This window comes from Triturus cristatus, chromosome 2_2 (assembly GCF_964204655.1).
Source record: "Triturus cristatus chromosome 2_2, aTriCri1.1, whole genome shotgun sequence".
Taxonomy (NCBI): Eukaryota; Metazoa; Chordata; class Amphibia; order Caudata; family Salamandridae; genus Triturus; species Triturus cristatus.
In genome coordinates, this window is record NC_140582.1 from 1,057,570,447 (window position 1) to 1,058,723,879 (window position 1,153,433).

The window sequence follows — 1,153,433 nt, forward strand, 5'->3', positions numbered from 1 at the left end:
CTCTGGGGTGCTTGGTACATTAAATCCCACACTGGCATCAGTGTGGGTTTAATGTGCTGAGAAGTTTGATACCAAACTTCTCAGTCTTTAGTGATGCCATTATGGTGCTGTGGAGTTCGTGTTTGACGAGCTCTCAGCACCATGTACTCTTAAATAGCAGCACTGCACTTACAGTGCTCACGAATGGACCTGGGTACTGTAGGGGCACAGAGCTCCTGCTCCTGTGCCCACACCATTGGCATAAGGCACCCAGCTAGAGGGGTGGCTGATGTATGCCATGGCAGTGTAGGTGATGCGCATGGCACACAGGGATGTGTGTCATGTCGACTTTGTTTTGTCTTGCATCCAGACACCCAGCCTGCAAAGGCAGTGTGTGTGTGTAAGGGTACAGGGCCTCTAAGGGTGGCACAATGAGTGCTGCAGCCCTTAGAGGCCTTTCCTGGTCACAAGGCCCTGGGTACCTAGGGTACCATTTACCAGGGGCTGACATGTGGCCAGGGTTTGCCAATTTGGGTTGTGTGTGTTTTAGGGAAGGAACATAGGCCCTGGGCACCTGATTGGCAGGCGTCCAGGGCACACTCAGTCAAAGTACATTCAGCAAAAAGTGGGAGCATACCATGCAAGAAAGATGGCACTTTCTCACAGTGTTTAAGCATCAGACTGTGTGAAGTCCTTTTGGCCTTCTGGAACATCTTGGTTTTTGTGCCAAGCAAATTTATCCAGCTTTGTTTAGTTGACATTTGTGCCCCTTTCCTGCCTGTCATTGTTGGTTGAGTGAGGCTACAGGATTATAGACAAACGCCCCACTGGGAGACTCACCGCTGCCTGCCTGTGGTAAACTAGTCTTCCACGCGCCCTCTAAGCCTATTCCCCTTTTGTGCAGCGGTTAGTTACTTGCCTTCCAGGAGGATTGTACCCTCTTCACTTATACCCTTGGAGATGAGCTGTTAGGGGGCCCTGGGTGTGGTTGAGGCACCTAGCTCCAATGTGTGTCCAACGATCAAACCACTCCAAACAAGAACATGCACAGTCTTTTTATGGACACCGTAATTTCACCTGGGGCAGATAACGGTGCTGGTGAATCTTTGCATACTTTGTGCTGTGCTCTAAGGCCTCTCGCACTCCTGCTGGTCACCCATGCATAGAGAGGGCAGCAGTGGTGTCAATCTGGACTTCTCTGCCGGTGGACGTCAAGTCGACTCTCCAGGCTTCTGCGTTTGAGCCCGACAGGCCTCACCTATATCTGGCTTTTGTTTCCCCTTCTGTCTGGCGAGCAATACTATGGCGGGCCGAAATAGGCTGTTCCAAATATTCCGGGGGTGTTGTTTGGCGCTGCTTTGCTGTCTTCCCCGGTGTCACAGCAGCATATCGCTGTCTTTGCCCTCCATTGCGGCTGCTCAGACCTACTCAGGGCTCAGCCAGTTCCCACTTAGGTGCCGGGTCCGCAGTCTGGGGTCCTGTCCACCGTCTACCACTTGCCAATGCGTTTTGTAGTGCCCTCACCTCTCGAGCGGGAACATATGACTTCTTGCTACACCCTCTCCGGTGCACTCAGGGTCAGGTCTCCCTTTCCTCCAGCTCCCAGCTTCTTCGCAGATTTAGGCCCCATGCTTTCTGGATCCTTCGGTGCTTCCAGGTGCTTGTTGCTAGTGTATAATGCTGGTGACACAGATGGATAAATGGACGGATTTACTGGGATGTGGGTCGGGAAGACCGGGAGCTTTTCTAGATGTCTACCATGCCCCTCCATCCCAAAGGTCATGCCATTTTTAAATAATTATTCTAAAATAAATGTTGAAATACATATTCACTTTTTAGTAATCTTGTATGTGTAAATCATCAATGAACAATCTATTGGACTACCACTGCTCCCAGTTAGTACCCTAAAAGCATTGACACCACCTCACTTATAAATTGGGTGGGGTTCTGTGAGGCTACAATAACCTAACTTTCACATTATGCCATGATTCATTAAACATTCACTTATGCGACCCAATGGTGTGAAAGCAAACCGCATAGAGCTCAGCCAGAGACTGTTTATACAACAATAGTACTTTTTGAGCGTACACACCGACATGCACGTAGACATGTGACAAAAGGACAGGCACTCTGCATGCTAATGCCATTGTAGCAGCTATGGCCCTGGTGGAGTGAGCCCACAAGCATTCTAGAGGCTGTTTCTTCACCAGTATGCAGCAGATCTTTATGTACAGACTAACCCATTGGGAGGTGGTCTGTTTTTGCCCTCCTTTGTTCCAGAAAAAGCTACAAAGAGCTCATTGTCCACTCGATGTTCCATGGTATGACTGATATAAAAGCTTAGTGCCCTCCTAGGGTCCAAACAATTGAGTCTCTCTTCCTCAGAAGGATGAGGTGGAGCGAAGATTGCCGGAAGAGCTGTAGCCTTCCAGGCATGAAAGAGTGACTACGCTCGGAAAAAGGAAGATCAGGTCTGCAAAATCAACTTATCTGGGAAGGTGGTATAAGATGAGTTGACAGAGTCAGCAGCTTGCTCACATGTACAGCCGATGCAATGGTGATGAGAAAGACTTCAGCATAGGAAGTCTTAAAGGGCAACTGTACAGCAGCTCAAAGGGCTGCACATCAAAAAAGTAAGGACCAAGTTCAGGTCCCACTGATACATCACAAAACCTGGAAACAAACAAATGTTGTAAACCTTTCAAAAATTGAACCTCCATAGATGATGTAAATAACAAAGGCTGATCCAACAACATCAAAAATGTCAATATGTAGCCCTTAGGAGTATTCAAAGCACATCCTTGCTGGACTAGGGAGAGAACAAACAAAATTTGCGACAACTTATGCTTGTAATGTGTCAATTTGTCAGTGCTGCACCAGTCCACAAATCTTTCAACACCTTCCGTACACAGGTTTTGAGGAGGGATGCCTTGCTGCCAAGATGACATCAATGACCTCAGAGGATAGGTTGAAGAAGGTCAACAACAGCCACTCAATCACAAAGCATGGAGATGCAAATTGTGTAAGTCCAGGTGCAGTAACCTGCCCTGCTGCTGAGACAGAAGCAGTAGCTTGATTGGAAGACTAATGTTTATGCCAAAGTGTTCTGGAAACCACATTCACCTATGTGATTTTAGTGCCACTAGGATGACTTGGGCCCGGTTATTCCTGATCTTCAGAACTCTGAGCAGAAGAAGTGGTAGGAAGGCATACAGGAGTATCAAACTGCAATGTGCTCAAACTGAGCTGCTTTGGAAGCTCAAAAGTGCTGACATTTGGGATTCTCTTCGGTTGCGAAGAGATCAAAACACGGTTCTATTCATTGCTGAAAAAAGACGCTCTGCACCACCACTGGCTGCAACCGACATTTGTGGTATGCTAAGCGCTTGCGGCACAGTTTACCCTGGTGTTAAAAAATCGTGCCTAGTGATTTACCACTGGAGAAATTCTTCGGGTGGTCCAGCCTCATCCATCTGCACAAAGACCAAAACCCCATCCACCCCAGTTTGTTGAAGTACCACAAGGCAATGGTGTTCTCCGTGAGCACTTGCCTCCCTCTGATGGGTTTCAACATTAAGCAAATCACTCACAACTCCAGCAGACTGATGTGAAGTTGAGACCAGCGGCCTCTGATCTCCACCTCTCTCAGATGACCTCCCAAACACAGTAGTGATGCATCACTGACCACAGTTCTAGGTATGGTAAGTAGAGGGGCCTGCCACTGACTCAACAGCAGTCCAGTAGCTGCAGTCTCCTCCAAATTCTGGATACAATCTGCCATATATTCCTGATGTTGAGCTCACCAAGATTTGAAATCCCACTTTAGGGTCCTCATGTGTCAACTGGTATGTTTGGCAATTCCAGGACCCTCTGAGTCATCCGCATTGCGATTCAGAACTTAAGCTGAAACATCATAATCATACCCCAAATGTCTTGGACTCCAGAGAGCAAAAAAACTCCACCATATGCAGGAAGGGCCCCAATTAATAGCAGTGTTTGTGAAGGAGTGAGGTGTGACTTTGGCACACTGACATTGAACCCCAATGATATTAGGAGGTGCACCATCCTGGCTGACGACTGTCTGGGGTAAGCCTACCTTCGTCTAGGTAGGGGGAAGACTGACGCATGCCAAGACTGTGACCACTGCCATCACTCTTGTGAATACAGAGGTGCACTAGTGAGGCCAAGAGAAAACCCTGAACTGAAAATGCTTGTCTCACTGTGAACTGCAGTTACCACCTGTGGTCCTGCAGGAGGGGGATATGGAAATACGTGTCCTGCAGATACAATGCCACCATCATGTCAGCAGGGTCTAGGGCAGACAAGCCTGGGCTGGTGTGCGCATATAGAATTTGTTGTTCTGCAGAAAGATAGGGAAGAAGACATCTGGCTGTTTTAGACACAAGGAAGTAGCAGGAATAACACCCAGTTGCTACTTCCGGGACCAGAACCTACTGTATATCCCATTTGGTCAAAAGAGCCTGCTTTTCTTGCTGCAAGATGAACAGGTAGTCCTCCGTTGCAACCCTAATGGAAGCTGCAAAAACAGAAGACGGAAATGGAAGGGAGAGCCTAACAGTGATGGTCAATTTGGAGCACCCAGTTGTTTGAAGTGATTGCCTCTTGGAGGACACATTGGATCCTGCCTCTGACAGAATAGCGGTGTGCCTGCAAGCAGGCACTAAAGCGGTTGTGCATTGGTGGTTGCTAGAGGGGCATGGGACAGAGTCACACGTTATCCCTGCTGTCCGAGAATTGTCTCTGAGAACCACAGCCTCAGCAATGAAAAGGCTGAAATTCCTGTTGGGATGGTGGATCAGTCTGTCACGGACGAAATAGAAAGCATCCACAGTAGCCACAGAGAGGGTGAAATTGACTTGTGGCAGTGCTGCTTACCTTAATCCGATCCACTTTCTCACCGGGAAGGCAAGAGCTGTCAAACGGAATAGGTCATTAATGAAACCTGGACATCCTTGGAGAAAACCATAGACCTCATCCAGGCAAGGTGTAAAAAGGGCCACAATAATCCCCTCTGCTCAACCAATTTTGCTGCATTGTGACCATCTTGAATAGTTAAGGTAAGGAACATCTGAAAATTATCCGGAACAGCTAGGAAAACCTGTGCCACGTGTCCCAAAGGGTTTGAAAGGCACAGCCGAGAAGACAGCTGGCATTCACTGATGATCTAGCCAAACTTACAGAGAAGAAATCCCCATCCCAAATGTCTTTAATTTTTTTTGATTCACTAACAGGCTGGATTAACTTTGCTGTCAGTACAACTAGAATCTGATGTCCAGTGCTGAGTAAAAAGAGGCTTGGTGGCCTGATGGCAACGAGCAACCTGCCTGCCCAAACAGACCAGAACATAGTTCTGACCAAGTGCTCTCTATGGGCCTCCTCAAATGTTACCAGGGGTTCTGTGGGAACCTGTCCAAGTAGTTCAGTAAATACATTATTCTTCACTTCCATGATGGAGATCTTTAAATCGAAATCTGCTGCTTTTCACAGAACGACGACGAAATATGCATTTCTCTGTAGCAGGGCTGTGGGTGTTGGTTCAGTGTGGGAATGGGACACAAGACCAGTAACTGGGGACGTATCTGACCCACTACCATCTTAAATTCATTCATACCCGTTTTCCTTGTCATATTGTGGCATATAGGGCCATATTAGCAACAAATTGCGATAAATATCGCAGAGCGCGCCTAGCGCGAAGTTTTTTATCGCCAGCTATCGCTGGAATATATCGCCATGCTAACACTATATTAGCAACAATTAGTGCTATGGCGATAAATATTCCAGCGATAGCGGGAGGGAAGGGCCAACATCGCGACAAAACCAGCAATGTTGCATGGGGTAGGGGGAAAACCTTGCTGATACGACCCTGTGGTCGTATCAGCATAATCCACCCCCCATGTTGGATATGGTTAAGTCAGGAAAATAGGTGTTAAAAAACCTGCGATGACACTGGTTAGCGCAACTTTTCACGTCACTAACCTAGGCCAGGGCCTCCTTGCTAATAGGCGATAGGCCTGTTAGCAGCTGTTTACCAGGTCTGTTGGTCGGGAACGCCTACTTTGCATGTCATTAGCGATAAATATCACTGACATGCAAAGTGGCACCCAAACCAGTCGCTTTTGTCAGAAAGCTGTCGCTAATTGCTGTTAGCGACAGCTAGCTGATAGGGCAAAATAATTATCGCCACTTTAGCAGGAAAAGCGGCGATATTGCCTTTGCTAATATGCCCCATAGTTGTTACCCTCATCATAGTTAGTCACACTCGGAGCTGACAACTGTGTAAAGTTAGCAGGTATTGAAAAATCACCTCGCCCTCTCGCTATGGCGAGTAATTTGATCATAGTAAGCTATTTTTAGGGCCAACTGGCCCGTTGTAGCTAGAGATGGCAAACAACAGATGAACAAGTTACTAACCTTCGGTAACGATGTATCTGTAAGAAACATTAGTTAGTTAGATTCCTCACCTTAGAATATCCCCAGGCGTCAGACTGGATCCGGAAGATTCTTCGTCAGCAATACCCCTTGCGTGTCGCTAGGCGTCGTCTGCGGGCTTTTGTGTATAAAAATCTGCTATTCCTTGGCTAAAAAGGACCCTCCTGTTGGGCTGCGCGCCCATTCTACTCGGGCCACGGCGGCTACTACTGCCTTGGGACGGGGAGTCCCTTTGCAGGACATCTGTCAGGCGGCGACGTGGGCTTCTCTACACACGTTTGCCAGGCATTATTGCCTTGACAGCCAAGTCCGGAGGGATGGCTTCTTTGGCCGTTCTGTCCTCCAGGACTTTCTGGTGTGATCTTGGTTCGCAGACCCACCACCGGGGATGGTATTGCTTGGGTATCTATTCTAAGGTGAGGAATCTAACTAACGTGTTTCTTTCAGATGAACAAGTTACTTACCTTCGGTAACGATGTATCTGTAAGAAACATTAGTTAGTTAGATTCCTCACCGACCCACCCATCCTCCCCGTTCTGCGAACTGACATCTAGGGTTAAGGTTATCCTTTTCAGGCCCCTAGATTTTATTTTTGGCACCAGTGTCGGTCTTTGCATGGCTCTGCGTTCCTGGCGCGGAAGGCTATGTACAAGAACTGACGTCAGCGCGCGAGGGCGGCGTCTAAGTACTCCGACGACGTCATCCCGGCGCACGACGACGTACGCGGAGCCGCAGACGACGCCTAGCGACGCGCAAGGGGTATTGCTGACGAAGAATCTTCCGGATCCAGTCTGACGCCTGGGGATATTCTAAGGTGAGGAATCTAACTAACGTGTTTCTTTCAGATGCTCCGTTTATTCAGAACGTGAACGAGCAATAAAGATGCCTTTGAATCTTGTTTTCATCTTGGCCACATTTGATGTGGTTCAAAGACAGGTCAAATGTCAGCTTATGTCTTCAAAAAACTGCTGCTTATTTCATCCTCAAGACTGGTGTTTACTTTTTTTTTCTCGGACTGCAAAGTTGGATGATTTTGCAAAAAGAACTGAAAACAGTCCTGGCATACAGGGAGTGTAACACATTTTAAACAAACTAAACAAATAATTGAAAATATGTTCGCAGTTAGAAAAGCATACTTTTTTGTAATTCTGAAGTATGATGAAAAAGATTTTGACAGAATCAAAACAAATTACAACACTATACTGTGTGATTTGCAATGATAAATATTTGCTGAAACCTCATTGTCACACATTATCGTTTGTACATTATATGGTTTTTATCAGTAAAACTGCATGTCAGAAGGAAAGTTTGCAGCCATTTCAATGGAAAATGTATGGTCTGTAAGTGACAATATGCAACTAAATCATACTTTAGTAAGATATTTATTAAAAGTGAGCTTTTAAACACAAGCTGAGAAATAATTCTGCTTCCACCCTGATGACAATGCTGTTAGTAAACTAGGAGGCAAGTCTGGGGTCTTCTGTATCCTACATGTGGGCTAGATTTTTATTTTACATGGAACAAACAATACATCAAACAAGTTGTACAGCAGACCCGCCGAGTTCACATATTTGAAGGTACTCCTAGATGATAATGAAGAAAAAGCAGGTGTAAAATAAAATATTTGCCTAGGATCACACAATTTGTGACCAGTTTATGGGTCAAGTACATTAAAGTTAGGTTGAGTGGATTATTCAAGTCACAAGACTGGCAGGTCTAGTAAAATGTTTATGATGTTTCAAAGCCTGGTTTGGGCCCTACCATGTGGTAAGGCAAGGTCTCTAAATCGGAAGGGTGGTTGTGTACCAGCTGGTGCCAAGTGCAACCTTGGTGGAGGTAGATTCTGCTTGGAGTCACACAGCATGATGGAATGTACATCCTCTTGCGCAATCAATAAGAAAGGAACCACTGAGGGGATGGCGTCGGAACCAAAGTTAGCAGCGGAACGGACCCTGATGTCGGTTCAGCGAAACACTGAAAAGACCCACAAGGTGAAAGTCCTACTGGAGGCCAATGCAGATCCATGGGACCTGAAGGCATGCCAAAATATGCGTAATATGGCCCCTAATGGCTATAAAACATCACTGACGGATCAGGGAATTCAGGCAGTGCCAGGCTCAAACTCTGAATGGGCTTCGACTGAGATTTGGGGCAAGACTGGGAGGCACGCTCATGCCCCTCCTGCCCTCTCTGGAGTCCAAGATAGGGCTCGAAAAATCCACTCGCCTACTCAAATTGTCAAGCAACATTTATTCAGGACGAGCTATTTTTCCGACTTCTTGCTCTTTCTAGCGAGTTAAAAATCCTCTAACTTCAGCAAAGACTTTTGACCTCTGTCTCCGAAAGCAGAACAAGATTTAAAGGCATCTTTATTGCTCACAAAGTGAAAGAGCAATAAAAATGCCATTACATCTTATCTTGTCACATTTGCTGGCTTTCAGAGACAGATGTAAAAAATCAGCTTATCTTATTGCATTTATTTTTCTTTCTGTGACTTAAGTTAGAGGATTTTGAAAAGTGAATTGTGTGACAATTGAACTGTGCAAAGCATGTTAAATGAAAGGCTGTAAGATATCAGGATTTTTTCTAACACAACACAGAAATACTTAAGTGAACTGTTCAAACATTTCAAATATATTTTTCACTAGTTATGAAGACCCATTTTTGCAATTCTGTGGTGAAAAAGGATAATTCTGCTTACCCAGTAAGCATCTGTTCTTGGCATGTAGAGCTGTAGATTCACATGCTCCTGCCATCACTTGTTGGGTCCACATGTTTGCAAGTTGTTTTTGTCTTCGAAAAACTCTTTCCAGTCACGAGGTACGGTGACTCTTCCTTTTGGTGATAGTGTGCATGGTCATCGACTCCATTGTTAGATTGTTTTTCCACAAGAGGGTGAGAATGGAGTACGCAAGTGTGTAGAATATAGATGCCATGCATAAAAATGTAAGAAGAACTGCAAGCAACAACTACAGGTGTCCGGGGAGTTGGGTCTACAGCTCTACATGCCAAGAACAGATGCTTACTTGTTAAGTAACATTTTCCATTTGAGCATGTGTGCTGTAGATACACATGCTTTGCATAGACTATAAAGCAGTATGCTCCCAAGCGGTGGCTAACCTGTAGGGGTTGCAGTTGTTTGAAATAGTGTCTTAAGCACTGCCTGGCCTACATTAGCTTGTTGCCTTGCGAACACATCTACACAGTAGTGTTTAGTAAAAATGTGTGTGGTGTAGACCATGTAGCTGCTTTACATATGCTGGCTAGAAGAATGTTGCCTAAAAAGGCCATAGTAGCCCCTATCTAGCATGCAGAGTGCGCTCTAGGGGGTATGGATAAAGTTCTTTTGGCCAAAGCATATTTGAATGCATTTAACAATCCATCTTGAAATGCCTAATTTAGAGATGGGGTTGACTTTGTGAGTGGACGCAAATAGTTGTTTGGTTTTGCGAAAGTCTTTGGTACTTTCCATGTAATATAGTAAAGCCCTTCCAACGTCTAGCGTGTGGAGAGCTCTTTCTGCCATTGAATAAGGTTGAGGAAAAAGCACAGACAACGTGTTAGACCTGGCACCTTGGCGTGGGTCTCCATTCCATTTATGCTGTTGCCTCATGTGTTTTTGCTGGTGTTAGATGCTTTGGGCACTGTGCCACTTCTGTCCAGTGCCACAGTGCAAGTACTGCCTATTGTAAATTGATGTATGGATTAGTGATTCCATGATTGGCTGATTTGGTTTACTTGTCAGACCCTCGAACAGTGCACCAGGAGTGCCCAGGGCTTGTAAATCCAAATGCTGCTGGTGGGCTTGCAGCACTGGTTGTGCCACCCACAAAAGCAGCCTGTAAAAGTGTGTCTAAGGCCTGCCATTGCAGAGCCTGCGTGCAGTCTGGTACTGTTATGCTGACTGGGCAAGTGCACCCACTTGCCAGTCCCTAAACCTTGCCTTTTCTTCATATCAGACACCCCTAGGGTAGGCCCAAGGGCAGGGTGCATTGTAAGTATAAGGTAGGACATGCCCTGGTGTGTGTGGGATGTCCTAATAGTGAATTACAGTCATTTTCGTTTTTCACTATTGCAAGGCTACCTGTTCTCCATAGACCAGGATGGGCAGTTTGATTATTACATCTTATAATCCTAACTGACTCAGGGAAAATGGTAGAAATTAGAATTTAGTATGCCTGAACTCAGAATGATAAAATACATCTTTTAGTAAAGTTGGTTTTAATATTCTGTGTTTGAAAATACCACTTTTAGAAAGTAGGTATTTTCTGGTCTAACCATCCAAACCGGCCTCTGCTAGGCTGTGTATTCCTTGTCTGGAGTTTGAGTGACAGGGTTGGGTGATTCCAGGAGACCGGGTGAGTCAGCACAGGGCTGAATAGAGAGATCTGCATCTAGATGGGTGGGAGGAGTTGCGCCTGGGACCTGAATAGGGCTGTGCCTTCCCTCCACAATGCTGGCTCCACCTCCTGTGGGTTGTCTGATGTCTCTGCCCTGCACTCTGAAAGGAAAGAAGGAGTCATGTAAACAAAGTGCTCCTGGACTGACCAGAACTGGTTTGGACTAGTCAAAGGCCTGTCTGCCTTCAGAGAACAAAGAGAAACTTGGTATACATATTGGGACCCAAACCCAGGAACTTTAGACCACTTTGGGAAACCAGAAGAAACCTTTGCTGAGGAGTGGCACCACAAGAAACTGAGGAGAGACTATCCCTAAGCAGAAGTGCTGCCTGGGGGAATTGGCCTGCAGTGGTTGCCTGACTGCAGGAGAAAGGACTTTGTGCGCACTTTATTCAACTTGTGAAGGATCTCCAAGGGCTTGGAAAAGAGCTTGACTCCTGCTGAAGTCTCAGGGCCAACAGACTTCACCCACCAGCTCCCCAAGAGTTCTTTTGAAGTGCTGGACTTTTTGAGGACTTGCTTGTCGCAAGGAGCTGGAAGCGCAACTCAAGAACAAGAAGCGTGTCACCGAACTGCCACTGCACAACACGAAGCACCTTGCATCGCCGAAGAGGATCGACATCGCCTCAGATGCCGCCGCATCACCTGGAAGCGCGTCGCAGGGCCTGTCGCAGCTCATCGCCAGAGAAGAGGATTGACGTCGCATCAGACGCCGCCGCATCACCGCGAAGAGTATCGCATGGCCTGTCGCGGCTCGGATCGTTGTGGAAGCAACTCGCATTGCCAGGGGATAGGATCGACGTCGCAGCCTGTTGCGGCTCGCATCGTGTAAAGCATCTCGCATCGCCATTTTAAAGTATCAGTATTGTGGATTTTTGTCGTTTGTGGTCTTGTGTTAAATCTATATAAAGAATACTTATTTTTGATATAAAACTTGCGGGGTGTCCATCTGTAGTGTTGTCCCTTGATTACTGTATGTGTTCACAAATGCTTTACACACTGCTTCTGAGATAAGCCTGTCTGCTCGTGCCACGCTACCAAGGGGGTGAGCAGGAGTTATTTTAGGAGTGTACCCTTTACCCTGACTAGACGCAAGGGTCCCTATTTGTCAAAGGCACCTACCTATGCCAACTAGAGACCCCCAAATCTAACACAACTCAACTGATCGGTTAATATATAAAGCAGAAACCACTTTGGGAAGGCATTTAGGATTGGTGCGAAGAAAAACTCTAGCTTTATGGAATTGAAAGAAAGGTTTTTCCAGGGTTAAAGCCCGTAGCTCACCAACTCTTCTCAATGAAGTGATAGCAATGAGGAAAGCAACTTTCCATGAGAGGAACTGTAGAGGACATTTATGTAAGGGTTCAAAGGCTTCGTAAGTTTTGTCAGGACAAAATTAAAATTCCACACTAGTGCAGGTGGCACTCTTGGTGGTATTGCTCTTTTCAAACCTTCCATGAAAGCTTTGACTACTGGAATCTTGAAAAGAGATAAATGTTGTCTGTTTTGCAAATAGGCAGCCACTGCTCCAAGGTGTAAACGAATAAATGTGTAAGCTAACCCTTTTTGCTGTGAATGCAATACGTAACAGATACTCTTTTTGTATAGAAGCATCTAGAGAATTGATTTTGTTATTACAACAGATAACAAAACTTTTCCATTTTGCATTCTTTCTTCTTTTAAAATAGTCATACATTGTGGAGGTAGATTTACCAAACTCTATGACTTCAGGAGCCAAATCGCTAGGTTGAGCTGCTTGGGATTTGGATGTTTGATTTCTCCAAGGCTCCGAGACTGTTGGTGAGATGTAGTTATTGATGTGGAACCACTGACTATTCTAACAGGGTGGTGTACCAAGGTTGACAAACCAAAGTGTGGGTTACTAGGATCAGTATAAGGGATGTTTGTCAGAGTTTCCGAACTAGCAATGGAAGTAGTGGGACTGGCAGATAAGCATAGGCAAATATCCCTGACCAATTCATCCATATGACATTGCCCTTGGATAGAGGGTGTGGGAACCTGGATGCAAAGTTTGGGCATTTTGCGTTGTCTACTGTGGCAAACAGATCTATTTGTGGAAATGCTCAGTGTTGGAAGTAAGGAAGAAGAACTAGTGGATGAAGTTCCCACTTGTGAACTTGCTGCCTCTGTCTGCTGAAGAGGCCGGCAATCTGTCCGTTTACTCCTGCAAGGTGTTCTGCTAGGAGACAGATGTTGTGATGAATTGCCCAGTTCCAAATATTCTGTGAGAGGCGTGACAGTTGGAGTGTGTGAGGCGTGACGGTTGGAGAGTGTGTGTCCCTCCTTGTTCTGGTACATAGTACATTGCTGTCATGTAGTCTGTGTGGACTAGGACAGATTTGACGATTAGGTGAGTCTGAAAGGCTTTGAGTGCTAGGAACACTGCCAGAAGTTCTAAGTAGTTGATGTGGAAACTTTTGTGATTGTTGTCCCACAGACCCTGGATTGTGTAATGTTGGAGATGGGTACCCCAACGGATGAGAGATGTATCTGTTAGCACAGTATGTGAAATAGGATCTACGAAGGGCCGCCCTTTTGCTAAGTTTTGTGGGTTCTACCACTGCAGAGAGCAATGGGTGCAGCCATTTACCAAAACTAGTTTGGTTAATTGACCCTGTGATTGAGTCCCCCAACTTGCTAGACATTCTTGTAGAGGACGCATGTGAAGCCTTGCATGAGGCACGATTGCAACGCAAGATGCCATCATTCCCAGCAGTTGCATGAAAACTCTGGCTGGTAATGTTTGATTGGGCTGTAACTGTGGTACCAAATACTGAATATTGAGAATTCTGGCTGCATTGGTGAGCTTGAGCTTTTCGAGTGTTGATAGTAGCTACTAGATAAGACTGCATCTGTGAGGGACACAGGTAAGGCTTTTCTGTATTGATATTGAAGCCCAATTGAAGTAAGTGTATTGTCTGGAAAGTGTTGCAGACAGGTTTGGTAAGTGTTAGCTTTGATGAGCTAGTCGTCTAGGTAGGGGAAGACATTAATACATGGTCTTCTGAGATGAGCGGCTACTATAGCTAGACATTTGGTAAATACTCTGGGAGCAGTGGTGACTCCAACTTGAAGTAGTTTGAACTGGTAATGCCTGCCTGCTATCACAAATATGAGGCATTTGCGATGAGCTGGATGAATTGGAATGTGAAAATATGCATCTTTCAAGTCTAGAGTAGACATAAAATCGCCTTGCTGTAGAAGAGGAAGTCCCTGTTGAAGGGTCACCATGTGAAAGTGCTCTAACATAATGTATCAGTTCAACTCTCTCAGATCTTGAGTAGGTGTTAGAGAGCCGTCATATTTAGGGATTAGAGAGCAGACTCCTGATCCTTGGTACTGAAGAGGAACTGGTTCTATAGCTCCTTCCAGTAAGGAGCTATAGAACTTCTTCGAGCAATAGCAGATGGTCTGGTGACAATCTGAAAATGAGGTGGAATGTTTGGAGGATTGGTGGTAAGCTCCAGGAAATAACCATGTTGGATAATTCTAAGCACCCATTTGTCGGTTGTTATAGATTCCAAAATTGGGAGAAAGAGTTGAAGTCTTCCTCCAACAGGTGTGGAATTATTGGAGGTAAGCATGGGAAGTCACTGCTTTTTAGGGGAAGGGGAGTTACGGGGTGTGGTATTTTTACCCCCGTCTTTGGAAGTGTTTCCACCTACAACCTCCTCTGGAAAGTCCTCTTGGAGAAGAGGATTGGTTGTTGCCCTTGTAGGAGGAAGTGTTTTGATCGGAGGTTGTTGACTTGGTAAAAGGAGAAAGGAACCTGTTGGAAGAAGAATTAATTTTTTCCAACACTTCATCAACTTCAGGGACAAAAAGAGGTTTCTTATCAAATGGAGTAATTAGAATGAATTGTTGGACTTCAGGTTTAATCCCAGAAATCTGTAACCAGGCATGCCCCCTGAGTAAAACCTCCCTAGCCGCGGTGTCAGCAGCATCTAGAGCACACCTTATGGAAGGGTTGAAAATTAATTTTTCATTCCTGGACTAAATCACAAGCTTTATGCTCCTCTGGGAGATCCATAGAAGTCAGTTTGCAGAACAGGAAGGAAGAGTGGGGAGGTAAGGAATCTATAACTACTAATCTCTCTTACAGATACATCGTTACCAAATGTAAGTAACTTGTTCATCTGGAAGAGACCGTAGTTATAGATTCCTTACCTTAGAATAGATACCCCAGCAATGCCAACCCCAGAAGTGGGTCTGCGAACTAAGTTCTCACCGGGAAGTCCTGGAGAACAGAACAGCCAAAAAAGCTGTCTCTCCGGACTTGGCTGTCCAGGCAGTAATGTTTCATGAAAGTGTGCTAGGATGCCTATGTGGCTGCCTGACAGATGTCAACCAACGGAACTCCACGTCCCAAAGCAGTAGTGGCAGCCGTCACCCTGGTCGAGTGGGCGTACAGTCCTACTAGATGTTCCTTTTTCGCCAAAGAATAACAGATCTTAATGCATAAGACAACCCATCGAGAGATGGTACGTTTGTGCACTGCCCGACCTTTCTTGGCACCCACGAAGAATTGATCGTCCACCCCGAAGTCTGTTGTGCGGTCAAGGAAGAAAGACAGCGCATGTTTTGGGTCCAGACGGCGGAGTCTCTCCTCCTCTTTGGAAGGGTGCAGAGGCAGGAAGAAGATGGGCAATGTGATGGTCTGACTTATGTGGAAAGAGGTAACCACTTTGGGCAGAAAAGAGGACCTAGTACAGAGCACTACTTTGTCCGGATGGACAGCAAGAAAGGGAGGTCTGGAAGATAAGGCTTGAAGCTCACTCACCCTGCGAGCAGAGGTGATGGCAAGCAAGAAAGCAGTAAGGAGACGAAGAGGTCAATTATGTAGTGGTTCAAAGGGAGCACACATAAGATAAGTGAGGACAAGATTCAAGTCCCACTGGGGCATGATGAAAGGAGAAGGAGGAAAGAGACGAGTAATGCCCTTCAGAAATCTGTTAACAAGATGGGACTTGAAAAGAGAAGGCTGATTAGGAAGGCGAAGAAAGGCCGAAATATAGCCCTTAAGAGTTTCCAGAGCAGAGCCCTGCTGGGCCAAAGAAAGAATGAAGAGGAGAACCTACGAAAGAGGGGCAGAAAGATGATCCACAGCCTTTGCTGTGCACTATGCCACAAATTTGTTCCATCTACAAGCGTATTTTAGTGGCAGGACGCCTGGCTGCCAAGATGACATTACAGACCTCGGGAGGAAGGTCAAAAGCTGTCAACTGTCGCAGCTCAATCTCCATGCCAGGAGGTGGAGGCTGGACAGGTTCAGGTGTAGGACCGTCCCCTGCTGCTGCGACAGAAGATCCTCCTGAAGAGGCAGTCTGATCAGAGGATCTATGACCATTCTCAAGAGCTCAGGGTACCAGACTCTTTGTGCCCAGTCAGGAGCCACAAGAATGACTTGGGCCCGGTCGCACTTGATCTTCTTCAGCACTCTGTGTAGAAGTGGTACAGGTGGAAAGGTGTACAGAAGGCCGCAATTTCACTCGCAACGATAGGCGTCGCCGAGCAAGTGCCGCCTTGGAAACTCCCAACACGCAGAACTGCTGACATTGCGCTTTCTCTTCGGTGGTGAATAGATCAAACTAAGGCTCCCCCCCACTGCTGAAAGAGACCTTGCACCACCTCCGAGTGAAGAGGTCATTCATTATTCATCATGCACCCACCGGCGGCTGCGTTAGTCTGCCCTGGCGTTCAGGGAACCTGCCAGGTGTTGAACCACCAGGGATATGCCCTGATGTTCCAGCCATGTCCAAAGGCAAAGAGCCTCTTGACAGAGGGCCCACGACCCCACCCGCCCTGTTTGTTGCAGTACCACATGGCGTTGGTGTTGTCCTTTAACACCTGCTACTCTTCCTTTGACAGAGAAGGAATACCTTCAGTGCAAGACTAATAGTCCGGAGCTCCAGAAGGTTGATGTGGAGCCCGGACTCTGCCGGAGATCAGAGGCCTCTGATCTCCGCCTCCCCCATTTGGCCGCCTCATTCCAGAAGTGACACATCTGTCACCACTGTGAACTCCAGTTGGGGAAGGGAGAGGGATCTTAAGCTGACCCAATCCTGGTTCGTGAGCCACCACTGCAACTGACTTGCAGTTGCCTCACATCTGGACAACATTGGAGAGATTCCCCTGATGCTGCGTCCATTGGTCCCACTGCAGAGCCTGCATGTGACACTGGCATGATCCACCAGCAGGATGCAGGAGGCCATGAGGCCCAGTAGTCTTCTGGTCATTCTCACCGAAATCCAGTACAGAGGCTGAAACATCGGTATCATAGCCTGAAGACAGACCCGAAACTGCATTGTATCCAGAACCGCTCCATTGAAAAGGAGCTTCTGAGAGGGAATCAGGTGCGACTTTGGCACGTTAATAGTAAACCCCAGCGAATGCCGTAGTCTGGAGGTGGGAGACGACAGCCTGTGGCGAGCCCACCTTCAGGTGCCAGTCGTCGAGATAGGAGAACACTTTTGTAAATACCTGAGGGGCGCTGGTAAGGCCAAAGGGGAGCACGGTAAACTGGAAATGTTCATGACCTACCGTGAACCGTTGGTAATGCCGGTGGGCAGGCAAGACTGGGATGTGAAAATAAGCATCCTGCAAGTCCAACGCTACCATCCAGTCTCCCAGGTCGAGGGCAGACAAGACCTGAGCCAAGGTTAACATCTTGAACTTCTTCCGGAGGAAGCGGTTGATGTCTGAGGTTCAAGATAGGACGCAGGCCTTTGGCCTTCTTGGGTACCAGAAAGTAGTGGGAGTAGCAACCACGACCCAATTCTGGCACAAGGACGCGTTCAATAGCTCATTTGGCCAAGAGAGCCGTAACTTCCTGGCGGAGAAGGCCCAGCTAATCCTCTGACATACGATGGAGTGTAGGTGGCATGGAGGGAGGGGTAGTCTCAAAGGGGAGAGAGTAGCCCCTTCGGACTATTTGCAAAACCCATCTGTCCAACGTGATGGTGCACAAGTGGGGGAGATGATAGCGGATCCTGCCACCCACTGGTCCTGAAAGGTCAGGCTAGGAAGGGTTGGAGGCTGCTGCAAGGGGGGGGAGGGGGAGAGCATTTGTGGACTGGCCTGCCCACTAACCACCAGACCCATGGTGCTGGGTCCCACGTCCCCGGCTACGCAGAGGCTGGGTAGCTTGCACAGGACTGTGGCTCTGGGCGGAACGTGGTGGGGTACCCCTTCCGTAGCCATAAAAGGGGAGAAATGCAGACTGCATGGAGCAAGAGGTGCCAGCGAGGCCCAAGAATCTGGCCATCGCCCTAGATATGCTTGAGCCCATTGTTCGCCTTGTCGCCAAACAGACAACTGCGATCAAAAGGCATGTCCAAAAGGGTCGACTGGACATTCCCAAAGAAGCCAGTGGACCTCAGCCAGGCTACGGCTAGGGTTACGGACGTTGAAATCATTCTACCCAGCGAGTCAATGGTATCCAGCACACACCGAATGGTGAACTTTGCTGTGTCTCGACCCTCTGCAACAGCAAGGGCAAGCACGGCCCAGGCCTCTCCCAGGCACTGTGGCAGCATTTGCACAACTGTCATCCCAGAAGGATGTCAGTGAGGGCCTCATTAAAAGGCAGCAGGGGCTCTGAAGAGGCTGCTGCCGGCTGAAGCACCTCAATAAGGAGGTTAGTCCGGACTGCCACCGTAGGACGCTTGAGGCCCAGGGCCTCATCCGCGCCATGCAACACCACAGCGTAGGAGGCTCCCTCCTATGTAGCCACGGTAGGGAGAGAAAGCATACCAAGGACTGGGGAATTATCCAGACCACTGGCATCACCCAATCCCTCTCTCCAGTCTGGCTCTTCAAGTTGGTCTGCAAGAGGGTCAACAGACCCCTGCCAGTCCGCCTCAGCCTCCATTGGCTGCCACTCAGGGAGGCAGGGAACACCAGGGATAAACAGTGGGACAAAAGTACCCTCCAACGCAGTGTTCAAGTCGGGGTAAGGCTGGGGTCGACGCCAGCTGGGGGTGCAGCCGGCATCGGCACTGGAATCTGCATCAGGGATGGTACCGTGAGGTCGACTGGCATCGATTCGGATCCAGGCCTGGATCCATGGGGGCCCTACGGCGCCGAGGCCAGATCCACCAGCATCGAAGACCTAAAGCCCCCAGCCGAGTCTGCGGTGCCCGAAGGCGTGCCAGCGGAGTCAGGTTGACCAAAGATGGCGTTGAGGGCTTCGCAAGATGCACGAGGCTGGGCAGGGGACGCCCTGGCTCCTGGAAAGGGAAGGAAGCTCAGAGTCGTCCCAGCGGGCTGAGAGGACGGAGCCGGGGAGCGGCGATGCTCCGGGTCCCACGTCGTGTCAGTAGACGGACAGGCAGAAGGCAAAGAGCTACGATGCCTCTTCATCTTCTTCTTGTGCTTCGACTTACCCGATGAGTGTGAAGACCTCGATGACGAATGGTGATGGCTCCCTGACTGGTACCGCAACCTTCCCCTCGACCGGGACCTCGAAAGGCCCAGAGCATACTGCCGGGCCTCCAAAAGCTTTCGGGACCGCTCCCGCAAACACTTTGGGTTAAGGGCCCGGCAGTCGGAGCACGACTTCTGGTAGTGGTCACGCTCCAGGCACCAAAGGCACACAAGGTGCGGATCAGTGACCAACATCAACTAGTGTCAGGAGTCACAGGGCTTGAAACTGGGCCGACAGGACATCCCTCATGCACCAGGAGTCGCAAGACTCAAAAAAGATGTCAACAAAAGTCGAAAAAGAGTTAGTCAAAAAGTGACTAGGGGCACATTCTCCAGGTCTGCGCAGGCTGGCGCGGAAAAGGAAGAACTGACATAAGTGTGCAGGGGCGGCGTCTAAGACAACTCATCATCATCCCGGCGACCTCGACAGTGATGACAAACGCGGAGTCAACTAACGCCACCTACCGACACGCAGGGGTCCTGCTACGAAAAAATTTCTCCGGATCCAGTCTGACGCCTGGGGGTAATTCTAACGTAATGAATCTATAACTACGGTCTCTTTCAGATGTCTCAAATAGAAAGTCCTTCTCTAAGGATTCTTTGTGGACCTCCACCCCATGGTATTGTGCAGCCCTGGCAATGAGATCTTGATAAGAGAAATTGTCATCTGGTGGAGATGGCTTGGCAGGGTAAAGGTCAAGATTATTATCCATTGGAGGATCAATTGTATAATCCGTCCATGGATCCACTGGTAAATGTGTCTCCCCCTCATCAGTATCATCTGCTCATGGTGAGATAATGGAGAGTGAGGAGGTGTAATATGTAAAGGATGTAAAGTTGGGGAGGAGGAGAGGTGATGGTACTGGGTGAAAAGGGCGAGTACCAACATTTTTCTTTTACAAAGGAGTTTTATGACTTGTCATCAGGAAGCTTGTGCTTGGATGGTGTCTTGGCATGAATATGTCCTGTGTCAGGATTAATTTAGAGTTTCTTTTGCTTGGGATCCAGGTTGGACAGTACAATGTCTATTTTTGGATCCAAAGGTGTTGCTTTGGCTTTCGGTACCGGAGGTTTCGAAGCGGAGATGGAGTGACCTTTCGGCACGGACGATTTCCACTCCGAAGGTTGTTTGGTGCTTTTTGGTGTAGAAGGTTTCGACTCCGTGCTTTGAACCGGAAGGTTTCGGCTCCGAAGTGGCTTTGGGCCTACTCGGTCCCGAGCCGGAAGGCTGGACAGTATGTTTCAGTGCCGAGCCGTGAGGCGGAGCGTCAGAAACATTGTCTCAGTGCAGACCTTGGCCAGAAGGCGGAGGTGGTACCAAAGACTTAAATTTGTGAGGGATGGGCGGACGGGGCAAGAGGTCTTCTGTACTCACGTCATCGTGTCCCTGCGGCACATTATCGACGTCTAGGTCTATCGCCAACTCTGAATCGGAGTCCGACACTTCGAAGGCCTGTTCTTCCTCAGCTGCTGTGGGCTCGGGGTAATCTTGCTTGGAGTCTTCGCCGAAGACATGCGGCGTGTCGTCGATATTCTGGCGCTGCATCTACTGACGTCGAGTTTGATGATCTCGGAGAGTTTTCTTTGAACATAAAGAACTGCACGCTCGCAGTCTTGTTCTTTGTGCTCTAGAGACAAGCACAAGTTAGACACGTGGTGCAAGTTGGTACGCGGGTACTTGGCGTGGCACCGAGGGCAGAATTTAAATGGAGTCCGGTCCATCGTCTAACTGCCTGACCGACGCATTTTGGCCGAAGGCCGCCCACAAACTTTCCGTTCCGAAATGGAGAGTTCGTTGACCACATCGAAACGCGAAGAAGTGGGAAGCGCTTTCTAAAAAATACAGTTGCGGGTGGTGTGAATTGCAAAAGAGAGGGGAACCCGAGAAACTATTCCGAACCAGAGCGCAGCAATACACGTCCAAACCCGATGGCAGAAAAAACACAATATAACAATGGAGTTGATGACCATGCCCACTATCACCGAAAGGAGGAGTAACGGTACCTTGTGACCGGAAAGACTAAGGACAAAACCAACTTTCAAACATCTGGACCCAATACTAGATGGAAGGAGTATGCAAAGCATGTGTATCTTCAGCACACATGACTAACAATATTTTTATAGGATCAAAACAAATTATAACACTTTATTTGGTGATGTGCAAATTTTAAATATTGCTGAAACCCAATTTCCAAAAATTGTTTGTGTTAACATTAAAACTACATGTTACTGGGAAAGTTTGTAGCCATTTCAATGGAAAATATGCAGTCGATAAATGACAATGCACTACCACATTATGCTTTGGTAATATATTTATGAAAAGTGAGTTTTAAATATGAACGGAGAATTATTACTACTCCTGCCCAGATGACAATGCTATTAGTGAACTAAGAGGCAAGCCAGGAGTCATGTGTACCCTACATATAGGCTTGATTCTTGCTATACACGGACAAACATTTAGTCTAGTAAATAAAAAGTTTTTTTGTTTAGCAGAAATAGGGAATGTGCATATTTGAAGGTGCTCTCCTATGTGATAATACAGAAAAAGGCGGCTCCATAAAACAAAATATTTGCCTAAGATCACACAATTTGATACCAGTTCACGGGTCAAGTACATTACAGTTAGGTCGAGTAGATTATTAAAGTTACTAGACCTGCAGGTCTAGTAAAGTTTTTATGATTTTTCGAGCCCTGTAAGGGTGGTGAAAATGGGCAGATTTCTGCTTTGACTTCTTATGCTTTTTCTTAGATATACTCAAAGACTTTGCTGGTGATAATGATTGCAATGGGAATAACTTCGGGAGCAGGAGTGGTACCGTCCTTAAGATTTCGAGCAATCGCAGCATGGAGTCTTATTGTGTTTGGTAACAAAGTTTGGCATCACAGCCCCATATGGACTTCACAGTTATCTGAGCTCTGTCTTCGCACGCAGTAGTGCTTCGACACAAGGCACCATAGACCGACTTCATGAGGGTTTGTCACAAACATGTTTACAACAGCCCCATCACATTTAAATCCTGTCTTTGGGGGAGGGGATGTTTGACATTCTAATGCACCCTGGCATAACTTTAAGAAGAAACTGTTAAAAGACCAAGGAGAAGCCCTGGAGCCATGCCTGAAAGCACAGAAAGGCACCGACAGTGTGCATGGGTGGCGCTTATATGCGGCTATGCTCGTCACTTCAAGAACAGAAACGCTGTCGGCGAGGAGCTACACAACTCCACCTGTAGGTACTTGAGAACTCCTTTTATAGTTTCCGGATCCAATCTGACGAATATTCACAAGATGAGGAATCTGGGGTTGGAAGAATCATCCAGAATCAGCTAATCCATTATTTAAATAAAAAACAGGCACTTTGACGTTGCAGTTGCTGGCTATACCAATATACATGCCTGCTGGGTGGGAATTTTGAACCGTACGCCATTTCTTATGCCGATTTTGTTTTCTTTGAATGATACAACAAGTTTCCTCTGGGGGAAAACTGCCCAGGAACAAATAAAACCAACTTTTATCCTTTCCTCTGCTATGAAGGGTCAATAATAACTTGGCGTCCCTCTGTGTGTAGAAATGTGCTCCCTTCATTTAGGCCAAGGGCTGAATGTGAAACATTCAGGGGGCCATCAGGAAAAAAGGCACACATTTTTAGGCGGGTTGGAGGAGGCGGGGGAGAGTCAGATATAACTGACATGGTCACAACTTTGCATCCACTGCATTTTTGGGGAGAGTAGCTCTTGTGGATACATGGCTCGAAATGCTCATATGATCGCTGGGTGAATTATTTGCAAAACGTACATGAAGAATCCACAGGAGAATAATGAGCACTTCTCCATTTGGCTAAAGTACCCTTCATGCTGGCTGCAGTCTAACACAACCGATGGTCAGTTAAATAAACCAGTCATTTTTTGCGGCTGTTAATGCCTTCTTCTTGGCCAGCTGGTAATGTGTATCCTTTTTGGTAGGCAAGTCCTCCATCATCTTTGCTAGGCGATTTAGAAACTACATATTTAGCAGATTTTTCATCAAACTCCCCTTTCAAAACCAGTTTCCAATATTGCCAAAGAAGAAGATGATGTTGAAGATAGAAGTACATCAACTTCAGGCTGCAGTCCAGACACTCCTGCAGACTCTGCATCTAGCTTTCGTAGATTAATCTCTTGTCTTTAGCTTTGGTACAGTCAACTCTCAATCAAGGCAGTGTTTACTTGTAAACTTTAAACAGTTTAACATGAAATATACTCTTTCAGCATTTAAACAATTACAAACCTCATAACAATAATGATGATTGAAAAATTAACAAGGATAAGGCTGCCAATGTGTCCTATTCAAATCAAGTAATTACCATGAGTGAGGAAGTATCCTAGATCAATAAAGAGGTGTACAAGTACTTCCTAGAATGACAGTTAACATTTAGATTTACAAATAATGGTCTTGACCACATTATTCTAGACTTCCATATCAATTTCTAATATTTATTTGTGAAATGTCACTTAAACTGTGGCACCTTTCAAAGTGAACGTCATGTTTGTAGTAAAAGTTGCTGTCTTCTCAATAAATAAAACATTCCATAGACATAGTAATGTTAGCTGTGCAACATCAAAAAAGCAGCACTATGTTGATTTGTTTGCAATTAACCTCCCATATAGACTGATTAAAATAGAAAATACTTTTAAAGATGTGCCTCTTAATTGAACTACAAAGATTATACACACGCACACAACAAATGGCGCTTTTCTTTGCAGAGTTGACAATTTCCTGGATTTGCTATATATCGGAACAAATGTTTAAAAGAGTCATTCACTAAGTGCAACTCATCTAGTGATTTAGGCGTGTGTGTACATATCTACACATATATATAGAGAGAGAGTGAGAGCACAAAAGATTTTCACGCAAACTAAACAATGAAATGAACCAATGAATTAGTCTATACAGGCTTTTTAAATATACATTTGCAAAACATTTTGTTTAGTAGTTGACAAGTAACCCTAACGAACAGCTATTATGGGTAGTATTTTTAAAACACTGAATATAAACATGTTATCAGAAATGCATCAGTGTTCTTGGGTCTCTATCCAACTGATATTTTAAACAACATTTATGTTAAAAAGCAGACCAGGTGCAAATAAATATAACGGAAAGGTTTAAAACTAGCATTATATGTATTGCCAGCAAAAAGGCAAATTGGAACATACATGAACTGTTAGATGTTCATTTCTCTAACAAACTGGAGCACTGAAAGATCTTGCTAACAGGTTATTTGCTTGACAAAAAACATGACCTTGTTGTACACCTAATACTACTTCTAGCAGTCTGATGTAGCTTTAACTACCTTAGACGCGAGTAACACTAAATATAAGACTCAGAACTGATTTCATGCAATTTTCTTTACATTCTCCATACAGTTTATCCCAAAGAAAACGTTTAAAGCAGAATGTGTGTGGAAGGTCAAATATACTTCTAAAGCCAAAAACGAAGAGAAAAATTATATTTTCTTCGTAGATTGCCAATAGATCACTGCTACCAGGAAGATAAAAAAAAACACAAGTAATTTTTAAACATCATGTAGGATTGTATTAAAAGTTTGTAGATGCTTACATTAGACTCTTGTCTGTCTACTCCAATGTTCCATCTAAATTTGGCTTAAAGAATACATCTTGATGATACGCTAATACTTCATAAGTACCCAAATTAATTTCCCCCTTTGTTCTGTGGTGCACAACCTTTTAATTTGTTCTAATACAAAGGATAAGTATGCCTTTCAGAGATAAATATTGAACTTTGCTTGCAGAATTTAAAACAATCACTTTAGGCGACTATATTTTCTGCCTCAATTTAGCTACATGAGGTAGGAATTGAGCCCTGCAAATATATATGTGCTACTTTTAAAACTGCAAGGAGTAGAAACAAGAACATGGCATTTTATACTGTATTGCCCACAATCCAAAGCACTCTTTCAGATGAAAACTGGAAAAATTAAACAGAGCAAAAATATTTTTTAAATTTTAGGCTTATTTAAAAATGTTTAAAAACATTTGGTCCCCATAAAAGACTATATCCATGAGGTCCAACATTTGTTTTAAAAAAAACAAACAACCTTCATACAAAAGGACTACACAAGATATTTGCTCTATTAATAGAAAACTAGTCATATAAAATATTGATTAGAACAACTTGAGAGCTAATAGTGTCTTCCTTCTGATATTTTAATTACATTGTACAGTATATAAAACCACATTTCTGCGTCAAAAATGTAAATCTCTCCAATCTGGAAAAATAAGTGAATCTTTACATTCAAAAATATTCAGTTAACTGCAAAGTTGAGAAATGATGTCCTGAATAATTGTGTGCATTCTTCATCAGTGCGGATGCAGCAGGTGCTGCAGATGGCTCAACAGGTAAAAATACTTTTTTCCTGAAAATATAACCTGTACAGAATATAATGTAAACTTGTATTTTTTAATCTGACCTATTCACAAGTCAATACGTATCTACAAGATAGTGTTGGTGGAAGAGAATGCAGTCAAGTTATTCTGGTGGTCCTGTTTGAGTCCATTTTCGTTTTCGGTTTTTTTTGGGTGTCCCCTTTATGCTTTCTTCTGGAGGTCTAAGAGCTGCCTGATATTCCACTGAGTCCAAATCATGTTCACAGCAACATACATGTCCATTTTCTGTTGAAATGAACTTGGTTTCGTCTTGGTGTTCTTTACATAATGAATTTGGGCATAGGTGGCAGAACATAACAGAAGGCTTGCCACAAACATCACAGTGATGCCAAGGACATTCCCATTTACCTGTAAATGGGGATATAAAATGTTTGTTTTTTTTTAAAAAAAAAAGGATTCTTCATATAAACAAAATACACTAGCTATAAGAAAAACATGTAATGCAACCAGCAATTCAAATGTGTATCAAGCATTGGAATGAAAAAGAAAACCAAACCCAAGATATCAAAGGCAGTTTTTATTTGCAAGTTGCTCATTAGAGAACTTCAAACCAACATGCAAAGATTGTATTCTGACTAGTCATGTTATGTTGTGTACATTGACATAGTTCACCCCATTGTCCATACACCTGACCAGTCATATAACTAAACATACGAGTTACTTACCTTTGGTAACAATGTATCTGGTAGAGACGTTGTCTAGCCGCAGATTCCTTAACTTAAAATATCCCCAGGCGTCAGACTGGATCCGGAAAATTCTTTGCAGCAGCACCTTTGCGCGCCGGGGGATGGCGCCACATGACCCCGCCCTGACGTCATCCACGTACATGATGTCAGCGAGGTCATACAAGTCCCTCCCGGCGCGCTGATGTCAATATGTACACAACGCGTTGTGCGCGAAACCCCAGAAATGATCCACCCCTCTCAACTCCCCACCTCTCCATAAATACGCTGTTAGAAATCACTAAATACAAGGTGAGCCACTGATTTTCTGTTATGCAGAAATAAAACTGCTTCTGGGATTTTTTTCCTCCAAAACAAAAATTAAATCATTTTCATTCTGTGGTCTAAGACATGAGAACTTTGAAAAAGGTGTAGGGACAGTATAACAAAATTGTACTTAGACCCTTATGATGTGTAGGAATCCACTCCAGAGACCGGGGTGGTGGAGGGCAATGAGGAATCTGCATTTGGAGATTCCACCAGAAACAAAGTCACAGAATGTAAGTAACTGTTTTTCTAGTGGAAATTTATAACTGCAGAATAATCTCCCTAAGAATAGTTAGCACAGCTGTCAGTGGCGTAAAGAAACTTGAGGGGGCTCCCCTGCAAGGTACGAGGTGGGGCACCCTCAAGACTCAGTCAGGAGCTCTTTGGCCAGGGTACAGTGCTGGGACTGACCCTGGGGTTTGGAGGATCTCCCTACCACGCACTGCGAGGGCTGTGGGGCCTATGTTACGCCACTGACAACTTTACCCCTTAAAGGTGGAAGAAGTGGACTCAAATTAGGAAGTCTTGCAGGAGAAAACGGGAAAAATAGCCAGTCTCCATGCTGTGGTGTTTTAGGATTGTGTGTACCAACGTCTACGTCGCAGTCTGGCAGGTATCCGACCAAATAACCTCTTACTAATGCCGTCGCAGCAGCCCTGGTCCAGGTGAAATGTGCCTGCAAGTCTTCTGGAGGTTCCTTCTTAGTTAGCGTGTAGCAGATTAGAATGCAGAGGACTACCCATCTTGACAAAGGGCTCCTTTGCACTGCCTTGCCTTTCTTGGTCCCAGTGAGTCCTAAAAAGATGATCATCCACATTATTGTCTCCTGTGTAGTAAAAGCTTCGCTCTCTCTTAAGGTCAAGCCAGTGGAGTCTCTCTAGGTGTGGCGGAGCAAAAAACGTCAGCAAGGTGATTGAGAGACATGGAAGAGTGATACCACCATTGGCAGAAAGACAGACTGACATAGAACAATACATCAGAAAGTTTGGTGTGCAGAGGATCTAGATGATGCATCCAAACCATAAAACGTTTTATTTGGCGTTCATGGACAGGCGTCTGCCTGTAAGAATGACTTCGATAACCGCTGCCGCTCAGTTTCTACACATGGAGGTGTAAGATGCAGATTTTGGTGCAAGGCTCTCCCCTGTTGCTGAGACAGGTGGTACTCCAGAAGAGGTAGGCGAGTCAGAATGAAAATGCTCAGGCACTCCGGGTACCATACTATCCTGACCCAGTCAGGAGCTATTAAATGTAGATGGGTCCGGTTAACCCTGACTTTGAGAATCAATGACAGGAATATGCAGATGGGATCAGTTTATCATTACAAAAAAATAAATAAAAAAAAGCGTCTCCCAATGACCTTTTTTGACAAAACACAGATGCAGAGACACCGCACGTTTGTCAATTGTGAATAGATCTTGCCAGGGCACGCCCCTCTAATCGAAGACATGCCACCTTGGGATGGAGAACCCACTTGAGGGCCACCAGCCGATACTTGCTCAATTTGTCACTACAGGCCTTCAGAGACCCCTGCAGGTGGATAGATACCACAAATATCTTTTGCTGGTCCAAACATCTCTATAGAAGTATGACCTCCTGACAAAAGACCCAAGACCCCACCCCACCACGCTTGTTGCAGTACCATACGGTGTTTGAATTGTTTATTAGTACCTGTGCACGCCTTCCACTGACATTAAGACTAGGTGCAGGACCAAGCAAAATAGTGAAAGCTCCAAAATGTTGATGTGAAGCTAGCTTTTTGCTGGAGGACAGAGGCCTTTGATCTTCACCTCCCTCAGATGAGGTCTCAATGCTAGCAGTAATATGTCTCTGTCAACTACAAAGTCTGGGTGGGGAAGAGAGTGAGCAGTAGGTCAGGTGGGCGGCACTAGAAGGCCCGAGCTTCTCAAGAGGTCCTAAGTCTTTTATAGAATCTGAACAGCATTGGAGAGGCAATTCCTGTGATCCCATTAAAACCTTATATTCCAGTCCAAGGTCTTCATGTGCAAACTGTCGTATAGGACGATGAACAAGCCTAGGAGGCCAAGAAGTCTCAGAGCCATCCACACCAGGACCCAGGATTGAGTTCTGAAATGCAAAGGCTTTGCGTGCTAGAGTGCCCAGGAGAGCCCCTAGGAAGAGAATCCTCTATGCAGTGCTCTAATCAAACTTCTGTTCATAGTTGGGAGAACCTTAAGGAGAGCAAGAGCCTACTGCCCTCCAGAGTTGGGCTGTGAGCAGTGAGAATACATGTATCCCAGACACTTGGAACCATGAAAAACATTGACTATTGGTGCATCAAACTAGGGTGCTTGAAAGGGAAAAACCCTTTACACTGAATCTGTTCACAGAGCAGGGAGGATGGGTGGGTCGGTAAGGAATCTGCGGCTCAATAGAATTTCTACCGGATAAGGTGTTACCGAAGGTAAGTGATATAAAAAGGAAGGTCTGTTCAGAAACGGACCATCTTGCAATGTGTTATGTTCTCTTGGATACAGTGCATAGAATCGTCCCAGCAGGACTATATCAATGCTTCTGCTGAAGTATAGGACTATTGTAAACTGACTAAAACAGCCAGGTTTTTAGAGGTTTTTTAAAGTTTCCCCGCTCTCTGCATAAGGGAGGAAGTTTATTCCAATAGAAATGGGCCAAGTAGGAAAAAGACCTCCCTCCAAATCTGGAGGTACACATTTGTGGAATTTGCAGAAGGGCTTTGTCTGTAGATCTCAGCACTCTAGTCGGGTAATAACTTTGTAAGTAAGCTGGAGCCTTACAGTTCAGGGATTTATGGGTAAGACAGTACATCTTTAAGAGGAGTGTTTTCCTTATAGGTAACCAGTGTAGAGAGTGAAGCATGGGTGCAGAGTGACAGCCAAAAGTAAGATTACAAACCAGTCTGGCTGCAGTATTCTGCACCACCTGAAATTTAGATACTAAAGTCTCATTTGCACAGGCAAGTAAAACATTTCCATAGTTGAGACGACTCGTAATTAAGGCGTGAACTAGGATTTTCCTAGAGGTAGCAGGAAGCCATGGATATGCTTTCTTCAATAGTCGCATGGTGGCAAAGCAGAATCTGCATAGGGTTGAAACATGTTATTTCATACACAAAGTGTTGAGCTTTACGCCAAGATTCTTAACTACTTGTTTTAGGGATGGGGAGGTCCTAATTCAGATGGCCATCAATCTGACTACCATAGATGTGGGGCTTTCCTGAATAAGAGTATTTCAGTCTTTCTCCATTCAATTGCAGGCAGTTACTAGACATCTTTAGCTCTGACGTAGCACATAGAGTTGATTGTCCACGGGGAACCCTTTTGTGTGGTCAAGTTAGAACGCCGCTCTTTTTGGGTCCAGCTGATTTAGTCTCTCCTCTTCTTTATAGAGTTGAGGCAGTTCGTAAAAGGTAGGCAGGGTGATGAACTAGACTACATGAAAGGGAGTGACCACCTTCGGTAGGAAGGAGGCTCTCTTTCGAAGAACCAGCTTTACTGGATAGATGTAAGGTACTTACGCTGAAACGATAAAGCCTGTAGCTCACAGACCCTTCAGGCAAAGGTTATTGTCATAGAAAGGCCTTTTTAATAGTAAGTAGCCTGATAGGGCAGTTATGTAGCTGCTTGAAAGAAGCATACATCAGGAACGTTTAGAATAAATGGAGGTCCACTGAGGCATGATGAAGGTGAGAACATGTGTTGGGAGACCTTTCAAAAACCTATGTACAACGGGATTATTGAACAGGGATGGCTGATCAGACAACTGTAGAAATACCGAGATGGTAGAAAGATAGCCTTTTAAAGTGCCCAAAGCAGAACCCTGCTAGGCCAGATTGAGAATGAACAGAAGAACTTGGGAAAAGGGTGCAGGGGGGGGGGGAAATCATCCTGCTCATCTGTACAACATGCCACAAACTTTCTTTCCTAAGAAGGTAACATTACAGACTTCGGACAGAAGGTCGAAAGCTGTCGACTTTTGCAGCTCAATGTCCAGGCATGAAGGCGAAGCGTTGCCGATTTGGGTGCAGAACCCTGCGCTGTTGCTGCGACAGAAGATCCTTCTGAAGAGGCAGCTTGATCGCGGGGACCCATAAACATTCTCTAAAGCTCTCCATGCCCAATCCAGATCCACAAGAATGACTTAGACCCACTTCTTCCACCTTTTCTTGAGAACTCACGGAGGAGTGGCCTGCCAACTGTTGAACCACCAGTAAAATCCCCCGATGTTCCAGCCATGTCCAGACGTACAAAGCCTCTTGACAAAGGGTCCACAACCCCACCCATAAGGCAGCGAACACCTGAACCAACCTTCCCCCGATTGAAGGAAGGCCTTAAATGCCAGTCAAATCACTTGGAGCTCCAACAGGTTGATGTGGAGTCTGGATTTTGAGGGAAACCAGGGACATCTGATCACCACCTGTCCCAGATGGCTGGCCCAACCATGAAGTGATGAATCTGTCACCATGGTCAGCTCTGGATGGGTAAGGGATGTAAGACTGACTGGGGATGGTGTGGGGCCATAGAAAGACCAGAGTACATGGCAGTAGCACTGCTGTCCTTAAAGCACTCAAACACAGAGTCCGCTTTTTCACCAAATGAATGAGAGCCATCAAATGGAATGTCCATGAGTGAGGCCTCCTGGACATCCCCCGAAAAGGCAGAGGTTCTCAAACAGGAGCAACGCCTAAGGGCTAGTGACGATAAAATCGCTCTGCACAGCAAGTTGTCACATCCAGTGATTTTGTATGGTGAACCTGGCTGTGTCCCTACCATCAGCAATGCTTGGGAGAATACATCTTGGGCCTCCTTCCGAGACCATGGACAGAACTTGTGCAACCAAGTCCCAGATGGTATGAGAGAGTATGCCTCGGACCTCCTCAGAGATCAAGGACAGCATTTGTGCAACAGACTCCCAAATGGTATGAGAGTATTGGCCCAAGAGGCATGCTGTGTTTAACGACCACAATACCAGGCTGGCTGAATAGAACATCCTCTTCCCAAAGGTATACAGCCTTTTGGATTCCCTGTCCGGTGGAGTGAAAGGGTGAACTTTGGAGGTGGTGGCCTGGACCACCAAGCTCTCCGGGTTGGAGAGCAGGGTAAGGAAACTGGACTCCTCTTGGGTGGGGTGATGGCTAGCAATTGTCCCATGTACAGGAGCATGTGTTCAGGGTTTAGACCAGGCCCCATGTAGGACATCTGTAAGGGATTTCTTAAATGGGAGTAATGGTTCTTTGGGGGAAAGCATCCAGTTGAAGCAACTTGATCAAGAAATTTGTCTTGACTGCTACTGAGCGCAGCATAAGGTACAGGACCTCAGCCATCTTTCACAGCAACATTGTGAGGCACCCTCCTCCATAACCACAGTAGGAGGAGACGCCAGGCCAGTGTCTGGGGAGGTGTCCAGTCCACTGGCATCCGCCAGATCCTCGAACCAGTTGTCCTCTGTCTCCTCTAACTGGTATGCATAAGGGTCCGCAGACCCCTCACATTCGTCCCCCAATCCAGGTCGATCATATGAAAAAGGCACTGGCTTAATCATGATGAATGCCCCACGGTCAATTTGCGCTGTGCGACACCTGTCTGGCTTAGTGTCAGAGTCGGGGATGATGATGGGGATGGCGCCACCATAAGCGCTTTAGGACTTGAGCAGTCGCCAGGGAAGGTTGAGGTGGCTCGACGGATGTGGCTTTGGATTAATCAATGAACCCAAGGGGACCGACTGGCACCAAAGGCGCACAGGTCAGCAGAAGACCAGTAGGGACAACACTGAGACCGCAGGGCTCATTGGTATTCCAGCAGTGATGGGATGCCCAAATATGAGGTACATGATAGCTGGGCGGGGGTCGCTTTGGCTCCTGGAAACTCTTGAAAGCACCGAGACTGTCCAGGCACAGGCTCCACCACAGAACAAATCCTCAAATGCAGACACACCCTAGTCTTGTTGCATGACTTCGACAGACGTGGAGGAGATCTCAACTTCTTGTGTCGATGGAGCTTACCAGATTATCCCGATAACCTTGACTGACGAGGGGGCCCTAACAACATGGCCGGCTAGACGTGTCTTCGCGCTGCTCCTGCCCCAACGGAAGAAATCCTAAGTTTATCCTGGCGCGATAGTGACCTTCAATGCCCTGGAGTGATACTGGAACCCCCTTTGAGTTTCTGGATCCCGGTGGGGGCGGAAAATAGTGGCCTGCAACGACGCGTCGGGCGGCCGGATTCCTGCTGAAATCCTATCCCCCAGTGCACAGCGGCTGCTGGAGTTGGGCTCAGAGCGGAGGATGGCGGCGGCGGACGGCCCCCAAGCCTGCTGGCGGGAGGTGGAGGTGCCTGTGACCCCAAGTAAGGCCCATCAACAGTAGCTTACGGAGGTGAGGCCCCAAGCGGAGGTGCTGTTGCGGAGGGACGGCCCCAGACGGCTGCTGCAAGGGGAGCGTGCTGCTGGTACCAAGTGCTGGGCGAGACCGGGGCGGAGAGGCCTGCTTGCCTCGGCCCCAAGGTGGCTGAGATTCTGGTAAGGCGGCCCTGAAGACTGCGGGGGGAGGGACCGCCGTGAACTGCTTCGGGCCCCCTGGTGAGCTGAACGGGGGCCCGTGATCCTGGGAGTGCCCTGCCACATGGTGGACGCAGACTGCGGCCTAAATGGCGGCGCAACAGTAAGGCGAGACCGGGGCGGTGAGGCCTGCATGCCTCTGCCCAACAGCGACTGAAAATTCTGGTGCGGCGGCCCTGGAAGCCTGAGAGGGGACCGCCGTGAACTGGCTCGGGCCTCCTGGTGATCTGGGAGGAGGCCCGTGATCCTGAGGGTGTCCTGCCGCATGGTGACCAGGGACTGCGGCCTAAGTGGCGGCCTACAACAGTAGGACGAGCAGGGGCAGTGCGGCCTGCTTTCCTCTGCCCAATGCTTGCTGCAATCCTGGTGCGGAGGCCCTGGAACCCGGAGGGGGGACCGTCGTGAACTGGCTCGATCCTCCTGGTGAGCTGGGAGGAGGCCTGTGATCCTGGGGGTGTCCTGCCGTATGGTGACCAGAGACTGCGGCCTAAGCGGTGGCCTGCAACAGTAGGTGGCAGAGGTGCCCGCAGTGAACCGGGAGGCGACACGGGGCCTGCAAGACCGGGCATAGAGCTGCTGGCCTGCGACGGAGACTCCAACACAGGAGGTGAGGGCCTGGAACGCTCGCTCACGCCGCAGACTTTAGCTGGGGTGGTGAGGAGACACACACACCCCCATAACGTGTGGGATCTCATAGTGCTGGAGGGGCCATGGGGCACAAAGACAGGGCCTGAGGTGCCAGCTCCGCCGATCTGGGACAAAGGCTCCAGCTAAGGTGGTGAGGGGCCCTCTCACACACACTACACAGGCTCCCCCAGTGTCGAAGGGGCTGGGACGCAAAAGTGAAGACCCGTCGCACGCGCTCCGTGAAGTGGCAAATCCTTGAGTTCAACGGAGTGGCGGTCCGCGTGGAGAGGTCCGGTGAGGCCACATAGCTATACTAACCAACGGAAGGCGTGACTGGAGAAATAGCCAACACCAAGGACCAGGATTCTGGTTTGACAAAGGGAGAGCACGCCTGAGGGGGGGGGACCCCGGTGGAATTACACAAGACATAACTGTTGTTGGCCTGACGGGACTCCAAAAAACAATATAGCAAGGCCGCGCTGGACATGGGGAAAGACAGGCCCCTTAGAGGCGCCCAAACAAATAAAATAATGCAATATACGGTTCCGGGCCCGGCAGTGGCAGACCGCCACAGAACAGTCCCAGACCAAGAAACTCACCAACACGCAGCAGCCCGAGACAAGGCTGACATACTGGCAGCAATTTGTGACTCCAGAATGGCGCTGGAATCCAAAATAGACGGAATGGCCATGGACATCAACCACCTGCGCCTAGACCTCAGAAAGGTGGAGGATAGGGTTACCACAACCGAAGGTGACCTGAATGCTTTGCAGACAGAGGTCCGACAGCTAAGAGAAACGGTGACGACCCTTTGGGACCACACGGCTCGGCTGGAAGATAGGGTGGACGATGCGGAAGGTCGGTCGCGGAGAAGAAACCTCCGTTTTTGGGATTGCCGGAAAAGGCGGAGGGGGCCGGCGGCGGACCTATTCCTGGACGACTGGATTTGCACAACATTTCCAAACCTCCGACTCTCCAAAATGTTGGGCAGTAGAGAGGGCCCATAGATCTCTTAGGCCACCGCCGCAACCCAGAGCCCCGCCCAGAGCCATGATCGCTCGAATGTTCAACTTTAGAGACAGGGACGCGATCCTGCAACATATCCGCACTAATATTCCACCCAGATTTGAAAACCAGGATATCCACATCTTCCCGGACTACACGAAAAAGGTGCAGGACATGGGTAATGGCTTCCTGGGTGTCAAACGTCGGATGCGAAACCTCAACATTAAATATAGCCTAATGTTTCCGGCCAGGCTTCGAGTACAGTATGACGGCAAGGTGCGTTTCTTTGATAACCCGGCAGAGGGAACAGACTGGATGGACTCGCTGGGCTTGGCCGGTCAAGACCAAAACCACGGCTGGCAGGAACAGAGGAGGTGGAGTGGACGGCAGCAGAACCGACAAAGACGTGAGGAGGAACAACGGTCGAGAACCCAGGATCCAGCGGATGGAGGACGTATCATGGTGGGACCAGATGGCGCACTCCTCAGGGAGCGGAAGGCGGTTACCACGCAAAACCAGTTTTCTCCGCTATGCTTGGTACAAGATACACAATCGGACCTGGGGGGTGCCACCGGCCGGGTGGGGTATCTGGAGATGGCTGACTGGTGGACTAGGAGCTGGGATCGAGGGGGTCTGGGTCATAGACACAGTGAGTACATGCTCTGCACCAAGGGGCACTGGACTTAATTGAGGGGCTTGAGTGGGGGGTGTCAGGGGCCCGGGGACACGCTGGGGGGGGGGGATTGGGAGAATAGTTTTTGAGAGGGTCACGCTATCTCGCTAATGTACAATTTTGGAATGGCCGGCTGTAGTGTGCTGAGGTGACCTGGCGAGACCATTGGTCGGGCGGGGCCACGCGGTGCCAGTCAGTCGGTTACATTTTGGTGGTTGAGAAGGGGTGGTTTTTTTTTACCTTCTGAAAGTAAGTTCTTTGATAATAGTTACTTCAAGTTGGGTGGGGTGAATTGGGGGTGGGTGGTGCTTTGGGGCAGGGTTCGGAGTCCTCAGACCAGGGTTGGGTTATGAGAATGAAGTACTACTGCCTGTGGGTGGGGGAGGGGGCAGAGGTTTACATTTTGGTTCTGTTGGGGATGTTGCCGGGTCTGGGCTTTGTTGTACGGGTAGAGGTCTGAGACGATCAGGCTATGGGAGGTCATGCTACAAAATGACAGAGGGTCCCCTACAAGACCTTGGGGCGCGACGCCACACACAGCTGCGGACTTATGCAAGGTGACACACAGAGGTATAAACTAATGATGTGGAATGTGCGGGGGCTTAATAATAGGGTCAAACGGATCCGGGTGGCACCCTATCTTAGGCGCTATGGGATAAGTATTGCTCTGCTTCAGGAGACACACTTATGGGGAGACTGTCTTAAATATGTTCAACGTAGATGGCGGGGCCTGATTTTCGCTACCTCCTATTCGGGGTTTGCCAGGGGCGCGCTTATATGGGTGGCACCGGGGGTTCACTTTAAGGCTTTGCAAACAAAACAAGACCCTGATGGGAAGTTTGTGATGGTGGAAGGGACGCTGGATGGGCGTAGTGTATATATAGTGAATATATATGCCCCGAATAGTGATGACGGGGGTTTTTTAAGTCGAGTCTTGGGGCAGTTGGATCTGGATCCAGACACGGAATTGATTATGGCGGAAGATTTTAATTGTGCCCTTGATGGGGAATTAGACAGACACCCCCCAAAATTGGACGCCAAACCCAAAACCAGAGAAGCGATGGACCAGATGCTCCAGAACTATGGCTTATTGGATATATGGCGACATCGCAATCCAGATCGTCGGGTGTACTCGTGTCACACACCCGCAGCCAATACCTATAGTAGACTAGATTACTTTTTTATCCAAAGAGCGGCGGCGCATAGGATGGCGGAAACGCAATATCTGGCCCGCTACTTGTCCGACCACTCCCCACTACTAATAGCGTATTTGCTAGGCCGACCGAGGTCCAAGATACCGCTATGGAGGCTCAACACGGAAGCTTTGGGGGACCCGACCTATAAGGACGCCATATCGAACGGGCTGGAAACCTATTTTGGGACGAACTGGGGCTCTGCTGGTACCAGGGCGATCAAATGGGACGCAAAGAAAGTGGTGATACGGGGGGTCTGCATGTCTACAGAGGTGGGGGTTAAAAAAGTGCTAGAACAAGACCTACGCCGACATGAGGAACACTTGGTGGCTCTGGAGAACGAGCTTCCCACGAATAAGGAGGGGGTTGGCTCAATGGGAAGACACGCGACGGAAGATTAGGGACCTATGGGACTCACTGGGCAAATTCAATAAAAATATGAGCAGGCGTCGCTGGTATACAGAAGGGGATAAGGCAGGCCGGTTGTTAGCGCGCCTGATTAGGGCGGAGACGCAACCCCTCTCGATTTTGGCACTAAAAAATGACCTTAGCCGGGTGGTCAATACGCAACACGAGATCAATAAAACATTCTGGACCCACTTATGTAGAATATACTCTGAGCCCGACGTCCCTGTGGCCCCCGAGGTGGTGGAGACTTTTCTGGCGGGAGTGGAACTGCCCTGTGTGGAACCCGGAGAGTCAAGAGGCTTTAGGACCCCCCTTTAGAGGGTAGGAGATACGGGTGGCGATCGCCCATCTGAAAACGGCTACATCCCCTGGGATGGATGGCATGGCGGCGGAATTGTATAAGGAATATGGGGGGGGGGGGGGGGGGGGGGGGTCCTGATCCCTGAATTGTTGGAAATCACAGAGGAGGCCGGCGAGTGTGGACAACTCCCAAACTCCATTAGGGAAGCATTGATAGTCATGATCCCCAAACCAGGGAAGGACCCCCTGCTCCCCAGTTCTCATAGGCCAATTTCAATGTTGAATGTGGACCTCAAAATTATCAGCCAGGTATTGGCCAATAGGCTCCTCCCATATCTACAACGACTGGTCCATGAAGACCAGTCCGGTTTTATACCGGGCAGGAACACACTGCGGAATATTCGTCGCCTCGCCCATGTTATGCAATCATTGGAGGGACGGGCCGAACAGAGCACCTTGGTGTTCCTAGATATCGAACAAGCGTTCGACTCGATCAGGTGGGACCATCTGTGGCAGGAACTTCTAAAAATGGGCCTAGGTGAGGGTTTTGTCAGCTGGGTGAAATTGCTCTATACCCATCCGGTGAGGAGGGTTCACACCGGACGGTATGTGTCGGAAATGATACCCATAGCAAGGGGGACCCGGCAAGGGTGCCCGCTCTCCCCCATGCGGTTTGTCCTGGCAATGGAGTCATTGGCCTGCCACCTCCGGGGGGTACTTGAGGGTCTGGGCATATGAATTGGGGGTTCGGAGCATGTCGTATCCCTGTATGCAGATGACGCGCTCATATGACAAGACAAGGTATTCCGTCAGTCGCGTTTGCGCTGCTGTCTGTTTTAATTTTCCTGTTCTTGTATTTGTTTTAATTTAATTTTTCATTACCCCTGATTTTAGCTTGGGTCTAGGTAGCGGTTTCCCTTCCCTCTCACCGCACTTAAAATACTTAAAGCACCGCCGTTTGGCGGGTCCGGGTCACGGGTGGGTCCCTAGTTGTATTTCGGGCGCCATCTTTGATTGGGTTGGTGTTGGTGTTGCTCTATCCCGGCGGGCGCCATTGCGAGCGGTCACGCGGCAGGACAAACCTCGCGGGACACCTACTTAAGGCGGTCCTTCCTTTCTGGCCTCTAGACAAGGTATTCCGTCAGTCGCGTTTGCGCTGCTGTCTGTTTTAATTTTCCTGTTCTTGTATTTGTTTTAATTTAATTTTTCATTACCCCTGATTTTAGCTTGGGTCTAGGTAGCGGTTTCCCTTCCCTCTCACCGCACTTAAAATACTTCAAGCACCGCCGTTTGGCGGGTCCGGGTCACGGGTGGGTCCCTAGTTGTATTTCGGGCGCCATCTTTGATTGGGTTGGTGTTGGTGTTGCTCTATCCCGGCGGGCGCCATTGCGAGCGGTCACGCGGCAGGACAAACCTCGCGGGACACCTACTTAAGGCGGTCCTTCCTTTCTGGCCTCTAGACAAGGTATTCCGTCAGTCGCGTTTGCGCTGCTGTCTGTTTTAATTTTCCTGTTCTTGAATTTGTTTTAATTTAATTTTTCATTACCCCTGATTTTAGCTTGGGTCTAGGTAGCGGTTTCCCTTCCCTCTCACCGCACTTAAAATACTTCAAGCACCGCCGTTTGGCGGGTCCGGGTCACGGGTGGGTCCCTAGTTGTATTTCGGGCGCCATCTTTGATTGGGTTGGTGTTGGTGTTGCTCTATCCCGGCGGGCGCCATTGCGAGCGGGCACGCGGCAGGACAAACCTCGCGGGACACCTACTTAAAGTCGCTCTTCCCGCGCAGCGGGATCGCGCAGTGGGACGCCGTCGCTTAGCCGGAGTCGTGCCTGAGTCCTGCCCGTCTGCGCCCGTCCGCGCTGAGGACGCCTAGGGCGCTAGGGGCGGGTCTCGGGCACTCGGGTGATGAGCGTCGGAATGATTACCTATTCGAGTATCGCCTTACGAGCTATCGGATATTCTCTTCCGATGTGCGATCAGGCACGGATACATCCGCTTAGCGGCCCATGTCAGTGTACCTGTATGAGATGGGCTCTTGGTTCACCTGTTCGCAGCTGCAAGGGGACACCCCCCTCAGCCTCACGAGGCTTTGGTTCAACGTCGTGTCTTCGTTTATTGAACCTAAATGTCAGGTCTTTGGTCCAACATCACCTAGCCTTTTTTGACCTAATTCAGGAGGAGTCTCCTGATATAGCTGTGATCACGGAAACGTGGCTGCAGGAACACGATACTGCCATCATTAACTTGGCTTTCCCCCCTGAATATTCTGTTTTCAACCTTAATCGGTCATCCAGAGAAGGAGGTATTGCCCTTGCGGTTAAATCAAGTCTACCTTGCAGTTGGAAGGTCTTAAACATCGTTGGATGTGAGAGTGCCTTTTTTAATATCTCGATTAGTCCCCAGTTTTCTATCTCGGGGATGGTGGTCTACCGGCCCCCAGGCAGTGATGTGGCATTCAGGGAAGCTTTCCCCGATGCCGTCAGTTCATTATCTATGGGTTGTGCGAATTTTTCCATCCTGGGAGACCTTAATCTCCACTTTGAGAACAGGAGTTTGCCGGCTGTCAATAATTTCTTAGCCGACCTCGAGGCCCTCCAACTGACTCAAAAGGTAGCTCAACCCACTCATGTGGGAGGGCATACACTCGACCCGTTTTTTACTAACCTCCTGGAAGCTACCATCTCTTCCATAACACCTGTGGGGTGGTCGGATCATTTTTTGGTGGATATTCGAGTTCCGTTGCCTGCTACTCCCCTTATCCCCCCTTCGAGACCTATTCTCAAAAGACATTGGAATAAACTGAGACTAGAGGACCTCCATGAGGTCTTGGCGTCACATCCACTGGGACCCTTTGAGGGTTTGGAACTGGGCTATGACCGGTTCTGTAAGTGGATTTCGGGGGCGCACGATCTCTTGATCCCTATTAGGGCAAGTAGGTCTCGTCTGAGAGAATCGAGCCCTTGGTATGATAACGCCCTGCGGGTGTTAAAGGGCACTTGTAGGCGGGCTGAGAGAGAGTGGCGGAGACACTATGATGCGGCCAAGAAATCGCTGTATCTGTCCTCCGTCAAGGCGTACCATCGAGTCATCTGTAGAACTCGTGCTGTGTTCTACTCAGAAGAATTCCGTAACAGCCCCAATCCATCGAAATCAATTTTCAAGGCCCTTAAGAATCTTTTGGCCAAAAGAACTTCTTCCCCGGTATTGGCCTCCACTTCACACTGCAAGGTTTTGGCATCCTTCTTTTTGGAGAAGGTGCAAGCCATTTACCGGTCGTTTTCTGATGTGAGTCCACCTTTGGGGCCTCCGGTGACGATACTGGGTCGTCCTATAATGGAGTCGCTTCCTTTGCTTTCTTCTGAGGAATTTGACAGGGTGACCCTAAAAATTAAGTCGGGCTCACCTCTGGACCCATTAAAACCTGTCGTCTTTAGAGATCAATGCTTTGTAGGACGCCCTCTTTTGCGATCCTTCATTAACACTTCACTGATGTCGGGTATGGTTCCAGTCAAATGGAAGCAGGCGGTGGTTTCTCCTATTTTGAAGAAGCCTTCATTGGATCCTTCGAGGCCGGAGAATTACCGGCCTATTTCCTTACTTCCCTGGCCGGCAAAAGTTATGGAAGCCCATGTCAACCAGGCTCTCTCTGATTATATTACCCGTGCTAACATCTTGGATGACACCCAGCAGGGATTTTGTGCTGGGCATAGTACGGAGACAGCTCTTCTGGTAATGGTTGACCATCTTCGTGGGCTGGTGGATTTGGGACAGACGGCGGCGCTAATATTATTAGACCTAAGCGCCGCCTTTGATACTGTCTCACATCCTATCCTTTTGCGTCGCCTGGAGGAGTTGGGCATTGGTGGTGTTGCCTTACAGTGGTTCCGCTCCTTCCTTGAGGACCGTTCCTTCTGCGTTGCCATACCTCCTCATCAGTCCAATTTCTATCCCCTGGGCCTGGGGGTGCCTCAGGGATCCTCGCTGAGTCCCACGTTGTTCAATCTTTACGTGAGGCCGCTGGCTGATGTCGTCAGACAGTGGGGCATGACGATGGTCTCGTATGCTGACGACACTCAGCTAGCGGTCACTATCAGCGGGGACGCTGAGTGCGATGCCCCTAGGTTCCAGAGTGGACTGAGAGCGGTGGCGAGCTGGATGAATGCCAACTGCCTCCAGCTCAAAGCGAAGAAAACTGAGGTTATGGTTGTCGGGAAGGGACGTGACCTGTGGGGAGATAGATGGTGGCCACCGGAGCTTGGGCCAGTCCCAACTCCGGTCACGGAGCTGAGAAACCTGGGAGTATGGCTGGAACCTGCTCTCAGTTTCGTGGGCCACTCCAAGAAAACTGCGGCCTGTTGTTTTGGAGTTCTTCGAGGCTTAAGATCTATCTTGAAGTTTTTTGACTCCTCTACGAGGCAGTTGGTTGTTCAGGCAACCATAATCTCTCGATTAGATTACGCCAGTTCACTCTTGGTAGGGGCTAACTTGGCGGAAATTTAACGCCTCCAACGGGTCCAAAATGCAGCAGCTAGGGCCATAGTGGGCCTGCCTAGATCCTGCTCTGTGTCCAGCACTCTCCGATCTCTTCACTGGCTTCCGGTGAAAGCCAGAATTCACTTCAAAGTGCTCTGTCTGGCATTCAAGATCTTGAAGGGTCTAGCCCCTCGAATCCTTTCTAACCTCTTGTCGTTCTATGTACCGTCTCGCCCTCTGAGATCGTTGGGCCAAGCGTTGGCAGTGGTCCCGAGATTCAAGTTGAGTCGTATGGGAGGTCGATCTTTTCGGGTGAAAGCAGCTATCTTGTGGAATTCTCTCCCATTGGAGATCCGCCTTTTGGACGATCTCTTTTTATTCCGAAAAGCTGTAAAGACTGTGCTTTTTTAACCATCTTACTTTCTGGTCCGTTTGTGTGTTATTCCCTCTGTTCTGTTAGGTGCGGCTAAGTTTATCTTGTCATGCGCCAGGACGCCCCTTAGCTGGGTCAGCTGTGCGCAATACAAATGCCCCTAACATAACATATACCTGTCTCGGCCGACCCAATCCTTACCAACCATGATCGCTGCACTAGCACGGTTTTGCGGCTGCCTCTGGGTTCTGTCAACAAGACGAAATCGCAGCTTTACGCGATTGGATCGGAGAGTGAGTGGGAAGTAACCCAGCGTCCGGTGATGGAACTTCCTAGGCAGCGGACACGATCCGTTATCTGGGGATATGGATCGCCAGGACTGAGATCATTTTTTATCAACATAATATGGGGAGGATTATCCATGGACTAAGAGGTAGTATTGCCTTTTGGAACACAGTTAACCTCTCCCTGATGGGGAAGATCGCCTTAATAATGATGGTGGTCCTGCCCCGATGCCTCTATACAATGCAACGGTTCTTTTTTGAACTCCTGCACAGAGTATTCAAGGAACTCGATGCACTCCTGATCCTCTTATTGTGGAATGGGAAGAGATGCCGGGTTAGTCTTGAGATCATGAAGCATAGGTGGGGAAAAGGGGGTCTAGAGGTCCCGGATTTAGAACTTTACTACTTTGCAGCACAATTGCAACATGCCATAGCATGGCTGGACACGGACCACTCATGGGAGAGATCACTACTAGAGGGTACTTATGGGGATCGACAGCTAGGAGCGCTTCTCTGGCGGGCGGGGGATCAGCGTCCTCCATTTGTGAGACTCGTAGCGGCACTGTGGAACCGGGTGATACGCCGCCTGATTCGGAGGTCGACCGTTTGCCCTAGGGGCGGACTTCTGGCTCATGCCACCCTTTGCTCACATAGACCAGGTGATGTCCACGGATAAATGGAAAGATGGGGGCTGCCTTATGCTATCTGACCTTTACCCAGATAATAAATTCATTACTTATCAAGAGGCGGTGAGTAATTTTGAGCTGGGAGCGGGGCAGTTTCTGCAGTATGCTAAGATAGCGGCAACGGCGTGGCACCTGTGGCCCTCGTTCCCAGAAGCCCCAGAGCACACTCACACCCTGGTCACGATGCTTGCTATGGCTGGGGGGGGGGGGGGCAGGGGGAGTTTGTTACTCACCTCTATAGGGCGTTACGAGAAGATAAGAAAAAAAGCTCCCTATCAACAGAAGGTACTTGGCAGCGGTGTGTCGGCAGGAGATTACGCCTCGCGACTGGGAAAAGATACACGAAGGGGTCCGGAAGGTATCGGTAAGCAATCGCTTTAAACAGATTCAATATACTATAATACATATGACCTAATCTCTCACCCAAACGGCTTCAGGTGATTGATAATTCCAGAGACCCACACTGCCCCAGATGTCTTCGTACTCCGGCGGATTTCCCACACATGCTGTGGTCATGCCGAATGATACAGGACTACTGGCGGATGGTCCTAGAGGACCTGACCAGGATAACGGGGTGGGTAATTGACCTGGACCCGCGCGCTTGCCTATTAGGCTTGATCCCGAGAGATCCTAGGCGCAAGACAAGTAGGCGGTTCCTGGTTCTGGGCCTCATTATAGCCAAAAGGCGTATCGCGATCCATTGGCTAACCCAACAGGGGTCACTAGTGGCGAAGTGGAGAACAGATTTGAGGGAGTGGGCACTAGCGGAAGAAGAAGGGGTGGGAGGGTGAGTCAGGGTGGGGGGAGTTAAGTTGCAGTTAAGTTTGATAACGTTCATAAAAATGAAAAGGAACATTGAAAGGGAGGACTCCTCTGCGGACGAGACCTGTGATCGAATTCCTGATTTGTATTGTTACAAAACCGTGCTCCACCTCGGCTGAGATGGAAGTGATTGATGTGGATTATTGTATGTTGTCTGCTGATATAGAGGAACACCTAATAAAGAAATACATTTTTTTTAAAAAAACTTGACTGACTAGTGCTTGCAGTAGCTTTGTGACCAATTTCGGGCCATTCCTCTTGTCCGAGATCATGACCAATGCAGCGTCACACATCGAGGAGCTTGAGGGACTGCTCCCTCAAAGCCTTGGGGTAAATGGTGCAGCAATCAAGGCAGAACTTGCGTTGTGGATGCAGTTCAAGCACCAGAGGCACACCAAATGTGGGTTTGTCACTGACATCTGTTGGTGATAGGAACTACAGGGCTTGAAACCAGCCTTCGTAGTAGACATTCGACCCACCAGGAGACAAAGTCTCCCAAAAAATAAAAATAAAAAGTCAATCATAAAAGAGGGGGGATTAGGGGTGGGGTGACGACTTCTCCAGATCTGCGATGACTGGGTGGAAAGAAAAGAACATCCGTCAGCATGCTGAGGTGGCGCCTATATAGGAGCAGTTCATGTCACTTCTGGCACGACTCTGCCACGCAAAGCCAAACAACGCCATCTACCAGTGCGAAGGGGAACTGCTCACAAACAAAGTCTGCATCCAATCTGATGCCTGGGAAATATTCTAAGGTAAGGAAACTGCGGCTAGAAGTCTATCAGATTGGATATGTTCAACCCCGCTGTGAATCGCTGATAACGTTTGTGGGAATGCAGGAACGGTATATAAAAATATGCATCTTGAAAGTCCAGGGATACCATCCAGTCCCTTTGAACCAGAGCAGAGGAGATCTGTGAGCCTTTTGAATTTGTTGCTCGGAATGGTATTCAATGGCTGGTCTGGAGGCCTCCACCCATATTCGGAGTCTGAATACTAACCCTCACAGGGCCCGTCACGCGTTTGATGGTGCATTTGGCAATTAGGGGAATGACAGCTTTCATCGAGACAGTAGTATGGTATGCCAAAAATTAATCTAGTGTGGGGATGAAATTAAAGGCAGGACGTTGCCCCTTTGAACAACATTGAAGACTTTTTTGGTCTGGAGTGATCTCCAGCCGGGGAGGAAATATACTTACTAGCTTGTTCTGTGCCCAAAGGACAAATCAAAGCAGTCTGTGAGCCACTGAAGCCAGAAAGGAAGGGTTGGAGGGCAGCTATCCCTGCTGGCGTGAACAGCTGTGGATGCCACCATCACATCCTCTGCCCCAAAAAGGGCTGCACTTGCTGAGAAGGTCAGCACTGCCAGTAAGCTAGACCTCTGGAATAACCCCATAACTTTCTAACCTGCTGATGAAATTGTCAGACTGGTGATAATAATTCCAAAGATCAAGCTGTGGTAGGAGTATCTGGAACAAACAATTCGAAATGGTTACTTACCAGTAGGAGTCGTTTTGCAGCTTGAAGAATTTTCTGGATTCACGTGCTGTGCATTATTCCGCCATCTAGTGGTTGGGTCCAGAATTGTCTGTTTTTTTCCCTCTTGTTTTGGTCGCTGTCAACCACCATTGGGTGTCAGGTACGTCCCCTGTGTGATGCCAGACGGTATCCTGGAGGTCGACGTGCGTGGAGGCCATCTTCTGATTCTGTTTTCTGTTCCATTTCGCTTTTTTGTAATCCTTGAGATGGTTATTGAATAACTGATGTAGTCCTTTGCTTCCCCACCTGTTTGTTTTCCTTATAGGGGAGGCAGGTTGTCACGCATGTGAATCCAGAAAATTCTTCAAGCTGCAACACTACTCCTACTGGTAAGTAACCATTACGTTTTGCGGGGTGAATCCTTTTCTGGATTCACATGCTGTGCATTAGATTATGTAGTAGTTTCTCCAGTGTCTGGGAGGCTGTGGTGAAAGGAAGACCTTGCAAACTGGTGTTGAAGCACCCTTTGTCCAATTTAAGCTTTCTTATTCATTTGTATATCCACACAATAATGTTTTGTAAAAGTGTGTGGTGATGCCCATGTTGCTGCTGCGCAAATGTAGTCAATGGGTACATTGGCCATAAAGGCTAGCGTTGATCCTTGGTTGAATTGTTAGTTCTTTCTTGGCATTGGTATAACAATTGGATGGCTTGTACTATCCATCTTGCAATAGTTGTCTTTGTGACAGGTGAACCTGTGACGGTATGTGCGTAGGCAACACTCAATTGTTTTGTTTTCCTGATCTATTCTGTTTTTGCAAATATTACAATAAAGTCCTCCTTAAATCCAGAGTAAGGCGGCTTCTCTCTCCTTTAGTCTTTGGGTTTTTAAAGAAAATCGGCAGGAGAATGTTTTGATTTAAGTGATACTTAGATACCACTTTTGGCAAGAACTGTGGTTTAGTTTTTAAGATTACTTTATCCTTGAGGATTTGTAAGTAGGGTTCTTGTATTGTTAACGCTTGCAGCTCACTTACTCTTCGTAGTGATGTTATCGCAATGAGAAAGGCTGTCTTTAGAGTAATGTGTTTGAGGTCCGCTGTATGCATGGGCTCGAAGGGCTTTGCAATTAGTTGAGAAAGTACTGTATTTAGGCTCCATGTGGGTACAGGAGCTGCTCTTGGTGGTGCAATTCTTTTTTGCTCTTTCTAAAAACCTTTTGATTACTGGTCTTGTAAAAAAGCTTTTGCATGATTTTCCTCTTGTGTATGCAACTATGGCAGAAAGGTGCACCTTTAAGCTTGAGTAGCTGATGTTGCTGTATAAGATGCAAGTAAGGTATGTAATAACCGTTTCTTGCGTCTTGATTGAACTGGTTTTCTTGTTAGCAGTGCACCACGTGGTATATCGTTTCCATTTTGCTGTATAGCACTTTCTTGTTGACTGTTACCTTGCCTCTTTTAGAATTTCCATGGTTCGCAGATGCAGATTGAGGAGACCAAATTCTATGTATTCATGCGCCAAGCTGCTAGATGTAGCGTTGCTGGCTCTGGGTGAAAAATCTGTCTCTGTTGCATTGTTAGCAGGTCCTTTTCTGCTTTGGTATTGATCATTTGTCCCCTGGATAGTTCTAGGAGGGTTGAGTACCAGGCTTGCCTTGGACATTGAGGGGCAATGAGAATCATATTTGTTACTGGAGTTTTTGCTTTTTGTAAAACTCTTTGAATCAGGGGTATTGGTGAAAAGGCGTAAGCAAATGTCTGTGACCAGTTGAGTGAAAGTGCATTTCCCTTTGATAGGTGGTGTGGAAACCTTGAGGCAAAGAACTGGCATTTTTCGTTCTGCAATGTTGCAAACAGGTCTATCACTGGTGTTTCCCAGATGCTGAACAGATAATGTACTGTTTTCTGCTTCAATTCCCATTCGTGTGAGCAGTTGTTCTGTCGAACAAGTTACTTAGCTTCGGTAACGATATATCTGTAAGAAACATTAGTTAGTGATAGATTCCTTACCTTAGAATTACCCTCCAGGCGGCAGACTGGATCCAGAAAGTTTCCGTCAGCAGTACCCCTGTGCGTCGGAAGGTGGCGTCGTGGTCGCCGAGATGACGTCGCGGCAGCTACTTAGACGCCGCCCTCGTGCGCTGACGTCAGTTCAGTACACGACTTTCCATGCCAGGAACGCAGAGCCATGCAAGATACTCACCACTGGTGCATTGAAACTAGGGCCCTGAAAGGGATGACCTTAACCCTAGAAATCAGTTCGCAGAACGGGGAGGATGGGTGGGGTGGTAAGGAATCTATCACTAACTAATGTTTCTTACAGATATATCGTTACAGAAGGAAAGTAACTTGTTCATCTGAAACAAACACGCAGTGATAGATTCCTTACCTTAGAACAGATGAACAAGTTACTTACCTTCGGTAACGATGTATCTGTAAGAAACATTAGTTAGTTAGATTCCTCACCTTAGAATATCCCCAGGCGTCAGACTGGATCCGGAAGATTTTTCGTCAGCAATACCCCTTACGCGTCGCTAGGCGTTGTCTGCGGCTCCGCGTCCGTCGTCGGCGTCAGAATGTCGGAGTACTTAGACGCCGCCCTCGCGCGCTGACGTCAGTTCTTGTACATAGCGTTCCGCGCCAGGAACGCAGAGCCATGCAAGATACTGACACTGGTGCCAAAAAATTCTAGGGCCCTGAAAGGGATAGCCTTAACCCTAGATGTCAGTTCGCAGAACGGGGAGGATGGGTGGGTCGGTGAGGAATCTAACTAATGTTTCTTACAGATACATCGTTACAGAAGGTAAGTAACTTGTTCATCTGAAAGAAACACGTTAGTTAGATTCCTCACCTTAGAATAGATACCCAAGCAATACCATCCCCGGTGGTGGGTCTGCGAACCAAGATCACACCAGAAAGTCCTGGAGGACAGAACGGCCAAAGAAGCCATCCCTCCGGACTTGGCTGTCTAGGCAATAATGCCTGGCAAACGTGTGTAGCGAAGCCCACGTAGCCGCCTGACAGATGTCCTGCAACGGGGCTCCCCGTCCCAAAGCAGTAGTAGCCGCTGTAGCCCGAGTGGAATGGGCGCGCAGCCCAACAGGAGGGTCCTTTTTCGCCAAGGAGTAACAGATTTTGATGCACAAAACGACCCACCGGGAGATGGTCAGTTTGTGCACAGCTTTTCCCTTCTTAGCACCCACGTATCCAACGAAAAGTTGGTCGTCCACCCGGAACGGTTTTGTGCGGTCCAAATAAAAAGAGAGCGCACGCTTTGGGTCCAGACGGTGGAGCCTCTCTTCCTCTTTGGAAGTATGCGGAGGCGGAAAGAAGGTGGGCAAGGTGACAGACTGCCCAAGATGAAAGGGAGTCACCACTTTCGGTAGAAAAGGACGAGGCCGAAGGACAACCTTGTCCGGATGAACAGAGAGAAAAGGAGGCCTGGACGATAGAGCCTGGAGCTCACTCACCCGTCTAGCCGAGGTGATGGCTACCAGGAAAGCAGTCTTAAGCGTCAGAAGACGAAGAGGACAATTGTGAAGAGGCTCAAAGGGAGCGCACATCAGAAATGTGAGAACAAGATTCAAGTCCCATTGAGGCATTACGAAAGGAACAGGAGGGAACGTATGAGTAATGCCTTTAAGAAAGCGTTGAACCACAGGGGACTTGAAAAGAGAAGGCTGATCAGGAAGCCGTAAGAAGGCAGAGAGGGCAGCAAGATAACCTTTCAAGGTGCCCAGGGCAGAGCCCTGCCGGGCCAAAGAAAAAGAAAGAGGAGAACCTCAGAAAGAGGGGCGTAAAGGGGATCCACAGCCTTTGCTGTGCACCATGCCACAAATCTGTTCCACCGGCAGGCGTATACCGTCTTTGTGGAGGGACGCCTGGCTGCCAGAATGATATCACAGACTTCAGGAGGCAAGTCAAATGGCATCAACTGCCGCCGCTCAATCTCCACGCATGGATGTGGAGGCTAGACAGGTTCGGGTGTAGGACCGTCCCCTGCTGCTGCGACAGAAGATCCTCCCGAAGGGGCAGACGTATCGGAGGATCGGTCAACATACTGAGTAGCTCGGGATACCAGTACCTTCGTGCCCAATCCGGGGCCACCAAGATGACTTGGGCCCGGTCGTGCCTGATCTTCTTCAGCACTCTGGGCAGAAGTGGTATAGGCGGAAAGGCGTACAACAGACCGCAACTCCACTCGTGACGAAAAGCGTGGCCAAGCGAGTGCCGCCTTGGAAATTCCAAAGCGCAGAACTGCTGACATTGCGCGTTCTCTTCGGTGGCGAATAGATCTAACCAAGGCTCTCCCCACTGCTGAAAGAGACCTTGCGCCACTTCGGAGTTCAGACGCCATTCGTGATCCATCATGCACCGGCGGCTGAGTTTGTCTGCTCTGGCGTTCAGAGAGCCCGCCAGATGTTGAACCACTAGGGCGACGCCCTGGTGTTCCAGCCACGTCCAGAGGCGCAGAGCCTCCTGACAAAGAGTCCACGACCCCACCCCGCCCTGTTTGTTGCAATACCACATGGCGGTGGTGTTGTCCGTGAACACCTGCACGACACTTCCCCGGACAGAGGGAAGGAAGGCTTTCAGTGCAAGTCGGATCGCTCTCAACTCCAACAGGCTGATGTGGAGGCGAGACTCCGCCGGAGACCAGAGGCCTCTGATCTCCGCCTCCCCCATACGGCCACCCCATCCCAGGAGGGACGCATTCGTCACTACGACATGCTCCGGTTGGGGAAGGGAGAGGCTCTTGCCCGTGACCCAATCGCGGTCCGTGAGCCACCACTGCAATTGCTGTGCAGTGCCCTCCGAGATCAAGACATGGCCGGACAGGTTGCTGTGATGCTGGACCCACTGAAACTTCAGGTCCCACTGCAGAGCCCGCATGCGCCGCCTGGCGTGATGCACTAGTAGGATGCAGGAGGCCATCAGCCCCAGAAGCCGCAACACTAGCCTGACCGAAACCCAGGATAGAGGCCGAAAGATGGGAATCAGGGCCTGAATATCCCGGACCCGCTGTTCCGGCGGATAGACATGGAACTGCGCCGAATCGAGAACCGCTCCGATGAAGAGGAGCTTCTGAGAGGGACTCAGGTGTGACTTCGGCACGTTGATGGAAAACCCCAGCAAATGCAGGAGATCCGCCGTAGTCTGGAGGTGGGAGACGACTGCCTGGGGCGAGCCCGCCTTCAACAACCAGTCGTCGAGATAGGGGAAGACTGGAACCCCTGATCTGCGCAGATGAGCTGCGACCACCGCCATCACTTTCGTGAACACCCGAGGGGCACTGGTGAGGCCGAAGGGGAGCACGGTGAACTGAAAATGCTCCTGGCCCACCGTGAACCGCAGGTAACGCCGGTGGGCCGGCAGGACGGGGATGTGGAAATATGCGTCCTGCAAGTCCAACGCTACCATCCAGTCTCCAGGGTCGAGGGCAGCTAGAACCTGAGCCAAAGTCAACATTTTGAACCGTTCCTTCCGGAGGAAGGCATTGACGTTCCTGAGGTCCAAGATAGGGCGTAGGCCCCCTTTGCCCTTCTTGGGAACCAGAAAGTAGTGGGAATAACCACCACGACCTACTTCTGGGCTCGGAACGCGCTCGACGGCCTCTTTGGCCAAGAGGGCCGAAACTTCCTCTCGCAGAAGATTCAAATGATCCTCCGAGATACGGTGGTGCTGCGGTGGCATGGCTGGAGGGGTCGTCTCGAAGGGGAGGGAGTAGCCCCTTCGGACAATTTGCAGCACCCACCTGTCCGAAGTGATGGTACGCCAGTGGAGCAGGTGATGGCGAACTCTGCCGCCCACTGGCGAGCAATGGGCCGGAAAGCTCGGACTAGGAAGGCTTGGAGGCGGATGCTGCCGGGGTGGATGTGGGCTGACCGCGTCGTCCTCCAGAACCGCCTCGGCGGAAACCACGGCCGCGACCGCGCGCAGGTTGGTTCTGCAGCTGGTGGCTAGGCGGACGTGAGGAGGCACCCCTTCCTTGGCCACGAAAGGGGCGAAAGGCGGAAGTTTGCGACCGCGGGGCCGAGAGGACCAAGGACTTGGCCGTAGCCCGGGAGTCCTTAAAGCGATTCAGCGCACTGTCCGCTTTCTCACCAAAAAGGCGAGTGCCATCAAAGGGCATGTCCATGAGAGTGCTCTGGACATCCCCCGAAAAGGACGTGGACCGCAGCCAGGCGTGACGTCTAAGCGCCACCGTGGTAGAAATCACCCTACCCAGCGAGTCCGTAGTGTCAAGCCCACATCTGATAGCATGTCATGCTGCATCCCTCCCATCGGCCAGAGCCTGGGTAAGTCGTGTCTGGGCCTCCTCCGGGCACAGGGGCAGCACGTCCTCCACCGTATCCCACAGAGAGTGGGAATAACGGTCCAAAAGACAGGCGGTGTTCAAGGACCGCAGACCCAAACTAAGGGAGAACAGCTTTTTGCCAAACTGTTCCAGTCTCTTGGAATTCCGGTCCGGCGGAGCGGTCGGGAAGGAGGATTGGGAGGTAGAAGCCTGGATAACCAGGCTCTCGGGGGTGGGGTGTTGGGACAGAAAACTGGGGTCGCCCGTAGCAGGGCGATGGCGCCTGGCGACGTTCCTGTCCACAGGAGGAACTGTGGAGGGCTTGGACCAGGTGCCCTGCAGAACGTCAATGAGGGCCTCATTGAATTGCAGCAGAGGCTCAGTGGAGCTTGCTGCAGACTGAAGCACCTCAGTGAGGACGTTAGTCCTCACAGCCACGGCAGGCAGCTCGAGCCCAAGGGCTGCGGCCGCCTTGCGCAGCACCACAGAGAGAGCAGCACCCTCCTCCGAAGCCACAGTCGGAGGAGAGATGAATCCAGTGTCTGGTGAGGTATCCAGACCACTGGCCTCCCCCAGTTCATCTGCCCAGTCCTGAGACAGCTGAGCCTGAACGGCCATAGGATCCTCGGACCCCTCCCATTCGCCCCCGTCATCCGATTCCTGGTAAACAGGAGGAAGGAGCGGAGCCGGACGATAGACATAATGTGTCTCTAACGGCGCCGTACGCGGCGTCCATCGACGCCGCAACGGCGCCGGATCCGGAGCGGGGCTGAACTGGGGCTCGACGCCGAGCGGAGCCGGCGTCGGAGGTGGAACCGGTGTCGACGCCGGCAGAGGAGGCGTGACGAGGTCGACCGGCGTCGGCGGGGACGAGTCCCTCGGGAACCTGCGGCGTCGTGGCCGGAGACGGCGCCGGGGCTGCTGGCATGCAAGGTTGCCCAGTCGGGTCCGCGGGGCCTGAAGGCGCGCCAGCGGGCGTCGACGGCGGAGCCAGGCTCCTCATGGCCGAGAGGAAGGCACTGACTTCCGCCGGCGTCGCGTCAGTCCCAGGGACCGGCGGGTATGGGGACTTGCGCGGCGCCTGCGGCTCCACTGGAGCCGCGGGGTGGTACCACCCTGACCCTCGGCCGAGTCGCGCGACCGGCGAGGGGAGTCCGAAGAGCGGTGTCGCCTCTTGGACTTCTTGGAGTGCTTCGACTTACCCGAAGACTTGGAGCCAGACGAGCGATGATGACATCGGCTGCGGCTCCGCGACCGATCCTTGGACCTCCTCCTGGACCGGGATCGAGAGGGGCGCGGAGCCGAGTGGCGAATCTCGAGGAGCTTACGGGACTGCTCCCGTCTAGCCTTCGAGGTCAGGGCCTTGCAGTCCGAACACGACTCCGCGTCGTGGTCGAGGCCCAAACAGTAAAGGCACCGGCGGGGATGATCCGTAACAGACATCAAGCGGTTACAGTCAGCACAGGCTTTGAAACCAGGCATCCTACCGGCACCGGAGTCAAGACAAGATCAAAAAGGATCAAAAAAACTTAGTCAAAAAAGACTAAAAGGGGTAGCTCGCCCGGATCTGCGCTTACTGGCGCGGAAAAAAGAAGAACTGACGTCAGCGCGCGAGGGCGGCGTCTAAGTACTCCGACGACGTCATTCCGGCGCACGACACCGACGACGGACGCGGAGCCGTAGACGACGCCTAGCGACGCGCAAGGGGTATTGCTGACGAAAAATCTTCCGGACCCAGTCTGACGCCTGGGGATATTCTAAGGTGAGGAATCTTACTAACGTGTTTCTTTCAGATACCCCAGTAATACCAACCCCGGTGGTGGGTCTGCGAACCAATATCACACCAGAAAGTCCCGGAGAACAGAACGGCCAAAGAAGCAGTCTCGCCGGAATTAGCTGTACAGGCAATAGTGATTAGTAAAACTGTGCAGCGAGGCCCACAAGCTGCCTGACAGATGTCTTGTAAGGGGACACCACATCTCAATGCCGTAGTGGCAGCAGTCGCCCTGGTGGAATGAGCGCACAGCCCCACCGGAGGCTCCTTTTTAGCCAGAGAATAACAGGCTTTAATACACAAGACAACCCATCTGGAGATAGTCCGCTTGTGTACGGCCCTACCTATCTTGGCGTCAACGTAGCCAACAAAGAGCTAGTCATCCACCCGGAACTGTTGTGTGCGATTTAGTTAAAATGAGAGCGCATGTTTTGATTCCAGATGGTGGAGCCTCTCTTTCCCTCTGGAAGGATGCGGAAGCGGAAAGAAGGTGGGCAAAGTGATGGTCTGCCCGATGTGAAAGGCAGTGACAACCTTTAGAAGAAAGGAAGGACGTGTCCTGAGTACAACCTTGTCCAGATGGACAGATAGAAAAGGAGGCTTGCAAGAAAGAGCCTGGAGCTCACTCACTCTCCTAGCAGAGGTGATGGCAACCAGGAAAGCAGTCTTCAGAGTTAACAGACGAAGAGGACAGTTGTGAAGAGGTTCAAAGGGAGCACACATTAAATATGTAAGAACCAGTTTCAAGTCCCACTGTGGCATTACTAAGGGAATAGGAGGGAAAAGATGAGTAATGCCTTTAAGGAATCTATTTACAACAGGGGACTTGAAAAGAGAGAGCTGATCAGGGAGGCTGAGAAAGGCCGATATAGCAGAAAGGTAGCCCTTGATAGTGCCCAGAGCAGAGCCCTGCTGGGCCAAAGAAAGAAGGAACCGTAGGACTTCAGAAAGGGGATCCACAGCCTTTGCTGTGCACCATACCACAAATTTGTTCCACCTGCAGGCGTATACCAACTTAGTAGAGGGACGCCTGGCTGCCAGAATTACATCACAGACTTCAGGAGGCAAGTCAAAAGGAATCAACTGCCGCAGCTCAATCTCCACGCAAAGAGGTGGAGGCTGGACAGGGTCGGGTGGAGGACCGTTCCCTGCTGCTGTGACAGAAGATCCTCCCGAAGAGGCAGTCGGATCGGGGGATCGATGGTCATACTGAGTAGTTCGGGATACCAAAATCTTCAAGCCCAGTCCGGAGCCACAAGAATGACTAAGGCCCGGTCGCGCCTGTTCTTCAGCACTCTGGGCAGAAGTGGTATAGGCGGAAAGGCGTACAACCGACCACAACTCCACTTGCGATGAAAAGCGTCACCTAGCAAGTGCCGCCTTGGAAATTCGAACGCACAGAACTGCTGACATTGCGCGCTCTCTTCGGTGGCGAACAGATCTAAGCAAGGCTCTCCCCACTGTGGAAAGAGACCTTGCGCCACGTCCGAGTGAAGACTCCATTCATGATCCATCAAGCACCTGCGGCTGAGTTAGTCTGCCCTGGCGTTCAATGAACCTACCAGGTATTGAAAATGCCCTGATGTTCCAGCCATGTCCAGAGGCGCAGAGCGGTGGTGTTGTCTGTGAACACCTGCACTACTCTACCCTTGACAGAGGGAAGGAATGCCTTCAGTGCAAGTCGGATCGCCTGAAGCTCCAGAAGGTTGATATGGAGCCTAGACTCCGTCGTAGACCAGAGGCCTCTGATCTCTGCCTCTCCCATGTGCCCCCCGCCCCCCTATCCCAGAAGGGACACATCCGTCACCACTGTGTGCTCTGGTTAGGGAAGGGAGAGGGATCTGCCATTGACCCAATGCCGGTTCGTGAGCCATCATTGCACCTGTTATGCAGTGCCCTCCGAGATCTGGACGTAACCGGACAGGTCCCCCTTATGCTGCGCCGACTGGAACTTCAGGTCCCACTGCAGAGCCCGCATATGCCATCTGGTATGAGTGACCTGCAGGAGGCCATGAGGCCCAGAAGCATCAGGGTCAACCTGACCGAAACCCAGGATAGAGGCTGAAAGATCAGAATAGCAGCCTGAATATCCTAGGCTCGCCGTTCGGGAGGATAGGCCCGAAACTGCGTCGTATCCAGAACCCCTCCGATGAAGAGTAACTTCTGAGAGGGAATCAGGTGCGACTACGGCACATTGATTGAGAAACCCAGCAAATGCAGGAGGTCGGCCGTAGTCAGGAGGTGGAAGACGACTGTCTGGAGCGAGCCCGCCTTCAACAGCTAGTCGTCGAGATAGGGAAAGAATAGAACCCATGATCTGCGCACAAGAGCTGCGACCACCGCCATCACTTTCGTGAACACCCGAGAGGCACTGGTAAGGCCAAAGGGGAGCACGGTAAACTGAAAGTGCTTGTGGCCTACCATGAATCGCAGGTAACGCCTGTGGGCCGGCAGGACTGGAATATGGAAATATGGGTCCTGCAGGTCCAACTCCAGGGCAGACAAGACCTGAGCCAGAGTTTGCATCTTGAACTTCTCCTTCCGGAGTAAGCGAGTGACGTCCCTGAGGTCCAAGATAGAACGCAGGCCCTTGTCCTTCTTGGGGATCAGAAAGTAGTGGGAATAACAACCACATCCTACGTCTGGCGCAGGAACGCGCTCAATGGCCCCCTTGGCCAAGAGGGCTGCGAATTCCTGTTGAAAAAGTGCCAAGTGCTTCCCCGACATGGTGGTGCTGAGGTGGCATGGCTGGAGGGGTTGTCTTGAAGTGGAGGGAGTAGCCCCTGTCCTTAGTGATGGTGCCCCAGTGGGGGAGGTGATGGCGAATCCTGCTGCCCACTGGCGTTTGATGGGCCTCAAAAACCGGACTAGGAAGGTTTTGCGGCAGTGGTGGCCGGGGTGTAAGTGGACAGACCTGCCCGCTGGCCCCCTGACCTGCCTCGGAGGTTCCCACGTCCGCAGCGAGACTGCTGCTGTGTCGGCCTGCGGCTCTAAAACGAACGTGTCGGGCGCCCCTTCCGTGGCCGTGAAAGGAGCGAAAAACAGAAGGTAGAGGAGGGTGCGTGGCGGAAAGGCCCAAAGACTTGGCCGTAGCCCACAAGTCCTTAAAACGCTTCAACGCACTGCACTATCTGCCTTGTTGCCAAAAAGGCAAATGCCATTAAAGGGCATGTCCATCCGAGTGTTCTGCACATCCCCAGAGAAAACAGTAGTCCTCAGCCAGACGTGGCGATGAAGACCACTGTCGTGGAAATCGCACTGCCCATCGAGTCGGCGGTGTAAAGGCCACATCGAATTGTGAACTTTGCTGCACGTCTCCCTTCATCAATAGCTTGAGAGAGCCCTGTCTGCGCCTCCTCCGGACACTGAGGCAGCACTTACGTCACCGTATCCCACACAGAGTGGGAATAACGGCCCAAGAGGCATGCGATGTTCACAGACCGCAGCCCTGAAATGGCGGAAGAAAAAAAGTCTTCTCACTGAACTGTTCCAGTCTCTTGGATTCCCTGTCCGGGGGTGTGGTAGGGAATGCGCTCTGGGGTGTGGAGGCTTGGACAACTAAGATCTCAAGGGTGGGGTGTTGGGAGAGGAAAAGTGGGTCACCTGAGGCCAGGCGATGGCGTCGGGCCACGTTCCTATCCACAGGAGCCCTTGTGTTGGGCCTGGACCAGGTGCCCAAAAGAACATCTGAAAGTGCAACATTAACAGGTAGCAGTGGCTCTGCAGAGGTAGCCGCCGGCTGAAGCACTTCTGCCAGGAGGTTAGTCCTGATGGCCACTGTAGGGAGCTCGAGGTGGAGGGCCTCGGCCGCCCAACGCAACACCACTGCGTAACTTGCACACTCCTCCGTAGCAACGGTAGGAGGAGTTAGCATGCAAAGGTCAGGAGAGGTACCAAGACCATTGGCATCCCCAGCTCCTCTGCCCAGTCTGGGTCATACTCACATTGAGCTGTGAGAGGGTCCTCAGACCCCTCCCAGTCCTCCCCTTCCTCCGAAGGCTGATGTACAGGCCGAAAATAAGGAGGCTGGACATAGGGGTAGAAAGGCCCCATTGGCATCGGGCTGAAACCGGGGACATCGTCGTCTGGAGGCACGCGCAAAGTCGTAGGTGGTGCCGGTAGGGTCACCATCTGTGGAGGTGTCACAAGGTCAACCGGCGTCGACCGGGATCCAGGCCTGTTTCCTTGGGGACCCTGCGGCGCCGGGGCCGCCGACAGTAAAGGGTGAGTATCCCCAGTTGGGCCTGTGGGGCCCGAAGGCGTGCCGGCGGGGCTCGACAGCCCAAAGAGGCAAGCCATGGCTGACAGACATTCCTGCAGCTGGGCCGAAGTCGCCGACGGATCCGGGAAGAGCGGGTAGGCCGACGGCGACTGCGTAGGCTCCGCCGGAGGCACCACCTGCACCCTATGCAGCATTGTGCGACGGGTGAGGGAAAGCTGGAGAGCGATGGCGCTTCTTCTACTTCTTGTGATGCTTTGCCTTACCTGAACCCCGAGTGCGAAGACTTCGATTCCAGATGAACGATGGTGATGGCTCCGCGACCGGTCCCTCAACCTCCCATGGGACCGGGACCTTGAGCGACGTGGAGCTGACTGCTGGACCTCAAGCAACCTTCGGGACCGCTCCCTCAAAGTCTACGGCGTCATGGCACGACTTTGGGTCGTGGTTGCGCCCCAGGCAGTAGAGACACACGAGGTGCGGGTCCTTCACCGATATCATGCGATAACAGTCCCCGCAAGACTTGCCGGGCATCCTACGGCACCAGGAGTGAATCGATTCGAAAAAGAGAGACAAAAAGACCTAAAAAAAAAAACTCAGTCAAAAAGTGACTGGGGGTACCGCTCTCTCCGGATCTGCGCTTGCTGGCGCCGAAAAAGAAAGAACTGACAACAGTGTGCGAGGGCGGCGTCTAAGTAGCTGCTGCAACGTAATCTCAGCGGCCATGACGCCAACGGAGCTGCACAACGCCACCTTCCGACGCGCAGGGGGACTGCTGACGAAAACTTTCCGGATCCAGTCTGACGCCTGTAGGTAATTCTAAGGTAAGGAATCTATCACTACGTGTTTCTTTGAGATTGCTCAGCTGGTCCGCTGTACTGTTGTCTACTCCTGGTAGATGTACTGTTTGTAGGTTGATTTAGTGAATTATTGCCCATTGCCAGATTTCCTGTGCAAGTTTGCTCAGGAGAAAGGACCTTGTCCCTCCGTGTTTGTTCAGATAGCACTTTGTCGTTGTATTGTCTGTTTGGATTACAATGGTTTTCCCCTGAATGTGTTTCTGGAATGCTTTGAGTGCCAGGAGGACAGTTTTCATTTAAAAAAAAGTTGATGTGCTTTGTGGAATCCTGTTCGTTCCATTGACCATGAACTTTCAGCTGGTTAAAATGCGCTCCCCAATCGTTGAGGGATGCATCCGTGGTGACTGTCACAGATGGAGTTGGGTTCCTGAAAGGTCTCCCCTGTGCTAGGTTGTTGGATGCCCACCTTTGTATCTCAGCTAGGACCCTTTGTGTAACAACCAATAGATCCTCCCAACTTCCTGTGCTTGAGACCAGCTGTTGGTAAGCCATTCTTGGACTGGACGCATGTGTAGGCGGCGTGAGGGATACGTGGGATACATGATGTCATCATGCCCATTAGTTTCATGACCTTCCTCACTGTCAGAGACTGACCCCTCTGGTAGAGGGTTGTTTCCTGATGGACTGCTTGTATCCTGGTCTCTGTGGGGTATGCCCTTGCTTTCGCTGTATTTAACCTTGCTCCCAGGAAGGTTTTTTTCTCTTTCAGGTGTTGTTGAAGATTTTTGTGGTTTATCGAGAAACCCAGTGTTTGTAGCGTTTTTTGAACATGCTTGTGACATGTTTGTTTTGAATGTCCCCTTATTAGCCAGTCGTCTAGATAGGGGTAGATGTGGTTTCTCTCTCTTCTCAGGTGTGCCGCAACTGCGGCTAGACTCTCTGTGAACACATGTGGAGCCGATTTTATTACAAAAGGAAGTACCTTGAATAGGTAGTGTGCTCCGTTGTGCAGGAATCCTAGGTACTATCTGGGTATTTTGTTCATGGGGATATGTAAGTAGGCGTCTTTGAGGTCTATTATTGCCAAGTAACCCCACTTTTGAATTTGTGAGAATATTTCTTGGAGGGTACACATTTTGAAGCGTTGTGTTAGTATCAACTGGTTTATGAATCTAAAGTCCACGATTGGTCTTGGAGTTTGATCCTGTTTGGGTATTAGGAAATCTGGGGAGTAGTTTCCTCTGAACCATTCTTGTCTAGGTACTTTTTCTATTGCCTGTTTTAGGCTTAGTTCCTTGATCTATGCGTGTAGCAGTGTCTGTTCTGATCTCCTTAATTTCCTGGCTTTTGGTGGGTTTGCAGATGGTATTTTTGTATGGTCTATGCAATACCCGTATTTTACCAAATTTAATATCCCATTGTCTGTGGAAAAAGGACACCCGCCACCCCCCCACTGGTGTCTTGTGTGGGTCCTTCCTTGTGATTGAGTCATTTTGACCCTTTTCCTCTTGAGGATTGGCCTCTTCCTCTGCCATTGCCTCTTCCTTGAAAGGTCTGCTTCTGTTGGTTAACCGTGATAGCTTGACTGCTGAGCCATTTGTTGACTTGGGTTCTGCCCTTGAGTTTGCTGTGACATCTTTTGTCCTTGACCAAAGGTGCCTCTGGGCTGTTACAGAATCCCCCTCTTCTAAGGGAACCGCTTTTCTGAAGGGTCCCCCATTGCCCTTGCTGTTTCATTGTCCTCCTTTATTTGTTGAAAGGATTCATCTACCTCTTTGCCAAACAGTGCTTCTCCATTGAATGGCCTATTAATGATGGAGGTTTGAACTTCCTGCTTAAAACCGGAGATTCTGAGCCAGGCATGTCTTCTCAGGATGGTTCCTGTACACATCTGCCTACTAATAGCTTCTGCTGCATCCAAAACCTTCTTCAGACAGGCGTTTGCCACGGTTTCCACCTCCTGGACAATAGATCTTGCCCTCTTTTTGTCCTCCTCAGGGAGTTTGTTCAAAATCTCCTCCATCTCATCCCACGGTTGGTGGCCGTATCTATTTAGTAGGGCATTTGAGTTAGCAATACGCCACTGTGTTGCTGCTTCCTTTTCCATCATTCTCCCCAACATATTCATCCTCTTACTTTCTTTATCTGGTGGAGGACTGGTGTTGGAGACTGCGTTTGCTCTCATCCTGGCTGTGGTGACAGTAATTAAGTCAGGTACTGTACTTCCCTGAATATATTTAGGGGCCTTTGAGAAGGGTTTATACTTTTTCTCCACTCTGAGGGTTACCCCCTTGCTTGAAGCTGGTTCCTTGAAGGCTTCTTACTGGGCAGCATAGGAAGGTATTGGGTTCCTTTTGTAGCTAGTGCCACGCTTTCTAGCAAGAAACATGCGTCCCCTTTTTCTTCCTCTAAGGGTACACCAAATTGAGTTGCTGCCCTTTTTACAATGTCATTATAGAAAGCTATGTCATCTGGAGGTGAAACTTTCAAAGAGTAACTGCAAAATTCTTCTTCTAGGCTCTCCGTGTCGAGGTCGTTCCACGTATCCTCGAAAGTTTCAGAGTTTTCCTCTTCTTCAGGTATGTCTCCGAATTCCTCTGGTTCTTCGCCTCGAGATTCAGGGGTTGGAGGAGTCTCCGGCCTCTTTGGCGTCGACGTTCTCTAGGTGGGCAGCCAGTGTCTTTGGGATTCGAAAATCCTTCAGTGAGGCGTCCGATTCCTTTTTCTTTTGTAGTAGTGTTGCCATTTCCTCCTCGAGTCTTTTCCTTTGGACTTTGAGGATCCTCTCGGCATCGGAGGCCGGAGATTTTGGTTTATTCCCGACTTCGACGTTCGTCTTCGACGGTGTTGTGCCTTTTTTTTGCAGGTTCAGTGTCGACACCTGGCTTTCACGTTTTCGGCGATTTACCCTCCTCGGTAACCTTTGGTTGGGTTCCTTTAATCGCGGCCGACCCTGGATGCCTTCTTGCTCAGCGTCGGGGCTGCTGTGTGCACCTTATGTTTGTGGCCCTTCGGTTCCGACGGATATTTATGGTGTTTAACCTTCTCAGTTTTCTTATCGGAGTCCTCGCCTTTTTATCACCATGAATTTTTTGGAGTCTTCTTGTAAGATCTCGACGTCCGATCCCTCGTGCGACAAATCCGCTGGTGCTCCATGTTCTTCCTCGTTGCTAGAGAAACCCAGATCTCTCAGGGAAGTTTTCTTTGTTGTCTGTGACATTGTGGCGTAGTGGGCCTGTCTTTAATTTTGGCGTGTCCTTAGCGTCTTTGGTAGTAACGCTGCGTATGCCTCACAGTCCTTGTCGGGATGATCTTCTGGCAGGCAAAGGTTGCAGATGTTGTGTGCGTCGCACTGAGCGTACTTGTGGTGGCACTTGGGGCAGAACTTGAAGGGGGTATTCTCCATGACCCCTACCTCACCATTTGTGGACCAGAGTGGTCCTCTGGTGTTAAACCAAAGCACTTCTCCTGCCTCCGGTTACGGCATTGATGATATTTCTCAGCAATCTTCTTTTCCGAAGTTTTTTGGGAAAAATCTTAACTTTCTTTGGAGCTTCTCGTCCCAACGGCGGAAAAGAATCTTTAGATGGCCACCACGCACGTCTACCTCGAGGATACCGTCTGACATCACACAAGGACGTACCCGACACCAAATGGTGATCGACTGCGACCAAAACAAGAGAAAAAAAAACACTAAGACAATTCTGGACTCAACCACTAGATGGCAGAATAATGCAAAGCATGTGAATCCAGGAAAGGATTCACGCTGCAAAAGCAGTCAGCCATCTTTCTGAAAACTCTAGATGCATCGAAGGGCATGTTCATGAGTGTTTAAACATTCCCTTAAACTCTGGTTGATTGCATCCAGGCATAGAACAGTCAGCAAGATCTAGCTGGCCATGTCCCATGAGGCTTGGGCAAACCTGTCTATGCAGGCACATCACATTCAAAGAGTGCACAGCGAGGCTAGCTGAAGAAAACCTTGCAAATGGCACGGATACGTTTTGACTCCATATTTGTGGGGTTAAAGGAAAATCATTCAAATTGAGTTTACATGAGGATACCTGCACCACAGGGATTTTAGGCCCTGTGTGTCTGTTCAAAAATTCCATAGGGATTTTATTGCCCTCGACATTGAGTATGTCCTGGACGGCATCGGAGTCTGAGACAAAGGCTGCCACTACGCTCTGATACCGCTGGTGTTGAGAGAGGCTGAAAATTTGGTTGCATAATCTAAGGTTGTGTATTCATAGTGAGAGACAGGCCTGGCGCAGGCTGTCAGAAACCAGCCTTGTGACTGGATCCAGAATTGGCAAGGAAGGAATTAACATGGACCCAGGAAAGAGTGCCAACGAGGCAGTCGGCAGACAGCCCATCGGGGATCCAACTAGGGCCCCGTGCAGCTCCATGGGATCTGAAAGCATGCCAAAGGAAGTAATTTGGCATTCAAAACATTTGCAGCATGGTCTCTTTGAAACCCTCTACTTGCTGAGGGAATGACAGCCTGGGAAATTCAGCAAGTGCAGGGACCAGCTTGGAGTAAGAATAGGCTGGACACTTTGAGTAACACCATTGCGACTTACCGCTCAGGATGGGGATTAGTTCTGCTTGGGGGGAATCAGCCTGTATGCCTTCTGGGGGCTGTTTCTTCACCAGTGCATAGCAGATCTTTATGCAGAAAACAATCCATCAAGAGATGGTCTATTTTAAGACTGCCTTGCCCTTCTTTGCTCTGGAACCCCTACAAAGAGTGGATCAACCACTTGATGTTCTCTGGTATGATGGATATAAAAGCTTAGTGTCCTGTTTGAGTCTAAAGAATCGAGTCAGTCTGCCACCTTAGAGGGATGAGGTTGAGAAAAGACTGACAAAAGGCTAACAGCCTGTCTGAACTAAAAAGGAGTGCCCAATTTCGGTAGGAAAGGAAGCTTGGGTTTTCACCACCAACTTACCTGAAAAAAACTTTGTATAAGGAGAATTGAGAGAAAGAGCCTGAAGTTCGCTCACATGCCTAGTAGAAGTTAGTCAGAAAGACAGTCCTTAAAACATAAAAAGTTGATAACTAGCCCTTAACAGTGCCCAAAGGAAGTCCTTGAGGGACAGAACAAACAACAAAACTTCTGACAACTTTGCTTGTAATGAGTTAATTTGTCTGGTGCTGCACCAATCCACAAATTATTCAAGACGACTAGCATGCACTTATTTTTATTGAAAGACGCTTCACTGACAGGATAGTCTCAATGACCTCTGAAGGAAGGTCAAAGGAGGTCAACTGCCGCCACTCAATCTCTAAGCATGAAGATGCAAATTGTGCTGGTCCAAGTGCAATACCCTACACTGCAACAGAAGATCTTCCCATAGTGGCAGCTTAATTGGAGGACAGATGTTCTTGCCCACAAGCTCCAAGTATCACAATCTACGGGCCCAATCCAGTGCCACTAGGACCATTCCTGATCTTCAGAACTCTAATCTGGAGTGGCAGTGGTGGGAAGGGATACAGCAGAAAGGTATACAGGAGTCCCGAGCTCCACTCTAGATATAAAGCGTTTTCACAGAGAGCCACATAGGAAACTCAAACGCGCAAAAGTGCTGGCATTACATATGCTCGGCAGTGGTTACAATTTTGAGCCAGGGTTCTTCCATTGCTGGAAGACGCCCTGCACCCCATCTGGGTGTAACTATCATTTGTGATGTGCTAAGCGGAGGTGGCTGAGCTAATTCACTCTGTCATTTAAAGATCCTGCCAGGTAGTTTACCACCAGAGAAACCCAGTGGTGGTCCAGCCAATTCCAGAGTCGCAGAGCCTCATGATACAGGGCCCACGGCTCCATCCCGCTTCTTGCCGTTCATAATGGTAGTGTTGTCCGTGAGCATGGCCATCTCAGTAGTGATACATCAGTCCCCATCAGAAGTGGAGAAGTGTGGCTCAATGATTAGAGCGGCAGACCCTGATGCAGAGGTCTAGCCCGGGACCAGGGTTCAATTCCCCGCCTCGGCGGGTCTTGGGCTCAAAAAAATTCCACGGACCTGTTAATTCTCACCTCGGTGCCTATTCCAATCATAGAGTCCCACTCTGCAACTCTGGGCAATAGCTTGCTTAATCTCCACAACGGCCCCCACAACGCTAAGGATGCCTGGCCTCCACCTTGGGGGTGCCCAGGAGTGGACGCCTCACAGGGAAAGCCAGGATGGGTTCCACAGCGGTATTCGTACAAGCGCCTTGAGACCCTTGCGGGTGAGTAGTGCGCTATACAAGTATCAAATTTACATTTACATTTTACATCATCAGCTCTGGGTAAGGAAAGGGGTGTGCCACTGACAACTGCGGTCAAGTAGCCACCACTATCACTGCAACTTAACTTCAACTTAAACTTCAATACAAAACTTCACTGCTGATCTTTTAAATGCCTCTCTAAAATCTGGACAGAATCTGACAGGTTCCATTGATGATGTGCCAATTTAGAATTGAGGTCCCACTGAAGAACACACATGTGCCAACTGTATAGCTGGCCAGCAGGATGCAGAGGCCAACAGCCCCAGTAGCCTCAAAACATGCAAACAGACCTGGGACCGAGGTTGAAACACTAGAATCATAGCCCGAATGTCCTGGACTATCCACTCTGGGGGAAATGCATTAACCTGTACAATATCCAGAATAGCTCAGAAGAACAGGAGCATCTGCAAAGGAGTCGGGTATGAGTGGATAGTAATCCACAAGTGTCAGGAGGTTCACAGTAGCCTGGATGTGGTTAACGACTGCCTGAAGTAAGCCCACCAACGCGGTATGGGAAGACTTGTATCCTCAACCTACCAAGGTGTGCTCTTTCTACCGCCATCACTTTCCTGAACACACTTGGGGCACTTCTGAAGCCAAAAGAGAGCACTGTGAACTGAATGCTCCAGGCCCACAGTGAACCACATGTAGCGCCTGTGTGCCTGCAGGACAGGGATATGGAAAGAAACATCCTGCAGGCCCAACACTCCATCATCCAATATCCGGGGTCTAGGGCAAACAACTTCTGGGCTAGCGTGAGCATCCCAAATTTGCCTTTCCACAGAAAGACATTGAGAGGGCAACGATTCAAAATGGATGAAGGACTCTGTCTTTCTTCAGCACAGGGAAGGAGTAACACTCAGTTACTACTTTCAATGCAGGAACCCTCTCTATGACCCCTTTAGCCAGAAGGGCGGCACTTCCTCCTGTAAGACAGTGAGGTGATCCTCAGTCAGCTGCTCCGACAGTGGGAAGGTGGGGTGGAGGGGAAAGAAATGAGAGGGTGTTGCCCGATGTAAAATATGGAGGACACATTTGCTTGAGGAGTGGACTTGCCACCCTGGGAGGAAATGTTGGATCCTGTCTCCAACAGAGTGGCTATATGTCGGCAAAGACGTACTTAAGTGGGTGGTGGACTGATCTGAACATTGTCTTTGTGACCTGTGGCCTCAGCCACGAAAAGAATGAAAGGCCTGTTGGCGTCGCCGGACGCTGGGGAAAATGATAACCCCTGCCGTAGCCATGGAGGGGGCAATATTGTTGGAATTTCCTGGTGGGAGCAGAAAGACCAAAGCAATGTGCTGTGACCCTGCTTTCCTTAAACCGTTCCAGGACCAAATCTACATTGTTGCCAAAAAGATGAGAGCCATCGAATGGCATCGAAGATGCCTGGACCTCCCCAAAGAAGTCTGTAGACCTCAATCAGGTGTGATACTGAAGTGGCATACTCGTACACACTGCCCGGTCTAAACAGTCAGTCGTGTCCAAGCAATTACAAAATTTGTGGCATCGCAGCTTTCCTGGATAGCATTGGTGAGGTACGTCCTGAGGTCATCCGGAACCGCAGGTAATAATTGGGTCACCATGTCCCCAAGGACATGGGAGTAGTGGCCTAACAGCGGGTATTTACTGGGGCAAAAAATGTTTGTCAAATGTCTATTCTCTTAGACTCAAGATCAGCTGGGGAAGGTGTTGGGATTTAGCTTACTGGTGGACGTCTGCACCACCAAACTCTGGCTTAGGTTGTTGTGTAAGAAAAGCACAGTTACCTGGTGCTGGATGATGATGTCAAGCAGCCAGTCTTTTAAATTGTGGTCTTTAACATGGTTTCAAGCGTGAGAGGCCATGGAGTAGGGCATTACCGCCAGATGCAAGAGTATGAGGGCTTGAACAGCATTTCTTAAATTGCTTTGTGGAAGAAATGGTTTGGCTTTCTTTAGAACAGGCTGTCTTTGTTTTTTGGCAATATGTTCCTTGAGAATGATGTTGGTGTCCAGGGAGAGTTGGTTGTCTATGTCAAAGGCAGGTGAGGGGTCCAGCAAAATAGGAGGACAGGGGTCATCTTGATCAGTGGTCAAGAGGGCATCCTCTACGATGTCTACCAGTGTGCTCTGAAGCCAGACTCTTAGGCGTGGAGAGGATGGAAAGCATTTATTTGGTCTTGGAGTTGAACAGGGACTGCTTATCAATGATCTACCAGATAAACGGTAGGTGAGTGATGTGTTGGTGGGGTATAGTGCAGATTTGTTTTAGGAGTGGATTCGTATTAAGAGTTCCTAGGAAGATGCTTTGAGAGACTGAGGTATTGACAATGGTAAGTAGGGGTAAGAGCATCTCCAGAGATCGCTTTGATGAAAGATGGCGGTAAGACATCTTCATAAGAAGTGGCTATGAGGGAGTTGTCAACATATAAAAGGAAAAAGTATGGAGGGATCAATCACTCGTTTATTTTTGCTCAAGGAACCAGAAATTACCTTGGCATTTTAGTATTTTTATGAAAGTAATTATTCATAGTTTTGTAAGATACAAATATCAATCGGCGGGACTTTAATACATAAGTTTACACATTAACTAAACACAAAACATAATATAAATATATACATACTAATCAAACAAATCTTGATTGCAACAAAAGTACATATACACAATATATACAACATATACACTCCCCATACTATTTCATATAGTCATGTACACTTCTAAATCCGAGTGTTACATTCAGAGGTAGTCCTCTTTGCGCCAGAGGTATCACACCTCTCTCTCATTCACTTGTGTGCGCATATTAACTAACATCTAATTCAAAGAAATGGTTGGACTCCTCCTATATCTGTCGACGCGGTCGCGTTTCAGCCCCCAATTTCTTTTCGGCTTCCTCAAGACAAGGGTACACACTATCTACAATAATAATTAAGGTTTGTAATTACATAACTATACATTTGTTCTACCAATCTAGTTCTATCCCATATTTGCTCACACAGTGCTCAGAAGAAAAGTTCAGAAGTGAAAATCTCCACCCCCTTCAGTGACAGATGTGCGTTTACTCAAACCACCACTTTCATAGTGCGAATGCTCATGCGTGTCTAAGATCACCCAGTGACAACGCTAAATACCTAGGTCTAATAAAAAGTAAATACCTGTAGTCGTATCCAGACTATCAGGATAAACACAACTCATTTTCAACGGGGGTCTACAATCCTCCCATAATTCTGGTCCATGCTTCCTCTGGATTTCTACGGTAGTAGCGTATAGGTCAGCATAGTCTACTACAGTACCATCTTTAATATTCCTGCGCAGCAGCGCGTAACACAAGATCTTTAACCTTCAATTATGTCTGTCTCGTTCACTGCGGAAGACACCGGCTCTCCTCTAGTCCCTCGCCGTGCCTGCACCTCACTCCCTAGGTCAAAGATGTATATAAATAAATAAAGATACGTCATATCGAATATATGCAAATATGCTCAGCATATTGCGCAAAAGCGGATCCCTACTCTAATTACCTGTCGTGCGGTTCCGCCGTGATTTAATCCGGTCCTTCCTTCTCCCGCCTCATTACAATCGTACACCCACTCTCCGGAACAAATTAAAACGTAAGCGCGTAATACATTACCGGTTGGCGATATAGACAAGAGACTTATTTTAGATATAGAAGGAACTGCAGGGTGCTCTCTTGGGTGAAGAAAGACTCTAATAAAGAGTCTATCATACCTCCACAACGAGAGCAAACGTCGCTCTAGTTTCCAAATATAAATTTATAAATTAATAACCTCTTTGGGAATAGGGAGTCACTACTCAAGGTCTATTATTATGTGAGTACCTTCCTCCCATAGTATCCTGATGTAAAAGTTGGTGTCAACCCACAACTACGCAAGTGCGCCCGCCTTCACATACAGGAGGGAATGTTTTCAATTCCTTTGCAACACTCGTGTGCAGACCTTTCTCTCCCAGAGTGTGTTAGATGGCATCCCCACTAACACTACTTAGTTAAAGACACCACCACGTGGATACCAACACTCCCTGCTCTGTCCAAAACGCCACTACATGGGTCACACGACTCCTACAGGTCAGTGCATGTAAACATACCTGCATCTCTATGCTGTGAATATAGCTTCCCTTATTCTCTCTCATATCAAGGCTTCTTGTGCACTGTATGTACAAAAGGCAGGGCTTACACTCTAGTCATCACTATATATACTTCTATTCTCTCCATTCTGTGGTTCTGCTTTTAAATAGAGAACATCACTACCCCATTTGTAAAGTCTGTCCTCGTAGAATATAAAATATACAAGATTGAACAGTATGGTACATAACAATTTCTTCAGCTTCATCCATATTTTCAAATTTCAAATTGATGACCATGCCACATACATCTCTGTGGAGATACATTTCATCTAGATCAAGGCCTATAATTAATCACTGTCATTAAGACCCTATGTAGCCGTACGGTATCTTTCTATGAGGCGTGCTTCTATACGGTTCAACCTAATTTCCAATTCTCCTTTGTTACATACCTTAATTACCACCAGAACTGACCATACCATATCATTCTCACTATGGCCACACTCAATGTAGTGCTGTACAAGGGGCGCTCCCTGGGTTTTACATCTTATGTGGGATTTATGTTGCAAAATCCGCATTTTAACCATCTGCGTTGTCTGTCCAATGTAGGACTTCCCACATGGGCACGTCACTACATACACCACATTTTTGGTGTTACAATTTGAAAAAGTTTGCATCACATGCTTCTTGTTGTTAATCATCAAGAATTTTGAATCACTCGTGCATGCACATGCGACAGTTCTTACAACGATAGTGCCTCATCACTGCAGGTAGGCCAAGTAGGATTCTTGTGTCTTTTTAGCCACTGGTTCCCTCATAGCTCTTACTAGATGTCTCAAATTTTTGCCTTTTCTGAAAGCAAAAAGCGGTTTCGGCATATTCAAATGGTCAATTAACCTCCAATTTCTCAAAATAATCTGTTTGACCTGGTTAGCTTTCGGGTTGAACGCAAGGACGCATGTCATTTGTTCTGTCTCCTCTTTTATTTTGGGGGTTAGCAAACTTCCCCTCGGTGTATACCAAGCTCTTTTAAGGGCTGTTCTCACCAATTTGTTTGGGTATCGTCTAGCACAAAGCTTATTCTGTAATTTTTCAGCATTTTCAAAATAGTCTTCCTTGTTCGAACTGTTGCGACGTATTCTTAAAAATTGCCCGTAAGGCAAATTTTCCTTTAAACTTCTCGGGTGCCCTGATGTGAACTCTAAGAGGGTATTACCGTCTGTGGGTTTGGAGTATAAATTTACCTCCAACTTCGCCTCATTATCAAAAATCCAAACGTCTAGAAAATTAATACGAACTTTACTTGCACACTTCGTGAACTTCAAATCTGGGGTGCATGCATTCAACCATACATGGAATCTTTCTAGTTCTTCTTTACTTCCGTTCCATATAAGGAATATGTCGTCAATGAAGCGCACCCATTTATTCGTATGACATCGAAAAGGTGCTGCTTCATTGAAGATGTATTGTCTCTCAAATTGGTCCATTACTAGGTTCGCTATTTCCGGGGCGAAGCAACAGCCCATTGCCACGCCCTTTATTTGAAAAATAACTTCTTTTCGTTTAAGAATGAGTTGTTTTTACAAACAGATTTTTGCCAACTCTAGTATAAACTCTGTCGGTACCTGGTGAGGTCTTACTCTTTGTTCCAGGACCAGTTCCATTACCATTAACTCCTCATCTTGAGGGATGTTAGTATATAAACTCTCTATGTCAAAGGAGACCAACAATTGTCGGTCTCCATCGAACACCCAAGTTTTAAAAATCAGATCCATGGTATCTCTTACATACGTCTGTGTGGCAGTCACAAATGGTTTAAAAATGTGTCTATATACTTAGCCAGAGGTTCTAGTATCAATCCGCATGAAGAAATAATGGGACGTCCTGGGGGATTTTTATGTACTTTAGGCAGTACATATATCATTGCTACTTTTTGTGTTGTAAAAATTAAGTAATCATATTCTTTTTTACATAGCCACAGTCTAAGGCTTCAGTCGTTAAATACAAGATTTTTGCTTTCAGGAGCGATGTAGGGATATCATGGATAATGCGATAGTGTGTTGGGTTATTAAGTTGTTTAAGAACCTCTTTGTCATAGTCTTCACTATCCCATACAACAATTCCCCCTCCCTTATCGGCAGGTTTATTACCGTTAAGGGGTTACTTGCTAAGCTTTTCAAGGCAGAATGTTCTTGTTTAGTAAAATGAGACTTAAAGGATAGATGTTTCCCATTTAGTTTGTCTATTTCCCTCAAGATTTGATTTTCAAAAAATATGATCTCATCTGGGATAGCCTCACTGTCTGGGCAGAAAGATTTTTTCTTGAGACCACTCACATTACACTCTCGTGTCTCGCTTTGGTGCACAAAAAAAGCTTTCAATCTGATCTTACGTAAAAACTGTAGTACTTCAGTTTTAGTGTCAACTGGATCCTTTACCACCAGTGGAACAAAAGATAAACCCTTTTGTAAAACTTTCATTTCGCAAGGAGTAAGGGGATGCTTTGACAAATTGTATATTGGCATTAGTACATCATTAGGGTGACTAGTAGTGGGTACATCGTAAACTACCGCCTGTACACTCGCTGGCGTGTTCGAAAAAAATTCTGTTCTTGCGCCGGTTGGTGGATCGGAGTCCTCCATCCCCCTCTGAATCCTCTGCCCCTGCGGGTACCTCTGTCTGAAAAAGGCGGGGGTGCGTTTCGATATTGATAGAACGGATGGTATGGTTGAGAGTAAGGTCCCTACTCAATTTGGATGTTTTCAGATTCACCGTATGGGTTTTAAAAATCGGAAAGAGTTTTATTAATACTTTCCAATAATGCCTTTGCATCCACAATTGCTGAATCACTCAATTTCTTCCTCCAACCTCTATTTCTTTTAGTTGTTCTTCACTGATTCGAAGTGCAGTCTTGATGGAAAGCACAATCCAATCTCGTGAGCATTTTGTCCCAACTCCACTAAAATCTATTAAATAAGGTTTATCATTTATAAAGATCACCGGGATATTTTTAACCTGGAGCCCTACCGGTATGGTGTTAGTCTTAAAATATTCCAGTAGCACTTGTGCATGCAATTGTGTCCTTGTGTTTTTCTTCCTTAATTGGATCAGTCTTTCCCCTTTATCAGAGTTGACAATCGTATCTCCTGCGGTATCTCCCCCTAGCAATGAGGGGATCTGTTTCAATCTATTTATTTCTTCTTCAGAATAACTCACCATGTGTGGTTCCGACATACTACCTTATCGTATGGTCATGTGTGTTTCTAATTGCTATCCTAAGGGGACTGTAGGTATGGTAGAACAAAATAAAACACTAATTATCACAAACAAATAATACATTCAGAGACTCACCAATTATAATACCTGTGCCTATCACAATCAACTTTTCTATCTCAAGATCACCTAATTTAATTAGGACCTAAGATTTCTTATACAACCCTCACACTTCACAAAGTGCAAAGAACAAACTACAGAAAAAGGGGTATGCCCAAATGACCCTCCTATACCCGGGCATAGAACATCTGACCACTGCGCCTTTCAGTAGGCCTGGTCACCCCCCTGACTCCTGCCGCTACCTGTCCCTGCTCCTGCCGCCGCCGCTGACACCCCTGATCCCGAGCGACCCAGCCACAGCTGAGCCGCCCGCCCGCCAGTTTTCCCGCCGCTGACCACTGCGGACACGCCCACCACCAGCCCATTGGCCGCCCCGCTCCCGCCAACCCAGCGGACCCGCCCTCCCGTCCCCCTACCTATGACGCCCCCGGAGCGACCGCGCAGCGGACGCGCGCAGCGGGAGCGCCGAAGGTGCGCCAAAGGTAAGCCCGTCTGCGCCTGGACCGCGCCCAGCGCCAGGACCCCTGGCCCCCGCAGTCACCAGCCCACCCGCCGGACCTACAACGCCACCGACCTCAACGCACTCAACGCCGGCCGTCTCCCGGGATGCTACCGAGCCACCCCTAGACGCACCCACGGACCCTTCTGCTGCCGCTCCTGCGAGTTCACCTGCATCCGGACCTGCACAACACCCGCACCCACCAAGACCAAGACGAGCAACAACAGCAGCCGCCTCAAGTGCATCCTACTCAACACCCGCTCCGTCCACAGACACGCCATCGAGCTCTGGAGCCTGCTCGACATCACCTCACCAGACGTCGCCTTCCTCACGGAAACCTGGATGAACGCCTCTTCAGCGCCCGACATCGCCATCGCCATCCCAGACGGCTACAAGATCATCCGAAGGGACCGCATCAACCAGACCGGAGGAGGCATCGCCATCATCCACAGGAACACCATCCGCATCACGACCAACACCGACGACATCCTGACTACCGCCGAACACCTTCACTACCAGGTCCACATCAACCCCAAGACCACCCTCCGAGGCACCCTCATCTACAGACCCCCGGGACAACGCACACAATTCAGCGAAGACATCGCCGACTTCATCAGCCCGCACGCCCTCCTCTCCACTGACTACATCCTCCTCGGGGACCTCAACTTCCACCTGGAGAACAACAACGACCGCAACACCACCACCCTGCTGGACAACCTCGATAACCTCGGACTCAAGCAACTGGTAAACACCCCCACCCACTACGTCGGACACACACTCGACCCAGTCTTCTCTTCCTTGAAAAGGTGACTACCACGCTGCGCTAGGGTCACGCGTTCAGCGCTTTGTCGTGGCTTGCACATGCAATTTTTAAACTTCCCGTTTTCTTATCTGATTTGGCTTTACTTTTGTATCCCTGCTTTTATGACGGCTGCGCCCCCCCCTTGGCCCTTTCACGCACTATAAAATCTTACCTGCACCGCATTTTGCGGGTCCGGGCTCACGGGGTCACGTGACGCGCCGCCGCCATCTTGGATAGGTCTATTGACCCTTCCTGGGTTCGGGGGTTAGCGCTCCAGCGCCGCCGCACCGCCATACTGCCTATTTAAGGTGAGTTGGAACGTGGGTCAGCCTTGAAAAGGTGACTACCACGCTGCGCTAGGGTCACGCGTTCAGCGCTTTGTCGTGGCTTGCACATGCAATTTTTAAACTTCCCGTTTTCTTATCTGATTTGGCTTTACTTTTGTATCCCTGCTTTTATGACAGCTGCGCCCCCCCCCCCTGGCCCTTTCACGCACTATAAAATCTTACCTGCACCGCATTTTGCGGGTCCGGGCTCACGTGACGCGCCGCCGCCATCTTGGATAGGTCTATTGACCCTTCCTGGGTTCGGGGGTTAGCGCTCCAGCGCCGCCGCACCGCCATACTGCCTATTTAAAGCTCGCTTTGGCGCGCAGCGGTCGCGCCCTCGCGACGCCTGAGTCAAGCCAGAGCCCTGCCCGTCTGCGCCCGTCAGCGTCCCGGAGGCGCTCGGGGCGGCGGGACAGGCTCGGCCACCCAGCATGTGTCATACAGGCCCACTCGTGCTGCGTTATACTGCTGGGGAGCTTCGCGCTCTCCTCACTGCTTCCAGTGGCTGCTGTACTGTCTTTCCTGGGCGTCACCGTGGTAAGTCCATCTGCCCCGGTTGCGGATGGCGTCCCTCCCGTGCTTTGTCTTGTTCCCCTGGCAATAACATCGCCAGTGTGGGATATCTCTGCATGCTACTAAACACCAGATCGGCGTGCAGACATGCACAAGACGTCTTTGAGCTTCTTGACACGGCTAAGCCACTGTGTCTTATGCTTACCGAGACATGGTGGGGAGAACTTTCGAATCCAGACGTCGCCATGGCAATTCCGCCTGACTATAACGTCTTCAGGAAGGACAGAGCGAAGGGTAGGGGCGGTGGAGTGGCACTGGTGGTGAAGAAAGGCACGGCTTGTACTATCTTGCCAGTGGAGGATATTCGTGGCTCGGAGTCCCTTGCTTTTTCTATCGCTCTGGCTCCGCATCAATCAGTCAAGGGATTATTGGTCTACAGACCGCCTGGCCCACACGGAACTTTCTTTGAAGATCTTGACTCCGTTTTACTGGGACTGGCCCTGAAAGCAGAACATTGCATCGTGGCCTGAGATTTCAACTTCCGGATGGATGATCCATCCGATGCGGCCGCTATTAAAATCTCTGAGGCTATGGCACCGCTGGGTTTGCTCCCCTATTTGCAGGGGCCGACGCACGACAAGGGGCACACTCTTGACCAGGTTTTCTCGACTTCCCCTTTGGAGGTCTTAGAGATTATCCCGGTACTATGGTCAGACCATCTGCTGGCTAAATTTTCGATCAAAGGCACAGGTAAATTGGCTGTTGCCGCCCCACAGCAGTATGGTCGCACCCATAGGGCGTACCATCGAGTGACCCCTGAGATGCTGGCTCAGGCTGTCCTGGATCACCCCTGCCCCCTTTCTGGCAACCTGTCGAAGGATCTGGAGTCCTTGCAGGCATGGCTTTCTGACAGGCTTAACGATCTTGCCCCGGAATTGGCCCCCCGTCTTACTCCCAAACGAGTTTCCGCCCCTTGGTTTACCGCAGCACTGTCGGCTAGGCGGCAGCAATGCAAGGTAGCTGAAAGAGCTTGGCGGGTAAAATATGACTCGGATGCTAAGTTGACCTATAAGAGCGTGGTTAAGGAGTATCACCGGGACATTCGCCTGGGTAAGAAAGCCTACTTGGCAGGGAGGATAGAGGCTGCCTCCAACTCCTGTAAGGAGATCTTCTCTATAGTTAGAGAATTTATTTCTCCACGGACTAACATCTCTGAGGAGAGACCCTCTGATTCTTGGGCCTCTGATCTTGCTAGTTTTTTTACTAGCAAGATCCAACTTATACAGGACTCTTTTCCATCGGTTGTATCCGCGGAGCAAATTAATTCTGAGGCCAATCGATCGCCCCATGCTTCGCCAGGTTTGACGCTGGGCGTATTTCCACCTTTATCTGCGCCCGCCTCTTTAGCACTTCTGGGCAATTTGAAATCGGGCTCGCCCTTGGACCCATGCCCTGCTAAAATTTTGGCAAAACTGGCCGAGGTGGTTAATCCATTGGCTAACCCGCTACTGAATCTCTCGCTGAGTCAGGGAGTGGTTCCGCAGGCTTGGAAGCAGGCAATGGTCATCCCGCTGCTCAAAAAGCCTGGTCTGGATCCAAAGGCCCCAGTCAACTACCGGCCTATCTCTCTGCTGCCGGCTCTTACGAAAGTTGTTGAAAAGCTCGTGCAGACGGTGCTGTCCAACTTTCTAGAGTCGAATGAGATTTTGCATGCCACTCAGTCGGGTTTTCGCCCAAATCTCAGTACGGAGACTGCGCTCCTCGAGGTCTCAGAAACCATTAAAGGGGTTCTGGATACTGGGGGCAAAGCCATGCTGGTGATGCTGGACTTGTCGGCGGCTTTTGACACCGTCCCCCATGATGGTCTTCTCATAAGACTCTGAGATTGGACTACGCGGAACGGTGTTCAGCTGGTTTTCCTCCTTTTTAACGGGCCGCCGGCAAACGGTCTGGGCCTCGCCTGATTCTGCCGTGATGCCGCCTCTGGGAGTCGGGGTCCCTCAGGGCTCTATTTTGAGCCCGACCCTCTTTAATATCTTCATGACCCCTTTGGCGGCGTTGGCGGAGTCGTTTGGGGCCCGGATCGTATCCTATGCAGATGACACCCAGCTCCTCTTCTCGTGTAAGAGAGGAGGAGACTTTGATGGGGAGAGTATCCGGGATTGCCTTGGGGCTGTGTTTCAATGGTTTCAACTGAACAGCCTCAAGTGCAATTCCGATAAGTCCGAGGTACTTTTCTTTGGGTGCGACACGGAGCCAGACTGGCAGGCTTGGTGGCCTACCAATATGTTCCCCCCAACTTGTTCATCCCAAATGGCTAAGAACTTGGGGGTCAAGATGGACAAGGGGTTGACTATGAAGTCTCAGATCCTGGGGGTGTCGGGCACTTGCTTCGGCCTCCTTAGGATGCTACGGAGGTTTCTTCCCCTCTTATCGGAGGAGCACAGGAGGCTGACTGTGCAGGCTCTGATAGGCTCCAGGCTAGATTATTCTAACGTTCTGTACCTGGGCCTGCCAGAGTACCTGCTACAGCGGCTCCAAATTGTGCAGAATGCTGCGGCGAGAGCGATTTTTGGCTTGAACAGACGCGTCAGTGCTGCGGGCTTGCTCCAGACCCTGCACTGGCTTCCAATCCGCAAGCGGATCGCCTTTAAGGCTTTGACCCTGACATATAAGGCCCTCCATGCGACGGGAGCAAAGTACCTCCAAAGGAGACTTGCCTTCTACCGACCGGCTCGTTCTCGGAGATCAGAATCCCTGTTTTTGGCGTCCGTCCCGCGAGTAAAGAGAGCGCGCTTGGGAGGTCGCTCTTTTGGACTACTGGCGCCACTGCTGTGGAACTCTCTGCCTCTTACACTTCGGGGAGCCACTAGCTTACTAGCTTTTAGAAAGGATCTTAAATCCTGGTTGTTTACTCAGTAGGTCTTGTCTCGTTCGTTGTTTTTCTTTCTGTCTGTGTCACTTTCTCTTTTAATGTGTTATGTTAACATACTGTAGCCTATCTTAAATAAAAGCGCCGGGACACTCTTTTTGAGTAGCCGTGCGCTCTATAAAAGCCATTTTAACATAACATAACATAACATAACAAGGACATCGCCTTCAGCCACGCCACCGGACTCCACTGGACGGACCACAGCTGCGTCCACTTCAGCTTCGGAAGGACCACGATCCACCAGCAACAGGTTGCACGCAGGAGCTGGAACAAGATCACAGCCGACCAGCTCGCGACCTCCCTGAACATGAACCCTCCCACCAGCACAACGAACCCTAGCCAGGCGGCCACCAACCTCACGAAGTGGATCAGCGTTTGAGCAGACGAGCTCGCCCCCCTGAGGACCCCACCCAACAGACCCGGTAGCAAGAAAGCCCCATGGTTCACCGACGAACTCAAGAGCTCCAAGAAGAACTGCCGAGCCCTCGAGAGAACCTGGCGCAGAGACCCAACACCGAACAACATGACTGCCCTCAAGCGTGCCACCCGAAAACACCACCAACTCATCCACGCCACCAAGAAAACTGCATTCAAGGAACGACTGGACAACAACGCACACAACAGCAAGGAACTCTTCAACATCGTCAAAGAGCTCTCCAACCCCAACGCTGGAAACAACGACATCACCCCTTCGCAAGACCTCTGCAACTCCCTCGCCTCCTACTTCCACAACAAGATCGCGGACATACACAACAGCTTCAGCACTCAACCGACGAACGCCACGACCGAACCACCGCCCCCCACCACCACCCTCCGCGCCTGGACTCCGATCAGCACCGAGGACACCGTCCGCATGATGAACTCCATCCACTCCGGGTCTCCGACCGACCCCTGCCCACACCACGTCTTCAACAAGGCCGACACTGTCATCGCACCCCACCTGCGGGACATCATCAACACCTCCTTCGACACCGCCACCTTCCCAGAGAGCTGGAAGCACGCCGAACTCCGCGCCCTACTCAAGAAACCATCGGCCGACCCCACCGACCTCAAGAACTACCGCCCCATCTCGCTGCTCCCTTTTCCTGCAAAAGTCATCGAGAAGACCGTCAACAAGCAGCTGGCCGCCTTCCTCGAGACGAACGGATCCCTCGACCCCTCGCAGTCTGGCTTCCGGGCCAACCACAGCACCGAGACCGCCCTGATCGCAGCCACCGATGACATCCGAGCGCTGCTCGACAACGGAGAAACAGCGGCCCTCATCCTCCTCGACCTCTCCGCGGCCTTCGACACTGTCTGTCACCGTACACTAGTGCAGCGACTCAGCAACGTCGGAATCCAGGAGAAGGCACTGGAGTGGATCATCTCCTTTCTCGCCGGAAGGACACAGAGTGTTCGCCTCCCTCCGTTCAGATCTGAAGCCACCGAAGTCATCTGCGGCGTCCCTCAAGGCTCCTCGCTCAGCCCTACCCTCTTCAACGCCTACATGAGCCCCCTCGCAGACATCGCACGCCAGCACAACCTCAACATCATCTCCTACGCCGACGACACCCAGCTGATCCTCTCCCTTACCAACGACCCCGCCACCGCCAGAGCCAACCTTCACGAAGGGATGAAAGAGGTAGCCGAATGGATGAAGAACAGCCGCCTGAAACTGAACTCAGACAAGACGGAAGTCCTCATCCTGGGATCCTCACCCACCGCCTGGGACGACTCCTGGTGGCCCCCCGCCCTAGGCAGCGCACCCATACCAACAGACCACGCACGCAACCTGGGCTTCGTCCTGGACTCCTCCCTCTCCATGACCAGACAAGTCAACACCGTCTCCTCGTCGTGCTTCAACATCCTTCGCATGCTACGTAAGATCTTCCGGTGGATCACCACCGAGACCAGGAAGACGGTCACCCAGGCCCTCGTCACCAGCCGTCTGGACTACGGCAACGCCCTCTACGCCGGAACCACTGCCAAACTCCAGAAGAGACTCCAGCGGATCCAGAACGCCTCAGCACGACTCATCCTGGACATCCCCCGCCGCAGCCACATCACCGGTCACCTGAGAGACCTGCACTGGCTCCCAGTCAACAAGAGAATCACCTTCCGTCTCCTCACCCACGCACACAAAGCACTACACAACCAAGGCCCAGGATACCTCAACAGCCGCCTCAACTTCTACGCTCCCAAACGCCAGCTTCGATCTACCAGCCACGCCCTCGCCGCCGTCCCCCGCATCCGAAGAGCCACCACAGGGGGACGGTCCTTCTCCTACCTCGCCGCCAAGACATGGAACACTCTCCCCACCCACCTCGGACTGACCCAGGACCACCTCGCCTTCAGGAAGCAACTCAAGACCTGGCTGTTCGAGCAGTTGCGGACCCCCCTCCCCCAGCGCCTTGAGACCCTCTGGGTGAGTAGCGCGCTATATAAATGCGATGATTGATTGATTGATTGATCTAAAACATATAAAAGGATAAAGTATGGAGGGATCAATCACTTGTTTATTTTTGCTCAAGGAACCAGAAATTACCTTGGCAATTTAGTATTTTTTTTTTATACACATTTTTATTGATTTTAACATTAACAAACAGTTCAGCATAATCACGGACAGCGGATATATATGCACATCCATCAGGGAAGAACCCCCCCCCACCCCACCAGCGGAACCCCACAGGTAATGCGACCACTGGAAACTAGAAGCTTCATTAATTCCCCCAACTGCGCCCAGCCATTTGCCCCACACCCTTCTGTATTTCTTGGGGCATCCGCGTGCCGTGTATAAAACCTTCTCCTGTGCCGCACACCAGTCCACACCTTTACGCCACTTTCCCAGAGCTGGTGGATCGGGACAAAGCCATGCTGCCGCTATTTCACGCTTGGCAACTATCATTGCGGTGTTAAAAAAAGGACTTGTCGCTCCCGGACCCGTCCAGCCCATCAGTTATCCCCAGTAAAGTGTCGCGGATCGTGGGGCACTGTCCACCCCAAAACCTCCGTAAGTTCCCCCTCAATGGCCCCCCAGAAAGCTGCCAGCTGGGGACAGGTCCAAACCACGTGAAAAAAATTAGCTGGGGCCTGGCCACACCTAGCGCAGGACGCATCAGAGCGAAGGTACGCTCGATGAAGGCGTACCGGAGTCATATAAGCAATGTGCAAGTAGTATAAATGGATAAGTAAGTTTGGCGGAGGCGGTAATGGTCTTAGGCGCCATGAGCGCGTCTCGCCAATCCACCTCGTCCAACGGCCCCACCCAGTCTACCCGCTGTTCTTTCAGTCTGTCCAACGGGGTGGGAGTGTTGTTAATTAAGGTGCGGTATATCCGGAAGATACCCCCCCCCTTCCCAAGTAGCGTCTGGGACTCCGTGGGACTGTACTCCGGGAGTAGAGTACCGTCCACGATGTGCACTCGAAAGGCGTGTCTTAACTGCAAGTACTTATAAAACTGGGAGGAGTGCAGAGAATATCGATTGCGCATCTCTTGGAAGGAAAGCACGTGGCCCCTCACCCATACGTCCCCGAGCTGTGTTATACCTATAAAGTCCCAGGCTTTGAACCCCCGCAGACCACTCACCTCTCGTAGCCAAGCCCCCTGCCAGAGGGGGGTGCATTGGGTGAGTTTGTCGGTCCAGCCGGTGTGGCACAGCGAAGCCCGCCAAGCCAGGATCATCGAACGTGTCACCTCAGGCAGCTGAAGCGGGACAGGTCCCCCGTACAACAGGGCCTGCACCTTAGAAAACCCCAGTTAGCACAGCTCCAGCCGGTAGGCCGGGTCTGACCATCCCCCGTAGAACCAATCGTGGACCACCAGCAAACGTGCGGCTAAAAAGTAGAGGTACAAATGCGTCATGGCCATGCCCCCATCAAAGGAAGGGATCCGACACGTGGAAAGAGCCAGGCGCGACCTCCCACCGCCCCATAAGAATTTGGTAACAAGCCTATCCAACTCCTTAAACCAGGGTCTGGGAAAACAGAACGGGGTGTTCTGGAGGACATAGAGGAACCTGGGGAGAATCAGCATAAAAGGCCACCCGGCCCAGATGGTTCAGGGGCAGCGCCCACCATTTATAAAGGCCTGCTTTAGCCTTTTGGACCAGAGGGGCTACATTGAGGGACCAGCCCAGCTCCGGGAGCATGGTAACCCATATTCCCAGGTACTTAAATGAGTTGCTTCGGATCGGAATATTAGACTGCCAATCATAACAGTCCCTTGATAGGTGCAACGGGACCAATACCCATTTCCCGGGGTTCAGCCGAAGACCCGACGCCTGCCCAAACGCTCGCAACAACTGGAGGCAACGCGGCCCAGAGGAGGCGGGTCCGCCAGGAAAAGCAGAACATCGTCTGCGTAGAGCGCGATCTTGTCCGTTGCGGTGCCGGGCCACTCCCACCCCCTAACACAGGTGTCAGCCCGCACCAGGACCCCTAAGGGTTCCATGGCCAGGGCGAACAACAGGGGCGAAAGGGGGCAGCCCTGCAGCGTGCCCCTCGCTATGCAAAAGTTCTCAGACAGGACGCCATTCACCAGCACCCGTGCCTGCGGCTGTGCATACAGCACACAGACCAGTTCTCGGAACCGGGGCCCAAAGCCCATCTCAGCCAACACATCGTGGAGTCCACCGAGTCAAAGGTTTTTTCGAAATCAATAAGGAGGGCCAAGTAGGGAGTCAGGAGGTGTCGGTGGGCCAAGGCCAGTTGCACCCTCCAAAGGCAGTGCCTGGTCGCGCGAGCGGGCATGAAGCCACACTGATCTGGGTGTACCGACTTAGGCAGGTATGGCTTCAGCCGTTGGGCCAAGACGGAGAGTTTGATTTCGGTGTTGAGGAGGGATATGGGGAGGGGGGTTGGGACTTAGCAAGGACCACGATTGTGGCTATGTCCGTCTCTGGCGGGAAGGAACCTCGCTCAATGGCTTCATGAAAAAGGCCAGCCAAGTGGGGTACCAGTATATCCTGATAGGCTGCATAATATTCTTGGGGAAGACCGTCCGGTCCTGGAGTCTTGCCCAGGGACATAAGAGAAATGGCTTCTTCTATTTCTTTCGTGGAGATGGGGCGGTCAAGATCCTCCAGAGCTGCTGTCTCTAACTGGGGAAGACGGACGTGGCCCCGCCGAAGGAGATCACGGAGCGACGAGTCGGGTGGTTATGCGGCATACAACCGCCGATAGTAGATAACAAACATGCTTCCCATCGCTGAGGGGGCGCTGAAGACCGAACCTTGATCATCGACCACTTCCGGAATTATCCGGCTCGCCCTGGGGAAGGTAGCCAGCCTGTGCAAAATTGAGCCGTTTTTATCCCCCCAACCATAGACTCGCGCCACCGATGACCTCCAGTGCAACTTGGCAGCATCCAGAGATAGTTGCCTAATCTCGGCCCGAAGAAGGGCTAGTTGTCGGCTTTGGGCCACGTCATCAAGCCGGGAAAGAGACTGCTCCAAGCGAAGCGCCTGCGCTTCCTTTGCGGTGATTTCCCGGTGTTGCTCCAGCCTCTGCTTTTTAAGATGCCCTTTCGCGAACCCCCGAATTGTGGCTTTCCCAGCCTCCCATAGGGTCCCGGGAGAGGATACGGAGCCCTCGTTGGTGAGGAAGTATTGCTCGAGCTCCTTCCCTACCGCCTTCCGGAAGTCTTTATACTGGAGGAACCACGCATTCATCCTCCACGTTTGACGGGCCGAGGGAGGGGGTGGGGGATCCGGTACTGAGGAGTACCGGCGAGTGGTTCGAAATACCCCTGGGTAGGATACGAGCATCCACAACCTCCAAGCAGTCGGTCGCAGGGAGAAAGATCATATCTATGCGTGCCTGCGTGTGGTGGGCTGCGGAGGTGTGAGTAAAATGAGCGGCACGGGGGTGCCACACACGGCAGGCATCGCATAGGCCAAGGGACTCGGACCAAGACCTCAATTGTTTGGCTTGTGCAGTGTGGACCGCAGAGGGAGGGCCCGATGAGTCTATGGCCGGATTGGAGACTTCATTGAAATCTCCCCCCACCACCAGAACGCCCAGGGGGAGCGAGGATAGGAGGGTGGAGGTCTGTGTCAGGGTAGAGGTAAGCAGCGAGGGGGGCGAGTATAGGGACATAAGGTTGAGCGGAGAGCCGGCCAGAGAGCCGCATACCATCACATATGTACCCTGAGGGTCGTGGATCTGTTGACGCGGTCGCGTTTCAGCCCCCAATTTCTTTTCGGCTTCCTCAGGACAAGGGTACACACTATCTACAATAATAATTATGCTGACCTATACGCTACTACCGTAGGTATCCGGAGGAAGCATGGACCAGAATTATGGGAGGATTGTAGACCTCCGTTGAAAAGGAGTTGTCTTTATCCTGATAGTCTGGATAAGACTACAGGTATTTACTTTTTATTAGACCTAGGTATTTAGCATTGTCACTGGGTGATCTTAGACAAGCATGAGCATTCGCACTATGAAAGTGGTGGTTTGAGTAAACGCACATCTACCAATTAAGGGAGTTGAGATTTTCACTTCTGACCTTTTCTTCTGAGCACTGTATGGGCAAATACGGGATAGAAGTAGATTGGTAGAACAAATGTATAGTTATGTAATTACAAACCTTAATTATTGTAGATAGTGTGTACCCTTGTCCTGAGGAAGCCGAAAAGAAATTGGGGGCTGAAACGAGACCGCGTCGACAGATATAGGAGGCGTCCAACCATATTTTAGTTAGATGCAAGTTAATATGCGCACACAAGTGAATGAGAGAGAGGTGCGATACCTCTGGCGCAAGGAGGACTACCTCTGAATGTAACACTCGGATTTAGAAGTGTACATGACGATATGAAATAGTTAGGGGAGTGTATATGTTGTGTATATGTACTTTTGTTGCGATCATGATTTATGTTTGATTAGTATGTATATATTTATATTATGTTTCGTGTTTAGTTCATGTGTAAACGTATGTATTAGAGTCCCGCCGATTGATATTTGTGTATTACAAAACTATGAATAATTACTTTCATAAAAATACTAAAATGCCAAGGTAATTTCTGGTTCCTTGAGCAAAAGTAAACGAGTGATTGATCCCTCCATACTTTTTCCTTTTATATGTTGTAGATGTTCTATGCCAGGGTATAGGAGGGTCATTTTGGCATGCCCCTTTTTCTGTAGTAGGAGGGAGTTGTCAGCAACATCTGGGAGAAATAGGGCTTTAAAAGGCTGAACATTGGGGGCAGGCTTAAGAACTGAAGTTGCATTAGTATTGATCCGCTATCGGATCTTCTGTATTTTTTCATGAATGAAGAGGCTGATGGTTTTGCACATCTCTATGGAATGAGGAATAGGTGGCTCAACAGGGGATTGATGCAGAATGTGAATGTCTTGCACACAGTTTTGCTTCTGTTGGTGGCTTTAATGATGTTGTACTTTGCTTTGGCTGATGTGGTGTGTGTTGAACAGAGGGACTTCAGTATCAAGAGTTCCTGGAGAGTTCAGTTTTTCTGCCATTTTGCAACCGGTTGGCGGATGGATCATTTAATGTCAGCAAGGTCTTTCAAATACCACGATGCTGAAGGCGTTTGATTGGCACTTCCATAGCTTTAAAAATTGTTGTTAAGAAGGGTGTTGGCCGATTAGTTAATTGGGTGAGGGAGGAGTTCAAGCATTAGTTTGTCTATGGCAAAGCCTTAAAAGGATCTGAAAGTTTGGTTCTCTTATGTTGACCTTGGTTTGTTGGTAGGTCACAAAGCATAGAGACTGGGCTAGCAATGTTGCCATTGCAGTCCAGGGGTATGAGTGATTTTCATTGGATTTGTGGTGATGTTGAGTAGACAAGGTTGAGGAGAACGGACCAGAGTAGATAAAAAGCAGGCACTTTACCCTTGATGAATGTGGGCCTGCAAGTAAGTGTATCTCCCCGCCGAGGAATGATAAAACCAAAATGAGGGTAACTTTGTTCTCTTTGAATACAGATATGAGCCCCGTATGCCTTTATCCAGTGAACATTTTATATCAAACTCCTGACAGTGGTTGAGTCGGAGCGTTATTTATCTACCAGATGGGAAGAAAACACCAATGAAGCAGCAAGTCACAAAACATTGTGAGTGAGGCGTCTTTTCCCAGGACGTGCGTAGGTATAATCTCTCTCTCCCCCTTTGTGTGCAAGGACAATTATGAGATCCTCTACAGTGGTAGCCTGATCGGCGGACAGATGCTTAAGTTCTGAAGTCCCAGGTACCACACACTCCTGGTCCAATCCGAAACCACTAATATGACTCGGGCCCAGTCATTCTTAATCTTTTTCAGAACCCGAAGCAGGGGTGGCAAAGGCGTACAGAAATCCCTTGCACCATTGTAGACGGAATTCTCCTAATGAGCGTTCTTGCACATACCCCAACGAGCAGAACATTTGACAGTGCACATTCTTAACAGTAGGAAGATCTAGTCAGGGTTCTGTTCGCCAACAACTTTTTGAAGATGCCCTGCACCACGTTGGGATGCAGTTAGCACTCATGACTGCCAGGTGCTTTTGGCTCAACTCGTCGGTCTCGGATGTTCAGGTACCCTGCTAGGTGGTCTACAACTAGGGAAATGCCCTGGTGCGCCAATCAACTCCAGAAGCACAAATCCTTCTGCTATGGTTATGTGACGTTACAACGCATGCCATTACCCCCATGTCATTGCAACACCCAACTTCACCCCAACTTGCTGTCGGGGGAGTGCTGGAAGTTGGAATAGATTAATTTTCTATTCCAACTCCAGTGTGTGCAACAGTAGGGAAGGTGTTGGAGCTAAATCCAACACCTTCTACTTACTGCTACACACCTTTTTCGTTGCAACGGCATGCGGGGTAAATGCATATGTTATAACGGTTGCGGTGTAAAGGCGGTTTCCCTTCTGCTATAGGACCTAGGACCCAACCCACCCTGCTTCTTGCATTACAACATGGTGGTGGTGTTGTCCACGAGAACCTGCACCAGCCTCTCCTTGATGAACAGCAGGAAGGCCGTCAGAGCCAAAGTGACCTGCAACTCCAAAAGATTGTTGTGGAGCCAGGGATGCCCCACTAAGGACAAACTAAAGCAGTTTTGTCGCTGTTGCAAACAAGGGAGTGAGTAATGGGAGTCCTGATTCATTGCTGGCCTGAGTGCTTTTAGCCAGATCCACACCCAGTGCCCCAAAAGGAGTGGGATGACAGCTATACTGGTTGAAGAGTTGGTGAGAAATTTTTTGGATCCTATCTGATGCCTGGAGAATATTTCAAAGTAAGGAATCTAAGCTGAGGAATCTACAGCCAGAAATACATCTCTAAAGGGGTTGTCACTCAACCTTAAGAGCCTAGCAGAGTTATCTTACAGATAGTTACATTACCTTCTGATGGATACCTCTATCTGCAAATTCCTCACTTGTTAAGTTGAATCCAAAAGCAGTACCCCCTCCCAGGCAGTGCGTTTGAAGAATAGGTGAGGCAATCCTGGAGCACGGAGGGCACGAAGCAGTCATTGCTTCTCAACTCTGAATGCAAACAATGCTTGGCAAAGATGGAAGATTTTGTTCTGGTGGCTGGACCCGGATTCATACTGGTGGTTCCTTTTTGGCAAATGTGTAGCACATCTTGATATACATTATTATTTAATGGAATGACCTGGTTGTCGGACCTGATCTCCTTAGTGAAGGGAAGCCCATGTTACTGCACGACAGATCTCAGGTGGTCGACAATACGGACAGCTCGTCATCTCTGCACCTAGATGTCTACTCTGAAAGGTGGAATTGACTTAATGCTTGGTTGCAGAGCAAAGGTAAGATCCCCTGAAAGCTCGCTTGTCATAGGTTCTTCACTTTGCTCTCTTGCTGGCACAGCAGCACTGTGCGGTGGGTGCACCATCAAGGAATACATTGAAGCTTTACTGGCATTTCACTGCTTCCAGAACAGCTGTCCCTGTTTACATCTTCAATCATGATGAGGTTTTTGGAAGGACAAACCTTGTGCTTACTTCATTTGTTTAGACCCAATGTGGCTTAAACCTAGTTTTGACAATTCCCAGTTGAGGTTGTTACTTTAAAAAAACTTTATTATTGTGGCCATTACCTCGGCAAGGCGTATTGGTGATCTGCAAGCAAGGAGCATACATCCGCCCTAGAGATACCTCATCCTGGGCAAATTGGTCCTCGGAACTAAAACTGCTTCACTTCCCAATGTGGTGACTTCGTTTTAATCTCCATCAATCCATTACCCTTGCTTCCTTCTACCGTTCACCTCATCCCACCGAAGAGGAGAGATTACACCGGTTGGACTCCAGACGGTTTTGTTGTTTTGTGAATGGTTATGCCTGTACCACCAGACTTTCAGGGGAAGGAGGCATAGACAGAAATTGTAAGTTACCCTGTGCTGGTCTATATCTTCGTGCTACCATGTGGTATACTGCAGCAGCTGATGCCAGTTCCACAGTGTCTCACTGAAGGAAAAAGGTGGCTCCATGAGGACTCAGCAGCTGCAGGAATTCAATAAGAATAGTTGACCTGGGTTCCACCCTTAGCTCTAGTATGTCTGCCATCTTCTTAAATAAGGCATGAAAAGAGGCAATGGTGCTAGCGGAGTAGGTTCTGTGCACTGCAAGAAGAGCACCAAAATTTGATTCCCCCTAACGGCACGGATACACACCTGAACATCTCCAGAGTGTGAAGGAAAAGAGCTGGGTCATGCTCTGGCTTTAGAAACTCCATCTAAGCCAGATTCAGCACAAACCGAATAGGTTTGGGTGCCTGGGGTACTGGTGCGCAAGAGGTGGGCCTTCAGACAGAGTGATATCAACTAACTATGGCTCTGAGGAAGACACAGTTGAAGGCGGAGTATGAAGATGAGGCATCCCCTTTGGACCTCGACCAGTGTTAAGGACAATCTTCCCTGCTTAGGTTTCCTCAGTTTTTCAGTGGAAGACCTGGAGAAACGAGATTGGAAGGGAGAGCTCAATCTCAAAATGACATTGAGCTAGATGTTTGTTGCAGGCCATAAAAAGTTTGGCCTCTGTCTCCTTTATGGCTTTGAAGTACATAAGACTGCACTGCTTGCACAACCCCAAGTTATTCCCCAATCCTATGCACCATAGACAGATATCATGGGGGTCAGAGAAGGATAAGTTACTTACCTGTAATCCTAGTTCTCTTCCAGGGGTATCCTCATCAAAGTGATAAGCACTGAATATTCCCGCCCATGTGCGGGGACCCCGGAAATAATAAAATTATATATGAACAACATATATATACAGCTCTGTATATGTATACACCTATATTATTTTTTCCAAGCAAATGCAGCCCCCATAGAAGGCTAAACAATGTAGATACAATTATCCAATAATGCACCATAGGTATAAAAATACACCTAAATCTCTTTTTTTTTTTTTTTTTTTAATGAGGAAACAAACTCATAATAAAGGAAAAAAGAACACTGTGCAAAACACAGATCCACCAAACATTGTTAGCCTGCAGGCTGCATTGCAATACAATGCCAGAGACTGAAAAGCCTTGTACAGGTAAAAACTGGCACCGTGCCTTTAAGGCGGCCCTGACTCCAATATCCCATCATGCCTCAGTGGTGACAGTTGGGTCAGTTGTTCTTTGTGTGGGACTGTAGTCCTACATACAAAGATATATTTCCTCCATGTTAAATAATACAAACCTCATAATTGCCTGGGGAGGCGGGTGGGTTGCTTATGACTTTGATGAGGATACCCCTGGAAGAGAAGAACAAGTTACTTACCTTCGGTAACGATGTATCTGTAAGAAACATTAGTTAGTTAGATTCCTCACCTTAGAATATCCCCAGGCGTCAGACTGGATCCGGAAGATTTTTCGTCAGCAATACCCCTTGCGCGTCGCTAGGCGTCGTCTGCGGCTCCGCGTCCGTCGTCGGCGTCTTGCACCGGAATGACGTCGTCGGAGTACTTAGACGCCGCCCTCGCGCGCTGACGTCAGTTCTTGTACACAGCCTTCCGCGCCAGGAACGCAGAGCCATGCAAGATACAGACACTGGTGCCAAAAAATTCTAGGGCCCTGAAAGGGATAGCCTTAACCCTAGATGTCAGTTCGCAGAACGGGGAGGATGGGTGGGTCGGTGGGGAATCTAACTAACTAATGTTTTACAGATACATCGTTACCGAAGGTAAGTAACTTGTTCATCTGAAAGAAACACGTTAGTTAGATTCCTCACCTTAGAATAGATACCCAAGCAATACCATCTCCGGAGGTGGGTCTGCGAACCAAGATCACACCAGAAAGTCCTGGAGGACAGAACGGCCAAAGAAGCCATCCCTCCGGACTTGGCTGTCAAGGCAGTAATGCCTGGCAAACGTGTGTAGCGAAGCCCACGTTGCCGCCTGACAGATGTCCTGCAAAGGGACACCCCGTCCCAAAGCAGTAGTAGCCGCTGAGGCCCGAGTAGAATGGGCGCGCAGCCCAACAGGAGGGTCCTTTTTTGCCAATGAATAACAAATTTTGATGCACAAAACGACCCACCGAGAGATGGTCCGTTTGTGCACAGCTTTCCCCTTCTTAGCACCCACGTATCCAACGAAAAGTTGGTCGTCCATCCGGAACTGCTTTGTGCGGTCCAGATAAAAGGAGAGCGCACGTTTCAGGTCCAGACGGTGGAGCCTCTCTTCCTCTTTGGAAGGATGCGGAGGCGGAAAGAAGGTAGGCAAGGTGACAGACTGCCCAAGATGAAAGGGGGTCACCACTTTCGGTAGGAAGGAAGGACGAGGCCGAAGGACAACCTTGTGAGTACAAGATTCAAGTCCCACTGAGGCATTACAAAAGGGACAGGAGGGAACGTGTGAGTAATGCCTTTTAGAAAGCGTGTAACTACAGGGGACTTGAAAAGAGAAGGCTGATCAGGAAGCCGCAAGAAGGCAGAGATGGCAGCAAGATAACCTTCCAAGGTGCCCAGGGCAGAGCCCTGCCGAGCCAAAGAAAGAAGAAAGAGGAGAACCTCAGTAAGAGGGGCAGAAAGGGGATCCACAGCCTTTGCTGTGCACCATGCCACAAATTTGTTTCACCGGCAGGCGTATACCGTCTTTGTGGAGGGACGCCTGGCTGCCAGAATGATATCACAGACTTCAGGAGCCAAGTCAAATGGCATCAACTGCCGCCGCTCAATCTCCACGCATGGAGGTGGAGGCTGGACAGGTTCGGGTGTAGGACCGTCCCTTGCTGCTGCGACAGAAGATCCTCCCGAAGGGGCAGACGTATCGGAGGATCGGTCAACATACTGAGTAGCTCGGGATACCAGTACCTTCGTGCCCAATCCGGGGCCACCAAGATGACTTGGGCCCGGTCGTGCCTGATCTTCTTCAGCACTCTGGGCAGAAGTGGTATAGGCGGAAAGGCGTACAACAGACCGCAACTCGTCTCGTGACGAAAAGCGTCGCAGAGCGAGTGCCGCCTTGGAAATTCCAACGCGCAGAACTGCTGACATTGCGCGTTCTCTTCGGTGGCGAATAGATCTAACCAAGGCTCTCCCCACTGCTGAAAGAGACCTTGCGCCACTTCGGAGTTCAGACGCCATTCGTGATCCATCATGCACCGGCGGCTGAGTTCGTCTGCTCTGGCGTTCAGAGAGCCCGCCAGATGTTGAACCACTAGGGTGACGCCCTGGTGTTCCAGCCACGTCCAGAGGCGCAGAGCCTCCTGACAAAGGGTCCATGACCCCACCCCGCCCTGTTTGTTGCAATACCACATGGCGGTGGTGTTGTCCGTGAACACCTGCACGACACTTCCCCGGACAGAGGGAAGGAAGGCTTTCAGTGCAAGTCGGATCGCTCTCAACTCCAACAGGTTGATGTGGAGGCGAGACTCCGCCGGAGACCAGAGGCCTCTGATCTCTGCCTCTCCCAAATGGCCACCCCATCCCAGGAGGGACGCATCCGTCACTACGACATGCTCCGGTTGGGGAAGGGAGAGGCTCTTGCCCGTGACCCAATCGCGGTCCGTGAGCCACCACTGCAACTGCTGTGCAGTGCCCTCCGAGATCAAGACATGGTCGGACAGGTTGCCATGATGCTGGGCCCACTGAAACTTCAGGTCCCACTGCAGAGCCCGCATGCGCCGCCTGGCGTGATGCACTAGTAGGATGCAGGAGGCCATCAGCCCCAGAAGCCGCAACACTAGCCTGACCGAAACCCAAGATAGAGGCCGAAAGATGGGAATCAGGGCCTGTGTATCCCGGACCCACTGTTCCGGTGGATGGACCCGGGACTGCACCGAATCGAGAACCGCTCCGATTAAGAGGAGCTTCTGAGAGGGACTCAGGTGTGACTTCGGCACGTTGATGGAAAACCCCAGCAAATGCAGGAGATCCGCCGTAGTCTGGAGGTGGGAGACGACTGCCTGGGGCGAGCCCGCCTTCAACAACCAGTCATGGAGATGGGGGAAGACTGGAACCCCTGATCTGCGCAGATGAGCTGCGACCACCGCCATCACTTTCGTGAACACCCGAGGGGCACTGGTAAGGCCGAAGGGGAGCACGGTAAACTGAAAGTGCTCTGGGCCCACCGTGAACTGCAGGCAACGCCGGTGGGCCGGCAGGACGGGGATGTGGAAATATGCGTCCTGCAAGTCCAACGCTACCATCCAGTCTCCAGGGTCTAGGGCAGCTAGAACCTGAGCCAAAGTTAACATCTTGAACCTTTCCTTCCGGAGGAAGGTATTGACGTTCCGGAGGTCCAAGATAGGGCGTAGGCCCCCTTTGCCCTTCTTGGGAACCATAAAGTAGTGGGAATAACAACCACGACCTACTTTTGGGCTCGGAACGCGCTCGACGGCCCCCTTGGCCAAGAGGGCCGAAACTTCCTCGTGGAGAAGATTCAAATGATCCCCCGAGATACGGTGGTGCTGCGGTGGCATGGCTGGAGGGGTCGTCTCGAAGGGGAGGGAGTAGCCCCTTCGGACGATTTGCAGCACCCACCTGTCCGATGTGATGGACCGCCAGTGGAGCAGGTGATGGCGAACTCTGCCGCCCACTGGCGTGGAATGGGCCTGAAAGCTCGGACTAGGAAGGCTTTGAGGCGGATGCTGCCGGGGTGGATGTGGGCTGACCGCGTCGTCCTCCAGAACCGCCTCGGCGGAAACCGCGACCGCGCGCAGGTTGGGTCTGCGGCTGGTGGCTAGGCGGACGTGAGGAGGCACCCCTTCCTTGGCCACGAAAGGGGCGAAAGGCGGAAGTTTGCGACCGCGGGGCCGAGAGGCCCAAGGACTTGGCCGTAGCCCGGGAGTCCTTAAAGCGATTCAGCGCACGGTCCGCTTTCTCACCAAAAAGGCGAGTGCCATCAAAGGGCATGTCCATGAGAGTGCTCTGGACATCTCCCGAAAAGGACGTGGACCGCAGCCAGGCGTGACGTCTAAGCGCCACCGTGGTAGAAATCGCCCTACCCAGCGAGTCCGTAGTGTCAAGCCCACATCTGATAGCATGTCGCGCTGCATCCCTCCCATCGGCCAGAGCCTGGGTAAGTCGTGTCTGGACCTCCTCCGGACACAGGGGCAGCACGTCCTCCACCGTATCCCACAGAGAGTGGGAATAACGGTCCAAAAGACAGGCGGTGTTCAAGGACCGCAGGCCCAAACTAAGGGAGGAGAACAGCTTTTTGCCAAACTGTTCCAGTCTCTTTGAATCCCGGTCCGGCGGAGCGGTCGGGAAGGAGGATTGGCAGGTAGAAGCCTGGATAACCAGGCTCTCGGGGGTGGGGTGTTGGGACAGAAAACTGGGGTCGCCCGGAGCAGGGCGGTGGCGCCTGGCGACGTTCCGGTCCACAGGAGGAACTGTGGAGGGCTTGGACCAGGTGCCCTGCAGAACGTCAATGAGGGCCTCATTGAATTGCAGCAGAGGCTCAGTGGAGCTTGCTGCAGACTGAAGCACCTCAGTGAGGACGTTAGTTCTCACAGCCACGGCAGGTAGCTCGAGCCCAAGCACCACAGAGAAAGAAGCACCCTCCTCCGAAGCCACAGTCGGAGGAGAGATGAATCCAGTGTCTGGTGAGGTATCCAGACCACTGGCCTCCCCCAGTTCATCTGCCCAGTCCTGTGACAGCTGAGCCTGAACGGCCATAGGATCCTCGGACCCCTCCCATTCGCCCCCGTCATCCGATTCCTGGTAAACAGGAGGAAGGATCGGAGCCGGACGATAGACATAATGTGTCTCCAGCGGCGCCGTATGCGGCGTCCATCGACGCCGTAACGGCGCCGGGTCCGGAGCGGGGCTGAACTGGGGCACGACGGCGAGCGGAGCCGGCGTCGGAGGAACCGGTGTCGACGACGGCGGAGGAGGCGTGACGAGGTCGACCGGCGTCGGCGGGGACGAGTCCCTCGGGCACTTGCGGCGTCGAGGCCGGAGCCGGGGCCACCGGCATGCAAGGTTGCCCAGTCGGGTCCGCGGGGCCCGAAGGCGCGCCAGCGGGCATCGACGGCGGAGCCAGGTTCCTCATGGCCGAGAGGAAGGCACTGACTTCCGCCGGCGTCGCGTCAGTCCCTGGGACCGGCGGGTATGGGGACTTGCGCGGCATCTGCGGCTCCGCTGGAGCCGCGGGGGTGGAACCACCCTGACCCTCGGCCGAGTCGCGCAACCGGCGAGGGGAATCCGAAGAGCGGTGTCGCCTCTTGGACTTCTTGGAGTGCTTCGACTTACCCGAAGACTTGGAGCCAGATGATCGATGATGACGTCGGCTGCGGCTCCGCGACCGATCCTTGGACCTCCTCCTGGACCGGAATCGAGAGGGGCGCGGAGCCGAGTGGCGAAGCTCGAGAAGCTTACGGGACCGCTCCAGTCTAGCCTTCGAGGTCAGGGGCTTGCAGTCCTAACACGACTCCGCGTCGTGGTCGAGGCCCAAACAGTAAAGGCACCGGCGGTGATGATCCGTAACCGACATCAAGCGGTTGCAGTCAGCACAGGCTTTAAAACCAGGCATCCTACCGGCACCGGAGTCGAGACAAGATCAAAAAACTTAGTCAAAAAAAACTAAAAGGGGTAGCTCTCCCGGATCTGCGCTTACTGGCGCGGAAAAAAGAAGAACTGACGTCAGCGCGCGAGGGCGGCGTCTAAGTACTCCGACGACGTCATTCCGGCGCACGACACCGACGACAGACGCGGAGCCGCAGACGACACCTAGCGACGCGCAAGGGGTATTGCTGACGAAAAATCTTCCGGATCCAGTCTGACGCCTAGGGATATTCTAAGGTGAGGAATCTAACTAACGTGTTTCTTTCAGATCTAGGATTACAGGTAAGTAACTTATCCTTCTCTTCCAGGGGTTCCTCATCAATAGTCATAATCACTGAATAGAATAGCAAGCCCACCTTCCACCTGCAGGCAACTGAGAACTGCACTATACATGGAGTAAAAAACCATTGACAAATTCAGTTATTGAACGGATTCCTCAAGGAGGCTTGTCCTACTTGAGTGTCTGCTCTGGTGTCCGAATCCAGACATTAATGCCTCGTAAATGTGTGGACAGATGTCCAAGTGGCTGCCTTGCAGATCTCGGAGAGTGGGACATTATTGAGAAAAGCAGCAGTAGCCGCCTTCCCTCTTGTGGAGTGCGCTTTAGGTCGAGCGACCAGTGGCTTCTGCGCCAGCTGATAAGCCAATTTAATGGCTGACACAATCCACCTAGCAATGGAACGCTTAGATGCAGCAAAACCTGTGCGGACAGCACCATAGTTAACAAATAAGTGGTCAGCCTTCCTGACAGCCTTAGTCCTATCTAGGTAGAACTTTAGAACGCGCTTGACATCTAACGAGTGCAACACCCTTTCAGCTGGCGAAGAGGGGTTGGGAAAAAAGGTAGGCAAGGAGATAGTCTGGTTAACATGGAAATCTGACATCACCTTTGGTAAAAAAGATGGACGAGCTCTCATCACTACCCTATTCAGATGAAAAATAGAGTAGGGCTCTTTAGAACAGAGGGCCTGTATTTCACTCACCCTACGTGCTGAAGTGATAGCTATTAAAAAAGCTGTTTTCCACGTAAGGTGCTGCAAAGTAGCTTTATGTATGGGCTCGAAAGGTGAACTCATAAGTTTTGATAGAACCAAGTTCAGCTCCCAAGAAGGCGAGGGAGGCCTTACTGGGGGGTAAACCTTTTTGAGCCCCTGCAAAAAAATCCTTAACCACCTGCAGCTTGAAGAATGACTGCTGCGAAGGGGAGCGCCTATATGCTGTAATGGCCGCTAGGTGAACATTAATGGATGAAAATTTCAACCCCAGCCTAAGTGAAGGAGATAAGGCAAAATCACTTCCTCCTGACATTTTGTAGGGTTATACTGATGTTGCATACACCATACATAAAACCTTTTCCACTAACAGAAATAAGAGTGTCTTGTAGAAGGCCTCCTAGCCTCCTTCAGTATGGTCATACACTCCTGAGGAAGGTTTAAATGGCCATACTGGAGGACTTCAGGAGCCATGCTGTTAAGCTAAGCGAGGGAAGACTGGGATGGTAAATCTTCCCCTGCATCTTGGTTAACAAGTCCGGTCTGCACGGTAGGCGCTTGTGAGGTCGGATCGACATGTGGAGGAGATCCGTGTACCATCACTGCCTCGGCTAATCCGGTGCTATGAGGATCATCTTGGCAGAAAAATGTTTCAGCTTGGTCACCACCTTGGGGATCAGCGGGAGCGGCGGAAAGGCGTACACAAATGTCATTGACCAATCGATCAAAAGGGCATTCCCTATGGATCCCGGTCGATAGTATCTTGAGGCGAAGCCTCGGCATTTCGCGTTGTGTTCGTCCGCGAAGAGATCTATTTGCGTACGTCCCCACTCCTTGAAGATGCCCTCTAGTACCTAGTCGTTGAGTACCCAGTCGTCTGGATCTTGAAAATGACGATTGAGCAAGTCCGCTTTTACGTTGAGCTCTCCTGGCAGGTGCACCGCCTTTATTGAAATGTTCCTTGCTAGGCTCCAGTGCCACAGGGACTGAGCCTCCAGCGAGAGCGTCCTGGATCGAGTACCCCCCTGTTTGTTAAGGTAGTACATTGTGGTGGTATTGTCCGTTTGTACTAGCTTGGGACTCGCCCTGATAGCGGGCAGGAATGCTTTGAGGGCTAGGTGGACTGCCCTGAGTTCTAGCATGTTGATGTGGTACAACCTTTCGCTGCTTGACCACCGTCCTGGAGTCTGTAGGGATCCCAGATGCGCACCCCAACCCTGCAGGGATGCGTCGGTGATGAGCGTCTGAGATGGGGGTTCTTGATGAAACGGAAGCCCCACCTGTAGATTGAGTGGCTTCAACCACCACTTGATTGACTGCCTGGCCGCTGAGGAAAGACAGACTGGTTCCTCCCACAGCGAATTCCTTTGGTCCCATTTGTCCTCCAGATCTTGTTGGAGAGGACGCATCCGCAACCTGGCATTGGGCACCAGGAATATGCAGGATGCCATGGCCCCTAGCAGAGACGAAATCTGTTGCGCTGTAGAGAGCTTGTTGGTCATAATCTGCTTGCCTTTGTGGATCAGGGATGACCATCTCTCCTCCGAAGGAAACACTTTTCCTACTGCGGAGTCTATAGTTGCACCGAGGTAGTGTATCCTTTGGGTTGGTGTGAAGTTGGATTTCTTGCAGTTCACCCTGAGCCCCAATCTGTGACACAGGTTCAGGCAGCGTTCCAGCTGTGAGTGTACACTCTGAGGCGATGGTCCTTTTATCAACCAATCGTCTAGATAGGGATAGACGAAGACTCCTGCGCGCCTCAGTGCAGCTGCTACTACTGCCATGCATTTTGTAAATACTCGAGGGGCCGATTTTAGGCCAAATGGTAGGACATGGAATTGATAGTGAGAGGTCCCCACCTTAGGAATTTCTGATGACTCTGTATGATGGGAACATGAAAGTACGCGTCTTGCAGATCCAGCGAGCACATCCAATCGCCTTGCCGGAGATGCGGATATATCTGGTGAAGCGCAAGCATACAAAACTTTTCCCTTTTGATATGCTTGTTTAGTGTCCGTAAGTCCAAGATGGGTCTGAACTCTGCATTTCTTTTTTGGACTAGAAAATATCGGGAGTAGACTCCTCTTCCTCTCTGCGCCCTGGGGACTTTTACTATTGCTGATTTGAGCAGAAGGGTCGCTACTTCTTCTCTTAACATCTTGAGGTGTTGAGATGATTGTACAGGGTGGATCGAGGGAGGAGGGCTCCGGAAACGAAGCGAGTATCCATGTCTCAGTATATTCAGAACCCATTTGTCCTTTGTGATGGATTGCCACTCTGGGAGATGGTGTGCAATACTTCCTCCCACCGGAGTGGTGGACGGCATCGGAGGAAGCAGGCTTGTAGAAAGGTGGATATCGGACTATGGTTACCCCCAACTTTTTGCCTAGTGTCTAGCTGGTTTTTCGACTTAATTGGCCTGAGATCCTGCCATTCAGGGTCTCAGGCTGTCTGCTCTCTCTTTAAAATGGACTCCATGTACCCTAGGTACATTCCCAATTGGTAAGGATCACCTTATTGGACCCTGTACAGTGTACCCTAGGTACCCAGGGCATAGGTGTACCCTAGGCCTCCCAGGGGCTGCAGCATGTATTATGCCACCCCTGGTCTGGCCTTCCAATCAGACACAACTGGCTGATCACTCAGCTGGGGCAAGGTCGTGTAATCACCCCTTGCTTAGATATAGTATGCCTATATCTACCCTTATATATAGACACATGTGTACCTATCAGTCACTCCTATGGCAGGCCTTAACAATCCTGGAGGCAGAGTGCTTGGTAACATGTGAGATGGTGCTCTAGCATGAGCTGAGCCTGTCTGCAGCTTTCGGAACCATGTCCTTATAGCTGTTCTATGATATAGCCTACCATATACTCTTAAAGTGCCTTATAATCTTAAACGGTATGGTAACTATGGTTTGGCTGTATCAAAACATGTCGTGTAAGGTGTCTAACACTTTGGAATAATACCCCCATACCATTTCTGGTGATGAGGATATTATTCCTCCCTTCTAGAGGGAGAGACATGTTAAAATCCTACTTTGCTGTTTAACTCTAACCAAAGCCTCAGCATCACAAAATGGATGCTGCTGCCACGACACAAGTCTGACCTCCTGCTGCTGGGAGTGATCCCGGCAAGGGAGGCGTGGACAATAGGTTTCCTGCTTGGGGAGGTGCTAGCACCTCCCCAGACAGACTTTAGTGTATTGGGGCAGGGAGGGCTGAAAGGAATGAGACATGCCTGGGGCACACAAGGTGTCCCATGCATAGTCCAGTTCAAACCGGTGCTGGGGCACACCAGCCCCAGTCCTGGTGCGAAACTGGACAAAGGGAAGGGGGTGTAACCACCCCCCTCCCAGGTCCCACCCATAAGGCGTGACCTAGCAGGTAACCCAGCCCCCCAGATTAGTATAAGAGTGGTAGCTGGGCCCCAGGAGATTAGATTATCCTGAACCTGCAACTTGAACAGAAACTCTGGACCTTCGACGAAAGAAGAAGACTGAAGAATCTCCCTTGTGGCCAAGGAGTGGCTACCCTGTGCAAACAGGCACCATCAAGAGACTACCCTTTGCTTTGCTGAAGTTCTACGAGGGACCGACTGCAGAGCCCGACCAGAGCCTTGACTTCCAGACTTCTCCGACCCTGATCCACATCCACAGCCGAGCTGAGATCCGTGGAGGCGACGAGAGACGTGGGACTGGCTACCTGGGAAATGTGGCTAGTATCTTCCAGCGCAGCTTCTGAGGCACCCTCGAAGTTGTGCACCGGGGATTGAGAAGCCCCAACCCCAAGCACCATTTGCACCGAAGATCAGCCCCCCACACTCCACGAGTCCTGCGTGGGGCCCTTCTGCATTTTCCTGCTTGCCGCGTCTGTCCAGTTGCTTGCCCATTGGCTAGTGGCCTTTGTGACGACGCATCCAGAAATCTTCACTGCTGGTTTGGCTCCTCCAGACTGGCTCCCGCTTCCTTGCAAAAGAGAAGCACCCCAGACCTTCCTGGTCTGCACCAGAAGCAAGTCCTCCGTTCTTCGTGGGTTCCGCTTGCCAAGGCTTGGTGAGTCCTAGTTCAACTTCGACGACGCCGACAGCAAGAGCCTTCGTGGGACAGCTCGCTTCCTGGTCCTGGTCGTCCTCGACGTTTCCTGGTCCTCGTGGCTGCAGCGACAAGCTTCACCTTCACCTGCAATCTTCACGACATCGCCTGGTTCCACGTGGTCACTGGCTAGTGACCTTGACTCTGTCCCTTCTGCTTGCAGGTCTCCTCTCTTCTTGATCCCAGCCTTGGGATCCACCGGACACTCTTCACTGACTGCCTGTCAGCAACTTTCCTTCAGGCATCCATAGAAGTCCACGACGAAACCCGACGCAAGTTCACACCTATGCACCCGCAGCCTGTGGGCTAGGTAACTTGGGTACTCCGGTGCTCACAAGGGTAGTGACTATCCTAGGGTCTAGTTTCCGAGTCTCGACTCTCTAGCTGCTTCAGAAGTGTCCTTAAACTGTTAATTTCTAACAACTACTATTTCTATCGACATTTACGCATTACGCGTGAGTGTTTCCACTCTGCACCTGAATCCCGTGGGCCTCCCACTTCCTAACTGTTGCTAGTGTAGTGTAGCCCCAGCGATTCCCTAGGCCTAGGCCTATCCTATTTCCGTGACAGTGGTCCTTATACCACTTACTTAGTATATGGTTTGCGTGGCCCCTAGGGCCTAACTGTATTACTTACCTGTGTGACTTAATGTATGCTTAAATAAGACTGTGTTGTACTTGCCTCTAATCTCATAAAGAGTGCTGAGGGTTTGACTAGAATAAATACACTTTATTTTATATATATATCTGTTGTGGTGTCCTTTCATTTGGTATTCAAGGGATTATATATGGTATCACAGCTGGCTTCACATGCCATTCAGAGTTTAGCCTAAGACTGCTCTTGTCCATGCTACCACTAGGATAGCTGGTCTTTAAGGTTGACTTTACAACCAATCACCATAAGGGTTGTTTGGACTGATATAAGGTGTACACTAGAACTAGTGACATCATACATCAGGCCAACTTCCCACATTGGTGAGCAGCGGTTGGGATCTGAGCTTGCTGTTGTACTACCATTGTAATCTTGAGATACTAAATTGAAAGATCACACAGATATTGTTTAGGTACATATAACATAGATTATAATACTTAAGTCCTACTGGACTTAGTGGTTGTAGGTTGAAGGGAGTAACACACCCTGACTACAACTACCAGAGAGGTTTAGTAGAAACAACTAGTGTAGGTAGGTGCACACACCACACCCTCACTAGATCATGTCTCTGGGAGGAGATCAAGTAGATGCTCTCTCAGGAGGGGCAGGTCTGAAGAAGACCCCCTCTAGATAGGATACCCTAACTTTTCAGGAGATGAGACAATTGTGTACCTCCAGAAAGTTAAAACAGGGTGCAAACCCTACCCTCCTTCAGTAGTTTGCATGGGGTCCCCCCATACAGACCCCCAAGTGGGCTTACACAGAGAAGCAGGATCTCTAATGCTTCCTCTCACAGGGGAATGACTTCCCCTGAGAGAAAGGAGCATGAAGCCAGAATGAGGGAAGCTAATCTGAGGATTCAGAGGGAAGAACTTGCCCTTGCCAAGGAGAAGCTTGCTCTGGCTAGAGAGCAAAAGTTAAGTGGGTCAGAACCCACTGGTGGCAGCAATATCCCTAAGGACAGAGATAGGTCTTATGACCATAGAAACCTAAGCAAGATAGTCCCCCCATATCAGAATGGGGATGACATCCACAAGTGGATGACTGCTTTGGAGAGGGCCTGCAAAGTACAGCAGGTACCCCAGAGTCAGTGAGAAGCTATCTTGGGGCTCTCCTTTTCTGACAAAGGTAGAGACAAGCTCCTCACAGTCAGTGATGAGGATGCTAACAATTACAAAGTCCTGAAGAGTGCTCTGATAGATGAGTTTGGCTTAACCACTGAACAATATAGGTTGTTGTTCAGAGACACCCAGAAGACAGACACAGGACTGGTCTGATTTTGTGGATTGTGCCACTAAGGCTTTGGAAGGTTGGTTAACTGGCAGCAAGGTGCAGGACTATACAGGATTGTACAACTTGATTATGAGGGAGCAGATCCTTAGTAATTGTCAGAACCAGCTTCTCCATCAACACCTGGTAGACTCAGATTTGACCTCTCCCCAAGAATTGGGAAAGAGGGCAGATAAATGGGTCAGGACCAGGATTAGGCCTAAAAATCCGGGTGGTGACCAAAAGAAAGATACCACCAAGCCTCAAGAGAAGGGTGGGGATAAAGCAAAAGAGAAATCTTCCTCAGGGCCCCAAAACTCCACACAGGGTGGTGGGTCCCAAGCTCCCTCCTCTATCACAGTTAAAAAGCCTTACTGCCATGAGTGTAAAACTCCTGGGCATTGGAAAACTGACAGCAGTTGCCCAAAGGCTAAAAACAAAACTGTTCCTCCAACTACTCCTGTCACACCACCTATTACTGTCAGCAGTAATCCCCCAGGTGGTGGGAGTGCCCCCAAAAATTTGGTTGGGTTTTCTTGGGGAACACAGGGGGACCCTGGCTTAGCCAATTCCCCTACAGCAGCCACTCTTGTCTGTGATGGTGGCATGGGGTTTGCCAACTTCACTGCCTGTCCCAACACTTTGGGTAGGTACAGACAGGAGCCCTACATCAATGGTAGAAAAGCTGAGGCCTACAGAGACACTGGAGCTAGCATCACTATTGTGGCCCATAGGCTAGTTCCCTCTGAGCAGCTTTTGCCTGGTTTCTCATACCAGGTAACTAACATTGATGGCAAACAGAACAGTCATCCCATGGCAGAGGTATGTCTCAGCTGGGGAGGGGTCACTGGCCCTAAAAGGGTGGCAGTGTCTCCAACCTTGCCTGTGGACTGCTTACTGGGGAATGACTTAGAACTCTCAGCTTGGGCTGGAGTTGAACAAGACACCCATTCTAAAATGGTAGGCCTTTCACAAAAGGGTAGTGGGGTTGTGCCAGCCACAACCCCTGTCCAAGTAGATTTCCTCCCTGAAAAGGTTGGAAGGGCAGTGGTAGCCACAGCCCAGGCAAAGACAGACTTCCCTGTAGAGACTGGCAGAGCTGTGACAGTCACAGCTCAAACCCAAACTGAGTGCCTCCCTGAAAAGGTTGGCAAGGCTGTAATGGTCTCAGCCCATACTCAGACTGACATAGGTGTAGTGAAGCCTGAAACTATGGATCACTCCACACAAACAGAGTAGTGGGGAGGAAGAAAAGTCTCCCTCTCCCCAGACATTAGGAAAAGGTCAGCCTCCTCAGGGATCTGACCTCACCCCTTGTGAAGGAACTGCCCCAGAGGTAGCCAGGCCTGGCCTGGCAGAGCCTCTGATGTCAGTGGCCCCTTCCAAGGTGGGACCCAGTCTGGTGCAGGTAGCCTGCCTCTCTCTACCCTGCCTCAGTCAGCCCAGGGCTGCAGAGGTCAGGGAGGCCAGTGGACCCCAGAAGGGCCCCTGTCCACAAGAACCCCCCATCAAAAGAATGAGGATTGCCTGGCTAGTAGCCCTAGCCAGGTGATGGGTAAAAACATTCCTGAGGGATCCCCTTTACAGGTAGTTAGGGACCTCCCCCAGAGGGATTCTGTTGGGCACAGGCAAACGTGGGACCTTAGGGCCCCAAACCTGACCTGTCCCTCCAGTAAGCCCACAAAAGGGACCCAGCCTCCAGCTTTAGGTAGCCAGAGGCTGACCCTGAGAGCACAGTGCAACTCAGTTAAAGAAAGAAAGGCATCCATGGTGGAGGATGATTGGAGGAAGCTGAGGCCTCACTTTGAGGACACTCACTTCAGTACTCCATCTCAACACCAGCCTTTTACTTTGCAAAGACACCCCAAAGGCAGAGATTCCCTATGGTGGAGACCCTACGATACCTTTAGGATGAGGGATTGCTTAGTGGACCATGAGACAGGGGGTAACCATGCCAGTGCTGGTTCTTCCTTATATGGCCACTTAGGCAATAGAGGCTTACCTTGTCAAGGCCAGCCTCATCTCCTTTCGTTTGGAGGGGGGAGGGGGGGTTGTGTAGGAAGGTGGATATCTGACTATGGTTACCCCCAACTTTTTGCCTAGTGTCTAGCTGGTTTTTCGACTTAGTTGGCCTGAGATCCTGCCATTCAGGGTCTCAGGCCGTCTGCTCTCTCTTTAAAATGGACTCCATGTACCCTAGGTACATTCCCAATTGGTAAGGATCACCGTATTGGACCCTGTACAGTGTACCCTAGGTACCCAGGGCATAGGTGTACCCTAGGCCTCCCAGGGGCTGCAGCATGTATTATGCCACGCCTGGTCTGGCCTTCCAATCAGACACAACTGGCTGATCACTCAGCTGGGGCAAGGTCGTGTAATCACCCCTTGCTTAGATATAGTATGCCTATATCTACCCTTATATATAGACACATGTGTACCTATCAGTCACTCCTATGGCAGGCCTTAACAATCCTGGAGGCAGAGTGCTTGGTAACATGTGAGATGGTGCTCTAGCATGAGCTGAGCCTGTCTGCAGCTTTCGGAACCATGTCCTTATAGCTGTTCTATGATATAGCCTACCATATACTCTTAAAGTGCCTTATAATCTTAAACGGTTATGGTAACTATGGTTTGGCTGTATCAAAACATGTCGTGTAAGGTGTCTAACACTTTGGAATAATACCCCCATACCATTTCTGGTGATGAGGATATAATTCCTCCCTTCTAGAGGGAGAGACATGTTAAAATCCTACTTTGCTGTTTAACTCTAACCAAAGCCTCAGCATCACAAAATGGATGCTGCTGCCACAGACACAAGTCTGACCTCCTGCTGCTGGGAGTGATCCCGGCAAGGGAGGCGTGGACAATAGGCTTCCTGCTTGGGGAGGTGCTAGCACCTCCCCAGACAGACTTTAGTGTACTGGGGCAGGGAGGGCTGAAAGGAATGAGACATGCCTGCGGCACACAAGGTGTCCCATGCATAGTCCAGTTCAAACCGGAGCTGGGGCACACCAGCCCCAGTCCTGGCGCGAAACTGGACAGAGGGAAGGGGGTGTAACCACCCCCCTCCCAGGTCCCACCCATAAGGCGTGACCTAGCAGGTAACCCAGCCCCCCAGATTAGTATAAGAGTGGTAGCTGGGCCCCAGGAGATTAGATTATGCTGAACCTGCAACTTGAACAGAAACTCTGGACCTTCGACGAAAGAAGAAGACTGAAGAATCTCCCTTGTGGCCAAGGAGTGGCTACCCTGTGCAAACAGGCACCATCAAGAGACTACCCTTTGCTTTGCTGAAGTTCTACGAGGGACCGACTGCAGAGCCCGACCAGAGCCTTGACTTCCAGACTTCTCCGACCCTGATCCACATCCACAGCCGAGCTGAGATCCGTGGAGGCGACGAGAGACGTGGGACCGGCTACCTGGGAAAAGTGGCTAGTATCTTCCAGCGCAGCTTCTGAGGCACCCTCGAAGTTGTGCACCGGGGATTGAGAAGCCCCAACCCCAAGCACCATCTGCACCGAAGATCAGCCCTCCACACTCCACGAGTCCTGCGTGGGGCCCTTCTGCATTTTCCTGCTTGCCGCGTCTGTCCGGTTGCTTGCCCGTTGGCTAGTGGCCTTTATGACGACGCATCCAGAAATCTTCACTGCTGGTTTGGCTCCTCCAGACTGGCTCCCGCTTCCTTGCAAAAGAGAAGCACCCCAGACCTTCCTGGTCTGCACCAGAAGCAAGTCCTCCGTTCTTCGTGGGTTCCGCTTGCCAAGGCTTGGTGAGTCCTAGTTCAACTTCGACGCCGCCGACAGCAAGAGCCTTCGTGGGACAGCTCGCTTCCTGGTCCTGGTCGTCCTCGACGTTTCCTGGTCCTCGTGGCTGCAGCGACAAGCTTCACCTTCACCTGCAATCTTCACGACATTGCCTGGTTCCACGTGGTCACTGGCTAGTGACCTGGACTCTGTCCCTTCTGCTTGCAGGTCTCCTCTCTTCTTGATCCCAGCCTTGGGATCCACCGGACACTCTTCACTGACTGCCTGTCAGCAACTTTCCTTCAGGCATCCATAGAAGTCCACGACGAAACCCGACGCAAGTTCACACCTAAGCACCCGCAGCCTGTGGGCTAGGTAACTTGGGTACTTCGGTGCTCACAAGGGTAGTGACTATCCTAGGGTCTAGTTTCCGAGTCTCGACTCTCTAGCTGCTTCAGAAGTGTCCTTAAACTGTTAATTTCTAACAACTACTATTTCTATCGACTTTTACCCATTACGCGTGAGTGTTTCCACTTTGCACCTGAATCCCGTGGGCCTCCCACTTCCTAACTGTTGCTAGTGTAGTGTAGCCCCAGCGATTCCCTAGGCCTAGGCCTATCCTATTTCCGTGACAGTGGTCCTTATACCACTTCTTTAGTATATGGTTTGCGTGGCCCCTAGGGCCTAACTGTATTACTTACCTGTGTGACTTAATGTATGCTTAAATAAGACTGTGTTGTACTTACCTCTAATCTCAAAGAGTGCTGAGGGTTTGACTAGAATAAATACACTTTATTTTATATATATATCTGTTGTGGTGTCCTTTCATTTGGTATTCAAGGGATTATATATGGTATCACAGCTGGCTTCACATGCCATTCAGAGTTTAGCCCAAGACTGCTCTTGTCCATGCTACCACTAGGATAGCTAGTCTACAAGGTTGACTTTACAACCAATCACCATAAGGGTTGTTTGGACTGATATAAGGTGTACACTAGAACTAGTGACATCATACATCAGGCCAACTTCCCACATGGCTCTCATTGTTTTCCTTGAGCCGTGTTTCCACCGCCAGCTTGGCGGTTATTTCCACGTCCCCTGGTAGATCTACGGGACTGAAATTGCTGTTTCTTTTGCCCTTGTTGATCTTGGTTTTTCTGCCAGTGAGGGGTTTGAACCCTCTGCTGGTAGCTACGCCTGTCGGTTCCCCTACGGCGACAGAATTCTTTCCGTTTCTCTAGGCCCACGGCTTTCATGGTCTCGAGTTCTGACTTCATCCGAGCCATCTCGTCGTCCGCATGAGAACCGAAACGCGAACTACCCGAGAAAGGCAGATTCAGAATTCTTGCCTGTGCTTCCGGTTACAAAGCTGTCAGCCTCAGCCAAGAGGATCTTCTAGCGGAAATCCTGTGAGCATATGAGTGCGCTGCCAACGTTGCTCCATCCGCTGCTGCGCTGATCACTTGGTTTGAACTAGACTGCCCTTGTGCAGGATCTCTTCGAAGTCTTTTCTGTCTTCGGAAGGCAGTTTTTCTATAAATCGCTGCAGGGAATCAAATAGTGATCGGTCGTAGCGCCCCAGAAGCGCTGAGGCACTAGCTACTTTCAGACTCGAGGTCGCCGAGCCACATACTCTTCTGCCCCAAGAGTCTTGCGATTTACGGTCTTTATCCAGCGGCACAGTGGATGATGACACCACTGAATGCGTTTTTCTGGCAGCAGCTGTAATCACCGAGTCTGGTGGAGGGTCCGCCTTGAGAAACAGAGGATCCTCGGGGGCTGGACGGTATTTTTTTAAGAATCCGCGCCGGCGTGGATTTGATAGTCGCTGGAGTTAGGAAGATGTCCATTACTGGTTTAAGCAACCCAGGGACTAAAGGCAACAATGGACGAGACACCGCTCTCTCATGAAGTGTCTCGAAGATGACCGAAGAGGTGGTTTCTTGAACAGGCATGGGAATGTTCAACTTAGTCGCCCCTCTGCACAGCACATCTTGAAAAGTGGTGATATCGTCCACTGGCGACACTCTAGATGGTGGAGTATCTGTGAGTGTGTGAGAGTAATCCCTTCTGGACGAACGGCTTGGAGAGGAAGATGAAGGAGACCTCTGTCGCCTTCTCCCCGATCTGATTGATTCTCTCCTCTGAGAGGTAGACCTGGATCGCCTTCTGGGCGAGCGTGAGCGCCCTCGCAATTCTCTTGCTCGAGAATGGGATCTTGCTGGTCGTAATGTTTGATCCAGAGTCCTTAGTCTTGTTAAGGACTCCTTAACTGCCTGATTCATGGAAGAGTTCTGAGGCATTTCCCTGACAGGGCTCTGAGGTAGAGCATGGCCCTCGTCTTGCGATGTATGCTCCACCGGAGGAACTGGAGAGACGCCCAACACTTCCGGTGATCTGGATCTGAACCTCGAGAGGCTGAAGGTGAAATGGAGATCGGACGCGATGAATCGTGCTCCGATGTGGTATAGATCACCCTATGAGGAGATTTGCGTCTTGATACTTTCTTAAGCGTCAGACGAATGTGTGACGTCTCCTGGTATCCCACCTCGGGGAACCGTCTCGACGTTGATAGGCCTATCACCGGAGACCTGGACTTTGACGGCGAATGAATCACCGGCGATGTGTTCTGTCTCGACGTCGAGAGTCTTGTCGTCGACGGAGGACTTGTCCTGGACTGAGGTCTAGAACCCAACGGGGAATCTCGCCTCGACGTCACTACCTTCTCCGAAGATCTGGAGAACTTAGACGACGGAGGCTCCTGCCTCGACGTCGACCTCAACGGAGGCTCCTGCCTCGACATCGCCCTGTACTCCGACGGAGGCTCCTGCCTCGACGCCAACCTCGACGGAGGCACCCGCCTCGACGTCAACTCCGACGGAGGCACCCGCCTCGACGTCGAATGTTGCGACGACGATCTTTGTCTCGGCGTCGACAGCACTTTCGAAGAGGATCGTCTTTCTCTTGACAGCGAATCATGTCTCGATGTCGAAGATCTAGCAGGATATTTTGACACCGATCTTTGCCTCGGCACCAATGTTGCTTTCGACGTCGAACGCCTGCGCTCTTCCTGCGACGTCGCTCTTGGTGTCGATTTTGACGTTGAGCGATGTCTTGACGTCGAACGGTGTTTTCTCGACGTTGATCGGCGATGAACCTCCTTCGACGTCGAAGGATGTTTTCTTGACGTCGAAGTAGCAGACGACGAACAAATACGCTTCGCCGCCGGATCGAGCGTCGACGTGGACTTTCGTTTGGAAGCATGACTCCCCCTGGACTCCTCACCTCTCAGCGACGATCCCGCCGTTGGAGTCTTCGACGCCGAGCCCGACGGAGAACAGACAGAGACCAGCTGCTTCGACGTCGACCGCTCCGAAAGGCCATAAAGCCTAATTCTCTCTCTCTCTTTCAAAGTCCTCTTTGAAAGGTCCTTGCAGTGACGGCAGGATGCAGGAGAGTGAGAATCTGGTAGGCAGACTGTAGGAGAGTAGGGTCTGCTATCCTATGGTCACCCCAAATTTTTGCTTTTTGCTTCACTGGTTTTTGACATATTGAGGCTGTGGGCCTGCCAATCAGACCCCCAGCCTGCTGTTCTCTCTACTAAATTTACACTAGGCACCCTAGGTGCATAACCAATTGGAAGTGGATCACCCTGTGAGCCCCTGTACCAGTGTACACTAGGTACCCAGGGCATTGGTGTATCTAAGGCCTACCAGGGGCTGAAGCATGTATTATGCCACCCCTGGCCTGGCCTAACAAATTTGACACAACTGGCTGATCACTCAGCTGGGGTAAGTTGGTGTAACCACCTCTTACTTAGGTGTAGTATACCTATACCTAACCTTAAATGGGACACATGTTAACCTATAAGTCACTCCTATGGCAGGCCTTAACAATCCTGAAGGCAGAGTGCTTGGTTCCATGTGAGATGGTGCTCTGGCATGAGCTGAGCCTGTCTGCAGTGGTCGGAACCACTTCCTTCTACTGTTTCCAGGTATCGTCATACCATATACTCTTAAGTGCATTATGAACCTCGCGGTTAAATGCTATCTTTGGTTTGGCTTTATCAAAACATGTCGAGTAAGGTGTCATACGAATTGGAATACTAACCCCTCGCCAATTCTGGCGACGGGGTTAGCATTCGACCCTTCTAGAGGGACACGACATGTACAGTACCTGAAACCCGGGTAAAATCAGACATAGCCTCAGCTCCACAAAATGGATGCTGCCACCACAGACACAAGTCTGCCCTCCTGCTGCTGGGAGTCCTTCCAGCTTGGGAGGTGTGGACAAAGGATTTCCTGCCAGGGGAGGTGCGTGCACCACCCCAGACAGGATTTTGTGTATTGGTCAGGTAGGGCTTGAAAGAAACCAGACATGCCTGAAGCTCACAAGGAGCCTCGGTGCATATGCCAGTTCAATCCGGTCCTGGGGCACACCAGTCCCGGGCCTGGGGCGAGCTGGACAAAGGATTGGGGATGGGACCTAGCAGGTAGTCCGGCCCCTAGAATCCGCTTAAAGGTAGGAGCTGTGTCCTAAGACTTCAGACATCCTGGAATCAACTTAACTACAAGAAGAAGACGGGAACTTCGACGCTCTGCCGCACAGAGGACTGAAGCCAATCTCCCCTGTGGTCAGGGAGTGACCACCTTGCTAACGCAAGCACCATCCAGCGAATCAACGTCTGCTTTGCCGCCGCCTCCCGCCGGAGCCCGAGCCCAGAGACTGACAAGACCTGGACCTCCAGACCTCTCACCGCCCGATCCACAGTCCCTGAAAAGAAGGAACCCGTGGAGGCACCGAGACACGTGGAGCCAGCCATGTTGAAAAGACCACGACAAGCTGCAAGCGCAACAACCGAGGCTCCCTCCAAGTTGTGCTTTGGGATCTGAGAAGCCCAACACCCGAGCAGCATGTGCACCAAAGGTGAGCCCTCCAGCATCTCCACGATCTGCGTGGGGCCCTTCTGCATTTTGCCACTCGACGCGCCTAAGCGGTCGCTGGCCCGCTGGCTAGTGGCCATCTTGGCGACGAACTTCAAGAACTACACCGCTGGTCTGGTTGCTCCAGACTGGCCCTTGCTCCTCTCCAAAGGAGCAGTCCCTCTGACCTTGCTGGTCAGAACCATCAGCTTATTTCGTTTTCCACAACAATTGCTTTTGCCAAGGCTTGTTTGCTTCGATCAAGTCGCGGACACCGCCGACAGCGAGAGCCTGCGTGGGACAGCTCGTGAACCGACTCCTGGACGTCGTCGACCTTCATTGACCACGTGGCTGCAGAGACAAGCTACACCTTTTCCTCCTGTTTGCACCCGACATCGCCTGGTACCCACCTGGTGCCACGCTGGTCACTGGCTAGTGACTGTGAACACTGTCCCCTCTGCTTACAGGTCTTCTACAACTCCGATCCACTCTGGGATCCACCGCATCTCTTCCGGACCGACCGCTTGCAGCATCTTTGTCTTCAGGCTCCATTGAACATATAGAAGAAACCCGACGCACTACGATGGCCTATGCACCCGCTTCCTGTGGGTGAGGTAAAGCTGGCACTCCGGTGCCCAAGTGTAGAGTATCATCTCTAGTGTCTGTGTTTCCAATCTTGAGTTCATAGTCCATCCGGAAGATCCTCTTTGCAGTAACTTTGTAACTTTTACGCACCCATTGAAAACCTATGGCAGCCCGCATGTGACTATTTGCTCTGCACACGCAACCCGTGGACCTCCTGGTCACTAACTAAAGTTAGCTCCTTGTAGGCCCAGCGATTCTAGAGGCCCTAGGCCTTTTCCCTTTTCTGTTCGTGGTACTTATACCACTATTTTAGTATATGGTTCGAGTGGCCACCAGGGCCTATCCATATAAAGTGCAACTTCTGTGTATTCTAACATATTCTTGTTTAACGATTTGTGCTCCTGTGCTCATAAAGAGTCTAGGGGTTACTTTGAGAAATAAATACATATATATTTTGAATATATATCTGTGTGGTGTCCTTTCATTGGTATAAAAGGGGGTTACATTTGGTAAAACAGCTTGCTTAACACGTTTCACGAGTTTAGCCTCAAAGACTGCTTAGCCTACGCTACCACTAGGGCAGCTAGTCCGAAAAGGTTGACTTACAACCACACCATAAGGGTTGCTTGGCATGGTACAAGGTGGTCACTTTAACTAGTGAACATCATATACCAGGCCAACTTCTCACACAGACGATACACACCTCGTGTGTGTCTGAAGAGGCCTTCTTTTTGCCACAGGATGGACACGGCATGAATAAAGAAGGCATTTTTCTGACAGAAAAAGTTGCTAAATTAGTCAGAAAACACAGATGTACGCTTCCCTGACAGAGTCTAAGCAGAGGAAGCCCAAATTACTACAAAAGTAACAATTCTTGACTAAAAAGTCAAAAAAGAAGAGAGCGGAGTTCCAGGGTCCTGACAGAAGGAGCCGGAAAGAACAACTGACACAACTGTCACCCCTGAGGCATGATGGGATATTGGAGTCAGGGCTGCCTTAAAGGCACGGTGCCAGTTTTTACCTGTACAAGGCTTTTCAGTCTCTATGGTATTGTATTGCAATGCAGCCTGCAGGCTAACAATGTTTGGTGGATCTGTGTTTTGCACAGTGTTCTTTTTTCCTTTATTATGAGTTTGTTTCCTCATTAAAAAAAACAAATATAGAGATTTAGGTGTATTTTTATACCTATGGTGCATTATTGAATAATTGTATCTACATTGTTTAGCCTTCTATGGGGGCTGCATTTGCTTGGAAAAAATAATATAGGTGTATACATATACAGAGCTGTATCTATATGTTCTTCATATATAATTTTATTATTTCCGGGGTCCCCGCACATGGGCGGGAATATTCAGTGCTTATGACTATTGATGAGGATCCCCTGGAAGAGAAGGACACTTGCCTGATGTAGCTGAGGCAGGGTTTAAACCCTGACTTCATGGGAACTGGCATTCCCTAAGCACTGCACTGGTAAGAGATTCAATTTTTGGGGAAAAGTCAACTGAAAGAAAAAATAATGGAGTAACAACTCCCAATCGACCTTATAGAGTGACCACTGCGCCTTTCAGTAGGCCTGGTCACCCCCCTGACTCCTGCCGCTACCTGTCCCTGCTCCTGCCGCCGCCGCTGACACCCCTGATCCCGAGCGACCCAGCCACAGCTGAGCCGCCCGGCCGCCAGTTTTCCCGCCGCTGACCACTGCGGACACGCCCACCACCAGCCCATTGGCCGCCCCGCTCCCGCCAACCCAGCGGACCCGCCCTCCCGTCCCCCTACCTATGACGCCCCCGGAGCGACCGCGCAGCGGACGCGCGCAGCGGGAGCGCCGAAAGTGCGCCAAAGGTAAGCCCGTCTGCGCCCGTCCGCGCCTGGACCGCACCCAGCGCCAGGACCCCTGGCCCCCGCAGTCACCAGCCCACCCGCCGGACCTACAACGCCACCGACCTCAACGCCGGCCGACTCCCGGGATGCTACCGAGCCACCCCTAGACGCACCCACGGACCCTTCTGCTGCCGCTCCTGCGAGTTCACCTGCATCCGGACCTGCACGACACCCGCACCCACCAAGACCAAGACGAGCAACAACAGCAGCCGCCTCAAGTGCATCCTACTCAACACCCACTCCGTCCACAGACACGCCATCGAGCTCTGGAGCCTGCTCAACACCACCTCACCAGACGTCGCCTTCCTCACGGAAACCTGGATGAACGCCTCTTCAGCGCCCGACATCGCCATCGCCATCCCAGACGGCTACAAGATCATCCGAAGGGACCGCATCAACCAGACCGGAGGAGGCATCGCCATCATCCACAGGAACACCATCCGCATCACGACCAACACCGACGACATCCTGACTACCGCCGAACACCTTCACTTCCAGGTCCACATCAACCCCAAGACCACCCTCCGAGGCACCCTCATCTACAGACCCCCGGGACAACGCACACAATTCAGCGAAGACATCGCCGACTTCATCAGCCCGCACGCCCTCCTCTCCACTGACTACATCCTCCTCGGGGACCTCAACTTCCACCTGGAGAACAACAACGACCGCAACACCACCACCCTGCTGGACAACCTCGATAACCTCGGACTCAAGCAACTGGTAAACACTCCCACCCACTACGCCGGACACACACTCGACCCAGTCTTCTCTTCCAGCAAGGACATCGCCTTCAGCCACGCCACCGGACTCCAATGGACGGACCACAGCTGCGTCCACTTCAGCTTCGGAAGGACCACGATCCACCACCACCAGCAACAGGTTGCACGCAGGAGCTGGAACAAGATCACAGCCGACCAGCTCGCGACCTCCCTGAACATGAACCCTTCCACCAGCACAACGAACCCTAGCCAGGCGGCCACCAACCTCACGAAGTGGATCAGCGTTTGCGCAGACAAGCTCGCCCCCCTGAGGACCCCACCCAGCAGACCCGGTAGCAAGAAAGCCCCATGGTTCACCGACGAACTCAAGAGCTCCAAGAAGAACTGCCGAGCCCTCGAGAGAACCTGGCGCAGAGACCCAACACCGAACAACATGACTGCCCTCAAGCGTGCCACCCGAAAACACCACCAACTCATCCACGCCACCAAGAAAACTGCATTCAAGGAACGACTGGACAACAACGCACACAACAGCAAGGAACTCTTCAACATCGTCAAAGAGCTCTCCAACCCCAACGCCGGAAACAACGACATCACCCCTTCGCAAGACCTCTGCAACTCCCTCGCCTCCTACTTCCACAACAAGATCGCGGACATACACAACAGCTTCAGCACTCAACCGACGAACGCCACGACCGAACCACCGCCCCCCACCACCACCCTCCGCGCCTGGACTCCGATCAGCACCGAGGACACCGTCCGCACGATGAACTCCATCCACTCCGGGTCTCTGACCGACCCCTGCCCACACCACGTCTTCAACAAGGCCGACACTGTCATCGCACCCCACCTGCGGGACATCATCAACGCCTCCTTCGACACCGCCACCTTCCCAGAGAGCTGGAAGCACGCCGAACTCAGCGCCCTACTCAAGAAACCATCGGCCGACCCCACCGACCTCAAGAACTACCGCCCCATCTCGCTGCTCCCTTTTCCTGCAAAAGTCATCGAGAAGACCGTCAACAAGCAGCTGGCCGCCTTCCTCGAGACGAACGGATCCCTCGACCCCTCGCAGTCTGGCTTCCGGGCCAACCACAGCACCGAGACCGCCCTGATCGCAGCCACCGATGACATCCGAGCGCTGCTCGACAACGGAGAAACAGCGGCCCTCATCCTCCTCGACCTCTCCGCGGCCTTCGACACTGTCTGTCACCGTACACTAGTGCAGCGACTCAGCAACGTCGGAATCCAGGAGAAGGCACTGGAGTGGTTCATCTCCTTCCTCGCCGGAAGGACACAGAGTGTCCGCCTCCCTTCGTTCAGATCTGAAGCCACCGAAGTCATCTGCGGCGTCCCTCAGGGCTCCTCGCTCAGCCCTACCCTCTTCAACGCCTACATGAGCCCCCTCGCAGACATCGCACGCCAGCACAACCTCAACATCATCTCCTACGCCGACGACACCCAGCTGATCCTCTCCCTTACCAACGACCCCGCCACCGCCAGAGCCAACCTTCACGAAGGGATGAAAGAGGTAGCCGAATGGATGAAGAACAGCCGCCTGAAACTGAACTCAGACAAGACGGAAGTCCTCATCCTGGGATCCTCACCCACTGCCTGGGACGACTCCTGGTGGCCCCCTGCCCTAGGCAGCGCACCCATACCAACAGACCACGCACGCAACCTGGGCTTCGTTCTGGACTCCTCCCTCTCCATGACCAGACAAGTCAACACCGTCTCCTCGTCGAGCTTCAACATCCTTCGCATGCTACGTAAGATCTTCCGGTGGATCCCCACCGAGACCAGGAAGACGGTCACCCAGGCCCTCGTCACCAGCCGTCTGGACTACGGCAACGCCCTCTACGCCGGAACCACTGCCAAACTCCAGAAGAGACTCCAGCGGATCCAGAACGCCTCAGCAAGACTCATCCTGGACATCCCCCGCCGCAGCCACATCTCCGGTCACCTGAGAGACCTGCACTGGCTCCCAGTCAACAAGAGAATCACCTTCCGTCTCCTCACCCACGCACACAAAGCACTACACAACCAAGGCCCAGGATACCTCAACAGCCGCCTCAACTTCTACGCTCCCAAACGCCAGCTTCGATCGACCAGCCACGCCCTCGCCGCCGTCCCCCGCATCCGAAGAGCCACCACAGGGGGACGGTCCTTCTCCTACCTCGCCGCCAAGACATGGAACACTCTCCCCACCCACCTCCGCCTGACCCAGGACCACCTCGCCTTCAGGAAGCAACTCAAGACCTGGCTGTTCGAGCAGTAGCGTACCCCCCTCCCCCAGCGCCTTGAGACCCTCTGGGTGAGTAGCGCGCTATATAAATGCGATGATTGCTTGATTGAGTGGAAAAAAAGCCAGAACTGTCGTCTGTGCACATGGGTGGGAACTTATGGCTCCAGTTCGGTCACCATGGCATAATTTTTGAAGCAGGCATTCCCTACTGGTGCTGGAAAGTTAAGGAAATGTTTGCCGAGCACCAAAAGATATTCATATGGGAGGTATCAAACCATGAAGCTGAGTAGTTTGTAAAAGTCACCTGTTCCCCGAGATGGCACGATTGGACCATACTATATAAAACTCTCACAAAAATAAATACTATACATGGTACCGGTTATGCATTTTTTACATTACATGTTTCTTTTGGGGTGAGTAGCTTGAAAAATCTGTTTTCTTCGACATACAGCCACAGCGGGCACTGATTGGGATTAGAATGTTTAGGTTTAGTTTATCTTTTACCATACATACATTTTTGATAAAATAATAGAATTATAGAGTCCTGTGGCATATTACTTATGCCACAATTTTCAAAATTCACCAGAAGTTGTGTTTCTAGCAGCAATGGATAAAAACAACCCCATCAAACACATGTGATATATAGCCATTTTCAAAGACGAACACAGTTTAAAGATAGACACACACATGGAAGCATAACATTAAGAAATTGCAATACAGTGCAAAACATGCTATACCCCAATACAATTTGGCATCACACCTTGATGTGTGTGTGTATGTGTGTGTGTGTGTGTAGATCTATCTATCTACACACACAAAAGTTTACTCCATAGATTACGTGGGTTTTTTCGGCTGGGAGCCACATAATCTATGGAATAAACTTTTTCCTGCAACACATATGGACTGAATTTCCCCCTTTTTGGTAGAAGGAGTGTGCGTATGCGGCTTTGCTGATAATTTATGCCCTGACACGCACCGAAGCTGTGGTGTCCAGACTTTACGAGGTTGGTGGAAAATATATATGTATATTACCTACTGGCGGTCGCCAGTAGGTAGTTATAGTTAGGACCACGTTTCCATAGGAAATCCGCAACATTCTATTTTGAATAACTTTGGCGCCGGTTGACAAATCCTCGTGAATTTTTCAAAATAGGTGGGGCGCTACGCTCCGCTCCTACCCTGAAAGTCTCGGGGGGATTCGTCAAGCGGGGGCTGAGATAAAAGGGGGGTCCCAAAACGCGTTTTTCCCATGCATTTTTCCATAGGACCTTTAGACACAGCTACAGCCCGAACGGCTGAACAGAATTACTAGAAATTTGGCAGAGAGGTAGTCCTCAGGTCAAGGAAGTGCCTTTTGTAGGTTTGGTGTAAATCTGTTCAGTAGATTCTGAGAAAATAGCCTTTAAATCAATATATATATCTGAGCCAGCTTACGGTGCGCTTACGGTGCGCTTACCGTACGCGTACGGTGGCGTGCGCGAGCGCGATTCTGATTGGCTGTTAGATCTTAGTAAACATTCGAATCGGTCGAAACCAGGAAGCGGCGGCCGCCATTTTCTCTCTCGCACTCAGAGTGTGGATTAAAAAACAAAGGACAAAAACATGTCAAGGAGCTGTTTAGCCAGCTCCAAAGCACCTAGACATGTTGAGGGAGTCCTCAAAGATCCCCCAAGGCCAAAAACGGAATTTTAATTTTTTCTCTAATTTCGCCGATTACGCTTACCGTACGCGTACGGTAATAAATTATTGAAAAAAAAAAATGTATCCACACCCTCCCCACCCCGTGTGCAAATGGTTCCCGAAGGGCACCATTTGTGCATGGCTTATCATATTTTAAAAAAAATAAAATATAACCTTTCACAACGAAGCGCATCATATGTCCTCCATGTGCGCACGGTGCGCGAAGCGCATCGTGCGTACATGGCCCATCTAGCGTAACGTGGGCACGCGGTGCGCGTAGCGCACCGCGTGCCCACCGTGCGTGCACGGCACTAACTGCGTAAAGTGGGCGCGCGAAGCGCACCGCGTGCTCACAGTGCGCGCACGGTGCGCGAACGAACGCACGGAACGAACTGCGTTAAGTGGGCGCGCACGCCACGAATGGCGTAAAGTAACTTAGCATTTAAAAAACCGTACAAATTCACTGAAAAAACCATAGGTTTCACACACGTTATAGTTAGGAATTAGCATTTAAAAAACCTTGCAAATTCACTGAAAAAACCATAGGTTTCACACATGTTATAGTTAGCGGAAATTTTACTGATAAAAAACCAATGAAATTCCCCCGTTATAGTTAGTGCAGGAAACTAGAACTCACGCGACCGCAATCTTCTGCTGATGACATATGTGTCTTTATGAAAAAAAAATATTTGTAATATATGTATAGCTAAAAATTTATGGAAGAAGACATGGGCAAATAAGTGTCTAAATACAGTATTAGCATCAGCAGAAGATTGCGGTCGCGTGAGTTATAGTTTCCTGCACTAACTATAACAGGGGAATTTCATTGGTTTTTTATCAGTAAAATTTCCGCTAACTATAACATGTGTGAAACCTATGGTTTTTTCAGTGAATTTGCAAGGTTTTTTAAATGCTAATTCCTAACTATAACGTGTGTGAAACCTATGGTTTTTTCAGTGAATATATATATATATATATATACATACACAGATACATATATGCAAAACAAAAAAAAAAGATATAAAGTGATTTATAGTTCTGGCTCAAACATACAAAACCAGTGAAATTGGCTTGTTATCGTTACCAAAGCTGCCCGCCATGATGTTCAATTCAAATTACGATTCACAGGAGTTGTGAATCATGATTCGAAATTTTCAGCAGCACAGATATCCTCAAGTGTTAACCTGTTAAAACCCATTTAAACTTATATTAAACAAATCTCAAAATCTCTTGCGAACGGATTTACACCCCCCCCCCCCCCCAAGCGCTATTTTTAAGTTCTACTTTTATGCTAAGTTTGGTGCAAATTAGTTCAGTAGTTCATTGTAGGATTGAGGAAAATTTCCTTTGGGCAGTAAAATAGATAAACATCTTTTTCACCACCCCAGTATTATCCCCCTGTACGGATCTGCACAATAACTGCAATACCAGACATCAGGTGACTATGCAAAGAGATTTCCAAATCTGGGGCAAGTTTGTCAACTGGGCCAAAAGTTAAAGGCAAATCAAACAAATTCCATGTCATCTAAAAGTGTGGCTGAACCATGACTACACTGTGGGCTACCACCAATGTGTAAAATATATGCACTCATACATACACAAAGAATGCAACAATGGATAGTTGCTGTAAATCACATTACAAATGAGGTTGTCAGTAAATATGACTAAGCCCCCCTATCGGACATAATGTATGTAAATGTATTTATATAGTGGATATTTAAAAATGCTAAGTGCCCAATTGTAATTAGCGCATAAGGATAGTCAGTGAATGACCTTGTTTTTAACTGTTCATATCCATTGATATCTCTCTAAAACATCAATACAACATCTGTACAAATGAAATTCGAACTCTCAAGAGAAAAAAGCAGGTCAAAACCAAACTCAACTTTCACATTGATGTCTACATTTTCTCTTACCAAAGGGTCGTTTCACTAGATCCAAACAAGAGATGTGGTAAGCTTTGGTGCAAAGTTTCCTGTCACAAATCACAAGCTGACCTCCATCATTGCAACGGAAACAAAAATCTTCAGAATTTTTCTTCACCTCACTCTTTGTTTTGCGTTTTTTAGTTTTCTTCTTGGCCTTTTTTACTTTTTCATCTGATGCATTCGTTGATGAGTTCTAGAATTAGTTTAAAAAAAGTTAGAACAGGTATAATGTAGTAGAATATAGGCAATATCTAATGATGTAGGAAACGGGCGATCAAATAATCATTTTAGACACCATATTTTTTTGAATAGATTGTACGCATTTTTGTGCAGAATTATTTATTCCCAATGAGATAGATGCAATTGTATTAAAGCAGTACAGATTTTCTGATTAACTTAAGGTTATTTACTCACATCCTCATTGGGTTGAGCTCAGACGGGGTGCATCTAACATGAAAGAAACAATTATAGCTACCGAATATGTGAACTATGTAGCTAAGGGAAGATGGCTAAATTAACAGGTGCAAGCAATATTGCAGACTGGCTTTATGAAAGAGAGACCATATTCTGAAATCAAACAAGCATATGTAAAGGCAACAGATCTTAGCAGTATCAATAGGTCCAAAAGCTGAGGCTGTGGGACAAAAAAAAAAAAAAAAAGAAAAAAAAAAGAAGATTCATGACGTGTATGCACACATGATTTGTGACAAAAGCAACTCAGCATCTAGACGCCTGTGTGCACATGCAGCACCACACATGGGTGCACATATGAATTGCTGTGGCCCACATTTTTGTTGCTTTTATTTACTATTCTATGTTTGTGGGCACGATTTGAGCAGTAAGTTATAAAAAAACTAATTAAATATAAGAATTTAACATTCACCAAAGCACATTATCAAAATAGAGTAATATAGCAGCAAATAAAGGCTACCCAGCCATCCAAAAATCAATTTAAAAAATAATTTTTGGGGAAAGGACAGCGAAGAGGTTGAGGAGTAACGGTGGAGAAGGTGGTAATAAGTCAATACAGGGGAGCAATGGAAGAGCTAGCGCTTGAGGCAGTAGAGTAGTTACTTAACTTCTGTAGCTCCTTTTGTGGTAGCCTAACCTCATATTTCTGACCATGTGAATTTCCCTAGGCGCTAGACTGGATACTGAGATTTTTATTATAGCAATTACCCAGTGTGTGGCTAGGTGGGGTTGTGCAGTTGGCCTGTGAGCAATTTACGGTTAGAGTCCCTACAAGAAAAGTTGTTACCTGAGAGGAAAATTCTTCACTTTGTTAATAGTCGTGGTGGGTGGATCTGTGGAATGGCTCATGCTTGGATATCCCACAAGACCGATCGGGCAAAATGCCCATTCCGTCGGACCAGGTTGTACAAAGAATAGTGTTTCATGAACGTGTGAAGGGATGCCCACGTAGCAGCCTAGCATATGTCAATAACTGGCACACTGCATGCCAGTGCAGTGGAAGCAGCCTTCACTGTTGGAAAGAGCACGCAAGCCTTCTGGGGCTGTTTTTTTGGCCAGTCAATAGCAGTTTAATCCAATCCATCTGGAAAAGGTTGTTTTCACTGTTCTAGCCTTTTCTTTGCACTAGAAAAGCCCTCAAAGAGTTGATCGCCCAAACAATGGTCTCTGGTCTGATTGATGTAAAAACCGTTGGTCCTCCTAGGGTCAAGACAGTGGAGAGGTGAGGTGAAGCACAGAAAGCCGGTAAGGTGATCGATCGTCCAATGTGGAAAGATGTGACTAAATTTGGCAGGCATGCCACTTTCACCAATTTGTCTGGGAAGAACATTGTGTATAGCTGCTGGGTGGACAGGGCCTGGAGTATATTCACTTGTTTTGCCGAGGAGATGGCAATGAAGAATACAGTTTTAATTGTCAACAGGAGTAGAGGACAGCTGTGCATCGATTATTTGCGAGTTGCTGCAGTAGCTTCAATATTCAAAGTCCTCCAGCTTTATTTGTAAATCAACATTTTGTTCTTCCAGCACTAGAACTCTGTCCCAGAAATGTTTTTGACTTTCAGTGCATTCATCTGCCAGCTTACGCTTGTTTCTATTCTGTGCATTGCTTTTGACAATATGTCACACCACTGGATGTTATTTTTCTGGGAACGTGCACAGACTATCTTGTAATGAGCATCCGCTTTTAGGGCACTAAGCAATCTCAGTGCCAATACAAATGGATCCCTCAAAAGAAGAACCCCACTTTGCAGCTTTCTGGTCAACTATGGGCTGTCTGATGTCGTCTTACACATACTAAGACATTTATCTTAGTTCTGTAAATGAAGTGTGGCCACTTTCAGGTTTTGGAGGGGATACTCTGAATTACCACACCACTGGCTATCACAACTTAGTTTGTTTGCAGTCTTTAAATAAGGGTGTGAACTAGGTATGCTGAATCCATTAGCGCCCTACACTTCTGAACAGGTTCGGTATCATTGGCTGAAGTTGAGAGCTAATTATCACAGTGTGCCGGGTCGGTGGAGTTGGGGCACCCAGCGTACTACTTCATGCCTGTGTTGCCATGCCCTTGGCTGCACTTCTTTAAACACTGTGGAGAAGGAAAGCAGCATTTAAAGAAGTAGATGGGCAAGAACATCTGTCAGACTTTGTCTGCATTATCAGAGCTGCAAGTGCATCTGCTCTGTCAAGCCTGTATAATAGATCCCTCATGGAATCCATGATTCAGAGTCTGGAAACAAGAAAGAAGATCTAAAAACTGGAAAGAAAGGAATGTCACCTCAGATATCTTTATCGAGGTGCAGGACTCGAAAAATCATAGAAATTTCACTAGACCTGCAGGTCTAGTAACATGAAACATCTCCTCGACCTAACTAAAATGCACTTGACCTCGGTCTCTGAAAGCTAAGTGTGACAAGTTAACAATATTTAAAAGCATTTTTATCTTAAAATGTGGTTATTAATTTTCAGCATAATCATCCAACGTAACAATAATTCAATAAAGCCGCATTTAAGTACTGCTATAAGTCTCATCTAAGTGGGATGGCATAAATAAGAAAGGAGAGAAAAAAAAAAAAAAAAGAAAGGAACATTTCCCTTCCCCCAAACATGGAAATTTGTGTTATGTGCCCACTGTCTCTCCCCCCTGGTCTTGACGGCGATGTCCCAAGAATCATGTCCGCTAAGGTTTCACCTCTTCTCGTGGTAATGCCTGTGGTGGGTCTGCTAGTCGCAACAATCTCAGGTATCTATGGCATGTGAGTTCCTTAAACTCCGAAGTCAGCAGTTACAGAAAGGACCTCCAGAGGTCCTGGAACTAGGCTCCCGGAGTGGACAGTGAGAGAAAAATCCTCTCCATCCAGAGTATGCCCCATAACCTATGGAGCCATCTCAGGTAAGTAGGGGAGGTGGTCGTCCCCCAGTGAGATAGAATGTTTTGGATGGCCGCCCCTAGTGCTAATGCAATATGCAGATCCCTTTGCGATCAGAGCGGGAAGGTGAGCGGATTGGGAAGGCCTAAAAGGATGTATGCAGGAAAGCGGGGGATTTGGGTATCAAAATGGGTGTTAATGTCATCTAATACCTGTGTCCAATAGCCCAGGTTTCTGGGGCATTACCACAGAAGGTGAGTCAAGGTACCCAGTGAACCGCATGCTCTCAAGCATTGGGGGCTTCGGGCTGGGTTACCTCTGTGAGGTGAGATACCAATAGGTTACAATTTCAGTTGCAGTCTTTTAGCTATGCTGCGTGCCCTGTGGCGGGCTCTGTAATAGATATCTGTCCACTCCTTCTGCGAAAACGTCCTGCCCAACTCCCCCTCCCATCTCAGCTGTCCGGAGGATTTATCTGCCCTAGGGGTGCGTCAAGAAATCTATAGAGTTCTGTTATCAGGCGCGAGTCCGTGTGTTTTGTCACCAACCATTTCTCAAATGGCGTGAGGGCCCTTTGAGCCCCGTCCCGAACCTATTTCTGCATAACCCAGTGCTGAATTTGGTGGTAGCGAAAACGTTCCGTCTCGCGTGAGGCTCGGTTGTGTGAGGAAATCTTCAAATGATAAGCGTCCTTTGAAGTCGAAGAAGTGTCCAACGGACCGGCAGCCCTCTTTTGTCAACTGGGCATATGCTCCCATATCAAGACCGGGAGTGAATGTAGGATTGTGCACTATAGGAGTAAGTGGAGACGGGAAATTTTAAGCCAACGGGATGTGGCCACTCTGTCCCAAGCTGTTAAGGTAGAGTGTGTGACTTTCGACAGGTATAAGTTGTGAGGCATTGCCTCCTTTGTAAGAAAGGTGATTTCCCCCTAGGGGTTGACTAGCCAGGGCTCTGTCAATAAACAACCAGTGCTTCTTGGACTCTGGTCTTGACCACTCTAACAGGGGTCTCAAATGCACCGCCCAATAATAGACCTGTACATTTGGGATGGCTAATCCACCTTCTGTTGGGGGCCTGTGGCATAGTTCTCTGTGCAATCTGGGTCTTTGGTCACACCAGATAAAACTCTCCAAATCACGCTGACTAGAATGCAACACCCCTGACGGGGGTGGTGGGGTGTCAACGGCAGGATCTGGAAAAGAAATAACAATTGTTAAACTTGTCATTTTTATCGCCGCTATGAGGCCCAACCAAGACAGGGAATGCGGTATTCATCTACGGAGGCAATCCCTTATGTGCCACAGTAGCGTCATATAATTCAATGAGGTGGTGCGCTGTGTGTTTGCTGAGAGTTGAAGGCCTAAGTTGGGGATTGTCTTCTGGGCCCATTGAATATGGTGTGTGCGTTTGAGTACCTCTATTGTGTCTGAGGAGAGGGACAGACTAAGAGCTTGTGACTTGTGGACGTTGACCTTGAATCCCGATACTTGCGCTAACTGTTCCAATAAACTGAGCTTGATTTCCTCTCCCCCAAAAACCACCCCAGATATTGAAGGATCGTTATGCACCCTTTGGACCATAGGCTCCATGTAGTTTGCGAATAAGAGTGGTGAGAGCGGGCAGCCCTGTCTTGTACCCTGCTGTATAGGAAAGGGGTCAGATGTGAGGCCGTTCACTTGGACAGAGGCAGTGGTGTTGGCATATCTGCTCAGGACCGAGCCTATAAATCTTTCTGGCAGGCCGAAGTGGCGCATGGTCGCTGTTAGGGCTAGTGCACCCTATCAAACGCCATCTTGGCGTCTATAGAGAGAATCATGCGATCCGTACCGAACCGCTCAGCTTTGTCGATGATGTGTAAAAGGCGTTTGGTGTTATCGAAGCACTGACGACTAGGGACGAAGCCTGATTGGTCCGGGTCTTTCAAACCCGGTAGATGGGGGAGAGGCGCTGCGCCAGGATCCCTGTGAACAGTTTAAGGTTGGCGTAGAGGAGGGTAATGGGCCAAGAGGACGCGCATTGCCGCTTATCTTTCCCTGGTTTGGGTATGACTGTGACTAAGGCCTCTAGCACCGTGGATGGGATTGAAGAGGAGAGCCTAATCGAATTATACACCCTTGTAAATATTGGGGACAGCGTGGAGCAGAAGGTTTTATAAACAAGCATTGGCATAGCCAATGGGTCTCGCCTTTGGGACCATATAAGTGGTTAGCCATGCAGCATAGAAGCTGCGAGTTTACTAACAAAGAGAGGGGGGAGAACACCGAGCAGTGCCTGTAGTTGCGGCTGAGTGCTTTATCCCAGGGTATTTCAGGGTCATTCTCATTCTCCCTCGATATGCCTCGCTTTTATTTCACGGTATGTGTGTGTTCCCAGCATAAAGCACCGCACTAAAATACTAAACGCTCCAACACAGTGATCAATAACAGAACAATTTGATGTCACTTAAATTACCAATGACCAATTGGCAACAATTGCCTGAAAGCGTTTGGACCTCAATAGCTGACAGGCCGCTATTCCAGAGCCTTTTGTTTCCACACCGCAATTTGCTCAACTGATCAAAGCTCAGCAAAGCCACATAAGCGGCCGGACAGTGACTGCCAACCCATCAACTCTTGTATGAACAAGGCCCTGGACAAGGTGCACATTTGTCCATACTCATGCACACTTTGGATTGAAGGTGTGATGAGGCACACTGAGCGAAGAGTAGGGGGGAGTGTAACAGTTGGGAGCTCTCTGAAGGGGAGGCAGAAGTTTGGTGCATGAGAAATGGATAGATCTTATGAAATCTTTAACATTCAGAGGTGGTGCTGAGAGTTCGGTGTCGGATGGAGTACTTGTTACACATTGGAAATGTGTGGGCACATCCCTGCTATTAAATTAACTGTCTCTAGAGATGGAACTAAGATTGATACGATGAGTGGGTGAAATTGACGATTTTCTCTTTGGAAATTGCATGAAAGTTTTGATAAAATTAGCTTTTGTTCGAGAAATGTGGTTTGCGATATCTCACTTCGCTTGTTTTACCCAAGCTCGCGCTTTCCTATAAATATGTCTTATGAGATACTATTAGGAGACTGATTTCGGCAGAAAACATATCCCGGTTTGACATTTTCTGTTTGGAACAGTCACCTGCTGTTCACACGCAAGACGTTTTTACATTGCTTGGGGAACAAGCACGCGAGTGGTGCGCTTGTGCCACAGCGAGACATCTGTTTTGCATTATCGCGCACGCATCTGTGCACGATAATTGAAAACAGATGTGGCCCGTTCGGGTAACCGCAAGCAATAGTCAGTGGGCGGAGCAAAGGCGGGACATGCACCTGCCTTTGCCCAATTGCGTGCTGTCTTTCTTAGAAAGACGCACGCAAAGCCCAATAGCCTGCAAGAAAAACAAAAACACACGCACAAGCGTGTGGTGAGCTTTCTGAAGCCCCTTACTAAAGTCTCGCAAGCAGCGCATGCGCGCTGCTCTAGGCTCGACTTAAAAAGAGATGGAAAGTCATACGGGCCCGGGAATTTAAGCAGTGTTTGGTTGGAGATGGCTGAGATCACCTCCTCCAGTTTGATCGGGGATTCGAACTCTTCGGCCTGGTCAGGTGTTAGTTTGGCGGCATTCAGGTATTGGGCAGGGCTATCGTCAGGAAGTTGGCATGCTCCATTTAATAACGCGTAGTACTGCCGAAATGATTCTGCAATGGCCTGGTCAGAGCCCTGCTCCTGACCGGACTGATCTATAACTGTGGGAACATTGGAGGCCTGCCATTGTGCCCTTAATTTATTAGCTAGGAGCCGCCCACTTCTGTCTCCCCCAGTGTAGGAGTGCCTACGCCGCACCATGAGCTGCATACTCTGCCCTGTCAATGTCCAGGCCTGCTAATTGGATTTGCGTAGCCTTTAGCTGCCTCCAGACCCTTGGGGCACCCGTTCTCTGGTGAATACGTTCGAACTCCTGCACCTCACGGGAAAGTTGCTACCTTTTATCCCTCCCTCCTTCCTGTTATCAAAAGCGGTGATAGCGATAAACTTCCCCCTAGCCACTGCTTTCAGGGCATCCCAGAGTGTTGCTATGAGGGTGTCGGGAGTGTCATTCACTTCTAGATAGTCTACTATCGCTTTTGTGATTCGTGGCACTACTGCAGGGCGTTGTAGCATTGTATCTTTGAGCCGCCAACCCACCCCCCTCAGCGCCTGAGACCCTCACCGGTGATTAGTGTGCTTTACAAATGCTTGATTGATGTGTGGGTTGAGGACCAGTGAGGGTCAGATTCATGCTCACTGACGAGCGATCAGATAATGAGCGAGGGAGTATCTCTACCTGTTGTACCTGCTGGGCAATTATATTAGCGGCTAAAAATAAGTCAATCCTAGCATTGGTCTTATGGGGGTGTGAATAGGAAGCGTACTCTCCGTCTGTCGGGTGGTGAGTCCTCTATACATCAGTCAGGAGCGTTTTTCAAGATACTCAGCATGCGCTTGGAGATCCAGGTGCTGATCCCTCAGGCGAAGGACCTCCTGTTGAAGCTGGTCTATTTCCTCATCCCTGGCAGAGGCCTGTGTCTCTAGCGTGTCTACTCTTTCTCCCACCGAGTCTAGGTCCCTCCGAACCTCCCTAATCTCTTGGACTAGTTCCTTTTTCATAGTGTGCAAATAATCCTTCAGGGAGGCAAACAAGGTTTCAAGGAAGAAGCATGTCATTGGGGCCTCAGCGTCTCCTGCTTCTCGGCCCATGAAGCTCCCCGGCGCGGAGGGGGTCGCTTCTGTGTTAGTAGTGCTAGACGTGAGGAGGAGATCTTTAACAGAACGTTCCCTCTTGTTTTTATTTGATGCCATTTCCAAACCACTCAGTGCCTTCCACTCCGTCTTCTAAGCACGTTCGTGTCTTGCTGATTTCTATGGCGCAGTCCCCTGGCTAGCACTATATCCTATAACACTCCTCATACCCCCGCGCTTCCTCCCTCCGTCTTCTAGGCCTGGTTCCTTTTGCTCAGTCCTGGATGCCTGGCGGGTCTCTTGTTCTTCGTACCGGGAGAACTCGGCAGCAGCCAAGAAGTTTCATCCACCCTCTCCCCCAGCAGCACTGACCTTTTCTACCAGGTGTCGGTCAAGAAATGGGGGAAATTTAGCCTGCCCCTCGCGGCCTTGTGTCACTCGCAAACTATACTCAAGCCGGCCGCACTGCCTTGGGCCAGCCTCCTTTGCATCATGGGCCCAAGAGCCCAGGGGAGCCAATCTCTGGCTCAGCCGGGTCCAGGGCACTGAGCCAAAGGGCCACGCACCAGCCGTCCAACGAGGATGTTAACACAGCTCCGGCCGGAGCCTCTCACAGCAACCGAGCAGCGACCGCATCTATATTTTCAGCAGCCGATCTCTTCTCAACCCGGCTCCACTGGTCTCTGTGCCACTGTCAGTATAGCTGGGAACTTCAGCGCAGTTATGTGTAGAAGAGCTGCCACAAGGGGAGTGAACAAGAGTGGATAGGTTGTTCAACAATTATTTAGCAATACCTAGACAATAAATCCTAAGTATACATAATTTATTTCACATTAATTTTCAGTTTCAAAACATTGTACATGAAAAACTTTCCTCACGTCCTCCACAGAGACACAAATATAACACATTTGCCACCAAAGTGCATGTGAATCATAACACAAAATAATTAATAAACACATATACCAAACATGAACACCATACAAAATCTCAATTGCCTACAAAAATCATTAGCAGGCACCAGTCCTTATATAACAGATGAAGGAACAGGCGGAGATAACCCAATTCAAAAAGTCCTGCCTGTTTACTGAGCTGAAGACAGCTTGATGTTAGATGGTGTCGTTCCACCAAATAGGAATACATTTCTTTAATGAATCCCAACAGTGCCCCACAAATGTTCTAGCTTTAACTCAGTCAACGTGTTTCATCATCGCTTGAGCGCGGTTGTACAAAGAGCTGCAGATCCGTGATGGCGTGCAGATGAATGTGATTTCAGGCTATTGAAGGGATATGTATCTGCTACAAATCTCTACGCAGAGCTGCACCACGAAGGAAGTACAAGCCTTGCTACTAGAACACACGATCATGAGGGTTTCTTCGAACAAGTAACCCTTGACAGTCCCATCACGTTGATTTACTATAATTGAACTTCAAACTCAGAGAGACTATACTGTCTTGAGAGAATCGGATTCTAACGGCTTTACAATGGAATTTCAATACTACATGGGAGCATCTGACAAATGCAGTTAAGGCTATTTTCAGTCCACGTCCTGAGGAGAACCCTATAACAAGGCAGGGTTTGAAACGCGTTGACTGAAGCTAGAACATTTGTGGGGCACTGTTGGGATTAATTAAAAAAACCCTTTCCCCGTGGCCGTCTCGAGCCAGGTTTGGCTTTGCTGGCCCCCAGAGGTGTTGTTGGGTGAGGAGGGGGGGGGGGGGGGGGGGGGGGGGGGGGGGGAAGGGGGGGGGGGAGTAAGGCCTCGGGGCTCCACCGGGTCTGCTACTCAATGCTGTGCCAGTGGGGCACAGTCGGCAGGACGGAGCGACGTGCAGGCATGTCCTACGCGGTCCCCATCTTGGCCACGCCCCCTTAAAAGCATTTTATATTGCTCATTCACTTTGTGAGCAATAAAGATGCCTTTAAATCTGGTCACATTTGCTCTGCTTTCTAGCTCCCCCCTCAACCCCCTCAAATTTACATGCTATAATTGATACTGTAAACCCAATCATAAACAAAATAATTAATGCTTCCCTGTCATCAGCAAAAATCCCTATAGAATGGAAGTGCACCACAGTCAAGCCACTACAAAAGAAACAACTTGTTGACCCTACCACCCTCACTAACCTCCGACCTAGCTCCCTACTCCGATGTCTAAGCAAGATCACCGAAAAATGTATTAACTTCCAACTCAACCTACCTGGAAGAAGCAAACATCTTACACCCAAACCAATTTGGTTTCAGACCCCAGCACTCGACAGAATCAGCTCTATTGTACACGGCTGAATCTCTCAAAACCGCCCTTAATCAAGGAAAGAATGCGGTTCTGGTCTTATTAGATCTATCGGCCGCATTCAACATGGTCTCACATGTCATTCTCCTAGACCATCTCAAATCGAATGGCATCTCCCACATAGCCCTGGCTTGGCTTAAAGGGTCCTTGCAGAACCTCAGACAAGTTATCACCCTTGGTCAATACAAGTCAACAGAAAAACCCCTGCTTTCCAGTGTCCCTCAGGGGTCCATTCTCAGCCCGGTGCTCTTTAATGCCTACATGGCTCTATTGATCAGTTTGATATCGTCCTTTAACATTGAGACTATCTCATATGCGGACGATACGCAGTTAATTCTGGTCTTAGATAAAAACACCACACAGGCGGAAGAAAATTTCCGATTATGTCTCACTACAACTTTCCAATGGATGAAAACCAACCATCTAAAGTGCAACTTGGAAAAGATGGAAATATTACCACTGGGACAAGGGTACGCCTTCTCTCCCAATACATGGTGGCCAGCTGAACCCCTCCCAAAATACAGTAAAAGTAACCAGAAATCTGGGGGATTAAATTTGATGCTGCACTATTCTTCAACCAAAAATCTTTAGCAGTAGCTGGGACCTGCTTTCATATTATAAAATCACTCAAAAAGTTTTTCAATTTTCTCCCCATTACAGCCAGACAGGCAGTTGTTGTGGCCCTAATCTCGTCTAGATTGGACTAATGCAACAGCCTTTTTGCAGGGGCCAACAAGTCAGTCTGACAAACTCCAAATGGTTCAACACGCAGCAGCCCGTTTAGCGCTAAACTAGCCCAGGAGATTATCTGCATCGGCTGCCATAAAAACACTATACTGGCTACTTATCCATAAAAGAGTTCTGTTTAAGATTCTGATAATCACCTTCAGAATATTTCACTCCTCAGGGCCACACTATCTTTGGTCCAGATTTGCACGTTATATACCTCCTCGGAGCCTTCGATCTTCTAACGGCAATCTGTTTAAACCACCAGCATTTAGATATGTCTCAAAAGGAGGAAAATCGCTTGCAGTGATAGGCTCCAAAGTGTGGAACCAACTCTCTAACCACCTTTGTCAATCTAAAACGCTCTTCAGGAAGGCCCTAAAACTTGGATCTTTTCAGCCTCACACGCCCTATGCAGAGCACTTATCTAACTCTTCTTTTCACCCTCAGCTACCCAGTTTTTGTTCCAACTCAGCGATCCGCCTAGCGCCAAGATGTTCCCCAGAGTGACAGTTGCGCTTTACAACTGTCCGATTACATTACGGGGTGCCCCTCTAAAGGGCCCCCTGTACCATACGTGGATCATATCTCCAACACCAGAATCGGTGTTGGGGTATGATTCCAACATGTTTAATACCAAACATGACCAGTTTCGGTGCAGCTATTATACATCTCGAAATGACTGATGTTCACTATAGGTCTTAAAATGGCTGACCGCACTTACAATGCCTGGAGAATTGAATTCGGGGTTTCTAGGGGTGTCCTGCTCATGCAGGGACACCCTCACACTTAACCAAGCACCCTGCCCTCAGGGGTGAAGAGCCTACCATATGAGTGACATGGGTTTTAAGCGCAGTGATATCAGAAAACATATCTGTTGCGAGAGGTGCAAGCACCATCTCCCACAAGCTGCAATGGCAGGCCTGTAATCAGAGTTTATGTGAACTTCCATGGGTGGCACAGTACATACTTTAGCCCATGGGAGACCCCTGGTGTATCTATGCCCTGGGTTCCTTAGTCCCATATGCTAGGTACTTATAAGGGCACACCAGTAGCCAGTTGAGAGGTACCAAAGCCATTTTGGGAGAGAGAGCACAGATGCTGGGGGTTCTGGTTAGGAAGGATCCCAGCAAAACATACTGACATCAGGGAAAATGTGGGGGATATCCATAAAAGAAAGATCCTACTTTTCTACATACGGTAGAACTGTTGGTGATCCACCTGGCTCTAATGTCTTTTCAGCCAGGGATCATGGTCTGTACTTTCCTCTTACAGACAGACATGTCCACCATGAACTACCTTGAAGTAGCAAGGAGAGACGAGGTAAACAGTACTTTTCCTAAAATCTTTAGCAATTTGGCACTGGATGCTGTTGTGAGGCATTCAGCTTACTGTGATTTACCTTCCAAGACTGAAGGTAAATGGCTGAGCAGTCATCTGTTAAAACAACAGGAATTAAATTTAAATGAAGTGCTGGAAGATGTTTTTATTGCTGGGACTGTGCAGAAGAAAACGTTAATTACAGGAAGTAACAAGTTACTTACCTTTGGTAACACATTATCTGGTAGAGACTATCTAGCTGCAGATTCCCTACCTTTGAATTTCCCAGGCGTCAAGCTGCATTCGGAAACATTTGGTGAGCAATACCCCTTGGGCGCGGTGGGTCCATTTCGTCCTGCGTGATGTCGTCGGTAATGCTACCAGGCGGGCGTCAGTAGTTTTCATTTTTTCCACGCCAGAAGTGCAGAGCCACGAAGTAACGGAAGAGAACATATGCAAAACAAGCGCCCTGAAAAGTGAAGTAACCCTAGTCCTAACAAAATCAGTCAGCAAAGCATAGAGGCATGGGTGGGCCTGTAAGGAATCTGCAGCTAGATAGTCTATACCAGATAATGCTTTACCAAAGGCAATTAACTTGTTCATCTGATAGAGACTTCGAGCTGCAGATTCCTTTCCTTTGAATTAGATACCCAAGCATTATTATCCGGGCAGTGGGTTGCACACCAATACCGTACACTAGGAAGTCCTGCAGGACCGAATGGGTAAAATGCCCGTTTCTGTGGACCTGACTGTCCAGGCAGTAGTTATTGGCAAATGTGTGCAAAGATTCTCACATTGCTGCCTGACGGATGTCCAAGACTGGGACACCCCGAGCCAAAGCCGAAGTTGCAGCCTTTCCCTTGGTGGAATGGGCCCTTAATCCCTCAGGGAGGCTGCTTCTTAGAAGAGCCGTTTCTGCACTGCCCCCACCCCTTAGTTTCCACATACCCCACAAAGAATTGATAGTCCACCAGGAACTCTCTTGTGTGGTCAAGGTAGAACGACCGCGCTCTTATTGGGTCCAGACAGCGGAGACACTCCTCTTCCTTAGAGGGATGTGGTGGAGCAAAGAAGGTGGGCAGCATGATAGACTGACCCAGATGAAATGGGGTCACTACCTATGGCAAGGATGAAGCACAACTTTATCTGGAAAGGACATCATGTAGGGAGGCGTGCAAGATAGCGCCTGCAACTCACTCACCCTCCGGGTAGATGTTATCGCCACTACAAATGCTATTTTGATGGTAAGCAGCCAGAGGGGACAGCTGTGTTCAGGTTTGAAGGGAGCACACATCAGATAAGTGAAGACCAAATTAAGGTCCAACTGCGGCATAACAAAGGGCATGGGCAGAATTAAGTGAGCCAGCCCCTTCAAAATAACAAGTTACTATGAAACATTAGTTAGTTATAGATTACTTACCTTAGAATTACCCCCAGGTGTCAGACTGGATCCGGAAAGTTTTTTCATCAGCAGTACCTCTGCGCATCGGAAGGTGGCGTCGGTCGGCTCCGCATCCGTCGTTGGCGTCGTGGTCACCGGGATGACATCGAGGCAACTACTTACATGCCACCCGCGCGGAAGTCAGTTCTGAACACTACTTTCCTCGCCAGAAACGCAGAGCCATGCAAGAGACTGACCACTGGTGCACAAAACTAGGGCCCTGAAGGGATGTCCTTAACCCTAGAAATCAGTTTGCAGAATGGGGAGGATGGGTGGGTCGGTAAGGAATCTATAACTAACTAATGTTTCTTACAGATATATAGTTAACGAAGGCAAGTAACTTGTTCATCTGAAAGAAACACGTTAGTTATAGATTCCTTACCTTAGAATAGATACCCCAGCAATACCAACCCCGGAGGGGAGTCTGCGAACCATGATCACACCAGAAAATCCTGGTGAACAGAACGGCCAAAGAAGCCATCCCTCTGGACTCGGCTGTCAAGGCAATAGTGTTTGGTAAATGTGTGCAGCGAAGCCCACGTATCTGCCTGACAGATGTTGTTGAGAGGCATTCCTCGCCCCAAAGCAGTAGATGCTGCTGTCGCCCTGGTGGAATGGGCACACAGCTCACTGGAGGCTCCTTCTTTGCCAGAGAATAGCAGGCTTCGATACACAGAACGACCCATCAGGAGATAGTCCGCTTGTGTACGGCCCGACCTTTCTTGGTGCCCATGTACTCGACAAAGAGCTGGTCATCTACCCGCAACTGTTTGGTGCGATCCAAACAGAAGGAAAGCACATGTTTTGGGTCCAGACGGTCGAGCCTCTCTTCCTCCTTCGAAGGATGCGGAGGCGGAAAGAAGGTGGGCAAAGTGATGGTCTGCCTAATGTGGAAGGCAGAGACTACCTTGGGCAGGAAGGATGGACGAGTCCAGAGGACAACTTTGTCCGGATGCACAGAAAGAAAAGGAGGCTTAGAAGAAAGCACCTGGAGCTCACTCAACCGTCTGGCAAAGGTGATGGCTACCAGGAATGCAGTTTTGAGAATTAAGAGCTTCAGAGGACAGTTGTGAAGCGGCTCAAAGGGAGTGCCCATTAAATAAGTTAAAACAATGTTCAAGTCCCACTGAAGAATAACGAAAGGAATAGGAGGAAAGAGATGAGTTATGCCTTTCAAGAAACTAATTACCACCGGTGACTTGATCTGGGAGCCGAAGGAAGGCAGAGATGGCCAAGAGAGAGCCCTTTATAGTGCCCAAAGCAGAGCCCTGCTGGGCCAAAGAAAGAAGGAACAAAAGACCCTCAGAAAGAGGGGCAGAGAGGGGATCCACAGCCTTTGCTGTGCACCATGCTACAAATTTGTTCCACGGGCACCCGTACACCGTCTTAGTGGCGGGACGTCTGGCTGGCAAGATTACATCACAGACTTCAGGAGGCAGGTCAAAAGATATCAACTGCCACTGCTCAATCTCCACGCAAGAAGGTGGAGGCTGGACAGGTTTGCGTGGAGGACCGCCCCCTGTTTCTGCGACAGAAGATCCTCCCAAAGAGGCAGACGGGTCAGAGGATCGATGGCCATGTTGAGCAGCTCGGGATACCAGACTCTCCGAGCACAATCCGGAGCCACCAAGATGACTTGGGCCCGGTCGTGCCTGATCTTCTTCAGCACTCTGGGCAGAAGTGGTATAGGCGGAAAGGCGTACAACAGACCGCAACTCCACTCGCGACGAAAAGCATCGCATAGCGAGTGCCGCCTTGGAAATTCCAACGTGCAGAATTGCTGACATTGCGCGTTCTCTTCTGTGGCGAATAGATCTAACCAAGGCTCTCCCCACTGTTAAAAGAGACCTTGCACCACCTCCGAGTAAAGACACCATTCGTGATCCATCATGCACCTGCGGCTGAGTTCGTTGGCCCTGGCGTTTAGTGAACCTGCCAGGTGTTGAACCACCAGGGATATGCTCTGATGTTCCAGCCATGTCCAGAGGCAGAGGGCCTCCTGACATAGGGTCCACGACCCCACCCTGCCCTGTTTGTTGCAGTACCACATGGCGGTTGTGGTGTCCGTGAACACCTGCACTACTCTTCCCCGGACAGAGGGAAGGAATGCTTTGAGTGCAAGACGAATCGCATAATGCTCCAGAGGTTAATGTGGAGCCCGGACTCCGCTGGAGACCAAAGGCCTCTGATCTCCGCCTCCCCCATGTGGCCGCCCCATCCCAGAAGGGACGCGTCCTTCACCACTGTGTGTTCTGGATGGGGAAGGGAGAGGCATCTACCATTGAACCAATCCTGGTTCGTGAGCCACCACTGCAATTGTCGTGCAGTGCCTTCCAAGATCTGGACCCAATCGTACAGAATCCCCTGATGCTGTGCCCACAGGAACTTCAGGTCCCACTGCAGAGCCCGGATATGCCACCTGGCATGCCTGACCAGCAGGATGCAGGAGGCCATGAGGCCCAGCAGCCTCAGGGTCATTCTGACAAACCTGGGATAAGGCTGAAAGATTGGAATCATAGCCTGAATATCCCAGACTTGCTGTTTGGGAGGATAGGCTGAAACTGTGTCCTGTCCAGAACTGCTCCGATGAAGAGGAGCTTCTGAGAGGGAAGCAGGTGAGACTTAGGCACATAGATGGAGAACCCCAGCGAATGCAGGAGGTCGGCCGTAGTCTGGAGGTGGGAGGGGACTGCCTGGGGCGGGCCCGCCTTCAACAGCCAGTCGTATAGAAAGGGGAAGACAGAAACCCCTGATCTGCGCTGCGACCACCACCATTACGATCGCGACACTCCTGAGGCACAGCCGGGAGCTTGTTTGTTTGTTACCGAAAGCTGCTTTTAATTATCTTGTGCAACTTGATCTTTTTAAAAAACATTTATTCTTACCTTGCATTGTGCTCCCCTGGGCATCTCTTCACACTCTCTGACCCCCGCGCAGCCGAGGTAAACGCTGCCGCGGGCGAGCGAAATTTGCATCTGCCGCCATTAACCAGCCTGACCTCAGGCCACGCCCATTCGCACTAGGCCACGCCCCCTCGGCCTACTTAAACGGACTGAATACGAGCCCGCCGGTAGATCGCGACACTCCTGAGGCACAGCCGGGAGCTTGTTTGTTTGTTACCGAAAGCTGCTTTTAATTATCTTGTGCAACTTGATCTTTTTTAAAAACATTTATTCTTACCTTGCATTGTGCTCCCCTGGGCATCTCTTCACACCCTCTGACCCCCGCGCAGCCGAGGTAAACGCTGCCGTGGGCGAGCGAAATTTGCATCTGCCGCCATTACCCAGCCTGACCTCAGGCCACGTCCATTCGCACTAGGCCACGCCCCTAACACCGCCTATAAGTAATGTGCTTTCCACATACGCGCAGCGGACGAGCGCAGCGGGCGCGCCGTCTGCGCGCCTAAGGCAAGCCGGTCTGGGCCCAGCCGGCCATAGGCCCGGTCACTACGCCCAATTCTCTCTCAGGCCGACGTATCTACACCAGAGACAGGCTCCTTGCACTAAACCCCTCGAAAAACATTAAGTGTAACTACACCTATTCAGGAGAAAAACACTTTACTAATTGTGACCTCTGCAATCCGGCCCTTACCACCGTAGAATGCCACGGCCTACAGCTCGGTCTTCTTAACTGTAGGTCCCTTCCTAAACATTCCCACGAGATCAACCTCCTTGTCCATGATCATGCCATCGACATTCTGTTCCTCACGGAAACTTGGCTCACCCCCGGCTCTGATTCTGACATTGTCAATGCTCTTCCACCTGGCTACCAAATCCATTCTCAGAACAGACCCCTCGGCAGAGGAGGTGGCCTGGCAATAATTTACAGAGAGCACCTCTCCTGCAGAACCAACGACGGTAATATCGACGACTGCGAAAGTTGCCACTTTGCTCTACAGATATCTTCCGTAACTTCCCTTTCTGGTCTACTGATATACCGCCCGCCGGGAGCCCCAGCCAAATTCTCAAGCGCCCTTGTTGATACAGTCACCCAGATGGCAACCACTACTCCCAATTTTCTAATCCTGGGAGACTTGAACCTCCATCTACTAGATCCCAAGGACGTGACTGCATCCGAACTTCTCCTTGACCTCACGTCCTTCGGCATCCGACTAGTGAACTCAGAGCCCACCCATGACAAAGGACATCTTCTGGACCCCATTTTCACCAATATCTCCGACCTCAAAACCCACACTCCTTTCCCCCTGCCATGGACAGACCACTTCTTGATCCCCATTTACTGGCATCTTTCTGTCCCATCTACCCAACCGTCTAAAACCCGGGTAACTGACCGACGCTGGCACAAACTCTTGCCGGAAGAATGGGCCGCCACACTCAGGATTACTCTCCCCCCCCCCCGGCCTCCGACCCAGTCACTGCAGACATCCAGTTCAACTCCTGGCTCACCCACTCATTGGAGGATCTCCTCCCTAAAACCACCACCTTGAAACGAGTCAAAAGAGTGAACCCGGCTCCCTGGTACACTCCTGAGCTTAACCTCTTACATAAGGAGTGTAAAAGAACAGGAGCGCTCATGGAGGAAGGATAAAACCATAGCCAAAAAAGTCGCATTCCGCACCTCCTTAAAAAATTATAAACTCGCCCTACGCAACACCAAAAGCATATTCTTTGCTGAAAGAATAAAAAACTCCTCCTGCTCCGCCAGGGAAACCTTCATCTTAAAAGAATTACTCAAAGTCCCAGATCCGCGGCCAGAGAATCTTCCAGACTCCAATACCTCTGAAGAGAAATGCCACAAATTGGCTAAATTCTTTGAAGAGAAAATTCATAAAATTCTCGCCTCCCTACCTTCAGTCGACCTCAGTCTCAATGATGAGGGCTGCACTAAATCGGACCCAATCACCACCCATCTAAACTCTCTAGCTAGCCACAATCAAAAGCGGCTCCCCTAGCGACCCGGTGCCCCTACGCATTCTAAAAAAAGTGGCTCCCACGATCGCCCCTCCTCTAACTGACCTCATCAACTCATCATTGCTCCAGGGAAAAGTCCCCCCCAGCTGGAAAGCGGCCGTTGTCAAGGCGCTCTTAAAAAAACATTCACTTGACCCCCTGGACCTGGCCAATTACAGGCCAATCTCCCTCCTCCCCGGAATCAGTAAAATTACTGAAAAGTTAGTTAATAAAAAGCTCTTGCAGTTTCTGGAGTCTAACAACCTGCTCAGAAGCTCTCAAACCGGATTCCGCCCAGGTCAGGGCACGGACATCGCCCTGCTTTTGGCAGTGGAGGAGACCAGAGGCATTTTGGACGCAGGAGGATCAGTGGCATTGATCCTCCTGGACCTCAGTGCAGCCTTCGACACTGTTAACCACGAGTCCTAATCCAGCGACTCAGAGACATCGGTGTGGAGGGCACTGCCTTGGCCTGGTTTGCATCATTTCTAGACCATCGCTCCTTCCAGGTCTGGGAGAACGACACCCGCTCCCCTGCTACCCCCCTCCAATGTGGAGTGCCCCAGGGCTCCTCATTAAGCCCGACATTATTTAATGTCTACATGTCCCCATTGGAGGAGGTGGTTATCCCGTTCGGAGTGAAAATCATCAGCTACGCCGATGACACTCAGTTAGTGGTGTCTCTATCTCATCCCAACTACGAACCATCTAACCTCCATAGCTGCCTTTCCGAAATTCAGGGATGGATGAATAGTTCGTCGCTGAAACTCAACGGATCCAAGACAGATATCCTACTCCTGGGTCAAAAGGGGCTCTCCCTTCCTCCTAACATCTGGCCCTCTTGTCTGGGTGAACCCCCGGTCCCCAAGACCGAGATCAAGAGCCTGGGAATCTGGCTAGAAAAAGACCTGTCCTTCAAGACCCAAGCCAAAAAAAAAAAAAAAAAAAAAAAAAAAAAAAAAAAAAAAATCGCTGGGACTTGCTTCGGGCTCCTTAAATCTATCAGGAAAATCCTGCTCCCTCTCGTCTGCCAGAAATTGCTCATCCAAGGTCTCATCCTTTCGAGGCTGGACTATAGCAACGCCATCTATCTGGGTGCCCCCGAAGCAACCTTCAACAAACTGCAAAGGATACAGAACGCCGCAGCCCGGCTTCTCACTAACACTCCGGCTAGATCCTCGGCCAAACCAGCTCTGAAGCACCTTCACTGGCTCCCAGTGAGAGAGAGCGAGTCAAATTTAAGGCTCTCTGTCTGTCCCATAAACTCCTGCAGCACAAAGGCCCCCCCATTCTCAAAAAATTCATCAGGCCCTACAAAGCCACAAGATCCCTTCGCTCTGACCATGAACACCTTATCACTATTCCCAGAGTGAAGAAGGTACGCACTGGCGGACGGCGTTTTTCTGTGAACGCAGCCCGATTGTGGAACGCCCTCCCCTGTAATCTTAGGATGGAACCAGACTACCTCCGGTTCAGAAAACTTCTGAAAACACACCTATTCCCCTGATCCCCGTTTTTTTTTCTCTCTTCTCTCCCTCACACTTCACCCTCTCAACTGTCCTGGTCTTAGCGCTGGGATACTTACGGGTTACTATGCGCTTTACAAAACCCTATTAATAATAATAATAATTACTTTCGTGAACACTCGAGGGGCGCTGGTAAGGCCAAAGGGGAGTACGGTAAACAGAAAATGCTCGTGGCCTACTGTAAACCGAAGGTAACTACTGTGGGCCGGCAGGATGGAGATGTGAAAATAAGGGTCCTGCAAGTCCAACGCTACCACCCAGTCTTCCGGGTCGAGGGCAGACAAGACCTGAGCAAGCGTCAACATCTTGAAATTCTCCTTCTGAGGGAGCGGTTGACGTTCCTGAGATCCAAGATGGGATGCAGGCCTTTGTCCTTCTTGGGGACCAGAAAGTAGTGGGAATAACAACCACGACCTACTTCTGGGACAGGAACGCCCTCGATGCCTCCCTTGGCCAAAAGAGCTGTAACTTTCTGTTGGAGAAGGGACAGGTGATCCTCCGTCATGTGGTGGTATTGCGCTAGCATGGCAGGAGGGATAGTCAGAAGGGGCTACTCCCTCCTCTTCGAGGCTATCTGCAAAACCCACCTGTCCGACGTGATGGTGCGCCAGTGGGGGAGGTGATGGTGAATCCTGCCGCCCACTGGCATTTGATTTGTCCGAGTTGTAGGACTAGGAAGGTTTGGAGGCTGTTGCAGAGGGGGTTGGTGGACCCCGTAACCACGACTGTTGTTCCTACGTCCCCGGCCACGCAAAGATTGGGTAACTTGCTGCGGCCTGGGGCCCTGGGCAGGACGTAGCGGGCACCCCGTCCGTAGCCACGAAAGGGCCGAAAAGCAGACTGCGCAGGGCGGGTGGAGAGGCCCAAAGACTTGGCCGTAGCCCATGAGTCCTTGAAACGCTCTAGAGTGTTTGCTTTGTCGCCAAAAAGGTGGCGGCCATCAAGGGCATGTCCATCAAGGTGTTCTGGACATCCCCTGAAAAGCCAGTCAATCTCATCCAGGCGTAGCGACGAAGTGCCACTGATGTTGAAATGGTCCTGCCCAGAGAGTCGGCGGTGTCCAGCCCACAACGGATGGTAAACTTTGCTGCATCCCTCCCGCGGTGACAGCCTGGAAGAGCACTGCCCAGGCCTCCTCCGGACACTGAGGCAGCACCTGCGAAACCGTATCCCACACCGAGAGAACATTTCTCCTCACTGCTGAAAGAGACTTTGTGGCACCTCCAACTTGAGCGGCCATTAGTGATTCGCTAGGCATCGGCGCCGGAGTTTGTCGGCCCTGACGTTCAGAGAACCTGCCAGGCATTGAACCACCACGGTTATGCCCTGTTGTTCCAGCAATGTCCAGAGACGCAGGGCCTCTCGACAAGGAGTCCAAGAACCCACTCTGCTCTGCTTATTGCAGTACTATATGGCAGTGGTGTGGTCCGTGAAAACTTGCACTACCTTCCCCTTGACAGAAGAAAGAAATGCCTTTAATGCCAATCAAATCGCCCGAAGCTCCAAACAATTGATATGGAGCCTCGACTCCGCCGGAGTCCTGTGTCCCCCGATTTTCACCTCTCCCAGATGGCCACCTCATCCCAGAAGGGACACATCTGTCACAACTGAGATTCGGTGGGCAAGGGAGAGGGGTATGCCGCTGACCCAATCGTGGTTCGTCAACCACCACTACAGATATCTCGCAGTTCCTTCCGAGATCTAGACCAAGTCGTGAGATTTCCATGATGGTGTGCCCACTTGAACTTCTGGTCCCACTGCTGAGCCTCATACGCCACCTGGCATGCTTTCCCAACAGGATGTAGGAGGCCATGAGGCCCAACAGGCCCACCAAAATCCAGGATAGAGGCTGAAACATCGCAATCATAACCTGAATATCATGGACTCGCTGCTCGGGAGGAACGGCCCGAAACTGCACTGTGTCCAAAACAGCTCAGATGAAAGGGAGCGGCTGAGAAGGAGTCAGTGACTTAGGGACATTTACAGAGTACCCCCAGCAATTGCAGTAGGTCTGCCGTAGACTGAAGTTGGGAGATGACAGCCTGGAGCGATGACACCTTCAACAGCCAATCGTTGGGGAAGACCGAAACCCCTAACCTGTGCAGATGAGCAGAGACCACCGCCATCACCTTGGTGAACACCCAAGGGGCACTGGTATGGCCAAATTGAAGCACGGTAAACAAAGTGCTTGCAGCCTACCTTGAGCCACAGGTAACACCTGTGGCCTGGCAGGATGGGGATGTGAAAGTACACATCCTGCAGGTCCAACGCCACCATCCAGCCTTTTTGGTCTAGGGCAGACAAGACCCGAGCTAGAGTGAGCATCTTGAATTTCTGTAACTTGAGGAAGAGATTGACGGTCTGAAGATCTAAAATGGGCTGCAACCCTTAGTTCTTCGGAATCAAAAAGTAGCAAGAATAACAGCCACTGCCTTCTTCTGAATCCGGGAGCCTTTCCATTGCTCCCTTGGCCAAGAGCTGCAACTTCCTCTTGGAGCAACTTTAAATAATTCTCTGCCAGCTGGTCTTGATCTGGCAGATTGGGAGATGGAAAAGAAAGGAGAGGCAGAGAATATCCCTCCTGAATGATGTGCAAGACCCACTTGTCCGATGTTATGGACCTCCATCAGGGAAGATGTTGATCGATTCGCCCACCAACTGGAGTGGTGTGTTCTTGCAGAGTCAGACTAGGAGTGCTTGGAGGCTGCTGCTGCCGAGGGCAGGGTGGCTGAGAACTTCTGGCTTCCATTCCTTGGTCGGAACGAACCGCGTCCACGTCCTCATACAACCTGGGAAGTCTGCGCAGGACGGTGGCTGGGAAAGGCCCGACATGGCTGGAAACCCTTTCTGTTGCCTCGAAAGGGGCTAAAGCTAGACTGGCCACGAGGTGTAGTAGAGAGGCCCAAGGATCTGGCCGTAGCTCGAGAGTTCCTGAACCTCACTAGGGCAGTCTGCCTTGTCCCCAAAAAGACTGGCTCCATCAAAGGGCATGTCCATCAAATTTGCCTGCATATCACCAGAGGAGCCAGTTGTCCTGAGCCAGGCGTGGCGCCTCAAGGCCACTGTTGAAGAAATCGATCTGCCCATCGAATCAATTGGCTCAAGGCCACACCTTATTGTTCATTTTATTGCATCTCTCCCATCCTCCACCACCTGAGAGAGCACAGTGCGAGCCTCCTCTGGGACTTGTGGCAGCACTCGAGCAACCGTCTCCCAAAAGGAGTGAGAGAAACGGCAGCTGGTCAGGTCGGACCTACTTTTCTAGAAGATTTCCAGGTAGTTGGGCAGAATTTTATATCCATAAACTTGACTGCCTGGCTCCTTCAGTCTTGCAGTATAGACACTTGAAGCTTCCGACACAAAGCAGTCAGGGAAATTCCAAATTTCCAGCATTATCCTAGATGCCATCCACCTATTGGGCAGCCAGGATAACATTAATAGCCTTGTTGCCAGTTTTGCAAACTCAGTGCTAGAACGTCAACCAAATCAATCTTGATGCATGGAGTGCCATCTTCTTCAGTGCTGTCCTATCTGCCTCAGCTGGTGGAGCAGTGTGGTGTTTCCACTTGCAATAAGTGTATGCTTCTGTTTCCGATGTATGGTCTCGAGTGTGGTTACTGCCAACTCCCTCTACTTGTCGCTGCAATTAAAGTAGGCATTTACAATCTGAATCATAGCTTTCTCAGCAACCAAGAATATTCAGACAATGGACAATCTATATTTAGTCTGAAGTAGGTATCAATTTACGAGTGTCTGAAATTGACCAGACATTTTCTGTGCTCCCCCTTCCTCTTGTGACTCAATCTCAATTTAAACAGTGAGTGGTTTGCCAACGCTTTGGGAAGAATACAAGACCCCTTAGCCTGTAGAGAGCTCTGTAGCCAGCAAAAATAAATTATTAAACTTTAAGTGCGGGAAATACATATATGCCCTCTTGCTAGAATGCAAAGTGAACCTACATCACACAACCCCGGTGACATCAGCCCATTTGAAAGCAAAGTATTTCATTGGAACTGCCATTAGATGTGATGAATGCTTGTTAGTGTAATGATCATGTGATGAAGTGAAGTTAGACTTTGACCCAAGATCGGGTTGGAACAATATTAGTATGGAATATAATTAATAATGTTAAAAAAAATAAAGATTGTGTAAAAAGTTATTAATTAATAAGAAGCTCAATGCTCACAATGATAGTAGGCAGATTCCCACTAACCACATCAAAAAAATTATACAGCATGTCTAGTAACATCAGTCTACACTTTTTGTGACCCATCTTTTCAGACTAGCCATTTCTTGTTTTGATGTCCTTCCTTTAAATGCGCTGTTATTCTCTGTCTAGTTATAAAGTCTTCTTTAGACCTCAACGATTTCTCCAATTTCAGGACTACTTCTTTGATCCCATTTCTCTCCAAGATACTTGAACCATCTTTCCATAGTTCAATAAGGCTTCCACCTGACCATTATGCAGAGACCAAATTTCAAGACCCCCAACACTGTACTTGATGTTCGACAAGCATTCTTCATTCTTAATCTTTCCCGATTATAGTTGCTTGTGAAATAATAATCCTTGTGTTCTATTTTGTTAGCTAGTACCATTTCATCCTTTGTCTTAATCTCTTGCTTTTATTCTGACTCAGATCTATTTCTTGCTTTATGCTCTTCGACTCCCACAATTGTATCTTGGTCGCCTTCTTTGTTATTAAAGACTAAAAGACACTGCACTTTTTAAAACTCAATTGCTGAAAATGGAAATCCTATTTTTCCCTTTGCTTTCTGTCTGGTAATAGACTGGGACATATGCAGTACTATAAATTAATAAATAACGATTGGAAAGCCTTGTTTGACCCACAACATCCCAAGTGAATGAGCAAACATGGTAATAAACTTCTACCAAACTTGTATTGAAATTCCGAAAGAAAGACGTCCAGTCCAGCATGTAGAGTATCTTCAAAACATGCTTATATACATACCTTTGGTCGGTCCCCAAGAAATCCACTGCAGTTTGGGGCACCACACCTGCAGACAGTTTTTTCATTGCCCAGACAGTCCAAATTGTAATTAAATGTAAGCTCCACTCCTAACAGGGGTAAAACACATGCAGGTCTATTAGATAAATGTGCCTTTAAGAGTAACACATGTACACAAGTGTTTTCTCCCCCATCTACAGTATTAACTAACAACCACTACACTGTAATTAATAATTATCAAATTATTATTAATACAATAAAAAAAATACAGTGAACTAATCACATTACTCAATATCTTTTTATGGACTGGCTACAGACCGTTACCACCACACAAAACATACTGTACAATATACTATGCAATGTAGCGGTAAGGAGCTTTACGCATTTCCATTTTAGGTCTTGCTACAGGTAGTTTTAGCTGTCTAGAAGTTATTACCAATATTTCCAATACATAAATTAAAAAAAAGAAACAATACAAACAGATTGAGCTTTGAGTCAGCCTCCTTCACCTACTGGCTTTCCTGTGCTTGTCCTGCTTTGCTGTTGCTTGAATGACATTTCAGTCAAAGCTTATCGTGGATGTACAATTTACGGCACTGCCTTTACAGTGGTTTAGAGGAAAAGTAATTCCCTACTTTGACTGCAGTGGTTCCGGTCTGTGCTGGCACTGTTAGAGACCTCACCTACCATTCGGAGTGCACAGTGGATCTTTGTTTTTATGATTCATTGCTCATATAGCATGTACATAGAGCCGAGCAGCTTTTCTGGTACTCAGTTTCAAATTCATGCCAATGACAGCCCAGCCCTCCTCTGGGGAAGATCATGGAAGATGACAGCTGGCCCTCTTGTTGAGAGTTGCTGATGTCAGTAACAAGGCAGGTGAGAGTTCAATTTTGTTTATGCTAATAATAAACAGTCGGCTAGGACAGCACATTCCAATGCTCTGTAAGGGCAATCTCCTCAAGTAAGATGGGCGGCATATTAATGTGATAATTTTTTTTTACCTCCGAAGTTCCTAGTCAGCTATTGGCCGTTAAAACAATAGAAGACAAACACGGATCATGAATGTTGAGGCAAGGATGGATGGGGGACCAGATGTTGGGAGGAGAGCTATATGAGGTAAGTAACAGCTTCATTTTGATTGCTATCATGAATCTAACTGTTAGAGGTCTTTCTGTTGTGGTCAGTGTAATACCCATTCATCTTATGGTATGTGCGCTCCCAGAATGTCCATGCAAGTGGCTAGGTTATTTGCATGAGGTTGTCATCAGCGTCCTGCCAGATTAGGCACAGAAATTGGATGGCTGAGTAATTTGGGCTCTGAAATAGTTACCCTAGTGGAAGCATTGTATACCTCAAAACAGGGCAGAATTGAGCACCAGAATTTAAGTGGGATTAGTTCCAAATTCCCTTTCAAGTACTTAAAGGGTGTTACTGTTATGTCACTTTTGCTAGTATATTCTTCCCTGGATTAGGGTAAGAGGGCACAAAATCTAGCTAGAACTGGGGGTCTCAAGAGCAAACTTGCCTAAAAACGCGTGTGCAGGGATTGGGCAGGTTAGATGGGGTGCCAATTCACCACCACCCTGGTTATGCTATTCCCTAATATACTGTCTAAGTAGTTAGCCTTTAAAAGTCAGACGGCGTACACTGGGTTTCCAGTTGAACTGTGCAATTCTGGCTTATGTACTGTGAAAGTTCAAAAGGTGAATTGCAAAAAATGCTTTTGATGAATGTCAAAACAAACATGTTTTACTTGAAAACACAGAATGAGGGCAAATTTCTTGACACCTAGTTGTTCTATGCAGCATTAGGCCTGGGCAGTGAAATTCGCTCCGTTTATGGAGGTTTCAGCACTCCATGGATTATGCAGAGTTCAAAGAAAACCTCTGCTCCGCGTAGTCTTTTCCTCGCTCCCCAACTTCAAATTAGCGAGCGAGGAAAATCCACCACCCAGCAACATTACTTAACGCGGGCGGTCAGATTTCTCAACGAGGTCAGTCAAGGATGGTTGCGACCAATTGCGCTGAGAAACCTTCCGTAGGCCTTGAGAAAGCTGCCTCTCCGATACAAAAACGACGTGAGAAGCAAAAAAAGCAGCACCCTCTTGCACTGTGCATGGTACTGTTTGCGCAGGACAAACAACTGGTGCTGAAAATTAACATGAACGGCATGACCAAACACACTCCGCCGCTTGCGGAACTTCACGTAGCGCGGCTGAGTTTTTTGGTCAGTTCGCAGAGTTCTGCTTAGTGGAACTCTGCCAGGTCTATGCAGCATATCGATGGCAATTAAATATTCAATTGGGACAATGGACATTATGTCAGTTGGGATGAGTGAGGCCATTGTACCTCATTGAATTTTGTCAATGCATTAAAGAACGTAAACGCTAAAAGGGAAACACTGGCAAACTAGTGAATACACAATATTAATATCTTTTCTGCAAATTTTAACTTTATTGTAATTAATTTATTTGAAAGTTTTATATAGCGCGAACAAGACCCTTACGGGTATCAAAACGCTTTACAGGGTCGATGTAAGTAAACCAATACACACATAGAAGCAAATGTAGGTACGACTGATGCAAAAATATTACTAAACCATACTAGCAGGTAAATTATAGGTAACATGTACATGTAAATAGATCAGGTAAATTTAGCCATGAGAATAGCTTTCACTTCTTTTTTGAAGAATGCAGTGGAGGGATTCAGTCTCGTTTCTGGGGGCAACGCATTGCAAATCCTGGGAGCCATTCCTGAAAAGGACCGGTTGTATGTTTTCTTCTTGAGAAATCGTTGTGGTTTCAGTAGAAGATTGCTGGAGCTCCTGGTGGATCTATCACCACATGATAGAACTAATTTCTGAGCTAGATAACCTGGAGTTTTGTGATGTAGTGCCTAGTGTGTCATACAGGTAATTTTCAAGTGAATTCTAGCCTCGAACGGTAGCCAGTTGAGGGCTCGAAGGTCGGGAGAGATGTGACTGTTTCTTTTGGAGCCAGTGATGAGCCTAGCAGCAGCGTTGATTGAAGCTCTTAAAGGGGCTGTTGTCGCTCTGGGAAGTCAGCAGAGAGTTACACTCCCATATTCCACTCTGGGGATTACTAGAGCTTGAACTGCATGTTTGAAGTCATTTGGGGGCAGGAAGGGTTTCATTTTTCTCTAGGTGTTGATCTGAAAATGTGCTCTTTTTGTTGAGGCGCAGATGTGTTTCCGCATGTTTAGGTTTCTATCTAGGGTCACTCCCAGTGATTTCGCTGAATCGATAATGCGAGGTTGATCTTTGAGTGCTGTTAGGTGGTTCATTCGATGAACTGAGAAGTTCGGTGAGTGGTCCCATGTATAGGTTGAAAAGTTTAGGTGAAAGATGATCCCTGTGGTACTCCTAGAGTGACTGACGGTCTTGGATAATGATTGATTGACCTTGAATCTTTGTGATCTATTTTGGAGGTCGGCGGTGAACCAATTTAGAACAGCTCCTGATAGACCCATTCTGAGTTTTAGGAGATCTATCAATGTGTCGTGTTTGGCGGTGTCAAAGGCAGAGGATAGGTCCAACGAGATTAGCAGACAGGCATCATTCTGATCAAGAATTTTTAATGCATCATCTATTATGTGGGTCATGGCTGATTCGGTACTGTGTCCAGCACGGATGCCGGATTGGAATTGGTTGAGCAGGTTGAATTGGTCTGTGTTTGCCAAACTGCATGTGGACACATTTTTCTAAGAGTTTAGACAAGGTGGGGATGTTGGATATTGGGCGATAGTTATTCACGTCCGATGGGTCTGCCAATGGTTTCTTTATGATAGGGGTTACCTGCCCAGCTTTAAGGAGTTCTGGGATGGTTCCTTGAAGGAGAGAAGTGTTTATAATCTTGGTCCAGAGAGGCAGTAACAGTGGAATGAAGTCTTATGTGGTTTGCAGGAAGAGGATCAGTGAAGTGACTGGAAGGGTTCAAGGCTGTGAGCGTTTTAAAAATAGATTCTTGACTGTAGGTGTGGAAGGAAGACCAGGATGCGCTGTTTTTGAGGTCGATCTTTGCGGAACCTGTGAATGGGGAACTAGGCGAGGGCGGAGAAGTGTCCCAGTGGAGGTCGGTAAGAGAAATTAGGTCATTGAGCAGGCCCGTCTTTATGTTATCTGTCATTTTTGTAAAGAAGGAGGCAAATTCCGTACAACTGGGTAGTGTGTCTGGCTTAGCTTGGTGGCGGTGGGGTACTTCCTTAGATTGCGATTTGATTAGTTTAAAAAGCTTTTTGGGACTGTTTTTGGCTTGGTCTAATTGCTTAGTAAACAAGTCTGCTTTTGATTGTCTGATCTTTCTGCAGTAGGAATTTCTCGTGCTCCTTAAGAGCTTGAGGTGGTCAGAGGATGGAGCCGCCCTCCATCTTCGTTCGATTAGTCTTAGGGAACGTCTGTCTTCATTTAGCCTACCATCATACCACGGTTTAGAGTCTTTAATGGCTACTCTTTTCAGTTGTAAGGGGGCTAGATTGTCTAGTACCGTGTTCATTGAGTGGAAGTAATGGTTGGTTAGATCATGTGCATTGGATAGGTCATCCGGGGGAAGCAGGATGTTAGGACTGTGGGTTGTGAGTGGGTCTGAAATGTTGTTTATATTTCTCTTCCAGATTTTAGTTTTGTTGGGTAGAAAGTAATTTCACTGGTTCGTTGATGTGGAATGTTATGATGTGGTGGTCACACCAGTCACAGGGGAGGATCAAATCAAGCTGAGTGTAGTCGGTTTTTTAAATTAATAGATCCAGGGTTGAGCCTTTATCATGTGTGGGGCTGGCACAGATTTGGGAAATGTTAAGGTCTGATAGGAAGTCTTTTAAGCTGTTGACTCGTGGGTCGACAAAGGTCCTCCCAGTGGAGATTGAAATCCCCAAGGAATATTTGAGTAATTTGTTGTCCGTCCTTTGTAGCTAGAATGTCCATAGGATGTTCGATGAAGGTGACGTTATCACCTGGTGGGTGGTAGAATGTGTTTAACGAGCATATTGGTTTATTATTGCTAGTGATGTCTAAACACATGAGTTCACATGAGGATATTATCGGGGAGTGGGAGCGGTTCACTGAGAGATTTCTCCGATGTATACAAGCAATACCCCTACCAGGCCTATCAGTTCTGTCAAGTCTTGTTATGAAATGGTTTGGGGGTACTAGTATGTCTAGGATGGGTGTAGATGATTCATTTAGCCATGTTTCAGTCAAAATTAGTAGGTCCTGTTCATTCGAAAGTATGAGGTCATCTAGATCAGTGGCATGTCTTGAGGCAGACCTACAGTTTATAAGTATACATTTTAGCCGGTTTTTAATGGGTGTTGTGGTGGGTTTGTGTGATATGGAAACTTGTATGAGGTTGTTTTCCACTATACCTTTATGTATGTTTCTTGTAGCTCTACGAGTATTGGCGGGAATGGATTGGATAAGGGCAAGTATAGGCAAGCTGTCTGAGTGCGCCGTGTTAAGGGGGAGGGCCGGTGGCTCATAAGAACGGAGTAGGGAGGTTAAGTCATTGTCTGAAAGAGAGATATTCATCCTGCTCGGACAGGATGAGGCATTAGGGTAGGGTATAGTTCTCCAATTGGGTGGCACCAGTTTCGGGGAGCTTGTGTGCCGCTGTTGGGGGTGTTTCGAGTTGTTGGAGTGTTGGTAATTTCTGGATTCAGGTTTGGAGCGCATGCATTTGAGTTGTTGTAGAATCAGGTCATGGAGAGTTTGCAGGTCCTCTGACTTGTAGAGATAGTAGTATCTCGTCAAGTCTGGGGTCTGGTGTCGAAGGTAACAGATTAGCTGTCTGTACCAATTAATGTTCAGCTATGTAAGATTTTTGTAGGATTCTCATTATCTGACAGTGACTAAGTCTAAAATTGATGGTTCATTGAAGTCAGTAGAACATCACTGCATCTTTATCTAGGGTGTGCGCCACAGTGTTGTGTTTTAGTATCCAATAACTTTCCAGCTGGTACAGTCTTCCGTCATTGTCCCTGTAAGAAATTCGATTATTTGGGATGACTACCCACCTCAAGGAATATTCACAACTCCTGTCAGGGTGAAAGCTCAAAGTCATATTAGCTCTATCCCCCTGGTAGCTATAGAACATGGCCACCAGGATTAACTGAAGACAATGTATAAAAGTATTTCTGCAGAACCAAAATAAAATAACGTTCACTTGAAAAACAATGAAAATCCCACATCAACTTAGAAATAGTGAGTCAAATTTAACAAACAAAATGACATCAAAATAACAAAAATTCAAAGAGGGGAACTGGGGATATGAATTTTAAAAGTTTTAAGTAGGAATAACGCCATGAAGCACCAAGTGCCAATGACAGTCAATGGTCACAGTAGCCCAGGGATACAGGCACAACTTGACGCTAACCATGATGGAGCACTGGTCTGATATTGCAACCAGGTTTGTCCTGGTCAAAGATTTTACATTCGGAATAAGTCCTATAAGTCCCAATCCACCACAGGAGGACATTTCTGCAGCAACCTAGGGCCTCTTGTGAGTCACTTGGAAACTCCCAGGCTGTTAAGTTGAGGCCAACAGAAGTGTCTAGTCCAAACGCAGTTGCCACTGGTCAGCTGAGTACTACCAGGGCCTGTTGTAGCTTCTTGTATTCATGTAACTTGAACAGGGGAACAGCGTTATGCCCCTCAGACTCTACTTCATTGTCCTGGATACTGGAGGGAGCAGGTCCAGTCCCTTCAGGCCTCCTCTCAGGTCACAAACAGAAAATCCAGTTCTTTAGTTCTTCCTCAGGTCCATAAAGTGTTCTGAAGAGATAGACAAGAGGTGCCACATTTATGCCTGCATAAGCTAGTTGATGGAAATGACCCCATTGCGCACCCCAACCAATGCTGTAAAATTCCCATGCCCAACACCACCGGCTTATGGCAATTTAATGATTGCAAAAGTCTTTGGCCACATTAAACCTGGGCCGTGAAGGCTGGGGGTGTGAGTGGGGAGTCTACTATGGTAATCCTTCATCTAACACTAAAATTCAAGTTGAAGCAGCCACTGTATTCCCAATAAATCAAGAGACAGAAGTCTGGTAGGACAAAAGCAGGGTTTTCCAGCAAGTAGACAGCAGCTGAACAAGAACGGTCTTTGCATCCTGTGCTCTACCTTTCAAGTGCACCCCAACTGTTATATATAACCCAACATACCTCCCAAGTAGGATTCAACACTTCAAAAAAGATGCCTACAGCCCCCACTTCTATAAATCGGTTAGAGTCCGGGGAGTCATCTCTAGCCATTTAGGTCAGACTGTTTGCTCTTGGTAGACATTTTCTACCTTTTCCCACAGTTATTTAAATGCTAATCACAGTCTGGGAAGTTGGCGAGCAAATGCAAATTAGCCTTCGGGAACCTCAGGCAGGGGAAAGGTAAAGTTCTAAAAGTTATGTTCCCTTAATATTTATTAAAAATCCAACTTCAACATTGAATTGTTTTTTGCTTTTAACTATTAAAAATAATTGTTGATTTTTCTAGTTAGTCCCATACCCGAGATACAGTTGTACGATTTTAATCTGGTTTTTACACAGGACAGCCACAGTAAAAAATAGCTTTTGGGTGCTAGTCACTGTAAGGACATTATCAATAGATTTCTACATATCCTACTTTTAAATACTATGCACCTTCACATGTGGGCTACCAGGCCTACATAGGGGTGACTTGAAAGAAACTCTTTTAACTCAATTTTTAATGACAGTTCAAATTGCAGTTTTGACACTACTACTGTCAGGCTTCACAGAGTAGGCCTGAAGCAATGTTTTGCAGTAAGACTGTAGTTGATAGCACATTAGGTGCTGGAGTCCACTAGTGACATTTAACCTCCTGGCCCGCGGTACATTTTGTACTGCATACTAGGGACCTATAGGCAAATTAAATATACCAATTGGGAAGTTGCGAATTCTACCATGTTTAAAGGGAGAGCCCAGACACTATTATTGGTTATTAAGGTAAAATGCACAGAGTTCAAAAGTCAGCACAAATATAGGGTCCAGAAAAAGGTGAAGAAATCTGGGATGACCACGCAAAAAAGAAGGATTTCCTACAGTCCCGTCCTATTGCAGCTGTCAGGTCAGCCTTTGGGTGATTGTTGGCTTGCTTGATAGATTTTCAATATGTTCTTGCTTTCTGTCTTCAATTGTTTGACAGTACTTCTGACATATGATAGCAGAAAGTGGCAGAAAAGGAGGTATAACAAGTGTTTCCGCAGCTAATTGCTTTAATTTGATAGTTTTAAGATCCTACCTAAAAGATTTTGTGGAACTTCTCGACCCATAATAATACCAAGAAGGTGCTTAAGCACACACTTTAGAAACTGCCTTATGCAACCCTCATTTGCAATACCAATTCTACAATAATTTATAACACCTGCTCAGTAAATCGTTCTTAATGACCCTAAAGCACCCAACAATTGCAAAAGGATTTCATTTAACATGACTATCACTTAAGAGACACGTCCACGAGATTCATTTCCTAGAATTCAAGGCCCATCTATCTACCCATACGTATGACCAAATGCTCTGCTGTCTCTTCAGAGAGCCTCATTCTTCCAAGGTGTGCCCATTCAGCTCCTTGATTCTCACTGGCAGAGTAAAAAAATCACATCCATTACACAACATCCTATCAAAAGCACAATCCTAGCCAAAATCAACAGGGACTTAGGATATCAACCTAGTAATCCCCACAAAAGTTGCTATGCTAATGAAATCACATTTATTGCACACACAGTTTGAAGTATTATTAGATTTTCTCTTCCTCACTGAAATGTTTAAGCTCTCATTCACATCATCCTAAACAATCTCATCCAAATGCAATCTCAATTCATGCATATGCTGCTATATAAAATTACACACACAAACGGGGCTAATTCGGTCAGTCTCAGACTTACCAACTTTGTCACTGAATGAAAATTACTAGAAGGCAAAAATGACAATCACTTTATTAATTGGAGCCATCCCTTAGGTATATTTGGGCCCTAAAAGCCTCTTTCTTTATAACATTCCACAAGTCTTCAAAATCTCCGCTTTCTCCTAAGGGGAGATTATTTACCTCTTGATTAACAAATTGCATAAAGTGGAATGTGTAAGTCTTAGTGGGTTGGCCCAGTCATTAGTTACACTACTCCTGCACCTTTGTTCCCCTCCATCCAGAGTATACTTCCCTTCTGTAATAACATTTAAGATACGGAACATATGTCTGAATCGAGTAGTCGTTGGAACTAAATAACATCACATCAAATACTTTAAATCAAAGTCAATATATATTGTACCACCTACAAGAAAACAATTCCAAATTCAACATATTACTGCACCTGCCAAAAAAAATAAAAAAATAAAAAACTGCAACAAGACTGAATCCCTACTTTTGGGATGACCTTTTTTAACTTTCATGAAAATGAAGATTGGTAAACTAGAAAATAAGTGGAGGGTATAAAGCCAGAACCAATTTCTACTCTAAAATGTTCAAAATACCAAAATCACAAGCAGAAAGTGATCTCCTTGATGGGAGATCCCTCAAGAATACACAAGCCCTTAAATTGACCAAAAGACCATTCCAAACTGGTATAACTCTAATAATTCTGTTTAACAAGCTCTCCTTCACCAATTGCAACCCAAATGTGATGCATTTGTGGAAGTTTTCAAGAACAAGATACATTTTATGACGAAATTCATCTTGGAGGCTTAAAACCCCAGTAGTCTTGGGACACACAAATACCTAGTCCAGCTTCAACCCAATTTCTTGAGAATAGTCTTCCAAACATTATACACAAACAGCAGGCAGGCTACCCAAGGCTTTGGTAGTTTTACAGCTCACAGGACGAGCCAGTCTGTTGCGACTGTCGAGAGAGGGGCTGAGGACACGCAGGGTATCATGTCAAAATCCACAGGTCTGCCGCAGTTCTCGCAAGGCTGTAACTTTTCTTCATCCTTCTCTTTATCCATCGAATCTTGGTTCTTGGGTTTTAGGTGTGCCACCTTAATACTGAAATAAGGACGTTATGGCGAGTGACAGGTAGTAGCAAATGGATTACCTACCTTTAGGGTGTCTACACCCTTTATAGGACCACTTCCTGTGGGAAGTGGGCATAACCCTGACGCTAGAATGCTAATCCCGTCCAAAAGAAGATGGAGGAATCTGAAAAGTGGGGTCCACATAGGCTGGCCTGCCTAGGGGTGGTGCTGGCTAAATGTAGGAACACCTCCTAATCTTACAAATTTTCCTGGCCGTCTTGCCACTAAAAAGTGGGGTCAGGATAGGGGGATGGGCAACTCCAATATCTAGAGGCCTGGGTCGCATGACAAAGGTGGCAGGGCCTTTGAAGCTTCCTGCTCTGAAATGCACATCCTGAATGGAGGAAGTGTGAACACCTCTGCCTCCGGGAGCACAGGCACTCAACTCAGGAGGTCAGAAACCAGTCTATGGGGTGGCTGGCTGGTCGAGACTGGCCGTCAATACACTACTAGTCGGTAGGTTTCAAGGGGGCACCTCTAAGGCGCTCTCTTGGTGCGTTTATTAGTAAATCCAGCTCTGGCATCAGGGCAGGTTTATCAAGACGAGGTATTTGGTACCAAACACCTTGACGCACAGTGAAGCCATCATGTAGCTGGGAAACCCTTAAGGACGAGAAACCAGCCCACGTACTCCGTATGGCTTTCCTGTGCACTGGTGGTATCCAAGTGGGAATTTAGATATCACAGGGACACAACCACTCATGCAGATATGCCCACACATGGGTATAGTGCACCCTGCCTTATGGCTGTTAGGCCTGTTGTACCTATACCACATGAAGTGCTGGGTAGGCATGGCACACAGGGATATGTCCGATGTCGACTCTTTGTTTTTCTCTGCATCGAGACACACATGCTGCAATGGAAATTTGCAAGAAGTTGGTGAGGGGTCCCTTAGGGTGGCACAATTCTTGACGCAGTCCTAAGGGACCCTCTTTAGATCCAGGGCCCTAGGTACCAGGGGTACCACCTACTAAGGACTTACAAGGATCCTAAAGGGGTGCCAATTGTGGAACAAAGGTACTGTTTAGGGAAAGAACATTAGTACTGGGGACCTAGTTAGCGCAGGAAACCAGTACACTTTCAGTCAAAGTGGCACCAAATACCAGTCAAAATGTAGGGGTAACCATGTCAAAAGATGCCCTTTCCTATTCTTCTCTACTGAAGAAGCCCCTTGATGACTAATTATATGGTCAACTAGTCTCCTGCAGCACATTTGCTACGGTTGGGCAAGGCCCTAAAAGGTTTGCAGCCATTCAATTTCCAGGTTTTATTAAACTAAACAATCTGCTAGCCCCATATCAATCAGTGTTTCACAGTGGCTGTACACTGTAGCAGCCATTTTCAAGTCCATATAAATTAATTTCCTTGGAAGTACATTTTTTTCCAAATCAGTCTGTGGATTTCAATATGCTGAGCATTGGAGGCTACTCGAAGTTCTTGAGTAAAGTATAAGCAGTGGGATGCTGGCTGGTTTTTCTCTTTTCTTCCCAAATGTAAACTGTTGGAATAGTTGGCCAGTTTCACCTTGACAACTAGCCATTACATGTGTTGTGCCCCACGGCTTGATACTCCTGTATTGTTCAACCTGAATACGAAGCTGCTCAGAGTCTTGATCGAATGTACAGATGTATGAAGTTCTTGTTATGTTCAGGACATGGTTACTCTGAAAACGTGTTCATCGGTGCACCAGAACTTAACGTTGCCTAATCTCCAAAAGCATATTTGAGGGGAAAACCTGAATTAATTTCCTCAAATCTCTGACACTATGGTTAGATTTGTATTTATTCATGTAAAAATAGATTGAGCATGTAGCATTCAAAGTAGTGCATTGCACAACATAGGACCTGCATATCTCAACTACTGCCTTCAATTCCACCAACCCACCAGACACCTACACTCAGTCTCACTCGCACGGATGCACACACCCGGCTTCTGGGCAGCCTAGCCTTATCCTACATTGCACCCAAAACATGGGATGACCTGTATTCACACATCAGGTCCACCTCTCCGCTTCTTGAATTCCTCTGAAGGCTGAAGACCAGGCTCCTAAACTAAGCCCCAGCAGTTCACCAACACACTTGCTCCAGCACCTGGATACCCTTTGGGTGATAAGTTGCACTCTACAAATCCAAACAACAAAGAAATTCAGTCCTTTTTTCTTTCTAATGAGTTTTGCTATATCTTCCCTGTTGCTCAGGTTCTCGCTACTTGACTATGGAAATGTTATTGTTTCGGTTAGTTCAGCTTCCTCCCTCACCCCCACAAAAACTGTTCTACTCCATTGCTAGGGTTGTTTCTGTTATGAAAAAGGACTATTATTCCTGTAATGAGAGAACTGTGTGGGCTACTTCTTGAAGCTGGGATCAACGCAAGGTATTGTGCGATATATCGGAAGACATACAATTGCAGTGACCTGGATACCTTCTCAACTCGCTGAAACTATGCGGGTAAGGATACATCTTACATAAGGGCAAATCCTAGCTTTGAAAAGCTGCAAATATAGATCTCAACCAAGTGGTGCAGCAGCACACTGGAATTCATTTTCAGTAAACTGGAGTCCTGCAGAATCATTATTGCAGTTTCCGGTACAAATGAAAACGTTCTTGTTAGCTGTTCCTCCCTCGGTTCTATACTTTTTTTGGCAGTCTGTTTCCCTTCCTTCATACCAATTTCTGGATTTGCTCAAGAATGGCTTGATGTCTGGTTAAATGACAGTATGTAATAGTTACAGTCTGCAGTCATGCATCGCTGGCTGTGCAGAAGTATTGCAGTCAGGTAACTTGTGGGCGATTCCACTTTAGAAAAAATGCAAAATAAACAATGATGTGGTTTTGTTTAGTTCCAATTTGTAAATCGAACAATTGCGGCATGCCAAGCCTCGTGGTTCTCTTGCAGTGTTCTTAAACTCAAACGGCAAGGAATAACGATGACATTCACCCAGTGGCTGTTGATTTTGACAATGACATTCTAAACATCGAAAGGTGGAGGAAGTGTCTTTAGCCAGACATACTAAAAAGTTATTCATACTACACACAAAATGCAATGCCTAAACGTCAGGTATAATTAGCTGGAGTAATGTGGCGAAAGCAAAGTCACATTTTATAATAAACATTCAGCTTAGCCATCAGTTTCTGGCACAGTTATCCAGCGAGGGCAAGGCATTTCAATTGCACCTGTGCCCAAGGACGTCTCAATTCCAATGCAGCGTAAATAATTCACAACCTACATTATGAATTTTTTTAATATGAATTACATTAGAAACGTTTCTTCATGTAAATTTAAGAAAGCAGTTTATTTTAATTTCAGCTCAGAAAACACAACAGCTGTAGTAATAAAGTGAGATATAACGAAGTGACATGTCTGCATGTACAAATACAAGGTGCAGCACCCTGCCTTACCAGCTGGAATATCACACAAAGCGAACAGTCCCACGCGAGTGTTTCCATTAACTGTCCATTTCTGGGTTTCGCAATTAGGCTGGCAGCTGTGATTCATGAAACGAGAGTAATTCCCTTTGGGACCAGCATCAATTATACGATCCTGAAACAGCCAACATTGAGTCAGTGATTAAAAGGCACTCATGTAAGATCAACTGGAAATTTAGAGCCAGCTGCAATGCAGCTAACCAAGTAGTATAACAGGAAGATGTCACCAGCTCATATGGAAGAATTAGTCAGGAGTGCGATAGGTCAAGGACATGCTTTGGTTATTTATATTTTTTACATTTTATTGCAAGCTTATGCTATAAAAACGTTTACATTTTAAACCAAACAAGGAACCCAAAAGGTAAATAAGGACCTTGGGAGTTAATATTATAAGGAAACAGTGGTCCTTAATGAAGAAAAAAATAGGGCTATAATTAATATAGACTAGAATCCGTGCTATATCGGTGATGACCAGCCGGGCAGTCAATTTAATGAATGATCTATGCAACGAACAAAATAAGAACACAACAATAAAGCTGGACACAATCCTGCGTCCTATAGAAATACAAAACAAATACATTAGGACAAAACAATTTCAGGCAAGACAAAGTTGGCTTGTAAAAAATGAAAGGAGTTGGAACAAGCGTAAAGACGACAGCTATTGCACATGCTTTATCACATTAGATTAAAGTGCAATCAGTTTCAACAAGTCAAAGACTTACAGAACACATGAAAATCTCTTTATAAAAGAGCGATGGGCATACTTTATGTATTATGATAATGTACGTTTAGTTCACAAAATGGACTGAAGCCAAGCAGTATCCCACATAGACTAATATAGGTAATAAATCCCATGAGGGTATTCTGCCACTAGATCACGGATCACCACGTTGCTTTTGCGTGGCATCCTGTGGAACAATATCGTGTTTGAGGCGCTCCTCTTCATTCCGGGAGTCTGGCTGTGTCTCCAATGGTAGGTCAATGACTTGAAACAAGCTCGGGTCGTAGAGAAAAATTATCTGGCTTGGCAGGCCTTTGGCAGCCTGCCCACATCACATCAAACAGATATGCAGATGATCACACTCCTCAAAGGCAGGCCTTTTAGCGTCAATTCCTCTTAGCAAAGACTTTGTAGAGAAAGAATTATAAAATATGTTGCCTATTTTTTATATATAGATTTTTTTTTACTTTCTGCTCACTTTTATTGGGCAATTTTCGTAAAATTTGCTCAATTATTTACATTTATTCTGTTCTAGGCTGGCTGCAAAATAAAGTCTTAAAAAATACTATTCAGATTTCTTAAGTTGTCTCGTTTGAGGGAAGGAGTGAGGAGAACCTACTAAAAAGTCTATCTCTGTAGCAGGTAATGTTTCATATTTCTTAAGTGGATTTCGTCAGGATATGTTTTAGAGAGATTCCTGGGACTGTTTCTTCCCTCCAAATTTTAAGTTGGTGTAACTGTCTCGTTTACAGGTTAAGGAAAATCTACCAAGAGTAGCCCGGGTATAGGCCAGGACTTGCATCGACATTTGAAAGCTTAAGAACTTACATGCCAAGTACAGCAGGCAGATAGTATCTGGCACTCGAAATACAAAGAGAAAAACTAAAACAATATCCGGCCAAAATATTTTCTGAGGCGAGCAATGCAAATAAAGAATTGATTAATATACTTGCCGACCTTAACACTTATCAATCACTCAATCAGAACCTCTCCTCCCCACTTTTCTAGTATTTTGTAGGGAGGTGTTGCAGTGTTTTCCAAGACACAATGGGACAGAACAGCCGCTCCCTAACCATAATCAACACAACAGTTCTCCTGCACAAGCCAAATGAACAAGTTACTTACCTTCGGTAACGATGTAGCTGTAAGAAACATTAGTTAGTTAGATTCCTCACCTTAGAATATCCCCAGGCGTCAGACTGGATCCGGAAGATTTTTCGTCAGCAATACCCCTTGCGCGTCGCTAGGCGTCGCCTGCGGCTCCGCGTCCGTCGTCGCCTGCGGCTCCGCGTCCGTCGTCGGCATGACGTCGGATTACTTAGACGCCGCCCTCGCGCGCTGACGTCAGTTCTTGTACATAGCTTTCCGCGCCAGGAACGCAGAGCCATGCAAGAGACCGACACTGGTGCCAAAAAATTCTAGGGCCCTGAAAGGGATAGCCTTAACCCTAGATGTCAGTTCGCAGAACGGGGAGGATGGGTGGGTCGGTCGGTGAGGAATCTAACTAACTAATGTTTCTTACAGATACATCGTTACCGAAGGTAAGTAACTTGTTCATCTGAAAGAAACACGCTAGTTAGATTCCTCACCTTAGAATAGATACCCAAGCAATACCAACCCCGGTGGTGGGTCTGCGAACCAAGATCACACCAGAAAGTCCTGGAGGACAGAACGGCCAAAGAAGCCATCCCTCCGGACTTGGCAATAATGCCTGGCAAACGTGTGCAGCGAAGCCCACGTTGCCGCCTGACAGATGTCCTGCAAAGGGACCACCCGTCCCAAAGCAGTAGTAGCCGCTGTGGCCCGAGTAGAATGGGCGCGCAGCCCAACATGCGGTTCCTTTTTTGCCAAGGAATAACAGATTTTTATACACAAAACGACCCACCGGGAGATGGTCCGTTTGTGTACAGCTTTTCCCTTCTTTGCACCCACGTAGCCAACGAAAAGCTGGTCGTCCACTCGGAACTGTTTAGTGCGGTCCAAATAAAAGGAGAGTGCACATTTTGGGTCCAGACGGTGGAGCCGCTCTTCCTCTTTGGAAGGATGCGGAGGCGGAAAGAAGGTGGGCAAGATGACAGATTGCCCAAGATGAAAGGGGGTCACCACTTTCGGTAGAAAGGAAGGACGAGGCCGAAGGACAACCTTGCCCGGATGAACAGATAGAAAAGGAGGCTTGGACGATAGAGCCTGGAGCTCACTCACCCGTCTAGCCGAGGTGATGGCTACCAGGAAAGCAGTCTTAAGAGTTAGAAGACGAAGAGGACAATTGTGAAGAGGCTCACTGAGGCATTACGAAAGGGACAGGAGGGAACGTGTGAGTAATGCCTTTAAGAAAGCGTGACACTACAGGGGACTTGAAAAGAGAGGGCTGATCTGGAAGCCGTAAGAAGGCAGAGATAGCAGCAAGATAACCTTTCAAGGTGCCCAGGGCAGAGCCCTGCCGGGCCAAAGAAAGAAGAAAGAGGAGAACCTCAGAAAGAGGGGCGGAAAGGGGATCCACAGCCTTTGCTGTGCACCATGCCACAAATTTGTTCCACCGGCAGGCGTATACCGTCTTTGTGGAGGGACGCCTGGCTGCCAGATTGATATCACAGGCTTCAGGAGGCAAGTCAAATGGCATCAATGCCGCCGCTCAATCTCCACGCATGGAGGTGGAGGCTGGACAGGTTCGGGTGGAGGACCGTCCCCTGCTGCTGCGACAGAAGATCCTCCCGAAGGGGCAGACGTATCGGAGGACCGGTCAACATACTGAGTAGCTAGAGATACCAGTACCTTCGTACCCAATCCGGAGCCACCAAGATGACTTGGGCCCGGTCGCGCTTGATCTTCTTCAGCACTCTGGGCAGAAGTGGTATAGGCGGAAAGGCGTACAACAGACCGCAACTCCACTCGTGCCGAAAAGCGTCGCCGAGCGAGTGCCGCCTTGGAAATTCCAACGCGCAGAACTGCTGACATTGCGCGTTCTCGTCGGTGGCGAATAGATCTAACCAAGGCTCTCCCCACTGCTGAAAGAGACCTTGAGCCACCTCGGAGTTCAGACGCCATTCGTGATCCATCATGCACCGGCAGCTGAGTTCGTCCGCTCTGGCGTTCAGAGAGCCCGCCAGATGTTGAACCACCAGGGTGATGCCCTGGTGTTCCAGCCATGTCCAGAGGCGCAGAGCCTCCTGACAAAGGGTCCACGACCCCACCCCGCCCTGTTTGTTGCAGTACCACATGGCGGTGGTGTTGTCCGTGAACACCTGCACGACACTTCCCCGGACAGAGGGAAGGAAGGCTTTCAGTGCAAGACGGATCGCTCTCCGCTCCAACAGGTTGATGTGGAGGCGAGACTCCGCCGGAGACCAGAGGCCTCTGATCTCCGCCTCTCCCATATGGCCACCCCATCCCAGGAGGGACGCATCCGTCACTACGACATGCTCCGGTAGGGGTAGGGAGAGGCTCTTGCCCGTGACCCAATCGCGGACCGTGAGCCACCACTGCAACTGCTGTACAGTGCCCTCCGAGATCAAGACATGGTCGGACAGGTTGCCGTGATGCTGGGCCCACTGAAACTTCAGGTCCCACTGCAGAGCCCGCATGCGCCGCCTGGCGTGATGCACTAGTAGGATGCAGGAGGCCATCTGCCCCAGAAGCCGCAACACTAGCCTGACCGAAACCCAGGATAGAGGTCGAAAGATGGGAATCAGGGCCTGTATATCCCAGACCCGCTGCTCCGGGGGATGGACCCGGAACTGCGAAGAGGAGCTTCTGAGAGGGGCTCAGGTGTGACTTCGGCACGTTGATGGAAAACCCCAGCAAATGCAGGAGATCCGCCGTAGTCTGGAGGTGGGAGACGATTGCCTGGGGCGAGCCCGCCTTCAACAACCAGTCGTCGAGATAGGGGAAGACTGGAACCCCTGATCTGCGCAGATGAGCTGCGACCACCGCCATCACTTTCGTGAACACCCCAGGGGCACTGGTAAGGCCGAAGGGGAGCACGGTGAACTGAAAGTGGTCCTGACCCACCGTGAACCGCAGGTAACGCCGGTGGGCCGGCAGGACGGGAATGTGGAAATATGCGTCCTGCAAGTCCAACACTACCATCCAGTCTCCAGGGTCTAGGGCAGCTAGAACCTGAGCCAAAGTTAACATCTTGAACTTTTCCTTCCGGAGGAAGGCATTGACGTTCCGGAGGTCCAAGATAGGGCGTAGGCCCCCTTTGCCCTTCTTGGGAACCAGAAAGTAGTGGGAATAACAACCACGACCTACTTCTGGGCTCGGAACGCGCTCGACGGCCCCCTTGGCCAAGAGGGCCGAAACTTCCTCGTGGAGAAGATTCAAATGATCCCCCGAGATACGGTGGTGCTGCGGTGGCATGGCTGGAGGGGTCGTCTTGAAGGGGAGGGAGTAGCCCCTTCGGACGATTTGCAGCACCCACCTGTCCGATGTGATGGACCGCCAGTGGAGCAGGTGAAGGCGAACTCTGCCGCCCACTGGCGTGGAATGGGCCTGAAAGCTCGGACTAGGAAGGCTTTGAGGCGAATGCTGCCGGGGTGGATGTGGGCTGACCGCGTCGTCCTCCAGAACCGCCTCGGCGGAAACCACGTCCGCGACCGCGCGCAGGTTGGTTCTGCGGCTGGTGGCTAGGCGTACGTGAGGAGGCACCCCTTCCTTGGCCGCGAAAGGCGGAAGTTTGCGACCGCGGGGCCGAGAGGCCCAAGGACTTGGCCGTAGCCCGGGAGTCCTTAAAGCGATTCAGCGCACTGTCCGCTTTCTCGCCGAAAAGGCGAGTGCCATCAAAGGGCATGTCCATGAGGGTGCTCTGGACATCCCCCGAAAAGGACGTGGACCGCAGCCAGGCGTGACGTCTAAGCGCCACTGAGGTAGAAATCGCCCTACCCAGCGAGTCCGTATTGTCAAGCCCACATCGGATAGCATGTCGCGCTGCATCACTCCCATCGGCCAGAGCCTGGGTAAGTCGTGTCTGGACCTCCTCCGGACACAGGGGCAGCACGTCCTCCACCGTATCCCACAGAGAGTGGGAATAACGGTCCAAGAGACAGGCGGTGTTCAAAGACCGCAGGCCCAAACTAAGGGAGGAGAACAGCTTTTTGCCGAACTGTTCCAGTCTCTTGGAATCCCGGTCCGGCGGAGCGGTCGGGAAGGAGGATTGGGAGGTAGAGGCCTGGATAACCAGGCTCTCGGGGGTAGGGTGTTGGGACAGAAAACTGGGGTCGCCCGGAGCAGGGCGGTGGCGCCTGGCGACGTTCCTGTCCACAGGAGGAACTGTGGAGGGCTTGGACCAGGTGCCCTGCAGAACGTCAGTGAGGGCCTCATTAAATGGCAGCAGAGGCTCAGTGGAGCTTGCTGCAGACTGAAGCACCTCAGTGAGGACGTTAGTCCTCACAGCCACGGCAGGTAGCTCGAGCCCAAGGGCTGCGGCCGCCTTGCGCAGCACCACAGAGAAAGCAGCCTCCGAAGCCACAGTCGGAGGAGAGATGAATCCAGTGTCTGGAGAGGTATCCAGACCACTGGCCTCGCCCAGTTCATCTGCCCAGTCCTGTGACAGTTGAATCTGAACGGCCATAGGATCCTCGGATCCCTCCCATTCGCCCCCATCATCCGATTCCTGGTATGCAGGAGGAAGGATCGGAGCCGGGCGATAGACAAAATGTGTCTCCAGCGGCGCCGGGCCCGGAGCGGGGCTGAACTGGGGCTCGACGCCGAGCGGAGTCGGCGTCGGAGGTGGTACCGGTGTCGACGCCGGCGGAGGAGGCATGACGAGGTCGACCGGCGTCGGCGGGGACTCGGGAACGGGTCCCTCGGGCACTTGCGGCGTCGAGGCCGAAGGCGCGCCAGCGGGCGTCGACGGCGGAGCCAGGTTCCCCATGGCCGAGAGGAAGGCACTGACTTCCGCCGGCGTCGCGTCAGTCCCAGGGACCGGCGGGTATGGGGACTTGCGCGGCGCCTGCGGCTCCGCTGGAGCCGCGGGGGTGGAACCACCCTGACCCTCTGCCGAGTCGCGCGACCGGCGAGGGGAGGCCGAAGAGAGGTGTCGCCTCTTGGACTTCTTGGAGTGCTTCGACTTACCCGAAGACTTGGAGCCAGACGACCGATGATGACGTCGGCTGCGGCTCCGCGACCGATCCTTGGACCTCCTCCTGGACCGGGATCGAGAGGGGCGCGGAGCCGAGTGGCGAAGCTCGAGAAGCTTACGGGACCGCTCCCGTCTAGCCTTCGAGGTCAGGGCCTTGCAGTCCGAACACGACGCCGCGTCGTGGTCGAAGCCCAAGCAGTAAAGGCACCGGCGGTGATGGTCCGTAACCGACATCAAGCGGTTGCAGTCAGCACAGGCTTTAAAACCAGGCATCCTACCGGCACCGGAGTCGAGACAAGATCAAAAAGGATCGAAAAAAGTTGGTCAAAAAGTGACTAAAGGGGTAGGTCTCCCGGATCTGCGCTTACTGGCGCGGAAAAAAGAAGAACTGACGTCAGAGCGCGAGGGCGGCGTCTAAGCACTCCGACGACGTCATTCCGGCGCACGACGCCGACGGCGGACGCGGAGCCGCAGACGACGCCTAGTGACGCGCAAGGGGTATTGCTGACGAAAAATCTTCCGGATCCAGTCTGACGCCTGGGGATATTCTAAGGTGAGGAATCTAACTAACGTGTTTCTTTCAGATCTTTTTCATAATGTGAACCAAATATTTGGAATGACATCACTATGTGTTTGCACCATTCATCTACTGTAAAAAAAATACCAGAGCTCGCAATTATAATAACTATTTTGTGACAGTTGTATAGAGACAATATGTAATATTAAAAAGGGAAAAAGTATGCACATCACAGAACTTATTCCATTATATTATATATAACAAATGAAAAGTCACGACATTTTAACTTATTGTTAATGGTTCACAGATAAATTGTTGGCTACCTCCAGTTTGTAAATGATGGCACACCTTTTATAAAAAAAACAGAAGTATATTTGAGATAGTTAAAACTACTAGAAATTAACAAGAAAGCAACAACCACATACCTTATCAACAGTGAGCATGTAGAAGTGACTAATGTCATTCTCTTGTGCACGCTTAATTCTTGCCATGCACTCCTCTTCATCTATTAGTTCACCAACATATTCATTTACAAACTCTCCCTGTATGGAAAAGCAGCATACAATAAGAGCAATCTGTAACTAGAAAATACTGGACAGCAAAAATCTGCTTCCTTTTTGTAATGCTACTTTCATTGATACTTTACACATTTTGTTCATCCTTTTAAAGAGTTATAATTGTTAGGCTGGGACAATAAATTCTTTACACAAATTTGCAACAGAAAGAGTGAAAAACGTTGTGCCAATGATGCATAACGGATAAAATTAGATCATATTTGCCTATGGGACAGCTATTTCCTTACTTCTTTAAAGACATCTCTGCACAAAAGGCAATAGAACAATTTGCGAAAACTGACACGGCTAAGCAAGGAACCTGCAGAATGAAATTAGTATGCATCGGAACAAATAAGGCAGGCAACATTTGTTTAATAAATGCTATTTTCTTTGCAGAATACTCTTCTTGTGAAACCTTCCCCTGCAATTTATAAGATTAGAGTGAGACTTCACCAACTTATTAGAAGAATGCAGCACAAAAAAACATGCATAAGGAACGATATTCCCAAGAAAGTCTCTGATTAAGTGTGAGGAAACAGACTTATTGCAGGTTTCACCCCCACTTTTAGTATATGGTACCAGGAGTATCTAGGGTCTATAAGTTGAAGTCTCTCTCATGGACAGCAGCACTAGTTGTGCCACCACAATGAGGCCGAGGTGAGTCATGCCTTCCAGGCTGCCACTGCAACCTGCTAGTATAGTTTTAACTGATAACAACTTTGCCACTTGAGGTAATGGCAATAATCAGCCCTCCCTTCTTTATATATGTCACCCCGAATGTAGACCTGTTGAGCTTTAAGGCAGGGTGCTGTATATTAAAAGGCTGAATATGTATTGTTACATGTTTCAGCAGTAAAAATCCTAAATTGTTGTTTTTACTGTGGAAATGCTCATAGCCGCATTGGCAAGTAAAGATACAGGCTAGCTTCTATAGTCTGCCAACTTCTGAATTGGACTACTAAAGTTGGTACAGGAATATATCAAAGGGTTCAGTACATTAGGCCTGATTAAATGGGTACATCAAATTTTATTTCATTGGTGGGCAAAGTTCAACTTTGGAAGATAGACATGTTTTGACCCCCTGTAGGTGAGAGCCTGCGCTCTGAGGCCAGAAACAATGCCTGTTCCCAAGGAATTTGGTAACACCTCATCCAGCAGGATAGCTAGTGATTTAGCATCTTAAGGCCAGAGGCTTAAAAAACACAACTGCCTTTGATATGCGACAATGGCTTCCCCCCAGACCTGGGGAATGCCACCTCCGTCCTGGCGCCTATTTGGCACTAGAACAGGCAGGAAATGAGATACTCAGTAGGCGTGTCACACTTTAAGGCTAGACATAAGAATCTAATAGGAAAACCTACTAGGTACCGTGCACTATTCACAAGTTTGTATATGACAAACACTGTTGAGACATCAATAATCAGAACTGAATGAATGAGTGTTCTAACACTTTGGGTAATTTATGCTTAAATGCAACATGACATACACAATGATCATATTCAAAAGATAACAGAATTTTTTTTTTTTACAATTCTTATGATGCATTACATTAATCATTCTTAATGTGGCAAACAAAAACTTGAAGATAATGCAGTTTAGACAATATTGAGCCATGCATTTCTTTTTCCACTTTTTAGCGAGCGGCCCAATGCATTTCGGGACGGAGAAGTCCCTTCGTCAGGGGCAATAACCTAAAACAGATATACTGAAATTACTCATATTGTAAGTGAATTACTAGTGGGAGATATTCACAAAACAGCAGTTGTTTAAAAGCTGGTGTTTTGGTGTAAAAAAGTTGTTGGTGCAAAAAGTTCACCATTTTGTGGGGTATTATGAATTTGAGAGCACCCAGTGTAATTGTAAATAAAGTGAATGTTAGTTAAAAATACGAACCAAAATAAACGAAAACTGAGAAGTTGAGTGACTCTAGGCGATAATCCAGGATGTGAGACTATCGGAGTAAAGAAACACGCATAGTAAGTCGACTTACGAATCACGGTCTCAAAGCAGAATACTAGCTCTTCATAAAAAGGTTGACCAGTAATGCTGTAAACAAGCTCAATTGTAGATGCATCACTTCTGGCAGAAAATGTAACGATAAAGTAAGTGTACATAGATTACCAAAGAGCATCGTGACTCACCAAAAGGATGTGAGTGATAAAAATTAGCTTGTCATGCTATAGTATAGAGAAGCGATGTCATATGTTCAATGTTTAAAAAAACGAAGAAGCAAACCGTCAGCTTACTGGATGTGACATTAAGAAACCTTACTAGTAGCGAGCGGAGGATAAACAAAACTTACCGGTATTAGACAGTAAACATGTCTGGACGATTCATGTTATGTTAACCATTCTTCTATAGCGCACAGCTGCCCCAGCAAAGAGGCGTCCCGGCGCTCTGACTAGCAGAAGAAGAAACATAGACAGAAAAGGAGAAAACCAAAGAAAAGAAGCAGCGGGGCAAGAAAAAAGGTCCTATACAGTACAATTAAAATCCAGGGGGGAAAAGATACGTTTTAATAGCCCTCCTGAACGTAAACAAATCATCCAGGGCGCGCATATGGGCAGGTAATGAGTTCCAAAGCCTGGCCGCCAGATAGCGGAAGGAGCGCCCTCCCGCTCTGCAGCGCTTAAACCGTGGAACTGCTGCTAGATTTTGACCCAATGACCTCAGAGAACGAGAGGGGACATAGGGAGTGAGAAGATGCTCTAAAATCAGAGGAGAAGACAACTTAATCTTGAAGGAGAGACAAAGTGTCTTAAACTCAATCCTTTGGGCCATAGGCAGCCAATGGAGTTTCCGGATAGTTTCCTTAGCAGAGCAAAACCTAGGTAAGCCCACCAAGGCTCTGGCCGCCGCATTCTGTATGCGCTGCATCCGGATAACTTCCGCCTGATTAGCCCCCAACAGGAGCGAACTCGCATAGTCAAGCCGGGAGAGTATGGTGGCCTGGATTATCAGCTGTCTGGTGGGGGCATCAAAAAATTACAGGGCTGGCCTAAGCCCACGCAGGATACCAAAGCAAGTAGCAGCAACTTTTTTCGTGTGTTCACGAAAAGTCAGGGCGGGATCCAGCCAGACACCCAAGTTTCTAACCTCGAGTACCGGGATGGGGGCTGGACCCAACTCTGGGGGCCACTAATGAGCACCCCAGAGGTTGCTCAGCTTACCAACAATAAGGACCTCCGTTTTCTTGGCATCAAGTTGTAAACAGTTAGCCGTCATCCAACCGGCCACTGCCCTCAAACCCTCCCTGAACCTAAGTGCCTCGGAGTCTGAGTCCCCATTAAGTGCAACCGCCAGCTGCGTGTCGTCCATGTAGGAAACCATAGTCAGACCCCAGTTCTTGGCGACCGCAGCCAGCGGCTGCACATAAAGATTGAACAACGTGGGGCTAAGTGCCGACCCCTGAGGCACTCCCTGCTCAATGAGATGAGGTTTAGACTCAAAAGGAGGTGTAGCGACCCGGAATGAGCGACCTGCTAAAAATGACCGAAACCAGTCAAGTGCCAAGCCAGAGACACCTGCTTCCCCCAGACGCTGCAATAGTATCACGTGTGAGACCGTGTCAAACGCGGCACTAAGGTCAAGTAGCACCAGTGCCGCAGTTTGGCCGGAATCAAGTATGGAGCGCAGATGTTCCGTCATCGCAAGGAGAGCAGTCTCCGTGTTATGGCCTGCCCGAAAACCATTCTGGGAGGAATCCAGGATATTAGCAATCTGGAGATGTTGAGTCAAGATTCCATTAACATGGGCCTCCGCAACCTTGGCGGCCCATGGGAGAAGAGAGATCGGGCGATAGTTCTCCAGTTTGAGAGGGTCCAAGGCAGGTTTCTTCAGGACAGGAGTGACATAGGCTTGTTTCCACTTAATAGGTACCATCCCTGAAGACAGCGAAAGATTGAGAAGTTGGCGCACAGGAGGGAAACATAAAGCAGCCGATTCTCTGAGTTGTGCGGGTCTAAGCGGGTCGGCAGGGGACCCGGATTTAACTTTAGCCGACAGCCTATCAAACTCTACCTCAGAGATTTCAGAAAGTGTGGCCAAAGCCACATTAGCAGTAGAGTTCAACCTCAGGTCCTCACACTGAGGGATGATAGTAGGAAAAGAGCAATAGATGGTATGTATCTTTTCCAAAAAGAAGGTGGCAAGCTCATCACAATGGGACACTGAGCATATCTCATCTGCTGAAGCTCTTTTAGCGGTTAGGTCTTTAAGAACTTTAAAAATCAACTTCGCAGGATTAGGGCTGCGTTTGAACTCCTGGGAATAGTAGGCTGCACGAGCTCTACATATGGCTCTATGGTAGATTTTTGTTTTAGCGAGGTACAGTATTTTCTTCTCGATATCATAGGTTTTACGCCAGTCTCTTTCCGCATGTTTACATGATTTTTTTAAGAGCAATAGTGCACTATCATACCATGGACTGGGATCAGAGGACCGACTTTTACTCCACTTAGCAGGGATCAGGGAGTCAAGTGCCCGGGTAACCAAATCACAGAAGAGATCATAGCCAGATTCGACGACGTTGAGGGCCCAGCGGGTATTCGCGTAGTACCCGAAGAAAATCCTCAAGCTTAAGTTTCTTCCAAGGACGTTTGAAAATAGGTCTATCAAGGTTCTTAAGAGGAGGATTTCTGATCACAAGGTTTAATTCCACTAAAAAATGGTCTGACCAAGCTACCGGCAGCAAAACATTAGCCATTGGCAGGTTGGTAAAAATGGGGTCCAGAATATGTCCACCCACATGCGTGGGGTGGGCGGCCACCTGACTTAATTGCAGCGCCTCTAAATCTGCAAGAGTACTACTGATAGTAGGGGTGTGGCAGAGGTCAAAGTGAAGGTTGAGATCGCCAATGACAGTAAAATTGGCCGATCCAACCGCAAGAGAGCTCACTATTTCAGGAAGAGCTTTTCTGAAGGTGAGGTCATTGCCAGGGGGCCTGTAAATCAGAAGCCCAGAGAGGGTAAGATGATGATTTACCGTAATACAAAAATGAGCACACTCACACCCATAACTAATTTTTTCCAGATACAGGGGTAGCATGATTTAACTATCACTGCAATACCCACACCCCTGGAATTACGATTATGAGTAAAGATAGAATATTCTGGGGGGATCGCTAAGTTCAGTTCCACAACAGCCTCGTCATGAAGCCAGGTTTCGGTCATGAAAAAGATATCGGGAGCCTCCTCTAAGATGAGGTCGTGGATTGCGGAATGATGTTTAATCAGAGACCTAACTTTGAGATTCCAGATTTTAAGATCCCGAGGAACCGAAGGTTTGCTAGGCGGGAATACCTTAAGAGGGGGCTCACATAATGCTCTAATAGGGGTAGGGGAGCTAAAGACGAAATTGCCACAGGGGCATCGGAAAGGGCCCCACAACGGATCATGAAAGGAGTACTCGCAAGCTGAGGACAACTGCCGAATACCAAGTAACTCATCTCTCGTGTATTGTCCGGCGGCAAATTTATGAGGCACACTGACCCTGGCGCCAGGCGCCTCCTTAGCGCTGACGGGCGCAGACGGGCAGGACTCTGGCACGACTCCGGTGCAGATAAGGCGCGACCGCTGATCGCGTCCGCTGCGCGGAGACATGACCGTCCTTTTGTATGCGCAGCTAGAGCGCGTCCCAGCAAGAGCCCACACCCAATATGGCCGCCCTCAAAGACTCGCCCACCCGCACCTGGTCTCTCAGCGTCGGAACTCGGCTGAGAGTGGCCAGGCAGCGAGGGGGGGGGGAAGAGATCTCTTAGCGGATGTCACCACAAAATAAAGGTAAGAGCTGATGGTATCACGCAGTAGAACACGCAATAATGACAATGACACAAACAATTTTAAAATCAACACTAAAGAGATAGAGAGATCTCCCGGCATCCGCTCAGGAGGGTAAAAATACCGAACTGCCTCGTCGAAGGCAGGGCGTCCAAATGCCCCTTTTATGCGTTGCGCGTAGAGAGCAGACAATGTAGCTTGCAACGAAAGACACCGAGTTTAAAAACCGGAAAGTGACCGGAGCCGGAAATGCGTGTATGATCGTAAACGTGAACGAAGGACTGGCAGTAGTTTGGAAAAAAGTAAATAAACTACCCAATGAAAAGGGAGTACTGAATAAAGATAATGGTGAACAGGATAAGAGACCCGGAAAAAATGAAAGAATAATTTAATGTGGCAATGGAACCAGAAATACATAAAAACAAGGTTAAGTATGTAGGCGAGGTCAAGTACATAAGGAACTAGCGGAATGTGTAGTTCCGAAGAGAGTGAACCAGCACTCCGTGTGACTGGAGCACCGATGATGAATAAAATCAAGTGGTTAATTAAAAACGAGATGCAACAGAGGGAAAAACGGTTAGACAAAACGAGTGATGTGTTACGAATCACTGAGATACTAAAATAGCGAAGACCAAATAGAAACTAACTAAAAATTAAGATTTGTTAAGATAAAGATCAACCGACGGTATATAGACGCGGTGACTGGTAGAAGCCATCTACAGAACATGCGGGGTTCATGATCATGTTGAATTAAGAAAAAAACAAAAAATAGGGTGTAAGTGAAAAAGTATAAAACGACCCATCACCTGTCTTGCAAATCTTTAGTATCAAGCATACAAACATTGTGCTCATTTCTGTGGACCATTATAGAGCTCCATGGACCAACAGAATATTTGTGTGTGTGGCCGATAACATAATGGTACTCATAAGAGTAAACTATTGCACAAATCATTGACAAATAAACTAGACAGATATTCATTGAAAACAATTCATGTCTAAACGGTCATTAAGCCCATGGGGCATCATGGTCTTGAGGTATTAGATCCAATAAACCTCTCTTTGCAGTAATGTTTTTAGATAAGTCTATACCAGGATGAGATTTTACTTGTTCAACTATTTGAAACCACAGTTGTGAGATTATGTGTCTAGACTCATCCCAGTGTGTGGCTAATGGGGATGTGGAACTGTGATTTCTGATTTTGATCGTGTTCCGTGATTCTCACTTTTTTTTTTCTCAGTTTTACCAACGTAAGCCTTACCACAAGGGCATTTGATGCAGTATATGACGTTCTTGGTATTGCAATCACTCGTGTGTTTCAGGTAAATGTTTTTCCCAGTCAAGGGGTGAGTGAGAACATTGCCAGTAATTATATTGTTGCAATGAATAGTTATTGCATTTAATGGTACCTTTGAATTCAATGCAGGGTTTGACTTGTGATGCAGACGACAATAATGACCGAACATTATTACCTCGGGTGTATGCGTACAGGGGTTTATTATTGAATATTCCATTAAAGTTAGTTTCATGTGTTAAAAAAATTATCAATTCCAGATGGGAGATGTTAACAGCTTGGGATGCTGTTGAGTATTTAGAAACAAAAACCAGTTTAACCTCCTGATGGCGTTTTTGTGGTTGTAGTAAATCTGACCGATTTTTTTTGTTGTGCTCGTGTAAGACAGTCTTCAAGAACATGATCGGGATAACTATGAGATTTGAACCGTTGTAAGTATTCTTGTTCCTTCTCTGCTGTGGTTACAAGATCAGTACATATACGTCGAACTCTGATGAACTGTGAGTAGGGAAGATTCTTAAGTAAACTCTTAGGATGGAAACTTGTATAGGCTAAAGTACTGTTGCGATCTGTGGGGTTTTGATAGACTGAGGTTTCAATTTTCCAGTAGATTTAGTAATTAGCACATCAAGAAATTGGATACTAAAATCCTGTATGTTGTAGGTAAATTGAATCCTTGGATCAATGTTGTTGAGCTCGTTGATCATCATCCTAAGTTTGATGTCAATGTCTGTCCATAAAAGAAAATGTCATCAATGTACCTGCAGTACATTTTAATGTGTTGCCACTAATCTTGATTGGACATGATGTTTTCAAATTCAGTAACAGCCATGAATGTGTTAGCATATGATGGAGCTCCGGAAAAGCCCATGGAAGTACCAGTAAGTTGGGCGTAAAAATAGCCCTGCCATTCAAAATAACTATTGTGTAAACAAAATTTCAGTAGTTTCATTATGAATAATCTATCCATGTCAATATTATCAGTGCGGCGTAATGCCCATTCAATTGCTTCAAGACCAGCCTGATGTGGTATAGACGTGTAAAGAGCGGTGACATCTACTGTACATAACAGAATTTCAGAGATATCCGTTCCAACAAATATTTCCAATTTTTGGAGGAAGTGTGTTGTGCCCTTTACATATGATGACCATGGTTGTACAAATTGTTGCATATAATGATCCAAGAATTTTCCCAGGGGATAAAAAAATTGATCCACATCCCGATACAATGGGACGAAATGGTGAATCCAAAGCATTTTTATGTATTTTAGGTATCATATATAATTTTGGTCTTCTTGGATTTTTTGTAGTAAGATAAACTTGAGTTTGCTCAGTAATCCAATATTGACTAATGGCTTCATTCAGTAAGTCCTGAAGGGTATTTTGTAGTTGTATTGTTGGGTCATTGGGAAGTTGCATATACGTATTATCGTCAGATACGAGGGCATCAACTTTCGCGTGGTAATACGTCATAACAACAATGGCTCCACCTTTGTCCGCTGGTTGTGTGATAATGTCCGGATTGTTAGCTAAGGATGTGATAAGTGTTTTGTCGTGTTTGGTGAGGTTGTTGAATTTTTTAGATTGGTAGTTTAGACATGACAAGTCCTTTAGAACCAACATCTCAAATGAATCCAAGATTTTATGAGAGACTGGAGGGAAAAAGTTACTCCGTGGTTTAAATGGATTGATGGTGGTAGTACTAGAGATATCTGATGGAGGAACAATGCTCGTAAAAAAAATGACGTAATCTTAATGTCCTCATAAATCTGAAGAATTCAGCTTCGACCTGAAAAAGCGTGGTGGTGTTTGTTGGAACAAAAGACATTCCTCTTGCAAGGATGTTTTTTTGTTGGGTGTTCAGACTGTAGGATGAGATGTTTATTACTAAATCACCGTTTCCCACTGCGAAGAGATTTGCCTGCTTTTTCCTTTTCCTCTCCTTGTTTTTCTTGTGTTGTTAATACACTGTTGTCCACCGTTGGTGGTGGACGGCCTTGGTCTGGGGCCAGAGATAAAAAAGAGGTTTGTGAGGTAGATTGGTCAGTTTGACTAGTATCTGATGATGGACCAGCTATTGAAACTGTGGATGCAGTTATTCTTGCAGGTGTTCTTTTAGTTGTCATCTCCTGGTCAGAAACCGTACTCTCATCTGAAAATATAGTTCCTTTCTTATGGTCAAACCGCCTCTTGGAGTAAATCTCTGCCCAGGTGTAAACTTTGTTTAGTTTATAATCAATAGTGTCCCTCTTATATTTGCGTAGTTTTCCTTCCTGAAGTTCTTTTTCATATTTATCAAGCTTTTGATTTAAAACCTCTTTTTGTAATCTCCAAACATTAATATCCATGAGTAGTTGTAATTCACTTTTTAAATTAAAAATTTCCTCTTCAAGATCCCGTATGGTTTTGGAAAGTTCTTCAATTATAAGAAAGATTAATTCGAGTGAGCACTTATTAAGGATCGAATACCACCTGTCCATGAATATTGGATTGGGGTGAAACCGGAATAACATGGGTTTGATTGCCAGTCGAAGTCCCCTGGGTATGCGTTTTGATTTATGGTACTGGACTAGTATAGACGCGTGGAGTTTTTGATTGAGTTGTCTTCTTGTAATTAATTTGAGTTGCCTGAGCTGTTGAGTGATAGACCCACCGTGTGCATCAGAGATTTTAACTTCCTTCTTGTTCAAAAGCTTTGCATCCTCCTAAGTCTTGGGAGGACTGTTGGGTGCTTCATCAACCCAGAGCATCTTTCGTGGGTTGGAGGAGCCATCCCCCTGCATCTGTGGACACCAACCGCACTTGCCTGGTTCTTGGTTTTGCTGGCCATCAGGCCCACCAAGGAAGAATCTCACCAGGAAGTGGTCACTGTGGTTCCAAGAGATAAGCCCAGTCTCTCCAGCTCGTTTCAATACGCTAGAAACTCCGGGAGCCTCCCTACACCAAAACCCTGGGTAGCGGAGTATTTGCTGCAACCAAGGCTTGTTCAGTGTCCAGCCCAGACATCACCACCACTGCACCAAAGCTGACCTGCCGTTGAGGGACTTAAGGACTGACCAGGCCTACACAGAGTGGCCCTGCTGTCTTGCTTTCTTCCCCACTCCAGGTCCATCCAAAAACCATGGGAGCCTCAAACGCAAGTGGCAAGTCGGCTTAACACCTCTGCACCCGAGCCACACAGCGCGGGATCATGGAAACCAGAGACCTTCACGAACTGGGCTCCCCTTTTGGTTCTGACAGACGTGCCCTCAAGACCCCCTTTACAGCCTCTGTTGTTTTGACAGGTCCCTTTACATTTTAACCACGCTCGAGGCACCAATAGCGACCAGCACATCTGCACAAGGACACATCAGGGCAAGTAAACCGGAACTGCTGGTGGTACTTTGGACATTGGGCCCAAAGCACCTTACATCCTAAAGGGCGCCCTCTACAACCGCTTGCAAGTATATATTCGCAGAACCGATCTTTTTCTCCCATAGGATAACATTACCGCGTCTAAGGCTCATTCCTCAAATCCGACAGCTCTATTATTATTTTACTCGTTTCTCTGTAAAAATGGTAACACCTAAAGTACTTACATGATCCTGAAGATCTTGGCGTCTAAAGTATGTAAATATGTATGCTATTTTTCTAAATTGGTCTTGGATTTCTTTTTGAGTGTGTCTCATTTATTGACTATGTGTGTAACAAATGCTCAACTCTGATAAGCTTAACCTACTCGACCACACTACCACTAATAGAGCACTTAAGATTATTAAAGTAAGCCCCTGTAAACCAATAAGGGTCGTCTGGACCTTTTGCATGGTGCACCCCTCCATTGTTATGTTATATAAAAAGCCTGCTTCCTACATTCTGTGACTTGCTCATGGAGAAGTAGATTACTGAGTCCAGTAGACGCAAGAGACTGCCTGACAATGGACAGCCTCTCTCCCAAGTGTTAGCCATTTGCCCTTCAAAGGCGGCTTGTCCATTGAGGCTGGCCCTTTTGGGCCAACACCCGTGTGGCTTCCTGCAGGAGGGAGGTGACACCTCCTTCCAGAGCAGCCCCCTATTGTATCCTAGCCTAGGAGTTATTAGCATGTCTCTCCAGGATGGCAGAAAGCTGTCTCGTCGACAGAATCCCATGTGCAACCAGTATGGGCAAAATGGCAACTTTGCTAAACTTGCACACAGCAACTTGTAACTCTGCACTTGCCAATTGGGCGACCAAGCTTGTCAACAGTAAAAACAGTTTCAGGCTTTTACTATCTAAACATGTAAAGCTACATGTTCTGCCTGTGGAATATGTTGCACCCTGCCTTAGGACTTTAAAAGCCCTGCCATATGGGCGACTTACACATATACCGGGGTAAGTCTGGCTTTGCCATTGCTTTACTGGCAAAGTTGGCCAAGCAGTTAAAACTGCTCTTCCAGACTGCAAATGGCGGGCTTCGAGTCTCGTTTTACTCATGTCCCACCCAGGGTAGCACAACTAGTGTTGCAACACCTTGGAGGGGGACCCTCTAACTTACATGCCCTGGGTACAATTTACTAGGGACTTACAGGTAAGTTAGCTCAGCCAATTGGGTTAAAGCCAATTCAACATATCAGTTTAAGAGTAAGGGTATAGTCACGGTAGCAAGCCTCGATACACTCCCGAGTCTAAAGCATACTATCAAAACACTGGACAAATGCATTGCATGCGATGCATATTGTTGTACAATTATGAACACAAATGCATCCGCAATTGCAATGAATGACTTGCATTGCCGAAGCAAATGCACAGTATAATGGGATCCTTAAATGACAAAGAAGGCAAAATAACACTTAATTAGGTTTCTCTGTGAATTCTCTGGTAGCCTATAAGGAAATGCCTCCTTTTGTATGGTCACCCTGAAGTTTTTGGACTAATACTGCTGGTTTCTAGTTAATATATTAATTTGAATAATTTTACTTATAAGAAAGCAGATTAGCTTTAGATTTTGACGAGTGTGCAAGGGAATTCTAACATTATTTCTCTCACCTCTTATCACAAAGTTTATTTTTTCAAAATAAACACCTATAATGGTATAAATTAGATGTACACAACCCTCTCTGTGGGAGAGTGAGACTTCAACAGCTCAGCCTGCAGAACATAGTGGCACTGAGACAAACCATCCAAATTCATCGGAGGGAGTTTGTATGTAGAAAGCTGACTCTTTACATGATATATCAAAATAAGATATCGTGCAAAGGGTTCAGGGATCCTTTATAAGTGGACAGGGACTTGCAACCCAAAGGTGCTTTTCCAAGGGGGTGGTGGGGTCGAGCAGCCTTAGGCTTATCAGAGAAGAGTGTTAGACATTCACAAATACACACAATAGTCAATATGTGGGATGCGACTCATTAAGGTGATCCACACCAATTTATAAAAATAACACATGCAGGTTCGGATGCAGGACACTGCCGTGCTGTGGGACACAAGAGCCTCCTGAAGGAGCAGCCTGATCAGAGAATAGATGCTCATGCTTTCTGGATACCATATTTTGCTTATCTAGTCTGATTTCCCTAGGATGACTTGGGCATGGTCATTCTTGATCTTCATAACTCTAGGCAGGAGAGGTATTGGCAGATTAGTGTACAGGTGTCCAGAGTTCCACTTTAGGAATGAGTCTGCAAGCTGCACACACACTGGAAATTCCAACAAGTAAAAGCACTGACATTGCACATCTTGCGGTGCCAAAATGATTGAGCCAAGGTCCTCCCCATTCGAGGAAGAAACCCTACACCACCTATCGATGACTCAGTTTGTCTGCCCTGATGTTTATAGATCCTTTTAGGAAGTGCACTACTAGGAATATCCCTAGGTGTACCAGTCACTTCCAGAGGCGCAGAGCCTCTTGACACATAGTCCACGACCCGAACCCACTTTTTCAGTATCAGATGGCCGTGGTGTTATCTGTAAGCATCTGTACAGCCTCCCTATGGTAGATAGTAGGGAGCTTTTTTTTTTACACCAAGTGAATGGTGCAACCCCAAAAAGTTGCTGTGGAGCCAAGCCACTGCTGGAGACCAGATGCCTCTGATCTCCAACTTTCCCAAGAGGCCAACCCAACCCAGATGCGATGCATCAGCCAGCATTAAAAGTGATAGGGAGAAGAGCCTGCTGCTGACCAAGAGTCCCGCAGCCACCACTGCAGAATGTGTGTAGTCTCCTTTAAAATGTGGACATGACCAGAGAGATCCACCTGATGCTGTGCCCATGACGACTCCAGATTCCACTTTGGAGCCCAGATATGCTTCCTGGCATTCTTCACCGGCAGGATGCAGAAGGCCATCAGTTCCAGCAGTCTCAGTCATTCAAATTGAAATCTAAGAGGCCAGATCAAAGACCTATGGACAAGTTACTTACCTTTGCTAACGCCTTATCTGGTAGAGACATGATCTAGCCGCAGATTTTTTACCTTTGAATTTTCCAGGCGTCAGACTGGATCGGCAAGATTTTTCTTCGAGCAATACCCTTGTGCGTCGGTAGGTGGCGTCAATCGGCTCTGCGTGAAGTCATCATCTCGGTCGGTGTAACGTCTGTGTCACCTATTTAGGCGCCACCTTAGCGCGCTGACGTCAGTTACTTGTCACAACTTTCCATGCACAGAGCCATTAAGTAAGTGCACAGACATTGGTGTGTATCTGAACAACTAGGGCCCTGAAAAGGAACAGCCCTGACTTTAAAAACCTATCTGCAGTGCAGGGAGGATGGGTGGGTAAGGAATCTGCTGCTAGATCATGTCTCTACCAGATAAGGAGCTACTGAAGGTAAGTAACTTGTCTGTCCGATAGAGACATCTGATCACAGATTCCTTATCTTTGAATAGATACCCAAGAAATACCATCCACGGAGGAGGGACTGCGGACAAGTTGAGACCATTAAGTCCTGCAGGACAGAACAGTTAAAAAAGTTGCCCCTTTGGACTTGACTGTCCAGGCAGTAGTGTTTGGTAAACGTGTGCAGGGATGCCCAAGTTGCTGCCTGACAAATGTCTAGGACTGGAACACCACATTGCAACGTTGTAGTAGCAGCCTTATCTCTGGTGGAATGAGTCCTTAAACCTTCAGGAGGCTGCTTCTTGGCCAGAGCATAGCAAATTGTGATGCAGAGGACGACCCATCATGAGATAGTCCTTTTACTGCACCGCACAACTTTTCTTTCATCCAACGTACCCCACGAAGAGTTGATCTTCCACCTGGAAATCTTTAGTGTGGTCAAGGTAGACCGACAACGGTTTTAAGTACAGACAATGGAGTTGCTGCGCTTCTTTAGAGGGGTGCAGAGGAGCATAGAATGTGGGCAAGATGGAAAGGTGTTACCACTTTCTGTAAGAAAGAGGCCCTAGTGCAAAGCACCAACTAATCAAGGGAGATGGTCAGGTAAGGAAGCTTGGACGATAGCAAGGAGAGGTGGTCCTCCATTAGCCGGCCATAAGCTGGTGGCCTGAGTGGAGGGGTGGTCACAAAGGGGAGGGAGTACCCCCTTCGGACAATTTGAAGAACCCATCGGTCTGGTATAGACCTCCAGTGCGGCAGGTGATAGCATTACCTAACTCCCACTGGCTGCCCATGGTGGTAAGAGGGTAGACTAAAGGAGTGTGGCGGCTGCCACAGGGGTGGTGGACAGGCCCGACCTCTGGCTATCTGACCCACGAGGTCTGCTGGGTACTGCGTCCTCGGCCACGCAGAGGTGGATAAGCTTGCGCGCCTTGGTAGGTGGGTGTGTAAAGATGTGGCTGGAAGCACCTTCCGGTGACCCGAAAGTAGTGAAAGGCGAACTGGGGTTGGCGAGGGGCCATGGAAAGGCCCAAGCACCTGGCTGTAGCTCTGCTGTCCTTAAAGCGCTCCAGAGCTTAGTCCACCTTGTCACCAAAGAGATGATCACCATCAAAGGGCATGTTCATAAGCGATGCTTGGAAATCCCCTGAAAAGCCAGTTCTCAGCAAGGGGTGAAACGGCTCTGCCTAGCCAGTTGGTGTTATCCAATCCATATCAGATTGTGCACCGGCGCAACTGAATCCCATAGAGCATGGAAGTTAACTGCCCAAAAGGCACGCGGTGTTCACAGATCGCAATGCCAGGCTGGGGGAAGAAAACATTTTCTTGCTTACGTTGTCCATCCGTTTGGATTCTCTATCCGGTGAGGCCGTAGGGAATGCACCAGAGTTTACACAAGAAATCGAGGCTTGCACTAACAAGCTCTCCGGGGTAGGGTGTTGGGTGAGAAAGATAAGGTCCCTTGGAGCAGGGCAGTGGGACGTCATCCTGTTCACAGGTGCCCCTGTGCTGGGCTTGGACGTCAGTAAGGGCTTCATTAAATGGGAAAAGCAGTTCTGAGGGAGTCAATCCCAGCTAAAGTACCTTTGTCAAGATGTTCGTCTTGACTGCTACTAAGGGCAGGCTAAGGTCCAGGAACTCAGCTGCCCTTCCCAACACCATAACAAACGACGCTCCCTCCTCCACTGCCACAGTAGGGGGAGAAAGCAAGCAAGCATCTGGTAAGTGTCCAGTCCTCTGGCCTCCACCAAGTCCTCACACCAGTCCATGTTAGGATCTAAAGGCTGGGATTCTTCAAGGTCCAGCGACCTCTCCCAATCCTCCCAGAGACTTAGCCCATACGAATAGGGCTCAGGGTTATAGCCTGGAAGGCATGGCTTCAGTCGGACCCCACTCCGTCTCTGTGCCGGGTGCCGGGATCAGATTGGGGACGGAGCCATCAGGAATGGCAGCTTCGGGACCAGCACCAGAGAAGGTTGTGAAAGTACGACTTACGCCAACCTGGATCCATCTGAAGATCAAAGGTGCTGACTGCCACCGCGAGCAGACCCACCAGTGTGAAACCAGTAGTGACCCTTCCCGACCCTGCGGGCCAGAAGGCGCACCAGCTCGGGCTGCTCAAATTTGAGGTGCACTGCCTTTTAAAACGCTCAAAGTTGAACGGGGGTTGGTTCAGCTCCCAGAAACTCAGGGAGACATGGAGCCCGTCTAGACGCAGGCTTACTTGCCGAGCCCGGCCTCAAATTACAACGCTTTCTTGTGTCATCTGTACACCATGACAGACAGGGTGAAGTCAATCTTGTTGCTCTTCTTTTTTGTGTGTGGGATTTACCCGAATGGCCGGACTACTTCGAGTTGAACAAGGATCTTGGGCTCCAAAACGGATCCCGGTAACTTCCTCTCAACCGGGATTGAGACCGTCGTGGCGTCGCATGTCGAGCAGCAAGGAGCTTGAGGGACCTCTCCCTCAAGGCCTTGAGGTGCATGGCAATCAGCGAAGATCTCCGCGCCATGTTCGTGCTCCAGGCACCAGAGGCAAACAGGTGTGGGTCTGTCACGGACATCTGTCGATGACAGGCGCCGCAGGGCTTGAAACCGGCCTTCCTAGTTGATATCCCTGCCACACCAGAAGATCTCTAAAAAACAAGTTGACAAAAGTCTAAAAAACTCAAATATTGAGAGGGTAGCTCTCTCTGGATCTGCGCTGACTGGTGCGGAAAGAAAAGAACAGACGTCAGTGCGCTGGGGAGGCGCCTATATAGGCACCGTGCACTTCATTTCCGTCACGGACTATGCCACACACAGCCGAACTACGCCTCCTTAAGGCGCGCATGGTGTCGCTATCAGATTAAGCAGTAAGAAGCAGCCATCAGAAAAAAATGAAATACTGGACTAAACGGTTCGATTGTCTCTGAAGAAAAGACAAGAAAAAAAAAGCAATGAAGTCTAAAAATGAGATGGTCAAAATGTTGCTCTGTAAGGCACAGTAAGCAATTCAAATTAGAATGTTCATGTTTTGTTTACCTTTCATAAACAACATGTACTAAACATGTAATAAACTGTAAAGCAATGGGGAGTCGTTTGAGGCAGTTAACATGCAGAAATGTGTACTGCAGAAGGACTAGTGAAGTATGTGTATGCTTTTAAAGGTAACAATTTCTATACATGCCTGCCCTTATGCAATATGAGTTTTATACCACTGTATTTTGTACATTGAAAGCTCCCAAAGTGATGAATTATGTTATGGCGAAGGTGATACTATATTATGGTTTTTGTATGTCCACGATAACACTTCAGTACGCCACCAGTTACTTTGGGGGATCAAAAGTGTTATATTAAACTGTAAAGTATTTAATATGAAGGTTTATGATGGATTGCATGGCAATTCAAGCTTATGTTTTAACTTTTTTCTACGAATTGAACATTAGCAAAAACATTATGGAGTATGCTTATATAAAAAAATCTTTATGCATCATGACATTATCTCATGTTCACAGATGGAATGCAGAGACATTAATGTATTTATTTGATGTCCATACAAGTGATTAATTGTTTTTAAGTGGTTCCACATTCCACATAATTTTATATTTATAAACACACAAATAAAAGGGTAGAAAGACAATCATCTTTGCATTTGAAGCGAGCAAGCCTGTGTGGTAAACATGACAATCATGGCGATGACTGAATAAGACATGAAGGTATTTGTTTTGGGATATATTTTTCAATTGCTCCCCAGCACTTCAAGTCCACCGAAACAAAGACCAAAATACAAGTCTTGCAGCTTGCAAAGCAAACTAGCATACATTTCAGAATTATATAGTGTCATGGATCATAGATGACAAAGTATTATGACTTCTATTGAACAGGTACCAAAACTACATCTGTTTGAATACACAAAACCAGAAAGGTGACATTAGTACAATTAATATTAGCAAATAACTCTGTACACACATGTTGCCAGGAGTGGCCTTCTCCAGTCTAGCTGCCAGCAGTAGATTAGCTGCCTGAACTTGTATTCTGGAATACACTCACAATTGCACAACCCCTGAAGCGATAGCTCAGACTATGCCCCTATACCTATATTTATTATTAGGCAGGTCCTGTAATTAAGAATCAAGTTTCATACTACATACACTAAACTCCGGATTAAACCAGAGTCAGATCTATCGGCAGTAGAGAGAAGTGTTTCTTAGCAAAGCAGCTAATAATTATTATGTTTCAATGGCATGTTATCTGTCATACAGAATTGAGATGTCCTTGTTTCTGGTGACCACATAGGACCCACATATTACCCAAGACCTCTATTGTGTGTACTGCTGGTTAGACGTTATGTAAACACATACAATAATGTATGAAAATCCACCTATCCCACAAATCCATTTGCTCAAATACAATTCCCAGTCAACCCTACTTGCCGCACTCCTAACTAGACTAGCACACACTTGCAATGTTATACTTGATTACAGGCAGGGGGTTTAGAGGCAGCTGATGTATTCTATTTAAACACTATTTGTGCTGTTTTTCATCTATTTCGAAGTTCAATGGAAAGCTGAAAGACTATGTGGGATTTATGTAAAATTCTTACCTTTTTTATATTTCTTTTCGAAACCAAGCCCCAGCCTTTGCCCTCCGTTTTGATAATTTTGGTTTCAGGGTACTGGCGTTTGGAAAAGTCCTGGTTCTGGCACCTCTCACCGGCTGGACAAACTTGTGGGTGGCATTCACACATCAACATACGGTTTAGGCACTCAGAGTCCAAAGCACAAGGATTTTCCGCTGTGGGTTTGCAAGTGCACTTGGGAGTCTCAGCAACATCTGCTGTATGAAGCTGAACTTTACCGTAAGGTTTATTGACCTGCGGATTAAACAATTTTTCAATAGTTACTTAAAAACACATAACAGATTAAGACAGGATTAAGGTAAAATGGAACAGGGATTTGAGTTTACATATGTATTATATCAAGGAAAAAAACTCTTGAAACGTATTTATTTAAAGCATTTGACTCACAGGAAAGGAAATCGTGTAAATCAGGTAATAATCCTGAAAAAGTAGAATGGCCCATTTTAGTGTAAAGTGCTAAACGATCCCTGCACTCCTACAAACTAAAATATCATTAAGTGAAAATTAAATGATTAAGTAACTTCCCATTTCTTAAACAGTCGATACACAAAAGCCAGCAGCGTCTACAGAAAGAGTTACTTACTCTTGGTAATTTTAACACTGAAGTTCATATTCCTACAGACTCATCTTACACATACCCACCAGACTGGATCCAGAAAACTCTCCAGCATCGCCAAATTATAAAACGCAGCCTCGACTAGAACTGTGCCTGCCCCAGATGTGCTGACTTTCACCTACGTAGGCCGCAAATCGGCAAAGAGTTACTTCATGGTAATTTTTGCACCCCCCAATGGAGAATACAGAGAGAAACAGAACATCTACAACAATGACAAACAGCATACAATATATGCTTGCATACTTCGGGATCTTACTAATGGCACTAACTTATAGGGGAGGAGGAAAGTCACTGAGGTATCTGCGTGAAGATGCATTATCCACCAGAAACATTGTTAACTGAAGGTAAGTAACTTTTTTCCCTGGTGAATACTTATTTCTCGAATTTTGAGTCACAAGGAAATACCCTCCAATGGAGGTGGGACTGAGTGGTGCCGGGTAACCAAGGAAATCATATAGCACAGCTCTGACAAGGTACCAGTCATTGCATGCTAGGGCTTCAAGAGATTAACTTAGGTGAAGTATGCAAGGATGCCTGCTTGGCCTCCTTGTAGATGACAGCTACCGTAAAGTCCATAAAGAGAGCCACTGGAAGAAGAAATTGTCCTGGTAGGGTGAGGGGGGGTTGGGGAGAGGGAGTGAAGTGGCTGGCAACCAAGGAAAAGTAGTGCGTTTGGTCACTGTTATGCCCTTCATGTCACTGGCTAAATCCACAAAGAACTCTAAGACCTGTCAAGTGTGGTTGATGTAGACAGATACTGCAAGCCTAGGGTCCAGTCTGTGCAGCTGCTTATCCTCCCTAATGGCAGGAAAGCTAGAGGGACACATAATGGACAGGCTCATGAGAAAAACAGTTACCAGTTTTGGTAGAACAAAGACGCAAGGGGAAAGGAATCAAACAGTCTAGGTAGAATATAGCTTGAAGTTCTCAGACCCCCAAGGGCTGAAGTGATTGCCACCAAGAAAGAAGTCTTTTGATTGAGAAGTCAAACTGGGCAACAGTGCATCACGTTCAAATGAGAATGCTATGAGTAAAGTCAGAAGATGACAAATAATAAACAGTAGGAAGAAACAAGTACACCTTTAAAAAACGTGCACCACTGATGACAAATAGAAGGCAGGACTGGGAGACACTACTAGACAGTGCAGAACCAGAAAGACATGACTGACATGGTTTCAGATCTTATGACTTGCACCACTGAACCACCTGTTAGAGGGGACTACATGAACTGATTTTATTGAAGGTTTCCTGGAATCCAAAACTATGTTTGCAACTTCAAATGGTCAGCAAAAGGAATTTAGGAAGCACCGCTTAACCTTCATGTGGGCAACTGCCGCGTTTGGAAAATGGGATGGAGGACATGTCCATTGTGCCCTAAATGGGAAGGGTAAGCCCAGACGTGGGTCCCATGCTTGCTATGCAAATGGATTCAAGCTAGCCGGGCTGATGAGGGGTGGTATCTGAAACAGGTACCAGGATGTCTGTTTTTTGGTCCAGGGAGGATCTGGCCAGGCAGTTCGGGCTGGGCTGTTCCCATGGGGAGCAGGGCCAAGACTCATTTGCATATGGCAGGGTCCAACTGGGGTGGCATGGTCAGCAAAATCTGTGACTGGGGTGAAATTTTTGAGAATGTTCACCCTTTGGTCCATCTTCTTTTTGGGTTGTTATTTTGCAGAAAGAGCAGGCCTTCCCTGTGCGGGAAGGGTGAGTGCTAATTGATCAGTGTACCAAATCCTCGTCACCCAGTATAGGGGGATCATAAATCGTCTGTGCTTAATCATCCAAAACCTTCAACTTATGTGAAATTAGTAGAAATACATATAGTAGGCCAACTGAACCTGAAGGAATCCCTCAAAGAACCATTCTGAGAATTTTGAGGCAAAACACTGAGGGCACTTCCTGTTCTGCATAATGTCAAAGAGATCCAATTATGGACACCCTAATCTGGGGGCAGTTTATGCCTGTCACTTTGGAATGAATTTCTTATTCCACATTCTCTGCAGCGAGGCTATTCAAATCATCTGCTTTCACGCTAACGAGGAAAAAGCACAAACATACGGCAGCAAAAACACACATTGTGGGTCAGCACACCACCACAATTGAAGGGCCTTCCAACAAAGAGTCCATGACCTCACACTGTCCCGTAGCTTGATAAAAAAGGATGATGGTGTATAAGGAAATACTTCTTTCTGCACAATTAACCCCCAAAGTTTTGAGCTGATGTTGCTTGTTTTTCAACTCCGAGAGCCCTTATGCCTACTAACCAGACCTCAGTGCCAGTGCATTGACCCTTAAAAGTGTAATGGAAAGTTGGCTATCTCCAATTTGCATAATTTACTTACTTATAAGTCCGTACTATATGGTACCCCAGGTACTCTTGGTCTGTAGGTTGAAGTATTTATCCAGGGCAACAGCACTGATTGGGTCACCCTGGATATGACAACGTGAAGCATTTCTCCCAGCCTGCCATTGCAGCATGGTAGGGCAGTTTTAACTGCTAACTCAACTTTCATATTTTAACTAATGGCAAAGGCCAAATCTCCCATTTTATAATATTTAAGTTACCCCATACAGCAGACCTATCTCGTCTCAAGGCAGGGTCCAGCATATTAAAAAGTAGACCATATGTTTTACATAATCGAACAGTAAAAACTTGTAATTGTCGTTTTTACTGTGTGAGAGGCTAGTAGCTCCATTGGAGTACAGGTACACTGACAACTCCGCTGTGGCAGCTTCTGAATGGGACTACTAAAGTTGGTACTTCAAAGTATTAAAACAACTCTGTACATTAAGCCTGACATCATGCCCAAGTGGAATCTAATGTAACTTTTTGATACAACAAGATGGTGGAACTTTTGTTTTATGCACTATGTTGACACATAATTTTGGCATGCTTCTGTCTATTCAAAAATCACTATGGTTCAATAAATATTGAAAACTCTCCTTTGTGTATTCTTTGTATATTTCTCTGAGCAGAAAGAAGCACAAGTGACTGAGCGAAAGTTTGAAGTCCGTCACGAGGGTTCCTGATGGAACAGATTTCTCATGTTCAGTAGTTGCCAGAACTGTTCGCCCCCTGTTCAGGTTTCAAGGGAGGGGGGCAGGGGGAAGGGCAACAGTGGCACTGCAGGCTTGTTGGCCCAAGGGAGAACAAATCATACTGAGGTACATGGAATCAGTCTGGCACCATCCTAAGTTTATGTTGTCAACAAACACGCAGTTCTTACTGATTAGTGGCAACTACATGACAGCTGCCTTTGAAGGGCAAATGGTGAACACACTAGAAGGGCTACTCCTGATTGGATGGACAGGAGGGTGTCAGGGTAGAGCGGGGTAAACACAGGCCAAACCCTTTTTTCCATGGGAATATAACCCGTAGGTGGCCCCAACTCCAGGGTTGGTTATCGAGCTCCAAACACCAAGCGAGGGGTAGTAACATCTTGGGAGTGGGTGGAGTAGAGCACTATGGGATAGCTAGATGCCAAACTTCACAGGAAATAGTCCTCAAGCGGTAGAGAATTAAGTAGCCCATTTTCTAGTGACCACAACCTCCACCAAGGGCACTCTCTGGGCATAAAAGGGGCATCTCTGGCAATCATAAATCAAATCCCGCCTGGATTGGAGAAGGGGACTGAAGGGCTGCCCTGCTGACTGAGGACTTGGCAGAGAGAGGCCGCACTAAAGTTGGATTGCACCTGCTGCTCACTGGGCTAGCAGGGAAAGGACGGTGCCTGCTGTGTCCAGCTTGTGGGGAAGTTGTTCCCAGAGCCTCCAAGAGTCAGTTTTCTGACAGCTTGTTCACAGCACAGGGTCACTAAAGCTGAAGAAGCCAGCTGGGCCGCGCTAGTAGCCCCTCTTCACCCACTATGAGCCCAAGACGCCAGGACCGCTGAAGTTCAAAAGTTGCACTGAATCTGCTGGAACCAGGAAAGTCGTAGGAGTGCAGTCGGGTCATCCAGAAGGAGAGATACTACCAAAAGAAGGAAAACGCTGTGCTGGGCGACTGGTAGCCCACTGGCAACTGGATTTCTGCTGAGGCCAAGAGGATTTTATAGAGATGTCGACCCCTGTGGTCCGTATCACCTCACCAAGACCATAGACTAGCCCAAAGAAGACCTCACCCCATCGACTGTACAGCATCAACATCATATATCCCATGCATCAGGACAATTTCATAGAAGTCAATGGCAAGGAGCAAGAGAATGAAGGTCTAAATACTGCTTTTCTTGAGGAGGTAACTTTCTTTGGACCTTGCTGGTACCCTTGACTGGCTCCCTGCTGTAGTTGCTCACCAACAGTAACTCCAAGTAACTCCAAAAAGTTTCTCTTGAACTAGTTTCTAAGTGTGAAATTCCTTGAATTTAACAATGGTTGTTCAGTTAAGTAAAAACTCCTGATTTATTGTTTGTTGTAAAATCTATAACTCCGGAAGTCTCCAGTGGATCTTTTTAGTTTTGGCGTCTATAAATTAATAAAAATGGACTATTTTTATAAATTGGCGCTGGATTTCTTCAGTGACTGGTTATTCCTTCCATCATTTTGCTGCTGTTTAAATGCTTTATGCTGGTTCCTGCACACACAGTCTCAGCTATATTCACACAATGTCACTGAGCATACCAACTCCTTACTAATGTCAAATGATTCCACGGCCATAAATTCCTCCGATTTGTGCTGATCATTATTAATTTGCTGACCTGAGACCATTGCGAGAGACGAGTCAGCATTCAGTCCTAAACTGCAACCTTCTTCCTTGTGATCAGCCAACAAACTGTATGAACCTTGTTCAGGTGTCTTGGGTTCCACTCCAGCAGCTTCAAATGCTGCAACCATCTCCCATTTATCAATGATGCACTGGCACCAATTGCAGACCTGTAGACTCGGACGTCCACAACACTCCGCATTCAGGTTACCTCTTGACATTGGGGGCTCAGTGTTGTATTTGTACACACAAATCCAACTGCTGATAACCACGGTATTCCTGAACGAGGAGTGTCTCGGTCTCAGACATCAGCCAACTCGATCCAACATTCCTCCCATTCCTGCTCTAGAAATTGAAGAACAGGACCGACAGCACGGACTCACGTGCACTTATTTATTCACACAAACAGCTGGTCATGCAACTAGTTTCGGCCGCAAAACCGGCCTTTTTCATACTTGGCAGGCGCCATTTAAAACACCATTTATACACTGAGGCAATGCACGTGACAGAGGTATAAAAGAAATACTGCCAGTTTCACTGCCCGCTACACAAAGTGTAAAAAAGTGCAAATATAGCTTTAAAACTCCAGTATTATTATATTACAAGCACATCATGCAAATGTAATGAAACCTATTACTTGTATGTCGACATTTAAAAGTAGTGAGGACCGCCGGTATAATACCTGAAACCAATGTCGGATCCTCGCTGCTAAATCCCAACTATTGTGGCACACGGCTATCACCCATGCATGATGTTGAAATGCAAAGAAACATGAAAGGAGTACAGGGTAATTTAAAGCATTTTGTAATAAAAAGAAGGCATCATATCTCCCAGCGGTGCTGAAAGATACTGTCATTTAAATAACATTGACATTCGGTCTTTGGGGCGCTGAGCCACTACAGGGCAATCAGAAGGAAAGAGAATGTCTGTAGATGGAGTACTGATGTTCGTCTCAATAGATTTACAACTTTGATTTTCATTTAGATTTTAAATGTACCTACTTTGTTTCAAGCTGGGGACCTTGTTCCTTTGTGTAAGCCTGACTGCTCAGAGCCACAGCTGCCCAGGGTTGTGCTAAGCTTTTACAAATGAAACCTGCCTGGTTCTAAAGGGGTTGGCAGTGCATTACACGACAAGGTCACACAACCATACCGTATAATACACCCCATTTCCTCACAAGTGCTTTTTATGTTTTAGTGGGAAGCTTAGTCCTTGTCTGGGGACTTACCTCAACGTGAACACTTTAGCCTTGCATTGTTGCTGGTGTTGTAGAGCGCTCTGTACAGGAGCTGCTCTCCAACAAAACTTGGAAACTACCCAGAGTTCTCCATGTTTTTTGCACATTTTATGCGGTACTCTATGCCTGAAATGGTATTGTGTGTATGTATATATATATAGATATGCATGTATATAAATCTCTCTCTCTCGAAGTCCAACAATGATCAGAAGTACCAGGGTGTGGGTTTTTGGGAGGGATCAGACTAAAAAGTCCTGCAGGACCAAACTGGCAAAATGCCCTCCCTGTCAGACCTGGCCGTTAAGGCAATAGTTCTCTGTGAGCATGTGTACTGATGCACACGTCGCAGCATCACAGATGTTAAGGACAGGTACTCCGCGTGCCAGTAGCATTGGACCTAGGAGAATGGGCTCTCAACATCTCTAGAGGCTGCGTCTTGGCCAATGTGTAGCAGACCTTAATGCTGAGGACTATCCACTGTGAAAAAGTTATTTTCTGCAAAGACGTGCGCCAGAGAACCACGCAAAGTGCTGATTGTTCATCCAATAGTCCTTGGTTTCGATCGATCTAAAAACTTAAAGCACTTCTGGGGTTCAGCCAATGGAGTCTCTCCTCTTTCGAGGGGATGAGGCAGAGCAAGCAACTTTGGGAGAGGATGGGTTGGCCAATGTAAATAGAAAATATGACTTTTGGCAAAAAAGCTTCCCAGATCCTCACCACCACTGTGGGGACAAAAGGTAGAGTTCATACAAGTGACAAACTGAAGATAATGCAAGCAGAAACACTGCCTTCTGCCAGGAGGCTTAGCGGGCAGCTGTGCATTGGATCAGACAGCGTGGACATGAGGAAAACAAGGACCAAATAAAGTTGCCACTGTGACACCAACCACAGTTTCAGAGGAAACTATGAATCAAAACTTTCTGAAACCTAATCACAACAGGTGATTTGAACATGCAAAAAGTTAAAAAGCGCAGCTAAATAACCCTCAACTGAGCCCACAGCAAGTTCCTGCTGGGCTAAAGATAAACCAAACAAGACAAACAATTTACTTACCTCCGGTAACACCTTTTCTGATAGAGACCAGATTCCTCACCTTAAGAGTATCCCCCAGGTGTCAGACTGGATCTGACAATTCTTGAACAGTACCTCTGGATGCTCGTAGGTGGCGTCCATAGGCAGTGCGCCAAATACATAAGCGTCAGGAATTACGTGTGTGGTGCCTATATAGGCGCCACCTCAAAACTGACATCTGTTTCTTTCGTGACCATTTCAGCACAAGAAACGCAGAACCATGTTCGACTAGACACTAGAAGGATAAAAAGAGCCCATCTCGCAGAATAGGGAGGTTTGATGAGAAATCTAAGATTAGAGTCTCTACCAGAAAAAGCATTACCAAAAGGTAAATGCCTTGCTTTTCAGGCAGAAACTAGTACAGATTCCTCGACCTGGAATAGATATGCAAGCAATACCCTCTTTATTTATTTGCTCATTTGTAGGGCGCAACAAATCATCCCCAGGGGGATTGCTCGGCGCCTGAGAGAGGAGCACACTATTGCAGAGGAATCATTTGAATAGCCAGGTCTTAAGAAGCTTTTTAAAATGGCGGAAATTGGTACAAGCGCGGATCTCATCCGGCAAGGTATTCCAATGAGTGGGGGCTAGGTACGAAAATGCCTGTCCACCCATCCTAGCCTTCCTGATTCTCCGTACACAGAGCAGATTACGGCAGCTGGATCTCAGCAGTCGTGTGGGTTGATACAGTTCGATCTTCATCAGGTAGGCTGGCCCCATCCTATGAAGGGATTTAAAAACCAGACATAGCAGTTTAAAAATGGACCTCTTTTTGATGGGAAGCCTATGCAATTGGCGCAGAAGGGGTAAAGAGGGACCGTGCTGGCTTGTTAAGGACAAGACAGGCTGCCGTGTTTTGGACCACTTGTAATTTAGAGGCCAAATCCTCCCTCATCCCGACCAGCAGTGAGTTGCCATAATCCAGTTGACTGACCAAGAGTGACTGGATAAGAGTCTTTCTGGCCATGAGCCGAATCCACGGAAAGATCCTTCTGAGCATTTGCATGGTTCCAAAGCAGGTGCCTGCCCCCGACTTTACCTGCTCTTCCATTGATAAGTTGTTATACATTTTTATGCCCAGGTTCTTGGCCCATCCTCCAGGGGTGGGTGCGTCTCCTAGCTCTGGTGGCCACCAATCTGGGGTCCACATCTCCTCCGCTTTACCTAATAGCACTATCTCAGTCTTAGAGGAGTTGAGCTGGAGAAAGTTCTTCTTCATCCACCTCGGAGGATCCTTGGGGGTGAGTCTCCAAACGGCGTAAATCAGGAAGTCTTGGAGGACTGAACAAGCAAATTGCCTGTCCTGATGGTCCAACTAATAATGCTTTGTGAACAAGCGGATGGAAGCCCATGTGGCAACTTAGCAGATATCCAATACAGGTTACCCGTGGGCTAACGCAATAGTAGTAGTCCTGGTGGAATGGGCCGGCAAGCCCTCAGAAGGAAGTAACAGGTAGCTGATTTTTATACAGAGTACAAGCCATCGAGAGTTGGGCTATTTCTGCTCCGCCTTGCCCATTTTGCTCCAACAAATCCATAGAACAGCTGAGCGTACACCTGATGTTCTTTGGTGCGACTGATGTAGAAAGAGATCTCTTGTTGGGTCCAGGCGGTGGTCTCTCCATCTCTTTAGAAGGATGAGGTTGAGTGAAAAATGTTGGGAGCGTGATGTTCTGGATGACAATAAAGGAAGTGACCACATTCGGCAGAAAAGAGGCATGTGACAGAAGAACCAGTTAGTCTGGGTAAAAGCTGGTATACGGAGGGTTAACTTTAAGAGCTTTAAGTTTGCTGACCTTCGTGCCCAAGGTATTGGCTACCAAAAATGTAGCCTCGAAAGACAGAGGTCTGAGTGGACGAGTATGGAGGGGCTCGAATGGTGTGTCCATGAGGAACGTCAGGACCAAATTAAGGTCCCATCAAGGGCATGATGAAAAGGGAAGAAATGTTGCAAGCCCCATAAAAATTTGTCACGATGGGCGCTTAAAGGGCAAGTTACTTACCTAGCCTATTTGGTAGAGACTATCTAGCTGCAGATACCTTACCTTAAAAGTATCCCCAGGAGTCACACTGGATCCAGAAAATGTTTGGGGGCAGCATTGCCTACATGCTGGTAGATGGCATCGATCAGCTCCGCGTGGCGTTGTCCACGCCAGAAGTAACATGTGCAGTGCCTATATAGTTACTTTTTCGCAAATGTTCACGCCAGGAGCACAGACCCACAAAGAACACTACCACTGATGTGGAAAACTAGAGCCTTGCAGGGGCAAGCCCTGTCCCTAGAAACCAGTTCCCAAAGCGGGGAGGATCGGTAAGGAATCTGCCACTAGATAGTCTCTACCAGATAAGGCGTTACCAAAGGAAAGTAACTTGCCCATCAGATGAGAATTCTAGCAGGAGATTCCTCACCTTACAATATGTACCCAAGCAATACCTCCCTGGAGGTGGGTCTGCTAAACAATTTCATAACAGAAGTCCTACAGGACCAAATGGGCAAAGTGCCCATCCCGATGGACCTGAATGTGCAGGCAGTAGTGTTTCATGAAAGTGTGCAAGGAAGACCACATTGGCTGCAGCCTTGGCTCTTTTTAAACTAGCACGAAAACCCTTAGGGGGTTTCTTCTTGGCCAATTAGTAGCAGATTTTAATGTAGAGCATGACCCACCAGCAGATGGTCTGTTTCTGCACAGCCTCTCTTCTTCCCTCCGACATACCCCACGAAGAGTTAGTCGCCCACCCGGAACTCTTTCGTGCGGTCCAGGTAGAAAAACAACACTCTTTTTGGGTCCAGTCAGTGAAGTTGTTTCTCTTCCTCAGAGGGATGCGACAGAGGGTAAAAAGTAGATAAGAGTGTTGACTGGCCTACATGAAAGGAAGTGAAACAACTTTTGGCAGAAAAGAAGCTCTAGTTTGGAGAACCAGCTTGTCTGGGTAGATGTTCAGGTACGGAAGACTGAAGCTCATTGACCCTCTGAGCAGATATTACACCAGTGAGGATGTTTGAATGTTAAGGAGCCTGAGAGGACAGTTGTGAAAAAGGTTCAAAAGAAGCACAAATCAGGAACGTCAGGACAAGATTAAGGTCCCACAGAGGCATGATAAAGGGAGAAGGAGAAAAGGTGTTGCAAACTTTTCAAGAACCTATACACAATAGGGGATTGGAAGAGGAATGGCTGATCAGGCAACCGCAGAAAGGTTGAGATAGCAGAAAGATAACCCTTTCAGGTGCCCAGAGCAGAGCCCTGCTGGGAAAGAGAAAGAATAAAGAGAAGCAGCTGAGAAAAGGGAGAAGTAAGGGAGTCAACCTGCTCTTCTGCACACCATGAAACAAACTTGCTCCAACTGCAGAAGTATACTGTTTTGGAGGAGGGACACCTAGCTGCCAGAATAACATTGAACACTTCGGGCAGTAGTTCGAAGGCTATCAACTGTCAACACTCAATCTCCATGCAAGAAGGCAGTGTTGACAGGTTCGGGTGGAGAACACTCAACTGCTGTTGTGACAAAAGATCCTCTTGAAGGGGCAGCTTGATCGGCCATGCTCAACAGCTAGGAATACCAAACTCTCCAAACCCAGTCCGGAGCCATAAGGATGACCTGGTCGTTCCAGATCTTCTTGAGAACTGTGGGCAGGAGGGGCATGGACAGAAAGGCATTCAGGAGGCCTAAACTCAACTCGAGAGGAACACCGTCTCCAAGTTAGAGTCGCCTTGGAAACTCGAGCGCGCGGACATGGCACTTTCTCGGCGGTGGCAAACAGATCTAACCAAGACGCTCCCCACTACTATAAAAGACCTTGCAATACCTCAGGATGGACATGCCACTGATGGACATGCCACTGATCTTCTAGACAACACCGGCTGAGTTGGTCTGCCCTGTCGTTGAGAGAGCCTGCCTGATGCTGATCCACCAGAGAAATGCCCTGACGTTCCAGCCATGTCCAGAGACGCAGGACCTCTTGACAAAGAATCCACGACCCCACCCTGCCCTGTTTTTTGCAGTACCGCATGGCAGTGGTGTTGTCCGTGAACACCTGCACTAGCCTTCCCTTAATGGAGGGTACAAAGGCTTTCAATTCCATCTGGACTGCCTGGAGCTCCGACAGGTTGATGTGGAGTCCGGAGGCAAGCCTTGAAAAATCATAAAAATGTTACTTGACCTGCAGGTCTAGTGACAAATAATCTACTCGACCTATTTGTAATGTTCTTGACACAAATTGGTTTCAAGTGCTATGATCGCGGGCAAATAATTTATTGAGCCACCATTTTTTCATTATCACAGATGAGAGCACCTTCAAATGTGCGAGTTCAGCATGTCTGCCGCCCAAAAAGCTCTTGTTTGATTTAATTTATTAGACTTTATTCCCCCATATATAATTGAAAGTTAGCCATATATAGGATACACATGACCTCTGACTTGCCTATTACCTCACAAACAGCATTTTCATCAGGGCGGGGGCAGGAATGTTTCTTAAATCCTGTTTAAAAATGATCACTTTGAATTAATACATAACTAAAGAATGAAGTGGTAGCTCACTGTCATTTGTATTCAGCAGATTTTACATTGAAATACTCATAATCTTTCCCACTGACGTGTTTACTGATAAAACTATATAGTGTACAAACAATGTTTGGAAATAGAGTTTCGGCAAATATGTGCCATTTGTAAACACCAAGTAAAGTGTTCTGATTTGTTTTGCTCTTATTTAACTCTTTGTTTGCATCACTTTTTAATTACAAAGCAATGTGCTTTTGTAATTCCTGATATATTTTGAAATATTTGTAATATTAATTTGCAGGCTATTTATTCAAATGTTGTGTTTGATAAAAATAACTGACATCTTCAGACAGCTCACTTGACAAAATCCTCTAACTCCGGTAAGAGAGAAAAATACACCTAATTTTCCAAGCAGCAATTAGTTAAAAGACAAACTGACATTTGACCTCTTTCCTTGAACAGACAGCAAATCTGTCAAGATAAAACAAGATTTAATGGCATCTTTATTGCTCATTCACTTTTTGAATGAACAGAACACCTGTTCCTTTCCAGCCTAAGTTTACTTGCCAGATGGGACTAGTAGGTGCTAAAAATGGCTCACACTGATAAAGTTTCACTCAGAATTGTGAGGGTGCGAGTAGATTTTTCAAGGCCTGCGGAGACCTCTTATCTCCAGCTCTTCCAGATTGCTGTCTCATCCCAGGGATGACGCATCTTGGACCACTGTCAGATCTAGTTGGGGAAGGGAGAGGGGTCTGCCGCTGATCTAATTGCAGTTTGTTAACCACCACTGCAGATCGTTTGCAGTTCCCTCTTAGATATGAACCATGTCTGAAAGATTTCCCTGATACTGTGCCCACCGGAACTTCAAGTCCCACTGCAGAGCCTGCATATGCCAGCGGGCATGTGTCACCTGCAGGAGGCCATGAGACTAAGCAGCCTCCAAGTTAGTCTCACCGAAATCCAGGATAGAAGCTGAAACATCGTTATAGCCTGACTTTCCTGGACTCGCCGTTTGGGATTATAGGTGCGAAATTGCACCGTGTCCAGAACAACTCTGATGAAAGGGAGCATCTATGAGGGAGTCAGGTTTGATTTTGGTACGTTGATAGTGAACCCCAGCAAATGCAGGAGGTCCGCTGTAGTCTGGAGGTGGGAGACGACAGCCTGGGGAGAGTCTGACTTCAACAGCCAGTCGTCGAGATAGGGGAAGACTGGCACCCTCTGATCTCTGCTGATGAGCTGCAACCACCGCCATCACACTGGTGAACACGGAGGGGTGTTGGTAAGGCCAAAAGGGAGCAAATCAAACTGAAAGTGCTCATGTCCCACCGTGAACCACAGGTGACGTCTAAGGGCACGCAGGACAGAAATGTGGAAGTATGCGTCATGCAAGTCCAACGCTACAATCCGCTCTTCTGGGTCGAGGGCAGACCAGGCCTGAGCGAGCATGAGCATTTTGAACTTCTCCTCGAGGAAGAAATTCAGAGGTCGCAGGTCTAGGATAAGACAAAGGTATCTGTCCTACTTGGGCACCAGAAAGTAGGGGGAATAGCAACACAACCTATTTCTGGCGTCAGCACCCTCTCCATGGCTCCCTTGACCAAGAGAGCCACCACTTTCTGGTGGAGCAAAGAAAGATGGTCCTCAGGCAGCCTGTTTCAAGCAGGTGGTATGGGTAGAGTAGTCTCGAGGGGGAAGGAGTAGCCCCTCCAGACAATCTGCAGAACCCATTGGTCCGACGTTCTGGACCGTCAGTGGTGCAAGTGATGACAGATACTGCCACCCACTGGATGTACATGATGGTAAAGGGGTAGACTAAGCGTTTGGAGGCCTGCAAGCTGCTAGGGGTGTCGTGGACTGACCTGACCTCTGTCTGCCTGACTCACGAGGCCTGTGGGTACAGCGTACTAGGCCACGAAGAGGCTGGGAGGCTTGTGCACCGCAGTGACTGGGTGTGTACAGACGCGGCTGGAAACCCCTTTCGTGGCCGCAAACAGCTGATTGGGAGTGGTAGGAGGCTATAAAAAGGCCTAAAGACCTGGTTGTAGCCCTACTGTCCTAAAAACTGCCTCGTCAGGAGCCCGCATAAGTCATATCCTTAAGCAAGGTTTGGACATTCCCAGAAAAGCCTGTTGTCCTTTGACCTGCGTGGTGCCGTAAAGCCTCTGTCAATGAAACTGCTCTGCCCAGCGAGTCGGTGTTATCCAGTCCACAACAGTCTGTGAACTTGGCTGTATCTCTTCTGTCAGCAACAGCCCGTGGTGACAGCCCAGGCCTCCAACAGGACTGTTGACAGTACCTCCGTAACCATATCACCAAGAGCATGGGAATAGCGTCCCAAAAGGCACGTAGTGTTCACTGACCACAGTGCCAGGCTGGTGGAAGAAAACATCTTCCCTCTTGTGTTACCTTTCCAGGGAGGAGGAGGAAGAGGGGGAGGGGGGAGAAATAGAAGGATAAGTTACTTACCTGTAATCCTAGTTCTCTTCCAGGGGAATCCTCATCAAAGTCATAAGCACTGAATATTCCCGCCCACGTGCGGGTACCCCGGAAATAATATAAAATTATATATGGAAATCATATATATACATATATATACACACATTTTTTCTCCTACCAATGCAGCTCCCAATAGGAGGCTAAACAATGTAATTACACACCACGACTGTATTTGCCAATAAACACAAGAGGGCAAGCAGCACTTGAACTCTGTTTTTTAATGAGCAAAGTACTCATAAATAGCAAACTGCAAATAAAGTAGACATTGTTAGCCTACAGGCTGCATTGCAAACCAATAGCATAGAAAATGAAAGCATTTTCAACAAAAACTGGCACCGTGCCTTTAAGGCAGCCATGACCCCTAGCTTCCCGTCATGCCTCAGGGGTGACCGTTAGGTCAGTTGTTCTTTGCATAACCCTGAAGGTCAGGGCATAAAGATATCCTTTAACAATTCAGAAAATAATCTCATTTGTCTGGGGAGGCGGGTGGGTTGCTTAGGACTATTAATGAGGATACCCCTGGAAGAGAACTAGGATTACAGGTAAGGAACTTATCCTGCTCTTCCAGGGGATCCTCATCCATAGTCATAAGCACTGAATAGAATAGCAAGCCCATCAACCACCTGCAGGCAAATGAGTAAAAATGACCCCACATATAATAACAGCCGAAATCAGCTGTTGAACACATTCCTCAAGGAGGCCTGGCCTACTTGCGTGTCTGTTCTGGTGTCTGAATCCAGACAGTAGTGCCTCGTAAATGTATGAACGGACCTCCAAGTTGCCGCCTTACAAATTTCAGACATGGGCACGTTATGAAGAAAAGCAGTAGTAGCCGCTTTTCCTCTGGTAGAGTGCACTTTGGGAGTAAACTTAAGGGGCTTCTGCGCTAATTGATAACCAAGTTTGATACATAAAACTATCCATCTGGAGATGGACCGCTTTGAAGCTGCAAAACCAGTTCTGATCGACCCATAGTTAACAAATAGTTGATCAGTATTACTCATAGATCTGGACCTATCCAGATAGAATTTTAAAACCCTTCAGGTCCAGAGAGTGCAAGGCCCTCTCAGTTTGAGTGGAGGGATTGGGAAAAAAGGTGAGTAGAGAGATGGTCGGATTTACATGAAAATCAGACACCACCTTATTAAGATGGAAAACTGTATAAGGCTCTTTAGAGCAGTCTATATTTCGCTCACTCTGCGAGCTGACGTGATCGCTACCAAGAAAGCCGCCTTCCAAGAAAGAAGTTGTAAGGTTGCTTTGTGTATGGGTTCGAAAGGCGGACCCATCAATTTTGATAGTACCAGGTTTAGCTCCCAGGGTGGTGAAGGAGGCCGGACAGGAGGGTAGACCTTCTTTAAACCCTGTAAGAAATCCTCAACAGCCTGTAACAAATAAAGAAGATTGAGAAGGTGAGCTTCTATATGCAGTTATCGCTGCTAAGAGCACCTTAATGGAAGAAAACTTCAACCCTGCTTTCGCCAGATAAAGTAGGTAAGGAAGGATGATCTCTTCCTGACCCTTGGTTGGATTATAATTGTTCTGAATACACCACATATAAAACCGCTTCCACTTGCATGCATACGAATGCCTCGTGGATGGTCTTCTTGCTTCCTTCAAAATGGACATGCAGTCCTGTGGTAGTCCTAGGTGGCCATACTGGAGGACCTCAGGAGCCATGCGGTCAAGTTCAGTGAGGGAAGGTTGGGGTGATGAATCCTCCCGTTCATCTTGGACAGCAGGTCCGGTCTGCACGGCAGCTTCCTGTGAGGGCATTCTGAAAGGTGCAGAAGGTCCGGGTACCACCACTGTCTTGGCCAGTCTGGGGCAATTAGTATCATCCTCGTGCACGAATTAGACCGCTTGGTCACCACCTTCGGGATTAGCGGAAGCGGGGGAAAGGCGTACACAAATGCCCCTGACCAGTCTATCAAAAGGGCATTCCCTTTTGATCCTGGTCGGTAGAACCTTAAGGCGAAGTCTCGGCATTTCGTATTTTCGTCGTCCGCGAAGAGGTCGATGGTGAGACGACCCCATGACTGGAAGATGTCTTCGACGACCTCGTCGTTGAGAACCCAGTCTTCTCTGTCTTCGCTCTCACGTTCTGCTTTCCCGGCAGGTGGACTGCTGTGACTGACAGATTCCGCGCCAGGAACCAATGCCAGAGTGTTTGACCCTCCAGTGAAAGTATGCGTGAGCGAGTTTCCTCCCCCATTTGCTCAGGTAGTACATTGTGGTTGTAATGTCCGTCTGTACTAATACTGAGCTTGCCTGAATCGAGGGAAGGAAAGCTTTGAGGGCCAGGTGAACTGCTCTCAGCTCAAGCATGTTGATGTGGTAGTATCGCTATTTAGAGATCATAGTCCTTGAGTCTGGAGAGGACCTATGTGGCCCCCCCCCCCCCCCCAACCCTGCAGTGAGGTGTCAGTCATCAGTGTCTGAGCAGGCGGAGATTGATGAAAAGGAATTCCAACTTGCATATTTACTTTTCTCATCCACCAAGGCATGGACGCTCGTGCCGCGTTCAATAGACTTATCTTTTCGTCCCAGCAAGCTGTCTGTTGGTCCCACTTGTCCTCCAGGATCCTGCTCAAGAGGACGCATTCGAAATCTGGCATTGGGAACCAGGAAGATGCAGGATGCCATCGAGCCTAGCAGGGAGGCAATCCGACGTACAGGCAGTTTTCTGTTGTGTAGAACCAGTCTGCATACCTGTATGAGGGAACACCGTCTCTCCTCCGAAGGAAAGACTATTCCTACCTCGGAGTCTAGCAGAGCTCCTAAGAAATTTATTTTCTGTGTTGGCTGTGAAGTTGACTTGTCTAAATTCACATGCAGGCCCAGCCGGTGACACCACTCGAAACAGTCCAAGAAATGACTCCTCACGCTGTCTAGAGAAGGACCTTTGAACAGCCAGTCGTCCAAGTACACGAAGATGCCCCTGTGACGCAGTGCGGCTGCCACCGCCGCCATGCACTTCGTGAACACTCTGGGGGCTGACTTCAACCCAAAGGGCAGAACTTTGAAATGGTAATGACAGGATCCCACCAGGAATCGTAGGTATTGTCCGTGATGATGCTTGATCGGGACGTGAAAGTATGCATCTTGCAGATCCAGCTAACACATCCAATCCCCCTGCCCGAGATGTGGATATAATTGATGGAGGGCCAACATGCGAAACTTCTTTTTGATTGAGTGTCCGCAAGTCCAGAATGGGTCTGTATTCTGCCTTTTGGCCCTTTTCTTTACCAAAAAGTATCTTGAGTAAACCCCTTTCCCTCTTTGAGATACTGGCACCCTCTCAATGGCTGACTTTCTGAGATGGGTGGCAACTTCTCTCTGCAAGAGCTTGAATTGGTGACCCGATGGTGGAACTGGAGGGATTGAGGGGGGACGGTGTCGAAAACGTAGAGAGTACCCATTCTGCAGCGTAGCTATCACCCACTGATCCTTTGTGATAGCTCGCCACTCTTCGAGATGATTTGCGATACTTCCCCCCCACTAGAGTGGTGAACGGCGATGGGGGAAGTGAGTACGCATTGCTTTGTCTGCATCTTGGCGGAGTTGTTGCCTTGACGCTGATTTCCTCTTCCTCTGGAGGAAAGTCTGCCCCGATATTGCGATCTTTGCTGGCCTTGCTGATCCTGATTTTTCTGCCAATGAGGGGTTTGAACCCTCTGTTGGGAGGATCGCCGATTGTAAGGTCGGAATCTCTTGCGGAATTCCTTCTTCTTTTCAAGGCCCACTGCCTTCAACGTGTCCAGCTCTGTTTTTAACCGGGCCATCTCTTCATCCGTGTGAGATCCGCACCGAGAGGAACCGGAGAAAGGAAGATTGAGGATGCGTGACTGCGCTTCTGGCTTGAGCGCTGTAAGTCGGAGCCAAGACGTTCTTCTTGCAAATACCCCATGAGCATAAGCATGAGCCGAAAGGGTAGCTTCATCCGCCGCAGCACTGATGACCTGGTTAGACACCAGACTGCCCTCTGCTAGGAATTCCTCAAAATCTTTGCGATCTTCCTGTGGCAACTTTTCAGTGAATCTCTGTGGTGAGTCCCACAGAGATCGGTCATAGTGACCCAGGAGCTCCGATGCGTTGGGAGACCTTCAACATGGAGGCCGAAGTGCCACAAACCTTCCTTCCCCAGGAATCCTGCGTTTCACTCTCTTCATCTGGTGGAACAGTAGAGGAGGATGCTACCGCATGGGACTTCTTTACCGCAGCAATTATGACTGAATCCGGGGGAGGATCGGCTCTAAGGAAGAGCGGGTCGTCCTCTTGTGAACAGTACTTTAAGATTCTCGCTTGAGCGGTCTTTACACTCGCCGGTGAGAAAGATGGCCATCACTGGCTCTATGAGGCCCGGTACCAAGGGAAGCAGAGGCTTAGATGCTGCTCTTTGGTGTAGAGTCTCAAAAATCAGAGGACTTACTTTGACGAGTAGGCATAGGAATACCCAGCTTTACCGCCCCTCTGCCAAGAATGTCCTTAAAAGTGTAGATGTCGTCCACTGGAGAGACCTTCGACAGCGGACTGTCTGTCAAAGTAGGCAAGTAGTCTATGTGGGACATACGAGTGGAAGAAGGGGACGGAGTTGGGGATCTGTTCGCTCTCGTCCTGCTTCTTGATCTAGACCTCCTGTGCGAGTGCACAGGGGTCCGGCTGCGAGCTCTAGCTCTTGAAGGAGAACGTTCTTTATCCACTGCTTGTATTAGACGAGCCAACTGAGATCTGTGCCGAGGGCTCGAGCAATGCTGCTCCGCCGTGACCTTGTCAGTGGCCCAGTGATGCAACGGGCTGTACCATCACGGTGACAAATGGATGGAAGGCGATCTGTGCCTCTCTCTTCCCCTTAAATGACTGCGCAGAAGGGGGGGGGGGGGGGGGGTTTCACCTCTTCATGTGCAGTCCTGTTTGGGGAATCTTGGTGCCCCCCGACACTGGGCTGCTGGAAGTCGAAATCACCACCTCGTTGACGTTGACCCTTGTCGAACGTCTCCCTGACGCCGATGGAGTGGAATGTTTCGACGTTCCCTGCCCCCTCTCAGAGGACTGCTGCCTCGACGTCGACCGGCGTTGGGCTGCCAGCATCGGAGACTTCTGCCTCGACGCCATAGATCCTTGTACCAATCTCGGCGGTGTTTTCTGTTTTGACGTCGATGATGGAGTAGGGTGGGTAGACATGAAAGTGCTTTGACTAGACTTCGGCGGAGACTTCGGCGGAGACTTCTGCTTCGACACCGAAGGAGATGTCCTGTGCCTCGACGTCGAAGATCGTTGGACTGATCTCGACGGAGACCTGTGCCTCGATGCCGATGAGGCGACGACGGAGCGATGTGCCTCGACGTCGAACGCCCAGCCGACCTGTCTCTCGACATCGAGCGTCGCCTGGTTGACGTCGACGGAGGACCTGTTACCTTCGCGACGATTATTTCGTTTGATGATGCGCCGGCATCATCGAAGTCTTCGACGCCGATTTCTTCGTCATTGGCAGCTTAGACGTCGATCCCGACGGACAACAGGTCAGGACTTTTCCTCTCGACGTCGACCGAGTTCTCTTCTTCTGCTGCCTCACAGGAGACCTACCTCTTTCAGAGGCCATAAAGTCGAATCCTCTCCCTGTCCTTGATGGTCCTTCTCGACAACTTCTTACAATTATGGCAGTTGTTAGAAGAGTGAGACTCAGGGAGGCAGAGAATACACACAGGATGTGTATCTTTTCTGGCCTTCTTCTAGCCACAGGAAGGGCAAGGATCGAATAAAGAAGGCATTTTTAAAGAAAATAAACCTTTTCTGTAACACAAAAAAGGTATCACACTCACTCTAAGGCAAAAAGACGTTGAGTGAAAGCACAAAAAGTAGAAAATCATATTTTTTGACTAAGTCAAAAAAAGGAAGAGCTGAAAATCCAGGGTCCTGACTAAAGGAGCCGGAAAGAACAAATAACCTGTCACCCCTGAGGCATGATGGGAAGCTAGGGGTCATATGGCTGCCTTATAGGCACGGTGCCAGTTTTTGTTGAAAATGCTTTCATTTTCTATGCTATTGGTTTGCAATGCAGCCTGTAGGCTAACAAGGTCTACTTTATTTGCAGTTTGCTATTTATGAGTACTTTGCTCATTAAAAAACAGAGTTCAAGTGCTGCTTGCCCGCTTTTGTATATATATGTATATATATATATATATATATATATATATATATATATATATATATATATATATATATATATATATATATATATATTTGGCAAATACAGTCTTTATGTGTGTAATTACATTGTTTAGCCTCCTATTGGGAGCTACGTTGTCGAGTTATATAATTTAAAAACAACTATTTGGCTGCTTGTGCTATGATTTCAGAAGCACTATGCTTTTATTATTTATCTATTAGCAAAATCAGCAGTTACATATACACAAAATATATATGTGTTTAGTAGCAATTATTTGGCTTTCTTTTTAAAAATTATAAACAGGATTGTTTCTATGCAGGCTGGGCACTTGCTTATAATCTTTATGCACTTGCAATTCTGCAATAAAAGGACATTTATCTCCACGTCGTGGTCCGTACCTGTTTTGATCGTGAATGGATCGCACACAGGATTGTGGTGTATGTATGTATGTATATATGTATATATGTATATATGTATATATGTATATATGTATATATGTATATATATATATATATATATATATATATATATATATATATATATATATATATATATATATATATATATATATATATATATATATATATATATATATATATATATATATATATATATAACCTACTGGCGGTCGCCAGTAGGTAGTTATAGTTAGGACCACGTTTCCATAGGAAATCCTCAACATTCTATTTTGAATAACTTTGGCGCCGGTTGACGAATCCTCGCAAATTTTTCAAAATAGGTGGGGCGCTACGCTCCGCTCCTACCCTGAAAGTCTCGGGGGGATTCGTCAAGCGGGGGCTGAGATAAAAGGGGGGTCCCAAAACGCGTTTTTCCCATGCATTTTTCCATAGGACCTTTAGACAGGGCTACAGCCCGAACGGCTGAACAGAATTACTTGAAATTTGGCAGAGAGGTAGTCCTCAGGTCAAGGAAGTGCCTTTTGTTGGTTTGGTGTAAATCTGTTCAGTAGATTCTGAGAAAATAGCCTTTAAATCAATATATATATCTGAGCCAGCTTACGGTGCGCTTACGGTACGCTTACCGTACGCGTACGGTGACGTGCGCGAGCGCGATTCTGATTGGCTGTTACATCTAAGTAAATATTCGAATCGGTCGAAACCAGGAAGCGGCGGCCGCCATTTTCTCTCTCGCACTGTGAGGGAGGGGCTGTAAACAAAGGCAAAAAACATATAAAGGGGCTGTTTAGACAGCGCCCATGCACATAGCCATGTTAGTTGAGTCCTCAAAGATCCCCCAAGGCCAAAAACGGTAAATTTTTATTTTTTGAAAATTTCGCCGATTACGCTTACCGTACGCGTACCGTGCGCTTACGCTAAAAAATATAAAAAAAAAAATAAAAAAAAAACACACTGTGCATGGCACATTATTGTCATCACTTACAAATTAAATTTAACAGATTACCTATCACAAGGAAGCGCATAATATGTCCTCCATGTGCGCACGGAACGAACTGCGTTAAGTGGGTGCGCACGCCACGAATGGCGTAAAGTAACTTAGCATTTAAAAAACCGTACAAATTCACTGAAAAAACCATAGGTTTCACACACGTTATAGTTAGGAATTAGCATTTAAAAAACCTTGCTAATTCACTGAAAAAACCATAGGTTTCACACATGTTATAGTTAGCTGGAAATTTTACTGATAAAAAACCAATGAAATTCCCCCGTTATAGTTACTGTAGGCAACTATAACTCACGCGACCGTAATCCTCTGCTGATGACATATGTGTCTTTATGAAAAAAAAAAATGTGTAATATATGTATAGCTAAAATTTAATGGAAGAAGACATGGGCAAATAAGTGTCTAAATACAGTATTAGCATCAGCAGAGGATTGCGGTCGCGTGAGTTATAGTTGCCTACAGTAACTATAACGGGGGAATTTCATTGGTTTTTTATCAGTAAAATTTCCAGCTAACTATAACATGTGTGAAACCTATGGTTTTTTCAGTGAATATATATATATATATATATATTCACTGAAAAAACCATAGGTTTCACACGTTATAGTTAGCGGAAATTTTACTGATAAAAAACCAATGAAATTCCCCCGTTATAGTTAGTGCAGGCAACTATAACTCACGCGACCGCAATCCTCTGCTGATGCTAATACTGCATTTAGACACTTATTTGCCCACGTCTTCTTCCATACATTTTTAGCTATACATATATTACAAATATTTTTTTTTCATAAAGACACATATGTCATCAGCAGAAGATTGCGGTCGCGTGAGTTATAGTTGCCTGCACTAACTATAACGGGGGAATTTCATTGGTTTTTTATCAGTAAAATTTCCGCTAACTATAACATGTGTGAAACCTATGGTTTTTTCAGTGAATTTGCAAGGTTTTTTAAATGCTAATTCCTAACTATAACGTGTGTGAAACCTATGGTTTTTTCAGTGAATTTGTACGGTTTTTTAAATGCTAAGTTACTTTACGCCATTCGTGGCGTGCGCGCCCACTTAACGCAGTTCGTTCCGTGCGCGTGAGCATGCGGTGCGCTTCGCGCACCCACTTTACGCAGTTAGTGCCGTGCACGCACGGTGGGCACGCGGTGCGCTACGCGCACAGCGTGCCCACGTTACGCTAGATGGGCCATGTACGCACGATGCGCTTCGCGCACGATGCGCTTCGCGCACCGTGCGCACATGGAGGACATATGATGCACTTCGTTTTGAAAGGTAATATTTTAATTTTTCGTATACGTTATAAGCCATGCACAAATGGTGCACTTCGGGCACCATTTGCACACGGGGTGGGGAGAGTGTGGATAATTTTTTTTTTTTATTATTTTTTTTTTTAATATTTTAGTTTAACTCACTAAAAAATAAGCCATGCACAATTGGTGCCCTTCGGGCATCAATTGCACACGGGGTGGGGAGAGTGTGGATAATTTTTTTTTTTTTATAATTTTTTACCGTACGCGTACGGTAAGCGTAATCGGCGAAATTAGCGAAAAAATAAAAATTCCGTTTTTGGCCTTGGGGGATCTTTGGGGACTCCCTCAACATTGCTATGTGTGTGGGAGCTGTCTAAACAGCCCCTTTACATGTTTTTGTGCTTTATATTTTAAACATCACTCTCAGTGCGAGAGAGAAAATGGCGGCCGCCGCTTCCTGGTTTTGGCCGATTCGAATGTTTACTAAGATCTAAGAGCCAATCAGAATCGCGCTCGCGCACGCCACCGTACGCGTACGGTAAGCGCACCGTAAGCTGGCTCAGATATATATATTGATTTAAAGGCTATTTTCTCAGAATCTACTGAACAGATTTACACCAAACCTACAAAAGGCACTTCCTTGACCTGAGGACTACCTCTCTGCCAAATTTCTAGTAATTCTGTTCAGCCGTTCGGGCTGTAGCCCTGTCTAAAGGTCCTATGGAAAAATGCATGGTAAAAACGCGTTTTGGGACCCCCCTTTTATCTCAGCCCCGCTTGACGAATCCCCCCGAGACTTTCAGGGTAGGAGCGGAGCGTAGCGCCCCACCTATTTTGAAAAATTCGCGAGGATTCGTCGACCGGCGCCAAAGTTATTCAAAATAGAATGTTGCGGATTTCCTATGGAAACGTGGTCCTAACTATAACTACCTACTGGCGACCGCCAGTAGAATATATATATATATATATATATATATATATATATATATATATATATATATATATATATATATATATATATATATATATATATATATATATATATATATATATATATATATATATATATATATATATATATATATATATATATATATATATATATATAGTTATAAGTATACTACTTTCACGAAATAAACATCCAGCAGTCCAGAGTTAAAATTTGGCACTCGGTCTTTTATTCTCCATGAACGAGGTAAAACATCAACGCGTTTCAGCAGACTCACTCTGCCTTGTTCACGATGTATATATATATATATATATATATATAGGATTTCCAAAAATAATTTATATTATTTCCGGGGTCCCCGCACGTGGGCGGTAATATTCAGTGCTTATGACTATTGATGAGGATCCCCTGGAAGAGAAGCAAAAGCGCAATGGGAGGTGGAGGCTTAGAATACTAGGTTCTCCGGACAGTGTAGGCTGTTGTGTGAGGAAGCTGGGGTTCCCTGGAGAGGGGCGGTGGGCAATAGTTCTGTTTACAGGAGTTTCTGTGCTGAGCTTGTACAAGGTCCGAAGCAGGACGGCTGAAGAACCACCAATAAGATTGCCACAGAGGACTAGTTAAGGTCCAGGACCTCAGCCGCCCTCCTCACCACCAATGAGTAGGATGCTACTACCTCCGTAGCTACGGTAGGGGAGGAAAGCATGTCAGTATCTGTGATCAGTCTGCTGTCTTTCGCCAATCCTCACATCAGTCTACATTAGGGTCAAAGGGCAGGCATGCTTCAGGGTCCTGTGACCCTCCCCAATTCTCCCTGAGTCCTAACCCATAAGAATAGGGCTCATGCTCTAGCTTGGAAGACATGGCTCCAGTCGGCGCAAGAGTCTCTGTGTCGGAGTATGGGACCAGAATGGAGACGGCGGAGCGGAGAGCATCGGCATCATGATTGGAGTTGAGAAGGGTCGAGTTGGCATGACCGGCACTGGTCTGGATCCATCTGTGGATCCAAGGGGCCTGAATGGCGGCGTGGCCGACCGTGTGGATCCAGTAGGGGTCCCTCCTGAACTCCTGGGGCACGAAGGTGTGTTGGCAGGAGTGGGCCAATCGAATAAAAACTCGTATAGTTGAGTAGGGGTCATACCGTCTGTAGGAAAGTGCCCTTTTTGGCATGGTCAGCCCCACTTTTTGCCCTAGTACTGATGCTTTTTGACTGAAAGTGCACTGGGTCTCTGCTAACCAGGCCCCAAGTGCCAGCGCTCTTTCCCTCAAAACAGGTAAATGTCTAATTGTAACCCAATTGGCAAGGATTTTAGCACCCCTGTATGCCCCTAGTAAATGGTACCTACAGTATCCAGGGCATGTGTACCAACGAGGGTCCTTATGGGCTGCTGCATGTATTGTGCCCCATAAAAGGACCCACACAAACCGCATGCAGCCTGCTATTGCAGGATGAGTGAAATGGCGCAAACAAGTTTTTAAAACACAGCATGGCACACTCCATGTGTGCCATGCACACCGCATACGCTATATGTAAGTCACCCCTACAGCTGGTCTTCGAGCTCTAAGGCAGGGTGCATTATATTATATCTGAGGACATATCTGAATGAGTGATGTCTGGCCACGTCATTGCAAGGGATCAGAAAGCAGTCTTAGGCCTATATACTGGGCACTTGTCATTACGAGTTACCCAGCTACATAATGGCTTCACTGAAAATAACGTTTGGCATCAAACACCTGTCTTAATAAATCTGTCTTGATGCTAGTACTAGATTTATTATGACATACACCAAGTGGGCACCTTAGTGGTAGCCCCTGAAACTTACCAGTCTTTTAGTCTGCTGGATGGCTAGACTCTTTCAGCCTCCCTGCTTGGGAGAGCCAACGCTCTCAGAGGTCAGGAACAATGCCTGCTTCAGAGGAAGGTGATCACATCTCCTCCAGAAGGATGGCTAGTGAATTAGCATACCAAGGCCAGAGGCTTCAAAGAGTCCTTTGATATGTGACACCAGCTTCCTCCAGATCTGGAGAATGCCACCCCCTGCCTTGGGGTCCATTTGGTACCAGAGCTGGTGGTAAAATTATATAGTCCATAGGTGTGTCACACTATCAGGCTAGGCAGACCCCTAAGGTGGGCCACCTGAAGTGGACACTCTTAGAAGGGCCCTACCATTATGTTTTTGGTCAAACTAGGAACTCTGGGTCAGGTTTATGCCCACTCTCCCCAGCAAGTGGTCACATAGGGGGTGTAGTCACTCCAGGGGTAGGTAGCCCATACCTCACACTCCCGTATACACCCCTTAATTCAGAATTAAGGTGGCCCCTTGACACTACAAACTCAGATTTGTCTACCTGGGAACAGAAAAAGGATAAAGACAAGCCAACAACACAAGAACTGTGAACCAGCACCGAAACTGGCGCCAAAATTGGCTGCTGCTCACTTGACATTTACTAGAAATGACTCGTCCTGCCACTGAACAGCCTCCCCAAACCCTTAATGGACTGTCCAGTACTTTGCCAACCAAGCATCATCTCCCTTGAAATGGAGGAGCCATCTCCCTGCATCTGCAGGCACCGTCTGCATCTGCCCGGTTGACTGTTTTGCTGACCATCGGGTCCACTGCTGGAGCAACTCGCCAGGCGGAGGTCATCGAGAGTCCAGGAGGTCAGACCCGTCGCTTCCCAGAGTCTCGAGATGACTAGTCTTCCCAGAGCCTCTCTGCATCAATACCCGGGGAACCCGAGCCCTTGCAGGCACCAAGGCTTGTTGTGTGTCCAGTCCTGACACAACCAACGCTACACTAACGTGTCTCCGAGCGACGTCAGGATCTCCAAGGTTATCAAATGGTCCGGCAGTCTTGTTTTCACCCTCTCGTCAGGTCACCAAAACCAAGCGAGAGCCTCTGACTCGAGCAAACCACCAGACAAAACGGACTGTCTTTGTGCTCCACAGACCCTCAAGAGCCAAGCCCTTCTTTAGGTTCTGCCAGACTGGTCTTCAAGTCTCAACTTGCAGCCTTTCTTTTTGAAGGTACTTCTCCATTGACCTTACCAGGTAAAGCTCGAGAATACTTACGTGACCAGCACCTCTGCACCCAGACCAGAGCAAGTAAAACCGAACTGCTGGTGGTTTCTTAGACCTTGGCCCCTAAAGTCCAGGAAAAGAATCATGTAGACCGTTTGCAACTATTTCTATGCATTGAATGTTTCTCCCATAGGACATTACCGTGTTCAAGGCTCATACCTCTAAACCGTTATTGGACTGTATTTTATATTTAATTCCCATCTCCGAAAAAACTTAATCCCGATGATTTTGTTGTTTAAAATCATATAACAATGTGTTATTTTTCTAAATGGACCCCGGTATTCTTTTTGATTGAAACTTATTTATTGACTGTGTACAACAAATGTTAAATACTCCCCTCTGATAAGCCTAAGCTACTCACCCACACCACCACTAGAAGAGCACTTTGGATTATTAAAGTAAGTCCTCATTTGCATGGTGTACCCCTACATTTGGTACATCATATAAACAGCCAGCTTCCTACACCAGCTCCAGGAAACTCGGGGAAGCACGGAGAAAAGCCAGGCCTCGGCTCAACTGCAGAGCCAAGCCTCGAATGAAGACACTCCCTCATCGGCCAACGGACGAGGTGAAACTGAAGACCTCTTCGACATCTTGTTCTTCTTACAATGGAACTTACCAAAGTGATGCGACGACTTCGAAAGCAAGGAAGATTTTGGGCTCAACGCCCTCTCCCAGGACTTCCTTCTCAACTGAAATTAAGATTGAGGCATCGCACACTGAGGCACCAGGAGCTGGAGGGATCACTCCCTCTAAGCCTTTGGGTTCATGTTGCAACAATCAAAGCAGGCCTTCAGATCATGATCGTGGCACTAAAGGCATACAGGATGCAGGTCTGTCACCGAAATAGTGTGGTCACAGCACCACAGGGCTTGAAGCGGGCCTTCCAAGAGGACATCCCTGCCACACCAGGAGAAGATCTCAAAAACACTTAGCCAAAAGTAAAGTCAAACAAGCACTGGCATAGCCAATAGCCTCGCCTTTGGGACCTTATAAGTGTTTAGCCATGCAACAGTTGCATAACGAAATACTTATAAGGTCCCAAAAGCGAGACCTATTGGCTATGCCAAGCGGCCGTGAAAGTGATCGCGATCAAACATCAAAGCGGCCGTGCAGCCGCGAAAGTGAAAGTAACCTCGGTCAAGCGTGGCACGCGCGCCCGCGCACATGCACTGTGGATCTAGGCTGGCCTGGTAGCACTTTTTGGAGCCCTCTCAATAAGTCTCGCCAGACCAGCGCATGCGCTGGGTCAGGCGAGACCTAAAAATGACTGACTAGTGTGGAAAGAGAAGAACTGATGCCATCGCACTGGGGTGGCGCCTCTTTATGCACAACACAAATCACTTATGACACAGATGACACCAAACTGAGCCGACAGCTGCCACCTATCATCACGTAGGGGTACTGCTCAAAAAAAGTTTACAGATCCAGTCTGATGCCTGGGAATAATTCTAAGGTGAGGAATTTGCGGCTAGAAGTCTATCATGTCAGGGAGGACAGATCCAGCAACCCACAAAAATGCAGATATGGCTGAAAGGTAACTTTCAACAGTGCCCAGGTAAAGGCCTTACAGGGCCAGGGACAGTACAAACAGCAAAACATCCAACAAGGGGGGCAAACTTAGATCAATATTCGAGGAACACCAAGTCGCACATTTTCCCCCAAAGGCAGGCATATACGGTCTTTGTAGAGGGACGCCTACCTGCCAGAATGACATCACAGATTTGACGATGGAGTGTGAATTAAGTTCGGGTGGAGGACTCTTTTCTGCGGCTGCAACAAAAGTAACGGAGGACAGATGTTCATGCTCAGGAGTTCGGGATACCACACTCTCCTTGCCCAGTCCAGAGCCACTTAGATGACTTGGGCCTCGACAGTCTTGATCTTCCTGAGAACTCAAGGCAGGAGCAGTATCGTGACAAAGGTGTACAGGAGTCCCGGGTTCCAGTCCAAATGGATCACATCTGAGCGAGAGCCGCATTGGAAACTAACAGGTAGAAGAGCTGACATTGAGTGTTCACAGTGGTGAATACATCAAGCCAAGGTCTGATCCATTCTCGAAACAGACCTTGCGCCTCCTCCGTTAGTAGACATCATTGGTGATCTGCAAGGAATTGCAAAGCTGAGTTTGTCTTTCCTGATGTTCAGAGATCCAGCCAGGTGCTGCACATCCAGGAAGATGTCTTGTTGCTCCAGCGGCGTAGGGCCTCCTAGCACAGAGTTCGCAACCACAATAAGGCCCGTTTGTTGCAATTCCACATGGTGTTAGTGTTGTATATGAACAACTGAATCAGCCTTCCTTTGAAGGGTAGGAGGAAGGCTTTCAACATCAAGTAAATGACCCGCATCTCCACATGGTTGATGTGGAGCTGAGCCTCAGCCGGACACGTGATGCCCGTGATGTCCACCTCTCCCAAGTGGCCTCTCAACCAAGAAGCAATACAACGGTCACTACTGCCTGCTCTGGGTGGGGTGGGGAGAAGGATCTGCTGATGACTCAATTGCGGTCCTGCAGCCACCCCTGCAGATCTTTTGCAGTCTCCTCCAAAATCTGGACATAATCGGAGTGGTTCCTCTGATACTGTGTCCACTGGGATTTCTGATCCGACTACAGAGCCAGTATATGCTACCTAGCGTGCTTCACCAGTAGGATGCATGAGGCCATCAGTCCCTGCAGCCTCAAAGTCATCCTCTCTGAAATCTAGGACAGAGACTGAAACATCAAGATCAAAGAGCAAATGTCCCAACTCTTCTTCAGTGGACAAGGGCAAGCCTGCACCATGCCCAAAGTGGCTCAGAGCTCCGCTAGAGATGAAAAGCGTATCCGAGTGAGTTACCTTGGAAACTCTGCACACAAAACTGCGGACTTTTCACGTTCTCTGTGGTAGCAAACATATCTAACCAAGGCTCTCCATACACAAAGATACCTTGCACCACCTCTGGATAGTAGTGCTACTTGTGATCTGCTAGGCTTCTTCAGCTGAGTTTGTCCATTCTGGAGATTAAAGAGCCCACCAGATGTTAAACAGAAAAATCCCTGGCATTCCAGCCATGTCCAGAGATGCAGAGCCTCTCGACGAAGGGTACATGACCCCACCCAGCCCTGTTTGTTGCAGTACCACATGGAGGTGTTGTTGACGGAACACTTGCACCAGCCTTCCCTTGATCAAAGGAAGAAAGGCTTTCAATGCCACGCTGATTGCCTGGAGCTCCAGCAGGTTAATATGAAGCCCAGCTCTGCCTGAGACCAGATTCCTCTGATCTCCACCTCTCCCAGATGGCTGCCCCTGCCCACGAGTGATGTATCTGTCATCACAGTAAGCTCTGGTTGGGGAAGCGAGATGGGGTCAGTCACTGACTCAATTACGGTTCATCAGCCACCACTGTAGATCTTTTGGAGTTCCCTCCAAGATCAGGACTGAGTCAGAGAGACTGGAACACTGCAGACCCCTCAAATGCCAACGAGCATATGTCACTAGAAGGATGCAAGTGTGTCATGTGCCCGAGTTAGGCCTGGTAGGGAACAGTGCAAACACAAGGAGATGATGGACGGAGTGCTGAAACCTTTCAAACACTCACCCCCAGTCACAGATCTGGGTTGAATCCACCATCATTCTTTAGCTCACTTTGCCACCCCAGTTCAGACACAGCTATATGCAAATCAGCCTGGACCCTGTGCCTCATGGGAACAGTCCAGCCCGAACTGCCAAGCCAGGTCCTCCCTGGACCGGAATCAACCATCCTGGGACTGGTTTCGGGGCATCACCCCCATCAGCCAGGCTAGCTTGAATCCAGTGGTGCAGTGAGCACAGGATTCACGCCTGGGCATACTCTTCCCACTGAAGCCTTCTCCGACCTCGTTCCAGAATCAATTAAACACTCTTACACCAGGGAGTGGGCTTTAGAGCTAGCTTCTGCGTTATACCACAATAATGTGGGGTGGGATGATGGTTCACCTTAAATTAAGCAAAACAACAAGTCAGGGAAATCCTAAAACAACTTGAATATCAAGGTGTGCGCATCCTTTTTACATTTCTTTTTTAATTTTATTCAAGTTTGGTGATACAAGTTACAATCCAGTTACAGCAATACATGTTATCCAATATACCAATTGTGGAAGGATAACTACATTTTATCAATTGCGTATCACAGATTATAGCAAGTATATAATGGGAGAACTATTCAAGAGAACAGAAGAGAACCATAACCCCCACAAACGAAAAAAATGCAAAAATAAGAAAACAAGAAACACTGCAGAACCAGTGCAGTGCGTCATTACTCATTAAGTCATTAAGCCTATGACTTAATGAGTAATGACGCACTGCACTGGTTCTGCAGTGTTTCTTGTTTCTGCATTTCTGAAATATCGAGAAACCAGTTATACGCTCTAGCGATATTCTTACAAAGAATTAGGACTCTATATCACACTTGGATTTGCCAGCAAATAACATGTAAGCGGGGCCCAAAGGTCTTTTGGCCTAGAGGCCTAAGGTAGTTCTTCGGTATGGGTGGCCAACTGCTCTTTACAGTAAAAAAGTTCTTTCAACCATTGTGACATTTCTGGCGCAGTTTTCCCACCCCAATGTTTAGCAACTAAACGTTTTGCCAATAGCACAGTGACGGCGACAATTCACCTATTACAGAGCTTTCATTTTATTTTACTAATCACATAGGCTCACCTATGATCGCTGTAAGTGTACAAGAGACATTTGTCCAGAAACTGTTCATAGGGCTGCACGTCCAGGCAAGATGCACAAAGTCTGCCTCATTTACCCGACATCTTGCACACTTCGCATCCTCACGCAACCCATATCTCTTCAACCTCATCGGTCTATAATACATTTGGTGCAAGAACTTGAAATTAATTATACGAAGATTACAGTTTGTCGTGAGACGACCAGTCAGCGCACAACATTCCAGCCAGTCTTCCAGGTTGATGGCCTGTCCAATCAGTCGTTCCAGTTAGCGAAAGAGGTGGAGCTCTGTACCTACTTTTCCCTTTGAGAAGCACTGTATAGTCTAGTGATAAGACCAGTTGAATTCCCCACTGACATCGCTATTTGTAAGGCTTTCAGCATTTTTGGCTCCTCAGTGAATCCTGAGTCAAGCGCCCTTACAGCCATACGCAGCCTGGTTTAGATAAACTGGTGATCTGGATACTTTGATGACTTCTCCGACGCAACAGAGGTTTCTCCGTCCCCACCAACCCTGCCTTTTTAACTAAAGGTGCGTGTCTTTGGTCGGTAGCTGAAAAGAACACACTTTGTTTCTCCATTGTTACACCTTTGGATTACAACTGCATTCATTTTCCTAGTCCTTTGGATTGGATTTGTAACTAGTATTCCTTCTCCTAAAGAGACCCTTTGTCCCAGAACGCTCTGCAGTACACACTATGAATTTGGTTCTGAAACCACATGCACTGTGAACAAGGAGACTTGTCCCTGGTGAACATTTCAACTGCTACAGTTCTGGATGGGACAGGGTACAGTTTGATGGGCATGGTCCCATGGAACTTTTGCAAATTCCACATTTGTTGAAAATGTATTTGATTATTATCACCCCCGGTACTATTTCTGATGTTTGGGACATTGATATGGTATATGAAATATTAAAAGATTTAGAACATGTAACTGTATTTTCTTCTCATGTGTTTTATAACGGTACAGCTAGTTTAGATGAGTTGACGTATTTTCACAATTACAGTCATTTTCTACACAAGGCTAGTAACCTTGTTAAGTTTTTAACTTTATACGATAGGAACATTGCCCTACACCACCAAGGGGTAGTTCAAAAGAATTTGCACAGAAGTTTGATTATTTTTCTGGTTATTACACATCAGACCTAGCCTCATTTAATTATAGGCTTACACCATCACCAGCAAAGAAAAATATGCTAACTGATATTAAGCTCATATACTCTGCTTCCTATCTTTCCCAACCCTCTGTACAAGGTTTGACTTTTGGAGGGATATAGTAGATATGAAATCTATCTGGGGGACTAAAGATTGGCAAGTTCAGGGAACTGAAGCTTTATTCGGAGCCTGTTTAATACCGCAACAGATGATTTTCCTGAACAAAACTGTGCAATAGCTGTGTCTTGGCTAAGCCTAGATAAAAGATTTGAACACACCAAAGGTTCTCACTCTTACACGATTTGACATCTGGCAGTGGTTATTATCATATTATGAAACACTATTGAAACTATGCTGCGTAAGAGTAGACATAACTCATATCCCAATTGGAGGGGATAGTTAGTGTGGCCACTAGATACTAACAAATGCCAGAATAGATTCCGAGGTAACTGAGGGATTTACAGCAAACACGCCTGACATGCGATATGTGCAAAGTGAACATTCATGGGCAGCAACTACTTACAGTGTTGATAAGTTGTGCCTTGATTGGCTAAAAACCTCAACACAGTCTCGGGTACAACAGCACTTGTCCCTTTTATCGTGTGACTTGGAATTACGACACTTCTTGTTCGGTCCTTGGAAACCACGTCAAAAGCACTTCCTTTATGCTGTCTATAATAAGATATGGAAAATATCTCAACAAGAAGCTGATGAAAGACAGTGCGGGATTGACAGGGCCAACTTAGAACAGGCTTTTGCAATAGCGGAAATGGTATGACTACCTTGTCATTTACAATTTATTCTTTAGGTAACATTGTCTCATCTACAATAGATGTGTTTCGGCAGGACTTGCCTGCATTAAAACACGGTCAGACCCTACTTAGGTCATTTCTATTGTTAAGCTGCACACTAGACACATTACATTCTGGCCATGTGTTGTATCGACCCATCAACATCACTAACCTGTTCTCACCATACCACCTTTCTGAACATCAGACAGCTATGGCACGGAAAGATGCGAAATACACAATATCACACATTGAAAGACTTGAAAAATACCGTTGCTGAGATGCTATCCTTGGATTGGATAATCCATGGGTACACTACCAATCTCAACTTTCCACTTTCAGTACGGTCTACAACACTATCAAGTGGGCAGATATAAAGCATTAGGTGAAGGGTCCATACATGAACAATGGGAACTTCCTTTCACATTCCGTGCTGGAATAAGGATACTCTAGTGTTTCTCAGTGGCTCAGATTGCAAGAATACTTTAAGTGGGCCCCTAGTATGCCAGGACGTTTCGTTGCACGGGCATGTGTCAGTGGCAAACCTGTCTTGCTACTAGAAAGAGTCTCCGCCATGATACGTCAGACTTTTAGATTACTCTCAAATGTGTCTAACAGCATATCAGAGGTACTGTTTCTCAACAGTGGTAGAGTTAATTAAACCTAACCTTTCGCAAGTGTCTGGATAAGCAAGTGTTAATGCACACACAGTCACACGACACACACTGGTTTCGCTGAATTTTAATGAAAACATTAAGTGCACTTTAACAGCAGCAGCTAAGTGACATTTTGATTTGAAAACATGCACAATGGAAGCGGGCTATGACATTTTTAATGCAGCCGTAAAGAAATATCAGCGTTGCTATAGCTCCATTTTTTAATACCTTGGTTTGGTTGTTGCCAGGAAAATGCCAGCAGCAAGAAGATTAAACAGGCGAATAATTAGAGTTGGTCCATTGTTAAAAAGAAGATGTTTTCCTCTGCTGCTGTGCTTGGTAGCTTGCCTGGTTTCTTTTCGATGACAAATGAGGTGGACAAGACTCCGGGCATCTGGATAGCCTAGTTAGGTGCTTTCAGTGCACTAATTTTGTTTAAAAGTATGTTTACTTACTGCCGCACTGATCAGTTTTGCTTGTAGAGGGGCAAACATCCTCTTTCCTTTGCTTCTGTTCCAGAGTGGCACATGGCGTGCACTCCTCACATCAGCGGGTAATGAATGCATACTGTGGGTACAAGTCCTTTCAAGTAGGAAACTTTTTACAGATAATTAAGACAGTCCTTTCAAGTAGGAAACTTTTCACAGATAATTAAGACAGGTACGCGCATTTACTTTGCTACCATGCATACGCCATGTTAGTAAAACTGTTTACACTGAGTGCTGCTGGCCTGCATTTGTATAACAGGGAGCAGTTAGATAGCCCACGCTAACAACATAAGGGCAGAAAGACAAATGATGTATATGTCACCAGAGCGAATGCACCTGTCCACAAATCCACATGGGAAGATGGGCAACATACACACAAGGTGAAACCCAAGGTCAGACATGGATTGCGTCAAGATTCGGACCAATGCCGATAGACCGAGTTGCTGTTTGCTTCGTTTTTACTAGCAAGACCACGCTGCCTGCATAACATGCTCTGCAGTCTACCTTAAGCAGGAAAACACAAAGGGAAAAAACACATTAGATAAAAGTATCGGTATGCTGAAGGCTTGATATTTTGAACGGCGAAGCTAAACATCGCTAGAAAGAAAGGCCTTCTCATAAGAGCACAATGGAGCACTGCTACTTGATACAGTCTGTGAAAGTAATGAAAAAAGCCTTCCTGAAGGCAGCACTGCTTCAAAACCCCATGTAAATGAAGAAATCAAACGTTAAAGAGGAGACAGTCACTTAGTGTGGAAATGCGTGGATCAAAACAGTACCTTACACACATGAGAAATGGGAGGGCGTCAGATTATTTGCATTCATATTAGTGAGCTGCTGTTGTGTTGCAATATTGAAAACACATGTCATCACTATCCATAAATATTATAGATGTAAACACATTTAGAATTTTGGAGGAATGGCTGTGAACTGTCAGTGACCTGGTCAAAGAGGGCATGAAACAGCTGAAACTATGCCATATATTCAAAACTGTTCCTAACAGGGGCTGGGGGGCCCCCCAAATATGTTTGGCCGAGGGCCCCAAAATCCTTAAGATGTCAGAGTTTGGCCACTGTTTTTGAAAATATTTCTCAGGGGGAGAACCCCCACCAACTCCCTTAGGTTGTTCAGGCTTGCTCGCGCACAAATTTCACACCGCACCACTTTCAAATTTCACTAGCCGCCACTGGAGGATACGCTGTGGCCTTCAATTAATCTTATTAACAAGTGCTTTGACGCCCTGAGCAAACTGAAAGCCTGGTTATTTAAAAAAGATGTGGCCTTAACTTCGGCCAAGGAGATGTTTGATCCTCAGGTGGCGCGTTCATCTTCGGAGATACAGGCGCTTCTCCGTACTAACTTCCCACGACATTTTGGGGAGCTGGTCTATCATTTTTAGCATGTCTAGTAGGACTGGAATTTATGGGTTTTTCAGGAGAATTGGCTCAGGGTTGGCCAGCAACTTCCAGACGGTGTTTGGAGTCATTCCACCAAACATCCACTCCCTCCTTGTAGCATCTTTGGAGGTCTTCCGCTGGTCCGGATCATAAATGCAGGAATTCTGCTTTGATTATTTTTGCTTCGCAATGGATGTCTCAGTTTGAGATCAAAAGGAGATGGCACTGCCTCACGACCTTTAGTGCTGTGAAAGCATTGTGTATTTCTTTGGTGCACCATTGCTTCGAGAACTAGATGAGCACCGATTCCGGTCTTGCTAGTCTGTATGGCTTTTTGTGTACAACCTTGTTCCGCTGTCGCTTGTGCACTTGCAAGTGTTCCCTAGACTTGTTCTTGGTGTTACAATTGGTTGCCTCTGAGGACATACACGTACTGGCGGGCCCGCTGAAGACCCATCTTTGCAGCTGTCCTCTGCTGATACCTCTGCTGCTGGCCACGTTTTATGAGCTTCCCTGTTTTGCCTCTGCACATAGTGGTTTGGATCTAGGCTCTGTTTCACCGGAACATCAATTGGCTGTATTTGCTCCCTCAGCAGCTGCTGAAGGGGACTGATGAGCAAATGTTTGCTCTATCAATTTGCTCCGAGGTGTGCCTCTAGGAACATCATCTGCGGATGCTGGGAACAGCAATGTTTCGTCTACCACTCGGAAATTGTAAACATCTGGCTCTCCGTGTGGTGGGAACGTTTTATTTGGCTTGTTTTTTAAATTCATTTTAAATTGACTTACCTTTTATTGCTTTTATGTTCTTAATAACTACTGGCTTTCTTTGTGTGTTGGGCATCAAAATAGCATGAATTACCTGATTTTTAAGGTGATTTTACCATATATACTTTTAAGTGCTGATGTAATTTAGAGGTAGGATCAGTGGCTTTAGACCGCTTTTTAACCGACCTATGTACGAGGAGTGGGTGTCAGGTGTGCAAGTTAGACCTGGTAGGAAATAGTGCAAAAAAGACATGTACACTGTTCTTTCCTAAAGTTGTCTTCCCTTTGTCACATCGACTTTTGACACACGTTAGCATTTGTGACACTTGGGTTGGTTTCTAAGAACCACTGACTTTGCTGACGCAAAAGACCTTTGTGAGAACACTATCACACTGCCTTGGCATTATGTGCAAGGCCTTCACGTGTGTGAAACAAATGTGTTTGTTATAACGTCCATATGGCGACGCAGCTATTTGTAGAATACAAACAATAGGCAGCCTAATCACAATCATGGCTTGATGCAAGGATGTCTTTTTCTATGTACATTATTTGTTTCCAGCCTAATCACAATCATTGCTCGATGCAAGGATGTCTTTTTCTATGTACATTATTTGTTTCCAGCCTAATCACAATCATTGCTCGATGCAAGGATGTCTTTTTCTATGTACATCATTTGTTTCCAAATACAATCCGAGGAGATGCTTCTGTTTACTTCGAGGGGTCTCTGCATGCTGAAGCTTTTGCCTAGTAGCTGACTGACATCTCCGTGAGGGGTGTCTAGTTCGTGACCAAGATGGGATCCTACATTCTTACCCACCAGGTAAAGGGGTTAAATGACCCAGAAGGGGGTTTCCAGGCAAACCATACATTTACACCCTATACACGTAGGTTAGGGTTTGTATGACTGGAGTTCGCTAGATTGATAGAATATTGTATATGTATGCATATATAAGCTGCCCCAAGATGGTGGAACTCTTAGTTTTATTTCCTGTTATAACTAGATTGCCTCTGTCAATTAATCATTGCAGAACACGTGTTCTATACAAGAAATCACTATAGTTCAATAAATATTGAAAAGCATCCCTTTGGGGATTCATTGTACATTTCTCTGAGCAAAAGAGAGCACGAGCAACTGAGCTAAAAGTTCTAGGTCTGTCACCATGGTTCCTGAGGGAACAGAGTTGTCATGTTCAGTAGTTACTAGAACAGTTCACGCCCTCTCTAGGTTTAGGGGGGCTAACAGTGGCACTGTGAGTTAGCTGGTCCAAGGGACAACATATCCCACAAAGGGTGCATGGAATCAGTCTGAGACCATTCCAAGTTTATGTTGTTTGCAAATGAGCAGTTCCTACTGATTTGTGGAAACTACATGACAAAAGGTAATGAGGCCCAACAGCCTCACGAAATCCAAGATAGAGGCGGAAACATCGGTATCATAGTCGGAAGATCCTGAATTTGCTGCTCGGGAGGATAGGCCTCAAACGGCACAGTGTTCAGGACAGCTCGGATGAAAGGAAGAGGGAGTCAGGTGCGACTGCCACATTGATAGCGAACCCCAGCGAGTGCAGGAGGCTCGCCATAGTCTGAAGGTGGGAGATGACGGACCGGGGAGCGGTGGAGAAAGCAACTCCTCTGTGGGCGACGGCTGCAAACTAAGGCGGCCGTCCCCGAGGCCAAGCGGCGCGGGGGAAGGGCCAGACCTGGAAGTCAGGAGGTGCCGAAGAATGAGGGACCTGCCGCTCATCCGAACACCCCTGCCTCAGAAAGGGCGGGGAGCCACCCTTCAATTCCGGTGAAAAAGACACCATACGGCGACCAGTCTCCTGGGAGGACGACACCAAAATGCAGCCTGCCTCCGGAGAAGGAGCGTTCGAAGACGAATCCGCGGTACGACCCTCTGCGGAGCCGTGGAGTCCGCCGCTTGAGGCAGGACATCGGCGCCATCCGGTGTCGCAGGGCAAGGGACCTTCAAGTCACTCCGCACTGGAGACCGGAGTAGAGCTGAAGCCGCACTGGCCCCGGAGCGTTGCCGGGACAGCGCCGGCCCGACCCCCGCCGAGACATCCACCTGGATGGGGGGACGGGATGGGCCCGAAGCCCTCTGTCAGCCGCGGCCCAGAAGGAGGCCAAGGTCGCCCGGCAACCCCTTTGGCAGCACCAGGGACGATACAACCTCCGACTCGCCCTCCAACGAGGCAGCCGCCTGTGAGGAGGTACGAGAGGGGCCCAGAGAAGGACGAGGGGTCTGCCCTAGACCCGGAGCGGGACGAGGAGGGGCCACTGACCCCTGTGGCTCCGCACGGTCCAGCTGCTGCCGGCGCCGTAGCAGCGTCACCTCGGCCTTAGACAGGACCACCCTGCCAAGGGACAGAGAGGGGCGGCGCGGCGCCGGAGCCACCGGCGCCGCCGCGGAGGGCCCTGTGCGAGGCGAGGGATCTGCCGACGCCCCAGGAGGGGAAGGAGGAGGCCTGCAAAACCGCCACGTAAGTCTCCATCTGGACTCTCGATGCCCCAGCACCAGGAAACGGTGGATATGACGACACGCAGGCCGCATCACCCTCGGAGAGTCCACGCCCCCAGTAGGCCGAGAACCAGCCCCCGGGGACGAACTGCGACATTTACCCACCGGGGAGCGATGCTCACGTGACATCGGAGAAAGGCGAGGACGACGACAACGGCCGGACCTGAAGCCGTCTGCCGAAGCAGACCGAGGGGAGAACGTCAACCTGGAGAAGCGCCGAGAGAAGTTTCATTCGGCGCTCCCGCCGGGACTTCGGCTTCAACTTTTGGCACGCTGCACAATCTGAGGTGCCGTGATGCTCCCCCAAACACCACATGCAAATGAAGTGAGGGCCCGTTGCCGACATAAGACGCCGACAAAACGTGCAAGTTTTAAAGCCCGAAGGCATTCGCTCACTGTTCCACCAAAAAAGAGTGGAAGAAAGGGGGCCTTAAACAGGCCCGCAGCAAGGAACAGATCCGCGTTGCACGTGGAAAAGGAAAAAACAGACCTGGGCGTGCCGGGGCGGGTCTTATGTGACCTCGCTGACGTCACATACGCGGACGACACCTGGGCTGAGTTGCGTGATGTCGCCCCGCCCCCGGAGTGCAGGGATGCTGTGGCAAAAAGTATCCAGATCCAGTCTCACGCCTGGGGATAACTCTACGTGAAGGAATCTGCGGCTAGTAGTCTCTATCAGATAGAAGTATTGATCTTTGGCAACAGCAGCAACTCATGGAACGACTCCTGGTGGCCATCAGACCTAGGACCCGTACCTACTTCCTACAGCCACACCAGAAACCTCAGAATCATAAAGGACAACAAGTATACCATGAAATCAAGGATCAACACAGTCTCCTCCACCTGTTTCCTCACTCTGGTCATGCTACGTAAACTCTTCAAGTGGCTATCCCTACACACGAGGCATACCGTGACATAAGCCCTCATCATCACCCACTGGACTACAGGTACGCCCTCTAAGTAGCAATCACTGCACACCTTCTACAGAAACTTCAGACCATACAGAACGCCACAGCCAGACTTATCCTCGGCCTTCCCTGACGAACACACATCACACCCCACCTCAGGAAGCCCCACTTGCTTCCTGTACTGAAGAGATGCCAATTCAAGCTGCCGAACCATGCACACAAGGCTCCACACAACCAACAACCTGCATACATTGACCACCGCCTGAAGTTCCATCAACCGTTGAGAAGACTACGATCAGTCTCCCTTTCACTTGCCCATACTTCCTGCATCTACCGAAGCAGAAGTGGAGGACGGTCCTCCCAGATCACAGCAAAGACCTGAAGCAGTCTCCCAACGCACCTCCGGACCATTAACTTACTTCCAGAATACCGAATAGCCATCAAGACCTGGCTGTTCGAATAAGCCTCCGGGACATGCAAGCGGCTGGATACCCTATTGGGTGATTAGCCGTGCATTATATATCCAGATTGATTGAAGGACCTGGCTGTAGATCTGCTGTCCTTAAAGTACTCAAACGCTTCTCTATCTATGAACCCAGTATCTGGAACAACATATTAGGACAGCCGCAACTCTGTACCAACATTAGAAAGAGCTGAAGACTCACCGCTTTACAGAAGAATAATCACAATGCATTAACTGTCCACAAACCAGTTACCGGTCATATAACTCGTTGACTTTATGCTGGTCTTTGACCATGTATAATGCTTTGCTGCCTTTTTTTGCTAGGTTCAGGCTATAGAAATACCACAAACATACGTCACCTAGGATGCACTGGGGTTTGTTTTAAAACTGGAAAAACTAATTATCAGTTTAATATAATGAAATTAAATTCCTGAAATACCTTTATGTGTCTGTAAGGTGGAGGTCTTCGATCATTTTCCTGTATTTGTTTAGCTTCACGCTGCCGTTTGAGCTCTTGGTAACGACATTCTGCTTCTTGCAAAGCTATGTAAACCAAAAGAAATAGTCACTGGTATGTATCCAAACCTGTGCACACCAAACACATATAAACACAGAGATAGACGGCAATAGGCCTGATCTAAGATGACATTAAGCTCTAATATTATGCTGGCCTATCACATTACTCGTTATGTTCCTCTTCTGAAATAAAAGTTACTTCAGTATGATGAGGGACTGTATCAATTTAGGATGAAATCATCCAGTTGCCAGCTTGGGTAATAGGATCTTTGTAACTCATGGTCTTCCCTTCGGGCTCTCATTCCAGTGTCATGGGCAAGGCTGGATAAGTAGCAAGTGTTAAGATGGCTTTCCTACCATGCAAGTTGAACGTGCAGAAACAAGTCTAACCAATATACCACCACATATTCGGAGCACGTACAGTGGCTCACCTGCTTTATTGTTTTCTAAAATGATGACTGATCTAAACAGTTACTATTGTATGGAGCCGCCGGTCACTTGGTGCGATATATTAATTTGAAAACCCATGCAATTTTGGTGAATATTTAAATTTGCAATTCAACATGAAAATTATGTCAACGTTTAGTAAAGAAGCAGTGCTCAAGAGCTCAATGCATTACGCATGTGCTTTCTCATAGGTCAGCTGACAAGAACAAAATGTTCAAGTTGTCACAGGCAGTTTAAATAAGTTAGACCCACAGCTGATGCCCATGATTCATTTTCTCAAAGGTTCACTTGAAAGCCTTCGAAGTTTCAACTCTAAGGCGAGCAGTCCGACTAGGAAAGTAGGATCTTTCTGGCATAGATAACCCCACTTTTTGCCTGGTATCAGTGTGGTTTGAACAGCACCTCAGTGGCAGTGCTCTCTCCTCTAAATTTGATGGTAAGTACTTTGTACACACCACAATTGGCATACTGGGGTACCACTAAGTCCCTAGTCGATGGTACTTAAGGTACCCTGGGCTTTGGACAGTAGGGGTCTCCCATGGGCTGCAGCATGTATTGTGCCATCTATTGGAGTCCATGCAAACTGTGTCTGCAGAGCTATCACAATCTGTGTGAAACAGTGCATGCTCCTTTCACTAGACATGAGGTTTTCCTTATATACCGGTCACTGCACTGTAAATCTATGGGTAGGCCATTCAGACCAAGGGCAGGGTGCATGGGTCCAAATGTGTGGGTACGAGCGGAAGTATCCCTACAAATCCTGGACTCCATTCTCTGGTCTTTGTAAGTGCAGGACAGCCATTTTAGGGTATGTATTGGACACTGGCAAGTCAAGATGTCCAACTACATAATGCCTGCCAAGAATCTGGCCTTGCTTGGTATTAAACATGTTGGAATCCTGCAACTACACCGATTCCAGTGTTTGTTGCATGTTACCATTTATTTAGGGGCTCCTTAGAGGACCTTCCTCCATACCTACCTGTGTTGCCTTACAGAGTCTGCCTGCCAGCCCGCGCTGCTGCCGGCCTCAGACACTGTTCTGCCACCCCCTGCTGATGAACCTAACTCATGCAGGGGAAGCAGAACAACGGATTTCCTGTGAAGGGGAGGTGTGACCACCTCTTTTAAAATTAGGTAGCGTGGGGTCCCTTCCGGGCGCCACCAGACTGCATTGGAGGGCACATTTGGTGCCCTTCTTGCATAAACCAGTTTGGCCCAGTTCAGAAACTCTTGGCTCCTGCTCTGGTGCGAAACTACACAAAAGACAGGGGAGTGTCGCTGGATTTCCACGATCCTCCATTTGCTCCTATGGGCAGTTCCAACAACACTTCACACCTATGCACCCGGGCTCCTCGGTGTAGGTATAATGGTTCCCTGGGTATCCACAGGTGGGGTGGCTCTCTAATCTCCCTTTATCCAATTGGTGTCTTTCTTCAGGGTCCTTTGGGAAGGGTCCTGAAACAAGAAAATACCAACTGTGACTTACTTTGTGTTATCCTATGGATGTTTAGCCCGGTGTAACCACTCTGGCGCCTTGGGGTCCCTAGCTACTCACCTTTGGTGGCCCTTGCTTCCCCTGGGCTTCTCCATCATTGGGTAGCAATCTTGTTTTGGTATTTAACCCATCTATCACTTTTAGTGTATGGTTTGGTCCCCAAATAGGACCCCATGTCTTTTTCTATGTTCACTTGTTGTTGAAGTATTTCTTGTGTGTATGCGATATATCCAGTTAGGAGATATACCAAGTTAGTTATTAATGCGGTGATAAAAAATATAACTATTTTTGTAAACACTTTTGGGGTCCTTTCTTGTGTGAAAGACTGCTGACTATGTGGTAAATGTACCCGCTTTAAACCCTCCTGAAAAAGCTGTAGCTGCTCTCCACCGCTACCCCTTGAGAGCTTTGGTGATCAGCGACCTAAACACTATCACTAAGGGTTGCCTGTACTCAGTGCACAGTGCTTCACTGTAGGTGGACACTATATACGAACCCCAGCCTCCTACAGTCTGCAGTTCAATTATAACTTTATAAGCACGTGTGTGGAAAAGGGTTTTAAAATTATCCAGGGCTAATGGCCTCTAAAGTAAGCTAAAACTGTGGTCCACAAGAAATATAGAACAGATTTTATTCTGATAGGATCTATAGGTGAAGTAACACTTGCATCAATCCCTCTTGAAAAACTTACTACTAGGACCGAAGCTGTACTTTATGCTTCAACCAAGGAATTTGGTCCACAATAAATTATTTCCCGAACTTTGTTTCCTTCCAATTTAGCAAGTGTTTGCGGAGTCTGACTCTTGTGGCAAACTTTATTTAGTTCTTGGACAACAGGAAGATGTACTTGCAGGACGACACACAGGTGGAGATACAATTCCAGTAGACCTGGGTATATTTATTTTCTTGATGGGGCTACTTTAATTATTCAGACTAATATTCCATAATTTAATGGCAACCTTCAATTTAGTGGAATCTCGGCAAATTAATAATTGTCCGAATATTGAATAACAAGCACTGGCAAAGCCAACAGGTGCCAGGTCCTAGCTAATACACACCTCATATATATAAATGCCTAAAAGCAAAAATATTTTTTGTCTCACAAAGTACACATTGCCATAGCAGCCTGTAGCATAAAGGCAACTCTTTCACGACAATAGATATACGAAGAAAGCTGGCTGAAAGGCCTATATGTAGGAGTATAAAACACTTTTGTGAGTGTGTGTGTGTATATAATGTCTTACTGAAAAAAAAAAAAAAAAAATTCAAGTAACGTTATAGTTCGGTGTTGGACTGAGCCACAAACAAGTTTAAAAAAACAAACAAAAAAAAACAATGACCTGTCCCAGTTTGTTAATCAATATTAACTTGCCCCCACATATCGCTAAGCTTTTGAACTCCGTATGAATGGTGCATTTCAGTTGTTGGGGGGTTGGGGGGGGGGGGGGGGGGGGAGGGGGTGAAATATATTCGTCTAGCAAAATGTTACTATTTGAGGGAGCTGTTAAGTGACTGAGGAGAGGAGTAGGCTGGGTAAACAGACGTGCAAAGGGAATACTGTACTAACCTATACCCCATAACATTTTTAGACTGCAGTTTTTGTGTCTGCATTACAATCTCCGGCTCCCTTGTTTCAGTCTGTTCCACAGGAAATACTTTAAATTTAATACCTTTTTATTCTAAATTTTTTTTATGGCTTTTAGGAGTGCCTTCCTTTTGTGTTGAACACAAAAAGTTAGCACTCTAGTTGTTCATTAGACCTCTGTGGTGACGCAGTTGATTACTAGGTTGTTAACTAACAAGACTATTGCAGGATTTCCAAGTACATTTTTTACCCTGCATGTCAGAATCTTCTGACATGGATTAGAAAGATATTTGAGAACTCCTAGAAAATGTATTCTCATTTTAGCTTTCTAGAGCACTAACTAGAATTTGTACGATAGAATGAACCACTCATTTTTAAAGGAATTCGTTTTATGGGGTTCAGATGTGCCAATTGTGTCATAACTACAGAAAGTTAGAGCTCTAGGTGTTCATTAGAAGACAGCGGGAAGCTGCAATAGACCTCTGGAGACCGAGCCGACAGACTGTTGCTAATGGAAGTACGTTTTACTCCTAATATCAGACTTCATTCACACATGGCAGAGGAAGAAAGTCTGAACTTACAGAAAATGTATTCTCATTTTTAGCTATTCCAACACCTTTTGTAACCTCTGAGAGACTCATGAGAGAAAAAGTTTCTCTCTCAAATATGGTCATAATATTCCAGCAGAAGTCTCATCATTTTTCACCGGGTAAAATTTCCTGAGAACTCACCAGAATTTCTAAAATGTGTAGACTACAACCACAAAATGATTTATATTATAACTAAAATCTATTATCACTCTTTCTGTGCTCCCTTTGGAGACCCTCAAAACCTGGCACTATCTACAATGCATTTCAATAAGGATTATGTGACCCAGTCCTGTAATGGCAGGCACATGTTGTGGGCAGCCAACCAAGAAGAGGGTTCTTTTGGACCCATCACACCCCCCCACCCCCCTCAAACTTCCCCTCCGCCCCAATATACGGGGTTCAGGGTGTACTTGTGCTCCTTTTCATGTTTTTTTTCTTTTTTTAAATAATTTTCAATATGCAGCGGCCATGTCCCTGAGGCTTGTAATGACTGCCACATCATATGGTAGCCAGGCAATCAAGTGACTAGTGCCCTTTAAATTGGGCAATCAGAGCATATCTGGACACAGTCCAGACAAACTAGAGAGGGTCTGAAAAATGTACATCAAACAACAAAATGCACACTTTCAGTACAGTTCTACCTTTTTTTTTTGCCTAATTTGATGCAATTCTACTCCGCTATTTTTTCTGTATTGGAGAGCAAGGCTTCCTAAAGAAACTAAAATGGAAAATCACACATCTGGAACAGCTCCCCTTTCTATGCTAACTCCAGAACTAACAAGTCTTGGCAAAGCAAATAGATGTGGCATAGAGTGGAGCAGAGGAGCACAGAGTAGGGTGACTGGAGGGGCTTCTCGTAGAGTTGAGTATTGTTTCATAGAGTAGTGTGGAATATTGTAGAGTAGAGTGGCAAGTCTCAGAGTGGCTTGACACATTATAGAGTGGCGTGTCAGAGAAAAGTGGAGTGTCATAGGGAAGAGTGCAAAGAGAACAATTGATGGATAGAATGCTGACCAATGTCATGCATTCACCCCAGTACAGAAATCTGGCACTAAATCCATAATTTGTTTTTGCTCCCCATGCCGATCCAGTTTAGACCCAGTCAAATGCAAATCAGTCTTGACCATGTTCCCCATGGGAACAGTACAGTCCGAACTGTCAGGCTAAGTCTTCCTTGGACTGGAAACAAGCATCCTAGGACTGGTTTCGGCGTATCAAACATCAGCCAGGCTGAACAGAAATAAAGCTACAAACCACACAAAGCCAATGGTATGTAATGGGCAGAATTTATTCCCAGGGAAGCTTTCAGAATGTACCCAATATGTCATTAGCAAACCAGACAGCTGTGCTCTGGTAGGTTTTGACCTCACAAGCGGTGCTCTCCAAAATGAACTTGCATGACTTGGTATCAAGCGGACACAGGATGGTAAATCATAGAAGTAAAAACCCTGCCTCCCAGAAAATTAATGCAGAACAGTCCAAGCCTTTGTCTTTGTAAGCTTCAGTTCACCATGCTACTTCCTCTGACAAATATCCTACATACAGCAACATGTTACATCAAAAGCCTGAAGAGGTTTGAGTTTACCAATCCAACTCTGATGGAACTAGATTGGCTCTCAAACAAAGGCTGCATTAACTTCCTGATAAACTGCATCACATATGTATGTCAAAAGAATTGGCACGCCTCCATATCTGGTAGAGAAATTAACTACCTTAGGTGGACGGAGCCGCACCTGAAACCATGACATTACTTGGCTGGAAACAAACTGCAATAAAGAGAAACCGAAGACTAACCACCTTTCATCTATCAACCCAGATCACTCCATATCACCAAAGATTCCCACCCCTTTTGCAATTCAGTCAGGGGTTGAATATCCACCTCTACAGAGAAGTCTGCACCCAGCATTCACCTACCATAAATATCTGGCATCATTATAAACTGTAATGAATTGAAATTCAGGGTTCCCACCTGCATGAAATGCCTAATTTTGTCTGATCACCCCTAAGTAGTTGGACTAACTCAGCTGGTTTTATAGCTGAGTGAACTGGGGCCTGCTAACTAGCCCTCAGTGCATGTGCCAGTACACTTAAATCCAGTACACTTAAATTGGTATGTAGAATTGGCTAATACCCCATTGGCCAACCTAGCTTCCCTGCAAGTCCCTAGAAAATGGTACCCAGGCCATATATGCAAGAGGGTCACCCCACGGCCAGCAGCACTAGTTCCGCACCCAGGGTGTGACAAGTAAAACAAGCCCCCGAGCCTTCCATTTGCAGGCTGGAAGAGCAGTTTTAGCTGCTGGCTCGACTTTGCTATTTAAAGCCAGACTTTCCCCTGTAACATCTGTGAGTCACCCCTATAGCAGGCCTACCAAGTCCTAATGCAGGGTGCCACATATTCCATGGGCAGAACATGTAATTTTACTTACCTTTGGTAATGATGTATCTGTAAGAAACATATGTTAGTAATAGATTTCTTACCTTAGAATTACCCCCAGGCATCAGACTGGATCTGGAGAATTTTTTCCTTAGCAGCATCCCTGCAAGGTGGTGTCGGTCGACTCCGCGTGGTCGCCGCGATGATGTTGCGGTGCCTACTTAGAGGCTGCCCCTGCGTGCGGACGTCAGTTCTGACACAACTTTCCACACCAGAAACACAGAGCCATGAAAGACACTGACCACTGGTCCGCCACACTAGGGCCCTGCAAGGAAGAATCCCTATCCCTAGAAATCATTTCGCAGAGTCGAGAGGATAGGTGGGGCGGTAAGGAATCTATAACTAACATATGTCTCTTACAGATATATCGTTCAAGAAGGCAAGTAACTTGTTCATCTGAAAGAGACTATCATTTTTAGACTTCATACCTTAGAATAGATACCCCAGCAATACCAACCCCGGAGGAGGGACTGCATACCAAGTTCAAACCAGAAAGTTTTGGAGGACATAACAGGAAAAGTAGACATCCCTCTGGACTGGACTATCCAAGCATTAATGTCTGGTGAATGTGTGTATAGAAGCCCACGTGACCGCCTGGCAGATGTCAATAAGTGGGACTTCACGTGACAAAGCAGTAGTTGCTGCCGAAGCTCTAGTGGAATGAGCTTCCAGCCCCACTGGAGGTTCCGTCTTAGCCTTCAAATCTTTATAAAAAGGACAACCCATCGAGAAATGGTATGTTTTTGCACAGCCCGACCTTTCTTGGCACCCACATAGCCAATGAAGAGTTGATCGTCCACCCGGAAATCCTTTGTGTGATCAAGGTGGAAGGACAGGGGAGCGTGGCCTGCAGCCGATGGGGACGGACGCGAGCTGAGGAGCTCCGACCCCCGTCTCCCAGTCTTCAATTATCCTGGTTCCCTGACACAGCGGGGACACTCGCGGCCCGTGCCGGAGCCCCTCAGAACACCCCTGCCACGACCGGAGCTGTGCTGCGCTGTCCATTTAGCCGTCCCTGGGGGTAAAATTCCCGGGGCTGCGTGACGGACTGGTCAACAAGATGGCGGCCGCGCAAGCCATGGGGCTGCGGCGCAGCCTCGGAGAAGCGGGTAACTCATGCAGGATTGGCGGCATAAAGAGCACTGGCAGAGAGTCGGCGGCGACCCTCTACTGAAGTGAGGAAGAGCGCGGGAACGACGCGGCACTCTGCTGGCTTGTGAGGCGGCCCTCTGCCTGACCCAGGACTGCACTGTAAAATGGCGGCCGAGAGGCGAGAGACTTGGGGGACTGAGCAGATTTCGTGGCGTCCAGGCTGTGAGGACATCGTGACTGGCCCACTTGTTATCAGCAAGAGGTGGCGCCGGAGATTGATCCCAGAGAGCTCCAGTCCCAGTTTGCGGTGGGGAGCAGGCGGAGAGATTGGAGCGGCGCCGGGCATCTGCTGAATACACTGGCCTGCCTTTTCTGGCGGGACCATCGGTGTAGAGGCCATTGCGGTCCTGGGCTCTGACGAGGCTCTGTGCCGGACATTCCGTCGACTCTCCCTCAGGGTGGCGCTTGGAGACGGCAGTGGCCGAGGAGTGTGGTCGAGTCCTGCTCTGTCGCCGCGCGCTCGCTGCGCTCGGAACTGGCGATCCTACCCGAGCCGGTCACCAATATTTTGGAGTGGCGCGGAGGCCTCGGCAGGGCGGAGTGACATCCTCCGCGACCTGCTACCGCCGCAGTCCCTCCTGGGCCCAGACAAGCAGAGTCGGACGTGATCGGAGGTGAGGCTGGCGGAGACTGGGGGAGCCCCTGGGGTTGGCTGCGGCAGGGGTCTCCCAGAGTGATACGAGCAGTTCACTGAGGAGAGGACCTGCCTGACCGCCTGGGCCCGCTGGGGTTGAGACACGAAATGCCTGAGGGGAGCAGACGACGCCTGGGAGCTACTCAGTGACACCCTGAGCCGCAGCGACAGCGGATTGCCGGGTGGCCCACGATTCCGGCAGGGAGTGTTTCCTCCCGGGGCCTGTAGGAGAGAGACCTGGCTAAGACTCACTGTGCTGGGTTGGGCCGCCATCTTGGAAGCATCCTATTGCGCTGGGCGCTGACCTAGCGTATCACTCCCCGATGCAGGAAAGTACTTTGAACACTATATCGAGATGGGGAGATAGTTGAAAAAGCGGGGCTTCGCTGCCCTGAAGGTGGACGTCCCAGGGTCCCACTCTGAGGAGGAGGACAATCAGATCGAAGCTGGTGGACAATTACCCCCTCCGCAGGCCCACCCTAGCGGACACCATGCAGGCAATAACAGCCTCCAGAGAAGCACTGGAAGGGAAGATAGACGCAATCTGGACGGATCTCACCCTCCTAAAAGACGACCACCGCAAACTCAAAGACAGAGTGCTGAGCAATGAAAAAACTTAAGGGCTTGCCAGACGTAGTACGGGATATAAAACTATTGCTTTCCGCCCTGGAAACCAAGGTGAAGACTCTGGAGATGCATGCTGAAGACAGCGAAGGGAGGTCACGGCGGAACAATATTCGCGTCATTGGAATACCGGAAATAACAGAGGGGTCTGATATGCTTCAATATCTAGAAGGCTGGTTGCGATCTGAGGTGGTCCAGGAGGGCCCGTTGCCCTTTTATGCTCTGGAGCGGGCCCACAGAGTGCCGGCTAGGCCACCGAAGCTGGGGGCTCCTCCACGACCAGTGGTAGCTAGACTGTTGCATTTCCGCGATAGGGACCATATCCTCCACCGTGCCCGACAACAACGCCCGCTCCGCATTGACAATGCCACCATCATGATCTTTCCAGACTTCACGCGAGAGGTACAGCGGAGCAGGGCATCATTTTCTGCTGTCAAGGCCAAGCTCTGCGCACTGAACCTATAATACACAATGTTGTTTCCTGCCCGACAGAGTGGCAGCCCCGGAGGGCGTGCGCTTCTTCAACTCTCCACAAGAGACCTGGGACTGGCTGGAGACTGGAGGACCTCAGGACCGCCCTGACTCGTCATTGAGCTCTCCACGACGGGGGCCTGGAGGTCATGGTCGGGGCTCCGGTGCCCCCTCGCCCAGGGAGCTCAGCCTTGAGCAACAAAAATCCCTACAGGCGGTGGCGTCCCACAGTCATGCTGACCCTGCATCGTCCCCGGAGAGAGAACGACGACTCAGCCAATCAGAATCTTCCTCGGGCCGCAGTGACACCGACAGCCTGAGAGCCCACATGCCGGTAGTGACGCCTCAGACCGCGGATGCTCTTGTGTAGGGACGGGGCCCGGCCCTTTCTCACGCAGCTCGCTCTGTGATTTGACACCTCAGCGAGGCGCGCACTGTCTCTGGGGCCTGCTGACTTCCCTCTACAGGACCTTTACGTAATATGCAACTGAAGGGGTACACACTGGCTGAAACATTTAACGGGGAGGCGGAGGCGTGGGACGTGTGGCGGGGTCCTTCTCTCATCTGGCGGGGGGCCACTCCACCTCAGTGTGCTGGTTGACGATGGTTGAAACTTTAAAGGTTTGGATGGGGACACCCGGTTGGCTACCTGTCCAGGGGCGGGGGAGTTGGGACTGTTCTTCTAGTTGGTTACACAGGGGAACCTAGGTGTGTCACGGGGGGAGGGGGAAATCCAATGGGACCCCCATTAGGATTGGCATGTCTCTCGTGGAATGTGATGGGAATGCACTCTATGATTAGGCACCACAAGATCCACTCCTACCTAACTCGCAGGGGGATCCAGATAGCTCTCTTCCAGGAAACTCATCTCCTGGCACCGGAGGAGAGGGCTCTAACGCCGCTGGAGGGGTCAGGTTTACTGCACAGCATATTCTGCATACGCGAGAGGGGTGTTGATATGGATAAGAGCTGGGGTTTTCCTTTCAGTGCACATCGCAGGTGATAGACCCGGAGGGCAGATTTGTAGTGGTGATGGGGAGAGTAGATGGAAGGGACATCACCCTGGGTAGCATATATGCACCCAATACGGACCAAGTAGCCTTTCTCTCTCTATTATCTCGAAGATTTGCAAATATATTCACGGGTTCCCTAGTATTGGGGGGAGATTTTAATTGCAACACTGATGTCACCCTGGACCGCTCCCACCCACCACTTCCTAATGCACAGGCACACAAGGTTGCAGAGACACGCCGCAACTGGCAACAGAAATGGGGCTTGACACCTGGAGGGGGGACACCCCACAGAACGGGATTACTCTTTTTTTCTCTGGCCTGCATGACTTACATGTCCGACTGGATGCCATCTTATGCTCTCCAGATGTTCATGGGGGGTTAGCAGTAGTGAGTATCTCACTAGGACCCTGTCTGATCATAACCCCATTCTGGTACGGTTGCAATGGACACGCACACGCCCCGCGATCCCCTCATGGCGCCTGCGCCCTGAGGCCCTTCAGGACCAAGTATTCAGAACCACTATTGGCACAGCCATATCGGACTACTTCCAGAATAACGAGGGCACAGCCACATCCACGACGGTGGAATGGGACGCTTGCAAGGTGGTGCTCAGAGGGCGATGTATATCTGAACTAGCGGGGGTCCGGAGGGTTCTCCTTTGGGATATCCAGCGGGATGATGAACGCTTACGGGCTCTGGAGAGGGATAGACCCGGGGACCCAGACTAACATCGTGAGATGTTGGAGGCGAGGGAGGCAGTGGCTGCGCAGGTGGAACGCCTGCGCTGCTTTGACTACAAGACTTATAAAACACGGGCGCACTCGGAAGGGGATAAGTCAGGAGCCCTTCTGGCTTGGCTGGCGAACCCTGCTAGGCGAGCGGCACCCATTCTGGAACTCAAGGATCAGGGGGGTGCTGCTAAGTATGACCAGCAGGGTATCAACACCCTCTTCTTGGACTACTATACTGAGCTCTATCGGAGTAGTTTGGCCCCAACGGAGGAAGTGTTACATGTGTTCACGCGGGGGCTGGATTTGCTTGATGAGGACACGGCGACCCTCCTGGGCCGCGAAATAGAGATTTGCGAAGTCAGTTGTGCCACCAAAAGTATGGCCCGTAATAAAACCCCGGGCACTCTACCTTACCTACATCGATCTCCTGGCTACCCTTCTCACCCGCATGAACAATGACGCCAAGACGATTGCCAGATTGCCGGCTTCCACTAGAGAGGCGATCATAATCCCCCTCCTAAAACTGGGCAAACAGGCATGGGACAGAACTGCGTATCGCCCACTGTCCATGCTCAACCTCGATTATAAAATTCTAAGCAAGATTCTGGCTTCCCGACTGCTCCCCTACATGTCTGCCCTCATTCACCCTGACCAATCCGGTTTCATCCCTCGACGGAACACAGCCCTAAATGTCCGACGGCTCTTACACATTATGGAGGCTGACTCCTACAACGCGGACACTGCAACGATATTTGCAGTAGACATGGAAAAAGCCTTCGACAGCTTGGAATGGCCCTTCCTATTCCATTTAATGGGCGTAATGGGTCTTGGCCCTGATATCGTGAAATGGACAGCTCTATTGTACGCTCATTCCCCTGCTAGGGTTCGGACAGGAGGAGTGATTTCAACAGCGTGCCCGGTTGGGCACACGACAGGGGTGTCCTCTCTCTCCCCGCTGCTCTTTGCGCTGGCAGTGGAACCCCTGGCGGCACTTGCTAGACTGGGACGGGCTTACCAGGGCCTCTATGTTTACAGTCAGGTGCATCATATAACACTATATGCTGATCTTCTCCTCTTTCTTGCTGACTCCGGGACGTCCCTCCGGGGAGCCAAGAAGCTCCTTCACGATCTCAGCAGAGTGGCGGGATTAAAAGTGAATCGGACCAAATCTCACCTCTTCCCGGCGCGAGGGAATAGACTAGGCCCGGAGAGAGTGACCTTGGAGGACGACTGTTTGCCCTATCTGGGCACTCTTATCTATCACAACCCTGCGGATATTCTTGAGGGAAACATTGGGAAGGCCATCAGGGGGGCTACAGCCAACTTTGAATTTTGGAGCTCCCTTCCCCTATCTCTAATGGGAAGAGTGGCACTCCTTAAAATGGTGACTCTCCCCCGGCTGCTGCATCTCTTCGGGACGCTCCCGATATGGATTCCGGCTCCCTATTTCAAACAACAAAGCACAATGATCACAGCCTTTCTGTGGGGTGTAGGCAGGCGCAAGGTGGCCCTCCAAACACTTAGGCATCCCCGGGCAGCTGGGGGCTTGGCGGTTCCAGACTATGAAACCTATTATTTGGCAGCTCAATTCAAATGGCTCACACAGTGGGTCGCTCGGGCCGCTAGAGGGGGGAGGAACAGGGAGTGGTATTTGGACCTCTGATGGTTTTGTCCCACATAGTGCTGCGTCTCCCGATGGGTCCCCATCCTCTCACGAAAGAATTTGCCACTGCGCTGAAATGCTGGAACTGCTACCTGCAGAGGGCCTCGATCAAACACCCCTATGCCCCAGAGATACCTTTGCAGATGTGCAGGGCATTGCCTCATGGAGGCACATGGCACAAACTGGAGGATTGGGCACTGAAAGGCCTAACCACGATGGGAGACCTCTATGAAGGAGCCCTTCTCCCGTTTGCTATGCTGCAGGCCCGACATGACTTGCCTGGTGGCGATTTTTTGCAGTACACTACCCTCACGACGGCCATTAGGAAGCATTGGAGGACGAGATTGACTGAACCGCCCACCTCTATGGGGTGCCAATATGTGGTGCTGGCGGCAGGCACGTACAAGGCGGTGACATGCTTATTTTGACATATGACGTTGGAATCCTTACCCTCTCTTTCTGCTTTGAAACTTAAGTGGGAGGAGGACCTGGAGACTGCTATCCCAGATAAGGCATGGGACACACTAGTAGAGAGGGCCTGGAAAAGCACACAGAACGCGCGGTTCCAGTTAATACACTTCCATATAGTTCACAGGGCGTATCTCACCCCACAGATGCTGGACGGATACTTTCCGACCCACCCTGCGACTTGCCAGAGATGCATGGCAGATAACGCAGATTTCAGACACATGCTGTGGGGGTGCCCGGTGTTGGATAGTTAATGGGAGGAAGTGACAGCACTGCTAGCGGACATAACTGACCTAGACTTGGACCCCTCCATGGCTCACTGCATTCTACACCGGTTTCCTCACACCTCCAAAAATAAAATTACTAGTAAATGTATCGACCTGGGCTTCCTACTGGCCAAAAGGAAAATTACTATCCACTGGAAAGACCAGCGGGCTCCTAATACTGCTCACTGGAAGGCGGGCCTCTTAAAATGGGCCGAGTGTGAGGGAGTGATTCGGCTGCAGATTGCGAACTGCACAGGGAGTGATAAGGCGATGGATAGGGTGAGAGCTTGGGAACTACTCGTAGTGGCACTAAAAACCTCTGACAATACTGACGACGATGCACCTGCGATTGGTCCAGCGGCGGGGGCAGATTAGCCCGCTGGTAGTACTGATGTCCACATTGATTTCACTCCCCGGGGAGGGTCGGGGAGCTGGACCTGGGCCTATCGGTCTCCCCTTACATTGCCCCTCACTTCCTAGAGCTGCCACAACAGGGATCACAAATTCTCCTGGCTCTTCCAAGATCTGCACCTTAGTGACACGCCTCGGGGGGTGGGGAGGGAGGAGGGGGGAGTTGGGGTTCACATTTAGGTTTCATTTGCCTCCACCTACGGGCATAGGTCTTATTCGGAACTCCGACCGGAATGTTGGACTGATGTTATGCAGGAAGTGCATGGTTCCATTCGATCCCCTTCCGGTTGTCAATGAGTTTGTGCGGACATTGAAATGCACCAGGGTCTGTTGATATGTTGAACCTTATTGCTTGCATGTTAGCTGCTGAATGTCATTTAGTCGGGGCGTGTAACCATATCCCCTAGAGATATTTCATGGCTCATGATGGTTTGCTGTAAAGGAAACCAAATAAATCTGGTGGTTAGGACAGTGCACGTTTTGGGTCCAGACAGTGGAGTCTCTCCTCCTCTTTGGAAGGGTGCGAAGGTGGGAAAAAGGTGGGCAGAGCGATAGTCCGTCCGATGTGAAAAAGTGTGAATCATAGGCAGGAACTAGGGTCTTGTTCAAATCACCACTTTGTCCGGATGCACAGAGAAGAAAGGGGGCTTAGAAGAAACAGCCTGAAGCTCACTCACTCTGCGAGCAGAGATGATGGCAAAAAGAAAGGCAGTCTTGAGAGTGAGAAATCGAAGAGGACAGTTGTGAAAAGGCTCAAAGGGAGCACATGTAAGGTAAGTCAAAACAAGGTTCAAGCCCCACTGAGGCATTATGAGAGAAGATGGAGGAAAGAGGTGAATAATGGCTTTAAAGAACCTACTTAAAATCGGGGACATGAACAAAGAGAGCTGATCTGGTAGCCCAAGAAAAGAAAAAAAAGCTGCCAGATAGCCTTTAAGAGCCGAACCCTGCTGGGTCAAAGAGAGAAGGAACAAAAGAACCTCAGAAAGAGGGACAGAGAGGGGATCCACAGCCTGTGCTGTGCACCATTCCACAAACGTTTTTCATCAACAGGCGTATACAGTCTTAGTGGAGGTACGCCTGGCTGCCAAGATGACGTTACAAATTTCAGCCGGAACGTCAAAAGCGGTCAACTGTCGCTGCTAATTCTCCATGCAAGCAGGTGAAGGCTGGACAGGTTTGGATGGAAAACCGTCCCGTGCTCCTGCGACAGAAGATCCTCCCGAAGGGGTAGTCTGATCTGAGGATCAATAGCGATGCTCGGGGTACCAGACACTTTGTGCCCAGTCCGGTGCCACAAGAATGACTTGGGTCCAGTCACGCTTGATCTTCAGCACTTGGGGCAGAAGTGGTAAAGCCAGAAAGGCATACAGGAGGTTGCAGTTCCACTCGCGACGAAAAGTGTGGCCAAGCGAGTGCCGCCTTGGAAATTCCAACACGCAGAACTTCTGACATAGCACGTTCTCTTCAGTGGCGAACAGATCTAACCAAGGCTCTCCCTACTGCTAAAAGAGACCTTGGACCACCTCTGAGTGAAGATGCCCTTCGTGATCCACAAGGCACCGAGGGCTAAGTTTGTCCGCCCTGGCGTTCAGGGAACCTGCCAGGTGTTGAACCACCAAGGTTATGCCCTAATGTTCCAGCCATATCCAAAGGCGAAGAGCCTCTTGACATAGGGTCCACGACCCCAAACCACCCTGTTTGTTGCAGAATCACATGGCAGTGGTGTTGTTCATGAACACCTGCACTGCCTTCCCCTTGAGGGAGGGAAGGAATGCCTTTAGTGTCAGGCAAATTGCCCGGCGCTCCAACAGGTTGATATGGAGCCAGAACTTCACTCGAGACCAGACTCCTCTGATCTCTGACTCTCCCAGGTGGCAGTCCCAACCCAGAGGTGATGCAACGGTCACCACTGTGCGGTCTGTTTGGGGAAGGCAGGGGGATCTACCTCTGACCCAATACTGGTTCGTTAACCACCACTGCAGTTGTTGTGCAGTTCCCTACGAGATCTGGACGTAGTCGGAAAGATTCCCCCAATGCACCCACTGGAACTTCAGGTCCCACTTCAGAGCCCGCATATACCATCTGGCATGATCCACCAGCTGGATGCAGGAGGCCATGAGGCCCAGCAGCCTCAGGGTCATTCTCACCACAATCCGGGATAGAGGTTGAAACATAGGTATCATAGCCCGAATATCCCGGACTCGCTGTTCGGGAGTATAGACTAGAAACCGAACTGTGTCCAGAACAGCCCAATGAAAAGGAGCAACTGAGATGGAGTCAGGTGTGACTTTGGCACGTTGATAGTGAACCCCAGCAAATGCAGGTGGACCGCTGTAGTCTGGAGGTGGGAGACGACAGCCTGGGGCGAGCCCGCCTTGAACAGCCAGTCGTCGAGATAGGGGGAAGACTAGAACCCCTCATCAGCGCAGATGAGCTGCTACCACCGCCATCACCTTGGTGAACACCCGAGGGGCACTGAGGCCAAAGGGGAGAACAGTGAACTGAAAATGCTCGTGGTCTACAGTAAATCGTAAGTAACATCTGTGGGCTGGCAGGACGGGGATATGGAAAAATAGGCGTCCTGCAAGTCCAACGCCACTATCCAGCCTCCAGGGTTGAGGGCAGACAGGAACTGAACTAACGGTAGCATTTAGAACTTCTCGTTGAAGGCGATTGAAGGCCCTGAGGTCTAGGATAGGACGCAAGCCCTTGTCCTTCTTGGGCACCACAAAGTAGCGGGAATAGCAACCACGACCTACTTCTGGCGCAGGAACCCTTTCAATAGCTCCCTTAGCCAAGAGAGCTGAAACTTCCTGGCAGAGAAGCGCCAAATTATCCTCTGACATGCGATCGAGAGACGGTGGTATGGAGGGTGGGGTAGTCTTGAAGGGGAGGGAGTAGCCCCTTTGGACTATCTGCAAAACCCACCTGTCTGATGTGATAGATTTCCAGTCGGGAGGTGATGGCAAATCCTGCCACCCACTGGCCACTGATTGCTTTGAAAGGTCAGACTAGGAGGGTTTGCAGGCTGCTGCAGGTGGGGTGGGGGGGGGGATTGGGTGGGGAGGGTGAACTGGCCCGCCCACTGGCTCCCAGACCCGCGTTGCCAAGTCTCATGACCGCGGCCATGCAGAGGCTGGACAGCTTGCGTGGACAGGTGTCTAGACTGGGGCGGGCGTGGTGGGGTGCCCCTTCCATCGTCACGAAAAGGGCGAAAGGCAGACTGTGGTGGACGGGAGAACACCGCGAGGCCTAAGGATCTGGCCATAGCTCGAGAATCCTTAAAGCGCTCCAGCGCGGAGTCTGCCTTGTCACCAAAAAGGCGACGGCAATCGAAGGGCATGTCCAGCAAGGTTGCTTGAACATCCCCCGAAAAGCCAGACATCTTAAACCAGGCGTAGCACCGAAGGGCTATGGACGTGGCAATCGTTCTGCCCAGTGATTCAGTGATATCCAGTCCACAGCGAGTTGTGAATTTTGCTGTGTCTCTACCATCTGCCACGGCTTGGGGGAGAGCAGCCCGGGCCTCCTCCGGGCACTGAGGCAGCACTTGCGCCACCGTATCCCTCATTGTAAAGGAGTATCGGACCAAGAGGCAAACGGTATTCACGAACCGCAGTGACAAGCTGGAGGAAGAGAACATGAGCTTCCCAAGATGATCCAGCTTCCCAGTCTGGAGGAGCAGAGGGGAATGCACCCTTGGAAGAAGCAGCTTAGACCGCCAAGCTCTCAGGGGAAGGGTGTTGGGTGAGAACAATGGCATTGCTTAGAGCCGGGCGGTGGTGGCAGGCAATCGACTGTTCCACAGGAGCACCTGTGCTGGGCTTGGACCAAGTGTCCAGAAGGACATCCGTGAGGGCTTCATTCAAGGGCAAGAGGAATTTGAGGAAGTTGTCGCAGGTTGAAGCACCTCTGTCAGGAGATCAGTCCTGACTGCCACTATGGGGAGCTCCAAGCCCAATGCCTTGGCTGCCCTGCGCACCACTACAACATAGGACGCTCCCTCCTTTGTAGCCACGGTAGGATGAGAAAGCATGCCATGGTCTTGGGAAGTGTCCAGATCACTGGTGTCACCCAATTCCTCTCTCCAGTCCAGTTCATCTAGCTGGTCTGCCAAAGGGTCCAGCGACCCCTCCTAGTCCTTATCACCACCATCAGGGCGATAGGGAACACCTGGGATGAACAAGGAAACAAAAGTACCCTCCGGCTTCGGATCAGATGTCGGTTCGGCTCCAGGTCTATCTCGGGGGTGAAGATGGGGACGGCGTTGGCCGGGGTCATAGTCACTGGGATCGGTGCCTGGGAAGGTTGAGTAAGGTCAGCCGGCGCCAATCCGGATCCAGGCCTGGGTCCACAAGGGCCTTCGAGCGCCAGGCCAAAGCCACCGGCATCGAAGGCCCAGGGCCCCCGACAGACTCCGCGGGGCCTGAAGGCGCACCAGCGGAGTCGGGCAGCCCAAAGATGCAGTGGAGGGCTTCACAGAATGTACCAGGCTGGTGAGGCTACGCCCCGGCTCCCGGAAATGGGGGGAGGCGCGGAGTCGTCCCTCAATCAGGCACCGGAGACGGAGCCTTGGAGCAAGGACGCTCCAGGTCCCGCGTTGCATCAGCTGACCGACGAGCAGGCGAAGAGTGACGGTACTTCTTTGCCTTCTTCTCGTACTTCGACTTACCCAGGGAGTGCGAAGACTTGGACGAGGTGTGGTGTGGTGGCTCCATGACCGGTCTCGAAACCTTCCCATCAAGCGAGACCGACAAGGAGCCGACTGCCAGGCCTCCGAGAGCTTTCAGAACCGCTTCCGCAAAAACTTTGGATTCACGGCCCGGCAGTCGGAGCACGACATCTGGTCGTGGTCGCACTCCAGGCACCGGAGGCACACAAGGTGCGGGTCTGTTACAGACATCAGTTTGTGACAGACCTCGCAGGGCTTGAAGCCGGTCCCACAATGGGACATTCCTCACGCACCATGAGTCCATGACTCGAAAAAAAGTTGACAAAAGTTTATTCAAAAAGTGACCAAGGGGCAAGCTCTCTCCGGATCTCCGTTAGGCCGGGGCGGAAAAATTAAAAACTCATCAGCAGGCAGGGGCGTCATCTAAGTAGGCAACGCAACGTAATGCCGCAACCACGACGCTGGACGTGGAGTTGACAGACGCCACCTACCGGTGGGCAGGGGTCCTACTAAGGAAAAAATTCTCCAGGTCCAGTCTCACACCTGGGGTTAATTCAAAGGTAAGGAATCTATAATTGATGGTCTCTTTCAGATTGTTGTTTTTACTGTTGGAAAGCTTGGTTTCCCAATTATCATGTGCAGAGGTACACGCTGACCCCTCAACTGAAACAACTCTTTTACAGTGTGGCCAAAGTGGGTTCTTCAAGGTATCAAACTATTTGTTATATTAAATCCGACTTGATTCTCTGGTTGAAATTAAATTAACAAGTTGCAGTGTTCTTGCTTTATTTCCCTGAGCCAATACTGGTTGAATTTGGGGTCCTGTCGCGGAGACAGTTTTCTGCCCTCCTGTGGAGACATGCTAACTCCTCCCAGGAAGGGGTACAATTGAGGTCTGCTCTGGAAGAAGGTGTCACCCCCCTACTGCCTGGAAACCACACTGGTGTTGCCTCAAAAGGGGAGTTTCAAGGGAGAAACCGCCTTTGAAATGCAAATAGGCAACACTTGGCAGAGGGGCTGCTCCATTGTTCAGTCCAGGGAGGACCTGGCCTGGCAGTTTGGGCTGGACTGTTCCCATGAGGCACAGGGTCAAGACGGATTTGCATATGGGTGGGTTCAAACTGGAATGGGACAGTGAGTAAAAAAACGATGGATTTAGGCCCAGCTCTCTGTACTGGGGTGAATGTATGACATTGTTCTGCATTCTGTCCATCAATTGTTCTTTTTGCCATTGTTCAGGCAGACAGCCTGCCACTTCGGGCAAGACAGGGCAAACCAGTTGCCAAACTGGTTTTCCTGGGGCACTGTACCCTCCTTGGTAGCCACACCACTTGGTTGGGCTAGGGAACTCCACACACCGGGAGGGGTAGCTGCCATATTGGAAGTGGGCAGAAGTGTATCCTGGGATGCTCAGTGGCTGAACTCCACAGGAAGTGGTTATCTGGTGGGAGAGAACCTGGTAGCCCACTGGCTACAAACTGCATCCTATTGTGAGGGCATTTTCTAAGCATAAGTAGGTCATCCTTGGCATCCCAAATTCAGATCTCGACTGGACTGGAAGAAGGACCGAAGGGCTGCCTTGATGTATGAGAGGCTGCATAAGTGTTGACTGCACCTGCTGAGCCTGTTAGTTAGCAAAGAAGAGGGACTTTGGCTGCTGTGTCTTACTTGAAGAGAAGTCTTCTACAGAGCCCAGACACAGCCAACAGACTCCAAGGGTCAGTGAGCTGGCCTCCTGTTCAAAGCACAGTGAACACAGCTGAGAAGCCTACTGGCGCAAGTTGGTAGCCCGAAGTCTTCAGCCTGCCGCCGTGAAGAACCAGGGACCCAGACCCTACACGCAAAGTTGCACCAGAGTTCGCTGACCTCGAGAGTGTCATCAGAGTAAAGGCGGAACCCCCAGATGAAGGGTTATCGACCCAGGAAGGATTGGACTCCTGCCACTTCAGAGAGGACTTCAAGGGACACCCTTCGTGATCAAGGAGTAGTCGCAGTAAGACCCCCCCATAGACACTTTACTTGTTGATGTGCAAATGATAAATATTTGCTGAAACCCAATTTCCACATTATCATTTGTATGCTATATGCTCATATGCCCCTTAACTTGCGCTGGAATGTCGACGGAGTTTGAGCCTATTCAGATCATCATCAGGTTACTAATTATTACAAAGGTTTGTGCATGAAGGCGTATGGATGTACAATAAGCAAGGGGTACCCCTACGGTCGTGCTTGAGCGCGCACCGCGCCTCTTCCCATATCTTGCAAGGCTTCACCTCCCAGATTTGCTTGATCCCTCCTGGCCGTCACTAACTTTCAGCACACTCGACATTCCAGCGCAATTTAAGGCGCCATCCTCTTGGTTCCCTGAAGATAATTATGTGTATATTTATGTATTAATGTATGGGAACTAATAAGAGTTCATTGTATGTATCATTTTACTTTCCTGTGCCGTCTCCTACTGTATTTATCTCTTCACTTGTGCCGTTCACATGCTTTATGAGCACAGTTTTGTACAGGGTACATGACATTTAATGTAACAAAGTGCTAATGTTTGATCAAATACATGAAAAGGAATATGCTACTTACCAGTATGCATCTGTTCTTGGCATGTAGAGATGCAGATCTACACACTTTTGCATAGATCGCCATCTGGTGTTCGGCACGGATGTTTGCAGTTTGTTTTTCCTCTTGGAAAGTCTTTGGAAGTCACGAGGTCGGTGACTCCTCCTTTGGATCGTATTGCGCATGGGCTTCGGCTCCATCCTCAGATTGTTTTTCGCCAGCAGGGAAAGATGGAGCGTAGTAACAACAGTGAAGAAACCCATGTGTGTTGTATATAAATAAGATAGACTGGAACAGATACAGGTAGCCGGGGAGGCGGGTGGGCGTGTGTAGATCTGCAGCTCTACATGCAAAGAACAGATGCATACTGGTAAGTAGCATATTCCGTTCGAGGCATATGAGCTGCAGATTACAAATTTTTGCATAGACTATATAGCAGTTCCCAACCTTAGCGGCGACCACCGGTATCTGTTGCAGTGGTTTGAAATAGTGTTTTTAGTACAGCCTGGCCCACACTAGCTTGTTGCTTGGTTTGCACATCTACACAGTAATGTTTAGTGAAAGTGTGCGGTGTTGACCATGTAGCTGCTTTGCAGATCTCATCTAGTGGGATGGTCCCTAGAAAAGCCATGGAAGCCCCTATCTTCCGTGTAGAATGGGCTTTAGGGGGGGGACGGATAGCGTTCGTTTTGCTTTGTGGTAGCAAATCTGGATGCATTTTTCATTTCATTTCAGAAATCTTTATTTCGATCACAGATCATAAAAGATGCATAACATTAGTACAAAAAATGTTTAAAAACGAATTAAACAACAGTGTGATCCAGTAGTTAAAACAGTGTTAAAAGAGGGTGCATGAAATTCAGTCTGTAGCTATCAAGGAGTCTTTTTATACGAGTCTTTTTACCCATCGGCTTCGGGTGTACCACATGGAAGTTAAAAATTTCGAGAGGGCAAAGACTACAGTGGGGGAGAGGTCTGTCTTTAAAACTCTATAAGCAGGTTGAAAGGATCTAAAACCCAAGTTCTTAAGTAGGGGGACTAACCAATATTTCCTGCTCCTCTCATAGCCCTTGCAGAAGAAAACAACGTGAACGTCATTCTCCTTTGGATGTGCGCACACTGGGCAAGTTTCTATGGAGGAGCGGCATGTCCAGGACGCTGTGAACGATGCTAAGGGAAGTGTTCCGTATCTCCATTGTAAGAATAATTTCCTCGTTAGTACAGGAGACATGGCATCTAGAGTACTTTCAAGATGGTAAGAATCTTTTACTTTTAGGAACAAATGGGTCAAAGATCCTTCTCGTGTGGCATCGATAGCTCTGGTGAGCATTAGTTCTTGGTATGCTCTCACAAGAACCTTTTTTGTTGTCTTTAAACAGGCGTTTGTAGGATCCGTCCATAGTTCCGGATAACCAATCTCCTCTAACATTCCCTTAACATAAATCATCCATGGAATTTGCTTGGCGTTCCGTAGGTGCAGGAATTCCTGTAACTCCACTCTGTAGTTTATGAGATCTGGGCTGCACCACAAGCGTCTCCAAAATGTCAAGGGTTTAAGACCTAGCTCCTCAGTTATCGATCGAATTCCCATGTCCAATCTTAGGGGCAGTAGTGGAGTGCTCTGCGGTAGGGCAACGATCTGTCTCAAAAATTTATTTTCCGTTGACTGTAGTTTAGACAGATTGGTGTGTCCCCACAGCTCACCCCCGTATGTGACACCCGCGCGGGCTTGAGTTTTGTAAATATGAATGATTGGGGTTAGTGGGCGATAGGAAGATTTGTTCGCCAGACGCATAGTGCCACCCGCCAACTGAGCCAGTTTAATAGTCACTTTAGTCTGGTGTGACGTCCACGTTAGATGTTCGTTTATAGTAATCCCCAAGTATTCGATGTTATGCACACGTTCTAATTGGACTGTGCCTAACCTAGGTGGAGCTCGGTTATGGGTATTAGGATTCAAAATCATAAATTTAGTTTTTTGAGGATTAATTTCCAATCCACGCTCAGAGCAGAACTCTAAAAAACCGTCCAGGATGCGTTGGATCCCCATAGGGGATTTAGACAACAGCAGGGTGTCATCTGCAAACATGATTGCAGGCACCCTGCTGCCTGTCAACTTGGGGGCATCGGTGTTGGCAATCCTGTTCAGGTGGGCAACTACCCCGTTCACAAAGAGGCAAAACCGGGTCGGTGCAAGGACACAACCCTGTCTAACCCCTCTGCGAACGGGGAAACTATCGGTTAACTTGCCATCTTTGCCGCACCTTACGCGGGCGTAGTTGTTATAATGAAGTCTCATCAGGATTGCCAGAATGTCACCAGGGACGTTTAGCTCTTCCATGACTCTCCACAGCCGTGCCCTAGGTACCAAATCGAAGGCGGCACGTAAGTCTACAAAAATAGTATACAAAGTACCGCCCTCGATTACGGCTGTTCTCCAGTAAAGGAGATTCAGCCGGAAAATGTGATCTACTGTCGATACACCCTGTCTGAAGCCCACCTGATAGGGGGACAGGATATCCATCTCCTCTATCCAGGCCAGAAGCCTGTCCAAAATCAGTCTTCCGAAAAGTTTTTGGGGTATGTCGATGAGACTGATAGGACGATAGTTGGCTGGGAGCAGAGGGGAACCCTTTTTGAAAATTGGAACCACCTCTGCTCCCAGCCAAGTATCAGGGACCTCCATTCCCCCAGAATGGCATTAAATATTAGTGTAAGATATGGGACCCATATCCCTGGTTCCTGTTTGAACAAGTCCCCAGGCACCCCATCGAGTCCCGGGGCTTTTCCCGCCGCTAGACCCTTGATGGCCTCCCTCACCTCTTTTTCAGTAAAGGGAGCTCCCGTATGACTAGATGTCTTTATGCCACCAACTGTATTTTGTCCCCCCCCTTCCTCAGCATAAAACGTCTCAAAGTGGCGCTGCCATATCATGGGCGCTATGTTGGGCTCTATTGCCGAGGATAAATCCTCAGTACCATTGGCGACTATGCGCCAAAATTTGCGCGAGTCTCTGTTAGTTAGTGTTTTAACAAGGTTTTCCCAATAATCCTGGTCCCATTCCGCCCGCGCATTTTCCAGGAGCCTTTTGTAGGATCTTCTCCTAGCTTGGATTTCTTCCTTGCCATAGCGTCCTTTTATAGCAAGTAAGAGATGGGCTTGGATTCCCTGCAAGTGGCGTTATACCAGGATGTTTTGGACAGGGGGCCTTTCCTTTTCCCTGAGGATGAAAACAGATCCTGCTCTAAGGTGATGATTATGTTTGCATGAATTTGTGCAAGCTTTCCTCTATTGGGATCATCTTGCACCTCCTTTCCAATCTGAAAGGCCCTCTCCAGCAATGGGATGATCCTTGCATATAACTGCGGTATTCTATCTGGACTATTGACCAATTTCTCCCACTTGACTCTCCGCCGATTGTTTTCAAGTAAGAGCCCTGCTTTATCTTTATCCGGTCCGTAGGATGTGTCCTCGCCCCCTGGCAGGGAATAAGTCAATTCCAAAGCGTTATGGTCACTGTCCATTCTTTCAGTGACTTTGAAATCGACTATTAATGGCCACATGAACAATTTGACCAAAATATAGTCCAGTCTGGATTCGCTACCTGTTTTATTATAGGTATACATGCTAGGGATGTCCGATTTGCAGCGGCCATTGCAAGCCCTTAGGCCTTGATTAAGAGTGAGGGCAGTTATCTGCAAGGCCAAGGGAGTCCAGGCCCTAAGTGGTGGGGCCACCGTTTCTGGAACAAACCAACATGAATCTTCCTCATAGGAAGGGCCGTCACGTAGTCCAGAAAGTGGTTCGTACTGTGAATTAAAGTCACCTCCCACCAAGCAGGCAAATTCGCAAGGAATGCCTTCTAGGAACCCGGATAATTCATCTATAGTGCAAGATTCTTTTAGCATAGGAACAGGCCTTGAATATATGTTAATGACTAACAGCTTAGTGGAGTCTGACCACTCGAGTAAGACAGCCAATATGTCATCCGAGGCGGTCTCTAGGCAAGTGGCGTGACAACCTAGGTCAGTTGCTACCCAGGTCGTAAGTCCCCCCGACAGCCTGCCCCTTCCCCCCCACTTTGCGGGTTTAGAGAAGGAGGCAAAGCCCGGAAATAATATTTCCTCACGTGCCCAAGTCTCCTGGAAAATAAGTATATTTTTGGAGCTAATGTACGAGCCCCACTCTATGGAGTCTATTTTATTGGCTAGGCCTGCCACGTTCCAAGAGATCACAGTTATATGCGCCGATTGGGTGGTGTCTAGGCCTGCGGAGACAAAGTTATTAGAGTTAAGCTCAGTGGGCGCCATTTGGTAGTGGGGGAATAATTTGTGATAGAGGTTATATTAATGGGAGACAGGATGAAATCCGTCATGCCTAATACGAGAGCCGGCTTGTGTTCGACTATGTCAATTGCCCTAGTATGTATATCCGGGACTGGGGGTATACTAATCTCCATCCTGGGAGATACTATTAGAGAACTCCCCACTTCATCCACCTGTCAGTCTACCATTTCCAGACTGCTGTATCTATTGTGGGTGGGTAAATAGGCTGGATAATGTGTTCTGTGTGGCCCTGGGATTCCTCTCCTATATCCTCCACCCCCGCCCCTCCTCCGTGTAACAGTTTCCCAACCAGCCTCCCCCCCATACTGGTGGAAATGATGTATAGGTCTTCCCCTATGGTATTGGGGCACATTGCTCTCCCTGGGGCAGTTTTCCCAATCCTCCAGCAACTCGATGGTGCCCCCATCTCTGGTCCTCTGAATTATAGAGGCTCGAAGGGTAGAAAAATGAAAGAGGAAGTGATTGAATGTTACTGCCAAAGTCCTCGTCAGAAACCCACGTGCAGATATATGCGACTGTATTCAGGTCTCTAAAGGTGACCAGAATGCAGTCCCCACTAATAGATTTCCTGGTGTAACCCACCCACGTTGCCCTCCTGGCCATGGAGATATCACTGGTTATTCCTCTCGGAAGGGGTCTATTAATAGAGAGCCAGTTGATAACTTTATTCCTAAGAGAGGTAGTGGATTCGAATGTTGAGGATTTTAATTCCGGGACCCCTACCAGAACTAAGGTGTAGGGTGCTGCTTCTGGGGGGAGGTTTACAGGCTTTTGTCTGCGGTTAGGGTATGGTTTCTCGCCAATAGGTGGCGAATCACCCTTGTTATTGGTTGCGGGTATAGCAGTAGCTTTAAGCGGGGGGGTTATTTTTGGAGTGACAGTTACTATAGGCTGGGTTGGAGTTGGGTCCTTGTTATCATTTAAGGGTTGCAAGATCTTATTTAGTACAACTTGTGAAGTTTTGGGGTTTGTGAGTGGAGGCTTATTATTTGTGGCAATAGGTGGTCCATTACCCTTACTGGGCTTTGGTCCTAGACCCTCTATTGTAGTTTTAATTCCACTATTGTCAAGTTTCCTTGCGTCAACAAGTTGTACAGTGGCTTTCTCAATGCTAACTAATCTAGCTTCGATTTTAATCAGTCTAGCTTCAAGGGGACTCAATAGGGACCTTAGGAGTGTGCCTATGTCCTCCAGTGTGATATCATCAGAGGTAATATCCAGTGGCACGGTATTGGTGGACTGTGGTAATGGAATTGTATTATTAATTCTAGGGGGAGTTGTCATTCCCGACTTCTCTAGCATAGAGACAGAGGTGGCTCCTTTCCCCCCTTTGCCTCTCGGTTGTTTGGATTTGGGGGATTTTGTCCTATTATTTTCTTTGTTTTGGGGCCCCCTCTTCTTTTTTTGTATTGCCCCTTCTCTCACCCCCCTATCTCTATCTGTGTTAGGTTCTATAGCTTTAACTGCCTCAGTGTTCTCGGTTAGTGTTGGTAGGGTAATTTGGGTGCTAGGTAGGGCCATTAGGCTCATGTCCTCAAGGTCACTCAGCACCTCAATAGTGAACTCTGGATTAGTAGTTGAGGTGCCAGGGAGTGAGCATGGTGCTTGATCAATTCTACCACTAGTTGATAGGCAGGATCTATCTTCTGGGGTTCTGGCTTGGGCCATTGGGCCCATTGAAGATCTCTTTACCCAGTCTATTTCTTGGGAGATTCTTCGCTCCAGCACCTCTATTTCCTCGATCAGAAGAGAGCCAGCTTTAGCAAAGTAGGTGTCAATAGGTCCTTTGACAGCTCCGGCCGCGGCTAGGGAAGATGTTTACTTCTGGTTTCCCTGGTGCTCATTTCGCTGGTGGTTGAGCGGCCTAAATGTGAACATGAAAGAGGAGGGGCCCGGACCGGACTCTCACGTACTCGAACGGCCTCAAACGGCCCGCTCTTTGCCCGGGTCGCTCCCGCTCGCTACAGCGCAGCTATAACTCCTATCTTTAATATAGAGCTGGGGTAGGGCGGGGGGCGTGGCCGGCAGGGAGAGCGGCCACAGGTGTGACACGCAGGGACTCCTGGGCAATGGAGTCCCTGCTAGGCTGCTCGCAGCCCTGCCGGAGTGCAGATGGTCCAGGAAGTTTCCAGCTCCCCACACGAGCCTCTCAGTAGGTGCAGGCGCAACGGGACCCGCGCAGCGGGTCCTGCAAGGTGTAGAGTTTTCCGCGAAGAAATCCAGCGACGAAGTCAAGAAGGGTAAGAGCCTCCACACAGTGCTCTGGTCGTCCAAAAGGCAAGGATGCATTTTACAATCCACCTAGCTATCCCTGATTTTGAGATGGGGTTGCCCTTGTGTGGTGGAGAGAAAGAGACAAACAGTTGTTTGGTCTTTCTGAAAGGTTGTGTTCTTTGGATATAGTAAAGTAAGGCTCGTTTGACATCTAGCGTGTGCAGAGCCCTTTCTGCAACGGTCTGAGGTTGCGAGAAAAATACTGGTAATTCTACAGATTTGTTTAGGTGAAAAGGGGAAATGACTTTAGGTAGGAATTTTGGATTGGTACAGAGAACAACCTTGTTCTGGTGCATTTGAAGAAAAGATTCTTGTATGGTAAGAGCTTGTATCTCACTGACCCTTCTAAGGGAAGTGATGGCTACAAGGAAAGCTGTTTTCCATGTGAGGAATTGCAGTTCGCATTTATGCAAAGGTTCGAAGGGAGGCCCCATCAGCCTTGTGAGAACGATATTTAAGTTCCACACAGGTGAGGGTGGTACTCTGGGGGGGAATTATTCTTTTGAGGCCTTCCATGGAGGCTTTAATGGCAGGTACTCTGAAAAGTGATAGGTGCTGCCTGTTTTGTAAGTAAGCTGCAATTGCTGCGAGGTGTAGCCTAATGGAGGTATAGGCTAGATTACACCTTTGTAGGTGGTTTAAGTAGCATATGATGTGTTGTATAGACACATCTAGAGGATTGATTGTGTTATGGCAATAAACAAATCTTTTCCACTTGGCAGCGTAGCAGGCTCTAGCGGTAGGGCGTCTAGCTTCTCTGATGACGTTCATACAGTCAGGGTGAAGGTTTAGGTACCCGAATTCTAGGATTTCAGGAGCCAGATCGCAAGGTTGAGCTGAGCTGGGTCCGGGTGTCTGATCTCTCCATGGTTCTGGGTTAGAAGGCATGGTGATAGGTGTAGCTTTTGGTGTGGTACTACCAAGAGTTCCAGCAGCGTGGTGTACCACGGTTGTCTGGTCCACGTTGGAGCTACTAGGTTCAGTGTGAGGGAGTGCTGTTGTAGCTTTCGCACCACTAATGGAATGAGTGGGAGAGGCGGAAAAGCGTACGCAAATTTGCCTGACCAGTTCATCCATATCGCATTTCCTTTGGACAATTGGTGTGGGTATCTGGCGGCGAAGCTTTGGCATTTGGTGTTTTCATGGGTGACGAAGAGGTCTATCTGTGGATGCCCCCACATTTGAAAGAACGGATGAAGAACCTGTGGGTGAAGTTCCCACTCATGGATCTGTTGTGTCTGTCTGCTGAGCAGATCTGCCACTGTGTTTTGGACTCCTGGGACATGTTGAGCTAGGAGAAAGATTTTTGGGGGAAACTGCCCATCTCCATATGCTCTGTGCTAATTGAGAGAGCTGTGGAGAGTGTGTGCCGCCTTGTTTTTTAATATAATACATGGCCGTCATGTTGTCTGTGCGAATGAGGACTGCCTTGCCTGAAATTCGTGGTTGAAAGGATTTCAGGGCTAGAAAGATTGCTAGTAACTCCAGATGGTTGATATGGAGTAACTTTTGTTGCGGCGTCCATGTGCCCTGCACTGTGAGGTGTAATAGATGAGCTGCCCAGCCGGAGAGCGATGCATCCGTTGTTAGTATTATTTGGGGAACTGGGTCCAGGAACGGTCGACCTTTGGAAAGGTTTGTGGTGTTCCACCACTACAGAGAGCAATGGGTGCGACCGTCTACCAACACCAGATCTGTCAGTTGCCCCTGGGCCTGGTTCCATTGGCACGCTAAGCACTCCTGGAGTGGACGCATCTGGAGTCTTGCGTGAGGCACTATGAAAATGCAAGAGGCCATCATCCCTATCAGTTGCATAAACACTGGTGCTGGAAGGGAGTGTTGAAGTACGAATTTTTGTCGCAAAGCCTGAATGCTTGCAATCCTGGCCGGATTGGGGTAGGCTATTGCTTTTGAGTTGTCTATGGTGGCACCATGGTATTGTTTTATGTGGGATGGTGTTAGCTGGGACTTTTGGTGGTCCACCGTGAAGCCTAGTTGGTGAAGTAGTTGGATTGTGGTAGCGGTGTGGTGTACACATTGGTTGTATGAAGTGGCTTTTATCAGCCAATCGTCCAAGTATGTGAAGACGTGAATGTGCTGTCTTCTCAGGTGTGCCGCCACCACCGCTAGGCACTTGGTGAATACCCGTGGTGCTGTTGTGACTCCGAACGGGAGCACTTTGAATTGGTAGTGTTGTCCGTCCACTACAAATCTGAGGTACTTTCTGTGAGCATGGTGTACTGGAATGTGGAAGTATGCGTCTTTCAAGTCCAGTGTGGAGAGAAAGTCGTTCAGGGAGAGGAGCGGAAGTACCTGCTGAAGCGTTACCATGTGAAAATGGTCTGAGTGTATGTATGTGTTTAGGGGCCGGAGATCTAGAATAGTTCGTAGAGTCTCGACCCTTTTTGGTATTAGAAAAGATGGGGAGTAAACCCCCAAATTTTGTTGATTGGCAGGAACGTGTTCTATTGCCTCTTTTTGTAGGAGGGAGATTACCTCCTGCTTTAGCAATGTGGAATGTTCTTGTGACATTGGGCGTTGCCTGGGTGGAATGTTTGGGGGGGGGGTAGATGTTAATTCCAGGCAGTATCCTGACCGAATTATTTGGGTCACCCATTTGTCTGAGGTGATGGTCTCCCAGACATGAAGGAAATTTGTGAGTCTGCCCCCGACTGGAGTGGAATGGTCTGGGGGGAGCGGGGGGGAAGTCATTGGGTAGTAGGTGTTGCAGAACGGGCGTTGTTTGTTTTGCCTCTGCCCTTGTTGTTGTTACCCCTGTAGCCGCCTCTTTGGTAACCTTTTGTAAAGGTGGTCTGAGTAGGGGACTTGTACGATGTGGACGCTGTGTCTGAGGAGTAGCCTCTGGATGCACTCCGAAAGGATGAGCGGCGAAAGGAGCGTCTGGGCGGGTGAGACTGAAAAGCCACCATGGATTTTGCTGTATCCGTGTCATTTTTCATCTTTTCTAAGGCCTCATCCACCTTTGGCCTGAATAGATATTCCTGGTCAAAGGGATGGTTAAGGATGGAGGCATGTACTTCTGGTTTAAACCCAGATACCCTTAACCACGCATGACGACGGAGAAGGACGCTGGTGTTAATGGCCCTGGAGGCTCTGTCTGCTGCGTCTAGGGCACAACGTATAGAGGTGTTTGTGATTGTTTTACCCTCTTGAATCAACTCGTTGGCTTTACTTTTATATTTTTCAGGGAGATGTTGCATTATGCTCTCTAATTCGTCATAATGAGCCCTCTCATATCTGGCCAGCAGTGCCTGAGTGTTTGCTATACGCCGTATGTTGGCGGCCTGGGATGCTGTGCGTTTGCCTGAAGCATCAAGCAGTTTTGATTCCTTGTCAGGTGGTGGTGCATCACCTGATGCTTGTGAGTTTGCCCTTTTACGTGCCGTAGAGACCACTAAGGAATCTAGTGGCGCTGGTCCTCTAATGTAAGAGGGATCTGAGGGAGCAGATTTTTACTTCTTTTCAATACGTGACCCTGGCTCTAACTGGGTCTTTAAAAACTTCTGCTGCATGCTTTACCACTCCTTTGAGCATGGCAGTATGGAGGTGGACCTCTGTGTAGTATCGAATGTGTCTAGGAGGAAATCTTCCTCCACAGGGTCATTATGCATGTCCACCCCATGATAATGTGCTGCTCTTTGCAGAAGATGGTTAAACCCTAGTGAATCTTCAGGTGGAGATGGTCTAGAAGGGTAAATATCGTCTTGTGGGACGTTGGGGATATCTGGTATATGGTAATCGTCCCATGGATCTGGAGATCCTGTAGGGGTGGGGTCTTTTGGCACATACCCTGCATCATAATATGGGTCCCCATGATCATAATCGTCTGGGGACGGAGTAGGAGAACGATGAGGTGGGGGTGGAGGTGGAGGAGGAGGGGAAGGTATTCTGAATGGAGAGGTAGCAGAGTCCTTCCTCTTTGGAGGTGGAGGCGGAGCAGGCTTCTCCAAATTCTTAATAGAGAGCGTCAAATATCCAGTTTTTGGATCCTTGGTAAGAGTTTTTTGCAAGGGATCCGGTGTAAATAACTCTGGTGAGGTAATTTGGTCCGTCGGCGCCGAACCAATGATTTTTTAGGTTTTTCCGTGCCGGTTTGATGTTTAGAACCCAGCTTGGAACCCTCCGGTCTCTTGGTCGGCGCCAAGATGTGCTTCGGCTTGGAAGCGTCATTGCCGGTGGCCTTGTGTGGTTTGGTCGGCACCGAAGATGGCGTCGGTGCCGAAGGGTTGGGTTTCGACACCGAGGGTTTTGGTGCGGAGCTCGGTGTCGAGGTGGAGGCCGTCTTCTTTTTCGGTGCCGAAGTGTGTTTCTCGGCACCGCTGGCAGGCTGGCTCGAGCCCGAGCCGCCGGAAGGCTTACTTGGCTTCTTCATCTGGTCTTGCCTAGGCCCGGAGGCGAAGGCGTGACCGAAGCCTTTTTGGGTGTCGGCGCGGGTGTGGGAGGGGGTAGATTGGTACTCACAACCCTCTGCACCGGAGTGATGTCCTCCACATCTGACTCGTCGGCCTCAGAAGCGCTGACGAGGTCCTCTTCGGTACGATGATGTTCCGGATCGTCGATGTTGTCTCCGAAGATGTCGACTGGAATGGACGTCGAGGAGTGTGCCATGTTCCTTCTGGCTCTTCGGTCCCGAATAGTCTTTTTGGATCGGAAAGACTTACAGGCCGGACAGTCTCGAGCCTCGTGTTCCGGGGAGAGGCAAAGGTTGCTAACCTCATGAAGATCGGTGTGGGGAAATTTGGACTCACATTGAGGGCACTTTTTAAATGGAGTTCTTTCCATGAGCCGGGACCGGAGCCTGGGTAGGCCCGAAGGCCGCCATCGACGACTGGAACCGAAGGTTTGTGGCGATGAGAAGGCGCGTTGATTGAAGAGATCGTGATCGAAACAATACAGCAATTGGGGTGAGGATTGCGCGTCGATCGCCCAACTGGAAGCTGTTCGGAACCGGAGCGCGAAGATTACATCAGAGCCCGATAGCGGAAAAAAACAATCTGAGGATGGAGCCGAAGCCCATGCGCAATACGATCCAAAGGAGGAGTCACCGACCTTGTGACTTCCAAAGACTTTCCAAGAGGAAAAACAAACTGCAAACATCCGGGCCCAACACCAGATGGCGATCTATGCAAAAGTGTGTAATCTGCAGGTCATATGCCTCGAACATATATTTTTGTCATTCATTGCCTTCTGGTTTTATAGTTTCCCCTTGTTCCCCTTGCCCTGTAACATGTTATTTGCATCATCCTTTAAATTGTCAACTACAATAATACCTTTTGAGACATTGTTGTATGAAATAGATTACTTCAGCAGGTTTCCCATTCATACAGTACCAAAGGCAGCACATCACTGGTCAAACTGTGAACCAAACCAAAATGTTATAAATAAAGACAGCAATATATAAATGTTTGTAACTGAAGGCCTAACAGACGCCTGGCTGGGACCGTAGTCTTAGTAAAAAAGAACTGCAGAACGTCAGTGTTTCTTGTAAACGGTTACCATAGACCACAGTACTGAACACACCACATGAAGATTGCATAGCAACAATACATAGCAAAAAGTCTATAAACTGAATCTATGCTCCACATGCAAACATCTCTAACACAGTGTAACACATCTTACTAGCATTATCAATGATGCTCCCCAGCATTGGACACACTCCAAGACATAATTACAACCTTGGAACACGGTAAGGCTTGTCACCATCAGTCGTGTAATTCCACAACCTCACAGACTACAAAATGCTAGTGGATGAGTGCGAAATACAGAGTTCAGTTTCTTTTGTTTTATAGGATAGTATGCACACTCAGGCAGCAGAGAAACAAAGAAGCAGTTGAACCTCTATTGCATGCAATGGTGCAGAAGCTATATACAATGGGACGAAGAATGGATCTCCTGGCTCCAGAAATCCTTGCTAGAGCATACGGGTGTCTCTCTAGAGATACTAAGTGACAAAAGGGTAAGCTGGGCATGCTGCATGTTAAACGACAAGCAACAGAAAAGGATGCCAGAGTACCCACAGAAAATATTCTGCAGTGTGCGCTTTAGGTATACCCAGTTTAACATAATGCACAGGATGCATTTCAAACTACATAAGATTGGTCAAATATATCCAGTGACACTCTTCAGTCGGACCCGGTGGAGAAACGAAACCACAAATTTTCAACAAATGTTATGGAGCTGCCCAGAGTTACAACCTACTGTTCAACAGTACTAGATACCACAGACTGTATAACGAGCAAAAAGGACACGGGAAACTGATGGCAGTCTATTACAAATACAATTAAGAACCAAGCAATAAAATGTAGTGACGAAGTTTGCAGATCTTGCACTGTTATTAGCCAAGAGAAACATTATAATAAGATGCCTCACACACTGGAGGTTCGGAAGCCAAAGAGGCTATATTGGGTGGAAGTGGAAAGCAGGACACTGCAGGGTGGAAAGAAGAGGGCAGGGTAAAAAACTAATCGCAGGACTCAGCACAAAATACACTGGACATGCGCATGGATAGGAAACGCTCCCAAGAGACCTGAAGAGAAACATGTCAAGCAGAGGAGGCAAACGAGCTACAAGCCAACGGAAACTACATTTAACAGGGAAAATCAATAGTCGCAATGCCTCCTGGGCAGGGGGAAAGGATTGTCTGTAATAGTAAAATCACTAGGAGGGAAAGGAAAGTCACATCCAAAAGGCACCACATGCAACAACCAATAAGCTCTCTAGGTTAAAAAATGGACAGGGAGATGGAGAGAAGGGTGTGGGGATCTTTTATCTTAAATAAAGCAAGACATGATCAACAAAAGGAAATAAGGACTAATGAATATGTACCACATTTTCAAAGATGGATATACATCAAAACATGGGGGCAGCAGAGCGAGTGAGTGTGTGTGTGTGTGTGTAATGTATTTACTGCATTGCTTCAAATTGGGACCTGAAAAGAAATATAAAAATGGCAGCAAAACAAGCCTGAAAAAAAAACCACAGCAAACTCTTCAACTTGCATATCTTTATGAAAAACCAGATCCAACCTTGTGACAGACTGCAATCCAACAAAGGGCACAAACATACCAGAATCAGACTTACGCAGTAGCGTATAAGTCTTGGGCTTCGACTATCACAATGGTGGCAAAAGTACAAACTTTAATCAACAACTCCACTGAACGCTGCTTCCATAGAGCTGAACCACTCCAAGGATGGAAGAAACGGATATCATCAATCCCATTTTGAAAAGTATGTACCAGGTTTTAAAGCATACCTAAATCATCTTAGAGACCTACTACATCACCTACCTGGCAGTAATGCATTAAAGTATCCCACTTGGTTTCAAAATGAACCATCTTAGGAAGCTATTACTACAAGAAGTCGTGAATACACCATCATGAATTAAAATGATGAAAAAAAGGAATATGAAATATGACTGCTCACTATATGAGTGCTGGATCATTAACAATATTTCTCTGGATATTGGCTTTGCTGTTGCATGTCAAGTTAAGATTTTTAAAATATACTCCAAACCAACGAAGTAAACTATGTATTCACAGTGTGAATGAGCAATATATGGAAGAACCAGGCGTAAAATAGTGATTTGTGGGATTATAAACTGATATTCATTTTATAAATTGTGTAGAATAATATATGGGGTACACAGCGAACCAGGTATTAAAATGCAAGCCTTATTGCACCTACCATTTTTGAAGACCTTTCCGAGCAGTTTAACTCCTTGATATTTGGTTCCTCTATCACCTTCGATGTAAGGAAATACACGAGCTTGGTGTGTCCAATAATAATCCTTGGAACCAAAAAAAAATACAGGAAACTCTCCAGGCACATGCTTCATTTTCTGAATATTTGGTGGAACATTTTTAGGATCACAAATCTCTGCAGGCCACCACCTATAAATAAAACGTAATAAATTAATAATTTTATTTAAAAATATTTTTATTATTAAATGTATGAGGGTCAAAGTTAAACATACAAAAATTAGCTGGAAAGAAAAAGATCTCTCAAGAACATCTATATAACTAAAAGAAAAACCTTAGCACACAAACTAAATCGTCCCATTACACAGGTATAAGAGTCGAACCAATGTGACATTAATAAATTAAGACAAGATCAATAAATCAAGTACTTTTACAGAAGCGACCAATGGAAACAAAGACAAATATTGTAGTGCATCTACCAATTAAACAGTTAATATTTTCTATTACCTGAGACTCCAGGGTGCAAGTGCAAATCTGCTAAATTTTAGTTTTTAAACATATTTTGTTGATTTTCAAGGTTAACAAACCAACAAGGCATTAGATGTTACATAAATACTCTCCCACCTCCCTGCACAAATTAGATTAAAGATTCCACCCTCCTCTCTACCCCCTTTTGAGGGCCTTCCTTTCGGTAATAACAGGGTATGGAGGGATCCTCTGTCCCATGTTCGTTGCGTCATCCCTATCTCCTGCAGGTTATGTCCTGCAATCCAGTAGAAAAGTCACTGAAGTTGGCTCGTGTAGCAGTATGTCTTGAAATCCGGGACACCCAGGCCTCCCTGGTCAGTGCTCAGCTGAATTTGAGAGTCCCACTCTGCTGCGTGCAAATCTGCTACATAAATCCCAAATAAAGGAGAACTTACCTACTTCCTGGTTCTGGTACTCAGTGTTTGGGCTCTGACATACACAAGTGGTTAGAAATTAGGAATTATGTGGCATTAAGGACAGAGCTGCTGATTTTGGAACTGGGGAACCAAGTTCTAGTCCCAGTGGAGACCCAACATCCTGCGATTCTGGGAAAATCACGCTATCAACCCGTGCCTCAAAAAACGACTCTGACCTTGTGTAATGTAACTGGTACTCTAATCCCCTTAGGGAGAGTTCACACTATTTGAAGTGCAAAACTAGTCACCTGAGAATAGTGGCCTGAACCATAGACAAGAGACACAGACCCCTGAAAGAGTTATTTGCAATAAACATTTAAGGGATTTAGATCTAGGCTATGTACTTCCCTCATGCTGGGGTCTTGTTTGTAAGACCAAAGAAAGGGGCCTGAAGTTCATCAAACCTTGCTGAGGTGATATCGACTCAAAGACGACCGCCAAACCTGGAGGTCACTGTAACAAGACACCACTAATTCAAACATTTGGTGCATTTATGAGCCAAGGACTAAACTGAGAACCTTACTGTGAAGGAGGATAAATATGGAAAACACAGAAGTACTTTCTAATTGTCTCTTTTTTTTCTTTTTTAACCAGAACTGTGGTCAGTGATACCAGAGCGAACATATACAGAAGATTAGCCGGAGTGGTGACGAATGGGAGAAACATGATTTAGAGATGCATCAATAGCGTGCAAGACTTTCAAGTGCCTGGTGCAAAAAAGTGAAACAATTTGTTCTTGCTGGTGCCTGACAAAAATGCTTATTTCTGACAACTGCATGTGACAATACTTTAGATTCTCAGGCATGTCGGTTAGGAACGTGATCCGCCAACCCAAACAAGAATCAGCCAGGAAGAAGAATGAGGTATAAAAAACAAATCTATTTTGCCACAAAATGGGTTAGCAGGAACACCTCCAGGTTGCAAGAAATGTTGACTTTCAAGGGAACTGTGAATCAGAATTCATTTAAAGTATAGCTAAATTGCAAATGTCAAAATGAGAGCGTACAATCAGGGAATCTTCACATAGTTCTAAACAAAAATATAAATTATTTAATTTGTCACTATCCTTGAGCACAAACTTGCCTAAGGGAATTCCCATTTGCAGAAAGCTGACTCAAGGATTAACTGAGCCAGCTATATCCTAGGTACTCTTCAAACAGATCAGGTCTTTCGCCTCTGACTAATTAATTCATTCTTTCATAAGGAGCATGGCACCACTTGTCAAGATGCCAGCCTGGCTATTCCTTCTGCGATATAGGTTAACGGCCTACACAAAGAAATGGTGAACCTCTCAGGTCTTTAGCCACATAGGGAACTGAAAATGAATTATACAATGTCTAGCCGTGCTTTTTCAAATAAAACAAATTAGCCCTACTATGTGTAAGTTTGATGACAATTTTTCACTGAAGGGGAAGAAATTACTTCAGGCCGAAGAAACATGCATTTTAATTTCAGATTATTCACCTGCAGTCATTTTTCGGTTGACCCCATTGGTAGGTGTTCAAATAAAGCAAGTGAGCTCTCCAGCTCTAGTGGGTCTCAATGAAGAGCCAAATGGTGTTAAAAGACTTCATTCAGATGTAGCAGGGTACACTTGTAGATTAAGGCAGCCATGAAGCCTAGAAGCTTTCAAAACCAACAGGCAAGCCAAGAGGTCTCAATATGCTATGGATAATTGTTTCTCTCAGTGTCTCTCCTCTCTGGTGAAGACCAGGCCATTCCCAGAGACGTTTCCAGTAAAGCTTCTACCAACTGAAGTCTTTGGTGGTGAACGGACACTTAATTATCCATATAGAGAACCAAAAGTTGAGAAGGTTGTTGCATACTAACTGTAGGTGTGTGGTTTTCTCTGGTTGACAGTCTATACCATCTTGTAAAGGTACAATAACGGGTACACACTCAGCAAGGTTAAATGGAAAAACACTACCAGAACGTTTGAGCCAAGGGGAGTCAAGAGTGGGAGTTCGTCCTTTACGGCAAATGAAAGAGAATGCCAAATGTATTAAAAATATAAAACTTGGTATCTTGTACTACACCTTCCTTTTAAAGGATTGGTCTTTGACATTTTGGGGTCATAATAGCAATCAGTACTTTTGTTTCATAGTGGAGCCTCATATTGTGCTCTATGGTTTAGAGATGCTGGACAATAAGTTCTGAAAGCTTTTTTAGAGGCGACCTGAGAAGAAATAAGTTAATAAGTTACTTACCTGTAACTGTGGTTCTCCAATATTGGAAGCTTTCATAGATTCACATGCTGAAATCATTACCCGTCGTCATGATGGGAGCTCCAGGTACTTTAAATAGTAATAGTAGACTGATAAGTATAGACTAGAAAAGGCCTAGGCCTCACAGTTTATCAACCTATCATAGTCATTATGAAAAAAGAGACCAACGTTTGCTTTAGCCAAATCAGCTTCGCCCACCCCTGAGAGAAGCTCAGAACCTCAGATTTTCGAGCACTAGCTCTAGCGTTCATTGAGAAATAGAGGAAGGTCAGCTTTCCCCGTGGTGAGGAGGGTGGGTGGCAGGTGAATCTAGGAAAGCTTCCTATACTGGAGAACTACAGTTACAGGTAAGTAACTAATTTCTTACTCCAATATTGGAGCTTTCATAGATTCACATGCTTGAATCAGAGTAGCTAGCAGTTTAGTAGCACAATTATAATGCCTTGAACAACTTAACAAGACAATGTGACTACAGACCTTTAAGTAAACACCAAGTTAATCATAATTATAGGAACAACAATTAAGGATTAAATTCCTTTAACCATTAAACAATGCAAATAATCTATGAAAGAGAAATGTGATACAGCAATAAAAGGCAGGAGGGTAGACAGGGATGGCCTTAGCTAAATAAATTGCGAAGTACTGCTTGTCCCACCGCTGTTTCATTTAGGGCTATTGAATCCAAGCAGTAGTGCTTTGTAAATGGGTGTCTATTCTGTCACATTGCTGCACTGCAAATTACAGGAAGTGACACTCCTGTAAATAATGCTGTAGACAGACAGCTCTCGTTGAGTGAGCTCTAACTCTTGAGGACAGTGGTCTGCCGGCTTTGCGATGGTAAAATAGCATTGCACTGGATATCCATCTAGAAATACTCTGCTTGGGGCTCGGTATGCGAAAAAATTGTTGAGAAATCTTGCAAAAAGGTTTGTTTTTTTGCAGATAGAACTTAAGGCAACACCTGACGTCTAACGAATGAACGGCCCTCTCTGCAGTAGTCAATGGATTCGGGAACAAGGTCCTTAGTTTCACCGACTCATTCAAACGGAAATCAGATGGAAACTGATATAAATTTTGGATTTGTGCAAAGAAGACTGTCAGACTTGAATTGTAAAAATGGTTCTTCTATAACAAATGCCTGCATTTAACTGACCCCTCTGGCAGACGTCAAGGCAAGAAGTAAAGCTCACTTTCATGACAGGAACTTGATCTCTGCCCTGTGAATCGGCTCGAAAGGAGGTTTCATCAATTGTGAAAGAACAGTATTTAACTGCCATGCAGAAGGTGGAGGCCTCACAGGAGGATAGGCACGAAACAAACCTTTGAGGATTTCCTTGATTATCCTGGAAGACAACAATGGTGGAGAGGATAGTGTCCTTCTGTAGTGGGAAATGGCTGCTAAATGGAGCATTATAGAACTATGTGCCACATCTGATTGCACCAGTTGTAGAAAGTATGGCAAAAGTTGTTCTGGAGAGGAGGGAAACCGATGTATTTCTGCTTGGCGGCACCAGATACAGAAACGCTTCCTCTTGAAGCAATACGTTTTGTTGGTACTATCCGCTCTGGTTAAGATAGCTCTATAGTCGTGGGAAATGTTCAAATGCTGGAAATCATTGAACTCAAAAGCCATGCCGATTAGTGGAGGTGTCTGGGATCTGGATGTATGATTCCCCCTGGTTCATCGTGAGGAGTTTGGAGAATACTGGTAGTCGGATGTGCGGAACCTGAGAGAAGAAGCAGTTCTGTGTAACAGTGTGGACGTGGCCATGCTCGAGCAATGAGAATCGGCTTGCAGGGTTCGTTCCTCATCTTCCTGATGACTCTTGGGAGAACATGACTGGTAGGAAAAACGTAGGGTAAAGATGCCGGACCATGCAATTGAAAAGGCATTCCCCCATGACTCCTGTTGGGGATGCCAGTTTGCATAGTACCGGCATTTGCAGTTCTGGGGAGCTGCAGAGATGTCCTGCAGGGTCTGTTGGTGTAGTTTCCACTCGTGTCACAATGTTGTGAGCCTGCTGAGTGCGTCCGAGATCGTGTTCTGTGTTACCGAACATGTTTTGCTAGGCGGCAGATTTTGTGAATTCTAGGCCATTCCCATAACCACTGTGCCGTCCTGAATAGCTGGCAAGATTGGGTGCCACCGTGCTTGTTTATATAATGCATCGTTGTGGTATTGTCTGTTGGGACAAGCACCGGCGAACGTTTTCTGGGAAGAAAGGCTTGAAGGGCTATATGGACGGCTTTTAATTTCAGCATATTTATGTAGGATTGACTAAGTCCGATGCCACTTGCCGCTTACTTGTAGCTCTTGGAGGTAAGCTCCCCAGCCCTCCAGGGACTCATCCGTGGTGATTACAAAGGGTGCCATGCTTTGATGCACAGAACGACCCACCGCGAGATTGTTAGTTTGTGCACGGCCCGACCTTTTTTGGCACCCACGTATCCAACAAAGAGCTGGTCATCCACCCAGAACTGCTGTGTACGCTGCAGATAGAATGCAAGCGCACGTTTTGGGTCCAGACAATGGAGCCTCTCCTCCTCCCTTGAAGGATGCAGAGGCAGAAAGAAGGTGGGCAAAGTGATGGTCTGCCTGATGTGTAAGGGCGTGACAACCTTTGGCAAGAAAGAAGGACGGGTCCTTAAAACCACTCGCCCGGATGAACAGAAAGGAAAGGAGGTTTGGAAGAAAGAGCCTGGAGCTCACTCACTCTCCTGGCAGAGGTGATAGCTACCAGGAAAGCCATCTTGAGAGTGAGAAGATGCAAAGGACAGGTATGAAGGGACTCGAAAGGAGCGCACATCAGATACGTGTGCGTAATGCCTTTAAGGAAACGGTTAAAAACCGGAGACTTAAAAAGAGAAGGTTGATCAAGAAGCCGGAGAAAGGCTGACCGGCGTATACCGTTTTAGTGGAGGGACGCCTGGCTGCCAAGATGACATCACAGACTTCGGGAGGAAGATCGAAAGCTGTCAACTGTCGCCGCTCAATCTCCGCGCATGGAGGAGGAGGCTGGATAGGTTCGGGTGGAGGACCGTCCCCTGCTGCTGCAGCAGAAGATCCTCCCGAAGAGGCAGACAGATTGGGGGATCGATCACCATGCTGAGTAGCTCGGGATACCAGTATCTTCGTGCCCAATCCGGAGCCACAAGGATGACTTGGGCCCGGTCGTGCCGAACCTTCTTCAGCACTCTGGGCAGAAGTGGTATAGGCGGAAAGGCGTACAACAGACCTCAACTCCACTCGCGACGAAAAGCGTCCAACGCACAGAACTGATGACATTGCGCGTTCTCTTCGGTGGCGAATAGATCTAACCAAGGCTCTCCCCACTGCTGAAAGAGACCTTGCTCTACGTCCGAGTGCAGACGCCATTCGTGATCCATCAAGCACCGGCAGCTGAATTCATCCGCCCTGGCATTCAGAAAACCTGCCAGGTGTTGAACCACCAAGGTAATGCGGTGATGTTCCAGCCATGTCCAGAAACGCAGCGCCTCCTGACATAGGGTCCAGGACCCCACCCCGCTCTGTTTGTTTCAATACCACATGGCAGTGGTGTTGTCCGTGAACACCTGCACCACACTTTCCTGGTCAGAGGGAAGGAATGCCTTCAGTGCCAGTCGGATCGTCCGAAGCTCGAAAAGATTGATATGGAGCCGGAACTCCACCGGAGACCAGAGTCCTCTGATCTCCGCCTCTCCCAAGTGGCCTCCGCATCCCAGGAGGGACGCATCCGTCACCACTGTGTGCTCCGGTTGGGGAAGGGAGAGGGATCTGCCATTGACCCAATCTTGATTCATTAGTCACCACTGCAATTGTCGTGCAGAGCCCTCCGAGATCTGGACATGGTTGCCCTGATGCTGCGCCCACTGGAACTTCAGGTCCCACTGCAGAGCCCGCATATGCCATCTGGCATGTGGCACTAGCAGGATGCAGGAGGCCATCAGTCCCAGGAGCCGGAGGATCACCCTGACTGAAACCCGGGACAGAGGCTGAAAGGTCGGAATCGTAGCCTGAATATCCCGGACTCGCTGCTCCGGAGGATAAACCCAAAACCGCGTCGAATACAGAACCGCTCCGATGAAGGGGAGCTTCTGAGAGGGACTCAGGTGCGACTTCGGCACGTTGATGGAGAACCCCAGCAAATGCAAGAGGTCGGCCGTAGTCTGAAGGTGGTGAACGACTGCCTGGGGCGAGCCTGCCTTCAACAACCAGTCGTCGAGGTAGGGGAAGACTGACACCCCCGACCTGCGCAGATAAGCTGCAACCACCGCCATCACTTTTGTGAACACCCGAGGGGCGCTGGTAAGGCCGAAGGGGAGCACGGCAAACTGAAAATGCTCCTGGCCTACCGTGAACCGCAGGTTACGCCGGTGGGCCAGCAGGACGGGAATGTGAAAATATGCGTCCTGCAAGTCCAACGCAACCATCGAGTCTCCAGGGTCTAGGGCAGCTAAGACTTGAGCCAGAGTCAGCATCTTGAACTTGTCCTTCGGAGGAAGCGATTGACATCCCGAAGGTCCAAGATAGGACGCAGGCCCCCTTTGTCCTTCTTGGGGACCAGAAAGTAGTGGGAATAACAACCACTCCCTACTTCCGGCCCAGGAACGCACTCTATGGCCCCCTTGGCCATGAGGGCCGTGACTTCCTGTCGGAGAAGAACCAAGTGATCCCCCGACATGCAGTGGCACCGAGGTGGCATAGCAGGAGGGGAGGACTGAAAGGGAAGGGAGTAACCATGGCAGATTGCCTGCAGCACCCATCTGTCTGATGTAATCTCGTGCCTGTGAGGGAGGTGGTGGCAGATCCTGCCACCCACCGGCGTGGGGAGCTCCCCGAAGCTGAGATTAGGAAGGTTTGGGGGCAGAAGCCGCGAGAGAGGAGGTGGACGGAACCGCGCGCTGGTTCCCTGACCCACCCCTGCGATAACCGCGACCCCGGCCGTGCTGGGGCTGGTTCTGCCCAGGCTTAGGTGGCAGGCACGCCCGACTGACTTTTAGTAGAAAGGCCCAAGGACTTGGCCGTAGCCCGCGAATCCTTAAAGCGCTCCAGGACACTGTCTGTCTTGTTGCCAAACAGTTGGGTGCCATCAAAGGGCATGTCCATGAGCGAGCTTTGGACATCAGGCGAAAACCCAGTCGAACGCAACCAGGCGTGACGTCGCAACACCACAGTTGTAGAAACCGTCCTGCCCAATGAACTTAGCCGTATCCTTACCCTCAGCAATTGCCCAAGAAAGGACAGCCTGCACCTCCTCAGGACACGGAGGCAACACCTGAGCAACGGCATCCCACACCGCTTGGGAGTAACGGCCCAACAAGCAGGCGGTGTTCACCGACCGCAGCCCTAAGCAGGCTGAAGGGAACAACCGCTTCCCAAACTGGTCCAGCCGTTTAGAGGCCTTATCTGGTGGGGCCGTAGGAAAAGCACTCTGACGTCAAGGCCTGAATGACCAGGCTCTCAGGCGTATGGTGAGTAGTCAAAAAGGCGGGGTCACCGGTCAGTGGCGCCTGACGACGTCTTTATTCACCGGGGCCCCCGTGGCCGACCTCGACCAAGTGCCCAAGAGGACGTCGGTAAGGGCATCATTGAAGGGAAGCAACAGCTCCGACGAAGTAGACGCCGTCTGGAGCCTCTCGGTGAGGAGGTTGGTCTTGAGGGCCACTGTGGGGAGGTCAAGATTAAGGGCCTCAGTCGCCCGACGGAGGACCATAGGGTAAGATGCCCCTTCCTCCATCGTAGGCGGGTTGGAAGCAAACCCCGGGTCAGAGGAGACATCGCGGTCGCCTGCCTCCTCAAAGTCATCCACCCAATCCTGCTCGGAGTCACATTGCCGGGCAAGAGGGTCCTCGGACCCTTCCCAGTCTTCGTCCGCCTCTGGCATACAGGGCGAAGGTCGCGGCGGCAAAGCCGGAGCCAGAGAAGGGACGAACAGCGCCTGCTGTTGTCGGACTGGCGCCGGCTCCCAATGCAGATCCCAGGCCAGAACAAAATGGTCCTGGAATCGGGGCAAGGGAGGAATAAACGGCACCCAGTGTGGCGCCAAGGGCCGAAGCCGGCAATGCCGCACCTCGTGGCGCAGGGACCGGAGCCGCTGGCGCAGGATCCTGTGGCGCCGGTGGCGGAGCCGCCGGGCCAACAGGATCTGGACACGGGACCGCAGGGCCCGAAGGTGCGCCGGCAGGAGCCCGAGGCCTAAAATGGCGGTCCATGGTAGCAAGGAATTCTTGCACCTGTTCAGGAGTCGCCGACAGACCCGGGTATGGTGGGTAGACCCGGGTATGGTGGGTAGGCCGCGGGACTCCCAGGCTCCAGGGGAGCCGCCAGGGCGAATACCCTGTCCCCCTCGTCCGCCTCCGGGCAGCGATGGGGGGACATCGCAGAGCGAACACGCCTCTTCAACTTTTTATGGCGTCGCTTACCGGAATCCGAAGGCGTCCCGGGAGCGGCCCCGGAAAGGCCCCTGGACCCGGAGCGGCGGCGTGACTAATGCCGGAACTTCAGCAACTTCCTACGCTGCTCCCGCAAGGCCTTGGGGGCCATGGCGCGACAATCCCGGCAGTCGTGGGCAGTCTCCAGGCAGTAGAGGCAAACATCATGGGGGTCCGCCACCGACATATTCCGGCGGCAGGCCCCACAAGACTTAAAGCCGGGCATCCCTACGTGCACCAGGAGAAAAGAGGAGACAAAATAGTAGTCAAAAAGTGACTAAGGTACGTGCTCAATCCGGATCTGTGCTTGCTGGCGCGGAAAAAGAAAGAACTGACGTCAGCGCGCATGGGTGGCGCCTAAGTACTCTCCGTGGCGTCATCTCGGCGCTTATGATGCTAGTGACGGACGCAGAGCTGCACGACACCACCTACTGACGCGCAGGGGTACTGCTAAGCGAAACTTTCCGGATCCAGTATGACGCCTGGGGATATTCTAAGGTAAGGAATCTATCACTAACGTGTCTCTTTCAGATGTGCTTGTTTATATAATGCATTGTTGTGGTATTGTCTGTTGGGACAAGCACCGGCGAACGTTGTATTCTGGGAAGAAAGGCTTGAAGGGCTAGATGGACTGCTTTTAATTCCAGCATATTTATGTAGGATTGACTAAGTCCGATGCCACTTGCCACTTACTTTTAGCTCTTGGAGGTAAGCTCCTCAGTCCTCCAGGGACGCATTCGTGATGATCACAAAGGGTGCCAGCGTGTGCTTGAGACAGCCCTACTGACAGATGAATCTTGTCTACCCACCACTGCAAAGCTTTTGGAATTCGTGGGGTTACATTGACAATGTCGTTGAACGAGTCTTTGGATTGAGTCCACTGCTTGTCCAGTTCCTCTTGGACAGGTCGCATTTTGAGGTGACGAATGGGATTAGTTATGCATGACAACATCATTCCCAAGAGTGACTTTTATAATTGGACTGAAAGAGACTTTCTTCTTATGGATGCAGCTACCATGAGAAGTCGTCGTTGCTGTTCTTCCGCAGGATACGCTTTTAAGCACACCGTGTCTAGCTTGGCTCGATGGGTTCTCTTTGGACTTTTCCAGACTGAGAGTGAGACCCAATTGGCGGAAAAGATCTGTGCAGGCTGGAGTTGATGCTCGTGCTGCTGACTCTGAAGGTGCCTGTAATAATCAGAAGGAGCCGATGAGTGAAGTTCAACTGCCACTTTATTCAGGCCATCCGCTCTCTCTCTGGCAAGCGGTATTGTAACATTCCATGGTGAACTCCAGGTGATACCAAGGTAAGGGGGAAGGAGGGGGTGGACGGAAGGTACCAAGGTGGGAGTAAAAGGGGTAGATACAACACATCTCCTTACCCACATAACAGAACCATAGGAACAGGATAGAACATTACATAGCTACACTGTCCCCCTCCATAATGACCGAACTTATTCCGGCCACCCGCTCTCTCACTGGCAAGCGGTATGTCAACATTCCACGGTGAGCTCAGGAGATACCGAGGTAAAAGGAAAGGAGGGGGTGGACGGAAGGTACCAAGGTGGGAGTAAAAGGGGAAGATACAACACATCTCCTACCCACATAACAGAACCATAGAAACAGGATAGAACATTACATAGCTACTCTGTCCCCACTCCATACATGACCGTCCTCCAACTCATTTTTCCCCTTGTTCTTAATCTTTTGTGGAAGGAAAAATGTACTCTGTCCCACTTGTCCCCTTGTGGGTTTCTTTATCGACACAGTATCATTGACATTAGTTTTTAAATCCTTCACACCATGTTTCTTATCATACCATCCTTTGTAGCGGGATTGATGTTGCTGAACTTTAATCTGACTTTCTGATATGTCATAAACAACGGTCTTACCCCCATCCAGCTAGAGAGGGTACAGCTTGGTGCCAGGTTCCCTCCCTCTCAAAACGACAAAGGGAGAGATACCAGTTACCAAGTTGGGTGCCGTGTGGTAAGCCCACAAACAGTCTCTCAGGGAATTGTCTACGTTGAACCCACTAGACATTGCCAGTTGAATATGTTCTTTAATCATACGGTTCATCCTCTCCACTAACCCATTAGCTTTGGGACAGTAAAGCGCCGTTTTCTCATGTTTGATGTTAAGGTTCTTTAAAAAGGTCATCATTTCCTCCGATGTAAATTGCACTCCATTGTCAGTCACTAACATAGATGGTTGTTGTTGAAGGGGTGAATTTGACATTGACCCAGTGAGAAGTGTAGTCCACCAGGACAAACATGAACCTTCTCTGTGGACCCAAGGCATCCATGGGGCCAATTATGTCCATGGCCAATTTAGTCCAAGGAATTACTGGTACCTCCACTGGGGAAAGAGGAACCTTATGTAAGGTCTTTATTTTGTCACTTTTGGCACAATTATAGCAGTCCTTGACCTTTAATTCAACCCTTGAATCCATCTTTGGGAACCAAAAACTGTTCCTCACTTTACTTTTGGTGAAGCTCCTCCCTAAGTGGCCTTTATGGGCAAGGTCTATTATTCTGTCTCTTAGGGCTTCAGGTGGCACAATTTTAGTATTGCGGTAAATTTTGTTTTCATGAATGGAAAGTTCATTTGCAACTTCCCAGAATTCCTTTAAACCATCTCCGACATCACAACATTTGTCAGGCCAACCATTTATAATTAGACATTTAAGTGCCTTCATATTGAAATCCTTCTCCATTTCAATGTTCCATTCCTCCTTGGAGAAGGAGAGAAGGTGAATCGAAAGAATGGGAGTATCCAAAGGGTCTTCCTCAAAGTTGGCCGTTATAGGCGATCTGGATAAATAGTCTGCAAGAACGTTATCCTGACCAGGGAGGTACTCAATCCTAAAGCTAAATTTCTCTAGCCCTAGAATCCATTTAGCTATTCTAGGGGACTCACAAATTACATTCTTGGATGAAAAGATGTGCGTTAGAGGTTTATGATCCGTGCGGACTGTAAACTTACTGCCCCAAAGAAAAAACTTGAAATGATTAATGGCCCAGTAGCAAGCCAAAGCTTCCCTTTCAATTACGGAATAGTTCCGTTCAGGTTGGCTTAAGGTGCGGGAGGAAAAGGCAATAATAGTTTCACCACCTTCCCCTTTCTGAGTCAGTGTTGCCCCAAGACCTTTGTTGGATGCATCAGTACATAAGATGGTTCTTTTCCTGTGGTCAAAAGGGCCCAGCGCACGTGAGCCAATTATTTCTCTTTTTAAGTTAGTTACAGAGTCAGAGTGTATCTCTTCCCATACAAATTCACTTTTTTTCCTTAGCAGTTCTCGTAAAGACTCACATTTTTCTGAAAATCTAGGGATGAACTTGGCCATATACTCAACCAGCTCTAAAAAGGATTTGAGCTCCTCCTTGTTTGTGGGGAAAGGAGCGTTTTCCACTGCTTGAACTAAGCTAAGTTTAGGTTTGATCCCTTCAAAGGAAAGATTGTGACCCAAATAATCCACTTCCGTGACTTTGATCTTACATTTTTCCTTTTTGAGAGTTAATCCAGAATTCGACAGCCTAGTACACACCATCCTAAATATGGAGTCATGTTCCTCTGCATCAGCTCCATAGACTAAAACATCATCTTGGAAACACATGCTGTTCGGAATTCCTTCCAGTACCTTTTGCATCATTTTTTGGAAGACAGCAGCTGCCGAAGCAAGGCCGAAGGGCATCCTCCTAAACATATATGTACCGAAAGGGTGGAAAATGCCGTTAGTGGCCTAGAATCCGGGTGAAGATCCACTTGATAATAGGCCATGGAAAGGTCTATGACAGAAAAAAACTTGGCCTTACCCATAGTACGAAGCATTTCATTGATGTTAGGAAGAGGGAAGCGTTCGATCCAAATGTTTTCATTAAGGCTACGTAAGTCAATGCAAAGGCGAATGCCTTGTCCATTAGCTTTTGAAGCTATGACAATGGGAGATAACCACTCCGATGCGTCAATTGGGTGAATGACGCCTAGATGGCAGAGTTTGTCAAGCTCATCTTTTAATGGCTGTCTTAAGAGTAAAGGAACTTGACGAGTTTTATGTACCACAGGTTTTGCTACTTGTCTAATTTTTATTTTGTGCTGGTAGTGTTTCAACAACCCCAGATCATTAGAGAAGAGGTGGGGAAATTCGTCACAGAGGGGTGATTCCCCTTTAGTTTCTTTGACCAAATTGACCTGATCCTTGCTATTGGGGTCAAGAATAATACCAAGTTCTCTCTGGCGACACCACCCAAGAAGATTTGAACCTGAACTGACAAGGTAAACCTTACCCACCGTGGTTCTCCCTTTAAAATTAATTTGTGTCTCCACCATTCCCACTAACGGAATAGGGTCTTTGGTATATCCATGGGGTGTAATATCAGGTTTAGAAATAAGCATACTTGGTTCTCCTTTGATTTTCCTAAAATCTTCCATGTTTAACAGGGTAAATGGTGAACAGGAGTCTGCGAACATTTCGATAGATTTGTTATTGATTAAAATACTGCATGTGGGGTATTCAGTGAAATTACTACCACAAGAACTCTTTACTTGGAACACAAATCTAATCTGGTCTTCGCTGGTTTCATTGATGGCTTTAACTTGGCTGCTGTCGCTGTCCCTGCATACTCTAGCTAAATGTTCTCGTCTGTTACATTTCGTACAGTGAGCATTACGAGCTGTGCATATAGGATTGTTAGCTAGGTGATTACTACTCCCACATCTATAGCATTTGAGGTCAGCATGTTCTCTTTGAAACTTGTTGGATGACTCTCCCTTATTTCTGACTTTCGCAAAATTTTTATAAGGAGCCTCAACCTGAACAGCTGCAACCACTTCCTCAGATATTTTAATTTCCTTCATACACTTAGCAGTGTGCTCAATAGACTGAGCAATGGAAATCGCTTCTTCCAGCGAAGGATTTTTCGACAGCAATTTCTCTTGGATCTTACTATTGCTTGTGCACGTCACCGATTGGTCACGTATTAATGAGTCATTGAGATCCCCAAAATCACATCTTTGAGTGAGACCTCTCAAATTGGCAATGTAGTTTTTTACAGATTAATTTTTCCCTTGTGACCTGCTGAAAAATTTGTGACGTTCTAGAACCACATTTATTTTGTCCCCAAAATGATTTCCTAACTTCAGCATAGTTATTTCATACACATCTAGGTCATCTTCCTCATCCAACTCTGGTTCTGGGAGAGTTTCGTACACTTTACGACCATGAACTCCAATATTGTGTAAGAGAATATGCTGCTTACGTAAAGCAGAAAACCTTTCCCCACCCATAGCAATTAAATAGGACTCAAAAAGCTTGGTCCATTCCTTCCAATGGATATCAGGATCTCCACAATCATTCAGAAATGAAGGGGGTTGACATATCCCTGGAGTACCCATTGTTGAGGAAATTTAAAAATATAGAATGGAACTAGAGAGGAAAAAATGAAAAAATAACACCAGACGTCCCAGGCAAGAGGGAGTAGAAATAATATGCACAGAGAAGTTGGTAAAATTGCAGGCAGAACTCAATAAAGATAACCTAAATCTCACACCACCAATTCCTGGATAAATTGTAATAAACGTGCATCACTTTGACCAAGAGGCAAGAGTTCCTATACTGCCAGACCCAAAAATAGTACAAATGCAGGCAGTAAATAAGGTGAATTTAACTTAACATCCACCACCAGTTCCAGGAATAAATGCAGTTGGCGCTATTACCAATAACGCATCTCAGAGACAAGTTCCATTAATGTCAGAACAGAATAAAAATAGCAACAAAATCGGCTGAATGCAATCGTAAAAATGCTGTTTGGCATTCAACCCCCAGCTGGAAACGGTAAAGTAATTTGCGCTACACCAACCTCGACAGCAAACTGAGGGGAAGCATTCCCAAAAGAATGATAAAGAGGCTTGAACCGCGCATCAGTAGTAGCAGAATTCTTTGTTACACGCGCTGATGTCCACTCGGATTGCTGCAGCGACTACCCCCCGCCGCTGGGGGGCGAGAGCCGGTATGCGCAAGTCCGATAGCATAAATACCTTCATAGAACCAGGCACCAGGACCCTACGGAGAACACGATCAACTCCGCCCGCTTGTGGGCGTGAGGAGACGTCGTCATCCGCGACTGCCGTCCGTCCAGAGCACCACCACAGTCAACATGACAGGAGGCTCAGAAAGAAAGGAATTTATGTCAGTTGGCATGGGTGGGGTTTATTAAATGAATGAAATAAACATTTATGAAATGAAATAAACATTTATAGAGCAACACAGCTACCCTGAGGCATCCCAGCGCTGTTTGCGGAAGCGAAATGAGACAACACCTCTACTAAACAGTGATTTTGAATAGCCAGATTTTAAGTACTTTCCTGAAAGACAGATGGTTGGTTTCCTAACGCATGTGGGGGGGGGGGGAGAGCATTCAACAGCCTAGGTGCATTATAGGAGAAGGAGCGGCTGTTTCTTGCTCTCTTTATTTTTGGTACTGTTGCGAGCAACATGTTCACAGAGTGGAGGCTTCTGTTAGGGTGGTAGGGGATGATCATAGATTGATTGATCCCTGGTCCCTTCCCCCCCGAAAGACTTATGGGTAATACAGAGTGCTTTGAATTTGATTCTTTCTGATATTGGTAGCCAGTGTAGAGTTTTTAAAGCAGGTTTGGCCGATTGCCGATAAGGGAAACCCAGGAGCAAACGGGCTGCACAAATCTGAATGATCTGTAATCTGGTTGTCGTGGCCTTAGGAGCTCCTGGATAAAGTGCATATCCGTAGTCCATTTGTGAGAGAATCAAAGCCTGGACCATTATCCTTCTTGCCAGGAACAGGAGGCGAGGGAGAACTTTCCGAAGCATCCTCATGGTGCCAGAGCATGTCGCAGACAGTTTGGCTGTTTGGTATCCATAAGTCAGGGAGCGATCCAGCCACATGCCCAGACTTTTTGATGGTGGGGCAGGGCCAAAACAATTTGGCAAAGTAACTATGTTAGAAGTTGCCTAGGAGCATGAGCTCCGTCTTATCTCCGTTCAATTTTAAACATGAAAGCGCCATCCATTTGGCAACCTCCTCTAAGCAAGGGCCTAAGCTTGCAGATGTGTTTTGTGGGCGGTTTAAGGCCATGACAAGTTGTGCGTCATCGGCGTATTTGACAATTTTTGTACCAAATGGTTGGACTATCTCAGTCAGTGGCCTCATGTATATATTGAATAACGCGTGGCTCAGAGGGGATCCCTGAGGCACACCGCAGCTGAGGGCCAAACGCTTAGACAAAACTTCTCCTTCGAAGACCTGAAAGGATCTGTCTTCTAAGAAGGATTGTAGCCAAGTAACAACACCCCCCTGACACTCCATATCTCCTGAGTCTGCGAATCAAGATATCATGATTAACTGTGTCAAATGCGGCGCTGAGATCCAGGAGAACAATAGCGGCTACACCACCCTGAACCAGGATCCTCCTGGACTCTTCAGCCACCACTAGGAGTGCAGTCTGTCCCATGTAGTTATTTGATTCTAGAAACTCAGATAACACTGAGTTAACATGTCTCTCCAAGATTTTGCTAATTACTCAGAGGAGGGAAATAGGCTGATAGTTCCCCAAGGTCCCTGGGTCCAGGTTGGGTTTTTTAACAATGCTTTTACCATGGCACATTTCCATGACAAAGGAACCACTCCCGAGGAGATGGAAGTTTTGATCAGTTATTGAGTTACTGGGAGGATTGTACCCGTCGCTAATTTCAGAACATGGGGGTTGGGGGCTGGATCCCTAGGTGATCCTGATTTAACCCGGGCCAGAATGGGTTCTAGAGAATTAGGATTCAGAAGAGGGTTATGATCCAACGTTGCTTGCATACCCGGGGGTTGCGTATCCGTAGAATACAGGTCATTGTGAACGGCTGTGCACGGAAATTTAAGATATATGTCATGAATCTTCTTGTAGAAGAATTTAGCCAGGTTTTTGTAACGAGTGAGAGCACCGTCTGTGATAGCTTCTGGTGCCAGAGTTTTAATGAGAGTTTTAGAAATGCAGAAGATTTCCCGATGTGCGTTAGAGGCAAAAACTATTTGATTACCAATAGTACGCAGCTTGTGCCCTTTTAATTTCGATTTGGTAGATTTTAATACTCGCCCTATATTTTTGTTTACTGGGTGCTGCATAGTCCTTTCTCCATTCTCTTTCTAACTTTTTACATGCTTGTTTAAGTTCGAGAAGCTTCGGAGAATACCATGGTGAAATCTTAGATCTGGCTTTTTTGAGGCATGATTGTTTAGGGAGAGCATGATCTAGCGAGAGCTCGATCCATTTGTTAAACATATTAATGGCCACAGTCGGGTTTGAATCTTTGGAGGGTGTGTTGGTATCCAGAGCTGAGATCCACTGTTCGAGGGCAAGTTTGGCCCATGGACGTTCCTGCGTATTAATCTTGTTAAATAAGGTTGGTGGCCCCGTAGTGGCCCATGAGAGGGACATCAAAAAATGATCTGACCATGGACGTTGCATTGGAGCCCCTACTGAAAGTTCTTCAATGTTAGTGAAGATCAGGTCCAGGATATGGCCTTTAAAGTGAGTACCTCCAGACACTTTTTGATTGAACTGTAGCACTCAAAGGTTTTCAATTAATTCAGAGATGACAGAATTATTTGAGTCGTCTAAGTGCAGATTAAGGTCTCCCAAATCCGTGAAATTGAAAGGAGAACTAGCTAAGTGGGCAACCGTTTCGCTAAAAGCTTTGAGAAACTGTCCCAATGTTCCAGGGGGACGGTAAATCAATAATCCTGAAAATGTTCGGGTAGGTGAAAAGCTGATTGAGAACGCCAAGTCATCACAATTGGGTAGTGGGTCAGTTGTGATGCGGCAATTGGACCGATCTTTGTATAAAATGGCTATTCCTCCCCCTTTACCGCTTTTGCTGTCTAATCTTTGGATAAGATAGCCAGAAGGAAGAGTTTGCACAAGAATTGGATCAGAGTCACTAGTAAGCCAGGTTTCTGTTAAGAATAGTGTGCCAGGGAGCTCATCTTGTAAGAGCATGGAAATTTCTGTTGCATGTTTTGGCAAGGATCTACAATTCAAAAGGAACATTCTATAAAGAGCGTGTTCCTTATCTACAGAATGAACTTTAAGCGATGGTGTAAATATAAACGAACAATATGGACAGGAATGAATAATCTTGGATGGGCTTAAAGAATGAGAAAAATTTTCACATGACTTACCTTTGAGGGAATAGATACACTCAGGGACATAATCACGTATACCTGTAGTAAAAAGGGCAGGGTCTCTGGCCCCTGGTCCCGTCCGTGCGCAGACGGGCTTGCCTTTGGTGCGCCAGCTGCGAGCATCCGCTGCTCGCCACGGAAGTTGTTGCCTTATGAAGGCTTATACCCGACACACCGGACTTGTGCCAGAAGTGATAAGCGGTGCTGCACGACACCACCTACCAGCGCACAGGAGAACTGATTAAAGGTTTCTGGATCTAGTCTGACACTAGGGAATATTCACAAGGTGAGGAATCTGCAGCTAGATGTATCCATCAGAAATTAAGAATTTGTGGTCGCATGTTAAGTGCAGGTACTCTTTGTATGCTCACATTGTTTTTGATACTTTTCGTAATGTTTTATCTATGTATTTTGAATTATTTGTTTAAACAAACCTGTAATTTCCCAATTTCACCCAGATAATGTCTTGAAAGTGAAGTTTCTTTCCGGCCTTACAATCATTGCAGTACCAACTCCCATCCGGCATTTCAATGTTCAAACAATCTGGATGAAATGCGGCTGGACAAGACTCGCAGCACAAAAGGTTACCACCTGCATAAAAGAAATAATTTTGTTAAAGTATGCTACAGATGCATCAAAACATCCAGTAAATCTACAACTAACACTAAATTGGAAAGGGGATCTTAACTAGTTTGTGTATTTCACAGATACAAGTTTAATGGCATACGTTCCCTGAAATTACAACTGCCATCCTTAGGAGAACAATTATTCACTAGGTAGAGTGTGCAAGTAACTCAATTAACAATTTGAAAAAAAACTACTTTCCTGAAGCATGGATGTGGTTTTGCACATACTCTCTCTCACACTTAAAAGAAGCTCGTCCCTGAAGAGGCAACATTTTACCAGCTCACACAGGTAGAAACAATTTGCATCACCCATCAGTCGTAAGGTGGTAGGCTCCAAAAACATAAAAATCTGTTTCCCATTGACCCAATACTATGGACATTAAATGGGCTGAATCAATTGAGTGTATATATATATATATATATATATATATCACAGAGTACAAATGCACATATGCCACACGTGTGGGGAGGAGCCATGACTCGCGACAAGCAAACCTCAAATGGGAAATGATGACATCGCCTTACTCCATAATGGTACAAAAAATAGCCTAATACATTCTGATCAAATGACCATATTGTGTTTGTCATAACATTTGTGCGGGCTTGCTACAGACTGCATTTGTAATCTACACTTCTATACTTTAATATTAGAACGGGCATTATGTTTGATCATGACTGGATAGCTTTTCTGTCTACTTCACGGAGCTACCCCTAATTCAATAGTTTTGTTCCCTGTTCTCGAATGTGTGCTGCCTCAGGAGCATTTAAAGTTTCACAATTGTTTGTGACTGAGTGTATTCTTCCACTGATGACATCAGGGAACTATTTTCTTTATCACCACCTTAATTTGTTATTTAGTATTCCTGAGATTCCAAACCCTGTTCTTTTATCTCTCCCTACTTGATTTAGAACGTTCTTTCCCTCACATCCCCATCCCTTACTTAATTCAGCTTTCGCCCCAGGCATGGAACAGAACCCGTTGTTTGGGGTTTCTGAAATGTGGCTCTCAAAATGATAGTTGAGGGAGAAACTGGATTATTTGTGAAGCTAACCCCATCGGAGGCCTTTAACATTATAGTAGATGAAATTCTGCTCAACAGACTCTGCTCGACAGACAGATCCTCACGGCACAGACTGACGATAAGACTGTGGCCGGAACAAGTTCTTTACAGACAAGTAGATAATGGACGGGGGAGTTAGGTATCCAGTCTTCATTTAGGCTTCGTGACCAGCAGTGCGCCTAAGGGTCCATGTCTTTATACCATATTATTTAACTGGTTACCTGAAGCCCCTTTCTTACACCTTTAAAAATATCTTACTCTTCTTTAATAATAAGAGGACAAGACTGGCGGTGTATGTGAGGGTTTCTATGGATCTTACTTCTAGCCTCTCTTTTCAAAGTGTTGCTGAAACTGTCAAAAATGGATGGGCCAGATTAGTCTACAGCTAAAAAATGATCTAGGAGCTTGCTATTTTTCTGTAAGGGATAAGAACATAATGCTATCTTCTTGCTCAGAGAACACTGGATTATCAAATCAATTCAGCTGTAAAAGTATCTTATTCAACCGGGCAAAAGTAAACCCATAATGGTTGTTTTTTAATCTGTGATAAGGCACAGGTGGTGGGTGCAATTAACAAATGCCCAGCACGCTACTGCAAAGCTCTACAGGGCAGACCTCCTGCTTCACAACTTGATCTCCTGCAATAGGCACAGAATAATACAGGGTATGGACATCAAGAGAAGAAATCACATCTCTGCAGCCAGTGAAGAGTAAAGAAAGGATTGCCTCCAAGTTAGTTTGGTGGTCTTTAAGCACATCCTGAAGCAGACTCCTTTGTACCCCGTTCACCATTATTTGTATTAATGATACTTCCAAAACCTTAGAAGTTACTATTTATTTCTGATGGATATCCCATGTTTTAAACTGCTCTTTAACGAGTGGGAATATCCTTCTCGTTTCAGGGCCTACAGTACTCAGCGTAAAAAGGTGAAAGTGTTTTTAGGTTTCGCCTCCACAGCGCGTAAGCTGTGCTTATGAAATCTGTTGTATTAAATATATCTTTAAAGGGCCTTCATTTCTTATTGATCCTTGTGCTCGTCACTTTACATTTCCTCATTTCTATTGGTTGTAGGAGTCTATTTTCTGTTCTTCCTGTGTGTTTCTCTTATCACTTTCCCATCAGCAAAGCACTGTGTTAATCTGCTTTGGTGAAATTTCTTTCTCAAGCAACAATTAGAAAAACAAAATTAAAGCAAGAGCCATACTCTTGCTTTAAAGCTACAGCGCTGCCAGAGTGCAGTGGACAGCGCGAAAAAAATCAGGATTAATTAAATGAGCTATGATATCCCTTTTGTGTCGCTTACGTTTCCAGGTCACTTGTGACAGTGCAACAAAAGGACAGAAAAGAAAGGTCAGTCAAGCGGCATTTTTGTATTTCCCTTCTGCTTCACGATATGATAGTGGAATGAACAGTGGCTGGTGTTATAAGACGTTAACACGTACACGCCCCTTGCTGACGTCGGTGGCAGAGTGTTGTAAGTAAGAAAGCAAGATACTTCTAGTTAAGTTACATGTAGGTTTATGCAAGGCACAGCTGAGCGCACACCTCGCCAGCTGACCAGACCATCAACTGACAAGAGTAGAACACTCTGGTACAAGTTAGAACACTCACAGGTATTCTGGGAGGCTAAGGAGGTAAAAACACTAAGGAAGGGCTAATGACCAGTGTCAGACATATTACATGAAGAATCAATATACAACATATCTTCCTCCTTTACAGAGAAAAAGAAATAAATAAACAAACCATAAAAATGAAGCTTAAAATATGGGAGACAACAACAATTATCATTAAGAAAGATAGGAGGTCTACGACGTCTTGAACTATTGTTAGTTTGAAGGCAAAGATTGTAAATGTGAAGTGCGAAGTGAGACACAACACTCAAAAAAACTAATAGGCATCACCACTACCTACTCCCCTTAGACTGACAAAAACAGGAAAAGACTGTCCACTCTCTTAAATCTGTTTCCGACCACCAACATTTTCCGCTCTAAGTTGAAGATGAACAACACAACATACGCCTCCGTGCTTTACAGATACTACAGTCTTAGATACTCTTCGAGAACTCCAGACTTCGGTACTCTTCAAGATTTGTAAGTGCAGTATCGCATGTGATGTTATGAGATTTAATTTTAACTTGAAGTTTTCTCTCTTCATAAGATGGACACATAGTCTTCGTTGTGACTAGCTTTGTCTAGTTCTGGGACCATTGCCATGGTTATGGGCCTCCACTTAGTTCTAGTTCTGGAACATTTGTCCATCCTTGGTGTTAGCACTGGGACCTTTGTCCCCGTTTTTGGACTTTCTGTCCAGGCTCTCCATCTTGGTACTGGGACAGTCATTCCACTCCTCCTTCCGGGAGGGGCCTAGTCCCCTCTGGTCAACCATTGTCCATTCTTTGTTTTTTGGAAGGACCTTTGTCCCCTCATGGTTCTGGGACCAGTCTTTGCCCCCATCTGTATCTGGTTCTGGTGTCTCCAAGCTGATCTTAAGCGTTTTGCCCCCAATATGGGCTGTCAGAAATGTTCCTGCTTTTAGTTCCCTGGTACTGAGTGTTTCCATCTCATTTGTAGTTTTGTTTACCTGGTGCTACGTAACCTAGAAGTGTTCTTTGTTTTCTTTTTTTAACTTCAATGGCACTAGGTCATTCCAACACCCTTATGAACACGTCTTTAAGTACCGTGTTTACCGGCATGATAGCCTCTCCATTTTCTGGTTAAATCAGAATTTATCAACGTGGCAGGCATTGGGTATTACAAAGTCATACACCTGCAGCAAATCTCTCTATTTCCCTGTGTGTACGATAACACAGATTTCATGAAAATAAAATACCTCATAGTCCACAAGGTGACACTCTTGTCAAAAGTTTCACACAGTTACAGACTTTAAACACACTTACGAGTGCACACGCCATCCAATTCATTGTTGTTCCTAAGTTCAACCTCCAAGAACTATGCCATTTGATTTGAACCATGAGTGAACACTTTAGTATATGATAGAAAAATGAAGTCAGGTCCCTTGACAAAACGTGTGCAGAAAGCAGGTAAAGGTGCTTTTTATTTTTTTTAATGTGAAGCTCCATGGCAACAATGAAAGCGTCAGACTCTTACAAGCCCATAGCGTAACTTGCGGAATGTTTTTTCTTCCGAAAGTACACAGGCATCAGACAGGCAGCGCTTGTGCTTTTGTCACCCTTAGATTTCGCTGCGTATATTCAGAGAGTAAGTTTAAAGCAAGAGTTCGCTTACCAAATACGTTCCTGCTTCACAACAGAGAGATTAGAGATGGGCACGATGACGCTGGTTTGCATCGTGTTGCCGTAAGCCTTTTAATAAGAAGCAACAAAATGGCTGCCTGGCGTGGCGTTGTGTAATTTCACGTTGCACGATGACGCGCTCTGAGAGAGTTGCTGTGCCAACGCACTGCACCTTGGCAACAATGAGAGGCTTCCTCGAAACGCTGCTTCCTAGCAACACACGGTGCCGGAATAGCGCGTGCGGAGAAAGGCGCGTGCAGCTTGAAACGGACTAATAAGGTACGGTGCAGAAATGGCGCAGAAACTGACTCAGCGGTACCTGCGACAAATTTCTCCAAGTTTCTTTACTTCTGCTCCATCGGAATTTGTACCACAGGATGACAGCAGCTGGGATCGGAAATGTGGGCTACTCTTTCCTTTCCTGTTCTTTTTTTTTTCCACTTTCTTGCAGCAATGAGTTTATGGCCAGTGCTCGCAATTGATTTCGTTGCGCTTCTTTAGTTTGTCTTGTTATGACAGCAACAGAGAAAACTTGCAGTGGTTTCCAATTTCTTTTACCTTGCTTCGTGCTGCAGTCTTGGGTTCTTGGTGTGAGGCGCTGCCAGTAATCAGCTATTGACTCACAGTTTGGACAGGTATTCGCTTCTTCTTTTCTTAGCTTAGTTTCCTTAGAGTTAATCTTCTGTTTTCACACATTTCTAAAATTTCTATCTACTTGTAGCCACGTTACTGGCAGTAAATAGGTGACTGCCTGGGGTTCTTAGTGCGAGGTGCTGTCAGGGATCAGTAATTGACTCACGGTTGGTGAAAGTAACTTTTCTTGGTTTAGTTTCTTTTGACTTTCGCATCGTTTGTCCGGTTTCTTTGATCACGTTACTGGCGGCAGATAGGTGGACCGCAGATCTGAGATCTCCTTTGTCCTCTCACGGCACTGATTCAAGGGCACTCCGACCCCCCCTCTGGTCCTGGGACCTCCTTTGTCCTCGCCCAGTCCTGGTTCTACCGGTCCTAGGACTTCTTTGGTCCTAGGGACATCCTTAGTTCCCTTCTAATTCTGCCGATCCTGGGACTACATCTGACCTCTCCCGGTCTTAGTTCTGGACTCACTCCCTCAGTCCTTCATTTTGAATTTGATTTTGAGTTTGAGACCCAGTTCTTTTTCCAAATTAGGTGCAGCTTTTGCTTGCAATATTTTCTCCAGATAAATATTTAAATACCAATTGCCACTTTCCAATTTTCCAGTTGCATTTCCTCTCCAGAGATACACAGTCTTTCTGTACCTTTGCACGGTGGCATCTCTTTTTATAGTGTCTCATAGCACAATTCTCATAGTTATGATCCCACTTCGCTTTGGTTTGTTTCATAGAAAACACGTACTGCCTACACTTAAAATGCTTCCAAAAATCACTAGATGTCACTCTTGTCACAGAAATCAAAAACTTAAGGCTAATTAACCGATGTACGTTTTGCTGTAATGGTTATGGACGCTTTGTCCGCACACAAGTCTCTGTGCACAAAGGGCATTTCCTCAAAGTTCCACACAACGCAGACGGGCGTAGTTTCTCTCAGGATATGGCAACAGTATATAAATACATGTAGTCGCTTAACTTTACTTTAGGTATGGAGTTGAGAGAGGGCAGCAACTAGCAAATCGGAGCGCAACACATTGTGGCATACGAAAGTTCAATGTTGGGATCTTCCATTGTGCACCAAACCATGAAACTGGCCAGCTTAATGAGATCACAAGCGCGACGGAACGCACTTTGTCTTCACTCTTTTTGCGCCGCACAATAACGAGGAATTCCTTTGAAGTCTATCGCCGTTGCGTTGTTTTCCCGTAACCATGGGAATGCAACCAAAAGATGGCTGCCTGACGTCGCGTCGTAAGGTTTCACATTGCGCGTTGACGCACCGAAATTCCGTCCGGCTGCTCGATATTAACCAGGACAACGCTGGACACTAATGACGTGTCAAGAGGAATGCACTGTCACACCGTAAAGACGCTGGATGCTGATGACGCTCTGGATCTCCTTTAGGACACCTGGGGAGTCCACGACGTCATCAGTGTAAAGATGACAGCGTCGCAGAAGGATCTCTCGGCTGGCAAACGGTAAGAGAGGACACGCGCACACAAGTACACGCACACCAGCAGCTGACTAACGGTTAATGAGGACAATGTCAGGAGTACCTGAAATAAGTTTGTTCTTTTTGCCGACTTTCTTCAAAAATGGAAATCAGGACCACTGGATAGCAGCAGCTGGGCTAAGTGCGGTGAGTTTCTTGTCTCTAGGAGCAGTGCCCTTGCAATTTGCTACGATGGTTACTTAGAGTTTCTCTCATTCGTGGCAGCAGCGTGCTTAGTGATTTGCATCTCTTCTTCGGCATTAGATGACAGGTTTCTTCTGTCTTAAATTGATTACCAAGTTACCTTGGATGCAGCTTTCTTTACCCTCTAGTATCTGGGCAAACCTTGGCAGTCTTTCGTGGATAGCAGATACTTAAATCACAGTGTAGAGCAGTTTCTTGTTGATTAGTATTTCGTTTTTCCATGAGGAACATTTGAGGCTGAAATGATTTGATCTTCTTGATAAATTTTCATTAAATTGAGGTTGGCTGCTCGTTTTCCTTCTTCTAGTATGGAAATTCTTTTTTTTTTAAATTGTGGCTCATTACCTCTGGGTTTCTTGCGTTTAGAAGTTTTCAGTTGCCTAAACTCTTGGTTCCTACTGCAGTAGGATGGCACGCAGTTTAGGGTTCTTGGTGGGAGGTGTTGCTCGTGCTGGGCTGTTCTTCTTGGTCTTCTCTGGTCAGCTTAATCGTCGCCAAAATGTTGTAAGTAAGAAAGCAAGATATTTCTAGTTAAGTTACATGTAGGTTTATTCAAGGCACAGCTGAGCGCACAACTCGCCAGCTGACCAGACCATCAACTGACAAGAGTAGAACACTCTGGTACAAGTTAGAACACTCACAGGTATTCTGGGAGGTTAAGGAGGTAAGAACACTAAGGAAGGGCTAATGACCAGTGTCAGACATATTACATGAAGAATCAATGTACAACACAGAGCCTGCTATGGAGTCATGGTGGTAGTGGAGACACTCTCTCCGTACTGGGAGTTTGACCGCATAGATGGCTCTCGGAGCAAGAGGGCCAGAGCGATTTGAATCGGCTGGGCAATAAAGGGCGAGGCTATCAGAGGAAGGGTTGTGGAGTGGTTCGCTCTCTATCGATGCATTCAGTTAATGTTAACCCCTCCCCGTCTCCTCGTGCTGTCCTTTCTATTATTTGCACCCTCCCCCTGTCCACTCATGGGGTCCAATGCCGCTCCCCTCCCCCCACTACCCACCAAAACAACATCCTCCTTTGGGCAGAGAGTCGCTGCAGCCCCCATCTTTTATTTATTTTATTTAATGCAGTTTTATATAGTTCTAACTTTACGCAAAGGTGTTGGAGCGCTTTACAAAAGAACCCGGTAAATTACATAATTAACACAAGATACACTAAGCACGCTAACATGTTACATATATACAGTTACAAAGTTACACAAGAAAGACTGAGCACGCTAATAAGTTACATATATACAGTTCCAAATCTAACTATTTGCACATTAATAATGTAAAAAAAAAAAAAAAAAAAGGTGTCAGTGTTAGGTTAAAAGCAGGAGTAAATACATATTTACAAAATTGACCTAATGTGCGTGCTAGATGAACGAAAGGGTCAAGAAACAAGGTGAATTATTCCAGGAAGTGCCTTTGGACGAGGACAGTTTTAAGATCAGTTTTGAAGGTCCGGAAAGAGGTGGTGGTTCGAAGGGATGGAGGAAGTGAGTTGCATATTCTCGTCGCATTACCAGAGAAGGATTGAGTCATAGATCTTTCCCTTTTGACGGTAGGAGGTTCGAGCAGTAAGGTTTCCGCATTGTGTGAAGGTCTAGATCCTCCAGAGATTTTGAGTTTATTAGCCAGATAGCCTGGGGTGGAGGTGTGCAACACTTTGAAGGGTGATACAGGCAGTTTTGTAAATTGACCTTGCTTCGATAGGAAGTCAGCGAAGAGATAACAGTAAGGGAGTGATGTGATATTTTTTAGGATTTTACCCAGCGGTTAAATGTAAAGGTTGAACAGTGTGGGTGCGAGGATCGAGCCTTGAGGGACACCACTTTGTTCAACAGCCATTGAAGTGGAGAGACAATTTGCTATTTTGATCATCTGGGATCTGCCTGAGAGAAATGATTTAAACCATTTGAGCACTGTGCCTTCAAAATCCATTCTTAGCTTTAAAGTGTTCAGAAGAGTGTTGTGATTAACAGTGTCAAAGTCTGCAGACAGGTCCAGAAAGATAAGGAGACAAAATTCACCAGTCAAGTACTCGTAGGGCATCATCGATCACTTGAAGTAGGGCAGTTTCAGTACTGCAGCCTTGGGTAAATACAGATTGGAATTTGTCAAGATGGAAGTTGACCTTGATGTGTTAGGAAAGTTGCTTCGACACACAACTTTCTGTAATTTTAGCAACAAAAGGGAGGTTGGTGATAGGATGGAAGTTGAAATCTTTCGCATCAGCAGAGGGTTTCTTGAGAAGTGGAGTAACCTGCCCTGTTTTAAGGGCAGCAGGAAGGGAACCTCGATTGAGGAAGCGGTTTATCAGACTGGTCCAGTAGGAGAGTTTGTGGGTGTAAAAGTCGATGGCAATGGGGATGGGGTCGATGGAATGGTTAGAGGGTTAAGTTTCTGGAATGCTTTTCAAGGAGGGCCATTTCAGTGATGGTGTCAAAGTTTTACCACGGAACTAAGGATTTGCGGTCCTGGGGGGGGGGGGGGGGGGGGGGGGGATCAGATGGGTAATCTGATCCACAAGTGATTTTACTTTTTCATCAAAGAAAACTGCAAATTCTGCATGATAAGGTCGAATAGCTTTTTAGGTCTGATTTTGGCGGGATCGAGGCGGGTTCTGAAGTGCATCGCTTTGTCATGGAAGATGTGTTTGTGATAACGAGCTCTAGCAAGGCGGAGATTGGAGGTGAAGGGAGAATATCTCCATAGTTTCTCAAGGATCCCCAAGTTTTTTCCTTCTTCGTAGAGGGCCTTATTGTACCACGGAGCAGAAGGGGTGGGTCTTTTCTTTTTACATTGCAGTGGAGCAACATTATCAATTGCTGCTGATAGACTGGTGAGACATTGTGTGGTCAGGTCAACATCGGAGTAGGGGTCTAAGATTGGAAGTGAGCTCATAATAGTGTAGCATAAAATGTGAAGGTCGATGCTTTTGGTGTTGTGGAAAAAGCTAGTCTATTTAGGTTGGACAAGAGTAACAGAATGAGATAGATGCAGAGAGAAGGGGATGAGGAAGTGATCAGACCAGTCTACTAGTATAGTATCATCAGCTGTTAGCATATCTGCTTTAGAGATAACAAGGTCAACGATGGAGCCCTTAGACTGAGACGGTTTTGTATTATGTTGAACAAGATCCTTTTCTAGGAGATAAGTGGCAAGCCTGTTGGCCGCTTAGTCTTCAAGATTGCCCCAATGAAGATTAAAATCTCCAATAAAAATCTGTTTGTCGCTTTGCGAGTATTGGTCGCTCGCAAATTTGGTGAATTCATCTGTGAAGGCGTTGCTGTCATCAGGCGGTTGATAGAAGATATGAAACCTGACAGGGGAGTTTGCTGTATTTGAAGCTCCAGAGAAAAGTATTCAAAGGAGCGTAAAGAGCTTGAGGTGAAGGGAGTTCCTGAAGATAGCTGCAACACCTTCCCCGACTTTATCTTCTCTGTCATTCCTGAGAATGGAATAGTCAGCGGGGAGCAGAAGATCGAAAGAAGAATGAGAAGTGTCGTTGATCCGGGTCTCAGTGAGGATAAGTATATCCAGGCTGTAAAGATTAATGATGTCTGAGATCTCCAGCTTGTGTTTGTTCGCAGATCTACAGTTGTGAAGCTGACAACGAACTTCAGAGATGACTGTTACGGCTTTTAGGGGCGATAGGGATAATGTTCCTGAGAATAGGTGGATTGGAGGATTGAATTGAAGGTAGTTGATGTTTGGTGCGGGAGAGGGAGATGGTTGGAATAGTGCAGTGATTAGCATTAGCTGGAGAGGAGAAAGTGTGGGGGTGGGAGTTGGAAGAATTGTAGCTAGCCAACAGGTTGGAAATGTCAGTTGGTGACAGATTGTGGTATGCTTTTTTGGGGCATGGGAGCAGGGTACTCCTCGGGAGTTTGGGGAAGTGAGTGTTCGCAAAGGGAAGTATAGAGTTGGGGAGAGTGGATATTTTGGTACTTAGGTAGGAGATGGTAGTTTCAAGCTGGGAGATAGAAGAGATGTGAAGTCCTAGTTTATTTTCTAGGGAGAGCAGAGCAGGAATGTTATGTTGTACGATGGGTACGGGGGGGGTTCAGCTTTAGAGGGAGAGCATGGAGAGGGGGTGGATGCAGGAATGTAGAATGGAGGGAGACTCGTTAAGAGATGTTAATTGGAGGTAATTGTTGGAGCAACTGAGGAGGAGATAGCATTATCTAGAGATACATTGAGTAAAAAAGGAGTACTGACTTTTGGCTGAGGAAGAGGAAGGTGAGGTCTGTGGTGAGAGGACAGGGATAGAATCGGGTCAAAGGAAAGCAGGTGTGAAGGAGGGGAAAGGGACTGCCAAGGGGGAGGGCTGTCCCCCCAAAGGAGGACTGCAAACTGGAGTCCTGGGTGGTAAGGTGAGGGGGAGTTGAGGGTGGAGGTGGATGAAGACTGCGAAATGGTGTTCCGGTGGATAAGGGGAGGTGAGAGAGAATTGAGGGAGGAGTTAGAAGATGAGTCTGGAGGGATAGGAATGCCAGGGATGGAAAGCAGGGAAGGAAATAGATGGTCGAAAAGAGAGATACGTGTCTTTGGCTTGGATCAGGACTTTGACGTTGTTGTAAAAGGAGATAGTGATAGAGCCATCAAAACAAGCTGAGTGGGAGATTTTTTGTTGGAGCCTGTGTGGGATTGAGGAGGAGGAAGTAACGTTGAGGGAGTTATTAAAAATGGGGGTCCAGAAAGAGATGTTGTGGGCGAAGAATATGAGGTCGGTTTTGAGCCTCCCATAACGACCACTATGGAATTGATCAACGATAAGGGAATCGGGAAATTGTTCAAGGGTGCTGTGTTTGAACCTTTTTGCTGATGCTTTCAACAAATTGGGGTCGGGGGAGGCGGGGGATGATCTTGAAACAGTTAGCTCCAGCCTTCACTTGTTTTGAAAACTCTGGGTAGGTCTGCGCCCCGGTGATTCCCAGTCAAAGACACAGGACCTAAGTGGATGACAAGAAATACAAGAGGACAGCTGCCAACGGAAGAGGAGAAAGAAGTGAGTGGTCCTCAATGGAGAGAGCGCGGAAGAGTGGAATGAACTGAAACGAACATTGCACAGAACTACCGCTTCCACTGGTAGACTGGCGAGTGCGGGGGATGCAAATCTGTCGATCCGTCCATGCTGAGCACATCGACAGCCAGAGCCAGGTGGAGGTGTGCACGCCTGCACCTGGAGGAAGCCTGCCCGGAGCATCGCTCCCCCGTGCATCCATGTCTGACCCTCTGAAACCGATCTTGAAAGTGCATGTAATCAAGCCATTCACCCCAGATGACCCGAGGTCGCATTCCTTTGAGGGAACCTATTTGCGCATATTGCAGAGACTGAGTCACGGTGCACAGCGCAACCTGGCCTGAGGCTGGGTTGTTTTTAGCACGCAGATGGGACAAACGCGTTACCAGTACAACCTGGGGCAACCTCGGCCGCAGCGGATTAACATATTGGCGGCCCCCTCTCCCCGAATGCATGGTTTGTGGCGCAGAGCTGAGCTCCGGCTGGCCTCACCAACCTAAGGCCCAAGAACATTGGAACTTAATGGATTCAGGGGGATGAGCGGTGCTTCGCATCAGGTGGGTTGGTGGTAACCTGCCAGTCTAAGTCTCCCCCCCGCGAGATTGCAGAGTTTCGTCGCCCCCCTGCCATGGGAAGATGTGGTTTTCTCACCAGATCACCTTTATGGAAGTCCTGAAACAAGAATTATGGAAGCATGGGAAACAAGAGTTCTCCGTGGTTCCATGTTGGGGAACCATGAACACTTGGCATCCATTTTAAGTACCCGACCCCCTCTTGCCTAATTTCTATAAAAATAGAAGGTCTGTTCTTCACCACCCCTTCTCCCTAATCACTTCTGAACAATCTAGCAAATAAAACTGAAAGAGGACTTAAACACCAAGAGCAGCAGTCATCTTGGATTGGGCTGATGCTCCTCGACTTAACTCCAGTAACGGTAGCATTTTTAGTTTGGCCAACTGCTCAAAAACTCTAAATGTTTGTTTTTTAATTGTTTTTCAGCTGCAGCCACATGGTCCGGCCTGATTCCAGTTACTTTTATGGTTTGAACGGGCAACACCGCTCGTGAAAGGGGACAGTGTAAATTTACTAATTTTACGCTGGTAGTTTCACGCTAGTCTCCGTTTATCTCAGCGAACCCCTGCCCCTCTTGAGGATTCTCCTGCTTCTAACTCCAGCGCCGCACAGGTGATCCCATCCATTTTGCTGCTCTGGTCTCCCAGCAGCGGCCCACTCCCCTGAGGTGACTCCTAGTTTGTGGGGGACCGCAATCAGTGAGATTGGAGGAGAGACCCCGCCGCTGCCTAATTCCAACTTGACGATGTTTGTGCGTGGCCCACCCACTGAAATACACACTCTGTTGTACCTGTGGCTAGGGGCTACCTTCTCAAAGTCCCCACCTTTAATGTTAGAAAAGGAATAGCGGACTTCAGCCCTGCTCACCAAGCCGGACTGGAGTGCGTCTGGAGGCGGGAGAGACCTCACTCTGCACTCGGGACAACCAGAGCTTCCAACACGGAACTAACATCTCAGACACAGGGAAAAGCAACTGTTCACATCTATTTCGTTTCTTGCCCACACTCCATATGTTTCCCCACTCCAACTAGTTTCCCTACTGTGGTTTGATGTCTCCCGCTGCACTTAGTTGGTGTTAACACCATTCTCCCTTCAACCCTCCTAGTGCTGCCTTTTTATTTACTTAATTTTGCGTGCAGTTTTATATAGAGAGAACTGGACCTGAAGGTATTGGAAGCTTTACATGAGCTACAGTTACATTACACAGGCACACATTCATTTTTGGTAGGCACGATGAGATTAAGTGATTTGCCCAGAATCATAGGATGTCGAGCGGACGCCCAGAATCAAACCAGATCCAAAATCAGCAGCTCAGGCTGTTAGGTCACATCCTCCCACACTGACATTTCAATTAATTGCTAACTCCCCCCGGCGCTGTTTCTTCACTTATTTAAAGAGCTTTCGCATAAATCGTCCTCTGAAAATTTTACATATTTAATGTCAATTTATATAATTCTTTGCTGATAAATGGCAGCTTTCACCCTTCTAAGAAACAAAACACCAACACAAAAGAGGCAATCCACTTTTTGTATGATCATACATTCTAGTCAGCAGGAGACCTTTTAAACACAAAACACGTACAACAAAGTCTGTAAATCATTGATTAATTAATTCAATGAGACTTCTGTGTCTGCTCTTGGAAACCTTTAAAGCAGGTCCAAATTCAATTAATATGTTGCTATAGGTTGTGTAGCGCAGCAGATCAGAATCGAATCCTGGTAGCACAGACTCATCCTTTCATCATTCCAAATGGATAAAACATTGAGTGAAATTACCGAAATGTCTTGGTTTATTCAAGATATTAAATCTTGCATGCGGTGGCACAATTTAATGGAACAGCTTTCAACTAGAGAGTCTGCCCCATCCTCGTTCCCTTGAAAAATATAGTGTCTCACAGTATACCACCCACACACATACCTGTACATTGGGTCAGCGTGCTGTGCAGATGTAATAAAGTGGCTCTGTATATACTCTTCCCAAATAGGTACAGTGTGTACAGAGTCCACAGTCCCCAGAGGTTTGGCAGAGGATAAAGTTAGATATAACCTTACTCTCTAAAGTGGTAGCTTGGTCGAGCAGTAAGGCAGTATCAGAGGACAGTGTAAAGCATTTGTTACACACACTAAGTCAGCAAATGGTCTCTCACACTCGAGAACTGAAATCTAGGCCAATGGATTGTATAAAAAATATATGGTTGTTTTATTTTAGAACCAACAATAGGTATCAAAATACACTTTCTCAGAATGAGATGCTTTAGTTAAATACTTTGCAATAGGCAACTGACTTTTGCAGGTAATAGTTACAGTTTGTTGCAATAGGCAACACAATTTCAAATACAAAAATACATTGAGCTCAATGGGAAGAAATGCGTTACTTACCTGTAACTGCAGTTATCCAGTGTTGGTATCTTTCATAGATTCACATGCCTATTCATTCCCCGTCCTTGGGATGGGAGTCCCCGGTACATAAAAAAAGTAATGTCCCACTAGACATATAGAGGGATAGGCCAAAGGCCTCACATTAGTAACATATCCAGGTCCTTTTGTAATGAGGACCAAACTCTAAAGAACAACCAATCAGCTATCACCACCCTCTGGAACCTTCCTGTAAGGAGCTCTAGTCCCTCAGATTTTCGTAAGCACAGTTTTAAGTAGATGTATCACTGAGAGAACTACGTGAGCCCTTCCAGGGGAGGTGGGTGGGTTGCATGTGAATCTATGAAAGATACCAACACTGGATAACTGCAGTTACAGGTAAGTAACGCATTTCTTATCCAGTATTAGGGTATCTTTCAAAGATTCACATGCCTGATTCAGAGTAGTAAGCAATGATAGGCACATTTCGGATGGAACAGAATGTAGATATTCACTAGATAATAACATATCAATGTGAAAATAGAAAGTAACAAATTGCAATCAAATGAAAAACAGTAGAGAACACAATGGAGAAATGTCCGTGTAAAAAGAAAGGATGGTGGGAGGAAAAGCAGGCTCACCTCTAGTGAAATAGATGCAACACCGCCTGTCCCACTGCAGCATCCTTCATGAGTTCCGTATCCAAGCAGTAATGCTTGGTAAATGTATGCGGCGTCTTCCATGTTGCCGCTGTGCAAATATCTGTGATAGGCACACCTGCAAAGAGTGCCATGGAGGTAGAAATCGCCCTAGTGGAATGGGCATAAACCGTCAAGTGCAAGAGTTGGCCCGCTTGCCGGTGATAGAAAGTAATAGCGCCAGAGATCCACCGAGAAATACTCGGTTCATTAAGTGGAAAACCTTTCCTAGATAAACTGTAAGCCACAAAGACTTGGTTGGATTTGCGGAACGTCTTTGTCCTATCAAGGTAGAATTTAAGACAGCGTTTAAGATCCAGTGAATGCAGAGCTCTTTCTGCCGCCGTTTGAGGATTTAGAAAAAAGGTTCGTAAGACTATAGGCTCATTAAGATGAAAGTCCGACGGGACTTTGGGTACAAACTTGGGATGAGTCCGAAGTATAACTATCATGTTTGAATTAAAGAAAAGGGTCTTGAATTGAGAATGCATGAAGCTCGCTCACTCGCCTTGCAGATGTAAGGGCTAGAAGGAGTGCTGTCTTCCAAGAGAGAAACTTGAGGTCGGCTCTGTGTATCGGCTCAAAAGGGTGTTTCAGAAGCTGAGCAAGAATGATGTTGAGTTGCCAAGTCGGAGGGGGAGACTTCACGGGAGGGAAAGTCCTAAACAGACCCTTGAGAAATTGTTTAATCAGTCTATTTGACCAAAGAGAAGGGCCCGTAGAAGATCTCTTGAAACAGGATATCGCTGCCAGGTGAACTTTAATAGAGGCGTGAGCAAGACCTGAAGTCGCCAGATGGAGAAGGTAAGGCAATATTTGCTCTGGAGAAGAAGTGAAAGGGGGTACATTCGCAGACTTACACCAGATGGAGAATCTTTTCCATTTCAAGGAATATGTCTTGTGTGTACTGTCTGCTTGAGCCAGAGCCAGAACTCTCCTGCAGTCTGGAGGAATGTCTAGGCCATGGAACTCAGGAGCCAAGCCGATGCTGGATCCGGATGTCGGACTTGTTCCCGGTCCATTGTGAGGAGAGAGGAAAAAGGTTTCAACGGAATTGGCGGTTCCAGGGAGAGAAGATGGAGCTCTGAGAACCAATGTTGGGGAGGCCAGGCTGGCGCGATCAGGATTAGTGTGCAGGGTTCTGCCTTCAACTTCCTGAGGACCCTGAGAATCAGGGGAATCGGTGGAAAAGCGTAAGCAAAGACGTTGAACCATGCTATCGAAAATGCATTCCTAGAGATCCCCGTTGGGGATGCCAGCTTGCGAAGTTTTGGCAATTGGCGTTGTGCTGGGTGGCAAATAGATCCACAAGAGGTGTGCCCCATTGAGAGAATATGCCGTTGAGTCTGCTGGTTCAACTCCCATTGGTGACATGTTGTTTGTTGCCTGCTTAGTGAATCGGCCAGCACATTGTCTGTTGCTGGAACATACTCCGCTCTTAGGGAAATGTTGTGTTGAAGTAACCAGTTCCAGATCTTTTGAGATTCGCGAGAGAGTGGCAGTGAACGAGTACCCCCCTGCTTGTGTAGGTAGTGCATTGTCATAGAATTGTCCGTCCGGACAAGCACCAGAGAACTTTTGTTCCTGGGAAAGAACGCCAGGAAGGCCAGATAAACAGCTCGTAGTTCGAGGAGGTTTATGTGAAGCTTTTGTTCGGAAGGAGACCACTTTCCGCTGATGCGGAGTTCCTGGAGGAAGGCTCCCCAACCCTCCAGGAACGCATCCGTTGTGATTATGTGTGGAGAGTCTTGAAGCAAGAAGGGCAGGCCTTGAGAAAGATTCCATGGACAAGTCCACCACTGTAGAGCAGTGACCATCTGAGGGGTCACCTGAACGACATCGAAGGATCCTTCGGCTTGAATCCACTGGGTGGAGAGTGATTCCTGGAGAGGACGCCTGTGGAGGCAACAGTAAGGAACCAGCAGAATACAGGATGATATCCCGAGAAGATATTTGAACAGGCGCACTGAGAGAAACTTTCTGGATCTTATGCGGTTCGCCAAGTGAAGAAGTTTGCACTGTTGCTCTTGTGGCGGGAAAGCTTTCCTCTGGTTTGTATCGAGAATAGCACCCAGAAAAGTTATCACTTGAGAAGGTTGTAGGATGGATTTGTCTGGATTGAGAGTGAGCCCCAGGCGACTGAAAAGCTGTAGACAGGCGTTGGAAGATGTGTTTGCGCCGTCTAGAGAAGATGCCTTGACGAGCCAGTCGTCGAGATAGGGAAAAACTTGGCGACGTTGCTGCCTGAGGTATGCAGCCACTGGAGAAAGGCATTTTGTGAAAATGCGAGGGGCCGACTTGAGCCCGAAGTGCAGGACTCGGAATTGGTAATGTCTGCCTGCCACAGCGAACATCAGAAATGTTTTGTGATTCCTGTGGATAGGGATATGAAAGTAGGCATCTTGAAGATCCAAAGATACCATGTAGTCGTTTGCATTGAGAAGTTGCAGTATTTTCTGAATAGTGACCATGCAAAAAGATTGTTTCTTTAAGAACTTGTTGAGACTTCTCAAATCTAGGATTGGTCTCCATTTCTTCTCTTTTTTGCGCACCAAGAAAAAAACGGGAGTAAAAACCTTTCCCCCGCTGACGAAAAGGAACCCGCTCTATAGTACCTTTCTGGATCATTATTGAGATTTCCAGGAGTAAAAGGAGCAGATTCTTGTGAAGCATAGGTCGAGGAGGGGTCTACGGAGGAGTCTGAACGAACTCCAGTGAGTGTCCAAATTGTACCAGTTGAAGAACCCAACGGTCCGTTATTTGTTTCCAATTGTGTAAAAAGTGGGAAATGTTTCCTCCTACTTTGGAGGGCGGAGAAGAAATGGAGACCGGCGGTAGAGAAAAGTCATTGACGCCGGGTGGAGTCCTTGTCTGCCCTTTTACACGAAAGGAGTACTTATTCTAGGAAGATTGCTGCTGTTGGCGCTGTTGAAATTGTGGCCGATATTGCTGGTTGGAGGAGGAATAGGAAGACCGATATTGTTGGTAGTTTCCTCTAGCGGAAGATTGTCCTCTACCCAGCGAGCCTCGAAAAGGTTTTTTTTTTAAATTGAAGGGTACCCAAAGCCCTGGCCGTGTCCGCATCCTTTTTTATGCCTTGAAGGGCTTCATCAATAGGAGTACCAAAAAGAGGTTGATCATAAGGCATGTCAAGAATCTTTGTCTGGATTTCCGGCCAAAAGTTGTCGCCTTAAGCCAACCTTGGCGTCTGAGGACCGCAGCCCCAGCCAGTTGGCGGAAACCAGTAGAGGCGATGTCCATCACACAAACTATGATTTCGGAAGCCGAACGTTCGCCCTCTAACAAAATGTTCTTTGCCTCCTCTTTCGAGTCGTCCAGCAGGGCCTCCAAGTATGGTGCAATGTCCGCCCACATCTGCCTGTTGTAGCGCCCCAATAACACTAAAGAATTAGACGTACGCACTGTTAATGCAGACATGGAAGAAAAACGCTTCCCAATATTGTCTAGGCGTCTGCCCTCCCTAGAGGGACTGAAATCGGAGCAGAAGGGTTTTTAGACCTCCGCTGAGCTGTCTGAGTGATGACGGAATCAGGCTTGGGATGTCCGATAAACCAGGCTGGAGCGGTGTCTGGAGCTCTGTACTTCTTGTCCAGACGAGGCAACACTGGGGGAACCGTAGAAGGATTTTGCATTATTTTAATGCCTTGATCCCAGATGTAGTCTATAATAGGCACAGATCTCACGGATTTCTTAAGGTTCCTTAAAGTCGTAAAGGAAACAGTCTTGCTGGTGAGAGGACATAGGAATTTGGAAATGCTGCGCAGCTCTTTCTAAAACATTATGAAAACCCCCAATATCCTCAGGAGGAATCCGCTTGAGGCGGAACCGGAGACGCTGGAAATGGGATAACGTAGTCGTCCCACTCATCATGAGTTGATTGAGAATCATGAACTTCTCCGTCTTCCTGTTGTTCATCTTCCTCATCATCTGTGGAAGGGGGAAGTGGTATTGTGACAGGCACAGACTGTGGAGGCGGAGGTGACACCTGCAGCCTTGGTGGCGGAGAGAGAACTGGGGCAGAAGACGAAGAAGAAGTAGGGAATCTCTGCTTGTTGTCGGAAATAAAAAATTGGAGGTCAGAAACCAAAGATGCAGGGAGACAAACCATGGGTGGTTGGCGAAGATGGCTGTCGTCTGGATAATATGCCTGATCTTCTGCGTCTTGTCCGTCATAGTCTGAATCCTCCTGGTACTTGACATGAAGTTCAGAGGGACTTGTTGCGGCCCTGAACATGCTGCCCTTGTCTGAATCCTCCTCCTCGTCCAAAAGGTGAGACGGAGGCAATGGCTGGACCCCGCTAGGTGATGTAAAGGCGTCAGCGTGCGTTTAGTGATCTTGAGGTGAACGTATGCAATGTTCACTTTTGACTTTGGCGTCGTCAACGAGGCCGTCGTCGGTGTAGTCGTCGTCGACTAGGAAACACCAATGGACACAACCAATGGTAACGTCGACGAAGCCCCGGTCGACGATGGGAGAGACGTCGACGGAACACTCCTCGTCGACGTACTCCTCGTCGCGCTCATCATCGAGCGTGGCGTCGACACAGACTTGGACGTCGACGACAATTTTGTAATCTTGATCGTTGACGATAATGGCATAACAGCCGTCGACGATGACGTCATCGACGAGTTCGATGCTGAGGTCGCCAAGAGTGTAGAGAGCGTCGTCGTCGACAAGGTTACTCCCACAGCTGCAGAAGGAGATTTCGTCGTCGTCGAGGCCACCGTCGACAAGGTGGGTCGTCGACGGGGCTGAAGCAGGCTTTTTAAAGGTGTGTAAAATCCTTGGTAGAGGATCCTTGGATGGTAAAGCCTGAAGTTTTGACTCTGAAGACTTTTTCTGCGTCTTCGTTTGAGGGGGCTGCGAAGAAGGACCTGGAGAGGCATCTTTGGACCTTTTCTGTGAGGTTTTTAGAAGACTTTGTTGAGCACTCACTCTCCCCAGAGGACAAGGGGTAGTCTTTGTCCTTAAGCCTTTGCAGCCAAATTAAAAGCCATCCCTCACGGTCTTTAAGAGTCTTTGATGAAAAGGTACGACATACCTTACAGTCCTTGGAGGAATGGTCCGGATAAAGACAGTAGAGGCAGTCTTTATGCTGGTCGTCGACATGTAGCCTCTTCTTACTGCAGGAAGCACAGGGTCTAAAAAGGCCTTTCTTAGGAGTGTCTGACATGAAGACTTCACTCAGAAGAAGTAATTCTGAAGAACAAAACCACTGGAATTCCAGAAACGAGGAAAAGCTGAGCAGAGCTCAGTGGAGACTTCCTTAGCACAACGTGCAGTAGAAAATCTGTGGGACTAGAGCTCCTTCCAGAAAGGTTCCAGAGGGTGGTGATAGCTGATTGGTTCTTCTCTAGAGTTTGGTCCTCATTACAAAAGGACGTGGATATGTTACTAATGTGAGGCCTTTGGCCTATCCCTCTATATGTCTAGTGGGACATTACTTTTCTTATGTACCGGGGACTCCCATCCCGACGACGGGGAATGATTCAGGCATGTGAATCTATGAAAGATACCCTAATACTGGATAATTTTAAGTTATGTGCAGTTGATTACTTTCAGGACTACTTTTCTAACTCCAGGACTGGATCCTAGATTCAGTCCTGGAACAGTTCTTGGAAACAAGTGAGTAAATTCGTTTTAGGTAAGTGCTCGACTGGCAGAGTTAAGGTTCTTGGCATAGACTCATGGGTCTCCCAGGGTCAGGTAAGTACAGTTGTTACACCCTCAGCAGCACTGGAGCGGCTGGATGCAGAGTGAGTTAGGCCCAATGTTATCCTATGGAAGGCAGAGGGCCCTTTGGTTGGTGGCTACTGACTAGCGGGCCACGCGGCTGTGGGAGCTGGGCTCCTGGTCACTTGCTCAGGGCAAATGGAGTAGAAGTTACAGTGCCAGGACCATTCGGGCGGCTGGGTGCAGGGTGCTTTTGAGCCTTCGGGCGCTCAATGGATTGCTATGGAAAAGCTCAAGGACGAACAAAGGCTGCAAGCTCGGGGACGAAGTTTCTTCAGGTGCCAACACCACTTTGAGAGGTAAGTTGGGTAGTTGGAGGATAGGTAGGTACCCAGGAGTCGGGCACAGGGGGCCGCAGGGCGCCGGGGTGCCGTTTGGTGTCAGGAAATCTTACCCTCTGTTGATCGCGGTAGGGGGGGTCCCTGGTTCTGAGGCTGCAGGCGTCGTCAGGAGCGTCAAGGTAGGTCTTTGAGTCCGATTCGGGGCCACAGTCGCCGGGGGGGATGTCCTCTGGGTCTTTGTTCACTCCAGCAGAGGCCAGGCTGGCAGGTGCAGAGTGTGCAGGGTTCGCAGTTTCGGGCTGGTGCCAGGGGTTAGATACTTGCTTTGAGCAGAGACTCTGCTCGTGGGTGTCCCAGGTGCTCAGTCACAAGGCAGCCAGGTCCTCCGGGGTTTGTGAGGTTGCTGGCCACAGGAGGTGCTGGGATTTAGCAGGAGCGGGTTCGAGAGTCGTCAGGCCGGTAGGGCTGGGGCCAAAGCAGTTGGTGTCTTCCTCTTCTTAGCAGCTGCACGGCAGGTATTCTTTCTTCTTGATCTTCTTTGCTGTTTTAGAATCTGGAATCTGAGGAAGGGAGGTTCAGGGGGCCACTAAATACTAAATTTAGAGGCATTACAGGTAGGTAAAGGGCAGGGACCACTGGGTTCCTGTCCTGGAGTGGGTACACCACCTATCCTGCCACTCTCCCGTGGGAGGGGGGCAGTGGCCTAGTCCTGATTGGGCAGGGCTCCCCATCTTCAAGATGGCGAGAGCCCAGGGATGTGTTTCACCTCGACTCCCCCACCTGAGGGGTGGGGTTGGCAGAGGCTGGCACACCCCCTGTCCTTACTTGGAGTTTCCGGACAGTCTTCCCGCCAGAGTGGGGGTCAGAACTGGTGGGGGCCAGTTGCTGAGTACAGCAAGTGGCCTGGAGAAGCTCACAAAGGCGGCATGCCTTTGAAGCTTCCCCCTGCCCATCCTGGGGGAGGAGACCTAGCACCTCGACCAGGATGTGCATTGTTGCAGGCCTAGGAGAGCGGGGGCTCTCCACCCAGGAGTCCAGCAACATGTCTGCTGTGTGGTAGCCTAGGCAGCCTCTCAGACAAGACGTGGATTGTAGGTTAGGTTTCAGGGGGCATTTCTAAGATTGAAAAAAATAAAGTTCGAGGTAAGGGGGTCTAAGGGAGAGAGTTTAAAGACCTCTAAAGGATTATTTCCCCTAACAAATCACATGTAATACAAAGAAATCCTAGGGTCTAGGCAAGTATCAATGGTATACGTAAATCAGCCAATATTCCTTGTCTGAAGGATGTATGTGAGCCAATAATAAGTATGTAAAATCATCCACGGGCAGATCCCTTGTTAGGACGTAATCCCTCACTCACCAAAGGTGACATGCTTCATCATGGGGATTCTCCTCCCACAGGAAACTCCTAGTTCCTTAGGGGGCTACAACTCCCTCACTATGAGGGATGAGCTCTGGGATGTTTTATAGGAATAGATAGGGTATCCTAAACCCTTCAATGATGAGCCAAAAGTGTGAGTGAAGTCGCAGCGCAAAACAAACAATAATGTGTAAACAGTGAAAAAACAGGTGAGGTGTAAAACTGGCTAAGAGACATAAAGCAACAATTTTAATAGAAATATGCCTGCTGTCAGGGTTAAAAATGCAGTACACCGGCAGTATGGATATGAACCGCTATGGTGTGATGATTACTGGTCAACATGTTTCAGCCTATATAAACCATCTTGGATTCAGGACCTTACAACATTTACTGCTGCTGCATATAATATGGTGAATGATAAATTCAAAGGCTCTTCCTGCTAGCAGTACCGACGGATAGAGCGGTGCTCGCCGCCTGAGTGGCTTGCCAGGTTGATGTGAGGTTTTATACCCAGCACAAGTGGGTATCATGATATTGGGGTATTTGCAGACTAAAGACCACGTCTTGGTTTAATATCCTTTTTTGAATTTATCATTCAGGCTGAAACATGTTGACCAGTAATCATCACACCATAGCGGTTCATATCATAGGAGTTTCCTTTGGGAGGAGAATCCCCATGATGAAGCATGTCACCTTTGGTGAGTGAGGGATTACGTCCTAACAAGGGATCTGCCCGTGGATGATTTTACATACTTATTATTGGCTCACATACATCCTTCAGACAAGGAATATTGGTTGATTTACGTATACCATTGATACTTGCCTAGACCCTAGGATTTCTTTGTATTACATGGCATTTCTAAGATGCCCTCTGTAGTGCAGTGTACATTATATCCCACACTTGCATAAGTGCGGGTTTAATGTGCTGAGGAGTTTGACACCAAACTTCTCAGTCTTCAGTGTTGCCATCATGGTGCTGTGGAGTTCGTGTTTGACGAGCTCCCAGCACCATATACTCTTAAATGGCAGCACTGCACTTACAGTGCCCGGGAATGGACCTGGGTACTGTAGGGGCACAGGGCTCATGCTCCTGTGCCCACACCACTGGCATAGAGCCCCCAGCTAGAGGGGTGGCTGATGGATGCCAGGGTAGTGTTGGTTGTGGGCATGGCACACAGGGATGTGCGCCATGTCGACTCTTTGTTTTGTCTTGTACCCAGACACTCAGCCTGCAAGGGCAGTGTGTTTGTGTTAGGGTACAGGGCCTCTAAGGGTGGCACAATGAGTGCTGCAGCCCTTAGAGGCCTTTCCTGGTCACAAGGCCCTGGGTACCTAGGGTACCATTTACCAGGGGCTGACATGTGGCCAGGGTTTGCCAATTTGGGTTTTAGGGAAGGAACATAGGCCCTGGGCACCTGATTGGCAGGGGTCCAGGGCACACTCAGTCAAAGTACATTCAGCAAAAAGTGGGGGCATACCATGCAAGAAAGATGGCACTTTTTCACAGCAGAGTTCTATTATTTCATCGGCTATGATTTCCTTATTAGCTGATGTTATCAAGAGAAACATCTGGTCATCTGGTCATCGCCATAGCAGGGCTAGTCAAGTTTTAAAATATTTACCAGCGAACCTACATTATGCAAAAACACATTGTTTTCATTTTAGGGACAATGCCGGGTATGCTTCCATGCAAATCCAGAAACTGGGTGTGCAGCTCCCTCCCTCATAGAGATGAAAGTCCACACCCATAGACATAAAAGCCCAAAACTATTTGTCAGTTTATGTCTAGACCCTCCCTCAGCCTAGCCCAATACTCCCTCTCAAGAGCCCACGAAACACCATGGTCTGTAGTACCTCTACTAGTTAGCTGCACACCACAGGTGAGGCCTTGTGTGTGCACTCATAAAAAAAAAAAAAAACATTATTGCAGATCAATTTTTTTGATGGCCCTACACTATTATGCGTTTGTGGCCATGAAATAAAGGGCAGCCATCTGCCCACAGAAACAACATGATCAGCCCATTTGTGGCTCTTTTTTGAAGGTCTGGCCTTTTAGTATTGGCTAGTGTTCAGCAAAAAAAACATTGTGTGTGTGTGTATATAACATTTCCAAAACACAGGGATGCGCTTTATTTACAACAATATGACACACCCTTGTTTTCCCTACCGCTGGTCCAAAAACTAGCTGCCTAGCGCCAACGCAGGCACCCCTGCACACGCGACTGAAGATTGTCTTCCCCCCCGTTCATAATAATGGTGCCCAAACAGAACGCCATTTTTACACCAAACAGACCTTGGCTGGCGGGATTTAATCCACTACGGGTAAGAGGGCACCCAATGCCCCAACTCTTGCAAGCATATTTAGCCTTTTTATAAAACCATGCTTCTAAGGGTTTTTATACACCTCAAGCGCTACTATAAGTATGCATCTAATTTACTACGATGATTGCTCCCTTGGCTACACACGTTCCTGACTTAAGGGAGGTCTCGCAACGAGTAGATATATTGCTTTCGCCTGTATTTTGCAGTGCAACATGCGCTCCTATACACAGTCTTTCACCCTTAAACATACAGCTCTGATGCGGCTTCCTGCGCTACATGCACTACTGAAAGAATCAAAATTTATATTCCTGGACGTTGCCTAAGATCACGGGATAAAGCCGTTTTGTGCGTTGCTCGCATTCGCCTGACCCGCAGTGGAGGAAAAGCCTTCTCCTATCTTGCCCCCCCACTACTGGAAGAAGCTTCCACTGTATGTTTGCACTTGCCCGAATTACTGCAAATTTAGGAAACTCCTCAAATGCCACCTGTTCGGATCTTCCCCTTTTTCTTGATCCCTGCTTCGGCAACAGCACAGAGATGCCCCCGTTGAGTTGTGCGCTATATTAACCCCTTCCATGCGGGGCGGATTCCCCCGCTGTGCTGAGCGCTGCTTGCGCGGGCGTGGTCATGACGGAACGGTTCCGTCATGAGCACAGCTCAACCGACGCTCATGACGGAACCGTTCCGTCATGAGCACCGAAGGGGTTAAATATAAATAACAAATGCCTGACTTTAGGGAGGTTTTGCAAACAGTGAGGATATTGTTTTTGCCTGTACTTAGGCAACATGACTATGTCCTGGAGCAACATGTTCTTCAATACATAAAATGGCTCAAACAGGTTTGTGGACACTACTGGCTGTTCTTGGCTCTCTTTCGGCACCCATGTGGACCATGCCCGCAGGTCTTCCCTTACGATCCGCTCTATTACCCCATGGAACGCACGGGTGTTGGCTGATATGAACTTGGCCAACCTTTTTCACCTGCTGCATGGCTGTGACAGAGTGACACCTCAAATTCACCACGTAATAACAGCCGAAAGGAATTGAAATATTGGAAACTAAACCGCTTACCGTGCTTGGTTCACGCCATTAGTGTCTCAACTAGTGCGTTGCCCAGTCTGGAAACCGTTTTATAGTGTTCTGCCTCTTACACATGTTGCTTGTGGCTGCAGACCGATGTGTCTATGCCATCTTATAGGAGCATGCTGTACAGTCGGTTTCTGTTTTGCATTATGGCGCTTGTAGTTCTGCACTTGGTCTGTAGCCCGTTATATGATGTCCTTAATGTGTCCTACATTGTAGTCCTGGTGCTAGTAAGATCTCTGTGTATACTATATAGTGTAGTTCTGTGTATTTATAGGCATGTCAAAGGCACACACACGTCAATTGCAAAACCTACTCCAGACAACTGCAAATCACATCTCAGACAATCACTGCTATGCAAAGCCTTAACCTGGCGAACGAGATGAGACCAGGTGCATTGTGAGTGTATAATGGTACAATAGGTTCTGGGTTCAGATTTTTCAACATTGAGGACCTGGCATACAGTAAAGTGCAGTGTTGTGTACATAAAGTCAAGGCTGGCTTGTCAACAGGTTTAACACCAAGACTGGGCAAGCGCAGACTACCGCGTTTATGTGATGCACTATACGAACTGTGTTTATTTGCCCATTAGTGGTACTAGTTGTATCAACTCAGAAGGATGAGAGACTGAGGAGCCCGTTACTGATTCAACCAAGCAACCTTTATCTTCGATGCTAATTTATGTGATTGATGCCCCCAATAAGAGAGGGTTTTTAATGGCTAGAAGGTAACTTTAGGGCTGGAGATTGGATTTTTATGGCACCAGAAGTATTTGTGGGTGTTGCCACCCCTCTGCCACCATACATAGTGCTACCCATTTAATTAATCTCACCACTTTATAATACCACCATAAACAGCACAATATATTGCCTTTCATTAAAAAAAAGTCATAACACTTGAATGAAGTTTCATTAACTTATATTGCACAACTATTCCCCAAGCTAGAACTCAGTGATTTTCATAGACCTTTTCTACCACTCTAAGATATTACCATATGAAAATTAAACTAGAAATTGAACCGCAAAAATTGCAGATTATACCAACAAGGTATTCAGGGTATTTCACTTGTGTTGCACATTCAAATAAGTTAATTATTCATAGATGTACAACTAGCTCTTCTTTATTACCCATCCCAAAGAGTTCACCTATTTCAAGATCAATAATGTATCTAGATTTTCTTTCTGGGAATGTTTGAATATGATCCACTTCCTAATACTCAAGTTTTCTTCCAGTCACTTTTGTGAAACCTTTAAAAGGTCCGGCAACTGGGTACATCTCACTCGTCATAATTACTTGTGCTACAGAATAAGTTTTAACTCAGGAGATTGTACCCTAAAGTTACTCTAAGCAAGGAGATTCCAACATACAGCTAAGTCAAACTTGTGAAATATGATTGCAATGCAATTAGCCACCCCTCCCCAACAACCTCCGCCCTCCCAAGGGGCACATTTACTGCATTATAGCATTGTTGGCAATCCGAGCCATTCCTCTATCAGTGTTGGGAGATCTCCTGTGCTACCTCAGTGTAATCTTCTTTGTGGTCTGCCAGGTGCCACAATTGTCTGCCCTGGTATTTAAAGATCCCACCAAGTGGTTCATTATAAGGGAGATGCCCTGGCACCCAAGCCAACTTCAGAGGTGCTGAGCCTCTCTCCACAGGACCTAGGACCATTACACAGCAGTGGTGTTTTCTGTGAAAACCAATACTAGCCTACTCTTGATGGATTGTAAGTAGGCCTTCAAAACGAGGCGAATGGTCACAGCTACAACAGATTGACGAGTCTGGTTTCTGCCAGAGACCAGAGTCCTCTGCTCTCTACCTCTCCCAGATTACCTCTCCAAACCAGAAATGGCGCATCCGTCACCACCATCCGCTCTGGTTCAATAACCTCTGTCAAGACATTAGTTTTGACAACCATTGCAGAGAGCTGCAGGTCAAGGACCTCTGCAGCCTGCTCTTGACCATAGCAAAAGAGTCACTCCATTCAGTGGCAGGACCAAGAGGTGAGACAGTAAGACCGAGAGGCTCACTGACGCCTTTGCACTCTAAGAAGTTTGAGAGTGGCGGGAAGAGGCTGAATCCTGCTTTAATTCCTTATGCTTCTTTTTAAACTTAGCCATAAACTTAGACCACAAATAGGACCTTCCTTTCGACCAGTCATGGCGCAGAGACTTCAGACGCATGGTCATATGGAGAGTCAACTCAGGATTTGTATGGCTTTTGGGTATATCTTGGCATCAAAGCCCTGGAGTTATGCTACGACCGCAGGCACCACAAGCATATCTCATTGGGATCGGTCACACAGATTTGTTTGTGACAGTACCTACAAGGTTTAAACTTATTTTGGGAGGTGACAGCTTGTTGCTTCTACACTGGTAAAAGAAAATTTAGGTGAAAATCATTGTCAAAGACAAGAGGAGTAAGCTCCAGATCATAGTCTGACGGTGAAAAGAAAGAAACCAATATTGGTGGGCATAGGTGGTGCTTATAGGCGCCCCTGCTCATCACTTCAGAAGCAGAATAACGTTGGTGAGGAGCTGCACAACGCCACCTGCTGGTGTGCAAGAGTCCTGCTTTTGAGGTTCCGGATACAGTCAGACCTAACAGGGAATAATTCTTATGTGATGAATATGCAAGTAGGAATATCTATCAAAAATAATTATACTATACATATAATGTTAGGAAGATCTTGGCTAACGCCTGATCAAAAAATGGAATGGCGCTCTCCGCCAAAGGATACACTTCTCACTCTGTGTTCAAGGTGGCTCCTAGATGGTTGAGAACCTGAACAAGAGCTCCTGTGGATTTCCAGAAGTTGACTTGAAGGCTAAAATGACAAAGTTGAGCACTGGTTGCACTGAAATCTTGGAGAACTCTGTCAAGAGGGTCTTTATTAGCCAATCATCACAATCAGGGGAAAAAAAATATCTTTTCCCTTAAGCGCAACACTGCCACTATTAACATACACTTGGAGATGATCTGAGGAGTAAATTGCAGACCAACACGTAGAACCACGTACCTTGTTTCCTAATGTACACAGTAAGAAATTTCAGGGCTCATCGCCACTGCAATGCAGAAGTATGCATCTTGCATGTCCACTGTGAACATCTAGTCTCCTTTCAAAAACTGGGGAAAAATGTGAAATAGGGACAGCAGTCAGAATTGTTTCTTGGACCATTTATTGGCAAGTTTGAGGTCTAAAATTAGTTTGAAGCCTTGTTTGGGGCTTTTTTTTTTTTTTAAATCAGAAATTCTAGAAACAATGCCTCTTACCTCTTTGAGAGACAGAGGACCAGGCTCTTTGACATTCTTTTCAGCAGTGTTGTAGCTCTCGTCTGTAATAAGAGCAGCTGATGTTGTGACGCAGGCTTCGGAGGAATAGCCTGAGACGGAGGCTTGCAATTGTACATCGATTGTAAATTATTTGTAAAACACACTTGTCATTTGTATTTTTTTGCCACTCTAAGTTGATTTAAGACGCTTCTTCCAGCTGAAGAGATGCGCAAAGAAGAAGTGGGGAGAGTCATTGCCTGAACTGGATTGTGTCTTTGCCAAACAGGATGAGTTCTGCTACTGCTTTTGTAATCCATCTCCTTCAGATCTCCTGTTCAATAATGGTGGTTGCTGATCTTGAGAAGGGGTTTATAATACAACAAGAGGTTTGAAGCCTCTACATCTTGGGTTAGACTATGAAGGGGCGGGGCGGGGGGAGGCGAGATGAGGTAGTGGTTACAACATCTAAATTGCTAAATTTTCTAGACATCCACAGATTACAGAGTTTTAGCCTCAGTTTTTTTAAACAAAGTTTATTACATTTTCATGCTGTTTGTTATATTATTACAGTACAGTTGGTATGTGTCATTTCACAGTTAGAAGTATGGCTCTGATAGTATCTTTCCGTAAATAGAGCAAGGCAACAGGTCATAACAATACATATTTAATTCTACAACTTGACATTCCAGTATTCCATCGGATATACACTACATTGTCGAAGCCATTCGTTGTCCGTCTAAGTCCAGATACTTAGAATATAACCCAACGTACTGAGTATTTTGTACTCTCTCGACAGTAATGATAGCGGGCGGTAAATTGCCATGTCCGTGGGATACCTGCCAGGTTTCGGGAGTGAGACCACCAGTGCCTGTGCTGTAGTAAGCCCTTCTGGGCTGTTACAGTCAATTGCAGGTATGGCAGGGTAGATAAGAATGTTTCTATGTGTATACTCCCTCTTCTAGCGGGTTTGCTGTATAATGAGGCGTGGTATTGGCGTAAAGCCGCATTGATGTCGCCTTAGGTATGTGCTTCACCGCCTGCTAGGGTAGTAACTTCGTTAATTACAATAGTGGGGGGGTCGTTCCGTAACAGTTTGGCTAGCAATGTCCCCGATTTCTCCGCCTCTGTGTGGCATTTCTGCGTGCACTTTTGGTAATCTATAACTCGGAGGGTCTCTAATAATTCGGCATGGTGGATTCGTACTTCTTGTAGTGGGGCATGTTTGTCAATGTTATGTATGGCTTCCTGTTCCAGCTAATCCATTTTATGCTCAGTATCTAAAAGGTTTCTGTGCACTTCCTGCCTTGCACCCACTATCGCGCCAATTGTCTCGCCTAGTACAATCATATTTAAGGCATCCCATTCAATTAGGCTATTAGACGCAGTGTTCCTATTTTCGGCAAAATATTGAGTGATAGTGCCGGCTATGGCAGCGCAGAATACTGCATCTTCTAATGTTTGTGGCCACATTCTCCAGGTAGGTACTGGGGTGGGTATTCTGCCCCAGTTAATGGTTATTTCCAATGGGTAGTGGTCAGAAAATGTTTTTGCCATGTAGGTAGCATGGGTCACTTGCATGGCAATTGTATTCTAACAGTATATTCGGTCTATTCTCGTGTGTAGTAAGTGGACCGAGGAATAGAACAAGTATTCTCTGTGTGTTGGGTAGCACATTTTCCACACATCACATAGGGCCCAACCCTCCGTCCATCCTCAGAGTGCCTTCGCCTATTTAAACACACCGCACCATGTATAGGGGGTGAGATCTATCCAATGCAACATTCATTACTGTATTCCAGTAGCAGCCTAAAATCCATGGATGCATCTCCCATCCTGCCAGTGCTAAATTGAGGGTGATCAAGAATTTGTCTTGCTCATAGTTTGGGGCATAGAGATTACCCACGACTACATTTTGGCCATCTAGTGACCCCTGTATAAAAATGTATTGGCCCTGCTTGTCCACTCTTGGTTCCAGCTGTGTAAAAGGTACCCCATGTCTGACCCATATTGTGACGCCCCGTGCGAATCCAGAGTAGTTAGTGGAGAAAACCTGACCTCTCAATTTTTTGTGGAGTTTTATTGCTTCCTGTTCCATTATGTGAGACTCCTGTAAATATACTATCTGCGCTCTGAGTCTCAGCAGCTGTGCATGCACCCTGTGTAGCTTTTGCATGGAGCCCAAACCTCGAACATTCCACGTTATTATGTTATATGCGCTAGGTGTATGCTTAGTAATGCAAGGGCAGACCGCCGCTCAGTCTGTGTTGTGTATGTGTTGTCAAGCCGCCCTGGTCTGGTGGCTATATAAGAACTGTCTCCCTCCCCATAATTCCCAATACTCGGTCCGGACGGGGAACTGTACCGGACCAAACAACTAAAGAGAACATATATAACTGTGTCATGAACAGAGTGTGTTCGCAGATAGGGGGTCGTAGCCAACGCCGTCCATGCAGTTCAGCCTAGCACTCCTATATACAGTTGAGCTCTAACTGAACCCTGGGCTAAGAGATTCTGCAGAAAGGCACCGCTTCAATACATACAAGTAAAGGATATAATAATGCTTTGAGTTTCTGGTCCGGAGTCAACAGAGTTCAGTATCTGTTATTCAAATTTACTGTTCGCCGTCTGTAGGGTCACACTGGGGAACAAAGCCACACTCCCTCAGAGTCAGATCTGTTTGCGTTTTCGTCTGAGGAGGCCGAGCCCTCAGTCCGTGTAATGTTGCGCAGTGGAAGCTGTTGCAAGCGCCTGTTTCCTGCTATGATGCACCTGCTGTGGCGTCGGGCTGGTCAGCTGAGATTTCCTGCTTGTCTGCCTGCTCGTCTGCCTGTTGCAGCGAAAGCCTGTGCCTCCAGTGCGCCTGAGGCTGTGGGTTGAGATTTGAGAGGTGGCTTCCAGTAGTTTAGTCGGCTCCGTCACTTCCAGCCCCTCCTCAATATCCTCCGGGCTCTCGAAGAAATGAGTTTTCTGTTAGTGGATAATTTTTAGTTGAGCCGGGAAGAGTAACGCATATTTCAAATTCAAGCCTTGTAGCTTCTTCTTGACTGACATGAAAGAAGATCGTTGCCTCTGTACTATAAGTGTGTAATCAGGATAAAACGATATTTGGCTATTCTCAAAGCTGATCTGAGTCAGTTCTCGTGCCTTTTGTAGTAGTGTGTCCCAATCTCTATAATTCAGCATTCTGACTATTAGAGGTCGAGGAGGGGCACCTGGTTTCGGCCTACCAGTGGGTATCCTGTGAGCTCTTTCCACACAGTATTGACTGGAAAGGCCACAACCTTTACTTAACGGGCTTGGGTCGAACGCGCAACACCTGTGAGATTCATTTTGTTGATACTATTTCCTGCTGCATGTTCTGTGGGAATTGCTCTTTAAAAACAAAAATGTTTTGGGGGGGAACATTAACTTCATTTGCTGCTACTTGTTTTTTTTATTCTATTTTATGTGGAGTGTGTTATACTCCTTTTAATTTTTATCGGGACTCGCTTGGTCCCAGGTGGCCATTTTGAGTTCACCACGCGCTGATTGCGGTCAGCACTCCACTCGTTGCACGCCGCCCGGCCACAACCTTTACTTAATGGCCACGGGTCAGACGCGCGCCGAATGCAAGCCCGCCTGCGCCCGTCTGAGACCGCACGGGACCAGGGGCCACAAACTCTGCCCACATATTAGTTCCTCCTGTAAAGCTAATCCAATGCTCGGCTGAGCAACTGTTTTATCTTCGCTGTAAGCACCACCCTAATTGTAGCCTATTTCACCCTTTAGATGACATTACTTGTTCCTGGTGTAATTTTACCTTCTGCACAACACCCTCCAGTGAATTAAATAGTGAAATCATAGACAGTGTTCCCTTTCAGCAAGATCACTGTCTCCCCCAAGGCTGTAAATCTTCCAACAAAGTCTTTAATTTTTGGAGCATTAATTGTCGATCCCTCCCCAAACATAAGGAGGATATTTTTGATCTATTAAGCAGTAAACAACCAGACAATTTTTTTTTAACTGAAACATTGTTACACACACGCTCAGGACCAGATGTGGCCACTGCTCTACCAGCTAATTATGCTATAGTCATAAAAGACAGACACCTAAGGGTAGGAAGAGGCTTTGCATTAATCTTTAATAAATCCTATTCCTGCAAATTTGAGGATCTGCCTCTTGCTTGTTGTGAAGCAGCATTATTCAAACTTACCCGGACTTCTCAATTTACTTTCTCTGATATGTTGGTTTATCGGACCCCAGGACCATCCGGTCCTTGGGCGTCGTCACTCCCAAATTTAAATGTCCCCAACCTACTTAAAATGGCTAACTTCACCATTTTAGGTGATTTAAATCTTCATCTTGAGAATACTGAGTGTACAACAAGCAGCACATTGATCTCGGATCTGGCTGCAATGAATCTACTGCTTTTCAATAATGGCCCAACGCATACGGCAGGCCACTTATTAGATCCCATTTTTCCAATTTATCTCACATTGTGTCCTCCTGCTCTTCCCTTACGTTCAAATCACTTTGCGGTCAAGTTCCACTGTATACCCCCAGTGAATTTGTTTACACCTGCATCTGGTTCACAATCACAATCCAGAAACTGGGGAAAATTGGATATAGAAGCCTTTAATCAATTCATGTCCAAAAGTGCTCCTATTATTCATTCAATGTCGATCACCTCTTTGGAAACTATTGCCTCCCACTTTCCATTAAAAAAATCGTACAATCATCGCCCCCGCTCCTTGGTTTACGGAACAACTAAAAATTGAAAAAAGAAAATGCAAAGCATTAGAAAGATGTTGGAGGAAGAATTATACATCCGATTCTAAAACAACATCTAAAAACGCTCTAAAAGAATTCCAAGCTCTATGTAAATCAACTCGAGCGGAATAGGTTTCCTCCACTATTTCTAATGCACAGAATTGTTCACATACTCGGTTTACAATGGTTAAAAAATTAGCCGGCTCAGATACACAGCCCACTTCCCCTATTTAGGATGAATTACAATGCGAGACACTCGCACATTTTTTTATAAATAAAGTGGAGCAAATATACCTGACACTTGATAAAACCAGGCCAATGGCTCCTACTCAGTCAGTTTCCTCCCTTGAGCTCATTTTTATGGCTGGATCTTACACTAAATTGGAAACTTGGGCACCTTTTAATATTAATTTTTTTAAAAAAAATCTTAGGTAGCATTAAATCAAGGTCTCCCTGTGATCTCCTTCCTGCCCTGTACTACAACAACTTGAGTTGCCATCCATGAAGATTGTTATGTAACTACTTAATGCTTCAGTCCAAGAGGCCATGGTCCCGCCTGATTGGAAACACGCCATGGTCCTTCCTCTTTTGAAAAAGGCCAATGCTGATCCTGCCCAGTCATCCAATTTTAGGCCTATTTCCCTGCTTCCAATTCTTTCCATAGTCCTGGAAAAACGTGTAAATTTACAATTAACAAAGTTTATTGAATCTTCTAACTTCCTACATTCTTCTCAGTCAGGCTTCAGAGCAGGTTTCTCGACCGAGATAACTCTTCTTGGAGTTACTGAAATGCTACGGCAACGTCTGCATACAGGAAACACAGCGGCCCTCATATTGCTAGACTTGAGTGCCGCATTTGACACGGTGTCTCACACCGTGTTTATTAAATCCTTGCAGTTTCTTGGCATTACTGCACTTGGCTGGCTGGCTTCCTTCTTATCCAAGCGGACTTTCCAAGTTTCTTCATCTAGCGCTACTTCTAAAATCCATTCTTCTCCTTATGGGGTACCGCAGGGGTCGATTCGAAGTCCTCTTATGTTTAATGTATATGTACAACCTTTGGCAGCGATTGCAGAGGAGGCTGGGTTGTCTATTTTTTACGCCGACGACACACAAATCATTTTCTCCCTTTCTGTGGAAAAGCTGCCAGGACCTTCTACTCTTCAAGTGGGTTTGAGTAACAATGCATCTTGGATGCAAACCAATCTACTCAAACTCAATGGTGAAAAAACTGAGGTCCTTATTCTGGGGAAAAATAAAGATCTTTGGGGCTCCCAACATTGGCCCAGTGTAATGGACCCTTTACCTCTGCACACCTCTCAAGTCCGCTACCTGAGATTTATCATCGATAATAAATTATCAATGAAACAACAAGCGGTAAAAGTTGCAGCCACTTGCTTCACCATTTTAAAATGGTTGAAGAAAATTATCTGGATGCTCCCTAGTGCTACCCAAAAGACCGTAGTCCAGGCACTTGTAACATCAAGACTGGACTATGGGAATATTCTTTATTTGGGAGCAAATAAGGATCTGTTATGGAAGCTTCAGGTGGTAGAAAATTCTGCCGGCAGATTGCTTTGCAATATCTCAAGAATGTCTTCCACCTCTAGTGCCTTGAGAGATCTGCACTGGCTTAGAATTGAAAATCGTGCCAAGTTCAAAGCCTTGAACTATATGTTCAAGATCAAGGCAGGTACTGCTCAATACCTGCAAAATCTAGTCCATCCTTACCAGCCCTCTCGCCTGTTGCGATCCACGACTCAGGAAAAATTGGTGGTTCCTAGGATCAAACTTACAAGAATGGGTGGCCGCTCTTTTTCCTATCTTGGCCCATTTATATAGAGTTCTCTCCCCACAGTGATTCGCAAAGAAACGCTACACACGAATTTCCGTAACCTGCTAAAAACGTGGTTGTTTGATCAATAATCTCTCACTTCTTTCTGTTCCTTCAGGTTTGCGCTGGGAAACCCCATTTGGGTAGCTGTGCGCATTATAAAATCATTTTAACTTCACATAACAAGGTATGTGTTCCTTAAACCACTGCTCCATGTATCGAGTTGCGTCGGTTCCTTCGCTTCTTTCTGGCAGGCCAATGACGCAGCTATTATTTCAACACGCTCTCCCTTCGGCATCTTCGACCCGGTCTAACAGGGTGTGGACTTGTTTTTGTAGGTGTTGTAATTGAGTTGTGTTTTGGTTGTGCTGCGGAGACAGTTCTTCTAGCGCAATGGTGTCGCGTCTCACCTTGTCTGCAAGCCTGGCGTGATCGGTCTTAAGCAGGGTGAGTCCGGTCGTGAGGGAACAGATTTGCTGCTCAATGGTCCTCCAGGACTCCCGCACCTCCTGCAGAATTAAGTCTAGTTTGTACATGGTAGGTGGTATGCAGCTGGGCAACTGTGAAATGACGGTGCGCTCTGTAGTGTCCAGGGTGTGGTCGGCGTTGGGACCGGTGTCCTGCTGTTTCCTTTTTGGGTGCCCCATCTGTTTGCGGGCATGTACCAGCTCTCCAACTACGCAACTATTTGTGAAGGAAAAGAGTGTCCTGGAGTACCGTGGCTCAGCGTGGTTCCGGGAAACAGGCTAGCGTCTTAGGAATATGTGCTGCACCTTGTCAGGGTGGGGCAGCCCCACGGCCGTGTGCGTATCAAGGCTGACTCCCTCGCTGGGTATTGGCCCCTTATATGAATATATCAGCTGGTGGAGGCATAGCTTTCTAGTAGCCTACTGCCCCTTCTGCTCGCACTTTTTGCAGGGCTATACTTTCTCAGAAGGGCTTTGTTGAGCCTGTTTTAAATGCTGTTACTGCGATGCCACTGCCCTTCTGTCCTGCAGCATCCATTTCTTAGATTTTTTATGTCTGGAGAGACAGAGAGCTCTATGGATTTCACATGGCTGAGATAATGACTAAATCAGGCCTGGGAAACTTGATGAAGGCACAATGAATCTTGTTACATTCTTAGAGGCAGGATTTGTTTTTCTTCAGCTACTTCTGATGACCCACAGAATAGCAGCAATACGCCTTGAAGTGTATTAAGGCAGTAGTATCTCAATGATGACTGACACTGAAGTCTGAGAAACTTCTATTTGAATGTTCAATTTTACTGCTCCTTAGCAAGCCATCTTGAAAAGTTGTAATGTCTTTGTAGGGGCAGTTGTAATTACCTTGGCAGTGGTGTGAGATAAGTGTGCCAAAGAAGGATGTTCAATCAGAATATGAAGGTTAATACCTACAGGGAGAGGTAGAGGGAGATCTTTTTAGGTCTTGCCTAGCGTCGCAGCGCATGCACTGCACGCTCTGCGAGATCTATTGTCGTCGGGTTGCTTTCGGAAGTGAGTTCGAAGCTCCACACATGCTTTTAATTGGCGCGTGTCGTCCTTTATGGTAAAAGCAGGCCTCCGATTGAAAGTAAGGCTTTTTGGTGACCGCCATGTCTCCTTTTGGCCCCACACACCCGGACTGGATCGTTTGCAAGACGGCTGTCGTAATGAGTTTTTCCCACTGCAGGCAGGCACAACACGCATGGCGCGCTTTCACTTTCCTATTTTTTTTTCCGCGCAATGGCTTAGCGACAGCTTGTTTTCTAATTAGTGTAGCATTTTAAGGCTTTTCTTCCAATATAGCGACGTGCCTTTCATTTGTCTTGGCTTTGAACAGACTCAGTGCTGAGCTCTTGAAATGGGCGTCACACTTTTTTTTTTACTACCAAGTAATGCAGTTCACTATGGGGAGATTAATATTTGGAGTCAGAGCGGAGCACATTCAGTACTAGAAGGTACAGTGGCAGACGTGCATCCCCGAGTTCTTGTACCCCTGGTGCTTCTGTCCACTGAAGGAGCCTGACCTGCCTTTCTTTGCACTCTGCGATGGTTCTGTGTCCCTCCCCCTGTGGTGTATGTCTTCCCCGGGGCTCAAGGCAAACTCCTAACGCCAGCGTAGCAGCATTTTAACACCCTGCTGGTGTCCCAGGTCAGTATGGAGAGATTAAGTGATTTGCCCATAATCACACAGTATGTTGAGCCAACGCAGAAATTCAGACTTAGTTACCCGGTTTCAAAGTCGGCAGCTCTGATACCAATTGACTGATTGATTGATGGGCTTCCACGCCCTCCTCCCACCGCTGTTCTGTTATTCACGTTACTCCCACACACCAATGCTACAGCATAGGGAAATTGGACAGACAGACCTATGCATTGTCTCCCTTCACTTTAAGTAACAGTATTTTGCTTCAGCATATTATGCACCCGGCCTTACAGGTAGTCTCTACATTCTTTATGAGGCATGTTAAAGCTACAGCTTACATCATTGTAATTCCACCTACAGTTTGCACAGGCAAACTATGCAAAGTTTTACTTTTTAAATGCATTTCGTGATGTTGCATTCCCCCAGCCTCAAAGCTAGTCTCCTCCCCGCTCTCACCCTCTCTTCCACAGAGTAGAAAAAAGCCCTGCTCCTGAAAGAACTTTCTTATAATGTGAAAGAATTTCAGTTCATTTATATACCTAAGAAATTGTTGCAACATAAATATAGCCATTTTAGAAATTGTGTTAGGTAATCTTGTGCTCTTTACATGGTATTCTACAATATTGTTTTTTTGTTTGTTGTTTGAGTTTTATAAAGCACAAATTCGACCCAAAGGTATCAAAGTGCTTTAAATGAGCCCCATTTGCATTTTTGTTTTACTGCGCATGCGTTTCCCAGAATTTGTATTGACAGCCGCCTATATGTGCCTGCAAACAAATGAATACGGCATTTGTTAGTTGTATGAGAATTGACACAAACAAAAGACCTTCGGATTTGATCAAAGATATGTTGAAATATTTCAAGAATAACTTTTGCTACTCAATAGGCTTTGCACTGCACTGCTATGCAGGCGTGGTTCAGACAGTCCTGGAGAGGCCCTTTGACTTAAGGAGGAAGGAATATGCTACTTACCAGTATGCATCTGTTCTTGGCATGTAGAGCTGCAGAGCCACACACTTAGGATAGTAGATCGCCATCTGGTGTTGGGCTCGGATGCTTGCAGGTTGTTGTTGTCTTCGGAAGTCTTTGGTCACGAGATAGGTGACTCCTCCCTTGGACTACAGTGCGCATGGGCATCCACTCCATCCTCAGATTATTTTTCGCCATGATGGAAAATGATGGCGTTTGTAAAAAGAGAGAGATGTCCATGTGTAATGTCTAAGTAAGACTATGCTGGAACAGATACAGTTCCCAGGGAGGTGGGTGGGTGTGTGTGGCTCTGCAGCTCTACATGCCAAGAACAGATGCATACTGGTAAGTAGCATATTCCGTTCGAGGCATATGAGCTGCAGATCACACACTTAGGATAGACTATATAGCAGTGTCTCCCCTAGCGGTGGTCACCTGCATCGGTTGCAGCAGTTTGGAATAAAGTTTTAAGGACAGCCTGACCTACAGAAGCTTGTTGTTTTGCTTGCACGTCAACACAGTAGTATTTAGTGAAGGTGTGTGTTGTAGACCATGTGGCTGCCTTACAAATATCTTCTACGGGAATGTTTCCTAAGAATGCCATGAAAGCCCCTATTTTGCCTGTGGAATGCGCTCTAGGGGGAACTGATAGTGTGCGTTTAGCCTTGTGGTAGCATATTTGGATACATTCAACTACCCACCTGGCTATCCCAGATTTGGAAATGGAGTTGCCTTTATGTGGTGGAGAGAAAGCAACAAACATTTGTTTGGTTTTGCGGAATGATTTGGTTCTGTCGCTGTAGTAAAGCAGGGCTCTTTTAACGTCTAAGGTATGAAGAGCTCTTTCAGCTACCGAGACCGGATTTGGGAAGAACACTGGTAGCTCAACTAATTATTTAAGATGGAACGGAGATATGAATTTTGGCAGGAATTTGGGATTTGTTCTAAGAACCACTTTGTTGCGGTGTAATTGTAGGAATGGGTTAAAGCCTGGATTTCACTTACCCTTCTAAGGGATGTGATAGCAATAAGGAAAGCCACTTTCCATGTGAGGAACTGCAGTTCGCATTTATGCATAGGTTCAAATGGGGGTCCCATGAGCCTTTTAAGAACAATATTTAGATTCCACTCTGGAGAGGGTGGTAATCTGGGAGGAATAATTCTCTTAAGGCCTTCCATGAAGGCTTTAATTGCAGGCACTCTAAATAGTGACAAGTGTTGTCGATTTTGTAAGTAGGCTGCTAATGCTGCTAGGTGGAGACGTATGGATGAGTACGCTAAATTACACCTTTGCAAGTGTAGTAAGTAGCAAATGATGTTCTGGATGGATGCATCCAGTGGGCGTATATCATTGTTAGTGCAGTAAATGGCAAATCTTTTCCATTTTCCAGCATAGCAGGCTCTAGTGGTGGGTCGTCTGGCCTCTTTTATAATATTCATGTAGTCTGGTGGTAGGTTGAGGTAACCGAACTCTAGGACTTCAGGAGCCAGATCGCTAGAATCAGTTGTCCTGGATCTGGGTGTCTGATTTCTCCATGGTTCTGGGTTAATAAGGACGGGCAGAGGTGCAGTTTTTGGTGTGGAACTAGATAGAGTTCCAGCAGTGTTGTGAACCAGGGCTGGCGTGCCCATGTGGGAGCTACAAGGATCATATTGAGAGACTGTTGCCGGAGCTTGCGTACCACGAATGGAATGAGTGGGAGAGGCGGAAAAGCGTACGCAAATCTGTCTGACCAGTTCATCCATATCGCATTGCCCTTCGACTGTGGGTGGGGAAACCTGGCGGCGAAGGTTGAGCATTTTGCGTTTTCGTGTGTGGCGAACAGATATAGGTCTGGTTGGCCCCATTGTTGGAAAAAGGGGAGTAGGACTTGTGGATGTAATTCCCATTCGTGGATCTGTTGAGTCCGATGACTTAACAGGTCGGCAATCTGATTGTGAACCCTTGGAAGGTGATCTGCAAGTAGGTATATGTTCTGGGGAACGGCCCATCTCCAAATGTTCTGTGCGAGCTGGGACAGCTGGAGAGAATGTGTGCCTCCTTGTTTTTGTATATAATACATGGCTGTCATGTTGTCCGTACGGATGAGGACAGTTTTGTTCTGGAGATGTATTTGGAATGATTTTAGTGCTAGGAATATTGCCAGTAGTTCCAGGTAACTGATATGGAGCACTTTCTGTTGAGTGGTCCATTTGCCCTGAGTGGTGTGTCCAAGGAGATGGGCTCCCCATCCCGTGAGTGATGCGTCCGTTGTTAGCACTATTTGTGGAAGAGGCTCGAGGAACTGCCGCCCTTTGGACAGGTTTATTGTGTTCCACTATTTTAGAGAGCGATATGAGCGGCTGTCAACCAACACCAGATCTGTTAGTTGTCCGTGAGCCTGATTCCATTGACGTGCTAGACACTCTTGCAAGGGACGCATTTGTAGTCTTGCATAAGGCACAATGAAGAGGCATGACACCATCATACCTATGAGTTGCATGAACACTCTTGCTGGAAGAGAGTGTTGGTTTGAAATTTTGCAATCAGAACTTGTATATTGGCTATCCTGGCTGGGCTGGGATATGCTAGGGCTTTGGAGGTATTTATGGTGGCTCCCAGATATTGATGTACGTGGGAGGGTTGGAGATGAGATTTGGGATAGTTTATTGTGAATCCCAAGCTGTGTAAGAGTTGAATAGTTTGGTGAGTGTGTAGAATGCATTTGTTGAATGAGTTGGCTTTTATTAGCCAGTCCACCACAAACCTTAGGTACTTCCTGTGAGCAGGATGTATGGGAATGTGAAAATAAGTGTCCTTGAGATCTAGTGTGGCAAGGAAATCGCCTTGTAGTAGTGGGAGCACTTGTTGAAGAGTGATCATATGGAAATGATCTGAGTTTATATACAGATTTAGGGGTCTGAGGTCGAGTATTGGTCTTAGAGTCCCGTCCTTTTTGGGGATTAGGAAGTACAGTGAGTATACCCCCCTGTACCCTGATGTTGTAAGGGAACTGGTTCTATTGTGCGTTTTCGAAGCAATGAGAGAACCTCTTGTTTGAGGAGCATAAGATGTTCTGATGATATGGAACGCTGCTTGGGTGGTATGTGTGTGTGTGTGTGTGTGTGTGTGTGTGTGTGTGGGGGGGGGGGTTGTGGTGATTTCCAGGCAGTAACCATACTGGATAATTTGTCTTACCCACTTGTCTGATGTGATGGAGTTCCAGACAGGTAGGAACTGTTTGAGTCTTCCCCCGACTGGAGTGGAATGGTCTGGGGGGAGTGGAGGAAAGTCACTGTTTTGTGGTGGGGGAGGTACGAGTGTTGGTATTGCCTCAACCTCGTCCCTTGGTGTGGTTTCCTCTATATCCTCCTCTAAAATATCCTCTGCTGGGGGATGTTTGTTGAGAGGTTTTGAAGGTAGAGGAGGTGTCTGCTCCCATATTCTTGGAGGCTCCTCTGTAGAAGGAGCGCCGAAAGGAGCCGCGTGGTTGTGGAGACTGCAATGCTCCCATGGACTTAGCAGTCTCGGTGTCTTTTTTCATTTTTTCGAGTGCAGTGTCTACTGCTGGCCCAAATAACTGTTCTTGGTTAAATGGTTGGCCGAGTATGGTACTTTGTACTTCTGGCTTAAAGCCTGAAATGCATAGCCAGGCATGGTGTCTGAGGAGTACACTTGTGTTTATTGCTCTAGAGGCGGTGTCTGCGGCGTCAAGCGCGCATTTAATTGACGTATTTGAGATGAGTTTTCCCTCTTGTATAAGGTCATTTGCCTGGGTCTTGTATTGGTCTGGCAGGTGTTGTAGCAGATTCTCCAACTGATCGTAGTGAGCCCTATCATAGCGTGCTAGTAGGACTTGGGTGTTGGCAATACGCCAATGATTAGCAGCTTGTGCTGCTACTCGTTTGCCCGAGGCTTCTAATAGTTCGATTCTTTGTCAGGGGGTGGTGTATCTCCCGTGGTTTGGGAGTTGGCGCGTTTCCTTGCGTTGGAAACGACCAAAGAATCCAGAGGGAGCTGTCCTTTGATGTAACAAGGATCTTCTGGGGCAGGTCTATATTTTTTCTCAATTCTTGGGTTAAGCACCCTGGCACGGACGGAGTCTTTAAATACTTCTGTAGCGTGTTTTGTGACACCTTTAATCATAGGTAGAATTTGTACTGTTTTCGGAGACTGTTCAAATGTGTCTAAGAGGAAATCTTCCTCGGGTGCATCAGAGTGCATGGTGACGCCATGGTAAAGTGCTGCCCTGTTTACTAGTTGTCCAAACCCCAGGTGGTCATCTGGAGGTGATGGTTTGATGGGATATGGTGTAGGGTCAAGCATATCAGGTAGAGGGTATGCCCAATCATGCAATGGTGTGGTATCTGGATCTGTGAACGGATCATTAGGATCACCAGGATCACCCCCTCCCCCTAGGTCATCATCATCATCCTGTGGAGGTGGTGTATGTGATGAAGATGGTAGAGGTAAGGGTGGTGTAGGCAGAGGGGGTGGGGTAGAAGGTCGTATGGGAGAGGAAGGAGGAATAGGTGATGTTGCCGAGTCCTTCTTTGTTATAGGAACTGGGGCAGGTGTTGTGTCCAGTTTCCGTTTCTTATATGGCACTGCAGTGACATGTCCAGTCTTTGGATTAATATAGATCCTTTTTTGTGTTGGATCTGGATGGAAAAGTTCTTGTTCTACAGGAACAGATTTTGGCGCCGATTTTTTCGGTTCCGATCGAGGTTTTGGTTGATCGGTCGAGTCTTTGGCTTTAGGAGGTGTATTATAGTCCTTAGCCGGTTAAGGTTTCGGTGCCGGTGAAGGTTTCGGTGCCAAAGTTAATTCTTTCGGCTTGGGAAGTGTCGGTGCCGGTTTATCTATGGGCCTCGATGTTTTCGGTGCCGAGGGTGTCGGATCCGATTTCGGTGCCGAGGGTACCATTACAGGTGGGGCTTCTGAAGGGTGTTTTCGGTCTCGACTGAGGCCAGCTGGCAAAGTCTTGACCAATGCATTTGGTGTTGGAGGGGTTGGGGCAGGGGCAGTAGTACTCACGCGTTGCCCAGGAGTAATGGGGTCGTCTGAGTTGTCTGCTTCTGAGATGATTTGAAGTTCCTCTGAATCTTCTTCTGGGACATCGGGACCCTCAAAGATGTTTTCTGGTTCCGGGGCTGGTTTGTGTGTCATGATATGGCATCGAGCTCTTCGATCCCGAATGGTCTTTTTGGATCGAAATGCTGCGCAGGCTGGACAGCTGGCTTCGTCGTGTTCCGGTGATAGGCACAGGTTGCAGACTTTGTGATGGTCATTGTGCGGAAATTTTGCTCCACACTGGGGGCATTTTTTAAACGGCGTCCTTTCCATGAGCCGTAGGCCTCACGGCGTGGATAGGCCCAACCGCCCGCGTCGACGTCCGGAATCGAGCCGATGAATTCGATGTCGAGTGAAGGTGCTTCGATGTAGTTGTTAGAAGTTTTTTCGCTTCGAAAAGCTTGTATTTGAGATTTTGAACCAGAGAGGAAAAGTTACATCCGAACCCAATGGCGGAAAAAAACAATCTGAGGATGGAGTGGATGCCCATGCGCACTGTAGTCCAAGGGAGGAGTCACCTATCTCGTGACCAAAGACTTCTTCCGAAGACAACAACAACCTGCAAGCATCCGAGCCCAACACCAGATGGCGATCTACTATCCTAAGTGTGTGATCTGCAGCTCATATGCCTCGAACAGGTATGTTTACATGACAGGCAGAGGCCCTAGCATCTGCCAGTCTGTTTTTAGGAGCTGCCTATGTTGCCAGACGCATGCCCAAAGCATAGCTTACATTCACTTCATGGAAGTCAGAGTGATTTTAGTAGAAATATGGGCCTATTCCCAACGTGTACTATAAACATAGTAAGATGGAAGGATGATTTAGCGAGTTTAACTGTCACCATTAACAAATACGGCGATTGAAAGGTCAAGCGGTCAAATCTGATTAAGGTCATGTGTATTCCATCCTTCTTGCTATTTAAAGCATTTAGAAATGGTAGGAGTGTATTAAACATAATCAATGTCTTATAATTACAAATTAGGTTTAACACAGAGGAACATATGACCTCACGGCAAATCAAGAGTGATGAACAGGAGCCAATAAGATGATAATTCTGCATTCTAACATTGCATCCCAGAAGGCAATGGTGAATTAAAGGTGATTATTGATCACGTGCACTGTCGTTGTACAACTTCCAGTCACTTCCTCGCCCTAAATTAAACACCATGTAACCTAATTCAAGTTGGCACAGTGGATCAGCAACATTACTGCTTGTAGTACACATGTAGTGGCATCTGCAAGTCACAGTTTAAAATCCACTTCCTGCACAAACTCCATATCCCTCTCTATCTTCCTTTCTATCTATTCTGTGCAGCTCTCACCACTTTTCAACGTGCTACATAATTCCATTACACAAATATACTCCACACCACAAAATTCTACCCCACACAATTCCGCAACTATCAATTCCAATACAACCCACATATATCTACCACACTCCACATACATCTACCACACTCCAAACCAAAACACATAGGTAAAAGACATTGTCATTTACAAAGCCAAAAGCTCTAACTCTCGCAAAAGCGAGACCTATTGCATTGCAAATGCTTGTTCATTTCTGTTGCCAAAGAAGTTGCTAGACAATGAATCGAAACCTTGTTTAGCACTTTCCACAGACAAGTATTGGACCAGCGGGATCAGGAGGCATCTGCCTGGTAAGTGAAATGGAAATGTGCCTTGGAAAAAATAAACGTTTTTGGAGGAAAGTTCAGATGTTGTACATCAACTTGTAGTGGATCTATGCCAGGACTTCAGCAGCCTGAATGCTAATGGAGAAACTGCAAGAGGTAGAAAAAAAGTGAGTAGTCCAGCAAGAGACTAGGAAAAAACAATGGACATTCCATATACTGACAACTATCTTGCTTGATGGAAAGAGTGTCAATATTGAACGTCTTGCTTCAGAGTTCTTCCATAATGTTTCAACATCAGGTGCTTCTCTCTTGGCAGCAGATCCAGCAATCAACAGCAAACAAATTCGGAATGTGTTCACCAGTAAAAAGTTGAACAGGTTTACCAGGCAAGGCCAGATTGAGAGGTGATGTTGGCTTAGTTTCTCCTTCAATCTTTCTTTTCAAAGTAGACACAGAAGCAGTGATTAAGGTTGTACACCATATCATCTAGTGGTGTATTTTTTTCCTCCATCAAGAAGTCCTTCAGTTTCCTGGAGGAGAATACTTTCACGCTCCTTCAGAGCTGACTTTGTTTGCAAAATTAAAATACTAACAGCTCCAAAAGGTTGATGTGAAGCTGAGATTTCGCTGGAGACCAGTCCTCTGATCTTCACCTGTGCCACATGGCTGCCCGAACCCAGATGTGATGAATCTGTCGCTACTGAGAGCTCTAGATGGGGAAGGGAGAGGGGTCTGCTGCTAACCCAATCCCGGCTACCACTACAGATATCTTTTGCAGTTTGCGGTGATATCGGGACCAGGTCAGAGAGATTTGGCAGAAGTTGTGTCCACAGACTTAAGATCCCACTACAGAGCCTGCATATGCCAACAGGCTTGTTTTACCAGCAAGAGGCAGGAAGCAATGAGACCCAGAAGCCTCAGAGTCAGTCTCATCGCAATCCTTTATAGAGGCTGACACATCAGAATTATAGCCAGAATATCCTAGACTTGTTGTTCCAGAGGTTAAGCCCCAAACTGCACTGTGTCCAGAATTGCTTCCGATGAAAAGGAGCATCTGAGGGAGAGCCCTGCGAGACTTCGGCAAGTCAATAGGGAACCCTGTCCAAAGTAGAAGGCCCGCAATAGAGTGAAGGAGGGAGACAACTGCCTGGGGTGAACTAGTCTCAACAGCCAGTTGTTGAGGTAGGGGAAGACAAACCCCGACCACTGCAGATGTGATGAAACCACTGCCATCACCGTAGTGAACACCTGAAAGGCGCAGGTAAAACGATGGGGAGCACAGCAAACGGATAATGCTCTTGGGCTACCATGACACGCAGGTAACACTTGTGATCAGCCAGGACGGGGATATGGAAGTAGGCATCCTGCAAGTCCAGCACTACCATCAAGTCTCCATGGTCGAGGGTAGACCGGTACCTGAGCAAAATAGAACCTTTAACAATTTGCAAGAAGTAGTTGATAGGGCATATGTCCAGAATAGGACTGAGGCCAACATTCCTCTTCAGAACCAGAAAGTAGCGGGAATAGCAACTACGACCTACTTTAGATGCCAGCAACTTCTCAATGGCTTCTTTGGACAGTGAAAAGTGGTCCTCCATCGGCCGATCGGTTTGTGAAAGCTGTTACTTGTCACTTGCTCTGACAAAATGTGAAATTTAAAATTAACATTTTTTTACTGCTAAAATTAATGACAGACTACAAATCGATCAGAAAAACGTGCATACATTTCCCAAGAAAACTATGCATGAGGGACTATTTAAAGCATAGAAAATGTATTACTTACCTCCAACTCTTGTTCTCCCGTATTGGTATCTTTTCTAGATTTACATGCTTACCGTCGTCGAGGTGGGAGTCCCACTGTAACTTCTAAAGCAGTAGCACTCATACCTTATAATGGCAAAAGACATTGACTTTGATAGCTTATCTACACCATTTATAAAGAATCAAACTCCAGCCAAAAGCACCCTCTAGTACACTTCTTGCAGAGGCATCTTTCATCAGATTTCCAAGCACTAGTGGGAATAGTCGCCACTTAGAAGGGGAGCCTCTATGGGGAGGAGGTTGGGTCGCATGTGAATCTATGAAAGATAGCAATACTGTTGAACGGGAGTTACAGGTATGCAACACATTTTTTCCTCCAGTATTGGATCTTTCATAGATTTGTATGCTTGAATCTGAACAGTTAGCAGTTATATATTTACCTATAATATCATGCTAAATTGTCAAAATAATGGATGGTGGGTACATACATACATATATCATACAGGTTCACCTTATTGGAAAAGATGGTGTAAAACTGCTGGTCACACAGCTGTATCACTGCTCTTCGATGAGTCCAAGCAATAATGCTGAGTGAACGTATGTCTGTTTTTCCAAGTTGCTGCATGACACATGCCTTCAATAGGCACTTCAGCAAACTGGGCTGTAGTTTTAGAGACCGCTCCAGTAGAGTGTGCCTTAGCCTTTTCCTTCAAGTTGCTGATATCTATCGCGCTATGCTTGCCTTGAAAACGAGACCACCTGTGTTATGGTTTCCATATGCAACTAGCAGTTAATCTGTAGTTCTTAATTGCTTTGTGCGATGCAAATAAAACTTTAAGCATCTCTTTACATCTAGGATATGCAGCGTTTTTTTACACAGCTGCCTGCAGATTCAGGAAGAATGTTTTGAGCACAAAAGGTCTCTTCAGATGAAAATCCGTAGGAACTTTTGGAATGAATCTAGGATTAGTTCTTAAAATCACAACATCAACCTTAAAATGTAAGAAAGGTTACTTGATAGTTAATGCTTGTAATGCACTGTCTTCTGGCTAATGTCAAAGCTAGAAGTAACGCTACTTTACATGTTAGGAATCTGATCTCTGCCTTATGTGCAGGTTCGAAAGGGCTCGTCATCAACTGTACCAATACTGTGTTACGTTGCCAGGCTGTAGGAGGAGATTTTAGCAGAGTGAGTACTCGACTAAACCTTTAATAAACTGTGTAATAAGACTGTAGGACCATAATGGAGGGAGAACCCAATATGTCCGTCAGTATCTTGAAATTGCTGCCAAGTGTACTTTATCCGAAGAATGTTGTGATCACTGCTTACAATCTTGGATGGGGTGGCCACAAGTACGTCACTGATATTAGTAGCTCGAGATGATTTTCGTTGAACATAAGTAGCTCTTGTTACAGAAAAGGTTGGAGACCACTGGTCTGTAGTAATGACATTCAGGAATTTGGGATAAAAATGTTAGCCCTGATGATAGATTGCCAGAGTTTAACCGCCTTTGTCATATGAGCCTTCTATCTGAACCCATTGTTAGTCTAAATCTTCCAGTAAAAGTCTCATCCTTAGACGGGTAGAAGGCACTAGTAAAATGGGCGATGACTTGCCTAGCAGTGATTTGAGAAGGCAAACAGAAAATGACTTTGTTGGACTTGCTCCTTTTTGCAGGGTCATCCCAGAACTTTGTGCCTGTATTTTTTCTGACCCGTTGGTGGTGGTTTTATGACTCTGGGCACTTTATCCCTGCTGATCAGTGCTAAAGTGCATGTGCTCACTCTTGTAAACTTGGTAAGATTGGTCTCACGCGCCTGACCCCAAAATGGCGCCTGTAGAAGATCGTCGCCAGGGGACAAAAACAATCACCCTAAGGGAGGCCCCCTAACCGTGGAGACCTAGGTTTTTTGCCGATGTCCGGTGGAGCTACTTGATAGCTAAAGAGGAGATGTGCTATGGACTACCCCTTCGGCCATCACCTGCCCAGCCGGACTTTGGGCAGACCTTACTTCGTCTCTCCGTCGTATTCTCTCTCCTACTCCTTTACACCACCCACTTTCTCCTTTACGATCCATTTATCCCTCATCTTTGCTCCTTAATTGTTTTCCTGTTGAGACCTAGCTGTTTGGCTGATGCCCGGCGGAGCTAGCTGATCGCAATAGAGGAGATGGGCTGTGGACTTTCCCCTCAGCAGTCACCTACCCAGCCAGACTTTGGGCAGACTCTCCTTTGTCTCTCCATCCTATCTCCCTCCTACCCCCTTACCCTTCTAAGATCCATTTATTTTGTCTTCTACACTCTTGAAATATTTTTCTAGTAACTGATGTAACTTGTAACTGATGTAATTTTGTGGAACCTTATGTAAAGTGCTCTGATACCTCCGGGTCTAGCCAGCGCTATATAAAACTCAAATAAAAAATAAAAATACACACCTGTTTGGCATATTTAATTTACCTATCAGTCCCTTGTACAGTGGTATGCCATATACACAAGGCCAGTAAATTAAATGCTACTAGTGGACTGGCAGCGCTGCTTGCGCCACCCACCAAAGTAACCTGTCTCAGGCCTCTGCCATTGCAGGGCCCGCCCGCGCAGTTTACAGCCACTGTGACATAGAACATAAAGGGGTTGCCATGTCTGTAACTCCCCATTTACTACTTATCAGTCACTCCTAAGGTAGGCCCTAGCTAGCCATATGGACAGGGTGCGGTGTAGGTAAAAGGAAGACATGTGCCTTAACTGCGTAGCACGTCCTGGTAGTGACTAAACAGTCTATTTGGTTTCTCACTGCTGTGAGGGTGCCCTCTCATAGGTTTACATTGGGGATTCTCTGGTATGTGCTTCAGTGGTAATTTCTGACATGAGCGGGGTAGCACAAATACGTTTGGTATGTTTGGAATATTCGTGATAAATCCTGCTTATTGGTGAAAGCAGATTTATTCTTATTTTAGAAATGTGCTTTTAGAAGTGGGCATTTCTGTGTGCCATGTGTCTTTGTGCCTGCCTGATGTGTATTGACTGCCTAGTTCTGACTGACAAGAGGGAGGGGATGTGCATTCACTCCAGCCAGTCCTGGGTGGGGTGGGGGTATTTGAGGTGTGTCCTGCCCTCTCTGGGTGACTCAGCGCTAGGCTGAATTGACTTTGGCTGAATTTGGAGTGGTGGGAGGAGTAGCCCCTGCATAGGGCTGTGCCTGCCTTCCACAATGATGGCTATGCCCCCCTGTGGTGTGTTTGGGGCCAAGGCTTACACGAACTATGGAGGTTGTTATGCACTTGCAAATGTAATTGTAAAGAGCCCCCAGAACTAGTTTGGACTGGGCACAGAGCCCTGCGCCGTGGGAGAATAAAGACACTTTGGACTATAATACTGGGGCTGTGACTCCAGGTATTGTGGAACTTCTTGAACATGTGGACCTGGAACCGGAGAATAAACTGAGCTGGCAGGGAATCGCCACTGGGACTTTGCCTTGGGAGCTGCTTGCTGAAGGGACTGTCTCTATGACCAGGGACCATGTGTGCTGGCCTGCTCCCTGTGTTCTTAACCAGTGTGCCCATTGTTCTCAGGGGGAATAGCACAGAAGGAGCGCTGTAGAGACTGCTCCTGCAGGCTGCTCTGGGTGTGAGAAGACGTAGCCCGTGTTGAGCCCTACACAGGGTCTGAGGACTGCTTTTGGCCCTGAACCTAGGTTTGGGGCGCCCTGGTGTTATTCGCCTGAGCCCTAGGTTGGGTTCCTGCAGCTGTGGAGCGCTTCTTTGTTCGGCACTCGAGCGGCGAGTGGCAGGGGCTGAAAAATCACCGCCGGAGCCCGAGACCCGGGCTCTCTCCCTCAGCATGCAGCAGGAGATGTCGCAGATACCAAATTGGGGCGGGAGCCTACTCTGTGTTCTTGGGCCAAGTAGGAGGGCAGTTCTGGACCCTCAACGGAGCTCGGAAGGAGCCACGGTTGGTTGCCGCCCAGAAGGAAGCCCCGTGGACTCCGGAAGCCAGGCAGGAACGACCAGCCGTGTGGCTGAGCCTGGTTGTAGGTGGGACCGCGCAACAGAGGAAAGGACGGACGGAGACGGTGCCCCAGGTCTACCCGGTCCCGAAAGGCCAGATCTGAGCACCGCCATTGGCCGCCTCCCACCCGGACCACAGGAGCACTGGTCACAGCGGAAGGATGCAACCTAACTCGCTCAGCCCCCAAAGAGTGGGGAGTGGAGCTGATCTTTGTGATAAAACCCAGGGCAGTGCGCTTGCGGGGTCTGTCCTTGGCGTGGAGGGAGGTCCCCGTCCATCGTTGGCAGAGCGGGGGCCTCCCTTGTCCGTGGTATCTTGCTTACTTGGGGGCACAAGAGAGCAGGATGGGATGGCAACCCTCGACAGAGGTCCCGTTCCTGCAATTACCGCGCAGTCCACACAGTTACGCTCAGTGGCCTGAATGGACAAGTGACTTACGTAATCCCTGTAAAGTCATGACCAGTGCCTAATGGCACAGTGATATATATGTGATTGTGTTCTAATACGTTTTTATGGATAATAGAAAGGCTATTTGTATATAACCTTGTGTGGAGTTTCTTTTGCGGTGTGCCTAGTGTGTCACTGCTGTGTGAGTGTGTTGCGCAAAGGCTTTACACATTGCCTCTGGAATAAGCCTCACTGCCCTGCCAAGCTACCAAGTGAGTGAGCAGGGGTTATATTCAACGTGTAACTCCCTTGCCCTGACTAGAGTGGTGGCTTCTGCCTGGCTTAGGCATACGCCCTAGCCAACCGGAAACCACATCTCTAACAGACTTTCATTTCAATAAGATTTGTGCTAACTTTATACATTTCTTCGGTTTTTCTTCTGATAAGATTGCCTTGACTTCTATTGAATCCAGAATTGCTCCCAGTAATTTCCTCGTTAAGGTATAAAGGAGAGACTTTTGATAGCTGACTGTTAAGCATAATGTTTGGAACATCTGCAAATGGGCCGTTGTAGCCTTCGACACTTGGTGGTTAAATTGTGCTTTTATGAGTCAATGGTTGAGGTATGAAAATACCTGGAGGCCTTTCTGTCGAATTGGGCTGCTAATCAATCAATCAGGATTTATAAAGCACGGCTAATAACCCGATAGGGTATCCATGCGCTTGCAGGTACGTGGGGAGGCTGTTGCAGGTCTTTGCTCTGATGTGGGAAAAGGGTCCTTCACTTCTGCTTAAGTAGATGCTGGGAGTATGGGCACATGAAAGGGAGGTGAAGCCTAGTCTTCGATGGTTGGTGGAAGTTCAGGCGGTAGTTAATGTAGGTGGGTCAGCAGCTTTAATTGGTATAACTTCCATTCAGGGAGCCAGTGGAGTTTCCTGAGGTGGGGTGTGATGTGGGTTTGTCTGGGAAGGCCGAGGAGAAGCCTGGCTGCAGCGTTCTGTATGGTCTGAAGTCTCTGTAGAAGGTATGCGGCAATCCTGAGAGGGCATTGCTGTAGTCCAGTCGACTAGTGATGAGGGCTTCTGTCAATGTGCGTCTCATGTGTAGGGGTAGCCACTTGAAGATCTTGCTCAGCATGCGCAGAGTGTGGAAGCAGGCGGAGGAGACATCATTGAATTGTGATTTTATGGTGAGCTTGCTGTCAGAGATGATTCCGTGGATTCTGACGTGGATGGAGTGGGTGGGTGTGGGTCCTTGGTCTGATAGCCACCAGGAATCATTCCATGTGGTGCTGTTGTTGCTAAAGATCAGTACTTTCGCCTTGTATCGTTTCAGCTGCAGGCAGTTGTCCTTCATTCAGCTGGAGCCATTTGTCATGCATCTGTAGAAGTTGGGTCTGGTGGTGGTGGGGTCGTCGGTGAGTGAGAGGATGAGTGGGGTGTCATCTGCATAGAAAATTATGTTGACACCGTGGGATCTGACGAGGGCTAGACACTTTCTAAAAATGTGAGGAGCTGAAGTGAGACCAAAAGGAAGGACGGAATTGTGAGAAAGTGCCATCTTTCTTGCATGGTATGCCCCCACTTTTTGCTGAACTGCTGAATGTACTTTGACTGAGTGTGCCCTGGACTCCTGCCAATCAGGTGCCCAGGGCCTATGTTCCTTCCCTAAAACAAACCAAACCCAATTGGCAAACCTGGGCCACATGTCAGCCCCTGGTAAATGGTACGCTAAGTACCCAGGGCTTTGTGACCAAGGAAGGCCTCTAAGAGCTGCAGCACTCCTTGTGCCACTCTTAGAGGCCCTGTACCCTTACACACACACACTGCCTTTGCAGGCTGAGTGTTTGGGTGCAAGACAAAAACAAAGTCGACATGGCACACATCCCTGTGTGCCATGCCCATCACATACACTGCCATGGCATACATCAGTCACCCCTCTAGCTGGGTGCCTTTTGCCAATGGTGTGGGCACAGGAGCAGGAGCCCTCTGCCCCTACAGTGCCCAGGTCCATTCCTGAGCCCTGTAATTGCAGTGCTGCCATTTAAGAGTACATGGTGCTGAGAGCTCGTCAAACACGAGCTCCACAGCACCATAATGGCAACAGTAAAGACTGAGAAGTTTGGTATCAAACATCTCAGCACATTAAACCCACACTGATGCCAGTGTGGGATTTAATGTACCCAGCACCCCAGAGGGCATCTTAGAGGTGCCCCCTCGAACCTAACTTACAAATCCACGTCTGCTCTGAGGCTGCCTAGGCTGCCACCCAGCAGACATGTTGCTGGACCCCTGGGTAGGAGGGCCCCTGCTCTCCTGGTCCTGCAACAATGCACATCCTGGGCGAGGTGCTAAATCTCCTCCCCCAGGATGGGCAGGGGGAAGCTTCAAAGGCATGCCGCCTCTGTGAGCTTCCCCAGGCCCCTGCAACCCCCCCACTCTGGCGGGAAGCTTTGGCCGGAAACCCCAAATAAGGACCGGGGATGTGCCAGCCTGCCAACCCCACCCCTCAGGTGGGGGAGGAGAGGTGAAGCACATCTCCGGCCTCTCGCCATCTTGAAGATGGGGAGCCCAACCCTATCAGGACTAGGCTACTGCCCCCCTCCCACAGGAGAGAGGCAGGATAGGGGGTGTACCCACCCCAGGACGGGGACCCATTGGTCCCTGCCCTTCACCTACCTGTAACGCCCCTAAATCTAGTATTTGGGGGCACCCTGAACCTTCCTTCCCCAGATTCCAAACTACGAAGAGCAAGAAGAAAGAAGACCTGCCCTGCAGCTGCTGAAAAGAGGAAGACACCAACTGCTTTGGCCCCAGCCCTCCCGGCCTGTCGACCCTCGAACCTGCTCCTGCTCCAGCCCGGCATCTCTTGTGGCCAGCAACCTCACAAACCCCGGAGGACCTGGCTACCTTTTGGCTCTAAGCCCCTGGGACTCCCATGAGTAGAGGCTCTACTCGAAACCTATCTCTAACCCCTGGCAGCAGCCCGGAACCGCGAACCCAGCACACTCTGCACCAGCCGAGCCTGGCCAGTTTCGGAGTGAACAAAGACCCTGAGGACGACCCCACGGCGATTGTGACCCCGAGTCCGGCACCCAAGGACCTCCCTCGACACTCCTGAAGAAGCCTGCAGCCTCAGAATCAGGTGCCCCCCCACCCGCGATCAACAGAGGGTAAGATTTCCCGACACCTAAAGGCACCCCGGAACACGGCGCCCCACGGCCCCCTGTGCCCAATCCCGGGGTACCTACCTACCCTCCAACTACCCAACTTACCTCTCGAAGTGATGGTGGCACCTGAAGAGTCCTCGTCCCCGAGCTTGCAGTCTTTTTCTTAACCGGAGATTTCCCATTGAAATCTATTGAGCGCCCGAAGGCTCAAAAGCACTCTGCACCAAGCCGCCTGAGTGGCCCTGGCAGTGAAAACTCTACTCCTACCTACTTCCCCACTTGCCCTGAGTAAGTGACCAGGAGCCCAGCTCCCACAGCCGCGTGGCTTGCCAGTCAGCAGCCACCAAACAAGGCCCCCCTATCCCTCATAGGATAACATTGGGCCTAACTCTCTCTGCACCCGGCCGCCCTAGAGCCGCTGAGGGTGAACTAACTGTACCTACCTGACCCTGGGAGACCCCTGAGTCTGTGCCCAGAACCTCAACTCTGCCAGTCGAGTACTTAACCTTAAACCGCAAACTCTATTTTCCTCATAGGGCAACTGACTGGCTTTTTTCCTGAAATTTCTTCCAAGTGTGGACTTTTCAAATCTTCAAATATTCACCAAAAATCAGCCGAGTGACAAAAACGAATTTACTCACCTGCTCTTAGGTGAGCTCCCAGTGCTGGATCTTGGTGCCCAGCACTGACTCTGAAAAATATCTACAACTGTACTTACCCTTAACTCAATTTTCTTCCATAGGAAACCATTGACTGTTTTTCTGTGAAATTTCTTCTAAGTGTCGATTTCTGCAATCTTTAAATATTCTTCAAAAATCGTATAATATCTGAAAACGTAATTACTTACCCGTTTTGGATAAAGGTCCCAGTACTGAGTCTCGGCACCCAGTACTGGATTACAAAAGTAACGAGAACATACTGTACCTGTAACCTGCATTTTCTTCCATAGGGAATCATTGTCTGTTTTCTCTGAAATATTTTCTAAGTGTCAACTTTTAAAATAGCTAAATATTAGTTAAAAATCATTACAGTACTTAGTCGACTTTCATCACTTGATTCTGAGAACTGACCCAGGACTGAATCTAGGATCCAGCCCTGGAATTCCAAAAGTAATCTAAAAAGTAACCTGTTGCAAATAACTTGAATTTACCATTGAGCTCAATGTATTGTTGTGTTTAAAAATAGAGTTGCCTACTGCAACCACGTGTAACTGTTTACTAAAGTCTATTGCATATTGCAAAAGTATTTATATGAAACATCTACTGTTGAGAAAGTATATTTTAACTCCACGTGTTGGTTCTAAAATAAAACAAGCATATATTTTTTATATATAAACCATTGGCCTAGAGTTCAGTTATTGAGTGTGTGAAACCATTTGATGACTGAGTGTGTACAAATGCTTTACACTGTCCTCTGGTACTGCCTTACTGCTCGACCAAGCTACCACTTTAGAGAGTAAGGTTATACCTAACTTTAACCTCTGTCAAACCCTGGGGGACTGTGGACTCTGTACACCCTGTACCTATTAAGGAACAGTATATACAGAGCCACTTTCTCACATGAATTGATTATGAGTGCCGGCTAGCGTGAATCTCAGAATGAATAGGGATATGAAAATAAGAATACTGTAGATATAGGCTTGTTACATAACCTCCATTATTGAGGATATGCAGGATTTCTTGAAGGGTTATCGATTTTTTATTTTAGGTATTTGTTCAACTTTCCGAGGTCCAATAGAAGTCGCCATTCCCCTGATTTCTTCTTTAAAAAACGAGAATAGAAGCCCATTCTTTGAGAATGTGGTACTTTCTCCATTGCACCGTAGCCTAGCATGGCTTGCACTTCATTCCGAAGTAGATGGAGATAAGAGCACTCGTTTTTGTGGAGTGAGTGGCGAAATCTAGGTGAACGCTAAAGTATGCTCATGTGTGATGAGATCCAATACCGATTTGTACGAAGTTATTTCCCACTATTGATGGGAAAATTATGTCCCACAGGATGGTGTTCTGTAGGGGGCGTAATCTGCACTACAATGTCACTGATTTTTGCCAGCGTCTTTTGTCGGAGCTGCCTGCTTTCTCCTTGGTGTTTTTCTGGAGTAGGCTGCTGCTGGCAGTGGTCTATATGTCTGAGGTTGTTGGTAAGATGGTCTAAAGGGCTGCTGAAAGGGCTGACAATTCTGATACCTCTGGCTAACCTCCTCGGTAGGAGTAAACACCTCTTCCGCAAAACCCTCTAAAAGCCATTTTCTGAAACTGTAAGGTGCAGAAAGACCTTGCGGTATCCATATCCGCTTTTTTACATGCAAGGCATTGTCCACGTGCCTGCCAACAGAGCATCTCCAACGTATGGCATGTCCCATTTTAGTTTGTACCTCAGGTCTGAATGTTGTGGCCTTTAGCCAACCTTGGCACCTAAGCAGACTCTGCAAGCTTACGAAATCCTATTGACGTTATGCCATAACTTATAATGTCAGATGAGAATCTCTCTCCCTCCTGCAGGATCTTTTTTGGTTCTGCTCATTTATCCTCCGACAGAAGATCAAAATATATGGGGTGATGTCTGACCATATTTGTCGGTCATACGTGCCTAGTATTGCAAGCAAATTGGCCGCTCAAACTGTGGTTGCTGACATGGTCCAGAAGTTCTTCCCAATGTTATCAAGGCGTCTGCTTTTTTGTTAGGTGGGGGTTGATATCGGTATGGAAGGGTTCTTTGACCGGCGCTGGGCCGTCTGCATTTTCAAAGTCTCCTTTCGGGTTATCCACCAGACATGAGGACGAATCCTCAAGAGCTTTGTATTGCTCATCAGTCCTTGGTAGAACGGCTGAGAGCATGGGCTGGATTTTTTTTATTATTTTCATTACTTCATCCCAGTTATAATCAAACTATTGGAATTGTTCTTAACAGTCGTTCTAGTTTGTTTTTTATATAATTTCAATGAACAATGTGACTGATTGTTATGGGAAGCTGAATGCATTTGGTCGCTGTCTCCATGAGAATATGGAAACCGCAATATCATCCGGTGGGGAGTCCATTGATTGTGGCCCAGGAAGGATAAGTTACTTACCTGTAATCCTAGTTCCAGGGCTATCCTCATTAATAGTCATAAGCATATGAATATTCCCGCCCATGCGTGGGGACTCAAGAAACAATACATACATACACACCCACATATATATATATATAATATATATATATACATACACACACTATATATATATATATATATATATACACACACATACATTATATATATATATACACATACATTATATATATATATACACATACATTATATATATACACATACATTATATATATATACACACACACACACACACACACACACGTATATATATATATGTATACACATATATAACAAATGCAGCCGTCCATACAGAAACGAAGAGTTGAGCAATGCTACAAGAATTTCCTTTGCACACATATATACATTCAACACTAAACAGTGAAGAAAACAAAGTGCATTTGAACTGCTTTAATGTGCAGCAGAAAAAACAATCCTGCAAAGAGGAATGACAGCATTGCCAGCTCACAGGCTGCATTGCAGAAAACACTCAGTGTGAAAAGCTAACCTCATAGAAACACATAGGAATCAACTGGCACCGTGCCTTTAAGGCAGCTATGACCCCTAGATTCCCATCATGCCTCAGGGGTGACAGTTAGGTCAGTTGTTCTTTGCGGAGACCCATAGGCCAGGGCACAAAGAAATGACATTTATCGCAATCATTTGCCCGGGGAGGCGGGTGGGTTGCTAATGACTATTAATGAGGATACCCCTGGAAGAGAACTAGGATTACAGGTAAGTAACTTATCCTTTTCTTCCAGGGGATCCTCATCAATAGTCATAAGCATAAGAATAGAATAGCAATCCCATCCCCTCAACCTGCGGGCAAACGATAAGCATAAACTCAACAGGTATTGAGAAAAAATCATGAAACCAATGAAATTAGCACTGGAACAAATTCTTCAAGGAGGCGTGGCCTACTTGGGTATCTGCTCTGGAGTCAGAATCAAGGCAGTAGTGCCTAGTAAACGTGTGTACCGATTTCCAAGTTGCCGCCTTGCAAATCTCGGCCATCGGTACATTATGCAAGAAAGCTACTGTAGCTGCTTTTCCCCTAGTGGAGTGAGCCTTAGGGGAAACCAATAGAGGCTTGTTCGCCAGTTGATAAGCCAACTTAATGCAGGATACTATCCACCTCGAGATAGATCGTTTGGAGGCTGGATAACCTCTCATGACAACACCATAGTTTAAGAATAATTGGTCAGACTTCCTAATGGATTTCGTTCCCTCCAAATAGAATTTTAGAACCCTCTTGAGGTCAAGTGAGTGAAGAGACCTTTCTGCTGGAGTAGCAGGATTGGGGAAAAAAGAGGGAAGGGAAATGGTCTGGTTAACATGGAAGTCGGACACCACTTTTGGTAAAAAAGACAGGCGAGTCCTCAGAACCACCAGATTGTGATGGAAAACCGTATATTATTCCTTTGCGCAGAGTGCCTGGATTTCACTTACTCTGCGTGCTGACGTGATAGCTACTAAAAAAGCAACTTTCCACGTTAGGTGCTATAAACTGGCTTTATGGATGGGCTCAAAAGGTGGGCCCATAAGCTTAGACAGAACAATATTGAACTCCCAAGGAGGTGAAGGATGTCGGACAGGAGAAAAAACTTTCAACCCCTGAAGGAAATCTTTGATCACCTGGAGTTGAAAAAAGGAAGGCTGGTTAGGTGATTTTCTGTAGGCCGTAATGGCCGCCAAGTGAACTTCTATAGACGAGTACTTCAAACCAGACTTGGCTAAATACAGAAGATAAGGCAAGATGACCTCCTCCTGCCCACTAGTTGGACTAAAACCATTACGCATACACCACAAGAAAAACCTCTTCCATTTAAAAGAATAAGAACTTCTTGTGGAAGGCCTCCTCGACTCCCTCAAAATGTTCATGCAGTCCTGAGGGAGATTAAAGTGTCCGTATTGCAGGACTTCAGGAGCCAGGCTGCCAATCTCAGCGACGGAAGGCTGGGGTGCAGAATCTTCCTGCCCATTTTGGTCAGAAGGTCCAGTCTGCACGGCAATCTCCTGTGTGGACATATTGAGAGTTGCAATAGGTCCGGATACCACCATTGGCGGAGCCAGACCGGTGCTATCAGGATCATCTTCATCCTGCATCGGATGAGCTTGGTCACCACCTTCTGGATGAGAGGAAGGGGAGGAAAGGCGTATGCAAATATTCCGGATCAGTTGATCAAAAGAGCATTCCCTTTGGTTCCTGGTCGGTAAAATCTGGACGCGAAGGCGTGGCATTTCTTGTCTAGATCGTCTGCAAAAAGGTTGATGGATGGTCGACCCCATTGCCGGAAGATGTCTGCCACTACGTCGTCGTTGAGCACCCAGTCTTCTTGTTCTTCGAAGTGCCGACTGAGAGCGTCTACCCGCACGTTTTGTTCTCCTGGCAGGTGTACCGCTGTGATCGAGAGATTCCTTGCCAGTGCCAGATCGCTTGGGATTCCAAGGACAGTGGGCGAGAGCGTGTTCCACCTTGTTTGTTAAAGTAATACATGGCGGTTGTATTTTCCGTTTGAATCAGAATCGAGTCTGACTGAATCGATGGATGGAAAGCCTTGAGAGCTAGATGAACTGCCCGCAGCTCCAACATGTTTAGGTGGTAGGTCTGCTCCTTGCTCGACCATCTGCCCTGAGTTTGAAAACAACACAAGTGCTCCCCCCATCCCTGGAGAGATGCATCCGTGATCAGGGATTGCTGTGGAAGAGACTGGTGGAAGGGCACTCCCACCAGAAGATTTTTCGGTTGAGTCCACCAAATCATGGATGACTACGCCACTTGGGAGAGGAGAATTCGATCCTCCTAAAGTCCTGAGGATTGGTCCCATTCCACATCTTGTTGCAGCGGTCTAATTCTCAATCTGGCGTTGGGGATGAGAAATATGCAAGAGGCCATCGACCCTAGGAGAGAGGCCACTTGCCGCACTGATGGTTGGTGCACATGAAGCAGAGAGTTGCATTTCTGTTTCATCGAGAACAGTCGTCCCTCCGAAGGAAACACTTTTCCTATACCGGAGTCTATGGTGGCACTCAGATAATGTAGACTTTGAGTGGGCTGTTGGACAGATTAGTCCAGGTTCACGTGAAGGCCTACACGGAGAAGTAGATTTAGGCAAATTCGAAAGTGTTCCTTCATCATCTGTGGCGACGAACCCTTCAACAGCCAAATCGTCCAGGTATGGGTACACAAAGAGACCTTGACAATGCAGAGCTGCGGCTACCACCGCCATGGACTTTGTGAATACCCTTGGCGCTGATTTTAGGCCAATGGTAAGGCTCGCAATTGGTAATGTTTGAGCCCACCATGAATCTCAGGAACTTGTGGTGACAAGGAGCAATCGGTATGTGGAAGTACGCATCTTCGAGGTCTATCGAACACATCCAATCCCCTTTTTGTAGGTGTGGACACATTTGATGTAGCGCCAACATGCGAAACTTGGCTCTCCGAATGACCTTGTTCAGGGATCGCAGATCCAGGACAGGTCTGTATTTGTGCGGTTGGTCTTTCTTTGGTACCAGAAAGTACCTGGAAAAGACTCCCTTTCCTCTTTGAGCCAGAGGAATTTCTTCTATGGCCAATTTCTGGAGGAGGACAGACACCTCCTGACGTAGCAGTTTTAGTTTGAGACTTTAGTGGCGGAATGTTCTTAGGTGGATCACTGAAACGAAGTGTGTATCCATTGTTCAGTATATTTAGCACCCATTGATCTTTTGTTATTTTGCGCCACTCTGCCACGTGATTCGAAATACTTCCTCCCACTGGAGTGGGCAACGGCGCTGGAGGAAGCAGAAGATCACTGTTTCCCTGAAGTCTTGGGTGCGCCGGAGGATTGTTGACGTTGTCCTCCTCTGCCTCTGGAACCTCTTCGGCTTTGAAACTGAGACCTGGATTGGTAGTTTTTGCTATTGTAAGGTCTGTATCTTCGTCTAAATTATTTTTTCTTTACTAGGCCTACCGCCTTCAGCGTATCCAGATCAGCCTTCATCCTGGCCATTTCTTCATCGGTGTGGGAACCAAAAACAGATGTTCCAGAGAAAGGAAGATTCAAAATCCGATATTGAGACTCCGGCTTTAAAGCTGTTAGACGCAGCCATGAAGACCTTCGTGCACAAATGTTGTGTGCATATGAATGTGCAGCCAGGGAAGCCCAGTCCGCTGCAGTACTAATCACCGGATTAGAAACCAGCGCCCCTTCTGGGAGAATCTCCGCAAAATCTCGTCTGTCCTCTTTTGGCAGCTTTTCTTTAAAACGCTCCAAAGAATCCTACAAGGACCTGTCGAGGCGTCCTAATAGGGCAACAGAGCTTGATACCTTCAAGGAAGATGCTGCGGATCCGCAAACCTTTCTCCCCCAAGAGTCCTGGGCTCGACTCTCCCTGTCTGGAGGGACAGAGGATGAAGAAGTGACTGCATGAGTTTTCTTTGCTGCCGCAATGATCACAGAGTCCGTTGGAGGATCTGACTTTAAAAATAAAGTATCCGAAGCTGCAGGCTTATATTTTTTCTGAATCCTCGCTGGGGCAGCTTTAAATCGCGGATGGGGTGAGAAAAACGTCCATCACTGGTTCGAGAAGACCAGGAACCAGTGGGAGTAAAGGTCTAGACATGGACTGTTGATGAAGAGTCTTGAATATGATAGAGGTAGAAGCCTGCGGAGCTGACATATCTATGTTCAGTTTCAGTGCTCCTCTAGTGAGGACATCGTGAAATGTATTGATGTCATCGATAGGTGACACTCTAGAAGGAGGGCTATCCATAAGGGTAGGTGAAAAGTCCCTTTTTGAAGAGTGAGATGAATAAGACGACAAAGACAGTGTTCTCGTTCTCTTCCGATGAGCATGAGATGGTCTATGCTCCGGAGATTTGTCCTGACGATCCCTGGTCCGAGCAATAGGTGATCTGTCCACCTCCTGTAATAATCGCTTCAACGGGGATCTGTGTAGTGGACTGGAATAGTCCAAATAACGTCTAGCTTGCCCAGAAGCATCTTTCTGCCAATGGCTGATAGGAAGAAGCCATCTTGAAGACAGATGTACTGAAGGAGACCTTTGCCTTCTTGGAGACGTTGGTCTTGGTGATTGTCGTGCCACTGGAGACGGAGAAGAGCTTCACGTCGAAATGACTTGAGGAGAACTCGCCACTGAAGATGATGACTCCACGCGGTCTCTGGAGGTTGAACTGTGCCTGGAGGAGCGATGTGACGTCGAAGTGGAATGCCTCGACGTCGAACGACTATATGTAACCAGCACCGGTGAGTCTTTTGAGAGCGATCATCTCCTCAATGTCGACCTCTCTCCCAGCTTTGACGTCGGATGTCTTGACATTGAAGCAATCAACCTCATCGCCCTCGCCCTCGACGCAGAGCGTCTGGGAGAAGCTACAGTGTGAATCGATGGAGAACTCCTTCTCGATGTCGTGTTCTTCCTTGACGCTGACTGAGACCGCCGTCTCGACATCGAACGCCGTCTGGAATACTTGACTTTGGGTCCAGACGACGAATCTTTCTTCACTGACGAAAAAGATCTGGTCCTCGACGTTGAACGCCGTCTGGTCAGTGACAACGGAGGAGTCTGCTTCGATGTCGAATGCCTCGTAACTGGCGACGACGATGCCTGTCTCGACCGTCACCTTGTTGACAATGACGGAGATGCTTGTTTCGACGTTGATTGTCGTCCTACTGGCAACGATGAGTTCTGTCTCGACACCGTCTGGTTGACAGCAACGGAGACGCCCGCTTCGACGCCGATCGCGCTCTACAGTCGACGGAGGAGCATGACTATGTCGAACGCCGTATTGGTGGTGACGACGGAGATCCAACTCTCGCACCAAAGGAGATCTACTCCTGGACGCCGATCGTCGCCGGGTTGACAGAGACGTGCCTCTAGAAGGAGCTTTAACCTTCTCAGCCAGCCCATAAAGACAAATTCTCTGTCTTTCAGAGTACGCCTGGACAGAGTCAAAGAGAGATGGCATTTCCGAGTGGAAAAATATGCCTAATTCTCTCAAAAAAAGTAGAAATCTACTTTAAAAGCCAAAAGATGTCGAAGTAAGTAGGTTGTGGCCAAAAAATAGTTGATATTTTCTGACAGAAAACAGAAAAAGCAAGAGCTGAAGTAACCAGGGTGCTGACAGAAGGAGCCAAAAAAAACAACAACTGTCCTGTCACCCCTGAGGCATGATGGGAAGCTAGGGGTCATGGCTGCCTTAAAGGCACGGTGCCAGTTTATTCCTATGCGTTTCTATGAGGTTTGCTTTCCAGCTTTTCACACTGTTTTCTGCAATGCAGCCTGTGAGCTGACAATGCTATCATTCCTCTTTGCAGGATTATGTTTTTTCTGCTGTACATTAAAGCAGTGCAAATGCTCTTTGTTTTATTCAGTGTTGAATATATATGTATGCAAAGGAAATTCGTGTAGCATTGCTCAGCTCTTCTCTGTATGGACGGCTGGCTGCATTTGTGAATAAATAAATAAAAATAAATAAATAAATAAATAAATACATAAATAAATAAATAAATATATATATATATATATATTCACAGAAAAAACCATAGGTTTCAGGCACGTTATATTTAGGAATTAGCATTTAAAAAACCTCAGAAATTCACTGAAAAAACCATAGGTTTTAGGGGTGTTATAGTTAGCTGGACTTTTCACTTGTACAAAACCATTGAAGTTCAGCTAACTATAACTCGCGCGCCCGCAATGCACTGCTGATGACGTCACATATTACATCACTCATGACATGGTCAGTGACATCACTCATGACATCACTGATGACATCTCAAATGACATCACTGATGACATCACTGATGACATCATCCAGTGAATGTGTGTTTTTCTGAAAATTAAATATGTTTTATATATGTATATCTCAATGTCGATGGAAGAATAAATGGGTATATAAGTGTCTAAATGGATGATTTGCTTTTGAAAAATTGATTGTGTAACTGACTGATTAAGTGTATCATAGTGAATACATGGCTTAGTGAGTAATGTTTAAATATGTAAATATCTGTATCAGTCTCTCACTTTGTGTATACGTGGCTGCATGGGTTGGTGAGTAGCTACATGGGTGTCTATATAGGTTATTAGTTGGTTTTTTGAGTATCAGTCTGAGTGTCTGTATGGTTCGGTGGGGGGGGTATTACGTAGTGCATAGTTGCATGAATGAGTGACTCACTGTTTGTATGTGTTGAAGACAGCATGTGTGCAGGACTGTATGGGTGGATGAGTGTGTGTATGGGTGTGTTAGTGAGTGAATGACCGTCTCAATAGTGTCTTTATGAGTAACTACATATGTTTTAAACTAGTATATGTGACTATTGGTGTATATAAGTGAGTATATGTGAGAGTGAGAGATTGAAAGAGTTCCTGTATGAATAAGTATGTGTTTCTATAAGTGATTGTTTAAAAGACTAAGTATGTGTAAGTTTCCATAGAAGTAAGTGTGGTGGTGTGTGTATAACTGTATATGCAAGTAAATGTATGTTTGATTCTTTATTAGCATGAGTGACTATGTGTGTGAGTAACTCTATGGATGAGTGGCATTGTGTAACAGGATGTATAGGTGTATGAGTACATATGATGAGTAAGTACATGTATGAGTGACTGTATAGGACTGTTGGTGAATGAGTGGATGTGTATGTGGATCTTAGAATTACTGAAGAGGTTGTTGTAACTGGTATTGGTATGTCCATTGTTTTGAAAATTGTAGTCTCTATTTTTGAATGTGTGTATCAAAGGTTATATTAGGGTGAGAGGAGGTCTGCAACTCTATCACAAGGATGATGTCATCAGTGATGTCATGAGTGATGTCACTGACCAGGTCATGAGTGATGTAATATGTGAGTTCATCAGCAGTGCATTGCGGGTGCGCGAGTTATAGTTAGCTGAACTAACTATAACGGGGGAATTTCAATGGTTTTGTACAAGTGAAAAGTCCAGCTAACTATAACACCCCTGAAACCTATGTTTTTTTCAGTGAATTTCTGAGGTTTTTTAAATGCTAATTCCTAAATATAACGTGCCTGAAACCTATGGTTTTTTCTGTGAACTTCAAAGGTTTTTTAAATGCTAATTTCTAACTATGCCTACAGAGATAGGACATGTGGAGAAAGAAGAAATAATGCACAGAAAGAAAAAAAAGAAGTGCAGAAAGAAGCAACAGAAGTCCTCAAAGACGAAGAAAAGTGCAGGAAGAAGCCTTGTTGCAAAATCATCCTGTACCCTCAACTTTTTCAGACGGATACTGGTGGTAACTGAGTCTGACTAACCAGCCCTAGAGCCGGTGCTATGTTAAAAGACACTTAGAATACAGTGAAAACACCTACATACACTAGGTAACATTATGCGTTGGTGTCCCCCTGTGATTAGCATGACCTCCTCTCTAAGCCCCTAGTATATAATAGGGCAGGGGGATTAAAACGACCTCTTAAAACAGGCCACAGGGCGTTTTTGCACACGTTAACTCAGGCCCCGTCCCCTCACCACTGTGTAAACAGGCCCTGTGTCCGTTTTTAGTTGGGAGATTAAGTTCATTTGAATCCTGAGGGTCCCTAGGGTCCAACTAGCCCACTAGGTACCTCCAGTAAGTGCCACAGAGCTGCGTTGCAGAGAGGTGTAAAAAGTGGCACGGCCTGGACCACCTCTCTGCAATGCAGCTCAGTGGCGCTTACTGGAAGCACTTGGTGGGCTAGTTAGCCCCCAGGGGCCCTCAGTATTGAAGGGAAATTATATCCCCAATTTAAAACGTGCCATAGTGCGTGTTTGCACACGTCACCTCAGGCCCCGTCCCCTCCCTTCACCACTGTGTAAACGGGCCCTGTGGCTGTTCTAAGTTGAGAGATTAAGTCCCCTTGAATCCTAAAGGTCCCTAGGGTCAAACTAGACCACTAGGTACCTCCAGTAAGCGCCACAGAGCTGCGTTGCAGAGAGGTGTAAAAAGGGGCTAGGCCTCAGAACACCCGCTCCCTGGCGCATACTGGAGATGCCTGTTGGGCTAGTAGGCCCTCAGGGACCCTCAGTATTGAAGAGGAATTAATTCCCCAACTCGCCAGGGGGTGCGTTTGCAGAGTGCTGCAAGGAGGGGGCGTCGCCTCCGGCACGATGCCAGTCTTTTATTTATTTAAATTTTTTAAGAAGGGGGGCTGTGTGGTTCCCCTTCTTATTCTAATTTATTGGCCCTGATGACCCCATCCCCCAGGGCCTGTCTCCTAATTATATTTTTTGACCCCAATCCCCAGGGCCGGCCACTGTTTTTTATTATCTTTAAAAATATATATATTTATAGACACACCTAGGACATGCTGGACAAACCGTACTTACCTATCACCATGAAGATTTGCGTGATATTCATTAAAAGGCGACTATGCATACAATGAATCCACGTGGAATGTATTTACACCACTAGTGAAGCTCTGACATGTCTGATGCCCTACCGTGCCTAATCCCGGTAGACACCCTTGTCGTTTATTTATACAAACATGGGTAGCTATTGACGGGCACATTTAATACACATGCACACCAAGCCATTTAAAGGGGATTCACATTCGACCAAAACTATGCAAGAAACCCCCCTCACGATTAATAAAACACACATCCACTGCCGGATGTGTAATACTTTTTATTTTACTCTCTGGAAAGGGGACGAACATCACTTGAGAGTCACAGCGCGCTCCTGGCAGAGCCCAATGCTGTGTTACACCCACCATTGCCTGCTGAGTGCCACACACCTCTGTGTTGTATTCCACTAGCTAGTGCATATGCTATGACACTCTCTAGCCCATGTGCACTGTAACACCACCCCGTGAATAGGTCATGCCACACTTGTCTTCGCACGGGTTACATTGCCCCATCTAACGTGCCTTCCTCGATGCCTATGTTATAACGCACAGTGCTATGCCATACATATTACAATCTGGGATCCATATCTTTGTCACAGTGCATATGCAACGTTACACTCCCCAGCACATATTTTATATTACAACTTTAGAGACTAGTTAGGTTACACAACTCTGCCCTGTGCATATTACACTCCAAGGCGCATATCGCATAGCACGCGCTAGTGCCTGTGCTATCTCACGCTCTCCAATGAATCTGTCATTGCGCACAATGTATTGCATATTATATTTCACGCCCGGTTAATCTTATATCACACTTTTTGGTGCATAGTTTATACCATATACTATATCTAGTTTTCATTTTCAATCGTGCTCTCAGGACTATGTTCTATATAACACTGTGTTCACCTACCCTTTTCACGGGCATTACATTTTGAGATAGGGGGTGGAGGGCCAGGGGGTGTTTCTGCCAAGTGAGCCCGGAGTCACAGTCACAAACGTCCTCTTCTTCCTGAATAAAAGTGAGATTATACTGCATACTTGTTCATATTTTAAGTAGTTCGCACAGACACGCGTTTTAAAAACAATAAAGTTCCTAATACCCGCCTTCTCTGAACAGTTAGCTTGCTGCCCCATCCCCCTCCTCCCTATCCTCTGTTGTGTGAATCCATGGACTAGCCTCCTCCCTCCTGCCATGCATGGTCTGATGAGCTGCCACTGCCCTCAATTTAGTATGATGTACCAGTCCACTCCTCCTGCCCTCCATTGCCCAATTCTATGTCCCATCATTGACCTCCTGCTTAAACTCTGTGCTTAGCTTGCTGCCCCTATTCTCCTTCCCCCTGCCCTCCGATGTCTTTGTGCATGCCCCTGCTCCATCCTTTTTGCCCACCATGTTCCATGGACCTGCCACTCCTATCTACTCTGAGTGTTCTGTTGAGCTGCCACTCCCCTCCCACCTGCCTAGCATTGTCAGATGACTGTAACCTGTCCCTGCCACCTCCACCCTGCCTGTCCACATGCCATGCCCCTATCCTCTTCCTCCTGTCCACATGGTCCATTGTACTGCCACACCCTTCTGCCCTCCCTGGTCTGTTGTGCTGCAACTGCTCCTCCTGCCTGCCCCGTGCGGTCTGCTGTGAGGCCCCTTCCCCTGAAGTTTCTTGTCTGTGCACAGGTCCTGACCCTCCCTTCTATCCTCCATCGTCCTTTGTGCATGCCCCTGCACCCTCCTTCTTGCCCATCATAGCCATTGTGCTGCCACTAACCCTCCCACTTGCCATGCATGGTCTTCTGTGCTGCCATGGCCCCTCCCACCTTCCCTGTGTGGTCAGTTAGCTGCCCCTGACCCCCTCCCACCTTCCCTCCATGGTCTGTGTGTATGCCATCACAGTCTCACTGTTGCTCTTCATGGTGTGTCTTGCTTCTAGTGCCCATCCTGCCTGACCTCCATGGCTATCTTGCTGCTCCTGCCCTGCCCCCTTGCCCCCAGCCCTCTGTTTACATGTGCAGACCCCTACTCCCTCCCTCCTGGCTTGTCTGTTCCATTGTAATGCCCCTGATCCGTCCCTCCTGCCCTTTATGGTCTGTTATGCTGCAGCTTTCTCTCCTGTCTGTCCATTATGGTCAGCTAGCTACCATTGCCTCTTGCCCCTCTGTTCTCTGTTGTCCATGTGCATGGTCCTGTCCCCTCCCTCTTGCTTTCTATGGATTGTTGTGCTGCACTCCCGTCCCGCATGCCCTGTGTGGTGTATTGTGCTGCTGCAAACCCTGATGCCTGCCCTGCAGGGTCAGTTTGGTGCACCTCTCCATGTCCCACCTGTCCTCTGTTATCCAAGTCCATGTCCCTACCCCATTTCCTTCCATGATCCAATGTACCATACTTGCGAACATTTTGAACTTGGTAAGAGGGAGATTTCGAAAAAAAAATGGGGTATTGATTTTCCCCTTTGAGTTACATTGAAAAAGAGGAGATTGTAGACAGGAGACAGATCAAATAAAGCCCATTTGAGCTTAAAAACATTGGACGTTTTCCTGGCTGAATCGGGTCTCTTGGCATGTATGGTTGTACTACCATTGCCTCTTCCTTCTGCCCACAATGGTCTATTACATTGCCACAGCCTCTCTTGCAAGTCCTGTATTGTTGGTTTATTGCCCCTGCCCCCCTTTCCACTGCCCTCCATAGTCTGTTGTGCTGCCACGGCCCTTCCTGCCTGCTCAGTGTGGTTAAATTGTTGCCTTTGCACCCTCCTACCTGCCTTCAATTTTCAGAGTCCGTGCCCCTGGCCTCTGCCTCTCAACAGTATCCTAATGAACAACTAGATTGCTAACATTCTATATTTATTACAAAAGTGTGGAACGCCTGACGTCATCTTGATGTAATCAAAACTGTAATACCTAGAGCATTTCCTTTAGAAATTACATATATGAGAGGGTCTTATTGGCATCAAAATTATGGTTAGTGCTCTAAAAGACTAAAATAAGGACATATTTTCTGAGTTTTCAAATAGCGACAAAGCACTTTTAAATTATTTGTTACCTTTATGTTTTTTTATCCAGTTGACCACTTGATTAAATGTTGCACTTAGGGGAGAGGATGTGGTGTTACTTCCAGAACTGCAGACTTTGCAACTGGGGAACCAGGTTGGAGTTTCTGCTTCAGCTCGACATTCTGTGATTCTGGTCAAATCACTTAATCTCCCCATGTCTACAACCAAAATGAATTTGTTCTTGTGTGATGTAACCAATGCTCATGTAAAGCACTCCAATACCTGACAAGTCTGCACTATATAACACTGCAAAAACACAAAATAATAAGTGTTTTGCACACTTCTGTCATTGGGCTATATTTGGGCTACATCTGGGTGATTTTGGGCTACATTTGGGCTCTTTTGTCTCCGGTGGCCATCTTGGGAGATTTATTTGTTATGAAGTTTCCTTATTTCCTCATGTACTGCAGTCTCCTCAGTAGGAAATGCTTTCAGTTTTTTACTTTGATTCCATCATGAAGGTATTCAGATATGTCACACATTTGCCATAAATTCTGAATGTTAGCACTCTAGTTGCTCATTAGATCACTGTAGTAAAACTACTGTTCACCATGGAAGTCTGCTCCTGGTATTAAAAGTGCATGTTTCAGTCTGCATGTCAGAATTTTTTTAATGAAATAGAAGAGGATTTGAGAAGTCACTCAAACTGTGCCCTCATTTTCTTTCTTCAGCATTAATCATAATTTCTATGGCAAAATGAACCCCCTCATTGTGTTCCTTTTTAAATTAAATGTTTTAAGTGTTACCAGTTTATTCCAATCAAGAAGGCTTCAGGTGTGCCATACTTTTGTCATAATGAAGACAGTAAGCGCTCTAGTTGTTTTTAAGAACACTCGGACATTCTGTCATTGGGCTATACTTGGGCTACATCTGGGTGATATTTGGGCTACATTTGGGCTCTTTTGTCTCTGGTGGCCATCTTGGGAGACTTATTTGTTATGAAGTTTCCTAATTTCCTCATTTACTGCAGTCTCCTCAGTAGGAAATACTTTGTTTTTTACTTTGATTCCATCAAGAAGGCATTCAGATGTGTCACACATTTGCCATAAATTCAGAATGTTAGCACTCTTTTTGCTCATTAGATCACTGTAGTAAAGCTACTGCTCACCAGGGAAAACTGCTGCTGGTATTGAAAGTGCATGTTTCAGTCTGCATGTCAGAATTGTTTAATGAAATAGAAGAGGATTTGAGAAGTCACTCAAAATGTGCCCTAATTTTTCTTTCTGCAGCACTAATCATACTTTTTATGGAAAAATGAACCCCCTCATTTTGTTCCTTTTTAAATTAAATGTTTTAAGAGTTACCACTTTAATCCAAGCAAGATGGCTTCAGGTGTGCCATACGTTTATCATAAGTAGGACTGTTAGCGCTCTAGTTGTTCTTTGGAACACTCTGGGAAGCTGCAGTAGAACACAAAGGAATCAAGTGACAGTCTCTGCCCTTGTTGGATGTACATGTTTTACTGAGAATGTCAGACTTCATTCTCACATGACTGAGAAAGATAATGTGAATTTACAGAAAATATGCTCTCAGTTTAGCTTATAGATCACCTTCCAAACCTCTGTGGGAAAAGCATGAGAAAATATTTTTCTCTCAATCATGATATCCCAGCAGAAGGATTTTTCACATGGTGAAATCACCTTAGAACATACCACAATTCCTAAAATGAGTAGGGTACCATCAACAAATGATTTATAATGTAACTAAAGTCTTAAAACCTTCTATTAACTGCAATGCTTTTTAATGAGGTGCTATAATGTATATTGGTCCCAAGATGGCTGCCAACACTTCTTGGATAAAGTGCTGACAGCCAATCAGATCTCAGTTTGAGATGTGTGGTTAGGCTCCGCCCACATATATATATATGATTTTACTTTAGATTTTCTCAGGAACTACTGAACAGATTGACACCAGACCTGCAAAAGGCACTTCCCTGACCTGAGGACTACCTCTCCGCCACATTTCAAGTAATTCTGTTCAGCCGTTCGGACTGTACCTTGGACTAAAGGTCCCTATGGAAAAATGCATGGGGAAAACATGTTTTGGGACCCCCCTTTTTTCTCGGCCCCCGCTTGACGAATCACCCCGAGACTTTCAGGGTAGGAGCGGAGCGCCCCACCTATTTTGATAATTTTGCGAGGATTCGTCAACCGGCGCCAAAGTAATTCCAAATAGAATGTTGCGGATTTCCTATGGAAACACGGTCCTAACTATAACTATCTACTGGCGACCGCCAGTAGATATATATATATATCTATATATATTCACTGAAAAAACCATAGGTTTCACACATGTTATAGTTAGCAGGACATTTCACTCGTGAAAAAACAATGAAATTCCCCCGTTCTAGTTAGTGCAGGCAACTATAACTCACGCGACCACAATCCTCTGCTGATGACATCAGATATTACATCACTGTATTTAGACACTTATTTACCCATGTCCTCTTCCATTCATTTTTAGCTATACATATATTACATATGTCATCAGTGATGTAATATCTGACGTCATCAGCAGAGGATTGCGGTCGCGTGAGTTATAGTTGCCTGCACTAACTATAACGGGGGAATTTCATTGGTTTTTCACGAGTGAAATGTCCTGCTAACTATAACATGTGTGAAACCTATGGTTTTTTCAGTGAATTTGCAAGGTTTTTTAAATGCTAATTCCTAACTATAACGTGTGTGAAACCTATGGTTTTTTCAGTGAATTTCAAAGGTTTTTTAAATGCAAATTTTGTTTTGAGATTTTTATTAAAAAATAATATCCAACCTATGTATAAAATATTATATGTACTATATCCTGCATTATGGAATGGTTAATTTTTTAAAAATTAATGTTTACATACAGTTGTACATCACAATTATCTTCTACAACCCTTGAAACTTTTAATTTTATTTTTTTATGGATTTTTTGCCGCGCACGTACGGTAAGCTGACGCTACGCGCTCCGTACGTCAGAAGTACGGTGCGCTTACGTGATACGTACGTGACGTACGTACGCATGCGTACTTCTTCGGCAACGTGTGCACGCATGCGCGTTGCGCAGAACCAACGTCGCGGTTACGCGGGTGCGTGTAATGCGCATGCGCGAGTGCGTCCTACGTACGCGCTCCGTAAGCGCATGTTTACGTCACGTTTGCGCACTTGTTTACGAGCGCGTAGCGTAAGCTTACGGAGCGCGCACGGTAGGTCATGTGATCCACAAAGAACACTTTTCATTGGTTTAACCCTTTCGCCGCGGCGGGAATTCCGCCGCGGCGCTGGGGGGTGCGGGGGGGGGGCAGCGCGGTGGCGCTGTGCTCATGACGGAGCCGCTCCGTCATGAGCCACGGTTGAGCTGTGCTCATGACGGAACGGTTCCGTCATGACTCCGCCCATTTGCGTTGTCCCCCCGCACAGGCGGGGAAACAGCGCCGCGTAGGCGGAGCGGCCGTCAACGGCCGTGACATGACGGAACCGTTCAGTCATGAGCACACGGCAACCGTGGCTCATGACGGAGCGGCTCCGTCATGAGCGGGGAAGGGGTTAAACTACTTTCAGTTCCAGAAACTTCCAACACCACACCCATTCCCCTCATTACTGCTTGAGATCCCCTAGGAGAAGGAGCTGAATTGACATTGAGATACAATAGCAGAGCAGCAGTCCTCTTCTGAGAGTGAGCCTAGCAGCACCATCATCAGACAGAGAAGGAGGAAACAAAAGGATTCTTTTGTGTGGGAGTATTTTACTTTTCCAGAGGGGCAGAAAAAGGTGAATGCTCCATTGGTCACTTGCACACTTTGTGACCGTGTTTTATCTAGAGGATATCCAAGGAAGAAGTATTCCTTTGGAAATCACTCTATGATGCGACACATTAGGGATAAACATCCCAGGACCTTTGCTCGACATACTGAAGAAAACTCTTCAATAAGTCACCGGAGCCCAACCTGAGGAGCTCAGCCGAGTACATCATCGGCAGCTCAGCTGAGCCCTTCCTCTGAGGTGGGAGCATCACCTTCTTCAGCTCCTCTGGACATTAACCCTCGATTTCGGAGGGTTTCAATGAGGTGTACAACGTGTTGTGGTCTTATTGTTTTTGGGGAGATCAGTGTTTCCCTTATTAACAATAAGATAGACCAGCACGTTTGTCGACGTTCATAATATTCCCATTCTTTCTTTCCTCTATCCCTGTATTAACACAACGGCTCTTTTAAGAGCCAACCTTACCTCACAATTTTATTTTATTTTTTTTCTCTCCTTTTTGAAAAAAATGTTTTGCCGTGCGCGTACGGTACGCGTAGTCGCGGAATCGTTACGCGAAGTTCGTGGAATTTTTCCGTTTGCGCCGTGCGCGTACGCTACGCGCATTCCGCGATTTTTCGAAAAAAAATTACAATTAATTTTTGCCATTGGGGGTCCTTCTGGGACCCCCTGACAAAGGCTAGGGGGTCAGGAATTGTCCACCCTGCCCCCTTTTCACGTTCTCCACCTTTGTTTTTCACCCCCTCAGACTGCGAGAGACAAAATGGCGGCCGACACTTCCTGGTTTCGACCGATTCGAATGTTTACTAAGATCTAACAACCAATCAGAATCGCGCTCACGCACGGCGGCGTGCGCGTACGGTAAGCTTACGGTACGCGCCTATAGATATATATATTGATTTAAATGCTATTTTCTCAGGAAATACTGAACAGATTTACACGAGATCTTCAAAAGGCACATCCCTGACCTGAGGGCTACCTCTCTGCCAAATTTAAAGTAAATCTGTTCAGCCGTTCGGGCTGTAGCTCGGACTAAAGGTCCTATGGAAAAATGCATGGGGAAAACGCGTTTTGGGACCCCCCTTTTTCTCAGCCCCCGCTTGACGAATCCCCCCGAGACTTTCAGGGTAGGAGCGGAGCGTAGCGCCCCACCTATTTTGAGAAATTCGCGAGGATTCGTCAATCGGCGCCAAAGTTATTCCAAATAGAATGTTGCGGATTTCCTATGGAAACACGGTCCTAACTATAACTATCTACTGGCGACCGCCAGTAGATTTTATATATATATATATATATATATATATTCACTGAAAAAACCATAGGTTTCACACATGTTATAGTTAGCGGAAATTTTACTGATAAAAAACCAGTGAAATTGCCCCGTTATAGTTAGTGCTGGCAACTATAACTCACGCGACCGCAATCCTCTGCTGATGCTAATACTGTATTTAGACACTTATTTGCCCATGTCTTCTTCCATACATTTTTAGCTATACATATATTACAAATATTTTTTTTTCATAAAGACACATATGTCATCAGCAGAAGATTGCGGTCGCGTGAGTTATAGTTGCCAGCACTAACTATAACGGGGCAATTTCACTGGTTTTTTTATCAGTAAAATTTCCGCTAACTATAACATGTGTGAAACCTATGGTTTTTTCAGTGAATTTGCAAGGTTTTTTAAATGCTAATTCCTAACTATAACGTGTGTGAAACCTATGGTTTTTTCAGTGAATTTGTACTGTTTTTTAAATGCTAAGTTACTTTACGCCATTCGAGGCGTGCGCGCCCACTTAACGCAGTTCGTTCCGTGCACGGTTTTTATCAACTTTAATAAGCCCTGTACATTTGGTGGCCTTCGGCCACCAAAAGCACAGGGGGTGGGGTCAATGTGGATAGTGTTTTTTTTATTTCGATTTTATAATTTCATGTTGCCAAAATTTAGTTTTTTTTACCTAATAATAAGCCCTGTACATTTGGTGGCCTACGGCCACCAAAAGCACAGGGGGTGGGGTAAGTGTGGATAGTGTTTTTTTTTTTTTTTTTTTTACCGTACGCTTACGGTAAGCTTACGGTAAGCGTACTCGGCGAAATTGCCGAAAAAAAAATAAAACCGTTTTTGCTCTTGGGGGATGTTTGGGGACTCCCTCAACATGACTATGTGGGAGGGAGTTGTCAAAACAGCCCCGTAACATGTTTTTGGCCATCTTGTTTGATAAACAACACTCAGTGCGAGAGACAAAATGGCGGCCGCCGCTTCCTGGTTTCGGCCGATTCGAATGTTTACTAAGATCTAAGAGCCAATCAGAATCGCGTACGCGCACGCCACCGTACGCTTACGGTAAGCGTACGGTAAGCGTACCGTAAGCGGGCTCAGATATATATATTGATTTAAAGGCTATTTTCTCAGAATCTACTGAACAGATTTACACCAAACCTACAAAAGGCACTTCCTTGACCTAGGGACTACCTCTCTGCCAAATTTCTAGTAATTCTGTTCAGCCGTTCGGGCTGTAGCTCGTTCTAAAGGTCCTATGGAAAAATGCATGGGAAAAACGCATTTGGGACCCCCCTTTTATCTCAGCCCCCGCTTGACGAATCCCCACGAGACTTTCAGGGTAGGAGCGGAGCGTAGCGCCCCACCTATTTTGAGAACTTCGCGAGGATTCATCGACCGGTGCCAAAGTTATTCAAAATAGAATGTTGCGGTTTTCCTATGGAAACAGGGTCCTAACTATAACTACCTACTGGCGATCGCCAGTAGGTAATATATATATATATATATATATATCTTTCTTACATGTTTCTCACATAAGTATATATTGTTTCCAGGGTCCCCGCGCATGGATGGGAATATTCATATGCTTATGACTATTGATGAGGATCCCCTAGAAGAGAAGTTAAGGTGTCAGAATGAGAATCATCCTATTTGTTGGGAACCGACTGATTATCTGGAATTTCACCTTCCTCTCCATCTTTATACAAGGACGGCTCTTCCCTAGGAGGCATGTCGATATTAGACTCCGGGGTCATCCTTGGAGTGGCCCAGGCATGGGATCAGGTGTTGGAGCTTGGGGACACATCAGAGAGGTTGACCTTACAGGTTCCGGGAAGCGTTTATAATAGTCCTGTAACATGCCCTGAAAGTCTTGTACCAGAGCAACAAGGACCTGCACCAGGACCTCTTGAGTTGGGGGTGGAGTTAAATGTTGAAAATGCTCCATATATTGCCAAGGCTTTTACATGTATTGTTGACTTTCATAGACTTTCAGAATAGTCCTCTTCATAGTCATATTGGTACTTAACAAGTTCTGAAGGACTTTTCGGTTTTTATCGACTTTTCCTATGAGGGAATGGATTTCCTCACTGTCGTCCTCATCAGAAATGACAGTTTTTGATTTTAGCTTTTGTAACCACAATAAAAGCCTCTCCTCTCTATCTTTCAGAACTTTAAATGAAAAAGTCAGACAGAGTTTACAGTCTTTTCTTGTGGGCAGGATGAAGATGCTTGATACGCTTCTTGTGATAATCTTTAAAGTGTAGCCTCATCTTTCCACAGGTCTAAAAAGTCTATTTGTTCAATAATTTTGACACGTTAATGCCAGGCTCGGATTGATGAAACAGCAGAAGTGACTCTAGATGACCAAGATCAGGGTAAAAGTTGAAGAACTGAGCAGAGCTTAGGGACACTTCCTTTCAGACAACGTAAGTGAGGAAAGATGCCTCTGTGGGAAGCATTTTAGAGGGTGCTATTGCCTGGAGTTTGGTTCTTTATAAAAAAAGTAGATAAGCTATTAAAGTCAATGTCTTAGAATACTCATCCATAAGTGTGATGAAAACCAGATGGATTCAGACTTGCTCACCAAGGTTTAAACAACAGTAGTTGCTTAAACAACTTGGGTCAGCAAAGCACAGACTAAAAATCTCTTTAAACAATCTGTATTTTACACTCCTCTCCAGTTGAATTTACAAAATAAACTACAATTGTGAACTATGATATGGATGACATTGAAGATTTAATCAACTAACATATTTCAGAGTACCTTTGCCTCAAAAAATGTATCTTCTGTGGAAAACATTCTTTTGCCACACCCCCATTGTTATCTAAATGTATCAGACACTAGTGCACCCCCCCAAATCTGCCCTTGTATCAATCATAGCCCTTCCATTATTTTGAGCACGCAACAAGTTTCACCGAGGTACTTTGTCAACCGAACATAATCATGTTTACAGGGTAATTTGCTTGCATTACCAAGATATCAAACATACTACAAAAGGGAATAGCCTTTTTACAAAAATGGCTATTGGTGGATGAAGTAATTCTGAAAACGATGGCATAGGTTGCAGAGTTCAACATCTGGGAAGTAATTTAGCATGCTGTGGTTAAACAACACGCCTCAGAGTACTTGCTTAACTCAGTTACGTCCAAAGAGACCTCGAACGAGATTGAGCCCAATTACTGGGAAAGATTAGGTGTTTGTTTAAAGCCCTCAAATTCATCCCGTGGCCTACTGACAATTAGTCAAGTATCCTCATCGCTAGAGTGAAGCTTAAGCCTGGCAGGGGCAAGGACTACACTCAGTACTAAGGGGTTCCAGTCGCAAGCTGAAACTAATCAGCACCCTAACCTTCTGCCCTAGAGAAAGCATGAAGGAGTCTAGGTGGAATATAATGAGCTAATTAGACAGGACACTAGATTAGTCATTTTCAAGCAATTGGGAATAGGGAGGGGAGTCATCCAGGTAGCATGGAAAACCAAGATGTAGCATGTAAAGCTAGAGACAAAGGAAGCAAACCTGTTAAGGGGAAAAGTAATATGTTTCAGTGGTCAATTGTGTTGAATGCTGCTGATTGGATGGTGATACAAAGTCAGTGAGATAGGAAGTGACAACACTGAAGGATCAGTTACCTTCAGTAATGCGGTTTCTGCTGGATACACTATCATCAGCCCATAGATTCCTCACAATTTAAATCTCCCCGTGCGTCTGACAGGATTCAGGAAATTGAAATAGCTCACCTGTACAGTCAGGTGGGCAATTGCTCCAACCTGATGCTAGTGCCTCCTGGATGAGAAGTCACATATGGTTGCACCCCAGCATTGATGTCCATTTACATAGCTTTTTCTACACTGTTCGATGCAAATATGAGAATGGAAAAAGTCACTGAAATGCAGTTTATAAAACTAACTTAAGCCTGGTTAAAACACAATACTCCAAGGAGGCGGTGGCTCGGTGAGGAATCTGCAAGTAGATAAGAGTATTCACCAGAAGCATCATAACCGATTGTAGGTAATTTATTATTTTAATGTATACTTGTACATGAATATTCTTCACCTGAATCGATACCAAAGCAATACACTCCAGGCAGAGAGTCTGAGAAGCACACAAAGTAGTGCACCACACGGAAGATTAGGTCCATCTACCCTGCAAGTCTAAGTTAAAACATTAACAACCAACAAGGAAAAAAAAAGACCCTTGTGCAGCAATCCAGATCACACACTTGTTGGTAACATGTAGGGAGAAAGAAAAGAACCTGTCTTGCCTGTCAAGTGACTCGATCCACACATTTTTTTCAACTAAAGACATATAAAAGGTATCCACCTTACCCTCAAACAATATCACACAGGCCTTGAGGGAGTACTGTTACTTTGTTAAATATAATGATGCATAAGGAAAATAGCAAATGACGGCCCACTAGGCCCAAATGTAATCACGTCATAAGGCTAAGACTTGCTGTGTATGATACAAGACGGACATTCATTAACCCTCCTCTCCTCCCCTACTGCCAAACTTCTGCGACAACTCCTCCCACTAATGGTGGGGATTAAAGCATGATTGGAAGGGAAAAGCTGACAGAGCAGCAACATTACACCTGGCTTAAGACAGAGGAAACACTAACTACCAGCAGCCCTGAAGAGCTGATACGGGATGGAGGACACCACCACTCAATAGGATTGAACTCAAACCATTCGACAATCCAGTCCAACATGCCTGACCAAGGCCCATAGCAGGAAGAATGAACAGATCGATGGAAGTAAAGATGCCCCAACAAATGTTAATGGAAGAGCATCCAAAACCAATACACCATGTAGAATTGCGACCCTGTGCAGTAGTGTTTCCTTGAAAAACACGTGTAGCACATTGTCAACCTAGAGAGACTATTTCCCGCACTCACTACCCCCCTAAAAGGAATACTAAGAATTTATGTTCCAGACGACTCATACCCTGCTAAAAAGCCAGGCAAAAAAATCAGAAGAGAAGAACCAACTCTTCAAAGAAGGGGAATCCTATGCAATAGAGGAATCAAAAGTAGGATGAAAATAGGAATGGAATACTGGTCAATACCTCAGAGAGAGTCTTGGAAAATCAAGAATGTGGGTCTTTCCAAGCAAGACGTGCACACTAGTATGGAAGGGCCCCAGACTGCATAGACTAACACCATGGATTTCTCAGAAGAAACACTTACCACAATACTAATAAATGGGAGCAACATGATCAGCATCGTCTTGAAAAGGTAACACCAAAAGGGTGACCAAAGGCCTAACTGAGCACCTACACAGGCAGATGCTCAACATGAACAAAAACGTCTCAACATCTGCCCAAATGAACAAAACATCTGCTAATCAATCCCACCTCCAAGGATGAATGGGAAATGACTAAAACGCAATATACCCAAAAAGTGGTGGGTGACTTAACCACCAACACGTCGAAGACGCAAGGTACTCTGCTAATCTTTCCCAAACACAAGAGAATTAAAGTGTTGAAAAAAGACAGTTAAGAGATCAAATACTTGGTTTCAAAACCATTGGTTTCCTCGACATTTGGAGGGTCGAATGGAAGGAACCGCTAAGTGTCTGAGGCTGTTCTCTGTCAGTTTCTGAATTTAAAAGGGGTTTGTTGTGATGATGATGGGTATGAAAGATGAACTGGTGACAACTGTAGGGTGTTACAGTTGGTCGCTTTCCCCGTTTGAGTGTTTGTGTTTGTCTCCACAGGTGAAGGTGTGAGCAACGGAGTTGCTTGCAATAGGGGAGAGAAGTCAAACCAACATATCCCCTACAACTAAGTGAGAGCTGGTATGTGGGCCCATGGCTCTCCTTAGGTAAATATGTTGAGTAGCCTTACGATACATGGTTGCTATTTTAATTCAGCTTGTTGATGGGACTTGCTGAGATGACCACCTGTTCTAAATTACTGGATATGAATGGACGGTGTCTCTTACTAATTACCAGCCTTATCTTTGTGTTTTTTTCTCTTGTTTGTGCAGTCACTCTTCTAAATAGAAAGGTCCAGAGAGGTGAATGTTGACCTCAGATGCCCTGATGAATTTGCCGTTACTGTTGAAATAGGCAATGAAACATGTTGGCCATCCTTGATGTGGTTAACAACATGCTGTGTTTTTAACCTTGGATAATTCACATAGTGCAATAAAGACGTTGAAAGTATATACGTGAGTTAAAACCAATTTTACCTTGAGACTATCATTGTCTCCCTTTTCTTTTGGGGTCTTTTCTTACACTTCTATTTTTTTTGCACTTCTCTTACACTGGACACATTTTTTCTTTTCATGAGAAAGTTATCAATGATGATAAGTACGTGGGCAAACTGGTGAGTACCTGCCAGTTGCCCCTCTTGTGGTGCGCACGTGAGATACTTTCTCATTTTTTCCACAATTTTTCCGGCACATCAGAATTTTTCTGATATTACAGGTCCTGAAATTGATGGATGTTGGTTGAGTGACACTATCCTAGGCTGGTTTCTTTTCACTTTGTGGGATCTATTAGATATTAATTTATATGGCACAGGGGATCATTTCAGAGTTCACAAAATAGAATTGCTGACTCAAGGGAGATAGATAGAAATATTCCCTACTGATCCTACGTATTCACAGTACTAAATGATGAGAAGTGCCGCTTATTGCCAGGTCTTTTGTGTTGGGTTCAAAACCATCATACCTGATCCCGTAAGGGCACCTTCCAGGTCCAAACCATAAACATTAGCTTTCAATAAATGACAACTGAGAGAAGAAGGAAGTTGCCAGACTACATGCAAGGAAAACCCACATGCAGAACCGGCAACCACAGTATGACCTAAAAATCATCCCCTACCATAGAAGAAAATGAACTGTAGGAAAAGTGCAACAAGGCCAACATACCCAATCATAGGGCATAATCCAGAAAGATTACACTGGAAGACTTCTTAAGGAAAGTAGCTTATTGGTAGAGAAGAAACATAATCACATTCTCTTACTAGAGAACTATGCAACACTGACAGATGGCCAAAAAGAAAAAAGCTGAATAAGCAACCCCCAAAGCAGGAAGAAACCCTCCACACAAAAGTCCCATCAGAAGTTAAAACTATCTTTTCTCCTCATGCCCCACTCTCCAAATTAGTATTAACAAGGCGTGAGAGGTAAAGTTGTGATAGCTAATGTAAAGATTGTCACTTCTGATCTTTAACTCTTCAAATGCACCACGCCTCCTGCAGCCACGGCTAGGTGGAAGAAAAAGATAATTAGAGCTGGAGTTTTTACTACGTTTAAGGCTGCAGCCCAGTAAGACCTTTGAGTCCCCATGTCATGTACGGGACATGCTCGTTGCAGATGGCAGCCTTGAAGATCAGGCAGAGGTGCATCCCCTAATGTGTCGTCTGTGTTCATGGTAGACTGCGAGGGTGTGACCCATCAAAGGCTGCATTCGAGACATCCGTAGAAGTATCAGCATTTCGCTTAACGTGGCATGTTTATGAAGGACTACCAAAGAGCCCATTGACTTGGCTAAAGAATCCATTGTGTCAAGACCAGACTAACGAAGCTGTTTATTAGCCCCAAAACCATTACGAACCATCTAAGTAAAGTGACCCCTCATGTGTTCCAGTTAAAGGGGAACCACCAGCAGTGTAATCTCCCTAACATTGTGGATCAGCTGCAGCTTAATCGGTGACTGTGAGAAAGTGGCTCTGTATATACTGTTCCCTAATAGGTACAGGGTGTGCAGAGTCCACAGTCCCCCAGGGGCTGATAGAGGTTAAAGTTAGGTATGACCTTACTCTCTAAAGTGGTAGCTTGGTCGAGCAGTAAGGCAGTACCAGAGGACAGTGTAAAGCATTTGTTGTACACACTCAGTCAGCAAATGGTCTCAAACACTCAATAACTGAACTCTAGGCCAATGGTTTATATATAAAAAATATATGCTTGTTTTATTTTTAGAACCACAAAGGGCATAAAAATATACTTTCTCAGAATGAGAGGTTGAATATAAATACTTTTGCAATAAGCAATGGATTTTTGTAAATAGTCACAGTTGGTTACAATAAACAATCCTATTTCCTAAACATGACAATGCATTGAGCTCAATGGTAAATTCAGGTTATTTGTAATAAATTACTTTTCAGATTACTTTTGGAATTCCAGGTCTGGTTCCTAGATCCAGCCCTGGGACAATATTCAGAATCAAGTGGCGAAAGTCGAATTAATTACTGTACTGATTTTTAAATAATATTTAGCTATTTCAAAAGTTGACAGAAAATATTTCAAAGAAAACATTCAATGGATCTCTATGGCAAGAAGTTCAAGTTGCAGGTAGAGTATTTTATCGTTACTTTTGTAATCCAGGTCTGGGTACCTAGACTCAGCACTAGGGTCTTTATCAGAAACAGATAAGTAATTACGTTTGCAGAAATTGTACGATTTTAAAAGAATATTTCAAGATTGTAGAAATCAACACTTAGAAGAAATTTCACAGAAAAGCAGTCAATGGTTTCCTATGGAAGAAAAATGAGTTAAAGGTAAGTATAGTTGTGGGTACTTTTCAGAGTCAGTGCTGGGCACCAAGATCCAGCACTGGGAGTTCACCTAAGAGCAGGTGAGTAAATTCGTTTTTGGTACTCGGCTGATTTTTGGTGAATATTTTGAGTTTTGAAAAGTTCACACTTAGAAGAATTTCCAAGAAAAAGCCAGCCAATGTTAACCTATGAGGAAAATGAAGTTCGCGGTTTAAGGGTAAGTTCTCGACTGGCAGAGTTGAGGTTCTGGGCATAGACTCAGGGGTCTCCCAGTGTCAGGTAGGTACAGTCAGTTCACCCTCAGCGGTTTCAGGACGGCCGGGTGCAGAGAGAGTTAGGCCCAATGTTAGCCTATGAGGAATAGGGGGGCCTGGTTTGGTGGCTGCTGACTAGCAGGCCACGCGGCTGTGGGAGCTGGGCTCCTGGTCACTCACTCACGGTAAGTGGGGAAGTAGGCTAGTGTAGAGATTGCACTGCCAGGGCCACTCGGGCGGCTGGGTGCAGGGTGCTTCTGAGCCCTCGGGCGCTCAATGGAAATCAATGGGAATGTTCCGGTTAGGAAAAAGGCTGCAAGCTCGGGGGCGAGGATGCTTCAGGTGCCACCACCACTTCGAGAGGTAAGTTGGGTAGTTGTAGGTTAGGTGGGTACCCCGGGATTGGGCACAGGGGGCCGCGTGCAGGGGTGCCTTTTGGTGTCGGGAATCTTACCCTCTGATGATCGCGGTGGGGGGGGGGGGGGGGGGGGGGGGGGGTGGTCACCTTGTTCCGAGGCTGCAGGCTTCTTCCGGAATGTCGAGGGGGGTCCTTGGGTGCCGGACTCGGGGTCACAGTCGCCGTGGGGTCATCCTCAGGGTCTTTGTCCACTCCGGCACTGGCCAGGCTTGGCTGGTGCAGAGTGTGCTGGGTTCGCGGTTCCGGGCTGCTGCCAGGGGTTAGAAATAGGTTTCTGAGTAGAGCCTCTACTCATGGGAGTCCCAGGGGCTTAGAGCCAAAAGGTAGCCAGGTCCTCCGGGGTTTGGCGAGGTTGCTGGCCACGGGAGATGCGGCGCTGGTGCAGGTCCGGGAGTCGACAGGCCGGTAGGGCTGGGGCCAAAGCAGTTGGTGTCTTCTTCCCTTTTTAGCAGCTGCAGGCCAGGTCTTTGTTCTTCTTGCTCTTCTTGTAGTTTTTCGAATCTGGAATCCGGGGAAGGAAGGTTCAGGGTGCCCCTAAATACTAGATTTAGGGGCGTTACAGGTAGGTGAAGGTCAAAGACCAATGGGTCCTTGTCCTGGGGTGGGTACACCCCCTATCCTGCCCCACTCCTGTGGGAGGGGGGCAGTAGCCTAATCCTGATAGGGTAGGGCCTCCCATCTTCAAGATGGCGAGAGCCCGGAGATGTGCTTCACCTCGCCTCCCCCACCTGAGGGGTGGGGTGGGCAGGCTGGCACATCCCCTGTCCTTGGATGGGGTTTCCGGCCAAGCTTCCCGCCAGAGTGGGGGGTTGCAGTGGCCTGGGGAAACTCCTAGAGGCGGCAGGCCTTTGAAGCTTCCCTTTGCTCATCCTGGGGGAGGAGATTTATCACCTCACCCAGGATGTGCATTGTTGCAGGCCCGGGAGAGCAGGGGCTCTCCCACCCAGGAGTCCAGCAACGTGTCTGCTGTGTGGCAGCCTGGGCAGCCTCAGAGCAGACGTGGATTGTAGGTTAGTTGTAAGGGGGCATCTCGAAGATGCCCTCTGGGGTGCTTGGTACATTAAATCTCACACTGGCATCAGTGTGGGTTTAATGTGCTGAGAAGTTTGATACCAAACTTCCCAGTCTTTAGTGTTGCCATTATGGTGCTGTGGAGCTCGTGTTAAATGGCAGCACTGCACTTACAGTGCCCGGGAATGGACCTGGGTACTGTAGGGGCACAGGGCTCCTGCTCCTGTGCCCACACCATGGGCATAAGGCACCCAGCCAGAGGGGTGACTGACACATGCCTTGGCAGTGTGGGTGTTGGGCATGGCACACAGGGATGTGTGCCATGTCGACTCTTCATTTTGTCCTGCACCCAGACACTCAGCCTGCAAAGGCAGTGTGTGTGTGTAAGGGTACAGGGCCCCTAAGGGTGGCACAATGAGTGCTGCAGCCCTTAGGGGCCTTCCCTGGTCACAAGGCCCTGGGTACCTAGGGTACCATTTACTAGGGGCTGACATGTGGCCAGGGTTTGCCAATTTGGAGTTTGTGTGTTTAAGGAAGGAACATAGGCCCTGGGCACCTGATTGGCAGGAGTCCAGGGTACACTCAGTCAAAGTACATTCAGCAATTTAGCAAAAAGTGGGGGCATACCATGCAAGAAAGAGGGCACTTTCTCACAGTGACAAGCTACTTCACAGCGGATCTACACAGAAGCTGGTCTACCTCAGACATGCCCAAGTTCAAGAATGTCTCATTAGAAAGCAAAATTAATTGAGATAGAGCAACCAGTCTCCAGTTTTTAAATCAATCCCAAGGGAAGGAATAGTTCCAGGACTGCTTTGCTTTGCTCACCCTGCCTTAAAAGACAAAATCCGGAGAAGACACAGTAACTATGGCAATTAGGAGTGACTTCATCAGATGTGCAGAAATCATTACACACTGAAATCTCAACCAAGGAACATCTTCATGGACGGAAAAAGAGGTGAAATCGCTTCCTGAGCAATAACCACATCAGGCTCAAAAGAAGAGGGCTTCATTTCATCCAAGAATGGAGTTGGAGACAGTGTCAGACTGCATTTGTTTTGACACCCAGACTTTTGGTGGCCGAAGAACTGCTGCTCAGGCACAGTCAAGCTTATAAACTAGGTCGGCTGGCAACAGGAAATAGTCTCCTGGCAGAGACACAGGTGCCTTGGGGCCCAATGCACCCCGGCAGGTACCAAAAGAGGAAGGAATATAGTCAACAGAGCCTGGAGAAAGCCACACACTCAGTGGGGTCAACAGCAGGGGCTAGTACAGCTGGCAGTGCAGAGCGTGGATTTAGAAAAGAGCTAGGTACAGATATCTGATTGGAGTTTGAAGTTGGCAAACCACTCTGGTGACCTGAAGGCCTGTCCTGCAATCAGGATCGACAGCTTGGTGAAGAGTCCTTCCATTGGCAAGTTCTAAACCTAAAGAAAGAAGACTTCCTCAAGGAAATGCACCACTCCATCTGATTCAAGAACAGGATCTGAAGAGGCACTTATAATGAAGCTACTATCTACCTCCCGCCTAGCACCAAAGGTCAACATGCATGTTAATTATCGGGCACATTCGGCACGCACTGAATCCTGACCACATGGAAAGAATGAAGACTTTGGAAGCTTTTATACCGATTTCATGTTATATTTTACAAATATAAGAATATAATCATGTATCTAGTTTTAGATCTCTATAATGTACATGTGGATGATAAAATACTGTCCAACTGTATCCAGTGTCATTTCAAAACAAGGCACAGCTCGCTCCTCCACATCTCATCAGCTCTGGAATGTGCTTCTGTAGACTTTCCTTAGGTGTGCCATACTGAAGTGGGCATTCGCTGTATCAAACGGACGAAACCACCACCGTCACTCCTTGATCCTCTTTCTTCCATAGGCTTTTTTTACCTGTTATCGCTACTCCTCCTTTGGCCTTCCCATACACAGATGGTACAGGAGTACTTGCGAGCAAAATATGCTTCTTCCAACCCCAGGAGAAAACACTGTATGGTGTTATGTTGATAACTATTGAATAAAGAAGCTCACGTTCTCGCGGTGTCAGACCCTAGTGTATTTAAATGTCATTATTTTGTATCCTCGCTACTGAGAACCGTTTTTGCTCAGAAGGGGAGAGTTATCAGGCCAGTTGCAAGATTGTACCTTTTCCCCACATTTGCCTTGAGAAATATTTGGTAAAGTCATCTGCCTTGAGGAGGCAGCGACAGCCCCAGGGGAAGAGAGCAACCAGCAGCCCCCACCGCACTGGGGACTGCATGCGATGTCGAAGTTGGAGGATCTCAGTGCTTGGGCTCACAACGGAAGAGAAACAGCAGTGAATTCTCAAGTTTCTGAACCAGATATCATGTAGACCCTAGGAAGAGTATTTCAATAGGCAGGAATAACACTTACACCAAATTGATCTCTTCTTTGGTGGAAGTGTCATTAAGCACTGCAAGACAATAAAATAACATTTTTTGAGTGGAAAGCACCTTTGGATCTAAATCGAAGGGTGCAGAAAAAGAATCTACTGTTGTCAGAGCCACGGGGTGCAGCCACATATGGGTTGGTGACGCTGCATCCGGGAGTCATCGCATAGAGGTAGTGTCAAGGAACATCTAGCCGGCACAAGAGAGCAATTTCAACTTTCTGGATCCAGACTGGGGAGATTCAGAAGGTGATGAATTTGCAGGTAAAATTATCAATCACATTACAATGTAACATCTTGCCCAAGGCTGTCCTTGACATACCAATGCAATAGCAGCTCTTTAGTAGTGCAACAGTGTCACCAAACCCAAAAATAAGAGACAAAGGTGCATTTTAGCACTTAAACATGTGAAAGCTTAGACTTGCTGGACAAGACTTTCTAACATGCTTGCCTAAACCACTTGTGGGACACCCCCGCGCCGCACGGCCACCAGCTGCTGCGTGTGCCCCTTGCCTGCCCTCTGCCTCACTGCTGCCTCGTTCGCCGGTTGCCCTTGTTTTGTCACGAATTTGTGCCTGTTTTGTATAACTTTCTTTTTTTTCCTTGCTTTGTTGTGAATTTGTGCCTGTTCTGTTTAATTATTATTTTTCCCGTGTTGTGGTTTCCTTCCTCGCTGCCCGCCTACCCCTCCGCCCTCCCTTCCCGCCACCGCCGCTCTTCCCCGCCCCTTTTTCGATTCTGTAACCCTCCCCGCTCCCGCCTCCCAGCTGCTCCGCCCACCCGCGCACTTCGCCTTAAATGGCGACCGTGCGAACGCGCAGCGGCCACGCGCAGCGGGCGCGCCGACGGCGCGCCGAAGGTGCGCCAAAGGTAAGCCCGTCTGCGCCCGTCCACGCCTGGACCGCGCCCAGTGCCAGGACCCCTGGCCCACGAGGACCCCGACCGACCCGCCTGACGTACTCCGCCGCCACCCTCACCGCTCTCAACACCGGCCGACTCCCAGAATGCCATCAAGCCACTCCACGACGAACCCACGGACCCTTCAGCTGCCACGCCTGCAAGTTCACCTGCATCCGGACCGGCCTCGCACCAGCACCCACCAAGCCGAACACCAGCAGCACCCACCTCAAGTGCATCCTGCTCAACACCCGCTCCGTCCACAGACACGCCATCGAACTTTGGAACCTCCTCGACACCACAGCTCCAGACGTTGCCTTCCTCACGGAGACCTGGATAAACGCCTCTTCAGCTCCCGACATCGCCACCGCCATCCCAGAGGGCTACAAGATCGTCCGGAGGGACCGCAACGCCAACCAGATGGGAGGAGGCATCGCCATCATCCACAGGAGCACCATCCGTCTCACGACCAGCACCGACAACACCCTGACCAGCGCCGAACACTTGCATTTCCAGATCCACACCAACCCGAACACCACCCTCAGAGGCACCCTGATCTACCGACCCCCTGGACCACGCACACAATTCAGCGAGGACATCGCCGACTTCGTCAGCCCGCATGCCCTCCGCTGACTACATCCTCCTGGGAGACCTCAACTTCCATCTGGAAAATAACAACGATCCCAACACCAGCACCCTGCTCGACAACCTCGCCAACCTGGGACTCAAGCAGCTGGTGTCCACCCCCACCCACCTCGCCGGACACACACTCGACGCTGTCTTCTCATCCAGCAAGGACATCGACTTCAGCCACGCCACAGAGCTTCAATGGACGGACCACAACTGCGTCCACTTCACCTTCAAGAAAACGACGACCCACCAACACCAGCAACAAGCCGCCCGCAGAAGCTGGAACAAGATCACAGCAGACCAGCTCGCCACCTCCCTGAGCCAGCACCCCCCTGCCAGCTCAGCGAACCCCAGCCATGCCGACAACCTCACGAAGTGGATCAGCAACTGCGCGGACGAACTCGCCCCACTGAGGACCCCGCCCAGCAGACCCAGCAGCAAGAAAGCCCCATGGTTCACCGACGAACTCAAGAGCTCCAAGAAGAACTGCCGAGCCCTCGAGAAAGTCTGGAGAAGGGAACCGACACTGGACAACATGACCTCCTTCAAACTTGCCACCCGGAAACACCACCAGCTGATCCGCGCCGCCAAGAAAACAGCATTCAAGGACCGGTTAGACAACAACGCACACAACTGCAAGGAACTCTTCAACATCGTGAAAGAGCTCTCCAACCCCAGCGCAGGAACCAACGACATCACCCCATCGCAAGACCTCTGCAACTCCCTCGCTTCATACTTCCACAACAAGATCGCGGACATACACAACAGCTTCAACAACCAACCGACGCACACCATGACCGAGCAACCACCCCCCACCACCACCCTCCACGCCTGGACCCCGATCAGCACCGAAGACACCATCCGCACGATGAACTCCATCCACTCCGGATCACCGACCGACCCCTGCCCTCACCACGTCTTCAACATGGCCGACGCTGTCGTCGCACCCCACCTGCGAGACATCATCAACACATCCTTCGACACCACCATCTTCCCTGAGAGCTGGAAACACGCCGAACTCAGCGCTCTACTCAAGAAACCAACAGCGGACCCCACCGACCTCAAGAATTACCGCCCCATCTCGCTCCTCCCGTTTCCAGCCAAAGTCATCGAGAAGACAGTCAACCAGCAGATGGCCGCTTTCCTCGAGACGAACGGATCCCTCGACCCCTCACAGTCCGGCTTCCGAGCCAACCACAGCACCGAGACCGCCCTCATCGCCGCCACTGATGACATCCGAGCCCTGATGGACAATGGAGAAACAGCGGCCCTCATCCTCCTAGACCTCTCCGCGGCATTCGACACGGTCTGCCACCGCACCCTAGTACGGCGCCTCAGCAACATCGGAATCCAGGACAAAGCGCTGGAATGGATCATCTCCTTCCTCGACGGAAGAACACAGAGGGTCCGCCTACCACTGTACAAGTCAGAGGCCTCCGGAGTCATCTGCGGCGTCCCCCAAGGATCATCTCTGAGCCCCACCCTCTTCAACGTCTACATGAGCCCCCTCGCGGCCATCGTACGCAAACACAACCTCAGCATTATCTCCTACGCCGACGACACCCAGCTGATCCTCTCCCTGACCAACGACCCCGCCGCTGCCAGAGCCAACCTGCACGAAGGGATGAAAGAGGTAGCCGAGTGGATGACGACCAGCCGCCTGAAACTGAACTCGGACAAGACGGAGGTCCTCATCCTGGGCTCCTCTCCCTCCGCCTGGGACGACTCCTGATGGCCCCCCGCCCTGGGCACCGCACCCAAACCGACAGACCATGCACGCAACCTGGGCTTCATCCTGGACTCCTCCCTCTCCATGACCAGGCAAGTCAACAACGTCTCCTCGGCATGCTTCAACATCCTACGCATGCTACGGAAGATCTTCTGGTGGATCCCCACCGAGACCAGGAAGACCGTCACCCAGGCCCTCGTCACCAGCCGACTGGACTACGGCAACGCCCTCTATGCCGGTACCACCGCCAAGCTCCAGAAAAGACTCCAGCGGATCCAGAACGCCTCAGCCAGACTCATCCTCGACATCCCACGAACCAGCCACATCTCCGGACATCTGAGAGACCTTCACTGGCTCCCCGTCAACAAAAGAATCACCTTCCGCCTCCTCACCCACGCACACAAAGCCCTACACGACCAAGGCCCGAGCTACCTCAACAGCCGAGTCAACTTCTACGCTCCCAAACGCCACCTCCGATCAGCCAACCACGCCCTCGCCGCCGTCCCCCGCATCCGGAAAGCGACTACAGGAGGAAGGTCCTTCTCCTACCTGGCCGCCAAGACCTGGAACTCCCTCCCGACCGACCTGCGCCTGACCCAAGACCACCTCTCCTTCAGGAAGAAGCTGAAGACCTGGCTGTTCGAGCAGTAGCGGCTCCCCCCCCCCCCCCCCAGCGCCTTGAGACCCTACGGGTATGTAGCGCGCTTTACAAGTGTCACTGATTGATTGATTGAACGCTAACAAAATAGTAAACACTCATTTAACTGTCTTTTCTATTGACAGGTAAATAATACTGTGCTATGCGTGGGAGGTGAGAGTACAACGTGGTATTTCAGGGGTTATACAAGTAACTTTAGACATGTTTATGTAACTTTAATGAATAATAAATAACTTTAAATATGAGCTGTGGGTCTATCTGATCTGTAAGAGATAGATGAAATGTAAAAGAAAGGCGCAGATATCTCATTTGACTGAGGAACTCTCTGTTCACCATTCTAAATCAAAACAAATTTGAATAGAAACTTTTGTTGTTACTTAGCAATTAGAACAAACTACAATTTAAGGGCCCATGTCCCAGTCTAATACAACGTCAACGCCCTATCAGACATTGAGTGACCACCACAAAAGCCTTCTCATTTAAGCGATACAAACTCAGTGAACTATTGAGTTGGTTTGTTCAGATAGAGAGGCCTTCACTGGGGACAAGTTTTCTTTTACTTTAATGAGCTGGAATGTGGTAGGCCTTAAGGAGAAGTTAACCAATTCACATCGGCTCAATTTCTTTGGGGACTATGACGACATTGATTTTCAAGAGACATGGGCCATCTCTCCCACATCCTGTGATAGGTATGTTTGTTACTCTAGGCAAGGCATGCCTTGGCTTGAGGGCCAGGGGAGGTCTCCTTCTCCTGTTTAAATTACACGTCAATTTAAGAGTGTTGGTGATGGATTCTCGGAGTGTTGCTTTTCATGTTTTATGCATTAAGGATAGTTTAAGTGGATTTAAGTGTTATTTAATTTAGTTTAGCTCCCTGAATATAGGTATCAAGAACCATCTATTCAAGCCCATCACACTGGCCCGAAGTCTCCGCATTGGTTCGATGGCCTTGTTAAGAGGTCAATCACCAATTAAGACGGGCTATTGTATCAGCCCCAAGGGATCCCAGGGAAGTAGCCTAGGTGAGGAGGAAGGAATATGCTACCTACCAGTATGCATCTGTTCTTGGCATGTAGAGCTGCAGATCTACACACTTTTGCATAGATCGCCATCTGGTGTTGGGCCCGGATGTTTGCAGTTTGTTTTTCCTCTTGGAAAGTCTTTGGAAGTCACCAGGTCGGTGACTCCTCCCTTGGTTCGCATTGCGCATGGGCTTCGGCTCCATCCTCAGATTGTTTTTCACCAACAGGGAAAGATGGAGCGTAGTAATAACAGTGAAGAAACCCATTTGTGTTGTATCTAAATAAGATAGACTCGAACAGATACAGGTAGCCGGGGAGGCGGGTGGGCGTGTGTAGATCTGCAGCTCTACATGCCAAGAACAGATGCATACTGGTAAGTTGCATATTCCGTTCGAGGCATATGAGCTGCAGATTACACACTTTTGCATAGACTATATAGCAGTTCCCAACCTTAGCGGCGACCACCGGTATCTGCTGCAGTGGTTTGAAATAGTGTTTTCAGTACAGCCTGGCCCACACTAGCTTGTTGCTTGGTTTGCACATCTACACAGTAATGTTTAGTGAAAGTGTGCGGTGTTCACCATGTAGCTGCCTTGCAGATATCATCTAATGGGATGTTCCCTAGAAAAGCCATAGAAGCCCCTATCTTTCTTGTAGAGTGGGCTTTAGGGGGAACAGATAGCGTGCGTTTTGCTTTGTGGTAGCAAATCTGTATGCATTTTACAATCCACCTAGCTATCCCTGATTTAGAGATGGGGTTGCCTTTATGAGGTGGAGAGAAAGAGAAACAGTTGCTTTGTCTTTCTGAAAGGTTGGGTTCTCTGGATATAGTAAAGCAAGGCCCTTTTAACATCCAGTGTGTGTAGAGCCCTTTCTGCAACAGTTTAAGGTTGCGAGAAAAAAAAAATGTAATTCTACCGATTGGTATAGATGAAAGGGTGAGATGACTTTGGGTAGGAATTTTGGGTTGGTACGGAGGACAACCTTGTTCGGGTGAATTTGGTGAAAAGGTTCTTGTATAGTAAGTGCTTGTATTTCACTGACCCTTCTAAGGGAGGTGATGGCTACCAGGAAAGCTGTTTTCCATGTGGGGAATTGCAGTTCGCATTTAATGCAAGGGTTCAAAAGGCGGTCCCATTAGCCTTGTGAGCACTATATTTAAGTGGGTGGCACCCTGGGGGAAATTATTCGTTTTAGGCCTTCCATGAAGGCTTTAATGGCAGGCACTCTGAAAAGTGATAGGTGCTGTCTGTTTAGTAAGTAAGCGACAATTGCTGCAAGGTGTAGCCGAATGGATGTATATGCTAGGTTACATCTTTGTAGGTGTAGTAAGTAGCATATGATGTGCTGTATGGATGCATCTAGAGGGTTGATTGTGTTGTTATGGCAATAAACAACAAATCTTTTCCACTTGGCAGCGTAGCAGGCTCTAGTGGTAGGACGTCTAGCTTCTCTGATAACATTCATATAGTCGGGGGGGGGAAGGTTAAGGTATCTGAACTCTAGGATTTCAGGAGCCAGATCGCAAGGTTGAGCTGAGCTGGGTCCGGGTGTCTGATCTCTCCATGGTTCTGGGTTAGGAGGCATGGTGAGAGGTGTAATTTTTGGTGTGGCACTACTGAGAGTTCCAGCAACGTGGTGTACCATGGTTGTCTGGCCCATGTTGGAGCTACTAGAATGAGTGTGAGGGAGTGCTGTTGTAGCTTTCGCACCACTAATGGAATTAGTGGGAGAGGTGGAAAGGCGTATGCAAATTTGCCTGACCAGTTCATCCATATCGCATTGCCTTTGGACAATGGGTGTGGGTATCTGGCGGCGAAGCTTGGGCATTTTTTGTTTTCGTGGGTGGTGAATAGGTCTATTTGTGGATGCCCCCATATTTGAAAGAACGGGTGAAGAACTTGCGGGTGAAGTTCCCACTCGTGGATCTGCTGCGTCTTTCTGCTGAGCAGATCTGCCATGGTGTTCTGGACTCCTGGGACATGTTGGGCTAGGAGAAAGATTTTGTGTGGAATTGCCCATCTCCATATGCTCTGTGCTAGTTGAGAGAGCTGTGGAGAGTGTGTGCTGCCTTGTTTTTGGATGTAGTACATGGCGGTCATGTTGTCCGTACGGATAAGGACTGCCTTGCCTAAAATCTGTGTGTGAAAGGATTTTAGGGCTAGAAAGATTGCCAGTATCTCCAGATGATTGATGTGGAGTAACTTTTGTTGCGGCGTCCATGTGCCCTGCACTGTGAGGTGTAGTAGATGACGTCCCCAGCCGGAGAGCGATGCGTCTTGTCAGGATTATTTGTGGAACCGGGTGCAGGAACGGTCGACCTCTGGAAAGATTTGTGGTGTTCCACCACTGCAGAGAGCGATGGGTGCGACCGTCTACCAACACCCGATCTGTCAGTTGTCCCTGGGCCTGGTTCCATTGGCGCGCTAAGCACTCCTCTAGTGGACGCATCTGGAGTCTTGCATGAGGCACAATAAAAATGCAAGAGGACATCATCCCTATCAGTTGCATAAACACTCTTGCTGGGAGGGAGTGTTGAAGTATGAATTTTTGACGCAAAGCATGAATGCTTGCGATCCTTGCCGGATTGGGGTAGGCAATGGCTTCTGAGGTGTCTATGGTGGCACCGAGTTATTGCTTTATGTGGGATGGTGTTAGTTGGGACTTTTGGTGGTTCACCGTGAAGCCTAGTTGGTGAAGTAGCTGGATTGTAGTGGCGGTGTGGTGTACACATTGGTTGTAGGACGCGGCTTTTATGAGCCAGTCGTCCAGATACAGGAAGACGTGAATGTGCTGTCTTCTGAGGTGTGCCGCCACTACCGCTAGGCACTTGGTAAATACTCGTGGTTCTGTTGTGACCCCAAATGGGAGTACCTTGAACTGGTAGTGTTGCCCGTCCACTACAAATCTGAGGTACTTCCTGTGAGCATGATGTACCGGAATGTGAAAGTATGCGTCTTTCAAGTCCAGTGTGGTGAGAAAGTCGTTCTGGGAGAGGAGCGGAAGTACCTGCTGAAGTGTTACCATTTGAAAATGGTCCGAATGCATGTATGTGTTTAGAGGCCGGAGATCTAAGATAGGTCGTAGAGTCTCGTCTCTTTTTGGTATCAGAAAATATAGGGAGTAGACCCCTACATTTTGCTGATTGTGGGGGACCTGTTCTATTGCGTGTTTTTGTGGGAGGGAGATCACCTCCTGTTTTAGTAACGCGGAATGTTCTTGTGACATTGGGCGTTGCCTGGGTGGAATGTTGGGGGGGTAGATGTGAGTTCCAGGCAGTACCCTGAACGAATAATTTGGGTCACCCACTTGTCTGATGTGATGGACTCCCAGACGTGAAGGAAATTTTTTAGTCTGCCCCCAACCGGAGTGGGATGGTCTGGGGGGAGCAGGGGGAAGTCATTGGGTAGGCGGTGTGGCAGAGCGGGCGGTATTTGTTTTGCCTCTGCCCCTATTGTTGTTGCCTCTATATCCGCCTCTTTGATAACCTTTTGTGAAGGTGGACTGAGGAGGGGATTTGTAAGACGTGGACGTGCTATCTGAAGAGTAGCCTCTGCCCGTGCCCCGAAAGGAAGAGCGGCGAAAGGAGCGTCTAGGAGGGTGTGACTGTAGGGTTCCCATAGATTTTGCCGTATCTCTGTCTTTTTTCATCTTCTTGAGGGCCTCTTCTATCTTTGGACCGAATAAATGTTCCTGATCGAACGGATGGTTTAATATGGAGGCTTGTACCTCGGGTTTAAAGCCTGAAACTCTCAGCCAAGCGTGTCGACGGAGTAGGACACTGGTGTTAATGGCCCTGGAAGCTGTGTCTGCTGCGTCTAAGGCACAGCGTATAGAGGTATTGGTTATGGTCTTACCCTCTTGGATTAATTCATTGGCCCTATTTTTATATTTTTCTGGGAGATGGTGCATGATGTTTTCTAGTTCATCATAATGCGCTCTGTCGTATCTGGCCAATAGCGCTTGAGTGTTGGCGATATGCCATATATTAGCTGCCTGTGACGCAGTGCGTTTTCCTGATGCGTCCAGGAGCTTTGATTCCTTGTCAGGTGGTGGTGCTTCGCCTGACGCCTGGAAATTTGATCTTTTTCTTGTGGTGGATACCACTAGGGAATCCAGTGGCGCTGGCCCTTTGATGTAGGCAGGATCTGTAGGGGCAGCTTTATACTTCTTTTCTATGCGTGGGTTTAGGACCCTAGCCCTGACTGGGTCTTTAAAAACCTCTGGCGCATGTTTTATTACCCCTTTGAGCATAGGTAGTATAGCAGTAGACCTATGTGCTGTATCAAAGGTATCTAGGAGGAAATCTTCCTCTACTGGGTCAGTGTGTAGCTCTACCCCGTGATAATGTGCCGCCCTCTGAAGTAGGTGGTGAAAACCTAGTGAGTCTTCTGGTGGCGATGGCCTGGATGGATATAGGTCATCTTGTGGGACATCTGGAATGTCTGGATTATTATAATCATCCCAGGGGTCTGGGGACCCTGTAGGGGTGGGGTCTTGTGGCACATCTGCTGGGTCGTAGTATGGGTCCCCCTGATCATCATGGTCTGGAGACGGGGTCGGAGAGCGATGAGGCAGGGGTGGAGAAGGTGGAGGGGGTGGGGGTAGCACAGTCCTTCCTCTTTGGAGGTGGAGCTGGTTTGTCTAATTGTCTCTTTTTCGAAGACAGTGCCAAATATCCAGTTTTTGGATCTTTGCTAAGTGTCTTTTGCAAAGGATCCGGTGTAAAAAGTTCTTGCGACACTGGTTGTTCGGTCGACGCCGACGTTTTCTGGGCAGACGGCTTCTTAGGCTTGTCTGTGCCGTGCTTTTTGGGAACCTCCGATTTTTTGTTCGGTGCCGATACAGGCTTTGGCGCGGGAGTGTCGTTGCCGAGGGCCTTATGATGTTTGGTCGGCACCGAGAGGCTGGGTTTCGACACAGAGGGCTTTGGTGTGGAGCTCGGTGTCGAGGTAGAGGCCGATTTTCTTTGGTGCCGCAAGGTGTTTTTCGGCACCGCTGGCAGGCTGGCTCGAGCCTGAGCCGCCGGAAGGCTTACTTGGCTTTGTCACCGGGCCCGAAGATGGGGTGTTTGAAGCAGTAGAATACAAAGGGAGGGACTGAAGAGGCCGTTTTCCACTCTCAAGAGTGGGAGGTCCAGTAGGAACAAAGGCCCCTAGAGCAGTAGTAACAACAAGTGTTCCTAAAGTTCCTCAGAAAAAGAAGTGTGATGTCAACAAGAAGGCTGACGTCAGTTGGATGCACCGTGTAGACCTAGGTGGAAATCCATATGTCGGATCTGAATGCCCTCACACACCCTTTCAGGTGTCATGCTTCATCATTTGGGCTGCTCCTCGTCGGGCCGGCGGTGCAATGCCCGACGGGCTCCCTCGAAGGGGCACTTTGGCGGAGATCTTTAATCCGACAGCCGTATTGGTGAAGTGCGGGTGTGGGGCCTGATTTAATGTAGATGTAGGATGATGTGGTTAAAACAAGGTTAGGAGTGCCTAGTGAGAACGACGTTTATTCAGATGGCCTCCTACCTAGGGTTAAAAACGTGTGTACATAGCACTTATGCGGGTATGATGTCCCTGATTAAAGTGGCATGTAGTTATCAGAAGTTGGTCAACATGTTTCTCGCCTAGAGTACTACACTCGCGATTCTTCAGGACCTTATCAAAAAAGATTGTATCTACATTTATGAACCTATTAGGTTGGGGTTATAAAAAGTTTACGTGTTCAGACTGAATACCGGTTAGTGTCAGGAACTACCCTAATCGGTCATTAGCCTGAACTACCCTAATCGGTCATTAGCCTGGCATCAACAGTACTCGGTGGACTGTACATGAGTGTGAGTTCCTCAAAGTTATTGAAATCTCTTCTTCTCATGTAGCGTGAGTCGACCTACCCTCTCCACAGAGTCCCTGTTCGAAGCAGTGTCTTTGGTCTTGCCTAGGCCCGAAGGCGTGACCGAAGCCTTTTTGGGTGTCGGCGCGGGTGTGGGAGGGGGTATTTTACTCACGACCCTCTGCGCCGGGGTGATGTCCTCCACATCCGAGTCGTCGGCTTCGGAAGCACTGACTAGGTCCTCTTCGGTGTGCTGGTGTCCCGGAGCTTCGACGTCGTCCCCGAAGATGTCGACTGGAACGGAGGTCGAGGAGTGTGCCATTTTCCGTCTGGCCCTTCGGTCCCGAATAGTCTTTTTGGATCTAAAAGACTTGCAGGCGGGACAGTCTCGAGCCTCGTGTTCAGGGGAGAGACAGAGGTTGCACACCTAATGAAGATCGGTGTGGGGGAATTTGTACCCACATCGAGGGCACTTCTTGAATGGAGTTCTTTCCATCAGCCGGGACCGGAGCCTGGATAGGCCCGAAGGCCGCCGTCGATGACTGGAATCGAAGGTGCGTCGAAGAAGGTGGTGATTGAGGAGATCAGTGTCTAAACAATACCACGGAGAGCGAGGATTCCGCTTCGATCGTCGAACTGGAATGTTCGGAACCAAGAGGAAAAACAAACTGCAAACATCCGGGCCCAACACCAGATGGCGATCTATGCAAAAGTGTGTAATCTGCAGCTCATATGCCTCGAACATAAGTTTTGAGTACAGCCTGGCCCACACTAGCTTGTTGCTTAGTTTGCACATCTACACAATAGTGTTTGGTGAAAGTGTGCAGTGTTGACCATGTAGCTGCTTTGCAGATGCCATCTAATGGGATGTTTCCTAGAAAAGCCATTGAAGCCCCTATTTTACGTGTAGAATGGGCTTTAGGGGGAACGGATAGCGTTCGTTTTGCTTTGTGGTAGTAAATCTGAATGCATTTGACATTCCACCTAGCTATACCCGACTTGGAGATGGGGTTGCCCTTGTGTGGTGGATAGAAAGAGAAACAGTTGTTTGGTCTTACGGAAAGGTTGTGTTCTCTGGATGTAGTAGAGTAAGGCTCGTTTGACATCTAGTGTGTGTAGAGCTCTTTCTGCAACAGTTTGTGGTTGCGAGAAGAATACTGGTAGTTCTACAGATTGGTTTAGGTGAAAAGGAGAAATTACTTTAGGGAGGAATTTTGGTACGGAGAACAACCTTGTTATGGTGCATTTGCAGAAACGGTTCTTGAATGGTAAATGCTTGTATCTCACTGACCCTTCTGAGGGAAGTGATGGTTACGAGAGAAGCGGTTTTCCAGGTTAAAAATTGGAGTTCACATTTGTGCAATGGTTCGAAGGGAGGCCCCATTAGTCTGGTGAGAACGATATTTAGGTTCCACACAGGTGAGGGTGGCACTCTGGGGGGAATTATTCTTTTAAGGCCTTCCATGAAGGCTTTAATGGCAGGTACTCTAAAGAGTGATAGATGTTGCCTGTTTTGTAGATAAGCTGCTATAGCTGCGAGGTGTAGTCGAATGGACGTATAGTCTAGATTACACCTTTGTAGGTGTAGTAAATAGCCTATGATGTGTTGGATGGAGACGTCTAGGGGATTGATGGTGTTGTTGTGACAATAGACAACAAAACGTTTCCACTTGGCGGCGCAGCACGCTCTAGTGGTGGGTCGCCTAGCTTCCTTGATGACGTTCATACAGTCAGGGGGAAGATTCAGATAACCGAATTCTAAGACTTCAGGTGCCAGATCGCAAGGTTGAGCTGAGCTGGGTCCGGGTGTCTGATCTCTCCATGGTTCTGGGTTAAGAGGTGTGGAGAGAGGCTTAATTTTTGGTGCGGTACTACAGATAGTTCCAGCAGTGTGGTGCAACACGGTTGTCTGGCCCAAGTTGGAGTTACTAGGATCAGTGTGAGGGAGTGTTGCTGTAGTTTGCGCACCACTAGTGGAATGAGTGGGAGAGGCGGAAAAGCGTATGCAAATCTGCCTGACCAGTTCATCCATATCGCATTTCCTTTGGACAATGGGTGTGGATATCTGGCGGCGAAGCTTGGGCATTTGGTGTTTTCGTGGGTGGCGAAGAGGTCTATTTGTGGATGCCCCCACATCTGAAAGTACGGGTGTAGAACTTGTGGGTGGAGTTCCCACTCGTGGATTTGTTGTGTTTGTCTGCTGAGCAGATCTGCCATAGTGTTTTGGACTCCTGGGACATGTTGAGCTAGGAGAAAGATTTTCTGGGGTATGGCCCATCTCCATATGCTCTGTGCTAGCTGAGAGAGCTGTGGAGAGTGTGTGCTGCCTTGTTTTTGAATATAGTACATGGCTGTCATGTTGTCTGTGCGGATTAGGACTGCCTTGCCTGAAATCTGTGTTTGAAAAGATTTTAGGGCTAAGAAGATTGCTAGTAACTCCAGATGGTTGATGTGGAGTAACTTTTGTTGAGGTGTCCATGTGCCCTGCACAGTGAGATGTAATAGATGAGCTCCCCAGCCGGAGAGCGATGCGTCTGTGGTTAGTACTATCTTGGGAACCGGGTCCAGCAACGGTAGACCTGTGGAAAGGTTTGTGGTGGTCCACCACTGCAGAGAGCGATGGGTGAGACCGTCTACCAACACCAGATCTGTTAATTGACCCTGGGCCTGGTTCCATTGGCGTGCTAAGCACTCCTGGAGAGGACTATGAAGATGCATGAGGCCATCATCCCTATTAGTTGCATAAACACCCGAGCTGGAAGGGAGTGTTGTGCTATGAATTTTGCGCGTAGAGCCTGAATGCTTGCAATCCTGGCAGGCTTGGGGTAGGCGAGCGCTTTTGAGGTGTCTATAGTGGCACCTAGATATTGTTTTATGTGGGATGGTTGTAGATGGGACTTTTCGTGGTTTACCATGAAGCCTAGCTGGTGAAGTAGCTGGATCGTGGTGTGTGTGTGTTGTACACACTGATTGTATGAACTGGCTTTTATCAACCAGTCGTCTAGGTATGGGAAGACATGAATGTGCTGTCTTCGCAGATGTGCTGCCACCACTGCGAGGCACTTGGTGAATACGCGTGTTGCGGTTGTGACTCCGAACGGGAGTACTTTGAATTGGTAGTGTTGGCCGTCCACTACAAATCTGAGGTACTTCCTGTGAGCGCTGTGCACTGGGATGTGGAAATAAGCGTCTGAGGTCTAAAGTTGTGAGGAAGTCGTTTTGGGAAAGTAGCGGAGTACCTGCTGAAGCGTCACCATATGAAAATGGTCTGAGTGTATGTATTTGTTTAGGGGCCGAAGGTCTAGGATCGGCCATAGAGTCTCGTCCCTTTTTGGTATGAGAAAATATAGGGAGTAGACCCCTATATTTTGTTGGTTGGTAGGAACGTATTCTATTGCCTTTTTGTGTAGGAGGGAGATTACCTCCTGCTTGAGTAGCAGTAGATGTTCTGGTGACATTGGGCGTTGTCTGGGTGGAATGTTTGGGGGGGTAGATATTAGTTCTAGGTAGTAGCCTGACCGAATTATTTGTGTTAGCCATTTGTCCGAGATGATGGTAGTCCAGACCGGAAGGAAATGTTGAAGTCTGCCCCCGACCGGAGTGGGATGGTCTGGGGGAAGCGGAGGGAAGTCATTGGGTAGGCGCGGAGGCAGAGCGGGAGGCGTTTGTTTTGCCTCTGCCTTTGTTATTGTTGCCCCTGTAGCCGCCCCTTTGGTAACCCCTTGTAAAGGTGGACTGAGTAGGGGATTTGTATTAAGTGGAAGCGGGGTCTGAGGAGTAGCCTCTGGATGTGCTCCGAAAGGAAGAGCGGCGAAAGGAGCGTCTGGGAGGGTGAGATTGTAAGGCTCACATGGATTTTGCCGTATCGGTGTCCTTTTTCATTTTCTCTAGGGTATCATCCACTTTTGGGCCAAACAAATGTTCCTGGTCAAAGGGATGGTTGAGGATGGAGGCTTGTACCTCCGGTTTAAAACCTGATATCCTTAGCCAGGCATGGCGACGGAGAAGGACACTAGTATTGATGGCCCTAGAGGCTGTGTCTGCTGCATCTAAGGCACAATGTATGGAGGTGTTAGTAATTGTTTTGCCCTCCTGAATTAGCTCATTGGCCCTAGCTTTATATTTATCAGGGAGATGGTGCATTATGGCTTCCAGCTCGTCATAATGGGCCCTGTCATACCTCGCTAGTAGTGCTTGCGTATTGGCGATACGCCATATATTGGCCGCTTGAGATGCAGTACGCTTGCGTGATGCGTCCAAGAGTTTAGACTCTTTGTCCGGTGGTGGTGCGTCACCTGACGCCTGGGAGTTCGCCCTTTTCCGTGCTGTGGATACTACCAGGGAAACTAGTGGCGCCGGCCCTCTGATGTAGGAGCGATCTGTTGGGGCGGCTTTATACTTTTTTCCAATGCGCAGATTAATGACACTGGCTCTAACTGGGTCCTGAAAGATCTCCGGCGCATGTTTTATAACACCTTTTAGCATAGGCAAAATGGAGGTGGTCCTATGTGTGGTGTCAAATGTATCTAGAAGGAAATCCTCCTCCACTGGGTCGGTATGTAAAGCTACCCCGTGGTAGTGTGCCGCCCTTTGCAGTAAATGGTTAAACCCCAAGGAGTCTTCTGGGGGAGAAGGTGTGGAAGGGTAAAGATCGTCTTGTGGGACGTTAGGGATATCAGGGACATTATAATCATCCCATAGGTCTGGGGATCCTGTGGGAGTGGGGTCTCCTGTAGGTGTATCTTGGGGCACATCCCCTATGTCATTGTATGGATCCCCTTGATCATCATTGTCCAGGGATGGGGTCGGGGAATGATGAGGTGGGGGTGGTGGAGGTGGGGGAAGGTATTCTGAAAGGGGAGGTAGCAGAGTCCTTCCTTTTTGGAGGTGGAGGCGGAGCAGGTTTCTATAACTGTCTCTTTTTGATAGAGAGCATCAAATGTCCAGTTTTGGGATCCTTAGTTAATGTTTTTTGTAAGGGATCCGGTATGAATAGTTCTGGCGAGGTTGGTTGGTCCGTCGGCACCGAAGGCGTCGGGCCGTTGGTTTTTCAGGTTTGTCGGAGCAGGTTCGTTGTTTGGAACCATGCTTGGAAAGCTCCGATTGTTTAGTAGGCACCAAGATGGATTTCGACTTCGAAGTATCGGTGCCGATGGCCTTGTGGGCTTTTGTCGGTACCGAAGATGGGGTCGGTGCCGAGGAGCTGGGTCTCGACCCCTAGTGTTTCGGTGTGGGGGTCGGTGTTGAGATGGAGGCCGGTTTCTTTTTCGCTGCCAAAGAGTGTTTATCGGCTCCGATGGTGGGCGAAGGCGTGACCAAAGCCTTTTTTGGTGCGTGTGTGTGTGTGTAGGGGGGGGAATTTGGGGGGGGGGGGGGGGGGGGAAAGGTAGAGTAGTACTCACGACCCTCTGTACCGGAGTGATGTCCTCCACATCTGAATCGTCGGCTTCGGAGGCGCTGACGAGTCCCTAGTCGGTGTGTTGTTCTGGAGCGTCGACGCCCTCCCCGAAGATGTCGTCCGGGATCGCCGAAGAGTGTGCCATGGTTCTTCTGGCTCTTCGGTCCAGAGTCGTTTTCTTGGACCGGAAGGATTTGCACGCCGGACAGTCTCGAGCCTCGTGTTCAGGGGAGAGGCAGAGGTTACACACCTCGTGGAGATCGGTGTGGGGGAATTTGGACCCACATCGAGGGCACTTTTTAAATGGAGTCCTTTCCATTATCCAGGACCGGAGCTTGGGTAGGCCCGAAGGCCGCCGTCGACGACGACTGGAACCGAAGGTCTTGCCGATGAGCGGCGCGTCGAGTGGGGAGATCGCGATCGAAACAATACCGCGAATTGGGGTGAGGATTGCGCGTCGATCGTCGAACTGGAGGCTGTTCGGAACCGTAGCGCGAAGATTACATCCGAGCCCGATGGCGGAAAAAAACAATCTGAGGATGGAGCCGAAACCCATGCGCAATACGATCCAAAGGTGGAGTCACCGACCTCGTGACTTCCAAAGACTTTCCAAGAAGAAAAACAAACTGCAAACATCCGGGCCCAACACCAGATGGCGATCTATGCACGTGTGTAATCTGCAGCTCATATGCCTCGAACATATATTTCAGTTAGTAAAGATTGGGAACGACTTAATATAGCTGCAGCCGGCAATTGCAGTACAGTTTTTTTGAGCACAGTCAACATCCGACAAAGATGCACCATCCAATCCAATATGCTCATATATAGCAAGCCCAACCTGGGTAACTTATTTCAGCACCATGTATCAGGCCGAGGAGGATAAGACTAGCAGAATTGTTAAGCACAAGGCTCTGTAATTTCCCACATTTTGCAACTCTCAGTTGGTGAGGTAGTGGAAGCAACAAAGCAAAGTTTGGCTAGGAAGGCCCCAGGTCCGATTGGGATATCTATGGATTTAATAAAAACTGATAGTGAACTCTGGGGCCCCCGGCTTACAAACATTTTTAACAATTAATTCAGCTAGAAAATTCCAGAGTCCTGGACGCTATCAACCATCAGCCCTACCTTCAAGAAAGAGGATCGTAAACTTTACTGTCCCATATCTCTTATTGACAGTACAGTGAAAGCTTTCCGTACAGTACTTTTAATACATTTAAGGAATTTGGTCAGCCAGAACAATATCCTATCCCGGTTCCAATACATTTTCCCCCCAGGCTAGGCACGGTGGAGCAATGCCTTAATTTTTTTAATAATCCAGGGCAAATATACATCAGACAGACTAGGCCCACTATACTGAGCCTTCATGGGCTTGTCCACAGCTTTCGCTAACAGGACCAAGCTATGGTTAATATTGCTAGATATGGGGGTGTGCTATCATTGTTAATTTTCTCTACATTTTGCATTAAAACCTAGTGGCCAAGGTGAGATATGGCCTTGCCAGGGAAACCACGGATACCTTTCATTTAACCAGAGGGGTACTAGTGGGGTGAATTTTGGCACCCCTTTTTATCCTTTACATTTATTTATGATCTCATCTAGGAACCTGACCTAACCAGGATAACTAACAAACTAGTCCCGGCATGAGTGTATGCAGATAATGCTGTTTTGATGGCGAGGACCCCAACAGCCCTTCGAAGTCTAGTGGAAGCCTTTGTCTCTTTAATGGGTAGCCTAGACTTAAAGACTAATTTTGGGAAATCCCACGTCATAGCGTACGGGCCAATGAAGAAAAAACTGGCCTTCATTTCAGTTAATGACAGGCCCATGAGTAGAGTATGTAACTTCAATTGCCTCAGAGTTTCTTTTTATTCAGGTGACTCAAGGTAGCCACAGCTTACCATTTCATGCGGAGTATGACGGCAGGGGTTGTTTTAAACCTTTGACGTACAACTTTTAAGGGCTTCACTGCAGCCTTTATAACAATATATAACCACCAGTGTATCCCAGCTGCTGTGTAGGGGACTGGGATATGGGGATGTCAAAACTCTGCAGCACTACAAATAGAAGAAAATCGCATCTGCAGACGCCTTCTTAATCTCCCACAAGCAAGTTTGCATTTTATTATGCACTGAGCTGAACTTGCCATATATATCAGCCACAGTTAAACTAGCCTAGCTGCTCTTGTGGGTTAATATATGGACCAAGGCCAGTTTTAATAGGGAAGTGTTGTTGGATGTTTTTCTGCCCACTGGCTGAATTATGTTTGAAAGTCCTTAACTGATTGGGGTTTGATCAACGTTTTTTTAATCTCCACTCACTTTAACAAAATCGGATAGCCGATAAGAGAAAAATAGCTTTAGAGAGTATAGTGTACATCAGCGTCTGGACCGGGAGTGTTCATAAGGGACTGTGAAGAATGACTAATACTCTGGCTTCTCCTGGTCCAGTATTTTATCTTACTCTTGCATTAACAAAACGGAGAAAATAAATAGCTCCTTTTATGTTTTAGGGAAATACAGCGCGGAGATTTAGGTTTTGAAGAGTATGCTCATCAACGGAACTCCAGTTTGCCTTTGTGCCCCTGTGATGGGACTTCGCACTTTGTCTTTTTTCTATAAATTTTAGAAGACCTTTATCAATTTTTAAAGCTGTTTTTAATGGATTTGGGTATTATGCGATGTAAAGAAGCTCCATTGTATTTGCAGAACTTAGAGAATTGAGATTGTGTTCTTAGGGTATATTCCTTCCTCAAATCGAAAGCAAGTACCAGAAACACAATGGAGAGCCGAGTATCAGGAGGAAAGATGTGTCTATAGTAGGGCGGAAATACTTGTTAATCCAAGTTTGGCAAGATTTAGCTCTTAATAAATATATAAATATATTGTTCTTTGTAGATGTTTAGTTTTATAATATAGGAGTCGGATTCTAATGTGAAATCATTTTAAACTGTTGTATGAATTTTAAATGAATTTGTATTATGGTTTCTTGAAAACTGAATAAAGATTTCTTCCTTCCAGAACAAACTACAACTTGAAAAATGGAAGCAGTAAACAGTATCAATATCAAATTCAAAAATCTACTGAATACAAACTAAGTATTTGTACCTTTGGAGCAGACAAAGCACCACCTCACGTTAACATGTACGTGATGGCTGTATCCCTTTTCGGTTTTGAAATGACCCGGGCAGATAATGCTGTTGGAAGTAATCACCGTACATCCTGCTGCCATACACCCCTCTCCAACATGGTAAGCAACAGGACAACGAACACAACGCATCATTTTTCCTAAGGGAGAAAAAAAATTGGATATGAAACAAAACTTAATTTTTCTTACTTTTGCAGTGTCCACCAAATGCAATATTTCCAGGTATGTTATCCATTTCAATAGTGCTTAAGACAGCATCACAATTTGAAACATTTTAGGAGAAGATAGGTAAAGTTTAATCACAAATACTGAAGATGAATCTCAAACACAACCGAGTCACGTATGTAAAACAATATTAAAAACACTGTATTGTGCTAAACTAACCTATCCCTGAGGGACACACATCAACTTTGTAGTGGTTAGAAAAAATAGCACTGTATATATATATATATATATATATATATATATATATATGTATATATATGTATATATCCCCATATCCTACTGGCGGTCGCCAGTAGGTAGTTATAGTTAGGACCTATTTTCCATAGGAAATCCACAACAATAACTTTGGCACCGGTTGACGAATCTTCGCGAAATTTTCAAAACTTTTGGCCAGCTCCGGTCTGCTCCTATCCTGAAAGTCTCGGGGTGATTCGTCAAGAGGGGGCAGAGGAAAAAGGGAGGTCCCAAAACGTGTTTTCCCCATGCAATTTTCCATAGGAACATTTAGTCGCAGCTACAGCCCGAACTGCTGAACGGAATTACACCAAATTTGGCAAAAAGGTAGCCCTTGGTTGAGAGTCGTGCCTTTTGGTTAAATGGTGTAAATCCGTTAAGTAGTTATTGAGAAAATCAAAAGTAAAATCACATATATATCTAGGGCCGCGGATCCTCCCGAGCACGAGCTTTATGCTAATTGGCTGTCAACACTTCAAACCAGGAAGTGTTGGCAGCCATCTTGTGCCTCGGTAGAACCGAGGCACAAATGGGGGCAGCCCCAGGGACCGCCACCCCCGGGGCTTTTCTATAATATCTGGGGGCTCTCAGCCCCCCCCCCAGCCCTGGGGACCGCCACCCCCCAGGGCTTCAAAAATATTGGGTGGGGGGCTCAAGGCCCCCCCAAGCCCCGGGGACCGCCACACCCCGGGGCTTGTTTTATTAATAAATAAACTACCTGTGGGGGGGGGCTTGAGCACGCCCACACGCCCCGGGGTCCGCCACCTCGCCGGGGCACTAAATATTTAAAATAGGGGGTCCGTGACGGACCCCCAAGCCCCGGGAACCACCAACCCCCGGGGCTTTGAATTAAGTGGGAGGGGGCCGCGCGGCCCCCCTCCTGGAGCCCTGTCGTGGACCCTGGGGACAGCCACCCCCGAGGGCCGGCTCCTGCAGTGTCCACCCCCGGGACACTGCTGTTTGCTATAGCAGGGCGGGAGCCTCGTAGCTCCCGCCCTGCCATAGCAAACTTGGTTTGGATTTTGAAAGAGAGAGCAGGAGACCTGTTCTCTTTTTCAAAATGCGAACCAAATTGCTTTTCCATACGGGGAGCTGCATCTTCGCAGCTCCCAATGCCGGCTCACGCAGGAGGCAGGGAGACGGCGGGGTCCCCAATCACCCCACGGTCCCCAACGGAGAGTGCCAGCCCCGTGGGATGGGATCCCCGGGGCTATTAGTGGCCCAGGAGGGGGAGGGCCACGCTTCCCCCCTCAGAAATAAAAAAAAAAAAATTAGGGGGAAAAAAACAGGCCGGCCCTGTGGGATGGGGTCTAAGGAGGGGGGAAAAGAAGCCCCCCTCCTAAAATAAAAAAAAAAGATAAAAAGACCAGGCCCGGGGATGGGATCCCCGGGGCCAATTATGGCCTCAGGAGGGGGCCACGCGGTCCCCCTTCAAAAATAATATAAAAATAAAAAGAGAAGGTCAGGCCCTGGGGGGTGGGGTCCCCAGGGCCAAAATATTAGGACAAGGAGGGCCACACAGCTCCCCTTCTTAAAACAAGTAAAAATGAAAAAAAATGGCATTCGCCGGAGGCCACGCCCCCTTCTTGCAGCACTCTGCAAACGCGCCCCCTGGCGCGTTTGCATATGGGGAACGAATTCCCCTTGAATACTGGAGGTCCCCTGGGGCCAACTAGACCAACAGGTATCTCCAGTATGCACCAGGGAGCTGCGTTGCAGACAGGTGTTCTTTTTACACCTCTATGCAACGCAGCTCTGTGGCACTTAATGGAGGTAGCTGGTGGGCTAGTTGGCCCCCAGGGACCCTCAGGATTGAGGAGGAATTAATTCTCCAACATAAAACGCGCCACAGGGCGTGTTTGCACACATGTCACCTTAGGCCACGTCCCCTTCCTTCACCATTGTGCAAACGCGCCCTGTGGTGAGTTGTAAGTTGGGGAATTAATTTGCTTTCAATACTGAGGGTCCCTGGGGGCCAACTAGACCAACAGGTATCTCCAGTATGCGCCAGGGAGCTGCGTTGCAGACAGGTGTTCAGAGGCCGCGCCCCTTTTTACACCTCTCTGCAACGCAGCTCTGTGGCACTTACTGGAGGTACCTAGTGGGCTAGTTTGACCGTAGGATTCAAGGGGACTTAATTTCTCAACTTAGAACGGCCACAGGGAGCGTTTACACATTGGTGAAGGAAAGGGACGGGGCCTGAGGTGACGTTTGCAAACACGCCCTGTGGCGCGTTTGAAGTTGGGGAAATAATTCCCCTTCAATCCTGAGGGACCCTGCGGGCCAACTAGCCCACCAGGTGCTTTCAGTAAGCGCCACTGCGCTGCGTTGCAGAGAGGTGGTCCAGGCCGTGCCATTTTTTACACCTCTGCAACGCAGCTCTGTGGCGCTAACTGGCGATACCAGGTGGTCTAGTTGGACCCAAGGGACACTCAGGATTCAAGGGGACTTTATCAAATTAAAACGGCGACAGGGCGTGTTTTTGCACACGTCAGCTTAGCACCCCCCCCCCCCTTCACCAGTGTGTAAACACGCTCTGTGGCGCATTTTAACCCTTTCCGTGCTCATGACGGAACCACTCAGTCATGAGCCACGGGTGCGCTGTGCTCATGACGGAGTGGTTCCGTCATGCTGCGGCCGTTGGCGGCCGCTCCGCCCACGCGGCGCTAATTCCCCGCTTGCGCGGGCGATTACCGCAGTGGGCGGAGACGTGACGGAACCACTCCGTCATGAAAACAGCTCACCCGCAACAAAGTGGTTCCGTCACGAGCACAGCGCCACCGCAACTGCCCCCAAACCCCCCCAGCGCCGCGGCGGAATTCCTGCCGCGGCGAAGGGGTTAAGAGGCAGTTTTAATCACCCTGCCCTATTATGTGCTAGGGGCTTACAGAGGAGGTCATTTTAATCACAGGGGTACCCCAACACAGTGTTCCCTAGTGTATGTAGGTGTTTTAACTGTATTCTAAGTGTCTTTTAGCATAGCACTGGCTCTAGGACTGCTTAGTCAGTCAGCTACCACCAGTACCCATCTGAAAAAAATTGAAAAAACTGCACCAAAACCCAACCACTTATAAATTTACCCAGGCACTCTCCTTGCAGTACTCTAATCATTCAGTCAGTATCCATGTACTCATGCAGCGAGCCAGGCCTTAGCACATGGACTGCTTCAAACCCCTATCCACTATGCATGCAGTCCTCTAACCACCTACACACTTGTCTTTCACATCTTCAATTCCCCAGTCAGTATCCATACACTCCAGCAAACACCCTGTCACTCCCCTTGCACTCCTCCAGTGACGCATTCAGCACCATGTAATAATCCATTCACTGCACCCAAACACTTATAAATTCACCCAGGCACTCTCCTTGCAGCACTCTAATCACTCAGTCAGTACCCAGATACTGATCCAGTGACCCTAACAAAAAACAACATTACAGTTTCAATATTTAAAAAAAAATATATATTTCCAGTTATATTAAAAATATGTTATTTAAAAAATAAAACATGTAAAAATAAACAGTTAAAAAAACTGTAGAAAATCAGTATAAAAAAATACATACAACTATTACATTTAAAAATTATTTATAAAACCTTATAAATTCACTGAAAAACCATAGGTTTCAGGGCTGTAATAGTTAGGTGGACATTTCACTCGTACAAAGCCATTGAAATTCCTCCGTTATAGCTAGTTCTGCTAACTATAACTCGCGCGCCCGCAATCCACAGCTGATGATGTCAAATATTACATCATTCATGACATGGTCAGTGACATCACTGATTAAATCATCCACGTGACAATCAGATACACCTCACCATACACTAGTATAACCTTTCATCACTCACTGTAAAATACAGAGTACCATATTTGAATCCACTGACCCACCAATACAAGTTTCTAAAAACCCACTCAGTGATTCCTAGATCTACACACACATCTAATCACTTACATATAGATTCACTCATACATGCTGTCAATGATCAATAGAACACCATCAAATATACTTATACAGCTATATCGACATTACACACCAGCACACATCCTATTGAACAAGTTACTTACCTTCGGTAACGATGTATCTGTAAGAAACATTAGTTAGTTAGATTCCCCACCTTAGAATATCCCCAGGCATCAGACTGGATCCGGAAGATTTTTCGTCAGCAATACCCCTTGTGCGTCGCTAGGCGTCGTCTGCGGCTCCGCGTCCGTCGTCGGTGTCGTGCGCCGGAATGACGTCGGAGTACTTAGACGCCGCCCTCGCGCGCTGACGTCAGTTCTTGTACATAGCTTTCCGCGCCAGGAACGCAGAGCCATGCAAAGACCGACACTGGTGCCAAAAATAAAATCTAGGGGCCTGAAAAGGATAACCTTAACCCTAGATGTCAGTTCGCAGAACGGGGAGGATGGGTGAGTCGGTGAGGAATCTAACCAACTAATGTTTCTTACAGATACATCGTTACCGAAGGTAAGTAACTTGTTCATCTGAAAGAAACACGTTAGTTAGATTCCTCACCTTAGAATAGATACCCAAGCAATACCATCCCCGGTGGTGGGTCTGCGAACCAAGATCACACCAGAAAGTCCTGGAGGACAGAACGGCCAAAGAAGCCATCCCTCCGGACTTGGCTGTCTAGGCAATAATGCCTGGCAAACGTGTGTAGCGAAGCCCACGTTGCCGCCTGACAGATGTCCTGCAAAGGGACACCCCGTCCCAAAGCAGTGGTAGCCGCCGTGGCCCGAGTAGAATGGGCGCGCAGCCCAACAGGAGGGTCCTTTTTTGCCAAGGAGTAACAAATTTTGATGCACAAAACGACCCACCGAGAGATGGTCCGTTTGTGCACAGCTTTCCCCTTCTTAGCACCCACGTATCCAACGAAAAGTTGGTCGTCCACCCGGAACTGCTTTGTGCGGTCCAGATAAAAGGAGAGCGCACGTTTTGGGTCCAGACGGTGAAGCCTCTCTTCCTCTTTGGAAGGATGCGGAGGCGGAAAGAAGGTGGGCAAGGTGACAGACTGCCCAAGATGAAATGGAGTCACCACTTTCGGAAGAAAGGAGGGACGAGGCCGAAGGACAACCTTGTCCGGATGAACAGAGAGAAAAGGAGGCTTTGAAGATAAAGCCTGGAGCTCACTCACCCGTCTAGCCGAGGTGATGGCTACCAGAAAAGCAGTCTTAAGCGTCAGCAGACGAAGAGGACAAGTATGAAGAGGCTCAAAGGGAGCGCACATTAGAAATGTGAGAACAAGATTCAAGTCCAACTGAGGCATTACAAAAGGGACAGGAGGGAACGTGTGAGTAATGCCTTTTAGAAAGCGTGTAACGACAGGGGACTTGAAAAGAGAAGGCTGATCAGGAAGCCGCAAGAAGGCAGAGATGGCAGCAAGATAACCTTTCAGGGTGCCCAGGGCAGAGCCCTGCCGGGCCAAAGAAACAAGAAGCAGTAGAACCTCAGAAAGAGGGGCGGAAAGGGGATCCACAGCCTTTGCTGTGCACCATGCCACAAATTTGTTCCACCGGCAGGCGTATACCGTCTTTGTGGAGGGACGCCTGGCTGCCAGAATGATATCACAGACTTCAGGAGGCAAGTCAAATGGCATCAACTGCCGCCGCTCAATCTCAACGCATGGAGGTGGAGGCTGGACAGGTTTGGGTGGAGGACCGTCCCCTGCTGCGGCGACAGAAGATCCTCCCGAAGGGGCAGACGTATCGGAGGATCGGTCAACATACTGAGTAGCTCGGGATACCAGTACCTTCGTGCCCAATCCGGAGCCACCAAGATGACTCGGGCCCAGGCGTGCCTGATCTTCTTCAGCACTCTGGGCAGAAGTGGTATAGGCGGAAAGGCGTACAACAGACCGCAACTCCACTCGTGACGAAAAGCGTCGCCGAGCGAGTGCCGCCTTGGAAATTCCAACGCGCAGAACTGCTGACATTGCGCGTTCTCTTCGGTGGCGAATAGATCTAACCAAGGCTCTCCCCACTGCTGAAAGAGACCTTGCGCCACTTCGGAGTTCAGACGCCATTCGTGATCCATCATGCACCGGCGGCTGAGTTCGTATGCTCTGGCGTTCAGAGAGCCCGCCAGATGTTGAACCACCAGGGTGACGCCCTGGTGTTCCAGCCATGTCCAGAGGCGCAGGGCCTCCTGACAAAGGGTCCACGACCCCACCACGCCCTGTTTGTTGCAATACCACATGGCGGTGGTGTTGTCCGTGAACACCTGCACGACACTTCCCCTGACAGAGGGAAGGAAGGCTTTCAGTGCAAGTCGGATCGCTCTCAACTCCAACAGGTTGATGTGGAGACGAGACTCCGCCAGAGACCAGAGGCCTCTGATCTCCGCCTCTCCCATATGGCCACCCCATCCCAGGAGGGACGCATCCGTCACTACGACATGCTCCGGTTGGGGAAGGGAGAGGCTCTTGCCCTTGACCCAATCGCGGTCCGTGAGCCACCACTGCAACTGCTGTGCAGTGCCCTCCGAGATCAAGACATGGTCGGACAGGTTGCCGTGATGCTGGGCCCACTGAAACTTCAGGTCCCACTGCAGAGCCCGCATGCGCCGCCTGGCGTGATGCACTAGTAGGATGCAGGAGGCCATCAGTCCCAGAAGCCGCAACACTAGCCTGACCGAAACCCAGGATAGAGGCCGAAAGATGGGAATCAGGGCCTGTATATCCCGGACCCGCTGTTCCGGTGCATAGACCCGGAACTGCGCCGAATCGAGAACTGCTCCGATGAAGAGGAGCTTCTGAGAGGGGCTCAGGTGTGACTTCGGCACGTTGATGGAAAACCCTAGCAAATGCAGGAGATCCGCCGTAGTCTGGAGGTGGGAGACGACTGACTGGGGCTAGCCCGCCTTCAACAACCAGTCGTCGAGATAGGGGAAGACTGGAACCCCTGATCTGCGCAGATGAGCTGCGACCACCGCCATCACTTTCGTGAACACCCGAGGGGCACTGGTGAGGCCGAAGGGGAGCACGGTAAACTGAAAGTGCTCTGGGCCCACCGTGAACTGCAGGCAACGCCGGTGGGCCGGCAGGACGGGGATGTGGAAATATGCGTCCTGCAAGTCCAACGCTACCATCCAGTCTCCAGGGTCTAGGGCAGCTAGAACCTGAGCCAAAGTCAACATCTTGAACCTTTCCTTCCGGAGGAAGGCATTGACGTTCCGGAGGTCCAGGATAGGGTGTAGGCCCCCTTTGCCCTTCTTGGGAACCAGAAAGTAGTGGTAATAACAACCACGACCTACTTCTGGGCTCGGAACGCGCTCGACGGCCCCCTTGGCCAAGAGGGCCGAAACTTCCTCGTGGAGAAGATTCAAATGATCCCCCGAGATACGGTGGTGCTGCGGTGGCATGGCTGGAGGGGTCGTCTCGAAGGGGAGGGAGTAGCCCCTTCGGACGATTTGCAGCACCCACCTGTCCAATGTGATGGACCGCCAGTGGAGCAGGTGATGGCGAACTCTGCCGCCCACTGGCGTGGAATGGGCCTGAAAGCTCGGACTAGGAAGGCTTTGAGGCGGACGCTGCCGGGGTGGATGTGGGCTGACCTCGTCGTCCTCCAGAACCGCCTCGGCGGAAACCACGTCCGCGACCGCGCGCAGGTTGGTTCTGCGGCTGGTGGCTAGGCGTACGTGAGGAGGCACCCCTTCCTTGGCCACGAAAGGGGCGAAAAGCGGAAGTTTGCAACCGCGGGGCCGAGAGGCCCAAGGACTTGGCCATAGGCCGGGAGTCCTTAAAGCGTTTCAGCGCTCTGTCCGCTTTCTCACCAAAAAGGCGAGTGCCATCAAAGGGCATGTCCATGAGAAAGCTCTGGACATCACCCGAAAAGGACGGGGACCGCAGCCAGGCGTGACGTCTAAGCGCCACCGTGGTAGAAATCGCCCTACCCAGCGAGTCCGTAGTGTCAAGCCCACAGCGGATAGCATGCCGTGCTGCATCCCTCCCATCGGCCAGAGCCTGGGTAAGTCGTGTTCGGACCTCCTCCGGACACAGGGGCAGCACGTCCTCCACCGTATCCCACAGAGTGGGAATAACGGTCCAAGAGACAGGCGGTGTTCAAAGACCGCAGGCCCAAACTAAGGGAGGAGAACAGCTTTTTGCCAAACTGTTCCAGTCTCTTGGAATCCCGGTCCGGCGGGGCGGTCGGGAAGGAGGATTGGGAGGTAGAGGCCTGGATAACCAGGCTCTCGGGGGTAGGGTGTTGGGACAGAAAACTGGGGTCGCCCGGAGCAGGGCGGTGGCGCCTGGCGACGTTCCTGTCCACAGGAGGAACTGTGGAGGGCTTGGACCAGGTGCCCTGCAGAACGTCAATGAGGGCCTCATTGAATTGCAGCAGAGGCTCAGTGGAGCTTGCTGCAGACTGAAGCACCTCAGTGAGGACGTTAGTCCTCACAGCCACGGCAGGTAGCTCGAGCCCAAGGGCTGCGGCCGCCTTGCGCAGCACCACAGAGAAAGCAGCACCCTCCTCCGAAGCCACAGTCGGAGAAGAGATGAATCCAGTATCCGGAGAGGTATCCAGACCACTGGCCTCCCCCAGTTCATCTGCCCAGTCCTGTGACAGTTGAGCCTGAGCGGCCATAGGATCCTCGGATCCCTCCCATTCACCCCCATCATCCGATTCCTGGTATGCAGGAGGAAGGATCGGAGCCGGGCGATAGACAAAATGTGTCTCCAGCGGCGCAGAACGCGGCGTCCATCGACGCCGTATCTGCGCCGGGCCCGGAGTGGGGCTGAACCGGGGATCGACGCCGAGCGGAGTCGGCGTCGGAGGTGGTACCGGTGTCGACGCCGGCGGAGGAGGCGTGACGAGGTCGACCGGCGTCGGCGGGGACTCGGGAACGGGTCCCTCGGGCACTTGCGGGGTCGAGGCCGGAGCCGTCGACGGCAGGCAAGGTTGCCCAGTCGGGTCCGCGGGGCCCGAAGGCGCGCCAGCGGGCGTCGACGGCGGAGCCAGGTTCCTCATGGCCGAAAGGAAGGCACTGACTTCCGCCGGCGTCGCGTCAGTCCCAGGGACCGGTGGGTATGGGGACTTGCGCAGCGCCTGCGGCTCCACCGGAGCCGCGGGGGTGGAACCACCCTGACCCTCGGCCGAGTCGCGCGACCGGTGTGGGGAGTCCGAAGAGCGGTGTCGCCTCTTGGAGTGGAGACTTGGATCCCGACGATCGATGACGTCGGCTGCGGCTCCGCGACCGATCCTTGGACCTCCTCCTGGACCGCGATCGAGAGGTGCGCGGAGCCGAGTGGCGAATCTCGAGAAGCTTATGGGACCGCTCCCGTCTAGCCTTCGAAGTCAGGGCCTTGCAGTCCGAACACGACTCCGCGTCGTGGTCGAGGCCCAAGCAGTAAAGGCACCGGCGGTGATGGTCCGTAACCGACATCAAGCGGCTACAGTCAGCACAGGCTTTAAAACCAGGCATCCTACCGGCACCGGAGTCGAGACAAGATCAAAAAGGATCGAAAAAGTTAGTCAAAAAGTGACTAAAGGGGTAGCTCTCCCGGATCTGCGCTTACTGGCGCGGAAAAAAGAAGAACTGACGTCAGCGCGCGAGGGCGGCGTCTAAGTACTCCGACGACGTCATTCCGGGGCACGACGACGGACGCGGAGCCGCAGACAACGCCTAGCGATGCACAAGGGGTATTGCTGACGAAAAATCTTCCGGATCCAGTCTGATGCCTGGGGATATTCTAAGGTTAGGAATCTAACTAACGTGTTTCTTTCAGATCACTTAAGCAGTCATCCTACTCACTTATGCAAACAATGGATCATACTTACATTTAGTCAGCTACACACTTATACAAACACCACTTCATTTATTCATATAGATAGTAACTCATACTTAGTGTGTTATAAAATCACTATTACAAGTATACAGTTATCCATACAGTCACTCATACAATCACTGAGTCTTATGTATACTTATTTATATACAACTGTCACATACACTGCCTTTTATTTTTCTAGTTTGTTAGACATGTACCATTGAGAGATATATTTGCTCATCACCACACCCATAAACAGATTCACTCATCCAAACAACTGTTATATGTAGTTTTAACCTCATATACCTACTAAATCAACTATTCACACATCTTTGGGCAGTCACACACCCCCCCCACCGAACCACACACACATTCACTCTCCCATACAAATACTCAGTTAACTAATCAATAACTAATATAGACCTTCACGTAGCTAGTAACCAACTGGTGCAGCAGTTTACACAACAACTGACAAAGTGATACAGATATTCACAGTTTAGTCACTATCATTCTTCAATGCAGATTGCTATATATATACAACATATTTAAATAACGAACCAAACCACATTCACTGGATGATGTTATCAGTGATAAGTGTCATACATCTCTTGTATTCCTTAGAAAAATAAAGTGCATATTTACAAGTGCTCGAGTGAATGTAGTGAAACACAGACATATACACACATAGACATAACACAAAACTACGGTAGGTTGCGTGGGTATAACCTACTTTTTTGGAGGTGTAATTCTACTCCATGGTGTTGCTGGGGCAGGGAGGCTCTAGAAATCTAGATCAGGGTGTGAGATAATGTAAGTGTAGCGCACTGGGAATTCTTAACAAATGAGAGAGACTGAATCATAAAGATTCGTCATGGTATGTTGCTTCCTCTATGCGAACTTACTTGTCTAGATAGGACCATCAGCCGTAAAATCTAGTAGCTCCCAGGAACACCGCATATTGTTGGGTCACTGCCGGTGCTCCTTTTTAAATGTTCCTGCAGGCGGGAAAAGGGGAACGATTCACAGGTGTGTGCGCCCGAGTGGTTTTGGGCGCCATCTTTGCGTGGTGAATTAGTTCCTTATTCTTTTAAGACAAAGTAAGGCATGGATTCTAACGTCCAACTAAAATCACAGCGTGCGGTTCTTAATAGACAATATTTGTAGTGTGTGAATTTGAACATAACGTGGGTTCGTAACCACCAACATTAATAGTAGATGTTATCCGGAAGTATAAACAAGTTAGAAATACTATTGTTCCGTGAGAACTTAGTGGGTGTATACTGCTACGTGGGATGGAAGACATTCTATTGCAGTATTCTTTGAATAAACAATACTCCGATGTCGTTTCTAATGCAACGATCTCTTCTCAAGTTTTTCGGGCGCCATCTTGGAGTGGTAATTTTATCCCGATAGTAATAAGGGTATGAGAATGGATTGCTGAAACAGTTCCTGAAAAGGAGGCATTATTACCAGGGATGAGGTTCTAAAAGGGTGTGGAAGATATAAACATCCCATGGTCCCGTTATTTTGGACACCAAAAAGCGATATTTTAAAAGGGGAATTTTCCTCATATGAAGAATGATCATTACCCAAATAGTTTCTTTATTTTTAAGGGACCTTTATCATATTAGTTACTACATACTCACTCCAAATGGTGTGTTTGTTGAGATTGGTGGTTTTGGATCAGGCATGGTTTTTTACTTAAGATCTTTACAGGAAATTGTTTAATTATTTCTCATGCACTCCCACTGCAAATGTTATTCAACAGGTGATCTTCCTCAGCGATTTAATGTATTCCACGGAATATTGTCATTGAGGCCCTGGGTATCTGTATGTAATTTATAGACCCATCTTTGTTTTTTTACGTGTAGTCTATGTTCAAGATTGTCACCGGGTCTAATTTTCTCAAGGATGATCCAGTTCATATCATTAGGAGAATGTTTCTTCTCTAAGAAGTGATTAGTCATTCTTGTACTTGCCCTCAGACATCGGATGGTACTACGATGCTCACTAATTCTTGTTGTGGTTTTTCTTGTAGTCATTCCCACATAGTGGAGGTTACATGGACAAGTGATTAGATACACTGTTCCGGTGGTTTGGCAGTTCGTGAAAGTTCTGAGGTCCCAGGTGGCCCCTGTATTGAAAGTGAATCTGGTTGTTTTCTTGGTTAGATGGCAGACACTACAATTTCCACATGGGTATTGGCCTTCAGGGAGATTGCTTATCTGCTGACTGACCTGTTGGGTCAGTGGGCGTGTATGTACCAGAATATCCTTCAAGTTCTGGCTCCTTTTATGTGAGAACATTGGTAACGGTATATTGAGACCGCTGCTGTTGAGGGTAGACCAGTGTTTCTTGACCACTTTTGTCACTTGATCAGACATTATATTGTACGTTGTTATACAAATGGGACGTTTAGGTTGTTCTGATATTTCTTTTTCATAGGTCTCCAACAACGCTTCTCTGTTATTGTTGCCTGCTCTTTTGTACTTGTCTTATTACAGATCTTGGATATTTTCTTTGTTTTAGCTTCACCGCCAAATCTTTTGCTTGTTCAACATAATCGGATTTCTCTGAACAGTTCCTTCTTAACCTCAGGAATTGTCCATAAGGTAAATTGGCTTTCAGATGTCTGGGGTGAAAACGATCGTATCTTAGGAGGCAGTTCTTTGCAGTAAGTTTAAAATGGGTAGTTGTCCGCAAACCTTCACTGGAAACATGTATAGTGAGGTCAAGGAATATTAATTCTGATCTACTCATGGTATGCGTGAATTTTAAAAAACTGTCTTGTTCATTGAGCCAAATCAGGAAATCCAGCACTTCGTTTTAATTTCCTTTCCAGATCATAAGTACATCGTCGATGTATCAACACCATCCTTGTATCTTACTTCGATGAGGATTAGCGTCATTTAGGATTTTGTTGGTTTCCAGATGGTAAACATAGAGGCCAGCCACACTGGGAGCAAAAGTGCTTCCCATACTAGTACCGTGTTGTTGCTTGAACGAGATGCTCAAATCTGAAGAAATTCTCTTGTAAAGCCAATTTACAACAATCCAGTACAAAATGTTGTGGTGTCTTATATGGCCAGTCACTCTGGTATAAAGTATCTTCCAGTATATTCATAGTGTCATTGTGCGGGAGACTCGTATATAAACTTTCCACATCTAGGGAAACAAGAATGTTTGTGGTGGGATCAAATTCTAATTCATTGAGCAATACCGGAGTTGATTTGGTATCTTTGAGGTAATTACTAGTTCTTTGTACAATAGGACGTAAAAAGGCATCGGCAAACTTGGATAAGGGTTCTAAAATTGAACCAATACCGGATACAATGGGGCGTCCGGGAGGATTGTGTAATGATTTATGTATTTTCGGTATGGTATAAAAATACGGAATTACTGGGTTTTTGTTGATCAAAAAACCACCTTCTTTAGGGGTTATCCAGTCGTGGGTCAAAGCTTCCTCTACCATACTTGTGATGTTGACACGTAGCCGTTCCGTAGGGTCAGTCTCAATTTTCTTATAATTGCGGTCTTCAGTGAGTAGCCTTAGACATTCATTTCTATATGCCTCCGAATCTTGTATCACTATTCCTCCGCCTTTATCTGCGGGTTTTATGGTGATCGAAGTGTCATTAGCTAATGTTCTTGTTGCTTCTTGTTCATTTTTGGTAGTATTGTGGAATACCCTGGATGTCATGGGATCCAAGTCACCTAGTTCTTTCAGGACTCCCTTTTCAAACGCCAAAAGTTCTACTGGTAGCATTGTAGGTAAAGGCGTAAATGTAGATTTTTTGTGTAGACCCGTGTCTCCTCTCTGAGAGTCATTAGGTGTTTAGTAACGGAAAAATACTTCCAATTTTAGTTTTCTAATAAATTCATTCATTTCGCAGATAAGTGCAAATTTATCCAGCGTAGGAGTCGGTACAAACCCCAGACCTTTTTCCAAGATTTGTGTCTCAACTGAGGATAAGGTTTTTTTAGAGAGATTGACAACAATGCTTACGGGTTGCTCATTACTTAAGGGTTGGTCATTGTTTGTTGATCCGGGAAGCCCATGCTCCTGGTGTTCATTCGTGTAGATGTTAGAGGTTGTGCCCATTGGACATTGTTCTTGCCTTTTTGACGTCCTCTTTGTTGTCCTCTGCCTTGGCCTAAAAAAGGCCCTCTTTGATTTTGTCCTTCATTCTGGAAACCCGAATTCCAGAAAGGGAAAGGTTGTGGTTGGAATTGATGAGGTCCCATCGTTGGGCCATAATAGAAAGGTGGAGCTCCAAAAGGTGGAGGTTGATAGTAAGGCCACCCATACCCGCCTCTACTTCTTGTAGAATTGTTACCCTGTCTCCGTCCTCTGCTATTGTTCCTTCTTCCAGTACTGGAGTCTGAATTATCAGATCCTGTGTCCGATATATCTGAATCAGTATTGTAACCAGCTTTCCTATTCGTCGGTTGATAATCTTCCCTGGTGTAGGGATACACTTGGTCATGTTTAAAAAAATTTACATCTTTTTTGTATTTCTGATATTTAGACTCCTTCAGAGCAATCTCGAAATCAGTTATTTCTTTATTCAAATCTTCTAGTCTTTTTCTTAATTCTGCTGGAGTTTGAAAAGTTTTTAGTTTGACTTCAATTGTATGTATTTCATCTTTGAGTTCATTGGCTAGTCTGGCAGCTGTTTTAATAATTAGCACAAGCCAGTCTCTCGTACAGTGCCAAGATATTAATTACCAGTCTTTGATGAATATTTTATCATTTTGGAAGATAAAAGGTTCATTTTTTACAATGAGTCCTCGAGGAGCCGCATTAGATCGTAAATATTCTGACATCATGACGCCGTGCAAGATTGTTTTAACTTGATTCCGTTTAAGTTCTGATAACTCATCCCAACATTGGGTAGCTTCTGTACTGTCTCTGGGGTTAATACCAGAGAGAGGTCCCATAGTAGCTAGGACTCTCTCAACCTCCTCATCCGAGTAGGTCAATCCTGTAAACTCAGCCATGTGTTTAAGCTATGGTGTGATTATGTGTTTGTGAATTTAGTGATGCCTAGTGATAACAAGTGAGAGGGTATTGGGAAATCCCGCAGCTTTCGCTGTAAATAGAACCACAATAAAGGAAGGGGAGTTGGAGGATAGGGAGGTAGGTTTTGCCTCCAGTTACAATATGTCTATCAAAAAGAATTCAAAGGGGTCCTAATAAAACCTACCTAAGATTATGTACTCTACAATTAGTAGAGTCCTATCCTAGAAAAAACACTCGTTTTTCTAGAGTCCCCTCACTCACCTAGGGTTTCCCCAGGGTGACATGCTTAATCATAGGGGTCCTCCCAGGCATCTACTGTCTGGGGCGTGCTACAACTTGGCGGAATATGCAGGAGCACTTTTTATTTTATACTATGTGTAGTGATGTGCTGGGTGGAGTGAAAAGTGAAATAAATCAATAAAAATTACCTGGATAGTTGGCCCTAATTTTATTCTGCTCCTATCCGGTAAGTGTATAATAAAATGGGGCTAGTAATAGAGAACAGTAACCATTATGTGAAGCTGTCCCTATTTACTTGGTCGACATGTTTCGTGGTTACCCCAACCACTTCATCAAGACCACACAAGGACCAGCCCTGCGTGTACCACTCCGTGCCTTTAAGAACACTCAGTTAGATTTAAACTTTATGCAAACGTACTTGGTTTGCTAGATACATACGATTCCCATGTTACAAGAATTTCTTAGATGCATAGGGTCGATGTTTCTGTACAAAGATAAAATGACACATAAGGATTAGTTACACACCCTAGTCCACTACATAATGTGGACAGGGGACCACAATCAATTTATATTCAGTTTAAGTGTCATAAATCTCTTGTATTCCTTAGAAAAATAAAGTGCATATTTACAAGTGCCCGAGTGAATGTAGTGAAACACAGACATATACACACAGACATAACACAAAACTACGGTAGGTTGCGTGGGTATAACCTACTTTTTTGGAGGTGTAATTCTACTCCATGGTGTTGCTGGGGCAGGGGGGCTATAGAAATCTAGATCAGGGTGTGAGATAATGTAAGTTTAGCGCACTGGGAATTCTTAACAAGAGAGACTGAATCAAAGATTCGTCATGGTATGTTGCTTCCTCTATGCGAACTTACTTGTCTAGATAGGACCATCAGCCTTAAAATCTAGTAGCTCCCAGGAACACCGCATATTGTTGGGTCACTGCCGGTGCTCCTTTTTAAATGTTCCTCCAGGCGGGAAAAGGGGAACGATTCACAGGTGTGTGCGCCCGAGTGGTTTTGGGCGCCATCTTTGAGTGGTGAATTAGTTCCTTATTCTTTTAAGACAAAGTAAGGCTTGGATTCTATCGTCCGACTAAAATCACAGCGTGCGGTTCTTAATAGACAATATTTGTAGTGTGTGAATTTGAACATAACGTGGGTTCGTAACCACGAACATTAATAGTAGATATTATCCGGAAGTATAAACAAGTTAGAAATACTATTGTTCCGTGATAACTTAGTGGGTATATACTGCTACGTGGGATGGAAGACATTCTATTGTAGTATTCTTTGAATAAACAATACTCGATGTCGTTTCTAATGCAACGATCTCGTCTCAAGTTTTTCGGGCGCCATCTTTGAGTGGTAATTTTATCCCGATAGTAATAAGGGTATGAGAATGGATTGCTGAAACAGTTCCTGAAAAGGAGGCATTCTTACCAGGGATGAGGTTCTAAAAGGGTGAGGAAGATATAAACATCCCATGGTCCTGTTATTTTGGACACCAAAAAGTGATATTTTAAAAGGGGAATTTTCCTCATATGAAGAATGATCATTGTAGGAAGGTGGATATCTGACTATGGTTACCCCCAACTTTTTGCCTAGTGTCTAGCTGGTTTTTCGACTTAGTTGGCCTGAGATCCTGCCATTCAGGGTCTCAGGCTGTCTGCTCTCTCTTTAAAATGGACTCCATGTACCCTAGGTACATTCCCAATTGGTAAGGATCACCTTATTGGACCCTGTACCCTAGGTACCCAGGGCATAGGTGTACCCTAGGCCTCCCAGGGGCTGCAGCATGTATTATGCCACCCCTGGTCTGGCCTTCCAATCAGACACAACTGGCTGATCACTCAGCTGGGGCAAGGTCGTGTAATCACCCCTTGCTTAGATATAGTATACCTATATCTACCCTTAAAATAGACACATGTGTACCTATCAGCCACTCCTATGGCAGGCCTTAACAATACTGGAGGCAGAGTGCTTGATAACATGTGAGATGGTGCTCTAGCATGAGCTGAGCCTGTCTGCAGCTTTCGGAACCATGTCCTTATAGCTGTTCTATGATATACCCTACCATATGCTCTTAAAGTGCCTTATAATCTTAAACGGTTATGGTAACTATGGTTTGGCTTTATCAAAACATGTCGTGTAAGGTGTCTAACACTTTGGAATAATACCCCCATACCATTTCTGGTGATGAAGAGATTATTCCCCCCTTCTAGAGGGAGAGACATGTTAAAATCCTACTTTGCTGTTTAACTCTAACCAAAGCCTCAGCATCACAAAATCGATGCTGCTGCCACAGACACAAGTCTGACCTCCTGCTGCTGGGAGTGATCCCGGCAAGGGAGGCTTGGACAATAGGTTTCCTGCTTGGGGAGGTGCTAGCACCTCCCCACACAGACTTTAGTGTATTGGGGCAGGGAGGGGTGAAAGGAATGAGACATGCCTGGGGCACACAAGGTGTCCCATGCATAGTCCAGTTCAAACCGGTGCTGGGGCACACCAGCCCCAGTCCTGGCACCAAATTGGACAAAGGGAAGGGGGTGTAACAACCCCCTCCCAGGTCCCACCCATAAGACGTGACCTAGCAGGCAACCCAGCCCCCCAGATTAGTATAAGAGTGGTAGCTGGGCCCCAGGAGATTAGATTATCCTGAACCTGCAACTTGAACAGAAACTCTGGACCTTCGACATTCGACGAAAGAAGAAGACTGAAGAATCTCCCTTGTGGCCAAGGAGTGGCTACCCTGTGCAAACAGGCACCATCAAGAGACTACCCTTTGCTTTGCTGAAGTTCTACGAGGGACCGACTGCAGAGCCCGACCAGAGCCTTGACTTCCAGACTTCTCCGACCCTGATCCACATCCACAGCCGAGCTGAGATCCGTGGAGGCGACGAGAGACGTGGGACCGGCTACCTGTGAAAAGTGGCGAGTATCTTCCAGCGCAGCTTCTGAGGTACCCTCGAAGTTGTGCACCGGGGATTGAGAAGCCCCAACCCCAAGCACCATCTGCACCAAAGATCAGCCCCCCACACTCCACGAGTCCTGCGTTTGGCCCTTCTGCATTTTCCTGCTTGCCGCGTCTGTCCGGTTGCTTGCCCGTTGGCTAGCGGCCTTTGTGACGACACACCTTGAAATCTTCACTGCTGGTTTGGCTCCTCCAGACTGGCTCCCGCTTCTTTGCAAAAGAGAAGCACCCCAGACCTTCCTGGTCTGCACCAGAAGCAAGTCCTCCGTTCTTCGTTGGTTCCGCTTGCCCAGGCTTGGTGAGTCCTAGTTCGACTTCGACGCCGCCGACAGCAAGAGCCTTCGTGGGACAGCTCGCCTCCTGGTCCTGGTCGTCCTCTACGTCTCCTGGTACCCGTGGCTGCAGCGACAAGCTTCACCCTTCACCTGCAATCTTCACGACATCGCCTGGTTCCTTCCTGGTTCCACGTGGTCACTGGCTAGTGACCTTGACTCTGTCCCTTCTGCTTGCAGGTACCCTTCCTTCTTGATCCCGGCCTTGGGATCCACCGGACACTCTGCACTGACTGCCTGTCAGCAACTTTCCTTCAGGCATCCATAGAAGTCCACGACGAAACCCGACGCAAGTTCACACCTATGCACCCGTAGCCCGTGGGCTAGGTAACTTGGGTACGTCGGTGCTCACAAGGGTAGTGACTATCCTAGGGTCTAGTTTCCGAGTCTCGACTCTCTAGTTGCTTCAGAAGTGTCCTAAAACTGCTTATTTCAGAACTGTACTATTTCTATCGATTATACGCATTACGCGTGAGTGTTTGCACTCTGCACCTGAATCCCATGGGCCTCCCACTTCCTAACTGTTGGTAGTGTAGTGTAGCCCCAGCGATTCCCTAGGCCTAGGCCTATCCTATTTCCGTGACAGTGGTCCTTATACCACTTCTTTTAGTATATGGTTTGTGTGGCCCCTAGGGCCTAACTGTATTACTTACCTGTGTGACTTAATGTATGCTTGAATAAGACTGTGTTGTACTTACCTCTAATCTCATAAAGAGTGCTGAGGGTTTGACTAGAATAAATACACTTTATTTTATATATATATATCTGTTGTGGTGTCCTTTCATTTGGTATTCAAGGGATTATATATGGTATCACAGCTGGCTTCACATGCCATTCAGAGTTTAGCCTAAGACTGCTCTTGTCCATGCTACCACTAGGATAGCTGGTCTATAAGGTTGACTTTACAACCAATCACCATAAGGGTTGTTTGGACTGATATAAGGTGTACACTAGAACTAGTGACATCATACATCAGGCCAACTTCTCACAATCATTACCAAAATAGTTTCTTTATTTTTATCATATTAGTTACTACATACTCACTCCAAATGGTGTGTTTGTTGAGATTGGTGGTTTTGGATCAGGCATGGTTTTTTGCTTAAGATCTTTACAGGAAATTGTTTACTTATTTCTCATGCACTCCCACTGCAAATGTTATTCAACAGGTGATCTTACTCAGCGATTTAATGTATTCCATGGAAAATTGTCATTGAGGCCCTGGGTATCTGTATGTAATTTATAGACGCATCTTTGTTCTTTTACGTGTAGTCGATGTTCAAGATTGTCACCGGGTCTAATTTTCTCAAGGATGATCCAGTTCATATCATTAGGAGAATGTTTCTTCTCTAAGAAGTGATTAGTCATCCTTGTACTTGCCCTCAGACATCGGATGGTACTACGATGCTCACTAATTCTTGTTGTGGTTTTTCTTGTAGTCATTCCCACATAGTGGAGGTTACATGGACAAGTGATTAGATACACTGTTGCGGTGGTTTGGCAGTTCGTGAAAGTTCCGAGGTCCCAGGTGGCCCCTGTATTGAAAGTGAATCTGGTTGTTTTCTTGGTTAGATGGCAGACACTACAATTTCCACATGGGTGGTGACCTTCAGGGAGATTGTTTATCTGCTGACTGACCTGTTGGGTCAGTGGGCGTGTATGTACCAGAATATCCTTGTGTGGTCCTGATGAAGTGGTTGGGGTAACCACGAAACATGTCGACCAAGTAAATAGGGACAGCTTCACATAATGGTTACTGTTCTCTATTACTAGCCCCATTTTATTATACACTTACCGGATAGGAGCAGAATAAAATTAGGGCTCACTATCCAGGTAATTTTTATTGATTTATTTCACTTTTCACTCCACCCAGCACATCACTACACATAGTATAAAATAAAAAGTACTCCTGCGTATTCCGCCAAGTTGTAGCACGCCCCAGACAGTAGATGCCTGGGAGGACCCCTATGATGAAGCATGTCACCCTGGGGAAACCCTAGGTGAGTGAGGGGACTCTAGAAAAACAAGTGTTTTTTCTAGCATAGGACTCTACTAATTGTAGAGTACATAATCTTAGGTAGGTTTTATTAGGATCCCTTTGGATTCTTTTTGATAGACATGTCACTGACCATGTCATGAATGATGTAATTTGTGACATCAGCAGTGGATTACGGGCGCGCTAGTTATAGTTAGCAGAACTAACTATAACGGAGGAATTTCAATGGTTTTGTACGAGTGAAATGTCCAGCTAACTATAACAGCCCTGAAACCTATGGTTTTTTTTTCAGTGAATACACACACACCACTGCTCTACAGGTTATTTTATCAATGGTATTTCTCTTTTAAGATAAGGCAATTACGATTATTGTATTTTTTGTATTGTATTTAATTATTTATGTATTTAGTCAATAAAAACCATTACACAACCATTCATTCCTTATATTTAATAAAAATTAGATTTAAGCATGGGTTCCCGACAAGTCTTTTAAAGTGGATCTAAAAACTCCAAATTAAAACAAATAAAAAAATGTCATTAATGCAGTTCTTGTGAGGCCTTGACTCAAATGATTGTTCTTTTAAAAACTCACTACTCGGAGCGTGACCATTTTCCTCAGGTCTTTGTGCGGTCCCGTTATTTAAATTGCGAGAGCTAATGTTTAAAGTGCTATTGTGCTGAGGTACATTTTAATTCAAATGTCTTCCTTCACATTGTCCCGCGGTTTAAAGTGCGCTGTCTTTGTCTTTTTGTTTAATAGCTCTTACAACAATAATTTTTATTGATTAACCTTCAGTTCTTTTGCTCAGAGTAATTATTGTTCTTCCTTTGTACGCTACGTAAACCCTGGGTCAAGGTGCAGATGACCAGATTGGATGATTTGTCTCACCCACCTGTCTGTGGTAATAATGTTCCAGACACAATCTTTCCCCGACCGGAGTAGAGTGGTCCGGGGGAGTTGGAGGGAAGTCATTGTTTAGGGGTGGAGGCGGTACGAGTGTTGGTAGTTTTGCCTCTACCTTTATTGTTATCTCCTGTAGACTCCTCTGGAATAGCCTCTTGTAGATGAGGTCTGCGTTGGACTCTTGTACGAAGTGGAGGGGTTTTTGGTGGAAAAACCTCTAGAGGCGCCTCTGTAAGAGGAGCGACGAAAAGAACTTCTGGGAGCTTGCGATTGCAAGGCTCCCATTGATTTGGCAGTGTCGGTGTCCTTTTTCATCTTTTCTAAAGATTAATCTACGTCGGGTCCAAAAAGGTGTTCTTGATCAAATGGTTTATTTAATATAGTGGTTTGCACCTCTGGCTTGAAGCCGGAAATGCTTAGCCATGCATGTCTGCGTAAAAGGACGCTGGTGTTAATAGCCCAGGATGCCATTTCTGCAGCATCGAGAGCACAACGAATGGAGGCATTTGTTATGACCTTGCCTTCCTGGATGAGATCATTAGCTTGTGTCTTGTATTGATCTGGAAGGTGCTGCAGTAGGGTCTCTAGCTTGTTGTAGTGTGCCCCATCATATCTTGCGAGCAAAGCCTGTGTGTTGGCAATCCTCCACGTAAGTTGCTTTGGATGCTGTTCTTTTCCCAGCGCGTCCAGCAGTTTTGATTCTTTATCGGGAGGTGGGGCATCTCCTGTGGTTTGCGAATTGGCCCTTTTCCTGGCATTGGAGCCCACTAAAGAATCTAAGGGTATTTGCCCTTTAATATAAACAGGGTCAGATGGGGCAGCTTTGTACTTCTTTTCTACCCTGGGGTTAATGACTCTGGCCCTCACAGGATCCTTGAACATCTCGGGAGCGTGTTTGATTAACCCTTTAAAAACATGGGGAGAATGGTACTGGACCTTAGGGATGGTTCGTGAGGAAATCTTCCTCTATAGGGTCTGTATGTAGGTTTACCCCATTGTATTCTGCTGCCCTGTGTATAAGTTGAGTGAACCCTATAGTGTCCTCAGGAGGGGATGGCCTAGATGGGTACATGTCCTGAGGTGTGTCTGGGACATCTGGTGTGTCATAATCTTCCCATGGATCTTTTGGGGCACTAGAAGGTCTGGGTTGCCCTGAAGGGTGATCATCCCCCATGTCGCCAGAGGTGTCATCATCTGGAGGTGGAGAAGATGGTGAGGGAGGTGAACATGGGATAGGAGAGTGGTGTGGAGGAGGAGAAGGAATCCTTAAGGGAGAAGTAGGCAATGTCTTTTTCAGGGGAAGTGGAGCTGGTATAGGCTTGTCCATTTTTCGTTTTTTTGAAGGGCTAAATATGAGTTAGCCTGTTTTAGGGTCTCTTTGAAGTGCTTTTTGGGTCGGATCCAGTCGAAAAAGCTCCTCCTCAGACGGGTGTTCTTTCGGCGCCTACATTTTGGGGGCCGGTTGTGTGCTTGGAGGCATTCTGTGTTCTTTAGGCCTGGAATCTGGAATTTTCTTTGATCCCGATAGTGTTTTCGGTACTGACTGTTTTTTCGGTTCCGGTGGTCTTTTCGGATCTGTAGGCCTGTGCTCCAAAGGCTGAGAGCCGAGGTTTTTGGAGGCGAGTGTTTACTCGGTTCTGAGGAATTTTTTGTAGCCGGGGCGTCCTGGTCAGTGGGTTTTGGAACCGAAGGCGTCGATGAGGGGTAGGGTTTGGCGTGGAGGAAGGCATTGATTTCTTTTTCGGTGCCGGGGATGGAGTTTCGGCAGCGACAGCAGGCTGGCTCGATCCCGAGTGGCCTGAAGGCTTTTGCATTGGCTTCTTTGCCGAGCCTGTAGGCGGGGCGTGAAGTTTTGTCCCGGTGTGCACCTAGGCCCGAAGGCGAAGGTGTGACCGAAGCCTTTTTGGGAAGGCGGGGTGGGGAGGGATCGACGTCAGTACTTACGAACCGCTGCCCTGGAGTGATGTCTTAGATGTCGGAGTCGTCAGAGCTGACGGCGCTGTGTTAGATCTGCTCCTGCTCCGATACATTGATGCCTTCATGGAAGATGTCTTCGGGAATGGATGTCTAAGATCGAGCCATTGTTCTTGGAGCTAGACGGTCCCAGATCGTCTTCTTGGAGCGGAGAGAGGCACAAGCTGGACAATCTTTGGCCTCGTGTTCGGGTGAAAGGCAAAGGTTACACACCTCATGAAGATCTGCGTGTGGAAACTTGGATCTACAGTTAGGACACTTTTTAAAAGGAGTCCTTTCCATGAGCCGAAGGCCCAATGGTGCAGGTAGGCCCCAAGGGCTGCGTCGACGGCCGGAATCAAAGATTTGAAGGTCTGGTACAGATGCGCGTCAAAGGGGAACGCGATTGAAACAATACCTAAGTATGGGTGAGGATTTCGCATCGAAAAGATGATCGGTAACACCACCGAACTGGAGCGCGATGAACACATCTGAGCCCGATGGCGGAAAAAAACAATCTGACGATGGAGTCGATGCCCATGCGCACTATTGTCTAAAGGAGGAGCAACCTATCCCGTGACTTCTAAAGGCATTCCAGGACAACAACAAAGTGCAAACATCTGGGCCCAACACCAGATGGCGATCTAAGCACAGAGTGTGATCTACAGCTCATATGCCTCGAACAAAACATTTTATCCACGGATTCTCCAGGCACTACTGTGAATGCCTCATTTAGAGCCTTGTATTTCCAGTAAGCTACGTAGCACAGTACAGATAAAACGTAGAGGGAGGGGGTGAAGAGTAGAGCTAAGGACATAATACTTATCATTTCATTCAGTATAGCCCCCAAATAATGAAACCTCTATATCAATGTTTGTGCGGATTATGTAAGACATGAGTGAAACCACACAAGGCAAGAAGCTACCTTTAGTGAATACTGTTGAACTCCTTTTATGGACAAAGTAAAAATCAATTGTTAGTCATTTAAAAAATCAGTCGTTCAAATAGGAGTTGATTTTTTTTTTTTTTTTAAGGAGTACACCTACCACTGCTGTACATTTTTAAAAGGCTTGTGAAGGTCATCTCGGTACAAAAAGCTTTGTTGATGACACACTCTTCACAGTAAAGTAAAGGAATATTCCATTTTTTCAAGCAATTGTCAAACAAAATGATTTATGAAGGTCAAACCACACAACTAATTCCTATGTTTGAAATGAAGGAATTTCTGGTTAATAGAAAAAGCAGCTGCAAGCTATTCATCACCCATCAGTATTTTGATATTTTCAACCACTCTGGGTGGGATGCGGAAAGAGTATTTGCAAATAAAGAAGATGGCATAAGGAGAAAACCATTGTTTAGTACTGCCAGGCTTTTCAGTAGGAGCGGTTGTTGGACCAGTCTTGTAGTAGTCTCCTCGGATGGGGTGCCGTCTTGGGAAGCTACTAAAAGTTAAAAAGCAGCACCCTTTATTGATACCACCTTGAGTCACCCAACTTTAAAATAGTACCCTTTATAAGTCAATGGGCTATTAGTGTCACAGTCTACTCCATCCTATGTAAATAATGCTCCATTTGGGAAACTAAGTATCAATTCAGAGAAGGGGAATTTAATTATTGTATTATAAGCATGTGGTTTTAGAACCTGTGGATGACCCAGGACATTCTCCACAGAGAGATTGTCTTTGTAGCCATGAGCTGCAAAGTCTGACATAGACGTGGAACTGATGTACTCGGAAGCAGTTTTTTATTACTTCAAGAAAGTTTGACGTTTTTGTTTTAAAGACTAGTCTGCTACAATTGAGAACTTGGAGCCCTTACATATCTGCTTAAAAGAACCAAACCCGGCTACTTTTATAGATTATGCAGATGCACCACAAATTTCAGTCAACAAAAATCTGCCTTCTGTTCTCAATCAAAATGAGTTGTTCCTGGAGCAAACGAGTCTCATCCTTAACTGCTTAAATGCAGTGGTTGAACCCTTCACGTCCTCTGTATTACCTATGTAGTGTGGTAGATGTGAGTAGTTCATCTAGTGCAGTGCTAAAGAAAATACTCTGGTACAGGTACATCCTGCTTGACAAGTCTGGTGGGGTTCTTCATATGACACTGGGTACACTGAAAACAGGCCTTCATGTCACAGGCAAAATGTTAGCTGACTCGAAAGGGCCCATCTTTTTTCGCCTCACCCCCAGCCAGTTGAGGTTGCTAACACCAAAATCAATTTTTAGGCAGTGCCTGGGTCCATATGGCGGTACCCTAGGATTACCACAGTGCACTCCTCACGAACACTCCCAGCTATTAGAGCCCAAGTTTAGGGTGGGTGAAGACTTCAGGAATCTTAAAAATGCCCAAGCAGGTAGCGTTGCCCAGGGAACCTTTACTCCATTGGTTCTGGCATCCCCAGTATAAAAATAAGGTGTAGTTTCTTACCTGTAACTCCAGTTCTCTCATAGGGGTATTTCCATGATAGTCATAAGCGCTGAATAATCCCGCCCGCGGGACCCCAGAGCACTTTTTCCAATATATCTTCTTAAATGCTGAAGTGCCCCTTTCTACAGAAGGCCTTAAAAAGTCACTTAGAAAAGTCATAATGCAGCCTAAAGAAGGCTACAGCGTTCAGAATTCTTCATCTTGAAGTGGCAAAAGGAGAGATTTCAAGGAAATATGCGCTAAGTGCATAAATAATTTTGTAACGGCACAGAAAGAACAACCTCAACAAAAAAAAGAAACAGATGAAGTAGTGCAGGGCAATGTAGGCCGTAGGCTGCCATTATAAGTAAAGAAAGAAAAACTGTCTTTAAGAGCAGAGAGACCTCCAATATTCCATCATGCTCAGCCAGAAGCAGTTACCTCAGTTCTTTTTGAAGGCTGTACTAGCTGAATAATAGTGGAGAATGAAAGTGTGTTTACTCCACCGGGGAGGAGGGAGGGTTGCTTATGACTATCACGGAAATACCCCTACAAGAGAACTGGAGTTACAGGTACAAAACTATACTTTCTCTCGTAGGGGATTCCCATGTATAGTGATAAGCTTTGAATAGAGTAGCAAGCACATCCCCCCTGAAGCGGTGTAATCGACAGAAACCAAAAGATATGGAAACAGCAAGGCAAAGAGATTTGAGGGATGCCTGTCTAACTTGAGCGTCTGCTTTAGCATCTTTGTCAAGGCAGTAGTGCCTGATGGATGTGAGGACTCATCTTCAAGTAGCTGCTTTGCAGATATACACCAAGGAGATATTCCTCATCAAAGCCTTAGTGGCTGCCTTGACTCTAGTAGTGTGCGCTTTGGGCTTAGGAGTAAGAGATTTATTAGCTAGCTGATAACAGCATAAGATGCAAGAGACAATCCAACTGAAAACTGACTGGAGGAAGCTAGACCTGTGCGAACAGGGCCATAACTGATAAACATCTGTTGCGTTTTGAAACAAAGTTGGTAAAGAGATCGTCTGATTTACGTGAAAATCAGACACCACTTTAGGAAGGATCTTCGTATGGGTATGCAACACTACTTTGGAAGAGTGGAAGACTGTGTACGGCTCATGAGTGCAAAGGGCCTGTAACTCACTAACTCTACGAGCTGATGTTATAGCCACAAGGAAGGCAGTTTTCCAAGTGAGATGTTGAAGTGCTGCCATAGGCTCAAAAGGTGGAAGCATGAGGCGAAAAAGCACTACGTTCAGCTCCCGTGGTGGAGTGGGACATCAAATCGGAGGAAAGACCTTCTTTAACCCTTTCAGGAATTCTTTAATAACTGGGATCCTAAAAAAAGAGATTTGTGAAGCACTTTTCCTGTATGCCATGAGTGAGGACAGGCGGACTAAGATGGAAGAGAATTAAAGGCCAGATTTAGCAAAGTGTAACCATTATGGGAGAATGGCACCTCCTGGCAAGAAGAGGGAGAGATCTGCCTGGAGGAGCACCAAATGCAAAATCTCATCCATTTAAAGACATAAGCAGATCGCGTAGATGGGACGCTTTGCTTCCTTTAGAATGTTCAGACAGTCCTGAGGTAGGTTGAGATGGCCATACTGCACGGTCTCAGAAGCCATGTTGCCAAACTCAAGGGGGAGAGGGTGGGGTGCAGTAGTTGACCTCTGAATTTAGTTAGCAGGTCTGGCTTGCATGGCAGCCTGATATGTAGATGGAGCGACCGGCAAAGCAGGTACGAAACCACAGCTGCCTCAGGCATTCTGGGGTGATGAGGTTCATCTTGGCAGTCGTGGTTGAAAGCTTGCGCAGGACTGCTGGTATCAGAGGTATTGGAGGAAAAGCGTAAAGAAATTTGTTGGACCTGTCGATCCATATGGCATTCCCCAATGACCTTGGATTGTAAATTCTGGGGGCGAAGTCTCAGCATTTTTTGCTTTCCGCTGTGGTGAAAAGGTCTGTAGAGGGTGTGCCCCACAAGCTGACGATATCTTTAACGACCTCTTCGTTCAGCCCCCACTCTTGGTTTTTGTCGCAAACCCTGCTAAGTTCGTCTGCCTAGATGTTCTGAACATCTCGTAGGTGAGCGGCTATTAGTTTCAAATTCCTGGCGAGGAGCCAGTGCCAGATCGTTTGAGTTTCTTGTGACAGGGCTATGGACCATGTTCCCTCTTGCATAATCAGGTTTTTGTATTGTTTGTCTGAACAAGAAGGGTGTTGGTAGTGAATGAAGGATGAAATGCCTTGAATGCCAGGTGAACGGCAAGAGTTCCAGGAGGTTGATATGGTATGTCTTTTCCTTCAAGGCCCATATTCCTAGTATCTGCAGGTGACCTATGTGGGCTCCCCACCCGAGCAGAGAGGTATCTGAAACAATGGTCTGCGTTGGCTCCTGCTGGTGAAAAGGCATTCTGCGCAGGAGGTTTTTTGGGGAAAACAACAACTGAATTGATGCGACAGCATGAAAGGATAGGATAATCATGTCCTCACAGTTCCTGAGAATTGATTCCATCGATCTTCAAGGCACTCCTGGAGAGGGCGCATGTGGAGGTAAGCATTGTGAGTGAAAAATATTCAGGAGGCCATCGAGCCAAAAAGCGAGGAGACTATGCGGACTATTGGGCAGGCTATCCTCTGGAGGTTGACATTTCTGGAGAATGGATAAACGTTCCTCCGATAGAAACACCTTTTCCTGTGGTGTGTCGATGGTAGCTCCTCAGTAGTGCAACACCAAGACTTGCGTGGACATGGACTTTTGAAAATTGATCAAAACCAAGCGATGAAGATCCTGCAAGTGGGCGTCTGGAATGGAGAACGCCTTGATCCGTCAGTCGTCCAGATAAGGATAGCCAAACATCCTGTGTTTTTGTAGATGCGCTGCCTCCACAGCCATGCATTAGGAAAATGTCCTGGGTGCTGACTTGAGGTCAAATGGTAGAACCATGTACTGGTAGTGGTACAACCCCATGACAAATCTGAGGAATTGAGTGACTTTGGGATGGGAGTATGAAAATAAGTGTTGTGCAGGTCTATTGAGCAAAGACCAGTCTCCCAGTTGAAGTTGAGGGTATATTTGATGTTAACGCCAGCATCCTGAACTTTTCCTTTCAAATAAGTTTGTTTCCAATTTGGAGGTCAAGAATGGGCATGAACTCGTTTGCCCTTCTTCAGCATGAGGAAGTACCTCGAGTAAATACACTGTCCTCATTGATTCCAAGGGAAACTGCTTTCTTGTGACACAGCGTGTTGACTTCCTCCTGTAGAAGATCGAGGCGAGACGTTGATTACCTCGGTGGAATGGATGGTGGTGAAGCAGTTAATCTGAGACAATAGCCATGTTTGACAATATTCAAGACCCAGGCGTCTTATGCATAGCCACTCTGCCAGGTAATTTGCAATGCTCCCCCCTACCGGAGTGGGTAATGGAAGAGGGGGAAGAGAGGATTCAGGGATTTGATGCCGTAGCTTGTCGCCCCATTGCTTAGCTTGCTGAGTAGTACGTCCCCTCTGCTGCTTACGTTGAGACTGGTAGGACCATTGATACTGTTGTAATCTCCCGGATTGCCATGGACGGGTTTGCACCTTCTGTGAATGGAAACAACGGAGGTAGCGTCGGAATGAATGTCGCTGTTCTTTAGATTTCTCAAATCCCACTGCTTTCATTCTTGCCATATAATCATCGTCGTGTGAGCCAAAGAAATTGGAGCCCAAAAAAGGGAAATTCTGAAGACGAAGAGGAGCGTCAGGCTTCAGATGTCAGTCGAAGCCATGCATGTCTGCGTAAGGAGACCCTGTGAGTAACTGAGGGAGGCTAAAATCGAGGAATCCACTGGAACACTGATGATCTGGTTCCAGAAAATCCGCCCAGTGTTCTTTTGGAAGGTGATCCGTAAAGTGGAGAATAGAATCCCACAAGGCACGATGGTACCTCTCTAGGAGGGCTGTGTCCTGGCTGGTTTCATGGACGTAGCCGCTGTGTTGCAGACATTGAGGCCCGATGAGTCCAACCTTTTGCTCTCCTTATGAGGGGGTGAAGTAGCAGATGGAGACGTGGCGTGGGATTTAGGTGCAGCTAATATTACCAGTGAGTCAGGTGGAGGGCCAGCACGCAGAAACCGAGGATCTTGCTCAGGTGGGCATTATTTCTTCTGGGACCTAGAGGGTGCTGGTTTTGCAGCAGCTGGAGCGAGGGACAATTCCATGGCTGGCTCAAGAAGACCTGGCACTAGTGGGAGTAAAGGTCTCAAGGCTGTGCGTTGGTGAAGAGTTTCAAAGATCACCGAAGTTGATGAGTGGGAACTGCCATAGGTATATTAAATGTAGATGCCCTTTGAGCCAGAGGCTCCTGAAAGGTGTTGATGTCATCAATTGGTTAGGACCTAGACTGATTTAAGTCCGACAAGGTTGGAGTAGCCCCTGGAGGACAAGGACGTATCCCCATGGTGATGGGAACGTGATCTTGATCTATGATGAGATCTGCGATGCGAACGCAAGTGCTGTGATCTAGTAGAGGAACATGAATGGTGTCCATGGCGAGAGCGATGGCGTGTCCTTGAGCGCGATCACCTGGGCGCTTGTGTGATAGGAACCAGAGGCACCGCAGGAGGTGGAATGGCAGGTGCTGGTGGATGCAGAGTTTGAGGTACCAGAGGAGGAGGCTGAGTTGGAAGATCCAGAGGCGGGTGCTGTTAAAGGTGGTAAGCCAGGTTGAGGAGATACCGAAATGGGATTAGAGGGTAATTCTACCAGAGATGGAGACCTGGAGCGAGAATCAGATGAATAGTTTCTCCTTTTTTGGTGGGTTTTCGCTGTCTCCTCGACGTCTGATCTTCTTGATGTCAACCTCCATCGTTGTCGACTCGTTTTTTAAGTTGATCTGCTTCTTGACGTCGACCCCTGTCGAGGTAGGCTTGCCCTCGATGACGTCCGGCTTCACAACGCCGACCACTCTCGTCGTTCTTTGGCTCTCTAAATCGACAGCCTACCTCTCAGTGCCGGCGAGTCGGAATCTCTCGGCGTCAAAGCATTTGACGTCGGTTGACGATGTGAAGCAGGTCTCGACGTTGCTAGAGTGTTTCTTGACGTCGATGCTTATACGACATCGAGTCAGTCAGTGGCGGCGATCATGTTGGCACCGTACCAGCTCTCAACGTCGACGGGGACAATATTGTTTTCTCTTTAAAAAAGCTTCTCAGAACCCCCACGACCACTGGAGGCTGAGGGAATAGCTCTGGTGGAAGAATTACCTCCCCTTCGCTCAAGAGGCCCCACTGGCTTCTTGCCGTCTTCTTTCTTCCCTTCCCTGTAGGCGAATCCTCTCCCTGTCAAGCAGGGTTCGTCTGAAGAAGGTCTTTGCAACATCTAAACCCTCCAGTATTATGTCTTATGGCTATCATTCTCCCATGAATTAGTAATATTGCTTATTAAGAATATCATGTCCAATTTTATATTACTTTAGATGTAAACATACATTGTAGACATAACACTTATGGACATCAAGCTGTATCAGAATATAATGTCAAAGTATGAGTAGGTCTGTGAAATATTTTTACTAGAGTATGTTTTGATATTTTTAGCACTTTATTAAATATTTGTCTACTTTTGATATAAATACACAGTATTCAACATGTTCTATTTTGAGTATTTCATTTAGCTAACATTGTTGAGTTTTGTGCCCATAATTTGTTTGTATATTCTCTTGCTCATGATATTTTCCTAGAAATGTATTGTCTCTTTCCCTGCTCTTGGCAAGTTATCCTTATGCAGGGGGCCCCTCCTTTCTAAGCTATATTAGGGTCTTGCAGATGTCACAGGAGGCAGTAAGGTGAGAAGATGTTAGACAGTTCATACTGACCTTGAGGGGGGCTGTTATGGCCTTTTTCCTGCCACAGCGAGGACTTTGTTGAAGAGAAAAGGCATTTTAAATTGAAAAAAAGCATTTTTCCTGTCAGGAATACACTGCACTCAATAGGGAGGTGGGAGGGTCTTATGTGACTCTAGAAAAGACAAGCTGCAAAACTATTGTTACAGGTAAGTAGTCTCTTTTGCAGCACAGACATCTAGATTCACATATTGTGTATCAATTATGTAGCAGTATTTACCGATTGTAGGAGTAAAGTTTAAATAGTCCCCACAGGAAAACGTTGTTTGGTGTACCACTTGTTCTTTTTGAGGGAGTATGCGTTCTCCTGTGTGAGAACATAGCAGATATCCATATATCCCCACTTACAGGAATGTACACACACACACACACATGTATATATATATATATATCCAAAAAAACCTCCTCCCAAGGAAAGAGCGGAGGCCACGCGGGGGACGAGTAGGAAACGCTTTAATGGAGTTGAGGCGGCATAATGCATTTCGGCCACAATCGGCCTTCGTCAGATGCCTTAATCTTCAGGAGCCATTTGCCACACTTGAATAAGTAAGTCCAGCTGCTTCCCCATAGGTGGGAACCCGCTCCGCCCCCTTTCCCTGAATGCTTGCTCACCAGATCGAAGTTCATCGGAACTACGGGTCCCAGAATACATCTGTAATCCTGGTAGGTGCTGCAAGGGGGATATGCTGTCCCAATGGAATGGCAGGATGCTGGACATACTGTGGTGCAATGATGCCAAATTCCTGTAAAAAATAAAATCCCAGCGTCTCCTCGAGTCCCCAAACTCCGCTTCTGCCCCTCGCTCCAGGTACCACAGAAGGCATAGGCAAGAGTGTGAATGCATCCAGCCCTACGTTTCGCTGTCTTCTGGTGTCCTGGATTGTAGTGGCGGGCCGCGGAACATTCGATCCCTCGAACCAACAAACAGAAACTGCCGAAGCAGCAGCCAGCAAAGTCCGTGGCCACTTGTTGAAGCAGGGCCCTCCGTATCACGCCGCTGACAAGCGTGAATGACATCCAAAAAAACCTCCTCCCAAGGAAAGAACGGAGGCCACGCGGGGGACGAGTAGGAAACGCTTTAATGGAGTTGAGGCGGCATAATGCATTTCGGCCACAATCGGCCTTCGTCAGATGCCTTAATCTTCAGGAGCCATTTGCCACACTTGAATAAGTAAGTCCAGCTGCTTCCCCATAGGTGGGAACCCGCTCCGCCCCCTTTCCCTGAATGCTTGCTCACCAGATCGAAGTTCATCGGAACTACGGGTCCCAGAATACATCTGTAATCCTGGTAGGTGCTGCAAGGGGGATATGCTGTCCCAATGGAATGGCAGGATGCTGGACATACTGTGGTGCAATGATGCCAAATTCCTGTAAAAAATAAAATCCCAGCGTCTCCTCGAGTCCCCAAACTCCGCTTCTGCCCCTCGCTCCAGGTACCACAGAAGGCATAGGCAAGTGTGTGAATGCATCCAGCCCTACGTTTCGCTGTCTTCTGGTGTCCTGGATTGTAGTAGCGGGCCGCGGAACATTCGATCCCTCGAACCAACAAACAGAAACTGCCGAAGCAGCAGCCAGCAAAGTCCGTGGCCACTTGTTGAAGCAGGGCCCTCCGTATCACGCCGCTGACAAGCGTGAATGACATCCAAAAACACCTCCTCCCAAGGAAAGAGCGGAGGCCACGCGGGGGACGAGTAGGAAACGCTTTAATGGAGTTGAGGCGGCATAATGCATTTCGGCCACAATCGGCCTTCGTCAGATGCCTTAATCTTCAGGAGCCATTTGCCACACTTGAATAAGTAAGTCCAGCTGCTTCCCCATAGGTGGGAACCCGCTCCGCCCCCTTTCCCTGAATGCTTGCTCACCAGATCGAAGTTCATCGGAACTACGGGTCCCAGAATACATCTGTAATCCTGGTAGGTGCTGCAAGGGGGATATGCTGTCCCAATGGAATGGCAGGATGCTGGACATACTGTGGTGCAATGATGCCAAATTCCTGTAAAAAATAAAATCCCAGCGTCTCCTCGAGTCCCCAAACTCCGCTTCTGCCCCTCGCTCCAGGTACCACAGAAGGCATAGGCAAGAGTGTGAATGCATCCAGCCCTACGTTTCGCTGTCTTCTGGTGTCCTGGATTGTAGTGGCGGGCCGCGGAACATTCGATCCCTCGAACCAACAAACAGAAACTGCCGAAGCAGCAGCCAGCAAAGTCCGTGGCCACTTGTTGAAGCAGGGCCCTCCGTATCACGCCGCTGACAAGCGTGAATGACATCCAAAAAAACCTCCTCCCAAGGAAAGAGCGGAGGCCACGCGGGGGACGAGTAGGAAACGCTTTAATGGAGTTGAGGCGGCATAATGCATTTCGGCCACAATCGGCCTTCGTCAGATGCCTTAATCTATATATACATACATATATATCTCCATTTGCAGGTGTGTGTAAATATTCAAAGACGTGACCCTGGAATCCTATATTTTGTGGTTATCCGCTAGCAGTTACCTAGATGTATATGGAAATAGTTAATTTCCTTTGCCCATACTTATATATGTAGGCTAAAATGTGATGGTTATTTTATTCTGTGACCACCCTTTTAATATGCTTGTTACCAACCACTTCTTCTTCGTTTAGATGACCAGATACTGCTTGTAGTTTTAATGCTTGTAGGAGACCTCTGACCTTCTGGCCAGACACCCGCTCTCTTCCCCCCGCAGCTCCGCTGGTCTGCCGCTGACCGGAGTGAGCAGGGTTCGAGACCACTCTTTGCCCGCTCTCTGACCGCCCCTGGTTCCTGCTGCTGGTATTATTGATTTGCCTGCCTTTGTATTGGTTTGATAGTTTCTGCCTTTTGTATTGTTTTTCTCTTCTGCCCTTGCCTCTTTGCCTGCGCTTTTCCTCCCTCTCCCTTATTTAATGGCGGCCACTGCACAGGTGTCTGAGCGAGACCTGTGATCTTCTGGCCAGAGACCCACTCTCTTCCCCCCACAGCTCTGCTCGTCTGCCTGGTGTGAGCAGGGTTCGAGACAGCTCTCGGCATGCTCTCTACCTGCCCCTATTTGATTTGCCTGCCTTATATTTGTTTCTGACTTTCTGCTTTTTGTATTGTGTTTCTCTTCTGCCCATGCCAGTTTGTCGCCCTTTGTCCCGCTGCTGCTCCTGCGGCCCCTCCCCACAGCTGCTTCCCGCTCCCGCCTCCCAGCTGCACTTTCCCTCCCCCTCCCTTATTTAAAGGCAGACACTGCGCAGGCGTGCCAAAGGCAAGCCCGCCTGCACTTGTCCGCGACCTGACTAGCGCAGGTCTACTGGCCTTTCGGCCCGACACCACTACAGCACCTGCACGAACTCAACGCATGCAAGAACAACTGTAAGCTTGCCTCACCTCTCAACACACACGGACCCTTCTCACCTGCCGTCACTGCCGCCACTCCTTCACCGAGACCCAGGACATGCCACCTCCCTCCTGCAACCACTCCACCGCACCCCAAACCCTGCGTTCCATCCTCAACGTCCGCTTCCTCCACAGACACGGCACAGAAATCTAGGACCTCCTCGACAGCACCTCCCTGGACATTGCCTTCCTCACTGAAACCTGGACGAACACCGCCTCTGGACCAGACATCGACATCACCATCCCTGACGGATACAAGCTCACCCATAAGGATCACCCCAACCGCCCCAGGGGAAGCATCGCCATCGCCCACAAGGGCAACCTTCGCCTGAGCACCTACACCGATGGGCCAATAGACCTGATGGAACACCTTCACTTCAAGATACAGATCAACCCGTCCTCCACCCTCTGAAGCACCCTCAACAGACACCCCACCCCCCCACCCGGACCCCACGCTCCATCACCATCATGACGCCACATACCATCACCTCCACGCTGCTAGGAGACCTCAACTTCTACCTCAACAACCGCAATGTCAGACGCGTACACCAATTAGTTGTAATGTAACTAGTGAAGCATGGGAATCTCATTTTTCTGCTATATACACAGCTCCTCCATGTGACAAACTCAACTGAGCTGCCTACTCCCTAAGGAGAGAAAAGGGTTTTGATGACTCATTAGGCATTTGCTTGGGTGGTGATTTTAATGTCAAGCTGGCCTACCCAGACTCTTCTTACAGTAATATTAGTAAAGCCCAAATCTGCAATAGTGGGGCTGCAGTGATGGAACATTTGATAACTCAAAACCTGAGCAACGCCATAGATGTTGCTGCGCTTAATGATAAAGACACTTTAGAACCTACGTTTGGAGGCAGAGGCTGTGCTACCACAACTGATTAATTTTAATTTCCTCTAATTTAGAGGTAGCATTTAAATAATCCCTGAGGCCCGAGTATAGAATTGAGTGTGGTGCAAGGAATTTGGAGCCCTCAACAGATAACCTACGATTGGTGTGGCGAGGAGCTGATTTTACTTATTTGTTTTATAAAATGGTTGGGGAGAACTCGCATTATTTGAGGTTTGTTTGACAGCACAGGAATCAAATCCTATGGCAATTAAGGCCTTAACTAATCTCTGTTCGATTATTAAACCTGAATTAATGATGCCTGCGCGCACCACATCTAACCACCCTACATGGTTTAACCATGACTGCTCAGCAGAAAACAGACCGCTTTGCATGGCCCTGTGGTAAAACCAAGGTGTCACAAAGCGGTGCAGATGCTTAGGAAAAAATATAAGTTGGTCACCTCTTTGAGTAAGGCAGAGATATTGCTTGAACAATGGGATTCGATCACTAGCGACCCCAGTATAAAGAGTAGCAAACATTTTTGGGCTGCCATTAAAGACATGCAGGCAATGTGTCAGACGCTTACACAAATTAGTTGTAATGTAACTAGTGAAGCACGGGAATCACATTTTTCTGCGAAATACACAGCTCCTCCGTGTGACAAAGACTCAACTGAGCTGCCTACTCCTAAAGGAGTAACAATGTGCCTGCTTGAAGTGGAGGAAGCTATTCGTAGCTCCGAAGGGGTGCCCACTGATCTTATTAAACACAAACCGGATATTTGGGCCCCGCTTTTGCTTAATGTTTTCAACAATCTAGTCTCTTCCCTTTTACCAAGCACATGGTCTACTTCTATTATTGTACCAATTTTTTAAAGGGGGGGATCACTCCCAGCCAGGCTGCTACAGACCAATCTCTTTGATGGACACAATGCAGAAAATTCTAGGAAAGGTTCTGTACAACAAGATTAAAACTTGTGCAGAGGAAAATTATATTCTGCACCCCTTCCAATTAGGTTTTAGAAATAATGTGGGCACACTAGAATTTAATAATTTCCCGGCTGTGGTCAATCCTGTTGGAAAGCGGAATGGATGAGACACTAGTACATTTTTTAGCGTACTTACATAAAGATCTGAAAGCCAGGATTAGAATCAAATTGCATGGGGAAGTCTCCGACAAGATGGTGTTTTCAGAGGGGTATGGCAAGGGTGCGTTTTAGCTCCATTACTTTTTATTTTGTATATTAACCTACATGTGTTTTAATGTCGCTTACTAAAGATGTACCAAGAGTAAATGGCTGTATACTTCCATCTCTATTATACGCTGATGACACGGTCTTAATGGGCCACACTCCAAAAGCCCAGCGACTTAATACGGGGCTTTGCGAATTTTATGGCCTCCCTAGATTTATGCACTAATTTTTTTTAATCTTTTATAACGGCCAGAGGAAGCACTTGTTAAATGTCATTTCTGTTGGAAACCAGTGTTTATAATGCACAAGCACTTTTCCCTAACTGGGGCTGGTTTGCACACCAAATGGTATGTGGACAGACCACACAGCACATTGCAGGAATACGTTTTCCAAATCAATTAACATAGTACTTAGTCTACGCCAACCCAGACGGGGAGGGGGTGGGGTAATTTTACTGGTTTTAAACTTTTTCTAAACCCAATGCACACTTGTAGCAACCTATGGCGCTGAGGTATGGGTCATCTCTAACTGCAACAATATCCAATACAAAGAGAATCAGTTTTGCTGTAAGCTCTTGAGAGTCCCAATCTCTTCGTCCCAATACGTGGTGTCACAGTGAATTAAAGCTACACTACATTAAAGACTTTATTAGAGTGTGCCCTGCCCTATTTTGGATAGCCATATGGAAAAATAAAGCGCCATCCCTTACCAGAGACATCATAACAGACTGCTGCCAATGTGAGAGATGTATGGACATCCAATGGCTATCAGAGGTGAGAACTAGTTTACCCAGGATTAATTATGGTCACGTTTGATAGCCCTAAAGAGTTTGTCAGTGTAAATAAGAGTGATCATCCGGCGGCCCTTTACCATGTTACAGGGAGGATAGACTTGCTAAGGAGTCTAGTAAACCTAGTGTAGTCATGTTCTTGAACCTTGAGTATGACCAACAACTGGCCAGCTATCTGACTAAACCCATGGGCCGCTGGGAGCGCCGTCTTCTCTTTCCTCTAAGGGCAGGCACTGTGAAGTATCCATTATGTTTCCCTCTGGGCTTCTAAAACAACCTTGATTCTGTTTCCTGCCCTGTGTCGGATGTTCAGGTCAAACTATTATATTTTTTACTTTTCTGTAAGTATTTCATACAATATACCAAATTGTTCTTACTTCCTTTTTTAGGAAGCACTCATATGCTAACTATAGAGATGCATATAGGACCCTAATTAATATAGGAGATAATTAACTAATATTTAGAGTGGGGGCTTTTTTTGAAAACCGCTGTCCGAGCACGTAACTCGATGATTGCTGAATAACTATTTAATTTGTTCTTCACTGAAATTTTAAATATTCTTCTATTTATAAATATTATGAATTGTGTGTTCTGATGTATTATTGTATGACTGCTTTTTTATGGATATGTTGTTATCCGAATAAAGTATGATCATATATATATATCCATAGGAAATCTGAAAATTATATTTTGAATAACTTTGGCGCCGGTTTGACGTATCCTCGCGAAATTTTCAAAACTAATGGGGCGCTCCGCTCAGCTCCTACCCTGAAAGTCTTGGGGCCATTCGTCAAGTGGGGGCCGAGAAAAAAGGGGGGTCCCAAAACGCGTTTTCCCCATGCATTTTCCCATAGGACCTTTAGTCGAAGGTACAGCCCGAACGGCTGAACAGAATTACTTGAAATTTGGCAGAGAGGTAGTCCTCAGGTCAGGGAAGTGCCTTTTGCAGGTGTGGTGTCAATCTATTCAGTAGTTCCTGAGAAATAGCATTTAAAAGCATATAAATATCTATAAGCGCGTACCGTGCGCGCACCGTGCGAGCACCCTAACGTGCGCGAGCGTAATTCTGATTGGTGGTTACATGTTAGTCAACGTTCGAATCGGTCGAAATCAGGAAGTGTCGGCCGCCATTTTGTTTGTTTTCAGTGCGAGAGTGAAAAAGGAAGGTGGCGAACGTGAAAAGGGGGCAAGGTAGAGAGTTCCTGACCCCCTAGCCTGTGTCAGCGGGTCCCTGAAGTACCCCGAAGGCAAAAACATTTTAAAATTTTTTTTTTTTTTTTTAATCGCGGGGTGCGCGCACGGTGAAAAACCAAAAAAAAATAATTATAATTTTAATACGTAGTTTATTGTAAAATAAATATATTAAACAAATAATAATAGATACATAATTTGGCATTTAAAAAAACGTACAAATTCACTGAAAATACCATAGGTTTCATACACGTTATAGTTAGGAATTAGCATTTAAAAAACCTTGCAAATTCACTTAAAAAAACCATAGGTTTCACACATGTTATAGTTAGCTGGATATTTCACTCGTAAAAACCAATGAAATTCCCCCGTTATAGTTAGTTCAGATAACTATAACTCGCGCGACCGCCACTCTATCACAAGGATGATGTCATGAGTGATGTCACTGACCATGTCATGAGTGATGTAATATGTGACGTCATCAGCAGTGCATTGCGGGCGCGCGAGTTATAGTTAGCTGAACTAACTATAACTGGGGAATTTCATTGGTTTTTTACGAGTGAAATAACCACCTAACTATAACGTGTGAAACCTATGGTTTTTAAAAAAAATATATATATATATATATATATATATATATATATATATATATATATATATACACATTATATATATATATATTATCTACTGGCGGTCGCCAGTAGATAGTTCTAGTTAGGATCGTGTTTCCATAGGAAATCCGCAACATTCTATTTTGAATAACTTTGGCGCCGATTGACGAATCCTCGCGAAATTTTCAAAATAGGTGGGGCGCTCCGCTCCTACCCTGAAAGTCTCCGGGGATTCGTCAAGCGGGGGCTGAGAAAAAGGGGGGGGGGCCCAAAACGCATTTTTCCCATGCATTTTTCCATAGGGACCTTTAGTCCAAGCTACAGCCCAAACGGCTGAACAGAATTAATAGAAATTTGGCAGAGAGGTAGTTCTCAGGTCAGGGATGTGCCTTTTGAAGGTCTCGTGTAAATCTGTTCAGTATTTTCTGAGAAAATAGCAATTAAAAGCATATATATATCTATAGGCGCGCACCGTGCACGTACGGCCCTGCCGAGCGCGAGCCTAATTCTGATTGGTGGTTACATGACAGTAAACATTCCAGTCGGTCGAAATCAGGAAGTGTCGGCCGCCATTTTGTTTGTTTTCAGTGCGAGAGAAAAGGAAGGTGGCGAACGTGAAAACGGGGCAGGGTGGACAGAGCGCTGTGTATGCCCGTAAAACCACTGCCGCCGGCCCGTGTCCTGAGGAGAGCTGCGTATGACAATTGCACCGCCGCCGGCCGGGGACGTGAGAGCGCTACAGGAAAAGTGCTGCCTGGCCTAATTGCACGCCCAATGGCTCGGGGCCAACGAAAACGCCCTGCCTGCATCTGTGCGCTCCGTGGAGCCAACACGCACCAAAACCGCGGAATCATCAGAGTGCGGCGTGAAACTTACTGGCAGAGTCATGGTACGAGAAAGCGAGCCATACACGAGGAACGTGGCCTAGCAACCAGGCGTCCCTGGGACGCATCGTCAAGAAGGAGGAAAATCGCCGCAGGATGTCACCGCCGCATTACTAGGGAAGCCGCGCACGGGTTGGAGGAGGATCACCCCAGCATTCCCCGGGCAGTGGTGACCAGGAGAGCGTTTGTCTGCCCAGAGTGCCGGTGTCGATAGGGACTACGAACCCCCCACGGTTAGGTAAGGCTCGCATCCGCAGTTTAAGGCTGCGGGCCGGACTGTCTCCTTTTCTCCCTTTTTGACACGGGTTGTGAGCCGAAGTAACAAAGCGGAGGGCTGCGGTGCCAAGACCTGACCCGGTCTACAGGCCAGGCTGGGGGCACGATGAGGGCAGCAGTCGCACTATAAACCTGACGGGGCATATTGACTCTAGACGTCGGCCGCATTCTTGGCTGAGGGTACAGCGGGGGCATAGTTGTTTTGAAAGCCCAGTGTTGGTGGCAACATTCTAGCAGTGAAGTGTCTCACCCCGCCTGAACCCGCCCATACAGCTAGAGGGATCCTGCACACAAGGAATAGTGCCAGCATTGAAAGATCTCAGGATTTTAGCCCACGACTCACTTCCCACAGCTTCTTAACCCCTATAAATATCAGGGACTGAGCCAGTGCCCATAAGGTGGGCCCAAAAGACTGAACTGGTGATCCTTGTGAACAGTGTCCTTTACCAAAGACTCACCTATCCTGCACATCTCAGCTATGGTTATACGGCACAGGGAGGTCCTGAGCCTATGGGCATTTTGTCTTTATTGATCTAACCTGCTCACAGTAATTTCTGTGTACTGACCAACCTCTAACGGCCTATAATGGACTTTTGCCATTTTTAATCTTACTAAAGTTTTTAGATAAAGATATTTTTATTTTTACATAAAACCGGTGTGGTGTTCCTTTTGTAAGTGCTTTTACTGTGTCACTGCCGCTGTGTGTTGCACAAATACTTTACACATTGCCTCTTAAGTTACGCCTTCCTGCTCTGTGCCAAGCTACCCTGTCGGAAGCGGTGGTCCCTACTTGGACTAGGGTGCATACCCCTGCCAACTAGAGACCCCGGTTCTAACAGTGAGCCAATAATAACCACAAAAGAGTCATTGCCTCCTTTTTAGAAGGGAGGAGTTGTATAGCCTCACATGGTGAGCTCATACCTCTTGCTACAATACTAGGCTTGGTAACCTCCACTGAAGTTAAGTATTAATTTTATTGATGTGCCTTAATCCCGTAAGGAGCTCTTTACCCCTATTCCCAACCGATGCAATCACCTACAGCCATGTAAAACATTGCCTATTCTGGATGAATGAGGACCGTGCCATCTTGTGATTCTCCAACTGACATGGGCGGGTAAGAAAGACATCCCCCAATGAATCACACGTCTGCATTGTTTATCTAATTTCAGGCATTCATGTTCTCATAAAAGATTCACTATGTAGTGTGCGAGGAAATGCAGAGGGGGAGTAAGTGCACTACATGCCCTTAACTGTGGTTCGAATTCGACCTGTGCTCTGCTTTTGAAACGTGTGCTTTATGGTATACTCATACCAATAGCTTTCTGGATAATTTTCGTGACTTTGCAGCGGTACCCCAGATTCATGTGGTTGAATGTTGTGGTGGGTCAACCATGCAATACTGTGCCACTAAGACACATGACTGGTTGTCTCTTCCACTATTGTCATAGACAATAAAACGTTGCCGGTTTTTAAATATGTAAAGCAAGCCTTCATTATGTTGTGGTCAACACGATTACTGTGATACAGAGGTTTTCATGTTTCAGTAGCAGGAAGAAAAGTAAACTTCAGTGCCAACTACAAGCTATACCACTCTCCGACATGTAGTAATGTCAGAAATGTCTAATTTCTTTTTTGTGTTGCAGTGACCTCAATAGGAACACATTCTTTATACCCTGGCATAGGTTTTACTGCAGCTCGAAGGCAAATCTGATTTTTACCTGCCAGTACAACATGCATTTTTTACGGGTTGTGTGGTAAACTTTCAGAATATTAGGCCTGCCCATCAGGCAGTGCCTAGTCGCACAATAGGCCAGTCCAACCCTGCTAAGAGAAAGATACCAGGAAGGAGATACAGAGCTAGAAATAGGCAGAGGGAGAAAGCAGGCACAACACTCCACATGCTATATCAAGCTTTGCTAGTACCAGGATGATGGGAGGACTGGGATGACCGGCAGGAGCTACCAGCAGTGGCGTAACGCAAAATGATGGGGCCCCCATGCAGAATGTTATCTGGGCTTCGGAGTCTTCCAAAGCAGACAGATATTCATTTGTACTGGGGTGTTTTGGGGTGCCCTCAGAATGGTTGAGGTCCCCTCTAAACGGTTGTAGGGACCACTGCACCGCATGGGCTGTAGGGGCCTGTGTTACTACCCTGCCCTGCACTCTTGCTGGATCTCTGTCTGACAGTAATATTTACTTACCAGATTTGTAATTCTGTTTGTTTCTGCTCTGGAAAGCAGAGTGGCTTTCCTGAACTGTTAGCTGTTTCATATTCCATGCTATTGCACGTGTTCTGCTGGCAAGGCTTAATTGCTGTGGGGGGCTGCTCCAAAACAAGGAACCTCAGGGACACCCTGCACCGTGGGGGGCTCAGAGGGGCCTCTGTTATGCTCTTGGTTTCCAGTATCAATTCAGTCATTCCTATTAAGAGAAACTAATAAATGTCATTCAGAAGTGTTGTTGGTACCCCTTTTGAAGTACAAGAAGGGCACCCCATGACTCTTGGTCATGCCCCACATAATCTCCAGGGTATCCGAGGTAGGGCTAGAAGGGTAGGGCCACCAGCAGGTCAGCCCTCCTTCCGACCAGCCTCAGCCCTGAAAGGCTTCTCCCAAAGGAAGCAAGAAGTGTGGACATTTTGCAGTACGTAGACGATTGTGAACCTTGACTGTGTTCTGTGTATCTTCTGTAAGCAAAGGCTGTAAAGTATAATAATTGCCTCCTTGATGCATGCAGATCAATGAAATCTTTCTCAGCTTTAACAGAGAGCAAGAAAGGGAAGATCCGCAAAAGGGAGTATAGTCAAGCCACCTTTCGACAATGAAAGAAGGATGCAATCACAAGGACTGAGAATATAAACAGAGCCTCTGGAGATCAAGCTTTTGGGCTCAAGTGAACAGGGACAATATCTCACATGAATTCATTGCCTCCAACATCTGTCAACTTCCAGTTTCTTTTCTCACATTAGCCATTTAAATCTGTGCTTCATTCTATGACCCTTTCTACTCCTTTGTCTCTCTAAAATACGATTTTGCCACCTCCGCCGCCAAGATATGTCACCTCACTGCCCACTGCTCTAATACCATCTTTGTCACTTCCAGCGCCTTTACCTTACTCCTCACAGTTCTCTTTCCCTGCTCCCTCCCCTTCTATGCCTAACTATCTTCCACAAAACTACTGGATTTTCAACTCTCCACTGACAGCTTCTAGCTCATGATACTAAACGAAATTTGAAATAATGTAAGAAACAGGTGAAAGGTGGACAGGATTTTGGACCAGCTGAAATTCATATAGACTGGAAATTTACAGGACTGAGCTAAATGCCAACCTCTTCCCTTTACTTTTGGATAGAACGATTTCAATTCAATTTCATGGAGACTGGTAGAAGCTGTCCATTTATCGTATCTTATGATGCCAAAATCATGCACAATGCAAAGCTCTCTAAATATACAAATCATGTGATCTACAGCTGTAGGGAGATGAGGAATCAGTCCGTTGGAATATCGAGCTTTAAATATCGTACTGCAAAAATCTTGTAGAAAAAATATTGACAGGGTAAAGGTTTGCTATTCTTAAATATATATATATATATATATACACTTAAAAAACCATAGGTTTCACACATGTTATAGTTAGCTGGACATTTCACTCGTAAAAAACCAATGAAATTCCACTGTTGATGACGTCACATATTACATCACTCATGACATGGTCAGTGACATCACTGATGACATCACTGATGACATCTCAAATGACATCACTGATGACGTCATATATGTGATAAATTAGTACACCTTCTCCCACCCCAATATAAATTTAGATACACCAACTCAAAATTACAGACGGCCATTTTGAAAACCATAGATACTCCAATACCAATAACTACATACCCACTCATGGACTCTTAGATCTACATGCACCTCCACTCACTCACCTTTACAGTCACTCATACTTACAGTAACTCCGTACAAGACTATCATATGCATTTATACACATATATAGACACTCACACACTACCAATCATCCATTGAGGTACTGACACACCTAGTCAGTTGTGCAAATAAATAAACAGTCCAATTGACTCACCTATACAGTAAACACACTCCGGTTCATTTACTCATAAAAATACAAAAACATTTTGACACGCTTATTCAATTTCATGTACAAGCACACACTCATCCATACAGCCAGTCCCGCAATCACACACTCACATATAGATAGTTATAAACTCTTATACACATATAGTGTGTTTCATATATGTAGTTACTGTCACATGTACAACTGAGATATACATTCAATCACTAACACACCCTTACATACACTCACACAACTATACAGTCCATCACAGTTGCACTCTTAAAACCATGTACCATAGAATCACCCACTCACACATCTATGCACAGAGTCACACACATCTCACCCACTCATACACTCAGGCACCCATACAGATACTCAGACAACCAATCAATAACCCATATAGACACTCATATAGCTATTCACAGAACCATGCAGCCACTTATACATCAACACACAGACACATACAGACATTCACACAGTTCAGTCACTAGTATGCAGTAAGATACATTTAATGACTCACATATAGACTCAGTTACGCACCTACAAAATCATCCATTCACAAACTTGTACATCCACTCATTCTTCAACATGCCTTTTCCCTATATATATTAAACATATTTAAACTGTTCAGAAACACATAGACAATGGATGATGTCATCAGTGATGTCATTTGAGATGTCATCAGTGATGTCACTGACCATGTCATGAGTGATGTAATATGTGACGTCATCAGCAGTGGATTGCGGGCGCGCGAGTTATAGTTAGCTGAACTAACTGTAACGGGGGAATTTCATTGTTTTTTTTACGAGTGAAATGTCCAGCTAACTATAACATGTGTGAAACCTATGGTTTTTTCAGTGACTATATATCTATATATCTATATATCTATATATCTATATATATATATATATAATGTATTTATTGGACAGTGCCATCTGAGGAGGATGACTCTTTCCCCATCATTGCCCCATAATAGTGACATTTTGTTTTGTTGGGAGCAGAGATAAAACATCTGTTATTACACAGCTTTCCCCGGGTTGTAAAGGGTGTATGACCAAACTACACTTGTCCCTGAACCACTGTTAACAGGTGGTTAGGTGAATTCTTGGAATACTTATTGTATAGTAGGTTAATATAAGGAAGAAACATACCACTGCAACTTTAGAGTTTTTGGGGCTCACTTGAATAACTTGCTAATGTGCATGCATTAGTACTGTGTCTTACATGCTTCCGTTCTCTTTGCATGTGGCAAATGCTATGCTGCCCATTTGTTTTTTTTCCTCTCTAAGTGGCCATAGTAACTCGTAAATGTTGGCACTGTACCTCTATTAGTGTGTTCCCTAGAAACATGTTCTCCTACGGTGAATGCTATGTGTTACATAGCCCAATTTGTTTACCAAGTTCTTGTGGCTCATTTGAACAAGTCGCCCATGTGCGTCCATTAGTACTTGCCTTAGGAAACTTCAGTTCTTTATTTAATACGCTAAATGCTTTGCAGTCAATTATTTAACTAAGTGGATGCAGTTACTGCTAAATGTTACAAAGCGCACCTCTGTTAGTGCGTTTTTGAGGCACATGTGTTACTGTGGGTGGTATATGTTTCACATGATAGCTCTGAACTTTGTCTATTGCATTCGCTAAATGCTTTGCCATTAATTATGTTACCAAGCAGCTGTAGTAACTGCTAAATGTTGCAATCGCACTCTGTTAGTGCGTTCTTTAGGTGCGTGTTGTGTTACTGTGGGTGCTATATGTTATATAGCATAGCTCTTGGAAATTCAAACAAACAACTTACGGGTTTTGAGACGATAAGTCCGCGTTACGCCTTAGAGAAGTCACTGATAACAAGCATTTACAGTGCAATGGTCTTGGCAATATTATAGGTAGAGCTATTGGTATTGCTCATTATTTTTGTATCCCTAAATAAATGGCATTGTCATTTCTATTGGCATTAGCTTTTTTTTTTTGCATATGTGATACCTATTGCATTAGCAGAGAGAGAGTGAGCCAAATTGTGTCTGCATTGCTTCCTTCACCACTTTCCTGCCTGTCAATTTCCTGCATCCCACTACAGCGTGAACCTTCTACGGATCGTATTCCATTAAATGGTGTCATCACATACCAACACAGCAGGAAGCGCGTCAGACACACAGACAGCAATGCCACACTAAGCACAGGACGTGAAATCTCAATAGGATCGGGCTGTTTTATGACCACTCTAGCCCTTCACACTGGAGCAATCAGGGAGTTAGCTTAAATCCAACTCTTCCAGCTCCTCTCTTACTTCCCCCTGGCGGCACTTAGGTAGTGCACATCTTTAGGAGGTGCCTGGTTGCCCAGAAAGCAGATAGCCATACTGGATGCTATTTGGCATCCCTCGACCAATAATACACAGCCGAATACTGTAGCAGTATTTCTAAGCTTCCCTTCCACTTCCGGGAGGCATGGACAGACGGGAGTTAAGACGGTTAGAAAACATTACACTGTTAGAAAAGGAGGCACTATTCTTGTAGGCATTTCCAAACTAATTTATAAACTTAAAACGACTATCCTATGGAACGAGCTATAGTCATCGCATCCAATATCGTTTCTGAAAAGTTCACGTTTAGGAAGTGGGACCTAATCTTTAAAACATAATAATGGAATGTTATGCGAACTTTATTTTGGCAATGTTTAGCAGCACCTAGGCAGCGTTGGTATTTTTGTTATCGTAATACCGCTTCATGTGCATCCTGCAAGAAGTGGGTAGTCGCCTTTCTTCTATTTCCATGCCGAGGTAGCCGGGCTCGGGATCTACCCGTTTACTCTCCGTGCTTATAGCGGAGTCCGGGGCGCCCGAAATGGCGACGGAAAGGGCGGTGATTATTTGCGTCCGACCCTTGCAACGAGAGAAATAAGGGGAAAAAGTCACCCTGTGGAAAAATAATTTTAAAACTCGGTCTACCTCCTCTTGTGAAAAATACATACTTTCATAGCAAACAAGCAAGCTATAAAATATTACTTTGCACCTTAGTCGATTGAAGCGTTTCAAGCAGCCCTAGGAAAACACCGTGAAATATTAATAAACAAAAGTAAACAATGGCGCAGAGGTGTTGGGCGATAGGGTGCTTGCTATATAAATCTATTGCTCTGGCGTTTTCCCTTGCCCCAGTGAGAGAAGCAATAAAATAACAAAATACTAGAAATTTTGCATAATTAAAAGAAAGACATAGGCGGTGGCAGTTGTGTGGAAGTTTCTACCACGATGTACAACGTATCTTTTAAAATTGGAGTGCATATATGTATATGAATACTGCAATAAAATACTGCAGCTCATTATTTACGAATGTGTATAATTGCACGATGCCGGGTAAGGCATATATGCTGCGCCTCGACAACGATATCCAGATTTCGGGGTTGCTTGGTCTCGATTCTGATCTCTTCTGGTATAAAGTTGCGTGCAGTTTCTCTCTCTTAATCCTCCCCCTTGGCGGCAGCCCCCTCTCCCCACATCCCCCAATGCTCTCAAGGGGTTCACTTCAGTGACCAAAGCTACGAGTTATTTTTAGTTACCTTATTTCTCCTCTTGCCTTTTTCCTTCGCTTTAACTCGCAATTCGTGTGGAGATTTTTTTGTTATTCAAGGAGGATGAAACCAGCGTCAGGGCTCTGGTGCGCAGGAGCGGAGAGAGAAGGGGAGGGAGGAAAGGGTAGAGCGGGGATCACATAGGGGAAAGAAACGCAGCGGCGGTTTTCAGATTCGGGGGCGTGGCTAAAAAGTGGAAAGAACACCAAAAAACACGCCCCCGAATCTGAAAAAGACGGAGCCTATTTGGAGGGACGGCTCTCTCCTCCAATGGCTGGCCTCCGTTTAGGAACCAAGCCAATGGAGGAGAAGCAAAAAGAGAGGCTGGCTAAATAGCCACTCTAGAAAACATTAAATCTCCGACTTCCGGTTCTGCCTTCGGCAGACCGGTAGTCCTCGACCTAAAAATGAGGCCCGTGCAGATCAGATGGTACAAAAGGATCGTTTAAGATACTAAAGTAAAAGGTTAACAGGATGCATCTTCACCCCTTCACCATCAAGACAAAACAAAACTGAAAATGGCAGAACTTTCAGACGGATGATCGGAGTCTTGCAACAACCAACTGATCGGTTCGTTCTGGTGGGAAATCAGCGAGACGCTGTCTGGTACAACTTTCAGAAAAACATTTAAAAAAAAAATTTAAAGCTGTTGGGGAGAGGGAGTAAAACGGCTACATCCTCTCGTAGACATCCAGAAAACATAGCGTGATGTCCATTTAAGGAAACGTGGGAAAGCATGGGCGCCTGGGAAGTCCATCTGTTAGGAATGACGCCTGTGCCGGCTGCATCATGAGGCTGTCGATTTCCACGAGGTATGTGCGTGGCAGTAAAACGAGGATGTGCTTTCAGAGTACGGCCCAACTCCTTCGCATTTTAAGAACATAAAAAGTACTAAACACTAGCCCGATGTGGTCCTTTCTTCGAACTGTAGGGCAGAAGGTAACGAGATGCAGTTTTATTGGGTAACGAGCTCCCACAGCTCATCTGCGCACACGCGAGGTGATCTTTTAACGCGGAGCTCCGGCGGCAATCCTCAGATTCCATAGGAAGGCACGAGATATGCATTCACTGCAAACAAGATGAGCGGGGCGTGTCCTACCAGGCCATCGACGGCCTCGGTTCGGTAATAAGTCAACCTCTGACTATTGACATTAAAGTTGCTCGCTGTGCCAGAAAGAGCACGGTGTCTTGATGCCACGTCTGAACCCTCTTGCGGAGTTCAAACACTTCCTGTAAAGGTGCTCAGCGCCGGGTGACCGATGCACTGAAACAGCAGCTCTGGGCTCATGGAGTGAAATAAGGGTGAACCACGCGGATCTCAGCCTCCGAAGAAGGTCATGTTCTCACGGTCACTCGACTGCGGCGCACTGGGCGCCCCTTCTCTGCCCACATCTAGAGGCTTTCACCAAGAACTGAGCTAATGATTATCGACTCACCAAACACAGGTCAACAATCACTTGAGTGAGGCTCGAATTCATGAAAAATGCCAGATTTCCTAAAAAAAATGTTTTACTAAGAGACCCTATCTTTCCTTCGGAGGATGAAACCAGCGTCAGGGCTCTCGTGCGCAGGAGCGGAGAGAGAAGGGGAGGGAGGAAAGGGTAGAGCGGGGATCACATGGGGGAAAGAAGAAAACAAGTTACTTACCTGTAACTACAGTTATCCAGTATTGGTATCTTTCATAGATTCACATGCCTGAATCATTCCCCGTCGCCGAGGCGGGAGTCCCACGGTAAATACAAAAGTAGTGCCAAGAGTAAATAATAGTAGTAGGCTAAAAGAAAAAGCCTAAGGCCTAAGTCTTAGTAGCCTATCTACATCATTATAGAAAAAAGAACCAAAGATTGGTCCCAGCTAATCAGCTGCCAGCACCCTCCAGAACCTTCCCAGCAGAGGCAGTTCTCCTCAGATTTTCCTAGCACAAGTGAGAAGTAAGTATACCAGATATAGAGAACTGACTAGCCGGGGAGGAGGGTGGGTGCATGTGAATCTATGAAAGATACCAATACTGGATAACTGTAGTTACAGGTAAGTAACTTGTTTTCTTATCCAGTATTGGGGTATCTTTCATAGATTCACATGCCTGAATCAGAGTAGTAAGCAGTATAACCATATACTGTCGTTTGCGGATGGTGGGAGACACTGGTTCATAAACTCCCAAATAGCATCCACAGTGCTTGAAAAAACACATTTTCCTTTTTTTTTTTTTTTAAAAGAGTAGTCTTAAAGGAAGCAAAGCTATATCCAAGTATTAGCTATTTTATATATATATATATATATATATATATATATATATATATATATATATATATATATATATATATATATATATATATATATATATATATATATATATATATATATATATATATACACACAAATATTTAGAATCTTGCTGATATATAAAACTGTACATTTACATGAATATTAAAGAATGGAATAATACATAAAAGGGCAAAGTATCTGAGTCTGGTCTTAATGAAAAAGATGGCATAGAACAGCCTGTCCAACCGCTGCATCATCTTGATGCGAAAATTGAAGACAGTAATGCTTCATCGACGTGTGGACATTTTTTCATGTCGCAGCACAACATATTTTCCGGAGTTACTCCAGCAAATAAAACGGTCGACGTCAATACTGTTCTTGTTGAATGAGCTTTGACTTTCCTCTGCAAAGGTCTGTTAGCCTTGTCGTGGCAAAAAAGAATAGCAGATGCCAGCCATCTGGCTATTGTTCTGCTTTGTTACAGCATTTCCAAGAGTTGCTTGACCATTCGCCACAAACAGCCGGTTGGATCGTCTGATATCCTTAGTTTTCTGTAGGTAGAGCTTAAAACAGTGTGTAACATCCAGCGAGTGTAATGTTCTTTCAGCTGGAGTGGATGGATCCGGAAAGAATGTTTTTAATCTTACCGGTTTGTTCAAGTGAAATTTTATGGTACCTTAAGAAATAAACTGATTTGTTTGAAGGGTTACATATTCCCAAGCAAAATGTAAAAGGGGGTTCATTTATAGTGAAATTTTGGATTTCACTAACCCTTCTTGCCGAGGTAAGAGCCAGTAAATGGGCAACCTTCCAAGTGAGGAATTTGAGATCAGCTTTATGGATAGGCTCAAATGGACGCCTCATTAACTGCACTAGCACAGTGATGAGTTCCCACTCTGGAGGGGTGCTCGCACTGGAGAGAAGGCTCGGAAGATTCCTTTTATAAATTGTTTGATAAGAAAAGGCGAGCAGAGAAAAGGGAATTTTGAGTATTTCCTGAATCTAGAAAGTGCAGCAAGATGTACTTTGACCGGTGAAAAAGTAAGCGCAGACTTGGCTAGAGAAAGCAGATAATGGAGAACTTGTTCTGCAGTAGCTTGAATTGAGTGAATATTATTTGCCTCACACCAACAGCAAATTCGGTTCCATTTGAAGTGATAAGATTTGATTGTGCTTTGGGCACGAGATTTGGCCAATATTTCACGACAGTCTTGTGAAATGCTGAGGTCCTTGAACTCTAAGAAATCAGGAGCCATGCCTGCAAGTGCAGTGACTGTGGGTCCGGATGAACCACTTGGCCTCCGACCCTTGACAACATCATAGGCATCAGCAGAAGGCAAATGGGTTTGCCTTGAGACAATAGTAGAAGTTCCTGGAAGCAATATTGTCTTGGCCAACGGGGTGCAATCAGAATTAGACAGCAACCTTCCAACTTCATCTTGCGGAGCACCTTCGGAATCAATGGTATTAGGGAAAAGCGTATACACCAATCCCTGTTGAGGGAACCTGCTGGCATAATATTGACATTCTTTGTTCTCTCTTGTTGTGAATAGGTCCAGGGCTGGCTTACCCCAAGCTTGGAACACTGTGGTCGCCTGTTCCTTTTCCAGCTTCCAGTCCTAACAGTCCGACTGAGACGTGCTCAGCGTATCCGTCAGGGTATTGAGCAGACCCCTGAAGGGTTTGGCTCTCAGGGCATCTTGTGGAAAGTCACCTATTCCTACAATTCCTAAGCTTCTTGCGAGAGCATAGCTGATTTTTAACCTCCTTGTTTGTTGATACAATACATGCTGATGGTATTGCCAGTCCGGACTAGCACCGACGAACCCTTAATCCTCGGGAGGAATGCTTGGAGAAAACAGATAAACGGCGCGACGCTCAGCCTGTTGATCTGCTGTTGTTTTTATCTTTGAGATCAAATCCCGCAGATGACCTCCCCATTCTTCCACGGAGGTATCGGTCGTTAAAACGAAATCTGGAATGGTCTGTAGGAACGTGAGACCCTGGGTTAGATTCTCTGTCTGCGACCACCAATGTAGATAATTTATCATGTGCGGCGTGACCTTGATGGTATCGTCAAACGAATCCATGGCTTGTTGCCATTTAAGTTGCGGTTCCTCCTGAAGAGGTCGCATTTTGAGCCGTACCAAGGGTATGAGATGTATCATTGAAGAGCACATCCTCAGGAGCGAAGCGAACATTCGGACTGAAACTGGCCTCTTTTTTTTTTTTTTTCAATTAACCTTGCCAATTTGTGAAGATGCAGTTGGCGACCTAGTGACAACAATGCGTTGCATTGGACCGTGTGTAACCTTGCTCCGAGAAAAAACATGACTTGGAGAGGACGTAACTGATTTGCTGTCGTTGAGAAACAGCCTCAGAGAAGAGATGGATACACTCTGCTGTGGCAATCTTGGTTTCATGTTCTGAAGGACCTTTGAGCAGCCAATCGTCTAGATAAGGGAACACTTGTATTCCTCGAGATCGTAATGCTGCTACCACTGGTGCCAAGCACTTCGTGAAGGTTCTTGGTGCCAATTTCAGCCCAAACAGGAGCACTTTGAACTGAATGTGCGCAAGGCACTTGAAAGCGAAGATATTTGTGATGTTTGGGGTGGATAGGTATGTGGAAATACGCATTTTCCATATCCAGAGAAGCCATAAAATCTCCTTTGTTTAAACAACTCAAAATCTCATGACGACGAGGGGGACCCCTGGGCAGAGTAATAGGTGGCTCTTTGATGAATTCCAGGGTGTGGCCATTGGTTACTAGGTCTAGAACCCATTGGTCTGATGTAATTTCCTGCCACTTGTGAACAAAGCTGATATCTTCTGGCCCACGGGTAAGAAGGGTAAAATGGTTGGTGCCCTACGGAGATCACTGCTTCCTGTTAGCGTCTCGGCCTTGATACTGCGATCTCTTTCGACCACCCTGACGGGAGAAACTAGCCGTAGACTATTGACGGTATGATGTCTGGCTGTAAGGCTGTACTGGGATCGATACTGCCTATTCTGTTGGTTTTGGTATCCTCCTCTTGACGAAAAAACCACGTCCTCTCGCTCCTCCGAAAGATCTGCACCCGTATTAAAGGGTGCCTGATGATCCTGCAGTATCCGTGTTAATTTTTATATCTAAGAGGGTTTCATCAATATGTTCACCAAACCAAAAACCTCTTCATCATAGGCCATGTCTAGAATCTTTGATTGCCCCTCAGGCGTGAAAGTAGTGGCTTTAAGCCATCCCTGGTGTCCAAACACTGCAGCCCCTGCTAGCTGACGAAAGTTGGTGTTCACTATGTCCAAGGCGCATCTATAGTTTCCGATGCAGCACATTCTCCTTCCAACAGAATCTTTCTTGCTTTCTGCCTTCGGTCCTCAGGAATGAGGTCAATGAGACTCGCCATGTCTGACCACATTTGACGGTCATAACAGCCGGTTATGGCTAGAGGATTGGCAGCTCTAATAGAGGCCGCTGCCATGGTAGAGAATTTTTCACTGTTGGGCGGCCTGTAAAATTATTGAAGCTGGCCGAGGGTGACCCATTAGACATTATGGGCTTTAGCAGGTGCACAGTATTTCTTTTCATCTAGAATAGATGTAGTCTAGTATAGGTACCACACTCGAGATCTTCCAGGACTCTTCTTTAAAATCATAAAGGAAACATTCTGTCTGCTCGACTAACTGGCAGTAGAAGCCTAGTTCTTGCCCACTGTATTAAATTATGTACAGGATGCAGTCATAAATGAGGCCATCATAGACGAACTCATCGTAGACTTTGCTGTCGTAGACATGGGTATGTAGGCGAGGTTATTGCAGACGAGGCCGTCGTCATAGATGACCGTCCTGCACAACCATCATAGATGAGGCTGTCGTAGACGACCGTCATAGACAATGCCATCATAGATGAGGCAATCATAGGTGAGGCCATCCGTAGATGAGGCAATCGTCATAGACAATGCCATCATAGATGAGGCCATCCGTAGATGAGGCAACCATAGATGAGGCAACCATAGATGAGGCCATCCGTAGATGAGGCAACCATAGATGAGGCCACCATAGATGAGGCAACCATAGATGAGGCCACCATAGATGAGGCCACCATAGATGAGGCAACCATAGATGAGGCAACCATAGATGAGGCCACCATAGATGAGGCAACCATAGATGAGGCAACCATAGATGAGGCAACCATAGATGAGGCAACCATAGATGAGGCAACCATAGATGAGGCAACCATAGATGAGGCAACCATAGATGAGGCAACCATAGATGAGGCAACCATAGATGAGGCAACCATAGATGAGGCAACCATAGATGAGGCAACCATAGATGAGGCAACCATAGATGAGGCAACCATAGATGAGGCAACCATAGATGAGGCAACCATAGATGAGGCAACCATAGATGAGGCAACCATAGATGAGGCAACCATAGATGAGGCAACCATAGATGAGGCAACCATAGATGAGGCAACCATAGATGAGGCAACCATAGATGAGGCAACCATAGATGAGGCAACCATAGATGAGGCAACCATAGATGAGGCAACCATAGATGAGGCAACCATAGATGAGGCAACCATAGATGAGGCAACCATAGATGAGGCAACCATAGATGAGGCAACCATAGATGAGGCAACCATAGATGAGGCAACCATAGATGAGGCAACCATAGATGAGGCAACCATAGATGAGGCAACCATAGATGAGGCAACCATAGATGAGGCAACCATAGATGAGGCAACCATAGATGAGGCAACCATAGATGAGGCAACCATAGATGAGGCAACCATAGATGAGGCAACCATAGATGAGGCAACCATAGATGAGGCAACCATAGATGAGGCAACCATAGATGAGGCAACCATAGATGAGGCAACCATAGATGAGGCAACCATAGATGAGGCAGTCCTATGATGGCCATTTGTGGATGAGGCCATTCGTAGATGAGGCCATTCGTAGATGAGGCCATTCGTAGATGAGGCCATTCGTAGATGAGGCCATTCGTAGATGAGGCCATTCGTAGATGGGGCCATTCGTAGATGGGGCCATCCATACATGATGAGGCTGTCGTAGACGATGGTCATAGACAATACCATCATAGATGAGGTAATCATAGGGAGGCCATCCGTAAATGAGGCAGACCTAGATAAGGCAATCGTATGAGGAGTTTTTCTTCGAGATGAGGCTGTCCTGGGCAATCTCATTGTAGAGGAGGCCATCGTAGATGAGGCCATTCGTGGGTGAGACCATCATAGATGAGGCCGTAGATGAGGCCGTCGTCGACGACCGTCGTAGATGAGGCCATCATCGACGACCGTCGTAGATGAGGCCGTCGTCGACGACCGTCGTAGATGAGGCCGTCGTCGACGACCGTCGTAGATGAGGCCGTCGTCGACGACCGTCGTAGATGAGGCCGTCGTCGACGACCGTCGTAGATGAGGCCGTCGTCGACGACCGTCGTAGATGAGGCCATCATCGACGACCGTCATAGATGAGGCCATCGACGACCGTCGTAGATGAGGCCGTCGTCGACGACCGTCGTAGATGAGGCAGTCGTCGACGACCGTCGTAGATGAGGCAGTCGTCGACGACCGTCGTAGATGAGGCCATCATCGACGACCGTCATAGATGAGGCCATCGACGACCGTCGTAGATGAGGCCGTCGTCGACGACCGTCGTAGATGAGGCAGTCGTCGACGACCGTCGTAGATGAGGCCATCGTCGACTACCGTCGTAGATGAGGCCGTCGTCGACGACCGTCGTAGAGGAGGCCGCCGTAGACGACCGTCGTAGACGAGGCCGCCGTAGACGACCGTCGTAGACGAGGCCGCCGTAGACGACCGTCGTAGACGAGGCCGCCGTAGACGACCGTCGTAGACGAGGCCGTCGTAGACGACCGTCGTAGACGAGGCCGTCGTAGACGAGGCCGTCGTAGACGAGGCAGTCGTAGATGACCATCGTAGACGACCATCATAGGAGGCCCATCATAGACGAGGCCATCGTAGATGAGGTCAATATTGTTGAGGCAGTAATATTAGACACGGAGTTTTGTAATAGACTCCTTAATGTCAGGTTAAACAGATTTCCCTGATGTAGGGATGAAAAGGGAGTTGTAAGATCAGCCTCTGAGGAGATTTTTCCCACTTGCTTCTCTCTGTGAGAAATGCCTATCAAGACTCAAGGTAGGTCTTTATGGCTTTTTTGCGCGCCCTCAGGAGGTTCCTGGCGCGACTTCTCCCTTTGACCTCTCCTATGAGGTGAAGCAATCCTCGTCGTTCTCATCAGAAGTGACAGATGAAAGTCTCTGTAGTCCCAATAATAGCCTCATCTCTCAGAACGTGAGAGTTATTGAGGAAAGGTTAGACATATTTCGTAGTCTATTACCTTGTTTCCTGCCACTCTGCCATATTACTGCCTTAATAGGGTCAGAGAAATGAAGTATGTTCCAAAAAGTAGTAATAGCTGAAGAAACTGAGCAGAGCTCAGGGAGACTCCCTTCACACACGACGTGCGGTGAAAATCTGAGGAGAACTGCCTCTGCTGGGAAGGTTCTGGAGGGTGCTGGCAGCTGATTGGCTGGGACCAATCTTTGGATATCTGTTGGGGTATCTTTCACATATCCCAATAATGGTGTGGGATCAACTTGTACCCCCAGAATGTCTTTAATCATGTTAAAAATATCTACCCAGTATGTCGCAATTGGAGGGCAACTCCAAGCCAAATGCAAAAATGTTGAGGGTGTAGCACAGTATCTCCAGCAACTAGAATCTAGCCTAAGTTCCTTACAATGGAGTTGGGTGGGAGTTCTATAGAATCGGTGCAGGAACTTAAAATGGATTGGTCTTAACTTGTAGTTGGGTGATGGCATCCTCTATTGGCCACAGCAGAACCTCCACTGCTCTTCTGTGATTGGAAGGTTCAATTCTTTGTCCAACCAAGTAATGCCTTCGGCTTTGTCACAGGGGTCTGTGTTCTGCATGGTACTGTACAGCCACGTGATGAGCCTGCACGGCGAGGGTCCAGCTATTATATGTTCGAGGGCCTGCAGTGAGAGCTGGGAAAATCGCTATGCATCTGACAGCAGGACGCCCGTATTCCCTAATATAGGAACATCTCGGATACGTTTAGCGAGACTCCCTCTTGCACAGCAGGCGGAGGGCGGAAACTGTATTATGGACAGAGGTCTGCAAATGTGATCATGTCTGTCATGAGAGAACTACATTCCCTTTCTCTTCCAAGGGAGGGACAAGCGGATGATACGCTAGCGGGTCAGAGGGAGCATATAGTATCTCCAGTTGAGCTCTGATTTTCAGGCCCTCCCAACCCTACGCAATGTCTCAATTGTGTTTATCTCATTCCCGGGGCGTCTGTACGGCCGATAGATTGCTACTTGAAGGAGATCCGGTGCCGCCCTGTCTGCCTCCACAGCTACATGAGGCTGAAAGGCAATGGTGTAAACCTGGCAGTGTAGAAACTGGGCTTGTGAGCAATATGCATTGAGAGGGATGTCTGGGGCGCCCAGTCCCCCCTGCGTCAGTGGAGTCAAGAGCTCCCACGAAACACGGGACTGTTTACCCGCCCATACCAGAGATAGCATTACAGTGCATTGTTTTGAAGAAGGCTTGGGTGAGTGGGAGCGGAAGGTTTATGAACATGTATAAGAATTTGGGTAATACAATCATTTTTGCTACCGCGGCTCTCCACGCCAGGGATAATGGCAATTTAGTCCAGGTGTTTAATTTACCCTCAAGCCAAGCAATAGCCTTTCCATAGTTCATACTCTAGTTCTTATACGCTCGGGCTTAGCCAGATCCCCAGATATTGTACCGGGTTGTCCGCCCATTTGAGGGGATACTCCAACAAATGGGATAGTGTCATCAGTCAGAGGGAACTATATTGATTTGCCCCAGTTAATCTGGATACCCGACAGCCCACCAAATTTAAGAATCTCCCATAGGACCGGATATAGGTTGTCCACAGGGTTATTAATATATAAAGTGGCGTAACGCGATATGATGAGTCCTCTAGTGGTAAACCCCAGCCCTCTAGCTGCGTGGTGTTGTCCGAGTCGGGTAGCTAACAGCTCCATGGCAATGGTGAGTGGGCACCCCTGCCTAGTGCCCCGGGTCATTTGCAGCAGGGGTGAGACCAAGCCATTTAACCTAAGTCTGGCTGTGGGGGCAGAGTATAGTAGTTTTATCTGATTTATTAAGGTCGGACTGAGTCCCAGTCTAGCTAGAATGGTGAACAGGTAAGGCCACTCTGACGAATCAAAGGCCTTGGTGGCATCTAAGAGTGCCACCAGGGCTTGTGTGTGTGTGGATCTAGATAGTGCAGCTCTATTATCCAGGGAAAGAATGTTGAAATGCAGTACAATAAAAAAGATTCACATAAATAGAGACATCATTTTGTAAATTGCATTAGTCAAAGCCGATATACATGATTCGAAAGGTGTAGCACCAAAAAAAAGGTTCAAATATGTTTAAGTATTTCATTAATAAACGAGTTGAAAAAAATGTGCTGACCAAATTGATTACCTTTTGTTGCTCGTGGATTGGAAGGATTTAAAGCATAACAGTTCACACAGGTGTGAAGAGGGCAGCGAAACATTTTGTTAACCATCACAGCAAGTGTATAATTCTTCATGCACGTTTCATGATAGAATTTTCCACACTGCGATGCAGTACAGCGTTTGACTTCAATTTGTTTCTCCTTACATGCAAAGCATGTATGAACTCCTATGGAAAACAGAAAACACAGGTAAATTATACAGGTGGGACATATTTTTTTATTGTGCTATATTACATTCCTATTTGCTTTCACCATTCAAAGTAGATCGCGTAGCAGGGTGGAGTAAGACTTCAAGGGCATTTCAATTTAGACACACACACACACACACACACACACACACACACACACACACCTATATAGACAGACAGACACAACCTACTGGTAGTCACTACTAGGTAGTAATATTTAGGACCAAGTTTCCATAGACAAAGTGAATTTTTGTTTTGAGAATAAAAGTGGTGTTGTTTGAAGTATCTTCATGAAATGTTCAAAACTAGTACACAACTCACTTCAGATGCTGCATGGAAAGTTTTTAAGGTGATTAATCAAGTGGGGGCCGAGATCCCTAAGGGGAGCTATGCCTTTGTTGATGGCCGTCCCCTCTTATTAGGAAGCATCTATGCACCAAATGTACGACAACAGCCATTTCTGGCCCGCCTTAGGGTCACCCTCACGAAGTGGGACAATATCCCATGGATCATTGGGGGGACTTTAATAAAGTCCTGGACCCTACATTAGATCGGTCTCCATTGCATAACTCTCCCGTTGTGATAGCGGCAGCGGGCCTACACAATGGTGGCTCACACTTGTCCCTCTTAGGCAGTTGGCGCACATTACATCCAACTATTCTAAGCCCCAGGATCTCCATGTTCGACTGGATCACATATTCTGCCACCCATCTACACACTCAGGTCACACAGGGGGAATACCTTGGTCGTACCTTTTCAGATCATAACCCGCTACAATTACTCCTTCGTTGGAGAGCCCATTGCCCACCTGTTCCTACCTAGCATCTTAAGCCAGGACACACTGGAGGCTGTCTCGTTCCGAGACACGACCTGGGAGGTCGTGTCTCAGTACATGGAAGAGAACTGGCGCATGGCCATATTTTGACCTGTAGAATGATAGGCGCTCATGGTAGTGATACATGGGCACTGCATAAATACTACGAAGTGTGTGAGAGTAAATCTTCATAAAGAACGGACAGCGCTAGAATCATCATTGGGCGCCCTGGAGGTTGACTCCGGCAGTACCCCATAGGTCCAGCATGCTCCGACTGCGGCCAGAAATGATCTTGCCCAGCTAGTAGAACAACGCTGAAGATTAGATTTTAAGGCCTATTAGGCTAAGATGCATGCTGAAGGCGACAAATCTGTCCGGCTATTGGCTTGGCTCCTTCGAAGTGTGAGTCCACCTGAGCCGATCACCAGGATTCGACCATCTCGAAATAGCACCATTACTAGCCAACTAGACATACGTAATGCCTTTACTACCAATAACAGAACACTGTACGATCCCCGTCATCAATTGTGATGATAGCATACTGGCCTTCTGTGAGGGCATACTAGTGCCCACTGTTGGTTAGTAAGCTCTTAAAGACCTACAGCTACCCATAACGAGTAGGAGATCTGAGCAGCTATTCGATCCGCTACTTGTGAAACTACTGGATGGTCTTACGGTTACGTTTTATAAGACCTACGAGAACCTTCTCGTCCCCAAATTACTTGAAATATACCAGACAGCGATGGAGGAGTGACGTCTGTCCCCGACCTTACATGAATCATTGTTAGTTTCATTGCAGAAACCAGACAAAAACATGTTGGAAAGTAATGTCCTACTGCACTTTATTCAGGTTAGGAACAGACTGCAAACTACTTAGCAAGATCGTTGCGTCCACCTGTTGGTGCACATGCCCCAACTCGTAAACATGGACCAGAATTGTTTCAGCCCTGATCGCTCGCCCACACGCCACATCGTAGGCTCCACAGTGATGGAACACTGCCATATGCAGCATGTCTAGTGATTGACTTGGAGAGGGGTGCTTGATACCGTAGATTGGACTTACATGTTTAAAGCCCTCTCAGAGTTTGCCATACCTGGACGGTTATTGTTCATAATTAACCTCCTTTACACTGCCCCTACAGCCCCGTTTAAGGCATGCCAACTAATCTCGCCCCCGATAGACATTAGTCGGTGAACGTGTCAGGGGTTCCCACCATCACAGCTTTTTCGTGTTGGTGGTCGAGCTCTTTGCTCAGCAGTTGTGACGGGATGGTGAGGAGAGGGGTACCCTCTTAGGGGGCAAACTACATGCTATCTCTCTCTACGCGGATGACGTCCTCATCTATGTCCAGGACAAAAGACAGGGACTTGGATGCGTTAAGCTGGCCCTACTCAAATTTTGGAATGCTTCAGCCTAGGTGTGAACTGGTCTAAGACTTGGCAGCTACCCATGAGCTTGGACAGTCTGTCACATCGTCGAATGATGGGCCCTTACGTTGTGGGTTAGAAGGCACAAACGTTCTTACCTTGGCATTCATATTTACTACACCACCAGAGACTTAATAGATTGTAATGGTGCCCAAGCCATCTCCTCCTTGAGCCCACAACTGATGTTTTGGAACACACTACCACTTACGGTGCAGGGCTCGGTTTCACTGTCCAAAATGGTGATGCTCCCGCGTCTGGTGTACTTTTTTCACAATTTACCAGTACATATACCAAGCTCCACATTCCGAACCATAGCATGTTAGGGACATTAATAAGGAACACGGGACGAAGGCGAGTGGTCCTGAGGAAGCTCCTGTTGCTGGTTGACCAAGGAAGGGGGCCTAGGGGCCCCTAACCTTGAATATTACTATCTGGCAGCCTAGCTGCATAGGCCAGCTAGCTCGCTGGCATGGCGACACTTATCTGAACTGGCCTCCACATGTTGAATCACGCAGTGCAAATGATCCGTCAACTGCTGCTGCCGAAGAGCAAGCTCCCTTCAGGCTCAAACAAACTGACAATAGCACATCCCAGCTACATTAGAAGTCTAGGATTGTCTCAGACGTTAGTGCCATATACACCGGAGATCTGCATACACTCGCTGAGCCCCTTCAGAGAGCTGCATGGGAGAGAAGGGATGGAGCTCAGTGGGTAGATGCACAGGGTGCCCTGATCCAGAAAGCTAACCTTATCCCGTTTGAACAGCTTGGCCCTGAGCTCCTGCCAAACAGGCATTCCCTAAACTGCATTAAAAACAAAACCCAATTGGCACCCTTTGGCCAAAGGTCAGTCCCTTGTAAATGGTACCACAGGTAGCAAGGGTACAGTGGCCAGGGATGGCCTCTAAGGGCTGCAGCAGTTATTGTGCCACCCTTGGGAGGCCCTGTACCTACACACCTACACACACGGCTGCGTGTTTTGGTGCAGAACAAAGTGAAGAGTCGACATCCCTGTGTGCCATGCCTACAAACCACTGCCCTGGCATAGATCAGCCAGCCCTCTACCTGGGTGCACTAGACCAGTGGTGAGGGTACAGTTGCATGAGCCCTGTACCCCTACAGTGGCTAAGCCAAATCCTACACATTGCAAGTGCTGTAATACCATTAACAGTATATAGTACTGGGAGTTTGTCTGTACGAACTCTGCAGCATCATAATGGCTTAACTGAAAACTGAGAAGTTTGGTATCAAACTTCTCATCACATTAAACACACACTGATGCCAGTGTGGGATTTTATGAAAAATGAACTCAGAGGGCATCTTTGAGATGCCCCCCATAAAAACAACCAAACACTAGTGTACTGGCTGAGTGGCTGCTCGTCAACTCCCACCACCAGACAAGTTTCAGGACCCCTAGGTCCAGAGCCTGCTGCTCTCGTGGGTCTGAAATAATGCAAATCCTGGGAAGAGGAGCCAAGCCTCTTCCCCTAGAATGGGCAGGTTCCGTGAAGGGGAAGCTTCAAAGGCTTGCCGCCTTTGTGAGCTACCCCAGGCCTTTGCTGCTTCCAGCAAATGGCCAACACCTGTTCTAACCCCCACTTTGGGTGGGAGAATCGGCGGGAAAACTGAGAAAGGGAGGTGTGCCAACCTTTGCCATCCCTACCTCTCAGGTGGGGGTGGCGAGGTGAAGCACAACCCTCAGTCCCTGCCATCTTGCAGATATGTCCCTCTCCCACTGGAGAGTGGCATAAAAGGAGGTGCACCCAACCCAAGAAAGGGAACCATTAGTCCCAACCTTTACCTACCTGTAACGCCTCTAAATCTAGTATTTAGGGGCAACCCTGAACCTTGCCTCCTCTAAGAAGCTAAGAAGAGACGAACGCTGTGAGAAAGTGCCATCTTTCTTGCATGGTATACCCCAACTTTTTGCTGAATGTACTTTGACTGAGTGTGCCCTGGGCTCCTGCCAATCAGTTGTCCAGGGCCTATGTTCCTTCCCTAAAACCCAAATTGGCAAACCCTGACCACATGTCAGCCCCTGGTAAATGGTACCCTAGGTACCCAGGGCCTTGTGACCAGGGAAGGCCTCTAAGGGCTGCAGCACGTATTGTGGCACCCTTAGAGGCCTTGTACCCTAAAACAAACACACTGCCCTTGCAGGCTGAGTGTCTGGGTACAAGACAAAACAAAGTCGACATGGCACACATCCCTGTGTGCCATGCCCACAACCTACACTGCCCTGGCATACATCAGCCACCCTTCTAGCTGGGTGCCCTATGCCAGTGGTGTGGGCACAGGAGCATGAGCCCTGTGCCCCTACAGTACCCAGGTCCATTCCTGGGCACTGTAAGTGCAGTGCTGCCATTCAAGAGTATATGGGTGCTGAGAGCTCGTCAAACACGAACTCCACAGCACCATAATGGCAACACTGAAGACTGAGAAGCTTGGTATCAAACTTCTCAGCATATTAAACCCGCACTGATGCCAGTGTGGGATTTAATGTACAAAGCACTACAGAGGGCATCTTAGAGATGCCCCCTGAAACCTAACCTACAATCCACGTCTGGTCTGAGAGGCTGCCTAGGCTGCCACACAGCAGACATGTTGCTGGACCCCTGGGTGGAGAGCCCCCGCTCTCCTGGGCCTGCAACAATGCACATCCTGGGCGAGGTGCTAGGTCTCCTCCCCCAGGATGGGCAGGGGAAAGCTTCAAAGGCATGCCGCCTTTGTGAGCTTCTCCAAGCCACTTGTTGTACTCAGCAACTGGCCCCCACCGGTTCTGACCCCCCACTCTGGCGGGAAGACTGGCCGGAAACCCCAAGTAAGGATAGGGGATGTGCCAGCCTGCCAACCCCACCCCTCAGGTGGGGGAGGCGAGGTGAAGCACATCTCCAGGCTCTCGCCATCTTGAAGATGGGAAGCCCTACCCTATCAGGACTAGGCTACTGCCCCCTCCCACAGGAGAGAGGCAGGATAGGGGGTGTACCCACCCCAGGACAGGGACCCATTGGTCCCTGCCCTTCACCTACCTGTAACGCCCCTAAATCTAGTATTTAGGGGCACCCTGAACCTTCCTTCCCCAGATTCCAGAATACAAAGAAGAGCAAGAAGAAAGAAGACCTGCCCTGCAGCTGCTAAGAAGAGGAAGACACCAACTGCTTTGGCCCCAGCACTACCGGCCTGTCGACCCTCGAACCTGCTCCAACCCGGCATCTCTTGTGGCCAGCAACCTCACAAACCCCGGAGGACCTGGCTACCTTTTGGCTCTAAGCCCCTGGGACTCCCATGAGTAGAGGCTCTACTCAAAACCTACCTCTAATCCCTGGCAGCAGCCCGGAACCGCGAACCCAACACACTCTGCACCAGCCAAGCTTGGCCAGTGCCGGAGTGAACAAAGACCACGAGGACGACCCCACGGCGACTGTGACCCCGAGTCCGGCACCCAAGGACCTCCCTCGACACTCCTGAAGAAGCCTGCAGCCTCAGAACAAGGTGCCCCCCCCTACCGCGATCAACAGAGGGTAAGATTTCCCGACACCAAAAGGCACCCCTGCACACGGCGCCCCGCGGCCCCCTGTGCCCAATCCCGGGGTACCTACCTATCCTCCAACTACCCAACTTACCACTCAAAGTGGTGGTGGCACCTGAAGAATGCTCGTCCCCGAGCTTGCAGTCTTTTTCTAAACCGGAGATTTCCCATTGAAATCAATTGAGCGCCCGAAGGCTCAAAAGCACCCTGCACCCAGCCGCCCGAGTGGCCCTGGCAGTGCAACCTCTACACCTACCTACTTCCCCACTTGCCCTGAGTAAGTGACCAGGAGCCCAGCTCCCACAGCCGCGTGGCTTGCTAGTCAGCAGCCACCAACCAAGGCCCCCCCTATCCCTCATAGGATAACATTGGGACTAACTCTCTCTGCACCCGGCCGCCCTAGAGTCGCTGAGGGTGAACCAACTGTACCTACCTGACCCTGGGGGAACCCAGAGTCTATGCCCAGAACCTCAACTCTGCCAGTCGAGTACTTACCCTATGAAGAAAATAGAGTTATCGGTTTAGAGGTAACATTGACTGGCTTTTTCTTGAAATTTCTTCTAAGTGTGGACTTTTCAAATCAGCCGAGTAATGAAAACACTCACCTGCTCTTAGGTGAGCTCCCAGTGCTGGATCTTGGTGCCCAGCACTGACTCTGAAAAATACTTACAACTGTACTTACCAGTAACCCAATTTTCTCCCATAGGAAATCATTGACTGTTTTTCTGTGACATTTCTTCTAAGTGTCAATTTCTGCAATCTATAAATATTTTTTAAAAATCGTATAATATCTGAAAACGTAATTACTCACCTGTTTTGGATAAAGGTCCCAGTACTGAGTCTAGGCACCCAGTACTGGATTACAAAAGTACCGAGAACCTACTGTACCTGCAACTTGAATTTTCTTCCATAGGGAATCATTGACTGTTTTCTTTGAAATATTTTCTAAGTGTCAACTTTTAAAATAGCTAAATATTGTTTACAAATCATCACAGTAATTAAGTCGACTTTCATCACTTGATTCTAAGTACTGACCCAGGAGTGAATCTAGGATCCAGTCCTGGAATTCCAAAAGTAGTCCTAAAAGTAATCTGTTGCAAATAACTTAAAATTTCCATTGAGCTCAATGCATTGTTGTGTTTAAAATAGAGTTGCCTATTGCAACAACTTGTAACTGTTTACAAAAGTCAATTGCATATTGCAAAAGTATTTATATAAAGCATCTCATTCTGAGAAAGTATATTTTAAATCCAATTGTTGGTTCTAAAATAAAACAAGCATATATTTTTTATATATAAACCATTGGCCTAAAGTTCAGTTTTTGAGTGTGAGAGACCATTTGCTGACTGAGTGTGTACAACAAATGTTTTACACTGTCCTCTGATACTGCCTTACTGCTCAACCAAGCTACCACTTCAGAGAGTAAGGTTATATCTAACTTTAGCCTCTGCCAAACCTCTGAGGGCTGTGGACTCTGTAAACACAGTACCTATTTGGGAACAGTATATACAGAGCCACTTTCTCACAAACGCCCACTGACTTGGCCCCAGCTCTATCAGCCTATCCCCACCTCAAATCTGCTCCAGCGGTATCCAGGTGTGTCCTGCTGCCAGCAACCTCATAAGCCTGAGGACCTGTCCTACCTTCCAAGTCAAAGACTTGGTTTCCCGTGAGCACCGGATTTGCTCAACCACAGAATCTGGCTCCAGCCAAATCCACGAGTCTGCACCACTCTGCACCCGACGCCCACGGCCCGAGTTAGAGTGGCCCAAAACCATAAGGAGGTCTCCCCGGCGATCCTGACCTGAGATCTGGTGATCTCTGACCAGCCTCAAATCTCCAAGCGAACCCTGCAGCCTCTTTCCGGAGGTTACCCCTAACAGCTGGTAAGAAAAACCCAACGCCTACAGACACCCTTGCACCCGACGTCTCACGGCCTTGGGTGGTCCAACAGACGGTGTCCCCGCATCCCAACTTACCTCTCGAACAGATGGTCACCTCCAGAAGCTTTTCGTCCCCAAGCCTGCAGTCTTTGTTGCAACCGGAGAATCTCCATTGAAATCAACAGGGCATCTGACGCCAAACTAGAACCCTGCACCCAGCCGCCTGCGCCGCTGTGAGTGTACTTTGGGTGCTAAGTCAGATCCCTCTTTGCCCTGATCCGAACACCGCAACTTTGTGGCCTGTTCGTGAGCCACCACCAACCGGAGGTCCCCCATCCTCCATTGGATAACATTGGCCTCAGCAGTCCGCACCCGGCAAGCCTAGTGCCGCTGATGGTGCTTTGAGAGTGCATCCTTGACCTTATAACAAAGACATTTTCATTAAGCTTGCCTGTATTGTTGATCCTGCCTTGAAAAATACCATTTACACTTACTTGTACCAGGCTTACTTGGTGCTAGAAAATAAATATAACTAAATCATAATTTGTTATAAAAAACTAATTGGTGTGAGTTCAGTCCCCGAGTGTGTGACATCATTTGCTGCCTGAGTATGTACAAAAAGAACAATTGATGGACAGAATGCAGAACAATGTCATACATTCACCCCAGTACAGAGATTTGGGCCTAAATCGATTGTTTTTTTGCTCACCATGCCATTCCAGTTTGGACCCAGCCATATGAAAATCAGTCTGGACTCTGCGCCCAATGGGAACAGTCCAGCCCGAACTGCCAGGCCCTCCCTGGACTGGAAACAAGCATCCTAGGACCGGCTTCGGGCTTTCAGCCCTCATCAGCCAGGATAGCTTGACTCCAGTGGCATGGAGAGCACCGGACCCACGTCTGGGCATACCCATCCAACCCGGGGTGTCAAATGCAAAAAGAACAATGGATGGACAGAAGCAGAACAAGGTCATACATTCACCCCAGTACAGAGATCTGGGTCTAAGTCCATAGTTGTTTTGCTCACCATGCCATTCCAGTTTGGACCCAGCCATAGGCAAATCAGTCTTGACCCTGCGCCCAATGGGAACAGTCCAGCCCGTGTTAAACACTACTCTCTGATAAAGTCTGTTCGCCCACATTAACAAAAATAGAGTGTACGGTGCTAACTACTTTTATCTCTGCCTACCTTTGGGGTTCCACTGGACTCTGTGCACACTATACCTCATTTTGGTATAATATATACAGAGCCAGCTTCCTACACTGAACACTACTGGCAGAGGTGGAGTAATTGGCAGATTATGGATGATGAACCGGACACATCCCCTATTATATGCACTCCATGGGAAGTGGGCATTGGCTAATCACATGGTTTGCAAAAGTGCTAGCATATACCCCGCAAAACCTTGTGCACCATATCATGGAAGACTGGAAACAGGGTATTCGACGTGGCCTGCCATTGAAAGAGTGGGACTAGATCCTCATATACCCACGCAACCTCTTTCGCAATGCAGAATTTCAATACATCCAACATAACACACTGGCACAGGGCATATATCTCACGCCAGCGCATCTACACAGAATATATGTGAAGGAAAGTAGGATCTGCTTTCATGGTTACGCCCACTTTTTGCCTGGTGTCAGTGTGTTTTGGCTATAGTTTGTTGGGCTCCTGCTACTCAGTACCCCAGCATCTGTGCTCTCTCCCCCAAAATGGTTTCTGGCAAGTACTTCTATACCTCCACAATATGCCACTGGTGTACACTTCTAAGTCCCTAGTATCTGGTATTGAGGTAGCCAGGGCATAGGTACACAAGGGGTCTATAATGGGCAGCAGCATGTATGCCACCCATGGGAGCCTTTTTCAACTCAGACTACAGTCCTGCCAATGCTGCCTGTGTTAGTTGGTGCTTGCACCTCTGACAAGAGATACGTTTCCTTATATCTGAGGTTACTGCACTTAAAACCTGTAAGTCACCCCTATGGAAAACCCTTCAGTGCTGAGGGCAGGGCGCTTGGTTATAAGTGTGAGGGTGCCCCTGAATGAGCAGGACACCCTTACTAACCCCGGTGTCGATTCTCCAGGCATTTGTAAGTGCGGTCAGCCATGTTAAGGTATATAGTGGACATCAATCATTATGATATGTCTAACTATATAATTGCTTCGCCGAACCTAGTAATGTTTGGTATCAAACATATTGGCATCATAACCCTTCGGTGTTGGAAGTATGATTCCATGTACTGTGGGCGGGGGAGCTTAGCGGGGCCCCCTGTACCCTTGGTATCAGCCTTTCAGGGTCTGCCAGTAAGCCAGTGCTGCTGCTGCTGACCTCAGACACAATTCTGCCCTCTTGCTACTGAGCCGAGCTCGAGCAGGGGAAGGTAGAACAATATGATTCCTGTCACAGGGAGGTGTGACCACCTCCCAGACAAAACATTGTGTATTAGGCTGGGGTGGGGGTGCTTTGCAGCGCCACCAGAATGCATTGAAGGGCACATTTGGTGCCCTCCTTGCAAACTTCGGTTTACTTCGGTTTACTTCGGTTTACTTCAGTTCAGGAACCCTGGTTTCCCGCTACTGCGCAAAACCAGACAAAAGACAGGGGTGTATCCTCTCCTCTCTCCAACCCTTCCTCTGGGAGGGACTCCGAGAGGAGGGGGTCGGAGAGAGGGGAGGATATGCCCGTCTTTTGTCTGGTTTGTGCATAGCGGCAACTTGCTGGTGCCAAAGCTTGTTGGCTTTGTACTCTGGGGATCTTTGAGCTATAAGCGCCAGCACCCCAGCCCTCTAACATAAACATCCTCACTGCATGCCTTGCACAGTGGGCCACCATCTTGGGTGAGCAGCCTGAGGTCCTCTTGCAACTCCACTGCCTGTGGGTCCTCTTGAGGGCCACCTTCTGCTTAGGTTTCATTTTCTGTCTCTGCTTCCGTTTCACTTGGTGTGCATGCAGTGCCTGTCTTTTTCACTGTGCCTGTTTCTGCATTGGTCTTTTTTCTGTTTAGCCACATTCTCTCTCTTCCACTGCCTTTTTCCTTGCCAAAGTCTCTGCCTCCTTATAGCCGTGGTGCAGCCAGCCAGTTCAAAAACAAACAGCAGAAACACTTCCAAGTAGTTCACCGCATTCACATGCAGCAACTTTACGTCCCACAAACAAACACACGCTGGAGTTAGTGCCATGAAAAAAACGAGAATGTCATTTTCTCCAAACCAGGACCCATTCATTGTTTTAAGTCATGCCATCAAGACCTCTTGTACACACTTCAGTACAAACTTTGTGGGCTCTATGCTTTTCGTTTGTGTCCTTTAAAAACCTTGCTTGCAAGTGGTCAATCCTTTCGCTTTGTCTCTCATTTTCATACACTCCCACAAAGCAGTGTACAAGTACTCGTACCCTTCCATTTGTTCCAATGCAGCATCTGTTTAGGGACTACTTTTCCCTTTCTCGAAGAGATTTTGACCAGAGCGCTGATGTTTTCAGTCGCTCCAGATCCATCTCTGTAAACAGGGCTGTAAATCAGGTTTTTCTATTGTTACATTTGGTGTGCATTTAAAAATCAGAGGTCAAATGCTCGTGGCAGTTTTGCGAGGGTATATGTTTCTGGTCCCTGCTGCAACTCAAAGAGAAGCGTGACCACAGCTATTGACATTGATTTCGAGTTACACACTGCTGACGTGCAGAGAAAAATCGCTACTATTAGGATTTTTAATGTATATTGCCCCAATTTAAAATGGTGGCTGCACGTCATGAGCGATGCCTACATTTTACCCCAATTTAAGATGGCAACCACATGTCATGCGCGATGACAAAATTAAGGGACGTATCGAGACCTTTCCACTCGCCCAGTCTTTGTCGGCCATCACAGAGTCTGCCGAACAGTGCCCTTCGTGTGTCTTTTCAGAATAATTTTCCATACCAAGAGGGGTCCTGGCACGCCTGGTATAATTTGCATCAGTAAACCCTGGGGGCATGGAAAGACTATATGGCTAATCAAATGGTTTCTGTTGCAAATATTAGCCATGCGCTTTGTGTAGTTTGAGTATGGATGCCTCACCTACAGCCGACAAAAATCCACGTTAAAATTTGGTTGTGCCTTTTCTTCACACCAGCTTCATAATAAACATATGCACATATGCAGCAGAAGTTTCCCAGAAATTAATGAAAAATAGGAAACTTGCAGAAATGTATTTTCAAAAATCCTGCCAGTTTTTTCATTGCACTTTGTATACTACACGTGCAGAACCAGTCTTCACATTCGACAACTCAATCAGAGGACACTTTATTATAAATAACAGACCTCTTGTAGCACTCGTACCGAGCAGCGGCACTCTGATGTATTTGGTGATGGGCGGTGCTATGTCTGACGTCTTCTGGCGATGAACGTCAACACTTTGTTAGACCCAGCCAGGGTTAGAAAGAGTGATCCCTGCGCGGCAGATGCTGAACCCATCAAGCTAGTTTGCGTACTACGAGGCCTGTCAGCAGTCCCCCTCGTTAGCGTGGCAGTGGGACATCTGCTAAACAAAGGTAACATCCAAGAGACGCCTATCTCAGCTAAGACACTGGTCACATTATAAATGAGAAGCACATAGCTATCCCCTCAGTTCTACTGAGAGTATTAGCCTAACCTGCTCACACACCCCACAGGCTTTAGAGGTGGCATGCAGGGATCACACACTTGTGTAATTGGTCTGCACCTGAACACATTTCTGAACCCCATCTGTATGTACCAGTAACACCTGGGTGGTCATTTGGTATTACAAAGCAGTTTAGAGTGACTGGGAGACGACAAATTATGTTTTTGAAAGGACCTGTGTGCTTAGTTTGTAATCGCCTTGTTATTGTGTGCAAAGGGACTATGTAACACAGCTCAAATGATGTAAAGACACTTGCAGTGACATCTAGTTTTTCAGCATTTTTGCCTGGCTCAACAAGCATTAGCAAAGCCAGTATATCGCGCTTTTGAGACTGTTGGGTCCGCCATTGCTTTTTTTTTCTTTCATTTTAGCAAGTAGCGTTTGCGATGCACAGCAAGTAATCTGCATTTTATTGTCTGCTGGGTAGGATATCAAGCTTATAGGGGAAGTGAATGATCGAAACAAGTATGTATAGGCAAGGCCCTAGCGGTATGCAGCAATCAGAGGCGGTACATCAAACAGATGGTGTGACTATCAGTTACTGAAGATCTGTGGCACACTAACCTGTCTGAGTCTTAAATAGCAAATGTAGGAACGTAGGAACTGACATCATGGTTACCACCACTTTTTGATGGTGTCAGTATGGTTTTTTTTTACTAGCCTGACTGGGATCCTTCTAATCAGGACCATACTCACTGTGCATACTCAAATTTGACATGGTAAGCACTTTGGTACCTCCACAATTGGCTACTGGTATAGCCCTACAAGTCCTTCGTATATGGTACTGATGTAACCAGGGTACAGGTACAACAGGGATCTCCCATGGGCTGCAGCATGTATTGTGCCACCCATGAGAGACCACTCAAACTGTGACTACAGGCCTGCTATTACATCTGTCGTAAGTGGTGCTAGCACCAGCTTTCACAGGCTGCAATTTTTCTTATATCTGAGTTCACTACACTTAAAACCTATATGTCACCCCTAAGGCAATCCTGAAGGCAGGGTGCTGCTTTATACGTGTGAGGGTGCCCCTGAATGAGCAGGACACCCCTACAAACCCTGGAGTAGATTCTCCATGCTTTGTAAGTGCGGTCAGCCATTTTCAAACATATAGTGGCCATCCGTCATTAGGCTAACTATATAGTCTCTATGCTGAACCTGGGAATGTTTGTATCAAACATGTTGGAATCATACCCCAACACCGTTACCGGTGTTGGGGTATGATTCCATGGGGCTCCTTCGGGAAGCCCCTAGTACTCCCAGTGACAGACTTCCAGGCTCTGCCATAAAGCTAGTGGTGCTGCTGACCCCAGACACGATTCTGCACTCCTGCTGCTGAGCTGAGCTCGAGCAGGGGAGGGTAAAATAGGCTTCCTGTCAGGAAGGACTTAGTGTATTGGGGTGGGGTCGCTTGCTAGCATCACCATAGTGTTTTGAAGGGCACTTGGTGCCCTCCTTGCATAGTCCACTTGGAACCAGTTCTGGTAACCCTTGGCTCCCGCTTTGGTGTGAAACTTGGAAAGGACATGGAAGTATCTTTCCCTCTGTCCTGCCCCTCTCTGGAAGGGACCCCTGAATCATCCTAACCCATTTCTTAGTCTATAAAAAGGGCAAACCTGTGGGTGGGTCCTCCGATTTGTCATGAGACAAGACTCAACGCTGAAACCACGTCTCTCGTCGACCGTCTGAACACCTGGGCTTCACTTGGAACCGAGACTGCATCAAGGAAGACTTCTGCTGCTCCTAGTCTCCCTGTTCTGCAAGTCTTCTTCGTTGTGTGTGTCTGTGCTTCTTCCAGGATCTTCAAAATGCCTGTGGGCATCAAGGACACACAAAGTAATCTCCATTGTAGTGAAGGAGTCACTCCCCTGCATCTGCAGGCATAACAACGAAGCTGAGCGGTCTGCTGCTACTGACGTCCCGCATCTCTTCCTGCCAACATCAGCCTCCTCACATCATCCTCTGCACCGTGGGCTTTTGTCCTTGTGAGCAGCTCGAGGTCCTCTTGCGACTCCTGTGCCTTTGGCCTGTCGGGCCTCTCGCTGGTCTTCTCTTGCTTCAGAGGGCTCCTCTGCTTGGGGTCTGCCCTAACCCCCTGCTTGTGGCGAGTCCCTCGGAACTTGCTGGTTCCAACATTGCTCCTTCGCTTTTCATGGCTGTTGCAGCTGCCAAGGATTGTTGTACGGCTCCTGGTCTTCTTTAGCTTCACCTGGTAGTCAAAGCTGAAGGGTCAAGGTCACCGTCATTACTCCTGCATCTCCCGACATCGGTGGGCATTGCTCTTCCATGCCTCCTGGTTATCTCCGGGTGGCATAGACTCTGTCCCCTCTGCTTGCAGGTACTTCTCTTCAAGATTCCACACTTGGTTTCCAGCAGGTGCTTGCACAATATTAGCCAGCTGCATCTTTACTGAAGTCCTCTGTTGTGGTCTTCGGCGGTTTCAAACGTCACTTCGCACCTATGCACCCGGCTTCCCTGGTGTAGGTATCTTGATTCCTGCGGTATCCACAGGTGGGGTGACTCTCCAACGTTCTGTCTTCCATGGGTTTTCTTCAGGGTCCTTTCTGGGAAGAGTCCTTCTTCAAAACTGCAATCAAGACTTTTCCGTTGACTTCTATTGGGTACGCAGCAGTGTTTCCACTCTGCACACAGTCCCCGTGGGATTCCTTGGTACTTATCATGGGTGGTTCCTTGGGTCGCCAGCTCTTCAGAGTCTCCTGGTCCAAATCTCTACTTTGGTTGAAGTTCAAATTCCACTCTTTAAGTATATGGTTTGGTCTCTGTAGGTAGCTGGTAGGTATAGCAGAGGCTAAATTAGACAAGTACTAACAGCTCTCTTTGTGGTAGTGTGGGCAAGCAGTTAGGCTTATCTAGAGGGTGTGGCACACTTAGTAGACTGAATCCAGACCAATTATGTAAGTGTACATGATAAACTTGCATTTTATTTTGTAGAACCAAGTAGGACTTGGCACAGGTTAGTAAGAACATTTTCAAATGCAGAGCCATTATGGATTTTAATGGAATCGTTTACAGGTTCTTAGCACTTTTAAAACAGTTTAAAATACAGTGAGATTACTTTTGATTACTCTTAGATTACTTCTCAGTTACTTTTAGGTCTTGAGGTGATATGCTTAGATATCACACACTTGCTGGTGTCACAGGTAAGAACGACAATTCTTAAATTAAAGAACAGTTATTCTATTTTCACACAAAAGTTCAACTCAACACTTGGAACACTTTTAGGAGCAAGTCAAGTCGCATCAGGTGTCAGGCAAAAAGTGGGGGTAACCATGCTAAAAATGGCACTTTCCTACAGTCTTCCCCTGGAGACCAGGGTGTATTCTGCTTACTTACCTGTTACAATTGACTGTAATAGAGGTTGAGTGATACAAAACAGGAGTGAAAAGATAACCTTTTTAAAAGTCACATTACCTACCCCCATCCTGATGGAACTCCGCTGGATCCTACTGACAGTCCGCACCATCTTCAAATCTAGCTCCATCATTTCCAATGCTATCACAACCAGTATTCCTACTCATCTTGCAGACAAGTTCACCACCTCTGGTGGTTCTCTGCATAACATGTAATCTCCCAGGACCTAAAATAACATCAATGTATCCATGTGAGCCACTCTAATCTTGCTCCAAATTAAGAAAAAGTTGAGGACACACCTCCTTAAAGAAAAGTACACTGCAATGGATTAACTGTCCACAACCCAGTTTCTTCTCCGATTACTCGTTGACTTTATGCTTGTCTGACCATGTACAGCTCTCCATTGAGGGTAGGCTAGGTTCACGTAATAGAAATACAGCATACAAATATAAAAATAGACAAGCAACAAGTATCACAATGACCAATCTTAGTAGTGCTGATGTATCCTACTAATTAGCTGGAAGAAAAAGACAACTGCAGGTAAAAGGCATGATGTTATAGAAGTGCTGTGTTCATCTTTTCATACCTACTGCCTTATGCTGAATTTTTCAATTTCAAAATAAAAAAACGTTTATTTTTACTAATTGACATTAAAATACCTCTTCAAATAAAACAAAAGGAGAATCAAAGAATCTATTATCACATACATCATATTAGCAAACAGATCATCATATGTTAAAATCATTTCCCACCATGCTGACACAGTGAAGCCTATGCCGTTCCTGACCTGAGATACAAAATCTATTGGTTGGTAAAAGGCATAAGTAATGTAAAATTTGTTCTTGGATGACAGTAGGTTCTTGACGTTAATAATTTTGCTAGGTTTGGGGTTTTCTCTGCCCATAGATTTGTATCATTGAAAGTTTTTAGTTTAATGCTTTTGAGAAGTTAATTACCTTCACTAATGCTTTATCCGGTAGAGAAGGTTTCTAGTTGCAGATTACTTACCTTAAAACATTTTCAGGTGCCAGACTGGATCCAGACATTTGAGTAATTACCCTTTTCCACCGGTAGGCAGCACTGCTCGGCTCCGGGTGGCAGAGATGGCGCAGCCTGCGCCAGATGTAACATTTGTGAGGCCTATGTAAATGCTACCCAAATGGGCTGACCCCAAATCTTGACAATTTTTCAGCACCAGAAGCACAGAGCCAAGCAGAGGAAAAATGAATGGTGTGCCACAAGTGAGGATTTCTGAATTTGAGAAGACAGTCTGTGGAACGGGGAGGGTCGGTAGGGAATCTGTATCTAGATAACGTGTTACCGAAGGCCAGAGGTAAGTAACTTATTCATCTGATAGATTTCTAACTGCAGATTCCTTAACTTTGGAATAGATACCAAAGCAATATCTCATCCCGGAGGAGGATCTGTGGATTGTTTTCAGACTAAGAAGTCCTTGAGGACACAATGGACAAAGTGCCCATCTCGCTGGACTGTCAAGGCAGTAGTGTTTGGCAACCGTGTCCAGTGATGACCACGTAGCTGTCCGACAGATGTCCAAGACTGGAACTCCTCTAGCGAATGCATTGGTCGTGGCTTAAGAGTGAGCTCTTAAGCCCTTGACCATTGCATAGCAGATCTTAATACAGAGGATAATCCATCAAGAGATGGTTCCCTTTTAAATTTCCTTTACTTCCTTTGCCCCTGCAAATCCAACAAAGAGTTGATCGTCCACCCGTGAATTTTTTGTGTGATGATCATAGAATGAGAACGCTCTTTTTGGATCCAGGCGGTTGACTCATTCTTTTGAAGGATGGAGGGGGGTGGGGGGGGGGGGGGGGCTAGCCCTAGAAGCTAACTACGCCTCAGCTCAAAAGGGGAACACACAGGACAAGTATGAACTAAATTCAAGCCCCATTGAGGTATAATGAAGGGCGTGGAAGGCCACACAGAAAGCCCGAAACCGGTCCTAGGATGCTTGTTTCCAGTCCAGGGAGGACCTGGCTTGGCAGTTCGGGCTAGACTGTTCCCATGGGGCACAGGGTCAAGACTGATTTGCATATGGCTGGGTTCAAACTGGAATGGCATGGTGAGCAAAAAAACGATGGATTTAGGCCCAGATCTCTGTACTGGGGTGAATGTATGACATTGTTCTGCATTCTGTCCATCAATTGTTGTTTTTGCATTAGATGTACACCATGCAGTAAACTTGTCTCGCCAGAAGGCGTAGATAGTTTTAGTAGAAAAACACCTGTCTGTTAGAATAACATCACACAGTTCTTGAGAGAGATCGAACACCGCCACTCAATCTACAAGTATGAAGGTGGAGAGTGGACAGGGTTTGGTGCAGTACCCTGCTCAGTTGCTGTAACCGAAGTTCTTCCCGAATGGGCAGCGTAGCTGGAGGACAGATGCTCAAGGTTCAGGATACCACACTCTCAGTGTCCAGTCCAGAGTCACTAAGATGACTTGGGTCTGGTCATTCTGGATCTTCTTGACAACTCTGGATAGAAGAGCGAAAGCTGCTATGGAAACTCCAGTGTGTAGAAGTGCCAATATTGCACATTCTCTTCAGTGGTGAATAGATCTAACCAAGGCTCTCCCCAATCTCAGACGAGACCTTGCACCACCTCCAGTGATCTGCTAGGCATCGACGACTGAGTTAGTCCACTCTGGTGTTCAGCAAGACCGCCAGGCCTTGAACCACCAGGGAAACAACCTGATGTTGCAGCCACGTCCCGAAGCGCAAGGCCTCCTGACAAAGGGTCCACTACCACGTCCTATTTGTTGCAGTAAGAAATGGCGGTATAGTCTGTGAACATTTAACTAGCCTTCACTTGCTCGAAGAAAAATGCTTTCAATGCCATTTATATCACTTTCAGTACCAACAGATTAATGTAGAGCTGAGACAGCTGAAGACCAGAGTCCTTTGATCTCCACCCAGGTGGGCGCTCCAGCCCTTGATGATGGACCCACTGCGACTACAGATCCAATCGCAGAGCCCGCATACGTCAGTTGTGGTGCTCGACCAGCAGGATGGCAGAGGCCATCAGTCCCGGAAGCCTCCGATCCGACCTCACCCAAATCCAAGACAAAGCTGAAAGGATTATAGCCTGACTGTCCTGGACACTCTTTCCCTAGAGAAAGACACAAAACCAAACCATGTCCGGTATAGTTCCAATCAAAGGGAGCATCTGAGAAGGAGTCATGTGGGACTTCGGCACGTTTATAGTAAACCCCAAAGATGACAGGAGGTGTGCCGTAGTTTGGAGGTGGTTGACCACTGCCTGGAGAAAGACAGTCTTCGTCGAGGTAGGGTAAGAACGGTACCCCTGGCCTCTTAAGGTGGGCTGACGGATACTGGCTTGCAATAAGTTTAACAAGAAATTACTCAATCGAAAATTAATGAATTGATCAAGAGTTTTTTTTATTGATATTGCTTCAAAAGTTCTTCATAGGCCAACACGTGTTTCGTGACATGTCGCTTCATCAGGGACAAATGATATGTGCTAGGCAAATGCGGAAATCTTTAACAATTTAACAGTAAAGTTATAATATTTTTTATCTTGAGCATGAATAAAAGAAACACAAATTTCATATTCTAGTGGTGATCATTAGACGCAAATTGACTCCACAAAATCCAGTGCAATGGCCAATTGCTTGATTTTACCAGTGGGTATGTAAATCTCATTTCCTCATTTGACATTAGCAAAAAACTAGAGCAGCTGAAAAGTGGATTAAACGCCCACCCATCAGTGTTTATCTGCTATAATCCAATCTTGATGGGACACAAGCAACTCCATTCATGCACATTCATAACATTTAGTGGGACTGGACTGCTGAAAAGATGGTTTTGAGTACTCAAATTAAGCAAGCAGGTAGTTAAAATAAATAAAGAAGAAAGTTACATCAAAGGGCAATTACAGTGAAAAGGTACAAAAAGGTAGTTAGGGGCAGGAAAGAATAATTGACCGTAAGAATGGCTGAGGGAAAAAAGAAAATTAAAGTAGATTTCTTTATAGACACTTGAAAGACATCCCCATGACTATGCGCAGAGCAGAAAAGAACGCTGATAATCACCGATTTTGACAATTTTTGAGAACGCTGGAAAATAAAAACCCTACCAGAATTCACAACAAAACTGAAAACAAGAAAACCTAGCAATGCTGTAACCTCCCACACATTCTGCAAAACCTTTGACGAAAGCAGAATTTACCTCAAACTCATATAGTGGGACCGGAGTCCAATTGAATCTAAAGGCATTCCTTCTGGAGCCATCCAAAGGGCAGTGCATGGATCAAAACATTCCTGTTCGGGCTTCGGAGAAAAAATACACAACTGGAAAGCCAAACCTAAGTAAGAAAACCTCTGTGCTTTCAAGTGTAACTTCAGTGAGATGCAACAGAAAATCTACCCTCACATTGAGGAAATCAGATATTTGACAACTGGAACAATTCCCAGTCACCAAGCCCACTGCCACGGATCAATCTTCTCCCACCACAGTGTCCACTGCCCCACATCTCCCCTGTCCCTTTACGTAATGGGTGCTAGCGATGTTTACAGACAGAAGCTGAATGTCGCTCCTCAAGATGAGAGAAAGGGCCTCATTGTAACAAGGGCCACCTGCAGTTCAAGCATGTGTGTGCAGGTGGGTGCTGCTTAGCCATGGGCTAAAGGCTCTTATGCAGTCTTGTGAAGCATACAGGCACACCAGTCCAGGGAAGAGGCATCCTATGTGTGCTATTCCAGTCTAACAGTGTGATAGAAATAGATGACTATTATTGGAAACATCATGCATCGTGTTCAATGACCATGACCAGAATAGAATAATTTTAATAGCTGTGTGTTGTCTTGCATGTCCCTACCCTCCTTTTTTCTTAAATCTTCTATATTTTTATATTCTATGCACCTTAACGTGGAGGTTATCATTTTAGGTAATATCAAGTGTTTTTAAGGTTTATGTCAAAAGAGCGATAAATGTAATGTTGAGATTTATTTTAAATGTCTGATCTCCATATATTGGGAACAGTGCTGGTAAACACGCCATTAAAGCTCTGTGCATTTTGATACTTGTGTTACTAGTTTTGATTGCAATTGTTTAGTTGGGCTGTACGCTTGATGTCTGCTTGAGATTTGCTTGAGATAGTGATTAAGAAATATATGAGTGTGGATCATTGACTTCCCAAGGAAAGACAATTTAACGGCTTAAAACGATGGTCGGCCCACTTGGTTTGTGAAGCCCCCTTTTTTTTTAATTAAATGAGAGAAGTCCGCACAAATGAAAAATTAATGGAGACCTGGACGAGAGGATTGACTTGACAGTCATATCCTAAGCGTGCCATGTCCAAAGATATTGATTGATCTCTTCAGAAAAGAAGAAAGTGGATGTACATTGGCCTGATTGCATCATAGGCAAAATCATTTTCACTTAAGGCAATAGGTTTTATTTGTGCTTTCTGCACGGGCTCTGGACAGTATGTCCCTGCAGTCTGGTGAAATGATTAGGTAGGCGGACTCATTGTACTCAGGCCAATAAGTGATGAGACTTGGGATATGGATGCAGCACTTGGCCCAAGTTCATTGTTAGTAGAGAGGATATTGTCTTCAACTAGATGTGAGTTTCTTCCGAGCAGAGAAGCAGTTCCATAAACCACTGCTGACGTGGCCACTTTGAGGCTACAAGAATTAACAGCATGGTTCGGTTTTCATTTTCATGAGGACTATCGGGAGGAGAGGTATGGGAGGAAAGGGGCCAGCAAAGTATTCCAGACCATGCAACCGAAAATGCAGTCCCCCATGATCCCAGATGATGATGCCAGCTTGCGAAGAACTGGCATTTCTGCATTTCAGGGGTTGTGAAGAGGTCGAGATCCAATTTGCCCCACTGAGAGACGATGCGGAGTACTTCCTGATCCAGCGCCCACTCAAAGCAAGAGGTCCTCAGCTTGCTGAGTGTGACCGCACTCCGTGGCGGATGGACCATTCCCAGATGCGATATGCCTTCTGGGACAGGAGATGCGATCTTGCAGTGCCCTGCTTCTTTCTGTGGTGCATCATGGTTGTATTGTTTGTTTAGATGAGCACTGCACAGCTTCTTATCCTTTGGAGGAAACCCTGCAAGGCTAGGTGCACTGCCTTGAGCTGGAACAAGTCTTGAAGGTAAGTTCCCCATCCGTCTAGGGAGACATCACAATTGATAACTAGCGGAGAAACCGGATTCAGGAAAGAAAGACCGTCTGACAGAGCAGTTTGTGGCGTCCACCAAGACAGGGCTTTGACCATGGACGGAGTGACTTTGATGAGGTCGTTGAAAGACCTTTTTGCCTGTATCAATGGTCTGCCAAGTTCTTCCTGGAGCCAACTCATCCGTAGACGCAGAATTGAATTAGAGGAATGCATGATGACATCATCCCTAGGAGGGACTCACAGAGAAACTGGAAGAGACACTTTTCTTTGTACCAATTTTGCCTCTCTGATGCGAGGTAGGCTTTGCTGAGTGTACTATCCAGCGTTGCTCCCAATAACTGTTTCTTGATGAGTAAAGAACTAACATTTTGTGAATTCAGTGTAAGGCTCAGCTCGTTGAATATGGTTGTGCAGGCGATTGTCAAGCTCGGTGCAGCCTGACTGGAAGGTGCCTTGACTAAACAATTGTCTAAATACAGGAAAACCCGGTGTTTGTTTTTCCTCAACAAGTCAGCCGCAGATGCCAGACACTTTGTGAATAATAAAGGGGCAGATTTCAGACCAAAAGGAAGGACCCTGAACCGGTCATGGCTGCCAGCTACTTTTTAGAAGTTTCCTGTGTGATGGGTGGATGGGGATATGAAAATACGCATCCTGGAGGTTGAGGGTTGACATACAATCTCCCTTGTTTAGAAGTAGCGGAATATCCTGCAATACTACAATGCAGAATGACATTTTTGATATAGGTGTTGAGACTTCTCAGGTCTCGAATTTGTCACCACTCCAACTTTTTGCAGACTAAGAAGAAACTGGAATAGAAGCCCTTTCCATGTTGTCATGCGGGAACTCCTTCTATCACCCCTTTCTTGAGCATGGTTTTGACCTTCAACTTAAGATGTAGATGTTTGGAATGAAGGTCTGGTGGTGGGGTCTGGATAAATTCCAATGTATGGCCAAACTGAACATGGTGTAAGACCCCATTGGTCGGTTATGTCTTGCCAGCGCTCAATATAGTTGGATATTATTCCTCCTAGCCTGAAAGGGAGAAAAAAGGAGTAGTTGGAGCCTGTAAGCAGTCATTGGCGTCGGCCAGTGTCCGTTACCTGGCAACATGCTCTGCCTCTTGGTGCTGGAGTACTGTAGGCTGCTTGTGGTGTTTGCCATTGTGAGTATTGGGGACGAAACTGCTGAGAGGCAGATAAATATGAGGGGTAACAATATTGTTGGTAACCTTCTCAGTAGGAGTGTAGTCCTCTTTCCCTAGCGCCTTGAAAGGGCAATTTTCTATATTGAAGCGTGCCCAAGGATTTAACTGCGTCTGTTCTTATGGCTTGTAGGGCTTCATCAACATGCTTGCCGAAAAGGGCTTCGCCACCTAAAGGCAAATCCAAGACCTTATTTTGGACCTCCAGACTAAAAGAGATAGCTTTGAGCCAGCCCTGCCTCCTTAACACAGCAGCTTCTGCAAGTTGTCTGAATGAATTTGTGGCAATGTCCATTAAACAATCCATCACATCCAATGATGTGCACTGTGAGAAGTTGGCCTGATGTATGATGTCACTAGTTCTAGTGTACACCTTATATCAGTCCAAATACCCTTATGGGGATTGGTTGTAAAGTCAACCTTATAGACCAGCTATCCTAGTGGTAGCATGGACAAGAGCAGTCTTAGGCTAAACTCTGAATGGCATGTGAAGCCAGCTGTGATACCATATATAATCCCTTGAATACCAAATGAAAGGACACCACAACAGATATATATATAAAATAAAGTGTATTTATTCTAGTCAAACCCTCAGCACTCTTTATGAGATTAGAGGTAAGTACAACACAGTCTTATTTAAGCATACATTAAGTCACACAGGTAAGTAATACAGTTAGGCCCTAGGGGCCACGCAAACCATATACTAAGTAAGTGGTATAAGGACCAATGTCACGGAAATAGGATAGGCCTAGGCCATCGCTGGGGCTACACTACACTAGTAACAGTTAGGAAGTGGGAGGCCCACGGGATTCAGGTGCAGAGTGGAAACACTCACGCGTAATGCGTAAAAGTCGATAGAAATAGTACAGTTTAGAAATAAACAGTTTAAGGACACTTCTGAAGCAGCTAGAGTCTCGAGACTCGGAAACTAGACCCTAGGATAGTCACTACCCTTGTGAGCACCGAAGTACCCAAGTTACCTAGCCCACGGGCTGCGGGTGCATAGGTGTGAACTTGCGTCGGGTTTCGTCGTGGACTTCTATGGATGCCTGAAGGAAAGTTGCTGACAGGCAGTCAGTGAAGAGTGTCCGGTGGATCCCAAGGCTGGGATCAAGAAGAGAGGAGACCTGCAAGCAGAAGGGACAGAGTCAAGGTCACTAGCCAGTGACCACGTGGAACCAGGAAGGAACCAGGCGATGTAGTGAAGATTGCAGGTGAAGGTGAAGCTTGTCGCTGCAGCCACGAGGACCAGGGAACGTCGAGGACGACCAGGACCAGGAGGCGAGCTGTCCCACGAAGGCTCTTGCTGGCGTCGAAGTTGGACTAGGACTCACCAAGCCTTGGCAAGCGGAACCCACGAAGAACGGAGGACTTGCTTCTGGTGCAGACCAGGAAGGTCTGGGGTGCTTCTCTTTTTCAAAGAAGCAGGAGCCAGTCTGGAGGAGCCAAACCAGCGGTGAAGATTTCAGGATGCGTCGTCACAAAGGCCACTAGCCAGCGGGCAAGCAACCGGACAGACGCGGCAAGCAGGAAAATGCAGAAGGGCCCCACGCAGGGCTCGTGGAGTGTGGGGGGGCTGATCTTCGGTGCAGATGGTGCTTGGGGCTTCTCAATCCCCGGTGCCCAACTTCGAGGGTGCCTCAGAAGCTGCGCTTGAAGATACTAGCCACTTTTCCCAGGTAGCCGGTCCCACGTCTCTCGTCGCCTCCACGGATCTCAGCTCGGCTGTGGATGTGGATCAGGGTCGGAGAAGTCTGGAAGTCAAGGCTCTGGTCGGGCTCTGCAGTCGATCCCTCGTAGAACTTTAGCAAAGCAAAGGGTAGTCTCTTGATGGTGCCTGTTTGCACAGGGTAGCCACTCCTTGGCCACAAGGGAGATTATTCAGTCTTCTTCTTTCGTCGAATGTCGAAGGTCCAGAGTTTGTTCAAGTTGCAGGTTCAGGATAATCTAATCTCCTGGGGCCCAGCTACCACTCTTATACTAATCTGGGGGGGCTGGGTTGCCTGCTAGGTCACGCCTTATGGGTGGGACCTGGGAGGGGGGTGGTTACACCCCCTTCCCTTTGTCCAGTTTCGCGCCAGGACTGGGGCTGGAGTGCCCCAGCACCGGTTTGAACTGGACTATGCATGGGACACCTTGTGTGCCCCAGGCATGTCTCATTCCTTTCAGCCCTCCCTGCCCCAATACACTAAAGTCTGTCTGGGGAGGTGCTAGCACCTCCCCAAGCAGGAAACCTATTGTCCAAGCATCCCTTGCCGGGATCACTCCCAGCAGCAGGAGGTCAGACTCGTGTCTGTGGCAGCAACATCCATTTTGTGATGCTGAGGCTTTGGCTAGAGTTAAACAGCAAAGTAGGATTTTAACATGTCTCTCCCTCTAGAAGGGGGGAATAATATCCTCATCACCAGAAATGGTATGGGGGTATTATTCCAAAGTGTTAGACACCTTACACGACATGTTTTGATAAAGCCAAACCATAGTTACCATAACCGTTTAAGATTATAAGGCACTTTAAGAGTATATGGTAGGCTATATCATAGAACAGCTATAAGGACATGGTTCCGAAAGCTGCAGACAGGCTCAGCTCATGCTAGAGCACCATCTCACATGTTACCAAGCACTCTGCCTCCAGGATTGTTATGGCCTGCCATAGGAGTGACTGATAGGTACACATGTGTCTATATATAAGGGTTGATATAGGCATACTATATCTAAGCAAGGGGTGATTACACGACCTTGCCCCAGCTGAGTGATCAGCCAGTTGTGTCTGATTGGAAGGCCAGACCAGGGGTGGCATAATACATGCTGCAGCCCCTGGGAGGCCTAGGGTACACCTATGCCCTGGGTACCTAGGGTACACTGTACAGGGTCCAATAAGGTGATCCTTACCAATTGGTTATGTACCTAGGGTACATGGAGTCCATTTTAAAGAGAGAGCAGACAGCCTGAGACCCTGAATGGTAGGATCTCAGGTCAACTAAGTCGAAAAACCAGCTAGACACTAGGCAAAAAGTTGGGGGTAACCATAGTCAGATATCCACCTTCCTACACGCACTCTCCCTCCTGCAGAACCTTTTTGGCCTCTGGTTTGATGTCCTCCGGGAGCTGGTCCAAATAAGACTTAATATCGAACCACATTTGGCAATCATAACACCCGAGAACAGCAATGAAATTTGCGGCCTTTACCATAAGCACGGACGTGGATGAAAAGCGCTTACCGATATTATCAAGGCACCTACCCTCCTTGTGTGGAAGCACCAGGATGGGCACTGAGGGATTCTTAGATCTGCGCTGGGCTGCCTGTGTGATAACGGAATCAGGCTTTAGGTGACCAGTGACACATGTAGGAGCATCCTCTGTAGCCTTGCAATTTCTTTCAAGCGTGGTAAACCGCAGTCATTGTGTCTGGAGTTTTCATAACTTTTAAGCCCTCGTCCTTAATGTAGCTTACAATGGACATAGATCTCTCACTTGTCCAAAAGGTTCCTAAAAAATCATAAAGAAAGCAGTCAGCGTACATAGTGGGCATGGGTAGGTCGATCCTTTTCACTGCTCTTCTAGCAGGCTATAAACACACCCCCCCCACCCTCTAATGTCCTCAGGTGGGGAATCTACTGGTTAGGTCTGGGAGATGATGGTGTAGGCAATAGATAATCATCTCATTCAGTGTGGGCATCGCAGAGTTCCCCCTTTTCTCTGTTGACATCGGACGTTGTCCTGGAGGAGGGTTTTTTGTGGCACACTTCTTTCGAACGTAGGCCGTAACAATGTTCTATGAAGTGCAGTAGATGGCTGCCCAGATGGAGATCTTACAGGTGAGAAAGAATAGTTGAGAAGAGGTATTACTGAGCAGAGCTCAGTGTACACTCCCTAGCTGGATGTGCACTACAAAATCGGAGGAAGTGGAGCTTCTCACAGGAGTGTTCTAGACAGCAGGGCATTGAGATTGGTTCAAACCAAAGTTTGGGCTCTTTTCTAAACTGATTAGGATATGTTACAAACCTGAAGGGCCTTTCTAATGTGTTTAATATTGCAATGCTGATATAAGGTATCCATCTCGACGACAGGAAATTATTCAAGCATGTGAATCTATTAAAGATCCTATACTGCAGCAAGCTCCAAAATATTTGGCAGGGCTTATCTCTAAAAATAAATGTCACTGACTGAGGTCTCAAAGGTATTCAAAAACCACTTTAAGCACAACCTAGGATAAGAGTCAAGTGTTAAGTCAAAGGGATGGGATTTAAAACAAACGGCAATCCGGCAATATGTGGCAAAGTAGTGTGATTACCTTCAGAATTAAACATGTGTACTTGGCCTAAAATGGAAGTCTGATACATAATATAGTACTTGTGGCATTATTTGGTAAGTGCACGTAACATTGATCTCAAGTATAGTGGGGTGTAAAATCAAGCACAACTCTGTACCTGATGTTTTTATGTACTAGACCCGTTTAGATTTAAAAAAATTAAATATGCCTTATGGATGGTTATCAATTCAAACAACTGTTTATATCAATTACATCCCAATGGCATACTACTACATTTTATAGCACACTAGTCCTGTTATTAGAAATGCTAAGGTTCCATATTATAAATAATAGATAATCCAGTTACAGATTACAATTAAACAGGTGTTCTGAAAATTCTTTTGTACTTCACAGATGCTATCAACATCTATTCTTCTGTCACCCTTCATAAAGAATTTCTTGCCAGAAGAAAAAAAAAAAAAGACAAGAGGGTTCAGGTTAAGCTAGGTTGTCATCATTTTGACCAAGAAAACTGTGTGCGATATAGAAATAAAAAAACTTGCCTGATGTACATTCACTGCATATGAATTTTCCTTCTGGCTTTTCTACAAGTCCGAGACATTTCAAATGAAAAGCTCCACAGCACTTTCCTTCACACAGGAGAACATCACCAGAATCTTCACACACCTTGATAAAAATACAAAATGTTTGAAATGGACGCCATTCACCTCACAGCTCCCATGCAGTACAAATTGAGAGGACATTTCATTTATTTTCACATCAAATGTACAGAATGGAGTAGACGGCTGGAGGTGGTTGCTGCCTCTACAGAGCTAGAGTTAAATCTCTACATTCCAAGAAGGCTTTGAGGGAGCACCCAAGGCTCTGCAGTTGCTGTATATAATAACCCTCCACCCTACCTGTGCATCAACCTTCCTTCGTACAGCTTGGACACCTCGTGAGTGCCAATTTTATATTGGTGTTATCATGGACATAAACTGAATGTTACATAATGAACTAGGAATTTGAAAAAGTTGCACAAGCGGTTTTTCACTTTATTATGCAGTCATAAGATATCGCTCTACATATAACAAAGAAGCCATATTACTGGAATCCACATTGTCCTTAGATATGGTGATCCAATATTGCTTACACTGCGCAGATCCTGGAACTATGTCATAAGTATACAATTATATTTGCACTACTGGAATGTCTTTTCTGTTTATTGCATAAATCTTTTAATAAAAATTATTTAAGAACATTTACTGACCAGAATATAACTCAATTGTAAAACTGTTGGAAGATACGAGTAAGGAAGTAAGGGTATTAATTGTTCTCTTTAAGGGCAAAGACTGGCAGGAACGACCCTGGTTATTAAAATTAACCTCAATGTTTAAGCATACTATATTCAACCCACTACATGCATCAACTCTATCATTATGCATCAAGATACTAACAAAATGTTTTCGTCATCGACTCATTCTGAATACTATAGCGCTCATTTTAAGTTATGGCACAGGAAAAGGTCTTTGCATTTTTTAAGGACTCTGCAGAAAGACCACCCAAACACAGATAAAGAGTGCAGAAGATTACGGAGATAAATCCTGCGACAAGTGGAAAAGATTAATTGGGAAAAGTACAGAGAATAAAAAACTATTTACTTCAATAAGTTCTAAGGAAAAGTCCAACAACCTTAAATCCACAGTATATTATGTTGAAAAATAAATACAAAATGCATGAATCATTTTCACTACGACCTTGCAGTCACTTTAAACTCCCCCTCCTAATGGCAGTCTTCAATCCACAATTCTTCCAGACTAACAGGCCATCTCACTTGCAGGGAAAGGCAATGTGACATCTCTCGCAAAGCAAGGAAAAATAAACTGAGCAAAATAGCACAAGGGTAACTTGGTGTATGCACCTTTATGAGCATCCACTTGTGTCCATGCCACAGTATTCGACAGCCTACACTGAAAGGGGAGACAAAGAGGGCAGGTGATCAGGATTGCCTGAAAAAAAACAATGCTAGAGAAGAAAAAATGGCATACCTTTGGCAATGTTGGCTCTAATGGAACTGTGTTTGAAACATCCCAACCACAGGCTGGAACCTTGAAACTGTTGACTGACATAGTGCTGGGTAAAGGAATGTCAATAGTGTGTAAAGAGGGAAATTAATAAGTCTACTAGGATCTGAAGATAATGGGGCGAATTCATGAAAAATAAACTGGATCGGAAACAGGGCGCATCAGAACCTAATATAGCAAAGAGATAGACATTTTCCAATGAATACTATTTGTTTTTTGTTGTTCTAATTTATTTTATTCAGATTTTAGAGATAAAAATAAAACATACAGGCAGAAACTGTCACTGCATGGTAATGTCAGGTGCTTAAGAAACACCGTAACAATACAAACAATTATATAATTAAAAATGAAGGTTGAGATGGTATAGGTGTACAATCTTTTTCAGCTGAGGTTGACAGCACAATAGCTGCTTAGTCTGCTCTTCATACAAAACGAAGTTACGTTAGAGGGAGGGACCACGGACCTACATAGTTCATAAAAAACTCAAGACTCCCGCCTTATGAGGACATGAGGAATAGTGATGGGGAACGAGGTTAGTGGGAATGCTAGAACAAGAAGAGGAGTAGGGAGGAAGTAGGAAGAGAGAGAGGGGAGAGAAAGGGGAGAGAGAGGGGAGAGAAAGGGGAGAGAGAGGGGAGAGGTGAGGTGAGGTGAAGAGGAGAGAAAAAAGAAAAGAGAAAGGAGAAGAGAAAAAAAGAGAAGAGAAAAAAAGGAGAAAAAAGAGAAGGAGAAAAAAAAGAAAAAAGAGAAAAAAGAGAAGAGAAGAAAGAAGAGGAAAAGGAGAAGAGGAAAGAAGAGAAGAGGAAAAAAGAGAAGAGAAGAGAAAAGGAGGGAGCCATGTGAAATAGTAAGGACAATCTCACGCCAAACTCTAAACATGTAGGGGAGGTATAGATATCTAACCTTGAAGGAACAATAAAATGTACTGCATATTGTGTTTAAAAGCATCTATTGCTCTCCAAATGTGTAATGAGACAATGAGGTTGCCGTTAAATTTCAATTGGGCAGCGTATGTGCTCCTGAGGTAGGTGACCTACACCCATCATATTTGGCAGGAGACCTTGTTAGTGGACTTTCAATCTAGGAGAATGACCTTTACGGGCAATTGTGATAAGTCAAAAAGGGCTAGTTCAGAGTCTGGTTTTAAGTTGGAGTTAAGGATACATATGGGCCAAGAATAACCGCTGATAAATCCAATGAAATTGAAGTGTTAAAAATTTTACTCAGTTGAGAAGTAACATCTTCCCAGAAATAAGTCAAACATGTACATGTGAAAAACATGTTCTGCGGTGCTGGTCGATGATCTGCATTACCAGCAAGTGACAGAATCCATTCGTTTTAGGCTAAAAAGTCAAACAGATGTCCAGTAGAGGAAATGTGATGCAAACATTTTTATTAGTGTTAGCAAAGGTATGTTTGTTTTGAAACAAGTGGAGACACATTTTAGATCAGGCCTCAACTGGGATAGGTGATTTACCTTTATCAGAGAAATAGGTCGACCACTTGTTCTGCAATTCAGCGTGTCATTGGGCAGAGGTGCTACATAACTATTCTAAATACTGGGAATCAACATCGCCCCCAGATTGTATGCACTTGAGGGAGGAGAAAAATTTATTTATTTAAAAAAAAAAAAAAAGGAGTTCCAGTTTGGAAACCTTCATTTAGATTTTCCAAAGTCATAGAAATCCAAGTTTTAGGGGGCATTGTTCTCTTTAAGAGCAGCAAAGTTTAAGCGCTAATTGATCTGCCAACAGGGAGATATCTTGGTTAGCCCAGTTCGGACCAGTAGTGGGAGAGGCTGCAGTCTGAAGTTTCTCGTTATTCCTTAGTGAAATGTAGTAAGATTTTTGTTGAAGGAGAGCTCTGTCCACTGTTCGTAGGGCTCAAATTGTCTCCATATAGTTCATATTAGAGTGTAAAAAGGAGTGGTGCAACAGTCAAATTTGCAACCAAAGGAAAATGGTGGCTGGTTTGTCATTCGATGGTAAGCCAAGCAGGCATCTTGATAGAATCAACTTCAAACCATTGTGCATCCTGCACAGCCAGGAACGCCATTTGTAGTTGAACTAGTTCGGAACGTTGCATAAACCTTAAAAACATTCAGGCTTTCTTCTTGCACTAGAGGAAGCTGGAAGTCATTTTGTCAATGGTTGAGAAACAATTCTGAGAGAAAGTTGAATAGTGAGCATACTTGCCAGGAAATTGACTACTAGGGTCACCATCTTTAGGGTTTCTAGTCTGTTCCGCCATCTAATAGACTTGAGGGACCATGCTGTCAATAGGTCCTTAATTTTGTTGATCATTTTTAGTTCTTTCTTGTTACAAAACAGGCCATTAAAGGTGTGGCCTTCACAAATAGTTTGCCCACATTCATTCACGCTCCACTGGGAACCAAACACCCCATAGTAGAGCTTGACTCTCCCAGGGTAGCGAAGAATAACAATTCAAGGACTACTCAAGGGAGGTGGTGTGGGCTGGTAATCCACATACGCGGGTACGCGATAAAACTCACATAATCTTCCAGTCTGTGCTATTTCTTTTAAAAATTAAAAGTACATTTATTACACACTCTCCTCAATACTACACAGTAATTTACAAATATACATAAGGCTGGTGGAAATACCTTCGGCAACATTACATTTAACCCTTAAATGGGCATGACCCCAAAATTCGCAACACGCCCCCAAACACATTACCCTATACGGGGTGTCAGTGGCAGATGCATTAGGTCAGATTTCAAGTCTAGAATAAGCTCACTGAATAGGGTTATGCAATAATTTGTTGCAGTCTGTGCTGCTTGACTGGAATGTGCTTTGACGAGCCAGTCATCTAAGTACAGGAACACTTGGTGTTTTTGTTTCCTTAAGAAGGCTGCTACCGAAGCCGGACACTTCGTAAATATCCTGGGAAGAACCCTGAACTGATAGAGGCTGCCAGCCACAGTGAACCTTAGGAATCTCCTGTGGGAAGGATAAATGGGGACGCGAAAATATGCATCCTGCAGGTCGAAGGATGACATATGTCAGTGGTTTAAACATAGGGGAATATCTTATAACATTACCATGTGGATGATTTTTTTTTTTTAGATACATGTTTAGATCTCTGATATAGTGGATAGGCCGCCATTCCTTCCACTATTTGTGAATCAGGAAGAAACAGGGATAGAATCCCTCTCCTGCTGCAAAAGAGGGACCCTCTTTACTGTTCCCTTCCGGAGCATCGGCTTGACCTCCAATTTGAGCCGGTGCAGATGTTTGGGAATGGAGGTCTGCGGTAGGTTCAATAGTGGGTTCTGAACAATTTCTAGGGGGTGGCCAAATTGAACAAGGTCTAGAATCAAAAGTCCGATTGGCCGCACTCGGCTCGTCCTACCAGCTTGTTACCCCAAAGCATTGTGGTCCATGAAGTAGCATCGGCGAGTACGCCTATGCCAAAGTTTAAAGTGAAAATGAGTGTCGCGTTAGCCATCCCTGGACACGTGTTTCGAGGTAGTTGCCTCTCGTCAGCAGGGAGTAGGTATGTGTATGGGGTTGCTGCGTAGGCTGCCATAAAAAGTATTCAGGTAAAGTACCACTCAAGGAGCGCAGGTGCGTAGCCATGGGCTCGTCAGCCCCACCGGCTCAAGGGAGCCTGAATATAAACAAAAGTCCGATTGGCCGCACTCTGCTCGTCCTACCAGCGTGTTACCCCAAAGCATTGTGGTCCATGAAGTAGCGTCGGCGAGTACTTTACCTGAGAAAACTTTTTATGGCAGCCTACGCAGCAACCCCACACACATACCTACTCCCTGCTGACGAGAGGCAACTACCTCAAAACACGTGTCCAGGGATCGCTAATCTGTTTAACACCATCGGCGAGGTTATCAACGTAGAAGAAGTCGACGGCAGCCACGGCTTGCGCGGTTAACAGCGGTGTGGCGTCATTGAGTGAGGGGGAGGGGGGGGGGAAGGGTTTCAAGGGACGATGCAGAGGGAAAATTAATTTAATTTTCCCTCAGCATCGTCCCTTGAAATTTACACCCAATCCCCCCCCCCCCCCCCCTCCCACCCCCCACAGATGTTACATTCACAGACCGTGGCTGGTCGACAGCCTTTGCAGATGAGATCAGGGAAATCTTCAGCATCAATACTCTAGTCAGAGATGTAATCGAGAAGAAGGTGGTGGTAGTTATTGTACCTGTTGTCAATGATGCTGCTGTATACATCTTCGGCAACGACAACTATGTTCTCGTTGACAATACGCTGATCATTGACTAAGTGCAGGCCAGCGGATCGGAGGAAGGTTTTTTGAAAGAGTGACAGACCTTAGGAGGTGGCGAAGGTTCATTTCTATCCTTTTTCGAAGGTAATTTAGATCTTTGATGAGATTTAGAAGGACTGCGACATTTGTAAGACCAATAAGTGGTCTTTTTTTTAGGCTTTTCTTGGCTGCTCAGAGGAGAACCGAGAATGGGGTGATCTCTCCCTCTTATTAGATCGTCTAGGGGACGATGAGTAGTTCTCACTGAGTCTGACACTGGCTCCTTTCTAGTTTTGAGCCTTTGAAGCCAGATTAGCAGCCTTCCTTCTCTATCCTTTAAAGTCATGGATGAAAAGGTACGACATACCTTACAGTCCTTGGCAGAATGATCAGGGTAAAGGCAGTAAATTTAATCTTGATGAGGGTCCTCAGAGTAAAGTCTCTTTTTACCGCTGGTATTGCAGGACCTGAAGAGACTTTTGTTATCCTTGTCTGACATGATGTTAAAGTGACGACTAAGTCTGATCTCTATGGTGAAAACTCTGTGGGTAACAGGAAAATAACTTTCACAGCACCAAAATATGGTAAATATTCTGAGAAGTATCCAAATAAGAAAATAACTGAGCAGAGCTCAGTGAAGACTCCGGAGCACGACATGAGGTAGAACGTGTGAGGGAATGTAACTCTCTCAGGAGTATTCTAGCGGGTAAAGCAGCCTGGTTGGCTGAAGTATAAGTTTGGTCTTTTTTTTTAATATACTAGTATGATAGGATGCAAAATTGAAGGGCCTAGGGCCTTCATGAACTATCTTTAACATTGTATTAATGTTATTATATAGTCAGGGGACCCCCATTTCTACGATGGGAAATGATTCAGGCATGTGAATCTATGAAAGCTCCAATACTGGAGTAAGAATTGATCCGATTTCCACGTAGCAATGCTAGGCCCAAGTTTCATTTAAAGTGCGGTTTGGCAAGCTGTCGGAGTGTTATCATTAATACGCAACCTCAATTGGGGCCCACCCCAGATAGAATATGCTACTTATCAGTATGCATCTGTTCTTGGCATGTAGAGCTGCAGATCTACACACTATGCATAGATTGCCATCTAGTGTTGGGCCCGGATATTTGCACTTGTTTTTGTCTTGGAAAGTCTTTGGAAGTCACGAGGTAGGTGACTCCTCCTTTGGATGATAGTGCGCATGAGCATCGGCTCGATCCTCAGATTGTTTTTCGCCAGCAGGGAAATTATGGAGTTTTGTAAGAAACAAGAAAGATGCCCATGTATGCTGTATCTAAATAAGATAATACTGGAACAGATAAAGGTAGGCGGGTGGGCGTGTGTAGATCTGCAGCTCTACATGCCAAGAACAGATGCATATTGGTAAGTAGCATATTCCGTTCGAGGCATATGAGCTGCAGATTACACACTATGTATAGATTGTATAGCAGTATCCCCTCCTAACGGCGACCACCAGTATCTGTTGCAGTAGTTTGCACATCTACACAATAGTGTTTTGTGAATGTGTGTGGTGTAGACCATGTAGCTGCTCTGCAGATATCGTCTAAGGGAATGTTCCCTAAAAATGCCATTAAAGCCCCTATGTTACGTGTAGAGTGGGCTTTAGGAGGAACAGATAATGTACATTTTGCTTTGTGGTAGCAAATTAGTATGCATTTGACAATCCACCTAGATATCCCAGATTTTGATACGAGGTTGCCCTTGTGTGGTGGTGAGAAAGACACGAATAGTTGTTTGGTCTTACGAAAAGGTTGTGTTCTCTCTATGTAGTAAAGCAGTGCTCTTTTGACGTCTAAGGTGTGAAGAGCGCTTTCTGCGACTGTTTGTGGCTGCGAGAAGAATACAGGCAGCTCCACAGATTGATTGAGGTGGAAGGGAGAAATGACTTTAGGGAGGAATTTAAGATTAGTCCGGAGAATAACCTTATTATGATGCATCTGCAGAAAGGGTTCCTGAATGGTTAGTGCTTGTAGATCGCTAACTCTTCGTAGAGAAGTAATGGCTACTAGGAAAGCAGTTTTCCATGTTAAGAATTGCAGCTCACATTTATGTAGAAGTTCAAATGGAGGCCCCATAAGTCTTGTGAGAACGATGTTTAAATTCCACACAGGTGAAGGTGGTACTCTGGGGGGAATTATTCTTTTGAGTCCCTCCATAAATGAATGAATGAAATGGGATTTATAAAGCGCGATGGCTACCCTGAGGCCTCCCAGCACTACGGACAGCACAGCCAGAACCGGTGGGATGCATGTTAGAGCCAGTTTTTGTAGAGCCAAGTTTTTAAGAGCCTCCGGAAGACAAGCAGATTGGGTTCCTGTCGAAGGGAAAGTGGGAGAGTGTTCCAAAGAGTTGATGCGTTGTACGTGAAGGACCGTCCGCCACTTCTAGCTCTCTTTATTCTGGGGGGAAGAGAGAGGGAGGCGGTGGTGGAACGGAGGACCCTTCTAGGTTGGTAGGGAATGATCAAAGATTGGATGATGGAAGGGCCAGTCTTCCAGAAAGCTTTCTGGGCAAGGCACACAGCTTTAAACTAAATCCTCTCTTTGATCAGCAGCCAGTGCAAGGCCTTGATGGCAGGTTTTGCCGAATGCCGCCACAGGGTCTGTAAGAGGAGGCGTGCAGCGCAATTTAGAACAATCTGGAGTTTGATGGTTGAATGAGGGGCACCCAGATAAAGAACATTGCCGCAGTCGAGGCGAGAGAGGATAAGCGCCTGGACCATGATCCTTCTGGCTTGGAAAGGGAGGAGGGGGAGGATCTTTCGTAGCATTCTGAGTATGCCAAAGCAGGAGGCGGAGAGTTTTACAGCTTGATGGCTAAAGGTGAGGGAGCGGTCTAGCCATACTCCCAGACTCTTAATTTGGTCTTTAGGTACTGGAGTGGGCCCAAGACAATTGGGCCACAGCAAAGCTGAATTAAATACGAGGGCATTGCCCAAAAGCATAAGCTCAGTTTTGTCCCCATTGAGCTTATGGCACAAGAGGTCCATCCAAGGCTTTTATGGCAGGCACTCTGAAAAGTGATAGATGTTGTCTATTTTGTAGATATGCTACTATGGCAGCAAGATGCAGTCTAATAGACGTGTAGGCTAAGTTGCATCTTTGGAGGTGTAGTAAGTAGCCTATGATGTGTTGGATAGACACATCTAGGGGATTGGTGGTGTTATGACAGTATATTACAAAACGTTTCCACTTGGCTGCATATCATGCTCTAGTGGCAGGCCGTCTAGCTTCTTTATTGACGTTCATACCGTCAGGGGGAAGGTTAAGGTGACCAAATTCTAGGACTTCAGGAGCCAGATCGCTAGGTTGAGCTGAGCTGGGTCTGGGTGTTGGATCTCTCCATGGTTCTGGGTTAAGAGGCGTGGAGAGAGGTAACTTTTGGTGCGGACCTACGGAGAGTTCCAGCAATGTTGTGTACCATGGTTGTCTGGCCCAAGTTGGAGCAACTAGGATGAGCGTTAAGGAGAGTTGCTGTAGTTTGCGCACCACTAGTGGAATGAGTGGGAGAGGCGGAAAAGCCTACGCAAATCTGCCTGACCAGTTCATCCATATCGCATAGCCTTTGGACAATGGGTGAGGCAGAGAAGCTTAGGCATTTGGCGTTTTCTTGGGTGGCGAAGAGTTCCATCTGTGGTTGCCCCCACATTTGAAAAAACGGTTGAAGAACTTGTCGATGAAGTTCCCACTCGTGGATAGATTGTGTTTGACGGCTCAACAGATCGGCTATGGTGTTTTGGACTCCTGGGACATGTTGGGCTAGGAGAAATATGTTCTGAGATATAGCCCACCTCCATATGTTCTGTGCTAGCTGCGAGAGCGGCAGAGAGTGTGTCCCGCCTTTTTTTTGTATATAGTACATGGCTGTCATGTTGTCCGTGCGGACTAAGACAGCCTTGCCTGATGTGTTTTTGAAATGCATTAAAGGCTAGGAATATGGCTAGTAACTCCAGGTGGTTGATGTGGAGTAACTTTTGTTGAGGTGTCCACCTGCCATGCATGGTGTGATGTAGTAGGTGAGCTCCCCAGCCAGAGAGCGATGCGTCCGCTGTCATAACTATTTGAGGAATCGGCTCTAGGAACGGTTGCCCTTTGGAAAGGCTCTTGGTGTTACACCACTGCAGAGAGTGATGAGTACGACTGTCTACCAACACCAGATCTATTAACTGACCTTGAGCCTGGTTCCATTGACGTGCTAAGCACTCTTGGAGAGGACGCATCTGGAGTCTTAAATGAGGCACTATGCAAGAGGCCATCATCCCTATGAGTTGCATGAACACCCGAGCTGGAAGAGTGTTGTGGTTGGAATTTGGTGAGAAGAGCCTGCATGTTTGCTATCCTGGCGGGACTGGGATAGGCTAGCGCCCTTGAGGTATCTATTGTGGCACCAAGGTATTGTGTGTGGGACGGTTGCAGCTGGAACTTGGCGTGGTTTACTGTGAACCCCAGGTCGTGAAGTTGTTGAATAGTGGCGTGAGTGTGTTCTACACACGGATTGTATGAGCTGGCTTTTATGAGCCAGTCGTCTAGATATGGGAAGACGTGGATGTGCTGTCTTCTTAGGTGTGCTGCCACCACCGCTAGGCACTTGGTAAACACTCTTGGTGCTGTGGTGACTCCGAATGGGAGTACTTTGAATTGATAGTGCTGACCGTCCACTAAAAATCTGAGATATGTTCTGTGAGCGTTGTGAATGGGAATGTGAAAATAGGCATCCTTGAGGTCTTGGGTAGCAAGGAAGTCGCCCTGTGAAAGCAGAGGAAGGACATGCTGAAGGGTGACCGTGTGGAAATGGTCTGAGTATGTATAGGTTTAGGGGTCTGAGGTCTAGCATAGGCCTTAGAGAGCCGTCCTTTTTTGGTATGAGAAAATAGAGTAAACTCCTTTGTTTTGTTGGTTTAGGGGAACGGGTTCTATTGCACTTTTTTGTAGGAGGGAGATTACCTCCTGCTTTAGCAGTAACAAATGTTCTTGTGACATTGGATGCTGTTTGGGTGGTATGTTTGGGGGGGGGGGGTAGATGTTAGTTCGAGACAGTAGCCTGATTGAATTATCTGTTGCACCCACCTGTCTGAATTGATGTTTGCCCAGGCAGGGAGGAATTGTGGGAGTCTTCCCCCGACTGGAGTGGAATGGTCTGGGGGAAGTCATTGGGTGGGGGTGGAGGCAGAGCGGGAGTTGTTGGTTTTGCCTCTGCCTTTGTTGTTGTTGCACCTGTAACCACCTCTTTGGTAACCTCTAGTAAAGGTGGATTGGGTGGGAGCCTGGTAAGAAGTGGAGGGGCTATCAGAGGAGTAGCCTCTGTGGGTGCTTCTGAAGGATGAGCGACGAAAGGAACGTCTGGGAGCTTGCGCCATAGATTTGGCTGTTTCGGTATCCTCCTTCATTTTTCAAGTGCTACGTCCAAATTAGGGCCAAATAGGTGTTGCTCATCAAATGGCTGATTGAGTATGGAACTCTGGACTTCAGGTTTGAAACCTGAGATGCGTAGCCAGGCATGCCTGCGCAGAAGGACACTGGTGTTTATTGCCCTTAAAGCGGTATCTGCCACATCTAAGGCACAGCGGATGGAGGTGTTAGTGATGGTTTTACCTTCCTGTATGAGTTCATTGGCCCTGTTTTTATACCTGTCTGGGAGGTGCTGCATTATGGACTCAAGCTCATCATAATGTGCCCTGTCATACCTAGCTAACAGCGCTTGGGTATTGGCAATGCGCCACGTTTGCTGCCTGTGACGCCGTTCGTTTACCAGAGGCGTCCAGGAGTTTCGATTCCTTATCTGGTGGTGGTGCGTCACCTGATGATTGGCAATTGTCTCTCTTCCGCGCACTGGAGACTACAAGGGAGTCTAGAGGTGCGGAGCCTTTAATGTAGGCTGGATCAGTAGGGGCAGCCTTATACTTTTTCTATATTCTAGGGTTGATGACTCGAGCCCTGACCAGGTCTTTAAAGACCTCTGGTGCATGCTTAATGACCCCTTTAAGCATGGGTAAAATTGAGGTGGACCTTTGTGTGGTGTCAAAAGTGTTCATGAGAAAATCTTCCTCTACGGGGTCTGTATGAAGGGCAACCCCGTGGTACTGGGCAGCTCTGTGGAGGAGCTGGTTGAAGCAGATATTGTCCTCTAGAGTGGAAGGCCTGGAGGGATAGATTTTGTCTTGTGGGGTGTATGGGACGTCTGGGATACTATATTCATCCCAGGGGCCTGGGGAGCCAGTAGGGGTAGGGAACCCTAGGGGTTGATCATCCGCACCTCCCCCTGCATCATCTGAGGTGTCATCATTATCATCATCATCTACTGGAGTAGGTGATGGTGTAGGAGAGACGTGTGGTGGGGGAGGAGAAGGAGGAGGAAGAGAAGGGATCCTTAATGGAGAGGTAGCAAAGTCTCTCTTTTTAGGTGGTGGAGCCGGTGCAGGAGTATCTAGGGGTCTATTCTTGATGCTAAGCATTAAGTGACCAGTCTTCACAAGAGTTTTTTGGGTAGGATCTGGGCGAAACAGCTCTTCTGTGGCAGGCAGATCCTTCGGTGCTGCCTGTGTTGGTGCCATAGGCTTTTTCGGTGCAGAATCGGTAGCGGTTCTGGGTTTGGAACCGTGCAGTTTTGCAGTGTCTTTGCCCGATGGAACCTGAGTCGGGGCCCTTTGGTGGCAGTTTTTTGGTTGGCTCCGAGTGTGTTGTCGGTGTCGAGGAGCCGGTGCCAGTCTTTGACGCAGAGTGCTTGGATGTCAAAGCAGCACTCGGCGTGGATGAGGAAGAGGACGGCTTCTTTTTCGGTGCCTGTGTATGTTTTTCGGCACCGAGGGAAGGCTGACTCTAGCCCAAGTCACCTGAAGACTTAGTAGGCCGCCTTTACCGGGCCCGAAGGCGGGGCATGGGAAGCAGCCTCTCAGTGTGCACCTGGGCCCGAAGGTGAAGGTGGGACCGAAGCCTTTTCCGATGGTGTCGAGGGGAGGTTGGGGTCAACGTCTGTACTCACAGCCCTCTGTTCTGGAGTGATGTCCTCGACGTCGGAGTCATCTGCTTCAGAGGCGCTGATGAGGCCTTCTTCGACCCGCCCCTGCTCTGGCACATCGACGCCTTCTCGGAAGATGTCGTCGGGGATCGAAGATGACGAGCGAGCCATTGTACTTCTATCTCGTCGGTCCCGAATAGTCTTTTTGGAGCGGAAGGAGGCGCAAGCTGGACAGTTTCTGGTCTCGTGCTCCGGTGAGAGGAAGAGGTTGCACACCTCATGCAGGTCGGTGGGGGGAAACTTCGACCCACAACGAGGACGCTTTTTGAATGGCATCCTTTCCATGAGCCAGAAGATGAGGCCAAGGTAGGCCCGAAGGCCTTCGTCGACGACCGGAATCGAAGACTTCGAAGTTTTTGAGTCGCGTGGATTGGGAAAACGCGATCGAGACAATACCGGCGAAAAGGGAAGGATTGTGCTTCGAAAGAGAAAGCCGTTAACGGTTCCGAACTGGAGCGCGAGAAACACATACGAGCCCGATGGCGGAAAAAAACAATCTAATGATGGAGCCGATGCTCATGTGCACTATCATCCAAAGAAGGAGTCACCTACCTCGTGACTTCTAAAGACTTTCCAAGACAAAAACAAGTGCAAACATCCGGGCCCAACACCAGATGGCGATCAATGCATAGTGTGTAATCTGCAGCTCATATGCCTCGAACATAAGGTTTACTAAAACACTTGTGTTAAAGGAAGGACAACTGCAATAGAACCTGTGAACAAACTTTGGCAATGAACTTCCACAATTTTTATATGAGGATTAGTAAAAAATAGGTGGTGAACCAATCAATCTTGGTTAACTTATTCCTGGTATCTGCAAAATAAAAAGCGTTATTTTGGCATTGGACAGAACAGGACAATCGATGCACACTAGGAGGTGTGACAAGGTGAACGAGGCAATTCCATCAGCTAACCAGGTATAATGGCTGGGATTACAATAACAGTAAAATGACATAGCTAGCAACTAGTAGACCATGCAATAGGCGGGGCTACCACGTGTACAGAATTGAGGCACAGTATAGCCATTCTAATGATTAAAATCATAATCAACATTCGAGTTGCTGCGTCAAACTAGGACAGGTGGGGGAAGAAAGATGCATTATACAATGAGTGTATACCCCAAGAGTTTGAGATTTAACACTGTTATTAGCTGCTACCAGCCAGACATATAGATATGCCCCAGGACCGTGTGAAGGCTATCTGGGATTAAAGTGGCAGTCATCCATGCACATTTCAAATTTATTTTCCAGTAAAGTCTCAAGTTATGCAGGCTCTGAGAAGAGATGGGCTTGGCCTTTCTAAAGGATCTTAAATGTTGATGGGCCACCAAGGAGAGATGGATCTCTTTCTCATCATTGTAGCATACTTCCCAGCATGGGAGCATGTAACAGACCACGTCACCCAAGGAGCTCTTGTTTGCAAGTCTTTATTCTTCATCATGCAACCGTTAACTGAACTTACTGCTTGACAAACTTAATTTAACACACGCAGTCACATGTAACAGATTACGTAATACGTACAAGGAGTCTGCAGAGGGCCATAGAGGGCTCACACAAACACCTTTGTTAAATAAAAAGTATGAATATATACACATTATAACTCCTCTATGAGTTGTCAAGGCGCTTGCACCAGTCTGCCAGATCTAGTTGTACGAGATGGAGGAGGGGTACCTTCATCTGGAAACTCTTGGATGCTTGACTCAGGCACCCAGGAGGACTTGCATCACTCATGAGGTCTGGACTAACATTGAGGCAAAGGCTTTCAGAGTGAGGAGTCTCTGGTTATCGATTTTCAAGGTCGTTGGGCACTTACCAAAGGTCTTTTTCTCGCCAGAACTTTTAGAGGTTCAGCATCAAACAGAGAGTCAGTCTTGCATGGTCCACTTTCCTTTATAAAAAAAAAACTTGTCTCGAGCGCATCGGAGCTCATCGGCGTAAGCCTTCATTTTGCATTTGCAAGAGGTGGTCCATTGTGGTACCTTCGTTCCAAGCGCACCCCAGAACCGCATGGTGCCAGTACTTTCTTCTGTCGTGGAATGAGGAGTGGAGCGGTAGGCACGGGGGCTGGGCATAAAGCGGACATGAGGTTGAGGCTTTCCAGTACAGCACGTTGAACCACCCTTTTCAAAGAACTCATAAATCGTTTAACAACGCTGTTTGGCTGTGGCCAGAGAGATTATTGATGTTCAAGTGATTAAGAGTCTTTTAAATGTAAATGTAAATGTAAATGTTGTAGACTTGTAAAGCGCACAGCTACCCAACACCGGGGCGTCCCGGCGCTGTAGACCGCTGGGGAACCCGTCCTGGCTATCCCTGTGAGATTGTCCCTTTCTGGGTATCTCCAAGGTGAAACCAGGCATCCCCGGCGTCTGTGGGGGGCCGTTGTAGAGATGAGGCAAGCTTAATGCCCAGAGTTGCCGAGTGTGTACCTGGTTAGAGTAGGTACCGAGGCGAGAATTAGAGTCCGTTTTGACCCTGGTCCACGACCCTGCCGCGTCGGGGATTGAACCCTGGTCCCTGGCCGATTCTCTGCTTACGGGTCTGCCGCCTCTAACTAGTGAGCCACACCTCTCCACCTATTGAGGTGGGGTGGGCGTTGTCATATTTGAGAATGGAAGGAGCACCCCATGTTGTTAAAATGTCATCCAGCCTCTTGATGACTTGTCTGTGGTCAATGAGAAGTCTTCCACTAGAGGAAAAAGTGAGTACTCATCGACAACTACAATGAGATGTTGTTCATAATTGAGGGGTCAGAAGAAGTCAAACTCAATCCTCTCCCAGGCTAGCTTAGGAAGATTAGACATGCTCAGAGCATGCACATTCGTTTTGGGAGACAGACAGTTGCATAGATGACAAGCTTTAAGTTTCCTTTCAATTGGTTCATCAAGGAGTGTGAACCACATTCAATCACTAAGCCACAATGTCTTTTGTGTGCCAGTTCAAAGACTTGTTGCCTCACGCGTTTAGGGATAACTATTCTTGCCCCTCTTAGTATGACACCATCATGTGTAACAAAGTTCTTCCGAACATTCTTGAATTTCTGGTACTCAATATCCTAGGTAAGAGGTCGAGTAGGTTTCCTCCATGACAGCGTTGTTAGGAATTCTTTGAGCTTAAGCATTCTTTGTCAGTATTAATAGCTGCCAGAATCTCTCTTCAATAGAAAGAGGTAGGGGCATTTGACTTTGCTGTGAAATTTATGTAGGCCTCAGCGACTTTGGACATAGAACTATGATGCTATAGCGGCACTCATGAAAAGTAGTCTGGCGGGATGAGATCCTTCCCTGGTTTGTGCAGAAGCAACTCCCACTTCGATGCAAGGAGGCATCTTGGCTTTCAGATTTCCAAAGATGGTAAGCAACGCCTGATGATCTGTGACAAAGATGAAATGCTTTACGTACAAAAATACATGGAAGTATTCACACGCCCATACTACAGCTCAGCTTCTTTCTCAGGCTGAGAAGAACAAGTTACTTACCTTCGGTAACTATGTATCTGTAAGAAACATTAGTTAGTTAGATTCCTCACCTTAGAATATCCCCAGGCGTCAGACTGGATCCGGAAGATTTTTTCGTCAGCAATACCCCGAGCGCGTCGCTAGGCGTCGTCTGCGGCTCCGCGTCCGTCGTCGGCGTCGTGCGCCGGGATGACGTCGGAGTACTTAGACGCCGCCCTCACGCGCTGACGTCAGTTCTTGTACATAGCCTTCCGCGCCAGGAACGCAGAGCCATGCAAGAGACCGACACTGGTGCCAAAAATAAAATCTAGGGGCCTGAAAAGGAGAACCTTAACACTAGATGTCAGTTCGCAGAACCGGGAGGATGGGTGGGTCGGTGAGGAATCTAACTAACTAATGTTTCTTACAGATACATCGTTACCGAAGGTAAGTAACTTGTTCATCTGAAAGAAACACGTTAGTTAGATTCCTCAACTTAGAATAGATACCCCAGCAATACCAACCCCCCGGGGGTGGGTCTGCGAAGCAAGATCACACCAGAAAGCCCTGGAGGACAAAACGGCCAAAGAAGCCATCCCTCCGGACTTGGCTGTCAAGGCAATAATGCCTGGCAAACGTGTGGAGCGAAGCCCACGTAGCCGCCTGACAGATGTCCTGCAAAGGGACACCCAGTCCCAAAGCAGTAGTAGCCGCTGTGGCCCGAGTAGAATGGGCGCGCAGCTTAACAGGAGGGTCCTTGTTTGCCAAGGAATAACAAATTTTGATGCACAAAACGACCCACCGAGAGATGGTCCGTTTGTGCACAGCTTTCCCCTTCTTAGCACCCACGTATCCAATGAAAAGTTGGTCGTCCACCCGGAACTGCTTCGTGCAGTCCAGATAAAAGGAGAGCGCACGTTTTGGGTCCAGACGGTGGAGCCTCTCTTCCTCTTTAGAAGGATGCGGAGGCGGAAAGAAGGTGGGCAAGGTGACAGATTGCCCAAGATGAAAGGGGGTCACCACTTTCGGAAGAAAGGAGGGACGAGGCCGAAGGACAACCTTGTCCGGATGAACAGATAGAAAAGGAGGCTTTCATGATAAAGCCTGGAGCTCACTCACCAGTCTAGCCGAGGGGATGGCTACCAGAAAAGCAGTCTTAAGCGTCAGCAAGCGAAGAGGACAATTATGAAGAGGCTCAAAGGGAGCGCACATTAGAAATGTGAGTACAAGATTCAAGTCCCACTGAGGCATTACAAAAGGGACAGGAGGGAACGTGTGAGTAATGCCTTTTAGAAAGCGTGTAACTACCGGGGACTTGAAAAGAGAAGGCTGATCAGGAAGCCTTAAGAAGGCAGAGATGGCAGCAAGATAACCTTTCAAGGTGCCCAAGGCAGAACCCTTCTGGGCCAAGGAAAGAAGAAAGAGGAGAACCTCAGAAAGAGGGGCGGAAAGGGGAACCACAGCCTTTGCTGTGCACCATGCCACAAATTTGTTCCACCGGCAGGCGTATACCGACTTTGTGGAGGGACGCCTGGCTGCCAGAATGATATCACAGACTTCAGGAGCCAAGTCAAATGGCATCAACTGCCGCCGCTCAATCTCCACGCATGGAGGTGGAGGCTGGACAGGTTCGGGTGGAGGACCGTCCCCTGCTGCTGCGACAGAAGATCCTCCCGAAGGGGCAGACGTATCGGAGGATCGGTCAACATACTGAGTAGCTCGGGATACCAGTACCTTCGTGCCCAATCCGGAGCCACCAAGATGACTTTGGCCCGGTCGCGCATGATCTTCTTCAGCACTCTGCGCAGAAGTGGTATAGGCGGAAAGGCGTACAACAGACCGCAACTCCACTCGCGACGAAAAGCGTCGCCGAGCGAGTGCCGCCTTGGAAATTCCCCTTTGCATCCTGGTACATGCAGTTCAATTTAAATGCTTACTTGAAATTTTGCAGAGTGTCTCACGAAAGTTTGCGCCAGGGAGAGGTACAAAGACCTGAGAGGATTGTGGCAGCTTTCTCAGCAAACCCCAGAAGAATTTCGTTTTATCACTACTGAAGAAGGATGAAATCCAGAAACACATGTGTCTAGAGATTAACAGCACTAACCTGCACCAACTTTGGTGAGACACTCTGCAAAATTTCAAGTAAGCATTTAAATTGAACTGCATGTACCAGGATGCAAAGGGGCGAACTGTGCTGGGAGGTAGCAGTGTGCTCCCATCCCCCTTCTGTTTCAAAAAGGCTCCCTTGAGCCACTGGGCTGATGAGCCCATGGGAGGCACCTGTGCGCCAGGGAGAGGTACAAAGACCTGAGAGGATTGTGGCAGCTTTCTCAGCAAACCCCAGAAGAGTTTCTTTTTATCTCTACTGAAGAAGGATGAAATCCAGAAACACATGTGTCTAGAGATTAACAGCACTAACCTGCACCAACTTTGGTGAGACACTCTGCAAAATTTCAAGTAAGCATTTTTAATTGAACTGCATGTACCAGGATGCAAAGGGGCGAACTGTGCTGGGAGGTAGCAGTGTGCTCCCATCCCCCTTCTGTTTCAAAAAGGCTCCCTTGAGCCACTGGGCTGATGAGCCCATGGGAGGCACCTGTGCGCCAGGGAGAGGTACAAAGACCTGAGAGGATTGTGGCAGCTTTCTCAGCAAACCCCAGAAGAGTTTCTTTTTATCTCTACTGAAGAAGGATGAAATCCAGAAACACGTGTCTAGAGATTAACAGCACTAACCTGCACCAACTTTGGTGAGACACTCTGCAAAATTTCAAGTAAGCATTTTTAATTGAACTGCATGTACCAGGATGCAAAGGGGCAAACTGTGCTGGGAGGTAGCAGTGTGCTCCCATCCTCCTTCTGTTTCAAAAAGGCTCCCTTGAGCCACTGGGCTGACGAGCCCATGGGAGGCACCTGTGCGCCAGGGAGAGGTACAAAGACCTGAGAGGATTGTGGCAGCTTTCTCAGCAAACCCCAGAAGAGTTTCTTTTTATCTCTACTGAAGAAGGATGAAATCCAGAAACACATGTGTCTAGAGATTAACAGCACTAACCTGCACCAACTTTGGTGAGACACTCTGCAAAATTTCAAGTAAGCATTTAAATTGAACTGCATGTACCAGGATGCAAAGGGGCGAACTGTGCTGGGAGGTAGTAGTGTGCTCCCATCCCCCTTCGGTTTATGTAAAAAATATATGGTTGTTTTATTTTAGAACCAACAATAGGTATTAAAGGTAAATGCTACTTACCAGTATGCATCTGTTCTTGGCATGTAGAGCTGCTGCAGTCACATTATTGCATTAGATCGCCGCCTAGTGTTGGGTCTGGATGTTGCACGTTGTTGTCTTGGAAGAGTCTTCGAGGTCTCACGAGATAGGTGACTCCTCCCCTGGACTACAGTGTGCATGGACAGCACCTCCATCGTCCGATTGTTTTTTCGCCATTGGGGCAAAGATGGAGGATAGTAATAGAAAGAAAGGTGTCCATGTAAATGTATCTAAGTAAGATAGTACTGCAACTGTGCTCGGCACCAGGGAGGAGGGCGGGCATGTGACTGCAGCAGCTCTACATGCCAAGAACAGATGCATACTGGTAAGTAGCATTTACCGTTCGAGGCATATGAGCTGCTGCAGTCACATTATTGCATAGACTGTATAGCAGTTCCTCCTCTAGTGGTGGTTACCGGTGAAGCTGCAGTAGTCTGGAAAAGTGTTTTAAGTGCAGCCTGACCTACAGAAGCTTGTTGTTTGGCTTGCACATCAACACAATAGTGTTTAGTGAAGGTATGTATGGTAGACAATGTAGCTGCCTTACAAATGTCTTCTAAGGGGATATTACCTAGAAAAGCCATGGATGCCCCCATTTTTCGCGTGGAATGTGCTCTTGGGGGAATAGTTAATGTGCGTTTAGCTTTTTGATAACATATTTGTATGCACTTAACTATCCATCTGGCTAGCCCTGCCTTTGAAATAGGGTTACCCTTATGAGGTTGACAGAAAGACACAAACAATTGTTTTGTATTCCTAAATGGTTTAGTTCTGTCTATGTAGTAGAGTAGAGCCCTTCAGACATCCAGTGTGTGGAGTGCTCTTTCAGCTACTGACTGTGGTTTTTGAAAAAAGACAGGTAACTCAATTGATTGGTTAATGTGAAAACTAGTTATGACCTTTGGTAGGAATTTAGGGTTTGTTCTGAGAACTACCTTATTTTGATGTATTAGCATGAAAGGTTCTTGAATTGTTAGTGCCTGCAATTCACTTACTCTTCAGAGTGAAGTGATCGCTATTAGAAATGCCACCTTCCATGTTAGGAACTGTAATTCGTAAGAATGTAGAGGCTCAAAGGGTGGACCCATAAGTCTAGTAAGTACAATGTTAAGATTCCAGACTGGGGAAGGTGGAGCTCTTGGAGGGATTACTCTTTGGAGCCCTTCCATAAATGCCTTAATGGGTGGTATTCGGAAAAGAGACAAGTGCTGTCTGTTCTGGAGGTATGCTGCAATAGCCGCTAGGTGTAATCTTATAGATGAATATGCTAGATGACATCTTTGTAAGTGTAGTAGATAACAAATTATGTTTTGGACAGAAGCGTCTAGTGGATTGATTTGATTATTTTGGCAGTAAATAACAAATCTTTTCCATTTGTTTGCATAACAGGCTCTGGTAGTGGGACGTCTTGCCTCTTTGATGATATTCATACAATCAGGAGGCAGGTTAAGGTATCCGAACTCTAAGACTTCAGGAGCCAGATTGCTAGGTTCATTTGATTGGGGTCTGGGTGTTATATCTCTCCATGGTTCTGTGTGAGTTGTTTTGGAGAGAGGTGTAGTTTTTGATGAGGGACTACAGAGAGTTGTAGGAGTGTTGTGTACCATGGTTGTCGTGTCCATGTGGGAGCAACTAGGATCATCGTAAGTGTTTGTTGCTTTAGTTTGCGTACCACTAATGGAATGAGTAGGGTTGGCGGAAAAGCGTATGCAAATCTGCCTGACCAGTTCATCCATATCGCATTGCCCTTTGACTGCCGGTGTGGGAACCTGGCGGCGAAGGATGGGCATTTTGCGTTTTCCTTTGTGGCGAACAGATCTATGTCTGGGTGTCCCCATGTTTGAAAGAATGGGAGTAGGACTTCTGGGTGAATTTCTTATTCGTGGATCTGTTGACTGTGTCTGCTCAATAGGTCTGCAATCTGGTTGTTTACTCCTGGGAGATGTTCTGCTAGAAGGTGGATGTTTTTGGTGGAATGGCCCATCTCCATATACTTTGCATTAGTTTTGATAGCTGCAGAGAGGGTGCCCCCCCCCCCCCCTCTGTTTCTGTATATAGAACATTGCTGTCATATTGTCCGTCCGGACTAGGACAGTCTTGTTGGCTATGTGTTTTTGAAAAGCTTTCATTGCTTGAAAGATTGCCAGTAATTCTAGATAGTTTATGTGGTGTATTTTTTGGTGCGGTGTCCATAGACCTTGCACTGTATGTTGAAGTAGATGGGCTCCCCACCCTGTGAGTGATGCGTCCGTTGTCAACACCACTTGTGGAACTGGCTCTTGGAACAGTCATCCTTTTGAAAGGGTTTGTGTGTTCCACCACTGCAGAGAGCGATGGGTACGACTGTCTACCAACACTAGGTCCTTTAGTTTGCTTGAGCCTGGTTCCATTGTGTTGCTAGGCATTCTTGTATGGGACGCATTTGTAGCCGAGCATGTGGGACTATGAATATGCAAGATGCCATCATGCCTATGAGTTGCATAAACACTCTTGCTGTCAAAAGAGTTTGAGGTTGGAATTTTAGGATCATTGCTTGAATGTTTTGTATTCTGGCTGGAGCTGGGTAAGCCTTTGCTACTGTGGAGTCTATAGTTGCTCCCAGATACTGCTGTATATGGGAGGGTTGTAGATGGGATTTTGGGTAGTTGAGGGAAAATCCCAGGTTGTGTAATAGATGGATTGTGGTCACTGTGTGCTGCAGGCATTGGTGATGTGATTTGGCTTTTATCAGCCAATCGTCTAGGTATGGAAACACATGAATATGTTGTCTCCTTAGATGTGCTGCCACTACTGCTAAGCATTTTGTGAACACCCTTGGTGCTGTTGTTACTCCGAAGGGTAGGACTTTGAATTGGTAGTGCTGTCCCTGCACTACAAATCTGAGGTATTTCCTGTGTGCGGGATGAATAGGTATGTGAAAATATGCATCTTTTAGATCTAGCATGGCGAGAAAGTCGCCTTGCTGTAGTAGTGGTAGTACTTGTTGGAGTGTGATCATGTGGAAATGATCGGAGTGTATATATTGATTGAGGGGACGAAGGTCGAGAATGGGCCTGAGGGAGCCGTCTTTTTTGGGGATTAGGAAATAGAGAGAGTAAACTCCCTTCCCTTGTTGCTGCAGGGGAACTGGTTCTATAGCGTGCTTTTGTAGCATTGCTAAGACCTCCTGTTGTAATAGTATGGTATGTTCCTCTGACATTGGTCTGTGTTTGGGTGGTATGTTGGGTGGGGTAGATGTAAGTTCTAGACAGTAACCAGAATGGATAATTTGCTTCACCCACCTGTCTGTTGTGATGGATTCCCAGACAGGTAGGAACTGTGATAATCTGCCTCCGACTGGTGTTAAGTGGTCTGGAGGCAGGTGTAAGAGGTCACTGTTTGGGAGTGGTGGAGGTACGGTTGTTGTTGTTACCTCTACCATTGTTTCCTCTAGATCCTCCTCGGCCTCTGTGAAATGTGTTTTGATAGGTAGTTTGGAAAGGTTGAGAGGGTTGTGTATTATTTCCTCTCCCTGTACCTCTATAGGATGATCTACGAAAGGAACGTTTGGATTGGTAAAACTGCAGTGCACCCATAGATTTAGCGGTGTCAGTATCCTTTTTCATTTTGTCTAATAGGACATCTGTTTCCGGCCCGAATAGGAAATCTTGGTTAAGGGGTTGATTGTGAATAGTGGTTTGCACCTCAGGTTTGAAACCTGATATGCGAAGCCATGCGTGTCTCCTTAACATCACGCTTGTATTGACTGTTCTAGAGGCTGTTTCAGCTGCATCTAGAGCACACTTTATTGAAGAATTAGTGATGAACTTTCCTTTTTGGATAAGGTCATTTGCCTGTTGTTTATATGGCTCAGGGAGATGTTGTAGCAGCTCCTCTAACTTGTCGTAGTGCGCCCTGTCATATCTAGCTAACAATGCTTGTGTGTTAGCTATTCTCCAGGTGTTGGCTGCTTGTGAAGCCACCCTTTTCCCAGATGCCTCTAGTAGTTTGGACTCTTTTTCTGGTGGTGCAGCGTCACCACTGATTTGTGAGTTAGCCCTTTTTCTTGCATTGGCGACTACTAGAGAGTCCAGCTGTAGTTGACCCTTGATGTATGTAGGGTCGGAGGGTGCTGCTCTATATTTTATATTTCTTTTCCACCCTAGGGTTGAGTATTCTAGCCCTAATTGGGTCTTTGAATATTTCTGGTGCATGTTTTAAAACTCCTTTGAGCATGGGTAATGTGCGTACACTTCTGTATGTGGTTGGGAAGGTGTCCAGCAAGAAATCCTCTTCCATAGGGTCAGCATGCATATCTACCCCGTGGAAACTAGCAGCTCTACTAACTGATGGAATGCAATGGTGTCATCAGGAGGGGATGGTTTTGAAGGATATGGTGTGGGGTCTAGAATAGGTGTGTTATTGTCTGGTGAATATGGGTCTCCCCATGTGTCCTGTTTGGGATTTGTGTCATCAGGATCTTCATAAGGGTCTTGTGGATCATTATTTATGCCCTCATCTGGGTCCCCATCAGGCTGTGGAGGCATGGGGGGTGTGTATGGCACATAAGGCAGAATAGGAGAGAGAGAAGGAGGAGTAACAGGTCTAATAGGAGAGGTAGCAATGTCCTTCCTTTTTAGAGGAATAGGAGAGGATAAGGCAGGAGGAATTTTCCTCTTGTGGAGCACCACATGACCTGTGTTAGGGTCTATGACGATTCTTTTCTGTTTTGGATCGACAGGATCCGGTTAAAACAGCTCCTCCTCTGTATTTGGTGGTTTCGGCTACGAAGATTTTTGGTGTTTCTTACTGGGAGTCGAAGGATTTGTAGGCTTCGGCGTCAACTTGTTTGGCTCGGGAACCTTGTTTTTGTTCGGTTCGGGAGCTTTATTGACTTCGACGTCCTTTTTCGGATCGACCGTTTTCTTGGGTCCGATCTGTTTTTTAGGCTCGGTGACCTTTTTGGAGTGGTTTGTCTTTTTCGGGTCGATCTTTTTCTTGGGATCGACTGTTTTCGGCTCGAGATGCTTCGGCTCAACGTTTTTGGGAACGGTCGAGTCTCTCGGTGCCAGAGTTGGTGCCGTATGTGTTTTTCTCGGCGCCGAAGGCATTTGTGGTGTAGGGAGATACGGTTTGCTCGGTCCCGAGCTACCGGAAGGCTTTTCTATTATCTTCGGAGCCGGGCCCGAGGGTGGGGCTTCCGAAGGGATGTTTCGATCGTGACGAAGGCCTTGTGGCGATGTCTTGACCGGAGCCTTATATGGGGTGATTGGGACAGGGGCATCGGTACTCACGTGCTGCCCCGCTGGGATTGGGTCATCTGAGTCAGATTCTTCGACTGTGACGAGTTGTAGGTCGTCCGAGTCCTCAGCATCCGAGGGGTCGTCGAAGTTATCTTCCGGTGCCGGTGCTGCTGCTTGTCGATGCATCGCTTGTCGATGGGCCCTCCGGTTCCTGATTGTCTTTTTGGAACGGAAGAGTGCGCAGGCTGAGCAGTCTTCTTCTTTATGCTCCGGAGAGAGACATCTGTTGCACACTGGGTGATGATCCGTGTGTGGGTATTTAGCACCGCACTGGGGGCATTTTTTGAAGGGGGTCCTTTCCATGGGCCCGAGGCCCACGTGGCGTCAATAGGCCCGGAGGCCTGCGTCAATGAAAATATAGGAAATAAAGTCCTGTAAAGTTGTAGGGTAACGACCAGAGAGCAATCCCGTCGAGATACGTTTGATTTGCTGTGAATAAAGTTGAAAACTTCGGAGTCGAAGTTGGCGTCGCAGAAGTACATCCGAACCCGATGGCGGAAAAAACACAATCTGACGATGGAGGTGCTGTCCATGCGCACTGTAGTCCAGGGGAGGAGTCACCTATCTCGTGAGACCTCGAAGACTCTTCCAAGACAACAACGTGCAACATCCAGACCCAACACTAGGCGGCGATCTAATGCAATAATGTGACTGCAGCAGCTCATATGCCTCTAACATATACTTTCTCAGAATGAGATGCTTTAGTTAAATACTTTTGCAATATGCAATAGACTTTTGTACGTAGTCGTTACAGGTTGTTGCAATAGGCAACACAATTTCAAACACAATAGTACATTGAGCTCAATAGAAGCTTTAAGTTATTTGCAATAGATTACTTTCAGGATTACTTTTCTAACTCCAGGACTGGATCCTAGATTCAGTCCTGGGACAGTTCTTGGAAACAAGTGAGTAAAGTCGACTTAGTTACTGTTGTGATTTTTAGGCAATATTTTGCTATTTTAAAAGTTGACAGAAGAAATTTCATAGAAAACAGTCAATGGTTCCCTATGGGAGAAAATTAAAGTTGCAGGTATAGTATGTTTTCGTTACTTTTGTAATCCAGTACTGGGCACCTAGACTCAGTACTGGGACCTCTAAAACAGTTAAGTAATTAAGTTTTCACAGTTGGTACGATTTTTAAAGAATATTTGGAGTTTGCAAAAATCGACAGAATAAATTTCACAGAAAAACAGTCAATGATTTCCTATGGAAGAAAATTTGGTTAATGGTAAGTACGGTTGCGAGTACTTTTCAGGGTCAGTGCTGGGCACCAAGATCCAGCACTGGGATTTCTCCTAATAGCAGGTGAGGATTTTCGTTACTCGGTTGATTTTAGGTGAATATTTTAAGTTTTAGAATTTCCACACTTAGAAGAAATTTCAGAAGAAACCAGTCAATGTTACCCTATGGAAGAAAATTGGGTTATCGGCTTTTGGGTAAGTACTCGACTGGCAGAGTTAAGGTTCTGGGTACAGACTCAGGGGTATCCCAGGTTCAGGTAAGTACAGTTGTTACACCCTCAGCGGCACAGGGGCAGCCGGGTGCAGAGTGAGTTAGGCCCAATATTATCCTATGGGAGGCAGGGTGGCCTTGGTTGGTGGCTGCTGACTAGCAGGCCACGCGGCTGTGGGAGCTGGGCTCCTGGTCACTTGGTCAGGGCAAATGGGGAAGTAGATAGGTGCAAAGGTTACACTGCCAGGGCCACTCGGGCGGCTGGGTGCAGGGTGGTTTTGAGCCTTCGGGCGCTCAATTGGTTTCAATGGGAAAGCTCCGGTTTAGAAAAAGACTGCAAGCTCGGGGACGAAGATTCTTCAGGTGCCACCACCACTTCGAGAGGTAAGTTGGGTAGTTGGAGGATAGGTAGGTACCCAGGAGTTGGGCGCAGGGGGCCGCAGGGCGCCGGGTGCAGGGGTGCCTTTTGGTGTTTGGAAATCTTACCCTCTGTTGATCGTGGTTGTGGGGGTACCGGCTTCTGAGGCTGCAGGCGTCATCAGGAGCGTCGAGGGAAGTCCTTGGGTGCTGGACTCGGGGTCACAGTCGCCGGGGGGGTCTTCCTCGTGATCTTTGTTCACTCTGTCACAGGCCAGGCTTGGCGGGTGCAGAGTGTGCAGGGTTCGCGGTTCTGGGCTGATGCCAGGGATTAGAAGCTGATTTTGAGTAGAGCCTCTACTCATGGGAGTCCCAGGTACTTAGAGCCAAAAGGTAGCCAGGACCTCTGGGGTTTGTGAGGTTGCTGGCCACAAGAGATACCAGGTTGTAGCAGGATCAGGTTCAAGAGTAGACAGGCCGGTAGGGCTGGGGCCAAAGCAGTTGGTGTCTTCCTCTTCTTAGCAGCTGCAAGGCAGGTCATCTTTCTTCTTGCTCTTCGTTGCTTTTTTTTTGGAATCTGAAATCTGAGGAAGGAAGGTTCACGGTGCCTCTAAATACTAGATTTAGGGGCGTTACAGGTAGGTAAAGGGCAGAGACCAATGTGTCCCTGCCCTGGGGTGGCTACACCCCCTATCCTGTGGGAGGGGGGCAGTAGCCTAGTCCTGATTGGGCAGGGCTTCCCATCTTCAAGATGGCGAGAGCCCAGAGATGTGCTTCACCTCGCCTCCCCCACCTGAGGGGTGGGGTTGGCAGAGGCTGGCACTTCCCATGTCCTTACTTGGGGTTTCCGGCCAGTCTTCCCGCCAGAGTGGGGGGTCAGAACCGGTGGGGGCCAGTTGCTGAGTACAGCAAGTGGCCTGGAGAAGCTCACAAAGGCGGCATGCCTTTGAAGCTTTCCCCTGCTCATCCTGGGGGAGGAGACCTAGCACCCCTCCCTGAATGTGCATTGTTGCAGGCCTAGGAGAGCGGGGGCTCTCCACCCAGGAGTCCAGCAACATGTCTGCTGTGTGGCTGCCTAGGCAGCCTCTCAGACAAGACGTGGATTGTAGTTTAGGTTTCAGGGGGCATCTCTAAGATGCCCTCTGTAGTGCTTTGTACATTAAATCCCACACTGGCATCAGTGCGGGTTTAATGTGCTGAGAAGTTTGATACCAAACTTCTCAGTCTTCAGCGTTGCCATTATGGTGCTGTGGAGTTCGTGTTTGACAAGCTCCCAGCACCATGTACTCTTAAATGGCAGCACTGCACTTACAGTGCCCAGGAATGGACCTGGGTACTGTAGGGGCACAGGTTTCATGCTCCTGTGCCAACACCACTGGCATAGGGCATTCAGCTAGAGGGGTGGCTGATGTATGCCAGGGCAGTGAAGATTGTGGGCATGGCACACAGGGATGTGTGCCATGTCGACTCTCTGTTTTGTTCTGCACCCAGACACTCAGCCTGCAAGGGCAGTGTGTGTGTGTTAGGTTACAGGGCCTCTAAGGGTGGCACAATAAGTGCTGCAGCCCTTAGAGGCCTTCCCTGGTCACAAGGCACTGCGTACCTAGGGTACCATTTACCAGGGACTGACATGTGGCCAGAGTTTGCCAATTTGGGTTTTAGGGAAGGAACATAGGTCCTGGGCACCTGATTGGCAGGAGTCCAGGGCACACTCAAAGTACATTCAGCAATTCAGCAAAAGGTGGGGGCATACCATGCAAGAAAGATGGCACTTTCTCACAAAAACTCCCACTCTGGAATGTGAGGTAGACTAAATCCTGGTCCTTTAGGGACGAGGGATGGGCAAAACTAGCACTACAAGGTTTCAGTAACTTGCCTGAGCTGGTGCAGGGTAATCAATTGAGAGAGAGGGAACATTGCAGGTCCATCTCCAAGATGATATCTGTCTTTTCTCTTGGTCAGCTTGGCGCCTGAGAACTTGTGGATCCTGGATGATGTGCATGCGGTTGTCCTACTTTTCGCCATGTGCAGGTTTACCAGGGACTTCAGTGGCACTCCAGAGAGGCACAGATGTTTTCCATGGATAATTACGTAAAGATTCTCCAGCTATCCTCATGTTATAGCAGAAAAGCTTCACAGAAGAAATCCAGACTGTGCTGGATGGTAAGCAGGATCCCACATAAGATGCATCTCCGTGCAGTGCATTTGGACTTCAGGGCAAACGGCACATCAGATTAGATCAAACAAGCAATAAGTATGCTTACTAACATAAAAAATAAAGTAATTATTTTCCCTTATGGCTCAATTTTCCTAGGCTACTGAAGCAAAGAGTGTTGTGTCGGTGAACTGCTTAACCAAGTCTTGAAGAAGACCATTCTCATGCTAAAACCAATTCATTACCAGCCCCACTCATATGCTGATCCTTGAAAGAGAGTACATTATCAATAGTCCATCAAAGGAGTAGCAGAAACCACTTTGCGGGACATTTTTCTATTCTTGATTGAATGTTTGCTTGAAAACAGACAAACATTCCTGTGGGAATTGTCCACTTGTTAAAGAATGGAAAGGAGGGAAGAAGAATCTACATTTTCAAGAGCAGATGATTTTATGCCTGAGGAAGGTCCAAGAACACCATCAATCAGGTGCAGCACCATCAATAACCAGTGCCAGCAAGACCATCCTTATGTTATAAGAGAGAGCTGTACTGCTGAGGCACCTGCTTGACTCACTGTGTATGGATCTTAATGAAAAGGGAAATGACTAAAAAGCCAATCTATCCTATCGAGTAGAAGGGCATTGACAGCTAGCCAGGACCCATAAACCCCTCTCCTCTTCGCTCCAATCACAGAAGCACAAATGGAATTTGGACGCGGCAGAAGTCAATCTGGTAAACAGGCTCCTTTAATTTTTGTTAAAGGTCACATGTAGGAATATCAATTATAAAAAAAAATGGCTAATTTTGTGATACAACCAGTGCTTACTTTGAGTCAGTGGGGGCCACTGGCACTCATTTGTAGGGACCAGCAGTTATTTATTCGCATTAAACACTTAGAGAGCAAGAGAGGGCAAAACACAAATGCAGAAACACTGAAAAAGAGGAAGATGGAAAATTCATCAAAAAGGGAGAAAGCAAGAGCCAGCAAGTGCGAGATATAAAGACAGGAAATGTCAGGTAGTGGAATAAAGAGGCATGAGGTTGTTTTAAGACTATGCAGTCTTGATCTTCGGCACCAACAGTTAATTGCACCAGTCGCAGAATTTTGAGAAAAGTTTGGGCACTAGCAATCAAACTTCTACAAATTAAGCACTGGGTACAACTACGCTTTACAAAAACATTACTCTACTGGGTGGATATTTTCTATTATTAACTCGACTGGGGCAATATTGATGTAAACAATACTTCGGACACAATATTCATGACCAGTCATATTTGGGCCACGATATTCCAATACAATGCCTGTTGAACATTAATTGAAAAAAATGTTCTAGTTTGTTTTTTTGTCACAAGTGACAGCGGAGATTGTACTCTTTCACCATGACCACTTCCAGCAGTTTGCAAAAACAAGAGTGGTTCTGGAAAAAGTTAATTTGTTCAATTTGGTAATGTATTTCAACCCAGCTATTACTTGCAGTAGGAGAAAGGTGGCTAGAATGTAGATTTGTGCAGTAGCGATGAAGGGTGTGGAAGCTACCCCAAAGCAAACCATAGTAATAAAACTGATACATTATCTTGTTGTTTAGAAGAAACCTCTCTTCTAGCACTAGACAGCTTTATTGGGTCAGTGTTGATGTAATGGTGTGGTGAACAGAGCTTCATAACTCGCATTAAAATGACCACTGCTAAGCCACAAACCTGGAGGGCTGTATAATGCTCTAAACTGTAGAATTCCATCTACGCTGTGATCTGTTCTGTGTTCTGTGATGGGCACAGTAAGGCTGTTAAAATGGACGAGATATGCATTGTGTACCTAAGTGGGTTGTGCTCAGCTCCAGTCTCACCTTGGGAACAAATAAGGTTTACTGGATGGCTCCTAGCCAAGCAAGCAAGAGTATCAGAATGAAAAGAGGACTCAGGAACTTCAGATGGCAAAGTCAGATCCAGGAGGTTGTCAACTAAAGCAAGTCAGGTACACAGCAAGATACTGATCTCAGCTGGTTGGAAGGGAGGGGGTATACATTAGAGACATGTTGAAGCAGCCATTGTTCTTTGGATATTGAACAACCAACCAGGCTACTATTAACAAAAGGTTTATAGGAAATTGTGCCAAGTGGAGCGCACACACATAGGGAGTGTTCAGTATATTTAGGCACTGAATCACTTTGAAGCGTTGTGGTAGTGAACCAAGGCATTTCACATGAAGACGTATACTGGCAATCCGGTTGCAAGCCCCAAGAACATCTCATCTTATCTAGGATGAGTTATGCTTCTCATAGCGAAGCCAGAGATGTGAAAGACCTCCAGATTCTAGACATTGACTAAGTAAATTTGTCTGATTAATAAAAATCGTCACAAAAACAGCCCTTCGCAATACACACAAAAACATTAAATACACATGTACATAAAAAATATACCTGTACAAATTCATATAATCATAAAAATTCAATAAAATAAAATCTCTGAACAAGAAAAACATTCAGTGCATTGAATTTAAATAACCAGCAAGGGACTGTGTAAGTCTTCAAAGTGCCAAGTGCTTAAAAAACAAGTGACCTATTATCTCATCCTATAAAACCCCCTTCAGAAAGGCATAAGCAAACAAGGCTAAGCTACAAATATATGATTTTTTTCGAAAATTGTTAATGGAATACAAACACCAAGTAAGCCGAATGAGAGCCTAACAAACCTATCTCACCCCTGCTTTAAGAAATAGGGGGCTTTAATAATATATGACGTACATTGAGAAGTTTAGAGCAGACACACACAATATGCAATAATGTTTCATGTGACTACCCACATTGTCTACATTCACTCGTTGGCCAGTATTCTATCCAATTCGGGGTGCCCTCCTTAGTGGGATACTCACAAAGTCTTAATTTAAAAATGTTATCACTCATATGTGTAAGAAAATAAGTAGTCAAATAGAGCTGGACTCGCAAAGTCTGATGAGAATTAATCACTGAGCAGGAATGTTTTTTTTACTGCTAAGGCCTCATTATCCGAAATAAATGAGATAGTCTTAATATTTCTATTTAAGAACTGTTTAAAACTAAACTTGGTCATTTCTGGAAACCCTGACTGCAATTCAAAACTCTGAAAACATGTTAAAACGTAGGATCTCCAAGAGCCAGCATAAACAGTGATTTATTTTGTATCAGCAGTTATTTGCTAGGGAGTTAAGATCAGACAAAAACAAGGAATGCATACATTTAAAAAATGACCCCTGCGCCACCATGGACTGTCTTCGGAGACCAAACTCCAACAGGATTTCAGCGTGGCCAATTGACCTAGGAATTCCAAAAATCAATTTACAACCCTTAATTATAAAAACAATAATTTAGCATCTTTTCCCCTGGTGATGGACGAGCCATATGCACTAGTTGGCTGTAGCTTGGCTCCCAAGACTTTAAGGTGTTCGTACGATTGACATCTCAATGATTTATGTAGAGATTTAAAAGAATAAATTAAAGAGGTTTTTTACCTTAGAACATTAAAATGGCTTTTAAACAAGATTATTATCAAATAAAATGCCCAAATATTTATATGATTTCACAATCTCAATTGGCCCACCTCTCACTATCCAGGATTTAGTCTCAAACTGCACTGGCCCAAATTCAATAATTTTAGTATTCCTAAAATTCAGCGACATGCCATTAGCTAAAATGTGTTAATCAAATGCAGCAATTAATATTTGTAGACATATTGGAGTTGGCTCAACCAAATAGTGTGATCAGCCTATTGAAGATATTTAAGATGGACTTTAGCAAGTTTAGGAGGGTGTGCATTAACGGTTTCAAAGTACTGAAGCAAATCTGACATAAAAAGATAAAAAATGTAGAAGTACGCAGCCTTAAAACCATTACAAGTGCTGATTTTCCGGGCCAAACTAAAACCATCACCAGGCTAAATCCGAACACAAGTATTATAGTATCAAGCAACTTTTGGGGAATACCCCATCCTGCATGTTTTTGCCATAATAATAATTGTGGCACAGAATCGAATGCAGCTTTTAAGTCTATAAAACAAATGTATGTATATTTGTGTGTATATTTATTTATTTTTAAAACAGCCCGTTCTGCTAATAAAAGGTCAGTATATTAGTAATTGTAGGTTGGCCCTTGTAAAATCCCAACTGGTTAAATGGGATTAATTCCTGTAGTGTTGCCGAATCTTACAAATCATTCAATAATTGGGAAGCAAAAACCTTAGCTTCTACATCAGTTAAAGCAATTAAGCAGTAGTTTGAATGATTGTCTGCAGGGACACTTTTAAAATTGGCTGCACAATGCTATCTTGCCAAGACTCAAACAATATTTAATGATATGACCTTACTTGAACACACAGTCAACACCTCGGCTCACATATCAATGTTGCAACTAAGTACAGTGTTAGGGAGCCCATTTGTGCCGGGAGCCCCATTCCATCTAATCCTGCGCAAAAGGTTAGCTATTACTTTATTGCTTAATAAATTCAAACTATGGCACCATATTTGAGCTGCACGCTATCACTGCAGGCGGCTCGGTACATTTCACATAATGGTATCTCAGGTCCGAGCAAATTGTGTTAGATACACTAGGGCCATACAGGTTAGCAATAAACCTCACCCATACCTCCTTCCAAATGTTGACAATATAGGCCCCGTTACCTCAACTTTCCAATTAGTTAATGACATCCCAAAATGCTTTAGCATTATTGAATTTAGTAGCATATAATAACCTACGGCATAGCACATTTTGATATTGTGATTTCACCAACCAGACTTCCTGTCTATATGACCTTCTCAGTGACCTCTGCTTACCTTTGAAAGAGTGGTAAGATGGCTGGTATCAATGGTAAAAAAAAACGTCCCTGGAAGCCCTATTACGCAACTGTTTCAATTGGAATCATTTAGAAGAAATACCACGTATTAGTGGTAGATTTCACTTGGCCATCAAGCCTTCTCCTAGCGAACCTATGTTACTGTGGTGGATTAAAAATTTGGCAAACTTCAGTGTTTGTTTTTCCGAGTGTTACGCCAGCCTTTTCAAATTATATGATGAATGGGCAGTATGTTGAAACACATTGACTTTCTGGTTACAGTTCACTGACCTGGAGTGATCCTGCATATGGAAAAGTGAGGTAACACATAAAATAAGTCTCTGGCACTAGGCGGAAGGGGGGGTCACAACTGTGTTTCTCACTTATTAAAAAGAAGGCTCCACACCATTCACAGAACCACTATGCTGATGTTCTCTTGTGAATGTTCATACTGGTGATCCTACACCATTAATGCTTCAGACCAAAAACGCATTTACAATTAGTTTACCTCTAGTGGCTCTCACACATCACTGCACATCAAAACTTAAGAACGAATTGAAATATTTCTACAAATATAATTCCACTTAATTCTCACCTGGCAAACATACTCCTTTTTTGAAGACAGTACTTTCTCCGGTTTCTTGCACAATACAGATATTTCCGTGTGCGTTTCATCTGCACTTTCACATGGAGATTCTGACCGTTCATCCCCCAGACAATAAAAAATCTGAAACATTGAGACACACTGAGTGACTTACTGGAAGAGCATTTTTGCAAAGTAAAACAATTGGGTGCTTCCTGCCTAACACTGCCTTGATATGACGAAAGTAAAACTACTAGCACATTATGGCTGCCCTACTAATGAAGTTTGCACTTTCAGCTAAGAGAAAAAACATGACTTACCCTTCCTCCCACAGGAAACTGGAGTAGATTGCCAGAATGCGAAATAATGGTTCACCATCATTCATTTATCTAGACCAGTGATACTCAAAGTACGGCCCGGGGGCCACTTGCAGCCCTCTTGACCTTTACATGCGGCACCCCTGGTGAAAAGCAGCACAGGCTGCTGTCTAGTTGCTAAGCACTAGTATTCAGAAATAAATGTTAAATAAACCGGCAAGCATTTATTAACCTGAAAATAAATGCTTGCCTGTTTAACGTTTTTTTTAAACCTACTTACACAATACATGACCCACCCAGACCCACTACCGCTACCCTGCTGGCATCAGTGCAGCCCTCGGTAAAACCACAGACCGTACTTTGTGGCCCCTGGGCAAATGTTTGTGAGTACCCATGATCTATTCTAGACCATTCAAAAAAAGTTTTTTCCAAATTCAAGGGGTGTGAATCGGATATATTTATAAAAAACTAAGCAATTTAGAGCAACACTCACAATTAAACCCTTCCATGCGCATGACTGAATTGTTTTGTCATGCGGCGCGGTAGACGTGTGCCGAGGACAGAACCATTCCGTTCTCTGCACATGAGCACCAAATCCCCCTGCTGAAAACAGCAGAGGGATTTTGTTTTTTTACAGCCTCTGGAGATTGGGGGAGGAAGGGGCGGGGGGTTGGGGAGGGGGAGAGCTTCTCCTCTCTCCTGAGGCACTTTTTTTTCCCCGGTGTAATGACGATTGGTGCGCATGAAATGGAGGTTGGCAGGGGATCCTGGGTACGAAATCGTTGGGAGATTCACGCGAGTGATACTTCCTTAAACTCACCCAGATGTCTCGTTTTCAGAAATGTCTGGATTTGGTAGGTTTTGCTAGATGGACACTGAACTGGGACCAAAAACGAATGGGATTCCCTTGCAAAACAAAATCTTTTTGTGAAAGATATTTCCGAAGCTTCCAAAAAACGTTTTGGGCCTTCCCGGTTGCTGGTACTTGGCCCACCCACACAAGTGAGGTACCATTTTCATCAACAGACTTGGGGCAATGCTGAGTCGGTGGAAGTGTTCAGCTCCCTGCAGATTCCAGAACTCTCCATCACAGAAATGTGAGGAATATGTATATATATATTTTTTTAACAACTTTGAGGTTTGCAAGGGATTCTAGATAACAGAACCTGATGAGAGCCAGACAAGTCACTCCATCCTGGATTCTCCTTGTTGTCTAGTTTTCAAAAATGTACAGGTTTGCTAGGTTTCCCTAGGTGCCAGCTGAGCTAAGGCCCAAAACCCAGAGCTAGGCACATTGCAAAAAAAGGGGTCAGTTTTCAGTAGAAAAATGTGATTTAGCCATGTTACCTTTTGACTTGTTTCCTGCGCTAAGCTTACCCACATAAATGAGATACCATTTTTATCAGAAGACTTGGGGGGGAAACAGAATAGTAGATTAAACGTTACCAGTTGTCTTTCTATGAATTTGTGCCTTTCAAATTTAAGATAGTGTAAAATAAAAGACATGTAGAAAAATGTCTTAGTTCACATGTTAGTATGGCTACCCACAAATCCTGAGATATACAAATAACCACTGCTTCTAAACTACATATCTTGTTCCCATTTCAGAAATACACAGGCTTCCTGTGTGGGTGTGACGTAGCATCTCATTTTCTTACAGAAATCGGGACAATGTCCGATCGACGTGTTTTTCTGCTATTTTACCTAAGAAAGGAAGAAGTGAGATGGGCCGATAATCCACTGGATCTAGTGGATCTAGGTGAGGTTTCTTCATCAGTAGTCGAACTATAGCGTGTTTCGATGTTTTGGGGATTACTCCTTGTGTGAGGGAGAGCGAAAGAAGTTCAGCTGTTGTATTCATTGCATTTTTTCCTCCCTGTAATAGGATACGTGGCGGAACCGGGTCTTGAGGCGAACCGGACGTAATATTATGTAGGATCAGGGTCATGGCTTCCTCGCTTAATTCTGTAAAATGATCTAAGCTTGGCCGCATTTTCATTGCCGGAATAGCACCGGTGTCTGAAAAGACATCAGAATTGTCTGGGGCAGTATTCCCTTGCAGGGAAATCTTTTCAACCTGGTTTAACCCCTTCCATGCGGGGCGGATTCCCCCGCTGTGCTGAGCGCTGCTTGCGCGGGCGTGGTCATGACGGAACGGTTCCGTCATGAGCACAGCTCAACCGACGCTCATGACGGAACCGTTCCGTCATGAGCACCGAAGGGGTTAAAAAAAAACATGCAAGTTTGTTGCATCTGTCTTTGGAGGACAGTTGGTGGGCCGTCTCTTGATCAGTGGAGGTTAAGGAGCGGACAACCTTAAATATTTCCCTGGAGGAGTTGAGCTGAATTAATTTGGTCCTCAAAGTACTTGGCTTGGGCGATTTCATTTTGGTATTGTCTGATAGCCAATTTGTATTGAATTTTAATGGTGGGGGGTCATGGTTTCCCCTCCATTGGCTTTCAATTTTTTTTTACATATTTTTTTCAACAGTATAAGGTTTGTATTAAACCATGAAGCCTTCTCCTGGCTGGATGAGTTCTTATCCTGGCTGGGTTAATAGAGGGCAGTGTGCTGCTGCTCTAGTAACCCAGTCAGCCCATATCTTATCTGCAACCTCTACATCCTTTGTGAGGCTCGGGCCTGAGCAACAGGCTCTTTATTTTTATTTTTTCAATCTTTTAGAGTCTGTGCTAATTGTTGACCAAATATGCACTCATCGAGTATCAGAGCTGATACTTTCCACGTAAAAGTGTACACAATTAGCTTGGAACCCTATCACAAATAAATACACCTTGGGGAGGGGCACACCCCATATTTCTTTACACCCTGCTTGCTCGCAGCAAGCCAACCATGCTTTAGAATGAGCAATGTACATATTGTTAGACAGTCTTGTTGTGATTTCACTACATACCACATCTAATTTCTGGCCATTCACAAGAGGTCCTGATGCTGTTCCTATATTAAGGAAGTGCTTTGAAGCCATGTAGCACTTATGTTGGTCTGAAGGCAAACATAAGGGTCTGCTAGGCTTTTGAGATGTAGTTTTTTCACCATCAGACTCCGAGATTGAAATGTGATGTTTGTGCACTCGGTTTAACTTTTGTTAGGTGGTTTGCCCCCATTTCATCAGTACGTGAATTTTTTTTTGTTCCTCGTAATAAAGCTGCAAACTGTGTCAGATTCTTGTGGTGGTGAAAAGATTGGAGGCTATTGTATTTGCTCAGAAGATAATTTTTGTAATCATCCTAGAAACACTCCATTTCCACCAAGGTCAGAACTGCCTCATTAAATATTTCATCCTCCTGTAAGGTTAGCTCCCACATTATCATTTGAGTCCTGATCTTACCATTAAAGCTCTGAATGAGCCAAATTACTTGTTATGGGCTCTTCCCATTAAAGCACTAAAGACAGAAAGATCTAAAGAGTGATGCAGACATACTGGAATCCTCAAGTAATATCCGCCTCGTTTGGGGTCTACGTATTTAACATCAGCCTTTTCTGTACAGAACAGTGGATTTAATGCAAAACTAAAAAAAAAAAAAAAAATTCTCTAGTTTTCATGTTCAGGGCGGTGATGATTGTGGAACAGAGCTCCTTCCAGCCTTGTATCAGCCAGTACCACTTGTTTCAGTATCAAAATGTAAGTCCCCCCTTGATACAGAGCACCCGAGAAGTAATGTCGTGGTGCCTTTGTGTTTAGGGTAGCAACATGTCTTGCTGCTTTGCTGCCATGTCTTTATTACACCTTTTCAAACCTCTTCTGAGATTTTCCTGCTCCCCTCGTTTGGACTGAGAAAATATGCAAATTTTTTGCTGAATTGGCAGAGTAGTTATACATGTCCTTGGATTGCTAAGGAATATGCTACTTACCAGTATGCATCTGTTCTTGGCATGTAGAGCTGCAGATCTATACACTGTGCATAGATCGCCATCTGGTGTTGGGCCCGGATGTTTGCAGTTTGTTTTTGTTCTTGGACAGTCTTTGGAAGTCACGAGTTCAGTGACTCCTCCTTCGGTCCGTACTGCGCATGGGCTTCGGCTCCATCTTCAGATTGTTTTTCACCAGCAGGGAAAAGATGGAGCGTAGTGATAATAGTAAAGAAACCCATGTGTATTGTATCTAAATAAGATAAGATTGGAACGGATACAGGTAGCCGGGGAGGCGGGTGGGCGTGTATAGATCTGCAGCTCCACATGCCAAGAACAGATGCATCCTGGTAAGTAGCATATTCCGTTCGAGGCATATGAGCTGCAGATTATACACTGTGCATAGATTATATAGCAGTACCCAACCCTAGCGGCGACCACCGGTATCCGTTGCAGTGGTTTGAAACAGTGTCTTTAGTACAGCCTGGCCCACACTAGCTTGTTGTTTAGAATGCACGTCTACACAGTAATGTTTTGTGAAGGTGTGCGGTGTTAACCATGTGGCTGCTTTGCAGATGTCATCTAAGGGTATGTTCCCTAGAAAAGCCATAGAAGCCCCTATCTTTCTTGTAGAGTGGGCTTTAGGTGGAACAGATAATGTTCTTTTTGCTTTGTGATAGCAAATTTGTATACACTTTACAATCCACCTAGCTATCCCTGATTTCGAGATGGGGTTGCCTTTATGCGGTGGAGAGAAGGAGACGAACAACTGTTGAGTGTTTCTAAAAGGTTGCGTTCTTTGTATGTAGTACAGTAAGGCCCTTTTAACATCAAGTGTATGTAGAGCCCTTTCCGCAACAGATTGAGGTTGCGAGAAAAAAACCGGTAATTCCACCGATTGATTAAGATGGAACGGGGAAATGACCTTGGGCAGAAATTTTGGATTTGTGCGAAGTATCACCTTGCTGTGATGTATCTGTAAAAAGGGTTCTTGTATAGTGAACGCTTGTATCTCGCTAACCCTTCTAAGGGAAGTGATAGCTACGAGGAAAGCTGTTTTCCAAGTCAGGAACTGTAGCTTACATTTATGCATTGGTTCGAAAGGCGGACCCATTAGCCTTGTAAGAACTACGTTTAGATTCCACACAGGTGAGGGTGGTGCCCTGGGCGGAATTACTCTTTTAAGGCCTTCCATGAAGGCTTTAATAGCAGGCACTCTCAAAAGTGATAAATGCTGTCTGTTTTGCAGGTAAGCAGCAATTGCTGCTAGGTGTAGACGGATGGATGAATACGCCAGGTTACACCTTTGAAGATGGAGCAGATAGCATATGATATACTGTATGGATACATCTAAAGGGTTGATTGTATTGTTACGGCAGTAAACAACAAATCTCTTCCACTTTGCGGCATAGCATGCTCGAGTGGTAGGACGTCTGGCTTCCTTAATAATGTTCATGCAATCAGGGGGAAGGTTAAGGTATCCAAATTCTAAGATTTCAGGAGCCAGATCGCAAGGTTGAGCTGAGCTGGGTCCGGGTGTCTGATTTCTCCATGGTTCTGGGTTAGGAGGTATGGGGACAGGTGCAGTTTTTGATGTAGCACCACCGAGAGCTGTAGTAGTGTGGTGTACCACAGCTGCCTGGCCCATGTTGGAGCTACCAGAATGAGTGTGAGGGAGTGCTGTTGTAGCTTCCTTACCACTAATGGAATTAGCGGGAGAGGTGGAAAGGCGTATGCAAATTTGCCTGACCAGTTCATCCATATCGCATTGCCTTTGGACAATGGGTGTGGGTATCTGGCGGCGAAGCTTGGGCATTTTTTGTTTTTGGGTGGCGAAGAGGTCTATCTGAGGATGCCCCCACTTGTGAAAGAATGGGTTAAGAACTTGTGGATGCAGTTCCCATTTGTGCATTTGCTGCATTTGTCTGCTGAGCAGATCTGCCATGGTGTTTTGTATACCTGGGACGTGTTGTGCCAGGAGAAAGATTTTTTGTGGGATTGCCCATCTCCATATGCTCTGTGCTAAGCGAGAGAGCTGGGGAGAGTGTGTCCCCCCCCTGTTTTTGAATACAATACATTGCAGTCATATTGTCTGTGCGAATGACGACTGCCTTGGCTGAGATTTGTTTCTGAAACGATTTCAGGGCTAGAAAGATCGCCAATAACTCCAGATGGTTGATGTGGAGTGACCTCTGTTGTGGCGTCCATACACCTTGTACTGTGAGGTGTAATAGGTGCGCTCCCCAGCCGGAGAGCGATGCGTCTTTTGTTAGAATCACCTGAGGAACCGGGTCCAGGAACGGTCGCCCTTTGGAAAGGTTTGTGGTGTTCCACCACTGCAGAGAGCGATGGGTGCGACCGTCCACCAACACCAGATCCGTCAGCTGTCCCTGGGCCTGGTTCCACTGGCGTGCTAGGCACTCTTGGAGTGGACGCATGTGAAGTCTTGCGTGAGGCACTATGAAGATGCAAGATGCCATCATCCCTATTAGTTTCATGAACACTCTTGCTGGGAGAGTGTGCTGAAGGAGGAATCTTTGGCGCAAGGCTTGTATGCTTGCGATTCTGGCTGAGTTGGGATAGGCTATGGCTCTTGAGGTGTCTATAGTGGCACCGAGGTATTGCTTTGTGTGAGACGGTATCAAGTGGGACTTGGTGGTTCACCGTGAAGCCTAGCTGGTGGAGTAGTTGGATGGTAGTGTTTGTATGCTGCACACACTGGTGGTAGGACGCGGCTTTTATGAGCCAGTCGTCTAGGTAGGGGAAGACGTGAATGTTTTGTCTTCTGAGGTGTGCCGCCACTACTGCCAGGCATTTGGTAAACACCCGTGGTGCGGTTGTGACCCCGAAGGGGAGAACCTTGAACTGATAATGTTGGCCGTCCACCACAAATCTGAGGTACTTTCTGTGAGCAGGGTGTATTGGAATATGAAAGTATGCGTCTTTAAAATCCAGTGTAGTGAGAAAGTCGTCCTGACAGAGGAGTGGGAGAACCTGTTGGAGAGTTACCATGTGAAAATGGTCTGAATGGATATATGCATTTAGAGGCCGGAGGTCTAGAATGGGCCGTAGGGTCTCGTCTTTCTTTGGTATCAGAAAGTACAGAGAGTAGACCCCTAAATTTTGCTGACTGACGGGGACCTGCTCTATAGCTTGTTTTCGCAGGAGAGAGAGTACCTCTTGTTTCAGGAGTGTGGTATGTTCTTGTGACATCGCACGTTGTCTGGGTGGAATATTTGGGGGGGTAGAAGTTAGTTCGAGACAGTACCCTGACCGAATAATTTGGGTCACCCATTTGTCTGATGTTATGGTCTCCCAGGTTTGAAGGAAGTCTTGTAGTCTGCCCCCGACCGGAGTGGAATGGTCTGGGGGGAGCGGGGGAAAGTCATTGTGTGGGCGGTGTGGCAGAACGGGCGGTGTTGGTTTTGCCCCTGCCTTTATTATTGTTTCCTCGATATCCACCTCTTTGGTAGCCCTTTGTGAAGGTATTCTGAGGAGGGGACTTGTAGGACGTGGAGGCGTTATCGGAAGAGTAACCTCTGCCAGAGCCTCGAAAGGAGGAACGGCGAAAGGAGCGTCTAGGGGTGTGTGATTGTAGTGCTCCCATAGACTTCGCCGTATCTGTATCCTTCTTCATTTTTTCCAGGGCTTAGTCTACTTTTGGGCCAAATAAGTATTGTTGGTCAAAAGGGTGGTTCAATATAGATGCTTGGACCTCTAGTTTAAAGCCTGAGATCCTGAGCCAGGCGTGGGGGCGAAGCAGAACACTGGTGTTTATAGCCCTGGAAGCTGTGTCTGCTGCGTCAAGTGCACATTTAATAGAGGTATTAGTAATAATCTTTCCCTCTTGTATTAGTTCATGAGCCTTATTTTTATATTTCTCTGGGAGATGTTGCATGAGAGCCTCCAGCTCATCATAGTGCGCTCTGTGGTACCGCGCCAGCAGCGCCTGCGTGTTGGCGATGCACCAGATATTGGCAGCTTGCGAGGCAGTGCGTTTGCCTGACGCATCTAAGAGCTTGGACTCATTATCGGGTGGTGGAGCCTCACCAGATGACTGAGAATTGGAGCGTTTCCTAGCTGTGGAAACCACTAATGAGTCTAGGGGCGCAGGTCCTTTAATATAGGCAGGATCTGTGGGGGCTACCTTATATTTCTTTTCTATTCTGGGGTTTAAGACCCTAGCCCTGACGGGGTCTTTGAAAACCTCTGCCGCATGTTTGGTCACCCCTTTAAGCATGGGTAATATAGCGGTGGATTTATCTGCTATGTCAAACGTGTCAAGTAGGAAGTCTTCCTCAACTGGATCACTGTGTAACTCCACCCCATGATAATGTGCCGCCCGTTGTAAGAGGTGGTGGAACCCCAGGGAGTCCTCTGGTGGGGATGGCCTGGATGGATAAAGATCATCCTGAGGCACATCTGGAACATCTGGATTGTGATAATCCTCCCATGGGTCTGGTGTTCCCAGAGGAGTGGGGTCCTGCGGGGCATCTGTTGGATCATAGTATGGATCCCCTTGGTCATCAGGGTCTGGAGACTGGGTTGGAGAGCGATGAGGCAAGGGTGGACGAGGTGGGGGCGGAGATGGAGGGAGTGGTGGAGGTGGTGGGGAGGGTACTCTGAATGGGGATTTGGCAGAGTCCTTCCGTTTTGGCGGTGGTGGAGGAGTTGGCTTGTCTAAAAGTCTTTTCTTGGAAGACAAAGTTAAATGTCCAGTCTTTGGATCCTTTGTTAAAGTCTTTTGAAGAGGCTCTGGCGTGAAAAGCTCCTCCGGCACCGATTCCTCTATCGGTGCCGATGTTTTCGGAACCAACGGCTTTGTTGGTTTATCCGTGCCATGCTTTCTCGGGGCCTCCGATTTTTTGTTCGGCGCCGAGGCAGGCTTCGACACGGAAACGTTGGTGCCGAGGGATTTATGTTTGGTCGGCACCGAGAGGCCAGGTTTCGAAACCGATGGCTTCGGAACGGAGCTTGGTGTGGTTTTCTTCGGTGCCGAAGGGTGTTTTTCGGCACCGCTAGGAGGCTGGCTCGAGCCCGAGCCGCCAGGAGACTTGTGATGCTTTTTCACCGGGCCCGAAGGTGGGGTGATGAAGCGGTGTGCTTGGTTTTCCCTAGGCCCGGAGGCGAAGGTGTAACTGGAGTCTCTTTCGGTATGGGTGCGGGAGTGGGTAGAGTACTCACGACCCTCTGCGCCGGTGTGATCTCCTCCACGTCGGAGTCGTCGGCCTCGGAAGCGCTGACGACATCGTCCTCCTGTTCGGTGTGCTACTGTCCCGAAGCTCCGGTGTCTTCTCCGAAGATGTCAGGTGGAGCCGAGGTCGATGAGTGCGCCATGGTGCGTCGAGCTCGTCGATCCCGAATAGTCTTTTTCGATCGAAAAGACTTGCAGGCGGGGCAGTCTCGGGCCTCGTGTTCGGGAGAGAGGCAGAGGTTGCACACCTGATGGAGATCGGTGTGGGGAAATTTAGACCCACATTATGGGCACTTCTTGAAGGGAGCCCTTTCCATCGGCCGAGACCTGAGTCGAGATAGGCACGAAGGCCGCTGCCTGGAATCGAGAAAGTGCCGAAGAGAGAGATGAAGAAACCGATTTCATCTGAAGAATCTCGATGGACGAGGATTTTTCGTCGAAGGTCGAACTGGAAAGGTTCGAAGCCGGAGCACGAAGTAACTCATCCGAGCCCGATGGCGGAAAAAAACAATCTGAGGATGGAGCCGAAGCCCATGCGCAGTACGGACCGAAGGAGGAGTCACCGAACTCGTGACTTTCAAAGACTGTCCAAGAACAAAAACAAACTGCAAACATCCGGGCCCAACACCAGATGGCGATCTATGCACAGTGTATAATCTGCAGCTCATATGCCTCGAACATCTGTTTTCTGTGTAATGTTCGATTTTGCTTCATAACTTTCTTTGTGCTAATTTATTTTTGGGTGTTAACATTGGAGATTATGTTGCATTTAAGTTGAAATTCTTCTTTGACTAAATATTTCTGGCCTGTGCATTATAGTTTGCAAAAATGCCAGCTAGGCTGGCTTGTGAATGGTTCGTGTAAGAAATTGGGTTACTGGTTGAGCGGGGTAAAATCCTACTCAAGTAGCAACCACCATCCTTGTCAGGGTGAAGTAACAAGCAAACCCCAAATTAAATGTGCTCAACCCTCTGGCAGCTTGGCACAAAAGGAGTAAGGCTCGACTTAGAGGCAATGTGTACAGTATGTATGCAGTACTTCAAACAGTAATAAAGTGAAACACAAAAAAAATCCCAAAACAATTTAGAAAAATAGAGTAAAATCTTTAGAAGCAATTTAAGAATAACAAAAATCCAATCAGTAGAACCGGAGATATGCAATTTTACATATTTGTGTGCAAATAGTGCCAAAAAGCACTAAGTGTCAACTGTGGTGATCTGGTCGTGCCGGACTGGGACAAAGACACAAATTCAGGCTGACCACGAAAGAGCGGGGGCCAGCTACAGGGACCCAAGTTAGGACCGCTAAACAAGAGTACCTTAAACCCTGCTTGAGAAGTCCCTCTTAGAAGAAATGTCACACATCGGTAATTCCTAGGGAATGCAAAGCTAGGTCTTGCGTCTACGAGGATTCTGTCAGTGAGACGCTTGAGATGCAAAGCCCTGCATCGGGAGAAGTTGCACAGCAGCCGGTACCGAAGAAGCTGTGGGACTTGAGATACAGAGTCCTGCGTCATCATCAATTGTGCATTGTGCAGCAATGGTTCCTGGAAGGCTGCAGGCAGCGACGCAGAGTCCTGCGCTGAAGACGAACCACACAGTGGTCCGAATGCGAAGCCTGGAGAGGCGATACGTTGTGCAGCAGCTCTGATGTGGATTTTCTTGTCAGCAATGTGCGCGCTGCAGCTCCAATGAGTGTCATGCTGGTACTACAGTTGGGTCCACTTCCGAAGGTTCAGGACTGGGGGTGGCACCACTTGTGAGGGTGGGGTTCACCGCAGGAAGAGTTCAATGGCAGATTCAAGGTGGTTGGAGTTTAAATCCCTGAGGCTCTAGTAAGGAGGCCAGCTAACTAGCCCTTGGAGTCACTCTGCTGGTCCTAGGTTGAAGAAGCAGGTCCAGTCCCTTCACTCTGGCAGCAGAGTGGTAGCCCTTCTTGCAGAGCTGAACAGCAGTCGTTCTTCTGAGTTTCTCCACAGGTCCAGATGTCTACTAAAGGGTTGGGTCTAAGGGTGCAATATTTATGCCATGGGGCCAATTTTGAAGTGCAAGAAGCTTCTAGGTGTCCACCCTCATATAGAGATGACAGGCATGCCATTTCTCCGGGTCTTGGCCCCTACCTTGTCTAGGGTCACAAAAGACTAGTGTAAACCTTTGAGAGAGTGCCCAGACAGAGCCTTTGTAATGCCTAAGTGTGGTAGGTGACAGTTCTCTTCCCTCATCAACTCAGAGTGGCCATACCTGCCAACACTTATCTTCCCTCTGTCTCACTGTCTTGGAGCGATACACAAAGACCAACTGCCAGCTACATCTAGTTCTGTGACCCAGGAATGGGTTGCAGGCCCCAAATGGTTAGGACAAGAAAATTGCAACTTTCTTAAAAGTGAAATTTTCAGAATTGTGAATAAAAATCCAACTTTACTATTAATGAGGGCTTATAATTACAATTCTTTAGACCCCAAACTCGATCAGTCTAGCTGTTCCCAAATTAAAGTTATCACTTATTGAACATGTTACTTCACTGCGGTAACGCATTATCTGGTGGCTACAAGATCTAGCTGCAGATTCCTTACTTTTGAGTTTTCCAGGTGTCAGACTGGAGGCAGTAGATTTGTGTGTGGTAGGTGGCGTCAATCGGCTTCACGCAGCCGCCACGCCAGAAGTGACGTCCGCATCATCTATATATGTGCCACCCCAGCATGCAGACGTCCGTTCTTTTCTTTCCACGCCAATTAGTGCAGATGCAGAGAAAGAGCAACCTCTCAATAGTGAAAAACAAATGTAGGAGTTTTTCACTACCAGGACAGGTAAACTTGAAAGTACATGTCAAACTATTTAAATAAACTGCACCCCCCCCTCTGGGCTGTTCAGTCTTACCCGTGAGAAGGGGGGTGGGGTGGGGGGGGGGGGGGGGAGTTCTGTGGGGTGTTAACGATGTAATAAAAAGGAAGGTTTAGGCCTGGCAATAAGTTTATTTTAATTTACAAGGGTAGGGATGCACTCCATTATTTTCTGGCCATTCAAGCTGTGCGATTGGATGGGGGAAACGGTACCCCCAAGTTATGAATGTTATTGACCCAGATGCCGCTGGGGCATGGCATCTACCAAGTCGCACGCACGCAGATTTAAAGTGAATAAACAATTAGAAGAATAATGGAGTGCATCCCTGCCCTTGTAAATTGATGTCGATAATTATGCTCCAGTTTGGGATTGCACCCGCATGAAAGAAAATGAAAAAAATGGAAAAAAAGGAAACATTATGAACTTCATTCGACTTCACACAGCAGGCGGTACAGCGTAGGGGTGTTAATGATGTAATAAAAAGGAAGGTTTAGGCCTGGCAATAAGTTTCTTTTAATTTACAAGGGTAGGGATGCACTCCATTATTTTCTGGCCATTCAAGCTGTGCGATTGGATGGGGGAAACGGTACCCCCAAGTTATGAATGTTATTGACCCAGATGCCGCTGGGGCATGGCATCTACCAAGTCGCACGCACGCAGATTTAAAGTGAATAAACAATTAGAAGAATAATGGAGTGCATCCCTACCCTTGTAAATTGATGTCGATAATTATGCTCCAATTTGGGATTGCACCCGCATGAAAGAAAATGAAAAAAATGGAAAAAAAGGAAACATTATGAACTTCATTCGACTTCACACAGCAGGCGGTACATCGTAGTTCGTCTTCTAAGCAAGTGTTGCAAACATAAGTATTGGCAAACCTTCAAGAGGACTAAATGACAATTCAAGCAACTACACACAAAACCCCTATAGGAGAAATAATCAACCTATCCCACAGAGAACAGAAAGTCTACTAAAACATTCTTTTTTTTGTACTTTATTATAAAAATATATAGAATTGGATGTCAATTTTATCTTTTTATATAGCTCATTTCATTTTTCTATTCAAGAACATAGTCAAACTAGGGAAGACGAAGCGATACAATTGTCAAAGGGACTAAGCATAACATAAAAAACTCAAAACAATCAGTATTATATACACATAAGTAGACAATTCAGTGCAATTATACAAAACAGAAAATACAAATTACAGAAAGTTTGGGAAAACATAGAAGTGACACAAAATGCTATACAAAACAAAAGATACAATTTACAAAAGGCTTAGGAAAACATGAAAATGACACAGAATGAGCTATATAAAAAGATAAAATTGACATCCAATTCTATATATTTTTATAATAAAGTACAAAAAAAGAATGTTTTAGTAGACTTTCTGTTCTCTGTGGGATAGGTTGATTATTTCTCCTATAGGGGTTTTGTGTGTAGTTGCTTGAATTGTATTTACCCTGGGACTCTGCCCCGCTATACTTTTTTGAGTACAGGGACCCTCTTTAGTATATATTGTGTAGAGGACTAAATGACAACATATTTTGCGGACATGATGAACAAATATTTTCAGTTTCAACATAGTTATGGGATTACGATGTTTAGAGGACACATTTTGCCACAGAAATGGATTATGGGGGTTGGAGTCCACTTAACATACAAGCAGTATTGTGATGTAGTATTTCTGGCGGGAAATGTAAAGTATTGCGGACCAATGAGGGAGGGTAGCATCACTTAAATAAGAGGCGGATCTAGGGTGGGAACACACATTTGTTTGATGGAGAATATGGGGCCGGGTGTTTCACAACGGCCGTGGCAGGTATGGATCTTTAATACTGCAGTGCAGAAAGACTAATGTTGTGTTTTCGGATGTTGCAGTACAGTAACGATAACATTGTGGCTTTCGAGTTGAATGCGAGCGGTTTTCGAGCTGAGTGGGCAAATGGGCCAATGCAACATGGGTACATCAATAGATTGCAGGAACGTTTGTTAAGGGTGTTGGGCCAATGAGTGGAACGCTGGGGAAGTAGAGGGGAGGTGATATTAGATCTATGGGGAGCGAGAGCTGCGGAGTTATATGCCAGGTTGAATAAATCAACATTGTGAGGTACTTGTGAAAAAACCAGACGCCACATTTAGACCCTGTTTATTTAAGGAAACGTGGATACGCCACAGTTTGGGTTTTGGGAAGCATCGAGGTGTGAATAAAATTAATTATCAAATTGCTGAACACTTCAGTATCCTTAGGTTCTAAAGCGCCAGAATAGGAAGTATGATACATCGTAAAATGTTTTTGTTTTAACAATTGTATAACTATTTGTATAATTGTGTTTTTATTGTTGAAACACTAATGGTTGTTCTGTTTCACTTCTTGTTGTAGTGACCCCTGACGAAGGGCATCAGTGGCCCGAAATGCATTGGGTTTATAAATAAACAGCACTGCCTAGACTAATTTGCACTTTTCGTGTTTTTGTCAGAGGTTCGGATGGCCCAACTCTAACACTAGAAACTGTGAAAATTGGCATAACTACTCCGGGTGTGAAGGAAAAAGGTTTATACCAAGATGAATGTACAAGCTTAAAAATATGGAATAATATGGACTATAAGGCGAAAGTTGGGAAGATTAGATGACGGCCCAGCAGGCCATTCAAGCTGTGCGATTGGATGGGGGAAACGGTACCCCCAAGTTATGAATAAGTTTATTTTGCCAGGTCGAAATGGTAGTTTAAAACTGCACAGACAGGCTGCAATGGCATGCCTGAGACATGTTTGAGGGTGACTTTAGTGGGTGACTCAATAAGTTCTGCAGGCCCACTAGTAGCATATAACTTAAAGGCCCTGGATACACGTAGTGCCACTTTACTTGGGACTTGAAAGTAAATTAAAAATGTTAATTGGGTATAAGCCACTTCTACAATATTTAAAGGAAAGAGAACAAGGACCTTAGCACTGGTTTGTAGTGGCAAAGTGCGCAGAATCCTAAAGCCAGCAAAAACAAATTCAGCAAAACAGGAGGCTGGATGTCAAAAGGTTAGGGGAGAAACACGCCAAAGTCGACACTTCCCTAGGCTGAGGTGACAATGCGCTCAGCCTTTTCTTCAGGTTCCCTAAGGCGTCCTATTGCACAGGCATCCCTAGGATAAATCGTGTAAGAGGTAGCGGGTGACTCCTGAAGTGACACCCCTGTGTGGGTCCAGAAGGGCCTTTGACTAGAATCCTTGCACTTACAATGACGAGTCAAGCCACTCCTAGTAACATAAAACACCCCCCATCTTTAAGACCTATGACCATGTGTCACCAAGAAACATCATGGTAAACTACAACCATTTACTTCATTTTTTTGTTGTTTATTTTTTTCTTCTGGCCTAACAACTGGTACACCCAGTATTGTCTACCTTACCAAGCAATGTTTGCTCGCATCCTTGTACATTTTTATTAGCTCACTAGGTTATCCTCTCTTACTTGCTCTACAATGATCCCCTTTTACCTTGTTCTCCCCTTCTATTATTGTGAAGCGCTCTGATACCCCTCAGGGTCTTGTTCGGGCTATACAAAACTTTTTAAATAAATACATTTAAACAATAAACATACATGTGTTACTTCTATTTTATAGGCCAATATCTGGCTGCCTGTAACGAGTGCACACCATGTGCTGCTTTTCTGTTCCTCTTAGGAGTGTGAATTTACATAGCAGCATGTGATTAGCGTACACCATGTGCTACCTCCAACGTACCTAGGCTCATCCTGTGGGCATCTATCTGGCTGCTCATAACCAGTGTCTGGCATGAGTTACTCCTCTTTTGCTCCTAGGTGGATTCAAAGTGCATATATCTGGTGTTCTATGACCAGTGCATGCCATGCGTTGCTCCTCTGACTCTCTTGGGTGAAAACCAGCAAGCAAAGTCTGGAATCTGCCTAGACTGCCAATCTATGATCATAAAGGGGTGAATGTCACTTCCAAATGGTTATTTAAAGGGCAGGAGCATTTTTCTGGTGTTAAGTGTCAGACTTTTGGTGGCTGAATGTTTATTGCTCTCTAACATCAATTGCGATCACATTGCAGTCACTTGCATTGACAATGCCAACAATACAATGTTTTCTCACTAAAACAAGGACTTTTCTACCCCAATGTGAGGGGCAGAGGTTTACGAAGCAAACATACCAAGCGATTCCGAACATAGATAATCTTTGATACTCTTCTAAAACTGTAACAGTCATTATGTACACAGGACAACAAGGGGTATAGCCACGACTGTGAAACAATTGGCTCAAGTAAAAAAAAAAAATAAATGATAGGGAACTCTAGAAACAGTAAAATGGACACCTTATTCAATATGGAAATAATTGTAAAAATGTTGCTTTTTGAAGCCAAATAATCCCAAGTGTGGCAAGTTCAAGGAGTAACATAAGTAAACTAGCACTAGAAAAAGAACGGTACAGTAGGAAAAAGGTCAGGATAGGGCAGATTTATTACGAAATGGCATACCTCATGGTCCGATGGAGAAACTGAGGGAGATGAAGTCTTACTGAAGGACGAAGGCACTGCAGCAGAAACTCGTTTCCGCTTCTTTAAAGGTTTGCATGCATCCGGCAAATTATTCATTGCTGTGAAAAAAGTTTGGACTGGTTAACAAGCTTTAAGAATGAAAGAAATGAATACACCAAAATCGAAAAAGTGTTAAAATGTTGATATGATTGTGTTAGTTAATGGGCACAAAAGCAGTTGACACTTTAGTCAGGACAACATTAACTGACGGCGCTAGATAGCTGCCCTAGGTAAAAATGACATTCTTTTGGGTTTCATATCCAGGAATGTCATATTTTAAGGAGAGTAAAACAACATACCCTTTTTCAAAACTTTGGCATTCAATCCTAGATTTTTAATCAAGATGTGGTTGACAGTTTAAAAGAAATCTTCCTGGACATAGTTTACTTCAAAGCTGGGTATTTAGAGACAATGCAAAGTGTTCCCCCCACTAGTACAGTTATCCAAATGTCATTATATGATTAATCATTTGCAGGTATTTCTAGGGCTGTGGCTTATGTTCAGGGAATTGTGATGGAATGCCTTCAAAACTCCATAAATTTAAATCCCACAAATGGCTGCCCTAGAAATTTCAGGTTTTAAGCACCCCAATTCCTTAAATTCAATGACTGCTAAAATTCACTGCCTTCGAGTTCAAGATTACATAGGCAAAAGGCCCATTCTTTATCACCCGCTCCAATTCATGGATAAGCAACATACATAAACTTACATGCACCGAAAAACACAGCATTGCAACACTCCATTAAAGAACAAGTCGGACTGGATCCGAAAACGTTTTCAGCAGTACCTCTACGTGGCCGGTAGGCGCCATGTGGCTACACACGGACGCTGTTCCGCTCCACAAATGAAATGCGAGGCCCATATAGGCGCTACTCCAGCATGCTGACATCAGTTGCTTTCAAGGCTATGCGATCCCCAGATGCAGAGCCTCAAGAACAAATTGGCTATGACTGTGTACAGATTCCTAGACTTGGGACTTTATTATGGGTAGAGCCCAATTCCCAGAACAGGTATGATGGAAGGGATCTGCAGTTAGAAGGAGTTTCTACTAGAGAGAGCTTTACCAAAGGGAAGAAACCTTTTCTTCTCCTCAAAGACTTCAAACCACAGATTCATGATCTTTTGAATGGATATGCGTATTGGCTGAAACCAAAATAACTCCTGTAGGACCAAGCAGATGAAATGCCTCTTTCAGCGAACCTGCATGTCCAAATAGTCATGGTTCATGAATATATGAACACTCATGTAGCCACCTGACAGATGTCCAGAATAGGAACTCCGTCTGCCAACACAGTTGTAGCAGATTTGGTCCTGGTGAATGATTTGAAAATACCATTGAATCATATTTATGAATTTTGGCACAAAAGTAAATAGTTGACAATGTATGATTTTAAAATATATCCAGGAACACACATTTACCATGGCTTGGATATCATAATGCAATCTTTTTTTTTTTTTTTTAAAGTGCTTTTATAAATCTACATCCAGGTATTGCTGTACCATTGTGTGAGAACATTTGGAATGGTTTGGGCTTCATATCCCACAATGCACTGTGAGATTTGTAAGTTTTACACAAGTGATTAAATGACTCGATCACTATAATATATAGAAAATGACGACGGACTAGAAACTAACTGAACAAGACTAGATGAGGTTGAAACACATTCCTTTGTTCCCTCTGTGCTATGACAGAATAAATTAAAAATACCCTGACTTGAGTGCACGTTTTTGTGTTGAGATCATAGAATTCGTGCATACATAAATAATGGCTGGTCCATGTAACACCTTTCCTAGAGCAGCTGTGCACCGGCAAAGGGGAGAGTGAGTGAGTCAGTGTATATATATGTACCGATTCACTAAAAGCCGACAATAAGGAAACGAGGAAAAAAGATGCAGAAGGTGTAAATCAACACCCAGATCTAACGTCCGCATCAGAGGGAAGTTCTGCAGTGGAAAGCGGGTCAGAGGTAGAGACCCACAACAATGCAAACCAAAACCACATCTCGCAGACACTCTCTAACAGAAGAAGTGGATTTTTTATGCATGGAGCGCCTACAATCACTCAGGCCGAGAAAACAGGCCGGCGGAAATCGAGGGCAAGTAAAAAACAGTGAGAGAGAAGAAAAGCCAAAGGAAGAAGGGACAAAAAAAAATATCAAAAGAAACAGCAGAGGAGATACTGGAAAAAGTAGATCATATCTATCCAGATGGAACCAATGAAATGACAGTGATCAATTTTACTGAACATGGCAGAAAAACAACTACTGGCCTTAGGACTCTCTTTTTGCCCTGAAAGCTCATTCAACTACTCAAAATCCAGGGTTGATATCTACAAAAGTGTTAGGAAATTAAAACGCAGAAAATTCCATACACAATCGAAAAAAGCAGTAGATATTGGAATATCCCCCATATCCAGTAATCCATCAACACAAGAAATAGAAATGGATTCCAACACTAATCATGAGTCACAGGATTTGATTAATGTCCTCTATGATTTAGCACAAGAGGGCAACCAAGCACGTGGAACCATGGATGAATGTCCGGGAGGCATTTCAACAACATCAGGCACAATATGTAAAAAGCCCTTTAAACCACCATCCTCTTTCTACCCATTGATGATAAAAGACACTATTGACATGTTTCAAGATCGAGTCATCACTGATTTAAAAAGCTTGAATAAAATGACATACAAAGGGGCAAAAAATGTCAAAAAGAATGTACAAGAACTTCAATACCATCAATTAATGACCAAATTCAAAAACAAGAAAGAAATAGTTGTGAAAAGCGCTGATAAAGGCGGGAACTTGGTACTGTGGAAAAGAGAAAACTACATTAAGGAAGCAATAAGTTATTTAGAGGATAAATCGTGCTATGGAAATAGCAACAGAGCAACCTGGAATGCAATAAAATCATCATTCCGAGTAAATTTAATGGCGTGGCGGGAAAAGGGCCTGCTAACAATGGAGGAATACAAATATTTGTGGACAGCAAACCCAACAATTCCAATATTGTACTTCATACCAAAAGTACACAAGGACAAAACTAATCCACCAGGAAGGCCATATCAGCCAAAAACAGTATATTTGAAAACACTTCCAAATATGTAGACTTCTTTTTACAAGAACATGTTCAAAATCTAGCCTCCTACATTAAAGACACAGGAGACTTTTTGACAAAAATCAAAAATTTCCAATGGAAAGATGACTTATTTGATTACCTTAGATGTAACGTCACTCTATACATCTATCAGGCACAATGATGGACTTCGAGCCTTGAAATACTATTTGGCAAAGAAAGGAACCCAATATGTAGAACATAACAAAATGATCATCAATATGGTTGAACTGTGTTTAATGAATAACATCTTCATGTTCCAAAACGAATAGTTTACCTGTCGGTGTAGTTTTGCAGCTTGAAGATCTTTCTGGGTTCACTATGCTGTGCATTATTCCGCGATCTGGTGGTTGGGACCGGATTCGTAGTCTTTTTTTTTTTGTACCCAGGTGGGCGTCGACGTCCCACCATTTGGTGTACTTCTCGTGACGTCGGCGTGCTTCCTGCGGAAGTCCCACCTTTGGGGCGCCAACTTTGGGTTCTTTTTTCCCTCTTTTTTTAATTTTTTTTAACCCTAGGCGTTTTAGTAATTTCCCTTTTATATATCTTTCAGTATTTTCTTGTTCTTTCATTCTTTGTCCTTCCACCTCTTTCTCCTGCCTCATCTTCCTGGCGGAGGTGGGTGGGTTCGCTAGTGAATCCAGAAAGATCTTCAAGCTGCAAAACTACACCGACAGGTAAGAAACTATTCGTTTTACAGCGTGAATCTTTCTGGATTCATTATGCTGTGCATAGATTTTGTAGCGGTTTGTTATCTTTGTGGCGGCTGGGTGGAAGATGAGCGTTGGTCGTTGAATATATGTTGAAGCACCTTCTGTCCTACTTGTGCTTCCTTGTTCATCTGTATATCCACGCAGTAGTGCTTAGTGAACGTGTGCACTGATGCCCATGTTGTCGCCAGGCATATGTCTTGAATGGGTGTGTTTGCCAGAAAGGCAATTGTTGCTCCCTTCTTCCTTGTGGAGTGGGCCCGTGGCCCCTCCGATAGCTCTTGCCCTGCCAGTTTGTGGCAGAATTGTATCGTTAGTGCGATCCATCGTGCGATGGTGCCTTTTGTCACTGGTGTACCCAGGAAGCTCGTTGCGAAGGACACAAAAAACTGCTTGGTTTTCCTGTGCTCCTTGGTTCTCTCGATGTAGTGCATCACCGCCCTTCTAGCGTCTAGAGTGTGCAGTGCCCTTTCTGCGCTTGTTGCTGTGTTCTGAAAGAAACTTGGTATTTGAATTGTCTGGTTCATATGGAATGCCGACACCACCTTTGGCATGAAGTGTGGGTCCGTTCTCATTACGACTCTGTCCTTGTGTATTTGGATGTACGGTTCTTGCAGCGTTCGCGCTTGTAGTTCGCTTACCCTGCGTAGTGATGTTATTGCCACCAGAAAGGCTATTTTCATTGTCAGCATTTGTAGCGAGGCCTTGTGGATGGGCTCAAAGGGTGCCTTCATAAGTTCCGTAAGGACTATGTTGAGGTTCCATGCTGGTGGCGGCATCCTCTTTGGTGGCGCTATTCTCTTTGCCCCTTCCAGGAATCTCTTTACTACTCGTGACAAAGAAACTTCCTACCGTCTCACCTCGTGTGTAATCTACGATCGCCTGGTGGACCCTTAGCGAGGATGAGCATAGTTTAGCCTTTAGTAGGTGTGTGAGGTATCTAAGCACCGTTGATTCCCTTGTCAATTTATTTTGCAGTTTATTTTTGCTGCACCACATTGTGAACCTTTCCCATTTCTCCCCATAGCATTTCCGTGTTGTTGGTCTCCTTGCCTCCCGCAGCACTTGCAGAGTGCTTTGAGGTAGTTTAAGGTGTGCGAACTCTATGTCTTCAGGAGCCAAGCCGCCAGTCCGAGGCTCTCTGGCTCTGGGTGTAGAACCTCTCCGTTCAGCATGGAGAGCAAGTCCTTTCTTTTTGCGAATTTGTGTGGAGGACCCTGTGCCATTTCCACTATTTCTGAGTACCAGGTCTGCCTTGCCCACTGTGGTGCCACTAGGATCAGTGTCATGTTGCTGGTCTTGCACTTGTTGAGTACCCTGCTTATCAGTGGTATTGGTGGAAAAGCGTAGGCAAATGTCCTTGACCAACTTATCCATAGGCCATTCCCCTGGGATTGTTTTTCTAGTTGTCTGGATGCAAAGTTTCGGCATTTTGCATTTTGGTGTGTTGCAAACAGGTCTATTGTCGGTGTACCCCACCTTTTGAATAGCCTTTGCATTTCCTGTCCATTGAGCTCCCACTAGAGGGATGCCGAGGTCTGCCTGCTCAGCCAGTCTGCTTCCACATTGTCCTTCCCTGGTAGGTGTATGGCCAGCAGGTCTATTTTGAGTGGGAGGGCCCATCCCAAATCTCCTGTGCCAGAGTGGAAAGGGGGACGATTGTGTTCCTCCCTGCTTGTTGATGTAGAACATTGTTGTAGTATTGTCCGTCTGTATCACCACTTTTTGGTTGTATAGCTGCCTCTGGAAGGCCTTCAGGGCTAGCAGTACGGTCTTCAATTCCAGGTAGTTGATGTGTCTGGCCGCATCTGCTGGAGTCCACAGACAACTCACTTTGAGCTTGTTCATGTGTGCTCCCCATCCTATCTGGGATGCGTCTGTGGTGATGGTCACAGTTTGGCTTGGTGGTGTCAAGGGCTTTCCTATAATTATGTTCTCCCTGTTCCACCATGCTATCTCCTCTTGCATTGCGTGCGTAACAACCACTAGATCCTCCCAACTTCCGCTTGCCTGTGACCATTGCTGTTGCAGCCATTCCTGGAATGGTCTCATGTGAAGGCGTACATTGGGGACTAGGTGAATGCATGACGCCATCATCCCCATGATCTTGCTCGCTGTTCTCACTGTAAGAGCTTGCCCCTTCTGGTAAAGGCACGTCTCCTTCAGCAGGGCTATTGTTCTCTTTTCACTGGGCATCACCTTTCTGTCTATGGTGTTGATCTGTGCCCCCAGGAATATCTTCACCTGCTCTGGTTTCATTGATGATTTCCCCCAGTGTATTGAGAACCCCAGGTTCGTTAGTGTCTTTGTGACCCACTGTGCGTGTTCCTCGCATTTTTTGCATGAACTTGCTTTTATTAGCCAGTCGTCGAGGTAAGGATACACATGAATCCCTTCCCTCCGCAGGTACGCTGCTACTGCTGCAAGGCATTTTGTGAAAACCCTTGGTGCGGACTTCAGGCCGAATGCCAGGGTTGTGAATTGGTAGTGATCTTTGTTGATTGTGAACCTTAACTGTTTTTTGTGCTGCCTGTTCATTGGGATGTGCAGGTAGGCGTCTTTGAGATCCACTGTGGACATGAAGTCTCCGTCTCCCATCTGTGGGAGTAGTTCTTGTAGGGATGTCATTTTGAATTTTTGCGTCCTTACGCACTTGTTTAGGAACCGTAGATCCAGGATGGGTCTTAGTGTCTCGTCCACCTTTGGTACCAGGAAGTAGTTTGAGTACACTCCTTTGTTCCTCTCCTTGAATGGTACTGGTTCTACAGCCTCCTTTTGGAGTAGCTGTAGTGCCTCCTCTGCGAGTTGTGCTAGCTCCTGTCCTGAGTGTTCCCTTCTCTTTGGTTTTCTGTTTGGAGGGCTCCTTTCCAACTCTATGCAGTATCCGTACTGTATGATGTTGAGTATCCATTGGTCTGTAGTTATTCTTTGCCATTCCTGAAGAAAAAACCTCAGTCTTCCGCCTACTGGTGTTGCATGCTCGTAGGCGTTTGGTTCGTGTACCCCCCTCATTTTGTTCTTTTTGTGCTCCACCCTCGGAGGTATCTTGTGGGTGAGCCGTCTTCTCTGTGCGAAGTCACTTTGAGGTGGGTTGGTCTCCCCCTCTTCTTCTTTGTCCTCGTCCGTTCCCCCTAATGCGAAAGGACTAGCCTCGAGGCAGGTACTGCCAGTTTTGTTTCTGCTGCCCCTGTTGGCCGTGGCTCTCGCTTTGCTGGCCTTGCTGGAAAGTTTGGTGCGACGTTCCCGGCTGGTTACCACCCCTTCCGTAAGGTCTCCGAGTCGGGGTACCTCTACACATCCCCCTGAATTGCAGGGCCCCCATGGACCTTGCTGTCTCATTCTCTTTTTTGAGTTGGGCGAGTTTCTCATCCACCGGTGCCCTGAACAGAGTTGCTCCGTTGAAAGGGGTGTTCAGTATATTATTTTGGACCTCTTGTTTGAATCCTGAAATTCTGAGCCAGGCCTGCCTCCTTTCAGTGATTCCTATCGCCAACAGTCTGCTTGACGTCTCTGCCCCGTCCAATGCTGTCTTAAGGCACGAGTTTGCTATATTCTTCCCCTCTTCCACTAGATGAGAAGCCCTTTGTTGGTATTGTTCGGGGAGATGCTGGATTAGGTCCCCCATCTCGTCCCAATGTTGGCACTAGTGCCTGTTCAGTAGCGCATTTGAGTTAGCCATGCGCCAGTGCATTGCAGCGTTCCTCTCTATTTTCCTTCCAGTGAGGTCCATCCTTCTGCTCTCCTTGTCAGGAGGTGGCCTCGAGGTCGCCGGGACATTGGCCCTTTTTCTGGCTGTGGAGGCAATAATGGAGTCAGCAGTGACCGATCCCTTGATATATGGAGGGTCCTGTGAGAAGTGTTTGCATTTCTTTTCTGTTCTGGGCGTGATGGATCGGCATGTTGCTGGTTCCTTGAACGCCTCTTTCCCTTGGTTCATGACACTCTGGAGCATGGGGAGGAGCTGGCTCCTAGTTTGGATGGGTAGCAGTGTTTCGAGTAGAAAATCTGCTTTTGGTTTTTCCTCCTCTAGTTTCACGCCAAAAGCTGCAGCCGCGCTTTTGACTACCATGTTGTACGCCCCAATATCATCTGGCGGCGAAGGCCTCGAAGGTTAGGTCTCCACGGGCTCTTCTGGATTTTCGGCGTCGAGGTCCTGCCATTCCAGCTCTTCCGTCGTCGATGGTGCCGAGACGTAGATCGACGACTGCTCCTCCTCCTCTTCCTCTTCTTCTCCCTCATAGTAGGGATCTTCTTCCCATTCTTCGGGAGCTTTCGACTGCTCTTCGGCGTCTAACTCTTCCTGCTCCTCGACTTCGAGGACCTTCACCGGTTTCGTTGGGATTGTGAATCTCTTCATCTTCTCGTCTAACTCCTTCTTCCTCTGAAGGATGCTCTCCATCTCAGCCTCGAGCCTTCTCTTTTTCTTCTCCATTTCGGAGGCATGTTCGGAGTCAAGCGCTGGTCTTTTCGACAGAGCTTGCATCGACGCAGCCTTGTCCTTCGTAGTCGAACGCCCCACCTCGCGGGTCTGTTTCGACGAACCTTGTTTTTCGGCGGTCTTCGGCACCTGGGTGTGCTTCTCGAAGAATCCGCTGGGCCTTTCGTCCTTGGATCCACTCCCGGTCGTCGAAATTTTCGGCGCCGGTGTTCCTTTCGAGGACCTAGACTCTAGTTTTCGAGAGTCAGTGTCTGGTTTTCGGGGGGTTTGTGTTTAACGTCTCTCCTACCTTGTCAGACGTTTTCTTATCGGTCTCTGCGACCGTGAAGTCATCAGGTCCCTCGGCGATGTTGTCTTCATCGTCGGTGGAGAGGCCCAGGTCGTACAGAGACGGGGCCTTACCCTTGCCTTCCATGTTGTAGTTGGCTCCCCTCTGCCTCTCTCTCACCCAGAGTGTCTTTGGCGGGAAGGCGGAACAGGCGTTGCAGTCCTTGCTCTCGTAGTCGATAGGCAGGCAAAGGTTGCAGACCGGATGTTGGTCCTTCTGCGCGTATTTGTGGTGGCAGTTACGGCAGAATTTAAAAGGTGTTTTGTCCATTCCTGCGCTCAGAGTTCCTGAGTGCGCATTCTCCGTTGGACGTCGAAGATTGAGGTTCTTTTCCTTCTTCGTCGTCGTCCTGGCTCTATGTTCTGCCTCTCTGTAGTCTTTGCTTTATTTTTCTTCGATGGAACTCGTGCTCTTCTTCTTTCTTCGTTCAAACTCTGGAGCTTCTCGTTGACGATCCAGACAACAGCGAAAAAAAGAATCTGAAGATGGCGCCCCAAAGGTGGGACTTCCGCAGGAAGCACGCCGACGTCACGAGAAGTACACCAAATGGTGGGACGTCGACGCCCACCTGGGCTACAAAAAAACAAAACAAAGACTACAAATCCGGACCCAACCACCAGATCGCGGAATAATGCACAGCATAGTGAATCCAGAAAGATTCACGCTGCAAAACGCAATGTACCAACAACTGCGAGTGTGGCGATGGGGGCCAGCTTCTCCCCTAGTTACGCGTGTTTACACATTGGCTGGTGGGAGGAGCAGGTCCTCATGAGCAAATACACCGAAACATTAACAGACAATATAAAATGTTGGTGGAGGTTTATTGACGATCTGTTCTTGGTGTGGCATGGTACAGACAGGGAAGCAATAGAGTTTATGGATTGCATAAACAAGAATGATTTAAATCTGTATTTCACATCCAATATAAGCAAAACCAATATAGTATTCTTGGACGTCGAGATATATGTAGAACAGGGAATTGTGGAGACTAGATTACATAGAAAGCCCACGGCGGGAAATGCAATCGTACATGCAAGTAGTGCACACCCTAATCATTTAATGCAAAGCATTCCCTATGGCGAGCTACTGCGCATAAAACGCATATGTAGTAACGAGGAAGCTTTCAAGTTAGCACAACAGGAATGCATCAGTAGATTTAGAGCCCATGGATACAGCAATAAATGTCTAGAAAAGGCTCTTCAAAAATGTAATCTTATAGATAGGGAAAAGACATTGGAAAAGAAATCACAGCAAATTATCCCTAATGATACCTCAAGCAACTTTAGATTCGTTTTAGACTACAATCGACAGCAATTAGCAGTAAGAAAAATTATCAATAAGAACTGGTACCTCATAAAACAGGACCCCATTATTGGTAAATCGGTACCCAATAAACTGATTATAACTTATAGGAGGGGAACATCAATGAGAGACTCGCTAATTGACAATGACCCATGTGGCATGCCAGCCAAGGGATCTTGGTTGGAGCAGAGACAAGGATTTTATAAATGCAAGACCTGCAAAGCTTGTCAACATGGGGTTTCTACGACCAATTACTCTACTCCCTTTGGAGGTCCTAACAAAGAAATCACTAAAGCTCTAAATTGTAAAACAGAATATGTGGTGTACATGTTGGAGTGCCCGTGTAAACTAAGATACATCGGAAGTACTATTCTACCAGGTCATAAACGGGTGCTCCAACACCTACGATCCATCAAAAATAATGATCAGGCGTACCCAGTAGCGCGTCACTTTCATGATAAACATGATGTCAATCCCAAAGATCTCAAATATTTCTTCATCGACTCTGTTCCAAGGAACAGAAGAGGGGGCGATAGGGAAAAATCCCTTAGATTATTGGAGATGCACTATATCCTTCATTTAGACAGCAAACATCCTAATGGACTCAACAGTTCAGAGGAACTTCATTCAGGTCTATAAAAACTATTGGAAATGCCCCAATGCAAAAGCAGCCAATCTAGATTTATCTATTAGTAATTGTAAGAGAAACAAATAACAATAAACTAAAAACAAACTCTCATAAATTAGGAAGATGACATTTCTAGCCAACATCGCACATAGTTGTAAAAAAAAGTTTAAAAAACAACATTAATCCGCCTACTAGTATTTATACAGCATATTAAGAACAAAAAACTTCTCCCTTAACTCTTTATTTTTTAACTACCATAGTTTTTAATTAGGCACAATTTGCACATTTTTTTCTATATGAATTCCTCTCCCCACTTCCCAGTTTCCTTTCCAATTTAGGTGTTAGGGCACAAATACTGTTCCACATATAGTCAGTCAGGATTAAGGAGGACAAAAATGCCGGATATAATCAACTGAATTAATTACAACATAAGGCACAACAAATAATTGACTACAAACTGTAAAAACAAACGTGCAGAGAAGGAAAAAAATAGGTTTACAGAGTATGAATGCATTTATTTATATGTTTGGTCAATGAAATATTTATGGTGATTTTATGGATATTTTAATACCCAATATTTATTATTATCTAATCTAATATATTATATTTGGATTTCTATTTATATATTTATATATCTGGAGATGAGTATATGTATTTATGGTTATTTATGCACAGTAAGAACTCCATCTGTACATCATTCAGTACCAGGTTAGTCCATGATGGTGTCGATAAGAAAAACAAAGCTTGAATGTTTTTGATTCCTATCAAACGGCATATTTACATGATTTTAACAAGCTTTTTTAACCTAGTTGCCGTGGGATTTATCCCGACACTATGAGTCACTATGACTGAAATGTATGAATGTTGAACAGTATCTTTAAAAGTGATTTGAAATATAATATAGTTTGCACTAAGAATCATGTGGTCCGTGCTCTTTTTACCCGGCTCCAGTTGGGTAAAGTACGAGAAGAAAATAAATAAATAAATAAAAATATATATATATATATATATATATATATATATATATATATATTCAAAACCAATGAAATTCCACGTTATAGTTAGATCAGGTAACTATAACTTGCACGCCCACAATAAACTGCTGATGACGTCACATATTACATCACTCATGACATGGTCAGTGACATCACTCATGACATCAATGATGACATCTGAAATTACACATTGTGGATTGCGGTCGCGCAAGTTATAGTTACCTGATCTAACTATAACGTGGAATTTCATTGGTTTTTTACGAGTGAAATGTACAGCTAACTATAACATGTGTGAAACCTATGGTTTTTTAAGTGAATTTGCAAGGTTTTGTAAATGATAATTCCTAACTATAACGTGTGTGAAACCTATGGTTTTTTCAGTGATTTTGTACGGTTTTTTAAATGCTAAGTTATGTATTTATTTTGTATTTTTTTTTCTGGTTTTTCACTGTGCGCACACCCTGCGCGCACGGTGCGCTTCGCGCACCGTGGGCGCGCTGTGGGCGATTGGTGCGCTTTGCGCACCGAGCACCCACGTTGCGCAGTCCATGCCGTGCGCGCCTCGCCTTTTTTTACACAGTAACAATTGTTTTTTTCTTCCTTGTGGGTCCTTTAATTTATTTAATAAATGTGATTGTTACTTCTTTATTTTTTTTATTTATTTTTTTTCTGTGCGCATACGGTAAGGTTACCGTACGCGCACTCCGCGATTTTTTAAAAAGATTATTAAATTTATTTTTCGTACTTTTGGGTCCTTCTTGGACCCCCTGACAAACACTAGGGGGTCTGCAACTCTCTTCGTTGCCCCCTTTTCACGTTCCCCACCTTTGTTTCTCAGTGCGAGGGACAGAAAATGGCGGCCAACACTTCCTGATTTCGACCGATTCTAATGTTTACAGTCATGTAACCACCAATCAGAATTGAGCTCGCGCACGGCACCGTACGCGTACGGTAAGCTTACGGTAAGCGCACGGAGCGCGCTTACAGATATATATATTGATTTAAATGCTATTTTCTCAGGACCTACTGAACAGATTTACACCAGACCTACAAAAGGCACATCCTTGACCTGAGGACTACCTCTCTGCCAAATTTCAAGTAATTCTGTTCAGCCGTTCGGGCTGTAGCTCGGACTAAAGGTCCTATGGGAAAATGCGTTTTGGGACCCCCCTTTTTTCTCAGTCCCCGCTTGACGAATCCCCCCCGAGACTTTCAGGGTAGGAGCGTAGCGTAGCGCCCCATTAGTTTTGAAAATTTGGCGAGGATTCGTCGACCGGCGCCAAAGTTATTCCAAATAGAATGTTGCGGATTTCCTATGGAAACACGGTCCTAACTATAACTATCTACTGGCGACCGCCAGTAGTGTGTGTGTGCATATGTGTGTGTGCATATGTGTGTGTGTGCATATGTGTGTGTGTGTGTGCATGTGTGTGTGTGTGCATATGTGCGCGTGTGTATATATATATATATATATATATATATATATATATATATATATATATATATATATATATATATATATATATATATATATATATATATATATATATATATATTCACTGAAAAAACCATAGGTTTCAGACATGTTATAGTTAGCGGAAATTTTACTGATAAAAAACCAATGAAATTCCCCCGTTATAGTTAGTGCAGGCAACTATAACTCACGCGACCGCAATCCTCTGCTGATGCTAATACTGTATTTAGACACTTATTTGCCCATGTCTTCTTCCATAAATTTTTAGCTATACATATATTACAAATATTTTTTTTTCATAAAGACACATGTCATCAGCAGAAGATTGCGGTCGCGTGAGTTATAGTTGCCTGCACTAACTATAACGGGGGAATTTCATTGGTTTTTTATCAGTAAAATTTCCGCTAACTATAACATGTCTGAAACCTATGGTTTTTTCAGTGAATTTGCAAGGTTTTTTAAATGCTAATTCCTAACTATAACGTGTGTGAAACCTATGGTTTTTTCAGTGAATTTGTACGGTTTTTTAAATGCTAAGTTACTTTACGCCATTCGTGGCGTGCACGCCCACTTAACGCAGTTCGTTCCGTGCACGGTTTTTATCAACTATAATAAGCCCTGTACATTTGGTGGCCTTCGGCCAACAAAAGCACAGGGGGTGGGGTCAATGTGGATAGTGTTTTTTTTATTTCGATTTTATAATTTAATTATAATTTAATGCAAATTTTTTTTTATGTCATTTTTTGTAAGCCTTTTTTTAATAATTTATGTACTATATCCTGCATTATGGAAAGGTTTTTTTTTATGCATTTTTTTCCGTGCGCGTACGGTAAGCTGACGCTACGCGCTTGGAGAATACGCGTACGGTAAGCTGACGCTACGCGCTCTGGACGTAATTAGTGCAGCGCGCCTACGTGATACGTGCGTGCCGTACGCGTATACCCGGAAGCAACGTCGCGGTTACGCAGGGGCGTGTAATGCGCATGCGCGATACGTGATACGTGCGTGCCGTACGCGTACACCCGGAAGCAACGTCGCGGTTACGCAGGGGCGTGTAATGCGCATGCGCGAAAGTGACGTAAGCGCTGCGTAAGCGCACCGTAAGCGTCACGTGCGCGCACGGTAGGTCATGTGACTTACAAAGAACACTTTTTATTGGTTGAAATTACTTTCACTTCCAGAAACTTCCCACGCCACACCCATTCCCCTCATTACTGCTTGAAAGAACACTTTTCATTGGTTGAAACTACTTTCAGTTCCAGATTCTTCCCACACCACACCCATTCCCCTCATTTCTGCTTGTGATTCTCTAGGAGCAGGAGCTGGATTGACATTGGGATACAATGGCAGAACAGCAGGGCTCTTCTGAGAGTGAGGCCAGCAGCACCACCATGATCCAGAGAAGGAGGAAACAAAAGACTTCTTTTGTATGGGAGTATTTCACTTTTCCAGAGGGGGAGAAAAAGGTGAATGCTCAATTGGTCACTCGCATACTTTGTGATCGTGTGTTATCAAGAGGAAATCCAAGGAAGAAATATTCCTTTGGAAATCACTCTATGACGAGACACCTTCAGGACAAACACCCAAGGACCTTTGCTCGACATACTGGAGAAAACTCTTCAGTAAGTCACCAGAGCCCAGCCTCAGATGCTCAGCCGAGTACATCATCGGCAGCTCAGCTGAGCCCTTCCTCTGTTGTTGGAGCATCACCTTCTTCTTTTCCTTTGGACATCAACCCTCGATTTGCGAGTGTTGAAATGAGGTGTACAAAATGTGGTGGTCTTATTGTTTTTGGGGAGGTCAGTCTTCCCCTTATTAACAATAAGATAGACCAGCATGTTTGTAGACGCTTATAATACTCCCATTCTTTCTTTCCTCCATCCCTGTATGAACCCAACGGCTCTTATAAGAGCCAACCTTACCTCACAATTTTTTTTATTTTTTTATAAGCTTTCCTTTTTGCAAAATTTTTTTTGCCGTGCGCGCACGGTACGCGTAATTCCGCGAATTTCGCGTAATTCCGCAGGTCGCCGTGCGCGTACGCTACGCGCATACGGCGATTTTTCGAAAAATTTTTTTTTTATTTTTGCCCTTGAGGGTCCTTCTGGGACCCCCTGACCAAGGCTAGGGGGTCAGGAACTGTCGAGCCTGCCCCCTTTTCACATTATCCACCTTTTTTATTCACCCCCCTGACAGTTCGAGAGAGAAAATGGCGGCCGCCGCTTCCTGGTTTCGACCGATTCGAATGTTTACTATGATCTAACAGCCAATCAGAATCGCGCTCGCGCACGGCACCGTACGCGTACCGTAAGCTTACCGTAAGCTTACCGTAAGCGCACGGTAAGCGCACCGTAAGCTGCCACAGATATATATATTGATTTAAAGGCTATTTTCTCAGGATCTACTGAACAGATTTACACCAAACCTACAAAAGGCACTTCCTTGACCTGAGGACTACCTCTGCCAAATTTCTAGTAATTCTGTTCAGCCGTTCGGGCTGTAGCCCTGTCTAAAGGTCCTATGGAAAAATGCATGGGAAAAACGCGTTTTGGGACCCCCCTTTTATCTCAGCCCCCGCTTGACGAATCCCCCCGAGACTTTCAGGGTAGGAGCGGAGCGTAGCGCCCCACCTATTTTGAGAAATTCGCGAGGATTCGTCAACCGGCGCCAAAGTTATTCAAAATAGAATGTTGAGGTTTTCCTATGGAAAAGGGGTCCTAACTATAACTACCTACTGGCGACCGCCAGTAGGTAATATATATATATTATATATATATATTTATATTTATATATTTATATATTTTTTTTTTTTTTTTTTTTTGGGGACGGTTGACGAATCTTTGCGAAATTTTCAAAACTTGTGGCCCGCTCCGATCCTGAAAGTCTCGGGGTGATTCGTCAAGCGGGGGCCGAGAAAAAAGGGGGGTCCAAAAACGTGTTTTCCCCATGCAATTTTCCACAGGGACCTTTAGTCGCAGCTACAGCCCGAACTGCTGAACGGAATTACACTAAATTTGGCAGAAAGGTAGACCTTGGAGTCGTGCCTTGGGCTTAAATGGTGTAAATCCGTTCAGTAGTTCCTGAGAAAATCAAAAGCAAAATCACATATCTGGGCGGAGCATAACCACACATCTCATCGTGAGATCGGATTGGCTGTCAGCACTTCATCCAAGAAGTGTTGGCAGCCATCTTGGGACCAATATACATAATAGCACCTCATTAAAAAGCATTGCAGTTAATAGAAGGTTTTAAGACTTTAGTTACATTATAAATCATTTGTTGATGGAGTAGTAGAGAGTGAGTGAGTAGTAGAGAGAGAGTAGTAGAGAGTAGTAGAGTAGTAGAGAGTAGTAGAGTAGCAGAGAGTAGCAAAGAGTAGCAGAGAGTAGCAGAGAGTAGCAGAGAGTAGCAGAGAGTAGCAGAGAGTAGCAGAGAGTAGTAGCGAGTAAGTAGTAGAGAGTGAGTAGTTTAATTTATAAGGAACACAATGAGGGGGTTCATTTTGTCATAGAAATTATGATTAGTGCTGAAAAAAGAAATATTAGGGCACATTTTGAGTGACTTCTCAAATCCTCTTCTATTTCATTAAAAAAAATCTGACATGCAGACTGAAACATGCACTTTGAATACCAGCAGCAGACTTCCCTGGTGAGCAGTAGCTTTACTACAGTGATCTAATGAGCAACTAGAGTGCTACCTTTCAGAATTTATGGCAAATGTGTGACATCTGAATGCCTTCTTGATTGAACCAAAGTAAACAAGCATTGAAAATGCAATAGGTCTCGCCCTCGTTTAAGTTAAAACAATTCCGTTTGTAATTAGGTCGCTTTTTAGCTTTGCTTGTATTAGTGTATTTCAAACTTTCATGTACATAACATGCATATGTATGCATATATGTATATGTATGCATATATTTGTATTTATATAGATATGCAGATTATATATATATGTATCTATGTATATATATATATATATATATATATATATATATATATATATATATATATATATACACACACACACACACACACACACATATATAAATGCATATGCATATATATGTGCATATGTGCGCGTGTAGAGGTAGAGGGGTAGAGAGTAGCAGAGAGTGGGTAGCAGAGAGTGAGTAGTAGAGTGAGTAGTAGAGTGAGTAGTAGAGTGAGTAGTAGAGTGAGTAGTAGAGTGAGTAGTAGAGTGAGTAGTAGAGTGAGTAGTAGAGTGAGTAGTAGAGGGAGTAGTAGAGGGAGTAGTAGAGGGAGTAGTAGAGGGAGTAGTAGAGGGAGTAGTAGAGGGAGTAGTAGAGGGAGCAGTTGGGTGAGTAGTAGAGGGTGAGCAGTTGGGTGAGTAGCAGAGAGTGAGTAGCAGAGAGTAGTAGGGGGTGAGTAGTAGAGGGTGAGTAGTAGAGGGTGAGTAGTAGAGGGTGTAATTGTAAAAATATTTGTTGAGCGCGGTTGCTGCCCGTAGGCGTCCAAGCGCTGAGTTGAAGCAGAGAGGTGACGGGAAGAGGAGTTAGGGAACATAGGATTTGGCAAACAGTAGTGTCTTTAAGCTTTTCCGGAATGAGAGCAGGTTTGGGTTGGACCGGAGTGAGAGGGGGAGAGCATTCCAGAGCCTGGCGGTATTCAAAGAGAACAGCCTACCCCCAGACCTGGCTCGCTTCACTCTGGGAACAACAGCAAGGAAAGCCTCCGTCGACCGAAGGTTCCTGTTAGGGTGGTAGGGGATGACAAGGTCGTTGTTAATGTCTGGGCCCGTTTTCCAGAAGGCGCGGTGCGCCATGCACAGCGCCTTGAAAGCCACTCTCTGCCTCACTGGTAACCAGTGGCGACTTTTTAGAGCAGGTCTGGCTGACTGGGTGCGCGGGATCTGTAACAGGGTACGTGCTGCACAGTTTTGTACAACCTGCAGTTTCCGGAGGGTCATCTCAGGTGCCCCCACGTATAGGGCATTGTTCGAGTCCAGGCGAGACTGGATGAGACCTTGTACCGCCACCTTTTTGTCCTCTAGAGGAAGTAGCGGAAGTACCTTCCTCAGGATTCTGAGTAGGTCAAAGCATGTGGCGGACAGTTTAGTGGCCTGGGTGGAGAAGGAGAGTTTGTTGTCCAGCCACACTCCCAGGCTCTTAACACTCTCCTTAGGGGTGGGGGGAGGGCCCAGTGCACAGGGCCACAAGGAGGTGAAAGGCACAGGAGAGGCTGGGCCTAGGAGCATGAGCTCCGTCTTTTCTCCGTTTAGCTTTAGGGTGGAGTTGGTCATCCATCCCTTGACGTCCTCTAAGCATTTTAGCAGATCTGCCGGGGATTGCCTGTTGTTCTCAGTGGCCAGCGAGACCACAAGCTGGGTGTCGTCGGCGTACGACACGATTTTAATGCCGTACGGTTCGACAACACCCGCCAGCGGCCTCATGTACACGTTGAACAATACAGGGCTCAGGGAGGAGCCCTGCGGTACTCCGCAGCTCAGAGGTTTGCTAGAGGACACTGTCTCTCCGTCGAAGATCTGAAAAGATCTCTCAGACAGAAAGGAGTCAAACCACCTTAATGCGTCGCCTGAAACTCCGATGCCATAGAGACGGTCCAGCAAGGTGGTATAGCTGACCGTATCGAAGGCGGCACTTAGATCAAGGAGGATCACTGCCACTGATCCTCCCTGGTCCAGTACCCTTCGAGTTTCTTCGGTGACCGCTAATAAGGCGGTTTCCGTGCCATGCTTCGGTCTGAAGCCTGTCTGGGATGTGTGTAATAGAGAGTGGTCCTCTAGGAACTGGACCAGCTGCGCGTTTATATACTTCACTAACACCTTGCTAGCCCAAGGGAGAAGTGAAATGGGGCGATAGCTGGAGTGGTCATCTGGGTCTAGGCTGGGTTTCTTCAACAGCGCCCGCACCATGGCTTGCTTCCAAGCTGTGGGGACAGAGCATGCGGATATGGACGTGTTTAGAAGTTCCAGGATTACAGGCAGGGTGGCTTTGCTTGCCGGCATCAGGACTTCTGGAGGTGCAGGATCACAAGGAGAGCCCGACTTGACTTGTCGTGCCACTTTGCTTAAGGTGTCGAGGTCCAAAGGAGGGAAGTGCTCGAGGGAAGGCTGTTCTGGGTGAAGAGGCGGTGTAGGGGGGAATGGATTAATCATATCCGGGGTTGTGGCTGCTGTTGGGAAGGTAGAGTAAATTTTTAAAACTTTGTTGTGAAAGAAATCCGCAAGCTCATTGCATTGGTCCTGGGTTTTGTTAGGAGGGGGTGCCGTGTTGGCACTGGTACATTGCTTTATTATATGGAAAATTTCCTTAGGCTTTGATTTCGCTTCTAGTATTTTCTCAGAGTAGTGGGTTGCCTGGGCCGTTCTGATCCCTTCTCTGTAGGCTTTGATCGCCTCTTTGTAGGAAGCCTTTTTATCTGGGAGAAAGTCTAAACACCAGGCTCTCTCTCGTTGCCTGCAAAGGCGTTTTAGCTCTCTTAGAGAGTCGGAGAACCAGGGGGCTGATTTCTGTAATCTCTTCGAGGAGGATCTGCGAAGCGGGAGGATCGAATCTAGCGAGTGAGTGATCCAACCTACATAGTTGCCGTTTGCCACATTGGGGTCTAGGCAGGGTGGCGGGCGGGTGGAGTCCAGGTTATGCAGCCAGGGCTCCAATGGGAGCTTTGTCCAGTTCCTCCTAGTGGTGACTTGGGGAGGTAACTGGGGGGTTTTGTGTGTAACCCAGGTAAGCGGGACCAAAAAATGGTCTGACCATGGAAGGGGGATGGGTTGATCAACAGTTAGATCCAGGCAGTTACTAAATATAGGGTCAAGTAAATTGCCTTTTTCATGGGTCGGGGCTGATACCAGTTGGGACAATAGAAGAGCTTCCAGATCATCTAGTAACTCCTTAGCAATGTGGTCTGAGGGGGAATTGAAATGGAGATTAAGGTCCCCTAGGACCGTGTGGTTGGCAGAAGATAGAATTCTTTCCGCTATGATTTCTGGAAGAGACCTATGGAACACTTACAGGCTCAGGGGGGCGGTAGATCAGGGTGCCGGAAAAAGAGCTATTTGCGTTGAACTCTATGCAGAATACTACACTCTCGCACTCAGGGATAGTTTCTGCTGTAGTACGGCATCGGTACTGGTTTTTCAATATGATCGCCAGACCTCCGCCTCTCCCTACCGGTCTATCCAGTCTAAGGATATAGTAACCTACGGGTAAGGCTAGAACCACGTCTGGCTCAGAGTGAGCAGTGAGCCATGTTTCTCCGCGTCTGGCTTTTTCTCCTCGAGCAGCATGGCAATCTGTGTGCTATGTTTTGGTAAAGAGCGGCAGTTTAGCGCATACATGCGGTAAGTTTGTGCCGAGGCCGACGGGGATTTGCGGAAGGAATGTTTGCACCCCGAACAGCCGGCGGGAAGCTCTGTGGGAGCATAGATATGGGTGCACTGGGGAGCGGCAGTCCTACCTATGCTATATATGGCCGCCGAGCTGTAGGTCCTGCTCTGGGTAGGGTGGGAGCCAGGGTTTGTGGCCCCGGGCCCCGGCTGGTCGCGGACGGGCGCAGACGGGCTTGCCTTTGGCGCGCCTTCGGCGCCCCGCCGGCGCGCCCGCTGCGCCCGTCCGCTGCGCCTCCGGAACCAGCACATCCTTAAATGACGGAAATAGGGGGGTGTGGCCTGTTCCAATGGGCGTGGCCCTGGTGTCCCGGTGACTCACCTGCGACCCGCTGCAGCACCTGACTCGGCTGCGCGGGGAGGGAGTCACGTGGGGAGCCAAGAGATCGACTCTAGTTGTTATTTAACAACACAGTATCACAGTTTTTAAAAAACACAGTATCACAATTACAATTTTAAAGAAGTCTTTAAAAAAGTTCTGCTCTCGGCTTTCCGCCTCAAGAGCTTTGCTTACAACAAGCGCAAGCGAGGAATGGCGCGCTTTTGTAGTAAAGGGGGGCGTGGCCTGTTACAATGGGCGTGGCCCTGGTGTCCCGGTGATTCACCTGCGACCCGCTGCAGCACCTGACTCGGCTGCGCGGGGAGGGAGTCACGTGGGGAGCCAAGAGATCGACTCTAGTTGTTATTTAAAAACACAGTATCACAGGGTGAGTAGTAGAGGGCGGGTAGTAGAGGGCGGGTAGTAGAGGGCGGGTAGTAGAGGGCGGGTAGTAGAGGGCGGGTAGTAGAGGGCGAGTAGTAGAGGGCGGGTAGTAGAGGGCGGGTAGTAGAGGGCGGGTAGTAGAGGGCGGGTAGTAGAGGGCGAGTAGTAGAGATTAGTACAGAGCGAGTAGTACAGAGCGAGTAGTAGAGAGAGCAGTAGAGAGTAGTAGAGAGTGAGTAATAGAGAGATAGTAGAGAGTGAGTGGTAGAATAGTAGAGTGAGTGGTAGAATAGTAGAGAGTGAGTGGTAGAATAGTAGAGAGTGAGTGGTAGAGAGTAGTAGACAGTAGTAGAGTAGTAGAGAGAGTAGTAGAGAGAGAGTGGTAGAGAGTGGTAGAGAGTGGTAGAGAGTGGTAGAGAGAGTAGTAGAGTGAATAGTAGAGTGAATAGTAGAGAGTGAGTAGGAGAGTGAGTAGCAGAGAGAGTAGCAGAGAGAGTAGCAGAGAGAGTAGCAGAGAGAGTAGCAGAGAGAGTAGCAGAGAGAGTAGCAGAGAGAGTAGCAGAGAGAGTAGCAGAGAGAGTAGCAGAGAGAGTAGCAGAGAGAGTAGCAGAGAGAGTAGCAGAGAGAGTAGCAGAGAGAGTAGCAGAGAGAGTAGCAGAGAGAGTAGCAGAGAGAGTAGCAGAGAGAGTAGCAGTAGAGGGTGAGCAGTAGAGGGTGAGCAGTAGAGGGTGAGCAGTAGAGGGTGAGCAGTAGAGGGTGAGCAGTAGAGGGTGAGCAGTAGAGGGTGAGCAGTACAGAGCGAGTAGTACAGAGCGAGTAGTACAGAGTAGTAGAGAGTGAGTAGTAGAGAGAGCAGTAGAGAGTAGTAGAGAGAAAGTAGAGAGAGTGGTAGAAAGTAGTAGAGTGAGTAATAGAGAGATAGTAGAGAGTGAGTAGTAGAGTGAGTAGTAGAGAGTGAGTAGTAGAGTGAGTAGTAGAAGTGAGTAGTAGAAGTGAGTAGTAGAAGTGAGTAGTACAGAGTGGCAGTAGAGAGTGGCAATAGAGAGTGGCAATAGAGAGTGGTAGTAGCGAGAGAGTAGTAGCGAGAGAGTAGTAGCGAGAGAGTAGTAGCGAGAGAGTAGTAGCGAGAGAGTAGTAGCGAGAGTAGTAGAGTGAGTAGTAGAGTGAGTAGTAGAGTGAGTAGTAGAGTGAGTAGTAGAGTGAGTAGTAGAGTGAGTAGTAGAGTGAGTAGTAGAGTGAGTAGTAGAGTGAGTAGTAGAGTGAGTAGTAGAGTGAGTAGTAGAGTGAGTAGTAGAGTGAGTAGTAGAGTGAGTAGTAGAGTGAGTAGTAGAGTGAGTAGTAGAGAGTGAGTAGTAGAGAGAGTGATTAGTAGAGAGTGAGAGTGATTAGTAGAGAGTGAGAGTGAGTAGTAGAGAGTGAGAGTGAGTAGTAGAGAGTGAGAGTGAGTAGTAGAGAGTGAGTAGTAGAGAGTGAGTAGTAGAGAGTAGTCAGTCAGCGACTGTGTCAGTCAGTGTCAGTCAGTCAGCGACTGTGTCAGTCAGTGTCAGTCAGTCAGTCCGTGTTAGTCAGTCCGTGTCAGTCAGTCCGTGTCAGTCAGTCCGTGTCAGTCAGTCCGTGTCAGTCAGTCCGTGTCAGCTAGAGCAGCTCTGCTGACCTGGTTCTCTGGCTCTAAAGCAGCTCTGCTGACCTGGTTCTCTCCCTCTAAAGCAGCTCTGCTGACCTGGTTTCTCTGGCTCTACAGCAGGTCTGCTGACCTGGTTCTCTGGCTCTAGAGCAGCTCTGCTGACCTAGTTCTTAGGCTACAGAGCAGCTCTGCTGATCTGGTTCTCTCCCACTAAAGCAGTTCTGCTGACATGGTTCTCTGCCACAAGAGCAGCTCTGCTGACCTGGTTCTCGCCCTCTAGAGCAGCTCTGCTGACCTGGTTCTCTCCCTCTAAAGAAGCTCTACTGACCTGGTTTCTCTGGCTCTACAGCAGCTCTGCTGACCTGGTTCTCTGGCTCTAGAGCGGTTCTGCTGACCTGGTTCTCTCCCTCTAAAGCAGCTCTGCTGACCTGGTTCTCTCCCTCTAGAGCAGCTCTGCTGACCTGGTTCTCTCCCTCTAGAGCAGTTCTGCTGATCTGGTTCTCTCCCTCTAAAGCAGCTCTGCTGACCTGGTTCTCTCCCTCTAGAGCAGCTCTGCTGACCTGGTTCTCTGGCTCTAAAGCAGCTCTGCTGACCTGGTTCTCTGGCTCTGAAGCAGCTCTGCTGACCTGGTTCTCTGGCTCTGAAGCAGCTCTGCTGACCTGGTTCTATGGCTCTGAAGCAGCTCTGCTGACCTGGTTCTATGGCTCTAAAGCAGCTCTGCTGACCTGGTTCTATGGCTCGAAAGCAGCTCTGCTGACCTGGTTCTATGGCTCGAAAGCAGCTCTGCTGACCTGGTTCTATGGCTCGAAAGCAACTCTGCTGACCTGGTTCTCTGGCTCTAGAGCAGCTCTGCTGAACTGGTTCTCTGGCTCTAGAGCAGCTCTGCTGACCTGGTTCTCTGGCTCTAGAGCAACTCTGCTGACCTGGTTCTCTGGCTCCAGAGCAGCTCTGCTGACCTGGTTCTCTGGCTCCAGAGCAGCTCTGCTGACCTGGTTCTCTCCCTCTAAAGCAGCTCTGCTGACCTGGTTTCTCTGGCTCTACAGCAGCTCTGCTGACCTAGTTCTCGGCCTCTAGAGCAGCTCTGCTGACCTGGGTCTCTTGTTCTAGAGCAGCTCTGCTGACCTGGGTCTCTTGTTCTAGAGCAGCTCTGCTGACCTGCTACTTAGGCTCTAGAGCAGCTCTGCTGACATGGTTTCTCTGGCTCTACAGCAGCTCTGCTGACCTGGTTCTCTGCACTCACGATGCACGCACCCGACTTCGCGAAAATATATTTAAAAATAATATAAGTTTATTATAAGTACAAATATATTATTTTTATGAATATCTTAGATAATCTCTAGCCCTAATATGTATATTAAAGACACATACATATCATTTTGAACAACATTTTTTTGTGGGAGTCGCGCACCCAGCACGTATTTGACGTCATGCGGGACCCGCAACTGCGCAAGCATCTCGTACCGTAATGCACATGTGTCGCGAATGCGCGGGAGCAGGAGTCGCGGACTGGTCGCATACCAATCGCGCACATCATGTAATATTAAATGTATATGATGTAACTGAAAAACACGCAGCTGTCTCACACCGTACGCGGATCCTTCATGACTTTTCTAAAATGGCAGCTAGAATGAGCGCACCTACCGAGATGTGTAAGCTTGGAGTTCGCGACTCACAAAAAAAATTGGATTTATTTTTTAAAATATAATATAAATATATTAAAATGAAAACAAGAAAATCAATATTTCAGTTTGAATTTTTAAAAAATTTTTTTTTTTGCAATTTTCAGAAAAATATGTTATTTGATGAATAAAATATTTATAAATAAACAGTTAAACTGTAGAAAATCAGTACAAAAAAATAGGTATAACTACAATCACACTTAAAAATTAGCACTTAAAAAACCTTTGAAATTCACTGGAAAAAAAACATAGGTTTCAGAGACGTTATAGTTAGAAATTACCATTTAAAAAACCTTAGATATTCACAGAAAAAAACATAGGTTTCAGGTGTGTTATAGTTAGCTGGCCATTTCACTCGAACAAAACCATAGAAATTCCTCCGTTATAGTTAGTTCTGCTCACTATAACTCGCGCGCCCGCAATGCACTGCTGATGATGTCACTATTGCATCATTCATGACATGGTCAGTGACATCACTGATGACATTATCCACGTGACAATCTGATACACATCATACACTAGTATAACCTTTAATCACTCACTGTAAAATACAGAGTACCATATTTGAAACCACTGACACACCAATACTAGTTACTACATACCCACTCACTGATTCCCAAGTCTACACACACAACTACCCATTCAACAACAGAATCATTTATACATGCAGTCACTAATTAATAGAACACTATCAAATGCACTTATACACATATATAGACATTGACACATCAGCAATCATCTTAGTCAGTTATGCAGTCATCCTACTCACTCATGAATTTTTTTTATCACACTTACATTTACTCACTTACACAATTATCCAACACCACCTCATTTATTCAAACACATAGTAACTCCTAGTTAATGTTAAAAAAAATCACCATTACAATTATAAACTCATTCATATAGTTACTCTCAGAATCACCGACTCTTACACATACTTATTTATATACACTAACTCTCACATACAATGCCTTTTATTTTTTTACTTTGTTGAAGATGTACAACTAAAACATATATTTCGCTCACCAACACACAAATAAATACACTCAGTCACCCAAACAACTGTTTCCACATGCACTCTTAAACCTATACACCTAGTCAATCAACCATTTACACATTGATGCATAGAGTTACACACACCACATCCAACCACACACAAACTCAGTGTCCCATACAAAAACTCAACTAACTAATCAATAACTAATACACACTCAGGTAGTTAGTGAAAAACTGATGCAGCATGTTATACAACAGAGACAGTGCTGCACACATTCACATAGTTTAGTTACTAATCCATGTATTAAGTGAGACACTTAATTACTCACTTAAACAGACATCTACTAAATCCTCCATCCAGACAGTTATAGATCCACTCAATCTTCAATACAGATTGGTATATATATTTATATATATAATACATATTTAAATTTCAAACTAACCCACATTCACTGGATGATGTCATCAGTGATGTCACTGACCATGTCATGAATGATGCAATATGTGACATTATCAGCAGTGTATTGCGGGCGCGCGAGTTATAGTTAGCAGAACTAACTATAACGGAGGAATTTCTATGGTTTTGTACGAGTGAAATGGCCAGCTAACTATAACCCCCTTGAAACCCATGGTTTTTTCTGTGAATGTCTAAGGTTTTTTAAATGCTAATTTCTAACTATAACGTCTCTGAAACCTATGGTTTTTTCAGTGACAAACACACACGAGAGCAACATTCAGTCAATGGGACGATCGTACTGTGCACCGACCAAGTTGGACTACATCCAAAGATTGATTGTTACAAATTTATCAGGAAGTTAAAACTCTGCAAGTTTTTTTTGTTTTTTTTAAACAGACATATGGCTTTGCCTGGCACTGTGATGAAGGGAAGCGATTTGTGCAATTTACAAACTTCAGACCCAGAGCATCTAAGATATATGGACACAATGTCCAGGGGTGATGTGCAAGTATAACAGATGACAGGCTCATTGAAGAGCAAGGGCTGAATGTCTTTGACAGACCAACACCACCTTATAAACCAATATCAATATTTTCCCCTATAGCTCTATGTGATTCCATCGATATGTTTTCAGAGCTAGTAGTCCATGATCTCAAAATGTTACAATGTGTTGAGAAGAAGGGCCAGGTTGGAAAGCTAACAGGTCCATTTCATTCCAAATACAATGGCCTAATCAAAAAGATCCACAAAAGAAATTATATATTGGTGTGAAAGGCCAATAAAGGTGGTAACATTGTCCTATAGCCACTACATCTGTATATGGAAGAAGCTTTAGGATAGCTGGGAGATTCTCATTGTTACTGTAAAATTGATAAAGCGGTGGCCCAGAACATTAAGGTTGAATATCATGCAGAACAAGCTACATGAAATGGAGCAGGTCTTATCACACAGGAAGAATTTCTATTTTAAAAAAAAGATTAATCAATTTTACTTCTCTTTTATACTGGTCTTCATATGTGCAGGACACCGCCAATTTTAATTTTTTTAGGTATACGATATAAACTGGGAAGATGGGTACATCTTAATGACCTGGGACGTATCGTCCTTATATACTAGCATCTCCCACAGGGACGGAATAAGAGCAGTGGGATATTATCTAAGTTTCAGACCATTAGCGTTATACAAGCATACAGAAATGCTGCTTAAGATGACTCGCTGATGCCTGCAAAACAACATCTTCCTGTTTGGGCATGATATATATTGGCAGCTGAGAGTGACTGCCATGAGCATCTGCTTCGCCCCCCCCAATCATGCCAATTTGCATATGGACTGGTGGAAAAGCAGGCGCTGGCCCAAGAGTTTGCCCAGGAAATGGCGGACAACGTGATACTTTAGTCGAGCTATACAGACTACTTGTTAGTCATATGGTGCAGCACAGTTTCCGCCACTCAATGCTATTGTACTCAATACCACTGTATGCTAATCCACTATACTGTAAACCACTCCAGAAATATCAGCTAGACTGTATGCTACTCTACTGTACTCTACATGGCTTTCCTATACTGTACGACACCCACTACACTGTACAACGTAGAACTTCAAATTATGAGACTTTATTGTACTGTATGTTACGCCACTCAGTGCCACTAGTCTACGACACCACTCCACTGACGTTTTACTCCACTCTACACTAACCAAATCCAGTGAACTCGCTCCACTATACTCCATTTGGCTACTCTTTTATATAACTCTACACCACTGTACTATACTCTGATCAATGCCGCTCCACTGTCCGACACTGTACTGTATGCAACTCCACTCTACTACACTGCACTACACGGACACTCTGCGACACCACTCAACTTCTCTCTACAATATGGTACTCCACTATATAACACGGTACTTCACTCTGACACTATACCAATGTACTCTACGACACTCCACTTAACGATACTCCACTCTATGACACTTTACTTCACCCTTATTCACTCAAACACATGACTCCACTCTATGACAGTCTGCGACACCCTACTCCGTTCGATACACCATTCCACTGTACACTTCGCTGCTTCAATCTACAATACTGGACTATACTATATGAAACACCACGCCAATACACTATATAACATTTTACTACACTGCACAAAACAATACTACACTCTACTCTATTACAATCTACTATACTCCATCCTATGACAATAGACTTTACAATGCTCTCCTCTACTGTACTACACTGCACATAATTCTCCACTTGCAACACTTAACTGCGGTTTAAAACACATGTTTATTAAAAATTACAAACAAAATTGAAATTCAATGAAAATCCAAGGGTTAAGGTTTAGTTATAGTTAGGAAAATGTATTTTCCCTATACAAACCCTGTTTCAACTACACAAACGTTAAAAATTCCAAAGTTACAGTTCTAACTTTTATTTACAATATTTACAATACCGTCTAAGTAGATGACATTGTTATACTCTTTCCAGTTCTCTAACTTATAGCACTAACTATAAATAGGTACTCTACACTGTGTTCTTACAAATGATACTCCACTGTACAACACTACACTGTGCGACTCTCCACCACTCTACTGCAAAACACTAAACTCGACGACCGTGAACTCTACTGCACTGAACTCCACTCTATGCAACTACACTCGATGACACACCACTTCATTTCACAACACTCCAGTCTACGACACTCAGCTCTACTGTTCAAGACGCATCTATACTGTACAACACAGTGCACTACTCTATAGTACTCCACGGTACGCTACTCCACAGTTTAACACTCCACTCTACGTCATGCTACTTGACTATTCCACTCTACAATATTCCCCTCTACGACAGGCTCATTCACCATACAGTACTACACTCCACAACACTCCAATCAATGACACTCTACATTGCAATTTGAAACATTTTTATTAAAAATAATAACAATTAACATACAATGAAAAAAACAAAGGTTAAGAATAATTTATAGTTCGAAATACCGTATGTATTACTTCTACACAACCCCAACTTAAATTACAGAATTCAAAATTGTAAAGTTGCAACTTAAAATAATAATTTATGCACCACCTTAAAATTACTTTGTCGCACACCCCCGAACACAGTTGTCACCTCACTCGCCACACTACATTTACTATAATTCATGTCTTTTCCATGCACTGTTTATACCCTTGCATACTCCATCACTTATAGCATGTGAAATAGCATTCATAGCACTTTTAACTTCTCAAATGACATTATTTGTCACAACAGTGCATGGTAGAGTGGCAAGTTATAGTTAGTGTTGTCTGGTCCGCGAGCTGAAATGTGTGTGTTACAAGGTCCACTACTGATATTAATTTGGAAGTGGCGGATAAATTGCAAATGGAAGTTATAACTATACTTTTAGAATTCTTAAAGTTTATGAAGTTTAAACTTGGTTTGTATAGAGAAAATAAGTTTTTCCAACTATAACTAAACTATTATCTTTGTTTTCTTTATTGAAAATATATATATATATATGTTCTCTGACTCTCCCTTTGAACCGTGAGGTGCCAGCAAGGATGCTAATGATGAACAGAGTGGTAAAATGAAGAGGCTTAAAGATAATTATCAAGTGTTGGAAAAACTGAAACGCCAAGAGCAGTCCAAGTGGTGGGAAGCGAGATCGCTGCAAAGATACTTGGACGTTGGAAGAGTACCTCAGGGGCTCCGCATTATGATTGCCCCCAGTTATGAAGCACCCAACCCACTCATGATGGCAGAGTGGGCTGAATGCAACTTAGAGACATCTTGCAGACTGGTGGTGATATTGGGTAAATATGCGGAAATAGATCGAAGTGAACTGCAGATCAAAATTGAAGCACTTGAAAATGAATTTAAGCAGCAGGGTGATCCCCAAATTAGACAAACGTTACATTAAGAAATGGTAGCAGGACTACAAAAGGAAGAGGACAAAATAAAATAAGAAAAAAGTAAGTTTAAAAGGGATCATGATGATTATGCCAATGGATAAATACTCACGTTTGCAAGGCGGTATGATACTATGAGAACAGCAACCGCCAACAAACGTATACAAAGTCAATCAAACCGAGAGGGGGCAACAACCGACGGAATCCACGTCGATGTCAGACCATCGCTTTGCCCGAGAGTGAGTCAGAAGCTGAGAGTGGAAGAACAAAACCCGAGTCAAGTAATATCAAACTAACTCTGGGGAGAAGAACTGAATATTTTAAAACTGTGCAGGAGGGAAACCCTGAGATCTCGCAACAACGGGCCAGCCAAAACAGGAACACCCGGAGGCGAAGGGGGAGAAGGCAGGCCTGTCGGAACAGGAGAGAATGTGAAAAAAAGAGGTCGGGGGAGAGGGGCACGCAAGTAGAAAGTGTTCCATGTTACTCTAATCCCTCAATTCCGGATCTAATAAAAGCACAAGGGGCAAAAACGATTATCAATTTGGCAAAAATAAATCTGACAGCAGCAGAACAACAGCTTTTATCCTTAGGATTGTCTTATTGCCCAGAATCAAATCAGACAAGGGCAGACATTTATGAGTTCATTAGTAAACTTAAACTAAGGAATTTCCATAAGATAAGAGGCAATCCAACTGATGTGGGAGGTTCTAATCAGTTTCATAAGGATACAAGTTAGCCAAACTTACACGTTTCAGACTTTGGGATATTGCAAGATCTACAAGACCTAGAAAGAGGGGTGGCAGTGACTATAAGTACTTGCGGGATTGCTCCAAATTTGGCAGACACCATGCCACACCAACAAGATGCACTTTTAACATGTGCTAAACCTACAACCCATTTTAAAATGAAATCTAGGTTTGTCCCTATTATGGCCAGAGATTCCATAGATGTGTTCAATGAACAGATTGTGGCACAAGTCAAAAAGTTAAATATCATCGTCAACCAAACAAAGAAAAATCACTAACCAAGAAAGACAGTATTACCAACTAATCGCAAAACTGAGGAAAGAAAATAATGTAGTAATCTGTAATTCCGACAAGGGCGGTAATATTGTTTTATGGCCGTTTAAGGAATATCTGGAGGAAGCACACAGTCAACTGAATGATAAGAATTGTTACAGGAAGGGCTCTCCATTGAAATTCAAAAATACCCAAGAACTTTTTTCACAACTTCTTGCCTGGAAAGGCATAGGTCTCCTAAGTTGGGAAGAATTTAAATATCTAAAGAAGAAACATCCAACCATCCCGGGGATCTATTTTATTCCGTAAAGTCATAAAAACATTCAAAGACCACCGGGCAGACCCATCATTGCAGCCTGTGATGGTCCACAGGAGACTGCCTCTAGATATATTGATTTTTTCCTGCAAGAATATGTGAAGAAATTGAAATCTTATGTACAAGACACACTGGATTTTTTTTAAAAGATGAGTAATATACAATGGAAGCCGGAATATTTGCTTATAGTTCTGGATGTATCATCTTTATATACATGCATTAGAAACAAAGATGGAATGCGAGCTGTGTAATATTTTCTGTCTACTAGACCTATTAAGTATGCACAGCATACAAAAATGCTTCTTGCCATGTTGTCGTTTTGCCAAGAGAATAATTTGTTTCTATTTAACAACCAAAATGTATCAACAAATACAGGGAGTTGTGATGGGGGCCAGCTTCTACCCCAGCTATGCCCCTTTGTTAATGGGCTGGTGGGAGGAGCTGGTCCTCATGCAACAATATGAGGAAACATATACAGCAAACATAGTAACATGGTTGCGATTTATAGTGTGGAAAGGCGATGAACAGAGTGCCATTACATTTATTGAACAGATTAACAAAAATGATATCAACTTACTTTTTACCTCAACTCCAAGTAGGAATATGGTGACATTTTTAGATGTTCAGATTAAAGTGATCAACAATTGACTGTCAACTACACGGTTTAGGAAACCCACAGCAGGGAAGACATTGCTGCATGCTTCAAGTGCGCATCCGCCCCATTTAATTAAGAGCATTCCCTATGGGGAGATGCTTGGCATTAGACGCATCTGCAGCAATGAAGAAAAAACCTGTAAAATGCAAGCAGAAAGTCGGGCTCGCTTTCTAGCAGGAGGGTACAGGTCAGAAATAGTGGACGCTGCAATAAGAAGGTCCAAAGAACAGGCAAGAGAAGACCTATTATTAAGATCTAACAGTGAGGAAATAGGCAAAACATATGATCAAGCCCAACTACCCACTCGACTCATTTGATCTTTTTCGAGGCAGGAAAAGCAGCTTAGGTCCATAGTGAGGCGTAATTGTCCCATAGTGTAGGATGACCCAGTGATAGGTAAGTTATTACCATCTAGCCCAATGATTACATTTAGACCAAAAGTATGGGAGATATGCTGGTGAAGAGTAGCCCGGAAGACCAAGCTGAGGCATGTGGTTAATGGCTCGAAAAGGATTTTTCAAGTGTTCCAAATGCAAAGCGTGCTAATATGGCATCAATACGATCACACATAAAATGGCTTTCAACAACAAAGTACAGGACATGAAACACAATAAAGGAAGGGGAGTTGGAGGATAGGGAGGTAAGTTTTGCCTCCAGTTACAATATGTCTATCAAAAAGAATCCAAAGGGATCCTAATAAAACCTACCTAAGATTATGTACTCTACAATTAGTAGAGTCCTATGCTAGAAAAAACACTTGTTTTTCTAGAGTCCCCTCACTCACCTAGGGTTTCCCCAGGGTGACATGCTTCATCATAGGGGTCCTCCCAGGCATCTACTGTCTGGGGCGTGCTACAACTTGGCGGAATACGCAGGAGCACTTTTTATTTTATACTATGTGTAGTGATGTGCTGGGTGGAGTGAAAAGTGAAATAAATCAATAAAAATTACCTGGATAGTGAGCCCTAATTTTATTCTGCTCCTATCCGGTAAGTGTATAATACAATGGGGCTAGTAATAGAGAACAGTAACCATTATGTGAAGCTGTCCCTATTTACTTGGTCGACATGTTTCGTGGTTACCCCAACCACTTCATCAGGACCACACAAGGACCAGCCCTGCGTGTACCACTCCGTGCCTTTAAGAACACTCAGTTAGATTTAAACCTTATGCAAACGTACTTGGTTTGCTAGATACATACGATTCCCATGTTACAAGAATTTCTTAGATGCATAGGGTCGATGTTTCTGTACAAAGATAAAATGACACATAAGGATTAGTTACACACCCTAGTCCACTAAATAATGTGGACAGGGGACCACAATCAATTTATACTCAATTTAAGTGTCATAAATCTCTTGTATTCCTTATAAAAATAAAGTGCATATTTACAAGTGATCGAGTGAATGTAGTGAAACACAGACATATACACACATAGACATAACACAAAACTACGGTAGGTTGCGTGGGTATAACCTACTTTTTTGGAGGTGTAATTCTACTCCATGGTGCTGCTGGGGCAGGGAGGGTCTAGAAATCTATATCAGGGTGTGAGATAATGTAAGTTTAGCGCACTGGGAATTCTTAACAAATGAGAGAGACTGAATCATAAAGATTCGTCATGGTATGTTGCTTCCTCTATGCGAACGTACTTGTCTAGATAGGACCATCAGCCGTAAAATCTAGTCGCTCCCAGGAACACCGCATATTGTTGGGTCACTGCCGGTGCTCCTTTTTAAATGTTCCTGCAGGCGGGAAAAGGGGAACGATTCACAGGTGTGTGCGCCCGAGTGGTTTTGGGCGCCATCTTTGCGTGGTGAATTAGTTCCTTATTCTTTTAAGACAAAGTAAGGCATGGATTCTATCGTCCAACTAAAATCACAGCGTGCGGTTCTTGATAGGCAATATTTGTAGTGTGTGAATTTGAACATAACGTGGGTTCGTAACCACGAACATTAATAGTAGATATTATCCGGAAGTATAAACAAATTAGAAATACTATTGTTCCGTGATAACTTAGTGGGTGTATACTGCTACGTGGGATGGAAGACTTTCTATTGCAGTATTCTTTGAATAAACAATACTCCGATGTCGTTTCTAATGCAACGATCTCTTCTCACGTTTTTCGGGCGCCATCTTGGAGTGGTAATTTTATCCCGATAGTAATAAGGGTATGAGAATGGATTGCTGAAACAGTTCCTGAAAAGGAGGCATTATTACCAGGAATGAGGTTCTAAAAGGGTCGACATGTCGACCAAGTAAATAGGGACAGCTTCACATAATGGTTACTGTTCTCTATTACTAGCCCCATTTTATTATACACTTACCGGATAGGAGCAGAATAAAATTAGGGCTCACTATCCAGGTAATTTTTATTGATTTATTCCACTTTTCACTCCACCCAGCACATCACTACACATAGTATAAAATAAAAAGTGCTCCTGCGTATTCCGCCAAGTTGTAGCACGCCCCAGACAGTAGATACCTGGGAGGACCCCTATGTTGAAGCATGTCACCCTGGGGAAACCCTAGGTGAGTGAGGGGACTCTAGAAAAACAAGTGTTTTTTCTAGCATAGGACTCTACTAATTGTAGAGTACATAATCTTAGGAAGGTTTTATTAGGATCCCTTTGGATTCTTTTTGATAGACAGGACATTAAACAACATCAGTCCTGCAAAACAGAATATGCAGTGTACATAAAGTGTAGTTGTCAACTTAAATACATTGGAAGTACCAAGTTACCTGTACACAAGATAATTCTCCAGCATATCAGGGCCATTTCTAACAATGACGCCGATTATCCAGTGGCAAGGCATTTCAAGTTTTGCCACAATAGTAATTTGAGACATCTGAAATACTATGTTATAGAAGCCGTTCCGCCTCAGAAAAGAGGTGGGGACCGTGAAGCCAAACAGACGCTTGGAAACTAGCTATATATTACAGTTTGATTCTAAACAGCCAGGGGGCCTCAACACAAGCGAAGATTTATACACATACTTATAAAATAGTGCTGATATTATGTAGCACGAGAGCAAATCATCAAATGAGAAGTGTTGTAGTTCTATACATTAGTATGTGGCAGAGGCAGAAAACTAGATAAATAGCATTGAGTTTTCAGGTTTGTGGGTAAACATCTGTATACCCTTTCCATAGATGAATCTGTGCACATTTGAAACCTTTATTTAAGCATAACATCTGATTCGATTTTATGAATTTTAGGATATTTATATATGTATTTATTACTATTTAACAGTTGATTTCATGGATATTTAAAATGGTTATATATTTTATAATCAAAAATTATGTATGTATCTATGAGGGGATCGACTGAATGTCGTCGTATTTATGAAATGTCCTTTAATCATTTGCACTAGTTAATCGTTAGCACCTTATTACCTATAACCGTGATGTAGCCCTTTACAGTTATAATTAGGGATTTCAAATCAATGGTTAAGGTTCTGTTCATGTACAGAATTATTAAAATAGCATAGTACATCATCTTCCTATGGGATTGTGAGGAGGACAGTGCCGCCGCGGACTGGAAGTGGGAGGCGAACGGGCCACGTCCGTCAATACAGAAAGCAGGCAGCAGTCTAGTGTCGGCCCAAAAAGGCCCAAAAAAGGCACGGGGGTCGGAGAGAGACGGTGCGACTTCGGGTTAAGAGAGACGGAGGATGGTAAGAGCGGAGGAAGAAGAGAGCGGAGAAGCGGAGGAAGGCGAAGGAGATGGAGTCAGCAGAGTGCACTGTACACCGCGTCCATACCCGGCGGGCTGAGAGAGGGAGAAGACGCACCGGGTCCCGGCGCCACGGCCGTGGAAACGGGCTGTGGCATAAGGCGAGTACCCCTCATGGGACCGTCCGGGTTGGGGTGGTGGGAAGACACGGGGAGGTAGGGCACTTGGGTGATGTTAATATAGGAGTCTACATCCTGCACACACCCCCCCCCCCCCTGCTTCACGTATGCACTTGTGACAGTAGCACGGACCAGACGCAAACCACAAGGACAACTACTGACCCCAACCCGTTTTCTATTTCCTCCTCCTGCCCGCCACATAACGAGAAAGTGATAGAGGACCTTGGACCACAAGGACCGGACCCAGGACTTTGTGGAGAGAAGACCTCTCCTACATCTGTTGTGTTTTCTTTTGGACATTACACCACCAAAACCCCTATTCTCCACGTTCTTTCGTGAACATCAATAAATCACGTGCTGCACACTACGGCGTTCTGTGGTCCCTTAAGCCCTCCCGGCAGACCTTGCGGCCACAGGGAGTTAGCCGCAAACAATTCTGCTTGAGATAGAAGGCAACCCATGCATAAGGATATTAAGCACAAGCACTTTATAATTCACTTTTTTGGCACTTTGTAAGCACACCGTCACTTTAAGAGAAACACATGCATATTTTGCACAATATCAATCCCATAAATAATGAGTGAATGGTAAATTTCAAGTCTTAGCATAGAGGTAGCACAGTCACTCATGTATTGAGTTGTTTATGCATATACATAATTTGCTTTTCAGTTATGGCATTTAAGCTGAAATAGAATGTGTGATAAGTGACGGAATGCACTTCATATGTGGTGGTTCACAATAGGGGTATGAGGGATAGGCACAATGTAATTTTTCAGCCATAATGATTAGAACATGGAAGATTCAATTGAAATTGTGTATTAACATGGATATGATTTTAGTGGCCATTATCATCAAATTTGGATTTTCCCGGCAATTTGTATTGTATATATGGGCTTGTACACATTAACAATCCAAGCATTTAAGCTAAAAATTTGAATGCAAGATGTCTTCTGTGTCTATGGCGTAATTGACTGCACTAGCACTTTAAAAAGGTATTCATTTCCCCTTACTAATTTAGCTGACCGTGGTTACGGCATGAAAAAACATCTGCAGAATGACTGGCGTTAAGCTGTTATATTCTTGACCTCATTCTACTGCAAATGCTGTGCTTGACTGTGTTACTGCTTCTGCAGTTACTTGTGTAGCCCCAGCCTATCATCCATTGGTGTCAGCCTCAACTTGCAGATGGACACTGTATTTAGCACCATTCCATATTAAAATCAAGCAATAGTGTAACCAGTTTCTTAAATAACTGCACATGCAGTAAACATTAGCAAGTTAGCACAGTAGGTGAAGAATGATTATTTGGGCCAATGCTATTCTGCCCCTTGTCAACAATGGTAGAGACTTCCATAACCCCATACTACCCCAAGTAATGCAAGAGCCATCTAAATATATATTTTTTTTAATGTATCCGATTCAGTGCTGTACTGAAAGTACTGAGTTCTCACTGGGTGGGGCATGAGGGACTGTTTAGTACATTAGAAGGATTTACTGGTCTGAGTAGGAATAAACATGACTTGACTTCCCAATAGTTATGCAAACTCTGTTATTTACTTCAATCCAGTGGCCACGTAACACATACAATAGCAGGTCGCCATAATGATACATGACTTGTTCTCTATCTGTATATCTTTAGCCATGTTTTTAGATACAATAAAATTGGCAAACATGCACATTGCCAAAGATAAGGGGACATAGTGAACACCTATGTCATGTTCTTTGCACCATTATACATAGACATGAGCAGTCCAGCCACCTATGAACTATTGCCATCAGGTTTCAATACAGCCACAAAATCAATTATCTTATGCCCTATACAAAGCCAAACTTTCATAGGCCTGCCATCAGATACATCCAGATTGTAGCATCAAACACATTTTCCAGATCTTCAGCCAATACTGCTGGTTCAGTGACTGCCTCTAATATTGGGCTTCTGCCCAGTACAAAAGCACTTTGATCTGGATGTATGAGCCGATGCGAATGACCTGGTACACAGCCTATCACTTTACTCAGTGTCTTCTAGGCAGTGTTCATCAAAGACAGAGGACAAAAAAGAATAATTAATTGATATTTCTTTGTCAGGTTTGGAAACAAGCAATGCTCCATTCAACATGAGCGTTTAGAAAAAATTTGCAATTCTATGAGAGGAAAAGTCATGTATGCATAACTTGAGTACAGTCAGTTTCAGGGGTTCCCCATCTGGGATTCAAATAGTAGTGGGCCAAGGTCCAAAGTGCTACCAGCAGTTTTTCAGGAACTAGCCGGGTTTAGCCAGGAGCAGGGTGCTGGTGAGGTTGGCAGCTGTGTACGCTACAGAGAACAGGCTGCACACGGGGACAAGCCAGAGAGCTCCCCAAGGGGGGCTTGGGTCGCATGAGGTCTTGGAGCAAAGGGACACAGAAGGTCCTTCAGTGGTCAGGCAGCTCGGGTGCAGAGTGGTTAGGTCGGATGTGCTGGATCCACAAAGAGGGCCCTCACAGTTAGGAACGACAAGCTAGCGGGGCAAAATAAGGACAGCTGGGCCATTTATGAAGTGGGTTTCAGTGACGATGGTGTTCATCGATGGCTGCTCGGTTGTGGTGCAGGGTAAATCAGGATTGGACTCTCAATGTTGATGTTTGGTGCAGGGTGTCCGGTACCCCGGGGGTTGGTGCTGCACGGCTCCAGTTGGTCCTGGTGTCTTCACACTTGGTGACGAGACATATGACCCTCCATAGTACAGGCACCGCTTCCTTGGTAGTCTTCAGCGTCTGTCGATTCAGTGAGCTGCAACGCGGTGAACCAGAGTCTGCTTTTGGTACCTGTGGACTGCATATAAGTAGCACCTCAATTCCAAGGGAGACTGCACGCAATTTATTAAGTGATGGTAGACAACTTAAGGCTGTGGTAGATCTCCAGTTTTCAGGACTAGTCATTATGTTGTGATTACATAGAGTTGCGAGCAGGCAGAGTTTTGTGCTAAAAAGTCCACAGCTCTTCTGCTGTTCTAGCCAGGCAGTGACTCTTCGTCCTTCTCTGATTGATCAATCGAATTTCTTGCGTTTAGCGGTGACACCTAAATACTTAACTTAGGGGTGTTATGGTGAGTGACAGGGCAAGCGGTGTTCCTGGACTCCGAGTGCGAAGGCTCTCACTTCAGGGGGCCAGAAACTCATTTGAGTGGCTAGCTGGTCGAGACCAGTCAGTCAACACACTAGAAGTGCCCCCTGAAACCCTGCAGACTGCTAAGGTGCCCTTTGGGTGCATTGTTTAATAAATCCATCACTAGTAACAGTGTGGATTTAATAATAAGAGTTGTTTGGTACCAAACATCTGGTGGTACAGCGAAGCCATCATGTAGTTTGAGAACTCGTTATGGCTTCCCTGTGTACTTGTGGTATCTAAGAATTGAATTAGATATCATAGGGACACATCCACTCAAGCAGATAATCCTCCACATAGAGTATATTGCACCCTCCCTGGCTGCAAGGCCTGCTACAGGTGTGACTTACCTATACCACATTTAGTGTTTTGTAGGCATGGTACACAAGGATGTGTGCCATGTCAACTTCACTTTTCTCTGCACCAGGACATGCAGGCTGCAATGGCAGTTTTGCATGAGATTGGTGAGGGGTCCATTAGGGTGACAATTCATGCAGCAGCCCTTATGGACCCTCTGTAGTCCCAATGCCCTTTACTAGGGACTTGCATGTGTGGTGCAGATTGTGGAACAATGGTACAGTTTAGGGAAAGAACACAGGTACATCATTTTCGACACAGTTGTATGCAAATCAGCCTCAACCCTGATCAAATGAGAACAGTCCCGCCTGAAAAGCCACGTAAGTTCCTCCCTGAACTAGAACACAAACAACCATTATATAGGGTCATCAGTCGAATAAAGGATAGTTCCAGTGGCAAAGTGTGCACAGGACCCACATCTAGGCATACCTGTCCTAATTAGGGCATTGCAAAGACATGTGAAAATAAGTGCTGAATGGAATAGGGCATTGCAAAGACATGTGAAAATAAGTGATGAATGGAATATTAGAATCAACCTCAGCCACTGCTAATTACTCAGGCCACATCAAAGTCCATCGTTATCACCTGCCTTCGGCCAATTCGATCAATTGTTAGCATTTAGTTCTCACTACAGTATCTAACTGTTCAAGGAGACGATAGAGCGCGTCAGGAATGGTGAGAGTTGCCTTTATGTTAAAACCTAGACTTCCCGTGGTGACTGTCTAGAAGTCTCCTGCTGTTTTAGGGTTGAGATTAGGTAATTTAACTTCATCTTGAAATATAAACTTCATGACCAACCCCAAGAAAACAGCGTTGGTGTGATTTCTCTTATGATTGGTGATCTTATGTTAGGACGTACTTCCTCAGCTACAAAAGCACCTTCCTGCTAACCCAGCTGCAATTGCAGCTTCCATTTCGGCTTCTTGAGATTTAGACATCCCCTTTTCGTTCTTTGTAAGGGATGATATCTTGTTAGACTCTTAAACAGCATTCTGATCAGTATTTTTTTACCGCCAATCACATTTTCAGTGTCACTATACAAACTACGAGGTCAGCTGGCATACCCTTCATTTCACTAGGAACAGTAGCATGATGTCCTTCCCAGCTTTTTTCACTTTTCTTCTTTAACTAAAAGAATTGTTTTTTATTTTACTAAAGCTGTGTAATCTAGAAAAGTCCTCACTGTGCTGTTTCCCACTTTGAAAGCATTTGAGTCTTCTGAAAAATCATAGAACAGTCTCTGTACAATAAAAGGCAAGTCAGCACCACCAAGTCGCAGAGGTGGCCTCAACAGTAGCTGTTGAGCTGGAAGTCAGTACACTCGGCAGGACAGAACTTGGAGAGGCCTTTCAGCAACACCACTTCATACTGGGAAAGAGGAGATGGAGAGGCAGGTATCCCTCAGGGCTCAGCTGTAGTCAAAGTTCGATCCTATCGGTGATATGCCAAACTTCTCAAATCTATGCCTCGATTCATTGCTATGCAAGTTCTTTTCTTTCCCGATTTAGCTAGTGGATGCAAGGTTACCTCACACCAAAACATGTGTCCAGGTATGCACTGTCTTCAACTCTATGCGATTCCCTGTTATACATCAGCTGATCTCTCCTTTTCAGTGCTTGCGCCCTTCACTACCATCTACTTCTACCACTACTACTCTTACCTTTGCAAGCATGCACTTCGTGCCAGCTTCTACTGTTGCAATGACTTGTTGGTCAGCCTGTCGCCCTTGTGCCACACCTGACACTAATTCAAACGCATCACTGCAGTCTTTGCTGCTGAAGTCGCTGTCAGGAAAGGATAGCATCCTCACCCTTTGTTTCAGATGTCAGTCACTTTAAACCCTTTTAACAAACCTCTTGTTTTTGGATGGTGCCAGTTAGCAGTTCACCTCAGAGCAATCTCCTGGCACCTGTCCAATGTTGGATCTCCACTGGCTGATCTGTTCTGAACGGATTACATTGAAGCATTAAACGGTATGTTAGGAGAGCCATCAGGGCGCTCCAATTCATGTGGCTCACAATAGATGTGTGGGGAGGCCCACTGGGATGGTGACCCTGTTATATCTTGACAGCGGTCTCAGATAACACTTCTAAATTACCTGGGGTAGCAAACAATCCTTATGAAGCTCACAATTTTTGATGAGCCATTAGGATACTAGATGCAGAGGCATTAGATTTTACATAGGTTTCCATTATAATGGGGTGGTTGACATTTCAATGTTAAACAGATTGCACAATAAAGGGATACTTGCTAGGACCACTGATGTATAAAAAGTAATCTCCTGAAATATCAACAGGCTGGCCATAAGAAAAATGGCACTTGTATAGATAAAAAAGGCAGCTCGGGACTGGGGCACCTGCATAACTGACCCAATTATATGTGCAAAAGAAATCTACTTCATGCACAGAAAACATTTCACAAGTACACTGCGCCACAATATGGATGAATATATTTGAGTAGTGTATGAGATCTAGCACATTGATATCGCAATTTGCATTTTGTTTATTAAGGGAATTTTTATCACTCATACATAGTTACATAGGAAGCTGCATGCTTCAAATGAAACCAGTTGAGATCAAAACCGGATAATAACGGGGTCCAGCGGCAGATTCAGAAGAGATTCAATCTGAAGACTTCATGAGGGAAGTGCGACTTTCCACTAGCAACTCTTAATACTCATTGTTGCAGGGATTCTGCGGAATCACAGAACTATGCTTGGGACCACAGAATCTTAGTAGGCAGGGACTGAGTTATCCTACAACCTTGGTACCCATGAGCCCGGGACAAACTAGGAACAATAGTTACTTACCTGTAATCTGTGGTTCTCCAGTATTGATGTCTTTCATAGATTCACATGCCTGAATCATTCCCCGTCGTCGGAGTGGGAGTCCCACGGTACATAAAAAAGCAATAATTATGCATATAACTACCAAAAAACCCTGGTAACCTGAACCAGGAAGTAAAGTAGCCTAAGCTACAAGGGAAAAAACTTCCACAGCTATGACTATCACTGTCATTATATCCAGTCCAAACTGCAGCCAATCAGGCGACAGCACCCACCAGAATGTTCTCCTCAGAGGCTCAGGCTGTCAGATTTTCTCGCACAGGAGTGAAGCAATACATAATAGCCTAAAAAGCCTCTGAGGGGAGGTGGGCGGGTTGCATGTGAATCTATGAAAGACACCAATACTGGAGAACCACAGATTACAGGTAAGTAACTATTGTTCTTCTCCAGTATTTGGGGTGTCTTTCATAGATTCACATGCCTGAATCAGAGTAGATAGCAGTACATAACCTTATGCTCATAAGACGCTACCTTGTATCATAGACCATATACATTATGAAACAGTATAACCATAGAGAAATACATGTGTGCTTCAACATATGCAAAACAATTTCAAGCCACAAATAGTACGGAAAAAAGCGTCTTATAAAAGCATAGCGGAGGAGGGAGAACAGAGGCTCACCTTATTTGAAAAGATTACGTAGAACAGCTTGTCCCACTGATCCATCCGCATCACTTGCAGCTTCCAAACAGTAGTGTCTGGTAAACGTATGGCAGCTGGACCATGTTGCCGCTTTACAGATCTGGTGAAGAGGCACACCGGCAAAAAGAGCTGTAGATGAAGAGATTGCTCTCGTAGAGTGTGCTCTTGGGGTCGCTTGCAATGGTCTTCCAGCTTGATCATGGCATAAACAAATTGCAGCCGAGATCCAACGAGCTATGGTTGGCTTTGATACTGAATGGCCTTGACGTGGTTTGCCATATGCTACCAAGAGCTGGTCCGATTTGCGCAGTGATGCTGTCCGCTGTAAGTAAAACTTCAGACATCTTTTGATGTCTAGGGAATGCAAGGCCCTTTCTGCAGCTGTTTGCGGATTTGGGAAGAAAGTTTTCAAAACTATGGGTTCATTAAGATGGAAATCCGTCGGGACCTTTGGCATAAATTTAGGATTAGTGCGCAGCACCACAGAATCAGATGTGAATTGCAGAAAGGGTGGATGAACAGTGAACGCTTGGAGATCACTAACCGTTCTTGTAGAAGTTAGAGCCAATAATAAAGAAACCTTCCAAGAAAGGAACTTTAGATCCGCCTTGTGGATGGGCTCAAAAGGATGCCGCATTAGTTGTGAAAGCGCTATATTAAGGTGCCAAGAAGGAGGTGGACGCCGAATAGGCGGGAACATCCTGAATAACCCCTTAAAAAATTGTTGGATGACTATTGGAATAGAGAGAGGTAATACCATCCTGCCGAAATCTTGAAATTGCAGCCAAGAACACCTTCAAAGTAGAGTGGGAAAGACCAGACCTCGCCAACTGTAGAAAGAAAGGCAGAATTAGTTCCGGTCTTGCGTGGATCGGATGGAGATTAACGGATTGACACCACATGCAAAACCTCTTCCACTTTAGTTTGTAGGTTTTAACAGTTGCTGGTGCTCGAGCATTGGCCAAAACCTCTTGGCAGTCTGGAGGGATATCTAGGTGTGCAAATTCAAGCTGTTGGGGAGCCATGCCGCTAATCTCAGCGATGCTGGGTCCGGATGACAAATTTGACCGTTCTGAAGGGTCAGAAGATGTGGAATTGGTCGAAACTGTATGGGCTCGGCCTCCGAGAGGAGGAGAAGTTCTGTGAACCAGTACTGGCGGGGCCACCTGGGAGCAATTAAAATCATGCCGCAAGGCTGTTTGATCTTGCGCAGAACTCGTGGAACCAACGGGATAGGTGGAAAGGCGTAAGCATATATTTGCGACCAATTCATCGAAAAGGCATTTCCCAGCGAGTCCTTGTGGGGAGCCCAACTTGCGAAGAATGGGCATTTGCGGTTCTGGCTGGTTGCAAAGAGGTCTAGATCGGGATGCCCCCATTCGTGAAATACCCCGTCTAGGAATGGTTGGTGTAACTCCCATTCGTGATTAGACGTTGTGGTTCTGCTGAGGGAATCCGCCAGAACATTTGTGATTCCTGGGACATGAATGGCTTTGAGGTTGATCTTGTGGCGAATCGCCCAATCCCAAATCTCTTGCGCTTGTTGAGATAGGAGGGCTGACCTCGTCCCGCCCTGTTTGTTCAAGTAATGCATACTTGTTGTATTGTCTGTTCTTACAAGTATGCATGCTCCTCGGATGATGGCCTGGAAGGATTTTAGAGCCAAGAATATGGCTCGCAGTTCTAGCAGGTTGATATGCCACTTTCTCTGTTCTAGAGTCCACCTGCCCTTGACTGTCATTCCTTGAAGGTGCGCTCCCCAACCCTCGAGGGATGCATCTGTGGTGACTGTGAAATCCGGCATTTCGACCAGAAATGGACAACCCTCTTTCAAGTGGTTCATCTGACCCCACCATTGAAAGGCGTCCCGCATTCGCGAGGTGATGTGAATGATATCCTCGAATGATCCTGTGGTCTGATGCCATTGCAGATTGAGCTCCTCCTGCAACGGTCTCATTCTGTACCGACAGTTGAGAAGGAGATGAATGCAAGACGAAATCATCCCTAGGAAGGATTTGTATACACGGACTGAAACGCACTCTTTTGAAAGTAGTGAGCGCGCAAGATTGCATATTTTGATTTGCCTTTCTTTTGACACAATGGCTTTGGCCAGATCCGTGTCCAATGTCGCTCCTAGGAGCGTTCTTCTTTGCAAAGGAGCTAGATGTGATTTCTCCAGATTTGTTGACAGACCCAGGGACTGAAAGAGTAAGAGGCATTTTTTAACATGCTCGGATGCTACCTGGGCGGAACTCGCCTTGATAAGGCAGTCGTCCAGGTACGGGAATATTTGAACTCCTTGCAGATGGAGATGCGCAGTCACTGGCGCTATGACCTTTGTCAAGACTCTGGGTGCGGAACGGAGTCCAAATGGGAGGACTCTGAATTGAAAATCCCTGCCAGCCACTCTGAACCGTAGAAATTCTGTGCCTGGGTAGGATTGGTACATGAAAATAAGCGTCCTGCAGGTCGAGGGTGGCCATGTACTCTCCCCTCGAAAGCAACTGCAGAATTTCTTGGAGCGTCAACATCCGGAAAGACATTTTCTTTAAAAATTTGTTGAGCGCGCGAAGGTCGAGAATTGGACGCCACTCTCCTGATTTTTTCCGGATGAGGAAAAACCTTGAATAAAAGCCCGCCCCCTTCTGTAGGAGCGGGACTTTTTCTTTTGCTCCTTTTTGAATCATCAAATTTATTTGGGAAAAAAGCTCTTTGAGATGAGCAGGGGGTGGGCCCCTGGGAGGAGAATTTGGCGGAATTTTTGTGAATTCCAGAGCATGGCCTCTGGATACTATATCTAACACCCACTTGTCCGTGGTAATCCTGGACCAATTTGAAAAGAAGTGGGATATTTTACCTCTGATCTTTGTACGTGGTAACGGTAGAGATGGTGGCACGTGGCAGAACTCATTGCTTCTTACCGGACTCTCGTCCGCGAAAGGACTGTTTCCTACGAGACTGCGAATATGGTTGATTTCGCTGTCCGTAATATTGCTGGCGATAATTCTGAGATCTTTGGCCAGATTGAGAGGTTTGAAAGGAACGCTGTTTTGAAGGCTCCGGTAACATGTCGAGGAAAGGAGAGATGTCGGACCATATCTGGCGGTCGTATCTCCCTAAAATCGCCAGGGAGTTTGCAGCCCGAACTGTGGTTGCTGCCATCGTGGACACTTTCTTTCCTATTGCGTCCAATCTTCTACCATCTCTATCAGGTGGAGCTGATATGGACGTTGATAGATTTCTAGCCCGTCTGAGCCGCTTGTGCTATAACAGAGTCCGCCTTAGGTTGACCAATTAGGCATGCTGGTGAATTACTTGGGGCTCTATATTTCTTGTCCAGCCTTGGTAACACTGCCGGAAGAGAATTAGGGGTAGCCATCAGTCTCAATCCCTCCTTCCAAATAAAATCAATGATTGGGTTGCCCGAACCTGCTTCCTTGGTTAATCCTTAAAGTCATACAGGAAGCAGTCATCCTCCTTTGTTTCCATGGGGATCAGGAATCTCTTGGTCGCTCTTTCCATAAGTGAATGGAAATTCCCAATGTCAACCGGGGGAAGAGTCCACCGGAGCAGTTGGAGAAGGAGTTTGTACCTGATAATTATCCCACTCTGACATGATAGACTGATCATCTACCTCTCCTTCCTCCCTTTCATCGTCTGTAACCTGCGATTGACGAGATGGCAGCGGAGAAGGTGGTCTTGGTGACTGTAACGACTACAACTGAACTCTTGGCCTGGGTGTCGACGGGAGAGATTCCGCCGTTTCCGAAGGAGGGAAACGTCTATAGTAATCCTGCAACATATACTGCAGATTATCAAGCAGTTCCAATGGCATTTGACCAGACAGCACTGGTGCAGGAGGTGTCGGCTGTGGTTCCATATTAGGATCTTCGTACTGGTCATCATTATCATCATCATCATCATCATCATCTTGATATTTGATGAGAAGCTCCGATGGACTCCTTGCAGTCCGAAATCTCTCATCTTCTTCGGAATCGTTATCCTCCGATTGTAAAAGTTGCGCCGGCAATTTTAGAGGCGATATAGCTTCTAAAGACGATCCTCTACGCTGAAGAAGCGTAGTCGCTGTTGCCCTTTGATCAGACACGACAGATGCAGGTAGATAGAGGAGGTGGTGACAATCGCGTCGACGGAACCGACGACGGTGGTAATCCTGACGTTGAATTCATTTTAGATGACGAGGCTGTTTTCGTTGACGAGATGGCAATCGTCGACGACGGGACAATCTTCGTCGACGAGGGCGTAGTCGACGGGGCACTCTTCGTCGACGAGGGCGTCGACGCGTCCATCTTCGTCGACGCATGGATCTTGGTCGACGAGGCATTCTTCGTCGACGAAGCAACTGTCGACGGCACCACAATCTTCGTCGACGGAGTAGACGTCGACGAGGTAGTCTTCGTAGACGGAGCAACTTTCTTGCTTCTTACCGTCGACGGGACGGAGATGAGGGATGACACCTCTTTCGTCGACGAGATGGGTTTAACACTCACCGAGACCAGCGTCGACGGCGATGAAGCTGATGACATTATCATTGCAGGTCTCGGCGACGAGAATGTAATAGTCGACGTTGAAACCGCGTCGACGATAATAACCGTCGACGCCACTGCCGTCGACGGCGCCGTCGGCAATCTCACTTGAGGTAAATTCATCTCAGGAAAACTTTTAGCTGGCAGATTTTTTCCTGATTTCCTCGGGGGCGTAGAGGGCTTGGATCCTGAAGGTGGAGACGTCTTCTTAGATGAAGACGAAGACTGACCCGAGCCCTTAACAGACTGGGCTCTCCTAGACACCTTCGCCCCAGTAGAAGAAAACTCTTCTTCAGCCACCCTTTTCCTGGAAGAGATAGAGGACCCGGAGGCAGTTTCTATCCCTGACAAAGGATCATCTTTATCCTTAAGCTTCTGTAGCCACAGAAGAAGGCGTCCTTCCCTATCCCTTAAGGTCTTCTGAGGGAAAGTCCGGCAAATCTTGCACTCCTTCACTTCATGATCAGGATAGAGGCAATAGATGCCTTTTTTGTGAGGGTCTTCAGAAAAAAGCCGAAGCTTTCCGCAGGACTCACAAGGTCTGAAGAGGGATCTTTTTGTAGTTGACATCCTAGAAGTTGTAGAAACAGTAGAAAACTTGAAGAACTGAGCAGAGCTCAGGGAGACTCCCTTCACACAACGTGCGGTAGAAAATCTGACAGCCTGAGCCTCTGAGGAGAACATTCTGGTGGGTGCTGTCGCCTGATTGGCTGCAGTTTGGACTGGATATAATGACAGTGATAGTCATAGCTGTGGAAGTTTTTTCCCTTGTAGCTTAGGCTACTTTACTTCCTGGTTCAGGTTACCAGGGTTTTTTGGTTGTTATATGCATAATTATTGCTTTTTTATGTACCGTGGGACTCCCACTCCGACGACGGGGAATGATTCAGGCATGTGAATCTATGAAAGACACCCCAAATACTGGAGAACTAGTGTTACACTTCCCCACCTACTCACTCACAGAGGAACAAGTGATGAGACACCTCAGAGCACAACACTACCAATTCTCTCAGGAACCGCAGTGACAGGACACACCCTTTCATTCTCACACTCGTACTTGTCCACAATAAGATCTGACTGAGTCAAGAGAAACGTTTAAAATATTTATTTTACTATCTTGTTTGTATGCAGTATACGTGCCAAAACAAGTAAGAAGATGCCCAACACAAATACTGTCAGCACAGTAAGCAATTCATAAATCATAAAAGGAGCTGTCATTATATTAGACATGGTGGACTAACTCCCTCCCCCTTCTATAAAAGCCAAGTGGTTATATATCAGAAGATTGCTGGGTGTTTGCAGCGGACCCCGTACCTTAGCATACACAGATGAAGACTGTACATCTCATGTGCAGTTGTGGTCTTGTCTGTGTCCATTCATGTTTGTGCATGCCTATATAACAAGGAGCACATGTTCCCAAATAGCTGCACTTGTGTGTAGTGTCTAGGTGCTGAAGCATGATTAGGACCGAAAAACAAGGGCATTGTTGTTTGACCTGGTCTACTGGGTTCAGATTAAATCCCAGGAAAGTACATAACGCAAAAACAACAGCAGGTTCTGTGTGGAAGTACAGCATGGCAAGAAGCAAGATACATTTGTATAGTAACCTGTGTAAAGCAGACAGCAGCCTACTACGTGCTCAGGCTAACATAAGGGAAAACAACAATGGGCCTGCATGGTACATAGAACACCATAATGCTAAGTAGGCTGAGGTACAATGGTATATGATGCATGCCATTATGAATTTGCTTAAAGCTTGTGGCGGTCGCACATAATAGGATTGTTGAGCTCCACTTTCTTTGCTCCCATCACAGGACATATCGCTGCATGTAGAATCGTGCTGCGATGGGCTATGGCAGATTTGGGAAGGCCCACTTGTAGAACAATACCACTGTCCATGTGTGAGGACAAGAGCCTATAAGGTTAATCTAACGTCTGGTGAAGAACAGTAGGTTTAAGTTTTGTAACAAAAGAAAGTGAAAGGTGGCTGTTTAAAGCTAAAAAACAATAGATTGCATCGTCAACCTCTAGTTAACAATGAGGCCTAATGATGAAGTAAAAAGATAACGATGGAGAAGAAGGCCTAATCAAATCAACAATCACACTGAATTATAAAAAAATATGCAAAACATCACTTACATAAGTGGAAAAAGGCTGGATCTGATTTTGATCAAAACGGATTTACTAGATCTAAAGATCGTAAGTGATCCCTGTTTCGGCCATTATGTTTCTGTTCAGTTTTTACTCCCTACAAGTAAAAAGAGCTGTGCAGCAACAATGGAATTTATGAACAAACAAGGCTGGAAACCAGCAGTTGAAGCCGCGACTCCACTCCCTAGAACCTCTGCTGTCTTTAGCACCATGAAAGCGAATTTCTTGGTTCAACATCTAAGAAGCAGCATTGGGTAGATTCTGGATCTATTGGGTGATTCTGTTTTTCTTTATATCAGAAAGGGAACAGAAGGTACAATTTGTTGAAATTATATCACCTGCCTCCAAAATGATTTGGGGAGTTTTGCCGGGATTCTCAATAAGCGGTTTGGCTATTCAGTATTTATCTGAAATCTCTATCTGAAATCTCTATCTGAAATCTCTATCTGAAATCTCTATCTGAAATCTCTATCTGAAATCTCTATCTGAAATCTCTATCTGAAATCTCTATCTGAAATCTCTATCGGAAGAAGGACCATGAATTTCAGTGATGCGTGCATGATATGCAGGTCCTTTAAAGGCTGGATAATTCTAAACTGAGTGAATGACTACCTCTTTTTGTAGCGGAGAGACTTGGATCAAAATTGCCCTAAAACCCAACCGTGGACAATCTAGATTTTCATCACTAAATACAGGGATGGGGTAATTGGTCTATGCTTGCCTTGTAAACAGTAGTGCCCTAGATTTGGGAATTACAAAATAGAAGCTAGGTCTAACAAAAAAAAACACAGAAATAGGATGAGAGTTTAGCAGCAAGCCTAAAGAAAAGATACCATGTCTCTAAGGTTCATAAAGCCATTCACTTGTAAACACTGGCGAGGAGGGTGAAATACAAATGCAAGATAAGATGGGAACCACCTCTTGGTATCTTGCAGACAAATCGCATTAAATCATTACGATGTAGTGAGAAAAACTTTTGTTAAACAAAGGAGGTGCAAGAAATAAATCAGCTATATTATAAAAGAAGGACCACTTCTACAATAGTCAACCTGTGCTGATTTTAGAACTGATGCAATTGTATATCAGAATACATGTGCTCCACATCCCGGTTTCAACATCAACAAGATTCTGATGACAATTTACAGACTAATGTATAAAGTACACGGTTGATGGTTTGCTGTTTTTTTATATTTTAGTTACATCCCATTTCATTTATTTTAGTGACCATTAATCAACATTTTGTATGCTTCAAGGGTGTTTTTCAGTCTTGAGAAAGCCAACAGGTGTAAGAACCGAAGTGAAACATGACATCACCCCCAAAAAAAATGAAAAAAAGAAAATCAAAATGCACATCAGTAAGCAAATACAACATCAGCATAGTACAACGATCTGGAAGAAAACTTTGAACACCGTGTGCCAAGTGTCCAAAGTTCTTCATACTCTCTGGGAAAGCTAATACGACTGGATGCAATACGTAGCACCTGTATCAAAGAACAAACAATCCCCATTTCATTGCAGTTCCTCTAGTGCTGGGGTGGAACGCTTCAGACACATTTGAAGAAATGCACTGAGAAAAGACAAGTTTTTTACTATTAGGACTAGATTACTAGATTTCAGTGCTCAAGACTAATCAGTATGCAGAGCACACTCCTTGCCCTGGTAAGCCTTGACATCATGTTACAAACTAGTTTGGGCACAAATCTTGTCATCCCAGAAGCTACTGTATAGGAAACACTCAGTCACAATAGTTGACAATGTACGATTGTAAGTTAGTGTACTCCAACACTACTAGTTAGCACATTAATCAGATTTTGCTTCAAGAACTACTTTTATGCAGTGGTTTGTCGATGATCTATTATCGAGAAAAAGGCCTGATTCAGCACACTATAGATGCTTTCTTTTATACTCTAGTATTACTAACCCACCCGAAAACCTTATATATAGGGGAAAAAAAATACCAGATTGCTTCTTCTTGGATGAGGTAGTTTCCGCAGTCTTCGATTTCTTTATTTTTGTTGCTTTAACATGGATCTTTTCCCTTGGCTAGAAACAAAATGTAAAAAAATGAGAATCACTGGATGCCGACTGAGTACGGCTGTATTTCTGAAAAAATTGAATACTTGATTATTTCCTGTACGTAACATTTAACTTGCAGTCGCTTCAATCTGTGTGCTTCTCTAAACAGTTGGGAAGCACTTCACTGAACTACTATTGAAGACTTTCAGATGCGTGATTGTTTTTTTTTTTTTTTACATTCTATTCCACAATTGCATTGTGACCATTGTAGTTATACTTCACAGCTCCTCTACTATACCACAACTGCATCCAGGCCTAAGCTTCATATTCTTACAGAGCAATGCATTGTGGTTTATGCAATTATTAATGAAGTAATACATTTCCTTAGATTTTGATCCAATGCAGCTTCTTACTGCTACTACGTTTATACATATAAATCTGTTAATGTAACATTTTTCTTCATTACAACACAGGAGACGTATTTCGCTTTGTTTGGTTCTCAGAGAAATGCAGCACTGCCAGTTTAAAAGCAAATGAAAGTGCATTTCAAGCAAACGGGAAAAGAGCAAGCATTGGCAAAGCCAATCAGTCTGGCCTTTCACATAGCTACAGTTACCTCAAGTAATTACTTGATGATGTCTCTTTCGAGTCAGAAAAAACAGTGTGAAGTCTTTAACAAAACTGCAGTCCTTCAGAAATTTAAAGTCAGAAGCAACTGCGTATCAAGTTTGTAATAGAGCTGCAATGACTCGTTACTAAAGGTCCCTCTTGAGTAAGATGCAAATACCTAAAATGTCCTAGACAAAGTAGAGGGATATGGTTTCAACACAGGATTGTGCAAATCCACTTTTGCTACTCTAATTATGCTCGATTTCAATCGGATAAGTAAATATGTCAATGCTGGTATCTGCTGATGAATCAATATCGCAACTTTCAATAAATGTCTTAATTACTATGGAAAACTTGAAAAGACAACCAGGGGCCAGATTTACTACGATTTCGCACAGCACAGCAAAGCAACTTTCTGTCCAGCATTGCATGAAAGGGGACAGCAGCAATGTGCCACATTTACAAACATATGGAACATTGCTACTTAGCGCTGGCGCACCTTTGGATGCCCAGCACCTACACAGATACTTTTGCGCCATGCTGCAAGCATGCCTATGTTACAGAGCAGGATTGCTTTTGTGCAGGAAGGGATACCTTTCTGCACAAAAACAATCCTTTGGGACATTTTCCTCTTGCTAAGCGTGCTGCAGAATGACCTGTGTCCAATAGGAGCAGCATTTTTGAGTAATTTCAGGTTTATTGACGTTAGTAAATCTGGGATCACGTCAAAACCCATGGGTGGATGCATGGGAACGTGTTGCATTACATTTTATTACAAAGTCACTCAAGGCCTCGCAAATCAGCCCCTGCACAGATTTGGAAATTAAAGTTAAGGACTTGTGGTGGCTTGCAATGGCTTGCACTATGCAAGGAAAATGCAAGTCCTTATTAATCTGCGTCAGAGTACGTGAAAATAGTAGCAATCACTGGTTAAGTCAAGTACTTTCGAACGGATTGGTGGGAAAATGTTTTGTTTTGAATAGCACTATATTTAGGTCCATGTGGTAGGAAGAAGCAAAATGCAAGCCAACAGATATTTGGTGAACTGTGTATATTTGTTACTAGGTGTCCCTCACAAGTCAACTGCACAAGCATTTAAAAAGAAATTTTTAAGCTGCTGTTCCCCTTGTTGTTACTATTTATAGCGGTCCAGCTCAAGTTAGAAGCAACTGCCTCAAAAGACCTGTACCAAACTGAGGGGGTGTGGTATTATATTTTATTTTTTGAATTCATAGGGCGCAACAGCTCCCCAAAAAGGGTTTCCCGGCGTCAAGGCGGACTGGGTGAGAAAGAAGTGGCAGTTTATAGAGATTATTGGTTAAATAACCAAGTCTTTAGGGATCTGCGGAAATGGGTGTAAATAGTTTCTTTGCGGATAGCTAGAGGAAGAGAATTCCAGAGGGAGGAACATAGGGGCTGACAAGAGACTGCAGATACTGAGGTGCCATGCCTATTTTGATTGTGAACATATAGCTCAGGGCTTTGAACTTAATAAAGTTCTCCACCCTGAGCCAATGCAGGTCACGGAGGTAGCTGGAGATAAAAGTGGCTCTGGGAACCCTGCAGAGTAGTCTTGCTGCAGAGTTCTGTACCAACTGCAATCTGCAAGTCACCGCCTTGTTGGAGCCAAGGTATAGAACATTTCCGTAGTCAAGCCTTGAGGGGATCAGGGCTTGAACTACTGTTCTCTGGGTAGCATCTGGCAGCATCCAGATGATCTTCCTGAGCAATTTCAAGATGGTAAAGCAGATGGCAGTAACATTGACTGCCTGGTGGTGCATGGTCAACGAGTCGTCGATGGTTACGCCTAAGTTGCGGACTTGGCAGGAAAGCGGAGGGAGAGTGCCCATCTCGTCTGGCCAGTGTAGTGGGCCCCAGAGATCTTGGTTCTTGCCAAGGATCAGAACCTCGGTTTTATCGTCGTTAAGTTTGAGATGGTTGTGGTTCATCCATGTGGCAATTTTCCGAAGACCTAGCTGAAGGAGAGGGTTTGTGCTGAGATTGGTGTTCGAGAGAGAAAAAATTATCTGGGAGTCGTCGGAGTATGTAAATAGAGTCAGTCCAGCATCTTCGGCTAGTGGTCTAACGTATAAGTTAAAAAGCAAAGGGCTAAGGATGGAGCCCTGGGGCACATCATAGGGTGAGAAGTGAATGTCGGAGCTAGCAGTAGTGGGGAAAATTTGAAAGGTGCAGTCCAAGGCTGAGCCACAAATGCCAAGTGACCTCATTGTGTTGATTAGTATAGGATGAGATACTGTGTTAAACACTGTGCTGAGGTCTAACAGTATGAGAGCAACAGTATCTCCAACATCCAGACTATGGCGCAGCCTTTCCGTCACACCCAACAATGTTGTTTCTGTGGAAAAACCAGCTCTGAAACCAGATTGAGATGGATGTATGATTTTGTTTGTTTCAATGAACTGGGAGAGGTGGGAATGGATGTGTTTCTACAGAATTTTAGAAAAGCCCGGCAGAAGGGAGATAGGTCGATAATTGGAAAGTATGCCAGGGTCCGCAGCGGGCTTCTTTAGGAGGGGGTCACCATGGCGAGTTTCCAGTGAGAAAGGACTGTAGATTCAAGTAAAGTGGAATTAAGGACATTCAGGATGACACGCAAATGGGGAGGGTCAAGCTGCTCGAGTATAGAAATAGGTAAAGGGTCCTTAGGAGAGCCGGATTTCACATTATCTAGGAGGATTATAAGGGAGTCTTCATTAAGAAGGGGCCAGGAATCCAGAAGGTAAGTAGGGATGTCGGGCTCAATGTAAGGTTCAATATTGGTTGAGTCTGTCATGTGGGGAGAGAGAGTTTTCTGGGGGGCGATTCTGGACTGTGACAGAAGAGGACTGCTCACATGCAAGTTAGCGATATCCAGATAGATATTCTCAATTTTGTGAGTAAAAAAGAGGGCAAGGTCCTCGCACTGTCGTTTGTTAAGAGGCGTAGGACTTGCTAGGGTCTCTGAGCCGGCAAGCTCCCTGACTAGGCCAAAAAGTGTTTCTGAACAGTTCGCAGCTTCGGAGATGGTTGTAGAGACAAATTTGGCACGTGCGGAATTAGAGGTTGTGGTATGTTTTTTTGCCTTTTTGTAGACCTTCTTGGATTCTGGAGCGTAGCCTCCTCTCCATTTCCGTTCTAACGCTTTACATTTAGATTTCTCTTTTTTTAGGATTTCGGTGTACCGTGGCGCAGGAGGACGATGATTGTTGAATCTTTTATTAGTGAGAGGGAGACAGGAGTCTATGGCATTCGAAAGCCAGGCATGTACTCTGTCAGAGAGCGCTTTAACCCTCAATTCAGACGTGGGTATATTGGAGCATAAGAGATTGTTAAGACCACTTAAGTCACGTTTTTTCAAGTCTCTTTTTAGAACCTTAAGGGGAGGGAACGAAGACATTGAGTTGTCAGGGGGAGTGAGGCTGAATTTAGATAGGAAGTGGTCAGACCAGCATATGTGTAGTGCAGGGGAGCAGTGAATGCAGGATAGACTTGAAAAAATGGGGTCAAGAAGGTGGCCTGCCTGGTGTGTGGGGCCCGAGTTTAGTAGATTAATATTCATGGCGGCTAAGTCAGAAACAAAGTTGATACAAGTTGAGTTGGAGAGAGCCTCTTGATGTAGGTTTAGGTCACCCAGGAGCGAGAAATTAGTATAGCTCATGAGCAGGGGGTTATGAAACTGGTAAAGGATGCAGCCCAGGAAGTTGGGGGCCCCGGAGGACGGTAGACCAATAGACCAGAAAAGGTGAAATTAGGGGTTAAGGCTAGTTAGAATAGAGTGGCTTCACAATTAGTTATGGCTATAGGTTCAAATTTGCACTGAAAATCTTTTTTGAAGATAATAGCTATACCCCCGCCCATTTTGGGCCCTCTATCCTTCCTGACAATAGCATAATTGGGTGGTAGCGCTGCTGCAACGTCAGGGCCTGCGCTCTCATGGAACCACGTTAAGAACAGCGCGTCAGGTTGTTCGTAGAGCAAGAGGTCGAAAATGTCGACTTAGTGCTTGGGGAGTGATCGGCAGTTGGTGCTGAGGAACGAGAATACTTTATTGAGGAGAGCTGCCGAGTGAGTATTACGCGTATTACCTGGTGAAGTAAGGAAATATGCTTGGGAAGTAGCAGGAGAGAAGTTGAAACCGGGACAATGTTCCTCAGCTATATTTTCTGCTGAAAGTAGGATGCAGTCCTGTTGGATCGGAATGCGGAGAGCCCAGAGTTGGTTGGGCGTGAACACGAGCCTTTTGGTTTGCTTTGGAATAGGGGTTGTGGCCCCTGGCCCCATCAGGGCGCGGACGGGCTTGACTTTGGGGCGCCCGCTGCGCTTGAAGAATGTTATTGGCTTTAAGTAGAGAGCCGGGTTCTGGGTCATGTGACCGTCCGAGCTCCGCTCCCTCTAGCCTCACCAGCTGTGTGTGACGAGAGAGCACGGACGGCCAACACCCGCCACATCAATCGGGGAAACCCCGCGGTGGAACAAGGTGTGGGTGCGACTAAACAAGGGAAGTGCAAAGTGCGAGTTAGCGGCAGGAAGGTAAAAAACTATTTCAGTTGCTTTGCTATATATTAAAACAAAGGCCGTAGTTTCAAATTTAAAATGTAGCGCTTGGTTAGTGTCTGCTAAGCAAGACTTACATAGTTGTCACCAAATCTCTAAGACTGAGCGCGTGGTATTAGAACATACATTTGCATTTAAGCTTTTACTATTTTAAACACTGGTGCTTATTTTCCATAGGATTATTTTCCAAAAGCAGTTTCATAATAATGAAGCAAAATTACAGATTTCAATACATTTATTGAATTATATTTTTAAGTTTGAGATCTCACACTAGTATTTATAGGAACCTTAATTCACTGGTAAGTACAATTCGAGTTTCCTTTTTGCTGTTTGATTCAGTGAGTGTAAGCTTGGTCTGATTTGAGTGTTTTCTGCATATGAACAGTTCTCATACAACAACTTGCTACTACAGGAATGTTTGAAGTCAAATACAAGTCTTTAAAATGCAAATCACAATCCTGTTAAGGTGTGGGTTCAACCTAGAAATCTGCATATACACGCTAGCTACTCTAATGACTTGTGCTCAGGAAAGGTGGATTTACTGACAGCGGCGCTGTGTATTTAGCGTGCGTTTAAGCATGCGTTATTGCCAATTCACGAGTGCATTTTTAATTGTCAACTCCTATTTTGTATCTTGGTTAGTTTTCTTTGTATTGTCCCCTGTTTTTAAAATTATAACTATTGTCCACATACTCACATTTAAATTGTGTCTTCACCGCTGTTTTAGCGGGTAGTATCGGTAGCTTCATCTGCGTTCCGACGCCATCTTGGAGATCCCTCGTGGCGCCATCACGCTGAGCGCTCTAGTGCTCAGGCGGAGGTGAGGGGAGTCACTACATAACCCTCGCATTGGTCGCGTAGCGGTAGTGCCTGACTCGTGCCTGAGTCGGGCCAGAGTCTTGCCCGTCTGCGCTAAGGAGGCGTGGAGGCGGTAGACGTGACATCGAGAGTTAATATTTGCTGTTATTGGAAGGTATGTCCCCTGCTATCATGCCATCATATACTGATCTTCACCGTGATGGACCATAAAGATGTATACCATGGCTCCCATTCTGGTTTCCCCTCGTACAAACACATTAATGGGTTACGGCCTGACATTGTCTCTACGATACCGTTTGTCCCCTCGCCACTGCGCGGCGGCCTCATCAACGCTCGCTCGCTTTGTAAAAACTCCCAAAATATATATGAGCTTATACTTGACAATGACCTTGACTGGCTTCTGATCACTGAGACATGGCTTAAACCATGGTGTAACCCGGACATAGCCATAGCCCTCCCACAGGATTTCTCTATCCAGCGGTTGGATAGAACCGAACAAAGGGGGGGAGGTCTTGCTATCATATATCGAAGCTCACTACAATGTTCTTCTTATGAACTTGCTGATATCAAGGGTGCACAAGCACTAGCATTTTCTTTGGGAATCCATGATTCAACTACTTTTTCGGGTGTACTTATTTATCGCCCTCCTGGCTCCCCCAAAGAGTTTCTTGACGCTGTAGGAGAAGCACTAAGTGATCTGGTGCTTAGATTCTCGACCTTCACCATACTCGGCGATCTAAATTTGCACCTCGATTCTCCTATGGCCCCAGGAGTTGAGTGTTTTATGGACACCATTAATATACTGGGACTCACCCTTCTGACTCAACAACACACGCATGTGGGAGGTCATTTACTAGACTGTATTTGTTCAAACTCCACCTGGCTGACAGTCCAACCTCCCTGTCCTCAGTGCTGGTCTGACCACTATTTCATCCCGTTTCAGATTTCTTTAAATCCTAAACCTCTGGGCACTACCTTAAATAATACAACTACTTTAAATCCGATCCATAAACCTAATTGAAAACAATTATCCAGTAGCCCGGATGTGTTGGAAACTTTGGTAGCCTGTATTCCGGCGTCTACAGGAAATATGTCTGTTGACAATCAAAAGTTTGGTGATTGGATAACCATGATGGGCCATCAACTTGGTCCTACAAGTACTAAAAATCCTACTAAAACCAAGAGGAAGGCCCCTTGGTACACATCTGCCTTGAGAGTTGAAATGGGAAAACTAAGAATGTTGGAACGCCGGTGGCGTAGGCAATATGAGATTACTGCCCGCGACATTTACAAGCAGGCCAGAAGAAAATATCATGCTGATTTAAAATCTGCCAAAAAAGTGTACTACCTTCAGGCCATAACTATGGCAGCTCAAAAGGAGATCTTCAAAATAGTCAATGACTTTATGAATCCTTCCGTTCTTGTGCAGGAGATTCCGCCATCTCAGAGCCTCTGCAATGAAATTTCAGACTATTTTGATAATAAAATTCTTGCTATTGTGAGAACTTTTCCCCCAGTAACTTCCTCTTCAGAAGATGATGAGAGAGTGAATAAGTTGAAACCTTCAATATGTCTGGATTCATTCGCCCCGGTCTCCCTTGAAGACTCCTTTAACGCTATTTTTGCTTGCAAATCTGGCTCCCCCTTTGATCCCTGTCCTCCTTGGGTCTTACAATCTTTAGCAGAAGTCATAAATCCCATTATAAATGGTATCATTAACTCTTCTTTAGGAACGGCAGATGTCCCTAATGATTGGAAACTTGCTGCTGTTAAACCACTCCAGAAAAAGACACTCGCCGATCCAACCACCCTCTCCAATCTACGACCGATTTCCCTGCTCCCGGTGATGTCTAGACTGACAGAAAAATTTGTGAATAAACAACTCACAAGTTTCCTGGAAGCTAATGACATCCTTCATCCGAATCAGTCAGGCTTCCGCTCAGGACATTCCACCGAATCTGCCTTACAACTGAAACTCTTCGTTTGGCTATTGATCAGGGAAAGAAGGCTGTCCTTATTCTACTCGACCTGTCGGCAGCTTTTGATACGGTCTCACATAACATCTTAGTTGACCGCCTAGCTGCCGCAGGGGTGGATGGGATGGTCTTGGCCTGGCTGAGAAACTTTCTCAGGAACAGACGCCAAATCACAGTATTGGGCCAGTATCAATCTGAAGCAAAGAACCTTAGCTTTGGTGTCCCTCAGGGTTCAAGTTTGAGCCCTATTCTTTTTAATCTATATATGGTTCCCTTGATAAACTTGATTGCTTCCTTTGAGATTAGTACAATCTCGTATGCTGATGACACCCAGCTTATTTTAGTACTAGATAAGGATCGGGCTGGCGCCGAAGAAAAATTTAAAGAGTGTTTGACAGCAACATTCAAATGGATGACTAACAATCACCTTAGATGCAATGCTGGCAAAACGGAGATTCTGCCGTTTGGAAAGGAAAATGTGTTTTCCCCAATAAGTTGCTGGCCTGATGAAGAAGTAGCTCCCCCTAATACTATTACATCGGCCCGGAACTTAGGCATCAAGTTTGATGATCAGTTATCCTTTAAACAGCAAGCCGTGGCTGTTGCTGGAACATGTTTTCATATAATTAAAGCCTTGAGAAAGTTTTTTGACTTCCTGCCACTATCAGGTAGGAAAACTGTGGCAGTAGCTTTAATTACTTCCAGGTTGGACTATTGTAACAGTCTATATGCTGGAGCCAATAAATCGGTATCCCGTAAATTACAAATGGTCCAACATGCAGCAGCTCGTCTGGTATTTGGCTGGCCCCGTAGATGATCAGCCTCAGCAGCACTGAATATGCTCCACTGGCTTCCAGTAGTGAAGCGGATCCTTTTTAAAGTCCTTTTAATTACGTTCAGGGCTTTTCACCATCAAGGCCCCAAATATCTACAGAAGGGTTTCAGACGATACAATCCTGCACGCTGTCTAAGGTCTGTGGGTCACAATCTTCTGGTCATCCCTAAATTCAAGTTAACAACCAAAGGTGGTAAATCCCTCTTTGTATTAGGTGCCAAAGCTTGGAATAAGCTACCTTCTTCTCTTCGCTCCCTGTCGGTTGAGACTCATTTTAGATAAGCATTAAAACTTGGGTTTTCACTATGACTGAGACAGCATGCACAGCAATGATCTAAATATGTAGTGTTAGCGTGAAGTTTATCTACTCCCCCCCAACTCGTACATCTGAGTTGGGAGAGCGCCAAGATACTCCCCGGAGTGATAGTAGCGCTATAGAAATAGATTTTTACATTACATTACATTTTTAATAGGATAAATAAATATACCAAAGGTGGTTTATAGTGGGGAATGAACTGCAATTTACAATAAATATCTTGAGAGTTATGAAAGGAGTTGAAATATCCCTACTATACAAAGGGTCTCAGTCATTGGGAAGTTCAGGTGTCTAGCAATTTCTATTTTTGGGAACAAGTTTTAGGTGGGTGGATGCAAGGGCAAAATGTCATTCAAAATGAAAGCATACAATGGCTGGAGTCCGATGGTCTGTTCATCTATATCTTCTGCTGAGGTGGGAGGGAGTATAGTTTGAGTGACGTCAGACAAATGGAGAAAGTGGTGATTGGAAGCCGTGATATATATGAATGCATTTCATATTGTTTGGCAAACAGGAGGCTGGCAAGACAGGTCAGACCTAAAAAGCATTTCATGCAATAGTGTGGCAAGTACATCCAGACATCAAGAGGGCAATGCAGCGTTTTGTTTTCCCCCAGATTCACTAAATTACCTGCACCAATTAATTTCACATTAGGACAGAAGATTACCAGTCTTTTTGGATCCTAATTGCAGTACTGCTGGTTAGCATACATGAATTTGTATGTCAAGGAAAGATGTCAAGCTGTCCAGAGTGTAAGTGCAAGATGAAAACGTTTTCATGCTCTCTGCACAATATGTGGAAAAAATCAAATACGTGAAAAAATACCCCAAAAATCCTTTGTTCTATGAGGAGGAGGTGAAAGACTAGGATGACTGGTTTTTCAGTAAAAAGAAAGCAGTGCAATGTGCATACCACAACTCCTTCTGTGGTTAGTCTGCGAACTCCGCTACCACAAGAGAGCATCGTTCTGCAATCAATATGCTTTGCTATTTACTGCATTTCGGTGGGACACTGAGCCATATAATACAGACTTCAATAAGCGCCAGGTAATTGCGTTCATTGAAAAAAGGAGTGTGTTTTCAAGTATAGGGAAAGAGTCCGTAAAAGAACAAGTTACTTACCTTCGGTAACTATGTATCTGTAAGAAACATTAGTTAGTTAGATTCCTCCCCTTAGAATATCCCCAGGCGTCAGGCTAGTTCCAGAAAGATTTTTGTAGCAATACCCCTTGCGCGTCGCTAGGCGTCGTCTGCGGCTCCGCGTCCGTCGTTGGCGTCGTGCGCCGGAATGACGTCGGAGTACTTAGACTCCGCCCTCGCGCGCCGACATCAGTTCTTGTACATAGCCTTCCGCGCCAGGAACGCAGAGCCATGCAAGAAACCGACACTGGTGCCAAAAAATCTAGGGGCCTGAAAAGGATAACCTTAACCCTAGATGTCAGTTCGCAGAACGGGGAGGATGGGTGGGTCGGTGAGGAATCTAACTAACTAATGTTTCTTACAGATACATCGTTACCGAAGGTAAGTAACTTGTTCATCTGAAAGAAACACGTTAGTTAGATTCCTCAACTTAGAATAGATACCCCAGCAATACCAACCCCCCGGGGGTGGGTCTGCGAAGCAAGATCACACCAGAAAGCCCTGGAGAACAGAACGGCCAAAGTAGCCATCTCTCCGGACTTGGCTGTCCAGGCAATAGTGCTTGGCAAACGTGTGCAGTGAAGCCCACGTCGCCGCCTGACAGATGTCCTGCAAGGGAACTCCCCGGCCCAGGGCAGTAGTCGCCGCTGTGGCCCGGGTGGAATGGGCCCTCAACCCAACAGGAGGGTCCTTTTTTGCCAAGGAGTAACAAAGTTTAATACACAACACGACCCACCGTGAGATGGTCCATTTGTGTACCGCTTTCCCCTTCTTAGCTCCTACGTATCAAACAAAAAGTTGGTCGTCCACCCGGAACGGTTTGGTGCGGTCCAAATAAAAGGACAGCGCCCATTTTGGGTCCAGACGGTGGAGCCTCTCTTCCTCTTTTGAAGGATGCGGAAAGAAGGTGGGCAACGTGACAGATTGCCCGATGTGAAAGGGGGTCACCACTTTCGGTAGAAAAGAAGGACGAGCCCGGAGGACAACCTTGTCCGGATGAACAGAAAGAAAGGGAGGCTTAGATGACAGAGCCTGGAGCTCACTCACCTGTCTAGCCGAGGTGATAGCTACCAGAAAAGCAGTTTTCAGGGTCAGAAGACTAATGGGACAATTGTGAAGAGGCTCAAAAGGAGCGCACATCAGAAAGGTCAGAACAAGATTCAAGTCCCACTGAGGCATTACGAAGGGGACAGGAGGGAACATGTGAGCAATGCCTTTGAGAAAACGTGAAACAGGGGACTTGAAAAGAGAAGGCTGATCAGGAAGCCGTAAGAAGGCAGAGATTGCAGCAAGATAACATTTCAAGGTGCCCAAAGCAGAGCCCTGCTGGGCCAAAGAAAGAAGAAAGAGGAGAACCTCAGAAAGAGGGGTGGAAAGGGGATCCACAGCCTTTGCTGTGCACCATACCACAAATTTGTTCCACCGGCAGGCGTATACCGTCTTTGTGGAGGGACGCCTGGCTGCCAGAATGATATCACAGACTTCAGGAGGCAAGTCAAATGGCATCAACTGCCGCCGCTCAATCTCCACGCATGGAGGTGGAGGCTGGACAGGTTCGATTGGAGGACCGTCCCCTGCTGCTGCGACAGAAGGTCCTCCTGAAGAGGCAGTCCTATCGGGGGATCGATTGACATACTGAGTAGCTCGGGATACCAGAACCTTCGTGCCCAATCCGGAGCCACTAAGATAACTTGGGCTCGGTCGCGCCTGATCTTCTTCAGCACTCTGGGCAGAAGTGGTATAGGCGGAAAGGCGTACAACAGACCACAACTCCACTTGCGACGCAGAGAGTCTCCGAGCGAGTGCTGCCTTGGAAATTCCAACGCACAGAACTGCTGACATTGCGCATTCTCTTCGGTGGCGAATAGATCTAACCAAGGCTCTCCCAACTGCAGAAAGAGACCTTGCGCCACGTCCGAGTTCAGACGCCATTCGTGATCCATTATGCACCAGCAGCTGAGTTCGTCTGCTCTGGCATTCAGAGAGCCCGTCAGATGTTGAACCACCAGGGTGATGCCCTGGTGTTCCAGCCATGTCCAGAGGCGCAGAGCCTCCTGACAAAGGGTCCACGACCCCACCCCGCCCTGTTTGTTGCAATACCACATGGCGGTGGCGTTGTCCGTGAACACCTGCATGACACTTCCCCGGACAGAGGGAAGGAAGGCTTTCAGTGCAAGCTGGATCGCTCTCAGCTCCAAAAGGTTGATATGGAGTTGAGACTCCGCCGGAGACCAGAGGCCTCTGATCTCCGCCTCTCCCATATGGCCCTCCCATCCCAGGAGGGACGCGTCCGTCACTACTACGTGCTCCAGTTGGGGTAGGGAGAGGCATCTGCCGCTGACCCAATCGCAGTCCGTGAGCCACCACTGCAACTGGTTCGCAGTGCCCTCCGAGATCAAGAAATGGTCGGACAGGTTGCCTCGATGCTGGGCCCACTGAAACTTCAGGTCCCACTGCAGAGCCCGCATTCGCCACCTGGCGTAATGCACCAACAGGATGCAGGAGGCCATCAGCCCCAGAAGCCGCAGCACCAACCTGACCGAAACCCAGGATAGAGGCCGAAAGATGGGAATCAGAGCCTGAATATCCCGGACCCGCTGTTCCGGAGGATAAGCCCCGAACTGCGCCGAATCGAGAACCGCTCCGATGAAGAGGAGCTTTTGGGAGGGTCTCAGGTGTGACTTCGGCACGTTGATGGAGAACCCCAGCAAATGCAGGAGGTCGGCCGTAGTCTGGAGGTGGGAGACGACTTGCTGGGGAGAGCCTGCCTTCAACAGCCAGTCGTCGAGATAGGGGAAGACTAGAACCCAGATCTGCGCAGATGAGCTGCGACCACCGCCATCACTTTCGTGAACACCCGAGGGGCACTGGTGATGCCGAAGGGGAGCACGGTGAACTGAAAGTGCTCCTGACCCACCGTGAACCGCAGGTAACGCCGGTGGGCCGGCAGGACGGGGATGTGAAAATAAGCGTACTGCAAGTCCAACGCTACCATCCAGTCTCTAGGGTCGAGGGCAGCCAGAACCTGAGCTAAAGTTAGAATCTTAAACCGTTCCTTCCGGAGGAAGGTGTTGACGCTCCTGAGGTCCAGGATAGGGCATAGGCCCCCTTTGGCCTTCTTGGGAACCAGAAAGTAGTGGGAATAGCAACCACGGCCTACTTCTGGACCAGGAACGCGCTCGATGGCCTCTTTGGCCAAGAGGGCCGTGACTTCCTCCCGAAGAAAGATTCAAGTGATCCTCCGATATACGGTGGCACTGCGGTGGCATGGCTGGAGGGGTCGTCTCCAAGGGGAGGGAGTAGCCCCATCGGACGATTTGCAGCACCCACCTGTCCGAAGTGATGGAGTGCCAGTGGAGCAGGTGATGGTGAACTCTGCCGCCCACTGGCGTGGAATGGGCCTAAAAGCTCAGACTAGGAGGGCTTTGAGGCAGATGCTGCCGGGGTGGATGTGGACTGACGGCGTTGTCCTCTAGTACCGCCATGACCGGTGGCTAGGCGGACGTGAGGAGGCGCCCCTTCCTTGGCCACGAAAGGGGAGAAAGGCGGAAGTTTGCGGCCGTGGGGCCAAGAGACCCAAGGACGTGGCCATAGCCCGGGAGTCCTTAAAACGAGCCAGCGCACTATCCGCCTTCTCACCAAAAAGCCGAGCGCCATCAAAGGGCATATCCATGAGGGTACTCTGGACATCCCCCGAAAAAGACGTGGACCTCAGCCAGGCGTGGCGCGTGGTGGAAATCGCCCTACCCAGCGAGTCCGTGGTGTCAAGTCCACACCGTATGGCATGTCGCGCTGCATCTCGCCCGTCAGCAAGTGCCTGGGAGAGACGTGGCAGCACGTCCTCCACCGCATCCCACAGAGAGTGGGAGAAACGGTCCAAGAGGCAAGCGGTGTTCAAAGACCGCAGGCCCAAACTCAGGGAAGAGAACAGTTTCTTTCCGAACTGTTCCAGCCTCTTGGATTCCCGATCCGGAGGAGCGGATGGGAAGGAGGATTGGGAAGTGGAGGCCTGGATAACCAGGCTCTCGGGGTGGGGTGTTGGGACAGGAAACCGGGGTTGCCCGGAGCAGGGCGGTGGCGCCGGGCCGCCTTCCGATCCACAGGAGGAACTGTGAAGGGCTTGGACCAAGTGCCCTGCAGAACGTCGATGAGGGCCTCATTGAACTGCAGCAGAGGCTCTGGGGAGCTTGCTGACGGTTGAAGCACCTCTGTGAGGATATTAGTCCTCACGGCCACAGCAGGCAACTCGAGCCCCAGGGCTTTGCCCGCCTTGCGCAGCACCACTGAAAAAGCTGCACCTTCCTCCGAAGCCACAGTCGGAGGAGAGATGAAACCAGCGTCCGGTGAAGTGTCCAGACCACTGGCATCCACCAGTTCGTCTGCCCGGTCCTTTGAAAGTTGACCCTGGAGGGCCACAGGGTCCTCATACCCCTCCCAGTCGCCCCCATCATCCGATTCCTGATAAACAGGAGGAATGAATGGAGCCGGACGATATATGAAACGCTCATCCATCGGCGTCGGGGGCGTCGGGTGCGGCACCAGGCGGCGCCGCGGTCGGGTCCGGACAGGGGCTAAACCGGGTAACGGCATTGTCCGGAGACAGCGCCGGAGGTGGAACCGGTGTCGGCGGAGGAGGCGTCATGAGGTCGACTGGCGCCGACAGCGATCCAGGCCTGGATCCCTCGGGGACCTGCGGCGCCGGCACGCAAGGACGCCCAGTCGAGCGCGCCGGCAGGCGTCGACGGCGGAGCCAGGCCCCTCATGGCCGAGAGGAAGGCACTGACCTCCGCCGGAGTCGCGTCAGTCCCAGGGACTGGTGGGTATGGAGACGGACGCGGCTCCTGCGGCTCCGACGGAGCCGCGGGGGTGGGACCACCCTGACCCTCGGCCGAGTCGCGCAACCGGCGAGGGGAGTCCGAAGAGCGGCGTCGCCACTTGGACTGCTTTGATCGCTTCAACTTACCCGAAGACTTCGAGCCCGACGAGCGATGATGGTGACTGCGGCTCCGCGACCGGTCCTTGGACCTCCTCCTGGACCGGGACCGTGAGCAGCGCGGAACAGAGTGCCGAAGCTCGAGAAGCTTACGGGACCGCTCCCGCCTAGCTTTCGAGGTCAAGGCCTGGCAATCGTGGCACGACTCTGCGTCGTGGTCAGCCCCCAGGCAGTAAAGGCACCGGCGATGGTGGTCCGTCACCACCATCAGTCGATGACAGGAGTCACAGGCTTTAAACCCAGGCATCCTACCGGCACCAGAGTCGAGTCGACAGAAGACCAAAAAGAGTCAAAAAGTTTAGTCAAAAATTGACTAAGGGGTAAGCTCTGCCCGGATCGGCGCTGTCTGGCGTGGAAAAAAGAAGAACTGACGTCAGTGCGCGAGGGAGGCATCTAAGTACTCCGACGACATCATTCCGGCGCACAACGCCAACGACGGACGCGGAGCCGCAAACGGCGCCTAGCGACGCGCAAGGGGTATTGCTACAAAAATCTTTCCAGATCCAGCCTGACGCCTGGGGATATTCTAAGGTGAGCAATCCAACTAACGTGTTTTTCAGATACATCTTTTATGAAGAGGGCAGACAGGAAGGCCAATAGACCCATACAAAACGAAAACTACATTACAATTGTGTAAATTAAAATAAGGCTCATGTGAATCTGTAATGTCAGCTATCAATGTGGTTAGTTATTTTACTATCAACTTTTCGTGCGATTCCTTTCTGAACATAAGCTAGTAGCAGACCAATGAATTGCTAACATGAACAATTACAACTTACCTTCGAGGAATAGAAGCCCAAAACATTTCCCGTAGCTCCTTTAAGAGCTTGCAAGGACTACTACCTCTTTGCCAGAAATTCTATGTAAGGATTGAATTCTAATTAGTCCCAGACCGCAATAAGCGTGCACATGTTGCTGGTCCCAGTGCAATACGGTGCTGCAGTGTCTTGTTGCACAAGGGCAGTCAACATGTGCTGCAGCATCAATACCAGAGCTAAACATACAGTCACACTTTTGCTTTTTAACTCAAACACTTACGCAAGTCTTGCATCACCAGAAGCCTTGATGCATGCAGAACAAATAGGATTTTTATGCTGCACTGTTCGTTTAAATAAAGTTTCATTTTAACATGAGTGCCATGTAGCATGTCAAACTATCATACATGCATTTTATCCTCACGCACTCCACGACGCGGTTGGAGACGATGGTCAAGCAACTGCAGGCCCAGTCGTCTGACCTCGTGGCTCGCCTGGATTATGAAGGACGTGCAAGGAGGAATAACGTGCGCATCCTGGGGGTTCCCGAGCGGGCATAGGGGCAGGCCGCTGAACTGTTAGTTTAAGACTTGATTCAAAATCATCTACAACCCCGATCCCTCTGCAAATATTTCTCAGTCGAACGCGCTCACAGGGTGCCTGGAGGCCCTCCGAAGCCAGGCGCACCGCCGCGTCCCATCCTGGCATGGATCTTCAATTTTCGCGACCGTGACATCATCCTTCATGCAGCGAGAGCTGGACCTCCTCAAATTCAAGAACTCGAGCATCACCTTTTTTTCAGACTTCACCTACAAAGTGTATTTTGGAGTAGCTTGGTTGTGTAGCGTTCCTCCCTACATGGTTCTAGTAATGGGTCTACAAGCGCTCTGCAAATTGGGGGTGGTGGGCAGTTCTGAGTCCGCATTGCAGGGAGAAAGGCAGGGAGGGGGTGTTCCAGGGCATTTTCTTCAGGGATTTCTTCAATTTTTGTTATGTTTTCTGAGGAGTCTATCTATCAAGGTTGTATGTGTCTTCGGGGGGGGGGGGGGGGGGGGGGGGGTTACTAGCACACACGGCAATCTACCCTGCACACTTCCGATATGCTTTTGGGATGGTCCGCGCACGGGGTTCCCTTTCTGGTCCAGTGGGTTTTTCCCAGGGAGAGGATATAGAATTAGAGGTAGCCAATCTTGAACGCGAACTGATTGCATCCGCCTCCCCCGACACCCCCCACAAACTTGCAATAAAACAAAAGGAATATAGTTATATAGCTAGGAATGCGGACCAAGTGCATTATCGAACCACTCAATATCATGTATATGAAATTGGAGATAAAGCCAGTAAATTGTTGGCTTGGCTGGATAGGCGAGAGTTGGCCAACAGATGGGTGGCTGAAATTGTGGCTCCTAATGGGGTGAGACGGTGTGACTGGGATGGGATTGCTGATAGTTTTGCTAACCATTTTGAGCGACTATGTCCCTACGTCCACCTCCATGCAGGAGGAAGCAGCTGAACCACTTTCCACCCTCCCCTTACCAAGGTTAGACCCCCAAGATGTTGCAGACCTCGACACCGCCTTGACTCCTGAGGAGGTGTCCAAGGCGATTGGTGCGTTGCAATCTAGGAAGGCCATGGGCCATAGTGGCCTTCCAATCGAGCTCTATAAAACAGTCTCTTCGGTGCTTGCTCCGTTTCTCATCCAGATGTTTGATAAGAGTGTAGAGCACGGAATTTTACCTGAAACACAGATTAGCTAATATTGTGGTCATATACAAAAACGGAAAACCCCCAGACCAATGTGGTTCGTATCGACCGATTTCACTCCTTGATCCAGAGGTTAAAATCCTGGCCAAACCGCTCGCCCAATCTTCATAAATTAATACACCCGGACCGATCCGGCTTTATGCGGACTAAAAATACAGCGCTCAATCTCCGTCGCCTTTTCGGAGTGTTGGGCAGAGCCCCCACCATACAGGAATATGCAGTAATTGTGTCCTAGATGCCAAAATGGCGTTCGACAGGATGGAGAGGCCTTTTCGGTTTGCTTCTCTGGAACGGTACGGCTTTGGCCCACGTTTTATGTCCTGGGTGCGTCTTCTATACCAAACCCCTGGCTCGCGTCTCAATAAATGGTGGCAGATCGGCAATTTTTGAGTTGGGGAAGGGTACGAGACAGGGCTGTTCCCTGTCATCATTGTTATTCGCTCTGGCCCTAGAACCATTGGCGTTATGGATCAGAGTTGACCCCCTCTCTCCGTAGACTGAATTGGGCTCCGGATTGGTCAGATAGGATCTCCCTCTACGCCGATGACATTCTCTTATATTTGGCCAAGCCTCTATCTTCACTTCACTAGGTGCTGCATATTCTCACTTGCATCCGCAAATATTCGGGCTACACCATTAATTGGGAAAAGTCATTGATTTATGTCCTCAGAGGGAAGCCGCCACGGTTTCCCCCGGGCTGCAACGCTGGCATAGTCACAGACTGCTTTCGTTACTAGGGCATTTATGTCACGAGAGATGCCGATGTCTTCCACCAAAAAAACCTCCTCCCTCCCCTGCAGCGCCTCCGGGCTGACGTGCAGCATTGGATGACGCTACCCCTTACTCTACTAGGTAGAGCTGCCCTTTTCAAAATGATGGCACTTCCCCGTTTCCTATATGCCCTACAGAATACACCCCACCCCGTCCCGCCTCAATATTTCCAAACAATGATTCCAAAGTCTGCTCACTACTATGGAACGGTGGCACGCCCCGAATTGTCCTGACCAAACTAACACGAAGCTGGTACGACGGGGGTATTGCTATCCCTGCAATTAAAACATATTATTGGGCCTCACAATTAGTGGTCCTCAATCACTGGGCCCACCGTCCTATTACGGACCCAGCGTACAGAATGGATAGGTTCAATATGGCGGCGGGCATTTATTTGCGGGTGTTATATGGGGGGCGTGGGTATCAACCCATTTTTACCCTGACCTCTACTACAGTTTCCATCTGGCACATGGCAACTTCCGCACTGGGCTGGACGGGTAAAATCACACGAGTTAATCCGCTGCTGGAATCCTGTCACTTGGGCATGCTGTGGGATCAACCTGGATTTGATATATGGGACCTGATTGGTCTTTCTGCAGAGGGGAACATGTGGGCGAAGGGTGCAGTTGTTCCATTCGGTGAGTTGCAAGAAAAATACCAGCTGCATGAGGGGGAAACGTTCCGATATCTCCAGGCGCGTAGTGTGTTAAATAAATCCATTCCCAAGGGTTTCGATCAGCCCATTTCTCCACCTTTAGAGGATAGGCTTCTTGACGACTACCTTCCGGATAAGGCCATCTGTCTGACCTACCGCAAAATACCCAATAACTTACCTGAACCCCTCGATAAACTCCGAACGAAATGGTCTGACGAAGTGGGAGATTTACCTGACGAAGATTGGAGGGGGGCGCTGGCATCGGCCATGAAGGTGGCGATCCGTTCTCGCTTTAAGCTTATACAACTTAAAATACTCCACAGGGCCTATTACACCAGCACAGCGCTTGTTAAGATGGGTCTAAAGATCTCCCCGCTCTGTCCCAGAGATTGTGGCTCCTTAGGTACCTTCTTGCACCAACTGTATTGGAGTGCGATCTTGTCCACTATGTCCCGAATATGTCGGAAATCCATAGAACCCTCCCCTCTATATTTTAAATATTTGGGATGCCACTGACCTCAATCGCACCGAACAAATATGGATTTCTTTGGGCTGTACCATAGCAAAGCGCAATATAGCCAGAACGTGGAGAAGAGGGGGGGGGGGGGGGGGGGGGGGGGGTTTGGAGTCGTGCTTCGACATAAGGACTGGGCGGAGGACATGGACTTGTGCATGCAGGCCGAAAGGGTGGTATACGAGAGCAGGGGATGCCCAGGCAATTGGACTAAAATATGGGGACCTGGAACGAAAGCAGAGGGTTTTTGTGCACCCCCTTTGATGATTCCCCATTCAATGTTGATAAAGAGACTCTTAATGATTTAATGTCACTGTGCCGGTACCCTTATTTGTATTGTTTCTTTTCAGTTTATTGATTACATGTACGTGTCTAGTTTATGTGATATGCTTATTTTGACAACTGCTCTTTTTTTGTGGTGGTGTTCTTATTGTTTTTTTGTTTGTTTCTTTAATAAAAAGATTTATAATAAAAACAAAAATACATGCATTTTATCTGCTAGTCGCCTAATTTAGTTGAAAACTGGACCGGCTATTTTTTTTTTTCTTGATCAAATTGTATTTTTCTATTTAACATACCATACTGGTGTCTTACTATGTACACAGCGCAGCACATCTTATTCAGGACCAGAATAAATATGATCACACCACCCCTACCCGGAAAAACTCCATTTGCTTCCTCAGCTAGCCCGCACCATCTTCAAAACCAGATGCATCATTTACAAAGCCATTTCTACCAGCATCCACCCCTCCAAGGAAGCAAAATCAAGCAAGGAGGACTTTTCCATCAATGCCCAGAGAATCTGGAACATCATCTCTGTATCCATTAGGACCGCCCCATATGCTGCTCCAATTTAGGAAACCGTTGGAGACACCTCACTAGAAGAAAACTACATTACAGTGCATTAACAGTCCACAAACCAGATACCTCCATCACTAACTGACTTAATACTAGACTTTGACCATGGACAGTACTCTGCTGCCTTTTGGCTAGGTTTGCTCTGTAGAAATTCCATATGCATACATGTAAAATACTGCAAAACAGCTGTTTAAGCGAAATAAACGTCATTCTCTAACAAAAAACACAATCTTTCGTAAGGTCCAGGTTAGTCATTATAGGACATCTATGTTCAGGGCTTGTTGGCAGCAGCAGGCAGTCCTTTCTGATCGTTTAGCAGTGGCCACATTTCCATAATAGTGCAGTTTGGCAAGCAAACCACAATAAAGAAGCAATATTTTATGAAATGAAGTTACTAGTGCCATTTTTCTACTGAGTTCCTGCAATAAGGAAATAAGGGTTATAGCAGCAAACAAAACGTAAAAAACAAATTGACTTGCGCTTGATTCAAGATGGGATGTTTCAAAAAGCAACTCTTAAAAGGGTAGGGACAACCAAGTTTGAGGCTTCTTTTAGAAATATATATATATATATACAACTTCAATAAAGTACTTCCAAAGGTTACTCCCCCCGTGTGGCCTCTGCTCTCTCTCTTAAGAAGCAGGTGTTTTGGATATTGTTTTCGAGTCAGCCAGAGATGCGACTCAGAGGCCCCCGCTTCATAAGTAGGCCCGGACTTTACTGGCTCTGCCGTGGCAGCGTTTCTATGTTCCAAGATGTTGGATGGCCTGGGCCCGCCTCGGACTTCGGGGTGAGACAGGGCGGTTGTGGGGTTATTAACCCCATATTGGGCGGTGTGCACTGCCACTGCTGCCCCCGCCGAAAAAAATCCTGACGTTTAAGGCTGAAGCGGTGAGGGGACCCGAGGAGGCGCTTTGTATGAGCAAGCAGGAAAATTTGGTTTTGTACAGCACTGTGTGACACCCTGCACCTACCTGGTTTCACCACATTGGATTCTGGGTCCTGTAGTTCACATGAGCACCGTGAACTCGAACAGGTGAGCGAACATTTGGGGGCGGAGCGGACTTACATTGTTAAGTATGAGGCAGGACTGACAGTCATCTTGCGGCAAACCTCCTGGATACTTGGGCGCTGAGGAAGGCATATTCCATGCCGAAATGCATTCGCCAGAACAACTTCAATAAAGTACTTCCAAAGGTTTCTCCCCCCCGTGTGGCCTCTGCTCTCTCTCGTAAGGAGGTGTTTTGGAGATTATATATATATATATTTTTTTTAGAAAGTTATTTAGGAGTTAATTTTTCAACAATGTTTTCCTTGCCTGAAGGGGTAAGACAGCAGTGAGAGTCTTATAATAACATGGGCACCTGAAACCTCTGATTAAGAGCCTCTCTCTACTTTCCTTATTACAGTGGAGTAGTGACATGTCTAGTCACCTGAAAGAATGAAGTGAGACAGATGCTCGACTGTAATAAGTTATTAAAGCTGAACTGCGACGTTATAATGCTAGAGCCAACAACACAAGTGAAAGGCATGTCACAGAGCACAATTACAGATGTAGTTTAGGCAAGGAACGTGTTGTTTTTCTTCTTCTGCTTATCTAAAGGGGCAGTGATAAGCAGAAAGATGATATCACAATAGTTTTATTTTTTTCCACGCTGTGTGTTATTAAAGGAAAGATTGAATCTCTGCATGTTTTTACACATTCTGATCTACACCATTTGCTTAATCTGAATTGCATTAAAAGGATTCAGACATCTTTTTACAACAAATGACTAAATGCTCTCTGGGTCAGTTTAATTTCGGAAAACAGATTCCACTTTTTTGTTTCATTTCTGCAGCCATGCTCGCTTTCACATGAAAGTGAAACATCAAGGATTTAAACGGTTTGTGGTTAGAGTAATGTTGTAATCATGTATCATAAGAAACAAAATACCCTCTGCCGCAAGTTAAAGGATATTGAAGTCTGCCTCGGCGATCTAGAACCATCAAGGGACTTTGCCATTGGCCTTGTTCCCTTTGTATGGTCACAGAATGCCTCCGTGACATGAAAAAGCCTTAAAATTGTCAGCGTGGGTTACTTTGTCCCTTATAAATCACAGCGGACATTACTGTCCCCTAGAACTAAAATCAACAGTGTCAGAACCTGTGCAAACTTATGATATACTACTATACAAGGTATTACAGCTAGGTGAAAAAGGTCTGGCTTGATGGAAACATTTGGCCAGCTTAATTCATACATACACTAATTATAGATTTTAACTGCAATCACACACCACTTTATTCAGTGAATCAAAGAGTGTTATGCTGGTATAAACCCAACATCAAAGTCCCTGAAGGAGACTGGAGGTAGAGCCCGGGCTGCTATGTAAGCAATATGCCTCAGGAGTAAGAGTGTGCAAAATATGTTACATTTTTCGTGATCACGCAACATTTTGACAAAAATACACAAAATTAATTTCAATTATGCAATATGCAAAATTTGTATTTGGTGATGAATTTTAGTACTTTGGACGTAAGGGTGTTTTTTGTGCAGTTTTTTGTGCTTCAACAAAAAAAAAACCCACAAAAGCACCACCAACCGCTGCTTTCGTTGTCTGCACACAATGCAGTAACTCTTCATAGCTAACGGTACGTAATTAAGCAATGTGTCATATGCACAATTTTGTGTAACAAGGGCACTGTGCAATTACCACATTTACGCTATTCACATTGGCGTTAGGCAAATTTCACCTGAGCCTACTCAGGAAGCACAGGTCGATGCATCACACCTAAGAATCCAGTGAGACCTCTTCAGGATTTGCAAAGCACGACATGGTGGCAGCATCACAGGGAATGCAGAATGGTCAGAGTGCGCTAGAGGTGGGGGATAACAATGTTTTATCAATACACACAGACCACAAGCAATTAACTTCTCTATAGTACATGAGAGGAAAAAGATGAGCAGGAAAGGATCCTTAAAACGGTAGTCCATATCATACCCAACCGTTTCCATTCCAGTGATGCTGTAACTACTGTGCAAACTTGGGAGACGAGGATGGCCTGGATCATTTTGTCTTCTACAAGCTAACAAAACTTATGTAATTGTTCATTATAAATGAACTGGACAATGAAAACACTAGCAGGAGCAATAAATATAGAAGAGGGTATTTATGAATCTACGTTCTGAAAATCAAACTACAGCAATCACGATCACTGGTTAAAGTTAGAAGAGGGAGAAGGGGACAGAAGTTTGGCATAAACATTTAGAGCTGCATAACAGGATCAGAAGGGAGACTGTTAGAGATCATATCAATTTGAGGGGTACTTTGTAGACCTTGCGAATAAATTTGAGCCCAAGCAGCAAATAGAGCTATGAAACAAATCTGACCCAAAATGTTAGGTAAGATGATAGTGAAGTATCAAACAGAAAAATATGGTCAAAATGCAGAGGTTTCACGACTTCAGTAGACGTAAAAGGATGTGTCATTGGTATTAGATTTTGATCTCTCTAGATATTTTTGGTGGTAGCCGTATTGCTACCTTGTGATACTAAAGAGCATTTTGACAGTTGAGAGATGTTACAAGAACAAAGCTATACTAGTTAAAAGCCCCACTGAGCCTGAATAATTGCAAACAGAGCTTGACACGTGGTCTGCAAGTTCATGGAGGTTAGATTCTTAACAAGTTGTGGCATTTATCTCAAATCATCTGTTGGTGAGAAACCGATCCAAACTAATAACATGCAATTTGATTCTTTCTATTACACAAGTTTGAGCTGCATTCATAAATATTTGCGGAACAGAATGTATGGTTACAAAAAAGTTCAAGCATGTATGGTGTTCAGTTTTCTTTCATCAAAAATAAAACTTCAAATACTACACAGTTCCATCATGAACCAGCCAACGTATTTCATAAATGTACAACTTGGGTGTATCCTTAATTTATTTTGCTCCAGTCATACATTTCAATTCAGATATCTGTAGCAAAGTGCTAATATCTTAATTCAAGGCCCACAAAATACATGCTGCCTTACAGAGATCTATACATCTATAATTCATTGTAAGCATTTCCTAAGTAATGTGCAGTTGGCAACTTGTAGCCGGAAAAAAGACGAAAAAAACCAACAAAACGTGTTTTTTTTTAACTCTTTCTATGGAAATACATTCGGTTTAACAAATATTTATAGAATGCAGGCCAGGCTTTTCTGCTATGGTTAAGCTTTCAGTTCATCTTCTGATGACCAATTGTGGCGATCTGTGTTGCCAGGCTGTCTTTGGGTTTTCTGCACCTACTGATTAATCATATAAAATAGTACTGGAGTGCGAGTTAGGTATGCCACTGGCTGCAATTCTGCAACTGGTTACTGTGCACTGATATTCTTTGCCACCAGTTAAGTTCAGACTCTCTAAGTTTTAATTGCTATAATGTTAATTCTTGTGAATATGTAGCAATAAGATGGCATAAAACATGGCGTCCATATGAGCAAATTTAAGTTTTGTGGTCAGATTAAGATAGTTACTTAAACACATAGCTGAGATCAGATTAATGAAGCAAGAGTCTGGGCTGGAGGTTGGGGGAAAGGGTCATTGTGCTTTAATTGAGAGAGTGCAAAAAGAACAATTGATAGACAGAATGCAGAACAATGTCATACATTCACGCCAGTACAGAGATCTGGGCCTAAATCTATCGCTTGTTTGCTCACCATGCCATTCCAGTTTATAAAAATGCTCCAAGATGCCATGGATGGGATTAATTGGTGCACCTGAATATTATAACTGGAAATGCCCGAATGAGAATATATATTATATATTTTTTCCTTCAGGAAGAACCATTTATAAAATGACACCAGAAGATACAGGAAGCAAGCTATTAACTGCACGGAAGGCAGATTTTTTTTTAAAATCTCTTTATTGATCCGCTTGCAACAGAATAGTACAGAGCCTGGAAACCTGGGACAAGTAATTTGACTGCAGCAATACGCAATACAAGCATTTTCTTTTTTCTGAATTACCACCAAACAATTCCCAAGAAGAACAATCTAGACACAAATACTCTACGAAAGTGGCCCTTGTCACTGCACCCCAAGACAGTCCAGTAGCTACTTTACATGCTATTGCAAATCTGGATGACCAAGCAGGTACCCCGTGAGCAGAGCCCAGAAGTCCTTAGGTAGGGAAGCCTCTGGTAACTCCTCAGCATACGTCTCCAATTGCTCCCTACAGTACAACAACTCACAGACCCACCTCTTTACTGTTGGAATAGCTTTGGCGCCCCAACATTGTGCAACTGCACGCTTAGCCATTAGAAGAGAGACAGCCACCAGTCTGCGATTGCATAGTTTCAAGCGCTTCACCCAGCCTAGTAGGCAGACATCCGGCTTTAGATCCATTGAGTCTTGCAATGCTGTTATTGGATTAGGCCACTCTCAGAGCTGGTTAACTAATGCCTTACGAATTCTGCTCCTGTCCGTGGGGATGTGCAGAACCCTTTACCGGTTTGCAGCCACTTACATTCGCTACGCAAGATGTCAGGCATCATGCAAGTAATTTATGGATTGTGGGCGAGGATCCTTCCCTTGTAATCAAGTAGATATGAACAAGAAAAGAAGATTTGACAGGATGTTTGAAGGAGCACCAATGGTTTGCAAAGGGCCAGATTGTAAAGACAGTCTAGGTTCAGTCTCTGATTAAAGGGAAATCCGGCAGAGCCGTCAATATGGATATAAGCAGGAAAGAACTGGGCTTTACAGGAGTTCTCTTCTAAAAAAGGCAAAACTGATGACAGCAACAGGAATTAGAGGAAGCAGACTATGAGGGTAGCAAATAGAAGCACATAAAGTGACTATTAAGATATTAATACATCACTTTCAGAAAGAAACCACAGCTAGGAAACTAGGAGGGGAAAGGAATGAGAGCAAATGAGGAAATATGGATCTACGGTCTAGCGCAGAACAGTGAGAAAGGTGCAAAATTGTGTGGCAATTTTCTGGTAGCCAGGAAGTCAGCAATGTGAATTTTAGATTGAGCGGACACACAGAGTTAAGGCTTATCCAACAAGAAAAAGGCAATCTTTCATTTATTGTATGTACTGTATTCACAGATCATGGATTTTGAAATGGTTATGAGATAAGCCTATCTTTCAAGTAGAATTTGGGAGAGACAGCACACAAGAAACACCTTTGTAAATGTGCATCCCATGAAGATGGCTATGGATATCCAGCATGGCTGTGCTTCACTGATTTGACTTACCCACAATATGTGCAAATGTTTTGGCAGACCCAGTGGCATCCATTGTTAAGGCATTGCCAGTATTCTGCATCTATGACTATTTCTCTGGTTTCTGAGTAGACAGAAAAAGTCAACCTTATTCCCTCGAACACAGCATTACCACAACCCCGAAGTGTCCACTTCAAATTTCCAAAAAAGGTTTCAATATTTGCAAGTAATCTCTAGAAATATGGAAGAATGATAAACACCTAATCTGCAGGGAACTCGGAAACAGTTTAAGTTGGCTGTGTAAACTTAGCAAAAACGTTCCCAGATTCTTTTTATTTTACAAAGTAGCTCCATTAGGGTTCCAAAGGCTCTCTTTTCGTAGGCAAACATGACACTCTGAACACTGATCTGAGATGGAAAGACCCAATGAATATCATTAGCAAAGGTACACTGAATGGTTTAGAAGAGTGTTAAGTATCCCAAATGTGTGTAAATATTGGAGAGTTGCAGTTGGTGGTACTCAATGACTGTACTCCCCTGCCAAGAATAACCAGCCCCATGAGCTGACCAACATGTCACAGGAAACAGGTGATCTCATGCAAGGAAATATGGTGGTACTCCTTAAAACAGATTGCTGGGACCCTTGTGAATGGGGTCAAGTATGGCAGGCAGCTACAAATGAATGGAAGGCAAGCCCACTATTGGATACTTGTAATCTAAAATATTAAGTTCACTAGAGGAATTTTGTGGCAGGAACGCTAAAAATGTTGTGAAAACTGGCTAGTGTGGATGCATTGGGGTTGCAAAACACTCAGCAATTAAGAGTGGATTAAGTCCAGGCCTTTCGATGCACACAACTGAAACATGCTATAGGAAGTTATTATACAGAGATAAGCTATACAAAACTACGCCCTCTAAAAAATAGGGTATTGGTGGACTCCTTATAGCAGAAGGCAATCTCTCAAATACATGAGACATTAATAACTACTGATGACTTCAAAATGGTGAAAAATAAATGGAAAGGAGACCAGGGAGCACTTGTTGACTGGGAGGAGAAGAAATGCAATCCCAAAGAGTGATGAAGCAGTTTTCCCAGCTGGCGCAAAAATGAAAATCAAATAAGCTAAACAAGGACCCAATTAGAAGTTTTACTTTTTCCTTTTTTAATAATTTGAATCTATTCCTGAGACTGTGGATTAGGGATAACTATTGTCACATATGATGGGTGTCAGTGATAAAAGAATTCTGGCTCCAAGTGGGAAAATGACTGCGGTGCTGGATATGGAAACTGAACAGGATGCTAAAAATATGCTACAAGGCATCAGGGTAGACCATCCACCACCAAAATACAGCAAGTTTCTTTGGAATACTGGATTGGTAGAGCTTAGACGTGAAATCTCCCTGCTATGGGCGAGACGACCGTCTAAGATCCAGGACTAGTGCACCAATATGGATTGGTGTTTGGGTGGCTGTAAAGGAGATTACAAGTGCAAGAGAAATTTTGGAAAATGGGGGGCAAATGGAACAAATTGCATAGCCTATTATGTGGAGCTGGAGACCCAAGGAGATTACTGGAATGTTGATGCCTGAATGAAGAAGCTGGGCTACAGGAATGTGTGACTGGAGCATGTTATATACGTTTGGCAGTTCTAACCTGTTGAAACTGTATGCATACCAATATTGTAGTATTGCTGATATATTACGTCCACCATATTCAACCAAGACACCAAATGACTGCAAAGAAGCATACTTAGCATCTAGATGTGATCAAGGGTTGACCTAAAACTAGAAACTGTATGCAGATCCCATCAACCCATACTTGCATTCAAAAATATCCACGTTTGCTGAAATCTGATTACATCTTATACATGTACCCTATTAACTTCCTGCAGACTAACCAAAGTTTAAAAAGTCAGTTCTGATTTATGTGAAATAAAATCTTTATATCCAAGAGAACGCACAAAAACAGCATGGTTACGGCAAAAAGGTTGTGTATTGCTTTTAGTGGATTTATACATTGCTATTCATCAAAGATCAAAACAAGCCATGAAACATGTATATTGGTAATCTGACTATAATACGGTTAGATGTGCCAGTTTTAGGATAAACTGTAATAATGTGGATCAATGGGACTGGATAGACTTTTAGCTAAAACAATCAAAATGAAACTATTATTCTTGAAATTGCTATTTCATATTTTGTGGTATGAAGGGGCAACACAAGTCAGGAATAAACCTCACACATCTAGTAGATACCATATTATGTCATGAAGAATTCAACACTCCCCGCTCTCTGGATCTTACAATGTCTCTTTCCCCAATTTCTATAGCTCCCATTTCCTCGACTCTTTTCTTTCATCATCTTACCTGGAAGGTTAGACAGATTCTCCAAAGGTGAATGAGCGGTCCCACAACTAAAGCTGGAAATGTTAGAATTAATCCACCAGTGTTGTATACACACCAATGTAAGGTGGTCAGCTGTTAATAAGTTTGAATTTAGGGCCCAGATCTCTGTACTAGGGGTGAATGTTTGGCATTGTTCAGCATTCCGTCCATCCATAGTTCTATTTACATTTGTTATCCTGAGTGGGACGAGTATCCCCAGACGACGGTCACGTGTTAACCATGCCACTGGGGTCAAGCTATATTGGCTAATGATGGATGATACCCCGAAACAGGTCCCAGGATTCTTGTATCCAGTCCAGAAAGGGCCTGGCAGTTCGAGCGGGACAGTTCCCATGGGGGACAGGGTCAAGACCGATTTCCATATAGCTGGGCCCAAACAGGGATGGTACGGTGAGCAAAATAACGATGGATTTACATCCAGTTCTTTGTACTGGGGGTGAATGTTTGACATGGTTGAGCATTCTGTCAATCAATTGGTCTTTTTGCATTACTTAGTTTTGGTTTATCCGCAAGGCTATTCCGTTATTCCAAACTTAATTCTACGATAGCATCTGAATTAAATATAGCATGTTTTGTTACTAAATCCACAAGACAGGGGGTTTGATGTTATACAATCGCTACAATACATTTATTAATGACAGTACTGCTGTTACTGGGGACTTTGTCATCATGGTATAGAGATGTTCTAGAAACCTTAATCAATATGAGAGCTATTGGTCCCATTTTGCAAAAAAAAAAAGAAAAAAATTGATTTCTCTGAACCCAACCTTGAGCTACATCAATTGTGAGTGTCTTTATTTTTTTTAATTAAAGCAATATGATTTGAAATATATAAGGAAAAGTACAATTATTAATGACCGTTACTTTATGAAGACATCATGTAACTTTCTAGCATTTACAGGCCATATGAAGGCTGAATAGTTCTGCAACTAAGGATTAAGTGTCTCTTTCAATTGGTAGTAAAATGACGGCAGAAGGGGCAGCGCACAAGCCTAAAACGCACAGTAGTTTGATGATAACGGAGGGATAAGGCCTTCCGTTGGTCTTAGATAACATCTGGTGCAGGGTGTGCTGAACTGTCCGACATTTATACCCATCATGCCCTGCAGCCCTAATCCAATTGAGCAGAAAGTGGATGGCAGCACTGAGTGGCTATGGACAAATAATACTAAAGTCTGCCTGAATTTCTGTTTAGGACAATTTATATAGCAATAGGAAAAGTGAATGTTCTGGCCACGTCTATAAAAGACATCACCCTAAATAAATAATGCAGCAGCTAAAAGTGCAACCAAATGTTGAAGCCAGTCACAAAAAAAATTCATTTATTGATCATGGTGTAACTGGACATAGTCCTTTGCACATTTATTTTTGTCATTCTAATTTTTTTTATAGTTCTGTTCTTTTTTTGTCTACGAAGACTGCATGAGGAGCACCACATGCAATAAACGCTATTAGATACCAAATGTTTTTGTGGCGCGCACTCCTGCTGTCTGTCATAGGTCAAATAGCTCCACACAAAATGGTGGTCCTACCCTGACGGCTCTATTTTTTCACTAACCTTCCACTATATATTCCACCTCCCTCTTCCACTGGTTTGAGGGAACCAAGAGAGAATTTATTTGGAACAAGTCGAGCTGCAGGGTGGCACTATCTAAATAGTTTTTACCCACTGATCACGGTGGGCTTGCGATACCAAATATGGAGCAATACTACCTTGCCTCACAGCTCCAGTGGGTGCCAGGGTTGCAGCTTCAAGATACTGCCACGCTATCGCCGGCATGGACCCTCTCAGCGATACTTTGACTTTTTCACTCCAGCACTCGCCAATGGCCACCGGAGTCAACACTACTAGAGGTTGCACTAAGTGCGATCGTCTTAACCTATACATAACACGTTCCAACATCCCACATGCACTAGCAATACTCCTGCTGTGTATGCCATGGGGTGGCACTACTACCTCGCCCACAAATCTCTCTGCTTGGCTAGAACTTGGCCTGCACACCCTAGGGGACTTCTACCAAGATGGCACACTGGCACCTTATGACACGTTAGTGGAGGAAGAAGGAATACCACTGAGTCAATTCTTTACACACTTTGTTGTTCGCAGGGCTGGGTAAAAAATGGGGAGACGTGTCGAGGGAACCTCCAACACACCTTACTGTTCAATACCTGCACATCATGGGGGCAGGGAGGCACCTCACAAAATGGTCCTTGCGTCAGCAGACGGCAAAACCACTCACATCTCTGAAGAGACATTGGGAAGCTGACCTGGCCTGTCAGAGTACAGATAAAGAGAAGGCTACCTTACTGGAGAGTCCAGACCCTGTCCCAAGGAACGCTGGCTTCCGCCTCATCCAATACAATACAATTCAAAGAGCTTATCTGACCCCAGCTAAGATAAACATACTTTAACAGTGCCGATGCCCATAGACCCAGATGTCACCTCCTGGACGCGGACCTTCACGTGTGTCCACTTCTTACAACTTACTGGCAGCATGCAACGACTCAATTGGGCATATGTATGGGGTGCACAGTATATCACACATGGGAAACATGAATGCTGGGTACTTTTCGCAGGAGTAAGGAGCAGAGGGTCACTTCCCGATTTCACAATTTGGGGCTGCCCACCGCCAAACGTTTAATCACCAGGTGCTAGAGGTTATCTGAGCCACCTCCTCTGATAGCCTGGAGACAATTGTTCTTGGTGTGGGCCCAGGCTGAAAGTAATACCCTACATAAGGAAGATACCCTGTGACTACATAAGATCTTTATAGCTGCTAACTGGGACACTATAATTGATTTTCAAAGTGAGCAGCACCCAGACTCAGACCACTCAAGTCACAATGGAGCAGGGAAGGCAGATGCAGAGCACTAACCCGACACGTCACAAACGCATAGTGAGGCGATAACACTGCTCTTGCCACTCACACAGTCCAGGCTTGTCGATGGGCAGTGTGAACAAGGTTTTCTTTGGGGAAACGGGAAAGAAGAGATGAGCTAGGGAGAACCGAGGTGGGCAAAGTTGTCCCTTAGTTTTTGTCCTTCCCATCTCCCCTTCCTTTTTTTTCGGATGTCTACTTTTGTCTATGCCTTTATTGCAGACTTCCACCTACGCCAATGCCACATGTTATAGCCCCGGTAACGGGAACCACATGAGCGCCTGGCAACGACTCCTGTACACTGTGAAGTCTATACCTAGGGTCTAGTCGCTTGACTCTATGCATGCTCATTGCGGCATATGCCACTTCCATGTCATTCTGCAACCTCAACATGTTTTTTTATGTAATGTTGATGTAAAATTGCCAAAATTACTGGTTCTGAACTGTTAACCCCTTACCATGTTTATGCCCGATTTTGAAAAACAAGAAAACAGATTAAAAATAAAACATTTAAACAAGGAGAACCACATGCCTCTTTACCTAGGCTCCATTTTAAGTGCTGTTTACTGTGCTTCTCCCATCTCTTTCCTTTAGGCAATTTCTACACAATTTTACAAGATCTGCATCCAGTGAATCTACCCTCTTACCTGACATTACTGATGTGTTTTGGAAAACTCCTCACCCAAGTATCCCCACAGTGCTTCGTCACACAACAGCCAGCTCTTTCGCTGTTCAGCAGCCTGTAATCTAACACTCACCCTGGGCTCCCGTGTCTTGCACATCTTTCTTGAAGCATTTCATGGTAATCTAGCCCTCTTTTATTCTCCGCTGTAGAAATCAGTGAGGGGCTTAAATGAAAGCGAAGGGAGCGCGGCCAAGATGGTGGACAGGTAGGACGTTTCTACCGGTCCATCTGTCCTCGCAACCGATCGGGCCTTGCTGCTCGCCCTTCTCACGCCACTACGGATAGCCTGTAGTGCCTGGCAGCATTGCAGAGTCCGTCGGGCGAACGCCAACCTTCTTGAACGTCACCGTGACCCTCTGTACCAGGGATTTACGCTCACAAAATGGTGGCAGAAGCGCTAACCAGTGCAGCAGCATTCTCGTACACCACTGATCTACACTAGCAGCGGACGGTGGAAAATTGCAATAATCCTGCTGAAAGCATCCACAAAGATTAACAAGAGGAGGGGGAACCTCTGATGTGGCCGGCACCTGGCGGGCCAGAGCAGAGACGGGCCCTGCGGCGATATGGCTGCGATGTAGACAGTGTGGCAGGCCTCACACGCAGCTCAGAAGGGAGCCCGACTAGAGGCGAGCGTTCGAGAACGGAGGTCTGCCCTTTACCCCACAAGGTACAGCCCCATACAAGTATGGTTGCGCCCCTTGGCCTGCATTTCTTGCACTCACACCTTTCGCAATACATAGCGCCTGGACCCCCCTCACCTTCTTGTGCCCTGCTTAGATCCGTGGGGGACCGCACACTTATTGAGATCCCTGCTACTTTTGTGTTTGGAGTACCCGCACTAAGGTGGGGTACAGCCGATATAGCAGCTAGGGGAGCGCCGTGACCCGGGCAGACCAGCTGGGCCAAGTGAGACGCTATGGGGCAAGGAGGTAAGAATCAGTGGGACCAACGCAGCAAGACCCCCGTGGAGAATGACGGTTCTCTGTAAGGCCGAGTGGGCGCAATGGGGGAAGACAGAACTTCTGCCCGGAAGACATAGGGGGCTCTGAACCCTGACCAACGCCATATAGAGGATCCTGTGCCTAATGTCTACGATTATGGCCTGGCTGCACCCCTGCGTGACCATTGCGACCAGCAATCATCACACCACATCTTTAGAGGGCCGTGAGCAACTATGGTGGCAGCACGAACTAAGAGGTGTTGGGAACCCCCAGGTGACGGAGCGCGGACCCAGATACAGGGAACCCTCTCTGATGCCGAAAATGCGGAGGCTCCAGTGACTTTCTAGAATCCCTGTTTGTCTCATTTCGAGACGATCTATAGACAGTCAAGAAAGAGGAATCGCAGGACCTGAAAAGTCCGGCGGAACGTAGTGGAAGTGGGAAATAGGGTCTCCAAGCTGGAAGAAATTAGGAGTCTGGTCGCGACGAAGAGATAGAACAGTTACAGCATGAAGCCATCCGTCATAGAGAGCAGCATATTGACTTGCAAGCACATGGGGGGAAGCTGGACAACAGGTCACAGCGCAATAATATCAGCATAAGGGGGGCCCCAACTAACACAGAAGGCACATATGTCGGCGGGTATGTCAAAAAAACACATCCAGATAATGAGAACAGCGCTGATTGGAGGAGTGCTGTTCGATAGGGCACACAGAGTAGGTCCTCTGTGACCCAGAAATTGTCACCCAGCTGACATATTGGTCTGCGTACATGAATTCCAGCTTAAAAAAAAGCATCCTTCGAAAGTTAGAGATCAACACCCCTTGCAACAAGAGGCACACATTGATGCCTTACCAAGACCTGTTGGCTCTAAAGCTACAAAAGAGGACAGCTTGCAGTTCTGAGACTACATATCTTCATGAACACTGTATCGTACTCCTGGGGCCACTCATTCTGAATCATTTTCCGATGGAAAGACGGGCTGCACCAGTTCAAATCTCTTGCGGAGGCCTGTCGTGTGCTGCACATTGACAAGTCGACAGACAGACAAATCAAGCAACCAGCCACCTGGGTGGCAGAAAGTTTAGAAATGCTTACGTGGTCAATGGTCAAGAGGCCCACTAAGGGATTACGATAGGATCCAGAGACCTTTGCCCAAGAGCGCAGAGCAGTGCTTGGGATGCTATCCGTTGAAGCAGGTTACCCAGAGCGAACTTGAGCACAGAGAAGGCCTCAAAATGCAGTTGATGGGTGGGTTGTGGCGGGAGAGGGGGAGGCAGGAGGGAAACTTGTGCCAATGGAAGGAACCCTTAACCTCACTTCCCAGAGAGGCATTTGTTACTGCCCAACCTTCAAATTCTAAAGAAATAACGACTTTGTCCGTGACCCGTGGAAAAGAGTACACCCCTCTCCCCCACACGATCAGTTTAGCCAAATGAATATGCCCAGCACTATCGGTTTTCTACACTCTGGAACCTAACCTTAGGCATTTTTAGACGTTGAAAACTGGTCTACTTGAGGAAACTCTGAATCCTATAAAATGACTTGGTAAATCACCAAGAACCCATATGCACTATTCTACAAACAGGACGAAAACATCTGCTTCAGAATTGTGAATGCCTAGAAGGATTAGCATAACTCAACTGGCCGATAAAGGCTCACACTGCAGTGAATATGACTGCAAAGAAAGTCTAGCCTTACGGACATACACTTTGAAAAGGTCCACGTGCTGATTTCAGGCCAAAGGTGACAATGTACATTCGTATTGAGTGGAGTACCACAAACTCTAGAAATTAAATCCTAAAAGTTCACTGCATACACTTAGTCCCTCTTCCTGAGATAGGAGAAAGATTTAATGGAGAGCCAGCATACAAATACTTTTCGTGATCCATTTGCTGAAAAGCTTGTGGTGCAAGATTGATCTGCCTCATGTTTGGAACATTTTTTCTGACACAAAATTAAAACATTGAATGTATGCCTTTTTACTTTTGAGAGGAACAGGGTCTACACAACATTTCTGCAGCTTCTTTACGCAACTACAATTAGTATTTTAGTCAAGGCTACAGAGAACAGGTGTCAGTCTTAAATTGAAGCATGTGACCCTTTTTCAGTTAGTCTGGCATCCACTGGTTGTTGGTACCGGCAGCTGAAAATCAGACTTGAGGGTTAAGCGGCGCCATCAGGATTTTCTTATAGAAATGTCATGACAGAATTTTGAAATGGCCAAATCCATCTAATCAAAAGATTTGATCTAAGAACAGCAAACCTTCCAACAAAACGTACATAAAATCCAGAATTAGTTAGCTCTGAAGACCTTCCAATAATGCCCTTTAATACCTCAATAATAGGGCCATTGTGCTTGCCGATTTGAAAGTCATTACCACAGTCCCATAGAATTTTGGCTTGGCTTTAAAAGAAAGAAAAAAATGACCCTATTGGTAGGAACAGACGTTTTAGGAGTAAATGTATGTCTTTCGGACAGTAGAAACAATTACAGAGTTTAGCTTGTGCTTACGTTGCAAGGACAAGGATTTTGTTCTGACAGTATATAAGATGCTTCGAATCAGAGCTTCGGATGAATTTCTTAAATCTGCCAACTCTACAAATATGTGCGCTAATGGCAACAGAGACCTAGGAGTTGACTGTGCTTGCAGTGTCTCCATTCAGACTGTTACCAAAGTCTGGAAAAATTCTACCAAAATATTGAACTATGCTGCCCCATCCACCCCTAGCAGTAAATCATGAAATGTGTTATCTATCAGTAACTTCTCAGATGGAGAATAAGTAAGTGAATTCAAAGTATAAGAGGAAGAACAGGACTCTGAAGTGTCATGTCTGAGTGGAGACTTCCTTCTTGTGCCTTTGTGATTATCCATCCTGAGGATCATCTTCTGATGAACACATATAAAACTGAATGCAAGTAATGCATGTGGGAGGCTGGTCAGGAATCCCAGATAGCGGAGTATGCACGGCTGGTGAAATAGGCATCATCCTGATGGGACATTTATCTCAACATTGTGTCGATAACCTGGGTGTACACCCTTCTGAGTAGTGTTGATTTATTTGGAATTTTTGTATACCGCGATCGAGGCCTAGCAGTGGCAGAACTCTTAATATAGAACAGATTTATATACCAAGGCAAAGAGTATGAATCATTTAAGGGCATTAAGGGTTCAAACAGGTGCAGGAGTTCTTTAGGGTATGACCCTACTGAACCCCTACATGAACACTTGTAATACGGTAACATGAGAAACATGTTCCCCATTGTCCATGTATGCAGCTAAAGCTGCTAAGTGAAGTCTTACCAAGGTGCAAGCTAAAACTGGTTGATAAAGGTGAAGGTAAGCAAATACATAATGACCAGAAAAATATATTCCAAATACCAATGAAGTTAAAAAGCAATTAGTCATAACAGAAAAATGCAGATTTGAAATTTGATCCCTTGGCTGAAACAGCCCTCGATGGAAAGTAGAAACAGGTGGATTCATGTCAGAACATGTATCATCTATAGGAGGCTCAGGACTAACCAAAATGATAGTGATGTTAATGTCACACCCTTCTCTCAGTCAAAATTCCTCTAGGAGAATCTTCTGTTGGTCACAGTGCAAGAGGCACCTTCCGTGACTGCAAAGGGAAGGTGTTTCCTCTCCCATATTATAGGGGTTCAAATTTCTCTGAGACTGTCTTCCAGTGCTTTTTTTGTTATTTTATAACAATTAATCCAGTTTGTGCACATAGGGGAAAACACACAAATTATGTCAGTCTGGAAACAGTAAAAGTAAGCTTAAAATGCTGAATGAAGATAGAAAAGATAAAAGCCCAAGAAAAAAAAATCATTAAATAGGATGACAAAACACAAAGTGTCTAAAGATCCTACTAACACTTGCCATTCTAGCAGGTCTGAGGTTTGGCAGTGAAGTGTTGTCTTTTGAATTTAATAAACTTAGGTTATCAATGTTGTACCTGCACTTAAAGAAAATGCTATTTAACCTGTAAGGATCTGTTCACAGCTTGTATTATTGTTGATACACATGCTTCGTATATTACTGCCATGTAGTTTTGGGCTTGGACATTACAAATTGTTTTCTTCAATGAATCTTTAAGTCATGAGGTGTTGTAGGACTCCTTCCTTAGTATTCTAATGACCATGGCGACCGACTCCAACCTTAGATTTTTTTACCGAACAGCGGGTGGAAGTGGAGTGCTGTAAATAAAATATATATCTTGAAGAAGATATATGTACTGATTGTAAGAAACAAGTGCAATCACTGCCCACTTCCTGAATCCACACCACTACAAGCTACGAACAGATGCTTACAGAGAAGCATTTTCCGTTCAATGCACTTGTGGGTGTAAATGCACATGCTTTGCATCGACTGTAAAGCACTTTCCTCCTTGTGGAGGCTATAGTGCAGAAGTTTGAAACGTTTTTAGTACAGTCAGGCCTACCACAGTTTGCTGACGAGCCAAGATGTCCACACAATAATGCTTTGTGAATGTTTGTGGTGTTGACAATGTAGCAGCTTCGCAGATATCTGCCAAAGGTATGTTACTTAGGAAAGCCATAGTGGCTCCCTTTTTAAGTGCAAAGTGAGCCCTACGCGGTATGTGAAGTACATGGTTTGCCTTGTCTATCTGACTGCGTTTAACAATCTACATTGCAATACTTGGAAATGGGCTGTACTTTACAAGGAGTGGCAAATGCTACAAAAAGTTAAATCGGTCTTTCTAAAAGGTTTAGTTCTATCAATGTAATTAATACATTAGTGCCCTTGTAACACCTAAAGCAGGCTTCTCCAACCAGTAGCTTGTGAGCTATTGGTAGCTCTTCACCTACATGTAAGTACATCTCCTATGTACAGCCCAGCCTACCAAATTAGAACTCGGTTTTTTCCAAAATAATAAATAATACATGTTGACTAAAATTCAATAGTGTGAAGGTGAAACAAAAATGTGTGTATTTTCAGACCTCATAATTTCCCAAAAATATTTAAAGCTGATTTTTGAGTGATAAACCAGGTGACACTGGGAGACTTATTACTATTATGAACTTGTCACCAGAGGCCTAGCTGCTTTGGCCATGTATTCGCCATGTAGAGGCATTTCAAACTGATAAAGCCTTTTTTTAACACCAAAGCTGCGAACCTAGCACTATGGAGATAAATGCTATTAATCTTGTCTATGGTGATCAGACATGTAATCTTGTCTGATGGGCTACTATAGCAACACTAATAATATTAGTAGGTCAATGGTTTTCATTCAATATAAGTAACTTTTTGTTAATAAGGTTGGAGACCCCTGATCTACAGTATTTAATGCTCTCTCCAAAACTATCTGGTTGTGAAAAGAACACGTCAAACTCAATAGTCTAGTTGACATAAAAAGGGGGTACTACTTTTGCAAAGAACTAGGGGTTTATCCTAAGCACCACTGTCTCTATGAATTTGTATAAATAGCTCTGCGATAGTAAAAGCCTGAAGCTCACTAATTCTTCTAAGCAGAGTTATGGCTAGAAGGAAAGCGACTTTCCATGAAAGGAAGTGCAAATGACATGAATAAAGTGGTTCCAACTGGGGCCACCCGAGTCATGTTCGTACGACAATAAAATTCAAGCAGGTGCATGTGTTCTTTAGGGTATTTCCCTATTGAGCCCCTCAACAAACACTTAAGAAATACAAATTCTCCCCTGTTTTGCATGTATGCAGCTATACCCGCTAAGTGAAGCCCTATCAAGGTGCAAGCTAAACCTGCTAGATGAAGGTGAAGATCTACAACTACATTCTAAAGAAACCTTGGCTGTAGAATAGGTCCTAGTGGTGGGCCTGCGTGCTTCACACAAGATAGCCAAACACTCCAGAGGAAACTAAGTATCCATATTCTAAAACCTCGGCTTGCAAATAGCAAGGTTGAGCTGCCTGGGTCCGGATGTCTGATGTGACCCTATTGCGGAGTGAACAGTTGCTGAGTGAAAAGGTGCTGCCTGATGAGGAGATTCTCACGCATGAGGATAAATAACTGAACAACATATCCACCACTCAAATTACTTCATACTTCACTATACTAATTTTCAACAATAATCCTTTCTGGGTACCGGAGACGCGTCCTACTTGCCAGAAAAGCGCTTTAACACCCATCAGGGGTAACAGGTGCTACATGAATGCAAACCTTTCTTCCCTTTTATCCCTCCGCTACCCTTCTCACTCAAAATAACTGACTAATATCCACCACTCAAATTACTTTCACTTTTCACCATACTAATTCAGCACTGATCCTTTATGGGTTTCCGGAGTAGAGTGCTTCAACACCCCATAAGGGGTAACAAGCGCTATATAAATACAATACTTTTCTCTCTCTCTATCCTTCTGCTATCCTTCTACTATCCTTCCGAATCCAAATAACTGACTAACCTATCCACAACTTAAAATGTACTTGCATGTTTCACTAAACTAATCCAACACTAATCCTCTATGGGTCCTGGAGTAGCGTGCTACTCGCCGAAAAAGCGCTTAGACACCTCGTCAGGGGTAGTAAGCACTATATAAATGCAATTACAATACAATAGACACCTCTAGAAGCATAGAGTACGAGGGTTGTCTAGCCTAAGTTGCGGCTATTAGAATGAGGTTAGCTGATACTTGGGTCATCCTTACGACGTATGCAAAGAGTAGAAGAAATGGAAAACCATTGGTAAATATCCCTGACTAACAAATTACCTTTGTTAACGATATATAATAATAAAGAAATAAAGGTTATAGATTCCTTACCTTAGAATTACCCCCAGGCGTCAGCCTAGATTCGGAAAGTTATACATCAGCAGTACCCCTGCGCGTCGAAAGGTGGCGTCGGTCGCCTCCGCGTTCGTCCTTGGCGTCGTGGTCGCCGTCTCGGCAGCTACATAGACGCGCGCTGCCGTCAGTTCTGTACGCAACTTTCCACGCCAGAAGCGCAGAACCATGCAAGACACTGACCACTGGTGCACAAAACTAGGGCCCTGAAAGGAAGTCATTAACCCTAGAAGTCAGTTGGCAGAACGGGGAGGATGGGTGTGGCGGTAAGGAATCTATAACTAACCGATGTTTCTTACAGATATATCATTACCGAAGGTAAGTAACTAGTTCATCTGAAAGAAACAGTTAGTTATAGATTCCTTAACTTAGAATAGATACCCCAGCAATACCATCCCCGGTGGTGGGTCTGCGAACCAAGATCACACCAGGAAGTCCTGGAGAACGAAACAGCCAAAGAAGCGGTCTCTCCGGACTTGGCTGTCCAGGCAGTAATGCTTAGCAAATGTGTGCAGCGAGGCTCAAGTAGCTGCCTGACAAATGTCCTGCAGAGGGACTCCCCATCCCAGGGCAGTAGTAGCCACTGTGGCCCGGGTGGAATGGGCCCTCAGCCCCACAGGAGGTTCTTTCTTAGCCATGGAATAACAGGCCTTAATGCACAAAACGACTCACCAAGAGATGGTTCGCTTGTGCACTGCCCGCCCCTTCTTGGCGCCCACGTAGCCAAAAAGAGTTGGTCGCCCATCCGGAACTGTTTCGTGCAGACCAGATAGAAGGACAGTGCTCGTTTTGGGTCCAGACGGTGGAGCCTCTCTTCCTCTTTCGAGGGATGCGGAGGCAGAAAGAAGGTGGGCAATGTGACAGACTGGCCGATGTGAAAGGCAGTCACCACCTTAGGGAGAAAGGAAGGACGAGTCCTGAGAACAAGCTTGTCCGGATGGATAGAGAGGAAAGGAGGCTTAGAAGAAAGCCTGGAGGAGCTCACTCACCCGTCTGGCAGAGGTGATGGCAACCAGGAAAGCAGTCATAAGAGTCATTAGACGGAGAGGACAATTATGAAGTGGCTCAAAAGGAGAGCACATCAGATAGGTTAACACCAGGTTCAAGTCCCACTGAGGCATTATGAAAGGGACAGGAGGAAACATATGAGTAATGCCTTTAAAGAATCGAGAACTTCTGAAAGAGAGGCAGAAAGGGGATCCACAGCCTTTGCTGTGCACCATGCCACAAATTTGATCCACCTGCAGGCGTATACAGTTTTAGTGGAGGGACGCCTGGCTGGCAGAATGACATTGCAGACTTCAGGAGGCAAGTCAAATGGCATCAACTGTTGCCGCTCAATCTCCACGCATGGAGGCGGGGGCTGGACAGGTTCGGGTGGAGGACCGTCCCCTGCTGCTGCGACAGAAGGTCCTCCTGAAGAGGTCGTCGAATCGGGGGATCGATTGATAGACTGAGTAGCTCGGGATACCAGTATCTTCGTGCCCAATCCGGAGCCACAAGGATGACTTGAGCCCGGTCGCGCCGGATCTTCTTCAGCACTCTGGGCAGAAGTGGTATAGGCGGAAAGGCGTACAACAGACCGCAATTCCACTCGCGACGAAAAGCGTCCCCGAGCAAGTGCCGCCTTGGAAATTCCAACGCGCAGAACTGATGACATTGCGCGTTCCCTTCGGTGGCGAATAGATCTAACCAAGGCTCGCCCCACTGCCGAAAGAGGCCTTGCGCCACGCCCGAGTTCAGACGCCATTCGTGATCCATCATGCACCGGCAGCTGAGTTCGTCCGCCCTGGCGTTCAGAGAGCCCGCCAGGTGTTGAATCACCAGGGTGATGCCCTGATGTTCCAGCCATGTCCAGAGGCGCAGAGCCTCCTGACAAAGGGTCCACGACCCCACCCCGCCCTGTTTGTTGCAATACCACATGGCGGTGGTGTTGTCCGTGAACACCTGCACTACACTTCCCCAAACAGAGGGAAGGAATGCCTTCAGTGCAAGCCGGATCGCCCGCAGCTCCATGGGTTGATATGGAGCCAGGACTCCGCCAGAGACCAGAGGCCTCTGATCTCCGCCACTCCTATGTGGCCCCCCGATCCCAGGAGGGACGCATCAGTCACCACTACGTGCTCCGGTTGTGGTAGGGAGATGGATCTCTCACTGACCCAATCGCGGTCCGTGAGCCACCACTGCAACTGCCTTGCAGTGCCCTCCGAGATCAGGACGTGGTCGGACAGGTTGCCCCGATGTTGAGCCCACTGGAACTTCAGGTCCCACTGCAGAGCCCGCATCCGCCACCTGGCGTGATGTACCAGCAGGATGCAGGAGGCTATCAGACCCAGCAGCCGCAACACCAACCTGACCGAAACTCGGGATAAAGGCTGAAAGATCGGAATCAGAGCCTGAATATCCTGAACCCGCTGTTCCGGAGGATAAACCCGAAACTGCGCCGAGTCCAAAACCGCTCCGATGAAAAGGAGCTTCTGGGAGGGACTCAGATAAGACTTTGGCACATTGATGGAGAACCCCAGCAAATGCAGGAGGTCGGCCATAGTCTGGCGGTGAGAGATGACTGTCTGGGGCGAGCCCGCCTTCAACAACCAGTCGTCGAGATAGGGGAAGACTGGAACCCCTAATCTGCGCAGATGAGCTTCGACCACCGCCATCACTTTCGTGAACAACCGAGGGGCAGTGGTGAGGCCGAAGGGGAGCACGGTAAACTGAAAGTGCTTGTGGCCTACCGTGAACCACAGGTAATGCCAGTGGGCCGGCAGGACAAGGATGTGGAAATATGCGTCCTGTAAGTCCAACCCTACCATCCAGTCTCCAGGGTCTAGGGCAGCCAGAACCGGAGCTAAGGTGAGCATCTTGAACTTCTCCTTCCGGAGGAAGGCGTTGACGCTCCTTAGGTCCAAGATAGGGCGTCGGCCCCCTTTGCCCTTCTTGGGAACCAGAAAGTAGTGGGAATAACAACCCCGACCTACTTCTGGGCCAGGAACGCGCTCGATGGCCCTTTGGCCAAGAGGGCCGTAACTTCCTCCTGCAGAAGTTGTAAGTGATCCCCCGACACGCAGTGGTACTGCGGTGGCATGGCTGGAGGTGTCACCTTGAAGGGGAGGAAGTAGCCCCTTCGGACAATTTGCAGCACCCACCTGTCCGATGTGATAGTACGCCAGTGGAGCAGGTGATGGCGAACTCTGCCTCCCACTGGCGAGAAATGGGCCTGAAATCTCGGACTAGGAAGGCTTTGAGGCAGATGCTGCTGGGGCAGATGTGGGCTGACTGGCTCTCTGTCCCCCTGCTCCGCCTCAGCGGAATCCACATCCGCGACAGCGTTGAGGCTGGTTCTGCGGCTAGACGGACATGTGGTGGTGCCCCTTCCTTGGCCACAAAAGGGGCGAAAAGCGGAAGTTTGCAGGCGCGGGGCCGAGAGGCCCAAGGACTTGGCCGTAGCCCTGGAGTCCTTAAAGCGCTCCAGCGCACTACCCGCTTTGTCGCCAAAAAGGCAGCGGCCATCGAAAGGCATGTCCATGAGGGTGCTCTGGACATCCCCGGAGAAATTCGTGGACCTCAGCCAGGCGTGGCGACGAATCGCCACCGTGGTCGCAATTGCCCTACCTAGCGAGTCCGTTGTGTCAAGCCCACATCGTATCGAGTACCGTGCTGCATCCCGCCCCTCAGCAAGAGCCTGGGCGAACCGTGTCCGGGCCTCCTCCGGACACTGGGGCAGCGCGTCCGCCACCGTATCCCACAAGGAGTGGGTGTAACGGTCCAAAAGGCACGCGGTGTTGATAGACTGCAACCCCAAACTAAGGGAGGAAAACAGCTTCTTCCCAAACTGTTCCAACCTTTTGGATACCCGAACCGGAGGAGCGGACGGGAAGGTGGTCTGGGAGGTAGAGGCCTGGATAACGGTGGGGTGCACCGACAAAGCTGGGGTCGCCCGGGGTGGTGGCACCGGGCCACGTTCTGGTCCACAGGAGTGACTGTGGAGGGCTTGGACTAGGTGCCCATCAGAACGTCAGTCAGTGCTTCATTGAACTGCAGTAGAGGCTCCGAGGAGCTTACTGGCGGTTGAAGCACTTCAGTGAGGAGGTTAGTCCTCACGGCCACTGCAGGGAGCTCCAGATGAAGGGCTTCGGCAGCCCTGCGCAGCACCACAGAATAGGTTGCACCCTCCCCCGTAGCCACGGAGGGAGGAGAGATGAAGCCAGTGTCAGGGGAGGTGTCGAGACCACTGGCAACCCCCAGCTCCTCTGCCCAGTCCATACTCAACTGGCACTGCTGTGCCAGAGGGTCCTCAGACCCCTCCCAGTCGTCCCCGTCATCACACTCCTGGTAGACAGGATGAAAGGTCGGAGCCGGGCGGTAGATGAACTGCTCATCCATCGGTGCCAGGCGGTGCCGCTCAAACGCCGGACCCGGACCGAGACTGAACCTGGGGACGACGCCGTCCGAAGACGGCGCCGAGGGCGGCACCGAAGGGATCGGTGCAGGCGGAGGGGTTGTAAGGTCAACCGGCGTCGACCGGGATCCAGGCCTGGATCCCACGGGGGCCTGCAGCGTCGAGCCAAAGTCGACGACTGCGCCGGAGCCACCGGCTCGCCAGGCCTCCCAGTCGGACCTGCGGGGCCCTAAGGCGCGCTGGCAGGCCTCGATGGCGGAGCGAGACTCCTCATGGCCACGAGGAAGCCTCGGATCTCGCTCGGAGTCGCATTAGGCCCAGGGACCGGAGGGTATGGGGCCCGATGCAACCACTGTCGCTCCGACAGAGCCGTGCGGGTGGTGCCACCCGAACCCTCAGCCAAGTCGCCTGACCGGCTAGGGGAGTCAGAAGAGCGATGTTGCCACTTCGACTTCTTACCGCGCCTCGACTTACCGGAATGCGAGGACTTTGACCCCCAACGAGCGGTGATGGCTGCGGCTCCGCGACCAGTCCCTCGACCTCCTCCTCGACCGGGACCATGAGCGGCGTGGAGCCGACTGCCGGATCTCGAGCAGCTTGCGGGACTGCTCCCACCTAGCCTTCGAGGTCAAGGCCCGGCATTCACGGCATGACTCTGCATCATGGTTGGCCCCAATGCAGTAGAGACACCGGCGGTGATCTGTGACCGATGACAGGCGTCGCACGGCTTGAACCCGGGCATCCCTACCGGCACCAGGAGTCGAGGTCGACTCGAAAAAGGAACAAAAAAAGTTCAAAAAGTTTAGTCAAAAAGTGACTAAAGGGTATGCTCTTCCCGGATCTGCGCTTACTGGCACGGAAAAAAGAAGAACTTAAGTCAGCACGTGAGGGCGGCGTCTAAGTACTCCGACGACGTCACCCCGGTGATCACGACGCTGACGGAGGACGCGGAGCCGCAGACGACGCCTATCGTCGTGCAAGGGTATTGCTGATGAAAATCTTTCCAGATCCAGCCTGACGCCTGGGGATATTCTAAGGTAAGGAATCTAACTAACGTGTTTCTTTCAGATCCCCATCTATAAAAGAGCTGGTACAAGCACAGAGCAAAGCTAGAGCGGAGGGCTCAGATCCAGATCTATTAGTCCTTAACTGAGACTGCAGACATGTTAGTGGCCCAGATGCCACTAGAGCCAACATACTCCAGCATGAAATCATTTCAGAAATTTCAACTCTACCACAGGACTTGACAAAGTCCATATCAAACTTAAGACAAGAGTGTGCAATGAACAGAGATCCAGACTGCTTAATTCGAAACGTTTGTAGCCCAGCAAGTCTGTTAACAAAACACCTTACTTAAAGGCGTGAACACCCTTGAAGACCAAAATGACCCCATTCTAGAGAAACTCTAGGATGTAGAGAACCATACTCAGACAAATATCAGGATAAGAGGTACTGAAACTGAGCTCCCTAATGCTGATACAGAGCAACACAAACATCTTACATCAAGTTTGCTTAAGTACCAAGGGAAATAACATACTTCTAGGCCGTACACACCAGGTCTACAACCAATCAGACCCATCAGTGTTTGTCTAGATGTATTGACCAGGTCACATTTATATAAAATGACAGAACACACAATGTCAGTGGCACAAACACCGGGGTCCATATCATTCAAAGGACACACTGACTTTTATTGGACTTTGCCTTCCCCTGAATGTGTGAGGCTTCGCCCACCAGTAGCCCCTCACTCTCTTCACTTAGATCTGTGGTGAACTTATTCATGTTCTCTTTCCTCTTCTTTTTTTGTTAAGTCTCGCAATTCGGATGAGGTGGTGTGATAATTTTGGGCCGTTAACCGCCCTGGTGGGTCCCATCCCTGTGACACGAATGCTGCCCCACATTCTCAGGAATATCTGTAAGCTTCCTTCTGGGCCTATTACTAAGGGACTTTGCACTTATCTTTTCTTACTGTTTGTTTTGGCATATGTTCAGTTCACTGTATTTTGGTTAATCTTGAAGATCTCTAGAGGGGAGGGGGAAGAACCGATAATTTGAAGAGGATGCTTAGTGTTAACCTCTGCAGGCCCCTCAGGAATGCCATTTCTTTTTCTAACACCAGAGGCACTCATCTAACGAATGCGCGAACTGCACTGACACTTCCTAGGGTAAGCTGTGTCTGGCATGCACTTTGCAATATAAATGGTTAACAAACAATGTACAACCCTCAATGTGCATGGTTTGAATTCACCAATTAAACATTGGGTACTACTAAAATGGCTATACGACAACGAGTAGAACATGGCACTGCCACAGGAGATGCACCTTTTAACATAAGCTGCGCTTCGACTAAAAATCATACTGGTTTGTTCAGCAAGGTCATTCACGTGTGCCTACCAAAACAAAAGGCTTCACAATACCATTAAACAGGGACTTGAACTTTCGACTTGAAGGCTTCACACGGGACCAAGAAGGGAGGCATATGGACATTGAAGGTACATTGCAAAATGGAGTATTTACAACCCTCTCGGTCTATAGCCTCAATGAGGAGAAAAATGTCATCAATCCCTGGTGTCTCGCATCTTCACAAGAGGGCTACTGATTATAGGAAGAGAATTTAATGCAATACTCAAAGAAACTCCAGATAACTTCCCAGACACTATGCCCACAGCTTTCATTGGGCTCTCCTTGAAGGACATGAATTTCTAGGTCTCCTAGTGACTTGCTGCCTATACCATCCCAAGACAAACCATACCTTCTATTCAAGGATATACAAAACTTATCTACCATCAATTTTTTGCTCACAAACAGACGAACTTAATAACTACTATCAAGCACTGACATAGGAATTTGCGCGCCAACAGACTGTGCAACTGTGGCAATACAGCTAGTTTTTCTGAAGCCAAGACCTCAGGCTATGCGCATCTAAAGCTTAAATGAAATGGCCTTTAGAGAGGTTTCCCTCGAGTCAAAGACAGGCAACACGCTCCAACATTACTTCCAAGAAAACAACTCCCCCTTTTTGCAGTGTGGGATGCATCCAAGAGTGGGAATGGATATGATAAACCAACATTTCATAGGCTAAAAAAAGAAGAAACAACTAGATCTTGAATCAACAGGTACACAACACTCATCTCTGCAATGATTTTTCCTCAGAAACAGCTTATAAACTAGTATTAAGCACAGATATTGGAGTGTTTGCTAAATTGGCACAAGTGTGCATAGTGAGCCTGGAGCTTAAACAAAATGGCCTTGAGAGGTTTCCCTCCAGCCAAAGATAGGCAACACGCTTGAATATTACTTCGAAGACAACACAGAAGGACTCTGCCTTTCTACAGTATGAGATGCATCCAAGGCACTCATGCGGGTGGAACATATCACATAGTGTGACTTTTCAAAGGCTAAAAAAGATGGGAAACATAGATTTTGAATCAACAAACCAAACACCTGAGTGACAAGACAATGCTGATTGCTCACTGCAAAGACAGAGGATCCCTCAGTAGACCGAGAGATGAACTTTAAGAAGCCTATTAGGAGAAACTGTGAATAAAAATCCTTTATAGGACAGTAGTATTATGAAAAAGGGGGTAACACAGGCTGTATATTAGCTTTCAAACTACAAGCCCAACAAACTCATAATGATATTAAAAAACAACAGACAGCCAATGGTGCAATTGTTACTCATAGTACTGAGATCTCACAGCGGTTCATAGATTTCTATGCAAGTCTGTATCCCAGACAAGAACTCATCCAACTGAACAAGATCAGTATCTCTTAACATATCGCCCGCCGATGCTTGATCCCAAGATAATGCAAGATCTTGAAGCACCTATCACGCCAGCGGAGGGGGCTTTGGCAATCAAGGGGATGCCACATAAAGCACCGGGCCCCAACAGCATCATACCGTCATTCCACAACGAATTTCAATCTTATTTGATAAAGTCACTGGTAAAGCTATTTAATTCTATAGAAGAAACAATAGAACAGACAATCTTAACAGAAATCATCACGGTTTTCTAAAAACAGGCAAGTATCCCCTGATATGCGACTCCTATCGACCCACAGCTCTTCTAAACAAAGACTCTTAACATGACTAGTGGACAAATTGATCAACATTACAAAATACAATTCTGGAATTCTATTGCTAGATTTAGAAAAGGCCTTTGACACGGTAGACTGGGATATATCCATAAAGCTCTATTAAAGACCTTCATAAGACAGACTTTCTGGTCACATTCAACTGATGACACAAAAGGGTGGACACCTGTCTCCTTTAATATTTGCCCTGGCGATGGAATCTCATAAATGGTATCTCATATACAAAAAATTATAGATAATTCAGCCATCCACGGCATCCAGGTAGAGGGCAGAATATACAAGATGGAGCTTTTTGCAGACTACATCGAGCACAACAAACTATTAATTCTATTAAAAAACAGAAAATGGTATAATAGATATCTATACTCCTGAGATCTTATAGCTGTTCATAGATTTCTATGCAGGCCTCAACCCCACTGAAGATCAGTATATTTTGGCATCCCACCCACCAATGTTTGATCCCAAAATACCACAAGATCTTGAAGCTCTCATCACGCCAGCCTAAGTAACATTTTCTAGCCACATATGACTGAGGAGAGGAATACAAATGGGTTGTCTCCATCAACTCAGGCGATGTAACCTCTCAAAAAAAAAAATAGATAATTCAGCCATCAGCGGCATCCAGAGCAGGATTTACAAGGTGGAGCTTTTCGTAGACTACTTTCTAGGTATCCTTACAAAACTGGTAGATTCCATAGCCACACTCAAAATAGAACTAGCAGCATTTTCTAGGATATCAAATTGATCAACTGTAATAAATCTTGAGGAATGGGAATGGCTGTCCTGCAACAGAGTTCAAAGCCAAGTCTTCAGTTGCTGGCTTCAAATAAGCTGAGGGCCCCTTAAACTACCTGGGAATATGGTTGTCATCCTACTGGAGCACCCTCTACAACTGTAACTTGCCCTTTTTAATGGACACTCTTTTCAAAGGTTTATATTGTTGGGGCAAACTGTATCCGTCATGGATAGCCACAATCAACAGCATTATATGGACTTCCATGGTTCTTGTACGTGGTACACTCTCCAACTGCATGTCCCTAAACAATTCCTAAAAGATCTACAAACTCAACTCTTACAATTTGTTTAGGGATGCAGGTCCCCTAGGGTAGTTTGGGCAACCCTCTAGAGGAGGACTAGGATTATCGGACATGTCCCGGTACTAGGAGCTACATGATAAGTTCAGCGACTGAATGGATGGAACCGCAAAAACTAAACCCTTGGCTACCACTAGCGAGAACACTCACCTATCCCACGGCAAGATTTACTTTGCCTACAGCTCACTTCCTTCTGGCCCCTGACCCTGCTTTCTAATAATCATGATTTCCTAACAGGCCAAACTGTTGCCTACTTCTTAAATCGGGAAGGAACAAGGTCATGTAAGCTACATGTCTTTCTGGATAAAAGCAGGCCCCATCCGGGTAGGAAAGTACAGTTTCCCTATGCCTCCAAAGAGCCAATAGATTTAAGTTTCTACAAGCCAAATACTGGGCAAGACATTGTATGACACACTATTAGACCAACCATCGGAACGGAGGTCTATCTCACTCATATATACATGCCTAGACCTAAATACCAGTCCTGTACATGTATGCCTACATGGACAAAAGGGAGGAGGATCTTGCGATTGAATGAGATGTGGGAGGCATGTGGGCTAGGGCTCCAACAGCCTCCATTTGCACGAAGTGTAAAGAGTACTTGCAAGAGTCTCACTAGATGCTATTTCACTCCGACCAGATTAGGGTGCCATTTGTGGGACCTCAGAAAAGCTGGAGAGTGTGCCAGAAACATGGCACAAAGCTTCATATTTTGTGGGCCTGCCCTCTGGCTCAGTTATTTCGGGCAGCTCTCCTGAACCTAATAAAAGAAATTACAGGCGTTGCTTTCTCAATGAACAGTCAAATTGCTAGGTCATTCAATGGGGACAGTAAATATACCATGTATTCTCCAGCGGGCCACCTCATCACACAATTATTCTAAGCCAGACAGCTCATGTTAGCACACAATTGGAAACTGACTACCCTTTCACTAGGCCTCTGGTGGACAAATATTTGGCACATTTACACAATGGAGAAAACAAAGCATTAATATTGGATGGTATGGCCAAATTTGAAAAGATACGGTGGCCGTTTAAGAGATATAACCCAGGATTGAGGGATGGCTTATATGCCTGACCTAGTGAAGAAAATTAATCATCACCAAATGCCTGGCTGTTCTGAGCAAGACTACAGAGTCAGACTATCCACCAGGAGCCTTATATTGCAGCTAGGTAAGGAGCCGTGATTACGCTATCTTTAATCATTTTCTTCCACCCCCCCCCCCCCCAAACTGATTCAAATATATTTGTGGCAACAGTTTTGTATTCTTATGTAATAGTTATACATGTTGGGTTCTTCATGTAAAATGTAGGGGGGAAAAAGAAACCGGACCAAACCCAGATGCAGGAAAAAAAAATATCTGAGGATGGAGTCTGTGTGCATTGCAACATTAAGGGAGAAGAAGACTTGCCAACTTGAAAGTATATTTTACCCACCTATTGTTAATAAGCAATCAGGGGATACATTTGGGAGCAGTGCTGCAATGTACGAGGTGCTGCCTTTGAGACAAGACATCAAGTCTGAAACGTGTCAGGCATGGGACTGCCGTTTGGCGTACAATAATTGAACTGTTCTTTTACAAATAGAGTTACAACCTTTGAGTGTGCAATTCGCCTGGGAGCCTCATTGTGAATCAATTATTATGGCCTGCTCAGTAGTGGAGTTTGCACCACCACAGAAAGGAGAAGCGGGTCTGTGGCCTGTTTATGCTAACAGCAATGAACTGAACCAGGTTGGCATGTGAATTTAAAACTAACTTTGTGGGGATCACCACTGGCTGCACTTTGGCTCATTTGCAATCTACTAGGCTCGTATTGGGACCCCAATCCCACACTGCATCGAAATGGCAAGCTCCCTAGAGTGTTAATGAGCAATATGGGGATTAGTTGGGAGCAGTGCTGCAATGTAAGAGATGCCGCCTTTGAGAAAGGACGTCAAGTCCAAAACGTGTGAGGCATAGAACTGCCTTTTGATGTACAAGAATGGAGCTGGTTTTAGCAAATAAAGTAACAACCTGTGCATTCCTTAACCATTAAACATTTTACCCATCCATAAAACCTTTACTATTCATTATCCATCCCTCAACCCTAAAAACGTATTGCTCCTTACTACCCATTAGCATACCCTGAACCCTGTAAACCCCTTAGCAATCCCTAGCGCCTAAATTCCCATTACTCTTACCTATTTGTGAATCCTAAAACCACTTACTACGCTTTACACCCCTACCCATCATTAAACCTTAAAACTATATATATATAATCTACTGGCGGTCGCCAGTAGATAGTTATAGTTAGGACCGTGTTTCCATAGGAAATCTGAAAATTCTATTTTTAATAACTTTGGCGCCGGTTGACGAATCCTCGCGAAATTTCCAAAACTAATGGGGCGCTCATCTCCTACACTGAAAGTCTCTGGGTGATTCGTCAAGCTGGGGCTGAGAAAAAAGGGGGGTCCCAAAACACGTTTTCCCCATGCATTTTCCCATAGGACCTTTTTAGGCGAAGATACAGCCCGAACGGCTGAACAGAATTACTTGAAATTTGGCAAAGAGGTAGTCCACAGGTCAGGCATGTGCCTTTTGCATATATGGAGTCAATCTGCTCAGTATTTCCTCAGAAAATTGCAGTTAAAAGTACATAAATATCTATAGCCGCGCACCCCAACGTGCGCGAGCGTAATTCTGATTACTGGTCAGTCTACGTTCGAATCGGTCGAAATCAGGAAGTGTCGTCCGCCATTTTGTTTGTTTTGGGTGCGACAGTGAGAAAGAGAGGTGGCGAACATGAAAAGGGGGCAGGGTAGAGGGTTCCTGACCCCCTAGCCTTTGTCAGGGGGTCCCTAAAGGACCCCGAAGGGTGGAAATTTTTTTTATTTTTTTTTTATTTTTCATTTTTTAAATCACGGGGTGCGCGCACGGTGAAAAACCTTAAAAAAATATATATAATACATACATAACTTAGCATTTCACCGTACAAATTCACTTAAAAAACCATAGGTTTCACACACGTTATAGTTAGGAATTAGCATTTAAAAAACCTTGCAAATTCACTTAAAAAAACCATAGGTTTCACACATGTTATAGTTAGGTGGACATTTCACTCGTAAAAAACCAATGAAATTCCCCCGTTATAGTTAGTTGAGATAACTATAACTCGTGTGACCGCCACTATCAAAAGGATGATGTCATGAGTGATGCCACTGAACATGTCATGAGTGATGTAATATGTGACGTCCTGAGCAGAGAATTGCGGGCGCGCGAGTTATAGTTATCAACTAACTATAACGGGGCAATTTCATTGTTTTTTTACGAGTGAAATGTCCACCTAACTATAACATGTGTGAAACCTATGGTTTTTTAAGTGAATATATATACACACACACACACACACACTTACATGCCATATATAAAAAAAGAATGCACGTACCTGCATAATAAAGTCCCTTGTTACTGCGTGATAAAAGATGCATGGTAAAGGTAACATACCTTCAGCAAGGACAGACATATGTTCAGGTAAAACTTGTAAGGAAGAAACTATAAATTAGGCGGCATGGCTCTATGGGCAGAACCCAACAATACACAAGAAGCAAGGCTCGAATGGCAAGAAAATAGTTCCTGCATGTGGACGACTATGGGTATGGGGGTGATGTGAGGCAGAGAAAGGACCACCTGAGATAAAGTCTGTATCATCTTCCTTAAATAGCACCATTCTTAGTTCAGACTTCAGTGTAGTACAGCAAGGACAGTGGTTAATGATATACTCCTGGTAAACTGCCTGTGTGTCTCATTTTTCCTTCTCTAGAGTCTGACAGTGTTGCCCGTCAAGCTACACTTAGCAATTTCAAACGGCATTGTTCTGCAAAAATGAGCCTCCCTGCTAAAAATGGATCCAGAACAATATGCTTGGTGGAGACAAAGGATCAATCAGACCAACTTTAAGTTGGAGTCCAGTACGGCCTTATAACATTGTTGCTGTAAGATGAGGCTTTTGACCATTTCATGATAGGGGTCATATTTTGATCAAAGTGATCGAGCAATTTATTTCGGGTCTGTTTAGATAATTTACTAATGGCAAGACTAGAGATGGTGTTGTAATTTTCCAAATCTTTAGAGTTAGTGTTCCATTCGTTTAGCAGCTGGGTAGCTGTTCCCAATTTAGTGACATCTCCATGCAAGCTGATATAAAGGGCATCAGAGCATGAGGGAAGCTACCAAGGAAAGAGCAGATATGTGAACTGTGATAATTAAAGCTATGAGATACATTTTTTCTAGACGAGGTGGCAGTCAGTTACCGGGCAATTTCCAGGGTGGGTACTGTTATTTCCCAATGGTGTCTAGGGCTTTCATGCAATTGAAATCCAGGTCAGTAACCAAGTAACTGTTCACCTATCAGTCAAGCCTTACTACATGAAGTGATAAAGCGTCTGAACCCAGACATTATAGGATACAAGTAATTACACAATATTCAGCTAAAGCTACATTTTTGGAAACAAAAAATAGTTTAGCGAAGGTTAGGAAAATACAACATGTAAAATTAATAGCACTTAAAATAATAAAATATGATCTCAAATAAGGCAGGTTCTTAAACAGCAAGGCCACAGAAAATCGAACATTTAGCACCAAAAAGCCAACTATATCCTAAGAAAGACTATCAGATTACCTCAGCAGATGATAACCTTTTGGTTTATTATGGCTGCTGTTTGTTAAAGCCAGAAGTGAGGCAGAAATTTACAATTTAAATCCAAGATGTCACCTTGGCTATGATAAGTCTTCCCCAGCCCTGACCAGCCCTAGATGGAAGGAGGGACAGCTCAGTGGATTTGAACACAGGGGCTCAGAAATCATTAAAATGGTAAATGGTGGTGTTGAACAGTACCAATGCATCAAATTAAAAAGACTCAGTATCAAGTTAGGGGGACTCAATCATTCACCCCCACATCTCCAGATCAACATTTTCAAGGGTTTAGCAGGAATGGTAGGGAGAGACCTTGACAGCTTTTAGGCCCATAGCCAGGGAAATAACTCATCACAAATTAAGGGCGCTTCCATTTGTGGTCTCCTACTACGCCCCCGTAAAAGGGCATATCTGCACGCGTCCATGAGCAATAAGTCAAGATTAACTTCTTACGGACCAGGAACTTAGAAGCTATAATCCCAGGACAGAACTGAGCAATTTACAGTTTGAAATGCTAAAATACAGAGAATAGGAGTTTCTCAATGCATTTCCTGAATGAGCCTAGATGGATGTTAATTGAAGGAGCCTGTATTACAGCATGTATGAATATACTTTGCAGGGTCCAAAAGTAAACTCCACATAAAACTGGAAAATGGGTAAAGAGTATCTTCATAAGACACCAATCAGGTAACCCTGCTGATCTACTCCACCTGCCACAGACGAATGGCCCATCAGTGTCCTAGGTAAAGTCAGGCTTACGTTTGTAACTATTACATTTCCAGGCTTTCGTGCTTCCCCTTATAAATATAAATTACTTGGGAAGAACCTAGCCTTCATAGTCAACCTAATGGACATGAAGAACACTGAAGAACATTGTCTGTTGATGAAAGAGGTTTGAATATCCAACTCTATCTGCAAAGCAGATATCTCCTAGCAAGCAAACATGTTCAGTTTTTCTCAACTATAGCTTCATTTCTTTGAAGGAGTGGGGAATCTGGGTCAGATTTGAAGAACGGGTGAGGAGGGCATCATGAGAGAAGTGCTCAACGAAGGAGGTGTAAAGATTTAGTTTATCCACTAGCCAAGGATAAAAGAATATACCAATTCAAAAAATGCCTCGGTTCAAAAGGCTTTTGGAGATGCTCTCGATAGAAGTATTAAAGACTTCTTCAGAGGAGGGTGCTCGTACCACTTTAAATGAAGGAAGAAGCTCCATAGTTCAGATCACGTTTCTAAGCTAGTCTCTGCCAAATATAACAGCTGAATGTTTCAAGAAAGGTAACCAATATTAGTAAAGTCTTAAAAGAGCTATGCAAGGCTGTCCTTTATTTTTTTAGCTAAAGGATAATCCTAGAACTCCAAATACCCATGGTTTGGGTTGGAGTATGCAGGCAAAGGACTATTAGGAGCACCCATCCACTAACAGTCAGTCACTTCAAGGACCACAACTTGGTAACTCAAGAATGTTGAATATTTAGTTCAAAACTGAAAATGTAAAACGCATTTTGTACCTTGTAGAAAGTGGGCTATGGCTCAAAGCTGCATGGGTTCTATGATCTACGGTACAGACCCTAAAGCCCTACCCCATCAGACTGGAGTGAAAACAGCTCAAGAAACGGCTGAGGCTGTAGCTAAGGAGACAGAATTTGGGTAGTATGTATAAGATGGGTGTTGAGCCTGTACAAGGGTTTTTCTGCACAAAGATACATTTAGGGGTAGCCATCAAGCCTGTAGTCAAGTGTATGGTCACATACCCTACCATGGCTTGGAAACGTTGTGCCTCTGTGCCATCATTAGTTGAAATGCTTTAGCGTTTCTTCCAGTGGGCTCTACAATCTGCAAAATTCCAAGTCGTACACACTTCAGCTGTACAGGCCTTATTACTCTTCCCAAAGCATGGAGGCAGACTTCCAGTCATCACTATTAAATCTGTGCATTTCCCATAACTGCTATTGTGCCAAACTATCTCTCATTGAACTAGAACAGCAACCTTTCTCTTTTTCATTCCGTTGTATTGGATGTTGCCAAGCAACCAGGTGACCGTTGCAATATACATCTAGGGTTAATCTTCAATACATAAACCTCTTCTGTCTGCCAGCACCAAAACCCAGGAAGAGATAAACTTCTTAGGAACCTAAAGCAGTCCTTATTGGAGGAGTATGTGGATTTTAAATAGTATTGTGGGTGGAAAGCAGTTTATTAGAACAGATGAGTCTAGAGCCACCTAGGTAGGATGTAAATTCTTTATTTTATTTGTAATTGTTAATTACAGTAAAACCTTAAGTCAGCACTCCATCATTCCTCTATCTACAATCACCTTCTTAACCCATCAGACTACATGCATCACCACCCCGGCACCCACACTCTGCAGCCCACAGCACATCCCTTGCATACAGATGCAAGCTAAATCACTATAATCTTCCCCTTTCACTACACACAAGACAGTTATATCACATGGCAACAGAAAGCTTGCTCTTCAGTTGACCCTGGCGTCTGGACATTGGTCTCAAATGTGCAAAAAGGCTGACCCGATGAGGACAATATCCTGCAACCCCTCTGATCTTTGAGGAGAGTGTGCACCAAATCATTGTGGAGATAATTATATGCTTGGCCTAAGATATTGCTGGTAGACTATTCACGCCCGAGCTAGAATTGGGCCAAGCAGTCTTACTACATTTAGGAATGGAAGACCAAAGACTGTACTGCCCAATGAGAAACATTCTGGACACAATTATGATAGATTGACATAGGTCTGTCTGTAAAACACCACATGAGAGTGGACAGAAGTCACCAGATCACAACAATTCAGCTAGCAAGACTCATCAAGAGTAAACAAATAAATTGATAAACACCTGTTGAGTACAATAATACTCCCGTAATGATTTTCGACTAGATACTGGAAGTGGAATTATATTGACCAAAAATGAGCTGTTAGTGATGAGGATGGAATAAGCTAGGTTTTACAAGATTTTCCAGAGAAGGGTAGTTTACTTGTACTTGCAAGTTAAAAGGGAGTGTGTTTGTAATCTTTTCCATTGATAGCAGCTCAATTTCACAAAAAAAAAAAAAAAGACAAGAACTTCATTATTTACCGTTCAGTGTAGAGGGTAGAACTAAAGTGGGAGTACAAAACCCTAACAAAGGTGGGGTGAAGAGGTTCTATAATCTAAACCCAGGAGGAGCTGGGGTGCTCTGTACCACATGCAATCAATCTAGTCGATGCTGTAGGGTTACAAAATATATGGAGATCACAATGTCAATGTAAAAATATAATTGCTTCCACCACTGACTGGCGACTGGGAGAGACAGAGAACGGAAGAGAGAGAGAAAGAGTGAGAGAAAGAAAGAAAGAGGGAGTCAGAGACAGAGAGCGAGAGGAGAGATCCTGAGCATTCTCAGACAATAGTGACAGTATGATATAACTATTTGGAAAGTTCAATATTACTAAAAAAGAAATCCTCAATTTTTAACAGCTGGCAAGGGTGCCAGAGAAGATTCTAAGTTACATGTGTTTAGAGCGCCCTAGCTCATTCAACAAAAAGAGGAGATCCATGCCTGGGTTTGACCAGTGGTATTATCAAGTTGAATAATTAACTGGATATGTCATGAATAGGAACCCTAAAAAGCAAATAAGGTGATTAAGTAGGCCACATATACATTAAACAGTAAAGGCTTAAGTGATGAGCCTTGAGGACTTCATTGTCAATCATCCTAAATGCAGATGTCAAACGAGCAAGTTAGACAGATTTAGTGCAGTTCAACAAAGAACGCAATCCATGTGAGTGCCTGCCCAAGAATGCTACTCTGAAAGAAATAATAAGGATAATGCTCTTATAACCTGTCAATGCCACTTGAGTTTTGTTGCCTTCGTCCATCTTTCTGAGATCTTCTAAAATTGAGAAGACATAGGCACTGAAGGGTTCCCGCGCGGGGACCCCGGGGCACTTATTCTAGATATATCTTTTTGGATATTCTTTGCCTTTCTACAGGAGGGCCTGTAAAGAAGTAACTGCCACCAGCTGTGCATGATGGGATACAGGTGGTCTATGGATTCTTTAAGTCACAACCTCTATTTTTGAGTCATATAATGGCAGCCTATAAGGCTACTCTATCTGCTATCATCCATCTCTATCATGAATAAGGGTTTTGTGGAGATTCATTCGGTGTGTAAAACAATTCAAATTCCTCTTAAATATAGTGTACAGGCACATTTTTCACTTCATGATGAAGACTTTGGCCAGTGTAGCCTATGTACTTAGGGTGCATTATTAGTGTCTCTATCTCGTAAGTGTATTTCAGGCCTTCCTGAAGTAATGCAAAGAGTATCCAAATTGATATATCTAAAATAGGTGCTCAGGTGTCCCCGCGCGTGAGCGGGAACTTTTCAGTGGCTATGTCTAATCATGAAATACCCCATACAAGAGAACTGGAGTTACAGGTAAGAAACTGTTCCTTCTCTCATAGGGGATTTCCATGTATACTAATACGCACTGAATAGATTAGCAAGCCCATCTCCACAGAGTGCAGTAGAGGAGACAGAGGATCATTGGAAAAAGGTTAAGCGAATAGGTTTGTTAGGTAAGCCTGCCCTACTAAAGCTTTGCCCTAATGTCAGAGTATAGGCAGTAGTGTCTAGCGAATGTATAAAATGACTTCCAGGTTGCCGCTTTGCAAGTCTCTGGAATAGAAATATTGCGGAGCAAAACGGCAGTAGCTAATTTTCCCCTGATAGAATGTGCTTTAGTTCTAGCAGAGAGAGTTTTGTTAGACTTTTGATAACAGAGTAAGACACATGAAACAATCCACCGGGAAATGATTTGCTTAAAAGGTGGCTAAGCCTGTAAGGAGGGAGAGATAGTTGATAAACAATTGGTCTGATCTCCTTATATCTTGTTATGTCAAGATAGAATTTGAGAGCCTGCCTAACATACAGGGAATGGAGGGATCTTTCCGCTGGAGTAGAAGGATGCTGAAAAAATATAGGTAAAGAGATGGTTTGGTTAACATGGAAATCAGAAACCACCTCAGGAAGGAACTTCAGATGAGTCCTCTTGACTACTTTGGACACACAAAAAACGGTGTATGGCTCATGAGAGCGGAGTGCTTGGATTTCACTAACCCAGCAGGCAGATTTGATAGCCACTAGGAAAGCTGTTTTCCAAGACAGGTGCTGAAGAGACGCCTTGTGTATGGGTTCCTTCATAAGGAGTGTAAGAACCACATTAAGCTTCCATGGAGGGAAAGGGCATTAAATGGGAGGAAAAACCTTCAAACCTTCCAGGAAATCTTTGACGACATGCATTCTGAAAAGGGAATTTTGTGAAGGACATTTTCTGTACGCAGTAAGAGCTGCCAGGTGAAACTTAATGGAAGAAAACTGTAAGCCAGATTGCGCCAAATGGAGCAAGTATGGAAGGATGACATCTGCCTGGCAAGAGGTAGGGTCCTTATTTTTAGATGAACACCATATGCAAAATCTCTTCCACTTGAGGGCATAAGCGGAACGTGTGGAAGGCTGCTTTGCTTCTATGAAGATCTCCATGCAGTCTTGCGGCAGGTTTAAGTGACCGTACGGCACTAACTCAGAAGGCACGCAGCCAACCTCAAAGAAGAGCAGTTGGGGCTGTACCATCTGTCCTCCAAATTTAGTCGGTAGATCTGTCCTGCATGGCAGCCTGAGATTAGGAAGGATGGACCGGTGAAGGAGATCCGTGAACCCCAATTGACATAGCCACTCCAGAGCTATGACTATTATCTTGGTCCGCGAGTGAGAATGCTTGATGAGGAATGCGGGGATCACAGGAATTGGTGGAAAGGCATAGGTTTGCCTGACCAGTTGATCCCTAGGGCATTATTCTCCAGCATTCCCGGTTGGAAGTACCTCGATGAGAAGTTTTGGCATTTCGTATTTTCTGCGGTGGTAAACAAGTCAATATCAGGAGTACCCCACCTCCAGAAGATATCGTGGACAACGTTGTTAAGACCCATTAATGATTTTCTGGGAGGAGTATGCTGAGTGAGTCGGCCTGAGCATTTTGAACACCTGGGAAGTGATCTGCAGTGATTGTGAGGTTTCTAGCCAGAAGCCACTTCCAGATTGCCTGGGCTTTTTGAGACAAGGGCCTGGACATCGTCCCTTCCTGCTTGTTGTAGTAGTACATCGTTTTTGGATTGTCCGTCTGAACACGCAGAGAGTTGGAGCTGAACAATGGCTGAAAGGCTTTCAGTGCCAGATGAACTGCCTGTAGCTCCAGGAGATTGATGTGGTATGTGGATTTCCTCTGTGACCACCTGCCCTAGATTTGAAGGTGATCCATGTGGGCTCACCATTCTAGAAGCAAGGCATCACAGACTATGGTTTGAGAAGGTATTGCCCAGTGAAAAGGAATCCCTCAAAGGAGATAGGTTGGATAGCACTACCACTTGAGGGACCGTCGGGCATGAAAAGACAATTGTATCCTGTCTTCCCAATTGTCCGTCAGCTGGTCCCACTGGTCTTCGAGGCTCTCCTGTAGGAGTCTCATGTGGAGGCGTGCATTTGGCGCGAGTAAAATGCAGGTAGTCTCCGAGGAAGGAGGAGACTTTCTTCACGGTGGGATGAGATTGTCATGAGATTTTGAGCCTTCCGAAGAATCGATAAGTCTCTCTTCCAGAGGACACACACTTGCATGGAGGGTATCAATGGAGGTGTAAGAAAGTGGCTCTGTATATACTGTTCCCAAATAGGTACAGTGTGTACAGAGTCCACAGTCCCCAGAGGTTTGGCAGAGGCTAAAGTTCGATATAACCTTACTCTCTAAAGTGGTAGCTTGGTCGAGCAGTAAGGCAGTATCAGAGGACAGTGTAAAGCATTTGTTGTACACAGTCAGCAAATGGTCTCACACACTCAGGAACTGAACTCTAGGCCAATGGTTTGTATAAAAAACTATTTGGTTGTTTTATTTTAGAACCAACAATAGGTATCAAAATATACTTTCTCAGAATTAGATGCTTTAGTTAAATACTTTGCAATACGCAATTGACTTTTGCAGGTAATAGTTACAGTTTGTTGCAATAAGCAACACAATTTCAAACACAATAATACATTGAGCTCAATGGTAATTTTAAGTTATGTGCAATTGATTACTTTCAGGATTACTTTTCTAACTCCAGGACTGGATCCTAGATTCAGTCCTGGGACAGTTCTTAGAAACAAGTGAGTAAATTCGTTTTAGTTACTGTTGTGATTTTTAAGCAATATTTTGCTATTTTAAAAGTTGACACTTAGAAACTTTTTCTAATCAAATTACCAATGTTATCCTATGGAAGAAAATTCACTTAGCAGGTAAGTGGGTTTATGGTAACTTTTTCTAGGTCAGTGTTGGATCCTAGATCCAGCACTAGTGTACCACCTGTAAGCAGTTGAGAAACTGCGTTTAAGTTGCACAGGCGATTTTTAAGGAATATTTAGATGTTTGCAAAATCGACACTTAGAAGAAATTTCACAGAAAAACAGTCAATGGTTTCCTATGGGAGAAAATTGAGTTAGTGGTAAGTACGGTCGCAAGTACTTTTCAGGGTCAATGCTGGGCACCAAGATCTCTCCTAATAGCAGGTGAGAATTTCCGTTTTCGTTACTCGGTTGATTTTAGGTGAATATTTTAAAGGTTAGAAACTCCACACTTAGAAGAAATTTCAAGAGAAACCAGTCAATGTTACCCTATGGAAGAAAAGTGAGTTATCGGCTTTTGGGTAAGTACTCGACTGGCAGAGTTAAGGTTCTGGGCATAGACTCAGGGGTCTCCCAGGGTCAGGTAAGTACAGTTGAAACACCCTCAGTGGCACAGGATGAGCCGGGTGCAGAGTGAGTTAGGCACAATGTCATCCTATGGAAGGCAGGGGGCCCTTGGTTGGTGGCTGCTAACTAGCAGGCCACGCGGCTGTGGGAGCTGGGCTCCTGGTCATTTGCTCAGGGCAAATGGGGAAGTAGGTAGGAGTAGAAGTTGCACTGCCAGGGCCACTCGGGCGGCTGGGTGCAGGGTGCTTTTGAGCATTCAGGCGCTCAATGGATTGCTATGGAAAAGCTCAAGGACGAACAAAGGCTGCAAGCTCGGGGACGAAGATTCTTCAGGTGCCATCAACACTTTGAGAGGTAAGTTGGGTAGTTGGAGGATAGGTAGGTACCCAGGAGTCGGGCACAGGGGGCCGCAGGGTGCCTTTTGGTGTCGGGAAATCTTACCCTCTGTTGATTGCGGTTGGGGGGGGGGGTCCCCGGTTCTGAGGCTGGAGGCGTCGTCGGGAGCGTCAAGGTGGGTTCTTGGGTGCCGGTTTTGGGGTCAAAGTTGCCGGGGGGACGTCCTCGGGGTCTTTGTCCACTCTGGCACAGGCCAGGCTTGGCGGGTGCAGTGTGCAGGGTTCGCGGTTCCAGGCTGATGCCAGGCGTTAGATACTTGCTTTGAGCAGAGCTACTACTCGTGGGAGTCCCAGGTGCTCAGAGTCACAAGGTAGCCAGGTCCTCCGGGGTTTGTGAGGTTGCTGGCCACAGGAGGTGCCGGGATTTAGCAGGAGCAGGTTTGAGGGTCGACAGGCCGGTAGGGCTGGGGCCAAAGCAGTTGGTGTCTACCTCTTCTTAGCAGCTGCACAGCAGGTCTTCTTTCTTCTTGATCTTCTTTGCTGTTTTAGAATCTGGAATCTAAGGAAGGAAGGTTCAGCGTGCCCGTAAAAACAAAATTTAGGGGCATTACATGTAGGTAAAGGGCAGGGACCACTGGGTCCCTGTCCTGGGGTGGGTACACCCCCTATCCTGCCACACTCCTGTGGGAGGGGGGCAGTGGCCTAGTCCTGATTGGGTAGGGCTCCCCATCTTCAAGATGGCGAGGGCCCAGAGATGTGCTTCACCTCACCTCCCCCACCCGAGGGTTGGGGTTGGCAGGGCTGGCACATCCCCTGTCCTTACTTGGAGTTTCCGGCCAGTCTTCCCGCCAGAGTGGGCGGCAGAACCGGTGGGCCAGTTGCTGAGTACAGCAAGTAGCCTGGAGAAGCTCACAAAGGCGGCATGCCTTTGAAGCTTCCCCCTGCCCAGGATGTGCATTGTTGCAGGCCCAGGAGAGCGGTGGCTCTCCACCCAGGGGTCCAGCAACATGTCTGCTGTGTGGCAGCCTAGGCAGCCTCTCAGACAAGACGTGGATTGTAGGTTAGGTATCAGGGGGCATTTCTAAGATGCCCTCTAGTGCTTTGTACATTAAATCCCACACTGGCATCAGTGCGGGTTTAATGTGCCAAGAAGTTTGATACCAAACTTCTCAGTCTTCAGCGTTGCCATTATGGTGCTGTGGAGTTTGTGATTACGACCTCCCAGCAGCATATACTCTTAATGGCAGCACTGCACTTACAGTGCCCAGCAATGGACCTGGGTACTGTAGGGGCACAGGGCTCATGCTCCTGTGCTAACACCACTGGCATAGGGCACCCAGCTAGAGGGGTGGCTGATGTATGCCAGGGCAGTGTAGGTTGTGGGCATGGCACACAGGGATGTGTGCCATGTCGACTTTGTTTTGTCTTGTACCCAGACACTCAGCCTGCAAGGGCAGTGTGTTTGTTTTAGGGTACAAGGCCTCTAAGGGTGCCACAATACGTGCTGCAGCCCTTAGAGGCCTTCCCTGGTCACAAGGCCCTGGGTACCTAGGGTACCATTTACCAGGGGCTAACATGTGGCCAGGGTTTGCCAATTTGGGTTTTAGGTTAGAAACATAGGTCCCGGGCACCTGATTGGCAGGAGTCCAGGGCACACTCAGTCAAAGTACATTCAGCATTTCAAAAAAAAGTGGGGGCATATCATTTAAGAAAGATGGCACTTTCTCAAAGGAGGCCCCCCAAATAGTGTAGGAATTGCACAGGGACAGAGGTGGACTTCACATGGTTGACATTAAGGCCCAGTCGGTGTAGGAGGTCGCAACCCTAATTGAAGTGAAGCTGGGCCTCCTGAGACAGGATTCTTTCATCAACCAGTTGCCTAGATAGGGGTACACAAACTGTTTCAGGAGATGAGCAGCAACCACTGCCATGTATTTGGAGAAAGTCCTGGGCGCTAACTTCAGGCCAAATGGAAGCACTCTGTACTGATAGTGGTTGTGCCTCACTACAAACCTCAAGAACATGCGATGCTTTCTGGCAACTGGTATGTGAAAGTATGCGTCTTGAAGGTCGATGGTGCAGAGCTAATCCCTTTGGTGCAACAGAGGGTAAATTTGGTGAAACGCCTGTATTCTGAAGTTGTCTCGCCAAATCCACCTATTGGCTGTTTTGAGGTCGAGAATGGGTCTGAACTCGCTCTTGTCTATATAATATAACCCTATGCCTCGTTGGAGAAGAGGTAATGGTTCCACCTCCTTGCTTCTGTAAGAGAATGTTGGCTCCCTATTACAATTGTTGCAGTTGGTTCCTGGATGGTTTCAGAGGTATGGACGGTGGAGGGCTGGTGAATCTGAAACAATATCCATTGCGAATAATATCCAGCACCAAGGCGTCTTGTGTGATGTTTTGCCTCTCTGGCAGGTAATGTTGGATGCTTCTCCCTACCCAATGGGGCAAAGGAAGAGGGAGAAGAAAAAGATTCTGTGGGTCGCATGCCTCCTTGTTCAAGCTTCTGGCCTGATAGTCCTCTAGACTGCCTCTTTTGAGAAGGCTGATATCATCATTGGTACTGCTGTTGTGTACCTGTTTGGCAACCTTGATACCAATGAGGGGTTTGAACAGTCCGTCTGTGATTAATAATTGCGTTGGAATGGCATGAACGATTTCTACTGTTCCTTAGGTTTCTCCAAGCAGACGGCCTTTAACTTCTCCAGCTCTGCCTTCATCCTGGCCATCTCCTCATCGATGTTAGTGCCAAAGAAAGTTGCTCGAGAGAATGAAAGATTGAGAATCCATTGTTGTGATTCCGCCTTCAAAGATGTAAGAGGAAACCAAGAATGTCGGAGGACAACCCCTTGACAGTACTCGTTTGCAAACAAAGAGGTATGCAGTTCCTAAAATTGACGCAAGGTGTGTTAGAATCACTAGAAGATACCAGGGTGAAACTGTGAAAATAATGAGATAAGCAGGAGTGAAGGTTACTCCTTTTGGAAAATAAAAGACCCTCACACACCCAACAAGCGGGTGTCTTGCTTCATCACCGGGTCTTTGCTCCTTATCGGGCCGGCGGTGCAATGCCCGATCAGGCACCCAAATGGGGCCTTCCTATCGGAGATCTTTATTTCCAACGCCGATGAGTGAGGTGTGTGGGGGGAGTTAATTTTAATAGTTGGTGTAGGTGCATGTGAGGTGAGAGGTAAGTGAACTAAAACAGGGGTAGGTGATCCACTTCAAACAATTTTAATAAAGCATGGTCACCATCCTCATTAAAATAAAGATAATACGCACATATCTCACCTTTAGGTGTGTGAGTAAATGTGCTAAAAAGATCAAAGGGTCAACATGTTTCTTGCCTTGTAATGTATTAAATGGCAATTCTTCAGGACCAAAAAATGATATGGCTACCTACACCTTTTTGGTGGTGGTCACAACCTCTAGGAGGTATCACTGGTGCCCACACGTACAGCACCCTAAAAAAGTATGTGGTACCACGAGTAAAAAACACAACCTGCGAAGGAAAAGGAAAATTACAGGTATAAGCACTATAATAAAAAACAATACGAGATATCAGGTTAATTTTAGACAATAGGTGATGTCAATGAAACCGTGACATGCGTCGATTGTGAGCAAACGTTTGTAGGACTTGCTTCGAGCTATCAGCAGCAAAGTATATAGAAAACCAATACAATGACCAGCCCGGGATAGGTTGCGTCAAATTACCAAGAGTAGTGTCACAAAACTCACCCTCCTAGGCTGTGACGATTCGAGGCCAGGGTGGGAGAGCACTAATTTTTAGTGTCCTGAAATATGGAAAGCAGATAAACAACAGAAAGGTAAAAAGAAAGGTAAAAGGAAAACATAGCAAGGTTTTGTAAACCTATGTAGCATTGAACCTCATAGTATATTGGAGTATAGGTTAGTTAATAGAAGAAACAGTCTACAACTGTGGCCCCGCAACGGCACGAGCAACTCGAGTGATACATATTGAGATGTCACCATCAGGTTAAATACGTCAATGTGTTGGTTACCCGGAAACCAATGGGTACATGAGGGTCTGTGTTAAAGCGCTCCAGTCCCTAACAGCGACCGTCACGAAAACTAGAACGCTGTAAGTGACATGTTGGCACCTCCAACCCGCGTCAGATTAGCGTGGAGGAAGTAGCGTGGAAGAACCTGGGACGCTGTCAATACAGCAAGTATAGTTTATTGATGTGGATCCAGGCATACTCAAGGACAACACACTCATGAATCAGAGGAAAACATGAAAGCGATAGTATCTGGCCATTGTTCATGGAGACAGTAAGATATCAAAAAGACCTGGAGCATACGGTTCACGCATACGGACAACCCTTATTGACCAGGACTCTGAAGCTCACGGATCATTTATGCGGGCACAGCCTAGTGGTAAGGGCGATATTGTATAAATACTCACGGTTCCGTATTTAGGAAAATACCGTAAACCTAAGACCTCACCAGCCGCTGCAGTCTGGTACGCTCACGCCCGACTAGTTCCTGGTTATGAGAACACGTCGGCGTGGGTAAAAAAGGGGGGCGGGACATCCGGTTAAAAAGGCGTGCTACGGCAATAACTAGTCCGCTGACCTCGCCGAGTGTGTATTGGAGGGGACGCGTTCGTGGTTGTCATGGTGCCTCACGCGGGAGAAAAACAATCCCCGTCGCTCGAGTGATAGTAGAGAAAACGGGGGAGTTAGAGACAATCTGCTCGCACTATAGGTACAGAAAACGGATCAACCGTTGACCACTGGAGTGATATGGGAAATTAAAAAAAATAAAAAATAAATAAAGAGAATTAAAGGGAGCACAGGGTCAAATTCAGTGTACTGAGTTGGGGATAAAGGGAGCAAGCATACTCCATTCAGCTGGAATTATGGAACGCAGAAAGTTAATTTAAGTAAGCATGCTCCACGGAATATCCTCGTTAAGACCAGTTGTGTCTGCAGCCAATCGTAGGACCCAACGCTGTTCGAGTCTAAAGAGGGCTTTTTTTGACATGTAGGGGTGGGATTCTAAGACAATCCATTGGAACGAGGTGGGAGCATGTTGTTCCAGATGATAATGGGTCGTCATCTTGGTGTTTGTCTTTGCGCATCTGAAATTGCTTTTATGTTCCAGCATGCGGGTCTTGACTGCACGCGTGGTCATGCCTATGTATGGTAGACCACACGGACATGTAATCATATAGATGCAGTTAGATGAGTTGCAGTTGGTGTGTTTGCAGATAGTCCAAGTCAGGCCGTTAGGAAATACCAATTCTTTACTGATCCTTGTCTGGGAACACATAGAACACGCACCACAGGGAGAGTGGCCCTTAACTGGAGGCAAATCCCACAACATTCTTTGTGACCTGATAGTTTGTTTCTTAGGTCTGGTATGTATTAGTAAATCCTTCAGATTACTAGTACGTTTAAATGCGAACCTGGGAGGTTCTAAATCCAAGTCACCAGTATTGAGAATAACCCACTGTTTTTTTATGATTGACCTGATCCTGTTGGAATCAGGGGTAAATGTAGTGACACACGTAATCGATTGTTCACGTTCCTTGAGGTTAATTTCTAACAGACTCTCTCTGTTCTTGTTTCTTGCTCGTTTACGTGCCCGTGACACTACTTGTTTGGGATAGTCTCGTTTGATCAGATCATTCATGAGGGTCGCGGACTCTCTCTGGTAGTCTGCCAAAGAGCTGCAGTTCCTTTCAATATGCAAGAATTGCACGAAGGGCAAATTTTCCCTCAATGACTTGGGATGATAACTGCTGAATAAGAGGAGGCTGTTCCTATCTGTAGGTTTACGGTACAGACTCGTAGTGATCTTATCTCCTTCAAGACGGACAAGTAGATCCAGGAAGGGAACTTCTGTGTCAGAGATAGTATGTGTAAATCTCAAATGGGGGTTTAGGGTGTTGATCCAAGTACAAAATTCTGTACATTTCGCATAGTCTCCTCTCCAAAGGATCAGAATGTCGTCAATGAATCTTTTCCAGAGCAGTACATTCGCCGAGTAAGGATTAGTGGAGTGGTGAATTTTCCTAGCTTCAAAGGCTGACATGTACATACATGCTAGACTGGGAGCGAATGTACTGCCCATGGAAGTACCTTGGGTTTGGTGATACAATTGTGTGTTGTACTCAAAGAAGTTTTGAGTAAGGGCCAGGCTAGCGCATTCCATTATAAATGGTACAGGAGTAGTGGAAATACGCTCACTGTTACTTAGAGCATCCTCGATAACCTGGAGAGTGGCTTGTTGGGGTATGTTGGTATATAACGCCTCAACATCCAATGTCAGCAAAAGATCTATTTCCTGTGGGTGTGGGATACCCTCCAGGGGGCGGAGAACGTCAGTAGTATCTTGGATGTAGAAAGGAGTAGTTCTGACCAGGGGCTGGATGAAATGGTCAACAAACTGCGACAGAGGTTCCAGAATGGACCCAATCCCTCACACGATAGCTCGTCCAGGTACTGGAGTAGTCCCTTTATGAATTTTAAGAAGGCAGTAAAAGAAGGGGATCACTGGTTCCTTTGCTATAAGGAAGTTCGCTTCTTTCTTAGAAATCCAGCCTTCTAACTGAGCTGTGGAGACCATAGAGCCTATAGTTCTGGTCAACTGTGGAGTAGGATCTTCCTTAATAGGCGTGTAGTATCTTGTGTTGTTGAGTTGTCTACGACATTCAATATCATAGTCAACTGAGGACATGATGACAGTCGCCCCACCCTTATCTGCTTGCTTTACTACAATAGTGTTGTCATTAGCCAGATCTCTTATAGCTATCGACTCACTGGTAGACAAATTCTGGAAGGGCACTCGATTGGTATCCATATTAAGATCTTTTAGAACTGCCTTTTCGAAAGTAAGTACTTCCGGCGGGACCATACTCCTTGTAGGCGTGAAGGTTGATGGTCTATGGAGCCCTGAGTCATCGCCCGGCGGAGACGGATGATCTTGAAAGAATGCCTGTAACCTAATCTTGCAAAATAAATTCTGGACCTCACATGTGTCACAAAATCTGTCTGTCTTAGGTGTGGGGACGTAACCCAGACCTTTCTGGAGAACTTTTTCTTCCACAGGAGTAAGAACTCTGGTGGATCGATTGATCATCAATCTCTCTTGTCCCTGGTTTGGCTCCTGGTTTCCACCGTTCTGGCCGGTTGTTCCTGCCATTGCATTCTTTTTTGTTGTCGCTCTCTTCTGCGCCCTCTTCCTCTTCCTCTGCCCCAGCCTCTGTCTAAAAAAGGTTGTTCAGCACTATGTGGGAAGAAGGGTGGTGGAGGGCCTTGATGGTACATTGGATATTGCCAAAAGGGTGGTCCCTGATAAGGAGGCATGTTGAATGACGGGTAGCCTGGTGGTTGGAAAGGTCTCGTTTTCCTGTTGTTGCTATTCCAGCTCCCTGTGCTAGATTCACTGTTGGTTGAGGAACCTCGTCTGGAATGCCCTGAACTCTCCTCTGACGAGTAGCTTGTTACTGTAGAGGTATAGTCTGCTTTGAGATAGGGGTATACCTTTTCTGTCGAAAACTTCTTTATATCTTTTTGAAGTTAAGATATTTTTTGCTTCATAAGGTACTCTATTATCAGCTCGTGTGCTGCCAGGAGAGTTGAATCCGCTGCTGCACTAATGATTTGGTTAAAAGCCATGAGACATTTGTGAGAATTTCATTAAAATGTTCTCGCTTGTCTCTAGGGTGGTATACACAAACTGGGGGAGTGAGACCCACAGCACTCCATTATATCTACCTACTAAGGCTGTGGCACTGGCTGCTTTCATTGACATTGCTTCTGTGTTGCAGCCTTTCCTACACACCAATCCAAGTTTGCGGCTCTCCTTGTCAAGTGGGACTGTTGAGGTTGGAGCAGTGGCATGTTTTTACACAGCCACCACTATGACAGAGTACGGTGTTGGGTATATGTGTAGGAAGACAGGGTGCTGTTCCAGAGGACAGTATTTTTTCAGCAGCCTAGATGGAGCCGATTTACAGAAAATGGAGTAAGGAAGGGGTCCATTGTCGGTTCTAAGAGACCTAGAACCAGAGGAAGAAAGGGTGTGAAGCTGCTCGATGCTGGAGAGTCTAAAAAATAAAATGTTGTATGTGTCGGAGTTGACATTTGGCATGCTCAATTTTGAAGCACCCCTCACCAAAGCCTCCAGACAGATAGAGAGGTCATCCACAGGTGAAATGCTTTGTGTGTGGGGGGGGGGGGGGGGGGGGGGAGGTCCAAGAGAGTTGGAGTATATCTCCCCAGGCTTGAAAGAGGAAGTGTCTCTGGAGTGCCTTGAACGGGACCCTTCATGCATGGTGGCGATGTGAGTGCCTGGAAGACGTAGAGGAGTGTTTTGGACTGTGCCTGTGAGAGTGATGGCAAGAGCAATTCCCGGATCAAGGCCTTGGTAATAGAACAAGTGGCAAAGGTGGAAGAGAAGGAGGAGGCGGTGGAACTCTTGGTTCTGTAGCAGGTGCAGGAGGAGAAGACCTTGGAAAAGAAGTGCTGCTCTTGAAAATGGTGCGTCCCCTAAAGGAGAATATGTATGGGAGTACTCTGAATCCGGTAATGTATAGATTTGTCAGCTCTTTTTGCGATCCTCCTGAAGCCTGGAGGACGCTGCAAGAGTGATGGAGAATGATCTTCCTCTCCACCCTCGACGTCGATTTGCTCGTCCATCCGACGCCTTGACGTAGGATTCGGTCTCGTCGTCGACCAATGGTGGTGTCTCAGCGCCGATAATGATCCCGACAGCGACCTACATGGCGACGTCGATTGCACTGGGCTCCTCAAAGTCAACATGGATTCATGTGTCTTTTCTAAATACCGATTAGCATTGGTCTGTGTGAATGTTTTGCAACCAAAATGCAGCTGCATAACATTTTCAATTTAATTACAACTCAAAAGTTGGTGGTATCCAATTCGCAAACAGGACGTTGTCCTCAGTGGACCCTTTCCACTTTTAAGAATGGTAGTAAAATTATTTAAGAGTGGGCAGTGGTCCAAGGGACTACTGCCTACTCTTAAAAAATTAAACTGAAATGCTCATAGTTTCCCTTTTCAAACGCAGTCCGTTTTTTTTAATTTATTTTTTTTAAAGAAAACGGGTTGCGGTTAAAAAAATGTTTTGCTTTGCTTAAAAGCAATCACAGACTTGGTCTACTAACCCCAGCAGGCCATCAACCCTGTGATGGCAGCAAATCGTAGTGGATCACATATCTTGACCTACCTCATTAATATGCATGAGGAGGTCTGTTTGAGACCCTACAAACCCCTATTTTAGGAATAGGGCCTAAATAAACCCTCTGTACATTAGTGATAGTGACTACCTGTAGGCAGCTGGCTCTGTATGTACTATACCAAAAAGAAGTATAATGTGCACAGTCGAGTGAGTCCCCAAAGGTATAGCAGAAGCTAAATTATAGAATACCTTACTCTCAATTTAGTAGTAGCTGGGCCGAGCAGTTAGACTAATCAGAGGGTAGTGTGAATGCATTTGGGGTACATACTCATACAAGGCAGAAACACATACTCAATGACTAACTCCAGATCAATGGCTTGTAAAATTATTACTTTAGTTATTTTTTATTTTTAAGAACCAAGTTAAACTCGGTTACAAGTAAGTAGACTTCATTTATGCAATACTTTCAAGTTATTACAGGCAAAAGTTTGTATATCAAACCATACTTTACATGTGCAGGTACTATGTAGAAAAATATACTTTGTATTCAGGATCAACGCTTAATACAATACAGTGAGAGACCAATGCAATCTTATTGGAGGAAAGACAGGTGGGTAACTTGCAGGTAAATAAGCTGTTTTTAGATTCAGGCTGCGGGGAGTTTTGTCAACACTGGGCAAGGGGCGGATCACGGTAAGTACTGCACCACCAGCGACGCTGGGGTGGCCGGATGAGGAGGTCACTAAGCCCAATGTTATCTTATTGGGCCTGAGGGAACCTCGAAGATGCACCAGTTGAAAGACAGAGGCCTTGGGGGTTGAGATCAGCACTGGAGGGGCCACCAAAGAGCACTGAACCTGCACAACCAGCGGCACAATGGTGGCCAGGTGCAGAGTGCAAAGGAGACGTTGGGTGCCCTGTAGAAACCAATGGAGATCCTTGGTTGGAGAAAACAGCTGCAGGATTGGTTCGGAATGCTGGCCGAAGGATTCCAACGACTGGAGGGGTACGTTGGATAGTGAGGGTATGCCAGGACACCATCGGTTGGGCACACTAAGGCCTAGGGGCTGCGGGTGCAGGATTGTCTTTAGGCGTTGGGTTCCTCTCACCAGATTCGGGTGCATACAGGGGGACCCTTCAAGCTGAGGCTGCCGGTGTCGTGGGGAACATCAGGAGAGGTGGTCCAATGCTGGATCCCAGGTAAGGGTCCAATGCTGGGTCCCAGGTAAGTATCACCGAGGAGACGTCACTGGGTTGGTGGACCACCTGGACTCGGCCGTGGGCATTGGCGGCAGAGTGATGCAAGTATCACTGACCTGCCTGGATCCGGAGTCCTTGTGTTAGGTCTTGGCTGGACACATCCAGTGTCCACGGGAGAAAAGGGTCTTTGTTCACGACAGCACAGGTCCCAGGATTTCTTAGAGGTTGCTGGCTGCGGGCCAAGCTGATTTCTTGGAGCAGGGTCGCTGGAGGAAGAGACAGGCCGGTAGGGTTGGGGCCAAGTCAGTTGTTGTCATCTTCTCCCCTGCTGCATGGCTCTTCTGTCCTCCTTGGTAGGTTGTCGAATCGGAGGAACAAGGTTCAGGGGAGCCCTACAAATACTAAATTTAAGGGTGTTACTTAGGTTGTGGGCCAGTAGCCAAAGGCTACACCCTTTGGGTGCCCCCTCCTTTTGGGGGAGGGGCACATCCTTATCCCTATTGGGCCCAATTATCCAAAACAAGATGGATAATTTTCCAGACAGGGATTCACCTCAGCTATGGGCGACCCTAGGGGTGTGCCAGGTGAAGGTGGGCACTCCTACTCTGCCTACTATTTTTCTTGCCTGTCCTGCCATTAAACGTGGGGCTGGGACGGGGGAGTGGGAGGTTTGGTGGGCATCTTCACTAGTTGGAGCTGCACAAATCCACATAATACAAGGTGAGAGCCTTTGAGGCTTACTGCGAAGTGTTACTGATCCTGCTAGGGGGAGATGGGAAGCACCTCTACCCAGAGCAGGCTTCATTTCTGACCTCCAAGACCACAAAGGCTCTAACCTTGTGAGGTCAGAAACCTGTCTGATGGTGGCTGGCTGGCAGGACCGGTCAGCCAATACACTAGAAGTTGGTCGTTTTTCAGGGGTTATCTCTAAGATGCCTTCAGAGTGCATTTTATAATAAATCCAACACTGGCATCAGTACCAAACTTCAGTCTTCAGTAAAGCCATCACGGAGCTGTGGAGTACGTAATAACAGATTCCCAAGCCCATGAACTCAAAATGGCCTCACCACATTTAAAGCACCCAAGAACACAGACACTGTAGGGCATATTGCTCATTGAGTTATGCCCTCACCTGTGATATAGTGCACCCTGCCTTAGGCTTGCCGGAGGGTTGACTTGGCAGTGGTGTGTAGGCAAGGCATCCAGGAAGGTGCCCCATGTCGACTCAGTTTAGCCACACAACACCACATAGCCTGCAATGGCAGTGTGTCGGTCTGTTAGGCGTGTGGTCCTTTAGGATGGCACAATACATGTGGCAGCCCTAACGGACCCTCTCTGGTCACAAGACCCTTGGTAACACTGGTACCTATTACAAGGGGCTTATAAGCGGGCCAGAGGAGTGCCAATTGTGGGAGCAATGGAACAGTTTCAGGAAAGTACACAGGTGCTGGGGCCCAATTAGCAGGGTCCTAGCACACACTCAGTCAAGTTAGCATCAGGTATCTGGCAAAACATTAGGGGGAAACCATGCAAAAAGGGGCACTTTCCTACACTACCAAATAGCAATACATAAAAAAATAAAATTGGTAATCGCTATCACTATTCTTTGTACATCTAGCCCTATGTAATCAAAGGATCTGAATTGGTGAAATCAGATGCTGCTCACTCAAAGACCTGGAATAGCTGAGTAAATTATTATGGGTTAGAGATTGCAGATTCCGAATTGGTGGAGGTAATGCCTTACGCAAATGTGGCCTTGGTTTGGCAAACCCCCTCAAAAGAAAATTTGATTCTAAGGTGGTCAGAACAAAAGATGTGCAGGCATTCAATCATTTGGAGGAGTGACATTATCGATAATGTATTGAGAATTCAGCCCGGGCAATTGATCGCATGTGTTCATTTTTATTTATTTAATGCATTTTTATATAGTGCAGTCTTTGCCCAAAGGTGTCAGAGCGCTTCACAATAGAACCAAGTACGTTACATGAGGAGAATAATACAAATTTACACGTTGCAGAAACAAACGAGAAACAAGAACAGGTCAAATAAAATAGATGGAAGTCACTAAAAAAAAAACAAAAAAACACAATAGGATGAAGATTGTACAGGCAAAGATTACACATTTACAATAATGAAAGCTTCCGTGAGGGAAATTAAAATGGGTGTATTAGTTCTGGAAGTGTCTTTGGAAGAGAAGAGATTTGAGGTCAGTTTTGAAGATCCGGGAAGAGGTGGTGGTACGGAGAATAGGAGGAAGTGAGTCCCAGAGTCTCACTGCATTGCCTGAGAAGGAGTGCGCCATCAATCTTTCCCTTTTGAAGGTGGGTGGCTCAAGCAGTACATTTTCTGCATTACGAGACAGTCTAGAACCTCCAGAGATTTTCAGTTTATTCACCAGGTATCGAGGGGAGGAAGTGTGCAAGGCTTTGTGGGTGATACAGGCAGTCTTGTAGATTGATCTTGCCTCGATGGGAAGCCATCGAAGAAAAGACAAAATGGGTGTGATGTGGTCACTTCTTTTGGCCCCAAATATAAAACAAGCCGCTGAATGGAGAGCAGATTTAAGAGGGGAAAGGTGGGATATGGGGAGGCCAGCAAGAAGATAATTGCAATAGTCCAATCTAGAGAAAACCAGAGATTGGACCAAGATTTTTAGGTCTTGCTCCGGAAAGAAACGACGAATCCCCCAGAGAAGGTGCATTTGGTATTGTGCATTCTTTGCATGGAATTGGTGTGGGAGAGTAGATTGAGCCTTTTGTCAAGTATGACATCCAGGGATTTTGCGCTGTCGATAACAATAGGTTTAGTGTCAAGTAAATTCAACTGATCCATCCAAAATTGAACAGGAGGAGAGAGTGAGGTAGAGGAATTCAGTTTTTGACGGATTCAGAATGAGTTGATGAGCTAACAACCAGTTTTGGATAGAGTTGAGAATAGAGGTGAGGATTGAGATAGTGTGCAAAAGACACCTTAAGGTAGATATGAGTGTCATCTGCATAGAGATAACGGATCCCAGGTTTACTTAGAAGATTTCCCAATGGGTCCAAATAGAGATTTAACAATGTGTGCAAGGATAGAACCTTGAGGGACGCCTTGACCTACCGCCAATGAAGACGAAACACTGTTCGCTATTTTGATCATTTGGGATATTTCCAAGAGGAATGAGGCAAACCATTTAAGCATTGTGCCTTCCAAACCCATTTTCTGTTGAAGAGTGTTGAGGAGAGTGTTGTGATTAACAGTGTCAAAAGCTGCAGAAAGGGCTAGAAGAATCAGAAGACACGACTCTCCTGAATAGAGTATACGCAGAGCATCGATCACCTGCAGCAGGGCTGTTTCAGTGCTGCAGTTTTGAATGAAACCAGACTGGAAATTGTCAAGAAGAATATTATCCTTAATATGTAGGGAAAGGTGTTTCGCTACACATCTTTGTGATTTTCGCAAGAAAATGTCTTAGCAAAAGGGTGAAGCCCAGGCAATCCACTTCTGCCAGGACTCCATGAGGTTTGGATTAGATTGAACTTCGTCCCAGATGTTCAAAAGATTTTATCCTAATTCAAAATGTTGTGTGTTCAATAAGGACAGCTGGAAATATACTGCTGCATTTTTGTTGGAGAATAATTAGTGCGAATAAGAAAGTTAGAGGTACTGGTAATGTATTTTATCAATAAACATTAAAAAGGATTTGGTAGAAGGTGCCAGTTTTCTCTTGAACAAATTGAACTGTTAAAAGGTACTCCACCTCTCCGACCAAGGAATCATTTTTTTAAGCAATAATGTGCAAACATGGGGACTTAAACCATGTTTCAGATGTTGCCTGGAGAGGGAGAAAATTCTGTACAAACAGGTTGTGAATATTTAAAGCAATTTAGAGGCTGATCTAGCTCTGATCAACGCACTGCAGAAAGGATGTGAAGGGTGATATTCTTCAGGCTCTATAAAAGTCAATGAAGAATGTGGTCGTGGAGAACCAAGTTGGGCTGGATGAAGACTGGACACTGAGTCTAGATGGTTCACAGGGCAGACCGGAATTTGAATTTTAGAACCCATTTGGGCCATTAGTGTTAGCCTGAGCACTACGATTATAGGAGGTCAATAAAGCTGGTGTGTTTATATGGAATGACAGTACTGTTTTTAAATGTGAATAGCTGAATTGAGAGTGAGGATTTACAAACTATGCAAAGGTTTACAAATAGTAGGGACGCCTAATGATTGGTTTAAAGCATTCATTTCCTCTTACAATACATATTAATGGTAATGACAGGGCAGTTGCCTGAATGGCTAGTTTGGATCCTCCAGATACAATCAAGACCGAGGCAACTGTGTAATTCTTAAGGTGTTACATGGTGTAAAACATGTAATTCATTCTGCCTATGGAAGGGCAATGTGAGGAATCAAATGTTCAGTAAACTCCATGGATGCAAGTGCCTTATGCAATCTTTTTTTATGAATGTTGAATAAGCTACTTTGAATCTGGAAGGTCTGACTTTAAATAAATTCTGGGTAGCAAAAGCATCAGAGAATGGAATTAGAGAGACACATGTTGATGTGCATCCTATTAAGGGAAAATAGCAATGTTAATAATGTGTTATGTCCATTGTGATGTCATGTTTGCATCTTTATTTGTAATTATTCCTTTAGCTTTATTAATGTGCCTTTTTGAAAGTGACAGTATATGCACTGTAACTAATGCTTTCATTGTTATCTTGAATACAGCATTCTGCCAGCTTGAATAATCTCTGCACCACAATGCCTTCTTCACCAGCAACCCTAAGCTTCCATGAAACAAATTTACTCATGTCTTCTGCCAGGAAATTTTAACACCAGGTCTGCTGCCAGCATTACGCTTCCTCGCCGGAGCTTCCAGGTAGATGTAATCTCAGACATTCTCTTAATCGGTGTTATCAGGTAGCACCCACATTCCTGATAAACTGTCTTGCTTTTTCTACTGTTCCTGACCTCTTCGATAGCCCTCTCGACCAGCCAGTGACTTACTGCTTCTTCCAGTTATTAATCTCTCGTAACACCCACAATTTCCAAGTCGAGGAACTACTGCCAGAGTCTTCCACCTACTTCATAGACAATCCTTTATGATCAAACAGTCAAAAAGTGATCACTGCTTCAAAATTTAACGCACCCGCTAAATCTCTGCCTGTCACACTGTCAAGGTGTCAGCTAGATTGAAGAACCAATCCACTGAAGCACCACCCCAACCTCCTCCCAATCACAGCCTGATTTCTCCATATCTACTACTCAAAATGTATTGAACTTGATTCCCCAGAAAAGAAGGAAAAGAAATATAAGCATGGCAAGCACATTTTTGAACCGTCCACAAGCAAAAGACCTTATGCTTAAGGTACTAATAAATTAGACATCGGCTGTGGGGACAAGAAGGGTTGTTAGGCAGAAGGTGGTTGATTGTGACAATGAATTAAGAAAAAATAAAAAGTTCACCTGCATCAAGGAAATTTTGCATTAGAATGAGAAGATGTGTTTAAATGTAACAGTTTACATTTCTTATGAGATATACTCCATTTTAGAGTCCTCTGGATAGCTAGCTCTGAAAATAAAGTTTCGATGAGCACGTCGGAGAAATGCACGTGCAGAGTTTCTTTTTTTTTTTTAACTAGGCTCTGTGATGAGAGCATTAATAAGTGCAGGACATCAGTTCATTTATATCGGGACCCAACACATGAGGTTACGTCCTGATCAATTGCCAGAATTTGTGCTTTATGCACAATGTCTATGTGAGCACATTTATATAGGTCGTGCGTGGTGCTATCAGGCCCATGAAAGGAATATGCTACTTACCAGTATGCATCTGTTCTTGGCATGTAGAGCTGCAGATCTACACACTTGTGCATAGATCGCCATCTGGTGTTGGGCCCGGATGTTTGCAGTTGTTTTTCTTCTTGAAAAGTCTTTGGAAGTCACGAGGTCGGTGACTCCTCCTTTGGATCGTATTGCGCATGGGCTTCGGCTCCATCCTCAGATTGTTTTTCGCCAGCAGGGAAATGATGGAGCGTAGTAATAAACAGTGAAGATGCCCATGTGTGTTGTATCTAAATATGATAAACTGGAACAGATAAAGGTAGCCGGGGAGGCGTGTGTAGATCTGCAGCTCTACATGCCAAGAACAGATGCATACTGGTAAGTAGCATATTCTGTTCGAGGCATATGAGCTGCAGATTACACACTTGTGCATAGATTATATAGCAGTACCCACCGTTAGCGGCGACCACCCGTATCTGTTGCAGTGGTTTGAAATAATGTTTTGAGTACAGCCTGGCCCACACTAGCCTGTTGCTTAGTTTGCACATCTACTCAATAGTGTTTAGTGAACGTGTGCGTTGTTGACAATGTTGCTGCTTTGCAGACATCATGTAATGGGATGTTTCCTATAAAAGCCATTGAAGCCCCTATTTTACGTGTAGAATGGGCTTTACGGGGAACGGATAGTGTTCGTTTTGCTTTGTGGTAGCAAATCTGAATGCATTTGACAATCCACCTAGCTATACCAGACTTGGAGATGGGGTTGCCCTTGTGTGGTAGAGAGACAGAGACAAACAGTTGTTTGGTCTTACGGAAAGGTTGTTTTATCTGGATGTAGTAGAGTAAGGCTCGTTTGACATCTAGCGTGTGTAGAGCTCTTTCTGCAACAGTTTGTGGTTGCGAGAAGAATACTGGTAGATCTACAGATTGGTTTAGGAGAAATGAATTTAGGGAGGAATTTTGGGTTGGTACGGAGAACAACTTTGTTATGGTGCATTTGTAGAAAAGGTTCTTGAATGGTAAATGCTTGTATCTCACTGACCCTTCTGAGGGAAGTGATGGCTACGAGAAAAGCGGTTTTCCAGGTTAAAAATTGGAGTTCACATTTGTGCAATGGTTCGAAGGGAGGCCCCATTAGTCTGGTGAGAACGATATTTAGGTTCCACACAGGTGAGGGTGGCACTCTGGGGGGAATTATTCTTTTAAGGCCTTCCATGAAGGCTTTAATGGCAGGTACTGTAAAAAATGATAGTTGTTGCCTGTTTTGTAGGTAAGCTGCTATAGCTGCGAGGTGCAGGCGAATGGACGTATAGGCTAGATTACACCTTTGTAGGTGGAGTAAGTAGCCTATGATGTGTTGAATAGAGACGTCTAGGGGATTGATGGTGTTGTGACAATAGACAACAAAACGTTTCCACTTGGCGGCGTAGCACGCTCTAGTGGTGGGTCGCCTAGCTTCCTTGATGACGTTCATACAGTCAGGGGGAAGATTTAGATAACCGAATTCTAGGACTTCAGGAGCCAGATCGCAAGGTTGAGCTGAGCTGGGTCCGGGTGTCTGATCTCCACGGTTGTCTGGCCCAAGTTGGACCTACTAGGATTAGTGTGAGGGAGTGTTGCTGTAGTTTGCGCACCACTAGTGGAATGAGTGGGAGAGGCGGAAGAGCGTACGCAAATCTGCCTGACCAGTTCATCCATATCGCATTTCCTTTGGACAATGGGTGAGGATATCTGGCAGCGAAGCTTGGGCATTTGGTGTTTTCGTGGGTGGCGAAGAGGTCTATCTGTGGATGCCCCCACATCTGAAAGTACGGGTGTAGAACTTGTGGGTGGAGTTCCCACTCGTGGATTTGTTGTGTTTGTCTGCTGAGCAGATCTGCCATAGTGTTTTGGACTCCTGGGACATGCTGAGCTAGGAGAAAGATTTTCTGGGTATGGCCCATCTCCATATGCTCTGTGCTAGCTGAGAGAGCTGTGGAGAGTGTGTGCCGCCTTGTTTTTGAATATAGTACATGGCTGTCATGTGGTCTGTGCGGATTAGGACTGCCTTGCCTGAAATCTGTGTTTGAAAAGATTTTAGGGCTAAGAAGATCGCTAGTAACTCCAGATGGTTGATGTGGAGTAATTTTTGTTGAGGTGTCCATGTGCCCTGCACGGTGAGATGTAATAGATGAGCTCCCCAGCCGGAGAGCGATGCGTCTGTGGTTAGTACTATCTGGGGAACCGGGTCCAGGAACGGTCGACCTGTGGAAAGGTTTGTGGTGGTCCACCACTGCAGAGAGCGATGGGTGCGACCGTCTACCAACACCAGATCTGTTAATTGACCCTGGGCCTGGTTCCATTGGCGCGCTAAGCACTCTTGGAGAGGACGCATCTGGAGTCTTGCGTGAGGTACTTTGAAGATGCAGGAGGCCATCATCCCTATTAGTTGTATAAACAGTCGAGCTGGAAGGGAGTGTTGTGCTATGAATTTTGCGCGTAGAGCCTGAATGCTTGTAATCCTGGCAGGATTGGGGTAGGCTAGCGCTTTTGAGGTTTCTATGGTGGCACTGAGGTATTGTTTTATGTGGGATGGTTGTAGATGGGACTTTGCGTGGTTTACTGTGAAGCCCAGTTGGTGAAGTAGCTGGATGGTGGCATGCATATGGTGTACACACTGGCTGTATGAACTGGCTTTTATTAGCCAGTCGTCTAGGTATGGGAAGACATGAATGTGTTGTCTCCTTAGGTGTGCTGCCACTTCAGCTAGGCACTTGGTGAATACACGTGGTGCTGTTGTGACTCCGAACGGGAGTACTTTGAATTGGTAGTGTTGGCCATCCACTACGAATCTGAGGAACTTCCTGTGAGCGTTGTGCACTGGAATGTGGAAATAAGCGGTCAGGAAGTCGTTTTGGGAAAGCAGTGGAAGTACCTGCTGAAGCGTTACCATGTGAAAATGGTCTGAGTGTATGTATTTGTTTAGGGGCCTGAGGTCTAGGATGGGCCGTAGAGTCTCGTCCCTTTTTAGTATGAGAAAATATAGGGAGTAGACCCCCATATTTCGTTGGTTGGTAGGAACGTGTTCTATCGCCCTTTTCTGTAGTAGGGAGATTTCCTCCTGCTTTAGTAGTGTTGGATGTTCTTGTGACATTGGGCGTTGTCGTTCTAGGCAGTAGCCTGACCAAATTATTTGTATTACCCATTTGTCTGAGGTTATGATGGCCCGGACAGGGAGGAAATTTTGGAGTCTGCCCCCGACCGGAGTGGGATGGTCGGGGGGGAGTGGAGGGAAGTCATTGGGTAGGGGCGGTGTTTGTTTTGCCTCTGCCTTTGTTATTGTCGCCCCAGTAGCCGCCTCTTTGGTAGCCCCTTGTAAAGGTGGACTGGGTAGGGGCCTTATATGAAGTGGAAGCGGTGTCGGAGGAGTAGCCTCTGGATGTGCTCCGAAAGGAAGAGCGGCGGAAGGAGCGCCTAGGAGGGTGTGATTGTAAAGCTCCCATGGATTTTGCCGTGTCAGTGTCTTTTTTAATCTTTTCTAGGGCCTCATCCACTTTTGGCTCAAACAGATGTTCCTGGTCAAAGTGATGGTTGAGGATGGAGGCCTGTACCTCCGGTTTAAAACCTGAGATCCTTAGCCAGGCATGGCGACGGAGGAGGACACTAGTATTGATGGCCCTGGAAGGGAGATGTTGCATTATGGCTTCTAATTCGTCATAATGGGCCCTGTCATACCTGGCTAGTAGCGCTTGTGTATTAGCAATACGCCATATGTTGACAGCTTGGGATGCAGTACGCTGCCTGATGCGTCCAAGAGTTTAGACTCTTTGTCAGGTGGTGGTGCTTCGCCCGACGCTTGGGAGTTGGCCCTTTTATGTGCCAGTGGACACTACCAGAGAATCTAGTGGTGCTGGCCCTCTGATGTAGGAGGGATCTGTAGGGGCGGATTTATATGCACGAGGTTAATGACCCTGGCTCTGACTGGGTCTTTAAAGACCTATGGCGCATGTTTTAAAACTCCCTTGAGCATAGGCAATATGGAGGTAGTCCTATGTGTGGTGTCAAACGTATCGAGGAGGAAATCCTCCTCCACGCGGTCGGTATGGAGATCTACCCCGTGATAGTGTGCCGCCCTTTGTAGTAGATGGTTGAACCCCAGCGAGTCTTCTGGTGGGGAAGGTCTGGAAGGGTAGAGATCATCCTGTGGGACGTTAGGGATGTCAGGGATATTATAATCGTCCCATGGGTCTGGGGAGCCTGTGGGAGTGGGGTCTCCTGTAGGTACATCTTGGGGCACGTCTCCTATGTCATCATATGGATCCCCCTGGTCATCATCATCCGGAGAGGGTGTTGGGGAATGTTGAGGTGGGGGCAGAGACGGTGGAGGAGGTGGAGGAGGCGGTGGAGGTGGGGAAGGTATTCTGAAAGGAGAGGTAGCAGAGTCCGTTCTCTTTGGTGGTGGAGGCGGAGAAGGTTTATCCAGCTGTCTTTTTGATGGAGAGCATCAAATGTCCGGTTTTAGGATCCTTGGTTAGTGTTTTTTGTAATGGATCTGGTGTAAAAAGTTCTGGTGATGTTGGTTGGTCCGTCGGCGCCGAAGGCGTCTGGCCGTTGGTTTTTTGGCTTTATCCGCGCTGGTTCGTTGTTTGGAACTATGCTTGGAAAAGTCTGCTTGGTCGGCGCCGAGGTGGATTCCGGCTTAGAAGTGTCGGTGCCGGTGGCCTTGTGTGCTTTTGTCGGTGCCGAATGTGGTGTCTGCACCGAGGAGCTGGAGCTGTTTCTCGACACAGAGTGTTTCGGTGCGGGGCTCGGTGTCGAAGCGGAGGCCATTTTCTTATTCGGTGTCGAAGAGTGTTTATCGGCACCGACGGTGGGTTGGCTTGAGCCCGAGCCGCCGGGCCCGAAGGTGCGGTGTGGGAAGCAATGTCCTTGGTCTTGCTTAGGCCCGGAGGCGTAGGCGTGACCGAAGCCTTTTTCGGTGCCGGCGATGGGGGGGGTGCGGTAGATTAGTACTCACGACCCTCTGTGCCGGAGTGATGTCCTCCACTTCTGAATCGTCGGCTTTGGAGGCGCTGACGAGTCCCTCGTCAGTGTGGTGTTCTTCTGGAGCGTCGACACCTTCCCCGAAGATGTCGTCCGGAATCGTCGTTGACGAGTGTGCCATGGTTCTTCTAGCCCTTCGGTCTCGAATGGTTTTCTTGGACCGGAAGGACTTACATGCCGGACAATCTCGAGCCTCGTGTTCAGGGGAGAGGCAGAGATTGCCTACTTCGTGGAGATCGGTGTTGGGGAACTTGGACCCACATCGAGGGCACTTTTTGAAGGGAGTCCTTTCAATTAGCCAGGACCGGAGCTTGGGTAGGCCCGAAGGCCGTCGTCGACGACCGGAATCGAAGGTTTTTGCCGATGAGAGGCGCGTTGTGTGGGTCGATCGAAAACAATACCGGGAGTTGGGGTGAGGATTGCGCTTCGATCGTCGAACTGGAAGCTGTTCGGAACCGGAGCGCGAAGATCGCATCCGAGCCCGATGGCAGAAAAAAACAATCTGAGGATGGAGCCGAAGCCCATGCGCAATACGATCCAAAGGAGGAGTCACCGACCTCGTGACTTCCAAAGACTTTCCAAGAGGAAAAACAACTGCAAACATCCGGGCCCAACACCAGATGGCGATATATACACAAGTGTGTAATCTGCAGCTCATAAGCCTCGAACATTAGGATATTAGAGCACTTGTCTAGGGCCATTGAAGTTAATTGTCCAGTTTGCATTGCACTTTGCTTACAAACTTGGCAGTGACACATCTTCCGTTAAAGTATGAGACTATATTAAGAAGGGAACTTGGATAGTAGACGTAAAATAGAACTGAGGTTACGCTGCATGGAAAGTAGGATTATTCCGAGATTACAGGCCATGTTTCCAAGAGGTCTTAATCCAGAAGAGAGATTACATGTATTTTTATAGAGGTCAATACAGCAGATCGTGAGTGTTGCACATAAAGTATTAATTAACTTGAAGTCTGTGCTCTGTCTTTGGTAAAACACAAGCAAGCCAGTAGAACCTTTTGTGTTTATTGCTCGTGTACACTCTCTAAAGTAGGTAGCATTGGCATACATTTGATTAGTGGCTCCACAGTGGGGCATCTCATAGCCAGCATGTTGTATGAAAATTGTCTAATAAACTTAAAATAACCAGTAAGACCTACATATTTGAGGTGTAGACCACGTACATTATTAACATTATTCAGCAATGTAACATGTTCAAATTGTGCTGCACCTAGGTTATGTACTTGTCCTAATCTGTCTCTGAATGAATCTTGCCATTACATCATCACTATGTACTTTTTCCATAGAAGCAGAGTTGTAGTGTGAGAAAATGCAGACATGGAGAAAACACTCAAACAAAAATCATACTGACGTGCCTAGAAATTTGTACTTCAATTTTGTGACATGCTAAAACATCTGATACTATTTTTCATGACGTCATAGAACAAAGTGAGGAGGAGAAATCTAAGAACTTTGTTCTAAATGTGAAAGGGTAAGAATATCTTTGCAAAACCTACAAGTCACATATTTTCATTCCTTCAGACATCCACTTTGAATCTCTTGTCTACATTTACCTCTCGGATTTGATGAGAGCATTTCCCAAACTGGACAAATGTGCTGCATCGGTGCATCTCCAGGAGAGCACTTGACAAATGATTCTGGAGGCACCCACAAGGAACCCTTCAGCAGAGCATTTCTTCAGGTGGACTTCAGACACAACCAGAGAGCCTCCGTCGTAAGTTGAAGGAAGTGTTGCACAAGTGGACAGAAAGAAACTGGTCTTCTACAATTATTAACACTGGGGAACAAATACACTGTGCATAGTGTGTAATCAAGAACAGTATTTCTATGGAATGAGCTATAGGTGCACTTCATTGGGGATTCAAATGCAAAATCACCCAATTCAAAGTAAAGAGTCACAAGCCATATAACACATCTAAAAAGGTTGTAACCCAACATTTTTATTTTGTTCAAGGGGATATATTCCAATGCAGGTTTATCTTCCCATAGCTCATCAGTGGACTCATAATTTCGAACCAAATTTGTGTTAACATCACCAGTTATAAACTGCACAAACCTGCCCAATATGACACCAACGATTGAGTCCACACAGGAAGTTGAACAACAAGAGTCTAGGTGTATGTCTGCAGACTGATTCACATAGATGTGATAACACATAGTCGCTATTAATTTCACATTAATACTTGACAGACATTTTCAACTGTATTACCAGTTGAATGGTAAATAGACTTCTAACTTCTGGGCTTCAAAATGCAAATGTACTGCTTTATATATTGAAAAATCTGTCATTGCATGGCCATTCTTAATCAACTTATCCAATAGATATTAAAAAAAAGCCCAAATTCTACTAGTGGAAACTCTTCTAGGAAACAGGTTTTTAATGGCACATTTTATCAAAGCCTTTAATACAATTCAGGTCCTGAACTGGAAGAATTTCATACACTTGCCGGACATTTCAGGCGTAAACTTTCAAGGAACCACCATAATTGTTGACACCAGCTTCTTGTAAGGATAAATCTGAACAACAGGAACAGTGGCTTTGTTCCCCCACCCCAGCTAGTGAATTTGGTAACCAGAAATAAACAGTGGTTTTACCATCCAGGGTTTCGAGATTGAGGGTTTAGTGTTCCACAAAGCAGCAAGATAATCTTATTCTCCATGCTCTGATATTTTCTCAGCAAAAAAAAAAAAAAGTGCTGCTGGACGTGGTTACTTCAGTTGTTTCTCATACGGGCTGCTAGGTGGAAAAGGGACAGTGACTATCATTTGAGCTAAGATGGAGTAGTATATTGGTTGCCTTTAGATATCATGACATCCCCCTTGTCAAGTGTATCAAAACTCAATTTGAACAGACATTCCGTATAAAAGTGTATTGCAATCAGTTGGGAAAATTATCTGAAGAAGCTTGGGAGGATTTTAAAAAAGTACAGGGGAACGTACAGTCAGTCATGGAATGCACAAACAGGCTGATGCACCTTAAAAGGGAGTTGAGACACTGTACCATGAACTGCTTGAGTTCTAGAGCTAATGCAGACACTATCTGTCCTAACTGTTTTAATGGATACAAGTTTGCGGCTGGTCTAGCTTGAGAGTTACGGGGCACCACTACTTTTCATAGGTGTAATAGAATTATTCTAAATCTGCAACAGATGTTTTACATTGAGAAAGAGGATTTGTTTTTGCGGAAATTGTCAATCGTAGAGCTGTAAGCACCTTACCTATGCCCATGGCATCAAAATTTGAGGAGTGTGCAGGACCCCAATATTTTTCAAACACTTGTCAAACTTTTTAAGGTTAGGCTTTACAGCAGCTGAGTGATCTATAACAATGTCTTGATCTATCACATCTATACATTGTCAAGAGGCAAGATTAGGATTTACAGAAGCAGGGTGATGCATAGTAATGTATTTAGCCATTGTATCTATACATTTTCAGTTTCATTTTTGTTCCTTCATTACCTGGATGACGAGAGCCTGATAAGGCCAAAGCCTTCTCATGCCTACGTTTTCTGTATTCTAACATCAGGAAAATCTTAAAGCCAGATCAGTGCTCTTTAGCTATTGAAGTTAAGCAACTGGCATACTCCTTTCTTCCTAGGAAGTAAGAACCAATGGGCACCAGTAGATGTATCAAATTAAGAGGAATCCTTGAATAACAATACTAGATGGAAAAAGGGGCCCCAGATCTATGTCCTTTTGCCTCTCATATCATATAATTCTATTATCTGGGAATGGGTGATAGCTAGTTTTAACAGTATGGTCTTGTTCACTCTACAATCCATACTGCTTAGTGCATCAGTCTCAAAGAATTCTAGGTTACTGTTTTTCTGACACTTCCCATTGGGGTGATCTGTCCACCGTTGGGGGGTGGGTAACTCTACACACCACAAATCTTATGTTAGTTCTGCCTTGATCGAAGTCTGTCAAAAATGCAACAGAAGGAGAAAGGGTTAATTTCAATAACTTTGTCTTGAAGATCGGTTTGTTAATGGGTTTGCATCTATTCTAGGGCCCAGTCCAAGGGTACTTAGTCCACACCCAACCTGGCATCAATTGCCACTACATAAGTGGCTGGCCAAAGTCTGGACTAATTCTATTTGGACAGCAGCAGCCTCCAATGTTCAAGCAAAAGATAACAAAATGGGGCCTACAGGATAGCCTTGATATGGGGTGCCCTGTGAGACTAAACCTCCCAAAATAGCAACAAGTCTCAAGTGTGCAATCCCCTCATCCTTCAGTATTTTGGACCCTCTGTATCTACTGCCATCACTTTGATTGAACAGCTTTTGATAACGAGAATAAATGGCACTATAGGTCCTGATAATTTGATAAAAAAATATCTGCCACATAATTCAATAAGGGTGCTATAGTCTACAGTGGAAAAACCAGGGTTTGCTAACTGAAGGTTGCTAGTCTTAGCCACTGGGGTAACTCAGTAAACATTTTGTCCACATTGCCCCAGGTGCTATGGAATTCACATGACATGGGCTTAAAGCCCATCCCTAATATGAGGCTAGAAAAAAGAAATCCTCGGGCCGACCAAAGAGGCTTTGTTGGGTGATGTTAAACTGCCAACTCCGATTTAAATTCCTGTCGGAGTCAGTCTTTCCTTTTATTTCACAGGTGCCTGATCAAACTTCAAAGATCCCTACTGGATGGTTACAGCATATCAAGTAACCTATACAAGGAGAAATAATGATCCTTTTTGTGATGGCATTTCGAAGATTTCTTGAGCAGCATAATCAGCCCCAGACCCCTGGTGTGGCATTTTGCACATGCATCACTGTCACACCACTCGGAAGGTCAATGTGTTTCTCTGTGCCAACAAGAGATCATACATAATTCTAGTCACACTAACCAGTTTGGTTGCACATCAACATACTTTTGTCAGCAAACAGACTGAAGGGGGGGGGGGGGGGGGGATGTTTGTGTCATAGGTCTTTCTGTGGCACATGATTATGGATTAGTCCCTTGACTGATGAACCACCAGAGTGAGGATCTAATCCTAAGAGCAGGCTTCCTTGTGTTTCCAATGGTGTCAAGTAGAGGATTAAAAGCTAACAGGACAGGAGCAGTAGCAATTGTAAGAGTGATGCATGAAATTGTTGGAGTTACTAAATGTTTCGTTCCAAAGCAGCTTTGGAACACGTTGCAATTCATTAAAAGAGAAGGAGCTCCTGCATCGAACGTTTGATAATGTATTTCATTTCAATAGGATACTCAAAATTCATTATGGCCAACACTAGAATATTTACTCCAGATCACTGAAGAGTTGCTCAGCAATACTGGTGCATCTTAAGTCATGAAATAACCAACCAAGTCTCCCATTATAACAATTAAGCTTGGAGTAATAAACTCATTAAACTTGAGTTTTTATTAAATCTCATCTAATGCAAAGCCACGCTGGTCTTTATTTCTCTTCTATTCTCAAGATTCTAAGACAGGTTGCCATTCACTTTTTTTTTTATGTATCTATCTACTCAACATCCACTCACACTCATAGAATGACACTTCATAAGTAGAGATCTACTTTCGATTTTGGTGTGAAACCTTAAAGGGCAATCCAGTGAATTAAATCCCAATGGGTCCAAAATCAGAGAAAGGGGCATTTTTAAATACTTGCTTGCTGTTGCTGAAATCGGAGTATACAACCTTATGTTTTTTAATGTTCTAGCTGCCTATCAACGGTGAAGGAAGGCATGATTGTGCCTTAGTTGCAATATGAAGAAGTTAACAATTTTATGTAATCCAAAGTGAAAATGTCCATTTTACCCATTTAGTGATACAATTCAAGATTTGTTTCCAATAGCGGATAACCTACAGCTTCCAGTAGACCGAGATGAAGAGCAGCAATTCCCCTATCATTTAAAATACCTTACTGTACGCAGTCCCTTCAAAATAGAATGCATTGAGCATGGTCACCACATCTACACTCATTCAAAATGCTCTACACAAGTGACACAAAGTTCTGTGGAAGCAGGGTTTTGTACATCTTTTACAGCACCTTCTAATCCAAGATTGCTTTGCTGTTCAATTGGTCCCTGAATAAAATATAATTAACAGACCACCCTTGAACTTTGGTATTAGAAATGTCTGCATGTACAACGGCTAAACATCCACACAAAAATATATATATAGTACTCACTGCTGATGCTTGGATTGAGTATCACCTTCCTGTGCCCAGAAGCGAATGAGACCTTACTATAGGACCTACAGGTTGAGTTGATAAAGCACCCTATTATGACATGTCTATGGCTACTATGATGTGATTTACACAAGCCCAACCAAAATAAGTGGCAGGCTACAAAAACATAAAAACCTCGCCCCCATGTGCTTAAACCTTTAGAAGCAACCATACAAAGCCATGAAAAAGGTCTATTGGTTTTAAGTAGGGTCCCTGATGGAGTTCAAGACACTGCATCAGCACAGGGGCTGCAGTGATAAAGGACAACAATACCTTTAATAGAATCCAGCCAAACAAACCTACACTACAAGTCTTCGATTAGTTATCCCACCATACCGTTCAACCATCCAAACTGGTGAAACACCCAACCATTATAGTGTCATTCTCTCAAACTGGAATGCAATAACCATGCCTGATTGGGATGGGTCCAGAGGTTATGATCTTGGGTCAATGAACAGAGAATGGCTATGGGGTAGTGTCCCAAAAAAAATCAAGCGTCATGTCTGTATATTTTAGGCTACATAGATGTAGCTGTAAGGAGAAATGCAAAACAGGGGGCTGTAAAAAAACTCAGACGCTCCTTCTTCGTCAAAGATTTTTAGCACAATACTGTAATACCGCTGAGTGGAGACAGGGTGAATTAATACAGCCCTTGCAGCCACCAAAACCACTAATCACACCAAACAGCATATTGGTTTAACATACTACAAAGGCTAATAACAAGGTAGAGCTGTAAGGTTACAAGATCCACGCTTTTAAGGCAGAATGTTCTAATTGAAAATAATAACCCAAAGAGCCTGTGAAATAAATATTTTTAAACAGCGTCCCCCTTCCTCCTCGGGTCATAAACATAGAATATACAGAGCCATTTGGAAAAAAAAGGATAGAGTCTTTTCCAGCCCCTGACTTTCCCTTAGCTCTGCCAAATTGCTTCAATCCTTCAGGTTCAGAGCAGAGGGACAGAGAGGGAGTATTTATTCCCCTTCTACAGATCTAGCTTACTCTACATAACAATGACTGCAGGGACAAGGAGGAAGAGTCTCTTTCCTCTTCTCACTGCTGGACTATCCTACTGATCTGCTCAACTCCACACATTTACAAAATTGGCAGAAATTGTGCCACGCCATGGTTTTAAACTAAACAATTAAGCATGCCAATGTTCTAATGAGAAAAGCATGTGAAAATCTGAAAGAACGTTGGTATTCAGTGTGCATGTGTAGAGAGTACAAGCTTGTTTCAGACTTAGTTTCAGACTTAGTTTCAGGATTTGTATGAAGTGTAATCATAGTGATAATTTATTTTCAGGTTGGCTTTGCCTACGTCAGTTTTCAGATATGCAAGTCATTCTTGTTCCTGCTCCATTACGAACAGTCCAGGTCCCCTCCAGACAAGGATACAGCTAGTTACAACTTAAGTTCTGTGGCATGGTTAGCCTGGGTCCCATATCTGGGCATGTCTGCCGTACTTGGAAATTCTTCTGCAAAAGACAACAGGGTGATGGAAGGAATGCCTGAATTAATCTCAGGCACTGGTGATTGCTCGGGCAGAGTTATAGTCAACTGCTTTTTAACCACTTTGCCACTCTAGACCGAGATTTGCCATACCTAAAAAAGCCAGGCCAGATCCCCCTTAAGAGAGAGGAGAGGACTCGGATGCACAGCCATCAGTCATGTGATCACTATGCTACCCGACTAAAGCGATACCTCCCCGAGTAAGCCAAAACTGGCCTCTGGGTTGTATGCCTACTCAAGGGGGGGGGGGTGGACCTGCAGCCTGGGCTGGATTGTTCCTAATGGAACAGGACAAAGGCTAATTTGCATATGATGTTTTCTGACCTGGGGTAGCATGGTGGGCAAATATGATGGGCTAGCACGGAGGGCCCAGAATTTATCAGTTGGCTGAGATCATTCAAGCATATCACCAATCACATTTTTGTTTTAATAGATTAACCAAGAAGTCATATAATAACGCCCTGGCAAAGTATTGCCCCTTTGCTTGAGCTGTGAGGCAATATAGTTTAGCAAAGTATAATTACCATTTAACTGCTTGGAAGATTCAGACACTGGAACACCTCTGGTGAAAGCAGCAACGATCCTCAGTGTGGGAAGAAATGCCAGCTAGAAGATCCTTCCTAGCCAAGGCACAACAGATCACAATGCAAAGAGTAACACAACACGAAATGTTGTGGTTTGTCACCACTTTTACTTTCTGGATTCCTGCAAAACCCACAACGAGCCTACCATCCACTCTGTCCTGACGTGCACGGTCCATTTAACAAGATACTTCACACCTACAAGCTGTTCTTACAACTTGATGTGATGTCGAGGAGTGAAGGATGGAAGAGTGATGAATGGACCCATGTGAAACAGAAATACCACTTTAAGTAGGAATGATGGAGAGGTGTGAAAAAGCAATTTATATGGGTAGAATACCAACAATGGCTGTCAGACCGAGGGTCTGAAGTTCAGCAACCTTGCGGGCCATAGTCAAAAACACTATGAAAACAGCCAACTATTTATCAGCTTGAATGGGAACGCCATAAGGAATATTAACACATGATTCAAATCCCAATGAGGATCACTACAGAGTGGTAGGAGAACAGTAGATATTTCAAAAATATGCCACTCATGGCGACAAACGAGAAAACTGGTCATGTAGACATATGAAGGTAGATATGGCAGCCAAATTATCTTTTACAGTAGCCACTGCCAGGCCCAGAAAGGGAAGAAGTGATGCACAGCCCAAAACATTGGAAAAGTGACAATGACAGGTTCTGACCTTCTAATTAGCACCATATAAACAAAAGTATCAGAGCAGGCCAAACAGATTACATGGCGTGTCCCCTCAGTAACTAGAAGGTATGAAGTTGGCACTAACTACCGAATATCACGTGGAAGAGCAGTGTTTGGGGGCTGGGATGAAGGAAATAACCATTCTGTTTGGAAGAGTAAAGCCACTCATGTGGAAAAGTTGGGAGAGAACAGATTTCAACAGATCAGCATTTAAAATCCTCCTTGGCCACCTCAAGACAATCCAGATCAACTGTGCTCGACTCTCTCCCACCATCTATGTGGCTCTCACTAGAAGCAAGAAGGGTGGAAATGCAAAATGGAGGCCCCATGACCAAGTGAACCTGAAAGCATCCCCAAGAGAAACTTTCAGAGGAGAACATAGCATAAAACAAAGGATACTTACTGTTCTGGATATTGGATTAGAAATTCACACATGGACACCCCAGTTCGGACAGGATTCTATCACACAGTTCCTAATAGTCATGAGCAAAGTAGAGGTGACTAAGAGCAAGTATCGCCCTCACTTAGAGGATACCTGCTTAGTATGCCGCCACTAGAATAATGCTGCAAACGTCACTGTTCCACAGGAATTATAATACAGGGTCAATCCAACAACACTGTGTTGATATAATGGATGGTGGTGGCAGTGTCAGGCACCACTGAAAGGCTCTCATTCACCACCTGATGGGGCGCCAACAGGATGCAGGAGGCCATCAGGCATAAGACTCAAATATGGGATGGTGTGTCTGAGCCAGAAACATTGAGAACACCCAGATAGCTTCAAGGAGAAAAAGCCTTTATGTAGGTCATTTCTAGCACTGTGCCTATGACAGTCCGTTTCTGTGCGGGAGGGAAGTAGTGAGATTTCTGGGTGTCCATTGTGAAGTCGAAGTGGAGTTAAAGAGTCATGGTGCATTTAAGAGGTTTAGGGGCCAGTGCTATAGCACATGATTCTCATGGCCTTGTAATGCAGAGATCCATCAGCGAATCTCTGGTAGCAGTCGTGAGACTGTACAATTGGCAAATGAAAGAAGGTGCCCTGAAGATCTAGGCACACCAGCCAAAGACCATGTTGAGGACCACGAGAACCCGGTACAGGGGCAAATGTAGGAGGGAAGTGGAGAAGGGTTATTCAAAGAGGTACGCTATTAACTTTTCTGCACAGTAACGCATAGTCTCTTAACGTTTTTAAACCACTTACCGTCTCGATCCGCTTGCCACCTTCGCTCTTTTCTCGCATAGAGCACGGACATGACTGCATTCAGTCACATTAAATTCATGTGCCTTCTTGACGCTACTCACTGTTCTGTGTTTGTTTGTCTTGTTTTTACCCACAACAGGAATAAGCCGCTAGAAGAAACTATCCTCTTACATATAGCGCACCTTAGAGTGTGTGTCACATATCTGGTCCTAACACTCAACTAGACCATCACCTTTTAACTTCCACTCACATAAAGTCCTGAAGAAAGCTGGTTTTAATTTAAGGCACTGGCTGAAACATGTTGACCACATAGGACATGGGAGTTCTTAATCACCTCCACTCACATCCACCGCCTTGTTTTTAATACTGCCTAAAGCCCACTATTAAAATAGTCCTTTGGATACTTGGGACCCTAAGGACAGTCCTTAAACCTAGACTCTTCTCATCAGCACTGCACACTTACTTAACAAAACCCGCTCCCCTGTAGTCAGGCGTCGTAGCACACCCAAGGTACACTAGGTGCCTTGTGTGGGACCCGATAATGAAGCAGGACACCAACTAGGTCGGTGTGCGAGGGTCTTTATAAAAAACAAACGTTTTTCCTGCCTATTAACAAACCTTAGCAGCTTATTTAGTTGCTGGTTCTCATTGATTTATACACGTCCTGAAGATCTAGGCACACCAACCAAAGACCATGTTGAGGACTGCCAGAACCTGGCACAGCGACAAATGTAGGAGGGTGGGGGTATTCAAAGAGGTTTTGATAAAGAAGCAGAAGATTGCAGAGACTGCAGCAGTTACTGCTGCTGGAGTCTTCTAGATCAATCCCTGCCTATTATGAGCGATACATTTGGTGGGGAATCAGGACCAGCTGTGAAGGAAAAAGGGGCCGGATCTGAAGTAGATCTAAAATATCAAGTGTTGCTAATAGAATTACTGTGCAAGGGAGGCCAGCCCTTGAAACAGTGGTATGGTTCAGCTATTTGTGAACTGTTCAAGGGAGGAGTCATACTTGACTCAGAACAACCGCTTAGCACTGAGGAGAATTCCCATGATGGTTGCTTGGACATCTCCCAAACATCCAGAACACACAGAAGCTTAAGGTAACAGCCAAGGCCATGGATAAAACTGCCTTGTCCCCAGAACCTAGACAGCATTTCAAGATTTGTTCAGAGGAGTCTAATCTGTTGTTTGAACCAAGGCTTTTGTCATGTAGGCAGATAACTGTTGTTTTCCCTTGCCCACAGCAGACATGGACACAGCAGTCCAGAATGCATGTAACATTCACTGAGAAAAAGAAAGCAACAAGAAGGAAAGACTTTTCAACATATTAAGTCGAGCCTCTTAGACTGAAGTCTGAAGGGCCATAGAAACGTCATTTGAGTTCAACTTAGCAGAATAAGCTTAGACAACTACACAATGTGTTGCTATACAGGCTGTCTCATCAAGCAATTTTCAGTGGACTAACAGGCACAACAAGGGTGTTTTTCAGGCAGCCAGTACAGGCACCAACAGTTCCCTATGAAGAAAAGCAGATGCTCTGAACTCGCAAAGTAAGGTTGTCAAAAAGTTTGATTTTGCCTAAGTGGTGGGTAAAGTTACCTCCTACACTGCTGCTGCTTTTTATACCACTGAAGTCCTTGAAGCTATGTCTACTCAAGGGAGCCCTGACGAATGAAGAATATCCCTATCTGGAGATGTGTCCAGACCACTTGTGTTTAATAAGTCCAGGTTTGAATAGACCAGTATTTTTAAGAGAGAAAGAGATTGTCCGTCTCAGAGTCATCAATCTCTGCACAGCCATAGTCCTCATCAGGCAAAGCAGGAACATCAGAGACTGATCCAATAAGTTCATCCATACGTGCGCACACATCTGGGCCTGAGGAGTGCTAAAGATTAGCCTTCAAAACAGGCTGAAAATTTCATATACTACTCCGATGGTGCTGGCAGACTTTTAAAGCAAAATATGCTTTGACAATGGAATCACAGGTGGTGCCGAATGCACATGGTTAGCAACATGGAAAACACTTCTTCAGAAGCAGTACCAAGGCCAGAGCCTGTGGAAGCACTGGGATCACAGCTGCTGGAATCACCAAACCTGTAGGAGTAGCTGCAACTTTGAAAAGCGGCCCAGAGGGTAACTTGGACTTTCTGAAGAAGGCTTCGACCTGCGTGGTGTTATAATGGAACTAAGAATTCAGGCTTCATCTTTTTCAAATCTTGAATCTGCAGGGAAGATGAGAAAGAGCTTGTTGTTGAGGAAGTGTTTGGACTCAACTATCCCGTTAAAGGGGATGGTTTCACTCAAGGAAGATTTCTCCTTGAGTTTTTCGTGCGGGACAATCTCTTGTAAGATCATTCCTTTTTGGGGGAACTTAATTGAAGAGGAGGATGCCTGCTTTGGCGTATTCCTGCAGTACTTGGCCACAAATAGCTTGGCTGGCGGCTCACCAATACCTCTGGTTAACCACGGAGTCATTGTTGCAGGCCAAGGGGTTGTTTTTGGACATTAGAAACCATAAGCAGATGTGTGGATTCCACAATGACATCTTATGGCATCTGAGACAGGGTTCACTTTTGAATACTGAAGAATTTCTTAGGTGAAGCGGTTGGGAACCATAATGATGAGATGTGGAAAAGCAGAAATTCTACGTCATTGCAGTAGTTGGAAACGTATATATCTCAGTATCACTAATTATCCTAGGCAGACGGAGTCGCAGCTTAAGTTGCATGGCCACCCCTGGTGATACTAGAGAATGATCACATTGGTAAAACAAAACAAAAAAGTGGGATTTTCATAAGACAATTATTTGTGGCTAGAATTAGCTATCTGAAGGCTGTCAATCAGCTCAATTAACTGTCAAAGTGTTTTGTGACAGTAAGGTCTTGCAAATTACCATGTCTCCCAACATGATCCACCGCATAGAGCCTGTCATTCAACAAGAGGAACCACCATTGCAAATCAGAAAGCCGGCTTAAATGCACCACGCAGGGCATTTTCCCTTCAACCTACACTCCTGCCATGGCAGGTGTCCTGAGCAGGCAACTCTGGGCTGCTCCCCACTGGCTCTAGATGCAGGTGCTGCTCCTTTTTTGTAAGAGGGCCCAGTGACAAGTTTATCCACTAAGACCTGTGTTGCTGGAAGTTCACAACACTCTCAACTGCCACACCATCTGTTGGGCAACATTTTGTGTTGTCAACTGTACCGTAAAATCCTGTGGAATACCTAGAGGACTTGCCCTAGGGCCATCAGTGGAAGATGCCAATATGCTTTCCGGTCTAGAATAAAAATAACTTGGATCTCTAGATCTTGAGAATTCTGGAGACAGTCTGCAGAAGCTGGTGTTTCAATATCAAAAGCAAAAGGCCTTAAGATGGGGCTTAGATGAAAGGCAAAGCCAGACACCTGAAAATAAGAGTAAAGGTCTGGAGACCAATGCCCCGAAACGGATTTGCTTAAAACTAGGACGTCTGAAAGAATTCAACACAGCTCATCCTGTTCTTTTGAAGGAGACCAATTCTTTCAAGACAAAACCAAGAACTCCTAACTTGACCTCCGTCTACTTGAGGCTCTTGAACGATTTTTGCGAAATGTAGAAAATCCCAACAGTTGGACTGATAATGCAAGCAGCGCAGCTGTCTTTACTGGAGAGGTTGTCCAAGAGGAGCACTTTGCAAAAAAGTGAAAAGGAGGAACACAGGTGTGGAGATAATAAAACAAAAGCTATCTTAAAAACATCCTTAAACAACATTATCCATAAGACTTTTAGAAGTAACAGTATACCGTTTGTGCCATTTCAAATTTTCGTTATAAAATATGCCCAGTTAACATATCTGAAGTGTTCGTAAGAGTTATGAAAATAATTATGTCAAGTGGCTAATTACATAAAGTTACACTGAAGCTTTATAATGTGAAAGAAGGTGTAATGAAAAAGTGTTCACACAGTCCACAAAAAGACTATTCATGGCGAGTAGAGAAATTCTAAGTTGTTTGGTATGGTAGCTTGGATAAGTGAAGTTGGAAATGACGCACATCTATCGGAGTGGCTATTTACAACTAGTTTCCATAGTCAATCAAGTACTAATGCAACAAGAAAACAATACCTTACCCATATGAGTAACTACAATTTTTTAACACTGCCAAACAGTCAAAGAGACGGAGTCCTTTCAGTTTAAACTACTGTGATCGAAGGAATGGTACTAAATGATTTCAGCTATTTGCCACTTATTCGGGTTTCCATCCGCTTAGAACAGTGGACGTTTTATGCTAAAATACCAACAGATTCTCTTCCTACATTTTCATCTAGAGCCATATGGAAAGAGCTGCAGAGCCTTCTAACTGTAGTTCAGCCGATAATTTAGTATTGTCTACAGTTCATTAACAGTTCAAAAGTCATCTCATTGGCAGTGAAGTGTGAGCCACCTTTTTACAATACCTTTTATTTTTACAACCCAAACGAAGTATTTTTTTCAAAACTGAATGCTGTTCCTCATAGGATACATACATGTAGTTTTAGCACTTTGTGTCAAACATGCTGCAAGTCCACCTGATATATACAGATCGACTTTTGGGGAAAACATGCAAAGAACTATGCAATCAGAAGATATGGAGGATTGCCACTATCTAATCACACCATTAGCATGCAGGTCAATTAAACTAGTTGAAAATCTTTAGTCAATTACTTTTATCAATTTGCCTTTCTGAAAACTTTAATTGGCAAGTAGCAATAACCACGGTTTCCAAATTCTGCCAACTGCTAACCGAGTGACCAGTATTAATTGGGTCCAGGCAGAAGGTGAGTATTCACACAAATCGTGCATATGGATAATAGTTTCAAAGATTTATTTCCTAGGCTAGGTGATGTAAATAGTGTTAATGTACAATGTTGCTAACTACACCTCTGATAGTATCAAACACTGTAGCAGTGCTGGAATAATCGAGCAAACAATGCAACAATGTATTTACCTTACGATTATTCATCTGGAGTCTTTTCCTTGGCTTTTCAATTTTGTCTTCTTTTTTTGCAGGCGTCTTCTTTATTTTTTTTCTTTTATTTTCATGTATTTCATGTTTTTTACCTTTGAGGGAGGGGGATGGGTAAAACTTGCATGAAAACCTCACATTTACACTATGCTAATTGAGTTACAGGCCTTAAAAATCACAAATTGGAGCATAAGAGGTACAATGCTGGTACGCTCAAATGGTTTGCAGCATTTTTACAGCAAATCACTGATAACTCAGCTGGGATCACAAACATATTATAAATAGCTTACCACACTCATGGCACATCTCTCTGCCCCTGGCATTTAAACCTGCACACTGCTATGCCATTTTTTAAAGTGCTATTTCAGTATACTTGAAGATCAACATGTATAAAGGTTGCACCAGTAAATGCAACAAATTGAACACATCCAATGCTAATAAACTGGAAGTGAAATTTCTCTATAGATAGAAAAGAACATGGCTGTTTCAAAAATACACGAAAGGAGCCTTTGCAATTTCAAAACCAAAGCAGGTTTAAATAAAATTAAGAGACTGAAGTGTAGGGAAGAGTATAAACCTGCTAAAGCCAGAGGTTCTAGATCCCGTCAAGATCTTGTCATTTCTTTGAAAATAAACGATTAAACCCAAATTTGTGACCTTTGGTGCCCACTAAGTCAGTCTCTATGATTGATTATGCCATCTATTTGACATTAAAATATAATTTATCCAATTTCAAATTTAAATAACTGTATGGGTAAACATTGCTGTAAGTGTACAAAACGCCCAATTGACAGATAATGGATTTGTCAAATGCTAGACACAATCACAGCTCGACTGATCAAAAAGCTACATTATTTCTATGGAGAGAACTATGGAAAAATGTCAACAGTTCTCTAATAATTTTACATTGGAAGAAACATGCTCCAAACTGCATAGATTTCTTCTTTTTAACCCATATATATATATATATACTATATTTGTATCTAAAATACTTAAAGCCTTCTACACTACTGTCAATTTAATGAAGATAGGTTTAGAATAATGCAAATGTTAACACAATGATGCATTAGCTGTGCAATGCAGTGCACCACATGAACTAGTTTTGGATTAAAACATAGAAATAGCTCCAACACTCAAGAGTCAAAAGAAAAATAATTACTGACATATCTGAGATGGCAATGTTTTCCAGTGTTGTGGGGATGACTGACAAATATAAAGGGTACTGAATAATATCAAGACGCTTAGTGTTTACTGCAAAGGGCAATGCACAGTTTTCAACAAGAGTTAGCAAAAGGCCAGTCCATTCCTTTTGCCACCATCTGCAGTTTATATCACATGGGTCGTGGAAGTATTTTTGGTGGAATAGGCTATTAACATTGGTTTAAGTCATTCATGTAATCAATTCAGATAAAGTCCTACACTTTCAAATAAATGTTTGTACATATTTTAAACAAATTCAATCTTTGCTTTCTTAATAAATGTGGGAGTCCAACCCATTACATTTCATTGTTAAATGGAAATAACACTAATCTAAAAAAGTCCTGTAGGGCAGAGAGCAAGCCATATCACGAAGGCATTTTTTTTAAATATATTTTTACGAATGTCCTTCCATCAAACAATTAGTATAGCCTGTTACATACAATTCAATAATTGTCTAGCAGAAAAAGGCAATATTAACAGTCATGGCATACAACATCTTTAGTTATAAAAATAATTAATTAAATATGATGCCGCAATGTCGGTGCACAGAACGTACATAAGTCAATAGCTGTGGGGCCAGAGAAACTATTTATGGGACAATTCAGGAACGGACTGTACATAAGGGAATAACAGAGGCAAAATAAGTTTAAGTTTTTAATATTTGTTCCAAACCTGAAAAATGAATTTCCAAAGGGACCAACAAGATTATCAAATAGAGGATTTAAATCTGGATTTCAACTTTTAAGGGTTCTATTCATAATGTATTACTTGTAAAGACACCCAACTACTTCGTGATTTTTTTTCTAACTAAGAATTAATGGACATTTTTGATATTATAAAACATACATTACACATGTGTACTCCATGTAGGCTATCAGAAAACATGCAACTAGAGTTGGAAAGAGTAACAAAGGTAAACACTATAGAGCACATATAATTATGGAGAGAACCATTTCGATAGCATTGCACACACATGGGAGAAAAACCTCATTATTAAGTGAGCACACCTCCCTTAAAAGATAACACCCGCTCTCTAACAATACTCATTACATCTCATAACACAAACTTCAATTACTTCGGGCTCTTGAACTCCTCGATGAGGAATCTTCACACGATTGAAATTTGACTTCTCCTACAGTCTTCAGCGATGACCCTTGAGAGATACAGAATGTTTTTTTAATCTACATTCCTTCTATGACATATTCTAGTCCGAAAGGCTAGTTAGCTTATCAAATATTTTAAGACAAAGGATGTGCATTTACAAAACATGGGAAACCTGGCTGACAAGTAGCATAAAGATTGACGTTCCAGACTTTTGCTTTTCATTCACCACAGCATTATCACTGCTAAAGTATCTTATAGCAATAGTACAGGTATTAGCTGATCATGAAAATAAGTTAAAGCAGTGGGATGATCATGTTAGAGGGAAAAAAAACAAGGTACAAAAAACCTAGAAAGACACAAAGCAATCTAACACATCTGTACTACTTTAGATTTCAACTTTTAGTTGTGCACTGTACAATAACAGTGCATTACCCAATGGCAAATTCCTCACCAAATTAGAGCAACATGCAGAGGTAAATGTTCATTACTATCCTCTTATACACACACACATAAGGTTAAGAAAACAATATTGATTAAATGTGCCTCTAAAAGTGTTCTTATGACATTGTTGGAGTAAAAGAAGCCTGGATCTGCTTGGGTAAATTGCATTTAACTTCAAAGCAGGAACTGGATGTACATTGTTATCTTTAATTGCATATAAGAAAGGTTTCATATATGGTGTGAACATAATCAAAAAGAAAAAAAAATCTTTAGAAATGGGCAACAAATTAACGTTTGGTCAAAGTTGTAAGTATTCTCCCCTAGGAAATTTCGAACTTTCTCACACATCAATATTTTCAAACAGGCATGTAAAGCATCAGTTCATTAGAACTGAATAACTTGTTTCTCCACCTGGAAAAAAAAATCCATCTAGGAGACCATATGCCTACACCACTGAACAATTCTGGTGCTCTTTCCTCCCTGAAAAGAATTAACTTCTTCCACCGACCAGAAAGAAATCTACAATTGTTTGTTGGATGAATAACTATCAAAAAATATACGAACACCCAAAAGAAAGTGAATGGACAGGCTGGGAATGTTAGCCCTGTGTTTTTTCAAGTTGCATTTGTTTGAAAGAACTCTGCATCTTAACTGGCATGGCAAGCTTATTTGGCCCACCATGGCTGTGCTGGAGCGTAACGGGGAGTGGAGATTTTGAAGTCTCTAAAGGATTGAAATGGTGTTTCCAACTAGGACTCATGACATAAGATATGGTAGGTCTGCCATGGGGCAATGGTAGGGTATGAAATTGAAGGTGCCAATACAAGGGAGTACGAAGAGCTGAGATGCGTACAGCATTCGTTTGGCTTTCGGAACATGACGTGCATTGAGGTCCTTGATTTTATGTGGAGTGCTTGAGAGAAAATGAAATGCCCAGGTTCACTGATAGGAGTGCCCAAGTATAAACTTGAGACACCTTTGGTTGGGTCTCTCTTTTTGGCCTGCAACTCTTTGCACTCTGATCTTATGGTTGTTTTTTCACAATCACATGCAAGGCACTGAGTTCAGGTTGGGTGGGAAGGCTGCTGCAGCGGTCTGTGTTTAGCCTGCAGTACACCAGTTTCAAATCCAGTAACAAGACTCTGGAAGCCAACTAGCTTGCTCAACAAATTTGTCTCTAAACACAGGGATTAGGTTAGGTATTCAATACTCGGTGGGCTTAATTCCTAGGAGCAGCAGACAACTCAAATTTTAAGTGCTGCACACAGAACATACTTTTCTGCATGCTTAAATATTAATGGAACATTTGTTCAATTAGGAGATTGGGCGACTTGAGTTACTGTGCTGCAAGAGATGTGACATCCAGGATTGGCAACATTTCCTTGGGAATAAAAGTGATGGGTAGTGTAAACACATTAGCAGGTGTAGGTCAGCGGGCATATAATATCTTGCTAGGGGTAGATGCCTAGGAAGTAAGGTTACAACTATAGTATGGGGGCAAATCCACTTCTCGCCCTTCTCCTCCATAATTGAAAACTATGTGGAAGAAGTTACACATTTTTCTAAGGCCTCCTTGTCCACTACCCTAACCCTGAGTGGATGAAAGCACTAGCCTAGTTAGATCCTGGGTGGTGTGTTGGCACATGATGGCAGATGTGTGCATGTGAGCTTGGACTTTTTGGATGAATTCTGGTAGGTGTGATGGAGTATAATGGTGGCTGTGTGATCCCACCTCTATTACTAAAGAATGCTTGAAATTAGATGTTTGAGAGATAGTCACTACTTGGTTTCTATGTGTTTAAAAAGTTGAATGATGGCAGGAACAAGTTCCAGGAGTGACAGCGTAGAACTTTGGTAAATGGCGGCTGTGTAGACATTAGATGATAAGTATCTATACCTAGGATGGTGCACGGGCGAGAGAATGATCTTGGACATTTCCATGAATGAGAGGTGCATTGACACATGATGGAGGGTTTACAATGGTACATTTCTGGTAATTTGATGGTCGGTGTAAGCATGTGGTAGTGTGGCGTTGAGTGGGCATATATTGGGTGAGTGGCAAGCCAGCTACATGATGGTTGGCCATATTATGGAGGATAGACACATGAAAGTGTGTGTTGGCATATTAGGGTGAGTAAATTTACATGTTCCATATCAAGTGTTTTCCACCAGTCAATCGCAAGCTGCCAATAGCTCATAGACCACTTCAGAGTAGCTCACAGCCTTGAGTTCATTATACATAAGCACAGGGTCACATTTTCCTTTTTCAAGTTGAGGGAAGGCTGTGTTTATTTTACATTTTCTTCAGGCTGCAGGTAGCAGGGCCTGATAATGAACAGTGCTTAAGTCCGATTTATGACCCAGGGCACAGAGGAAAACTAAAGCACAGAAGTATTAAAGTCTTAAATAAATAGAACACAATGATGTTTTTGGATAGGTCTAAAAGCGAGAAAATGAAAATGAAGAGTTACCTTAATGATTAAGTTTCGCAGAAAACTTCTCAGTACTTTAAGTTTTTCCACATTTAAAAAAAATGGTTGTATGTCTGTGTTGTACATGTAATAGTGCTACATATGGAGAAAGGCGTGCCCGGTGCCAAAAGTATACAAGACACAGGTTCTTATTCACCCATACACACATCCCATTCATATACACACATGATCATACATCCCCAAAGACCACTCTCTCACTGACACATGGCAGCCCGTCATAGTACCCCTAGTAAAACTATTGTGTTTAAACCAAGGTATCTGGCTCTATGGACATTAGGCTTAATGTGAATGAAGCTGGTTGTGGGTGCATCAGGTAACTGCGCGAGTAGCTTGACCTTCAGTAGCTCACAATGATTTTCACTGATCATAAGTAGCTCTCGCTACAGAAAAGGTGGAGACCCCGGTTTCATATTGGGTAAAGTTACTTTTTGTTTGAAAATGTCTCTGAAGAGTATGCTGGTGGTAATGTCAATATAGACAATGGTTTGAGACAAAGTGAAGGGGCAGCATCTCAAATCATTAACATACTTCCTTAGTATTTAAGGGAATATCATTAAGTGTTGGTCAATGATGGAGTGTGCAGGGGGTGGTGCGGCCCATGTTTTAAGAGAGACTAACGACTGGGGTAATATGCAGCTTAAAGTTTGATACAACCCTAAGAGAGTGTGAGGGTGTACAATGAAGGGTGGGGATTGCAGGGATACAATGGGGGTAGGCATTTTGAGTACAGTTTATTGATTTAGGACAGTAGGTGTTTGAGTGTTGCATTGGAAGTTTTGGTGTACGATACAGTTTGTCTAAACATATGATGGTCTACTAAATCATGTAGCTGTAGGATGGTAGGTGAATTGCTCGATTAAAGTGAGTGGGATGGTGGTGCAGGTAATGATAGTGGTAGCAGTGATGGCTCCAGCTGTGTTACTTTTGATGGTCAAGGTGTTGTTTGTTATGGTGGTGTTGGTTGTTAATGGTAGTACTAGTTCCTCGAATAGTAGCACTTATGATGGTGGTGGTTTTATATGAAGCAGACTGGCATTTCTGGCATTAGTACGCTGGATTTATCCCTGTCCGTTCAAGGCATGCAGAGCCCAACACACACAGCATTCATTAGTAACACACCTTGGAATATTGGGCACTAGCTCAACATGGGAGGCGAAGGCTCCAAGGAATCTGCACAAAGTCACAGTAGCCACCAAACGTATTGTCACCAAAATTAAGCACATTTTCCTTCTGATGGATACTCATAATCCTCAATGTGTTTCTGGAAGAACAAACTGTGAAATCGGTATCTGAAGAGAAATGTATCACTAACTCTGGAGCCGCTGGCAGCACTTAGGGATCTTTACATGCAATCAGGTGTGTGGGACCAACAGGGAGCAAGAGGCCATCAGGTCTAACAGACATAGGACATACAGAGCCAGGAACAGAACCATATTCCGGAATATTAGAATCATAAAATGAATATCTGAAATCCTCGGAGATATAAAAGCTTTTATATTGCTATGTCTAGTAATTTGCTAACGAAGGTTAAACTTTATGTAGAAAAGAGATGGGACTACTGGGAGTTGATGGTAAAGCCCAAGATATAAAGTAGGGTCAGGATACAGTGAAAATGTTCCACAGCTAGTGTAGGAGAACCGGGCCTTCACCAACAAGCTGTACAAATACAAAAATAAATGACTTCAGAACTCAAGTGAAGTCGCCACCACATGCAACACTTGTGAAGACTCTTGGGGTGGATGTAAGATCAAATGGCAGAATTGTGAACTGAAGGTTTTGGGACCAGTACAGTGGTCTGGAGGTAATGATTCTGTAAGGGGATGGTTGGCAGATGAAAGTAGGCATCCAGGAGAGCAGGGACACAAAGGGGGTTGTCCTGAATGTACAGTCTGTAGCACAGATTAGTCTGATGTTATCGACTCTTGTAAAGCGGCAAAAAAGATTACTGCTGTCCACCCATGTCCTTAAGTCTTGGTGGAACCAGCCATAGGGAAATATCCTGCGGAGGGGTCTCCAGTACCACAGGAGTTGCAGGAGGATGTGAAGGTGGAATATATGGAAGTGGTAAGGCACCTGCTGTGCCAAAAGTAGGACAGGAAATGTGTTGTCCAATGTGCTGTTATAGAATTTAAGTAATTTACGAAAGCCGTTCCGCAACTGTTGCAGAATAGTGATAATAGTTACTTGGCTGATTTCAGGTTCTTTAGAACACACAACGGAGAAGGGATTTCAGCTGCCAGCGTCTGTGATTGATTTGTATTCATGGTATTTTTCCGCTTTCTCAAAAAAAGAGAGTCTTCCTCACAAAACAGCACATACCTAACTTTGTAGTGCTACAAGCCACATCCAAAGCAATCTTTTGGAAGTCAATGGAGTCAGAGATCCAGTTAGAGATTAGAGGGATTCTTTTTAATAGTGAAATGAGATCGGAATGGGAATTTCTGTTGTTGATGAGGTATTAGGCATTAGTACTGTACTTGTCATAGATGGTGAAAGGAGGCTTGATGGATTTGTAGAAGGTGAAATGAGAAATCCTTGGTGCAGTCAATGCGTCGGTGGTCTTGGTGCTGAACGTACCATTGTAATCGACAACAAACTTCATTGTCACCGATGAGGCCTGCACCGTGGTTTTAATGTTGACGATGTAGTTTTCTTCCTCATCATGTGGGACACTGGTGTCAATGGTGAAAGGAGCAATTTAGTCACTTTCGCAAGGGAGCTGGTTGTTTTTCTTTTTTTTTTGGCACAGCCGGATCTATCCTTCCTGGAGTGTTTCCCAGTAAAAACTCCAGGTTTTTTTCTTTTGACGAAGTGGCTGCAGGAATCCAGCTCTGCAAAATGTCTCCTTTTTTGAGTGGAAATACTTGGAGAACCACTTTTGAAAGAAATATCCCCAAAACAAGGTTGCATCCTCTTTAGAAGGGGAAACTTTTCTACTCCAGAAGTTTAGCGCCAAAATATACTCCCTATCCTTCAGAGTCTTGGAAGAAAACAATTTACAAATGTTGCAGCTTGAAGCCATGTGCACTAAATAAAGGCAATAAATACACTGCTTATGTGGATAATCTCTAGATTTGCTTCTGTACACAGGGAGAGCAGGATTTTAAGAGATAGTGCTTCGCCTAGTGAGCCATGATGACTGCTGGTGATGGGGCAGGGTCCCCCTGGTTCAAAGAAAAGATATTTCCCACAGGATTATCTTAAAAACAACTTGCACTATGTTGAAAGCTGAAGGTAAAAGTTTGTTCAAGTCCAGGGAAGTATCTCTACAAGGTAACAGAGGTTAGATCAGAATTGTTCCCAGAGACAGGTGAGGGGGGGGGGGGGGGGGGGGGGGGGGGTGGAAGAGCTCGGCACTACTACCTCACTGGCTGAATTATGGGTTGTTTCTAGTGAGGTCTATGCGCTACTAAACAAACATTGTTCATATGGCCATTTTAACACGGTTTACTGCTATTTAAAGTTACCAGGGATTTACACACTGACCAAAGGAAATGATTCAAGCATGTGAATGCACGAAAGGTCCACTTTTGTAAGAAAAGATACCGAGGAATACAAGACAAAAGTGCATACTCATGCTAGATGGCCAGGAAGGGGGGAGGGGGTGTTTAGGGGGGGAGGGAGCAATCATAATAAGTTTACATAATGTTGTTGGACATTTTCCTTGCCGAAATTGCACTCTGTGCTAAGAGAAAATACATCAAATCAGTAAAAGACCGTATTTAGGAGCAATGGAGACACCCCAATTGTAATTCTTTTAATGTAATATTGCCTTACAGGTCTTAAAATATCTAAAAAGGGATACCAGGTCACAAAATGGAAATAAGAATATCGCAACTTGCCATCTCCATTAGACAAAAGAAATAGACCACAAAACTGGAGGAGTTTTAAAGAACTTCACAACCAACATACCAATTTTCAATAGACTATGCTTGAATAAGACATTCTCAACAATGAGGATGATGATCGTGCTCGTTGGGAAGAGCAAAAATCTATCTTCTCCCAAAACTCTGACTGGTATGGATTGAAGAACAAGTTACTTATCTTCAGTAACGCTTTTTCTGGTGGATACAGTATCGGCCTGTAGATTCCTCACCTTTTGAATTACCCCTTACGCAGCATTCCACAGAAACCTTTTTCATTGCTAGTAGACGTCGATTGACACGCCTTCACTCGCCACTCAGCGTGACATCATCAGAGCCATAAGAAGACGTCGTCGGCGTTCTGACGTTAGTTCCACCAATTTTTTCTATCCTTCGAGGCAAATGGGTGAACCGACAACATTTCACAAGTATATACAGAATACAAAATATGCACATAGTATTCAAGAAGAAAGGAAACTGGAAATTCTAAAACGGACGTTTCCTAGAGACACATTTCTAATGCCAATGAATACAAAGACTGTCATACACAAAATTCTTTTCGGTATAAGTAGGTAGGGAACGGGGAGGCGGGTGGGTCAGTGAGGAATTCAAAGGCAGATACTGTATCCACCAGAAAAAGCATTACCGAAGGTAAGTAACTTGTATCCATCAGAAGAACAGGTTACTTACCTTCGGTAACGCTTTTTCTGGTGGATACAGTATCTGTCTGTGGATTCCTCACCTTTTGAATTGAATCCCCAGGCTGTCCCGGAGGAGGGTGTCCACCTACCTATACCAAAAAATCCTGCAGCACAGAACGTGCACAATGGCCATCCCTCCTCACCTCCGAATCTAAGCAGTAATGGTTATCGAAAGTGTGGAGGGAGGCTCAAGTTGCCACCTTGCAGATGTCTACAACAGGGACACCTCTACCCAAAGCCGAAGAAGAAGACTTAGCGCTAGTAGAATGGGCTCTAATACCTTCAGGCAGCTCCTCCTTGGCCAAGGCGTAGCAGATCTTGAGGCACAGGATGATCAACCTGGACAGCGTTCGCTTAACGACAGCTTAGCCCATCCTTCCTACACAACCAATGAAGAGCTGGTCGTCCAGCATGAAGTCCTTAGTTTTGTCCAGGTAGAAGCTGACCGCCCTCTTAGGGTTCAGGCGGTAAAGTTCTCCTTAGAAGGATAAGGGGAGGATAGAAAGTGGGTAAAGTTATGGACTGCCCTAGATGAAAAGGAGTAACCACCTTAGGCAGGAAAGCAGCTCTGGTCCTGAGAACCATCTTATCTGAATGGATAGAGGTGAAAGGAGGCTTAGAGCTAAGAGCCTGAAGCTCACTAATCCTCCTGGCAGAGGTAATCGCATTCAGAAAAATAGTTTTCAATGAGAGAAGCCTCAACGGACAACTATGTAGAGGCACAAAGGAGACCCAATCAGGAAAGTAAGAACTACATTTAAATCCCACTGAGGCATAATAAAAGGAGTGGGAGGAAATCTATTAGTGAGACCCTTAATGAATCTCAGGACTATAGGAGACAAACAACAATGGTTGGTCTGGCAACTAAAGAAAGGTCGACAAGTAGTCCTTCACAGTCGCTACAGCACAACCCTGCTGAGATAAAGCATTAGAAAAACTAAGAATATCATACAAATGGGACTTTAAAGGATCAATTGAACTCTCTCCACATCATTTTAAAAACCTGGCCCACCTACTGGAATTGACGGATTTGGTGGAGTGCCTTCTGGCCAATAAAATAACATCCACTAGATTTGGAGGGGGAGAGAAAGAACTCAAGTTGCCCCGTTCAATTTCCAGGCATGAAGGTGCAGGCTCTAGAGGTGGGGGTGTGGAACCTGCCTGCGAGAGGAGGTCTGCCCTGAGAGGGAGACGGAGTAGAGAGTGCGAGGAGAGTTGAAGAAGGTCTGTGTACCACACCCTTCTTGGCCAATCCGGGGCGATCAATATGACTTGGGCCCGGTCTTGGCGAATCTTCCTCAGAACCAGAGGGAAAAAAGGAAGCTCAAAACCCCAATCTAGCTGAAATGTGTCCCACAAAGCTCCCTGCATTGGATACTGGGACTGCAGAATGATGGGCAGTGCGCGTTCTCATGAGTTGCCAACAGGTCCAACTGAGGAAACACCCACATCCTGAAAATGTGTCCGCACGCACATTCAGCACCCCGGTCAGATGATTTGCAATTACGCAAACCTGGTGGTCCTGAGCCCAGGACCACAGCTGCAGAGCCTCTCTGCAGAGACGATACAACCCTACTCCTCCCTGCTTGTTGATGAACCACATCGCGGTAGTGTTTTCTGTCATGACCTGAACTGACTGACTGCAAAGGGAGGGAAGCAAGGCCTTGAGAGCCAAACATCTCACATGCAGTTCCAGAAGATTGATGTGAAGTAATCTTTCCTCTGGAGACCAAAGGCCCTTGATCTCCAGATCCCCCAGATTAACTCCCCATCCTAGAGTGAAGGCATCCATTATCACTGTGACCACCAGAGTATGACGTTGAAAAGGCTTCCCTTGAGACAGGTTGCCTGGAACACTCCACCAAGCTAGTTCTGCAGCAGTGTCTCTGGAGATTCTGACCGGTTCCCTGAGATCTCTGTTGTGTTGAAACCACTGTTTGCAGAGACACCACTGGAGTGCCTTCATGTGCCAGTTTGCATGGTTGACCAACAGTATACAGGAAGCAAACAGACCGAGCAGCCGCAGCACCTTCAGGACTGGAACGGGGGGGGGGGGGGGGGGGGGGGGGGTAGGGGAGACTCCCGGGAAGGAAGGGTGTACCCATTTTCTACAAGATTCAAAAACTAAAGATCTGATATAACAAATTTCCAATTTGTAGAAAATGGGACACCCAACCTCCTACGGGACCAACATGCTACAAGATGAGGGATATAGAGCCGCTTCCCTGCTGAGCCAGTAGGGGGAACAGGAGAGGAGGAGGAGACTTGTTGGCAAGCAGACCCTCGCAGACGACCTCTTCCCTCTCTATGATCTATACAGTGGGTTCTGTTGCTGCTGTCGTCCCCGAAATGGAGCAGCCTTTCCAAAGCCCGAAATCTCCGGAGACCAAAACCCCTAGGCTGGGATAGCAAGCCTAAGGATCTAGCAGTAGCTCAATTATCCTTAAATCGTTGTAGAGCTGAGTCCGCCTTGGTCCCAAAGAGTCTAGAGCCATCAAAGGGAAGATCCAACAGCGTGACCTGGCCATCCAGAGAGAATCCTGACCCTCTCAAACAAGCATGCCTCCAAGTTGCCACCGAAGAGCCCATTACCCTTGTAACTGAGTTTGCCATATCGATCCCATACTGGATCACTTGACGGGCTGCAGCCCGAGTGTCTTACATTACCTCCACGAAGTGACCCCGGACATCTTCTGAAAGCTTAGGTATAACATCCTTAGCAGAGTCCATCAATGCATGGATAGAACGCCCCAACAGGCACGTGGCATTAGTTAACTTCAAAGCCATGCTGGCCAATGAAAACAACTTTTTAGCAGACTGTTCAGGCTTCTTGGAATCTCTATCCCCTGCGGTGGAGGGAAAGGAACCTGCGGATTGCTTATAGGAACATGATGCTTGAACCAACAAGCTTTTAGGTGAAGGGTGAGACGATAATGCTGAATCCCCAGGAAAAACCTTATGCCTTGCCACCGTTCTGGACACTGCAGGGACAGACATTGGCTTCTGCCAAACTTCCAAAATTAGTTCTGCCAAGGCTTTGTTTAACAGAAGTAAAGGTTCCACCTCTGATGAAGGGAAGTGCAGTACCTCAGTTAAAATGTTAGACTTGATCTCCACAGTTGGCAACTGCAATTCCAGGAAGTCAGCTGACTTCCTTATGACTGAACGGTGTGAGGCCACCTCCTGAGAATGAAGAGCTTTGGGAGAAGAAAGCTCCCACTCTGGTTCAGGTGTCCAGCCTACTGCTTCTTGAAGACCTTCAAAGTCATCCATAGGATCCAGTATCTCTCCTTCCCCAGCTTGCTCCTGGAATTCCTTATCTTCCAGAAGCCGCTGAGACTCCCTCCTTGACTGCATCTTCGGAATCGGCGTCATCAAACCAGTCTGTGCTGCCAGACTCAGCGCCGGTAACGTTGAAGCCGGCATCAGGAGCAGCAAGAGGTGCCACACGAAGTTGAGGCAGCGCCAGACCAGAACCAGACGGTGCTGGAGAAACATCCATCCTTCCCTCCTGGAAAGGGATCGGCGTTGAGAACCTCGGCATCGGGAGAGGTCAAGAGGGAGTCATCGGCAGGAAAGGTATGAATGGTGCCAGGGCATAATATTGGGGAACGCCCATATTATAGGAAAGCAGTCCCACGGGGCTAGCCGGCACACCAGATGGGTTATCCGCCCAGGCAAAAATGCCTTACATTGCATTTAGAAAATGTGATGGATCCGCACCTAGAGCAGGGAAAGGCGGGTACGAATCGGGAACCACCTGATCTGGAATAGGCTGAGGTCGTAAGGCCGGTTCTGGCTGTGGCGCCAGAGACGCCATACTCTGGAACAGAGAGGCCGGAGACCCAGGAGACGCTTCTCTGGGTGCCGGAGAGTCCCTCGGCACTGGAGAATGCACCGGAGTCACCTGCAGTGAAGGAGAAGGCGAGATGTCATCCTTTCTATGACGCCGCTCGACTGGGGACACCTACTTCAACGACCTGTCCTTCGAAAAGCAACGCTTGGACCCATGACGCCGCTTCTTCTTATGCTTTTTGGACAACCTCAAGGTGTGCGGAGTCAGCTACTTCGACCACAACTTAGTCATCTACCGAACTCTGTTCTCCTTACTCGCCCGGGCCATAAACAACTTCGCTTTCCTCCCTTTACAGGCATTCGGATTCATCTGACATGACAAGCATCCCTTGATGTCATGGTCAGACGACAGACACCAAAGGCAATCTTTGTGGGGATCCGAGATGGACATATGGCCCCCACATTCCACACAGGGTTTAAAACCAGGCTATTTCCAAGTACACATCGTACAGAAACAGTTTAAAACAGTTTACAGGCAACAACATAGACCACATCAAAATTGAGTCCTAGAAAAACCATTACGTGTCAACGGCGCGGAAAAAAGGGGACTGACGTCAGCACACCGACGAGGTCTTCTTATCGCTCCGATTAAGTCAAGCGGAGTCACGAGCAGAGCCGTGCCATTGTGACGTCCTCGTAGAAACGGGTAAGCTATTAAAAAAGTTTCCGTGGAATGCTGTGCAAGAGGTAACTCAAAAGGTGAGGAGTATCCACAGGCAGATGTATCCATCAGAATGAGACTGTACATTATCCTTAATTTGTTATTGGGGTGTGTATATATGACATCTTTAATCCAGTATAAATCACTACCTAGCTCTGTCACTTTAGCTGGACCTTTCAGTATGTCCAAACACTGCCAAATAGAAGGCATCAAGATACTGTAGACCATTATCTGGGTGCTTCACTAATTAAGAGAAAGTTTGATAAACAAGAAATACCTTCTCAGTGTAGGAAGGTGGAATCTGACTGCATGGTTACCCCTACTTTTTTCCTGGTGTTTTGCTGGTTTTCGACTTAGTTTGGCTGGGATCCTGCTAATCAGGACCCCAATCTATCTGCTTTCTCCATAAATGTATTGCATGTACCTTAAGTACACTCCAGATTGGATTCTGGGGTACCCTTATGAGTCCCTAGTATATGGTATACTATGTACCCAGGGCATAGGTACCCCAGGGTCTTCAGCATGCATTATGCCACCCCTGGGAGATCATTCAAAATGACAACAGGTCTGCTACAGCAGCCTGTGTAAGGTGGTGCATGCACCCCTTACTTAGATATAGGTTCACTATATCTACTCCATATCACCGCACATATAAACCTATCAGTCACCCCTATGGCAGGCCTTATCAATCCTGAAGGCAGGGTGCTGTGTTTTACGTGAGAGGGTACACCTGCATGAGCAGAGCCCCTCAGCAGCTTTCGGAACCTCTATTCCGGGGTTGTTTGTGATGCAGCCAACCATATACTCTTAAGTGCATTATAACCTCGCGGTAAATGCGAACTTTAAAACGGCTGCATGGAAACATGTCGTGTTTGTTGTCAAACACCTTGGAATCATACCTCCACACCAGTAACTGGTGTGGGAGGTATGATTCCACCCTCCTAAAGGGACATATGCGACACACCGGTACACCTGGTACCAGCTTTCCTGACCCTGGCATCACAAGATGGATGTTGCCAGCCACAGACACGAGTCTGCCCTCCTGCTGGTAGACGAAACTCCGGCAGAGGATGGCTAGACAATAGGTTTCCTGTCACAGGGAGGTGTGACCACCTCCCAGACAGGCTTTAGTGTATTGGGGCTGAGTGGGTGCACTCAGAGTGCTTTGATTTCTGCACTGGGGGCACATTCGGTGTCCCTGTGCATAGTCCAGCTCAAACCGGTTGCAGGAGCCATTTGCTCTTGCTCTGGCACGAAACTGGACAAAGGACATGGGTGTAGCCACCCCTCTGTCCTGACCCTCCCATAAGTGGGTCCCCAGAGTTTGTCCCACCCCTTCCTTGGGTATAAAGTAGAAACCCCTGGCAACAGGACTTTAGATTTACCTGGACGAAACTCTGCTACAGAAACCAAGTACTTCGACTAACTACACTTCATTGGATGTCTGAAGAATCTCCCTTGGAGTAAAGGAGTTGCTCCCCTGCAAGGCAGACACCTGAAACGCATCTGACCAGTTTGCATCTACACAGCTCCTGAAGCAATACGGGAGGTAGGTCCCCGTGGTCTCGGAGGTTGACCCGTGCTCTCAGCAATTCAGAAATCCGCATCCCTCGTGGGGACCATGCAACCCGAACCCCTGGGCACCGTGTACATTTGCAGCAGGATATGCTTTTTGGCGACCCCTGAGGCTGTGCTTTGGGCTACTTGTAGTCCTGACCCCAAGCAGTGTTTCCACCGAAGGTTACCAGCCTACACTCCCCGAGTGTTCCGTGGGCTGGTATTTTGTGATTCAGCTCGAGATCCCTTCGCGATCCCTGGTCCGTCGATCTGTGGGTCCCTGTGAAGGTATCTTAACTTTCAGTGGGCTTTCCTGGTTGCTCCAGACGTGCCCCGACTCTCCATCGCTTGGGGAGTCCCTCGGACCTTGCTGTTCCTCACCGAAGCATCTTTCCTCTGACCATGTGGGTTGCAGTTGCCAAGGCTTGTTGGTCTCCAATCCGTACACTCCTAAGATACAAGCTATAGCTCTGTTGTGGTTACAGGGTTTCAGCAAAAATTCTGCTTTTTGCCAAACAATCTGGCCCCACTGAAGGGCATGTCCATGAGTGAGGCCTGGCCTTCCCCAGAAACAAAGTGTCACGGTATGGAATCTAAGTACTATACTGGTTTCCATAGCCCAGATAAACAAAATGTGGTATCAAGGCTCGGGCAAAATAATTTTTAGTATCAAGACCAGTACAGAATATATTTGCCCCATACTGGCCAACCCTTACTCTCTCGGCAAAGTAATTATGCAATTAATCAGGCAAAGCAAGTAAAACCCCACTTCTGGTGTCTCAAAGGGCACGGTCCGAACATTCCAAGACACAACTAGTATTAAAGGATCAAAGCAGTAGAAAACCTTATTTCCTATAGCATATTTTTTTCAAATCCCTGTCTGATGGAGCTGTAGATTCCGACTTTGCTTGTAGAAGCCTCTACTATAAGGCTCTCAAGAGTAATATGCTGTGCCACAAGAGGGATCACCTGGTGCAGAGTTATGTCATCTTACAATAACATAACTCACTGGTTGGACTCGAGACAAGCTTAGACCAGGCTTCCCATGACAGTTATATTGTTATATGGCAGTAAGTGCTCAAAGCTGATGGCCTGGGCTGCCAAACTGCAGTCAGCAGGTGGGCGATAGTCTGCAATGTAGGGAGCTGCAAAATACAATGCTTCTACAGCTTTCCAAACCACCACTGCAAAAGAAGCACTATTCTGTTGAAGGCCCTATTAGCAAATTGAAGTGAATCTCTGATGACTTGTTCAAGCTTTTGGCTTCTGTACATCATGATACACACTAAGCATCAGTAGAAGCATCTTCATTTTAGAGAACATGCTCAAATCAGATAAGAGAATCAAAATCTGTACTAAGAGGGGGTTATATTCCTAGTTTCTTTTGCTTGAAAAGGAGAACTCAAGCCAGCACTTTCCGGCAATACAAAATTACACATTTTGAACGCTTTCTTCTCTGGGCTCTTTTGGGAAAACGATGCACTTTCCCGAAACACTCTAGGACTGGAATTAGAATAATAAGATAACCATTCGAGCACCCAAAAAAAACACTTCCCCCAAAGGCACAACTGGAGACGAGAAATTCAAACATGCCAAAAAGGGATCTTATTCTCTAAAGATACTGCCGCCACTGAGGTAAGGGAAGAGGATGATAGTCGGTGTGAAATGGAGGCTAGGCTTTGTTAATAGTGTGGCACAACACAGGGCGCCCCTAGCTGAAGTTAGCTCTGAATGAGGAGCTGAAGTGGGATCTAGTAACCAGGGCCTTCAAAGATCGCATATAAGCTGTAAGTCACAATCAGCAGTGTGTCAGTCAAGTTTTTCCCGGCTCATTGAATGAGGATATGTTTGAGGTTGGGTCACCGAATTTATTTTAGAAAACATCTTGGGTGGCCCAAGTCAACATAGACAAATTGTGACTATCGCAATGTTAATGGGTTATACAGTGTAGAAAAAGTGTTGCCTCCTATAGAACAATTTGTTTAAACTGTTTTCAGATCTTAAAGCTGCATACTGTAGGATCCAGCACATCCCAAGATATTTTTATGTGGATGAACGTCAGGATTCCATTGTGGGGATTGTAGTGTCAGCTAATAAGTGAAACTTATAATTTCATTTAGCATGACAAGAGTGAAAATTAATGCACAGGTGAAGCCATGCTTTCCTGTGACACCCAAAAAATACTTGCATGTACTGCATTCCGCAAGTTGTGGTTCACAAATTTGTAAACCGTCATTTTGGGCCAAAGGGCTTTGATTCAAAACTGTGGAAAAAACAGACAAATCCCATAAGTGGGAACAGCACAAAGGATGAGAAGAGAACAAGAGAAAGGTGAGCGGTCAGACTATTGATATGAAAGAGGTGAGGCCAGAAAATGGGAGTAGGGAGTTTTGTGTGAGAATTGAATCCATGTAGCAAACTTCCATTCAAGCGGTTCATTATCGAAAAAGCATAATAATACCGGCTGCAGAAATTATCACGCTTGTTATGTTAATCTGCAGACTAAAGTTGGCAAATGGAAAAAAGTTACTTGATAAAATACCAATCTTTCAACCAGTGAATATTTAAATTAACAGGATCCACTTTTTATGTTGAATTTCAAAATAGGATTAAAAAAACACCAAAACTAACTAGCAGACCAACCTACAGTTTAAAGTCACATTTACAGGGTGCTGTGCGTAAATCATGGAGATTAACTACTGCACTCCAAGGCATAAGAGGTGTAAAAAGAAAGACAAATATGCTTAGACACCATGGACCAAATCAAGTTTAGAGCACAATGCTCTTGTGTTTACCAGAATGTTCGTCTTTTTTAGGAGAGGCCACAATACCAAATTTTGTGTTATAACGTGCTTTCTGTTTTGGACTAAGCATGTTCCACTGAGATTCCAGCAATTCCTCAATCTCTTCGTTGGTGCTGTCTGGGTGTTCATTGATCACCTGTTAACAAAACACACGTACATGAAAAAGGCATACTTTCAAGAATGTAAATTGACTAAAATGCCCACAACTAATGTGCATATATCCCCCTCTGATTTGGAGTCTTCTCTTTAGTGACAATTCCTTATTTAAAGGCATAACTAAGCATGCAGTAGCAAGAATAGAGCTCTACATTTCACTGAAAATTATACAAGCCAAACAACTACTTCTAAAACAGAGTGCCCATTTACCCCATAACTGCTGAGTTTTTCCTGCACCGGTCTCAAGACCTTTTTTATGCCTGTGGCACTAAGTGCCTAAGCACTTATAACTTTTTTTGCCCACAAAATGCATCCAGGCCAAATGGGCTCACTCTCTCAACCTCCCCCCCCCCCCCAAATATAATCGAAAGGTATTCTGGTTTTGTGGATTACCCGTGGAGGGAACCAAGGAAATAGCCAAAATACACCAACCTTTTTTTCCCCTTGCAAAATGGGGGAAAAGTGCGGCAAAGGTATAGGTTTTCATTTTTCTAAAAGATGCATAACAAAACATTTGCTGTGCTAGGGACACCATCTTTCAAGAACACGCAGAGTTGCAAAAATATTCAGTTTGTATGTGGTAGTCAATTTTTCTATCTATGCTTTTTACCTACATGCCATTTTTACATTACATACATTTTGTAAACTAGACAAAATTCTGAATTCAGCAACGGATATTCAAATAGATAGTGCATGGTTTTCCGAAGTCTGTTGGGGTATTTAGGGCAAGCGGGAATGGCCCAATGCGGGCCAGCCCCCAATCCATTTTATTTTTTTGTAAAGTGGTGGGTATAAGTGGGTTTTCTTCGCTGTGCAGCCTTGTCATTTAAAAACATAATAAAACTGAAGACTTTGGACACGTGGGAAAACTCTTCCCTGGATGTCTGTGTTGTGCATGCTGACAGTCACACAAAAAAATGTAACTCTGGACAAGAGAGGAAACTCTTCCATGATGTCCAGAGTTGACATTTCCGTTCTTTGTTTTAAAAAAAGATCCTTCTTGCACCAAAAGGATGTTCTGCCTAAATGAGGTGGATGAACCATTCACGTCTACCATAATACAGAGGTAAAGGAGTAAATGGAAACGGTTCGTCCATTGCATTAAGGAATGTAAGAAGCATGGCTCAGCACAAAAGCAATCATGAGCAGTACTTGCTTGAAATCACAAACTCAAACTGCCTTATTTAAAACAAATAGAAAATGCTTGTCAAGGGAGAGGGTAGGGTCATTTAAAGTCATTGTCACATTAAGTTATTATAAATAAATCAGACACTCTCGGAACACATACTAGGAAAATATGTGGGTATTTTTTTACCACAATTAAAAGGCAAATTAAGCATTTTACTTCACTCCTTTCACGAGCATTTAGGTCGGACTGCTTTAAAGATCTCGTCAGCACACATCATACAATGCACAGAAAGAGGCTTTGGGCCAGCCCTCTTCCACCACTAGCTTATTTATGTGCATTCCCTTCTGTCACTGGCTCCCTGAAATGTCTCCCAAGTTTTGGCATCATCCCAAGGCGTATCACTGATGGGTACATTTTACAAAGTAGCCCTCAGCCTCTAAATCAGTCCCTCATCAGATGCTCCGATTCAGTGGATGGCCAAGTCACCCACAGTGGGACACTAAAAGGGACAGCCCATAAGAGTTTCTTCACTGCCCAGGGCTAGTATTTTGTCAGTAGCCACCAGCCACCTGGTTTAATAAGGGAGCCACAGCCAGCGCAAGAGTACACCTCCCCATTGACCCCAGGTGTATGAAGTCACTTTTGGCCTGAGGGGGTTTGAAGGTGGGGAGCGTGGAGATTTTCGTGGGATCGCCGCCTGCATATTCCTCTTTCGGTGGTCAGCAGCAGAGAAATTTGCCACCCACCCTGCAAGAACAGGAGAGACAAGAAGAGCAGCCAATCACTGTACAGCAACGCAAGCGAAGTTACAGAGTGATCCTGATGCAAAAAGCCATTAATACCCCCATCAGGTGGGGATGGAGCAGCTAAATACGAGACCTCAGGCCACAGAGTGTCTTGAGAAGAACGCAGCAGCGACGACGACTCCATCCCGTATGGGGCAGTTGCTATCCTGACAGTTGGGGGTTGGTCTTAACTTGCTCCATGGTAGCAAGGCTGCAGCAACCATTGGAAAATTATTCTGCAGCAGCCCTAAAGTGAAATATACAGCACCGATCGATAATGAAACGGCAATGTGATGCCTAGTGGAAGGAGATTGTTTCAGGATGGGGCTCAGTAGTTAGTCCTCAACAGTACCGCACGTATGTTTGGTCACCCATAAGTTAACTGTACCGGTGTACTGCATAACAGAATATGAATAAACTTGACAGTTTTTCTCACAAAAAACACATGGTCTTTTTTGTTGGTGGCCCAACTGTATCTTCTCACTAAAGTAGGTGATTAGGCATGTCAGATGACAGAAGAGCTAGGGGTGGAAACGCTAAGATTTCTCCTTAGTACTGTACTTTTATCCCTCTAACCCCACAATCTCCCCAGCACACACTGCCTCAACTGGTGCAGACAATGCAAGACATGCACAATACATACACATGATCAGTTTGGCAATTCATGTTTAGTGTGGTGGGTGTCAAATGCATCTGCCTAACTGCAGCCAAGATCTTCTTGTTGGCTCTGCCCTACCCTACCCTATACTGATTGCCCAACACTGGCCCGCACTGCCAGCCTGTTTTAGGCCGAGCCTCAGTGGTGAATGATTACATAATCTCGGGCTCACATGATGAGAACATAATTCAGACTAAAGGGTGATGACGCCAATCCATGTCCGCAGGGAAACTGCACCTTTACCTGATCAGGCTGCATAGTCCTTGTTGTGCAAGTCTCAAGCATGTCAGCAAAGAACAGCAACAGGCAGAAAAGGCTGCAGGGTAGTAGTTCAGATCTATAAGGAAATTAAAAGCTGAGCAGTGTGTTAACTGGTACTGTATTTGTCTGTGACCCTGCTGGGGGCCATACTGAGAACTCCGGACTCACACCTTTCAAGGCGATGACACCGAGGATCAGTGCCTAAAATTATAACAGACAAATGCAGCAGCTCGCCTTGGTCGGGCTTGCTATATATACTGTTAACCTCGGCTTGATAGCATCCACTTTCCTATTAACAGCAGGGGCTGAACTGTGCTGGTGCTGTTGAACAGTTAATAGTGACCATTGTGGAAATCAGACATCACCAACGTCATCTGTATCAAGCATGCCTCGCCCACATCGTGCAGTGAGTGTTATGAGGGGACTGATAATCTCAGTCATGTAGTACATGATAAGGGGTGGGGGCGAATGGCGCCAGCGTCAAGAATAGTTTCACATTCCATTTTTAGGTCTTGTCTAGCGTAGGCTGAGCGCATGCGCAGTCTCGCTGGCGAGATTTAATGAGATGTGGGTATTTTCAGTAAGGGGCATTAAGCCCCGCCCCTCTTTTCCATTGGCTCGCGTCACCGTTTTTGCTAAATGGTGGCCAGCCATTGGAAAAGAGGAGTTGGTGACGTATTTGCTTGGCTTTCTGAGCCGTCCCATTTGGACGGCCTGGCCTGCTTTGCGTTCGTCGCAAACGGTTTCTTCTCTTTATGGGGCCAAACACATGGCACCATAAAGACAAGAAACCTTTTCGCAGATGAGGCTGTCCAAGTGGAACGGCAGAAAAAGCCCAGCGAATACGTCATGCCGTGCGCTTGTTAGAAAGGGGAGGTACTGTAATGGCATGAAAAAAACATACAAAGAAAGTAAAGTAGGAGATGAAAAACTAGCTTGGTGGAAAGCATACAAATGCGTTTCAGTGGAGCCCAGTTGGGGGATGGTGAATCATGAGGAAATGATGTGAAGGGGGGGGGCATAAAACAGAGCATAGGCAGTGTGGGGAGGGAGACTGAACAACAACAACAACAACACCACCGGATCCAGCCAGGAGGAGGAGAACTAGAGAGACTCAGAGGAGGAAAACAAGAGCCGGGCCCAGGGAGCAGCCCCGTGTTCGCCTTTCTCAGCTGCCTGTCACAGGGCAGCTTACATCACTCATTGTATGTTGTGATAGCTAACAGACACAGCTGCGGTACAGGAAGTAGCGGAGCAGCCTGCGCGCTGGAGTCACTCTGCCAGAGGCAGTAGTTTGTGCCTGTGCTGGAGATGCTGCTACCTGCGCCGCCTGCGCCGCTGGCGGGTCTGCACTGTGTGAGGCCGGCAGAGGCAGTAGAGGCCGCAGTGCAGTACACTCGCGTCGCTTGAGCCGGGATCAGCGTCCGCCTCCTCTCGGCACAACAGCCAGCGAGGGCCCTGCTCTCCTCACGCAGCCTCGGCTCTCTCGTGAAACCACAACCCGGGCCCAGCGCAGCATGTCTGGGCCTCAGCCCCCTCCGCGGGCACAGTCTCCTCGCCGTCCTCTTCCTCTTTGCTGCTCTCGTCCCCGAGCTCGGCCGCCCCGCTGCACCCCCCGCCTCTCCCGCCTCCCCCGGCCGTGGGCCCAGAGTCCCCCGCCCCGACAGCCCCCGGGCCCCAGCTGCCCGCACGGAGACTTGGCCCTGAACCAGCAGGAGAAGGAGCTGCAGCGCTGGCTCCGACGCCTCTACCCGGCCGTGGATGAGCAGGAGACGCCGCTGCCCCGAGCCTGGAGCCCCAAGGACAAGTTCAGCTACATCGGCCTCTCTCAGAACAACCTGCGGGTGCACTATAAAGGTACGGAGCCGGAGGAGGGGGGGCACATCCCCATACTCCTCACCCCTTCCCCAATGGGCACAGGACTCATACACTCTACTGTCACACTGGGCCCGAACAGAAACTATAGACCCAAGCAACCCTTCCTACGGCTAGCATAGGCCCACTCACCACCCTGTGGCCTACCAGAGGGCCCTAGAATAGCAAAAATTTCTCATGCAGGTCCACGAAAGAGGTCCAGTCAAAACACCCTAAAATCACTATCTTCCTAGCATAAGAATCAAGGAGAGGCCTTGCCAAAACACTCTAAAATCAAGCTCAGCTCCCCCAGTAGTGCGAGTTCGGTAGGGACTCTGGAATTAAGGAATTCTGCCATTTTCCGCATATTGGGGTGAACACTTTCCATAGACAGTGTAAAAAGTACAAAACAATGAAGCAGTTTTATCACAAAAGATGCCGCATTACGCTGCATAAACAGGCTTTTATCGTCGCATAATTTAGTCTACCCTGCCTCATAATTTAGTCCTCCTCAGCCGCACAATTCCTGTGATTCTGTAGATCGGACAAAAATTGACGATTATGATGCAGTTATTATAATGTGGACTAATAACAGGGCGTCCTCCCGGGACATTTCTTAATAATCAGTTCGCAATTCTTTTTGCTTTTTTAGCCGATGCTTCCACCACCACTTGCATAGATTCCACGCCTTTGGCCCTTCCCGCCCCTAAACAGATTTGGTTTTTAACAGAGCATTTATTTGGTTGCATTTGTCAGAGGGAATCACTTAAATCCTCCGAGGCAAGGAGTTCATGAATGGAAGCGGGAACGTGAAACTCTGTGTCCAGGGGCGTTTCTGGTTGCAGGCAGCAGCCAAGTTTAGTGCCCTTGCATTCCTAGTGCTTGTTTACAGCAGTTAACATATCTTAGAGTTTCTTGTTGCTCAAATAGGTATAATTTCTATTATTTATATATGTTACCCTTGTCTATTGTGCTTGATTTTGCTCGTAAGATAGTGTCACTCAATCTTTTATGCGTGCCCATTTAAATTTGGTGCTATATAAAAATGCACAAATTCTACTTGCCACAGCTTGAGGGGCAGTGGTTGTGTAGGACGGGACAGTGTATTTCAGCTGTATCCACGCATATAAGTTACTGGACATTTAAAGGAGCACTTTGTAGGTTTAGTGACTTATCCAGTGAGATTTCACTGAGCAGTTCAAAGCCGCAGCAGACATCACAAAATAATTCTACTATGTCTGTTGTTGGTGGTTGTTCGAGGTTGCGAAATGGGAAACAGGACTGTGTTTTTCTCTGCACTGGAAGCCCCTTTATATCTAGTGCTTCACAGACCGTGCATATATGTGTGCATTAATTGCTTATTCTATAAAATACTATTTATGTATGGACGACATTTTCAAAAGGGAAATTTTTGCATTACATTTGTTTAAGGTGTTTCTAATACAACATATGTTTTTAAGTTTGAAAAGCAGAAACATTGATTGCTGATCAGAGATCGAGTATTTTTGGCATTTATACAAGTTTGAGCTGTCGGTATTGGTATTGTACATGCCAATGCGTTTTATTTATGTTTCTTTTTTTAAAACATGGTTAAAAGGCATTGTCATTTACAATGTCAGAGTTTAAACTATTGGCATTGTAAATGACAATGCCATTTATTTATCTATTTTCAAAACCAACACATGGATGAAGGGTTTGTCATTTACAATGCCAATGGCTCAAACTTTTGCAAATGCGAGATCTATTGCATTGCAAATGCTTGTTTTTCTTGCTGAGAGACTGAAAGATAATTCCACAAAGTATTGTGGACTTCATGCGAGCAGTGTTTGCAGCAGTGTGGGATGTCTTACTGTAAGCACTTTTGGAAAATGCTCACAATTCCGTAGAAAAAGTTATTAATCAAAAATAAGCCACAGTCCATAGAAGATATGTGAGTGATCCCACGTTGATAGTGTAGTCGTAAGAATGCAATGGTCTTTAGAACGCATGTCAATTAAAGGAGCATTTATTTTCAGCTAATAAACCAAAGAAGGGTTTAAATTGTCTGACACATTGACTTTTCAGGTATATTGGATACAGAAGAAATTATGAAACTAGTGTATCGGCATCTAATTTCCTTTCATATAGGCACTGCCTCTACATTTCCTTTCTTGTTTCCGTAATTTCCTCCTTGAATATAGGTACAGTACAAAATCGGACTGTAAAAAAGTAACAAGTGGGTAGGTGGCATTGATTGGCCTGCAGTGGATGTGAAATGCATCCTCTGAGACGGAAACGATTCTTCCATGTCTCCCTGCAATGGATACTGGAGGACACAGAAATTTCTGGAAATGCATGTTCCTCAGAGTGACAAACGGCTAACTGGGGGTGCCCCACCGAGTAAAGAAGTCCTTGACCAACTTTGGGTGGAGACACCACTTGTGTAGGGCACAGTGGCGCGGACTGAGATGGTCATCTCTAGTATTCAGAGAGCTTGCCACATGATTCGCTACCATCTAATGTGGTCCGGGTGAGACCACAGACATAGACCTTTCTGACACAGAAGGTGGGACCATATTCTTCAAAGTTTGAGGATGTACCACACTGGGGTCATTTTTTCTGTCAAGGTATGGACACATGACTGCAGGGAGGATAGGAAAGCGACTCGTCTAACTCTAGTAGACTTGTAATAACTAAACTTCTAAATGTTGCCATGTGTAAACTCCATCCTGCTCACAAAACCCTTTCTTGAACTCGCACAAAATCGTCTTCTACATGACCCCGTGTCGGTGCCCTGGGCCAGTTTCTACTGCACCCACGCATTGGTCTCAGGAACCTGTGTGGGCAGCAGAACAGGTCTGTCCCTAACCGGTCTGTCTCGGCCAACGGCCTGACACCTGGTCAGCACACGAAACCCTTCTTACCCGCAAGGCATGAAAGCTGCCTCCAAACAGGAATATGTCCAGCGCCCTCCTGAACTTCTGCATACCCCGGACTTTCCGTTGCCTCCAACACCTGAATTTCTGCTTGAAACACCTGAATTCCTGCATACCAACGGACTTTGTCGTCCCCCTGCACACGAGGGGAGTGTCCACATTCTATAAAAGATGCGGCATGCCAATGACACATCGAACAGTCTCCTGACACCTACGCAAACAGTGGGTCTCGGACACTCTTCCATCTCTAGAGATTGTCAAACCTATGTATTAAATAAATCTTTTGTTTCCTTGCTTCCAGAACTGTGGTCTCCCATTTTTGGTATTGCAAATTGGCGCATCAACGTGGGACCCATCAGAGATCCGGTGGTCTAGGCTTGAGGACCCGGAGAGGAGGGGAATATCGGTAACTAAGGAGTGCACCTACGGAAAAGCAGATTCAAGTCCCCGTAGCCGACGTCGCCAGTATCTCCTTCCCTCAACGGTGTCCTCTACAACAGTAGCCCCGGTCCTGACTGGGATCCTTTTTTGGTCCCCCTGATTTGTTTTGGAAAAAGAGAAGAACCCGCTGGGAGCAGGACACATCAGTATTCTGGTAGGGTCGCCTTGAGCGACATGTTTTTTCTGTTCTAAAAGTCATATTGAGCATGCCCTATTCTGATTTCGGATTAATTATTCGGTCTTTGCAAACACCGAAGGACAGGTAATGTGTTCTCAATTTTGAACAAACTGCAGTCATAAAATAATATCCTTGTCGATACCTATATCCTAGACATGCCTGTCTCTTAACAGATTAAGGAAATTATGTTGCTGTGGCCAAGATACTCTCAAAGACAGTCAGCCGGCTCCTCCGGAAGGAACCACTAATAAGGAAATGTACATAAAGTATGGTAATTCCGGCATTATTTACACAAAATGGTGGCGGAAATACACAAAATCAAATGTAGATTTACAATGGCCAGAGTTTGGGTCATTTGAAATTCCGCAAATAACGTACCTAGAAAAACAACTTCACCGGCGGAAGGTTAGAGCAAGTATGTTTGATTCTTTTGGGCTTTAGAGGAAAGAAATACGAGAGAATTAGGAAAGCCCAGGCTAAAGAGAATAACCAGAAAAAGAGAACACCCCAATCAGACATAGCAGCCCTTAGGAGGAAGGAAATAGAGTGTAATAAAGAGAGACATGACCGAGAATATAGGTTAAATATAACAGGTCAATATCCGATACTACCCACTAAACAAGACGAAGAGGATGCACTATTGTATTCTAGACCCCCGCTTATCAACCACAATCGTTAATGCAACCGCTACAGCCTCCACCCGTCATTTCTAATGTACTCCCAAACGCACAAAATCAACCTGTTCAGCCATTTGAACCAACTGCCCCGATTCCTCTGGTTAGCGAACCAGATCCCGTGCCTCTCACTGTTGCTGAACCAGTGGTAAAATTAAAAGTAAAAAAACAAAAGAAGCGACCCCCGTCTGCTAAAGATTCAGACTCTGAGTCAGAATCTCTGGTACTAGGTCATGATTCCGATACTAGTGAATATAGACAAAACCATCCCCCACGATTAAGAAGCCACGACAGGAAAAGAATAAATCACAGAGCCCAGCAGCTGATATACAAAGGTGCCACCCCCAACAGACATACACAGTGCAACTGATGAACAGATCCAAGTGGTAGGGAAAAGCTACCTACTAGAGAGGATGGCTTATCACCTAATGGCTAAACAGGATGATTCAGATATAGATACACCTACGGCGTTTCGCAAACTCTATCGTGCGGTAGAAAGTGGTGGGTCAACAAAAGATGAAAGAGATACTTTATTGACAATGATTAAAACCGCTTTACATAGAGAAAGCCATTCCAACGAGGTAGAACCTATTGAAAAGATACAACAAATGCCTGTTAAAGAAGCAGCATCCGTTTTTGTCCCACCTTTTGGTTACTAACCCTAATGATCCCAATGCGTGTTCTAGATGGTTGTTCAATTTTGTATACACCCCCAGGACCAAAGTAGAAATGTTGCAGCTGCGGAAGGACATCCCTGATATCCGAAAGAATCCCACAGGATTCTATGAAAGCGTCCAACAGATTCTAAATTCATATACACTAACTTTAACAGACATAATACAGTTTAAAGACTTATACTTCCAGCCGAACTGTGGAAACCCCTACGGTTTACAGATGATCAGGTAGCCCTTGGGGATACATGGGAAGAGTTGGCACTCAAAGATATGAATAGGAAACCAGGCGAAAAGCCACACGATAATATTTTAAAATTGCCCCAAAGATTGTTGACAAAATTGAAAACAATGGCACCTGAGAGGAAAATAGACTGGACATTACTTGCTGCCTGTAAACAGAACCAGGATGAGTCAGTCTCTGACTATTTCACAAGGCTGGGAAAAGCATACGCTGACTTCAGTGGTCAGGATGTGACCACTGAAACTGGCAGACATCTCTTACTTCAAACTTTTGTAAAGGGTCTGTTACCTTCAGTGGGGAACAGACTAACATCTAGTGAAAGTAGTTGGCCAGCGGCCACTCCGGCCACTATTCTGACTATGTCAATACTACGAGACACAGAATAAGACAGCGGAAGATGAGAAAGAGAACAAAAAGAAGAAATTAAAAGAACAAGTATTACTTAGTCAATTAGATACGCGTCGCACCAACAGCAACATGTCCAGACCAACGGTCTCATACCCCCAACCTAAACAACATACCTCAGGAACCCCACGTCAACTACCCAGACTAGGCCCTCAACCTACTGACATCTGCGCTTATTGTAAAAGACCAGTGCACTGGAAAGGTGATTGTAGGATTCTAGCAGCCAACATCGCTTCAGGGAATACTCAACCCAGAACACATAATACCCAGACACAAACTACACCACATTACAGGGAGAATAGATTCAATAAGGCCTCAAGACAGCAGGAACTTCAAGCTACTGTCCAGGACTATACTGAGGATAATATTGAAATGTCATCCCTGTATTGGGCAGCATAGGACAGTCCAGGATGGGGTAAGGAACCAGTGGAAGTACCTGTAGATCAACAGGGACCATACATTACAGCGTCAGTTGCAGGGTCAGCGGGACCTTTTCTAATAGACACAGGAGCATCCCATAGCACTCTAACCACACCACTGATCCCGAGGGCTCCTCCATCCGGCAAACTCATTACATCGACTGGATTCGATGGTCAGCCCTCTGTCAATTCATTGTCCTACCCAACACCATTCTCAATGCAGGGTGAACAAACTTCAGCTACCTTTTTACTGTCTGCTCAATGCCCAGAGAACCTGCTAGGCTTGGATCTGTTGAAACACTATAGAGCTACCATTCGGTGATCACCGAACAACGTTCGGCTAATACTGTATGATAACATTGCACCTTCTGCTTCTACCCAGCTTTTACAGTTATCACACATGCAAGATGATTTGGCGACTATTTCCCCCTGTCTATGGGCAACCTCCGACACGGACGTTGGGTCCATCCAAATGCCTCCAGTACATATCACAGTTAAACCAGGAGTAACTCTACCAAGGATTCCACAGTATAAAATATCTAAAGAGGGAGAGGTCGCCCTCCAAACCATTGTTCAGGACCTCATACTCGCTGGTGTAGTGGAACAGGTACCAGGAAATGTCTGTAACAGTCCTATTCTCCCAGTTCTTAAACGTTCCTCTACAGGACAAAAGATATATAGATTTGTGATTGATTTGCGAGCTATTAACAAAATAGTGCAGCCTCAATTCCCTGTAGTTTCTGACATTACCACCATTCTCACCATGATCCCACCAACAGCTAGAGTATTCACAGTTATAGACCTTAAAAACGCATTCTTCTCTATTCCTATACACAAGAATCCCGTTTTCTATTTGGATTTACATTATTAAATGTCTCATATAGATTTTGTAGAGCTCCTCAAGGCTACACTTAAAGTCCCAGCATCTATGGCCAGGCTTTAAAAACACAACTGGATCAGATTCAGCTTCCGCAGGGAGTGGCGTTAATTCAATACATAGATGACATTCTTTTAGCAGCAGACACAACACAACTTGCCCGCAAAGCATCCATGCTCACCCTCCAGTTTCTTGCTACTAAGGGACACAAGGTTTCTAAAGACAAACTACAGTATTGTAAACAACAAGTGACCTATTTGGGCCACTTATTGTCGGAGGAGGGACGCACTCTTACACCAGATAGGATTCAAACTATTCTAAATTTTCCAACTCCTGTCACCCAACGAGATGTCTGAGCACTCATAGGACTGACCTCCTTTTGTAGACAATGGGTCCCTAATTTCTCCCTCATCATTAAACCACTTCTTTCTCTAGTCACCAGAGATGTATCTGACCCCGTCCCCTGAACCACCCAACACACAGAAGCATTCATGACACTACGCCAGGCCCTGTGCTCTGCTCCTGTGCTAGGTACTTCTGACTATCAAAAACAATTTTTTCTTTTTGCACACGAACGATCTGGATGCAGCCTTTCACTCCTCTGTCAGACACATGGTACCCACAAGTGACCGTGTGCTTACTTTTCTGCAGTCTTAGATCCTGTTGCTTCTGCTTTGCCCACCTGTCTACGCGCTGTAGCGGCCACGGCAGTGGCGGTGCGACAGACGGAGGGCATTGTTTTGGGATCCCCCTTGACGGTTCTTGTCCCCCACTCGGTGGACATATTGCTCAACAAAACAAAGACACAGCATCTCACCAGTGCCCGATTACATGGATATTAACTCACCCTTCTTAACCCCCATATCACAATACAACGTTGTACCACCCTTAACCCAGCCACACTCTTACCCCTACCAACTACTCATCCACTCACACAGCCACCCCACCATGACTGCGTATTCCATACTGAAGCTGAAACAAAAAGTCGGGTGGATCTGAAAGATACAGCTTTCCCAGAGGCAGAAGGCTACTTATGGGTGGATGGGTCTTGTCTAAAAATACCGGACGGTACTACTTCCGCTGCCTATGCAGTCACTACAGCCCTTACAGTAATAGAAACAGCTAGAATTCTTCAGAAATCAGCCCAGGCAGCGGAAATAACAGCCCTTACACGAGCATGCATCCTTAGTACCAATATGATAGTAAATATATATACCGACAGCCAATATGGTTTTGGCGTGGTACATAATTTTGCACTGCTATGGAAAGAACGAGGTTTTCTTACTTCCCATGGTACCCCTATTCAGCATGGCGACCTTATCAATGCCCTTTTGGAAGCGATCACTTTACCAACCAAATTGGCAGTAATCAAATGTGCAGCTCACAAAAGGGTGACAGATAAAGTAGGGCAAGGAAATGCCTTAGCAGATAAGATAGCGAGACAAACAGCATTGGGGGAAGTACCAGCTCGAGTATACGTCCTTAAGTCACACACTGAAAAATGGCATGACGCTAGACAGCAGATAATTGACATACAGCGTTCAGCCACTCCTGAAGAAAAGGCCCAATGGGAAACAGATGGAAAGATGGATGAAGAGGGGTGCTGGAGGTCCCAAGATATGCTCAAATGGAAATTACCACAGGCTTACGTAATTCCATTACTCACTATGACTCACTTACCCGCACATATTGGTTCCCAGGCCATGTGTACCATGCTCAAGGAAGTATGGGACTACCACCGGCTCCGCCCGTCAGCAGAGCGGTTTGTCAAGCAGTGCCTCACATGTCTCCGACACAACATAGGTCAGGGAACTAAAGTTCCAATGGCAGGGTTCGCTCTGCCTACTGCACCGTTTGAAGTCCTTCAGATGGACTATATACAGTTAAACAGAGTCAATAGCTACAAATATGCATCAGTGGTAGTCTGTGCCTTTAGCAAATGGGTGGAGGCATACCCCACAAAGGATAACACAGCAATCACTACAGCTAAGGTGTTATTGAAAGAATTTTTCCCTAGATATGGCCTTTGTAGATTAATGCAAAGTGACAGAGGGTCCCATTTTATTGGACACACAGTTAAGAACATCTTGGGAGTGCTTGGGGTGAAGCAAAAGTTTCATGCAGCTTTTCACCCCGAGGCAGCAGGGCTGGTGGAGAGGTACAATGGGATCCTTAAAGAAAAACTAGCTATTGAATTGGGTCAATGCTCTTCCATTGGCAGTACTATCTATTAGATCAGTCCCACATTCTAAATCCCACCTCACCCCATACGAGGTAGTCTTTGGCCGACCCATGAACATTTGGAATGCACCCTCTCCAAAGTCCATTTCTCACCTACCGCAGGAAGTTTTGACTGACTATTTGTATGAACTCACTGAAACCATGTCTTTAATCCATGAACAGGTGCGGGCCACTACTGAGGACAGATCCCAGGGTCCAGGCCATCACATCCTCCCTGGCGAAATTGTCCTGGTGAAAAACTTCACCCGCACCCAATCCCTGCAACCACGCTGGAAGGGCCCTCTGCAGGTGCTCCTGGCCACAAGGACAGCTGTCAGAGTGGAAGGGAGAAAATCGTGGGTCCATGCTTCCCACTGCAGGAAAGTGGACCCTGTCACCAAAGAACAGCTACAAGCCCAAAAGGAAGCCCTAGGCCACGAAAAACCTGCATCGCCACACCTTGAGTCAGACACTGAGTTGGAACTCTGTGACGAGGGAACAGACGGATACTACCTCCGATCCAAGGCTAAGCTGAAGAACAAGCCCAGTTCCAAGGGCCGTTAGTACTCCATTGTCCGTTGCTGCAGGGCGGTAGTAAAATCTGGCCGAGGGTCCTAGGTACCCCAAATAGTGGTTTACCGGGGCAGATATTGGCCAGTGAAGCAACCAACAACTATCGGCTGCTATTAGGGACATTGCAGTACTCTCAGGATACTTGTAGAGCTGTTATGGCTGGAGGTCACGATAATGTGGGACCAATCTCCCCAAAACCCGGATAGGTCGCGATCCGTCCTATTCATGAGTATCAAAGACTAAGCATCCCCTTGAACAATGATTACAAACAAGGGCCATCATCCAGGTCTGCCAATGTGCCCCCCGATGAAGAAAACCATCAACGACACGGGAACGGTATGAATCCAGAGGTCACATGCACCCGTGATACTACCCCAACGCTGACGAAAGCTAGAATGAGAGTTTGTGGTACCCGTACCATAATACTGTTCATTCTGACCATACTTGCAATAATTGCTGGTATATCATTTTGGATCCTTGAAGAAATAGCCCCCGCCAAACATACTGTATTACCTCAAGCAACAGTTCCACCAACGCCACCTGAACATTCTCACGTACCTTGGCCAGACACGCACCTCGACAGACACCTGGAGATTCATAATAATACTTTCATTCAAATGTTGCACCAGTTCAATCAGGTTTCCAATGCAACAGACTTATGTTTGTGGACTCCTACCTCACGCAGTTCAGCACACCATCTCATTATTAGTGTTTCCCGCCATTCCAGCCTACGCTTGTGCTCTGATGTACAACATGACAAATGTTTTTCCATCACGTTCTGACAAAGGCAACCATACCACATTCCAACCCTTTCTTTGGACTCTCCATGAAAAAAATAATACTATCTGTAGTGCCTCTGACCCGCCACAAATGCGTGCTACTAACTTCACCCCTATGCAGGACACCTGGAGTTACACTTTCTTTCCTACCCAAGAGAAAGAAGTCGCCATTTCAATTACACCACGTCCTGGTATACTGTGCCTGCAAGGTCAAGGAAAAATACCTATAGGAACCAGTCTATGCATTACTACCATAACTTACAATAACTTCACCCCATACCTCAGCCTTCCGTCAGGACTGCACTTTGTATGTGGAAACAAAGCTTACACCTGGCCGCCTTCTGATTGGAGTGGCACATGCTATATTGCATTCCTGCTGCCCCCTACATTTAACAGAAACAACTTGTACCACAGACAGAGGAGACGAGTAGCAGATATAGACCAGACCGACACCAGCAACCAGCAATTCAGCGATGCCCTGAAGGGCCTTCTACCGTTTTGGGGTCCCATGTCCAACAGTCTCAACACCAGACGACTCACCAGGGTCCTGGAAGCTACTGCCAACATCACTGCAGGAATACTGACCCAACACATAGCCGAGATAGATGCTACACGAATGGTTTCCCTTCAGAATCGCCTGGTGCTCGAGGTCATCCTGGCAGATCGGGGTGGAGCCTGTCGCATCATCGGGGCCACTTGCTGTGTGTATATTCCTGATTCATCACCCTCTGTCTATGAAGCAATTTCTAAACTACACCGGATTGCCACTGAAATACGCCCAGACAATGGGACCCCTTGGACATGGACAACTGGTTTTTGGAACATTCTGATCACTTGGGGATGGAAGATAATGGTGTTCCTCATGATACCCTTGGGTACCGTCTTCTTTTGCTGCCTGTGCATTCATTGTGGCCCAGCACTCTGTTCTCTGTGTGCTTCCATTTGCAGATCCACCCCTATGACACATCAGGCTGAAAACAGCAAAGTACTATATCAGGCGGCATTTGAATACCTCTGTAAAATTGTCATTCACTAATGATGTTGCACATGGCAAGAGGAGGGACTGTAATAACTAAACTTCTAAATGTTGCCATGTGTAAACTCAATCCTGCTCACAAAACCCTTTCTTGACCTCGCACAAAATCGTCTTCTACATGACCCCGTGTCGGTGCCCTGGGCCAGTTTCTACAGCACCCACGCATTGGTCTCAGGAACCTGTATGGGCAGCAGAACAGGTCTGTCCCTAATCGGTCTGTCTCTGCCAACGGCCTGACACCTGGTCAGCTCACGAAACCCTTCTTAACCGCAAGGCATGAAAGCTGCCTCCAAACAGGAATATGTCCAGCGCCTTCTGGAACTTCTGCATACCCCGGACTTTCCGTTGCCTCCAACACCTGAATTTCTGCTTCAAACACCTGAATTCCTGCATACCAACGGACTTTCTGTCGTCCCCCTGCACACGAGGGGAGTGTCCACATTCTATAAAAGATGCGGCATGCCAATGACACATCGAACAGTCTCCTGACACCTACGCAAACAGTGGGTCTTGGACACTCTTCCATCTCTAGAGATTGTCAAACCTATGTATTAAATAAATCTTTTGTTTCCTTGCTTCCAGAACTGTGGTCTCCCATTTTTGGTATTGCAGACTGATGTGCAGAATATGCTTTAAAAAAAAATAACAGAAACCTCTCCACTTCAGTTCCTCTAGATGAGCACCCTACACCAGAGTGAAGGCATCAGTCACAATCATAGCCACAGCTAGAGCCACTGCGGTGTCCCGAGAGTCTATGGTATCTGACAAATATTCATACTAGAACCACTGACTGCAAAGGGACCACTGTAGAGCCTTCATGTGCCAGTGTGCATGTGTGACAAGGATGATGCAATTGCCAGCTGTAGATGGAAGTAGAAAATGGACTCATGAGAGTGAGTTTCTTCATTAGGGAAGCGGTCTACTGTGCTATACATTATCGCAAGTTTCTGACTTGTAGTCCAATGAGACATTCCTGAAACAGAATACAAGCAACCAAGGACCAGTTTCGCCCTAGTTACATCAGCCAGGTACAGCTTGGTTCCAGAAACAGTGTGCACGGGACCCACATCTGGGCATACCCGTCCTACTTAGGGCGCCACACTAAAGTATACAAAAAGGTAATGGATGGATTGGGATGCTGCCCAAGCGACTCACAGTGGCTGAGATGAATTCATGCATTCCATCCATTACCTTGTTGTGTTTGATGCCTTAAGTACCCTCAGTAAGCCTAGACATGGGTCCTGGAGGTCACTGTGCCACTGGAACCAGGCTGTACCTGGCTGAAAGGCCCTAACTAGGGCAAAACCGGTCAAGATTTCTTGTGTTCCGGTTCAGGTTAAACCTGCCTCGCAGTTCTGGCTGGACTGTTCCCATGAGGAGCAGGGTCAAAACTGATTTAAATATGGGTGGGTCCAAACTGAGGTGGTATGGTGGGCAAAACAAGATTGATTGGGATGAGGCCCGAGCGATTCCCTGTGGCTGAGATTAATTCAAGCATTCCATCCATCACCTTGTTTTTGGATTCAGATGATCTCACAAGGGACCAGGAATATGGTGGAAAGTGATGTGTGAATCTGTCGCCTGTGAGCATGCTTTACGAAGCGAGCATCCCAAACAGACACCTCAGGCATGTGCAGCGCATTGCTTTGTTGCTTTGAAGCGGCACCCACAAAGAATACCGACTGCCTCTAGTGACTGAAAAGCGCACTTTGCCATCAGACCAGGCTAAAATACACAAGATTGCGCAAAAATGTTTAAATACATTGGGTGGGTCACTGGCATGGATGAGCGTTCACGTGTTACATACTGCTCGCACAACTTCTAAAAAGTAACAGAAATCCAATGATCATTTTGGCACCATGGCATATAGTCCAGTGCCTAGAAGATGGGGAAATTAAGAATTGGCACCAAAAGCAAGTCCAGTATTAAACACTAATAGTGAGTTGCAGCTGCTTTGTCATGCACACAACAAAAACATGTTATCACAAGATAATGACGTCTCATATGCAAGACAATATAGGAACTGAAAATTGATTTGCCATCAGTTAAAAATGAGTTCATATAGTATAGAATGGAGTGCGGAAAGAACTGTTGGGCATGCTCGTAGGATCGTTCCTTTACCGTATTCTTCTAAAATAACTGTGTGTGAATTGTTTATCATTGACAAAATCAGTTTTAGAGTTGCTAATCGTGAAAACTGTTAGTGTGCGTGATTACTTTTTAAATAAAATAAAGATTGCTGCTAAATTGAGTAAGCCCTTCTCCGTTGCACCAAGTCATTTTTTTCAAAATCAGTTCATTGTTAGTGTGAGTTCCACACTTCCGGCTACATTTACTCTCTCGCGCATTGGTTAGCGCTCAGTAGCTGAAGTGGGAGGGGCTCCTAGAGGTCTCCCATCCTATTTGAAGCTTTTCAGCCAGCAGATGCGCTGCTGGCATGCCAAAGGCAAGCCAGTCAGCGCCCGTACACGTCCGGAGCACATCCAGCGCCAGCCATGCTGCCCTTTTTCCTCAGTCCAACCTCAGAAATTACACTATGGAAAGGAAACGGATGGCCCTCTGTAGTGAACCTTGTGGCACGTTGCTGTTGTGACCTGCAGGCTTGCCACTTAACCGACTGCCTTATGTCCAAGTCTAATTGGCACACCCAATGCACAGCTCCAGGAAACACTCTTCTTAGATGACATCCGTATCTGTCTGATTAATATCAGATCCTCACATTTGGGATCTGCTTAATGACACTATTCCCAACGGAAACCTGCCTCAACACTCACTCAGACACAGACATTGCCCTTGCAATAGCGGAAGGCTACTCAATCACCCACATTGATCGTGCTACTGGAATAGACGGTACGATCACAATCGTACATAACTCCATCTTCAGCTGCAGGTTTATGAAGCTGGAGGGCACTGACATGATTGAGGGTTTGGTCTTTTACCTCCAGATATCTCACAACTTTTCCCTCTCAGGAGTCTTATGCTACTGCCCCCTAAAACCTCTTGCCACAGCCCTCAAAGCACTTATCACTGTACTCACCCCTTTCTACTTCCAATATGTCAACTTTTTGGTCCTCAAGAGATTTCAATGGACACCTGGGCGATACTGACTGTAGACCGACAGAGCAATCTAAAGGGGCCTCGTGATCTTAACCTCCCCCAACTTGTAAAGAGGGCCGGGCATAGTGGCGGTCTCACCCTGATTTTTGGGGGGGATTTTTTTCTCTATCCCCTCCTTACAGTAGCCTCCCCCTTCCACTAATCTGGACACATGGCTTTCTGGTGCCCTTCTCCATTTCATTTTCTTATGCCCGCACAAGCTTCACCAAGCCCAAAAACATCCCTAGTCCCTGCCGTAATATCTGCGAGCTCAACCTATCCCATATGTTCTTATAGATTAAAGCAAACACCTCGAGAAGCATGGAGGACACAATTAACTCTTTCAACCAAGGCCTGGTACAAGGCTGTGATGTCCTAGCTCCCTCAAAACCACTGACAGATAGCGCCCCAAAAGGATTTTTAAAATCGTCAAAACATTTTACAGCAAGAGACCTGCAAACAAAGAGTGCCCGCTTTTGAGTCTCTAGCTGAAAACCGCTCTCTGTTCTTCTACTCCAAAGTGGAAAATATCTCCTCTAAATTCAGCAAACAGCCCAATCCCCTCCATCCCCAAACGAACCCCACAACACGAACAAGATGGTGGCGCAGCACATATCTTTCGATCTAATCTCACTAGCGGATTTAGAGCAAATTTCTCAAATTAAATCTGACTTGCCCCTAAACTCCTGCCCCTCCTTCATGCTCGCTAAAGCTACCCTTGCCCTTAATCCGCAAACAAATTCCCTCTTTAATCTGCCTCGAGAAAGTGTTATAGTGCCTCTAAGCTGGAAAAAGGCACTGGTGATCCCCCTGTTAATGCAAATGCCAGCCCACGCACCCAGAGTAATTATAGGCCCATTTCCCATCTTCTTGGCAGGATGCTTGGACTCCAGTGGATCGTCGTATTACCAGCCATGTGGAACAGAATATAATTCTAAATTCTTCCCAGTCGGGTTTACGCACAGAACTAGCCCTCCTCGGAGTGTCTGAATTTATCAGAGGTATCCTCGGCACAAGGCGGTGTTCATCCTACTAGACCTGTCTGCCACTTTCGATACAGTGTCAGACTTAATCCTTTTACAAACGTTGAAAGAAGCGAGGGCCACGGGCCTCACCCTGAAATGGCTCTGCTCCTCCTTAGTGGACAGTCAGTTTTCCTATCGCCCTCCACCTCCCAATCTACATGCATAAGTTGTAGCATACTACAGGGTTCATCACTCAGCAAACACTTTAACATCTTCCTGGCCCCTTTACGTCTAGTTGTGCAAAGTTGCAGTTTCAACATCGTATCTTACGCGGACAATACTCAAATTATGCTATCCTTCCATCAACTTGATGACACTACAGGGATGTCTTAAGACCATAGCTCAAAGGTTGCATAACAGCTGCCTACAGCTCAACTCAGATAAAACTGAAATTCTGATGTTTGGATCCTCCTCTCCCCTTAAGCCTTGCACCCCTGGCCACCTGACTAGGCCCAGCCCCCACCCCCTCCACAGTTGATAGGAACCTGGGGGTCATGATAGGCACCCCCCTATCCTTCAAACCCCACATCAGGGCCATGGCTACTATCTGTTTCAATCTGTTAAAATCCTGGAGGATGTTGCTAAAATACCTACCACATGACACCCGCAAGGGGACTGTAGATGCACTTATCACCTCCAGGCTGGACTATGCCAACATACTCTATCTGGGTGCCCGGCAGAACCTACTGTCCCAACTTCAGCAGGTACAAAAGGTCGCTGCCAAACATATTCTGAATATCTATCAGATAAGAGCTCAAGGAACTGCATTGGCTTCCAATCAATGCCACAATGAAGCTCAAAATGCTTGTGACCACCCACAGAGCTCTTCCACCAAAGAGCTCCCAGATACATCCAAGACATGCTTCAAATACTACTCTCTTGCTAGGGTCCTCCGTTCCGCTAATCTCAACTTCCTGTGCATCCTCACATATCACAAAGCAAGAGCTGGGGGTAGGTCCTTCACGGTTCTGGTGCCAGGTCTTTGAAACGCTCTCCAACTCTCCCTCTATTTCATTTCTTCCGAAAGCTTGTTTAAGGCACAGCTGAAAACAGCATTGTTTAGTGAGCTGTAACACCGTCGATACTGGTCTCTTGCAAGCACTAGGACGCTTCTTCTAAAGCATCAGTTGCGCTATATAAATATCGCTTCATTCATTCAAATACATCAGAAGATTGTTATGTCCCACAGGCTGCTGTTATGTTATGTTATGTTATGTTATGTTATGTTTTTTATGTTGCAGTATTATCTCTTTCTCCATTAAAGCGCCGGGACACTCTTTTTGAGTAGCCGTGCGCTATAGAAATGAATAAATAACATAACATAACATAACATAACACTCATCTAGTGATATCACAGAATAACAAAAGGCATTAGCAAACACAGATAATACATTACCACTGGCAAGTGATACCATGAACAATCGACCAAGGATGCCCCGACTAACACTCCAAAGAGCACAACAGTTTTAAATCTAAAGTCAGTCTTTCCACATCCCCCAGACCGCTATACACACTCACCGCCAGTACAAAAACAAAAAACATTAAGTGCATACAACGGAATAATTAAGTGGGGGTTTACCAAATTCTGACAAACCAAAATAAAACACATAAGAGATTCACCATCATCCTGTACAACATAAACAACATATTAAATTAAGAGAAATGAAGAGAACTAGAGATAAGGCAGCAGCATTATTAACGCAAGGGATAAACCTGCAGACATTACGTTGCAGAATTGACAACACTCGAAGTTACCAATATTAGTACTGCAAGCACCACAACAAACAACTCTAAAACAGCACATCATATATGCATATACACAATGACCGTCTAAAACCTATTCCACAAAAAAAACCACACAGATCTTCACAGCACTGATATATAAAACATCAAGAAAAATATGAGTTGCCCAACCAGTATTACCATCATGTATTTGAAGTTATTGAGCGAAGTCTGCCTAATCTGGAGTATGTTGGGGAGAATAGATTAGAAATACAAAGCGCCAGGCTTACAACATGAGAAAAAACAGCAGGAGGAATTAAAATGATTGCAGCCAGTTAGATCTACTCTCCATTGTGAAAATATCAGTTAAATGTGACAATTTTCTTCAGACAGCAGATGTATTTTTGGGAACACAGCAATAATATCAGTCATTAGATATAGAGAGTGACCTAGATCCCGCAGCTGAAAAATGCTAATTACTGTGCCCCATTACCTGCCAATAACATAAGTGGTTACGTTATGTGTATTTGTAAAGTACATTATCACCCACTAAGCAGGTGTACATGCCTAGCCCTACCTATGGAAGGTTTTAAAAGCCAGGTCTTCAGCTTCTTACAGAATTCCAGAAGAGTGGAGGCAGCTCTAATTTGGCGTGGGAGGTCGTTCCATGCTCTAAGAGCAATGTAACCCTGTTGTGGCTCTGTGTACCTGTGGGATGTATGCAAGTAGGAGTCCTGCGGTGCAAAGATGTCTGGGTGGTTGCTAGAATGAGATGCAACTGTTCGGGCAGGTGGAGCCCAAGTTATATAGAATGCAAAGACAAGGGGCCCCCTGTAAAACTATAGGGAAGTTCACCTAGACGGGAAAGAAACATACAGTAAATGGGCTAGGGCAACTTCAATCAAAATAACAATAAGCTCAATAATTGCTGATCAATACACAAGTAAAAATTAGTGACACTAATATATAGAAAAATAAAAAATATATATTTCGTATAGATGGTTATGAATCTGAACGGAAGTGACTTAATCATCATACATCTTTAGATAAAAATTGATTGAAGATAATTCTTTGACTAAAGTCATTGATCCAATAGTTCGAATTAGATTTGCAAAAAATAATTCTTCAAAGCGAATATACAGTTCATGAATCTGCAGTATATATTAGTAAAAGGAATATCCAATGAACACATGATTTGATGGGTGGTTTCCAAGTTGAATCTCAACGCGCGTTTCGGTAGCCCACACTGCCTTCCTCAGGAGTTCCACCTCCAAAATCGTAGAACCTATTCCCATTTTCAATTTGTCAAAAAAATTACTAACTGAACCAGAAACTATGTTACTGTTTAAAGGTTTATCGTTTGTCCTGTATACAAAAGCTGACACATTTGAAATCTTCCAAGATATCTCTACCTTTTTTCATAAAATAAGTTTAAAAACGTTTTTGGAGAATAGACCAGCACGAGACTCAATTGTAGACAATAAATCAGGTCTCAGACCAGTTTCCATTTTCACACCTACTCTGGAACAAGTAGGGCCGGAAGTAGGCATGTTTTAAACCATCGTTGTGAAAAAACTTAGAGATCACTAAATTTAATCCTAATCCTACTCCTAACCTCCAACAAGAAGAACATAATGCATTGAAAACTCTTAAAGACTCTAAAAAAATCACAGTAAAAAGCTGTGACAAAGGTGGAGGTATAGTGATTCTAGATACAGATGCCTATATCACCGATATGTATCCACTTTTGAATAACCCTATACATTATAGGAAGATCACCTCTGACCCTACATCAAGAGTACAAAGAAAAATTCGACTACTAACGACACAGGCAGTTGAACAGGACATCATAGTTCAACAAGAAAGTGATCACAAGAATGTTTTGGCTCCCCATATGGCTAGCGTCTACGGGGTTCCGAAAATTCATAAAGATAGGAATAAACCTCCGCATCGGCCTATTGTGACCACAATAGGGTCGGCCACTGAACATATATCGAAATATATATATATCACATTTTACGCCCGCATGTCCCCAAAACTGCTTCCCTTGTTAGGGACACCAAGGACATGATTCAAAGGATAGAAGGGCTTCCCTTTAATAGTCAGAGGGACACCCTGGTATCACTCGATATTGATCTCTTTATAGTAACATTCCTCAATTGGAAGCACTCACAGCGGTGGAGTGATTCATTTTGACATACTCCATTGACTGATGTATCTTTCATTATTGATCTTTTAACCATTGTCCTTGATGAAAACACCTTTGAATTCAACGGAGATCTATTTAAGCAGATCAAGGGTGTCAGCATGGGGGCATCATGTGTCCCCACGTAGCCAATATCTACATGGCGTATTTTTATATATATATATATATATATATATATATATATATATATATATATATACACACACACACACACACACACACCACACACACATATATACATTATCTAGAGGCGGTCGCCAGTAGATAGTTATAGTTAGGACCGTGTGTCCATAGGAAATCTCAAAATTCTATTTTGAATAACTTTTCCGCCGGTTGACGAATCCTCGCGAAATTTTCAAAACTAATGGGGCGCTCCGCTCCGCTCCTACCCTGAAAGTCTCGGGGGGATTCGTCAAGCGGGGGCCGAGAAAAAAGGGGGGGTCCCAAAACGCGTTTTCCCCATGCATTTTCCCATAGGACCTTTAGTCGAAGGTACAGCCCGAACGGCTAAACAGAATTACTTGAAATTTGGCAAACAGGTAGTCCTCAGGTCAGGGATGTGCCTTTTGCATATATGGAGTCAATCTGTTCATTATTTCCTGAGAAAATTGCAGTTAAAGTACATAAATATCTATAGCCGCGCACGGTGCGCGCACCCTAACGTGCGCGGGCGTAATTCTGATTGGTGGTTACATGTCAGTCAACGTTCGAAACGGTCGAAATCAGTAAGTGTCGGCCGCCATTTTGTTTGTTTTGAGTGCAAGAGTGAAAAAGGAAGGTGGCGAACGTGAAAAGGGGGCAGGGTAGAGAGTTCCTGACCCCCTAGCCTTTGTTGGGGGTCCCTGAAGGACCACAAAGGCAGAAAAAAACATTTTAATTATTTATTTTAAATCGCGGGGTGCGCGCACGCGGGGTGCACGGTGAAAAACCCCAAAAAATGTTTAATACGTAGTTTATTGTAAAATAAATATATAAAACATATAATAATAAATACATAACTTAGCATTTAAAAACCCGTACAAATTCACTGAAAAAAACCATAGGTTTCACACACGTTATAGTTAGGAATTAGCATTTAAAAAATCTTGCAAATTCACTTAAAAAAACCATAGGTTTCACACATGTTATAGTTAGGTGGACATTTCACTCTTGAAAAACCAATGAAATTCCCCCGTTATAGTTAGTTCAGATAACTATAACTCGCGCGACCGCCACTCTATCAAAAGGATGATGTCATGAGTGATGCCACTGAACATGTCATGAGTGATGTAATATGCGACGTCATGAGCAGTGGATTGCGGGCGCGCGAGCAATATATATAATGAGGTTGCCCCTTTTTATGAACAGATATATCAATGGTCACGCTATATCAATGACATTCTGTTCATTTGGAAGGATGACTGAGAAATTGAAGGAATTCCTTGAATGGATCAATTTGTGTGACACCAATTTAAACTTTAAAGCTAATATTGGTGACCAAAGAATCGAATTCCTAGACATTGAAATAAAAGATGTGGAGTCCACATTAAAAGTAGACCTTTACACTAAACCGACAGCAAGAAATACACACCTGCATTCTTCAAGTTATCGTCCGAAATGTCAGAGAGAAAGCATCCCCTTGGGACAGTTTTTGCACCTTCGTCGCAACTGTACTAATGTTAAAGATGTTGACCTGCGCGCAGTAGTCATGAAACAGACGTTCTTATATCGTAGCTACCCTAGGAGACTGATCATAGAGGCATATAAAAGAGCCCGTTTCTTTGATCAAGATCACCTATTACAAAATATTACTAAGAAAGAACCCCCAAAACTGGTGTGCGTCACTCGACATTCAACCTTCAACGAAAAAAAATCAGGCAAACCATTAATGCTCAATGGCATATACTCAATGCTGATCCTGCCACTATTCTACCACGTCCCAAGTATGCCCACAAGCGTAACAAAAATTTGAAAGACCTTATGGTTCACTCTAGAATCAAAACGCAACCAGCATTTGTACAAAAAACTTTAGGCGGTAAGTTTCCCATTACAGGCAATCATAAATGTGCCCATTGTAAGGCTTGCGATGGAGCAATCATAACTGAAACATATAAATACCATCATAAAGATATTAAACTAAAGTCTTTCACCAACTGCAAGACAGACAATGTGGTCCATCTGTTACTCTGTCCTTGTGACAAGGGATATGTTGGAGAGACTGCACGTCAATTCTCAACATAACTAACTGAACATCGGTCAGCAATCAAAACAAATAAACTTATGGCACCCATGGTTAAACATTACCAAGAAATGCTCCATATGGCAAACGAGATTCGCTGGTTAATTCTGGAGCAGATTGATTGTAAAAATGAACATAATTACGAATCAGTTGGGAAACGCAGAGAGGTTTTCTGGATTTTTTCTTTAAATACACGTGAATGGATTAAACTCTGAAATCCCGTGGAACCAGGCTATTCGATATAATGATTAATCCAGACCATTTCATTTTATTCGTTAGATAATTTTTTGTTGTACAATCATTATCTTTTCTTATTTGGTACTTTTTAGTCCCTTTTTTTTGGGATGATAGCCTTACATATGGCACCCATTGCTGTTACCATTTCTCTAGATGACCCTCAGTCATTCAACCCTTTGCCTATCATGAATAAGGATTGTTGTCTCGGTATTCACTGTATATGTGCTTTACATATTTATTCACCCTATTTGGGCACTGAAAATACTGGGGCTATTGTAAGTCTCAGAAGAGGCCTTGTAATGTACCATCACGGTTCTAATATAGATTTTTGTGCAACAGGTTGGCATAATTATTCCATTGTAAGCACCCAACGTGCTATGAATGCCTCTGTTTTAGAGTCATTTCATTATTTAGATCGCACATTTCGGTGAGCTACCCTTGTTTTTAAATACATCGATTGAGTGTCTTTACAGCAAATGATTTTCATCTTATCCCCCACTTTAAATTTTGAGTATCCATTTACATGGCAAATGATTTTTGCTCTACCTTTACATCTACATGTCTATTACTAGTTGAATCATATTCAACTGCAGTCATAGTTTTAGTACTCGTTATCTTCGTTATTATCGCTATAACATCTAGAGGGTTAAATATATATACATCTATAACTATCCAGTTTTCTGCATTATTCTGGTATTAGAAAATCTTTATACCCTAGACTCGATACTTTTAATACACTTATGCTAATTGCCGATTGACTAGTATACTGCGATATGTATTACCTTGGGCAGTCCAAGATGGCCGCCATATTAGACTTTAAGTCTTGGCCATGTCCCCAGCCGTTTTAAACCATCCAATAGTCACATGATACTCACATGACACTCACGTGACACGCGGGTTACCATTTTAAATGCCGAACGTGAAATATACTAACTTTTAAACTTGACTCCGCCATTGGAAGCATGGCACACAACATGTGTCTCTGAGCTGCTGGCCTTTTGCTCTCGTCCTATCGGTAAGTTAAGAGCTCTTCCCAGAGCACTGTCCTTAGCTTCGCTGCGCATACCCACAGCGAGTTGACTTTCTCAATATTCAATTTTCTAAGCTATGTTAGTGAGGAAGCGATTTCATTGATCTGCTCCTCGTTTTTGTACGCTCTAGCAATAGCCTCACGGCGCTCGTAGACTCATATGTAAAATTTATTTGTTGCATTACGTCGTCTTGCATTGTTCACGAACAAGCGTTCTTCTTTGGTTTATTTAGGGATGTACATTGAGGCAGCCATAAACCCTTCTTGGTCTCGTTAACACAAACGTGCTGTTTACGCTTAGATACACCATCTAATAAATGGAGACGGTTGTTGTTTTTAAATGCCTCTGGCTCCACAATCTCAGCAACATTCTCTCGTTCTTAAATCACTTCTCTAGCTTGACAAGAGAGGAAGCATTCATATTGATCTGCTCATTGTTCTGTACACATAACAACAGCCTCCCGGTGATTTTATTATATCTTATTTTATTCAGTTTATTGAGGTGAACACATTGAGGCTACTATAATACCGCATCTATGTTTACGTTTTGATGCATTATTAAGTATCTTGAGAATTTTGATATATGGTCTGTTATTCTCCCAATCAGTTTGTTATTGTATATATAGCTAGACAGTGGCACTGCTTATTATCTAGTCCGGCGTGATTGGTCCTGTACATTCTTTAGACTCCATTCTTTTTCTTTGATATACAGCAGAGGTTTTGGAACTCGTTGGATCAGCAGCTCATCCATAAACAACCACTGCTGATATCAAGGTAATTTTTCACTATTCTCTCGATATTAGCCCAGCGTTTGAGATAGGACTTGTTATTTGCCAATTTTTGCCAATCTATCCTTTATTGTGTTTTGTCTCTTCAGCATACTTTGTGAAAACTGTAGTTTGAGGACACCTGGTCATTTCAGTCACATTTTCAAGTCCCTAAATGTATAGCTATCTACATGACATTTACATTATGTAGACTTTCAGTAAGTTACCCCTTTACTCATTACTTATATAGTGGGTCTCTTTCTTCATTAAATCTTTCAGTATCAGGTTTCTCCTACCAACGAGGAGACTACATTGGAATCTTTAGTGGGGTATCCCATCATAGATTTAACCCACATTGATTATCATATCGGTAAGCCCCATCTTTTTACCATTCATATAACCGATAATTAGCTGCCTGCAATAGTGTGGATAAAAACACAAACGGCCTAAACGCTTAAAGCAATATAATAATGTACTATAGGTTATTTTGTCTTACAATTAAGTATTTTTTTCCCAGTTTACAATTATAGGATTGGAGGTTACCTGCTCCCTTAGTCCCTTTGGCCATATATATATTTTTTCCAAAACCAAGAACAGTCTTCCATAAAATTCAGCATTACTTACCCAGCGGTAGGTGTTTTTTAGATGAGAGCATTATTAAGTCAAATCTTACTATACCAACAGACTATAGACTATAAATATGTATGTTTTCTATTCCTCTAATGTTTCTTATGGTTTTTAGGTCTATCTTTCCTTTATCTACATTTTCTTATATCCTTAATTTAGCTTTCAGCGCACTTGAACACTGCACTTTCTTGTTTTTACTATAATTATTTACATTGTTTGGCTTGAATTTAGTATAAATAGATGTGAACTTTCTTATTATTATTGTGACATTTTGTCTTATTATCTGACAATGTTTTTGTTATGTAAGGTGACACTAAGACATTTTTGAGACATGGTGGAGATATGTAACTGTTCTTGCAGAACATACTATTTTGGAGGTGGAACTCCTGAGGAAGGCAGTGTGGGCTGCCGAAACGCGCGTTGAGATTCAACTTGGAAACCACCCGACAAGAATTATCTTCAATCAATTTTTATCTAAAGATGTATGATGATTAAGTCATTTCCGTTCAGATTCATTACCATGTACAAGAAATAAATATTTTGTATTTTTCTATATATTAGTGTCACTAATTTTTACTTGTGTATTGATCAATTATTGAGCTTATTGTTATTTTGTTTGAAGTTGCCCTAGCCTATTTACAGTATGCCTAAGTTATATAGTGCTGTGAATTTGAGGAGTCTGAAATTAGCACATTTGGGCAATGCAAGCCAGTAGAGATCCTCGCGGTGTGGTGCAATGAGAGTTCTGTGTGGGAGGACCAGGAGAAGACTGGCTGCCGAGCTCTGGATGGTTCGTAGTCTTCTAGTGAGTTGCTTGGGAATATCAATATAGAGGTTGTTTCTGTAGTCAAACTTGCTGATGACCAGGAACGAGTGACAGACTATTTGGTACTGCTAGGGAGCCATTTAAAGAACTTCCTCAGCATCTTCACGGTGTGGGGGCAGGATGCAGAGAGAACATTGACTTGTGTCGTCATGTCCTGTGATGACCGAGAGGCTTCTGTCATGGGACCTGGGTGTGAATCAGTTTGGCCGACCACCAGTTGGAGTCCCATGATGAAGTGTTCTTGCCAAGATCACTACTTCGGTCTTGCTAATGTTGAGTTTCAGACACTTGGCTTTCATACTGTTAGAGACTTTGGTGATGCAGGTGGTAAACTGGCTTATTGAGTTGAAGGTCTTAACCGAGAGGGAGAACAGGATCACCTTACTACTCGGAAGAAAGAGAATACAAGTTGTGTGTCATCTGCATAGAATAGGATGATTTTGTGTGCACAGCAGACGTTTGCCAGAGGGCTTATGTATGTGTTCCAGAGGGTGAGGCTGAGCGATTAACCTTGAACCACTCCGCAGATGAGCTTACAATCTTCTGAGGAGTAAGGAGATAAGCTGGCAGCTTCTGTTAAATCAGTGAAGAAGGAGATGATCCAGCAGAGAGTGGGTCCTTGGATACCAATCTCCTGCAGGAGCCCTAAGAGAACAAGGTGAGACTGTATCAAATGCTGCAGAGACGTCCAGGATTAAAGAGGGCTGATGTGTCTCCTCGGTGAAGGATCGTGTGGATGTCATCTGTGGGGGCTGAGGGGTGTTTCTATACTTTGGTTAGGTCAGAATCTGTACTGCAAGGCGTTGAGTTTCTGGTGGTTGCTGAGGTAGATAGTGAGGCGTTAATTAGTTTCTCTAAGACCATGGGTAGGTATGGTAAGAGGGAGCTGGGTCTGAAGTTGGAGTATGGATTGGTAAACCGTTTTCTCTAGGAGCAAGGGTGTGACCCTGGTATATTTTTAGGTGTCCGGAAATGTGCCAGACTTGATGGAGGCATTGAGGATGGGTGTTAGCGCCTCACTGATTGATAGGAGTCCTTGGGGAGGACAAGGGTCAGATGGGGCCCTGAGTGAATGGTCTTAATGGTAGCAGCAGTTTCTATGGTAGTGATGGAGGGCCACGAGGTCAGAGTTTATTCTTAAGCTACGTTGGGAAGTTGAGCTGAGACCACAAAGGGTAACGGTTTGAGGGTCGAAGTTGTTGTGTATGGAGATGGTTTGTTACAGAAGAGTTTTGAGAACTTGCAGTAAAGGTCATGTGAGGGGGTTATGTTGCAGCAGGAGGTGCTGTTAAATCTTTGAAAACAGTGAAGATTCTGCTTTTTGTGATGGCGTCGTTGCGCTTTTCAAAAGCTGTGCTCTTGGTGTTCCATATCTTCTGGTGGAAGCGTTTTAGGCTGGATTTGAAGAGGTCTTATCCGTGGCGCCTTAAATTGTGCTACAGTTGCTTGCAGTGCAGTTTCATCAGTCTGAGTTTCTCTGTGTACTGGCTGGGATCCTGCCATTGGGTTGCACTTGAGGGGTGCCAGAGTGTCGGTGCATGCAGTGATCCAGCTACTGAGGTCCTGGATACCTTTCAGCAACTTGATGGGGTTATGCTCACACCAGTTTGCAAAGAGTGGAGGCCCAGCCCTCTTCTGTGATGCTTTTCCAGCTGAGGTGGGTGGTTCCAGTGGTGCAGGTCTATTGAGGTGCGGGATGAGTATGCTGAAACTGATGAGGGCCTGGTATGTCCAGGTCACAGTTGCTAGTTTGTCAACCAGGATATTGATGATTGTGGAGAATATCTGGCCCAATCGGTGTCCGGCTGTGTGTGTGCATTTCAGAAACATGCAGGGTGAGAATGAGGTATTCTAGAAAGGTGTACATGTTTAGTTGGAGCAGTCTTTTAGGTGAAAATTAATGAAGGTCTCCGATTAAGATTAATGTGCTGGCATTAATGAAGGGTGTGACGAAGTCTGATGTAGCCAGTGAAATTTGTGTGGGATCCTGGTGATCAGAATTCGAGAGCTCCACCCAGGGAGAAGTTGGCTGTGATGCACATCTTGACTGCAGAGCTTTTCATTTGGCTGGTGGGGGTGTCAGTGTATGTGGTGCTGCTGATGGCAGTCTTTGAATCGGTTGGCAACTCAGTCTTCTGGCTTGTGCAGACCCTCTTGTCTGGTAAACTTGTAGCCAGCAGGGTTGCCTGTAGCGATGTCTGGTCAGAAGTTGGGTTGAGCCATATTTCTTTGAGAAAGAGCAGAATCGGAGCGTGGTCGTGAAACATTTCCCATATCTCTGTGGCATATTTAGCAAGGGAGTGGGTGTTGAGGAGCATGCATGCAAGTATGGTGTGTTGCGCGGATGGGGGCTAGTCTGTGTGAGTGAGCAGGCGGCTGGTATATGTGATTGTGAGCGAGTGGTATGATTGGTGCAGATTGTGTAAGAACTTGCAGGAGGCGCATATAAACGCTCCTTCTGCGTTGTGTTGTGCAAGCACTGTGGCTGGGGTTGAGAGCGTGAAGAGCACAGCAGGGTAGCGGTGAGTTAAGGGAGGACCAGGGTTCCTGGTGCTGGGCTCAGACAGGCATGCCTTTGGCATGGCTGCACATGTCCATGCTACGGCCGACATTAGGTAGGTCCTGGGAGAGGCAGGAGTGCAAAGGGCAGCGAGTGGTGTGCAGATGGGTGATAGGAAAGAAGTATTCCTGCTTGGCTTCTTCTTTTAAAGACTGTTCTAGCCGGGGTAAAAGTAACCCAGAAAACTACAAGGTTAAGAACCCCAGAGGGAGATTCGGTATTAGCCAACTGAGACAGTGACAAGTCCCCCTAACTGGACGTTTTATTCAAAATAGTTTCTTTACAAGGAGATCAGTGGTATCGGGCACAAATGAAGGCCCTCATACAGAAGGATGGCGTTGAATTGTTACTAGATACTAGGGCAGCAAAGACAATGGTAACATGATTATGCACAACAACCAACAATGTACATCTACGCAGTAGTGTTTGGTAAAGGTATGTATAGTGGACCATGTGGCTGCTCTACAGATTTCCTGTAAAGGAATGTTTCCTAGGAAAGCCATGGACGCCCCTAACTTTCGTGTTGAGTGGGCTCGTGGGGGAATCGTTAATGTGCGTTTAGCTTTTTGATAGCAAATTTGAATACATTTAACGATCCATCTGGCTATCCCTGCTTTGGAAATGGCGTTGCCCTTGTGTTGTGGGGAAAAGGCAACGAAAAGTTGTTTTGTTTTCCGAAAGTCCTTAGTTCTGTCTATATAGTACATGAGGGCCCTTTTTACATCTAGTGTATGGAGCATTCTCTCTGCGACATTTTGTGGACTCGGAAAGAAAACAGGCAGTTCAATAGTTTGGTTCATGTGGAACTGCGATATCACTTTGGGCATGAATTTGGGGTTGGTACGTAGTACAACTCTGTTTGCGTGAACTTGTATGAATGGCTCTTGAATGGTTAGTGCCTGGAGTTCACTAACTCTTCTTAACGAAGTGATTGCCACTAAGAAAGCTACTTTCCAGGTGAGGAATTGAATCTCACATGAATGGAGAGGTTCAAAAGGTGGACCCATTAATCTGGTGAGGACCACATTGAGGTTCCACACTGGTGCCGGTGGGTGTCTTGGGGGAATTACTCGTTTAAGTCCCTCCAAGAACGCTTTGATGGCAGGCACTCTGAATAAAGAGAGGTGCTGCCTGTTTTGAAGATAGGCTGCTATCGCGGTTAAATGGATACGTATGGAGTTGTATGCCAGATTGCATCGGTATAAGTGTAAGAGGTAACAGATGATGTTTTGAATGGATGCGTCCAGCGGGTTAATGTCATTGTTATTGCAGTAAATGACAAACCTCTTCCATTTAGCCGCATAGCAGGCTCTGGTAGTGGGTCTTCTGGCCTCCTTGATGATGTCCATACATTCCAGTGGCAGGTTTAGGTAGCCAAACTCTAAGCCTTCAGGAGCCAGATTGCCAGGTTCAGCTGTTGCGGATCTGGGTGCAGAATTTCGCCATGGTTCTGCGTCAAAAGTGCGGGTTTGATCCGCAGCCTTTGATGCGGCACCACGGAAAGTTCTAGAAAGGTGGTGTACCATGGTTGGCGTGCCCATGTGGGAGCAACTAGGATGAGTGTTAGTGAGTGTTGTCGCAGTTTGCGTGCCACCAGCGGTATCAATGGCGCTGGGGGAAAAGCGTACGCAAATCTGCCTGACCAGTTCATCCATATCGCATTGCCCTGTGACTGCGGATGTGGGAACCTGGCGGCAAAGCTTTGGCATTTTGCGTTTTCGTTTGTGGCGAATAGGTCTATCTCTGGGTGACGCCACTGTCGGAAGTACGGTTGGAGTACTGACGGATGTAGCTCCCACTCGTGCATCTGGTGGCTGTGTCTGCTGAGCAGATCCGCCATCTGGTTGTCCTTGCCGGGGAGGTGTTCCGCCATGAGGAATATGTTCCTCTGAATGGCCCACTTCCACATGCTCTGAGCCAAATGAGACAACTGTGGAGAGTGCGTTCCTCCCTGCTTCTGTATGTAGTACATGGCAGTCATGTTGTCCGTCCGGATCAACACGACTTTGTTGCACAAGTGTACTTTGAATGCCTTCATGGCTAGGAAGATTGCCATCAGTTCCAGAACGTTGATGTGCATCTTCTTTTGCCGAGTCATCCATAGTCCCTGCACTGTGTAATGGAGTACATGAGCTCCCCAACCCTGGAGAGAGGCGTCCGCTGTCAGTATTATTTGTGGAACGGGCTCCTGGAACGGTCGGCCCTTGCAAAGGTTTTGTGGATTCCACCAATGCAGAGAGTTGTATGCCCGACCGCTCACCAACACTAGGTCTTTTAAATGTCCGTGAGCCTGATTCCATTGACGTGCCAAGCACTCCTGAAGCGGGCGCATATGTAGTCTCGCTTACGGGACTATGAAAATGCAGGAGGCCATCATGCCTATCAACTGCATGAACACTCACGCAGGAAGGGAGTGTTGAGGTTTGAACTTTGAGATCAGCAGTTGCATGCTGTTGATTCTCACTAAATTTGGCTGAGCTGTGGCTGCCAGAGTGTTTATGGTCGCGCCCAGGTACTGCCGTACGTGGGCGGGTTGGAGATGTGACTTTGGATAATTCAGTGAGAATCCCAGACTGTGAAGAAGGTGAATGGTGAGGGACATGTGGCTGGCACATTGCTGGGCTGACTTTGCCTGAACAAGCCAGTCGTCCAGGTAAGGGAAGACGTGAATGTGTTGTCTCCGTAGATGTGCAGCCACTGTTGCTAGGTACTTGGTAAAGACCCTGGGTGCTGTTGTTACTCCGAAGGGGAGAACTTTGAACTGATAGTGATGCCCCTGAATAGTGAACCTGAGATATTTCCTGTGGGATGGGTGTATGGGTATGTGGAAATACGCATCTTTCAAGTCCAGTGTGGCTAGGAAGTCTCCCTGACTGAGTAGCGGTAGAACCTGCTGTAGGGTGAGCATATGGAAATGCTCTGAGAGAATGTAGTGGTTGAGGGGTCTCAGGTCTAGTATAGGTCTGAGCGAACCGTCCTTTTTTGGGATTAAGAAGTACAGAGAGTACACCCCTGTCCCCTGTTGGTTGACGGGCACTACCTCTATTGCACCTTTTTGCAGCACACTTAGCACTTCCTGCTGCAATAATGCCAAGTGCTCTACGGACATAGGACGGTGCTTTGGCGGTATGTTGGGGGGAGTGGACGTTAATTCGAGACAGTAACCGTGCTGGATAATGTCCCTGACCCACCTGTCTGTGGTGATGGTTTTCCAGACTGACAGGAACTGTTGGAGTCTCCCCCCGACAGGTGTTATGTGGTCGGGGGGCAGGGAGAGGGCGTCACTGTTTGTTTTTGGGGGAGGACCTGGTGTTGCCGTACCCACGTCCTCTGGCTTTGGTGCTGGATCCACGATATCCACCTCTGGTGGTTTTATCATAGGTACTTTGTGTGCCCCCTTTATTGTACTGCTGCTGTGACCCCTGACCTCTATTCCCGGGGCGACGAAAGGAGCCACTACGAAACTGCTGCGTCTGCAGAGCCCCCATTGATTTAGCAGTGTCAGTGTCTTTTTTTATTTTTTCGAGGGTAGTGTCAACTTCAGGGCCACATAAATATTCTGGGTTGACAGGTTGATTTAAGATATTTTTCTGAATCTCAGGCTTGAAGCCTGAGATTCTCAACCATGCGTGCCTCCTCAACATGACGCTTGTGTTGATTGCCCTCGCCGCAGTGTCGGCTGCATCCAGTGCGCATTTAATGGATGCATTGGTAAGGAGTTGTCCCTCTCAGATAAGGAGCTCCGCTGCCTCTTTATATTCATCTGGCAAATGTTGTAGCAATGATTCCAGTGTCGTAGTGGGACCTATCATAACGGGCCAGGAGTGCCTGTGTTGGCAATGCGCCAGATGTTTGCCGCTTGCGCCGCAATCCGTTTGCCTGATGTCTCCAGCTCTTTGGACTCCTTGTCTGGGGGAGGAGCATCACCCGTTGTTTGTGAGTGGGCTCTTTTGCGAGCATTACCAACAACCATGGAGTCTAAAGGTAACTGACCCCTAATGTACATAGGGTCTCCGGGTGCAGGCTTGTATTTCTTTTCGATTCTGGGGTTCAGCACCCGTGCCCTGGTTGTTTCCTTAAAAATGTCTTTTGCAGGTTTTAGAACTCCTTTTAACATTGGCAGAGTTTTGACAGTTTTTTCAGAGGAGGCGAAAGTGTCCACTAAGAAGTCTTCTTCCACAGTGTCAGAATGGAGTTCCACTCCATGATTGGCAGCAGCCTGTTCTATGAGGGCATTAAAGGCAGCAGTGTCCTCTGTGGGAGATGTCTATGTTATAAAGCTGCGTGTCAGGAGTATCCGGTGCGGTACCCTGGTCGGTGGGGTCATCCCATGCCTGATCAGGGTCTTGCAAGTGATCATCAGGATCGATATCCCCAGGGTAGGTGGTATCATCCCCTACATAGTCCTCTCCTGCGTCTGCCTCTGAATGCGTAGGAGAAAAGGACGGTGGATCCTGATGGAAGGGTTGAAAGTGTTCATGAAGCACTGGTTCTGATCCTGCCGGCAGTTTGTGTTTGAGAGGAATTTTGTAGGAGTCCAATCCCCTCTCTGGCGTGATTTTCCGCTTGCGGAGAATCAACCTACCAGTGTCGGCGTCGATAAATTGTGCCTGTGAAGGCTCGATATCTGTTTGTCCAGTGGATGGGGACCGTGTTTGGCGTACACGTGTCCGAATGTCGAACAGTTTCGGCACCGTGGGTGGCGGCAACCCAAACGTGATGTTCGCCGGTGCCGAGTGTGATTTTGCGGCCTTGTGCGTGTCAGGACCCGACGTAGAGTGGAGGGTTGCCCGGTCTCTGATGCGTTGCAACGATGCCGAGACCTGTTGCACGGTGAACGCAGATGGCGCCTTGGAACCGATCGGCACCTTGGAGGTAGGCGTCGAAGCGGCGTCCGATTTCTTTGCAGTGTTTGGGTCGTCAATCCGAAGAGCGGTATCTACGCTCGTCGGAGTCGACGACTTGGCAGGCGTCGCCGTCGTCGACGCAGACGGGTTGGCCACTTTGACTTTGGTGGTTTGGGCCGTAATCTTCGGTGCCAGAGGCTGAGGTGCCGTGTGGGGACCGAGGGCCTTTTTCTTCGGCTCGGCGCCCGAATCCGCTGCGGTGAGCTCGGCACCGAAATCTCTTTTTGCGCGGTCGGAGCCGATGATCTTTGCCGGCGTCGGAGTGGAGGGCTTCGAGGCCTTCGAGCCGATCGCAACCATTTTCACTTTCGGTTTCGATGGAACTGGTGCGATGGACGGTTTCGGTTTCGCTGATGGGAATCCAGTCGTCTTCGATAATAATGGCTCCTGTGAAATGTTCGAGGCCGGGCCTGGAGGCGGGGCCGAAGAACAGTGAGAGCGATCTTGGGTAAGGCCCGTAGGCGATCCCTCGACCTGAGCCTTATGACGACTTATATTTTCGGCCTCCGTATCGACGGGTTGGCCTAGCTCTTCGCTGGAGCTATCTTCCTCGGCCCCAAGGGCCTCATCGTAGTCTCCTACCTCTTCAACGACTTCTTCTCCCTGAAAGATCACCTCATCGTCGCCTTCCGATCGTGAGTCGTGTTCGGAAGCGGGGCTGGAGTCTACGTCTTCTACGCTCTCGGCGTCTTCGTCCTCGGTGCTAAAGACGTTGGCCGGGGCAGGCGCCGATTGCTGCGCCTCCAATCTCGCTGCCCGTCGGTTCCGGAGAGTCTTCTTCGAGCGGAACCGGGCGCAGGCCATACATTTCGACTCATCGTGATCCGGTGAGAGACATTTGTTGCATACCGGGTGGACGTCGATGTGTGGGTATTTCGCGTGGCATAAAGGACATCTTTTGAAGGGAGTCCTCGATTTCATCGTCGATCGAAGTTCGATGTTCGGACCAAGCGGATCCGAAAAGCTTGAAGAAGGTGCTAAAGAAACCGGTCGATACCGAATGGGAACAGTACCGACGAGAACTAAAGGCCTTTTGGCCTTAAACTAAATTTTCCTAACTTGAGCTAAGATAAGCACATCCGAACCCAATGGCGGAAAAAAACAATCTAAGGATGGAGAGGATGCCCATGCGCACTGTAGTCCAGGGGAGGAGCCACCTATATCGTGATACTTCGAAGACTCTTCCAGGACAACAATGTGCAATCATCCGGACCCAACACTAGGCGGCGATCTATGCACAGATATGAATTCAGCAGCCCACATGCCTCGTACTGAGTGCATGCCATCACAAAATACCACAGTAAAGGAGTTTGAGCTGGTTTCAGGCAAGTATGTTAAGAAACTCATGCAAACGATACAAGAAATACATGTGCACATGGTGCAGTCCAATGAAAGTTAGAAAACAGTAGTAAAGCAATACATCGATAAGCGCAGTGACAAGAAATAAATGCAGGTTGGTGTATGAACCACAGGCAAGAGCAAATCCGCCCCACCCCCTGCCCCTCCATCACCAGTTGGTGGAGGGTGGGAGAACAGTCCCCTCACAATAACGGATAAATTGTCACTCAGTGTTTCAAGTAAACATGCCAGGACAGGGATACAGATGGGTCCATTATATCACATAGTCTGTCACATTAAGAAAAGATGAAAATGCACCTCAAATTTATAGGAAGGGCAAAGAGGAGGAAAGACTGCGGGGCAGACAGAATAGTCAGGATAAATAGCACACACAAAAACATTTTTTTAAAAAGATAACGACAGGTGAGTAAACCAACCCAATACGTCTAGTTACTTTTCACAGGGTGAATCTGGACAGCAATGTTTACTCTGAGGCAAGCATAACGAAGGCCAAGCATCAACACAATCCATCAGCCACCAGCACATGCATTTCAGACATCAACAGCAATAGACCAAATGACAACCACAGGGATAGATAAGGAATAACACTCAACAGCAGCCATACGTCACAAAAAATGGGCATTCATTCCGATATTGTTTCTTGCATATCGGGGAAATTGCATTGACATTTTTAAAGTTTATGCAAGTGTAAAATTGAAAAAATAGGGGAACCCTGTAGTGGGAGATGGCATACACCCACTCAAATGGCAAGTCAGTTTATGCAAGAAGGTGTGATTGTCTTCCTCAAACAGTTGGGGGTCCTACTCATCAGGATACACCATTACTACTTTGGAGCAAACCCACACTTTAAGGGCCATTAGAGCAGAAGGCAACATTTAACTCCAATACATTTATGTAAAGACAAGACGAGGTCTAGTCACCTAAAGTTCTGACAAAAGTGAGGCATCTTAAGTGCAACAGATAGGCTCATATGTGGGTCCAGCGCTCACTGTGCTATTGAAATCTACTTCTCTGACAAAGCCCAAATATGCTACACCCGGACTTGTGTGCTTGCCTTCCCATCTGGAGGAGACTCGGCAAGGATGTTGTACTCTTCTTTCAGAGCAGGACCAAGTCCTATTTGCATGTGCTGGCCTCTGCTAGAGTGGCATTATGGGTGAAAACAATGGAGTGGAATTCTGCCCCCAAATATTTATAATTCAAACATTTCACCCATCACATTTTTTTAATGTTGCAAATATGTCTGGCATACTAAGGCACCCATCTTGTAACATGAATCTAAACAACGTCTACTAAACATGTTAACTTTAGGTGACTGCTTTGCACCGGTTTATAGTTCTTAGGAGGGCTGTCATGGTGGTTTTGAGTGTGCTTTTTGTCTCGCTAACACGGACTTGTAGTATTACACAATACATTCTATCTTGCTTTGGAAACTGTAGCAGTCATAGGCACTTTGAGATACACTATATATTTATGAAGATCAGGCTTAATGTATGGTCTTACTTCATTTTCACACAAATGTTAATACTTTTCTTGACCAACATATTGAATGCTTAGTAATGTTCACTGGACTGGTTGGGTGGCTGGGAAACTTATTTTTGTGTAAATCTCACAAATTTGAAGTTAATGGCGTTTTCTCACAGAACACCATGTAAGGTGCATGCAAACAAAACATGATTTTCTCATACTCAATGAGTTCAGGTTATAGCCAACAGGTGACTAGCTTTCCAGGACAAGAGGGTGTGGAGAGGCCTACTTTTAGCTTCAATTAGGAAAATGGCACTCATTTCTACATGAGAAGTAAGTCTAACTATTGAACAATAGTTTTCTTCTGGTTTTATCCAAGGCAAGAAATTAGTCAGTTACTTACCTGTATCTTCAATTATCCAACATTGGTATTTTATATACATATTCACAAGCTTGAATCCATCCCAGTCGTCAGGCTGGGAATCCCAGGTACAATAAAATAGCAGTGTAAAATATACAGCATTTAGTATATAATGTAAAATAACCACAGTCCTGAAACATAGTATGTTTAGTAGCACATCCACTTTATTTGAAAGGACCAAAACTTCAGCCAGTGAGGTGGAAGCTTTAGCTCTCCTACTCCCCTTAGAGTTCACCATAGCCCAGATTTCAAAGCACTAGTGTGAGAACGAATATGATATGCCTCTGCCCAAGGAGGAGGCAGGATGGGTCACATGTGCCAGATGGTTGCAGGCCAGATGTCTTTCAAAGACATCCAAGCATGAAGTGCTGTTGCTGAAGCCATGCCCATGGCGGAATGCGCCCTCACTATTTCCTGGAGAGGACGTTTGGCCTTGGCATTAAAGAAAGTGTTTGGACATAGCTTAACCTTTTCGTGGTTGACCAAATGATACAAATAGCTTGTCTGATGTGCATATGTCCTTTGTTTTGTTTATGTAGAATTTGAGACATCTATGCCAAGTCTAGAAAATGTAATGATCTTTCTGATGTTGATGATGAATCGAGAAAGAAGGATCTAAGAATTAGTCCATTTTAGATGGAAGTCAATAGGCACCTTAGGAATGAATTTAGGATTGGTTCAGAGTATCAACTTGCCCTTCACAATTCTACGAAAAGGTTCTCTGATGGTCAAGCCTGAATCTCTCCCACTATCTTAGCGGATGACAGAGCCAGGAGTACAGCCGTTTTCCACGAGACAAATTTCAGGTCTGCTCTATGTATAGGCTCAAAAGGTTCTATTAAGCCCACATGGAACCGGAAGATGTTGAAGGGGTGGAAATGTTCTCAAGAGCCCTTTCATAAACTGTTTAATGATCATTTGGGAAAGCAGATTATACATCGATGTATCAGTCCTTCTAAATCTCAAGACTGCAGTCAGATGGACCACGGCTGAAGAAAATTTGAGCCCACTCCAGGCCAAACTAAAATATGGAGAAATAGGAGGGGCGCTAGGTGGCGCACGGACGGAATGGCCGCCATGGTGTGAGGCTCCCGTAACCTGGTGCCGTTATCCTGTTTAGAATCCCGCCCAGATGACCCCTACTGCCCAATAAACAGAGGAGACAAGCGACGCGAGTTTGATGCATATTCAGCACCATTTGCTGCTGGAATCTGAGGTTGCTGCCACCGCCGCTGAGTATCACTCCGCGGCCTGGACCTCCGGGCACGACCCGCTACGCAAGGGCCGTGGTACTCACCTGGCGGGAGGGTCGACAAGCTACCAGCATCCAGGGCAACAGTGTGGTGAGTGATACCCAGCCGCGCTTATAAACGCCGCAGGAGGGAAGCATTCGGAGCGGGAGGAGGCGGATGTCATATACCCGCAAGGCGATCGTCCAAGTAATACTGCGCCATCCCGGATTGAACCGCACGGGTGGCGTATCGGCCATAAGCGGCGGCGCACGTCAATTGCATCCTAGGAGGCTGCTCGGCGTATAGAACGAGAGCGATCAACGCAAACAGATCGCTCCTTTAACAACCTCTTATACGATTGCTTCAACTGTCCCGGCCGTGCGCCATCAGCGCTGGTTGTGCCTTACGCTGCAGAAATCGAACAGCGACAGGTGCAATATATTAGGATTCACAGAGCTGGGCGCTCTGCATAATCTGGAGGCACTGAACACAGAGCAAACTCCACTTACAGCGCGAAGATATTCCACCGGCTGCAGGGCATGTAAACACGTGTGTTTCTCTTTGGACATCCCGAGCCCTGGGTGGGGCCTGAAGAGACACGGAGGCTTTCACTAACTATTCCCCAGTCGCTCATAATACTCATATATACCTTACAGTACTCTTCGCAGTGCAGCAAATAATACCAAGTGTGACCACAAGCATCTGAAGCCCGAAATCACTCCCAACAAGATACAAGTGTCACACTCCAGCTAAGCAAGTACTAATTATGTGGAAGCCAGACGCGAGGCAGCCAAGGCTGACCTTTGACACTAAGAAGAGTACTCGGTTGCAGCAGCCAGAGGGGGAAGGGGGCGCTGAGATGCACGATTCACCCACCACTCAGAACGATGACATAAAACTTATCCTGCAGGAGGTCAGGCAAGGCCTTGCAACTATCGCTGACAAAATGGACGCCATGAATACGCGAATGGACGCTATTGTTCATAAAATTGACGGCCACGAAGAACGCATAAAAGACACAGAACGGCGCATCTCCGACGCTGACGCCACTTTTCACATCCAAAATTCTGTGCTGCACATGGACAAACTGCTGAAAATAATTGCCGCGAAGAATGAGGACACTGAAGCGAGAAGTAGACGGAACAACATTCGCGTCCTAGGAATTCCAGAGTACCAATACAGCCAAAATGGAAGAGTATATTGAGAAGTTGCTACTGGCAGTAGTGGGGGCGGAATCCCTCTCCCCTCACTTCATAGTCGAAAGAGCTCATCGATCTTTGGGTCAGAGACCTCCACCCGGAAGCACTCCTCAGCCCATCATCGCAAGCCTTTTGAATTATAGGGATCGTGATGTGGCCCTCAGACTAGCGCGAGAAAAGAAAACTGCATTTCGAAGGTGTGCCATTTACTATGTATCCAGATTTCATAACAGCCGTACAGGAGGAGCGGCGCAAGATTCTTCCTGTGAAACAGAAGTTACGACAAGCGCAAATAAACTATGCATTAATGTATCCAGCGCACCTCCCAGTTACTCACCAAGGAAAACAAATGTTCTACACGAAACCACAACAAGTTGAAGAATTCTTTAAAAAACTAAAACACCACAACGCCGCTAAAGACACCCAAGATTCCTCACGAATATCGTACTCACCAATGACAGAGTAATCATTTGTTCTCAGACGAAACTGTTCCCTCACCACCAACGACCAGAGACACTCACTTGCTGTGAAACCCTGGATGCTACTGCAACGTGATCACTTATTGTGGAAAGTTGATGTACCTTGGCTAGTTTGGTCAAATGAAGGGTAATGTGAAATCGCTGTCACCAGGCACCCTCATACCCTCATGGGTGTCGAGGTTGATATCCCAATAACCCTAGAGGAGAAGAGGTATTCATGTGCCACCCAGGAGCTTCCCAACTATGGGAGATCACCTTTTGCCTCTTATCTCTGCACGACTCAAATAGTATTTCACTGTTTGATGTTGGGCTTTGTTTTCATTGGGAATTGGGTGGGGGCGGGGAGGGATAGACGAACCTGGAATGATTGGGATGCTTCAGTGGGAGAGGGTGGATATGGGGGAGGGGGGGGGGGGGGGGGTTGTTCACACAGTCTTTATTGCGCATACACCACAGCAAAACAAACATAATTATGCTCATCTTTTTGTCCTCACTGCTCAGAGTATAGCAACGCATCGTCATCTTGTATTCCATCAATGGGGAGTACGACTGATGCATTAACCATCCGACAGTTACAGCTTCTTTCTTGGAATGTGCTTGCGTTAGGCGACCCGCGAAAATGCAGGCAAATACTAGCGTACTTAGACCGACCTCATAAATATTGCTATGCTTCAGGAAACCCACACTAATCCACAACAGACAACCAGATTTGCCAGTAAGTGGGTAGACTTCAGGATATTCTCTTCATATTCCTCCTATGCTAGGGGCACTGCAATACTGGTCAAAAAGCAGACACTTTCACATCAATGGGCACGATCATAGACCAATATGGAAGGTACACAATTACATGGGGGCGACTAGGAACGGACTCAGTCACTTTAGTCAGCCGCTACGGCCCTAATGCCGACACTCCGGATTCTTTTTACTGACCTCTGGGGAAAGATTATGGGCATAGGGTCTACCCATATCATTGGGGGGGGGGGGGGGGGGGAGGGGGGGGAAGACTTCAACGTGGCTATTAACCCAGCAGCTGATCCAATACCGCACATCACTACAATAAATCTCAGGCAGTCTTACAGGGGATATTGAAGGAGGGGTGCTTGATTGATGCCTGGTGCCATCTCCATCCTAATGTAAGGGAAGGTACACACTTTACCGCACAAGCTGCCACTTGGGCTCGGATAGATTATGGTCTACATTCCCCAGGCTTAGGATCGTCCATACGGAGCGCCACACATCTAGCTAGGACCTTCTCCCGTGACCCTCGTGCTAGCACTGCCGGGATATGATATGCCCCAGTGTACCTGGAGACTGCAACCTACAGCACTATTAGATGCGGTTTTCTATAGGGAGTTAGGTTAGGAAATCGTAGGATTCTTCCAAAGAAATAGAGGATTTGTGGATAGTGTGGAGACTATATGCGAGGCATTTAAGGTCACGATTAGGGGGGGGTTTGCATATCGAAAAGTTTTGGGGTGCTACGAGATATACAGGGCACATTACGGATGTTGGAAAAAGACCTCAAAACGTTAGAGACCTGGCTTACTGCAAGGGGTGACGGACAGACAACATTAATTCCGCGAGAAGTTATCAGAATATTCTGACACCGCAGCGTGTGAAACTAAATTTAGGGGCAAATACTCGGTAGCCCAGAGATATGGGGAAGGCGAATGCCCTGGGAAAGCACTAGCGGAGGTGATAAAGCGGCCACGATTCTCCAATTACATACTGGAAATCGTGGGACCTGGAGGGGAGAGGGTCTGAGATACTGCGGACTTACTTGCGCCCTTTCCCACACACGATTCCATGCTTTACGCGTCGCAAAGGAGGGATGATTTTGAACTTGACAGCTTCTTAGGAGACGTAGCACTCGGATGGTTAGGCTATTCCCAGCGGGACTTTTTATGTCCCCCTTTCGAGATTGACGAAATGCGGGAGGCGATAATGCAAATGAGATCCGGTAGAGCACCAGGCCTGGATGGCCTCTCTGCCGAATTCTATAAACACTATATAGACTTGAAGGCCCCTATCCTGAAGGAACTTTACGAAGGAGGCCTTTATTACCTCCCTCTTAAAACCTGGTAAAACCCCTGCCTCTTGTGATTCATACAGGCTGCTGTTGCTTATAAATTGCTAAACTAAAATCCTGGCTAAAGTTTTCGCTAATCGCCTTGCCCTACTAATGGGCAAGCTTGTCCTCCCAGACCAATCTGGTTTCGTTCCAGGTTGTGCTACTACTCACAACCTCTGCACCCTATTCTCCATTCTTCAGAAGGTAGCCCCCGATCTGCCACTAGCTGCTATATTCCTCGATGCCACCAAGGCATTTGATTCTGTAGAATGGGACTACCTCTTTGGCGTTCTATAACGCATGGGCTTCCCCCCCCTCTTCATATCATGGATACAACTACTGTATCACAATCCCACAGCCAAAGTATTATTCAACAGACATATCTCATCTCCTTTCCCTGTCTCAAGTGGCACCCGGCAAGGATGCCCATTACCCCCCCCCATTATTCGCCCTGGCAGTCGAGACCCTGGCATCTAAATTGAGACAACACCACCAAGATAAGGCACTCCGTTGTAATCGGCGCCAAATTCTGATCTCCCTCTACGCGGATATTACCCTCTACGTAAAAGACCCTCAGCAAAATATTAAACCTCTGCTACGAGAATTCATTGTTTTGGGGAAACTCTCTGGAATACATATCAACTGGGGAAAATCACTAATATTTCCCGTAACGCCTGCAGTCACCAAATTCCCTCTGGACTTCCAATTGGAATGGTGCGAGACAGACCTGCAATATCTGGGGATCCAAATCTCTGGAAACGGGGAAGAACTGATACGCCTCAATTATGGTACGCTTATGGACCGCCTCGCAAGTAGTGTCACCCGATGGATATCCCTGCCTCTCTGGCTCGCAGGTCGAGCGTCCTTAATAAAAATGGTTGCACTCCCACAACTACTGTATCTATTCATGAATATACCTTATCATCCTGGCCGATCTTTTTTCATAACACTACGCACGGAAATAAGGTTGTTCTGGGGTGGTAAACAGCCGAGACTACAATGGTCGATTCTCACGAGGCCTTACGGGCAGGGAGGTTTCGATATCCCAGATTTTGAACTATACTTTACGTGTGCACAGGATCATTATGCTTTTCATTGGATTCATCCTCCCAAGTACATGCCACAAGTGGCTGCGGAGCATTGGCTGGCTGATCCCATCCCTTTGGACGGGATACTGCAAGCACCCAGGAGCACACAGACGATAGCACAAACCACGATCACTAGCACGGTAGATGCGTGGCATTGCATCTCCAGCCTTCTTGGTTCTCCCACACTATACTCGCCATTGCTACCCGTCTCCTATCACTCCTGTGAGAAGGTGGCCTGATGTAGGAGGTCACTAGTTCTAGTGTACACCTTATATCAGTCCAAATACCCTTATGGTGATTGGTTGTAAAGTCAACCTTATAGACCAGCTATCCTAGTGGTAGCATGGACAAGAGCAGTCTTAGGCTAAACTCTGAATGGCATGTGAAGCCAGCTGTGATACCATATATAATCCCTTGAATACCAAATGAAAGGACACCACAACAGATATATATATAAAATAAAGTGTATTTATTCTAGTCAAACCCTCAGCACTCTTTATGAGATTAGAGGCAAGTACAACACAGTCTTATTTAAGCATACATTAAGTCACACAGGTAAGTAATACAGTTAGGCCCTAGGGGCCACGCAAACCATATACTAAGTAAGTGGTATAAGGACCACTGTCACGGAAATAGAGTAGGCCTAGGCCTAGGGAATCGCTGGGGCTACACTACACTAGCGTTAGTTAGGAAGTGGGAGGCCCACGGGATTCGTGTGCAGAGTGGAAACACTCACACGTAATGCGTAAAAGTCAATAGCAATAGTACAGTTTAGAAAACGGTAGATTTAGGACACTTCCGGAGTAGCTAGGAAGTTGAGACTGGAAAACTAGACACTAGGATAGTCACTATCCTGATGAGCACCGGAGTACCCAAGTTACCTAGCCCACAGGCTGCGGGTGCATAGGGGTGAAGATGCGTCGGTTTTCGTCGTCGACTCCTATGGATGCCTGAAGAAAGATGCTGACAGGCAGTCAGTGAAGAGTGTCCGGTGGATCCCAAAGCTGGGATCAAGAAGAGAGGAAGCCAGTGACCACGTGGAACCAGGAAGGAACCAGGCGATGTCGTGAAGATTGCAGGTGAAGGTGAAGCTTGTCGCTGCAGCCAGGAGGACCAGGAAGCGTCGAGGACGACCAGGACCAGGAGGCGAGCTGTCCCACGAAGGCTCTTGCTGTCGGCGGCGTCGAAGTTGGACTAGGACTCACCAAGCCTTGGCAAGCGGAACCCACGAAGAACGGAGGACTTGCTTCTGGTGCAGACCAGGAAGGTCTGGGGTGCTTCTTCTTTGCAGAGAAGCGGGAGCCAGTCTGGAGGAGCCAAACCAGCGCAGAAGATTTCAGGGTGCGTCGTCACAAAGGCCACTAGCCAGCGGGCAAGCAACCGGACAGACGCGGCAAGCAGGAAAATGCAGAAGGGCCCCACGCAGGACTCGTGGAGTGTGGGGGGCTGGTCTTCGGTGCAGATAGTGCTTGGGGTTGGGGCTTCTCAATCCCCGGTGCACAACTTCGAGGGTGCCTCAGAAGCTGCGCTTTAAGTTACTAGCCACTTTTCCCAGGTAGCCGGTCCCACGTCGCTCGTCGCCTCCACGGATCTCAGCTTTGCTGTGGATGTGGATCAGGGTCGGAGAAGTCTGGAAGTCAAGGCTCTGGTCGGGCTCTGCAGTCGGTTCCTCGTAGAACGTGGGCAAAGCAAAGGGTAGTCTCTTGATGGTGCCTGTTTGCACAGGGTAGCCACTCCTTGGCTACAAGGGAGATTCTTCAGTCTTCTTCTTTCGTCGAATGTCGAAGGTCCAGAGTTTCTGTTCAAGTTTGCAGGTTCAGGATAATCTAAAGTCTTGAGGCCCAACTCCCACTCTTATACTAATCTGGGGGGCTGGGATACCTGCTAGGTCACGCCTTATGGGTGGGACCTGGGAGGGGGTGGTTACACCCACTTCCCTTTGTCCAGTTTCGCGCCAGAGCTGGGGCTGGAGTGCCCCAGCGCCGGTTTGAACTGGACTATGCAAGGAACACCTTGTGTGCCCCAGGCATGTCTCATTCCTTTCAGCCCACCCTGCCCCAATACACTAAAGGCTGTCTGGGGAGGTGCTAGCACCTCCCCAAGCAGGAAACCTATTGTCCAGGCCTCCCTGGCTGGGATCACTCCCAGCAGCAGGAGGTCAGACTTGTGTCTGTGGCAGCAGCATCCATTTTGTGATGCTGAGGCTTTGGTTAGAGTTAAACAGCAAAGTAGGATTTTAACATGTCTCTCCCTCTAGAAGGGAGGAATAATATCCTCATCACCAGAAATGGTATGGGGGTATTATTCCAAAGTGTTAGACACCTTACACGACATGTTTTGATACAGCCAAACCATAGTTACCATACCGTTTAAGATTATAAGGCACTTTAAGAGTATATGGTAGGCTATATCATAGAACAGCTATAAGGACATGGTTCCGAAAGCTGCAGACAGGCTCAGCTCATGCTAGAGCACCATCTCACATGTTACCAAGCACTCTGCCTCCAGGATTGTTAAGGCCTGCCATAGGAGTGACTGATAGGTACACGTGTCTATATGTAAGTTAGGTATAGGAATACTACACCTAAGCAAGGGGTGATTACACGACCTTGCCCCAGCTGAGTGATCAGCCAGTTGTGTCAAAATGGAAGGCCAGGCCAGGGGTGGCATAATACATGCTGCAGCCCCTGGTAGGCCTAGGGTACACCTATGCCCTGGGTACCTAGGGTACACTGTACAGGGTCCAATAAGGTGATCCTTACCAATTGGTTATGTACCTAGGGTACATGGAGTCCATTTTAAAGAGAGAGCAGACAGCCTGAGACCCTGAATGGCAGGATCTCAGGCCAACTAAGTCGAAAAACCAGCTAGACACTAGGCAAAAAGTTGGGGGTAACCATAGTCAGATATCCACCTTCCTACAACTCCCGAATGCCTCTGCTCCAAGAAAAGGGTTTTATCAAGCTCTGTGAGCGGGCCAACATCACTAAATGGGGAGATCTCTATCATAACGTAACATTTCGCTCATCGGATCACTTTTTTCACGAGGTGCTGCCCTCCTCCCTCGACTGCTTTCTATATGTTCGTCTCCGACAGGGAATACACTCGGTGGCTCCGGGATTTCCCCAGCAACCCACAAGCCTTGCACCCCTACACCAAATGCTTAGCGCTACAAAGCCGGGACACTTGGTATCCACCCTATATCACAATATCAGCTCACAGCAGCCAGAGTCCCCTAAAACTTCACGCACACTGGAACACTGACCTAGGGATTGAATTTGCGGACGAACAATGGACATACTGTTTACAAGCTGCACACATTTTCGCCAGCTGCAGACTCCGCCTCACACATTATAAATTCCTGCAACGCTTATATTATACCCCTGTAAACATGGATTGGTTACTTACCTGTAATCCTAGTTCTCATCCAGGGGTATACTCATCAAAGTCATAATCTATGAATAATCCCCGCCCATGTGCGGGATCCCGGAGCATATAGAAAATACATATATATACATATATATACATATGTGAAAACATATAAATGCAGCCTAATAATGTTCAAAACATGGCAATGCTGTAAATTACATATTTTTGCATAGTAGTGCCCCCGTAACCCGTAAGGAAAAAAGGAAGCATCAGGCAAATTATAACACAGCACTGCTTTATTGCCATAAAGCAACATGTAATTGTAGGCATTCGCCAGTAGGCTGCAGTAGAGTATCAAGAAACCAAGAAAACTGACACCCTGCCTTTAAGGCATTAGAGTAGGGGGACCGTGCCTTTAAGGCCTGCCTGTGACCCCCTGCTCCCATGATGCACTACAGGTGGCAGTTGGGCCAGTTCTTTTTGGCGGTGCCTCCGCACCTGAGTAGATCTGCCTTCCATACATCACTTATTTAAAGAGAAAACATTGCTCGTCCGGGGAGGTGGGTGGGTCGCTTATGACTGATGAGTATACCCCTGGATGAGAACTAGGATTACAGGTAAGTAACTAATCCTTCTCATCCAGGGGATACTCATCAATAGTCATAATCTATGAATAGAGTAGCAAGCCCATACCCAAAGTCTCGCGGACGAGCAAAAAAAACAGTTAAAAAACAAACAGCAAAACACATTTTGCATTTACAGTTATGCAAACAGGTTCCTCAGAGAAGCCTGCCCCACCTGGGCGTCGGCCTGCGCGTCTTAATCTAGGCAGTAATGGCGCGTAAAAGTATGGACTGAGCGCCATGTAGCCGCTTTACAGATTTCAGACATGGGAACGTTGCGAAGGAGTGCTACCGTAGAAGCCTTCCCTCGAGTAGAGTGTGCTCTAGGTTTACCCTGCAGAACTTTGTGGGATAGTTGGTAAGCCAAAGCTATACAAGAGACAATACATCTTGAAATAGATGTCTTGGATGCAGCCAGCCCGGTATTCGTGGGCCCATAGTTCACAAAGAGCCTGTCTGACTTTCTAAGAGTAAGGGTCTTAGCCAGATAGAATTTCAAAACCCTCCGGAGGTCAAGAGAGTGTAGGGCTCTCTCCGGGGGAGTAGTCGGTTGAGGAAAGAAGGTGGGCAACGTGATCACCTGGTTAATGTGGAAGTCTGAGACCACCTTGGGTAGGAAGCTCGGATGGGTACGGAGCACCACCCTATTAGCATGAAACACAGTGTAAGGTTCCTTGCAGCAGAGGGCCTGAATTTCACTAACCCAACGGGCCGAAGTGATGGCTACTAAGAAGGAAGCCTTCCAGGTCAGATGTTGCAAGGAGGCCTTATGAATCGGTTCAAAAGGGGCTCCCATCAGTTTAGAGAGAACGATGTTCAGTTCCCAGGAAGGGGAAGGAGACCTCACAGGTGGGTAAACTTTCTTAAGCCCTTCTAAGAAATCCTTTACCACTGGCATCTGAAAGAATGAGGTCTGGGTAGGAGACTTCCTATAGGCTGTAACAGCAGCTAAGTGTACTCTGATGGAAGAGTACTTTAACCCAGACTTCGCCAAGTACAGTAAGTAGGGGAGAATAACCTGTTCTTGACCCCGGATCGGATCAAGGGTGTTATCTCTACACCAGAAGCAGAATCTTTTCCATTTAAAGCCATACGACTTCCTCGTGGAGGGCCTCTTTGCCTCCCGAAGAACGCTCATACAGTCCGGTGGAAGATCTAGATGTCCGTACTGGATGAATTCAGGAGCCATGCCGTCAAGCGGAGGGAGGGGAGATTGGGGTGGAACACTCTCCCCTTGTCCTTGGTCAGCAAGTTCGGCAGGCATGGCAACCTCCTCTGTAGTACCTCCGACAGCTGGAGTAGATCTGGGTACCACCACTGCCGGGGCCACTCCGGTGCTATTAGGATCATCCGAGTTCTGGCCCTGTAGAACTTCTGAATCACAGCCGGGATGAGAGGGAGAGGAGGAAAAGCGTAAAGCAATGTCCTCGACCAGCTGATCAAAAGCGCGTTCCCCTGCGACCCCCGTTGAAGGAACCTGGAGGCGAAGACGGGGCATTTTTTGTTATCCGCGTCTGCGAACAGATCGATGTCCGGTATGCCCCACAAGCGGAAGATGTCTTGAGCGACGTCTTCGTTGAGCACCCAGTCGTGCGCTTCGACGAAGTCTCTGCTGAGGCCGTCCGCCTGCACGTTCAGGGTCCGTGGCAGGTGAACAGCGACGATCGTCCGGTTTCTCGCCAGAAGCCATTTCCAGATTGACTGGGCCTCCAGAGACAGGACCCGTGATCTGGTCCCTCCTTGCTTGTTCAGATAGAACATAGTTGTGGTGTTGTCCGTCTGAACCTGAACATAGTCGGTCTGCAGGGATGGGTACAGGGACTTGAGAGCGAGATGGACTGCTCGTAGCTCCAAGAAGTTGATGTGATAGCTCTGTTCGGTAGCGGACCAGAGACCTTGTACTTGAAGCCGGCCCATATGAGCCCCCCAGCCCTGCATGGAGGCGTCTGTGACCACTGTCTGTGTCGGAGGCGCCTGATGGAAAGGGACGCCGTGAAGCAGATGGGAGCGCTTCATCCACCACCGGATAGAATCTTTGGCGGCTTGATGAAGGGTAATGTGATCCTCCCAGCGGCCGGACCTCTGCGACCACTGATCCTCTAGGTTTTGTTGCAGAGGACGCATGTGCAGACGTGCGTTGGGCACGATGTAGATGCACGAGGCCATAGATCCCAGGAGAGATGACACTTGTCTGGCTGTGGGATATTCCGTGCTTAGAAGCGTGCGGCTTTTTTGCAGCATGGAGGATAACCTCTCCTCCGAAGGACACACGCTTGCGCTTAAGGAGTCTAGAGAGGCGCCCAGGTAGTGGATCCGCTGAGTTGGATTGAGGATCGACTTCCTGTAGTTGACCTGAAGGCCCAACGAGGGTTTAGGCAGAACGAGAGATGACTCTGGAGTCGAGCCGGAGTGGAACTTTTTAAGAGCCAGTCGTCTAGATAGGGGTAGACGAATAAATTCCGTTTGCGGAGAAATGCAGCCACCACCGCCATGCACTTTGAGAACGTTCGTGGCGCGGACTTGAGGCCGAATGGCAGGACCTTGTATTGATAATGTTGGCGAAAGATGTGAAATCTGAGAAACTTCCGATGTTTCGCCGAGACAGGAATGTGGAAGTATGCATCCTGTAAGTCGATGGCACACATCCAGTCCCCCTGGTGTAGATGTGGGAAGATCTGGTGCAGTTCTAGCATCCTGAATTTTTCTCTTCTGAGAAATCTGTTGAGTAAGCGGAGATCGAGGATGGGTCTGTAGTCCCCAATTGCTCCTCTTTTCTGAACAAGAAAGTACCGGGAATACACTCCCTGATTTCTCTGCCTGTTTGGAACTTCCTCTATGGCGTTTTTGGAGAGGAGAGTGGCAACTTCGTCCTTTAAAAGCTTGTTTTGGCTGGGAGGGAGTGGTTGTTTCCGTGGGGGTACCTGCGGAGGGGGAGATTTGAACCTCAGCAAGTAGCCACGTTCTACAATACTCAGCACCCATCTGTCGTTTGTAATTGCATTCCACTCTGCCAGGTGAACGGTGATACTTCCTCCTACCGGAGTGGCGAACGAGCGCGGAGGAAGTAAGTTTTCACTGTTTGGGAGGTTGCTTGTTAGAGGACTGCTGCTGTTTAGCATTTCCTCTTCCTCTGCCCCGGCCCCTTTGCTGAAACTGGGACCTCTGTTGGTTTTGAGAGGACCATTGGGGCGTTTGAACGCGCTGGTGAAAGGCACGTTTGTCGCCCTGGCGAAAGCGCTTGCGGAACTCTTTGCGCTTTTCCAGTCCCACAGCCTTTACGGTGTCCAATTCCGTTTTCATCTTGCTCATTTGGTCGTCCGCATGAGCTCCAAATAGCGATGACCCATTAAACGGCAGGATAAGAATTCTTTTCTGCGCATCTGGTTTGAGGCCCGTTAATCTGAGCCAGGCCGAACGGCGGAAGCAGATGCCATGGGAGTAGCCATGCGCGGCTAGGTCTGATGCATCCGCCGCTGCGCTTATTACTTGGTTGGCCACCAGTCCGCCTTCTTGGAGGATCTCCATGAAGTCCTGCCTTTCCGCCCTAGGCAATTTCTCAACGAACCTGGCCAGGGAATCCCATAGGGAGCGATCATACCTCCCCAGCAGGGCTGAAGCGCTAGCGACCTTCATGTGCGAGGCAGAGGTGTTGCACATTCTCCTGCCGTAGGAGTCCATCAGTTTGCTGTCCTTCTCAGGGGGGACAGAAGCAGATACTGACGCTGAGTGAGACTTCATGGCCGCCGCCACGATCACCGAATCCGCTGGCGGGTCCGCCCTCAAGAATAAAGGGTCCTCGTCGGAGCCTTGTACTTCTTTGCTATTCTCGAAGGAACCGAGCCCGCTGTAGCCGGTGTAAGGAACGTGGCCATAGCTGGTTCTAACAATCCTGGCACCAACGGGAGCAGAGGTCTAGGAGCTGACCGATGGTGTAAAGTGTCAAAGATCACAGAAGTGGGTGCCTGAGGGACGTGCAGTGCGATGTTCAACTTCTGCGCCCCTCTACCCAGGACGTCCGAGAAAGTTATAATGTCATCCACCGGAGACACTCGCGATGGAGGCGTGGATGAAAAAGTAGGAGAGTAGTCCCGGACAGAGGATCTTGTGGATGAAGTCCCAGTGGACGACCTGGTGCGTCGCCTCTTGTGGGAGCGTTCACTATGGTGAGCCTTTGACCCTGATCTGCGCTTGGACGGAGATCTTGGACGTTTTGGCGCGGTGCGAATGTCCCTGGAACGAGACCGGCGTGGTGAAAATGGCCTTGGATCCCTCGGAGGTGATTTACTCCTGCGCGGTGGGGAATACCTGCGGGAGTAGTCCGATCCCGGAGCCCGACATGTGCCTGCGCCCACATCTCGTAACCAGCGCGGTGACAGTCCGAACCGCTCTGGAGCATCGGGTGATCCTTCCGGAGATATTTGCACGATGTGCAGTCCCGGAGAGGATGACTGTTCTCCTGAGGACCTCTCCGCGGGCGCGCCAGTTTTCGCCCTCGACGTCGAATCCCTTGACGTCGATTACGTCTGCGTCACCATCGGCAAGTGTGAGGTATGCCGTTCTGGTCTCGACGCCGATCGCGGAGACCTCGACGTCGATCTCCTCTTCTCTGGCACCTGACGTCGGCTAGATGACCACGACGTCGGCCGTGTCTTCGACGTCGACCTCTCTCGACGTCGACTGGGCGACTTTGACCTCTCCTGCCGTCGACCGAGCGACTTAGTCGTCGACCTCGACTGGGCGACTTCGCCGTCGACCTCTCTCGACGTCGACTGGGCGACTTCGACCTCTCTCGGCGTCGATTTTCCTCTCGACGTCGACCTTCTATGTCGCCGAGTGGGGGTAACCATCAACGGCGACCGGCCCACTCGCGGCGGAATGTACGTCGCCGCATCTCTCGACGTCGACCCCCTCGAGGGTGGCGGAGAGTGTCTTGACGTCGACGGAAGCCTCGACGTCGACGGAGACAGTCCAGATGTCACCGGACTAGCAGCCTTCGAGCCCGAAGGACCGCCTCTCGACGCCGACTTACTTTTGCGCGGCGGAGACTCTTGATGGTGGGATGAATCCCTCGACGCCGAAGTTCTCTGCCTTTTCGCCGGCATCCTCGACGTCGACGGCGAACCTCTTAGACTCCTGGTCTTTTTGGAGCCCGGGGAGCTGGTATGTCGCCGTTTCTGTACTTGCGTAGCTGAAGAAGGTGGTCTTGATGAGGAATGCTCGCCTTCACGACGGCTTCGTTCCTTCTCCAGTCTTGCATGCAGCTTAATGCGCTCTCTGTCCCTCAGAGTGCGCTTTGAGAACTTCTGGCAGTGGGGACACTGGTCAGGATCGTGTTTGGATGGTAAACACACAATACACACCGAGTGTGGATCCGCCAGTGCCATTTTATTGCCACAAGAAGGGCATTTCCTAAATAAAGGAGACCTTCTGACTGGAAAAAATTGGAAAATTCACTGGAAACCAGCAGAATTAGCCCTTAAAAGCCAGAAAACGTCGAAAAAAGCTTGAAAAAGCTGTAATTCAAAATTTCAGTCAAAAAACTGAAGAGCTCAAGCTCCAGGATCCTCACAGAAGGAGCCGGAAAAAAGAACTGGCCCAACTGCCACCTGTAGTGCATCATGGGAGCAGGGGGTCACAGGCAGGCCTTAAAGGCACGGTCCCCCTACTCTAATGCCTTAAAGGCAGGGTGTCCGTTTTCTTGGTTTCTTGATACTCTACTGCAGCCTACTGGCGAATGCCTACAATTACATGTTGCTTTATGGCAATAAAGCAGTGCTGTGTTATAATTTGCCTGATGCTTCCTTTTTTCCTTACGGGTTACGGGGGCACTACTATGCAAAAATATGTAATTTACAGCATTGCCATGTTTTGAACATTATTAGGCTGCATTTATATGTTTTCACATATGTATATATATATATGTATATATATATGTATTTTCTATATGCTCCGGGATCCCGCACATGGGCGGGGATTATTCATAGATTATGACTATTGATGAGTATCCCCTGGATGAGAACTTTCGTTATAAACTGAAAGACACAGATAACTGCGAAAGATGTCATAGGCCAGGAGCCGGATTCCTACACTTAGCCTGGGAATGCCCAAGGGTCCAAGACTACTGGCTACAGGTATTTGTAGCATTGGAGAAAATTACATCTATCTCGCTGGAGTGTAGTCCTCTTATTGCTCTGTTGGGATATACTGAGCAAATTCCCAAATTATACCGCAAATACATTACCATATCTTTATTACTAGCGAAACGTAGAGTGGCCTGTAGGAGGGGCAGAGGGAGAGCCCATAAATTTAAGGAGTGGCTTGATGACCTAATATATTGCCATGATCAGTTGTCTATATATGCTGAAACACTCCCAAGGGTTTCCAAACCAAAGGATACATGGGGCCCCCTTCAGAGCTACCTTCTGGCTCAGGCCGAGGAAGATACACCTGATACATTGACTGAGGTGGGACAGTAATATGGGCCGGGTCCCTTTCTTCCCCTTTCCCTCACATCAACATCAACGGCATTGTGACATGAAACACCTTGATTTGACGATCTGCCTCCAATGTTTGACATCCTTGTAAACATTACTGTATCGCTCTCCGCTCGCTTCGAGACAGATGCCAGGTTCATTCAACTGTAGATTATTCACTCATTATTCAAGTGTATTATGCTGTACTTCATGTGACTATGGTTGAGTAATGTAGTTATGTCCTACATTCTATCACACTGTCACGGATCCTCTCCCCACACTGCTCCCCTTTACTTTTATAAGACACGAATTAAGACTGTCGCCTTTTTTTATAGGTCTGTATTTAACAACTTTAAAGACTGTACTGTATGCTACTGTTTTGGAAAACAACAAAAATCAATAAACACATGTTTAAAAAAAAAAAGATGTAGGAATATGAGAAGACTTTATATGAAGTGCATGATGACCATTATCCCTGCACCAGACACAGAAACAATTCCATTTTGCTTTGTATGTTTGTTTAGTAGCTTGAGCTCAAGCCTGAGCTAGAACCCGTTTACACTCCTGCAATAGATCTAAATGGCCAATTTCTAGGTGGTCAGGTACCATGCTGTCAAGTTCAGAGATTTGTGATACTGGTGGAGAATCTCTCCATGCTACCTGGACAAAATCCTGGGATGCATCGTCAAAGGAATGCCTGCAAACTGAAGTGGCTCACAGTAACAGTACTGGTGAGGCCACATAAGAGGAATCTAAATCAGAATGAAATAGTTTATCTGCGCCTTCTTCAACTACCTGGGGATAAAAGGGAAAAGAAAGAAAGGTTTAGGCAAATATATTGGACCAACTGATCAAAAGAGCACTGCTCATCGTCCCTGGATGCTGAAACCTGCTTGTGAAGCACAGGTCTTTCATGTTGTTCGGCATGACAAACAGATAAACTGTAGGGTGACCCCGCCAATGTTTGAAAATGTAATCCATCAGTTTTTGTTCTAGTTTCTACTCTTGATAATTTGACAATTGCTAGCTAAGTGCACACGCTTTATCATTATTTGAAGTGGCAAATGATCCACAGCAATATCTATCCTGTGATAAAAGGCCCAGTTACACAGCAGCTGAGCTTCTTCTGAAAGGATCTTGGACAGTGTTCCTCCTTGCTTGGAACATGGATGTTGTGTTGTTTGTTCTGACTAGGACTGGTTGAACTGCCAATCTGGGGAGGAACGCTTGTATCCTAGTCTCATGGCACACATTGATGTGGAGCCTCTTCTCTGCATCTGACCAGAGGCTTCTGGTTGACAGGTCTTGCAGGTGAGCTCCCCATCTATTCATGGACGCCTCCTTAGTGAGTAATAACCTCTCCGTTATTGGCAGCAAAGAAAGACCTGCATTTAGGTTTGCTGAAATTCTCCAACACATTAGAGCTTGTTTGGAGCGCCTTGTGACACAGACCTAACCTTCCCATGAGCGTTCTACCTGTTTCCATTGCAAATCCAGCAAAGAAAGCAACCAAACGTACTGTTTATTTAGAAATGTGTTCAGCTTTCTCAGATCCAGTATTGGTCTTCCTTGACCCGGCTTCTTTTGTATTAGGAAAAACCTGGAATAAAAACCTCGATTCCTTTGTGATTTGGGGACAATCTTTATGGCTCCTTTGAACAGAAGCATTAGATTTTCCATTTGCAGCTCCTTCAGATGATGTTCCTTTATTGATGGACAAACGGACGGTCCCTGAATGAACTCCAAAGTATGACCTGATTGAAAAATGTTCATCACCCATCTGTCTGATGTTATGTTCTACCACGCAGGAGCAAAAAGGGAAATTCTCCCCTCCAACTTCTGACTATCAGATGGAAAATGGGGTACAAGCTGGGAGTCAAGCTCTTCTTCTCACTGTCATTGGTTTGTACTAGAGACAAACCTCTCTTCCTTCCTGAAGAACTCCCATAAGCTGGTCTTTGTTGTCGACTGAAGGAGTATCCTTGATCGTATCCAGAGTGTCTTTGAGGAGAAAAAGATAGTCTCTGACCTCCATACTGAGTGAAACCTGCTCTGAAATGTTATCTTCGTGAGCCACAAAAATTAAACATCCCAAATATATGATACAAATGCCTATGCAGTATCAGTGTTGACTTTAAGGCCTTTGCAAAGCTTCATCAACGGGTTTACCAAAAAAAGTTGGCCCATCAAAAGGCACGTTTAAGATTGAATATGCTACTTAACCAGTATGCATCTGTTCTTGGCATGTAGGGCTGCTGACATTCATATCTGTGCATAGATCGCCGCCTAGTGTTGGGTCCGGATGTTTGCACGTTGTTGTCCTGGAAGAGTCTTCGAAGTATCCTGGGATAGGTGACTCCTCCCCTGGACCACAGTGCGCATGGGCATCCTCTCCATCCTCAGATTGTTTTTCGCCATTGTGGCAGTGATGGAGTAGATACAGAAAGTGATGACCATGCTATACAGTAATTCTGAGAGCTGCAGCTGCTACAGGCGCCGGGGAGGAGGGTGGGCGATATGAATGTCAGCAGCCCTACATGCCAAGAACAGATGCATACTGGTAAGTAGCATATTCAGTTCGAGGCATGTGGGCTGCTGAATTCATATCTGTGCATAGAATACATAGCAGTACCTCCTATTAGCGGCGGCTACCAGTGCCAGCTGCAGCGGTCTGAAAAAGAGTTTTGAGAACAGCCTGTTGTTAGACCTGTCACCCCTTTGGGTGGTCCCTCCTCATCATTATTTATTTTGTCCCACTTTTGCCTCAAACCCTGTTAGAGTTTTTCCTTTTTGGGAACCACCAGACTTTTTAGTATTGATGCAGATTCAGGGAGCCATTTTACCTACCCCTGGAACTTCTGTCTGAGGGCCTGGAGCACAAAATGGTGGCCACCTGTGACATCATCAGAACCCACTGGAACCTACTAGAACCTTCTGCAACATTCTGGAACCCTGTGACAGTTGGAGGCGGTTTAGAATGTTGGGAAGCTAAGTCAGAGAGTGGGCAGTTGGCACCTGACTGGTGTAGGGAGAGCAGCACAGAACTGAAGGAGGAAGGAGTGAGGCAACAGGGGTGGAAACTTGTGCCTGGAGTGGGGTCCAGAAACCCATCCTTGATACTAGTCCCTGCTGACTGAGCCCAGCCTGGAGCCCTGTGTGGGAGAAAGCAAGAAGAACCAACTCAAGGACCTGAACAGCCGAAACAGGCCTTGGAAGTAAAGAACAGCAAGTACCTGACCTGTTTATTGGTTTCCCTGGAGTCCAACGTCGAGAAGCCTAGAGACCTGGGGCCGGAGGTGAAGAAGCGGCGCTGACTGGAAAGCAGACGTCGTACCCGGAGCCACCAGAGGTTGAGAGAGGGCGCCGACGGAGGTCGTGGAGAGTACCAGAGGTCGAGGAGGAAGACACCTGAGGTCAAGTGTGCGGCGTCAACGGGGGAGTGAAGTCCGCCCTCCGGAGTCCGAGGTGAAGCGTGCCGGAGGTCGGGAGTGGAGATCGCACTCCGGAGTCGCCGGAACCTGAAGAGAATCGTGCCGGAGGTCGGGAGTGGAGGTCGCACTCCGGAGCCGCCGGAAGTCGACATCGAGCCAAGACTGCACGACGTCATCGAACCGGAGGTCGAGATCGAGCCGAGGCCGCCGACATCGAACCGGAACCGCCTCACGGCGTCGACACGACTCCAGCGGCGTCGGAGCTTCATAAAAAGGGCAGTAAGTGGAATAGAGGGCGCCTAAGGCCCTGTGGAGCCCTAAGAGACCATCCTAGGGGATAAAGAGGTGTTAGGACCAGCCTGGGAGTGCCAGGGGTGGACTGAGACTGATACAGTGACCTGTGTGAGGGGTTGTGTAGTTTGGGAGAGCCAGATTCCTAGATTACCCTTGATCTACCTCAGTTTTAGCCTCAGCCTTACCCAAGCTAGGTGAGACACCCTCAGGCCATCCACCTAACCACAAGCTGTGACTGGGCCAAATCAGCCCATAGTATTTTAAATGTGATCTGATTTTTCAAGTGTCACTGTTGGCTTTTATTATTTATTGAGAGCACTGTATTTATTGTATTTATCCTATTTATTGCCTCACAGTATTTGTTGCCTCACAGTATTTATTGTTTCACAGTATTTATTGTTGCATAATATTTATTGTCTCGCAGTATTTATTGCCCCATAATATTTAATTGCCTGTTATGTAATGCACTTATATTTATGCCTTAATTATTTATGATCTACCTTATTTATTGAATCGTTAAGATAGTATTTATTTGACTTACCCTTCCTCAGGAAAAGCCTTGTGTACTGTGATTGTATTATTTATTGAATCAGCAACTAAGAGAAAAGAAGATAGAGATATATTTTCAGAATAATTTTTAAGGTGTAGTGTCGTTTTTGGAACGGATGCACGCATGGTTATTGTCTGGGTATGACGTATGCTTAGCACGGTGCCTGAACCCTGACCACTTGAGCCAAGCTACCACAGTGTGTCTGGGAGAACACCACCACCCTTCCGGTGTGGGAGTGTGTTTTTCTAACACCTGTCCTACAGCTGCCTGCTGTTTTGAGTGTACATCTACACAGTAGTGTTAGGTAAATGTATGTATAGTGGACCATGTGGCTGCTCTACATATTTCCTGTAAAGGAATGTTTCCCAGGAAAGCCATGGACGCCCCTAACTTACGTGTTGAGTGGGCTCGTGGGGGAATCGTTAATGTGCGTTTAGCCTTTTGATAGCAAATTTGAATACATTTAACGATCCATCTGGCTATACCTGCTTTGGAAATGGCGTTGCCCTTGTGCTGTGGAGAAAAGGAAACGAAAAGTTGTTTTGTCTTCCTGAAGACCTTAGTTCTGTCTATATAGTACATGAGGGCTCTCTTTACATCTAGTGTATGGAGCATTCTCTCTGCTACATTCTGTGGATTTTGAAAGAAGACAGGCAGTTCAATAGTTTGATTCATGTGGAACTGCGATATTACTTTAGGCATGAATTTGGGGTTGGTACGTAGTACGACCCTGTTTGCGTGAACCTGTATGAATGGCTCTTGAATGGTTAGTGCCTGGAGTTCACTAACTCTTCTTAAGGAAGTGATTGCTACTAGGAAAGCTACTTTCCAGGTGAGGAATTGAATCTCACATGAGTGGAGAGGTTCGAAGGGTGGACCCATCAGTCAGGTGAGGACCAAGTTGAGGTTCCACACCGGTGCTGGTGGGTGTCTTGGGGGAATTACTCGTTTAAGTCCCTCCAAGAAAGCTTTGATGGCAGGCACTCTGAATAAAGAGAGGTGCTGCCTGTTCTGGAGATCGGCTGCTATTGCGGTCAAATGGATACGTATTGAGGTGTATGCCAGATTGCATCGGTATAGGTGTAAGAGGTAACAGATTATATTTTGAATGGATGCGTCTAGCGGGTTAATGTCATTGTTGTTGCAATAAATGACAAACCTCTTCCATTTAGCTGCATAGCAAGCTCTGGTAGTGGGTCTTCTGGCCTCCTTAATGATCTCCATACAGTCAGGTGGCAGGTTTAGGTAGCCAAACTCTAGGACTTCAGGAGCCAGATTGCCAGGTTCAGCTGTTGCGGATCTGGGTGCTGAATTTCTCCATGGTTCTGCGTCAAAAGCGCGGGTTTGATCCGCAGCCTTTGATGCGGCACCACGGAAAGTTCCAGAAAAGTTGTGTACCATGGCTGGCGTGCCCATGTTGGAGCAACCAGGATGAGTGTCATTGAGTGCTGTCGCAGTTTGCGTGCCACCAGCGGTATCAATGGCGCTGGGGGAAAAGCGTACGCAAATCTGCCGGACCAGTTCATCCATATCGCATTGCCCTGCGACTGTGGATGTGGGAACCTGGCGGCAAAGCTTTGGCATTTTGCGTTTTCGCTTGTCGCGAATAGGTCTATCTCTGGATGACCCCACTGCTGGAAGTACAGTTGGAGTACTGATGGGTGTAACTCCCACTCGTGCATCTGGTGGCTGTGTCTGCTGAGCAGATCCGCCATCTGGTTGTCCTTGCCTGGGAGGTGTTCCGCCATGAGGAATATGTTCCTCTGAATGGCCCACTTCCACATGCTCTGAGCCAGATGAGACAACTGTGGAGAGTGTGTTCCTCCCTGTTTCTGTATGTAGTACATGGCAGTCATGTTGTCCGTCCGGATCAGCACGACCTTGTTGCACAGATGTACTTTGAATGCCTTCATGGCTAGGAAGATTGCCAACAGTTCTAGAAGGTTGATGTGCATCTTCTTTTGTTGTGTTGTCCATAGTCCCTGCACCGTGTAATTGAGTACATGAGCTCCCCATCCCTGGAGAGACGCGTCCGCTGTCAGTATTATTTGTGGAACAGGCTCTTGGAACGGTCGGCCCTTGCAAAGGTTTTGTGGATTCCACCAATGCAGAGAGTTGTATGCCCGACCGCTCACCAACACTAGGTCTTTTAATTGCCCGTGAGCCTGATTCCATTGACGTGCTAAGCACTCCTGAAGCGGGCGCATATGTAGTCTCGCGTGTGGGACTATGAAAATGCAGGAGGCCATCATGCCTATCAACTGCATGAACACTCGCGCAGGAAGGGAGTGTTGGGGTTTGAACTTGGAGATCAGCATTTGTATGCTGTTGATCCTCACTAAATTTGGCTGAGCTGTGGCTGCCAGAGTGTCTATGGTCGCACCTAGGTACTGTTGTACGTGTGCGGGTTGGAGATGTGACTTTGGGTAATTTACTGAAAATCCCAGACTGTGAAGAAGCTGAATGGTGCGGGTCATGTGGCTGGCACATTGCTGGGCTGACTTTGCCTGAACAAGCCAGTCGTCCAGGTAAGGGTAGACGTGAACATGTTGCCTCTGTAGATGTGCAGCCACGGTAGCTAGGCACTTTGTGAAAACTCTGGGTGCTGTTGTCACTCCGAAGGGGAGGACTTTGAATTGATAGTGCTGACCCTGAATTGTGAACCGGAGATATTTTCTGTGTGATGGATGCATGGGTGTGATGGATGTATGGGTATGTGGAAATACGCATCTTCGAGGTCTAGCGTGGCTAGGAAATCTCCCTGTCTGAGGAGCGGGAGAACCTGCTGCAGGGTGAGCATGTGAAAATGTTCCAAGAGAATGTATTGGTTGAGGGGTCTCAGGTCTAGGATAGGTCGGAGTGACCCGTCCTTTTTTGGTATCAAGAAGTACAGAGAGTACACCCCTGTTCCCTGCTGGTGTACGGGCACGACCTCTATTGCGCCCTTTTGCAGCATACTTAGCACTTCTTGCTGTAATAACGCTAAGTGCTCTGAGGACATAGGACGGTGCCTTGGCGGTATGGTGGGTGGAGTGGAGGTTAGCTCGAGACAGTAACCGTGTTGGATAACCTCTTTCACCCACCTGTCTGTGGTGATGGAATTCCACGTGGACAGGAACCGCTGGAGTCTCCCCCCGACAGGTGTTATGTGGTCGGGGGGAAGGGAGAGGGCGTCACTGTTTGTTCTTAGGGGAGGACCTGGTATTGCCGTAACCACGTCCTCTGCCCTTGGTGCTGGAGCCACGATAACCCCCTCGGGTGTTTTTATCGTAGGAACTCTGTGTGCCCCCTTTATTGTAGGTTTGCTGTGCTCCCTGTCCTCTACCTGCACCTCTGTTTCCGGGGCGACGAAAGGAGCCACTACGAAATGTCTGCATTTGCAGAGCCCCCATTGACTTCGCAGTGTCTGTGTCTTTTTTTATCTTTTCTAAGGTGGCGTCAACCTCCGGTCCAAATAAGTAGTCGGGGTTGACCGGTTGATTGAGGATGTTATTTTGGACCTCAGGTTTGAATCCGGAGATTCGTAACCAGGCATGTCGTCGTAGCAGGACGCTGGTGTTTAGTGCCCGAGCAGCAGTGTCTGCAGCATCTAGTGCACACTTGATGGATGCGTTTGTGAGCAGTTGTCCCTCCCTGATGAGGAGCTCCGCTGCCTCTTTGTACTCGTCTGGCAGGTGTTGGAGTAGAGTCTCTAACGTGTCATAGTGTGAGCGGTTGTAGCGAGCTAGGAGGGCCTGTGTATTGGCGATGCGCCATATGTTTTTTGACACACAAACACCTAAGCAGCAGTCTGTCAGAAGTTACATGCACATCCAAATTAATCTTTTTGTCAATTATTAACTTTCACAATGATTGATAGTATGTTTCTTATATAATTTTCTTTCTACTTTACCTATAGTGCTCTCAAACCTAACTTCCTCCTCTGCTTGTCGAAGGAAAAACCAACCCGTAGAGAAGCCCACAAGGATATCCCACTAAGGTCACACAATAATTACACATCAGTTTTTTATTGTATTGATTGGCACTAGCCCCGTATTTGTACCAAGTGCCAAGGTATAAGGAATAAATATCGTATAGTTATATGTCAATTTGCTTTTTAACAAGAGGAGCATTTTATAATAAAATTATGGGTTTTTGTGTTTTTTTTTTTTTTTTTTTTTAACATTAACACTGTAGACAGCTAATGTTTTTATCTATTTTTGTAATAGTGTATGTTTGTATCCATTTGTTACAGCCTTGAAAAAGTCCGGATGGACGAAACACGTGTCGGCTGTTATGTGTTAAATTGAAATTTGGACAATCCAAGAAAGGAATAATAAACAAGTGATAATTAACGTAAAAAATTTCTTTCGACTAGTTTGTGGACTTTTAAATTCGCTATGACTCTGATACCATATGATATGTTTAAAAGACGAACGCCTATAATGTGCCTCAACTGATGTGTAATTAATGCGCCATATGTTTGCTGCCTGGGCTGCAATTCGTTTGCCGGAGGTTTCTAGAACCTTGGACTCTTTGTCCGGGGGAGGAGCATCACCAGTTGACTGCGAGTGTGCCCGTTTGCGAGCATTGGCAACCACAATGGAGTCCAGAGGCAATTGGCTTCTAATGTACGTGGGGTCCCCAGGTGCGGGTTTGTATTTTTTCTCGATCCTGGGGTTTATTACTCGTGCCCTTGTGGTCTCTTTGAAAATGTCCTTTGCTGGCTTGAGGACACCTTTCAACATGGGAAGAATTTTTACAGTCCTCTCGGAGGATGCGAAGGTGTCCACCAAGAAATCATCCTCGATAGTGTCTGAGTGGAGTTGCACTCCATGATTGGCTGCGGCCCGTTCGATGAGGGCGTTGAATGCAGCAGTGTCCTCTGTGGGGGACGTTTTTGCGCCATAAAGTTGCGTGTCCTGTGTATCCAGGGCGGCACCGGGCTCCACTGGGTCATCCCAGACCTGATCAGGGTCTTGCTGGCCCTCAGGGTCCATGTCTTCGGGGTAGGTGGTGTTGTCACCCATGTAGTCCTCCACTGCATCCGGATCGGAGTGCGTTGGAGAGCATGATGGATCTGTGTAAGAGGTGTTCATAAAGAACTGGTTCCGATTCCGCCGGCAGTTTTTGTTTTAGTGGGATCCTATAAGAGTCCAAAGCGTGCCCCGAAGTGATCTTTCGCTTTCGGAGCATAAGCCTGCCGGTGTCGGCGTCGATGAAGTGGGACGGCGATGTCCCAGTAGTCGAGTGTTCGGTACATGGGGACCTCGTCTGGGTAACGCGGGTTCTGATTTCGAACATCTTTGGCGCCGTGGGCGGTGGCAAGCCAAAGGTTATGTTGGCCGGTGCCGATGGTGCCTTCTGTGCCCGTTTCGGTTCGGAGCCCGACGAGGCCTGGAGGGCAGCCTTGTCCCTGATGCGTTGCAAGGACGCTGCCACTTGTTGCACCTGGAACGCCGACGGTTCTTTGGCGCCGAGAGGTTCCGTCGAGGCAGGTGTGGACTTCTTCGAGGTCTCGGGGTCATCGAGCCGAGGAGGGGTAGTAGTTGTCGACGGCGTCGATGAATGTACCTTAGTAGGTGCCTTCGAGGTGGATAGCGATGCAGTGGCCATTTTCACCTTGATGGCTGGTGCCGAGTGCTTCGGTGCCGGGGGCCTTGGCGCTTTGACGGCACCGATGGATTTTCTTTTCGGGTCGGCGCCGACATCTGCTGCAGCGAGTGCGGCACCGAAGTCCCTTTTGGTGCGGTCGGAGCCGACGGGTTTGTCTGGCGTCGAAGGTGTGGAAGTGCTCGAGCCGACCAGTGTCAGTTTCACTTTCGGTTTCTGTTGAACCGGAGCGATGATTGGTTTCGCTTTCGTGGTAGGGAAACCAGTCTTTTTAGGCAACAATGGCTCTCGCTGAACGTCCGTGGCGGGGCCGAGGAACTGCGGGATTGGTCTTGGGTAAGGCCCGAAGGCGATCCCTCGACCGGAGCCGTTGACGGACTCACTGGGATATCCTCCATTTGGACGAGTAGGCCTTGCTCCTCGCCGGAGCTACCTTCTTCGGCCCCTAAGGCCTCGTCGTAGTCTCCTACCTCATCGTCGGCTTCTTCCCTGTGAAAAAGCTCTTCATAACATCTTCCGATCGGGAACCGTGTTCGGAAGTAGGGCTGGAGGGTATATTTTCCACGCTTTCGACATCTTCGTCTTCGGTGCTGAAGATGTTGGTTGGGGCCGGTGCCGCTTGCTGCGCTTCAAGTCTCGCGGCTCGTCGATTCCGTAGAGTCTTCTTGGATCGGAATCGGGCACAGGCCATGCATTTCGATTCGTCATGATCCGGTGAGAGGCATTTGTTACACACCGGGTGGACGTCGATATGGGGGTATTTTGCGTGGCAAACAGGACACCGCTTGAATGGGGTCCTCGATTCCATCGTCGAAGTTCGGTCGATGGTCGGATTTAATGGATCCGGAAAGTTGTTTAAGTTTGTAAACTAGCCTGTAAACTGTCGATACCGATCGGGAACAGTACCGTCGAAAACTAAAGGCCTTTTGGCCTGAAACTAGATTTTCCTAACTTGAGTCAAGATAAGCACATCCGAACCCAATGGTGGAAAAAAACAATCTGAGGATGGAGAGGATGCCCATGCGCACTGTAGTCCAGGGGAGGAGTCACCTATCTCAGGATACTTCGAAGACTCTTCCAGGACAACAACGTGCAAACATCCGGACCCAACACTAGGCGGCGATCTATGCACAGATATGAATTCAGCAGCCCACATGCCTCGAACTTTAAACTACATAATAGTAAGGAAGGCTGTGGATTTTAACCAGCCGTGTCTCCTTAGTCCTGTACCCCATGCCATTTGGCAACAAGCATTTGCAATGGAATAGGTCTCGCATTTGCACGAGTTTAAGCTATCATCAATGACCTAATTACTAGGTTCTCCTTAACTGACACAAAATATGTGTTCCTGGTCGATTTCAACATTCATTGGAACAATCCAGATGACACCTCAGTCCGACTACTTGCGAACCTTCTTGAAATTCACAATCTAAACCAACTCTGCAATAAACCAACACACACCAAAGGCACCACTCTAGATGTGATTATCACTAATAAGGACCTGATCTCCATCAGCTCTCTCTCGCCTGGTCTGACCACCATCTAATCCTTTTCGATATCAATACCCCAGTCAAAACCCTACTTGATGTCATTAAGAAACCAAAACAGTTATGCAGAAATATAAAAAAGCCCCTATTCTTGAAGTTGAATCTAAGATTCGTAAACAACTACAACATCCCCCCCTCGCATACACTGCTGAAGAACTCACTACACACTACAGCACAGCGATTATGGATGTTCTTGATCAATTGGCCCCGCCTAAACTAAAACAACTGAAATCTACAAAATCCAAATTGAGGTTAAATGCTGATTTAAACTGCGAAAGAAGACTGCTCTCACAAACTGAAAGGACTTGGAGACATAACCCCTCAACAAAACACATAGAATTACTAAGAAAGACCAGGCTCTCGTACAAGAAACATCTTTAGAGAAAAAGCCTCCTTCCGCAACCAATTGGACCTTGCTAAGAATCGACCCGGGGAGCTCTTTAACATCGGCAAACCACGCCTTTGCCCTCTCAAGTTATAAATCGCCACAAATTAACGCTGTGAAGAAATTGCTAGCTTTTTCTCACAGTCACCAAAATTGAGCAATCCTTTTTACAAGTCTCCACTTTCCCCCAAGTCCTCACCACCTGGAGCAACCCACCTCCGCTCACGGCAGCTCCACCGCCATATCCCACTTGTGACCAAACACCCAATGATACTAAAGGCTACCTTAGTCACTCCAAACCGAACTACAACGCCAACTGGGTTGATTCAAACCCTTGACTGAAACTGAAGTTTTCAATATAATCAAAACTTTAAAGCCTTCAAGCTCACACTATGGACCTCCTCCCATCCAGGATGGTAATAAATCTCAAACACATCATTGCCCCATTCTGGACTCTGGCTGTAGAGAGAGCTGTTGCCTGGCCTCCAGGTCTAATTTGCACCATCTCTCAGGGACTGTTTAGTTTTAACAAAAACTTGCACCGATCTGTTGGGATTGTTTACGCTGTTGTGTTTTTAATAATTGCTATCGCTGTTCATTTTTAACCAAGTATTAATAATTTTTGCACAGGTTTTATGTAATTGGCATTAGTTTGCACATTGCGTGTGGGACGTTAGAAAATCTTACCGGGAAGGCGCCCTCGTGCACTTCTCCCTGCTGCAAATCTCTGACCATGGACCAAGGCGGACCCGGCTGTAGGCAGGTCCGCACCGCACCTGGGATCGACGCGTCAGATAGGGGGCGTAACCACTGGCAATAAATATGGCGCTGGGACGGCCGCGCAGCGGACGCGCGCAGCGGGCGCGCCAAAGGCAAGCCCGTCTGCGCCCGTCCGCGCCCGATCCACGCCCAGCGCCAGGACCCCTGCCCCTCGCCATTTGATTCGATTCGGCAGAGAGGAATTATTAGACCTGAATAACTCCACATGCAGACCCCATGACTGGGATTTAATGCAGAGGGTCTCTGGGTTGATATCATGCCCCAAATGCGCTGCCCAGACTTGGAACGAGGTTGGGGAGGATGGACGGCAGTCTCCCGCCAACAGGCGGGAGGACCGAGAATATACGATTGAGAGCATAGTAGTCCCCCTACCTGTGACGAGGCTTCACTCTCCGCAGTCGCTCAGTTGTGTGCTGGTGAATGTTCGGTCACTCCATAAGCACAGCTACCAAATTTACGATTTGATAGAAAGTGGCTTATATGACCTAGTGTTTCTAACTGAAACGTGGACAGACGAAACGTCTGGCCCGGATTGGAACATTGCCCTACCAAGTGGATATGTTGTCTCTTCCCAAGACAGACGGGAGAAGAAAGGGGGGGGAATAGCGGTTGTACATGCATTACATCTTAAAATTCGTGTAGAAGCCTACTTAGACCTTGCCGCCGAAGCTATGTATTTTACTATTTACGTGGCTAACATGTACAACTTCCATGGCATTTTAGTCTATCGTCCCCCAGGCCCCAAGTCCTCTTTTCCGGCTATGCTCATGCGTTTTTTAGAGTCCTGGATGGACCATCACCCTTTTATGATCCTGGGAGATTTTAATTATCACTTAGAACTCACGAATCTACCAGAGGTGGACACTCTACTCGAGAGCTTAGCAGCGCTGGACTTTAACCAAGTAGTAGCCAGCCCCACGCATAGTGGGGGACATACTTTAGATGGCATATTCATTAACAATATAGCTCTGAAGGGGGTTAACATCATGGCACTTCCCTGGTCCGACCACAAGGCAGTGAATTTCACTGTCATGACTGGGATATCAGTTATTCCTTCAGGCCATAGAGAAGGGAAACGCCTGATCGACCATGGTCTCAGGTTACCGCGGAGAAACTACTCCCCATACTGGCCGGGTCACGCCCTGTCTACACCAATGATATCTCCGTGGCGTCAAAGCGCTTTAATGATTGGTTGGAAGCTGCGATAGATAGGGTAGTCCCTCAGAAGCTGCTTGGATCCAGGAGAACTAAACCAAGCTCACCTTGGTATAGCATTGAGCTCAAGACCTTGAAGGCAAGTTGCAGAAGGGCGGAGCGGTCCTGGAGAAAGGATTATAGTGCGGAGGGAAAATCACAGTATAATGTTTCCCTCGCAGCCTATAAGCAGGCAATAGTGGCAGCCAAGAGCGCCTATTTCTCAGCCAAAATTATGGATGCTGGCAATTCGGCCAAGGAGCTGTTTAGGACCATAACAGTTCTGGCTAAACCGCCGCAGGACAATAATTGTCGACCTGATCAAGAAACTTGCCAAAAGCTGGCAGCATATTTCCAAGAAAAAGTCCAGGTCATCTACGAGGAGTTTAGTAGTAGGCCTTCCAGCACTGGGGGGAAAGAGCTAGCGCCAGAAGCAGATTCCTGGAACAACACGGGTCTCAGAGAGTTTACCCCTATCACGGCGGACGAAACTCGGAGGTTGATTATCTCAACATCCCTGTCCTCCATCAGTTTTTCACCTGGCCGTTGAGGTAATAGCAGAAGAGCTGACCCAGGTAATTAATACAGCACTGCAATCTGGATGCTATCCCTCTTGCTGGAAGAGGGCTATAATTAAACCTTTATTAAAAAAAAGTCACATTAGACCCCCTTGTTTTAAAAAATTATCGACCAATTGCCGCCCTGCCTATGGGGGCCAAGATTCTGGAGAAAGAATTGAACCGTGCCCTTACGACACACTTGGCGGCCCATGACTTACTGGACTCTTCTCAGCATGGTTTTCGTGCCCAGCACTCTACAGAGTCAGCACTCCTAATGGCAACGGAAAAGGTGCGGGCTATGGTAGACGGGGGAGGTCGTGCAGTCTTGGTGATGTTAGATCTCTCGGCTGCCTTCGACACCGTCAATCATAAGGTGTTGCTTCGAAGGCTTCAGGAGTTTGGGGTACAGGGGAGGGCATTGGCCCTACTAGCCTCATTTTTGGAGGGTAGAGACCATAGCCTGTCCTGGGATGGTCTACAGTCGGACCCTTTCCACCTACCATGCGGGGTGCCACAGGGTTCCTCTCTATCACCAACACTCTTTAACATCTACGTAGCCCCTCTAGCCAAGCTCATCAAGGCACATGGGTTCACTATAATCTCCTACGCTGATGACTCACAGCTTGTAGTCTCTGCTGGGCAAGAAACAAATAACTCAGCCACTAAGTTTCATAGCTGTATGTCAGAAATTATGAAATGGATGCGAGAGAATTTCCTCAAAATCAACACAGAAAACAGAGATAATTGAATTTGGTCCGGGAAAGCCCGCATGGAATAGCTCCTGGTGGCCGGCCGAGGCAGGCGAATGTCCCACCCCGGTACGCAAGGTTAGAAATCTGGGTGTGGTGTTCGATGACCAGCTCAATTTCTCGGCACATGTTAGCAACCTCTCCTCTTCCTGCTCGTATATAATTAGGTTACTGCAGAAGATTTTCCCTTTCATCAACCCTGACCTCCGCAAGAATGTGGTGGTGGCCTTAGTGCTGTCCAAAATGGATTACTGCAATGCACTCCTCCTGGGACTGAATAAGTCCCTGCTGAAGAGACTGCAGGTTCTGCAGAATGCAGCAGCCAGACTTCTGCTGGATGTACCTAGAGACCAGTCTGTCACTGAGGAAATCAAGGCATTGCACTGGCTCCCTGTCCAGCAGCGGATAGAGTTCAAGGCGCTATGCCTAGTTCATAAGGCAGTGTTTGGGGGGGGGGAGCTAAGGAAGTGGAGAAGCTCTTTACTCCTTACCTCCCGGGTCGGACACTTAGATCCTCTACCCAAAGTCTGCTTAAACTTAACCGTGTGAAAAAAGCTAGATGGGGCGGCAGAGCATTTTCGTATCAGGCGGTTATCCGATGGAATGATCTCCCGGGCTTTGTTAAACGTACTGAAAGTCATCAAGTTTTTAGAAAATTGATAAAAACATGCCTTTTTGAGGTGACACACTCTTAGTGGAAGTAGTCTCTTTCTATGGACCAGCGCCAAGACGCCTCGGCATTTGTTTGCGCTATACAAGTGACTATCCTAATCATCAACTCTTCCCTCTCCACGGGCTGTGTACCAATCTCTCTCCAACTAGGACAAATCACACCCATTACCTAAAATCCCTAAGCTGACCCTAAGGATTTCAAAAACTTCAGACCCATCTCCAACCTTCTGTTTCTAGCCAAAACACTGGAAAAAGTGTCTACCAACAACTCAATCATCATATACGTAAATCCTCCCTCCTTGACACCTTCCAATCCGGTTTCAGGAAAGGCTGTAGTACTGAAACTGCCATGCTCAGTATATCGGATGACATCCATAGATCCTTAGATGAAGGAGAAGCTTGCCTTCTTATACTGCTTGACCTCCCTGTGGCTTTCGATACTGATAATCACCCAGCCCTACTTGAATCTCTAAAGTCTCGCTTTGGTATCAACGGCAACGTCCTTAAATGGTTCCCATCCTTCCTGCAACACCGCTTGCAACAGATCAAAATCAACGCAAGTCTATCAAAACCCACACGGCTCTCTTCGCGTGCCGCAGAGCTCTATTCTCTCCCCCTCCCTTTTCAATCTCTTCATGGAACCCATTACGGTCATCTTGAAGCAAGCAGGGATCAAATATCACCTTTATGCTGATGACACTCAAATTTACTACAAAATCAATTCACCCACAAATATTCAACATCTTAACGCCACTCTGAACAAGATTCATTCTTGGTTTCACTCTAATCACCTTGAGCTAAACTCCAACAAAACAGAAATAATTCCATTCTCCCCCAAATGCAACCATCTTCCTATTCACGAATGGATTAGCGACCTGAACGCTTTAAAATGCTCTCTCATTCCATCCAACTCCGCTAAGCCCCTAAGCTTCTGCTTAGACAACATGGAGCACTTTACGCACTAAAACACCTAAAGAAGCTTAAACCATTCATCCCCCTCAGATGATTTCAAGATTGTCGTTCAATCTCTGGTCCTCTCCAAAGAAGAATATGGAAATGCTCACTGGGACGCCAAAATCTCACCTCACCCCCAATAAGATCGGCTCTAAACATGGCAGCCTGGCTCATTACTGATGTCAAGCGGGTTGAACACAATCACTCCTGCTCTCAAGAGCCTCAGCTGGCTTCCTATCGAAGGAAGATGTACTTACAAGACTGCCTGTATCATCCACAAAGCCCTTCACTCTCATTCACCAAACTACTTAGAAAACAAGCTTACGAAAGCAGAAATTTCTAAAATCGCTGAGAAGCTCCAACACACTCTTGCTCCTACCTCCCAATCTAAAAAATTAATCTACCAAGTCTCGCTCTTTTTCTGGAAATACTCATATGGAACTCTCAACCTAGCGACCTGCGATGCAACCCCTCCTTCCCAGTCTTCAAAAGAGACCATAAACTCCTTCTCAACTAATACTTTAATTCTTAGACCTCTGATCTGGATTTACTATCCTTGTGCTAAGGACTGAACCGTATGTATGTTTGCCTATGCTATCATGGTTTCGGTTACTGTGCGGTTGTTGTGTACTACTATCTATTGAGCCTCACCTCATATGTTCAAGGTGTTCCTGATTCACCGGATTCGCTCATGACCATGTAAAGCGCTCGGACACATTCGGGTCTAGCAAGAGCTATATAAAACTTACAAATAAAATAAATAAATAAAACAAATAAAATAAAAAGTAGGTAGAGTGACAGACTGCACTAGGTGGAAGGGAGTGACCACATTTGGCAGGAAAGCAGCTCTCTGGTCCCAAGAACCATCCTATCCGCATGAATGGAGGTAAAAGGAGGTTTAGAGCTAAGGGCCTGCAGCTCACTAACCCTCCGGGCAGAAGTAATCGCAATCAGAAAAACGGTCTTAAATGCTATGAATTTCAATGGACAACTATGCAGACCCCATCAAGAAAGTAAGGACTAAATTCAAATCCCACTGAGGCATAATAAATAAAGTGGGAGGAAACTTGTTGGTACGACCCATAATGAATCTCATAACTATGGGAGGCTTAAACGAAGAGGGTTGGTCTGGTAAACAGATGAAGGCCGACAAGGCAGACAAGTAGCTCTTAATAGTAGCCACTTGGACTTGGGCCCGGTCTTGGCAATTCTTCCAAAGAACCCGAGGAATCAAGGGTATGGGAGGAAACGCGTAAAGAAGCTGTGAGAAGCAGTCTAGCTGAAACGCGTCCCCCAACGCTCCCCGCATCGGATACTGGAGACGGCAGAATGGCAGGCAGTGTGCGTTCTCCTGAGTGGCAAACAGGTCCAACCGAGGAAACACCTCCATCCTGAAAATGTTAGAGACCACCTGCAGATGGAGACGCCACTAGTGATCGGCGGAGAATGGCTGACAGACTGTCCGCACACACATTCAGCACCCCGGCCAGATGATTTGCAATCACAAATCGGATGGTCCTGAGCCCAGGACCAGAGTCAAAGAGCCTCTCTGCAGAGACAATACGATCCTACTCGTCCCGGTTTGTTTATGTACCACATCGCAGTAGTGTTGTCCGTCAGGACCTGAACTTACTGATCGGGAAGGGAAGAAAGCAATTGAGAGCCAAATAGATCGCCCGCAATTGTAGAAGATTGATGAGAAGTAATCTTTCCTCTGGAGACCAAAGGCCCTCGACCTCCAGATCCCCCAGATGAGCTCCCCACCCTAGAGTGGAAGCATGCGTTATCACTTTGGCACCGGAGGAGGTTAAAACTGCTTCCCTTGACAGGTTGTCCGAAACACTCCACCACAACAGCTCCGCTGCAGTGTCTCTGGAGATCCTGACCACCTCCCAGAGATCTGCTGTGTTGAAACCACTGCCTGCGGAGGCACCACTTGAGTGCCCTCATGTGCCAGCGTACATGGCTGAGCAACAGTATGTAGGAAACAAACAGACCGAGATGGCGTAAGACCTTCAGGACTGGAACAGCTGCTCCATCTTGAAAAATTGGAATCATGGGCTGGATGTCTAGAATGCTCTGGGGAGGGCGGAAAGCACGACTCATAGTAGTGTCCAGTACTGCCCCTATTAACAGATTGCGCTGAGAGGGCACCAGGTGAGATTTGAGTACATTTATCGAAAAACCTAAGTGAAATAGCCGTTTGTTACTTGCAGGTGATGCAGCATTATCTCTAGCAACTTTGCTTTGAGCAGCCAGTCGTCCAGATAGGGGAAAAAAGAAATCCCTAACCTTCTGAAATGTGTCGCTACCACCGCCATCACCTTCGTGAAGACCCATGGAGCGGATGTAAGACCGAACGGAAGGACCGCAGATTGGTAGTGTTGAGACCCCACCGTAAAACGGAAATACTTCCGATCAGACTTCAGGGAGGGAATGTGAAAATACACATCCTGTAAATCGATAGAGACCATCCAGTATTCCTGCTGCAGCGACAGAAGAAACTGAGCTAGGGTCAACATATTGAATTTCTCCTGTTTGAGGTAAAAATTCAAGACCCTGAGGTCTAGGATCGGTCACAATTGCCCTCCCTTTTTGGGGATCAGTAAATACCGGGAGTAGCGTCTCAGTGGACCGTTAGCCTTAACTCATTTGGACGCTCGGAATGAGTTCAGGCTAACGGTTCACTGAGACGCGGTATTATTCCAGTGACTAGAAGTGCCGGAGAAAGGGGTTAAATTCAATTGAAGGGATTGACCTTGTCATGATGGGAAGCCGGTACGATTGACTTTGGCAGCTACATGTCACTCTTCTTATCAAAGTTGATGTCCAGGGAGGTGGATGACTACCTTAAGCCCTGAAGAATTTGCCGTAAGGAACAAAAAGGTAATGTTGGCCCACCCTTGAATGGTCTATAATGCGCAATATTGGTTTTAACATGGAGTATGGTTCCTACTTTGGAGGAAAGATTTTTTCCTTCTTGCACTTTTTGGTCTGTCTTAGACATGCACATTTCTGTCTGCACCTCTTTTCTTTACACTGGACACGTTTCGTTCTATTTCCTTTCACAGGTGAATGAATCAGATGATGAGAAACGTGGGCAAGCCGGTGAGAACCAACCAGTAGCCCCTCTGGTGTAGCGCACGTGCGGGACTCTCTCAGTCACACACACTTTGTTTTCACATACACTTCTCTATTAAGGGGTATGTCTATTGAGCGAGGACTGAAACAATTTTATTAACTTGTTGGAGTGGTTGAGACTGGATAAAAATTAGTCAGGATAACTAATAGAGGATTGAAGGACAAAGAGTTAATGTACCCTCTCTATCCAGTATCACAAAAGGGAACTAGATAGTTTGAGCCCCTGTTCGGTCAGGTCTTTGCTGTTATTGTGACTTAGTGAGTGGAGGACGACCTGACGAACTACCCTCTGCAGCTCCTTATTGTAGCTAACTTAGAAGAACGACGCCTGGAGCCATGGCGCCGATTCTTCTTGTGCTTCCTCGATGACTTCGAGGTGTGCGGAGTCGGTGACTTGGACTTCGATCTAGTGCTTCTTTGGCCCCTCTTCCTCTTCCAAAAATAATTTGGCCTCCCTCTCTGAGGGTCTTCGGATTCATGAGTCATCATGGCGAACACCCCTCTACGTCGTGCACCGACGACAGGCATTACACCCCCACCCCCCCCCCGCATTCCCTACAAGGTTGAAAAACAGATTTCTTCTGAGCTGCCATTGCACTGATAGTTTCTCCTGAAATTTTAACAATGAAACACACAGAAATGGAGAGCCCTGGAAAAACCGTTACGAGTCGATGGCACAGACAGAACAAGCATTGGCATAGCCAATAGGTCTCGCCTTTGGGACTTATAAGTGTTTTTAGCCATGCAACAGTTGCATAACTGAATACTTATAAGGTCACAAAAGCGAGACCTATTGGCCATGCCAAGCGGCCGTGAAAGTGATCGCGATCAAACATCAAAGCAGGCGTGAAAGTGAAAGTAATCGCGGTCAAGCGCCCGCGCACATGCACTGTAGCTCTAGGCCTGCCTGGTAGCACTTTTTGGAGACCCCTCAATAAGTCTCGCCAGACCAGCGCATGCGCTGGGTCAGACGAGACCTAAAAAAAGAGAACTGGCATCAGCACACCAAGGTCTTCTTATGGCTCCAATGGCATTGCACAAGGTTGCGAGCGGAGCCATTCCATTGCGACATCCTCGTCGACGTGGGAGAGCTATGGAGAAAAGTCTCGATAGAATGCTGCACAAGTGGTAATTCAAAAGCTGCTGAATCCACAGGCAGATGTATTCATCAGAAAGAGCTGGTTCAGTGCCAGGGTGCACCCAATTAAAAATAAATTAAGGTTCCCTGTAAGGCGAGAGAAGAGCTCTTACAGGCGACTCCCTCAAACACGACGTGCGGTAGAAATCTGAGCTATGGTGGCCTCTAGGGGGAGTAGAGCTGGAGCTTCCACCTCATTGGCTGAAGTTTGGTTTCTTTCAAATGAGGTGGATGTGTCACTTAACAACTATGCTGTTTCAGGCCAAGGGCCTTTTTAAATAATATACTTCATTCTGGATATTTTACTCTGTGTACTGCAATTTTAATGTACTGGGGATTCCCTGCCTGACGACGGGGAATGATTTAAGCATGTGGATATACAAAAGGACCAATGTTGGAGAATTGGGTGAGAGTGAGTGGGCACCTTTCACGGGTCCAGATACCCAATGAATAACCCACACCAATGCATTAGTACAGCAGTCCTTATTGCCCATACCTCAATTTTGTCAACTTGAAATAGTCAAAACACAGTTTTTGACTCAGGGAAACACATGACGCAGCTGTGAGAGCTGCCGTCTGGGGAGCTGAGGAACCGAATTAGTCTGGTGTAGCGCAGATGGTTTATTCGCCCCTGAGCAACTAATGTAAAATAACGCAAGAATGAAATGCAGCGATCACGGTACATAAGAATTGTATGCAGCAATCTTGGGTGGCGCATGGGTCTGGGGAGTAAACGGCAAAGTGAGATTAAGCACTGCAAATTATGTGTAGATCAAATAACTAGCAAAACAGCAGTGGTCTTGGAGAAGTGGTATGGGCTGTGGGCAAAGAGCAAAGAGGCAGGCCACATAAAAAAAAGTTTGCCATAAGTAAAAATAACCTGAAATGTAAGAAAACATGCAAGAGGTAGTCCTCATGGGAGGCCACAAAATTACGAAAGGAGGAACTACTAAGTGTATTCACCAATAAAAAGCCAGCATTTCTAAAGAACAGCAAGAGGATCTAATGAAAAATATTGGTGTTTTTTCAAGCCCATATCTTCGTCTTGGCGAGGCCTAAAGAGGGAAGGGGTCCCTGAAAGTGGCCTTTCCCATTTAACTCATGGGATTTGTTCCTCCTCAACACATAAAAATTACTTAACGAAATTACACCAAACACAGGCCCTGCGGCCAACCCTTAGAGAAAATGTGCACTAGGAGTTTGCTAACTATGAGGGGTTGAAAACAGGGCTTGTCGGAAGCCACTGCCCAGTGGCCAAACACTGCTGGTCAGAGCCAAAGGCCACGCAAAGTGGCCTTAGTTGGTCATAGAGAGCTGTGCACAGGGCTTGGACCTGCCACTCTTGCCCACTGTGCATCAATCTATCAATCATGGCACTTGTAAAGCGCACTACATACCCGCAAAGGTCTCAAGGCGCTATGTGGGGCATCGCAAAAGGCAAGAGTATTGCTAACTAATGATGCTGTCGTGGATATCATCAATTATGTAATTTGCCATATCATGAGCAAAGTCCAAGGATTTCGCCACTCATCGAGCACCTTTCATTGTGCTGCCCCATTTGAGAACACAAAATTCAAACATTGACAAAAATCACAATTTTTGAAAATCACAATTTTAAATGGCAAAATATACAAAAGAGTTACCCTTTCATGCTACGGGTCTTTCTTAAAATGCCTTTATCTTAAAACCTAGGGAACAGATTCACACCAATGGCAAAAGCACACTTTGAGTAAAGCCCTACTTTCATGCCAAGTTTGATGGAAAAACGTTTGAGAATTTTTATGTAGCTGCAAGTAAAAGTTCATTTGGGAGCTAAAATGGAAATACTTGACAGGCAATCTCTTAACTTTATCTTCTTGTATAGAAGTGCACGAAATTCGACAAGCCAGACCTTAGCTAACTACGCAAAATCTGGTACAGATCCATTCATTGGATCAAAGTAATAGGCAAATATAGAAAATCGTTGGTAGAAGCAGCTGGACCATAATTACAAAGTAGCAGATACATATATTTATATCCATATACACACACACGTATTTGTAACACAAGATGGGACCTGATTTACAGAGCCATTTTGTGGTCACCATATCGCTGATTGGATTTAGAAACTCATAACGAATCGTTCTATGAAAGTGGCGTCTTTGGGAATTGTAGGCCGAAAGGTCAAGATAATGAGTATTAGCAGCTTCTAGCCGAAAATAGTAAGTGGAAAATGCTTTGGCCACCAAATAACAAACAATGAATGATATACTACGAAATAGACTGTAGAAAGAAGCAGTAAAATCAGAGCTGCTACACCTACCCAATGTAAAATAACATGTACATCAATAAGAACAGCAACCAAAACAAAGTGTATAGAGCACTATCACCTCCAAAGGTATACTAGCACCGAGCCGATGAGTGCGCCTTTACTGTAGTGGATGCTAAGTTGTGTAACTCTCTTCCGGATTTTATCAGGAGTCAGAACTTGCATTTGAGCTTTCTTAAGCAAATTAAAACCTGGCTATTTGCAGATTAGAGTGGTAGGGACTGTGTAAGAGATCTGCCTGTTTAAATGATTCTCTTCTCGGTTTGCCCTTCCTCATGCATTGCGCTTTGATACCATTTGGTCTAATCACTTTAGAAATACTACATATACAAATAGTCTAGTCGAGGACGGGGGGCTTTAACCGAAAAGCCAGGATTCAGCTTCTTGCGGAGCTCAAGAAGCGAGGAGGATGATGTAAATTTCACAAATCCCCAAGGCACCTGGCCAAAAGCCGATAACAAAGGTGGGCCGCATAACATCATCTCCGCTGACTTGTCAGAATTAGATTTCAGGCAGGACCTTATACCCAGTCGGCCACTATAATGAAAGAGTAGAAATTTCAACCAGTCTCTTCATTCTTGCCATCAAGGCTAAATATAAAATGCACACCTTCCTATAAAACATACAGAACACATTTAAGGAACTCAATGTCGGCCAACAGGGCTACTTAAAGGCACAAAAGTGTTGACCTACAATAAGAACATTGGGTGGAGGATTAGACCAAAAAAATGCAATGAGGGTAAACCTAAAAGGAGGTACATAAACTGTCTGGCTTTGGTTGGACAGGAAGGAGCAGATCCAGTCTACAGTCTTCCTTCTAATCCTACCTCACCCTCTAGAACAAGATGTAATGACATACCAAGTACAACGCTGTTGAAAGATGCAATTAAATCAGAGCTGCTACATCTCCCTGATGTAAAATAATATGCAGATCAATAAGAAGAGCAACCAAAACATTACTCCCACTTTGTGTAACAACCAGTACCGGTCTCGTAAAAGATTAAGACGATTGTAGACCTTGATCCATTCAGATAGTTCTGTGTTCACGTCTTTTTCCATGAGCTTGGCACAGTAAGGTAGAAGCGAAATCAGTCGATGGTTGAATACAAATTTCCCCCAACAAGCAAGTACCTCTCAAGGTGAGCTGGCTGATGCAAAGTAAATGATGCGATAGTCTGACATGTGGCCGAATACTTCAGAGACTTCCTCATTACACCTACTCTGCCTAAAACAGTCACTACAAACTAGCCACTAAACCCAATTTACTTTTTTCAGGGAATCTATGCTGTACAAGGTTTATTCAACAAGAGGGATATAAGATATGCTAAATGATCACCTCATAGGAACAAACAGCAGCATGGTTCCATCTTTGTTTTATTGAAGCACCTTTAACTAGGATACCTGATAAAATGAAAAACTTGGAGCGAACGTATGCACTACATGAAAGACACTGACAAACACTAGTCGGGGGGAGGGGGGCATAGTCTGGGTAATAAGGCATATTAAAGAACTGAAAAAGTTCACCAGATCATGCTCTTACAGGAATGAATGGCAAAACTTTCAAAGACATCAGTCGAACAGCATCAACAGAAAAGTACTGAAGCTCAAAAGGTAAGATTAATTAAAATGACAGTCCAGCTTAATAAAGCCCCAATACAACTGAAGCAAAATCCGGCACATTCCCAGTGGTAGAAAAGACATGTCTGCTCCAATAAAAAATTGAGTATGCTCTTGTAATATAACTAGTTCACTTTACCTACAAGCCTCCAAGATAGCTGGTGAGCAGCAAAATAAATTTATATTTTACCATCATAAATGTTAGCGCTATCAGTTATTCACTCATCTTGACTTCATATATTAAAGCAAATACTATACGCCTTTGTATTAGAAGCAATTACTATAGTATCATTCCCCTTCAGATATAACCAACCACATTAAAAGTTTTATCTGTTCCCCACAGCAGTGCAAAATAGCTTGTACATTTTGAGCTAAACTCCGACAACTAGACTTAAGCAAATCAAATGTTAAGATTGTCACACAAATGTACAAACCTCATCTCTGTGCTTCTGACAAAAAACCAAAAACTGTGCGGCAGCACTCTTTCGACCTCGTGGGGTAACAACTCCAAGTTTCTTTTGGTTCAGAGGGGAGCCAACATCACTTCTGGACTCTGTGTGGACAGCTGACTTTCTTGGAGTACTGCTCTCCGGTTCCAAACTGCTATTTTGACAAACTGAAGACAACACTGGAAAGATCTTTCTTCTCTTTTTTGAAGCACCAGACTCATTCTCAGAATCTATTAACTCAGAGGTCTGTTCTGCAGCAAGGTTCCCATCAAATCCTTCAGGCTGCACAGGAATCCCTACTTCCTTTGTTACTCTGGGATTAAGATTAGGGCGCTCATTGATGTAAACAAATGTGTACTTCAGTTTTCGGTCTTCCATTGACAATGTAAGAGCTTCTTTTGCCTGCTTGAGACCAGTCTCCCATTGGTCACGCAGCTTTACAGCAATAGGTTTCAAAAGCTAAAAAACAATAAAAAAAAAACCACAGACTTAAACCAAGCTTATTCTTAATATTCTTTAAAGACTTAGAATCTTCCACTTTTATTTACATCCATCTTATTGTTATCCAACAGTATATACATACACATATATACATACACACACACACACACACACACACCCTTCATGTAATGTCTGCATATTACTTTAATTGTCTGGTTGATTTCGGATGTATGACATTGCTCTGATGGTGGGTGTTGACAGGAAGATGTCACTTACCTGTAAATATAGCTTTGCAGCATTGGCACCTTCATAAACTCAATTTCTGAACATCTTATGCAACCATGTTGCAGAGCTGTAACATGAAGACATTCCAGCAACCAGACTATAGTTGACGGGGAAAGGTTCCAAGCAGTAGTGAGACATTAGTCATAGGTGTTACTAGAATTAAGGAAGGGGGCTCACAGAAGATCATTGTACAGATGTCGGAGTACCTCCACTTAGCTAATGGGGGTATGGCAGTGCCCTTCTCAAAACACTCACTGAAGCAAGTACACTAGACATGTAAGAGATAGCCTGCTAAGGACCCGGGACTCCATGGACTTGACTGTCACCTAAGGAGTGAAAACAAGATCATTAAGGACCCATACAATATATAAAAAAGGTCCAAGCATCACTATACCGGCCTGTACCAGCACAGCATATCACAATATTGCCATGGCACACTAAAGAAATGGATTAGAATTATTATTAAAGGAGGGGCCTACTGTACAAAAACCAATTCTCTATAAGAAAAAAGAGAGCCCCATCTTGCGAAGACTCGATCAATTTTAACTGTAGTCTCCAGCTGACAGTGATAGGGGCTGCCAGGTTATGTGAACCCAAGCAAGCAAGTATGAGAAACTATCTACAGTGAGTTGATCTTGAATATGCCAAGAAGTGGGCTCTGGGAAGCTAGCGGGCCGGAACTCAGCTGCTAGTGATTAAGGGAAGATACAGTCAAGTTTCCATTTGTTAATGTGCTCGTCATGGTAGGAGGGTAAAGGTTAATGAAACGCTCAATGAAAGGGATGCAGACTCATCTCACACCAAACAAGCATTGAAAATGCAATAGGTCTCGCCTTTTATTAAGTTAAAGCCATTTGCTTTGCTATACAATACCAATAGCAAAGCAAATGGCTTTAACTTAATGAAAGGCGAGACCTATTGCATTTTCAATGCTAGTTTTTCCTTCCTTCCCACCCGCCCACACTTTCTTTCCTCCTCTGCGGCTGCAGCTTGTATCATTCACAATGCACCGGACACAGACAAAGGAAGCAACAAGCCGCCCACGATCCACCGCAAGACCAGCCTTTATTGTTGTGTGCCCTCCCCTCCCGTTCTCCCCCAAACATACACACAGCTTTACTACCCCCTTCAGCCAGTATAATCCAGCTCCCAACCAACCTTTGTGCCGCTATTGAGAACTAACGTGCCACTGTGCCAAATGTTAACTTATTATGGAAATACTTAAGCTGCTTATCTACCCAGCGGATACATACCAAATGTAATCCCTGCAGCCGCTCTGGAGGGGTTAGCCTACGGCACACGTTGCTGTATACTCAGGGACAGGAGTGGCATGTGCATGTCCATAACCAGCTGGAGTAGCCCCAGCACCAATGGTAACAGCGGTCTAGATGCAGCTCTCTGATGCAAAGTCTCAAAGATTACCAACGATGAGCTCTGCCGAGTGGACATAGGCATGTTCAGCTTACTTGCCCCTCTGGAAAGCACATCCTGGAAAGTGCCAACATCATCCACCGGAGAGACCCTCAACGGTGGGCTGTCGATAAGAGTCAGTGAGTAGGCTCTTTTTGACATATGTGTGGAAGAGGAAGAAGGCGTTGGAGATCTGTGCTTTCTCCTCTCGCTTCTGGATCTGGACCTCCTGCAGGAAGAGGGTGCAGGAGTGCGACTGCGATCTCTGCTTCTCAATGGAGTATGAGCCATGTCCACAGCTTGCACCAGTCGAGCCAACAGAGACCTGTGTAGGGGGCTTGAGTAGTGTTGAGCCCCTGGTACTTGAGCAGGAGACCAGTAATGCTGAGGCAGGTTCCATCTAGGTGAAAGATGGATAGAAAGCAACCTTTGTCTCTTGTTTCTCAAGAGAGCATGCAGGAGGAGATTTTCGTCCCTCTGTTTGTGCAGGCCTGTCCGCTGAATCAGGATGCAAAGTGGACGCTAGACTGCTCGACATCGAGATCACCACTTCTGGTGATCTAGAAGATGATGATCTGGAAGGAGAGCAGCGAGAACCTGATCTTGACATCGGTGAAGGCGATGCAGAAAGGCTTACTGGACGCGAGTCCTCTCTAGACTGCAGTCTCGACATCGATCTCGAACGTTCTCTCGGGATAGACTGACACCTCGACATCGAGCATCGACGAAGATGCTTGCTGCAACGTCAACAGTCTTCTCTTCAAAGGACTCGACGTCGAACGCGCTGTACCCGATGTAGACCTCTGCCTCGACGTCAAACGTCTGGCTCACGCCGACGGGGTTCCTTGCCTCAATGCCAGTTGCCTCTGCTCCGACAACCGAGAGTGCATACTCGACCCTGAGGGAACCCTGGTTTTAACCCCAGAATACCAACTCCAAAACCAAAGTACTTCCCGATAACAGTGTTTTCTCCCATAGGACTGCATTGACTGCATTTCTGCAAACAATTTGTGTTGGGTTGGTTTGTATGAAAACTCTAAGAAACTGCATATGTGTAAAAACTGAACTTACCTTTTGGCTAGGAAATGCCCCAGTGTGATATCTAGGCATATGACACTGATTAGCAAAAGTAACTTAAGAACTAATCCATGAAGTAACGTTCACAGTAATCTACAAGTAACTAAAGTAATTTTGACTGTTGACTCACCTCTAAATCAACCAACTGCATTTTAAACTTCCATTCAACTGTAGTTTACTGCATAAATCTTGCAAAGTATTATAAAAACGTACCTGTACCAGGCCTGACTTGGTTCTAGAAATTAAAATATAACTAAAATAATATTTGTATACAAACAAATTGGTCTGAGTTCATTCTTTGAGTGTGTGACAATTCTTGCCTGAGTGTGTATAATAAATGCTTAACACAGCCTTAATGCTCGCCCACACTACCACAAATTGAGAGTAAGGTATTATCTACTTTTACCTCTGCCTAGCTTTGGGGTTCCACTGGACTCTGGGCACACTATACCTTACTTCGGTATAGTATATACATAGCCAGCTTCCTACACTCTGTACTTGGGAAGTTCTTTTGTAGTCTGAATACTTCAGCAACACAACATGATTGTGAGCAACTGAGTTCACAAGCCTGTAAAGAAAATGACACAATGCATGGCCTCCTGGCACTTGCGGGGCAGAAGAGTTTACTGATTGATCTGTTTGGTGAAAAAGTGGTCTCAGTGGGCACTTTGGGAAATGTATGAAGACTAATCCAGACATAGATGCCCATTCTTTCCATGCAATATTGAGCATTTTCTTCTAAATTCGTGTGCTAAGAGTCACTTTTCCAGCATTTCATTTTGGTATTGTTTGAATAATTAGATCTTTTTAAATGACCTGGTTTGGAATATTCAATGATTTTATTTTTACCTTAATTTTGGTGCTTAAAACCGTAACACGATTTTTTCAAAAGAAATACCTATTTTGATCTGAAATTGCTAGCAGGGGTAAGCCCTGCCTTTCTCGTATTACCTTACAGAGTACAATGGGAGCATTCCAATACAAAAACATCGGTCTCTTCACAAATTATATTGGATTTCTTCAAAAACAGCCCTTGAAAACACTCTCAAAGACTAACTGATAAATTCAAATATTATACCTTTGCTTTCTCAGCTTTAGTAGTAGCCAATTTAACACTTTCTTGGCAAAGTTCATCAAACTGCTCCTGTCCTTCAAATGTTACCAGGCTTTTCTCAGGAATCCAACCTCTTTCAGGGGCACTTCCGAAAAACTGAACATGGTATTGCCAAGAACTTTTCTTCTGACCTAAAAAAAAAATATATAAAAAAAATAAAAACACAAAATACACTAAAATCACTATTGTCAAACATAACCACTACTTGCAAACTTTGACCGCAGCTAGTCAGCATAGGATGTAAGCCAATGTAAACCCTCATTGATCAATCTCAATTATTTTCTTGATTATGCAGATTACATTTGCCAAAGTATGAAGATCATACGATAAGTCAATTTCTTACTGGAGGTAAAATAAACCAAAACGATAGTGGAGGCATTACAAATAACAAAGTTGCCCTGACTGGTTCAACTAAATATCATAGGCAGCAACAACCTACAGTATTTTCACAATATGAAAACGACTCCCAACATAACGGTTCTTCCCTCGGGCCTTAGTCTGGTTCCACATTTTCACTTCAAGAACTATAAAAGATACTCAACCAGGGGGGCGTGGCCAAGCCGCAGTCAGAGATGGCTGTGCTGCTCTGAGGCTCCGCCAGCCGCATAGGCAAACATCCTGTAACCCGCAAGTTAGAGCGACCCAAGGGCTCTAAAAATGCTGCCGACAGATGCGGACTGAACCCTGGACATCTGGAGCCCTTCGCCGCCAGAGCTTTCAGCCGGGAGAGAGAGAGAGATACGACTCGGGCGGCGGCGCCACCCGTAACTCCAAAATGGCGACGAGCGAAAGTGGAGGACAGCCCGGGGAGAGTGCAGCGGCAACTAAGTGATCGGCGGAACTTTGGATATATGCAGGGAGGTGAGCTGGTGGGGACGGACCGGTTCGCTGCGTGTGGGAACGCCGGCAAGCGCAGAAGAACACTAGCGGGAGGTCCATAGGCCTCCTGAAGGCGGATACCGGGAAGACTCCTGAGCTGCGCGCTGACCCTAACATTGAGGCACACTGGGACAGGGCCTGCGTGTATGCTAGTTTTTGCAGTGATTACCAGCGCTGAGATCCTAGTGTGTGAGCGCGGGGACGCGCTAAATTTACACAAATTGACTGCCGGTTTTGCCCCCTGATGATCTCTCCGCCCCTCCCACACTTCCATGTCGAGGGCACTGGCATCGCCGCATTCACGCCTGAAATGGGTCCAGCATGTAGCGTACTGCATGCAGCCACACAGTGAGCAATCCTGATCCCTGCTGCCACATGAGGTTGGCGACCTGATCTCCAATTGCAGTGTGCAAGCTATTAAACAAGGGCAAATAAGCGTGGGCAGAACTAGCGCCCTTGGACTGGTGGCACTCAGAAGGGCATGGGCCCTGGCATGTCGGAACCTGGGAACACGTGAAATCGCGCTGCATGTCTGACCATTGCGGGCGCTGTTTTAAATCTATGAGCTCCTGAAGGCACCTTTGTAGCGTCTGCGCACAGCCCTGTACACTCTCCCTCGGGCCTATATAGACAGGCAAATCAAGGCATGGGCCGCAAAGATCGAGACAATGCCTGCTGCCATTTGAAAAAGTGACAGACACAGATCAAGAACAGCCCAGCGAGATGGCGGAGGGTGGGCAGAAGAAGACGGCCCCCGGGGAGTCTGGAGCTCAGATAGGGGCCCCACTGCAGGAGATGCGTGCTGGCTTCAAGGCACTGGATGTTCGCTTTGACGCATTGGATAAGAACATTGGAGATATGGGTTTCAAAATCCAGGCACATGATAGACGCCTTGATGTAGTGGAGTCACGCACCTCTGAGCTTGAAGATGGCGCAGCGCAATCTCTCAAGCGGCTAGAGTGTGTTGAAAAAATCCTCAAAGACGTGGCGATCAAGAACGAGGATTTGGAAGCGCACAGTTGCAGAAATAACATACAAATTCTTGGGGTGCCAGAGTCCACAGCTACTGGCCGCATGGACACCTTCGTAGAAACGGTCCTCATAGACTTATCTGGTAGGGAGGCGTTCACGGCTGGCTTTGTGGTGTAGAGGGCACACCGGTCTCTTGGACCTCGGCCAAATCCTGGATGCCCTCCCAGACCAATAATAGCTCTTATCATGAACTTCAGGGACCGAGACGCTGCGTTGCGTATGGCACGTGAACGTGGCAAAACAATATGGCAGGGCTCAAAACTTTCACTGTTCCCAGACTTCACCATCATGGTGCAGGAAGCCAGGAGGAAATATAACGGGGTAAAGGCCACCCTGAGAAACCTTGAACTGAAATACGGCATGTTATACCCCGCCAGGCTCAGGGTGGAAGCTAATGGGAGGACCCGCATCTTCGACAACCCTACAGAAGCGCAAGAATTCTGCCACAAGTACAAGGCTAACAACGCGCACTAATGAAGAACACAGAAATTCCCCTCCGCTGAGTGGGTCGGACACCAGTATGAAACTCTTCTCCGGAACGGGCCATGGATAAACTGTATCACAGTTTCTATTCACAGTTTTGGGTTAAAAGTGTATACTTCATTTCAGTTTACATTGCCTAACGGCAGACGGTGCATTGTCACCCCCCCCCCCGCCCCCCCCCTTGGTGATCACCGTAAGATTGTTATATGTTGAGTTAATGCACATTTTACGGAAGACTTATTTGGTAATATTGCTGTTCCATATATTCATTTTTTGTTCAGCAAAGAAGGGTTTGCCTCCTAGGAAGGGCAAGGAGGCTGGGTGGGGGGAGTGGGGAGGGTTTTTTTTGTTACTGAGATGCGCGATTATGCTAGTTACACAATGGAATACGATCGGAAGAAACAGACATGATCGAATGACACTTGACATAGATGGGATGTTAAATTTAATATGGCACAAGTAGGACATAACTCTGCCCCCTCGGAACGGTCTGTGGTGACGTGGAATATTAGACACTCGTAAGAAAAGACAGGTGCTGCATTATTTGATCCGGCATGAGATTGACGTGGCATTTCTGCAGGAAACGTGTTTATCCAAGACTGATCAGAATCACTTGCTTCTAGCTGGGGAACGCACAGATACTTCGCAAATTTTAGTAATCATGCTAGAGGTACCGCTATTCTTATACATAAGAGTCCCTTTCTGCTTCCACTCTGCAACGGTGGACAATGAAGGCAGGTATATGGTGGTTCTGGGCACGTTAATGGGGCAAAGAATAGCGTTGGTTTGTGTTTACGGCCCTAATGTAAACTCCCCTGATTTGTATTACTCCCTACTCTCCCTCCTACTAAAATTGGGCCAGGTCTCCATTTTACTTGGGGGAGATTTCAATGTTACACCAGATCCAACATTAGATAGTACCTCTAACGCGCCAGACCCTAAACCCCGAGCACGCAAGGCCTTAACCTCCCTTATGAACCAATTCTCTTTAATGGATGTCAGTCGTACTCACAACCCTAACCACACGGATTACACCCACTATACCGGTTTACACAATACATGGACACGGATAGATTACTAGTTGGCTTCCCCAGACATATTCGGCTCGTGCAACTCCACCTATACACTCCTGCACACGTATTCGGATCATTCCCCAGTAGTGCTAACCCTGAAGATCCCACGCCCAGAGGGCTTTGAGAGAGTGGCGGTTTCCAAATCGCTCCTTAGATGAAGTCTTTCAAAATGAAATTCGAGAGGCGATAGAAGAATATTTTGAAAATAATACAGGGTCTGTGGATTCCACGGCGATGTTGTGGGAAGGCTTTAAAGCTTTTTTGAGAGGAGTATGTATATCTAAGCATGAAGGGGTACTGCGAGACTTGCGTAAAACACGGACACAAATAGAAAAAGAGTTTGTGTCACTAGATGCCAGACAACTTCTAATGCCTAACCCTGAGACTAACAAGTAGAGACTGTCACTTCTAGTTGACTACCGAGACACGGCGGACAAAGAGATCCTATATATGGCAAAATATCAAAGGGCTTTACGCTATGGTGAGGGAGAACGCCCGGGTAGGGTTTTGGCCCAGACGATCAGACCTCCCTATCAAAATGCTTATATAGCGCAATTACATACAGATTCCGGCCATAGGATTCCGGACCCAATAGATATTCAGGGGGAATGTGAGACACATTTTAAGAAATTATACGCTTCAAAAGTGGGTTCAGACCGGACAGGAAGACTATCTCTCTGAAGTGGCACTTGTATACCTGGAAAGACACATGCAGGACTTCCTTGCGGTAACAATATCAGAAACGGACATTGATGAAGCCATTACAGATTTAAAATCCTCATCAGCTCCAGGCTTGGATGGCTTCACAGGAGCCTTTTATAAAGCCTTCAAAGATATATTGATTCCGCAACTCTTGAAGGTATATGCTGTGGCGTTAGAAAGGCAAATCTTACCCCTACCTTGTGTGAAGCAGTGATTATCCTCCTTCCCAAACCTGGGAAAGATCCTTTGTTATGTGGGTCATATCGCCCGCTCTCCCTACTAAACCTAGATTACAAAATACTGGCTAAAGTTCTCTCCACTAGACTTTCCCTAGTAATGGAATTCATATCATCACCGGCACAGTCTGGTTTCATTCCCCACCGCTCGACTGCCTTCAATCTGCGTACCTTATTCAACACGCTACACAGGATAAACCCTGAGATTCCAGCAGCTGCAATTCTGATAGATACCGAAAAGGCATTAGATTCTCTGGAATGGCCTTTCATTATATCTATTATGCACCATATGGGTATGCCGGCTGGATTTGCGACAACAACAGCCCTATTATATAGCCAACCCACAGCTAGTTTGCGATTGAACGGCACGTTAACTTCTCCCTTCACCCTTTCCCGAGGAACTAGACAGGGATGCCCACTGTCACCCCTGTTATTCATTCTAGCTATGGACCCACTGATGCGCCATTTCCAAGAAAAGCACCTTCACAGGGGATTGCAATTCAATACAGGCCCTCTACTGGTATCACTATACACGGATGATACAATACTGTATGTTCATGACCCCCAAAATAACCTTGACCCTCTTCTTAGGGAAATTCTGCGCTTTGGCACGTTCTCTGGCTTGGGCATAAATTGGCACAAATCTGTGGTTTTTCCTCTTACGACCAGTACGACTAGATGGAATCTGGAGTTCCCATTTGAATGGTGAACGGACTCAGTGAAGTATTTGGGAATACATATACATCTAGATACTGAGCAAATTATTAGACTTCATTACGGACATGCCATTTCTGCCCTAGAGACACAAATAGATAAATGGCTCAAACTCCCTTTGTCGCTGGCAGGCAGAGTGGCCTTTATTAAAAGGGTTGTACTCCCTAAATTTTTATATTTATTTAATAATATTCCGATTCCCCTGCCCAATACTTTTTTTTCAATGCTACGTTCTCATCTAACACGACTGGTCTGGGGAAATAGGAGTGCAAGGGTTAGATGGCAGATTATGACGTTACCCTGTGACAGAGGGGGATATGGTGTACCAGACATGAAACTATTATTTAGCAGCTCAGTGCAGCTTTGTGCAATCGTGGTATCACCCAGACACCAGAATTCCCTATCTCCGTCCAGAATCAGATCTGGTCTATCCAGACCCATTGACATCTGTCTTACCTACAGGTTTTCCTAGGGATCCCAGGGATATCCAACCAGTATTTACGACAAGCTGGGCATGGGAAAAACTACGTCGCATCACCGGCACGTCTACACTTTATTCCTCTGTGCTGCCTCTCCCAAACATTACAAGGAAAGGACTAATACAACGCACATGTGCCAAATTCAATATTAAAACAATAGGATATCTATTTCCAGAAAGCCATGTTTTTGATCCAAGTGATGAATCCAGATTTCCTGAACCAACATTCATGGATAGGGTTGTACTCATGAGAATACATTCTGCCTTGCGCACTATCGCCCCCACTTTCCCGTTCGAACCTCCGTCATTTTCTCCACTAACCATGGTAATAGAAAGTAAGAGAGGAATACACTTGATATCCAAGCTCTATAAAGCATGTGCAGATATTATCCCAGTGACTGATGATAAAATACGACACGCATGGGAAGAAGATTTAGGATCCTCGATCTCGGATAAGCAATGGTCTTTCTGCTGCTCAGTCACCAAAACAGTCTCCATCAACAGTCGCCATAAATTAATACATTTCAAGTTTCTACGTAGAGCATACATAACTCCAGCTAAAGTCCACAGAATTGATCCATCTAGATCCCATCGCTGCCCGAAATACAATGCCCCCGGTGCAGAATTCGCCCATCTGGCATGGACCTGCCCACGCATATCCGCATTCTGGGTGCTAGTGCACAACATCACAAGTAAAATGGTGACTGTACACATGATACCCCTACCTGAAATCGCTTTGCTATGTTATGTGGCGCAATTTCCTCCTAATATCCGTAGATTTGTCGCCATCAGCTTATTGTTAGCTAAAAGAGAAGTGGCCATACATTGGGGTGGAAAGAAAGCCCCTACAGTAAAAGGGTGGTTGACTAGTCTAGCCTATTGTTCCATGAACAGCGAGTTAAATGCGGCCACGACCCCTCCGGCCTCCCGTCCCAAAGATATATGGGCCCCGTTTAGACACTACCTGAATACGCAACAGGTTGACCCTGCCACACAGCAATAACAGCGTATTGTACCTACAGGTATTGGGTAAACTGACGACATGCATGCTGACCCCCCTCTTGTTTGCACTGTACTGGTCATCTTATCAGGTCATTGATTGCGTATTGGAATACATGGTTACGTGTAGTGGGAAATGTCATAATATGATACGTTGCTACTAAGAACCGGATGCGAGGCAGATATCGATATGATAGTAATTTAATTTACTCTACAAGTCCTTCTCGAAATGACTGTGCTATATTGACCGTCCATGCAAAATGTGTATGACAATTTTTTCTTTGTGTAACTGGCTATTTTCTCATGTTACATGACCATGTAAGATATAATGAAGAACTTGCTAAATAAAGTAAAAAAAAAAAAAAAAAGAAAGATGCTCAACCAAGGCATACAGAAGGCTAAGCAAAAAACTTTTTACTTGCTTGTAGCTCTCGTTCTCTAGCATTGGTATCTTTTATAGATTCATATGCTTGAATCATCCCAGTCATTGAGGTGGGAGTCCCATTGTACATTATAAAGCAGTAGGAATAACATACATAACTTACAACAGTAAAAATACATTGACTTTTGTAGCTTATCTATATAATTTAAAACAAACCAAACTCCAGCCGCTCCGGCAATAGCACTTTTAGAACACTACCAGCAGTCATCGTGCCTCAGATTTTCAAGCGCTAGTGAGAATAGTTATTACTTGCCAAGCAGCAGAGCTTGTGAATATATGAAAGATACTATTACTGGAGAATGAGAGTTACAGGTAAGTAACAATTTTTTTCCTCCAGTATTGGATCTTTAATAGAATGACTTGCTTGAATCCGAATAGTTAGTAGTTATATAACATATATTGTAAAATCATGTTATATAATCCAATAGCGGATGGTAGGTACAAATATACACCTTTTATGACCGAAGGTTTCTCTTGGAAAAGATGCTGATGTACCGCTGCCCCACAGCTGAGTCGCTTTGCTGCGCCGAATCCAATAGTGTTGGGTGAGCGTATGCCTGTTTTTCCACGTTGCAGCACGGCATATACTGTTGATAAGCACTTCAGAGGGCTGCAGTTGTAGAGACTGCCCTGATCGAGTGAGCTTTAGCCTTTCCTCTTTAAGGCCTTAGAATGGCAGAACTGAATGGCTGCTAAAGTTTATCCTGCTACAGTGGCTTTAGAAACCGGACCTCCCTTGTTATTGTTTTTGCATCCCACATCTGTAGTACCTAGCTGATTTGTGCGATACAGCTAGAACTTCAAGCAACTTTTTATGTCAAAGGTATGCAAAGTTCATTCTGCAGGTGTGTGTGGATCTGGGAAGAAAGACTTAAAAACAACAGGTTTGTTGAGATGGAAATATTTTGGAACTTTAGGTATGAACTTGGGATTACTTCGGAGAATTACAGTATTATCTTTGAATTGTAAGAAAGGTTCCTTTATTGTGAAAGCCTGGAGTTCGGTTCAGATACTCTCCTTGCGGGAGTAAGAGCTAAAAGCAAAGTAACCTTCAAACTTAGAGATTTTAATTCTGCCCTGACCATAGATTTGAAGGGACTCTTAATCAGTTGTGACAATACGGTGCCGATAAGTGCAGAGAAGTATGGTTCGTATGAAGGACCTGCCTGTAGTTCATCAAGAGCAAATCCTTCTAGTTTTCCAGCTGAATGTGATAGTCTTCTGATAACAGCAGAAGCTCTGTGAACCACTGCTGTCTGGGCCAACTTCGAGCAATGCGTATTAGCCGACATGGTTCCCATGTTATTTTTCTGAGGAGTCTGGGAATGAGGGGGAATAGGGGAACAGAACAAGTTACTTACCTTCGGTAACGCCTTTTCTGGTGGATACAGTATCTGCCAGTGAACTCCTCACCTTTTGAATTTTCCCCTGCGCCAGCATTCCACACAAACTTTTTCTTAGCTCTCCCACGTCGACGAGGACGTCACAATGGCATGGCTCCGCTCGCAACTCCGTATGATTACCTCGTTGACGTGCTGACGTCAGTTCCACCCCTTTTTTCCGTGCCTTCGAGGCGAATGGGTGGACCAACAACATAATTGGAGTATACACAGTTTACAATATATACACGAATACACACAGTATATAGAGAAACAAAGCATTTGCTAACAAACAACACTATGGCAAGCAAAAGACAAAGGAAAACAACCATGTCAAACAATAAAAAAACCTTTTTGGTATACGAAGGTGAACAACGGGGAGGAGGGTGGGTCAGTGAGGAATCCAAAGGCAGATATGTATCTACCAGAAAAAAAAGTTACTGAAAGTAAGTAACTTGTTCTTCTGATGGATACATCTGCCTGTGAATTCATCACCTTTTGAATTGAATCCCACAGCAGTCCTGCTCCCTGAGGAGGGTGGCCACCTACTCATACCAAAAAGTCCTGCAACACAGAACGAGCAAAATGGCCATCCCTCCTCACCTTAGAATCAAATCAATGATACTTCGCGAAAGTGTGGAGTGAGGGCCATGTTGCAGCCTTACAAATGTCCACTACAGGAACACCTATAGCCAAAGCAGATGTAGAAGACTTCGCTCTAGCAGAACGAGCTCTGATAACTTCAGGAGGCTCCTTCTTGGCAAGGGCGCAACAAATCTTGCTGCACAAGATGATCTACAAGGATAGCGTTCTCTTGTGGACGGCTTTCCCCTTCATCTTCCCAAAAAAGCCAACAAAGAGCTGGTCGTCCAACCTTGAGTCCTTGGTTCTATCCAGATAGAAACTGACCGCTCTCTTAGGGTCCAGGCGGTGAAGTCTCTCCTTCTCCTAGGAAGGGGGAGGATAGAAGATAGGCAAAGTAATAGCCGGTTCCAGGTGCAAAGGAGTAACCACCTTAGACAGGAAAGCAGCCCTGGTCCTAAGAACCATCTTGTCTGCATGAATAGTAGTAAAAGGGGGCTTAGAACTGGCCGAGGTAATAACCCCCAGAGAAATGGTCTTAAAAGAAAGCAGCCTCAACGGACAACTAAGAAGAGGCTCAAGAGGAGACCCCCATCAGAAATACAAATCCCACTGAGGCATAATAAAGTGAGTGTGAGGGAACCTATTTGTGAGGCCCTTAATGAATCTCATAACAATGGGGGACTTAAATAAAGACGGCTGTTCCAACAAACGAAGGAAAGCCGACAAGGCTGACGTAGCCTTTACCCGTGGTCACAGCACAACCTTGCTGGGCTAAGGAAAGTGAAAAACTAAGAACATCTGACAGACGAGCCTTCAAAGGATCAATGGACCTCTCTCCACACCACTTCACAAACCTGGCCCAGCTGGAAGAATAAACAGATTTGGTGGAGTGTCTCTTGGATGATAACATAACATCAGTCACATCCTGTGGGAGACCGAAAGAACTCAGATTGCCCCGTTCAATTTCCAGGCATGAAGGGGCAGGCTCTGGAGGTGGGTGTGTAGAACCTGCCCCTGCGACTGCGAGAGGAGATCTGCCCTGAGCGGGAGATGGAGTGGAGGATGCGATGAGGTGAAAAAGGTCTGTGTACCACACCCTTCTAGGCCAATCCGGGGTAATCAATATAACTCAGGCCCGGTCTTGGCAAATCTTCCTCAGAACCTAAAGAATCAAGGGTATGGGAGGAAACACGTAATGGAGTAGTGAACCCCAGTCCAACTAAAACGCATCCCCAATGCTCCCCACACCGGAAACTGGAGACTACAGAACGACGGGCAGTGTGTGTTCTCTTGAGTGGCGAAAAGGTCCATCTGAGGAAACCCCTACATCCTAAAGATGTGATGAACCACCTCCGGATGAAACGTCCACTCGTAATTGGCCGAGAATTGCCGTCAGACTGTCCGCACGCACATTTAGCGCTCCGGCCAGATGATTTGCAAACACAAATTTGATGGCCCTGAGCCCAGGACCAGAGTCGCAAAGCCTCTCTCCAGAGACGATACTGCCCTAAGCCTCCCTCTTTATTTATGTACTACATCGCGGTAGTGTTGTCCGTTAGGACTTGAACCGACTGACCATGAAGGAAGGGAAGAAAAGCCTTGAGAGCCAAATGTATCGCCCACAATTCCAGAAGGTTGGTGTGAAGCAACCTTTCTTCCAAAGACACTTGATCTCCAGATCCTCCAGATGAGCACCCCACCCTAAAGTGGAGGCATCCGTGATCACCATGGCCACCGGTGGAGGAAGCTGAAAGGGCCTCCCTTGAGACAGGTTGCCCTTCACACTCCACCAAGACAGCTCCGATTCAGTGTCTCCGGAGATCCTGGCCATCTCCCTGAGATCTCCGTTGTGTTGATACCACTTCCTGCTGAGGCACTACTGGAGTGTCCTCATGTGCCAATGTGCATGGTTGACCAAAGTATGCAGGAAGCGAACAGACAAAGCAGGCGTAGCACTTTCTGGACTGGAACAACCGCTCCATCGTGAAACATAGGAAGAATCTCCTGAATCTCGAGAATCCTCAGCGGAGACAGGAAAGCTTGACACACAGTAGTGTCCAGTACTGCTCCAATGAACAGGTTGCACTGAGAGGGCACCAGGTGAGATTTGGGCACATTAATCAAGAAGCCCAAGTCGAACAACAGCCGTGCTGGTACCTGCAGATGATGCAGCACCATCTCTGGCAACTTTGCTTTGAGCAGCCAGTCGTCGAGATCGGGAAAAACAGGAATCCCCACTTTCTGAGATGAGAAGCCACCACCGCCATCACCTTTGTGAAGACCCGAGGCGCAGAAGTAAGACCGAACGGGAGGGCCGCAAACTGCTAGTGCTCAGACCCTACCGTAAAACGGAGATAGTTCCAATGCGACTTCGGGATGGAAATATTAAAATATGCATCCTGCAAATCGATAGACACCATCCAGTCTAACCAACCTGAGCTAGGGTCAACATCTTGAATTTTTTCTGCCCGAGGTACAAATTCAAGACCCTGAGGTCTAGGATCGTCTTAACCTGCCGTCCTTCTTGGGGGATCAGGAAATACCGGAAGTAGCATCCCTGACCCCTTTCCTGCTCCGGAACCATCTCTATCGCACCATTCTGAAGTAAAGCCAGAACCCCCTGCTCCAGAAGCAGCAAATGGTCCTCTGAACACCAGCCCGAGTGAGAAGGGTAAGGAGGTGGAAACTCTCGGAAGGGTAGGGCGTACCCATTTTCCACAAGATTCAAAACCCAAAAGTCTGATTTGATAGATTTCCCATCTTGTAGAAAATGGAACACCCGACCCCCTACAGGACCAAAATGCTCCAGGATGGGGGATCTAGAGCTCCTTTCCCGTGGCACCAGCGGTGGGGGCAGGAGAGGAAGAAGAGAAGAGTTGCCTGGAGGCCCCCGCAGACTACCTCTACCCTTTCCTCTGTCCGACTTATACCGAGGGTTCAGCTTCTGCTGTTGCTGAGGCTGCTGACGGCCTTGAAAGGAAGCAATCTTCCCAAAACCACGGTACCTCCCTTAATCAGAACCTCTAGGTTGGGACTGCAGACCCAAGGACTTTGCAGTAGCCCTACATCTTTGAACCTTTGTAGTGCCGAATCCGCATTTGCACCAAAGAGTCTGGATCCATCAAACGGCAGATCAAGAGTAGCCTGCACATCTGGAGAGAACCCCGAAGACCTGAGCCAGGCATGCCTCCTGGCAGCTATGGGGAAACTCATCACCCTGGCTACCGAATCCGCAGTATCTAGGCCAGACTGAATTACCCGACAGGCACAGCCTGAGTGTCCACCAAAACCTCCAAAAAAGGGCCACAATCATTGTCTGGCAACTTAGGAGCCAACTGCTTGGCAGAGTTCATTAAGGCATGAATATACCTCCCCAACAAGCACGTGGCATTAGACTTTAACGCCATACTTGAAGAAGAGAAAACCTTCTTGGCAGATTGCTCCAATTTCTTAGAGTCCCTGTCCCCCGGAGTTGTAGGGATCGACCCAGCCGACTGCTTAGAACAGGAAGCCTGCACCACCAAGCTTTCCGGCGCAGGATAGGCAGCAAGAAAGGCAGGATCATTAGGAGCGGGCTTATACCTTCTTGCCACCATCCTTGAAACAGCAGGAGTAGAGAAGGGTTTCTGACACCTCCAGAATTGGCTCTGTTAAGGCCTTATTAAAAGGCAAAAGAAGATCAACAACAGAAGATGGTGAATGTAACACCTCAGTGAGAATATTTGGCCAATCTCAGCTGTGGGCAGTTGAAGGTCCAAATGTTCAGCAGCCATCCTGAAGACAGCATGGTATGGTATGGTGCAACATCCTGAGAAGGCAAGGCCTTTGGCGATGAAAGCTCCCACTACAGGGAAGTGTCTAAACCACTGGCCTCCCGAAGGCCCTAAAATTCATCAATGGAGTGGTTGATATCCCCTTCTGCCCCATCCTGCTGGTATTCTTCGTCCTCCAGCAGCCTTTGGGCTTCTCACCTTAACCGCATCTTCGGAATCGGCGGCACCAGGCACGGTGCCAGAGACATCAGCACAGGCGTCGAAGGAGGACCCTCCAAAGTGGGTAACAGCACTGCTGGAAGTAGAGAGGAGGAAGGTCCACCAGATGGCGCCCCACTCAATTCAGCATTGAAAACCTCGGAGCTGGAAACTGCCAGGACGGTGCCGTCGGCATAAAGGGCACAAAGGGTGCCTGGGAATATGGTTGAGGAATGCCCAAATTAAAAGCAATCAGACTCACAGGGCCAGACGGCGCACCGGTAGGGTGTGCTGCTCTGGCAAAAAAGCTGTACATCGCACTAAGAAAATGCGACGGAACCGACCCTGGCACAGGAAAGGGTGCATGAGGAGCAGCGTTTGAATCCACTCGAGGGTGCGATGAAAGCGGAGACTGCGGTGCCAGGGACGCCAGATCCGGTACAGACAAAACCACAGGAACAGGTGACGACTCCCTGGGCTCTGGAGAATCCCTTGGCGCTGGAGAAACCTGGGCGCCGGAGAGTGGGCCAGAGTCATTTGAAGAGAAGGAGAAGGCAAGACAACATCTTTAATTACGTCGTGGAGCCGATCTCGAAGCCCTACCCTTCGAAGATAAACATCGAGATACATGCCATCTCCTCTTCTCGTGTTTCTTCGACTTAGAGGTATGCGAGGTTGACAACTTCGATTTTGACCTCTCACGACCCCTCTTCTCCTTTCTAGTTCACGCCATAAAGAGCTTAGCTTCATGCTCCTTTAGTGCCTTCGGATTCATCTTCCGACAACCAGAACAACCTCGGATGTTGTGCTCCGACAAGAGACACCAGAGACAGTCATCGTGGGGATCTGTGATGGACATATGTTCACCACACTCCTTACAAGGCTTGAATCCAGAATTCTTCAAAGTAGCCATCGCACTGCTACTCCAAGAGAGAAGAAGAAACAAAGTAATAAAGAAACCAATTGGAGAGTCCCAGAAAACCCTAACGTGTCAAAGTAGCGGACAAAAGGGAACGGATGTCAGCATGCCGACAAGGTCTTCTTATGGCTGCGGTGACAGCATACGGAGTCATGAGCGGAGCCATGCCACTGTGACGTCCTCGTCAACGTGGGCCAGCTAAGAAAAAGTTTCCGTGGAATGCTGGTGCAGGGGAAAATTCAAAAGGTGAGGAATCCACCAGCAGATGTATCCATCAGAAGAATATGTTTACATTTCTGACAATCTGATCAAAAACGCATTCCCAAAAATCTTTTTTTGAAGGTCCCAGCTTGTGTAAAACCGGTATTTCCAGCTCTCAGAATAAGCCAAGAGCTTCAGGTTTGACTTGCCCCATCGCTGGAATATGGTGTTTAGAATGTATTGATTTAGCTCCCATTCTGGCCAGCTCTGATATGGAATGGAAGTCCGTGGGATTCCCTAAGATTATGGATATATTATATGGATCCACAGTCTCTGCTGCAACCCTCGAGGTGACTCGGGTGGTCTTCTCGGCATGGAGAGCCACGCTTCGACACATTAAGTCGGATACCAAGCTCACACTCCATACCCTCCTCCTTGTGGCACAGCAGGTGGTTGAGGGAAGTGTCCGCACTGATAGGGTTCGGGAAATTTGACCTAATCGGCATATAGCAACTAGGGGACGTATGGGTCGGGGCCCACTTTAGCTCTTTTCAGGAGATTCAAGACTCCTAAACACAAACCTCTACTCAATTCTACTAGTACTTACAAAAACACCGTGCATTACATGTTCAGGTACCCCGTACCACCTCTCTTCCTGAATTCAGTCCCCTGGAATTCAAATTTGCGGGGGGGGGGGATGGGGGGACATAACATCACACAGATTTACCGCACCCTTATCAACGCCCCTGGTACTCTGCAACACCTTAGAACATCCTGGGAGAACTGGCTGGGCACCTCGAAGATAAACTGGCGGCCGCTGTAATGGTTTGTCGCATCATAACTATACCCTCCCTGCTCAGTCTGATCCAAAACTATTATCCCTACTGTATCTATCTAACCTCAACCTAGTTACACCAGGTAGGCCTTCTTCCTGCTCCCACCTGCCCCCGCTGCATCCAACGCCCGCTGATTTCTACCACATGGTATGGTTATGTCTGATGATCCAAAGATTTTGAACGGCAGTGACCAGAGACCTTTCTGAGGTATTCGGCTGGAGGTGCAACTCAGCCAATTAATAATGCTGTTTGGGGTTATAAAGGATTCCAATGGCTCAAACGCAGATTGGGCGTTTTTGGGTACAGCTACCATGGTGGCTAAACAAGACATAGAAGCCCGATGGAAAATCCAGCTTATCCCACAGTGGCGGCTGGGTGGACTGGTTAGCACAGTAGAAGAAGTCTGTATATATAGCCTGGGGATGTCCCTCGAAACAAACGCATATGGGGGAAGTGGCTGGGCCACTGGGGCTGAGCCTTGGACAATTATTATTTTTCTTTTTTTGCTTTTACCATCTCCTATATGGCTGTTTGCTTTGATATGTCTTTATTTGTGCATCTGCCTCACAGTATACTTGACATGCAGCCTTATTTGTCATCGGAGTGGGGTAACTCAATAAAATTGGTTATCAAAAAAAAATACTTCGTTCAGTATGGAGGAGAAAGGAAATTATATGCCACTTTGTGAATAGCACTGAATGATGCGTAGCATCTGTCTAGTACAGTGAGCTAGATGTTAAATAAGGAACAGTTAATTACCTGTAACTCCAGTTCTTTCGTAGGGATATTTCCATGATAAGTCATAAGCACTGGAATAGTCCCGCCCACGTGCGGGGACCCCGGAGCACTTCTGTTAGATATATCTTCTTAAGTGGATATTATTCACCTTTCTTCAGGAAGGCCTGCAAAGACAGGGAGAGAGAGAGACACAATAATGCAGCCTGAATACATACACTACACCGGCCCGCATCTTCATCCTGAAGCGAAAAAAGGGTGCCAGTACACTATATTTGTATAATGTTGTAGTGTCTAACACACAGAAGACTCCCTTCACAAAACTCCTTTGTTCACGATAGAGATGAAAGAGATAGAACAGAATAGCCGCAGACTGCCAGTATAGGTCTGGAAAATAGATTATGTTCCTTTAGGAATCTAGTGGCCACCAGTATCCCATCATGCACAGCTAGTGGCAGTTACTTCAGTACTTTTTTAGGGCAATGTGAAGTGAATGCATGCCTCATGTCTGGATACCTCAGGCTATTCCACTGGGTAGGCAGGAGAGTTGCTTATGACTTATCATATAGAAATACCCCTACAAGAGAACTAGAGTTACAGGTAAGAAACTGTTCCTTCTCTCATAGGGGATTTACATGTATAGTCAAAAGCACTTTAATAGATTAGAAAGCCCATCCTAAAGAAAGCTGTGGAGGAGACAGAGAAAAAATGATAAAATAACTTTAAGCAAATAAGTTATTAAGGGAAGCCTGCCCTACTTGAGCATCTGCCTTGGAATTAGAGTCCAGACAGCAGTGTTTAGAGAAAGTATGAATTGATTTTCAGGTTGCTGCTTTGCATATCTCTGGAATGAGTATGTTGCTGAGCAACCCCGCAATAGCTACCTTTAATCTGGTAGAATGAGCTTTAGGTTTAGCAGCTAGAGATTTGTTAGCTTTTTGGTAACAAACAAGGATGCAGCAAACAATCCATCAGGAGTTGGACTGCTTAGAGACCGCTAGAGGTGTACAGATAAAGCCATAATTTATAATAATTGATCAGATCTCCGTAGATCTTTAGTTTTATCCAAACAGAATTTAAGAACCTGTCTAACATTAAGTTGAAGTTTTACCCTGCCGCCCTCCACAAAGGGGGAACTTCCCCCTGTACAATGACGTAGTTGCCGCCGAGGGCAGCTAGATGGTGGGATTGGAGGGGCAGTATGTTGGCTTTGAGTGTTGAGATGTGGCAGCTACTAACAAATCCAAGCTGCTCAGGCTTCCCTGCTGGGTCGCCGTGCCAAGTTCACGCCACCCAGAGTTCGCCTCTGTGACCCCAGGAACAATTGGGTAGGCGGTTGTGATGAAGCAGCAATGGAGCCTGTGCTTGAGCCTGAGATGTTGCTCTCCCATTCTGCTGGCAATGGCGTTGCAGGGGAGTGTACTCGGACCTGCGTATGAAATGATATGCGGGGGATCGGAGCACCGGCTACTTATACTTGAAAATAGGGTATCCACTGATCCCTTCAAAGAACCAACAATTTGCTGTAGTGCAGAGATCAGAGTGTCACATGCATTTAAGGCTGAAATAATCTTCCTTTCAAAGTCTTTGAAAGAAGCCAAAAGGCTGTCAACAGGGGTGTCCTTCCTCGTAACTTTAGAATAGACCGCTGTAGGTGTAGATGGGGCATGCACACACTCTGGGATAATCTGCTCGATTTTTTGACACCAGGTCACCCCTGTGTGAAAATTTTGCATCTGGTTCCCATCACATTCCTTTTAACGCACCCCAAGTCTCCTCCTACTGCTATAACCTAAAAATACAAAATAAAAATTCTTAATCGTTCACGCTTCTATCCCTCCACTATTATTTTCAATCAAAATAACAGACTAACATGTCCACTTCTCAAATTTCATAGTTCACCATACTAATTCACCACTAATTCTTTATGGGTTCCAGAGTAGCGTGCTACTTGCCGAAAAAAGCACTTCAAAACCTCATCAGGGGTAGCAAGCACTATATAAATGCAAACCGTTATTCCCTCTTCTATCCCTCTGCTACCCTTCGCAATCCAAATAACTGACTAATATCCACCACTCAAATTACTTTAATATTTCTCTATACTAATTCAACACTAATCCTTCATGGGTTCTGGAGTAGCGTGCTACTCGCCGAAAAGCACTTTGACGGCTCGTATGGGGTAGTAAGCGCTATATAAATGCAATTACAATACAATACATCCAGGGAATGAAGGTATCTCTCCGGTGGAGTAGATGGATGTTGGAAAAAAGAAGGCAAAGAGATCTTCTGGTGACATGGAAGCCTGAATCCAACTTAGGGAGGAATTTCGGATGAGTCCTCATGACTATTTTGGATGCATGAAATATTGTGTATGGCTCTAGACAGCAAAGTGCCTGGTTTTCACTCACCCTCCAGACAGATGTTATACCACAAGGAAAGTTGTCTTCCAGGACAGATGCTGAAGAGATGCCTTTCGCATGGGTTCAAAAGGTTCCTGCATAAGGAGAGAACCTATTAAGCTCCCAAGGAGGGGGGAAGGACGTCTAATGGGAGGAAAGACCTTCTTCAAACCCTCCAGTAAATTTCTGATGACAGTAATACTGAAAAAGGAAGTCTGTGAAGGGCATTTCCTGTGGGCAGTTGGTGCTGCCAAGTAAACCTTAATGGAAGAAAATTGAAGGCCAGATTGCACCAAATGGGGCAAATATGGAAGGAAGACATCTTCCTGGCAAGAAGTAGGATCCTCATTCTTTGAAGAACGCCAAATACAGAATCTCTTTCATTTATGAGCATAAGTTGAACGCGTAGAAAGCTGCTTTGCTTCCTTGAGGATGTCCATGCAGTCCTGAGGTAAGTTCAAGAGTCCATACTGTACTATCCGAGGACCCATGCTGCCAAATTCAAAGAGGAGACCGCTTGATGAGGACTGCCAGAATTAGGGGAACTGGAGGAAAGGCGTAGAGAACTCTGCCTGACCAGTTGATCCATAGGGCATTTCCCAGAGTTCCCGGTTGGAAGTAACTGGATGCGAAGCTTTGGCATTTGCTGTTTTCTGCAGTGGTGAACAAATCGACCTGAGGAGTACCCCATCTTCTGAAGATATTGTGTAACACATCGTCGTTTAAGATCCACTCGTGGTTTTCCTGGACCAGCCTGCTGAGAGAATTGGCCTGAGCCCTCTGAATACCTGCGAGGTGAGCTGCTGTAATCGTAAGGTTTCTGGCCAGCAGTCGGAGCTTCCCGAGAAAATGGTCTGGATTGCGAGCCTCCCTACTTGTTGAGGTAGTACATTGTTTTTGTATTGTCCGTCTGAACAAGCAGGGAGTCGGAGTGAAGTGATGACTGAAAGCCTTTTAAGACCAGATAACTTGCCCATAGATCTAGCAGATTGATATGGTACGTGGATTTTCTGCATAACCATTTGCTTTGAATTTGGCCTGTGTGGGCTCATCCTTGGAGAGAGGAATCCGTGACTATGGTCTAAACAAGTATCTCCTTGTGAAACGGGATTCCTCGAATGAGATTGATGGGATAGCACCTCCATTTGATAGATCGGAGAGCAAGTTGAGAATCGAATTTGGTTTTCACAATCTCCTGTTTGGTGGTCCCATTAGTCTTCTGGGAATTCCTGTAGGGGCCTCATGGGGAGACGTGCATTCGGTGTAAGGAATATGCAGGAGGCCATCAAGCCCAGGAGTGGAGACCTTCCTCACGGTTGGCTGAGATATGGCCATAAGAGCCTGAGCCTTCTGAAGGATCGATAAGCATCTCTCCTCCAAAGTTGAAAGTATCGATGGAGGCTCCCAAATAATGCACTTGGATTGAGGTTAAATGTGCATGGTTGACATAAAGGCCCAACAGGAGGAGAAGATCGGAGGTCCAATTGAAGATAACTTGAGCCTCCTGAGACGTGGCTGCTTTAATTAGCCAATCATCTAGATAGGAATAGACTAACACTTTGCATTTACTTAGATGGGCAGCGGCTACCGCCATGCACTTTGAGACAGCCCTGGGTACGGACTTCAGGCCTAATGGAAGTACATGGTACTGATAGTGGATGTGCCCCACTGAGAACCTCAAGAATGTGCAAAGCTTTCTGATGATGAGTATGTAAAAGTATGCGTCTTGGATTTTGATGGCCCATAGGCAATCCCCTTGGTGTAACGGACCGTAAATTTTGAGCAATGCCAGCATCCAGAACCTTTCTCTTCGTATCCACGTTTTGGCCGTCCTTAGGTCGAGAATGGGCCTGAGCTCATTTTTGTCTTTCTTCTTGACAAAAAAGAATCTGGAGTATAGCCCTGTGCCTTATTGTATATGAGCTACAGGTTCCACCGCCTGTTTCTGTAAGAGAGGTTGGCCTCCGACTGTAAATGGTGCAGCTCGAACATGGATTGTTTCGGAGGTATCGACGGTGGAGGGCGGATGAATCTGAGAGAATATCCATTGAGAAAAATATTCAGCACCTAATTGTCTTGCATGATTTTTTGCCACTCTGCCAGATAATGTTGGATGCTCCACTCTGCCGGAGCGGGTAACGGAAGAGGGGGAAAGAAAGGACTCAAGGTTTTGACCCAGCTGGTAATTTGCCTCCTAAAGCAGGTTGCTGTCCTGATCTTCCTCTGGCCTGCTGTTTCTGACAAGGCGGATAGGAGCATAGGTACTGTTGCTGTGTACCTGACTGGCGGCCTGGATACCACCGAGGGGATTGAACCCTCTGTGTAGGATAACCGCATTGAAAAGGTCTAAAAGATTTACGCTATTCCTTCAGTCTTTCTAAGACAACAGCTTTTAGCGTCTCCATTTCTGGACGCATGAGTGCCAAAAAGAATTGTCCCTGAAAACGGGAGATTCAGGATGCGCTGCTGTGATTCAGGTTTAAGAGAAGTCCGGCACAGCCATGTGGCAATCCTCGTGTGCAGCAAGAAGAGATGTGCCTGCTGCTGCGCTTATGACCTGATCCGAGACCATAACACCTTCTGTAAAGATCTCAATAAAGTCCTCGTTTGTCTCCTGGGAGGTAGTCCACAAACTGTTGCAGCAATTCCCACAATGCCCAGTCATATGTGCCTAGCAAGGCTGTGGAACTAGCTGCTCTCATGATAGTCACTGCTGTGTTGTAAACCTTCCTCCCAAAAGAGTATTTTCACAGCTCTCTTTGTCCGGTGGCACTGTAGAGGCTGGAGCTGTCGCATGTTGCTTTTATGCCGCCACCACAATGACAGAATCCAGAGCTGCAAAGAAGGGTCCTGCTCTGGAGGATGGTATTTCTTTTGCAACCTGGCTGGAAAAGACTTGACTGAAGAAGGTGTCAGAAAAAGTTCGATAGCTGGCGCCGAGACCACCCAACAAGAGGTAACAAGGGGCATGAAGCCTGTTTTTGCTGTAGAGTCGCAAATATTACAGAAGTAGTCGGTGTCGGAGTGGACACTAGAATATTTAGCCTGGAAGCACCTCGCACCAGAACCTCTTGAAAGGTCGGTATGTCATCCACTGGTGAAATACGTGGAGGAAGGTAGTCCGAGAGTGTTGGAGTGCATCTCATTGTGCTGGAAAAGGAGGTGTCCCTGGTATGTCTCGAATGAGACCTTCCTTTGTGAAGCCAACAATGTGAGTGAGTAGACGAGAATCTTTGTCTGTGAGACCGATGTAGTGTGCGAGACCTAGATCTAGGTCTTTGTGGTGAGGAAGAGGCAGTAATGTTGGCTGCGTGGACACCGATAACGTAGTCTGCCGTGGGCTTCATGACAGAAAAAAGGTAAGGAAAGGTCAAATGCGTTGAATAAAGTAGCTTTGGTAAATTCAGAAGTTAATTTTGGAGAGAAAAAAAAAAAAATTGGCTGAGCTCAAGGCTCCAGGGTCCTGTTAGCAGGAGCGGGAAAAAAGAACTAAAGTAACTTCCATGAGCTGTGCATGATGGGATACTGGTTGTCTCTGGATTCTTTAAGGCACAGCGTCTATTTTTAAGACATAATGGCAGCCTATGAGGCATTTCTGTCCTCTCTCTCATCTCTATCATGAAAAAAGGAATTTTGTGAAGGGGATTCTTCTGTGTGACACCCTTTTTTTACTTCAGGATGAAGATGTGAGCAGTGTAGCCTATGTATTCAGGCTGCATGATTGTGTGCGTCTCTCTCAAGTGCATTTGCAGGCCTTCCTGAAGAAAGGCCAAAAATAACCCACATAAGAAGATATATCTAAAAGACATCCTCCGGTGTACCCGCACGTGGGTGGGACTATTTCAGTGTTTATGACCATACATGGAAATCCCCTACGATAGAATGCAAATGTTCAACAATCTGAGCGTGTGATGGTCGAAACAATGCTGTTTGTGATATTGGACATCGGGCGGTGAAAATATAAATATAAATATATATATATATATATATATATATATATATATATATATTCACTGAAAAAACCATAGGTTTCACACATGTTATAGTTAGCGGAAATTTTACTGATAAAAAACCAATGAAATTGCCCCGTTATAGTTAGTGCTGGCAACTATAACTCACGCGACCGCAATCCTCTGCTGATGCTAATACTGTATTTAGACACTTATTTGCCCATGTCTTCTTCCATACATTTTTAGCTATACATATATTACAAATATTTTTTTTTCATAAAGACACATATGTCATCAGCAGAAGATTGCGGTCGCGTGAGTTATAGTTGCCAGCACTAACTATAACGGGGCAATTTCATTGGTTTTTTATCAGTAAAATTTCCGCTAACTATAACATGTGTGAAACCTATGGTTTTTTCAGTGAATTTGCAAGGTTTTTTAAATGCTAATTCCTAACTATAACGTGTGTGAAACCTATGGTTTTTTCAGTGAATTTGTACGGTTTTTTAAATGCTAAGTGACTTTACGCCATTCGTGGCGTGCGCGCCCACTTAACGCAGTTCGTTCCGTGCGCGCACGGTGCGCTTCGCGCACCGTGCGCGCACAGTGAGCACGCGGTGCGCTTCGCGCACCGCGCACCCACTTTACGCAGTTAGTGCCGTGCCCACGTTACGCTAGATGGGCCATGTACGCACGATGCGCTTCGCGCACCGTGCGCACATGGAGGACATATTATGCGCTTCCTTGTGATAGGTAATCTGTTGAAATTTTTTGGGAAAATTTTCTGTGCTCTGATAAGCCATGCACAAATGGTGGCCTTCGGCCACCATTTGCACAAGGGGTGGAGAAAGTGTGGATAGTGTTTTTTTTATTTTTATTTTTTTACCGTACGCTTACGGTAAGCGTACGGTAAGCGTACCCCGCGAAATTGCCGAAAAAAAAATAATGCCGTTTTTGCTCTTGGGGGATGTTTGGGGACTCCCTCAACATGACTATGTGAGAGGGAGTTGTCAAAACATCCCCGTAACATGTTTTTGGCCATCATGTTTGATACATAACACTCAGTGCGGTAGACAAAATGGCGGACGCCGCTTCCTGGTTTCTGCCGATTCGAATGTTTACTAAGATCTAAGAGCCAATCAGAATCGCGCTCGCGCACGCCACCGTACGCTTACCGTAAGCGTACGGTAAGCGTACCGTAAGCGGGCTCAGATATATATATTGATTTAAAGGCTATTTTCTCAGAATCTACTGAACAGATTTACACCAAACCTACAAAAGGCACTTCCTTGACCTAGGGACTACCTCTCTGCCAAATTTCTAGTAATTCTGTTCAGCCGTTCGGGCTGTAGCTCGTTCTAAAGGTCCTATGGAAAAATGCATGGGAAAAACGCGTTTTGGGACCCCCCTTTTATCTCAGCCCCCGCTTGACGAATCCCCCCGAGACTTTCAGGGTAGGAGCGGAGCGTAGCGCCCCACCTATTTTGAGAAATTCGCGAGGATTCGTCGACCGGCGCCAAAGTTATTCAAAATAGAATGTTGAGGTTTTCCTATGGAAACGTGGTCCTAACTATAACTACCTACTGGCGACCGCCAGTAGGTAATATATGTAATATATGTAATATATGTAATATATGTAATATATGTAATATATGTAATATATATATATATATATATATATATATATATATATATATTTTTTTTTTCCCCCTACAGCCCGTTGTACGATAATCCACGAAGGACCAGGCACAGGCACCATTAGATCTTTATTCAGCCTGAAGAATCCGCCATTACACATTTCGGTCACCCAGGTGCCATCATGAATGCCACCATATACTGTCCACGTGTTAATTACAACAACAAAAGCCTGCGACCTTTAGTCTTTTCACTCTCACATTTTCAATCTCAAAAGAACAACATTACTTTCCTGTGTCCATAGCAATGATTGTAAATAATGGAATTTGTACTTGGAATGGATAAGAGTAAAACATTGTAACAGAAATAAAAATTAGAAAAACTTCAGAAATAAATTTAAATTTGCCAATCTCATTCAATGCTGCATTATTAAACAAGAATTCATTATTCATTAAATATGGTCACAAATCTAGGTTTGGCTACACCCTAATCACCATGTGTGAAAATAAAGTTTCTAAAAAAAGTTTCATTCATCATGCATTACAAATGTCAATATGTTGAGCCCCTGCTGCAGCGGCTGTTCCCGCTGTGCATAATCCACAAGTATCATCAATCCCAAATATCTTGGTTCACTTTCGGGAGTCTCGCTTTCTCAGTATTATGCTGGCTTTTCATGCTATGTCCCTGTACGTGCCTGTTGGTTCTGCTCATAGGTTGCTTTTAGTTTAGTGGCGCTTCTCCCAACCCTCGAAAAAGTCTGACTACTAATCTCACGATCAGCTGTGTAAAGTGCCTCGGAATCTTATTCTGTGAATTTAATGCACTGTCTGGCATGCTCATCAATTGTTGATATGCCCCATTTTTGACTACACTATAAGCGGACGCAAGACCAGTTTCGCTTCACCACCCTCCTGTAGGTCTACCCCTCAGTATTGGCTTCCCCCTAGCAGGCAATGGCCTCCTAACTCCCACATCACTCACGACTATGGCGCCCCGCCACAACAATGTCACAGAAAGACACAGCCCCAAATCATATTGAACAAAATTTCTGCAACATCTCTCCAAACATGCTGCAAAAAACTACAAGCACAAAATCCACAAAGACCTCCCTGAGACACTAATAACAGACCTCTACAGTCCAACATGTGGATGCCTTAAAATAGACCATATTCTTCGCCAAGAAACTCATCAAATGGAGAGACCTTACTACAGCACCTCTATGTCAACAACACAACCAACTTCCCTTATGGATCCACACTCACTATGTCCCCCTCCCAGAATTTTAGTGGAGAACTGTCCATAACCATTTACAGAAACATCCTAATCCAAGCCTCTGAACAGAACCGATCCATTTTAAGTGCAAATTGCCTGTTCTCTGCTTCCATCACCACCACCCCTCCTCCTCCTCCTCCTCCCTCCCCCTGAGAACTCAACCACACACCTTCCTCTCCTAGTAAACCTTTCTGCTCCCAAGCCCCCGTGTACTGTCTCCACCTCCACTACTTCCTCGCCCATCCCTAGACGCTCTGAAGTTATAAAACTGCAAGAACTACTATCCCCTACAGCACAGGCCACTTCTCCTGCACCGAATTGTCTTAGTCCTCTAACCACAGCAGGCTGAATACTACCTTGGCCCCCACCCAAGCCTATGACGACCTCCAGTCAACACCACTCCCTGCCACAGACCCTACCGCCTCCCAACTGACCCCCATGTTAGCCAGTCTAGAATTCAGAATCAACACTATACTGGATCATATCGCTTCACTATGCAAGGACACAAAGATTCGCTCCAACCCGCCTCCTCTTCAAACATCCATGGCAAACACAGATCTGGCCGTAAGCATGCACTTCGACCCCCCAACCCCCATCCTATAGCAAACTACCCACTACACCCATTACCACCTCAACCCTGCACGCGCCACGACTGAAATGTCGCAGCAGGAAGCCAAAATACAGAGCAATACATTTGACAATGCTCCTAGTCATCCTTGCTATCGCAAGATCCGGGGGCACTAGTTGGATCCCTGCCCAACTAACTACCATCCATCCCAATCAGTCTGGTCCAAGATCATTACCTACACTAGGATACATGCTATTAAACTGTCGGTCAGCAGTCAAGCATGCTATGGAAATAGCTGAAACCATGCTACAACACAAAATTCGAATCTGCTTTCTGACTGAAACCTGGCTGAATGACCACTCATCCCCGATAATCGATCAACTCATCCCATCAGGCTTCTCAATTATTTGTTGCACCCATAAGGATCATATTGGTGCTGGATTAGCCATCATGCATAAAAACTATCTTTGCCGAACTCCCTTCCACACATCCAAAGATCCTACCCTTTAATATCCCTGTGTTCATCTCTCCTCCAAAGGCCCCAACTCCATCAAATTTCATGTCATCTATCACCAAGCAGGTGATGAACCTAAATTCTTTGAAGATTTAACAGATCTAATAACTCAAAATTCCCTACAGGACAGCACAGACATTATGCTAGGAGACCTAAACCGGCACTTGAATAATGCAGAAGATCCAATAGTAGAAGCCTTTTACACCCTCCTTGAAGCGAATCTCACCCAACACTGCAATATGTAAACTCACAGTAAAGTCTCTAACCTTGACGAAATCATTTCTAACCATAATACCATATCCCTCCACTCCATTCTACTCTCCGATCGGACTGACCAACGTCTAATTCTTTTCAATCTCAATGTCAACCAACCTAAGGCCGACTCCCAAATTATCCGCCCAAGCACTAGGTGATAAACACACTTAGAACCCCCCAGGCAGAGTTAGAAGCACTAATCAGTTCCTAAATTCTACCTCCACCCCACCTTACCTCCGCTGATGACCTCACCTCCCATTACAACACAAAATTGTCTGAATTTGACAGTCGACACTCTGAAACTCATTAAATCAAGAAGTATCCTGTTCAGACCCTGGTTTAACAAAGACCTTAACGAAGGGAGACAACAACTTAGACTGGCTGAAAGAACCTGGAGACAACAACCCTCGCTGACGCATCTCTTGATCCACCAAGCGGAGCGCCTTAAATACAAAAAAACGCATCTTCAGAGGAAAATCATAATGTTTTCAGGCCCGACTTCACCATTCTAAAAACAGACCTAAAGACCTCTTCAAGATCAAACAGCACACCATCTAATTCCTGAAACATACAATTACTGACTACTAAGTGCTGTGAAGAGTTTGCCACTTTCTTCGCTGAAAATATAACAAACATCAAACTCACTGGACTCGCCTACCTCCTCACCTCAAACCAAAGATACCCCCCTCTAACAAAGAGGGTCTACCCATTGTCTCACTTCCAACTAACGGTGGTCCAAAACCACCACCCACACCTGTTGCAACTGAATGACGATGCAGTCTGCACTGAATTCAACACTATCCCAAAAGAAGTCCTCAAAATACTTGCTTGCATCAAGCGGACATCGCACCTCACTGACCCTCTCCCTGCCATGCTTGGCAACAATCTCAGACATCTCTCCTGCATGGACTAAAAGCATTAATTCCTCCTTATCCAGCAGCTCCATACAGGCCTTCCTCAAACTCGTCCAAGTCACCCCCTCATCAAAAAGCCAGACATGGACCAGAATGACCTTACCAACTTCAGACCTATAACCAACCTCCCTCTCCTAGCTAAAACAACTGAAAAATGTATGCTCTTACATCACATTGCAAATTACTACCTACGTGACACCTTCCAATCTGGATATAGGAAAGGCTGCAGTACAGAGACTGCAATACTGAACATCACTGATTACCTACACAGATCTCTTGATGATGACCAGGCCTGCCTCCTATTCCTCTGGGACCTCTCAGCAGCCTTTGAAACCATAAACTGACATTCTCCTAAACACCCTTTCACAGCAGGCAGGCATCAATGGTACGGTCCTTCAGTAGTTTGCTTCCTTCCTGAACCAACGCTCTCAGCTAATCAAACTAAACAACTCCACCTCAACAGCAACGCCATTCCTACAAGGAGTTCCTAAAGGGTCAATCCTATCTCCGGCCTTATTCCACCTCTATATGGAACCCCGTGCAATGATCCTGATCCTTTACGAAGAGAACACCCAACTCTTCATCAAAATCTCATCAGCTAAAGATACCTAAAACCTAAACAGCACTCTCTCCATGGTACTATTCTGGCTGACCAACAACCACCAAAAGCTCAACCCCAACAAAACCGAACTCCTCTTCATCCAACTAAAAGAAAATTACTATCCTGTCCATATCTGTCTGGACAACATCACTGCTATAAACTGCAAACTATCAGTCTCTAACTCTTTTAAAACTTTAGGGATTACACTCAACAAAAACCTGAACATTAAAGAACATATCAATGCCTCAGCTAAAAGTGCCCGTTACTCACAGAAGCACCTTAAAAAAAAAAAAATAATCAATGCCTTCATTCCCCTCAAAGACCTAAAGACTGTGGTGCAATCCTTAGTCCTCGCAAAGCTGGACTACAGTAACGCAACAATCACTGGCTCCCCAAAAACACACCTCACCCCTTTAAAAGCTACACTCAACGCATCGGCTAGACTACTCTCTGGGGAGAGTCGCTTTGTTCACATCACTCAAGAAACTCAACTGGCTACCAATAGAGACAAGATGTATATTTAAAACTGCCTGCATAACCCACAAAGCTCTCTACACTGAAAAAACAAACTATCTCGCTAACAACTTATCAAAAGCTGGCCAGAAGAGGCCTCTTCGAAGCTCTAACACTACAGCATAATAGAGACGCTATAACCTGCCCAAATTTAAGAAATAAAAATCACTCACCCGTTCCTTCTCCTGAAATGCTCCTAGAATCTGGAACTGTCTACCACAGGATTTGTGTGACAATCAATTATTCCTTCACTTCAGAAACAAACGTTACACCAATTCTCACCAAATACCTAAACCTAACCCGCTAAATCAATCAACTCGCTTGATGCACCTCCCCCACACACACCAAAAAACCTGAACTTCACTACCTCGGAAAATAACAGTACCTCAACCCCTCCTATTGCTATAACACACTACCCTAACTACCTTCGTACCATATGGTCTATATATCCTGCAGTCTATTGTATTCTTCTTTTATATATTGTTACTATGTATTTCTACTTACTCAACATGTAACCCCTGTAAATGCTGATGTGCTACTCTGTAAAACGCTCTAACACCTTTGGGTCAAGTTTGCGCTATACAAAACCCTAAATAAATACTATGGAAAACCAACCTACCTCATCAACAAACTACTAAAAGTGGGCCGATCACTCTTCTCTAGATTCCAAGCAATCTCAAGACAATTACTTTTTGCACCCTCTCCTTCTCAGGGAATGCTTCTAGTATTTGGAACTCCCTTCCAAAAGAACTACGTGACAACCATTCTTCATATACTTCAGGAAAAACCTTAAAATTATCTCTTCGCAACACATACCTAAACCCTCCCTCCCAAATCAGTTATCCATGCCCAACTACATATTCCGACCTCGGAACTAACTGGTTCATCCTGACCTACAATTCCAAAGCCCATGCTTCAGTCTCCTGCAACTACCTCAGAACGGCACAGACATTCATCTCCTGTATTTCCATTGTATAGTTTGCCCTCGTTTCATATTATTACTGTATGCTTCCTATTTGTATTATATCTTGTTTTATATTGCGTATTGCTGTATGCTTCCTTAATGTACTATATTTCCTGTATGTACCCTAATGCTTAATATCCCCTCTAATCGCTGTATATACAGCCCTTGTAAAGCGCTCTGATGCCCTCGGGCCTAGATTGCGGTATATAAAACAAAAAAAATAAACGCATAAAATAAATGAATAAATAATTAGAACTTAACCACAGCATGGCGATATAATTTTTTTCCACCTTGTTTTTGAAACCCATTCATAAATTTATAACTTGTAATCACTCTCCCTGCCATTAATCAAGCATAATGAAACCCATATTGGCATTATACTGTGTTACAGACCTTCTTAAACGGTCAGAATACACCAACCTGGTTTACAGGATCAATCCAATTGATTCTATGACACTCTACATATTACCATGTGATAACTTCCATATGAACAAAGCGCAAAATTCACAAACAGTAATTCTTTAAAAAGAACCTGAATCAAATATTACAATACTATAACATCTGTTGTCTCTCACGCTCGCATATTAGGCTGCCATGGGCAAAGTCCTGCTAAAACTAAATCCTGCATGATTCTTGGGTTTAAATAATATAACTAAATTACTTGAGCTGACATGAGCCGACATGCGCCTTATGTTACTTAATCAAATACTCAATGTTTCGGTCACTGAGACACTTAATACTGTTCTCTCATTCAATTAGTGTATCTCGCTATTTCATTATCCATTGTTGCATTGGACGTGGACAGCATGAAAATAAAGCCCAATTAGGGAGGTTACTTAGTCAGCTATATTATAAAAATGAATATAATTCCTCTGACATGTAGCCCATTCGGAAATTTTAAATCATGGTTGACAATGTATCTGCACTCCAACTGAACTCAATGATCACTCCCGGTTGCCACCCCCTCACAGACCTTGGCACTCCATCAATCACATAATAAGTTAGGTGCCCAGGGTCATTGTAGTGGAAATCATGGATATGCCTGGCAACTGGATACACCCAGCCCTTATTTTTAACTGCTCTCAAATGTTGTAAAATGGTACTGCCTATGTATAGCAAACCACACTTGCAGGACAAAACATATACTGCATATTCTGTCTTACAGTTCAAGGATACCTTGATCTTGCAAGGTGTTGGACTGAGTGGTGTAATATATTCACTCCATAGACACAGGCTTTACACCTTTGACATCTACGGAAGACACTGGCCTGCTGCAACCACATTCCCTGCCTGACCGCCTCCGGACTACTATGGAACCAATGTGTCCCCCATGGAGAATGGATGCTCTTCTGTGTGTTATCTGTAGTAATTTGGGAATAGTACATCCCAAGACGGAGTCCCCTTTAATAGGGTGTCAATGCATCACACACACACAAATACACACACACCCTTTCACTGTGAAATTCTTGTGATGAGTTGAGGAAAGAGTAGTGTTTTAACCTCCTTCTTGGTTCTGTCATACAACAATATATTCATAAAGCACAAAAGTCAGGAGAGGGGTAGAATTTCTTCCTTCAGAAATGGAGATGGCAGAAGGGGGATTATAATTAATTACACAAAAAAAGTCCCTTAACAGGGTTACACCATTTTCCATTGAAAGAAATGGACAGTGAAGTTTAAAACCAGGTACTTGTTTAGATGGTGAATTAAAAGCTAGCATTGCTTTTGCAGGATTTCAAGACCTTGTTTTGTCGGAACACGTTAATCACCCTACGAGCAAGTACTAGGTATCCATGTTTCCCCATTTTTAAAGACTGTCTCCCACTCAAAAGTGGGTTACTTTATAGGCTGAGAAATAAACTTGAGAACTCGACACACAAAGTTGGGTTGCCTCTAGCGCACCTTGGATTTAGTCAGTTAAAACAACAAAGAGAAAGATAAAATCCCACCAAGAGGTCATTATCCTAGATCTCCTGATCAGTAAATGTCAGCAGACACTGAAAATGTGCTCAATCTCATGTTAAGAGGAAGGTTAGTCACGGGTGAACAAGATGGGCAGTATTTACTTCAAATACTGTCAAACAAAGGAGGAAGATACAAAGCAGAAGAGCCAAGATAATCCATCATCCTTTCTCTAGTGTTCGAGATGCACAGATAATGGAGTACCCAAGGATTATCATGGTACAACATCCAATACTGTAGGGAGAAAGTCCTATCCTTGTGAGATTGCATATTAAGCGGAGGATTGTACTATTGTGGTCAAACATTTTCTGTCAAAACCTTGTAGCTACAATGAACTCAAAAACTAATCTTGCTATCAATAGCAATGAATCGGGACCTATTGGACTATACCTCAAACTTAAAAAGTTGGCAAAGAGTCTACCAGAAGTTTAGCCTATTCCAGAGTGCTCAGTGGATGATCAGTGGTGTTAGCTGGGCACACTCATCTGTAGTGATCTAATTTCCTTAGAAGATTTTAATAGATCTAAGGAATTCCCAGAAGTCATGTTTTGGGATTAGGTTATTTCACATGTGGATGTACAAGTAGGTCCAACAGAGAAAAGTGTTGACTTTTTGCGGTGGCTAAAGGAGGTGGAGAAGTGTGGCTCACTGGTTAGAGTAGGCAGACCTGGAAGCAGAGGTCCGCCCGGGACCAGGGTTCAATTCCCGGCTCAGCTGGGTCTTGAGACCATAAATTGTCCATGGACTCGATAATTCTCGCTCCAGTGCATACTTGATTCATGGGTTCACACTCTGCGACTCTGGGCAATAGCTTGCTTATTCTCCACAATGGCCCCTCGCGGCGGGATGCCTGGCTTTCACCTTGTGGATGCTCTGCTGGGTTATCTCACAGGGGAATACCAGGACGGGTTCCCTAAGCAAGCGCTTAGAGACCGGTTGGTGATTTGCGCTATATAAATATCTGTACATTTTACATTTTTTTACCACCTGCTAGATATTACCAGGTTCATTGTTGGAGTCAGTTCAGCTACAGTACTATCAGCTCTTTAACATGCTATTCTGGTAAAAAGAGGAAATATCAAATATTACTGATAATCATATGAGACGTAAGGGTTTTCAAAACACAATTCAACAACAGAAGCACATGCAATTGCAATCTTGCCTGTATAAATACTGGTTTCTATAGCAACATTATGGAACCTAACTCCAAGAAAAAAAAATACTTATGAAGGCACTTAAGCTTCTGCCATTATTATAAACTTGGCTGAAAGCAAAAATATCTTTACATTATACCAACCTTTCAGCCTGGTGTGTCTTTCAAGAATGGGATCAATGGAAACCATGCACGGCCACCAAGGGTAACCAGAAACTTTGGCCCACACTACATCTCCAACAGTATACTTCACAAGAGGTTCCAGGTCATCATCTGCTGACTTATCCATTTCCGCAGAAGCCTTTAAAGAAAACAAAAAGATAAAACGGGTATGAAACATGTTGCGCTGAAAGGTTAAACATTAGCTGACAGGCCATAAATTAATACAATTCTAAGTACAAACTGCTATTGTGGCGTTTCCAGTATACCTAGTCCTTTTTACTTTTCCCTCACTATCCGGAGAAGTTTCTCTGAACTGACTTGGGCATAAGCGTGCCGTCCAAAAATATCCTACAAAGCAATATTGTAAACCCTAAGGCGCTGCCTTGAGAGGTTTGTTTTGCAATATGTTTTTGCGCTAGTGCTTTGAGGCGGCAGTACGGGTCGCATTGGTGCAATGCTGTCGGTATTGTGATATAAAGAAAAGACTTAGCAGGTAAAACTCGTCATGCAGCGGACACTGAAGTGATTTGGGACACATCGGGTGCAGCCTCTCGAGTCTACGCCTGCCCCACTGCAAAGAAATGGACACGGGGCATGCATCAAAACCTTTAAACTATTTGACCGTCGGAATAACTTTCTGTGAAGCATAGCAACGCCAAGATAATTTTAGGAATGCAGATTGCAGTCTTTAAAAAAAAAATCAGTTTTTACCTGCAGGGGTACGCTTTGTAATGCGGAGAGAGAGACCACCTGGAGCCCCATTAGGTCATGTGAAAGGACTCCGCACAGACAACGAGCGGCCTGTTTCCAGGTGACTGGAGACAACAGCTGCGCTTTTACCTGCCCTCAATCTACGGCCTATGGAACAGACTCAGGCTAAAATGGAAGCGCAGGTCAGCTTCTGACATCACGCAATCAGGACATAGGCAAAGCGGTCATGTGCAGTCTGGTGGTGGCAAAAACAGACAAAAGACTCCTGCACTAAGCCACACATCAGAGGTCCTTTGCATTTGTTAGTTCTTTCTATAGCATCTTTGACTTGTCCAGCAGTGAGAACTTAAGTTTTACAAAACTGTTCATACAATCAATGCCTAGTTTCCGACATGGTCTACGAGAACGTCACTTTCCCTGTGCGAGGACAGCAGCTGCAGCTCTTAATGCAAGATGGGATTTAAATTTCAATGCGAGCCAATAGCCAAACCCCACATCGTCTAGTCATCACTGTAATTGAACGAGTAGGAGATGCACTATTCAAATATCATGTACCTGTATGTCCTTTATTAGCATCACCTAATGCATCACCTAATGCTTGTTAATGTGATCAATGGACTGCTGTATTAGAAGATGTTTATTTGTATATCGCTGTCTGGTCTGGTTTGTTTCCATTTTAGTGATCGGTTTGGTTTTGTCTATTGGGATTTCAGTACTTGTATGACCTATTAAGTCGTCAATATTTGTCTTTATCTTCCCATTGCAGGTAACTGGGTTCAAAGTGTTGTATGAGGGGGAGCTGGCCGATGCCCGACGAGTGCTGGATGAGACTGCTAGAGAGAAGGCCAAGCTTCAGATCGAACTTGGGAAATTCAAGTCTGACCTGGACGAGATAACTAAGAAGTAAGACATTTACCTTGGTGTCGGTTCTCCAGTGGCCTGACCAGTGTTCCTTGCAACTTGCCACTCTAATCCCACTCCAGCTGACGTGATCCGCCTCCCTGCACACTGCGTCTGTTTGCCGTTGTCATGGCTTGTTGGCTCTCTCCACAAAAGATCATGAAGTTCAAGCAGCCACAGCCTTGAGCATTGTACAGCTATAAGAACTACCTCCTGCCTGCATCCTCTGCATTGTGGGCCTTCATCTTCCTGCTGTTGAGGCTGCTCTGTGACTCCCTGTGTCTGCTGCCAGAGGGTCCTCAAGGGGGCTCCATAGATTCCTGCTGGCTCTCCTGTGGGCAGAGGGCCGGCTCGGACTTCCTTTTTGGGTTAGTCCCACAGACCATGCTCGTCTGTAACACAGCATCTTCTTCCGTGAACTGCGCTTTGCGTTAGCCAAGGCTTGTTGGTGGCACTGCCAGCCACTGACCTTCCTGCACTCGGCGACCGGTGTGGGACAGCTCGTGGATTGCTCCTGTGCTCCTGCATCGTCTCCTGGTCTCCACCACTGCTGCTTCAATCTCACCGTGCTACAGCAAGAACCTCCAACAAGGGCTAGTATTGTGCTCCTGTGCCTCCTGTTCACCTCTGGGTGGTTTGGACTCTGTCCTCTCTGCTTTCAGGTTCTTCTCGTCTGGATTCCAGGTCCAGGTTCCACCAAACTGGTCCACAAGAGACTGTGGCTGCTGATCTTCCATGATCCTCCATTGGCATCTACGGGCAGTTCTGAAACCATTTCACCCCTATGCACCTGGGCCACCATAGTATAGGTATCCTGGTTCCGGGGCATCCACGGGTGAGGTGGCTCTCCAAACTTGGGGAACGGTCCCAGAACTGTAAATATCCAACTGAGACTTACCCTGTGTTATCCTATGGACGTTTGACCCAGTGTAAACACACTGCACCAAGGTGCCTTGGGGTTCCTGGCTACTCACCTTGGTTTGTTCCGTGCTTCCCCTTGGATCCTCCATCCATGGGTATTAGTCCCAGTTTGGTACTTATCTCACATTTTACTATTTTAGTATATGGTTTGTACCCCCATACCTCACCCCTCACCTCGTTTTGGCCCTATGTGTTTTCTTATGCTACTTACCTGTTGTTTAAGTATCTTGTGTGTAGTTGCGATCTCCAGATAGGAGATATACCAAGTTAGTGTCTAGTGTGTGTTCATAAATACAAAGTATTTTTATACCCACCTGGTGTGGTCCTTTCTTGCGTGAAAAGCTTACGGACTGAATATAGCGGTATATGCACCAGCTTTACACCTTCCTGCATAAGCCTTAGCTACTCTCCACAGCTACCCCTTGAGAGCTCTGGTTTTCAGGGACCTAAACGCTATCACTAAGGGTTGCTTGGACTTAGTGCACAGTGCCTAACCATAGGTGGACACTATATACTGACCAGCCTCCTACAGTTAAGATTTAGTAGATTAATCATAACAAAATGTGTTAAACACAAAGACAGACTGTAAGGAATTTAATGTTATTAGTTCTATACATTTTCAGAATGGGTTTGGTCTGAAAATACAAACAAAACGTTTTACAAAAACATTCAATTGTCTTCTACCCCAGTGTCTAAGGTACATCTAGTAGCTGTTAGACCCATGGTGCGACTGGTTTTCTGTTTACCCATACTCATATATTAGTAAATTCATATATTACTGGCATCTCTTAAAATCAGGTTCTACTGGCAACACGTCTGGTCTTTATTCTCAAGTAACATTCTCCTGCCATCTTACATGTTATCATTGACCTCCTGAAGTTATCCCCTATGTGCTGTATTCCTGTGGTCTTGAAGTCGTGAATCATTACATCCCGTGTGGAAAAAAAACCAATGATCCAGTAGTCCCTGATGTCAGTCCTAACTCGTGGTACAGAAAAGATAGTTGCTGTAGCACTTTTATCTTTAAGAAGAGGACGTGAGGACCTTTGGAAGCTATAGTTTCCATCCTGAGGGATAACTCTTGCAGTAGACTATCTACATGACCATCTAAATAGGGGAGAAACAGCAAGAGTTTTTTTTCCTAGTCCTCTCTGCCAAATCAGATACCGCTCACAGTTCTCATTATTCTAAAATGTTTTATGGATGTGGGAATTTTCAATGTAATGAAAAGATGATTTATCAGCTTGCTAACTGATTACTATCAATCACTCATTATGATCCTTTTTCGGTCGGTTTCAAATTAATGTGGTGGTCCGCAGGGATCTGCCCCGTCCACATGCTCTTCAACATGTATGTCAGGACTCTTGAACCTCTTAATATTTCTTTTGGCTACAAAGCAAATTCTTAAACCAAAGCCACCCAGCTGATTATTCAGGTGGACTGTCAGACTACCCTTGCATCCTCTCAGTTTGCTTGCAATTCAAGATTGGAGGAGTTTGAGCATCCTCATACTTAACCCCTGCAACAATTCATGATTGCTGGTAAGCAGACAAATTGCACAACTCTCTCTGGCTTACATTATTAGTCATACAAACAAGAACTTATTTTGTGTTAAATCAGCGTCTACCTGGATAAAGATTTTTTTTCCTGCCCTGATCAATGTGGTTATATCCGCCTGCTTCTAGGGAATGAAAGAATAAAGTCTTCACAACTGTTCCTCAACCTACTGTCCTTCCAGAGGACTTGTGCTGTGGCATTCAGCTGTTATGTCCCGTAAATCATTTGTTCCTACAATGCTGAACATTTGCTCTTCTTCTTAGAAGTACTGGAGAGATTTGACATTCACCCTACATTCCCTTTACAGCCATCTGAGTTTCAGGAAAGCACACAAAGTTTCTATTCCTCTCAACCGTTAGTCTATAGTCTTTCGCCCATTGGCCAACGATGTTCCTCAGTGGCAAGCTAGACTGGTAAATGGATGCTAGCACTTAATAAGGACTTAGTCAGTGGGTGTGAGGAAAAAAGTGTTGCACTAAGAGGAGCAAGAAGCAGTGAAACTTAGGAGGTGCAGTTTAGTTGATGCATGTGTATCTTTACATTTCCCTTGACAAATAAACATCAAAGAATAAGAGTCCAACAATCCGCTGCACTCAAACAGGAAACAAAAACAGTGTTGGGAGCACATCTTTGGTATAAGACAGCAAGAATATGGCAATGGTTATGAAGAACATGGTATCTGCAAATGGTAGTCGGCACAGGCCAAAGCAACTGACAAGCAGAAAGTAAAGTAGCACTCTCACCTGCCTCCCAAGATTGATTTAAACAAGCATTGGCATAGGCAATAGGTCTCGCCTTAGGGACCTTATAAGTGTTTAGCCATGCAACAGTTGCATAACTAAATACTTACAAGGTCCCAAAAGCGAGACCTATTGGCTATGCCAAGCGGCCGTTAAAGTGATCGCGATCAAACATCAAAGCGGCCATGCGGCCGCGAAAGTGAAATTAATCTGGGTCAAGCGCGGCGCCCGCGCACATGCACTGTAGCTCTAGGCTAGCCTGGTAGCACTTTTTGGAGCCCTCTCAATAAGTCTCGCCAGACCAGCGCATGCGCTGGGTCAGGCGAGACCTAAAAAATACAAATTTAGATGACATTTTCTGCTTTTCACCAACAGACTTCAGTACTTTTAATCACTCCAGTTCAGTCTCTTCCATTGTCTCCACACCTATAATGTATCCACCTACTCCCACCCCCTCCTCCACCAGCAAGGACTCTTCCAACCAGTCATTCTAGCGCTCAATCTGTGCACTTCACCACACTTCTCCTTTGCACCACAACCCCATGAGGCACTCTTCGGGCATGACCGCTGCAAATCCTCGCCACATTTTGGGTTGGCATCTTTTTCCCACCATTGGTACCTATAATATGGTTGCTCAATTACTCACAGGTGCCACTCCTGCCTGTGTGGCCCTCGGTGTACAAGGTCCAAATAAGATGGGCACTTAAGTTGACCTCCACAGATGCTTGGAAGACTTGCAATCGTCCATTACGAAAGGGGAGTTGTGACGAGCATTCGCACAGGTCCGGGAGGTAGCCAGGAACGTGCGCTTTAATGTCACACAATTTTATTATTTGCATTGCACATATCGGACTCCTAAATAATTGTCGAGACTTAATGCAGCACACTCCTCCACATGCCCCCGATGTGATATGGGGCCCGCGAAGTTCAGACACGACTTGGGATTGTGCCCAACTTCAGACATACTGATCAGCAGTCTTGCATGTGCTGCGGGAGGTCACGGGGGTCCCTGTTGCAGCGTCGATTAAGCATGGTTTTCTAGGTTCTCTCCCTTTCCCTAAAACCGGGACCCGTGTGCGATAAAAACGTGGCTTTTTGGGACTATTGCTGGCGAAACGCCACATTTCCATACACTGGACACACCCTACAGCACCCCGACTGGATAAATGGAGGACTGACATGTGTGAACGGGGCGTGGCTGAGGAGCATCACCTGAGCTCAGTTCGCACGGATAAAAATGGATAACAGGATTTAGAGGCCTGGGGGGAAATGTTGGAGAGTCTGTCAGATGAGAGGCCGGAAGTCGGCAATCTCCACCTTGTATGTGTCGATACTGGAGACAGGGTTCTTGACTGACTGAGACATAGTGTGAGGTTAATGAATGTGGGCTGTGCACACAGAAGAAACGGCCCGCTGTACCCCTGACTGCCGTAGAGTTGGTGACCCAAGGCACGAGTTCAGAGGACTTACATAGGCCAGGGACATGAGTATCTACAAGATATTATTGAGGATTAGATAGCTTTTACACCTATGTCGGCCGATAGAACCGTTCCAGACTGACACCCCACATCTGCATTCCTGTTGACCCTATACTCGCGAGACAGTGGTCTACCTTAGAAGTCAAGGGAGATAGACTTGAGTATATAGTTAAATCCAGCTCTCTAATCAAGAATGCTATAGGAAATAACACCCGACTTGCCTGTCGCTGACATGATTGGTTTGTTTTGCTTACTCATGTAAATTTTTGTATTCATGGGAATTGGACTGTATGTTAAGCATGTGATTTATAATGCTAATCCAAGGCCAGAAGTATGGGCAAGTCCAGGGGCCGTTGCAATGAGCAGAGATAGTAGTCTGATGCGCATGATACTCCTTTATCATTTTACTCATGGCTTCATAAATGAGACAACATGTACCGTGATACTTATGCAATTCTGGAATTTTTTTTAAAAAAAGTTGCCCTCCACATCCCGTTAGCCATGGATAGATATATATATATATATATATACTCACTGAAAAAACCATAGGTTTCACACATGTTATAGTTAGCTGTACATTTCACTCGTAAAAAAACAATGAAATTGCCCCGTTATAGTTAGTGCAGGCAACTATAACTCACGCGACCGCAATCCTCTGCTGATGCTAATACTGTATTTGCCCATGTCTTCTTCCATTAAATTTTAGCTATACATATATTACAAATATTTTTTTTTCATAAAGACACATATGTCATCAGCGCGCGCCCACTTTACGCAGTTAGTGCCGTGCACGCACGGTGGTCACGCGGTGCGCTGCACGCACCGCGTGCCCACGTTATGCGGGATGGGCCATGTACGCATGATGCGCTTCGCACACCGTGCGCACATGGGGGACATATTATGCGCATCTTTATGAAATGTATTCTTTGTTAATTTCTTACGTGTTATAAGCCATGTACAAATGGTGCCCTTCGGGCACCATTTGCACAGGGGGTGGGGAGAGTGTGGATAATTTTTTTGTTTTTAAATTGTTTACCGTACGCGTACGGTAAGCGTAATCGGCGATTTACCGAAAAAAAAAAAATTTTTTTTTTGGGCTTGGGGGTTGTTTGGGGACCCCTATATCAATGCTGGGTAGTTAGGATCTCAAGAAACTGCCTCTTTAGACACTTTTTGGCTTCGTTTTTGCTGCCAAACTCAGAGAGCGAGAGAGAAAATGGCGGCCGCCGCTTCCTGGTTTCGACCGATTCGAATGTTTACTAAGATCTAAGAGCCAATCAAAATCGCGCTCGCGCACGCCACCGTACGCGTACGGTAAGCGCACCGTAAGCGCACCGTAAGCTGGCTCAGATATATATATTGATTTAAAGGCTATTTTCTCAGAATCTACTAAACAGATTTACACCAAACCTACAAAACGCACTTCCTTGACCTGAGGACTACCTCTCTGCCAAATTTCAAGTAATTCTGTTCAGCCGTTCGGGCTGTAGCTGTGTCTAAAGGTCCTATGGAAAAATGCATGGGAAAAACGCGTTTTGGGACCCCCCTTTTATCTGTGCCCCCGCTTGACGAATCCCCCCCGAGACTTTCAGGGTCGGAGCGTAGCGCCCCACCTATTTTGAAAAATTCGCGAGGATTCTTTGACCGGCGCCAAAGTTATTCAAAATAGAATGTTGCGGATTTCCTATGGAAACGTGGTCCTAACTATAACTACCTACTGGCGACCGCCAGTAGGTAAAATATATATATATATACATATATATTCACTGAAAAAACCATAGGTTTCAGACATGTTATAGTTAGCGGAAATTTTACTGATAAAAAACCAATGAAATTCCCCCGTTATAGTTAGTGCAGGCAACTATAACTCACGCGACCGCAATCCTCTGCTGATGCTAATACTGTATTTAGACACTTATTTGCCCATGTCTTCTTCCATAAATTTTTAGCTATACATATATTACAAATATTTTTTTTTCATAAAGACACATATGTCATCAGCAGAAGATTGCGGTCGCGTGAGTTATAGTTGCCTGCACTAACTATAACGGGGGAATTTCATTGGTTTTTTATCAGTAAAATTTCCGCTAACTATAACATGTCTGAAACCTATGGTTTTTTCAGTGAATTTGCAAGGTTTTTTAAATGCTAATTCCTAACTATAACGTGTGTGAAACCTATGGTTTTTTCAGTGAATTTGTACGTTTTTTTAAATGCTAAGTTACTTTACGCCATTCGTTGCGTGCACGCCCACTTAACGCAGTTCGTTCCGTGCGCGCACGGTGCGCTTCGCGCACCGTGCGCGCACAGTGAGCACGCGGTGCGCTTCGCGCACCGCGCGCCCACTTTACGCAGTTAGTGCCGTACACGAAAGGTGGGCACGCAGTGGGCTACGCGCACCGCGTGCCCACGTTACGCACCGTGCGCACATGGAGGACATATTATGCGCTTCCTTGTGATAGGTAATCTGTTAAATTTAATTTGTAAGTGATGACAATAATATGCCATGCACAGAGAGTGTTTTTTTTTTTTTATTAAAATTTTTAGCGTAAGTGCACCGTACGCGTACGGTAAGCGTAATCGGCGAAATTTTAAAAAAATAAAAATTTACCGTTTTTGGCCTTGGGGGATCTTTGAGGACTCAACTAACATGGCTATGTGCATGGGCGCTGTCTAAACAGCCCCTTTATATGTTTTTTGCCTTTGTTTACAGCCCCCCCCCCCTCAGAGTGCGAGAGAGAAAATGGCGGCCGCCGCTTCCTGGTTTCGACCGATTCGAATGTTTACTTAGATGTAACAGCCAATCAGAATCGCGCTCGCGCACGCCACCGTACGCGTACGGTAAGCTTACGGTAAGCGCACGGTAAGCGCACCGTAAGCTGCCACAGATATATATATTGATTTAAAGGCTATTTTCTCAGAATCTACTGAACAGATTTACACCAAACCTACAAAAGGCACTTCCTTGACCTGAGGACTACCTCTCTGCCAAATTTCTAGTAATTCTGTTCAGCCGTTCGGGCTGTAGCCCTGTCTAAAGGTCCTATGGAAAAATGCATGGGAAAAACGCGTTTTGGGACCCCCCTTTTATCACAGCCCCCGCTTGACGAATCCCCCCGAGACTTTCAGGGTAGGAGCGGAGCGTAGCGCCCCACCTATTTTGAGAAATTCGCGAGGATTCGTCGACCGGCGCCAAAGTTATTCAAAATAGAATGTAGCGGATTTCCTATGGAAACAGGGTCCTAACTATAACAACCTACTGGCGACCGCCAGTAGGTAATATATCTATATCTCCATATATCTCTATATATCTCCATATATCTCCATATATCTCCATATATCTCCATATATCTCTATATATCTCTATATATCTCTATATATCTCTATATATCTCTATATATCTCTATATATCTCTATATATCTCTATATATCTCTATATATCTCTATATATCTCTATATATCTCTATCTATCTCTATCTCTATCTATCTCTATCTCTATCTATCTCTATCTCTATCTATCTCTATCTCTCTATCTATATCTCTCTATCTATATCTCTCTATCTATATCTCTCTATATATATCTCTCTCTATATATATCTCTCTCTATATATATCTCTCTATATATATATCTCTCTATATATATATCTCTCTATATATATATCTCTCTATATATATATCTCTCTATATATATATCTCTCTATATATATATCTCTCTATATATATATCTCTCTATATATATATCTCTCTATATATATATCTCTCTATATATATATCTCTCTATATATATATCTCTCTATATATATATCTCTCTATATATATATCTCTCTATATATATATCTCTCTATATATATATCTCTCTATATATATATCTCTCTATATATATATCTCTCTATATATATATCTCTCTATATATATATCTCTCTATATATATATCTCTCTATATATATATCTCTCTATATATATATCTCTCTATATATATATCTCTCTATATATATATCTCTCTATATATCTCTCTATATATCTCTCTATATATCTCTCTATATATCTCTCTATATATCTCTCTATATATCTCTCTATATATCTCTCTATATATCTCTCTATATATCTCTCTATATATCTCTCTATATATCTCTCTATATATCTCTCTATATATCTCTCTATATATCTCTCTATATATCTCTCTATATATCTCTCTATATATCTCTCTATATATCTCTCTATATATCTCTCTATATATCTCTCTATATATCTCTCTATATATCTCTCTATATATCTCTCTATATATCTCTCTATATATCTCTCTATATATCTCTCTATATATCTCTCTATATATCTCTCTATATATCTCTCTATATATCTCTCTATATATCTCTCTATATATCTCTCTATATATCTCTCTATATATCTCTCTATATATCTCTCTATATATCTCTCTATATATCTCTCTATATATCTCTCTATATATCTATCTCTCTCTATCTCTCTATATATCTCTCTATATATCTATCTCTCTCTATCTCTCTCTATCTCTCTCTATCTCTCTCTATCTCTCTCTATCTCTCTCTATCTCTCTCTATCTCTCTCTATCTCTCTCTATCTCTCTCTATCTCTCTCTATCTCTCTCTATCTCTCTCTATCTCTCTCTATCTCTCTCTATCTCTCTCTATCTCTCTCTATCTCTCTCTATCTCTCTCTATCTCTCTCTATCTCTCTCTATCTCTCTCTCTCTCTCTCTATCTCTCTCTATCTATCTCTCTCTATCTCTCTCTCTCTATCTCTCTCTATCTATCTCTCTCTATCTCTCTCTATCTCTCTCTCTCTATCTCTCTCTATCTCTCTATCTCTCTCTATCTCTCTCTATCTCTCTCTCTATCTCTCTCTATCTCTCTCTATCTCTCTCTATCTCTCTCTATCTCTCTCTATCTCTCTCTATCTCTCTCTATCTCTCTCTATCTCTCTCTATCTCTCTCTATCTCGCTCTATCTCGCTCTATCTCTCTCTATCTCTCTCTATCTCTCTCTATCTCGCTCTATCTCTCTCTATCTCGCTCTATCTCGCTCTATCTCTCTCTATCTCGCTCTATCTCGCTCTATCTCTCTCTATCTCTCTCTATCTCTCTCTATCTCTCTCTATCTCTCTATCTATATATATATATATATATCAAAGCTCCAATTTCCCTTGTTTGTCAAGAAATAACGCACTCCAGGGGGGGATCGTCACAGTTATTATTTAATTAACGGTAACTGCAAGCAAAACAAACAAACGCGTTTCGGCGTCAGCCTTCTTCTGTGTTCATTACACATTGGTGACGGCATGTTTAAAATTTACACATGTTGAGTAACTCAATAGTTTGTTGAGAACAGTGCTTCAAGGAAGGGTGTACGCCGATACACGGCGAAATGATTAACGCTAATGCCATGGCATGGTTGAAAGTATAATTGATGAGGTATTTACTTTGTATAATGTAATGATAATTTGAATTACATTGGGTTAAAAGCCGATAAACGGCGGAATAACAAGGATTTTAACCATTACAATATGGCACCGACATTTGCGTATAAAATGTTTGTCCTTTCTTTATGTTAGGAGCACTAAGCAAACCTTTTTAAACATGCCGTCACCAATGTGTAATGAACACAGAAGAAGGCTGACGCCGAAACGCGTTTGTTTGTTTTGCTTGCAGTTACCGTTAATTAAATATTAGCTGTGACGATCCCCCCTGGAGTGCGTTATTTCTTGACAAACAAGGGAAATTGGAGCTTTGACATTTAGCGGTGTCCACTACCGCAAACTGCACCTGTCCACGAGTGCTCCGCTCAGAGGTGAAAGTGGAGACAAGGAGCGTGATATATATATATATATATATATATATATATATATATATATATATATATATATATATTATCCTTTTTCCAGCTAGAGCTCCCAATCCTAGGGTCAGAACATGCGGCACAGCACTGACTAGCTGCACATTAGTTATTTCAAGCCAGCTTGCTCAATGAGGCAGCGTCCTCGGGGAGCCGCTCAGGGCGATACGCTAGGGAGCTGGTCACCCCGGACAGCTCCCAGAGGTACAGTTCCCTAAATCCGGTGTATGGCACCACCCCAACGGAACCACAGAGGATACCTCAAGCGACCTCCACCAGCGAATTTCAATCAATCAGCTCCCGCCCCTCCCGGAATCCGGACTATATGCCGGCTGTCTCCTCACCGGGACACCCATTCCCATCCACGCCTCCGATGACGCGTCTCTCTACCCACCTGTGTCTTCCTCAATTGACCACAATTTAATCTCATTCCTCCGGGACTCTGGACGACACGACGGTTGCCTCCGTCTTCCTGACACCCATCCCCATCTACTCGTGGGAATTCACGTACCTGCTAATCCACCCGTGATTTCCTTACACAGATCCCTTACCACTCTATGATGGTATCGGTCTTCCTACTGCATTCATCGCCTAATTAGCCCAGGTAACTAGCTGGTAACCACTGGCCCGGTCTACTAACTCCCCAGGAAGTAGCCCTCGCCTTCCTCCTTCAGCACTTCCCAAACTGTAACCTGGTCCTAATGATGATCCTAATCGAAACGCAGTCAACATTTCAAGGCAACTATGCTCTGGTTCACCAATTATGCCCAATTTTGTACAGTTCTTTGTAAATACTTACCTCAAGTACCTACTCAACATTGTCACCTTTTCACCTTGCGTCGCCTATCCCCGTTTCACTTGTCACATGCACCATCCACCATCCACCTTGTGTGTCACAAGCACCGATGTGCACAAAGTTTGTTGGATTACTTACATACTAATTGTCAAACCTACAGGTTTTCAAAACACAAATAAAAAGCATTATCATTTGCAATTCCAATAGCTCAACCTCTCGCATATGCAAGACCTATTAAATAGCAATTTATTTTTTATTTTTTATTTTTATTTATTTTTTTTTTTTTTAACACTGCAGCTAAGGAGATTACTTTTGATTTAATTTCTTCCTGGGCAAATTTTTACTTTTCCCGCTTCCTTACGAGAAACCAGCATTCCCTACCGTCGGTGCTCAAAGTTGCTCAGCACCAGAAGCAAGGAAAATCACAATCGTAGATCTTCAAGATTTTTGACTGAGGAAGGCTAGGTAAGTATCACTTTTCAGAATCTGCTACTGGATCTGGAAGTTGCTGGTCTTTTTGTTGGTGTGTAATACATGACTAAGTGACACCGGCAGACATTCCACGCACCTTCAAACACTGGTGAATTCACCAAACATTAAAATAGTTAAGCGAAACGACAACCACGTCAATTTGACTCGGATGATGAGCTCGTTTTCTGAGAACATGGGCTTTGCATAATTTAGAGGGATTTATTTATAAAGTTTTATATAGCTCGAACGTGACCCACGAGGGTATCAGAGCGCTTTACAGTAGAAGAACATAAATGGACGAGGTGGTATACACGTATTCAAATGTGTCAATTCGTACAAAAGAGATATAAAATCTATGCAAAACAAACAGAGGACCGCAAATCTGCAGGAAGTTGTACAATATACAGTTAATGAACATTAGATGATTGTGCTAGCAAACAAACATATTATAACCTCGTTCGATTCACAGTGGATATAAAGTATATAGATAACCAAGGGGGACCCGAGGCCAGCTAAGCTTTACACTACATACAGTTATTGAGCATTAAGGACTGTGGTATTAGTCTTACATAAAATAGTCTCGTCCATTCCACCAGAGATAGGCAATAGTATTCGGGTAATAAAGAGGACTCGTAACAGACAAGAATTAAGACTTAGGACATGAATTTGTTCATTAGTAGTATTTTTACTTCTTTTTTGAATGCGGTAAAGGAAGTGATTCCACGCACTACTGGAGGTAAGGAGTTCCAAATCTTTGGTGCAATCAATGGGAAAGCTCTGCTGCCAGTTCTCTTCTTATGGAAGGATTGAGGTTTCAGAAGGAAAGTGGTCGCACTTCGTATTTGTCTGCAACCTCCAGCCCTTTCCAGCTTTAGAGCCAAGTAACTGGGTGTATTGTTGTGAATTGCTTTGTGCGTCATGCAAGCCACTTTAAGGTGTATTCTTGCCTCGTACGGCAACCAATTCAGGGCTTTCAAGGTTGGAGAGATGTGCCCATTTATTTTGGTTCCTGATACCAGTCTAGCCGCAGCATTCAGTGATGCCCTCAACGGAGCAAGCTTGTATTTAGGGAGACCACAGAGGGTGTTGCTTCCGTAGTCTAATCTTGGCAGCACTAGGGCTTGTACTGCCATTTTTAGATAAGCTTGAGGGAGGAAGGGTTTGAGTTTCCTTAATATACTCAACTTGTGATTAGCTCCCTTGGTGGCAATAGAGATGTGCGACTGCATATTCAGATGTTTGTCTATGGTGATTCCTAGGGATTTTGCTGAGTCAATGATGAGGGGAACACAGTCAAAAGGAGGTTAGGTGTTTTAACCATAGGTCTAGCTTTGGTGTGTGGTTCGGTGGCAAGATGAGAATGAATTCCGTTTTTTTGGTATTCAGCATGAGGTGGTGGTTAGTGAGTCAAACATTGCGTGTTCCGTAGAATAGTGTTGAGGACAATGAAGTCTTCTGGAGTGGTGATTTTCAGCTACAGCGGAGTGTCATCTACGTACAGGTGATATAGAATGTTCGCTGATTTCAGTGCATTCGCCACAGGCTCTATTAGGAGGTTGAAAAGAATGGGTGATAGGGCAGATCCCTGAGGGACACCCAGGGTGACCACAGAGGGTTGAGAGTTCTCTTATTCAAGAAGGAGGAGAACCATTGCAACACTGTGACAGAGAGGCCCATCCTTCGTTCCAATAGGGACAGAAGGTTGTCATGCTTGACCGTATCGAAGTCGGAGGACAAATCAATAAGTATCAATAGGCATGATTCATTGCGGTCAAGTATTTTTAGTATGTCATCCATAATGTGTGTGAGTGCAGAGCTGTGTCCTTGGCAGAAGCCGAATTGGTGATTGTCTAAGAGGTTGTAATTCTCAATATGGTTGCATAATTGAATTTGTACACATTTCCCCGATAGTTTCGCCAAAGTGGGGATGTTGGTTATCGGACGGTAGTTGTTTAGATCATATTAAGAGGAGTCAGCTTTCTTTAGTATAGGTGTGACCTGCCCTATTTTAAGACAGTCCGGAATGTCACCTTGACTCAGGGAGGCATTTACAATTTTAGCCCATAGCGGTAGGATAGATGTTTTTAAACTTAAACAGGGCAGGAGGTCAGCGAAATGATTGGAGGGGTTGAGTGCTTGAAGAGTGTTGTCGATTATTTGTTGAGAGATTGGCGAGAAGGTGTGCCATGAGGCATTGTTTTTTGTGACTTCCCTTGGACTATTAAAATGTACTTTGAATAGAGCGCCACATTTAGAATCTTGGACCATAATTTGCGGGAGCGCCAACTTGGATTGTATATCTAGCTCGATGGTCTTAATTTTTTCGTGGAAGAAATTGGCAAGCACATCACAGGTAGGTGTGGTCAGGTCATTTAGTTCCCTAGAGTTAGTCATATTGCATGATTGTTACTTGACGATTTCAAAGAGTTTTTTTGGCCAGTAGAAAGCCTGGTTCAGCTGGGTTCTGAAAAAGTCTGCCTTTGCCTTAAGAATCTTCCTATTGTAAGAATTCCTCAATCTTCTAAGGTGCTCAAGGTTATCAGTGGTAGAAGCAGATTTACATAGACGCTCTGCAACTCTTAGATGTCGACGCTCCGAGTTCAGGGCCTCATTGAACCAAGGTTTGGAAATCTTATTGGAGATTTTTTTTTTCCTGTAGAGGCGATGTAGAGTCCAGGATTTCAAGTAAAGTGGCATTGTAGAAGGTTGTGAGGTCATGTACATCAGTCATGTCCGTCATGAGGGTCAGAGCGGAGTTGCAACGGTTTACCAAGGTGATGGGGTTGATACTTTGTAAGTTCCTTTTCCATTGCCTTGTTTGAGGGTTGGCCCCTTTTTTGAGTAGCTATGATATTGATGGAGAAGAGGATGCAATAATCAGACCGATCGCATGGGGTGATGGATTCTAGTAGGACGGTGTTTGTTTTTGCAGTGATGAGGTCGAATGTCTCTCCCTTGTTAGGAGTTGGGCTGTCACAGAATTGAGATAGCTCATGTTCTGACAAACTGTTTAAGACAGCCTAAAATGCTGTTGTTGTTCCAATGGAGGTTAAAGTCACCCAAGAAAATATGAGGAACTTGTGAGTTGGCATTGGATGCCATGATCTCCATGATCTCGTCGATGCAAGTCAAGTTATCGCCTGGGGGGGGGTGGTAGAATATGTGTAGCTTGATGGCGATGCGCTTAGCATCAGAGATATTAATACATTGATAATCACAGGAGGATAGCCCGATGAAGTCCGCTTCCTTGACTGATATTGAATTACGCTAGATGGAAGCTACCCCTCCCCCTAGTGTCCCAATTCTGTCTAGTCGGATTAGGTCATGGGAAGGAGGAACCATTAAGTCAAGGATGGGCGAGGAGGAACTATTTAACCAAGTTTCTGTGAGGACCATAATGTCTAAATCATTCTCTAAAATGAGATTGAATATATCAGTAGCATGTTTGCTAGCAGATCTGCAATTAATGAGCCCACTTCAACTTGTTAATAGAATGCTTTAAGGTAGTCTGTTCTAATTTGATAATTGTGAAGTTATCTCTATTTACGGATCTGTTATTGAGAGTCGGTTCTCTGAGGGGATTGGTTACAATGGATTGAATAGTGTCACATTGGGACTTACGGTTATCTGTATCCGGGACATAGGATGTGAGGAGTTTGTCTATGCCTCTGTCTGATAGTTCATCGCTTGACCTCCTAGGCCACGAAGGGGAGGGTAAACTACCCGGATTAGTGTTTTGGGGGAGTGTGTACTTGAATAGGTGTCTGCTAGGTTGGACATTGATTTAGTTATACTGACTAGTGTTCTCGGTGTGAGCATCCGTGGGGATGCAGTTACTCGTTTGGAGACTGATTTGGTTCACGGTGTCGTTGGTGGCTCTGTGTAAGTTAGGAAGTTCTTTAGTGATGGTAGATAGATTATGCATTTCGTCCTCGAGATGGGATAGGTCAGTAGCTAACTCATTAAGTCAAGCGATCCAGACAGCATTGGGAAAGTAGGTAGTAGATGTGGGGTTATGATGAGTTATGGAGGGCGATCCGCCCGTAGTGTCAGTATGCATGGTCATGTTCTCCAATTGCTTGGGGATATCTACATTAGGTATGGGTGTATGATCCGTTATGGAGGGCGATCCACCAGTATGTTCTGTTTGCAAAATCACGTTCTCCATTTGCTTGGGGATAACTTCAATCGGGGTAAAGGTAAAAGGGATGTGCAATCTGAAACTAGCATTCCCAAACAGACCCATGTCAGGGGTAATCCAGAAAGTATGGTAATGGCATTTTAAGTTTTAAGAGTATTTGTAAGAATAAAAATGCATAGTGAGATAGATTTCCATCCTCTCGGTAACGCAGATACCATCACTGTCAGCTTCAGGCCTATATCAATCTGTTTCATGCAAGTTGCTTTTTTTGATATTTTACTGATCCCCCGGTTTTTGAACTTCGAAAATGATGAAGCAAATAGCAAGTACAAGTAAGCGTCTTTTTGTTATTAGGTGAGGTTATGTATTGTATTTATTATATAGGTCAACGTCATATACCATTTGCAACGAAAGCCATAGTGAACTGCATTTTTTTTCTTCAGTATTCCTTTTAATAATGCACTGCTCCGACTCTTGGGGAATCCGATTACGTAGGAGAGCTGAGTTTTTTGTATGCCACTTTCTTTCTCCCCCTCACACAACAATGCACAAACATATTTTGTTGGTTCCTTTCTGCACCTTTGCAAAGTAGACTGAATGAATTGAAAATTGCCTGTAAAGTATGCAAAAGTGAGCAGCGCCAGTGACTTCATACATTTTGCAGTTGCTTAGAGGCCATTGAGGTGCTGCCTCTGTACTGCACGAACACATTCATAAACCGATTAGGAGTATTGTTTTTCAATATTTTCGATTCACACCCTAAAAGGCATCCCTAAAGCAAACTTGTCCCAGTGCTTCAATTCCAACAACAATAGTTCTAACTCAAACAAATGAGAGCTACTGCATTTCAAAGGCTTGTTGCTTTTGTAGAAGAGAATTTGGGGTGGACTCAGGAATAACATGAACCTGTAAAGAGCCTTCCATCTCATAGGTAAATATAAAAGCAAGACCTAGAGACCAGGCTGGCACTGAACCTAGTGAGAGGGGAGCTACTGTGGAAAATGTATTCTTTATCTTGACACTCGCTCAGCCATTTTGTACTATGTGGAAAAGTAGGTCTGTTATCTTGCCATACACTCCACCATTTTGCGCTTCACCCACCCTTCATCACTGACCTTCTCTCTGTATCACAAATGCTCTGTGGCTTCACATCTTGATTCACCTTAACCTCTGCACTGCCCTGTTTTCTGACCTGGCCTACCGCCACCTGCCTGAACTCTTGCTAACCCCAGTTGAACAGGACTGTTCGCCCGCGCTTACTGTCCTCACCCTGCCCTTCGCCCTGCAGGGCTTGACAGCTACCATCTTCGGACTTATCAGATTGACCTCTGCTTGTTGTGCAACTATGGGTTTCACCTATACACTGCAGGGACCCAACAGTGACCATCTGCTAGCTTATCAGATTGACCTTTGCTTGTTGTGTAATTATGGGTTTCACCTATGCCCTGCAAGGGCCCAACAGTAACCATCTGCTAACTTATCAGATTGACCTATGATTGCATAATTATGGTGTTCATTGTTTTACTGTACACGTCTCCCTTTGTATAATGATGGTGTTAGTTTACTGTACACATCCCCCCTTTGCATAATCATGGTGTTCTTTCTTTACTGTACACGCAGGGGTGGGGATGAAGGGTATATAAGACGTGGAACCAAAGTGCTTGGCAGATTGCCTCCTCAGACAAGCTGCGGGTGTCTGTTGCCGATGCTCTCTCTCCATCTCATGAGATTGTAATAAATATACTTTCTCTCGGCGCTCCAGTGTTGGTCTCAGTTTGTATCCCAGACGCGTGGACGAAGAGTGGACCCTGCACCTTTGGGTGGTCTTCCAAGGAGACCCCCAAATCCACAATTGGCGCCCAACGTAGGGCCCAATCAGTGACGCGGCTGCCAGGTCAAGGGGTCCCAACGAAGTTTGAATGGACGGTGGTGGGGTATACATACGCAAAGAGACCCTCGTCTTTGTAGCCACCACCTGACCTTCACTGCATCTGAGGAGACCCCCGCAAGTTGAGCCGGTCCTGACTGGGGCCCCCGATAGACTTGAACGATCCTAGCAGCAGAGAGACCGCCTGGAGAACCAGACAGAGGATTCTGGTAGGGTCGCTGATTTGCAAAACCTTTTTGTTTGTATTTGTTTTGGTTGTCTGGTTCTTGTTTCACTCTTTGCAAAAAGTGAAGGTAAACGAGTAATGTGGACTTTTTATCCGGCTTTTAGAGACTTGTAGAGACGTTTTGGTAAGATAACATAGAAAAGCATGCCCGTATTTGGTAAATTTACACGATTGTGTTCCTGCACATCTCGATCAAAGGTATTGGAAGAAAGTCAGCCAGCTCCCCCAGAGGGTACCCCGAATAAAGAAATATAGATAAAGTACGGTATTTCTCCCATAATGTACAACACATTATGGAACAAATACACGTCAAAGGATAGGGTTAATACCTGGTCAAAATATGGCTCTTTTGACCCTCAGAAAATAGAGGCAGTAGAAGCCCAATTGCATAGGCGCAGATCTAGACAATCCATGTTTTATTCCTTGGGGTTATGGAAGAAAGAAATTATAGAAAGGGAGAGGAGAGCTCAGGCTTGATCCCAGAAGGCAGTATGGAAATCAGAGAAACAAAAAAAACTGTCGCAATAACAACAAGAGAAGGTGGCTTCAAATATTGCCTGTCTAGATAGAGAACATTAACTAAATGCCTCTGGCCAGTATCCTATGCGATATACCCCCTTAGCACAGTCAGACCCCCATGAGGACGAATTACTCCTACACCCCCCGCCACCACATCACGTACCTCCCCCTCTACTTCCCGCTGACGGACAACAGCTCTGACGCCAACGGACAACAACCTCCCGGTCCAGACTTGCGTCCCGACCCTACAGCTCCACCCCCCATCTCTCTCTGGTCCTGTACATGGTTCATTGCAGATTGACACATTTGTCCACAGTACGGAGAGACGGACGCCCCCACGTTCACTTGGTGAGGTTGCTCTAAATGCATGCTTGCGCAATTGATTGAATTGGAGACACTCGTCATTTTGGGAGATTATAGACTGGGAGATTATAGACTGGGATTATTAGTTCTCATTTATTGAGGGTCCCAAATTTTAGGGGACAATGAGTAAACTAAGGAAATGCATTTCTCATTGTTATGTTGTTTTGGAAGTCCGTATTTGGACAAATTGCTCCACTCCCCACCTCAAATTGGAGGATGTAGGTGAAATTTGGGGTGAATCTTTGGAAAAGGGATTTTTGGTATAAAATATACAAAGGACAATGAAGATTTGAGTGGCTGCTAGACGGCTCCTTGGATTTAAATAAAAATACAGTATTTAAGTTTTTTTTAAATGGAAAAAAAGAAGGTAGCTAAATGGGAAAGCTTTTGAAAATGGGAAGAACATGCACCACATTAGCAGGGCTTGGGGGGAAAAAAAAAGTCCACTCACAATGTCGAGCAAGATTTAATATGGACGAGCTATTTTAGGGATTACAGTTGACAACGGGTGTTCTGCTTACTCAGCAAACTGAATAAGAAATAACAATGCTTTTAAATTGTTATCTTGCAACATTTGCTCAGCTTTCAGAAACAGAGGTCAAAAGGCAATTTGTTTTCGGTGACTGGAATAAAAGGATTTTGTAAAGTGAACTGCGTGACGATTGCACTGTGCTAAGCATGTGAAAAGAAAGAATGTAAAATGCCACGTTTCTTTCTTTTTCCCCAACACAGTACTGAAAAAGCTAATAGGTGAACGGTTCAAACATTTCAAATATGCTTCACCAATTATAAAGACACACTTTTGTGAATTTGTGTTTAGAGAAAAAATATTTTTATAGATCAGAACAAATTAGAATGGTTTGTTTGGTGATGTGCAAATTTTAGGTATTCTTGCTGAATGCCGATTTCCAAAAAAGGTTTGTGCACGGTGTACCTTTAACAGTAAAACTACACGTTAGTGGGAAACCTTTAGTGGCCATTTCAATGGAGAATATGCCATCTGTAATGACAGTGCACTCCTACAGTATGCTTTGTTTTACTAATATATTTGTGATAGGAGAATTATGAATTATTACTATTCCTGCCCAGATGACAATGCTATTACCAATTCAACCACCACAATGTCCAGCTAGTCAACAGCCTGACGCACCCCTTGCCCATGATGCGCAAAACATTGTGCTCTAACAGGGATATGTGCAAATGCTAGCCTATTCAATTGGGCCCTTTGTTTCAGTGAAGGTGCATTCCGTCCCAGGTTAACAGCCTCTTCAAACAAGCTTTCTGGGGACCAGGGCACTCAGGGGTCACTATGCTCCAATTGCATCAACTAGAGTGTTCCCTACTTGTTTTGACTCTTAAGATAGCAAGACAAGGCAGTCCAAGGTTTACTCAAAGAGGTGAGGTGTGGTTAGACATTCAGAATACAGCGCACACTGTACTGCCAGCTGATGAACTCAATGTCCATTCTGTGCTTTACTTTTTATAAAAGAAAAGCACTTTATTACACCCAAGAGAATTAGATCACATCAAATTAGGACAAACAGTGAAAACCAGATGTCTCTACAACCCTCTGGGCCAGAGTTCGGAACCCAGACAGTATTATGGTGCCTAGATGCTAAGCACTATAAAAACACAGTTCACATGAAAAAGTAAAATTAGCATTGCCTTTTACAGACCATGTTGCACAGGGTTGTTCTCATCAGACATATTCTTATTATGAAAGTTATTTAAAATTGAACAAAGAAAATCCCGATAGAGTGTTATTGCAACAGGTTTTTGTAGGGGAGACAGAAATTAATGGGAAATATGCAGAAGAGGACGACAATGGAACAGGGGCTGGTCAACCTTCACTGGATCCGGCGCAGCAACGTAGTGGAGGATCAGGCCAAAATGAGTGTGCCTACTGCTTACAGGAAGGGTCATCGAAAGGATGAATGCCCTAATTTACAGGAACAAACAACGGTGGCGAGAGGAAGGGGTAATTCATTCACAAGGAGTACAAGCAGAAGTGGTGCAATCACACTTCTCAGACTAAGACTTAGATGTAGAAATGAAGGAAGCAGAGTAGAGAACAGATGCAGAAGAGGAGAGGGCAAATTTTGATGAAAGAGCAGAACAGATTAAGATGAAGCCGAACAGAGGTAGGTAGATTTAGCTAGGACGAGGACAGATTAGATGAAGACTATGTGATACATTTTGACTTTTTATTGAAAACACCAAGCTCTATGTATTGACAAACAGCCGTTGCCAAGGCGTATTTACTTGGCCTTGGATTTTATGAGAGAATCTAAGAATCAAAATATGGTAGCAAAGATTTCCGCACTATATGCATACAAACAAACTTTTACAATGATGACTACTGATATTTGATTAGAATACTGAGAAGTTGGCCTGGCATATGTTGTTCCTAGACATAGGGACACCTTGCACCAGTCCAATTCGACTCTTATTGATGATAGGTTTAAGACAACCTTTAAACAAAGCTATCCTAGTGGTAGCTGTGGAGAGCAGCCTTCCGGCTAAGTCTTGAAGGAGTGTTAAGCTTATTGTTTTACCATAATAACCTCTTGAATAACCAAATGAAAGAGTAGTCCACACAGGTATATATATAAAAAATATATGTATTTATTCTAGACAGAATCCCACAGTCACTTTATGTGGCTAGTGGCAAAGTTACACTTCAAACAAGCATTTATAAACACAATAAATAGCACAGAAATCAATGGGCCCCAGGGGGGGACCAAACCATATACTAAAATAATGGTATAAGAACCATGACAATTCTACAGGCAATGCCTAGGGCATTCAGGATCGCTTGCCCCTTCAGAATCCACCCACAGTTAAGATGAAGGGGACCCACGGGAGACGCGTGCAGTGCAAAGAGCTGCTATCGGGATCGCAATGTTAGCCTATGGAGAATGTCGCGGTTGAAGATTTAAAGTTTAAAGACACTTCTAGCAACAGTACAAAGTTAAGACTGGAGACATAAGGCTTTGGAGAGCCCACCACCACGGGAGAACCGAAGTACCACTGTTACCTGCCCCAGGGAAGCCGGGTGCATAGGTCGATTCTGGTGTCGGGTCGCGGGCTGATTTTCAATGGAAAAGTAGTCCAAACTGCTGCTAGCTGAAAGCGTCGCTGAAGTCGTGAAGATTGAAGATGTAGGAAATGAAGAGAAAGACCTGAAAGCAGAGGGGACAGAGTCTGGGTCACGGCACAGTGACCAGGGAGCTCACAGGAAGGAGCTCCTGGATGTCGGGTGCTTCAGGTGTGGACGGTACAGCTGGGCTCTGCAGTCACGGGCTCCGGGAGGCTTCAAGGAAGGCCAGCTTCTGGAGGGAGACTGTCCCACGTCGGATGAGGGTCGCTGCGGTGTTAGTGTCCCGATTGGATCCACTAAGCATTGGCAACCGCAACCCACGCAAGATGTACAAAGCAGCTGCTGGTGCAGACCCACGAGGTCTGAGGGTGCTCTCCTTTGCAGGGAGCGCAGAGCAGGCCTGGAGCAACCAGGGGAACTCTTGGAAAGGTAGATTGTCCTCCGTCAGGGCCCACAAGTCGAGAGACAAGGGACCGCGGAAGGCAGCAAAATGGAGTGCGTAAAAGGGCTCCCACGGGCCACCGGAGCGGACTAGGGAGCTGAGCTTTGGCACGGATGCTGCTTGAAGGTTGGCTCAGAAATGGGCCAAAGCACAACTTCCCCACTGGTCGGGGTCGTGTGCTTTGCAAGAGGTGGCCGGGGTCTCGGGGTATGCAGGGCTCTCGGCACCCACGTGGTCCACGGTGCTCAGACTTGCTGGGCACGCTCACAGGACTCTGGGATGCACTGGAAACCCACCTCAAGGTTGATGGAAGGCGTCGAAGTTCGTGAGAGCAGCGAAGTTCCAACCGGGTATCTTGCAGTCTTTTAGGTGCCTGCCAAGCAGGGGGATAACTCCTTTATCCCAAGTTTCTTCAGTCAGCTGGGCAGCAGCTCGTCGAAGGTCAGTTCTGTAAAGTTCTGGACGAATCTAAGGCTCTAGGGCAAAGTTATTCCCATATATCCCCAAGATTAGGGGATGGTCCCAAATAGAGCCTACCAATCAGAGTAGAGGCGGGAAAGGGTGGCTACACCCACTCCCCTTTGTGTGTTTCCCGCCTGGGCGAGGGGCAGGATGCCCCTGAACCGGTTCCAGGCGGTGTATGCAGAATTGGGGCTCTGAAGCTGCCTACGTGCAACTCTGAAAGGACATTTGGTGCACCCACCCTGTTCCAATCCACATATCTTGTCTGGGGAGGTGCTGGCAGGATTAGTTACTTACCTGTAATCCTAGTTCTCTTCCAGGGGTATCCTCATCAAAGTCATAAGCATTAGAATATTCCCGCCCATGTGCGGGATCCCGGAAACAGTATATTATATGTGCCCCACATATACATATCCATACATATATACCTATATGTATACACAAGCAAATGCAGCCCCTAACACCCTAGAGCTGAATCATGCTGTAAGGAATTTCCACTACACATTAGAAAAATAGCATTATAAACATGAGAAACAACATTATAACTTGTTTGGAAACTGTTTTAATGCTTAGAAAACAGCAGAAATTCTTAGAAAAACACTGAAAGCATAGGAAGCTCCCAGGCTGCATTGCAAATACCCAGTCTAAAAAGACTGAAAAGCTAACTCATAGCTGTATAGTAAAAACTGACACCGTGCCTTTAAGGCACACCTGACCCCCACCTTCCCATCATGCCTCAGGGGTGACAGTTAGGTCAGTTGTTCTTTGCGGAGACTGAAAAGTCATGGCACAAAGAAAATAATAATCTCTGAAAACTATCATACCTTTGCCCGGGGAGGCGGGAGGGTTGCTTATGACTTTGATGAGGATACCCCTGGAAGAGAACTAGGATTACAGGTAAGTAACTAATCCTTCTCTTCCAGGGGATCCTCATCAATAGTCATAAGCATTAGAATAGAATAGCGAGCCTCACCTCATCTCCCTGCGGGCAAAGGAAAGAAAAAACAGAGAAGGGACAGTATGCTCAGATAGCTCAGCTACCCAAACAGGTTCCTCAAGGAGGCTTGGCCTACTTGGGCATCCGCCCTGGAATCGGATTCGAGGCAGTAGTGCCTGGTAAAAGTATGGACCGATTTCCAAGTGGCCGCCTTGCAGATCTCTGCCATAGGAACGTCATGCAGGAAAGCTACTGTGGCCGCTTTCCCCCTAGTAGAATGGGCCTTAGGGGCCAAAGGTAAGGGCCTTTTCGCCAGCTGGTAGGCTAGGGTAATGCAAGAAACAATCCATCTGGAAATGGATCGTTTAGCTGCTGGGAAGCCTGTTCTCATGGCGCCATAGTTGACAAACAGCTGGTCCGTCTTCCTAATGCCTCTGGTACTTGCCAGGTAGAATTTAAGTACCCTTTTGAGGTCTAAGGAGTGGAGCGACCGCTCAGCCGGGGTCGCTGGATTCGGGAAGAAGGATGGCAGAGAAATGGACTGATTAATATGAAAATCAGACACTACCTTAGGGAGAAAGGATGGATGTGCCCTTAAGACCACTTTGTGCTGGTGAAAAACTGTGTACGGCTCTTTAGTACACAGAGCCTGGATTTCGCTTACTCTGCGTGCCGATGTAATGGCTACCAGAAATGCCGCCTTCCACGACAGATGCTGTAAAGAAGCTTTGTGGATCGGCTCAAAAGGTGGGCCCATCAACTTGGATAACACTAAGTTCAACTCCCACGGAGGTGAAGGGTTTCGAACAGGGGGGTAAACTTTTTTCAACCCCTGCAAGAAGTCCTTGACCACCTGCATCTGGAAAAAAGAAGGTTGACTGGGAGACCTCCTGTAAGCTGTAATGGCAGACAAATGGACCCTGATGGATGCATACTTCAAGCCTGATCTAGCTAAGTGAAGGAGGTACGGAAGGATGACGTCCTCCTGCCCCTTTGTAGGATCATGGTGATTCTCCCTACACCAAATGAAGAACCTCTTCCACTTAAACGCATAAGACGCTCTTGTGGAGGGTCGCTTCGCTTCCTTGAGAATATGCATGCAGTCAGGAGGTAGACCTAAATGTCTGTATTGCAGGACCTCAGGAGCCATGCCGTTAAGTTCAGTGAGGGAAGGTTGGGATGCAGAATCCTCCCGCCCATCTTGGACAGCAAGTCCGGCCTGCAAGGCAGCCGCCTGTGAGGTCGAACCGAGAGATGAAGAAGGTCCGGGTACCACCACTGGCGCGGCCAGTCCGGAGCTATGAGGATCATCTTCATGTCGGATCTGAGCAGCTTGGATACCACCTTCGGAATCAGAGGCAGGGGCGGAAAGGCGTAGGCAAATGTCCCTGACCAGTCCATCAAAAGAGCATTCCCCCTGGTCCCTGGACGGTGGAATCTGGACGCGAAGGCGTGGCATTTTGAATTTTCGTCGTCTGCAAACAGATCGATGTCTGGACGACCCCACCAACGGAACAGGTCCGCCACCACGTCGTCGTGCAGCACCCAGTCGGGCTGATCTTCGAAATGCCTGCTGAGTGCGTCTGCCTTGATATTCAATTCCCCTGGAAGGTGTACTGCCACCACCGAGAGGTTCCGGGCAAGCAGCCAGTGCCAGATCGCCTGCGCCTCCAGGGAGAGGGGCCGTGACCGAGTCCCGCCCTGTTTGTTCAGGTAAAACATGGTCGTGGTGTTGTCGGTCTGCACCAGGATTGAGTTGGTCTCGATTGCTGGGAGGAACGCTTTTAGAGCAAGGTGGACTGCCCGAAGCTCTAGCATATTTATGTGGTAGCCCTGTTCTTTTGCAGACCACTGACCTTGTATCTGGAGGCACCCCATGTGGGCTCCCCATCCTTGTAGCGACGCGTCTGTCACCACTGATTGCACCGGAAGTGGCTGGTGAAACGGGACTCCCACCAACAGATTGTTCTGACGAGTCCACCATGTTAGGGAAGATTTCGCTACCTGGGGGAGAGAGATCCGATCTCCCCAACGACCTGTGGACTGATCCCATTGATCCTCCAGAGCTTGCTGCAAAGGTCTCATCCGCAGCCTGGCGTGGGGAATCAGAAAAATGCAGGACGCCATGGAACCCAGCAGAGATGCTACCTGCCGAACTGACGGTCTCCGCATCTGCTGCATAAGCCTGCATTTTTTCTTCATTGAAGACAGTCTCTCCTCCGAAGGATACGCTCTTCCCACGCTTGTGTCCAGAACGGAGCCAAGGTAGTGGATGGACTGAGTAGGCCGCTGCACGGACTTCGCCATGTTGACGTGAAGGCCGAGAGCGTGCAACTGCCTTAGACAGATTTGGAAGTCTTTCTTCACCTGTTGCTGGGTTGGAGCCTTCAGTAACCAGTCGTCCAGGTACGGGTAGACGAAGAGACCCTGCTTGTGTAGGCAGGCCGCCACCACTGCCATACATTTGGTGAAGACTCGCGGGGCCGACTTGAGTCCGAATGGAAGCACTTTGTACTGGTAGTGCTTGTCTCCAACCACAAACCGCAGGTACCTGCGGTGATGCTTTGCTATTGGAATGTGAAAATACGCATCTTGGAGGTCCACCGAACACATCCAATCTCCGACTTGTAGATGTGGACATATTTGGTGAAGCGCCAACATACGGAACTTCTCCTTGACGATGACTTTGTTTAGGAGACGAAGGTCCAGAATCGGCCGAAACTTGTGCTCTTGATCTTTCTTGGGCACCAGGAAGTACCGGGAGTACACTCCTTTTCCGACCTGTGAAGGAGGAACCCTTTCTATGGCATGCTTTTGCAGAAGGGACCTCACTTCCTGCTTGAGTAGGTTTAGGTGGTGAGGACGGGACCTCTTTGGCGGGATGTCTCTGGGAAGCGCTCGAAAACGTAGCGCATATCCATGACGCAGTATATTCAGCACCCAGCGATCTTTTGTGATGCTGACCCACTCTGCTAGATGTTGCGACGCACTTCCTCCCACTGGAGTGGGCAACGGTCGTAGAGGAAGCCACAGCTCATGACTTTCCTCCTCTTGTGGCAGTGGAGGACTGTTGTTGGTGTCCACCTCTGCCTCTGCCAGACTTTCCGCCTCGAAACTGGGTTTTCCCTTGGGTTTTGCTCTGAGACCACTGAGGGGTTTGAACCCTCTGTTGAGGCCCCTTGCGTTGGGTGGGTCGAAAACGGCGCTTGAACTCCTTTTTCTTCTCCAAGCCCACGGCTTTGAGAGTGTCCAGCTCAGTTTTCATGCGCCCCATCTCCTCATCCGTGTGAGTGCCGAAGAGGGAGTTGCCAGAGAACGGGAGGTTTAAAATCCGTTGCTGTGCGTCTGGCTTGAGCCCTGTCAGACGCAACCAGGACGACCTCCTGGCGCAGACGCCGTGTGTATAAGAGTGGGCTGAGATTAGCGCACCATCCGCCGCTGTGCTAATCGACTGATTAGCCACCAGTGCCCCTTCAGTAACAATCTCCTCAAAGTCCTTTTGGTCCTCCTTGGGCAGCTTGGATTTGAAACGTTCCATCGAATCCCAGAGGGCCCCATCGTACCTGCCCAGAAGCGCCGCCGCGCTGGAGATCTTGAGGGCCGCCGCCGCCGAAGAGCAGGTCCTGCGTCCCCATGAGTCCTGGGTTCTGCTCTCCTTGTCTGGAGGGACGGAGGAGGAGGCCGACGCCGTCTGACCCTTCCTGGCAGCTGCCACTATGACGGAGTCTGCAGGTGGGTCTGTCTTTACAAAGACGGGGTCAGAGGTAGCTGGCTTGTATTTTTTTAGGATACGAGCCGGAACGGCTTTGACAGTCGCCGGGGTGAGAAAAGTGTCCATGACTGGTTCCATGATTCCTGGGACCAAAGGCAGCAGCGGACGAGAGGCAGACTTTTGGTGAAGTGTTTCAAAAATCACCGAGGTTGTGACTTGGGGGACTGACATCTCAATCCCCAGCTTCAGTGCTCCCCGCTGCAACACTTCCTGGTAGGTGTTGATGTCGTCTACGGGAGAGACCCTGGACACTGGGCTGTCCGTGAGCGTGGGAGAATAGTTTCTGATGGAGGACTTGGAGGACGAGGAAGAGGACGATGATGGAGTCCTTTTGCGCTTCCGGTGATGATCACGCGCCCTTGACCCAGGTGAACGCTCCTCCCGTCTGGGGGAGCGCGATCTGCGTCGCCTGTAGTCCGGAGATCTCGGACGTGCTGGCCTGGGGGGACTAGCTCTGTCCACAGCCGCCACCAGGCGTTGCAGCGGAGAATCATGCACTGGGCTGATGTATTCCCGCATCCTCCTTGTAGGCCCTGAGTCTAGCCAATGATGTGCTGGTAGTAGCCATCTGGGCGACAGAGTAACGGTCTGAGTCTGAGGAGAAGACCTACGGGGTTGAGCTGCAGGTTCTCGTGGCTTTGCTGGTCGTGGAGAGGCCTCTGAGTGGGAGGAGGAGTGGCGAGAAGCCGACTCCGTAACCAGGACCACCGACTTGTCTGAGGCCTGTCTCGACGTCGAGCGCGGTCTTGACGACGATCCGTGGTGTCCTCTCCTGTCTCGCTGGGACTCTCTCGACGTCGAACGCCGTCTCGACGTGGACCGGCGGCCATGTTCCGTGGGCGAAGCCTGCCGCCTCGACGTCGAGCGGCGATGTGAAGCCGACGACGGAGGCTCTCTCTCCCTCGACGCCGGACGCCGCGGGGACGCCGGCGGAGATGCCACTCTCGACGTCGATACCGATGCCAACCTCGACGCCGAACGCCGCTTGGAGGACGACGGCGGAGGATCCTGCTGCTTCGACGTCGAACGTCGATGAAGCCTCGACGACGGTGGGGATGGTGCCCTCGACGACGGAGGGGTGACACTCCTCGACGCCGGTCGTCGCCTGGTTGACGACGGCGGAGGGTCCCTGCTCCTCGACGCCGATCGACGTCGAGATGTCGACGGCGGAGGGTCCCTGCTCCTCGACGCCGAACGCCGCTGGGTTGGCGACGGCGGAGGCTCTCTGCTCCTCGACGCCGATCGTCGCCGGGTTGACGACGGCGGAGGCTCTCTGCTCCTCGACGCCGATCGTCGCCTGGTTGACGACGGCGGAGGTTCCCTGCTTCTCGACGCCGATCGTCGCCGGGTTGACGACGGCGGAGGGGGGGTGTCTCTCGACGCCGAACGTCGCCGGGTTGACGACGGCGGAGAGGATCTGGATCTCGACGCCGCTCTGGATCTCGACGCCGATCGTCGCCGAGTTGACGATGGCGGTCTGGACTTCGACGTCGACGTCGTACCTGCTCTCGACGGCGAGCCCGCTGTCGAGAACTTCTTTTTCGAAATATGACCTACCGGAACATCTTTTCCCAGCGCCGAGCCCGACGCTGAGGCGGAAGGACGAGAGGACTTGCTTCTAGATGATTTTTTATGCCTCTTGGAGCCCTTCCTCACCGGAGATCGGCCTCTAGATGGTTGTGCCAGGCCATAAGCGCGACTTCGCTCTCTGTCCTTCAAAGTTCTTTTGGACAGGCCCTGGCAGTGAGGACATGTGCTGGAATCATGGTCCTCCGGCAGACACAGGATACAGACCCTGTGAGAGTCAGTCGCGGCCTTTTTCTTGCCACAGGCAGGGCAAGGATCGAAAAGAGAAGGCATTTTAAGTGGAAAAAATGCCCAAAAAAGCCTAAAAAAAGGCAGCCTCTTACTGACTTAGCTGTGAAACGTCGAAGTAAGGGAAAAAGAATTGAAAAAATAGACAATATTTTCTGACAAACTCAGAAAAAACTCAGAAAAAAGTGGAGCTCTGTTGCCAGTATCCTTCTAGAAGGAGCCGGAAAGAACAACCAACCAAGCCTCCTTGAGGAACCTGTTTGGGTAGCTGAGCTATCTGAGCATACTGTCCCTTCTCTGTTTTTTCTTTCCTTTGCCCGCAGGGAGATGAGGTGAGGCTCGCTATTCTATTCTAATGCTTATGACTATTGATGAGGATCCCCTGGAAGAGAAGGATTAGTTACTTACCTGTAATCCTAGTTCTCTTCCAGGGGTATCCTCATCAAAGTCATAAGCAACCCTCCCGCCTCCCCGGGCAAAGGTATGATAGTTTTCAGAGATTATTATTTTCTTTGTGCCATGACTTTTCAGTCTCCGCAAAGAACAACTGACCTAACTGTCACCCCTGAGGCATGATGGGAAGGTGGGGGTCAGGTGTGCCTTAAAGGCACGGTGTCAGTTTTTACTATACAGCTATGAGTTAGCTTTTCAGTCTTTTTAGACTGGGTATTTGCAATGCAGCCTGGGAGCTTCCTATGCTTTCAGTGTTTTTCTAAGAATTTCTGCTGTTTTCTAAGCATTAAAACAGTTTCCAAACAAGTTATAATGTTGTTTCTCATGTTTATAATGCTATTTTTCTAATGTGTAGTGGAAATTCCTTACAGCATGATTCAGCTCTAGGGTGTTAGGGGCTGCATTTGCTTGTGTATACATATAGGTATATATGTATGGATATGTATATGTGGGGCACATATAATATACTGTTTCCGGGATCCCGCACATGGGCGGGAATATTCTAATGCTTATGACTATTGATGAGGATCCCCTGGAAGAGAACCTCCCTGCCACAGGAGCCCTATTGTCCAGATGGCGAGGCTGGGGTTTTCCCCAGCAACAGCCAGCCAGAGTCGTGTAGGCGGCGGACAGTAGCCATTTTGTGGTACCTGTGCACTTTTAAATTGGTGTCTAAATTCTACCGCTTTTCCCATATCACCCTCCTAGCGAGGGGGAATCGTACCCTCATGCCCATGGCTGGACTGGGGGTATGATTCCTTCATGTTTGACACCAAACACGATATGGTTCTGTGTAGCCATTCTCAAGTTACAGCGATGACACCATAACTTATAATGCGGTTAAGAGTTTATGGTATGGCTACACTACAAACAACCCAGTAACGATTTTACGAAGGTTGCAGAGAGGTCCTACTTACGTAGGGGTCCCCCCTCACACATACCTCAGCACCCAGCCCTGTAGGATTACCAGGGCCTGCCAAAGGGGTGACCTATGAGAGTATATGTGTTGTAATGGTGTGGGATATAGGGCACCTACATCCCTGTAAGGGGTGCTAGCCCCACCTTACCCAGACTACAGTAGTGGTCTGGTGGTGTCAGTTTGGATGGCTGTCCCAGGGTGGCACAATAAGTGCTGCAGCCCTGGTAGGCCTACTGGGGGACCCATGCCCTGGGTACCTAGGGTACCATCTACAAGGGACTGGTAGGGCATGCCCAGTATCCAATTAGGTTTGTACCTAGAGTACTTTACATCAGTTTTAGGGAGAAAGCAGATAGGCTGGGGTCCTGGATAGCAGGATCCCAGCCAGACTAGTCAAAAACCACTTAAATACCAGGCAAAAAGTTGGGGGCAACCATTAGTCAGATTCCACTCTCCTACAAATACCTTTGAATACCCTCCATAGGGCAGTCTAGGAAGGGCAGAAGAAGGTTCATGATACCAGTTAATAAAGCTGGCCCCTATGTGTTACTGTACCACGCACAGGAGAGGGGGGACATGAGTTCCTGGTGCATACCGGTGCTACTTGTACCTCTCTAGTTCATAATCCCTTTCCTAGGTCTCCCCTCTCAGGGTAATTTCACACATCTGTGGGATTTTCTGGCATCGCTGTTCAAAGTACTATTTTATGTATCTACCTAAAAGAAATAATGTGTATGTATATTAATGTTTTTATTTTGAGGTTCTTCAGAGTTGGAGAATATTGTTGTAACAAATTACATTGTAAGGTGGAATGTGCTAAAATGCATTCTAAATGCAGTGCATTCATCAGGGACCACAAAGGATGGATAATATATAGTAGGAATAAATGTATATATTGAGGTTTAGTAATGAGAATACGAGTATATGTAAATACAGAAGGACAGGGTGCATCGAATAACTGCTTCATATTATACGGTTTTGTTCAGTGGGTATAGATTTAATATGTCTTTCAGTATCAGGTGCAGTCTTTAAAAGGTGTTTGCAATTGGATTACAAGGTATAAAGGATTGGCACACTTTGACAACTACGAGTATTTTGATTCCCAGAGGTATTACTATGACAGAGATTTTCAACTGTATTTGTATGTTGGGACAAGCTATAGAACAATGTTTTAATCCTTCTTTTGCTTTTGGAGATAATGGATTTCTTTTTAAGCCAAACAAATACAGCATGCAGCATTAATAGCACAACTATTGCAAGCCATTTTGCTACCAAAGTTTCAATTATAGAATGTGCTGCACCCACCTCCTCCGAGGACTGTGTATCATGGCTGTGAGTACATGATGATTCAGGTTGCTTCTACTACACATGATATCATGATATAAAGATAAAAGATGATGATGTGTACTATGACTAAGTATATTATTGAAAGGGCTGGGTGGAAGAAAAGGAAGAAGGGAACAGGGGAGGATGTATGCAAACAGAACAAGAATATGGATAGGCCCAAAAGGAAAGATATGTTTACCAACGATAATGCTTGCTCCCATGGCCCTACTTTTTCATGGTTCATCACTTGTAGGACGTGAAGGAATGATCAGACTGTTTTCCTAAATGTTAGTACAAAGTTTAAATTGGAAAGGGTACTTCCACTGCCACCAGGCCACTTATCTTCCCCACGTTAAATGGATTTCCTCAGCATGCCCCCTACTCAAACTACAAGTACGTGTTGGCTATTGTGCACATGTTCAGCACACGGACTGAGGCATACCGATCCAAGAACTGCAATGTACAAACGATTGCCAAATGCCTCCTGAAAGAATTCATACTGCGCTTTAAAGTACATATGTTTTTGGTTCTGACAATGGACTGGCATTCATCTCACATGTGATTGAGGGGGTTGCGCAAGGGGCTAGGAGCTACACAGAAACTACATGTGTTCCACAGAAACTACCAAGTGAGAATGGTATCTCAAGCTCATCCTGAAGGGTTGCACGTGCCTCACACAGCAGGGAAAGGAAGAGTGTGTAAGCAGACCCCAAGCATACATCAACTAAGAACGTCTGGAAACATCAACACCCCAACCCCTCAGTCTACAAGTTGTGACAACGATACAGCTTTACCTTCTTCATCACTTTGTTTTCTTCATATTGAGAGTGCCTAAGTAATAGAAGTGCTAGTAACCTCTCAAATTACTTGAAGACATGCATCAACGGTTATTTTTTCTGTTTACAGGTATGAAAACTGGGGCTCTGCATTATTCCTCAGGAAACTTTTGAAAAGAGTAAAAGTACAGCAGAAAATAAGACAGTCTTCCAACTAGTCACACTAGCCACACGTACCAACGATTGGAACAATGCCTCAAGACTTTCTGCTTCGCTCCTGTCAACAGGAAGGACTGTGGAAAATGTATTCTTTATCTTGACACTAGCTCAGCCATTTTGTACTCTGTGGAAAAGTAGGTCTGTTATCTTGCCATTCACTCCGCCATTTTGCGCTTCACCCACCCTTCATCACTGACCTTCTCTCTGTATCACAAATGCTCTGGGGCTTCACATCTTTATTCACCTTAACCTCTGCACTGCCCTGTTTCTGACCTGACCTACCGCCACCTGCCTGAACTCATGCTAAACAAGTCGAGAAGGACTGTCCGTGCCCTTGTTTGCCACAATCTGACTGAACTCTTGCTAACCCCAGTTGAACAGGACTGTTCGCCCGCGCTTACTGTCCTCACCCTGCCCTTCGCCCTGCAGGGCTTGACAGCTACCATCTTCGGACTTATCAGATTGACATCTGCTTGTTGTGTAATTATGGATTTTACCTATGCCCTGCAGGGACCCAACAGTGACCATCTGCTAGCTTATCGGATTGACCTCTGTTTGTATAATTATGGTGTTCATTGTTTTACTGTACACGTCTCCCTTTGTATAATGATGGTGTTCGTTTACTGTACACATCCCCCCTTTGCATAATCATGGTGTTCTTTCTTTACTGTACACGCAGGGTGTGGGGATGAAGGGTATATAAGACGTGGAACCAAAGTGCTTGGCAGATTGCCTCAGACAAGCTGCGGGTGTCTGTTGCCGATGCTCTCTCTCCATCTCATGAGATTGTAATAAATATCCTTTCTCTCGGCGCTCCAGTGTTGGTCTCAGTTTGTATCCCGGACCCGTGGACGAAGGGTGGACCCTGCACCTTTGGGTGGTCTTCCAAAGACACCCCCAAATCCACACTACCCAAATCCGGTTTTGAGTGCACACAGAGGAGAAGAGTTCTCTTTTCCTAGGCCACACCTCTGGTTGTGCACTTAGGCTTTGCACAAGGGAGGAAGGATTTCTCCATCTTGAATTTTAGGTGGCAGGTGCAGTGTGGGATTGTTTGCAGTAGGTTAAACAGGTACCGCTGTAAAAGTGGGTACGTTTACCTCTGGGGTCTATTACCCAATTGATTAGGGAGAAGCCTAGAGTCACTCCTACTCACTAGCTGGTGCCAACCTAAAAGGTGGTACTTCAAGGCACCCTCCTCAAAACACTTAATGGACCTGATGAATATCAGAAAAGGATTTGACCCTGCTTGCTATAACCCGAAAGGAGTGCTAGAGTACTGGACTTGCTTTCTCTTGCACCCAGGACAAAGAGATGGATTCCAAGGTTCAGTTGGTGAACCTCCTGTGTGGCTACAGGGGGAGAATAAGCTGCAAGAGGCATTTTACCTGAAGTGACAATTACCAACCAGACTTAACTGTACCTTGTTGGTGGCATCTGCTGGAGTGTGTCCTGGCCCACAAGTGCCCTGCTTAAGTAACCCAAAAGAGCTGCTCCAGAAACCCTTAAAGTGGTACTCCTCCAAGGCTCCAGGACCAACCATGGGACCTCACGAAAAAAGGTGTCCGATTTCAATGGACCTTCCACTTTTACAGCTTGAGGCCTGTCCCACTGGAGGATTTTGAACAGCATAAAAATACACTAAGCCAGCCCGAACCAGCTTGGTGCCCCGGTCTACTGCTTTCATAGACTATCATTAGTGTTTAGTACTTAGTAGCACCATCTTTGCTTAAAACTTCAAATGTCTCCAAAAACCCTTATTGCATTTGGATGTAATTTTGTTTTATTATTTCTTTTAACTTTGGAGAGATGTAGATAATTAATTGGGATGGACAAGTGTCACCCAGGACCACATGGGAGGGCACTTGGACACACTCAAGATGTCAGGCAGAGGCCAAGGGCAAAGTCCAGTTCAGGTATAGTTACCACTGGTCAGCTGGATACTTCCAGGAAAAGTTCTCTTGCAGCTGGTTGTCTCCCTGTAGCCACACAGGAGGTCAGTTAAAGGATCCTTAAATCCACTGCTTTGTTTTGGGTTCAAGAGAGAGAAGGAAAAGTCCTTTGGGATTCCTCTCAGGTGGCAGCGAGCAGGCCCAGTCCTCTTCTGATCTTCCATCAGTCCAGTAAGAGTTCAAGGAGATGCCCTGTGGTGCCATTTGTGCTTGGCAGAAGCTAGTGGACAGGGGCAGCTCATTGGCACAAATGTTCAGAGGGGCAACCATGCCTGCTTTTTTAGCAGTTCTGGTTTGACCTACTGCAAACAATCCATCGAGCCTGAACACTCAAAATCCAAGATGGGGAATCCCTTTTCCCTTGTGAAGAGCCTGTGTACCCACCCAGAGGTGTGGCCAGGGTATGGAGGGTATTTCTTTGTGGTCTCGCAAACTGATTCTGGGGGTAACTTAACTCCCACTGTCTTCAGTCCCAGCATGACTAGGGGGACAAAAGCTGGGGGTCTTTCCAAGTGTTACCTATACTTTGTGACAGGCAGGACACTTTGAAGGTAATTCAGTTCCTGGGCCCACTTAAACTGGTCTTACTGGCAAGGAAAGAAAAACACTTCCCAACTCCCAGGCCACTGTCTCTGCTCTGGGACCATTTTTCACACCTTATTTAGGCCAGGTACAGATTCAGTAGTTGCTGGAGAGCAAGTGCAAATTATCCTGCAGCAGCTTAGGGCTTCAGGAAGATTAATGTTAACTTTCGAAACTTTACATTTCAAAAATATTTAATAAAAATCAAATGTTACCAATGGATTGGATGTTTATTAAATATAAAAATAAGTCTTTGAATGAAATCTTTAATTGGTACAGGTCACTAGTTATAGATTTAAGTACTATATACAAGGCTTCTCAAACGGGTAGCTTATCAGTTACTGGTAGCTCTCCAACAGCTCCCTATAAGTAGCTGTTCTGTGTGCAGCCCCTCCTATATTAGATTGGTTAAATAGATGTATACTAAAACTGAAAAGCATGTATTCAAGATAAACATTCGTTTGTTTTTTAAGAACAAATGAGCTGATGCTTAGAGAAAAAGTGAGCGAGTTTCCAAAATATTTTTAAAGTGTATATTTGAGTGAAAAATGCGACGTGTGGGAGACTTATTACTAATATTGTTACCTTGGTGCAGGGGACACTGGAGCTGTGGCTGTTCTGCATTACCCATACACATTGACAAAGCCTTTTTTTTACATTACCAGTGGTAATTGCTCCTGACGCACAGAGTTGATTACTACCAGTAATTTTGCATATGGTGGCCAGCAACGTAACGTTCTAGGATGTGGTCACCACCCCAACACTTAAGATTATTAGCTCTGGATGATTTTCAATGAATATAGTAGCTATTACTAGGGGTGGGCGGAATTTGCGTAGTCGTGCTACAAAAAGCTCCGCGATACCGTAAAAAATCCCCGCGAGCACGCAGAGTTCCGCAAACACGCGGAATTGCTTGTTCCGCCCATTCGCAATGCTTTTTTATTGTTCGCGAACGCCGTTTACGTGCTCGGAGGGGGGGGGGGTGAATATCTTGCGAACGCGTAATTTAAAAGCTCGAACAAGCAAAAAATTCTGCAAAGCCTCAGAATTTTTGGCAATTCCGCATTCCCAGCGGAACACGAAATTACCCAAATTCCGCGGGCGGAACGTAATTTACTGCCCATGCCTAGCTATTACAGAAAAGTTTGGAGGCCCCAGCTCTATATTTTGACTTTTCCAATGTGGTAGCCGGGCCAGCCAATGTCGTTTTGGACCTAGTAACTGGGGGATACATGCAGTTTCTAGTGTTGCATGTTCCAAACTTAAATATAGTGCCCCATACCCTGTTGGCAGCAATATGCGCTTAGGGGTGACTTGTTTAATATTTAAAATCAGATTTTCCAAGCTGTTTTAAGGGTGATTTTGAAGGGTCTGGGCTGCAGAGTTCAAGCTGCTGCTGTCAAGCTCACAAAGTAGGCCTTAACCCATGTTTTCACTGCTACTACTGAAGATGGTATAAGCGCTGCAGTCCACAAGTGGCTTTTAACATGCCATGCCAGGGGAGAGCATTATTACACCATTTACTCTGGTCTTATAGGAAAGTTAAATCAACAAATAAGGTTTTAAGCCAATGTCAACATTTTCAAGGGGTCAGTGCACATAAAACTGGGCAGACTAGTGTCTGGTGCGGCTTGTGACGTGGGGGAGTGACCCTCAGCATATTTCTGACTGCACAACCAGATTGAATAATCTATGCTTGCAGACCTGACCCATTCTGTTTATTAACCATAACGAAAGACAAAACGTCTGGAAGTGCCGCCAAACACAATACCATGGACAAATTCACTGGGGCTGGACCCTAAACTACAGAATCTTAAGGGGGCTCTGCTATTCCGCTGGACAACACTGTGCTTCTGGCAGCAATCACCCAAACAAGAGTGACACTAGAAACTCAAATAGGTACGGTCGGCTTGGAGGTATCGCTACTCCGCCAGGCCATCATGGGGGCTGTCGAGCACCTCACAGAGGAAGAGAACAGGGTCTCAGGAGTGCAAGTTGCAGTGTCTATACTACAGACAAAGGTCTCATCCCTAGAGAAACTGACCAAAGGCCTCGCAACACGGGTGAAAGACGCAGAGGGGCAAGCCTGCAGAAATAATCTATGCCTGGTGGGCTTCCCTGAACATTGTGAAGACAAAGACACTGAAAAAGTTATAAAGGAGTGGCTGGCCTCATGGATGCCAAAGGAAAACCTCTCCACATGTTTCCTTGTAGAACGTGCACACAGGGCCCTGCTACAGTGCCCGCCCCCCGGGCACGACTATGGCACATAATAGCGCTCATCCTTAATTAACATGATCGTGACTCAGTCCTCAAACAGGCCGGGTTAAAAGGAGACCTATTCTATGACTCTGCGAGAACCATGATATTTCCTGATTACACAAGGATGGTCCTACAGCAGCGACAATCCTTCCAGGCAGCCAACTCACTCACTCCAGTTCACTGTTATATTGCGCGACATCTGTAACTCACGCACTCTATTCTTTGATACACCAGAAGCTGTATTTAGTTGGACAGATGAACAAGTATGAACTAAATCCCACACTCCTCCTCGCCACGACAGATTCCTCATCCACCAAATCGCATTGCTGGTGAATATAGTCAGTCAAAGGGCAAGCAGCGACACCATTCCAGGTCCACATAGTGACCCAAGAGACAAGACGCCGAAAACGAGGACAAACCTGCGGTAGGCGATCCAACACAGCACAAATGAAGCGGGATGTCGACTAATGGGAACTAAAAAAAAAAGTATCTATCGAAATCAATGCAACAACTCTTAGTGACTTGTGCGCTGGAACATTTGAACCTGCACTCCCTCTCTTAACAGTTGCCATTATGGCCTAAGGGTTTTCGGGGACCCATTGGAAGAAGGCACCCTCAAACCCCTGTTGGGCTCAATATGGTGGTTCAACCGCGACATATGCTTCTAATTCTCGGAGGTATTGGGGTGGGGCGGGTTGGATTTTCAGTTAATTTATTGTTCTGTTTTTACCCAATGCTTAGACACTGTAGCGCTACAAAGATGCCTTACTGTGTGATTCTATTCATATAAATGCTATTATATGTCAATGTCATTGTTATAATCTGAAGCCCCACGGGGTCAACTACGGGCCTTAAGCTGGAATGTCAGGGGCATGCTCGAAAAAATTAAAAGGGGTGCAGTGCTCCGTCAGGCAAAGCGGTATGGAGCTGATAAACTAACGCTACAGGAAACACATCTTATGGGTACTTGGACACCATGCTTGGCCCGCTATGGCTATAGCCAGGTATTCCATGCGGGATTTGCTTGCACGGCTCCAGAGGGGTGGCTCGATTGATACATCACAGAATACCATTCGCATGCACACGTCAATAGACAGACACACATGAGATGTACATTATCACCCAAGGGACTCTCTATGGTGAACACATAGTAATAGGCAGCATTTACGCCCCTCCCCCGCGGTCTGAAACATTTATGGAGTGTCTGATGGATATGTGGGTGCATCTTCCGGAATGCCTTACAATTTTGGCGGGTGACTGGAATGATGTAATGCATATCTCCGCCGATAGAGGGCAACCTACAGGGGCCACGGAGAAGACAAGGGAGTCTAGACTGTTCTCCCTGGTTAACATGTTGGGATGGTTTGATACATGGAGGGCACTCCATCCACTTGACACAGGATATACATACTATTCTTCCGTTCATGATACCTTCTCTCGGCTCGATAACGTATTTATCCCAGGGAACCATTTCCAGAGGCTAACGGCAGCCTGAATCCTACGCAGCAGGAATATGATCGCTCCCCAATCATGACAATACTCTTAATCGATCAGTAGTGGGGGCGTCTTACTCGTGAAAATCCACTATGCCATAATCAACTCCTATCCCTGCTGGCGGTACACCAGGGTTTTCGTGGTTGGGATGTGTAGTAAAGTGGCTCTGTATATACTGTTCCCAAATAGATACAGTGTCCACAGTCCCCAGAGGTTTGGCAGAGGCTAAGGTTAGATATAACCTTACTTTCTAAAGTGGTAGCTTGGTCGAGCAGTAAGGCAGTATCAGAGGACAGTGTAAAGCATTTGTCTCACACACTCAAGAACTGAACTCTAGGCCAATGGTTTTGTGTAAAAATATATGGTTGTTTTATTTTAGAACCAACAATAGATTTCAAAATATACTTTCTCTGAATGAGAGGCTTTATATAAATACTTCCAATATGCAGTAGGCTTTTGAATGCAATAGACACAGTTGTTGCAATAGGCAACACAATTTCAAACACAATAATACATTGAGCTCAATGGCGATTTCTAATTAAATGCAATTAGTTACTTTGAGGATTACTTTTCTAACCACAGGACTGGATCCTGAATTCAGTCCCGGAACATTTCCTGTAAACAGTTGAGTAAAAGCATTTTGGTTACAATAGTGATTTTTAAGCAATATGTTGGTATTTTAAAAGTTGACAAACTTTTTCTCATAGAATCACCAATGTTATCCTATGGGAGGAATTTCACTTAGCAGATAAGTGGGGTTATTGTTACTTTTTCTAACTCAATGTTGGATCCTGGATCCAGCACTGGGGCACCACCTGAAAACAGTTGAAAGAATGTGTTCTGGTTATACAGGCAATTTTTTTTTTTATTAGAAATAATTTATTAGAAACAAAACTGCAGCAATCATCACATTAAATAGGCATCTCGGCAGAGGATACAAGCTTTTAGCACTACATTGCGACCTACAATCTATCAGGAGCACATAAGATAACATTCTATGAATGGCTTAACAGTCACTATGAGGGTTACAACTATATCTTCGGGTCAGGGAACATCACTTATTCTTATTGTCCTTAATAGCCCGGAGTTTATGCCATCAAGTCTTCATCCGCACCCTCCAACAGTCTCTCCCTCCTAAGTTTCACCGTGGGATACAGGCGATTTTTAACGAATATTTGTAAGTTTGTAAAATCGACACTTAGGAACTTTTTCAGCAAAAACCAGGCAATGTTATCCTATGGAAGGAAATTCAAGTTGCAGGTAAAGTATGTTCTTGTTACTTTTGTAATCCAGTGCTGGACTCCTAGGTTCAGCACTGGGACATCTATCTAAAACATGTAAGTAATTACGTTTTCACAGTTGGTGCGATTTTTAAAGAATATTTGTAGTTTGCAAAAATCGACACTTTGCTGGTCACCAAGATCCACCACTGGGATCTCTCCTGATAGCAGGTGAGTAATTTCGTTTTCGTTACTCGGTTGATTTTAGGTGAATATGTTAAAGTTTGGAAACTCCACACTTAGAAGAATTTCCAAGTGAAACCAGTCAATGTTACCCTATGGAAGAAAAGAGAGTTATCGTCTTTTGGGTAAGTACTCGACTGGCAGAGTTAAGGTTCTGGGCATAGACTCGGAGGTCTCCCAGGGTCAGGTCAGTACAGTTGTTACACCCTCAGCAGCACAGGGGCAGCCAGGTGCAGAGTGAGTTCGGCCCAATGTTATCCTATGGGAGGCAGGGGACCTTGGTTGGTGGCTGCTGGCTAGCAGGCCACACGGCTGTGGGAGCTGGGCTCCTTGTCACTTGCTCAGGGCAAATGGGGAAGTAGAGATTGCACTGCCATGGGCACTCAGGCGGGTGCAGGGTGCTTTTGAGCCGTCGGGCGCTCAATGGAGAAGCTCGAAAACGAACAAAGGCTGCAAGCTCGGGGACAAAGATTCTTCAGGTGTGACCACCACTTCGAGAGGTAAGTTGGGTAGTTGGAGGATAGGTAGGCACCCAGGAGTTGGGAACAGGGGGCTGGGGTGCCTTTTGGCGTCGGGAAATCTTACCCTCGTCTGGTCGCGGTTGGAGGGGTCCCTGGTTCTGAGGCTGCAGGCGTCGTCTGGACCGTCGAGGTGGGTCCTTAGGTGCTGGATTCGGGGTCACAGTCGCTGGGGGAGACGTCCTCGGGGTCTTTGCTCACTCCAGCACAGGCCAGGCTTGGCGGGTGCAGAGTGTGCAGTTCCTGGCTGATGCCAGGGGTCAGTTACTTGATTTGAGTAGTACCACTGCTCGTGGGAGTCCCAGTTGCTTTTTCACGCGGTAGCCAGGTCCTCCGGGGTTTGTGAGGTTGCTGGCCACTGGAGATGCTGGAGTTGAGCAGGAGCAGGTTCGAGGGTTGACAGGCCGGTAGGGCTGGGGCCAAAGCAGTTGGTGTCTTCCTCTTGTGAGCAGCTGCACGGCAGGTCTTCTTGTCTCTTGATCTTCTTTGCTGTTTCGGTATTTGGATCTAAGGAAGGAAGGTTCAGGGTGCCCCTAAATACTAAATTTAGAGGTGTTAAATGTAGGTAAAGGGCAGGGACCACTAGGTCCCTGCCCTGGGGTGGGTACACCCCCTATCCTGCCACTCTCCTGTGGGAGTGGGGCAGTGGCCTAGTCCTGATTGGGCAGGGCACCCCATCTTCAAGATGGTGAGAGCCCGGAGATGTGCTTCACCTCGCCTCCCCCACCTGAGGGGTGGGGTTGGCAGAGGCTGGCACACCCCCCTGTCCTTCCTTGGGGTTTCTGGCCAGTCTTCCCGCCAGAGTGGGGGTTTAGAACCGGTAGGGGCCAGTTGCTGAGTACAGCAAGTGACCTGGAGAAGCTCACAAATGCATGCCTTTGAAGTTCCCCTGCCCATCCTGGAGGAGGAGACCTAGCACCTCGCCCAGGATGTGCATTGTTGCAGGCCCAGGAGAGCAGACGGCTCTCTACCCAGGGGTCCAGCAACACGTCTGCTGTGTGGCAGCCTACGCAGCCCCTCAGACAAGACGTGGATTGTAGGTTAGGTTCAGGGGGCATCTCTAAGATGCCCTCTGTCGTGCATTGTACATTAAATCCTACACTGGCATCGGTGCGGGTTTAATGTGCTCACAAGTTTGATACCAAACTTCTCAGTCTTCATTGGAGCCATCATGGTGCTGTGGAGTTAGTGTTGACGATGTCCCAGCACCATATACTCTTAAATGGCAGCACTGCACTTACAGTGCCCAGGAATGGACCTGGGTACTGTAGGGGTACAGGGCTCATGCACCTGTACCCACACCACTGGCATAGGGCACCCAGCTAGAGGGGTGACTGAGGTATGCCAGCGCAGTGTATTTGTGGGCATGGCACACAGGGATGTGTGCCATGTCGACTCTGTTTTGTCTTGTACCCAGACACTCAGCCTGCAAGGGCAGTGTGTTTGTGTCAGGGTACAGGGCCTCTAAGGGTGGCACAATAAGTGCTGCAGCCCTTAGGGGCCTTTCCTGGTCACAAGGCCCTGGGTACCTAGTGTACCATTTACCAGAGGCTGACATGTGGCCAGGGTTTGCCAATTTGGGTTTAGGTTTCAGCACAGTTTAGGCAAGGAACATAGGCCCTGGGTACCCGATTGGCAGGAGCCCAGGGCACACTCAGTCACAGTACATTCAGCAATTCAGCAAAAAGTGGGGGCATACCATGCAAGAAAGATGGCACTTTCTCACAGGATGGTACTGGAATCTCTACACTTGGCGACATAATGCACGGCACAGTCCTCCGATCATTCCAAGCCCTAAAAGATGAATTCTCAATGCGTAATTCCCAATTTTATAAATATTTACAGCTGTGCCACGCTATCATGCCGCACATTGATAAACTAGAGTAACTTCCAGAATTCAATCCTTTAGAAGGCAAACTTCTCATTGTAGAACTAGGTGAGCCCAAGATATCCTAAATATATCAATCACTCACAGCGCCACAACACTGGAGACACTCAAAAACACCTGGCAAATAGACATTGGCCCTCTAGATACAGATGACTGGACTGGCTCTGGAGTCCCCCAGAGGAGCAGCCATATCCTCCCGACTACGACTCATTCAGTTTAAGTATTTACATAGGGCATATTTTTTTTACGCGGCATAGGCTGTGGCAAGTGGGCCTGATTGACTCCCCCATATGCCTGCAATGTCAAAACGAAGAAGGCTCTTTTATACCACAGTTTGGACCTCACAGCACTGGAGAGGTTTTGGTCTGGGGTATTGACATGCCTAGCCGAAATACTTGGATGGAAGCTACCTAGGTCCCCTAGACTCACACTATTACACATTACAGATATGATTAGGGGGGAACAAATACAAACGCCACCTCCTCTGGCTGGGCCTTACCATCACCAAACGAGACATGCCTAGGTCATGGAAATTGGAAACACCTATTAGGGCCTGGAAAAATGGAATGAGCTTGGAGGTGCCCACAAAAGCACCCTAAAATTTGACAAAGATGGACAGACTACCGTGAGTGGGTACTACCAAGGCAATTAACGATGACGGATGCTATTGACTCTGAAACTCGGTCATATGATGCACTGAGGTGATGTATACATTGAAGCAAAACTTTCGAACTATCGATTTAATCTAACTACAGTAGATGTAAAGGCTGCATACTAGAGCATTGAGGATGTTTTGTAGATCAATTGTATTATTAAAAGTATATGATAATGCTTGTATGTATCCTTAAGGAATGATACAATATTGAAAATATACAAATAAAATCTGTTTAAAAAAATAAAATAACGGACCAATCTGGCTTTATGCCTCAACGCTCTACCAGGCATAACATCAGGCGTGTGCACACTGCTGTAGCCGAGGCCCACCGTCTGGGACGCCCTGCGGCGGTCCTGCTCGCTGACATCGACAAGGAGTTCGACTCCTTGAGTTGGACCTATCTTTTTAAACTTCTAGAAGTGGTTGGGTTTCGCGCATATGTAAAATTGTTGTATACAGATCTTACAGCCTCAGTTTGCGTGGCCGGTTACCATTCTGCTTCCTTCCCCATCCGCATCAGGTCTGGAGACGTGTGTCCCGGTCCATGGGCTGGTGGGGCATGCTGACAGGCACAACTCTTTGGCGGGGCACACACCACCGGCCCGTCTCCACTCTAATCGGATTTCACAGATGGGATACTATAGGAATATCTACACTAGGAGATGTGATACGTGGGCCCACGCTTAAATCCTTTCAGAGGCTGCAGGAGGAGTTTGACCTACACAAGTCAGTTTCATAAGTATCTTCAGCTGCGCCATGCCCCGTCTCCCCTGATAAAGCAACTCAAGTCCTTACCCGAATTCCACCCACTGGAGGGCAGACTGTTAATGGGGGATCTAGGAGGACACAAAATCCGCCAAATTTATCAAACTCTGACACACACTAGGGCGGCGTGGGAGGTGGATCTACCGGCCCTGACAGACTATGATTGGACTGAGGCCCTTGCCAGCCCCAGGTATGCTGCCGTCTCCTCTAGGTACAGGTTGATTCAGTTCAAATACCTTCACAGAATATATTACACTCTCCTGCGCCTTTGGAAGGTGGGGGCTATTTAGTCATCTACATGCCTCCGCTGTAACTCTGATGATAGGTCGTTTCGCCACACGGTCTGGGGCTGCGGTGCATTACAACATTTTTGGTTGGGTGTGTTGTCCTGTCTGAAGAGGGTGTTGGGGTTGGACATCCTGGCGGATCCTCGACTAATACTTCTTCACAGCACGGAAGACACTGGGGGGTGAGGGGGGAACAGATATAAAAGACACCTCCTGTTCCTAGGCCTCACCTTAGCCAAGCGCAACATTGTGCAGCATTGGAAGTCTTCCTCTCCCCCCGGGGTGGCAGCATGGAAAACAGCCTTAGACAAATGTATGTCGGCTGAAGTGGCGGTATTTGAGGCACGGGGGTGCCCGCAGAAACATGGAAAAATCTAGAGTAGGTGGGCTAAATACAGGGGTATCGACCGGTCCTTCATTTACAGCCAGCTAACCCAGACCTTATTGAGCGACTGGTTATCAATGACTCCCCAATCTAATGTGCTCATTGGTTGTAGCTGTGGACCTATTCTTGTGATCGTACATGTATTTATTGTTCCTCATGGGAAGTGTGGTGCAAGGTTTGGAGGAGGGGTGGGATGTTGGATCGAATGTTTTACAGATCTTCTGGTGAGGCCCTTTCAAGTATCTCATGTTCTTGCATTTTGTCATTTGCCTATATGCTGCTTACTGGGGTTTGCCCACCGGCTGTTATAAACTCAATAAAATTTGTTGTTAAAAAAAAAAAAAGGATTGACTACCTGACCAACACAAACAGGGATTTATCAGTAACTTTCTTTTCTGGCACAACATGTCTAAGCATTAGATACAAGCTCAGCCACATTGACTACCTGACAAATTATTTTTTAAACTGCATCAACACCAATATCAGCTTAAAAGTACATATATGAGAGATAACCTAGCAAAGTAAAAAAAGGAAATAAGCAGGAGTGTGGAATTCCTATAGCCTGACGCCAACGACATTGTTTGGGGTCAAGGACAAGTTTTCATATTTATTTCGTCCTTGGGACAAGGAGGCCCAGCCCCCCTGCAGCACAAACCCTTTGACTGCCAGATTACAGTACTATATTATGGATCAGGGAAGGTCATTGTCTGCAGTTTGAGTCCATAAGTTAATGCTGTTAGAACATGTATTTATGGTTCATTAATACAAAGCTTTTATTAGGGTGAGAGCTCCTGGGAAATGTTGGAAGCTCAGACTGCACTACTGACAGTGTTTCCAGTATAAAAATGTGAACACGTTTGCAAAGTTTAACAATACGAGGCTTCGTATAATGCTCCCAGGATGTTCTCTGATTAGATGCAAATATATGCAAAAACTTGAACGCAACATTGATGATTCTTTGCTTTCAAAATAAAATGTTTATTTAAAAAATGCTAATAAGAAAAAAAGTTTTGCTAATCTACTGTGAAATTTTAGGTACCATTTCTTTGAAGCATCATTTAGTAAAATATTTTGATGCATGTTTATATTTCCCAAAAAAAACTACGTTATAGACAGATTTCTGTTTGTAAAAAAGATCAAACAGGTTTATAATTAACAATATTTATTAATTTTGCAGTGTGTGAATTATTGAAAAATGCATGTTTTTGCTTTGCGACTTTCAATTTTGCAAACCTATGCTGTGGAGTGTGGAGTCATTCTCGCGGGAAGTACAGGATTGAAGGAGGCGGGGCCAGCCTCCTGAACGGCCCGGCAACTACTTCGAGATCTGCGACTGGGGGGAGACAGAGGGCCCCGAGAGGAACTGAGACCACAAGGAGACGTTGTAGTGGACATCGGTTGATCCGGGGGGCCTGCTGGGGAGCACGGCTGTAATACTGTATTTCCACGAGGGGGGCCCGCAGGATGAAGCGTCCTTTGGATCTGCTTTTCATGGTGAGATCGGTCTGACGCAGCTGCGCTCCGCATGTACCTACCAGCGCTCGTTGACCACCTGTGTTCCTGGGGATGGACAGTGGCAGCATAGACTGTCTGTGGACTGATATTGGAGATCACAAACGCTACATCTCTGGAAACCCCACCATTATATGTTAATCTGGACTCTAGTGGTCTATTCCCAGTTGATAAAACACGCCACCCAAGCGTTGTTCCGGCAGGAGAAGCTATGACCCAAGGGAGCATTGGGGAAGGGGCAGGGATTCTTATCTCCCCCCGGGATACTTCATGTTCTTTACTCAGAATACGGTCTTGGAATGTGGCAGGGCTACCTAATAAAGTGATGTGCCCGGAATGGGGGTCCTTTATTGATAAGAGCGACGTATGCCTTTTCCAGGAGACATGGGCCCGAGATAACCGGCTACGTAGGGGCTTTGCTTCTTTTAGTGGGCCGGCAAGTTGGGGAGGGAAGGGGCACCCGTCAGGGGGGCCTCATCATCTGGGTGGGTTCACATTTGGGTTGTAGGGTACACCAATGACCACTCATTCTCAAGATATACAATGTGTTGTGCTTGAATGGTCTAACTTATCTAAACTTGCTCTTGTTAATGTATATGCACGGCCGGTTAGTGGAGCTAAGGAATCTCCAACCATTGAGGAATTGTCGTCTTTTTTACACACTATTCCTAGTAATGTATTTTATTTATTTATTTTTAGGTTTTTATAGAGCGCACAGTCACCCTTGAGTATCCCAGCGCTGAACCTCGTAATCCTAAAGGGGGGGGGGCAAGGAAGACTTCAAGTAGATCAAGGAAAGAGGAGGGTTTTGAGGGATTTCCTGAATCTTAAAAGGTTTGGTTCCGCTCTGAGGTTTGGGGGAAGTGCGTTCCATTTTCTGGCTGTGTTCATAGAGAATCTGCGGCCGCCAACGCGGGTTTTCTTCACCCTGGGGACCACAATAAGGTTTCCCTGTTCAGACCGGAGCGCTCTCGGTGGTTTATATGGGGTGATCCATGTGCTCAGAATGGGAGGGCCAGCGTTGTGCAGGGTCTTGTGGGCCAAGCAAAGGGCTTTAAATGCGACTCTTTCCCTCACGGGAAGCCAATGAAGTTTCCTCAACGCTGGTTTGGCCGATGTTCTAGATGGGGTGTTTGTGAGCAGACGTGCTGCAGCATTTTGGGTTTTTTGTAAGATCTGGTAGGTGGCTTCCGGTGCGCCGAGGTAAATGGCGTTGCTATAATCTAGCCTTGCTAGCACTAGGCCTTGGATTAGCAGGAGGCGAGATTTGAATGGTAGTAGGGGCAGTACCTTTCTGCATGATCTTAGAAGCCCATAGCAGATGCCGGCAGTTTTCCTAGCCTGGGTCCTGAAAGTGAGGTCTGTCTCAAGCCACACTCCTAGACTCTTGACCTCTGTTTTGGGGGAGGGGGGGTCACCCATACAGGCGGGCCAGATGTCAGGTGGGAGACTCGGGGATTTGTGGCCGAGGAGCAGGATCTCTGTTTTTGACCCGTTAAGCTTTAGGTCAGAGTCGCTCATCCATTGATGGACGGTGGAGAGACAGTCACGCAGGTTGGAGGGTTTTAGCTTGGGGTGTGATAGAGTCACCACTAGCTGGGTGTCGTCAGCGTAGCTGACGATCGTCACTCCGAATGGGGCGACCAATTCCTCCAGTGGGGCCATATACACGTTGAAAAGCGTGGGGCTCAGTGAGGAGCCCTGGGGCACTCCACACCGGAGGGGAATTGGGGAGGAGCGGCTTTCTCCTTCCCAGACTTGGAAGGAGCGTTGAGAGGAAAGATGTGAGCCATCTCAGAGCACGGTCTTGTATACCTATGTTGTCTAGGCGCTGGGCTAGGACCTGATGGTTGACAGTGTCAAATGCCGCGCTGAGGTCCAGGAGGACCACTGCCACTGATCCTCCTGTGTCAATGATCTCTCTCGCTTTCTCTACGGCCGCCAGGAGGGCGGTGTCTGTCCCCTGACCTGGTCTGAAGCCGGTTTGGGAGTATTTTAAGAGAAGGTTAGCCTCCAGGAAGTGGGACAGTTGTTTATTTACCAGCTTCTCTGCCACCTTCCCTATCCAGGGGAGGAGCGAGATGGGTCGATAGTTGGACAAGTCCATGTGGTCTAGCGACGGCTTCTTTAGTAATCCCTTGACCACGGCCTCCTTCCAGCTTAGAGGGACTTCTCCTTGGGAGATGGAGGTGTTAATGAGGGCCGTGAGTCTAGCTACGATGGTCCGAGCGATGCTTTTTGTGAACCGTACGGGCACTGAGTCGCTGGGGGCGCCGCTTTTCGTGGCTGCTAGGGTGGTTGCCACTTCTTCCTCTGTAAATGGTCCGAATGAGGCTAAACATGGAAGTTTAGAAGAGTCCGTGGGATTTCTTGAGGTGGGGGTACAATCCTTGGCTGATCCGGGGGAGGCCTGATTGGTGGTGGGTAGGGAGGAAAGGATTTTTTTTATTTTGTTATCAAAGAAAGTAGCCAGGTTGGTACATTTTTCCTCGGCTGCTTTGGGGTCCAGGGCTATCTGCGGGGGAGCTAGCCCCCCCACCTTGTGGTGGGGGGGTGACTTGAACTGCCATTATGAGCCACTGGCCGGTCTAAGGGATGGTGTCTCAATGGCAGAGGACGACCATTGGGCAATTCCGTTACCGCAGGCCCCAGTATCGGGGTCATGGTCTCCCTTAGCCATTCAAATTACTTCTCTAACCCTGAATCACTCAATCAGGGCTTGCAATGTCCGCACGTCTTCGGACATGCCAGCAAAGTGTACATTTAACAAAGTGGGCCACGAGTCTCGCCTGGACTACATCCTGGTTGAAACAAGGCTGTGGCCCAGGGTTATCGACTTTGCTGTTTCAACAAGAATTGAGAGCGACCACAACGCCCTGATTCTGGAGTTAAGCTTGGCTGGTTTTCAGAACGAAACTCGCACGAGCCCTGTGGACTTAGGCACTAGGCTGACCATTTCTAAAAACAGGCGCAGAGTCAGGTGGGATAATTTGGTAGCCCACCCAGAAGAACTATACAATCTATATTTAGGGATAGTTCCCGTATTTGATGAGGTAAGCGCCTTAATTGCTCAACCTTGCCCCACTGATTACCACCTTAAACTCCAGGCACTCCATGTTGCCTTAGTAAGTACCCTGGCTGAAGTGTTGAACCCTCGGTACCTAGACGGACCAAGAGGGCTTATCCGTCCTCCTGGTACAATGCCTCCTGCAGAAAGTCTAAATCAAAGCTTATACAGGCACTCAAGCAGAACAATAATAAACTCTTAACAAAAGAAAGGAGAGTTGAATATAGACGACTGCTTGAGTGTGCAAAGACTGAGTGGGACCATGATAAATGGACAAATTTGACAGTTGCCCTCGCAACTAGAAACCACCGGGAATTTTGTTCCATTGTCAACACTGGCTCTGGGGTGTCGGCAATCAAACCTAACATAGCAGCGGAGGTTTGGGAGGAGCATTTCCGGAGCCTGTGCAGCTCAGTTGAGGGCTTTGAATCTGTGGGGATTGATAGGAACATGTTTATATCCACCTCATCCGAGGCGGTGTTCGAATTTACGCTAGAAGAGGTCCATGAAGCAATTGGTAAAGTTATACCTGGTAAAGCTCCGGGATTGGACAAACTCCCGGGTGACCTCTTTAGACACGAACCAAGGATATGGGCCCCATATTTGTGCATCTTGTACAATGCCATCCTGAGAGGCATGGAGGTGCCCTGTACTTGGCTGGGAGCAGAGATAGTCCCTATATTTAAGAGGGGCTCTCCTCTGCTCCCAGCCAACTACAGGCCCATCAGCCTTATAGATGTCCCGCAAAAGATCTTTGCGAGGTTAATTTTAATTCATCTGCAGGATTGGATTGATGAGCATTCGGCAATGAGCCCATTCCAGGCGGGATTTAGGAAAAACACGTCCACCATGGATCAGATCTTCCGTCTATCTCTTTTATTCTGGAAGACTGTTACGCTGGAGGGCGGCAGCCTCTACATGGTGTTTGTGGACCTACGCGCCGCCTTCGATCTGGTCCCACGCCAGAAATTGTGGTCTGTGCTCTATGAGTTGGGTATACCGCATCATCTTTTGCACATTTTGATGAGGCTCCATGAAGCAAATTTTGCCCGGGTAAGGTGCGGGAAGGATGGAGCCTTGACAACACGATTCTCCGTTGACAGGGGGGTAAGACAGGGGTGCGTTCTGGCACCGACCCTGTTCTGCCTCTATGTCAACGGAGTGATCACTCATTTGAAACACTGATGCCCCAAAGCTGGCGGGAAATCGGGTGCCTGCAATTATGTTTGCAGACATCCTCCTGCTCTCAAAATCCCCAATGGGGATTCAACGCATACTGGACGGATTGGAGATCAATGCACTAAAAACTAAATTTATGATTTTCAGTCCACCAGCGACTACTCGTCCCAGTCCAAAAATAGGCACTACAAGACTGGAGAGGGTCCAGATATTTGATTACTTAGGGGTAACTATTAATGAGAGTATGACGTGGGCCCCCCAGGAAACCAAGTCCCAACTGAAATTGGCACAGTTGGCAGGGGGCATTCTAAAGCTTGCTAAAAAGTCTACCATAAAGCCAATAGGACCACCATTCGAGATTTATAAAACACAAGTCAGGGGCGCGGTGATGTATGGGGGTGAACTATGGGGTCATGTTTGCAAGTCTGACATTAGCATGACTGAAAATAAATTCCTAAGAAAACTATTGGCCCTACCATCCAGCACGCCACTCCTCCCATTGAGGTTAGATCTGGGTATAAGACCGATCGCCCATGAGCTTGGCGTCAAACCCTTAAGGTTTTGGCGTAGGCTCTGGGCAACTCCTGAGTTATCAAATTACAGGCTGGAATTGGCAGAAATACTATGTATGCCCAAGATACGGAAAATACCATGGCTTATGTATGTTAAGAGCGAATGTGGTAGGTTGGGCATACCTGCCTTATGGGACGACCCTTTGAATAGTTGTAACGCTATCTCTCGCAAACACCTCTCTAGATTGTTTTATGATAGTAAGTTGGATTCTCTCCTCCATAATCAAGAGGTGGGCACTCTCACAGAATCTTTTTTAAAGATTAAACATGTATATAATTTTGAACTTTTTTTTAGATGACATCTACCCCATGTTAGCCAGGAAACTGTATCTGCAATGGAGATATGGAACCCTACCGCTTAGAGCATTAACGACCAGGTGGTCTACCTCTTCTCCAATGAATTGTCTCGGTTGCAATTGTGATAATGAAAATGAACTTCATGTTTTATTTTTTTGCCCGGCTTATAGTAAGCCTAGAAGGTATTGGCTCGTACCTTTGTGTAAAAATCTGGGGTTCGCTCATTGCATGAATGAATTCCGAATACTCAAATCAGATGTGACGAGATCTACTGTATTCGCCGTTTCAAAATTCCTGGCTGCTATGTGGTTTAAGCGACGAGTACTACTGAAAACTGCATAAATCGTTAATCTGGATGTACAATTTCTTTTTCACATTTTTAACTGTTTTTAATATTATAACTAGTTTTGGGGTTTATTTTATATATGTTCTTCTTTTATGGCTATTATGCAGAAATAAAGATTTTACAGCAGCAGCAGCATTTGATTAAAAAAAACCAGTGACCTTTGTAAAAACATTATCAATCTGTTTTAAATAAATTGTTGTGCTCACTCCATCATAAAGCCAACAGGCTCACTTTTTAGAATTTGGTGTTTCAGAAGGCTGTGCGTGATGCAGAGTTGGCTGCCCATGGTAGGGGGCAGTAGCCTGCTGCAGGCCGTGCGGCCAACTGCCCCCGCCAAAGCACGGCTGTGTGGGTAGGGGGGGGGGGGGGGGGGGTTGGCTGCGAGTAGGGGAATGGCCTCAGGGCCTGCACAGCTAATTTATCAACATACAAAACTTGACATTTTGTGTAACTGCAACATTTGAAATATCACGGATGAGAAAACTTGCATTGCAGGGGTGAAAATTATTGTTACCTTAAAGCACGGGTTACAGTGACTAGAGAACTTTAACTGGTGGATTTAATTCTTTTTTTTGTTGTTGTTTAAAACGTTATGTTGTCACTGAAATTCTCATTTAACTATAACGTCAGTTTAATCTTTGTTTTTTCAGTAAATATTATATTCATGATTAGACAGTGGCTGTCACCAATTTGTACTTATAACCAGTAGTTGGTTACCACAGGAAGTCTGTTTTTTAGGTCTCGCTGAGCCCAGCGCATGCGCTGGCTCGGAGAGACATTTTGTATGTGGGATTTTCAAAGTGCTGCTAGCTGGCCTAACGCTTGCATTCATGCGATCGTGCACATGCGCAGCCGGCCGCCAGCAGCACTTTGAAAACTCGTGCGTCATCGCGATCACTTTCACTTTCAGAGCGATCGCGATCACGATGACGCACGCGCACACACAACTCCCGCTTCTCCCCCACCCCCACCACATATTGCGTCTCCGGCCGCTCGCGTGCGGCCAACGCTTGTTATGTCTACGGCCATCCCGGTTTTTCATTCGGAATACCTGGTTAACCGAATTATGACGCCAATCACCGCAATCGATTTCTGCATGATGTTTTCACATCCCACTACGTCAAACAATCTGAATCCCCTCGGATGAAGCCACAAATAAATAAATACAATGTTCCGTCTTGTATTTGAGAAACTTAATCCTTCGATCTCTCCTAAATCGGTTGCCATCAAAAAACCTAAACACATGCCCAAGGTCCTGCTCACCTCCTTCCTCTTCAGGTCTACGGTCCAACCCACTACCAGCCTAGCAGTTCCCGCAGCACCTGTTGTCCTACCTTCTCACTCTGTCAAGCTCACCTCCTCCCAAAGCGTGTCACGTCGTACACCCGATCGTGAATGACCAGCCAGGCCTCCTTAGATGTGCTGCGTTTATTAACCTCTTCAAGAGTAAAGTATTTGACCAGACACTCTGGGGATGCCTCCTTTCCACTCGCCTCCTTCTCCATGTTGTTGCTGCCCAAGACATGCTCATCAAACCTGTACGCTGTGCTCCAGGCCCCAAACACCCCGTGCCGATTGAAAGCCACATAATTCTGAACACATTTAGCTTCCGTACTCCAGTTCTCAAAGGCTCACGACGCAAAGTGGTATCTCTAAGCAACAGCCAATCCCAGCTTTACGCTATACGTCCACAATGCTTGATGGGCCAATCCGCTGTGGACTCTCGTTACACGTGATTAAGAAGTTTCACTTGTCTAGCTTCTCAGTAGCTCATTTGTGCAAAGGATCACAGGGAAATGGTCAATCCAATGCGCAGCACGATCGTAAATATAGGACTGTCACATTCTTTGTCAAGGCCGGGTAAGCACCTGTCTAAGGGAGCTGATGAACAACTTTCATAGAAACTATGAATGGTAATAATTAGCTGTTAAAATGCTTAAAAAGTACCGGAACTGGTTTCTCGAGCCGGGCTGCCAAGTTTTCTGATTACTTGTGTATGACATTTCAACATTTTAGTGTTTGTGTCTTTTCCAAGGCATGTGTGACATTTTGAGTAGCACCTAACTGCTAGCTGCTAATAATTTGACAACGTTTTGTTTTCATTGTAAGGGTCCTGTGCTTTAAATTGCTGTGATCTGTCTCTAATGTACGCCCATTAGGCTGAAAGGACTTAAGCTAGGGTGACCAGAATGTTAAAGCCAAAACCGGGACATTTCACAAAAACAGAAGGACTGCAATTTTTCTTCAAGCGAGCACACAGAATGACAGCGCTCCTCAGCAGAGAATTACCGAACAGGCGTTTAGAACATACATAAAATGCAATTTTTAAACCCAGTAGCTGGCCTGTTCATTAAATTGCTTTCTTGAAACAACTACTAACTATCCCTGCTTTGTAAAACATAAAAAAACACCTCCCGCCGTTTTCAGTCGACCCTCTCTAACCAGCATTTGCATAGCCAATAGGTCTCGCTTTTGGGACCTTACAAGTATTTAGTTATGCAGCACAATATCCTTGGTGCAACAACATCAACTTGTGCATGGCTAAACACTTATAAGGTCCCAAAGGCGAGACCTATTGGCTATGCCAATGCTTGTTTGGTTTCTAATAAAGTTGGCTCCATTTGAATATTCAAAAACAACAGGAACTGGGGGTCTTATAACGGACAGCACAAAGGTGATAAGTGAAAGTGGACTGAAGTGCAACAGACCAAATCAAACATGGCCACGAGCAGAGCATGGATTACCATCAATCTTACTCGAAGTACAGAGCAAATGGTGAGAGAAAGGTGGCTCTCATGATCAGTAATATCATTTGGTGATCCAACTATTTGGCAGAGGTATGTCCCTTGATCGTGGGGACTACCTCGCTAGTTTGAAGCTCTGTTGTTATCTCAGGCTGGTAAGTGTTAGCCAGCAACACATGAAGTGTAAGAAGTTGTGAAGAACAAGGATCGTGATCCTATAGTGTGCAGTGCAAGAAATAGAAAAAGTGAGAACTAAAAAAAAGGTTGTGTAGAGAGGACAAATCTTGATGTGCCGAGTACTCCACACACCTTGATTAAAAGGGTGTAATAAGGTTATAGCAGTACTAGCAAGTGACTACTATGTGAAGGTCTTGACCTTCACATAGTAGTCACTTGCTAGTACTGAGATACTGAGATAACAACAGAGCTTCAAACTAGCGAGGTAGTCCCCACGATCAAGGGACATACCTCTGCCAAATAGTTGGATCACCAAATGATATTACTGATCATGAGAGCCAAAATAACACATAACAACGTGGGGGAGGTCTCAGGGAAGTTTCAGCAAAAATGCAGACCAGCAGGTTGTGTTTCCCCTAACAACAAATATCAACACACTAATACAACCTGGATCAGAAATAGAGCCAAAGAGTTACACAAAGACGTCTAAACAAACCCCATACTCAAATGACAACTCTATTGGAGAGCACTCCCTTCACCAGGACCCATCAATCACTTAAGGTGGTTAATTGTTTTTATCATCTGGGTCTGTATACTCCATCCAGCCGGACCAGTTCATAAAGCAGTGATCCGGTCACTGGCATAGAAGGAGCACCAAAGGAGGATTGTCACCTGATCTCTCACAAATATTGTCTTGGATGAAATATTACCCATAGAACGAGGTGAGAAATCCTAATAGTCAGCAGTAAAATCATATGTGTGAGTTAAAAATGGCTAAGGGTACCCAAAAGTTCTTTAATAGTAGGGAACCCCTGTCATATTTAAAAAGCAAGATGGCAATATTGCATAAATTAAATTGACATTATGCTATTGTCTAAAGCAAATATGGTCAACATGTTTCTGCCCTTAGACGATCGATAGTATCTGGGCTTTCATCAGGACCTAAATTACTGCTGTGGTTTTCAGTGAGAAAAACGTGTGTGTAAATTATACCGAAGTGGGGTGCAGATAAAAATTCCTACCGCACCGGTCAAGTTGATACAGCAATCAAAACCGGATACCTGTGGAGAAATTTAGAAAAAAGACAAAGACCCAATGTGTAAAACAGGCTCAGCTACAGGTCAAAATAAATTTATATGACCAACAATAAGCATTCACTAATGCTGTGTGGCATTCAGTACTGTTTGTTTTGAATTGCACTTACCCATAAATAGTGGGTACAGCCCTCACCTCAACCTGGTCTCAACTCAGGGAAAGGGGCCCCGCTCTAAAAAGAAAGAAATAGTAGGAAAAAGAAAAAACAGGTAATACCTGAAAAAACCTTCCTCTTCAAAAGCTAAGTTAAAAACCTGAGAGAAATTCATCCAATCCCAAAATGCAAAGACATATATGATATATAAACCGTTGTTACAGGAATCATTCAAATGTACCTCAACTATAGACACTTTGTAACAATTGCTGCCACCTAGGGTGGAAATTGTGCCATCCCAATAGGTGAGAAAAGCATATAGAAAAATATAGAAAACACACACTCCCAACATCTGGTAAGTGACTCTAATGGAAATTGTCACAACAAATTAGAGAGTCACATATACCAAATACATTAGTATAAGCAAATGCAAAAGACAAAATAGCCATTGTAAGAGTGTCTCAGGTCTCATGAGCCCAGGCACTCAAATGTAAATAAAAAATTCAAAAGAAGACTTTGTCATAATACCAGGTTAAATGTACTGAATATCCTGATACACAAAGCATAAAAAATAATAAATAAAGTAATCTCCTAGAACTCCTGAAAGTACCATAGAGTCAGTTATTCCAGAATAGTAATAGTGTCTATGGAGCAGACAACAATGAAATCAAGTCATCACCTAGTAGACTGGAAAAAACAAACAGAGCACTCACCTATCCGTCGGTACCCCAGGGCGGTCATTGAGGTAAGACCGGAGGTGCCGACGGACGCACTCGTGAGGTTTTAAATAGCTTATCTCAATGTAAATGCCTGCAGGTGCGGCGCGCCAATTCAGCTGTCCAGGGCACTGCCTGTCAGGGCATTACACGCATGCGCGATAAAGGAACACTAGATAACTGAAGCAAATGCGTGTTAGATGTTACCACGCATGCGCGGAGCATATAGTGTACGCGAATGCGTATGAGTTGATACTGCGCATGCGCGAAGAATACAATGCAAACGAACTTGCATGGAGCGTGCGTGAGGAAGAAGACACGCATTGGTGATCTCGTGTCAATTGCGAGTGCAAGCACAGTGATCATGAAGCACCCCATCGTACTTCAACCGCACGAGCATGAATAAGCTAATTACATGGTTAAGTTCAATGGCCGTCAAGGTGCATCAACAGCCATAATGTCACACCAGGATATGGGACCTTCACCAAATGCGCATATATTGGAACATCTAGCACACACGCTTGTTCAGAGAGGTGCTAGAAGTCAGATTCAAATTCGAAAAGGAAACCCTTTGTGAGGGAGGGTCTTTCATGTATGCATATCAATAAGGGCCATCATTAAGAAAAACACATTCCCATTTTGGGATACCAATAATCCTTGTAACCAATGTCTCATCATAGTATCCTCAAAAGGATGTGTTATCCATGTCAAAACGCACTCTATGAAAAGTGAGGGTCTATTTTGATCTTATAACAACAGCCAAGGGAAAAAGCACTCTATAAAAAAATGAGGGTTTATTATGATCTTATAATAACAGCCAAGGGATTTCATCATTCAGTCCCACTGTGTCTGAATGAAGTCTGTGTACCCATCTCTGCTCCCTCACCAGAAGGAATTTCTGAATGTCAGTGATATGTACTGGAATGTGTGGTTGTTCTAGAACCAACCACTGTAGCTCGGTCTCTGTGTCCCACTGAAACAAAATGGTTAGTGAGTTTGGTAGCACTCTTTTTACATCGGATAGTACTCTTATGTTCCGATATCCTCACTTTTACTTTTCGTGATGTCATACCTACATAGTTTTTATTGCAGGGACATTTTATCAAGTAAATCACTCGTTCGCTGTTACAGTTTGTGTGGGTTTTGAGGGACCAAGGTCTATTCGTCCCTATCTCTACCTCAGTGGTGTGTTGAGTCTGGGGGCATACTGCACAATTTCCGCATGGAAAGTGCCCTACAACAGGTGGTAACCCCCAAAGTGTGCTCGTGTCTGGGTTTTTCAACAACCTCGGGCGTGTATGTACTAATCGATCTTTCAGATTAGAGCCCCTTTTAAAAGCAAAAAGGGGAGGGGGTAAGGAACTGCCCTCTAATTTTAGAAACCTCCAGTTCCTAAGGATACTCTTCTTGAGTGCATTGGAATAATTGCAGAAGGTATTGACACAGGTAATCCTTTTGTTCTCCTCCAAAGGATTCTGTATCCTCTTCTCGAGCAGAGCTTCCCTGTGGTTGTTTCTGGCTCTCTTCATGGATTTCTTTATGATTGTTTTGGGGTACTGTCTCTCCTGCAATTGTGTGGATAGGAGGGTGGCATGTTCCTGATATTTCGCTACCTCAGAACAATTCCGACGAATACGAAGGAATTGCCCGAAAGGGAGGTTCTCCCGAAGGGCTTTTGGATGGTAGCTCTTGAAATGCAAAAGGGAGTTCCGTGCCATTGGCTTCCTGTATAGTTCAGTACTAAGGTTGCCATTCCTCGGTTTAATCCGTAGGTCCAAGAAAGAGATACTCTCCTTTGAAAACTCACAGGTAAATTTAAGAAACCTGTTCTGGTTATTCAACCAGGTATGAAAATCATTAATGGTCTCATAGGTTCCCCTCCAGATGACAAAAATGTCATCAATATACCGTTTCCAGGTCACTATGTGACCTAGAAACGGATTCGTCACAGAGAGGATCTCAGTTTGTTCGATCTGGTGGACGTATAGATTCGCTAGGGATGGTGCGAAAATACTCCCCATAGAAGTCCCTGAGATCTGTAAAAAGAGATCCTCCTCAAATTTGAAAAAATTCTCCTTCATAGCTATGGTGGCGCATGTCAAAATAAAGTCCACTGGTGTGGGACTCTGCAGCGATGCACTCTCCAGGAGCATTTTGACAGTAGATAGTGTCTCATCCTGCGGGATGCACGTGTATAATGACTCGACGTCAAAACTCACTAGAATATCCTGATTAACATCGAATGGCATCCCGTCCAGGATACGAAGCAGATCTTTAGTGTCTTCAACAAAGGTGGGCATGGTTCTCACCAAAGGTTTCAAAAAGAAATCTACAAACGTAGAGAGGGGTTCCAAAACAGACCCTATTCCCGAAATTATGGGTCTTCCAGGAGGAGGAAGCACCCCCTTATGTATCTTGGGCAATACATAGAAGTACGGAATCACGGGAAATGCTGTATTAAGGAACTGCGCCTCATGAGCAGTAATCCAGCCCGCTTCAAGGGCTTCGTCTGTAAGATTTTTAATAGTAGCCAATAGTCTCTTGGTGGGATCCAACTTGATACGATGATAGAAATTCGTATTACTTAGTTGTCTCCTACACTCTGTTTGGTATGACTGCGCATCCATGATGACCGTCGCTCCCCCTTTATCTGCAGGCTTTATGACGATGGATTTGTCCTCTGCAAGCGACCGGACAGCGGAACGTTCACCATTAGATAAATTCGAGAATTGGCGATGTTCACCCTTAAAGATTTCTTCAACATCCCTAAGCACCGCCCTTTCAAAAGTTAGTACTTCTGGCGGGACCATATGGATTGGTGGAGTAAAGGTCGATTTTGGGCGTAAACCAGTGTTGGAGACATCCTCTTGAGTATCATCAAGTGGTTTATCCTTAAAGAAAGCCCGTAATCTGACCTTCCTAAAGAAACCTGCAAGTTCTTGTCTGGTACGAAAGGTGTCACCCTTGTGTGTGGGAACATACCCTAGGCCTTTTTCAAGGACTGAGATCTCATTTTCGTTGAGAGTACGGTTACTGAGATTCACGATCAAGCTGTCATGTTGCTCGGGCCTGCCACCGGAGGATCCTTCAGGTTGCTCCGTGTGCGGGATGACGGTGGGCTCCAGTGCACGTTGGGTTGTGTTGATCTCCTCCGTCCTCTGGAACGGCGTTGGCCTTGCCCTAAAAAAGGCTGTTGTTGGAAGTTTTCTTGATGGAACGGGGCCTGGAAGCCTGGATGAGGGAAGAATGGTTGTGGATAATTGAATGGACCTGGTGGCCACCATTGTGGTTGTTGTGGACCCCCATAAAAATTACCTCTTCTTTGACCTCGCTTGTTCCAGTTACGGCCTCTAGATGGAAAACTACCACCATTATCCGAATCTGAGGAGCCATTCTCACTACCTGAGGTCGAATAATTAGAGCCAGGTTTTCTTCCATGTTGATTGAACACCGGAGGGGTATAGGAGTCGCTAGTATAGGGATAAATCTTGGTCATGGAGAACTTAGTCAAATCTTTCTTAAATTTGGCTATTTTACTTGCCAAAATAGTGTCCCTGAACTCCTTAGTAGTCTTGTCTGTTTCCTTAGACTGTTTATTGAAACTGGAGGTGACCAAAACTGACTTAATCTGGGACTCAAGAAGTTGAATCTCAACCAAGATGTTATCTGCAATCCTCTTGGCTGTTGTTATGATCAAAATGAGCCAGTCGCGCGTACAGCGCCAAGCCACCAAGGACCAGTCTTTAAGGAAACCCTTGTCATCCAGGAATAACCTCGGGGCATTGGTTACTATTAAGCCAGTAGGAGCACAATCAGATCGCAAATACTCAGTCATAATGGCTCCGTGGACCTGAGTGCGTGCATGCGTGCGCTTAAGGAAGAGCACTCTATTCCAGTCTTCATCTTTAGTAATAGCAGGATTAGGTGGTAAATCTATAATACTAGGTGTCTGTAAAATGTCTAAGGCTACTGCGTCGTCAAACGACAGTCCTTGTCTCTCAGACATCTTAAACTGTCAAGAAGTAAATTAACAAAAGAGTGTGTAAGGGAAAAGAAGAAAATAGAGAAGAACATATATGTCGTGACAATTTACGGGATACAGGATGAATACTCAGGAAAAAACTAGCATTAGAGCATCTCGATTCCCAATCTCGGAATCGATAAATCACGATAAACAGACCTACGGCGAATGCCGTTCTAGCACTAATAACACATAACAACGTGGGGGAGGTCTCAGGGAAGTTTCAGCAAAAATGCAGACCAGCAGGTTGTGTTTCCCCTAACAACAAATATCAACACACTAATACAACCTGGATCAGAAATAGAGCCAAAGAGTTACACAAAGAAGTTCCTTACCCCCTCCCCTTTTTGCTTTTAAAAGGGGCTCTAATCTGAAAGATCGATTAGTACATACACGCCCGAGGTTGTTGAAAAACCCAGACACGAGCACACTTTGGGGGTTACCACCTGTTGTAGGGCACTTTCCATGCGGAAATTGTGCAGTATGCCCCCAGACTCAACACACCACTGAGGTAGAGATAGGGACGAATAGACCTTGGTCCCTCAAAACCCACACAAACTGTAACAGCGAACGAGTGATTTACTTGATAAAATGTCCCTGCAATAAAAACTATGTAGGTATGACATCACGAAAAGTAAAAGTGAGGATATCGGAACATAAGAGTACTATCCGATGTAAAAAGAGTGCTACCAAACTCACTAACCATTTTGTTTCAGTGGGACACAAAGAGACCGAGCTACAGTGGTTGGTTCTAGAACAACCACACATTCCAGTACATATCACTGACATTCAGAAATTCCTTCTGGTGAGGGAGCAGAGATGGGTACACAGACTTCATTCAGACACAGTGGGACTGAATGATGAAATCCCTTGGCTGTTATTATAAGATCATAATAAACCCTCATTTTTTTATAGAGTGCTTTTTCCCTTGGCTGTTGTTATAAGATCAAAATAGACCCTCACTTTTCATAGAGTGCGTTTTGACATGGATAACACATCCTTTTGAGGATACTATGATGAGACATTGGTTACAAGGATTATTGGTATCCCAAAATGGGAATGTGTTTTTCTTAATGATGGCCCTTATTGATATGCATACATGAAAGACCCTCCCTCACAAAGGGTTTCCTTTTCGAATTTGAATCTGACTTCTAGCACCTCTCTGAACAAGCGTGTGTGCTAGATGTTCCAATATATGCGCATTTGGTGAAGGTCCCATATCCTGGTGTGACATTATGGCTGTTGATGCACCTTGACGGCCATTGAACTTAACCATGTAATTAGCTTATTCATGCTCGTGCGGTTGAAGTACGATGGGGTGCTTCATGATCACTGTGCTTGCACTCGCAATTGACACGAGATCACCAATGCGTGTCTTCTTCCTCACGCACGCTCCATGCAAGTTCGTTTGCATTGTATTCTTCGCGCATGCGCAGTATCAACTCATACGCATTCGCGTACACTATATGCTCCGCGCATGCGTGGTAACATCTAACACGCATTTGCTTCAGTTATCTAGTGTTCCTTTATCGCGCATGCGTGTAATGCCCTGACAGGCAGTGCCCTGGACAGCTGAATTGGCGCGCCGCACCTGCAGGCATTTACATTGAGATAAGCTATTTAAAACCTCACGAGTGCGTCCGTCGGCACCTCCGGTCTTACCTCAATGACCGCCCTGGGGTACCGACGGATAGGTGAGTGCTCTGTTTGTTTTTTCCAGTCTACTAGGTGATGACTTGATTTCATTGTTGTCTGCTCCATAGACACTATTACTATTCTGGAATAACTGACTCTATGGTACTTTCAGGAGTTCTAGGAGATTACTTTATTTATTATTTTTTATGCTTTGTGTATCAGGATATTCAGTACATTTAACCTGGTATTATGACAAAGTCTTCTTTTGAATTTTTTATTTACATTTGAGTGCCTGGGCTCATGAGACCTGAGACACTCTTACAATGGCTATTTTGTCTTTTGCATTTGCTTATACTAATGTATTTGGTATATGTGACTCTCTAATTTGTTGTGACAATTTCCATTAGAGTCACTTACCAGATGTTGGGAGTGTGTGTTTTCTATATTTTTCTACATGCTTTTCTCACCTTTTGGGATGGCACAATTTCCACCCTAGGTGGCAGCAATTGTTACAAAGTGTCTATAGTTGAGGTACATTTGAATGATTCCTGTAACAACGGTTTATATATCATATATGTCTTTGCATTTTGGGATTGGATGAATTTCTCTCAGGTTTTTAACTTAGCTTTTGAAGAGGAAGGTTTTTTCAGGTATTACCTGTTTTTTCTTTTTCCTACTATTTCTTTCTTTTTAGAGCGGGGCCCCTTTCCCTGAGTTGAGACCAGGTTGAGGTGAGGGCTGTACCCACTATTTATGGGTAAGTGCAATTCAAAACAAACAGTACTGAATGCCACACAGCATTAGTGAATGCTTATTGTTGGTCATATAAATTTATTTTGACCTGTAGCTGAGCCTGTTTTACACATTGGGTCTTTGTCTTTTTTCTAAATTTCTCCACAGGTATCCGGTTTTGATTGCTGTATCAACTTGACCGGTGCGGTAGGAATTTTTATCTGCACCCCACTTCGGTATAATTTACACACACGTTTTTCTCACTGAAAACCACAGCAGTAATTTAGGTCCTGATGAAAGCCCAGATACTATCGATCGTCTAAGGGCAGAAACATGTTGACCATATTTGCTTTGGACAATAGCATAATGTCAATTTAATTTATGCAATATTGCCATCTTGCTTTTTAAATATGACAGGGGTTCCCTACTATTAAAGAACTTTTGGGTACCCTTAGCCATTTTTAACTCACACATATGATTTTACTGCTGACTATTAGGATTTCTCACCTCGTTCTATGGGTAATATTTCATCCAAGACAATATTTGTGAGAGATCAGGTGACAATCCTCCTTTGGTGCTCCTTCTATGCCAGTGACCGGATCACTGCTTTATGAACTGGTCCGGCTGGATGGAGTATACAGACCCAGATGATAAAAACAATTAACCACCTTAAGTGATTGATGGGTCCTGGTGAAGGGAGTGCTCTCCAATAGAGTTGTCATTTGAGTATGGGGTTTGTTTAGACGTCTTTGTGTAACTCTTTGGCTCTATTTCTGATCCAGGTTGTATTAGTGTGTTGATATTTGTTGTTAGGGGAAACACAACCTGCTGGTCTGCATTTTTGCTGAAACTTCCCTGAGACCTCCCCCACGTTGTTATGTGTTATTAGTGCTAGAACGGCATTCGCCGTAGGTCTGTTTATCGTGATTTATCGATTCCGAGATTGGGAATCGAGATGCTCTAATGCTAGTTTTTTCCTGAGTATTCATCCTGTATCCCGTAAATTGTCACGACATATATGTTCTTCTCTATTTTCTTCTTTTCCCTTACACACTCTTTTGTTAATTTACTTCTTGACAGTTTAAGATGTCTGAGAGACAAGGACTGTCGTTTGACGACGCAGTAGCCTTAGACATTTTACAGACACCTAGTATTATAGATTTACCACCTAATCCTGCTATTACTAAAGATGAAGACTGGAATAGAGTGCTCTTCCTTAAGCGCACGCATGCACGCACTCAGGTCCACGGAGCCATTATGACTGAGTATTTGCGATCTGATTGTGCTCCTACTGGCTTAATAGTAACCAATGCCCCGAGGTTATTCCTGGATGACAAGGGTTTCCTTAAAGACTGGTCCTTGGTGGCTTGGCGCTGTACGCGCGACTGGCTCATTTTGATCATAACAACAGCCAAGAGGATTGCAGATAACATCTTGGTTGAGATTCAACTTCTTGAGTCCCAGATTAAGTCAGTTTTGGTCACCTCCAGTTTCAATAAACAGTCTAAGGAAACAGACAAGACTACTAAGGAGTTCAGGGACACTATTTTGGCAAGTAAAATAGCCAAATTTAAGAAATATTTGACTAAGTTCTCCATGACCAAGATTTATCCCTATACTAGCGACTCCTATACCCCTCCGGTGTTCAATCAACATGGAAGAAAACCTGGCTCTAATTATTCGACCTCAGGTAGTGAGAATGGCTCCTCAGATTCGGATAATGGTGGTAGTTTTCCATCTAGAGGCCGTAACTGGAACAAGCGAGGTCAAAGAAGAGGTAATTTTTATGGGGGTCCACAACAACCACAATGGTGGCCACCAGGTCCATTCAATTATCCACAACCATTCTTCCCTCATCCAGGCTTCCAGGCCCCGTTCCATCAAGAAAACTTCCAACAACAGCCTTTTTTAGGGCAAGGCCAACGCCGTTCCAGAGGACGGAGGAGATCAACACAACCCAACGTGCACTGGAGCCCACCGTCATCCCGCACACGGAGCAACCTGAAGGATCCTCCGGTGGCAGGCCCGAGCAACATGACAGCTTGATCGTGAATCTCAGTAACCGTACTCTCAACGAAAATGAGATCTCAGTCCTTGAAAAAGGCCTAGGGTATGTTCCCACACACAAGGGTGACACCTTTCGTACCAGACAAGAACTTGCAGGTTTCTTTAGGAAGGTCAGATTACGGGCTCTTTAAGGATAAACCACTTGATGATACTCAAGAGGATGTCTCCAACACTGGTTTACGCCCAAAATCGACCTTTACTCCACCAATCCATATGGTCCCGCCAGAAGTACTAACTTTTGAAAGGGCGGTGCTTAGGGATGTTGAAGAAATCTTTAAGGGTGAACATCGCCAATTCTCGAATTTATCTAATGGTGAACGTTCCGCTGTCCGGTCGCTTGCAGAGGACAAATCCATCGTCATAAAGCCTGCAGATAAAGGGGGAGCGACGGTCATCATGGATGCGCAGTCATACCAAACAGAGTGTAGGAGACAACTAAGTAATACGAATTTCTATCATCGTATCAAGTTGGATCCCACCAAGAGACTATTGGCTACTATTAAAAATCTTACAGACGAAGCCCTTGAAGCGGGCTGGATTACTGCTCATGAGGCGCAGTTCCTTAATACAGCATTTCCCGTGATTCCGTACTTCTATGTATTGCCCAAGATACATAAGGGGGTGCTTCCTCCTCCTGGAAGACCCATAATTTCGGGAATAGGGTCTGTTTTGGAACCCCTCTCTACGTTTGTAGATTTCTTTTTGAAACCTTTGGTGAGAACCATGCCCACCTTTGTTGAAGACACTAAAGATCTGCTTCGTATCCTGGACGGGATGCCATTCGATGTTAATCAGGATATTCTAGTGAGTTTTGACGTCGAGTCATTATACACGTGCATCCCGCAGGATGAGACACTATCTACTGTCAAAATGCTCCTGGAGAGTGCATCGCTGCAGAGTCCCACACCAGTGGACTTTATTTTGACATGCGCCACCATAGCTATGAAGGAGAATTTTTTCAAATTTGAGGAGGATCTCTTTTTACAGATCTCAGGGACTTCTATGGGGAGTATTTTCGCACCATCCCTAGCGAATCTATACGTCCACCAGATCGAACAAACGGAGATCCTCTCTGTGACGAATCCGTTTCTAGGTCACATAGTGACCTGGAAACGGTATATTGATGACATTTTTGTCATCTGGAGGGGAACCTATGAGACCATTAATGATTTTCATACCTGGTTGAATAACCAGAACAGGTTTCTTAAATTTACCTGTGAGTTTTCAAAGGAGAGTATCTCTTTCTTGGACCTACGGATTAAACCGAGGAATGGCAACCTTAGTACTGAACTATACAGGAAGCCAATGGCACGGAACTCCCTTTTGCATTTCAAGAGCTACCATCCAAAAGCCCTTCGGGAGAACCTCCCTTTCGGGCAATTCCTTCGTATTCGTCGGAATTGTTCTGAGGTAGCGAAATATCAGGAACATGCCACCCTCCTATCCACACAATTGCAGGAGAGACAGTACCCCAAAACAATCATAAAGAAATCCATGAAGAGAGCCAGAAACAACCACAGGGAAGCTCTGCTCGAGAAGAGGATACAGAATCCTTTGGAGGAGAACAAAAGGATTACCTGTGTCAATACCTTCTGCAATTATTCCAATGCACTCAAGAAGAGTATCCTTAGGAACTGGAGGTTTCTAAAATTAGAGGGCAGTTCCTTACCCCCTCCCCTTTTTGCTTTTAAAAGGGGCTCTAATCTGAAAGATCGATTAGTACATACACGCCCGAGGTTGTTGAAAAACCCAGACACGAGCACACTTTGGGGGTTACCACCTGTTGTAGGGCACTTTCCATGCGGAAATTGTGCAGTATGCCCCCAGACTCAACACACCACTGAGGTAGAGATAGGGACGAATAGACCTTGGTCCCTCAAAACCCACACAAACTGTAACAGCGAACGAGTGATTTACTTGATAAAATGTCCCTGCAATAAAAACTATGTAGGTATGACATCACGAAAAGTAAAAGAGAGGATATCGGAACATAAGAGTACTATCCGATGTAAAAAGAGTGCTACCAAACTCACTAACCATTTTGTTTCAGTGGGACACAAAGAGACCGAGCTACAGTGGTTGGTTCTAGAACAACCACACATTCCAGTACATATCACTGACATTCAGAAATTCCTTCTGGTGAGGGAGCAGAGATGGGTACACAGACTTCATTCAGACACAGTGGGACTGAATGATGAAATCCCTTGGCTGTTATTATAAGATCATAATAAACCCTCATTTTTTTATAGAGTGCTTTTTCCCTTGGCTGTTGTTATAAGATCAAAATAGACCCTCACTTTTCATAGAGTGCGTTTTGACATGGATAACACATCCTTTTGAGGATACTATGATGAGACATTGGTTACAAGGATTATTGGTATCCCAAAATGGGAATGTGTTTTTCTTAATGATGGCCCTTATTGATATGCATACATGAAAGACTCTCCCTCACAAAGGGTTTCCTTTTCGAATTTGAATCTGACTTCTAGCACCTCTCTGAACAAGCGTGTGTGCTAGATGTTCCAATATATGCGCATTTGGTGAAGGTCCCATATCCTGGTGTGACATTATGGCTGTTGATGCACCTTGACGGCCATTGAACTTAACCATGTAATTAGCTTATTCATGCTCGTGCGGTTGAAGTACGATGGGGTGCTTCATGATCACTGTGCTTGCACTCGCAATTGACACGAGATCACCAATGCGTGTCTTCTTCCTCACGCACGCTCCATGCAAGTTCGTTTGCATTGTATTCTTCGCGCATGCGCAGTATCAACTCATACGCATTCGCGTACACTATATGCTCCGCGCATGCGTGGTAACATCTAACACGCATTTGCTTCAGTTATCTAGTGTTCCTTTATCGCGCATGCGTGTAATGCCCTGACAGGCAGTGCCCTGGACAGCTGAATTGGCGCGCCGCACCTGCAGGCATTTACATTGAGATAAGCTATTTAAAACCTCACGAGTGCGTCCGTCGGCACCTCCGGTCTTACCTCAATGACCGCCCTGGGGTACCGACGGATAGGTGAGTGCTCTGTTTGTTTTTTCCAGTCTACTAGGTGATGACTTGATTTCATTGTTGTCTGCTCCATAGACACTATTACTATTCTGGAATAACTGACTCTATGGTACTTTCAGGAGTTCTAGGAGATTACTTTATTTATTATTTTTTATGCTTTGTGTATCAGGATATTCAGTACATTTAACCTGGTATTATGACAAAGTCTTCTTTTGAATTTTTTATTTACATTTGAGTGCCTGGGCTCATGAGACCTGAGACACTCTTACAATGGCTATTTTGTCTTTTGCATTTGCTTATACTAATGTATTTGGTATATGTGACTCTCTAATTTGTTGTGACAATTTCCATTAGAGTCACTTACCAGATGTTGGGAGTGTGTGTTTTCTATATTTTTCTATATGCTTTTCTCACCTATTGGGATGGCACAATTTCCACCCTAGGTGGCAGCAATTGTTACAAAGTGTCTATAGTTGAGGTACATTTGAATGATTCCTGTAACAACGGTTTATATATCATATATGTCTTTGCATTTTGGGATTGGATGAATTTCTCTCAGGTTTTTAACTTAGCTTTTGAAGAGGAAGGTTTTTTCAGGTATTACCTGTTTTTTCTTTTTCCTACTATTTCTTTCTTTTTAGAGCGGGGCCCCTTTCCCTGAGTTGAGACCAGGTTGAGGTGAGGGCTGTACCCACTATTTATGGGTAAGTGCAATTCAAAACAAACAGTACTGAATGCCACACAGCATTAGTGAATGCTTATTGTTGGTCATATAAATTTATTTTGACCTGTAGCTGAGCCTGTTTTACACATTGGGTCTTTGTCTTTTTTCTAAATTTCTCCACAGGTATCCGGTTTTGATTGCTGTATCAACTTGACCGGTGCGGTAGGAATTTTTATCTGCACCCCACTTCGGTATAATTTACACACACGTTTTTCTCACTGAAAACCACAGCAGTAATTTAGGTCCTGATGAAAGCCCAGATACTATCGATCGTCTAAGGGCAGAAACATGTTGACCATATTTGCTTTGGACAATAGCATAATGTCAATTTAATTTATGCAATATTGCCATCTTGCTTTTTAAATATGACAGGGGTTCCCTACTATTAAAGAACTTTTGGGTACCCTTAGCCATTTTTAACTCACACATATGATTTTACTGCTGACTATTAGGATTTCTCACCTCGTTCTATGGGTAATATTTCATCCAAGACAATATTTGTGAGAGATCAGGTGACAATCCTCCTTTGGTGCTCCTTCTATGCCAGTGACCGGATCACTGCTTTATGAACTGGTCCGGCTGGATGGAGTATACAGACCCAGATGATAAAAACAATTAACCACCTTAAGTGATTGATGGGTCCTGGTGAAGGGAGTGCTCTCCAATAGAGTTGTCATTTGAGTATGGGGTTTGTTTAGACGTCTTTGTGTAACTCTTTGGCTCTATTTCTGATCCAGGTTGTATTAGTGTGTTGATCATGAGAGCCACCTTTCTCTCACCATTTGCTCTGTACTTCGAGTAAGATTGATGGTAATCCATGCTCTGCTCGTGGCCAGGTTTGATTTGGTCTGTTGCACTTCAGTCCACTTATCACCTTTGTGCTGTCCTTTATAAGACCCCCAGTTCCTGTTGTTTTTGTGTATAACTTAGTAGTAGGGGAGTGGTACTTGGGCAGGTCTATAAACTATATTCCCTTAGACCCTTTCTCACTAGGATTATTGATACCATTTGAATATTCGCAAAACTTTCTCCCCAAAAAAACATTCATCCACCTTAGTTCCATTTGACACTTTTGCGGTGAGAGAGTAAAAAAAAAGGGTGAGGGGGTGGGGGGGGGGGGGGGGGGGGGGGAAACACAGTCCTAAAACACACATTTCCCATGCAATTTTCATAGGAATGGCAGACACTGCACCAGCCACCAACGCTGAATGGAATTACACTAAATTGTCATAAAGATAGATCTTTACCCAGAAAGCGTGCTTTTTGTGATCTAGTGTAAATCAGTTAATAGTTTTTGACAAATTAAGGTTCAATGTTAATAGATGTCTGACCAATTGGGTTTATGGGAGTAGACGGCACCCATTTTCAAAATAGAGTGATCCGATTGGCTATGGGGCCTTTTTCTTTTGTTAGCCAACTCGCCCACACAAGTCGGAAGAGAGCTTGCACTACGATCAACCATCTACACTATGAAAAGAAATGTTTCAGACGCCATTACATGACATAAGGACTCTGTCCCCATGTCCTCAAAATGTAAAAAAAAAAAAAGGTAAGGTATAATTGGGCTGGGGTAGGGGTACCACAACCACTAGACCTTATGAGGGTTCCCAGAGAACCCCTGGGGCAAATATATAAAAAATACTTTTTGGGGGTTGCTAGGATTGCAAGGGACTCTTGCGGGAGCAGTGCAACGCCCCCTTGCTCCGGAGAGTCTACAGGATCCCTTGGGGTAGACCAGACCTCGCAGATTTCCACTGTGCGAGGCGGGGGCGCCACACATGACATGTTGGACCCATCGCCTGGCCGCTGTCAATAACCTGCAGCCAATCTCAATCTGCGCATGGCCAAAGCAGGACGATGGGCATACGTGGTGGATTTGGCACAACCTCTGCACCAAACATTGCGACAGCTAACCCCACCAGCTACAATATCACCAGGCAAGACAGTCAAGACAAGAACGGAGGTGGAGATGCTATCATATTCAAAGATACCACCAGCTGCACCACCTTCACGGACAATCCCACCAGGTACATGGAAGACATTACATTCAAGATACACCCCACACCCAACTTCTTTCTAGTGGGAACCCTCACATACAGACCATCAGGATCCCGCTCAAATTTCAGCAGCAGACATCACACCACTCATCAACACCAGCACATTCATCCTCCTCAGAAACCTTAACTTTCACCTAAAAGACCACCCAGACAAATTCTATGGCCCTTCTAGAAAACCGCAGCTTCACCCAGCACGTTACCCAAACCACCTACACTGCAGGATACATATTAAACCCAACTGCCCCCTAGTCAGCTTCAACATACCCATCCAGTACCACCAGAGACCTACCACTACTGGAACAGCCCGCTACAGCTGGAAAAGCTTCACAGAAAAAGACTACGCATCCACGCTCTTTGCACACAGGCCCAAGCACACCAGCAACTAGCCAAAAAGCATCATGAAGCACAATAGCTGGATCACTGCATGCACAAACACCCTGGCTGCCCATAAGCTCAATTACATGGCATGAGCACGGCCACAGACCAGTTGGTACACAAAGGAACTGAAGCACATGGTTAGTGTTTCTAGCCTTGAACTATGCCTTCAGGGCAGCAATGGGTGTGGCGAACACTGAGTTCAAATTTACTATTCTGACTCCAGTCGAAATATTTGGGGAACGGGCAACGTACACAAATTATTCCAAGAGGTGTATTTGCTATTCGAACTCCAGTACTGAAGTATTTTAGGGAAAGTTATACATCCCCACCACCAAAAAAAATTGGGGGTGGGGAGGTGAAAAGTAGCACTTTAGAACAACATAAACTTCTGCCCTAAGAGTGCAAGGGTGCAGCTCAGGGCAACAAACTAAGAATACCATTTCAGTCTGACTAAATGGAGTGCAAATGGAGAACAATTCAAGACACCACAGATAAAGAAATCTTCAAATACGCCCCAAGATGCTACCATCAGCAGATATAGAATACCAAGGGCACAGCTCTTCCAGATCGCATGGACGCTGATACTAACAGCACTATGGTAATATTCATCATCAAAAATGTAATCGATTCACCTACGGCAACATCAACCCCTCAAGACTTTTGTAACAAACTTTCTAAATTCTTCAGCAACAAAATAATTCATATCCGACAAATTCGACCCTCAACCGGCCCAGTCACCGTTTCAGCTCAACTTCCAGTCAAAGCAGGAGAACGAATCCTAACCTAATGGACTGCCATCACCACTGTCCAAACCGCTACCACTATGAAGACCATTTATTTCAGGGCCCCATCTAACCCTTACCCTCACCACAACTTCACCAAACGACGCCTACTATCAGCAAAGCCACTGTTATGCCCTTGCTCAAGAAACCACCGGCTGTACCAGCCACATTTCACTACAGACACATCTCCCTCCTACCTTACCCAAGGGAACAGAGAAAGTAATAAATTGACACTTCACCAACCACCAGCTCTTCGATGCCACGCAGTATGGATTCAGGATCAAAAAGTACAGAAACAGCACTCATCGAAGCAACAGACGACATCCGCATGAGGAGACACTGAAGCCCTCATTCTTCTTGATCTCGCTGCACCAGTTGACATGGTCTCTCACCCCTTCCTCATCAGGTACTCATGTGAGATTGGAATCCAAGGAACCGCTCACCGCTCCTTCTTAACAGACAGAAAGCAAGCCGTCAGCCTAGCACCTTATTTATTGCCATAGGACTCCAACTGGTGGCCAGCCGCACTCTGATCCAAACCCAGCACCCCCCCCTCAGGAACCTCAACATCATCATCGCCAGCAAGCTGGATATGACTGCAAAAGTCAATTGCTTCCACACCATAAAGATGCTGGAGAAGTTCTTCTAATGGTTTCAAAGCAACACTACAAAACTGTCACTCATGTCCTGGCCACCAGCTAGTTGAACTACAGAAACACTGCTTACACCGGGATCACCAAGCAACTCACCAGTAGGCTACAAACCATCCAGAACTTGGAAGCCAGACTCAAGCTCAACCTCCCACACAGAACTCACATCACACCACACCTGAAGCAGCTACACGGTCTCCCGATACACACATGTGCCAACTTCAAACTCCTTACAAACTTATTAAAGGCACTAAACAACTTAGGCCCCACTTCCTTGAACAGTCGCATATCCTTCCACCAAGACACCTCTTCTCCATAGGACTTCTACTGCCACACATCCCACTCATGTACCAAATCAGGAGGACAGGCGTTGTTTAGCATTGCACCTAAAGCATGAACGAACTTCCTACTTCATATTAGAACCTCCTCCTCTCTTCTTGAATTCCACAAGAAGCTGAAGATAACGCTTTTCAATTAACCAACCTACCATAGGCAGGTGTACGCACACACACCTGCTAGGTGTCACGATAGTATTGCAGGTGATAGCATGCTTTACAAATACACAACACATGGTGGAGAAAATATCTACTGCTGATGTTTGGAGACATCCTAGCAGTAATGGAGTTACAATGGTGTTCAAATCGACCTCTGAAGATATATTGTTTGTAGAACAGAAAAAGGATTTAAGAAAGTGTAAAAACAAAAAAAAGTATGACTTTTTTTCCAGCAGATGAAATATCAGAGTACATGCTTTTATAGGTGGATTTTAACTGGCAGAAGCATTAACTTTTTTTTCAATTCAATCAAACACTAAATCAGAGGACCATGTTTAAAGAATGGATTAACAGATATGGGAAAGTTAAGGTATTATCAAGAGCAGCCTATAGAGGAGGAGCCCAATACATTACAAATTACTTTAATATATGTTATAGAAACCATACCTCTTCAGCAACACCAGACAGCTTTGATGCTAATGTGGATTGTATGAGACAATCATCCAGTATGGAGTCATACTGTATACTTCTTTTCCTGCTCCTTCTTTCCTTTTCAGGTTTTTCAGCTTCTTCCAATTGCTGGATATCCAATTCGTTGTCTCCACATATTGAGGACTCAAAAAGAGGCTTCCCATTCATGTACGTTTTGGTAATTTTCAGCTTGATCTCTGGCGAGCCATTCTTAACAGGGGTGGTACTTGGTGGAGTTTCAATCGGCTTTATTTCCGGAGCCTCAAACCGTACTGTGGCTTCTTCAGCACCCGACTCCCCATTAAGAACACAAGTTGTAAGATCTTTTAACTTCTCAACTGGAATAAATGGCAATGTATCTTGGGTGCTCAATTTTTGTATGACACTATCGTGCAAGGAGGCGGAAATTTGTGCTTTGCTCAGGTACACCGAACAATCACGACTGACTTCAGTATGCTGGATTTTCAGAGCAGAGTTACCCAAAATCTGGGGGACCGGTTTCATTTTGAGGTGTACTGCTGAAATTTGTTGTGTGATCTTTACTTTGGACCCAATCCGTCAAATCCAGGTGTTTCAGACTAATTAAACTGAAAACAAAAGAAGACTAACATAAACATAAAAAGAATCAAAACAAAATTAGCAACTCATTGATTGCGTATAAAAATCACTGAAGTTAGCTACACTACAAACCATGGCTACTTCCTCTCAAATATTAACTTTAAAAAGACGCTGCAAACTTTTACCCGCTATTTTGATACAGGCTGGATTCAACCCAGAGGATCTCAAAATAGGTTCCCACACAAATTGAACAAGCATTTACAATGCAATGGTCTCTGCATTGTTAAAGTTAGAGCTATTGGAATTGCTCATAACCCCCACCACAAAGCTTCAACACAACACTTAACCAGCACTCTGAACTGCTACCCAAGACAGCACAGATATTCCACATGGGATTGGATTATGCCGCGCCTATGTTTTTTTTACCAATAGTATACAGCATAGCAGATGCTGTGCAGCATGGCAAAAGGGAAAAAATGCAGTGACAGTCATGTACATGCATCACCATGCTTGTGCATGCGTACCAAATGATACAGGTGCCTTTTTTATTTACCAATGAGATGGATTGATGAAAAAATAACAGGAGCGTAAGATCAAACCTTTTTTTACTTCAAAATCTTTCAAAAGAGGAGCCGGTCATTTAGAGGATGGGGGATGCAACAGAATAGAACACAAGGCAAAGGGAGAAGCACATAGGTGAGAGATGCACACAGACAAGAAAGGAATATCGAGAGTGGGGCAGAAATGTACATGGGCAAGAAAGAGAAACACAGAGCTGTGGCAGAGAATCACGAGCGCAGGTGGTGTTTGAAAAGCACATGGTCAAGAGAAGCACACAGACAAGAGAGCAACACTAGCACAGGAGTGGGAAGAGAAACAAACAGGCAAGAAAAAAAAAACACACCGAGTAGGTGGCAGAGAAGCATATCGGCGAGAGACGAATACGGTGAGCTGGGTCCAAAAAGTACACAAGATCTTGCAAAGAACATGCAAACCATTATAGGTTTGGAACAATTCACGCCCCTTCCAGTATAAATCCAGTACTTGCCATGCTTGTGCAGTAGGCTGAAACCGCCAACAGCACAAGCTCCCACTGAAAAATGGAAGTTGGTACATAACCCTGTACCATGTGGCAGGCACCTCAAGGTGCCGGTCACATGATGAAGGGATGTTAAGGAGGCACTATAGGTGCCCCCCGCAGGCCCAAATGCAGAGGGCCTGGTTGCAAGGGGGCCCTACTAGGGGCCTCACAAAGTCTGTTTCCGAAAGCCAATCCATGTCAGAAAGGCCAACATGGATTGGCTGTTGGAAACAGCCATCATAATCGCAACAGCGAAAACACCATCCTTAAGGGATTTTGGTACTGTTCCGATTGACCGACGGGCTCTTGGAGCCTGTCGGAACAGAGTGTCGGAACATTGTCGATTCCCTTGCCGGTTCAAACTCCAACCGCCAATGCTGCGGTCGAAGTTTAAACCTACCATGTTAGTCGGAAAGCCTCCATACAGGGGTCAGTGGCTTTCTGACCGACATCGTAATTAGGCCCTTAGTCGCGACATGGGGAACCCTAAATTGGCAAGCGTATGGCGCAAGACAGGCTAACCAGTAAAAATAAGAAGCTCAATGTAGTGATTATCATCTTCCTGAATGACCACTGGCCCAAGTGGCAACAAGACTTTGAGAGGTTCAGAGAGCGCCGCTTATCATTTGAGTGGTGTAATCTACTTTTGAGGGCCAGAGTTTGCCAGAAGCAACATTTCTACCATGTCTTCACAGTGGGCAACATACAATTTAAGTGAACTAAAGGGAGCATGTTTTTTACTTTCAAACAACAGGGAATTCAAAATAATTGCTCACCACACATCTGAAAACAAATTATAAACAGAGTAGAACGTAGCAGAGAAAGAAAACGGAAATCAGTTCTTGTACACTGCATAGAAGTGTGATAAATTCAAGAAACTAAAGAAAGAAAAAAATTAGAAAACAATGAGTCAAGGTGCGCTTTAAAATTCTCAGGGTTTCATAATGTTACTAAAACATCTAAGCTTATGCAAAAGGAATATCAACCGGACTAAAGTATCAAAAAAGAAAATAAGCATTGTTAAAGGCAATAGGTTTGTCTTAAATGGGCCAATGCATGTAAACACTTACAAATGCTATGAACATTTTACAAACATTGCATGCAGTTTTTTTGTCTGTTTTTTATCACAATAAATCCTACCCTATAGACTTTGCCTGTGCTGGAAAAAGTAGCAAAAACGATTGCTTTGAATTTATAGATTGTCTATAGAAGATAAAGAAGTAAATGAGATAACTGGATATTCAGTTGTAGAATAGTTCCTCATGCTTTTAACCTTTTCTTGAAAGGTGAATCATAAAACAAGTAGCCACTAGCATGAGGTGAGAGTAATACACATTTGGCCAGAGCCAAAAACCCACACTATTTATGTGTTTGTTAAATATTGGTAATCATGAGTCTAATACATAGCTGTGCTGTCAAGCCAGTCCTAGAATCGTGGTAAAGACCCGAAAAACAAACAGCCACATATAGAATTAAACTAGTGCAAAAAACAAGTGAAAACCAAATGTAGACGCCAAATCAACAAAGCAAGGCAACAATAAGCATTGCCAACCCTCAAGATTGAAGCATAACATAACATGTATTTATAAAGCGCACGCTCATCCGTAGGCCTCTTGGCACTAAATAACAGATGTTTATTGTTACCCAACTCGATGGTACTAATTTGAGCGACCTCAGAAGGATGAAAGGCTGAGTGGATCTGCCTGAATTTGAATCTGTGACCATGAGGTCGAACACAGGCCCCTACGGTTGTCCACTAGGCCACCAAACCAAGCACTATGTTTAAGAATAGAAACAAATGAAGAAATCCGCAACACTGAGGCTGAACCAAACCAATACCTGTAGGGACTGGACAGTCAATCAGGGCCGGACTGGCCATAGCGGGCACCGGGCGTTTCCCCGGTGGGCTGCTAGGGTGGGGGCCGGTTTTGGGCCCCTGGGGGCCGATTTTGTTACTGGGGGTCCGCATTATCGGCCCCCTGTAACAAAATCGGTTGAAACCGGTCCTCGCAAACTGCTCGGCTGCACCCACCTCACCCCAGGGGGCGCCAGCCGAGCAGTTTGCCAGGGCCGGTTTTGGTTCCCAGTCCGGCCTTGCAGTCAATGCATGGATGTTGCAGAGTGGAGCTGTCAAACTATACCAATACACAAACATATCTGTTGCTGCCGTGCCTTCCTACAAGTAGTCAAAAAGTAAACTACTGGCCTGCTACTTCAGATTCAATTCCGTGAAGTACTACCAACTCATGCCCCCCCTCTCCCCAACTGCCAAGGATTTGAAGATTCAGAAAATCTTAACAGACTGTCGCAATCATCTGTTTAAAAACGTAATCATGCTCCGCTTGGAGAAGACAGAATATGAAATTGCTCTTCCTCCAAGAGAAAATGCTGCCTTAGCCACAGGAGTTTGGAAAGAGTAACTAGGTCACATCATCTTAGTCAGTAATATTGGGGGCATGAAGGAAGAAGAAATTAGATTTCCCAACAGGCAACAGGTGCACCCGATTAACATGAGCAGAGGAACCAATGAGAAAGGAGGATTTTGGAGTGTAAGAGGTGGGCCACCAAATGAACACTATTCTTGTTAGAAGCGAAGTTTTGAACCGCAAGCCACAAATTAAGTAAACGCTGGACTATGCTCAGGTGTCTCTTATGCATCTGCTGTATTCATCTGTTACTGGCACAAACATTTTGATGTAGATTTCGAATTGTAAAACTGAGAATAAAGACATTATAATTTGCTACTTTACACCAACAGCCTACTATTCAAACATTTATCATTTTATAATTGAAATTATCTCAACAGGCTCCCTATACTCTTTGGCCAGAGTCATTGGAATTCTGTGATTTTGCAACCGTGGCGTTTAAAGCATAACTCTGGATTCAACACATTTGTGACATAATGCATCATATGCATAATCTGCAGATTTTAACAAAAAAATGTTTACTCAAACGGATCAAAAGTTACTAAGACATGGCAACACATTTTGCTACACTGTGGATTGGCCTTCACTAGGATGGACTGGTCACCGTTCAGTCGCTTATTGACGCATCTTAGCCTTTAACTGGTGCTAATGGGGTAAATCCTGTGCACAGACATTTTTACCGTGTGGAAAAATGCCAAAATAATGAAGTCATCCTATCAGAAAAAAGTGCAGCAGTTAAGCTGTATAATTCCAGTAGCCTCGCGTTTGGCATGTACCATGCATGCTGCCGAGGTCAGAGCTCCCATAATGCACATCTATTAAGACCCACGGGAGGAAACTGGGAGGGCTGCATACTAATAAAAGTTGAAAGATCAAGAGGAGACTCGAGGCGGGAAACTGCTGCAGCCAGAAAGCGCCATCGATGCAGGTGACTCAAGAGCAGCGACTCGAGGCGAGCATGACTCAGGCGTGACACACATGCCCCTTTGTGAAGGGTTACTCACACCTCTGACGTGGACAGGAAATGGGAGAGTGCACCGATTTCTGTTCGGATTTCACTCGTAATCTTTTTTTGGCAGTGGCTTTGTTTATCTGCTGACAGGAGAGCTGCTGGTTTCCGGCAAGCTATTACCGAGATTCATAAACACCCGGCTCAAGATTTATCCAGTATGGGAGGACAAAACAAGCACACCACTGCCTTTCTCTGAGGCGAAGCAGAAATGCCTCGGAGAAAAACAGCGGCTGTTTCGGATTCGGGGCATGTTTTTCTTTACTCTCCTCTTGCCATTGGCTGGAGGAGATAATTAGAAAAGTAGCAAAAAACACGCCCCCGAATCCGAAAAGGACGGGGCCTGTTCGGAGAGACAAAGACTCTTCTCCAATGGCTGGCCAGCATTCAAGAGGCCAGCCAATGGAGAAGAGGAGAGAAGAGGGGCGGGTTCAAGCCCCTCTTCTCCAAAACATTAAATCTTGGAGCGAGACTGCGCAAGCGCAGCCTTCGAGCCGAGACCTAAAAAGCAACCATGTTGCCAGCATTAGCAAGCTCTTGATCTCCCCTCACCCCTATCAAAGAAAGGTTTTGTTCAGACATTAAGACATCTATTCAATCTTTCATCTAGGACTGAACCTGTATTTGACAAATTTAAAACTGCCCGCGTGAAAACAATTTCTACGATAAAAATTGAGGTATAAGAAGTCCCTGGATTATGATGATCTCAATAATTTTAGACCCATTTCACAACTATGTCTACTCAAGATTACTTTCACACTGTTTTACAGACAAATTTGAACAGTTAAAAAAAGAGTAAATAAGCGAAACTTTAGTGATGTGGTAAATACCGGGCACAATCAAACATACATCAAAAATATATTTGGGTTTCAAAAAGGAGACATTACCATAGCAGTACCTTGCATGAAGGTAACAGCTTTGTGATTAGCTGCACTCCTTGTGAAAGAGCTGAAAACCATCACTTACAGTTAAATTGCTGTAGTGGGCTGACCCACTGCCCATCCTGTAGTAGGAGGAAGAAAATGTGAATGGGAGCAGGCTAATGAAATAAAATGGCTGGGTGAAATTCCCCAGATGTATATTATAATAAGTTGGTCTTGGATAACGAAAACCGTAACCATTAAAGAAGTCTTTGGCTTTTGGGTCCATGTGGATACATATTACAGGTGACGAGAAACACTGCGGTATTCATGGAGCACTTGACATCTATGATAACAAGTTTGTTGTGTTGTTCTTGCAAGCAAATTTTTTTTTTTGCCAAAGTTGCATGTTTGTAAATTAGCTGTCCTATATCAACACTACATTTTCTAGCCATATTAGAAGAGAGCTGTGATCCACCAGCATCAGTAGTTTACTGAATTATATCTTCTGGGCCCCCTACAAGCAAGCTTCATGCCGAGAAGGGTGCCAAGAATGGTGCTGGATTACCAGAGGAATAAAGTGGATGTAGGCTGGACCAGCACACTGACCCTATTTGATTTATCAACTAAGCTCAACAGTTAGAAGTCTGCTCATCCTTTGGCATCTGAGAGAAGCAGAGTCCAGGACCTTGCATTAAATAAACGGGTATCAAAAATGTCTTGCACAAGATTTCAATTATTTGTAGATTTATCTCACCAGTCTGCCTTCAAACTAGTTGAGGGGAGTTCAACAAGATTTCTTCACCTCTCCCCTCCTTTTTAGGTCTCGCCTGACCCAGCGCATGCGCTGGCCTGGCAAGACATTTAGTAGGTGGGTTTAGAAAGTGCTACCCACCTTTTTGTGCTGGCGACAAGCTACAGTGCACGATGGCATGCACGCGCACAGCTGCTCCCCGCATTCCCCCCTCCCTTCTCGCCCAGCCATCTCCTGCGCCAGCCTTCAGCACCATACCCCTCCCTCCGCTGCTGCGCGCGCATCCCTAGCGTGCGTCATCGCGATCACTTTCGCTTTAAGAGTGATCGCGATCAGGGATTGTCAGTGTGTAAGGGGTACTTCAGAGTGCCCGCCCCGCTCTTCTCCCTCCACCGCTCCAGCCTTTGAATTTGTCTGCCCTGCCACCCAACCACTGAGTCCTCAACTGTAGGGGCAATCTTATTCCAGTAGTCGGTTCCCACCACACTATTCAGAAGAGTTGCACTCGCCTCTCCCATTATGCGCATTTGACTGCATCGCCATTCCAAACGGGTCTCCCAACTTCTATGGCAGAACCAGACACACATGCAGTACATTGAATATAGCGATTGTTGATACTTTTTACTTTTCCCATATGTTACATGGCTGGTCTTAAGTCCATAAGAACGGAAGGGTAGTGAACAGGGAGATTTGGCACAGTGTTAATGTCAGACAAGAGGACCAACAGCCATGTTATATTAAATCTCTTCAAATCAGAGTGATTAATGTGCCACTAAATTCTCAGCACTTCTAACAACTTTTGGACACATGTCCCACTTCAGTCCCAGATGTCAGTAGTCTTTGCCTGCTGCTAGATTCTGAACTCCCACCATAGCCCCAGAAACGTGATGTGAAGGTAGCTCCAATTTACTGTTGCCTTTACCATTGTAGTTTGCCCTTTCCCACTTTCTAACAATGTAATGGCTGCAAACACATTTGTAGCTAGTGGATAGGAGTTTTGGCCTATTGGGGGTCACCCTAACTAAGGCATTAGTCTGTAAAGTGTTCAGAACATGGCAGCCTCGTTGCCCTTAAGTGAGGAAGTTTGTCTAGGTCTTTTTCAGATAGTACATCGTTCAGTGGCTTCCAATGAAACGGCATTGCGAAATGTGCAGTCAACTGCAACGGATCTCTGTTCCTCAACAATAAATTCCATTTTTCTTAGCTCTGCGCTACCCAGTCTTTCAGTTCTCCTTTTTGTTGCTCTAAACGTTGATACTACGAAGCCACCATCTCAGATTTTGCAAGCTGTGACAACAAGGTAATGAAGCAATCATTATATGAACCTACTTAGACAAACGTACATCTTCACAGTGACGAAACCAACATTTGATGAAAGTTCTTCCAATAAGTGTGAAATATCCAAACCACATCAGGCACCCACAAAAACTGCACCAAAGCCATTTCCTCAATGCTGAGTTAAAGAGAGCAGTGGGCGGTTGTGGGATTAAGAACAATCTCTTTATGTGTAGCAACAATGGCTCCCCACATACCGGAGAATACTATTAACGTCTAAGGAAACTAATCTAGAACGCTAATAAAGAATCCTCAGTTCTGACTCAATCTGGATTTGCCTTGGAACCAGATTCACAGGCTGCAACTGATAAAGAACTGGGCAATTTATAAAACCTTTGACCGTGATAAATGGGCTTCCACCTCGCCCTTTAAAACACCAATTATACAGGCTGCCAATTGAAAAAGGGATTTGGTTTAAATCCAGTAAAATTACGTGCTAGAGGTACCAGTTTGATCTTAGGGGCAAAATATTTAGTTTGTATTCATGTCTGAATGTTATTCTTCAAATTCAGTGTTAAGGAGTGTTCGTGGATATTTAGATAATCACACAAATGTTAAGTTAAAACCATGGCTTTAAGTAGCATGGGTCCCTCAGGCTCCAAGACTCAGCAGTAGTTAAAAGCCAACATTGAAACAGGACCTATATTGTCCTTCGTTTTACAGGGCAAACATTGATAGATTTCTGAACAATGGCTGTCCAAACCGTTAAGACAACCAATGTCAGAGAGAGCTCCTGCCACGTCTTACATTTTTAGCCTAATTTACTTTCTCAAGAATATTTGGTTTTAGGTTGTTGTTTTTCTGTAGTTTTCTGTTCACGCAGCATGTTATTTTTTAATAGCGCTTACTGTGAGCTAGGTCGCCTGTAGGTGTACGGGTCAGGTTGTGGGTGGGCAATTATAAAGCTGTGTTTTAACTGTACATTTTACAGATAATACAGTGCATTGAATTTGTGTAGAATTTACATCAAGATTTTACTCTATGTCTGCAGGTCATATTTTTCTATAAACAATTGCTGGGAATTTCACAAAAACCAGTGGAACTTTTTTTTGCCATAAGTGTGCTCAGCTAAAGAGGCAAAATAGAAGCCTCGTTACATTTGAGATCTCTAGAGTTTTGGCTCAAGACAGGCAGGAGTTTCTCACAGTACCAGCCAGTGGGCACTGTGGGAATGTGTGTAGATCCAGTTATTCTGTAGATCGCACAGAGAAATGGTCATGAATGCCAATTATAGGGGATGGTGAAGTGAAAGATGCAAGGAAGTGTACTTAAATTCCTAGTTAAAATAGTTTTTAGGGTCTCTCAGAATTTAAAAAAAACAGATCAATATTACAATCCTTTATTATGTTCAATAGTCAGGCGATGGTACAGTTGCCACGTTTCAGTCACACAAACACTTTGCCGCTTTTTCAGCCTATTTTTGACCATATTGTTTTATCTCACAATCCCTCTAGATCCGGTGTGATTTCAGATTACGTTTTCAAATACATAGGCAAACTGCCAATTTCCGTCATCCCATGAATATTTGTTGGAAGGAGACTACATTTTGTTTGGTTACCCCCCAGCAGATATTTTCAGTAATATGTTGTGTTCACTTCTCAATACTGCACTCTGCACGTTGATCGGCTGTCTTCTTAGGTTACTTCCAAGCAACCTAAGAAGATCGACTGTCACTCTGTCGACTATCATGGGTTCAACTTGAGGACTACAGTTGACTCGCTTTATGTCTTGTGCACGATTTGAGCTCTATATCTGCCCATCCAATCACGTGGAGGAGACTTACCAAAAAATGAGTCTCCTCTGAATGTTATTATTCAACGACAGATACCCCTGTATTAGAGGAGTGACCACATCTTATTACTGAAGATATTTGCTCCTGGGTGACCAAACGAAATTTTGCTCCAAGCAACAAATTTATGAGGGGGCAGAAATTGCCCTACACGTATATACTTGAACAAGCAATCAGAAATAGCCTTGAAAATGCATCAAAGTGTTGTAAAACACATGGGCTATACCATGTCCTGAATATCAAATATAATATAGGATTGTACAATTACCAGTGTTTTAACTTGAGACCCTGAAAACTATCCATAAAAATGTAAATTATACATATTATGATTGTATAATTATCTACATATCACTAAACTATGTATGCTGAATAGCTTCACACTGAATTTGAAGAATAAAATTAAGACCTCAAGGAGAATTGCATATTGGGCCTCTAATATACACACCAAACAGCCGTCTCTAACACTGCTGTACTTTTTTTATATTTCAAGAGAGTGGTTACTGTCACTATGGAGAGCATTGTGCACAGGACTATAGCTCTGCAATTACCTTTACCAATTCCCCAAATAAGTTTAAATCCCCTTGCTTTGTAGCTAGTGTACACTTGGCACGTTTTCTAGCTGATAGCCACTTCAACAGTCCAATTACGCCACTATATCCTTCTGGGCAGCAGATCACACTATAAATGGTATTAACATGAGTGGAGCAAACTGTGGGAGCTGGGACAGTTAAGTGGCAGACTATGGAAAGCGGGAATGGCAGAGTGGCATATTGTGGTTAAAGGAGGGGGGACAGAGAGACAGACTGTGGTTAAAGGGGGCGGACAGAGAGACAGACTGTGGTTAAAGGGGGGCAGAGAGGCAGACTATTAAGGGCAGGGGCAGAGAGGCAGACTGTGGAAAAGAGGGTAGGCCAGAGAAACAGACTGTGCGAAAAAGTGAAACAGAGAGACAGACAATGGGAAAGGGGTGGAGGAAAGACTGTGTGAAAAGGGTAAGTGTGGAGAAGAAAACACACTGAGAAAAGGAGACAGGGAGAAAGTGGGACTAGGTGAAAGACAGTGGGAAGAGGTAACGTGGGAATAGGTGACAGACAGTAGGAATAGGTGACAGACAGTGGGAATAGCAGTAGTTGAGGAACTCAAAACAACACTGGATCAGGAAAGCTCTGCTGCTATACTACTTCTCGACATTAGAGCAGCATTTGACACGGTGGACCATTAAACTTTGCTAGATAGACTGCTGGAATTGGTGTCTATGATAAATCCCTACAAAGGCTGACATCCTTCCTGGAAGGCAGCACATTCCAAGTTAAGGAATCTAACCTTCTCTCTCAGATAAAGCCGCCGCCTTGTGGAGTGCCACAGGGCTCCACGCAATTTAATGTGTACATAGGACCACTAGCACTGATAGTGCAGGAGTTTGATGTCTCGATGATATCTTACGCCGATGCCACCCAGTTGGTGTTCTCCCTAGACCCCAGATCCAACTATGATTACGATAGCTTAGCACCCTGCATGGAAAGGGTTGTGGATTGGATGACTAATAGCAGTCTAAAGCTGAACGAGCATAAAACGGAGCTTATGGTCCTCAGGAACATCGCAGTCCCCAGGCCTCTGATCATCTGGCCCAACTGCCTAGGTACCCCACCCACCCTGAAGAAGTTATCAAAAATCTTGGTTTCTGGGTTGACAAGGATCTAACAATGGTGATTCAAGCCAAGTAACTAGCTAGCACATGTTTTGGTCTACTTAGAATGCCCCGCAAAGTTCTGGAGCGTAACCCCATACTGCTCAGAAAGACAGTAGTCCACTCCCTGGTCACATCATGTCTGGACTACGTAAATTCACTCTTTTTAGGTGCACCAAAGTAAGTTATCAATAGACTCCAGGTGGTCCAGAACGCGGCAGCAAGGCTGCTGTGCAAGATCCCAAACCAGGAATCAGCCAGAAAGCATCTTGAAGCACTTCACTGGCTTACAACATTGACTAGAATTAAGTTCAAGACACTCTGTATGACACACAGAGTGTTACACAACAAGGGCCAGGGGAAAATCAGAAACCTGCTGGTCCCCTATATCTCAAACAGAAGCCTCAGGTCCAGCTCCGAACGGCTAATAAGAACTACCAGAATCAGGAGAGCAAGATGGGGAGGTAGATTCTTTACTCATCTAGCTACCAAGCTATGGAACTCACTGCCACGGAAATCTAGATTCCTGGAAACTGAAGAAGCCTCCCGGAAATCGACCACAACGTGGCTCTTCTGCCAGTATTACTAATCCACTTCTATCCCTTTCCAGCATTGGTCTCTTTGCGCTGGGAAGCCTTTGGGCAGCAATGTGCTCTACAAATCTCTCAAATCAAACCAATGAATAGGTGACATACAGGGGGAATAGGTGACAGACAGTATGTGGGAATAGGTGACGTAGAAATAGATGACAGAGTATGTGGGAATAGGTGACCGACAGTGAGAACAGGTGGCAGACTGTGGGAACAAGTGACGTGGGAATATGTGACAGACTGTGGGAACAAGTGACGTGGGAATATGTGACAGACTGTGGGGAGGAAAGGAGTAGAGATATACATTGTGAGTGAATGTGAGAAAAGGTGACAGAGGCTGACTGTAGAAACGATGACAAAAACTACCTTTGGAAAAACAGCGGCGAGTTAAAGGGGAAGAAACACAGCGACGTGAATGCAGCTTGGGGGAAATAACGAACTCTATCGGCGTACATGCAAGACGGCAATATATGCCTGAAATGGACACGGGCGCGACCCAGAAGTGGACGTGGGCTGCGTACTCTGGTACAGAGGATGCCTGTCCGCTGAGCGCGCTCAAACATGGCCTCCCACCGTGGGGAGGCGGCATTGAGCTCAGTGGCACCCCGGCCCAGGGAGTAAACATAACCAACCACGCATGAGAAGGAAGGTCTCACATACCCTCCCCCACTCCCTATCCTATACCCCATAGCCTGCCTTCGTCTAGAGTCCATTGCCCTCTCTCTTCCATCCGCATTTCTTCACTTCCAGAACACGGACGCTAGGCTTGCCCCATCCCAGTGAACTCGCAGCGCATTGCCCCGAAGGTACTAACCTGTACGTGGCTCATCCTTGGGGCTATAGGTGGACAGTCGGCGCTTCCTTGGCCAGGAATCAATACAACAAAACCCGCGACTCCACAACCCTGCCCCGCCTCCTGCTCCAAGCAGCGCGAAAAAACCCAGCTTGCTGATTGGCCGAAGGCCGCGAGCGCGCGCCAACCGGCGCTTTCAAACGTGCCTTGCTGCTCGGTTCCTAGCCGGGATCCGCGCTGTGTAACGGAGGAGAGGAAGGCAGGTAGTAGGTAACTGAGCAGGGCTGTGGATTAAGCAAGTTAAAAACTTCTGAAGTGCTGGCTCGTGCACCTGGGCAGGAAGAAAGGAAGGCGCGTAAATTGCGAACCCAGCTGCTCTGGTGGAATCTGATGACGTAGTCTGCCGGGCACGCGCCCATTCTGACGTTTCCGAACCTTTGAATGGAGGATCCGGGCGGTTAGAGACGCAGCTTCCTCTGTGCAGTGAGCCGAGTTGCTCGGAGGGCGCTTACACGGTGGCGGTCTGTGTATGGATAGCAGCGTCATGCTATTGTCGTTGTTTATCTCTCAAGGTTGTCCTTATGGTGCTTATTGTGGGATTGGGAAATAGAAAGCAGAGGGGTTGAGATCCGAGAAGAGGCGGTTACCCGTCACCAACTGGAGGGGCGTTACCAGTTAAGAATCTGAGAGGTGTCTTATCTGTCACGAATCAGTGGTAAATAAACAGTAGTTGGAGGCGTGTATAAAGAAGTGATCGGATGGGGGTGTTAGTAGGTCACAGGAAAGTGTTGGGATTTAAGCGTCATGTGTGTTTTTTTTTGGGGGGGGGGTCATGATTTTTTTTTTTTCTCGATTTTTTTTTTGTCACAAGATGGCCAATTTTTCCCTCTGGTCGCATGCATCGAGAAGACCCCTTAAGGCCTTTTTTTTTTTTTTTAATCATAAGCCCCTAATTTATTTATTTTATATTTGTAATCAGCGTTGAAGTAAATTTGGTTTAGAGAATGCTAACCGAATTACCAAGGCCTGGAAAGCACATTATTCCGACAGTATTCTTGATTCAAGTTTTTTTTAAGGTGGCTGGAGCAGATTGAACGTAGTCAGCAGGTGACTTTGTTTAATTTTAAGGGATTCACAATTCAAGTCTAATTAAATGCTGGGCTTTGTAGGCATTTAAAGAAACTTTTTAAGTGTCTTCCTTTGGTAACTGTTGGCGTGTTTCGTTGCGATTAATATCCTTTTTTACTGCCCAGCTTGTTAGGCTGCATTTGTATTACTGATTTCTGACCGAAAACTTTGGTGTATCCCTTGAGGCCACTCAATACCTACTATTGATTTAAATTAATGTATTGATTCCAAAGGATCTTAGGAACGACCCGGTATTGCCAATCTTTCCCTGTGCTTTCTATTTTAAGGTGGTCTACATGGAAGAGAACGTTCTAATGCTTGCTTGCAATCTTGTCCTTGTTGACACTTCCTTATTTCTGCTAGTTTCTAAGAGTCTGTAGGTGTCATCTGCTGCCTGGAGTCAGTGGGAATCTCTTTATTCTGCAGTCACGTGTCCACCAATGAAACCAAATACTATCAGGGAGACTTCATTTACCATGATCCCTGGTTGCAGGAGGAGGGGCTAAGCTGTGCTATAAGGAGCATGGAGCTCCTTAAGGTGTGCTTGAGCCAAGATGTGGCCATCAGAGCATGAAAGAGACTGGACAATCCTCTGTGGCCTTAGGATAGAATAGAGGTTAAGGTACAGATATTTTCTTGCTGATATTGATTGCACAGATCAATGGTGACATAAGGTCTTGAGTGGTTTTATAGCACATAGATCTAGACTGCCGTGAACCCAAGGTCACAAGACTCGGAGCCCAATCAGTATGGGAATTATGGAGCTGCAACCAAGACACACCCAAAATCGCCCCAAGGTGGTGGTGTCTGAGGTAAAAAATCAGTGTCTCGGTGTGACTGTTTCCACAAACCAATGACAAAGGTATGGTCTGGTACTGAATTAGACTGGATGAGAGCTCTGAGCAGTCAACCGCTCGTTTGGGTTCGTCTTTTATTCGAGGAATTTTTAGGGAGCTGGCAAGAGTGAGATCTAAGAAATTGTAGCTCGGAGTCTAATACCATAGGCAAAACCTATTGTTGAGGGGAGATAATTAAAATGACTTGGATGGCTAGGCAGGATGGAATCCCACCCATGGTGTTGGCTAAATATTGGGATATCTTCTCTAAAACTCTACTCAAAAAGAACAAGATGACCTCTTCACTAGTTGAGCTTCCTAGTTTTCCAGGACTTGTTCATTAACGACTGCTACAGTTTTACAAATGCTTTTAGGCTTCCCTAAGCTCTCCTAGGCAAAGTGTCCAGTCTTGCCACAATAAAGACATAAGTTTAGTTTTCGTTCGTTTTCCTCACCTGATTAGGGACCGGGGGCCCCTCTTAGGTTCAGACATCTTTTTGTTCGTTTAGGTGGTGGTCTAACTTGACGATCGGGTTAATGAATTAGGAGCAGTCAGTTGGTGGGGGGGATTTGCAATTAGGGTTAGGGAATCCTTTAGATTGTCCCTCGAACCCCTATAAAAGCAGGAAGTCTTTTTCTCTTCCTGCCATGGAGTCTCCGCAACCAATCTACAGAACAAAGTAATATAGGTAAGTAGGTCCCTTCTTCCCGATCACAAATTCAGGAGTTCATTATCGCTAGCCTGAACAAAAGTATGCTTAGCAAATGGGCGTTGCATAGCCTGCCTAAATTTGGAAGAAGTCATACAAAAGGGGATAATTTTTCTCGATCTGGGAAGTTAACCAATTAGCGGCATTCTCTCCCTCGTATGAAATTATAAACGCTACTTTTGTCCGTGTCGGAAGGGAATGCCTTAGGATTACACAGGAACTGCAGCTGACATTGGCTCCAGAAAGCATAGAATTTAGAACTGTCCCCAAAATATTTCTCAGGCGGGAGCCAGAGAAACAGGGGTGAGGATTGTTAGTCACGTTCACTGGCTGAGCCCCTCGTGGGTAGGAAGAGATGCAGGCTTCGAATCTAAGTCCCGAAAATGTTAAAATCTGTGTTTAAATGAAATAGGTCGAAATCTCGTGGAAACCGAAATTGATTCTTAGAATTACTAGAAAACAACAAAAAAACTTGTAAAGAAAATGAACTGTTTTACACAAGGTTTTTATTATGATACGGTTTTCTCAATTTTTAACAGGAATTTTATTTTAGGTCAGATGAATGTGAAACAAGGACTAATTGTATTAATGATTTTTTATTAGGCTGTCTATGTGCTGCAAAACATGCTGCTTGGTGTAATGGTCTTTCCATGACCCAACACTTGATTAAACAAACTTAAAGCTACACAGGAACTGCATCTGAATTCGGCTCCAGAAAGCATCGAATCTACAGATGTCCCCAAAATATCGCTCCGGTGGGTCCAGACAAAATAGGGGTGAGGGTTGTTAGTCACTTCACCGGCTGAGCCCCTCGTGGGTAGGAAGAGGTGCAGGCTTCGAATCGGAGTCCCGAAAAAGGGAGGGCTGGGTTAGTGGCTGTCTCTTGAGGTATTGCTCCAACCTCATGTAACCAATTGGAAGTATCGTGGACGATACCTGACTAACTCATCACTGAGTGTCTAATTTTCCTATTGTAAAGACTGGACCCTGGTTTGCATGTCTGCCAGGGCTCGGGCCAGATCCTGAAACCAAGGGGTTGCCTCAGCTAAAGCCTGGCTAAGAAAAAGGGGGTTATGGCTTGATTTTCTGTCAAGACCACTCAACTGGAATACTAGTGTGTGGGGACGATGCTGTACCTCCACTGTCTAATAAGTTGACCATGGTTGTAACCCCAAGTCAGCAGGGGACTCAGAAAGGAGAAAGACCGATATAGAGCCTTGACTTCAATACTTGGTGTGGGAATTCGGACCCAAGCCTGACCTTGTGCGTTGGTTACGACAGGGTACAGTGCTTTTAGTCTAAGACTGAACTCTAATTGGGAAGGAAATGTGTAGTCGTAGTTCCTCCATGAAAACGGTTTCTACATTGATTCATTCCCACAAGTGTGGTGCAGTGCAGCCATCACCAAGGCACTGTTGTGAGGAAATAACTAGGGAAGAGTGGAGGTTATGCTATATTACTAAGAACTATGCGGCGTATGGCCAGTGGGGTGAGCTGACAAATGGCACTACCAGCTCACCATAAGGCAATGCCTCCACAAAGTAAGAAATTCTTTTATGTGGTGGTTAGGGTCCTTTGACTAACCAGCAACTGATGGTCACTATCCCTATTGACTTAGTCCCGCCACTAGCACTCCAAAGCATGTAATAATAAAGATTGCCCACTTGGGTGTAATAATCTTTATTGCTTGATTACTTAAAATCATTGCAATCACAACAACTTTACATCTCAATCTTAAAAACTAGATTAATCATTAAAAATTAATTACGAGCAAAACATCTTCCATCACATAAAATAAGAAACAGTCCTATACGCTCAATTTTAAAACTTATCAATAAAATCCAATCACATATCAATAATTACTGAATAATATTGCACATTTTTTATTTTAAAGGTGACTGCGTGCACAGCATACTATTTCCTTATACATAACTGCTAGCCTAGGGGGGTAAGGTTGTTCGCTAAGCTGGAACACCAAGGAGAGCAGCGGAGAGCTCGCGGCCGCCACCATAGTGCTTCACGGAAGACACAAGCGCGCGACTGCGGTGCTGGCGTGTAACAGTTTCAGCTGAATGCCACGGGGGTTATGAGGGCTTTGCCTGCTTTCTGCTGCCACAAGGGACTCCCTGTCCCAGGAACCATCTCGCCAGCAGGAAGGACCAGGAGCAGCTGATCACGCTCAAAAGCGAGCTGGCACACCCACGGCGCGGGACGTCACGGGGGCTTTGCCTGCTTGCTGCTGCCACAAGGGACTCCCTGTCCCAGGAACCATCTCGCCAACAGGAGGGGCCAGGAGCAGCTGATCGCGCTCAAAAGTGCGCACACGGGCTGGGCCAAGGGCGGGCTTGTCCTTGCCCGGACGAGCCTGGGCTGGGCCACACCCCTTGATTTTGATTCTGGAGCTTAAAGGACATTTTCCTCACTGTATTGCCTACTTAAGGTTAGTGCCATCAATTTGTACAGTCTACTATCTCCAAATATGCAAGCCAAGGGGAACTCTGCATGTGTATTCGATCTCCGTCCAACCTTTTCCTCGACAGAAATACCTGTAAATTTATTGTTCGATTGAATAGCGGTGGGAAGCTGTTAACTTTAACCTCCTGGGAATTGTAACGGAATCAAGTAGCAATTACTCTCTAGCATTTTCAGAACTATTGTCATCCGCGATCATGGGCAAACCAAAATCGGTCACTGCTGCCCAACCTGCATTGCCACTACAACCTACCTCAATAGATAAAATGCTACAAAGATCAATCGGAGCTGTAGTCACGGAGATAGAGCAGACAGAACGGCGTCTTTCACTAACCCCAATTATAGCCCCCTGTCCTTCCACCCAGGAACTTTGTAGCCTGTCCCCGCCCATACCATTAACACTGGATCCAACACCTGAATCCCCAAGGACACGCACAAAGGTCTGTGTAACATCCAACACTGAACCACGTCTGGCAAGCAACACCAAAAGAAAAGGGACTACCTCTGGACCAAAGCGGAAAAAAACAGCAACGAACAGCAATATAGGGGAAGAAGGAACAGGGGATATACTGCAGGCTAATCGTGAACAACCACCCTGGGTGGGACATTTGATGATGGACCTACAATCCCAGTTTAGCACCATCGTAAAGGAGGAACTTAAGTCACTAACGGACCGGGTAGACAGTCTGTCTCTATTAGTTGACAACAGGGCGGGTAAAGTAGAGCTAACCCACAAGGAGGTGGAGACAACCAAATCTCTAGTCCAGCAAATAGCTCCTGTTGCCACAAATCTACCCACCTCAGCCCCAAACCAAGAGATAGACCCTAACAGGCCCAAACCAACAAACTCGAACGCAGCTGCTTCCCCAGGGAAAAATCTATCTTGCCAGAATTCAGCCATAAGAAACCATCCGCAGGCAGCTCCCTACGGCAACACCGCGGAGAACATCCCCAGGCTACACCTGGGGGGGGGGCAGCAAGCTTCTCCACGTATTAAACCTCCTCCTACCCCCCCCCCCCCCAACACCATATGTTGTTGTATTAGTAGGAGTACCAGTAGTGAGAAAGGGATGCAGGGAGTCCTACCATGAACTAAAAAATAAATGTATTTTCTGACTGGTTAAACACAGGCAATTCTTATACAAAGACGCAAATGAAATACTCTCCATTCGCAGGGTAAGTTGGGTGGGCTGTAGACCAAAAGACGTCTCCGGGGACTGTATAGTGATAAACTTCAGGGACCCGCGTATTGTGTTTGTCTCTTTTAGAGTGTGGATGCCAGAGGGAGACTGGGGGCATAGCTTCCCTCCCCCAGGATTAAACCCCCAGATCAGGAGAAGGACTGCTAGTGACAGGGTTACGAGGTTGGAGGAAAGGCCAACGCTCAGCCAGAATTGGGACCTCAGTCGACCACCCCTGTATAGCATTCCTGTTGCAAACAGATTTGGGGCCATATGTAGAAAGCAAAATTGCGATCGCAATTTTGCTAAGTGGGATGTAGGAAGGCAAACTGCATGCAAAATAAGGAATCGCAAAATTTGCAATTCCTTATTTTGCTAATGCATTTAAGGAATCCCAAATAGCGATTCCTTAAATGCAATGTAGAAAGCACCCAAGTTGTGCTATTTTGGCTTAAGGAATCGCAAATTACCACCAACTTCAGGTTGATGGTAATTTGCGATTTCTTTCAATAATGCAGTTTTTTGCATTATTCAAAGTGCCATGTGGCACACATACATGCCCTTAGGGCATGTATGTGCGCCACATGTGCACCCATGCTCATTACAGGGGTGCAAAAGGGTGTCATGTTGACACCCTTGAAATTGCATTCTCAATTTGCGATTCTCTAATTGAGAATCGCAAATTGAGAATGTCTTCCTATTCATTCCTATGGGCCTTTTAGCCCATAGGAATGAATGGCAAGGTATTCCTTATTTGCGATTCTCAATTGGAGAATCGCAAATAAGGAATAGGTGGGATTCGCAAACAAAATTGCTAATCCTACCTACATAGCGTTTTGCTATTCTCTAATTGCGATTCCCTAAAAATTGCAATTAGAGAATCGCAAAACACAGCCTACCTACATATGGCCCTTAGTCCTCTAAATTCGATAGACTGACTCACTCTCAATGGGCCCCCACCAAAGCTTTGGCTTCCAAGCAGAGAACAAGGCCAAAATATTCCACCCGGTTGCTCTCTCACATCAAGGTGGTCCTGGGAAACATACGGGAGGACCAGAGAATGGTAGTTTCGGGAAGGGGAGTGATCTATCGAGTGTAACTCAGCAACCAACTCACGTGGGATATCCAACCCTCGAGCGACCACAACACAAACGGAAGACAAGTGACTCACCCATACCCCCTTCCACAAAGCTTCCCTTGACAGCAACGAGTATTAGCGACTCGGGCTATGACCAAGGGGCAGTGGGTAAGATGGGGATTAATAATCCACAGCGGGTGCACCCAAATTCCAGTTCCCTGGTCCCTCCTCTTGTATCAATCGAGATGGATACACCTGGTTTGCAAATACTAACCTGGAACATAGCAGGACTCCCCTCGAAACTGGATATACCAGACGGGGGGCATTTATTGATCAACATGGGCTATGCATGTTCCAGGAAACCTGGGCTAGAGAGCCAACACATAAAGAGGGATACGCGTCCTATAGCATCCCAGCTGATACGGGGGAGAGGGTTAGGCCCTGGGGGGTCTAACTATCTGGGTTGGCGCACACCTTGGTTGTAAGGTCAAACAGAAACTCCATCTCTTGACAGCCTTTGCATTTTTTTAATTTCCCCCCCCCTAAAAACAAAATCGCTCTGGTCATTGTCTACTCACGCCCGGTCTGTTATGGCCAAACCTCCAATACACTTGAAATACTGTCCACCTTTCTTTTAACAATACCAGATACCTACTGGATAATCATAGGAGGGGACTTTAATTGTCAATTCGAACCCCTGAATGGTCTTTCCAATAGTATATCAAGCGAGGAGGACTCAGTCTGGGCAGTTCCTGATTCCAACATCCCGCCCATACGGGCCTGGACCCCGTTTGCCCTCCAAATTTATGCAGTCATGTTAAGTCACTCATTAAAGGCATGCAATGGCCGTCTAACATCGAACAGTCCGGGGAAGAATACATACAACAGACCAGGGCATGCTTCAATCATAGATTACGTCCTAGTGGACACCAAATCGCGGCATAAGGTGTTAGACTGTAAGATCATTCCCGGCCGCGAGAGCGACCACAACTCCCTTGAACTAGATGTATCTGCTCCCATATGAAAGAAGCTCTCCAGGAGGGTTCTCACAACCCACCCCAGGAGTTACTCAGGCCAACGGAGGTAGGAGAATTCGCTGTGGGGAACTCTTGCAATCCCAGACCAAGCTCGCCTCTCTATACCAAAAAATCATTCCCCTACTCACTGTAGCACGCTCCTACTCAGAAATGACTGGCATTTCAACCTCCCAGATCATAGTTTCCAATAACCACTAAGACATGCTTTCTACTCTGGCTCCCTTTTTTGCTACTAATAGAAAGGCCAGGCCAAATAGAAAACCACACAATTCTTGGTATGATGACCATTGTAGAACAGCTAAATCAGACCTCCTAGTTGCTATTAAGGCAATAATGGACCCCAATTTAAGGTAACCAGGGCAAGTTATAAACAAGCCATAGCAAAAGCTAGAAACAACTGGGAGTGTGAAAAATGGGTCAATCTAAGAATCGCCCTGGAAAATCATGACATGCGGGCATTCTGGAATTTGATTAACACCGGAACATCCAAGGGCAAACCAGTGATTTCAGTAAACCTAGAGGAGGAAGTCTGGAGAGCCCATTACAAATCCCTTTACGAATCCACTGAGAAGGAAGTTGGGCCGGTGGTAGTGACCCCTTCCCGCCTAGAACCATCCAAACGAGATATCCCTCTGTTCACTCTAAAGGAGATCAAGGAAGCTCTAGGTAAGATCCTTCCTGGAAAGGCACCAGTGCTGGATAAGATCCCGGGTGACCTTTTCCGCTCAGAATCCTCCTATCTGTGCCCCCTATTTGTGGACTCTGTTCAACACCATCCTCCAAGGTATGGCAATTCCCCCAACCTGGGTTGGGGCAGAAATTATTCCAATCTATAAAAAGGGCTCCCCATTGAGCCCAGAAAACTGTCACCTCAGCAGCTTGATTGAGGTAAGCCAGAAAATCTACGCATGTTCCCTTCTGGGCCGATTACTGGCTTGGATAGAAGAACACAACATAATCACACCCCTCCAAGCTGGGTTTAGGGACAAGATCTCCACCATCGACCAAATCTTCAGACTACAGCTTCTGTTCTGGAAGACTGTGAGCATTGAGGGTGGCAGCCTCTATCTCATTTTTGTGGACCTTAAATCCGCTTTTGATTTAGTTCCGAGGGATAAATTGTGGGAGATACTAATGGATCTAGTGGCTCCAGATTACCTCTGCCACAAGATGAAACGCCTGCACCAAGGAAACTTTGCTCAAATAAGGTATGGCAAAAACAGAGAGCACCCCTCTTAGGCTGGATCTTGGAATTAGTCCCTTAGCAGACAAAATAGTTCTAAGACGACTTCTCTTCTGGTGTCATCTGTGGAGCACCCCAGAGCTTGCCCCTTATAGGATCAATTAAGGGAAGTTATGAGTATGCTTGGTGCGGGAAAATTGCCTTGGCTAGCGCACATAAGAAATACATGTCATGCCCTGGGGAGGGAAAATTTGTGGAGCTCAGCCGAAGATTCCAGTACTGTGACCCCAAGAAAGGCATTAATTGAGAACTACAGAGAGCTAAAAATGACCCAGCTATGGAGCACTTCCTCAGGGAGCCTATCACAAAGGTTTATGGATATAAAACTAGTAGATCGGCTAGAACCAGTATTGGATGATATCCAACCGCTCCTCGCAAAGAAACTGTACATCCAGTTAAGACACCGGACACTTCCACTCCGATCGTTCACCACCAAGTGGTTGGGCAGCCGCAGTCGGGACTGTCCCGTGTGTCCGAACGTGGAGGAGACCGAAGTGCACGTACTTTTCTTTTGTCCTGCCTACAGGAGGCCTAGGTCCCACTGGCTGGACCATCTGTGTAAGAACATGGGCCTCAGATATTGTTCTGAGACCCTCAGACTGTTAAAGTATGATATCCAAATGCCTATAGCCTTTTCTAGCTCACAGCTTTTGTATTTTATGTGGCATATTCGTAGCGCTATTCTGAAAACTGAGTCAACGAGGCTATAGGCCAACAAATGTCCATTAACAGTCATTAATGATTTTACTTAGAGGACCGGCACGTCTCCCTATTAACGTTGCCTGGATTCCCTTTTCTCGTTTTTTTTTTATTCTGTATATAATTAGGTTTTAAAGGATAATCTAATAACAACCCCACGTTTTATCTGACACTGCTGCTAACTTTCTGTATCTGGTATTTTGCTTGTTAATCAGTGCAACATGCGATTGTCCACATAGGACTGCACTTGGCCACTTTTTCTGCTAACTAGAAATTCAGAAAGATTGGGAAAACTATATTGTCACCGGACACCCTTCTTTTCTAATCGTATGTATTATGTAGGTGCCTTTTCCCTTAAGATAATGTAAGATATCTCCTTTATTTTAATCAAAGCACTAGCATGGCTAATACTGTTATCTTGATCCAACATTGCACGTTATCTGGACATAAACGAAGTGAAAGAAGTAGCAGTCTCTGGAACACACATACAAACTAGGACTATGTCTGGGGACTTCTTGAAGAGATGTATTTTTGTACTTAGTGATTTCTTGCTTGATCAGCAAATCAAACTGTGTTATTTATCTTTTAGATAATTTAAAGCATGTTGACAGAAATTGTATATAATGTATTATTCTTTTTATGTGCTTTAACCCCTTCCCTGCTCATGACGGAACCGTTCCGTCATGAGCCACGGTTGCCGTGTGCTCATGACGGAACGGTTCCGTCATGGCAATCCTGTCGGCGGCCGCTCCGCCTGCGCGGCGCTGTTTCCCCGCCTGTGCGGGGCGACAACGCAAATGGGCGGAGTCATGACGGAACCGTTCCGTCATGAGCACAGCTCAACTGTGGCTCATGACGGAGCGGCTCCGTCATGAGCACAGGCCCGCCGCGCTGCCCCCCCGCACCCCCCCGCGCCGCGGCGGAATTCCCGCCGCGGCGAAGGGGTTAATGGTCCTAGTGGGCAAAATAAAGATTTTTGACTGACTGACTTATACGTAATGGAAAGATATTCTAACGAATAACCATTCATTTCAGCTGGAAAACTTTACATGTGTTGTAATTCAAAGCATTAATGCTAAGATACAAAATTACCCGAAACAAAAAATAAATTTTCTAACGTTCATTTCATGCACAAATTAAATTTCAAGGTGCTAATGTGCAATTATTGCAGCAACCATCATATCAAAGCAATAATAGTGTGTCAATGTACTGTAAAGTGCTAATATGCAATTATTACTCCGACCATAATTTTTTTTATAAGCAAATTTTTATTGATTTTAAAAACATGTAAACAATTCAGCCAATACACAGAAATCACAGTTATAAGTTCATTCACACAAGCACTGTACCCCCCCCAATCACGATCCCCATAAAATTACCTAGGCAAAACTTGAATCAGATTAATCAGGACCCTCCACCTTCCCCAACCATTTCCCCCACACTTTACAATATTTCTTGACGCACCCCTTAGCTTTGTACATGGCTTTTTCTTGGGTCGCACACCAGTCCACCCCTCTTCGCCACCTCTCCAGGGTAGGTGGATCAGGGCTTATCCAGGCCGCCGCAATGTCCCGCTTGGCCACCATCATAGCTGTGTTGAAAAACAGCTTATCATTCCTGGACCAATCCAGCCCATCAGTGATCCCCAGCAAGGAGTGACGTGGGTCGTGAGGAAGCTCCCAGCCCAATACCTCCGTTAGCTCCACTTCAATGGATCCCCAGAACTGCCCCAAGCTGGGGCATAACCAAACCATATGGAGGAAGTCGGCCAGAGCGTGGTTACATCTTGCACACGACGCGTCTGGGCACAAACCCGCTCGATGCAGGGAAGTGAGGTACGCCGCGTGTAAATAGTATAGCTGAATCAGCTTGAGTTTGGCAGAGACAGTGACAATTTGTCAAGAATTCCTGTCATGCGAGGGGAGGAAAACGGTAACCAGCGAAAACGGACTACATCTCCCAGGATGCTTAGCGGTTGAGAGGTTATGTAAACAGGAGAGCTGTTACATAACTCAAGGAAAACACGCCCTTATGTAAACAGGAGAGCTGTTACATAACTCAAGGAAAACACGCCCTTATGTAAACAGGAGAGCTGTTACATAACTCAAGGAAAACACGCCCTTATGTAAACAGGAGAGCTGTTACATAACTCAAGGAAAACACGCCCTATAAAGGGAGGAACCGGGAGGCACAACGCTGTCGGATATTGTGTTTGCACCGACGTACCTGCTTAGTGAAGAGCAGTGTTCCGGAGTGGTGCTCCAGTAAGGCAAGAACGGAGGTAGGTCGAGTCGTTACTCCCTGGGCCGTGTCTAGCCCCATCGTCACCTGTGAAGGACCCGGAAGCTCTACCAGATAACCATTGAGCTTCGCTTTTTGACTCGGCTGAGTCAAAGCGCAGTGGCGCTTTTGCTGGTTGGAGTCGTAACTCCCAGCCCGACCAGAGATACAGGGACTGCCAGCTGTAACGCACACCAGGAGGTGTTTGCCGCGTTACAGACTCGGAAGTCCACAGGATCGATCGAGCGGCTGCTCTCGGTTCAGTCTTCTTTGCTTGTGATTGGGGTATCGGTGACGCATCACCAGGAGGTGACTCCGCGTCCCGGTGCAGTCTGAGGAAGAGGTTGAGCGGCTGCTCCCTTCAGGTAGAGACCCCGGCTGGGTGTTTCCCTGACTCCTCGATTCTCCCCAACACTCTTCGTGCCCCTCACAGCCTACCGATTGGCATTGTCGGCCATTTCATTTCTGCCCTCTGTTGGCATACGCCGGGATCGGCGTATATGCAGAGGACGGTTAGGACCATCCGTGCTGTGGGCTGGTAACGTACTTAGCCTGGAGGATTCCAGTGACTATAACCTTTGTTTATTCCTTGTATTATTTTTGCCTTCATTAAAATAACTATACCTTCACAAGTGGTTGCGTTCTCATTATCGTGTCTGTTAAACGATCCTGAGACGTTCAGGGCGTTACAAAATATCCGACCTTAATAACACTAACTGTCTCCCGGTCGATAACAGACATGGCAACACTTGATGATGTGCTGGCTGCTTTAGCGACCGTGCAAATTGAATTGGCTGCCTCCAGGCAAGAAACAGCCGATGTAAAAGCCAGACTGGATGCTATCCAATTGGACCCGCTCACGCCCAGCACCTTCTTCACGAACCAGACCCCTGCGGTAGTAGTGGAAATGCCGGTAGCCGTCCCCTTGGCAACACCAGAGAGGTACAGTGGGGATCCTAACACAGTGCAGGTATTCTTCACACAAGTGGCGCTACATTTATCGTGCAAACCAAGGGCGTTCCCCACGAGTCAGGCTCGTGTGGCTTTCCTTATATCCTATTTGGCTGGAAACGCGGCACAATGGGCCGTACCTCTGGTGAGCAGGGACGACCCCATCTTATGTGATTGGGGTGCTTTTCGCGAGGAATTCCTGAAGGTCTTCGACAGAAGGGCTGACTCGTACACGGCGGACCGTGAAATGCTTGAGTTGAGACAGGGATCCAACGACCTGGTGCAGTATCTCAACGCGTTCCGAAGGCTGGTTACGGAAACCAAGTGGCCTGTTGCTAAACAGACGGCGCTCTTCCATCACGGGCTGTGCGATGAGCTCAAGGACGCCGTGGCTCATATTGACCCACAACCCAAGACATGTGAGGGCCTTATCAACCTGGTATTACGGCTGGAACATAGGCTAAGTGAAAGAAAGTGGGATCATGGGAGAAAAGGAAAATCCCTTCCATCCTATGTGACAGTGGGAAGTCCTGAAACTTCCACCGCATCCAAGGGAGAACCCATGGACATCGGCGCAATACGAGCGAGCCTCACAGCCACGGAGAAAGAGTCACGCCGTAAACAAGGATTGTGCCTATATTGTGGCAAAAAAGGCCACTACGTACGTGAATGCCCTGCCAAACCGAAGACGTCACGTTATCGGGCCAACCGGTCGGTAACAGCCGTGGTGGACGTACCGGCGGAAAACTAGAGGACTCCCAGACCAAAGAAGGGGCATCTCGGAGTCACTCATCCATCCCTTCACTTTCCAACTCGGTCACTAAGGGACAACGACACCTGTTTCTCACGGTGCACGTGGGAGTGCATGACCAGTGGATACCCGTTGTGGCCATGGTGGATTCAGGGGCCACTGGCATGTTTATGGACCACAACGAGGCATGCAGGCTAGGGCTAGTGCTTCTTCCCAAAGCTGTACCCGAAGACGTCTATGCTGTAGACGGAAGGCGATTGGTGACGGGGCCCATCGGGCAGCACACGGGGGTCCTTCCGATGAGATGTGGGAGGAACCATTTGGAACAAATCGATTTTAACATCATCCGAGCGCCCCAATATGGCGTCATATTGGGATTGCCCTGGCTACAGAAACACAACCCCTCTGTGGATTGGCCAACACATCGCATCGAACTGACGTCACCGTATTGCATCCTGCATTGTGGAATATGAACGGAATCCCTTGACGCAGATGAGAGCGGGAGTCAGACGGTGGCTACAGCGGCAGAAAAAGATGTGGCTCTCCCCCAGGCTTATCACAGTTTTGAGGATGTATTTGATGAGGTGAAGGCGGAAGTGCTACCACCACATAGACAGTTTGACTGCCAGATCGACCTGGTGCCAGGGGCCAGCGTTCCCAGCGGCAGGCTGTATGCCCTGACGGAGCCTGAAAACGTGCATCTCCGGGGGTACCTGGATAAACTCCTCAAGCTAGGATTCATCCGCCCGTCCAAGTCTCCGGCCGCTTCGCCACTCTTCTTCATCCCGAAGGCTAATGGGGAGCTGAGAGCCTGTGTGGACTTTAGGGCATTGAATGCGATAACCGTAAAGAATCGGTACCCCTTGCCTCTCATCAGTGTACTTCTGGAACAGGTCAAGAAAGCTCGTATCTACACCAAGTTGGATTTGAAAGGGGCATACCATCTGGTGCGCATGAGGGACGGAGACGAGTGGAAGACCGCCTTTAAGACCAGGTTCGGCCTTTTTGAGTACCTCGTCATGCCGTTCGGTCTGTGCAACGCCCCGGCAGCCTTTCAGTACTTTTTGAATGAGGTATTCAGAGAGGAGTTGGATATCTACGTGGTCGTATATATCGACGACATCCTCATCTATTCGTCCAGTGTGGAGGAGCACGTACACCACGTCAAAGCTGTGCTCCAAAAGCTGAGGGAAAACATGCTGTTTTGTAAACTCAGCAAGTGTGACTTCCACGTCACATCCGTGGAATTCCTCGGAGTGATGCTGAGTCCAGAGGGACAGGAGATGGCAGAACGAAAGATCAAGGCGGTGAAAGAATGGCCGGTGCCCCAAAGCGTGAAGGACGTCCAAAGTTTCATTGGCTTCGCCAACTTTTACAGGCGGTTTATAGATGGATTTTCAGGATTGGTGGCCCCAATCACACAGCTACTGAGGAAGTCCAAGGAGTTTGTCTGGTCCCCTGAAGCGAACAAAGCCTTTGAGGCCCTGAAAAGCGCCTTTGGTAAGGCGCCGGTGTTGGCTCACCCCGATCCGGATCTCCCCTACGTGGTGGTGGTGGATTACTTGACGAAAATGGGGCACTTCATCCCCTGCAAGAGAGTCCCTACGGCCGGGGAATTGGCGTCACTACTCCTAAAGAATGTGGTACGACTGCATGGATTACCTGGGGTGATCGCGTCGGACCGGGGGTCGCAGTTTACTGCGCAATTCTGGAAGACTTGGTGCACTGCGCTGCATGTTAAGACCGCCCTGTCCACCAGCTACCACCCTCAAACGGACGGCCAAACCGAGCGCCTGAACCAAACGCTCAAACAGTATCTGCGATGTTTTGTGGACCAGGGCAGAGAAGAATGGGTCGACTTGCTATGGGTTGCAGAGATCGCCTATAACAACGCCACTCACAGCTCCACACAGTCATCTCCGTTCTATAGCAACTATGGCCAACATCCCAGGTTCTTGCCATTTCTACATCCGTTCAGAGAGGACAGGATTCCCGCCACAGCGGACAGGGTGGCACACATAAAAGACACGTTGATGCGCTCAAGGGCTGTCCTAATAGAGGCCAAGAGAAGATACAAGGCTGCGGCAGACAGGAAGAGAAGGCCCGGGCCACTGTACCGCACTGGAGACTACGTCTGGATATCCACAAGAAACATGAGGTTTCGAAAGAACAGTGTGTTCCATCCCAAGTACATGGGCCCCTATCGAATTACCAAGTGTATGGGTCCCGTGAACGTGAAGGTGTGCTTGCCCCAGTCATTGCGGATACACCCTGTCTTTCATGTATCATTGCTCAAACCAGCACCCCCCAAGCCGTCTGGGACACCTAGGGCGGTATGCGTGGAGTCGGAGGTGGAGTATGAAGTGTCGGGCATACGGGCGTCCCAATGGCGCAGGGGGAAGCTGTGGTACCTTGTTGCGTGGAAAGGCTATGGCCCGGAGGAGCAGTCATGGGAACCGGCTGAAGGGGTTCATGCTCCGCGCTTGGTCTCCTTGTTCCATCGGCGTTTTCCTGCCAGCGCTGGACCCGTGGGGAGCCGCTGAGAGGGAGGATGTACTGTCAAGAATTCCTGTCATGCGAGGGGAGGAAAACGGTAACCAGCGAAAACGGACTACATCTCCCAGGATGCTTAGCGGTTGAGAGGTTATGTAAACAGGAGAGCTGTTACATAACTCAAGGAAAACACGCCCTTATGTAAACAGGAGAGCTGTTGCATAACTCAAGGAAAACACGCCCTTATGTAAACAGGAGAGCTGTTACATAACTCAAGGAAAACACGCCCTTATGTAAACAGGAGAGCTGTTACATAACTCAAGGAAAACACGCCCTTATGTAAACAGGAGAGCTGTTACATAACTCAAGGAAAACACGCCCTATAAAGGGAGGAACCGGGAGGCACAACGCTGTCGGATATTGTGTTTACACCGACGTACCTGCTTAGTGAAGAGCAGTGTTCCGGAGTGGTGCTCCAGTAAGGCAAGAACAGAGGTAGGTCGAGTCGTTACTCCCTGGGCCGTGTCTTGCCCCATCGTCACCTGTGAAGGACCCGGAAGCTCTACCGGATAACCATTGAGCTTCGCTTTTTGACTCGGCTGAGTCAAAGCGCAGTGGCGCTTTTGCTGGTTGGAGTCGTAACTCCCAGCCCGACCAGAGATACAGGGACTGCCAGCTGTAACGCACACCAGGAGGTGTTTGCCACGTTACAGACTCGGAAGTCCACAGGATCGATCGAGCGGCTGCTCTCGGTTCAGTCTTCTTTGCTTGTGATTGGGGTATCGGTGACGCATCACCAGGAGGTGACTCCGCGTCCCGGTGCAGTCTGAGGAAGAGGTTGAGCGGCTGCTCCCTTCAGGTAGAGACCCCGGCTGGGTGTTTCCCTGACTCCTCGATTCTCCCCAACACTCTTCGTGCCCCTCACAGCCTACCGATTGGCATTGTCGGCCATTTCATTTCTGCCCTCTGTTGGCATACGCCGGGATCGGCGTATATGCAGAGGACGGTTAGGACCATCCGTGCTGTGGGCTGGTAACGTACTTAGCCTGGAGGATTCCAGTGACTATAACCTTTGTTTATTCCTTGTATTATTTTTGCCTTCATTAAAATAACTAAACCTTCACAAGTGGTTGCGTTCTCATTATCGTGTCTGTTAAACGATCCTGAGACGTTCAGGGCGTTACACAATTCTTGGGGCCATAAGGGCATCACGCCAGTCTACTTCGTCAAGGGGGCCCACCCAGTTCTCATTGAGCTCTCAACTTGTCTAGGGACGTGGGAGTGTTGTTAACTAGGGTGCAGTAAATGCGGGAGACCTCCCCCCCCCCCTTACCCAAGTCTCCCATCATCGTCTGAGCCTCAGTGGGGCTGTATTCGGGGAGCCTCGTGTCGCCCGCCATGTGTTTGTGGAGGGCGTGTCTCAACTGCAGATATTTATAAAACTGGGATGAGTGTAGGGAGTAGTGAGTTTGGAGCTCCTGGAAGGACAACATATGGCCCCTTGCCCATACGTCCCCTAGCTGTGAGATACCAATAAGGTCCCAAGTTTAAACCCCCGCAACCCACTAACCTCCCAAAGCCAAGCCCCCTGCCAAAGGGGAGTACATTGGGTCAACTTCCCCGTCCACCCCGTGTGGCGGAGTGAGTCCCGCCAGGCGAGCAACACTGAGCGTCTCACATCAGGCAATCGGGTCGGAATGGGCTCCCCGTACAGCATGGCTTGGATGTCTGTGAGCCCCAGTTCGCCCAGTTCAAGCCTATAGGCTGGGTCCGACCAACCCCTATTAAACCAGTCGTGGACTACTAGCAGGCATACCGCCAGGAAATACAAATACAGGTGCGTCGTCGTAAGAGGGAATCTGGCAAGCCGACAGAGCCACACGGCCCCGTCCTCCGCTCCAGAGAAACTTGGTGATTAGACTGTCTAGTTCCCTGAACCAGGCCCTGGAGAACCAGAAGGGGGTATTCTACAGGACGTAAAGAAACCTGAGGAGGATCATCATTTTAAACAGGGCCACCCTCCCCAGGGGGTTCAGAGGCAGCGTTTTCCATTTGAGGAGGTCCTCCTTAACCTTCTTAACCAACAGGGCCACATTGAGGGACCAGCCCAGTTCAGGAAATCCCCAGATATTTAAAAGACTGCCTCCGGAGTGGTATGGTGGACTGCCAATCGAAGTACTCTCTAGATAGATGAAGGGGGACCAACACGGACTTCCCGGGGTTAAGCTGCAACCCTGAAGCCTGCTCGAAAGCATGCAGGATCCGGAGACACTGCAGCTTGGAGGAGGCGGGGTCAGACAGGAAGACGAGCACATCGTCCGCGTATAACGCGATCTTGTCCGTATTAGGCCACTCTCATCCACGGAGGCGGTCTTCAGCCCGCACCAGGGACACCAAGGGCTCCATTGCCAGGGCGAATAGCAAAGGAGAGAGGGGACATCCCTGCCTCGTGCCCCTGGCGATGGGGAAAGGCCTCTGACAGTACCCCGTTAACCAAGACCCGCGCTCTCGGGCGGGCGTACAGGACCTGGACCAGAGACCGGAAGTGGGGCCGAACCCCATCTCAGTCAGCACACCCTGTAGATATGTCCAGTCCACCGAATCGAAGGCTTTTTCAAAGTCTATGGACCGGAGTGCCAAGTATGGGGTAAGCAGGTGCTGATATGCCAGAGCCAACTGAAGCCTTCGGAGGCAGTGGCGGGTCCCCCGCTGAGGCATGAACACGCATTGATCCGGGTGCACCAATGAGGCCAAGTATGGTTTCAGCCGCTTGGCCAGAATGGTGGCAAAGTTTCATTTCGGTGTTAAGGAGGGATATGGGGCGGTACTCTGCACACAATCTGGAGGGAGCCTGGGACTTCGGGAGAACCACGATGGTGGCGATATCCGCCACTGGCCGGAAACAAACCTCTTTTCACGGCTTCTTTAAATAAGTTAGCTAGGTGGGGTGCTAGAGTGCCTCGGTAGGCCGCATAATACTCCTGCGAAAGGCCATCCGGACCCCGGGTCTTACCCGGGGAAACCAGAGTGATCGCCCCCTCAATTTCCTTCAAGGAGATGGGGCGATCTAGATCCTTCTGGGCCGCTGGCTCCAGCGTAGGGAGGCATACCCCACCCCGGTCAAGGAGAGCAGCAACGGTCAGCCCGGGGGTTTGTGCGGTATACAGCTTCCAATAATATGCAGCAAAGGTATTTGCCATTGCCATGGGAGCGCAGTGCACCGCTCCAGCTGTGTCGACCACCTCTGGAATGATACGGTTCGCCCTGGGATATGTGGCCAACCTGTGTAAGATCGTACCGTTCTTGTCTCCCCAGCCGTAAACCCTTGCCACCAAAGACCTCCAGAGGAGCTTGGCCGCATCCAGGGATAATTGCTTAATGTCATCCTGAATAAGGGCCAATTGTCAAGTCTGAGCGGCATCCTCTGACGTGGATAGCCGCTGTTCCAAGCGAAGCGCCTGCGCTTCCTTGTAAGATATCTCCTGCAGTTGAGATTGTCTCTGGATTTTAAGCTGCCGTTTAGCGAAACCTCTTATGGTCGCCTTCCCAGCCTCCCACAGAATACCCGGGTACGCCACCGTTCCCTCGTTGGTAGCAAAGTATCGCATAAGCTCTTTCCCTACCTCCTTCCTGAAATCTTTATCCTGGAGAAACCAGGCATTCATCCTCCATGTGTGGTGGGCCGCAGGAGGGGGGGGGGCGCCTGAGCTAAGAAGTATCGGGGAGTGGTCGGAAATACCTCTGGGGAGGATACGGACGTCAACAATCAGTCAACAGTCGGGTGCGGGGACAAAGATCGCATCTATGCGCGCTTGGGTGTGGTGGGACGTGGAGGTGTGTGTAAATTGGATGCTGCGTGGGTGCCAAGTGCGCCATGCATCACAAAGCCCTAGACACTCAGACCAATTTCGCAGTTGTTTCGCACTCGCGCCGGAGCGGTCGATGGGGGTCCCGATGTGTCGAGGGCCGGGGCTAAGACTGCGTTAAAGTCTCCCGCAATGACCATGTTGCCTGCGGGCACGTTATATAGCAAGGAAGCAGTGTGTGCCAGAGTGGGCACGAGCATGGAGGGAGGGGCATATATCGACATGAGAGTGAGGGGTGTACCAGCCAACGATCCACAAACTCACAAATGAGCTTTGGGGGTCATGTACCACTTGGGAGAGGACAAAGGGCAGTGTACGCCTTAGAAGAATTGCAACCCCTCGCGAGCCCCTGGAAAAACCGGAGTGCCATACCCTATCGTAGCCGTAACGAGCCAAGAAGGGGCAGCAGTTACCCAAGAGGTATGTGTCTAGAAGCATGAGGATGTCTGTGGAGATGCTGCGCATACCTTAAAACCGCTGTACGTTTGTGCTGGTCCAGCAGACCATTGACATTCCACGACAACACGTGGAGAGATCCCATAGGGGAAGTGTTATCTGTCATGGTAGGCGGTTCCTGGTCTAGGTGGAGCGCCCGGCTTTGGGTGTACAGATGCGCTTGGGAGCCTACGGTGGTGCTTGCGATCGCTTACTGCGGGGACACACCCATCCCTCCCACCGGCAAGTTGTGTCATTCCGTGATAGCTGAAACAAAAACCAACAAAAAGCAGAACACCATACAAGGAAGAACTTTCCCAAACCCCCCCCCCTGACCCCCACCCTACACTTCAGGAACAGAAGCATCTGTCGACCCACCCCCCGCAAACAATACCCAGTACACAGGGTGAACAACCAAACTAAAACGCCTGGGGATAGGGAAGCGTGGAGGACCCCTTCCTCGTTAGCAGATGCGTGTTTGCAAAGACCATCGGGAATTTAGGAACAAATCAGAGTCAGTGCGTCATCTCCGGCCGCGGAGCATGGCCCGGCGGGCAGAGACCGGTTCAAGCAGGGTCCCTCAACAGCATCGGGCTACAGGAGAGGTCTGTGTCTGGAAGATCAATCACAGAGGGCCGGGGCGCACCACCTCCGTCGTCCAGTAGGCCAGATGAACCTGAGCGCCCCCCCCCCCCCCCTTCGCTCCCTCCTCAGCCTGGGGTGGCTGTTGTGTGTGACCCGACGGGGAGTCCGAGCGGGCCCGCTTCTGGTCGCGGCGATTACGGGGAGGCTGGGGAGCGGCCCGCCCCCGCCTCCCACCGCCCATGATATGACCCTCATCCCGCAGAAGACGCTCCTCCGTCGCCCAGGTCCAGGCCTCCGTCGGGCTGTCGAAGAACAATGTCTTATTCTCAAATACCACCCTCAGACGAGCTGGGAAGAGGAGCCAGTACTGAATGTTAAGCGCCCTCAACTTTTGTTTGACCTCTCTGAAGGAGCGCCGCTGGACCTCTCGGGTGTAATCCAGGAAGATCAGAATAGCACAATTCTCATGGAGGAGCCATGGTTGTTTGCGGGCCTCAGGATAGTGTCTCGGTCTTTGAAATTAAGAACCCGCATTATAATAGGGCGGGAAGGAGTGCTCGGCATTGGCCTGGGGGCCAGGGACCGATGAGCCCGCTCAATCGCGAACCAAGGGGACAAGGCTCCCTCAGGGACCCACGACTCCAGCCACCTCTCCAGGAATTCCACTGTATGACCTTGTGCCGCTCCCTCCGGAAAGCCCACCAGGCGGAGATTATTGCGTCTGGACCTGCCTTCCGCATCCTCCGCCCGGCGATGCAACTCCTGAGTATGGGACCGAAGACGGGCCACCTGCCCCTTAAGTTGCTACACGTCATCCTCCACAGAGGAGATCCTGGACTCAGTCTCTTTAATCTGGGTGTTTGCATTGCGAAGGTTCTGCCTGATGAGTCATGTCTACTCTTCTGCGATTTTGCCCTCCACCGAGGTCTGGCATGTGTGGATGGCCTGAAGGATGGTGACCAGTTCAGCGGACTAAGGAGCCTCTTGCCCGGCCCCTCCCCCAGTAGCTCCCCCCTCTGGGGTGGTGAAGCAGTCCATTTTGGTTTGAGTGGCGGAGACCTTCATAGATCTGTCCGTTCTGCCCATGTTCTACCCCCAGGGAGGACAAGGCTCTCAATAACCCCCTGGCCGGACTCCACTCCAGACCACACCCAGCGTCCGCAGGGATAGTGTCAGATCAGGCTCCCTCAGGGCAAAGCAAGACAGTGGGGTGGCAGAGGGAATGCCCAGGTAGTCCTCACGCTATGCAGTGGGTGCAGGCAACAGCTCTCCTCTGGGTCACGGTCGCAGCAGGGGGCAGCGCAGTGAAGGACCTGCCCAGATCCAGCAGCCAGGACCACCGAGTGGAAGGATCTACAGACCCCAGCAGGAGGTGCCCCAAGACAGATCAGGAGAAGCCAAAGGGGGCCAGCCTACAGGGCCTCTTACCGCTCGATGCGTGCGGTCGAACACCCACCACCTCCGTGCCGCAGCTCCTCAGAGGCGGGGTAGCGATAGCCGATGCGCAGCTCGCAAGGGGAAACCAGAATACAACAGGCCCAAGGACTGCACCCGGAAGACCGGGCACAAGGACAGTGGAGGGCCCGTTCCAGGAGCCCCGCAGGTGATGCAGGCAGCACCCCCCTCGCCAGTCCGAAGTAGTGACGCAGTCTCAGCAGGTCAGTAGGCAAAGTACCAGGGCCCGGGAGGTTGGGCCTGAAGCAGAGGCGAGAGGAGCGACAGGCCAAACCACTTGTAGCCCGTCTCAGGGCTCAGATCACACGAGCAGGCCAGGCGCACGGGGGTCACTCACAGAAGACCCAGAACCCCCCCCCCTCCTGTTGCCAGGACCCACCGGTCCTCAAGTCCTCCAATTGCCGGGCCCGCACCCCCTCTAGGCTGCCATCCAACGTCCAGGGCCTCTCTCCGCCACCAGCTCCCGCCGCCTGCTGCGGCAGCCGGTACCACGACTACGCCGCCGGAGTGCAACTGTAGGTATCACTGTCAGAGGATGTCGCAGACCGAACAAGGCCCTCCCACGGCCACTGCCCAATCTCCAAGGCCCAAGCGCCGCCACGCCCCAACCCTCGGACCAGACTCCCCGCCGTCCGAAGTGACGGCCGATATTATGGGAGCGCCACAGGGGGTGCACAAGTGTCCCGCCAAAGGCCAAAGAGCTCATAAATTCGAACAGGGGTCGGAGGGCAGCCTGCAGGTAGCTCGTCCCCGGGGTGGGGGGCCGTATAAGCACATAAATGTCAGTCACAACTGTCCCGCCACAAATACCTCATCCGTGGGCAGGGGTCAGAGGGCAGCCCGCAGGTTGTGTCATCAAAGGGAAACCGCAGGAGCAGCACTGCATCAAGGTATGTTAAGGTCAACAGCAGGGAGCCTCCACCGCAGGCACCAAGAAGGATGGAGCAGACTGAGCCAAGGCCCTCCCATAGGCCACTGCCCAACCTCCAAGACTCAAGTGCCGCCTCCCCTCGATCCCAGGACTAGGCCCCTGCCGTCCGAGGTGACGGCCGACATGATGGAAGCGCCGCAGGTGTATCCCCAAAATGACCGCCACAATTTTCAGCCGCAGGCAGCGCCGTCACTGGGGGGCCCGTACGAGCAGCGCCGTCACCGGGGGGCCGCAGAAGCAGCACCGTCACTGGGGGGCCGTAGGAGCAGCGCCGAACTGCATGTATACCAAGCTCCGCAGCAGGGATCCAACCTCCACCACGGCAAGGAACAAGGAGGGGCAGGCAGAATCAAAGCCTACCCTCAGGCCACGGCCCTATTCCAAGCACTAGCGGTGCCGCCCCCCGCCGGCCGATGGGATGGCAGCGCCGCCGGGAAGCCACGACCAACGTTGCAGCCTCTGGCGGAGGGCAGAAGGCAGCCTCACGCCCGCAATCGCCACCACCGCAGGGGGGCCGGCAGCAGCCTGAGTCCGCACTGAAATCACCGCCCGGAAGATAAGATGAAGAAGCAGATTGCCACAGCACCGAGGAAGCCGGCGGCTGCCCAGGGAACCCCCAGGCCGGCGCAGAGATTACAACCAGAACCCAGGCAGCTCAATCTCTGGTGGCAGGTCGCGAGTGGGAAGAAGGGGCGGCTGCCATCTTAGAAGGGAGAGCCGACCGGAGCTGCAGGCAATCTTGAGAAAGCGCTGGTACCCAGAGTTTCAACAGCCAGGACCACAGCCAGGTAGGTGGCTGGAGTGAGGGCGCCAAATTTCAACGCCAGAAGGCAACTAGGATGGGCAAATTACGGGCGGATAGCGGAGGGGTCCAGGAGCACACTTAAGGTGCAACCGCCATCTTAGCCTGCCAGGCCACGCCCCGACTATCATATTAAAACCATAATAAAGTGCATCAATTTACAGTAGTAGTGGAACGTCTGTTTTAACATGTCAAATTGTCACCCTTGTAGCATTATTATTAAGTAGTAAAGATTATAAGCCAGATAACACTATTAGTCAGCACAGCCATAAAAATACTGGAGATCTACCTTATTGTAGCAAGCATTTTTTCAACTGCCAATAACATTTTTACAAAATGACACAATAATGGAATCGATTCGCCAGATAGTGACATGATTAAGGCCTGACGAGCAGATCTCACCCTGCTCTTCAAGAAATGTGGTCTCTAAACTGTACGTCGAAGCTTAATCAACTTGGGGCACACACACGATATGGACTAGTGTTTCCTGTGGCCAGCCACAAAGTCTGCAGTTAGAGTCCGGCCACTGCTTGATCCGCGATTGCATGGCCTCCTTTGTTGGGTTTAATGCCATACGTAACCTTAAAAACCTTTTTTTTTAAAACTTCGCTGACAAAAAAACATTCAAATACGGCTGAATACGCAAGGATTGGTATGAATGAATCACTTACCATGCGTCATTTTTCTCCGCTAATTCAATTTTATCCAATTTAAGCGATTCAGTTGTAATAAGCTTTTTTTTAAATTAACTTGTAATTGGGCATTTCCAGATCTTGCACTCCAAAGCATGTAACTTCCTACATGGACACTCGTGGACTTCATGATGCGGATCAGCCTGGCAGCAACTGACAAGCCACAGATAAAACCATGACTGACTGTGCTTCACAGCTTGGGCGGTGTGCTCTCTATGGCCTGACTCTTCAACCTGGTTAGCAGGTTCCTTGGCCCAAGGAGGCAGTTGGTCCACCCACCCACAGATTCAGCAACCTAAACCAGCAAAGACAGGTTGGCTAGCCAACAAGCCTTTGTCGGTGAATATTGCAGTGTGGTGGTGAAGCAACACCACTAGATTATCTTCCTTTGATCCGTCATCCAGTAGAAGTAGCAATTTTTACACCACTATTAATATATGTAGCATATCAATACCTACTTCTTGGGTTGCTAACTGGTAATGTCAACACCTAGGTGCTACGAATTACTGTGAAAACATAAAATACAGTGGACCAAATGCACAAACGTTTTGTTCACAAAAAGTGGTTAAAATTGCTCCCCAACTTTTTGTGATCATAATGGAATTTTTCAAACTAACCGATGCACTAATAGCATGCATGCCAGCCCTCCCGATTCAGGCAGGAGAATACCGATTTCAGGGCTAGTCGCCTGCCTCGTAATTCTTGCATGCAGAAACTTGACTTGGAGTTTTGTAAAATTGCAAAAAATAAAATGTTGGTCCCTGTCAACCAAGCCCCAATCCCCCCTCCAAGAATAAAATGATATCAAAGGTGAACACTTTGTCTTAATTCTTGGAGGGGGAGATTAGAGCATGTCACAGGTCTCAACATTTTATTTTTGGCAGTTTTACATAGCATAAACAAAAACCGAGTTTAGAACTCTGTTTTTGTTTGTACTATGTTATTAAACTGCCACAAATTAAATGATGGTCTGTCTCCATACATACCAATAGGCCCGATTCAGGCATATTGCATCGGCTTCAATATAAATCGGTGGGAAAAATGCATTCTCACAACAATTTTTTTACAATGCATTTATAAATCTCCCTCTTGCCTGCTCGAAAAACTTGGTATGTATCAGATAGGTCAGTTCACAAAAATCCCATTCACAATCCAACTTGCCTCCTCTCTTTACTATTTATGAGATAGGGTGCAAATTGTGACTCACTCCCACTGGTGGCCATCACAGGTATCGAGGACTGCTGGGGTCCGCAAACCACCACATTTGTGGTATCGTGTGTGTGTGTTTTTTTTTTATATATATATATATATATACATATATTGTTTTACAGAATCGAGAACAATATATCTCTGAGGCATACCGGCAACTGAGGAATCAAGAGCACTATCAAACTTTGGAGAAAAACCCAATGGAACAATGGACCGTGGAATACCACTCACGGTTGTTAGCCTGGAAAGAAAGGGGATTGATTAATTTTGAGGAATATATGTACCTTAAGGTAGATAATCCAGTGACAGCGACCATATACTTTTTACCTAAAGTACATAAGTCACTCACTAATCCCCCCCGGAAGACCAATAGTGAGCTCCATGGGCTCTTTGTTTGAAAAACTTCTCATTTAATTGATGTGTTCTTGATGGAATATGTGATCTCCTTACCTTCATACCTAAAGGATACAACTGCCTTCCTTAACAAACTGCGAAACACCAATTGGAATAACAATCTAACCATGGTCACAGTAGACGTGACCTCGCTGTATACATCAATTCTCCATAAAGATGGCCTAGCAGCAGTAAGGATGTTCCTGAAGACAAGATCTCTAAGCTTTTTAGGACATTCCGAGATGATTATTGACATGTTGGATCAATGTCTAACGCATAATGTTTTCCTCTTCAATAGAGAGATATTTCTCCAAAAATAAGGCACAGCAATGGGGACGTCATTTGCTCCAACATACGCAAATCTTTTTATGGCAGTATGGGAGGAAGGGATTCTACAGAGTAGGCACAAGTCGAATATCAAGTCATGGATGAGGTATATCGACGACTTATTCATAATCTGGGAAGGAGACCAGCCAAGCCTTGAAGAATTTATTCGAAGACTGGACCAGAACAAATACAATTTATCTTTTACATCCACTTGTAGTAGAACACAAGTTACTTATCTTGATGTAGAAGTATTCGCACAAAAAGACCAACTCTGTACTAGAATCCATAGCAAACCAACTGCCACGAACAGTATACTCCATGCAAACAGCGGACATCCACAACATCTGAAATGGAGTATTCCATATGGAGAAATGCTCCGCATTAAGAGGAACTGTTCTGAAATCACAGACATTGAACAAAATCTGATTAAACAGGTATGAGATTTCTGGCAAGAGGCTATCCATTGGACATCATTGAAACATCTAAAGAGAAAGTAATGCGAAAGACAAGATTAGAACTATTGGAAGACCATGAACAACTGGAAAGTGATGACACAACTCGCATCATTTTAGACTTTAATGTGGAACACAAGTGCCTTAGAAACATCATCAAAAAACACTGGGGCATCTTGATGTTGGATGAATCATTAAAACGCAAGTTACCATCAACTCCAAGAATTACATACAGAAAGACAGCCTCATTGGGTGACCTCTTAACACATAGTCATCTGGAAACAATAAAAAAAGATAAAGGAACATGGCTCTCAATTCCTGGCTTCTGGAAATGTTCCAAATGCAAGGCCTGTGATCATGGATACAATACACTAACTTATCCATTGCAGAATGGAATGAGGGAAAGCATCAATGGACATATCACGTGTGAATCCACACACGTGGTATATGTTTTGGAATGTCCATGCATAAAACTATACGCTGGAAGTACCATCAATAGATTGAAACTGCGTATATTACAGCATCTAAGAGCAATCAAAAATAAAGACTTCTCTTACCCAATGGCAAAACATTTCGCAGAGAAACATTCAGGTAACATCAACGAACTGAAATATTTTGGAGTTAAAATGGTCAAATTGAACGAAAGAGGAGGGGACAAAACCCTGGACCTCAGAAGAGCTGAATCAAGACCTATTTTAAAATTGGGTACAGAACAACCATTTGGACATCATCTGGATGCTGAATTGCACATTCATTTATAAAAACCTATCATAACAAGTAAGATCTATGTATAGTGAAAATTGATTATGATGAACTAATCTACGCAGAACAAACAGTTTGATGAGTAGTTTTTATGAAATTCTTGGACAATCTATTAGACAGGTTAAAGATCTATTGGCAGAGGGATAATTTCACTAGACTAACATCATGGGTAAGGGACGAGTGAAAAGAACTCTACAAATAAATATGTAATAAGACAGAAGATTTAAAAAGACATAAAGGATTAAGATTGATGCACAGCTTGGGAGGCTTAACATTATGGATTGAACAGGAACATTTTTGACCGTCATTGAGATTCTTTAATGGAATATGGATTGTTAATATATGAACCCTACCTTAAAAGCTCTAAACATTATGTAGAGAGACATTTTTAGGACCGTGACTTTGCACAACACATTTGCAATGTGCCTTCTTGACATTTTCTGTTGATTTTAAATGAAAAAAATCTTTCGAAAAAGGATCCTTGGAACGTTAAATTTGCACAAATGCATTTTTGCACTAGGCACTGTCACTTTAATTCCTATATGTTTGAATGTACTTTACATCACTCTACTATCTAAATTAGATCTACAATCTAGGAATTCCTAGTGTAGTCTATAGAGGACATTTGGATTGTATAGGGTTTAGTTGATCCTAACTTGAATTTTTGGTTGCTCAACAACGGTCAGAACCAAAATTATCTAAACCATACATAAATGTAATGAATTGAAATAATCCTGTTCATCTGTACAAGACTCTGTCTCTCTAATTCCTTTTTTATCTTATCTCTCATCTCCTTCCCCTTGCCTTAAAATTGCCCCTTTTACCAACTTAGATCTTGTTATCCTCCTCACTACTTTTCCTTACCATTAGCCACAACAGAGTATTTAATATGGTTATCCTTGAACAGTCCACCTGCTGCATTTTTTATGTGTCCTTATCATCTTTTTTATCTTTATTACACTTGTTCTTACAGTGTATCGATGATTTGATTTGGGTAATTTACCAACAAATGAATAATCTGACCAATTCAGGAAATCTACGACAGTGTGATGACACATGTGTATTTATAATTGATAACAAATGTATAAAAATGCAAAACATGCTAAAGGAACAATGGCGACTGCCATAAGCCAAATGTAACCAGCCGTTTATATGGGTTAGCAGTCTAGTCTATATTTTTATTAAAAAAAAAACACTAACCAGGGACTTATGCACTTAGCCACTTTAAATAGACAGTCTAGACGCTGGGACTCTATGGTCCAGTCGAAGGCATCAGCCGAAACGCGTCGACCGCCCTTTTACTTTTGCACTTGTTGTGGAGAAAAAATAAATAAAAAATACCTTGAAGAAATCACTGTGGACTCTCTGTGCTGTGGATACGTTGGTGGTAACTACGCCGAAGTTGTTTTGAAGATATATATATACATATACATGTCCTCCACCAACTGTTCTGCATTAAGGACGCACTCCTCGAGTTAGTGTTAAACAAACCATTTATTTCAAGAAACTGGCATCCTAATCCGATCTTTAAAGTCCTCCTGCCTTACGCGTTTCTGAGCATTCTTGCTCCTTCGTCAGAGGCAATTTGAAAACACTTCAATAATCGGCTCCCACATTTCCCTGCGTGCTTGCTCCTTTTATTGGCCTCTGGTATGCCTTCATGCTGAATTTCATTCAGGTGCACGTCGGAACTTGTGGTTCCTTTTTTGGTTCCTAACTCGAGGAGTGCGTCCTTAATGCAGAACAGTTGTTGGAGGACATAAATACACAGTGGGTTCGACCGTGGAGGATCGCGCCGACCTGAAAAACTCTTTAAGGGTCCTGCAGTTCTGAACTGGATCGGAATTGAAATCGGCACAATTTATTTCAGAATTGCGAAACTGGAATGCTAATCTGAGGCCCACTGGAGGGCAAGATTCGTCCTTGAAAAGTTTTGAAAGCACATATAACCCCCTGGAGGGTGGTAAATGGCAAAAAAGGAAACACAAGTTCCGACGTGCACCAGAATGAAATTCAGCATGAAGGCACACCAGAGGCCAATAGAAGGAGCAAGCACGCAGGGAAATGTGGGAGCCGATTATTGAAGTGTTTTCAAATTGCCTCTGACAAAGGAGCAAGAATGCTCAGAAACGCGTAAGGCAGGAGGACTTTAAAGATCGGATTAGGATGCCAGTTTCTTGAAATAAAGGGTTTGTTTAACACTAACTCGAGGAGTGCGTCCTTAATGCAGAACAGTTGTTGGAAGATATATATATATATATATATATATAAAACCAAACAGTCCTGCTCCCAAAGAAGAAGGCACGTAAACGAAAGCTGCTGGAATAAGGCACTTTTATTTTCCTGGGTCTCCCTCGACCCCGAGCTCAAGGAGACGCGTTTCGGCTTCACAGAAGCCTTTGTCAATCAAATTGCCGCCCAAACAGTATGAGTATACATAGCCCTCCCCCTGCAGGTACGAAATAGACAGACAAAATACTGTAGCGTGAATAAGTGCACCGATGTGGAACGAATGTAAAGTGTAACCATATTATTGTAGTTGTACACATAGGCAATGTCACTGGTACCGTAAGAACAGCTCCGATATATACCGAATTTGCATAATACAAAAAATACAAGAATATCTGCAAATCTTAATTTCTACGTAACCAGCAATCTATTGTCCCTCTCATGTCATGAATGATGTAATATTTGACATCATCAGCAGTGGATTGCGGGCGCGCGAGTTATAGTTAGTTGAACTAACTATAACGAAGGAATTTCAATGGTTTTGTACGAGTGAAATGACCAGCTAACTATAACACCCCTGAAACCTATGGTTTTTTCACTAAATTTCAAAGGTTTTTTAAATGCTAATTGCTAACTATAACATGTCTGAAACCTATGGTTTTTTCAGTGAATTTCAAAGATTTCTTAAATGACAATTTTTAAATGTAATAATAGTTATATATATATATATTTTTTTTTTTATACTGATTTTCTACATTTTTTTAAACTATTTATATTTACATATTTTATTTTTTTAATTACATTACATATTTTTAATATAAATGGAAAAAAAATCAATATTGAAACTGTTTTTTTTTTTGTTTTATATATTTTTTAAATATTTAATTATTATTTATATTTTTTTCTATTTTTTTTGGGAGTCGCGCACCCAAAGCTTACCTTTCTCGATCACTACGCGGAACTTAGCTGCCATTTTAGGATTGTTGTGTAGGATCCACGTAGGATGTGCGATGGGTGCGTATTTTCGTGCGCGGTCGCTATGCAATCGGTACGCGACACATACGTATTACTTTACTCGTGAGCCCCCCCCCCCACCCCGCATATATTATAAAGAAGCCCCGGGGGTGGCGGTCCCCGGGGCTTGGGGGGGACTTTGAGCCCCCGCCCATGAATATTGATGCCCCGGGGGGTGGCGGTCCCCGGGGGCTAATTACCAACGAAACGTGGGAGCCCGCGCTTCTTTTTTTTTTTTATCGGCAGGATCCGCGCACCCTGTGCGCATCTTCCTGTTTTAAAATAAAAAAGTTTTTTTGGGGCCCAGCGGGTCCTTGTGGGGCCCCCTAAGCAGGCCTACGGGGTCAGGGTGTCTCTACCCTGCCCGCTTTTTGAATTTTGCGCACTTTTTTCAAGGATTTCTTGTGCCTCGGTTCTACTGAGGCACAAAATGGCTGCCAACACTTCCTGGTTTGGAGTGTTGACAGCCAATTAACATGCAGCTCATGATCGGGAGGGTGCGCTCAGGGTGCGCGGATCCACCGCGCCCATAGACATATATGTGATTTTACTTTTGATTATCTCAGGAACTATTGAACGGATTTACACCATTTCACCAAAAGGCACGACTCTGAACCAAGGGCTACCTTTTTGCCAAATTTGGTGTAATTCCGTTCAGCAGTTCGGGCTGTAGCTGCGACTAAAGGCCAGTGATAAAAATCTGAAATTCACCAGTAACATCAGCACCACATCAGTTGAGTTTCTAGACATTACAATACAGGAAGAGGAAGGCAGAATCTTAGTTGGTTTTTTTAGAAAACCTACCTCCAAAAACACAATACTATCACACACCAGTTACCATCCAAACTGTCAAAAGGATTCTATCCCGTTTGGAGAGTTTCTACGCATCAGGCGTAACTGCTCAAACATCAAGGATTTTGACAAACATGGAGAAGACCTCAAACAAAGACTGCTCGCACGAGGATACCCCAAGCGATTGATTAGAACAGCATACAAAAGGGCACGTTATTACAATCGGGATGCCCTTTTAGCAGGGAACTCCCGCCCAAAGAATGACAAGTTGGTATGTGTCGTGAATCACTCGACCTTAAACTTTAAAATAAAAAAGGTTTTGAACAAGAATTGGCATATTTTAAATACCGGGGAGGAATCTGAGACTATTCAAAAACCAATTCTTGCATTCCGTAGGAATCGGAACCTGAGGGACAGCCTCGTGCATACCAGGCCCATACGACAACAGACAAATTTACAAACTACCTTGGTAGGACCACAGATCTTGGGTAACCACAAATGTGGTACATGTGTGGCATGTGACCGTGCCATCGTAACGGAATTCTGGCAGTACCAAGGCAAGAGAGGCAAACTACGAGATTTCACTAACTGTAAAAGCCAGAACTTGGTATATCTCATACTATGTCCCTGTGCCTTAGGCTATGTAGGTGAGACGGGCCGAGAGTTCAGAACACGATACAGTGAGCATAGGTCTGCCATTAGAACTAAAAAACTACTAAGCCCAATGGTACAGCACTGCATTGACTTCCAACACAGTGAAAAAGAACTTAGATGGCTAATATTAGAAAAAGTCAAATACATTGCAGGAAAAGACATACAAGATGTCAGAAAAACACGTGAGACCTATTGGATCTATATCTTGGATACAGTGAAAACGGGCCTCAACGAAGAAATATTGTGGCACACAAGATAAGGCCTGCACAGACCACTTTTCCTATCTTCTGAATGACTGTCTAAGAAAGTGTATGAAACTATTATGGATAGTATGGACTACTATCCTGCTTACACCATACGAAATCGGACCAAACCACTCATAGTGCTTACATGTATGCAGGGCAAAGATAACAATATACAAAAAACCCCCTCAAGATATACACACTAAACTGCACATTGGTCAATTACATGGAGTCCTCAGATTTAAGTATGATTAGACAAAAAGGATTTTTTTGATTAACTTTCCCACTCTGTGGGCAACGTGCCATTTGGCATCAGGTATTAGATCTTTCTAAAACCATTACACATGATCGACTCATATTTACAAAATATTGGGTGGAAGGATCAAATCACATATGTGGTGAAGAAGCCGACCACACCTCGTCTAACAACCAGTACGCCCAAATTTGCCCGATGATGGCTTAGCAGGCCAATAGGCTAAATAGTAAGACAGGTTTCGTACCTAAATTACTCGGGATTATGGACGCATAACATTTCCCTGAGAAACCCGGCAAACAGTAAAATGGACAACCAAGACTTACTTAATCTTCGGTGTCTCGGGGAATCGGTGATACAAACAACCATCGGCAACTACATCACCAGACACAAACCGACCCCGAGCATGAGAACTGCTAAATAGCTATATATGACCCGATCCTAAATGGAGGGGGCGAATTTTGATAATATAACACTATCAACATAAAGTATTATTCATTGGACATTGGAGCGTTTAAATGACACAAATCGGACAATAAATCTCCGGTGCAATCGTACGAGTAAAGAGAACTAGCTGTTGCACAGCTGTGTATGACCCGATCCAAAATGGCGGCGGAGTTTGTGGACAACATATGACCATCACCACAATGCATTATTTGCCAGCCATTGGTGCGTAAACATGATATAAACTGGACGACAAATCTCCGGTGTCATTGCAGATAATCTCAATCGCAAACCGGGCCCAATAAATGACTCGCCTCATTTAAGCAAGCTCAGTGATTACCCTTCCAAGATGGAACCGACAGCAACAAAGGTATTTGGAACGAGATATACAATGGCACGCAGGAGAACACGTGACTTTACATCTCAGCTGCCTGTAATTAGAAAGCCTGCACCGCTTAAAAAGGGAAGAACTCTACGGCCATTACACTGGAGGCCGGAGTCTGCTTACCGAGTTGCTGAAGGAGAATACGAAATCGCCGACAGGTAAGGTACCGTGTCGAGAAAAATGAAACTCTAGTACTCTGGGGAGTCGGTTAAATTTAAGCTTGCTCTAGTTGACTTAGTATTTTAGGTAACTCCTATGTATATACTAAAAAGATCTTCAGTGGAGGGAGCCAATAACAATGAGAGCACGCAGGATTTAAGATTCTTTATCTGTCAGTTTATAGTAAATACATGAGGGTCGCAGATATCAGTGTGACACGAACTTTTAAGGAGACCTCGATGGTAATAGTGGGGACTAAAAAATAAAAAAATATAAAAAAAAAAAAGCATAAGCAGTCGTCTGAATATGCGCTATAGTTCATCAGAGTGTATATACTAAAAATCCTTCTCATCTACTAGAGCACACAACAAGATTGATACCAGCCAACCCTTTTACAGTACAACACAACTACATGATAAACGGAAAAGAATAATACCTCGCTGTTCTCTAAAACGCCCGTGGAGGTAATCGCGCGAAAATCAAATTACGAAGTATGCATAATAATAAGACCTAAAATTGCTAATTACCTTCTCTAAATTCCAACCAGATTACACAGCTCCATGAATAGCTCCTAGGGGCTAGCGAGCCATCAACACTGCGAGAAAGGCTTGTATAAATGCAAGGCGAAAGAAGGAACAAACAAATTCATGAGGATACGCGCAACTGACTCCTAGGATTGCAACCCGGTCTGACAAAGGTATTTATAATATAGCTAGAAAACACACAAGTTGAATAGGGAGTGTTTCTACAGAAAAAGTAGAAAATGTAATAATATTAACATGAAATCTCCTTGCAGTATTGACCACATTGGAAAGAAGAAGAACGTCATCAGCAATACCAACTGTGGGGAAGACTCTCACTACGTGTATAACACTATAACACAGGTAGTTCTGGGTCTTTTTCTCTTTCATGCCCTCTTACAATAGAGTGTAGAAACCTCAGTGAGACTTGACAAATGTAAAATAGGACACAGGTCCGCAGAGAGAGAGAAAAAACACCCCTTTGATAAAATGACGTTTACTTGCAGTGCATTTCACTCTTATCTATTCTTTCTACTCTCCGATCTACTACTATATACTATCTTCAAACTTGCAGAGAGCTATGTAGTTAAAGGCACGCCAGTAAGCTTGACAGAAGTGCAAATTCTTGGTTTTTAATTATAGCTATTGGAGAATTAAGGCAGTATTCTCCCGTGGGACACATAAATGTATGAAATTAATTGCTGATATTATCCAATTGTTTTTCAGAACAATAATCCCCTCATCTTTGCCCGCGATAAATTCGCAAACAAAATGTCCTGAAGAAGGTGGCAAGAAAAGAAATTAGACCCACCGAAACGTGCGTCGACCAAGACAGAGTGTTACACCCTAATATTTGGCACCATAACCAAAGGGTTGAGCAATTAGCCCAGTCCTGGCTAGTCCAGCAACATCGTTGGTGCATATCTGGGGTGTAGTGTGAATGTGTTGTATGATAGTGAAATGCATGTGGTATGAACAGAGGAGTGATTGCTGTGGGGATTTCTCTCAAACCATAGGAGAAAGGTTGTTTACAATGAGTATTTGCTTATATCTTTAAGTATTATGCTGATAATATTGAATAAGCACAGAGTAATTCAAAATATCACTGTATAGGTTGTGTTTAGGAATAAGATAACAATTTGATGTATATTTGCAAAAAATGTATGTAAATAGGTAAAAATGTATATAAACAAGTAAAATATCTTAAAAACAATTTATAAAAAAACAAAAAATAAACACATTAGTTGGAATGTACATATACAATTAGTTGTCTCTTTTTCATGTGAACCCACACGAAATCAATTGCTAAGTAAAAGAAATATAGGTCAAGAGGGATTCTCATCAGTTTTTGTTCACAGTGTTTCTCTCCCCCTGATCCCTGACCTAAAACAGTACCTTTAAGGGGGTTACCTTTTTCTAACTAGCTGCGACTAAAGGTTCCTGTGGAAAACTGCATGGGGAAAACACGTTTTGGGACCCCCCTTTTTTCTCAGCCCCCGCTTGACGAATCACCCAGAGACTTTCGGGATAGGAGCGGACCAGAGCTGGCCAAAAGTTTTGAAAATTTCGCGAAGATTCGTCAACCGGCGCCAAAGTTATTGGGAATAGAACGTTGCGGATTTCCTATGGAAAATAGGTCCTAACTATACCTACCTACTGGCGACCGCCAGTAGGTAATATATATATATATATCTCTATCTCAATTAAAACTATAAGAGACAAAAAGAGTGCATGCAACAGATTCTACACATAACACCCAATAGCATATATGAGGTTGGGGCGCAATAATGGCGCCTTTCTTTACACATTGAAGAATGGATAAACGGCTGCCTAGGTAAGCACAGGTGATGCTTGAAATGTACACCAATAGTTTGTTCTGAACCATATACCTATAAGGGGGACACAGTGGTGACTGAGTGTCAAAATGACATTAATTCCTACCTGTCTACCAAGCAATTTAAATAAAGTATATCTGACCTAACCTGGATGTACAGAGATGGGGACTGCTGGACGTGTAATGCCGGATAGGGAGGGTATAGGTAGAAACTGGCATTAATGACTTGCTATCCCCTGCGGAGCATGTACTTTAATTAAAACAACACAGCTCTGTAATAATGTGAACCTAAAACCCATACACTAATTTTACTACTTTAGCTATTTCTGAAACTTTTAACGACCAGGGAGCCAAACAAGAGAAAAAAAGACACATGAGGCATTCTCGTTTAATTTGAAGACTCCCTATTATCGTGAACCAAGGGAGGTATATTGAGGCTGCTAAAAAGGTGATTAAAGAAGAGTAGCGTAATATGAAAGCAGAGAGAGATGTATGTAGTAATGACTAAATTAACTACTTTGTATACCACTAGGTATGCTGTAAGAGTAAATGCACCCTAGTATAACAAAATACTAAGGACCGGAACCTTTTGGCCCTTGAGATAAAGTAAGTGCCAAAATAAGTTAACTTGGCAATAACATTTTGAAGTAAATGAATATCTGATTAAACAATAAATGAAGTGACTTTAAAATGATTTTATGTTTTGTAGGTGAAATAACGATTACTGGGGACGGCGAAATCCATAATAATCTTTTATTCTGGTGAAATGCAGAAGTAAAGGTATACATCTCCTAATATTGAACTGGGGTGTGAGTAACATATGAACCATTGACACACATGAAAAAGACCAAGAAAAGTAGCTTCTGTATAAACCAAACAGAATGGCTGGTATGAACAGAGGGAGATTATTGCACATGTAGCGGAAAACTGGCATGATAGACCAGGTTTGGAATGAATCATTATAAATGCCGTGGCGATTAATTATTAGCATGTGGGCTACCTGATTTATTATTGGTTTACGGTAGAAGTGGAATGACCACAATTAAGATATATCACGTGGTACAGATTTGGAGCCAAAAGTTTGCACTGAACTGATTGAGTAGGAATGTAATTTTTGTCTCGCCTGAGACAAATGTTTGTGGTTAGTAGACCACATGAGAGACTCCCAATAGACCAGAGATTGACTACCACTGTAGTTATCCATAAGCAAGGGAAACCGGCAGAACGATGCAACTCCTATCGCCCCATATTACTGCTCAACCCAGAAGTCAATACTATTGGCAAACAGACTCCTACCGATCATAACGAAATTGGTACACCTGGATCAATCCAGCTTTATGCCAGGGAGAAATTCAGCCTCCAATTTAAGACGTATGCTTGGCGTACTGGGTAGAATGGCAACTTTAAAGAAGAGGCAGCGATTCGATCAGATGCGAGCATGGCCTTCGATGCCACCGAATGGCCATATCTATATGCTGTACTGGAACGACTAGACTTTGGCCCAGAATTTACCAAATGGGTCAAACAGCTATTGTGCAGACCCCCTAGCACAAGTAGTAGTAAATAGACACACCTCATACAGCTTTCCCCTTAAAAGAGATGCATGTTAAGGGTGTCCCCTGTATCCGTTAATCTTTTCGCTAATGCTTAAGCCATTGGCCGCCTGGATAAGAGGAAACCCCCTGATCCGGGGTTTGCGTTGGACTTGGGGGTGGGAGGATAGAATATCACTATACACGTATGATATCCTACTTTACATGGCATCACCAAACACATCCCTCAATAGAATCCTGCAGATATTTACTAACTTCAAAAAATATATGCAGGATACACCATCAACTGCTCTAACTCAATATTGTTTATGCTACAAGAACAGACACCCAAACTACCACCTGGATGAACACTAGCAACGACCACTGACGGCTTTCGCCTTCTTGGGTATATACATCACAGGTGACTGCGCCCTCTTACACCTAAAACCTACTTGGCTCCCTAGAAAGATTACAGAAAGAGACCCAAAGTCTACTAGGGAGGGCCGCCCTCTTTAAAATGATGGCACTTCCAAGATTTTTATACATCATTCAAAACACACCCTACCCTATCGCTGACACGTACTTCACATACAACAACAACGAGCTACCAGTACTACTGTGGGGAGGAACCACTGCGAATAGCCACACACAAACTAGAAAAGGGATGATATGACGGAGGGATAGCCCTCCCAAATATCCAAATGTACAACTAGAAGTTGTCAATAAATGGATATAAGTCACACAAACTGATCCTGCTGCCATTCAGATGGAAACGATACTCATGGGCCCGAGAGGTTACAGGCGGGCACAGTCACAAATCCAGCAGAGCAACTGCTAACAGGCCTGACACAACAAACAGTTAAACTATGGAATACAGTGACAAAAAGGCTAGTATGGCGAAACAAAGTGACATGCCATTATGGGATACTGAACAGCTGGGTACCCTGATTAAATGCCCGGGATTTGACAAATGGGACATGGTCGGCATCTCAAGGGTGGGGGACCTCTGGTCAAAGGGCACTGTGATACAGTTTACTGTCTTACAAAAAGAATATGAGATGACAGATCATGAAAAATATAGATACCTGCAAATTAGGCATGCCGTGAGAGCAGCCATCCCCCAGGGTGCCGACCTCCCAGAGTCAACACTCTTGGAGGATAGACTACTAAGGGAACGCATAGATAGTAAAGTGATCTCCCTGACATACAGGAAAATACTTAACAACATGCCTGACCCCTTACAGAAATTGTGTGAGAAATGGCAGAATAATATAGGAGAACTAGAAGAATAAGACTGGCAAGAAGCATTAGTATCTCCTAAGGAAGTGGCTATATATTCCAGACTAAGATTAATTCAACTTAAAACCCTCCATAGAGCATACCTCTTTTGTATCACACTAGCAAAAATGAAAAGGAAAGACGATTCCATGTGCCACAGACATTGTAATCAACAAGGAACATTTTTTCATATAATTTGGGAATGTCTGATCATCCAGAAATACTGGTGGGAGGTGACAACACAAGTGCAGTCAGTCACATGGAAGAATCTATTGCACACACCCCAACTATGCCTCCTAAACATATGGGGTCAAACTGACCTAAACAGGAAAGAACTAATATGGGGAACACTAGGCTACGTTATTGGCAAACGAAATGTACCCCGGAAATGGGGTGCAGGCAACCCTTCTATAGTATCAGAATGGGAAAAAGACATGGATTTGTCAATGCTTGCAGAAAAGACCTTTTACGAGAACAGAGGCTGCTGCCAAAAATAGAAACAAATCTGGAATACATGGAACACACACAGGGACAGGTGTGCAACCCAACAATATCTGTCAACAGTTCATTCCAGGGGAGACAGGTCAGAAAGGGTGAAGATGGGAAATGAGTGGGACAAACTCAGAACAATTGTTTGCAAAACATGAGAACTGATGTTTGTTGGAGGGAGGCCCACCGGGTAGTCGGGGAGACTATTCCGGGGCACCTTCCTACCGCAAAGTTATAGCCGAGCGCCGCTGAGAAGCCCCCTCGGGGAGGTCTTTCTCCTATGATCGTACTAGGCCCAGTAACACCACCACACAGGACTCAATATCAGTTGCGTGACTTGGTTCTTTATCAGCAGTAATACGTTCAATATTTACAGTGGGATCGAGGGATCCTATAAGAGTCTCAATGTCTGTTAGAGGGATAGGGTAGCGGGACAGTCTTAGTACCAACCAGGTACGGGAGGGCTCTGCGCCAGACCTTGAGTGCTGGTCTCAGAGCGGCTCGGACGAGGGGAGCCGCGACGGCGTCTGCAGGGCTCGGGTGGTAGTTCCGCTTAGGTCGAGCCGCGACGCAGTCAGCAGGGCTCCGGTGGTAGGTCCGCTTCGGTCGAGCCGCGACGAGGTCAGCTGGGCTCTGATGGTAATGTTCAACAAGGTCGGGCCGCGACAGCGTCAGCAGGGCCCCAAAGGTTCGTGAAGGTCTTTAAGCACGGTGGAGCCGCGACGTCGTCAGCAGGGCTCAAATAGTGGGTTCAGGGTGAGTCTTCTTCCGTAGGGTCAGCCGCGATCCGATCAGCAGGGCTCTTGACTCCAGGATACAACTACTGTCCTGTTGTCGGGTCGCCCCAGATATAGGACGGGAGCCCTTTGATGTCCGGACCCTTGCGCCCGGAGGGGGCGGAGAGGCCGAGTAGGGAGCGGCCAGACGCCCAGCAGGAGAGGCGCCAGGCCCCAGAGAGCTGTGGGGCGATCGCACCTGGGTGTGGAAGGACGGTTGGGGATCCCATCGATACTGCCCTCCGCCGGGAGTGGGAAGGCTCACGTGGTATCCCCCGGGCCAGGGGTTTGCGTCTCGATGTCGGGCCTCGCTGGGACCGAGGCCGGTCAGAGCAGGGTCACGCAGGTGGTCACGTGGAGTGACGTATAATCCAAAATGGAGGAGCCCCGATGTGCATGGGACCTCGTGCGGCTTAGCGCGGGGAAACAGGACCACGCGACGAGGCCGGCTCCCACAATGTTATATTGTCCAACTGAATGTTATCCTGTGGTGCTATCACTACTATGTAAACCTACTGTGTACTGTTGTAATCTAATAAAATGAGTTAAGAAAACAAAGTGTAGGCACATCCATCTGTTTTTTTTCTTTTAATACATGATTAATTGTATAGCCACATATTTATATATTGTAAGAAATGTTTAATAATGTATATGAGTGAATAGTTATAAATAAGAACAGGAGACAGTGGTTGATTGGTAATATAGACTATTGAACACAATATTGTAAGCTTTTCAGTGCATACCTATTGGGATACTATTGGATATTTAAAGGGTGCAGCACAAAAGGGAAATTGTTTTGTTTGATTACTTTACCTACTCTGTTCCTTTAGGCTCAGTAGGGTGACTCTCTTGTATTTTGAGCCAAAGTGCATTATTACATTTGCTTGTGCGGAGATAATGTTCCACTGTGCATACTCCCCTGAGAAACCCACACAACTACTGCTTGGCCTTATAGTTTCATAACATTGTTATATGCTGAATGTGACATATTTTTAGCAAGTTCAGGGTTTCAAAACCTGAAACCCATATTAATGAAAACCTCCAAGTTCCAGAAACTAGCATGCTGCCTCAAATTGAAACCTTCCATCAGGAGCTGCATCTGCTCCCATCTTGCGCTCCTTAAATTGACTAGTGAAGAGAATAATTTTCAAAATGTACTATCTTACACATAAAGCTCTGACAGGTAAAGGCCCTAGCTATCTAACTTCAGACATTACTCACTATTGCTCTCCCAGGCTCCTTAAATCTAAGGATAAAGCTCTGCTAATTGTTCCTTGTGACCAAAAATCCCGATCTTGGGGTAGGTCCTTTTCTTACCTAGCCCCTCCTTATTGGAACAAACTGCTACATCATCTTCAAACTTGTTCAGATTACCTTGTTTTTAGAAAAACACTTCAGACAACTCTTTTCTAACTCAGTAGCCTCTCTGCCTATGTCCGGTGCCTGCACTGACATACCTCTTTCGATGTGATTTGTGCGTGTTACAAATTAATATGACATAACATAAAACATACAAACAAGAAATACCATGTGATTGGCTATTCCAAGTGTCTTCTGCACCATTCTTAGTCTACGGCGAACGTGAAACTCTTCAGCCTCTTTAGATAAAACAAATAACATCTCTAGCCATCTATTCAATCAACTCTAAATCACAATTCATCACCATACAAACAACCAAATAACACAATTACAAAAGACAACATTTCACCCTATTTATGCTTGCACCTTCAAAACAGCAACCGCCTTTGAATACGGCCTTTTCAGATCTTCAGGTTCTGGACATAGGATTTTGGAATTTGGGTCATTTATTCCAACTTGGAAAATTATTTTATACCTCCATTCTCAAGGTGCGAACCGTATTCTGCTACCTGAAACTGACAGCGCGGAAAGAGTACAAATTTTAATTTCCAGTACCAATTCAACCTGTGACTTACAAGAGTGGGCTCCAACTCCGCCCCAAATTCTTCCATTAGCGAACAGATCTTAGCCACCGTTTTTTAATGGAAGCTAAATCAAATCCTATCAATCGACATCAAGATTTGTGAGTTCTTAAGTTCAGTCAATAAGAAGAGTTTTTAGAATGATTTTGAAAACCTTTATTCTCATAAAGGGATTAGTAATCTTTTTATTCAATTATTAAGTCAGATAAATCTATTTACATAAATTTATCAAGAAAATATGGTTTGAATCAATAATCATGCAAAATGACAAGCGTGTTCCATAAAGGAATTAAGCCTTATTCTAAATAAAAAGGTCCAAATTAAATGCTAAGAGAATCCATAAAGAGTTCAGGAAAAGAGTAAGATGAAAGAAGCATAATGTTAAAAATCAAATGAATCAATTGTACTCCCCATAGTGTAGTTCATTAAACTCAGCTGAGGCTCAATATCCAAACAGCGTCAGTATACAGTTGCAGTAGAAATCTGCACAAATAAGGCCTCAACAGGGAAAATGTGGGACAACAAATGTAGCAGTAGCTACAACCGTCAGGGACAAGAAGGGTGGTTGAACGTCTCCAAGAGATTCTAGAAGCATCTCCTCAGAAAGAAGCACACACGAATATAAAAGACAAGAACACATGTAAACAACATTGTTGCTGGTTAGATCACTCTGGTCCAATAGGAAGACATCTTTCGATGGTGAGCAGGCTTTGTTCTTCCTTTCCCACAGAAAACACATGAAGTCGATAGTCTACTATTAAATATGTAAGAGACGGATGTATGACGTTACAACGCATACATTTACATCGCGGTACATTACATCGCGGTTTTGACAACGCAAGTCGTTACAACGACTTGCGTTGGAGGGCGCTGGACTTAGGAGTAGTATAATTTACTATTCCAACTCCAGTCTACGTACAGTAGTGAAGGTGTTGGATAGTAAATTATACTATTCCTTGTCCTAGAGCGCCATCTAGCGCAAGTCGTCGTAACGACTTGCGTTGTAAAAACCGCGATGTAATGGCATCGCGATGTAATCCCCGCGTTGTAAACGATGTTTCCCGTAAGAGACATCACTAAACATTTGTGTTTCCGGATGTGTTGACCTTGGTTTCCAGGGAAGCTTAATGCAGAGTCTATTCTACAATGTATTCAATGTTTCACTGCGTCACAATGAACTATACTAAAAATAGAAACATTTACTGTCAGATTTCTATTAAGGTATTGCCTTCGTATTTCATGTAAGTGAGAGTTATTGTTAAAATATCCAATTCTCTATTCAGTAATATACGAACACAAGATAGATAGGAAGTTCAAGCATGGTGAAAATGAGAACATGCAGTTTAAGGAAGAGAATACATGTATAAAACCGGAACATTTTGCAGTTATGGTGAAGGTTCTAAGCAAGTCACATTAAGGTCAAGCTATCAAATACATTTGTGCATAATTCAGCAATTTTTAAACCTTCTATTTGTTGAAGAGAAATATAACAGCGGCGTACTACTTATGACTTCCTAATGCATTATGAACATTTTACTATGTGTCATTTTCCTGTGTTTTCATGTTAATATCTAAGGGAAATTATCAGCTTTGTTAATTAATTTTACTTTACATTCTCAGCTTTATCACAGGCTAGACACACCCCTCAGGTGGGCTACCTGAAGTGAACAGCCTGAGAAGGGTTTCACCATCTTATTTTTCGTGAAAATAGAGACTTCTGGGTCAGGGTTATACCCACTCGCAACAGGAAGGGGGCCCGGGATCCGACCGGCCCTCTGCAATGCCATCTGAAACTTCATCGCCCCCCTAGCCATCAACTTCTAACACTATGTCCTGCTCAGCAACCTCAGTTTTCACATCGACGACCCCAACGACACCAACACCATCACCTGCCTGGAGAACCTGAACAACACTGGCCTTACGCTTGATCCTCGCCATCCTTCGCCGCAGCCACATCACACCCCACCTAAAAGACCTGCACTGGCTTCCCGTCAACAAGAGGATCACCTTCAAGCTCCTCACCCACGCACACAAGTCACTCCACAACACCGGACCGACATACCTCAACAGATGACTCACCTTCTACACCCCGAACCGCCAGCTCCGGTCCGCCGACCTCGCCCTCGCCACCGTCCCCCGCATCCAAAGAGCAAACACCGGTGTCAGATCGTTCTCCCACCTCGCCGCCAAAACCTGGAACACCCTCCCCATCCTTCTACAGCAGAGCCAGGAACTACTCACCTTCAGGAGGGTACTCAAGACCTGGCTATTCGAGCAGTAGCAGCACCCCTCCCCTCAGCGCCTTGAGACCCTCACGGGTGAGTAGTGCGCTTTACAAATGTTATGATTGATTGATTACCCAACTGATCACGGTACCCATGCACAAAGCTGGGCACAGATACAACTCTATCTTCACCTCCAGTAACACAATCAAATTCAGCCACGCCACAGAACTCACTGGGACCGACCACGTCATCGCCCACTTCACAATCTCCGTCTCTCAGCACACACCACCAAGCATCACAGCTCCACCCACCGCAGCTGGGGCAAGATAACTGAAAAACAGTGGATGCAGACCCTCAGCATCACCCTACCAGAAGCTTCATCAGACCTCGACCAGGCCATTCAGAATTTCATTTTTCCACATGGATCACCAAATGCGCTAACAGAGTCGCCTGCTGAAATCAGCTTAAACCAGCAAAACGTCAAAACAAGCCAGCTGGCACACCCCAGAGCTCAGAATCACCAAGCACAACTGCTACCAGTTTGAGAAATGACGGTGCACCAAGAGGAGCCTCTCTGACAGCCGCTTGCAAAGCAGCCCTCAGCAACTACCACCTTCACATCTAAGAAGCCAAGAAAGCAGCCATCACAGCCCGCATCAACACCGCTGCCAACCACATGAAGGAACTCTTCAAAATAGTCAAGAAATTCTCCAATCCGACAGCCACAGAAAACACCATCTACCCTTCCCAAGAACTTTGTGACACCCTCTTCGACTACCTCCACAGCAAGATTGCCACCATCGACAACAACTTCAATCCCCAACCCATTGCTCTCAATGATCAACCATCCAGCTCACGCCAGTCGCATGATCACCACCTGGTCTCCACTCACCACTCAGACCACCACCTTCATCATGTCCTCCATACACTTCGGGGCGCCCACCGACCCCCCTACCCCCACCGTCTGTATAACCTCAGAACCAACCCAATCAGCATGGAACTCACAAGCATCATCAACACGTCCATCTCCAAAGCAGCATTCCCGGATGAATGAAAACACACAGAGGTCAGATCCCTCCTAAAGAAACACTCTGCTGATCCCAGTGTTTAAAAAACATTATCGACCAATCTTCACGCTTCCCTACTCGGTGAAATTGCTCAACCAACAGCTCACCGAATACCTGGAAGAAAACCACCTACTCAGCGCCTCACAGTCAGGATTCTATGCCAACCACAGCACTGGAACCATGTTGATTCCTACCACAGAAGACATCCAAACTCTCCTCGACTGCAGCGAAAATGTGGCCCTCATCCTCCTCTACCCATCTGCTACATTTGACAACATCTCCCACCACACCCTCATAGACAGACTTCTCAACATCGGCATGCAGCAAAACGCCCTCAAGTTCATCGCCTTTTTTCTCACAGGACACACACAGAGCAGCCATCTGCCTGCTTTCACCTCCGAACCCAAAGACATCATATGCAGCAAACCCGAAGGATCGTCCCTCAGCCTCTCCCTGTTCAGCACCTACATGACCCCGCTCGCAGACGTCAGATCTCACAGCTTTCACAATCTCCTACGAGGACGACACTCACCTAATCCTCTCGCTCACCGAGGACCTCTCCAATGCCAAAACCAACTTCCGCCATGACCAACGTAGCCAACTGGATGAAAGACAATTGCCTCCAACTCGAATCCGACAAGATAGAAGTAGTGATCTTCAGGAAGAAGCCCTCTGTATGGGACCACAGTTGGTGGCTATCAGAACGCGGACCAACACCCACACCAACAGACTATGCACGCAACCTGGGCATCATCCTCAACAGTGAACTGACCATTAAACAACAAGTCAATGCAGTCGCCTCATCCTGCTTCCACAGCCTCTGCATGCTCTGCAGAATCACCAGAAGGATTTCAGTCAACACCGAAAGACCATCATTCAGGCCCTCGTCACCAGCTGCCTGGACTACAGAAATACTCTCTATGCCAGAATCTTCACCTAGCTCCTCAGAAGACACCAGGCCATACAGAATGGTGAAGCCAGACTCATTCTGGACCTCCCCAAACAGACCCACATCACTCCCACCTCAGAACCTCCACTGGCTCCCCATCCAAAAGAGATACCAGTTCAAGATCCTCACGTATGCCTACAAAGCTCTACAAGATCAAGGACAGTCCTACATCAACCATTGACTGAACTTCCACATACCCACAAGACACCTGCGCTTCTCCTCACTTGCCCGCACGCATACCCCTGCATCCGTCCCATCTATACCGGGGCCGCTCCATCTCCTACATCACCGCCAAGACCTGGAACGACCTGCCACTCCACCTTTGACCAGCACCCTCCCTGGTGGGGGAAACAACCTTTACAACGCAGTCATTACATCGCACTACCTTTACATAGCAGTCATTACATCGCATGTCACTATAACGCACACATTACATCGCAAGTCATTACAATGCATACCATTACAACGCATAGTACCCTTACACTATCCAACACTTACCCTACTGTTGCAATCACTAAGTTAGAATAGTAATTATTACCCATATACTATCCAACACTTACCTTAAATGCGATGTAAAGGTATGCGCTGTAAAGGTATAATGCGATATAATGGAATGCGTTGTAAAGGTAGTTTCTGAAAATGCGATGTAATGGCATGCAATGTAAATGAATGTATTGTAAAGCATGTTGCAATGTAAAAACTGCATTGTAAAGGCATGCATTGTAAATATATGCATTGTAACGTCATACATTCCCCTGGTGGACTTCAAGACCTGGCTTTTTGACGGAGACCTGGTACTCTCAGCACCCAGATACTCCTAGGAGTGATAGTTCTGCGCTATATAAATGCTGACTGGTTGATTGATTGCTATAGGGGGTGTAGTCACTACACCCCCTGTAGCGAGCTACTACAGTATAGTCTCCGAAACGCCCCTAAATGGAGTATTTAGGGGTTACCCCTACACCAGACAGACCGATTCTACTTCCTGGGAACAGAAAAAGGACAAAGAAGAGACAACACTGTGAGAACCAAGGACCAGCACAGAAACTGGCACCAAATTCTGCTTTGCTGCTTGCTCCTTAAAAATTGCAAACCCCCTCCCTCCCGCGCCACACGCTCGTCGCTTTCATTGGCGGCCGATAGTGCAGCCTGCGGCTCGGTCACTCTCCTCCCCTCACTCTAACCGCAGCCAGGGGCGCACCGGGCCAGGAGCCTCCACGGAGACAGCGAGGGGTGACAACACGCCGGTAAGATGTCCTCCGTGCGTGCCCCCACCGTGGGCCAGGCCCACTAGACAAAGAGGGATGAGTCCTCCTTTCTGGGCAAGCTGGGCGGGCCTCTGGCAAGGAAGAAGAAGGCAAAGGAGGTGAGCTACAGGAAGAAGGCAAGAATGCCATCAACTCTTCCATGTCTCTGTCTCCCATTGACATCCATCCTGAAGACACCTTACTCAAGGAGAATGAGGAACGCACCATGATTGATCCTAACTCCAAGGAGAGTGCGAAGTTTAAATAACTTCTCAAGGTTCTTATCAACTGGATCAATGAAGTGCTGGTGGAAGAACGAAGAATTGTCAAGAACCTGGAAGAAGACCTGTATGATGGGCAGGTGCTGCAGAAGCTCTTGGAGAAGCTTAGAAGCCGCAAGGTGAATGTAGCAGAAGTTACCCGACACAGATAAGCTCAGCTTTGTTAGAAGTCTCTCCTAACCTTTGTGAACAAACATCTGAACAAGCTGAATTTGGAGGTGACTGAACTAGAAACACAGTTTGCAGATGGTGTGAACTTAGTTTTTCTCATAGGACTACTTGAGGACTACTTTGTTCCTCTGTACAACTTTTACTTGACGCCTGAAACTTTGAAAAGAAGGCTCACAATGTGTCTTTTGCATTTGAGCTCATGCAGGATGGTGGGCTTAAGAAAGCGAAGGCCCGTCCTAAAGATGTTGTCAACCTGGATCTGAAGTCCACCCTGATGGTTTTGTACAATCTGTTCACAAAATACAAGAACGTCGAGTGATGCTGGAAGCGGCTGCAAGCAGTCCCAGGCCCCAGATTAAAATATTCCTGAGTTCCTGTTGTAACCTCGGTGCCTTACACTGTATGCGTGCTGCGGGACTGCCTTACTCCTGACTGTCTTCTTTAAGAGAAGAGGCAGCATGCCCAACAGATGGGGCCTTTCTAAGGGCCCCTCGGATATGCCCTTTCTGTGAGAGCCCAGCCGTGTCTGCCTAGCTGTCTAGTTATAATATACCTTTTAATACTACAAAACAGAGATTCCTATACCCAGGCATGATATTTGTCTATTTGGGCTAATTTGTTTCTGGTCAGATATGCATATAAACACACAGGGCAGTACAAGCCCCTGAAATCAGTCCACCTTTCTTATTTTCTCTTCTTGATCTTGGTCAAACACTTTGAAATACAAAGTTATTGGGCCCCATAAAACACTTTAAATATGTCATTGTTTTTTTTAAATGCTTGTATGTATGCCTGTAAGACAGTGTACTGTTGGACTTTTGTGCACATTACATAAAGTATCCTATATTTAACAAAAGAAAATTGCAAACCCCACTCTTCCTGCATCTGTGCATTCTCCCCAACGCTTGGAGGACTGCCCAGCACTTCGACAACCAGCTATCATCTCCCGTGGGATGTATGAGCGATGCCACTGCATCTGTAGGCACCAACTGCATCTGCCCAGTCCATCGTATTGTTCGCCAACTGGTCCACAGAGTAAGCAACCAGGGGCATCTTAAGGATTTTGGGGGCCCTGGGCCAAAGGTATTTCGGGTCCCCTGCTCGGAACAGCTTATAATTTATGATCCAGTGTCAGTTCTTTCATGCCCTCTTTGGCCTGGTCACTGACAGTGCGCAGGTGCACTTGTCCAAATTCGATGTATGTTTACATTTAATATTCAGGGATAGTGACATGTGTTTTCAATATTGTAACACAGCAGCCACTCACTAATAAAACTGCAAATAATCTTTATGATCCCGTCCAATTTCTCATGTCAGATCCTGTTTTGATGTAAAAGAACCTATTTTATGGATGTTGCATGAAAGATAAACTCAACATTTCACTGCAAAATGTCTGCAATAGGCTCTGACTCATCACCCACATTTAAAATAAATGAAAACTATATTTAAAGCACTCTGTTTAAGAATTATTGAAGGTCATCGGGGTAAGACTCTTTGCAGAACAGAGCTGACTCTATCAGTGGGCCCCCTAAAAGGGTTGGGCCCTGGGCCACAGCCCACTTTTCCCATGCTTTAAAATGTCACTATAAGCAACGCTTCAGGAGGAGGTTTTTATGGCTCTAAATCCAGTACTTGTATAGCGCACGAATCACCCCAGAAGGGGTATCTCGGTACTGGGGGCCGTTGGGATGATTAAGCGAGCTATTGCCCAGAGTCGCATGGTGCTGGGCAGACCCCTTCCGCCGGAGCCGGGGATCGAACCGTGATCCCTAGCGTCAGTTGCCCTGGCCGCGGCGCCACACCTCTTCCTGCTAGGAGGTCAGCCCCATCTCTCCGAGACGTTAGACCCTCCAGGAGCCTGCCCCCTGCACCAATACCCTGAGTACTGGGGCACTTGCACCAGCCAAGGCTTACTCTTCATCCAGCCCGGACACCACCACCTTGGAAGCCTTTCTGCACGTCAAAGGAATTCAAGACCTATGACGCCCACAATCAGAGTGGCCCTGCTATCTTGTTTTTCCCACCTCTGCAGGTATACTGACAACTATGGGAGCCTCAAACACAGGTGGCAAGCCAGCCAAGCACCTCTGCACCCGAGCCTGAGTTCACAACTCCTGTCTGCGTCCCTTTGGCCTAGGGACCCCCACAACCTGAGCCCCCCTTTGGGTTCAGCCAGACCTGTCCCCAACTCCCCTACTGGAGCCTTTGTTCTGAGTCCCATTGACTCTACCGGAGTAGCACTCAAGGCTACCATCCCGACCAGCACCTCTGCAACCAGGCGCACAAGTGCAGGTAAAAGGAAACTGCTGGTGGTACTTTGAACCTTGCCCCCCCCCCAGCACCTTAAGTCCCAAAGGCCACCTCTGAATTCCGACTGCAAGTGACATTTTGCTACATGTGTTTTACCTCCCATAGGTTAACATTGTAGATTTCGAGGCGCCCGCCTCAAAACCGTTATTTGAAGTATTTTCTTATTTTCCTTTTAAAATCGATATCTCTGGGAGGGGGGGGGGGGGCTAGAGGGCGCACTGCAAGATGGCCGCACTTGTGTGAAGCTCTGCCCGGTTGAGCTGAAATCCGACCATTATCCGCCTGCAATAAGCTGCATCTAAGACCTTTGGGCACCTGTAGGGTGTCGTGAATCCCTCCGTCACAAGTTGGGAGCAGCTGGTGCCCTGAACACTCGCTGCGTGAGTGTTTTTGCGGTCTTCGCTAATCTGACAGTGGCAGAGATAATGGCGGCCGCCGCGAAGCTGTAGCGGCACGTCTCACCTGACCTGCGGAGTGGAGCCCTGTGCGCCTGGAGCTCACTGCCCTGCGCTCCCCGCCAGATTGTACTGCTGGAAGACCGAACGTTCTGGTGGAGGAGTGCGGAGGGTCGATCGACGAGCGCGGAGGTGGCTGCTGGTCCCTGACCGAGCACACGGCGACTGCTTCTGTGCTGCGGGTCACGGCTGAACTGGAGGCTTCCCTATCTGCGGAGATCAACTGGCGCTGCCTGAAATCGCAGACGGCTGCGGTGAGTGGGGTGCGGCTCGGCCCATGCTGTGGCTGCGAGGGCGGGCGTGGGCCTGGGGAGGGCCGCGGCCTGCGAGCTGCGGCCGGTGTGGAGTGCGGTGCTTGGAGGCTTGGATTTCGCCAGGCAGTAGCACGCGCGATCAATGGACTGAACCTGCTGGGTCGGGACCGGCACTTCATTGATTAATGGCTGATGGCAGTTTGTTAGTCTGCTGCCTGCCGCCTTTGGAGGTTTCTTAGTTATCAGAGCACTGCTGTGGGTACATTGTGTGTAGTGCTCACCACCCGCCCTAGACGACCACCGCTTGTTAAAACTAGGACGCTTGCGCTGTATAGCGGAAATAACGGGGTGTGCAGGCATGCGTGGTAACAGAGCCTATATTGGACATAACCTGGCAGATCATAGCGGATTGTGAGGGGCGGACGGCCTTAACCAGCTCGTTGGCATACCCGGAGATTGGGCGCGTGCTGACTGGATGGCAGGGTGGTGTGTTGGCGACTGGTGCTCACGATAGATTTGGGGACCGCTGCGGGCATCTTGGGGCCTTGCGCTTCCCCCAGTGCTCTACACCCCTCATCTGTTATTGGCCACTGGTGGTGTTTGACGGGAGAGGCCATGGGGAGGACAGATAAATCGCAGCCTCACCTCACTTTTGAGGCACGCAAATCATCTAAAATTCTGCAGAAGGCTGCATCTGACTCAGAGGCAGATGCCCAGGCTGATGTCCCCCCCCCCCGCCCATGCTGGAATCCACGTTGCTGGCTATGCAGCGCAGTCTCCAGTCCATTGAGGGTAGGATGGCTGCAGTCAACCACCGACTGGACCATATGTCCTCCCAGCTGGAAAAACAAAATGCTCGAATGGGGGAGGTGGAGCAGAGGGTATCCGCTACTGAGGTTTCTGAAAAGGCACTCAATATGGAGAAAGTACTAGCCCTCATCCAGGCCAAGAATGAAGATTGGAGGCGCGGTCTCAGCGCAACAACATTAGAATTACTGGGCTACCGGAATCCACCAATGTGGGAAAAATGGAGACCTTCATAGAAAACGTTATCACAGAACTTTTTGGCGCTGATCAACTCTTTAGCATGTTTATTGTGGAGCGTGCCCATCGATCCCTTGCCGCCCGTCTGGTCCCGGGGGCTCCATCCCGCCCTATCATAGCCAGACTTTTGAATTATAGGGACCGAGATACCATATTGAGGATGGCAAGAGATAAGGGCACTATAATTCACCAAGGCAACTCACTGGCCTTCTTCCCTGACTTCACGGTGGCTGTTCAGGCGGCCAGACAAGAATTTGGCACAGTGAAAAAATTCCTGCAAACGGAAGGGGTCCCATAAGCGATGCTGTACCCTGTCCGCCTACATATAGGTCCGGACGGGGATTGTAAAATATTTTCCTCTCCAAAAGCTGGTCTGGAGCACGCTAAACAGTTAAAGCGCAGGAGACGTGAAGCCAGTACTGCACCGGACAAGGAGGCGTAGCAGTGAGATGTACAACTTTGCTAGATCCTATCCGCACATATATCTTCTCGGACTGCTTCTGATGCATTGTACATTAACGTGAAGTGCCTTAGGTTATTTTTGGTCCCATGCAGAAATTTCCCAGTAGGATCTTTACACCGGCTTTTAGCTGTGACGACATGGGCGAACTGAATTCTTGATGCTGTTGTATTTTCATAATACCATTTTTTTCTTCCTAGGTTGTCTGTATATTACTGAATGTACCTGTTACAGATTTCGTTGAGCCATATTAAGCTGTGCTTCCACGGAGGAGTCTCACTGCCCAGGGTGCTTTTGTATTTTGTTATAATATGTGCAACGCCATGGACGTATTTCTATCCTGGCGCAAATTTAGATCTGCTCGGCCACCTCCTATTATGTGGAAGGCCAGCAGCACTCTGTGCCCCTGAAATTGGGTGTACCCCAAATGCTTATTGTCTTTGGGTATGTTGGGGGGGATGGTATGGTATTGGGATGGCTTTGGCCATTTGGGGATGCTGAAGTGGGTGGGGGGGTCGGAGGGGGATGATTTGGGGAAGGCAAAATGATAGTGCAGCTGGACTGGACATCCGCCGATTGGGTGCGCAGTGGTACTTCGGGAATACATTGCATGTCATATTACACGTGTTCAGTCAATGATAGGTTTAAACTATAAACAGTATTTGCTTATCTAGATCGCATTGGAGTGCAAATAGCCCTTTTGCAAGAGACGATTTAACTAATGATTCAGCAAAAAGAGTGGGTGCGTGCTGGGCGGGTGCCAGAGTTGCGTCCTCTTACTCTACCTACTCTAGGGGTGTGCTGACTCTAGTAAAGAAAGGTGTTCCATCCTCTGTGGTTCGCTCTGACACGGATGAATGTGGTCGAGTGGTGATCCTGCATGGGCAATTAGGTGGCACGAGTGTGTTGCTTGTGAATGTGTACGTCCCCAACATTGATGATCCCTCTTTTTACTCGGATGTGTGGCGTAGAATATCTACATTTCCTCCTGCTGCAATCATTTGGGGAGGCGATTTTAACGTTTGTCTGGACGCTACAGTGGATAGAGCTGGCAGCAGTGAGACGCGGCCTAAACAGGCTGCAGAGGTGCTAATGGAGCTGCTAGATGCTGGTCATTTGCATGACATCTGGCATAGCCGTCACCCCGCTGGCCGGGAGAGTACATTCGTGTCTTCTGTACATGGGTCCTGGTCCCGTATAGACTTTTGGCTTGTCTCAGAGATAGTTTGTACTTGGGTAGTGTTGGTAACGCATGAAGCTCGCACCCTTTCTGACCACTCCCCCGTACTCCTTGAATTACAAATTCCTACGTGTGAGAGACTGCCCTTTTACATGGAGACTACAACCCTCTGCATGGGGACTACAACCCTCTGAGCTCACTGATCCGGTTTTCAGGCAGACTATTGCGGAGGCGATATAAAAACTTTTTTAGAGAGAACGAGGGGTCATTGGATAGCGCGGGAGTGTTATGGGAGGCGTTTAAAGTGACCATTAGAGGATCTTGCATAGGGACCCAATCCGGGGTGTTGCGTGATATTCGGCGAAGAATTAAAAAATTAGCATCTGATATCTCCAAACTCAAACGTGAGTATGAATCTGATCCCTCCACCGCTACACTGGTTTCAGTTCGGGAACTTGTCACAGAACATAACCATACGGTTGACCAGGAACTATTGCACTGTTCCCAGCAGAGAACTGCTCGCTATTATGGTGAGGGAGGCCGTCCTGGTCGCTCCCTTGCGCAAAAACTAGCAGAGCCGCGCAGTCAGAAGCATATAACAGAACTGATTGACGAAGACGGGGTAGCCCGCTACTTGACTGCAGAGCTCGGCGATACCGTTTTGCAGTTTTACACCCGTCTATATGCCTCTAGGGCTTCTCCGGCGACTGTAGAGATTGACGCATACCTGGACGATGTTGCTTTAGGGTGGATATCTAATTCGCACCCCGAATACCTTATACAACTGTTTGATGAAGAAGACGTTAAAGAGGCCATAATGTCCCTTCCAACCAGCAAGGCTGTAGGGATGGACGGGCTGCCCAGCGAATTCTATAAAGCTTATGCGTCAGATCTGGCCCCCAGGCTTTTAGAAGTGTATGCGGAAGCCTATGAGAAGGGGACACTGCCACCTTCCCTCCGGGAGGCGTTAATTGTTACATTATTGAAACATGATAAGCCACCTAATCAGTGTGAGTCTTACCGGCCTCTCTCGATCATTAATATAGGCGCAAAGATACAACCGCTGGTCCCTCTCCTGGGTCTGTCTGACCAGTCTGTGTTTGTCACGGTGCGCTCTACGGCTCATAACTTGCGCAAAATTACGTTACTTTGATCCTGACTTTCAAGCAGTTGCTGTGCTGCTAGATGCAGCAAAAGCCTTTGACTCCGTACAATGGCCTTTTATGTTCACGGTTTTAACTAGGATGGGATTCCCGCCATTCTTCCTACAATGGCTTAGGGTGCTGTACGATTCCCCTGTAGCCCGGGTCCGGGTTAATGTGTGGGCGTCGTCGTTGTTCCCCATCGAGAGAGGTACGCGGCAGGGGTGCCCCCTGTCACCTATGCTTTTTTCGCTTGCCTTGGAGCCCCTGGCCTGCAAATTATGTCAGAAACACGCTGCGGATGCCTTGCGGTATCGGCAGAGACCTCTGGTAGTCTCCCTCTATGCGGACGACATGTTACTTTATGTCCGTTAACCTGCTGTGTACCTGCCTGCACTCCTCAGGGAGTATGTAAGGCTTGAGAGATTCTCAGGCTTCTGGCTCAACTGGTCAAAATCTGTGGTGTTTTCCCTTACGGCGCACACGAAAGAGGTGGAGATGGAATATCTACTGACCTGGACGTCTGATCCTGTAAAGTATCTCGGGGTGTGGCTACACAGGGATCCAGCTACGGTTTTATCTGAGAACTATGGTCGCGCGGTCACGCTCATCACGGAACTGGGTGGGTGCATTTGCCCCTTTCATTAGCAGACAGGATAGCGGTCGTGAAAATGGCCTTTCTCCCTAAATTGCTTTACTTCTTTGTAAATATTCCCATAAAATTGAATGTGGCATTGTTTCGAACTCTTCAGTCTTCACTGCTGACGTTTGTATGGGGCGGTAAGAAACCCCGTTGCAGGTGGGACCTTCTGGTTCAACCCTTTGATCAGGGCGGATTCGAGGCTCCCGACCTTCGATTATACTACATGTGCGCTCAGGCGCAATTTGTGCACTATTGGCATTTCCCCCAGCGCTTTCAGCCTCACGTGGCTATTGAATCGGATGCTCTCCTTCCAATGCCACTGCAGGCGGCGATCCTGTCGGGGGGGATCGGGGGACCCATGAACTGAAATAAACCCTGTACATTGTACAGCGCGGGCATGGCGAATGCTTGTGAAACGGGCTCTGTTATCCTATTCATATGCTCCGTTGCTACCCCTAGCTTCACACCCTGATATCTCTGCGGCACGAGAGACACCAGCCCTACGTGAGTTGGCTGAATTTGGTATCGCTCGGTTGGGTGATTTATATAGGAATGGTCAATTCAAAACATTGCAGGAGGCGCAGAATGGTACAAATCGTGGCTTTATGTTTAGCTTTACATACGTCAGAGTCCAACAGGCTATTCGTGCGGCTTATCCGGAGTACCCTGTGGAGCCCATTACTCTACGGGCATTGCAGGCGATGCTGTCGGGAGAGGGGCGTAAGGGCTTAATCACTAAACTTTATAATGCTTCCTTACGCAAGCGGGAACAGGGCGATCAACCCTCTTGTCTACGCTGGCAGGCAGCGTTGGGTATCACTCTTGCGCCGAAGGTCTGGACGGCGTGCTGCCAACTCACTGGTCGTCTTACAGCTAACTGCAATCTCAGAATTATTCACTTCAAATTCTTACATCAGATGTACTACACCCCTTCACAACTCTGTAGGTATGGTCTGCGAGAGACCACTAACTGCGTGCGCTGTGGAATGGCGGATGCGGACTTCTTACATGTGGCATGGATGTGTGTGGGTGTATTTGCTTTCTGGACTGCTGTGGTGAAAATGCTTACTGATATCGTGTTGAAACCTGTGCACTGCACTCCTGAAATATGCTTACTGGGTTATGTTAAACGCCTTAAACCCTGTAATAGGCAATGTGTTGCAGTTTCTACTTTATTTGCGAAGAGGGCTGTTGTGCAATGTTGGGGTGCTAAGACAATTCATACGGTAAATGGCTTTGTGACTTGCTTTACTGCAGGGACCAGTTGTTGATATATGAGGAGGAGTTACCGGAGACTTCCTGTCCCAAGGACTTCTGGGCCCCGCATACAGCATATCTGCTGTCCCGACTAGACCTGCTGTGAATCTCTAAAATTGTTGCACCCTTTATCTCTTTAGACCAACGGATTTTGTGGAGGTGTCCGCCTGCTGTTCTGGGTTATGCTGTTCCCCAAATGTCACCTTGGGTTCTATGTGCTTGTCGTCCCTGTTAATTGTAGCGGACTACATGTAAGCGCCTATCCATTGCCATCATTGTTGCTGTCTTGTATATGATAGTTTACTGACGCATAGTTATTTTCCAAATGTACTAGAACTATGATCTCGTTCTGCCCGGGGGGAGGGGGGCAGTGGGTTTACATTTGTATGATCCTATTAATTTGTACCAAATTTGCAGTTATTGGCTGCTTCTATATTTGTTGAAACCAATAAACATATTAAAAAATAGTAATAATAAAACAAAACGATATCTATGAATGTACTAACGTTATTCAAAAGATCTCGGTGTCTAAATTCCTGTAAAATTCTACTTTATTTTTGTAAATTAGTCTTGGATTTCTTCTTGAGAGTGTGAACCATTTATTGACTGCGTGTGTACAGCAAATGCTTAACACTCCCCTCAGATAAGCCTAAGCTGCACTAGCACACTGCCACAAATAGAGCACTTGGAATTATTAAAGTAAGCTCTGTAAACCAAATAAGGGTCGTCTGGACTTTTTCATAGTGTGCCCTTTCACTGGCACCACTACATAAAAAGCCAGCTTCCTACAGTTGCTAAATTAATAGGTCCTCCAAGTAATGGGTCATTACATTTACAGGCGTGGGCTTTATTTTGATTAAACACCGCATTGTAAATGCTCTTAAAACAAAGGTTTGCAACTACAAATCACAGGAGTGTACTAGCCAATTAACACTGACACATAGGTTGCAGGAAAATTGTAATTATTGTAACTGAGTACAAGTATCAGCAAGGGAACTGTCACATTAATAATTTTAACAATCAGAAGGAGCACCTAGAAACATGTCTACCTGGATACTCAGTCATCAATAAAATGCATGCTCTTTTCTGCCTCTTGGCTTCTGACCTTCAATGTTGAAACATCACTACCAAAAGATGTGCCAAGATTGTTCAGCGATAGCATACACTGGCCTATTCCAAGGCTACATGTTCCTCTTAATTGTCGAATCACCCCACCATGTTTAGACCATGACTTTTCAGTCTCTACGTTGGTCTGATGTGGCAGTGGAGACACAGTCAATAGGCTAGCTGCAGGAGCATTTTCCTTCTCCAATGGTAGGAGGCAGAGGTCTTTGTTGAGCATAAGGAAATTCAAGGAATTCCTCATCATTGCAAGTTTATACTCCCCCAAACAGAAAGGATTGTCTTTTTCCTGGTGGTAATCCAATATTGTCTGTGCTTTTTGTCTTGCCATGTTAGATCCTATGTGATTGTAGATGTAAGCTGTCTCCGGAAGGTGCTCTACTTTTTTGGACTGTCTACTCTGGAATATACCCGTTTCTCCCTTGGAATGTGTGCAATGCATAGAGAGCTGGTAAACTAATATTGGTCTTTTGGATGTGTTTGTATAGACAGTGAGAGACTCAATGGTGAAATGGTTTTGTAGACTACGACTGGATGGATGGCTGGAGTTAGTTTGGGTTTTTCTGTGTTACGGACCAGGTCTACATTTTAGGTCAGCAAAATCACCTCTCCACTGAGGTAAGAAGATGGAGAGGTAGGCAGACATTTCCTGTCATGCTCAGCCTTAGGGAGGTTACTCTCTGACAACTCTGTGGTGTTTATGATAAGTGATACCTGGCAGAAGTGTTTTTAACTCTCCTAGATGGCCTGAACCATAAGCACACATCTTACCCCACCCCCTATTCCTTTGGCGCACCATGTTGTTATGTTGTAGGGCCTCCCTCAGGGAGGAATTACTGAAGGGTGTAGGTGGGTTTCCCAGGGATTATAATTTAGAGGCTGGTTTAGAGGTTTTTGGAAAAGATACTCTGTTGCACACTTGATGGATATCCCATCCACTAGTACAAGTGCATTATATTCTATGGCACTTGAAATACGGTTGACTGTATACCAGTCATGTTTATGATACAGTATCACATCTGCCACATTCTAAATAAGGCCCTTAGACTGCAAGGCAGGGAATGCTCTCTTAGTCCTGGGTTTTTACATGGAGAGGATGTTGTCTCCGCTTCCTCACAGAACGAGACCTTAGCTGTTTTGAATGCCACATGTACTCTGCAAGGTTTGGCTGCCTGTGATGAGACTGTAAATAATGATTGGCTCTGTACTCCCATGTATGATTACTTGATTTAGTATTCACTAATGTGTTGTTTACTAGTGTTGGGTTTAGAAATCTAGAAAATACCTGTTTTCAGTTTTCTCGTATTTTCAGGATCGGGACGATGCTAGTAATGGTCCACCTCTCAAAAGCTTCAAGTCTGAAATGCTCTTATAGCATAGGCATTTGAAGTGATTAAGCGGGGGAAGGAAAGGTAGGGACCAGCAGGAAGGGAGACCTGTAGAATATAAGCAAATACACTTATTTCACTAAGCTCTTTGCTCTATATTGCAAATACCTGCATTACATGTATGTACTGAAGTACCTGCAAAGGAAATAAATCGGGCTCCACCTTCTATGCGGTAAGGTAACAAGGACACATTGTTATTTGGTGTCAGAATATTCTATGCTGTAATGGAGGAAAATACAATTATCAACTTCATTAGACCTTAATCTTTCTACTCAATGCTATGTTTGTACTAATGTGCTTTTTCTACTTACCCGTATAGTGATATGCCTTGAATCACAGGGGAGTAGGAGAACCGTCCATCCTGGAACTCTACACTGACCTCTGTTAATAGGCAAAACAAGACAAACGCATAGTACTTAGTTAAATTCTCTGTAGCTAAGGAATTATTCCTCATAATAATGTTCCTTAAACATACTCCACGTTCCAACAATAATGAGCAGCCATCAACTATTGCATCAGAATGACAAACAATAAATAGGGAAAGAGAACTGCTTTCAAGTAAGCAGGAAGTTGTCTGTTCCCAGTGTTTGTATGAAAACAGTTTTCCATCCGTTTACAAAAAATATCTCCCCTCTGCAATGAGTCACGTCGTAGACTCGCCAACGGAGGAGACTGAAAATAGTATTGGAATGGATGTTCCCTCCGCATGAGTTTCAGATGTGAAACTCTCCAACGGTAGAGACTGAGAATGGAAGGCTGCTGCCCAGGGAGTTCGCGTTCTAACAGAGAGTGAGGGAAGCTCTTGTGGTCGTACAGAAGAGCAAATACTAACTTAGATGGTGATACAAGCACCCTTACCGAACCGGACCATGGGCCTTTCTTCTTGTAAACGGAGAATCCAAAATAATCGTCCACATCTACTAACGCGGAAGTGCATATAACAGCAACCTGGACAACGCACGCATGCACGCCTCACGCAAGTCATTCTGGGATTTGGTGTCCTTTAATTTTTTTTTTAAACAATTTTTTTGCTTTTATTGTATGTACAGCATGGCTGGTTCCACTCATGCCAAGTTAGTCCTTTACATCACATTGTATTTCCTTCTGCATAACTTGTGGTCACATTGCTAATTCTTAACTGAACTATATCCCTCTCGCCCCTCCCCTCTCCCCCCTGATGAGTCAGTTATCATTAGTTCGTATGTGTTAAGTTCTTGTTGGGTATGGCTAGTCTCCATGTTGGATGTGGAGAAGGACTAGGGTACGCCAAGATCCCTTTAGTAATCTAACATTTATGTTGTGAGAAAGCCTGTGCTTCCATATCTTGAACCTGGTGTGATGTACATTCTAAAGAGTGTATAATTTAGGATTAAGCTACTCCGCCGATGAAATCAATGCAATTCTTTCCCTTCCTTCCCTACTGCAAGATGGTGAACTTACACAAACTCTAGTACAGAACAACGTCTGGGACCAACTATCTGAAGACAAAAAAGAACAAGTAAAAACAGCTATCCATGGCGTCATCATGACGGAGTATCTCCGTGCAAACGCCGCACCAAAAGGACTATGGGTACATAACGCCCCGAGAATTTTCCTGCAAGACCTCGCATTTAGAAAAGATTGGTCAGCCATTTCATGGAAATGCACCAGGGACTAGCTAGTCCTTATTATAAAAACTGCAACTAGACTAACAGAAGCACTTGCAATCAAAATACAACTAAGCGAAACAAAACTTAAGAATATGGTACATATTACGGTTTTTAAAAAAAAGCTGGAAGAGATTAATCGCGAAATGAATGAGACAAGAGAATATCTGACACAGAATAAAATCCAGAAATTAGGTAAGGACCTAAAAAGATTCTCCATGGAGAAGATGCATCCTTACAGCAGAGATGACTATGAAGAACCAGATCTACAGTCCGACAACGACTCCAGTGGAAACTCCTCCAATAACTCAGATTGGAGGAGTGATGAGACCAAGCAACAACGCAGATATAGAGGTTCCAATAGACGCAAACAACGACGCAGACCCAACACATGGCGGAACCCACACATTTTGAGAACAACCACCTCCCCTCTTCCACCCCTTTACTCCCAACTATCCAGGATGGATCAACCCCTACTCAGCAGCACCGCAACAACTAGGGCCCTACATGGGACCATACATACAACAATCTCCTTTTTTAGAGAGAGGCCGTACCAACCAGAGAGGGAGAAGAAGGAATATAACCTGGCAAGGCCAAGAAAGGCAAATACTAACCAGAAGCATGTCCAATGTGACAAAGGAAAAACCGAGTACCAGCACGACTCACTAATTTTCAACCTTTCAAACATCACCCTCACAAAAGACCAGGAAGATGTTCTAAATAAAGGACTAGGCTATGTACCTACTCCACCATTGGACACTTTCAAATTACAATGTGAAGTTGCGCAATTTTGCAGGACTCTAAAATTAAAAGCTTTCTTTCAAAACAAAGAAGATAAACCCAATCCTGGCGACACGATTTTAAGACCCAAGTCAACTTTTTGTCCCATGAACCACCAAATTCCAATAGAGATCCAAACTTTTGAGCAAGCAGTCATGAAAGAAATCAACGAGATTGATAAACAGGCCATAAAACCCTTCATCAATACCACTAAAAAAGAAAAGAAAGCCCTAGAAAAACTTAGACTACACAAAGATATCATCATCAAACCCGCAGACAAAGGCGGTGGAATAGTCATACTGGACAAAGAGAGCTACAATGAACAATGCCATAAGTTACTATCAGACAATAAATTCTACAAAGTCATCAATACAGATCCTACTTCTAGGTTGCAAAGGACAATCAATCTAATGGTGGAGGAAGCAGAGACCAACAGTTGGATCTCCAAGAGTGAAGCCTCTTTTTTACGAACTGATTCACCACGAACACCCTACTTTTACTCTCTCCCAAAGGTACACAAAAACCAACGACCACCACCGGAACGTCCGATAGTATCCGGAATAGGTTCACTTCTTGAACCACTTTCCCAATTTGCCGACCAGTACCTGAGACCAATGGTACAACAAACTCCGACCTATCTAAAAGATACACGTGACCTTCTCAACCTTTTACAGGGCCAGACCTTTTCTAGCGAATCGATGATACTAGTATCCTTAGATCTCGAGAGTTTATATACCAGCTTACCACAGCAAGAAACTCTTAATACCCTTGAAGATCTACTATTCGAACAAAGTTGGCCATACCACACACCAAGACACTTTGTGCTAGAATGTTGCAGATTGGCCCTTACCGAGAACTACTTCGAATACAACGGCACACTCTACCAACAATACCCTGGTACTTCCATGGGAAGTAGCTTCACGCCGAGTGTGGCGGGCCTCTATGTGAGCAATTTCGAGAGAAGCCATGTACAGAATAACAAGAACCCATTCCTTTCAAAAATTCACTTCTGGAAAAGATACATAGATGACGTCATCATGTTTTGGGAAGGTACAAAAGATAGCCTACATAATTTTTATGAATGGCTGAACACACGAGATCAGTGCCTCAAGTTCACTTACAACACTAGCAAAGATCATCTAGACTTCCTCGATCTCAATATCTATATAATTAATAATACCATAAAGACAAAAACTTTCTTCAAACCTACTACAAAAAACAGCCTTCTCTCATTCAACAGTTTCCACCCACGTCCCCTTGGAGAGAATTTACCGTACAGCCAATTTCTACGCCTCAAAAGGAATTGCAGTGAACTCAAGGAATACAAGGAACAAGCACAAGACCTCTGCGTAAAACTGGCAAAACAAGACTATCCTTCCAAAATTGTCAATAAATGTCAGAAAAGACCGAGAAACCAACCCAGAGAGAGCCTTCTTGAGATAACACCTAGAACTCGGTCACCAGACCAATTGACGTGTGTAACAACATACAACACAGCTAGCAACACAGTCAAGAAAATTATCAACAAAAATTGGCGCATACTGACATCAGGCAACCTGGACTGGCCAAAACCCCTCTTTGCAAACAAAAGAACAAAAAACTTCAAAGACATGCTAGTCCACACACGCCCTCTGGAACAAACACTCTATGGGGCTTACCACCAGTTGCAGGTCACTTTCCGTGTGGACATTGCTCTGTATGCCACCTCACAGAAACTATTAAATCTATCGAACTGACACCAAATTTAAAATGGACTATGAGACAACATACAAATTGTAATACTACTCATGCTATCTACATGATTACTTGCCCCTGTGAACTTAAATACATAGGCATGACTTGCCGCAAAATCAAACAACGGATTTGTGAACACAGAAGCAACGTAAAATGTAAACGAGGTACCACTAAGATGAGCAATCACTATATCGACCACCCACATACCCTCAATGACCTCAAATGGATTGTTTTAGAGACTTTGACTTCAAAACCACCCAACGCCGAAAAACTGCTATTTGAGAAAGAGCAAAGATGGGTGCACAGATTGAAAACAAATATAACAGGGCTAAATGATGACATTCCCTGGCTTACTGTCCTGACAAATTAAAACTGCGATCAATATAACATCTGACTATAAATGAGCACGAATTGGTAACTTAACTAGCTGTATTTAGAGCACACCAACCACATGTAACTTTCACTACCACACTTGAAATTTAGTGTATTTGCCTTTGCCATTTTCCCGGTATGTCCGTTACTTAATTTGTCAAAATTAATTTTCTAATACTTTATATTTTCCCCATTTAGTTGATTTAACATATCGTACAAACAACACTTTGCCAGCGTTTGATAGTAACAAGAGCAGAAAAGTAGTCTTTCTTTCTTTTCCACACCTACTCCGTCCTTTAAAATATGCAACCGGGTTGCATCACGCAACAGGAAGACAGCGTCAGCACAAGTCGTGCAACCTGCGAAACCCCGGTAGGAACAACCAGCAGCCTTCAAAGAAGACACGTAACGTTACCTCACTGCTGACTCTCTCTAACTTTGTCTCATTGTTCCCTCTCCCCAATCCTCCCTCCTCCCCCCCTCTTTCTTTTTTTAAATTTTTTTTAATTTTTTATTTCTCTTAGCAGTAGATACGCGTCCGTACCTATTTTACCGAAGCCTTTAATACAAGCACCTTCAGGTACACGGACGAATACATTTCCTTCTGTTTGCTCTCTTGTAATTATAGCATTGATACAAAAGTTTTACCGCAGGATTTTGTTTTACTAATGAGTTGGGGTTAAAACATTGAGTTCAGCAGCCCTACTTTGTAACATTACAACCTAATGCAATCATCTAATTTCCACGTTGTATACGATATAACGCCCATTTTGTCCGTTTCTTAAATCTTCATGTATTTATCTTCGTCCTGACCTTTGTATTTTGTATTACAACTGACACCAGAAAACCTGAAAAATTATCATATCAATAGCTAAGCATAAACAGACATACAGATATCTTTGAAGAAGATTTGCCATGCTTACATTTGCTTTTGTTCTCGTCCATAAACGAGTCGCTGTACCAGCTGCGTGTTCGAACACCACTTGCTTTTTAATTGTTTGTTGTCTTTATTTGAACTAGGCTGCATTCAGTAAATCTGCCTTTCTTAACTTGTTTTACTAGAGAACTGAATATCAAAATTTCGTTTTTCTACTGGTTCTGACCCTGGTCCTGCCTATTTGGTAAGGACTCATTTATCCCTTGTCTCTTTCTTCTATCCTTCTCTCTCCACCATAGGTAAAACACCTGGAGTTCTACAGAATGACACTTGAACTCCGAATTGATCATGGGTAATATCCCTTTATCTTTCCACCCACAAAACACCCGTAAGGTCCTGACGAAAGCCCCCCCGACCCTTCGGGGCGAATTAAGGGCTGAAACATGTCGACCCAGCACTCGGACTGACTGTGCTGTGGACTCATAATACGCCCCTTCTGCACACTCCTCCCCTCTTTTTATTCTTTTCCCTGGCTCCAGACAAGAATAAAAAACATAGTCTAGGTAGCCTGAGGAATTTATTTTTTAATAATCTTTTCACTGAACACGAGCACTTCACCACCGTTTTTATTTCTGATCACTACTGCGAATATCCAGTGGTTCCCTCCGGGTGGAGGCTGCACAAAAAATAAAACCCAATGATGATGCTATCACGTTTTTAATAAAATTAGGCGGAGAATCAAGATATACCGCCCCACGAGCCGCTTAAACGTGAATGAGGGTTTTTGAAGGAATAGATGTAAATCCGCATAACCCTGGAAAAACAGGTACAAGTGATTCATTCTATTTTTGATTATAAACATTCTAAAGAGTGCCCATTATTCTCTTGCAGGGGTTCCCTCTGGGGTCTCTGGGTCAGGATGAGATAAGGCGACCACCAGGGCTTCCCAGGCTCTAGCCATTTCCATGTCCCTCAGTCCTCTCTTGGCTTCCCATTTTTAGAGTTCGCCCCTTTCAACCCGCTCACTTCGTCAACTCGTTCCTCCACGTGGTTAGTCTAGGACCTATCGCTGTTTTCCAATTTCTAGCTATTTCGTGCTTGGCTAAGATAAATGCTAGGTCTTGGAATTTGCTAGTCACTTATGACTTGGAGGAATGGGGGAACCATCCCAGTAGGCAATGGGCTGGAGTGGGGGGGGCTCTTTTTCAAGTATTTCTTCTAGGAGGTGCAAAACCTCCTCCCAGCACTCTTATAGTCCTGGGCAGGACCAGAACATATGGAGGTTATACACCCTATCTTTATTACAGCTGGGGCAGGCCGCCTCCTCCACCTGGAAGTATCTGTGTACATTTTCTCTGGGGTCATATAGGGTCTATGCAATACATAATAGTTAATATGTTTAAAGCGTGCATTTCTGGATACCCAGGGTATTCCGGCCAAAATACTATCCCACTTCTTCAGCGGGATTGGAATCGCTGTGCATGGTGCTGTTCGCAATGATTGCCCAGTGCGGACAAGCATCTGGCACTGTGCAATCACCGCAAATGAAGTTTTTCTACCCTACTGTGCCACTCGCGGAGCTCCGCTTAGTGCGGCGGAGTGTTTTTTTGCACTTCGCGTAGCTTCTCATAGTGCAACTCTGCCCAGGGTTACTCAAAACTCCTCAAAGGGGTGTTCCTGTATAGTTCCCCATCTTTGTTTCCCCAGCTTCTGTCCATGCTTCGAGGTCGCGCCAGTTAGCTCTGTGCGGCAGTGCCCTCAGTATGTCCCACGGTATGTCCAGGGAGTATGGGGCTGCATTTTCTGCAAAGCTCGGCGCCAGCACCTTGATTGTACTTTAAATTAATGCGTGCTGCCCTGGGGTGCCCTCGCTATCCCAAGGAATACTCTCAAAAGATCAGGAAGTGGCAATGCAGCTGTATGCGGGTCGCCATCAGGTTTCTGTCTTTGCTTGACGTCTCTGACCAGCCATTGTAGCTGCGCTGCTATGTAATAGGTCTCAAAATCAGGGACTGCTAGTCCGCCCTCTATAATTAACCATTGTGTTAATGTAAGTGCCACTCTGCACCGCCCCACCCCCATATAAAAATCCAGATCATTGCTTCTAATTCCTTGAAGAATGTCACAAGGATCCAGAGGGGGAGAGTGTTAATATAATAGGCGAGGCAGTGCCACCATCTTGAGAAGCGCCATCCTGCCAAACCTGAGAGCGGAAATGTCACCCTAAAGACTATGGACACCCGTAAATCCCGTAGTGTTCGACCTATATTCCCCTCATATAGGTCTGGGAAGGAGTGGCATATTCTGACTCCCAGGTAGGGCAGGCACCCTGGCTCCCACTGCAGCTGTGTTACGTCAGCTGGAGGATGTCCTGTGGCCGTCACCGGGAAGAGCCGTGACTTCTGCCAGCTCACCTTTAGTCCAGAAACTGTGCTGAATTCCTCCGGTAGGGAGCAGGCTCCTGGCAGATCCTCCTCCCTCCCATGTAGGAAAAGCAACAGGTTGTCAGCATAGAGTGCTATTTGATGAGTAATATGTCCTGTGCAGAGCCCCCTGTAAAGTTGCCACGTCCAGACCTCGATCACAAGTGGCTCAATGGCAATCGCAAATAATGGCGGGGAGACCAGGCATCACTACCTGGTGCCTCGCTCCACCGGCCATCCCCTCGAGATAGTTCGCCCCATGTGGACTCTAGCAGTGGGTCTTGCGTATAATAATTGGGTCCTTCTAATGAAATCTTCACCCAGTCCCATACCTGCCATTACTTCGTACAAATATTCCAATTACCTCCTCGTCAGCCCTCCCCGTGCCAGTTCTAACCACATGAGCTTAGCTCCTCCCACCAGAAACTCCCAAGCAACTAAAAACCCATTTTTATAAACAACCGCAATGGACCGCACTCCGCTAGCTCCTCCTCCGGGTCGCCCCAAGAGAAGCTGGTACATGAAGTTCTTGAGTGGTTCACCCCAGTGGGTGCAAATAAGTACTTGTTGAACTGATGATCTTTGATGGAGTTCTTGAGTGGTTCACCCCAGTGGGTGCAAGTAAGTACTTGTTGAACTGATGATCTCAACTAAAAACCCATCCCTTCCCTCCAGGCCACACCCATACCCTGAGGCATATAACCCTGTGACCCGCCTATCCACATCCTGTTTGTTTTTTCTGCGGAATCACTTGCGGGCAGACTTCGTCGTGGGGGGTGCTGGAACTGGCCTCCTTTCGGGTAAGTGTGAAACGGGATGTTAAGCGTCCGTTTAAGCCCCTTATGTGCCTGTTGTGGTTTTATATGCATGTACGTTTGAGTCCCTGCTTTAGCTGGACCATGGGGTCGGGGGTCTGGACTGCCTGGTGTGGGGTGGTGACTCCCTGCTGCGGTCTTCCCTCTTCCTGGTTCGTTCCCTGCTCTAGCGGGAACACCCGGGGAGGGAGGGGGGGGGGGTGTTGGGCACGGCTGGCTTTTCTGCATGCCGAGGGCGTGGCGGTTTGGCTTCTCCACGTATGTGTGTTTGATGGGCTCGGTGCTTGTCTCGTTTAGAGCCCGTGTTTTTCCTTTTTTGTTTCCTGCTGGGCGGTCTATCCCTAGTGGGTTCTTGTGTTTGATTTGGGCAGTAGGGGCCGGAAAATTGTGGGGCTCCATCTGCTTACAGGCCATTGAAGGTTGCCATTTAGGGATGCTAGTGGGGCGCCCTGGTGGGGGGTTTCCCTGTCCTCGGGTCGGTCTTTGCTGGATATTTGGGTCATATCGGGTTTTTTTTGTGGCTCTGCTCCCTGCAGTACTGCGGGGGCATTTGGGGGTTTCTTACCTCTGTGTTCGCTGGTTCCTGGGGCGGGAGCTTCTGGGTTCCTTCGTGTCCTTACAGTTGGGCCCTGTTCAGTATTTTACTTTTGAAGGTTTGTGGATGTCTCTGATTGGTCGTTTAGAGGCCGTCCTTCGGTCCTGTTTGGGGATTGGATGTGGGTCCGGGTGGCGCTCCCTGGTTGGCTTTTAGGCATTTTTCTTTGATTGGTCTAGGTTATTTCTTGGGGACTGGTTCTCTGTTCTCCTGTTCACAACATGGAGGGTAGGGGTGCGGACGCACGAGAGCTCGGCTGTGAAGATGAGGTGGTGGTTGCTGGGTCTTCCACTGCTCCTTCCATGGCGGATATTCAAAAGATGATTGAGGCTGCTGTAGCGACGGCCTTTGTGGCTCGTGAACCCAAGGGGCCTAAGAAGCAGAAATTGGATGCCTCGGCGGAGGTCGATCCAGTCATTGACTCTGATGACGAGGTGAAGGGTCGTTTTATCCAGGGGGCAGACCTTCGCTGTGTTCTGCGGCATGTTCGAGACAATTTGGGGTTCCCTGGTCCTGTGGAGGGTGGAGAGTCTGAAGACTTCTTCGCAAATTACCTAAAGAAAGAGTCTGAATGCCTCCCCATTCATACATCTGTGAGGAAGGTACTGGAGGGGGAGTGGAAGGATGTTGACAAACCTGCCTTTCCCCGGTTTCTGGCTAAGAGGTATCCCTTGCAGGGATTCACTGTGGAATTCCCAGCCATGGTGAAGGTGGATTCCCTGCTTGCTGGTATGGCTTTTCAGAGCCTGGTGGTGTCTGAGGATGCAGTTTCTTCAGATCCTGGGGACAAGCGGGTTGAGGGGGCCTTGAAGCGGTCCCTTGCTGCCTCTAATCTTGCAGTTCGGTCTGCAGCTTACACCAGCTATCTTGTTCAGTCGCTTCTAAAGGACTGTCAGGGTATTTCTGAGCAGCTCATGCAGGATGAGGATCACTCAGAATCTTTGTCCATATTGGAACAACAGTTGCGTTTCATGACGGATTTGTCCTTCGACTCCCTTAGCGCTGCGGCGGCAGCTGCTGGTGCCTCCGTTGCTGCTAGGAGGCAGTTGTGGCTTAAGTCTTGGAAGGCAGAGCCTGCTCAGACGGCTGCCGTGATGAAGCTTCCCTTCATGGGTTCTAAGCTGTTTGGGGAGCGGTTGGAGGCTTTGATAAAGAAAACAGCTGAGGACAAGAAATTGTTGGCTCCGGTCCACTCTTCTCAGAAGGGGAAGTTTGCGGGTTATAAACAGGCTTTTGGGCAGGCGTTTCAATCTAAGATGGCAGCCCAGCACTTTCGTGGTAGGGGACGTGGCCGGGGTGTCCCTTCCTTCCACAAGTCCCGGGGTCAACAGGGTGCTTCCTCTTCTGCAGGTCCCTCCAAGTTGTGACTATGTGGTGAGTTCCTTGGGGGTGCCAGTTGGGGGTCGCCTCACCTCTTTTCTTCCTGTTTGGGAGGAGTTCGTTCGGGATCAGTGGGTCCTGCAGGTGGTCCAGCCGGGCTACAGAATAGAATTTGGAACTCCTCCAGTGGATGTGTTCAGAGCTACCCCTGTTCCCAGTTCTCGGATACGATGTTGTGCTCTGTTGGACGGAGTTCGGGACTTGGTGTCAAAGGGGGCTGTGATGAAGGTGCCTGTAAGTCAACAGGGTCGGGGGGTTTACTCAATCCTATTTTTTGATCCAGAACCCAAATGGGGACTTCCGTCCTGTTCTGGATCTGAAGGCTGTGAACTTGTGTATCCCTCATCGGTCCTTCAAAATGGTGACTCTACAGTTGATTCTTCTCTCCCAGTCAGTGGGGGATTTCCTGGCTTCTCTCGATCTCCGGGACGCCTATTTTTATGTGCCAGTGCACGCGGATTCGCAGAGGTTCTTTTGTTTCTGTGTAGGGTTGGATCATTACCAGTTCCAGGTATTATGTCCATCACCCGGAAGTTGTCCTGGTGGCTGGTGGATCGGAACCTCTTGCAGGGCTCGCCCTTTGTGTCCCAGGAGAGGTTGGTCTTGACGACCGAAAGCCAAAGAGCTGGGTTGGGGAGCGGTCTTGGGTCAGGAGTCGGTGCAGGGTCTTTGGTCTGTGCCGGAGGCGGAAATGTCCTCGAATTGGAGGGAATTGAAGGCGGTTCAGTTGGCGTTGACTCATTTTCTGCCTTGGGTCTTTCAGAGGGATGTGATGGTGTGGTCAGACAACACGGTGGTGGTGTGTTATATCAACCGCCAGGGGAGTGCGAAGGTGGCTTCCCTCAATTTGTTGGCACAACGGATCGGTCTGTGGGCGGAGTCTCACTTGTTGCTCTGAGGGCTTTACATTTACTGGGGATTTTGTACTCAAAGGCGGATCGCCTGAGCAGGGTGTTTCCTTCCCGGTTGGACATGTGCCTGTTGCTGGACGTGTTTGGTTGCCGGATGGCCTGGTTCGGGGTCCCGGTGGTGGACCTGTTTGCAGTCCCAGAGAACGCCTTGAGGGAAAGGTTTTGTTCTCTGGTTCGGTCAGCCGTGGTTTGGGGGGTGGATGCCCGCTCCTTCCGGTGGGAGGGGGGCCTGATGTATGCCTTTCCCCCCGGTTGCTCTGATTCCGCGTGTTCTGCTGAAAGTCAAACTAGATCGGGCTTCGGTGATCCTGGTGGCTCCGGATTGGTCCAGGAGGCCTTGGTTCCCTGTGTAATTGAAGTTGGCGGTGGGGCCTTGCTGGAGGTTGCTGGTGGTCCATTGTCCCTTGTCGTTTACCCCTCTGTCTCGGGGGTGTCTGGTCCGCCTGCGTCTGGCTGGTTGGCTGTTGAGAGGATGAACCTTGTGGCGTTGGGGTGTTCTCCTTCGTGGCTGAATTTATTCAGCGGTCCAGGCGCCCTTCGACTCTCAAGTCCTATGCCAGACATTGGGTATCTTTTCAGTCTTGGTGTACGGCGTGAGGGTGGTCTGCGTTGGAGGTGGATCCGGTGCTTGTCATGGAGTTTTTGAAGGACAGGTTTGACTTGGGTCTAGCTGTGTCCTCCCTGAGGGCTCAGTGGGCTGCTGTTCGGGCCTTTCGGGGTTCGGTCTGTGAGCCAGTGGTTCCCCTGGAGTCCCGATTATTAAGGAGTTGTTTCCTTCAGAAGCCTGTCGTTCGGTCCTTTTTCTCCTAGTTGGGATCTGCCTCTGGTTTTGGGGGCCTCCTTTGAGCCTCTGCATGAGGTTTCTGACTATCAAGGTGCTTTTCCTTGTGGCTATTAACGCGGCTCGGCAGATTGGGGAGTTGGGCTCCTTAATTTGTTCAGCCCCTTTGTTATGTTTTTTTCCTGATCGGGTGGTTCTGCGGCCTGATCCTTCCTTTGTTCCCAAGATTCCTTCCTCTTTTCACTGCTCTGCGGATCTCGCTTTGCCTGTTTTCTGTCCTGGTCCTCTTTCGGAGGTTGAGGTGCGGCTGCACTGTTTGGACGTTCGGAGGGCTCTGGATATTTATTTGATGCATACTGAGCCTCTTCGTAAGCTGGAATCCCTTTTTGTGATCTTTGGGCTAGCTGGTCAGGGTCTGAAGCCTTCTAGGGCTACCCTCAATCATTAGCTGCGGTGGGCTGTGGGTGCTGCATATGAGGCTTGTGGTGTGTTGGCTCCTGGGTCTGTTCAGGGGAGATCAACGGCTTCCTGGGCTTGTTTTCAAGGAGCTTCCATGGCCAACATCTGCAGGGCTGCTACCTAGAGTTCTCCTCACACCTTTATGTCCCATTATCGTTTGGTGGTGGGGGGGACTGATTCTGCTGGGTTTGGGGACGCTGTGTTGTGTTCTACTCCGGTGGTGTGACTTTTTACTGTTCTTTAATAAAGTCTGTTTTTGCTACTGAGTGAAGCTGATTCTTGCTTTGGTATCTGCTCATGTGGTTAGGACTGGGACGGGGAGGGCTGACGAGGAGGTAATGACCGGTTACTCACCGGTAATATTCATCACTCCGAGTCGTAGCCCTCCCCGTCCCAGTCCAGGTTCACATCCCTCCCTCCCTTTTCGGCTTCTTGTGCTTGGTGGTACAGGATGTGTATAGGCGGGTCACAGGGTTATATGCCTCTGGGTATGGGTGTGGCCTGTAGGGAAGGGATGGGTTTTTAGTTGCTTGGGAGTTTCTGGTGGGAGGAGTTTTAAGCTCATGTGGTTAGGACTGGAGTAATGAATATTACCGGTGAGTAACCGGTCATTCTAGGCTGTCAAATGCCATTTCTATGTCTACTTCGAATATCGCTGCATTTCAGCAATCTTCTCTGTCCATCCCCATGATATGTATCAGTTGCCTAATGTTTCCGGCAGTACTGTGGCTTGGTAGAAACCCGGATTGGTCTGGGTGTATTAGGGTGGTCATTTGAGGTAGCAGACAGGTGGCTGGAATTCAACTTAATATTTTATAGTCGATGTTGAGCATCGAGAGTGAGTGGTATGATGTTCTGTCCTGTGCTGGCTTATTAGGTTTCAGGATGGGGACTATAACTGCTTTCCTCATGGTGTACGGGAGGTTACCAGTGTCTTTGGCTGCCTTATATAGCCCTGCGAGTTGCGGTGTCAACTCAACAGAGTATGTAGCCTAAAATTCCACCAGTAGGCCATCTGTACCTGGAGTTTTCCTATGCGCCATGTGTTTGATGGTGGCCATTATCTTGTGTGTCGTAATATCACTTCAGGAGGGCTGCCAAATAGTCTTGTGTTTCCTGTAGGTGTCTAGTGAGGAAGCTAGTATAGAGTTCTGAGTAGTAGCTAGCAAACGTTTTATTGATCCCCACTCGTGTATACATCAGGACTCCCTCCCCATCTTCTAATTCTACGATTGGTGAACCCCATTACTCCAGATTAGCCAGCCAAGCCAGTAAAGAGCCTGACTTGTCCCTCTCTGCATGTGTCTTGTCTATATAGCGTTTATAATCAAAACATTGCAGTCGTTTTGCCTGCATTGCTACTGACTCTTTAGCTGTCAGGAGATTAGGTTGGAGCATAGGGCGGCTCGGTCGTTGGAGCTCTATGGTCCTCAGTTGGATTTCAGCTATGTCTATATCTCATATTAGTGTTTGCCTAACTCCCTTGTCTATGCAGCATCCTCGTGTCACTATCTTAAGGGGCATCCCACTCTATCTGAGATTTGGATGGCGTGCCTGGGTTGTCAAGAAAATATTGGGTTATTTTTGTTCTAATGGATTCCCGGAAGACCTGGTCCTCCAATAAGTCTGGTTGGAGCCGCCACATAGGTATTAAGGATCTAGGCTGGGCCCATTGTAATTGCAGTAAAACAGGGTTATGATCTGAAATAGTGCATGAGGTATATTCTATAGTTGTTATCTGGCTGTGTACTTCAGGGGTAGAATGAAAAAGGTCCAGTCGGACATGTACCTTGTGGAGGCAAAAGTAAAAGGAGTAGTGTTGTGTGTGCGGGTTTAGGTGTCTCCAGGAGTCTATTATACCCCACTGCCGCTGCCAACTTGTAAACATTTTAGCCGAGCGGACTGTTTGGGAAGCCCCTAAGGGAGGATGCGAGCGGTCCAGTAGGACATCGGCTACGCAGTTAAAGTCTCCTCCAATGATAGTCGCTGCTGTTAAAAATGGCGGTCATTTTCGTTTTAACTTGGCGAAGAATTCACTCTGTTCAATGTTTGGGGCATAAGTATTAACTATTATTAGTTCCCTGCCCTCCAGCCTTTCTCATATTGTTATGTACCTGCCCTCTGTATCTAACAGTGTGTCAGTAAGTTGGAATGGAATCCCAGCTTGTATCCATATGAGGACCCTCCTGGCGTACGCATAGTACGTGGTGTAATATGTTTGACCCCTCCATCTTCATCGGAGCGCTATTCCCTCTTTGTCTATGAGGTGCGTTTCTTGTAACAACGCTATTTGTACTCCTCTTCTTTTGAGATACGAGAATATTTTACAGCACTTTGCCATAGTGTGTATACCCCTAATGTTCCATGTCAAGCATTTGTATGTTGGGTGTCCTGCCATATGAGATCACAATGGTGGTAGTGGACCCTTCCGTCTCCCCGTGCGATACCCAGTATGCCCTTCTCAACCAGTGTATTGTAAGCACATAGTCTAATAAAGCGTGACTCATCAAACCCCAACTTCAGTACTAATTTGATGTCCTTTCATAAGCCTAGTCAGCCAAACAACAATTATCTTACTTTTCTCGTTTGACTGATGTATTTTCTGCATATAGTCATTGTTCAAGCGTTTCGGGTGCAAACCGATGATATGTTTTGGCAGTCTGTAGTTATTCTCTGTTGGTCGGTTTTTGCTTCCTGACCCAGTATAAGGAAACCTCTCTTGGACGTCGGGAGTCCAGTGACCTCAGGGGAAGGATTGTGCAGAGCAGATATCCATTGATCGTGGAGTCTGCGTCACATGTCTTCTTTATATAACTAAGACAGTCTAAGCTCTCCTTTTTTCCATATATTCCTTCATGATTTTCTTTTTTTAGATTTCTCTTTGAATTACCTCATTATGGTCTTGTGGGGTCAGAGGCTGCATGCATTATCTGAATGCATTGATACTGAATGGAGTTTCGTAACACTGTGTCTGGCAGAGACTTCTGGACATCAGAGTTTTCTTCAGTTTTCTGACTTGTATGGCTGCCTTCAGTGCGGTCATAAAATACTCCACCATGCTGTTTGCTTGTGGACATAAGGGTGTGAACTGACAATGGTAAAATCCCATGTAGTTAGTAAAGTTTTTGAAGTCCTTCCTATTATGCACCTTAAAAACACTAGGTAGTGCAGGAATAACCTCTTTGCTGCTAAGCTGAGTACGGTCCTGACATCATATATACTAGTGAGAATTTGCCTGAAAAAAGTTAATTACTATCTCTTTCCACATTAATCTGCTGAATCTGAAGTTATTGTGGGGCACAGGCAGGCGTTTTTGCTTTTCTCTCAATTTTCTAGCCATTGATGCAATGTTAGAAAAAATTTGATATCAAGAATACCTGAAGCAAAATAAAGTTTTGCTGCTGCTTGAATATTGAGCTGTCAACCTGGTTCTCACTAACCTAATTATAGACTTGGTTCAAACAGCTAGAACTATAAAAGATAACCTCACTCCTGAAAGAATAGTCTTGAACAGTATTTTTATTTTGGAAGGACTCCCACCTTGCTCCGTGGTGTCACATACAGACAAGACTCATGCTTAAAACTATTGATTTAAACCTGAACTGGTCACTAGAATTTATCCTGTTAGCATATTATAAAAACAGCACAGACATTGAGTTAGAAAAGATAGCACTTCTAACATTTTAATCTAAGGACATGTATCTAAATCTCTGTTATTTGTGAGAGGATGAGGTTTTAGCAGCTGATGTACTCTTACAGCATTACTAATTTCTAAAGCATTTCCAGGGGAAAACAGACATTTGGCTCATGCATTCCCACATCACATAGTGGGTGTGGCACACAAGCTGGCATTCTCAGACCCATGCTCACTGATGTGGTGTCTGTTTTACCTATATGTTCACTGTTACTGCTATTGGCTTGACCAGTACCAACTCGTAACAGCACATAAAGTAAGCAGTTCCCAGACCACCTCTGCACTCGTGTATGCTCTGGGCTCAGAAGCAATTAACCATAAAATTTAATAAGTTAAATACCAATAGAATTTATATTCATTAGTAAGAATGACTGATGAAACCCAAAAGAGAGTGGACACCCGCATGAGAAGCCACACCAACACAACAACCAACTCGCTACCTCCCTTCAGCAATCTCACAACTACAGCAATAGCCACCCCTATTTTCAGAAAAATATGTATTGGGAGATTGAATAACTACTTCAGTGCTGCAAGAGGTTGTGAGGTGAAAACATCACCTTTGCTCCACTATGTGGGCAAAGAAGGGAAATATGCAAACTGTTACAAAATCTTCTGACACTGGATGCGATGGGGACTACAATAAAGATGTTGCGGTCATGAAAGCCCACTTTAAACCGAAGACAAAACCAGACTACGTGAGGTTCATTCTGAGGCCTTTGCAGCAGCATGAGGAGAAACACTAGGCAAATCTTAACCCTGCCTGCGTGAACTGACTACAATCTGCATTGACTGTGACTATGCCAAAGAAGTAAAAGACCAGTTTATAATATGATGTAGGTCATCATTGCTGGGAAGACTGGTTCTCCATGAACCTAGAATGGGCCCAGAAGCATTTATGTTAAATGAACAATTGGCAGAATATCATCCTATAACAATATTGAGTGCAGAATTTCGGTTACCACTAGATCATAACAGCAGCAGAAGTACTAGGCACACATCTCAGACGCATCCTCTACCATCCAAACATTCTGTACAGAAACCAAAGGAGGAGGAGCATTTGCTAGGATGTTATGAACAGTCCATATCAACTATAAAGTAGAGGAAATATTTATCATTTAATTCACAGACAGGATAACAAAACCCAAGAAATCACAACCAAAATGTGGAGTCCTATTGCAAGTCATAGAGGTCACCACCCTAAGTGGCACTAAAAAAGTAATGGAAAAAAATACCTCTAACCGAAGCAAACATAGAAAACATTCTACGTATATAGCCGTTTAAGATGGCTCATGTTAATAGGCCCAATGGATAACATTGTACACCTTGAAGACAAACTAGTCCAGACAAAGTTTCATGTGATTGTGAAAGGCATTGGGAACTTGATTAAATCCAGTACAACAGAAGATCTATGCTTAATGCAATATGCGGGAAGTGTTAACATCTTTCAAGTTGAACAGTTGACCAATGAATTCTAACACTTCTTCACAAAGCTACCGTGCTGAAAGACAAGGCCAGTAAAACTGCACCACTGGTCTAACAAATAATGCTAAAACATTATCACTTCCCCATATGCCACCCATCCACTTGCAAGTAGAGGCTGAACTACTGAAAACTAGAGTGGGAAGATGTCACTGAAAAAGTGTCTGGGTCTACTCCCTGATTATCCCAAGTGGTGCTCGTCAACAAGCTAAAGCATCCTGCAACGGTATAGATAAGCACATTTCCAATCAGACCACATAAAGATAAAGACTTCTGATGCCGAAATCAACAATAACATTTCTTACATGAACAGAACAAACTGGTTCTCAAAACTGGATCTCAACCACTGCACCCAAAGACAACAACGTTTTCAACTACATCATTTCAAACTCATGGCTAGGAAAATGGAAAGAAATTGGCCAGCTGTGCAGACAGCAATATTGTCACCTGTTCCAGGAATAATAATAAGTGTACTTGTGCTGGTGTATGCTAAACATATTGCGAAACCATTTCTTGATGGCCAGGAGGAAGGTGGGAACAATTCTAAGATAATGTTTGAAGAACTTCAATTAAACACTACAGAGAATGACAACATGGAGAGGCTGAGGGTGAAGGAGGAGAGGAAAAAGAACTATGGGATGAGTATGAAGGATACAAATATGAGGGAATGTTGAAAATGTATGTGCGTATAATGAACATATCTGGGTGTTATGTCTGCACACATCAGCCAACACGTACTGGGGATAAGATGAGTTACAATGTCATACCGTTTTCCAAGTATGTGGGATGCGTTCTAATGTGAGACATGCTTGTAGGACAGCACAACATGTCAATAGCGGTAGGACCTCCTAGGAAAGATTGTACATTTTCCACTGGGCAAACAATAACAACCCCTATGCCAAAGAGAGTCCTCTGCATGAACATGTTGCCAACAAAAAGAGATCAGATGGTTTTAGACACATTTGACAAAATACCTAGAAATGAGAAATGGGTGGACAGGGCAGGATGGGGCCCTTCAGGAAAGGAGAAAGGGAAGGAGTTTAAGATACCAATGTTCAGAGTAGAACAACACATCACTTCCCCGTCTTGCATCCAGAATGCCAAAGAAAGTCAATAGGAAAGACCATGTACTCCAGAGGTCAGAAAATCCTCTTGCACGATGCAGCAGCTGGTAGGGGGCAAGGAAGAAGTGCATGTTTGGATGTAGTTTTAAGGAGATGGCAGGGGGTGAGTTTGGAAGAAAGGAGTTTGAGAAGAGGAACAACGAAGCGTTAGGAATAGCAGCTGAAACAGGCAGGCAACCTATTTTTGTGGGAAAAAGCAATTGCTCACACATGATAAAAATATCAAGGGGAAGAAAAAGTCAACAGGGGTCATCACCAGGTTTAGTGGGGTATAAGGGATTGTTTTTGTTTGTGGTCAGTGGGCCTATTACTATCTGCCCCCAGGATGGTATGTCCAGTAAGAGAAAAAGGGACAGCAGAATAGGAGGACAATGCGATTACAGGCATTGGAGGAATGATACCTGGTGCAGGGATAGAATACAGAACATACAGAATACACCAGCTGGCAAGGATGATTGTGGATCTAGCAGATTCAACAGTAGCAGCTTTAGGTAACATCACTTAGGAGCTTACCGCCATGAGGGCAGTAGTAATGGAAAATAGTATTGCATTGGACATCATCCTGGCCAAAGAGGGTGGAATTTGTTGGGTCATTCATCAGACTTGCTGTTCCTATATCCCTGATAATAGCCATAACATCAACAATGCGATCAATAAGATAAACAAAGTTAAAGATGAGGCACACGACATACACACGGGAGTCATGTGGGAACATGCTTTGGCATGGTTGGGGGGCTGGGGATCATGGATATTGGAATTGATGATAGTAGGGATAGCAGCACTGGCCACTCTGCATAATGATCCACGTTTGCCCTGCATGTTTGTCAGCCATGGCATCCATCTATGCACACTGCATGTCAAAATACAAGTTACATGAAGATAATATATTCCAGACCGATGAATATGAAGGTGCAAAAATGATGAAGTTTGGCTGCTAGTAGGACGTTGTGATTTGGTATCAGATGGGGTAATGTTGAAGCCGCCTTTATAATTTGAAACCAAATATCTCCTTTAAGGGCCTATAGAACGTTGACACAAAATAATTAAAATAAACGTTTCTGCAGTTGCTAAAAGTAAGCTGCTCTCGTCCCATCTCGCTTCTCAACGTCGAGGCTAAGGTACTGGCCAAAGCGCTTGCTAATCGCCTTCGTCCCCACGTATCGACCATTGTCCATCCGGATCAGGCGGGGTTCATGCCTCAGCGGGCGACCCGCCACAATATTCGCAGAGCTCACGCGGCGATAGCTGCGGCCGAGAGCTTGGGGGTGCGAGGGGCCCTGCTGCTGGCGGACATGGATCGAGCCTTCGATTCATTGAGCTGGGAGTATCTACTCACCCTCCTACGCCGGTTGAACTTAGGTCCTCGTTTTCTCTCCTACTTAACGTTACTGTATACGGACATAACAGCGTCGGTGCGCGTGGCGGGTTCGGTCTCTTCGGTCTTTTCCATTGGTCGGGGCACCAGACAGGGGTGCCCCCTGTCACCTTATCTGTTTGCCCTGGCAATGGAGCCCCTGGCTGCATGGGTTCGTATCGATGCGCAGGTGTCAGGGTTTGAATGGGCAGACGGGTTGTCAGATCGCATCGCCCTATACGCGGACGATGTACTATTCTTTCTTACTCAACTGGATAGGACCGGCCCGCGGTTGCTGCGCATTATGCAGGTGTTTGGAGAGACTACAGGTCTATATATGAATTAGCGTAAATCCACGTCGTGGGTCCTGGGTGGGGGAGCCGACCCGGGTGCCTGGGTTTCAGCGGTGCAGGTGGTGCGTGGGGGGCTGAGGTAACTGGGCGTGTTTCTCTCGGACGTGAGGTCGGTCTCCTGGGAGAGGAGCTTGGTGCCGGTGTGGAACAGGGTGCGTGAGGATCTCCGGATTTGGTCCCATATGCCTCTATCAATATATGGCCGGTCGGCCATATTTAAGATGGTCTCTCTTCCTCGCCTGCTGTATCAGCTGCAAAATCATCCATATCCCATTCCCTCGGGTTGGTTCCGCCAGGTCAATACGGACTTTAGTAGGTTTCTATGGGGCGGGGGGGTTGTTAGAGTGGCTCTCCGCACCCGTTTTAAATCCACGTACTGTGGGGGACTCGCGACCTCTGATATTCTCTCATACTATCTGGCCTCACATTTGCTGGTTCTTAACGAATGGTGGTACGGCGATAGGTCGGATCCGGCATATGCCTTGGAACGCCGTTTAATGGGAGACCACTCACTACACACGCTTCTTTATTCAGCGCCCCTACGGCGTGCCTTGCCGAATGTGACGCGGCTGGTGTTTCAGGTCTGGAGACAGGCGTTGCGGCGGATAGGCTGGTGGAATCGTCTGACGTGTGAGACGCCGCTTTGGCAAAATGGGCGCCTGCCGCAGTTGGCGGCCTTGCCGGGCTTCCATGACTGGGATGCGATTGGGATCTCTACTTTGGGAGATGTCCTGAGGGGATCTATCCTGAAGTCGTTCCAGGACTTGCAACAGGAATTCCACATGCCGCGCACCCAATTTTTAAAATATCTGCAGTTCCGGCATGCACTTTCCCCTTTGGTGGGCCTGGCGGAGGTGGCGGACTTCAGTCCAGTGGAGGCAAAAAAAATTTATGGGGGACCTGCGGGACCACAAGATATCGAGGATCTACCAGTCCCTAGTAACACACTGCTCCCCATCATTGCAGCGTCTTTGTGCGGCTTGGGAGGAGGAAGTGGGCACACTTGAGGAGGAGGATTGGGTGGAGGCGGCCTCCCCACGGGGAGCGGCCATTGCTGTGAGCCTTCGCCTGATTCAGTTTAAATACCTGCATAGAGTATATTTCACTAGAAGCAGACTGTATAGGGCGGGCCTGGTGGAGTCCCCGAACTGCCTTCACTGCCTGCGCGATAAGGGGACTCTGCTGCATACCATATGGGAATGTACCGCGTTGTCTAGGTTTTGGCGGGGTGTTTTGGCGTGCCTCTCGGAGGTCCTGGGCTGGGATCTCCCTCGGTCTCCTAAATTAGTACTACTGCATGTCATGGATGATATAGGGGGCAATGTTTACAAACGCCATTTGATGCTCCTGGGTCTTACCATTGCCAAATGTGACATTGCAAGGGCCTGGAAGGCGACGGCCGCACCCTCCGTTTCGGTGTGGAAGGCAGGATTAGATTTCTGTATGGGTCTAGAGGCCCCCATTTTCCAAGCACGAGGCTGCCCGCGCAAACATTACAAAATCTGGAAGCGCTGGGCGGACTACAGGGGATTAGATCTAGAACCTATCTCAGAATAAGTTTGAATGGCTGGTGGTATTCTCCTCTCTTGTCTGGAAGGGGCATGTAACACACGCGCATTGGATGGCATGGTGTCAAATGGACATGTGTCATGGCGAGAGTAGAGCTGCAGCTCGGATCATACCTGCTGATGTTACTGGACTGGTCGTGCGATGGGGTCTGGGGTGGTGGGAGGGGTTTGGGGGGGATTTGTTCAATTGGGCTGTATTTCATATGCATGGCCCTTCTGTATTTTTTTTTTGTTATAATATGGAAAAATGGTCAAAGTCAGGATTTGGTTCATGGATGCTACGGATGCTTCTGGGGTACAGAGCTCCGCTGATTGTACATTTGACTAATAAAATTTGTTTACAAAAAAAAGTAAGCTGCTCTTCTAACGCAAGGCTTACTCGAACCACATTCAGACAGTACATGATGCTAGCTTAGCCGCAAGTGATTGGGCATTCCATTTTTAGAAGTGGGACAGTGTACATGTCCTTCACTAGAACAGATGTTGCAAATCACTTCTGTAGAAATTAACATTACTGGTACAATGCATTAGCTTGGGCAGACTCAAAATGTCACAAGCAGAAGACACATGGGTAACAAGAGTCACACCACCTCAGACCGTAAAGGTATCACAGAGTGTTGTCCTCTTCTGATTGGCCCAGTGTTCTATACCTGTGTAACTTGCGGAGTCTACTAATGGGCAGAACCCACCCCCTTTGCTTAATTTCTTAAGAAGTATCATAATCCTGTACTTTTGCTGAACATATTTGCATGAATAGTGACACTTTTTCCAAGTGGTTTGCACCAATAAAAAGCTTTGGAAGACTCCTCCTTGTTGGACATTCAGCCACTTTGCTATCTGTCTCTGTGCTGAACGTACTATTGATTTGTATCTTGTCATGTGATAAATTCTTTCTTTTATCATATGTGCTGACAGACTGGTATTTCTTTAGTAGGGTTCTACAATATCACCAGCTACAACTTGAGAAATCCAGCTGAAACATCACAACTTTCCCCTGTCATATAGGACTCTGATGGTACCTAAGACTGGCATATGGCATCTCATCAATAGGGGTGGGCGGAATTTGCGGAATTAACCTTCGCAAATTATCGCGAGAATGTTTAAAATTATCGCAAACAAGCAGAAATATCGCAAAGATGCGGAAGTTTTTTTCCGGCATGTTCGCGAGATTTTCTGCATGGTTGCGGGTCGCCAACTTACCCATGTGGTTGCTTGCGGGCGCGGCCATCTTGTTTTGAGTTGTTCTCGCGGTGCATGATCGCGAGAAGAAAGACGTGATCGCGCGACGCATGACGTCACTGCGGGCGCGAACTGTCGCGAGACAGCGCAAATGGCTAAAAACAATACAACATCTCATGGAGAACGCGACCGGATCAAGAAAACTTGTCGGCGAACGCAGGGATTCAGGTAAGGCGATCGCGCGCGCGCGAGAATGTATCATTTTACAGCGCGAGCAAGAAACAAATTATCGCCAAGCTGCGGAAACCGGAATTTTTGACATTTTCGCGCTCTCCGCGGAACGCAAAAATGTCAAATTATCGCAATTTCCGCGAACGGAACGAAATTTTTGCCCAGGCCTACTCATCAACTGAAGAGAATGTTCTAGAACACAATGTGAGACGCTCTGGTAAGATTCCTGTAATGTACTGTACATGCTTTCTATTCTTTACAAAAAGTCATAAATGTAAGCTATGACATCCTCCTGTATACAAACATCATCCAAGACCACCACCAGAGACTATGGTCAGTTCTTTGGTACAAGTGTGAATTCCTGAATGAAAGCCCTCAGTTCTTTGGCTGCATATTTTAGGACAACATGTTAGCATAGACTGCCAGAAGTTTAAAGACATTAGGTATATTGGCCAATCTGAGAATGTCACATAACTCATAAGCTTCTTCAGGATAGCTATCTCTATTGCAGCAGATTCATCCCCAACCTAGCTGCTGTCACAGAATCAATCAATCAATCAATCAGTGGTTTGTATAGTGCGGCTACTCACCCGTGAGGGTCTCAAGATGCTGAGGAGAGGGGGAGCTGCAGATCCACCTATGCCAGGGGTACAGTCGAAGAGCCAGGTCTTGAGATCCTTCCAGAATTGGGTCAGCGATAGGGATTGCCTAAGGTGGAGAGGCAGGGTGTTCCAGGTCTTGGCGGCGAGGTAGGAGAAGGATTTTCCTCTGGTTCCGGGCTTGTGGATCTGTTGGATGGTGACCATGGCCAGTTGGGCGGAGCGGAGGTGTCTGTTGGGTACGTGGAATGAGAGGCGGTGGTTCAGATATGCTGATCCTGCATTGTGGACGGCTTAGTAGGAGTGTGTGAGGAGCTTGAAAGTGATTCTTTTGTTGACTGGGAGCTAGTGGAGTTCTCAAAGGTATTCAGTGATGTGTCTGCGGCGGGGGGTGTTGAGGACCAGTCTGGTAGTGGCATTTTGAAAGTTCTGTAGATTCCTGAGGAGTTTCTGGGTGATGCCAGCATGGAGTGCTTTGCCGTGGTCGAGTCTGCTGATGAGTGCATTGGTGATTGTCTTTCTAGATCACTACTAAACCAGACTAAAACCAAAATGATGTACGCCTGCAAACCGTGCTGTGAAAAAACATTGAAGACCAAGGACACCATACTCTAGAACACTGTAAGGAATTATATAGATCTAGCAAAATTAGTAGTTGATGATAGCTCATATAGACTTGAAGCAGTTCTGCCAAAGGGCTGCACTGATGTTCAAAAAATAAAACGGCAAAACTACTAGGACAAGACTGAAAGCATAACACATCTATGTATTCTTCTGAAATGTACTTAAAGCTAAATAGAATGAAAGGTCCTCAGAGATGGTGATACTTCTATTAACTGGTTCTTAAGATTTTTTTCCCTCTGATTGGTCTCCCCTCTGTGGGCAAAAACCCTCTCCTTGTCACAAGGTAACAAATTTGGGAGTCATAATTGACTCACACCTTTCAACAGAAGATCATATAAAGTCATTTTACCTTCCGCCAGACGATTCAGATTTTCAATGCCCTTGAGCCAGCCAGGCTGGATTATTGCAATCCAGTACACGTATTACTGGCAAAATCACTAAACAAATTGCAATTAGTACAAAATCCAGCAGCCAGTTTAATTTTAAATAGGAAGAAGTCCAGATTCATCATGCTTGGCTTGATTAAATTGCGTTGGCTACCAAATGCCCAAAGGGTGAAGTTTAAAGCTTTATTTATGCCTGGTATATAAGACACTGTATGGAGGAAAGATAGGTCCTCTGTTTTGGGAGATTATCCTTATATACACCGAGATCAAATTTAATGTCAGAATAAGTGTGCCGATTAAATGATCCAAATTTTAAAAGAGTTGCCCTAGTTGACAGGGCTCTTCCTGTAGCTGCATCAAGACTGTGGGATACTCACCCCTTTCAGCTTAGTAGTGAATCGACTTTGCTAAAGTTTTGGAAGCTGCTAAAAACGTAGATCTTTTCTACCTACGAGCTGCTACTGTAGTGTTCAGATTTGTTTAAGGTATGTAAATTATGTTTCAATCTAGCAATTCTAAGGATAAATAAAATTAAAGAAAATGTTAATTTGTTTGTAAGTTGTTTTTTGCATTATGTAAGTATTAGGGCCCCAAGGTTGGTGGGCTTAATAACAGATTTCAAAGGAGATTTCTTGGGATTCTGCTTTCAAGAAAATTCTATTAGGATTTTCTTGCAAAAGTGTAAGATGTGGGTATGTCATGTGAAAGTGCACTTGCTTCAAAGATAACTTCAAAGAAGAGTTAGAACTTTTAGTTAAAACAAACACAGCTAAAGGATACATCATTTGCAGCTCATTGTCATCAGTTCCCTCTGGACACCAGGCAGGCATTGTTAACCCTGTGCAAATACCCTTCTCTCTTCCCTATACTTCATGTGCAAGAGATCCTTCAATAATCCTGTTTAATGGACCCCCCCTAGCCCTAGGCTTCATGTGTAATGCATTAGGTAGGATGTAAGAGATTCTCTCCAGCCCCTCCCTCTGTGCTCTAGACAAAGAACACTTTGACTTGAAAAGCACAATTGTCACAGCAGAGCAAACAGGCATTGCAAAGTCTTTCATATAATGGTGCCAAAGGCCCTGGGCCACAGAAGTCACTCCAGACCCCAGCACCGCCGAACACATGCACTGGAAAACATATGGCACAGCGACAAGACGCCAGAAAGCCGCGCTGCCCACAAAGAAGCCATCCGCAACCACCACCACCTCATCAGGACCGCCAAAAGGACCTCCTTCTCAGACCGCCTTGACAACAACGCACACAACAGCAAGGAGCTCTTCAACATCGTGAAGGAACTCTCCAACCCCAGCTCCAACGCCAACGACATCCCACCCTCGCAAGCCCTGTGCGACTCCCTCGCCGCCTTCTTCCACCGGAAAATCACCGATATCCATGACAGCTTCAGATCCCGGACGGCCCCTGCCGACCACATCGCACCGAACCCACCGCACCCCACCGTCCACGACACCCTGATAACCTGGGCCAACGTGAGCATCGAGGACACAATCAAGACCATGGGAACAATCGACTCCGGATCCCCGTCCGACCTTCTCCCGCACCACATTCTCAACAAAGCCAGCAATTCCATCGCACCCCACCTGAATAAAATCATCAACCTCTCCTTCGAGACCGCCACATTCCCTAAGAACTGGAAGCACGCAGAGATCAACGCTCTACTGAAGAAACCCAAGGCGGATCCGAGCGACCTCAAGAACTTCTGGCCCATCTCCCTGCTTCCGTTCCCAGTAAAGGTCATCGAGAAGATAGTAAACACCCAGCTCACCCGTCACCTCGAAAACAACAACATCCTGGACCCCTCCCAATCAGGATTCTGCAGCAACCACAGCACCGAGACCGCCCTCATCGCCGCCACAGACGACATCAGGATCCTGCTAGACAACGGCGCGCGAGACGGCAGCCCTCATCCTCCTGGACCTCTCCGCCGCCTTCGACAACGTCTGCCACCGCACTCTATGCACACGCCTCCACGACGCCGGGATCCAAGAGAAGGCCCTGGACTGGACCTCCTCCTTTCTCTCTGGCAGAACTCAGAGAGTCCGCCTTCCCCCCGTTCCGATCCAATGCCTCCAGGATCATCTGCGGCGTCCCTCAAGGATCCTCCGTCAGCCCGACGCTGTTCAACGTCTACATGGCCCCACTAGCACACATCGCCCAACAACACGACCTCAACATAATCTCCTACGCCGACGACACTCAGCTGATCCTCTCCCTCACCAAGGACCCCCTCACCGCCAAATCCAACCTCCACCTGGGAATGAAGGCCGTCGCAGACTGGATGGAGGACAGCTGCCTCAAACTGAACACAGACAAGATGGAAATCCTCATCCTCTGGTCCAACCCCTCAGCTTGGGACGACTCCTGGTGGCCCACGTCACTAGGATCCCCCCCGGCACCCACAAACCACGCACGCAACCTGCGAGTCATCCTCGACTCGAAACTCTCCATGACCAAACAAGTCAACGCAGTCTCCTCCACCTGCTTCAACACCCTCCGCATGGTCCGCAAGATCTACAGATGGATCCCGATAAACACGAGGAAAACAGTCACCCATGCCCTAGTCAGCAGCAGACTCGACTACGGAAACGCCCTCTACGCCGGAACCTCATCCAAGCTCATCAACAGACTACAGAGAATCCAGAACGCCTCCGCATGCCTGATCCTCGACGTCCCGTGCCGCGACCACATCACCCCCCACCTGAGGAACCTGCACTGGCTCCCAGTCGACAAAAGAATCTCCTTCAAGCTCCTGATCCACGCACACAAGGCTCTCCACAAAACCGGCCCAGCCTATCTCAACAGTCGGCTCTCCTTCTACGTACCCAATAGAAAACTCTGCTCCGCTGACCACGCCCTGGCCACGGTCCCACGCATCCGGAGAACTACGTCCGGAGGCAGATCCTTCTCCCACCAAGCCGCCAGGACCTGGAACACCCTCCCCCTCTACCTGCGACAGACCAAAGACTTGCTGACCTTCAGGAGACGACTCAAGACCTGGCTCTTCGACCAATAGCAGCAGCATCCCTCCCCCCAGCGCCTTGAAACCCTCACGGGTATGTAGTGCGCTTTACAAATTATTGATTGATTAATTGATCTTCCCCAGAAAATCACTCGGCAACCTTCACCAACTGCAATCCATCTCAAATGCCCAAGTATACGATGAATCCGCAAGTCCTTTTTCCCATTCACCTAAGAACTACCAGCAGCACCCCAAGCCACTAGTACCACATTTAGAACTAGTCCACAATCCCTGCATCTGCATCCAAGACCCGGCAGAGCAGAAGCATCATCTCCCCGGTCTTATGCCAAGACTTCTCAGCAATACCTTGAGAAACTGCTCAACGGACCTACTGCAGGTAAACTCTTCTGCTTCCCATGATTTGAATGCATCACTCTGCCTCAAGTTCCCAACATAGCAGCCAGACAGTGAACAGGGTTCCTGGAATGCATCTACAGCTCTCTGCATCCAAACACAAAGTGCTAAGCAGTACCCTGGATCCTGCCATCTGACACAAGCAAGGATTGCAGCCAATGTCATAGGGTGCACCAGCTGCCAGACAGCAGCTGTGGTTCTTGGAATGTGGCGGCAGCACACTGGTCACTTTTCAAAAGCACCAAAACTCTGCATCAGCTACCGAAAAGTACTCGATCCAGGACCTACAGTAGTTTATTGCACCCCAGGGAGCAACAGATGCCACCACCCATGCCTCTGTCGCCTCTACATGTCATGCTATACTTATTGGTGGGCTAACACGTGCACATCCTTGATTTCTAGGATTCCTGTGCAGCTTCTGTCCGAGACATACCTGTTGGTAACTGCCGACAATGAACACCACATTAAGCCAGTCCTGGCTTTTAAACCCCTACTAACATATTTAGGACCGATACTACGAGTGCCAGAATACGAAGTACTGGTGTCTAAAAAGCTTAGATTGCTTGAAGGTGTCAAATGAAATGCATCGTGTTCACCCACTGATGCCTTTTATTTATCAGCGGTCTAGTGCTAGTTTGTCTTCAGACACAGATGACTTATTAGTATATTTCCAAAAAAAGGAAATATATATAGAATAATGTATCTTTTGTTTAACATTACAGGTACATATTCATTCATCTTTGTAAATTAAAAAGTAATTTTTAAATAACAATAAAAATGTTCCGTTATTTTTTATTAGAGAAGGTAGTACCCCGTGTTCTTTGTTTACATACCCTGTCCCTTTTCTGTTAAAAAAAAGGGTAACTCTTGAGATTGTAAAGTGAAATGAAATGAGGCCCTCTGGAATCTATGCCTCTCCTTTGCAATGGATCATGCTGTCCTGCAGTATGGGAGGGAACCATGAGATTATACAGCTTTCTTGATGACTGCTCTCTTGCCCAGTACCTGGAAGCACCTGTCAATGTTATGTTATGTTAAGATGGATTTGTAAAGCACACAGCTACTCAAAGAGTATCCCAGCGCTAAGACAGAAAAGAAACATGTGCAAGAGGAGAAAACGAGAGAAAAGAGGAAACCCAAAGAAAGAGAGACGGATTATAATGTTTGTTGGAACAGCCAGGTTTTCAGTTGTTTCCCGAAGGCAAGCAGAATAGTGACTTGCCTAAGAGGAGGGGGCAGCTTATTCCAAAGTCCAGCCACTTGCACTTGGAAAGAGCGACCGCTTTTATGGGCTCTAAGGTACTTAGGGGTGGCCATAAGGTGTTGATGCACAGATCTAAGAGATTTGCCAGGTACGTAGAGAGAGACTCTTCTACAGATGTACTTTGCTCCCATACCATATAGAGCCTTGAAAGCCAATACCAGAGCCTTGAAACAAATTCTACTACGGACAGGTAGCCAATGTAGATTCTTGAGATGGTAAGAGGTCCACTGTCTGGGTCCAAGGCACAACACAGCCCTGGCTGCCGCGTCCTGCACCACCTGCATTTTATTGAGTAGAGACTCCGGGAGGCCCAGATAGAGGACGTTGGTATAGTCCAGTCTGGCGATGATAAGGGCCTGAATAACTGTTTTCCTATGCGAGGTCTGAAGTAAAAATAAAAACCTCCGAAGCATCTTCAGGAGACCAAAGCAGGTCCCGGCTACCGACTGAACCTGAGCTACCATAGAAAGGGCATTGTCCATTTTTATTCCTAGGTTCTTTACAGTCCTGACTGCAGCCTGGGGAGGGGACATGTCTTGGGGCCACCATTGTTTCCAGGCATCCAACGGGGGGAGCCGAAGAAAATAAATTCGGATTTATCTGTGTTACATTTCAGATGATTATGTTGGAACCAGGCACATGTTTCTTTCAGGCACTTGTTGATCTTTGCTCCATTGAACTCCTCTCACTTCCTACAGGTGAACAGCAATTGTGTATCATCGGCGTAGGATATTATTGTAACCTCATTCTCTTCAGCCATAGTAGCCAGGGGGGCCATATACAGATTGAAGAGTACAGGGCTCAAGATAGAGCCCTGTGGTACACCCACCTTCGAAGGTGGCATACTGGCCGAGAAAGGGGGTGACCAGACCTCCTGATTTCTGTCCTCTAGAAAGGAGGTGAACCACTTCAACACCGTGCCCTCAAACCCACACTCCCTCAACCTCTGAAGGAGGTGGGCATGGGGCACGGTGTCAAAAGCCGCCTAGAGAGCCAAGAGAACCAGGACCGCCTAGCCACCTGCATCCAAGGTCTCCTTGATGGATTCGGATACCTCCAGTAGTGCCGTCTCTGTGCTGAGATTCTGCCTAAAACCAGACTGACTAGGATGAAGTAGGTTGTTAGCCTCTGCAAAATTACTGATCACTGTATGAATCATCTCCTATAGGCAAGAAGTAGAACGGGTTAACTGCCAAATGAATTTCCTACTGCATACAGTATCTTCATGCGAGCAGTTGATTTCTCCCTCCCACAAGGATCGCTCTACAACCAAAGTGTGTAAGAGTTATGTGCACACCACACTATAGAATAGTGAAATAAGTGCAAGGGAAGTGAGTGAGTTATAGAAACCATTCTTCTCCCCCTGTAGACAGTGCTCTTGTGCAACGTCATAATAGTCCAGAGAGTTGCTCATTTTGTGTTTCTTTCTGGATCACTGCAAAGAAGATGCGCCCATGACCACTGTACGCTTATCATTCCCAAATGACCCCATCTCGTGTGTGACTCAACCAGTCCTCACTTTTTATTCAACAATAATTTGCATGGGAGAGAGCGAGTCGTGTGGTTCCGCTGATTGAGAGGATGGATGGTGTACGTGTCACCGAGCCAGAAGACATTGTCTCTTGCTTCGCGGATTATTTCCGCGAGGTGTATTCCCCGGTTTCTCCCTGCTCGGAGGCGGACTCTCATGCCCTGCTTCGAGATATCGCGCTGCCCTCCCTTTCGGTGGAGGACAGGGAGTCGTTGGATGCTGCTCCCACCTCGGACGAAATTGCCCTCGCTATACGCTCGGTCGCATCTGGCAAGGCCATGGGCCCGAACGGCATCCCTATCGAGTTGTATAAGCTGCGACCGGACGTACTGGCACCCCACCTCCGCGCGATGTTCCTGGCGGCCCACTCGCGGGGCTCCCTCCCGCCGGACCAACGTCTGGCTACAATCGTGGTGATCCACAAGGAGGGGAAACCCCGAGACCGGATTACCTCCTATCGGCCTATCTCGCTCTTGAATGCGGAGCCCAAAATCCTTGCCAAGGTGCTCGCCAACCGACTGGTCGGCGTGGTGGGCGATTTGGTCCACCAAGACCAGTCTGGCTTTATCCCCCATCGCAACACGGCCCTCAATCTGCGGCGCTTGCACGGGGTGCTCGCACGTGTTCCGTTTGTGCGGGAGCCGGCCATCTTGGCGTCCTTAGACGCCACCATGGCGTTTGACACGCTCGAATGGCCATACATTTGGGCGATGCTGGCGAAATTTGGATTTGGACCGGGATTCATCAGCTGGGTTAAATTGTTGTACTCGGCCCCGTTAGCACAGGTGGTAGTGAATGGGCGAGTCTCGGCCCCGTTCGCGCTGGGACGGGGCACGCGACAGGGTTGCCCCTTGTCGCCGCTCCTGTTTGCATTGGCCTTGGAACCCCTGGCGGAGTGGCTGCGGTGGCACCCTTCCATCCGTGGTCTCCGTTGGACCCCCGAGTATGAGGACCGCGTGTCCCTCTACGCTGACGATATCCTTTTGTACCTAGCCTCCCCGCGCAAATCACTGATTGTCCTGGTTGATGTCCTGCGCTCCTTTGGCCGTAACTCAGGCCTTGTCATCAACTGGGCTAAATCATGTGTCTATGTGCTTTCCGGGGAGGCTCCCGTCCTCCCGCGGGGATGTCCGATCCAGATTGCCTCGCAGGGGTTTCGGTACCTGGGGGTCTATATCACGCTGGACCCGGAGGCCCGCTACGAGCGAAACTTGCTTCCCCCCCTCCAGCGCCTGAAGGAGGACGTCGCGCGCTGGCGGCGCCTGCCGCTTTCGCCGCTCGGCCGGGCGGCATTGTTTAAGATGATGTCGTTGCCGCGCTTCCTGTACGCTCTCCAGAACACTATGGACCTAGTCCCGGCGCGCTACTTCCGTGAGGTGGAGAGTCTACAGCGCCGCCTGTTCTGGGACGGGAGGCCGCGTATAGCCCTGGCGAAGTTGACGCTCCCGTGGTATGACGGGGGGATTGCCCTCCCGGACATTAAGCGGTATTACTGGGCCTCCCAGCTAGCTGCAATTAATCACGGCCTCTATGGGCCCGCCTTGAACCCGGCATTTGAAATGGACAAGATGCTCCTGCCCGGTGGCGACTACAATCGAGCGCTCTACTCTGGCGCGCCGGATCCCCGCTTGACGGGGCCCACGCGTGTCATGGTGCGGGTGTGGCACGCGGCCAATGCAGCTATGGGGTGGAAGGACCGTTTGACCCGGGCGTCGCCGTTGTATGCGCCTCAGCGGTTGGGCTCCCTGTGGACCTCGAAGGGTTTCGAGAAGTGGGACACGATTGGCATCAGTAAAGTGGGGGACCTCTGGACGAGAGGGGGATTTAAAACATTCGAGACGCTGCAGACGGAGTATCAGCTGCAGGGCAGTGAATACTTTCGGTACTTGCAGGTCCGTCATGCGCTGGGCTCCGTCTTCCCAGACGTCGCCTCCATCCCGGAGTCTTCCCCCCTGGAGGATAGAGTGCTGGATGGCCACGTTCCGGATAGCACGATCTCCCTCATTTACAAAAAATTGATTAATGACCGCTCGGACCTGCTGACCGGCCTCCGTGAGGCTTGGGTTGCCGACGGGCTGGAGTTGGACGACGAAGACTGGATTTCCGCGGTGGCCTCTCCGAAGGAGGTGGCCATACCGGCTCGCCTTCGCTTCGTCCAGCTTAAGATACTCCACCGGGTTTACGTGACGGGGCCAAGGCTTCTGCGTATGGGTTATGCCGAGGATGGGTTGTGTAAGCGTGGGTGTGGTGCTTTGGCGACTTTTTTGCATATTTTGTGGGAATGCCCGAAGGTGGAGCGATTCTGGCGTGGTGTGCACGAGGTCCTGCGTCTGGTTACGCATGTCGCGCTGTTGCCTGAAGCGAGGAGATGCTTGCTGAATGTGTGGGAACCAACTGATTACTCGGTTCCGCAGACGCGATGGGTGACTCTGGGATATATGATTGCTAAGCGTGACATCGCTCAACTGTGGGGATCCCAGCGGCCCCCGGCGGTGTCGGCCTGGAAAGAACATATGGATTGGTGCATGTTCCGAGAAAAGGTGGTGTATGTGGCGAGGGGCAAGCCTGGGGCGTGGGTGAAAATATGGGGCCCCTGGAACGCCTACCGCGGGGGTATCTGCGCGCCACCACTTCTGCCTGCTGCCTCACCGGCTCCGTCCCCCTAGTTGACCCCCTCCCCCAGCCCCGGGCACAGAGTTCCCCCAGTCCTGGACTTGTTTCCCTTCCCCCTCTTTAGACTCCTGTGTATGGTTGGGGTCCCTCTCTTGAGGAGCACGTGTGGTTACCTTCGACTGCGGGTTGCCTTGCGGGTGTGGTTTTTCTATGTTGTTGTGTTTGTATAAAATGAAACCGTATTGTGGGCTTAGAGTCATGTGGCCCACGTTGTTGATGCCTCCTGCTTTACTTCTTTGCAACGCCAAGTGCCCTTTTGTAAGTTTGTCAGATGCTCCTGTTACTCTAGCGGCCGGCCGGAAGGTTGTAGGCCCATACTTGTATATACTTGAGAATGCAATAAACGGTTTCAACAAAAAAATAAATAAAAAAAAAAAATAATAATTTGCATGGTGTGATATTTCACTAACAATGTTAGAAAGTAAACCTACAACTTCCAGAAGTCAATATGCCATTGGCTAAATAATAGACTCGCTGATGATGTCACACACAACATCCAGCTCATGTTAGCTTTGTGGGCACATGAGAGAATAGTTAAATAATCTTAATGGTGGATGCATTCAGCGGGTAAGCAATGAAGAAATGTATTTTTTTTGTATAAAATACGATGGGTCAAGTAATGGCAAGCATTAGCTCTCATTCATGGCCCTGCATGATTTAAAGTTCTTGCATGTTATTCCCAATCTGTCTCAACTTGAGCTTCAGTTTTATCTGAATTTCTTTTATTTCTACTGTGCGCCATCATTCGCTCACACAAAAGCACAGGAAATAGGTTAACGAACTAGAGTATGTGAAGAAAAAGAGAAGCAATGGCAACATAACGTGATGTAAAGCAATTGCACAATAAATACATGAATTTTTTTTTAAATGTGGATGGAAAAAATACAAAAACATGTTTCCCCTTGGTTTCATTGATTGTCGAGTTCTGAGAGTTTGCGCCCAAAGTCCACCACGAGGTCTGCAGTTCTCAGTCCACCAGCGTTTCTTCGTTTGTCTTTTTCTTGTGTCCGTGGAATCTAAGTTCAGGGTCCGAGGAAGCCAACTAAAACCTACATTTAGGGGCATTTACAAGGGAGTGACAGGTATTGGCCAATGGACCCCATACCTCGGATGTCTACACCATCTGTTATGCCCACCTTCTGTGGGAGAGGGACATAGCCCTAGCCCTGACTGGAGAAGTCCCACCATCCTCAAGATGGTGGGCACTGAAAAATGTGCTTCCCCTTGCCTCCAACACCTGAGGGGTGGAGTTGGCAGAGGGGGCACACCTCCTACTCTTAATTGGGTTTCACACCTGTCTTCCCGCCAAAAGGGGTGTAGACAGGAGGGGAGGGGGGTCAGCTCCTTCTATCAAGAGTGGTTTAGGTTGCGTTTCAAAGGCAGCAAGGCCTTTGAAGCTTCCCACCACAGATGGCTCTTGCTGAGCGAGAGGTGTGCACACCTCCTCTCTGACCATGCATTGTTCTCGACTTCTGAGCACGGAGGCGGTCACCAAATGAGGTCCGAACTCTGTCTGTTGGTGACAGGCTGGCTTAGACCAGTTGGTGACCACACAAATTGTTAGTAGGTTTCAGGGGATCCCTCTAAGGGGTCCTCTGTGTGCACTTATTAATAAATCTGACACTGGAATCAGTGCAGGTTTATTGAGCCTAGATGTTTGGTACCAAACATCCCATAGTGCAGTGAAGCCATAATGGAGCTTTGGAACTCGTAATGACAAGTGTTCAGCCCTTGTACTACTTATGGCTTCCAAGTTCACTTACAATATCCACAAATAGAAATGGATACTGCAGGGGCATATCTGCTTAAGCAGACATGTCCTCACAGGAGATATAGTGTACCCTGCGACTATAAGGCCTGCTTTAGGGGTGTCTTACCTAAATCCCATGCAGTGTCTGTGGGCCTGGCATACAGAGGTTGTGCCATGCCAACTTTTCGGTTTATGTCTTTACCAAGTCACGCAGTCTGCAATAGCAGCATGCATGGCCTTGGTGAGAGGACCCTAGGGTGGCACAATTCGTGTTGCTACCCTTGGGGTCCCTATTCAGTGCCAATGCCATAGGTACCATTTACTAGGAACTTACAAGGGATACTGAAGTTGTACCAATTCGGAAACAAAAGTTACAGTTTAGGGAAAGAGCGTCTGGCACAGGGGACCAGGTTGGTAGGGACCCTGTGCATTTCCATAATTTTTCAGGTAAAAAGTGGGAGCTAACCATGTCCAAAAGAGGCATTTTCCGACAATATGCATTAACGCAAACTGCAGTTTCCAAACAAAAGAAGTCAACTTACACAGAAACTTATTAACCCTAAACATACATTACCGAAAAGATGACCATGGCACATGTGAATAAGCAAGAAACACCAATCAAACTGTTTCCCAACCTAATAAACCTCACAGTTAGTGGGAAACAAATCATATTTCTTAACAGAAGCACATAATACATTCTCCAGGAATGGCAAATACCCCACTGATTAATTAACTACATATCATAATACAACTTCACAATTTTGCAAATGCCAGGCAGGCAATGTTTCCGCTTTCCATGACTCCGGGGCACAGTATACCCTTGACAAAGATAGTCCTAGTTCTATCTCAATCTCATTTCTAGCTCCACTGTCTTTGGTGATAGTTATACTTCTCTTTCTGAATTAACCACTAGGCGTAAGTAGTCTTTCTTCAACATCTCCTGACCAATCAAACATCAGCTTACTAACCACATTTATGATTTCAAAGTCTACATAGCCAGCACCTCCACTCTGATAACCAGGTCTGGAATCCAATATATTGGTGAGGCTCTCTTATGAGCAAGTTATGCTACTATGCTGCCAAACACCACACTTTTCTTCCAGAACAGAACTGACTCACGAAGTAGAGGAAAGTGCCCACGTACCTATGGCTGCACATTAACACAAGACATTTTTCCATCCACTTGACCACAGGACTAGCAGGAGATGTGTAATCTTTTCTTACATAAACTATGTGGAATGCACACAAGACCCTCCAAAGCCATGTACTAACTTGTGCCACAGTCAGCTTCATTGAGAAACCATTCTGCTCATGTACCAACGCTGCTTCGTGTTGCACCCTAGAATGTATTACTTGCCTACTCTCCTTCCTGGACTCCTTCTGACCAGCTATCCCATCCTTCTGGCCAAAACATAGTCCGAGAATAGGGTCTTCATACAAGATTCTGGAGCCACTCAGGAAGGAGGCACCTTTTTTATTTCATGTTAGGCCCTTAAATTACAGCAACAACAGGTAGGTTGTCCTGTCAGGGAACCAACCTCCTTCCAACTGTGCCCATCTGCTGCCTTTTACTACAGACCACACACCAACATTCTATTACATTATTCACTCTCAGCATTCCACTCACCATCTCAAACATACAGAAAATGTGAACACACAGCATACTACACCCAAAAGCAGTTTGGATTATTTTTTGGCTAAGTAAAAAATCCAACTGCTTTTGTCTCCTTTCTGGAGCACAGACAGCCAGGAGCCAGATGCAGTTTGGATGTTCTTTCTTAGGCTAAAACAAATCCTAACAGTATCTGATGATAGGGCACAGACCCACAGTACTGTGCTCAGACATAAAGCAGAAGAATTTTGTATTTTTTCTTAGGCTTAGAAAAATCCAAACTCTGTGTGTCTCCATACTGGGTCACAAGCACCAGACATGGAACCAGAAGCATTTTGGATTTTGTGTTAGGCTAAGAAAAAATCCAGAGTCAGACACTTCTGAATTTTTTTCTAAGTTTGAAAAAAAATCCAAATAGTATCATAGTTTGTTACTTTCACAATATTCCCTCATGGGAAGCAATTGTAAGGCAAATGAGTTGTGTGTCTGTGTCCCAGCAAAGAGCCAGACACTGATTGGATTTCCCTTAGTTTAGGAGAAAATCAAAACAGCATTTAGTTCCTTGCATAGACAAACAGCTCCTTCATCTCAGAATGTGGGGAGCAGTAATTGTGTGAGTCTGTGCCAGTGCAGTTTTTTGCTTAGCATAAAGAAAAGGAGATATCCCGTTTGGGTTGTTTGACACTAACTTTTAATTTGTGAGGGGAAACAGGTGAGAAATTTATAGGAGATCTCAGAAAATGAAAGATCGCTGAAATGCAAAAACAATTCATTTATGTTAAGAGCTCAAGGAGTTCTCTAAGAAAGTAATTGTTTCAAAATAAAAGTGAAGACAAGTAGGGGAAATTGAGAAATTGAGTTTTACTTATTATGTTTTCCAATGAGCGCAGATCCCTAAATAATTATATATCACCATATCTGTCAGACTCTTCCTGTTGAAGACATGTGTGGCATTTGTAGTTTGTTCAAAAGCCGATGATACACAGAGCCAACAATTGGCAATGGTTTTTCACTGTGTACAGATCATCCACTGGTTTGATACTAAAAAAATCTAATGAACAGAAATTGGAAGTCAATGAAAACTACATATTTTTTTAATGTACTCATGAGTTTCAGTTTAGAGATACAGGTGATTTGTATGTTGCCAAAACGTGGGACGACGTGGAGTCAACATTGGAGAATTACACTCCGTTACAGCGATTTCAATTTCATAGGGTCAGAGGTGCATGGCAACAACATCTAGGCGAGGATATGGCCGAGCCCCCTGAGGTTCCGGAATTATCGTATTTACTTAAGCACAAAAGCCCTCACAGGATGATGTCCAAGCTATACAGCATTGCTATGTCGCAAAGATCCCAAAAATATACTAATGCTCGTTTGGCCTGGCAGAGAGACCTGGACACAGTGATAGACGATGCCACGTGGACATATTGCTGCGCTGGTATACGACGGATTTCACTGCACGGCAAGCACAGACTTATACACTTCAAATTCATAAATAGAGTATACTACACGCCAGAAAGGCTGCATAGATATGGCCTGCGCGAGGGGTCGACATGTGATAGGTGTGCGCACCCGGAGGCGGACTTCATGCATTTGGCGTGGAACTGTCCCGGCGTGGGCAAATTTTGGGAGGCAATATTTCATCAGATTGGAGAGATAGTTGAACTGGAATTGAATCTGGACCCTGCGGTGGCTCTGCTGGGACACTCGAGGGGGCTCCCAAAGGCGGCGCGTAGACTGGTAGACATGGGCATGCTGATCGCCAAGCGCAGGGTAGCTATCTGTTGGATGCGGGCCCTTTGCCCACACTAGCACAGTGGAAACGAGACGTGCTCTACTGCTGTACGTAGTCGGAGACGTATAGTGAACTGCTACCCCCGAGAAGCAGGCCAAAGAACTTTTGGGGAATGTATGCTGAATACCTTAAGAGGAGTGGTGCGGGGGAGAGGTCTGTGGTGGGGGAGGCAGAAGAGCCGTCCCTGGGCGCGGTGGGTGCAGGTGTGAACTGATTCAAGACCTATTGCAGTTGGTGGAGCTCCGACCATTGATGTTGAAGAGGGGGGCGTGCGTTACAAGGTATACTTCGAGAACTAGTGAACATGAAAGGCCGTCTGGCACGCATAACTGTGAGCGCATGGGTTGGATGTAGGAGGCTTGTTAGGGAGTGTGACATGTACAGGCATTGACAGTGTGGGGGAGGACCTGGGAGTGACTGTTGGGACTTTTCGACAGGAGTGGGTGGGGGGGGGGGGTCTACGGTTAGGTTTGTTGTGGTAATTTAAGTAGAAAAACGTTGCTGTCCCTCAATGGGACCAGGCTATGAGGATCGACGAGATGGGCTACACCTCTTGATAGAGTTGCCAACTTACAGTATGAGAACACAGCGATGCCCGGCCCCCGGGATGTGGGATAAGCTGCATGGCGTAATGCTTATACGACATGTACAGCCGGCCTCCGGGTTGTAGGTGAGTAACGGTGTATGCCTGCGCTACTGTTCATCACAAAATAAATATTAATAAAAAAAAGATACAGGTGATTTGTATCATGTCCTATTCTGTAGATGATTCAGAAGAAGTTTTTGTTTTAAATATTGCTTTTGTGGACATCGTCTTTCAAGACAAAGCCAATCATATAGAGAAAGTCAATAGATAATAGCAAATATCCTAACATCCCATGTTCTCAAACTTCTTCTGATTAACAAAAGTGTGGGTGGTGCTCCAGCGGAAAAGGGCAATTTGCATATCCTCCCTGCGTCAGACTCGTCATCCACTTGCTCATTCACACACACATTCATTGGTGGGGCCCATAACACCAACACACATACGTCTCACTCGAATCTGCGCACAGGAAGAAAAGAAGCGCTGGACATGTGGGGGTACCTTATTACCAATAGGAAGAAATTCTCTATATAACATACACAATACTTCTTAGTACCGATAGACTCCTAACTTTAACATCAAGGCGCTCCACCATTTGGTCGATGGACCAATTAGTTGGACTGGTTTGTTTTTTTTTTTTGGTTTTTTTTTTAAACAACTTTATTGGGATTTTCAAGTGGGTATATCATAGTACACATTACATTGAGCATTTTAGTTATACAGAGAGCTCAGGATACAATTCAGGCATTGTGCACCATCTGTGCCAATTGTGGCGTTGTCTACGAAGCTTATCAAGAATGTCATAATAACACTAAGGAGGCCACCAGTTTATCGCAGTGTTGAGCATTACCTTCCTAGCCTCCGACCTATTGTGCCCAAGGGGAGCGTTGTCCGCTCAACTGACCCATTACCCCACCTCCCACCCGGAACCCATAGTTGGACTGGTTGATGGTGATTTAGAACCAGCTAAAACACATTTAAAGCCTCAGAACCTTTAATCAATACCTTATTAAAGAATCACAAACTCATTTTCTGTTAATAAATGTTTAGTTTATCTATTTAATTCACTTTTATTGGCATCATCAACATCTAATCAAATTTACATAAGTTCATTTCATACTTGGCATAAATTGGCATATTAGTATATTTACCTAGTTTTGCTATCGGTGACCATTTCCGAAACCTATCTGTCCCGCATAAATCAATTCCCTCTGGTAAAATTCTCAATCGAATGCAGGCTAAAACCCACGTAAGTCCGGGAAAAGTTATTTCGCTCGGAACGTCTAAGTCCCAAAGGAATCCACAGGACCAAGCAATCGTGCAAACAAAATCGATCAGCAGTCACCAACAGAGTCTTGGAAACGCACTCCTGGAACGCACACACTACCCTTGTCTAAGTTTCCCTTTTATAATGAATTCTAAGATAACCTGAAACAATTTCTAAAATCTAAACACTCCGATTGGCTAAGCCCTTCAAATTTGTAATATGGTACATTGTTCCCATGTTTCTTGGTTCTCAGGGAATCGAATAGGTCATTTCTTTGGCTTGTATAGTTCTCATGCGAACAGTTCCGAAGTATCAACATGTTGACCTCTGAGTTTAGGTTGTCATTGTCTTTTCTGTCATTCACACTAGCTGAATTTTGGCAGTCCTCCACGTTCTTATCCTTGGCGAGGGACACTGTGCCCTGATCGGAGGACGCCTGGAGATCTTCAGAGCCATCCGAGTCTGCGCAGTAGACATCGCGCTCACACGACGGTGGCCACTTCCGAACTCCATTTTGAATATTGAGGCCTAGTAGGCCCGAATGCCAACTTAAGCAAAACAAACATAAAAAGTAATTAATATACGGAAATGAAGATTCTAATGTGTAAACCCACACTAATCCCTTTATATATTAGTATTTTCATAGCTTATAGCAACGTTTAAAGCAATAATACTCACCATTTCGCCATACCAGGAACGCAAATCATTACAAAAGCAACATAAACCATGCAATTTTCTATATCAACACATTCTTCCGTTAATATGCGTACCACAGTTAGTCATTAGAGTTAATTGCCATTCAATTAGTATTTATTCCCGCGTGTAATTCGTGTTTATTAAGGTGTACTGTTGATTAATGATACCACTGCAAACAATTAGTACAGGTTAATGTTTAAACGATTACGTAATTAGTGTTTTCATGCAAAATAGAGAAGGTATACAAATTTTTCGTTTTACCTGCTCCACCAGTGGTCCTATCACCCAGGATAGGAAAGACCCAAGAACGTGACTGTGGAAATGTTGAGAAAGAAGCTCGGAATAAGGTTGATATGTGGCATGTGGGTGGCTGCAGTATTTTGGCTGGGGTCGATCGGCACCAAGGGAAATCCCCCAAATTGAGACATTGCTGAAAAGTAGACACCTGGGGGGACCCCTAGATTGTGTGAATTGCTTTGATACCACCCTCTGCTTTTCTTTCTACCCAGAATGCATGGCAAACGTAAAACTTTGGTTCAAAAATCAAAATTTCCTCATAACAAAGTAAAACCGTTGATACAACAGGTGTGAGGAATGTTTCCATACTTCTGCATATCCCCAACAACCCGTACATAGTAACCATATGTTGGTTGACTGCACACCTGGGGAAAGGGAAATGGAATAAGAGACAAAACAGAGATACTGGATATTGCCTCTGTGACTTAGCCCTCCGCTGTGCACTGACATCTATACAGTTGATAGGTAAAGTTCTATTGAACCATCTGTCACTTGTTACAGAAATTATATATCTTTAGAATATCTGAGTCTCTGATTAAAGAAATACTGATATTTCTAAAACTAAAGCACAAATAATTATCGGTATGACTTTATTTTCCAAACCTTTGACATAACTTTCACTGTTTTGCTGGCAAGGTGCTACCTTCTGTTTTGTGAATACACACTCTGTAGTATGAATATATATTCAAGGTTGTCATTGGATCAACTTTAACACAACACACATTCATAGGAATGTTATATCTTACAAAGATACCACATAATCGATTTCCTAACCCCTGTTGCTTCACAATAAGAGTATTGTGACTATAACAATAATCTTTAAAGATGAAAGAATCGTTTCTTTTTCCCCACGTGGACAAGATTTGAAAATGTGCAATAAACTAATTTGTTTTATAGTCCTCCAACATATCTCAGGAACAGTACTTTCAATTAAAAAGTTAACCTCAAATCATGATTTAGATTCATAGAATACTCCTTTGTGTTCCTTCTCAGGGGTCAAACTTGCTTCAAGAAAAATCAAATAATCAGCTAGGCTTCCACAGTGTCTGGTCTCAAGGCCCTTACTGCAAGAACAAAGTATCATGATTGCCTAGCACGGACAACATGAATCACAGTGAAATGCACACCCAATGAGTTGAAAATGGCTGCCACCATTTCCAACAATGTGAGAGTTCGGCAAACTTATGGGAAATGTAGTTAGCACTCATGCCCAACATTTTCCCGGGTTACGATGACGCGTAAGGTTTTTCTACTGCAGTACGGGGATTAGTAACCGGAAGAGGCACCATGACCCATGGAAGAGACATGCCCAATGTTTTCCCAGGTCTGCATTCCTGAAGCAACAAAAGGGACCTGACTTCATCCGTGCTGTCCAAGAGCAGTACTGTGAAGCTCCACAGTCTCCGACAATCAAGGGTTAAACAGCCTATCAGATTTAATACCCTTGTACCGTGGTCTCCTCCTGATTCTCCGTTCGGTTGATCCCGGATGTGTCGCCTGCTCAATGTGGTTCCATCCCCCCTCCTCATGTATCCCTGAATCTCCCCTTTGTAGAGACGCAGCGGCAGCAGCGGGGTCCAGCGGACTACGGGCCATTGGAAAACCACACGACCCAGGAGACAGCGGGTCTCACGGCAACCTGAGGACACGCCCCCTGACACCGGGGCTGCATTTAAACTCCTCGCGCCTCCCGCTTCGCGGGAGACGTAGCGGCAGCAGCGGGGCCCAGCGGACTACGGGCCATTGGAAAACCACACGACCCAGGAGACAGCGGGTCTCACGGCAACCTGAGGACACGCCCCCTGACACCGGGGCTGCATTTAAACTCCTCGAGCCTCCCGCCTCGCGGGACGCGCGCGGGCGGGCATCGGGCTAAGCCCGGGCAAAGGGCGGGCCGTCTGTGGCCAAAGGAGGCCAGGCCGGGCCAATTCTCTTTCCTGCACACTGCAAGATCCAAGGATGGGTAAGCGGAAACTACTTAACACCCAGGATCAGGGGGGAGCTAAAGCTAAAGTGCCCAGAAAGTCGGGAACTATTATTTCATACTTAACCTCAGCTGTGGGGGTATTAACTTCAGAAATAGCGCAAGCTGAGAGGGAACTAGGTCTTGATTCCACCCAAGACCAACTGTCTGGCCTTCCGCAGCCGTTGGGGAGAACCCCTATCCCACTGGAGCCGGTTGTTGTGATTGGTCCTCCAGCTCATGCACTGGATCATCCTGCTGTCCCGGGAGACACTTTGGCCACTATCCTACCCTTGATATCTCCCCAACCTACGCCTCAGCAGGCTGCTGTAAGAAAAAGGCCAACTAAACCTCATTTAAAGGGCGCTAAGAGGCCAAGCAAAAAGCAAAATAAGAGGGACCCTGCATCCATTTGTACTGTACCAGAGGGGAGCCCTGTGACCATCGATTCTCTTTATTCCTCTATTCGGGACATGGTGGAGAACATTTTTTCTAGTCGACTTGAGGAGATTCTTACCAGCATAGCAAAAGACATTGTTGACACCTTGAACTTGTGTGTTGCTAGCCTACTAGAAAAATGTGCCAAGATTGACTCTGCCCTTTCAGCATTAAATAAGGTCCGCATTACCCCTTATAACAGTACTTCACCTATTTTGACTGACGTTCCAATAGATGGTCGAAATAGTTTTTTAGCGAGGGGTCCCTCTATTACTGTGACTACAGTTGTGCCCCCTAATGTGAGTAATGAACTGACAATTTTAAAAACAACAGACGCAGAGGACCAGTCGAACGGGCAGGTTAGGCCTGTAAAACAAACTAGGCCTCAGGTTAAGCCTGTTAGTGGCCATACCCCAATTAACTCACCCACCTTACCTTGCATTAATCTCCCTCCCGAGGCTGGTCCGTTGGTGGTCATTTTGGTCAAGGTTCCACCTTTAGCACCTGGTAAGGTTGAATCAACCAAAGAATTATTGTCAGTCACTAGGAAATGGTGTGACCAGAATTCTTCTGGCTATGACAATATCTCTCGCCATATTCTAACAGCTAGGCGGGTTGGTTGGATTGGAGGCACCCAGAAAAAACTCAAAGGGGACTGTGTAGTTGTAAATTTTAATAGTTCCTATGTCGTACCACGTATGTTATGGGATGCCTCAGATATGGATGGGGAGATTGGTAATATTAGGGCTGTCCCTCTAGGCTTTTTCTACCCACTGCCCCCCAGATTGCATGGACCCTGTGGGAGTACCCGCTATCCACTATGCCCATAGTCCACCTTGGCTCCCATGCCTTGCGCTGTATCTAGCAAAGAGGCTGCCCCTTGGTGTTTCCCTAAAGTATCAGCTAAGATCAACCCCGGAAATAACTGGAGAGATAGGCCCTTAGAGGCTGTTGCTACATCTAACAGGTTCTCACCCTTGTCCCAGCTAGATCTAAATGATTGACTAGATCTTCCAGCACCAACAACTAGTAGTACTGTAAAGGAAAGTGCTATTACAGTAGATTCTGGAGTCCACATTAGGATCATGAGTTGGAATATAGCTGGGTTACGTTCCAAGCAAGAAGACGTAAATTGGCTAAACTATGTTGCAGGTTTTGATATTATAGCTCTTCAGGAGACATGGGCTAGGGACAACAACCTGTGGTTCGATGGATTTAAATCCTATTGCCCGCCTGCTTTACCATCAGTAGCTGGCAGGGCAAAGGGAGGGCTGTTGTTCCTTTTTTCCACAAAACTAAAGGCGGAGATAAACCATATAGTCACTGCCTCATCAAACTGTCAATTTATGGAATTCATCACTGAGTCCCAACCTAAAACATTGTTTATCAATTTTTATAATGCAGGGGATTGTGTACCTGTGAATGAGCACCTTAGTTTCCTAACAAACTTTTTAGAATTGTATAATGCACGTCAAACCACATGTGTACATATTATTTTTATGGGTGATTTTAATATTCATCTCTGCGATTTTAATTGTAAGATCGTTGACCCCTTTGGCCCGCCCCACTCGGCCCCCCCACACTTTGAACATTCAATTAAGGGTGAGGCACTTGAAGAGCTCCTCCTAACGGCGGATCTCTTTGAGCCATGTTTTTTATCTAAGGTTGAACGGGCAGCGACGTTTGAGGCAAGGGATAGTAAATCGATCATTGATTATATCTTCTTATCCCCTGCACTTTTAAGGTGGGTCCATAGGTATAGTGTCTTTCGCCTTCCTTTTAGTGTTCACAATCCAGTGATCTTAGAACTCGACAAGGCTTTTTGCTTTAAAGTGGCCCCACTGGCGATAGTTCCCTCTGCTACCCTGGTCACTAGCGAAAAGGGCAGGAAAGTAAAGTGGACCAGAGTAGTTCCAGAGGATTTTTTGGATAGCTTGATGGCGAAGAGAAATGATGAGTTCAGGAAGTGTATGGACCCTTCTAATATGGGTGGTGAGATAATAGTTGCTTTTGACTCAATCTGTAAACAGGTCTCCTCTGAGCTAACTATACCTAGCATCCCGCGCAGTCAACAGGGAAATAAGTGGTTTGATGCTAGTTGTTCCAGGGCTCACCGAAATCTATTAACTGCCCTAAAAACACTGCCCCGTGATAAGGCCTTAATAGCCACCCTCAGGAGAGACTATAAATCTATAATCCAGCGCCGGAAAAACGATTTAAAACAAGAGGCCTGGGACGCTTTGTCCTCGATTGAAGTCCTTAAGGATAGCGCGAAATTCTGGAACATAGTGAACAGCCCTTTTCTAACAGGCAACGATAAGGCCCCACTCGACATTAACATCCCAGAGGGGGAGTGGCTGATTCACTTTGAAGGAATTTATGCGAGTAACCTGACCCCTGAGCCTTTTAAGGTCCCCGATTCCTTCCTTCCCCTCAACCAGTTGATATTTAACAAGAAAGATGTGGGGGAACACTTTGACTACTAGCGGCCGGCCCTGGTGGTTGTAGGCCCGTGTTTGTAACCCTTTTATGCACAATAAAATCTTTTAAAAAAAAAAAAAAAAAGAAAGATGTGGGGAAGGCTATAAAAGATTCTGCCTCTAATAAGGCCCCGGGACCAGATGGTGTTCCATTGGATCTTTATAAAGGGAACATTGAGATCTGGAGTACGATCTTAACAAACGTTTTTAATGATAGTGTTGAGAATGGGTTTCCGGTATCCTGGTCCAAATCAATTATTGTACCGGTTTTTAAAAAGGGGGACAGGGGTGACCCGAGATGTTATCGGCCCATCTCACTAATTGACTCAGCGGTCAAAATATTGGGTAAAGTGGTTTTAAACAAAATCTCGGATTGGGTGACGGAGAAGGGGATTCTATCAGAGATACAATATGGCTTTAGGTCAGGCAGAGGTACCATGGACCAGTGCCTCAACCTGTACTTGCTAATTAATAAATACACTAAAGCCTCTAAAGGGTCCCTATATTTAGCATTCATGGATTTATCCACAGCCTTTGATCTGGTGAACAGATCGAGGCTGTGGACGATCCTGTTGGATCTAGGGTTAGACCCCTGCCTGGTGCATTTCTTAGCGGAACTGCACCAAGATCTATATGCTGCAGTGAGGGTCTCCCACGAGGGAAAATGCACACGTCACTTTAAATCGGGCAGAGGGGTACGCCAAGGATGTATTCTGGCCCCCCTGCTCTTTACCCTATACATCAATAGACTAGATGTAATTCTAGGTAAAGCCAGTTTGGACACTCCGCGTATAGGGAGCAATACTCTACCCGCTCTTCTATACGCGGATGATGCTGTCCTCCTGGCCCGTACCCCGCTGGGTCTACAGAGATTATTGAACTCATTCGGGGACTTTATGAGCTCATTGGACCTCGTGGTGAATAGTTCTAAATCTCACGTGATGTCCCTGGGCAGCTAGAAAAATATAGTTAAAAAATTTTACTGCAAAGGAGTGGAGGTCACTAGAGTTAAGGTATTCACCTACTTGGGGGTCATATTTGACGATAGAGGTTCGTGGGCCCCTCAGCTTACTGCTAAAAAGAATAGTGTGGGTAGAGCATCTTCAGCCATATTAAGTTTGGCACGACGCTTGGGTGGAAAACCATGCGACGCAGTTCTTGCTATTTATAGGGCGAAATGTTTAGCCGTAGCAGCCTATGGTGCTGCCATCTGGGGGTATAAGAAGGCGGAGGGAATTCAGATTGTAGAAAATAAATTTTTTCGTTCACTTCTCTCCGTCCCCCAATCATCTCCAACTTTCTCAATTCATCAAGAATTGGGGATGGGTTTTGTTTCTGATCATTTAAGTTTGGCCCCCCTTACATTTTGGTTGACAACATGGTTGAACCCTGAACTTTCCCTTAATAGACTTATTCTAAAAGATTGCTTGGGTCTAGATAGAATGGCCGACATCCCCTGGCTCTTGTACATCAAGAAAATGTTTTATAAATTAGGACGTCCGGAGATTTACGAGAACCCAGAATCTATTATTAAGGGGGACATTGGCTGGGTTAAAGTTCAGTTTTTAAATTTAAGCACTCAAGAGCGGGAAGTTGAGGAGCTCACAAAAACATCAGTAAGGGCTCATTTTTTTATTGATATCCTCTCCCCAGATTGAGCCTTACCTTAATCTGGTCAGGAATCACTATCATCGTTGGTTATTGACCAGATTTCGTTTCAACCAAATTCATTTTGTTTTAGGGAGCGTCGAGGGATGGAGTAAACCTATAGATGCAGTTTTTTGTAATTGCGACGGCCACTCATTTCAAGATACTGCGCACTTCACCTTTTTTTGTAAATATTATGTTGAATGCAGAAGGAAGTATATCATACCATTGTTGCGAGGGAGGGGTTTTTATCAAGTTAAACCTGCTTTGATGTATTTGCAATTATTAAATTCCCCTTGGATTATTTTTAACATTGCTAACTTCCTGGTTGCTGCAGTTCGCGCAAGAAAAAAACTTGATGTACAGTCTACCTTATGATCTTAGTGTTATTTGTATTTGTCGGGATGAATTTTCATAATGTTGTTATTGTATTGTACCTGTGTTTTTAACAATTTGTAATTTTGTGATGTACTTTTGTGATTTTAATTAATCGATTAAAGTGGTTTTGATGATGATGATGAGCACTCAAATGTCTAGTGCAACCTGCAGAAGAGAACACTTTTGCTATGTGACGCCGATACTCCAGGAGCACTGCCAGCATTATCTTCATAGAACCAACTCAAGGTGAGAGAGTTTAAAGTGTCGCACTCACAAGTGCTGGATGGTTAGCCACAGATCATGACATTGTTTTGAAATTTATGGGGAACAACACATTTCCTACAAAATGCTCCCACAATTCTACTGATAAAAACAGTATCTCACATGTGCGGTGGGCATACTATAAAAGACACCATGACCGCTTGCATGTAATCAGGAATAGCAAGTGACAAGCTTAGGACATGGCTCGTAAGCCTGGCCTCCTTTACAAGATGGCTGATGAGAATTCACAAATCTTGCGCAACTCCAAGGTGGGTTTTGTTTTTTTACAGCAATTAGACTTTGTTTTGGGGTTTTAGTACAAACCTTGTTTAGCATCTGCAATGAAAGCATAATAGTGTGCATTATGAGATAATTAGATAATTTTTAGATAATTTACAGTTTGAAGCAGGTTTATATGTAAAGAAAACGCTCATCGTTTGTGAACACTTTGCAGCACTTGCATGTTTAATAAGGTGAAAAATCGATGGGACAAATGAATGTATATTACTCTAGTTCAGCCGTACATTATTGTCTCTTGCATCTCTTATAATATCCTCCTTATAGGTGTGCCATTCTGCCTAAAGAGTGATGTGTCCATCACAAGTGCAGATGGACTTACCACCAAGAGACAGGGTTGGCCCTGACAATATACCCCCCTCAAGTCCATTTTGTTCAAACGCAGTTCCCACATGGTGAGACTGGGCATGAAAACTGCGCAGTAAGCGAGGTGCATTTATTGCCTTTGCAGGTTCCCAGGATTCTTCCTCTGGACTGTATTGACGCCATGATACAAAGTACTAGAGTTTACATGTAGTTTCCTGATTCTGTTTATTGCTTTCACTTCAAACTCTGGGTGACCATGACCCATATTAATGTTTTTGGGCACGCTGTGCAACCTAACAAAGTTCTGTGACAGTAAAGTTGCAAGTTCTGAAGCTGTTTATAAATCTGAACAGACTATGAAATGGTCCATCTTTGATAGTCATCCACTACAACTAAGATGGTGTCCTTTCCATGTTGTTTACGCAAGTCAGTAATGAAATCTAACAATAGTTCTTCCAAAACTTGGTGAGAAGTTGGTAGTGTTGTAAAAGTTATTTTGGTTGTTTAACAATTGGTTTTAGCTCGACTACAGTTATCACAGATTTCAACATAGGTATTGTATCTCCAAATGGGCCAACAGAAATTTTGCAGAACAAGTTTCATTGACTTATTTCTTCCTGGATGACATGTCAAAGGAGAGTCATGACACCCCTGTAGGATGGTAGTTTGTAATTGTTGTGTAGCTATTGAAATCGCCCTGCAGTGCCTGACTTTATAATGGCGGCGTATATAAGATGCAACAAGTGATGGAGTGAGGTATCACCCCAAATCCAGACGCATAGCTTTGATCCTTAGTGCATAACAAAGATGCCACAATTTTTTCCATATTTCACAAATGTTTATTCTGCATTTTTTCAAAAACGTCCAATTTTCTAATTTTGTTTTTGTCTGGTCACATGAGAGACACTTATCTATTTATAATTTCTAAATGTGGCAGATATGCCCATCCAGGCCTTTTTCTGTAGCACAAATTTTACATAAATCATCCACATTTATTAGTCTTTCTTGACCCAATGCATTTCGGACCTATTAGCGGTCCTTCGTCAGGGGTTCTCTACAAATTAAAAAGCATCAGTATTAGATTCTGTTTTTAAACAATACATGATTCTACAGTTTTTTCACATCAATATCCGAATGTGTATATACGCCCATTATACATATGAAATCATGCCTCCGTGTATGAAACGGCTCACCCCATAATCAACGTTCTCCCGCTAACAACGTAATTTAAACATTACGTCCAACGTAAATACTCAGGCGAACTTCTTCCCGTACCTTGTGACCCTCCCTAGATACTGCCTCCTTCCATGCTTGAAACCCTCGTTTCTTATTTTTTATGGAAACCTCATTAGCTGTTACTCCCTGTGCATATATATTGCCCTTTACCAAACTCATTGTTTACCACTACACAACACTGCATCCACAATAACCCATACCTTTAACAACTGTAAATGCAATCACTTTCCCGATCTGTTCTCAGCCTTCCAAGCGGTCAATACGCTATTCAGTCTCTCTTTTAAACACCTGTGATTTCACCCCTCCCTTCCAAATGTCACGTGTCCCATTGACTTACACCTTTTACCCTGCAGGTTCCATGATGATTTACGTTACCCCTCGCACAACCCTTGATGTACTCCGTGCCGTGTTACACACCCTTTCTCCTCCCTTGCCTACCGAAGCTTCCCTAAGTGTCTACATTAAATGCCCCGCCCACCCTCAGGTGTCATTTGTAACGTAGATTATGTCATATCGTACAAGTTGATTTTTAAACATGAACTGATGATAAACAACATTATGTGCACATTGATGCTGTGTAGTTTCCCACTTTTAAAATAACATGCATTGATATTATCACAGTTATCCATCACATCCGCAATAAAAAAAAGATACCATATTTATCCTATCCTCGTTTTTTACTCGGAGTGCTGCATTACAGGATTGTAAACAGTTGTTCTGCTGTTGGTGGAGTCACTACATTACTCAACTGTTTCCCTCGCTTTTGGCTTTACATACCAAGCCCAAATTGGTTACTAAAGCCCTGGAATCGACTGCTGGACTTAAAACTGGATCCTTCTGAGGGCCTCAGCATCCTTATTCTCAGGTCCGATGAGCTCCGACTTACACTGGGTCCCGGCCTGCCATGTCATCACCTAGGACCGGCCTGCCCTGTAATCACCTAGGACCGTGGCGTTGTGGCTGGCCCGTCCTCTCAATTCCTACTACAGTCCTACCCTCAAGGACGGCCTCTCCAACCTTCGCAAGTGCCCGTTCTTTCAAGCCAGTTTCTCCATGAGACACACAACGACGCTGTGATGTGGTGACCTTGCCTCTCTACTCTTAGAGGCCAAGTCTGTTCACTTTAGTTCCCCTCACTTGGGTATGTAGAGTCTCTTCCCCGCTGCTGCGTAACTGACCCTTATTGTTCCTTAGGGCCCCACCCTAGCCATCATGGCAGGTCCTGATCTGACCGCTACTGGGGAAAATACATACACTCTGGTTTACCCACCCAACCTCTCTAAAACCATTCTAAAATCTTTCAAGCACTCCACCCTGAAAAATCACTCTGAGACACTGATCTCTGACATGCGTTACAGTGCGGACAATGGCACAATCATCAATGACCTCATCTTCCACTCCAGAAGAATCTAATCTTGGTGCAAAACCTTTGCACACCTCCTAAACGTACGGGCAACCAAGAACATTCCATACAGCACTAAGCTTACAATAGCGCCCTCCCCAACGCTGCGACCTGACCTCACCATCACTCTCTACAAAAACGGCATCGTCCTGATCCAAGCCTCAACCAAAAAACTGAATAAATTTGCGGATCGTTTTACTCTCCTCAGAAACCATGTGCAAGACACTGGCAGGGTAACTAACACCCGCCCCGACGAGCCTCCGACCAGACTATCTAGCGTGACTAGCTGCCCACAAACCACCCCTCTAAGGTTTCCCGACACAGTACATCTCAACCCCTCCAGCACGTCTCCCGGCCTTGCCAACAGAATCCTCTTTAGACCTTTGGTTCCCTCCTCGCTAGCTCCCCAATATTACTGTGAGACTACTACTCCCCCAATGATACAAGTCGAGCTAGCCCTCACAGCTCACAAACCACCCCTCTAAAGGGTTCCAACACAGGTCATCCCAATCCGACACACATCTCCCGGCCTTGCCACCAGAATTGCCCTTAGTCCGTTGGTCTCTTCTCCGCTAGCTCCCCACTACGACTGTGTGACTGGTACGCCTCTAATGACCTATGATACAGGTCGAGCTAGCCCTTCCACATTACCATCTATGCCGGTTGATAGCACTGCTTCTGAACCATTTCCCAACTGCCCGTTAGCGCCTCCCTCTTGTATGGATCTCGAAACTCTGCACTCCAGAGCTGCCAAACTAACTCAGAGCATCCATATTTCCATCCTATATCTATTGGACCTTCTTCACCTTGCAGAACTCTCCATCGCTAACCTCTAGCCCCCGCTGAATTCCCCCCTCATTTCACAGAGTTCCCCAAACAACCACTTCCGCTTTCCCTGAGACACCTTCGCCCTCGCAAGCAGCTATGCCACCTCTCGGAGGAGGAAATCCTAGCTCTTGTCCTCTCCTACAACTCTACCCTTGCCACCCCAAGTACGCTTGACCTCATTGAAAATGAAATCATTGCCAACCTCCGAGGCTACAACTCTGCCCCTGTCAAGAATTCCTGTCATACAAGGGAAACACGCCCTTATGTAAACAGGAGAGCTGTTACATAACTCAAGGGAAACACGCCCTTATGTAAACAGGAGAGCTGTTACATAACTCAAGGGAAACACGCCCTTATGTAAACAGGAGAGCTGTTACATAACTCAAGGAAAACACGCCCTATAAAGGGAGGAACCGGGAGGTACAAGGCTGTCGGATATTGTGTTTACACCGACGTACCTGCTTCGTGAAGAGCAGTGTTCCGGAGTGGTGCTCCAGTAAGGCAAGAACGGAGGTAGGTCGAGTCGTTACTCCCTGGGCCGTGTCTTGCCCCATCGTCACCTGTGAAGGACCCGGAAGCTCTACCGGTCAACCATTGAGCTTCGCTTTTTGACTCGGCTGAGTCCAAGCGCAGTGGCGCTTTTGCTGGTTGGAGTCGTAACTCCCAGCCCGACCAGAGACACAGGGACTGCCAGCTGTAACGCACACCAGGAGGTGTTTGCCGCGTTACAGACTCGGAAGTCCACAGGATCGATCGAGCGGCTGCTCTCGGTTCAGTCTTCTTGCTTGTGATTGGGGTATCGGTGACGCATCACCAGGAGGTGACTCGGCGTCCCGGTGCAGTCTGAGGAAGAGGTTGAGCGGCTGCTCCCTTCAGGTAGAGACCCCGGCTGGGTGTTTCCCTGACTCCTCGATTCTCCCCAACACTCTTCGTGCCCCTCACAGCCTACCGATTGGCATTGTCGGCCATTTCATTTCTGCCCTCTGTTGGCATACGCCGGGATCGGCGTATATGCAGAGGACGGTTAGGACCATCCGTGCTGTGGGCTGGTAACGTACTTAGCCTGGAGGATTCCAGTGACTATAACTTTTGTTTGTTCTTTGTATTTTATTTGCCTTCATTAAAAGAACTAACCCTTCACAAGTGGTTGCGTCCTCATTGTCGTGTCTGTTAAACGATCCTGAGACGTTCAGGGCGTTACAAAATATCCGACCTTAATAACACTAACTGTCTCCCGGTCGATAACAGACATGGCAACACTTGATGATGTGCTGGCTGCTTTAGCGGCCATGCAAGTTGAAGTGGCTGCCTCTAGGCAAGAAACAGCCGATGTAAAAGCCAGACTGGATGCTATCCAATTGGACCCGCTCACGCCCAGCACCTCCCTCACGAACCAGACCCCTGCGGTAGTAGTGGAAATGCCGGTAGCCATCCCCTTGGCAACACCAGAGAGGTACAGTGGGGATCCTAACACAGTGCAGGTATTCCTCACACAAGTGGCGCTACATTTATCGTGCAAACCAAAGGCGTTCCCCACGAGTCAGGCTCGTGTGGCTTTCCTTATATCCTATTTGGCTGGAAACGCGGCACAATGGGCCGTACCTCTGGTGAGCAGGGACGACCCCCTCTTATGTGATTGGGGTGCTTTTCGCGAAGAATTCCTGAAGGTATTCGACAGAAGGGCTGACTCGTACACGGCGGACCGTGAAATGCTTGAGTTGAGACAGGGATCCAACGACCTGGTGCAGTATCTCAACGCGTTCCGAAGGCTGGTTGCGGAAACCAAGTGGCCTGTTGCTAAACAGACGGCGCTCTTCCATCAAGGGCTGTGCGATGAGCTCAAGGACGCCGTGGCTCATATTGACCCTCAACCCAAGACATGTGAGGGCCTTATCAACCTGGTATTACGGCTGGAACATAGGCTAAGTGAAAGAAAGGGGGATCATGGGAGAAAAGGAAAATCCCTTCCATCCTATGTGACGGTGGGAAGTCCTGAAACTTCCACCGCATCCAAGGGAGAACCCATGGACATCAGCGCAATACGAGCGAGCCTCACAGCCACGGAGAAAGAGTCACGCCGTAAACAAGGATTGTGCCTATATTGTGGCAAAAAAGGCCACTACGTACGTGAATGCCCTGCCAAACCGAAGACGTCACGTTATCGGGCCAACCGGTCGGTAACAGCCGTGGTGGACATACCGGCGGAAAACTAGAGGACTCCAAGACCAGAGAAGGGGCATCTCGGAGTCACTCATCCATCCCTTCACTTTCCAACTCGGTCACTAAGGGACAACGACACCTGTTTATCACGGTGCACGTGGGAGTGCATGACCAGTGGATACCCGTTGTGGCCATGGTGGATTCAGGGGCCACTGGCATGTTTATGGACCACAACGAGGCATGCAGGCTAGGGCTAGTGCTTCTTCCCAAAGCAGTACCCGAAGACGTCTATGCGGTAGACGGAAGGCGATTGGTGACGGGGCCCATCGGACAGCACACGGGGGTCCTTCCGATGAGATATGGGAGGAACCATTTGGAACAAATCGATTTTAACATCATCCGAGCGCCCCAATATGGCGACATATTGGGATTGCCGTGGCTACAGAAACACAACCCCTTTGTGGATTGGCCAACACATCGCATCGAAATGACGTCACCGTATTGCATCCTGCATTGTGGAATAAGAACGGAATCCCTTGACGCAGATGAGAGCGGGAGTCAGACGGTGGCTACAGCGGCAGAAAAAGATGTGGCTCTCCCCCAGGCTTATCACAGTTTTGAGGATGTATTTGATGAGGTGAAGGCGGAAGTGCTACCACCACATAGACAGTTTGACTGCCAGATCGACCTGGTGCCAGGGGCCAGCGTTCCCAGCGGCAGGCTGTATGCCCTGACGGAGCATGAAAACGTGCATCTCCGGGGGTACCTGGATAAACTCCTCAAGCTAGGATTCATCCGCCCGTCCAAGTCTCCGGCCGCCTCGCCACTCTTCTTCATCCCGAAGGCTAATGGGGAGCTGAGAGCCTGTGTGGACTTTAGGGCATTGAATGCGATAACCATAAAAAATCGGTACCCCTTGCCTCTCATCAGTGTACTTCTGGAACAGGTCAAGAAAGCTCGTATCTACACCAAGTTGGATTTGAAAGGGGCATACCATCTGGTGCGCATGAGGGACGGAGACGAGTGGAAGACCGCCTTTAAGACCAGGTTCGGCCTTTTTGAGTACCTCGTCATGCCGTTCGGTCTGTGCAACGCCCCGGCAGCCTTTCAGTACTTTTTGAATGAGGTATTCAGAGAGGAGTTGGATATCTACGTGGTCGTATATATCGACGACATCCTCATCTATTCGTCCAGTGTGGAGGAGCACGTACACCACGTCAAAGCTGTGCTCCAAAAGCTGAGGGAAAACATGCTGTTTTGTAAACTCAGCAAGTGTGACTTCCACGTCACATCCGTGGAATTCCTCGGAGTGATGCTGAGTCCAGAGGGACAGGAGATGGCTGAACGAAAGATCAAGGCGGTGAAAGAATGGCCGGTGCCCCAAAGCGTGAAGGACGTCCAAAGTTTCATTGGCTTCGCCAACTTTTACAGGCGGTTTATAGATGGATTTTCAGGAGTGGTGGCCCCAATCACACAGCTACTGAGGAAGTCCAAGGAGTTTGTCTGGTCCCCTGAAGCGAACAAAGCCTTTGAGGCCCTGAAAAGCGCCTTTGGTAAGGCGCCGGTGTTGGCTCACCCCGATCCGGATCTCCCCTACGTGGTGGAAGCGGACGCGTCGGATGTGGCGCTGGGGGCTATCTTGTCCCAACGCAACCACGACACAGGGGTGCTTCATCCCGTTGCGTACATGTCCCGCAAACTCAACGACGCCGAACGCAACTACCATATTGCGGAGAAGGAGCTTCTCGCAATCAAGGACGCCATCACCGAATGGAGGCATTGGTTGATGGGGGCAAGACATGTGGTATCGGTGTACACGGACCATCGGAACCTACAGTTCATGACGGCCACTAGACACCTTTCTCCCAGGCAGCTGCGGTGGATGATCTTCTTTGCGGGGTTCAACTTCCGCATCACATATCGGCCGGGGACGGAAAACCGGAAGGCGGACGCCCTGTCCCGTCAATCTGCAGTTAAGGAACCATTGCCTGCAACCGAGCGTTCCATCATTTCCCCGAGGATGGTATTGGGGGTTATCCAACCGGATACTTTCCTGAGGGGAATAAAGAGAGGGATCAGGTCATTCGCATGGCGGAGGTGGCTCCTCAGTCACAGAGAATGGCAGCTGAAGGACGGGATACCCCTGAAGGGCAGGTGCCTATTGATACCCACGCCTAGGCTAAGGAAACAAGCATTCATCTGGTGCCATGACTCTCCATGCGCAGGTCATTTGGGCTTTGAAAAAACGGTGGCTAGCATGGGACGGCATTTCTGGTGGCCAACCATGAGAGTGGATGTCAGGAGGTGGGGACAGGAGTGTCCTACGTGTGCTACCATGAAGGCCGACCATGGCCGAACCCAAGGGCTCTTACATCCACTTCCGACCCCGGATAGACCATGGGATAGCATATCACTGGACTTCGTGGTGGGCCTACCGGTAGACCAGGGGATGACGGCAATACTGGTGGTGGTGGATTACTTGACGAAAATGGGGCACTTCATCCCCTGCAAGAGAGTCCCTACGGCCGGGGAATTGGCGTCACTACTCCTAAAGAATGTGGTACGACTGCATGGATTACCTGGGGTGATCGTGTCGGACCGGGGGTCGCAGTTTACTGCGCAATTCTGGAAGACTTGGTGCACTGCGCTGCATGTTAAGACCGCCCTGTCCACCAGCTACCACCCTCAAACGGACGGCCAAACCGAGCGCCTGAACCAAACGCTCAAACAGTATCTGCGATGTTTTGTGGACCAGGGCAGGGAAGAATGGGTCGACTTGCTATGGGTTGCAGAGATAGCCTATAACAACGCCACTCACAGCTCCACACAGTCATCTCCATTCTATAGCAACTATGGCCAACATCCCAGGTTCTTGCCATTTCTACATCCGTTCAGAGAGGACAGGATTCCCGCCACAGCGGACAGGGTGGCACACATAAAAGACACGTTGATGCGCTCAAGGGCTGTCCTAATAGAGGCCAAGAGAAGATACAAGGCTGCAGCAGATAGGAAGAGAAGGCCCGGGCCACTGTACCGCACTGGAGACTACGTCTGGATATCCACAAGAAACATGAGGTTTCGAAAGAACAGTGTGTTCCATCCCAAGTACATGGGCCCCTATCGAATTACCAAGTGTATGGGTCCCGTGAACGTGAAGGTGTGCTTGCCCCAGTCATTGCGGATACACCCTGTCTTTCATGTATCATTGCTCAAACCAGCACCCTCCAAGCCGTCTGGGACACCTAGGCCGGTATGCGTGGAGTCGGAGGTGGAGTATGAAGTGTCGGGCATACGGGCGTCCAAATGGCGCAGGGGGAAGCTGTGGTACCTGGTTGCGTGGAAAGGCTATGGCCCGGAGGAGCATTCATGGGAACCGGCTGAAGGGGTTCATGCTCCGCGCTTGGTCTCCTTGTTCCATCGGCGTTTTCCTGCCAGCGCTGGACCCGTGGGGAGCCGCTGAGAGGGAGGATGTACTGTCAAGAATTCCTGTCATACAAGGGAAACACGCCCTTATGTAAACAGGAGAGCTGTTACATAACTCAAGGGAAACACGCCCTTATGTAAACAGGAGAGCTGTTACATAACTCAAGGGAAACACGCCCTTATGTAAACAGGAGAGCTGTTACATAACTCAAGGAAAACACGCCCTATAAAGGGAGGAACCGGGAGGTACAAGGCTGTCGGATATTGTGTTTACACCGACGTACCTGCTTCGTGAAGAGCAGTGTTCCGGAGTGGTGCTCCAGTAAGGCAAGAACGGAGGTAGGTCGAGTCGTTACTCCCTGGGCCGTGTCTTGCCCCATCGTCACCTGTGAAGGACCCGGAAGCTCTACCGGTCAACCATTGAGCTTCGCTTTTTGACTCGGCTGAGTCCAAGCGCAGTGGCGCTTTTGCTGGTTGGAGTCGTAACTCCCAGCCCGACCAGAGACACAGGGACTGCCAGCTGTAACGCACACCAGGAGGTGTTTGCCGCGTTACAGACTCGGAAGTCCACAGGATCGATCGAGCGGCTGCTCTCGGTTCAGTAGTCTTGCTTGTGATTGGGGTATCGGTGACGCATCACCAGGAGGTGACTCCGCGTCCCGGTGCAGTCTGAGGAAGAGGTTGAGCGGCTGCTCCCTTCAGGTAGAGACCCCGGCTGGGTGTTTCCCTGACTCCTCGATTCTCCCCAACACTCTTCGTGCCCCTCACAGCCTACCGATTGGCATTGTCGGCCATTTCATTTCTGCCCTCTGTTGGCATACGCCGGGATCGGCGTATATGCAGAGGACGGTTAGGACCATCCGTGCTGTGGGCTGGTAACGTACTTAGCCTGGAGGATTCCAGTGACTATAACTTTTGTTTGTTCTTTGTATTTTATTTGCCTTCATTAAAAGAACTAACCCTTCACAAGTGGTTGCGTCCTCATTGTCGTGTCTGTTAAACGATCCTGAGACGTTCAGGGCGTTACAGCCCCCTTGTCTACTTGACGTGAGTGCCGGACATGCAATCTGCACGGTCACTATCAACCCCAACAGATCAGCTACCCTCCGCAACAGAAGCGTGGTCAAAAGCAATCTAGCCCCTGTTCACCTGTCCGCCCTGACTCCCGGCACTCTCTCTGACCCCTCTCTGTCTGGTCTCTTAATCAACTGCCGATCAGCATCTAAGCACGCCGCCGATATTGCCGACCTCATCCTGAACAAAAATTTTGACTTAGCAATCCTAACAGAATCATGGCTTAACGAATCCTCATCTCCCTGCCTGGACCTCTTAGTCCCTCCCAACTATAACATTGCAAGATTGGACAGGCAATCTAGCAAGAAAGGAGGAGGCATCGCATGCATCTACCGTTCTAACCTTCTAGTCACAGAACTTCTGGCAGATACCACTGACTCCTGCGAATACCTCGCCCTCTCCATTTGCAGCAACTCCACCCAACTGTGTAATCTGCACATCTTCTACCACCTCCCAGGCTTGAACCACTCCTTCACTGACCACCTCATGGAAATCATCACAACTAAGATTTCCTCCAACGCTAAAGATATTTTCCTGGGTGACTTCAACTTACAGTGGAACGATCCCAAGGATCCTCATGTCAACACCATCAAAGACCTCCTGGCCGATCAAGCCCTGTCCCAAGCCTGTTCACTCCCAACTCACTCGAAAGGGGCCACTCTTGACTGGATCATCTCCAAAGAATCAACAGTCAAGCATATCTCTATAGACCCTTGTGACTGATCTGACCATCACGCTATTTTCTTCCTACTACCTGGTACCCACAAGTGAAGGGCACCGCAACCGGTGATTCCTAAACGCTAGATCAGAGACACCAAGAACCTGGACCATAGGGAACTGGAGGCGTGTTGCAAATCTGACCTCCTCCCCCTCGCATATCCCAACGGTCAGTGACCTTAACGATCACTACTCTGTGTCCATATTGATCATTCTGGATGACCTAGCCCCACTAAAACTGAAAAGAACACAAATCAAAGACAGAAACCCATGGTTCTCTGGACCCCTCAACATCGAGAGGAGATCCCTACGACAATCTGAAAGAATCTGGCGACAGCACCCCTCTGCCGCACATCTAAAACTTCTCTGCCAGGCCAGAAATTCATACAACAGGAACATCCTCAACTCAAAAAAATTATTATTCAGATCGGAACTGGGGAATGCAAAGAACAGACCCCGCAAGCTCTTTGAGCTGGTCAAACATCAATCTAATAAACTGGCCTAATCAGCGAAAGAAACCCCAAAGACTCTAATATCATCCGAGGAATTCACCGCTTTCTTCGCTGACAAAATCACAGCCTTAGGTAAGGAAATCAGTTCTGCCACATACTCGCAACCCTTTCCTGACCTGCCTCCAACCTCCGTGCTGCTTTGTAACTATCCTGTCCGAAGACGGGCACTCCTCAGGATTCGTGCAACGCAATAAGGGGTCCAGCCCTTGATACCCCCAACTCCTACAATTACTGTACAGAGGATTAGGGTGATCATGTGAGGGAAGGATAGGAAGAGAACAGCAGGGAGTAGATTCTGAATTACAAAGAACAATGTCATGAGATACAAAGGCATGCAACACTACTCTCATCAATTCTCACTAGGGTTGTTTAATTACTATAAATGTCACACAACAACATTGGCTTATCCTTACATCAAGAAAAGCGGTAATCACTCATAACAGTTTCACTACTCCAAAGAGCCTTGGGGGTTATAAGAGCATCCCTAAAATGAAATACGTTCTGATAGGGAGAGCAGAGATAGTCTCGAATGAGTAATAAAGGCCAGCATGTGAATTCCCCAGTTAAACAGTCACTGTGGATCAATCTGTTCCTTTTCCAAACTAAAAGGACTTAAATCCAAGAACTAAAGTTTCCCAGCTCCTGCTTCGGGAGCTTGTAGCAAACCCACTGGAATTGCAGTCGCATTTACTGTGCAAATGATTAGTCATGCAAGACTTGGAACGGCTTCTGAAAATGAACGCTTCTCCTGCCCAAGGTAATATATCCAGCTCCTCCTTTGGAGCGTAATGAATCAAAATAGAAATATCCTGCTCCTCCTGTGGAGCACAATTAAACAAAACAGAATTATCCTGCTCCTCCTGTGGAGCGCAATGAAACAAAACAGAAATCACTCTCAACGCTGAGAGTCGATAAACTTTCAGCCTGCGCACTAATCCACTCCTACCTGAGAGCGTGCGGGAAGCCAGGCAAGGTTCTTAATGGTGCGGGACGCCTAGGAGGGGATCAGAACAACCGTCCCTCTTCACACGGTCCCCGCGGGTAAGGCCGGGAGTAGTGCAGAAGCTCTCCTTTCATCTTGCTGCAGCCGGAAAGAAAACAATCAACGAGCTGAGACCAGAATCGCCGGTGGAACCGCGGACGACTCAAGCCTCAAGAAAAGACGCGTCCACGCGTCTTCGTCTAAATCCTGGAAACGGGAATGCTCTGATGCGACAGGTTCGCATCCACAATTACGCACGCCTCACCTAGCTCGTTGCGTCCAGTAAATAGACGCGGCCCCGCCCCCGCATCATAGAGCATTGTGGGGATTGTAGTCTAGGCAGGCGCAACGCTTGCCGATCCTGACAGTCTTCACCTAAAAATCATGCTCACTGGACCAACTTCAAACTCTATGACTAAGATTCCGTCTCTAAAATCCTATCTACTTTAAACCCGAACAACCATTTTAATGACCCGCTCCCCTCCAACTGCCTAGCTGCCACCGCTTGAGCCATTATTCCTAGCTGGATGGCAATAATTAACACCTCCCTATGGCAGGGATTGATTCCCGACTCTCTGAAAGCCGGGCAAGTCCTCCCCATTTTGAAAAAGCCGTTGCTGGATCCAGCTTCCCCTGACAACTTCAGGCCTATCTCCAACATCCCCCTATTAGCCAAATTTCTCCTAGTTTCCCCTTTAAATTGCACACCAACCATCGTGGACTCGGCCAAATCCCTGGGTTTTACCCTTGACTGCAACCTGAACATGCGGGACCACATCAACTCGGTGGCCAAAGCAGGTAGATTCCATCTGAGTTACCTAAGGAAACTGAAACCCTTTCTTGATTATCCCGACCTAAAAATGGCAGTCCAAGCACTAGTCATCTCTAGACTGGAATATGGCTGCTCTGCCCTCTCGGGTTTACCCAAGATCTCCCTGGCACCATTAAAAGCCTGCCTCAACGCGGCCGCCAGACTGCTTACCGGCACAAGGAAATTCGACCACATTTCTCCACACCTGAAAGCTCTGAACTGGCTTTCTCTCGGGGCAAGAATACAGCTTAAACTAGCCTGCATTACACACAAGGTGTAGTGGAGACGGAGTTCCATGTACACACATTGCTATGTTAACATAAGCATCTTAGATGTAAAACACCATCTTGCCACTTTTGCTGCTTTTGCACACAACACTGCAGGTAGCTGTTATTATAGGAAAAACTGCTTGCTTGCTTTTTCTTCACATGAGTCTGTTGTTCACATCCCTAGACGTGCATCGCGACCTTAGTCTGAACACTACGTGTAGAAGCCGTCAAGGTCAAATAACAATGTATGCTTTTGAATTCATGTTGATCGGCCCACGCTCTAGCCATAACACGCACACAGCTGCAAATATCTGAAACTCGGGTGCCTTTAATATTGCATTTTGCATGCATGATTCAGACACTTTGGAGAAGACCTTTTCCAGACACAGAGCAGAGCTGATCCTGTGATGTGATTCACCTAAGCTGATATTTACGGTATGGGGTTTCCCATTCAAACCTAGAGACCCTCTATTAGTTTCATAATACTAGCTTTCTTGTGAAGGGAGGGTGGCTATATTCCACTATCAGTTATAACATGATTTCTCCCTTCAATTTCTATGGTATTGTAACGATGCTGATGGTTTTATTTTTAATCATTTGACTGCTTATGTTAGCCAAACTACTGCATCTTAGGACACGTAGTTAAAAATAAACATTTTAAACTTTACTGTGTCTCTGATTACTCGTGTTGTGGACTGATATGAGAATAATAACGAAAAGGTGTTTCTGATTCCCACCATTCCTGAGAGTACTCTAAGTCGCTTGTTCTGGGTTGTCTAATCATTGGTAGCTTCGAGATGATACGGAGAACGAATGAGACACTGATGCTAGTCGGATAGGGGTTCTGGGTACTGAGGTGAGTTTTTGGTACACCGCAATTCACTGAGGTCCTGGTTTCCTGCGCTTAGTTCTGTGCATGAGCAGAATCCCTGTAACAAAGGCTTTATACTCAAACTCCTCCGCATATCTTGCACAGAAACTTGTGGTGTCCGAAGGTACCAGAAACTCTTGGTCCGCCAGAGACCTATTGATCCAGCCTGCACGTTTTCGGAAAAGAAAAACTACAATCGGGCCTTCACTGGGGCCGCTCCAAGAATATGGAACTCCCTCCCACCCGTCATCAGAAGAATCCCTTCTTTTGCTCGCTTCAAAAAGGATGCCAAAACCTTCTTTATGGGCAAATTCCTCCTTTAAACTCTGCCTTCAAACATCTTTGAGTCACTGATCTACTTCCGACTATTGCCTCCCTCAGATTACCCAGTCACCCCACCAAGATACCGGGGACCTTGTCTTGAGTATTTGTAATAGTAAAATATACATATGTGTCCCTCTATCCCTCATGTAACCTGCAATGGGGCCCTGTCTTAAGAAATTGTAACTGTATACTGTACATACGTGCCCTTCTATCCCCCTATGTACCCCGCACCCCCCCCCCCCTCACAATCGATTGTTTATTCCTGTGATTCCAAGCCTTTTTGTACATTGCTATGATTCCTGTAAAGCGCTCTGATACTCTAACGGGTCAAGTTTGCGCTCTATAAAACACTAAATAAATAAATAAGATATATAGAAGGCCTTGTCCTGAAAGGGCAATCCCTAGTGTATTGAGTGACTCTTGTGTTCAAATACCAAGGACACTATTCTCAATAAATAATGTCTCCATTTCTTGAATGCTAATCATATGGCAAGGAGCTCTTTTTCAGCAACTGTGTAGTTTAGTTCTGCTGGGAGATATTTTTTTTTAACAACTAATTTTATTTGGAATTTTTACCAGTACATTCTGGCCCTGAGGCCCAATTACATATGCATTACAACAGCATAGCCGGTACAAGAGAAGAAATGGAACCGCAACAACTTACTTTGGCACAGGTAATACACCCCACTCCAGCCCATGTAAAGCCAATCAAATGTCCAATGTAATCATAGCTGTTGACCTTGGAAGTCACAAACCTCACATGCATGAGTGATTTATTCTATGGAGGATCCTGGGGGAGGTATCTGGGGTAAATCAATACCTCTGTAAATTACCCAACGCGACCAAATCTTGTGATGCTTCTGTTGGCAACCATGCGCCTTGTACACTGCCACTTCCATCCCCAAGTATCTATCCATGGCGCATTTCCACCCCCCCCCCCCCACGGATGGCGACAAAGTCCCCTTCCAATGTTGAGCAAAGACTCGCTTAGCTAGTGTCACTCCGAGAAAAAGAAGTTGTTGATTATATCGGGTACCTCCGATTCCCTCCGTGCTGTGTAATAAAAATAGTTTGGGGTCTAGGGCTAGTTGCCATGATAAGACTTGTTCTAGGCAGGGTGCCACCCTTCGTCAGAAGGGCAGAAGCGCCCTGCAGCTCCACACCATGTGCAGAAAAGTTGCCTCTTTATCCCCACAACGAAGACAGTTAAGGGACGGGATCACACACATTTGCCAATTCCGGGACCTAGTGTAGTACACCCTGTGTAGATACTTAAATTGAATGAGGTGATACCAGGTTGTAATAGCAGCTCCACAAGGGCTTGCTAGGGCTTCGGTCCAATGGTCAGCGGTGAGATCTGGGATATCTCCCTTCCGGGTCGCGTGCAATGTATCTAATGTGAATCTGTTGAATCTTGTGTAAGCCTAGGTCTCCCATCAGTAAACGTCCCTCCAGTGGGTGGAAATCTGGCAGGTCCATCAGGGAACGTATGCACGGCATCAGTGCATGCCTGAGTTGGAGGTATCTGTAGAATTTACTACGGTGTAGCTGGAATTCTGTTTGTAATTGTTGGAAGGACTTGAGTACAGTATGCGCATTACATCAACAAGTGTTGAGATCCCAATATTGTCCCAAGCCCTGAACCCGGGTACCAGAGTGGAGTTGTCTGTGTCAGTCGCCCTCGCCATGGGATTCATTTTTGATAAATATGCAACCTTTTGTAACTGTCCTGTAACCGCCCTGTCTCCTGATTTCTTTGAACTAGGATTGCTCCAATAGCTAGCTCACAAGTGTCAGCTTTGACTATGATTGGAAGTTATGTGTCTGTGAGCTAAAATTGGTGTGGTAGTGAAAGCTATTTTTAGTTCGTGGAAGGCTTTTTAAGTTGTCCATGAGACTTTAGCCCGTTTTTCAGCAGCTTGGTGACAGGTGCAATCTTATTTGAAAAGTGATCTATGAACTGCCAGTAACAATTGGTAAATCCTAGGAATCTTTGGATACCTTTGATATTCTGAGGACATGGCCAATCAATTATTGGCTTGCTCTTTCGCTCAACTATGATGATCCCTTTTGCAGATAAGAAAAGAATCTAGAAATTTCACCTTGTTTGTATGAAACTCATACTTAGATTGCTTACAGTACAGTCCATATTGTCCAAAGGTGACAAGAACAAGCTTAACATGTTGTATGTGTTCTTCTTGTGAATGTGAATATATCAGAGAGTCATCAATATACACGATTCAGTTGAGTAATTTGTGTAAAAGATTAGTCAGAAAAAAATGGAATACTGCTGATGCATTGCATATGTCCCGAACAGTAAAATGCAATACTCAAATAGTCAATTTTGAGTCCGAAAAGCTGCCTTCCACTCATCTCTAGACTTTATCTGAACTAAGTGGTAGGCACCACGTAACTCCAACTTAGTATAGATCACAGCTCTTTAATACTTGATCTAACAGGACTAGGATGAGTGGGAAATGGTATCTGTTGTAGTAACCGTGATGTTATTTAGGGCTCTGTAATCAATACATTCTCTTAACTCTCTGTTTTCTTTGGGAAAGAAAATGAGTAGTGAAGTAGCTGGTGACTTGGAATGCCATATCAAACCATCTTGTAGATACTTATTCAGATATTCCCTTAGGTGATGGTTTTCTTTTTCTGTCAGAGAATATATTCGACAGCAGGTAATTTTGGCACCGGCAACCAGATCTTTTTGGGAGTCATAGGTTTCATTTGGCTGTAAGGTCTTGTGAGAAAGTGCCATCTTTCTTTCATGGTATGCCCCCACTTTTTGCTGAATTGCTGATGTACTTTGACTGAGTGTGCCCTGGGCTCCTGCCAATCAGGTACCCAAGCCTATGTTCCTTCCCTAAAACTGTGTTGAAGCCTAAAACCAATTGGCATCTCTGGCCACATGTCAGCCCCTGGTAAATGGTACACTAGGTACCAAGGGCCTTGTGACCAGAGAAGGCCGCTAAGGGCTGAAGCACTTATTGTGCCACCCTTAGAGGCCCTGTAACCTGACACACACACACTGCCCTTGCAAGCTGAGTGTCTGGGTGCAGAACAAAACAGAGAGTCGACATGGCACACATCCCTGTGTGCCATGCCCACAACTCACACTGCCCTGGCATACATCAGCCACCCCTCTAGCTGGGTGCCGTATGCCAGTGGTGTGGGTACAGGTGCATGAGCCCTGTGCCCCTACAGTATCCAGGTCCATTCCTGGGCACTGTAAGTGCAGTGCTGCCATTTAAGAGTATATGGTGCTGGGAGATCGTCAACACGAACTCCACAGCACCATGATGGCTACACTGAACACTGCGAAGTTTGATATCAAACTTCTCAGCACATTAAACCCGCACTGATGCCTGTGTGAGATTTAATGTACAATGCACGACAGAGGGCATCTTAGACATGCCCCCTGAACCTAACCTACAATCCACGTCTTGTCTGAGGGGCTGCCTAGGCTGCCACACAGCAGACATGTTGCTGGACCCCTGGGTAGAGAGCCATCCGCTCTCCTGGGCCTGCAACAATGCACATCCTGGGCGAGGTGCTAGGTCTACTCCCCCAGGATGGGCAGAGGAAGCTTCAAAGGCATGCCGCCTTTGTGAGCTTCTCCAGGCCACTTGCTGTACTCAGCAACTGGCCCCTACCGGTTCTGACCCCCACTCTAGCGGGAAGACTGGCCGGAAACCCCAAGGAAGGAAAGGGGGTGTGCCAGCCTCTGCCAACCCCACCCCTCAGGTGGGGGAGGCGAGGTGAAGCACATCTCCGGGCTCTCGCCATCTTGAAGATGGGAAGCCCTGCCCAATCAGGACTAGGCTACTGCCCGTCCTCCCACAGGAGAGTGACTGGATAGGGGGTGTACCCACCCCAGGGAAGGGACCCATTGGTCCCTGCCCTTTACCTACCTGTAACGCCCCTAAATTTAGTATTTAAGGGCACCCTGAACCTTCCTTCCTCAGATCGAGAAACCGAAACAAGAAAGAAGATAAAGAAACAAGAAGACCTGCTGTGCAGCTGCTAACAAGAGGAAGACACCAACGGATTTGGCCCCAGCCCTACCGGCCTGTCAACCCTCGGACCTGCTCCTGCTAAACCCCGGCGTCTCCAATGGTCAGCAACCTCAAAAACCCCGGAGGACCGGACTGCCTCGTGACTCTAACTAACTGGGACTCCCATGAGCAGTGGTACTGCTCAAAGCAAGCAACTGACCCCTGGCAAACCCTACACACTCTGCACCCGCCAAGCCTGGCCTGTGCCGGAGTGGACAAAGACCACGAGGATGTCCCCCTGGCGACTGTGACCCAGAATCCAGCACCCAAGGACCCACCTCGACGCTCCTGACGACGCCTGCAGCCTCAGAACCAGGGACCCCTCTAACCGCGACCAGTAGAGGGTAAGATTTCCCGATGCCAAAAGGCACGCCTGCACCCGGCGCCCTGCGGCCCCCTGTGCCCAACTCCTGGGTGCCTACCTATCCTCCAACTACCCAACTTACCTCTCGAAGTGGTGGTCGCACCTGAAGAATCTTCGTCCCCGAGCTTGCAGCCTTTGTTCATTCTTGAGCTTCTCCATTGAAATCCATTGAGCGCCCGATGGCTCAAAAGCACCCTGCACCCAGCCGCCCGAGTGCCCCTGGCAGTGCAACCTCTACTCTAATCTACTTCCTCATTTGCCTTGAGCAAGTGACCAGGAGCCCAGCTCCCACAGACACGTGGCCTGCTAGCCAGCAGCCACCAACCAAAGGCCCCCTGGCTCCCGTAGGATAACATTGGGCCTAACTCACTCTGCACCCGGCTGCCCCTGTGCCGCTGAGGGTGTAACAACTGTACTTACCTGACCCTGGGAGACCCCTGAGTCTATGCCCAGAACCTTAACTCTGCCAGTCGAGTACTTACCCAAAAGCCGATAACTCACTTTTCTGCAATAGGGTAACATTGACTGGTTTCACTTGAAATTTCTTTTGTCGAGTTTTGAAACTTTTAAATATTCATCTAAAATCAGCCGAAATACGAAAATGAAAATACTCACCTGTTATCAGGAGAGATCCCAGTGTTGGATCTTGGTGCCCAGCACTGACCCTGAAAAGTAACCCTAACTGTACTTACTGGTAACTTGAATTTCCTTCCGTAGGATAGCATTGCCTGATTTTTGCTGAAAAAGTTTCAAAGTGTCGATTTTGCAAACTTACAAATATTCGTTAAAAATCACCTGTATAACAAAAACACATTCTTTCAACTGTTTACAGGTGATGTCCCAGTGCTGGATCCAGGATCCAACAGTGAGTTAGAAAAAGTAACTATAACCCCACTTGCCTGATATGTGAATTTCCTCCCATAGGATAACATTGGTGATTCTATGTGAAAAAGTTTCGGTATCAACTTTTAAAATACAATAATAATCCTTAAAAATCACTGCTGTAACCAAAACGCTTTTACTCAACTGTTTACGGGAGATGTCCCAGGACTGAATCTAGGATCCAGTCCTGTGGTAAGAAAAGTAATCCAAAAAGTAATCTATTGCATTTAACTAGAAATTCCCATTGAGCTCAATGTATAATTGTGTTTGAAATTGTGTTGCCTATTGCAAAAACTGTGACTATTGCATTCAAAAGTCTATTGTCTATTGAAAGTATTTATCTAAAGCATCTCATTCTGAGAAAGTATATTTTGATACCTATTGTTGGTTCTAAAATAAAACAAGCATATATTTTTATATACAAGACAATGGCCTAGAGTTCAGTTCTTGAGTGTGTGAGACCATTTGCTGACTGAGTGCGTACAACAAATGCTTTACACTGTCCTCTGATACTGCCTTACTGCTCGACCAAGCTACCACTTTAGAGAGTAAGGTTATATCTAACTTTAGCCTCTGCCAAACCTCTGGGGACTGTGGACTCTGTGCACACCGTACCTATTTGGGAACAGTATATACAGAGCCACTTTCTTACAGAACTCAGCTTGAACTTCGCTGAACACATCTTAAAAACTACTATATTTTTCTAGCAGGATAGTATCTTTTTCAGCTGCCATTGCAATGAAGTGCTTTATCCATTGCACTTCTCGTATTTCTTGTCCTGATTTTGAACAACTACTCTGGCACCATTCTGAAGAGAAAGTTATGCTTCGGGCAGCCCAATCTATGGTAGGGTTGTAAAGAGTCAAACAGCGCATACCAGCAATTATTCCAAATTGTGAAGCACCTATTAAATCAAAACATACTTTGTCAATGTGTTTCTGTTTATTTCTCCACAAATCATGCATACTGCCTGTGTTTGATGTGTAATTAGTCCTGATGTCAACTGAGTCCTATCCGCAACTCTGTCTCAGGTTTTTCTTGTTGAATTGTTGTTAACTTTAAATATCTACAGTACGAAGCATCAATAAAATTGCCAGTGGCTCCTGAATCTACCAGAATTACTACTTCCTAAATGGATTCTTTGCACTCGAGCTATGCACTGACAGCGAGATGGGAAGCTGAAGTTTCACATGTGTTAATGTTTAATTGTTCAGAAATTTCGATCTTTGTGCTTAAGAGATTCTCTTATCTTTCTCCAGAGCACTGTAGTTTCCCAGAGTTTTTTTTCTGCCACAACAGGTGTCCTTTTTTCGTCACAATATATACATTGCCCATTCTTGCAGACTGCGTTGGTTCTTTTCTTCTTGAGATAATGGCCCTGTGATTCCTCCAAACTCCATTGGTTCAGACACCTTGTTGGTGGAGGTGTCTTTTTCCTCAGTTTTTTACAAAAATATGTGTCTCCGGTCTTTTTTTTCGCCCTTTCTATCAGATAAACTGTGAGCACAATGGAGAGTAAGGTTAATTAGATAAGCACATGTCATGGGTGGGGATCAATTAGTGCTAGTATATCCTTCGTATCATCCTTGAAACCTTGGTAGTACAACGCAACCTTTTCTCTTTAGGCCAATTGGTTTTGAAGATGTCAGTTTTACTTGGTTAGGTAAGTCTTTTGATCCTTGTGTAAGCTTTAATAGTTACAGATCAATTGATTGAGAAACAGTTCAGTAATCAAATATACTTTCAATTTTTTTAAATCTTCCCAAGTGATATAATATTGGGTTGTCTGATTTCACTAAGGGAACAGCCCAGTTAGTTGCATCTCCTCCCAAATTAGAAAAAAGGAACGCAATCCCAGACTGTGCATCTGGGAAAGCAGTAATTTACCATGAATTGAAGCGTACGTATGTTAAAAAGACCTGAACCGGGGTAAGATCCTCTTTGAATCTTTCCGGTGAGGTGAAAGGAACGGGAGTAGAGACTGTAACAGACGCATTAGTTTGAGATGGGACAGTAGTCCTTACAGTTCTGATCTGAGCCACTGAGCCTTCATAACCCTAGTTATTCCCACAGGTGCTAAGTGTTAACCAGGCACTGTAATGGCATAACCTGACTAGCCAATCTTATATTTTTGATCTCATTTACCATGGGAATTGCCCATGTTTGGTTTGGTGTGGTGTGGGCTTGGCCTGGAGCCTGCGTGGGCCGACCCCACACCCTTTTTTTAGACCTTTTTCTTTCTTGGCATCTAGTGGGCTATCTGTCCCCGGGAGGGGGGGGTGGCAGACTGCGACATCTACCCCCCCAATTTGTCCCCAGGGCAGGACAGAAAGTGTTGTGTCTCCTATGTGGTGGAGGTGCAGCCCCCATGTCTGGTCTTTTTTTGCATTTTTGTCCTTGGTGTCTAGTGGGGCCGCTCTGGGGCTGGTGCACGGTCTTCTGATACCTAGGTGGGCTGACCTAACCCATTCTTATTTTTGGCACTATATTTTCCCTGGTGTCTAATGGCCTTTCTGCTTCCGGGGAGGAGAGCAACCCCCCTATGTGTCCGGCAGAGAGGGGCAGAAAGATATTGTTGCCCGTTTTGGGGTGTGAGTATGGCCTATTGGCAGAGTGGGATGCACCTATCTCTTGGATTTCTACGCCTCATGGTTTAGGATAGGCAAACATCCTATCCCCCCCAGGGGGCATTAAGCCCATATTGCCCTTTGTGGGGTAAGTGTATAGCTGGATGCCAGGATGACCCACCCCATCCATGTGTTTGTTGTGGCAACATTTTGGGGCAAACCCTCTAGGGGAGGCAGAACTATGGGGTTCCCCTTTTGGTGTGGAAAATGTCCCAATGCCAGAGTGGGACATCCCCATCATTTTTGCTCCGGTGTGATATCCAATGCCTCTAGTGGGTTTTCTACTGCTTGGGGAACAGATTGCAAGCAAAAACCCCAATCAGGGCAAACGTCCTATCTGCCCTCAAGGGGGGAACAAAGAATATGTTGCCCCCTTTGTGGGTTGGGGCATGGCCCTATGCAAGGGTGGACCAACCCTTCTTCGTTTTTATCACTTCCCAGGTATTTAGTCTGCTTTAAGTCCCTCTCCTGGTTTATTTATTTTATTTATTTATTTTTTGCATTTGTAATGCGCACAGATACCCACAAAGGGTTTCCCGGCGCCAGGGCTAAGAGGTCAAAACATAGAGGCAGTAACTGACAAGGACCACAATTATTTATTAAAAAGCCAAGTTTTAACGTTTTTCTTAAAACTGGCAAAATTCTCCTCCTTCCGTAAGGCTAAGGGGAGGGAATTCCAAAGAACTGGTCCCAGATGGGAGAAAGATTTCCCCCCCATTCGGGCCAGTTTGAACCTGGGAACCACGAAATTTGCTCCATTTAAAGAACGGAGATTGCGTGTAGGAACATGGGGCCTAACCAATTTTTGCAGGTATTTTGGTGCAGTTCCTGCCCTGATCTTGAACATGTATGTCAAGGCTTTGAACCGAACTCGGTTCTCTACCCTCAACCAATGCAGGTTCCTCAGATGCTTCGAGATCCTTGCTGTCCTAGGAATCTTGCACAGCAACCTGGCTGCGGAGTTCTGGACCAGCTGCAATCTCCTGATCACAGCTAGATTGGAACCCAGGTATAAGATGTTACCGTAGTCAAGCCTAGATGTAATTAATGCATTGACTACGGTCTTCTGGGTATCCACAGGCAGCATCCAGATAATCTTCCGCAGCCATTTAAGGATCGTGAAGCAGACACCAGCCACTTTGTTGGCCTGCTGTTTCATTGATAATGAATCATCAATGCACACCCCCAAATTTCTAGCTTGGGTAGCCGGGGTGGGGAAGGCGCCCAAAGATGGTGGCCAATGGGTATCCTGCCACAGATCTTTATTTTTCCCCAGGAGAAGAATCTCTGTCTTCTCCCCATTGAGCTTTAGCTGGTTCGTAGACATCCAGCTGAAAATTTCCTGAAGGCCTAGTTTCAGCACAGAGGGGGATGAAGATTCTGAGTTAGTAAGGGAAAAAATAATCTGCGAATCGTCCGCATAGGTCATAAGTTCTAGACCTACCCGCTCTGCCAAGTCGGCAAGGGGGCGGAGATACAGATTGAAAAATAGCGGGCTCAAAATTGAGCCCTGAGGCACACCGTGGGGTGACAGAAAAATGTCCGACTGGGCCTGTGAGGACGAGATCTGAAACGTCCTGTTGCTCAAGTAAGATCTAATCCAGTCCAGCGCTGCCCCTCCGACACCATCCTCACTCAGCCTGACAAGCAGTCTGTTGTGTGAGATGGTGTCGAAGGCTGCGCTTAAATCAAGCAGAACAAGAGCAACCGTTTGCCCGTCGTCCAAAAGTCCCCTGATCTTCTCCGTGACTCCCAAGAGGGCAGATTCGGTGGAGTGGCCTGCCCTAAAACCCGATTGGGAAAAATGGAGTAGGTTGTTATTCTCTGTGTAAGTTGAAAGTACACCATGGATGTGCTTCTCCAGTATTTTTGAGAATGCTGGCAGCAGGGAAATCGGACGATAGTTGGCCAGTACCTCTGGATCGGCTGACGGCTTTTTCAGCAGAGGGCTGACCATGGCGTGCTTCCAGGACGCTGGGACGGTTGCCAGATGAATGGAGGCGTTTAGTGTCTCAGCAATAATCCCCAAAGCACTGTCGTCCAGTTGGCTCAGAATATTAATTGGGAGAGGGTCACATGGAGAGCCCGACTTGATAGAGGTGGCTAAAGATTTCAAGGTGTCCAGGGAGATGGATGGCCAGGAGACAAGCCGGTTTCCTGGTAGGCTTTCTAAGGGAGGAACTTTCCTGTCATCCCTCACCGAAACATTAATGTTGGCAAGAATAGTCTCGATCTTTTCCACAAAATATGTGGCAAGGTCTTGACATTTTTGAGGGGTCAGGGGACGTGCAACTGCCATAGAATTAGCTCCGGCTAATTCTTTAACTGTGTTAAAAAGGGTCCGTGCTTTATTGGCAGCAGTATTAATGGTCTCTGTTACATAGGATGCTTTAGCACTAGCACAGGCCGTGTGATAGAGGTTTCTGGCCTTACGATATGCTTCCTTTTTAAGAGGATCATACTGTTTGCGCCATTTCCTCTCATGTCCCTTACACTTGGTTTTTTCTAGTTTCAGTGCTTCCGTATACCAGGGGGCCGGGGGACGATGGACATTCCCTCTACACCTGGTAGCGGGCAGACAGATGTCAACTGCTCTCTCTAGCCAAGTGTGGGCTTCCAGCGCATTTCTTTCCATATCAGCACCCAGAACAGGGAGGGATGCCTGTAACGCGTTCTGTAACTCAGTTAGATCTAGCTTTTTCCAATTTCTCATAAAAATTGGAGGGCAAGCAGAGCCTGGCGAATTAAATTGTTCCAGAGTAATACTAAAAAGCGTTAAAAAATGGTCCGACCAACAAATAGGGTGTGTTTCCAACCATTTTAGCTCCTGTACACTAGAAATAATGGGGTCTAACAGATGCCCAGCTTTATGAGTGGGACCCTCATTTCGTAGAGACATATTCAAAGTATTAAAGTCCTCTAACAGGTTAACAGCTATGCTATTAGATTTGTCATCCAAATGAAGATTTAAATCCCCCAGTATGGTCAGGTTTTGGGCATTCAGAAAGTAAGGCGAAATGCAATTAGCCAAGTTCGCAGCCCAACCACTGCTGTTTCCCGGAGGACGATAAATTAAAAATCCAGAAAACATAAAATTTGGATTCAATGAAATTTTAAAAAAAGCAGCTTCACATCCAGGAATATTTACTGTTTCAAAATCACAATTAAAATCCCTGTTAAAGATCACAGCGATGCCCCCTCCTACTTGTTTATCTCTGTCTACTCTAACAATGGCATAGTTGGAGGGTAAGGCAGCGGCTACATCGGGACCTGCACCATCATGCAACCAGGTCTCTGTTAGAAATAGCGCACAAGGTTTTTCTTCAGCTAGGAGGTGGTAGATATCAGCTTTATGCTGAGGCAGTGATCTACAATTCACAGTGTAAAATGTGAATGTGCGAGAATTTAAAACAGGGGTTTGCGCCCAATCTGCTTCCTGTGGCCAGAAAGACTATTGCCCCTTCTAGGGTGGGGGCATTGCCAAATGCCACCTTTTTTCAGCACAACTTTGACCCCTCCATCTGCCTCTTAGGGGGAGCAGAAAGGCTGTATTGACCTATCAGGGGTGGGGCCATATCCCAATGCCAGGTGGGCTATCACCGCCCTTTTTGGGCAGTAGAACATCCCTGGTTTCTAATGAGTTTTGTACCTCCCTGATGGTGGCAGATAATGGATACACCCCCTATCAGGGAAAACCCCCTCCCAGCCTCTGATGGACAGAAAGACTTCATTATCCCTTAAGTGGTGGGGCCATTGATTAATGCCATGTGGGCAGCACCACTCCTCTTTTTAGGAAAGTGTAAAGTCCCTGGTGTCTCATGGGCTTTCTACCCCATAGGAAGCAGATTGAAGGCAAACCCACAATAGGCCTCCCAGTGGTGCAGAACGACTGTTCTCCCCCTTTGGAGTGGGGGGTAATAGCCCTATGCCATGGTGAGCCACCCCTTTTTCACTTCACTTTAATTCCCTGGTGAATAGTTAGATTCCAGGAGGAGCAGAAAGACTGAGTGTGCCCAATGGGGATGGAGGCTAAGGCCTTCTGAGGACAATCCCTAGGGAGAAATATCTTTGGAACGGGGACATTCTCCCCTTTCCAACGATACATCCCCTATTGAAATTGGTGTGCATGGGGTTGAGATATGCCCCAGAGCACTGATGCAAGTGAGAGAAAAATCATTGAGGGGTTCATTCTCCCCTTTCCAACGATACATCCCCTATCGAAATTGGTGTGCATGGGGTTGAGATATGCCCCAGAGCACTGATGCAAGTGATAGAAAAATCATTGAGGGGTTCATTTTAGCTCCACTGCCTTTGTAATTACATCAGCGTGCCACGCATGTTGATCGTCATTGCAAAGAAAAAAATTGTTTGTGTTGCTGGGGAAGCTCTTGCCCAGCAGCCTGACCAGAAAAAATGGGTGGAATTCCATTGGTGGGAGCTCCAAAGAGATTCTCTGCCACCCCCCCCCCCTCATGTGACTTCCCCATCAATAGAATAGCACCAAAAGGCGTCAGCGCCCTTGACGGGGAGGTCATGTCAATCGCTCCAAGCACCCAAGAATATGTGAATGTTCACATCCATCACTGGCCTGTCACTGGAGGGGTTAACATTGTTTGCTTTCAACTTCCTCCATCTCCATAATGAGTGTATAGATGGTGCCATCCAGAAACGGTGAGTTTGGTGGCTCTGGAAGGTCTCCTAAGCACTATAGCTGGTGTACAGCTCATTGTGCTATGTAGGGTCGTTCAGGAAACTGTGTAGAGTCTATTCCGTATTGCCTCCACTTTTAATCACTATTCTCAATGCTTTGTTGAACGCACACTATAACGCTCAACCTCCCCATTGACCTGAAGCCATCTGGGTGTAATTTTGTGGTAGTGTATGGCGAGTACACTCTGCAACAATCTTTTCCAGCTTGTGTTTGAGGGGCTCAAAAGCAATGGACTCTACTTTTTCAACTACAGAATATTTTGAACAACTGTTGACAATGACAAGGAGTTGTTGTCTGTCCAGCAGGCTGCAGATGTCAGCATTGACCATGGTTCGGTGCAGGCACGTTCAGTAGTGAATGGGGCAATGGTGGTCCGAGTGTCAGTGGCTTGGCAATATGGGCAGTGTTTCAGCAAGTTTGTCCATTTTGGGAAACCATACTTTTTGCCTCAGACAGTCTTTTATTTTAGCCTTATTCTGATGTCCTTGATGACATAGTACAACTGAGTGCTGTTGTAGTGCCTCGGGGATCACTAGTTTGTTCCCTCTAACTAATGTAGCTTCATCCAGTAGGCTTATTCTAACTTTCCACAGGTCTGCTACGGATTGTTGTACAGCTGCATTTCTGGCTGAATGACCAGAGAGAAACGTTTTCCAGGTGTTCTCTTCCAGAGCTGACTTTGTTTGCACCATGCAGGGATCATGTGTTGGCTGCTCTCTTGATCTCCTGAAAAATAAAATCTCTGGGGCAAGATGCTTGCCAGATTAAATGAGTATAGTCTTCTGTGGACTTAATGAGGTGCTGGTCGTCTACGGTGTTCTTTGCTGGATGTGTGGAAAGGTAGTCTGCTGGGTTGTGGAACCTATGCTTCTTCACCCCACGTTTCCCCAGCGTCCCCCCTCGATGGCCGCCCTCAATCTCTTCCACACGTCCCCCTCCCCGAAGAAACTGGTCTCCAAAATCTACGCTCTCACGCTGGCGGCTTCTTCCATCTCCACTGACGTGGGGGGAGGACTTGGTATAAAAATCCCCCAGGCTAATTGGCTGCGCTCAGATTAAACGCCTCTCCCCTAACTACTGGTTACGACTTATCCACTTTAAGTACCTACACAGGCTCTATCGGACCCCGGTGCGCCTGTACAAGATGGGACTCATTTCCAATGACAGATGCCTGCGCTGCTCTTTGCCTGCGGCTGACTTCTCCCACCTTGCCTGGTTGTGCCCCAAGGTTTCTGCTTACTGGCATGAGGTCTGTGCTGTAATTTCTGAGATCACATCCTCTCTGGTCCAACCCAATCCTCTGCTTTGCCTTTTAGGCTTCCTCAAACTATGTCCAGACGCCTCTCCTAGGCTGATTGCTATGCTACTTGTCCTCGTGCGGCGCAGGGTTTCTATGTGTTGGGGTCGCAGGCCTGCACCGAAGGCCGCCCTTTGGCTGGAGGATGCCTCTCGTTGCCAGACTCTTTTGTCTGAATTCTGGGACCTAATGCCTGCCAGATCCCACACACTTGATATTTGGGGACCACTTGTTTCTTCTCAGTCACAATTCCCAGCGCCCGGCGACCTCTCCCGAGCTCCTCGCCGGCGCTCCACCCGCGGAGGCCGCCAGTGAAGGGCAATGAGTCTCCTCCACACTGCTCCCCCGTCCCCCCTGTTTCTCAGTGTCCCCCCCCCTTTTTTATTTCTCTCTTATATTGTATATCTTATGGTGCTCCCTTCTTACAGTTCTGGTGTTTTCCCGAGGCTGTTCATTTATATTGTTTTTTTTTGTGGTAAATGTATGTGATGACTGATGGAGCAGGTAAAACAAAATTTTGTATACCTCCTCTAATTTGCATGAAATTAATTAATTGGTTTGAAGTGAAATATTACTAATCAACATTTACACCTTGATAAACACGAGATACATGTGGGACTAAATTGCAAATTACATGGCAGAATAATTAATTAATTAACTATGGTACGCAAAGTAACTTTAGATTGTGGTGAAATAGAAAAATGCATGATTTATGTTGCTTTTGTGATGGTTTGTGCTTCCAGTACTACAAAATGGTGAGTATTATTGCTTTAAATGTTGCTACAAGCTAGGTAAATACTAAAAAACATTGAGATTAGTGTGGGTTTAACCCCTTGCGTGCTCATGACGGAACCACTCCGTCATGAGCCACGGGCGGCGTGTGCTCATGACGGAGTGGTTCCGTCATGCTGCGGACGCTGCAGCCGCTCCGCTCACGCGTCGCTGATTCCCCGCCTGTGCGGGCGAATTAACGAGTGGGCGGAGTCGTGACGGAACCACTCCATCATGAGCACAGCTCGCCCGTGACTCATGACGGAGTGGTTCCGTCGCGAGCATGGCGGCGCCGCGCTCACCCCGCACCCCCCCAGCGCCGCGGCAGAATTCGTGCCGCTGCCAAGGGGTTAAACATTAGAATCTCTATTTCTATATTTTAATTACTGTTATGTCTGTTTTTGCTTAAGTTGGCATTCGGGCCTACAAGGCCACAGTACCTAAAATGGAGTCCCTACAAAGCCGCCGCCATGTGAGCGCGATGACTTCTGCACAGAATCGGATGGCTCTGGAGATCTCCAAGTGACCGCAGCTCTGTGACACCGTGTTCCTTGTCAAGGATATGAGCGTGGTTGCCTGCCAACTGACGGACGGTATGAACCGCAAAGGGGACAATACAGAACCTGTACTGAGAATGTCTTCTCTTCCTCCAAACGTTACTTTCGAAACTTTCGCCTGGGAGCCGAATGAATAGTATACAATTTTTGCTTTTCTATGCCAAGTCTCATGGAAAACCAGTTTACCCTGGGAAACTTTTATAAAATTACAGATAACCCCGGACTGTCCAATCACAACATTTCTCTACCCCTAAAATGTTGCGTGTTAAAATGAAGCAAGGGGAAAAAAGGGTATAAAATGCCATCATCCGCCATAGGGGGGTGGTTCATTGGGCTGATCTTTCATGGCGTTGGGTCTGCATTGAGCTGGTGAAGATTTTCATGGTTTGCCTTGGGTGTCTTTGATTTTCGGGAAGTTATTTCGTCTGATGGTTACATCTTTGCTGTGGGTCGGACATTTATCCCGGAGATTGTACCAGAGAGTGCGGATAATTCTCTATTTGCTCAGAGGGTCGCCATCGTTTGATATTTGGTAATTATTAAATGTGTTTTCTAAATCTATGCTTATTTACCAGATGTTCGATTTCTCTTTGAACTAAACTGAATTTATACTATGACCTGTATTGCATAAATGCTTATGCAGAAGAAATTAATTTTAGATAAACAAATTTTGAATTAATAAGAAAAGAGTTTGTGGTTTTTTAATTGATTACAGAAAATAATCAAATGTTTCCTAGGCTATAATTGTGTTTTAGCTGGTTCTAATTCACCATCAACCAGTCCATTTAATTGGTCCATCGACCAAGTGGTGGAGTGCCTTGATGTTAAGGTCAGGATTCTATTGGTGCACGTGTATATAATGTATATAATGTAAAGAAATGTAATCCTCATAGGTAATAAGGTACCCATATGTCCAGCGCTTTTTCTCCTTTGTATGGATTCGAATGAGACGAATGCGTGTTGGTGTTATGGGCCCCACCAATGAATGATCGTATGAATGAGTGGTGATCACGAATCTGTGACATAGGGAGAATATGTAAATTTGCCCTTGGCGCTACATCAGATTTCTTGGTAGCAGATTGATGGTTTTATTGCATTGGTTTGGTGATTATTGATTTATGTTTAACACTTTATGGTGAGTATTGTCTATGTTACATGTAGTCGGAAATTTGAAGTTTCCGGGAAGTAGGAAGTTGGTTGCACTGTATGCAGGCAGGGGGAAATGTGTGGCAAGTGAAGTCGCACAGTGCATTGTCTGATTTCAAGGTGGTAACATCGTTGTGTGTTATCTGTAGGGACATTTTCTGCATGAATGTGTGTGAGTGAAATAGCAATAGGTTCTCTTGTGAAACTCTGGCCTTAATCCTCAGGAGCACTGTAGCCTCTACATGTGTTTTATCCCCAGAGAAACAGTTGCCTTTTGCTTATTAGAAGGGTAAGGTAGAGGGAAGTGCTACTTTATCAGCGTAACAGAAAATTCTGTGGTAGGGTAGAGGTAAGCGCTGCCTACTGGAAAGACAGAATTCTTGTGTAAATGAACAAAACTATCTATTTGGTTTAGCGAAAACAGGCAATGGAGATCTTTTATGTTGTTGCTAACAGATTTTGATTAAAGAAAACGTAAGAAAAGTTTGCCGATAAATTTTGTAAAGTAGGGGTCAGCAAGAGCAGGAGTAGCGAGAAAGGCTGACGTCAGATAGACCGCGCTGGGATTGGTCAGCTATAGAGAGACAAAGCTGTCACTGATTGGTGCGTTAGTGTGAGACGCGCTGGGATTGGAGAATTACCAGAGTGACGTAGATGCCCAGGATTGGTGCGTTAGTGTGAGTTGCGCTGGGATTGAAGGGTTTCAGGAGTGACGTAGACGCCCAGGATTGGTGCGTTAGTGTGAGTCGTGCTGGGATTGGACAGAATACGGAGAAGCCGTGAAGGAAGTGATTTGCAAAGCTTAGTTGATTAAGAAAAGTGAAAAATAAAAATGATGTACTACGATCCACCTGAGAAAGAGAAAGAAAATCATGGTTTGGGAAAATTAAATACCTATTTAAGAAGGATAAGCCGATTGTGACTAGGGAAGGACAGATACTTCCTCCACTGAAATCGCCTGCATCTTTTATGGTAGCGAAATATGGTTATCATATATGTATCTGGTTAGAGAATTGGGCAAAGTAGACCAAAGAGGATGGAGTACTAGCATTTCCAGAAAAGGGTTCATTTAGTTTGGCAGTATTACGAGATTTAAGAGATAGTATGATGAGGTTAGAACCGAAACCCAGACCTACCCAATTCGAGGCTTTGACTGAATGGGAAGAAGAGATGTATGAAAGGGAAAGGCATTGGAGTGGTAGAAGGTATAATTACATGTTTGGTAGACATTGTGGTCAAGAAGGTCATGATGACAGAATGAGAAGATGGCGGAATGCGAATTTGACTGATGGTATGTTTCCTCTGAGAAATGCTGAAGAGACGAGTGGCAGGAAATGTACAGAAAAGAGAAATAACAGGGTCAGAAGGTTACAGATATGGAGTGAGTGAATCAGAAGATGAAGTGCTGGAAGACATGTTTTATAAAAACCCACCTTCATATCAACCGAATTCCACGTTAATGACGCCGAGTACACCGGCAAAGGAGACTATAATGAATAAAAATTTTGAGCAAATGCCACCTAATTTGGGAAAAATGAATCCATTTAATGATTCTGAAGTGTCACAACCCGTTAGAACTGGAAATGAAAATTCAGCAGAGTTAGCTAGAACTACACTGGAATTAACTGAGAAAATTAAAGAATTAACTAAGAATATGGAAGCAGTGACAGTACCTGTAACTATAGGACTGGTGATACCTGTTTTTGATAAGCAAGAAGATAGTGAGCATTGTTTAACAGTCGCATATAATTGTGGTATACAAAAGGAGAAAGAAAGGAGCGCTTCCGGAGGAAATGAATGAAAGGGTATGGCAGGAACATCAGGATTAAGTATCCCTAAAAATGTAACTGTAAATCAAAGTCCAGCGAGTAAGACACCTATGACAACAGAATCAGCAACCAAAATCCCAGGGAGAATGATAGATAAAATAAGAACAGAGACAACCCCTGTAGGACCAACATCGGAAGAATTAAGTGATTGGTTAAGAAGTTTACAGAAAAAAGATACAGAACCACAACTTTAGATGTAGCAAAATTAAAAGTAACATTAGAAGAATTAATCGTAGGAACCATTCCAACTGACAAATTAAAAGTATATCAAGATGAGGAATTAATGTTTCTCTGCAAAAGTATAACTTGGAGAGCAAGGACTTTGGATAAAAAGTTAGAAGAGACAGCGAGTGAAATGGGAATCGATTTTGAGAAAACACGGTCATTACAAAAGCCATATAGGGTAGATTTTTCCGAAAAGGATATTGAAAACTTGAACACTACAGGGAGGTTGACCCAAATTAAAGAACTTATTGCATTGCTAAGGAAATGGGGTGATGTAGATCGATGGAAAAGTAGATGGTTCAGAAAGAGAGAGGAAACTACAGATAAGGCCTTCTCAGCATTCCCAGTGAGAGAAAAGGAGTCAGTGGTAACAGAATGTCCCATGAGAGAAATTCCTGGAGGAGGATATGTGCATGTTCCATGGACTAGACAGGACATTTTGTCATTTACCAATGATTTTCCAAGGTTAAGAGAAAAACCAGTTGAATGGTACGGACAGGTAGAAAGGTTTGTCAAACTTTCAAAGGTGTTGTGGATAGATCTGAACGGTCTTTTTGATATAATTGTACCTGCAGATTTATGGGCAGAATATAAAATTACAATAGATTGGCCAACGCAAGAGTATCCTAGGGATCCTAAGACGGAGCCCCTGATCCGAAAGTAATGAAAAAATATGATCAGGTAATTACTTTTTTGAAAAATAAAGTACCTCCGAAAGAAACTGACTGGGTAAAAATTGACAGAACTCATCAGGAGGCTAAAGAATCAGTACATGCGTATTATGAAAGGTTATTGTTGGCTTTTAAACAATACAGTGGAGATGAGAATTTAAGCGAAAAGGATTTGAGTCATTTTGTGTACAGATTTGCTTATGGTTTACACCCTGAGGTTAGTGAAATGATTAAACAGCATACAGTAGATTGGCAGAACAAAAAGATAGACGAAGTGTTACGACATGCAAAATATTTTAGTGATGAAATTGAAGCCAAACAGCGTAAACTGAAAGAAAAGGCAATGTGGGCACAGGTTAAGGTAGCCGAGCGACAAGAAGCCCAGTTGATCGAGCAGGCTAATGGTATGGGGCAAGCAAAACAAAAACCTAATATTGGAAAAGGAAAAGGACAGATCAGCATAGAGGAAGCTACAAAGAAATGGCCATGTCATAACTGATGAAAATTAGGGCATTGGAAATCCGAGTGTAAATTGCCACCGAGAGCTAATGGTTTTTTATCATTGAATCCACAGGTGCAGAATGAGGTGAGTTGCCAACCGCCGCGACAGCAGCAGGTTGTTACCCAACAGTGTCAGGTGCCAAAGCCACCTTTTCCACAGCACATAAATCCTCAAAGATACAGTAATGAGACAGGATTCTACACCGAAGAACAGGTAACAAAGCTACCACGCGCTGTTGCCGTTTCGCGGTATTGGCTGCAACACGATGAGAGTGAGTCAGAAGAGAGTTATTGACGGTGCCTAGGAGAGGAAGAGGAGTGCATACTTGGCGCAACTCTAGAGGTAGACCAGACAGGACCCTTTGTGGATGGAAAGGTGAATGAAGTGAACATTACTTTCCTAGTGGATACTGGTGCTACTCGTTCAACTGTTAGATCAGCTAACGTTAAAAATCTTCCTCTCTCGGGTGAAACGATCCAAGTGGTTGGAGTTTCAAACCGACAGATAAAAGCTTATCTTACTGATCCTGTAAAGGTTAAAATAGGGAAATTCACTGAATTCATCGATTTGTCGTGTCTGACACTAGTCCTGTAAATCTGTTGGGGAGAGATTTGTTGTGCAAAATGAATTGGACCATCTTCTGTATCCCTGATGGTATAGCTTTTGAAACTCCTGATGAAGACGTATTGTATAGAATGACAATGGCAAACTTAGAACCTGAAATCACTGAGGCATTTGTTGTATTTGATCCGGAAGGATTGCCTCAAGAGTTGAAGGAAACCGTGAAAACTGAAGTGTGGGATTTCACAGGAGAGGATGGTGGATTAATGAAAAGAGTAGACCCTGTGAAAATAATTGTAAAGGAGGGAGTAAATTACCTGAATATCCCTCAGTATAAATTAACACCAGCATAATTGCAGGAGTAACGCCTGTAATAGACAGAATGATTGAACAAGGAATTCTGAGAGAGATAATGAGTAGTCCATGTAACTCTCCGATCATGGGTTTGAAAAAGCCAAATGGGAGCTTTAGGATAGTACAGGATTTGAGAAAGGTGAATAAAATTGTTGTTCCATGCTGTCCCATTGTGCCGAACCATTCGGTAATTCTATATCAGATTCCTCATGATGCAGAATGGTACACAGTCATTGACTTGTGTCATGCTTTCTTTTCTATTCCGTTGCACCCTGATAGCCAACAAATGTTTGCGTTCCGGTTCGGTGAGCGTATTTTGGCATGGTGCCGTATCCCTCAAGGGTATACAGAAAGTCCATCAATATTTAATCAGGTTCTAAAGAAGTCATTGGAAGATTTAAAAATGCCCGAAAGTTCAGTGCTTGTGCAATACATCGATGACCTATTGGTGGCATCGAAGACGCGAGAGGCATGCATGGTTGACACAGTTGCACTGTTGAATCATTTGGCCGATGGAGGACTCAAAGTATCCCCATCAAAATTACAGTTTTGTCAGAAAAAAGTACAATACTTAGGTCATAAGATTGAAAAGGGACTGAGAAAGGTGACCTTGGACAGAATTAAAATAATAAAAGGAATGAGAGCACCAATGATACAGAGAGAAGTCAGAATGTTTCTTGGAATGGTGGGATATTGTCCACAGTGGATCAGCAACTTCTCGCTGATTGAAAAACGACTGGTACGCTTGACAAAAAGTGATGTGAAAGATCCCCTTGAGCTGAATAAAGAAGGGATGAAAGCTTTTAAACAACTGAGAGACAGCTTGTTTGAAGCACCAGCTCTTGGAATGCCTGATTACAAAAAAGAATTCGAGCTCTATTGTAGTGAGAGAGATGGGTGTGCCCTTTCCGTAATTAGTGCAGAGACATGGAAGATTGAGACGACCGATTGCGTATTTTTCAGCTGTATTAGATCTGGTGGCTGTAGCTTTGCCTGGTTGTTTGAAAGCCGTGGCAGCCACATGCAAGCGCTTGGAACAGAGTGAAGGGATTGTAATGGGATACCCTGTGAGAGTTTTTGTGCCCCATGATGTGGCAATCCTTTTGACCAGAAGTAAAACACAATTCATGACGCATAGCCGTCTAACTAAATATGAAAAGGTGATTTTGGGTGCTACAAATGTGATTCTTGTAAGGTGCACTAATGTGAACCCATCAACATTACTGCCTGATGCTGTGAATGCGGAAGTGAAGGATGATGTTGATCATGATTGTTTGGAAGTGCTTGATTTTTGCACCAAACCGCGTCCAGACATAAAAGATGTGCCTCTGAAAGAAAGTGACTATGTAATGTTTGTGGATGTGTCATGCCTAAGAACTGGAGAAGGGATTTTGAGCGCTGCCTATGCTATGTGTACTGTAGCGACTGTGTTGGAAGCATCTTGTTTGAGAGGAGTATGATCTGCTCAAGTTGCTGAGTTGTTTGCACTGATTAGAGCATGCAATTTGGGAAAGAATTTGCGAGTCACTGTGATTACTGACAGTCAGTATGGGTTTGGAGTGGTGCATGACTTTGGGCAGATCTGGTCCCAAAGAGGTTTCTTGACGTCGAGTGGAACTCCAATCAGAAATGCAGAAATAGTTGGAAATTACTTGAGGCAATACAGCTGCCTAAACAGATCGCCGTTATAAAATGTGCCGCACATAGAAAGGGAACTGACTATGTGTCAGCCGGCAATGAGTTTGCAAATGACCTAGCACAGTATTGTGCACGAAACCAAACTTCATTAAATCGTAAAATGGCATTATGTCCCTTGCTTTTTACTAACACCATAGGTACATGGTATGAAGTGAGACAGTTACAGGAAGAGGCAGGGGAAGAGGAAAAGAAACGGTGGATAAAATCAGGATGTGCACCACGAGAAGCAGACAGAGTTTGGGTTTACCGCGATGGAAGACCAGTAATGCCTAATAGCATGATTTCTACCATTGCACGGTTGTACCATGGGCAGGCTCACATATGTACGGATGCCATGATTAAAGCTTTTTAAACAGACCTGGTATAATGCAAAGTTTTTGCTTATAGCTGAGAGCCTTTGTCAGAGATGCCTTATATGCCAGCAATATAATCCAGGAAGGAAAACTGTGGTGAGCTTGGGAACCATAGGACGGGAGGGAGGTCCTTTCACTCGAATGCAGCTTGATTTCATTGAAATGCCCTCATGTAACAGGCTATATGTACTGGTGATTGTCTGTCTGTTTTCACGTTGGGTGGAGGCTTACCCGACCCGAAGGAATGATGGAGTTACTGTAGCAAAACTCCTACTGAGAGAGTTCATTCCTAGGTTTGGTTTCCCAGTAACGATTGAAACAGATAGAGGAACACATTTACAGAATGAAATTATAAAATTGATTTGTGAAGCATTGAATGTACAACAGAAACTCATTGTGCCTACCGACCAGAGGCTTCTGGTGTGGTGGAGCAAATAAATGGCACCATAAAGAACAGATTGGGAAAAATGTGTTTTGCCAGGTCTAAAATGGCCAGATGTCTTTCCTCTTGTCCTTATGAAAATAAGGTCAATTCCTGATAGGAAGACTGGTCTAAGTCCCCATGAAATTATAATGGGCAGAGCAATGAGACATGTTTTCATTCCTGTCAACAAACTACTGCCTATATCTGATGACTTTGTCTTGGATTATTGCAAAGGATTGGCTGATATGGTACATTCTGTGTTTCATCAGGTTGGACCAGATGCGACCACTCTTGAAAAAGAAGCCAGCTCATGACTTAAGTCCTGGAGATTGGGTACGCACCAAAGTACACAGAAGGAGAAATTGTGTGGTTCCACGCTGGGGAAGACCACAACAAGTGATTCTGACAGCAACGACTGCTGTGAAGTCTGCAGGAGTGAAGAACTGGATTCATGCCAGTCACACTCTTCGAGTCCCAAATCCGGAAGATCAATCTGAAGAGGAACAACAAGACGCATCAGATACTAGTTCAGAATCAGAATCAGAAGAAACGAGAACAAGACAAACCCCAGAAGCAGGAGAAACGGGTTTAAGTCAAATTGTTGGGCAAGAAAATATACCACTAAGAAGGCGACTGAAATTTCTGATACCAGTTCTGAATCGGAGACAGAACCAGTGGGAATACAAGAAAGAATAATTGAGAATACTGGAAAAACTGAACAAGTAATCTTTGGAAAGGAAGTCTCGAATACAAGCACAAGAGAAATTCCGCCCGAAATCATAGAGATAGAAGGTGAGGAATTAGATACAGAGAGTGAGGGTGAGGTGATTGCGGAAGACCCCCGAGGAGGTGTAGGGACACAACACACACAGGTAGAAAAAGGGACAGTTAGTCAGCAGGAAGATTGCGTGGAAGAAACACGAGGAGGGATAGATACAGACAGTGAACCTGAAGTCTTGAGGATAAAATCCAAAGAAAGTAAAATCCAGACCGATACAGAATCTGAAGAAAGTGAAGAACAAAGCAAAGGTGGAAGAATTTTGAGGAAAAGAGCTTGGAAAACAGAGCGAGAAGGGAAAGGAACAAAATTAAAAAGTCCGTTAAAAGAAGAGATTTGGCCAAACAGAATCAAAAGATTGAGATACCGATTAACCAGAATAAAATCTGCTAATGCTGAACAAGTTAATGAAGTGTCTAGTCAAGAAAAACAAGAAGACACTGATCTGAAACACTTGCACAGAGCAAAGAGGATAAAGAAACCGAACCAGAAGTACAAGGCTCCGGAATGGACATATGTGGCACTTCCTGATATACAAGAGGAAGCTGATAGCCAATAAAGTCTAAGAGTGACTGTGCAGAAAGTGGTTGAAGAAGAAGATGATTTGTAAATCCTGAGAGTTATCTTGTCTGACACCAGAGAAGAAACGAATGATCAGGAATGTAGGAGAGTAGGATCTGCTTCACATGGGTACCTCCACTTTTTGCTGGTGTTTCGCTGTTTTTCGACCTTAGTCTGGCTGTGGCCCTGCTAATCAGGACCACAGCCTAACTGCTTCCTCTCTAAAATGGTTTCCATGTACATTAGGTACATATCTAATTGGATTCTGGAGTGCCTTATAAGCCCCTAGTATATGGTATACTATGTACCTAGGGCATAGGTACCTCAGAGGCCTACCAGGGGCTGCAGCATGTATTATGCCACCCCTGGGAAGCACTCCAAAATGACACCACAGTTCTGCTACTGCAGCCTGGGTAAGGGTGTGCTTGCACCCCTTACTATGGTATAGGTGTCAAGAATTCCTGTCATACGAGGGGAGGAAAACGGTAACCAGCGAAAACGGACTACATCTCCCAGGATGCTTAGCGGTTGAGAGGTTATGTAAACAGGAGAGCTGTTACATAACTCAAGGGAAACACGCCCTTATGTAAACAGGAGAGCTGTTACATAACTCAAGGGAAACACGCCCTTATGTAAACAGGAGAGCTGTTACATAACTCAAGGGAAACACGCCCTTATGTAAACAGGAGAGCTGTTACATAACTCAAGGGAAACACGCCCTTATGTAAACAGGAGAGCTGTTACATAACTCAAGGAAAACACGCCCTATAAAGGGAGGAACCGGGAGGTACAAGGCTGTCGGATATTGTGTTTACACCGACGTACCTGCTTCGTGAAGAGCAGTGTTCCGGAGTGGTGCTCCAGTAAGGCAAGAACGGAGGTAGGTCGAGTCGTTACTCCCTGGGCCGTGTCTTGCCCCATCGTCACCTGTGAAGGACCCGGAAGCTCTACCGGTCAACCATTGAGCTTCGCTTTTTGACTCGGCTGAGTCCAAGCGCAGTGACGCTTTTGCTGGTTGGAGTCGTAACTCCCAGCCCGACCAGAGACACAGGGACTGCCAGCTGTAACGCACACCAGGAGGTGTTTGCCGCGTTACAGACTCGGAAGTCCACAGGATCGATCGAGCGGCTGCTCTCGGTTCAGTCTTCTTGCTTGTGATTGGGGTATCGGTGACGCATCACCAGGAGGTGACTCCGCGTCCCGGTGCAGTCTGAGGAAGAGGTTGAGCGGCTGCTCCCTTCAGGTAGAGACCCCGGCTGGGTGTTTCCCTGACTCCTCGATTCTCCCCAACACTCTTCGTGCCCCTCACAGCCTACCGATTGGCATTGTCGGCCATTTCATTTCTGCCCTCTGTTGGCATACGCCGGGATCGGCGTATATGCAGAGGACGGTTAGGACCATCCGTGCTGTGGGCTGGTAACGTACTTAGCCTGGAGGATTCCAGTGACTATAACTTTTGTTTGTTCTTTGTATTTTATTTGCCTTCCTTAAAAGAACTAACCCTTCACAAGTGGTTGCGTCCTCATTGTCGTGTCTGTTAAACGATCCTGAGACGTTCAGGGCGTTACAATAGGCTACCTATATCACTACCCTATACAGACACATATAAACCTATAAGCCACTCCTATGGCAGGCCTTGACAATCCTGAAGGCAGAGTGCTTGGTTTTATGAGAGAGGGTGCCCAAGCATGAGCTGAGCCCCTCTGCAGCTTTCGGAAATACTTCCTTATGGCTGTTCTGTGATACAGCCATACCATATACTCCTAAGTGCATTATAACCTCGCGGTAAATGCTAACTTTGTAATGGCTGCATCAAAACATGTTGTGTTTGGTGTCAAACGCTTTGGAATACCATCCCCCCCCCCCGCCAATTCCGGCGGCGGTGGCATTCCACCCTTCTAGAGGGAGAGACATGTTCACACTGGCTAAACCCGGTAGGACTTTCCTGAGCCCTGGCCTCACAAAATGGATGCCTCTGCCACAGACACGGGTCTGGCCTCCTGCTGCTGACCGAAACTCCGGCAGGGGAGGCCTGGACAATAGGTTTCCTGTCGAAAGGAGGTGTGACCACCTCCCCAGACAGGCAGGTGTTTATTGGGGCTGGGCTGGAGCACTCTCTGGTGCTTTGAAGTCCTGCACTGGGGGCACGTTTGCTGTCCCTGTGCATAGCCCAGTTCAAACCGGTTGCAGGGTCTACCTGCCCCTGCTCTGGCGCGAAACTAGACAAAGGAAATGGGTGTAACCACCCCTCTTTCCAGGCCCACCCATAGGTGGGGCCTTAGTGTTAGTCCATCCCCTAAACTTACTATAAGTATAGGAATCCAGTCCCTAGGACTTTAGATTACCCTGGACGAAACTCTGCAACATATATCCTGGACCTTCGACGTTCTATCCTGACTAGAAGACTGAAGAAATCTCCCTTAGGGTCAAGGAGTGACTCCCCTGCTTGGCAGGCACCAAAGAAGCTCCCGCCGGATGCCGAAGTCTTTGCATCACCAGAGGTGGATTTCCAGACTTCCCCGAGGCTACCCTGAGTCCACAGCAAAGCTGAGGCCCGTGGCTATCGTGGGTGACGTGGAACCGTGACCCCTGGACACCGTGAACTTTTGCAGCAACACTCTCTTCCTGGTCCTCCTCGAAGTTGTGCTTTGAGCTCTGAGTAGCCCCAGCCTTGAGCGACCTCCTGCACCGAAGATTGTTGGCCTCCACTCCACGAGTGACCCGTGGGCCAGCTTCAAGTGCGACCGCTCGAGGCTCCTTCGCGATCACTAGCCCGTTGGCTAGCAGGTCCCCACGAAGGCAACTCCTTTTCAGCTTGGGCTTTCCTGGTTGCTCCAGACGTGCCCTGACTTACCTTCACTGGGTGAGTTCCTCAGACCTTGCTGGTCTGCACCGCAGTCCTTTCTCTGAATTCCAGTGACTTGCCGTTGCCAAGACTTGTTGGGTCCATTCTGGTCGCCGACACCACAGCACTCAAAAGACTTCGTGGGACAGCTCGTTGACGCCTCCTGGACCTCGTGGCTGAAGAGTCAAGACATCCATCCACTCACCTGAAGCACCCGACATCTCTGGGCATTGGTCCATCCTGCCCTATGTCACTGGCAAGTGATCCAGACTCTGTCCCCTCTGCTTTCAGGTTCCTTCCTTCCTAGATCCAGGCTTGGATCTCTCTGGACACTTCTCCTCTTCACGGCAGCAGCAGTTCTTTGCAAGCTCCCATTGAAATCGGCTACCCGACCCGAAACCAAAAGACACCTATGCAACCGGCTTCCCTGGGTGAGGTAACTCGAGTACTCCGGTGCTCACGTTGGTGCTAGCCCTAGAACTTCCTAAGTCCAAAAGGGTTTGGTCCTGACTCGATTAGAAGTGTCCCTAATCTTTAAATTTCCAACCGCGACATTGCCCATAGAAGATAACGGGAACCCGCGGTTGTGTTTACACACTGCATACAGTCCCCGTGGGTCCCCTGTGTCACTACCTTGGGTGGTTCCTTGGGGTTCCAGCGATTCTAGAGGCTATAGGCCTAGTGTCTATTCCAGTCATGGTTCTTATACCACTTTTTTGGTATATGGTTTGGTACGCCCCTAGGGCCCCAACGTGTATTTGTGCTATTACTGATGATTGCTATCTTGTAACTAAAGTACTTCGAACTCCAGTCTCATATAGAGACTAGAGGGGTGTGTGTTAACCTAAATACATATATTTTAAATATATACCTGGTGTGGTTGTCCTTTCATTTGATCATTCAAGAGATTATAGACTGGTAAAACAAGCTGCTTTACATTCCTTCAAGACTGAGCCTGAAGGCTGCTCTCCATAGCTACCACTAGGATAGCTTTCAATAAAGGTTGTCTTTAACCTATCACCATAAGGGGTTGTTTGGACTGATACAAGGTGCCCACTAGAACTAGTGGACAGCATATATCAGGCCACCTTCTCACATTGGTGTGCAGCGTGTGGGATTCTAGCTTGCTATTGTTTTACCAGATAATCTCAATTGAATTGATCAACCGAAAACCGCTAAAGGTACCTGAGGTACATATAATATCAAGTTTAGGTACAGTAAGTTCTACTGAAATTAGAGTTGTGTGTTAAGGGGTAGCACACCCTTTCTACAACTCAAGAGAGTTTAGTAGGCCACACTAGTGTAGGTAGTGCAATACACCACACCACATTAGTAATGTCTAACCAGCCAGGAACCAGTGAGCTCCTTCCCTATAAATATGAGGATCTCACCTTTGCTCAGCTTAGGTCCTTATGTTCCATTAGGAAGCTGAAGACAGGCAAAAGTCCGTCCACCCAGCATCTCATAAAGATACTGAAACTGGATGATATCACAGGGCCTAGTGGGCCTGATGATTTAGACAGTGTGGGTGGGGCAGCACCTGAGGTTGGGTCTAGGGGTGGAAACTCCCCTGACCCTGACTCTAATGCTGACCAGACTGGTGACAATGACCAGACTCTGGTGAACACAGACCACCAGGATGAGGATGAGGATGAGGAGGATGACAACAATGCCACTTCCTTTATTCCTCCTGGAAGGCCTGACCACAGGGATAGATCTCTGTCAAGGGGATCTATCCAGTCTAACTCCTCTATAGGAACCTCTGTTTCTTCTCACAGAGGGAGGGAAACCTCCCAGGAGAGGAGAGAGAGACTGCTGAAGTATGAGCAAGACAAGTTCAACCTCAGAAAGCAGCAGATGGCCTTAGATAGGGAAGCCCTGGAGCTCTACAGAGTTAGTAAAAAGGAGGGACTAGAGTCCCTTGGTGGCAGCAATTTCCCTAGCGATAGGGAGAGGTCTTATGACCATAGAAACCTAAGTAAGATTGTCCCTCCCTACCAGAGTGGGGATGACATCCACAAATGGATAACTGCCTTGGAGAGGGCCTGTAAAGTACAGAAGGTCCCTCAAGGTCAGTGGGCATCAACCTTATGGCTCTCCTTTGCAGACAAAGGTAGAGACAAGCTCCTCACTGTAAGAGAAGAGGATGCTGATGACTACAAAGTCTTGAAAAGTGCTCTAATAGATGGGTTTGGCCTAACCACTGAACAATACAGTTTAAAGTTCAGAGACACCCAAAAAGCAAATAATCTGGACTGGGTTGACTTTGTTGACTGTGCTGCTAAGGCTCTGTAAGGTTGGTTATTGGGCAGTAAAGTGTGTGACTTCATAGGATTGTACAATCTGATAATGAGGGAGCAGATTCTTAATAACTGTCAAAATCAGCTGTTGCACCAATACCTGGTAGACTCGGATCTGACCTCTCCCCAAGAATTCAGAAAGAAGGCAGACAAATGGGTCAGAACCAGGGTGAGGCAGAAGGTACAGAACCACGGTAGTGACCCAAAGAAGCAAGATTACAAAAACTCTGACAAGGGCGGGTACAAGGGTAAAGACCAGAAGTCTTCTCAAGGGCCCCAAAAATCTTCTTCAGGTGGGGATTCACCGTCAGGAAAGGGTAAAGGCCAAAAGAAACCTTGGTGCCAAATCTGTAAACAGAAAACTCACTGGACTAGTGACTGCAACAATGCCAAAGAAAATACTCTAGCCCACACCAATGCCCCTAAGGCACCTGCTCCCCCTAGTGCAGTCACAATTGGTGGTGGGAATACACAGAATAAGGGTGTAGTAGGGGTGACCCTGGGTTCTGAGATGGACTCTGGCCTAGTCAGAGTACCAACTCAGGCTGTGCTTGTCAGTGATGGGGGCATGGATATGTCCCCCTTTGTGAGTCCCAGTAACTTGGGCAAATACAGACAGCAGCCTTTAATTAATGGGGTAGAAGCGTGGGCATTCAGGGACACAGGAGCAAGTGTCACAATGGTGACAAAAGATCTTGTGGATCCTGGGCAGATTATACTTGGTGAAATGTACCAAGTGACCAATGCTAGCAATGTCAGAACCAACCATTCTCTGGCAGTGGTTAACTTCTCCTGGGGAGGGGTAACTGGCCTTAAGAAGGTTGTGGTAAGTGCGGACCTACCAGTACATTGCTTGCTTGGCAATGATCTAGAAACTTCAGCTTGGGCTGAAGTGGAGCTCAGGACACATGCAGAAATGTTAGGGATCCCTGCACATGTCTTTGCTGTGACCAGGTCACAGGCAAAAATGTCAAAAGCTGGACAGGCCCTGGATTCTGGAATAATGGACCAGGTGCCTCACAAGAGGAGAAGCAGTAGGGTTAAGGCAGAGCCTTCCCACCTGTCTCAGGATGCTGATAAGTCTCCTCAGGGAGATGATCTTGAGCCTGCAGAAGGAACTGTCCCAGAGGAGCTTGAACCTGACCAGGTTGAGTTCTTGGGGACAGGGGGCCGTTCCAGGTCTGATCTGAGCAGGAGCAGAAAACCTGCCCCTCTCTTGAAACCCTCAGACAGCAAGCTGCTGATGAGGCTGCTGGGAATGCTAGTGGCACCCATTATTATGAAATCTGTTTATTGGCATTTTGTAGATATAATCACAGTACCTAGTACATTTGAGCAACCTGATGGCTAATGATTGAAATAAGACCAATGATACAGCGTTAGGCATGAGCATGGTAACAAACAGGATCAAGTGCTACACGCACTTACTAGGGAAAATGAGCATTATGGGCCTCCCAGCCAGCACCATTATCTCAGCATTCCCCTTTGCTCTCACGTCGTTGGGGGGCTTCCCCTAGAGGAGCCACTCATAATGCACCCGTACTTCCCTATTGCATTCCTCTAAACAGTTCACTTAAACAGCAAGAAGAGAGGGCAGAACAACAAGTGCCTCAACATAACAACAGCAGCAACTTCGGCATTCACTGTAACATCCCCATGTTCCGCCCCCCGGCCGGCCCCCCCCCCTTCAACCGCGCATCCCCTTGTGCAGACAGCTCTATTGATTGTATCTTTCTGCTCTCCGGTACCACACCTAGTCAGCTAAGGCCCTTAAGACACCTTTCATGCCTGACTCCCGATCCGACCTCCACCCCCTTCCTCCTCAATAAGTGGATCCCCAGTGTGCGTCTCACAGGGTCCCAGGGTGTCCCCGTCTAGTTGTGTCAGGGTCTGCAAGAGTGCGTTCCACTGGTTCGCTATGGGTGTTCGCCTGAGGCCCATCGTTTCCTCCCTCAAGAGGGCCGCGCCCTCCGCTCCCGCCCACACCAGCATTGAACTCCGCCATGCTCGTGCTCGGGGGGGGGGAGGTTCCGCTGCCTTCCAACGTTTGGTAAGCAACCGCTTCGCCACCACCAGGCCCAGGTCGAAAAATCGAGAGGCGACCTTCGTGGGAGGGGTTCTGCGAAACAGGTGTAGCAGGCAGACCGACCACTCCAGCGGCGCCAGCCGCCCCGTGCTGGTACTTAATGCGTCATGCACCACCCGCCAGTAGACATCCAGTGCGGGGCAGCTCCACAACATATGAACCAGTCCAGCGTCCAGCATCTTGCAGCGTGGACAACTTGCGTCTGCTTGATGGAAATACCTATTTATAGAGTCAGGTGTGAGATATGCTCTGTGTAGAATAAAGTATTGGATTTGGCGGAACCGCATGTTCCTGGGAATCCGCGTGGGACCTTGCAGCGCTCTGCTCCATTCCTTGTCAGCCATTGGACGGTCCAGGTCCGCCTCCCATTTACGGCGCAGCGGGGACAAGTCGGTCGCCGCATGCGTGCGCAGGGAAGCTGCGAACCAACGTATCATATGTCTCCCCCGCCCCATGACATGCAGATATTGCATCGTGAGGTGCTGTTCTGGTTCCTCTTTAAGATCTCCCCACCGGCTCGCCAGCGTCGAGATAAGTGAGCGGTGACAGAGAAATTGGCCTGTTGGTAACCCCGTCTCCTCCGCCAAGAAGGCGAATGGGACAAGAGCACCATCTCGGTAGAGGTCCCCCAATGTGTAAATATCCGCCGCATGCCAGTCTGCGAGCTCAGTCGAGCGCAGCACCCTCCGCCCACTAGGGGAGCCCTCTATCGGTATGGCAGGGGCATAAGGGATACATTTCCGGGTTAGGTGAAGAGCATGGCGGTAGCATTTATAGGCCACTTTAACGAAGAGGGGCCTCGGCTTAAACACCCTTGCGGTCGGATGGAACGGCGCAACGATGTCAGCCAGAGGGATAGGGGGCTCCGCGGACGCCGTGTCATCTCGCTCTCTGTCTGCCAGCCACCTGGCCACCCATTGTAGTTGCGCTGCTAGATAATAATGCGCGAAGCATGGCATCGCGAGACCCCCTTGGCTTGTGGGGAGGTATAACTTGGGTAGTGCCACTCTGTGGCGTGCATTACCCCACACAAAATCCCGGAGCGAACGCTCCAAGGTTGCAAAGAAGGATGCCGGAATATAGATTGGCAGGTTAGCAAAATAATATAAGAGCCTGGGCAGAACCACCATTTTAACTAAAGCGATGCGCCCCGTGACCGTGAGAGGAAGAGTACCCCAAAACCGCTTCTGGGTTCTGACCGCTGTTACTGCCCTACCCAAATTGCCCTCTACTAGATCAGCTGGTTGCCTATATATTTGGATGCCCAAATAACGGAAGGTGTCTGGTTGCCACTTGACTGGCACACCCCCTAAGCAATACTGCGGATCCAGAGTATCAGCCCGGAACGCATAAAGGCACGACTTAGCCGCGTTTACCTGTAGTCCGGAGAGCACAGCAAAGTCAGTCAGGACTCGCTCCAGGTTCCCGGAGATGTGCGCCACATCTTTGATGAAGACCAGGAGGTCATCCGCATATAGGGAAACCTGATGAGTCGCGTCGCCCATGGGAATGCCGTCTGCCAATACCCTCTGTAGGGTAGCAGCTAAAGGCTCTATTGCGAGCGCAAAAAGGAGGGGCGAGAGAGGGCACCCCTGTCTGGTATCACGACCAACCGGGATGGCGCCAGAAATGTATGGGCCAGTTCTCACCCGCACCACAGGGTTTTTATAGAGGAGCGCCGCCATTTGGAGGAACCCGAGGCCTAGCCCATAATGTGACAGCGCCGCCACCAGATACCCCCACTCAAGGCAATCGAAGGCCTTTTCAAGGTCCAATACCAAGCAGCCTGCCCTTGGCCAATGTTGCGCTCCCTCCGTGGCTACTCGGAAAAACCGTCGCAGGTTAAGAGAGGTGCTGCGTTTGGGCACAAACCCATTTTGGTCCTTGTGCACCAACAGTGGCACCATTGGGGTCAGCCGCTCCGCCAGGACCTTGGCCAGAATTTTGTAGTCAGCGTTGAGAAGGGCAAGGGGGCGGTAGGACCCCAAGTTGATAGGGTTACGCCCTGGCTTGAGTAAGGAGATCAGTTAGGCCTCCCTCATAGAGGCAGGCAGGGTAGCCTCCTCAAGGGCCGTGAGATATAGCGCATGCAGCCTAGGCACTAGGGACTCCCGATAGGCCTTATAGTACTCCGCTGGAAGTCCGTCCGGCCCAGGCGCCTTTCCAGAGGCCAGTGAAGCTACCGCCTCCCCTATCTCCTCCAACGTGAGGGGGGCCTCTAGCGTCTCCTGATTGGCACCCGGAACCGTGGGCAGACAGGCGGCCTCCAGAAACTGATCCAGATCCTGTGTCTGTCTGCGCCCTGTCGAGGTGTATAGGGCCGCGTAATGTGCTGTCAGTATTTGGTGGATCTCCCGCTGTGTATGTACCAGTGTCCCGTCCGGCCCACGAATAGATTCTATTGGTGCATGTACCGTCTTCTGTGTAATCAACCAGGCCAGTAACCGCCCCGCCCTATCGTATGTAGCATGGACCCGAGCCGAATGAGCAGCGTAATTGTGGCATCGTAGTCGCTCCATCAGCTCAGCATGTCGCGTCCGGAATCGCGCCAGCCGGGTTGAGTCCCGACCTCCTCCTTCACCATGGCGTTCACAGGACAGAAGGCGCGACTCTAAGGTAGCGAGCGATAACATGAGCTGCTTACGAATATTCCCCGTCGCCCCCAGGCAGTGTCCCCGCATTGTGGATTTGTGCACATCCCATTCCTTCAGCGCATTTCCTGCCGTTCCCTCGTTTAGGTCGAAGAACTGCTCAATCGCCGTGCCTAGCGAGCCACGAAACTCCGCTTCCTCGAGAGCGGCCGGCTGCAGTCGCCACGCCGGAACGGGGGGGTCTTCCCGGATCCCAGCATAGCCTCAGCCGAAGCGGATTATGATCCGAATGGGTCCGGCCCAAGTATTCTGCCTGAGCTATCAGAGGGGTCAATGAGGGAGAGCCCACCACCCTGTCAAGGCGGACATGAAGGCCGTGCACCGCCGAGTAGTACGAGTAGAGACGGTCGCTAGGATGCAGGGTACGCCATATATCATATAATGCCCAGCACGTCAACCAGTCTGTTAGACTCCTTGCGTTCGAGACTGCCTGTGTGCTACGGAGTGGCGGGTATGACCTGTCGAGGTGTGTGTCGAGCACTGCGTTAAAGTCCCCACTCAGTAGCCATGGAAGACCCACATACGGTGTTAACGCCACCAAAAGTTGATCCAAGAACGATGGTTGGTCGACGTTCAGGGCATAGAGCGAGCCCAGAAGTATAGGTTGTCCATTGAGTTTCCCCCTAACCAGCGTGTATCGTCCAGCGGGATCAACCACCGCGTCTGTGCATGTAAAAGGTGTACCCGCTCTTACCCAGATCAGCGTGCCACGGGCATGTGCAGAGGTCCCGAAAAGCTGCCCCCTCCATCGAGCACGCAGTTTATCTAGTTCTGGTTGGGTCATATGGGTCTCTTGGAGAAGGGCTATGGCCACCTTATGCCGTTGCAGGTAGGCGAAAACAGAGTAGCGGCACGCTGGCGTATGCATACCTCTTATGTTCCATGTAACTAACGCAGTGTCTGCCATCAAGGATGAGTAAGGACTGTATGAGGCTCAAGGCCAGGAGCGGGCCAGCCAAGGGGAGGGTCTGCAATTACGGTTGTCATGTCTGCCTGCTGCAAGAACATAATGAACAAGAAAACTACAGTGCGTTGCTGAGTGCACCTAACTAAAATCAAAAACTGCAGAACTGTGAGGGCAAACCCCCGGAACGGGCATTCGTCCAAACTTATAACTCAGTCGCCTATGAAATACTAGGCCAGGTGTTTGCTAGTGGGTGCTGAGGGCAGAGTGATTGGTCCTGAGTTATTAGAGCCCAATGTTACCCCCGTCTGCGCCTTGTGTGTCTTCTGAGTTGCTAGCTGTGTCAAACACACACCAGGAGTGAGAATGTGTCCACTGCCGCCGCCCTTCGTCTATTGGTTGAATCATGTATATTCCTCACCTCCCACTCCGTGGGCGGGGAAATCCCCGCTGTCCCCCAACCCCCGGGCCATCAGCGAAGCCCCATCCAGCCCGCATGCACCAGCACAAGGGGCCGCGCTACATCAAAGAAGAAGGCAGCAAGGTCCACAACCCCGCCTCCCAAAGGTGTTCGGCGATACTCACTTCACCTACTCCCATCGCCAGTACTTATCATTGTCCCAGCGAGCCAGTGTTCACACAATAATGTCAGCTGTTTGAGGCGTCACCACTGGCAACATTTGGTCCTCTGAGAGCATGGCAGCTGGAGAGGAAGATCTGTCAGTCTCAGTATCACTATGTTCGCGGGCTGCCACATCCCCCTGACTGCTCACAGATCCTAGTGTTGCCACCGCCTCAAGGGCTTCCTGGCGTTCCAGACGCATCTTCTCTGGGCTAGGTGCTGCAGGAAGGCTCAGTCCTGCCCCTCCGCGCCTTTCCCTCTGCCGCCCCCGTCTCGGCCGTCGCTCTCGTCGCCCTCCAATGCCCGAGTCCGAGGGTTTCGGGCCACTGTGTTGTCCCGTTTCCTCCAGCCAGTCCCAAACATCAGACGGGGCGTTGAAAAAATGTGTCCCCTCCTTCGTGACCACCCGAAGGCGCGAGGGGAACAACAGCGAATATGGGATCTGTAATTCGCGTAGCCGGCGCTTCACCTCTAGGTAATTACTTCTCCGCTTCTGGACCGTCGCTGTATAGTCTGGAAACAGCATCACCGGGCCACGCCCTACCGTCAGGGCATCCATCTTCCTTGTTTCACGGAGTATCACTTCCCTGTCGCGGTAGTTGAGGAGTCTGAACAGAAAGGGACGTGGCCGCGCCCCAGGGACAGGCCTCCGCACCGACACTCTGTGCGCCCGTTCCACTACAAACTGTGGGGAGAGCACCCCAGAGGGGAGTATGTCCCGTAGCCACCCCTCAACGAACTGCTCCGGATGCCGACCCTCCTCGCCTTCCAGTAGTCCCACCACACGCATGTTCTGGCGCCGAGAGCGGCCTTCTGCGTCCTCAGCACGTCTTCCAGAGTGTTAACCCGATCGATCAATTCCTGTAAAGTTGCAGAGTGGCTGCGCACTACCGGTTGGACATACTGTAGCAGCTGACACTGGCTAGCAACGGTGTCCGCTAATTTACGATGGTCAGCATGAAGTAAGGTAAAATCCACTGTGACTTTGTCAATACGGGATTCTAATGAAGCTCTAGTTTGTTCCAAGGTGTTGCCCAGTCGGTCCACCGCCGCCAGCATGGCGTCCATTTTGGCCGCCAATGTCGACACTGGTGGTTCCGTATCTCCATCAGAGCGACCCGATGCCGGACCAGGGCCCTCCACTCGAAGCCGGCTCTCATTCTGCTTATTCCGCAGCCGCCCCATGGCCAATTGCTGAGCTGACGGCATTCGCGAATCCCAACTAGGTGTTTCAGGTAGGTGTGACCGCGGGCACCACTGTATTCAGGTAGCAAGGGGCCAACTTCCCACCTCCACAACCAGCTTTGGGGAAGGGAAGGGGTCACAGAGTCCTCCTAATCACTATCGCCGCCCCTGTAGAGTCGGCTGCATCCGAGTGGCTCCCCCCGTGGATCGAGAGTGTCGTGCCCTGGTCACACCGGGTGCAGCCCGCGACAGAATCGCTCACCGCTTATCTCTTCCCGGGCCCAGCGATTGCGCCACTCACCAACAGAGTCCAATGACGCTCCACCTCGGTTGTCAGCGCCTAGCGCTTAGGGGCCATCGACAGGGGCGTCTCAGTCTGTTGGGCAGCGCCGGTATCACAGTCCGGGCAGCCCTCAAGGCTCTTCCGCGCCGTGTTCCCCTGACCTTTTGCCCGCATCAGGGATCACTCCTCCACTCTCCGCCGACCTTGGCCTGTCCCCACCAACCTGTGCCGGTAGGCTTACCGGCGTCTCAGCGCCTCCTGCGGGCGTCAGGCGTGAAGGGAATGGGGTCCATCTGCAGCTATGTGCCTCCCGGGGGTCGGGGCTCGAGGCAGCCGCTCCGTCGCGTAAATGTCCGCAGCTCCTCGTGTCTCCGTCGTCATCCAGCTCTAGGACTCCTCCCGGGTGCCAGGTCCCAATCCGCTACGTTTCTGGGATCTGGGTCACAACAGCGCCGTTCAGAGCGTCAGGGCGGCCTGACTCCCCATATTTACATTAGAGGACGCCCAGCCGGACCGCTCTTTCCGCGCTGCACACAGCCTCACCTTCACAGTCTCAGCGGTCCCCCCCCGATCCAGACGACGGTCCCACACTCCTCACCCGGTCACTCCATCAGGAGATTACTGAGGTCTCACCCAGGAGAGCTCAGCCGGAGCGGGAGATCTCCTCTGCCCACACGCTGGCCGCCTTAGATCCTCTCCTCCGGTGCCAGCTCCGTCGTCTGCAATGCACGTTGCCGCCTTCTGGCGGGGATATCCGCCACAGCGAGTCCCACAGCTCCGGTACTTTTCACTTGTGGTGCCGTAGCGTAGTCTGCTGCCAGCTCCCCCGAACCCTGTTGTCTTTTGGGGTGCCGTCAGCGGCCCCGCAGGTCACCAGCTAGTCGTTTGCCGCCCGTGTTCGTGGCGCGCGGCTTGTGCGACCTGGGCCCCTCGTGTCAAGCCGCGGTCTGCAGTAGTCCCCTCGGCCGGTCGTCACCGACAGCACGCTTCGTGCGTCGTGCCGGGATAGCCGTCAGAGCTGAAATCTTCGGCGGGGAGCCGACTCCGCTTCTTGTTTTTCCCTCCCAGGGCCGCCGGAGTCCCTCAGCCGATAGCGGGCGGCAGCAGCAGCCCCGATACATGCCACAGGCAGGAGAAGTGCAGGATAACGGCTCTAGGCTGCGGGAGCCTTACAGGTTTGCAGCCATCTTGTCCGCGCGCATGCTAGTGGCACCCATAAAGTTTATTGGGATGATGGACTCCTATACTCAGAATAGAGACCCCAAGCATGGTGAATCCAGGAGGTTGGTTATACCTCTGAAGTTTAGGGGTTTCCTATTGACACTAGCCCATGATATTCCCCTAGCAGGACACCTAGGCCAGAACAAGACTTGGGACAGAATTGTTCCTCACTTTCACTGGCCTCACATATTTGAAGACACCAAGGAGTTTTGTCGCTCCTGTGTAACCTGCCAAGCCAGTGGCAAAGCAGGTGGCTCTACAGAGGCCCCCCTGATACCACTACCTGTGGTGGGGGTGCCCTTTGAAAGGGTAGGAATTGACATTATTGGTCCCATGGATCCCCAAACAGCATCTGGGCACAGATTTATACTGGTGGTAGTGGATCATGCCACCAGGTATCCAGAAGCAATTCCCCCAAGGACCACTACAGCACCGGTAGTGGCAAGAGCTCCCTTGAGTGTGTTCTCAAGGGTAGGTTTTCCAAAGGAGGTAGTATCTGACAGGGGTGCAAACTTCATGTCTAGTTACTTGACTGCAATGTGGAAGGAGTGTGGAGTGAACTACAAGTTCATCACACCCTATCACCCACAATGCAATGGTTTAGTTAAGAGATTCAACAAAACCTTAAAGGGCATGATCAAAGGACTCCCAGAGAAGCTTAGGCGAAAATGAGACCTGCTCTTGCCCTGCCTTTTATTTGCATACAGGGAAGTGCCACAGAAGGGGGTTGGCTACAGCCCCTTTGAACTTCTGTTTGGTCACCCTGTCAGGGGTCCATTGTGTTTAGTGAAGGAAGGATGGGAGTTACCTCTCAAGCCCCCAAAGCAAGACATAGTGGACTATGTACTTGGTCTCCGCTCCAGGATGGCTGAGTACATGAAAAAGGCAAACAAAAACCTTGAGGCTAGCCAGGAACTGCAAAACGCCTGGCATGACCTAAAGTCTGTACTGACTGTTTATCAGCCAGGACAGAAAGTGTGGGTGTTGAAGCCTGTGGCCCCAGCAGCTCTCCAGGACAAGTGGAGTGGAACCCCCACTATTGTTGAACAGAAGGGAGAGGTTACTTATTTGGTAGACCTAGGAACTCCCAGGAGTCCCCATAGGGTGCTCCATGTCAACAGGCTAAAGCCATATGTGGACAGGGCTGACATGGGCTTGCTCATGGCAACTGATGAGGGATAGGAGGAAGAGAGTGACCCACTCCCTGACCTCCTCTCACAGAACCCTGATGATGGGTCAGTTGATGGTGTAGCCTTGGCAGGCAGCCTCACTGCAGACAGGTGCTCAATCAGTTCAGACACATGTTCTCACTGACTCCAAGTCAGACTACCTGGTGTACTCATGAAGTCTACACTGGGGACAGTCTGCCTATTAAAATTAAGATTTATAGGCAACCTGACCATGTCAGGGACTGTATCAGGACAGAAGTCCAGAAAATGTTGGATTTAGCTGTTATTGAACCCTCAGATAGCCCTTGGGCTAGTCCAATGGTCCTTGTGCCAAAACCTCACACCAGTGGTGGAAAAAGAGAGATGGGGTTTTGTGTGGACTACAGGGGTCTCAATGCAGTCGCCAGGACTGATGCCCATCCAATACCAAGGGCAGATGAGCTTATAGATACTTTGGCCTCAGCCAAGTACCTTAGCACATTTGACTTGACAGCTGGCTACTGGCAGATCAGGTTAGCTGTTGATGCCAAGCCAAAGACAGCATTTTCAACCCCTAGTGGGCACTATCAATTTGTGGTAATGCCCTTTGGTCTGAAAAATGCACCTGCCACTTTCCAAAGGTTGGTGAATACAGTTCTCACAGGCCTGGAAGCCTTTAGTGCAGCATATCTTGATGATATTGCTGTCTTTAGCTCCACCTGTGAGGATCACCTGGTCCACCTAAGGAATGTTTTGGAGGCCCTGCAAAAAGCAGGCCTAACTATCAAGGCTACTAAGTGCCAGATAGGGCAGAGTCAGGTTGTGTACCTGGGCCACCTTGTAGGTGGAGGCCAGGTTTAACCATTGCAGAGCAAAATCCAGACCATAATAGACTGGGTTGCTCCAACTACCCAGACTCAGGTGAGAGCCTTCTAAGGTCTGACTGGGTACTATAGAAGATTTGTCAAAGGGTATGGATCAATAGTGAAACCCTTGAATGCCTTAACTGCTAAGAAAATGCCCAAAAAGGTTCAGTGGACAGCTAGCTGTCAAAAGGCATTTGATGACCTGAAGCAGGCCATGTGTACTGCTACCATTCTGCAGAGTCCTGACTACTCCAAAAAGTTAATTGTTCAAACTGATGCATCTGAATTGGGGGTTGGGGCTGTACTGTCACAATTGAATGAAGAAGGTCAGGATCAGCCAGTAGCTTTCATAAGCAGAAGGCTGACCCCCTAGAGAGAAACGTTGGTCAGCCATTGAGATGGAGGCCTTTGCTGTGGTTTGGGCTCTGAAGAAGTTTAGGCCATACTTGTTTGGTACTCACTTCCTTGTTCAGACAGACCATAACCCCTCTTACGGCTAAAACAAATGAAGGGTGAAAACCCCAAACTGCTTAGGTGGTCCATTTCCCTACAGGGGATGGACTTTACCGTGGAACACAGACCTGGGAGTAACCATGCCATTGCAGATGGACTTTCTAGGTATTTCCACTTAGAACATGAAGACTCAACTGGTCAAGGTTAGTTTAATGTCCCTGCGTTTGGGGGGGGGGGGGGGGTGTAGGAGAGTAGGATCTGCTTCACATGGGTACCCCCACTTTTTGCTGGTGTTTCACTGTTTTTCGACCTTAGTCTGGCTGTGGCCCTGCTAATCAGGACCACAGCCTAGCTGCTTCCTCTCTAAAATGGTTTCCATGTACATTAGGTACATATCTAATTGGATTCTGGAGTGCCTTATAAGCCCCTAGTATATGGTATACTATGTACCTAGGGCATAGGTACCTCAGAGGCCTACCAGGGGCTTCAGCATGTATTATGCCACCCCTGGGAAGCACTCCAAAATGACACCACAGGTCTGCTACTGCAGCCTGGGTAAGGGTGTGCTTGCACCCCTTACTGTGGTATAGGCTACCTATATCACTACCCTATACAGACACATATAAACCTATAAGCCACTCCTATGGCAGGCCTTGACAATCCTGAAGGCAGAGTGCTTGGTTTTATGTGAGAGGGTGCCCAAGCATGAGCTGAGCCCCTCTGCAGCTTTTGGAAATACTTCCTTATGGCTGTTCTGTGATACAGCCATACCATATACTCCTAAGTGCATTATAACCTCGCTGTAAATGCTAACTTTGGAATGGCTGCATCAAAACATGTCGTGTTTGGTGTCAAACGCTTTGGAATACTACCCCCCGCCAATTCTGGCGGTGGGGGGTAGAATTCCACCCTTCTAAAACCCGGTAGGACTTTCCTGAGCCCTGGCATCACAAAATAGATGCCTCTGCCACAGACACGGGTCTGGTCTCCTGCTGCTGACCGAAACTCCGGCAGGGGAGGCCTGGACAATAGGTTTCCTGTCGAAAGGAGACGTGGCCACCTCCCCAGACAGGCAGATGTGTATTGGGGCTGGGTGGGAGCACTCTCTGGTGCTTTGAAGTCCTGCACTGGGGGCATGTTTGCTGTCCCTGTGCATAGCCCAGTTCAAACCGGTTGCAGGGACTACCTGCCCCTGCTCTGGCGCGAAACTGGACAAAGGAAATGGGTGCAACCACCCCTCTTGCCAGGCCCACCCCCATAGGTGGGGCCTTAGTGTTAGTCCATCCCCTAAACTTACTATAAGTATAGGAATCCAGTCCCTAGGACTTTAGATTACCCTGGACGAAACTCTGCAACATATATCCTGGACCTTCGACGTTCTATCCTGACTAGAAGGAGTGACTCCCCTGCTTGGCAGGCACCAAAGAAGCTCCCGCCGGACGCCGAAGTCTTTGCATCACCAGAGGTGGATTTACAGACTTCCCCGAGGCTACCCTGAGTCCACAGCAAAGCTGAGGCCCTTGGCTATCGTGGGTAACGTGGAACCGTGACCCCTGGACACCGTGAACTTTTGCAGCAACACTCTCTTCCTGGTCCTCCTCGAAGTTGTGCTTTGAACTCCGAGTAGCCCCAGCCTTGAGCACCTCCTGCACCGAAGATTGTTGGCCTCCACTCCACGATTGACCCGTGGGCCAGCTTCAAGTGCGACCGCTCGAGGCTCCTTCGCGATCACTAGCCCGTTGGCTAGCAGGTCCCCACGAAGGTAACTCCTTTTCAGCTTGGGCTTTCCTGGTTGCTCCAGACGTGCCCTGACTTACCTTCACTGGGTGAGTTCCTCAGACCTTGCTGGTCTGCACCGCAGTCCTTTCTCTGAATTCCAGTGATTTGCCGTTGCCAAGACTTGTTGGGTCCATTCTGGTCGCCGACACCACAGCACTCGACAGACTTCGTGGGACAGCTCGAATCCAGCTCGTGGACTTCGTCGACGCCTCCTGGACCTCGTGGCTGAAAGTCAAGACACCCATCCACTCACCTGAAGCACCCGACATCTGTGGGCAGGCTTGGATCTCCCCGGACACTTCTCCTCTTCACGGCAGCAGCTCCCATTGAAATCGACGATGCGACCCGACACCAAAAGACACCTATGCACCCAGCTTCCCTGGGTGAGGTAACTCGAGTACTCCAGTGCTCACGTGGGTGCTAGCCCTAGAACTTCCTAAGTCCAAAAGGGTTTGGTCCTGACTCGATTAGAAGTGTCCCTAATCTTTGAATTTCCAACCACGACATTGCCCATAGAAGTTAACGGGAACCCGCGGTTGTGTTTACACACTGCATACAGTCCCCGTGGGTCCCCTGTGTCACTACCTTGGGTGGTTCCTTGGGGTCCCAGCGATTCTAGAGGCTATAGGCCTAGTATCTATTCCGGTCGTGGTTCTTATTCCACTTTTTTGGTATATGGTTTGGTACGCCCCTAGGGTCCAAACGTGTATTTGTGCTATTACTGATGAATGCTATCTTGTAACTAAAGTACTTCGAACTCCAGTCTCATAAAGAGACTAGAGGGGTATGTGTTACCTAAATACATATATTTTAAATATATACCTGGTGTGGTTGTCCTTTCATTTGATCATTTAAGAGATTATAGACTGGTAAAACAAGCTGCTTTACATTCCTTCAAGACTTAGCCTGAAGGCTGCTCTCCACAGCTACCACTAGGATAGCTTTCAATAAAGGTTGTCTTTAACCTATCACCATAAGGGGTTGTTTGGACTGATACAAGGTGCCCACTAGAACTAGTGGACAGCATATATCAGGCCATCTTCTCACAAGGAAGTTCTGAACAAAGATTGTGAACCTAAAAGCAAAGACGATTCATACATGGATTGAAATGACAAAGGAAGTCACAAAGAATTAAAAACCCAGACAAGACACATGACCAGAAAAGAACCAAGTAGGCAATCGGAGCCTTAGGTTTAGACAAAGGTAAATTGTTGAAGAAAAGAGTCTAAGTCAAAAGACACTGATCATTACCGAAATGGCAAAAAGAGAAAATAGAAATCCTACATGTGAGTTTCTCCAAAGATGGTGTAAAATGTGTTTTTGTTGTACAGGATTACTAATACTTGTCTGGATCATATTAGCAATAACAATTTCATTTAGAGTAACGTTTGAAAATATAGAAGAACACACAATAAACGGAACTAATACGGAAAAGGCTGATGAAAGTCATGTTACAAAACTGGTAGATAGAACAGAACTTCACAAAGATAAGTCCATAAATGATTTTTCTAATAATGTTTTTTCAAAGTTGTTGTACGAGTATGTAAAAACCTTTGTGGGTAAAATACTGATACCTGTGACCTTTGTGATTATTTTAGTGTTAATATTAAGATTAGGATGTGTGTGCATAAAAAGAAGAAAATTACGAGGTATTCACCTGGGGGAGAACATGGCGGCAGTCGGCTGACTTGCTGCGGTGCTCCGGGATCAAGCTCCCGCTGTACTCCGCCTAGATGCCTGATGCCTGATGCCTGAGAAAATGTGAATGATTTCCATATAGAAAAGTTTTTTATAATCTGTGGATACATTTTTAGTGACCAAAAGCTTTGGCTTTTAAGAAAGGAAAGAAGGAAGATTACGGAGTATTTTCTCTGTTTTCTCCCATCGTACCTGGCGTCCGGCGTGGCTGTCTGTCCTCCCTCTCTATGACGGGAGTTTCAGGCGGCGAGTCCAGCATCCTTGGTGGTGGAGGCAGCAGGGGTGCAGTGTGTGCTACTTGCTCTAAGCACACCGAAGTACCGGCCGTTCTGAGGCTGTGGTCCGCTGCCGCCCTGGTGCTGCGACGGGGGAGGAAGGCACGCTGTTTGGCGTTTGCTGCATGCAGCGTCTTAGCTAAATCCCACGCTCAGAAGTTTGAGTTTACTTCTCGAGGAGCAGTGGAGGGCAAAGTGGCTGGTGTGTGTCCCAAGGGCACGAAGAAGGTGGAAAGCTGTGTGGAGGAGCTTTCAGAGGAGCGCGCGGAGGAGTGTTTGCAGGCACACCAGCAGTCGCCCAAAAATAGGGGTAGAGGTACTCGCAGAAGAGGCAGGGTGCCCACAAAGACGCCTGCCTTCACCCCACGTGAGGTAATATTGGCCAAACAGGTGCACCCTGGATCTACACCCCTTGAAGGTAAGAAAGCCTCATCTTATTTGTCTGCGGAAGTGAAGTCGAAGTGCGTAAGATCAAACGGGGCCAAAGGTAAAGCTAAACTTAAAAGGGATTTGAATGTGGCACTGGATTTGGGCTCTAAGATAATGCCATCCCTGCGCTCATATTTTAAAGTAATACCGCAGGTGCTCTGTTCGACAGAGGCACAGGACATGTCTGCCCCCTGACAGTTATAGATTCTGGTGCTGCAGATTTGCCTGTTTCAGATGCCCTGGTTGTCTTGGATGTCCCAGTCTTAGATTCTGTCCCTGCTTCTTGTGGCCCCTTCGGAGGAGGGGCCACTCTGCTCACTTATGTGAGTGTTCCCTCTGAGGTGGAGTCGGGTCAACCTTGGACACTGAATCCATGTAAGGGCGACTTATTGACCAGTGGCTTGATCGGGCCATCAGTATCTGAGTCCCCGGAGGGTGGAAGGCATGTCCTAGTAAAAGAAGGGGGAGGGGCAGGGGATTTTGATACTCCCAATCTGGTAACCCAAGTGGAAACTGAGGGTACAGAGTTGAATAGGGAGAGGATGGAAGATTGCCCCCTCGTTCTTGACCAGCAGCAAGCTCTTCTACCAAACCCTGATACAGAGCGCACAATTTCTGCGGCCTCTTTACTGGCAATGTTTTCAACTCTATCTCGAGACATTAAAAAAGGGTTTGAAGAATCTTCTGCCAATCAGATGGACATTCGGAACTATTGTGAATCTCTAGACAAAAAGATCGACGGGCTAACCTCCAGGACTGGGGTGCTAGAAGAGACGGTCGCTGTGATGTCTATGCATCTGGATAAAACTGAAGAAGATATTGTTAAATTGCAGAAGGAGGATCAGGCCCTACTAGATAGGATGGAGGTGTTGGAGAACAATGCCAGAAGATCTAATATCCGCATACTTAATGTACCGGAAGGTTCCGAAGGATCTGACGTCAAAATATTGGTGGTGCAATTACTGAAGGAGTCGTTGTGTCTAGATCAATCCTTAGAGGAGTTGACCATCGACATTCAAAGGGTCCATAGAGATCCGTTCAGGAGAAATCAACAAAGATCTAAGCCCCGCAAAATCCTCGTCAATTTTCATACCTATGCCCTCAAAGAGCAGATCCTCAACTTGGCCCTAAAACAAAAATCTCTTCCTGGCAAGGGATTTACTTTTCTTATTAGGTCTGATCTCTCTAGGGTTACGTTAGAGAAACAGTGGGAGTTTGGCAGGCGGCTTGATGCATTTAGAAAGTTGGGGGCAACTGCTCAGTTAGTGTTCCCTGCCGCCTTGAAGGTGATGTTCAACAATAAGATGTTTAATATCAGGTCAGTTCAAGCTGCTGACGAGCTCCTGTTAGATTTGGGCAATAAGGCGGCAGGCTAATATGTTTATGCCTAATATATATATGTCTCATAACATTCAGACCAAGAAAGGGCCCTGAGTGTTAAAGGATAATTGCATAACTGTGGGTATTGGAAAAATAAATAAATAATCTTTACTAATTAGAAATTGTATTTATGGCTACAACACAATTATTAAAGGAAAAGGGAAAAGAGAAAAAAAAAAAAAGTGGGAAGAAAGTAGTAGAAGGAAAAGGGGGAAAAAGGGGGAATAAAGAAGGGTAAGAAAGATGAAAAAGGAGATAACTACGTATATACATACACATATATCTCCATGATTCCTTTTTTTTTTTTTGTATACACTTCTACTTGCACATATGTATTGTGTTAGCATAAATGCTCACTTTGGTCACTATGGTGAAAAACTTGGCTCAGAGATCGGGGTGGGTCACGGGAGCTTGAGATGGGGTGCCATCTACTGGACTCGATCCGGTTAGATACACCAAGGGTTCTCCATGGGAGGGAGGTGGGGTGGGAGGGTCACGGGGTAAAATGGTTTATAAAATTCCTCATGTGCCAACTGTGTGTTCTATTGTACTACGCTTGGCGTACGTCAATCTTAGATATGCTGCTATCCGACATAAGGGTAGGTCAGATGAAAGAAGATCCAAGTCCCCGTGTAAGGTTGGGTGGCGCTAGAGGCAGTAGTCAGGATAAGTGTTATGGCTATGGCTAATCTAAAGATAATATCTTGGAACGTAAACGGCCTGCGTACTAAATCTAGGGCCAGGATAATATTACAATATCTTCGGGACTCAGAGGCACAGGTCATCATACTGCAAGAGACGCATCTGGTTCAGGATGAAATGGATGCCTTAAATAAAGGGAATAAGTGGATCGACTTTGCAATTTCTACTTCTCAGTCCTTGACCTGTAGAGGGGTATCGCTTATCTTTAAAAAACATCTCAGGGCTAGGGTATTAGATCTTAAGGTTGACTCAGCAGGTAGATGGGTTATTGCCTCTCTTTCCATCTTGGGTACTCAGTTTACTATGGTGGGATACTATGGTCCTAATCAGGACGATCCGTCATCCTTGGAGGCAATTTTTTCTCACCTTTTGTCTTTCCCAGAGCCTGTAATTTTTGCAGGTGACTTTAATATTGTCTTAGACCCCACTTTGGATAAATCTCGTAATAGTCGGTCTCGAATTCCATCAAAATCAAGGTCCTTTTTGCTAAACGCAATGAAGCAGTATGGTTATGTAGACATTTGGAGGTTAAGGGCAGGGGAACAGCAGGGTGTCTCTTATAGAAACTATAAATATCGCCATCAGTCCAGAATAGATTTTGTATTAATTAACCATACCTTAGTGGATTCCGTTAGAGATATTAAATACCTCCCACTACACCTATCTGACCATTCTGCAGTAGTTATGGAGCTTATATCGCTGCTAAGGGTGCCGGCTAGGAGCTGGTCCTTTGATCGTTCCTTACTTTCCCACCCAGATGATGTTCTTTTCTTTAAGTCTGAGGTGAGCCATTTCTTAAAGATAAATGTAGGATCGGCAGGCATCGGAGTGGTGTGGGACTCCCTTAAAGCATTTTTGAGAGGCCTTATTACAAATAAAACGGCTTACAGGAGGAGGGAATATAGGGAGGCTGTGACATCAGTGGAAGCAAATATTGCTAAGACTCAGTTAGATCTAGTCGCTGATTTTAATACAGAAGCGGTCCGCTCTTCTTTGTCTGAAAGATTACTCTCTTTAAAGGGCCATCTAGCTTCGATCCTAAATCAGCGGATACAAGAAAGGTGGGAGGCCAGCAAACTCGCACACTTTCAGTATGGAGAAGGAGCGGGGAAGCTATTGGCATGGAAAACCAAAACGGACCAAGTCCGTAATAATATCGAGGTGATCAATGTCAATGGCTTCCCACTCTCCCGAGATGACGATATTAGATCTGCCTTCAGAGAATTCTTTCAAACTATCTATTGTGAGGACAAGAATATCAGCCTAGTTACCATTAAAGATTGGCTCAGCAAGATTACTCTTCCAGCACTTTCTGATTAGCAAGGCGAGATGTTAGATAGTGAAATCTCGGAGGAGGAAGTTATTAAGGCCATTCATAATGCTAAAAAGGGGAAGGCGTCTGGTACAGATGGCCTACCGGCTGAAGTATATAAAGCTCTGGAGCGGGAACTTGTCTCCTTCCTGGTAGTACTATTTAATAATATTCTACTGGATGGTGGTCGTCCTCCGATGGGATGTATGTCGTTACAACGCACACTTTTACAACGCATGCACTTACAACGCATTTTTTACAACGCAACATCCACTACAACGCATTCCATTACATAGCATGACACTACAACGCATGTTTAAAAACTACCTTTACAACGCATTCCATTACATCGCATACTACCTTTACAACGCATACCATTACAACGCATAGTATAGGGGTAAAAATTACTATTCTAACTCCAGGGGGTGCAACAGTAGGGTAAGTGTTGGATTGCGTTGTAATGGTATGCGTTGTAAAGGTAGTATGCGATGTAATGGAATGCGTTGTAAAGGTAGTTTTTAAACATGCGTTGTAGTGTCATGCTATGTAATGGAATGCGTTGTAGTGGATGTTGTGTTGTAAAAATTTCGTTGTAAGTGTAGTGCGTTGTAAGAGTTGCGTTGTAAAGGTTGTTCACCCCTCCGATGTCATGGGACAGTGCGTCTATAACAGTAATTTTAAAACCGGGGAAACCATCCACTGAATGTGGTTCATATAGGCCAATTTCCATACTAAATGTAGACTACAAAATATTTGCTTCAATTCTGGCCAACAGATTATCTCTTGTTGCCCCCAACATTCTACACCCTGATCAGAAGGGGTTCGTCAAGGGGCGGCAGCTATATGAATTAACCTTTGATTTAATAGGGGCTATTGACTTGGCAGTTTTGGAGTCTCTCCCCCTGGCGGTCCTTACCCTGGATGCCACAAAGGCCTTCGACAGAGTCAATTGGTTGTATCTGTCGGAGGCCCTGGCAAAGTTCAATGTGGGAGCAAGTTTTCGCCGGGCAATTGGTCTTTTATATCAGAACCCAAGTGCCTGTGTACTGGTCAATGGTACTTTATCTGACCCCTTTAACATCTCGAGGGGCACAAGGCAGGGCTGCCCCCTCTCCCCGCTTCTTTTCGATCTATACGCTGAACCATTCGCCCAAAGTATGAGGGATAATGTTAATATCAAGGCGTTCGCGTACAGGGGTTGGGAGAGAAAAGTGGCCCTGTACGCTGATGATATCCTCATCTTTACATCTGATGTCCACATGGCCCTCCCGGAAATATTCAAGCTAGCCTCGGAATTTGGGGAAGTGTCTGGGTATGAGATCAATGCCACAAAAACCGAGATGATGACCTGGGGTATGGACCAGAATTTCTGTATTGCTGGTATTCGGCCAGGTAGGAAGATGAGATATCTGGGCCTTGATATTGAAGAGGATATAGACCAGATTGTCAATACTAATTTCTCCAAGGTAGTTAAGGACTGCCGTAAGTTACTTCAGTCTTGGTTCCATCTTCCACTGTCACTATTGGGAAGGGCTAATTTGGTCAAGATGTCTGTTTTGCCAAAGATTTCTTTTCTATTTAACACTATTCCCCTGTATTTTGATCCAATTCCCATTAAAACATTTCAGGCCGAGATTAACACCTTTATCTGGAATAAACATCTTCTAAGAATTTCGTGGAAAAAGTTAAGAAGGCGTAGGGAAAAGGGGGGGTTGGCTGCCCCGGACATCCAGGTGTATGCCTGGGCGTTCCAGTTATCTCATACCAGGATGCTGTTAAAGAAACCATTAGAATATGGGATGGGAACTCTATACACCACTTTGCTTATTGGAGAGGGGGTTAGCCAGTCCGGATTCCTATTAAAATTTGGAGATCCCAAGTTTTAAAAAAAAATTAAACTAAAGATTCTACTGGGAATGGCAAGGACTTGGGCCCAGATATTAAAATCTATTAAAATAGGGTACTATGGCTGCAGGACTCCCTTATGGGATTTGCCCGATAATCCGCCCTGGTTGGGAGATTCACTCGCAGTACCTATTAGAGAGGCAGGGGTGGAGGTTTGGGGAGACCTATTTGTTGAGGGGGAATTGCTCTCCTGGGAGTGTTTGAGTAGGAAGATTTGCCCAGGCCTAGCTAGGTTAAAATATTTGCAGATGTCTAGCTGGTCTCGCTCTTACACCGCACAGCCCTCTCGAAGAAGCAAGTTCCCACTGGGTGGCTATAGTGCCCTTATAACTTTGCTAATTGATAAACCCCTGCTAAGAAGGAGATTTCGTCTTGGTATAACCTGATTTTGGAGGAGATGGATGGAGTATTCTTGTTACCAGATGAACTTTGGGGGCCAGATATAATCAACACTAACTTGCAAGAGCTATGGAGTGCATCATGTAGAATGTTGTGGGATGTTGTGAAACCGGCGGGGTTGCGCAGGAACCACCTCTTTACTATCCATAAAGCCTACTACTCTCCCCTACGACTTTCTAAATTTACTCAGGGGAATATGGTGGTGTGTGCTAGATGTGGGCTCTTGGCAGCCTCGGACATCCACATGTTTTATGAGTGCCCTCTTTTGTCTCTGTTTTGGGAAGCCATTTGCAAGACCCTGTCGTCTTCAGTAGACTTCAATATAATATTAGATCCCCAGTTGGTGATTTTTGGAATCTTATAGGGGGTTTCTACATTGGCGAAGAAGTTAGTCTTTTATACTATACTACTTGCTAGAAGGGAGATATGCAGGAAGTGGAAGGACTCTTCACCCCCTTCTATCAATGAATGGTTTGCTTCTGCCCTGCAGGTCTCCAAGCTGGACTTGGCTAGAGTAGGGAACCCAGATAAAAGATCCTTTTGGCGCCTCCTGAAATGGGATCATTAAAGGACTGGGGTTTTTTTTTTTTTTTCCCCCCAGGTCCAATGATTAAGCCATCTATCCCATTCCTGGGAAAAAGCCGTGCTCTGATACTTCTTTCAGTATTCTGGCTGAATCTCCTGAACCCCCCTTAAGGTTATGGTATGGTGATCGCAGGTATATCAAGCCCTATCGCTGTGGGACGCGGTCCTCGCTCCATGTCTGTCCCTTCCAGTTGGTATGAACTGTGGCAGCATATCGCTTGTTAGCCTATAGATTGCTCATATAAAAACCTTGCTGGCATATGAGGACCAAAAAAAAAAAAAAAAAGAAGAAAATTACAAAATAAGATAAAAAGGGAAAAAAGAAAAGAGAAGGAAATAAGAGAAAGAGTGATAGAAGATATAGAATTAGATGAGTTGCAAGAAAATATGTACAAGAAAACAAAAGAGAACGATATGGGAAACACTATGATGTAACCTAACAAATGCAAGGGGGACTGAATAAAACCATTTCCGTAGAGAAATTTTGTGATTAGTGGTGATGTTAAAAATCACCAAAGGGGGGATTGATGGAGCAGGTAAAACAAAATGTTGTATACCTCCTCTAATTTGCATGAAATTAATTACGTAATCATTCTAAATCTAACCCGTACTAATTGGTTTGAAGTGAAATATTACTAATCAACATTTACACCTTAATAAACACGAGATACACATGGGACTAAATTGCAAATTGCATGGCAGAATAATTAATTAATTAACTATGGTACGCAAACTAACTTTAGATAGTGGTGAAATAGAAAAATGCATGATTTAGGTTGCTTTTGTGATGGTTTGTGCTTCCAGTACTACAAAATGGTGAGTATTATTGCTTTAAATGTTGCTACAAGCTAGGTGAATACTAAAATACATTGGGATTAGTGTGGGTTTAAACATTAGAATCTCTATTTCTATATTTTAATTACTGTTATGTCTGTTTTTGCTTTAGTTGGCTTTCGGGCCTACTAGGCCACAGTTCCTAAAATGGAGTACCTACAAAGCCGACGCCATGTGAGCGCGATGACTTCTGCGCAGAATTGGATGGCTCTGGAGATCTCCAAGTGACCGCACATCTGTGACACTGTGTTCCTTGTCAAGGATATGAGCGTGGTTGCCTGCCAACTGATGGACGGTGTGAACCACAAAGGGGACAATACAGAACCTGTACTGAGAATGTCTTCTCTTCCTCCAAACGTTACTTTCGAAACTTTCGCCTGGGAGCCGAATGAATAGTATAACATTTTTGCTTTTCTATGCCAAGTCTCATGGAAAACCAGTTTACCTTGGGAAACTTTTATAAAATTACAGATAACCCCAGACTGTTCAATCAGAACATTTCTCTACCCCTAAAATGTTGCGTGTTAAAATGAAGCAAGGGGAAAAAAGGGTATAAAATGCCCTCATCCGCCAAAGGGGGGTGGTTCCTTGGGCTGATCTTTCATGGCGTTGGGTCTGCATTGAGCTGGTGAAGTTTTTCATGGTTTGCCTTGGGTTTCATTGATTTTCGGGAATTTATTTTGTTTGATGGTTACAACTTTGCTGTGGGTCGGACATTTATCCCGGAGATTGTACCAGAGAGTGCGGATAATTCTCTATTTGCTCAGAGGGTCGCCAACGTTTCTAAATCTATGCTTATTTACCAGATGTTCGATTTCTCTTTGAACTAAACTGAATTTATACTATGACATGTAGTGCATAAATGCTAATGAAGAAGAAATTAATTATAGATAAACAAATTTTGAATTAATAAGAAAAGAGTTTGTGTTTGGGGTTCTTTAATTGATTACAGAAAATAATCAAATGTTTTCTAGGCTTTACTTGTGTTTTAGCTGGTTCTAATTCACCTCAACCAGTCCAACTAATTGGTCCATCGACCAAGTGGTGGAGTGCCTTGATGTTAAGGTCATGTTTCTATAGGTGCACGTGTATATAATGTAAAGAAATTTAATCCTGATAGGTAATAAGGTACCCACATGTCCAGCTCTTTTTCTCCTGTGTACGGATTCGAATGAGAAGAATGCGTGTTGGTGTTATGGGCCCCACTAATGAATGATTGTATGAGTTGTTCTGATCACGAATCTGTGACATAGGGAGAATATGTAAATTTGCCCTTGGCGCTGCATCATGACCTTCGCTGTTTTAAATCGTATTGAAGTGCGTATTATTGTGTAATGGTGCACTTTTGTAACATTGCTGTGCTTAATCCTCAATAAAGGTTTTTTGAAAATTTAAAAAAAACTAAAAAACCTAGCCTATGCTTAATCTTAAAGTTGTCTCTTTGTAATTGCAGTGCCTATTTCTTAATTCTTGGTGGGGGACATCCATTTGAAAAGTTGAAAAGTGGTATTAGTGACTTGTGGTCTGTTAGGATTGAGACCACTCAAAGAGGTATAAGTGAAAATGGTTGCATGTACACCAAATTGCCAGCGCTTCCAGTTTAATCTGGGAATATCTTTTTTAGATGTTTGTCAGTGTTTTGCTCTTGACATCGTACTGCCCCATGACCATCAGGGCTTGTGTCTGAGTTTGGACTTTGGTTGGTCAAAACAAAACATTACTGTGTCTTCCAATATAGCTGACTGATGATCTCAAACGCAACTTCATGCTCTTTCTGCTAGTCACATACTGCTGTTGATTTTATGAGGTTTCGAAGCAGCTGAGAAAGGGCTGCCAAATTTGATCCTGACTAAGATTCTATGCATTTCGGTGTTCATTTTTGGGTGGGGGCACTTTCTTTATGTCCTCAGATTTCTGTGGGTCAATGCCAAGCCTTATGTCCAAGAATATATATCTGAAAAAATGATGTCTTATTTTAGGAATTTGCATTTTTTCTCAGCGTAGTGTTAAACCAGCCCCCCTCATTTGTTGGAGTATGCTGAGGAGTCTTGTATTGTGCTCAGTGAGCAACAAGCCATATATGAGGATGTTGTTGCTTAGATTGATGACACCTATCAATCTATTTAGAGACTCCCTCACAGCATTCTGAAAAGCTTCAGCAGCTGGGGACACCGCCGGAGCTCAGCCGCTTGTACTGCCAAAGTCCAACATGAGTAGGAAAAATGGTTATATAGTGCCTATCCTTGTCAAGCATTAGCTGGTGGTATCCAGCATTTAAGTCCATGATGTTAACGGATGCTTCTGCGTCTATGAACGGGACAATACTGGACCAAAGGATAGAGATGTCACACCTGGGCTATGACCTTCTCCCTTTTGATTGTTGTCCCAGTGTCGATATGAGAAAGATGTCTTCATTGTGTTCCTCACTTTGGACAAGACCATGAGGGTTTTGTTGTTTTCCGGGGAGTGTACTATCTTTAGTATGGGTTCAAGGCCTGCATGTATGGCTCTAGCATGGCGAGTAAAACCTCTTCTTCCGAATCAGCCTCTCTTTCCCCTCAGCACACCCTCACACTGTAGGTTTGGCAACCACATGCTGAACATTTCTTGCCTTGAGCCAGGCATGTGGTTGTTCTGAGCATCTGCATTCTCGAGTAAAGTTTCTGCTTAGGTTGGATTCTGTCTGGACGTCGGTCTGAGTGGATGGCATCTGCGGCTTCTGACTTGATTGTTCCAGGCAGTGCTTCGCTATCTTTCACCTCAAGTTTCCCATTGACGTCAGTGAGTTTGTGTGACTTACCCATGGTTAGGATTTCTTTCAGATGACTCAAATGTTCTGAGAGCCATAGTTCAAAATTATGTTTCAGATTTATGCATAAACATTGTATTTGTTTAGCACGACAGTGCTTTAAATGGACCTGTACTGTCCGGTACGCAGTATCTGCACTTCTTTGATTTGAGAGGGAGAGTACTGGCACTTCTCAGTACTGTTGCTATACATTTAATAGGAGAGTACCGCCACTTCTCAGGAGCAGACAGGTTCTCTAAGTAGTGAGTACCCGCACTTCTAGATTTCTATTTAAAGCACTTGCACGTACACAAGAATGTATGCATATTAGGTAGGAAAGGACATATATTTTATCTCCGTAGTCTATTTATTGTTGAGATATCTGTTGTATAGTGCACTAATACCAACCAAAGGGGTTTCCTGGGCCTGGAGGTTGGGACTTTCGTAGTAGACTTTGACAGCGCAGAATTCCTAGTTTAAAAAGTCAAGTATTGAGCTTCTTTTCTAAATATCACATGGCCTGTAATATCGTAGATGGCAAAAGGGGAAACAAGGCTGCGTATTTGAGAGCAGAAAAATGTTTCAGAGGGGTTACCCTATAAAAAGGGGTTCTTATCTCTCTCTGTAGTATTGAATGAGATGGGTCCTTAATTCCGTGGTGGCATCATCATCATCAGGCATTCATGTAAGTTCTCTATGTTTCCACCTGCCTTCTGCCTTGCTTGTCTGAGGATGAAACATTTGGAGACTGGATTGAGCTGTGGGTTGAAATGTTCTTCTATTGCTGTTACAGCTGTGTTGTAATTGTTGTCTGTGCTGATGTTGGGTAGGTTCTGCAATAGTGTATATATTTCCTCACCTGTGTAGTGCAGGAGGAGTGATCTTATGATGCAGGGCTCTGTTTGTCTTGCCACAGTAAAGTAGTTGTTGAACTTAATGGACCCAGCAAGGTGCTGCATGGCTGGGGCTGCTAGTTTGTTAAACTGTCATATATTACAAACTATATTGCCCATGTGGATGGCTTTGTGGGTGACAGGCCCTGTGTTGGTCCCAGTGCTGCTGCTTAGGGGGGGGGGGGGGGGGGGTGGTGGATGGGGTTCTTTCTGCTGATTTTCGTCCATGCTGATCGAGGGGATGTTTCACCTCCCTCTACTCTCTCTTCCTAAGAGGTCAGGGATTTTCAAATTGCCTTTTATGTTTTTGGTTGTTGATAATGTTCTGTCGTTACCAACTAGAGTCGTGAACTATCCTTTCTCTTTTTCTCATATTGCTCTGGAACTCAGAATGTCATATGGGTAAATTGACCGCTAGGTTACGCTTGTTATTTGTGTATCTTTCGTGCAGTGCTTACTTGTATCCAATAGGTGGCGCGCGACAGCAGTACCGTGCACGACACTGTCTCTGGAGGCCGTTGCCTTTAACGCCCTGTAGTGAGGGTTAAACGCTTGTGGATGCTGACCAGGGTGCACCTGCAAGGACGAGCTGGCCGTGCTCAGAATGGCTGGTCCTGGGATCACTGATTGCTAGAGGAGAGTTGTCAGTTTTGTGTGCTGTAAAATGGATACTGGTGGCCAGGGCTCGAAGTCGGATGAAATGTAGGGGTTTTTCTAAGAGGCGTGGCCAATGTAATGATGGGCGTGGCTTAAAAACACATAAGGTAAAAATCTGTGCTTAGCATGGTGTGCAGCCTGACTGGTATTGTGCTGCTTTTGTCATTTTATCCATATATATAAAACAATAAGTAGCATTACACCTACAACAAGCAAGATTTATTGGCTTTGTCAATGGTTGTTAGTTGCATACGATAAATAAGCACTAAATACGGCTTTGTTGTATATTACATTGGAAATGCTTTAGTTCTGACATGATAATACTCTGAAATAACTTTAACGTGTCTACTCTCTTTGAAGTTACATCAAAGGCAGTGAAGTGTGGTACTGCAGCAGAGTTAACAATGTCGCGATGAGGGGTGTAGTGACGGGGCCATCCGGCCTGTTCACACACTACACACACGCATTACCTCCTCGTCCAGTCTTCCTCGCCACAGTATTCACCAATGAGCCTCCGGCTCCACACAGAACTCCAAGTAACTTAAAAGAGCAGCGCTCTAGTCTCCCCTCCCTCCTCCAACATGGCCCCCAGTGGCTTCAGCCAATCCCATAAAGGGATACAAACCAGCCAGCCCGATCTGTTCTTTTTTTCTGCACTTCTCCGAGTGCTGCGTTGCCTGTGTTGACCGGTGGTGTCATCAGGTGAGTGGGGCTGGGTTCCTGCTTCAGCGGTCCCGTTATGCCCTTGGGTATTTAGTTTGGGGGTAGTAGTGTGTTTTTCCTCGATTGTTTTGTTTAAATTGTCGTGTTGTACCTCCTGCTACTGCCTTTAAAGCCGCTGGTCCTGCTTTAGCGGACTTTCAGTGGCGTTCGTCTTGTTTTTTTGCCTGTGTCGTTCGGTGACACTGACGATCCCTCGTGGTCTGTTTCGTTTCCCGGCCGCGCGTCCTGCTCAGCGGACATAGCGCGGCCGGATGCCTTTGATCTGGGGGCCCGAGGCTCCCGGTCTCATTAATTGCCTGCTATTCCTGGCGCGTGTGCGTGCTGTGGGGGCGGGTAGCTCCCGTAGGCATTTCTTTACCGGCTTCTTCGTGGTGAGTTCCTTGTTGTTCAAATCTGTCTCGGTCCTCGCTTGCTGGGTATGTGGACATGCGCGCGGCTGTTTCTCCTCCCTTTATGGTTGGTTTGTCTGATTACGGGTTCTGGCTGGTTTGGTTCCCTAGCAACCCCGGGGCCTTTTAAGCCAGGCGTGTTGTCTTCTCCTCTGCCTGTGTTCTCTTCGTGCGTTCACTGGTGTGTTGCTGTTATGGAGAGTGGTTCTGTTCCTGATTCTGCTCCTGGGGCTTCTGGTTCTGGTATCCAGATCCCGTCTATGGATGTGTTACAGCAGATGATCAATTCTGCTGTTGCTGCTGCTATGCAAAGTCAGACGCCTGTTCCTCCTGCGAAGCGGGCTAAGGTGGATGTGGCTGCGGCTGCTGATTCTGACATGGAGGAGGATGTTGATGTCAGAGGTCGTTTTGTGCAGGGTGCCGACCTGAAGGAGGTGCTGGGTCACATTAGAGAGAACTTGGTGTTTCCTACTTCTGTTGTTCCTCTGGATGACGATCTCTTTGCGCAATACCAGCGTCCTGCGCCTGATTCTTTGCCTTTACACTCTTCGGTCTTGAAGGTCCTGGAGAATGAATGGAAAGATGTGGACAGAGGCTCCTTTCCACGCTTTTTGAGTAAACGGTACCCGCTGCAGGACTTTGATGTGAAATTCCCTTCTTCGGTGAAGGTTGATTCCTTGTTGGCCAGCCTGGTGTCTCATGGAAATGTAGTGTCTGAGGATTCTTCTCCTGCTGACCCGGTTGACCGTAAAGTGGATGGTGCGGTGAAACGCACTTTTGCGGCTGCTAATTTCTCTATCAGGGCTGCTGCCTATGCGTCTTACACTATCCAATCCTTGCTTAAGGATTTTCAGTCTCTGTCTGAATTGATGGACCAGGGGGAGGATGTTTCTTCTACCCTGGCGATGATGGAGCAACAAGTGCGGTTGCTTTCGGATGTCTCCTTTGACTCTTTAGGGGCTGCGGCTTCCGCTGCTGGGTCTTCGGTGGCTGCGAGGCGACTGTTGTGGCTTCGTTCGTGGAAGGCTGATGCTGCGCAGAAAAACCTCCTGATGAAGATTCCTTTTTCTGGGGTTAAACTTTTTGGGTCACTGATGGATGACATGGTTAAGAAGACGGCGGAGGACCGTAAGCTACTGGCTCCTGAGCGAGCGGGTCACTTCCGTTCGTTTGGTCCTCAGAGAGCTTTTGGCCCTTCTCGGAGGGGTCGAGCTGGTCAGCCCTTTCGTGGGAGGGGGCGTGGCCGGGGTGCTCCTTCCTTTGGTAAAACCCGGTTCTCCGGTTCCTCTTCCTCCTCCACTCCTGCACCAAAGTCGTGACTGGATCGCTCCTGGTATGGGTCCGGTTGGGGGTCGCCTCCGTTTCTTCCTGGAGTCTTGGAGACGGTCTGTTTCGGACAAATGGGTGCTGCAGGTGGTTTCAGAGGGTTTGCGGATTGGATTTATCCTACCTCCGCCAGACTATTTCAGGGCTACTCCTTGTCCCAGAGATCCGGTAAGGAGATTGGCGCTTTTGGACGGCATCGAATCACTGGTGGTAAAGGGTGCGGTGGTTCCTGTTCCCGCCGATCAGTTGGGGTTGGGTGTGTATTCCATCCTATTTCTGGTGTCGAAGCGCACTGGAGAGCTTCGCCCGGTGATGGACCTGAAGTGGGTGAATACTTACGTACCTCACAAAAAGTTCAAGATGGTTTCCCTTCCGTTGATCCTTCCTCTGATATCTCAGGGCGACTTCCTTGCTTCGATAGACTTGAGGGATGCTTATCTACATGTCCCGGTTCATCCGGATTCTCAGAAGTTTCTCCGGTTTTGCGTGATGGGTCAGCATTACCAATTCCAGGTACTGCCATTTGGACTCTGCTCTGCTCCCAGGGTCTTTACTAAGGTTCTGGCTCCTCTTATTGGCCTTTTGCATGGGGAGGGCATTAGTGTGTTTCCTTATCTGGACGACATTTTAATTTCTGCTTCTTCTCTTCCCAAGGCGGAGTTGCATGTCAAGAGGGTGTGCCATGTCCTGGAACGTCATGGGTTCCTGGTGAATGTACCGAAGTCCTCCCTGGTTCCTGCACAGGAATTGACTTTCATTGGGGCTCTGTTCAGGACTCGGTTGGGTATGGTGTTCCTTCCTCCTCCCAGGATTCTGTCCCTGATGTCTGCTGTTCGTGCCCTGTTGGTGGGACTGTCTCATCCTGTGGGCCTATGGCTGAGGGTTCAGGGTCTGATGTCGGCGTCATTGTTGACGGTGCCGTGGGCTCGCCTACACATGTACCCGGTGGTATCGCACATTTTGTCGCATTGGGACCCCTGTTCCCTGGATATGAATGTTTTGATTCCTATGTCGGAAGAGGTTCGGGTGGTCCTGAGTTGGTGGTTGGACGAAGGTCATCTGTCCAGGGGCCGCCCGTTTCTGATTGTTCCCACCCGCGTGGTCACTACCGATGCCAGCCTGCTGGGGTGGGGTGCGACTCTGGGGAATTCAACGACTCAGGGGGTTTGGCCTCAGTCGGTGTTGTCATGTTCCTCCAACTACAAGGAGCTGAAAGCCGTCCTCCTGGGTTTGTTGGATTTCTCGAATCTGGTTCAGGGTCACCATGTGCAAGTTCGAACGGACAATCAGGTTGTGATGTCATATATAAACCATCAGGGAGGGTGCAGGGTTCAGTCCCTCTGTTGCCTCGGCCGTCGGATTTGTTGTTGGGCGGAGTTGAATCTGGAGTCCCTGTCTGCCATTTATCTTCCTGGCGCGGAGAACACTGTGGCGGATTGTCTGAGCCGGGTGTTTCCCTCCATGGGCTCTTTGTCCCTGACGCCTGTGCTTTTCGGGAGGTTGCGACGGATGTTTGGTTGTCCGATTGTCGACCTCTTTGCTTCCCAGGACAATTTCAAGATCCGTTGCTATTGCACAATTATGCCTTGCCGGGATGCTTGGAGGGTGGATGCCCTGTCGTTCCCTTGGCCGCCGGGTCTGTTGTATGCCTTTCCTCCTGTTCCCCTGATTCCGGCGGTCTTGCAGAAGATCAAGAGGGAGGGAACCTTTGTGCTTCTCATTGCTCCGGGTTGGATGCGTCGCCCTTGGTATCCCCTGATGTTGGAATTAGCTGTGTCTCCGGGGTGGGCCTTGCCATTCAGTCCTTACCCTCTGTTGGGCCCTCCTCTTCCTCTGCCTGTGTTCCGGTCCTTGGGTCTGCGGGCCTGGCTCTTGAGAGGGATTCGTTGATGCGAACTGGCTGTTCCTTGGCTGTAGCTGGGGTCATTCAGCAATCCAGGAGACCTTCCACCCTTAAGTCCTATGCTAAACACTGGGATAATTTTGTTTCTTGGTGTCTGGGTCGCGATCTGTCGGTGGCTTCTTTGGATCCGGCTCGCATTTTGGATTTTTTGAATGATGGGTTTGTGCTAGGCTTGGCCATTTCGACTCTTCGGGCTCAGTGGGCTGCGATTCAGCCGTTCCATGTCCTTCCTTTGATTTCTGTTTCACCTTTGGTTGCTAGACTTTTTAAGTCTCTATCTTTCCAACGCCCCCGTCCTATTATGTATCCTCCACCTTGGGACCTGCCTTTGGTTTTGCGCTCCTTGCAATTGGCTCCGTTCGAGCCTTTGGAGTCGGTGGAGTTGAAGTTTTTGACACTCAAGGTGGTGTTTCTTGTGGCGATTGCTTCTGCCAGACGTATGGGGGAGCTGGGTGCATTCCTTCGTTCTGCTCCCTTTTTGTTGGTTTTGCCGGACAGGGTGGTGTTGCGCCCTCATCCTACGTTCATTCCAAAAGTGGGTTCTTATTTTCATAGGTCTTCTGAGGTGGTGCTTCCATGTCTTTGTCCTGATCCTTCCTCGGATGAGGAATCCCTGTTGCACCTCTTGGATGTTCGGCGTGCTTTATTGATATATTTGTCGCGCACGTCTTCGTTTTGCAAAGTGGACAACTTGTTTGTCAATTATGGTTTGTCACGTCGGGGTCTGAAACCCTCCCTCTCGACGATCAGTCGCTGGATCAAGGAGGCCATTTTGTTGGCGTATGCTTCGGTTGCTGAAGTTCCCTCCCTTCCTGTTCAGGGGCGTTCCACCCGCTCTGTTGCTGTGTCTTGGGCCTCCTTCAAAGGGGTGTCCTTGGAGGATGTTTGCCGGGCTGCTACTTGGTCTTCACCTCATACATTCATGTCCCATTACCGCCTCCAGGTTGGGGGTGGGGGTTCTGTTTCATTTGCATCTTCTGTGTTGACTGCGGGGATGCCTTGAGGGGTTGTATTTGATTGCTGTACCTCTGTATATTAAATCTGGTTTCACTGCACGTTGCTGTGGTCTTTTCCTTACATGAAGCTGATTGCTTTGGTATCGGCTCATTGGTGAATACTGTGGCGAGGAAGACTGGACGAGGAGGTAATGCCCGGATTACTTACCGGTAATCTTCATTACTCCGAGTCCTAGTCTTCCTCGCCACAGTATAGTTTCCCTTCCCTCCCGGCCCTGGTGGTGGCTTCATGTCTGCGGCTTTGGTTATCAGATCGGGCTGGCTGGTTTGTATCCCTTTATGGGATTGGCTGAAGCCACTGGGGGCCATGTTGGAGGAGGGAGGGGAGACTAGAGCGCTGCTCTTTTAAGTTACTTGGAGTTCTGTGTGGAGCCGGAGGCTCATTGGTGAATACTGTGGCGAGGAAGACTAGGACTCGGAGTAATGAAGATTACCGGTAAGTAATCCGGGCATTCATGCACCCTGAGGGCGGGCTCACCTGAGGGATTAAATAAAGGGGCGTGAGACCGCTCGGGGTCTTTGCCCAGTAACAGTAACTGAGTCTGGCTGTCCCTCATTGCTGCTTCTCAACACCTGAGGCCTACCCTCACTCAGCGCGTGTCCAGCTAGGCCTGGACACCACATTGGCGATGAGGCGGGTCCCACCCGCGCCTCGTGTGTGCCTCAACAGCCGGTGCACAAGATTCCCGGGCGGTGGTGCGTGATCCGCTCCACCGACGCTGCCCGTGCCATCCCCTGCGGGAGCCCACCCCGCGAAGTGCTGCCGTCCCTCGAGACGAGGTGCACCGGCGCGTGCTTTCCTCAGCGATGTAATGTTGTGGAGACAGTGGAACAGTCCACGTCTCCTATTGTGCTGAGGGGTGGTCTCCCTAAGCCACCGCCCCGTCAGCGTGCCTTAATGGTTTGGCCTGGCAGATGCTGGGGCTACGTGTGTTCGGTAATAAATAGCCCAGGGCTCTGGGCGTGGCCCAGTTCGGAGCTGGCCACTAATGTAAATCGGCCTCCGTGTCTCCTCATTGCCAGCTGCCCCCCGGCCTAGGCCACAATATGACACTGGCGACGAGGTGGTGTCAGCTCCCTGCTGTCTTACCTCTCACCCACCGTGCCGCACGCCGCTGCCCCTGGAAGAGCGCTCCAGCCACGCCTCCTACACCCGTGACCCGGCGTGCCCCTTCTGCATGGCCCCCTGGCGGCGGCTCCACCTGTCTTCTGACCCCGCTGCCCTCTACCGGCACCCCGGCCTGGATTCTTTCAGTGAGCCTGGCTGCACGCGCATGCGGCCCTGTGATCCGGCCCGCGTGTCGTCGCGGCGCTCTACGCCGCAGGAGGAGTTGTGACATGGCCTGCTGCCACAGCTTCTGGTAAGCTGCACTGCGCAACCCTGCTGCTCCCAGGCCACCCAGCTGCACGTTATCAATCCTGGGACACACGTGGCACACACTGCAGACTGCTCCAGCGAGGCCCTCAGCTACCTCTGCCCAGGGAGTCTCCTGCCCCCCCCCCTGCCTCCTCTTGCCTCCACCTGCTCCCAGGGCTGACGCTTGAGCCCTGCCATGCTCCGCCTGTTTTCGGCATAGATCTGGCCACCTGCTCCTACAGGACACACACTCCCTGCTCTTGCTTCACGGCCCTGGCCCCAGACGCTTATCCTTGGCTGCCCGTGCTGGCATATACTCACAGCTACCTGCCGCCCGACGGAGACTCTGCCGTGCCCTGCTCTTGGTGGTGCCTACAGCCTCCTGCACCGGTTAGGCGTGCACTCTTCGCCCTTTCACCGCTTCTAACTCTCTGGCCGGCATGACGTCCATCCCGCCTTTAGAGCCCTTCACTGTCACCAGGCTGCCGCCCTCTCAAGCTGCAGGGTGGAAGGCGTGGGTAAACCGGTTAGAGATATTCTTCGACGCCGCTGACATCCCTGCCCCATGGCGAAGACCCATGCTCCTCCACCTTGGTGGTGCGGAAATCCACAAAATAGCGAAGACTCTCCGCGAAGCCGGGCCCCCCAGGAACTATGCTACGCTGCGTGACGCCATCACAGCCCATTTTGAGCCCTACGCCAACCCAGATTACGAGCGCTTCCGTCTCCGCCACGCAAAACAGCTCCCAGACGAATCCGTCAATGTATTCTACGCCCGCCTCAAAGAGCTAGCTAGCACGTGCACCCTTCCTGATGAGGATGACGAGATCCGGGCGCAATTGATTCAAGGCTGCGCCTCCTCTAAGCTACGTGAGCGCGTCCTACAGGAACACAACATGGCGATGTGGGATATCCTGACCCTGGGACGCTCCAAGGAACTATCCAAGGCCAGGGCTGCCCACATGGAGCTCAAAGCTACAGCGGCCATCAAAGAAGAACCAGTCTGCGCCGTCTGTACTGAAACCCGTGAACCCAGACAAAGACCCAGGAGGTCCTCAACCCAAAGCTCCAGACAGAGTCCAAAGACTCACCTCTATGGATGGTGTGGCGGCCCACTCCCACACGACGGCGCCTGCCCAGCCCTAGGAAAACCCTGCAGTGCGTGCAGAAAGCTCAACCATTTTTCCAAGGTCTGCCGCTCAAAGCCACAGTGACAGCCACAAGGCCCACTTCGCCAGGTGCGTGCACTTGAACCGCTCCCAGATGACTCATCAAGCGGCGATATGGACGAAGACGAGGCCGCCACTGTGCATGAGGTACACATGCTACACGCCCTCTCTGCCTCCCCGCAGGCAGCACCCATGTGCACTATCAATGTGCAAGACCACCCAGTAGCAGCGCTCATCGACACAGTTGCAACCATCAACCTCATGGCTGCCAGCGTCTACAGGCTTTTCCCCAACCTGCCAGCCCTCTGTAACACAAACATCCAAGTGTACGCATTTGGTACTCACATCCTGCTCAGACTATGCGGCGTCTTCCAAGCCGATCTATCTCAAGACCAAATTCACCAACGGTCCAAAGTCTGCGTCTCCCAAGAAGGGTCTGGATTCTTACTCAGCTGCTGTACCGCACAGGACCTTCGCCTCATCCACTTTGCCTTTACCATGCTGGCTCACGACCTGGGACGCCTGCTGACCGAGTTCACACCCCTCTTCAAAGGGATTGGATGCCTCCATGGCCCGGCTGTCCAGCTGCATATAGACAAGTCCGTAGCCCCGATTGCCCTCAGGCACAGGAGGATTGCCTTCCATCTCCACCCAAAGGTCGAGGTAGAACTTCGTCTGTTGGAATCGGCTGGAATCATTGAGCGAGTGCGTGGCCTCACCCCGTGGGTGTCCCCCATCGTGGTCGAGAAGAAGCCGAAGCAGCCTGATGCGGTCCGCATCTGTGTGGACATGCGGATCCCGAACCTCGCCATCAAGCAGAAGCGCCACCTGACATCCACGGTAGATGACATCATTGGCGAACTCGCAGGGCCCAAGTGTTTCTCAAAGATGGAACTCCGCTCAGGGTACCATCAAATCCCTCTGCACCCAGACTCTCGCCCAATCACTACTTTCTCCGCCCACGCCGGTCTCTGGCGCTACACATGCCTCAACTTCGGAATCTTAAACGCTGCCGAAGTGTTCCAAAACATCATCAAGACTGTCCTGCAAGGGCTGGAGGGAGTGCTCAACGTGAGCAATGATATCTTAGTGCACGCTCCCTCCCTGGAAGAACATATCCTACGCCTGAACGCGGTGTTCACTCGCCTTCGAAACTGTGGGTTGACCCTGCACAGAGAGAAATGCGAATTCCTGCGGTGAGACATAAGTATTTTTGGATATCAATTCTCGGACAAAGGCATCGGGCCGGATCCAGACAAAGTGAAAGATGTTCAAGAGGCGCCGGCCCCCCCCATCGGTGTCAGGAGTCCGCAGCTTCTTGGGTATGGTCACGTACTGTGGACGCTTCATCAGAAACCTCTCAGATCTGACTGGCCCTCTGCGAGATCTCACCAGAACCACCACCCACTGGACATGGGGTCCGGAGCAAGAAAAGGCATTCCAGCAAATAAAGGCAGCACTGTCCGCGGACACCACGCTAGTCTACTTTGACCCACGACACGACTCCCAGCTTGTAGTCGACGCCAGCCCCACAGGCCTAGGTGCTGTCCTAGCACAACAACAAGACTGTGACGAATGGGCACCTGTCGCCTACGCAAGCCGGACCTTTACACCTACCGAGCAGCGGTATTCTCAAATCGAGAAAGAAGCCATCGCGATCTTATGGGGGTGCCGCCACTTTCACATATACTTGTACGGCCATCCATTCACAGTCATCACGGATCACAAACCATTGATCCCGCTGTTCCAAGGCTCCTCGTCTCGCCCTCCTCCGTGAATAGAGAAATGGATCCTGAAGCTGCAAGAGTTCCAGCTCACCATGGAATATAGACCTGGCACCTGAAATCCAGCTGACTTTCTGTCGCGGCACGCCCGGCCAGCCACCCCTCCAGAAGCGGCTGAAGCAGCAGCCACAGAAGATTACATGAGGATGGTGGTGGAGCGGTCCCGGCCTCTACCTATATCCCTGCAAGATGTCATAGCAGCCACCTTGGATGATGACTGCCTCCTAATCGCCATCCAGGCAGTTTCCTCAGGCGACTGGAGGCTTTTACAGAGCCCTTCATCTCGACGGACCATAGCAGCCCAAGCAACTTTGAAGTCCCTGCACCAGGTCCGTCATGAATTGTCGGTATCAGCCAACGGCTGTCTACTGCGAGGCCCGCGCCTTATCTTGCCAGAGAGCCTCACCAGACAGGCAGCCCTTCTGGCACATGGTGCCCTCCAGGGAATTGTCAAATCGAAGAACAGACTTCGCAGAAAAGTCTGGTTCCCCGGCCTGGACCAACAAATAGAGTCAGTGGTGCAACACTGCCCAGTATGCCTTGCAACGAGTCTACCAAGAAAACCGGCACCAGTGATCACTGAAGCAGCTCCGAGTGCCTCATGGGAGAGAGTGAGTGCTGACGTTGGCAGTCCGCCAGGAGGAAAGTACATGCTAGTGGTAGTAGACGACTTCTCAAGGTATCCAGAAGTCGAATTCATTATATCTACGTCCACAGCGGAGGTGATCCCTAAGCTGGAAAAGCTGATTGCAACCCACAGCGAACTCAGCGCACAGACAACGGACCACCGTTCACCAGCGTGGAAATAGTTGAATGTCTTGCCTCCCACAAAGTAAAGCACCGCAAAATCACACCGAGATGGCCCCAAGCCAATGGGAAAGTAGAGCGACTAATGAGGACACTGAACAAAACGATTCAAATCGCCCTAGCCGATGGGCTCAACCGTGAATGGGCAGTGTACCAATTACTCAGGGAGTACCAGCTTACCCCCCACTGCACTACTGGCATATCCCCCAGTCGACTGTGTTACGGCTGGATTGTAACAGACACCATTCCACACCATCCGACATGAGACAACCAACCCCCCGAACCAGTCAGACTACCGGCGAAACAAGAGCAACAAAGCAGCGTCCCGGAAGAGACACGCCAGAGAAAGCCCCATTGCTGTGGATGACCAGGTGCTCGTGCAAGATCGCCACCCCAGAGGAAAGTTCCGTCTGCCTTTCGAGCTTCAACCTTTGACAGTCACCACAGTACAAGGCACCATGGTGACTGCCCAAAGAGGGCCCGAGAAAGTAACTCGCAATGTGTCCTTCTTCAAAAGAGTTCCATCTGAAGAGGAGAACGACTTCCCAGTGTCCGACAGATGCAACGAAACCTCCTGCGAGGGGTTCTCGAGTCCTGACAGCGAATCATCCGAACCTGATCAACCTGCCGCCACGGATCCATCTTCCAGTCCTGTGGCCGCGCCGACTCAAGACCGGGATCTTGAATGTGATCAGAGCCCAGGCCCCTGCAACAACCCGGTTGAAAAGTGCCCTACACCGCAGCCGTGAAGCAGCCAGAACAGGTATCATCTCCGGCCCTGTCCGAAGCCATCCCAGAAGTACAAAGACTATGTATCCTGTGGTTAGTCGGCGACCGTGGGGCGGGTCGCAGCCTGAATGAACAGCTGAAAAAGACAACCAAGTAAGACTGTTCCATTTGTACCTCATCCCAGAAGTTGTGTGTATTGGATTGCACATTCCCTTTTGTTATGTTCGGCATATCTGCTTAGTTTTAGGTTCTGTTAACATGTCCCTCCTGGTAAAAGAGGAATGTAATGTTGTGGAGACAGTGGAACATTCCACGTCTCCTATTGTGCTGAGGGGTGGTCTCCCTAAGCCACCGCCCCGTGAGCATGCCTTAATGATTTGGCCTGGCGCATGCTGGGGCTACGTGTGTTCGGTAATAAATAGCCCAGGGCTCTGGGCGTGGCTCAGTTTGGAGCTGGCCACTAATGTAAATTGGCCTCCGTGTCTCCTCATTGCCAGTTGCCCCCAGGCCTAGGCCACAATACGACAGGCGGGTGCCCACCCCGCTCTGCACCGCAGCGGGCCTGAAGTCATCGCGCCTGGAGCAGCGCACCCACGGTGAGGCCAACTCTGTTCTGTGCGCATTCACACTGTTTGTGCCTGTCACCCGACGTGTAGAAGACTTGCGCCAACGCTCCGGCAGCGTCTGTGACCGACCGCGCCCCCGCAGCCAAGTGGTTGAGCCGGCGAGAAGTGCGAGCGCTTATCTCGGCGCACGTCTCCTTTGGGCCCTGCAGCGCGTCCTCGCCACACACGCCTGCTCGTCGCGCCTGGCCCCCACGCCCGTAGAAGAGTCTGGGCCAAGAGAAGGGTGGAACATGAAGCACACCACTACATGCACACGTCCCCAATGCCCAAGGCACGTGTCTCTGCACTCCCTAGGAACCCTGAGGCCTCCCCCATCCTGCACCACAACGCCACACCCTCCGGCACCGCAAAGTTGCCAGGACCTTGGTCTGTCGCACCCCACAGTCTGCCCCAGCAGGCCCCAGTGACGCCCCAGCCCGGTGCGAAGTCAGGGGACCGGCACGCTCCAGGGAGTGCCATCACGGCGAAGTACCAGCACAGTCTACCCAGTTGCCAAACTACAGTCTGCGAAACTCCCAAAATCGATGCTCACCTTCTCCCATGGGACCTTCCCGTGTTCTTCTGTCTGGACGGGTGCTAGTCTTTCTGATGCACTCATCAACTGGCAGGCTGGGCATTTTCTGACTGCCTCTTCGACTCTGGCTTCTAGCCCGGGTAACCAAACCTTTGCCCTTATGCGGGCCCTCATTTTTTCTACTACTTGGTGTCCCCCGTGAGCCAACTGTCTTGCCAGATGCTGTAGGGCTGCCGGGGTAACGATTCGAGAACCTCTCAGTAGGATCCCCCCTTGAGTCGCGCTCAATTCGTTCCAGATCTTCCAAATTTGCATGAGGCTTTCTTTTTCGGGGCCCGCCCAGGAGTTGGCGGACTGCAAGAAACAGTGCCAGTGTCCTCCTTGGACAGCATCACGGACGTTGGCGATTACAGGGTCCCCCTCTGCTGCTGCGGCCACATCTTCCAGCGTTAGTGCTTTTGGGCACGTGATAGTGGAAATCATGTTCAAATGTGCCTCTATTACCTCTGCGTCTGACTCCTCTCCTCCGCCACCTTGGGGGGCCGGGTGCCTCGAGAGGAAGTCAGCGAGGTTCTTGGCGACTTCCATCTTGTACTGTTGGAGCCCAATGGCCCACCGCTCAATCCGTGGGGGCAGATGTGGTGCTGACCCTTTGAACAGCGGTACTAATGGTTGGTGGCCCGTGATGACCCTAAATGGTTGGCCGCAGATGTACAAGTGAAAATGGTGGCATGCCCACCGGATGGCTAGGGCCTCCCTCACAATTTGCGCATAGCGCCTTTCAGTGGGCGAGAGCGGCTTGCTTGCGTAGGCTAGGGCTGCCCATCTCCCTGGTTCCTGTTCTTGAGTGTGAACGCCCGAGGCCTACGGGGCTGGCATCCACTAGTATCTCGGTTTGTTTGGCGGGGTCAAAATACACAAGCGTAGTGTGGTAAAGGCGGGCATTCTTGACTGTTTGGAACGCTGTGTCCTCTGACGTCCCCCATTGCAGCATAGCGTCGGTGCGTGTGAGGTTTTGGAGTGGCTCAGCGATGGTGGCCAGATCGAGGATGAATCGGCCACAATATGTAGCCATCCCCAGGAAGCTTCGTACTTCTGATACAGTTAGTGGAGCTGGGGCGTCCTTGATCGCCTGGGACTTCGTGGGTCCACTTGGATTCCCTCTTGGTTAAAGGTGTACCCGAAGAACTCTATTTGCTTCTGGAAGAACAGGCACTTTTCTCTGTAGGGGGTGATGCCATGGTCCTGGAACCACTTCAGCACAGCTCTTAAGTGTTTGTAATGCTCATCTGCGGTTCTTGAGTGGATGAGAATGTCATCACTTACATTCAGTACTCCTGGCAAACCAATTAGGATCTCCTTTACTGCGTCCTGGAATACTTTGGCTGCTGAACTTATCCTGATGTTAAGGCGTTTATACCTTCGTAGTCCCAATTGGGTACTGAACGTAGTAATGTAGCGGCTCTCCTTCGCCAGTACCAGCTGGTGGTAGCCAGCATTCAGATCCAGCTTAGAAAACCACCGGGACCCGTTGAGGTCGGCCACTATGTCATCCATCGTCGGTGTGATGTTGCGTTCTCACCAGATGGCCTTGTTGGGGAGGCGCATATCTATGCACAGCCTAATCTTCCCTGGCTGTCAGGGTTTTTCCGTGATCACCATGGGGGATACCCATGGGGTGGGTCCAGAGACCTTCTCGAAGACCCATTGGTCTTCCAGCTTTTGTAGCTCCTGTTCCACTAGGGGTCTGAGGTGGAAAGGGGTCCTCCAGTGTTGCAGTGCCGTCGAAGTGACAGACGGGTCAATGTGCAGCTGGATTGAAGCCTTTTTAACACGTCTTAGGCCTTCAAACACATTTGCGAATTGGCTAAGTAGTTCCTTCGTTTGGTCAGCTTGCACACTCCTTGCAAATGTGACCAGCCCCAGGTCTTCTGCAGTGTGGCTGCTCAGTAGGGTGTCGGCCTCTTGGTTTATGACGTGGATGTCCGTGGTGATCTCGTTGTCCTCGGACCGTATGGGCACAGTCATCTTGCCTCTGAGTGGCAGGGGCAAGTCACTCCCGTAAGCAAAGATCTTCGTCTTAGAAGGTCTGAGTTCTGGTTTGGGTTTCAACCGATTATACTGCTGGATCCCCTTGACGTTAACTGATGCGCCGGTGTCAATCACAGCGCTTACTTCGGATCCGGCAATGTTTACTGTGTACGTGGGCTGAGGCCTTCTTCGCTTTTTGAGTGCTTGCGCGTAAGAGACTAGATATGCCTCTTCTTCATTGTCCTCTGAGGAGGTATCGTCTGCTTGGTAGGCACCCTGCTCACTCTTTCTCCCTCCTTGAGGATGCGAGGGAAATGCTTGATAGCTGTCGAACCAGCTTGCGCACTGGCTTTGTTCGTCTTCCATCCTTCCGCTGTGTCTTTCTCCTGCACACGGATGCGAAATGATTTGGGATGCCACAGTTGGTGCATATTTTCCCTTGGGCAGGGCATGATTGGGGTGGGTATTCCTCATGCCCGCAGTATCTGCACTGGCCTCTCGGAGTTTGAGGTAGGCGGTCCCTTGGTTTGTTGCCTCTGTCGCGTGTCCTGGCAGCATCAGCTCGCTCCACCTTGATGGTGTCGCTCGTCTCCGTCGTGCGTGTCAGTGCTAGGTCCATCTCGTCAGCCCGAGCTGCTGACAGGTCGTGTGACCTGGCCATGACTAATATGTCGTTCAAGGGTATATTTGGTTTCCGTAGTATGAGCCTCTGCAGCACCTTGCTGCGTATTCCTTGGATGAGTTGCGCTGTGATTTCTTCCGCGGCTCTTTCATCCACCCGGTGTGTGCTGGCTAGCTCCCTCAGCCTCGCATGGAATGTATCAATGAACCCCCCTTCCCTTTGCGTGGCTTGTTGCAACTTGAACCGCTCGAAGTCTGGGTTCAGTTGGGGGTCAAAGTGCGCGTTAAGCGCCGCCACTGCTGCTTCATAATCATTCGTGGCTCCGACGTCTGGGAGGTGTTTGAAGAATAAGTACACTTCTTCCCTGGCATAGTGGAACAGGAGCGATCTCTTGACTGCCCCATCTGTTTCTTTGGTGGCGATGAAATAGTTTTCAAGATGGCCGAGCCACGTCTTCCACCTGGGGATGCTGTGGTGGGGTCGGATGCCTCACTAAATGGGGCAGGACAACCGTGGGAGGGTGTTGCGCCAATATGCGGACTGGGGCCTGGTTCTCCTCTGCATTGTCCCCCATCTTGTCTGGCGGCAGTGTCCCTGCGCCACGTGGTGTGGGGTCTGCTGGGCCTGATGTGTGCACCTCCGCTGGCTGTGGTGATGTGCTGCAAGGCTACGCAGGCACGCCTTAATTGTATGCTTGTGCCTAAGCTGTGGATGTGGCTCCTCCTGCGCAGAATGGCCGTGTGGGTGGTCTGACGTGGGCCTTGTGCCGTGTGAGGCCTGGTTGGCTAATCACGTGTACTGCTGACTCACCGGTGATGTGCACTGCCGAGTCCAGGGCCTGGCGGCATAGTGGTTCCAGCCGCTATCCTTGCCTGGTTGTGGGGCGCGGAAAAGCACTTCTGCCCCCTCCCAGGTGTTGTACTCGGTTGTGGGCCACTTGTGGCACTGCCGCAGCCGGTTATATGCCGTCGGGGCTGGCTCGGCGGCTCTCTTGGTTGCTTTACCCCTGCTGTGGGGAACCGGAGCGTGGATTCGGCTCCGCTCCTCGTCGCCAGTCTAAGGAATCTCAAGGTGCTATCTCAGGGCCCTGCGTGCCTTGCAGTACCGCCGCCGCAGAGCGCAATGAAATCACACCACACTTGTGCACTGTTGGGTGCCGACTAACCTTGTGTGGTCACTCCCCCTTTTATTTGTGCACTCCGCCTTTCCGGCGTGAGCGCGTGGGTGCTCCATATCCGGCGTGGGCCGGCACATTCAGCTAGACCACTGACTCATTACACTTAGCATATGTCGTCTTCAGCTTGCACGGCGACTGGGTACATATCAGGAGGCTATATTAGAATCCTATGAAGTCCTGGGTGTTTCTGGGAGGACTTGCACTGGCAGCGGCTTGAGGTGTCCTTACCTCTGTCGAAGCCTGCCTCGGGTTATCACTGGGCGCTCCGGACACAGAGCTGCATCGTCCACTTGGCCTCCCTTTATCCAGCAGTGTCCCTTTCACTCTCCAGAGATTCCCCCTTGTATTTTCTGAAGATAGACATGTTTCTGGTGTTATGAATGTCGCCAGTGCTGGCCGGGAATATGGTTCCCTGTCTCCAGGTGACAAGAAGCGGAGTCCTTTTAAAAGGGAGATGGAACTTACTGCCCTGGTGCAGGTTGGAAACCAACACCCAGTCACCAACCTTGATGTATGATTCTCTGGACCCTCTTGCCTTGCTGGCCTGTTCATCGTTCACGGCTAGCCTTCACTGTTGACTAGCCGCGGTGTCATAAGATGCTGGAACCCCATGAAGGGGCATGAGGACCAGGCCCGGTTATAGCGGGTGGGCCAGGCCCACCCAAACATGACCATTGGCCCTCCCAGTCCGCAGAAGAGGCCATGAGGATGCATTTTCACTTTGTTTACATTAATTATCAATCTGGGGTAGCGTTGTCACCTTTCCAAAAGAAAATGCTGGCTATTTGTTGTAGTTTTGTTGTAGTGTGCACAGGCACGGATATGACACTAAATAGAATTGTATATACATTTGTATCATGACTTTTCGGTCTGTTTTTACTATATTTAATAGTCTGGAATCTTTGCAGTTCTAGAATCCATTTAAAAGTGTTTTCCATTTATATTTGCTGTTTGAATTAGGTACAGATAAGGGCTAAAAGTTCTTGCTTTAGGTGGTTTTGCTAATTTGTGTATCAGCTGGGACATTAAAATACCGGTGGTGCCAGTAAAAAATCGGCCAGATGGCAACCGTAGTCAGGTGTAGTTGAGGAACTTCTAGAACACATTTTAAAGTGCATCATTTTTATACATACTGTTCTAAATATGCAGTGTAAAGGAGAAAAATGCTGACTGTGGGTGATTTCCTCTATTTTTACACTGGCTGAGACATTAAAATATTTATGTCGGAAGAGAACGGCAATGTGGCAAACATACTTCATGTAGGAGGCAAGTTGCAGTTAGGGGGTGTGTATGGGGGATTGGGGACAGGGTGTTACCTGCCAATGATGCAGCAGGAGCAGTGGCACTGGAGCCCTGACCTGTGAGCGTCCTTTTGCAGCTCAATTATCTAACATAACGTGTATTTGTAAAATTCACATTCACCCAAGGGTATCTTGTCACTGAATAACAGATGTTTATTGTTACCCAACTCAATGGTACTCTATTCATTGACTTCAGAAGGATAAAGGCTGAGTGGGTCAGCCGGGACTTGAACCTGTGACCATGAGGTCGAATACAGGCCCCTACAGTGGACGCATTAATCCACCAGACATGTGTGGGGATTCTGAAGGTGTTTATGTATTTTAGTCTGTGTATGATGCACACAGTAATATACTGTAGGATGTGGCATACATTATAATATTCCCATAGTGACAGTGCACGCCTCATTGCATAAGCAGCCTCAAGGGCATCATAAATGTCTGACCATTATCTAAGAATAAATGTGGAATTATCCTCTTCAGATGAACACATAATTTTTTATGTAAAACTAAGAAAAACAATTAATGATCTCCTTTCATATGACATCAGCACCCTAATACAAGTGGTATCTAAAACAGACATTTTTCAATGTTCTGTTATTATATTAGTCATGTTTTATTATGGATTCTATTATAACCTCAGCCATGTCAATTATTGTGATGTTATAAGGGTTAAGGTCATGTGACATCACTTTGTAGGAAGATTGATGGTCAACGGTCATATGATGTCACTTCTTGTGATGTTATTAAGGTCAAGGATGTGTGATGTCATTTCTACTACCCCTGGCATTTTGGTGAATCAATGTCCATGTGTAACTCTAGGGCTTGTAGGCTACCTTCCGATTTGTTATATATTGGGCCCGCATTGGCCCACCCAAACGCACCCTTGCCCCACCCAGATAAGAATTCCTGGAATCAGGTCTGATGAGGAACAACATCCCTCACTTTTCGCTATAACATAATGTCTGCAGCTAGGGTGACCGGGCGTCCCGGATTTGCCCAGGCAGACAGTGCCGATTTTTCACCAGCTGTCCTGGCAGATTTTGGTAACTTTGGCTCATGGCCCGGTTTTTAGAGGGGGTCGACTGAAAACAGTGTGTCACAGGACCCAACTTGATGCCACAGGAGGGGGGGTTGAATAACGATATAAAGACCAGATTGGATGTTCTATTCGGTTCTTATTTGTTTTAACACAAGAGTCCGTTGAAATGGTCCTCCGCTTGATTAAGGCTCTCCTGTTTCCCCAAGGACCCTCGATAGAGCGAAGTACTGGTCCTCGGTGTTTCCTGGTGGGTTTGGAACCAAAAAAAAAAAAAAAAGGGTAGGGTAGGGAGTGTGAGGGTAGTAGCACCCAGATATCGACACCAAGTGAGTTTTTAGCGTGTCCTCCCTCTGGCGTTCCGGTCCCCTGCCCATGCCCAGCAAGCCCCCGGAGCCTGGCTTGTACCTTGTATAGCCACCCTCCTCCTGGAGAGTGACGGGGCCGTGCGCGGTCCCGTAGGCCTCCTGACGTCTCGTCGGGGACGGCGTCTCCACTGCCTGTGTATGGAGGGACAGTACGTCAGCCAATGTGTCAGTAGGGGAATCAGGCACCATAGTCAGTTGGTCGTCATCCGTCCACTGACACATACCCCCCTAGGATTTCCCTGATCGGGGTAAAGAGGAAAACAGGACAGAAAATCTGCGTTACCCTGATCCCTGCTCTTCCGGTGGAAGACTTCGAATTGGAACGGTTGTAGGGCTAAAAACCACAGAAGAACCCGATTATTACAGCCTCTGTTTCATTGGAGCCAGGTAAGGGGTGAGTGATCAGAGTACACAATAAAAGGCCGCCCCTCCAAATAGTACCTCAGCTTCTCTACGCCCCACTTCAGGGCCAAACATTCCTTTTCTGTCGTAGGATAGGCCTATTCCCTAGGGAAGAGTTTATGACTTACATAAAGAATTTGCCTTTCCAGCCTGTCAGGGTCCAACTGAGAAGCGTCAGTTTGTAGGATTATGGGGTTCTGGAAATTAGGAGTAAGCAATACTGGGGAGGTGTTTGGAATGGTTTTTAGCTTTTGGAAGGCTTTGAGCTGTTGGCCTGAAGGAGACTAAAGGCGAGAGGGTGTAGCAGTCTTTTTTAGTAAGTCGGTGAGAGGTGCCGCAATGTCAGAGAACTGGGGTATGAATCATCGGTAATAACCAACCAATCCAAGAAAATACCTCAGTTCTTTCTTGATTGTGGGATAAGTGGTGTCTTGAATGACCCTGACCTTTTCTGTTTAAGGTTCGATTAGACCCTTTCCCAACAAATACCCCAGATATTTAACTTTGTGGAATGCAAACTTGGATTTTTTTGCATTTATATGCAAGTTGCCACCTTTTAGTTCCGACAGAATGGCAGCAAGATGGGACCGATGTTCATCCCACGTTTTGCTGTACACAATGATATAATCTAAGTATGCCGATGCGTTCCCTATATGTTGTTTTAAGAGGGTATCCATGAGTCTTTGGAAACTAGCAGGGCACCGTGCAGGCCACACGGTAATACGGTGAACTGGTATAATCCGTCTGGAGTGGAGAATGCTGTTTTCTCCTTGTCTCTAGGGTCTAGTGGGATTTGCCAGTAGCCCTTGGTGAGGTCAATTGTTGAGATATAACGAGCCTCCCCCAGGCGTTCGATCAGCTTGTCCACTCTGGGAAGGGGGTACCCATTTTGCTTGGATATGCGGTTTACGGCTCTGAAATCTATACAAAAATAGATACTCCTGTCCGGTTTTGGCACAAGCACAATAGGGGAGCACAAATTGCTCTTGGACGGTACTACCACCCCTAAGTTTAACATGTCTGCAACTTCTTTTTTTAGGTCCGCCCTACGGGCTTCTGGAACTCGATATGTTTTTTGTTTAATGGTGACCCCCGGGGTAGCGGGTATGGAGTGAGTTGCCAAATGGGTCCTACAGGGGAGGTCTGAAAACACATCAGAAAAAGAATATAATATACTCGTTAGTTCCTGTTTTTCCTCGGTTGATAGTTCAGAACTAAGGAGAGTGGCAGCAACCGTGGTAGAGGTCACCACAGAAACTGTACACATCTTGCTAGGGGTGGGACCCAACCACTTCTTCAGCAAATTGACATGGTACATCTGGGTTTTGGTTGGTGACAGGCGTAATATATAGATGGTTTTCCCTATCTTCCTTGTTATTTCATATGGTCCTTGCCACTCTTTCTTAGCTTATGGGTGGAGAAAGGAAGGAAGATCAGAACCCATTCGCCAATTTGGTATTCTCTCCATCGCCTGACTTTATCAGAATGATACCGTTGCTGGCTCTGTCCTCTTTCTAGGTTTTCATTGGCTGGGGTCCTTAACTTGTGAAGATGCGCTTTAACTTGATTGGCATAGTCCAGCAGGGCCTGGGCTTCTGTAACACTTTGCTCTTCCCAACTTTCTTTGGTGATCTCTAGAAGGGTGCGTGATCTCTGCCCAAATAGCAGTTTGAACGGAGAGACGCCCAAGTTGCTTTGAACCGTACTGCGGATGACAAACAGGGCTAGACTAGGAGCTGGTCCCAGCTCCTTCCATCCCCTGTTAACAGTTTCTTTAAGGTGAGTTTTAGGTTACCAATGTACCTTTCCACAAGGCTGTCTGTTTGTGGATGGTACACGGACGTTTTAATATGCTTGATGTCCAGTTTGCAGATCTCCCTCATTAGTCGGGAGAGAAATGGAGTCCCCTGATCGGTGAGGATTTCACGGGGAAACCCTATTCTGGAAAATACTTCAATCGGTCTGTGGGCTATTGTAGTGGTGGTGTCTGCTCTTAAGGGGAGGGCCTCAGGGTATCTGGTGGTGTAATCTATAATCATTAGGACACATTGGTATCCCTTGGTGGATTTAGGGAGAGGACCCATAAGGTCCATTCCTATCCTGTCAAATGGTTGGCCTATGATTGGCAAGGGTTGTAGGGGGACCTTTGGGGGATGTTGGGATTGCGTTTCTGGCATAAAGCGCACTCCTGACAATACTTCCTTATGTGGAGATAAATACCTGGTCAATAGAAATTGTTCAGGATCGCCTGACTGTTTTTTTCAGCCCCACAGTGAACTGCCAAGAGGTAGGAATGGGCGAAGAACAGGATTTGGTCCCTGAAACTAGCTGGGACCTGTAACTGGGGATCTGCTCCTTCCTTAGCGATCCGATAAAGGAGTCCGTTTTGCTATGCAAAACAGGGATAGGTTTTTCTAGGATTGTCTTTTGTCTCCCTGGCGCTCTGCCAGGCATTACTAAGGGAACTGTTGTTTATTAGAGCTACTCGGAAGTGGTTGTCCATAGCCCATGGTTCAGAAGACAGGAGAGTATTGTGAGTGGTTTGTTTTAGTGTATATGCCTTCAGGTTATTGGCCAAGAGGCTGGGGAAACAAGGGTTATCCATGCCTAGGATGAGCTGTTCTGGGAGCAAGGGGAGAACCCCTACGTCCGCTGTGGTTTCGATGCCTGTTTCAGTACGAAGAGTTAACCAGTTCACCGGGTACTCCCTAACATCTCCATGGACGCAGCATATACTAACGGTCCTCTTCGGTATGATATGGGACACGGGAACTATCTCTTCCCTGGCTACTTAGTGTTTACACCCCGAGTCAAGGAGGGCTGTCACTGCTTGGTGGTTTACCATGAGACTTACATATTATACTGGCCCCATTTCCTGAGCATATAGTATGGGTCTGGGAGCATAGCTAACATCCATTGGTTCGTCTTCTGGTTTTTCTCTTTTTTTCCGACAGAACCTGGTGATGTGGCCCCACTCGCCACACTCAAAGCACTGGGGACCATTAGTAGGAAAGCCTTCAGATCTTCCTGCTTGAGGCTTACGGGGCTCAATGGTTGTTTTTACTGGTCTCTTTTAATTTCGGGGTTGGGGTAGTCCCTTTTGCACTCTTTCTAGTTCCTTAAACATGTTACAAGATTGAGCTCTTGTGAAGGAGGTGGCCATTTCCACGGCGTGTTCCAGGGTCAGACCTGCATGTTGGCGGAGCCACCTCAGGGTTCCATAGGGCAATGCTTCAAGGTATTGTTCTAGGTAGATTTTGTTAATTATTTCTTCTTTACTAGATTCGAATGGTTTAAGCCAGCGATCAGCGGCGTCCTTCACTGTATAAAACAGGGATTTTGAGGTGTCTCCTGGTGCTCCCCGCTCTTGCCTTAATTTAAGACGATGTGTCTCATCATCTACTCCTAAACAATCCAGTATGTATTGTTTTACCAGGCCATATACCGTAGTACCGTTCTTATTGATGATCTGGTAAGCAGCTTGTGCCTCACTTGTGAGCAAGGGAGCCAGATAAAAAGGCCACCGATCCGTTGGCCACCCACTAGCTCTTGTTAAGTTCAGAAAGAAGGAAATAGGGTCTTCTCCGGACACATATTTTTGTAAGGGAATTACACTCCCACGAGGCGTGGGCCCCTCCCTTGTCCTAGCTCCAAGAGGAGTTGCGCCTGTCCTTTTGATAACTTGACCATATTATCAGCCTGCGTCTGGATGGTAGAGGAAAAGACAGCCCGATCCACCTGATCTCGTTTCGCATTTTTCTCGATGTCCCGTTCTAGCTTGTTCTGGTCTTCTCTCAGCTGGTGTACTAGGTTTTCCATCCAGTATCTGTTGGGCTATACCCGTGTTCTCCACCACTTTGTCACAGGACCCAACTTGATGCCACAGGAGGAGGGGGGAATAACGCTATAAAGACCAGATTGGATGTTCCATTCTGTTCTTTATTTGTTTTACCACAAGAGTTTGTTGAAATGGTCCTCCGCTTGATTATGGCTCTCCTGTTTCCCAAAGGACCCTCGATAGAGCGAAATACTGGTCCTCTGCGGTGCCTGGTGGCTTTGGAACCAAAAGAAAAAAGAACAACCAGGGTCAAGTAGATGGAAGATAACGCTTCTTTGTTCAGGGAAGGGAGTGTTAGGGTAGTTGTAGAGGTCTAGTTGTTGGCCGCGCGGGTTGGACGGAGACCCCAACCCGGAACAGCACATCAACAATGTATCACCTTCTGGCCAGGCGTGGCCAGAAGGCTTTAAATAAACGGGCCGGAGTCGCTCGTGACTTCCGGTCCACACCAGCAACCCAAGTGTCTGTGTGGTTTCTTTGTAGTGCCATCGCTGCATGCCTGTACCCCCCCCCACCTTGATTGTGGAGCCGAACACTGGCAACGAGGGTGGCGACGATCAAAGCCCTCACCTCTGCTGCATACTTGTGCTCGCCGAGGTCCCTGGTCCGGCTGCACTGGTGATCGACGTCGCGTGGAGCCGCGTCGCTAGCTAAGCTGCATGTGTGGCGCTGCCCGGGGGCAGTCAAAAGTGTGCCCTGTGTCCGCGCTGTCACTGCAGCGACGATCGAGGCGGCGCCCCTCCAGTCGGCGCCCCTACGACGCCCGCAGAGTGTCCTGACGCGCGCGAGAGCCTGCCATCCTCTGAAGAGCGTTACAACAAACAAATGATGGACGGAATGCTGACAATGCAGACATTCTCCCCCAGTCAAGAGATCTGGGTTAAATCCATCGTTTTTTTGCCCACTACACCACCCCAGTTTAGACATGGCCATATGCAAATCAGTCTTGACCCTGTGCCTCATGGGAACAGTCCAGCCCGAACTGCCAAGCCATGTCTTCCCTGGACCGGAATCAAGCATCCTAGGACCGGTTTCTGGCTATCAGCCGTCATCAGCCAGGATAGCTTGACTCCAGTGGCGTAGTGAGCACGGGTCCCACGTCTGGGAATACCCATCCCACTTAGGGCGAAAAGCGTTACAACAAACAAATGATGGACGGAATGCTGACAATGCAGACATTCTCCCCCAGTCAAGAGATCTGGGTTAAATCCATCGTTTTTTTGCCCACTACACCACCCCAGTTTAGACATGGCCATATGCAAATCAGTCTTGACCCTGTGCCTCATGGGAACAGTCCAGCCCGAACTGCCAAGCCATGTCTTCCCTGGACCGGAATCAAGCATCCTAGGACCGGTTTCTGGCTATCAGCCGTCATCAGCCAGGATAGCTTGACTCCAGTGGCGTAGTGAGCACGGGTCCCACGTCTGGGAATACCCATCCCACTTAGGGCGAAAAGCGTTACAACAAACAAATGATGGACGGAATGCTGACAATGCAGACATTCTCCCCCAGTCAAGAGATCTGGGTTAAACCGGTCCTAGGATGCTTGATTCCGGTCCAGGGAAGACATGGCTTGGCAGTTCGGGCTGGACTGTTCCCATGAGGCACAGGGTCAAGACTGATTTGCATATGGCCATGTCTAAACTGGGGTGGTGTAGTGGGCAAAAGAACGATGGATTTAACCCAGATCTCTTGACTGGGGGAGAATGTCTGCATTGTCAGCATTCCGTCCATCTTTTGTTTGTTGTAACGCTTTTCGCCCTAAGTGGGATGGGTATTCCCAGACGTGGGACCCGTGCTCACTACGCCACTGGAGTCAAGCTATCCTGGCTGATGACGGCTGATAGCCAGAAACCGGTCCTAGGATGCTTGATTCCGGTCCAGGGAAGACATGGCTTGGCAGTTCGGGCTGGACTGTTCCCATGAGGCACAGGGTCAAGACTGATTTGCATATGGCCATGTCTAAACTGGGGTGGTGTAGTGGGCAAAAGAACGATGGATTTAACCCAGATCTCTTGACTGGGGGAGAATGTCTGCATTGTCAGCATTCCGTCCATCTTTTGTTTGTTGTAACGCTTTTCGCCCTAAGTGGGATGGGTATTCCCAGACGTGGGACCCGTGCTCACTACGCCACTGGAGTCAAGCTATCCTGGCTGATGACGGCTGATAGCCAGAAACCGGTCCTAGGATGCTTGATTCCGGTCCAGGGAAGACATGGCTTGGCAGTTCGGGCTGGACTGTTCCCATGAGGCACAGGGTCAAGACTGATTTGCATATGGCCATGTCTAAACTGGGGTGGTGTAGTGGGCAAAAGAACGATGGATTTAACCCAGATCTCTTGACTGGGGGAGAATGTCTGCATTGTCAGCATTCCGTCCATCTTTTGTTTGTTGTAACGCTTTTCGCCCTAAGTGGGATGGGTATTCCCAGACGTGGGACCCGTGCTCACTACGCCACTGGAGTCAAGCTATCCTGGCTGATGACGGCTGATAGCCAGAAACCGGTCCTAGGATGCTTGATTCCGGTCCAGGGAAGACATGGCTTGGCAGTTCGGGCTGGACTGTTCCCATGAGGCACAGGGTCAAGACTGATTTGCATATGGCCATGTCTAAACTGGGGTGGTGTAGTGGGCAAAAGAACGATGGATTTAACCCAGATCTCTTGACTGGGGGAGAATGTCTGCATTGTCAGCATTCCGTCCATCTTTTGTTTGTTGTAACGATCCTCTGAAGAGAGCGCGCATGCGCTGAGGATCCTGCACCGGCCTTGGGAAGCGCATCAGAGAGGGAGGAAACCCCAGCGGTGCTCACGCGCACGCGCTGCATCAGAGGCGGAAATCAAGCATTGGCAAAGGCAAGTGATCCCTCTCAGCTGTATGGGACTTTATAAGGCTGCAGGAGGGCCCACCAGAGCCCAATAAGTGGGGGAGCAACTGCCAGTGCAGTGAGTATACCTGCAAGGCTGCAGCCAGCGCACCAGCTGAGGCATTACCCCTGGCCAACGAGACAACCGACTGACTTTCAGCCAGTTTGGGGGCAGCGCATCCACAAAGCAGTAGAAAAGAAGAGGGGGAAGCAGTAAATAGCAAGGCCACGTCACCCACAAGCACGTGCATAGACTCACAAGCACTGAGGATCGCGAGCAAACCGGAAGGGGGCATCGCCAGGCACAACGATGACAGACCAAGCAGCGGCAGCCCCACTGCAAGCAGTAGCAGCAGTCCCAGCCACGCCGGTGCATTCTCAGGTTAGCGCGCTTCCGCCGTTCAGCGAACTAATTGATCCCGCCACGGCATCTCCCAGGTGGAACGTGTGGGTTGGGCGGCTGGACAATTATTTCACCGCCACCAGAGAAACGGACGGCGCCGTCAAGAGGTCACTGCTGCTACACTTCGCAGGGGACGAGATATATAAACTATTCAAGCATTTACCAAACACAGGGGCCCCCACGGATTCGACGCAGCAGTAAGGGCACTTAAGGCCCATTTTGACCCGCAATTAAACCCCGATTATGAACGGTTCAAGTTGCGGCAGGCCCGTCAAAGAGAAGGAGAATCGATGGATGCATTTCACGCACGCTTGAGGGAGTTAGCCAGCACTTGCACGGAAGATGACCCAGTCAAAGAGGTGGGCGCGCAACTCATCCAAGGGTGCAGAAACAAAACGTTGAGGACGCTTATCCTCCGACAACCCCGGATCTCGCTAGAAGACATGCTCGTCCTAGCGCGGTCACACGACCTGTCCGAGGTCCGGTCCACGGCGATGGAAGCGGCACTCATGCCCTCAGCAAGTCCAGCAGTGGCCATTAAGACAGAACGGGTGGATGCAGCGCAGACCCCAGGGCGTGGCAGCAGGGGGCGGTGGCCCACAAGAAGACCGCGTCAGTCGCAGTACGGATACTGTGGAAGAGAAGAGCACGCCCCGAACGAGTGCCCAGCCCGAGGGAAGACCTGCTCGAAGTGCGGGATTCCGAACCATTTCTCCAGTGTATGCCGAGGGGGCATGCGGGGCAGAGGGAATGCCGGACGACGGTCCCTGACGAAAGCAGTGAGACACCTCTCGCTTGAAGAACCCGACGCGGCACGGATGCTGAAGGGGTCCCCACAACACAGAGCATACCTTGAAGACCCGTCTACTGATGAAGAAGAAGAGTGCCTACTGATTTCGTTCGCAAGCGACCTAAAACGGAGGTGGCGTCCTCAACCGATGTGTGCAATTGAGATTGCAGGATCTCCCGTCACGGCCCTGATTGACACTGGAGCGTCGGTCAATGTGATGGGGAGCCAACACTACAAGAAGTTAAACCCGACACCCCAACTCACACCATCCAAGGTAAAAATCCTCACGTACGGGAGTCAGACGCCCCTGCCGCTAAAAGGAAAGATGACGGTGCAAGTGAAGTCGTAAAATCACGAAGTGACGACTACGTTCCAAGTGGTCGATAGAGAATCGGACATCCTCGTGGGCAGTCACACCGCAGAAGACCTAAGCCTGGTAACCTTTGCAAATGCGGTGAGAATACTACAGACAGAATATATCCTGGAACTCTTCCAACAACTGTTCAAAGGGCTAGGGAGCATGAAACGACCTCCGGTGCGACTACACATTGACCCGTCGGTGAAGCCCGTGGCCCTAAGGCACAGACGCATCCCATTCCATTTACGACCGTTAGTGGAGCAAGAGCTAATCAAACTGGAACAGCAAGGCGTGATAGAGAAGGTAACCGGACCAACCCCATGGGTGTCGCCCATGGTGATTGCTGAGAAGCCGAAGCAGCCGGGGCAAATCAGGCTCTGTATAGACATGCACATGCCAAACCAGGCGATCCGACGGGAGAGACATTTGACGCCAACCGTGGATGACATTCTGGCGGGTCTGAATGGGTCCCGGTGGTTTTCGAAACTAGACCTCAACGCAGGGTACCACCAGTTAAGGTTGGCCGAGGAAAGTAGGTACATAACTACCTTTTCAACACACCTAGGGCTCAGACGGTATAAGAGACTAAACTTCGGAATATCATCAGCCGCCGAGATATTCCAAAACGCAGTCCGGGAAATCCTGTTGGGGCTCCAAGGAGTCTTAAATGTCAGCGATTACATCCTCATTCACTCAGCAACTCTGGAAGACCATCACCGACGGCTTAGAGCCACCCTCCACCGCCTCGCGGAGCATGGCGTGACGCTCCATAAAGACAAGTGTCAATTCTTCCAAAAGACTATTGAATTCTTTGGATATGTTTTCAGCCAGGAAGGTGTCAAAGTGGATCCCCGGAAGTCACAGGCAATCCAGTTAGCTCCAGCCCCCACAACGGCGTCAGAAGTTCGGAGCTTCCTAGGCATGGCAACATATTGCGGAAGGTTTATACCCAACCTCGCAACAGTCGCGGAGCCGTTGCGAAATCTAACTAAAAAGGACAGCGAGTGGAAGTGGGGCCTGGAAGAGCAGGAAGCATTCAGCAAGGTGAAGTCTACGTTGTTAGAAAAGACCACCATGGCCTATTTTGACACAAAGCGTCCAACGGAGCTGATCGTAGACGCTAGCCCCGTCGGCCTTGGAGCGCTGCTGGCCCAGGAGACAAGTCCAGGGACATGGGTCCCACTAGCGTTCGCCAGCAAGTCACTGACGGCGACGGAGACCAGGTACTCCCAAATTGAACGTGAAGCGCTGGCCATAAAATGGGCCTGCAACCATTTTCATCTATATCTGAGTGGACACCCTTTTCGGGTGGTAACGGATCACCAGCCCCTCGTCCCGCTGTTCAAAGGGACGGCACCCCACCCCCCGCCACGGATCGAACGGTGGGCGATTCAGCTTCAACACTACCAATTTGATCTGGTATACAGGCCGGGCGCCAAAAATCCGGCGGACTTCTTGTCCCGCCACCCAGCGGTAGCCCCAGAGGAAACCCACGACCAAGAACAACGGACGGAAGAGTTCGTCAGCATGGTCACTCAGTGGGCGTGCCCAAAAGCCCTGACCGTGCCAGAAATTGAGTCGCATACCCAGTCTGACAAGGTCCTCAAGAAGGTGCTGTAAGCAATACGAAAAGGCTCGTGGGCTGGTTTTCTCCAGGACATCAGTGGTTTGGCCGAAACAGACCAAGCTCGCCTCGGGAAGGTGTGTCGAGTACATGAAGAACTAAGCGCCGCAGCTAGCGGGGTGGTGTTACGAGGGTCGCGCATCGTCATGCCCATGACGCTCCAGGATCAGGTGACGGCCCTAGCCCATGAGGGCCATCAAGGCACTAGACGGATGAAAGCAAGGCTGCGGGAGAAGGTCTGGTTCCCAAATCTCGAAGAGGCGGTAGAAGAGTTCGTACGCAGGTGCCGGGCATGTCAACTGACGGGGGGCTTGGAAGCTCCAGCTCCGGTGATCACAGAGGAGCCTGCCCCGTCGCCCTGGTCATGGGTCAGCCTCAATTTCGGAAGCTTCCCCGATGGACGGGTGACCGCCGTGCTGATAGACGGATACACGAAGTACCCCGTGGTGGAAGTGTTACCCTCGACCGCATTCGACCACCTCCTACCCATGCTGGACAAGACATTCGCGCTCTTTGGACTGCCGCACGTTGTCAAGACAGACAACGGACCCCCATTCCAAGGGCACGAGTTCCGAGGCTTTCTGGCGCGCCTAGGCGTCAGACATCACAGGATCACGCCGCAGTGGCCCCAAGCCAACGGGGAGGCCGAAAGGTTCATGCGGACGCTGAACAAAGTGTTGCGCATTTCGGTAGCTGAACAGTCTGACCCGGAAGTCGCGCTTCAGAGGTTCCTGCGGGAGTATCGAAGCACTCCACACTGCACCACGCAAAGATCTCCGTGGCCACTGATGATAGCGGGAAAGAGGCGAGACAACATTCCCGTAGCGGACAACTGGGAACCTGAACCCTATGACCCGGCGGGTACACAAGCAAGGAGGCTAACTAACAATGAAAGAGCAAGCAGAAGGAGGAGAGCGCAAGTTCGGCCGATAACACCAGGGTGCGCCGTCCTTGTGAGAAATCGTCGTAGCGGAAGGAAGTTCCGCACTCCATATGAGCCAGGGCTGTGGATAGTCAAAGGCGTGAAGGGCACGACGATAACGGCCGAGAGAGATGGGGAAGTCATCACTCAAAATATATCCTGGTTCAAAAAGGTGCCTGACTCTGGAACAGAGAGACCAATGGTCGAGGAGGTCCCCTGCAGAGGCCAGGGTCAGCTAGGTGGAAGCCAGAGCGCGACCAGTAGCCCAAGCAGGAACGTAGTGAGTCAAGAAAGTACGCAGGATCTGAGACCGGAAGACGGGTCAACGGAAGAAGAGCCAGCGAACCTAAGATGTGACAGCCAGCCACATCGGTACAACCTGCGACCCCATCCGAAGCCCAACCAAAGACTCAATGACTATGTATGTTAATTTTTTGTTGATTTCTCGTACTGATTTGGGATGGGATGTAGCGGTCTAGTTGTTGGCCGCGCGGGTTGGACGGAGACCCCAACCCGGAACAGCACATCAACAATGTATCACCTTCCGGCCAGGCATGGCCAGAAGGCTTTAAATAAACGGACCGGAGTCGCTCGTGACTTCCGGTCCACACCAGCAACCCAAGTGTCTGTGTAGTTTCTTTGTAGTGCCATCGCTGCATGCCTGTACACTCCCCCCCCCGCCTTGATTGTGGAGCTTAACAGTAGTAACACCCAGATACCGACACCAAGTGAGTTTTTAGCGTGTCCTCCCTCTACGGTGTTCCCGTCCCCTGCCCGTGCCCGGCAAGCCCCTGGAGCCTGGCTCGTACCTTGTATAGCCACCCTCCTCCTGGAGAGTGGCGGGGCAGTGCGCGGTCCCGTAGGCCTCCTGGCGTCTCATCCTCGTCGGACATGTCTCTCTTCTCCTCTCAAGAATAGGCAAACCTCATCATCTTCGGCGTCTCCCGCGTCTCTCCAGCTGTCTTTGCCTTCACTTACGCGGCCGTCACTGCATCCTGGATTCTTCTTTGATCTGGGCCCTCCTGTGATAGGTCCGTTGAAGCAAGCGTCATCTGCCACTCCCCTCGTGGCTCCTCCTGTGGATTGCTGAAGTCTCTCTTAAAGGACTCCTCTACCGCCTGTGTATGGAGGGACAGTACGTCAGCCAGTGTGTCAGTAGGGGAATAAGGCACCATAGTCATTTGGTCGTCATCTGTCCCCTGACACAGTGGGAGTCACTTTTTTGGGTGTTCTAAAGCTGTGCTTGTTAGCAGCTGTTATAAGTAAGCAATTTAAATAATAGGTAAGATGTTGGTTGTAGAAATTAATTTTTTTTTATTTTCTAAATGCATCTTCTGTGATCCTATATTGATGAGAGCTGTCATTCTGCGCTATTCCGTGGATGAAAAATTGTAGCCCTTCTATTTTTCCAAAACATCCCGGTTTTTGGTTCTCAAGATCTGGTCACCCTACTGCAGCAGATTGATGGGTAGAGCTGTGCGGATGAATACAGCACAACCCTTGGAATGTCGTGATCGCTCTTTCAATGTTTACATGTTGCTCAACTCCAATCCTGATGGCTTTATTCAGCATTAGTCTCTCCACTTCCCCGATGGTTAAGACAATCATGGGGTGATCAGTTGAGAACTTTCAGATATTCTTTGAAGTAATATCCTTGAAAGGGCAGACCATTGCCACTTATGAGTAATTTTGGCAACCCGAAAAATGCAAACATTTGACCCAGTTTGCCATTTGTTTGCTCGTAGTCGATGGCTTTGATAATTTCAAAGACTGGAAACTTGGGAGTATGTGTCCTAGGATACTAACAAGTAACGCCCGATTGGGAGGGATCTGAAGTCCACACTGATATCCTGCCATGGTCTCCTGCTGGGGCACTCAGTTAGGATCGGAGCTGGTCTGTCTGGGCAGCCAGTTGCTTGACACCACTGCCATCTTGATTTAAGGTCATCCACATTTTCATCCATGGCAGGGAACCACACCTTGCTTCGAAGGCACACTTTTGCTTTGCTCCCCCTTTGGTGCCCTATATGAGCTAGCTGCAACATCAGATGTCAAAGAGATTGTGGAATGACTGTTCTATGTTTTTGAGGAGTACTCCATCATCTGTAATACTTACTTGATTTCTTGCCTGCAACGGCCAGTGGGCTCAACGGTACTTGCGTCGTCGCAGGCACTTACGCCTCTCAGGAAAGTTTTCCATTAATTGACTTTAGTCACTGTTGGAGGCATATGTCTGTTCTCGTCACCTCTGTGATTTCTTCCAGCCACACTGACTTTGGACGGCTCACTTAGGCGATCCATGCCATATACTCATCAGCCCCAGGGGCATCAATTGTTTCTACACTTCCGGTTTGCCTGTTGTGCAGTGAAAGGTAATTCGCTTGTGCACCCAGGCTTGTAGCCAAGTGAGAAGTGGTATTTCTGGAGTTGCAGCACCCATTTCCATATCCTCGTGGCCGATGGGGTGTTGTCCCAGCAAATAGTGGGATTAGGGTCTTGGGGTAAATTGTTGCCTTAAACTTGTGCCCCTATAGGTGGAGGTGAAAGTAAGTACTCCCCAGGTAATCGCCAAAGCCTCCTTTATAAATGTGTGCATACATTTTTTTCCATGTACGTGCACGCCTTGCAGTCCATTGCAATGTGCCTCCACTCTTTCTGCCTTGCGCGTTTTTGCAGTACTGCACCTAGTCCGATCGAGCTGGATTTAACCATGAGTTCTGATTTCTTAGCAGGATCAAAGTATACCCTAGTGATATCTTACAGGAGGGCTGATTTGATATTCTTAAATACTTCTGTTTCTGCCTTTCCCCGGTCCAGACAAATGCGGTTTTTGACAGCTCTTGCACAATTGGCGACTGAGGTACAAGGGCTTCTTTAATGTCTATTACTTTGGAGGGGCGGGGGGGTACAAGTATCCCTTCCCAAAAAATTGTACTCATAAATATCTCCAGCTTACACAACTTGCATTTGGCTTTGTTCAGTGCAAGTCCCATATCAGCGATTCTAGTGAGTGTCAATTCTGGACGTTACTGATGTTCCGCTATTGTTAGAGCAAAGATGATATTTTAATCACTGACATTTAGGAAACCCTCGAGTCCGGAGAGAAATTCTTGTTTTTTGGAAAAATCTGTTGCAGAGGAAATTGCAAAATTCAGGCTAAAATGGGTGATAAAAGTTGTAATGTATCAACAATCTTCAGAGAGTTCAAGTTTATGGTACCCTGTGATGAGATCTAACTTTGGGAACCATCATACTCGTCTTATTTTTTTAAGTCATCTATTGTTGGGGTGATGTGGCATTCCCGTCAGATTGCTGTGATTGGAAGTCACATGTTGATGCATATTCTTATGCATCCTAGTTGTTTTGGTTTTTCAGCTAAAACCACCGAAAAGACCAGGGTTTGGGCCCAAAACTTTCTCAATCACCACAGGGTCTTCAAGATTTTGGAGCTCAGTTTCCAGTCCGGGTCGTTGGTGGAATGGGACTCTAAGGTGTTTGAGCGCAACATACTTGTCTTGTCAATGCGCAGTGATCTCTGTTAGGTCCGTAACTTCTTCAGTCCTTGGAATAGATGTTGGAACTTCAATAAGACCATGCATCCCTACGGCACAGTGAACAAGACGCTGTTCTTGGCTGTGGAGAGCTGAGCAGCATTTCAACTCCACTGAATATCGCTGAGCATGTGCTGCTGTCATGGACTATTTGACAGTCAAACCCTCCATCAAGGGGGATGGGCTTGGTTCCCCCATATGCAAATATTCTTGCTCTCATGGGATGTAGGGTCAGCCTGGCTGCAACCCACTGAGTTCTGCTCATCATGTTGACTGATGCTTCTGTATCAATTATGGCCTTGAGTGGCGTTCCCACCACCTGGATGCAGCAGGTTTGTTGTCGCTTTCTGGAATATCTCTGGCTTGCGATCATGCACGAGAAGAGGAACATGTTATCATCATCACCACTGTGAGAGTCAGCAAATGCAAGTGCCTTCCAGCTGTGTGATATTTGATCTAGTGTGGACACCACAGTACTAGCTTCTTCTCACCGAGCAGCGCCTCAGGAAACTGTGGTGGCCTCCCGTGCACAATCCTGCAAAATGATTGGACTTTTGTAGCACACTTTTCCTTTTGCTAGAAAGTCTTGAGGGAAGTGTGACTCAAGATCACAGTAACTGCAGGTTCTTTGTGTGAATAGGCCTATGGCATTCAGCCTATAAAATGGGTGTTGTGTGCGACTCGGCGCTATGGCTAAGGCTGCGTCTTTGATTAGCTTTGGGCTGCTTGGTTCCATTTTAGGAATGAGTGTGACAAACTCTTTTTCTCTTTGTTCTGGCCAGTCATTGGACAGTTCATATGAATGAGCCAAGGTGTGTATTTCATCCAGTATAATGCCAGGTTGTCATAGGATCTAATGTTTCAGTGCACCTGGTTTGCACCCTTGGATGAGCTATGCCCTTACTTCTTTTTGAGCATTGTCATCCGTATAGTTGTTTGCTAAGTCCCTGAGCTTGGCCTAGAAGACCTCAATAAACTCACTGTCCTGCTGTTGAGCTTGTCTGAGCTTGCCCCGTTCAATGCCTGGATTAATTTATGGGTCAAAGTATGTGTGTATGTGTAGTGCTGCTATGGCGCTGTTGTAGGTGGCGTTGTCTCCTGTGTTGGGTAGGTTCCGTAAGAAGTGAAAAATGTCATCATTCACATAGTAGAGTAACAAACATCATTTGGTTTCTCCATCTATGTCTTTAAAGTAATTGCTCGGTTGGCTCCCAAAGGTACCATCTGGGGGTAATGTCATCAGTATGCTGAATGGGGGCAGTGGGATGCTCAATCTTCCAACTGGGTGTGATAGTACCTATGAGGGTCAGAAGGGTGCGGGTTGGGATTCCTGCCTGGTGTGCGCTATCTCCAGTGGTTGCCGCTATGATGAGTCTGTTATGTTATGTTAATTTAACTCATAGTATGCACAAATCACCTCGGGTGGGGTTGCTCGGCGCAACAGTGTCCTCAGGTGAGGAAGGAAGCTCTAGTTTAGAAACAGCTCAGCCTTAAGAAGCTTTCTAAATATAAGGTAATCTGTTTACTTCTGCAAATGAATAGGTAGTTTGTTCCTGTACCAGGGGGTCAAGTAGGAGATAGATCTACTATTAGAGCGTGATTTCCTGATTCGGGGAATAGTAAGAAAGGATTTGTCTGTGGATCTTAAGAGTCTGCCAGGCTGGTAAGGTGTAAGCTTCTCGGCCAGGTAACTAAGTACGATGCCATTCAATGATTTATGCGCTGTGCAGCAGATCTTGAAAATTATTCTTTTGGGAATAGAGGCCGCCCTGGAAGGGAGATTTTGGATGAGGTGGGTAGCTGTATTTTGGGCCACTTGAAGTCTGGTAAGTAGAGACTCGTTTGTGGCAGCTAGAAGGGCATTGCAATAGTCCAGGCGGCTAATCACCCACGCTTGGACCAAATTTTGCGCACCGAGAGTGGAAGTAAAGGAAAGACTCTGTGCAACAGACGCATCTTATGAAAGCAGCTGCCAGTGGGAGCCACTACCTGATCTTTCATGGTAAGCGTCTGATCTAGGCAAATGCCCAGGTTTTTCGCTGTAACTTTAGGGTTAGGTGCTGCACCTAATTCCGCCGACCACCAGTCCTAGGACAAGAGCAGTTGGGCTCTGCCAAAGAGCATGATCTCCGTTTCGCTGGAATTCAACTGGAGAAAGTCTGAGTCTGGCACATTAGGTTGACTGTACTGCAGCTGAGCATAGAAGACAGCAGGAGGCAATGTGGTTAGTAAGTGCGCAGTTCAGAGTCGAGTGTTTTGTTGTGTGCTGCAGGGGCTTGTGGTTGCTATGCTGGCAAACAATCTAAAATGAATGCGCCTAATCTCATCGCCATGACCGCTGCGGCATTGTGGTAGTCACACTTCAATTGAGGTAGGCTGTAATTCAATAAACAGGCTTGCTGCTCCGTATACTGCCACTTTTCTTGCTTGTTTGTGGTGCCGTTAACTTGACCCTACCGTAAATCAGACAGTTGGTGTGTTTCTCCCCACGTTAGGGCTGCCTATGCTTTGAATGCTGTTGGATGGAGCTGCTGCATAGATCAGCCATTGAGGGTCACCGAATATCAATGGGCTTGTTGGAGTCTACTTTTTTAGACTATGTTGGCTCAAATTCTTGGTGGAACCAGTTTTCATCCTCGTCACCACTGTATAATTGCGATAGCACCCCCCCCCCCAACCCCCCAGTTACAGTGTGCTCCAAATAATACTCGGGACACAGCGAGCGTTAGAAGCTTGGGTCGAAGCTGCCTGTGTGCAGCCCCCGTCCACTGTTTCTTTAATCGCTCCCCAGTCCCCAGGCAGCGCACCCTGATGACGGTATGCGTGCGAGTGTAATACGTCATCAATGTGTGTCAGCTGACAGACACTAGGGTTGCCACTTAGAACGTTTTATACCGACAGTACCGGTATTTTAATGTCTCTGCTGGTAAAAAGTTAGGAAAATCACCTAAAGCCCGGACTTTTTCCGTCTTATCGGTGCTTAAACAGTAAATGTAAGAGGAAAGCACTTTAAAATGTGTTTCACAACGGCTTATGGGCCCGACTGATAACTAAAGTAAACAAATACAGAAAGGCTGTGAGAAGTTGGCCTGGTATATGATGTTCACTAGTTAAAGTGACCACCTTGCACCATGCCAAGCAACCCTTATGGTGTGGTTGTAAGTCAACCTTTTCGGACTAGCTGCCCTAGTGGTAGCGTAGGCTAAGCAGTCTTTGAGGCTAAACTCGTGAAACGTGTTAAGCAAGCTGTTTTACCAAATGTAACCCCCTTTTATACCAATGAAAGGACACCACACAGATATATATTCAAAATATATATGTATTTATTTCTCAAAGTAACCCCTAGACTCTTTATGAGCACAGGAGCACAAATCGTTAAACAAGATTACAGTAGAATACACAGAAGTTGCACTTTATATGGATAGGCCCTGGTGGCCGCTCAAACCATATACTAAAATAGTGGTATAAGTACCACGAACAGAAAAGGGAAAAGGCCTAGGGCCTCTAGAATCGCTGGGCCTACAAGGAGCTCACTTCAGTTAGTGACCAGGAGGTCCACGGGTTGCGTGTGCAGAGCAAATAGTCACACGCGTGCTCCCATAGGTTTTCAATGGGTGCGTAAAAAGTACAAAGTTACTGCAAAAAGGATCTTCCGGATGGACTATGAACTCAAGATTGGAAACACAGACACTAGAGATGATACTCTACACTTAGGCACCGGAGTGCCAGCTTTACCTCACCCACAGGAAGCGGGTGCGTAGGTGTCGAAGTGCGTCGGGTTTCTTCTATCTGTTCAATGGAGCCTGTGGACAAAGATGCTGCAGGCGGTCGGTCCGGAAGGGATGCGGTGGATCCAAGAGTGGATCGGAGTTGTAGAAGACCTGTAAGCAGAGGGGACAGTGTTCACAGTCACTAGCCAGTGACCAGCGTGGCACCAGGTGGGTACCAGGCGATGTCGGGTGCAAACAGGAAGAAAGGTGTAGCTTGTCTCTGCAGCCACGTGGTCCCTGAAGGTCGACGACGTCCAGGAGTCGGTTCACGAGCTGTCCCACGCAGGCTCTCGCTGTCGGCGGTGTCGGCGACTTGGTCGAAGCAAACAAGCCTTGGCAAAAGCAATTGTTGTGGAAAACGAAATAAGCTGATGGTTCTGACCAGCAAGGTCAGAGGGATTGCTCCTTTGGAGGGGAGCAAGGGCCAGTCTGGAGCAACCAGACCAGCGGTGTATTTTGTGAAGTTCGTCGCCAAGATGGCCACTAGCCAGCGGGCCAGCAACCGGTTAGGCGCGTCGAGTGGCAAAATGCAGAAGGGCCCCACGCAGATCGTGGAGATGCTGGAGGGCTCACCTTTGGTGCAGATGCTGCTCGGATGTTGGGCTTTTCAGATCCCAAAGCACAACTTGGAGGGAGCCTCGGTTGTTGCACTTGTCAGCTTGTCGTGGTCGTTTCAAGATGGCTGGCTCCACGTGTCTCGGTGCCTCCACGGGTCTCCTCTTTTCAGGGACTGTGGATCGGGCGGTGAGAGGTTTGGAGGTCCAGGTCTTGTCAGTCTCTGGGCTCGGGCACCGGCGAGAGGCGGCGGCAAAGTAGACGTTGATTCGCTGGATGGTGCTTGCGTTAGCAAGGTGGTCACTCCCTGACCACAGGGGAGATTGGCTTCAGTCCTCTGTGCGGCAGAGCGTCGAAGTTCCCGTCTTCTTCTTAGTTTCAAGTTGATTCCAGGATGTCTGAAGTCTTAGGACACAGCTCCTACCTTTATTCGGATTCTAGGGGCCGGACTACCTCCTAGGTCCCTCCCTAAGGGTGGGACCAGGAAGGGGGGTGGTTACACCCCCAATCCTTTGTCCAGCTCGCCCCAGGCCCGGGACTGGTGTGCCCCAGGACCGGTTTGAACTGGCATATGCACCAAGGCTCCTTGTGAGCCTCAGGCATGTCTGGTTTCTTTCAAGCCCTACCTGACCAATACACAAAATCCTGTCTGGGGTGGTGCACGCACCTACCCTGGCAGGAAACCCTTTGTCCACACCTCCCAAGCTGGAAGGACTCCCAGCAGCAGGAGGGCAGACTTGTGTCTGTGGTGGCAGCATCCATTTTGTGGAGCTGAGGCTATGTCTGATTTTACCCGGGTTTCAGGTACTGTACATGTCGTGTCCCTCTAGAAGGGTGGAATGCTAACCCCGTCGCCAGAATTGGCGAGGGGTTAGTATTCCAATTCGTATGACACCTTACTCGACATGTTTTGATAAAGCCAAACCAAAATTTGCATTTAACCGCGAGGTTCATAATGCACTTAAGAGTATATGGTATGACGATATCTGGAAACAGTAGAAGGAAGTGGTTCCGACCACTGCAGACAGGCTCAGCTCATGCCAGAGCACCATCTCACATGGAACCAAGCACTCTGCCTTCAGGATTGTTAAGGCCTGCCATAGGAGTGACTTATAGGTTAACATGTGTCCCATTTAAGGTTAGGTATAGGTATACTACACCTAAGTAAGAGGTGGTTACACCAACTTACCCCAGCTGAGTGATCAGCCAGTTGTGTCAAATTTGTTAGGCCAGGCCAGGGGTGGCACAATACATGCTTCAGCCCCTGGTAGGCCTTAGATACACCAATGCCCTGGGTACCTAGTGTACACTGGTACAGGGGCTCACAGGGTGATCCACTTCCAATTGGTTATGCACCTAGGTTGCATAGTATAAATTTAGTAGAGAGAACAGCAGGCTGGGGGTCTGATTGGCAGGCCCACAGCTTCAATATGTCAAAAACCAGCGAAGCAAAAAGCAAAAATTTGGGGTGACCATAGGATAGCAGACCCTACTCTCCTACAAAGGCCATGTTAAAAAGGAAAATAGTTGAGTAGTTCGTATATAGTTCTACTTAAAAGTCATGCCTGGGCAGTTGCAGAATTCTAAAAAATTAGCAGATGCCCTGTATTTTTCTCTGGGGAAGGTGGCAACCCTACGTGACACAATACAGCCAAATCAGGGGCATGGTTGGGGTCCCAGACAAGCTGGAATGCACTAAGGCACTACACAAGACAATGCCTACTTGGGAATCATGGGTGAGTGCACTCAGCTTACTTTTATTACTGTAGTGACCTCACACCTGAGTATCACCTTGTGGGCTCACCTGGTCACATAGTGTCAGTTGACACACTACAGGTAAGTCCTGATAAATAGAACATATCATTTCATCCCTCTGTAGCTTCTTCCAACTACAATGCTAACATTAGCAAGCAAAACTGTCTCACTTCACTTAAACGCTCAGGGTCCCAGCATGTATATATTTATTTATTTTATGCATTTTTATATAGCGCAGACATTGCCCAAAGGTGTTAGAGCGCATTACAATAGAAAAGGAATATTACATAAGATGAATGATTACCATGACATAAACCATAGAAATATAACATAAGGTGCATGATAATCAATAGATAGGACAAATAGTTGCATTAGGCAACAAGCATGGTAATGATAATAAAGTATTCGTTTATAAGGTGGGCATTGTGTGCAACTCGGCATTATGGATTAGGTTGCTTCTAGACTGCTTCAGCAGGCCTAGACTTAATGCAACAGTATTGACTAGAGTCAAATGTGTGTTGGAGTCAATTAAAAGTGAGGTAGAACAATACATATTAGAGGTACAATAATTGATTTAAACTGGGAAGGAGGGCTTAACTAAAATATGCTTGGGAGAAGGGCTTTTAGTTTATTTTTAAAAATGGCAATTGAAATCCCCAGCACACGGTACTTTTAAAATGAGACAGCAGTAGCATAAGTAAGTCCACTCTAGGCACTGATATTTGTACGCGGCTGAGAATTTCGCGGTTAAACATACGACCACAGACCTAGATTTTGGTTCTGTCAGTGGACGACTGTTGGAAGCACATAGTGCGACATACGAATCTCTTTGCTGATACACCTTGTGTTTTATAATTATCACCACATTTGAAATAGATTAGGACATCTGACTTTAGAGCCTTAAAAAAAAGTCTTGGGTTAATATTCCCGACGAAACACGTGTTGGCTGGCTAAGAACTTGTATGAATAAGAGAAAAGAGGAAAAGAATAAAAGAAACCAGGAACCTCATCGCTTTGTATTGCTTTTTAATTAAGTGGACTTACTTACGCTACTGCTGTCTCATTTTAAGAGCAACGTGTGCTGGGGATTGTAATTGTCTGTATTTCTAGCCTTTTGCCACAAGTTTGGGGAAGCCGGTGGTTCTCTCCACCTTACAGCACCGTTGTACTACTATAATTCCTTTGGATATATTTGGTGAAATCACCCTTGTAACACCAGTTTCCCTAACTGTATGCCACCAACCATTTGTTAGATGGCAATTGAAGTGGTGGTGCGTTAGTCCGGAGGTAAGGAGTTCCATATTCTGGTCACGCTTCCTGAGAAGGATTTTGCCATAATTTATTCCTTTTTAGGTCTCGGCAAGGCAGTGCATACGCTGCATGCGCTTTCTCTTTGAGACACACTGTATCTACACTGTGGGCTTCAAGCACTAACAACGATTTTCATTTGTTCTTTTGTGTGCTGTTCTGAAATGCTGGCTTTTCAGCGGTGCATTGGTTGTATTTGTCCCGTCCTTAGGTGCATGGTTCCCTCCCATGGTGACTAGCCCTATTACATGTAATCGTTCCTTCTTGTCTTTTGATACTAATTTTTGCACTCTATTTTTTTGTTCTTCTCGGTTCGTGTTCTGGGGATGTGGTCTTTCTGTATTTTTCAAGCAAAACATGCTCAGCTGGCGGCAATTGCATTTTCTATCAAGAAGGTAGCATGTGTATGAGTGTATAAAGAAATGTTTTTTAATGATAAGCTTTTGAAGCACACACAGCTTTTGTTTGACTGTGAGAGTAGGCGGCTCCCAGTGCTACTGGATGGATTCAGGAATGAAAACCCCTTTAAACTTTTAGGGTGGTGTAGCCTCGGGGGGTCTGGGTTTTCTGATGCACACTTTATGAGAGTGACTGCCTGGCCCCAGACTGCTGTTGCTGTCCAATCCCTGCCCACCCAACAGACGTCATGCGCCCTGCTCAGGTGCTGGCACTGACCAGTGAATGGGGCATTCCTCTAGTGATTTGTAATGTAAATCACCTTCCTACACCTGGTGAGCACCAGAAACCACACATGTACCATGTAGGTGGACATGCAGAGATTGCGAACATGCACTTTTGCAGGATGTATTCCAGGCATTGCAATAGTTTCGCCATAGAGGCGCGTTTTGTGTACATATTTGTGTGTTGGTACATATGTGTATGTTTGTGTGCGCATGTTTCTGTGGGTACTTGTTTGTTGCACACATGCCTGTATCTGTGTGAATATGTGTGCGTGTTTCTGTGTATATGTTTGTGTGTGAGCGTGTTTGTCTGTATATGTTTGAGCTTCTGGTGTGTCTTTGTGTGTGTATGTTTCTGGGCGTGTTTGTGGGTGTTTGTTCAGCCGCCTGTATGTATGTGTGCAAGTGTCTGTGTATCTGTTGGTGTGTGTGTTTGTCTGGATATCTTTGTGCTTCTGGTGTGTGAGTGTGTTTGTTTCTGCATGTATGCATGTTTTGTGTGTTTGTGCACACCACTGTATCTTTGTGTGTATGTATGTATATATATATATGTGTGTATTTTTTTTGTCTGTATGTGTTGACCTCTTCAGTGCCCCGCCCTTTCCCCGCCCTGTGCCGGGCATTGCATTAGCGGGCGGGGTTCATGACGAGATAGTCTCGTCATAGGCACAGCGCAACCGCGCTCCATGACGAGACTATCTCGTCATGGGCACTGAAGGGGTTAATGTGACTCCGAAGCTACAGATCATCTGCACGCAGTGTGACGTCATCCTTTGGCATGTGAAACATGCGGCTCAGTATATGCCTTGCTTGTGTTTTCACTCTTTCTTGAGAGGTTACATTGGGCAAGGGCTTTGGCAGCAGACAGAGGCCCCAGGTACCCTCTGCCCGTCTCTGGCAGCTTTCCAAACACATGGTCACCAGCTTCACTCCACCTTCTCCTGTGCTCTTGTGTAAACTAATTTACAGAGTGTGCCTCCAGCATATCTGCTGGGAGAGTCACACACGCACTCACTTTCTCTTGGGTGAATAAATATTTCCCATTACCCCACACTGCCCCTCCCGTCTTTGACCTCTTTTTGTAGGAAGGTCTCATTCACTAAAAGATGCAGCCTTGTGTGTTCTCTTCTGTTCTCTTCAAAATGCTGAATGTCTGTCTAAAATTGCTCCATTCGAGCAGCGCCTTCAAACCTGAGACGCTGATGCTGCATTGCTCTAATGAGCTGGACTTTGAGGCCTTACATGTTGCACATATGTAAATGGATGCCAGCCTCGTGCCTCTGCTCATGCCTCTGCCTGATGCAACAACAATGCTCACGTGCTCTGTCTGTGCTTTTGTGCTATACACTGTCCCCCTGCACTTCTCGGCCAAGAGGAAAGTTAAATGCACATACCCTTCCTGTGTGACTTGCGCCCCAGCAGTGCCCCCTCTCCAAATCTGAGAGTGCCTCTGGGCCAATAGACATGGTTAAAAGGGGGCTTGGGGTAACTGTTGGCAAATGGGCCATCCTGGCAACCTTGCTGAGGTGGAATTAGAATGTTGTGAGACTCAGCAGTTGCTGGCTTGTCGTTGGCTCTGCTGGTCGCTGCAGTACACCTGGAGAAATAAACTGTCAATCACTTACCTGTGAGTCCCTTCATTTGGAACTTTTCAATGGCGACGACTGGGACACGGACCACGGACTACCGACCGGCAGAGCAGGCTTCTTCTTCTTGGAGCCCATTTCCTGTATGCGGCGGGGAAGCGCTGGGAAACCAGTGGATCAACATTTCCTTGTCTGGCCCTGTAGTGCTAGAGGGACTCTTATGGTCTGATAACCTGTGATGACCTTTGACTACCATCATTTTAATTAACTTTGCTGTGTTATTTTACCCTAGCCTGAATGTACGACATCCTGCATATGCCTTGTTTCTCTTGAAGATTTCTTCTTGTAGTTTTGAAGTGGGAGCTGTCACAGTAGAACAGCCGTGCCAAAAACAGAACGTATGGGATGTGCATTTGAAAGCATGAGAGAGAGGTGTGGAATGTACTCTTTGGTCTTGAAGTGCAGTGTTAATAGCAGTGGTGCACAAATGTACACAGTGTTGTACATTGAGAGATGAAGTATGTGATGCTATAAGCAGTGGTGCACAAATGTGCATTGTGTTGTACTTCGGGAAGCATTATGAAGTTCTTACTATTGGCTTTGACATGGCCTAATGTCATCCTGAATTCTGACTCTGCCTTCCTTGAGCTTTTCTGTGTGCACAGACAGACCCCCAGAGTGTTTGCAAGTTGCTTGGGTTAATCACGTTCAAGGTTTGTGTTGTGAGAGATTGTTTAATGTACCCTGTAAGCCTTTCGTAAGCTTCGTCAAGATAAAGGCTGGAACATGTGAGAATGTAGAGGGAACGTGGGAACTCCTTCTTGCAGTGGAATACTTGCCTGGAAACTGGCCCGTTGTCAGGACACCACTTAGCGGTACAACTAAGGAGATACCACTAACCTGGTAGGAACGGCAGCAGAGGCGATGGATCGTAGAGCGTTCCCTTCGTCCCGGAAGCGCGCCTCGCACAGAGGGAAATGTACACCACTCCGTTTGATGGCACCCCGGGGAAAAAGGGAAGGAGGGGTAAAGGAGGCAGTTCACCAGAGCGACCCTTCTGGATGGTGGTGACAGGAATAGCACTGGGTGTTCGGAGGAACTGTAGTGAACGAGAAATAACAATAATAACACAATGGAAGGACCCCCAGGCTCCCCAGTATCCCTCTCTCCTTTCCTCTTTTCCCCCACTTACGGAAAAGACTGGGATAGTCTCCAATGATCCGTAGAAACAATAGTTTATTCACGCAAATGAAAGTATATTACGCCTTGTAACATCGATTTCAAAACGCCACTTGGGGGCGGGGTCTTTATACACAGGAATACAGTTTGTGATTGTCCTTCCCTCTGGTTGTTTAAGTCACAACTAACGGGAGGAAGCTTTAGTCTTTGTGTGCCGCCCCTTGACTGCAGGGGAGGACTCGGAGGTAATCTTAATACAGAAAGGATAGGTAGCGTGAGTGTTACTTATCTGGAAGGCCAGGCAGGTGATCACAAGGCAGTAGCCTGTTATGCACAGCAAGTTCTCGTACTGGTCCTATCCCAGGGAGGTGCAACGTGAGCACGCAGCGAGAGAGAAAGATCCTTAGTAGGAAGGCGCCCGACCTCCGGCGGGGAAAACACCATCCGCCTGGCGCGTCTTCATTATCCCTGGACGATACTTTGGAAAGGTTCTGGAAGGCTTGCTGAAGCATGGTGTAGCGAGACGCCCGACCTCCGGCGGGGAAAACTTATCCGCCCGGCGCTCGTGACAATGCAGGAGTATGCTGTAGATTGACAAGCCCCGTGGTGCGGAAGAGGCGGGGCTTTTATCTCCGTCGAATCGGGTGACGATTTACTCTGGATGCGTCCTACGCCCTGTGAGGGTCTGCTGGGTAATGTAGTTTGTCGTGCGGGGAGCTTTCATGCTCTCTATGGTATTCCCCACGCACGGCATAGTGGAAATGGGGGGGACATTGCCTTCCCCGCGATCCCACCAGTAGCGTCATGACAGTACCCCTCCTAGAGGACCGTCGTCTCGGCGGTTGACCTGGCTTTCTCGGGTGCTTGGTATGGAATCGCTCAATTAATCTGGGACAGTGCAAATTGTTAACGGGTTCCCAGGTTCGGTCTTCCACTCCGTACCCTTTCCAGTCTACTAGATATTGCACCCTTCCCCTTACGAGTTGAGAATCTAGTAGTTCTCGGACTTCGTACTCCTCTTGTCCCTCGACTTCTATCGGTAGTGGAATGGCAGGCAGTCTCATGTCTGCATGGCAGGGTTTTAGTAGAGAGACATGGAATACGGGGTGAATGTTCCAGGAGGGGGGTAATCTTAACCTTACAGCCAAAGGGTTTATGATTTGTTCTATGCTATAAGGCCCTATGTAATTCGGCGCCAGTTTGCCCACTCCCTTTAAGTGTAGGTTTTTTGTTGCCAGCCATACCTTGTCTCCCACTTGGTATATGGGTTTGGGGTTTCGCTTTTTATCGGCATAGTATTTGTGTGCTGCTTGCGAAGCCATCAACTTGTTTCGTGCTTCCTTGAGCACAGCTCTGAGATGGCGGTGATGTTCTTGCACGGAAGGGAGTTTAGAATCCGCAGGCCATTCAAAAGGGAGCGTGTTAGGATGATACCCATATACGCAGAAGAAGGGAGAGCAACCCAGCGTAGAGTGGACAGCGTTGTTATAGGCAAGTTCTCCCATCCAGAGTAACGGGTACCAGTCCAGGGTATTCTGAAGGGAAAAACAGCGTAGGTATTGCTCGAGGGTTTGGTTCAGGCGTTCGGTCTTGCCGTCTGTTTGGGGATGATAGCTGGTTGACAGTCTGGCTTCCACTCCCATGGTTTTGCATAATGCCTTCCAAAACCGTGAGGTGAATTGGATTCCTCGGTCGGTTATGAGGACTCTGGGTAGTCCATGGGCCTTGACCACGTGTTGAAGAAAGACCATTGCTAATTCCGCCGAGGTAGGCAGCCTTTTCAGGGGGATGAAATGTCCCATCTTGGAAAGGTGGTCAACCAGTACCAAGATGGTGGTGAATCCTTCGCACGGAGGCATCTCTACTATAAAGTCCATGGACACTGTGTGCCATGGGAGCGGGGGAATAGGTATGGGACGCAGCAGTCCTGTAGGTCGAGAATGACTGGTCTTGCTTTGCGGGCAAATGGCGCATTGGCTTAGATACTCTTTAGTGTGGGCCACCAGAAGGAACGTTCAATGTATGCAATGGTTTTGTTTTCACCTAGATGCCCTCCTATTGTAGTGTCATGTGCCCAGGATATCACCTGTAGCTGTTGGACCTTTTGGGGAAGGTACAACGCCTGGCGATGGTATAAGAAGGTTTCGTTCATGGTTCTGTGTTCGAGATCTTCGTTGATCCAGACTTGTTTGTTCACTTGGGTCAATGACTTCTTTAGGTTTTCCATAAAGTCGCCTGAGGTGGTCAGAGCTATGGTCTTGGTCGTAAAGGAGCCTTCTGAGAGAATAGGAGGACTGTTCTCGGCGGTCTCAGATGAGTCGTCAGCCGGAGGGTCTATGCGTGATAACGCATCAGCCTTGCCGTTTTGGGGTCCTGGTCGGTATCTAATGGTGAATCATAATCCCAAAAAAATAAGGACCATCGTAGTTGGCGAGGTGTAAGCGCTCTGGCCGATTTCAGAAACAACAGGTTTCGGTGATCTGTATATATCTCCACGGTGTGACTGGCTCCCAGGAGGTAGTGCCTCCTTTCCTCGCAAGCTCGCTTTATGGCGAGGAGTTCCTTGTCCGAAATAGAATAATTGATTTTGCTGGGTGTTAGTTTTCTTGAATAATATGCCACCGGATGTAGTTGTCCTGTCTCTGTGTCATAGCCCCATCCCTGCGAGCGCACGTCTCTAGAGACGGAACACGTCACCGGCCATCCGCCGCGCCAACGTGAACTACGCTATCCAGAACCCCTCGCGCATCACGCCCGACGTCGCGAGAGGACGGCATAAAACAGGAAGCTGATTCCCGTGACGCTGTCGGAAATTCACAGCTTTGGGCGTTTTCTCCTGCCAGTTCCAGCCGTAGAAGTCTTGGTCCGGTAAGGGTGCCTTGCACCATTTGATATCCTTGTCCCTGAGCCATCCTCCGTTGGTGAGCGGCTGCTCGTGCGGAGGCTGGCGTTTCTTGGCTGACAGCGCTGAAGCGCTCAGGAATTGATCGGCCAGCATTGTCGGCCGGCGGGGGGAGTCTTGATCGGCCAGCATTGTCGGCCTGCGGGGGAGTCTTGATCGGCATTCTCTCACCGGGTACTACTGGTTACTATGGTCCCACAGATGTCCGTGTAAGAAGCATTACACTGGAACCACATACAGCCAAGGTCATATGGATCACAGACAGATACGCTATTAAGCCAAGCATCAATTAAGGGGATGTTCAGATGTGACTGGATGAATGTGGCTTGCTGTGTTATGTGATGGTAACATATCCATAGTCTTGTTTAATGGTATTATCTCTGGCTCTATCTTTAACAGGGGTTGGTAAGAGCGGTAGAGGTCTACGCTCTATCCCTGTGATGAACGGTGGAGTCTAGAGGAGGGTAGGTGCATGGCAAGAATTCCGGGCCTGAAATATTGAAGGGCGATACTGAATCAGAGAGAGAGTGGGATTGTGCATGCATAGTGATTGTTCTTTCTCTCGTTTCTGTAGAGATACCAAGGCAAGCGCGCCCTCACACAAGCGCCCCCTCTACTTTTGTTTCCATCACAATCCCTACATGGATGATTCTTTTACTTTACAGGTATAGGAGGTTACGTTACCTAGCCTGGCTTAGATACCCGGCTTTCGCATAATGTGTTCTATATGAATGAAATGTTTACCAGTGTATGTTCTATTTTTTCTCATTTCAGATCTCCCTCCCCGCTGTTCCCTTCCTTTCCTTCCCCCACTTGATCCTTCCGATGACCTGTGCCATTACGGCTCGTAGGCTTGGTTAGATCAAGAGGTGGGCCACTCATTCATCAAACCGATCCTGAGGACTGGTCAGCGTTACACTCTGGATGTCGTTGTGATAACACCCCTCCGAGAGCAAAGTGTGAGGCGTCCGTTTCGACTATGAAGGGCAAACTAGGGTCGGGGTGTCGTAAAATGGGTGCATGGGTGAAACGATTCTTCAGTTTTATAAAGGCGCTCTCTGCTTCTTGGTTCCAGGTAAAAGGTGTTTTCTTTCGTAGCAGGCGCGTGATGGGGTGTATTATCCTCGAGAAATCTTTGATAAAACGCCTGTAATAGTTCGCAAAACCAAGGAAGCTTTGTACAGCCTTTACGTGCTGCGGCGCCTTCCATTGCGTGATCGCTTCCACTTTACCTGCGTCCATCTGAAATCCTTGTGCATTGATTACGTATCCTAGAAGGGGAACAACCTTTACAACGCAACTTTTACAACGCACTACCTTTACAACGCATTTTTTACAACGCATAATCCATTACAACGCATGACATTACAACGCATGACACTACAACGCATTTTTAAAAACTACCTTTACAACGCATTCCATTACAACGCATACTACCATTACAACGCATACCATTACAACGCATAATATTACACTACACTATCCAACACTTACCCTACTGTTGCACCCCCTGGAGTTAGAATAGTAATTTTTACCCCTATACTATCCAACACTTACCCTACTGATGCACCCCCTGGAGTTAGAATAGTAATTTTTACCCGTATACTATCCAACACTTACCCTACTGATGCACCCCCTGGAGTTAGAATAGTAATTTTTACCCCTATACTATCCAACACTTACCCTACTGTTGCACCCCCTGGAGTTAGAATAGTAATTTTTACCCCTATACTATCCAACACTTACCCTACTGTTGCACCCCCTGGAGTTAGAATAGTAATTTTTACCCCTACACTATCCAACACTTACCCTACTGTTGCACCCCCTGGAGTTAGAATAGTGATTTTTACCCCTATACTATCCAACACTTACCCTACTGTTGCACCCCCTGGAGTTAGAATAGTAATTTTTACCCCTACACTATCCAACACTTACCCTACTGTTGCACCCCCTGGAGTTAGAATAGTAATTTTTACCCCTATACTATCCAACACTTACCCTACTGTTGCACCCCCTGGAGTTAGAATAGTAATTTTTACCCCTATACTATCCAACACTTACCCTACTGTTGCACCCCCTGGAGTTAGAATAGTAATTTTTACCCCTATACTATCCAACACTTACCCTACTGTTGCACCCCCTGGAGTTAGAATAGTAATTTTTACCCCTATACTATCCAACACTTACCCTACTGATGCACCCCCTGGAGTTAGAATAGTAATTTTTACCCCTATACTATCCAACACTTACCCCACTGTTGCACCCCCTGGAGTTAGAATAGTAATTTTTACCCCTATACTATCCAACACTTACCCTACTGTTGCACCCCCTGGAGTTAGAAAAGTAACTTTTACCCCTATACTATCTAATACTTACCTTAAATGTAATTTATTATTATGCGTTGTAATGGTATGCGTTGTAAAGGTAGTATGCGTTGTAATGGAAATGCGTTGTAAAGGTATTTTTTAAAAATGCGTTGTAGTGTCATGCGTTGTAATGTCATGCGTTGTAATGGATTATGCGTTGTAAAAAATGCGCTGTAAGTGCATGCGTTGTAAAAGTGTGCGTTGTAACGTCATACATCCATCCTAGAAATGCTATTTCGGTGACATGAAAAAGGCACTTTTCCAATTTGGCATACAGGGAATGCTGTCGGAGTCTGTCCAAAACCGTTTTGACATGAGTGACGTGCTCTTGAGGGGTTTCAGAATAGATGAGAATATCATCAATGTACACTATGCATATAGTTTCCAGCAACCCCTGTAGTACTTCATCCATGAAATACTGGAACGCCGCGGGGGCGTTGCACAGGCCAAAGGGCCTTACTTCGTACTCATAGAGTCCGAATTTGGTCCTGAAAGCGGTCTTCCATTCGTCCCCGTGTTTGACCCTAACCAGGTGGTACGCCCCTCGGAGATCTAGTTTCGTGAAAATGCGTGCTCCCTTCAGCTGGTCCAAAAGAACGGGTATCAGGGGCAGGGGATATCGGTTCTTAATGGTAAACCTATTGATCGCCCTGTAGTCAATACAGCTTCTTAATTCATCGCAGTCCTTCTTCGATATAAAGACAAGGGGAGAAGAGGCAGGGGAAGAAGAATGCCTGATGAAGCCGGATGCCAGGTTCTCCTCAAGGTAGTTCTTCAGATACCGGGTTTCAGGCTCGGTGAGGGCATACACTCGGCTACACGGGATGTCTGCTCCGGGTTGTAGGTCGATACGGCAGTCATACGACCGATGGTGGGGTAAGTGTGTGGCCTTCTCCTTATCGATGACGGGTTGGTATTGTGGTATTCCAGGGGAAGGGTGGTAGAACAGCAGAAGTGGGTTTCTGTACAGCCTTCGGCTAGTAGACCCGCTGATGGACCGTACTCTACCAACGAGGGCCTGGGCTCCTTGAGACAGTGCTCCTTGCAGTACTCAGAGGTAAGGGATATGGAACGCTCTGCCCATCGGATACTAGGGTCATGAAGGGTTAGCCATGGCATTCCAAGTATCAGTCGAAAGTGGGGAGCATCAATCAGGTCAAATTGAAGTGTTTCGTAGTGGTTCTTCCCTATTCGCATCTTGAGGGGAATTGTGTGATATCGGACGGGTCCTGAGGTTAGGGGTTTTCCGTCCACGGCTTTCACTATTTCAGGTGTCTCTTTACGTATGTACGGTACGTCAATGGCCCTGGCGTATTTTTGATCGAAGAAATTTACTGTTGCACCTGAATCCAAGAGGGCTGATACTTCAACAGGGTCTGCTTCGGTAATCCATAAAGAAACGCAAACGTTTATGTGTGCCACTGAAGGTTGTATGGTGTTGGCGAGGGACAATGAGACCTTTTCTGTGTCAACGCCCAAGGCAGAGATCCTGTCTTGGACGCTCTAGTTTTCCGACGACGGGGGGAAGGCAGCTACTTGTTTTTGGGAAACGTTCGGCCTTTCTGGAGCATTGGCCCTCGCCCTGCACTCTCGGATGAAGTGTCCACTTTTCCCGCAATAGAGACAAAGCTTTTGTAGTCGTCTTTTTTCTTTCTCTTCCAATGTGAGCGGCCATCTAAGTCCCCCGATCTGCATGGGTTCTACCCCCTCGGGTTGCCTGGCAGGAAGGTCAGAGGCGACTTTTGGGCGCGTTGGGAGAAAGCGCATATCGTTTCTTCCTCTCCCTCCTTTTCTCTCTTGGAGACGGTGATCCAGTTGTACTGTGAGATCTATTAGTTCTTCACAGGTGCGTGGGAGCTGAACTACCTGGGAGAGCACATCCTTTAATTCTCCCCTCAGACCCTGAAAGAACAGGGTCGTCCTTTTCTCTTGTGGCCAGTCCGTTTCCACCAATAAGCGATTAAAGGATGTGATGTAGGTCAACAAGTCCTGCAACCCCTGTCGGAGAGTGAGGAGTTCTCGGTCCAGGGACATCATATGGGATTTGCGATCAAACAGTTTCCTCATTTCTTTGCAAAAGTCCTGAAAATTATGAAGAACTGGGTCGTTACGCTCCATCAATGGGATAGTCCAACTAGCGGCATTCCCCCCCATATAGGACATCATAAATGAGGTTTGAGCTGCATCATCCTGGAACACCGAAGGTTTACAAAGGAAATGTAACCTGCTTTGATTTAGGAAAGTCTCGAACTTCTTCGGATCCCCGTAACAGCGTTCAGGCGGAGCCAGGGAAATACCATGGGTTTGAAGTACATGGAACGTAGGAATGGAGCCTTCTTGTGGAGAGGCTGAGGCTGGCATGGCAAAAAACCCAGGGCCGTGTGCCCCTCCCCCTGAGACTAGTGGGGTGGCCGAAACAGGAGGGGGAAGCGTCCCTTCTTTTATGTAGGACCCTTTTCCTTTCTCCTGGCGAGTTATACAGGCGACCTCCCTACGTAAGGTTCCCAGTTCCTTCTTTAATTCCTGGTTCTCTAACCGTGAGTTGTGTACTTCCTGCTGCAGAGCGGCGAGGCTCTCCATCAAAGAGGACAACACAGGATTAGTATCCATCGCCCGGGCTGACAGTCCCACTTGGGCTTGTCAATCTGTCAGGACACCACTTAGCGGTACAACTAAGGAGATACCACTAACCTGGTAGGAACGGCAGCAGAGGCGATGGATCGTAGAGCGTTCCCTTTGTCCCGGAAGCGCGCCTCGCACAGAGGGAAATGTACACCACTCCGTTTGATGGCACCCCGGGGAAAAAGGGAAGGAGGGGTAAAGGAGGCAGTTCACCAGAGCGACCCTTCTGGATGGTGGTGACAGGAATAGCACTGGAGGTTCGGAGGAACTGTAGTGAACGAGAAATAACAATAATTACACAATGAAACGACCCCCAGGCTGCCCAGTATCCCTCTCTCCTTTCCTCTTTCCCCCCACTTACGGAAAAGACTGGGATAGTATCCAATGATCCGTAGAAACAATAGTTTATTCACGCAAACGAAAGTATATTACGCCTTGTAACATCGATTTCAAAACGCCACTTGGGGGCGGGGTCTTTATACACAGGAATACAGTTTGTGATTGTCCTTCCCCCTGGTTGTTTAAGTCACAACTAACGCGAGGAAGCTTTAGGCTTTTTGTGCCGCCCCTTGACTGCAGGGGAGGACTCGGAGGTAATCTTAATACAGAAAGGATAGGTAGCGTGAGTGTTACTTATCTGGAGGGCCAGGCAGGTAATCCCAAGGCAGTAGCCTGTTATGCACGGCAAGTTACCGTGACTGGTCCTATCCCAGGGAGGTGCAACGTGAGCACGCAGCGAGAGAGAAAGATCCTTAGTAGGAAGGCGCCCGACCTCCGGCGGGGAAAACACCATCCGCCTGGCGCGTCTTCATTATCCCTGGACGATACTTTGGAAAGGTTCCAGAAGGCTTGCTGAAGCACGGTGTAGCGAGACGCCCGACCTCCGGCGGGGAAAACACCATCCGCCCGGCGGTCGTGACAATGCGGGAGTACGCTGTAGATTGACAAGCCCCGTGGTGCGGAAGAGGCAGGGCTCTTATCTCCGTCGAATCGGGTGACGATTTACTCTGGATGTGTCCTAGGCCCTGTGAGGGTCTGCTGGGTAATGTAGTTTGTCGTGCGGGGAGCTTTCATGCTCTCTATGGTATTCCCCACGCACGGCATAGCGGAAACGGGGGGACATTGCCTTCCCCGCGATCCCACCAGTAGCGTCATGACACCCGTTCCAGTAAGTTTCCTTGGTGCAGACGGGAAGACTCTCGAACCTTCTAGTGTGTTTTGAGACGTTAAAGCTAAGGGTTATTGACAGCCAGCTTGGGAGTTCACTTGTGGAATAGATGTATTGCCACAAGAATGTGGATTTGAGTCCTGATCGCGAGTCCATTGCCTGGCTGTTACAGGCTCCTCCGGCTTGAGTTTGCAAGGATGTCGAGTGAACGATCAGGTGAGGTGATTTGTTTCTGAATAGTGCCATTGTGATGCATGGTTCCAGTGGCTGTGGTCATTTGAGGTGTTTTCTTTGTGATGTGTGAGTGACTTTGAGTGCACATCCAAAGTAATCATTTGATTTATTTAGTGTATATATATCTTTCTGATCTCTTGGAGGACGCCCAGTATTAGTTGCTTGAGTTTTATCTCATATTATTTGCTGCTTGTTTATTTCATATTATTATCCATGCATTTAACTGTTGCATTTACCAACTGTGTTATTATTGCTTGCATATAAATATATATCTCTATGTACATTTGAATGTGGTTCATCTGGCATCTGGGAAAGCCTTTCTGTTAGAGAGCATTGCTTCAATAAAACTCCAAGCCTCTAAAAAGAGTCTTTGCATTTTTTAAAGTGAAACCCTTTTATAGGTGTTGTTGTGTTTTATGTCTCCTGTTTCGCCGTGATTGAGCCACCGTGTGGGAGTAGAATTGTGGAACTCCGTATTATCTGAAAGGCGAAGCAAGACAGGTCCTCGCTCTCTTTGCAGCATGGCTGAGCGGCATGTGACGTGTGGTTCCGCTGGTGCACCTTCCCTAAAGAACAAAAATTGCAAAAATGTTAGTACCTCCTCCGTGTTGGCTGATTTCACAAATTGGACCTCTGGCCACTTTGTGCCATAGTCCACCATACCTACTGCGCTCATTCAAAACATACATGGGCCCAATGAGGTCAAATCCTAATTTAAACCATGACTTATCTGGAACTGGAATTGCTTCAACCGGGTTTGGAAAAGTCACTTGGGTCAAGTCAGTGATTGCACATGCTACACAGTCTCTGACGAAAAGCTCTACACTCCGATCCATTCCCGGTCATCAGAACAGTTCCCTGATCCTCCTCTTCACAGACCTCATCCCAAAATGTCCTTCATGAGCTAAGGTTAAAATCTTACTTTGCATCCTCACTGGCACCACCAACAAATCCATTCTCCTCATCGCTCCATTACCAATGCTCAATTCAGAAAATACATCCTTATACGAATTTACATCTGCATTGGAATCTTTGGGTGTCCAACTTTTACCCAACATACTCACAACTTCTTGCATCACTTCATCTTCCAATAATGCTTCCTTCCATTCTTCTTCTGAAATGCACCCGAAACCAGCTTCTCCCAGTGTTGCCACTATAAAATACTCCTCACACTCTGCCTCAGTGACATCATCTTGGATCGGCAACCTGCATAAACAATCCACAAACACATTATTCGACCCTGGAATATATTCTAGACTGAACTGATACTCCATCGTTCTATAATGTCACTTAGCTTTGCGGGAAGTGGCTTTGCTAGCACCTTTGGTAGTAAACAGATTCAACAATGGCTTGTGGTCCATGCGAATAGTAAACTCAAGTAGTTCCTGATATGATCTACTCCCCACCAGCAGGCTAAAGGTTCTCTCTCAATAAGTGAGTATGTTGCCTCCTCTCCTCTCAATGCCCTAGAAGCGAAAGCTAAAACTACCTCCCTGCCTTCTCTTTTCTGCAATAATATCGCACCCAAACCATGTTGGCTGGCATCAGATACCACTATTGATGGTTCATTAGTATCAAAGGTTTGGAGAGGAATGGCATTAACAAGTACACATTTGACATCTTAAAATTCCCTATCCTGCTCCCCAGACCACATAAACTGTGGGTTCTTTTTCAGCAACCCTCTTTATGTGCTGTGTTCTCCCACTGCAATTCGGAATGAATCTAGCATAGAACTCCCACATTCCAAGATGATCCTTGTTGAATGGGACAGGGAACTCCTTGAAGGCCCTAACTAGATCCTGCTTTGGTTCTATGCCTTGGGCAGACAACTTGTACCCCAAATAATCTACAGTATCTTTGCCTATCTTACGTGTAACTTCCTTATATGTCTAGATGGATAAAAACTTCAGCCAATGTATTATCATGGGACTCCATATTTTTCCCGTACACTAAAATATCATCCTGGAAATACCTCACATGTGGAATAACCTCAAGCATCGTCTCAATGACTCTCTGAAATACCGCAGCAGCTGACGCCAACCCAAATGGCATTCTTTTAAACATGTACGCACCCAAAGGGGTAATGAATGACGTCAGATGACGGCTCTCTTTGTGCAAGGAGACCTGATGATAGGCAGACGACATGTCTAAGGTTAAAAAACCTTAGCACCCTTAAGCGAACTTAACATTTTGGTGATATTGAGTAAAGGATGTCTATCCACCCAAATTCTCTCATTAAGGTCCTTAAAGTCAATGCACATTCTGAGAGAGCCATCGGTTTTCCTGGCCAAAACAACCAGGGCTAACCATTCAGAGCTTTCTATTGGCTCAATTATACCCTGCTGATATAAGTATTTGTGGAATACTGGCTGGAATCCATGCTTCAAAATTATGTGGTGGGAGAATCCTTTGAGTCTTTCCAGTTTTTCTTGAAACACTTCAGGAAAAGCTGATTTCCAACTCCCACACTGAACTGCCCACTCAGATTTGTAGTCTTCCTTAAGCAATACATGCTCAGGACTGTTGGAGTCTAGAATGATGCGTAAATTCCTTTATTCTAACCATCCCAGTAAATTAGGCCCTTCCTTCGACCACATAAACCATGGCATGAGTACTTTGAACTTTAAAGTGCAAACTACTGTCACATTCACCCAGGATCTCCACTTGCTTACCCCCATAAGCAACAGGTTTGATTTGTGACTTCTTCAAGGTGACATTGTCGATTTTGCTCCAATCTTCTAGACCTATGAGGGTAAAAAACGACCCTGAAGCATAAATGTTTGCAATACCAATTTGGCATCCAGGTTTTTTCATACCCACAGCGTCTGATTGAAGTACCTTGTTTTGCTGAATATCAGCTGCATTGGAAATCATCATGACAACATTGTTTCCTTCATAGCTATGTTCTGATGCACACTCTAGAGAAAGAACATGTTTTGGATTGGACGTGACATTCCTAGCTTTAGATTTTCAAACCTTAACAAAATGCCCCCTCCTTTTTTACATTTCGTCTTGTCAACACTTGGACATGAAGGAGCATTCCCTAAATAATTTTTGCTTCCGCATCTATAACATTCCAAGGAAACTTTTGTTTAAAAAAGGTTTTTTTCTCTGCTTTTTCTCATTACAGTATCAGGAACCACTGTATGGACTTGGGACTCCAACTCCATCTGGTTCATATATCTGGCCGTTGCCTCTACACCCTTTGCTATTTCTAAAGCTTTGTCTAACATTAAGTTCTCTGCAGTCAATAGTTTTCCCTGGACCTTTTTACTGCTCGTTTTTTCCACCAATTGATCTCTCAACATCTTGTCTACGAAGTCCTTGTAATTACACGTGGACGCCAAAATTCTAAAGGTCACTCATGAAATTCTCTACTGTCTCTCCAGGGAGTTGTTTTCTCATATAAAATGTGTGCCTTTCCATGACGATATTGCGCATTTAAAAAAAATGAGAATCCAACATTTTGACAGCAGACGCATATTCGTCAATGGAATCCCCTTCACCCATGACTACAACTACAGGTAAATGTTTGAGAACCTTCCTGCTATCAGTGCCTAAAGAGTGGCGTGACCACTTCTTCTTTTGTGAAAATAAATACTTCCCCTTTATTGGCTTCCCAATAAGCTTCAAAACCCTCCAACCACATTTCCCACTCTACTGGGGGATTACCTGGAGTGGAGAGAAAAGGAATAGGGGGCAACACTCCCTGCTACATGTTGAGAGAGGAATTACACAGTACCAGTTACTTTCAAATTTTTAAATGCTTAAAAGCTTTAGCATTCACATGTACTAAGGTGTACTTAGTACATTTAAGGCATACAATTATTATTATGTCAAAGCTACCTTCACTTGCAGTAAGCACAGTGAATATAAATTGACACCTCGTGGAAAACATAAGAAGTACCTAGGTGTGGTTATTGCAAATGTATAGCTATATCAATTGTAGTAAGATTAATTAGTACTCACAACACCTAGGTGTGCATATCACTGATGCGCACAATGGCTTTTGTTGCTGGCACCTGCAAAACTTGAATAATGGCGTGCGAATCATCGGTGTTATTTTGCTTGCCACATAATAATATGCACTAACGACCCTGGCTTTGAAGGGACACAGGGATGTGGGTGGGTTGTACAGGCCACCGGAGGGGCCAGGGAATCCTGTGAATAAGTGAAGGGAGGGAGAACAGGCCTCAAACCCTCGCACTGTCTGACACAGAGATATATTTTATAGGGATTGTGTGCAGAGGTTGGTAGGAGAAAGTAGGGAGGTGGATGGCAAATAAAAGGGGTTCGCTTAGCCGCGGCAACCCCTCCTTAAATATGTACAGTTTTTTTTCTAATAAATCTATTGGTTACATAGGTTGGTGGGATGAGTGCCGACCGTGCAGATTTGTGTGTACCCTGCAGGTCAAAAGTGTGAATCCTAGCAGGGGAGACTGAGCATTTCATCTTGCGAGGTTGATAACATGAGTACCATTCAGTTAGTTAATAATGACACCTGTTTACAGCAGTAGAGGCAGTTAAATATTAGATAGGCGTATAAACCCGTGGGCTGTGCTTATGATGGTGTAATGCATTTTCCACACATTTTCATCTATGCACTGTATAGTTTTATTAGTAAAACTGTATGTCTTTGTAAATGTAATGGTCCTTTCATTTGAAAATGTGTTGTCTATAAACGGCAGTGTGCTACCTCACCACGAATACTCCACTCTACTCTGCACCACTCCACTCTATGCCACTGCAGTTTACACCACTCCACTCTATGCCACTGCACTATACGCCTCTCTACCCTGTACCACTCTACTCTTTGCCAATGTACTCTTTGCCACTTTACTCCACACCACTGCACTCTACACCACTCCGGTCTAGACCACATCAATCTACTCTGCACAGCTCCACTATGCACTACTGTACTCTACGCCACTCTGCAATACTGCACTCTATGCCACTGCACTCTATGCCAATACACTCTACATGAATGCACTTTACACTGTAACACTCAACTTTATGCCCCTGCACTCTACGCCAATCCACTTTACACCACTCTACTCTGCATCACTTTACGCCATTACACTCTATGTCATTCTACGCAATTGCATTCTACCCTGCACCACTCCACTCTACGGCACTTCACTCTATCCTGAAACCATCGAATCTACACCACCCGACTCCACTATGCGCCACTCCACTCTATGCCACTTCACTCTAGGCCACTCTACTCTTAACCACTGCACTCAACACAACTGCACTCTGCCACTGCACTCCACTCTGCATCATTGTACTCTATGCCACTGCTCTCTTTGCCACTCTACTCCGTTCTACACCACTGCACTCTCTGCCACAGAACTCTACGCCGCTCTACTCTGCACTACTCCACTCTACACCACTGCACTCTATGGCACTATGCGTTACTGTGCACCACTCTATGCCTCTGCACTCTATGGCAGTATGCGTTACTATGCACCACTCTACGGCACTGCACTCTATGCCACTCAACAGTACTCTGCACTCTAAGCTTCACCTCTGCATCACTCAATTCTAAGCCACTACCCTCTGCACCACTCTACGCCATTACTCTCTACGTCACTCCCCTCTGCGCCACTGCACTCTACTAGGCTCCACTCTAATCTACAATACAGCATTCTACGATGTAGCACTGTACGCCGCTAAATTCAATGCCACTGCACTAAAGCCGCTATACTCTGCAACACTCAATGCCAATGAACTCTACATGAGTCCAATCTGCTTTATGCCACTCTGCACGACTCCACACTATGCCACTTCAATACACAGCACTCTTTGCCACGCCACTGTACAACACTCAGTGGCCCTGGTATCAATGGGGAGCCAGTGAAGTGTGATCAGTATTGGTGAAATATGGCAATTTCTTTTGGCTCCATAGACTAAGCATGCTGCAGTGTAGGATTGATTTAAGAGGGGTGCGAAGAGTGTGGTGGGGTTGGATAATGATACTCGTGGAGACGTCTTCTGTTCCAAAATGCTTTATTCCAAGAAGCAAGAAGGCAGTAATACAAGAAGCCACGGCGAAGGCAACTGCACAGCTGGAAACTGCAAATGCAACTGCCTGAACCAGGGTAGAACACAACATTACATAGATAACGTTCCAAGGTAACACATTCTAAGATATTAAAGACACAGTGAATAAATAACCCATTTACCACATACCCCTCCTACCATCAAACAAAAAAACTAAAGAAAACAAATGCATGAAAATCAATATAAAACATAGTCTTGCAATTTGACAAGTAACCTACAGGTGTGCTGTTTACGAGAAGTTCCCCCCTCATATGTGGAAGAGAGTGAGGAATGTGAGTGAGACCTTGAGTCAAAATTTGAACAGTTAATAGGAGCAGCTGCCCCATAGTTATCACCTAGAACACCTGGGGTGTCCACCACATCAAAACCTGGACCAAAGGCAAAATCAAATTTGTCTTCATCAGACCTATTAGCATAAACTTTTTTAAAGATCTCAACCTGTGTGTCAGTAAGTTTGACAACATTGTCCTTGTTCCACCAACCTCTTCCTTCCAACAAAACAGAAGGTTTGGTGGGTCTGATAACAGGAACAGGTAATGACAATTTTGATTGGCCTTTGCAAACCTTGTAAGGTTTCTTGATCAACACCCGATCACTCGCAGCAACATCTGCACATTTAAATTTAGAATTGCCATCACAAAATTTCTTCTGCAGTAGCTGTTTGGCAACAACCTTGTCCCTAACCAGTTGTTGATCTTCCAAAGAGTTCCTCTTTTTAGATAGAGCAGAACCCAATGCTAAGTCACTAAACCACTTAGGCATCAGGTTGGATCTGGCTTTTCTACCTCTGAGTGCCTTAAAAGGTGTTATGCCAGTGGTGGAATGAGCAGAAGTGAGATACGCCCAAACTTTTTTTGTAAAACTTCAGCCACATCAACATCACCTGCAATGGCGGTTTAAACCCCTTCTTTAAGAAATCGATTAGCTCTCTCGACAAGTCCATTGGAGGATGGATTGTACAAAGTAACCTGGCAGTGCTTGACTTCAAATGTTTCTAGGAAACTAGTAACTTGAGGAGATAGAAAAGACAAACCATTATCAGTGACAATACAAAGTGGAGCACCCTCAATTCTAAACAGACTTTCAAGCAATGAAACAACAGCAGATGAATTAGCAGCTTGTACAAAATAATAATATATCCACTTGGATTGATAATCAATAGCAACCAAACAATACCTTTTCTCTGAGGGCAATAAATTGAAGGGCCCAGAAAAATCCAAAGCAAATTTTTCCCAAGCGAATCTAGAAAAGGAACTGGAAACAAATGTTTTTTGTTTTATTTCCAGTGTTTGTCTGATACAACACAACTAGGACATTGTCAACAAAAAGAGCCACTTGTTTGTCCATGCCTGGCTACCAATAAATATCCTTAATTTTCTTTCACGTAGCAGAAACCCCTAAATGACTCCTCATGAGCCATGTTAATAATCCTTTCTTTCAAAGAAACAGGAGGTACAAAAAGACAATTTCTCACACAAACCCCATTCTCAAATGACAATTCTTCACTAATTTGAGCGAAACTTCTCAAATCATTACTAAGGCTTTTACCAACCGGCCATCTGCTCTTGATAGAGGACTCCACCTTTTTTAAAGACTCATCCAGCACCATCGCAGTGGACCACTCTTCTTGTGTGATGCTTCCATCACATGTGGAAACAGCATCCACCAGCACAACCTACAACACAAGCTTTGTGGAAATCATCCTCCCCTTCACTACAGTCAGGGTGTTGAATACGAGAAAGAAAATCCACTCGAATGTTCTTTCCCCCTGAAAAAACTTGATTACCAGATTATATTCTTGCAATTTGGATAATGATCTCACAAGCCTTGCAGAAGATTTTCCTAATCCATTTCTGGACAACAAAATAACAATTGTTTTGTGATCAGTGAAAACTTCACAACGAGTGCCCCAAATATACGTTTTGAATTGCCCAAACAATGGCGAGGGCCCCCCGTTCAATTGTGCTATAATTGCATTCAGCAGAGGTTAAGGCACAAGAAGCGAAGGCAATTGTGTTCTCTTTACCATCAACCCACTGTCCAAAGACTGCACCAAGACCTTTTTGACTGGCGTCCTCTGTAATGAAAGAATTGCCATTGGAAACATAAGGATGTAATGCAGGTGCGTTAATAACCAAAAGTTTCACTTTCTCAAAAACATTGTGTAAAGTATCATTCCATAAAAATGTTGCTCCTTTTTTGAGAAGCCACCTTAGAGGTTAGACTAAATGAGCATAGCCAGGAACAAACCTGCCATAATATTCACAAAGGCCAAGGAATGAACGTAAGAAATCTTTGTCATTAGGAGGAGGAGCGTTACGAATTGCTTCTACATTGCAAAATTTGGGTTTGATACCTGCACTGGAAATGAGATGTCCAAGATACTCCATCTCTCTAACAAGTAGCTTGCATTTGCTAGCTTTCACGGTCATGCCCTTCCCTTTTAAAATGTTTAAAATGTTTTCCCAAATTTGCAAGTGCTCATCCTTGGTCTCTGTATGAATCAGGATATAATCTTAGAACGCTTTCACTTGGGGGAGATCAACAAACTGGTAGTCCATCAACTTTTGGAAGACGTTTGCAGCAGAAGCGAGACCAAAAGGTAACCTCAAATACTTGAAAGGCACCAAATGGTGTCACGAAAGCAGTAAGCACTTGAGAACCTTTTGAATTTGGTGGAAGGCAGAATGTAAAGCAATTGTGGAAAAGAACTTGGATTTACCAATGTTGGCTAACATCGCGTGGATATGGGGCAGGGGTTTGCAATCAACAAGAATATTTTGATTCAGGGATCTCAAATCAACACATAGCCTGAGATACCCAGTCTTCTTCTTGGTCACTCCACATTATCCCAGAAATAGCCCAACAAGTCAGTGTCCTGTTTCCCAAAATCTTTGGGACTGATATCAGGAGCTATAAGTGGGATGCTGTTGGGCCATAACTTGTAGAAAGTGCGATCTGCAAGAATGGTAACAGGAGCTCCTGAATTAGCCATGACCAAAATACACTTCCCATCAATAATGACATCCACTAACGGCCCATTAATAGGCTTGAGAGCATGAGTTTTTAAGTCAGGAATGTCAATAGTAAGTAAAATATTTGCTAATTGAGAGGTGCACTCTTGCGTATCAGGGGTGTCTAAACAAATATTTGAAACTTTAACTCTACTGAGAGTTGTATTGCTACTGGACACTGTATTAGACCCTCCCCTGCACACACCTTGAAAATGACCCAATTTACGGCACTTAACACACTTCTTGCCAATAGCTGGACAGTTAGGATTATTCCCTATGTGGTTCTTGGAACCACAACGGAAACAAATCAATTGACCTCTAGCAGATTGATTCCTAGGAAACCTCTTCTCCGAAGTTTGCTTGGAGTTAATTGCACAAACAACATTCTCATACGATATCACATTCACAGTGGCATGTGCAGGATGATCAGTAGCTTGTGTAGAATGGTTGGATAAAACTTTAGAATTAACTATTGATCTTTCAATGCTTTTGGCAATATCAATAGTTTCAGCTAGAGTGGGATTGCGAGAAGTTAAGAGACGCTCTTGGATCTTTTTAGAGTAACAATAGAAAACAAATTGGTCCCTCATATAAGTATCAACACTAGCACCAAATTCACATCTTTCGGCCAAAACTCTTAAGGTTGCAACATAATCTTAGACAGATTCTTCACTAGATTGTTTACACATAGCAAAGTTAAACCTCTCTAAAAGAACACTTGTAGTATCAGAGTAATGCTTCCTCATGCATTCTTTAGCTTCAATAAACACATTCCACAGAGAATCCTCTGATGTAGGAGCAGGAAAATGTGGGAGATTGTCAAATACTCTGCGTCCAGCCACTCCCAGGTGATTGATAAGTAGAGCTAATTTCCTAGAAGGAGAGTAATTATCAGCATAAATAGCAGTGAGGTAATTTTCAAAATCCCTTAGCCACTCCAACCATTTTAAGTCTGGTTTGCCTGGTTTCTGCAAGAAAGGTGCAGGTTGAATGACACCTTAACTGCGGCCATGTTGCAAAGTAGCTTAAAAAGTAATTCCCAGTAGCCAAGTAAAGTGCAGCTAAAGAGTAAATTGTATTACCTCTAAAATTAATGAAAGCAGGCTGGGAAACGTTCGTGAATGATTCTTTTCTTTATGTTGGATCTGGAGATGAGGTGTGTGAATCACAGTGAAGATTTCACACAAGGAAGCCAAAGAAACAACCCCAAATATTATTTTTTTAAATGGTGTGCTAATCAACGATGAATGTGTTGCACAGCTTAATAAGGAGCGGGAAACATCGTTTACAACGCTCGAGTTACAACACGTGTCATTACAACAATTGTTTTACAACGTGAAATCCATTACAACGCATGTCATTACATCGCATAATCCATTACAACGCATTCCCCAAACTAACGCCCCAGCGGAGTTAGACTAGTAATTTCGTTGTAATGACATGCGTTGTAACGACATGCGTTGTAATGGATTTTGCGATGTAAAAAATGTGTTGTTTAAGATACTTTGTATATCGAAATAAAGCCTAAATGATGATGTAATGACACGCATTGTAATGCATGCATTGTAAAGTGTCATATTCATGAGGAGCAATGAAGCCAATGCGCATTGTGTGCGAATCACCAATCTCGGCGTCGCATCCAAGTGAAGCAAATGCTGACGCCGGTAGAAAATAGCCTCCGCGACCTATCTAAGATAGCCGCCGTGCGTCTGACGTCAAGATGCCTCCCAGTGTTCTTCCGTCCGAAGAACTTCCGTGGAAGAGACAGGCAAGCGGTAGAACCTGCCTGAGGATTCTGAGAAGAATGAAGGTGGGTGCGAGTGCAGAATGAATGCGGGAGAGCTCGTATGGTTTCAAAACATGGCGCGCGGGTGGCCAACAGCAGCAAAATGTGGAATGGCTCAAGCAGCGGCAAGGAGATAAACCAAAATGACCCACCTCTTGGAGATGCTGCAATATTACCAGTATAGTTCCTGTGCTTGCTCAGGATGCAGTGAGACAGCCGGTGGGCTCCTGGGAAAACATCTTGGAACACGGAATGCAGAATGCGAGGCCAACCCTACTCCTGGTACCAAAAATGTGGTGGGGTTGGATAATGATACTCGTGGAGACGTCTTCTGTTCCAAAATGCTTTATTCCAAAAAGCAAGAAGGCAGTAATACAAGAACCCACAGCGAAGGCAGCTGCACAGCAGGAAACCGCAAATGCAACTGCCTGAACCAGGGTAGAACACAAAATTACATAGATAACATTCCAAGCTAACACATTATAAGATATTAAAGACACAGTGAATACTGGACGGTCATATCACCTGTACTATTCTTTCTCCTTTTGTAATGTTGGACAGCGACATTGTATAGCAATTCACGAGTGAACGGATTTGCACATGTGTATCCTTTATATGTACGTAAATGGAAAATAAAGTTTAAAAAAAAGACAGTGAATAAATAACCCACATACCAGAGTGAGTCTTGGGGAGACTAGTCAAAAGAGAGTTACCGTAATCAATTCTGGATAGCACCAAGGATTGTACTGGAATTTTTAGATCTTGTATAGGAACACAGCTGCACATTCCCCAGAGAAGATGCAGTTGATAGCTCACATTTCTGGCTGTGGTGTTGATTTGTGATTGTAGGTTTAGCTTTTTATCAAGGATTAAGTTGAGGGATTTTGCACTGTCAACGATGATGAGTTTGCTGTTGAGGATATTTAGTGTGTCCATCCAGGATTGTACTTGCAGTGATGAATTTGATATGAATGAATTCAGTTCGTGAGTGTTACATTTTAAGTGATGAGAATTCATCTAGTTTTTGACAGCATTTAGTGTGTTGGCAAGGTGAAAGATGTAGCTAGGAGAGAAGACCAATAAATACAGTTGAGTGTATTTGGCATATTGATGATAGAAAATACCTGATTTCTTAAGTAAGACTCCAAGAGGCTCGATATAAAGATTGAATAGGGTTGGAGCAATGATTGATCCCTAAGGGACCCCTTGCCTGACAGCCATCAGTGTTGAGAAACAGTGATCGATTTTTATCCTCTGCGACCTCCCCATGAGGAATGTTTTAAACCATCTAAGTACCACTCCATCAATTCCAATTAAATGTTTAAGGGTGTTGAAGAGTGTATCATGATTTATTGTGTCAAAGGTTGAGGATAGTGGCCTAATGGCTAGAGCAGTGGACCTTGAAGCTGGGGAACCGGGTTCGAGTCTCTGCAGGGAAGCTCAATATCCTGTGATTGTGGGCAAATCACTTAATCTCCCTGTGCCCAACAAAATGAATGTGTCCATCTATAATGCAACTAGTGCTCACGTAAAGCGCTCTGATACCTTTGGGTCGAGTTTGCGCTATATAAAACTCTGAAAAATTACAATAGGTCTGGAAGAAACAAGACGCAGGATTTGCAGCAGTCTAGGATTCGATGCAAGCATTCAACCAACTGGAGCAGTGTGGTTTTGGTGCTGCAGCCTTGATTGAAGCCAGACTGGTAGTCATCTAGGATGTTGTTGTCTTCGATATGTTGGTGCAGTTGATACAATACACATCTTTCAATGTTTTTTGCTACGAAAGCGTGGTGAGAGGACGAAAATTGATGAGGTCGTTATCATCTGCTGAGGGTTTTTTGAGGAGTGGGGTAAATTCTCTAGGCTTGAGACAGTCAGGAAATACTCCTTGGCTGAGTGAGTGAGGCACATCACAGACCACCTGAGAGACCTACACTGGCTCCCCGTCAACAAGAGGATCACCTACAAGCTCCTCACCCACGCTCACAAAGCTCTCCACAACACCGGACCAGCGTACCTAAACGAACGACTCCCCTTCTACACCCCGAACCGCCAGCTTCGCTCCGCTGCCCTCGCCACCGTCCCCAACCGAGCAATCGCCGGTGGCAGATCCTTCTCTCACCTGTCCACAAAAACCTGGAACACCCTCCACATCCGCCTACGACCGACCCAGGACCTGCTGAGATGTAGGTGCCAGAGGTCGTCTATAAAATCAACAGCAGTCATGTAACAGAGAAGGTCCCAGTCTGATGGTGGTGAAAAACTGATGATGTTGGATATATCAAAATGGGCCTTGTTGATGCTACACTGAGAGGCAGAACTTTCTGCAGCTCAATGCATGTGTGGGTGCAATAGACTTATTTTGCACGTGTTTAATCAGAAAAAGGTGACTCGACTGGTATGCAGAGTTGGCTCATCCCCACATAACTACCATACTCAGACAGCTTAATACAGCATATCCTGCTGTATATAATCATTTATTTGGACTATAGATGTGTACCTTCATATGTGTATTGGTTTGTATAAGCATGTATAATAATTATGTTTATAAATATATACATGTTTGTTATTTCTGCTTAACAATTGTGCATATTAGTTATGGTTACAATATTCTATGTTTCTTAACATGTATATAGGTGACTGCATAAATAAGTAATTATGTTATAACTATTTATTGACAATTGCTTAACTACTAAATTACAAAAAAATATAAAAACAAATTAACTTAAAGTACAGCAACACTTGAAAGTCTGAGTTTATTAAATACAACTTGAATCTACATATATTACCTTCCTTATACATA

General features: G+C 46.6%; 1 protein-coding gene across 1 annotated transcript; it reads right to left on the reverse strand.

The window, feature by feature from the left end:
- Positions 1–23,719: 23,719 nt before the first annotated feature.
- NSD2 (nuclear receptor binding SET domain protein 2) lies at positions 23,720–904,732 on the reverse strand. Its single transcript, XM_085642559.1, has 23 exons — positions 904,352–904,732; positions 891,425–892,035; positions 815,549–815,705; positions 783,005–783,171; positions 778,699–779,172; positions 696,067–696,211; positions 679,673–679,750; positions 677,380–677,492; positions 578,165–578,249; positions 526,898–527,016; positions 510,199–510,330; positions 476,066–476,189; positions 447,981–448,181; positions 388,375–388,554; positions 280,752–280,908; positions 261,498–261,703; positions 225,873–225,976; positions 184,058–184,327; positions 165,492–165,608; positions 157,723–157,864; positions 144,293–144,399; positions 119,041–119,245; positions 23,720–26,062 (listed from the first exon to the last, which is right to left on the reverse strand). Exons 2-23 carry the CDS (start codon positions 891,950–891,952, stop codon positions 25,797–25,799), a joined length of 4,077 nt encoding a protein of 1,358 aa, XP_085498685.1. The 5' UTR covers positions 891,953–892,035; positions 904,352–904,732; the 3' UTR covers positions 23,720–25,796.
- Positions 904,733–1,153,433: the final 248,701 nt, after the last annotated feature.

Excerpts from the sequence above, each read along its gene's own strand:
- NSD2 (XM_085642559.1), bottom strand. The coding sequence starts at position 891,952 with ATGAAACCGGTCCCCCAGATTTTGGGTAACTCTGCTCTGAAAATCCAG. Across the intron at positions 261,704-280,751 it reads GTGAAATTGGGAAATTACAG|GTGGTGGCCTGCAGAGATTT; the intron begins GTTTGTTTAAAC and ends TTTTATTTATAG. Across the intron at positions 165,609-184,057 it reads CGAAAAGAAATATAAAAAAG|GGAGAGTTTGTAAATGAATA; the intron begins GTAAGAATTTTA and ends TTTTCCATACAG.